Source organism: Neofelis nebulosa, chromosome 9 (assembly GCF_028018385.1).
Source record: "Neofelis nebulosa isolate mNeoNeb1 chromosome 9, mNeoNeb1.pri, whole genome shotgun sequence".
NCBI classification, from domain to species: Eukaryota; Metazoa; Chordata; class Mammalia; order Carnivora; family Felidae; genus Neofelis; species Neofelis nebulosa.
The window spans coordinates 9766425-10900322 of NC_080790.1; the positions used below are offsets into that span (position 1 = coordinate 9766425).

At 38.8% G+C, this 1133898-nt stretch overlaps 4 long non-coding RNA genes across 6 annotated transcripts; 3 read left to right on the forward strand and 1 right to left on the reverse strand.

Annotated features, from left to right (window-relative positions):
* Positions 1-13419: 13419 nt before the first annotated feature.
* On the forward strand, positions 13420-15693 carry LOC131486157 (uncharacterized). The gene is made up of 2 exons (XR_009249207.1): positions 13420-14183; positions 15437-15693. It is a non-coding gene; the product is annotated as an uncharacterized LOC131486157 (long non-coding RNA).
* Positions 15694-44749: 29056 nt separating this feature from the next.
* LOC131486158 (uncharacterized) lies at positions 44750-48805 on the forward strand. Its single transcript, XR_009249208.1, has 4 exons — positions 44750-44886; positions 45888-45998; positions 46104-46281; positions 48391-48805. It is a non-coding gene; the product is annotated as an uncharacterized LOC131486158 (long non-coding RNA).
* A 66048-nt stretch (positions 48806-114853) lies between these two features.
* Positions 114854-651824, reverse strand: LOC131484375 (uncharacterized). The gene is made up of 6 exons (XR_009248202.1): positions 651484-651824; positions 474028-474105; positions 320753-320867; positions 198203-198255; positions 139189-139332; positions 114854-115118 (listed from the first exon to the last, which is right to left on the reverse strand). It is a non-coding gene; the product is annotated as an uncharacterized LOC131484375 (long non-coding RNA).
* On the forward strand, positions 395280-462226 carry LOC131484374 (uncharacterized). 3 transcript variants are annotated; one of them, XR_009248201.1, is made up of 4 exons: positions 395280-395584; positions 400497-400637; positions 425842-425980; positions 431811-431974. It is a non-coding gene; the product is annotated as an uncharacterized LOC131484374 (long non-coding RNA). The 3 variants fall into 3 exon arrangements; XR_009248200.1 differs by lacking the exon at positions 431811-431974 and having other exon boundaries at positions 395300-395584; positions 425842-426217; XR_009248199.1 differs by lacking the exons at positions 425842-425980; positions 431811-431974 and adding an exon at positions 461956-462226 and having other exon boundaries at positions 395301-395584.
* Positions 651825-1133898: the final 482074 nt, after the last annotated feature.

The following is a 1133898-nucleotide window of genomic DNA, read 5'->3' on the forward strand; positions in this document are numbered from 1 at the left end:
TGAAACTAAGAGTTGGACGCTTAACGGACTGAGCCACCCAGAGAAGGAGGATCTTGATTCTCACCGCAATCTTGTTACTTAGTAGCATTTTGACCACGTGACTTGCTGCCCTTCCTCCTTTCACGCTGTCATTTATTCACCCACTAATTCTTCCATCACTTACATGCAGCCAGTGAGGGTGCAGAAACGAATGACCTGGCTCCTGCCTTCAAGAGCCTCGCGTTCTAATAACGGAGATGGAAAACGGAAGAAAAAAGCTTTCACGGAGCTATGAGACCAAGAGTTTGGAAAGTTTAACAGGAACACAGGGGGAGAACAGCAAAGTAGGCTTCAACCTCCTTACAACGGTGACAACCAGTTGTCCAGTTTTATTCGTGAGGGTGAAACAGGAGGTCCTAGTACACATCCGCCTGTGCCGTGCCAATGTGCTCAACACTCGACAATCCCCAAGAGTAGTTTGAAAGGCTGTTCACAGTTGGCCTCCAACCGATTCGTCCTATCTAGGGTCATTTCAATCTTGTCCTATTTCTCCGGGGACTTTAAACTCTTCACCATTCTCTAAACAAGGCATAATTTCTCACACTTCTGTGCCAGGCGCAAGCTGCTTCCCCTGCCTGCAAAGAACCTTCTTTCTCTTGCCGACATGAGCCCTGCCGACTCCCCCTGCTCTGTCTTCTAATGAGCTACTTCACGCAGCACAGTTCAGACAACACCGTAAAACCCCGTTGGGGCTCCTAGCACAGGCAATGACCTCTCTCTCTGCACCCCAGTGCTTTTGCCCCACCTCTAGCAAAGTACTCTCAAAGCCACGCGCCTGTCTCCTTTACCAGGAATGCCCCGGGGATAGAGATCTTATCTTTCTCATTCCCTCATGGCCAGCACCTAGCAATGTGCCTTGGTAAATGTTGCTTATCAAAATGAATGTATATGTAAAGAACAGATTATTCAGTGGGAAAAAAAAAACCAAATAAATGAGTGATCAGATTAACGAGTCAGTAAATTACTGAATAGTGATTGAGGAAATGAGGAAGTGATTGAGTGGTAAGTCGTAGAGCTATTTAATTAATGAATAAACGGATACATTATTTAGTAAGTGAATAAATGGGTGACTTACCTAAGGGCGCTCATTGCCGTTTCTTTCCACATCAAAGGCCAGATGATTTACTCCCCTCTCTCACATACCTCCCGAGTTTTATTGGACACATAAGCTTTTCACCTTTACCAGTCACGTCTCCCATTATCCTGCTCAGGTAGGATTTTTGCCTAGAGGATGAAGAACAGGTCACCTTTTAACTATTCTAGACAATTTGCAATTGTAATATGCGACAAAGTTACGGTTTTGACGATGTTTCAAACTTATTTTATGACTAATTTGACAATTTAAGCATAGCCCTCTGTAAAACGCTCAGTGTTTTTTGTTTTGTTTGTTTGTTTGTTTGTTCTTTAACCTGCTTCCAGCTATGGATAATAAATGACTTTTATGACTTTTATATACCCGGGCTCACCCATTACACTCTGTCAGGGTAAAGGAGTTTTATCCGACTTTAATTTATAAGAGACAACATCCACTTAGAAGGAAACGACTTCTGTTACTTTGGTAAAGTTTACTCAAATAAAAGCAGGTTTGTACTATGTCATTTGCATTAACAAGAGCGTGAACTCATTAGCTTCAGAAACGGCATGGCATTTATGTGGTGGCCACAAGGAAAAATTCCTCGTGTTTGCAATGCAAATCTGCACTCGATCTCGATTGTGAAATTGTACGGAGGGAGTGATTGTTTGGTATTTTGAACACCCATTTCTCATGCAGCCAGGAGCTTATCACGAGGATTGCCAAATAATCAGATCATTAGGTTAAGATTAAGACTGTCGACACAGAATCTACTAGCTGAGTGTCTGATGGAATAGGAGCCATGCATTTTGCAATGATTAACAGATCCTGCATTTTAAGATTCCATTATTACCAAGGCCTGGGTGGCTCAGTCCATCGAGCATACAAATTTTGATTTTGGCTCAGGTCGTGATCCCAGGGTCGTGGGATCGAGGCCCGCGTTGGGCTCCATGCTGAGTGTGTAGCCTGCTTGGGATTCTCTCTCTCTTTTTCTCTCTCTCTCTCTCCTTTGGCCCCTCATCCTCTTTCTCCCCCCCCCCCAATAAATAAATAAACAAGTAAACACGTAAGTAAATTAAAAAAAAAAAAAGAGTCCATCATTCCCTCATTTTCCATGTAAATGAGCACCAGGGCAAGGCCTCAGTGAATACAGTGTTCATCAAACCCGTCACAGATATTAGAGAAATTGCAGGTTAATAATAATAATGACCTTCATATACTGCTTTCAATGGAAAGAACAGAGGGTGACCATGGACATCCTCTGTCCTTCTAGGGTCCTGTAAGAGGCAACTTTCCCAGACCCATTTCAAACAACACTTCTCTTTGATCACTATAAACCATGTACTTTAAAAATAAAAAAACGTAGAAAATAGAGGTACGTTACCCATTGTCTCAACACTCAAATCTCCCGAATGCCGGCACCCAGGCTTTCATTCTTCACTACCCCCATGCCCCGCTTTCACTTTACTTGCTTTCTTCCTGTATCATTTCGTATGTTCATATATTGTGTTTAACAAACGTATTTTGAATTGCTTCATGGTTTTCAATTACTGTAATAACCCACAGGCTATTTAGTTATATACCGGAATTTGGTTATTTGCAGTGTTCGCAACTTCCAGTTATTACAAACATCACTGTGTTGGTTACTGAGGTGTGTAAAGCTTTTGCTATATTTTGGATTATGTTTTTAGGATAGGTTGCCCAAAAGGAATATTTCAGTCTAAAGTATGAATATTTTATTTTTTTATTTTTTTTTCAACGTTTTTTATTTATTTTTGGGACAGAGAGAGACAGAGCATGAACGGGGGAGGGGCAGAGAGAGAGGGAGACACAGAATTGGAAACAGGCTCCAGGCTCCGAGCCATCAGCCCAGAGCCCGACGCGGGGCTCGAACTCACGGACCGCGAGATCGTGACCTGGCTGAAGTCGGACGCTTAACCGACTGCGCCACCCAGGCGCCCCAGTATGAATATTTTAAAGCATGCATACATATTTTCAAACTATAGAAAGAATTTGGAGAGGGGCGCCCGGGTGGCTCAGTCGGTTGAGCGTCTGACTTCACTCAGGTCATGATCTCATGGCTCGTGGGTTCGAGCCCCACGTCGGGCTCTGTGCTGATGGCTCGGAGCCTGGAGCCTGCTTCGGATTCTGTGTCTCCCTCTCTCTCTCTGCCCCTCCCCCGCTCAAGCTCTGTCTCTGTCTCTGTCTCAAAAATAAACATTCAAAAAAAAAAAACAAAACAAAAAGAACGTGGATACACTCTAAGTATTGAAACATCTCTTCTTCCTCAGGAAGTACTTCGTCCCTTATGTTAAATATGGAAAGAAATGTGATTAATTGGTAAAGGCTTTCCCCCCCTATGATGCTGCTCTATTCATCACAGTTTATTTGGCATTTCAAATACTCTATTCTAGAAAAATATTGATGTGATAATTTTGGACCACTTTTTCCCTAAGAAGCAGTCATGTAGAAGAAAATAGGGATTTGTTTGTTTGTTTGTTTTCTTCTTCTCCACAGAGCAGATTTTTTTGTTTTCTTTTTCTCCAGAGGGCAGAGCAGAGACCTTTCTGGAGTAATGGATCAACTCTGCTGTGAGGAAGAGTGTTCTGATGGTTCTGGACTCACCACGGATGCATCTAGGAAACTTGGGCTGGTGCTTTATTTCCAGAAATGTCCAGACAAACTTGGATGACCAATTTCCGGAGAGATGTTCTGGTCTTAGAAAGGTGTTCTCATTCTGGCTGGGTAGTACAACTAGATGTAAGGTAAAATCACTTTCTGTTCAAAAACTATAGCATGCTGGGGCACCTGGGTGGCTCAGTCAGTTAAGCATCTGACTTCAGCTCAGGTCATGATCCCCCAGCTCGGGAGTTCGAGACCCGCTAAAAGGCTCTGTGTTGACAGCTCCGAGCCTGGAGCCTGCTTTAGATTCTGTGTCTCCCTCTCTCTCTGTCCCTCCCCCACTCATGCTGTCTTTCTCTCTGTCTCTCAAAAATAAATAAACATTAAAAAAAAGTAAAATAAAATAAAAACCTACAGCATGCTGGCACCACACTATCAATCGTGTATCTAGCATGTGTGATCAACTGCATATTTTGAAAGGTATTGCATTTCCAAAGAGGCAGTAAAGGGAATTTGAATCAATTGTTTCAACTTTGTCCTCCGTTAACACCCATTTAAAGAACTACTAAAAATAACAGAACAGTGGTTTGATATATATACTTTTTTGACAGCTTGTTTAATCTGCTCCTTCCTTGAGCCTCTTCAGGGTTTCATGAGGGACATGCCAACGAATGAGATCCAAAGACACCCCGGCAGTAGACGAAAAGCATCTACATAAGTTATACCCCAGACCGGGGACTGTGACAGAAACACAGAATGACTTGCGCATTTCAGGAAGTTTTGTGAGACGGGGTAACACAGCCGAGACCATTCTGACAAAGCCATACCAATTATGCTTATTGATCTTGGAAATGAACTCTGTCTTCCTCTCACTCCCCCGACCAGCACACTGACTCACCTCCCTATTCTCCCTCATGACTTGCCCCAGGCAAAGGCTGGGCTCTCACAGCACTTGAGAAGTCTTCAAGGGGACATTGGACAGCTGCCTTGAAGAAAAGAAAACTTCGTTGGGAGAGAGGGACACTCAGGAAATACTGTGCTCTTTGAATAAATTCAAGAATTTTTTTAGGAGCGAGAGAGAGCTAAGATATTTCTGTGGTTTCGCATGCAGAAATATGAACAGAAACGACCAGAGGACATTCTAATAGGAAAGGCTGGCCACATGTGGAACACACCCCTGAAGGTAGTGAGGTGCCAGTGGCTATTGTAACTTACTGGAAATGGACGAGCTGTTGTGTGACCAAGTAGAAGGAAGTAGGTCAGTTCAGTCCATTAGATTTTATAATTGTAGGATGTGGAAGGAAATAGGGAGCTATTGAATTTTAGCTGCCATTATCCCAGGCTAGCACTGGACAACAACCACGTGACCCATAATTACGATAATTGTTCAGATGGACTTCATAAATGAACTGAGATAGTCCTTTTGGAAAGAGCTTTTAAGAGTGAAAACATTTCCCCAATACACATTTTCTCGTCTGCTTGGCTGTCCCCTCTGGGCTCAATAAAAGAAACTCATGCCGTGGAAGTATGTTTAGCAATTGGGCCTCTTCCCAGGTTGTGAGACGTTTAGCAAAAATCCAGAGTTATTATTAGATCTAAATGGAGGCTTTTGTCAAAAGGCCTCTTGAACTGTTAGGAAATCAGAGTGCAAATTGATAATGACACACAACACATCTCTGCCCTGGCAGCTCCCAAAGGCCACTGAGATACCCCAGAAAGAACTCGCATGGTCTCCTGCCAACTGCGTGTTGCTCAACACTTGTCCTTCTCCTAAGTCAGCCTGACAACTGCATTGTTCTCTTCCTTATGAGAGGCAAAATGAGACGGATTAAAGAGGATGTTTGAACCGAGACCATTAATTTCCTTGCAGTGTGTATTCAAGTCAGATCCCTTTGGAGGAGCCTTTTGTGGTTTCGTAAAATTACAGCGTTGGTTCTTCGGCTGCCTCTTCCAGAGCATAAATTTGGCCTTCTAAAGAAAACGTACTGCAGAGAAGAAAGGAAAGAAATGAGTATGTAGTTATCTTAAATATATTCGTTTTATATAATAGTTCTGTTATGCAAAGAAACAATTACAGTATTAGCTCCTTATTAATAACAGAAATCATAAAAAAGCGGTCTTCATAAAACTTACAAGGTTTTTTTTTTGTTTCTGTTTGAAAAAAAATTAATAAAAAAGATTTGTCCCTAACAGTTTACGAATGCTTAAAAATACTTTTTTTTTTTTAATTGTCAGGTTTAAAAATAAATGTTCCTCTCTTTTCTAAGACAATTAGCATACTTTTTAGTTTTGCAGGGGTTAGGTGAGACCCTGGGGTCTTGCGGGGCAGTTGGAGAATGAATTGTTCCACTCGCTTGTCTGAACATCTCCTGTCCATTAGCTTCCCTTAAATGTGAGTTACGGTCGTGTGAGCAGCCCACAGCTCGTGAAACAGTAACGTTATTTCAGATTCTTCCTTTTTTTTTTTTGAGTTTTAATTTTTTATGTTTTTATTAATATTTTTAAATACAATTTATTGTCAAGTAAGCTAACGTAGAGTTGTATATAGTGTGCTCTTGGTTTCGGGGGTCAATTCCCATGATTCATTGCTTACGTCCAACACCCAGTGCTCATTCCAACAAGTGCCCTCCTCAATGCCCATTCATCATTTTCCCCTCTTCCCCACGCCCCCCATCAACCCTCAGTTTATTCTCTGTATTTAAGAGTCTCTTATGGTTTGCCTCCTTCTCTGTTTGAAACTTTTTTTTTTCCACTTCCCTTCCCCTATGGTCTTCGGTTCCATGGTTTCTCAAGTTCCACATATGAATGAAAACGTATGACATCTGTCTTTCTCTGACTGACGTATTTCGCTTAGCATAATATCCTCCACTTCCATCCACGTTGTTGCAAATGGCAGGATTTCATTCTTTCTCATTGCCAAGTAGTATTCCATTGTACCCATAAACCACATCTTCCTTATTCTTCTTTACAGCCCATTCCTGTGCTCCAAACTGTTAGCACAGTACCTCACACATGGCAGGAAGTGCGTTTTATTTCATGAAGGCTTAAAGGCAGTGCCTGGAAAAGGGGGAGATTCTTACTTTGCTCTGTGGGTTAAGCAAACTTGTGGTTGACTTGAACTGATCGAAATCAAAACCAATTGAAGAAAGACAGCTTGGGTTTTTGGAGTCATATCTACCATCTGGGGATGAAGTACGTAGTTGGGGAGACACAGTGAGATTTTTAAAGGTGCCCTCGCCGTCAGTCTGCAATCTCACCTCTAGGCCCACTGCTGTGTGACTCTGACTAGTCACCTCCACTCTCTGGGCTCTCCATTCCCTACCGAACTCAGTGATTTTCAATCGCCATTGTACCTTAGAATCGCCACTGGAGACTTTTTTGAACACCCACGCCTGGGGCTCACATCATACCAAATCCTTTAGAATATCCGATGGGTGTGGCCCAGCTGTGTACTTCTAAATAATTTTCCAGGCAACTCCAAAGTCAAGCTGGGTTTAAACCATGGCTCTAGATTGGTGCCTCTCTAACTTTAATGTGAGATGAACGACGGGGGATCTCGTAAAAGTGCAGAGTCTGACCCATGAGTTCTGGGAATTCTCCAACTGAAGCAAGTGCGCCCGGTTATGCTGGCTGGCTTCGTTGCCCTGGGACAAGATCTAGAACCTGGGAGCTTATGAAACATGAAAGGCCCCACTGCAGGCCCACTGAGTTGGACCTTGTATTTCAAAGAGTCCTAGGTGATTCAAAGCACATCAGAGTTTGAAAAGTGCTGGTGTAGATAATCCATAATAACACACGAAGTCTTTCAGGGTAGGGCCTCTGCCCACTTCTGCCTTGTTTCCTTCCAGTCTCCCCATGCTCCCCGCACCCTGACAAATGAGACTCTTTGTATTTGCCCAAATGTGTGCCTGCTCTGCCTTTGTGCCTTTGCATTATGGGTGTGTCATTTCCTTTATATTGAAAAGACCCTTTCCCTTTCCCCTGCTTGTTTTCCATTCCTCCTGCAAGATTTAGATATCAAGTCCTCCAAGAAAGCTGTATTTAATATTTCTAACAACCACACAGCCCTAGGCTGGGTGCTAACTCCTCCGTGCTTCCTCATATTGAACTGAAATTACCCACTTTTGTGCTTTAATATCCATCTAGAATATAAGTTTCTGGAGTGGCAAACATACATCTCACTGAGTTTGTTTGTTTTTCTTCTATCTATCAAGTTTCCTGGTACAATGGGTACACTTCTCTTCTTAATGTACATTCTAATTAGGATGGAGATCCCAGTAGGTCCTTCATATCAAACTGTTCTTTCTGCCACGACTGTTAGTAACAGGGTCCTGTGCCGGTAGCCACTCAAGACGGATTTCCTACCACAGCCTAAATCTCTCACGTGTCCTAAGGATTTGTTGGATCACGTGAGCTCTTGAAGGCTCAAGACCCCCAGAATAAAGCAGTGTTCGTGGGCTGTGTTCAGCAATGGTAACAGACGAGCGAGAAGGGCACGTACGCACTTGACTTCTGTGCTGCTTCTGTTTTTGACGTTTATCAAAGTGGACGTCACTTCCCAAAGGCCAAGGGAGAAAAGATGGAACAGATCGTTTTTATTCGCCCAGTGTTCTCGTGGTTGTTTCCCAGGCTGACTGAGAATAAATTTGCCTCCTGTCCAGGCCCCATAATTTCTGGTTGTTACAGAAAGACACATGGGTATTGCCGAAGCACCCCGAGAACTTTACTCGGTGGAGTGGGACCTGAAGGGTAGGGGAAATGTGGGAGGGATGTTCACTGTGATTTTCTCCCTGTGACCCACATTGGAAATGTCCTGTGAAAAAGTAAGAGACATCAAGGCTTCATTTGCTCTCAGCTTAGTTTTGGATTCAAATTATGTGTATGTATTAAATTCAGTGAATATCTATGTGGTGCCCCCTGTGTGTCAGGCTCTGTTAGATGTTTGGGGAGACTAACTATAATGAGTCATAGATTTTACTTTCCAGGAGTTTCCTATTACAGATAAGGAGGACCATACAGCTAAGTGTTATCCTAGAGAATAGGGTGCCACGAGAACACAGACAAAGAGACAATAAACTCTCTTGCTTATGCTGTAAAAAAGGGCTAACATAACAAGGGCTAATATGTCAAGGGAAACAATTTTTAATGTTTATTTATTTGAGAGACAGAGAGAGAGAGAGAGAAAGAAAGAGAGAGAGTGCAAGAAAGGGGAGGAGCAGAGAGAGAGGGAGACACAGAACCCAAAGCAGGCTCCAGGCTCTGAGCTGTCAGCACAGAGCTCGACGAGGGGCTCGAACCCACGAACCATGAGATCATGACCTGAGCTGAAGTTGTACGCTTAACTAACTGAGTGCCCCTAGGGAAACTTTAAGAAATGAAAGAATTACTCAAAATAGAAGGAGGAGAAATCGTTTTCTACGTAGGGGAATAGCCCAAGTCAAGTCAAGAAGGCAAAATAGCATTTTAGGTTTCATTATAGCACTAGAATTAAATTTAATAACATATAATCTTAAATATAAATGTTTTTCTCAGCCATATAAATTTTTAAAAATAGGTCAGGGTATTAGCCAATCCTTAGTCACTAATAAGCTGGATAGCACTGTGGTATCCCAGAAAGTCCAAGAAAACGGTCAAGGAAAAAGTAAAATTAGTAAGAGAACTTTAGCTCAACTTGAATTAAATGTGTCAAAGATGAGGCAGTGCCTCTAAGATATTTGGACACAATCTTGTGAATTATTTGAGGCTGGGCATGATATTTGTTCTACTACACAGATTTGGCCTTACCTGGGAGTGTTACCAATTTAGGATAATGATAAGCAAATTCTCAACCAGGTTTTTGTGGGCCAGACAAGCAATGTGAATGTGTACTTTTGAATTATAAGGGGAGGCATTCTCCTGCCTCAGTCTAGAATCAAGTTTGATCATTTTAGTGCCCCTCTGCTCCCATAAGAGTTTCTGTTTTGTTTTGTTTTTCAATTCTACCCATTCTCTGAAGACATTTCTCTTTTTGAGTCTGGGCTACACGTGGGGGTCCATCTTGGTTTAAGCACTCTTCATAAGATATTAGCAGATATGCCAGGACACTGGCTCTCTCCGATGTTTTGTTACCTCTTAACAATAGATGTATATATCCGTATCTGTATCTGTATCTTCATCTATATAATCTATATCTATACTCTTTCAAGATACTTTATTCAAATGATTAGTTAATGTCTCCATTTCTATTGCTGTGTAACAAATGATCCCGAATCTTGGTGGCTAAAGTAACAGCAATGGTAGGTTACAGAGATAAGCTTGCCTTGTGCAGATGACTTTTAGCGATTTCTTTAAAAATAAAAACAGATGACTTTTATACTGACAAAAATAAGTTTGAAAACAATAACAAAATAGGAACTAAGACCTAATGTATGTCCATCACTGAAATGTGCTTGTCCATAAAAGACAATATGATTGTCCCTGATCTACTTTTTTGACTCTCTACTGATCAGTGGGTCCACCTGCCAGGCACACAGAAGGAGGCTGGAGACAAAGGTGGGATCTAGTCAAAACAGAGAAGAGCTTAAGGTGAAGAATAAGGTCCTCGTCTTGGCTTCTCTGGCATAAGTTAATCAACAACTTAATATACATTGAGTTCAAATGCTGGAGAGGATTTTGAAGGGGGAGTGGCAGGGTCCGTTCTGCAACAGAATTTACAATGGGTTATGGAGAGTGGAACCAGGAAGTGAAAGAGGTGAGGATTTCAAGGCTAATTGGAAATAGGTTTGCATCTTGACTTGGCAACTGGCCTTGAATAAATTACATTGTTAAAATATTTTTTGAAGATGAAAGGCACAATTCTAGAAAGAAAGAAAGAAAGAAAGAAAGAAAGAAGAGAAAAGAAGGTCACAATGAGACACACCCTTATGAAATTTCAAACACTAGAATAAAGAGATCCTGAAAACATCATAGGAATGAAAATTAACAGGCATCGGATTTCTCATTAGTAACACAAGATGCTAGAACACAATGGTGTAATTCTTTCGTAGTTCCCAGGGAAAACATTTTCAGCATAGAACACTGTAGTTGGCTTTGGTGGAAAGTTGCGTTTTTCAACTCAGCATCCATTTTTTTTTCTCTCTTCCTATTTGTAGGTACATCTCCAGTTTTGTTGAGTATTTGCTGAGCTGGGATAAGCCAAGGAGGGGCCCTGGATAACGAATTATTGGTCTAAATCAATTGTGACAAAATCATTCCTCTTTGCTATTGATAATTCAAAGGGTGGGACTGCCATGCAGTTCCAGCCAAGGAGTCTTCTGGGTCTCTGGAAACAACTGTTTTCCTGATAAAAAGAAAGAGCTATTCAGGAGGAAGTCTCGTCCCTAGTGGTCCATCTTCTTGCCTCAAATTCAGTTATTTGAGGATATTATGCTTGGATTTGTGTCACCCATCTTGTGACTACAAGGTAAGAAGCAAAGTGCTGATGGCCAGGGAGAATAACAGAAAGAGCCTAGGTCGTTGATAATGGTGTTTAGCCACTGCACCAAGCCTGGTACCGCCCACCTCCAGATTTCCTGTTATTTCAGATAATAAAGATCTTTCTCGCTTAAGCTGTTGTGGGATGGTTTGTCACCTGCAGCAGAATGCATCGTGAATGATCCATGGGCCAAGTTATCTATGAGGCAGAGGATGTAAAGATATTTTATCTTCAGACTTGGAAATACTCAAACATTTGCAGGTCACGCATTCCATTTTAGAGATTTACCTGAGGATCTATTCCAGTAAATCCAGGAAGGCAATCAGGAAAGGAAGAAGAATCCACCCCAAAGGAGATTAAAGGGAGTGCTGAAGTGATAGCAGAAAGCCTGGAGGCAAGAAACCAGATTGGAAAAAAAGGAGAAAGGGTTGGAAGTGCATCAGGGAGGGCGAGAGGGAAATTTCCAGGGGGTGGGGGACGGGGGCGGGGGGTGTACTCAATAGATAGAAATTATAGTTGAGCGTTTGGGCTACACTCAACATATGATCATATGACAAGGGGAGATAAATACAGAATGAAAGAAGGTAACTAGGAACCCCGGTATATGCATCTTGGAGAAGGAAGGTAGAGAATAAACAAGAGAGACCTGACATGAACATGGAATGAACCATGTTGCTGCATATGCTAACAAGTGAGGTAAATTAGAGAAGCTATGCAATCCTGCTAAGTAGAAATAGTCATCTTTGGAAATTCCATAAGTCTTAGCATTGGACCCATCTGGGCTTAGCAAATGAGCAATGATCATATAGTTTTCAAAATTAAAAATAAATAAATGCAGTATAATCACATAAGCACAGATAGAATTAAACTTTCGATAAGGAATAGACATTTTGGTGCTGCTTGTCTGGCGGGATAGACAAAACGATGCTGCTGATAATGTAAGAGTATAGAGGACATAAAGCAGGAATTCACAGTGGGGTACAAACCGATAGGAAAAGTTAAGGCATTAGTATCCTTAACTTAACGATCTCGTGTAATAGCTTAGATATTACATATCTTACATACTAGATATTAGATATTGGGCAGCACTGGTGGAATAAGAGAGATGTTGGGGAGCCTGGGTGGCTCAGTGGGGGTTAAGCGTCCGACTTCGGCTCGGGTCATGATCTCGCAGTTTGTGAGTTCGAGCCCCGCGTCGGGCTCTGTGCTGACAGCTCAGAGCCTGGAGCCTGCTTCAGATTCTGTGTCTCCCTCTTCCTCTGCCCCTCCCCTGCTCATACTCTGTCTGTCTCTGTCTCTCAAAAATAAATACAGCTAAAGTGTTTTTAATAAATAAATAATAAATAAATAATAAGAGATAAAGATTTTGCTCATTTATACTACTTTTCTCTTTCACCAAATCTCGAAATGTTTGATTTTCTATTATTCTTCTTAGTTTTTCTGTCGTCTACTTTTAACATTAAATATTATATTTAAACATCTTTCTTTATTTTAACGTTTATTTATTATTGAAAGACAGAGAGAGTCTAGAATGTCTCACACAATCCTCTTGTCCCCTATTTGTCTTCCAAATCCCACCTCATATTGTCACCTACTCTGTGAAACATTCCCAGCCCCCTGTCACCCTTGCTCCCAGATGGCACCAGACAATAACTGTGTGCCCCCTCTATAGCATTAATTTATACATTCGTCCATTCAACATACTCTGGAGGGGTGGGTTACTCTGTTCCAGGCTCTGGTGTAGGTGCTAAAGATACAACAGCAAAACGATAAGCCACCTATGGGCACTCTTCTCACGGAACTGACACTTTATAGGGAGGAAAAGAATGAAAGGTCTGATTGTAAAATTAAGGAATTACAATTGTGGTAGGGGCTATGAGCTTTGTCCTTCTTTTCAGAGAATAAGGAATTCACTGAAGATTAACCTCAATGAAATATGTTTGTGGCCAGATTAGGAATGTGTGAGTTGCAGCCTGTGGACCAAGCCAAGTCTACCACCTGTTTTGGCAAATAAAGTTTTATAGGAACACAGCCATGCTTTTTGTTTACTTATTATCTATGGCTGCTTTCACCCTGTAATGGCAGAGTGAGGTCATTGCAACAGCCATTGTATGGGATGCAAAGCCTGAAATATCTTTTCTTTAGAGAAAATGATCCTTGGAATAGATCATCCTATGAACAATGCAGAGAACTGTTCATGCTTTTATGCTTGCACCCACTGTACTAAGATCATCTGTGTACGTGTTTGATCTCCCCATTATCATACATTGAGATCTTCTTTGTACAGGGACCGTATTCAATTCATCTTAGTTTCCCTAACTTCTGGTACATTATTGGTACAATGAACAACTCATTGATTGAATCAATCTTCTTTTCTCCCTCACAGGTCATCTAGTCCAGCTGCTAATTTAACTGATTTGTTAATTAAGGTCAAGGGAGTTTGTGGGACTTTCTCGCAAAACACCCAGCAAGTTAGTGTCCATAGTGGGTCTCAAATCCTGATCTCCTCTTCTCCTTCTTCCTCTTCCTCCTCCTCCTCCTCCTCCTCCTTCTTTTTCAAATCCTGATTTCTTGACTGTCACTCTTCTCATCTCTGTTCTTACTTTGATTCAGCTGCCTCAATTGGTCTAAAAATAAGCAATCATTTGAATATCACTAGAACCAGGAAACTGGAGATATGCATCTACTTATAGAGTCATGCTTTGAGAGCCACGATGACTCATTTATGAAGAAAACGTGCCCAGGAGCTTTGTCTCAGTCTGTGTTATAATTGTCTTTAGAGAGTAGAAGTTTGTGCTTTATCTTAGCAGGCTGAGCTCGATGAAATACCCTGGAAAGCTCTGAGGACTCCTACGTGGAGGTCAGGGATGCAGAAGCCTCCGTATTGCTGTTCCATATGCCTGTTTGCCCTTCCTATTAGAAGGCTGGGAATATAATTAGGAGACAGGCACCACAGATGCCGCAGTTTACAATAACCAGAAGAAACCGTCGAAACGGGTAAGACATGAAAGGATAATTTTGCTTATACAAAATAGCAGACTGCAAACTAAAACCAAGAAAAACAAACAGGCAGATGGAAAGAGTGGAGAAGGCATTGGCACAGCTGTGAGCGGGATTTAGACACCCAGATGCAACATCATTTGGGGGGATGGGTGGGAGAGGAAGAGAATCTGAGAAAAAAAACAACCAAAAAACCTGAGATACAAAATAGATACCGGAGAATAATGGGTTTCTCATCTCTCCACCTGCAGGTTCAACTTTTTCACATCCACCTCCTCTTACCCTGGCTGTGGCGAGTCATTTCCTGGGGGAGGGAGGAGGGGACTCAAGGACAGAGAAGATAAACAGGCATCCTTCCTAACAGAGAAGGCAGTGGCAGTAAAATCAACAGCTCTGATTGCAGTGGAAGAAGAAAGACATAGCCATTACCCAGAAGAGGGCGAATAGTGGTGTTTGGTTTTATTATTAGCAGCATTATTTAGATAGCAACACATGTGCATGGCTGCCTTTCCAGATAGAGCCATGGGAGGGGCAAGAAGGCCAGAACCACCCTGCCTGGAGTTTCTACGAATGCATTAACCACTGTCATGGAAACTGCAAACATCATTGTGGTTAATCCCCCTCCCCCAACAGCACCAGCACAAAACCTCAGTGATGTACTGTGTTCTCTATTTTTAGGGGTTAGGAAACTGAAGGTCAGCGGCGAAGAGGCTGGATTTAAACTAGAACTTTTCTTTTTTTAATGTTTATTTATTTTTGAAAGAGAGAAACAGAGCGTGAGCGGGGGAGGGGAAGAGAGAGGGGGAGGCACAGAATCCGAAGCGGGCTCCGGGCTCCGAGCTGTCAGCACAGAGCCCGGCGCGGGGCTCGAACTCAGGAACCGTGAGATCGTGACCCCAGCCGAAGTCAGACCCTTAACCGATTGAGCCACCCAGGCGCCCCTAAACCTAGAACTTTATGATATTCTAGAGTGTCTTCTCCAACCACTGAAGGGCAGACGCAAATCAAAGTGATCAGAAGATACATTTCTGTTATGTCAGACCAAACGTGAGACCCAAAGGGATCAACCATGGGTTCCTCAGCAAACAGTGACTCTGCAGAGAAAGTTCTGTTGCCCAGAAGAGACATAGAGAGTGCACACTTCACTCTGCCAGGCTGCCACAGCACTATGATTCCATTTCTCTCCAAATGCTAACATTTTCTTTCTTTTCTCTCTCTCTCTCTCTCTCTTTTTTTTTTTTTTTTTACAGTTGGCTGTTTATGCTTTTTACTCCCACTGTACTGTGAGCCCCTGGAGCAGAAAAATTGGACATCATTCATGCTTTTATCCCCAGGACCAGGAAAAAAAAAAAAAAAAAGCCTGCCTGTCCTTAAGGCTGCTACATGGCCCAGCTCCAGAGGCCCCACTGGAGTCTGCTTTGGAAACTGTGTCTCCCTCTCTCACTCTGTACCGCCCCGGCTCATTCTCTCTCTCTCTCTCTCTCTCTCTCTCTCTCTCTCTCTCTCTTGCAGGTGTCGTTGTGCACGTGGCTGGTGAGGGGTGACAAAGGCATGGCCCTCCCAGCCAGCTAGCCTCCAAGAAGTTCCCAGTGACAAGTGATATCTCCTTCCTCCGGGTTCTCAGGGAGCTCTGTTTGATGTGCCCTTTTCCCCTACCCTGTTCCTGACCACATTTTCATCTCAGTCCCATGTACCAGCTGACATTCGTCCCTAGAGCTGTATATGCACACGCTGGCTTTCCTCTTAGTTTCCTTGAAGTGGCCTGGTCAAGTGAAATGAGTATGTATTTTGAACAAAATAATGTGCTTCTCTTCTAAAGAGTATTTCCTTATTTATAAAATGTGGCGTATGTATCTTTGACACATAAACAATGCCGAGTAGTATCTTTTCTTCAGTAACTATGTCCTTATCCCCTCCCCGAGGCTCCAGGAGTGGCACAACTCTGGACTCCTTGGCTGGGGCTGTGAACGGGTTCCTGATGGTGATGGGGACCCTCTGCCTGCTGCCACAGGAAATGAGGCAAGGTTCCCGTATCTTGGAGGATACATCTCTTCATGGGAAGAGAGAAATTGTTGGTCTACATTCCATCTCTTGGGCTGCTCACACCAGCTATTTTGGGGAAGGGGAAAGCCAGTCTCACAACACTATCCCTAGAGAAAAGATGCCAATGTCAATGTCAGCCATTAGGAAACGTCATTAAAGCAGATGAGAAACGGGCTGTGGACATTTTTATGAGCCCAGAATACTCTGGTTGGAGATTTTATGGAGACCACAGGAAACCAGAGAGACAATGACATTCATACTCTTTTTTTAGAGTCTAGTGAGGAGCAAGTGTGTGTGTGTGTGTGTGTGTGTGTGCTCAACAGAGTGTGTTTTTGAAAGGGAAAGCCACTGTTGGAGGCCATGTCAAAGTGAGCCTTATTCACAGAACTTGTGGATCTGTTAGCGATAGAATGCTCCAGGCCAAGTAGCTGTGGGCTCAATGCCCAAATCCTTCCAGAATTGCAAAGAAAGCCCTTCCTTTTGATTCCGGGATACTCTGCGAACTAGTCTTCAGAGAATGCTGTTCTGCTTAAACCTATATGGTTGCAACAGTATATCTGTAATTTCTATATAGTCATTTTCTTCTTTTTTTTAATGTGACAAAATGAAGCTCAGAAAGATTGAGAAACTTACATAAACACCCAGATGATAAGCAGTGGAGTCAGAACCTGACTGCACAGCTTCTCTGTTACCATGTCGCCCAGAGGTACAGATTTAGGGCAGGGATAGGAAAAAGGTTGTGCGTGTAGAACTGAACCCAAATGAAGTGTCCCGGGTCTTTATTTTTCTCTGTAAATCAGCAGTTGTGATATTGAGATATTTTTTTCTCTGTAAATCAGCAGTTGTGTTCTTAAGGTATTGATCCACACAATGGAATAGGAGGGAAGTGTGCAAATGCCTGGCAGTTTGCTTTCTGCCTTTACAGTATTGCAGTTGTGTGTTTGCCTGGAGTCCTACAAGAGGGAAGGGGCAGATTATCCAGAATATTCCTGAAATGTGGAGCTTTCCTATTCACATTGACATCTTGTGGTAGTCCTGTGTTACTGCAGCCTGCCTTGCTGCCTAACACAGCCTGCCTGTGTCACTGCAGCCTGGTAAACTGAAGATTCAATTTTACCAATTAAAAAAACAAAAATATAGTGTTTATTTATTTGAGAGAGAGAGAGAGAGAATGAGCTGGGGCGGGACAGAGAGAGGGGGAGACAGAATCTGAAGCAGACTCCAGGCTCTGAGGCTGTCAGCGCAGAGCCCGACGCGGGGCTCAAAACCACGAGCCTCAAGATCATGACCTGAGCTGAAGTTGGACGCTCAGCTGACTGAGCCACTCAGGTGCCCCAATTTTACGAATATTTATTTTACTTTTCCGTACAGTAATTGGATCACAAGTTACTAAGGACCTGGCAGGTGCCAGACGCTGTGCTAAGTAAGCACTTGGGAATATTAAGACATACTTACAGAAGAACAGTGGACGAGACCAAACTGGAAGCTCTTACAGCAGCAGGTCTCTGATCAATAGAAGAACCACAATTCAGTGAGCACCTGCCATGCAGGTCACCCGGTGCCCAGTAGTAACGATACTATCTGCTCTGCATTCAGTATTCCATTGAATCCGCACAAGGACCCCATGTGATGTCTATTCTCATTCACATTTCAGAGTCGAGGAAACTTAAGCTTTGACAAGTTATTTAGATGACCCCCGTTTACAAAGCTCACGAGTAGTAAAGTGAGGTTTCAAACCCTGATTTGTTGTATCTCAAAGCCAGAACGACACCGTCCTGTGTAGCCGGGACGGAACGATTCCAATGGCGAGGTGGCATTTGAGAAGGCCTTAAAGAATGGCCAGGTTTGTTCTGTGCGATTGAGTCCACGGAAATAACGGGTTATCAGACTTTGCAGGGGTCTAATGGTTAAAGTCTGCCCAATTTACTTCAATTCTCCAATAACAACAACAAAAATAACAACAACAACAAAACCCACCACTATTAACATGACCACGTATCTGCATCAGCAAGTTTTCTTGTGCAAACTTAATAAATACACGAATGTATAAACAGCAACAACGAAAAAGAATCCCACTGCACGACCTACTTGGTAATCTGCTGATTTTTGTTGAATTTATTAGATTTCTACTGCGGTATACCAAATTACCAGAGACTTAATGGCTTAAAACAACACTCATTTATCTCAGAGTCCCATAGGTCAGAAATTCAGGCAGATGGTTCTCCACTTAGGGTACCCCAGGGTACCCTTAGGTTCTCTGCTCAGGGTACCCCAAGGCCACAGTGAAGGTGTCTGGGGGGCTCGGCGCTCGCCTGGTGGCTCTACCAGAGAATCCACTTCCAAGCGCATTCAGTCCGTTCTCTGTAATTGTAGACCTGAGAACATTGTTGTTTTGCTGGGTGCAGGCCAGTGATCCCTTTTTACTGCCTAAAGGTGGCTCTCCGGTCCCTGTCAGTGGGTCCTCTAGCTCAGCAATGATTGAGACTCCTTCACATGGAGTCTCACTCAGGCTTTACATCTCCATAACTTTCTCTTCTGCTACTATCTGGAGAAATCCCTCGATATTTAAAGATCCCTTTTCATTAGGTTAGACCCATTTGGATGGTCTCCCATAGCTTAAGATCGACTGATTAGTATACTTAACTACATAGCAAATTTCCATTTGCCATAAAACATAATGTATCATGGAAATGCCACTAGAGGCCATCTTAGAATTCTGCCTACCGCATTTAACAATCGTTCTTTCTACGTACATTCCTTGAGGCTATGTTACACGCTAGATTCTAGGCTCTAGAGAGATGACAGCAAAAAAACAGATCAAGGCCCTGCGTTCATGAAACACACTAGAGTCCTGGAAAGAGAAATAATTTCTATACGATGGGATATGCCTGTGTTTGTTTTCATTGTTTATGGCTATGTAGCCCCATGGTATAAATACACCATAATTTAAGTAAATATTGTCCAATATCGGACAATTTATATTATTTTCCAGTTTGTATTTATAAGCAACTCTGAAATGGACATTTTTTGGCACTGGTATCAGACAGGTGCCTGGAAATGGAATTTATGGGCAAAGTGTATGATTTTTGATACATGATATCAATTGTTCCTTGGAAATCTCATGCCAGTCACATTCCTGCCATTTTTTTTTCACCTTTGCAAATCTTCCTAGTGAGATTGAACATTTTATCATATACACACACATATCTATCTATCTATCTATCTATCTATAGATATGTATTATATTTATAGCTTTTTAGGTTATTCCTGTTCATATCCTTTGTGAATTTCTCCACTAGGATTTTTTTCATCATTTTATTAGATATTTAAATATTCAATGTATTAACTTTACTGTCGGATACACTGCAAATTTTATCTGAGTTCATTGTCTTGTCATTTCCTTTATGACATCTCTTGGTAGAAGGGATTTTTTTCGATCCAATTTATTCATGCCTTTATGGCTTTGCTTTTGGGATAATAGCTGGTAAAGCCCTTTTCACCTCTGTATGTAAGTACGCACATATATTTTTTTAATTTATTTTTATTATGAAAATGTTTAACTTGGCCCTTAATTAAGGATTTTAGATTCTTTTTCAAAAGTATAACCAGTTAGTTGCAGGGCGCCTGGGTGGGTCAGTCCCTCGAGTGTGTGGTTCTTGATTTCAGCTCAGGTCATGATCTTACGGTGCTTGAGTTTGAGCCTCGAGTTGGGCTCTGTGCTAATAGCAAGAAGCCTGCTTGGGATTCTTTCTTTCTCCACCTCTCTCTGCCCCTCCCTTGCTCACATGTGCATAACTCTCCCTCTCTCACTCTCTCTCTCTCAAAATAATAAAAAACCCCACAAAACTTAAAAAAAAAAGTATACCCAGTTATTCTGCCATTGTTCCATGAATACACCAAACATTTCAGCGTGTCTGAAATGTGTCCCAATTCTCTGTTCCCTTCTGGGCTTTCTGTATAATTTGGCTGTTCTGGATTTTCTGGATGACCCCACACCAGCTTGATTGTTAGAGCTTTATGATTTTTTTTTTTAATTTTTTTTTCAACGTTTTTTATTTATTTTTGGGACAGAAAGAGACAGAGCATGAACGGGGGAGGGGCAGAGAGAGAGGGAGACACAGAATCGGAAACAGGCTCCAGGCTCCGAGCCATCAGCCCAGAGCCCGACGCGGGGCTCGAACTCACGGACCGCGAGATTGTGACCTGGTTGAAGTCGGACGCTTAACCGACTGCGCCACCCAGGCGCCCCATATGATGTTTTAAGCTTGATAAGCCAAGTCCTCCTTCATTAGTCTTCTTAAAAAAAAAAAAAAAAAAAAAGAGTGCCTGGGTGGCTCAGTCAGTTAAGTGTCCAACTTCAGCTCAGGTCATGATCTTACAGTCCGTGAGTTCAAGCCCTGCGTCAGGCTCTGTGCTGATGGCTCAGAGCCTGGAGCCTGCTTTGGATTCTGTATCTCCCTCTCTCTGGGCCACTTCTCCACTCATGCTTAGTCTGTCTCTCAAAAATGAGTAAATGTTAAAAACACTAAAAAAAAAAAAAAAAGGAAAAGATGCCCTGAGAGTATCTGCTGATACCTCTCTCTCTCTCTCAGTTCCTAATATTCCACCTCCAAACAGTTACTTATACCATATCAAGTCCCCCCACCATTCTTAAATACATGAATTTTCTGCCCCCAGGCTCCTACTGACTTGGTCCTGACTGTGGTCTTTGCCTAGACTCTTTAGAGACCTCCTGACCAGCTTAGCGGTCCTCAGGCTTATCCAACCCCTTCTCCACAAAGGCCACCACACTGATTGTGTAAAGGGCTGACCTGATCACGTCTCTGCCATGTAGGAAACCCTCATCACCTGTGATTTCAGGTAGGGGCTCCTTAGTCTAAACTCTTTATACCCTGCTCCTCATCTATCTTTCCAACTGCATCTCCCTTGAGACATGGTCTCACCCCTTCATTCTGCCTGCGCTCCTCCTTCCCCGCGGCAAGTGTGTGTGCTTCACCTTCATGTCTTTCTGGATGCAGTCGTTTTCGGCTGGGGTGCCCTTACTCACTTCTCCAGCTTCCCCTGCTTACGGGCTAACACCTGCCTCTCCTTGAAGCCTGGCCCCGACTTCACCTTCTGGGACATTTCCCAGCTCTCCTCCTCTCGGATTCCACGTCAGACCCCACCTCCCATTTTCCCAAACACGTGGCGAGCAGGCTACTGGTTTTCATGTTCTCACATTATTATTGTTACCTCTCCACATAATAGTGTCCTTTTCTACATAGGTGCTTGTTTTCGATAAATATAAATTACACGATGGCTCAAGCCCCGTCTCATTGATGTAGGAGTTTACAGCCCCTGCCAGACTAGAAGCATAAAAACTCTAATACATACATAAATAAATAAACTAACTCTATCTCTATAAAAACTCTAAAGCTATGTGAGTTTCTATAACAACACCTGCCGAAGATTATCATCCTGGCTCACCTTTCTTCGGTCTCATCGCTTCTAATTTCGTACCTTCTGTTTTGATCATGGCCCTTAAAACCAATCTGAACTCTGCTTTAAAGGACACAATGATTCTTTGTCTGGGGAAATTCTGTCTTACAAGTTAAGCAGAGTTAGCATGGATCTTGTATGGCTTTTTTCTCCTGTTGCTAATTTCGGTGTCTCCAAACTAAAGAAAGGAAGGAATGAGGACTCTTCCTTCTTCTGGGCTAAAGAGTATCTTTATTACCAAGTTCATAGGTGTTAGCACTTCCTGGAGCCCAGTGGGTGCAGTTCCGGGAGACAGGCATGAGCTTTCGTCGGAAATGTGCTACTTGGCTCCTTAAACCTCTCTGAAATTAGCTTCCCATGTTATCCAGGCCACCCCAGGTTGCTATGGAAACCAACATGTCAGATCAGAAGCCACTGATTGCTGCAACCTTCTTTTCAGATTTTTCTCGTTCTCTCTTCGTGCAGATGTGTGTGTGTACGTGCGTGCCTGAGTGTGTGTCTGAACGGGTGCTTAGTGTCAAAAGCCACGTTGTCCCTTTTTCACGGGGCACAGGCACCTTTCTACCCTTCTCAGAGTGGGGACTCCCCAGCTGTCCTTTCCTGCTGTCGGGACCTCCTCCGATAAGTAGCCCCAGTCTGCGGGGGACCCAGAGAGAACTTAAACCTTTCCTATTCACATCCAAATGGACTCTGGAGAAGAAATAGTTATGTAAGGAGAAAGAACCCACCATGGGTCCTGAGGACTGAGTCACATTCCACAGAAAAGAAAATAAAAAACTGTGGTCAGTGTTTTGCTAATGTCTCTGCTGTTAATACAGGGCTCCAGTCCAGAGCCAGGGAAAACATTTCATTCAGACCTCGGAGGAGGCTCTTGTAAAAGTCCTTGTTTCAGCTTGGTCGGGGAACCCACCCAGGCAGCACAGCGGGAAATGTTTCCAACGTTAGAAATTCCAGCTGGATGTTGTAGCCGCGTTGGCCTCTAGTTTGGAATAAGGTATACTAATGAGAAAAGCCCAGTTGCTGGCTGAGATTCACTCAGGATTTCATTCACTACGAAGGCGACATGGGCAGAGCTCGGAGTTCCTGAATGTTCTCAGCTGCTTCATATATACACTGGAGTTGGAGAGAAACGTGGTGACTTAGGTATTGGGGGCAATACACTGATGTGGGTGAAGTCTGGAGTTCAGGCCCCTTGAGGGGGATATAAACAGTTCTGAGCACTGATGGTGTACCGGTTACCATTGGAGGCGTTGCAAACCTATTATTTGAAACTCGTTAATTCTCACACCAAGCCCGCATGCCGCAGGTTATCCAAGTTTTGCAGAAGTTTTTGAGAAGCCAAGAGGCAGAGTACAATGCTCTTGAACACGGCTAGTAAGAAGCGATGGGAGTTGATCTCAACCCTTCGGGGCATCAAACTGTTTTTCTTTCTAATCTTCCCATCAAAACACACTGGCTACTACAGGGGTGCAAGCAGTTCTTAAAGCGCCCTATGCTTGCACACTGCTATGCTTGCAATTCAAACCTTATAGGTATGAATGACTTCAGGGAGTAGTGTTAGAGAAAGTGTTAATAACCCCATGAAAACCAGTCTTCTGTCCTGAGGGAAGTAAGTGCCCAATTTAGGATGAGTCAGCGGAAGAAATTTAACTTTTTATTTCCTCCCTCCCTCCCTTCCTTCCTCTCCTTTTTCTTTCTTTCTTTTTCTTCCTTCCTTCCTTTCTTTCTTTCCTTTCTTTCTTTCTTTTCTTTCTTTCTTTCTTTTTCTTTCTTCCTCCCTCCCTCCCTTCCTTCCTCTCTTTTTTCTTTCTTCCTTCCTTCCTTCCTTCCTTCCATCCTCCCTTCCTCTCCTTCTTTTTCTTCCTTCCTTCCTTCCTTCCTCTCCTTTTTTCTTTCTTTCTTTCTTTCTTTCTTTCTTTCTTTCTTTCTTTCTTTCTTTCTTTCTTCCTTCTTCCCTCCCTCCCTTCCTCTCCTTCTCTTTCTTTCTTTCTTTCTTTCTTTCTTTCTTTCTTTCTTTCTCCCTCCCTTCCTCTCCTTCTTTTTCTTTCTTTCTTCTTTCTTTCTTTCTTTCTTTCTTTCTTTCTTTCTTCCTTCCTTCCTTCCACCCCCCCTTCCTTCCTCTCCTTCTTTTTCTTCCTCCCTTCCTTCCTTCTTCCCTCCCTTCCTCTCCTTTTCTTTCTTCCTTCCTTCCTTCCTTCCTTCCTTCCTTCCTTCCTTCCTTCCTTCTCAATGATTCAACAAGTGACTTTTGAGCAATTTATTCTGCTCCGGTTTCTGTACTAGGCACAGAACTAAAAAGATAATCTTCGGGTTTGGGACTTCTTTTTTCTTTTTCATTTTGGTGATTTACTGTGTGTGTGTGTGTGTGTGTGTGTGTGCTATGAATACAGGTGCATAGTTCTTAATTGCAACATAGTAAAATTCACCAATCTGTTCCTTATTTTTTTTGTACCTTTTGTCTTCTTCTAAAGAAATCACTGCCTCATATTACAGTGCCTCTTACTAACTGTATTCATAACATTTTAAAGTTTTGGCACCCACAGTTTCCTTTTCTTTTTTAAGTTTATTTATTTATTTTGAGACAGAGAGAGCATGAGCAGGGAAGGGGCAGAGAGAGAGGGAGAGGGAGAATCCCAAACGGGCTCCACACTGTCAGCACAGAACCCGATTTGGGGCTTAAACTCACAAACCATGAGATCATGACCTGAGCTGAAATCAGGAGTCAGATGCTTAACAGACTGAGCCACCCAGGCTCCCTGGCATCCATGTTTATGTTTTAATTCCATATGAGGTTGATTTTTGGATCTTGCAAAGTAGGGACCCTATTTCCCTTTCATCTCTTTTTGAGCTGGATAAGTCCACTCCCAGTCCAATGCATTGAACTGGTCACAGTCCTCCCAGACCTGTTGGATCATGGACCACGTGCCTATTTCTGGGGCCCTTCATTGCTCATCCAGTGCTCCACTTCCTGTCAATGTTATTGGTGTTTAGACGCTCAAACATGTGGCATTGTGACTTCATTTTTGATACGAGTTATGTACTTGTGGATTCCAAATATATGTTTACTTAAAACACATATTTGGTGCCACTGGTTTCTAAATTGTGACCAGAGATCATGGTGAATAGGATATTGCTATTTACAACAGGTTGAGACTTCTTTTACGATTTTCAAAATTACAAACTGCTGTAAAACTTTCACATTTGCTTGAAAATTATGTGTATCTTGCAATTGCTGGATTTGGGGTTCCACGTTCATTAGCTCAGACTTGCAAACAGTATTTTATTTAAGTCTATTTTTTTCTATTTTTATTTTTGCTTGTCTTTCGATTATTGAGAAGCCTGGATTAAAATTTTCCATTATACTTATGCAACTTCTGTATAGTTTCGTCAAGTTTTCCGTTATACATTTTAAAGCCATAGTCATTTTCATACATTTCCACTGCAACTACTATCATTATTTCATGATCTGTGTCTTACTAATTTTCTTTCTGTAAATATTTGCCTTACGTGGCACATATTTTTCCATCTTATACTTCCAACCTAGTGTGTCCATAAGATCGAATGTGGGTTTTGTAAAATTCATTGGCTGTTATATTTTTTAAGTCTGTCCGACTATTGATTATTTTAACTGGAGACGGGTTAAAATATTTTTAATTGTTTTTATTAATTCATTTTTTTTTTAATTTTTTTTTCACCGTTTTTTATTTTATTTTTTTTTTGGGACAGAGAGAGACAGAGCATGAATGGGGGAGGGTCAGAGAGAGAGGGAGACACAGAATCGGAAACAGGCTCCAGGCTCCGAGCCATCAGCCCAGAGCCTGACGCGGGGCTCGAACTCACGGACCGCGAGATCGTGACCTGGCTGAAGTCGGACGCTTAACCGACTGCGCCACCCAGGCGCCCCTATTAATTCATTTTTTTAAGTTTATTTATTTTGAGAGAGAGAGATAGAGAGCGAGAGCAGGGGAGGGGCAGAGAGACAGGGAGGGGGAGAATCCCAAGCAGGTTCTAGGCTCAGTGTGGAGCCTGATGTGGGGCTTGATCTCACAACTGTGAAATCATGACCTGAGCTTAAATGAAGAGTCAGACACTTAACTTATTGAGCCACCAGACGCCCCTAATTGCTTTTAAATGTTACTGCATTTACTTTTGAAGGTCTTTTTTCCCCTTTCTCATTTTCCCACCTTTGGTTTCTTAAAATATATTAAATATACTTATTATGTATCTGAAAAATTCTGTTGTTTGTTGTTGCTGCTGGTTTCCTTGAGTTGTGTTTGATTTTCAATTCATGTTTTTGAACCTCTTTTTGGCAATTCTTTGAGGCCTTGGGTGCCTAGAAACGTATTTTTTGTTTCCTTCTGTCAGGCAAATGTAGTACACCAAACAGTAGTTTAAATCAAAGTTCTAGTATTTGTGGGATTTTTTTTTGGTGGGGGGGGTTGCTGTTTGTTTTTATGAAGATGGTGTGGATTCCACATCTGGGGCTGAATTGCATGCCTTTATTCTGAGGGAATACATTTTTATTTCCCTTTTCACCCAGCGTTAATGGCAGACGACCACCGTCTGCCTCTGTGGGATGGGCGTTCTGTAGCTCACGGTTTCTCTGAGGGTGTCCTTCTTTACAGGTATCAGCACATGTATTGTTCTGAAGTCTAATTTCCCTTCCTGGGAGGGCGCAAAATATGTCTCTAGGTCTGTGAAAGCACGTGTCCGTTATGCTGAACTGCAGTCCTTCCGGGATGGGGAGGCGCTTCCGGGATGGGAAGGCGCTTCCGGGGAACACTGCAGCTACAGAGTTTACCTTTGCATGTAAAAGAGTCCTAAGATTTTCATTTAGTTTCAGCTTCCAGGGTGTTCCGTGGCAGGATGGCGTCATGTTCTTCCTCTTTCATTCCACAAATATTTGAGTGCTGACCTTACAGTGTCTACTCTTCATGGCGCTCACAGGGAACAAAGATCCTTGTCCCCTCAAAGCACCTCGTATTGCCTTCATGTTCTCATCGTGACAATAACTAACACAATTGTGATGTACCGAGAATCTTTCTAAGCATATTTTTATATATTAACATGAGTATTTTCATGAACAACCTAGTGATACTGGGGCTATTGTCATCACCATTGTATAGATCAGAAAATGAAGGCCTCGGGGTGGAGGGGGTGAGTTAAACAGGTTAAATACATACTCATTGATATAAATGGACAAACGCATGTATGAATGGATATATGGCAGAAATTCAAGAGATTCGAACTCAAGACCCTCTGAAATCAAAGCCCATAGCAGTATGCTGCCTCCAAGAACACCGTGGCTTGTAATTCTAGCAGAGTTCCTATGGCGTTCTTCATCTGAGACTGGGAGCTCTGACCCATCTTATTTTATGAAAATGCTTTGGTTAATGAAACTCTCCAGAAGGTTTTTTCGGGAGCAATCCTGCAGATAGACTGAGAACAACTGCGGTGAAGTGAGATTTGGGCAAGCCCCTGAGATGCACCTCAGACTCAAAACTTTTAAAATTCGAGACCAGTCGAAGGTTTCTCGGGTGTAAGAACACTTGTGATGTTGTGGATCAGTGATCTATCAAATTATAAAGTATTTATGAAACATCTCCTCCCAGTGATGGAACTTCTAAGCTATCACTCTATCATTGCTCCTTTCAGGAGGATCTCCCGTTGGTAATATAAACAGATCTTCTTATCTAGCAAAAATGATTCCTTTTATTGTGGATTCAGTGAGTGCATAACTTTTTCATCTACATAGCCCGAAGTGATAAGGTATTAAGGGGACCTTTTCCAGGTGGGCTACCCATTGCAAAGAAAAAAAGAAGAAAGAAAAAAAGAAAAAATGCAACAAAAATTACAAAATTTCATAGACTAATATTGTTGCCACATCATCAGTTTGTCCCTTTGTTAGTAGTTGCCTGCAAGTCTCTAATGAAAACCTGAAGAAGTAAATTGAGATGGAAAGTAAACAATCAAGCTGTTGTCTGAAGTCAGGAGATAGCTTTTATAATTACATAGAAAATAAGTACAGGGTCAGGGATTATGATCTCTTATATTTACTTATATTTACATATATTTATATGTACTGTGGAAATTTTTTTCCGCTTGTGAATAGGTGGGTAGATAGCAGTGCAAAGTTTGGAAGAAAATTTCTAAAGTTTTCAGCTGCAGAAATGATCTTCAGAAGTCCTTGTATCTTATTCTCTATAAGAGCCTCTCCCCTCTCTACAATCATTCCACTTTTGGAGTCACTTTGGTTGTCTATTGAAGGCAGACTCCCCTCTCTCCAAAGTAGGGTTTCTAACACTAGCCATATCTCCAGAAATTCACCATCTTCTTTCCTCTCCTCACTGAGTGACTCAGCAAGTATGCTGGGGATCAAGTGAGGACCTTGGAACAGTCATTTCCTAAATGGCCTGAAGCTTATCCCTATAGAATTACTTAAAACTATCCCCCCAATACCAGTGAAACTGGTTTCTTATGTCTGTTGGAGGAAGTCTTACAAGAGTCCTGCACTGCGGAAGCCTTTCTCTTATGTCTGAATTTGAACTACTTGTTCACTAGATTCTGAAGTTCATGGGGGCAGAGACTATACCTTTCTTTATAAACTACTGTTTTCCCAGAATCTGATACAATTTCACCTTGTAGTTGCTCAACAGCAATCTGTTGAATAAGGAAATATATCATGCCCACTGCCTGCATCGCATGTTTGGCTAGTGGCTTCATAGTCTTATCTGGTACAATGTCAATGGGTAATGAGTAACTTCAGGTGCCAACCAAGCCAGACTGAGGCACTATGATGGAAGCTGCTTGCATGGACATTCTCTATAATCAACCAAATTTTAAATTCAATGGTCAAGAATGACCAATTCAAATACGGTCTATTTAATTCAAAACAAACTTTGAGAAATTCTGCTCTTCGCAAAGCCCAGACATACGTGTACTTTATGGACAGAACTTGAGAAAATTTCCTACATAGTTTACTCAAGCATAATTATATAGATACAGAAGCATCTCACACAATTAATTTTGCTATGAACTTCTAACTCCTTTTGATTTAGCGCTGGTGTTTCTCAACAGAGTGTGATTTTGGCTCTCAGGAGGCATTGTGTGTGTGTGTGTGTGTGTGTGTGTGTGCATTTTTTGGTTGTCACTAAAGGGAAAGGGAAGCACTATGGGCATCTGGTGGGTAGAGGCCAGGGATGCTGCTAAAAGCATCCTTCTGTGCTTAGGAGAGCTGCCCCCCTCCCAACAAAGAATAATCCAGTCCAAATGTCAGGTGAGGTGAGGTTGGGAAACGCTGGCCAAACGTGGCCGTGAACAAATGTCTTTCCTCTTCGCTATCCAACTGTTCTCTCTTGATGTTCCTCACTCTTTCCTTTGGCCTCCCAGTTTTCCCTCATTTTCCTCAATAGTCGCTGTCTTTGTGCTTGTGGAGTAACGTGCACAGGCCATTGGTGGCTCTGGTCCTATTTCTCGAAACCAGGCAAACCCATCCATTATTGTGACAATGTCATTTTTGACAGTCATACCAAGTTTTCTTCTTTCATCCCATCAACATTGATCCCCATTTATTTATTTATTTATTTATTTTATTTATTTATTTTTTGCTTTTAACAAACTGACCCTTGTACAGTTGCACTATGAAAATGAGTCAGTTTCATAAAACAGTATAAGATTTTAGGCAGAGGATGAGGAAGGTAAATGGTCCCCTGTCCACTATATTGATGTGATTCTCTGGCCATTTTCCAGTCAAGTGAGATTCTGTTGGGACAGTACAGGGTACTCTGTTCGGTGGAACAGTATACTTTGCCTATATCCTTCCTGACAGTCCCCCTTTTGGCCTTGGGGCCCTCGTTCAGGCATCTGCCATCTTGGTTTATTGGATCTGAGGTCAGTGCTTGATCTGTGTCCACATATTATATGTGTAGGTGTGGCTGCATATTTTTCTGGGGGTTTATGAATGGTTTATGAATTTTCAAAGGGACCTGTCGATATATAGACATTAAGCATTAGTCAGAGAAAAAAAATCTTTCCGCGACCTAGAAGATCATAGACTCATGCTTTTAGATTCCAATTTAAGGAATATTTCCATGGGAACTTTGGGAACAGTGATTCAGGCCATCATTGTTGCAAGGAGATACCCAATTATGGAAGAATCTGTCGTTTTTGAAATTAAAAAAAAACAAAGACAGCCAATTTAAAGATGTTTTTCAAACGCGCATTTGTTTTTCCATTTGTATTACCTACTTCATTGTCTTATAAAGATGGATGGGCTTAAAATGGCCATTGATGACAATAGCATTGAGGAGTGAAGATTACCACACTAGCAGTTACGGAGGACAGAAATGATGTGATGCTACTGGCCCCATGCAGTCTCTGTTCCTGGTTTTTACATCCAGAATGGCCAAGTATTCTGGATCCTAATGAATCCAGCCCTTAATGCTTTCCTACAGTTTTCTCTAGGATCTTCATATACTGTTTCACTGTCTTATGGGGACCTGCAGGGACCCAACGGCTATATCACCTACACACACACTATATTCTTTTATATCACAATGGTAGTATCAGTAGCAGCGTCAGCAAAAGCCAGATGATTTGACTCTTCTAGAACATTATGTTCTATTCTGCAGAAGTAACTGGACAAGATTAGAGAAAAAGTCTTAGAAACAATGCGGTCAGTTGACGTTTTGCTTCGGTGCTGTCATTAGGATATTGAGTCCCCTTGACACCAGGGATAGGGTGGAAGAGAAACCCCTTGTGAAGTGAAGTGCCATTGTTTGAGGGCTTCCTTTATAGTTCGCTATATCGTATATAGCGATATACTGTGCAGTAGAATTGTCACTCTGTGCAGTAGAATTGTCACCATATTTATAAATTCAAACACAGAGGCCTGGAGACATTACGCAACTTGCCAACATTTGGGGAGTTCTGTACAATGGAGAGAGGCTTTTAACTCAAGTTTTTCAGACTCCAAAGCTATGTTTTATTCCACTATCTTTTATGACCTCAGAAAATTATGAAAAGAAATGATAGATAGCTTCAGAGGTTGTACTTACTATAGTCATCAATGATAGTTTTCCAAGCTCAGTGATCGTGTGGTTTCAGTGTGAGGGGCCCTATCAATTACAGCTGAGTGTGGTTTGCACAGGGGTCAAGGTTATTAATAGTGTCCCCAATGAAGAGCATGAATTGAATTCTACCCAATCTAATGTGACTCAATTCAATTCAAGCTAAAATTACTTATTTTGAGCACCAATTACAGAGTCAATCATCTTGGGGGTCTCTGGGCTGAGACAGAAAAGAAGTACAGGTCTGGGCTTTATCCTTCAGAAAATCATAGTCTAGCCAGTCATACAAGTAACAACTGTGGACCGATTAACAGCCACCTTCATGTTCCTGTGAATTAATGATCGCAACAAAAGCACATATTTTGAATCAGATATCTCAAGCATTGGATGCAAGGTATTGATACTTCCTAGATGTATAACTGTGGAACATTCTCTCATGGATAAGATGGGTATTAAAAATTCATTAAGAGAGTTTCGTTTTGTTTTGTTTTTGGTTTTGTTTTTTTGAGGATCAAAAGAAATGCTACTTTGGAAGTCCATTTTGATTACACATAGCCACGGAGCTTGGGTTCTGTTGGAGGATTAAAGTAAACGTGGTGGTCTCATTCCCTCTCAGGTAATTAATTCCATCGATAAATATAGGAAGAGGCTGAGATACCTCGGAGAATAAAAGGAACCAAGACCTTGATTCCTGACGTTCAGAGGCGGAGAGTATGCGGGACGGGATTGGTTGTGTATAATTCATAGGTCCTCGGAAAGGAGAAGTAGAATCTGGCAAAGTGTGTAGATGGTTAGAGAAATACACCTAGTTACCTTGGCAGTAGACACTGAAAGAATTCTGCAAGACGGAGCTGAGGCAGTTGGGGGCCGATGCTCTCTGATCTTGTGCATCATAAAAAGAAGGGATGTTCTCCACCACCTTGAGGAGCCAGAAGGACTTGGATTATTCAGGGCTTTATGCACTTCATCTGTCAGCAGAAAGAAGTGGCTCAGCCACGCCGGAGGCAGAAGTGGCAGGAAAGGAAACTCCAGGACTAGAAACTCAGGGGGAGTTGCATTTTATGTATTTTTTATTTTGTTGTTATTATTTTTTCCATTGGGTGTCAGGCTCCCTTAGCAAGGACCTCGGTAGACGCATGGCTCCACCATTGGCTATGCAGCCAGCATGAGGCTTTGCCTCGAGCATCAGCGATCTGCCTACTCACTAGTCCAGAGCATCAACCAGGCAGATGACATCTTTGTCCTGGTCACATGTTGATCTCTCTGAGACCCACAGTATTATTGGGGCAAGCCACGCTGTGAAAAGTTTGGGACTTTTACTAGAAAACAGGCTGTGAGTTAGAAAAATCACAATTTTTAGTATTAAGGTGCACCGGACTTTATTTGCCAGTGAAATCTGAAGTATACGCGAGACTTAGTAAAAACTCCCTCACGCTGATTGGATAATTTTAGGAACTACTGTTATTCTGAACCCAGATGGAAGACATTCCTGGAGGTGCTTGCCTCAGGCAGCAAAAACAATCCTGAACAGTGACAATATCGTCTTTGGTGTAAGAGAGCTTGGTGGATGCCAGATTTTCTTCACCATTGTTTATGGAAAACACTGTAGTAAGAAATGAGCAACACTGTGTATTTATATTTGAAGGCCTCATGGCACAGGAGTATGATCAACTTGGCATGGTGCTGGAGGGCCTTGAAAGTACACTTAAACTACACAACACTGGGTGTCTTGAAACCTAATTCCTGAGTAACCCCTCTCAGGATGGGGAAATTGATCAGAAGTGTTCCTTCCGGCATTGGCCGCAGAGCTACAAGAAGTGGAAGAATGAGTCACTGTATTTGTCTGTTTACCCTCTGTATACACTGGGCTTTGAGTGAAGCATTTCCCATTGATAAATTCGCCCTGATTCTATTTCTTGGACCCAGTGTAGTGGGTCACCTGTGCACCAAGCTCTAACCAATAGATACAGAGGGGTCACATATGCTGATGAGCTGTTCTCTGTAGTCAGGCTGCAATCCAGTTCCCTAGATCCCTGTTCCCTCTCTCCTCACTCCCTCTCCCTCTCTCCTTCTGTCTCTCTCTTTCCTTCTCTTTTTCTCCTAATCGGTCTTCTCTCCTCCTATCTCTGTTTGGTCCCTAACTCCCCATTTTTGTTATCGCTGTTGGGGGTCTCTCTTCTGCCCCTCATAGGATTTGGTTATTTGGTTTTCTCCGTGTGATACTAAGATTTCCCCATCACAAGTTTTATCTCCTCTCCTTACTCTTCCATCTCAGAAATGCTCCAGGAGGGTAAGCTGTCCTGAGGCTGGTGCTGGGATCCAAGCCCTGACTTGGGCTGAAAGCTCAGGCAGATTTCCCAATATACCATGAGGGGGTGGGACGCACGGTATGAAGTGCAATGCAAAAATATCCCTTGAAGGTAAAGTTCACCCACTTTTTCACGGTTGTTAATGGGGGGAGCAGGGGGGGGGCTGTTTCCTTCCTCTTCATGAAAATGAGTTTCTCATGGAAGAATTGGGACCTTAGCCATCAGAACAGCCCCCACCCCCCACCCTCCATTCCATCCTGGAAATCTACGCGCAAACTCAAGCACAGACAGGACGAGTGGATGTGTGTTCATCTGAGGTTCCCAGGATGCTGTACGAAAAGTATCACTGCCTTCCTTTGATAGAGGAGCCTGAGTCCAAAAAGCTCAGTGAGCACATTGGTGGTGGCCAGTCGTGTGGACTCCTATGTGCCTGTTACTGTGACCTTTTCTTAAGTCTCCCAGCTTTGGGCTGTTGTGATGGTATAGAATGGAAAAAAATGAGTAGTGAAGATCTGGGATCATTAAGGGGATTTTCAACCTTTTAAATGGAAATATACCCAATTAATAAAGGTATCCTCAAAAAATATCAGTTCCTTTCTGTTAAACTTATAAAATATATATTTTTTCACACCTGCTGAGTGCCAGGCTTAGGGCTAAGGGGTGCCCTTACAGATTTTACATTCTTATGAGAGGAAATTGACAGTAAATAAGTATAAAATTGGTAAAGAATTATGAGGACAAGGAGTAATATGTGCTTTGAAGAATAACCTAGGGTGGTATGGTAGGGAGTCTGCAAGAAGAGGGTCAATTTACTGTAGGAGAGTGGATACAGTAGATCTCTCTTAAAACATGACAATTAAGTCCAAACCTAAAGAAAATGATCCAGTTTAAATCATGCTAATCCAGGATGTTTTTTCTTCCGGTGGGATACCTACCACATAGAGCACAATCATGGGTTAAGATCCAGTTCCTTGGTGTAAGCTGACTACGTCTGGAGGACAGCATGTGGTAAATGGATCTCAGTGTCCCCATTCTAAAATGAGAGACTGTAAGGTGGCTCTCTTACCTACTTTATAGGAGCGCTGTTAGATGGAATGTGATAATGTTAATTAAAACTATTTGCATATTTTGGGGCGCCTGGGTGGCTCAGTCGGTTAAGGTCCCGTCTCTTGATTTCGGCTCAGGTCATGATCTCACGGTTCATGAGATCAAGGCCCTTGTCAGGACTCTACACTGACAGTGTGGAGCCTGTTTGGGATTCTCAATCTCTCTCTCTCTCTCTCTCTCTCTCTTTCTGCTCTTCCCTGCTTGCATGTGTTCTTGCTCTCTTTCTCTCTCTCTCAAAATAAATAAACAAAATTAAAAAGAAAACTATTTGCATATTTAATGAATTATACCAATGCTACTTATCACAGAGCATAGGGAGAATACATTTGAGTACTGACTACATGCAAAGGATCTGTATGTCTTAGGGACTTTACACACGTTATGTTCCATAATCCTTACATCCACTCGACGATACTCGATGATACTCCATGACAACTGCTCACACAAGGAAGAACTGGGAAAGCTGGAGATCGGACTCAAAGCTTTGTGGTAACTCCTATCTCCCTTTTCCCCATGTCGTCTAATTCACAGATTACATCAACTCTATTGGCAACAACTGGGTTCTAGAGTAAAATCCTAGGCTCAGAATAATAAAGGTGGGTTTCATCCTGTTAAGAGGAATCAACACAGCACAATGGCGATGCCTGAGCAGTGGGCAGGCCAAGAGGGGCCTCGGGAATGCAAGACTGAAGAAATCTGATGGGAGCGCGGTGCCACAGCCATCAGAGGAGGGCAGAGGTGTTCTGCCTGGGATAGTGTCAGAGGAACAGGTGCAGGTTGCATGTCCCTGTACCTCTCAGCACCGACAAGGGGGTGTTCCATCACCTGTAAATGAGAGTCCCCAGAAGGATTTCTCCCTGCCCTCTTTATAGTTTCAAACTAGAATTTGTATGAAGAGGCCCAAACTGTGTGAAGGTGGTCAGACATAGTTAATCACACAGACTGATAGACAGAGTAGGACTAGGTCTCACTCAGCTTCTCTTTACTAATACCGGTAAGCACCCCAAACTCTTGAGGGTGGGCTGCTCGTTTCCCTTCTGCCTGGTCAAGACGGTTCCTTTGTTCTTGGTGCATACAGTCTGGTCTGCAGTGGAGCATGGGCTTCTGACTTCAGGGACTTAATTGGGTCTTAAGGTCGCTTCAGCATTTGCTCACAGCATAGTTGCCAAATCCCGAGTGTACGAGTTGACGTCTGAGCCTTGCTCTGCACGTTGCTTCCTGAGCCTGTGAAAGCAGCAGTTCTCTCTTTGTCTGAGCCAAAGTCTGCATTTTCTCCGCAGGCTCAGTCATTTTGTGACCTGGAGCAGTAGGAGGGACATTTTAAACCTTTCTTGGGAGGGAAGCGTCGCTTTAGGCTTAGAATGTGAACGTGTGGACCCCAGGATACTTCCTCCGTAGCATCGTTACACATCAACCGACCAGCGGCAGCCCAAGAATGGTTTCAGGGTGTTATTGTTTATCCCTTCATGCCCTGTGTCATGTGGGCTCCATTAGCAGCCGTTGGAACACCCCCAAACCATGACTCCATCCTGCGGGTCCCTGGCCACTGTCAGGCCAGATGCAACTGCATTATCTAAGTCTGATGCAGTACAGATGCGAACCAGGCAGCTGTGAGCTGTCAAACTCCAGCTGATGGGCTTTTGTCCTGCTTGGGTGCAGAAGTCACAAATGAAAAAGAAGGAGGGCAGAGGCTGTGTAACCACAACTCTGCATTTCTGTAGGGTGACCTCAGCCTTGGGTGTGAAGGCTGGACTTTGCCCATACAGGTTCAGGACCAAGAATGCTAAGGGGACAGAAGGGCCCTCAAGAAGCAGCCTGGAAAAATACCTGAGCTGCAAAAAGCACTTCATCCTGACGCCTTGTAGCCAACAGACCAATTTAGGAGAAGAAATGGCTGTTCCACTTGTCCCTTCCCTACACCAGCAAAGGCCATGGAATCAACCAGACTCCCTGAGACTGTGCCGGCATCCTCTTAATGGTTGAACATGTTCCTCGCTAACCTTGAACTTACTCCCCCCCCCCAACTTTGTATGCAAAATCCGGCTACCATCAGCTGTCAATACGATGACCCATCTTAGGAACATGAGGCTTTGTTTTATGATGAAAAGTCAACGTACTCTCAGCTCACTCTGTTCGTGGTCAACGGGGCCTTGGTTCATTTGTGGTACAAATATACACCTTTGAACTATTGTGAGATCCTTGCATATGGACGAGGGACCGGATTGATTCTTTTTTCACTATTTTTATCAAGTATAAATAATAAGTTCTGTTAACTAGAACATTCTCCTTCCAGACCTGGCATGCTCTCATTTCACCGGAAAAAGCAGACATCTGAAAGATTTTTAATGACTTTATCCTTTGAATCTCTAGCCACAGAGAGGAAATGGAGAATAAATACATCATGCTGATTGCTCTAGAGTATGGTTAGCTTGTCTAGAACTGCGTTTAATTTGATTGTTAGCTGTACCTCCATATCACTCTGAGTCAGCAAGCACATTTCCAAAGTGATGTATGCTCTTAATTTTTTTTTTTCAGCTTTAGAATTCAGCTCTTGCCTCTTTGTCCTTCGTCTTGATTAGAAAGGTGATACGAGCTGGCGGGAAGAACATCAATTTTGGAATCATCAGACTGACTTCAAATCTCAGCTCCTCAAGTTACCATAGAAGGCTAGGTTATTTATACTTAGCCTATTTCCTTTGCTATGAAATAGCCATACATACTCCCTCCTGTTTTGTGATGATTATCAAAGGAGACACAATATTAAAGTGCCAACCACAAGGACATGATAGGAAGTCTTTGTTAGTTCACTGGCTCTCTTCTTCCAAAGCACCTCCTAGTGGAGATATCCCCCTGTTGTTTTGAAATGCCTATCCTTTTGCTATTTTTAAAAACACAGCCTTTCACTATTCTTGCTCATGTCTTTTTGTTTTTTAATGTTTATTTATTTTTGGAAGAGAGAGAGAGAGATCCCTTGAGCGTGCATCTGAGTGTAGGAGGGGAAGGGAGAGGGAAAGGGGGAGGGGCGGAGAGAGGGAGACAGGATCTAAAACAGACTCTGTGCTATTAGCATAGAGCTCGATACGGGTCGCAAACTCATGGACCAGGAGATCATGACCTGAGCCGAAGTCTGACGCTTAACTGACTGAGCCACACAGGTGCCACCCCTGCCAGCTTTTAATCCCTTAATCCCTGCACAATTCTACGAACCCAGTCTTCCCACTTGCAGCCACTCCCCAGCCCTAGCAGAATCTCAACTGCCACCAGCTGTGTTCCTAAGACGGAACATTGTACGTCTCTTCTTCTGCTCCAAGTTGGTTGTGGCCGTATTGCCCACATGGGCAAGTTTGAAGGTTGTGATTCATTCACTCTTTTATGCACTGATTCCATACACAAATGTACATGGATCCCCGGGATGTGCACACACGCTTTGAGGGTGCTCTGGAAACAGATAAATAGGGACCACCCTAAGATCACAAATCTCGTGAGAACACAGACAAGCAATGTGACTTGAGTAACATGATGCCATAAATACTATTCTAGAGAGGCGGTAGTGTCTCCCCAACTGTAAATCTTCACGGTTAGAAATTTGATTTAACTTGATTTCCCTTCTATACCTTGTGCCCCAATGGTGAGAATTTTGAATTAATTAAAAGGGTCACTCTGAGTTGATGACAAGCAATTACTTGGTTAGGACATTTAGCACATTATCCAATTATTGGATTTCTTGGTGTAATGGGAATGCCCACAGACAGGGGCTTTGCCTTATTCTCTCTGAATCCTGGGACAGCACAGGACATGGTCTGCTTTTCCCAGTGAATGTATGAATGGTGAATGAAACAGTACTGCCTTTAGAGACGGACACTGAATTAAATCTTAACTTTGTCAAGTAACAATTATAGGAGCCATAAATGAGACTTCATGTTCCCGAGACATGGTTTCCTCAGGTATAAAGTGAAGCTAATAAAAACTGTCATCAAGGATTATTGCATTAATTAAAATAACATAGGGGCACCTGGGCGACTCAGTTGGTTAGGCGTCCGACCGAGGCTCAGGTCCTGATCTCACAGTTCGTGAGTTTGAGCCCCACATCAGGCTCTGGCTGGACAGCTCAGAGCCTGGAGCCTGCTTCGGATTCTGTGTCTCCCCCTCTCTCGGCTCCTACCCCGCTCGCACTCTCTGTCTCTCTCTCTCAAAGCTAAATAAACATTTACAAAATAATAACATAAATGAAGCACACGATTTAGGGGTTAGCACACAGTAGGTGCTTAGAACTTGTCAGTTCCCTCCTCCCTCTACCTTCCCTTAAGAAAATGCACTGAAGTAACACAGATAAGGTAGTTCTCACGATGCCTCGCACCTAAGAAGAAGAATATTCGTCATCACTTTGGTCTGCCCACCATGCAGAGCCCAGATGCTGTTGTAGAGCTTTGCTTTTGTATGGCAGCCTCTGGGGAGAATCAACGCAGGTCAATTATCCCATGATCTAGACAGTATTCAAACACATTTCTCCTAGAACGCTGCATACCTGAGACCTCATTACTCAAGAACCAAAAATCAGCAGGTGCATTCATTTGAATAGAATACAGACCCTTGATATAATTGCATACAGAGTTGTTTATTTAAATATCCACAAGGGCTGAATCGGCCGCCTGCATGAACGTTTCCCTCAGCTTTTACTTTCCCCTTTAAGATAGCCAGCGTAGTTCTCTCTCAACCCAGATACACAGATCGTTTGTACATTTGTTCTGCTTTTTTACTGAAATGCTAACTGCCTCGGGCTTTCCAAAAAGTTGGAATTCCCAAGAACTTCAAATTCCTTTCTGCGTAGACAAGAGGAAATGACTAGTTTCCCACAGTATGGAATTGTGCTACATACTTACAGAGTTTTGAAATTTTCTTTCAAGTCACAGGGCATTATGTACATACAGGAGGTGCCTGAGAAGATGACAGACTGGATACTGAGGCCACTGGTCCTGTTTCCTGTTGGCGATGTAATTCAACCTTTCTACACCACAGGCACTGGTAACGAGGAGCTTGGGCATTTTTTTTTTTTTTTTTTTAGTGGATGGCTTTCTTGCAATTAAAAGCATATGTATTAAGTTGGGAACCAGGAAATGCATATTTTGGTACCTTCTATTTTTCTTTATGGTTCTTTCCTCTAAGATTCAAATATTAAAGCCATAAATTCTCAAGTGGAGACAGGAGGCGCTTTGTGGCTGGAAGCAAACGGACCATCTCGTGGCTGGAACCGGGCTCGTCCGATGCTCAGGCCAACACACTGTTCAGCCTCATGCGTTGTATGCATGGTTGAGACAGCAGTCAGGCAAAGCCAGGCACTAGGAAATAACACTTGGGAGCTGTATCAGCCCCAGTATCCATTCTGGATGGCTTAGAGCACACGCTTTCCTTTCTTTTAAAAATTCATTCAGTTCAGAAGTACAGAGTTCCTACTCTGGCAGGTACTACTGACCAGCAAGCACTGGTTAGGACAAACCAGTGAAGAAACAAAACAAGCCATGTGATTCTCCCGAAGAGTCGGATGAGAATCTGAGAGACGACATCTCTTTATTTCACTCACTCTACTTGTAATTGCAACCGCTGTGTCTTCAAAGCTGCATTAGAGGCTTGGGGAGCCTGGGGGCTCAGTCAGTTAAGTGTCCAACTTCGGCTCAGGTCATGATCTCACGGTTTGTGGGTTGGAGCCCCAGGTTGGGCTCTGTCCTGACAGTTCAGAGTCTGGAGCCTGCTTTGGATTCTGTGTCTCCCTCTCTCTCTCTGCCCCTACCCGCCACCCCCCTCAAAAATCAATAAACATTAAAAAAATTATAAAAAAAAAGTTGAGTGACTATTTTCTGAATTTTCTCATGTCATATAACTAGTATGTTCTAGATTCAGAGGAGAGAAATTATTTCATTTCATGAACAGATGCCTTAAGGAATGAAGGAGTAATTCTCAGAAAATCCCACTGAGAAAGGCAGCACAAGACCCTAGGCAGAGAAACCACCACAGAGATTCCATTCTGTTTTTGTAGGCCTCTGATCTTAGTCAGAGACAAGCAAGCATCACCAGACTTTGAAGAGAGTATCTACCATGAAATAAAGAAACCAACCAGAAAAAAAAATATAGTAGTTTGGAAAAGACTGTATCTATAAATTCCTCGCAGGACAGAAGATGACATTAACATCTGCAGAGAGAAAAGTGGGGGGAAATGCAGTCATAAAACAACGACGTGTTTCTCTAAAAAGTTGTTTTTAGATAATTGAATAAAGCTTTGGAAATCAAAAGCATGGTAGCAGAAGGAAGAGTCTCAAAAGGATTAGATAATAAAACAAGAAAGTGACAAGCAGTTAGAGCAAAAACGTCAAAAGGATAGAAAGTAGAGGTGAGAAAAAGTACAAGGTGAGTGCAAACGGGCCCCCATCTGAATAGCAGGATTTCCAGAAAGACAGATCAACAGAGGAGAGGAGATCGTCCAAGGAAAAAAAAAACAGGAAATGATAAGAACTGGTAAGAATTTTCACTTTTTTAAAAATGTTTGTTTATTTTGAGAGAGAGAGAGAGAGACAGAGAGAGAGACAGACAGACAGAGTGAGTGCAGGGGAGGGGCAGAGAAAGGGAGACAGAGAATGCCGGACAGGATCCTTGCTTTCAGCTCAGAGCCCCACATAGGGCTCGATCCCATGAACTGTGAGATCATGACCTGAGCTGAAACCAAGAGTTGGACGCCCAACCAACCGAGCCACCCAGGGGCCCCAATAAAAATGTTCATCTTCATAGTCCCCACTTTACACCAAGCCTAACAGATGAAATTAGACCCAATGACCTTCCCCAATGAATGCTATCTGAGGAGATATCACAGCTGATGCCAAAGATAAGGGCAGCTTCCATTTAAGGGAAAAAAAAAAAAAAAAGGTTTCCAAAATGGTACAAGCATCACAATTGCATTGTTTCTTCCTTAGTAATACTGGAAGTTAAAGTCAAGAGTAACTTGAATTTAAAAAAGCAATGTCCAGCCTCGAATTTTCTATCCAAGAAAACTATCGGTTAAGTGTTAGCATAACGTCACCCTCAGAAATCAGTTTTGTTTTTTTTTTTCAAAAATGTTACTTGTTACACCTTAGGAAGCTACTAGAGTATGAATTTAAGCCAAAGTGTAAGAATGAAGACATTTTAAAAGGTAGGGATATCGACATCTTACTTTAGAGCTGCAAAATCAATTAAGAGCTAAAATTGGGTGTCTGGGAGCTAGGAATAAAAATACTTTTTTCTAATAAGCTTTGTAGAACTGCTGAACAATTCCAATTATGTGCAAGCATAATTTTGATAAAAATAAAGCTAATTTAAAAGCATTACCCAGGCTAATATAACGAAGCCATCTTGCACATGGCACAGGGTCTATACTTTCACTTTTCTACCTCATTAGCCAACAGTGGGTCCTTGCTAAGTTTGAGTTTCCCAACTCAATAAACGAGAGCACTGGCCCAGGTTAGACCACTTCCAAAGACTCTAAAATTTTATCGATCGGCTTCATATTTACTAAGACTTCAGTGTAGTCATGCGGACGCTGTTTTTGAATATTAAATTTTTTGTCTCTGCTTTTAACCTTTTATTATAAGCATGATATTCGAGCAAGCAGGATCTAAAATGCACCTGCAAGTTGTTCTACTCTTATAAAAACACGGATGAAATGGAGCGCTAGAGGCATAGCTCCCCTCTTCCTTCATTCCAAAAAGGTCAGTACCCCCACCCCCTCCTTCCTCTCCTGGAGAGAATGTCTTTGGCTTTTTAGAGAGGGTGAGGCCAGTGGGTGAGCACCAAGAGAATCCTCTCCAGGGTTAGGAACTGGATGCCGGTAGAGAAACATGGCAATTTGACTTACACAAATTCACTCCACAGTGCCGGGTCCACGGTAGACTTTTAATAAATGCTAGTCTATAGGATCATAAAACATGGCATATATTTTGGAGCAATTGAGAAGAAAATAATCTTCCAGAACACTGGCAGCCATCCTCTTGCTCCCCATGTGACAAAGAGTTGCTCCTGGAAAGAAGCATGTGCTCCCCACTTAGCATCTTGGTAGGGGCTGGTGCCCTGGTAAATGCCTCTGGTTTGCTCTTTTCTCAAACCCTTCACGTCTCTGAACTGGTGCTTTGTGCTTGCGAGTAATCAAAGGAGAATTAAAATTGATATCGGGGATGATGGTTGGTGGGAGTTGGAAACAGGAGAGCTAGGGTTTGGATAGTTTATATGATCCCTCCTTTCTATCGTACACACACTGAACTTAATTAATTTCAAGTTGAAACTGATTTATTTATGTTCATATCTTACAGAACATTCTAGTGAAGTTTCCTTGATTTAGGCCAATTTCTAAGTGCTTTTCTCCTTTTTATTTTAAAAGAAACTTGAGACTCTGTTCCCTATTAAAGAGGAAGAAAGCATCATTGATGTCCAGCTTTCCTCTAGCTACTCTGAATTTGAGCAGATTGTATGACTCATCTTTCCTAGAAATACAACAATGAGATCATCATGTCTGTTCCTTCCCACTCTAAATACAGTTGATTTTGTTTCCTCTATGTTCAGGGATATATATGCATATTTTCTCCCTCCCTCCTTCCCTTCTCCCTCCCTCCCTCCCTCCCTCCCTCCCTCCCTCCCTCCCTTCCTTTCCTTCCTTCCTTCCTTCCTTCCTTCCTTCCTTCCTTCCTTCCTTCCTTCTTTCTCTTCTGAAAAGCCCTTTGCTTGTTAATACACAAGAGTTTAATCATATAATTGGAACAGCAAAGACGAAAATGAGCAGAAGTTAATATACTTTTTTTTCAGACAGCTGAATCCCTGTCTACAAAGCTAAAATTGTATAAATTATGTAAAGAGATATATCTGTATTTTTAAAAATTTTTAAAGTTTATTTATTTTGAGAGGACTAGCAGGGAAGGCACAGAGAGAGGGGGAAACAGAGAATACCAAGCAGTCTCCTCACTGTCAGTGCAGAAATCGATGTGGGGCTCAAAACCACGAACCCGTGAGATCGTAACCTGAGCTGAAATCAAGAGTTGGACACTTACCCGACTGAGCCACCCAGGCACCCCATTGTTTGTTTTTTTTTTTAATACCTCCTATAGTAGAAAACTCACTGCTTCTAGACAGAGGTAGTCATTCTTTTTTTTTTATTATTTATTTAATTTTTTAAATTTTATTTTAGAGATAGAGGGAGAGAAAGAGAGTGTGAGCAGGGGAGAGGGGCAGAGGGAAAGAAAAAGAGAATCTTAAGTAGGTCTCCACATTCAGCACAGAACCTGATGTGGGGCTCAATCACATGACCCTGGGATCATGACCTGAGTAGAAATCAAGACTCCATCACTCAAACTACTGAGCCACCCAGGTGCCCCAGAGATAGTCAATTCTGCTTTTAGCAATTTCCTTAGATCATTCTTACTTACCTGGACCTAAAATATGATGACCCATAACCTTTGCCTGTTAGTGGTGGTCCTGACTTAGAGAACCAAAAGGGATATGCTAGCTAGGGATCCTGTCTAGCTGATATCCCTTCGGATATTTGTGGACAACGATCATATCACATGATCTGTTCTACTTCAAGTGTAGAATCCATAGAGTATAGTTTACTTCATTTTAGACATTTGGCTGTGATTCTAGATTAACAATTTGGCCTGAATTAACCAGAAAAGTCTTCAAATACCTGGTTTTACATGTCTTTAAGTTGCTGTTTCACCAAATTGACAAGTTGCTACCGTAAAATAGGCAAAATGTCTGGGTAAATACCTTTTTCCTGAATCACATAGATAATTTGGCATTATTGTTGTGTAACCAGGATCTGCACCATGCTTATTAAAAGAAATGTGAGGATTGCTATTTTTTTAATTTCTTACTGTATTCCTGAAAGATGGTGTCTAAGTCAAACTGCTGCATCAATCCTCGTGCAATTCCGTTTTAAGATTCTCACTGATTCATTTTTATTGCTTGTGTGCAAACAAAATTTAACAAAATGCATGACACTTTTTCTATGTTTCTAGGATATTAATGTTCAAAGACCACCCTACCAGCATAGTCTCAGGTTCCCCTTGAAATTAGAATTAAAGAGAATGTCAGATTTATCCCCAGCTGCAAAAATAAGGTTGCCCAAGGGAACAAACAGAACAACGGAGAAGAAGAGGAAGAAGAAGGAGGAGGAGGAGGAGGAGTAAAATGGAACAGAGCATTAAGAAAATATCCGAGTATCCCAAATAGGATTCCAGGTGTACATCCATACATGAGGAAGTGCAGAATGCAAAAGAACTTCTAGACATTCAATCTGGAAAGAATCTTATGATTTCCCATGTAGTTTTAAGAGTATCAGTAAGTTAATTTTCCAGTGAATCTTCTAAGTGCAAAACTTGAGAACTTTAAAAATTAGAACTCACAACTTTAAAGCTAAAATACCAACTAGAGATACAGGGAGCACCAAACTGAGCCAATATACCTTGGCTTGAGATACTATGATGTCATTTATGAGCAGTGTAGCATCGCTAAGAAACTGCCTTTCTAGAACATATTAACCCAGGAGCCTGGCTTTCCAATGCTCCTGGCCTAGTCTGACCATTACAGGGCTCTAAGAGAATTAGAGCCTCAACTAGAGTTTCTACTAAAGGGCTTTCCAAACAGAGGGAACACAAATTTCCAAATACAAGAGGTGCTAAAATGGTTAAGTCTGGGGAACTGGAGGTAACCAGATTCTAGGTGGGCCTAGAATTCCCTGCTAAGAACTTGGGCTGTACCCTGTAGAAACCGAAGTATCCTGAAAAGTTTCAAAGAGTTGGTCCCTGGCATGACCAGGTTTGCAAAGCAGAGAGACCACTCGTATAGGAATTCAAGAGGATGAGGTGAAGTGAATGAGGTTATATGGCAACAGCACTGGGGTAAGGAAATGAACACTGTGGCTGAGATGCATGCCACAGCTATGGAATGTTCACATTGTCTAATCAAAGAAGACTGCATACTGAAGGCCAAATGTATTCTGAGCATTGAAGTGTGACCCAGGAGGCCCATACTTACTTATTTTCTGAAGTGTCCAGGAACAATAATACACCCTGTACTGTGCCCTGAGTTCCTAGAACTGTTGTATGAACCACTCGATGCATGAATTTCCTGCTTACTCTTCTTGAACCAATCTTCTTCCTTGATCCCGTTTCTACTGTTTTCCTTCCACTCTTTTCCATACAGTGCCTCATGCGTGGTAACCCAGTTGTCCAGTGATGTTGGGGAAGAGCAGAACCTTAAGATTGCCATCCTTAAGTGGGATCCCCATGCAAAATTCCTCTGGACACGGCCAGGATATTTTCTGCTCTCTCTCCTCAAACCTGTTACCTCCCACACATAGCAAAATGTGCCATATACTTACTTTTCCAGTTCCTCAAAACAGCTATCACCACACTTCCCAGAAAACTTTTCTAGAAAACTTGTTTGGCATTGATTCAGCCTCAGCTTATCCATCACTGATGGGCTTACAGATTTAAAAAAATGGACTGTCAGAGGTTGGGCAAAACGGAACTTGGTTTTTCCTCTTAGACTGGGATGTTACCATGAGAATTAGATGAGCTGGATGTTCTCTGTGGCCTCTTCTAGATACAGTCTCTTCTTCTCATTGTGCCTCAGGACACTGACTTACATTCTTCACCCTTAACTCCTTTGACTTCTAACTTTAGGTTGACTTCAGGCAACCAGAGAACCTGGCAGGATATTGGAGGCTGGAGAAGAAGAGAGGTCTGAGGATTTATCCTCACATCGCCTGCCCCCATCGGGACAGTGGTGTGAAAGTAGGTACATCTCTACCAATGCCCACCCCCTACTGGGCAGCCCTTTTCCCATGGCTCCAGCTATCTTGGGCTCTGTAAATGTACATCCCCCTCTCATCCTTCCAGGCCTAAAGGCAGCACCTGCTCCCAGTAAGGATGAAGACCGTGGTTATAACTTTTTGGTTCTCTGAACACTGTTTACACCTGTATGTACAAGCCTTTCATTAAACAGCCTTTGCTTCGTTCTTTGATCCTGTTTTCTGCTGAGACCCTGATTGCTACGGCACCTCCAGATGTTGCAATGGTAAGACAACAAAGTTTGGGGGAAAGCACAGATATTTGATGTTTTTGGAATTATATTGGATTCAGAGTAATCAGACCTAAACTCTATTCCAAGTTCCGCCACATACTGGCTTTGTGTCCTTGGCAAAGTCGATTAAATTCAACTTTCTCATCTGCAAAGTGTGGGATACTACTTAACTCCTCGCCTCATTATATAAATTAAATTCCAAAAGGCCTAATATAGTCATCTGCTGCTTTTTTTTGAATTTCCATCTCGTTCAGTTTTTGTGAATATTTTACAAGTAACGAATATAGGGGTCGTTCCCACTGTTTACCGTTCCCAGCCAGAGTCCTGATATCTTCTGGGTTCACTTTCCTTCCTTCTTCACCTTCCTTCCTTCACCTCCAAAACCCCAAAAGCAACAGCACTGTAAGCAACAGCATTGGAGTCCAAGCCCTGGTCTACTGAATTCGGTATCTGAGCTTGCGAGGACCACCCAGGCTGGGAGTGGCCCACGGTAGGGAAAATCTGTTCCATCCACCCCCACCTTCCTCATGCCCATCAATAAACCCTTTCTTTATGCTCACTTTTCTGAGATGCAATTAAGCTACTTGGACCAAGTACCTTGTTTAACTTTAAGATTTGCCTAAGTATTTTGGGAGCTTTTACAGGAATGCCTTTTCTGGCTGCCCCCAGGCTGCACCAAGAAGGGTTTGTGCCTAGAAGCTCCCTGTCCTAGATTTCTCCTCCACTATTTTATTTATTTGGGAAAGTCGAGGGAAGGAGAGCCCAACAGTGTCTCAAATGAAGAAGTCATTTAGTAAGAATTCCTTTTATTGCCGATGGGCGGGATTGGATAAGAGCGGGATTTCCATAATGGGGAAGACTTAAACCCCTTTGGGACCTCGGTATCCTCAACCCTTCTGAGTTTTGGCTTTCTCATTTAGAAGATGAAAACAATATGTGCCTCGACGAGGAAGTCACCAATAGTGAAGGACTTTGAGAACAATAAGACATCTAGTGGCACCTCATAAGCCCCCACAGAAAGTTTTTCTTTTCACAGTATGTGGTTTTTTAAAGTACATTTTGAGCCCCTGTTCTACAGTTGAACTGTTTCTACCGACTTTCCACTAGACATTGACTCTTGGTAATCATCGTGTTCACGATGCATAAATGACTTGGTGACTTAGATTATACCAAAGATTATCAATTGAAAAAATGAGCGATTCATTCAGAAGTCATGTGCAGCCAGGAAGCCAAGTTTGGGTGTTCGGTCCCCATTTAGTAAGCTGAGTGAAATGGTACAAATAATGATGGAAATAATAGCTATTACTTACAAGGAGCTTACTTGGTTCAGGCATGATTGTAAACACCATACATATTTAGTGCATGGTATTTGCATAACAAAGCTATGAAATAGCTACATTAACCCCATTAACAGGTGAGAAAACTGAGGCATCAAGTTCAACTTGCCCAAGGGTTGCGGACTGAATAACCTACCTCCTGCAAAATAAAGATATCCACGTCCCGATTCCTGGAACTTGCAAATATGTCTCCTTACCTGTCAAAAGGGACTTTGCCAATGTGATTACATCAAGGGTCTTGAGACAGGGAGATGATTTTAGATCAGCCGAGTGGGTCAAATCTAATCCCAAGGAGTGGGGCAGGGGGACGGGAGTTAGATGTATTCCATGATGGGAGTGGCAATACAGGGTAGAGTGAGGCAGGACCATGATGTAAGCAGCCTCCAGGAGCTGGAAAAGGCAAAGGAAGTTCACCCCGGGATCCTCCTGAAGGTGCTGACACCTTGATTTTAGCCCACTGATGCTGATTTTGGACTTCTGACCTCCAAGACTATAAGAAAAGTAATTTGTGTTGTTTAAGCCACTATGTTTCTGATGATCTGTTAGAAGAGCGGTAGGAAATGAATACATCAAGTGACTCTCCCCAGGTCACACAATCTACTTTGAGTGGGCACGGAGGGAGCTTGAATTCTAACCAAGGCAGTTTGATTCCAGAATCTTCCCGTGTAACCACCATACATCGATTCTTTCTGAATTTGTTACCTAATACTTAATTAACACGAATCACAACGTCTACCTCACAGAGCATTTGCGATCATTATTACAGGTCCAGAGACATGTTGCGGCTGATTGAAAAAGTACGGTCACAGTGTTTTGCAGCTCCATTGATAAAGAAACGGCACCTCTTTCCTCAGCCCCAGAATCTGGGCTCCCCGTGACTTGTTTTGGTGAAAGTGATGTTATAGCTTCTGTGCTTACATCTTGGAACGTCCCTGCCATCATATAAACAAGCTCAGTCTGGTCTACTGGAGGAAGAGAAGCCAAATAAAGAGAATCAAGGAGCTCGGCGAACTGCCAGCACGAACTGCCAGACCTGTAAATGGGCCCATTTTGGGTAGTTTTGCCCCAGCTGAACTTCTGCCTCGTTGCAGACACACGATGAAGCCCGGGCGAGGACGAGAACTGTCCAACCAACCCACAGAATCATCAGAAATAATAAACTCATTATTGTTATTGCACTATGTTTTAGGGTGATTGGGTATAGAGCAATAGATAACTGATATACACGTAAAGTGCATGAAATAGAATTCATTTTCCCCCTTTAGAGGAAGAAAATGTTCAATTCCTGAAAAGCCAGTTTCCAAAACAGCAGCAAACATTGATCTGATGCTGGCTGAAATTAATTTCCTCTTTCAATTCCAGGTCCCGGAAATATATTAAGAAGACAAAGTTAATGTCTACAAGGGTGCTAGGGACCTTATGTATTTAATTTTCTCAGTAACCCAGTCACAATCCTGATTTTAAGATGAGGAAATTGAGGCCCGGAGAGACTGAGTCTCTTGTCTGAGGTCATGGAGCCAGAAAGAAGCAGAGAAGTATTTACAACCTAGATCTGCCTGGCACGAAAGTGCATTCTTTTTCCAAACTCAGCTGAAAGTGTTCTCAGCAGTCCCTATAGACATCATTTTGCTCTTGTAAATGTGTCCGACTAGTTTTCATCAGTGAGTGGAAAATAGCCAAGATATGATATTCTATGAAATCTCCCTTAACACTCAGAATCTGCTGGTAATGGTTGCCAGGCAAAATATCTTATGCCCAAATTGCCTGTCTTATAAGACATTAAAACAGTTTTAAAGAGTCTTCTCCTCTCAACATGCATTATATTGTTAGCTTTGCCCTTCTCTCTCTCTCTCTCTCTCTCTCTCTCTCTCTCTCTCTCTCCCTGTCCGTCTCTCTGAAATGCAATGTGAAAAACATCTATATCTTAAATAGAAAACTGACCCTGGAATTTACAACTGGAGACTCCAAAAAATTGGAGAAGGGAAGGTACAGTGGACACGGTCCATTATCATTGCAGAATGCATTTGGAAGCATGCACGCACAGAACATGGGGAAGAAAAAGAAAAAACCTTCTGGCTGTTTTCTGTCATTTTCCTTGTCTTTCATTTTTGTCTTGTCACTATTTTCAATCAAAGGGAGTGTGTGAGAAGCACATTGGCCTGGATTCAGGAAAGAATGGAAGTCTAGCTAAGAAATAAGAACATAGCTATTATAGCAAAAGCTACTTAGAATCCACTCAACATAATAAACTTACTCATTAATCATTTCATTAGGTAGAATACTCTTGAATAATGTTTACATATTTTTATCTTAGGAGAGTGCTGCATGTTAATTACAGGAAGAGTTTCAAAGGAAGTAAATAAGGGTAAAAGTTACCCATAGTTGCAACATTTAGAGCCGATTATCCTCAACATGTTGGTATCTTTCTCTCTAGCTTTTAAAAGGATATTTTGCGTATTTTTTTTTTTTTTTACATTTGGGAGATAATTTGGCATCCTTTATATTTTTTATTATAACACAAGCTTGTATGCTTATTATAAACTTTTTTGAGAGAGAGTGCGAGTGGGGGGAAAGTGCAGAAGGAGAGAGGGAGGGAGGGAGAGAGAGAGAGAGAGAGAGAGAGAGAGAGAGAGAGAGAGAGAGAGAGAGATCTGAAGCAGGCTCCACCCTCAGTGCAGAGCCTGACACAGGGCTCAATCCCCTGACCCTGGGATCATGACCTGAGCCCAAATCAAGAGTTGGACACTCAACCGATTGAGCTACTCAGGGGCCCCCTTATAAATTTTCATAGAGATCGGTAGTTTTCAGCATGGGGTGCTACACTTCTTTGCTTGAGGATGTCAGAGTTGTGTGAGGATGCTCTTGGCTGTAGCACTGACTGAGGATACGGCCAGCATTTAGCACCAGAAGGCCGCAAATGCTAACCCTCTCGTAGTGCACAAGACAGTCTTGAAAAACAAAGAATTCCCACTGCAGTGCACTCCATGTCTCTGTTGAGGGACACTAACTATAAGCTATAATCACGGTTGCATAACTCATTCCTGGTTAGTGGGGATACAAAACGACACAGTCACTTTGGAAGACAGACTGTCATAGGCTTCCTAAAGCCAAACATGGTCCTACCATACGATAAAGCGATGGCACTCCCGGTATTTACCCGACTGATTTAAACATGTACATTGACACAAAAACCTGTGCGTGAAGATTTCTAGTAGCTTTGCCCACAATCATAAAAACTAGAAATGACCGACATGCCCTTCAATAGGAAAACAGGTAAGGAAGCAGTGGTTCATCCACACACAGAATACTATTTGGTTTTAAAAGGACTAAGCTAGCCAGTCACACAAAGCTATAAATGAGTCTTAAATGCATACTGGTAAGTAAAGAAACCAACCTGAAAAGGCTACACAGTGTCTAATTGCATTGATTTGACATTCTGGAAAAGGAGAGCTCCAGGGACAGTGAAGACCACTGGTTTCCAAGTTGGCAGGTAGAGCAGAGGAGAATTCCTCAGGGGGTGAAACTATTCTGCATGACGGGAAAATGGTACATGAAGGACACCATGCATTTGTCAAAAGCTATTGAAATTTACAGCACCCAGAGTGGACTTTCATGTAAACAAATTAAAAGAAAAATATTTATCAGAATGAGGCATCCGGGGATGGAATGTGAACCCTGATAAAGTAGCATAACTATATGACGAACGAATGAAGTCACTTTACTGAAGAGGGTGGAAGATGTGTGGGCCTGGCACTTTGAAGATAAGTGGTGTCTGTAAGGCTAAAAGTACAGGGGACTGTATCAAAGCAGTGTAGTCTGGCTGATAACACTGTTTCTCATGGGGTACAGATGAACAGTTCTGATGTCACTGTACATATATGCTAGAATTGAATGAGGCTAGACCATCCTATGGCTTCAGAGATGGAGACAGAGGGGGAGAGGAAGGAGGGGAAGGGGTGGGGAGGGGAAGGAGGCCAAGGAGGGAGAGGAGGAGGGGGAGGAGGGGGAGGAGGAGGAGGAGGAGGAGGAGGAGGAGGAGGAGGAGAAGAAGAAGAAGGAGGAGGAGGAGGAGGAGGAGAAGGGGGAAGAGGAGGAGGGGGATGGGGAGGAGGGGGATGGGGAGGGGGAGGCGGGGGGAGGAGGAGGAGGGGGAAAAAGAGGAAGAAGAAGGTCGAGGGTGCGTCAAAGGACACAAAACCCAACTGTGGGACTACCGATACCAAAGCTGGAACAATCTGAGGAACTAAAATAAAGTGGTAGTATTTTATAAACCAAATAGTCTCTCCTTCCTGATTTTTAAATTAATTTTCTTTTAACTTATTACTTACATTTACTTTATCATTTATATTTTCGTTAATATTTTTAAGTTCATCGATTTATTTTGAGAGAGAGAAAAAAAGTGCATGTGAGTGGGAGAGGGGCAAAGAGAGACAGTGGGGGGAGAGAGAGAATCCCAAGCAGGCTCCGTGCTCAACATGGAGCCCCACACAGGGCTCAGTCTCATGAATCGTGAGAAATCAAGAGTCGGACACTTAACCAACTGAGCCACCCAGCACCCCTTTAATTATTGTTTTTAATTTTAAAATTTATTTATTTCAGTATGCACTCATGGATGTATAGCCATACAAATACATGTGAATAGGCAACTGAATAAGTTAAAATCACGAAGGAGAGACAAATCCCCCATAGAGAGATATTCCAAATCATTTCTGTCCATACTCTTACCCTCGGCGAGGCGGAACGTAACTCCCTGCTCCTTCAGCATAAACTACACACAGTGGCTTCCTTTCAGAGTACAGAGCAGAAAACGAGGCAGATCATCTTCAAGTGGAAAAACCTAACCAACACTACCCCAACTGGATAATCAAGAGCACCATGGACAATGATGAGTCCCGTTGAGGGAAAGCGCCCTTGATATGAAGTAACGAAAGTGCCTTGCTCTCCACGTCTCAAAGTCCAGTCTGATAATGAGAAAACAAAAATCAGATAAATCCCTACTGAAGGGTGTTTTACAAAACACCTGACTAGCACTCCCAAAAACTGTCAAGATTATCAAAAATAAGGAAAGTCTGAGAAACTGTCATAGCCAAGAGGAACCTGAGTACACATGACAAGTAAAGGCATGTAATGTGATATCTTGGATGGGATCTTAGGAAAGAAAAAAAAATAGGTAAAAACTGAGGACAACAGAATAAAGTTGGACTTAAGATTATAATAAATATCAATTGTTGCTTATAACTGTGACAAATGTACCATATGGATAGAAGATGGTAACAACAGAGGGACCTGGGTGTGGTTAAATGGAAATTTTCTATACTGTCTTTATGATTTTTCTGTAATTCTAAAACTATTCTCAAAATTTAAAGAGTTTCCTCAAAAATTCAAGCTCAAGGAGGCAATATGACTATTGGCATGGTTTTTGATAGAGAGGAGGTATCCGTCCCAAGTGGCATTTTGTAAAGGTTGTAAATGCTTCTGTCGTCATAATAATTGAGGGGACGTGACTTGAATTTTGTGCACGAAACAGGATTGTCAGATGTCCCGCAGTGTGAAGGATGGTCCTGAACAATGACCGGACTTTGAATTCCTCTGGCTATTCATGGAGGCAAAAACAAACAAAAAAACTACTTATAGCTATCTGTGCATAAAACTCACCTTAATTTACATACGAATACAGAATCTGTTTTCATGATATTGATATGCAATATAGAATACATTTCTTGTATATACTGAGAGGAGATTGTAAATTCTTTACTTTGGAAGTTTACTAAGACCTGTTTACTATATTGTAAAATCACGTAACCCCAAATCTCTGATAATGACGTTTTAATGTCTAATTACAAAACACGGAAGTGCATAGCTATCACACACGTCGTGATTGTACACATACATACGCGTAACTAATGCACTGTCTCCTAGGGCATTTGTTACTAGGTAATTACATCTTGAAACATCTATTATCTTATTGCAAGTTTCTTTCATGTCTCCATTCTGTTACATGGAAGAATGCTATCTGCTTTTTGAAAATTTGTGTGTAGGTAGGTTATGCAATTAACGAATTTATTTCCAGATGCAGAGCAAGCATTCAACTATTTGTTACAAAACAGGGACATTCGGATCCGACAGGGTTGAGAACCACTCACATTATAAACAGACTTAGGATGGACTCTGTAACAGATCGCTAATTGTCTATCAAAAATTTGAGCTGCCTTTATTTTTTTTTTAATGTTTATTTATTTTTGCTAGAGAGAGTGTGTGAGCAGGGGAGGCAGGGAGAGAGGGGGACAGAGGATCTGAAGCAGGCTCCACGCTGACAGTAACGAGCCCAATGTGGGGCTCAGAGATCATGACCTGAGCCGAAGTTGGATACTCAAATGAACTGAGCCACCCAGGCGTCCCTGAGCAACCTTTCTATAGCATACGGTTGTTTCTGGGAAGTTGACACCCAGCCTGGAGCTACATTTGCAAACTTCTTGCCACCACCTGAGACCATGTGACTAGCTGTCAGCACTGGAATATTGTAAGGCAGGTGAGCTTTGTCCGTCTTCCCTTCCCTGGTTAGAAGCAGGGGACTCCACAGACGTGAGGGATGGATCAGCCACGAGCTAAAAAGAACTAAGTCTCAGAAGTAAGAAAATGAATCTCCGGCCACCAGAAACACCCATTTTGACTGTTCAGGAGGGAGAATTAACCGCGATGTCACTGAAATTTGGGGATTTTTGTTAGAATAGCCAGCAAAACTAAATGAATGCACAGGCTGCCAATTTCACGATTCACTCATGTAAGCAAGTCATTTTCAAGACTAGGTATTTTTTTTCGATCTGTAAAAAGAGGCTAAATATGATAAGAGTCACATAGGGTTGTTGTGAGGTTTATATGGGATCATACTCAGAAAACGACTTGCACTTTATAAGCCCTGATTCAGTCTCGTTGTCCACTGCTGTTCTTTTTCTGACTTATTTATTTATCCACCTGCCGTCCAACTTGTAACATCCACGAATAAACTCCTCGGCCTCAATACATAACTATGGCGGATCGTGATCAGGGCTGTGAGTGGTTCTGCTCCAGAGACCACATTATATCCTCTTTCTCCTCTTTCTTTGTCTTAAATATGCCATTTCAAAAACGCACAACCTTTGCTTTCTCTCTGGAGCAAGTTTACAAACCAGAAACTCTGTTGGATATTTTGCTTAATTCATTCATCAGAAAAAAAAATTACTGTTTATTTCTGCATGAAAACTGTAATTACTGCTAACATGTATCACATTTTCCCAAACTGGAGAATTTGCAAATTCATCAAGTGTGGACGTGGGAGAAGTTCAAGGTTCAAATCCTGTTTGAACCCCTTGCATAAGTTCCCGAAGGGCCCTCCGGGCTTTGCATTTTCGCATTTGATAAAAACATAAGCATTTGTTTAAAAATCGTGGAGAAGCTATGTATATAGAAATGTAGCAACTAACGTCAGTGGATGTGTCAACCATTCACTGTTCCATTCAGGGCCACGGCCCACAGACCCAAAGTACATGGGACAAGCTTTTCCCCCAAATGCCATGCTTCCCGTAGGCAAGAGTTGCAAGTCTTTTCAAATAGCGTGCTTTGTTTCCAAATAATACCTTTTCAGTACTTCCCAGATTACCCAGTTTTGAAGATGCAGAGAAGTTGCCAAAATTTGAGGAGTCTGCATATCTGGTCAAACAGTTTTATGTTCTTGTAGCTTATCACAAAGAGTATTTCTCTGCACGCCATGGAAACGACAACTGAATTTATTCATATGAATTACACGGGAGCAAATAGTTCCAGTGCATGTTAAGAATTTTTCTAAAGCACTGACTCGATCATTTCTTCCCCATGTTAATGATCTACAATGGTACATTGTTGCCTAAAGAAATGTTTTCAAAATATGATGGGTCAAGAATGTCTTTGAACAACTCACCACAGTGTTGTCTCTTCCCCCCAAACTGCCTCTATGGAGACAAATATGTGGCATTTTAGATGCCTCATGGACATCAGACATCAGCACGTGGACCCAAGTTTCAGACCATCTGACTTTTAGGATAAAGGATCATCTGCTCAGACTGTTAAACAATCTACCCCTTGACTTTGCCTCCAGGCCCTTCTCCCTCGGCTCTGCCCTACACCCCCTTCACATCCACAGTCCCACAGTCAGGCTCCTTAACAGACCCAGCACGTTCATGCTTCTGTGCCTTTGCACCTCCTATTCTCCTTGACCTTGAGAAACCACCCTTTCTGCACCATCCATCTGATTCATCGGTTGTCCTTCAAAATGTCAGTGCAGACGCCGTCTCCTCTAGGAAATCTGGTTTTCTTTCTACCTTCTCTGTGCCCTGAGAGTATAGTCCGTGCACCTCTACGATAGCGTCCATCACCCTGCATTAACTCCGCCTCTTCCTGCGAAGAGACTGGGTTCCGCTGATAATGGCATCTCTAATCTCTACCACGAGGCCTGATATAAACAGAGGTGGTCAATAAATGTTTGTATACTGAGTGAAGGAATGAATAAATGAATGCCCTTCTTTCTATTTTAAAGACAGAGAAAACTAAGCGTAAATCTTGACAACTGAAACACATCGCTATGGCCAGTAGTTAGAGCAAGGTGTTAGGGTGCTTCACCAACAGGCAGCAAGTGCCAAGCAAATCCGATTAGTTTATTTCAGATCGGTCAGAGGCTGGATCAAGAGATGGGAACACGGGGAAAGTGCCTATGCTAGATCAAGGCATAGTGGCCGGTAAAATTGTCTGGTGGAAAACGAATAACAACTTTAATGGCTTTCGACAGAATTTTATGAGAGGAAAACATGCTATAGGCAGACTTGTGGAAAACAAACATGCGGACCAACAGAAAACACAGACACACACACATACAAACCTAATAAGCAGAAAGGCTGAGCTAAAGCCCCCGGAAAGGACTGTGTCGTTGTCCTCATTGGGATGTACAAGCTGGAGAAGAGCACGTATGTTTCACAGATCGACCTCTCCCTCTGATGAGACGCCCCTCCCCTCTGTCACACCTCCAGCCCCTCGGGTCTGGTGCGCCCATCCAGCTCTCTGGCGCGTGGCTCCCACTTCAAAGGCTGATGAAGAGGGTTGGTGAGCGCTAGCCAAGAAGTCAGAGGGCCTGAACTCCTGTGCGCCCTGCAGCTTCCTTGCCGTGGGACACTGGGTAGGTTACTCACACGTGTAATCCTGTATTTCTTCATCTTTCAAGCTGGGCCATCCGTGCCTCCCTTCATTGAAGTGCAAGAGGGAGAAAACAGGAAGTTCTTGTGCACACCAGGTGGCACTGTGAACATTTATTACACGGTATGCAGTTGTTTGCATCCACGTACGTGTCTTCCACGGAAATGCGAGCTCCTTGATGGCAGGAGCAATTCTTACTTATTTTTACCTTCTGGGAGCCTGGAATACCATAGACAATGAGTTCTCTCTCGCTCGCTCTCTCGACAGACAGTAAAGCTCAGTTTGCAAGCATAGTTTGTTCCAGAAACATGCTTGTCATCCAAAGCATCTGTACATCAAAGCGAATCTTAAGAACCATTGGCTAAGTTGTGATCATGTGACATTCCACGTCACCTACGACTCGTACTGCAAGACATCACTGATTTATCAAGTGAAGATTGATTAGAAGTGTTTGCTCGCCTTGCGGAACACTCCCAGAACAAGTTCCTCGCAATCCAAAGTTGTTACTGGTAGGTGCACTTTTACGCTAAAATGAATTCTTTACTATGATAGTTCCTGGAGGGTAAACTGTGAAAAAAAAAAAAAAAGAATAAACCACGGTCTATCGGTGCCTAAGAAGATGGGCATCTGTCTATGTAGATACGGCGTAGGCTACACGGAAGGCGCTAGCATCAATGAGTTCTCATGATACGGAGCGGGAGATATTTTTTATGGTAATTGAACAAAGTGAAATTCTAGCCCCTGTTCATACACAGTTTTCACACACCTTTTTAAGCAAATGGAGGGGCGCCTGGGTGGCTCAGTCGGTTGAGCGCCCGACTTCGGCTCAGGTCATGATCTCACAGTTCGTGGGTTCGAGCCCCGCCTTGGGCTCTGTGCCTGGAGCCTGCTTCAGATTCTGTGTCTCCTTCTCTCTCTGCCCCTCCCCCGCTCATGCTTGGTCTCACTCTGTTTCTCAAAAATAAATAAAGGTAAAACAAAAAAAATTAAAAAAAAAGCAAATGGAGAATATCTTCCAATGACAAAAACTTCCTACATTTATCAAACGTGTTATTGTTTCGCTTCATCAGGCAAACTATATGAATTTGACTTTAATCCACTGGATGGAAGTTCTTTGAATTCCAAACACAAATACAGAAGCACAGTTATTAGTTTAGCTGAAACATCTGTTTCCAACTTCCTGAAGGGAAAAGGAGAGGTTGCCAATGTATATACATATTTGAAACAGGGCTCGTACTGCACACATGGATACAATATGCATTTGTAAAAATTTTCCAAGCGGTCTAATGTCCCACTTGGTCAAGAGAAATAAGATGATGGAAGCATGTGATATAGGAAAATGAGTAGGTACAACAACATTCCCACTAACAAATCTAGTTTCTAGGAGAGAATGCCAAGATCACCGCTTAATGGACAGCACCAACCAGATTCTGGCCATTGGATCTGATGTTTACCTGTGGGTAATGTACCTCTGTGAAGGATGCTATCTCTCAGAGAAGGAGAGGGTCTAGTTGGAGTGTGTGTGTGTGTGTGTGTGTGTGTGTGTGTGTGTGTGTGTGCGTGTGCAGTGGGGGCAGGGGGAGGTGGTGAGTTTGGATATAACACTTCACAATTCTGAATTCTGGCCCATTTCTGTCACTAATTCTCTCTCTGACTTTGGGAAAGACACTTCATTACTCCATCCTTTAGGGTCTCAATTAATGCATCTGTAAAACAAGTCTGCAAAAGTGCCAGGCAGTGGGTCAAGGCTTCTGGACTCCAGACCTCTTGAAATCATTACATTCTTTAAGCCAATCAACAAGCAGTCACCAGCAGTGAGATTGCAACTCCAATTTCCTAAACAATGTCCCAGCTGTCTTGTCAGGTTTATCACCTGGCACTTAATAAATCCCAACCTTTTCCCCACTCTAGGCATGAGGGATGTGGGTTAGCTCAGAAGTTGATGAAAGCAATCACACCCTCTTCTAAAGGCTCCTGCTCGACACTGATGCCCCAAACCTGCATGAGCCGAATAGAGGGGAAGGTAAACTGAGAATCAAAATCTGCCAGGTGTGACGTTACCTGAGAGAGATGTTTTGGATGGAGATTTAGTGATGCGATGACAAGGGAAAGCAATTTTCTGGAGAAGATGAAGCAAAACAAAATACAAAGTTAGAGCATCCTAAGAATTTTTGGTGGAACCTAAATCTGGTCCTATTTAATGCGCTGAGTGACAGGACAGACCAAAAAGGATCTTAATCTTGTATCCTGCCGTGCTTCTCAGGTGCAATATCATAAAAAGCGCTGCTAATGAATGAATGAATTAATACGGAGACATGTTACCTAACAGCTCTGAGCTTTCATTTTTTTTTTGTCTATGATAAAGAGAGAGTAACAGTTACCTTACTCTTAGGTGTTAAATCAAACCAGTAAATGAAAGCCCTAGCACAGTACCTCTGTTGCACAGCAGATTAGGAATCGTTAGCTTCACTGTGCTACAAAATCACCATTGCAAAACAATTCCTTTTAACGAGATGTCATCTACGATCAGTCTGCTTTTCCAGACCTTGGCTGCCTTTTCTTACTGTGCCTCCTAGTGGCATCAGACACTCAGGTGTGCCTGGTATCTGCTGGTCAGATTTTAAAATTCAAAATGATATCCTTAAACATGGAATCCTGAGATCTATTTCTTTGTGTTTATCTGGCTCTGAGGTTACTCACTTACAGGCATCAGATTTTCTCTGGGTTTGCTGCTACTATCCAGGAACGAAGACGCTTCAGATGAAGAAATCGAGACGGAGACAGTGGCAAGAAGAGTCATGGGGGAGAGGTACAGATCCACCTACAGCATGGCTGATCGGGGGTAAGCAGAGGCGACGCCTGTCAGCCAGCTCAGAGGGAGGTGGGAGTCAGTGAGATGCCTTAGGTGGGTTCAGGGGCTGGTGAAGCTGGGGGTGAGGGTGATGGTGATCAAGCTTCATGAATCGTTTCAGAGCACTGGGGAGCCACAGAACACCGGGAAACAAAATCCTCTAGGATTTTCACTGTCTCTTTCCAGGAAGTTTTGCCAAGCATTCGAAGCAACTTATGGCTTGTGATCCAAAGAGGGGCTCGTGGTATTAGGAATTCCCTATAAATTTTGATAGACATTTGAAGGAAATAGGGCACAAACATATTCTGTGCAGCTCCCAGTACAGAAAAAAAGAATGAATGGGTGGAGGTTTGGGGGAGAATAATCTCGGATGAATCTAACACAGTTTCAGAGACAGCACATTGTCTGACAATGGGGTGGGTTGTTTTAAAAGATATTAAGCTCAGTGTAATTACTCATTCATTTAGCCAGGAAGCCAACAAATTCAAATATTAGACTAAAGTTGAAATAGATGCTCTAATTGGTTCTTGGCAACTTAAGAGTTCTAATGTTCTTGGCTCTTTCTAAAAATGAATAGACAGTACCAAAGAGAGTTGTTAGGAGCCTTTGTTGGTTCCCACATTCTTTTTGGGTGATACATATTTTCAGGGTTTCAGCTAACACCAGATCTCTTGCATGTGGGTTGCCCCTGGCTAGCTGATCCTTACTGGGCTTCTCCACAAGGGTGTCCCACACGCACTTCAAACAACATATCAAAGTAAACATGTGACTGATGCTAAGAAATGGCTCCCATCATCCCCATGATGCCCTTCTAACAGGGCTGGAAAACCCTCAGACTGAATTTCCCAACATTCCTACAATTGCAGTCGCAGATGTGAGACAAGTTCAAATGTTGGAATCGATGATGCGTGGAATTTCCCGAGAGGCAGGCTAATGAATGTCTTTTTCTCATGTAGGAAGTTGACCTGTGATGCCTCAGTTTGGGAGCAGCTTCTTGAGCCCTTCTAGGAATTGTGCAAGAGCCTTTATGAAGTCTTTTTTTTTTTTTTTAAGTTTAACTCGATAGCATGGATTCTATATATTCCATCCAAACCCTGATTAATGTACTATTAAGATCATATTTCACACTGCATCTGAACCTGCTTCTTTCCATGTATTCCTTGCCTTGCTAAATGGCACCACCAACCATATACACCCACCCATCCAACTGGGATATTGACTTTCAAGACTCAAATCTCACTCCATTTCCCCACGAAGACCTTTCCTTACTGCTCTCCATTGTGGATGTGACCACTCCTTTCTTTGGGCCAATTGGCCAGACTCGTACCATAGTTTTACAATCATCCCATTTGCTCCCATTTCACTACAAGGGAGTAAGGACTGACCACTGATGGTTGACTGACTAAACCAAATTTTAAGGGCAAAATGATGTTATTGCTTGCCTAACAGAAGGCCATGGATGTGGCGTGTGGGGAAACAGGTTCTACTTACATAAATGGTTAGAAAAAAGCTTAGGGTGGAAAGCTGTCACCACAGGGTGAAAACACCTGAGGTTGGCTAGCGAGACATTGTAATGGGATCGCAAGTAACTTGTTATACTGCCTGCAGGAAATCACTTTCCATCTGATGCCGAGATACTAATATACCTTGATTATAAACTCCACTTGCCTCCCAGACCCATTGCTGCTTACACATACAAGGTAATGATTACTGTCAGATTGTTTTCTCCATGTTCACATGTGTAAAATCTTGTTTTCTTCACGTCCCCCACGTTTGCAAGATCTTGAGAGCTCAATAAATATGTAGACGAAACCCCTGCTGAGGGCTCTTGTCTCCTCCTGGACCTTAGCCTCTCTTGTATTCAATTCTGTGTCCACTCTCTTGCTGGACAAGAGAGAACGCCAGATTCATAGTCTGCAACAGATGGTGACCCTGACGTGAAGCTGAAGTGACGAGAAGGCGACGTGGCTAAGAAGGTGATGTAGCTAAGGAGGCGACATGACTATAAGCTGACATGACTAAGAAGCCCATGTAACTCAAGGACTGCAGGATGCTGTGGAACGACTAGACCTCTAAAAAAGAAAAAAGTGCACATGACTACAATCTCTCCCGACAAGGTAAGAGAAAAGTGAAACTATATTAGGATTTGCTGCCATGGAACTTTTGAAAGAATCATATGGGAGCCTCCCTATCCCCGAAACAGAAACAATACATTTGTATAGCACTCCTTAAATTACTAATGATCATTCAGTAATGCTGTCCTTGGTTTCCCTAGCAAGGAACCTTCAACCTAGACATTTGGGAACGAATAGGTGAAACACCAATGGCACACCATACGGAAGGCCCTAATGTTCTGTGGTCTATTGTCCCTATGGCCATTATCCCCCTGAGTGTGGATGATGTTTATGAAGATATAGACTCACCCAAAGTAAATTAAAGAAAATTTCCAAGGAACCTAAGCCTCTTTATTTTCAGCCAGCCCTTTGGCACCCCTATATCCAGAGAACGCTGGCTCCCAGTTTTGTCATTGGAAAAAATATAACCTTTTAAAGGAACAAAAGATGCCCTCTGACAACATCCTTACCCAGATGCTACAACCTATTAAGAATGCCCTTGCAGTGTTTACAGATGCCTCGGGGAAAACTCACAAGGCTTCAGGCCTTTGGAAAACTGGAAGAAACTGGGAACATATATTATACACCGGACCCAGTTCTAATCAGAACTGTGAGCCATATTGTTAGCTATAGAAACCTTTTCCCAACCTTTAAATATGGTCTCTGAGATGTCATGGAGCAAAGACCACTCACTTCAGATTTCCCCACCAGTGTTCCAGGTAAAAATTAACCATGGGGAACAAATTGTCTTAGGTGGACCCAAACATAAGTTTATTGGTTTGAGATAGACCTGTTTACCAAAGCTGAAATATTCTCATGTTATGACTTAATGCAATGGTTAACTTTGTCTCATAGTGATCATGGATAATTGTTGAGATAGCTTTCAAAGGTTTTAGTAACCAAAAAAGTTTTGCTTGCATGATAAATTGGGATTGAATTCATTGGACATCTAGGCCTTTTCTAAATAGGATGGGATACTAAAGCATTGGTTACTAAACAAGGTTTATCTGCTTTTGGCTTCTTATTGCAGAGAAACAATGGATATTTGGGTCTGATGGTAAATATGCTTTGTGCTTTGTAGCTTTCTGAGGTTTTTTTTTTAAAACACATTTCCCAAGACTTAAATTATAAATGAAGTCTTTTTGACCAATTAGGCTTCTTCGGTATGTTAAGTTACTCTGGAAGCACTGTCAAACAAATAATAACTCTTAGGTTACATTTGAGTAAATGTTATAACTATTCTAGAGATTATATGCAAATCCTAGTTTTCATAATTTTTGGTATAAGGTTATCACTTGATATTATGATTATTGAAGCGTTATGTGCTACAGAAACAACTGAATTTCCTTGTCAATTGCATCAGATCTTTTAATCATGAGTCTTTTTGTCATAGTTTTGTGACTCTTGTTGGACTCCTATAATTTCCAGTAGACAGATGACCCTTTCTACACAAAGAGGCTCCATTTTCCCTGAACTCTGTCTTTCCCTTTCATAACTCCCCTATACTTACCCCAACTGATCAATGTTGACCCATAGGTGGGTACATTTCTATGCCCCCTATTTAGCAGTAAGAAGTTACAGAAGAGAAGACCATCTACCCTCAGTAACCTTAAAGATTTTAAGGGTCAAAATTGCCCAGGGGGGAAGGATGTGGGAAACAAAGGCAGAAGGAAATGGCAGATAAAATTAAATTTCCTTATAATCCACAAGGCCAAGCAATTGTAGGATGAGCACATAATAAACTTAAAATTATTTTTAAGAAATGGGGGAGGATTGGGGCGCCTGGGTGGCGCAGTCGGTTAAGCGTCCGACTTCAGCCAGGTCACGATCTCGCGGTCCGTGAGTTCGAGCCCCGCGTCAGGCTCTGGGCCGATGGCTTGGAGCCTGGAGCCTGTTTCCGATTCTGTGTCTCCCTCTCTCTCTGTCCCTCCCCCGTTCATGCTCTGTCTCTCTCTGTCCCAAAAATAAATAAAAAACGTTGAAAAAAAAAAAAAAAGAAATGGGGGAGGATTACCCATGGCTGTCTACATTACAACCTCAACTTCTCCTCGATCATGCTAGGATCACTATTAAGATTTTAAATCTTGACCCTCAAGGAATAACTGCAGCTGAGTTACATTCTTCTAAATTAGATAAACCCTCTCATCCTATGGTGCTGGTTTAAACTTCTCACGTGGGGTCAAGGATATGCTTGTGTTCTTTCAGATTCCCGGCCTCTGTGGATTAGTGAAGCCATATCATGGCGTGGCAGAATGTCTTCCAACCAACCATGACTTCCAGAGGATTCTGAATGAGCAACTACTGTTCCCATTTTTCAAGATTGAAGAAGCCTCTTCATTGACTCCTCATCCTGAAGCCACTCCACAAATGCAAGTCCTTGCCCCTGATATAATATGGGGAAGCCTTAAGCGCCTGTCTAACCAGGCTGGCGTCCTCTTACAACACAATGATACTGCATATACTCCTGATTTTCATCTGATGGCCGTGATCTCCATCACTGGTATTCATCAATCAGGCAAAGAATCACCCTCCAAACCGCCTGACAGCAAAAGAAGGATCAGAAACTCGTCATGATGGTTCTCGCATGTAAACTTAAGAAGACAAAGACAAACCAAAAATGGGAACTGTGGGCAATAGGTTCTACTTACATAAATGAGTTAGAAAAAAGCTTACGGAGAAAAGTCGCCACCATAGGGTGAAAATGCCCAAGGTTAGCTAGCGAGATATTGTAATAGGATCACAAGTAACTTGTTATAACACCTGCAAGAAATTACTTTCCATCTGATGCCAATATACTAAGGTACCTTGATTACAAACCCCACTTGCCTCCCAGACCCTTTGCTTCTTACACATATAAGTTAATGATTACTATCTAATTGTTTTCTTCAAGTTCACGTGTGTAAGATCTTGTTTTCTTCACATTCGCCATGTGTGTAATATTTTCTTTTCTTCACAATTACCACGTGGATAGTATCTTGTGAGATCAATAAATACAGAGATGAAACCCCTGTCCAGGGCTCTTGTCTCCTCCTGGACATTAGCGTCTCTTGTGTTCAATTCTGTGTCTGCTCTCCTGCTGGACAGAATTCTAGACTCATAGTCCACGACAGTGGAGAAATTATACAATATGGGTATGTTAGGCATGGACAGGTTCTGCCTCTCACTGCTCACCCCCCCCCCCCATTATTACCCTGTTCAGAATCTTGCTCATATGTCTATCTCCAGCCATCAGCAGAAGTTGAGCCCCTTTGAGGCAAGGATCGGATATTCACTCCTGGATTCTGAGCATCCAGTACAGGGTTTGTCAAAAGGTATATGTACGTGAATTAATAAACAGTTGCTCCCACAAACCACATACATTCAGCAATCAAGTTGCTCTTGAGAGAATTTATGAGATGTGAGTTGCACAAATCAATGTAACATGAGTCCATTTGTGGAGGGCAGATCCTGACATGGCCCCCAGTGATCCCCAACTCCTGCTGTTCACACCCTTGTGTATTCACCTCCCTTTCACTCAGGGCTGCACACAATGACTTGCTGTGAATGAGGAGAGCACAGCATAAGGATGAAGCATACACACCACAGTCAGGCTATGAAAGATCATGACTTCCCTCCCTGGCTCTTGCACATGATGACTCTGGTGCAGAGGGCCACCTGTCCAGGTGGTGAGGCGGCTCCAGTCCAGCAGCTAGCATGGAAGTGAGGTCCTCAAACTTACAGCCCTAGAGGAACTAAATCCTACCAACAACCACCGAGCAAGCTTGAAAGCAGATCCTGCTCCAGCTGAACCTTGAGATGACAGCAGCTTTGTAAGAGGACCCAGCTAAGCCCTGCCCAGCTCCCTGACTGCAGAACTAACGAGAAAAGAATTGAGTATTGTTTTAAGCCACGAATTTGGGAGTAATTTGTTTAGCAATAGATAGATAACTAGTGAAGTGCTCACGTAGTTTGCATGTAATCAAAAATAATAAAAAGAATACACGAGAAAAAAATTATTGCCCTGATAGATTCTGTTTTTGCTTTGACATGCTAATCATTACACATGGCTTCAGTGCTTGTGGAAACATACAGAATAGCTGCATGGTATAGTGGAAAGAATTGATTTTTTTTTAGAGTGAATGGGAGGGGGAGAAAAAAGCTTTGTGCAAATTCAAGCTCTGCCAGTAATGGTCTGTTTGAATTTTGACAAATTTCCAAATGGGTTCATATGAATATTCTGCCTCTCACTGCTCTAAGATCCGTGGGAGGGAGAGCATGACAATAATTCTTGAATCATAGAGTCACATAGTGTCAGAGCTTGAGGAAATACTGGCTTGATAACCTGAGGTCACAGGACTCCTCAAAATCACTGCAAAATCTTGTGTACCCGATGCAAACATTCTGGGTGATGAGGGCAGCAGATATAAACCAAAAAACAAACAAACACACAAAACAAAGCAAAACAAAATAAAAACCCAAAAAACAAACCAACAAACAAAAACAACACAAGAAAACAATCCTTCAAAAATAAACATGCAATATAATTTTAGGTGGTAATTTGTCGTCTGTTCCATCTTGCATGTAGCTGTTCCCTCCATATGTTCCGGGTTACCATTTATGTCTCTGACCCTGAAGAAAGAAACAGTCTTTCCAACAGGAGCATCCATCTGAAATCGTAGTGTTTCTATGCTACTTAAAGTAGAAAGACCCCTGAGTGCCCCCAATCCCCCCAAAAAGAGCAGAGAACTTTTATAGGAAATGGCATTTCGAATATGAGCTTTGATGCAACAGAATACAATGATCTCTTTCAACAGTGACCACTAAAAGTTGATTCCACTGCAATAATATTTCTACTTGCTATGTTAGGGTTGTCATTAATCATTGGTTCCGACAATAACACCCCCGGAAAAACGAAGATTCAAATATGTAAGTATGGTCTCCTGAAAATTACCGACAGAATCAACTTTTACAAAATAGCTGTATCATGAATGCGTGCATCACTGTTGTTTGAGGGTCATGCTAATCTATTCTGTATTGTTCCAATTTTAGTCTACGTGCTGTCCAAGCAGGCACTACAAAATATCTACATCAACGAAAAGGAATTTTGTTTCTTAATGTCTCCGTGAAAAGAAAACAACTTTGTATTTATAAAAGTGTTCATTGAACCGCAAGTGTGGTTTGACCAGTTAAGATTTTGAAAGAAGGTAAAGATTGTGAAAAAAATAGTTAAGATTTTGTGACAAAGGGAATTAAGATGTTAGGCTCTGTGTGGCAGCTATGCAAAAAGTTGGGATGTAATCGAATTCAGGCGATGAGAAGACATCATGACCGAGAAGGGTAGGGACTGAAAAATTAGATGTGTGGCTGGACACTCGATTAAAAATATTAAGATAAATACAAACCAGACCGATTGTCAAAGGTCTGAATAAAAGGGGGAAATATCCTTAATCTCAGTATATGAATATAAATTACAGCCTAAAAAGATAAAATGAGGAAATCTGATATTTAGTGCTGGCATAATTCCCTATGTTATGGCATGGGATGATGCGATAAGAGATCACAGAACATCTGTTGCTTATCTCAAAATTCAGTTTCTAGTACTCAAAATGACTTGGAGACCGTACCCTTCAATAGACAGCATCGTAAGGAACGGAGTGTAAAAATAAACTGTAATGCAGGGAGCTGCAGGGTAGTCATGGGTGAAACCCGTGCAGAGTATCATGTTCAATTACGTACCATTGGAAATTCAAATATAAAAGAAAATCAAGGTAGCAGTTTCCCATTTTCTTATCATTCTGCGATACACAAATTAAATGTGTTTGTGTGTGTGAGAATATGTAACAACTCTTAATGTTTCTAAGTTTCAAACCTCTGTCATATTTGTGCTTACGACAGCTGAAATTTCAAACCGACATAGAGGTAATACATGGGTAACGGAAATGTCATGACCCGTATTGCCATTAGTGATACCATATTCCATCACAGTGAATAACTCTTAGCAAATAGCCAAAGAAAAGTAAATAAAATGATCTCCAATAGACATAGTTTCATTCCTGAAAAATACAATGCATATAAAAAATTTACAAAATAAATTTTGCATTTATTATGAAAAAAAATTATTTAGGTCCTAGGCTCAGATAATCACAAATAGGTGTTTCACCTACATTACTAAACACCTGTCCGGCAAGATATTTTTCATATTTGACCTCTGTCCTCTAAATAAAACCCATAAATTATTTTGTACTCATTGTGGTAAGAGGAAGGAAAAAGAAAAAAAAAAAAGAATTGTCTTCTGGGGAGCAGGCATACAATCAACCACTGCTCCGGGAGTTCTCACTGGATATTATCATCTTACCGCTTCTATTAACATCTAGATTTAAATAATACTCCAACCTCTATTTCCATTTCTGATCATTTTCCTGAGTTTCTGATCCATAAATCTCACTGATAACTAGATACGTCTATTTACCTATCTGACTGGTGTCTCAAATTCGTCACGTGCCAAACAGAGCATTTTTTTACCTCCTTTCAGTTAGTTTTGATGAACCTTTAGATTTCCTGCTTTGGAAAACACTGTCACCTTCCATCCAGTTTCTCTGGTTCCCAAGGAATTTCCTTGGTTTTAACCCTCTTTCTTGCTCTTCACATTCTATCAAACCTGTCAGTTTGATCAGCCTTATTCGGATCTACCTTCATCTAAATCTCTCTCAAGCCCTCTTACCTCTCCATCCACTTGTCCATGATCAAAATTCAAGTTATTATTAATTTCAATCTTGGTTACTTTAAGAAGCTCCAAATTTTTCTCCCTCCTTCTGGTTTTGCTCTATCTGTCACCAAACCAATCTTGCTTCCAGATTGGTACTTTTTCTAACACAAATCTAACGTCTAACTATATTCCTACTGTTTAGCAAGCCATTCGGTGGGATGTACCTGCCCTTCAAATAAAGTACAAATGTTACCTTCCCATACGCATTTTTATAATTTCTCTTCCTTATACAGTTGGCCCTTGAACAGCACAAGTTTGAGCTGTTCAGGTCCACTTATTCACAACTTTTTTTTGATAAATACAGTCCTATAAATGTATTTTCTCTTCCTTAGGATTTTTTTTTAATTTTTTTATGTTTATTTATTTATTTATTTATTTTCTCTTTAGGAGATTAGTATTTATTTATGTATTTATTTATTTATTTTTTCAATATATGAAATTTATTGTCAAATTGGTTTCCATACAACACCCAGTGTTCATCCCAAAAGGTGCCCTCCTCAATACCCATCACCCATCCCCCATCAACCCTCAGTTTGTTCTCAGTTTTTAAGAGTCTCTTATGCTTTGGCTCTCTCCCACTCTAACCTCTTTTTTTTTTTTCCTTCCCCTCCCTCATGGGTTTCTGTTACATTTCTCAGGATCCACGTAAGAGTGAAACCATATGGCATCTGTCTTTCTCTGTATGGCTTATTTCACTTAGCATCACACTCTCCAGTTCCATCTACGTTGCTACAAAGGGCCATATTTCGTTCTTTCTCATTGCCATGTAGTACTCCATTGTGTATATAAACCACAATTTCTTTATCCATTCATCAGTTGATGGACATTTAGGCTCTTTCCACAATTTGGCTATTGTTGAGAGTGCTGCTATAAACATTGGGGTACAAGTGCCCCTATGCATCAGTACTCCTGTATCCCTTGGGTAAATTCCTAGCAGTGCTATTGCTGGGTCGTAGGGTAGGTCTATTTTTAATTTTTTGAGGAAACTCCACACTGTCTTCCAGAGCGGCTGCACCAGTTTGCATTCCCACCAACAGTGCAAGAGGGTTCCCGTGTCTCCACATCCTCTCCAGCATCTATAGTCTCCTGATTTGTTCATTTTAGCCACTCTGACTGGCGTGAGGTGATATCTGAGTGTGGTTTTGATTTGTATTTCCGTGATAAGGAGCGACGTTGAGCATCTTTTCATGTGCCTGTTGGCCATCCGGATGTCTTCTTTAGAGAAGTGTCTATTCATGTTTTCTGCCCATTTCTTCACTGGGTTATTTGTTTTTCGGGTGTGGAGTTTGGTGAGTTCTTTTTTTTTTTTTTTTTTTTTAAATTTTTTTTTTCAACATTTTTAATTTATTTTTGGGACAGAGAGAGACAGAGCATGAACGGGGGAGGGGCAGAGAGAGAGGGAGACACAGAATCGGAAACAGGCTCCAGGCTCCGAGCCATCAGCCCAGAGCCTGACGCGGGGCTCGAACTCACGGACCGCGAGATCATGACCTGGCTGAAGTCGGACGCTTAACCGACTGCGCCACCCAGGCGCCCCTGGTGAGTTCTTTATAGATTTTGGATACTAGCCCTTTGTCCGATATGTCATTTGCAAATATCTTTTCCCGTCCCGTTGGTTGCCTTTTAGTTTTGTTGGTTGTTTCCTTTGCTGTGCAGAAGCTTTTTATCTTCATAAGGTCCCAGTAGTTCATTTTTCCTTTTAATTCCCTAGCCTTTGGGGATGTGTCAAGTAAGAGATTGCTACGGCTGAGGTCAGAGAGGTCTTTTCCTGCTTTCTCCTCTAGGGTTTTGATGGTTTCCTGTCTCACATTCAGGTCCTTTATCCATTTTGAGTTTATTTTTGTGAATGGTGTGAGAAAGGGGTCTAGTTTCAACCTTCTGCATGTTGCTGTCCAGTTCTCCCAGCACCATTTGTTAAAGAGACTGTCTTTTTTCCATTGGATGTTCTTTCCTGCTTTGTCAAAGATTAGTTGGCCATACGTTTGTGGGTCTAGTTCTGGGGTTTCTATTCGATTCCATTGGTCTATGTGTCTGTTTTTGTGCCAATACCATGCTGTCTTGATGATGACAGCTTTGTAGTAGAGGCTAAAGTCTGGGATTGTGATGCCTCCTGCTTTGGTCTTCTTCTTCAAAATTACTTTGGCTATTCGGGGCCTTTTGTGGTTCCATATGAATTTTAGGATTGCTTGTTCTAGTTTCGAGAAGAATGCTGGTGCAATTTTGATTGGGATTGCATTGAATGTGTAGATAGCTTTGGGTAGTATTGACATTTTGACAATATTTATTCTTCCAATCCATGAGCAGGGAATGTCTTTCCATTTCTTTATATCTTCTTCAATTACCTTCATAAGCTTTCTATAGTTTCAGCATACAGATCTTTTACATCTTTGGTTAGATTTATTCCTAGGTTATGTTTATTTATTTTTGAGAGAGATAGACAGAGCACAAGGAGGGGAGGGGCAGAGAGAGAGGGAGACACAGAATCTGAAGCAGGCTCCAGGCTCTGAGCTGTCAGCACAGAGCCTGACGTGGGGCTCAAACCCACAAACCGTGGGATCATGACCTGAGCTGAAGTCAGACACATAACTGACTGAGCCACCCAGGTGCCCAGGATTTTCTTAATAATACTTTTTGTCCAGCTTATTTCATTTTAAGAATACAGTATATAACACATATAACATACAAAATATATGTTAACTGACTCTGCTACAGGTAAGGCTTTCCAGTTGACAGTAGGCTATTAGTAATTAAGTTTCTGGGGAATCAAAAGTTACACGTGGATGTCTGAATGCACGAGTGGTTAGTGACTCTAACCCCCATTTGTTCAAGGGTCAGTGTATTCCCTCTTTCAATCAATTTGGACCTTTTTTTTTTTTTTTTTTTTTTTAGCTCTTCAATTACGGCATGGAAGTTTGCTTCTCCCAAAAGCAGACCCTGAGATAAGGATTCACAGGCATGTGAATTTTAACTGAGAGTTGATCTCAGGATGCAACAGTATGGTAATAGAGACTCGAGACACAGAAAGAAGTTGTGACCGGATTACTAAGCACATTACCACTATTGTTATCCAGTGTAGAACATGAGCTTTGTAGCCAACCCATCTCAGAGGTGAGGGATTTGGGGTACTCATACACCAAATCCTGGGGAGAGAAAGGCATCAGTTCCTTGGCACTTCTGGCCTTCTGTACGCGGGCAGAAGACAGGTTCCAGCAACCAGAGATAGTCTCAGGAAAAGAGATACAGATGGAGATACCTGAAGAAGCATTTTAAGACACTGACATCATAAGGACTAACAGTACATTGGTGGGGGATTCTCACTTTCTGCTACGTAGGATTTTTTGTGTCTCTGGGTCTCCCTGCCTACTCCATTTGCTTGGATGGTATCTTGCCCATGACCCTGATGCTCAGCTAACTTCTCTTCCTTCATTGTTTAGTTTAGACATAAATATCCTTAATGTTATCTCTGGCCTCCCAAATCTGTGATAGTCACCCCCGCCCCTGCCGTATACAACCTTATTTCTACTATTTTAGAATTTATTACACTGACAGTTTAGTGAAAAGAGAAAAACAGGTATATACAGATATAAACATATTGCCACAGGCTTAGGGGAAAGGGAAAGATTAGTTTATGTGTAGAAGTATCTAGGTTTTTATGGCTCGGTTCTAGAACTAGTAACATTGCCTAGAACTTGATCATGTTACACATCTGTAAGGAAGGCTGAGAGATGAGGTTTATTAACTGGATAGCCACGGAAGAAGAGGAAACTGTCACCAACTATCAGTTTCATTGTCTCACGTAGGGAACAAGTTCAGCCCCTACCTAAGGAAGATAACCTAAAATCACATCCAGTCACGGCACCCAGTTGAAAATCCAGGATTTCTGGGCGATACGGCCTTTCTATCCTCCAGATTCGGTGTTATCTACTCCTAGTCTAGAGACCTGTGCTCTGAAAAAGCCAAAGCATCTACTGTCCACTTTCAACACACACACAAAATACAATGGTGGCGAAAAGACAGGATGAAACTCCTCTAGGCTCTTATAGATGGGAGAGCCCTTGAGTCTCAGCAGTTGTGATCCTTGGTGAACAGAGGTCCCTCTGTCCCAGCAGTACAGGAAATTCCTTTGTTAAAACCCAGATGTCTAGCACGGCTGCTGGCTTTCCGGGGAGAGTCCCCTTGTCCGCCATCCTCACTGGTCCCAGCTCAAGCGAGGACGGGGGAGTATGCTCCCCTTGCAAGCTGATCACGGTTCATGGCTTCTTCTCTACCTGTGCAACTTGGAAGCTCCAGGGCTCATTTAAAGCTTGGACAGGCAAGGGCTTTTCAGCCTCCACTGGTGAATTCGTTGAAAATTCATTTCTCTCATAAATTCTGTAGACCTCCGATCAATTTTTTTTCTAAGTGGTTCCATGTCCCTATAACCACAGTCAAAGCCCTTTCGTGGACATAATTCTCCCATTTTATTTTATTTTATTTTACTTTATTTTAATCTTTTTTTTTTTCTCTTTAAACCTCGTCCTACTCTTCGTCTCAACTTAATGGTGATAACCTTGATGCTATGTGAAATAATACTCAGGAAGGCCATACTATTCAGGAATGGTTGCCTCAGACTTGAGCTGTTTAGTTCAAATGAGAATATTTACTGGGCTTTAGTCACTAAACATCTCTTTCAATCTTATCTGTTACCATTTGAGGTCTGGCTGTAGCCTGCTTTTTCAACACCGTAGAACCTTGGGTCTTTGGATGTCCTTGACTGTCACGGACATCTGTTTGGAACGCAGTCTATTCTTGCCTGAACTCTCTCTCTCTCTTTTAATCCTATGCTAAGTCAAGTCAATATAACTTGATACACAATTATTCTGACTTTTTCCAACCACTTTCTCTAGAGTAAGGAATCAACTACGTTGCCTTCTAAATTGAAAGCAACCGACTATTTTGTCACAACAAAACAAACTTCTTTCTCTTCTGGCCTAATATATCTCTTTCCTTGCCACCCTGAAACCAACCACTAAGCCAACACCAAGGTACTGATTTCTGTAACAGCTGGTGGTGGCATATGATTTTGAAACAAATAAACCCCCACACTTCAGTGGTTCGACATTATAGGTGCTTATTTTTCAGTCACATAAAATCCAATAATGTATTCAATGATGGCTTTCCAATGGGAATTCAGAGACATACCTGGGTATCTCTATTTAGTGTTTTCACTGTCTCCTAGTGTAGCAGGGTTCCCACACCGAGAGTTGTGACATCAACGCTTTTCTTTCCAGGAAGCAACGGCCAGCACCACTCAGTTGGGTTCGTACCCGAAGAACTGAGTCCCGAATGCCACGTGGCGCAGTTTTTTATACATTTTTCATTTCTTTGTCTCCCATATATGGTAACATACAAACATGTAGTCTGATTGAGTGGTTTCATGTTACAAGGTCGTGAGGGATGTTGTCATGTATGCATGTAACCAGGTTGCCTTGAGGTTTTTTGTTTGTTTGTTTTCTTTTTATGTATTTATTTTCTTTCCTTAGGGAGGGGACCCTATCTCCCTAGGAGAGTAAGTTCCATTACCAGTGGACACAGGAGGGAGACTGGGGTAGTTTGTAGGAAGCTTTTATAATGCCGGCTGAAACGTGGTATATGTCGCTTTCACCTGCATTTTCATTGGCTAGAAACGAGTCACTCAGGGTGATATGTAACCGTAAGGAAGGCTGGGAAATATTGTCTAGCAGTGGGTTCACAGATAAGAGGAAATCTGTTTGCGAATACCTAGGCAACCTCTAGCACATTTATCAGACATCAATCAATCAATCAATCAATCAGTCAACTTAATCCATAAAAGGGGAAAAAAATAGAACTTTACAGGAAACCCATTAGTCCCCCCTCTCTCTCTTTTCCTGGGGCCTGCCTACACTCTCTTCTTAGAAACTGATGAACTGAATTAAGCAGGAGGCTTTGGGGACTAGCCTGGGAAGTCTAGAGGTAGTAGGACCAAGGATCTTTCAAGGCTGATTTCAAGGACCTGAAGGAAGTTGAAACCATGTTGATCACCCTATCAAGGCTTAATCAAAAGTGGGGAGAGATATAAAAACTAGTTTTACAAGTCAGAGAGATTCTTAGGTATATTAAAGATCAAAGGTGTTGCCATGAAGCCAAAGCCATTTTCCTGAGGATGCTCTAGTTTCCTTAGGAAGGAGGAGAAGGAAGGAGCCATTCAGAACTCCGAGCTGATCAGGCGAGCAACTGTGAGTGACACAGCTCTGCGCCCCTCTTTGTAAATACGCAACAGAGCTTCCACATCGAAATGGGGAAAATGTTCTCCAGTATGAACATTGTCTTTGCGGTCACATTTTCCCTGGCTTTGCAGAGGTTAAAGGATTACTACACAGCAGCTTCCAAGCATGGAAAAAAGAGGTAATCAAATTGGCGCACATCCCAGGGAAACTGTGAGGTCTTACAGAGCATGAGTGCCAGCGGAAAGAAGTATTTTTGAAATGCACACCGCGGGGGGAAAAAAATCCAGATAGTCTCCGTGACCGGGAACTGTCTCTGGGAAGCTGCTTCAGCCGCCAGATTTCCACCCAACTCAGAAAGGTTGCTCTGCTGTCTTCTTCGAGTCATAACGAAAATAGGGCCTCTTCCCTCACATTGTGTCTTTATCCTCAGCTTGCCAGCCATCCAGACAAGAGTTAAGAAACCCAGGAGGAGCAGAGGTATTCCCTGAACATAGGCCATAGAGCAACCTAGGTGGGAAAGAGGACCGAGACATTAGTTGGAGGATCTGAGCTGGAGTCCAGGCCAACCAGCGTTTGCCCAGTGGCCGTCGCTCGACCTTGCTGAGCTTCTGCTGTTCCATCCGCATTCCTCAAGAGCAGAGATAGAATTGCCTTCTTGTGCGTCTTCAGGCACAGTGCAAGTACGCAATCGATGACTGCTAACATAATAAACAGGCAAATGACTATCCAGGTCACAGGTTTGTTAACGTTCAGATTACAATAAGATGGTCAATAACACTGTTAATAAGATCGTCAGATGTGTATTTTGACTATGAGTCACTATCGGATTGCACACGCTCTTTCCAGAGGCAGACTCCACGGGAATATGTTGCATCAGTTGTGTATTCCTATCTGGGTCTTCTGCACATTCCCGGATGATGACAAATCCTTCTCCGCCTGACAGGGTGTTCTGTCCTCGTTGGTGGGCTCTATGGCTTTGAGACAGACACTTAAGGATGAAAGAAGAAGAATTCTGAGAGGATCCACTCACCCTCACAGCCAAGAATGCATCGGGTTCCTAATCACACTGCTCCTGCAAACTATATAATGAGAACATAAACTCAGCTCTCAATTATTGGTGAGATAAGTATGTTTTCATGAATAGAAGTATTAATTAAATGGTAAGGAAATGCCTAGAGTGACTGAGACAGGATACACGTGCTGTGTGTGTGTGTGTTGGGGGGGGGGGGTTGCGAAGCCTGGAGTTGTCAGAAAATGCTTCCTTGAAGCAGAGACTTGATATGGACCTCAAAGGATTCTCTATAGTGAGAAATAATGAGACTTAAAAACAATTCAGGAGGAGGGCCCTGGACAAGGAAAAACAAAACGAAATGTAAGTTAATGTTATAATACATGCAGGATGTGCTCGATGACCAGGGGGAATTATGTAAGGAGAAGGTTGGAGATGAGAAAAGGCAGGTCAAGTGGGATCAGAACGGGGTGCCACTTTTTTGTGGCTGATAGGAAGTCAATGATTGATGGCTGTTAAGCAGAGGAGTGACGTGATCAGATTAGTCCTTTAGAAAAAAATAAATGTATATATTCTGGTAACAGTGTTTGGAAACTGATGATATGGGAAAAGAGTAGAAATAGGAAACGGATATAGTTGTGGTGTGTTACCCACCTAAACTCGGGAATGCATTCCTGGACCAAAACATCCTTGGGGTCAAAACGGTCAGGTCAAGGAACATGGTCAAAACATCCTGCTCATATTATACAACAGCTGCTTGGGAATCCAAATGATGAGTCAGTCGTTACTGGAAGGAGTCTCAGCGGTGATGTTTAGGAAAATTATTTGCACATAGTCTGTTTAAGGAATATAAAGGGCATAGTACTTGGAACAATGATGATTGTCTGTGAAGTCGTCCAAAAGGGTGATTATCGGGGTCTGGGCAAAAGTTCTTCTAACTCCTGAGTGAACTACCCTGGGTCGAATGATCACTTGCAGACCAGTCTGGCCTCCCGCCGACACCCAGGTATGTGCAGTCGTCGATGTCGAGAACATACGTACTGCACCCGAGGCCTTCGGTCGGCATAAAAACACAGCCTGAGCCAGCCGCTTCCTTTTCCACTTCTCATACATGGTTTTGGTTCCAGGTATCTGTTGAATGAATAAGCTGGGGCAAGTGAAGGGTATATTGCTGCAGTCTGGGAAGGAAACGCAAATCCCAGCACCAGGATCAGAAGAAAATTCTCCTGGGGAGTGAGCCAATGTCACTGTCTTTGCTTGGAGAAATGTGGCCAATAATTATATCCGAACTGTGAAATAGAACGGTTTTCCCTCCTCCAGCTGGCAGACGGATTTGGACCACATCTGTTAAATATTTATCAGTAGCGGATACTAGTTTATCTTAGTTTTACTTTCACACACTGATCATCAGGGTTTTTATCTCATTAGGCTGGGAAATTGCTGGTGAGACCTGGTTTCTCTTATGGAGGCTGGTGTGAGTTGTAGACAAGGGTTAAAGACAGAGAGTGACCTCTGGGCAGATAGATATAGTGAGGTGATTAGCCCTCAATTGCTATGTCAACATTTTCATCCTTTTCTTAGGCTCCAGGGGTCAGACTTGGACATTGGTAGTCTTAGTTAACTCCCAAAGCTTTGAGGCGACTTAAATATAAAACTTCTCTTGGAATAAGTTATGCTTCATGATGTAGGGTTATGGTATTTATAATTCTTTAGAGTCATTACTTTTGAAGAGAGAAATTTGGTAGTAAGTCAAGCTCAATGAGTTCAGCATCATGCCTGAATTTGCTGCTTTTTTCCTTCCAACTTGACATATAGTTGGTCTGGCTCTAAACCCGGTTATTTGAAACCACCATATTTATCTAACTGGTTACTCTTCAAAATCTCCACCTACTTGATTTCTGGCAAGAACATAACATGCAAAAGGAACAACAATATTTTTCCAATCTGTCTGTCTGCATGATTCAGCTCATTAGCTTTCCTTTCTGCCAACTTTTTTCCCCAACTGGAAGAATTTTCTAACATGGATATGCTGAGACATGATGGCAAGGGAAAGACCATTGTACAGGAGGCGAAAGAGCTAAAGTCTTTTTGCAGATCTGTTACACGCAGCCATTTATTCCCTCCTGAGCCCAATGGATTCCCCTCTACAAAACTAGGATGATCACACCAGCCCTGGAGACTCTAGAAGGCCATTTGGAAGTGAAAATAATTAGGATAGCAATGACGATGATACCAATAACTATAACAACATTGGCTAGGCATTTACCCCACGATAGGCACTATAACTACAAACATTCATCATTTTAAAGCTCACAAGGACCCTACGGGGAAGGTAGCAAAGTTTCCATATAAAGTAGTGCCAACTCCAGAACTTTGAGACATGTAACAACTGTACCAAGTTGAAAGTTGTTATAAACTCTACAAGCACAGAATGTTATAGTTACACAATCATAAACATAGATACCCTTATATTGATATTTATTTTATATCCGATAGGTTTCATATCAACGCAAATCATCAGTCACGCATTGAGTGTCTACATAATCCAGGTCCTTGATAGAATGAAGGAAACCACACACCGAGAAGGAGTCTGGGGCCCAGGGAGGTCACAGTCAAGTTTGGGTTCTTTCTAAGCAAAGTGTGACACTTTGTACAAAAACCTTTAAGCGTCTCAAATTGATTCTGTTTGTGTGAGTAAACACAAGGGCATATGGAGAAGGATAAATTGTGTTACCTCTAGACAACTCTACTTCATCTGTAAAATCAGCAGTAATGACTCTTATTCGGTGGGATTGCTGGGAAGATCGGCACTTAAGAAAATGAACGGTAGCAGGGCGTCTGGGTGGCTCAGCCGGTTAAGCGTCCGACTTCGGCTCGGGTCATGATCTCACGGTTTTTGAGTTGGAGCTCTGTGCTCTGTGCATGGGGCTCTGTGCTAACAGCTCAGAGCCTGAAGCCCTGCTTCGAATTTTCTCCCTTTCTCTCCGCCCCTCCCCCACTCATACTCTGTCTCTCAAAAGTAAGTAAATGTTTAAAAAAAAAAAGAAAATGAACAGCAGTGTCTAACATCACACAAATGTGTTCAGAAACATTGCCCCGGGTCCCAGAATAAATGGCAGGACAAGGATCTGCTGCAGAGCTCCCAAATCAGGTCCACCTCTTCCATCTGCTGTGTTCTGCCTCCTGTAGGTGTTTGGGTCTGTCAACCCCATGGCACCGGTCACTCCTCTGCTTTTCCACCATATTTGTCTGCAATCCCAGATGTGCCCTCTCTTGACTTACAACACATGGTCCCTTAATCAAGAGACCCATCTGGCTCCTTCTCTCCCCCAGTGTTAGGACCAATCTTCACTACCAAGCTGGCCCCACATCGCCCATGTCACCACCATACTTTTATTCTGTGCCCTGGACTTTGACTTTCTGTACCTGCATCCCACCCGCCCCCCCCTCCCCAGCTCCCCACACGACATCTCCAGATATCAATGCTTCTTCCGTTCTTCAGAACGGACCCCTAAATACTCTTTCCTCCACCAATATCTCCTTGAGCTCAGCAACCAGATTTCATCTTCCCATCCTTCGAATGTTAACAGAATCTGTCTCTGCTTCTTTCACATGTTTATTATTTATTTCTTCCACTTGTCTACGTGCTTTAATTAACACGATTCTAGCATTTTAGGCTCCAAGCTCCTTGAGAGCAGAGGCTATTTTCCCCATCTTGCTATCAGCCACTTCCATGGCCTTTGCTCCACCCCCATTTCTGGGATTCCTACGGGGTCTATCGCACACTGTCTTTTTTGTGCAGTGTTTGATACATAAAATCAAATGTATGTTTTCTATCAGCCTACATAAACTATATTTATCTAAATATATTTAAATAAAATATATTTAGGGGCACCTGGGTGGCTCAGTCGGATAAGCGTCCGACTTCGGCTCAGGTCATGATCTCACGGTTTGTGAGTTCGAGCCCCGCGTCGGGCTCTGTGCTGACAGCTCGGAGCCTGGAGCCTGTTTCAGATTCTGTGTCTCCCTCTCTCTCTGCCCCTTCCCCACTCATTCTCTCTCTCTCTGTCTCTCAAGAATAAATAAACATTAAAAAAAATTTAAATAAATAAATAAATAAATAAATAAATAAATAAAATATATTTAAAGTGTACAACATGATGACTTCATATATGTATACATTGTGGAAGGATTCCTACCAATGAGTTAACATATCCATCCTTTCTCATGTTTGGTTGTTTTTATTATGAGAACAACATAAGTTCTACTCTCCCAGGAAACTTCAGTTACCCAATACAGTGTTATCAAGTACAGTCGCCATGTTTACATTAGAGCTTCAGACCTTATTCATCTTAAAACTGAACATTTGCATCTTTTTACCAACCTCTCCCTATCCTCTCTCCCTTCCCAATCATTGGAAACTACCATTCTGTTCCCTGTTTCTAGGAGTTTGGATTTTTTTTACTTTTATTTTTTTTAGAGTCCACATGTAAGTGATGCAATGCAGCATTTGTCGTTCTCTGTCTGGTTTATTTCACTTAGCCTCATACCCTCCAGTTTCGTCTATATTGTTAAAAATGGCAGGATGTCCTTTGTATCTTTTACAATGTTATTACAATAATATATTCCCTATGCTGGGCTTTTCATTTCTATGACGTATTTATTTTATAACTGGAAGTTGGCACCTCTTAATCCCCTCACCTACTTCACTCAACTCTCCACCCCCCTGCCGCCTGGCAACCACCAGTGCTCTATGTGTTTATGAGTCTGTGTCTGCTTTGTTGTTTATTTGCTCAGGGATATATATATATATATATATATATATATATATCCACATATATATACACATTTGTATGTATATGTGTTTTTGTTCAGGGACTTTTTTCATACACACATATGTATATATTTACATATATATACACACACACATATATACACATTTGTATACATGTGTGTTTGCTCAGGGACTATTTTCATACACACACACACACACACACATATATATGTGTGTATATATATGTATATATATACACACACACACACACATATATATATATATATACACACACATATATACACATTTGTATATATGTGTGTTTGCTCAGGGATTTTTTTCATATATATACACATATACATACATATATATGTGTGTGTGTGTGTGTGTGTGTGTGTGTGTGTAAAAACTTGCTTATTAGTTCTAAAAGTTTTTGGTGGAGTCTAGGGTTTTCTGTATATTAGATGACATCATCAACAAATAAGGATAATTTTACTTCTACCTTTTCAGTTTGGGTGGCTTTTATTTATTTTTCTTGTGTAATTGCTCTGGCTAGGGCTTCTAGTACTATGATGAATAAAAGTGGTGAGGGTGGGCTTCTCTTTCCTGCTCTTCAAAAAAAAAATACCTTTTAGCTTTTCCCCATTAAAGTATGTTAGCTGTGGGCTTGTGATGGAGATTCTTATTAATACCTTTTTTCAATGAGTATGTGTTGAGCTACAAACAGATTTGGGAGTTGTAGTTACAGAGATTATGATTTAACAGGTGCACGATGTACATGGGAAGCATAGGGGATGGCGAGACCATTCATCTGAGGGAGAAAGAACTTCTGTAGAAGTCCCCTGGAGTGAGTGGCATCTCAGCTGAGTTCTGAGAGAAGAATGTGAGTAGAGGACAAGTAATGAGTAGAAGACATTTCACGAAGAGCAGTTAAGTTCAATCCATCAAACTTTTTTTTTTTTTGTCCTTATTATGTGGTTGGTGTGGAACTCTTTGGTGAACTGGAAATGGTTAATGAGACCAAGCTGAGCACAAAGGCATCAAATGAACTGCAACCCTAGGCAGTATGATGAAGAAAAGAGAATTGAAAAGCTTGGTAAGCACTTTGACCACCGTTTCTCACATGTAAAATATGAATCATAATAATGATGACAAAAATACCTAATTCACAGTATTTTAAGGAAGGTCAGGAAAATAAAAAGGGGGGAAAGAGGTCATATACTTCAAAATTATTCCTGAATACCAGTTCTTCTGAGCCAGCAGAGAAAGGCTATCCTCACAGGACTCCTCATTTCCTTTAATTGCATACATCCTCCATATCATACTCTTAAAACCTGTTGGAAAAAGTAATTGTCTGTGTAAGACATGTGGCGGGTTCTGAGGGGAGTCAGAAGGGAAATGGAATCATGAATCTAGTCCAAGAAACTGAAAGATGGGTGACCTGATACATTCAGGGGCTATCTTTAGCAAAGATGGGAATCTCAGTTAGGTAGTAATTAATTACAGGTGCCTCAACATTTTCATTTGTTATGATTAACTTGGCTTGGGTGATCAATCTGGGCTGTCAGTTCCAGCAGATAGGTGGAATTTTCAGCCTGAAATGGAAATTATTTCAAAATTAATCAATCCTTGGCAGTTCTCAGATGACAGGGTTCCCCTGTTACCTTTGAAGCCTGATTAGTAACCTGGACATTTTATGTACTTTCCCCAGTAGCAAAAGGAAAACCATGAATTCTTTCAAAGGAAAGTTTAACTGGGTGCAGAGACTCCAAGAAAGTCTTCCATCTTTGGTTTAAAAACAAGAAAGAAAGAAAATAAAGGAAAGAAAGAAGAAAGCTGATGCAATATTCTGTGGCTTCTTCTGCTAGCACTCTCTTCCTTGGCTCACACCCTTCCAGAAACTTTGGCTGCCTTGCTCTTCTGCTCCTCTCGGAGAGATCCGGCATGCCCCTCTCTTGGGTAGTTTGCACGTGCCATTCCTTTTTGCTTGGAATGCCCTGTGCACATACCTTTCCTATCTGCGAGGTCTTTCCTCACCAAGCTATTTAGAACAGAATGCCCCGCCCCCCTTTTCAAGTACCTCAAGTCCTCCTTCCCTCCTTTGTTTTTTCTCCAAAGCATGGACTGCTATCTGACATTCTATATTATTTTACTCCTTTATCGCTCGTTGTTCATCTCCTTTCATCAGCACGTACGTTTGTGAAGGCAGAGTGTTCTATCCATTCCTTGTGGCATCCCAAGAACTGGAACAGTGTGTGCCACAGAGAAGGCATTGGCATGTAGCTCGCGAACAAATGAATAAACCTTCATACTTACTTTTTTATCCCCAAGTTAATTTATTTATTTTGAGGGGGACGGGCACAGAGAGAGGAGAGAGAGGATCCCAGGCAGGCTTTGCACTGTCAGCACAGGAGCCCAGTGTGGGGCTCGAACTCAAGAACTGTGAGATCACGACCTGAGCCGAAACCAAGAGTCAGACCCTTAACCGACTGAGTCACCCAGGCGCCCGAATCTTCATATTTAATAGCTTTATCATGCTATTAAAAATATTCCACTGTTGTAAAAATAAAGCATCTTCAGGACACTTCTGATATTGAGCATATCTCTAATTTGCTAAGGACACAAACACTTAGATGCAATTTCTAAGGGGTTATTATTTAAATTTTGGAAGTTTCATTTTTATATAAAATCTTGGTTTGAATGTAAAGTTCAAAATCCCCGCCTCAAAAAAGTTTGGAATTTCTGGATCAAAATAACTATGTCTCATGTCAGAATAAAAGGATCACAGAGCCAGTTTACTCATCAGTCAATTGGCACATTTCCTGGGGCACCTACAAAGGCAAATGGGAGCATGGAATAAATTTAAGATGTTTGTCCTCTAGTTGCCTTGGAATAATATGGAGCATTAAGGAAATGCTATTGGAATTAGGAAGCCTGGCCTTTAATATAGTTGCTGCTAATAACTCTCTGAGTGGTATTAGAGATCCTCTCCTCTCTGAGCCTGAGTATTCTCCCTATTAAATAGGGGCTGGAGATAGGGATAGGTGGAGGCACTCAACATTCCTTCCCAACAGCAAAATTCTGGATTTTCAATCAAGAGGCAGAGCAGAGCCAAGCACATTACTGGCTTTGGATAAATGCTTCTTGGCTAACAAACCCAAAACTCTTGTTTCACCCCAGTAAGAAATAGCTCCTGCAGCTGGGGAAAGGAATCGTCCTTCTGCCTGATGAAATTGAGCAGGTATGGTGTAATGAGGCATAGATAAGATCCTGGTGACTCGTGGGACTAGACTGGATGGAAGAAGATGTAGAGAGGAAGCATAAACCCATCAGGTGCTTGAAGACAAACACCCGATGCAAGGGAGTAGCCCTTAGGTGGCGTTGTAATGTGGTTCTGGCGCCACCTGGTGCTTCCCATCAGAACTTTCCTGCAACTCAAATCATACCCGCAATAGACTTTGTTCTAGAAAACAGTCCTGAAGGGAAAGCTCATCGGATGAGTCCTTGAGATTGGAAGGATTCATGAAGAGCATTAAATATGTAGTTCCGAGAATGCGGGGGGGGGGGGGGGGGGAGAGACTATTCTGTTACAAGAAAGGGAAAGACATGAAGAACAAGAGACCCAGGTATTTATGTTTTAAACTAACATTTACGTAACAGCCAAGACTAATCCCAGCCAATGGTAAAACCCAATTGACCGAGATGTTCTCTACCTGGCTGATACAGCCCAATAACTTCAAAATATTTTTACTGCTGATTTTAGTTCACAACAACAAAAGTTGTGATGCTCTTGAGGCTTCACGCTGCGTTTGGTGCTGTGAAGGACCCGGGTGGGGGGGGGAGGGGGGAGCACAGTGCTGCGTCCGGGCCACAGGGAGCTCACAGTCAGAGGGACTTTGCATAAGCTCTGGGAATCTCCCACTCCAGGGAAGCATATTTATCACACCCGTGCTAATGTTTTCTTACACCTTAATGATTTTTTGTTTTTGGTGGGCAAATATATGTCAAAACCTATTAGCTCTCCTTCAGAGATAAATGGATATCAAAGGAGTAGAAATATATAAGCTTTGTTGGGAATTAGTCAGCTGGATTAAAGTATGGAATTTTCTAGATTTGTGAATATTTTTGGCATATTCTGTGAGTTTGTTTTTAGGGAAATCAATGGAATGACTTAGGTGAGTAAAATCACAGTGCTAGTAAAGAAGGAGGATTGTAAGGGAATATGCTCATCACCTTAAAGTATGAATGACTCAAATGTTTCCAACAGAATGATCATATGTCAGATACCAGAATGGACCAAGGAGAAGTAACAAGACTGGTTTTGTTCAAGGCCTTTAGAAAGCCAAGTCAGGGGGCGCCTGGGTGTCTCAATGGGCTGAGAATCTGACTCTTGAATTCAGCTCAGGTCATGATCTCACCACTGTGAGATGAGACAGAGCCCCACATCAGGCTCTGCACTGAGTCTGGAGCCTGCTTAAGATTCTCTCTCTCTCTCCCTCTGCCCCTCTCCCCCACTTACATGCTCTCTCTCTCTCTCTCTCTCTCTAAAATTAAACACATACACACAAAAAGCCAATACAGATGAATGGATCAAAAATCTGTAAATTTTTGATATTTTTCACATTTGACTGTTGATAATTTTTAATTGCTCTGTGAAAATGTAGGAATACACATTTTAACAAGTCATTTATGGGGCGCCTGGGTGGCTCAGTCGGTTAAGCATCCGACTTCAGCTCAGGTCATGATCTCATGGTTCGTGGGTTGGAGCCCTGCGTCAGGCTCTATGCGGACAGCTCAGAGCCTGGAGCCTGCTTCGGATTCTGTGACTCCCTCTCTCTCTCTCTGCCCCTCCCCTGTTCATGCTCTGTCTCTCTCTGTCTCTCAGAAAATAAATAAATGTTAAAAAAAATTTTAATAAAAATCCAAAGTCATTTACAAGATGCCTGGGTGGCTCAGTTGGTTAAGTGTCCAACTCTTGGTGTTGGTTCAGGTCATGATCTCACAGTTTCATGAGTTCTGAGCTGACAGCATGAAACCGGCTTGGGATTCTGTCCTTCCCTCTCTTTCTGCCTCTCCCCTGCTCGTGGTGTCTCTCTCTCTCTCTCTCTCTCTCTCTCTCTCTCTCTCTCTCAAAATAAATAAATAAACTTAAAAAAATTTAAAGAACATTCCAGATCTCCTGAATCAGGGCAGACTTTCCAAGTGAATTTTATGATCTGGCAATTTGGAGAAACCCTCTGGCATTGTCTTCTCAAAATCCTCATCAAGGAACTGACAGTCACTCCTACAGGTAAGTAAGGGATGGATGAGAGAGACTGAGGGATCCACGTCCTCAAAGAATGTGTGACTGCTAGGATTCTAACCTAAGTCTATGCAGGTTTCCCCAAAGCCCCAACCCTGCCCAGTATTCCTCACTGCCTTGCAGCAGTGATGGTCTTATAATTAGAAGTATGGAAACACCTATCTGTAATATGTTCCTTCCACAGTTCCAAAGGCAGCGTCTATAGTGGACCAGTAGGATGCAGGAAATTTCAAGAGGTGGGTCACTGACCACATTCTCACTGGCAGGGCTGGGTCACACAGCCTGGGAAGGCCCAGGGACACGTATGGGTGGGCGGTTGTCTGGCTGACCAGTGGTTCCCAAAAGAAGGTCCTCAGGCCTTCGGCTCTGTCGATGATGCCCAAAGCTGATATTCCGCTGGTGGTTGGTGGATGAAGGCAATGGTACCGCCCCACTTGAATCAGACAGCGTTCATAGGCTGATGTTCTAAAGCAAGCATTCCGTGCAAATGAACTTCTCATGAACCCCATAATAAAACTGTAGGGTTGCTATTTCATATAAGTGCACTCTTTTAAATAATGCATTCAGTTGATTCTGGTCAAAATTTTATCACTTCTCAGACCTACAAGGAATGAACACATCTTTGAAAGATCAGAATAGAGCCAAGTTAGAATGGGATATACATAAATAAAACTAGCAACGCAAAATAAAAAGAAGAAAGAAAAAGCGGTCAGAGAGGGTGAAAAATCTAGCAACACAGAGCGGGTTTACTTAAACAAGAGATGAATATATTTCCACACTCTCTTACTCAGGTGCTTTGAGGTGGTGTAGCATGTCCTGAAGATGAAATCAAAAGAGAATCTCTAAAATGAACGGCTCTGTATGTTATCGATTGAAAGTCATTTTCCTTTTCTGGTTCTGGAGAACATCCCTCCTGAGGTTTAGGAGCTGAATCCTGAACAGGTGGCAGGTGACGAGGCTAGTGAAGTTAATGGATTAATTTTTATTTTTTTTTTAATTTTTTTTTCAACATTTTTTATTTATTTTTGGGACAGAGAGAGACAGAGCATGAACGGGGGAGGGGCAGAGAGAGAGGGAGACACAGAAGCGGAAACAGGCTCCAGGCTCCGAGCCATCAGCCCAGAGCCTGACGCGGGGCTCGAACTCACAGACCACGAGATCGTGACCTGGCTGAAGTCGGACGCTTAACCGACTGCGCCACCCAGGCGCCCCTGGATTAATTTTTAAATAAAACCATGATTCTGGGGACACTCTGACAGAGAAAGACCTGTTCGGTTCTTGAAGCAGTCATATTAGGGAGAACAAGGGAATCGAGAATAATGTTTTTCACTGTCAGGTATCATTTGATATTATAAGTGCCCAAACTAGCTGGCTGGTCAGAAATAGTGTTTCAATTTTTTTTTTAAAGTGTGTTTGTGTGTATATACCTCTGTGTGTGTGTGTGTGTGTGTGTGTGTGTGTGTGTGTGTATGATCACCATATAGGATACTATACTACAGCATGCATACTATACTCTATATACCAGTGTATGTACCTAATTGGTATTACAGATTCAAATCTTTTGGTTCTATACCTAAATAAATCCCAATTTTGCCAGATGGATCTCATGGAGAACATTTTATTAGATTAGTCAGGCCCTTGGTTATGTATCAAATCCAGCTTCGATTCCCTGCAATTGGGGTTGCAAAGAGAACAAAGACAGAGAAGAGACAGGAGTCCAGGGTTGAGGCTTTTGAGGACACTCCCTTTTAGATACATAATTCGGACATCACCCAGATACATAAGGAGTTCTTGTTTTCTCTGTGGAAGATGGGGCTGGGGTGGGATGCAGGACCGGAGAAGGCCATCCAGAATGAGGTGCACCCCATCCTGGCCGCTCCAACGGGCAACACTGTGGTATCTGCACTGACTTGGTGTATCAGACACCTTCCTATGCCAGCACACTAGAGTCTAAGCTGTTGCCCAGCGCTCACAGCGACGCGGCAGAACACATGGGCTCCAGTTCCGGATGGGATTGGTGCTCACTTATTCTGCTGGCTGTCAGGATTGATGGAGAGTTCTTAACCTCTCTGCATTTCCTCATCCGGAAGGTAGGATAACGGAAACAACTTCACAGGGCTTTGATAAGAATTAGAGATAATGCATCTAATACATCCAGCACGTGCCTGACACCTGGGAGACACTCACTAGGTTTTCTCTCTCTGTCTCTTTCTCTCTCTTACACACACACACACACACACACACACACACACTGCAATCCTTGTTCCAAGAAAATAACAGACTGTGGCATTTTTCCCCTCCCCTGGTTGTTTCTGCAGCTATAATCATTGGTGACCAGGTCAGACGACTAGGGCCTCCTCGGGGATTATGCATACGCTTCCTCATAACTAGGCAAATCACGGAGGATGACTCATCTGGCAAAATAAAAAAGGTATGCGAAATATCAGGAAGCCAGAGGACATTTAGAAATCATCTGCCTTCCTGCTATCTTTTATCAGGGGAATCTGAAAACTTTTATTATTTGTTCTCGCGGAAGAGGTTGCGGGGCTGAGAGTCTGTGTTTGTGTTAACTTCTTGGCTTTGGTTTAAAAGCATTTCCAAAAAAAAATAAAAAATAAATAAATAAATAAATAAATAAGAGCATTTCCACCTGAAGACACTTGTAATGTGTTAGCATGTCTGCAAGGCAAGGTGACAGTTTTCAATATGGCAGCCCTAGGTTTCAGGGGGTCTGGCACATCCCAACACCCCGTACTGGCCGCCGAGAAGGCTTCAGGCAAAAAAGGTAGTGGCCAACCTGCAGTCCCCAGGAGATATCTGGGGCTTATTGAAGTGTCAGTTTTATAGCCCTATTTCATTTTTCTTCTATTTTGTTGTTAGACTTATTTTCTAGAACAGCCTAGCTCTGTGTAGTTTTAATGGCCTCTTTGCCCCGGATTTCTGAAGTTTTTGCCGTCTCTCTCCCATGTGTGCAGGGCAAGACTTTCCTTCCCACGTCCCTGTTTAGCCTTAATTTCTGCAGATTAAGCCCCTTGCTCATGGCTCCTTGTTGACCCATGTGACCTCCCCCCCACATCATTCCCCACACCTTCACGATCCCCAATCTCTGACACATACTGCTGTTTGCTTACCAGCAGCCATTTTCTGTTTTCTTCCAGGCCACCAGAAACCTGGCTTTGTCCAGATTATCAGATGAGTAGCAGGACATGAAAGGAAGGAAGGCGCTTCACCTAGTCCTAATATTTATGTTTAGTGTGAACCATCCATGTAATTCCAGTGTTCTTAACTATGGTTGAGCTAAGCTGGCTGACTAGTGGGGTATAAAGGTCCATTTGTTTGAGGCATTCTTGGTGAATTTTCTTTCTCCAGAGAATAAAAAGTTGTGGGGAAAAGGGCTACACACACACACACACACACACACACACACCCTCTGCCAAGAGTCACAGAAGGACCAAGCACAACAACACCTCACATCTCCACTCTAACAAGCCTGGGGCCACCTATCTCAAAGTATCTCTTCATGCAGAGCAAAACGTCATTGCTGGATATGGGATTGCTATTTGTGTTACTTGTATTGTCTCTTGCTTGTAGACTCAGCACGCTGAGGGTTGCGGTCTCCTAGCCTTGTGCTTCCCTGCCCTCCGGCTCCCCGCCACCGGATGCCTGCCCCCTGGGAGCTGATGGTCAAGCTAAGGGAAAGCTGAAGAAAATGGACTGAGAATGGCTTTCTGTGATGAGAAAAATCCTGAAAGACCCACTTCTTAATTGTAATGGCGCTCTGTCTTGCACCCACGCCAGAGGTTGGCATGATGAATCCTATTTCGGAGATTAGGAAATTAAGGATTAGAGAATTTAAGGGACTTGCCGAAAACCTCAAAACTTGTAAGTGATGCAAAGGTGGCTTAACTTTGAGGTTCATCTTTTATACACTTTACAACTCCGGGGGACAAGAACAAAATCTGAACACTTACCAGGGCTTACAAGACCCTGCATGATGTTATCTCTGATCGCTCACTCCCACCAACAATTTTTACTCGAAATTCCTCAAAGATTCAAGTCCTTCTCTCCCTTCTGGGCCTTTGCTACTACTGCTCCCTCTGTCTGGAATGTTCTTCCTCCTCTCCATCTGGATGAGTCAGTCCTGTTTCTCAGAACTGTACTAAAACATCGCTTTCTCCCCAAAACATTTTCTATTCTCCATATCAGTTGGGCACACTACCCACTATATTTAAGTTGCACATTTAGGTGCCTATTTTTTGCATAAATTACCAGTACTTTGGGAGCTAAGACTTGATCATATTCACTTCCACATTCTCTCAGCCAAGAGCAGACTCTGGTGTTCCACTGGGTAATGGTCCTTATTTACCTCTTTTCATGGGACCACAGCTGATTTAATCTGGCCTTCTAGTCCACGTAGCATATTATGTGTTCTAGGGCTTGAGGCAAAAATGTATAATTGTGAAAGCTCCACTGATGATTCTAATGCACATTCCTGGTGACAAAACCGGAATAGTATGCACCCAAAAGTATTTGTTGAATAAATGCTCTCTGCCAGTTCCTTGACTAGTAAACGGAAAGCAAAAACACAAACAAAAAAATAACCCCCCCCCCAAAAAAATGTTCATATCTTTCAACTGTTGTTATACAGACTGATGCAGTTCAGCTACAATCATTGAAGCAACTATATTATCTAGAATTTCATAGTAAAACAAGAGAAGCAAAACATAAATTATCAGGAATATCCACAGTATCCCAACTCCTGAAGGTCTTACGAGAATGTTCGCATATATGTCGCACATTTTAATAGTACAGAAATGAATTAGGTCAGTCGCCATGTGAATTTCTTGATCCCTGACAAAACAGACAAATTAGGTATTTTTGTTGGGGTTTTGAAGGAATTGATGATTTAAGAAAGATAAACAATAGACCAGAATAAGAGTGAGGATGAATTATTTGAAAAGCTCCTTTTATTCAAATTTAACTTTTCTATTTCTGATAAAATCATTTGTGTGTGTGTGTGTGTGTGTGTGTGTGTGTGTGTGTGTGTGTCAAATTCCCTACAAACCAGAGTGCTCTGGAGAAATAGCTTCATAATGGAGAAAACAGGTCATTGGCAAATGTCTTGCCTTGAGACAGAGAACAAAGAACAATTAATTCCAGACGGCATGCTAGAAAGGGTACAGGAAACTCACAAATAATTATAGAGTAGAGGGTAAACATTAACTCTATTGAATATCCCCACAAAACAGAGTCCTTTAGTAAACAGTCCAAGATGGTCCTGATAATTTAAAGTAAAAAAAAACTTAGACATGCCTAAATAGAAACAGAAAAAAAAATCTGTGAACAAAGAGAAAATTGACTTTGTATTCATTGAGCCAGAGGTAGCAAAGGGAGCCACTAATATAAAATTTATATTAAAATGAACAAAACTGGGACTTCCGTGTGTTAAGAAGAATGTTATAGTCTTGGAAGAATCTGAGAGGACAGAGAAAAGATATTGAAACAATCTTAGAGCATAATTCTAAAATATCAGTGTGCTATGATATAAAGAATACATAATTTCGAGTTATTGAGACTCGAAGTTAAAGCTTGGATCTTCTGTGCTAACCAGGGCATGGCACTTGAGTTTCAATACCATCATTTGTAATGGTAACAATTACCTTTTTTTTTTTTAATTTGAGTAAGTTACCATAATTAAATTGCCTGAGCCAGAATCTCAAGAAAGTCCTTCAAAAATCACAATTATGTATTACTCTAAACATAGAGACGGGGGGCTAGAAAATAATTCCCTAAGTGAAAAATTGGTTTGATTTGATCTTTGACATTGTCAGTACTGTCAAAGTGTTCTGGCATTTGGAAAAAACAAACAAACAAATAAACAAGAAATGGGGGCACCTAGGTGGCTCAGTCGGTTGAGTGTCTGACTTTGGCCCAGGTCATGATCTCACAGTTCATGAGTTCGAGTCCTGCATTGGCTCATTGCTGTCACTGCAGAACCCACTTCTGATCCTGTCTCTCTCTTTCTCTGCCCCTCCTTTGCTCATGCTCTCTCTCTTTCAAGAAACAAAACAGAACAGAAAACAAAATAATAACACACAATCTATGGGATTTCCCTGGTGTTAGAAGGCTTTCCTTGAGAAACGGATATTGACATCAGAATATACCATGTAAAAAGGAAATAAAACCTTGCTTCTATAGATCATTTTACTTCTCAAAGATCTTCGCTTTGTTTAATTTGATCTGTAGTGCATAGACATTCCCCTCAACCCCCTGCAACAGATTCAGAAATGGATATACAGATTAAGAAGCAGTGGCCTTTCCAAAATAGCTTAAATATTGTTAGACTATCTCACTGTCACATTTTCTGGCTTTTACCATGTGTTCTAGGGTAGTGAGACAAAAGCTAGAGGTAGGATAGTATCGTGGGGAGAGATTCCCTAGTGTCCCAGGCCTTTCCTGAATGCAAGACCATGCACGACCCTCTGAAAACTGAGATTAGGTCAGGAGAGTGAGGTTATATCAATTCTTCACTGTAACAGCTGTCTGAAAGCTGGAAACAGAGCAGTGGAATTAAAAAAATATATCCTGATGCACAGAAAGCTGCAGGAGATGTAGAACAAAATTAAAAAAGAAGAAGTCACAGTAATTCACCAACCATCAGGCAGGATATAGAGGCACAAAAAGAAATCTTCACTCTTGTCAGTGGTCAATTCCCAAAGTGACACTGAATAGAAAAATTTAATTCTGCCTTAAAAATATTTGAAGTAAGTTGTGAATGAAACAAAGCTGCAATGAAGCCCAGACCTAGCTTAACTGCAGATTAGATTCAGTCAGTCTGCATTTTGGCAACCTGACCAAAGAAGAATCATGTCCTTCTCTGGAGGGTAAATACTATTTTCTTCAGGTCTCTGTTGTCCTTTCACATACAGTCTCTGCTATAATATAACCATACAGTTATAAACCAGGAGAAAGCAAAAGAGCTGAAAAATATAACCCATAATCAAGATAAAAAAAAAAATAGTCCATAGAAACAGGACCAGGGATGACTCAGATGTAAAAGTTATCAGATAATGGCTATAAAATAACAGTAATAATTATGTTAACGTGTGTAGTGGGAAAGAAAGACAACGTGAGCAAAGAGATAGGTGATTCCAGCAGATCTATGAGAATTAATAAAGTAAAAACACTTGAAATGGAAAGACAATCAGAAATCAGAAATGAAGAACTTATTTGGTGGCTAAAGAGCAGACATGACATGGAAGGAGAAAGTACCAGCAAATTTGAAGACAGGTCAATTAAAATTAACTACAGGATCTTAGAGACGTATTTGAATTCCCATGTTCACCGCAGCATCATTCACACAAAGTATAGATGGAACGTAAATGCTCATCACAGGTGAATGGATAAAGAAAGTGTGAGAGATAAATCTCCATCCATAGATACATATATGGATGGTCCCAAGTCCATCACACATCTCCTGTTTGGCTACAAGACAAACAATACCAAAGGTCTTGAAACTATTTCTGATAAAATCACTTGAGGGGTGTGTGTTTGTGTGTGCGTGTGTGTGTGTGCGTGTGTGTTAAATTTCTCATAAATCAGAGTGCTTTTGGAGAAATAGGAGCTTCAGAATGGAAAACAAACAGTGTGTGTGTATGTGTGTATGTGCACACATAGGAAAACAAGTTCACTTGGTCTGAAAAAAGAAAGAAATTCTGCTATTTGTGACAGTGTTGATGACCGTGAAGGATGTTATGCTAAGTGAAGTAAGTAAATCACGGAAGAATAGATATTGCATGATTCCACCTGTAAAGTAATTAAAATACGCAAGCAGAATATAAACAGAGAGTAGAATTGTGTTTGCCAGGGTTAGGAGGAGGAGGAAATGGGGATTTGCTTCTCAACTGATAGGAAGTTTCAGTTATACAAGATGAAGAAGTTCTGGAAATCTGCTGCACTTAACAGTACTGTATTGTACACTTAAAATTTGTTAAGAGGATAGATTGCATGTTGTGTGTCCCTCCCACAAAACAAAACAACAAGAAAAAGTGAAAACACAAATAAGATCTAGGGCAGGAAATGGGAAAATTTTAATGTATATATTTGTGGGACAAGAAGTAATAGTTTAGTATACATGCAATGGGAATCTCCAGTGGAGAGTGGAAAAAGAATAGGTTACGTGTAATATCTGAAAACATAGTGCCTGAGAAGTTTCCAGACTGAAATATACCACCTCAAATATCCAAGAAACACAGTTACCTCAAGCAAGATAAATATAAGGAAAATTAGACCCAGCAAAAACTTAGTCATGCTGAAAAAAAAAACTCAAGATACAGAAAAATTCTTTTTTTTTTTTGAGAGAAAGTGAGAGAGAGAGAAAGAGAGAGAGAGAGAGAGGGAGAGAGAGAGAAAGTATAGGGGGTGGGGTCAGAGAGAGAGGGAGACAGAGAATCTGAAGTAGGCTCTGAGCTGTCAGTCCAGAGCCTGATACGGGGCTCAAACTCACAAACTGTGAGACCATGACCTGAGCCGAAGTCAGATGCTTAACTGTCTGAGCCACCCAGGTGCCCCCAGAAAAAGTCTTAAAAGCAACTAGAGGTGATAAAAAGACTACTCGCATAAAAGGGCAAATAATAAGAGTTACAACTGAATTACCCTAAGAAACAATGATGAATAGAAGACAATGGGATGACTTGTTCAAAATACCGGAGGGAAAAAAGGACTTTCGGCCAAGGAGTTTACATTGGTAAAAATATCTTCCATAAAAACATAAAGTAACAAAATGTTAAGATCATGCTAAAATAGTACATCCCAAACAAAGCTGCGTACTAAATAAAGATATGTTGAATGTGTGCATATATAGGCATATACATATATGAGTATGTGTATGTAGTTATCCATATGCGTGAATATGTATACACACATGTACACATATGAATAGATATGAGTGTATCTGTATCTACATTTTCTGATATATATCATGAAGGACTCATGTCCAAAGCACATAAAGGATTCCAACAAATCCCACCAAATTACCGATTACCAATAAAAAATAAAAAACAAATAGGCAAAACATTGAGTTGGTAATTCACGAAAGAAGATACGAATGGGCAACAAGTGCATCTAAATTTGTTCAACATCATTAGTTTTCAGGCCAAATGTAAAGTAAATATAATAAAATGCCATTTCACATTCACTAGAAAGGTTACAATTCCAGAGGCAAATTGTCATCAATTGACTGCACTTTTGATGTTTGGTGACAGTTTTCAAGTCCCACTACCCCCTCTTTGTGGGCCACATCCCAGCACAGTGACAAGAAATCCTGGTGCTCCCTTTTTGGAAACAAGCTGGAAGTTCAAACCATGCAGGTTCTAGATGACAGGAATCTTCACTCCAGCACCAATCCTAAAAGCCATAAAACTCTAAGCTATCCCTTCCTAGTCCCTCAAGTCATTTTCTAGATCTATGTGGAAGCCTGCTGTGCCCTCCCTAAGATAACTCATTATATCAGCGATAAACCTTTTTGTATCTTTTGGTGGGTGGCGGGTCATCAGACTTGACATTGGAACCAACTTTTACACCGGGGGGTGTCCATCCCGCGTCTCCCACTTGACCACCATACAAACAATGTCATCAGCCATAGAGCAGGTGGACAGTCAGCCGTTCTCCCTCGGGTGTGTGCTATGTTACGAACAAGAGAATTGCCCAAGAAAAATGAAAACAGGTACCCAAAAAAGTCTTACTCAAGAATGTTCATGGCAACCTTATTCCTAACAGCCCCCAACTAAACCTGCATGTCCACAGAGTAATAGACAAATAGTGGTACATTCGTGGAATGGAATGCTAATAAAAGGAGCCACACAACGACTTGATGAGAGCTCAGAAATATTACGTAGAGAGCAAAACACCAGGCACAAAGGAATACGTGTGGTACAGTTGCACTTACCTGAAGACTGAGAATAGGCAATGCTGAAAACAGAAGTGATTGCCTCTCTCAGGAAGCAGACAGCTGGAACTGTTGGAAAGGGGTCCAAGGGAATTTTTGGCATGGTGGCAAAGTTCTATATACTGTGTTTCTTTTGAGAGTTGCTATGACTATATAAAATTACAAAATTCATTTATCTGAACACTTAAGATCTGTATAGTTCGGTATATATAAATTACACTTCAGTTTAAAACAGTAAAAAACGGCCAAGTACATTACCCATGGGGATAGTTAATATGTTAACTTTGCAAACAGTACATGAGCACTGGCTCCAAGAACATCTTAGTGCACAGGACACAGGGCTGTGTGGTAGAAATTTAAGGTACAGACCTGTCTGCCATATGAAGAAACGGAGTCCAGAAAAAAAAAGTCCTTATGGGAAGTGTACCATTTGATGTTTCCTACATGTGTCTTTTTTTTTTTTTTTTAAGCGTGGCTTTGAAAGCTAATGAGCAAAGGTCATGGGTGCTGTCCACAGACACTTGCATTACATGAGTGTTCTCAATGCAAGTGACATTGTCTGGGATTTATGATTCTAAAAGCTAGAGACTTTCTGGAAGTATTTTCACCGACCAGCCAGCAAACACGAGCACCAAAATCTAATGGCGTCTTAGAGTATGAGGTAATGATTTACATGACAAGTGCCCCAAATGTTAAAAATGCCGGCAAGTCACATCCATGAGGCCACAGGCACGGAGCTTCTCTCTTCTGCCATGGACTGCTGATAAAATACTTTTAATTATATTATGCAATCATCCCAAAGAAAATAGATAGCTTTCGGCTGCCGAGTTTCCTTTCAATGACCTGATTAAAATGCATCAAGGGAAAAAGGACCCAGATGTTCTTGTCACTAACTGTTAAGATATCGCTGGTAATCTTTACTGATTGCTGAAAATACAGGGAAAGTGAAAATAACAGGAGAAGAACAATGTCTTCATAGCAGAATATAAACAGTGTCTCCTGTAAGCCGTATCTTTTGAGGATTTATCTTTCTTTACCTTTTAATGTTCATATGTATTTTCCCCGGGACTTCACAGTTATTCTGTGCCCCAAGGGGGGAAAAATGCAACAGGGAGACAGGCCTGCTCTTCGCATTAGGTTTATAAACAGTGCGGATTTGAGGCAAAATTGTGAGAGAAGGTCACTTCACTTCCGACTCCTCACATGCTTTGTTCATAGAATAATTATTTTTATTTTCAGTTTCTAATAGAAATAGATTCTTCACTCAGCTTGTGACAATAACCCTTATTCTGCCTCCAACCTCCTTGGGCTCCTATCTTTCTAGGACGTGCAAATCACCATAGCTCCGCTCTGTCCGAACATCTTCAAAATCTCCTAAGCCTACAAGATAAATTCACAGAATCGTCCGATTCTGGAAATTGGGAATGGGGAGATTCTTAGTGCCTAAGTAGGCAAGAGGTCAACACGCTTATTCTGTAAAGAGATGAAGAATAAAGCTTCAGGCTTTGCAGGCCATATATTATTCTCTGCAGTCTCTGCTGGTGTAGCATTCACAGATAATGGGTAAATTTATGGGCCTGGCTGTGTTCCAACGAAACTTTATTTACAAAATCAGGCAGTAGGTCAGATTTGACCCACAGGTCAGACTTTTGTGATCCCTTCACTAGTAGACCACTAACACTTTGGTCTGAGATAGAGTTGAGCTTTGAAGATTCTGGAAAATTGGTTTTCTTTCCTTCTTTTTTTTTTTAAGTTGATTTATTTCAGAGAGAGAGACAGAGAGGGAGAGAGAAAGCATGCGTGAGCAAGGGAGGGGCACAGAAAGAGGGAGAGAGAGAATCCCAAGTAGGCTCCGTGCTATCAACACAGAGCCCGATGTGGGGTTCTATCCCACAAACCATGAGGTCATGACCTGAGCTGAAATCAAGAGTTGGATGCTTAACTAACTGAGCCACCCAGACGTCCCTGGAAAATTTATTTTCTACTCTCCAAAAATTATTGCCAGAGTTCCTAAATTGCCAAAAAGGAATCATACAACATGTGATTGTCCATACAACATGAAAACAGTCAAGGAAGCACTGCTCAGCAAGTTAAGGCATACCTTGCATTTAGTTTAAGTAATCAAATGTCTCACTCTTAACGGGACAAAATACATGTACAAACATAACTATAAATAGTAACTGAGTATTCAATCTATTTTACAAAATAAACCTAGAAGGATGCCCCAGAGCACCTTATAATTTATGGATGCAAAATTAGAATAATTGCTATATTCTCTGTTGACAAAATGCAGAATCCTTACATTAGGAAAGAACTAATTAATGAGTTAGTTGTGATCAGACCTCTCTCCTCCCTCAGAGCAGCTAGCCCTGGCTGTTTATGACATACAGTAAGATTTTGTTTTATGCCCACTGTTGAGGGTGGGCAGCAAATTTTAAATTAAAAACAAGGACAACAAAGATAACATCAATTTCAAACCATCTACCTGGATGTTCCACAGTGACTTTCAAACCAGTATAGGCAAACCACAATTTTTCTCCCCTCAAACTTTTTCCTCTCATGGGTACCCCCCCTCCTTCATCTAATATAAAGATATTTACTGAGCAAGTATGTGGGGGGCATGAATTAATATTAGGGGGCTGCTTACATTGTTTTTTTATTTTATTTTAAGGAGAGACAGTGATCCTTGTGGTGGTAGGTCTAGTTTTTTTGTTTGTTTTTTGCTTCTTTTTTTCTTTCTTTCTTTCTTTCTTTCTTTCTTTCTTTCTTTCTTTCTTTCTTTCTTTCTCTCTTTCTCTCTCTCTTTCTTTCTTTCTTTCTTTCTTTCTTTCTTTCTTTCTTTTCTTTCTCTCTTTCTTTCTCTTTCCTTCTTTCCTTGCAATCAAAAGGAGACAAAATCACTTCTCTCCTCAAAAGAGCAGGCAACGGAATTTTCATCAGTGAGAATGAGTGTCATCAGTGTGGGTGATTTACTTCTCTTGTCTCTGTGAGATGCTCACAGTCCCCTGCATCACAGACAGCCCTGACCACAAAGGGGACAGTTCTCTGGCTTCCTGGGGGAACTAAGCTACTGTGGAAGACATTTTCAAAGGTGACCCTATAATCCTCCTCACCTCTTTCATGCTCTTTTGCAATGTGATCTAGCCCTTCTTCTCACCCAGAGATGACGTTTTCCTCTCACTTGGACTCTGATCTGACCCTGTGACTTCCTTTGACCGGGGGAGTGCAGCACAGAGATGTTGTATGGATTCTAGGACCAAGCCTTAAGAGGTCTTGAGGTTCCCATGCTCACCCTCTTGGGGCTCTGTGCCATCACACATCGATATCCCACTATCTTGCTGGAGAGAGTGGCCCCCAGGGAGTCTAACCATCTCAACTGCAAAGCCACGAAGGCCATCTTAGATCACCCCCCAAGATGAATCTCCAGATGATTACAACAGCAGAGTGAGCTTAGGTGAAACCAGAAGAACAACTCAGCGGAATTCATTCCGTGTTGCAGCATCATGAAAAAACAAAAAGTTGTTATACAGTAGCCATAGTGGATGCAGTTGATTCCGTGTAATTGTTCTGCATGAACAAGATTCAAAGACTATCTGTAATTTCAAGGCATTAATAAGATGGTGAGTGGAGCTGGTGCTCAGCATCGTGTTTAGTTGAGCCAATGGTATGTACTTCGGCAGCACTGATAATTCGGAGAGCTTTGCATATACAGAGAAATAAATGAACAAGTGTATTTTCTGGCATCTTCCAATTTTCAAAGACATTTCAGAATCGCCATCTCATTTCTACCTCAAAAGGTACCAAAGAGATTCACAGGGAAAGTATCAAGACCCACATTAAGTATTCGAAAGCCCAGGGGGGTTAACGATGACTTTCTTATTAGCACAGGTAAGAACTGGCATAGTTAGGATTTGAAGTCACATCTTCCAAGTGCAATCTCTTTGATCTTGTGACTCTTCCCGAGGTGTTAAGCTAGCTCTGTGTGAGAAACTGGGGGATGTGTTTGAAACACACTACCATGCAGCCTTTGCAGTCAGTATTTTCACCACAAATGTTTGCCGATGTCTAGGCTAAAAAAAATACAGATGCCACAGAGGTCCGTTTTCATTGGTCTGTGGGTAAACTGAAGCATAAAACGTGCCGAGCATAGCACCTGTCATGTAGGAAGTTCTTAAAAAAGTGGTGACCATCATCCTTGTTATTATTTATTCTTTACTATAATTATATATATGACCTTCTCCACTCCCCCCCCCACCCAGTACACATACCACATCACTCAGAAACACAGGGCCGCCCAAGGATCTCAGTGTTCAACTTTCAGGAATGAAATCACATTTTGGTGCCCCCCCCCAAAAATGCGCGTGTTGGGGGACATCTTTGGCACCCTGATATTTTCTTTAATTTTTTTTATTATTTATTTTTTAAGAGACAGAGTGTGAGCGGGGGGTGGGGGGCAGAGAGAGAGAGAGAGAGAGAAAAGGAGACATGGAATCCAAAGCAGCCACCAGGCTCTGAGCTGTCGGTACAGAGCCCAACACAGGGCTTGAACTCACCAACTGTGAGATCATGACCTGAAACAAAGTCAGATGCTTAACTGACTGATCCACCCACGTGGCCAAGGAACCCTGACATTTTCAAGTGAGTTTTGATTTTTTACCCTTTCTGTAAATGGCATGTGAAGCTTTGATAATGTGAAAGATAATAGAAACATAAGAGCAGAAATGATTATTCAACATTTTCTTATATGAGGTTTAATTTTTAAGAGAAACTTTTCTGCTTTCATAATTTTTTTACAGAGCATATTAATAATTCCATGTAAGAGATTATAAAGAGGCTTCTATAAGAAGCTTGTTTTGTTTTTCTTGCTAACTCTCTTGCATGTTAGGCTTTAAAATATTTTAGTGATTATTAGTAAATACTGGTCCATGAGCTTCCTTGCCTCCTCACTCAGTGATTTTCCTCAGTTTTTGTTATTTTTGCTTAGCCATTTCTCTGCTAGATGCCCAATTGGATGGGACAGCAGTTTTATAACCAAATCCCCTCATGTGCACGCTAATCCTTATTTCCTATGCAGTATCTGAGTTCATTTTCTTGTCATATAAATCATTCCATTCTTTACATTAGGGTTTGCTTTCTGAATGATCCTGGCCCTTCTTTTAGAATTGAAATCCCCTACAACTAGAGCATTCGATGGCAGAGAGAGAGAGAGGGGAAAAAAGAGAGGGGGATCTGAGAGCTATTTTCCGATGAGTTTTATGATTTTCAATTTGACCTCTACTTGGAATGGAGTTCAGGCAAACCACGGGCGTCCTGGAGATAAGAAGTACCATCGGGGTCCCTGTGGTTCTTTTCATTAAATAAGCTCTTTCTGCTGTTGACCTGACTCAGTCCTATTGCAGAAGGTTATTCTGACAATCCATTTCCAGGTGAGGAGAGCTCCGGAGTGTGTTCTGAATACATTTTTAAAGAATCGTCGTCAAGAATTACTGATTTTCTACAGAGTTTTGTGCCTTTCTACCTGTAGGATTTCCACTGCAGTACAGATTTGCCCTTGATGTAAACATCCTATCGCAAATGTGGGACCAAGTCTCAGAGGTCAAAGTCTGTTGATTAGATGTTTTAGTTGAGGGAAGATAATAACAGTTCTCTACAATGAAAGATACTGAAGATCCATTCTGAGCATTTATTATAATGTATACTATTCTTTGAGGCTGACATTCAAATAAATGTCATCAAATGTACCGGATGAAATTTAGGCAGTTACGGTCAGTGTACTCTCAAGTGAGCACAGTGGAGGCATTATTTAAGAGTTTGAACTCCCCAACTCAAACTTACTCTAACTTCAATCAGTTCAAGAATTCTTAAAGTCAACAGACTCAGTGTTTGGATGGAGAGGCCCCCTTTACATTTACTGAACTGGATACCAAAGCAATAGATAGCAGAGCTTGAGGGGGGCGGGTGGGGTAGAAAAGAAGGCTACTTCTATGTGTATTACTGAGTACCACCCAGAGAACAAGCCTCTTTGGATGAGCTTGTACAGAAAAGACCTTGGAGCCAGACCAACCTGGACTGATATCCCAGGTCAGACACTTCGCAGCTATGTGACCCTGGGAAGGCTATCTAGCCTTCTCTGAGGCAGTAGAGAATTTTGTTCGCATGGTTGCAGTGGCCATGCAATGAATTAATCTGTCTGAGAACCTAGTGCATGGCACCTAAGAAGCTCTGTTTATAAACTATCTTTATGATTAAGTTATATGTGATATCTGAAGGAGATGGCACAGTAAAGATCTATTTAATGTAGAGGGTCAGTACCCAATTAAATCGCTGATATTTCTCCCCATTTCTTTGAACTGTTTTGGATCAATCCTCCATCAGGCAGCAGAAATCATTCTGCTCTTTCTAAATACTCTAGATCATTTCTCTTCTTTCTAAAACCCTTAATCACATCACATTCACAACCAAACCCAAACCACTAAGCATGGCATTCAAGGCATTGCACAATCCGGTCTGGACTTAGCCTGCGTACCCAGCTTTCTCTCTCATGCTGCACTCCTCCGTATACCTTCTCCTGAATTAACGCTCCTGGAATGACTGCATCTCTCTGCTTGCATGTACCGTTCATGAATATTCATATTACACCTTAACTTTTCTTCTTTTGCCTTTAAACGTTCTTCTTCTAAAGTCTACTCATGAAACGTAAGTGATCTTTGAAGCACAACTCAGCTTGAAGGGAAGTGACAACAATAAGATAATCACATATTTTACTTTTGTTTTTTTAACTTTTTGTTTAACGTTTATTTGTTTCTGAGAGACAGGGAGAGACAGAGCTTGAGTGAGGGAGGGGCAGAGAGAGAAGGAGACACAGAATCCGAAGCAGGCTCCAGGCTCTGAGCTGTCAGCGCGGAGCCCGATGCGGGACTCGAATTCACAAACCTTGAGATCATGACCCGAGCTGAGGTCTGGCGCTGAACCCACTGAGCCACCCAGGTGCCCAGATAGTTACATATTTTCAAGGTTCTTAATAAGAGGAAAAAGGTAACCTTTCAGCTATTAAGAGAACAAAGCAGCAATGATACATTAGAAATCTGGGTCCCATGACTTTTATCTGATGTTATCACCACCTTCTTACATACAAAACAAGACAGGAAACAGGGTGACAAATGTTACTCACAAGCTAATGACACAGTTTGGGAGCAATGGAAAGGGTTCTCCTCTTTATATTTTGGTAACTGGATGATGGAGAGAGGACTGAGGTCTCCGATGATGCCTCTGCTCTAGTGTTAATGTTTCACAAATTCACAAATTTTAATGTGTGGTCCTGCAAGCCCGTTCTCCTCAGAAGGAATCAATCTCCTTTATTTGCTAGAGGGTCTCAGATGAGTAGTTTAGGATTATTCACACACAATTCTTTTTGTCCACTAAAGCGCATGGATTCTGAGTAGAATCCCAGCTCTGTTTCTCCAGGGGTTTAGAGTACACCATCAGCCGAAGCTGACACGGCTCCTCTGTGGTTCACAATCAAAGCAACAGCATCCCTGCACAGAGCTAGCACGCATAGACATGCTCACACAGGTATTTCTTTTTTTTTTTTTTTTTTTTTTTTTTTTTTTTTTAATTTTTTTTTTTCAACGTTTTTTATTTATTTTTGGGACAGAGAGAGACAGAGCATGAACAGGGAGGGGCAGAGAGAGAGGGAGACACAGAATCAGAAACAGGCTCCAGGCTCCGAGCCATCAGCCCAGAGCCTGACGCGGGGCTCGAACTCACGGACCGCGAGACCGTGACCTGGCTGAAGTCGGACGCTTAACCGACTGCGCCACCCAGGCGCCCCAAGGTATTTCTATCACAAAGCTCTTTCTTCATACATCACATCTGAAAATGTAAGAGTCCGCTTCCTTTCAGTCAATGGTCCATCACAAGAAAACACTGGGAGGTAACGAAGTTCTTGGCTTACACTAGATGTGTCATGAAGTCTGTGAATCTACTAAGTATTAAGGTAAATTGTGACCAGTAATTTTAAAAGGGAGGGAGGGAAAGAGGGAAGGAAAGAAGGAAAGGGGGGGGGAGGGAAGAAGGAAGGAAGGAAGGAAGGAAGGAAGGAAGGAAGGAAGGAAGGAAGGAAGGAAAGAAGAAAGGAAGGAAGGGGAAACATACCCCTTCAACCCTAACTGAATCCAGCTGAACATACAGACAGAATAGCTGTGATGAACAAAGATAGATGATTAAAATAAGGAAGTTACTGCATTAGATTTAATATTTATACTCATAAATCATTCAAATAAATAGATGTGACTTCTGATTTATCTGATGATAATCCAGAGTCTCCTTACTTAAGATCTATGAACATGGTTCTTCACAGGATCTACTGCTGGTAACTTGTTCACTGTATCTCTGCTCTCCTGCCCTTGCTATTTGCATTTTGTGTGTTTCTTTTTTTTTTTCCCTTGTGGAGGAGAAAGCCAAGATTTAGCTGAAAGGCAGTGGACTGAGGCACTTTGTCCAGGGAAGCAGAGAAGAACTTTGTCCTGGAATTGGTGAGAAGGGGACACTGTTATAAAAGGAAAGTGGACATTGAGCTGGCCTTCAGAAGCTGTGAGTTAAAAGCCACTTTTCTAAGGAATCTTCACCCTTTCTCCAGTTATATTCCCTGGCCAAGTGCACATAGTAATTGCTCAATAAATATTACACTTTGAAACAACAACAAAGAAAGTGATTTCATTCCTGCTTGTTAACTTGCTCATTCCCACTCCATACTTTAGCATTTTCCAGAATATTATATAGCTGAAATCATACCACTGATACACCTTTGTCTCAGTCTTAATTAAAAGCTAGATCCATGTAAAATTGACATTCAGGAGTATTCCATGGATGGCAGGTATGAAACTCCCCTCAAGTCACCGGCCTAGAGGATTACTAGTATCTTTTCTTTTTCAACATCTTTTCAAAATTCTATAATTCTTAGGAAGTGAAGATTTCCTAAGGGATATTTTAACACCTATTTAATCATAGTTAAAGAATAATTGAAGCCAGTAAAGTCTTAATAATTAGTTGTTGGTTATCTTCCATGGTACCTGCACTATGGGAGTTGTTTAATATTTATCATCTGAAGTATTTAAGACAATCCTTCAAATAATTATTATTTTACAAATGATCATATTGTGGTGTATTGTGAGTGACATTTTTACCAAGGTCATTTTATAGCTGTTCATTCAGGTTAAACATTTAGTAATGCCTGATTCCTGGTTCTTGTTCTTTTGCATATTTGAAGCCTCATCTTTCTTCTTAACTGGGATCGGACCTTTCTTTTGTTGCCTCAGATGCTTTAATAATGTTTGGCACCTTTCCGAGACCAGGCTTCTTGCTGGCTAATTATAGTCTTGAAAATGAAGGTCTCCATTTGTCTTACAGGGGCCATTGAGAAAATATCTCTACATGTTCTGTTCCTTCATAAGCTCTTCTACCGTAAATAATGTATATGACCTGGCCTATATCAAACCTCATCAAAAAAGATGGCCTTACCAACAACTTACCCATGTAACCAACTCGGGATCAACACTGTGATTAACTGTGTGCTCCTGTTTGAGAGTTTCCTGCTCTGTGCAGCTAAGCCACCATGCTGTGGTGGTGCTGATGAAGGGGTAGGGGCTTTGTCTAATGTGTAAAATAATAAAGGACACAACCAGGGCTGTGGTTTCAAAACCAACTACTAATCGGGCAAATACAAATGAGGAAGTCAAGGTATTTTCAAAAAATGCACCCTTGCACTTTTTGCAACTATCAGAGAACAACACCCGTGGCCAGACACAAGAGCCCTCGCTGTGGGGATCAGAAGCATAGCCACTGGTATTGTTGGTTATACCAACAGTGGCACTGATGTTTGGAACCAGCATGGTGCTAACTTCAGTGGGTTTGCCATTTTCTTTTTCCGTTTGTGCTCAAAAGAAGAGGAAAATGGCAGATGTATGCGTTGTCAAAACCATTAGCTTAATGATCATGCAGGAGGCACTCTCTTGGAACTCGTATGTATTTAGGGGGAAAGAAAAAAACAATGATGGATGAGTGAACTGAATTTCCACAGAAAGAATGAGAGCCAAGTTGAAGGACTAATTCGGGGCTAATTTGAAAGAGATAGTTGCATATCTCTGTTTAGGATGGATATTAGTAATATGTAACATATCTTAAAACAAAGTGTAGAATAAAAATAAAATGTATCTTTTAAAAAAGTTTTTTAAGTTTATTTATTTTGAGAGAGACAGAGAGAGAGCAAGCAGGGGAGGGGCAGAGAGAAAGGGAGAAAGAGAATCCCAAGCAGGCACTGCACTAACAGCACGGAGCCTGATGTGGGCCTTGAATTCATGAACCATGAGATCATGACCTGAGCTGAGATCAAGAGTCAGTCCCTTAACTGACTGAGCCACCCAGGCACCCCAAAATGTATTTTTTTAGGTGTAGGTACTATTATGAGTATTGACTTTTATTTTATTGTCTAGAAGTACAAAGAAAGATGAATGAGTCTAAGATTTCCGTGTTGTTCAGTGCTGTCCTATAGTATTTACTGCTTGAATAAATTGAATTAATTTTTTAATAGTTGTTTCACCTTAAAATATATAGAAAATTGATTAAGTGTACCCATTAAGTGATATCAAGTGGAAACCTTTGGGCCTAGTATAATGAATATCACTAATTAGCTAAGCACAATTACCATGCCACTTTCCAGGTTATAATATATTCTACATATATTTTTCATTCTAGATTATGCTTCTTACTTAATTTTACATAAGAAGAAATGGACGTTCAATTGAAGTGATTTTCCCAGGTTTGAATGGCTGATAACAAAGATTATTCTGGGGTTGCAATCTTGCCTTCTGACATCACAATCTTTGTTTACTGTATTCTATTCTGCAGGAGGTAGAATCTTAAATTGACTCTTTGTATGTTTTAAAAATTTTTTAATAATTCTGTAAGAACCTAACATAATAAAAAAAGTTTAAAGTTTAAAAAAGTTTAAAGAGTCTAACAGTTATTCAGTACATAAAATTATAATTAAGTGCAAGAGCACTCTCACTATGTTCTTAAATTTGCCCCAATGAGTTCTCTTACAGAACGGAATCAGGTCCTAGTGTACCAAAAGAAAACAAACCTGAATTGGCACCAAAACATTAATTTTATCAATATTTGGGTAGCAAATCTCTAATTCAATTTATTTAAATGTATCAGGTAGATAGCTTTACCCCAAAGCAGGCACTGCTGGATTCTTTTAAAGAAGTCCAATGCCCACGCTCCAACTAATTTTCCACTAGAACGGAAAGGAGAGAGGATGCGTAAAGAGGACTACCCTCCTTGGTGCCAGAACAAGTCTGAGCATCTTGGTGGCAGGGCAGGGTCCTTCTTGTGGAATTCTGAAGGGGAAGCAGTCCATGAGTGCCATCTGATTTTGGTTGGCTTGCTAAATAGAATAGGGTCATTATGTAGGAAGACATAACTAGAATCCTGGACTATTTGGTCTTCGTTAAAAGAATTTTCTTTACAGTTTCTTTATTTATTATGAGAGAGAGAGAGGGAGAGAGAGAGAGAGAGAGAGAGAGAGAGAGAGAATGAATCCCAAGAAGAGTCCACACTGCCAGTGCAGAGCCTGACGTGGGGCTCAAACCCACAAACCATGAGATCATGACCTGAGGTGAAATCAAAAGTCAGACACTTAACCGTCTGAGCCACCCAGGCAACCCTGGGCTATTTCGTCTTAAACATGGAAGTTCAGAATCCTATCGTATCTACTTATCTAGCTACCTCTATCTAATTGGTTACCTGAATAACCAACTTTTCAGATGGCACTTACACAGAAAGTTTCAAGCTGAGATTTAAATGAAAGACAGGGATTTGTCATGCCAAGAAAGGTTAAGTGAGGGAAAGCATTCAGAAAATGCACGTATAATGGATAAAAAAATGAGAAGGCACACTATGTGAGAAACCCCAGAGAATAGTACGAAATAATACTTCTTATTTACTATGATATTTATATTATATATTTACTATAATAATAATTCTTGTCTGGATCCATGTAGACAGACAGCAGTGGATCTTGGGACACCAGAGAAGAGGCTAATCCTAAACTTTGAGGAGGAGACGCTGGGTGGTAAACTCAAGAGGTGGAGACAGGATGAGGGAAAGGAATGGGGTTTAGAAATAATTAGGAAGTAGATGCTTCAGGGGATCTGGGCAAATATGGGGAAATTCAGAGGGAGGGTCAGGATTCTGGCTTGGGCAACTCTCTGGGCATTAGTGCCGCTTTCTGGTGAAAGATGATGAGACAGGAAAAGCTTTGTGAAAGGAAAAATCTGAAAACTGAAATTTTAGGTCCCAGTGAGCTATCAGTGTGAATGTATTTGAAAAAAATAACTGCCTGAGGGATAAATGATAGAAGTGAAATAAATAGGTAAATTTTTGAGGCAGATCGTAGCTGGACTCCTGGAACTTGCTGGAATTGCTTAGTGAGACAGTAGAGACTACAGGAAGGATAATTTAGGGCAAATCTCTGAGAAGTTCCAATGTTTAAAAGTCAAGTGTGAACATGAAAATGGCAAAAAAAAAAAAAAAAAAAAAAAAAAAAAAAGAGTGAGAAAGGGCAGGCCAATGGCATTAGAGGAAAAAAACAGAATATCCAGTGACTTGACTGGCAAGGCAGGATGGCTCAGAGAGGATGGCCTCCCAGAGTTGGACTTAGTGGTGGCAGCACCCCATCCCTTGCACTGCAACAACAAGAAGAAGCTAGAAAACTTTCGGAAATCATGGTTTTAAGACTTCACAGAACTGTAGAAGCAACACGGACTTGATATATTCTAATTCAGAGGTGCGCTGAGGTTCACAGGCCAGTTGACCCTTCCCTGGGGGCATCTGCTGTACTGCCTATGGACTGAGGATTCTGTCTCATGTGGAGCTACTCTTCCAGGGAAGGTGATACCATGAGTCTTTGGCTATCAGCTGAGACCAACATGATGTATTGGAAACTGAATATCCCCAAACACAGCTGGTTTCTCTCTTAAGACTTGCTGAGTTCTGAAGCTGTGAGAAGGAAGGTGGAGAGGGGTAGTGGCTAATCCAAGGCCTTCAAAAATCCAGAGTAAATCTCCTACAGTCCTGATATTCTTTTTTTTTTTAAGATTCTATTTTCAGAGAGAGAGAGAGAGAGAGAGAGAGCGCAGCGTAAGGGCAGAGAGAGGGAGAGAGATTCCCAAGCAGGCTCCATACTGTCAGCACTCAGAGTCTGACACAAGGCTTGATCCCACAAACTGTGAGATAGTGACCTGAGGTGAAATCAAGAGTCAGCTGTTCAACCGACTGAGCCACCCTGGCGCCCCAATTCTGAGACACTTAAAAGACAAAATCTGTGAGAGGGAAGTGACCTGCCTCAACACAGATGGATTCTTCTCCTCAAGACATATCCAAGTGAACAACGTGAAATTACAATACATCAAATCTTGTGGTTGCAACTAAAATAGTACTTAGAAAAGACAATCCAATGGCCCTAGGAATACTGTATTGAATCAATACATTTTATACATAAAAACTTACACATAAATGGGAAAAAAGACAAAACAATTTGAATAACAATGGGCAAGGGCCTTGAAAAGCTATTTACTAAAGATAATTTTCAAGTGGCCGATACGCATTTGAAAATGTACTTAACATCATTGGTCATTTAGGAAATAAAATTTGAAACCACGATGAGATAACCATAAGAGTAGCTAACTTTAATATTATTTTTTAATGTTTATTTACTTTTGAGAGAGAGACAGAGTGTGAGCAGGGGAGGGACAGAGAGGGAGGGAGACACAGAATCTGAAACAGGCTCCAGGCTCTGAGCTGTCAGCACAGGGCCCGACGCGGGGCTCGAACTCACGGACCGTGAGATCGTGACCTGAGCCGAAGTCGGCCGCTCAACCGACTGAGCCACCCAGGCGCCCCAATGAATGGATTTTAGACACACAACTGAGTGAAACAGCCCGCACAAAATTAAAAAAAAAAATACCATGTCATTTTATTTATATGAACTTCAAAACTAGGAACAGCTAATCTAAAGGTATAGACTGTGGGTAAATTTGGGGATATATTGTCTGGAAAGGGGTATAAGACTGGTAGGATGATGGAAACTGTCCTATTCTTTGATGTGTGTGGTAGCTTCATGAATATATACATGTTTAACATTTGCAGAGCTCTTCAGCTAAGATGTTGACACTTTACTGGTAAGTTCTTATCCCAATAAAAAAAAAAAAAGGTAGAGAAAACAGCTACTTTTGAAATGAGAGAGCTATCACCTGATTTAACACGCTGCCTTAAATATACATGAAGCAAGGCCAGAAAAGTCCCTTGGATTTAACGATGAAAGTTGACTAGTGGATTTTGGGAGAACAATTTGAGAGAAAGAGTTCAGTATGAAGGTGGTTGTTAGGGGAGTAGAGAGGAAGTTGGGCGAGCTTGTCTCTTGGGCTTTCTGGCTCTAAAAAGGAGGAAAAGGGGAGAGGCCAAGGAGCAATGGAAAGAAGGTGAGACTTTGTTTTGTGTTAGAAAAAGAAAACGAGATATATTCATAATTAAATGGTTGTGGGAAGTGCCTGAGGGAACAAAATGTGTGAACTGGGGCTGGCACTCCCCTTCCCCAAATGGCCCCTGAAAAGGTAGGAGAGACTGGGAACCATTATTAGGTGAACTAGATTGGGCTTAACAGGAGAAAAATGAGATTTGGGAAATAGAAGGGCGGTTTGGGAGTGATGAAGGATAGAAGCAGACAAATCTTCACCAATATCCCAGAAGGCTGACCTATAGACTGCATATTTGATAAAGATCAATTATGTCCTGGATGCCACACTCTTCAAGGGTCTCATGACTACTCGTGCATCTCACCACTAGTTAATATCGAAGAACTGAATGACAAGCACCAGAGGAATCTTGTGAAGGTAGTTTTATGAGTAGAAATTTGAAGAAGACATTTATGATCTAATACTCCCTACATGTCCCCTCCCCCTTGACCACTAAACATATAACCACCAGCTTCACACAGCAAAAGCACAGCACTTTCTGTCCATGGGTTCCATCCCTGTGCTACTTAAATAAACCAAGTTGCAGTGTAAAACGTCTCAAGAATTCTTTCTTGATCATCACACACAATGATCCCACAACAGGACTATAGATTTGTGGCAGGAAAGGTTCATATATTACCTGATATTCAGAGGGCCTCACTCACTCAATGAGTGGGTGTGTGAGGATGTTTAGTTAGATTTCTAAAGCCTCATCCTGTTGACCCCTGTAGATTGAGAGGTGGGATTGGGCCAGTGGAGTGTAAATCAAAGGATTTGGCAAAGTCTAATCACACAATGAGAAAGAGATTCTTTGAACATTCGAACAGATGTTCAAAGGGAGCATTTGAACAGATAGAAACAAAAATTAATACCTCAGAGAATTACGAACTAAGATACAGAAGACAAATAGGGAATTATTAAGTGAAATTTCACACTTTCTTACATGGAAAATGTAAGGGATAAATTTATGTAAAAAGGATTATCATCAAAAGAAGAAATTATTTTTCTAAGAATTCAAGTAAAAGAGCCCCACGCAGGTATAGAACAGCAAATATTAAATAAGCTATGCTAAACTACAATGAAAATGGTTTATTTTGAAGAGTGGGTCAACCATTAAATGCTTGGGTATTGTTTTGTTTTGTTTTCGTTTGTCAGTTAAATCCAAACGTGATTATTTTTCCAGCTTATCTACATAAATCTGTATCTGTGAGTACTCAGCCCGCCAAGTTTGGAAAAGGCTCAGAAGAGAGGCAGGTTCGGGACTGCGGAAGAGGAGGCGATAAAGATGCCCCCCACCCCCACCCCAGAGTGGATCTGAGGGGTTACCAAAGGCTCAGACAGGGACTAAAAGGAAGTTTCTCACCAGGTAGAGTTTCTCAATTAACTCTTCTTCCTCTAAGCTTCCCTAGTTGACCTGGACATGTTACATGAGCCATAGCTATTGGGCATGGTTTTCCTCCACCCAGAACAGTGAATAGGAAGAGGCTACTTCGTTTACTGGTTTGCGTTAAGGGCACCCTACATCTGAAAGGGTGCCATAGCTTTTCCAACGTACAAATTGCTACTTAATTTTACAGATTCTACGATCGTTATTAAGGGCATTGGGAGTGTCTTGTGTAGGAGGCACGACCCTTTCACGCCGCAATCTACAGGTTAGTGGGGATGATCACAGGTGAAGGGGAAACCGTAACCCATCTTAATAAGAATTCTGGCAAAACGCATTACCGGTTATGATGACAACATTGAAAGGTAACGAGTCCAATTGGACACTGAGTAAGAATTCCTTGAAGAGATTTCACATAAGCCGTATGATGGAAGACATCAAAATTGACAGCAGAGAAATGGGGCAGATGGTTGGAAATACTTAACTCCAAGTACTGATGGGAAGCATTACTCTCCACGGGGCAAAAGTGGAAACATTCCCCAACAAAGTTACCTCCAACAAGTTGTAAACCCGCTAAACAAGGGACCAGCTCCAGCAAGATCAAAGGGAAAAAGGGAGGAAAAGGATGAATGAACACCCACAATTTTAAAATGAGTCCTTTTCTTCTAGGAAGTACATTTATTTTGTAGAAAGTGGAAAACCAGGGTTTATGGGGTCCCCGACAAGCTTACAGTCTGCTCACTTGTTTGGCTTTGTTTTGTTTTTCTTTGTGATTATTTGGTGTTTGTTTGGCTTTGTTTTAGGCCAAGGTCGTAAAAATTCTACCATGTAAATGGGAACAGAAGTAAGCCTCATCTTAAAAAGGTTTTAAAAAAATGGATTATTTTTACTCTACTTAGTTAAACTCAAGAGTATTTTCTGAAGTATCAACTGGTCTGGCTCCAGAATGTAAAAGCCACAGAGCTGAGTGAAACCACAGCTCAGCTCTCAGGCATTTCTAAGAGTCCCTCCTCTTCAGAGGAAGTATGTGCACCGCTTGAAAATGTTCAAAAAATAAGAGGAAAAGCAAAGAATTCAGTGGTAATTCCTGAGGGGCTTAAGAAAAGATTCCTTTTAAAAAATAACATGAATACTAAATTTTACCTAAACGTGTTTTATGTATTTTTGTTGGATGGACATTTGATGTCTGCTTCGTCACAGACATGTGGTTGGGTGTGAACAGGAAAGAAGATTTCCTTATTTGTGTCGCAAGAGAGTCATGTGCTTATTCTCACACTGGGAGGGAGACTGAATATGAGTAATGGGTTTTGCATTGAAAGAACCGAAATCTAAGCGCTGTGAGAACTTTCCAGTAATAAGTGAGCACAATAAAATAGTTATTCTGAAGTATGGATTTCTAAGGGATGACTGAGGTATTGCTAATATATGTAACAGAAAGAACTTCTGAAATGCTGCCCGAGGCATGAGACTACAGTAATTTTTCAATAACCTTCGTATCCATAAACATTAAAGATTCTATAGGACACCTGGGACTCCTTAGAACAAAGGGTCTTCTTAGGTCTAGATCTGAGTGTAGACACCTCCACTGATGAGCCTGGACACCTTGGACTATCTATCAACCTCTACAAATCTCAGTTTCATAAATTGTAAAAGATACATCATTTGTGCTGAAAGATTCTTACGAAGAAATACAGATAGTATATGAGTCACCACCATGTTCCTGGCCCTGTCATTGTATGCCAATATCATATTTCCCTTAATACCCAAGTTATACTAACTCAACCTTGCCAAATTAGCAGAAACTCTCTTAATTTTTTTAGGACTAACTGCTCTCAGTATTCTTGAGAACCCTTATATCTGCTTATATTGTCTATACATCAGAAATTCTTCTTCTGCGTGACCACCTGCAAAAAAAAAAAAAAAATGCAGACACTCTAACATAACCCTTCAGGATGGACTCAACAACCAGACTATCTGACACCAGAAAATTCCATCATTTAGTCTCAAGTCAGACTCGGCTGGGTCTTGACCAAAGTGGTGGGATGACAAGGCCCGGATCCCTCCGCCGAAGTCCTAGCAGCCTGCAGTGAATTGGTGGTTACTGAGCTACTCGCTTTGTCCTGATGCCCTGGTCTTACACTGTGATTATTTACTCCGGTTCTGTTGATTCTCAAGCTGTAAAAATTCTGCGACTATACTGCCAAGGCCCTGATCTTAGAATCTGTTTTATAATTATGGCATCCCACTCCCAAGAACCACTAATATGCTTTCTGTTTACAGATTTGTCTACTCTGGAAATTTCATAGTAGCAGAATAATATAATACGTGGTTCTCTGTGGCTAGTTTTTTTTTTTTTTTTTTTTTTTAATTTAGCAATCTGGGTGAATGTTTTCAAGGGTTATCCATATTGAAACATCAATTACCTAATTCCCATAGTTGGTCTTATATTTTATATAGTCTACCCATTGGATCTAATACTTCAGATGCAGAGAAGCTGTATATAATATGGGAAAGTCTTAACTGGAATTTAAGGATTATACACTGGGAAATCTGGGTTCTGGTCCTGGATTTGCCTTTAACAAACGACGTGTTCTAGGCCACTCCATTTTCCTTCTCTGGAGCACAATTTTCTATTCTACAAGTGGAACACATTTAAAAACATCAGTAGTTTTCAAAAAAATATGTTTTGAATTAGTGGAATCTCTTTGTTTTGTTTTTCTCCTTTCTTTCGTTCCTCCCTTCTCCCTCCCTCCCTTCCTTTCTTCCTCCCTTCCCTCCCTCCTTCCTTCCTTCCTTCCTTCCTTCCTTCCTTCCTTCCTTCCTTCCTTCCTTCCTTCCTTCCTTCCCTCCTTCCTTCCTTCTTCTTTCTCTTTCTTTTTTGTCAAAAAGAACTTCTTTTGTCCCCTAACATATAAAACTATGAGAATTGAACAGCTCTGGTTGAAGCCTATACTTTCTTATGAATTTACTGCTTCTTGACTCCAAATCTATCCTTTATTGTCCTGTGACAACTGAACTAGACCCTTTGTTTCAATTTTGCACCTAGAGTGACATTTGGATTTCTAAGTAGTGACACTGCAGGAGGAAGGGGACTCTCTTCCTGGTTCTGCGATACTTCTAGCTTTTTCCTCTTACTTGCTTTCCATGGAAGCCAGTGGCATGTCTGGGGGAGATGCAGTGATGCTTACTTCGGTCAAATTCCTGCCACATGTTTGTGGACATCCCATTGAATTTCAAAATCATATGGGTACCTTGCCAGGCTTTGTCCCAGGCACTCCAGCTGTTGACGTCCCACAATGGGCCCACCGGCCTCCTAGAGGAGCCTTTCCTGCTTGACTTGTCCAGCTACAATTCCTTGGCCTCCAGCACACCTGCAACAGAGAAGGGTGTTCCTTCCATGCCAGTCCAAGCTGTGGTTCCTTGTTCACCAGCCTTGGGCCAGCAACAGCGGACCAGTTCTGGCCCAGAACAACAGGCAACTTCATCATCTTTTGAGTTTTAACTACATCTTCTCCAAGAATGTCTAAATCCCAACTTTGATGAGGGCTTCCCACTTCCAAGTTTATTTTTCCCTTGGGTACTCTTCCTTGAATCTAGGTTATTCAAAATTCTCTTCAACCCCTTGTTACTAGATAATAATCCTTGATGTTAAATATTCCCTGTTTGAAGCATTATATTGTATCTATTCCCTGAGTGCACCTGGTCTAATGCAAAGCTGATGTGGAAGAAGAGACTGGAAGTTTGTCATTCACTACTCCTATATGCCTGTGGGAAAAATATGAGGGATTAATAGAGAGATACATTTTGAAAACCACTGGACTGAGTAATCTTTCAATCCTACCCTGACATCATCAGGCCCATACTGACGGCAGGTAGAGTGAACTCAGGTTGACAAAGAATTCCTTATGCAGAGATTGATAGGATCCATCACCACCTCACCAGCAGTGTTCTGGAGCAGAAAGTCCATTCAACTTGAATGAGAAGATTTGGGTTTACAACTTGGATCCATGGCTAAATATAAGAGATATACTTAGTCAAAACATAGAATCGACGTGAGCCTTAGTGTCCTCATTTATAATTTGGGATGTGTAACTCTTCCCTGTGGATTTCATAGGATTGTTATAAAGATCATTATGATAGGATACATGGCATTTAATTGTATACCTTGGTCATCAAATATCATAGTGGGTGTGATATCTCTTGCTTTTGTTATCACAATCTTTCTTATTTCTCATATTGAAAAATTGAGGCCCAGGAAAGATTTAAAATTTACCTAAGATCACATCACTGATAGATTCCTCTTTGTGCTTGTCCAATGCAATATGCTTTCCTCATAACATGTTTTAATGACATATAGGAAAATCATCCCAGAATGATCTACAATATACTATCATGGTTTGAATTAGTATCTGTAAGGAAATATCATTTGTAAATACATAGAAGTTTATTTTCTAAAATTTATTCAAATTTTATATTAAAGAGTTATTCCTGATTTTCAACAGAGATTTCTGATGTTCTCATTTTCACCAGAAGAGGCCACTATGATCCAACTTAATGAATTTATTATCACATTGATTAATTCCATTTAGCTTAGAAAATTGCCAGGCACTTTAAAAGGCGATGATTAGGAATATGTCTTGCTTTTCTTGCTACTCTTCCTTTTTTATATTTTTTATTTTATTTTTAATTTTTATTATTTTTTAGTGTCTTATTTATTTTTGAGAGAGAGAGAGAGAGAGAGAGAGAGAGAGGGTATGAGTGGGGGAGGGGCAGAGAGAGAGGGAGACACAGAATCGGAAGCAGGCTCCAGGCTCTGAGCTGTGAGCACAGAGCCCGACTTGAGGCTCAAACCCACGAACCGTGAGATCATGACCTGAGCCGAAGTCAGCACGCTCAACCGACTGAACCACCCAGGCACCCTAGAAAAATCACTGTCTTAATATGAAACATTTCTTATAGGGTCTCTTTCTGTTTTGTTCTTAGGAGACTCTTCTTCTAAAAGAATGTTTTCTTTGAAAAAAGTTCGGGAGATGGAAGACAGAAAGAACATAAATGAAGACTATTAGAATTTCTGTACTATTCTAATCCTATATCTGAATTTAGAAGATACTTTTCTATTGCTAAACTTTATGTTCCCCACTGTATCCCCAAATGCAGAGGTTATAGGACCTTTGACATCCCAGGAAAAGTCACTGAAGTAAAACTTAAAATAGATAAGGCATATGGGTTTCTTTTCCTAAAGAGGAAAAAAGACCATTTGTGAACCCAAAGACATTTACAGGCAAATCTATTGTGAGTGATTTTACCAATGAAACTTAAAGATCTGAAAAACGATCTCTTCCGGACCTATGTTTTCAAATAAAGATCCTCCCTATAGCACACTATATATGCAAATATTTAAGGTAAGTACAATATAGAAAAAAAAAGTCATATTTGCAGAAGAGATGAAAACCATGGATTGAAAGTTTTAAATGCTCATCCTGCAGCTCTGAAATGAGAACTAACATTTCTAGATCAGGGTGACATTAAACATTGTCCAAATCTGATCTGTAATGTTTGCCTCCCTTGAACACGTCACTCCTACCTGTGGGCACTTTTCTTCATGTGCGCCAGGCAGGATAATATTCTGATAAGGGAGAGAAGTCTGAGAACTGTGTTTCTATGAGCCTCTCTCCCCAATTGCTCTGGAAACTGGTGCTTGCCAAGCTGCGTACGTGGTGCTAGGTTGTAGATCTGAGAAGGTGTAGTCTTTGCCCTCCTAAATCCCCCGTACAACCATGAGGACGGACACGCAAGTGGATGAAAACTACACACACAATAGGCATCAATACCTAGCAAGATGCAAAGAAAACACGGAACAGACATCTCAGTATTTCCTGGGTGTCGGGGGAGCCTGCCTCGTCACAAATTTCATTTGCTGATTATCTACACTGCACATTTTTCAAGAGACTATGAGGATGCAAAACCAAGAAACATTGCAATTCTCCCTTTGATAAAGCAGTGTCTCAGTATGATAGAATGATTTAGACTACATGCATGTAATTATTTCTTTGCGACTACCTATGTATGCCTCCATATTCTTTATGGAGCTTTACGCTGTGCTAAAATTTAATATTCCTTTTGAATAATTGTCAGTTCTACTAATAAACTAATTTGGTGGTTCTCTTGAGGCCAACCGAGTGATTGGTTTTGTGTCCGATTACTGTTGAAAAAGCACATTTACTCCAATAGATGGCACTGTGATATAAATTAGTAGAGTTATGAAATTGAAAATTAAAAAAAAAAAGTAATCATGATCTTTTTTTTCCCCTCAAGCAGACTTTATGAAGCATTAATCAATTCAGAGAAGGTAATAAAGTGCCTGGAAAATGAATCCCAATGTTATTTAAATTATGGCTGTTTATCAGTAAACAGAAGAAACTGATGGCCCACCTATTGGAGTCTACCAAAAGGCAAGCTGGTCAAAATAGATTTGACCCCTAATAATGTTTGGGGATATTTTTGATGCACAGAATACACTCTGGATTTGTTATTATTTGTAGGATGAATTCCGTTATCATTTTCCTTTCAAGGAGTCAACTTTGACAATCCCCACGTTGAAATCAAATGGGTCTGCAGGCACTTCTTTTGTAATCTTGAAAATCCTGCCAGCTCTTTGCCTGAGACACGGGTCTCTTTAATGTCAGAAGGATGTTTGTCTGCCAGGGTGAGCTAACATTTATTTTTGTTCTAAATTAGAAAAACAATAGGACCGAATCAGCTTGACATGACATTTAGCTGAACACCGCCAGGGAGGTTTGCATTGGTGAGGATGAAGAAATAGAGAGAGAGAGATGAGCCCCCACAAGGAAGCCTGTGCTGCAATCAGAAAGGTGATGTGTGAGGCGAGGCTGGTGGGACACCAGGGGGCTGTTTCCTGATCCTCAGAAACCTGGGATGACAGGAGTGTGGGCACAGTTTGCAGAACGTCCACGGTCAGTCCGGCATTTGGTTCTCGGCAACGTTTTGGGTCAGAGATGAGAAAGCAAAGGAGAATGAAGTGTTACCGTGTTCTGATGGAGACGCTGAGTGATGCGGAAGGTGGTCTTGCGTTAGGGCACAGGCGGCTTTCGAGAAGAGTGTTTGACCCAAGTGGTTTTTCACTGTGATGATCCGTCAGTGACCAAAAAGAGAAAATCTTCACCTTAAGAAGTCTGCTTTACGAAATTAGTCAGTCAGAGAAAGACCAAAATCATATGCCTTCACTCATCTGAGGACTTTAAGAGACAAAACAGATGAACATAAGGGAAGCAAGAGTAGTATAAAGGCAGGGAGGGGGACCAAACAGAAGAGACTCATAAATATGGAGAACAAACAGAGGGTTACCGGAGGGGGTGTAGGAGGGGGGGTGGGCTAAATGGGTCAAGGGCACTAAGGAATCTACCCCTGCAATCATTGTTGTACGATATGCTAACTAACTTGGATGTTAATTGAAATAAATAAACAAACAAATAAATAAATAAGTAAGTAAGTAAGTAAGTAAATAAATAAATAAATAAATAAATAAATAGAAGCCTGCTTTCTTTGGGTTTACTATTTTGCGACGTGAGGTGACATAAGGGTTAGAAGTTATACTCTTGTAAATGAAGATCCACATCAAGACAGTGGGATCCAGTGGGAAAGAGTGGGACACATGGATTCTGCCATTTCATCTGTGGGCCTGCGTTTTCTCATTTATACAACAGTAGGGAAGAAAAGATTATTTCTAGAATCCCTATTAACACTAAAAAGCCTACTACTATCTCATTTTCCTGACGCTGAACGGTATAAATTCTGTTAAAATTTAATGACCTCATTAACCACAAATGGTAAATTATATTTTAGAATGGAAAGCTGAATTATTCATTCATAAGTCTGAGAACGGAGAAGTAGGTTTTTAGGTTTTCCTGACATTGTCAGTGTTTTTGGAAGCAAGTTCGATAGACAGAACAATTCAACTTCCTTTACAGAGTTTGGCTTTGTTTCCCTCCCTCCCTCCTTTCCTTCTTTCCTTCTTTCCTTCTTCCTCCAGATATTTATTGATCAACTATTGTATGCTAGAGACTATATGGGGTACTTGGGATAAAGCAGTTGTAAGTCCAACCTTGACGCTTTCTTTTAGAGCTTACAGTCTGGTAGACAGTCAAGTTAACAGGACACAGGACACAGAAAGATGTGCTGAGAAGAGTGGGAATATGGACTGCCACATTAGGCTGCAACCTTCCAATTCGAAAGCAGAGTCCTCCTCTCTGTGCCCATCTATTTCCTTGCATCTCACCTTATCCAGGTTCAAGGATGGTGCCTTCACGTTCCTCAAGACTCTTGTGCCAAGGGCAAAGACCTCTAGATACTATCCTCACTAGTTTCCTAGGATTCCAGAACAAAATCTCACAAGCTGGGTGAGAAATTAACTTGAGAAATTAATTTGATCACAGTCATGGAGGCCAGAAATTCAAACTTAAGGTGTCAGTAGGGCCATGATCTCTCCAAAGGACCTAGGAAAGGATTCTTTGCCTCTTCTAGCTTTTGGTGGCTGCTGGCAATCTTTGGAGTTCCTTGGCTTGGGGCAGCATAGTTACAACCTTTGCCTCCCCCCCATCATGTGGTCTTCCCTCAATTCTCTCATGTTTCTTCAGATCTCTCTCTCTCTCTCTAAAATACACCAGTCACTGAATTGAAGGGCCACCCTACTCCTCCAGGACATCACCCAAAGTTGATCAAATCAGCCATGATTCAATTTCCAAATAAGGTCACATTCAGTTTCCAGATGGGCATGAATATTTGGCAGGTACTATTTAACTCAGTACACGACTTAGCAGCCTAAGTTAAAAGGAGATATGAAGGGAAAAAAGCAGAAGTAGAGATTGCATTTGTTAACATAACACAGATATTTTTAATGATGGTGCATATTATATGTGTTTATTAAGAGAAAATGGAACATGGTTTAGTGAAAACATATGTTTATGCATTTATAATGAATGGTGTTCCCATTTAAATGTTATAGTATACATTCCGTTCATAGAGGCCTGGATTCCGGGCGGATCGCAGGGAGCTGAAATCCTGGAGTGTTCCTGAGTCTCATGGAGATCAGTTTAGCCTCATCCTCACTGGCCACCAAGCTAGAGTACCGTGTCCTTTTCGTTCCCCTGCCCATCCTTCAGAGAAGACACTAATGAGTCGGTCAAAAGAGATAGTCCACAAGATGATGCAAAGTGCAAAGTCTGAGAAATATTAGAATAATTAGCCTCTGAATTATTGAGAATGTGAAGAATTCTTGACAATATAATGATTCCAGTAAATTTCCTTCCAATTTTCTTCAATTCAAAATCAATTTCAAATTTGCTTGTCTTGCCATTAAAGATGACATATTTAATACAAAGGAGTTTAAACAATGATAACACACAATCCTTTTATGGTAGATTTGTTGCTAAGCCCTCAAACCACAAATCAAACACCTTAAGACAAGATTTATGCTCTTTTCCATTTTTTCAGGCCTTGGAGAATTTTCATCAGGGGAGAATTGGGTTTACAAGTAAAACTAATGTTCTGAAGTGTTAGGCTTTTCCCCTTGATAGGTCAGACCCCAGTAGAGTGTGGATATGGTCTCCACTGTGTCCACTCTCCCTCCCTTCCTCCCTTCCTTCCTCCTTTCCTTCCTTCCTTTCTTCCTTCCTCCCTCCTTTCCTCCCTCCCTTCCTTCCTTCCTTCCTTCCTTCCTTCCTTCCTTCCTTCCTTCCTTCTTTTTGCCCTCAGGGACTACAAATGGTTTCACAATGAGAGCTGAAAATCCTCTGGTGTGTGAATTTCTTTGTAATGCTGTCCTAAATGTCTCCAGGAGACAGAGTTCAAGCTTTGCCTTCAAGCTTTGCATCCAGAAAATGGTAACTATGTGAGGTGATATACATGTAATTAGCTGGATGGTGGTGGTCATTTCACAATGTATTCACGTATCAAAACATCAAGTTGTAGACTCTAAATTATACAATTTTTATTTATCATTTATACTTCAACAAAGCTGAAGGAAGGCGAGAGCTAATTCTATGAGTTCAAGCGCAGTTTCTAGAATCGTGTACTTAGGTCCACAAATGGGCAGAAGTGGGCAGAGATTTTTAAAACAAATAGGCTTGTTCAAGATCACTCAGGGGGTCTGGAGCATGCTTGAGAGTGCCACAGAGCTTCCTGCCAGCACCTGGGTGTCTGGAGCTTTGGGCGAATTGTATGAACTTCACAGCTTGCCAATTCAGAAAGGTGCCTCCTGGCCACAGAAGCCCTGCACGAGGTTCCCTTCCTCTTGTCCACACAGGCTGAGCAACGCTGGATTCTGTCCTTCACCCATCCCCTCAACTGGACAACTTCTGCAGCTATAACTCACACACCCAGAGGGGGCAGCCCTGGGTCTGTGTTTCAGGACAGACTTTTCTTCTTTACCCTTCACTCCCTCTAGTTTTGCTTACTAGTCCTCATTTGCTATGATGCTCACTTCCCCGACAGACAAAAGAGATTTTAGAAGTTGGAGAAACAGGGGCGTCTGGGTGGCTCAGTCAGTTGGGTGTTCGACTCTGGCTCAGGTCATGATCTCACCGTTCAGGGGTTCGAGCCCTGTGTTGGATTCTGTGATGACAACTCGAAGCCTGGAGCCTGCTTCCGATTCTGTGTCTCCCTGCCTCTCTGTCCCTCCCCCACTCGGGTTCTGTCTCTCTGTCTCTCTCTCTCAAAAATAAATAAACATTAAAACATTAAAAAAAAAAAAAAGAAGTTGAAGAGATACCAGTTGCTTATCTTTACCAGTAATCACTGAGCACATGATTATTTAGCAAGTGTCAACTATCCAGAAGGTACTATGCACAAGGAGGCAGTGGAACCCAGGGGTTATTAGTGGAGACTGGCTGGATGTGGATTCTGACTGTTTCCACCCCTTCCATTTGTAAGACTTTAGATAAGTTATGTGAAAAGTTATTATTCCTCCCCAGACAGACTGATTTTAGCAGCTAAAAATAGGATTATATGGATTAAAAGGACTAATACATGTAAAGATTTTTTTAAGTAGAACAAGTGTTTGGCACACCCAAAAATGTTACAATTAAGCATTATATTTTTAATAAATGAAGTATAAATGCAATAAGACACTTAGGCACTCATCATAAAGAACGTATCATCTCATGGACCCTACTTTAAATATTTTGGAAATAATTATTGAGTAATTTCCAAGCATCAGCACCTGATTTTACTAATAACACAGAGAAAAAAGAATTAATGAGACAATGTTTGCCCCTAGTAATGACTTTTTCTTCATTCATGAATACACAGTTATAATCTTAAATCTAATTTTGGCAAGTCTGAGTTGAATATATTTGATGCTCAAGGTAAGAAAGTGTTCATGGGTTTGTAGGTTAGTTTTTAATTCCACTAGAAATACTCTAGTATTTCATCTGTCTCCATTTGTGCGTGTGTGTGTGCGAGAGAGAGAGAGAGAGAGAGAGAGAGAGAGAGAGAGAGAGAGGGAGGGAGGGAGGGAGGAGGGGGAGAGAATTCTGAAGGTCTTACTCAATATTTCTTATAATCCCACTTAAAATAAATGAGAGAGGCTTCTGGCTTCTTTCTCAGGGGAAAATGACTTTGAGCCTGCTGATAATCTCTGTGCTCAGCTCATTAATTTTATACCTAACAAGATCATAAACATTTTCCGGAACTCAATATGAGATGATATCAGGAAGAAGTTTCCAGTAAAACAAAAATCCAAACTCCTCTGTCACTTAAGGTTTTTGGTTTTTCGTTTGTTTTTGGAAGTAAATACTATGATCACATCTATAGATATCAAGTTTCTCCACATGAAGGATTCACCTGGAAACATGCATGCGTCTTGCAGAATTTGCCAACTGAATGCCAGGATAACTGCTGAGTATCCCCTAGGGTGGAACTCATTGATGAGGCTCTTCGCTGACCATTATTATTCTGGAAAACCTTCTAAGGCCCTGGGTCTGGCTTTCATGCTTGTGGGCTCATGGCAACCTGACTGGTCAGTATGCCCAGTTCAGGCCTGTCTCTATGACAGCTTCACATGGACTAACCCAAGGGCACCGACCTATGGACCAGAATGCTAATTTCTTCATTTTCTCCATTTGCACTAAAAAGAGAACTGTCCAAGAATACCGGGAGGCTGACATGTCCGCGACCTGAGTTGTCCCCAACTAATGGCAAATTATTCTGGAATGTTAAGTAATCAGAAGGTGACTTGGTGAATTTGAAATGAGAATAAGGGAAATCTTGTAGGGGATATTCCCAGAAGTGGATTTACTGTGTCAAATGGAATGAACTTGACCCAAAGCGCTACACGTAAGGATGTCTTTCCTATCCTCTATGAGCATTGAACATCCTAATTTGTTTCTCTTAAAATTGCTTTGAAAACCACAATGATCTGGGGCGCCTGGGTGGCGCAGTCGGTTAAGCGTCCGACTTCAGCCAGGTCACGATCTCGCGGTCCGTGAGTTCGAGCCCCGCGTCAGGCTCTGGGCTGATGGCTTGGAGCCTGGAGCCTGTTTCCGATTCTGTGTCTCCCTCTCTCTCTGCCCCTCCCCCGTTCATGCTCTGTCTCTCTCTGTCCCAAAAATAAAAAAAAATAAAAAAATAAATAAAAAAAAATGAAAACCACAATGATCTATCACTCCATGCCTATCATAATGGCAGAGCAACATGTGACAACAGCAAAGGCTGGCAAGGATGTGGGGAAACCGAATCCTCATGCACTGCTGGTAGGAATGCAAAATGGTGTAGTCGATCTGGAAAGGCGTTTGGCAGCCTCTTGTAAAACTAAACATGTAATTACCATATGACCTCACAATTGAATCCTTGGGCACTTATCCCAGAGAAATGTCACACTGCTCCTGAAATTACACAAATGTATTGAGTTGCAGTGATGTTGCCAATAATCATTAGTTGAAAAACTTGATTAGAAAACTGAATAACATCTTCATAAAGAAAAACAAAAACGTGTGCAACAAATGTATAGAAAATTGTCTGAGGGAATGTGTACCAAGATACTAAGTTGTTATTGGGCAGGCTAATGGTAGGTGATTTCTTTTTGTCATTCTAAAATTTTTCTGAAGTACTCTATATTACTTAAATAATGCAAACTAATCATTTAAAAAATTTTTTAAATGTTATTTTAGAGAGAGGGAGTGGGGAAGAAGGGCAGAGGGACAGAGAGAAAGAGAGAATCTTAAGCAGGCTCAGGGGGGAGCCTGATGTGGGGCTCGATCCCACAACCCTGGAATCTTGACCTGAGCCAAAATCAAGAGTTCGTTGCTCACTCGACTGAGCCACCCAGGTGCCCCACAAACAATAATTTTTTACATATTTCAAAAGGAACGTTTTTGTTGTATGAATATTTTAAAATCCTTCCTACTATTATTTCAAAGCATCATTAGCATTTAATATCCAATAAGTGTCGGTTATCTTTTTTAAATCAAACTTTTTATTTTGAAATAATTGTCTGGTCACGCGCAATTATAAGAAATAATACCGAGAGGTTCTGTGTACCCTTTACACAGTTTCCTATAATGGTAACATCTTGCAAAATTATAGCAGAACATCACAGCCAGGATATTGCCATTGATACAGTCCACAGATCTCATTCAGATTTCCCCAGTTTTACTTCTGGTCCTGTGTGTGTATGTATGTATGTGTGCGTGTATTTAATTCTACATCGTTTCACTACATGATGTAGATTCATGTGTCCATCACCACCAGGATTTCTTGTGTTGCCCTTTTATAACCACATTGACCCCTCTTCTGCCACGCCCAACAGTCCCTAACTCCTGGCAACCACTAATTTAATTTTCCATTTCTATAATTTCGTCATCCCAAGAATGTTATACAAATGGGATCACATAGTATTTGACCTTTTCAAAGTGGCTTTTATTAATCAGCACAAGTCCCTAGAGACTCATAAAAGCTGTTGTATGTATCAAGCGCCCATTCCTTTTTCACTGCTGAGTAATATTCCACTGTATGGATGTACTGCCCTTTGTTTATCTACTCATTCACTGAAGGACAGCTGGGTCATCTCTAGGCTTGAGCTGTTATGATAAAGCTATTATGGATGTCTGCGTACCGGGTTTTGTGTGACTATATACTTTTTTTAGCTAGTTAGCGGCAACATCACTGCAAATCAATACATTTACCTCTATTGTGTAATTTTAGTAGGTGTTTGATATTGTATATGTACATTCATATTTCTATATATTGTGCATAGATACATTATATATATTGCGTTTATATACGTTGTATATATTATATATATAGTGTGTGTGTATATAGTGTACCTACATCCTACATATTGTATATACTTATTTACAGAGAAAGAACGGGTATGGTGGAGGAAGTGTCTGTAATTAGACACAGCCTCGTCTCACATTCCAGTTTGGCTATTTACTGACTGTGTAATCCGAGTATGTCACTCAGCATTTGGAGTCTCAATTTCCTTATCCAGAAACTAATTACAGCTGGTATATTTGTCATAAAGGTACATAGCATTTGGTACATAGTAGGTGCTCACTAAATCATGACTGCTGTTTCCGGAGGCCAGAACAACATTTCTTGGGTATGCGTAGGGCAACACTTTTGTGTTGTGTTGAAAAGGCAAAGCATTTGATTCCCAGAGCAGTGGCCTTTGGCCCTCGCCAGGCTGGGTCATATTAGGAGATTACTGACAAACAAAGGCCACCGCTATGAAATCTCTGTGCAATTCTGTTCATAACCCACGGCAACTTTTCTTCTTATTTTGGCAGCATGATTTAATGATTCTTTCTAGCACACGCCACATAAAGAGGCAAACAGTTTTAGTTAATTCTTAGGATTATGACTGAAGGTTGACCTCTTCCTTATAAAAGTTCAGTTCCAGACATTTGATAAGAATTTATTCCGATTTCTCTGGCAGCTTCCACTTTGGTTCAGAACTTCATCACGTCTCGTGTAGAATGTTCCAGCAGCCTGCTAGCCCATGTCCACACTTTCCCCAGCTCAGCCTGGCCTCTGCAGCACAGCCAGCATGCACTTTCTAAAAATAAGGATTTTCTTATTTTTATTATGCAGCTTTTGATATTTGAAACAATTATCCCAGTGAGTAATGAGATGTCCTGCAGGATTCTTGTTTGCAAAAAGAGGCTTGTGAGGGTTGAACAAAAATGAAATTGGCTTTGATGCTTACATGGGGTGCTTTTCTTCCCCAGAACCCAGAGTAAAAAGTTCCAAGCCCCCTTTGTAGGGGAAAAGGATAAACAACAACTCGGGACGTGGCAAGGTGGGGGCGGTGTGCTGGGGAGATTGGTCTCATATGACATCGCCTTTTCCAAATCTTCTCTAAATATTCTGCCTGTGTAGATAGCTGTGATATGCTTGTTTGGTGAGGAAAGGATGGGAGAAGACGTGAAATGCAGATCCCTTTGAAGTGTGCATAAACAGGTCTGGACGCCAGCTGACAATAACAACAAAGGACCAACATATTTTGAGCATCGACTTCGAGCAGGTCTTTCCATGTGCTGTCTCATCTAATCTTCACAGCAATCTTACAGAGCTGGTATCATCAACCCTCCTGCGAAGACCAGAACGTAGTGGCTTGGAGATGCGCGGTAACTTGTTCCAGGGACTCTCATCAAGCCAAGGCAAAGCCAAGATCCTCTGAACCCCTGGGCATTACACTTGCCCTTGCTTCCCCCAGCGCCCTGCAGTGAAGCCTATCACAGCCTCCCAGTAGTACGCATCCAGCATCTACGTGTGTAACTTTTTGTGATACTTTCATCCCAATAAATATTTACTGGATGTTCACAGCTCATCCAATATAATGCTTTTCCTCTCTCCAAGGTTTAATATTAAATAGATATTGTTTGTTTCGCCTCCTGGATACCCATTTTCTATATGCGATGGCGTTATCAGCCTGCTGTGAAATGTGGGTAGGAGAAGACACGAACTCAAAACTCTGGAATGTGCACACAGGGCATCTACACGGAGCATTTGAAATCATCTAGTCCAAAGACCTCACAGTTCTTCTGTTAATGACCATTTCTTATTTGTTGTGTGACCTTTTACTACATGTGATTAATACAAGACAACTGGCTATAGGTTTCAAGAGTATAGGGCAGACTTGTGCTTATGTGCTAATAATTTTCTGCCTCCCACCTAGTACCCCACGCCAATACAAATAGGAATCAGGCAAACACAACAAACAACAAACAGAAATTTCTGTGGTAAACTTAGAGATAGATCATGGCAGATGCATGACAGAAGCATAGTTAAAGCCTGATGGAAACCTGGTCTGCTTTACCCAATATTAACATGTAAAAAATTTTTTTAATGTTTTATTTGCTTTTGAGAGAAAGGGTGGGGGGTGGGGCAGAGAGAGAGAGAGAGGGAGACACAGAATCCGAAGCAGGCTCCAGGCTCTGAGCCATCAGCACAGAGCCCGACGCAGGGTTCGAACTCACAGACCGCGAGATCATGACCTGAGCCGAAGTTGGATGCTCAACCGACTGAGCCACCCAGGTGCCCCAATAATCTATTTTAACTGAGTGAAATGAAGGCTAGATAAGGGACATAATTTGAACCATGAAATGTTCTTACTTATGAGGATTATTACCACTATTTTCCATCCTCATTACTTCCCAGGGGGAAATGAATCCTTTGGGAAACTACGTTTTTGGGCTCTTTGTTGGTAGGAAAGGAATTATTGAACCTTCTCTGCGTGTACTTGTACGTGCATGTGCACACTCACACACATACACACACATTCACAGTTGTAACCACTTAAAGACCAGCTTACATCTTTCTTTCAAACAAAGCAAGGCGTGTTTCTTCCCAGCACAATTTTAAAAATGATCAAAATATGCCAAGAAGAAAATAAAAATTATGCTTATTTTCCCACTAATCTGAACAGTTAAATTCACTTAGGGGAAATGATGGAATAAAAAAAAAAAGCTCTTTTACAGTAGGTTGTAACCATACTAATATTCACCAAAATTTCAGTGACTTTGTCAAGAAGTTATGCCTCTATTTTATGATTTTAACGCATATTTTTACTTACACTGAACAGTGTCTTTTAAAAAGCAAATATAACTAGTTATAATGACACAAACACTGAGCTTCAGTCTACGAATCTCTCCACTCGAGAATTAACCTCTGTGAAAGATAAGCTTCGTTGGTGACCTCATTCCTTTGTCAAATACCCAAAGATCCACTACTCAGTCAATGCATGTTATCTTTTCAAATTAAATCCTCTTGTCGTGAGCCTGATAAAGATGATTTAAGTCCTTGGAAAAACATGATTTTATCTTCGTTTTCTACATTTTACTGAAATGAATGTACTTCTTCTCCCTGTTTTCTTTTTAATTTCAAGCACTGGGGTTTAAAGTTGATTAACCGCCATTATTAAACTAAAGTACATGTAAATGAGAATAGATTTTCTTCTGAGAGAAAATACTTTTAATCTTCAAAGGAAAAATACTTTCTGCTACTCGGATCTACGTGAGAAGACAGAAAAATGTGGCCTCCTTCTGGTAGGAAGTCAGAAAGAGGCCCACATTCTGCATGTTACAATGAAGAGCTGGGATAAAAGACTCAGTAGAATAGGGAACAATGGTGTCATGGAGACCAGGACCTGGGGAAGAGAGGAGGTCTGGTGTCTGGGAACCCTTCGAACTGTCAGTCAATGCAATCCCCAGAAATTTCCCTTCCTTTGAAAAGGTCTGCATCATTTGGTATAATATAGTGAATTGGTACTCATTAATTACTTTAGGGCATTATGAACTGTCTAATTCAAAACAAGGGAAGCTTCCAGAAAGAGTCTTCCATGGTTAAAGCTTATTCAGGACCACCCTTCCTTACTATGACTGGGCCAGGCAATCTCTGGTGTATGGAGGGAAGGACACCTCTCCGAATACCCCTCTGTGTGAAGGGTGTACATGGGATTCTTGGTAGGAAGGCTACTTGGTAGGTAGCCTTGGCTACAACTTGCCAAAAATCAAGATTACATGAGACTGGACCCTATCACTCTGGGTAGTGGATGAGACCCCACCCCTTGGAGCTTGGTAAGCTCAGGTGGATTTCTCAGTTGAGCTATGTGGCAAGCAAGGAGGCATGATGACCACAGCCCATCTTTGAAATGGGGTTTGTCATCCCCTTTATAGTTCTGAGAAAGTAAATATGAGCAGCGTTTTAACTTCAGAATGATGGGGCTCTGTGGGACAGGGTGACATCAAATGCTACAGAATCAAGTCAGGCAGCAACAAAGCCAAAGGCAGAAAGCGTAACTGAATCAGTTGACATGTCTGCTGAATCACCCTTTTCATCTCAGTAGAGGCCAACAAAGTAACCAAAGACAGAAATGAAGCCGAGGTAGACTAACTAAGAAGCAAGAGGGTGATCCAGAATTTTTTTTTGCCAAAAAACTCTTCTCTGTAATGACCCTAAGGGACAAGTGGTGGAGGAGGGTGGAGAGGAGTGAACAGGTCTCTCTCTGCAAAGGCAGGCTGCAGGGAACCACGAGCCACAAGAGATGGGCTGGCATCTTATTCTGGAATGAATATTTGAGTGGAGCATTCATTTTATCCAAATACTGGTTGAAAATATTAAAAACTGTGTTTTTCTTGTCTAAAAAATAATTGTAGGATTGTGTCATTACATAAAAATTAACCTGAAAAACTTGTATGGGATCTATTCAAATTTTCGACTTGGTATGGGGAGAAATTATTCCTAGGTAACTCAAGTTAAAGTAATCATGGGAAATGAAATGAAGTTGTGTTTTGTTGTACTTTATGAGTTATCGTTAACATAATTGTTGCAGGAGGAAGAAAGGGAAAAATATATGGGAAGAGAAGGGAAAATTAGAAGAAAGAAGGAAAGCATACGGATGAATTTTCCTTGTTCCTTATCACACACGGATTCACACTGAGCACCAGTGGATTGACTTGTCAAAGTTTTAGAGTGTATCTATGAGATCTGTTTTATATCCTACATTCTATTCTATATCTATGGTATCCAGGATAGAGCTCACATCCCCTTATACCTTAATCTTAGTTTTCTCATTCTGAATCCATCCATGGATTTCAAATAATAATATTTAAAGGAAGCCAGAAATAAATAATGTATGGGAATTCAGACTTTCCATTTTTTCCCCAGTCTTCTCCGTGACTCAGAATTTTAAAACAATTCCAGTTTAAAATTCAGCTAAGCATCAATGAGCTATTAAATATACTCTAAATGTATCAGAAACTAATTCTTCCAGCTGGCAAGAAACCCAAATATACCAAATTAATAGCTTAGTTCTTCTCAGGAGTCTATGGTACATTAACAACAAAACGTTCTTATAGAAAATGTAGTTTGGGGGTATTGGAGAATTATCCCAATGAGCAGTGCTGTAATTATAATTATGAATTAAAATAATAATAGCTCCTCTGAGCACACACAAAAAATCCTCTTTTCTCAGAATTTGTTATGATTTCAATCTGAGCTTAAAATTTTTCACCCAGAGTCAAAGAGAAGGAAGGAACAGTTTATCAGTAATAAACTAGGAAATAAATTATAAGAAATGCTCGGAGCTAAAAGCAAAAACAAAACAAACAAAAAAATCCCCATCAGATGTATAATTACCAACAGAGAAATTCAGAGAGGAGGAACTTTGCATCCTTATTCTATAGATTTCAATCAACATCAGAATTGAGGAAGAAATTTGAGATGATAGATGGCCTAATAGGTCAGAAACTATCGGTTGGTCAAATGGTACCACATTATGACCTGTTCTGAGTCAGGGTACTGCGCATAATACATAATCTTTATGCTACTGAGGAGTCTACAGAAGAGTTAGGAAAAAATAAAGCTATACTGATAGCTTAAGTCCTTAATGAAATGTTAGGCTGTGTAGCAATCAGACAAAATGCTGTGAGAATTTGGGGGGGGATAATGAGAGCAAGTTAAAGAGCCCAAGGAGGGGCGCCTGGGTGGCTCAATAGGTTAAGCATCTGACTTGGGCTCAGGTCATGATCTTGTGGTTCGTGAGTGAGTTCGAGCCCCACGTCGGGCTCTGTGCTGACAGCTCAGAGCCTGGAGCCTGCTTCAGATTCTGTGTCTCCCTCTCTTTCTGCTCCTCCCGACTTCACGTTCTGTTTCTCTCTCTCTCTCTCACAAAAATAAATAAACATAAAGAAAACAGTTTTAAAGAGGCCAAGGAGGTCTGGCATAGTCAGAGAGGGCTTTTTAAACTGTCTAGTTTGAGGAATGATCATTGTGTAATAGTAAGTTACTTTGTTCCGGCACATACTTGGAGATTTTATAGGATCTGAGGTGGTCACTGTCCCACCCACATCTCCAATCTCCCCAAGAGCATATAGGAAAGCCCATGATCCTGAATTCCACATGTTCTTTTCCATTTCTGCATTATCCTCTACACATGTGTATAACGGGTTTAAAAGTAATATTGCCTTTTTACAGCCACCCTTTTCTTTTACCCTCATGGCAATCGCATGTGCATTGGGTGGAGCAAGGACCCAGGAAAAATGGTTTTCAGCATCGCTTGATGAGTCAGATGTCAAGATGAATTCCAGTGGAGAATGTGGGGGATGGGCTTGCCCCGTGTGACTCCAAGGACCAAGACAGGCAAATTCAAATTAGTAGCCACAGTCAGCACTTAGCGGTCCATAAAGACCCGAATTCAATTACCCTGTCCCAACACCTGCAGAAGCAATAATCCGTTGATGTGTGTGTGTGTGTGTGTGTGTGTGTGTGTGCGCGCGCGCGTGTGTGTGTGTGCGCGCGCTTCAATCATTGGTTAATGTTTGAAAAATGCCAGATGCATGCATGTACGCTCATACACAACTCTCTATTGTCTCTTACAGTAATAGAATAGATACACTTAATTAAATAATAGCAAGCGTCAACTGTCATTTTTATAGCAGGCGTCACCAGGTGTTAGAAGGCCTCAGCAAGAAATCAGGAACAGAAACTTGTATGTGGATGACACGATAGAATTCTTTTTTTTTTCTTCGTATCTGCCATACCGTTTCACAAATTCTACCCCACTACCTGCTACAGCTTCTGAATTACAAATTTAGATTCCTGACAGTGAACGTTGCAGAAAAATAATTCATTCAGAGCATGGCAAGGGACTGCTTGTGCAGTACACAAAGTTATAATTTAAAGCTATTGGTGTAATTAAGATCTTCTCAGTACTGTCACACATACTGAGAAATAGCCACTTCTCCAACGAGGAATATTCTCCGGCTTATTCTGACACAGTTAGAATGTAATTGTACTTCTTTTTTTTTAATGTCTATTATTTATTTTGAGAGAGAGAGAGAGTATGCATGCATGAGTGGGGGAGGGGCAGGGAGAGAGAAGGAGACAGAGACTCCGAAGCAGGCTCCAGGCTCCGAGCCGTCAACGCAGAGCCCAATGGGGGGGCTTGAACCTACGGACCACGAGATCATGACCTGAGCTGAAGTCGAGAGTCTGAGGCTCAACTCACTGAGCCACGCTGGTGCCCCTGTGCATTTTTAACAATGAAGAAAATATATCAGTAGCTTTGCCCTCAAACCCATGACACTTCTCTGCTCCTCCGCACATGTCTTTCCTTGGTGCCCACGATCCTATCCTCCTGCTCTCCCACATGCCATCCCCAGGGTCGGCATGACCTCCCCAAGCCTGGAAGTCACTCTGTCGGTCTCTTCCATTCTTTTTTTTTTTTTTTAATTTTTTTTTTTTAACGTTTATTTATTTTTGAGACAGAGAGAGATAGAGCATGAACGGGGGAGGGTCAGAGAGAGAGGGAGACACAGAATGCAAAACAGGCTCCAGGCTCCGAGCTGTCAGCACAGAGCCCGACGCAGGGCACGAACCCACGAACTGCGAGATCGTGACCTGAGCCGAAGTCGGACGCTCAGCCGACTGAGCCACCCGGGCGCCCCGGGTCTCTTCCATTCTTTCCCAAACCCCCTTCCTCCGTCTGAAACCCTTCCCATACCAGCCCTGGCACACCAGCCTTGCCAACTACACATCCCCTAGTTTCCCTCTGCAGATGCCCGTCAGTTGTATACTCTTGGATTCCACCCCTCTGCTTTCTTGCTATTCTCACTCTATATACTTTACCCTCTTCCAGCTCTAATTATCAAAATGCCTTTCTCTGACAGACCCCACCTCTTGAGTGCCATGATCTGTTTTATGCTGTGTCCTGTCATGGACACTTTGCTGGGGATACGGACACGAATGTATATGAGCTATTTCTCCTTTCTCAATATATATGGGTGATTGTTGTATGCGTCTGCATCCGGTGAAGCCCTTAGGCACAGCAAGTGTATCTGCCCCAGTATAGTGCTTCTCACAGAGCAGTCTGAACCACCTAACTGAGTCTCTTCTACTCTGTTCTGTCACAGATCCTCACCTGAATGTCTCCTTCTTTTTAGGTTCCTGCCGCCAACTTCTTGCCCAACACCTAATGTCTCCATAGTGCCAGCTCCTTTTTAAGAACTGTAACTCTGCACATGCTGTATAATTTTTCTATGGTAGGACATGGCCTTGGAAAACAGGTTTCTTGAAACGCGTATCAGATCAGGTGACTGTGGCAACCCACCAGGAGGTTTGACATTACTTTCTGTAATATGCTCATGGCTGTTGTCCTTACCCCTTGGTCTTTCCTATTATCACATGGGGTGACATTGTTGGGATATAGATGTCCTTCCCTGATCCACAGTCATCCTCTTTTTAACCTGGAACAACTCATTGGTAGGTCACTGCAATCATGCAACCATCATCTCTGTGGTAACCACCTATCTGGTTCTAACTCTTGCGAGTTGAGTGGGTCATTTTGTGTCGCCACTTCTGGAACCCTGAAGAGGCCTTTGCTGGACAAGAACTTGCCCACTGAGCCTGCATTTGCAGTGGGTACAATTCTTCAAGTGTCACCTGCCTGATTCTGGCTGACTTCACCTGCCGGTCAGCCCTCGCCAAGGCGGTCCATGCGGAGCAGATAAACAGAAGACCGCCCAGCAGCTGTTTCCAAGATGGCGTGAACAAGTCAGCGGCAATATTTTATGTGACCTCTTAAGTCCACTTGTGTAGATGTTCCCGAGAAACATACAGAAGCCAGGGGGTGTGGATATTTGGGTGGGTTGTTATATTTACCTCAAGTCTGTCTCCCTGTAAGAAATTTACTAGCATTTCCCAAAATAGTCTACACAGCCACATGTGTGTGTTTTCTCCTTTTATTCTGTTCGTATGTACTTATGTCTTCTGTCGTGCATAGCAGTGCATATTTCTTTTTTCAGCCATGTTTGTAAAAAATCATTATTTGTCCCTATGCATCAGGACTCCTGTATCCCTTGGGTAAATTCCTAGCAGTGCTATTGCTGGGTCATAGGGTAAATCTATTTTTAATTTTTTGGGGAACCTCGACACTGTTTTCCAGAGTGGCTGCACCAGTTTGCATTCCCACCAACAGTGCAAGAGGGTTCCCGTTTCTCCACATCCTCTCCAGCATCTACAGTCTCCTGATTTGTTCATTTTGGCCACTCTGACCGGCATGAGGTGGTATCACCAATGTTTACAGCAGCACTTTCAACAACAGCCAAATTATGGAAAGAGCCTAAATGTCCATCAACTGATGAATGGATAAAGAGGATGTGGTTTATATACACAATGGAATACTACTTGGCAATGAGAAAGAATGAAATCTGGCCATTTGCAACAACGTGGATGGAACTGGGGGGTATTATGCTAAGTGAAATAAGCCAGACAGAGAAAGACAGATACCATATGTTTTCACTCATATGTGGATCCTGAGAAACTTAGCAGAAGACCATGGGGGAAGTGAAGGGGGGAAAAAAGTTACAGAGAGGGAGGGAGGCAAACCATAAGAGACTCTTAAATTTCGAGAACAAACTGAGGGTTGATGGAGGTGGGGGAGAGGGGCAAGTGGGCGATGGGCGTGGAGGAGGGCACCTGTCGGGATGAGCACTGGGTGTTCTATGGAAGCCAATGTGACAATAAATGATATTTAATATGAAAAATCATTATTTGTGTTTTTCACATATTCCGTTACATGAGATTCAGAAAGCAACCCCAGTAACGCCAAACCTAAGTGCTCTTTGCCAAGGAAAGACAGGAATACGCTGGTCACTACGGAGCAGCACGTGCAAAGCAGCAAGAGGTACTTATCCCGTAATTATGCAACAAGTTGGCTCAGGCACACATACATGTGGTAACAAGTGAGGACATTGAAAGGTTATGTTAAACGGCCAGTTACTTGGATGGGATGGTTCATGTGCAGAGAAGAAACACAATGGATGCAAAATATCATAGGACGACTGCCCAGAGAGAGACAGTAGAAGATACGCCAGCGTGGTTTAGTCAATGAAGATAAAATTTAGCGATTCCACTCTGCAGCCAGCGTGAGTAGAGTGGAATGTTCACATGATCTGAGTCAGCTGTTGACGAGAGCTAAAAATAAAATGTTTCCTACCCAGCAGCGTATGTTCTGGGATGGAGGACGGAGCATGTTGCTAGCAGGCATGCTGTCCTCAGAAAACCTATGTCTGTGATCAAATGAGACAGGTATGCAATGTGTGTAGAACATAGTAACTCTAAACGTTTATTCTCTCTGTATGGCCATGCAAAAGTTTAGCACATGAGATGGGTCTGTAGCCATAAAATAAATGGCTGACCAACCTTCTCAAGATGTGTTTGAGGCAGTGTGGTATAAAGTAAGAACACTTGATCCTATCACTTACTAACTCCGTGACGTTGGGCACGCTTTCTATAGCCTTTGTCAATCTTAATTTCTTTGTCTTCAGACAGCGATTTGGATACTCACCCTACCCTGCCATGAGGAGTGGCATTGAGTAAGTCAGGTATTGTAGAGTGTTCCAGAACTTAGGAGCATTTCGTAAACGGTAACACCGTATTTTATTATGATTATTGTGTTTACTTTTGTTTTCCATCAAAACTGAAGATATTCCCTTTGGCAGAATACATCCTGAATGGCAGTATTTTCTGCACCCCAGAATGGTGGCCAAGATAAAGTAGCCTACGGAAACTATTAAACCATAAAGTACGGTAAGCCTGAGTTATAAGAAAAAAGATGTCCACCATCATTCAAGGGTTCCCTGTTTTCCCACGCCCAGGACATACCCACCTTTTTGCACACGCCACTCCTTTCCCAAATCCTATGCCTTCCCAACCCTACCATTTTCATGACCAGTCCCGGTTAAAAATGTTTCACCTTTTCTCATGATCTGCTTCTATAGTGGGAAGTGTTTTCTTTCTCCTTGAAGGAAAATCCCGGTGAGATGGAAAGTGGAGGAGAGATCCGACAGTATCACTTACCCACAATTCTGTTGGGATATTGTGGAACCCTCCTGCTCTTCCTGTGTCCACACAGAGTGACCTACTTTGGTAGGGGTGTCAGGCACAACATCTCAAGCACAACAACTCTCCCATCACCAGTGAGAATCCCATCAGAAGCTACCCAATGGATTTCACAGGCATGTGTGTGTTTGTTCATGTGTGTGATATTTATTTAAGGTAGATTTTAACATATTTCTTGGCCTGTTTAATCTCTGTACTGCCCCTATTCACACTCGAGCATTTTTCTCCATTTCAACACTCTCAAATAGTAATTACTTTCCACGGTGTATTCACTTTATAAATCTCATCCACATCCATAAGTACCTTTGATCTTCCTGGTAGCTCTATGAGTCTGTCAGGGTAACAGTGATTTTATCTTTTCATGGAAGGAGAAACTTAAGCTCAGTGGTGTTATGGATTTTTGCAAGGTCTGTTTATTCTAAAACACATAGTTTTCAAAAATCTCTATTTTTCCAATCACCTTTATTTCCACTGCTTAGGAAGTCTGTTTGAATTGTCTTTCCTCCAGAGCAGAAATATCATTTCTTGTTTATAAATTCAATACCATAATTTATGTTATGTGTACTTTATGGAGGGCTTCCTTCACTCATTAATTCATTAATTCAGCCAGTCATTTTTTTCACCAAATATGTATTAAGTGCATGTACAGAGCTGGCATAAAGTGAATCAGAAAAGGCCTTAAAAACTTTGAGCAAGTGACCTTACTTAAGAAGTGACTGTGTGGAGGCCACTGCGTGGCTCAGTCAGTTAAGTGTCTAACTCCTGAATTTGGCTCAGGTCATGAGCTCACAGTTCATGAGTTCAAGCTTCACATCGGGCTTTGTGCTGGCAGTGTGGAACCTGCTTGGGATTCTCTGTCTCCCTCTCTTTCTGCTCCTCCCTTGTGCTCACTCTCTCTCTAAATAAAAACATAGGCATTAAAAAAAAAAAAAAAGAAAACAATATGTGAACTAAAGCTGGGGCTTGAACTCATGAACAGTGAGATCAAACCAAGAGTCAGACGCTTAACCAACTGAGCCCCCCAGGTGCCCCTAACTTTGTTTTTCTTTAATCGACGATCTCTGCCTGTTTGGATGTGGTATTCTCTGATGTATCTCTCTTTTCCTCTTCTTTTAGGGATATATGTCACACTGGATTAAGGACCCACTCTACTCCAGTATGGTTTCATCTTCACGAATTACATCTGCAATGACTCTATTTCTAAATAAGATCACACTCCGAAGTTCTGGGAAAAATATGAATTTTCAAAGGACACTCAATGAAGTATAGCAGTTATGCTGTTGGTTTGTTTTGTTTGACACCATGAAGATATACTCAAATGCTTATGTACCGCACAGCACACATTTGATAGGATAGGACCTTGACAGTTACACACAGCCGGTCCTCAGAGGGGAGTGTTGAAAAGATTTGGTCAGATTTTCTTCAAATAATAGTTTGTATTCTGCTTTGGTCAGATTAAATAACATTTGTCTTTGGGACGCCTGGGTGGCTCAGTTGGTGAAGTGTCCGACTCTTGATTTTGGCTCAGGTCATGATCTCACGGTTTGCGGGATTGAGCCCCACGTTGGTCTCTACAGTGAAGGTGGAGAGCCTGCTTGGTATTCTCTCTTTTTTTCTGCCCCTCCCCGACTGACTCTCTCTCTCTCTCTCTGTCTCTCTCTCTCTCAAAATAAATAAATAAACATTAAAAAAATAACATTTGTCTTTAATCTCTTCAGTGAAGAGTTGTTCCATATCCTGGCCTTAACATTTGCTAATTATGTCACTTTGAGTAAGATATTTAACCTCTTCTTTGTATTTCTATTTTCTCATCTATAAAATGGAATTATTCGTAATTGTTCCTACCTAGAGAAGAAACCAAGATGTTATGCCTCAGAGGCCATCAGACAAAAAATACACAAACATAAACTGAAACAAAGCGACAGTAAAATAGTCTTTCCTTGGCTGATAAAAAGCACAGTTTTGTTCATTTGATCATAGATATCCAAAAGAGAATGCAATCCCCATCCCACAGAGACTTACCCAGTTGGTGGCCCTCACACAAAGCGGGCTGTGGAGGGTCTGGAGAGCTGGCTGTGGTGAAGTTCCCCCATCTTGTGTAGTCACCTGCTACTTGACATTGTTGGGAAGTCCATGTGTATCGCTTCCCTGCAGGTCACCACAGTGCTAAAATAATAACAATAAAAGTTAAAAAAAATAAGCCTCATAAACATTTGGTTTGTGGAGAATGTTCATCCTCTAGACATCTCTGTTGGAAAAGCATTCCATAAATTACCTGTAACAGAAGGTTGCCATGAGGCTTACATAAAATGATGGATGTGAAGCCCTGTGAACTCTTTGATGCCCGGGAAATAGAATACACTAGAATTTCTTTCTGAAATTAGATCTTTGTAGCTATAGTTAGAAAAAAAAAATTGCGGTCACCATTTATGCTATAAGTCAGTTCCTTTTAGGTAAACGACAACAACAACAACATCATTATTAAAGCATTGTTTCCTGTTGAATGTGCCACATGTCCTGCAATACACTGCGTTGGAAATAATGTCATGCTGAATTTGCCCTTTTGAGGGAAAAGTAATTTCCAGATTGCGATGAGATGAAAATATATCTATTCCTCTCTCTTCTGCCCAGCACTTATGACAAGAACATCATCATCATCATACTTGTATGCATTCCTCCTGAGTATAGCAATTTTAGGCCGTTTCTCATGTAACCACTGCCTCTGCCTTATTTTCCACGTGCCTCCCCAGCGTCAAGAAAGTGAGGCAAGGACAGAGGAAGTGAGATGCCGATGCGAACCAGGCAAGGGCTCCCCACTCAAGGTAGGCGTTCATTTATTTATTCATTCATCCCGCACGCGTTTAGTGAACGCTTTGGTGTGCTCAGAAGTTCATGTCCATGCCGGATTTACACTCTTGCAGAGAAACCTGAGGTACAACCCATGCAAACCACCATCTCTAACAGATCTAGGTGGAATACAATTTTGATTCTGGAATATAAAGTTGGATGGGCATGAACAATGCAGCGTGCCTGCTAGAACGCCGGCACGCGTAAGGAGCTGCTCCGTTAGTCCTATTCTTTGTAGTTCATGCATACAGAAAGCTGACTTGGGAAGGAACATTCTCTGCTTTGTTGTCCTTGAAAATGGAAAGATTTTACGGGGTGACCCAGAGCGATGTGTGGCCCTGGGGACTCACGCCGCACTTAAGGAGGGGGAACCCAATTACTTTCTGGAGCAAAATCCGATTTCTCCTGGCTCCATGGCTCTAAAACCAGGAGTTATATGGCTTCATTTGGGAATTTCCTTTTCTCCAGGCAAAATGAGTTTGATATTCTGAAATGGTGGCATGAGGTACAGCATTGCTATGAGGTATAAGAAGGAAAGTAATATAACCTTAAACAGTACTATGGTCGCTATCTGATAGGAACCCAACAAGTGGTGGCCAAAGCTATTGCTGCCCCATTTTTTTTTATTTTTGCTTAGCATTTTTGCTTTGCCACTCCCTGTCCCCCAAGCCGTATTGAGATGTGATTGGCATCTACCATTGCACAAGTTTAAGATGCACAACTTTTGACTTGATACACTTACATATTGCAATGTGACTGTCTACTCAGGGTTAACTAACACATCCATCATGTTCCATAATTAGCATTTCTTTTTTTTTTTTTTTTTTTTTTTTTTTGGTAAGAAGATTTAAGATCTACTCTTTGCAACTTCAAAGTATATAATGCGGTATTATTGACTATAATCACACTGCCGTGCATTAGATCCTCGGAACTCATTCCTCTTCTCACTGCAAGTTTGTACCCATTGGGCAACCTTTCTCCAATTCCCCTTGCCTCTCCCAGCCCTTGGCAACCACCAATTCCACTCTCTGCTTCTATGTGTTCCACTTTAGCGTACGATTAGATCTCACATCTGTGTGAGAGCTTACAGTATTTGTCTTTTCCTGTCTGACTTATTTCACTTAACTAAGCATAATACACTCAAGGTCCACCCATCTTGGAGCAAATGGCAGGATTTCCTTCTTTCTCAGGTGAATCGTGCCACGTTGGCAGAAGACAGAGAGTGACAACTAATTTGCCAATTTACGTACATATATCTGCTCCTTTATGGTGCAAAACGTTTCAAGAAATGTTCTTCTCTTCTTTGTTTCCTTCTGATATGAATTGAGTGAGCCCCGCTTCCTCTCATAAATGTATGTCCTCCCTCGCCTTCAAGAGTAAAACTTCAATGAACATAAAATAGTACTTTGTTAGAAAATACTTGGGGAAGGATCTCCCACCCTGGGGCTGATGCGGTTCTGTGGTATCACGTGGTTGACGTGGATGTGTGTCGTGTATCATGTGTATAGACGCATCCAGGGTTAAGCCCTGTACTTCAAGTACCCTGAGCACTGAAACCGGATGCTTGTCAGAGATGCCGTAATGTTGACTGTTTCTGGGTGTTTTGGGGGAAGTGCGTATGGTTTATCTCCCAGAATTTCTTCAATATTTGAAAGACAAAACAAACCCAAGTGCAAAGGTGTCTCTCTAGGACACTAGATCAAATGTATTAGTGATAACACAAGATCCTGAAAAGGTTTTCGTGTCCCATTAAAAAAGGAAATATTAGTGATATGCAAGAAAGTATCCTTCTATGAGGAACAACAGTGACAGATGAGCACGAGTCTCTGGTAGAGATATTCTACAGTGCATGCACTTTTTGTTAAGAAATAGGGGTGCCTGGGTGGCTCGGTTGGTTAAGTGTCCAACTTCAGCTCAGGTCATGATCTCATGAGTCGGGCTCTGTGCTGACAGCTCAGAGCCTGGGGACTGCTTAGGATTCTGTCTTCCTATCTCTCTGCTCCTCCCTCGCTCACACTGTCTCTCTCTCTCTCTCTCTCTCAAAAATAAATAAACATTAAAAAGAAAAGAAATAAAGGTAATTATAGAATAACTTCTAGGAGACAAACTTATTAATTAACAATCACAGTTTATAGATTGAACGAATTCTTGGAATCTTTATTCAGGTTAGAAATCTGAATAACAGGGGCGCCTGGGTGGCGCAGTCGGTTAAGCGTCCGACTTCAGCCAGGTCACGATCTCGCGGTCCGTGAGTTCGAGCCCCGCGTCAGGCTCTGGGCTGATGGCTCGGAGCCTGGAGCCTGTTTCCGATTCTGTGTCTCCCTCTCTCTCTGCCCCTCCCCCGTTCATGCTCTGTCTCTCTCTGTCCCAAAAATAAATAAAAAATGTTGAAAAAAAAAATTAAAAAAAAAAAAAAAGAAATCTGAATAACAAAGCATGAATTCTTTTCCAGATGCAAGGCAAAGGCTTAACAATTTCACCATTAACCTTTGAAATTTTAGAATTTCTGATACATTTATGTATCCTTTTGATGGGTAAAAACATTCTTTTAGAACCCAGAATTTTTGAGAGGTCTCCTTAATACAGCATGAACTCTTCAGGTAGTTCGAGCAAATGGTAATTCTGCACAAAGCCATTAAGCTTCAGGGACTAGGCAGAAAAAAGGCAGATCTCTGGGCACCAGATTGGACTAGAAAATCTTAGAGCTATTAAGGAAGATAATGGATTGTCAACCTTGCCCCCTTGTATTGTGGCCCCTTCTGGAACATATAAAGCTTTTACATAGAAAAGAATTCCTGTGAGGGCCTTGTTAAAAAATAGAAAGTAGGGCTTGCTTTACGGATTTTTCTTTCTTTGTGTCCCCAAATTGTGGAAATGGTCAAAGTCACCAAGTCTAGTTATCCACACATACCTATATTTGTCTCTAATTTAATTGTGCACATACTCATACATAATCGCATACAGGCACTAGTGTGATCATAGCAGACCCACTGCTATTATTATCATTTTGAGTTTTGGTTTTTACTTTGCTTGAACCTCTCCTCCCATTTTCTGTCTTCCCAACACCAAACTTACCTTTCACTACAAACCAGGCAATTCGTAATTCATGCCAGCAAACCAATATATGTAACATAAAGAAATATGTGTTTATATATAACAGAACATAAAATATATAATTATATATAATTAATAAACATAAATATATCTCCATATTGTGTATACGTTGAAGTGTGTAAGATCATTGTTCTTCGCTTGTTGTTTTGTCATGGGGCCCTATTATACACTCCTTCCGTAGTTTGTTTAAGGGTAACATGCTATTCAGTACTGGTGTGGTGACGGCAGCATGGTTTATTCTAACAATCTCCAGTTGATGGACCTTGACTAGCTTTCGAATTTTTCTTTCTACAAACCGATGCTTTAATAACAGTTCTATCATGTATACTCTGGCCGATTTGTCTTTTCATTTTGTGGAATAGATTCGCAGGGGTGAGATTTCAGGGTCAAAGGAAATGTTTCATGTTAGGTTTTCATGGATGTTGCCAGACTGTTTCTAAAAACTTTGTGACAATTCACATTTCTGTCTCAATGTATGAGGGGATCTCTTTGTGGCACGCTCGACATCATGGTGTATCGCAGAACTTTAAAGTTTTTACCAGTTTTTTACACGTGAAGACTTATGGTAGTGTTACTTCGATTTGCACATCCCTGGATACTAGTGACTTTCTTTAATTCCTTTTTCATACGTGTATTGGCCATTTGCATAAGCTCTCGTACTTTTGGCTTCTTCGTAGCTTTCGGGTTTTACTGAATCTGGAGTGTCTTCATTTTCAAAATGAGACTTATCTTTATTGCTGAAAAGTAACTGGAGATACAAGGTGTGCCTAAAATAGCACCAATAGGAAGAGAATAGAGGATCTACAGAGCGTATCTCAAGACAGCCAATGGGGGGCGGGGGGGGGGCGACGAAAGAAACCTTTGTTTTTATAACACATTTGGTCAGCTCTGGTGAAAATACATTAAAAGAGGAGGCGTAATACGGTGTCTAAGATTCAGCCTATTAGAAGAAAAAGTTAAGCAGACACGATGAGGGAGTAACAAATAGCATGTAAAATATGAAATCTGAGTGCACTGTTTTATTTTTACTTTTTAGTTGATTTGTAACTAGAATGAACCCCAGAAGGCTGACAAGGGGCCCTTTCTCCAACTCCAGACAGTATTTCTAGGATCCTCCAACCTTATCATGGGGGCTGTTGAAAACAAGTCGACTTGGGGCTACCCCTTTGAGATCAGAAGGACTGGAAGACTGATTGAAAGACTGATCACAGCTCAAGCTTCCAAGGATCTGTGGTCTCAAGAGTACCTTTTGTTTCATTTGTTTGCTGGTTCAGTAGAAGAATAGGAAACAAGAATAAGAAAACATTCTTGGTTGAGTCTAAATTGTCATTGTCACGAATCCTCTCTCTGGATTTGCCCTTGTGGTTTGTCTGGGCTGCACACCCAGGGCACAAGTTGCGATAAGCTTAAAGTTACGACAGATGTGATAGAACTCGGATTACCTTTAACGCCACCATCAAAATGAATCCTATCTGTTGCTCCTCGGTCAAGATTTGGTGAAGAAAACCTGCCTCAAGCAAGAGTAACATCTTTCACCAACTTCCCTAAGCAAGGCTCTGAGCAGAAAGACAGCGGAGTTGTATCAAAGACATTAGACACATGTACGAATCGCTCAGAAATGATGGCTAACCCAAGGAATGGAGGGAGAAGTCAAATATGACATTAAACAAAAGCCTTCTGCTAGCTCAGTGCTCTGTGTGTAATTCCACACCACCTTCTGCCTTGTGCAGCGAGTATCCCCGCTCCTTTCTCTCGTATTCTGCTGCCGTGTTCCTTCTGCTCAGAGATCATGGTCAAGGGGGGATAATCTGACAAGGAAGGGAGTGCTTCATTCAAGTGTGGTACTAACCGTGATGGAAGGGAGTTAAGCCATCTCGAAGGAACCACAAAAGGTCTCTGTGTTAAATCCTCCCAGAAGAAATGCTTTCACTCAATTTTGAATAGTGAGTAGACAGTAAGCAGGGCAAATAGGAAGAGAGGACACCTTCCCAGGTGGGTGCGGAGGCTCTGGGTGGGGGTGGAGGGCACTGTTCTCAAGCACCCCCAGGTTGTGACCTCAGGCAGCTCCCTTCATCTCCAAGCCTTGGTGTCTTCTTCTGTAATGTGCGTAACATGAATTTTCATGCCCACCCCTTGCTGGCTGTTTCATCATCAAATAGGTTACCACGTGTAACATCACATCTAAAGTTTAAAGTTCTACCAGTGATAGCGGTGATGACTATTAGCGGGCTCTGAGTGTGCGGTTCCAGAAAGAGTGAGGGACTAACCCGATTACTTTTTAAAACGATGAGCTTAATGCTGAATGCTGAAAGAAATCCACCTCGATGGGGCGCCTGGGTGGCGCAGTCGGTTAAGCGTCCGACTTCAGCCAGGTCACGATCTCGTGGTCCGTGAGTTCGGGCCCCGCGTCAGGCTCTGGGCTGATGGCTCGGAGCCTGGAGCCTGTTTCCGATTCTGTGTCTCCCTCTCTCTCTGCCCCTCCCCCGTTCATGCTCTGTCTCTCTCTGTCCCAAAAATAAATAAACGTTGAAAAAAAAAAAAAAAAAAAGAAATCCACCTCGAAAAGGTAACAATAGACTTGCCCCTCTGAAGGGAAGGGAAAAGGGATGGGATCACAAACACGTTTAAAATGCTCTTATTTGTCATTTGAACAAAGCTCTTCATGGCCCTATTCTTTGCTCCTTCACCTGGATAGCCACCTCCTTCCCCCATCCTCACCTCTGTTTCCTCCTCCTCCACCCCTGCTTCCCTTAGCACATAATACACTTGAAGTGCTACGGACAAGGGCTTGAACTAGCCACTCTGAATGTATCGCATCTCCATTTTCACTATAAAATTACAGAAGCTATTCTTATGCACATATTATAGATGAGGAAAGTGAAGTTTAGAAGATTTAAGCAACTTGCCCAAAGTCCAGGAAGTTGGTTCCAGCACCTACGTGCAGCCTCATTGCATTATTGGCTTCTGGTATGGTTTACACATAGTGTATGTTTAGCTTTAAAATTTTTTACATTTGTGGGGCGCCTGGGTGGCCCAGTCAGTTAAGCGTCCGACTTCGGCTCAGGTCACGATCTCGCAGTTTGTGGGTTCGAGCCCCGAATTGGGCTCTGTGCTGACAGCTCAGAGCCTGGAGCCTGCTTCGAATTCTGCGTCTCCCTCTCTCTCTGCTCCTCCCCTGCTCATGCTCTGTCTGTCTGTCTCTCCTTCAAAAATAAATAAAAACATTAAAAAAAATTAATTTTTTTTGCATTTTCTGCCCTTCCAAAGGAGCACCGAATCATCTGTATAGCAATTCAGATGCTTACGATTTCCCTCTTAGGGAATCAAACGCAGCACGCAGTGGTGGCATTAAGGAAAAGCTGGCACAGGGATATTAGGTGGAACCAACCATGATTCCAATCGGCCCTCCTACCTTCTGATGTCAGCAATTGACATTTTCTCATATTGTGCCTCACATTGTGCCTAGGCACCTGCAATCTCCCGTCCTATCAGGTAACTGTTAGTAAGTCCCTCCTACAAAGACATTCTGCTGCTATCACTTCATGCTTTATCAACCTAGAAAATCAGCAGATTATTCAAGTTATGGCCCACTTGCTTTCTTTTTTCTTTTTTTCTTTTTTTTAATGTTTATTTACTTTTGAGAGAGGGAGAGACAGAGTATGAGCGAGGGAGGGACAGAGAGAGAGGGAGACACAGAATCTGAAGCAGGCTCTGGGCTCCGAGCTGTCAGCACAGAGCCCGACGCAGGGCTAGGACTCACGAACCGTGAGATCAGGACCTGAGCCGAAGCCGGACGCTCAACTGACTGAGCCACCCAGGCGCCCCGGCCCACTGGTTTTCTATTGTGTGACTGCATTCATAAGGCTGCACTTCATAAGGCTTCCTTAACAAAGTACTACAAACTAGGTGACTCAGAACAACAGACATTTATTCTCCCACGATTCTGGAAGTTGTAAGTCGGAAATCAAAGTGTGAGCTGGGCCATGTCCTCTTCCCTCCTAGTCTCTGCTTGTTTCCAGCAACTCTTGGCATTTCTTGCCTTGGAGCCACTGGGTACCTGCAGTCTCTCCCTGCCCCCGCCTCTCCCCCAACCATCGTCACAAGGCTAACCCCCCGCCCCCAGCTCAGTGTGCCTGTGTCCTCACACAGCATCCTCTCTAGGTACGTCTCTCCTCACATGGAGCCTTCATCTTATAGGGACACCAATCAGATTGGATTAAGAGCATACCTTACTCCAGTGTGATCTCATCTGAACTTAATTACACCCACAAAGACACTATTTCCAAATGAGGTCACATCCACAGGTACCAGGACTTAGGACTTCCACATATCATTGGGGGGGGGGGGTCAAAATTCAACCTGTAACCAGGAGCAGTAAAAAGTTGATATTTTCCCTCTATCATCTTATACAGACAGGTTCAGGCCAGATGGTCTTTCTTTCCAATTCTAAAGACCATGACCCTGAAACCTAAGTGATGGAGGGTATTTTTATAGTCTAAAGAGTTTAATTGAAAGGGAGGAAAGAAATACTATTGCACACGCACACATGCACACACATACCAGGACTCAGGGAGTGCAGCGTGAGGCAAGCAGTGGGCTGGTCGGGGTAGGAAAGAGGGATCTTTAGGACATCAAGCCCATAATGGAGTGTCAGAAGCTTATATACTGCTTGTTTCTGAGGTCACCTGATAAACAGCTTACAGGAATTTTGTTTGCACAAAGATTAACTTAGAGATTAACCAGGTGACTTTGTAAAAGCCCCTGAAGGCTTTTCATGAAAGCTCATAAAACAAATTTGTGGGTGGCTGTTAATGTTTATGAGTGTGTGTGTGCGTGTGTGTGTGTGACCACAGGCCCAGCACTGGAACAATGGATGTGCATGATCGCTTAGCTTTCCTCTTCCTGAGATTTCATTATCTGAATGACTTCATACACACTAAAAAGTAAGCAAAATAGTTTAGGAGTGCAGTCACCTATTTGTCGGATGATGACTGTATCGTGTATTAAACACCTGGCCATAGATAATGAAAGTTTATTCTTAGTGTTTCCAATGACTATAAACCAGGGAATGACTGAAACTGGTTCGTGCTCAGAAGACAAATGAAACCCAAAGGTTTACAAAGAGGATTTTCTTCCAATTACTATGCATTTCTCTTCGTGGGGGAGGTCATAGACGTACAGACAGAAGGAAGGGCAAACAATCCCACACTGAGGCAGACTCAGGGAAGGGGCTGGTATTTACAATGCTTTTCACACGACAAGTGTTTGGATACCTCATCTTACCTGGACTTGTGGGCAAGTCCCTTATCACTCCCATTTCACAGAAGACTACATTGAGGCTTCTGAAGTGAAGCCATTGCCTCTGATTACAGAAGGAGCAGGAAATGGAGCAGGGGCCTGGACTGAGATCTGCAATCGCTCACATTCCTGAGCGATTTTATCTGTGCTGTGATGAGAGTAGACACATGTTTGTGAAGAAATCAGGGCGCTAATTCCCCCTCCCCAAGGAAAGCTGCGAGAGCACTTCGGACTTCTTAAACATTTCCTAATGTGTTTCTTGCCCCACAGATTCATCTCAGACTTGTGAAATGCTGGGGTATTTAAAAGCATAAGGCTTATAGCTGGATAAAGAGTGGCTGGGTAGTGGGTCAGAAAAGAGGTTCTTGGCATTTGTATTAGGGCTCTCCAGAGAAATAGAACCAATAGTGTGTATGCATGTGTGTGTGTGTGTGTGTGTGTGTGTGTGTACGCGCGTGTATGTGTGTGTATACACATACATAGTCTACTTTAATCAGTCTACTAATGTAATTATTAACCTCTTTGGAAAACACCCTTCCAGAAACACTCAGAATAATGTTCGATCACCTACCTGGGCACCCCTCTCAAGCTGACACATAAAATTAGCCATCCCACCACTGGTGAGCCCTTCTTTTAAAAAAAAAAAAAAAATGAAGTCCATTCAATTTGTAAAATGTATAAAGCTTAATCCTCTTTGGACCTAAAGGGAAAATAGATACAAATGGAAAACGAAGAAAAAACATACAGCATTTCTTCAATAAAGCCCCACATCTAGTTAGAAGAGTTCTTTGAAATTCTCTGGAAGCAGCATACCCCACTGTTTCTTCTCACTCATGTGATAGGCTGAAAAAGCCAGAAGACTCATATTCCCTGAACGCCCCAGGGAGCCACGCACTCCTTGGCCCCTGAGCCTTTGAGCATGCTGTGCTCCCTGCACAAAGTGACCTTTCTTGCCCCTGTTCTCCACCCGCAGAAACCTATCCAACTTTGAAAGGCCAATATACACATCACCTCCTCTTTGAAGTCTTTCTCGTCCCCTTGACGGACAACACTGACTTGTCTCCTTATTTGATCAGAGAATACCGCTCAGACCACCAGCAAAACGTCTGTCCTGACTCTTTATTTGTAGGCAGGCTTGTCGTCCAGGCCCCAAAAGCTATCGATCAATAGCAGTTGAGTGGACCACGCCGGCTCCCGCAAGAACCCCTCGGTACTTTGTCGCTCTGTTGCCAGCATACTTCCTTCGACTCACATCTCAGCCCACTCCTGCGTTTTGCCTCTGCCTCTACTTTGCTTATTTCATATTGGCACTTGTCCCTGCTGATTTTGGCTGCTGAGACTCCCCTAAAGAACCATTAGCATTAACACCATAAGCAGTAATACAGCTAATCCACTATCCTGCATTGATCTGAGGGCCATTGATCCTGGAGGGCCAAATTCTCATCGAGGGCCCTCTTCGACCCCCCCCACATGTGTGGATTCATTCACCGAGAGTCATTACCCTGGTCTCAGTCTATGTCGTTATTTCTCTCCTGTTGGATGAAGAGCTCTTCTCACGCAGAAATCATATCTTATTCATCTTTGTACCTCTTGTGATTTCCTCATGCCTAGAATTTTTTATATGCCTAATAAATAAGTGTGGCATGGGTCAGCGAGTAAAATTAAACACATTCTTATCTTTTTTTTTTAATTTTTTTTTAACGTTTATTTATTTTTGAGACAGAGAGAGACAGAGCATGAACAGGGGAGGGGCAGAGAGAGAGGGAGACACAGAATCTGAAACAGGCTCCAGGCTCTGAGCTGTCAGCACAGAGCCCGACGCGGGGCTCGAACTCACGGACCGCGAGATCGTGACCTGAGCCGAAGTCGGCCGCCCAACCGACTGAGCCACCCAGGCGCCCCAAACACATTCTTATCTTAAGTGTCCACTTCGCTTCTCTAAGCTTCTAAGTTCTCGCCATCCTGTAAGTACTAATTCTAGTCATCTCAGACTAGTCCCCGCTGGAGGTGACTAGTCTTTGTTCTTTGCGGGGCCCTTATTTCCCATAGAAACCAGATATGATCCATTTTACTGTGTGTGGTCATAGGCTGTGCCTCTCTGCTGGGAGAGGAAGCTCCATGAGCGATCAATGTTTTGCTTTTTTCATATGTCTACATGCTGCTTAAGAGAATCCATGGTTTAAATAATAATTTTGTACTGAACGATTGGTTCCAACTTGCTTTCTTTACCTTACCCTTTGTGCTAGAAGCAGATAAAAGTATCACTAGATAACTGTTATGAGTTATGTTTCCGAGTTCCTCAGGCACCTGCGAGTATTATTGAGGGCAGGGCCAATGACCAGTCATTACTGTCACCTAGGATTTCACACATGCCTGGAACTGAACAGAGATTAAATCAATGTTATATAATGATTGGTATATTATGACAATCTCCAAACTGCCCCTTAATTACGTAATAAAAGGAAAAGATAATTCATATTTGAGTGTCTACCTTGTTGAATGCATGCTGTTTATTACTTTATATTTATACTCTCATTTAAGGTATCTGGGAAGTCATTTAACCTTTCCTGGCCTCCGTGTCAGCATCTGTAAAATGGGGGTGATATTAATACTAACTTTACAAGGTTGTAAGGATTGAGTTGAATGATAAAGTCTACTGAATTGTACACTTTAAAAAGTATTGTGATGTGAATTATATCTTTTTAAGATATTTATTTATTTTGGGGAAAGCACAAGTGGGGAAGGGGCAGACAGAGGGGAAACAGAGGATCTGAAGTGGTCTCTGTGCTGCTAGACTCACAGCAGCGAGCCCAATGTGGGGCTCAAACCCACAAACCGCGAGATCATGACTTGAGCTGAAGTCCGACGCTCAACCGACTGAGCCACACAGGCGCCCCTGAATTATATCTTAATAAAGATGTTATTAATTTTTAAAAAGGTCCATGTATGTATGAAAATAGTCCTTTCATATTTGAGGGAGGAACTTTGCTCCCTGAATGTGATAAAGCTCTGCCTTTCAGTTAGGAGATGCACCACAATCTGTCCTAGAAAATCAGCCCAAGAGGAAAGAGTGAAAGATACTAGAATTAGGACTTTTTTTCCATAGAGTAAACTTAGGTAGATGATCCTGCAATAAAGACTTGCGTTTTTACTTATTTTTTGATTGTTTATTTATTCTGAGAGAGAGAGAGTGCACAAGTGGGGAGGGGCAGAGAGAGAGAGAGAGACAGAGGGAGAGAGAGAATCCTAAATAGACTCCTCACTGTAGCACAGAGCCCAATGCAGGGCTCAATCCCATGAACCGGGAGATCATGACCTGAGTCAAGATCAAGGTGCCCCAAGACCTGTGTTTTTGAATCAGTGCGTTTTACCTTCTCCCACAAAGGGCTTACCGTGCATTAAAAAAATTGTGTAAGGATTGTTCTAATCAGAATTTTAAAATATTTTTGAAGTATAATATATAAACAAAAAATGCAAAATGGCTAAGAAAGATGAATTATCAAAAAAGAAAACACATTTAGAAAAGTTATACCCAGCTCAGGAAATAGCACATTCCCAGTACCCCTGAGCAACCCTTACACCCTCCCCCAAACCAATAATTCCTCCAAGATAATCTCTTTAAACTGTGGGCTTGTATAGCTCGGATAAAGTTTAAGCAAAAATTAAACGCTATATAAATTAAATGTGCATTTTTAAAGTATATTTACTTATTTTGAGAGACACAGAGACAGTGCAAGTGGGGGAGAGGCAGAGAGAGAGAAAGAGAGAGAGAGAGAGAGAGAGAGAGAGAGAGAGAGAGAATTCCAAGCAGACTCCTCACTGCTAGCACAGAGCTAGACGTGGGGCTCAAACCCACAAAGCCAAGAGATCACGACCTCAACCAAAATCAAGAGTCAGATGCTTAACCAACCGAGCCACCCAGGCGCCCCTTAAATATGCATTTGAAACAGTACTACTATTCTTTATGTGCTCCAATTTATAGATACACCTGCACATAGAAACATGTTTCCATGACCCTATTTCTGTGATCCCTCTGATGGAGTCAAGCATTCTGTATGGCCCCTGATTCCCCATTAGCTTTGCAGTGAGAGATCAATGAGAGGGAAAAATGGTATCCACCTCTCACATGGCCTCGTGTTTACATCCTTGGCTACATCACAAACTCATGACTCCGGAGCCTTTTCCAGAGATGGGGCAGATTCATTGCCGTGGACTCTCTGTTAATGGTTGGTGAAGGGGTGGCAATCTGAGCTACGAAAGGCCGGCAGTTCTGCACCGAATACCAGTTTGTGCCCTGGTTTCCAGCAATCCGATTTCCATCCTGGGCCCAGGGCAGGGTTTATTCTAAAAGAAACACAAAGTGCAGACATCTGGGGGGGGGGGGGGGCACACACAGGCACTGCGTTGCCTTTCCTCACTGCTGCGTTTCTTTCTTCCCCTACAGGACATTGAAATGTAAATGTCTGTATTTGAAACACCCCGTTCGGTGTTAATTTTTCTCTGGCTGAAAAGAGCATAGAGTTCCTCCAAACACAAAGAGAAAATGAAAGAACTGAGGGAAAATTAGAAAGAGCGAATGCAAGATGTGTTTACAATACCATTGCTGGCAGTTTCCATGAAAGCAGAGAATTCTCTCACTCGTGTTTTCATCTGAAAGTGTTTCCTTTTTTATCTAGCGATGGGGGTGGGGGTGGGGGAGGAGAAATCCATCTACGGGAGAATAAATTTGGTCAAATAAGAGTCCTTTGTAATATTTTAGGAGAAAAGTAGCAAAGGGAAAAAATGGTTCTCACAAGCCTTTTGCTGAGCTGTGGGAAAAAAAATAAATAAGCGATGCTGGAAAATCTCAGCGATGAGTGTGAATGTTTTACGTGGTTGTTTAGAGTTTACATTTTGGGAGTAGAAATGGTCAGTCAAGAGCCACAGATTTCCCTTCAATTAAAGGTGAGGGTACATGTTGTTCTGAGAATAATAAACCCACTTGGGGCTTTAGCACAATCAAAAAAGAAAATTACTATGATACTGCCATTCAGATAGGTAAAATTGTTCTATTTCAATAGGAGAAATAATATTTCCTGCAATAGAAAGAATAAAATCGACTTTTAGCAAGTGGTGACCAATCGCCTTTAAAATCAGAGGGTTAATGTGTTTATTGAAAATATGTATTTAGATGTAAGATTATGGTTTGATATTTTTTTTTTTTACTTACAAAGGGGTGGAAACTAATGTTTACTAAAGGTATACACGTACATATTCTATATGTACATAGAAATGTTTATACACATATGCATGTGTATATATACATATCCTATCAAATGGGAGAGGAGAAGAAAGCTAGGGTCATTGAAATGTTACTATGAATCTTATTTCATATTTCTTTTTTTAAAATTTTTAACATTTATTCATTTTTGAGAGACAGAACAGAGCGGGGGAGGGGCAGAAAGAGAGGGAGACAGAATCCGAAGCAGGCTCCAGGCTCTGAACTGTCAGCACAGAGCCTGCTGCGGGGCTTGAACTCACTGACCGGGAGATCATGACCTGAGCCGAAGTTGGATGCTTAACCGACTGAGCCATGCAGGTGCCCCCATACTGCTTTTATTTAGCGCATATCATACGACACTTGTTGAGAGAGATGTCACCTTTGCCTTGTAAGTGAAGGTTTGAAGCACAAAAACGTGAAACGACCTAGCCATAAAACTAATGTACTTTGGAACCAGATCACAAGCTCAAGCACATCGGATTCTGAACTCACAAGCCCTGCTGAAGCGGGTACTTCCTACAGTAGGACCCAGGGGAGACACCGTACGGTACAGAAACAGACAACCCTGGCCTTTTAGGAACATGTAGATTGAGGTTAGCAAGGCTATGGCAAAGCCACAACAGAAGGATCTATATTACAATTGAACTTGCAACTCTGTATTTGCAGATCATACATCAAAGAATTGCTGGTCACTTAGTCTTTCCAATTGTTACCTAAGAGTGCATGAACAGCATTGATACAATTCTGGAAGCAACCATGCATTTACATGTAACAGGTATTCAGCTGAATGTCTGTGTTCCAAGGGCGGGGCATGCTAGGTGCTTTCATATTCATTGTTTTTATTTACATGCTCTATAAAAATATTGTACCCGCTAATGTGTTCCACAGGGAGGAACATTTGATATAATGCATACAGTAGATTTGTGAGGCATCATGCCGAATTTTGGAATAAAAGACCTGAATTTCAATACTAGCTCTGACTTTTATTAGCTCTGAGGCCTTGGACAAGTTAATTCCTTTAAGCCGAAAGCGTTAGACCATGGTTAGGACTACGGAGAGGTTCATGCACTGTTTTCTGTAACGTCTTGTTCAATTAGTTGTTGATGGGCACCCAGCTCATAAAATACACTCTCTCTGTTTTCAGAGGGCTAATCCTATTTTTACATTTCAACCCTTTGCAAAAACTCACTTCAAACAATAAACTTGTGGTTTATGGTCCAGTTTAAAGCTGATTGGCCTTATTTTCTTCTTCTTTTTTTTTTTTTTAACATTTTCATTTCATTTCATTTCATTTTTAAGTTTATTTATTTTGAGAGAGAGAGAGAGAGAGAGCACTAGCAGAAGAGGCGCAGAGAAAGAAGGAGAGAGGGAATCCCAAGCAGGCTCTGCACTGTCAGCACAGAGCCTGACATGGGGCTCGAACTCCCAAATTGTGAGATCATGACCTGAGCTGAAACCACGAGTCGGACACTCAACCAACGGAGCCACCCAGGTACCCCAGTCCTATTTTCTTCTGATTCTTCTTTACCCTCTGATTTGTATACTTCCCTTTTTCCCCCACTTCCTTCCACACTGTTGCTTTTGGTCACTGATGCATTGGTTCGTCCTTCATCTTAAAACCGAAAAGAATTACTCCTCTTTGCTTACCTATGGATAGAATTACCTCCCAAAAGGAGAAAAATGTAGCTAACCGGGAAACAGATTTCTAATTATTTTCCATTCGTTCTAATTATTTCCATTCCCATGCCAACTTTGAGAAAAAATAAGAATGATAAATAAAGCCTCAATTAACCACAGAAACAATGTCATGAAATAACAATCTTCTTTTCCAGCCGGAGAGGATACATAGGAAGCTCTCCGTAAGCTCCTAATTGGGGAAGGTTGCTATCTTCCCAGCAGAAAATCAGTGCTTTTTAATGAGATCATGGATCTAATAATGTTCTATACATTGTAGAGTTAGTGATCGAGGAACTGTCCAACTTATGATTGTTTTAGTATATGTTAGTATATGTTAAAGCATTAAAAAAATAAGTAAACATATAGACACTGAATCATCTCTAACTATGTACCGTGTGTGTGTGTGTGTGTGTGTGTGTGTGTGTGCATGTGTGTGTATGGTTTCTCTCATTTCATCCTCCAGAAGCTATTTTATTCCCCACGCTATAGATGAGGAAACCAGAGCACTGAGATGTTGCCTTGTTAAATCGTACACATCTAGTGTGTTATATTAGCTTCCCTGGAAGGACCCTCTGAGACCGAGAGCTGTGTGTGGTGGCTGCCTTGGGGAGTCTTCTCAGGAGGTACACAGTGAGGAAGAAGGAAAGCAGGACTGGGCAGAAGGAAAAAGTAGACCTACAAGGGTTTCAAGTGAGGCTTCAACTGTTCCTGTGGGGAGATCTGGACCTGGGGTGGCCCTTCCCTGCTGTCCCAAATGAGACAGAAGTGCTGGACATATGTACACAATGTCAGCTTGCCACTGCCCGTGGGCCGCCCACTGGAGAAGACATAGCCTTGAGGGGGGTGGAATCGGAGGATGGAGAGAATGGCCCAGAGACGCCTGGTAACTAGAGATGTGTGTGTCAGCCTGAAGGGGGGTTTGAGGGAGAAGCTCTATGCCTATTGCATCTGGTAAGTACGAGAGCCGAGATCCGATTCCAAGCTCAGATGTGTTGTCACCTTTATGGACCAAAACAACCCCTCATCTTAACGTCTTTGTTACTCCTCATGCAACAAAATGCCATGTTCAATACTGTGACAACCCTGGCTGCAATTCTGAACGAACCATAGGTTGACTTAGTCCAGCTGTCTGCTCACCTCCAGCTGGGATTTGACCAGTGTCGAGGTGGATACAACTGGCATCTTTTTGCTTTGTGTATCTTCTAAGGTTCCCATGAGCCTTGGGGACGTTCAGTTTAATAAGTCGATATACAGAATCAAAATATCTTTCAGACCTAACTTTGTTTTTGTTTTTGTGTTTTCTGACTCTGAAGGAAATATTTGGAAGAGCACATAATGAAGTGATCCTCAAGAAAAAAACTGTGACTTTGGAGTCTTGGTGAGGTTTCTTCTAGGCTTCAAGTTTCTTTTTTTTTTTAATTATTTACTTTTTTATTGTATTTTAGAAAGAGAGAGAGAAGCCACAAGTGGGGGAGAGGGGCAGAGGGAAAGAGAAAGGGAGAAAGAGAATTTCAAGCCATGTGTGTGTCAGCCTGAAGGGGGGTTTGAGGGGGAAGCTCTGGGATCATGGGACCCTGGGATCATGACCTGAGCTGAAATCAAGAGTCACATGCCCAACAGACCGAGCCACTCAAGTCCCTCGTTCTTATGTCTCATATTCTCTACAAATTACCCTCTTCAGGCATCAGATGTTGAACGATTTGATGTTTTAGATGCAAAGTATGACTAGCCAATGGCCCCAGACACTTCATCCAAGTTACCTTGAAAAAATACAGATTTCTCCACTCCGCATCTGAGGATTTGGATTCACTAGCTCTGGGGATTGGGAATCTATAGTTTAACTTTTTCCCCAGGCGAGCTTTGGGGAGCTAACTCAGCTCAGGTGTGAGGGCCGGATGTCTAGAACCACTGGACTAGTTAACCTGTAAAAGTCCTTTTGTTACATAATATAGGCTCCAATAGAACAGGGACCATCCATATAGCATTTAATTTTCCTTCTCCTGGTGGCTAGAGTAGGGTTTGGCCTAGAAATCATATCCAGTGGATATTTTGGGATGAGAAAAAATAGATTCAATAAATTTGTGTCAATCCAATCAAAATTCAGGAAATTGCTCTTTTGAGCTGGAAGCAAAATAGGTGTGGAAGCAGAAGTAAGCATCACCATTTGGAAAAATCAGTAAAATATCATTTCAACACAAATTGATAGCATGTAATGATATTTCCCAAAGGACCGACTGGTATGGTATAATATCATAACACATATTCGGATATTAAGTGATTCTTAACATTCCCAGGAAAAATCTCTAGTTCCCCATAACTTCAATTCCTATAAAATCCATCAATTTCTGTAGGCTTTCTAGTATTTTGTTAGAATGTTTCCTTTCACATTCATAACTGAGAGTTATAGGTTTATCTCCTTACTTCAAATGCTGCATTTTTTCACTACACTCTGATCTAATTACACGAAATGCAATAAAGCAGAAAACCAGGTAATACAAACAAATCGACTAACATTTATGTTACCACATCAGTTTTCAAATAAGACATTAAAGAAGCTTACAAAAACAACACACACGTCGAAGAGAGAAAACAGGGTTGACAAAAAGGAGGAGATATCTTTGCTACATGATGTGTCAAAATGTTCATGATGATTAAGGAAATACTTGAATGTAGTCTTGATTCCTTTAGGGCAGAGAAGGTCTAATGTCCATCAAAAAGCTCTTAGTAGCATGACTGAAATGAAGAAGCTTCTCAAGGGTGGAGGCTTTGCTGTTATGGATATAATTTTCAGTATATTTTAGACTAAACTTTGAAAGATTTTTTTTCCCTCCATGTGGTATTTTACACAGAAGATGATAAAATACATAAACAACCAAGTCTCCTCACACATTTACACAGCAAATTGAGAACTCAAATTTGTATACATGCATGTTTTAAATATATCTCTAGATTAAAGCTAAGGGTCACATATTTAAGCATCACACAGAAAAGATGGTTCTGAAAGACCCATTGCTATTTTAGTCTGAATGGTAGCTTTCTGATGTGTTAGCAAATTAAAATTACCAAACGATATCCTGAGGAAAAAAAGGCCAGAGGATAAACCAGCATGGGAGGTATGAGTCAGTGTATTCTTCTGTACGCAAAACTGAAAGCATTAAAAAACTGTTGATGGTCTCATAAAAGCATGATGCTTTCCCCAGTGTATCTTGCCTGGGTTGGGAGAACAGAATACCTACGGTTAGTATTGGACGATCATTAATTACAAACAGAAACAAGATCCTTGATGAAAATGAAGAGCCAGATAAATAATTCAGCATTAGCATTATGGCATCCTTAATTCACAAGAGCCTATGAACTACTCGTGTCTTAGAGGACTCAGCATGCCATCCTGGGCAGAGACTTTAACTGGTCTCCTGTGCCAATTTAGTCACCCACAAAAGATGACAACACAAACTATAGTTACTCAGATGACTTTGGGAATGTTTTTTACTTCTTAACATGCTCTCCTTGAGCTCCATTCTCTTCAGAATTTCTATAGCACGAGTAACACTTTGGCAGGAAGAAGAATTGTGTGGAAACCTGCTTTTACACACCTAGCAAAGAGCAGTTTTGTATTTATTTGAATGGTTCCTGGTAGAGGAATGATGTGGACTAGAAAACATGCCTTGAATTGTTCTGCAAAACAACTATACTCTTTACTTAAATTGTGTGCTAGTAGGTCAGCCTTTAAAGATGTGCTAATGGAATATATGGGAATTACTTTAACCTGCCTGGGCTATTCTGGGTCCTGACACCACCTCTGTCTCTTTCTCGTACCATCTATGACGGACCTTTCCTCTAGAGAATGAAACATCTTATGTCTAATTCCTGAAACCGCCCTATCCCACCCACTTCTACTGTGGAAGGGATCAGACAAGCCCAGAGCCCCGGGTGCTAAGTTAGAGCAGCATAGCCTTCCTCACTGACACGAGGTATGGCAAGAACCAGACTGCCAAAATGGTGAACTCAATCTGTAATCCTTACAGAGCACAGATTGTACTGTTACAAAGAATCTCATATGAATACAGATGACATACCTAATGAAATATTATTTACAGAGCAAAACCAAGATTTCTGAAGCATAAATACTTCTATATATCGGTTTTTTAAAAATTATTCTATAAATGTCATATACTGTATAGTAAAATCAAATATTTAAGAAATATGTTATATTATATATAAATATTATATTATATAAATATATATTTATTAAATATTTGATATTATATATGTAATATGTACAATGCAGTATTATTGAATGCTATAAGAAATATAAATTATCTATAACTTTATTCCTCTAATGCTATTTGTCATTAACTTTTCCCAAAAATGGCTACACCTATATCAAAAGGTCATGATCCCTGTCTTGAAAACTAATGGCCAGGTGGAGAAGACATACATATAAACAGATAATGTAAATTAAGAATACAGTTATTGCAAGAAGATACATAGAAGGTGTGACAGAAGCTTGGAGAAGGGTTACCATATCTACTCCAGTGGAGGCTAGGGGAGATTCCTGGATAAGGAAATAAACAACCTAGGTAAAGTGCTTTGTGATGACCTCATCAGAGCCTTTATCACACTTTATTGAAATTACCTGTGTAAAGTACATCTACCCCACTAAACAGAGCTCCTCCCCAGGATAAACACTGTGTCTTTTTCTTAATTGTTTATAAAGTCCCTACCAGTTATCTGATAAATTACAAACGCTAAAAATATATTGATTCAAACAACAAAATGGAAAAGAAAAAGAACAATGGAAGGATGGAAGGACAGAGGAAGGAAGGAAAGAGGAAGGAAGGAAGGAAGGAAGGAAGGAAGGAAGGAAGGAAGGAAGGAAGGAAAGGGAGGAAGGAAGGGGAGATGGAAGGAGAGAAGGGAAGAAGGGAGAAAGGAAAGGAAAAAGGAGGTAAGAAAGGAAGGGAAAAAGGAAGGAAGGAAGGAAGGAAGGAAGGAAGGAAGGAAGGAAGGCAGTTGAACAGGAGTTAGCCAGAAAGAAAAAGAGTAGGAAATTAATTTAAGATGAGGAAGGATCGTGAGTAAAAGAATGAAGACATGAAACAGCATGGTGTGTAAAGATAGGTATGCCAAGGGTGTTAAATAAAGGCACAAAGTGGCAAGAGTGGCAGATAAAGAGTTTAGCAGAACTTGACCTTAGAGGATCATTTCAACTCTGCTAAAGGTCACTGTGGAAGAGTAGAGAAGCAGCCTTATGAGGTGCACACATGAGTGCATGTGTGTTCAAATGCAATTCTGCTACAATTTGGGGGAAAGAAGTGTAAAATCTCTTGAGCCTCAATTGATTATAAAATGAGATAATGCTATCTCCTTTGCAGTCGATCAGTGATCGACTGATATAAGGTTGAATCTATAGTGTGGATATGATATACAGAATTATGCCCTTCAGTTTCTCTCGCTCCTGGAAAAAAAAATATTCTGTTCCTGTCCTCAGATGATGTGTGGTTCACAGTGTGGAAGCAAGATGTATTAGTCAGGGCTCTTCAGACAACCAGTAGGATATTTTGGAGGGGAGAGAGAGAGAGAGAGATGAAGTCTCACAATCTCAAGCTAGAGAATCAGGAAAGCTGGTGGTAAACTTCAGTCTGGGTCTGAAATCCTGAGAACCAGAAGCACCAATACCCACAGGCAGAAGAAGCTAAATGTCTCAGCTCAAACACAGTGAATTCACCCTTCCTCCACCTGCTTGTTCTGTGGGGCTCCCCAGGGGATTGGATGATGCCCGCCATGTTGGAGAGTAGGGTCATCTGCATTACTCCATTCACCAACTCAGATGATAATCTCTCGTGGAAACACTGTGTCAGACAGACCCAAAATTAATGTTTTACCAGCTATCTCGGCATCCCTTAGCCCAGTCAAGTCATCACATAAAATTAACAGTTATACAAGAGACAGACAGTCTTAGGGCCAACTGCTAAGGAACTCATGCAAGAGTTGGCAGGCAGCTCTCTCCCTGTCTTTTCTTTTCTTTTTTTTTTTAATTTTTTTTCAACGTTTTTAATTTATTTTTGGGACAGAGAGAGACAGAGCATGAACGGGGGAGGGACAGAGAGAGAGGGAGACACAGAATCGGAAGCAGGCTCCAGGCTCCGAGCCATCAGCCCAGAGCCTGACGCGGGGCTCGAACTCACGGACCGCGAGATCGTGACCTGGCTGAAGTCGGACGCTTAACCGACTGCGCCACCCAGGCGCCCCTCTCCCTGTCTTTTCTTCTCACCAGCACTACATCTAGGTATACGGTTTCTCTCATGCTTTTCTCTTCTTCAACAGAAAAATACCCTTTTGTAAAAAAAAAAATACACACACACACACACACACACACACACACACATATATACATATATATATACACACACATACACATATACACACAGATAGATAGATGATAGATATAGATATACCTTTTTGATGTAATAATATAATGGGGGAAAACACATTTGAAAGAAAAAAAATCATTCAGAATTGCCAATTCGTGAGGAAGAATTAAATTTAAAAAAAAATTAAGTTTATTTATTTATTTTGAGAGAGAGTGTGTGTGAGCAGGGTAGGGGCAGAGAGAGGAGGGATAGAGAGAATCCCAAGCAGGCTCCACACCATCAGTCCAGAGCGCATTGGGGGCTCAAACTCATGAACCATGAGATCATGATCTGAGCCAAAATCAAGAGTTGGACACATAACCAACTGAACCACCCAGGTACCCCAGTGAGGAGGAATTAAAGCAGCTGGCCTAAGATCGTTTCTCCCTTAAGGGGGAGCATTTCTGGGAAATAAAATAGGTTACCTACTATAATCTCACTGGAAACATGATACCTGATTTCCTAGATATGTGGAACTTGGTTGGGCCTGTGTGCAATGGCTAGGTGATTATCTGCAGGCTTAATTGGATTTATAAGTCTAATACAGGGGACACCAATAAAGAAAATAAGGCCAAAAGTACCATTTGGAGTCATAGTAGATAGATGGCTGGTGAAACCATGTAATTGGCTATAACTGACTTATGGCAGAGGTAATGCACGAAAGGCAGGGACCTGATACAGGGAGGAACAGAGAAAAAGAGGTTTATGAGGGCAAAAGAAGTAAGAGGAAAGGATGTGGACATTGGCACTGCACAGAATTTCAATGAATGGGAGAAGAGCAGTGACAGACACAATAGACAGACTTGAAAAGGACTGAAAACGATTCTACATGATTTATGAAATAGTTGACAGTGGTTTTTATTAAAACAATCTCAGTTGAGGGGTGTCTGGCTGGGTCAGTCAGTAGAGTATGCAATTTTTCACTTCAGGGTTGTAAGTTTGAGCCCCACATTGGATGTAGAGATCACTTAAAAATAAAATCTTTCGGGGCGCCTGGGTGGCTCAGTCGGTTGAGCGCCGACTTCGGCTCAGGTCATGATCTCGCGGTCCGTGAGTTCGAGCCCCGCATCGGGCCCCTGTGCTGACAGCTCAGAGCCCGGAGCCTGTTTCAGATTCTGTGTCTCCCTCTCTCTGACCCTCCCCCGTTCATGCTCTGTCTCTCTCTGTCTCAAAAATAAATAAACGTTAAAAAAAAAAAGATTAAAAAAAAAATAAAATCTTTAAAAAAAAGATGAAAATAATTTCAGTTGAGTTTGGGGGTTTAAGAATTTGTTTGCCATTGTTTCAGGAGGAAGGGAGAAGTGAGAACATACAGAAGTTACAACTCATTGGGGAGAATCTGAAGGTAGAAGCCAGTTAAGAGTAGAGAGTTGAAGTTATGGGGGGCAGATGGCACAGTGGATTGTAACCAGAGCTGCTGGGCATTTGTCTTCAACCAACCAGCACACCAAAAGCTCCCTGTGTGGCCTGGGTCACAGTTGTGATAGACATGAGGCCAACGAAGGTTGCTGTCTTTTGCATTTTGCTTTTGCTTCCCAGTAGTGGCTTTGAGGATTTCTCTCTATGTAAACAAGGCTGTCTGTGTTCCTGAGAATGAAATGTCCCCATTAAAAACAAATAAACAAAAACATGCATATAAAGAAATATAAACATATATATGTATATATACGTGTGTGTGTGTGTGTGTGTGTGTGTGTATGTATGAGAGAGAGAGAGAGAGAGAGAACATTAATTGAAGGGAAGTAGAAATCTTCCAAATTCATAACCTACAATATTTTCCTTCGATCTGTAAAATGTTTTTACATTACATTTACCCTACATCCATGTCAAGAAAGTAAATCTAAAGCCATGAGTATCAATAGCCTGAGGCAGAATAATAAATATTATTTCTCTGGGTAATACTTTTTTTTTCTATTTTATTTCCAATTTTTTTTTTTAACGTTTATTTATTTTTGAGACAGAGAGAGACAGAGCATGAACAGGGGAGGAGCAGAGAGAGAGGGAGACACAGAATCTGAAACAGGCTCCATGCTCCGAGCTGTCAGCACAGAGCCCGACGCGGGGCTCGAACCCACGGACCGTGAGATCATGACCTGAGCCGAAGTTGGACGCTTAACCGACCAAGCCACCCAGGCACCCCGCTCTTAGATCCAATTTTATTCATTCACTACCTTCTTGCTCTTAGAGCAACCTCCATTTCATTTAGATCCTTGTTCTGTTTGTTATTTTATAATGGGATAGAATTTTAAGCATTTATTAAAGTTTTAAAAACACGTAGATTAGTGGAATGTAATTGAAAAACGTTGGCATTTCTCTATGAAATTAGTGAACTCCGTTTAACGATTTGTGTTCCAAAATTGCCCTGGGGTGAAAGGAAAGCATTCCTATTTTCCTTCACTGTTATAATTTAAAATCAGCCCAATGTTTGGGTGATCAAATTTGTAATCATCCGTCACTCCTGGCACAAAAGAAAATTAAAGGAACCAATTTATTACAAAGAACAAAAAATGATATTTTCCCTCCCTCCATAGAAATCATATGATGTTCTAGAGTTGCTTTAATATCATTTTCATATTGTCGCTGCATATGGGCATAAATTTTCAGGGAGGAACTTTATCTCCTCACAATATCTGCAATGAAAATTCAATTTCTCAGAATCAGATGCTTTATATATTCCCCAGTTCACTGTTCTGTGCCTTGTGGGTATGACTTTTTAAAAAATCTTCAACTTGAATGGATTATCACCCTCTCCCTCTTTTCCTGCAGGTGACCCTCCAGCTTGGGAAGAGCTGAATACAAGTCCTCTCATATTAGCACCACAGGAAGGTCAGGGATGAGACAGCATTGCCCCATCTCATGAATTTATGGACATGTTCTCCATACAAAAAATGAAGCTTGCAGTTAAGGCTTCAAATAGATAGGTTCAGTAAACCTCTCTCTATTATCAAGAATAGACTGTTAATAGATGGTAGAAAGTAAAGACGTGGCCTGCTTGTATGACTCTGGCAGTAATTAACTGCTTATTACACCAATATATATTCAGTGCTTGAGATAATTGGAAAGATACAGAAGACTTCTCCCTGGTCCCTCCTGATAATCATCTCTCCACAGTTGCTGAAGAACATATAGAAATGCCTGTTCCTTTTAGCCACAATCTAAATGAAGAGAAATATGTTCATAAACATAGAGTAATGGACAGGTAAATGAAGGTCCAAGTCAGCCATAACCTTTTTTTTTTTTTTCTCTTCACAATGTCTATCTTGGGTTTACCAAAAATTGTTTATAGATTTTGGTGTCAGAAACTATCTTTATTGTTATTATTATTATTTAATTTCAGTGGGTCTCTGGTTTAATGGTGTCAATTCTTGTCAAATTAGACTGTTGTTTAATTAGGATTCTATTCATTCTTTTTTGTTGTTTTTTGTTTTCTCCGAGCATGTGTCTCCTGAACCTAAAACGTATATGGATGTGTAAGTTCTCCAGATGAACAAAAAATTGTTGGAAGGGAAATAATGAGGAAGAACTTTTTCTATCACAAAGAATTCATATAAAACAATCATGCTAAAATCATACGGCAGGGAGTGGACATAAACGGTCCAATGGAACACAATAAAGAATCTCGAAACAGACCTACTGATACGTGGTGATTTCACATGTACCTGAGATATACATCAGATATGAAACCACAAGCCAATGGGTAGGATATTTTTGCATATAAAAATAATATAAATCTACATTTCAACTTTAGGTCCTATCCTAAAATGTATTCCAAAGTTGATTAAATTTCTATACGTGAAAAGAAAATCTTTAGGGGTGCCTGGGTGGCTCTGTCAGTTAAGTGTCTGACTGTGGCTCAGGTTATGATCTCACGGTTCGTGAGTTTGAGCCCCGCATTGAACTCTCTTCTGTCAGTGCAGAGCCCGCTTCAGACCCTCTGTCCCCCTCTCTCTGCCCCTCCCCTGCTCTTGTGCTCTCTCTCTCAAAAATAAACATTAAAGAAATCTTTAAATTTTAAAAGAAAATAAATAAGTAATTTTCTATATTTAGTACAAAAAGGGGGGAAAAACCAAATCGTTTTACATTAGAAAGCACCTGCATATTTGCATAACATACTTGCACACATGCCCCTGTTAACAAATTAATATTGAGGCTATACAAAAAAGCTCCTACAATGAATGAGAAAATGTAAATCCTTAAATATTCTGGAAACCTTAAATATTCTAATTAAGCCACAAATTAGAAGACTTCAAAGGCCAAGAAACCTAATGATGCTCAGCCTCACAGTAAATAGAGACAGATAAAATGAAAAATAATTTTATACCCGTTATAACTTTATACCCATTTGTTTTGCAGCAATGAGAAAGTCCAATGAGGGGCACTTAGGTGGCTCAGTCGGTTAAGCATCCAACTCTTGATCTCGGCTCAGGTCATGATCTCATGACTGTGAGACTGAGCCCCGTGTTGGGCTCTGTGCTGACAGCACGGGGCCTGCTTGGGATTCTGTCTCTCCCTCTCTCTCTGTCCCTCTCAAAATAAATAAATAAGCATTAAATAGAAAGAAAACAAAAAGTCTGCTGATAATAAGTGGCCACAAGAATGAGGAAAATCACCACTAATGCTGCCTTATTTGGAAAGTGATTTTGTGTAACCACCTTTGAAGATAATTTCCCCAAGTGTAGCAAAGATCATTATGTGTGTGAATTGCCAGTCAATAATTCTACTTCTGGATGATTAATTGATTAAGCCCATGTTTATTAAATCTCTAAGTGGTAAACATGTTTCCTTGTTCTGGGGCTATCGTGGCTAATTAAGATGCGTGGATTTTTCTACATCCAAGAAACTTACATTTTCATGGGAGAAGACACATTTTTAAAAATCGAACAAATACACATATACTATTATAACAAGTTGTAATAAGTGTTCCAAAGAAACCTTAAAAGTGAGAAAAGGACATAAATCATGAAGGATATGCTATTTTAACTTAGGTTGGTCTCGAATGGCTTCTCTAAGCAAGTGACACTTGAGCAGAGACCAGGAGAGAAGGATGGAGGGACCAGGTCAAAGACCAGAAGATGTGGGCAGATAGGACACGATGTGGTTAGTGTGAGGCTGTAAGCAGGGGAGAGGGACAGGACATGATTGAGTAGACCAGACGGACCGGTCGCAGACCAGGAGCAGCTTCTAGGTTAGAGCACATCACTTGATTTTTACTCTCAGTGTTAGGGATAATTTATTAGAGGATTATCTTATGCGGGGAAATGTGACAGTAAGATTGAAGTTTTTGAAAGCAAACTCTGGTTGTTTTCTTGATAACTGACTCAAGAATTTGGGGAGCACAGACAGGAGACTACGTAGGTAACTGCTGCTATGGGGTAAGTCTGTTTTCAACTTGACATTGTTTAACTTAATCCTTAAAACTTGATACTTAGAACACATCGCAACGGAAGTTGGCCACATCTGTGGTCAAAGAGCAAGTGATTAGTGACTACCATATTGGGCAATGCAGCTTTAGAAAAGGTATAGCTGACCCATGAAGAATGTGGGTGTCAAGGGCACTGAAAAATATGAAAAATCCACATATAATTTTTGGCTCCCTCCAAACTTATCTACTTAATAGCCTACTTTTGACTGGAAGCTTACTAATTGTATAAAGAGTTGATAAACACATATTTTGTATTTTATCTATATTATATACTGTTTTCTTACAATAAAGTAAGATGGAGAAAAAAAAAGTGAGGGAACTCCCAAGAAAGAGGAGATACATTCACAGTCCTGTACTGCATTTCTTGAAAGCACAATCTGAACATAGTGCACTTCAAATCCATGCTCTTCAAGGGTCAACTGTATTTTCTTTTCCAGCTTATGTGGTATGCTTACAGAACATTGATTCCATTCAACAATATTTCAAGTGCTCTAAGAGACCATTCGCTGAAAGACGTGTCATCACTTTGTATACTGTGAAGAAGAAAATGATGGCAGTTAAACTATGACACAATTCCAAAAACCATTGGTTATACTAGAGTATAGATGTGAGTACTTGAAAGAAAACATGTATCAGAAACAACAAAATTCCAGAGACATTTTATCAGGATTCTTTCAATTGTAGTTGACAGCATCCTATTTGAAATAGGCTAACAAATAAAAGGAAATGTATTTGGTCATGTGAACAGGGAGTCTAGAGGTGCTGCTTGCTTTCTCACAGCTGGAATAAGGGATTCAGAGGAGGGCATTGACCCTCTGCCTATCTTACTCTTATCTAGGTTCTCTACTTGATGAGCAAGATGACCAACGTCATCCATCTTCTGTCCTGCCAGTGTTACCGACCTCAGTGGAGAAAGAATCTTTTCTAATACATGTAAGAGAAAAATCCCAGAGTTATGATTGGAGTTTATCATGCTCCTTACTATCAGTCATTCACCATGGCTGTGAAGTTTTAGTTCCCTGATCAGCCAAGTCTGAGCTATGTGGCCTCTCCCTGCAGCTGATTGGGTCAAGGGCAAAATTAGCCACTCCCAGATAAGAAGGAAGTGAGCCTCCAATGAAAAGAGCAACTAAGGGATTAAAATAGTAGGTATCCACCAAGAGGAGGTCACACACACAAGTAAAATCTCAACAAGTTTTGACTCATATTCTCTGATTAGAATAGTATTAAAATGTAAAAATAAATGGCTAGTAAAGAAATAAAATTCTGTATTATAAATTGCCCAATTATTAAAAGTTAAAATGAGGGACACCTGGGTGACTCAGTCAGTTGTGCAACCGACTTCGGCTCAGGTCATGATCTTGCTGTCTGTGAGTTCGAGCCCCGCGTTGGGCTCCGTGCTGACAGCTCGGAGCCTGGAGCCTGTTTCAGATTCTGTGTCTCCCTCTCTCTCTGCCCCTCCTCCACTCATGTTCTGTCTGTCTCTCTGTCAAAAATACATAAACATTAAAAAAAAAATTTAAACTTAAAATGAGAGCGATTTTCGTATCTATTAGGTCAACGGGAAAAATCAAAATTGTACATATAGACTATTTATTATTAATGCTTCACATTCAAAGTCAACCTCAGTTCTTAACCCTTAGGAACATAATTGGTTCATACTATCAGTTTACGGACAAGTACTAATTCACCAGCAACAATATGAACGTCATTCCTTTGGTTTCTGTGGAGATCGAAGAAATGTGAGGTCACAACTCAAGTCCTAAGCAAGCTAAATATTACATGGGGGAAAAAAACCCAGATGTGACTATGAAAATTTCATTAGCAGATTAGTAATTGAAAACATATATTAAGCAAAGAGAGAAACTAGAAAAAGCAGCATGATCGCTTTACTTGACAACTGGTTTCCAGATTCAGAAGGCACGTTGCTTACCCCACCAAAGAGTCATATCTCATTCTTCAGTCAGGCTTGTTGTGCCCTAACTCCCGAATGGGGTGATTTTCTCCAGCCAATAAATGGCACAACAGTGACAGTCCAAAACCACTGGGCATTTGCACCAAAGTGCGAAGGATGAGGGAGAATGTGTTTCTCTCTCATGAACACAAGTGAATGTTAGCTGAAGGAAGCCTTCAGGGTTCCCAGAATACACTTAGTACTAACATCGTTTGGTTGGGTAAGCTAAGCATGCACATTTTCATTTTCTTTTTGTTAAATGTTTATTTATTTTTGAGAGGGAGAGAGTGAGACAGAGCGTGAGCTGGAGAGGGCCAGAGAGAGGCAGACACAGAATCCGAAGCAGGCTCCGGGCTCTGAGCTGTCAGCACAGAGCCCGACGTGGGGCTCGAACCACGAACCGTGAGAATATGACCTGAGCCGAAGTCGGACGCCTAACCAACTGAACCACCCAGGCACCCCACGTTTTCATTTTCTTAAGGGAAGGGTTTCAAGTTTCTGCGAGCCATCATTGAGATTTCATCTTTTCTATTTAAGGACTTCTTTTTTCCCTTCATTCATTTTCTGTTCCATTGTTCACAGGATTATCTATTCAGTACAAATTTGTTGGTCTATACTATTAATCATCAGTGTGGCATACGGTCTAAACAGAGAGAAAAGCAAATCTCACGCTCCTCCTCTGGAAAGTTACGTGAAGAAACGTAGACAAGTATGTCAAAAGTGAAGGGCAATCCAAGTGATTCTTCTTTTAAAGAAGAATAGTAACTAAGCACAGCTCATTGGGGGATATTTAGGAACTGTGGAGAGGCGGCTTTTCTCACACCTAAAGGAATGGAAGAAGGCTTTAATAGGCTGATAAAAATCATTGGTACTTATATGCTGAACAAAATCTCTCAATCCAGGTAAGAGACACTGTTGGTGGGAATGCAAACTGGTGAAGCCACTCTGGAAAACAGTGTGGAGGTTCCTTAATTAAGAATACAACTACCCTATGACCCAGCAATTGCACTACTAGGTATTTACCCAAAGAATACAGAAATATTAATTCAAAGAGATACATACACCCTTTTGTTTATAGGAGCATTGTCTACAATAGCCAAATTATGGAAAGAGCCCACATGTCCGTTGATCGATGAATGGATAAAGGATGAATCACAAAGAATGAAATGTCGCCATTTGCAACAGCGTGAATGGAACTAGAGTGTACTATGTTAAGTGAAATAAATCAAAGAAAAACAAATACCAGATGATTTTACTGATATGTGGAATTTATGAAATAAAACAAATGAACATAGGGGAAGGGAAGGAAGAAGAAAATAAGTTAAAAACAGAGAGGGAGGCAAACCGTAAGAGACTCTTAGCCATAGAGAACAAACTGAGGGTTGCTGGAGAGGAGGGGGGAGGATGGGCTAAATGGGTGATGGGCATTAGGAGGGCACTGGTGTTGAGCACTGGGCATTATATGTAAGTAATGAATCCCTAAATTCTACACCTGAAACCAATTTTATATATGTTAACTAACTTGAATTTAAATACAAACTTAAATAAATATAAATATAGGCAAGAATATCACAGACTCTTGGCCGGAGGGTGAACTGAAACTTGAAAGTCCTTGATCTGTAGGCAGAGTGGGGAGTCCTTCAATGAAGCTGGAGTTTTCTTATCTCTCACTCACTCTGTGGCTTTATACTGTGCCTGGAACTTGTACAAATGACAGTGAGCATGCTGTGTCCATTGTGAGCCTTGTTTTCGTTTTTGTTTTTCTTTGCTCACTTCTGCGGGTCTTCTTTGGAAAAACTTCTCCCTATAAACACAATACATGGGCCCGGGGAATGGCTGTGGGGCTCTCCCCTCTGGATACACTTTGCTTGGCTTATGGCTATTTATTCCATGAGCACCACAGAGGACTATTTCAGGCTAATTATTCCAGTGGATTGAGACTTCAAGTTATAAACTCAGCTGTTAACATTGACGGAAGAAGAGAAGGCAAATGCCGGTCATTGGAAAGGAAGGTACATTCCTCTGGTACTTTCTGGCAAGGGAGGGTCCATGGCAAGTTGGCCAGCTGATAGTGACTAGATTTCACCACACCTTTCAGCACCTAGTTGCCAGGGCATACCAAGCTGCCCCCACATATGGCACAGAGCAACATTAATGAGTCTCTTTCCTTGAGAGAGAAATTAACTCACTTAATGCTTTGCAGCATATGAAGTGATTTCCCAATATACAAACCTATTTAATTCTTACACAAACACATACGATGGGGAGAAATGTTCTAAGTCAGGAGCTCTGAATATATGTTTTGCTTCACTGCGTGAACTTAAGAGATTTTGAACATTTCCTTCAGGTTTAAATAAGAATATCTGCCTATGGGAGTCTCTCAAGACTGCCGGGAGAATTGTAGGAGACAATACATTCTAAAATGCTTCGTAATAAGAAGATCCATTGAAATGCCGTGCTCAATGTTGGTGGCGCCACCGACATCCACTCCCATCAATCTCCTTCCTTGTGTGAGATACCGTATTTCCAAAATCCTGGCAGATGGCTAGGCCATGTAACTAGTCTTGGCCAATGTCATGTGAGCAGAAGGGATATTGCTACTCTCTGGCTCGGGCAGCAAAAAGCCCTGTATGATTCTCATGTGTTTTATTTATTTATTTATTTACCCACACCTACTGCAAGAAAGAAGGCCAGGTGTTCTTGATGGTGGAGCTGTAGGACTGTGGGAACTTCTCCCACCTGAATGTCTGAGTGGCTATTACTATGAGTCATGTTCTAATCTAGAGTGAGCGTTCCCCGAGCAAGAGATATTTATGGATGGCAGTAATAAATAGATGATGTAGGACATGAGTTCAATTTAATTCCACACATTATTTTCTCTTTCTCTCTTTTTCCGGAGTTTTTATCAGACAAATTCCGATATATTCAAAAGCAGAGAGAATATAATAAACTTGTACCCCTCACCTAGCTTCAAGAATCACTAAGTCATGGCTTGTCTTATTTTAATGATACCCCCCAACTTCATCACAACTAGATTGATTTGAAACAAACCCCTGATATCACCTCATTTCATCTGTAATATTTCATTGCACATCTTGAAAAATATGGCTCTTCTAAAGCATTATTAAAATACCACATGACATCTAAAAGTATAATAACATTTCCTTAATATCATAAACTATCCAGCCAGGGTTCAAATATCTTCTATCACCTCTCATATTTTTACTCTATTTTTTGTTTTAATGAGGATGAAATAAAGTTCATGTATTGCAAATATTCAACATGTGTTTTATGTGTTTTTTTTTTAACTTTATAGATTTCCCTCCTTTAACTGTTTGGGTTTTTTTTTAATTTTTTTTCAATGTCTGTGTTTAATACGGCAGTTCATTTTTCCTTGGAGAATCCCACAATGTGAATTTTACTGATTGAATCTATGATGATTTTTTTTCAGTTTATTTATTTATTTTGAGAGAGGGAGAGAGCATGAGCAGGGGAGAGATAGAGGGAGAGGGAGAGAGAGAATCCCAAGCAGGTTCTGTGCTGTCAGTGCAGAGACCAAGGCAGGGCTCAGTCTCACAAACCATGAGATCATGACCTGAGCTGAAATCAAGAGTCGGACACTTAACCAACTAAGCCACGGAGGACCCCCATGATGATTTATTATTTTCTTCTACCCCTTGTATTTCTCCTAAATTGGCAGTTACATCCAGAAACTGCATTAGATTCATATTAGGTTTTATGGCCTGACCATAGTTGGTTTATTGTATTTCCACCAGAATGCACACATTACCTTATCATCTCATTTTCTGTGATGTTAACAGCTACTGATGAGTATTGTCTTGATCTATTATTTAAGTAGGGCTTGTGAAATGTTAATATTAAAATTTTATCATTGTTCCTTCACATATTATCTATAACCCTTCTGAAATAAAAATAATATATTTCCCCTCAACACTTTGGTTACTCTGACAAGGAAAAACAGTTGAAATATTTGATTTTCAAAATAGAGACTAGGTGTTCTAGCTTCTTGCTAAGGTGGCCAATGAGTTTTTGTCTTGGTTTTCATTTGTAAAAATTGTGAATTTGTTGATTCAGGTATCTTTGGTATGCATTTTAATGTGGGTTTCTAAGACATCACATCCTCAGGTAGTAGCTTATTTGCTACTGTTTTATTGAAGAGTGGTCATATTTGCAGAAAAACAGTAGCAAATTACATACACTTTTCTCCACCTTGCTTTTATCATAAGAGTTTATCCAAAGATCCCTCATTCATATCTGCATAGTATGCCGCTGTGTAACTTACCATAGTCTTTACTATTGCAGATAACTGCTCCAACACATAGATTTGTATGTGCAACTTTTCATATTTTTGACAGCGTGCCCTTATTATAGGTTTTTGCTGGTGAAACTGTTGGCTCAAAGAAAAAATGCATATCTAATATTGTTAGATATTGCCAAATTCTCTTCCATAGCACTTATATCCTTTGGCATTGCTATCAGCAATATATGCGAGAAACCTGTTTCCCCACAGCTTTGCCAACAGAATATGTTGGCAGATTCGGTTTTTACAAAAAAAAAATAATGTCAAGAAGTTCTATTTCACATAGTTTTAACTTTCATCGCTCGTAAGGTTTTTCATGTGTTTTAGGGCCATTTGATTGTTTTGTCTCCTTTCCTTTTGAAATGTGAACTGTCTGTTCCTATTTCCTGCACACTTTTCTATCAGGTTGTTGAGCATTTTACTCTTCCTTTAAAAACTTTTTCTATTAGGGTTATTAATATTTTAAATATGTTATTAGATGTTATTGGAAATTCTGGTGTCAATCTGATTTTTGTTCCCTTATATGCTAGCTTTATTTATTTACTTTTTTTGGAGGAGCAGGGATGTCCCTCTAATTTTTTTTATTAATAATAAATGAATAATCAGTAAATAATAATTATTAAATTAATGATAATCAAGTAACATCATTTGAAAATATTGATGCATGTTTTTAATATTTAGATTCAAATATTCTTTATCGTCAGGACTTTCCAGATAATCACAAGCCAAATAAAGCCATCAAAACCCCTTTTCTTTTCATCCATTCTTGGCTCATGTGGCTTCCCACACAGTATGTAGGCCCGTTTCAGAGGGAGACTGTGTGAATGGTTAGATTCTATCCCCAGATTTCATGGCTTTCCTTCCATTTCCTTCCGCCCAGTTGATAATGTGATCCGTGCTTTGTTGGTGATTATTATTTGGTAACTCATTCTCATATTTTAGAGTTCATGAAAATACTTGGCTACTTGACTTTATGATATACATTTTCAATGTATTCTGGTTTCTTTGGTTGCTTTGTCTACTTTGATAGAGGAGACGGAAATTCCAGCGGTATGCTGCCATTGCTGCTGACATGCTTGGATTTGTATTTCTCACATGCCTGTGGAATAGCAGGCTTTGTGTTGGACCTACAGCAGAGATGAGCCAATCAGGGCCTGAACCCATTAGGTAATAGTGATGTGTGAGGTTGAAGACATAAATAAAGGCCAGAACTTGACGACCATTGAATAGTCTATTAAGGATACTGGAATTTATCTTTGTTGTAAAAGGCAGCCATTACGTAGTTATTTTTTTAAGGTTTACTTACTTATTTTGAGAGACAGAATGCATGCAAGCGAGTGGGGGAGGGGCAGAGAGAGAATCCCAAGCAGGCTCTGTGTCGTCAGTGCAGAGTCTGACGTGGGGCTCGATCCCACAAACTGTGAGAGCATGACTTGAGCTGAAATCAAGAGTCAGACACTCAACCAACTGAGCCACCCAGTCACCCAGCTATTACATAGTTATATTCAGGAAGTGATATGACCATTTACATTTTAGGAAGAACACACTGGGAGCCATGTGGAAAATGGATGAGAGAGAGATGAGTCTCCATGCAGATTTCTCCATGCAGATTTCTGAAGAAGCTTCTACAGAGCTTCTTCATCAGTCTCACACTACCAATAAAAGTGTTACTTGAAACAGACACAATTTTTAAATATTGTCTCATAAGATCAAATAATATGTGAAAATCCAAACATTGATAGAAATCAAGTATATTAATGGCCAACGGTTTAATTAGGTTAATATGCAAGATATACCTATAAAAAGAGATTTTCTAAAACTATCAAATTAATAATGTTATCATGGTAAAGACTGAATCAAGAGTGCCAATTTCTTAGCCACTTTTCGATAACTCTCTTTCCCGCATCATCCTTTTCTCTAGCTTCAGTACAAACCTCTGAGAAACCTCTTTTTTCACGGAAATTGAGATAGCAAGATATGAATAAGTAAAAGTAAAGACCATCATGGCTCTATTTGGATTAACACAAAACCACAGGTATTTGATGACTTTGTTATATAAGACACTGTACACATAATATGAACATTTTAATTTTCACCAGTGTGCAAGTCAGTAACTATGTTAGTCTGAACATATATCTAAATAAAATTTTTCAGAAAAAATAGTGCAACTATGTTATGTATAATAGAAAATTGCTCATCATCTTTAATATCAATAGCACATACTGTGTTGAATTATATTATTGATGTCAATGTTACTTCTGTAGTGAATGATCAAGTCAAGTTGGACTACAAAGTACACACTCACTTGAGTATTGTATAACTACTGTCATTGAGAGGAAGAGTTGTACTGGGATGTAAACAAAAGTGAACGTGGATAGAATTTAGCCAATACCAAAATATCTCTATTGATTAGAGAGCTGATCATGTTTCAAGTAATTATAGTTATAGGGATAAACAACTTTTATTAAACGTTTAGTATGGCCTGTTCATTACACCAAGTCCTGGATATAATTTTGTTGTTGTTTTGTTGTCTCAGAAATGATGGAATATAGGTTCCATTATTATATCCATATTATGGTGAAGAAACTGAGATCTAAAAAAGTAAAGTGATTTGCTCCAAATCATATACAGCTAGAAGATGCCTCTATTAGTCAGGGTTTCCAGAGAAATAGCAGCAATTGACAATATATAGATATGTAAGAGAAAAATTATTTGAATTGGTTTACATGGTTATGGAGAAGTCCCAATATTTGTTGTCTGCAAGGTGTAGAACCAGGAAAACCAGGGGTATAACTCATTCCAGGTCTGAAGATCCAAGAATGAATGTGTTGTGGTGGGGGAGGGAATACTGATATATATACTGGAGTCTGTAGGCCCAGTAACAAAAACTCTGATGCCCTAGAGCAGAAGAAGATGAATATTCAGATCAAGAAGAGAGAATGAGAATTCACCTTTCCTCTGTTCTATTCAGGCCCTCAAAGAATTGGATGATGCTTACGTGTATTGGTGAGGGCTGACCATCTTTACTCAGTCTATTGATTCAAATACTAATCTCAGACACCCAGATCAACAGGACAGAATAGAGGACCCAGAAATAGACCCACAAACGTATGGCCAACTAATCCTTGACAAAGCAGGAAAGAATATCCAATAGAATAAAGACAGTCTCTTCAGCAAGTGGTGCTGAAAACTGGACAGCCACATGCAGAAAAATGAACCTGGACCACTTTCTTATACATATACAAAAATAAACTTAAAGTGGATGAAAGACCTGAATGTGAGACAGGAAGCCATCAAAACCCTAGAGGAGAAAGCAGGCAAAAACCTCTTTGACCTTGGCCGCAGCAACTTCTTACTCAACATGTCTCCAGAGGCAAGGGAAACAAAAGCAAAAATGAACTATTGGGACCTCATCAAAATAAAAAGCTTCTGCACAGTGAAGGAAACAATCAGCAAAACTAAAAGGCAACCTATGGAACGAGGGAAGATTATTTGCAAATGACACATCAGATAAAGGGTTAGTATTTAAAATCTATAAAGAATTTACCCAACTCAACACCCAAAAAACAAATAATCCAGTGAAGAAATGGGCAAAAGACATGAATAGACACTTCTCCAAAGAAGACCTCCAGGTGGCCAACCGACACATGAAAAAATGCTAATATCATTCATCATCAGGGAAATAAAAATCAAAACCACAATGCGATACCACCTCACACCTGTCAGAATGGCTAACATTAATAACTCAGGCAACACTAGATGTTGGCTAGGATGCGGAGAAAGAAGATTTCTTTTGCACTGCTGGTGGGAATGCAAGCTGGTGCAGCCACTCTGGAAGACACTTTGGAGGTTCCTCAAAAAATTAAAACTAGAACTACCCTACGACCCAGCAATTGCACTACTAGCTATTTATCCAAGGGATATTGGTATGCTGTTTCAAAGGGGCACATGCACCCCAATGTTTATAACAGCACTATCAATAATAACCAAAGTATGGAAGGAGCCAAATGTGCATCGATAGATGAATGGATAAAGAAGATGTGGTATATATATATATATATATATATATATATATATATATATATATATACATACACACATACACAATGGAGTATTACCCAGCAATCAAAAAGAATCAAATCTTGCCATTTGCAACTATGTGGATGGAACTAGAGGGTATTATGCTAAGCCAAATTAGTCAGAGAAAGACAAATATCATATGACTTCACTCATATGAAGACTTTAAGAGACAAAACAGATGAACATAAGGGAAGGGAAGCAAAAATAATATAAAAACAGGGAGGAGGACAAAACATAAGAGACTCTTAAATATGGAGAACAACAGAGGGTTACTGGAGGGGTTTTGGAAGGGGGCACGGGCTAAATGAGTAAGGGACATTAAGGAATCTACTCCTTGAATCATTGTTGCACTATATACTAACTTGGATGTAAATTTAAAAAATTAAAACTAACACACAAACAAAAAACAAATACTAATCTCTTCTAGAAACACCCTCAAAGACACACCCAGAACTAATGTTTTACCAGCTATCTGGGCATTTCCTAGGCCAGTCAACACATAAGATTAACCACTGCATTAATTAAGCTTGTGTTCCAACACAGACTACTGGTCTCCATGCCTACCATGTTTTGTTTACTATTTTGACAAATACCTGCTTGGTGGCTTCTTTAGTCCAAGTTGAACCCTGTTCTCAAAGGACTTAACATCTCTGGAGGAGAAAATTTGTCCCCAGTGTGATATACTGCCATGTTGTCTCCCTCACATTTTAGGGGAGTGTTTTTGAGTATCTGTGAGTAGTGTTTAAATTCTTCTGTTTCAGTGTTCAGTTGGTCTATCCTATACCAACATCATACTTCCTTTACTTCTATTTTTAAAGGGTTCGTAGTAAAAGGTCTTGAAGTTTGGAAATGGTAACCTTCTAGTTTTGCTTTTATTTTTGGACTAACTTGATTACCATTGACACTTTGCAAGTCCATGTATATTTCAGAATCAGTTTGTCAATTTCCACACATACAAATCGTGCTAGATTTTAGTACTGCACTTAATCTATATATCATTTTTCAAAGAATTAATATTTTACAACACTATGAGTGTTCCAATCTATGAAATTTACCAAAACTAATAGGGCAAGAAATAAAAATCCCCATTGGTTGATTTTTAAAATTCTACTCCATACTGGAAACTTTCCAAACAAATACACTCCAGTTCTAATGCCTAGTCTCACGTATTTTTAGAAACATTTAATGAAGTAATAATACAACTCTTAAACAAAATATTTCAGAGAACAAAATATAAGTAACATTTCCTAAGTCATGAGAGTCAATGTCAAAATATGACAAAGGCATTACAGGAAAAAATAATTCAGACTATTTTCTCTCATAAGCACAGATGCCAAAATCCTAAACAATACAGTGTAAATCATATCCAACAATTTACTAATAGAATGTATCAAGGAAAAATATAGTTTATTCCAGAAATACAGGTGGTTAACATGTAACAAACTAAGTTAACACAATTCAACAATGTGATTATATAGTAGATAAAAAGTCATGCGATGATCTCAATAGATGAAGAAAAGGAAATTACTAATACATAATTCTGACAATAATGTTTCTTTGCATCAACAATGAAATGAAACTTATTTCATCTTATGATGGTTATCTATTTAAAAAAGTAAATCACATTTAGTCATGAGGTACTAAAAGCATTTGTTTTTCCTGGGATTCACAAATGAGGCAAATTGGAAAGAAAAAAAATAATTTTGGTTTTCAGATAATAGACATAGACAATATAAAGAAATCTACAAATAATGAGACTTAATATGTGAATATGTCATGATTGTGGGATACAAGGACAATATAGCAAAAGCATTTGTGTTCCTATAGGCCAGAAACAAAAACCAGAAAATGAAAACTTAAATATTATACCATATTAAATAGTATTTTTAAAACATCAAATATCTAGGGATCAATCTAAGAGAAGACTTGAAGAACCTTTCTGCTTTTTATGAATCCCATACTTCCATACTTTCATCAATACTATAAAATATCACAGAAATTAATGGAAACCTAAATAAATACGTGCAAGTGTATGTAACTTTCCTAGATTGAAATACTTGATATTTTTAAAATGTCAATTGTATCCACACTGATCTAGAGATTGGCAGCCGGCTCACCTCTATACAACAGGTATCATGTATGCTAACGCCTGTGATTCACTGTCTGAGCCATGGTTTTCCTACTTTGTGTAGAAAACTTGAGATATTTTTATTCTAAATACATGGGATAAAAGTGAATCCCCCAGCCTATTTCTCTACCTCATTCAGGTAAGTTGCCTTACCCTTTGGTGACTTTAGATAATAATTAAAGGTGTCGGTAGAAGGTGATCAGATATCATCCTCATTGCAGTTTTTCCCATTTCAAAAGAGAGGTTCAAAAGATAAGGTAATTGCCATCTATCAAAGAGGGCGCTACCTTTCTAACCAGCCTGCTTGAGAGTGGAATGTTGACTCATCCATCTTACAATGCTGGTTTTAGGATACCTGTTTCAACATAATAAATAACCCAACACCAAGATGAAAACAACTCACCACTGTGAGGAAAGAAAATGAATTGTAATGTGTGATATGTTTTTAATGAGAAATAGGGGGAGGAGAGAGGCATATTCCACATATTAACTTGTTGTTTTTTTTCCCCACACTGTGACCACACTGGGACAGAAATTACTCCCAGTTTTCCCACACTGGGACAGAAATGACTCTTTAAAATTGGATACACTTAGGTCAAAAATACCCAAGTGCACACTTGGAGTTGGGAGTGGAATTCAGGATTAATGAAGGTCAATGATCTATTTATCTTTTTATATAAAACTGCAAGTCTTGATGCAAAGGAGAAAGAATCATAGGTAATGAGTCAGGATTCTACACATGGGAGGCCCACATAGCTATTTCTTACTACATCTACACTGCTACATTCCAGAAGATACCTGCATAGTGTGTAAAACCAAATAATCCCAACGCTAATTTTAAATATGTTGGACATTTTGTTCCGGTAAGCTGAGCTGGACCAGAAAGAAGCTACAAGGGCCTATTTTGTTCCTTTGGCCAAAAACAAATTAAAATTAGGTCCCTTTATCTCCTTTATCTTTCCTTTTGGCTAATAATAATCCAAGGACTATGAATCTGAAACACCTGAGAGTTTGCTAAAATATATGCTTCAACTTTATCTGATCAGATTCTGACACGAGGCCAGGAATTCTGAATTTTAATAAGCACTTTGGGAAACAGTAATTGTTATGATACTTATAATAGCAGCTAATGTTTACTGAGCACTCACTTTATATGCATCATCTTATGTGTTAGAAGACCACTAAATAGATGTAATTATTGCAATCATCAATGCTGTTTTCCAGATAAACCAGCTAGAGGTTCCATAGCTATGGAGCCAACTTAATAAATAGTACATTCAAAAAAATTCTGAGTATTCATTGAGAAACACCATCTCAAACTTTCTCTAGCTAAAGGCATCTTCCAGAGGTAAGAGATCACCTCAAGATGGTCTTCTAGAATGAGGCAAGCCAAGTAAACAAAAATTGAAAGAGGCATATAGAAGTAAAAACAAACAAACACACACACACACCCCCTAGTCTCCCCTTGTTTTTCTCATCATTTAGCTGCCTGGGATGGGTCCTCTCTTCTTGGTGCCTTGGGTATTGGGTTTGATGTGGTTGAGCCTCACCTGAGTGGTTCAGTGTTACCTTGTGGCAATCATACTGACATATCATTTTAAAGGAATGCCTTGCCATAGATGATCCTAGCCCAATGCCTCTTCATTTGTCAGATGGAAAAGCAGCACAAATAATGAGAAACAGGGTGGCTTTTATTGAAATATACAATTAGCCATCACAAAATAGATAGAACCCTGGCTTCCTGTCTATACTGTGCTCCTGGTCTTTTCTCTAGCCCTTGAAGTTTGCCCATCTCTAAATCCCTGGGTCACACTTTTAGAAGTTTTAAAAATTGTAACTCAACTTCACGTATCTACAGAAAGAACATAGCATCAGAATAGGCTTATATTAAAAAAAATAGAATAAATAATTTAGCAAATGTAGTTTTACGTGCAAAACCCCATAATTTTCCTCAGGTTGTAGAAATCATTTCAGTACTTTGATTTTGCTCTAAGAGAGAAACAACTGGCTTATAAATGCAGTGATTTGGAATACCTACATATTTGCAGTTTCCAAACAAGTTTCTCATTTTAGGTTCAGATTTTAATTATTAGAATCCATGGCACTGCTGGGATTGTAAAAGCATTTTGCTCAGATGGTTTCTGAAAATTCTTTCCCTTAATGTTCAAATTAATGAAAGTCAAAACTGTAGTAAAACAGAACATTCACAGAGGACCCCTGAAAGAGTATAATTAAAGCTGACTTCAAAGAAAATCATAGGAATTCACCTGACAGAATTCAGTTCATAATCCCACAGAAAGAATTTATTCTATTTTTACTTATGATTCACCCAGGGGAAAAAAAAATATGTAAGAGTGATTTTCCTCAAAGGCCCTGTTTATAATGAATGTGTCAATGTAAATGAGGTTTGGCTTCCATAATTTGTCACTTTCCTGTGACGGCCCTTGTCATTTTTTCACTAGTTGGAGAAACATTTTAAGTAACGCCCCCTGGACACAAATATTAGGCAGAGATTTGGGACAATTATGAGTACTTATTTTAAGACAAAATAATTCAAGGCCATTTTTCCTTTATCTTGTCTTTATAAGATTTCTAACTGGATACAGAGAAAGACAAGGCAATTTCAAGATAGTCTCTGTGTTCCTTGTCACTGTATGCATGTGTGTGCGTGCATGTGTGTGCGTGTGTGTGTGTGCGCGCGCGTGTGTGTGTGTGTGTGTGTGTGTGTGTTTTCCTTCTCTCTACTACCATCTTACCAGGTGTATAATTTACAATTAAGGAATCATATTAATCAAGAGTAACCTGAGGAAACTATTAAACTTAACACATAAATATGTATCATTTTTTGTGCACATGTGAAGACAGGGACAAAACATTTTTAGGTATTTATTGTAGGCCGTGAACTTATACGGTTATGTTTCATGTTTACTCTTTTTTTTTTTAATTTTTTTTAATGTTTATTTATTTTTGAGATAGAGACAGAGGCTGAGCAGGGAAGGTGCAGACACAGAATCTGAAACAGGCTCCAGGCTCTGAGCTGTCAGCACAGAGCCCGACGCGGGGCTCGAACCCACAAACTGTAAGATCATGACCTGAGCTGAAGTCAGACGCTTAACCGACTGAGCCACCCAGGTGCCCCATGTTTACTTACTCTTAATAACAACCTACTCTTAATAACAATAATAACTCTTAATAACAACAACTCTTAATAACAAATAGAATACATGCTGCAATGCCAAGAAACTGAATTTCAAATATAATAACATACCTTCGTGTTGAGAATAGATTGTGTAGTGTATAGCATTAACAAAAAAAAAGGAGAAAAATTAAAAGTTATTAGAATTGAAAAGAAGAGGTGATCTGCCATTATTCTCAGAAAATACTTTTTTCCAGACAACACCCCAAGAAATTTTCAATTATGAAATTAATGAAAGGGTTGACCAATTTTTTCAGATATATGATCTGTTACTGTGAAGAAGTAAATTGCATTTCTATTTACCAGCAATAGACATAAAATGTGTTATTTAAAAAGGATGCTATTTTCAATAGCAATAAAAAATAAGATCCCCTTGAATAAAAAAAATTAAAAAATAATGATATGCAAGGTCCTTAGAGAAAAATTTATTTTATAGCCAATAAAGGTAACCTAAATAAACAAAGAGATATATCAAAGTCATGAACAGTAGTATCCACTATCACAAAAATGGTAACCCCAACAAAAAATTATATATATTAATTACAATTCCAATAAACTCAGAACAGACTTTTGTCTTGTGAGCATAAGTAGAAATTTATAAGCCACTTTTTTTCCCCTCAATAGCCAGAAGTCAATATTCACTAATACTCTAATAAAGGAAAACAACAAGGCTTCTGTACCAGATAGCAAAACTTAAAATAAAGATGTAGTAATTAAAATACGATGAGTTTGTGCAGTAAGAGACAAATGAAGACAGTAGTAAATGGAGGGCATATAAATAAATCCATGTTTGATTTTTAATACATCTTACATTAATATCAGTGGGAACAGAATGATAATCCAAAAGAGCGGAATGATTGGTCATATATATGGGAAAACTAAAATTGATCTCATTCTAGTTACAAAAGTAAACTTCAGTAATACTAAGAACTGAAATGCAAAAAACAAAATCTGGATAAAAATTAATATCAAAAAATATAGTTACGGCCTTGAATACCAAAAAATGTTAGTTAAGACTTAAAAAGAACAAATAGTAAAGGCAAGGCTTATAAACTGATTACATGAAGATCAAGATCACTTGTTTATCAAAAGCCACAAGAATAGTGAAAATTGCAAAGCCACAAATTAAGTGATTATATTTTTAATATGTGAATCCAACCAAACAGAATGTGTAATAAAATGTTCTAAATCAATAAAAGTGATGGGCCATCGAAGAAAGAGAAAAATGCATAAACAGGCATTTCACAGATAAGAAAACAGAAATATCCAGGAAATTAAAAAAAAAAAAAAAGTTATTCAACTTCCCAAGCGATAAGTGGAATAAAAACCAAAATGAGTCATCACTTCACCTTCAACATATTGAGTTATAAAAAAATAAATAAATAAGACTCCAACAAGTATTAGCAATACAGAGCAATGAGGATACTGATAAAATGAAAGTGGTACTATGCTTGAACCAATAATTTTGAAATAATAATCTGGAATTACATGGCCACTTAATTACTTCCCACCTATGACCCTCGAAAATGTATTCTATGGTAAAAGAATTCTCGCACATGTACATCTGGAGACACGTACCAGAAGGTTCAGACTTGCATCATTCACAACATAAACAACAACAATAACCAAAGTCAGATGATCAAATGCAGATAAATAAATCACAGCCGAGTCAAACAACAAAAAAGTATACAGCAATGATAATTAGTATAAAATACAAAATGATATATAATTTAATCTAAAATATATTGTTTCCAATTAATTATATATTCTATTTTCTGAAACTATGTTGAGAAAACAACATGGATACACAACGCAAAATTCACCAATTTTTTGTATTTATACTGATTTTATTTGTACGAAGGTCAAAAATGTAAAGTTAAAAATATTACATAGGAATGTGTATATTTATGATCAAACCTTAAGGAAACCAAGGAAATATTAAGGAGTAGATTTTTTTTTTTCTGAGTTGGACAAGGGGTCTATAATTACTGAGAAGCTCACTGGAGTATATTCAGTTATTGGGACTTTTTCATTTTTAAAGTTTGTTGGTGTGTATATAGGTGTTTATTTTATTAGCATCAGTAGTCAAACTGTACACACATATTTTGCATATTGTTTGTGTGCATATTATACTCCATAGTATAAAAGGGATTATAAAAAGAGACATTGGACAAATAACCTAGAAAGGAAGCTTTTGCAGAAAAAGAATCATATGCATAAAAGGCTTATGCTAGGATACCATTTATATGTAGTGAGCAATGGGTAAAACTAAGCTGTAAAGAAGATCTGGAGAACTATTACTAAAATATTCAGTGTAGTGGTTTTCTTTGTGGGAGAGGGAAAATGGTGATCCAGGAATATCTTTCTTAGGCTGGTTAATAGTTTCCTGTCATCATTTTGTCTTAATTCTTTAATTCTACATGCATATTATATATACTTTATATATGCATTTCATAATATAAATTTAAAAATAAAGTAAGGGGGGTGGTACCTGGGTGGCTCAGTTGGTTAAGTGTTGGACTTCAGGTCAGGTCATGATCTCACAGTTCATGAGTTCAAGCCCAGCATTGGGCTTGCTGCTGTCAGTATGGAGCCTGCTTCAGATCTTCTGCCTCCCTTTCTCTCTGCTCCTCTCCTGCTCTCTCTCTTTCTCAAAAATAAATAAACATTAACAAATAAATAAATAAAAATAAAATAAAGTAATAGGAAAGAAAAAAGGAAAATCCAAGTGGTTTTTCTACCCTCAAAATAGTAATATGTCAATATAGGTGGCTCCAGATACCCACGCAATAAAAATCAGTTTTCCAAAATAAATGCAGGTGTATCACCTCTGTCCTTTCACATTTCATGATTTCTCTATGTCACCAGTTTTATATTTGAAATTTAATAACCTTGGGAAGGTTTGTGCACTTGAAATCCTGTTTGACATTATATCCAATAGTAATGCCTCCATACTGGTCATTCCGATGCAGGTTAATATGATGAATTGGAGGTCAATTTTTAGTATCAATAGGTTGCATACACTTTGTCCTTAAACTAAAGCTGGATCATACTGTGTGCCAGAGGAAGTTAAGTTTCTTGGACTTGTCCCAAAGATCTGGCTTGTACAACAAAATGGCTTGCTACTATAAAGAGATAGTATTTGTAGCTCTAAACAAATCCAATAAAAAAGGTATCAAATTAACTTCTGTGTTAAATAAAGCAATTTCTCCTAATTCCATGTGCTCAACTGCCTATTGGGCATTTCCTCTCATGAATGTTCTTCACCTCCAAGTCAACTGACCCTTTCACTTCCTTCTTTACTGTTTGCTGATGACTTTGGATCTATACTCCCCACCTCTGGCTTCCTTCCCATCCAATTCATCTAGGAATTTGCTACCACATTAACCTTCCTAGAACGTGAAATAGCAGATGGGCTACTGATCACTGTGGGATGAATGAACCAAGTAACTCAATTCTTCTTGCTGTAAATATTTACCCTTTGCTTCTGACCTCAAAAAGCAGATTATCCGCATTTGCCTTAGGGTAATAAGAGTATTCTATCTTATATTGCACCTCTGTTTCCCATCTAAATGTCACCAAACATTTACTGGATTCTGATTTCATGTTCATCAAGTAATTTCCTGATTAAAAATATATATTCACAGTGGGTGATCTTAACCTAGAACCCATGGTTGGACTTCAGATCACTTTTAAATGTTATGCAATTCTGTGCAAATGTTCGTTTGATTTTGGTAAAGGAAGGTCAACATGTTTTATTAAACCCCCAAAGACACTGATGACACCATAAAGGGTAAACTTCCTTGCCCTACAGAGAGAGACAGTGTCCACACAAGAATATCAACAGCAGTTACGTTCTCCTCCTTACCTTACCCCCCTAAAGCTAGATAACCTACATGTGATTTTCTTTCTTCTCATGTCTTTCTTAAGTTTGGACTTCCCTTCCATTACTTTACCATCCACACCAGAGTCTTCTTTCCCCTTGTTGCTACAACTCTGTATTAGTATCTGCTTCAAACTCTAACGGCTCCCACGATTTGCATTCCCCCCTTCGCTGGGGGTTAGGTGCCCATATTCTCCCATCTTGAAGGTCAACAGGACACTCATACTTCCTTCACAAGATGGAAATGCATTATGTAAGATCAGGGCGTATGATTGAGATGTTGACATTTCTTAACCTGTGCCAAGCCCTCCTCAGAAAACAGAACGTATGGACTTTGGACTCTGTATTTTTTAGTAAATAATTGTTGAATACCGAATCGGTATTAGGCAAATCCATATGTTGTCTCATTTCATTCTCCCAGAAGGAGCAAGACTCACTTCTTATAAATGAAGACAGAGGTAAGTCTCGTAGAAGATCCCAGATACAGAGAAACTTGCTTGGATCTATTTCAGTTAACATTATCTTTTTTTTATTAAAAGCAAGACACTGCATGAGGAAACCGATAGCATTATTACATTAAGTCCTCAAAACAGCCCTTAAAACTGGGATTGTTGTTCTTATTACAAATGAGGAGCAAGATGAGCTGAGAGAGTAAAGAACTTGATTAAGCCTCAAGAGGCAATGGTGGAGTGAGAATTCAAGCCAAGCTCGTTGTGATTCTAAAACTTGTGCTCTTTTTACAAATGAAATCCTGTCTCTTGACTATTCAATTAACATTTTTTCCATTACTTACAATAGTTTGCCTAACATTTAAACATCACACTTTACACCTTAAAGTTTTGCGCCTTCACATACAGAAACTGAAGTTAACATACAGTCTAAAAATAAAGAACTAATAATAGAGACAAAATAGCCTGACTTTCAATCTAATACTCTTTCCATAATATAGCCACACTTTCCACCTAATGAGCAACTATTTCAAAGTAAAATACACTTTGAAGAGTATTTTTATAATGCAGTCTGTGCAGTTTCAATGTTACTTTCGCTTTTTCTTAAGTAAAAACTATTGACATGATCTTTTTTTTTTTTTCAGAGCACCTCTCAGCAAACCGTATTCCATACTATTTCTCATCCAGCTCTTCTCACAGATGTTTCTAGCAGTAAAAATAGCTGAAGAGAAAGAAGAGTAAGGATACAGCAAAATACTGAGATTGGAAATATGCTCTGTAATTTATTTTCAGTCTATGGTTTTCTATTTAACAGTAGACATGCCAGAAAGATTGTGACCAAGGATTTGGAAAGATTTTCCAAACATTCAGAGCAGTGGTTTTCTGAAATTATAATCATACACATGTAGAATCACATGAGTACATTTCAAGAAGTAACGGCCATGGAATTTACAAGCTCACGGAAATGGTGGTGACTACTTTAACCCTTCCCTCATGAAACATGCTGTGTTAGGTTCCTATTGATGGCGTAACAAATCATCACACGTTTGGTGACTTAAAACAACACACATTTATTAGTTTTCAGTTCGGTAGATCAGAAGTCTGACACAGTTCCCACGGAGTGAAGGTCTTGGTGGGCTAACATTCTGGATGGAGTTCTAGGGGGAGAATATCTTTCCTTGTTTTTTTCCAGTTTCTGGAGGCCATTCACATTCCTTGGCTCCTGGCTGTATTCCTCCATTTTTAAAGCCAGCAACAGCAGATTGAATTAATCTCACGTCCTATCTCTATGTGAAAACATCTTCTGCCCCCACTTTTACTTTTAAGGAATGTGTGATACATGTGATCCATGCGGATAATTCAGAATAATCTCCCTATGTGAAGCTCAGGCAATCAGCAATTTTAATTCTATCTGAATCCTTCATTCCCTCTGCCATGAAACACAATATGTTTAGTTTCCAAAGGTAAGGACATGGACCTCTTTGGGGGGCTATTAGTCTGCCCACAACATGCGCCAAGTAGTAATTTACTACTCATATCATAGAAATGTTCCCAATTCAGTCCCGTCTACCAGAAATGCCTGCTGAGTGGCAGCTGTGAAGAATTTTACTGAGGAGAGATGGTTCAACGAAAATAAACAAAGACTCTCTCTATGTTACTTATGTTCTGCTGGGACTATAGGAGAGACAGACAAAAGTTTCATATGGAAATTAACATGGTATATTAGAAAGCAATGAATACTTACAGCAGGATTTATATTTTAAAAATAGAGTCTGTTAGGGCAGATTCAGAGCTAAGTGTGAGGTGGTCTGTTGAAATTTAAACAGGTCCATGTAGCCTTTTCAAGAAGGTAATGTTTGAACAAAAATTTGGCATTAAGGAAGTTGTCTATGTAGACAGTTTGTCAGGAGAGACTTTTGTGACAAGAATACAGAGAGACATCTGAAAATGAAAACAGCCTCTGGAAATCACTTGACCAGCTTTTGGTTGGTTCCCAGTTTCCCATTCAAATCATTAGGGCATCTGTGACTGATGAAGAACCTGGGGTTTGAGAGGGGGAAAAGATCTAGGGCTCCACCCAGAGCTGAAAGGGCAAAGGGGAAAGGAGAAAGGTCTCAGGAACCAGGAGCAGACACGTGAGACCAGAGAGCGGGACCACAGGGAGCCAGAGTTACCGACCCAAAGGACGATCATGGAGACAGCCAACTAAGGCGCCATGACTGGCCTGGTCATGTCCCAGTTATGGCCAGGCATCTGGACAGTGTGCCAGGAACACCAGGAAGAATCTAGACGTGATGAAATGCCACCAGCTCTTTTGCACTGCATTTTAATGAAAACCTATATCTACCACTTCCCTAGAATCTCTTCAACTCTCATCCCCATCCTTTCTGATCCGCTTCAAACCTTTCCCTTCCAAACCTGATGCAGCATTTCTGAAATTTAATTCTGTTAACATCTCTCACCATCTTAGAAAATGCCAGGGGCCCTGAATTGCTCTCCCTACTTAATATAAACTCCTTACTATCGCATTCAGAGGCCTCCATGATCTAGCACCAATCAACAACTTCTACATAATCTCCACTAATGTCTCTATGCACTTTAGTTATTTCACGCTATGGGTTTCCAAACTAAGCCACACTTTTCACCTATCTGTGGCTCTGCTCCTCTCATTTCCCCCATCTATCAAGGCACTTCTCTATTTCAAAGTCCATTTAAAATGTGATTTCTTCTGGGATATCACTTTTCATACCTCAGATAAAATTATCTCCAACCTCAGGATGTTTTTATCTCTATTATGACCGCACTTTGTCATGATAAGTACCTTCAAAGAAAGACCCATATTTTACTGATTTTTATATCTTTCTAACATCTAGCACAGATGTTAGAGAGTAAGCAGTATGAGTTTTCTTTAAATAAAGGATTCAAAGGATAAATGCTGAGAAGAGGTAGAATATTTCCTTCATTGTAAATCTGATATCAGGAGTAATTAAAAAAAAAAACAATAATGACACAATCATTCGAATGGTTATAATGTGACAAATCACTCAGTCAAGTTTTAAACTGTGTTTTAATCTAAATTAATTTACATATGTTTTCAAGAAAATTAGTAAACTGTATTAAATATGTTTACTGAACTTTACACTTTTACAAATTCTTGTTTAGATAATCTGCTTTTCTTTACACTCTGCTATTTTACACATTTTTACTTAATTGCCAGAATTCTTTTAAGTATATTCATATCTTTCGTGCCTTGAGATATTATTTCTCTTGTAAATTAAAGAATGAGTAGAAAGTTAAAACAAAACCATAAATGATTTCCAAATTTCATTGCCTTTGAATATATACCCAGAAGTGGAATTGCTTGAATATGGTAGGTCTATTTTTAATTTTTTGAGGAACCTCCATACTGTTTTTCATAACGATGGCACCAATGTTGAAAAAATATATATATACAAATCAGCCTAAAAAAAAAAAAAGGTAATTCTGCCATTTGCAACAACATGGATGAAAGTAGAGAGCATGATGCTAAGTGAAATAAGCCAGAAGGAGAAAGACCAATATTGCATGACCTCACTTCTACCTGGAAGCAGGGAGTAGAAGGGCAGTTGCCAGGGATGGGGGGGAGGGAAATGAGGAAATATTGGTCAAAGGGCATATTGTTTTGGTTATGCAAGATGAATGAGTTCTGGAGATTCAATTTGCATCATGGTGATGACAGTTAACAACAATGTCTTCCATCCTTGAGATTTTCAAAGAGGATAGACCTTCAAGTCTACACACACACACACACACACACACACACTCACACACACACAGAAATTGTACGTGTGCAGGCGAGGATACATTTTTTAGCTTGATTGTGGTGATTTTTTCCACAATGTACACATATATCAAAACGTCAAGCTGTGTAGCTTCAATATATACTATTTTTATGTCAGAGATATTCCCAAAAAGGTTGTTAAAAAATACAATTGATAAAATAGTTTTGTTTCTATATAAACCAAAGAAAGATGATGAATGATAACTACTCCATCTTTTATATTCACCATCAGCAATCCTCTAATTTCTCTGCAGATTTGACATTATTTATTTCAAAGACTGAGAAATTGCAGCTTAACAAATTAAAATAATGTCTAACTTCACACAGCTTCTAAGAAACAAAATAAGCTTTTAGCCAGTAGACTGATGTTTTGTTTCGCTTTGTTCTCCTCACTTCTCATCACAGAGCATCCACTTTAGCAGGGCACACTGATGTCTAGATGTTCAGGATTTTCCCTAGTTCCTATCCTGATGAATTTCCCATGGTCACTTTGCTAACTATTTACAAGAATTTCCACGGACAGAGGGCTCATAAAAGCACATTTGAATGAATACAGTGATATAGACTAGTTACTAATTTGTGCTAGATGATCTGTGAGATTGTTTTAAATTCCAAGAATGGTTATCATTAAGTATTTATTTGCAGTGAAATCTATTGTCGTACAATAGGATTCCATTAAGCATTGTTCACTTGGTAGTTTTATTTTGGATTAAAAATTTCAAAGATCTTTTGCTTATTTCATTGATAAAGTATGGATAGAAGGGAGAGGGAATAAGTACTTTAAAGATTATGTATTCAAGGTCCCTGAATGCAGATAGGGTCTCAAGGGGAGAAATGACCTGCCCAAGGTCAATGATCTTACCACTTGCCAGGCTGGGCCCAGAGCCAGTTGCCTTCTCCTTCCATGATTCATGGCTCCTTTCCCCCCTGTAGCCCTGCCAGAAACCAGTGACTTATCTAAACTAGTTTAATCCCTAGCAGTGGTAGTTAATTCCCTTAATCACTTAAGTAAGTGTGCTGCAAATTCATGCTGGTTTACAAATCTTCTGCAAGCAGGGATTCTCAAACAAGTTCCCTGCCTGCATCCAGTCTTAGGGATTTGTGGTTCCTGCCTCTTCCTTTAATGACAGAATAAGAAATTAGTTTGAACTTTGAGTTATTTATAGTCAGAAACTCCACTCTTCGACACATTAATTATCAAGCCTATTTTTCCCTTGGTACGTTCTTTACTATGACATATCTGCAAAATGTTCTTTCCCTCCCCCTTTTGCTTTACTTACAAACGTTCATTAGCTATGCTTCCATTTTGTGACTTTTAAAGGTTTCTCCCTAAAAAATTGTTTATTTCGCACTGATCACTAATGTGTCATTTCACAGTTTAATTTGTTATTTAAGTATTCTTCACATGATAGAAGTGTCAAGAGTATGGGCTCTGGGGGCAAACTCCCAGAGTTTCTTTCCGGAATTCAGAAGGTGCTAGCTAATGATGAGGCCATACTGAGTGAGTTGATTACTCTGTTCCGTTTCTCTCACAGTTGGAATGAATAGAGTATCTACCTTAAAGAGTTCTATAAGGATTAATGAGAAATCCACATATGGTGCTATGTGCCATGCCTGGTATTCTTTAAGAATGTCATAATTTTATGATAATTATTATATTAAATAATTGAAATTGATGACTTAGACTTTTTCCAGAATTATCACTACCACTGCAGCTTTTAAGGAAAAATATTTAATCATGTGTGAAAGAATAATAATTGGATGGCAGTTTTAGTTATTACTGGAAGAAATTAATAAAGTGTCTTTAAATGTACAGGAAATGGGCAAATTTCAGCATGCAATCTTGACGAAGTAACTAGTGTACTATTTGTCCATCCACCATGTAAACTATAATATTGGGGGGATGCCTGGGTGGCTCATTCAGTTTAGCATCTGACTTTGGTTCAGGTCATGATCTCCTTAAAAAAAACTATAATATACATGAGACAATGCCATTCATACCTCACAGACAGCGTAGCAGTCTGATCCCCCAAGAGAAGGGGAGCACACACATTGAGGCCCGCCTTTGCCCAGGCTGTCTGACCGGGGACACCTTACCTACTGTGACACAGGGAAGTAGAACCCAATGTTAGAATTATGGGAAGACTGGAAGTCAGTCCAATTGGAGCTGAAGAGGCTGGGATTTGCAAAGGGTATGAGAAAAAAAAAAAAAAAAGAGAGAGACCTGCACAGAGGAACCTTGACCCAAGAAGTGCAGAGGGAAGAACAAGGCTTTTTTTTTTTTTAAGGTTTATTTATTTTTGAGAGACAAAAAATAAAAAAATAAAAATAAACAATTATTATCCCAAGAGGAAAAGAAGGAAAGAATAGTTCAGAAAAAAAATATTTGAAGAAATAATTCTAAAAGTTATTCAATATATGATAGACTATTAATTTGAATTACTTGTGGGCTGGCATTGGCAGTCACAGAGGAGGGAAGTATCACGTGTAGACGAGAGCGCTCGTCTGTGGGACCTGCCAGACCAGACTCGGGAGAGATTGGAAGGCTTTGGACCAGTAGACCTCTCATGACAGACTCAGTGCATGTGAGGCGGTGACAGAGCAGATCTCCTTCAGGCTTCTTTGAGCCAATAGTGTGGGGTCCTGCAGCCAGACTTTTGGGCCCTTCCCGTTTCAAAGGAAATATCTGGGTAGAGATGGGATTCAGATAAGGAGTAGTTCTCAGCAGCTATAGGTTCCAGACCCTGACGTAGACATTTTAAAAAGGCAACAGAATGGAGAAAAGGTGCTTTGTAAAAAAGGGGTTGAACAGAAGGGAAATTCTTTTTTTTTTAATTGCTCACGAAAACCCAGTTGTTGTTAATGAGATCAACACTGAATTAACAGGTGCAAGTCTGGTGGGTATGTGTTTGTGTCACCCAGGTGTATCAGCACAGTGGCTTACATAAAAAAATTAAGAGCCATAAAAGATAGAACTCTTCATATTCCCCTCTTCTTTAAAAAAAAAAAAAAGAAAGAAAGAAACTCCATTATTTTTAATGTGAGGCTCTCACCTATTCAAAGTCTACAAAAAGGCAAATGGCCAACCAGTGCCTTTCTGCCTATATGGAAGCGTTTTCTCTATTTTTTAGATTTGGCAGTAATTTATTTTTTTATGTTTGTTTATCCATTTTGAGGAAGAGAGTAAGCAGGAGGTGGGGGGTGGGGGGAAGAGAGAGAGAGAATCCCAAGCAACTCTGTGCTGTCTGCGCAGAACCCGATGCAGGGCTCGATCCCATGAACCATGAGATCAAGAGCTGAGCCTAAATGAAAAATCCAGCACTTACCCAACTAGGCCACCCAGGTGCCCCTACCTTTGGCAGTAATTTATGACAGTAATAGTTGTGTAGCTAATGAAAATTTCCCTTTCAGTTCTTGCCACAGTCCCCAACAGAGAAAATACTATATTGACTAGGGTCTAGGATCTTATTACACCATTCCCCGATGGGCCCACAAAAAAGAATGAATGCTGACAGTTAAGGTTTTGTTTTCCTAAGTTACATTGTCCCTTGATATTAACAAGGCATGGCAGTACTCAGGTTTGGTTGATAAGCCCAAATGACTTGCTGTTACTCTCATTATGGAATGTGACATAATAATATATGGTTATCAAGCTTAATCAGATATGAATACCTGACACCTTCAATACCTCACTAATACAAGAGCAAACATTACCGTTCTGGGTACTACCATTCAGTCAAGATAGTTTTTGGTCCTTTAGTCCATCTTACTATTGACCTGCTCTTTCTCCAGAGTAACCATTGCTGTAAGTGCCCTTTGTACCCTCTCACCCCTGCAAACCCCACCATAGGGCGTGCCTATGTGTGTGTACGCACGGGTGGGTAAAAGCAAGGAGAAGGAATAGTAAAATATGATTGGTTTTTAACCTAAGTGACTTGTGAACCCTTAAGTGTCCTAAGGATTTTTATAAACTGAAACTGTTGATATTCATTTAGCCAATATATAGAACCAAAACACACACACATAAATCTGCCTCGTTAAGTGACTGTGAAAATGCATTAAGGATTGACGGAAGTCAACCTTTTCTTTCACTTCCTGCTTAAAACCGTTTTCCCAGAATGTCACACAGACTTTTGACTTTTAATAAACTTTCCCCGCCCCCCCCTCACTCGCACTCTCTCTCAAAAATAAAACTAAAAAACCGTAAAAATAAATGTTTCCCTGCCCCTCCCCCACTCACAAAAATAAAATTAAAAAAAAAAAACTTAAAAAGAAATAAAGAAATAAGTTATCCCCAAATCTTTTTTTTTAATTTCACAAATATTCTGAATATAGATTACGCTTTGCACGCAACCAAAAATCCTTACGTGTCTCCTTAGAGACAACATTTAAACTCGATCTTTTGGTAAAACAAGATAATGGAGCATCCCTGTTTCAGAGAGCTGCCTCTATTTTCATTTTTTTTTTAATGTTTATTTATTTTTGAGACAGAGAGAGACAGCATGAGCAGGGAAGGGGCAGAGAGAGGGAGACACAGAACGGGAAGCAGGCTCCAGGCTCTGAGCTGTCAGCACAGAGCCCGACGCGGGGCTCGAACTCACGAACTGTGAGATCATGACCTAAGCCGAAGTCGGACACTTAACTGACAGAGCCACCCAGGCGCCCCTCTATTTTCATTTTTGTTGGTGATCAATTTTTCATGAAATGTCTCTTGTTCTATGTTCGGAATCACCTTCTCTCCCACCTTCCTTCTTCTCATCTCATCATATTCTTCTATTTAAACAAAATCCACTTACTGAGATTACTCAGGGTCACACAGAGGCACATCCTGAGCACAAAGAGTGAGGCATCAGAGTCACATTCATCAGAGGCCTGCTTTGGGGGCTGTAGGGGGAATGTGTTATTTGCGATATTCACATTGTGAACATTTCATTTTATCTACAAACAGGCAACATAGGCTCTACCCTTAGACTTCCACTCACTGACCATATAAATTTTAACTTATCATTTGACTTTTCTGCATCTTGGTTTCTTCTGTCAGAGAGAAGATGTCTCGGGCTGCCTGGTTGGTTCAGTCAGCAGAGCATGTGGCTCTTGACCTTGGGGTCATGAGTTCAAGCCCCAGGTTGGGGGTAGAGCTTCCATGTAAACAAAAAAAAAAGTGGGGAAACAAAAATAAAGGCATGATGCCCAGTTCACAGGATCTTATGATGACCATTTAGCTTGGTTGGAAAAGCTAAACAATTATTTTAAAAGATTCTTATTTCATAGGTTTCAAATGTTAAATGACTGCTCTAAATCATTCGTAAATTTTGAAAACATCTCACAAAGTTCAAACTTTGACACCAGGATACCATGGAACCTGAGGAATCTGATTTCAAGCAGGTGAATCCATGTGATGGTGCATATATTCATAAATAAGTCTACATATCATAGTAATTTCTTTGATCAGGACACAGATTATTAATGCCAATTAGGAACAACTGAACCTTGTTGGGTATTATCTGTTAGGTAGCAAAAACAACAGAATTGTTCAGTTATTTAGCCTAGCCTTCACGCAGAAATACATCTCTAATATTTTTCAGCTCCTTAGACTGAGACATAGTGACTAAAGTTCTGTGTTTTGCAAAGAGTGTCTGCCTTTGTTATCACATTTGAGCTCACAAACACCTATGATTTAGTAGAAAGCATCACCAGCATTATTTAAGTCATGTGTCCAACAAACACAGCAAAAGTGTTCTCAATGCAGAACTTAACATCAGGACCTCTGAATCTACATCCTACGTTTCTAACAACACATTGTGTTGCCTATTTACATAAAACCAACATAAGTCCCAATAATGCCCACTAAACTAGAGACTCAGGAGAACAGTGATGCTAATCCATGATAGGGGCTTTAGCTAAGGGAAGGAAAACTTTACATGTATTGAACACATTATGTATATGTTATTATTTTGTTCACTTCTCCACCCCCCAGCAAAAAAAAAATTCAGTGGTATTATTTCCTTATTAGGGAACTGAATCTCGAAAAATTTCACATAACCTAAGATTCCAAAAGTTTCTAGAAAAGGCTCAAGCCTGGGTTTGCTCCTAGGTTTGGGTGATTACCAAACCTGTTATTTCCATTTCATACTATCTATTCTTTCAACCCAGATAGTCAAAAATAATTTTAAAAATGGACATATTAATATTTATGCATATTCTACTTATTTTACTTCCTCTCCAGAGACAGTGTTTCAATCTCAGTTCTTCCAGACTAAAATATATCCATTTTAAGACAGTTATCTTTCATAAAATAAGCTGTATGATGTCTAACAGAGCTTGTCATTCCTGTATTTATAAATCCTTATCAATATATGTCAAAGTCTAAACTGGAAGTCTGAAGAACTTAAGAATCATGTTCTTTTCTGCATTAAAGAATAACACAGGAATTTGGGCACTTAGTGAGAGACTACATATTAGAAATCAAATTAGTTCCTAGATGAAAATGAAAACTCAAGAATGACCTCTGATCAAATGCTTGAATTTTCACTGTTGAATATGGTAATAATTTATTAAAATATGGGAACCAAGGTCACAATAACCTCCCTTTAAGTATAACCATAATAACTTGCGTTTGGTTATAGAAGTGTAAGGTAATATTTGACCCACTCTTACACATTTATACACGTTATGAAGTTTGAACTACTCTGACCCTCTTAAACAAATGGTCCATTACTGAGTGCAGTGTTTGGAAAACGTTTTTGAGATGCACACATCATCACAAATTTGGAAGGCCAATACTGAGAAAGAGAGAGAAGATAATAGAGTCGTAACATCTTTGAGGGTGAAGACTCCACAGAAAGGCTATACTTAGTTGGATAACTTCATTTGGCTGCAGAGATAGAAAAGAACCATAAAATGTACCATCCCAATTTCTTGTTTCTTATGGGAAAGTATTCTTTAAAGTATTATTACCACAGTGTTGATCTGTTCTCTCCTGTCTTTTTTCCTGCCTACAATGGAATCAGAGTGATTAAGGAACAGGGCATGAATGGGAATTTCTGAGTCTCATTGTTATACTGAAGGTAAACTTTACATGTGATGACCCCAAGTGAAGGAAACATCTCTGAGGTCATTGAAATAACTTTGCCCTGGTTTTTTACTCAGCTCATCACAAAAGTTTATCACTTACATGTAGTGAGTAGATCCTCTGACAATTTCAGTGCTTCTCTTTCTGCCAGATGCCTACAGGAGAAATGTGTATATTGAAGATTCAATTATTTGAACATACTTTAGACTATGTCATTTCTATGAACTTTTGGCAACAACTCTTCTTTTTTTTTATGTCTATTTTTGAGGGGCACCCCACCTCTGCTTGTGCTCTGTCTCTCTCTTTCAAAAATGAATAAACATAAACAAATTTAATGTTTATTTTTGGAGGGGGGGCATACATGGGGAGGGGCAGAAAGAGGGAGACACAGAATCAGAACAGGCTCCAGGCTCCGAGCTGTCAGCACAGAGTCTGATGCGGGACTCGAACTCATGAACCACGAGATCAAGACCTGAGCTGAAGTAGGAGGCTTAACTGAGTCACCCATGCTCCCCTAAAACTTACTTTTTTCTTGTTGAGACTTTACTTTTAAAGCAAATTTTTAGTTTCACAGCAAAATTGAGAGAAAGGAAGACATTTCCCTCATATGCCCTTCAAGATTGTGTTGGCTAGTCTTGGGCTTTTCCTCTCCATTTAAACTTACAATCAGTTTGCCAATATCCAAAAATACATAATGTTAGGATTTTGACTGGGATTCCATTGAATGTATAGATCAAATTGGGGGGAAAAAACTAACATTTTGACAATACTGAGTCTTTTTTTTTTCAAAAAAATTTTTTTTAAGTTTCTTTATTTGAGAGAGAGAGAGAGAGAGAGAGAGAGAGAGAGTAGGGGAGGGACAGAGAGAACAGGAGGAAGAGGGAATCCCAAGCAGGCTCTGCACTGCCAGCACAGAGCCCAAGGCGGGGTTTGGACTCACAAACCATGAAACCATGACCTGAGCCAAAACCAAGAGTCAGATGCTTAACTGGCTGAGCCATCCAGGCGCCCCGAGTCTTTGTATCTATTAACTCGGAATACCTTTTTATTCAGTTCTTTGAGTTAATCAGAGTTTTCTAGTTTCTTCATACGAATCTTGTTAGATTTATACCTCTAGTTTCTTCATATAAATATTTGTTAGATTTATACCTTTAAGTATTTCATTGGGGGGGGTGCTATTATAAATGCTATTGTAGTTTTAATTTCAAATTCCAGCTGTTCATTGCTGGTATATAGGAAAGTGACTGAATTTTATATCTTAACCTTGTATTCTGAAACCTTGCTACAATTGCTTATTGGTTACAAGAGGTTTTTTTTTTTTTAATTATTTCAGCATTTCTACATATGATTATGTCACTTATAAACAAGAACAGTCTTATTTCTCCCGTTCTGATCTATATGCCTTTTATTTTCATTTCAAACGCATAAGGTCTCAGTTTTATTTTACACATTACTTTACTAAAATAGACTTGAAAACACGATCCTATTAAGCAACATACAAATGAAAAAAAAAAAAATAAAACCATGCACGCATGTGGAAATAAAGATTTAAAGACTTGTTACAAGATTTAAATCCACACAATTATCAAATTAAATTTAATTCAATGAGATGATCATGGTCATAAAGCAGAACGCTTACGATACACTTAGGAAGGAGTTTGCACAGTGAACAAATTGAAGATTGAAATAAAATAACTATAGCCTACTACTTTTTGAGTCTTCCAAGATGCCAAGCAGTGTCACAAGATGTTGGAAAAAAATTACAGAAAATACATGAGTTTTTTGGCATGGTGCAGGAGAATAAAGTCCTCAGAGTGTGTTTGGCAGAAATAGAGAAAGTAATATTTCATAAGAGCAAATAGGTTAAGTTGAACAGAATGGGTACATGGTCCTCTAAGATGTGGAGATTTCTGTAGATCATCCTCGATCTGTTAAATTACATCTTTCCAGGCAGACAGACTAGTACAGAAGCTGCCAAGGTAATTTTATTCACACAAAAATTTGGACGCTACCCTTCCTAACAGATGAGTAAGTCAATACGTATCTGAAATTAATAGTAGCTAATAACAGAGGACTGTGTCATAGAAGCATCCAGGACAGTGTGGCCACCACGAAATTTCTGGGAAGCAATTTAAACTAAGAAGCAAGTTCTAGCTTTTAAACTAGAACTTGGGCTATGGGCAGAATTTGTATAGTCTGTGAGGGGACCAAGGACACACCTTACTTTATGTGGAATTCAAGAAGTAAAACAAACCTGACAGTTCAGCAAAATCGATACGTAGAGAAAAGTGGCCTGAGGCAGCTTTTCTATCGTCACAATTATTCTTTTCTTTTCCTAAAAATATTCATCTCATTAGCAACGTGAGCTAATGTTAGTGTGTGAACATATCATCAATGTGTCCAAATTTCAAATTTCTTGACTTTCTTAGCATGAATCTGACCTCTTGCAATGATCTCGGGTTGATAACTATTTTTAATATTTAGAATATTATTTAATTGTATAGAAATGGTAGGAAAAATATAAATATAACATTAACTCATGATTTTGAGAATACTTTTGGGGGGGGGCTTAATTAGTTCAACTGGAGAGTATTTAGTACAACTTCCATTAATGCAAGATAGAGAAGGGAAGCTAACAGTAGGTAAGATCCAGTTCCGCCTAATTAGCCATGAATTGAATGCACAGTTTGGGTATTATTGAAATACCCCAGATATCATTTCCTTTATGATGGGGGGGCATAAAACTTGAAACATATAATATAATCCGAGAGATTAAATCTCTAGCTTTCTAAATACAATGTATTCTAACTCGCATGCTATCTTTGATGACTAACAGCTAACTTAATAGAATGTACCATAGGAAACATACATTCTGACTAGCGTTCTAAGATGTAGTTCATTTTGACACGAGGAAACACATAGCTCTCTCTGAAGGGAGAATTAATCCATAAACAGGATTGCACACATCCTTTTCAGAAACGAGTAAGTTTCAAACTTTATTTATTAGTAATCCCCCAGCATTTTTCATAGCTTGTATGAGGTAAAGACTGTAAATTCCATAGAAAAGTAAAAGAGGCTAGAAGAACAGATGAAGATTCAGAAGCATCGTGCAATTTTTAAAGTGAGAACAAGAAATATTAATGTTTTACAAACTATAAAATAAATTCCTTTTATTTTATTTTATTTTTTTGCACAGGACATCACTTGTAACTTGTCTCAAATACCTAATAAAGAACTTAAACTGTTAACCAAATTCCTTTTCAATGAAAGTTTGCAAAGAAAATATAATACGAACATTTAAAGTGTTCATATTAGATATAATAAACACATCAATACTTGGTTCTTATAAAGCAGTAAGTGTTAAATATTCTCTATACTTTATGCTCTAGAAAGCTACAAATGTTTGGCTTATTTACTTATAAAAATGCCTTGAGGCCAACATCTCACTTTATGCAGTAACTGCTTCCCTTAAATTTTCTGAAATATAAGAATTTTCTTTTTCGCATTTCCTATTTGCTGCATCCCTGTATGATATCATCTCTCTCCAACACTCACGACACTCTGCCATTTAATAAAACCTTTATTTTCATTCTGTTTGTGACTAATTAAAAACAAAAAAAATCTTCCCTGTGGCACCTGCTGGCTAAGTTGGTTAAGCATCTGACACTGGCTTGGGTCATGATCTCATAGATCATGAGTTCGAGCCCCACATTGGGCACTGCAGTCAGCCTGAAGCCTGCTTGGGATCCTCTGTCTCTGTCTTTCTCTCTCTCTGTCCCTCCTCTGCTTGTGCTCTCTCTCTCAAAAATAAACATTAAAAAAAAATATCTTCCTTCCTTTACCTACTCCCACCAAAAAGTGTAGAAAATAGCTCCCAATGAACCAAAGGAAGATCAAGAAGCAGTAAGTCAACACATAAAGCCCAACAAAAGGAGCGGGGGGTTGAATTTGTGGTCGGGTGGGGTTTATATTAGCACACTTCATTGATACTCTGTTCAGGCATTGGAGAAAGTAAACTCTTAAAAAGAAAGAAATCATGGGGCGCCTGGCTGGCTCAGTCAGTTAAGCGTCTCTTGATTTTGGCTGAGGGCATGATCTCATGGTTCGTGAGTTCGAGCCCCGTGTCGGGATTTGTGCTGACAGTGTGAACCCCTGCTTGCGATTCTCTCTCTCCTTCTGCTGTTCCCCTAGCTCCCCTACTCGTGCTCCCTCTCTCTCTCTCTCAAAATAAATAAACATTAAAAAATTAAATCAATCAATCAATCATTAGACTACATATGGGAAGACTAAAATAATTGACTCATATTATATAAAAACAGCTTTGCAAGAAACAAAAGAAAAACGTAAGATGTGTTTTGCTTGCAGAAATATGGCACTGGTGCAATTTGTAGCCACACTCTTCACTCTTTGCTAAGACATAACTGCGTGCACAGGTTTAAAGAGCAATTGCCCGGAGCTCAAACTAAACAAAAGGAATGTGGCCCCTAGAGACTGAACTGAATAATAATCATATAACTTGGTGTTTTCGTCAATTAAGTTAATAGGATTGAATGTTGTCTGTTACAAACCCTATTTTCAGACCTCTAGGCAAGTCTACCAATGACAGACACAACTGATCCTTTATAAAGCTTTCCCATTTTGTCAGATCGGTTTCTTTTTTTTTTTTTAACGTCTATTTCTGAGACAGACCGAGTGTGAGTGGGGGAGGGGCAGAGGAGAAAGGGAGACAGAATCTCAAACTGGCTCCAGGCTCTGAGTTGTCAGCGCAGAGCCCGGTGCGGAGCTTGAACTCGGAAATGGTGAGATCATGACCTAGGCTGAAGTCAGACGCTTAACCGACTGAGCCACCCAAGTGCCCCTGTCATATCTGTTTCTTTTACTCAATCATCGTTACACAAAGATGAATATCCATGCTTCTTAGTGAAATGAAGACAGAGTTTGAAGTTATTTCTATATTATTGGTAATGAGTTTCTTGTTACTTCAACACCGGTGTCAATTTATTCTGAAATACCTTGATCACAAAATCAAAGTCCTCTGATTCCTTAATCGTGTCCTTAACCACAAAATGAGGAGTCAGATTTGTGAAAATAGCTCTGGCTTAAAAATAAAACAAAACAAAGAAAAAGAAGTAAGTTTTTATCTTTCTCGCAACACGGCAAAGATGCAAGAAATCCGGTCATAATGCAAAAAGATCAAAATTTACTTGAGCTAATGTATTTTTGATTTATAAAGCATCGTCTCCCTAAGTAATGACATTTTTTTTTATAGTACACATAAGAGTATTAAGTAAGCCAGCCAGGGCATATGCACACATCATTCAGTTCCAGTACTGTGATACCTGCTCTGAATATTACAAAGATTTCCTTGGAGAATAAACATAGTCCCTGCGTTCAGAGTGTTTCTGGTCTGGTGCAACAGAAGGAAGAGTTTCAGACGTTGTCATAGAGAAAAGCACAGAATACTGTAGGGGTTCTGATGAAGGACCTCTAAGCACATACTTAAGAATCAGAGGTTTTGCTGTGACACCTTATGCCTGAGGTGGATCCTGAATAGACGTGTATTAGTTTCCTACCCCTGCCTACCAAATTACCCTCACGTTCAGCATCTGGAAACAACACACAGCTATTAGCTCACAATTACTATCTCACCAACTCATCCTGGTTTGCCCAAGACTTTGCCAGGTTTTAAAACTGGAAGGCCCACATCCCAGGAAACCTCTCAGCCCCAGGCAAACCAGGATGAATGACTGCCCTATTCACAGGGTTTCAATTAAGACATTGATGGGGAGGGGGGTGGCAAAGTCACTCTAGGCTCAACGGGGGTAAGATCTGCCTCCAAACACCCTTATCCATTGTCGGCAGGACCCGGCTGGCTCCGTGGAGGCTCTCAGCCTGAGGGCCTCAGTTCCCACAGGCCTTTGGCCAGAGGCTGCCCTCAGCTCTTGCCCTCATTCACCCTCTCCATCAGAGCCCTCACCTAGGAAGAGCCAGGGAGAGAATGCCTGCAAGATGAAACCACCATCCTTGGTAACCTAACCAGGAAGAGGCATTCTGTCATTTTTGCCAAATTCTATCTTCTAGAAGCAAGTCTAACTGGATCCAGTTCAACTTTAAGGCAAGGGGAATAAACAAGGGTGCGACCACTAAGAATTGAAGATCACTGGGAACCATAAGAAAACTTCCAAATAAATAAATAAACAAACAAATAAATAAATAAAACAAAAAGGGCCAAAAGAAGCAGCCAAAAAAGAAGAAACATAATATCATATCTTTGATGTTGATATATTTTTTACCGAACAGGCAACAGTATTCTAAATGTACTTGATTTAATCAATTGATAAATACCAAAGAAACTGTATACTCAACTTGCTTTTAAATTACTTGGTTAGAAATAATAAACATGTATAACAGTACTTTTTGCATATGTGCTCTTGTGTTTATGTATGTCAGGGTAGAGGGCGTTGCTTTGAATGGCCTTTTTTTTTTTTTTTAATCTGCTTTTTAAAGTTATTTTAAGTTACAAAATTCCAGAAAGAAACAACTGTATAATTGAAGTTCCAAAAAGGGCATCTCTAAGAATAAATACTAAATGTCCTTTTCTTTTAATATAATTTATTGTCAAATTGGTTTCCACACAACACCCAGGGCTCATCCCAACAAGTGCCCTGCTCAATGCCCATCACCCATTTTCCCCTCTCTCCCACACCCCATCAACCCTCAGTTTGTTCTCAGTATCCAAGAGCCTCTTATGGTTTGCCTCCCTCCCTCTTTGTAACTTTTTTTTCCCCTTCCCCTCCCCCATGGTCTTCGGTTAAATTTCTCAAGATCCACATATAAGTGAAAACATATGGTTATCTGTCTTTCTCTAACTGACTTATTTCACTCAGCATAATACCCTCCAGTTCCATCCACATTGCTGCAAATGGCAGGATTTCATTCTTTGTCATTGCCAAGTAGTATTCCATTGTACATATAAACCACATCTTCTGTATCCATTCGTCAGTTGATGGACATTTAGGCTCTTTCCATAATTTGGCTGTTGTTGAAAGTGCTGCTATAAACATTAGGGTGCCTGTGCCCCTATGCATCAGCACTCCTATATCCTTGGGTAAATTCCTAGCAGTGCTATTGCTGGGTCATAGGGTAGTTCTATTTTAACTTTTTGAGGAACCTCCACACTGTTTTCCAGAGTGGCTATACCAGTTTTCATTCTCACCAGCAGTGCAAGAGGGTTCCCATTTCTCCACATCCTCTCCAGCACCTATAGTCTCCTGATTTGTTCATTTTAGCCACTCTCACCAGCATAAGGTACTATCTCAGTGTGGTTTTGATTTGGATTTTCCTGATGATGAGTGACGTTGAGCATCTTTTCATGTGTCTGTTGGCCATCTGGACGTCTGCTTTGGAAAAGTGTCTATTCATGTCTTCTGTCCATTTCTTCACTGGATTATTTGTTTTTCCAGTGTGGAGTTTGGTCAGTTCTTTATAGACTTTGGATACTAGCCCTTTATCCGATATGTCATTTGCAAATATCTTTTCCCGTTTTGTCAGTTGCCTTTTAGTTTTGCTGAGTTTCCTTTCCTTCTATGGCCATGATGCTGATGATGCCTACTGAGCTTTCTTGCCTTTTTAAGCACTATGATTCCTCTTGATGTCTGTTATTTTCAATCTTTCAAGGTTGTCTTCCTCCTTCAAGATCTGCTTTCGCCAGAGATATCTCTCTTTTTCCCAAATTCACCCTTAACTCATTGCTCTTAGAATGTTTGTTATTCCTTTAGACTTTACCCCAGACTTCATCCTCTCAATATTTTCCCAGCTAATACAATTTCCCTTATTAAGCATCCTCATATTACATTTTCCATTTTCTAGCATTTTCACAGTGCTATCTTTTTACATTTATAATATGATTATTTATTTAGTTAGTGTTTATTTCCTGAAACATTAGCTCCACGTAGGAATTCACCATGTTTTTCTCAGTCCTATACTAATATCTCGCACAACACAGATTATATTTAACTATGTGCTGAATGAATAAATATCTAATAATTGACTTGACGGTTATTTTCCAAATGAATCTTCCTTTCTGAATTGAAAATATTGTTGTTCAGTTGGTTAACATATACTTGGTGAAGGAGTAATTATGTAGATGTAATTTTATACAAAATATAGTTATTTTCTTAACTTTTATATTTTTCACACCCTGCTAGACCTAGTTAGTCATCAATATTCCCAGTCAGTAACAAAAAGTCAGCCTACTGAATAAATACATTTAAATACATATTATTTGAACTATATGTCATAAAAATGTAATAAGGAAGAACCCTGTTGTTCTGGTCACTGGGATAATGAAACATTTTAATATAATTTATGCTGTATTCCTGTGGAATACACACTTATACTGCTTCTGAAAAAAAAAATACTTTTTTTTTTAAAGTGTAGATAAGCCTGGGTGGCTTGGTCGGTTGAGTGTCGGACTTCGGCTCAGGTCATGATCTCACAGTCCGTGAGTTCGAGCCCCGCGTCGGGCTCTGTGCTGACAGCTCAGAGCCTGGAGCCTGCTTCCGATTCCGTGTCTCCCTCTCTCTCTGCCCCTCCCCTGTTCATGCTCTGCCTCTCTCTGTCTCAAAAATAAATAAACGTTAAAAAAAAATTTTTTTTTAAAGTGTAGATAAAAGTTTAGATAAAAGATTTAAAAGTTTTACCAACTCTCTCTACTTATGACCCAGCCATTGTTTCAAGTGTTTTAGTGCAGACTGTGTGTTTGGAGCCTAGGAGAGCGTCACCGGTGAGAGGAGGAAAGGGCTGGTCAGCCATTTAAAGACACCCCTGCCTGACTGGCCAGTACTCGTGCTAAGTAGATCGGCCACTAGAGGGCACAAGGACCTATCAAAAGATTCAGTCTGTTTTGTTTCTTGGGTTGTGGGTTTTTTGTTTGTTTGTTTGTTTTGCTTCAAACTGACTGGGGAAGGGAGGGAGAAACAGGGGGGAAAATATTATGGAATGAAATTCCAACTATTTTAAATTCCAGAATAGCAGGCAAGCCGATCAGAAGTTTAAAGTCACTTCTGTTTTAGGGGAGGCCAACGTAAGTCTTGCACAGATTTGCAATGTTTAGGAAAATGTATCATAAACATCTTTATTAATAAAGATTGCGTATGCCCTGACATCCAGAAAACATTTTCCTGTGATTATCATGAAGGTACACTTTTTGTCTAGAAACACCCTGGGATACTCCTTCCTTTTATCTATTTTTTTTCTGTCTCACACACCCTTCAGTGTAAAGATTACTTTTCATCATTGCTGGGGATTCTCCCTTGAGAGTATCAGCCCTGAGAATTAGTTCCATCCTCGTGGGCACTGAAAATTGTAGAATGGACCATGCGATCCTCTCACCCACGTGGTAAGTGCTTGCTAGGTGTCAGACACGTGCTGGGGTGGGGCTGGAAACATGACCTCCTGATCCTTGAAGCAGGGAACTCAGAGACCACAGGGCTGGAGGGGAAATGAACCTTTAACAAAAAAGAAACAAATGTGCCCCTACCCACAATTCTTATCTTACAGATCTTGAGTCACAACAGTTTCAGTGATTTTCCCCCAAACACACCAAAGCCAATTGGGCTCCAAAGCCAGATAAGATGGATTTAGTTCCAGAACATTCTGGTAAGAACATACATGGTTAATTCCCTGCCAGCCCTTTCAGGATCATAATAGATCTTCAAGTCATATGTAGTGAATATGATTTATTCCTGTAAAACAGAGTCATTAATTAAAATTCAAAAAGCATTTTTGGTTGCCTACTTTGTGGGGTGAATGATGCTTTGAGAGCAGAGGAGACCCAGTTAAGTCACCATGGTGATCAGCCACCCGGAGGGTCTCACGGAGGATGTTGGTTACAAGTGTATTGAAGGCTTTGGAAGAAACTCTTGTTGAAAAGGGGAGTACAGATCTTTCCAAGAAGAAGACCTTGTATGAAAAATGGCACGGAGAGAAGAACTTAAAATAAGTAATGCTGTATTTTGGTAATTTATAGTAGCTGAGAGGTTAATTTACAAAATAGGAAGGTACTTAAGAAGAAGAAGAAAAAAAGAGAAGAGTGATTATTCATTTTGCATTTCTCTTTATCTTAATTAGATAAAACCTAAACATAAAAAAAGACAAAAAATTCCACTCCAGTTGTCTCAAGGAAAAAATAGGTAAGAACAATATAAACACATATACTGATAAAGCATATAATTATAAATTTTTAGTCAAATTATATATATATATATATATATACACACACACACACACACACACACACACACGCTATATTTTAGGAAGAGAATAACTTTTAAAATGAAATTAAAATAAAGCATCTTGAGTAGTCAGTGATTGTTGAATGTAGAAAGTAGATAGTTTGAAACATTTGTAAAACATTTAATATCCTAAATAATGATTAGTATTCAGAATCAGGAGAAAACTGAAATTCATCATCCCAAATGGTTAGTTTATTAGTGTCATAGTTCAGATTGGTAGAGAAAGACGGCAAACCTGAATGAAAAATAAGTATTGGTGGGGCGCCTGGGTGGCGCAGTCGGTTAAGCGTCCGACTTCAGCCAGGTCATGATCTCGCGGTCTGTGAGTTCGAGCCCCGCGTCAGGCTCTGGGCTGATGGCTCGGAGCCTGGAGCCTGTTTCCGATTCTGTGTCTCCCTCTCTCTCTGCCCCTCCCCCGTTCATGCTCTGTCTCTCTCTGTCCCAAAAATAAATAAAAAACGTTGAAAAAAAAATTAAAAAAAAAAAAAAATAAGTATTGGTCAGGAAATTTTGTGAGTATCAAAGAATGGGTAGAATTCTGGCTAGTTTCATTTTTTTATAAATATTTTTAATATTTATTTATTTTTGAGAGAGAGAGAGACAGAGTGTGAGCAGGGAAGGGGCAGAGAGAAGGAGACACAGAATCTGAAGCAGGCTCCAAGCTGTCAGCACAGAGACCGACGTGGGGCTGTAACTCACAAACCCGGAAATCGTGACCTGAGCTGAAGTCGGACACTCAACCGACTGAGCCACCCAGGTGCCCATAGTTTCATTTATGTTACCTTTTCAAAGAGAAATGCTCTCTGAAAATAGATTTCAAATAATATTACAATTATAGAAAACCTATAATAAGAGTGGTAAATGTGAAGATTGTCTTACTAAAGAAATCAGAAAGAAAAGAGTGTAATAAACAGAAGAAATGAAACTGATAATGTTTTTTTAGAGACATCTGATAAAACATTACCATGGTGACAAAGCATATACATGGAAAGATAATAGATATCCTAAAGTACAGTAAAGGGAAGGATTATCATTGTGAAATATATAGGAATTTGATATGTGTGTCTGACTCAAAAAATATTTTAATTCCATGGAATTAAAACTAAGTGTTGAGAGAAAATCCAGCAAAGAAACAAAACTTAATAGTCAGAAAGAATAGCTATTATTATCATATCCTTTGTTAATTTCTCCATCTTGTCATGGCATAATTAAAAAATAGATTCTAAATTTAAATCCATAGATTCGTACTCTGATCATTTGCACCTGCCTCCTTTAATAGATAGACATACGAAAGCATTTGTAATAGAATTTGGATGTCTTCCTGGCTGATTTGCAAAATTACTGACAGTTTTAGGCAATTTCAATTTATCCAAATTCTTAGAGCTACATTTAGATTCTGTTTTGAAGATTCAGTGTCTCTCTTCCTAATTCAGAGAAAAAATTGTTCTGACCTGATAATAGTGAATAAATGAAATTGATATATAAGCATAAATTTACATGAAACAGAAGTTGACTCACAAACCACATAAATCTCATTGGATTAGGGGCCATAGAGGAGAGAAGCCACTTCATACATAACCTAAATCAAATATAGAAGTAGAAGAAAATCATTATGACTTAGGAGCAAGGGCAGAACCCAAGTTCACCAATATATTCTTGAAGTTTTGAATAATTAAGAAAAAGTATAATTTATCTGCATGCCTACTTATATTCTGTCTTAAATAATGGAGAGTGAGAGGTATGTTACTTCATTAAAAACCCAAATAGAGATTAAATATGTAATTGTTCTGACTGCATTGTGGCTCAGTGAAGCAGCATCACAGAATGGAAGGAACACTAGAATTTTAGGAACATACGGTGCGCACTTTCAATATGTGTCCAAATACGTGCTCCAACATCTTCTACCTGTGTGATACTAAGCAAGAAACTTTCTTTCCAAGTCACATCAATGTCTTCATTGTAAAATAGGAAAAAAAAATCTGCATCACAAATTTTTATGAATATTATTAAAAGTGCCTAGAATGGATTTAGAGATTTACTCCATCAATCTCGGGTGGATCTGAAAGTAATTTAAATTCGAATATTTGCTTTTATCCTTATACTAACATTTACTTATATATAAATGCTAATTTTAAACCTTCCCAATATGTGGCTGAAGATTCTTGACAGTTAGGTTCTGTCATTTCCAACTTTTGTGCCACATGGCATAGTTTTATATTCGATAAATAATGTGTTCCCAGGGCTTGTATTGCAAGAATGGCTGCATGTGATGCAGAGAGTTTATAATAGCATTTTATGTTGGATTAGAATGTTCTGGAATTTTTTTGCATCAAATTCAGAGCAATCTGTCAGCTATAGTCTACTAGTAATGGCGGAATTACTGGTTTCATTCATCTACTAAAACAATGGAAAAATTAGGCTATGAAGATGAGGAATCTGTTTGAAAGTATTAGAGAGTTACCAAGACATTGAAAGTTTGCCAGGCCAAGATCCAGAAAAGAACTAAGAAGAACAGATGATCCAGCTGTTTGGATGTCCTTTTCCCCAGGGAGAAAGCTGTCAACCATGATCACAGAGATGGAGCGTCTGACTTCTGCTGAGGTCATAAGGCATGAGGCATGAGGTCAAGATTTTGAGGCCTGCATTGGGCTCTCTGCTGTCAGTCTAGAGCCTGCTTCACTTCAGATCCTCTGTCCCCCTTTCTGCCCCTCCCCAGCTCATGCTCTCCTTCTCTCTCTAAAAAATAAACATTAAAAAGAAAGGGAGGGGGGCGCCTGGGTGGCTCAGTCGGTTGAGCTTCTGACTTTAGCTCAGGTCATGATCTCACGCTCTGTGAGTTCGAGCCCCACATCGGGCTCTGTGCTGACAGCTCAGAGCCTGGAGTCTGCAGTCTGCTTCAGATTCTGTGTCTCCCTCCCTCTATGACCCTCCCCCGTTCATGCTCTCTCTCTCTCTCAAAAATAAATAAACATTAAAAAAAAGAAGAAGAAGAAGAAGAAAGGGAGGAAAAAACAGGCTTTGGTTTATAACCTCAAAGGGATACACTTTAAGAGGAAAGGTGACCCCAAAATTGACCAGTCTTTCAAGGACCTGAATTATATTTTCAAATAATCTCAACCTCTGATAAGATAAAAGAAATGAGACTTAAATAAGCTGCCTTAAAAAATACTAGTAAATTCTTTCCCCAGGACACAGGACTATCCAGGGTTTCTAGTGATTTTTACAATTTTTCCTGTACAATATCTGACACTCAATTATAAAAAGCATTCATGAAGAAGAAAAAAGTGATGGAATACTAAGAAAAAAGGAAACAGATCTACATAATATCTAGGTACTGCAGTTATCAGACAGACTTCACAGTGACTATAATTCATGTTTTTACACAATTGAATTACAAGATTCAAAAAATCAGAGGAGGAGAATGGGAAATCATTTTAAAAGAATCAAATGGATTTCATAGAATTAAATAATACTCTGGCTGAAACAACAAAGCTAAAGAATGGGTTTAGCAAACTATTAGACACAGATGAAAAGAATATCTGTCAGCTAAAAAACAGGTAAGAAAAAATATCAGGACCCAATCAAGAAGAAAGAAAATTATACACAACACAGAAAAGAGCATAAGAAACATACCTGACATGGTATAAAAGTCTAAGATGTGAATAACTTGTCTTAGAGAAGGAGAGAAAAGAATGTCAAAATAATGTAAATATTTTCATGATTCTCCATCCTCACGACTTGCTGAGTTAAGAACATTGACATGCTGTAAAGACAGAAACAATCTCCTTTCTCCATAACTCTTTGTTCTTCACATTCTAAGGGTGATAGACCTAGAGCTAAGTATAAACAACCAGTTTTGAGCCATGCTGGGTGAGGGGCATGAAGAAGAACTGAAAAAACTGCTCACAGCCCCTTTGCTTCTCCTCCTCACTGGTGGCAGTGTGGGGAAGACAGGGGTGAGGTTGACATTGAAAAGGCTCACGTCTTGGGAACTGAGACATACAGCCTAAAAAGTTCAAGAAAAGACAGAGCTGGGAGATGTGTTACTCTACATTTAGACTATAAAATTCTGAGTAGTTAATTTGACATGACCAGAAAATGAAGCATCTCTTACATTCTCCTGCACACTCTAGGTAAGAATTATATTTTTGGTCATCACTGACAGAGTTCAATTCACAGTGTTTGAACTGGAAGCCAGGATTCACAAAAGCAGCAAGTGGATGAGGCAGCATCATGAGTAATTATGTAGCCTGCATTAAATAAGCGGAATTAGAGATAAGAAATTCTGTACTGTTTCAATATAAACATTTTGAAAAGTTCATAGGATAGCAAATAATAGCCTTGCTCTCTTTTTCTCCAAGTGTGAGACGTGATGTTTGATAATAGCCTTGGAGAGATAGATGGTTTCTAGACCTAAACAGAAAGTGATGTCTAGAACCTAAGAAAAATCTTTATACACACTTAGGACAATAAACAAGTACATAGGTACCTCATATCTCCTCACTATTCTAAATACTAATTAATAAATAGTAATTATGGTACCTCACATGGTCCCATACATTTTTATTTATCGATTTTTAAATCTAACTATTTAGAGAGGGGCCTTGTAAAAATCATCGCACGGTAGTTTTGGGGATGGTTCTGTAGGTTTGAGAAGAGTAGATATTCCAAAAGTCTTTCAAGGTTTCTGTACTTTTTACAAAGCAATAAAAGTATTAATTTATACCTCTGTGGCAGCTACCTAATTGAATACTAACGAAATGTACAGCTAACAAATAGAGGCAAAAACACACCATTTTTTTCTTTTAGCTTTATGGAGATTTAATTGACATATAACATTTTGTCAGTATAAGGTGTACAATATAATGATTTGATATACGTATATATCAGGAAATGATTACCACAATAAGGTTAATTAGCACATCCAACACATAGGGTATAATTCTTAATCAAAATGAAGTCAAAAAGCAAAAAAGCATAGAATAATAGGTGGATCACATTTCTTTTGTTTTCTAACCAAAGTTAATGACAGACTTCAACCTCATATATCAATAGTTATGTTAATTGTGAATGGAATATATTCCAATGAAAATATTAATATTAGAAATTTAATAAAAAGGGCACATCAAATCATAGATCCTTTGGAAAGGATGTACCTTAAGTATAGTTATTTCATTATACTATTATTGTATTCTCATTATACTATTTTGCTCCACCCAGATCCCACTGTTAGGCTTGTGCACCCATTCCCAACTGCTGGGAAGATACACCCACAGCTGCAGCCTGCACTGGAATTTACCCTTGAATGCAGGAACTGCCTGCCCAAGGTTACACCACCTCCCACACATGGCCTGTGGCCGATGACTACTGGGGATAAAAGTCCTGACTTCCTCCCTTTAATTATGGGCAGCTGGAAAGAGTCATCTCAGTTCCCAAACTTCTTATAGGATCCTCTAAACCCTCTATCATAACCACATTGTAGTTTCTCCCTCTGATCGATCTTCTTTATTTATAGGTAAACCTCTCCACTCCCCAGGAAGTCTGGATGCACCTCTCTTGTCTCAGAACCTATTTCTAGTGAACAACGAGACAGAAAAGTTGAAAGGGAAAGAATGGCAAGATATATGATATAGACATTAACTGAAAGAATGCTGAATGAGCTACTCTAACACTGGACAAAGATTTCAGGGCAAGCAGCATGGCCAGAGATTCCAAAAAAAAAAAAAAAAAAAGGAATGTTTTTAATGATAAAAGTCAATCAACCAGAAAAATATAAAAACTGTAAATATGTATGAACCTAAAAATGTATCCTTAAAATATGTGAAGCGAAATTTGACATAACTTAAGGAGAAAAAAAATCCATAGTCACAGTGGGGATTGAACACAATTTTTGCAGAAGACAAAAAAAAATCTGTAAGGATTTGGAAAATTTAATCTGCATAATTAAATATTGCTCTATTTGATACATTCATAGTAATGCCAACTGAACTTTATACCCAACAACTGAAGAGCACATATGTTCTTCAAGCTTACATGAAGCTGTTACAAAGAAGAACTGCATGTTGGGTAGAGATCAGGTCTGATTGGAATTTAAAGGCATGGAATTACACAGAGCAGTTCTCTGACCAGAGTGTATATTCTGAGTGGTTTGTTTATAACATTAAAAATTTAGATAATTTATTACACTATCAGAAAAAAAAATAAATCAATAAATCAATAAAAAAATAAATCAGTAAATTCTCGACACAACAGTTCTTATGAGGTGACCATGCAAAAAATGATGTGTGTGGAACAGAGGATATGAAGGTCCCGGAATATGATGCTATTGATTTGAGGGATTATGGGCAGAAATATAAGCAGGCATTAAAATATCTCAAGCTGAGAAATAGTAGAATGGGATGAAGTCAACATGGTTAAGGAGGAGAATTTGGAGACCACTGGGGTAGAGCACGTGGAAGCTAACGAGGGCATGCGTTAAGAGCTCTATGGCAGGAATAATTGTCATTCGTGCTCAATACAATCAATAGTTTCTATCTACAGGATGAAATGTCCTGAATCTATTACAGGGCCTCTTTGCACCCCCAGGAAGCACTGGTATGTATAATCAATGCCCTGATCAAACTATTGAGAATTCATCACTATTGACCTGAAACATTGCTAATTTGGGATTTTTCTTAAATACTGGAAGTTGAAAATAATATCATAACCCGCGTGTACTCAGTTATCTACTGCTTTTAAAAAGCACAATCTCAGATATTTTAAATAAAATCATGTATTGCAAATATCACTGAAAGAATCTTAATTTTGCTCCTAGTTCTATTCTACTTTATCTCTGCCTAAATTTTTTTTCTTATGAATTCATCTGTGTCTTTTCAATTCATAATTTTGAAACAAAAGCAGACAGAATCATGGGTAAAGTGTACCAATCCTTCACAGTAAATGGTTTTTCTTGTCTAACATGCTCTCCTTTCCCCGTTCAGATTGTTTGTAAGGGCAATTCATTCTCATGCTTCATGTTACAGCACTCAATACATTTAACACATTGTTTATGTTCATTCTGACACTGATGGGTTATTTGCAGAGTTGATGTGTCATGATAATACCGATAAAAACATCCCATTAAATGCTTTTTTTTTTGTGCACATATATGTGAATTTCTTTTAGATATACACCCAGGAGTAAAACTGCAGCAGCATACAGAATATAGATCTTCAAATACAGTAAGTGATACTAAATTTTTTCTGGGTTGTTTTTAACGATTTACACTCTCTACAGAAATTCATAAGGGTTATTTTCATTCCACATTCTTTCCAACCACCAGTTCTTACAAAATTTCTTGTAAATTTTACATCTGTCCTATTGTTGGTAAAAGTAGTGTTATCTCATGGTTTTAATATTCATTTCCCTAATGACTTTAGAGTACAATGTCATGTGCTTATTAATAATGTATATATCCTCATTTGTGACGTGCCATTCAATTGTCATGTGTATATTTATTCTTTCTTAGTGAAATGAAAGATTGATTTATATATCACGGATGAAATTTTGTCAACTATGTGAATTGCAAATATGTTCTTTCAGTAACTGACTGCATTTTATTTCATTAAAGTTTTTTATCAGAAAATATTTTAACAAATTTATCAATATTACATTGTTAATAATTTTTATGTCTTTTGTTTAAGAAATATCTTCCCATACAGAAGTCTAAAAGAATTATCCTGTTACTTTTATGAAGCTTTTTTTTCCCCTTTAACATTCAGATCTACAATTCGCTGAAACTGATTTCTGTATAAGCTGTGGATATGGATATGTACATGACTACCAAATACATCTAGCACAACTGACTAAAAAAACTGTTTTCTTGCCCTCTACTTTCTGTGAACACATTTTTCATCAGTTAAATGTCCATATATATACGGATGTCTCTCTGAGCTTATCATTTTATTGGTCTAATTGTTTATGCACAAATACCATACTATCTTAATTATAATAACGTTATGATGTCTTAATACCCTCTACGGGCCTGTCTTCCCATTTTGTTCTTCAAGATTACCTTGGATATTTTTCTTTGGATATTCTTCACCCTTTGAATTTCCATATGATTTTATTTTTTTTTCTTTTTCATATGATTTTAATCAGTTTAACAAGATCATCAATCTATCATTTTAGAGTTTTGATTGGGTAAATTTGGTAGAATCTGGACAAATTCACATTATTATGATACTGAGCCTTCCAATATACTAACACAGTGTATCCCTCTATTTAAGTAAGGTTTTTGGTGGGGGTGGGGGGAAATGGATGGGATGGAAAGTAGAAAGGAATAAATTCATCCTGTATCCAAGAAACGTGTTTCTAACTCTGATTTATTCTAAGAATTATTTGTAGATGCTCTTGGATATTCTACACATATATAGGCATGCACATATGTGTAGATAATGTCTACAAATAGGACAGTTTATTTATTTTCTATGTATAACTTTTGTTTTCATTCTTTTAATGGACTAACTAGGATCCCAAATGCGTATTGGAAAAAAAAAAAAAGCAGGCATCATTGCCATCCTTTTCTTGCTGATCTCAAAGAAAAAGCTTTCAACGTTTTACCACCAAGCATGATGCATTCTCTTCATTGGTTATGGCTACCTTGTATCAGAATAAAAATATTCCTTGATATTCTCGAAACATTCTCGAAAAATTCTCGAATTTTCTCTATTATTCTATTAAGGTGTCAAATTCCATTGATTTAAACATATGCCCAAGGTTATTTTCAGACTAAATACAACTTGCTCGTAATATGTATTTTGCTAGATTTTATTTGTTAATATTTCTTTAGGTTTTCAAAATTATAAATTTTCCTGTTTTGTAAGACCTGTGTCATGTGTTTTTAAGTCAACATTATGGTGACATAAAAAATAAATAAACGTATAGACTGAACTCAGACTGAAAGAGCATTTCTCCCTTTTTTTCTTCCATTTATCTGGGAGAATGTATTAGTGTGGCATCATTTTTTTTCCTTAACTCCTTAGTAAAAGTTTCTGGTGAAGCTATCTGTGCCTGCAGTTCTTTTTGGAATGATTTACATTAAGAATACTTCTTTATTTATTTCTAGATTATATCAGTTATCCATTTAAACGCATTAGCAAATAATAAGAATACTATTCCTATTGCCCACAAAGAGAATACTACCCTTAGACTAGGCAAAACAAAAACAAAAACAAACACGAAAACAAAACAAAAAAAAAAAACCTGTGTCTTTAGTCATGTGCATAATGAGCAAATCATTCCCATTTGCCCGACTTTCCTAGTTTCAAACCTTGAAAATTCCTGCATCCCAGAAATTCATCACTCTCATGCAAACCACAAAAGTTTGTAACCCTAACATTTTCTAACTGGCAGCTCCAAGATCTAAGGCATGGATCTCTATCTATGGCACGATAACATGGATATCAGAATGAAATCAAAAGGAGGAAAATAAAAATAATCCTCACATTAATAATAGATATTGAAAACAGGGGAGTGAAACACAAGCTGTGCCTAGTTAGGATTTATACATAAGAAAACAAACCCAAACAATTTGTGTGTTTATTTAAAGATATAATCTATGAACACGGTTCTAAAATTAAAAAAAAAAAATACATCTACATAATTAATGACACATTGTGTGCAGGGGAAAACCAACCTAAAATGATTAGCAGTTAAAAAAAAATCCTGAATTATTCAATTAAAAAAAGTGCTCAGTATCCTTTGGAAAGGTAACACATCTGTAGAAATGACTTAAGATTTAATACAATTTCACTCAAAATCCTAGTGGTTATTTTTAAAATCAAATTAGCAAAGTAATTACAAATTTTACAGGAATGGGCATAAACTAAAAAGAGCCCAGACTGTCCTAATAGCAGACAAGACGATGACTAACAGGAAACTATAAGAGATTTAGTACATATTTAGCAACAATCAAGTACACAAAGAACAGAATAGAGAACTCAAGACTGGACTCACCCCTACATAAAAAGTTTTAATTATAACGAGGTTGACATTGCTGATGAATAGAAAAACAATGGGCTCTGAAGTAAATGGTGCTTATAAACAGGAAGTACAGCACCCTGGAAAAAGTTGATTCCATGATTAGGGTAGAGTAGATCCAAGATGAGCCTGGAATATTTTGTCATGTCAGGAAGTCAAATGGGAGCATGTCACAAACGCACAGGGGACAGAGTAAGAGGGCTCCCACAGAACAAATCTGAGATTTGAGCACTGAAATAACTATGTTCAGTAATGAATTATAAACCATTAAATACAGGTATTATTATTTCATAAATAAATTTAAAATATTCCATTATACGATTTTAATAGAAATGTAATATTAATAGTAATGTTTGATAATAATAAATTCATTCTTTAATAAATAAAAACAGATACATACATACATGAATATAAAAATAAACACGGGGAAGAGAAGGCTCTTGCTTACAATAGAATACTGAAACCTATCTATTAAATGTGGAATAGGTTCTGGAGTTGGAAAATCTTCATTCTGCAACCACCATGATAAAGATTAGATCAGGAAAGCATCATCAGTGGATACTAAGATCAGGGAGAAATTTTGATGAGCTTGAGATATTGGCATGATATTAAATAAAGTGTTCTCCCATTGATAGTTTACTCGTTGAGAAGGAGATTAAAAGCAATAACATTTTTTAAAGTAAATTAACACCAGAGAATTAGGCCAACACCTTCACCGGCTGATCAATGTTATGTTGCGGGTGGACATCATGTCCTTCCAGATGTGAAACCTTGAGACATACTGCATATGCACAACCTCATTGTAGATGTGAGAAGACTTCAACATCAAACATAAAATGAAGACTGTTTCCTTGAAAAAAGAAAACAATATATTCTTCAAATGCCTCCACATTATGAAGGATAAAGAAAGGTTTGGAGGGTGTTACAGGCTAAATAGACATGACGGACCTGTAATAGCTGACCCCAGAGGTTGGATTCTGTAGTAGAGGGGAAACGTGCTATAAAGGACATGATTGGGCCACCTGAGAAAACTGGAATATAGGTGATAAAGTATCGATTCAATGTAAATTTCTGCAATTGATGTTGACTGTAATTATATAATACTTCTACTCTTAGGAAATGCACATAAAAGTATTTAGAGTTAAAGAGGCATGTTAACTGTTATTTACACACACACACACACACACACACACACACCCCTATTACGTGGACATATGAATAGCAGGTAAATCTGGGCACAAAGCACATGAGTTCTCTTTGTACTATTTTTATTTTTTTATTTATTTTTAAAAATTTTTTAAATGTTTATTCATTTTTGAAAGAGAGAGACAAAGCAGAAGCAGGGGTGGGGTGGAGGAGGGGTGGGACACAGAATCGGAAGCAGGCTCCAGGCTCTGAGCCGTCAGCCCAGAGCCCGACGCGGGGCCCGAACTCACGAACCGTGAGATCATGACCTGAGCCGAAGTCGGACGCTCAACCGACTGAGCCACCCAGGCGCCCCTAAATGCTTTTTTTAAAATCGAAAACAGTGCTAGGATAAATTCCAAATCCATTCGGAAAAAAAAAAAAAAAGAGCTTTGTCTTTACGGCACATAATGCACACAAATTGTATGTGTACTGAAACCTTATATGGGAAAGGAAAACTCTAAGAAATTTATGTGAAAATATAAACACTGGAGAATATACATTCTTACTGCTGTAAATACTCCATTCTGAGTGATATTCCCTAGAGAAAGTCCTGCGTGTACATCAAGAAACATGTAGAACAATGTTTAAATATTCATACCCACCTGATAATAGTCACATAAATAAAACAAAACTGGAAATAACCCGAAGTCCAACACCAATAAAATGGATACTTTGTGGAATATGTATTCAATGGGATAGTAAACTGCATGTGAAATGCTTAAGCTACACGCAATGGTATGGACAAATAATCTTAAAAACACAGGTTGGAGGAAAAAAGCAAGGCGCAGACAAATGCATTCAGTACTATCTATATTATATGAAATCTAAACCTGCATATCTGAGTGTGTACAAGCATCCACCATGAGACGGCATGAAAGCCCATGTAGGAAAACTATGAAGAAAAGGACAAAATGTGGGGAAGTGATGATGTGGGAAGAGAAGAGGGGGCGATACATTCAAAGAAAGGCACACAGGGATTTCAGAGGCAATGGTGAACATTTTACAGCTGGTAGTTAGAATTCAAAGGAAATTTTATTTATCAGTAGCCACTGTGTCTGAGATGGAGTATATTTTCCAAAGATGGACACGCCAATATATAGCTTATTCCACATGCTCGAATTACACTGTGATGTTGACATCCTTCAACTAAGGGGTAGAGTCTATGTTCCCTTGAACCTGGGTGGAACTTGTTTTTGTTTTATTTTGTTTATTTATTTATTTTGAGAGAGAGAGAGAGAGAGAGAGAGAGAGAGAGAGAGAGAGAGAGAGAGTCAGAGAGAGAGGGCGAAAGAATCCCAAGCAGGCTCCACACTGTTAACGCAGAGCCAAATGGGGGACTTGATCCCACGAACCGCAAGATCATGACCTGGGTTGAAATGAAGAGTCAAATGCTTAGCCAACTAAGCCACCCAGGCCCCCTGAACCTGGGTGGAACTCCGAGTCTACTTTACCAACAGAGTACCGTGCTGAGTACGAACACTAGGTACTAGGTCATAACAGGCGATAAGATTTCTCTCTCCGGCTCTCTCTCTGTTTGGAAGTGTACCTCTGGAGCCCTGAACCAACCACCATCCATATATATGGCCACCGTGAATGCCCCGAGCACTACACTAGACAGACCACGGAGAGACCACACATAGAGAAAGATGCACAGGATCCCCGGCTGTTTCAGCCCCCAGTTTTTGAGTCTTCCCAGACCAGATGCCAGATGTAGGGAATATATGAGCTTTCAAATAACACCAGCCCCGGCATTTGAGTTTTCAAGATGAGGCCCCAGACACTGTAAAACTAGGTGACCCATTCCCATGGTGCTCTGTTGGAATTTCTGAAACAGAAAATTCATCAACAAGATAAATGGTTGTTTTACATGGCCAAGTTTTGGAGTAATTTACACATCTATAGTAACTGGTACACTGCCATACATATATTCTCTTTCAAACAATCCTTTGTCTCTACCCAACATAAAAACGATTTAACGAGGCAATACGAAAATGTGTACAAAATTTCAAGGTCAAAGAATAAAATTCCCTATACATTTTATTTTCAAGTGCTGTATTGTTTGGATGTGAAAACAAAATGAAATACAAAATTTTAGCCATAAAAGAGCTCTCTGAAACTTCATCAACTTGCTTACCATAGAGGAAGAAAACATTCCTTTTTTAGTACTCTGCTCAGATAATCGGCAATATATGTCATGTGAAATTAATTTGTAAATTATTTAAAAATCTAAGCAGTTGTTCTGTATTTAGAAACTTAGTCCCCTTCAAACGTGACACAGTGATCTTTTATTTCTTGAGGAATTATCCTTTTCATACGGCCTCTACTCTTTATGAATCACAAAGAAGTTACCTGCGGTTGAGATAGATAATCACAAAAGACACCCACATTTGTCTCTCTGCCTTCCCCCTCCACATCATACAGTATTAAAAAAAAATAATGTTTATTTTTGAGAGAGAGAGAGAGAGCGAGCGAGCACAAATGGGGTGGGGGGCAGAAGAGAGAGAGGGAGACACAGAATCCAAAGCAGGCTCCAGGCTCTGAACAGTCACCCCGGAGCCCAACATGGGGCTCCGACTCATGAGATCGTGACCTGAGCTGAAGTTGGATGCTCAACCTACTGAGCCACCCAGGCAGCCCTACACATCATACGTTTTTAATTTACACCATTTCCAGCATGGACTGACTATTCATGTTAAGGTAGACTATCCCTGTCTCACACTCTGTGCGTCTACCTCAATATTTTTGGCTCATGAGATGATGCTCGCCTAGAAAACCTCACACTTGTCTTATTCCTTAGTGATGTGTTATTCATCCTTCAATTAAAGAACTCAAAAAAAAATTGTTTCCCATTTTATTTTTTTTTTAATTTTTTTTAACATTTATTTATTTTTGAGACGGAGAGAGACGGAGCATGAACGGGGGAGGGTCAGAGAGAGGGAGACACAGAATCTGAAACAGGCTCCAGGCTCCGAGCTGTCAGCACAGAGCCGGACGCGGGGCTCGAACTCACAGACCGCGAGATCATGACCTGAGCCGAAGTCGGACGCTTCACCGACTGAGCCACCCAGGTGCCCCAGTTTCCCATTTTAATGAAGATTTTCTTAAGAATTTTAACGAGCAATACTGCCTTTTTAAAATTGTATTTGGGGGCACCTAGGTGGCTCAGTCAGTTAAGCTTCTGACTTCGGCTCAGGTCATGATCTCACGGTCCATGGGTTCAAGCCCCGCATCGGGCTCTGTGCTGACCGCTCAGAGCCCGGAGCCTGCTTCGGATTCTGTGTCTCCCCCTCTCTCTTCCCCTCCCCCACTCATGCTCTGTCTCTCTCTCTCTCTCTCTCTCTCTCTCTCTCTCTCTCAAAAATAAACATTGAAAAAATGTATTAAAAATAAATATATAAAAAATAGAATTGTGCTCAGACATAATTAAGTTAATTTGTGCCTGGTCAGATTCTCTAAATGTCACACAAAATATAGACTCCTACAAACATTTACTGTACCATATGCATTTAAAGTGTATCAAGTAAAATGCAAAATTTTTGAAATATTAATAACGATACTAAAAAGCGTTCCCAAAGATGTAGAAAATTATTATGTTATAAGGTTTAACATCAAAAGCAGACATAAAATTTAATGTACAATAGAATATCCACTGTGTAAAATACTACATCATAAAGACTGCAGGAAAATACATTAAAGAACTGAATGCAGTCATCTGTGAATGACTAGGATTGCAGGTGCTGGCATTTCATACTTGACTGTTGTCTTGTCTGTTTTGCCATGACCATCTATGATAAAATGTTTTATTAAAATATTAATCTTTATTTCTCCCAAAGTTAAAAGGGCTCCTTTCTTCTCTTTAGCTAGGGAATAAATGGTAGGCTAAAATAGGCAAATGAATGGCATAATTATAATTTTCATATATGTAATTTCAATTTAAGCTTTACTTATGTTCTGAAAGTTTTCTGTGAAAGATAACATTCCATAGTGTAAGAGTTTTGCAGTTTATATTTTTGCTAGTTCAAACCTTTACTGAATTTAGCGTCTAATACCTTGGAAAATGGAATTGAACAGTCATATCAAAGATGCTAATTTAATAATACTGAAATATTGGTTATTCATTATGTGCTAGTCACACAGAGCATTAAATATTTTGTGTGTATACTCAGGTTATTATTCAAAAATTTTTTTGTGACATGGAGACTATTTTTATCACGATTTGGGAGACAAGGAGACTGAGATTAAAAGAATTAAGGAGCAGGGGCACCTGGGTGGCTCAGTCGGTTAAGCGTCCGACTTTGGCTCAGGTCATGATCTCGCAGTTTATGAGTCCGAGCCCCACATCGGGCTCTGTGCTGACAGCTCGGAGCCCGGAGCCTGCTTTGGATTCTGTGTCTCCCTCTCTCTCTGCCCCTCCCCTGCTCACGCTGTGTCTCTGTCTCAAAAATAAATTAAAAAAGAGTTAAGGAGCACCTGGGTGGCTCAGTCGATTAAGCATCTGACTTCAGCTTGGGTCATGATCTCACAGTTCGTGAGTTCAAGTCCCACATCAGGCTCTGTGCTGACAGCTCAGAGCCTGGAACCTGCTTTAGATTCTGTCTCTGTCTCTCTGCCCCTCCCCTGTTCGTGCTGGCTTACTCTCTCTAACATAAAACATAAAAAAAATTTAAAAAAAAATTTTAAAGAGTTACGCACCTCCTCCATGATCACTCATTAGGAAGTGATAGAGCAGGATTCAAACACAAGTCTGTGTGGATGCAGAAACCAAATTCTGGAACATTCTACCATATGTCCTTTGTATGCTTTGTATCTGCTCACTGTGGCTAGCAGGATGATGATAGGATGATTTTACAATTCCAAAATGAGGAAGAAGTTTTGATTTATGTTCCTAAGTCTATGTTTCGTTATCACTCAATAGAGAAACTATGCCAGAAACGATCTCAGTCAATAGAGAAAATGACGTGCCTCCTAACTGTAATAGCCCCTCTTTGGACAGACCGTGCTCTTGGTTTTATGAGTCAGGGCACCACTAACCACAGTTTTTAAAAATTTCCATTGTAAGTCTATTTCCGTTTTCTGTTCAAACAACACAGTCTCTCTAGAAAATAATTAAACCCGTTTTCTACAACAACCACAAAATGACAGATCAACAAGGTAACAAAGCAGAAACCGAATACTATTATGCACGCCATCGCATTCAAATTCTAAATTATTCACAAGTGGCAGCTTTCCCAGTCATGGGTAATGACATGAGCAACCTTCTCATTTAAACCCAATAGGTGATGCTTTTCTAAGGGCACCTGGGTGGCTCAGTCGGTTAAGCATCCAACTTCGGCTCAGGTCATGATTACGCAGCTTCCCCCCATGTCAGGTTCTGTGCTGACAGCTTGGAGCCTGGAGCCTGCTTCAGATTCTGTGTCTCCCTCTCTCTCTACCCCTCCCCTGCTTGTGCTCTGTCTCTCTCTCTCTCTCAAAAATAAATATTAAAAAAATTATTTTGATAAACCCAATAGGTGATGCCTTTCTGTGTAACCAGACGCACTGATGAAACTCCAAAGTTCGCTGTGCGCTTTCTCCATGGAGTGTTCTCTTCTTTTTGTTTGGGGAACATTATAGTTTTTTTCACTTTGTGTACCAAAGAAAATTTAAATCTGTACACCAGTAAATAAAACTGACTTTAGCGGCATCAGAATTAATTCAACAATTTCATTACTGCTTATTTTTAGGCAGAAGCTAGAGTAAGTCACCTGAAGCCGCCTTCCTAGAGATGACAGTAGTTACATGTATTTTGAACGAAAAGGAGTCTTGGAGGTTGTGGGGAGAAAATGGAATTCAATGTGATGGAAAAGTAGCTATAGATGTGTATGCTGAGCAGCATTGTCTGGGACAAGGAGGCTGGCATCAGGTACACCGAATGTAGAATTCAAGTTGTGGGGGCGCCTGGGTGGCGCAGTCGGTTAAGCGTCCGACTTCAGCCAGGTCACGATTTCGCGGTCCGTGGGTTCGAGCCCCGCGTCGGGCTCTGGGCTGATGGCTCGGAGCCTGGAGCCTGCTTCCGATTCTGTGTCTCCCTCTCTCTCTGCCCCTCCCCCGTTCATGCTCTGTCTCTCTCTGTCCCAAAAATAAAAAATAAAAAATAAAAAAAGAATTCAAGTCGTGGATTGGTGATGCCACACGTGAGCTGAGTCGTGGACAAGGGGAGTGCCACACGTGAGCTGAGTCGTGGACAAGGGGAGTGCCATCAGCAGAGTGTTACACTGTGCTGTGCCTGACGTTGAGTATTTGGTGGTCTGTGCACTCCAGGGACCCACTTTGTAGGGAATCTCATTTTCTTTGGGGAATAGCTTCCTCAGCTATGTCATACTGCCAGGGTTCCATAAATATTAAGTGCGCATTATTCAAACATTCAGTTTTCTCTGAATTTCTAGACACAGTGGGAGACAGCTTCACTGACTATAATGCACAACCCCCAAATGCTATTCAACCCAACTGCTTTATGATAGGGGTTAATTTTTTTGCATTAGTATCCAATTTATAGAAGCCCTCCATGTCAAAAGCAAAAGGCTATTAAGCAAGAACATACTTTAAAAGTAATAAGCAAGTTGAATAAAGTTGCCATCTTCTATCCAGAATGATTTTTGAGTGATATACTGGCTGCTCAAAATTCATAATCCATGACCTTGGTTTCTGAACTGAAGATGGAGAAATGATACTATTTTCATTTCTCTTTAAGGTTTCACTCTCTTATTGCAAAAGTTTAACTTGAATGTGTATTTGGAGTGTCAAGTGATCTCATCTGAAATAGTACAAGCGTATATACAATGTATCTATGAAGCAGAATGGGGTAAAAGCTAAGGAAATTTTACTGCTGGTGACCACAGAGAGTTGCTCTTTCTTAATATATCAGTTGACATTTTGTGTGCAGAATTCATGCATTTCTAATAGTCCCCATAAAATGTCAGCTTGTTCAGGAACACTAAGCTGCCAGAGAACTGTCTCCAGCAGCCTATATGGTGGCCCAGAGCTGCCCTTCTGCCGAGCCATTGCCCCAATGATGTGTCACACGCAACTTCTCCGAAGAAGTGCAAATGGGCTCGAAATGCCATCCACGATTCTGCTCTCCACCCTTTCCCCCAAATTGAACGTGAAGGTCTATTTTTTTTCCCACAAAACCTCTGTACCGTAGTGACAAAGTAAACAGAAAGTTAAATTTTGAATTATATTATTTGAATGTAATGAGACTTGTAAAGTTGTGATTGAATAAATCCATTTCATTATCAATTAAGAGCTCATTTGCCTGTAAAATTTTCTTCCTTCTCTCCCTCACACCCTAATCTTTGGTACGCGCACACAGCTGTTCCATGAACTGTAAAGGGTTTTTAGCAGGAAAGAAAAGTTGAACCCGAGGAACACGATGACATTTGTTTATAAAGAACAAACCCAAGATGAATCCTTTGTTTTTGTTCTAAACATCAGTGTGTATGTTCAATCTTGAATAGCCCTAAGAGACTGTCCTGGTTCCCGTGACTGTCTCGTGACTGGCCCCAGGCCTTCTGATCTTTGAGTGGAAACACAGAATATGGCTTGAGGGTAGAGACTCAGGAGCCACACTCCCTGGGCTCATCCCCAGTTCTGTTTTTTACAAGCTGTGTGCCTTTGACATGTCATTTAACCTCTCTGTGACTTAATTCCCCTTTCTGAGAAATGTGGATGATAATATGAGTGTGTAACTGATGAGCTGGTGGTAAAGATTAAATGGATTTCTAGATTTAAAGTACCTTCAACAGTGTCTGGCCCATAGTTAGAAAACATAAGTCTATGCTGTTATTAGTAACACCTATGCTTTCTCTCTGGACTTTTAGATGAACTGAACTTACCATTTTGTATCTTGTACAGGCTTAATTGCATTGTATTTAGTCACTGAGATTGGAGTTCAAGGGACAACATCTTAGTCTTAGCTTTTGGGTCTTTCACAGTCCTCAACATTGATTCAAGCATACTAGGTCCTAACTTGAAGCCCCCAACCTCACTATAACAACGTGATAATTTAATGGCATAAACCTGCCAAATTAAAAAAATTTGTTCAGCTTAGCTGATGTATATGTGTATGACAGTTTGTATAACGATGCTTTAAAAATGTGAATAGAACCCAAAAACTGAAGAGAGAGAAATGTACCAGATGAAGATCATGAAAGGATGTTAGCAACCCAGCACAGAACTGAATTTGACATTACCCTCCTAGGTATCCAATAGAAAAGAGAAGTATAGTAACTCCTATCTGTGCACCATGTGAAAAATAGGAATATCTATTCTTGATGGAAAGACAAAGCTATTATTTTTCTTCCTTGCTCTTACATTCCGAAGGAAAATTTACGATACGGAGAAAAAATTAGTGGTGAAAAATTAGTGGTGAAAAGCAGAGTCAGGTTATTTGACCCTGCTTTTACAAAATACTGTCAGCTATTTATTGTATGTTTACATATTGGATTCCAATAAAAGGCCAAGGAATAATATGGGCTTATCGCTTAGTGACTATTTTTCAATGGGCTTTTAAGCATACATGTGTGTGTAGTTTTCTGTTTTGCTAATCTAACTTCGTTTAGGTTTAGAACTTTGATAACACAGATAAAAGAAGAGTCTTAAACTATCACACTCAATGCCAATCTTCTCAAGTATAAATCTGGCAAGATCTGAATAACAACTAACGGAAGATTCAGCTGTTTGGCAAGGCTTCTTCTCAGATAGCTGTATCATGGTGTTGATTGAAGAGGAACCCATAGTTTCTGGTATGACAGCAGGGCTGATAGTCTGTAATGAAATTCACAACACCTATTCTGATGACAGATGGATGCCATCGACTAGGCTCTGAGGATTTTTCCTCAAAATAACACAAATCCATTTAAGTGCCCAATACATAATATGCTATAAGAGGAAACAACAACAACAACAACAAACACTAAAGTAACAACAACAGCAGGGTTTAGAGAACCCTCTAAACAGGGTTTAGAGAAAACCAAGCTTCTCACAGGGGCCCTACACCAACAAGCTTGAGCTAGCTTGTAACACCCCAAGGCTCAGCTTCTTGATTTGCAACAGTGTTTGCAGAAATAATAAATGAAATAACAGAGTTGAAGCCCGAATCCCTTATTCAATATCTGATACATGGTAGATCCTAAGAGAAATTATTTCCTATTGTCCCAAATTTCCTGTTGTGATTTTGAAAAAGCCAAGTATTGCTTACTGGAAAGAAAGTCTGTAGAGTATCATACAGGATACCCTGATGATAATAATAATAGTTGTTATTGTTATTGTTGTTGTTGTTGTTGTTATTATTATTATTATTAATTATTATTATTGGCACATCCATTGTTCACGTAAATACCCGGAGTTTTCAATGCTGGGAACTTAAATAAGAGATAACACTCAATTCGGTGGAAGTAAGTATTTGATTCGCGGGTACCAAGTTTCATGCAGCCACTGGAGAATTCAAGTGTGTATATTCCTGTGCCACTTGGTTTCCAAAAAGAGAAGGAATCAGGGGACAGAGGGAGCCTTTTCAAATTGCAGTCATGAGCAATACGATTGATATCTTCGGCAAAAGCAGAATATCTTCATAGTCATTAAGGGTAAATAAGAGGGCATTTAATCAGAATTGACCTCAGAACTACAAGAGAACCTAAACACGTTGAAGGGAAGATCAAAATCAGCCCGAAAGAAGAGAAACACGCACTAGTCGAGCCATTCCTCAAACATTCTGACAATGTAACTAACTGTTTTTATTTAAGTAGATTGAAATGTAAATGACTGGATGTGTTAGCTTCTCGGTGCTCAAGAGGGGTGGATATTTGCATTTGGTAGCAGACCAAAGAAGCTGCCTTGCTGTCCATTTTTAAGATACGTAGGTTTATCCCGAGGGCTACTAGTTGAAATCTGGTTAATGTCCTGGGTTCCATTAAGCATTGTTTTATTCAGCCGTGCATCATCATCTCCACCTGTTAACAGTGATGGCTGAGCTGGGTAATGGGTCCTTGTCCTCTAAGGATGCTTACTCTAGGGGACCAAGGAAGGGACATAATATCCATTTATAAACAGGATGCAAAGCTGAATTCCATGTAGCACATGCTGTTCTGTGATGACCATAGAATCATGCTTGTCCAGGTGATTTTCTATATGGGGTTCGGCATCTTGGTTTCTGGATACCCTGAAAATGTCAGGAGTCACACAACTCATTTTATCATCCCATGACCAAGGTAACACTGAGGAGAACTTTGTCCCAGGGGCATGCAGTCGTTTGGGTCAATGGGAACCATGGTCTACCTTTTAGTTTTTGTGATCCTGAAATTCAGTGTTTGAATTTCAACAGACCCTAGTTTGGTGTTGAGCTGGAATTTAATAGCATATTGAGGAGGGACAGAAAAGTTTCCCAAGAGATTTATTTACTCAAAGATGCAATTATAAGTTCTGAGCATCTAGAGAGTTTACATAGTCTACTGAAGTCAGTCTCTTCCCAGAGCAAATGCTTGGGAATAAATTTCTGAGTCAGAGCGTTTCTTGAGAAGCAGAAAATTAGAAAACAGGAAACAGGCATGCTGAATTCTCCTTAAGCATCCCCCAGTATATGAGTGAGAGAGAGAGAGAGAGAGAGAGAGAGAGAGAGAGAGAGAAACAGAGGCAGAGGAGACACCCCTAATATGGCTTTAGTAAAGGCTTGTTATACCGGGCCAAAAAAGAAACAGACACACGCACATGTATTTACACATTCTTATAGCAGAATAATTACAGAGGTTGTTCCTTGTACTTTAGTAGTTATAGCTTGGGGTTATATGCCAAAACCCCGTAACTCCAGGATTTTGCTTAATCTCTCTGAGCTTTGGTTTCCACAATACACATGCTATTTTTTCCATCACAAAGTTAACTATCAGGCCAATAATCCCCTGGTTTTAAAGTGCTCTGTGAATGGTGATAAATTTTACTAATTCACAATATCACCATCAATACATCATCCTCTCATCACATATTGCCCACATTTGACAGAAACACATGTTTTAAAATGAGTGCGATTTTAAGGCATAGAGAAGTCTTCCTTGTCCTCCAAAATAAACAGCTTGCAATTAATGGTACTTAACAACTTTTATGACCAGTACTTAGAAGAAAATTCTGTTTCCTTACACAACCCCATCTATAGAAATGCTTACTGTGGAAATCTGGTGCATAAATATTCAGTGAACATTTTTCAAAAGCTACCTAAATTGTCTTTCTAAAACATAAATACATGTGAGAGGAGAAAATCAGCTACTCAAGTGGATCGCTGTCTTTGTGTTCTCTAACAATAAGCTCCTATCAAGTGGGATAATGAGGTTTTATATTTGCACAGCATCTGTTTAAGCAAGCTCAGACTAGGAAGGAAATGACCCTGCACCAACATCCTGGGTCTGGAGGTACCGAGGACAATTGGAAAATTTGCCTTTTAAGCAGCTGAACCAGCTTCAAAGCCCACTTTCAGAAATAGGCTATTTTTTTGATGCCCATTGCGTTTACTTACAGCAAACACAGTACACGTTACAAGTTTGAGCTTGTTTTTTGTTTCCTATTGCTGACTACAGAGGTTAACAGACACAATTTTTTCCTATTCTTTAACGAACTTTGGTGCAATTCTTCCTAGAATATGTTTAGTCATTTCACCAATTGTGAAGTTATTTTTTTTAAATGCATTGGAAAGATTTGACATTGCTTATTCTTTGGAAGCATCCTGTCACAGATACCATCACAGCAGCCATTGGAGATCAGCAACATTTTGTAGCATTTTTTTTTGTTTTTAGGAAAAACAAAACAACAACAAAACACCAGCTACTTAACTGCTTCTAGTAGGTCTCCTTCTCTTTCTGCTGAAACTGGAAACTTTCCTCAGCTGAAACTATGGAAACTCCTATTAAGCAAATGTCACATTCGTGGTTAACAAGTACTATATTACAATTTATGAGCAGTTGAATTTTTACTGTTCAAAGTAGTTGTATTTCATCTTTCTGCAGTGGTGGCAATCACTTGCCTGTTTTATCTGTTGGTGTTCTAAAAAAATTGTCTTAAAGTAGGGGCTAATGCCACTTATATAAATATAGCTGACCTTAAAAATTAATCAGACCTTAAAATTAATTGGGATTAATGCTTTGTACGTTACACTCATCTTTAAGACAATGGCAGTCAAAAACTAGAGACGTTCTCCAGTAGAAATACAAGGATTTAAATAATAACTAGCCCTGTCTTTGGGTCTTGTCTTTTGAGCTGTAAAAATGTAAAAAACGTCATATCACCTCTTGGTGTTTTTTTTCTCCTCATCTGTAAAAAAGACCAAAAAAAAAAATGCTTACCTTTTAAATTATGAGAATCAGATAGGAGAGTTGATCTTAACACTTGGCAAGGAGAATTCGTTCATGATGTTATTTGTCTTCCTATCACCTAATTCTCCAGTAGGTTAAATAGAGATATAGATACATAGATAGAAGTGTAGATGTCTATAAATCCCCTACTGGCATTTAACCGGAAATAATTATTTTTTTAAGTTTTTATTTATTTATTTATATTGAGAGACAGACAAAGATAGCACAAGCAGGGGAGGGGCAGGGAAAGAGGGCGACAGAGAATCCCAAGCAGGCTCTGCACTGTCAGCACAGACCCCTATGTGGGGCTCGAACCCACAAAACCATGAGATCATGACCTGAGCCAAAACCAAGAGTCGGATGCTTGACTAACTGAGCCATCCAGGTGCCCCTGGAAATAATTATCTTTACTATTAATTTCAGCCAGTGTAAAAATGTCCGATAGAAATTTACTCAACAATTTAACCATGACAAAATGTCTTCTACTAAGTAGACACTATTTGTATTAAAGCCAGTGAGTTAATTATCATATACTCATCAGTTGATTATGCTGGGTTTATGGATCTAATACAGAAGAACTTCTAATTATTAGATGCTCAAAGTATTAATTAGAAGTTTTAGCCCATATCCCTCAATAGATGGTTAGACTTTCATTCTCGTTTTCTGGTAGACCAAGAACCTGTACTTTTAACAAGTTTCCAGATGATCTTGATACAGATGGCCAATAAACCACATTCTGAAAAACACTCAAATATGTCATAGATAATTCCCAACTAAACATAAGGTGGCACTAAAACATGCAGTGACATTCATTCGAAGTGTGAAAGAATCTGTGGATTTAATAAATCAACACTTATTAAGTCACCATTCTAGGGAAGGCAGTCTGTCAAGTCTAATCAAAGATAAAGAGATATCTAAGAAACTGTGCTAAATTCATTCTAACTGGGAACACAGAAAAGTGAACAGTATGTTGCTAAATAATGTATTTTTCATTGTTGACTATGAGATTGTCACATAGGTCAATGCCATTTTGTCCCATTTTAATATCATGCATTAATGTGGATTTCATTTGCTTCAAGAAGGAGTACAGACAATGCCATTCCAACCAGAAAGAGATGCATTTTCTTACATCCACCGGTGTATTACTAAAAAATCATCTCTTTCTAATACAAATGGTTTTTCTTGACTATGGAAACTCAAATTTTGGAAACACTCACTTTGTAAAGTTTAGGTACGTTGATGGCTGTAACACTGACATCTGTTCGAACACCAAACAGATTGTGTTTGGGCTCTTCCCTCTTCAGTGAAAATTCTTCAGTTCTTCATTTGTCCTGCAACTTTGAGAAGTCCGACATTTTCATTGCATTCCAGATTTCTCAGGTGGAAACAACTGGGCCAGATTTACTACCAAGGAGACCCAATCAATTGACCCTCCTTCTGCCAGACCCAGGCAGGTGACCCGCAAGTGGTCTTTCCCGTGAGGTAGCTAAAGGGTGTGGTATTTAAGCATTGTGACTGACAGCACTAGGAAAACCAGGGTGTGGACCTCAGCCTCTGAACTCCAAATGCTGCTATTTCTCACCTTCTCGATGAGTAGTCAGAAGCGTGAAGTTGTGGAATGGCAACATCACTCGGTTTTATGAAAACTGGAATGAGGCTTACACCAGCCAGAAATTTTTCTTGTAATTGTACATTCAATAACAGAATTAATGCAGTGTATTGAGAATTGTAAAATTAGGTGTTAAAGTCATGATTAAATTTCATGAGAGCAAAAAAAAAAAGATGAAGATAACATTATAATAATGACACCTTATTGAGGTTTTAAATTTTGATTGAGGAAGGTCTACCAGATAAGAACATTAGGGAAGACAATATTCCTTCTGGTCCTAAGACTCTATGGCTCTGTTTTACAAGATTTGATGTACTTTAAATAAACTCATGTCTCAAACTATCAAAAATTCTCTTCAGGCCCCTACCCTCTAGATTAATAAACTATCAAAAACACACGTGGATATGATGGTATAAGGATGTAAGCCAATTTCAAAAATCATCTTACTATTTCAGGACCTTTGTTCTCCAAAAGGAGCTAAAGATATTCTGGAAACCACTCTTCACTCACTCAACACTTTAGAATGGCATTAATTCTTCTGGATGATGAATATAAGACTTCAGAAGTACTTTGTATTTCCTACCAGTTCAAATTTTTCCCTCTGAATCGACAGATCAGTAAATAATTACATGTCAAATATTGACCCAGATGTCAGCCCCAAGTATCAAAAGATTATAGAGAAGAGGAATCCACACTCCAGAACTGACTGCCAAGGTCAAATCCTGGCTCTACCACCGGTTTGATGTATGACTTTGGAAAACGTAACATTAACGCTGTGTGCCTCATTATCCTAATTTATAAAACAGAGATAGGGTTATGGGAGAACTGAAGTAAATAATATATTTAAATTGTTTAAACGGTACCTGGAACATGGTCATGCCATATGAAACAAGTCTAACCCTACATACAAAAGGCTTCTTGAACACCTTCAGAGAACCAAACGTGCAAGCAGTCTTAAGTGATGAATGGGAATTTACTAAACTAAAATGGTCAAAGTTCTCTGAAATGGGCAAACGAATGGAAAGGCCAGAGTAAGGTCGGAGAACTGGAACACCTTTGTATGGAGTAAGCACAGCAAAGCTAGTAAATGTGAAGGGGCAGAAGGGAAGGTTCGGGAGAGGACTGAAAAGACTGAGCCTGCCCTTCAAGAATGCTGTAACTTCAAGGATGGAATCACTCTTTCATTTACGTCAGCAGCAAAATTAGGTTCTTGGAGAGCATTTCCATATGAGTTTTCATATCAACCCAGGTGCTAGAAAATACCAACTGTATTTAGGCTGAAAATTGCCATATCTTTTCAGTGTTTCAAGAAATCGTTCTAACTGCATGAAGGAGGACAGGTTGGAGGGCAAGAGACCAAAGGAAGGGGAGACAAACCTGAAATCATCTGGGTGAAAGTTAGTAAGAGCCTCACCTAAGCCAGTGGACACAGGCATGAAAAGAATGAGGACACATGTGGGAGAGAATTTGGAGGGATAATAAATATGATTTTTTGTTACTGACCAGATATGAAAGGAAGGGAAAGAATCCAACACAATTCCTGAGTTTGGGGCTTTAGTAACTAAGATGATAATTACGCTATAAAGAAAGGGTACAGTTTTACAAGATTGATATGAATTCTTTTGAAATTGAGGTGCTTTTTCACTTACAAAGTTTTTTTTGTTGTTGTTTTTGTTTTTTTTTTGGTGGCAGCGGTGGGATAAATTTTTTTTTAAGAAATGTTTGTTTTATTATTTTTTCAAATGTTTATTTATTTTTGAGAGAGAGAGAAAGAGAGAGAGAGAGACAGAGTATGAGCAGGGGAGGGGCAGAGAGAGAGGGAGATACAGTATCCAAGCGGGCTGCAGGCTCTGAGCTGTCAGCACAGAGCCTGATGCAGGGCTCGAACCCACAAGCTGTGAGATCATGACCTGAGCCAAAGTAAGACGCTTAACCAACTGAGCCACCCGGGCACCCATAGAAATGTTTGTTTTATAAATATCGTTGTCATTATTATGGAGCCATTATTCTCTAAACTTCATATCCCAATATCACCAACACTACGGCTACCATTTTGTTGTGTTACATTAGGCTCGTAACCATGGTGAAGCAGGTCCCCGAGGCCTGAATCACCCAATGGGATTTTCATTTGTTTGTTAGTTAGTTTTTGGCCAAAGGCAGATACTAAGAAGATCCAAAGATCAGATGGCTTCCCAGGTCTTGATGGTTTGGTTACTGAACTGGTTGTTTTGAGAGACGCCATTTGTTCCTCAGATAACTTTGGGTCCTCGTGGATACAGGTGCCAGAGGTGCTGGAGGTACTGCAGGGTTTCACACAGATTTTACTTGGTGTTAATGCCGACTGCCGGTTTTCTGCAGCTGGGTTGGTAGGAAAACACTTGGCAGAGGCTCAATTCTGGCCATGTTCTCCAAGGAAGTAATTCTGATGATGAGAAAAGGTAAAAGGCACTCGCCTCCCTTGCAAGTAGCTGGTAACTATAAATCATGTGGTCTTTTTTTTTTTTTCCTTTTATTCATTTGTTTGCTTGTTTCCTTTGCAGGGCAAATCTGTTATGAACAGGATTTATGTAAATCTAACACCAATGTATCCTAGTACCTACTTTCATACTTGGCACATTAGTTATTGAACAAAAGACTAAGATGAGGGACGATCAAATGCAATCTATTTAATAAAAATTAAACAGATATTAATTTAAATATTGCAGATGATTATAAAGAGAAATATTTTCTCAAATTCATTTGACTCAATTATATTGAGAGTGGGAGACGAGATGTTCCCCCAAAGTATGGGGAGTCTGTGCCTATTTTATTGTCCTTCCATTCACCGTCAAATTTATCTCTGGATTGATCCAGGAGTTCAGAAAACATATTTTTAAATATGTTGGTGGAGACCCTGTGGAGCCATTTTTACCAACCTCTTTCAAGTTTCTACCACCTGCTTACATCAGTGGACATTACCAGAAAGGGCTTTTGGAAACTCAAAAGTGTATTTACTAGAAGGACGCTAAGATGTTATTTGTGCCACACGCTGTACAATGACTTCTCCACGAGAATTCACAGCAGACATCCAGCTCTCCACACCCGAAAACAGGTGTGTTTCTCTAAAGAAAAGAAAGTCGCATTTGCCCTCCTCACTCTGATGAACATAATTTTGTGTACTTGGGCTCAGAATTCTTAGAGTCAAATCTGTGGTCCTTAGAGTATGCATACCATATCTACAGAATGTGTGTCTGTTTTTCTGGTTTACTTTTCTTTTTTCTTTTCTTTTTTTTTTTTTTTTTTTTTTTTTTTTTTTTTTTTTTTAGGCCCATTTTCCTAACTTAATGTATGACCTTAGCTAATTTTCCTTAAATCCCTTCTGGAAAATGTAAGTTATGGGTTAATATAAATGATATCTACAGGGAGTGATCTTTATGTGTTGGGAACTGTCCTCCGAGTTTTACTTGTAGTCACTCAAATAAATATAAATGTCTTTCTTATACATGAGATACAACTGCGCAGAGGTCAGCTTATTGCTCAAGGTCACTGAGTGGCGACCACTCAGTGGTGGAACTGAGTTATGAATCTATATAGTCTTTGGGCTTTGAGTCACTTCATTGTATTTCCTTTGCAAGCGCAGCATGTTATGAAGATATTTCATATTCTTGTATTTAGCATCAATTGATAAACAATGCAGACTGTCTAGCAACTGAACATAGGGTTGAGGTGGATTGAAACAAAATAGAAATCCCCTCCCATTTAGTGAAAAAAAAAAGTATTCCAATGGCAGAGATTAAACATAATTAACTATAATGCAAAATGTAAATATCATTTGCAAGGTGCATACAGGGAACTGTAGATACACGGTGGTTTTGTGTGTTGGGGAATGTTTCAACGTGTTGCTGTCATCCATGGAAGAAGCAATCTTGTTGAGGCTTTTATGCAGAAAGATGGTAGTTTGATACGAGTAATATTAGTTTGCATTCCTTTCTCTTCCACGTCAGAGCTTATTCTCATGGTTGGAATTTATGTCTAAAACAGACATTTATTGATCACTCAGTATATACCTATATCTGTGAGCACCTATGATGTACCATAGTATCTCACTTATCCCCCAAAGAATTCCCCCAGTAGCTTCATTTTTTCATAAGTGCTTTCATGATTTAAATAATAATAAAGATTTGCTTCTGACTTATTTTATAGAATTTGAATGATATTCTACTTTGAATGACCAGTAGGATGTTGGGTATTAAAACTAGATCAAGATTTCAATGTCCTCTAAATATTTCTAAATACTTTTTCTAGTCTCCTTTGAGATAATTCTGCTCCATTTTTCTTTTCTCTTTTGGTGATTTGGATATATTCCTGTCTTTTTCTTTATTGAAGACAGCTCATTATTCTATACAAACACATTAGACCAACATACACTTTTTGCTAATCCTTTAAAATCTCACCCCTCATCTCAACCCCAGTTCTACCCAGCAAAACCTTTAGGTTTCTAGCCTTTTCTCCTAAAATTTTAAGAGAATTAGGAGAAAACAATTCAGAAAATGCATTTCCTCAATGCAGGTAAGGGTTCACAGAGCAATACGTGTTGGAAACCAACATGTATATAGAAAGTAGAAAAGTGTAGCTATTTCCCATTTTGTTAAGTGAAACTAATTCCAGCAAAATAATATAACCATCTGTTACCTGCTGTCTATAGCTGGAATCATTGTGAATTTAAAGAGTACTTAATATTAATGATTAAGTATTCCTCAATATGGAAAATCAAGTTTTATGTAAATCTCTGAATACTGCTCAATTTAAAACTTGAAGGTCAACCATAATCAAGCTCTATTTTTTGAGGTTTATCAATACGGTCATAAATAGTATTTGGCTGCTCTGGCAGGTCTCCTTGGTCCAATATGTTTCTTCAATAGTACAGATGTCCTCTTAGAATAGAATATCTCAGCCTAGCCTCTTAACCTAGAATATCTACCTCATTCATACATTGTGGTGAAAAGCCTCTCCATGCTTATAGACTATCTTCAAAGACTAGCGTCTCTATCGAGTATTTCTCAAGCTGATATGCTGAATAATATGGATGTTGATAACACACGTACACTCTGTCAAATAGAATATCCTTTCAAATATGAAATAGCTTTAAAATTCAGACACACACATGGGTGTGGATTTACTCAATGATATTGCTTGATTCCTTTCCTTAACTTAATTGAAGGAATGGAGACCATGACTACAGAAATAGAAGAGAGCAGAGAAGAATATAGAACATAAAAATCTTTGGAAGAAATGAGGTAAGGTTTGTCGGTCAGAAGTTGCTGAGCCATTAGGCAAGTATTAAGCCCAGAATTTACTGAGTCTGAAACTTTGCCAAGAGTTCTCAATACAGAGTATCTCCTATGCCTTTTGTTCTGTGGTAGCTATGAACATACATCATCGAGATATTAAGATGAACTGTGTGTAATTCCCATTTTGTGGATACAATGGTAATTTCATATGATTCAACCTTACAGAATATTTATCGGGAAGCAGTTGAATACGTGGCTTGTACTTGTGATAGGAAATGCCAAAGTCAACTTAAACAATCTCAAGGAAATCAGGGGCACCTGGGTGGCTCAGTCAGTTAAGCATCCAACTCTTGATCTTGGCTCACGTGATCTCACGGTTCGTGAGTTCGAGCCCCGCATCAGCAGGCTCCACGCTGATGCATAGACTGCTTGGGTTTCTCTGTCTTCCTCTCTCTCTGCTCCTCCTCTGCTCAGGCTCTTTCCCTCTCCCTCTGCCTGCTTGCTTTCTCTCTCTCTCAAAAATAAACTTAAAAAAAAAAAACAACTTAAAAATTATTTGACCACTAGACTTGAGTCTGCTCATTTAGAATTATTGGATTTAGGAATAACACAGAATTACATTTTATAATTATTTGCAAAAGAAATAAAATACATAATTTCATTCTCCTCAAATATATACATTTTAAAGGAAATTATTCCAAAGATAAATGAGCCAAACATCACTCTTTAAGGTTTTGAGACGAGGAAGTATATTACTGTTTTTCAAATACCATTTTTTAGTTCAATAAATCTATTTAAGGTGCTGTGATTTTATAGTTTTCAATAAAGACACAAGCAAGCATAAGATCATTAAAATCTGGTCTTGCAAACCTTCTGAAGGAAGAGCTACTTTGAAACAACTGAATGTTCATAAGCATTGACATGATAAATAACAAGAATTTATTCATGTTCTTTCAATTTCATACACAATTGAAAAACAATGTTACTTCCAACCTATCCCATTCCTTCTTTGGGATAACTTCATGGCAGCTTTTCTGTTTTTCCCTTTTCTCAGACACAGTCTGAGAAGTCCTGAGCTTTTGGACACAAAGCCAGGGGCTGGACGGGAATATGAGCGTGCTTACCCTAGGCTTCTGACTCCTCTATTTCTGTGTGATGGCATAGGGGGTGTGCTGGGGTGTGGCAGGGTTAAAAAAGGTGCTGGGGAAGAAATCAAATATGAAAAAAGAGGCTTGACTCAGAAAGCCTGGTTCTGTGTACTAAGGTTCAGAATTCAGGGATTGCTTTGAGCTTTCTCGTGTCGTTCCAGATCTGGGTGTTAGGGATAAAGGGAGTGACGTCTGACAGGTGTTTGTGAATTGTCAGCAATACAATGACAGCGTTTTCTGGGATGAGCACAACAAAGGGTGATGTAAAAATAGATAAAAGGAATGCTCTGTATTTCAGCAAAGAACATGTCCCAGCTTGGGGGTATCGATTGTAGGACCCTCTGTAAGCCCGGGCACTCTGGGACTACAGTGGTACCAGCGGCTTCATCCTTGACATTTACTAGCTGTGTTATGTTGGGCAGCTGGCTTAGCCTCTCAGGGCCTCAGTGTCATCATCTGAAACATGGGTGGATCATAGTGCCAAGTTTAGAAGGTTGTTATGAATGTCAAATTACTTCGCACATGCCTGACACTAAAAACGGCATCTAGAACACAGTAAATAATTCATTTACTATCATTTATTATTATGTACAAGGAGCCTTTAGCCTTTTTGGTCTAAAAAGAAGTAGGCGCTGGGTGGCTCAGGAGGTTAAACTTTCGACTTTGGCTCAGGTCATGATCTCGTGATTTGTGGATTGGAGCCCCATGTCAGGCTCTGCGCTGACAGCTCGGAGCCCGGAGCCTGCTTCGGATTCTGTGTCTCCCTCTCTCTCTGCCCCTAACCCACTCGCATTCTGTCTCTGTCTCTCTCAAAAATAAATAAACATTAAAAAAAAAGAAGAAGAAAAGAAATAGTCTTCTACGTACGTATTCCCGGCACAAAAATTCCCTGGAGGCATTGGCAAGAGTCTGGGGAAGTTAGCTGGATCAAGGAGTTCAGCTTCCCTTTATATACAAATGTTACAAAGTTGAGCCTGGGTGGCTCAGTCGGTTGAGGGTCCGACTTCGGCTCAGGTCATGATCTCCGGGTTTGTGGGTTTGAGCCCTGCGTTAGGCTCTGTGCTGACAGCTCGGAGCCCGGAGCCTGCTTTGGATTCTGTGTCTCCCTCCCTCTCTGCCCCTCCCATGCTCATGCTCTGTCTCTCCCTCTCTCAAAAGTAAACAAACATAAAAAAAAAAAAAAAAAAAGAAATAGGCAACACTTATTTTGCAGAGGGACCCTAGAGTTACGGTATGGCTGTCACAGTGCGGTCATAGGAATCAAAGGACCGAGGAGCAGACAACACCACATAAATCAAAGCTGTAAGGAATTGATAGAAAAATGATGCATTTTATCTAATAACTGGGATGGCTGTCTTCATCCATACTCAAAGCAGTCTGTAGCTATTTTCTAAAAATAATTTGGGAATTAGGCGTTGATAGAAGCCTGTGTTTTGTTCCTTTTGAAGGGGCTGTAGGCCCTGTGCTAGTGTTTCGAGTCAGAAGCAGAGAAATACGATCTTGTGTCACTGTGATAGTCCAGAAGTAGTTAATGACATAGTCTTGTGTTTGAATCCCAGACATGCTGCCTCCTCTTCTGTGATCACAGGGAACCTAAGTGGTTTTTCTTAATCTCTGGGCTTAGTTTCTCATCAGAAAAGGGCTAAGAATCGCGAGAATTTAACTATTAACATTGTTGAGATTTCAACGAGTATATGAATTGAGTTCTAAGTAATGATCGTAGTTCCAGAAATATAGTAAGCATTCAATAAATGGTGATTATTATGAAGAAGTGACAGTAAAAGGATGACATCAGGCTGGTGTAGCCTTGGGAACAACTATTATTCATAAGGAAATCCTCTTTAAAATGATATGGGGGGGGGTTGCCTGGGTGGCATAGTCGGGTAAGCATCTGACTCTTGGTTTCCACTCAGTCATGATCTCAGCATTTGTGAGTTCGAGCCCCTGCATCAGATTCTGCACTGATAGCACGAGGCTGGCTTGGGATTCTCTCTCTCCTTCTCTCTCCCTCCCCCTGCCTCTCTAAATAAGCTTAAAAAATGATATTGGGTATCATGATGCTGCTTAGAAGACACGGAGATACACACACAGACCAGATACACGGATTCATATTTTTTTAAATGTTTATTTATTGTTGAGAGAGTACCTGCGGGAGAGGGGCAGAGGGTGACAGAGGATCCGAAGCAGGCATTACGGTGACAGCAGCGAGCCCCATGTGGGGCCCATGAACTGTGAGATCGTAACCTGAGCCAGAGTCAGACGCTCAACTGACTGGGCCACTCAGGCGCCCCTACACTGATTTATGATTTAAAAAGAGCAATATCAATCATTGAGGAGTTCACAGAAGGGTAAGGGAGACAGATATGACTAACATGTAGTACATGGCAGAATGTGAATACACACACGTGCGCACACACACACACACGCACAAGTAGAACTGAGGCGCCTCATCAGCACTGGAAGGAGCAAAGATGAATTCTATGGAATAAAGTCTCTGAAGTTGGATGCCAATGAGGTGTGCATTTAAGGGTAAGTATAATTCTTCCAGGTAGTTATGGTCTTTGGCCAAAGCTAAGATTTTCGGAGGTTTAAAACTCCAAGTTCCAAGTTTCTATAACCATTGCCTTTTCTTGTCCTAAAGTGGGTTGTTCGATAAAATACAGATGTCCAGTTAATTTGAAATAAGCACCAATAATTTTTCCTATAAGTATGTCCTAATAATATATGGGGCTAATATTAAAAAACAATAAATAATTCTAAAATCAAATATAATTGGGCATCTTGGATTTTTATTTGTTAAACATGGCGGCCCTAGGCAGTTACAGCATGGAGAGAGAGAATATTGAGTTGCGGACATTTAAAGGCCGTTTGTTAAGCAGAAGCTACTGCTACTTCTTTGGATGTGCTCAGATCAATCCCTTCCCATCTCTGCACGTCAGTTTCTACATCTGATGTGGATTAAGAGATGGTTAAGGGACGGTTAAGGGGTGATCTCCAAGTCCTTCCACAGCCCCCATGCTCTGTGGGGTTAATTATTTTTAATATATGACTAATATTTCTATTGATGTTGAACATTTACTATGCCTCACCCACAGCATTCATTACTTCTTACATTTTATCTCTAATTCAGAAAACAAGTTCATTTTCACATGTACAACCTGAGGTTCAGATATTAACTGGTTTGGCTGGAAGTAAAAGTTGATCCATAGGGAAGTCAGGATTTTCTCTCTCTTCTTTCAAATTCTTACCACCCTCGTCACTCTGGACATCCTTGAGCTTTCTTTGAGCTTTCGTTTGGTATTTAAAATGAGTTGTTAGTAGAGAATAATAAAGTAGATAAATGTAAAGTTTGATATTATATGTTACTTAAGGAGTAATTGTTGAAATGTAATTATAAATTTTCACTAGAGGAGACACTAATGGAAGGCATTTTTATCTCTTTTTTTCAGTATGATTGCTAGGATTCTACTTTTAAAATAGGGTTTCAAGGTTTCCTAGGGAAGTAAATTGATGTCAGAATCTCCAATAAAAGCTTGATTGTGTGATAGATGACCTGTTCACATGGTGATATATAGTTTCCAATAATTTTAAAAGCACATCTAGCCCTCATTCCACCGTATATATTACATAGATTTTATTTGAAATTTTGCAAAAGTGCTACCCAATCACTCTTTGTACTTAAGTTGAAGGGGAAAGCTGTAAGTTTCACTAAAGCATGACACTTCCAAGCACATATCCACAATATATATATTTTTTTCCCATTTTTCCTTGAACACTTAACAGGTCAGTAGGCAAGATATTATAGAACTGGAGTACTTTAGTGTAATGTCAGTGTTTTAGAAGCAGATTGATGTCTGTCCACATAAATTAGGAAGCAGGCAATGACAAAAAACAGCAGTGCAGCAGCATTTTGTTTTCAATTAAGAGCTAGAAGATGACAGACAGCAGGATACTCCACATAACTTCCACGGTTATCAAGAAGCTTCATGGTACACAATTGGGGCTGCGGTTAAATAGCACGATTACAGACATCGTGGCTTTGGTTGGGTCTCGAGTGGGGTGCAGCAGAGGAGCATGGTTCTCTTTCCAGCTGCAAATAACTAAAGAGGGAAGTAACTGCAAGGAGAGAAAGTGGTGCCTTGAAGTCAAAGAGAAACAACTTTCCTCTTCCCAATTGTTCAGTCTTCTCACTGGAGTAACAGAAACACAGATAATGGAGGTCATCAATTTGTTCTGTGGTCAAAGAAAGGTGAGGTTCAGAACAACCTTGAAGGACACAGTCCCAGCACTGAGAACGTCTGTAGGATGCTTCTCCAAATATTCAGCGAGGTGGGGGGCTAAGAAATATATGGTGCTGTAGAGACCCTGTGGGTTGTTCATTCGGGAACGGCACACCATGGCCCTCTGGTCATATCCTCCACTGCCAGCTTCTGTATGGCCTGTGAGCCAAGAATACTTTTTACACTTCTATACACCTAAGAACAATGAAAATAATAACTACGTGACAGGCAAATTTCACGGGCCCTAAATAAAGTCTTCTTGAAACAGCCACACTCATTCATTTACATGCTTCTGGCTGCTGCTACCCTCTAGTGGCAGAGGAGGTTAAGTACGAAGGAGACCACATGGCCCACAAAACCTAGAAACATTTAAGATCAGACCTTTACGGAGCAAAGTTTGCCGCTCCTGTGCTAAATGTTGAACGAATGTGGTTTTATGATCATTGCAAATAACACGTCCTTTGGTATTATCGCTTTCCTGATTTTTCAGGTATTCTCAGGAATGCTGAGACAGCGGATAAAGAAAGAAAAGTGACACGAAACAGACAACCCACACAATGACTTGTGTTTACTTAAATATGGATTTAGTTGTGTGACAGGCGAAAGGAAACATCCCAGTTTGGAGGACTGGGATAACAGAGGATCTGTCTTGGATGGCCCCAAACGGCAGGTTGTGTCTATAGTGAACATCAGAGAAGGGGTAGAAAGTGGTTGTTCCCAATTGATTCAATCCATGCCGTTCCCAGTGTTATCTCCATTCTCATCATTGTCAATTACCCCCCTCAAGGGTGTGCGTGGTTGTATCCTTACTTTTTTTTTTTTTTTAAATTTTTTTTTTTAACGTTTATTTATTTTTGAGACAGAGAGAGACAGAGCATGAACAGGGAGGGTCAGAGAGAGAGGGAGACAGAGAATCAGAAGCAGGCTCCAGGCTCTGAGCCATCAGCCCAGAGCCCGACGCGGGGCTCGAACCCACAGACCGTGAGATCGTGACCTGAGCTGAAGTCGGACGCTTAACCAACTGAGCCACCCAGGCGCCCCATCCTTACAACCCATGATCACATGCCTCCCTGATGTTACTGGAAGCTTCCACATGATCACGTAGATGATTATTTGCCATAGCTAACATAGATGCTGGAGAATTAACATTTGCTTTATTTTTATTATTTATTATATATAAATATATAATATATATTATAAATATATAATATATGTTATAAATATATGTTATAAGTATATAATATATATGTTATAAATATATTATATGTTATAAATGTATAATATATATGTTATATATATATAATATATATGTTATATATATAATATATATATATAACATATATATAATATATATATTTATTATTTTATTATTTTAAGTTATTTTTGTTGGGTCAGGTGAAAATACATGAAGTATAGCACTATGTAAGCAACAACACTCAAAGGTTTGTTTGCTTATTTTGTTTTTTAACCAATATTATCTCTAGTGATCTTGTAACAACTTTAAGAGGTGAGTAGTATAATCCCATATTGCAGATAAGAAAACTGAGTCACAATATATAAGGCCGTACAGGTAGTGAGTACTGTAGTGTGGACACTGACCCTCGGACACTCAGGCCTCAGCTCTCAACTACCCTGTTTACATTTGTGTTTCTGGACATAATCTAGACTCATGATGGATATTCTGGTGGGGAAAATGCCAATGACGTTCGCAAAAACCTTTCTGGTGTTTTCTCACTGGTACTAGAGGTCCCCCTTCCTTTGCCCCTCCTCCTTTTGTCTAGAAGCCTCTCACTAGAAAACCAGGTGCTTTTCTGATTAATAAGGAAGATATGGAATCTATGTAGGGGATGGATCCAAGAGGCTCTGCCCTGCCCTGGTTTGTCCCTGTGAGTCAAGTACAGAAGAGGATACTGTAGAGGGTCCATCACATACTCAGCAGGGCTCAGACCAGCTGCAGTGTCCCCTGGAGTGTGAAGCTGGGCACGGCTTAAATCAGCAGCCCCACTGGGCACGGCTTACATCACCAGCCCCACCGCTGCAGTCCTAGGAATTGAGAGTTGCCTCACTACACACAAAGCACACAGACAGTCCTGTCCTTTGGCAGAATTCAATCCTGACCGTGTTTCAGTCCTAGAACACGTATAAAAGGAGCTCATTCATCTTTTTCTCTAGGTCACATCAGTCTTGTCATAAAAGCAAGTAAGTTATTCTTCCTCAGTTTCCCATGAAAACGCCAACACCCCCATCTCTATCTAAAGGCGTATTTGTGCTTGAAGAGGAAAGGGTAGACCTTGTAACGATCTGTAAACTGACATCTTGACATTCCCTTGTCCTTTCTTGGCACAGAGCCTTATGAACAGCTTCAGATGCCACAAATTTAATCTAAGGGAAAAGTGCCACTTCCACTCCCCACAGAGTTTAAGTGTCGTCACCTTACTAGTCTTATACTCACTCTGTTACCTGATGATGCCACATAAATATATAAAATAATGAATTACTTTTTATGCTGCTTGTTTTTACTCCTATAGATGCTGGGCATAGTGATTTTCACATATATTCTAGGCTGAGGGCAGACTATTTCTTCCACCATCCTGCTGTAAAGCTCTGTCCTCCATACTTCATGGGGAATATCCACTCTATCCCCATACTTAGGCTTCTGTTTTGCCTTGGACGTTTTCCTTCCTCCACTCTTCTGGCCAGAATTTCCTGCCTCTATCAGCAAATACATGCCGTAAAAAACTTTTTTGTGACTTTCCGTACATATACTGTCTTTGAAAATCTTAGTTGGAGGTTAGTTTACATACCATAAAATTCACCCCATTTACAGTCCAATTAAAGCTCTCATGAATTTATATAGCAGGGAAAGCATCACCTCAATCCTGTTTTCGAACCATCACATTATCCACAAGTGTTTCCCCATGCCTCTTTCTCAACTCCCCTTTTCCCTCCATGGCTCCAGACACCCACTCCTATGCTTTCTGATGCTATGGTTTTGGATTGCCAAACAAGCAAACAACCACAGCAACAAAAATAAAACAAACAAAAAACCAAAAAACATACATAACATCTTACACTAAGCAGTCTTTGATGTGGGGACTTATTTTATCATTTCATTTATTTATCTTTGATTGATTCACCCCTGCCGATGCATGTATTAGGATGCGTTACCATGGATAATACTGTCAGTTAATAGCATAGAACTGTTTGTGTGGACACATGTCTTCATTTCTTTTAGGTAAATAATCATTAGAAGATCTGTGGTATATGATAAGTGTTAAGGAACAGCCAACCTTTTTCCAAAGCGCCTGTACAATTTTACATTTACAAACGTCACCACCAATATAGAGAGGCTTCTCCAACTCTTCAGCATTGTAGTGGGCACATTATGGTATGTTACTACAGTTTTGATATTCAACTACTTAACAACTAATGAGGCTAAACACCTCCTCATGTGCTCACTTGTTATTTGTATATTTTCTTTGGTGGGATGTCTACTTAAATCATCTGCTCACTTAGGGGGTGTTTTTTGTCTTCTCATTGTTGGACTGTTACTGTGTTTTATATGTCCTAGATGCAAGTTATTTTCTATGTATGTTTTGCAAATATAGTTTTCAAATCCCTGGCTTGCATTTTAAATTTCTACTAGTGTCTTTTGAAGAAGAAAGTTTTTAAAATTGGTGAAGTCAATTTATCATTTATCACTTTTTTAGTGGTTTACACTTTGGTGCTTTATGTAAGAATATTTTGCCTAGCCCAAAGTTACAAAGATTTTCTCCTATGTTTCTTTTATATATTTTATGACTTTAGGTTTACTTTTCGGTTTACTTTTAGGCCTATGATACACTCTTATTTATTTTTGAGGAAATGTTGTCTCTAATTGTTTCCACACTGTTGAGAAAACTGTCATTTCCTCAACAATTTTTTGATTACTACTAGAATGCACCATCCAAGTCATTTTTGTATATTAATGTTTTCATTTTTCCACATTGAAAAATGTACTTACTGGCTATAGGAACTATTTTTGTAGGTTTCGTAGGATTTTTATGTGAGTTATGCTGTCTGCAAATATAAAAACTTTACTTCCTTCTTACTGATCTATATGTCATAGTATTTCCAGTACTATGTTGAATAGGAGTCATGAAAGTGGACATTTTTGCCTTCTTGATAATCTTAGGTAAAGAACATTCAGTGTATTATCATATAGGATTATAGCATTTCCATGTTTCTTACAGATGCCCTTTGTCAGTTTGATGAATTTGCCTTCTGTTCTTATTCTGCTGAGAGTTATCATGTATATGTATGGGATTTCAGTAAATGCTTTTTCTTCAGCTATTGACATGATTATATGATTTTATCCTTTGTTCACATAGTGATTTATATTGATTTTCAGCTCTGAAATCACCCTTTCATTCCTAGGAGAAGCCCACCATGGTAGTGGTGTAATATTCTTTTTATGTATTGCTATTCTGTAATCCATAAAAGGCATTTTAAAGGATCTTTGTGTTTGTTACTGAGAGATATTGTCTGCAGCCTTTATAAATAAAACTTTATTAATAAAATAAGTTGAGACATGTCCACTGCTCCTCTAGTATATGAAAATGTTTATGCAGGATTGATATCATTTCTCCCATTAATAGTTGATGTCATTCCATCAATTGAACCTTCAATTTCCTTATTGGGAATATATTTAATGATCAAATCACTGTCTTTACTTGATCTACGTCTATTCAGATTTTCTACTTCTTTTTGAATACGTGTCGTTCATTTGTAACATTATATTTATCCAATGCACCTCTGTTGTCTATTTTTTTGGCATACTTTTGTGTATAATATTCCCATATACTCTTTGCAGCTTCTTCAGTGATGTCCCTCTTTCTCTCCCTGATACTGGTAATTTGTATCTTATCTCCTTTTATTCTTGGCCAATCCAGTTCACTGAGGTTGTAGCCTCCGGCGAGTTAAACTGGAAGTTTGCCAGTTTTCAGAACCAAATTTACTCTTCTATCTACACACCCTGTGAGTTTTCGTGGTCAGCCTCCTCTATCACCTCTTGCCACCGGTGAAGTTGTGATTTTATCATCAGAACTGAGGCAGTGGGAGCATCCCCAGCCATGGAGGCCAGCGCGTCACTCCCATTTGCACCTGATGCAAAAGCCATTTTTCAAGACTAAATTTTGTCAACTGGCTATCTGCCTTTGATCATTTTCCAGTGACTGGAATCATTGCTTTGGATAAATTTATCAGTTGTACATTTGTTTCTTGTGCGGAGGAAGAGTCCGACTTCCTCATGCCTCCATTAGCCAAGTTAGTTTTCTTAACAATTAGATTTTTTTTCCCATTTATTTATTTTTGAGACAGAGAGAGACAGAGCGTGAACAGGGGAGGGGCAGAGAGAGAGGGAGACACAGAATCTGAAACAGGCTCCAGGCTCTGAGCCGTCAGCCCAGAGCCCGACGCGGGGCTCGAATTCACAGACCGCAGGATCGTGACCTGAGCGGAAGTCGGCCGCTTAACCGACTGAGCCACCCAGGCGCCCCAGCCAAGTTAGTTTTCTACACAGTCATTACAAAATTAATATACTTTAAATACATTATTAATACCGTGAATAACATTTATGAGACATGGAAGTAATAGAATTGGAGGAAGGTAACACAACTCTGACTATGCTTTCGGGAGAGAGAATCCCAGGAGTGAGGCATCATGCCATGCAACTAGTGTTTCATGAAATCTTTGTGAAATTGGCATTAATGATCCACACAGAATTCTGAAAGGTTCTGATTCTGTCCACCTTTCCCTCTTGATTATAACATTCTTAACAAGGAAGACATTTTTATTTATTTATCTATCTATCTATTTATTTATTATATTTATTTATCAATTTTCCCTGTAGGATCTGAGTTTTAGCTTACTATAGTGTGCTCAGAGAGACACTACATTGGTTCAGCTTCACTGGCTATTAGGTCTGACTATGCTGCCACGTTTGGGTCAAAGGTGATGTGAAAAAGTACAATTCACTGCTTTGAGTTAATTTCCTCAAGAAACGAAGCCATTTTTTCCCCCTGAAAATTGTCTTTCCCTCTCCCACTTGTCTAGAAAAGTGGAGCTGTTTGGAGAAGCTGTCTTCAATCCAGAAAAGAAAGGTACATCTTAAGGCTCTTAGAGCTTTGTTATCACATGGGGTCCCTGGATGACCTACCTCATGGAGTGGAATCTTTATTTCTTCTTCTACACTGTTACTGTTATGAGGAAAAAGTAAACTTCTCTCTTGTTGAGCCATTCTATTTTGGGAACTATTGAAAACTGCAACAAAGCCAAGAGTCTTATGAATAAACTCACCCTACATCAGACATACATACACCACTACATATACATACAAGAGATGCTGTAAACTCCTAAAAAACCAGATACTGCATTTTTTATTTCTATCATTGTTACCAAAGTGTATGAAACTAAGAATCTTATACATAATAGTAACTTAAAAATAGTATCACATCATCACATTATATACTTTAAACTTACGTTCAATACCAATCATATCTCAATAAAACTGGAAAAAGAAAAACAAAGCAATGGTAGCCATCAGATGCTTTCAGACACTGAGTTAAACAGCTCTGAGGGACAGATGCTTTACATATTTTGTTTCTTAAGTCACCTTCTGTTTTCACATGCATCTATCTTTTCTTTCATTACTCATCAACGCAGATACCTCTGCTGTATTTGAGACACGTATCTCTGGCTTACTAAGTTTTGCTATCTTTAATTTTCACGGACATCTTAAAAATCACTATTTGCAAAACTCAACATTTCTTTTCCGAATGGACTTGTCTCCCTGTATTCCTTCTCTCAACGAATGAAACCACCTTGCAATTGTCCAGTAACGTCAGAAATCACGGAGACAACGTAGAATTTCCTCCCTCTTTAACCAGACAGTCACCACGTCCACGGAGTCCACTCTCCAATATCATTCAGATCCCAACTTCCTCTCCTTGCTGATTGATTTCTACCTCAGGTTCATCTTTCAGTTGGACCATTTGAAATTGTTCTGATTTTTTAAACTTTATTTCCTTTAGCATCAGTGGACTGTGCACAGAGCTATTAGTGGCTTCTATAAAAATACGTATTCCTAGAATGTTACTGCTTTTATAAAAACCCTTCAGTGGTTTCCCAGGGCCTATAGACTACCATGAGATCCCAAATGCACAGCATACCAGGAAGTATTATCTGTCCTGGCAGATCTATCTAGCCACATCTCTCTTCACTTCCTACATACTCTATCCTTCGAAACACTGAAGTAGAGTTCCTCACCTGGGGTTACATTTCTCATACATCTTTATTTTGCCCCAAATGCTTGCTTCTCTCTAGAACATTCTCCCTCTTTTGTCTCCTTTATAAACTCTCATTCCTCAGATCTCACCTTAAGTGTCTCCACTACCAAAATATCTTTCCGTGTGATCCAGGAAGGATGATCTCATGTCTTGTGCTCCAATGACACTTTGCAATCAGGTACTTGCTGTACAGAAATTACTTATGTGACCCTCTTTCTCAGCACACCATAATGTCTTTGAGGACAGGTTCGAGATCTTACTGCATTTGTTTCCTGAATAGGCATGTAGTGCCCGACACATAATAGATACTCAGTAAGTGCTTCATCAATGGGTAAAATGTAACAAAACGTGAAATCCTTTTCTTCTACATGTTGTAAGTTGTATGAGGAGAAAAAAAAAATAGGAGGAGTTGTGCTATCTCTTCTTATGCAACTTATAGTTTCTTTGGGGAGATACATATAATTCATATCAATCAGAAATATCTTAAAGAAAAGCATGAGTATAAGTGGGTTCTGGGTGACAACCCCAGGCACCATATCTCAGCTGTGCCAACCAGGGTCTAGATTACTCAGGAAGGAAACTAGTCTTCCTACCCCCTCCCCCATACACAGAATCTATGTCAATTTTAGCATTCGAACTGTCTTAAGATACCTGACAGCCTATTACACAGAAGAGGAATTTGGGTTTGTTCTTTTTTAAAATATATTCTAAAATATTTTATTTTATTTTATTTTAATTTTAGAGAGAGTGCATGAGCAGAGTTGAGGAACAGAAGGAGAGAGACAGAGAGAGAAAGAGAATCTTAGGCAGGCTTCACACACACAGCATGGAGCCTGACGTGGGGCTCCATCCCAGGACCCTGGGATCATGACCTGAGCCGAAATCAAGGGTCAGATGCTCAACTGACTGAGCCACCCAGATGCCCCCGGGTTTGTTCTTTAAAACATCAAGTAATATCCAGACCCGGTGTTGGGAACTGAGAACAAAAACTTACCCAGAAAATTTTAATCATCCCAACTGGACACATCGGGACTAGACTCCTTCAGAAAGCAGTGAAGGGTTCAGTAGAATCTGAATGAGCAATTTACTAGTCAGGAATAGAGTAGAATGGAAGCATCAGATGGGTCACTGGACAATATGAAACTTAAAACAATCTAAGAGTAACAGTCACCTTAAAAACATCAAATGGATTTTTCAAAGGAAAAACATCTTTATAATGGCTAAGTGACAAAGAATCCACGTATATAACTGCTATTCATGAAGGTGCCGACTGAAATATAAAGGCACTTTTTTTTTCTTTTAACACACAGGTACATAGGGCTACCCATAAACTTGAAAATCTCGTTCAGGTCAGTGCCATGCAATCATTTTAAGTGATGCTCCGTTATAAGACTTAATGTAACAACCAAGCAGGAGAGAATATAATCTTATTACAAGATACACATATATTCTGTTGTGATAAAAATACATCATTGGAATTCAATTACACACCAATCACAGGTGTGTTTATGCTAGAATAGCTCAATTTATTTTGGTCATTTTGGCACCTTGGATCTGCACCATTAACTGTTGTCTTAAATATGAAAAATTTAGTGTCATGATGGTTAGGGATGAACTGAGACATCCATTCAAAATCCTTATTTTCCACCATTTATTATGTCTGTTCTCCTGTTTGATGATGCTTTATATAATATTATGTTGAGTGTGAGAAAACTGACTGCTGTCAGGCTAGACTAGCTCAGGCTTTTTATGACCTGAGTGAACTAAGACCCAAGATCCAAACTAGTAATTTTTCTTTGTTGACTGAAATCTAACTATGATCCAATTCAGGATTCGCCTGTTTGGCGAGGCCTTTTCGAACATTTCCCTATTCTCGGAATGAAATGCTCCCCTTCTCCAAGAACCCCCAATGCACTACTAACTTGATAAAATTAATAAACTTTAATCTTTAGAGAGGTCACGTCACAGCATGACCTAGTTATGGACATGCAGGTCCTCCAAAGAGAAGAAAAAGACTATCCCGGAGTTGTAGGACCTAGCCAAGGTGTAGTGACAGGAGGCACTTGAGTATGCGTGGGAGAGGACTGTGACAGGGCTAAGTGAAGGGACACACAGCGTTGGAAAAGAGAGGCAATGGTAACATGGGGATAGTCTGCCCTATCAAACACAGTATTTAGCACCTTGGCTAGACCCCCAGGAGGCTGTATTACAAGGACCTGCTAAATGGCTTTTGGAAGCTTAAGGAGGCCATCACCAGAGGTAGAAAGGACAGAGCCAGGAAAGTAGACTGTGGAAGAGAAGATCAAAGGCTGCCGCCCATGGAGAATTAACTGCCAGGGAAATTGCCCTCACCGACAGATTCTATGAAAGGACTGTTTTCTGTTTTAGAGCTCTGATGCATAAGCAGCAAAGGAATTTTGGTCCCCAAGAGGAAAAAAACAAATGCACCAGCTCACTGGCTGGAGACAATTTCCATGCTGCAGTAAGGAGGAAAAACCCAAACAGATGCCCACGGTGTCTCCGAATTGAGGAGAGAGAGATGTGAAACTGGAGATACAGAGGGAGCTACGTTGTCTGGGCACACTGTTGCCATAGACGGGTGCTGCACAGAAAGCTCCAGAAAACCTGCAGAGGATCCCCCTAATTTTTGGCTAGGATCCTATCTGCACATAGGAAATAACACCAAAACAGACTCAACCAAACAACCCTAGAGCACGCAGGATGAGAGGGGAAGACAGCAATGTATTCCTGTAAGGTCTTACGTGGTGTGTTTAGAGGTATATTATTTCAAGTAAAGATGTAAATTACAAATCCAAGAATAGCTCCTATTCACTCCCGTAAAGACTCTGCCCTCTCACTTTTCTATTATTTTCTCCTTACTCTATTGTCCTAATTGCAGGCATACTTCGCAGCTTTACGAAGACATAAAAAACAAGGTAGGCGTTAAGGTCATTCTGATATGTTTATGCCTGGATGGAGGCGGTACATTGTACTGCTTTCTCAGCAAAAGATCTTCCTCTCCCTGGACCGTAATTTTTCACTGCATTTAAATTTCTTAACAATAGTTAATCTCCTGAAATATTACCATAAAGGGAAATGAGAAATTGAAAGTTAATTCTATTTCAGCAGTCTATTATTTTTCAAATGCATCTAGTACATTTTACAGTAGATGATCAACAGACTTTAATTCCCTTTTAAACAACAGCAGCCCATTAGTATTCAGGTGGAAAAGTTTAATCATTGAATTTCATTGGAGATCTCATTGATAAACCTGATTGATGAGTAACAATCATATTCAAAATAACAACCTGTGTTCATATTTTATACTATGAAAATTATTCTAAATTACTGTTATATTAAAATTTTTCAAAATTATTTTCAGGTTTTTCCTCCTTTTGCAAAGTTAATACTTATTCATTATAGCATAGGATTAGAAAGCACAAGGTCCAGAGCCAGATTTCCCTATCTTCATTTATTTTTGGGAGAGAGAGAGAGAGAGAGGCAGAGGAACAGAGAGAGAGGGAGACACAGAATCTGAGGCAGGCTCCAGGCTCTGAGCTGTCAGCACACGGCCTTGACACGGGGCTCGAAACTGTGAACCACAAGTTCATGACCTGAGCTGAAGTCGGACGCCTAACCAACTGAGCCACCCAGGAGCCCCTCAATATTTTTATTTTTCATTCATGATATAAAGTCTATAGATTTAAAAAGAAGAAAACTTGCTCTAATATTAGCAGCTGCTAACATTTTATCTTTTCAGTTTGTTGCTCTGATGACTATTTAAGTATTTCCTATCACTTAAATATATGTAAATAGTATTGGGACAGGCACTCCTCTAACCTAAAAGCAGGAAGACATTCGTTTTTTTACTTCTTTGGAAATTAACAGAAGAATTTATGGACATGCCTATTTTAAGATTTTTGGACATGTTTTAAAATATATCCAAAAGTTTATAAAAATTCGAATTTCCACTGCAGTCTAATCACTACTCTTAACACATTGCCAGCACTTGTATTAATATTTTAAGGAGAGTGAATTCAATATTTGATATGTTTGTATAAGTAAAAAAAAAAACATTACACCTGGAACATACATGGCAGGTTCGTTAAAAGTACTGCTTGGATGTTACATTTGCTATTATTGAAAAATACGCTACTGCTATGTAAGATGTTCTTAGTTAATAAACACTGCAGTATTTAGGGGTATTTGAGCTTTGATGTATGCAACTTGCTCTCAAATGGTCTGGAAAAAAGTAAGTAATAAAATAAAAATTCAGGTTGGCCGGGGGGGTGGCGCAGGGAGAAGGAGAGAAGAAGGGAGAAAGGAGGGGGAAGGAGGGAGAGAGGAAAAAATTGATACCAAATGGTAAAGTAAATGGGGGGAAAATGTTACCAATGAGTGATTCCACAAACAGGGTTATCTATGGTCTGAATGTTTGTGTTCCCCTCACCACTAATTCATATGTTGAGTTCTTTCTGCCCCCCTCCCCCAAATGATAGTATTTAGAGGTGGGAACTTCGAGAGGTGCTTAAGTTATAAGGATGGAGCCTTCATGAAAAGGATTAGTGAGGTTTATTTTTTCATTTTTTTTAATTATTGAGTTACAATTGACATAGAAGGTTGTATTCGTTTCACGAGTACAAAACGTTGATTTGACACTTGTACACATTACTCAATGCTTATGACAGTTAAGTGTAATCACCATCTGTCCCCGTACAACATTAGTATAATATTATCAACTCTATTCCCTAAACTGTACTTTTCATCTCCATGACTCATTTATTTTACAGTAAAACCTTGGATTGCAAGGGTTCCACAAGACAAGCAAACATTTTTAATTTGAAAAACAAGTGATGTCTTGCAATATTAGTATGTAACATCAAATGTCATGTGATCGCAGCTGAGCCAATGGCTCTTGAAATTTACTTTCATATACAAGTGCTTTGGATTACAAGAATGTTTCCAGAGCGAATTTTGCTTGCAAACCAAGGTTTTACTGTTTTGTTTTTTTTCAGTTTATTTATCTGAGAGAGAGAGAGAGAGAGAGAGAGCTTAGGCATGTGTGAGCAGGGGAGGAGCAGAGGGGGAGGAGCAGAGAGACAGAGAGGCAGGGGAGGGGGGAGGGGGGAGAGGGAGGGAGAGAGGGAGAGAATCCCAAGCAGGTTCCACACTGCCAGCACAGAGCGTGATGTGGGGCACAAACTCATGAACTGAGATCCTGACGTGATGAGCTGAAACCAAGAGCTTATCCAACTGAGCTGGCCCAGCACCCTGTCTCATTTATTTCATAACTGGAAGTTTGTACCTGTTCATCTCTTTCACCTATTTCACCCAAAGCCTCCACCCACCTTCCCTCTGGCAGCCATCAGTTTGATCTGTATTTAAGAATTTGTTTTCTGGTTTGCTTTGTTTTTGAGATTCCATATATAAGTGAAATCATATGGATTAGTGGGATTAGTGTTTTTATGAAAGAAAACCCACAGAAATCCATAGCCCCTTCTGCTATGTAAGGATACAGCAAAAGACACTAGCTGACAATGAAGAAGAAGTCCATGTTGCTTCCAAGTTGGTCATGCCTTGATCATGGTGCCTTGATCTTGGACTTCCAAGGCTTCTGAACTGTGAGAAATAAGTTTCTACCATTTATAAGTTACCCAGTTTGTGGCATTTTATCACTGCAGTCCGAATGGACTGAGCCATGGCATATAGATGTTCTTTGGAATATTATTCTTACAAATTATAACTTTCAGATTATTTCCTAACAACCCGTTAAAAACCATCATCACTTAAACATTATAGGAAAACAACTAATAAGACCAGCAAGTAGTAAATTAGAAAAGAATGGTTCTATAACCCTGAAGTCAATAAAAATGAAAATAAAACTAAACAACAACAACAAAAACAACAAATAAACCTATCTTGTTGGAGAAATGTTAAGTTTAAAATCAGCAGTAACTACAGATGAGCAATGCTTTTTGACATAAAAGAGATAAACATTATTTATGGAAATAAACATCAGAAAAAAATTTTTTTTAAGTTTGTTTAATGTTTATTTGAGAGAGAGAGAGAGAGAGAGAGAGAGAGAGCTAGCATGAGTGGGGGAGGGGCAGAGAGAGAGGGAGACAGAATCTGCAGCAGGCTCCAGGCTCTGAGCTGTCAGCACAGAGCCCAACACGGGGCACGAATTAACTCATGAACTGTGAGATCATGACCTGAGCTGAAGTCTGACGCTTAACCAACTGAGCCACCCATGTACCCCTTTAAAAAAATATTTATTTTTGAGAGAGAGAGAGAGAGAGAGAGAGAGAGAGAGAGAGAGAGAGATAGCGTGAGTGGGGAGGGGCAGCGAGAGAGGGAGACACAGAATCTGAGAAAATTTTAAAGTTTTTCTATGAAGAGTAAGAAAGGGGATGAGGAGGATTTTGTGGGGGAGAACACTTCTTTTCATTGAGAGTTCTCTGTATTATTTTATTTCTAGCACATCATGCATTCGTTGGAAACGAATACAACTCTAATTTGCCATTTTATATATGCTAATGTTCCTTAGATTGTTCCTCTTTCAAATGTGGTGATTGTAGACCATATACTTATTTTAATGGATACTGAATTTGGTGTTGGTCAACAAATAGGATATCAGGGAGGTATGCTTCCAGAAACCCAAGGAGAAGAAATCTAATGAAAATTCAGTTTGATAAAATTACAAAGTCAAAAACTGATATTTCCCTCTCCGTCTCTCTGAGCTTTCTCCTTTCTGTGAAATTTTATTACATTTCCCTCTCTTTCATTCTGGTCTGGTTTCTTTTTTCAAACAAAGTTACAGTAACCTTGACTTCTATGGCCTTCAGTTTTAAGTGTTGAAAGGAATTTGTGTTTTAATATGACTCACACAGCTTTTCTCCATTCGGGGAGTTTCATTGTGATTTTTAATTTCTTTGACAATGTGAATAATATCTTGATTTATTAGATAATTTCCTTGAAAATTGACTTGACATTTTTTTTATTTGGTGGATGAAGTTATTCAGTGAAGGATGGTATTTTTAAAATGAGCTCTTTCAAATTTAAAATATCATTTCATTGGCTAGTAATTGTTAGAGCATCAGGGGTTGCCTTTTCTATATACTGATCTATTCAGTGGGATCTCTCTGATAAATACTCAAAAAGTTGACCTAAATAATCATGTCCAGTGTTTGCTATAATTGCCAGATAACGGTTTCAATACATTGACTCACCTGTGTATCACACAGGATTATGAATAATGCAGCTCTTGAGTGTTACCCTTGGAGGAAGCCTACAGAACAGCATATGTTCTTGGATTTGGAGGTCTCTCTTTGTAATAACCAAAAAGAAATTTTACCTTGGAAATTACTTTCGTATGACCAATGCCTAAGTTTCACATCAGATATTTTATCCAGTAAAGATCATTTTTATAATGGGCCGTGAAAAACATACCAAAGCTAGTGTGACACATGAACAGAGGAAAGGTCTAAAATATGTCAATTTATGCTTTACTAAATGCAATTATACATGTTTTTAAGGTGGGTTGAGAGGTTAAAGTTATTCAATCTCACTTCTGTTTGTATAGCATGCCTTTGGATAACTGCCCTTGTATTAACTCTTAGCCTCAATAGTATCATTAAAATTAAAATCGTTAATTAAATTCATACTTGAGGGGCGCCTGGGTGGCTCAGTCGGTTAGGCATCCGGCTTCGGCTCAGGTCATGATCTCACGGTCCATGAGTTCAAGCCCCACGTCAGGCTCTGTGCTGACAGCTCAGAGCCTGGAGCCTGTTTCAGATTCTGTGTCTCCCTCTCTCTCTGCCCCTCCCCTGTTCATGCTCTGTCTCTCTCTGTCTCAAAAATAAATAAACGTTAAAAAAAATTTTAAAAAAATAAATAAATTCATACTTGAGACTTTCAGGCTCAAGACGATAGCAGCTTATGCCTAGGTTACGTTCCCAATGTGTCCTCTGAAAAACAATGCAAAATAACAAGAAGGGAACAGTAAACCCGCATGACTCCAAATATTACAAGTCAAAGAAAAAAAAAAACCTATAGTTCTGGCATTCTTAATAGTCCCCATTTCCTATCAGTAGCATTTTCCCTCTACCTGGAATGCTGCTTTAGCATTTCTCTAGAAGAAAGGGCAATTTTGTGGGACTGAACCCTTGACCTGTGGGGTCTGATCCTATCTCTAGGCAGGTGGTGCCAAAATTGAGTTAAATACGTGAAACGGCTGGTTGGTATCAGAGAATCACTTGGTGGTGGGGAAAACCACATATACTGAAATGTGGTGTTAGACTTGTCCACATTTATTCATTTATTTATTTATTTAAAAGTTTTTAAAAATGTTTTTATTTATTTTTGAGACAGAGAGAGACAGAGCATGAGCAGGAGAGATAGAGGGAGACACAGAATCCGAAGCAGGCTCCAGGCACTGAGCCATCAGTACGGAGCCCGACGCGGGGCTTGAACTCATGGACCACGAAATCATGACCTGAGCTGAAGTTGGTTGCTTAACCGACTGAGCCACCCAGGCACCCCAGGACTTATCCACATTTAAAAGTAAAAAGAAAACAGGTGAAATTATTTCTAATATTATTTCTAATGTTTTCTGATTTCTAACTTTCTAATATTATTTTTATTTCTATATTTCTAATAATATTAATTATATATAACCAACATAGTACATTATAAAAAATATTGATATTTTACATGCTGTTTTCACACTGACTCTATAAAATCTGATGCGTATTTTGTAACTACACAACATCTCCCTTCAAACTAGTCACATTTCAAGTGATCAACAGCCATGTGTGGCTGGTGGAAACCATACTGGAAAGTCATTATGGAGACCACTTTTATCTCCCCTTTGAGAAACTGAGCGCTGTGTTTTGTCGCCCAATTTTTCTCTATCTCTTTTTTAAGTTTATTTATTTATTTTGAGAAAGAGAGAGAAGGCACAAGGAGCAGAGAGGGAAGAGAGCTAGAAGCCCAAGCAAGCTCTGCACTGTCAGCACAGAGCCCTATGTGGGACTTGAGCTCAAGAACCATGAGATCATGACCTGAGCCAAAGTCCAACCCTTAACCGACTGAGCCACCCAGATGCCCGACCTCCCCCCCAAATCTCGTCTTCAATCAACATAGTCCAGATAATCTCTTAGCTTGAATGACTACAGAATCTATACCTATAGCCGACATTACGCTATCTTATGCCTTAAAAAGAGCCCTGTGCACAATAGATGCTCAAAATGTTGTTTTTTGTTTTTTTGATAAATAGATGAATAAAAAACAATGGCATGTTGGCAACATACACTAGTAGTTTTCCTTCACTTAAATATGTCCACATTTCATGAATTCATGAATGATATTTTTGCTGAATACAGAATTTTGGATTGGCAGGTTCTTTCCTTTTGTGCTTGAAATATGTTGTGCCATTTCCTTTCAGTGGTTTCTGACGAGAAATCTGGAGTAATTTGAATCATCATTTCCCTATATACACAAAAAATATGTCATTTTTCTCTGCTTGCAAGTATTTTTCTTTTTCATTAGCTTTCAATTTAATTTTGCCATGTCTAGATGTTTATTTCTCTGGGTTTATCCTGTTTGGAGTCTGCAGAGTTTCTTGATGTTGTAGGGTTATATCTTTTTAAAAATACATTTTTTTTCCTTTTTAAATGTTAGTGTTTTGTTCGAGTCTTAAATTTTTTTTAAATGTTTGTTTATGTTTGAGACAGAGAGAGACAGAGCATGAGCAGAGGAAGGGAAGAGAGAGAGAGGGAGACACAGAATCCAAAGCAGGCTCCAGGCTCTGAGCTGTCAGCACAGAGCCTGATGCAGGGCTCGAACTCACAAGCTGCGAGATCATGACCTGAGCCAAAGTCGGACGCTCAACTGACTGGGCCACCCAGGCACCCTTAAAATGACATACTTTTCTCCTTCTAGGATTCCATTGACACAAATGTTGTATATTTTATTTTGTCCTGGAAGACTGAGGATCTGCTCATTTGTCCAATCTTATCTTGTCTCTTTTTTGTTCATACTGAATAATTTCTCTTTATTTTTCTTGCAGTGCACAGGTTCTTCTTTTTGATACCTCCGTTTTGCTATTGAGCCCATACAATGTGTTTTTAATGTTTATTTATTTTTGAGAGAAAGAGAGAGCAGGAGAGGGGGAGGGAAGGAGCAGAAAGAGACAGGACACAGGATCCGACGCGGGCTCTGCACTGACAGCAGAAAGCCCGATGCAGGGCTTGAACTCACGAACTGTGAGTTTATGACCAGGGCTGAAGCTAGACACTTAACCAAGCCACTCAGGCGCCCCAGCTAGTGTTTTTTTTTTTATCGCTCATATTTTAGTAATGATTTTATTTCAATAATATTTTTCACAGCTTACTGGAGCATTTGTAGAATAGATGCTTTAAAGTTTTTGTCACAAAGTCCCAACATCTGTGTCATCTCTGTGTTCGTATCTGTTGATTTACTTTTCCCATGCAAGCTGGAATTTTCTGGATTTCTTTATATGCAGAGATATTTTGGATGGCTCAGGCTAATTTCATAGTTATTCCAGGCTTCCCAGATTGCATAACATAACACCACAGACCGGGGGGGCTTAAACAACAGAAATACACTTCTCACAGTCCTGGAGCCTGGAAATCCAAGATGAAGGTTTTTGCAGGAATGATTTTTTTTTTCTTAAAAAATTTTTTTTAATCTTTATTTATTTTTGAGAGAGAGAGAGAATGCGAGCGGGGGACGAACAGAGACAGAGGGAGACACAGAATCCGAGGCAGGCTCCAGGCTCCGAGCTGCCAGCACAGAACCTGATGCGGGGCTCTAACTCACAAACTGCTAGATCATGACCTGAGCCGAAGTGGGACACTTAACTGAATGAGCCACCCAGGCACCCCAGGAAGGGCTGATTTCTGAGGAGGCCTCTCACCTTGGCTTGCAGATGGCCACCTTCTTGCTGTGTCCGAGCATGGCCATTTCTCTGTACATACACTCCTGTGTCTCTTCCTTCTTTTTATAAGGACACCAGACCTACTGGATTAAGATCTCACCTTTAAGACCTCTTTAACCTCAATTCCTTCCTGGAAGGCCTTATATCCAAATCCAGTCGCATTGGGGTTTAGGACTTCAACATACGAATTTTGGGGAAACACATGTCAGTCTATAAAAGTAGTATTCAGAATTCTGGTTTCGCTCCCAATATTCCTATTACTATTTTTAAATTTTTTAAAAAAGTTTACTTGTTTGAGAGAGAGAGAGAGAGAGAGAGAGCGTGCACGTAATCAGGGGAGGGGCAGAAAGAGAGGGAGAGAGAATTCCCAAGCAGGTGCTGTACCGTCAGCACAGAGCCCAATACAGCACTTGAACTCATGAACTGTGAGATCATGACCTGAGCTGAAACCAACAATCGGACACTTTACTGACGGAGCCACCCAGGCACCACACTATTTACTTTTTAGAGTCCCCAAATACCTCCTCCATTCATTCCCTCCAGGCTTTATAGTTGTGTTTAACAAGGCAGCCAGGGTGGCGTGTGCCTGTCAAGAACAAAACCTTTTTAAAAGCGCTTTTATAATAGGAGGGATCAGCCCTCTATCTGTGATATAGGTTATAAATATTTACTTCGAATTTTTCATGACTTCAATAAATAAAAAACTGTGATGAAAGAGAGCATTAGATCTTATATGATTAAAAATCACATATGTAGGTGACTCGTTCAACATCCTGCTATCTCATTGCTCGAGCTGTTGACTTTCATGATCTTTCCCTTAGAGCCCATCTAGGGCACACAGTTCTGTTGCCATGTCCTGGAACTTAGGCTACACACTCCAAACTCGTGATTTCGAACGTCTCCCTCAATGAACATCAGCACCTCTAGCCCATTTATTCTTATAATACTCATCTATCAATTTGCTGAACCAATGAGATATTCATTCCTTTACCTATCACTAGTCTATTATTTTAAACAATTGATCACCCTACCCTCATGTCCTCACTTACTCCCTCTCCTGACTCGAATCGATAGTTCAGCACTATAATCAATTAATAATCAAGGAAGTCTCGAATTCCTTGCCTTCCCCCCCACCCCCCACCCCCAACATCAGAATTCTGCTGAAAGCTCTCCGCGTCACCATATCAGTCTCACTTCCTACTTAAAACCAACGATTTCAAACCAGCCTTCATCACAACCAGAGAAGCTGCCTATAGGTCCAGGATACTTGTTGTTCCATTCCCCAAGATGGTCGTTCCATTCTTACCCTCCGTTCCTCAAAACTTCAGCAGCACTTCCTCAACTGTCAGCGTCTGTTGAAGACTTTGCCTCCTTGTTTGTAGAGAAAACCACCATGAGCACCTTCAAATACCTTCTTGCTATCACCAGTAAATCTATCTACTCTGCTACCCTCAACAGCATATGCATGCCCTTCATCCACGTTTGTTACAGGGGACACACGTCTACTCCATCTAAAACAAACCATCCGTTTGAACTATAGAAACCCCACCTCTTCCCAAGTCTAGTGTGTTTTCTACGTCATAAACCTGTGTCTAAAGTCATTATAAATTTAAGGAAAAAACTCTTCATATCATCTGTAAAATGCAAAACATCAGTGGAAATAAAACCCTCCCTTGTTTGACTCTTTACCTGTTTATCTTCGCAGAAAATTTTTATTAAAAACGATACTTGGGGCACCTGGGCGGCTCAGTTGGTTAGGTATCCAACTTCAGCTCAGGTCACGATCTCACGGTTCGTGAGTTCGAGCCCCGCGTCAGGCTCTGTGCTGACAGCTCGGAGCCTGGAGCCTGCTTCGGATTCTGTGTCTTCCTCTCTCTCTGCTCCTCCCCCACTCATGCTCTCTCTTTCTAAGAATAAATAAACATTAAAAAAAAAATTTTAAAAACACGATACTTATTTTTACTGTGTCCTCATCCTAAGCGACGGCAATGCAACAACAGCAATGCAACTTTCATTGAGTTCAAACAAATTTTTATTCGCATTTTTCCCGCAAATGTTGGATTTTACCCACACGTTTAATGCTCTTCTGATCAGAGACCCAGGACAGAAACAGTGTAGATATGTGGAATATCTTCCCCAATCTATTCAATTTACCACATATCCTAAGCCCTTAATTTTCATTACTGCCCAAAGGAGCTCCAGTTGGGTTACCAACTGTAGACATCATGCTAAACACAATGGTCAATTCTCTACCACATGCTAATCTACCTATTTCCTCATCATTAAAATAAATAAAACATCCTGAGGACAGGGTTTCTTTTATTCCCCTCAATTCGTATTGAGATGTCTGGCCCGTTATAATCCTTCATTTTATTATTTTATTTTATTTTATTTTATTATTTTATTTTTACTTTTTAAATGTATTTATTTAAATTCAACTTAGTTAACATATAGCGCAATACTGGTTTCAGGAGTAGAACCCAGTGATTCATCACTTACATACAACCCCCAAAGTTCATCCCAACAAGTACCCTCCTTAATGCCTATCACCCATCTAGCTCATCCCCCCCAACCCACCTCCTCTCCAGCAACCCTCAGTTTGTTCTCTGTATTTAAGAGTCTCTTATGGTTTGCTTCGTTGTCTGTTTTTATCTTATTTTTCCTTCCCTTCCTTTATGTTCAACTGTAGTGTTTTTTTAAATTCCACATGAGTGAAATTATATGATATTTGTCTCTCTGTGACTGACTTATTTAACTTAGCATTAATACCCTCTAGTTCCATCCACATTGCAAATGGTAAGATTTCATTCTTTTTGATTGCCAAGTAATATTCCATTGTGTGTGTGTGTGTGTGTGTGTGTGTGTGTGTGTGTGTATACAAACACATACCATATCTTCTTTATCCCTTCATCAGTTGATGGACATTTGGGCCCTTTACATAATTTGCCTATTTTTGATAGCACTGCTATAAACATTGGGGTGCATGTGCCCCTTCAAATCAGCATTTTTGTACCCTTTGGATAAATACCTAGTAGTGCAACTGCTGGGTCGTAGGGTAGTTCTATTTTTTAAATCAAGAACATCTGACATGAATGATCATTCTCATTTTCTTTAACTTGCAAGGTTTCTCTGATCTTATACTTTCTTGTATGTTTTCTACTATACATTCATTGGCTCTTCCTTTGTCGTTTACAGGCTTGCCTTTAAACCTTTCCAATATACATATTTAACTTATGTACAACTGGCAAGTCTTGTTTTCCAATATTATATAGCTCATGCCCTAGGTTAAAGCCTTACAGAAATATACTCTGATTTTGACTTTATCACATTAAATATTATAAACATACAATTCACTGTTCTCATTTTTGTCTCAAAAGATCAATTATCTTTTTAAGAGATCCAAAATGAAAATAATGTCTTTCAACATTTACTTGCTTATTTACCATTTTTGGTAATTTTCATTTTTGTTGGTGTATATCTATATTCCCCTTGACACAGTTTTTCTTCTTCTTCAAGAGTTTCCTTCTTTTATTTATATTTTAGATGTGTTCACAATTATATTAAGTTTTATTAATATAAAAATATTTTAATTTTTCTTTCAATTTTTGAAGACATTTTCTCTAAGAGTGCAGTTGGACACATTTTATCTTTATTTTGAAGAATTTAAAGATGTCTTTCCATTTTCTTCTGACTTGCTTGATTCTGAAAATAAATCTGCTGAACGAATATAAAAAAATGTGAATATTTATGCCTTTGACACAAACATCCTTTATTCCCTGGAATTAATATATATATATATATATACACATATATATATATGTATATATATATGTATATTTATATATATTTAGATATATATAAATATATAAATAAATAAATATGTTAATTCCAGGGAATAAAGGATGTTTGTGTCAAAGGCATAAATATTCAACATTTTTTCCAATATATATTTGAAAAAATATATATATACCTCAAACATATATATATTTTTTCAAATATATTATATATATATGTGTATATGTATATACACACACATATATATATATATGTATATATATATAAAATTCATCACTAGTTTTCAAAAAATTTTTTGAGGGGGGAGGGGAGAGGCAGATGGAGAGGGAGAGAATCTTAAGCAGGCACAGTGTAGAGCCCAATGTGGGGCTCGATCTCATGACCTTAAGATCATAACCTGAGCTGAAATTAAGGGTAGGATGCTTAACCAACTGAGCCACCCAAGCAGCCCCCAAATTTTATTAATAATAGCTTTATTGTAATTTTTTTTCATATCTTCTCTAAAGTTTCTTAGACCTCGGGGTTTATTTTCCCATCACATTTGAGGAACAAAATGGTCTATTCTTTAAATAATTTTCTGCCCCTATTGCCTGACACTCCAGTTTTGTATATATTGTATTGTTCTATATTTTTCCATCAATATTCAATGCTCTCTTGTTTTTTCACTCTTTTTTTCCTTATTTTTGTATTTTATTTTAGATGGTTTAGTAAGATTTTCAAATTTACTAATATTTCTTTGGCAGAGTCTCATCTGCTATTATTGCCATTTGGGATATTTTTCATCTCAGATGTTGTATTTCTCACTTCTATAATTTAAATTTCAATCTTTTTATATTGTATATTTTCTCATTTTATTCATGTTTTCTCTATATTCTTGATTTGCACTTTTTATAACAGGTGTATTATGGCTTAATTTCTATCATTTCTCGATCTATTGATCAAGTTTATTCTGAATGTGGATCATATTCTCTTGTTTTGTTGCATGGTTGGTAATTTTTGATGGGATCCCAAATGTGAACTTTATGTTGCTAGGTGCTGGATTTTGTTGTATTTCTTTAAATAGTTTTATTTGTCACATAACAAAGTGATGTGTGATAGTTGGATCATTTTCAAATTTTCCTTTAAGATTTGGTAGGATGATTGCTAACGGGATGCCCTCCTGACTGGTGTGGATTACATGGTCTCTCCATGTGTGCTACTGGGGACAGGCATATTTACAGTCCTTTGTGAGATCTAGGAATTTTGGGCTTACTACATTCTAGCAATTCTTTCCCCACCCTCATACAGTTTCATCTCCCATGGGCAGATCATGACATTCAGGCAAGGTCTCAAGGACTTTTCTGCGGACATCTAGAGCTCTCTTTCTGAAATACTCTCTTCTCTACTCCTCAGTTCTGCAAACACTAGCTGACTCTGTTTCCCTGAAATCCAATCTCTACTCTCAATTTAGCAGGATTGCTGGGCTCTGAGCTCCCCTCCTATTGAGAAGCCTGACAACCGCACTCAGGTGGTAAGCTTGGGAAACCTATAGGGTTCGGTTCACGGATGTCCCTTTTGGGGGGGATTACATCCTTGCGATTAGACATTGCCTATTGTGTGATGTCTGAAAAGAGTTTTCTGTGTTTTATTTTACTCAGTTTTCTAGTGATTTATTGGCAGGGTGGCAATGCCTATAACAGTTAATCCTTCATGGGCAGAAGTGGAGGTCCTCCTGGTGATCTTTCAAGGCTGGCAGAGTCGAGTTAACACTTCATTTTCTTTGCTTTCTTTTTATACTCTTTCTCCTAAATGATCTCATACAGTCCACTCACTTTGAGTATTATTTATGCATGGCTCAAGTGTGTATCTCAAGAGCCAGATTCTTCTCTCTGCTATGTTACATTCAACTGCCTATTTGACATCTCATCTGTTAGCCCTTTCAGGAGTATTCCGACCAAAACAGAACTATTGATTCTGGAGCCTACAATACGTTGAATCACCATTTATACAGATATTAAGGCCAAAAACCTAAGAGTCATCCTTGATTTCTCTTTTGAACTTTCCTGTGCCATCTATCAATAAATTCTGACACGTCTGTCTCCAAAACATATATTCTTTTTTTTTTTTTTTACCTTTCTCACTATTTTCCTTTCTATTGCTTTAGATCGAGCCAACAAAGTTAATCAGAAAATGTCACTCCCCTCCTTAAAACCCTCTCAATTCAATTAAATCAAACATTTTTATGGTCTTTAAGGTCCTCTGTGATCACCAAATTCTGTTCCTTATTCTCCCATTTATCATGATCAAGACACATTGGCCTACTTTCTGTCTCCTGAACACAAAGTTGCTCCCACCTCAGAGACTTCTTCCTCTCTTTCAAAGCCTCTTCTAGATTTTTGCATGACAACACTTAGGGGACAATTTATATACATATCCTCCCTCTGAAGAGGCCAAAAGAACCCATACCTGCCACTTTCCATAACAATATCACTTTTATCTTCTATTTTTCACTGCATTTATCAATGCCTCCTTTTGTGTTCATTTGTGAATTTACTTTCTCTTTTCTTCAACTAGAATGACAATTCCTCAAGTGTTGAGATGATTTATTTTATGAAACAATAAATTATCAGTGCTTACAAGAGTGCTGGGTGCATAGTAGGAACTAAATTCATACTTACTGAATACATGAATGCATAATTATATTTTATTGTAAAATTACAATATAATGTATGGATGCATAAAGCACTTTGATATAAAAAAATCTGCCCATGGTGGGGGTAAGAGTGGTGTCGGGAATTTTCTGGTGACACACAAAATCATTTTTTTAAAGATGTTATTTGGATTTTAGATTAGAACTAAGCAGGGAATGAAAAGGCCTTGTTCCAGTCAGGCTTGTAGAAAGACTATTATTCATAATACTCTCATACTTAAAATGTAAAGAAAGGTATTTAAAAACCCAGTATTTATTTTCCTTTCATTATTTCCTTCCCTACAGCATAATTATAGACACTAAAGAATAAAAACCTTTCAGGAGTGTTTTAAAAAGAATATTTTACTCACATCTGTTACACAGTAATCCCAAATTACAACAACTTGAGAGAGAAGTGTTTTTATAACTTGCTTTTATAACCTATGTAACTATTATTAACTTGTGTAGTTTCCTTCCCTCTATTCCCATATCTTTAAGACTGAGTTTGTCATTACTTTTGCTTGTATTGTACTGTTTCTTATTCTGACTTTAGCATGTTTCTTTAATTGGCTGAACTGTCTTTTCTTTGTTCAAATCACAGGGAACACAGCAGGGCTGAGGGAAGTGGGAAGCTTCTCTGCTTGACTCTTTTTATGATTTTGAGAAGTTTCTTGACATTTCTAGCAGACATGCTTATTCACAGGCGACAAGTGAAACGAGCAAGCCCCAAACAAGTGAAACAAGTCACGTGGACTCTCGTTCTCATGGAACAAAATCATTTGTCAAACAGCGCAGAGAAAAGACGAGGTGTCTTGAGGAATTTGGAGGAGTATTTTTTCTACAAAGGTACAACTTCAACTATTGCTACCGTATATATTTAAATATGACCCATTATAGTAGAAAGAACAGAGACTTTGGAGTTAGAGAAAATTAGGATAAGAAATGGGAATTTGCTGTCTTTAGAATTTCATCAAGTTGTGTAATTTCTTTGAGGCTCACTTTCTGTATCTGTAAACTGTGTGACAGTAGGTAGTTCACTGTGTGGTCACGAAGATGAAATGAGCAATGAAAAGCAATCAAAAGGCAGCCTGACGTGCAGTGAAATAATCAATAGTCCTCTATATTACCACTACTCTCCATCAAAAATTTGTTTTAAAAAGTCTACCTTTGAATCCTGTTGTGTGAATAACCTAGAAGCATATATTACTGGGTATATAGTAACACCTTAGTAAAAATAAATCAATTTTTATGACACTAGTAATGGTAGAAGTGTTAGAATAAAGACGATCACAGGCTAGAAAAGTTGACTTTTTCTGGCCTAAAATTTTACTGTTTTTCCTTGTGGCCTAACAGTAAAGGTTTTTGTGCTGTACCTGCGAAGGGCTGACATCTTAGGGCATTCTAAGAATATTTATTCGACAAATGTTTATTAAATACTTATTACCCAGGAAGATTTGTTTATATGTCCATTATCTAGTCATTTGTCTATCCCTTCTTTCTTTCAACACATGCATATTTAGTAATTTATACCAGGAACTGGGAGGGGTAGAACTGCCATGAGGAACAAAAAGTAAACATCCTTGCTTTCTGAATTTTATATTCCATAGTAAGAAATGATTTTTATCCCTTTCTGGTATTGAATGGCAAATGACTGGAGATGGTCAGGAAAGGCCTCTCTGGGACAGTGACATACAAGTGATAACCCAAATTAAGTGAAAAAAGATGAATGGAACTTAGTCCCAGCTCTGGTCTGGTGCAAAACACAAGCATGTGTGATGATAATCATCACACAATTACTGTGACACAATGCTGAATGCAAAGTTTTAACTGAGGTGCCAAGGTATGATAGATATCAGATATTAAATGAGTTCTGAAATGGATCAAAATGCAATTTTTAAGGGAAATATATATTAACAAGTTGCAATGGTCCTTAAACCTCTCACTCATCCCAAGGATGGGGACATTTAAAAAAAATGTTATAAGAATGATTTTAGGAAGGGAAATTTCATAGAATGTTATGGATTTTCTGGCCAAGACTTTGGAGAAAGTTTCACAAACTGGACACTGAGAGATAAGCAGCTTTTGTTTTTTGTTGTTGTTTTTGTTTTGTTTTGTTTTGTTTTGTTTTGTTTTTGTAGGAAAGCAAGAAGCAAGGAGATAAAGGGCATTTCAAGCAGATATAGAGTTATATAAAGCCAGTCATATGTAAACACTACTTACATTGCAACATAATAGACAGGTGTGAGGTCCAGAGCATTAGCAACTGAGGCCTAAATGGGAGGCTGGAATCCGATCTCAAACAGAAATCTCAAGAAATTTTATCGACAGGTTATGGGAAGCAAGTAAGAGTCATGTGGGTGACAGAAAATGTCAGGATATATAGCACACCCTTTCAAGATGGTGCCATGAACATAAATGTCCGTAGAACTTAAATATTCACTCTAAATTAAACATACTGCAACCTTCTGCCGTCATAATTTTGTTTTGTTTCGTTTTTCAGTCATATTGACCTAAGGCTGGCTTTAGAGATTTGGAGAAGTTGTAGGCCTTCTCATAGAACTTGCAGAATGAATCTACTAACACAACAGACTTCAATAAACATGCTAAATCAGGCTTCCCTGGTGGTTATTAATTACTTTGTTGCACCTTGCCTTCTGCTGAAGGCGCAATAATTTTCTCCATATCCCTCGTTTAAAATACGGTAACAAACTGTGCATGACCACACGGGTGGGCGAGGTAACTTGAGGGCCAGGGTAATATTCTAATGAGGATTCGCATAGGCTTTTGTCAGATGCCTGGCACTAATATTCAAGGACATTCTTAATCCAATTTCAGAGACAGATACTTTAAAGTTTCAAGGCAGTCTGTGCATGTTTCCATCTCTGGTTCATCCTTCCTTTGGGGAAAATTTAGCTGTTTCAACCTCATGTGAAAAGGGCTCTCTGGGGCTATTCCCCAACCCTCAGGGGGCCCTGAACACCAATCCCTTAGCCCTTAACCTGGAGAGACTTTAACAACATGGCTCAGACTCTAGACTCTCAGGTTCCTACGCGAGAATTGGCTTTGGAGACAAAAACAGACGCTCAAACTTGGTTCCATCCTGCAATAGACTGAATGTTTGTGCTTCCCCCAAGATTAACTTATTCAATTATAACCCCCATATGATGGTATTAGGAGGTGGAGTCTTTAGGTGATAAGGTCATAAAAACCCACGAATCGGCAAGTCCCTCATCTGTGCTCGTCAAAAGTCAAGAAAAGCTAAGGACTGGAAAGAAACTCAGTGACCCTTGACAGCCCCCTGCCTCTGCAGCAAAATCTCAGCAGGACTGAGAGAAACCTAACTGGGACAGACATCTCATTTCCACAGCAATTAAAAGCATTGCATTCAGAAACACAACACCTTTCGGTGGAAAAACTCCACCCAGCTACAGGCTCAAGAAACCACTGACTTTTTTTGAAGGTACATACTGTGGATACACTTGGAACATCCAGTTTGAAGTGCTTCCCTGTTGAACGTGTGTCTGAAACACACACGTAAATTCACTCGATAATAAGCTGAGTTACTCATTTTAACGAATATAAAAGCACACCAAAGGGACTTCTCTAAAATGAAGACGTGCGTAGGATTGTAAGAGTTACAACCCATTTCAACTAGTAATTATTCTCAAAGTAGGTGAGAATGCTGGGCACCTCAATATTATGGAGGTCATTTCACGATGCCGCGAAATACTGGTATACCTAATTCGCCCGCAGATTGATCAGAATTAGGTATTTTAAATTGTAAGTTGCTTAGGTATAGTAAGTGAATCAAATTTACACACAAAAACACATATTATGAAATAACCTTAAAACTCTGGAAGTCACCGATCGGATTTTTCCAATCTGTTCTTTGGAACGTTCATGTGTGTATACACATACCGTTGGTAGTTGTATAGTTTCTAGGTTAGTACGTTCGTTCTTTTTTTTTTCTCGAGACTGAAGAAATCTCTACCAGTTTCCACTTAATGTTAACAAATGTTGGGAAAGTTGGATGGACAGAATGTGCATCTCATCCATTTTTTCTGGTCAGTGAGAGAGAATCACCAAGCAGACCCGTGGAGGCTTAATCAGATGCATTGTCCTTATGACGTTAGGGCTCAGTCTGAGAATCCACATTTGATCAGTCTCCACCGTGCCTGCCATTTGCCACAGTTCAATGCACTAAATTTCAGGCTGGAAACTGGTGTATACCGGTGATTTGGGGTGGGGGGAAAGTTTTTGCTCATAGAAGTTGATTATGATTATAGTCAAATGTAAAGAACTGATCATTTTCTCCTCAGAGGCCCCTTATTCCACAGCACTACAAGAAAAGCCAGGAAACAACAGATGATTTCTATCTGACTTGCCATGCAATACACAAGTAAATTCTCAGCAATAAAAACATATTCTAGTTTGTTTGATAAGGCACATGAAAATAACCGTTCCTATTTAGTAAGTGGCATTTTCCTTGTGCCTGAACGGAAATACATGACTTTGAATATTATTCAGGGAGGAATCATTTCCCTCTTTTACTCTGTCTTGCCAATTTTGTTTCGTGATCTCGATACACTCAATGGTAGCAATCCTAGTATTTTACTTAAAGTTCTAACTAAACTGATTAAGTTCATAACTTTAGAATTGTTCCACTCTGTTTATAACCAGTGAACATTTTCTGTTTTTCATTGGTCTTTATGTTGCAAAGGATTATCGACACAGGGATATTTCTCTTAACGAAGAAATGTTCTCAAGCCTGCACATACGGTTTGGCTTAGCAGAGCCAGGGAAAAGCAGCACAAATATCCTGAGCACCATATCCAGGAGAGGGGATTACCGCTATCTTGATTTTACATGTGTGGCTTTGAAGAGTACCTAACAGGAATAGACATTCACGACAGTTTAGTTACTAATATTTGATGAGTGCCTATGTTTCCCCATGTACTTTGATAGGCTATTAGAGGTTTCATTTAACCACCCAGGCAACCCCTAAGGTGGTTGTTAAATGCCATCATTACACGGTGCGTGGATGGGAACTTAGGGAAGTCAGAGAGTTGCAAGTGGTAAGAATGAGATTCAAATTCGTGTGTGTCTGACTTCAAGGCACCAGACTAGAATTTTTAGATTCTACAGGATATCTAGAAGAATGTCTCAAATATTTTGTTGACTGCAGTGCTTTATGAACTAATGAAGCATCTTTTTTTTTAAAGATGTTTATTTTTGAGGGAGAAAGAGTAGGGGAGGGGCAGACAGAGAGGGGGACAGGGAGTGGGTCAGAGGATCGGAAGCAGGCTCTGCACTGACAGCAGCCAAGCCCGATGTGGGGCTCGAACTCACGAACCGTGAGATCATGGCCTGAGCCGGAGTCAGATGCTCAACTGACTGAGCCACCCAGGCGCCCCCTGAAGCATCTTTTTATAAACCTTCCACACTGTGTTGGTTATTTAACCTTTGCCTCCCACCCGTCTATATGCATTTTAAAAAACTAAAGTATGCCTCGCTTCTACAAACCACTAATAGTATCCTAATTTGTGAATATTTGGACAGATTACTCATCAAGCCAACTATTAAAATGCTGTATTGAAGTATTATAGATTACGCATCTGGTTCAATAGGTTTATGGCAAAAGAAATTAAAAGCTGTCATAACAGCCTGATCACTTCCTTAGAGTAAACAAACAAAAAGGCAACTATGTTTATAGGAAACCAGATTTACAAAATTTGTCCGGAGTATGGTGGCATTCAAATTTGGCATCTGTCCTTGCATTAAATAAATGAAGAAATTATATTAACAAGTGAGTTTACAGAAAGTAAAGAAGTCCATTTAATAATATAAAATGGAGCAAGCACTGAAGTATAGTCACTTGGTCCCTTAGATTATTCCAAATTCAAATACCCTCTCTGTTGGCTCACACTGGTTGGAAGAATAATGCTAAAGATAGAGAAGGCGTTCCCGGGAAAGTTGGATCTTACTTAAGTAGAGCCTTAACGCTGGATGGAAGTGAAACACACAGCCACACTTCGGTGTTATTCCACAGAGACTCATAATTCATTTACAGCACTGAACGACTATGACTGTCATTTATTGACCACTGTTTTGTGTGTCAGTAACTTTCTCTGCAGCAGGGAAATGGAATGGATTAAGGGATGCCTTGTTAGTAGTATATAACCTACCTGGAGAGCAAAGCATCTAAATATTTAAATGAAAGTAAAGCATATAAATAATTTCTCACTCAATTCTTGTCACATTGTAGAAACACAATACATAATTACAAATATTTAATAGGTAAATTATTGAATGAATCCATAAATGATTATCTCTTTAGAGATGGGTCAAAAGCATAAGTCAGTGACTGCCTAGACTTCCATTATCTAGCTCCATTATTGAATGTCTTATCAGGGAAAATTCTGTCAGTTGTTTCAAGGGGAAATTATGTAATAAGAAAGTTTGTGATGACTGGATGCACCTCCTGGTTAAACCACTAAATTCACACCAGTTATGTCTCATTACTTCTCAGTACACTTTCCCATTTTCAGGGGGAGGTCCAATCCCTATTTTGATTATTCCTTAGTGTCGTTTTGTCACTGAGTTCCTTATCACAAAGGAATTTAAAATCTATTCCATGAAAAGTATGTTTTTCTTTGGGAAATAAATAACTTTGTCTTGATAAAGAGACCAGAGTTCAGTGAGAAAGTAGAAGGAGATAAGTATTTCCAGAAATTTCTAAAATCAGTTCAGAAAGCTTGGTCAACTTTTAGGATGTCTGCTAAAGAGCTCAGAATAAAATATTCTTGTTTACTAGGTTTTAAACATTTGCATTGCCAACAGAGCTACAAAAATCATCTTGCAAAAGCTAAAATTTGACACTGAATTTTGTTGTCAAATTGTTACAAAAGCTTTGTGTTCTAGTAGACCCTGTGTTTCTGTGTGTGTGTGTGTGTGTTTGTTTCTGGATGTACATGTGAAGAGAAAATATACATAAGCATTAGTGTGCAGATGAAGAAAAATTTTCTTTTTGTAAATAAAGAGACCAAAAAATCAGACCATAAAGTATAAACAAGACCATGTAATCAGTAGCAACTCTGGGGGGATTATTGTTCTAACATAGGGGTTTCGAGGCTTTATAGTTACATGGAGAAAGAAGACAAAATCTGAGCCTACTTGAGGTATGGAATTGGAAATAAAACCCTACATTAACCTGAGATATTCAAACATTTTAAACTGGTTGAAAATATTAACTAAGAGGGAAAACTACTCACTGTATTCAGTGGAACAGAGAGAAACTTTTTTTTTTTTTTTTTTTTTTTTTTTTGGTTTGGCCTGGACTCTGGGTTAAAAAAGAAAAAGGCAAAACTACTAAATATTTCTAACAACGGGTCTGTACTCATATGGGCTAGAAAACTCAAACTGATATGTATTAAAAGGAGAAGGTCTATATTGTTTATTATTATTATTGCTGTTGTTATTACTTGTGGACACATCACTAAGTAGTTGTTACTTACTGGGGCTGTTTTACAGTAATTGCAGAAAGATAACCAAGTCTGTTTTGCATATGCAGGAACTTAGCCTCCTGGGGTTAGTAAGCAGGCATCATCATGGTAGGTGAGCCTGCCATTTGTGAAACCAAAAGCTTGCATTTGATCTTGTCCGTACCACGTTAGTGTGAATCTGGACAAGCACCTTACCTCTGTAAACTCATATCTCCTCCACTGTAAAACGTGAACGATAAAAATACCTGGATCATGTGACTGCCTGGTTAGTTACCTGGTTGCCTATGGTTACCAATAGCAAAGGGCATGGAGGTAAAATCTAAAGCAGCTCTCCTCTGGAAACACTCCCAGCATTCATCATATGAAAAACTGCATATTTACAGTGATTCATACAGCCAGAAAATTCCATGACGGAGATGATTAGAGAATAAATTTGGTATAAATTTCAAATAAGCAAGGCCAAAGTTCTATGCTTTAATTATATTTAGCTATAGCTATCAAACTGCAACAATGGCATTCTTGGAGTCATGTTCTGAAAAACATTTATAATACACCTAAAAAAGTTCCAGTGGAAATTAATAGTATATGAGTCATTTTATAAATATATGCTAAGTAGGCATACTGACATATCATTCTTTCATTAACAAGATGTTTTGATAGAAAATATGCTGGAACCGACTGTATTGAAATATCTACTGTATATTTGTCATATATACTATAGAAGTTAATGTATTACAATTATATAAAATTATAAAAAGGAAATAGATCCAACGACTCACAATATATTTATACATTTTACTTCCTATCTCTTAACTTAGCAGATATTATTTTTCATTATGTAACTGAATATATTATGTTTCATTTTGTAATTTTCCCTTAATATTACAGAGTGGGCTTTTTGTATATTACAGTATATTTTAAGTAAACATTATCTTAATGGGTACATATTTGGATGGATATACTTTATATTTGTATATTACTCTAAATTAGTCTTGCTTTCTTCTGTGTTTTTTTCTTCTTCTTTTTTGTTTATTTATTACCTATTATAATATATATAAATATATATAATATATAAATATATATAATATATATAAATATATTATATAATAATAAATATATAATATATAAATATATATAATATATAAAATATATATAATATATATTATATATATATAAAATATATATTTATATTTAAAGAAATATTTAAAGAAAGTATTTGTATGTAAAAATTGTTAGGTGTTTCAGATTACTTTCTCAAGATAAGTTTGAAGAGTTGAAAACTCAGGTAGGTTGAAGTGTATGAACATTCTTTTTTTTTTTTTTTTTTTTTTTTTTTTATTTTATTTTATTTTATTTTTTTTTTAACATTTTTTATTTATTTTTGGGACAGAGAGAGACAGAGCATGAACGGGGGAGGGGCAGAGAGAGAGGGAGACACAGAATCGGAAGCAGGCTCCAGGCTCTGAGCCATCAGCCCAGAGCCCGACGCGGGGCTCGAACTCACGGGCCGCGAGATCGTGACCTGGCTGAAGTCGGACGCTTAACCGACTGCGCCACCCAGGCGCCCCTGAACATTCTTAATACACAGTACGATATTGAAAAGTTCTATCTGAACCAACAATCAGCAAGAAAGTTCACTATTAAATATCAAACACTTAGATAATTTGCTTAATCGCTTGACCCTAGTTTCTTTTCAAGTAAATTAAGGAGATCAGATTTGTATAGTGGCTCATAAGGTCCACATTTAAGTCTTACCTAATCTACTTTTTAATTTTTATAACATTTTAAAAACAATCTAACTGCAAATCTAAAATGCTCAGAATGAGGTCATTAGTGTGACTATACAGAATTAATGTAAATACAGTTCAACTCAAACAAAAAGCAGGTTTAGGTATACGTGTCTTACATTAGGAATGTTAATACGTAATATTATTTAGGGTTTTAGTTTGTGGAACATGACTCTTAAATCCAGTTCATACTTTTGCAGACACTCCGGAACTATGGGCCCTCTGTTGGTACTTGTCAGACTACATAACTCTAAACTCTCTTCCAGAAACAAGATTCTGTAGCACAAAGAAAAGTGCAAAAGAAAATAACCATGGAAAAGAATGATTCTCACAGCTGTAAAAGGTCAGAGGAAATGCCAAATAGAAGAGAAATTCACAGGATCTTAACTCTTGTTATTTGGACCAAACTCAACAATGGCCTTTTAAATTGTTATGGAGACTAATGCAAATTATATACGCTGTATAAGAAATAAGAATCTATTACAAATCATCAGGAAATCATTTAAAACTGGAACGGAATAATCTTTGATAAATAGTAAGGAGTATTCCATCTTTAAAAGAGTTAGCTTATGAATTTGATTTTAGTGTGAGTGCTTATAAACATTAATTTCATTATGAAAGGTTGTAATTTACTTTCCCCCTAGGGAAGAAAACTCTGTTTGTCTTGGATTATATTTGCATTTCTTTTTTAATAGCCTCATTTCGTTTTTGATAGGTAAAATATTTATAGTGCTGGGAGGTCTGGTATTTTTGTGCTGGCTTAGTAACAGCTATGAAATCACATCTAATTGATGTTCATACCCAGGAACACAAGGACCCACTCAGTGTCCCTGGATCAATTATGATGATCAGCTAGTGACGCTGTAACTAAATGTTCCCATAGATATTGGCTTTTCTCCAAGATGTATTAATTGTAAGAAGGAGTTAGTACTTTTTATTGGGAGAGAGGTTGTTTTTTTTTTTTTAACTTTTATAGAATTCTCACTCAAATTGGAAGCGCCTTAAATTGTCCTTTTTATCCTAGACTGGGCTTTTTCTGGAGTTTTTCCCCCTTTTCTTTTTTTTTTTTAATTTAATTTGCTTAATTAATTTATTTATTTTGAGAGAAAGAGTGCAAGTCGGGGAGGGCCAGACAGAAAGGGAAAGAGAGAGAATCCCAAGAAGGCTCTGCACTGTTAACACAGAGCCTGACTTGGGGCTCAATCTCAGGAACCGTGAGATCATGACCTGAGCCGAAACCAAGAGTCAGATGCTTAAGCAACTGAGCCACCCAGGCGCCCCACTCCCCTCTTCTCATTTCCTATTCCTGCTGCCCTACCTAGGGTCTGATGATCTCTTGTCTGGTCTATTGCAGTTCTGGCTAGCTAGTTCCCAATATCTTGAACCCCCAGCCCTCTCCTACATCTGTACTGTTCAGCTATTGTCACAATAAGGCTGTGCCATTAATCACCCAAAAATGCAGCGGCTCAAACTACAATCTGGTACCATGCGTCCATCAACGTTAAGCAGTTCATATCACCTTCTCTACGCCACCTGTTCTTCCTGGCCTCTACCTCTTGCCACCTGTCGCTGCTCCTCACGTGCTCCTCCGGCTCCCCTGGTGTGCATGTCTATTTCATAGTATACAGTAATTCAGAATACTTATTCAATGCCTGCTGGGATAGGCGTCGGGATAAATTGATAAACAGAACAAATATTCCTGCTCATTGTTTTATTTACTGAATTTTCGGACTCTCTTCTCCTATTGCACTAAAAACTCCTGAGATTACTTGCTTACCTTTGTACCTGCAGGGCCTACCACAGTGCTTAGCCTGTATTTGGGTCTAGTGATTAGATGAATGAATGAACATATGTGAAAATAAGTTCATGTGCTATGGGATCTTGAACAAACCCTTCCAGCCAAGTCCCTTTGAATAGTTTTTCGGTAACCCGTCTATGCTGTGATATACCTTGTGTATTTGACGCTGGGGTGGATCACTTTTGAACCCTTTGTTACATATGAGAACATTATTTTCAGTAATCATTCCCAAAAAGATAAAGTTAATCAGTAAAATACATATTCTAAAACGGCCAGAAGAGCATGTGATTCTTGACCTCGGAGTTGTGAGTTTGAGCCCCACCTGGGCCATAAAAAATATAATTATTATAATTTATATATCTACATATATATATATATATATATATATATATATATATATATAAAGAAAACAAAGGGGAAAAGCTAATAAATTGAGACTTGTATTAATTTTTCAAAAGAAGGTGCATATTTAATGGTCTGTCACAATGATGAATATAACAATAGAATTTCTACTCATTTTCCCCTAAGTTTTAAAACATGCAGTTAATTAAAAAAACAACTAATTTTCTATTTAAAAGGTATTATCCCAATTCAGTCAAATATTTTGCAAGTTAAAATTTGCACTTAGCAAAGACAGTATGCCACACAGCTTGCATATAACACTATTGTAAATTACGAACGTAATTATAAATTCTCAAGTTGCTTTTATTATGGTTTTTGAATTCTCTATGGACAATGAACTCATTGGGTACAGCTGGAGCAGATCACGCCCACCACCTCTGCTCTTCTGGTGCCTCACTGTGCCTATGTAAGAATGGAAAACAAACAAAAGAGTGGAAAACATTGTGCATGCACACACAATTATAGGTTCTACTCTCGTCAGGGAATGTAGAAGTGAAAAGACACTTCTAGAGTAATGAAACAAAGTTATCCTCTGAAAATAAAATTGAGCAAATCACCATAAAAAGGAAGAAAAGAAAAGATCCTACAGGGAGACTGTCTATTTCAAAAGATGAACTGTCAAGCCCCATGACAATAACCACACCCATAGAGTCCAGGGAAACCTCTGGTCTTCTTAATGGGTCAATTGGATCGGGCTCTTCTTTGCAGGAGGTTCTTTGAGGGTGACTGACAGAAAAGGGAGCTGACAAATACGGGCTTGTTACCATTTATTAAGCATGATCAAAATACCTTGATGAAACATCATTAGAGTCAGAAGAGGAAATTTGTTCAACTGCCTACTACCTTGTTAAACATACCCATTTTAAAGCTTTCAATTGATTGCCTATCAAAAGGGGAACTCACACAGGGCAGGTTTCTGAAAAGAGAGGCTGTCTGAGTGGAGGACAATCACAAAACAATTGGATCAAATGTGTGTTAGAGGGCAGACCCCCTGTGGATTGAGGAATGAATCAAGGGCAGGGTTTAAGGAGGCACAAAGCAACGTTCAAAAAATCAGGAAGATGAGAGAAGGTGGCTAGTTCCTACGGAGTCGTTTGGTGATGCTGTGTAGGGAGGTGATGTGAGAATGGGGAAGATAACCTGGATACACAGGTGCTGAATGTGCAGGGACCCTAAGTGACAGGCCAAGAAGTGTGGATTCTACCCTAAGGCCACTGGAAAGCGGTGGCCTCCAAACTGTAAATCAACTGGCATTCTAATTTATAAGTGAGTAAATGCTGACAAGTTGTGTCATGACTCAGTCATTCAGGACCTAGCTCATGTCTGGGTTAGCAGGGGAAAAAGTCCTCTGATTATCCTCCCCCAGGCCTTACCTGTCTTTGGCCTTTCTGTAGCTGTAAATATACGTATTTCAAAATCATTCAGTCACGTCAAAAATATCTGCATCACTACAGCTGAGATATAGCTATTTACTAAAATGATGCAGGAGGGGCCTTAACGTTGACTTTATCTGTGCAATGTTTTAGTTACCATAAGGATTTCTTCTTGTAAATACTTGGTGGTCACACCTTTGTAAATAGATTTTGGGATCAATTTATATGTGAAAAAAACCTTACTTGCAGTTCATTGGCCAACTCTAAAGAGACTTTACCATGGAAAGTCAGAGGTTAGGAGAAGTTCATAGAAAGATGGTTTGCTTTGTTTACAGAAATAAATGCATGAATAAGTGAGTTGAACAACATTCTCTTTTGTGCATTACAGATAGTTCTACAGTCGGACAATTACTTTACGCTTTAATACCAAGTGAAAAAATCCTGGACCCAACGACCTCAGGAATTAGCCCTCTTCCGGCATCGCCAGTATAATTTGTCCAGATCCTGCAGACCCTTGTGATATAATTCCTTTCTTCCCTTAGCAGGCTTAGCAGAAGCCTTGTCAGATGATGTGACTCGATCACAGTCATTGATCTGGTGGCCAGAAAAGATCCCAGCGGAGTCACACGTTGCCATGTATTGCCCTGGTCTCTACATCATCTCCATGAAAGGGGTATGTGTTAGCCTCCTACCAGAAAGAAATGGGCCACTTTTGCAGAGCCGGAGGATCTACAGAGATTTCAGGTTTTGAGGTTTTCAAGGTTTATCAAGGCATCCCAATTTCAAGTCTCAGATCCACCCCTTCCCAACTAGGACCCTAAACTTGACATGATAGTCATGGCTATGACTGAGAATTCACCTTCTCTGGAACTCTGCTCTTAGTATAATTAAGGTTTGGAGCTCACCTTCAGCTTTTCCTGCTCTCTGAACTGAGCTATAGTCTGTTTATGTCCTCCTAGGGAGCTCCTGTGTCTTTCACACTTTGCCTCCAACTGTTGATTAAACATTCTTAGTTTTGCCTTTTCCTTCTGTAGTACATTAACAGAACTCAGTAATAGCCATCAGATTCCATTTTCCTTATAATTAGTACTTTCCCTTAATCCCTCAAAAGCCTCAGAGAGTCCATTGGCCAGTTCACCACTGGCAAAGATGTTAACAAATGCAATGCTGAAGAATGTCAGGGACCATCAATCCTCCTCCTACCAGCAGGGCAGGGGTTCCCATTGCAAACTGGCTGGCAGGTGATCAGCTCTAAAACATCCTTTTAGAGTCTGTTTCCTTGGACACCTTCTGGAGCCAACTCCTTAGGTTGGGTCCCCTGGGTAACAAACTCAGGTTGAGATATGTGTACTGGCGGTCTGTTCATGGTGGAAAAGCAAAAGAAGTAGGATCAGAGAGAGAAGCTGAACTAAAAGGCATTTGCAAAATAGGCCACAGCTGATTCCAGGGAAACAGCAGAGCAGTGATTAACCTTGGAGTTGCCCCACTTTGAGCAAGGGGATATTCCTTGACACTCTCATCCTTCTCCATCATGGATGAGTCAACGGGGTTAGTGTGTCCCCAGGAAGGGAACTCAGTCTTGGGTGAGGTGGTATATTAGGGAGCAATGACTCCCAGAGCAGGTTTCACCGAGAGCCCTCAGCCAGTTAACATCCTCAGAAACCGAGAGAATGAGTGTCTCCGTCTTGAAATGGAGCTTTGATTGGTTCACCACAGCATCCACTTGGACGGTGTAACAACTTAACCCACTTTGATAAACCTTTTAGTGAAGGAAGGGGAAATTGAGGTCTATGAAACCCTGGGGATAAGGAGGAGGGAGCCAATTATTCAGAATGAATTAATGTTTCCTTTCTGGAGATTTCTGAAAGAGATGATCAATTCCGAAACTAGGAGAAAAATAAATTTCTGAAGGGAGATAGATGGAGAATAGATAGTTATTTCTAACTTTCATTCAATTAATATCATTGACTTTAGAGAATTGTTCTTCCAAATTCCAGGCCTCTATAAGTGAGTTTTCCGTCATGAGTATGTTATTTGCAAAGTCAGTCATTTTGTCAACAATGAGCTTTCAATGGTGTCTACTTACCCCTTTAAAATCCCACTGGTTTGGAAGTGTTCAAAAAGGTTGCCTTCTGTATGCATTAAATGGCACCTTAAAATGATTAACGTTTTCAGTACTCAATAGATCACACACAGTGGTTTCTGTATTTCCTGAATCTATCACTATTAACACTGATACATTTTATTATATCAGCCTCATGTAAAATAAAACCACCTGTTCCCCACAGTCCCCCCTCAGTCACAAATCCTAACCAGGACAGCTTTAAGTTCCCTTCAGATTGATTAACTTTAGACCTGCCTTCTTTGTGCCTCTGGGCCACTGACCTCCCTTCTCACCCCTTCTCCTATGGATTCCCCTGGTGTAAGCACAGAGATACCTCCCCTCCCTTTTCCTGGATCATTTATTTTAGAAAACGGGGCACTGAAAATTCTCTGTCCCTTTGAGATGTAAATCTTTTAAAAACTCTCTTGCCAGTTTTGTGCCCCAAGGTCTGTCTCTCTCAAGGGCCTGAGAGCCATCTCTTTAAAATGTAGTCATTGGGGCACCTGGGTGGCTCAGTTGCTGAAGCATCCGACTGCGGCTCAGGTCATGATCTCACGGTTCAGGAGTTCGAGCTCCGTGTCGGGCTCTGTGCTGACAGCTCAGAGCCTGGAGCCTGCTTCACATTCTGTGTCTCCCTCTCTCTGTCCCTCCCCCACTCGCACTCTGTCTCCCTCTCTCAAAAGCAAAGTAATAAACATAATTATTTTTTTAAAATGTAGGCATCAAAGAAGGTGGCTCCCCTGTCTCCCATGGCAGGGTCAGAGCCTGACTGCCTTGGAGACTTGCTTGAATTGTACAACAACCTCCTATCATGAAAATAGGAAAAAGTTTACTTTTCCTTTAGATAACACCAGTAAGCAAACAAAGGTCACCTATGATTTCCCCCCCCGCCCCCACCCCACCTAAAAACTCCCCCCACCGCTTTGTTCCAGCTGAGCGAAGACTGCATTCTGCTCTTTCCCCCCTATTGCCACAGCCTCGATAAAAGTCCCTTCTGTCTTTTTAACTTAGTCCAATGCAAGTTTTGCTTTGGCAATTTATAAAATTTCCTAATTCTTCCTATAATTTCTTACGCCATATCTACATTTCCTATTTATTTGCTTCACTCTTACAAAATTCAACATTATTAAACTATCTTTGGATTATTAATCCTATTCACTCCCCTTTTAAGTGGATAGCAATATTAATAAGTGCTTATGCAATAGATTCAAACACATTCATAGATATTAATGTCATTTTAATGAAAATCCCTTCAATTCCCTTTTAATTCACTAATCATCCTATCCATCAAACCATACCTGTGAGCTTTTTTATACTTCCACAGGCATATTAACAGATTGTTTTATACTCCTTTATTTAGACACTTCTATTCAGATCATGATGAAAATAAGACTAGAAGTAACTAGAACTAATTAACTACTGGAAAAAACAGCAATAACATCCGAAATGCCAGATATTAAAGTTGACTGTACAGGAGCTAAAAACAATTAAAATCACGGTATTTTAATTTTAAAAGAATTTGAGAGTTCTGGTTAACACCCATCCTCTTCATTTTGCAGATAAGACAAGCCAAAATTAAGGTAATATGAGTTTTCCAATATCAGCAAATTCATGATCCTGATGCAAACAAAAACTGAGTCTGGAATGTGTGATCGTTGCACCACACAATTCCCATGAATTTTCTTTCCTCCCCAAGCATATCTAACGAAGCAGCTTTAATAAAAGCAATAAAGATATACATGTTTTCTAAAAGCTTCAAATCCCAGGACTAAATTAGGACCAATAGAAACATCAAAACGTAAAGTGATTGTTCTCACTGTTCATTCTCAGGGTGACTTCAAGCAACGTAATGGTGGACACATCCTGACATAATTTCCATCTCCTCTGTTGGACAAAGACATCTGGGAGATCTCCACCCGTACCTTACCTCTATAGCTCTTCCCTCTCTCATCTATCTGTTCTTGGCGTTGTATTGAAACAGGAGTTTCTTCTTTTTCTTGCATGTGTATCACATGCCATCGTGCACTTATTACCTGCAAAGTACTCTACTACGTGCTACATCTGAGAGTGAATGAGATATTTACCCCCACCATGGGGCCTGATCATCCCACAAGGTAAACAGTACTCATGTAAATTATTCCATAAGTGATTGCTTAGTCATAACCTTAGTAAGATCTGGAAAATAAGAGTGGAGAGTGACACCGGATGTTGTACGTGAAGCGTGAACACCAATTTAGAGTATATAGTGAAGGAAAGACTCCAAGACAAGATATGGAGGACATGAAAGTTAACAGTAGGATAAAGCATGAAGGAGAAGCACATATAGACGTCGGGTTCAGGATCCTTGAGAAGGGGAAGCTGGTCCTTGAAGCACTATAGGAATAGAAAAGGGTCAATGAAAGCAGAGTTAACAAGAGCGGAGAGGTAGGAAGATGCATGGAGTCAGAAAGCAGGGGACGGATGAAGGGGATTTTCACGATGTAAAAGATTTTGGTTGATACGAGAGCAGTTGAAAGGGTTATCTAGAGTAATGTGTTGAAATGTTGGGCTGGAAGACACGATCAGATTTCCCCCCCTTTTGAAAATATTACTTTACTTCCACATGGGTTATATCAGAACTGGGCAAAAACAAATGAGAGAAGAGAGAGAGAGGTTAGTTAGGGAGAAAATGTAGTGGATCATGTAAGGCGTAATTTGTTGGTTTTAAATTGGCAAAGTGTTATGTTACAGAAAACAGAAAAACAACAACAACACTTCTACTGTAAAAGCTCTTACTGTTTTGATGTATTTCATCCTAAGCTTTTATTAACCTCTATTTGTAATTTTCACATTCTCATAATCTTATTATACTTGTTTAATACGCTTGAATCAATTACGTTCTAAGTGTTTTATCATGTGACTCCATAAACCCCAGGGTTATTTTGATTTATATATAATTTTGGAAGCGTATCATTCAAAACACGCATATTTACTGCTTACTGAAGCATTCTATTTGGAAATCTAAAAGTCCTTTCAAAAGGGCTATATTAAAAACCAAACTCTTAATTCCTTCCCTCACTCCAAAGCGGCATTTATCAAATTTTTTTCCCATCTCAGGAAAGGCCAATTTATCCTACCCACTGCTCAAGTGAAATCTCTCGTGGTCATCATCATGTGTTTTTCCCTCTTATTAAAGGCATCAAAAAAGTCCTGTCAGCTCTAACTTTGAAACATATTCAGAATCCTACTACTTCTCACCATTACTACTGCCGTCTAAGTCTCTTTCCTGATTTATCACACTACTCTTAACAGTATTCCCATGAATCCTAGCAAATCCTAGAGGGATGCGGGTCAAATACGGACAAACAGCAGCTAGACAATATTCTTCCCTTCGTCCTTCCAGTCACACTACCTACAGGGAGAGGTTTATGGATGCAAGTTAGTAACTTAGCTCATTTTAAAGTTAGTAACAGGGACAAGACTGAAAAGAGAGTCTTCTCTTTCATCTCTAGTTTTGTGGACTTTGAACTCTATCATATTCCCATTAAAAACCAACCAACCAACCAAACAAACAAAAAACCCTGGCCACATTAATAGTGAAACCTAGACAGTGCAATACTAAATGAAACTTTTGCTTAATGCTTATTTTTCGATTTCATGAAATTCAAGATAGTGAAGAACTATTATCTCCCTAACTTTTCTTTCTCATTTGGCTGCACCATTCAGTTGGTTTAAGTGACCTATTAGGTCCTTGCCATTTATTATAGCTTTCAGTGAGTATTTCCCAACTTCATGCAATCCATTTTGCTTTAAAATTATTGATTAAAATAGTCCAAATTAATGTGGCATGCAAATTAATGTAGCGGTATTCAAATTTTATAAAATGTTCCTAGGCTTAAAAAGGGATAATTTCACTATTAGATAATAATTAGATTTATTTAGGATCTAAGAGAATGTAAATGTGGGGAAATGATTTTTTCTCATAATTATGACAGCAAAGAATATTCATAACTTATAATATCTTCTGTCTTTATGCTACCTGATCCCTGATGCCCATGATCATCTAAATCTTGAATTGAATGATAAGATTTGAATGATTAAAGGTAAATTTTTATGGGAATGTAAAGTTGAATGAATCATATATTTTCAGGATCATGATTATAGGTTTTAAGGGGCACCTGAGTGGCTCTGTCAGTTAAGTGTCTGACTCTAGATTTCGGCTCAGGTCATGATCTTGTGGTTTGTGAGCTCGAGCTCTGCATGGGGGTCTGTGCTTATGGTGCCTGGCATTCTCTCTCTCTCTTCCCCCCCACCCCCCTCACACTTTCTCTCTCTCAATAAATAAAAAAAAAATGTAAAAAAAAGAACACAGGTTTTAAGCCTGACAGTTTTTAGCTCTTTTGTTTACAAACCATAGTACTTAGCAAAATTCAATTTCAAAGTCTAAGATTCCTTTTCCGTAGAATCTATATCCTAAAGTGTTTTGTGAATTAATGAGACACTATATGCAAATTGCATTGCACAGTGTCATGCACCAAGTGATTTCTCAAATGCGCTAATTATTATTAGCAGTAGTATTTGGAGGTAAATCAAACAAACTTTCTTGAAGAAAAATATCAAAAGGTTCTGCTATGCAGCAGAAATTAAACACAATAGGGAAAATGTCAGTTTCTCCCTCATCTAAATACTAATTGTGTATACTAAGGACATATATGGCATTTTTTTCATGCCTTTAGCCCAATTAGATTATGAATTCCTGCAGATCGAGAACTTGGCGTGTTTCATTTTTATATCACCATTTGCCTTCTCCCCAACTTCCCACAGAAGGCCTCCCATGATGAGCACTGAGTAAATATTTGTGAAAGAAAAGGAAAATAACAAATAAGCAAATACCGGAAATAAGGTAGTCGATACGTTTCAAATTCTGTTCTGAAAACTACTAATCTCACACCAAGCCTCCTGGCAGGGAGAGGGGGTGTAGAAACAATTGTCAGATACTTTATGAAAGCATTCTTCATTGTGCTCTGGTTCTCGATATTCACAATTGACATTACCAAACTAAAGACTGAGAACTATTCTGTTAAATGACCTAGCATTGCCTTCATGTATTTGATTACTGACCCCCTTTTTCATCTAATATATTGATAGAACGACATTTGACAAACATACATATTTTTATTAAAAATAGCCTTTAATGTGGTTTGTTTTCATACTGAGAACACAGTCACAGGATAAGAAAACCAGAAACAATGCCATTTTTACTGTTAACAAATTTGAAAGATACACATGAGCAATTTTATATGTGTATGTATTCAACCACATATGCATTCGTGGATATATATGTACCTATGATACCTGTACATACATGTTTCACACATGTATATTATATAAAATCTTCAATTGTGGAAAACATAAAACACCATACTCTGGTTTGGTATGATAAAGTAACTACATAGTTTGAAACAGGACTAAAGCTCAGATATGCTACCCTTCCAGGTGTGAAATTCTGATTAAATACCAGCAGTAGCCTTAAATGTCTACTTTGCAATCAAGAAGTCTTAGGGGTTTCTTGAATTTCATTTAATGACGTATTTGTTTACTGAACATTATAGCATTTTAAGTTGCCTTAAATTTTATTCTGGTTCTAACCTGTATTGTCTTTTTCACTCTTATGTGGATCCTGAGAAACTTAACAGAAGACCATGGGGGAGGGGAAGGGGAAAAACAAAACAAAGTTACAGAGAGGGAGGAGGCAAACCATAAGAGACTCTTAAAAACTGAGAATAAACTGAGGGTTGATGGGGGGTGGGAGGGAGGGGAGGGTGGGTGATGGGTATTGAGGAGGGCACCTGTTGGGATGAGCACTGGGTGTTGCATGGAAACCAATTTGACAATACATTTCATATTAAAATAAAAAAGGAAGAAAAGAAAAGAAAAGAGAAAAAAAGGAAAAAAAAGAAAAGAAAAAGAAAAAGAAAAAGAAAAAGAAAAAGAAAAAGAAAAAGAAAAAGAAAAAGAAAAAGAAAAAGAAAAAGAAAATACGGGCACCTGGGAGGCTCAGTGGGTTAAGTATCTGACTTCTGAGTTTGGCTCAGGTCATGACATCACTGTTCATGAGATTGAGACCCCCATTGGGCTCTGTGCTGACAGCATGGATCCTGCTATGGATTCTCTCTCTCTTTCTACCCCTCCCCTATTCATGCTCCTCATGTACTCTCTCTCTCTCTCAAAAATAAATAAGCTTAATAAAATAAAATGAAAATAAAACAAAAATATAATAACATAACATGTAAGGAAAATAAATAAATGGAATGGTATCACCCAAGGAGCACGGATCTGGAAGACAGAAGACCATAGTTGTAAGTTCAGTCACTAACCTCTTATGTGGGCTTTGCCAAGTCCCCTCATTCAGAAATCACAAGTACTATAGCAACAGCAGTTTTACTAAAACTAGAAGGCATTGTTCCAATTCTGACCTCTTTCCTTCAAAAACCATGCACATACCACAGCTTTGTTGCTTGCCCATCACAGACTGCCAGGAACACAGCTATACACAGTCCAATAAAGTTGGATTTATTGGCTTGGGGCAATGGAGGGGAGGGTGCACCACTGGAAAAGTAGGCTTCTTGGTAAAAGAAAGCTAAAGGGACTTATTAAGGGTTTGGGCAAGTATGAGATTTGGGGGTGGGTTTCAGAAAGAAGAGTTTTGCTCTTAAGTGGGTATGTTCTGGAATCAGGGGTTACTTTATGCTTATTCATCTTTGTTAATCTTATCTTAAAGGCAGGAGGAATGAAACAAATCTAAAGCTATAATCCTTAAAAAGCAAGCAAAGAGCAGCATTGTTCACGTTAGGCATGAAAGGGGATGTTTGGTCATTCAGGGGTTTTGCATAGTGTTCCTGCTTTTGTCCTTATTCAGAAATGATTATAGAATAATCTTGTTTTTGTCTTCTCATCGTGCCACAGGGTGGTCTTGTTTGATGTCACTGTCCTATGAATCTATTCATATACAACAGAAGGAAAGTATGGCTGAGTTGAGAGCGGCCGGCCAGTTTCTAGCAGCACCAAGGTCTGTGCCAAACCAGCTCTCTCTCTGGTCAGGGGCTGCTTTTCCCTTCTCTGTTTTTCTCTTTCAACACATCATGCTACATCATGTCTTCCATTAAAACTGAAGGATATGCTTGTCTCTTTCGCTGAATTTTGAGATCCTAGAGCACTACTATTAATTTTTATTCTTCTTTATATCACCCACAACCTAAAGTATTGGACCTTCCAGATGATCAGTGTTAAGAAATTACTGATTTGCATGGGAGTAAATTCAAAAATGGCTCTTTTTATCATCGTCCCGCAGAAGTTTAAGCCAACTGTGAGAACTGGCCAACTACAAAGAGGGACCACAGTAGTCCATAGAAGACCACTCTCACTTCTGAAACCACCTGCAAGTTCAAAAGTTTCCCAAAACTATGTTCGGTTTGATAATTCACTCCAAAGACTCCTAGAACTGAGGGAAAGCTATAATACTCAGTTATGGTTTATTATAAGAGAAGGATATAGATTAAGATCGGCCAAAGAAAGAGACCCATGGAGCAGAGTTCAGGAGAAGTACTAAACACAGAACTTCAGCTATCATCTCTGGTTGCTCTCCTGGCACTGATGTGTGGGAAGATAGAGTTTTGACAACTAGGGAAGCTCACCTGAGCCTCGTTTTCAGAATTTTCACTGTGATTCCATTATGCAGGCATGACTGATTGGATGTCAATGTGGTTGATCTCAATTTCTAGATTGACTGATACTTCATTACTCAAAGTACCCCCCCCCCCCAAATCTTACTGTTGGGTCTTTCTGGCATACCCACCCCCAACTCTTTTTTAATGTTTATTTATTTATTTCTGCGGGAGGGCAAGGGGAGGGAGGGAGAGGGAGAGAGAGAATGAGTGGGGGAGGGCAGAGAGAGAGGGAGACACAGAATTCAAAGCAGGCTCCAGGCTCTGAGCTGTCAGCATAGAGCCTGATGCAGGGCTAAACTCACAGTGTGTGAGATCATGACCTGAGCTGAAGTCAGTCATTTAACCTACTGAGCCACCCAGGTGCCCCACCCCACCCTCAACTCTAAACCACACCACTACTATCTGTCTATTGCAAGGCCCCCAGGCAAACAAAGAGACTAGGGCAAAGGCCAGATCTCTTTTGGGGCAAAGTTAAAGTCCTTACCGCACAGGCTCTCACATCAAATACTTAACATGAAAATCATTCTACCAGAGTACATCTTCCTATATCTTGAAGCACTCCCATCCTGAAAACATACCACAAGGATGGCTGGTTTCAGGTAAATCACTGTTTCCTAGGGAAAGCAGATCAGAAATAGATCTCAAAAATATACTGCAGATAAGGAAAGTACAATCCAGAGAGATGAATCCCATCATTACAGTTTGGGTATTTCCACTATGTTTCATTCATTCTCTCTCTGGGTTTCATTTTCCTCCTGTGCACTGACCTCAATTTTTAGCCATTCTTTCTTTCTTGAGGTAGCCATTAAGAGTAGGCTTTTTCTGTTATCAATAGTACCCATCATTCTCGAAAATAATGCTTTTTGAAAAATGAATGTGATCATTCATAACAGTAAAAGAGCCCAAGTACGTTCTTAGATTTTCCTTAGTCCTCATCACACATATTTTGCTAGGTTAACACGAGATTGGAAGCTACACGTGCTTATGGATGTTTCCCGATTTCTCTGTACACCTCCACTGGGCATTTTCAATACCATACGGGGATTGCTTATTTAGGTAAATTGCATATGAACTTTTAGCTAAATCTGTGCATTGTGCATTGGCTTTCATTGATTCAATTGAGTGATACTGTGTTTGAGAGGGAATGTACATATAGGGAGAATGGGAAAGTGGTTGCTCCAGAAACACAATAGTATGACATCATTCATTAAGCATTTTCAGTATCTACCAATTGCCACATGCTGTGGTCCTGCGGTAGTTGCTATACAAATATGAGGCATGATCTTTTTACTCTAAGTTCAGGATACAAAGTTTACATATCTACATTTTATAAGTACTTTATTTATTAAGTTTTCAATGTTTATTTTTTATTTTTATTTTTTTAACATTTTATTTATTTTTGAGACAGAGACAGACAGAGCATGAGCAGGGGAGGGTCAGAGAGAGAGGGAGACACAGAATCTGAAACAGGCTCCAGGCTCTGAGCTGTCAGCACAGAGCCCGACGCGGGGCTCGAACTCACGGACCGTGAGATCGTGACCTGAGCCAAAGTCGGACACCCAACCGACTGAGCCACCCAGGCGCCCTCAATGTTTATTTTTGAGAGAGAGAGAGAGAGCATGTACAAGTGGAGGAGGGGCAGAGAGAGCGAGGGAGAGAAGAAATCCCAAGCAGGCTCCCCACTGTCAGCAGAGAGCCTGATATGGGGGTGAACTCACGAACTGCAAGATCATGACCTGAGCCGATGTTGGACACTTAACCGACTGAGCCACCCAGGCACCCCGGAAGTGCATTATTTATTTAAAACCAAGTTTAGCAGTCATTTTTCTTGCAGGAAAAATTATAACGTTATGATTAAATCAACTTTTTAGAAGTTGTTTTTGAAATTAATAGACTTGAAGGAAAGGTGAAAGAACCAGGCAGTAGATTCCCAAACTCTCTTTCCTGAGCTGTTCTGTATTTTTCTTGAAAAGCAGGACAGATTTTCAGATGAACTGCTTTCCTTAGGCCAATTCAGAGTGTCTCGTTTGCACCCCAAATTGCTTAGTGTTGCACACGACTGGCGATTCCTCTCAAACTTTTCTCAATTTCTCACTGAAATTCTGCTACACTTTGCTGATTTTAGAACTCGAATATGTACTTCATGTCAAATTACATCAATGCAATGAAGTTAGACACATTCATCAAAAGTTTTAGGAATATCAACGCAGTAAAATAAGTCATGAATTTAAATTTGTGATTAAACATTATCAGAGCAGCCAAATGGCATTTCCAGTTAATAATCATCTGTAATAATTCCCAATAGACAAGTTATCTCTACTAAGGAGCTGCATGATGAATGAAAAGAACAGAATATAGAACTTGGGTTTGTTCAAGTTTAAGGCCCAACAGTTATCAACTATATGAATTGGGCAAATGATTGACTATACTCTCAAAGTTACCTACAATAGGAAGCAATTCTTCTCCTATTAGTCATAGTGTTATAGTGAGGCTCATGATAAAAATGAATAAATGTTTGTGCAGTACTTTGAAGATGCTAAATATTCTATTTCTATGTTAACTATTTCAGTGCAATTTTCCTAGATTTCACAATTATGAGTCCTAGGAATAAATGTGGTTTTAAATTGGGTGGGGCAGTCTCACTGGCTTAGTTAGAATAGAGTTATCATGCCTCATAAAACTAACAATATTGAATATTCATTGAATGAAATGATGAACAGTGCATGTGTTCTTAAAGTACTATAAGTGACTAGTTTAATTTTTCAGTACCTTTGACCAGAAAGAAGTATATCAGAAATAATTGCATGAAGCATTAATTTTGGCTTTAATTAAATGTATTGATGATGCAGAAATTTCATTGTAAATCATCACATCCTAATTCCTAAGGAAAGTTGCCATGCATGGTCTTACATGATGGAAGAGTTAAGATTAAGGCAGTTAAGGGAGTGGGAGAAACAGGCTTCCAGTTATGGAATGAATAAGTCATGGGAATGAAAGACATGGTCAATGATATTGTAATGGCATAATGACATTGTAATAGTGTCGCATTGGGACAGATGGGTAGCTATACTTGTGGAGAACACAGCATAATGTACCAACTTGCTGAATCACTATATTGTACACCCGAGACTAATGTAACATTGTGTGTAAACTATGCTCAAAAAAGAAAAAGAATACTAAGGAAGTTTAAAAAAGACCTATGGGATTCATTTTTTTACTTAAGTGGATAGGATCTTTGGTATTACTCCTGATAAACAGGATGCAGAAAGTTGACCTTTTCTCATGAATCTCACTTTGCAAAGCATTTCAAAGTAGGGGGCTGGGCTCAAAAAGACCAGTCATCACCAAAAGAATAGTTGGAGTGCTCTATTCTGTTTAAACAGTGGTCTACTCCAGATCAATACTGGTCTTTGGGTAAAGAATGAAGTAGAAAGGGACACAGAAGGAAAGAAGAGTTAGAAGGGTAAAGACAGGTTAGTGGGACAGTTTGACTATGAAAAGAATCTCCTGAAATGATCTCTCTCCTGAAATGATCTCCTTTATACCTGTATCTTAAATTTACTGGGGTTTATGACCCCATAGCTCCAGTCCAGTTCTTACCTCTTCATTCAGGCATAGAAGCATTTGCTAGACACAGATAGAGCCATAGACACTTCAAAGATTTCCAACATTGACATCTATCTACCTCTCATAAATCTACTCTCTATTCTCTATTATTCAGATCTGTACATTTCGCCACTGATTCATTCAACAAGCATTTATTGATCAACTAATGCATTCTAGGCACTCTGACTAGCTTACAGATAGAACAGTAGGATGAACACCCTTACATGTACAGCACAATGTAATAAGGGCATTGGGACATTTTAGGGTAGTCGGAAGTCAGGAAGTCATTTTATTTGCCTTCTTTTCATAATTCCCAGCATCTAATTAGACAATAGGTTCTATTAATATTGGCTCATTAAAAACACACACGAAGTTCTGGTATTAGAGGTATTCTCCTAGTCCATTTGTCATGATCTCCTCCTGGATGTCATTGACTCTCACTAGATTACTGCAAAACTCTCAAAACCAATCACCCTGTTTTTAATTCATACATCGTCTAGATACGTGTTACCAAACTTCCTGTTGTTGAAATCGTCTTTCAATCGTGCAAATATAATCATATCACAACACTGCCTAAAGTTATGACACAGCTCTCCCTTAACAGGATCAAGCCTTAAGTTCGCTGGTTTGACAAATAGCTATCTTGTTTACCTAATTAGTACTAACCCTTGCCATTTAACTCCCAATCTGTTATTTTACAGCAATAACCCACTACTTGTTCAAAAACATAATAGTATTTCTCACACAGCTTAGATTTTTCTTACGTTTTTCCCTCTGCTCAGAATTCCATATTCAAGTTTGTAAATCTGAGAAAAGAATTTTTCAACTTCTTTTTAAATTTTTTAACGTTTAATTATTTTTGAGAGACAGAGAGTGAGACAGAAACAGAGTGTGAGTAGGGGAGAGCCAGAGAGAGATGGAGACACAGAATCCTAAGGGGACTCCAGGCTCCCAGCTGTCAGCACAGAGCCTAATGTGGGGCTCAAACTCTTGAACCATAAGATCATGACCTGAGCAGAAGTCAGACGCTTAACTGACTGAGCCACCCAGGCGCCCCAAGAATTTTTCAACTTTTAACCTCAGATCAAAAGTCTTGAAATTTTGAAGTCCTCCCATATTCTGCCAAATTATTTAATTGCTTCCTCTATGTTATCATTGCTTTTTCTATACCTAAGAAAAAAAATGTTTTATCTACTAACCAGTCTCTATCATGATTCATTTTTTAAATCTATACTTACTTCTATTGTCCACACATATTTGAGGTGACTAACTTCTCTATCTCTTGAGGTAAAATTATACAATCATTCTATCTCCACAGTGCTTGATGGATACAGGGTACAAATAAACATTTTTGAAAGGAGATTGAAAAGGATGGAAAACAGCCAAAAAAAGAAAAGGAAAAATGTGTCAGCTTAAGAGAGTCAGTAACTCTGTAGATATATCAATAACCTAAGGGATAACAACTACTGAGTGCTTATTACATAATTTTCCTTAATAGCAACTGCGATCATAATGCTAGTAACCATCAGATATTAGAGTGAGGATTTGCATAAAAGCAGCCTAATCTGAGAAAGATGTGAGTGACAGATATTAACATGCATGTATAATTGCGCAGGCGCGCGCGCGCGCGCACACACACACACACACACACACTAGATGCGTTAAAATCTAAAGTAGCCTTTATTTGGCCTGGTCTGTGTTCTTTTGTCATCAGTCTGCTTTCCGTGGAAAGAATAAGCTATGTAAGTAACAAACTAATCCTCAATGTTCATCCCTGAATTAAAAAAATAAATAAAAAAAAGCAAGTGAATCTTCATGTAATGGGAACTATAATTTTCCAGGCAGCTTCCCAGTTGCTTCGCATTTGCAATTTCAATTCATCTTCCTAATAAATCTGTGAGGGAGAAATCACGACTCCCATTTCACAGATGGAAGCATGGCTGAGACCTGACAGATGTTCCGTGGACCAGAAAATACATATTGGCCTAAGGCCTCAGGGCATACGAAAAAGCAAGCACTCTAAAGTGAATTAAGCAGACTGTGGTGATAGAGGAGACACCGTTTTAGGAAATGTTCTCAGGGGAAGGACTACAGAACCGTCCAACGACCTTTAGCATGTTTCAATTTCTTCCCTGGTGAAAAGAATCAGAGTTCAGCAAATGAAGCATTTTGACTGGTCGCACATTCCTGGGTGATTTAGAAGGAACTTTAAAGAAATAGTATGGAATGTTTCTGAATCCAATATCAGACACATGTTTCATCTGGATCACCTAATTGATTCTTCCAAGAAGGAATAAAAATGGCCGTAATAAGCGGGTCGCCCAATGTAATGATAAATCCCAGGCCTAACTGTAATGCAGTACCAACAAATGAAGCATCATTCTTTACATCCCCAAAATATTAAAATGGGAAAAGAACATTCTTTCTTCCTCTCTAATGTGGCCCAGCAAGGAATGAGTGTGACAAGATCTACTGCCTTAGTGCTTTAGAAACCTATAGGTCATCGCGTCATGAATATTTACGGACCCCTTTGTGCCAAACCCAGGGCAAAAATCTGGAGGCCCAGAAGCAAATGAACAGTGTGCCTGCCCTCTGAAGAGGTTCACAGTGTAGTGAAAGAGAAAGGAAGTTAGACAAGGAAATGAAATGAAATATTAAATATTCAATATTATAATGGAGGCAGGTCAAAGCATTGTGAAAACAAAGCCAGTGAAAGCCTTACCTTATCACTCACAAGGCACCATGCCTTACGAAGAGTCTTGCATTGACCTATTTTAATGCTCATGGCAAAATCTTGCAAGGTGAGTATAACTACCCTGATGTATAGATAAGGTAACAGAGATTCAGTGTAAGCAGTTGGCACAAAGTTACAAGGACCAAAGTGGAGAAGCTGGAGTTTGAAACCTGCTGTCGGGGGTCTCGAGAATTGAATTTTAGGGGCACACTGCCTCTCGAGAGCCAATTCATGAACCTTCCATGCTTTACAATGTGCTTTCCCCCATATGACAATAGTGTCCCTGGATTTTAATGCTGTAGCTATTTTAATGCCAACTTTTCCCTGCCACGGCTTTGCAACTGTGCCCATGTAACTAAACATCTCTGTGCTTCAGGCTCCGCGTGTGTAAAATGTAAATATCAACAGTAACTACCTCATGGTGTTCTCGTAAGGAATAAATCGGTTATGCACTATAGAGGCTGGCCAGCGTTTTCTGTAAATAGCCAGATAGTAAATGCCTTACTATTAGGAAATACGAATACTATTGCAGGTGATGTCATATCTATAACGACTACTCAAATCTGTTACCATAGCATGAAAACAGCAATAGATAATAGGAAACTTAATGTGCTTCTGCAAGTAAAATATATGTGTGTGTGTGTGTGTGTGTGTGTGTGTGTGTGTGTGTGTATCTGCAAAAATAAAAGGGCAAGATTCAGCCTATGGGTCTTAGTTTGCCAATTCCTGCTATGAAATATGTATTGAATGAGTATTAGTTATTATTATTGGTGGTAGCATTTTCTTTAAGCTAGAAAAAAATGTGAATGCTAAGGGACTTATTCGGGGTCAAACATATAGTATACTTGTTGGGACTGAAGCTTGGATTCAATTTTTCTAAACTTAAATCCAGTGGTCTCTGAAAGGATGACTTCAATAACTCCAGTGACCTTTCTGATTGGACTATTAAGAGCATCCCATCATTATAGTATGTTGCATGAGAAAGAAGAGCACCTTTTCCATTTCAGGCTCCAACTGCTTACTCACTGAGGCAGAAAACCAGGGTCTTAGATGGAAAAACTCTAATAAGTTGATACAAATGTAAGATCACTCATTTTTGCTGACTTGTGATTTCTATACAGAGAAAAAGCATAAAAGCAAAATTCTTGCCATAGCTTTGACTGCAAGTTTCAATTAAACCTCACATAATATGTCATCAAGTAAGCCATCGCTTGAACATTCTGATCTGTCCCACTTCTATGCCTCTAAATCCTGTGGGAAATGTTTGAAAATTTCCCCCGATCTTTAGTTATCCTACCCGACTTCCACACTATATTTCAAAGCCCAGCATTTCTGGCATGTCTGGCCCTTCCTAGGAGGACTCTTGCCCATCCTTGCCCTTATCATTAATAACACTTCATATTTATTTATTTTTGCTATTTACAAAGCCCTTAAGGCCTTTCTTTTTTTTTTTTTAAATTTTTTTAACGTTTATTTATTTTTGAGACAGAGAGACAGAGCATGAATGGGGGAGGGTCAGAGAGAGAGGGAGACACAGAATCGGAAGCAGGCTCCAGGCTCCAAGCCATCAGCCCAGAGCCCGACGCGGGGCTCGAACTCACGGACCGCGAGATCGTGACCTGGCTGAAGTCGGACGCTTAACCGACTGCGCCACCCGGGCGCCCCGTTAAGGCCTTTCACGGACCGCGAGATCGTGACCTGGCTGAAGTCGGACGCTTAACCGACTGCGCCACCCGGGCGCCCCGTTAAGGCCTTTCAAGTACTTGGCTGTTGCACTATTGAGGTTATTTTATGACCAACACTTCTCCAGCCAGAAGAGTCCATGATGCCCGGCCCCATGGCAAGAGATGGAATAGTACTGGATTTGCCTCTACAAACCCAGGTTTGAATCCAGCCTCTGCTTGGAATTCGCTCTGTGACTCTAAGCAAGTTGTACGACTCCTCTGATTTTGCATCTTTGTTTGCAGAATTGAAATAAAATCTGTGTCTTAGTATCATTTTAAGGGTCTAGAAGATAAATGCTAAGAACCTTGCTCTGTGCTTGTGACCTCATTTTTTTTTTTTCTTGTAGTGTATCTATCCCCTTCCCTCTACTTTATTTTCTTATTGCCTTGTAGAAAGTAGGCCCTTCAAATTTGTTAATTGTTGGACAAATACACTATTAGAGATTTGACCATTTGTTGTACACTTATTCATAAAAAATAACTTCCAAAAAAAAATCTCTCCATCCTCTATCTTAAAATAATGGCGATGTGGTAGCTATCATAGGGAGATGCTCAGAGTGGTACATGTTGCATTATGTGTCCTTTAAGATGCATTTTAAAATTCATTCTGTTTTGCTCAAACCGCCCAATTTTCACACACATCATTTTATTTAGAGCAAAACTGCATTCTTTTGGTCTTTATGACTAAATAAATAGATTCCCTGGGTTTATCTACTCTTGTTTATTATTGCACATTTTTCAAAGTAATTTCACTTCTGTCTTCATAAAAACTCACTGAAATAAGCAGGGAAGGGATGGATCAACCCGATTTCCACGCAAGGAAACGTGCTGATGGAATTATAGTGGCTACAGAAACGTGTACAATAAAAACAGCACTTGGATCTCCTGACCCCCAGTTCTTAAAATAGGCACCACTATCTGGTGTCACAGCAGGTCCAAGTGGTGGAAAACCTAGAGAAGGTGGAGTAGAAAATGTGTTTGTGAAGATAGGAGCTGGACTAAACACAGCGATACAGCTCTTCCTTCAAGAAACCCACATAACTGAGCTGCTTTGGTTTTCTGGGGTGATCAGTTAGGAGGAGGTAAAGAATACAAATATTTGTAGCAGATGCAACGAAGACAAACAAATTGTTGGATGGGTTCCTTTTATTTTTACTACAAATTATATCATGGTTTCACCACCATCCATTTCCACTGATATCTGAGAGCTGCTCTGAATATTAGCAAATATTTATAAAACGTGAACTATATGCCAGCATTGCCTTATCCAAAGGGGTAGACATTATCCCCATTTTACAGATTATAACATTGAGACACAAACTGGTTAAATGACTATCCCAAGATTACAGCTGGTAGCAAATATACCCAGGATTTGAACCTAGGAATACTATCTCTGGGGCCTACAATCGTAAGTACGATAATATTTTGATTCTCTAAAAATGTCTTTTATTATTCAGAATCCCCAAACTAATTCTCGGTTGCTGGATTTTTTTTTTTTTTTTTTACTTATGATCTTATTTTGTAAACAATCAGTCTCTACACAGAGGAGATAGTGTGGATGGAATTAAACTAGAATTCATCAGTTTGAGGGAAAAATGCCCATATCGTACCCATGTCCTTTCTTCTAAACATCATCAAACTACGTGAAAGCATATGCCTGAAGTACTGACAGGGAAATAACAGATGCAAAAACCATCCTATTCCATGAGACAAGGCCTCCAGAGAGATTCAACAGTTGTGCCTTCAGTCTTGGACCCCCAACCCTAGTACTGGGGGGAAAAAAAATTAGGGATGTGGAAGGGAGTTGCATGGTGGAATCTCTCCTGTTTAAATTCTTTCTCTTTCAGTTCTCAAACTGTCAAAATAACCAGAATTTATTTCTCCATCTGTAGAATGGGGTTAATAATGGAGTATTCGTTAGAATTGATAGAAGAAAGTTATCTGTTACTGTGCCGTGCATTTATTGAGCGGCTAATAATGGTCTATATGTTTGCGAAGATACAAATTCTCAAGCTTCACTAGTAGGTAGAAAATGCTTAACTTAACTTTTTCTGGGGAAGTAACAAAGGAATATGGTGAGAAACAAGAACCCTAGCATCAAAGAAATCTGGGTTTGGAACTTGGCTGTCCCATGACTTGATGGTTTATCTTGGGCAAGTTGCTCATCTACTCTCCCGGTGAAATGAGGAAATTATTATTTTTTTTTTTTAATTTTTTTTTTTTTAACATTTATTTATTTTTGAGACAGAGAGAGACAGAGCATGAACGGGGAAGGGTCAGAGAGAGAGGGAGACACAGAATCTGAAACGGGCTCCAGGCTCCGAGCCATCAGCCCAGAGCCTGACGCGGGGCTCGAACTCACGGACCGCGAGATCGTGACCTGGCTGAAGTCGGACGCTTAACCGACTGCGCCACCCAGGCGCCCCATTGAGGAAATTAATATCACTTACCATTGTGATCAATGGGAATGTCTAAGGATTTGGAATTTGGCATGATGTCCAGTAGTGAAGTGTGTGACTTCTTTTATCCCCCACAATATAACTATTTTTAAAATTCACATTTTATTTTATTTTTTTTTTAATTTTTAATGTTTGTTTATTTTATGAGAGAGAAAGATAGAGTGCTAGCAAGAGAGGGGCAGAGAGAGGAGACACAGAATCCAGAGCAGGCTCCAGGCTCTGAGCTGTCAGCACAGAGCCCCACGCAGGGCTCGAACTCACAAACTGTGAGATCATGACCTGAGCTGAAGTCAGACACTTAACTGATTGAGCCACCCAGGTGCCCTTATTATTTTTTTTAAGTTTATTTACTTATTTTGAGAGAGAGAGAGAGAGAGAGAGAGAGAGAGAGAGAGAGAGAGAGAGAAAGCATAAATGGGGTTGGGGCCAAGAAAGAGGAGAGAGCGAGACTCTCAAGCAGGCTCCGCAGTCCCAGTGCAGAGCCCGATGCGGGGCTTGAACTCATGAACCATGAGATCATGACCTGAGCCAAAGTCAGACACTTAACTGACTGAGCCACCTAGGTGTCCCTAAGATTCACATTTTAGAGTTGTGAGCTCCCATTTTTTCATGTATTCTTCTCCCAAACATTTCTCAAAATACCCAGATGTCCTGCGTAAAATTAAATTACCTTTAGAAATGTGTAGGACCAGGAGGGGGCAGGGTAAAGCATTTCTCATGGAGAATCAATATTCCCAGGCAGATTGGCACCTTCTCTGCTTTGCTCCCACTTGCTTGAGGAGTTCAGTTCTAATGACTATCTGATTCTGCTGCTTTCATTAATTTTCTTTAGACTCTGCTTATCTCTGGGTTATATACGGCCCCTGTCTGTGCCACTGCCGATTTAATTTTTCCTCTGCTCTAGGGCGGAACTTTACAAATATCTGTGACAACGGACTAGTGATTGTAGTTTTTTACTTCTCAATTCATAGCTATATTAGTTTCCTGTACTGTCCTACAGTTATGGAGGCTAGAAGTCCAAAATCATGGTGTCGGGAGGGCCATGTTACCTCTTACACCTTGTAAAGAGGAATTCTCCCTGGTATCTTTTAGCTCCGTTCTCCCTGAGGTTGCCTTCCAATGGCATTCGCTGGGTACAGCTGTGTTCAATTTTACCTCTTCTCGTAAGGACACCAATCACATTAAAGTGGGGCCCAGCCTAATAACCTCATTTTAATTAAATCCACAAAGACGCAGGTATGGATACTGAGGTAAAGACCTGACGTTTCCTTTTGGGGTGGGGTGGGAGGGGCAAAATCCAACCTAGGACAACAGACTATGGATCACTTTTTTCCATATCCCATTCAAGGAGACAAGACCACTGATCAGGTGCTTGAATATCACAGTAACGCAAACAGTTATTAAAATCTTAAACATTACTGATTTCTTCCTTCTCATCACTGTCCATTAACAGTTCATAGACTGACACCCCAACCACATTTTGGAAGCATTGCTGAGCGACAAACTGATGGACAAAAACACGAGTTGGTGAATTCTGCATCAGAACAAGGAGGCTGGATGTGCTTAAGAGGAGCCCGTTCAAGCATGTCGGCAGGACCGATGGGGCTGACAAAGCTACATACCATACCGTCCCATCTCTGATTGTTCTTCCCCTCATTTTCACGTAGGTAACTCTTGCTCATCTTTTATAACTTGAAATTGGGCTCAGCAAGTCTAATTTAGATAGATCTCCTCTGCTTTCCCAGGGTAGCCTGGTATACTTCTCTGCTACCAATATAATCATTGGTCAACTTGACCCTCTTCCCCGCAATAAGGTGAATCAGGCCCATTGAAGGCAAGACTCAGGCCTTATTCTGATTCTCCCTGATTTCCTTTTCATGCCTGGCTCACGACATGTGTATTGCTTACATGAATACATGGACAAATGCATTCATTTCTTTTCCTGGGAAAAGTGCTGCCCATCAGACCGGACACATTATCACCAGATGTTGGAGCCATCATGGACAACACCAAATTCAGAATAGTCTTTTTTAGATTCTTATGGGCACAAGTCTTCCACGAAAACAATAATGACCGCTGAAGACCTTCCAAATTATGTTTAAGTAGATCCTATTTTTCAATACAAACTATCTTGCCGGCCTGGAAGATACCATGGTGTTCAGACTGCAAAGATATACTGCGCCCAGTTGTTTACTTCCAATTATATATCTAACATATCTATACTACTAACCTCTTGTTTAATGTATTTTATTTAGTACTTAAACGGTCACCATAGCAAAAAAAAAAAAAAAAAGTAATGGTTTCTTTGTTCTCAAATTTGGAGAATAGATGACTGGATATTGGAGAGTACCTATCGGGGTTTTTCATTTGGGGTACACTGACTACATTTACCTTTATCCTAGGGAGTGGACCTCAACACTGAGATTGGTTTTCAGATATGACGGTTTCTCATATCAGTGATTCGTAACCTCAAGTCCATGGCATATTGTCCATGGGGGTCAAGGAACTTGAAGCATCTGTGTGCTGAAACCAGTTGGCATTCAATATTTGCAGAGCTGTATTGAACTGAATGTCATAGACTTGCCTACACTCTCATTAGGCTTTTCCTTTTCTAAAATCAATTTGTCATCATTTTTTATAAAGCAGTTCACTTCAGGAAGTTGCATTCTAAATTTGTGTATTGCCAAAATTATTCCATCATTCTTCTCAACGGGCAATTATGAGCCATCAAGAGACTACAGAATGTACTATTAATCAAGTCAGGGATTGGTTGATTTATCATTGTGAGCTTCAGGTGCACATTTATCAAGCTTTTCCTCCAAAGGTCATTGGAAAAGGTGAGTGCCCTTCTCTCTGCCACGATGCTGCAGTTGTAAGAGGCACAATAAAACCCCTGCGTGGGGATCAAGAAGGAATTAACTTCTGCTGATTGGTTTCATCCCAGCAGGACAAATGATGGACATGCCTGAGTGTCAGCACACATTCTGCAGGCTCTAGTGTGCCTCTCAGTCCTGTCTGATAACCTTGATCCCCACTCTGACTTCCTCCTCCCTCTGATTTTATCGACTGCATTGTCATTTGTTCCTGGGAACAGTTTATTTCAACAGAAGACAGTGATTAGAGAAAAAGAGACTTAATACGGGATGGAGAAAAATAAATTATGTTCCTTTTCTTAAGAAGCTTGCCATTTCTGGTCATGTTAATAGTTCTGTTTTGCTTTCCACGAATGTCTTGCTTTGCCACTTAAAAAAAATGTTTATTTATTTTTGAGGGAGAGATAGAGTGTGAGCAGGGGAAGGGCAGACAGAGAGGGAGACACAGAATCCAAAGCAGGATCCGGGCTCTGAGCTGTCAGCGCAGAGCCTGACGCGGGACTCAAACTCATGAACCGTGACATCATGACCTGAGCCGAAGTCAGATGCTCAACTGAGTCACGCAGGAGTCCCAGCTTTGCTCCTCTTAATTGTATATAATAACCATGTCAAGAAATCATTTGGAACTTACAGCACCTTTAGCTTACTCTTCTATACTAATTCCATTCAGAAATTACTTTGAAAAGAAATTTTTTTAATTGGTAAATACAAGTTTCTAAATCACAGCATAAACTATTGGTGGCCATTTTCTGAATGTTTCACCAATTCTTTACATATGCAGTCTTCTCTTTTTTTCCCGCCTTCATCTGCAAGTCTGAATCCTAAATACTCCTGCTTTCAAGGGTACGTGTAGCACCAGAGCAATATTATTCTGGTGAGTAGCAGGGGATCATTTCGCAATCCACTTTACTCTGGGTTAAGAGGATTTCAAGAAAGCAATCATAATAAGAGAGATGCAGTGCTGTTAAACCCTTCTCTCTCTCCACCGCTAAAATGCTCCTCAAAGTGCTAATCAACTCTCATTTCCAATACTGCCACCTTTGCTTTGCTAGCCTGCCTTCCTGTCAATTCTGTCCCTGCTGTCACTTGAAAATTGCCATGTGAAAATTGACTTTTATTGATGCCAAGTCACAATTTGTGTGGTGTATGTCTGTGGGTGTGAGTATGCCTTTCCGAGTGTGGCTTTTTGATAAGCGAACGCTATCTCTCCGTACCTACACACTGCCACCCATCCCCTCTATCTGCTTCCATTGGAATAGAGAAGGTCTTATCAATGGAAGCTTTAGACCCAGTGAGTCCTGGCCAACTAATGAAATTATACAGGTGGTGGCTTCTGCAAGAGGGCTTGGTCATGAGGGTGAAGGGGACCTATCCAAACCCAACCCATGTATCTCTTGTCAAGCGTTTCCCTGGGATGTTTTGGCAAGAGTGTGTCCATGTCTGAAAATACCTACTTAAAATTGGTACGTTTTTTGTTCTATGTTATTATGCAAAGACACCATATAAGCTAGCGGTTACCTTCAGTAGGGGCCTAAGATGAAATTCTAGATGAAACACGTTAAAAAGTTAAATTATTTCAAAGTTCCCTGGTTCTATTTGCGTAGTGATCTAGATAGCCTGTCCTTGTATCCTACTGATAGATCTTTGTTATGATGGAAATGCATCCATTCTTATTAGTTAATAACCTTAGGTAATTCATATTTTCATTTGATTTGCATTATTTATATGTTTCAACATAGACTACTAGAAACTAGTAAACAGATTTCATTAGGTAGAATAAACAAACAGCTCTCTGTGTGACAGGCATGTAATTAGGGCATTGTTCAGTTTTCATTTATGAAGACACTCCTCCCTCTTTCGAGGTTACCAAATGTAAGGATTACTTTGACTACAATTCCAGATATATTTGAAAAGAGCACAGATTCAATCTGTCCCCTCTAAATATTTGATAGCGTTCATCCCAAAGGATTCTACAGAAAACAACTTCAAAATGATCTCTTAAATAGACTAAAATATTTGAGTTCTGATGTTGTAAGTTTATCAATATATAAACAATTATAAGTTTATAAACCCAAAACTATACATATAGTGCATACATGACTCATTCCAAGAGGCGTTTTTTTTCCCCCATGAGTTTAAAATCCCTAGCTGTTTTAGCTTATTAAAAATCATCTTCCTTCAACCTTGCCTCAGCAAGATGGCAGAACAGGACGTTCCCTGCTTGTATTCCACCATCAGCAACAATTTGGGAGCCATCCGCAGACAAAAGCACCTTTGAAGGAGCTCTGGCATCCAGGTAGGAGATTATGAAACTCTGGCATGGAGTCCAAAACTTAGGAAGGCCGTTATGCGAAGGCAGTCTCATGCCCAGGTAGCGGACTCACTGCCACTGGTCCCAGCTACAGACCCAGAAACATCTCTGTACCCATGAACTTGGCTACAGCCCCCTTTGCCCTTGGTCCAGCCAGTAGAACCATATACCAAGGGACCCAAGAGGAGTCACACCTGCAAATGACTTGGTAATAGGCACACAGACCTCAATCCCAGGTGTGGGCTCTAAAGTGGACGGTGACCTGGCCCTTACTCCCTTGTTGGCTTTGGTCTGGGAGCTCTTGGAGGCAAAACTGTCAAAATCAAGCTGATTACAGATTCTAAAATGGCCCCATAACTGAGTTCTAGCCCCTACAAGCCACGGTCCACAAGTTGTACTGGTGGTTCAGGGTCCCAGTAGGAGACACACCCATGATTGTCCCCAAAGATCCTGAAACAATCCTACACCTGACAGTAGCTACTCCAAGTTATAGTCCATAAGCAGTCTTGCAAGGCCACCAGGATCTCTTCAGGAGACATGACTTCAGTGCTCCTGGGGTCAAGCCAACCAAACTTTGTCTGTTAGTAGATCCCAAAATGTCCCTGTGACTCAGCTCCAAAGCCTTCCACCTGCAGTCCACGAGAAGTTCTGTCTACCCATAGATCCATCAGAAGACACAGCCATCCCTATGTCTTCCATAAGACGACACAGCTTACCCTGAAGGTAAGCCTACCAAAGTTGGCCTAACAGTAAGTACTGAAACAACCCTATAATTCAGCTCAAGCCCTTCATACCCACGGTCAGGGAGCATGCCTGGTCAAGCCAGAGACCTGACAGGAAACATACCCATCCATGCCTCAAGAGTCAGGTCTGCAGACCTCAGTCTAGACTGTGGCCCTTAAAGCAGCCCTGAGATTCAGTTCCAGCCCTTCTCAGCCACATTCTGGGACTAGTCCTGCCCACACAGGGATATACCCAGTGACATGGCAGGAGTCCTTTGAGGGTTTAGTGGGAGTCACACCTATCCATGAACTTGGGGACAGGCCTACTATCTGAAGACTCAACTGTGGAATCTAAAGTAGACCTTTGTCCTAGTACCATCCTACTGAACAAGGTCAATACTTTCCAGCCAATAACCAGAGAGGAATCATGCTTGCCTGAGCCCCTGGTTATAGCTCCCTGACCACAAACCTAACTGTAGGCCCAGCACTACCCTCACAACGTGGTTCCGTGCAAGCACAACTTTGATCCTGAAGATGATCTCATTGGTCCAGTAACTGACCAAAGAAAGTATTTTTACTTGCCAAAACTGGTCTGTGAAGACTGAAAGAGGTTTGCCCCTTCATATGCATAGACAATTAGAAGTATACATGGATCACAAAGAATCAGGCAAATATGACACCAACAAAGGAGTCTAAGAAAGCTCTAGTAACTGACCCCAAAGACATACTGATCTATGAACTACCCAACAGAGAATTCAAAATAACCAACTTAAAGCAGCTCAACGAAATGCAGGAGACATATAAACACCTTAATGAAATTAGGAAAACAATGCAGGAACAAAAAGAAAAGTTTAGTAAATAAATACAAATCATAAAAAGAACCAAAAAGAAATCCTAGAACTGAAGAAGGCAATGACAGAACTGGAAAATTCAATAAAGAACGTGAACAGCAGACTCAATTATGCAGAAGAAAGAATTAGCAAACTCGAACAAAAACCCTTTGAAATTAGAGGAACAAAAAAGACAAATAAAAAAGAGTAAAGAAAGCTTTTGTGAATTACTTGTGAATTACAGAAAAATATTAAGTGAACAAACATTCATATCATAAGAGTCCCAGAAGAAAAAGAGAGAGAAAAAGGGGAAGAACTCTTATTTAAAGAAATAATCGCTGAAGAATGCCTAAGTCTCGGAAAAGGTATAAACATCCAGGTACATGAAGTTCAAAGGACCTTAAGAACAACCCCAAAAAAGATTACTAAAAAATACCTTACAATTAAGATGTTAAAAATCAAAGACAAAGAGAGAATTTTGAAAGCAGCAAGAAAAAAAAAATGACTTGTAATACACAAAGGACCCTCATCCATGAGGCTTTCATTCTGTTTCCCAGCAAAAGCTTTGTAAGCCAACAGGCAGTGAGAAGGTATGTTCAAAGCATTGGGGGAAAAAAATAACAACAAAAACAAAAACCTGCCAACTAAGAATGCCATACCTGGCAAAACTGTCCTTCAGAAATGGAAAGAAAAATACATTTCCATATAAACAAAAGCTAAGGGAGTTAGAAAGCTCATCACCTTATAAGAAATGCTAAAAGAGTTTCTTCAATTTGGAATGAAATGACAGTAAAATATAAAAAGTAAAAATTCACTGGTAGAGATAAATAAAAGTCAAATTCAGAAAACTCTAATACTCTAAGGGTGGTGAGTGAATCACTTACTTCTAGTATAAAAGTTAAAAGGCAACAGCACTAAAAATAACTGGCTACAATAGCTTGTTAGTGGTTGCGAAACCTAAAAAGATGTCAAGTATGATGTCAATAGCATAAAATATAAGTGAAGAGAAGGAAAAGGCCAGAGTTGAAGGTAAACGGTTATCAGTTTAAAACAGACTATTATAAGATGTTTTATGTAAGTTTCATGACAACTACAAAGAAAACAAAACCTCTCTGAGATACACAAAAGATAATGGGAATTGAAGCATACCACTTCAAAATGGATTATAAAGGAAGACAACCGGACAAGAAGAAAGAAAAGGACTAGAAAAAAAAAAAAAAAACAACAAAACCCATCAAAATGGCAATTGCAAGTCTCTAGCTACTACTATTTACATTAAGCATAAAGTTGATTAAGTTATCCAATTAAACAAAACAAAACCAAATCTAACAATATGGTACCTGTAATTGACCCACGTTAGCTCTAATGACACACAGAGTGAAAATGAAGGGAAGGAAGATAGCTTCCATGTAAATGGCAGTCAAAAAAGTACTTATTTCAGGCAAACATACTAAGTCAAAACTGGTCACAAGAGAGAAAGAAGGTTCCTATATAACGGTAAATGGATAAATTCGTGGAAAATATAAAAATTATAAATATATATGCATCCAACATTACAGAACTTAAATATATAAGGCAAATAAAACTGAAGGGAGAAACTGACAGCAATTCAACAACTTGAATACCACAAGTTCATCAATAGACAAACTATCACGAACATCCCCCCCCAAAGAAACAAATTAATAAGGAAACACTGGACCTGAATTATATTTTAGACCAAATGAACTCAACAGACATCTGCAGAATATTGCTTCTGACAAGAGAATACGTATTTTTTCTCAAGTACACATGGAACATTCTCCAAGACAGATCATATAGTGAGGCACAAAACAAGTCTTAAAAAATTTGAGAAGATTTAAATCATACAAAGCATTTTTCTGACCATAGTGGCATCAAACTTATAAACACAGGAGAAAAAGTGGAAAATTCACAAATATGTCAGAGTTCAACATGTTTATGATCAGTGGGTCAAGGAAGCAATCAAAAGGGAAATTAAAAATTATCTTAAGAAAACAAAAATGGAAATACAACATAACGAAAATTATGCGATGTAGTAAAAAGCAGTTCGAAGAGGGGATTTTATAGTGATAAATTCTTACACTGAGAAAAAAAGACCTTCAAAAATAACACTATACCTCAAGGAAATATAAAAAGAAAAAATAAAGCTCAAGTTTAGAAGAAAGGAAAAAACCTATGCAAGAGTAGGAGAAATGGAATGAAGAGTAAAAAGGGAATAGAAAAAGTCAACAAAAGAGTGGGTATTTTGAAAAAAATTAAAAATGGACAAACTTGGGTAAACAAAGAAAAAAGAGAACTCAATGAAATTATAAATGAAAAGAAAGACACAAAATAGACATTATAGCTGAAACCATACAAAGAATCATAAAAAGACCACTATAAAAATGATGTGTCAAATACCTTCTTAAGATGTTGATTGTATTTCCTTTGGATCTATACTGCTTTTTATCATTTAGTAAATGGAGTTTAAAACATAATATTACATTATGCTGAGAATTATATGACATAACGCACATGACCGTCTGCCACATGTCACAGTAGATGCCTCATAAACGAAGCTATTAATTTTGAAAGTTTTTCTTTTCCAAAGCCTAGTTTACATTTAAGGTTGACAGATTTAGCAAAAAAAAATATGGAGGATATCTAGTTAGATTCAAAAACCAGATAAACAACCAACTTTTAGTACAAGTAACTCGTTGTCGTATGGAGCACACTTATACTAAAACACCATTCATTTTATTTGAATTCATTTGATTTGAATTTAATTGTGCCTCCTGTATTTTATCTGGCAACCCTACTTATATGCTATGTTCTCCATGAGACTCTTTCATATTCAAAATTAATGATTTTGATGATATTAATTCCTTCTCTCTTCCCTTCTGTCTATGCTTGAACTTACTCAAAACATTTTATGGTACTTTGCATAGAAGTGTAGGTAAGTCTACTTCCTTGTTTATTTTGCGAACCAATGAAGGATACATCTTATGCCTTATTCATTATTATCCTCCCCTCGGAATGAGCAGTTTCCCTTAACACTACCTGCTCAGACCCCTGTGAGTGACTCTAAAGTAATGAATTAACATTCATTCCTTTTTCCTGCATACGTGATTTTTTTTAAATAGATTCTGGAAAGATATTCATCTTTGAGTACTGACACCCTGCCTCTGCTAGGTAAAAATTTATAAATCGGAATTTACAAAACACGTTATGAGCTGTAATTTGCACCTCGGAAGGATTCTTTCCATTATAAAAATATTCCTTTAAAACGCTATTCCCTGTTGATGAGCACTGGGTGTTGTATGGAAACCAATTTGACAATAAATTTCATATATTAAAAAAAAAATGCTATTCCCTGTTGATTTGAAATTGTTCAATTTATTAAAATTCACTATGCTCTCACTTCCCAAGTTCAGAATAGAGGGAAGCATAGCTAGAATACTTTCCTTTGCCCAGTGATAATTTATTTGCAACATGCACTAAAAAAAAAAAAAAATCTAGATGGTTTTCAGTCAAAAAAAAAAAAAACCCAAAAGGGTCTCTAAAAATTTTCAGAGGAAAAAAAAAAAACCCAAAACCAAGATATATTAGGATGCTTCTCTGAGGTATATTTTTAACTTTTTTTTTTTAATTCCTTAGGATGTCCTTCTTGTGCCATTTTTAAGAAAAAAAGTAAGACCACACATTCCTGTCATAATTCCTGAACAGTCTGACCCCATTTTCTTCCTTTTCTGCACGCACAGATTGCATTTATCTCTCCAGGTACAAAAGTTAAGCAATACGCTGCAAAGAGCTTTTCAATGATTCCCTACTGCCTCTCCTAAGCTCCTCAAGGCCAAAATAGAGTAGGATGACCATACAATTTTTTCAAAAACTAGGACATTTTGAGAAAGTAAAGGGTAATGAAAACAATTAAAATGATGCTCTTACTAAATCACTATGTTGTATGCCCCACGTTATGTCAATTACATCTCAATTTTTTAAATGATTCAATTATTGATAAACTGGTGTTATTATTTTGAACATAAAAATAGCTTTATCCAAATTATATTTTTAAACTAACTTTAAATTTAAAAATGTATCCACAATAAAGCAAATTAAACAAATAAACTTTCCAATATTTAGACACTGAGTAATACAAGAGTAATAATCTTGGAACACGTTCAACATATTATAATCAGTTTTTTAGTCATATCTGTCATTATTAATTGCACATTATTGGTATCTTATTGAGAAAGGCACATTTTTTCCTATACGGTTTTAGTATTGTGTTTCTTCTCATAACATTGCATTCTTCTTACAAGTTGCACTTAATTGAAAAAATATTTTTTTCTTCCTTCAGCTTACTCTCCTCTGAAGACCAAATTCCAAATTGAGAAAATATTATTTATGTAAGTGTTGAGACAATTGGTAAGTTCCAAGCAAACTGTATTAAAAGAAGATAATCTCGGGTCTATGACTTTATAAGAAATATGTTCACAAGATACTTCTGCTTCTATTCAGTGTATCTTTCTTTGAAATATATGTTTATCAAACAAAGCTTGTTGAATGCGTTGCATCTGCGAGTTCTTAAATGTCTTACCAAATTAAATATTGAAAAATCACTGGCTTTTTCATTTTACACCTGTACAGAATATAAACTTGACTGCTAAGAATTAGAGTTTGGTCAGATGATTCTTTCTAACAGTCAATACATTTCGAAATGCAATTATAGAATTCCAAAATGAAACCCTCAATATCATTTGGGCTCACAAAATTAAATTTATTCAACTTCTTACTTGCTTTTGTAGTGAGAATGTTCAATGTCTTCTTGTTTGCAAGCTTTATTCTCAATAATTAGAATTTAATAAAACCATAAAAACTGAAGTTTTGGCTCTTAAGGTTGATGTAATTGCTTCTTTAGAACAAAACCAAACAAAAAAAAAACACCTCAGTTGTTCTCTCTCAATTTTTTAGTGCTCATGAATCGTTTTGTTGGTATTGTTTTAAAGGCTCTTTATATTAACTCCTCAAACTTTATATTAAAGACTTATAGAAGTTGAGGTGCCTGGGTGACTCAGTTGTTTAAGAGTCTGGCTCTTGATTTCGGCTCAGATCATGATCTCACAGTTCGTGAATGCGAGCCCCGCATTAGGCTCTGAACTGACAGGATGGAGCCTGCTTGAGATTCTCTCTCTCTCTCTCTCTCTCTCTGCCCCTCCCCCCATGCATTCTCTACCTCTCCTTCTCTCTCTCAAAATAAACTTAAAAAAAAAGACTTATAAATATAAGAAACAACAAATATGTGTGATTTCAACGATATAGTGAAAATAACTACAAAGCACTTACCACTGCCTGACTCTTACAAATATAAATATGCTAAAGTTCTTCCCCCCTCCCCCCAAATCTCCTAGTTTTCCTCTATAAGCCAATGAAGGCAATTAAGTGACAGAATTATATACATCTATCCATGTTTTGGTCTGAGGAATTTCAGGGATTGAGTAAAACTGAAATATCTTTGGGTGCATATAGATTAGAATGAGACTTGAATAGTGGTCATAATGCCAAACTATGTTTAAAGCTAAAACTAATCATAGATATCATGCAAACCCACATTTTATAGAGGAGGATGAGAATTGGAATAGCTTAAAGGAGTTGATTCCTTTCTACCAACAAAATAATGTCGGAAGGCCCATTTAAGGCCCTGGTCTTACAGGTCAAGGAATGAACAACATTCTGCTCATCTCCGCTTTCTCCACTCATTTTTCTGGGCTCAATCCTATCACCTAAGCCACTCGAACTCTGAAACTGTAAAAACTCTGATCTCCTCTTCCTTTATTTTCCAACTCCAAATACTATATTTGTGTTTTAATGTGATTGAAACCTTTTGCCCTACACGGCTTCCCCCACGTCCTCTCGCTGGAGGTCCATGCCCAAGGTGCGTAGCTGACAAGGGTTATCCGCAAAAGTCTACACTACGACAGCATATCCAATGGCTTACCATTTTTTAAACCACAAATTTGCTTGAGACTCCTTACTCGTGGAAGAAGGACCCTTCTTCCGCAGAGTAGATCATAGCTTATGCACAGCTTGTCTTTTTTTTTTTTTTTATAGCTCCGTGAGTTTGACATAAACCCAATATTCTAACCAGTGTATCTCCATGTCTTTAGTTTACTATAGTTGCTTTTACTTCCCTCCTTTTTTGTTTTGTTACTTTCCTTTTTGTTTCCCCTTTCATCGAAATACCTAAAATGTTCTATCTACCCCACAGATCCCTCAGTAGTAAGCATCTCGAGAAAACCATTGCATAACCACACTGCTTGTTGCCATTAAAAGTCCCTGGTCTTTCTCAAACACTGACAGACTCCCACAGCCTGACTCTTTTTCTTTTCTGGTAAGTTCGTTCTTCTGTTCCCTCAACCTACTTCTTCAAATTATGTAATCTCTCCAAATGTCCTACCCAGCATTCTCCCTTTCTTATATCAAGTAGACTTTTCTCTGATTTCCTCATACCTGGCAGGGATTTGCATCTGCCCCCTCCTTTTTATCCTAGCAGAGGGAGAGAGATCTATTCTTCCCACCGAGACCTGTGCTCTGGATCATTTATTACCTCACCTTCACAAAAAAAGCAACAACAACAACAACAACAACAAACTTACCTTACGCATTATGTGCTCTATTAGCTGCTACCCTCTGCCTCCCATTGCCCATTGTTCCTTCTAGGGGCCCATAAAGATCTTCTTCTTCTGAAAACATAGGCAACAGAGAAACACCCACCACGATCCTCTGGTTCAGTGCCCTACTTCAGCTCCCGTCCTCTCCCTGCTTCACAAATTCTTAAATTTCCAGTGAAACTCTTCCATTCAACTATCACAATAGGCTCCTTCATTTAAAATCCTTATCATATTTTCCCTCAGTGGCATCTCATGGGCTGATAACCAACCTATCCTACAAATCTCACTTTGGCTCCCATGAAGTCACCGACTCCAGGCCTTTCCATTTAAAATCCTTGTGTGTTCTTAACTAATATTTCAATAAAGCTCATGTTCTCATCTCTGTCATCACCTTACTCTAACTAAGAGTCTGCCTCAAATAAGCGAGTACATTTTCTCTAAGGACAGTGACACACATTTACTTACCTATGTCTTTGGTAACTAGCAAACTGTCTTATACGTTATAAGTGTTCAATAAATGAGTGTTCACTCTGGATACAATGAAGGAACCAGATTTACCATTTCTCTGTAAAATTCCTTAAACTTCTCTGTGGGTCTTTCCACCTGTAACATTATTTGGACTATTTAAGTCTTTTCACATTTGTTATGAGGGTTCAGTAAAATCGCGCATGTGTGCATCGTGCCTGGCAACAACAAGATGCATAACTAATCCTGTTCAGTGTGTGCAATTCCTTCACTCACAACGAAGAGAGGCACAGCCCCATAACAACACCCAGCTTCATACACCTACTGGTCCACACGAGGAGAAGCAACGAGGCGGGGAAGAAGGGGTCATCTCTAAAGTGTAAGGAGGATGAGAATTCTTCGAGACTGTCATCTCGACGTGTTTGCAGAAAAAACAAACCCACTCATACAAAACCAAAGGATCTAACGTTTGGTTTGGACACGTATTGAACAACTTTTCTTATAAAACCTCGCCTGTTTTATGGAGCAATCTGGAAAGGACATTAACTATTGATGAGGTATTTAGAGAGCCAGGAAAGTAAGATAAGCTGTTGCTGATAAAAGGTAGCAGCTGAGTACAATGGGTTTCTCCTTCGAGTCAATAAAAAAGCTCAATCACAGAACAACTCAAAAATCCAGATTGATTGGAACTAGATTCAATGTTAAGAAAAACAGCCTCAGTCGGCTGAGCAGCTGGCCACTGTGTATTTTCTTGTGGAACAAGGGAGAGGAGAGGAAATAGCACTGCCCTGGAAGTGAGGAAAGCACCCCCTTGATTTCTCTGGGTCTGTCTCCTACTATGTGAAATACTGAGATTGTACCGCACAATTCCAAGACCCCTTACAGCTCTGAAATCGTAACAGGATTGCCACAATGAACCCCTTCCCAAAGTGGAACTCTTAATAAGATTACTGTGATACTCTCCTTCACCTTACTTCATTACCAAGGAAATCAATTACACAGATGTGTGTTTTGCTTAATATCAGAAGAACTTCATTATAAATACTTAGAAATACAGCTTCTACGTCCCACTCATACCAATGACCTGAATCTATGAACCATTTCTCCCCACACTGCTAATAACACAATAATGTAGTTTATACTCGGAATTTGCCAAGAGAGTAGATCTCAAGATCTCACAACACACAGAAGCCTGGCGTAATATTACGTAATGACGGTAATCAATGTATACCTATGTCAAAACATGGCATTAACTACATATAATTTTTGTCAGCCGTTCTCAAAAGAGCTGGAAAAAACAAAACAAAGAATGTACTGCACCCAGGGAAATATTGCCCCTTCTCATAAAGTTTTGCTTATAAACCGATGCTTTTCACATAAGGTTTCAAGGGCCTTATCCAACTTGCCACCAGGCTACCAGGTTCTGTGTAGTATGCTTTGTGATCCAACCAGTAGAATTCAAGTTATGGGCCCACTCCCTCACCTCCTTGGCTATAGAATGCATCTTTGGACTAATGTGATATCACGCAGGCTCACACACAACTGGAAAAAAAAAAAAAAAGAAAGAAAAAAGAAAAAAAAAAAAAAAGGGTTCTATTAAGTCCTTGGATCGTGGTGCTGAGGCCCGGAGGATAAGAAAGGCGAAAGCATGCCCAGAATATAGAAAATGCTGGTTCTTCTAAGATAGAAAATGCCTTGTATGAATAACTGGCTGGAAACCTGTTGGTCTTTCTGAAGGATAATACCATAGTGGGGACTCAAGAGTTGTTCTCTGCTCCAGGCCGTTTGGGTATTTGGTGACAATGGTAGCTCATCAGTCTTGGTAAGTGGGAGTTCATATTCCCGGACCCATATAAAGCCTCTATCTCTGCCTCCACGGCTACTTAATTTATAAGTGCATTGTACTAACATTGGGGTGGTCAAGATGGACTGCCTGAAGTCCAGTAGCTGTGTCATTTTATCCAGCTGGTTGCCGGGATCCCCCGATCTTATGACTTGGCTGGTCTCACGCAATCCAGCCTATGATGGGCATTTACATCTGCACAGTCATTTGATGACTCACGTTCACTCTCTTACTGACAGCAGGAGCCTGACTGCACGCCAAGAGCTGTTTTTCAAATGTGTATAATCCCTGATGCACTTGTCGCGGTCTTGTTCCAAAACCTTAGTAGGGCGCATTATGATTCTCCCATCGGTGCTTATAATAAACTATTCAAAACATCGTTTCCCATGAGTGGGGTTGGTACTATCATAGCATCTGCTGGGTCACATGGGTCAAGCATCAGGGCTATTTACACCACAGCCTGCACCTACTGCAAACCTCGTCCTCCTTTGAGCTCCTTTCAAAGCTGGCAAATTTTTGTGTCACCCAGTATACGGGTCAAAACAGTACTCCCAGAGAAATGTAATATTCTGCCTCAGAAACTGAGAGTAACAGGGTCTCGTTCCTCCTCGTGAGATCTACAAGGTACAACTAGTTGTCTTTGGATGATATTCTAGCATGTTCCTGGCCCCTGAACTCACTTAAGATTTTACGTATGTGGCAGGCGCTGAAGTATTTTCTCTCCCGCCTTTTAGAGAAACTGTTTCCCAAGACTTCCAAAATGCTAGCCATTTCTTGCTCATTTTGTCCAAATAATAGGATTTCACCGATAAAGCACACCCCTTTGTTAAGGAACTACCAAGATAGTCCAGATCCCTTGGGACTGTATTGCGGGAGAACTCAGGATGTTTAACAAACCTCTGTGACAAAATTTAAAATGTTGGGGCGCCTGGGTGGCTCAGTCAGTTAAGCGGCCGACTTCGGCTCAGGTCACGATCTCGCGGTCCGTGAGTTCGAGCCCCGCGTCGGGCTCTGTGCTGACAGCTCGGAGCCCGGAGCCTGCTTCGGATTCTGTGTCTCCCTCTCTCTGACCCTCCCCAGTTCATGCTCTGTCTCTCTCTGTCTCAAAAATAAATAAACGTTAAAAAAAAATAAAATGTATACAATTGCCAGTGATGTGAATGCAAACTGGTTTTAATCTTTTCTGATAGGGACAGAACCCTTTGCCACATCAATGGCTGCAGTGTATGTATCAAAGGTCATTTTAACCCTCTCCAGTCAGGATGCGACATCTGGCACAGGAGCAGTAATTGGAGCTACTAACTACCACCTGGTTGCATCTGCAGGAATCTTCTAGTATTCTCCAGTTTCCCTTTTATTCCCCCAAGTATTGTTGAAATTCATGGAGATATAAGCGAAAACAACTCTTGAATCTGTGAGATCTTTCAAGGTGATACTAATCCCTGCCATGAAACCTGAGATGTGAGGCTGTTTTTCATTTTTTATCATGCTTAAAATAGAGAAGACCAGCGTAGAGGCTTCCATTTGGCCTTTCCTAATATCTCAGCTCTAATCCCAAAGACTAAGCAACGATTTTGGTGCTTGTGCTAATGAACAAGCCTGTTGACTTGGAGATTGTATGAATGACCAAAGGATGAGCCTAGAATTCAAATGGACACAGTACAAGCCAAACATGGGGAAGGACTTCATTTATGACTTGACCCCATAAATGCTCCCTCTCTAATAGACTGACCCTGATGATATTTTGGTCAACTTTCTTCCTGTGTTCAACAGTACTGACAAGTTTGGAGGATTCCCCTTCACCTAGTGTCCAGTTAATCAAGTAAAAGGCCATACTCCCTGCAGACAAGGACTTGGAAGCAATGCCAGGTACCCTTGCAATGTTTTACACTCCCTCTCTTCCTTGTGACTTAGTCTCTTTAATCTGAGTCTGAAAGCTCAAATTTTGACACGGAGAAAGGCATATTAAGTTTTTATTGGGGTAATGGCCTTCAGCCTCTTGACTACTCTTGATTTCTTTCGATTGTACAGATTGACTTGTATTTTTTGATTGCCCATATATTTTGTGCCATATTTTATTAACCATCTCTAACTCTTTGAAGGTCAGGCCACTCAATTCTGCCACTCATTGTGATAACTGTGACCACCAGTCTTCTGATGATGAGTGATAGGTCCTGTCCTCTATTGCTGTGGTGGTCCCATCACACCCATTGTCGATAGTTGTTCTACGGAAGAATCTCCTACCATCAATCCTGGCATGCAGAGCAAAACCACCACTGAATTTCTACGTGATTCTATTTTCCCTCTTGCCAGAGCATTAGACAGGGTCCCAAGTGAACTGGGATTACATTGTTTTCAGGAGAATCCCCCCTGATGTTTCCCTCTTGTATGTAAAGATTCCATTCCATCTTAACCAGCTTCTTGACCTTGGCATAGCAAACTGGCCCGTATTAATAGTTGAAACTTCTTGTGGGCTCACCTACTCTTAAGTTCTGGTCCCCAAGCTTTTTCTCTCCTATCACCACAGGAGATGAGGACTCCTTTTACATGATATGAAGGAAGGCTTCCAAGTTTAACATTTAGCTTTGAATTTCCAATTAATTGATCAACTTTTCATTACCTTTTTTCCCCCTTAGCAACAGTCATCTGATTCCATTGTAACTGTAGTTACTATTTCATCCATATTTCTCAAATCCTTGAGAAATCATACCAGCCAATGGATTTCTTTCCATTGTTATAGCATCTCAGTTCTCCAGAGGGGAAGTTCAACAGTTGCATTGCCACTGTGTGCCAAAGGTGAACGGTGCTTTACTTACCCCTTGCAGTGTGGTCCTCCTTACCAGCTGGTGGCAAATGATCAAGCTCCAAATTCCATCCCTGTGGCTGCTTTCTTATATCCCTCTTAGTTCCAATCATCAAAATTTGGGTTCCCTGGAAAACAGAACTCTCGCTTTTTAGAATGAAAGGGTGCCCTAGTCTGCTTAAGCTGCCACAGCAATCAATACCAAACCTAGAGGGACTGAACAACGGAGATGTGTGGTCTTACAGTTCGGGGGGATGAAAAGTCAAAGATCAAGGTTCCAGCAAGGTTCAGTTTCTCGTGCGAGTGCTCTTCCTGCCTCAAAGAAGTCTACCTCCTCACTTTGTCCTCATATGGCAGAGAAAGAGTCGGGTCTGGTGTTTCTTCCTCTTTTATGAGGATGCCAGTTGTACTGGATCAGGGCTTTGCCCTTATGACCTCATTGAACCTCATTAAACACTTCCTTAGAGGGCCCATCTCTAATACAGACATATGGGGAGTTAAGGTTTTATTTATTTTTTTTTTTAATTTTTTTTTTTTTAATGTTTATTTATTTCTGAGACAGAGACAGAGTATGAACAGGGGAGGTTCCGAGAGAGAGGGAGACACAGAATCGGAAACAGGCTCCAGGCTCCGAGCCGTCAGCCCAGAGCCCGACGCGGGGCTCGAACTCACGGACCGCGAGATCGTGACCTGGCTGAAGTCGGACGCTTAACCGACTGCGCCACCCAGGCGCCCCTGGGGAGTTAAGGTTTTAATACATAAATTGGGCATTATACAATTCCATAGCAAAGGGTCAGGTTTTTATACCCCCACATCAGGGGGTGTAGGCCACGTGGAATGTATCCTGGCCTAGGACAGGCTGGGCCTCTTCAGCTACAGTAATTTCCAAGGAACGCTGGCAACTGAGGCTACCTCCATTGGCGCTCTGAGCATCTCCAATCAGCTTCTCCCTCTGGGTAATTGCCCTCCACAGAGGAGAACAACCTCACAAAGGCCATGATTCATTCCTTTCTAAAGACGGCCTACATTCAATGACTGGTTGAGAGAGACAGAAAAGGCCAGTCACCTTGCCCCAATTCAGCAAAATTCTGCAAGGCTCTCTTAGCTTTAGCGTTCCTGTAACCTTTCTTGAATCCTCGCTGTTACTATTTCACAGAACCCTTCTCTTTCTGCCAAGAAAGAGTAGAAACCACTCCCTCCCTCCTGCAGCTGCTGAGTATTCCCTAGAGTATTCCCCAGTAGACTGCACACTAATCTCTGTCTCAAGAGTTTGCTCCCTGAGCAACCTCCCCATGGACATTGAAAATCAATACATAGATTTTAAAAATTGAACTTTGAAGCAAGGAAGTTTCCTTGTTTCGTGTAGTCTTTGCAGAGCAGAAAATTGCATAAAACACTATAAAATTCGCTATAAGAAACACATCCACAAAATATGTATTACACTGGCAACTAAAATGCGACTAAAATTATAATCACCATTTAATATGTATTGTGCAATGGTATCAGTTATGCAACAGTCTTTTTTTATGAACCAGCACTTTGCACTTGAAAATGCAAAGTCAGTGAATTGCAATTCAGTGAATCACAAGCTTAAAGACTGAAATTCAAATTAAGTAACTTCTTTATTCATAGCCATGTATCATGATGAAAACCAGCTATTTTTATTAGAAAACAATTTAAGAAACACTTAGAAAATTGTTTAACCTAATATTTGCAAATGTATATATATATTTTAATGTTATTTTTGAGAGAGAGAGCAAGGGGGTAGGGGCAGGGAGAGGGAGAGACAGAATCCAAAACAAGTTCCAGTCTCTGAGCTATCAAGACAAAGCCAATGTGGGGCTTGAACCCACGAACCATGAGATCATGACCTGAGCCAAAATCAGAGGCTTAACTGACCGAGCCACCCAGGCACCCCTGCAAATGTATATTTCTTACTAAATTTATATTCAGCTATACCTCTCAGACTATATATAGTCACAGTAAAGTTCTTTTATATGCCTTCCTAAACCTGATGATGAATATGATGTTAAAAATAGAGTAGACAAGATGATCTTTCGCAGCTTCCGAATTCCAGAAGGTCATTGCACACTACGAAAATATTTGAGTCTCAAAATCTTCCCATTACACAGGAAGAAATACAAATATCACTCAGGTCGCCCAAACGCAGTGTCATCTACATGAGACTTCTAGTTTAATTCAATCAAGTTTTTTTCAGCAAATAGTATTGTTCGGTGCTTATGAACTCAGAAATGTCAGAAATGAGAGGTCGAATTTTGGCTCGCCACTTTCCAGTAACCTCCGGTGACGAATTTAATCTCTCCCAGACCATTATCAGAATGATGATCATAATGCCTATACCAAAGAGATGTTTTTAGAATAAAATGGGGCACTGGATGTAAGGTTATTAGTGCAGCGTCTATCTGTAGCAAGCAATCAAGAAAGGTGAGCCCCTGCTATCTTGCCTTTTACTGAAAAGCTTATAAATTAGGTATTATTTATGAAAAGAGCTTCAGAAACTATAAATAGTAAGGGTTTGTTTAACTACCACCACCCAAGTCATAGCTCCATGACTAATAAGGAAAGCCAGTCTGTCACTGTGCCCAGACCAAGCTAATGATTAATAATCTTCATAACAGCCTTAAAATTAGGCTTCATTTTCTACATGTGAGAGATTTGAAAATCGGAGGGGTAAATGATTTGTCCAAAGTCAAACTTCTGGCACGTAGTGGAAGCCAGGGTCAAATGTACATCGTTCTGAATTCGGCTTGCAGTTCCTTCCTTATGCTGCATCAGCTTTCTAAAGAAAATGGTGACAATAAAGGCAATTAATTGCATGAGTTATTCTCTAAAAGCTCTTTCAATGTCAACATTTAAAGATGTTTTAATTGGTGAGTCTCTCGTGTCTTACTTTCTCACTCAATCTCAGATATTTACCACCAGGGGTAGTTGTAACTCATTGGCTGTGTGAGTTTTTATGCAGTCCAATTTATAAGGTCCATGTTTTTAATCTCAAAATTGCTGGCAATCTTATGGCTCATAATAAGACACTACACTATCCGCTGGCAAAATACCAAAAGTGATGAAACGTGGGTATTCACGGGTCTGTATTTTCAACACAGACACGGGACATGGTTTGCGGGTACAATAACGAATGTTTTTAAATGGTTAAAAGGAGGTGGAACTTTCCTCGTCTTATTCTTTCTCCTTTTCACAATGAAATCGTTGACTAGGGAGGAAGAACTGGGAAATCAAGTATTTTTTAAAGAGGCAGAGATAGGAAAGTAAGAACAACAAACGTTTAAAAGATTAGCTAGATGTCAGGCACAGGTGGTTTGCCACAGGGTACCCGGCACCTTCGTAACTGTTGTAGGTGCCAAAGGCAGATCTCACGAGAGTGTGCACACACGCGTCACAGCCACAGTGTATATCTACCTATTATCTATCGATCTCACACCGACTCAGGGAGCTAGGGGGTAGGCCTTTTTGTTTCTCTTTTCTTTCGTTTTTAAAGAACCTAAGGATAAAAGAGGTTTATTCATTTTTGGTCACAAAATTAAGGGGCTAGAATAGGCCCATCTCTGTCTTCTCCCCTCCCGCCCCCAGGTGATTTTCTAGACAAACCTGTATTCTGAAAATAGGAACTGTTGCTCTGGATATAATGACAGGGAGGATGGACCAATCCAGCCCTTCATGTATTTGTATATTTACTTGTCCTTATTTGAGACAGTCCTTGAAAACTCTGAAACCAACTTTGTATAGATTCCTTATATCCCCTTAAAATTTATGTTTTATCTGCTTCTTAGCTCTGGATATGTAGTAAAGTAAGACAGAACACTAGAATAAAGAAAAATTCACAACAATTATATATATTTGGTATGATGTTAACTGTTAATTACTCTTCACTAAGTACTAGGGCATTGGTGAAAGTCCTCCCTGGAGCAGTCTATTATGTTTCTCTCCATTTTCATTCAAAAACACTTAGGGGTACCTGGGTGGTTCGGTCAGTTAAGTGTCCGACTTTGGCTCAGGTCATGATCTCATGTTTCATGAGTTTGAGCCCCGCATCGGGCTCTGTGCTAACAGCTAGATGCCTGGAGTCTGTTTGGATTCTGTCTCCTTCTCTCTCTGCCCCTTCCCCGCTCACGCTCTGCCTCTCAAAAATAAGTAAACATTTTTTAAAAATTTAAGCCACTTAGTATCTTGTTGTCCTATTCTGGGTCTATACTACATGATCTATACTTTTATGTAATATTTGGACTAAGGTGGGTCTTTTACTTCTTGCTGAAAACATTCATTTCTAAGATTGTTTTTTTTAAAATATCTAAATAGTAAAGCTTTTTTTAAAGTTATTTATTTTTGAGAGGAGGGGAGATAGGGAGAAAGAGGGGGGAATAGGGAGGGAGGGGGGAGAGGGAGCAAGAGAGAGGCAGGGAGGGAGGGAGAGAGGGAGAGAAAGGGAGAGGGAGGGAGAATCCCAAGCAGACTCCACACTCAGCTCAATTTGGGGCTCGATCCCACAACCCTGGGATCATGACCTGAGCCAAAATCTAGAGTCAGACGCTCAACAGACTGAGTCACCCAGGCATCCCAAATTTCAGAGACTATAATACTTAATCTGAGAGGGGTGCCTGGGTGGCTCGGTCAGTTAAGTGACCGACTCTGGATTTCGGGTTAGGTCATGATGTCCCAGTTCATGAGTTCGAGCCCTGAATCAGGCTCCACACTTGGCAGTGTGGAGTCTGCTTGGGATTTTGCCCCTCCTTCCTTCCCTCTCTCTCTCTCTCTCCCCCCCGCCCCCCGCCCCGCGTCCCCCCTCCCCCTCTCCAGCTCACTCTCTCTTTTTCAAAGCAAATAAATAAACTTAAAAAAAAAAAGTGTTCTGATTATCGTCTCCAAAATGATTACCTCACATCTATGAGTTGAATCGTTTACTTGAGCTTAGTAACTGTACTACTAGATCCTACCTTTTCCAGCTATATCCACTGAAATCTGTACCTTTTGAGTTAAGCTCCATTCAGCTCCTGAATCATTCATAACTAAGGCAAGCAGTATGTGAAGACTAGTGTATTCCACGGTGGCTGGATTCCAAATTACTGTTGTCTTCTTAAGATGGAATATGTGCCCCCTCTGCCTTTCTCCCTCTCCTGTGCATCACGCTTTATGTGAGACGAATCAGTCTTTTCTCTTGCTTACTTGCACAGTCAGTCATTGTTTTGTATTATTTCATGTTAGGGCTGACACCTGATTCCTGGCATAGGTTTGTCCCTACAACCTAGAAAGGAGAATACCTATCTTTTATAATCCCAATTAACAACCCGCGGAATAGAGCATTTATTTTTCAATATCAGGTCAGATCACGGTTACACCAGCATTTTTGGACACCGACGTTAGGTTTCTGGTTCTCATTGTGCTACTAATCCCAAATGCATGTTAAAGTTCACATTCAAATATATCTATTCATCCCAACTCCCCTCCCGGCCTCCAGGTTCAGGAATTTGAACTAAGCTGCATAAAAGTTTACCAACTTCTTTTGAATAATTTTATTGCCAAGTCAAATCGAATAGTGGAGCAGAGGAATCTGCTCTGCCCTTGTTCCCAGCATGGTCTCCAAGATCCACCTGGTTCTCCAATTCTTCCCGCTCTTTGGTGAAAGGATAGAAAGATGACGATAGGTAGGTAGACACACAGCCAGACATAGACAAAATTGTATTCTCTGTGCTTATTAGAAAATCAATTCAGAAAACAAATAAGTGAAGGTTCTGTCTGCCCTTTGTAACTATTCCAAAAAAGTCACCCCTTTATACCATAAACTCAGTGGATGTTCTTTATTATTTCACTTTGCCTTTGGAACACAGCAAAGATTCTTTTGAGGGATGATTGTCAGAACTCTGAAATTCTCCTGGAGAAATTCAAACCAAGGTATTAAGAATGCAAATATAAGGCTTGCCCCATTTTCAGGGAACTTAAGATCCATTGGAGTAGACCTCTAATATATTTGAAGTATACTTCCAATGCCAGGTATACGTCAAATCTTTGTAAACTTTATTTCATCTACCCTTAAATCAATGCATATTATCTTGTCTTTATCACATGAGGTTCAGGATAGATGTGACAAGTGCCCCTTACAAAAGGAAGGTGTGCCTGTAATGGAACTCTACCGGGTGAGGTCTTTACTCAAAGTAGCCAGAAAAAAAAATAAGAAAATAAAAATAGAATACAATCTGAGTCCCTAGAGACAGAGGAGAGTCAAACTGTGGAAAGTAAGAACATCTTCTGAAATCCAAGTTGTAAATATCTAAATGATGAGAGGCAATGGAAAGATTCTGAAGAAAGAAAACATTGTAATAGACTGAATAATGTGTGTGAAAGGTAAAGAAGAAAAGAGCAAAGAAAAGAGCAAAGAAAGGAAAAGAAAAAGGTCTCAAAGAAAATTATCTCCAAAAAAATCAGAGTGCCTCATAGTTTCTTTAACTAGCTATTAGTTTCTATTCTAAGATTACAGGTCAAAATTATGATTCTCCTTTCTCCACACCACTTTGTCTTACATTTGCCAAGACAACTAACATACAAGCCTGTCGTATCCATGCCGAGAATACTGGAAGGTAATTTCCAGGTGATTCAGAACCATCATGTGTTGAAAGTTCAGGAAACTTTCAGGATTTAATTTGAAGGTGACCCAATCGACCCCCAGACTAGAGATACATTCTTATCTTGCAATTTGTGGATGGATATGGGGAAGAAACGAAGTGGTGAAGTCTCTTATCTTTAAACTCACAGAATACCAGAGTTAGAAAGGGACCTAAAACACTTATCAACTCAGTCCTTGATAAAGTAAAGAATCTTGGGTATATGATTCTGATTGACTTTTGGTTATCCAACATCTATTTGCCCATCTCGAGTAACAGGGACAGCTCACCACTCTTTATAATATTATATTAACATTTGCTTCCTATAGTCTCTTCACGTGAGATTTAAGGAATGACACAACACACAGTATTTTCTTATCCACAGGACAGCCAGAGATTTGAAGTATATTTAATATCTCCCACGAGTCAACAACCTGCCCAAATATTCCAGGTCTTTCTATGATTCTTCCTATAGGAGGGCTTCTCAATAATTTCCCCACCCGAGGCATTCCCCGGTAGTTTTTCAGTGTCCCTGCTCTGGTGGCATATCACTACTCACTCATGTCTAAGATTTAATCACCAAGACGGCGATTCAAGATCAGCCACATTCTTTTTTCGAGTGTTTGTTTTGATAGCGTAAGGAAACATGGAAACATTTGTTCTTGGGAGATAATGTCAGAATTAGATCTGTATGCCTTTCTCCAGATGGGCTCATCTTTCTAATCCAACTCATTTATTATACGGAGCATAGAGAGGTAGAAAAATAAAATGCTAACAGTTGTTGGAAAGATGATGCCATCCGAGAGTGCAGATAACGTGCTTTAGCTCTAGCATACAATATGAGAGGAAACTATCGAAGGCTTCAGTGAATTGGGTCACGAACTGCACTTCCTATTACGGCTTTATACCTAATAGTACTTTATATCTTGTTGAGATGCAATAACACTCTATGGTCTTTGAGGGCAGAGTAATAACAGCACGGGTTGCAGAGCCCTGTAACATTACATTTGAGTCTCTACGACAGCATTTTCTGGCTGCACGACATCAGAAATGTTAATGGGTTTTTTTTTTCTTATTATTTATTTATTTGTGAGAGAGGGAGAGCGAGCACGAGCAGCGGAGGGGCACAGAGAGAGGGAGAGAGAGAATCCCAAGCCTCCCAAGCAGGCTCTGCACTGTCAGTGCAGAGCCTGATGCAAGGCTCCATCTCACAAACTGTGAGGTCACGACCCGAGCCGAAATCAAGAGGCAGACACTTAACTGACTGAGGCACCCAGGCGCCCGTGTTTCTGAGATCTGCATATCTAAAATAGAAAAATAACGCTTGCCCAATGAGATCAAAATGCATAAACAGAGTTAATGTTTAAACATGTCACACCCAGAAAATGGCACAGAATAGGGTGTTCCTATATCTCGTATCATTGCCCTGGTGTTTACTGTTATTTATTTGCATATGTTTGATATGCCTTTTGCCATTCGTATACGTGAACATATACAGATGGACATGAACAGTTACACATGCTAGTATAGAGCGTACACACATAGATGTCATAAAAATCTAAAAATCCAGATTTTGTTTATAACTTCTAAAAAGTGGTTGGGGCGCCTGGGTGGCTCAGTCGGTTAAGCAGCCGACGTCGGCTCAGGTCATGATCTCGCGGTCCGTGAGTTCGAGCCCCGCGTCGGGCTCTGTGCTGACAGCTTGGAGCCTGGAGCCTGTTTCAGATTCTTTGTCTCCCTCTCTCTGACCCTCCCCAGTTCATGCTCTGTCTCTGTCTCAAAAATAAATAAACGTTAAAAAAAAAAAAAAAAAAAAAAAAAACTAAAAGCAGCAGCCATAACCATAGCAGAGAACTGAGTGATACAGGTGACAGAATTATTCAGGTATAATTTGATGGCATTCAATAAAGGGACACAATATACTGAGGATGGGAAATGAGGACATGAGAAAAATACAGCACAATGCAATAAATATAAGGCTTAGAAGTAAATTTCCTTGATCAAAGGAGTGTTTCCTGCTTTTAAGAGCCAATCACACTTTTAAATAGTTTTACATTAAGATGGAAACCACTTCATCAACCAGATTAGGGGAATTGAGTGCAGAGATTAATGGAGTAACAAATGTCTCAGTCAGAGCTCTTTCGTATGAATTATATTCCCAATTCAGTCACTTAATTCAGTATAATCTTGGACAAGAAATTAACTGTGATGATCCTTAATTTCCTCAGCTATTTTAAGGAGAAGATAAACTTACTAGGACAACACCTCCCTTAAATGTACTAAAAGAATATAATGGAATAATAGATGAGTATTGTGGATTTAAGTTGGCTATAAAATATCAGGTGCCAGTGTAATGAGAACAGAATATTCAATAAATGTGATCTGATGGCTGCTTATTCATAGGGAAAAATCACCTTAAGATTCTTGCCTCACATCATTAACAAAAATAAATTTGGGGAATGTTAAAACTTGAGGCACAAGGAAAAAGAAAAACTTTAACATTTCAGGATTTTAACTAATGCTAAACACTAAAAGGATTGTGGAATTCCACTTCCAGGTAAGATAAAGATAATAGGGATCTAATTTAGCCACTTAGAAAAACACACACAGACAAAAATATAGGGCACAATAGTTTTCAAGATGCTAGCAAATGAGCAGTACAGAACACTGATCTTCCCCATAAGATGGGAAACAAATGAAGTCAGGCTCATAAACCCCTTAGCTTATGGCCTTAAGAGAGTTCTCAAAGCACACAGAAGACCACAGCACAGAGAAGAGGAACCCAGGCAGAATTCACCTGACTCTCGGAGTTGAAGAAATCAAGTCCAAAAGTGAATCGCAGTGGCTAGATTTGACAATTTCAAGAATTTTCATGGGCAAGCACAAAATCCAGCATTCTATTTACAATGATAATTTATAATATATGTATGTATCCAGTTAAAAATTACCAGGCAGGCAAAAAAGGTAGGAAAATGTGAATTATAATAAGGAGAAGAATCAATTGATTGAAATGGTCCCATCTAATACATGTTAGGCATACTGGGCAAAGAAATCAAAACTATTATTATAACCATATTCCATATGCTTAAGAAAGCTAAGTAGGCATATAAATGTTATAGAAGATAGAAAAGATAAACGTTATACGTTGAGAGATGAAAATTATACTGTGTGAGAGTAATAAAAATGGGTGGGATTAAAAGTAGCCTAGACATCACGTAAAAAGAAGGCAAAAACAATCTAAACTATATATGGGGGGAAAAAGGTGAAAAAAAAAGACCAGTGAGCAATGGAAAATCTTCAAGCATTCTAGAAAAGACAGGTGAAGAAAATATTTTTTAAAATAATGGCTCGACATGTATTAAAGAAAAAAAAGAGAAAAACATTCCATGCTCATGGATTAGGAGAACAAATATTGTTAAAACGTCAATACTATCCAAAGTAATCTACACATTCAATGCAATCCCAATCAAAATTGCACCAGCGTTCTTCTCAAAGCTAGAACAAACAATCCTAAAGTTGTATGGAACCACAAAAGACCCTGAATAGCCCAAGTTATGTTGAAAAAGAAAACCAAAGTGGGAGGCATCACAATCCCGAACTTTAGCCTCTACTACAAAGCTGTAATCATCAAGACAGCATGGTATTGGCACAAAAACAGACACATAGACCAATGGAATCGAATAGAGACTCCAGAATTGGACCCACAAGAGTATGGCCAACTAATCTTTGACAAAGCAGGAAAGAATATCCAATGGAAAAAAGACAGTCTCTTAAATGGTGCTGGGAGAACTGGACAGCAACATGCAGAAGAATGAAACTGGACCACTTTCTCACACCATTCACAGAAATAAACTCAAAATGGATGAAAGACCTAAATGTGAGACAGAAAACCATCAAAACTCTAGAGGAGAAAACAGGCAACAACCTCTTTGACCTCAGCCGCAGCAATTCCTTGCTCCACATGTCACCAAACACAAGGAAAATAAAACCAAAAATGAACTATTAGGACCTCATCAAGATAGAAAACTTCTGCACTGCAAAGGAAACAATCAATAAAACTAAAGGCGACCGACAGAATTGGAGAAAATATTTGCAAATGACATATCGGATAAAAGGTTAGTATCCAAAATCTATAAAGAACCTACCAAAGTCAACACCCAAAAACAAATAATCCAGTGAAGAAATGGGCAGAATACATGAATAGATGTTTTTCCAAAGTAGACATCCAGGTGGCCAAAAGACACATGAAAAGGTGTTCAACATCATTCATCACCAAGGAAATACAAATCAAAACCACATTGAGATACCACCTCACACCGGTCAGAGTGGCTAAAATTAACAACTCAGGAAGCAACAGATGTTGGCAATGATGTGAAGAAATGGGAACCCTCTTGTACTGTTGGTGGGAATGCAAACTGGTGCAGCCGCTGGGAAAATAATGTGGAGGTTCCTCAAAAACTTAAAAATAGATCTACCCTATGACCCAAAAATAGCACTACTAGGAATATATCCAAAGGATACAAGAGTGCTGATTCATAGGGGAACATGTACCCCCAATGTTTACAGCAGTGCTTTCAACAATAGCCCAATTATAGAAAGAGGCTAAATGTCCATCAACTGACGAATGGATAAAGAAGATGTGGTTTATATATACGATGGAATACTACTTGGCAACGAGAAAGAATGAAATCATACTATTTGTAGCAACATAGATGGAACTGGAGGGTATTATGCTGAGTGAAATAAGTCAGCCAGAGAAAGACAGATATCATATGTTTTCACTCATATGTGGAACTTGAGAAACTTAAGATATGGGGGAAGGGAAGGGAAAAAATAGTTTCAAACAGAGAGGGAGGCAAACCGTAAGAAACTCTTAAATACAGAGAACAAATTAAGGGTTGATGGGGGTGGGAGAGGAGTGAAATGGGTGATGAGCATTGAGGAGGGCACTTGTTGGGATGAGCACTGGGTATTGTATGAAAGCGATGAATCACAAGACTCTACCCCCAAAACCAAGAGCACACTGTATACACTGTATATTAGCTACCTTGACAACAAATTATATATTAAAAAAATTCATTTAAAAAACTATGAACCTTTTGATTCAAGATAATCATTGATCTCCAAATACAAGAAAACTTCACAAAGTGCTCAACGTTCAAGAGGTATCATGATATTATTTTATAAAATTTCATATAAAAATTTTCACATGTACTTTAAATTCTTTAAAAATTAATCAAATTTTTAAAATAATTTTTTTAATGTTTATTTTTGAGAGAGATAGAGCGTGAGCAGGGGAGGGACAGAGAGAGGAAGACACAGAATCCGAAGCAGGCTCCAGGCTCTGAGCTGTCAGCACAGAGCCCGACACGGGGCTCGAATTCATGAACTGTGAAATCATGACCTGAGCCAAAGTCAGATGCTCAACCGACTGAGCCACCCAGGTGCCTCCAAAATAATTCTTTAGTGAGGACTATATAACATATCTAAGAGTTAAGTGTACATCGACAATAACAAGAAGGCTCGACTGAAGGGGAATATATTATTGTAGGTTTCTTACACTGTAAGTGAACATACACATCACTTGAACATGATCTGGCATAAGTAAAATATAAGTTAAACTCCAAACAACTACCTAAAAAAATCAGTAACAAAACACAAAACCAAGAGATTACAGTCAATGAGCCAAAAAAAGAAAAAAAAAAAAAAAAAAAAAAAGATAAAATGAAATAATAAAAACACATCATTAATTCAAAAGAAAGAAGAAACAGAGGAAAAGTTGAAATAAAAATATATGGGCCCAAGAAAAAAACAAATAGCAAGATGATAGATTTAAACAAAGCCTTATCAATATCACAGTAAACACTAATGGTTTAAGCACCTCAATTAAAAGATTTTTCACTGATTATAAAACAGACAAAAACAAAAGAGACCCACTCTAAATTTCATAAAGCATAACCGCTTTAAATATAAAGTCACAAGTCAGGGGCGCCTGGGTGGCGCAGTCGGTTAAGCGTCCGACTTCAGCCAGGTCACGATCTCGCGGTCCGTGAGTTCGAGCCCCGCGTCAGGCTCTGGGCTGATGGCTCGGAGCCTGGAGCCTGTTTCCGATTCTGTGTCTCCCTCTCTCTCTGTCCCTCCCCCGTTCATGCTCTGTCTCTCTCTGTCCCAAAAATAAATAAATAAACGTTGAAAAAAAAAAAATTAAAAAAATAAAAAATAAAAAAAATAAAGTCACAAGTCATTTGAAAGGAAGGATTAAAATGTATCATACTAAGAGAGGCAGCATTTTAGAGATCCCCCAGCCACCCAGGATTCCCACCCTCTAATTATTCAAATGCTGATCTAGATGCCACTATGAGCCTTGCTAATCCGCTGACCTTAAAACAGAGGAACACTCTGGATACTAGTGTGGGCCCAAGGTAGTCCTGTGAGCCCTTGGGTAAGTAGAAAAGAGAGTGGAAGATGGAGAGAGGGGAGATGTGGAAGCGGTGGTCCGAGAGACTTGAAGCAGAGAACTGGACTCTCAACTGTTGGAAAGTTCTTTTTAAGATGGAAGAAGAAAGCCACAAGCCAAAAAAAAAAAAAAAAAAACAAAACCCTGCAGGCACTTCTAGGGAAGAGAACAACCCATCAACAATTGCAATGGAAAGAGGGCCTAAGTTTGAATGAGCTTAGAAGCAGACTCATCTCCAGAATCTTTAAAAAAGAAACACGGTTCTGCTGACAGCTGGACTTTGACCTAGTGAAACCCAAAGCAGAGAACCAGCTGAGCCATGTTACCTCTGAAATTCTGACCTGTAGAACTGTGAAATAAGTGGATGTTGCATTAAAGTACTAAACTTGTAATTTGCTGAGGCAGCAATAGAAAACTAATACACATATTAACACAAGTCAAGAGAAAGCTGGAGTTCTCTTTATTGATAGTGCACACAGACACACACACAAAAGATTTTTTTTCAATGTTATTTTTGAGAGAGAGAGAGAGCGAGAGAGAGAGTGGGCATGTGCAGGGGAGGGGCAGAGAGAGGGGGACAGAAGATTCCAAGTGGGATCCGCACTGACAGCAGAGAGCACAATGCGGGGCTCAAACTCATGAACCCTGAGATCATGACCCGAGCCTAAGTCAGACACTTCACCGACTGAGCCACCCAGGTGCCCCTAAGTGTTTTTGAATGACAGTTCTGAATAAAGTCTCTTTTACCATCAGAATCATTTGTTTCTAACCGTGCATGCATATATCCCTTGCCACACATCTAATGCTTAAAATCAACTCACAACTCCTCCAGTGTGCCTCCCCTTTCAAAAGACATCTACTAGGGGATTGAGTACTGCAAAGTTATTGTGTCCGAGACCTCATCAAACACGTATCTGTGGTTAGTTACCTCACTCTTGAGACCAAGAATTTCCGGAGTATGAGGGGATCTAAGTGATACAGAATTGTGAGTAGGAGGTAAATGGAGAAGCACGGCAACAGTGTTAGTTCTTTTTACTTTAAAAAAAAATTTTTTTTACATTTTTTAATTTATTTTTGAGAGACAGAGCACAAGCAGGGGAGGGGGCAGAGAGAGAGGGAGACACAGAATCCAAGGCAGGATCCAGGCTCTGAGCGTCAGCACAGAGCCAGACGCGGGGCTCGAACTCACAAACCATGAGATCATGACCTGAGCCAAAGCCGGACACTTAACCGACTGAGCCACCCAGGCACCCCTAGTTCTTTTACTTTTTTATTCACACCCAGATTAATAGGCCAATTTTCTTGGCTGAGTGCCTAGTATAAAGAGGATAATTAGACTGAAACACGAATGAGGCCAAATGTAGACTATTTGAAAGTTAGACTTACCTTCCAATTTATTTAACCACGAAGCTCGAAATTCAGCTTAATCAGTATGGCCACAGAGAATAGAAACGTATTTGGCTAATTCCAGTTCAGTTTCCCAAGGTTCTTCAAAGTCCCTAATGGAACAGTACAGCTGGTATTACTCCGTTCTGTGCAAAGGTGACCTTGCTGCTTCCAACATGCTTCATGTTTGCTGTGCCATAGTCCTGTTATGCTTTAGCTCATATTGTCATTTAGGAAGGATTGAATCAAGCTAACTATGCACTCAATTTTTCGATTTAAGGAAATATGTACAAATGGCCAATCTCAACATCAGGAAAGGCCTATTCTTAGCTCAAGTAAAAGGCAGTCACTAAACTGATAGATCCAAATCTAATTAGTTATTGACTGTTTCCTGCAATATTGACTTTCTGCTACCCTGTTTCCTATTACATTGACTGGAGAGCCTGGGAACATTTGACAAAGCTGGTCAATCTAAAACTGAGATTCTGTACTGACTTCAGTAGGTACCACTAAAAGAAGATTTTATACACACACACACACACACACACACACACACACACACACACACACACTTAAATAAAAACAGTAAAGCAATGATATACCAGGTAAAACCAAATAAGAAAGTTCAGGTGATAATATTTAATAATATTTATATCATAAAAATATAAGTGAAAAAATGTGAAATAGCATGAATTGGGTCAATCTATGTTACATTGCCAACTTATCTAATTAATACACAACTGATATCTGAGCAATACTCAGGAGGTTTTTTTTGCAATAATCTAGTAAAAGGTAAGAAGAAACTTCCAAAAAACCAGCTGATTTTGGAAATATGAACATGTTCCTCTCAGTTGTTGACATTTCAAACAGAAAGAAAATACATAGATTTTTTTTTAAGTGAATTTATTTATTTTGAGAGAGAGAGAGAAAAAAAAAAGCATGAATGGGGGAGGAGTAGAGAAAGAAAGAGAGAGAGAGAGACAGAGACAGATTGAGAGAATCCCAAGCAGGTTCCACACTGTCAGCACAGATCCCAATATAGGGCTTAACGCCTCTGAACTGTGAGATCATGACCTGAGCCTAAATCAGATGTTCAACCGACTGGGTCATCCAGGCACCCTGCATAGATTTTTTTTTTAATGAAAAGACTCTTCCGTGTAAAAATCAAACAACAACAACAAAAAACCACCATAAAGACTGTCTTGACATTAAGAAACTGCATCACGAGACTATGTATATAAAGGATGAAAAACTGGTTGTAAAATTAGATGCCAGATTTTAGCAACATATACAGAGATTTAAAAGAAAAAACTGTGTTCTGAGAATTTTACACCTGCCTTAAGTTGTCAGTCACTTGTTTGAAGGCAACAAGAAGATATTCACTCTCTGCTTTTTAAATGACAGAACACATGCTAGATTTGCTCATTTCTAAGCAAAGCCAGAAAAATAACAGAAAAGTTAGTTTACACATAAGTTAATGAATATTTAGCAGCTATCAAACACATAAAAGAGTATTCTTGTGGTCAAGATGCATTACATAAACCCAGAACTATCAAAGTAATATACCATGGATCCATATGACCATACTTGGGAAGCTAGAGTTCACTGGCCATTTAAAAGGAACGATGAGAAAAGCAAAATATTTATACCTTTTGGAAATTAAATACAAATTTTTAAACAATGTACTAAAAAAGTGATAAAAAAGGAAATAGAAAAAAAATATCTAAAACTAAACAGTACTGCTAATCTACATCTCAGAGTTACAGAATAAAGCCAAGATGGTGTACCAAGAGGATCAAGGAAAATGTACCTTCTTCAGTGAAGTTACTAGAAAGTAATATACTGGGGCCAGAATTACACATATCAGTTCACATGTATAAAGACATAGCTTTCAGGGTGCCTGGGTAGCTCAGTTGGTTAAGCATCCAGCTCCTGATTTCAGCTCAGGTCATGATCTCGCATTTCTGAGTTTGAGTCCCAGGTTGGGCTCTGTGCTGACAGCACAGAGCCTGCTTGGGATTCTCTCTTGCCTTCTCTCTCTGCCCGCTCCTGGCTCACACATGCTCTCTCTCTCTCTCAAAATAAAGAAACTTAAAAAAAAAAAAAAAACAATAAAACCTAGCTTTCTTGGTTTTCTCTGTCTTTCTGTATAGCCCCATCCTTTCTGTGGTAGTTAAGAATTGGACCTGGGATCCATCTGCCCAACTTTGTACCCAAGCTCTTCCATTTCCTAATTGTGCAAATCAAAAAAAAAAAAAAATTCCCTGTGACTCAGTTTCCTCATTTGCAAACCATGGATAATTTCAGTTACCTATCTTCTGTGGTAATTGTTGGGATGGATGAGTTATATAGAATCATATGGGGTCCATAATAAGTGCTATGTAATTGTTAGCTACTATTTTTTACAATGGAGGCCAACTATTCTGAAGTTTTCTAATTAAATACAGGGAAAGCCTTTCTGTTTTAAGAAACTGTCTTTGCACAATTGTATGGTCACTTCGAAGATCACATTCCCTATTAAAATTGTTCTATCACCTTGAGGTTTAGGTGTCAATGTATACATTTTTCAAGGACACAAGCATTCAGACCACAGATGTTCACCAGTAAGAACTTCTGACTCTCAGGTTTTCTTTTTTGGAAGGCTCTTATTACTGATTCATATATTTATGTATTTTCAAGCCAAATAATTTCTCTTGATGTGAATTTCAGTAGTGTGTCTCAAATAATTGACCCATTTCCTCTACAGAATTTATGAGCTTAATTTTGTTCATAGTATTCCTTCATTCTCTTTTGTTATTTTTATGATTCATTTAATACCCATGGAATCAACAATAATGCCCAGTCTTTCATTTCTGAGAGCTGTCATCTTCATGGGGCAGGGGGTGGGAGGGAGAGCGGCCTAGAGGTTTATCACTTTTGGTGATATTTTCAAGGAAGCAGATTTTGTTTCCATTGTTTATTTTTTCCGTATTGTTTTCCCATAATAACGATTCAGATACTAAAATTTTATCAAAATATCTTTTCATTTCTAAATTTGCATATGGTCGTTTTTAAAAACCCATTTGCTATTTTCAATAGATTTCTCGCATTCTTACATTTTCATCTTTGTATTTTATGTAGCTATTTTAATTATTACTTTAATCAGTTTCAGATTATTCCTAACTCTTGCCCTTTGCTTACTAAAGCTATTGGTCATTTGGTGTTAATTATGTTTTGTTTTTGTTCCTCTAAAAATACCCTTGCCTGTTTGAACATGTTATTCAATATAAATTTAAACAGAAGATCTATTCATCTAATATGGGGACAACACTGTCACCCTGAACTAAAACATTTTATTCTTTTCCTGGGTCCCTGGATTCATTTGGGATTTTCAGCTACAGCTGTTAGAACTTATAGCTGTCTAAGGGCTTAGTTTACAGATTATAATGCTAATAATAAGTATTTTTTCAGCCAAACTCCCTGATCTAACTTGTGCTTCCTTCTCATTTCAGTTTCAACTCAATTATTTTTGTCGCTAAAGATTCTTTATATCTTTCAAGCTTAAAAAAAAAGAAGTATTGAAAAATATGTGTGTAGGGTACCTCAAAGAATCTTTTCTTCCATATTTCCATAATCAAAATTTCCCTTTAAAAAAAAAAAAAAAACCGCAGGAGCGCCTGGGTGGGTCAGTCAGTTAAGCGTCTGACTTTGGCTCAGGCCATGATCTCCTGGTCCATGAGATCAAGTCCCGAGCTGCTCTGTGCTGATAGCGTGGACCCTGCTTGGGATTGTCCCTGTCTCCTTCTCTCCCTTTCTCTGTGCTCCTCCCTGACTCGTGCTTTCTCTCTCTCAAAATAAATAAACAAACTTTAGTAAAATAAATAAATAAATAAATAAATAAATAAATAAATAAATAAATAAATAAATCTAAACTGAAGAAAATAAACAAAAATAAAATAGATTGGGAGACTAAACAAAATAGATTGTTTAGAAAACAGATAGAAGAGGGAGAATAATTTATAAAGATGACATGTTTACTAGATTCGTGTCACACGTATTTTGTTACCTATACTCATCAAATTGCTAAAATAGATAGATTTTATAATTGCAGTTCACAAAATAGACGTTGCTTCTAAAACTGAAACCATTTTAAACACAAATATACTATAATGCAATTCAAAAATGGGACCTAAGCTCTGAACTTTGCTTTGTTGCTGTGCTTACATATTCTCTTCCATTTGTGAGGATATATTCAACAAGACCATGCAAACCAGGAGCCAAGATAATTTAAGCTCAGGTAATTTATATTTGGCCCAACACCGCAAAGAATCAGTCTATATTATACACACATACAGATTATCTACATATATATTTTTTTTGTTAACAAAAGACTGAATTTTTGAGGATGGACAGACTGTTTCCTTGATTATATTACAGTGACTGCATATAAAAAGGATCTTAAAATTATTAATAAAGAAACAAACACCATCACGTTTTATTGCTCTAGAAATTGAGCAGAATGCACTATCATACTTTTTCATTTTCTTTTCTGTTGGCTTGTTTCAATTAGTTGAAGAGAGTGGCGAAAAAAAAAAAAATCAAGAGGGGTGCCTGGGTGTCTCGGTAAGCGTCCGACTTCAGGTCAGGTCATGATCTCACGGTTGGTGAGTTCGAGCCTCACCTCGGGCTCTGTGTTGACAGTTCAGAGCCCGGAGCCCGCTTCGGATTCTGTGTCTCCCTCTCTCTCTGCTCCTCCTCTGCTCACACTCTGTCTCTCTCTCAAAAATAAATAAACATAATTAAAAAAAAATCAGGAGAAATTAAGTATATCTTCATGTACTGTAACGATTGATGTGCAAATTCCGTAGTGTGATCAGTGTCTAGTATGTGTCACACAATGATGTCAAGTAGCTTTCTGAGATTAATAGCATTTATGTAAAAGATCCAGAAAATATGAAAAGCGGAGATTTTCGGCCCAGGAAAATTTAGATGAAAACATAAACGCTGGAGTTTATATGATAAATAATCCCAATAACAACCTTTCATCAATTAAGAAACTGATAACATTCATACTGTGTGATATCAAAATTATTAAGAAAAACGAGAAGACCTTCAACAAGTCATTTTTCCGATTTCAAAGTAAATGATGGAATTTATAGTTTAAAGGAATATACCGAATTACATGTTTGAAAAACTTAAAAAAAAAACTCTTTTGTAAAAAATCTAGATCTGAAACAAATTTGAGATAATTACACTGAAAATTTGGCAGGAGAAATGTTATTTTATTTTAAAAAATGGTGGCTAATACCAAGGTTGATTCAACTTAAAGTGGTACTCTAATTTTGTTTTTAGTAAATGATCTAAATTAGAGGAAAAGAATGAGCTGTAGAGTGGGGAGCCCTCCATAATCCTAGGGATCAATCATCTTTGTCGGTGGGGAAAAATTCTGTCTGTAGGATGTATAGTATCACTATATAAAAAAATAATTGCCACTCAATGTGTTATAAAAGATATTTTCATGAAAATAGAGTTCCATGTTTCCTGGGGTAGGAAAATATGCTGATATATGTGAGTCTAACTTCCCCATTGGTAGCATGTGATCAACCATATATATTTTTTTATAAAACTCTTGCAAGTGTTTCTTTCTAAAATTCCATTACACTGATTTCTTCTCAAAGTTTGCTTTTTTAATTTACGACTTTAAACAAAATTTGTATCTTTGTTTTTAAAAAGAGACACCATAATAAGATTGAGAAAGCCTGGGACGGCTAGGGAGGCATTAAATGTCCACAGCTTTATGTGCCATAATGATATTTTGGACCAGTAAACTATGAACCAAGATTTCAGTGGATTACTGTATGATGTTCATTACTTTGTCACTTTATTTCATTGTGAAACTCCCTGAGCCATTGTTTTTCTTTAGTAGCCGCAGAAGAATTTTCTACATGGATTGATCTCCAGGATCTGTTTCAGCTCTAATAGTCTATGACTCTGCTTTAAAATTAACCTTTTTGCATCCAATAGTTTATATTAAATTATGCAGAGAAAGAATATTAGCATGGATTTTAGGTTTGCTTTAATGTACCTATATTTATGCTAAGTAATATTTTTTTTTAAATTTTTTTTTTCAACGTTTTTTATTTATTTTTGGGACAGAGAGAGACAGAGCATGAACGGGGGAGGGGCAGAGAGAGAGGGAGACACAGAATCGGAAGCAGGCTCCAGGCTCTGAGCCATCGGCCCAGAGCCCGACGCGGGGCTCGAACTCACGGACCGCGAGATCGTGACCTGGCTGAAGTCGGACGCTTAACCGACTGCGCCACCCAGGCGCCCCAATGCTAAGTAATATTGTGGGTGGGAAGTCTATAAATAATGCTAATTATTATATGCTAATAATGCTAAAGTTACTCATTAACTTTAAAATTATGAAATGGGCGTGCCTGGGTGGCTCAGTTGGTTGAGCGTCTGACTTCAGCTCAGGTCATGATCTCGCAGTTCATGAGTTCGAGCCCCACGTAGGGCTCTGTGCTGACAGCTCGGAGCCTGGAGCCCGCTTCAGATTCTGTGTCTCCCTCTGTCTGCCCCTCTGCCACTTGCACAGTCTCTCGCCTTGTCTCAAAAATAATTAAACATGAAAAAATTTTTTTAAATTTAATTAAAAAAATTAAATAAAATTATGAAGCCATTCTAAGCTAACATTTTTCTAAGATTCTTAAAGTACTATATAATGACTTTTTTTTTTGGAGAATGTTTTAAGATGGTGATATAAGATTCTGAACTTGACTCCTCCTCCTATGTACAGTGTGTCCACAGCTACATATGGAACAATTTCCTCTTAGTAACAAAAACAAAAACACCTAAAGGCTTCTGAGCGATGACCACATATCAGGCAAACAAGAAGAAAACCACATCAAAGCAGGTAGAAGGGGCTGGGATAAACCCCACCCCCAGTGCAACAACCCACAGTTGGGAAGGAACTCGAAATCCAGAGCTTCCCGTTAGAAATTAAAGGTTTAGAATTCATATCAGGCACCCCAACTTTTAAGACCCGCACCTGAGATACAAGCCCCCAAAACACCTAATTTTGAAAACAAACAGGGCTTATGTCCTGAGATCCAAAGACTGTAGTGATCTGAGAAACCACCCTTTAAAGCACTGTACACTCAGACCTCCTTGTCCCAGGGCCAGGCTCAGAAGTAGACAGTAGCACCCAGACTTAACATGAAAAAGGCACACCTGCTTATATTACAGTGTTTGTTAGCCTGAGGGACAGGCATCTAATTTAATACATTCCCCCTAGGAGCCTGCTTGAACACTGTCCAAGGATAGGCGGCTTGTTTCATCTGCCACATGGAAACCAACACAGAGAGTCAAACAAAACGAGGACACAAAGGAATAGGTTACAAATGAAAGAACAAGATAAAATCTCAGAGAGGGGAGGGATGTTAATGAAACAGAGATCAGTGATTTCCCTACTAAAGAGTTCAAAATAATGCTCACCAAACTGGGGAGAAGAAGAAGTGAACACAGTGAGACCTTCACAAGGAGACAATGTAAGAAAGCACCAAACACAAGTCACAGAGCTGAAAATTACACGAGAGGGGTTCAGCATCAGAATAGATGAAGAAGGAAGAATTGTGATAACATAAAATGAAATTATAATGACTACACACCCTCATGATTTCCATGCTCCAAAAATGCCGTATTAGGTAAGTCTCATCTATAATCAAATACCTTCTCTCTGAGAAGAACTAAAGGCCAATTTAAGGGATAATCACTTTCTTTTTTCTTTAATTTTTTTTAATGTTTATTTATTTTTTTTGGGGGGGAGGGGCAGAGAGAGAGGGAGACACAGAACCCAAGGAGGCTCCAGGCTCTGAGCTGTCAGCACAGAGCCCAACATGGGGCTTGAACTCACAAACGTGAGATCATGACCTGAGCCGAAGTCAGAGGCTTAACTGACTGAGCCACCCAGGCGCCCCAGGGGAGATTCATTTTCGTTCATTTCAACTTCATTGTTAAGTATATACAAGAAATATATAATTTGTAGGTGAAAGATTTTGAAAAGCACCATAAATCCAACTGTAAAATTCAATCGTACACACAGTACATGCACAAAAAGAATTTAATGGGGTTTTATTGTGTACCAGAAAATGGTCCCAATTTTAGGAACATGAACATAATCAGATACAAGCCCTTCGCTAGAGAAACACAACGTCTCGACTCTGGCAGTTGTTGACATTGTGTTGTTACTGACAATAATGGCAGCCGCAGTCTATGCACAACACTCTCGAATACAAGGCAACTTTTAGAGACAGAGACAGTGCTGTGAGCATTTGGAAGAGGAAGAGATCATTCCCAATGGAAAGGTGTACGTGGACGTAAGCATGATGGTGGGATGGAGGGGCTGTGTCTTAAAGAAGACTTGGATAGAAGTAGCTTTCAAAAAGATGCCAAGACTTTCACCAAGAATGGAATATGTCCCATTTCCTTTATGAGGAAATACTGGCCAAGTATGGATAAGAGTGATGGACTCAAAGATTAATGGTGTAAATAATCCTTATATGGTATTATGAAACAAATGTAAGTTTATTTTAAAAATGAATATTTGAAACATATATGCCCAGTCATAGAATGTGTGCATATACCAAAACGTAGACAGTAGCTTGCACATAGATTTAGTAGGTACTAAATAATTATTGAATAAAATAATGAATAAATTAATTAATTCTAAAACACTCTGTGACTCTATTATCTTGAGCTTTAAAGACCACATACTCTTCAGGCAGGGACAGGGATTTATTTACTGTGTACCCCTAGCAACTAATACTGTCCCTGAAACATATGAGTCCTGAAATAAATGTTTGTGGAAAGTTGTTAAATGGATTAAACTTTGGTGTTTGGCTTAGTTTGTGAGCTAAACAAGTGTAGCTAAAGCCACATAAAATATTCACTGATTAAACTTTATGTAAATAAATCTATAAATCATTTGTAAATATTGCTGCAGCAAATAGTTACTCTTGGTCCCAGAACTTTTTTTTTCCCCTTTTCAAGTAACAGTTTTTGCATAAAATATTGTTACACCTTTAATCACAATGAGTTGGAAAGAAGGCATTTCCATGGTGGGCTCCTGGGAAAGTGGTTAGATAATGTCTGTCTGTAGGAGAAGGTGAAAGCAAGAATCGTAGGGGGGGGGGGCGGGGGGGGGGCTTACTTCTCTGATCTTATCTACATTCTTCTTGCCTCTGTGGTTTTATACATGTGAATTGAGTTTACATTGTTTGGGCTATAATTGCTCATCCCTGCCATAATTACTTTATTAGTTTAGCTATACCACTGGGAAGATCATTTCCCATTGTGGTTATACAAATTTGTTTTACAAGTCGATATAACCAGAATTTAAATTATGCTGCTGTGGGTAAAAATAATAACAAGTACTTTTTTAGGGATTCCTTCAGAGATCAGCTAAAAGGATGAATCAGTGTGCCCAAGGAAATGAGATAAAGTCTGTCTGTCCTTCAGAATTTTTTGTACGAAGTCCTCAACTGCTTCAAAGAGTTTCCTATTTATAGGATAGACTAAAGACGAACTTAGAAATAAAATCCACAATAGTACATTATTTTTAAGTACCGTTAATGTAGCCACCAAGTATTTTAGGGCTCCGGGTAGGGGGAATAATAGTATCTAAAGAATAAAAATAGCTAAGTTCATGGTACTTTTAGTCCATAGCAACAAATCTTTTTGGTTGGATGCAGGATGTATCAGACAATTGAATGTCAAGATTTAGATGAGACATATTCATGGGTGCGAACTAAGTTTGGCAATATTGTTTTGTGCTGATAAAAACTAACAAAACCACAAAAACAAAACCTGAATTATAGCTCTGGAGTTTCACAACTCACTTCCCTACCACTCAGACATTATTTTTATTTAAAGAGTTGACTTCATGGGGTACCTGGGTGGCTCAGTTCGTTAAGCATCTGACTCTTGATTTCTGCTCAGGTCATGATCTCAGGGTTTATGAGTTTGAGCCCCTGGCTCTGCACTGCCAGACCCTGCTTAAAATTCTCTTTCTCTCTCTGCCCCTCCCCCACTCACTCTCAAAAAAAATAAACATTTAAAAAATGATAAAATAAATAGTTGACTCCATTTAAAGGTAGGCAAACATCCAGAAGAAGTCATAAGACATATAGTCTGAAATACTGGAGGCGGGGAGGGCAGGGGGCAGGGAGATGGATGGTTGTTGGTAGCAGTGAGGGAGCACTCCCTCATGGTGGTAAAGAAAGATAGTTTGTTTTAAATATAATTTATTGTCAAGTTAGCTAACATACAGAGTATACAGTATGCTCTTGGCTGTAGGAGTAGATTCCCATGATTCATTGCTTACATAAAACACCCAGTGCTCATCCCAACAAGTACCTTCCTCAATGCCTGTCACCCATTTTCCCCTCTCTCCCGCCCTCCTCCATCAATCCTCAGTTTGTTCTCTGTATTTAAGAGTCTCTTATGGTTTGCCTCCCTCTCTGTCTGAAACTATTTTTTCCTCTTCCCTTCCCCCATGGTCTTCTGTTAAGTTTTTCAAATTCCATATATGAGTGAAAACATATGATATCTGTACTTTCATAACAATTCAAACTGGAAGAAAAATAAGTTCAAAATCAGAAAGTATCAGACAACTGAAGAAGTCAATAGCGTATTTAAAAAGATAAAATGGAATTTAACCATTACAGAGATGAAAGTCACATGAGTAAGCCACACAGAGTTCAATACATAAAATTACAAACAGTCCTGATGTGAGCTGTAGCATCAATTAAGGTTCAAACAAAAAAAAAAAATACAAACTCAAGTATTCCTTTTCTATTGCTGTGTAACAAATTACCACAAAGGTAGTGGCTTATTATTGTGGATCAAGAGGCCAGGAAACAGTTAACCGGGCACTTTGCTCAGAATTTCACTGGGCCACAATCAAGGTTCGAGTGGCGCTGTGGTTCTTATGCCGTGTTGGCAGAATTCAGTTCCTTAGAGCTGTAAGACAGAGGTCACTGTTTTCTTGCTCGTTGCTGGCCAGAGACAGTCTCAGCTCCTGACACACGACTGGATGTTTACTTACTCAAAACCAGCAAGAGAAACTCTCTGAATCTGCTACAAAAGAGTCTTACAGAACAACGTAATCTTGCAAGTGACTATCCAGTGTTCACAGGCCCTGCCCTGCCTCAAGGAAAGAGAATTACATGGACACTAGGGGGCAGGAATCTTCTAGGTCATTTTAGAATTCTGCCTACCACACATTACAAAACGGAAAAAAAAGATGACAAATCAAGAAGTTTAGTGTTCCTCAAGTTCATGAGTTTGAAAATAGCATAACAAATAAGAGTATCTGACTTTAAGATGGCAAGGAGCTTTGGGGGCCTCTTTCTTCCCCTAAAAAGCACAGAAAACAAGAAGACAACACAGCAAAGTGATAGCTGAAGACTTAATGTCTAATTTGTGAGAGGCAAATGCCGATGAGAAAATTCTTAATTTATTTGTGGACCAGAGGACAATTACAAATGTCTGCAGATACAAGCAAGAACAAATGAGTAAACTCTGCAGAACCAATACAACTTAGGAATGAGACACCAGTACTATGGCAGCTGGTGGGGACTCGTGTGAAAACGGAACGATCTTCCATTTTCCATCCACACCTCAAGAAGTCAAGGGCCTATTCTTTATGGAACCATAGATAGGGTATGTATTCTCTAGAGGAGTTTGACAAGGAAAGTTCCAACCTTGAGGACACAAGTCAAACAGCACAAGAGCAAAATGCAGACTGAGAAGAAGAAGGGTCCACTCTACTGACACTAATTGTATGCCACCCTCATAACTTCCATTTGCTGGTGATCATTGTACCGCCATGCTAAAGCTGAAACGCCAAAATACTAGCATCTACGGTCACTATCTTTTTTTTTTTTTTTTTTTTATTGTTTTTTTTTTTTTTTTTTTTTTTTTTTTTTGGGACAGAGAGAGACAGAGCATGAACGGGGGAGGGGCAGAGAGAGAGGGAGACACAGAATCGGAAACAGGCTCCAGGCTCCGAGCCATCAGCCCAGAGCCTGACGCGGGGCTCGAACTCACGGACCGCGAGATCGTGACCTGGCTGAAGTCGGACGCTTAACCGACTGCGCCACCCAGGCGCCCCCGGTGACTATCTTTTTAAATTTTATTTCGAGCCAGAGAGAGAAAGTGCATGCACATGAGTGGGGGAGGGGGAGGAGAGAGAGAGAGAGAGAGAGAGAGAGAATCCTAAGCAGGCTTTGCTCACAGGGCTCTAACCCACCAACTATGAGATCACAACTGGAGCCGAAATCAAGAGTCAGATGTTTAACCCACTGAGCCCCCCAGGTGACTCTATGGTTACTAAAATTTAAAACCATCCAGGATCTTCTCCACAGAGAAATTTACCAAACAGATTTATAACCTCCCACACATCCTCCTTCCAACAAGCATTGTGGTTTCCCTCTCAAATAGGAATAGATAGACAAGAGTTGACACTAACTTTAATAATTATAAGTTCATAATAAAAGATGCAATATAAGGGAGGAACAGAAGAAAATTTCAAAAAGTGATGTGCAGTTATCTTCAGAGACAGAAAGTATCCGGCATCATATACAGCTCAAAGGAGGAGGAAGCTATGAGAAATGAGAGTTTTTGAAAATTACGAACTACAATTGCTAAAGTAAAATATTCAATAAGAACAGTTGGAGGTCTAATACATTCTTGGAAGAAACAGTCAAAATTGTTGCCTCTGGGGTGGATTGTCCACAGCAACACTCGATACCAAAAGGCAATGAAGCAATGACTACAAAATTCTGAAAAAATGTAACCCTATAATTCTGAAATCAGTCCTGTGGTCTTGCAAATGGAATGGAATAAAACACCCATGAGTTTCACTTTAAAATCTTACTGAATGATGAAAGCTAGCCAAGCCAGACAGAAATTAAAAGACCAAGAATATGAATACTTAGTAAAATGAATGATGCCAGGAACTCTATAAATACGGAAGTAAAATTAAAACAGAACTTTGTAAATTATAATTAGATAATAACATTTTAAAGCGTTGACAATGTAAGCTTTATAGCATAACCAAAAATATCAATCCATATGGAGAACAGAGGTAAAAATATCATGTCTTCTATTAAGTAGGCACTTGAGGAGAAACATTTAAAGTTAAATCATAAAAAAAAAAAAAAGGATCCCGAAGTCTTACCTTATTTATCTTTATCATCTTATGTTTTTGTTGCTCTTAATTTAGAAATCTGTTTTTGGACTAAAATCTCTCTTGATAGAATAGAAATTTACTTACAATGTCAGTTTACTTCTGGTTCATTTCATTCCATTAAGTATTCTAAAAATAAAAAATATGTAGGGTGACAGAGAATCCAATATGTATAATCAGTTGTATCAGCTTACCATTCTGTTTATATATCTCTACATAAGTGCATACATATATACATTTATATATCTCTACATAAGTAGAGAAATTCTTGGCATAGCATTTGACAAGGTATAAGTAGTTTTCTATTTTGGCTTTTTTCCGGGTAGTAGGATTTTGGTGATGCTGGAGGTGGTCACTGAGAAGATGCGATCACTGGTTGACCCTCAAACTGGACTCAGGCCATCAAGGCTCCCCGCCCCCCCAACCTCCTTATCCTTGGAAAGCATATTCCACCTACCATTCTCACAGCTAGAGCTGATCCAAGGACATGGTTTTGAGAGAATAAGGTGTTGTTGAGACCATCTGGACTGCATATGTGACTGAAGCCCGTGAAGGCCTCCGATATAAACTTTTAAAATTCTGGTGGGCAGGGGTAGCCATCCACCCATCCTGTGGCTCTCAAGACAAGCCTCGTATAGAAGTTCCCTTGCTTACTAAACCCTGCACCTACCAATCTGGAGTGGTCTGCCTCTTCCTTCAGTCTCTTCCTGCCCTCTGGGTCCCGGGGGCCACCAGGGGAACTCCTAAAGTTGCAAACTAACGATTGGCAAGTCAGCCAGGAGACCAAAGAAATGGGTCTTGGGAGAGCAGCAGCAGTGAAAGGAATCTTGAGTTAGCACCAGCCTCTAGAAAAGGGTGGCCCATGTGTTAGATGCTTAGGGATGGCTATGTGAATATCAGGATGCCACGAAAATGCCAGCGGGGCCTAACACACTCTTTAACTGCACAGGGCAGCAGGGAAGGGAAACGCCTGGTCACTGCAGGGGGTGGCCTCTACTGCAGGCAGTCAGCCGCCACTGATACCAATTAGAGGCTTGGGTTAAAAAGCCAGAAGAAGAGCGGAGATTAGACAACAATGTGTGATGCCCACCGTTCTGCTAGTTTGGGGCTAGCAGATGAGGTGGGAGAACAGAATAAACTAGAGACCCTGTGCTATTGTGCAAACCTAAAAGAGCTCAAGCTGCCATGGATTAAGCTCTAAGAGTCTGTGACAAAGCCAGATCAGGACACTAAGAGATGGCATCCCTGGGACAGTGAAAACAAAGAGGGGGCACAGAATGGTGACGGATGGTGAAACGGAACTCGTGCCCCATGCTGTCCAATCCCTGCTACAAAGGCAAATGTTAACTAGCAATCACTCCAGACTGCTGACAGAGAAATATACCCCAAAATTCTTAGGAAGAAACTTCCATTCTTTCTCTGGTCCTTGAGGATGTAAATCGTATGTTTTTGAAACGTAAATACCCAGGAGATAATTAAAACAGGGACCTCCATTGCTTATGCCCAAAGAAGAAAAAGAAAAATTCTGGGGTGGGGAGACACTATTAAAAATAGAGACTGTTACAGAAGCTCCTTTGTCAAGGGCAAATACAAATCCTAAAGGTTTTCTCCACAAATATCACCAAAAAGCTTTAGTCATTTGAACAGGAAACCTTGTTTCATCGGCCAGTGATACCATTTGGATTCAACTTTTACAAACATGTGAGTTTTGGATCACTGTACCCAATTCATGGCTATGGTCCTGCAATAAAAGATAAAGGGTCTCTGTAGGTTTGTGTGTGTCTATGGGTGCATGTTATATATATATGATGTTTTTCTACCTTCAGATGGTATCACCAAAGATCTTCATGTAATGGATTCCTTGGCCTTTTGATAGGAAATCTACTTGCTTTGTGCGAGGATTCTTTCCTGCTGGATGCTTTTCCTTACCCAGTCTTCTGGTCCCTCATCACCATCCCATGTTAGACAAATGCCTTCTCTCATTGCCTCCTGTGCTTAAGTTGACCACTGCCTGTATCAAAATGTACAACAGCTGTCTTTTTCAGGTATCTCTCAGTTAGGTTTTGAGGTCCCAGAGAAAGTGGATCTCATTAATTTCTAGGACCCAATGTGTCGCAGTGATCTTGGTGATGCCCTCAATAAGGGCCTGAATGTATTAGTTAATGACATAAGTTGTCCTCAGGTCTTCCTTCCTTAGTCTTAACCAAGAATTGGTGACTACTTCCTCTATAAGGACAAATAGTAAACGCAATTTCTGCATGTGGTCTTAGCTGCATATTCTTCTAAGTTTTTCTAAACAACCCTTTAGAAATGCAAAACAAAATAAAACATTCTTAGCTGTAATGTCAGCAGAAAGACAGGCCATCACATTTGGTGCATGGGCTATAGTCTATCAATCACTGGTTTTAAAAACCATAGATACCAATGAACCATTTATAACCCTTGCCTCAGCTACTTTTACCCTTTTAGCAGAGGTTATTCCAGACTATCAGAGACATTATTTGGGTTTGTAAACATATAGGCTTAATCCCACATGATAACAATCCCCACCCACCCTCATTCAGAAGTAGAATCCCCTTTCCCTCTGTTGACTGTCCTAATCTAGACATTTGGCCACCCCAGAGTATTTGCACAACACATACGATTCAAACTAATTCAATGGTGGATGGATATAGGACTATGATCTGCCACCAGTGAATGTGATATGATACAAAGATGAGAATCCTATTGTTCCTACACTCTTAAAATTTCATTCTTTACAGCTGTCTTGGATAGCACTAATTATATGGTTCACACTCAGATGCTTACATAGCGAAATGCAAATATGCTAAGGAAAGATTATTACTTTGATTTCAACTTGCTGCTTTCGTTTTAGTCAGATGAGTCAGTAATACCCACTAAACTTTCTCTTTAGTAGTGAAGGCAACTCTCATAGCCAGTTTTTAATATGGAATTGAACTTTGTCAAAATCCAAAAAAAAAAAAAAAAAAAAGAGTGAAAAAAACACTCAACCAAGATAGCATGATAAAGAAGAATATTCAGGGGCTGAAGCTGAAGGTGAATCTCCCAAATTCTGAAAACAAAGACCAAGTACTGATATAGACCTCACATATATCCACTTCACTCTTTGCAAGTATTTATGAAGACATGTCGTATAATTCCCAATTAACTGATGCTCAACATTTGATAAACTTCCAGATATCCTTCAATCAGTGGATTGGGGAGTTAAGAACTTTTGATACAAAATTTATTCTTCCAGTCAATTTCTTGGGAAGATGGTTATAAAAAGAAATACAATAGAAGCTCTGACTTTTCACCTTTGGGAATTTTTTAAAACTACATGGAAGTGTTGTGATCACGTCACCTAATCGGAGATCAAATGATGGCTTCGGAACTATTTGTTATATCCCATTAAATTGATTGAAAGTCATTAGATTACAATAACATGGTATTTTCATTGTAATCAACATGACCTCATGCATTAATAAGAACAGACCTGACACTGTGTGAGGGAAGATATTTCTGTGCCTCACCTATAAAATGAGATAACCACTGTGAGAAACAAATCCACTGGCCCAATCAAAGGAGGGACGCAGAGACTAGGAGCACAGTGAAGTGAGGTTTTAATCAACATTCTTACAAAAGGGGTGTCTGATTGACAGGCACACACTCGGGGCAAGCACAACAGACAATGTATCTCCTACTGTGCCAAATTCCTCCCCTGATTCCTCATTGGCTGAGTACCACAGAGGATACAGCCTTACCCAGATGGTGCCTATGCCCATGTAAGGCAAAAAGTGGTCTGATTGGAACAAATGTACATTTCCTGAGGTGATGCAGAGACTTTCAGTTCCTCCTTTGCTCTTTGGCGCATGTTCATTGCATTGTTCATTAGTCCAAATGGACTAAGACAACTAGCTTCATCTTCAACAAATATCTAGAAAGTGGAATAGTGGTCATACTGGAATAAATATCTTAGGTAACAGCATCTGAGTATTAAGTCATGTCCAATTACACAGACTGGTGAGCTACTCGTAGATTGATACAACTCCACTCAGAAACATTCAACTAAATGAAGTTTTATAGATATGAACTAAGACACACAAAAAAGGGGCTAAATCTATCATCCTATGACTCAAATATAACAATGAGCAATAGTATTTTGGACAGAAACAGGATTTAACAACTTTTCAAAATTTAACCTGTTGATAGAACAATCACGATAACAAAGCAATACCTATTTTTTCATGAAATTTCCTTAGTGGATAGAAGAGTGAAAGGCTGATTTCAAACAATGGCTTTTGAAATCTCATTAATCTTTTAAAAAATATGCATTTTTATTCTATAACACATTAATGATAATTTTCATATAAATCGATTTCATACAGCTATTGCTTTATGAAGACCAAATTGATTTATATAGTAGCTGCCTATGACAAGCAGCATTCTTCTCTGGGGACACACAAACTAGTTTAATGGGAATTTTTTCAAAAGTCCTTTAATTTACCTGATGACCTCACCAGGTACTTACCAAAGGCAAGCGCTTTCAATACCTAGAAAACTAACTTAAGTTCCAAGACAACCTACGGAAATGGAAACCCTCACATGTCAAAGGCTCTTGGGTGGATCTGCAGTCCAGGGGTGGCCAGGCCAGGTCTTGGGGCAGGTAAATGTGTCTGCGTGAGGTTAAAAAAAAATAAAGCTTCCAAAGTCAAAACAAAAACAAAAGCCAGAAGTCAGAACAACAATGATCTGGCAGAAAGAATGCAGATAATATTCATGTCTAGAATAATCAGAAAGCTGAAGTGCCATACAGCCTGTCTTGGGATTAATGGATTACACACATGGCCAGAAATTTCCAGTGCACAAAATATCAGATGAAGACTTAATGCTTAAATGCTGAACGTTGGCCAAATGCACTGGTGTGAAAACTAGGAGTCTGAAAGACTCTGGAGAAAGATCCAGATATCCTGAGTGAGAAAACAGGAGATGAGGAACCATACACAGAATACAGCAAAATCTTCTCACCCAGCACGAGATATCCCACCAGCCACTCTTGGTGATAAATATTGTTTAAGGTGGAAGAAACCAGGAATTGAGATCAAAACCCACTCTGGTCACCTTATTCATTTACGGAAGAAACCTGAGTACAGTCCGCTCCGTGTATCTCTCGTTCCAGCGTGTGAATTCGGTCATTCCCACAAATCTCTTTGTTGTTTTAATGAAATTCTGAGTTCAGGAGGCTCTGCTGCTCTTGAATGGATAACATAGGTTTATGAAGTCTACCTGTGGTGTCCACAGTAGGCAAATGAGAAAAGTAGTTCAATTCAGAAACTATATTAACCAGGGCTTAACTGAGTGTTGAACGTACCTCATTACGGCAAGACATTTGGATGACTTTTTTTTAAGAATGGATCTGTAGGTGGTCAATTCACTTTTCAACAACCTCTCCTCTAGTGACAGGCTGAAGTGATTTCACATTAAGGGAAAATGAGTTTTGCTGCTCTTCACAAATTGCTAATGAGCTTTTTGAACAACTGTAGCCCTAACCTGATTCACAAAAGAACCTTCTCAGATTTGCCATTAACAGGTCTGTAACAATAAAGGGGGAGAAAAATACCAAGTAAGTTGATACTGCCTGCTGAGAACTATTTTCCTCTCCTCATTTCAGCCCATTAGATTATTTCTCCCCATGACACTGCTAAGCAGCTTGGGTGCAGTTTGACAGTTAAGCCTTCAGATGTCTCTACTGCTAGCCTGTCTCACTTGGCAAAGGGAAGAAAGCTTCGATGCTGTGTGGCAAGAAGGATGTCAGGAGAACTAGATTTCATGTCCAGCTCCTCCCCCTCGCCAGTTGTGTGACCCCGGGCAATGTATTCTTCTGCTCTGAGTAGCTTCTAACATGTCAAATATGTGTAAAGTGCACCTGCTTCCAGAAGGCTAGAAGACCTCTAAAGTCCCTTTCATTATTAAGTTAGGACGACGCTAGGAAACCCTAACTTCCAAAACCATCCTTTTGTGTTGTGCAGTGATTTCTCCCCGAGTGGCTTCCCGTTGCTTACCTCCATTCCTCTCAAACCAACAACTCCTGAGATATTGCATTTAGATTAGAGTGTATGGAGACAGACTTGAATGAAAACTCGGTGGGTTCCTCCTTGATCTTATCTTGCTTTGTTTAGCATATAGACAAAATAGAGAAGAAAATATAGACCCCTCTTCCTGAAAATTTCCTTAGCCAGATTCCCAAGCTCATTGGGTACACTTTCCACCTTCCAAGGAACTATACGTGGCAGTTTCGTGGCAGTTTCACTAACCTGGTATTACATCATAACGGTCTTTCTCGAGTTAACAGTCTCCTCCCTCAAGGTTCTTTAGCCCCATACCTGCTTCTGGATCCCAAAGCCAGAGCTTCGTATTTTGAGTTTGTTCCTGCGGCACCAATTTCGATTCATTTTTATCTTCTTCCAGGCAATAAACTACCCTCTAAACTTAGTATGTTATAAAATACCAATTGCTTTATGGTTTCTCCAGATTTCACATAGGGCAGTGGATTTACCTGTTCTCATCCCAATGGCCTGCGAAGGCTGGAAATTCTGCAGTGGTTCAGTCCTGTGTCTCATGTCTCTACTAGAAAAGTTCAAATAGTCGATGGCCACCTCGAAGAGCTATGCTGTGGTCATGTGTGGATTTTCAGTTCTCCCCCAAGTAATCAGGGCCCCTTCCTCTCCACACAGGCCCTGCATATTTTCTCTTAACATGGTCTCACCTAGAATTCTACAAGACATGGCTCTCTAGGTTCAGAAATGGAAGCTTTACAAAGGTATGCCTTCTTAAAGTTCAGGCAAGAACTGGCACAGTGACATTTTTGCCATATTCTACCCTTAAAGTGCCTTAATTCAGGCTGCCCTATAAGAATGCCATGGACTAGGTGGCTTATAAATAACACAATTATCATGGTTCTGGAGGATGGAAATTGAGAATCAGGTTGCTGCCATGGTGGGGTTCTGGGGAGGATCCTTAGCTGGGTTGCAAAGGTCTTTCTCCTATCTTCGCAGGAGTGAGAGGGAGAGAAGGCTCTCCGGGGTCTCTTTTATAAAGGCACTAGTCCCCTTCATGCATCCACCCTCAAGACCTAATTACCTCCCAAAGATCCCCAATTAATACCATCACATTGGAGGTTAGGATTTTAACACATAAATTTTAGGGGAAACACAAACATCCAGTCCATAACAGCAAGTCATAAGCTTGAACTTAAGAGGTGAGGACTACAAAAAAAGTATAAACACCAAAACAAAATTCAGTCAATATTCCCAATGCAACTGACTCCCACAGTGACAGAAAATTCACAAAGACAAATGATTCTTCTTTTAAAGATTAGGAAAATGGGTAAGTCTCCTGTATGTTAAATTTAAAATCACAGAAAGATAATCATTTCTTTCTTTCAATCAAAGGATGGCAATGAAGATAGAAAAAAAAAAGAGTCTTGCAAAGTATTTAAGAAATAAAATTGATAGGACTTGGAAATTTCTTGAATGTCAGAATAAGGAGGAGAGGAGGTAGGGCATGTACAAAAAACTAATGGTCAAATAAATACAATAGCATACAAAGACCTAAAACATGGAAAGTGAAATGGATCCACTATCACCTTTAAGTATCCCCTCCATATGGCTCTTAACTACCATTTAAGTATCCCCTACATTTGGCTCTGACAGAGCTTGGAGGTCCACACAAAGCAAGTCACACATTGCCCTTCAGGGACACACATACTACAAGATAGATGCATCTGTGGATGTACATCAAGGGGAAGCAAAGTGATAAGACAACCCAATATACATTACATGCCACAGAAGTATATTTTACCAATAGAAGAGAGGACTAGAACAAGGGGGAACACATTCAGTATGGGGATGTGTCAATTCTACTAGCAGGTGTACAGTTTCACTCATTCATCAAGAGTGAGTGGAGAAGGACAGGGGCACCTGGGTGGCTCAGTTAAGCATCCAAGTTTGGCTCAGGTCATGATCTCACGTTCCGGTCCATGAGTTCGAGCCCCGCATCAGGCTCTGTGCTGACAGCTTGCTCAGAGCCTGGAACCTGCTTCAGATTCTGTGTCTCCCTCACTCTTTGCCCCTCCCCCACTCACACTCTGTCTCTCAAAAAAAAAAAATAACATTTATTCAAAGAGTGGGGAGGGACAAATAGGAGTTGTATAGTGGCTGAGGCTGAAGTCTTCCTGATTGGTGAACCATCAGAACATAATGATTCATATCTGGAATAGCCTGCCAAAAATATCTTACAGTCTAGAACTTGGGAGCATCTCATATTTGTAACATGTTAGAATTAGAAGGGAAATTTATCAGGTACAGAAATGGATAGAGAAAAGGCAAGAGAAGGAGCAAAACCTTTAGCTCAGTGGTGATACACATTAAGATGTGAGAACCATTCATTTAAAGATCTATAGGAGTCATACCAATCAATTTTTAATTTTTATGTATAGATCTGGGGACCCTGATTTGAACAAAGAGACTATAAAAATGTAAAATACAATTGAGAAAAAGAACTGGATGGATTTGATGATATTAACAAAAATTGCCATTAGTTTTTGTTTAGTAGCAAAATAATCCTTTGGTTATATTTAATAAGAATTCACAGCTTTTAGAGATACACATACACATATTATAGAGGAAATCATATAATGATTTAAACCAAAATAATATAGGCCTTGTCCTGTCAGTGGGTGAGAGTACGGACAAAAAATAAGATTGATCATGACTTGATAATTGTTGTAGTCAGGTTTCAGATTTTATATATATACATATATATATTTATACACACACACAGATATATATATATATATATATATATATATATTTATACACACACACAGATATATATATATATATATACACACACATATACATATATTTTTCATTAGAAAAAGTAAAATCCTACAACAAAAATAAATTCCAATATCAGGAATTAAAAATGGATCATCAATACAGATCTTACAAACATTAAAAAATATTATGAAATCTAAAGGCTAAATTTGACTTTCAGATTAAATACCCATTTCTTGAAAATGGAAACTTACAAAGAATGACCTAAGAAAAAACAGAAAACCTAAATAGTCCTATGTAAAATAAATTCATTAATACCCTAAACAATTCAAATTTTATGCACACGTGATGTTTCTAAATGAATTTCCCTAAATGTTAAGAAATAGCACCAATATAAAAAATGCTTTTAGCAAACAAAACAAAACAAAACAGGAAACATGAGAACATTTCCTAATTCCTTTAATGAAGTTAAGTTACTCTTCATAGTACAATCTGACAAGAACATCGGAGGAAAATTCCAGAACAATATCTTAACATAGCTATAAATACTTTTAATAAAATATATGAAAAGATTATATATTACAGCCAATTGGAATTTATTCCAAAAATTCCAGAGTGGTTTAACTCTTTTTTATAAATTTTATTTAATGTTTATTTAAAAAAATGTTCTTAATGTTTGTGTATTTTTGAAACAGAGAGAGACAGAGCATGAACAGGGGAGGGTCAGAAAGAGAGGGAGACAGAATCTGAAACAGGATCCAGACTCTGAGCTGTCCGTACAGAGCCCGATGTGGGGCTCGAACTCACAGACCGTGACATTATGACCTGAGCCAAAGTCAGACGCTTAACAGACTGAGCCACCCAGGCACCCCTATTTAATGTCTATTTTTGAGAGACAGAGACAGAACACGAGTAGGGGAGGGATAGAGATAGATGGGGACAGAGGATCTGAAGCAGGCTCTGAACTGACAGAGGAAAGCACAATGTAGGGCTCAAACTCACAAACCAGGAGATCATGACCTGAGCTGAAGTCAGATGCTTAACTGACTGAGCAATCCTGGCATTCTGTGGGTGGTTTAACATTTTTAAAATCACTATAACTCATCACATATGAATAAAAAAGAAGATATTTTTGATATATTCAAAAAAGTATTTGATGAAATTAATCACTCAATAGTTTCACAGCAATATAGATGTAAAAGGGAATTTATACTATGATAATTAAAAATTTACTGTTAATTTTGTATTTTTCCATGAATTATCAAAATCATCCACTGAAATGACAGTGCCATAAGCATATCTGCTCTCACCACTTATATTATTTTACAAAAAGTCCTGGCCAATGTAATAGAGCAAAAAGAAGTATAAAATTGAGTGAAAGAAAGAAAACTCTCATTATTCATAGATCCCCTGATTATATTTAGAAAAATTCAAGAGTATCTTCTGCCAAACTCCAGAAATTACTAAGGGAATTTAGCATGCTAGTTCTGTAAAACTAAAAAAGTAAACAAAAACTTTACATGTATATTCTAGCAATAAGAATTAGAAAATGGAACTTCAAAATGGTTTTACAATATCAAATAAATAAAAATCTTTAAAACCTTGACACTAAAACATATAAAACATTAAATTAGAGCTACAAAACTATATACATTTACATATATGTACATACATGATATTCATTTGGATTGGATAAAAATACTTGAGATTAGAAAGATGACATTTTTGGGGCGCCTGGGTGGCGCAGTCGGTTAAGCGTCCGACTTCAGCCAGGTCACGATCTCGCGGTCCGTGAGTTCGAGCCCCGCGTCAGGCTCTGGGCTGATGGCTCGGAGCCTGGAGCCTGTTTCCGATTCTGTGTCTCCCTCTCTCTCTGCCCCTCTCCCGCCCGTTCATGCTCTGTCTCTCTCTGTCCCAAAAATAAATAAAAAACATTAAAAAAAAAAAAAATTTAAAAAAAAAAAAAAAAGAAAGATGACTTTTTTTCTCAAATTTAATTTTTTATAAATCAAAACTAGTATGATTTTCTGTTGTATTTGTTGAAATTGACATGCTTTTTTCTAAAGTTAATTTAGAAGGGTCTTACATAGTTAAACTATTTTTTTTAAATGTTTATTATTTATTTTTGAGACAGAGAGAGACAGAGCATGAACAGGGGAGGGTCAGAGAGAGAGGGAGACACAGAATCAGAAACAGGCTCCAGGCTCCGAGCTGTCAGCAGAGAGCCCGACGCGAGGCTCGAACTCACGGACCGTGAGATCATGACCTGAGCAGCAGTCGGACGCTTAACCGACTGAGCCACCCAGGCGCCCCAGTTAAACTATTTTCAAGAAGCAAAACAAAACTGGATGACCTACTCCAGTTTAAATCAAGATTTATTATAAAGCTTTAGCAATTAAGACTCTTTAGAATTCGTGATAGTATAGACAAATAGACCAATGAAATGCAGAAAAGTAGCAAAGAGGCAATTTCACAACTTCACATACAAGCAACCTCCTGACACATGAAAATGAGACACTATGGTGTTGAAAAGATGGTCATTTTAGTAATTGAAATTGATATAATTTGGTCCAGAAATAAACAAAAAGATTCTGTATTTCTATCTTATACTATACAGAATAAAAATTGAGCCTAAATTGAAATGTATAAATTCAAACTGCCAGAAGTTAGAATATCTTTATAGACATGAGTTAGTAAAATTTTTAAAACCAGTCTAAAAAGCATTAATCATGAGAAAAAATTGTAAGCTCAACTACAATACAATTACAAATTTCAAAAGGTACCAGGGTGGTTGGGTGGCTCAATCAGTTTTGTGTCTGACTCTGGATTTTGGCTCAGGTCATGATCTCATGGTTTGTGAGATCGAGCCCCATGTGAGACTCTGTGCACAATGTTCAGGCTGCTTAGAATTCATTCTCATTCTTATTCTCATTCTCTCTCTCTCTCTCTCTCTCTCTCTCTCTCTCTCTCCATCCCCCCTTTAAAAAAAAAAACAGAAAGAAGAATTTTAGAAGTTACCATAAAGGGTAAGAAGGTAAGCCACAATGGAATTTTATCCAACATAAATAAATCAGCAGTCTTTAATAGAAAAATAAGAAAAAGACTGGAATATGTATATAAAATAGGATATCTATATGTCAAATGAACATATGAAAAAGTACTGAACTTCACAGTAAATATAATTAAGGGTTTAAACATAAATTATACTTAAAGTATGAAATCCTTACACACCAAAAGAATGGCTAAAATGAAAACAGACATCACGTGTTCATGAGAATGTGGAATATTTGAAATGCAAAACTATTGAATTTTCACATGCAAATGAATAAAGCTAAATTATAGAAAGCATTTACTCAAAATGGGTCTAAATATAAGAGTTCAAGCCACAAAACTCCTTAGAGAAAACATACAGGAATTATAAAAGACACCAAAAGCACAAGCAAAAAAAGAAGTGAATTTTAACAAAATTAATTTTGTGCAAAGGAGAGTATCAAGAAAGTGAAAAGACAAATTACAAGACAGAAGAAAATATTTCCAAGTCCTAGGTCTAAGAAAAGTGTAGTATACAGAACATACAAAGAATTACAATTCAACAATAAAAGGGCAGCCCAATTAAAAATTGAGTCATGGGCTTGAGTTGACACTTCTTCAAAGAAGATGTACAAATGTCAAGTTAGCATGTGAAAGATGGACATCGCTATTCATTAGTTATCAAACCACAATGAGATACTTCATACCTACCGGGATGACAATAGTAGAATGGAAAATAAGCATTGGCTGGGATGTGGAAAAATTGCAACTTTCACGTCTTGTTGATGGGAAGGTGGTCCAGCTTCTGTGGAAACAGTCTGGCGATTCTTCAAAATTGGGGCGCCTGGGTAGCGCAGTCGGTTAAGCGTCCGACTTCAGCTCAGGTCACGATCTCGCGGTCCGTGAGTTCGAGCCCCGCGTCAGGCTCTGGGCCGATGGCTCGGAGCCTGGAGCCTGTTTCCGATTCTGTGTCTCCCTCTCTCTCTGCCCCTCCCCCGTTCATGCTCTGTCTCTCTCTGTCCCAAAAATAAATAAAAAACGTTGAAAAAAAAAATTAAAAAAAAAAAAAACTTACCAGAAAATTACCATATGACACAATAATTCCACTTGTAAATACCCCAGAGAATTTTATAACAGAGAATCAGATAGTTGTATACTAATGTTCATTGTAACATCATTCATAACAGCCAAGAGGTGGAAACAACCCAAGCGTCCATCAACAGAAGAATGTATAAACTAATATGGCATATACATACAATGAAATATTCAGCTCTGAAAAAGAATGAAGTTCTAATAGATGCTATAATATGAACATTTGAATATCTTATGCTAAGTCATATAGCCAGACACAAAATAGAAAATACAGTATGATTCAGCTTATCTGAAATTATCTCCAATAGGCAAATTCATGGAAAAATAATATATAACAGAAATGGCAAGACGGAGGGAGGAAAGAATAGAGAGTCACAGCTTAATGGGTACAGAGTTTGTGTTCAGGTGATGGAAATGTTTGGAAACGGATAATAATATTTGCACAACATTGTGAATGTAATTAATGCCAGTGTGTTGTAAGCTTAAAAGCAGTGGAAAATCAATTTTTGTATTGTACATATTTTATCACATAAAAATAATAAACAGTACCAGAAGTTTCAATTTGTAGTATCACTTTGGAACACTGTTGGAAACTATCAAACATTCATACCCCATAACTCAGTATTTACACTCATTCCAAATAACTATTTACATAACTCCACCAACAGACATTTTCTAAATTATCACTGAAGCACTGTATACACATGAATACACGAATTGTGATATATTTATACTCCATTGCAATGAAAATGAACAAAGCACAACTATGTACATAAATGTGCAAAAACCTCACAAACCTGCATTTCAGTGAAAGAAGCCACAGGCACAATGCATATTATAGGATTCTAGTAATATATATCCAAGATAGGCAATGTTTATCTATGGTGTGAGGTAAGAATCCAGTCATCCCTGCGGTCCCCTCAAGTGTCTCAAAGGATCACGGACGGGGCTGGGAGGACTCTGGATCATGGTAACGTTTTGTGGCTTGATGTGCTTGTGAATTTTGCCACATCCATGGTATGCGTCCATTAAAAAAATTATAAAAGAATATAAACAAACAGTACATTGTACGTGAGCAAAATTATCGGTTTCACTTATTTAAATGTGACACCATAGAAGCAAATGGGATTGCATTGGCAATTATCAGCTATGTCAACGGCTGCCAGATTTCTTGGTAATGTCAGATTCAACTATTGTGAGGATTATTTCAAAATATGCTGACAAAAGAGAAACAGAACTATGAGAAGATTACTAAATAGCTGGAATTTATGGGCCGGCTGAAGGCATGAACATCTCTTGTTAGCAGTCCATTCACGGGCACCAGATCTGTGATGAACTTGCCAATTCTTCAGCTATGACCTGATGCACATTTCACCAAATTATCTCAGAGTTTATCCCAAAGTCATGGATGGTATCTTATTTACTGGATAACCACTTACTAACGTTTTTACACCTAAGTAATACCCAGACACACTTTGGGGCTTTAGAAAGATCCCAAGGGTGTACAAGTTTATTTCTCCACGTTGTTCAGATGATGACAGCCACTAAAGTGGCTGAATTGGAAAATGAATAACTAGTGACATTATGGGTATGTTGCACTTGTTCCCGTCTCACTGACAAGTAAGTAGGAGGCTTAACACACATGATTAATTTTGCATAGTATTTTGGTAATCTAAAGAGCCTTCAAGGGGCACCTGGTTGGCTCAGCCGGTTGAGTGTCTGACTTTGGTTTTGGCACAGGTCATGATCTCACAGTTCCTGGGATCGAGCCTCGCATCAGGTTCTGCGCAGACAGCCCAGAGCCTGCTTGGGATTCTCTCTTTTTCCCTCTCTGCCCTTCCTCTACACACGTGGGCTCTCCCTCAAAAATAAACAAACATTAAAAATAAATAAAGAGCCTTGAAAGTGCAATTCCTTTTGATCCAGTAATTCCTCTAGTGAGAGTCAAACCAAAAGAAACAGGAAAAACATGCACAGAGATCTCCATATTGATATGAATTGCAAAGGTGAAGGAAAGAAGAAGTTCTAGGCCATAAATTTTCTTTTAATTTTTTTTAATTTTTTTAATTTTTTTTTTAGGCCATAAATTTTCAATAAGAGAGGGATGATTAAAAAAAAAACTATGAAGTCGCTTGAATTATTTTTTTTGTCATTAATAATCACACCCTACTGCCAGGTTTTATTTTCCCATAATTAAAATAGGTCAATAATATGGGGGCAGTAGGGATTCTAATTAGAAATTATATACATCTTTTATCCAAATATTTTAGAAAAAATTACTTTAGTACATGTAGTTTAATAGAAAATGCTAAGTTGTAAAAACACGCTTTACAAAAATTTTAATATAGACTATGCTTATAGTGTAATGATATACAACACATGTAATATAATCCAATATGTAAAAGTTATGATAGAGCAAAATATTTTACAATATGTCAATCGTGTGAAATAGACATTTAGGAAATTGAATACGTAGGACCTGGTAATTACAAAGAGGACAAACCTGGGTGATTTATAAGTTACTGATCCCTACTTCATAGTATAGGAAGAGTTTAGGGATGCCTACATATTTCATTCTATGTATCATGAATGTGACATGCTTTAGATGTTTAGGTGAGATTCTTTAGGCCTTCCAGCTGAAATACAGCTTATTAGAATTCATCTCTGATCCAGTGCCCGAGTTCCCAGATCCCCACCTCATCTGCACCTGCACTTTAAAAGCCTTGCCTTGATATAAAATATGGACTCTTATTTTACCACAATTGTCCTATTACTTTAGAACAATTTTATATCCTGACTTGTCGAAGATTTGTGGACTTTTTCTCCCTAATATTTCAGGTCAACTGAAGGAGAGAAAGTACCCTGTGAGCCACATATCAACAGGGCTGTCATTAGCAAAAGACTAGAAGAGCAAATGAATTAGGTCTCAGTGTTTTGAGATCATGTGGAAGAAATGTCCTTAAGCAAATGATTCCTTGCTGCAGAAAGTTGTGTTTACCTCAGAGGACATATCAAATAGACGACCAAGCTGAAGCTTGAACTAAGTTCCTTGGTATAAAACTAGTGCTCTAGTTAAGTTGTGAGAAAAAAAAAAAAAAAAGAAAGAAAGAAAAGAAAAAAAAAAAAAACAAAAACAAAAACAGAGGAAGATTCCAGGGTTTCAAAAAGGATTGTCAGGTGAAATGAATAACGAGCTGCTGGCAACTCTGGGAAAATAGTGACTATGGATATCAAATTTCAACTGATTAAAAAATGAATGGGAGTTATAAGATGGAGATAATACTGAATTTTCCTTTGAGAAGTCACGTTCTGGAAGAAATAGAAGATAATTCGCATCGTAAGAGGTATTTATATTGGAAGACAACTTTTTTGAGGTATGAAAAATCTAAACCTTATAGGAGGTGTACTGGAAAGCTGTGTAAGAGATAAATTGAGGAAACGTTATTTACTACTCAAAGGGACTGAGTTTGAAACAGCGACACTGCTGATAGTGTCTTTGTATACCTACTATGGTCTCTTTGTACCTTGTATTGTTCCATAGAGACATATTTATGAACAATTTATTGCAGCAAACTTAACAGATCTCAGGTTTATTATGTCTAGTGCTGTATGTGGATATTATGTGGTTTCTTGGACTTGTAAAAGCAGGTGGATTTATTATTCAGACTTGTGAGGCGTTAAATGATTTATAATCAGAAAATGATCCATCATCAGACGGACTGTCAGGAAAAATACTGACAAACCAATTTCATGATGGCATTCTAGGTATTGCAGAGATTTTGAAAGTGAGAATCCAGATGATCATTCTCACTCCATTTAAATGTCTCTCGACCTCTTTCATGCAACTGCAAATTTCTGCAGAAGTATAATTGTTAACCCTTATTTACCTTAAGGTTTGTAAATGTAAAGCAGTATCACGGAGGGTAGACGCAGTCTGGATTCCGCAACGTGTCACCTATACAATATACCAGCCCTCTAGGAAAAGGTAATCTTAACTGACCATATATAAAAAGGGCTTAATATCTACTTACACATTTATTTTGTGAAATAAAAGATGTATGTATAATGCTTAGCTTGGCAAAACACAGTGTTCAATAAAAAGAAGTCCTCATGATTTTTAGTAATCTGAGAAAAGGTAAAGAAATTATTTAAATTATATAAAGTTCAATGAACCATCCCACCTTTGAAGTAAAATTTAGCTGATGTGTTCATTCACACGGACGCATAGAAGATATAATTTGAATTTTTAACAGAAAGTTGTTTTTGAAAAGGAAGTTCAATAATTAGCTGACTCCAGATCTAACTTTATTTCAAACTTACTTTTCTAAGGTAATGGGATGGCAGATAAAGGGTTTTCTAGAGATTCACAAAGTATAATTCTCTCCAAGTCATAAATTCATTGTTACTACTTGCACACATTTCAGGTTTATTGAAATGGTCGTATATGATTTCATTTGATAGTGTGTCAGTTTACTATTAAAACAGGAAGTTTGGCTAAGTTCATTTGTAATTTACTAGCTTTTTGAATGTTGATCTTTCATGTACTATCCTCCCAATTATGACTGACTTTGTCTTATTTGTCTCTTCCTCATCTAGACTGATGTTTCCAGGCTATAATTATGAAACGAGAAATTTCCGTCATTAGGGACTTCTCAACTCCTACCCATATTTTACTCAAAAATATGTATCGCAATAGACTAAAGAAATGTGCAATCATTTTCACAATGGGTCACGTTCTCCTTTTGTGATTAGGGCTACTTTATGACGTTTTTATAGCATTTATTAAATGATAAACACTGTTACTACCTCCGAATTCAAATATGAAAAAGACACGTTTAACTCAGAAAAACTCACGTAGATTAAGAATGCTTTCTTCTGGGGCGCCTGGGTGGCGCAGTCGGTTAAGCGTCCGACTTCAGCCAGGTCACGATCTCACGGTCCGTGAGTTCGAGCCCCGCGTCGGGCTCTGGGCTGATGGCTCGGAGCCTGGAGCCTGTTTCCGATTCTGTGTCTCCCTCTCTCTCTGCCCCTCCCCCGTTCATGCTCTGTCTCTCTCTGTCCCAAAAACTAAATAAAAAACGTTGAAAAAAAATTTAAAAAAAAAAAAAGAATGCTTTCTTCTTTGCTAGGAAATGATAAAAATGCTATTGCTTAGGTGTATAAATCAAACCATAGAGGAGATATACTCAATAGAAATATGGAAGCAAGATTTATAGGATCAAAGGGAATTGTACTTGCAGCTGAAAATAGTAAGGCATGTTTCCTATAACATCTTCCTCCAAGAATTCACAATGGGAACTGATCTTTGAGAGAGGGGAAAAGAGTGTACCAGCAGCAATCAACCAAAAAAGGCAATCACCTGTACAGGTAGAAATATCCAAGTATCCACAAGGTTTAGATTATTCCAGTTGAATAGGACACTTAGCCTAACTCTGTGGAAAAAATGCTAAAAGGGAAGAAAGGTGGGATGATTGGAGGTAAGTGGACGTACTGAAAACGCTCAAAAGTAAGACATGCTCCAAGCAGAAAACAAAACGAGGGTGTATATGCCCTAGGATATATAGACAAAACTATTCATTCTAGTGGAATCTCCCTCGACAGAAATCTACATGCCATCAGATACAGTAACGTAATACAGACGTTAGCCATTTTTGTGAAAACTTTGATTTTTAGGTTGTCATCAAAAGAAACGTAGCCAGACCAAGCATTAGAGACCGACACAAACAGCCACGCGGAGAAGAGAGCTAGCTTTAGAACCAGGGAGAGAGACATCAGCATAACGAGGTACTTAGGAGTAGTAAAAACAATTGGCTCTTGAACAGTGCAGGGGTTAGGAGTGCTGACCCTCCCTCCAGGCAGCTGAAAATCTACACAAACCTTCTGACTTCTCAAAACAAAGCTTCTAAGTGTCTACCTTCTACCAGAAGCCTTACTGATAATGGCTGATTAACACGTATTTGTACGTGTATTCCATACTGTATTCTCACAACAAAGGAAGCTAGATAAAAGAAAAGCAAAAGAGAAGATACATTCACAGTACTTAAAAATGCTGAAATTAAGGAGCTGGAAAACACAAAAGAAGGAGAACTTGGTTCACTGAGGGAAAAAACAAAAACATTCAGTGATTAGTTTTGTTTTTTTTTTTTACCTAATCAGAAGCCATCTATAAAAAAAAATATTCTTTCCAGATGGATTTTACCAAATCCCTAGAGATAAAAGAATCCAAATTACTTTAAACCACTGCAAACCATTAAAAAAAAAAAAATCAAAACTAAAGTTAAAAATTAGATTGTCTCCCAAATCATGCAAAGAGTATAGAAAAATAAAGGAGGTCATTGTCCGTCATGAATATTGATACAGGTATAATATAGACAATTCTTGCTTGGCAGGTATGATGTTAAAAAAGCACTTTTGCACACTCCTTTATGGCTGAGATTCCGGAGATGCTGTGAAATGGAAGGACTACCTGTATGCTATTGAAATAACAATGCAAAGTAGATTGCCGATATCAAACTATTCATGTTTTCAAAATCAATTGCTTTTCCCAACTATGTTAAGGTGTTTCACTATCAAACATATCCGGGCACTTGGGGGGCTCAGTCAGTTAAACATCCAACTCTTGATTTCAGCTCAGGTCATGATCTCACAGTTCGAGGGATCGAGCACAGTGTCTGGCTCTGCAATGACAGCACAGAGCCTGCTCGGGATTCTATCCCTCTCTGCCCTTGTCCGGCTCATGTGCATGTTCTCTCTCAAGATGAATAAACTTTAAAATACAAAACAAAAAAATATCAAACACGTTAATATTTAATATGGAGGTTTAAAAAAAAAATCATACAACTATCTCAATAAATGCCGAAAACACGTGACAAAACCAAACAATTTGTGTTAAAAACATGTTAGTATCTCCTCAACACAGATACAGAGGTAAACAGATCTAGATCTTGAAGTCAGCTTTTACCAAGTACCAGTTCTGTGAAACCCTGCAGCCTTTCCACTGCTTTTTAAATCCCCTTTTCAGGAACTTTGACAGTATGGCCATCGTCTCCACAACTACTGAACACTATGATGGAGAGGACAGCCATTTGACAAGAGATGGGAGGTGTAGGAATCAGGAAGAAGTTGAGTTACTGCTATTTATAAATAGCACCAATGTATACAAGTGCACCATTAAAACTTAACGGAATTAGAAAACCTATGGCAAACAACAAGGAGATCCAGTAAATTACTAGAACATATGACTAACAGCTACAAACTAGTTAGAAAACACAGCAGAAGAAAATAACCTACTTATGATAGAATAAAAGCAAATACCTCAATATAAATCTAACAAGAAACAACCTTAAGCCAAAGAAACAAACAAAAGACAAAAGACAAAAACCTAAAACCTATAAAATACTTCTGAAAGAATGTAGTGAAGCAGTGACCTTGGATAAATGTCAGATCATACCATGTTCTTAAACACACACACACAAAGATCAAAATCATGTTAATTTTCCTAAATTTAAAAAATTTTGGGAGGCACCTGGGTGGCTCAGTCAGTCGAGCATCCAACTGTTGATTTTGGCTCAGGTGGTGATCTTATGGGTCGTGGGATTGAGCCCTGCATCGGGCTCTGCACTGGCAGTGCAAAGCCTGCTTGGGATTCTATTTCTCCCACTCTCTCTGTCCCTTCCCGATTGTGTGCACGCCTGTACTCTCACTCTCAAAAATAAGTAAACTTTTTTAAAAAAGTGTTGAAGAATTTCAAAAAAAATACCATCTATTGTTATAGAAGAGTGGATTATTATTAATCCCTAGAGCTCCTAATATAACTGAAATAGTAAAGTTATAATGAAATGCTTTTTTAGGGGTGCCTGGGTGGCTCAACCAGTTAAGCAGCCAACTTCGGTTCAGGTCATGATCTCATGTCTTGTGGGTTCGAGCCCCCACATCGGGCTCTATGTTGACAGCTCAGAGCCTGGAGCCTGCTTCGAATTCTGTGTCTCCCTCTCTGTCCCTCCCCCACTCGCACTGTGTGTGTCCCTCTCTCAAAAATAAACATTGAAAAAAAATTTTTAAAGAAATAAACATTAAAAATTTTTTTTAAAGAATTTTTAAAAAAATGTTTAAGTAACCCAAACTGAAGTCAGAAAAGGGAAGAAAAGGAGAAAGAACACACAGATAAACAAAAGAATAATTTAAAGAAAAGTAGATCTAAATCCCAACATTTTACTAAGCATATCAAATGTCATCGGTCTTAAAACAGTAATGAAGAGACTGGATTTGGGTAAGGGAATAAATGTAATAATCCAATGATAGGCTGTCTATAAGAAACTTAAAGCAACTTAAGAAAATTAACAAGAACAAAGGGGGATGTTACATAATGATAAAAATCCATTCACCAGGAAGACCTCAATTGTATATGCACCTTGTTCTTTTTAAATTCAAAAACTAACAGAACAGAAAGGAAGAAAACATATATGCACAATTATAATTGGAAATGTCAACATCCCTCTCTGTGATAGAGCTAGTAGACAATAGCAGCAAAATTTGGAAGGGAACAACATCCATGAATCCAGTTGGTGGTTGATATTTATAGAACATGCTACTCAGCAATACAACATTGTCAGAAAAAAAAAAATGTAACTATTCACCATGATAGACCATATCTCGTATCCTAAAAGAAACAAACAAATGTGAATGATCTGAATTCATGCAATACTGTTTCTCTATCTAGAATATAATTAAAACTAGAAGTCAGTAACAAACAGTAAAATCTCCAAATCTCCTCAAAACTAAATAATGCGCTTCGAAATCTATGTGTTAAAGCCCACAACTGAATTAAATTACAAATCAGTAACAAAAAATGCTATCAAGTCTCCCAAATATTAAACAACGTGCTTATAAAAATCTATTAACAATCTAAAATCCGAAGGGGAAATCATTCAATTACATATTTCTAAATACAAAAAAAAAAAAAAAAACCATCAAAATTAGAGATACAAGTAAGGCTGTACTTGGACATTTCAAGCTTTAAATAAAGCTACCTAAAAAAAAAGTACCATGTCAAAAGTTAATTTTACAGTTTTAGAAAATAGTAAAAGGGGACAAATTAAACATATCATGAGAAAAAAAATATATAAGAGCAGAAATTAAAACCAAGATGATAGGGGTGCCTGGATGGCTCATTCAGTTGGGTAGCCAACTCTTGATCTTGGCTCAGGTTATGATCTCACAGTTTGTGGGATCAAGCCCCGTGTCAGGCTCTGTGCTGACAGGGTGGAGCCTGCTTGGGATCCTCTCTCTCTCCCTCTCCCTTACCCTGCTTGCTCTCTTTCTCCCTATCTCAATAAACAAACAAACAAAACATTATAAAAGAGAGCAAGAGAGAGAAAGAGAGACAATAGCCAAAACCAGTGAAATAAACTGGTTCTTTTAAAAGATCAACAAAAAGTATAAAACCTTTAGCTAGATTTGCCAAGAAGTAATGAGAGAAAGCACAAGTAGCCAAAATCAAAACAGGAGAAATCTGATTCTATATAAATTAAGGGAATGTTATAAACTTTGCCAAGTAATTGGACAATTTACATAGCATACACACATTTCAAGGTTGGTATAAACTATTGATACTTAGTATTTTTTCAACATGAATAAGCCTATAAAAAAATTGAAATAGTAACTGAAAACTTCTTGAAAAAGAAAAATCCAGGCCCCAATGAATTCATTGTGAGTTCCATCAAATATTTCCAACAGAAATAGTTATCCTTCACAAATCCTTCGAGAAAATTGATAAGGGGAGAACATTTCTCGACTTATTCTAAAATGTTAATATTGACATCAAAGCTAGACAAAAATACTACCAGAAAACAAAACCAGATGTAAAAATTCTTAGCAAAATAGCAAACTGAATCCAGTGACATTTGTAAAGAAACATTGTGATCATGGTTTTATTGCAGGAAAGCAAGATTGTTTTAATGCTTTTAGACAAGTGGGATAAAGGACAGAAACCACATGGTCATCTTATTTGAAAGAGAAACAAAATTCAGGATAAAAACAAAAGCTAACACCTTTTCATAATCAAACAAAAACTCTCGTTAAAGAACAGGCGACTTCCTCCATTAGCAAAGAGCATCCTCTCCAAACCTACTGCTCATGAGTCAACAGTGAAAGTCTAAATGTTTTCCTTCTAAGATCAGCAATAAGCTAAAGATGTCCTGTTTGGTCAAAACCTCAGGAGTTCCTTGGGTGAAGTCTGAAACTGGCCCCCATACAGAGAGGGCAAAGAGAGGCCAAAGAAAGAGGCAAGCCACTCCAGACTGGCATGCGACAGTTTTAATATTCAAGGTAAATTACACTGCTGGTCTTGGGTGGCTGCTAGACACGTAGATTTCCACAATTGCCTGCAATTTTACTTATTTTTAATTTTTTGATGTTTTTATTCATTTTTCAGAGAGAGAGAGAGAGAGAGAGAGAGAAAGAGACAGAGCGTGAGCTGGTGAGGGGCAGAGAGAGAGGGAGACACTGAGTCGGAAGCAGGCTCCAGGCTCAGAGCTGTCAGCACAGAGCCCAACACGGGGCTCGAGCCCACGAACCGTTGAGATCATGACCTGAGCTGAAGTCGGACGCTTCACCAACTGAGCCACCCAGGCACCCCTTGCCTGCAATGATTTTAAAAGTTTATATAGAGGCCTTTACTGGGTTCAGTCACATACCATTCAAATGGTCTCAACACCTTACTCTCTCAAGAACACATCCTTGAAGTGGTTGCTACTATGGGAATAGTATGCTGAATGTACATTCTGAGGACAGGAGGGGGGTAAGGAGTCTCCAATTGCTCGTGTCCAACTTGTGGGTCAGTTTGTGGTCACATCCTATTAATAACCTCCTCCAACATGGCCTCGTTCTTCACTTCCACTAAATATTGTACTGTATGTTCTAGCCAGTATAATGGGGTGCATCTGTTGATCAGAAAAACTAGTCATCCTACTAGGAAAGGAAGTAAACTGTCTTTGTTCTCAGAGAATATAATCCTGTAGAAAATCCTTAAGAATCCACATGAGAACTACTACAAGAAAGTGATGTAGCCAGGTTGTAGGATAGGAGGTCAATGGAAAGAATCAATTTCATGTGTATATACTAGCAACAGATAATTCAACACGGGATAAAAACATGTTACAATATCAGTAATCGAATAGAAATCTGTTTAAAAGCTTCAAGACATGTCCAATTAAAACTACCACCAAAAAAAAAAAAAATGCCAAGACAAACTAAATTAGTGCCAAATAAATGGAAAGCCACTCCACTTGCATTAATTGTAAGACTTAATATTGATAAGATAGCAATTCACTCCCAAATTGATCTATAGGATCAATGGAAGTCTATCAAAATCCCAGCACACATTTTTGTTGAAATTCATAAACTCATTCCAATTTCATATGCAAATGCAAAGGCCCTTAAATAGCCAACACTATTTTCAAGAGGAGAACCAAAACAGCAGGAGGACTTATAGAACCGGATTTCAAACTTAACTATGAAGCAGAAATAATCAATAGTGTGGTACTGGCATAAAAATAAGCATGTAAATCAACAGAACAGAATTGAGAATCCGGAAACAAACCTTTCCATTACGGTCAAATGATCTTTCAGAAAAGGAGTGAAGATATTCACCGTGGAGATGTTGATCTTCAAAGATCTGTGCCAGGACATTAGGTATCAGATTTAAGGCAATGTACATTGTTATTGTCAACCCAAAAAATTCAAACTGGTGTTTACATTAGATATAAAAGGAACAAATACAAGAGTCAGGTATACCTGATTCTCAAACTAGAAATGATCTAGGTAGCTGATCAATCTTACAGGTACTAAATAAAGCAAGGAACAAGGGTGGATGTGTGAGAAGCTGTACTTCATTAATAACAGTGTTAGCTTCCTGTGCATTTCTGATTACAAACATCCGTCAGAGGTTTTGGTCCATAGTACAAATTCACGGAAGGAAAGCATCACCGAGTGGACTCTTGACTAGATTTGGATTCCTAGTATGTTGCAATCAGTTTTATTTTTAAGTAGAGACATTCATTTTGGGGTTAACTATGGGGGCTGACTTTTTTTCTTTCATGTGTTATTTTATGCTAAACAACATGGGGTTTATAATCCTTACCACGCCAGGTTGTGACTTTTAAATTAAATATGTAAACCAACTCCCACCATCAACACACAGGTAAGCATGTTTGTTAGGGTATGTACACACAAACATACATGCTTAAGCAGCATGTAATGGGGAAATTTTAACAAAGTCAGAATTCTCTCCAAATGTGGGTATAGGAGAGGGCTGCCTCTTATATTTCAGGATTATTGGTGGCTGTCCTGCCCAGGCAATACATTGAAAAAATAACAATGACACCCAGATCCCTAATTGGGTGAGCCAAAAATGGTCGATTTCATGAAAATATTCAGAGACTGATGCACAGTAAAATTGACTTCTCCTTGGGGCGCCTGGGCGGCTCAGTCGGTTAACCATCTGACTTCGGCTCAGGTCATCTCGCGATTCATGAGTTCAAGCCCCACGTCGGGCTCTGTGCTGACAGCTCAGAGCCTGGAGCCTCCTTCGAATTCTGTGACTCCGTCCCTCTCTGCCCCTCCCCCACTCACAGTCTGTCTCTCTCAAAAATGAATAAATGCTAAAAAAAATAAAAATAAAAATAAAAAATTAACTCCTCCTGGACCCTTCCCACCCCAAGGAGGTTGAGATTAAACCTCCTTAAGCTCATCATTGTAGGTCTTTACGTGACTAATACTCTGTTCTGCTTTTCTAATCCAGAGATGGGTCACCAACGTAGTGTCTGAATATAAGATGGTGGCAGTAACTGCCACCTGGGAACTGGTGCTTCAGTGATATTTTCCTATACCTCAGCAGTAATGAAACAGTAGGAGCACACAGGAATAGATCACATAGTCAATCAGAGTTAATGAGGCTGAACAGGTTGAGAGTTCTATGAACTTTCAGGACAAAGGTCTATGGAGATATAAAAGCAAAGCTAAATAACCAATTTGGGAGGAAAAACTTACTGATCTATAATGTTGTGAGGCCCCACAAAGATCACACTTTCTGTGATCAGGCACCAATTATGTATAGAGGGGGTATTCAAATTCACGTCTATGTATGTAGTGTGATAACTTGTTTTCTTAACAGATTGAATTTTTCTTAAACTACTGTGAATAATCTGGCTTAGAAAATTTTGAAAACATAAAACCTCATACTGTGTTGGACCAAAATGATGAATCACTACACCACAGAGCAGGCAATAGGAGGCAGTTACCAGAAAAACCTACAAAAAAAAAAAAAAAAAAAAATCCAGGTCAATATCTATAGTTCATGCTTGGAAGGATCCTACTCCTTGGTGAACACAGTAAATGCCTGTATTTTTCATGTTTGCAAAGGCCTGCACCAAAGCAGTACTAAACCAACATTCACATGCTAATAATTGTGGTATGACACTATCATTTTTAAATGCTTTTGCGTAGAACATTGACGAGATCAGACTCATTTCATTGATGTGAAAAGTGGAGTTCATGAAATTAAGGGAATTCATTTCATGGCCAGAGACTGGAAGAACTGGTTAGTCTCATATCCAGTTTTCCTAATTTTTGTTATACCTGTGGTATCTTACACAGTCATTATGTAATTGATAAACATTAAGATTACTTCTGATGATAAAAATAGTACCATCGACATCCTGAAAACAGTAGAGAAAGCCTTGGAATATCTATTCTCCTATTGCCCTATTACTACTAGCTACTTCATCATGTGCATATTTTGAAATATTATGAATTATGAATTTGTCTACAGTTTCCTTCTGGAGCAAATAACCCCAATGTATGAACTAAGAGGGTACCATAAATCAGAAACTACAGCAAATGATTGTTTTCTACTTTCTAATCGACACTGCCTAAATAATCCAGCCTCATTTTTCTTATGAACAATCTTATAGAATCATTACTCTTTTTAAAATTCTTATTCAGGTTACTGGAAGAAAGATTTATATTTTCTTACCACACACCTTGATACGGATATCATTCCCCAAGAAAAATGATGTATTAGTGGTGATATAATGCTCTGTGTGGCACTAAAATGATGGAGTTTATTTGTTAAAGGCCAATGTCAGAAACAAGACAATTGCACTGAAAATAGTACGAGTCCTGAAGAGACAAGCCATGGAATCAAATGAATGAAACCTCTTACTTTTCAGCCCAAACACCCTTGTACTGGTGCTGTTCAGGTGCTGCCCTCCATAAGCTGAGGTTGAGAAAGAAGGAAGGGGCTCATTCAATATTGACTATGGACCAGTGTCGGATTAGTCTACAGTGTTCATTTATACTCCCAAATATGAGGGGGAGAGTGTGCAGATAAGACACAGAGAGAGGATCTGAACTGGGACTTCCGTGATCGTGGTTATGTTATCAACATTTTATAAAATCAAACAAAATAGGGGCGCCTGAGTGGTTCAGTCGTTTAAGTGTCCAACCTCAACTCAGGTCACGATCTTATGGTTTGTGAGTTCGAGCCCCCACACAGGCCTCTCTGATGACCGCATAGAGCCTGCTTCGGGATCCTATCTCCCTCTCTCTCTGCCCCTGCCCTGCTTGCATGCCCTGTCTCTCAAAAATGAGCATTTAAAAAAATGAAAGAAAAAAAAAATCAAACAAAATAGAACAGAACTCAGATTTCTCACCTCATTAAAGGTAGAATCAGACTCAGTGAGTTGGAATGACTCCTTCAAAGTCACACGGGCGGGCAGTGGACCAGTACAGACTCTTACCCCTGGGTAATTTAGGCTATGGCTTACCTGGATTGATTCGGAAGATCTCCAATGTTTCACTCAGGTTCAGTGACGTTCTGGCCAACAGAAAAATGGGGCCAATAGAGGACTGCACGCTATAGGCTAGACTTTAGACGTGTACAGTCCATTAGTAGATATTTAAAGAGTAAGTACGGACAAGGCATTGTGCTGGGTCTAGGGATGGACTGGTGAACTACCACAACAGCAAAAGATAATTTTTATGCTCATTGAACTTGAACTCTCATTGAACCCTCTTGCCCACTCCCCTAAGAGTACTGAAATTCCTCCATCAAAAACATTTTCCTGCAGGTTTAAAGAGGCTTCTGCTCCAGCTAGCTTGGCTGCAAAGCATCTCAGAGCACCTTCTCTAGATTAACACCCCCCCGTACATGCTGTAAAAACACTAACAGTAGCTATTACTTTATCACACTTGCGTATGTGCTTGAAACATATTTACACAATAAATTCCCAGTGCTACCTTCCCTTTTACAGTTGAGTAAACAGAGGCATAAAGGGTTTAAACAGTGAACCTAAGCTGTCACGGTACGGAGGTTATGGAGCCAGGATTCAAAACAAAGCAGTCTGGCTCCAGAACTCACACCCGTTAACACCTGACTGTGTTGCCTGCCATTCGGCTAGACAGCTGCCCTCCTACCTTATGTTGAGCCCAGTTTGGACACAGGCTGGAGTGCCCTTCCCTATCCCGGATTCACATATGCGAACCTTTCCCTTCATGCCAGGCCCACGTCAGTTCTGCTGTCATCCAGAAACCTCATCAGAACTCTAGCCGCTCATTTGGTGCTTATGCCTCATTGCATTAACTACACAAAATGATGGTCTCCACTGTGGTACATTTGTTTTATTCTGACGTCCTACTGTGGCACATAGCAGATGATTTACATATATTTTCTTATTCCTCACAATGCCCCTGTGCGGTATATGTTAGCTCTATTAAACAAAACCATTTTGTAGTTTAGTGATTAGCCCAAGGTCACAAATGTCCTGTGTTGGGCTAGGGTTCCAGAGCCATCTAATTTCTAAACTCACTGTATTTGCACTGTATCATACATCCTTTGATATTGAAAGTCACTGCATACAACTTTACCCTGTTGGAGGTAAAAATCCTAGGTATTCATATGCAAACAGAACAAACCAAACCCCTTATTTTATATTGTGGTGTCTATATTAGTTTCCTAGGGCTGTTGCAGAGCATTACCAGGAATGCAAGCATTACACAACACAAATTTGCAATCTTAGAGTTCTGGAGATCAGGAGCATGAAACCGGTCCCCATGGGCTAAAAATCAAGGTGTCGGGAGGGCATCATTCCCTTTGTAGGTCTGGAGGCCAATCTGTTTCCTTGCTTATTCCAGCGTCTCTAGGCGGTCCATATTCTTCAGCTCCGGCCCACCTTCCATTGCCAAAGCCAGCACAGCTAACCAGGACTTTCTCACACTGCACCATTCTGACACTGAGCCTCATGCCTCCATTTCTGACTTAGAAGACCCTTGAGAACAGATGGAGTCTCAGGATAATCTCCCCCATCTCAAATTCAGCTGATAAAAATTTCATCTGCAATAGGATTTCTCTTACCACGTAAACTAACGTTATCATAGTTCCTGAGGATTTTGGTCTGCGGGGGTAGGGAATTGATCTGCCTACTAGTGTCATAAACACAATCCATTCTTTTAATTACCTATGTGAGCCAGCAATGTGCTAAGTGCTAACACGAAGATGTAAGGACCAGAATTACAGGAAGTCAAAGAAGAAGTCCAGTAGGGTAGGACTTTTGGTTTGAGTCTAAAAGAATAAGCAGTTATCAGTCTGTATGCAGTAGGGCAGTTGGGACAGAAGACAAAATGAGGAAAAGGCTGATGGGAAGAACATTTTCATTTAACTTGTATTATTAATTTGTTTACATTCTTTTTTTAAATTTTTTTAATGTTTATTTCTGAGAGAGAGAGAGAGAGAGAGAGAGCGTGAGAGAGAGAGCGTGAGTGAGCAGGGGAGAGGCAGAGAGAGAGGGAGACACAGAATCCAAAGTGGGCTCCGGGCTCTGAGCTGTCAGCACAGAGCCGGATGTGGGGCTTGAACCCATGAACTGTCAGATCACGACCTGAGTCAAAGTCGGACACTCAACCGACTGAGCCACCAAGGCACCCCTAGTTTGTTTACATTAACATAGGTTTTAAGAAGTTAGCACTGGCATCCAGATTTAAAGCAATTTCACAGGCTTTCTGGTCTAGGAGATCAAGCTATAATATTTAATCCAGCAGTTTAATTTTGATTAAAAATATAGATTCTTAGAGGACAAAGACAACCTCAGCAACGATACACTGTATATTACACAGCCCAAAATCCAGATGTTTACTTGTTGGGGCTAAGAACTGTATACTTAGAGCAAGTACTATTTATAAGAATGAACTCAGCGGGTAAGAAAGAATACAAACGCAGTGACTTCCAATCTGTATTGGACACCTGGTAAATTCCTGCTACCTCTCTTACCGTGGGTGGGCAAACTCTGAAAACCTTGGCTGTTGTTCCTCAGGTTTTCCCCCAAGGAAGCACTGATGGGGACCTACAGGTGCTGACACAGCAGTGAGGGCCAGTGAACCTCGTAGATACAAAGCATGGTTCAGGATATACATAATAAAGTCATCTTGCACAAAACAAATGCAGCAGGAAAATTGATTCTCTCTTCTAATTCCTTCAGATTCCACAAGATGGCTAGCTGATACTGCCCCAGAGCTTTTGTGCAATCTCCCAGAAAGCCTGACAAAGACACTGCAAACATAGCCATGGTTTAGAATTTGCAACACCCTTTTAAAAGCCTTTATCTTGTTCAATTGTAATTATTTCCCTTTCTAGGTACTTTATAAATTATTTTCATCATTCAGTTCATTTCTCTTTTTTCTGATCCTCACAAAAACACAGTCAAGAAAGCGGGAAAATTTTTTCCCCAGTACTTGAAAAACTTCACATAGAACGTGTGAAATAAACATAATAAATATGCATGGCAGACTGAGGGCTTCACAGATAACTTAATGGAACCTCAACGTAGCAAGATGAGATTTCACAAGTCCTATGGACATATGCCTTGTACCTATGTGGTTTATAGATATAGTCAATATACTTTATGTATTCCAGTTACTTCCTTTATTAACTCTTTCATTGCTTTAAGTCATAAACATCATTTCCCAACCAGAAACAAACAGTCATTTACATTGCCTTCATTTTTTAAAACTAGGAGTAGCCAAATGGCTGTACGCAGGGGTTAGCATCCCCAGGAGAAATAGTTTTTACTTGGTTATCAAGTACAGAGGGAATCAGAATGGACATAAAACCTGTTGCCATATGGATATGCTGAGGTCAAGAGAATCCAGAGCTCTTTGCATTTTTTTAAATCTTCCAATTTATAAGATTATAGTGGTGGCAGCCATTTCATATATTTAATCATGCCCCCAGCTGTGTTCATAGTTGATAAACCACAAGTCAAAAGTTGACCAAGCTAGTGCAATCAAAGACCTTTCTCTTGGAAGAGGGGGCGGAAAAAACAGGAAATTAAATTTCTGGATCATGTTAGTGTTTATTCACAAAGTCACATAAAAATCCACAGCCTTTAGAGAGAGAGAATGTTAAAAATAAGTCGGACTCTTTCTGGAGAGAAGAACAAAGGAAAACAAAGGATGTTGGTCATGTTTCTAGTTTCTGGTTCCAGAAATTTCCTCAAGCCAATGGACACCCTGATCATTGGCTTCCTTTATTTAGCACCCACCTTTTTCAATTTCCCTGTTTGTTTTTTTCTTTTTAATTTTTTTTAACGCTTATTTTTGAGAGTGAGAGAGACAGAGCACAAGTGGGGGCGGTGGGGGGGGGGGGGCGGTGTGGGAAGAGAGAGGGAGACACAGAATCCAAAGCAGGCTCCAGGCTCTGAGCTGTCAGCACAGAGCCCAACCCGGGGGGCTCGGGCCCACAAACCATGAGAGCTGAAGCTGAAGTCAGATGCTTAACCAACTGAGCCACCCAGGCACCCCTGAATTTCCCCATTCTTGTTAACACTTGCCTGTACTATTATGCATTTGCAATCCCTTGAAGGTGAAATTCATAGGGTCTTGTTGGTTTTGTCACTATTACTTGAAAGGCTGCTTTCACACAGAGGTCTCAATAGGTAGCCATTGACCAAGTGAATGACTTGAAAGAGACCAAGAAAAAGTATCTATACAATGTCTTCTATAAGACTATTGTCTATATGGCTATTTCAAGGGAGGTTTTTTTTTTTTAAATGTTTATTCTGAGAGAGAGAGAGAGAGAGAGAGTGAGAAGGGAAGGTGGAGGGGTGGGGATGACGGGGGCGGGGGGGGGGGGCGGTGACGGGAGGAGGGGGGAGGGAGGCGGGGCTGAGATTCCCAAGCAGGCTCTGCACTTCAGCTCAATGCCTGATGTGGGGCTCTGCCTCATGAACAGGGAGATCATGATCTGAGCCAAAAATCAATGTTTAACTGACTGAGCCAACCAGGTGCTCCACAAGGGAGTTTTATGTAGAAGAGGACATGAATATGCATAAGCTCTAAGCTTTCAGATAAATAACTCTTTCAAAATATGGGCCAGTGAGGTTCATGCTGGTGCAACGTCTGGCCTAAATGCCAAAGGATGTCCTAATAATAACCAAAGTGGTGATTCAGGTTGGAGATCACTTGATACAAAGAAATAACAAAATGTAAGGATTCCCAGAGGCAAAAAATAAGGTAATTTTCAAGGGTCCAGACAATATTCATCATGACTGACCTAGGGTATATATGGGAGCCTATGGGTGAAATTAGAGAGAACTAGGTAGGGGGATCACATCGCTAGGGTTCCTACAATCCTAATAAGGAAGCTATTAATATTCACACAAAAGCAACAGGAAACCACTGAAAATCATGCCATCCCTCACAGTAACTCCTTAACTCCCAATATTGCAATTTGTTCGTGTCCTGCCCACTCAACCTCTACCTTACCACTCCTGATTTCGAATGACAGAGAAGTGAAATAGCTTACATTTTAAGTTGTTTGGCCCATTATTTTCTTCATGGTACATTGCTTGGCTGATATATTTTCCTATAGTATTTCAAAATTCAAATTTTAGTCATTTATGATTTAAAGCAGAATAAAATGCCTCACTGTGGCACATATATTTAAAATGGAAACTAAATGTATTTTTCAGTTTTAAAGAACTGAAAAAAATATTGCAAAGAAACTTGACTTCTCAAGTGAAATTAAACTTTCCCTGATAAACTGCAAAAGGGCAGAGATAATTTGGTTGAAATTGGAATGAACTATATCTCATGTTTGTCAGTTCTTTGAAATTCATCAAAATCACACCAGACTGCATCAGATTGGGAATAAAATCATTTTTTTTGTGGACTGAGAACTCTTATTTCATTTCAACAGCTAGACCTGGAATTTTCCATAGAAGCTAGATAAAAGCAAGCCATTTGTCCTAGGTCCCAGAAAACTCGGTGCCTCCACAAATTCCATAAATACCTGAGTTAATCATTTGCTAGATTCTAAATATTTCAATTTGTTTAATTCCTTCTAATGAACAACAACAAAAAAAAAACCAGTAGAAATCAGGGCGAGTCAGTTAGAGGCAGTAGATCAGAGCAGATAGGAACACAAGATATGAAGTCAGAACAAGTGTGTTTAATCCAGGATGGAGTCGTCCCCAATAGAATTTTGGGTTACCAGATTTTTCTACATCTCTGGCTCATCCTTACAACAGTATTACTGACAGTACGTATCATTTATGGCTAACACGATTGAATGAGATAGTTGGAAAAGCATCTGTCTTGTAAGTAAGCACTCAATAAAATGTTCGCTCTTTCTAGCCTTTTGGACCCTTAGGTTACAGGAGGACAAGGAGGCAGAGCCTTAGAATCATGCAATCACGTGTGCAGAGCACCAAGGTGTATCTTAGATCCTTTCTTAGATCTAGATCCTTCTAGATCCTTAGAAGCCAAGGAAGGGACCATCGCCAGAATGCGGTTCTGGGCTTTGATAACAAACGGGGGAGAATATTGACTGCTTTAGGTTTTATAATATGCATATAACCTGATATATATTCTTCTGTGATATATACACAAAAAGAGAAGATATCAATTGTGGTGCTTACTTCCATGAGTTAATTTCACTGGGCCACGGGGCGACCAGATATTTGGTCAATTATTCTGGGTACCTTTGTGAAGGTCTATTTTGATGAAGGAGGGCAGGGTAATACCTCCTGCCTTATCCCAGCTGGGACACTGGTCTCCTGACTTCATATTTGAACTAAACTATTGGCCTCTCTGGGGTCTCAAGCCTGGCACCTTTTAGACTGGAATTTCACCATTGTTTCTACACCCACACCACAGCTATTATACGGTTTCTTTGGAGAACTCTGCCTAAGACATCAAGAGAAAGAAGGTAAACACCTGATACTGGGCTCCAGACAGAACCCTGAAGTCAAGAGAAGGCAAAATTAACATTCCTATACCTGGCTCTTGTATAGGAACTTTACCTATCCCCAACCTATGATTAGAGTCCAATCATAGGGTCTTCACTATTCATGGATTCCATATTTTCAAACTAGTCCATAAGCTAAGATTTGTAAGCCAGAATCAACGCCCAGGACACTTTCCACTCACTGACATGTGCAGAGTGGCAAGGCACCCAAGTCACCCAGTATGCACTTTCCCAGCTGATGTCAAACCAGGATGATCTTATTTTAACACTCAAGCTATAAACAAGTGTCCATTTCATGATTTGGTACCTTTTTCCATGTTTGTGGCTTTTGTTGTGATTTCACTGTTTAAAACGCTCCCTTTAAAGCCTACTGCTGAAGTGTTGTCTCGTGTTTCTAAGCACAAGGATGTGATGATGTGCCTCAAGGGGAAAATATATGTGCTAGAGAAGCTTCATTTGGGCATGAGTTAGTGTTGTGGGCTGTGAGTTCAATGTTAATAAAACATTATAATTAGCTATCATCACAGAAACACATAAGACAAAGTTATGTATTGATCAGTTGATGAAAATATGATCAGAGGCTTGCAGAAACTTAAAACCCTCTGTTTCTACTAGGAATAATTGCTCAGTCCTCACTAACCCAGTGTTTTCCGTGGTCTTACAGTTGAAACAATAGTTAATATTCACAATGAATCAGCAAAATGAGGTTTGCAAGGTATTTATCTCCTAATACATAATATCATTTATTCTACACCTGAGAGTAAGGGAAGACTTTAGCGCCAGTTTTCCAGATACATGGCTTTGGTAAGGGTCAGAGAAACGAAGAGGTTTGTTTCATGATGACTCCCATAGTAAGTGACAGAGTCAAGATTAGAAAACCCTCAAGCTGTGATTTTTTTTTTCCATAAAAATCAGACTCTTCAGAGCCATCAAATGCACCATCCTGGGCTGTTAAGTGGGGCCAACCTGCTGGCCTAAAGTCAGTGCAGACCCAGAGCAGTCACCAAAAAAAGACAAAAGGCCAGGGCACCACAGTTACCCGGGGAGCTCTGCCTATGGATAATTGATAAAGAACGAGGTTGTGGGCAAGGCTGCGGTTCAGAAAACCACCACCTAAGGAAAGAATAATTATTGTTTATTGATGACCTGGTATATTATAAGGATCCCGTTCAAACACTTTACAGTTAAAAAAGGACCATGCTTAGGAATAAATTTTATCATAAATGTGTTTTTCCTCCATTATTTCAATTTTACATTTGAAACTTTCATTTGTTTTCTAGTGTAGACTCATAAATGTGAAATTGCAGATCTTGTGCTCCAAAACACATCAACTTTTTATTTTTCCCAGAATATTCTCCATGTTTTTTTTTAATTCCTCAGTTTCTCTATATTCTTTCCACCCCTATTCCCTTTATAATGGTTTCCTATCTCCTGCTACTCTATCCTTCCTTTTTGTTTAAAGGATCAGAGTCAACAGAGATTGCTATTGATGATTTAGTGTGCAATGGCAGTATTGCAAGGATAACTTTTGGTAATATAGACAGATTACACAGATGTACAGGATAAGTGGTTAGAATTTAATGATCAATTACTTTGTTGAATATAGGGTAAAGAAAGGTGTGAAAGTATGCTGGGTAATGTCATGATAATGTGGTCTTGGCAAGTAGCTGAATTCACCTTGGGAAGATGCACATAATGAAGTCTATTTCATTTATCGAGGGTAAGGAAGAGAAGGAATTATTCGTCAATGACAAGTTTGAAAGTGATATAATGGAACATTATATGCAATGGTAGGATTGGAGAAAGTGGGGCAGGGATAACAGATTCTATAAGCTTCCTGGTAGCAGGAGATATGTTCACCATGGTTTCCTGCAGTGGTCTACAAAAAATTATGCCATAAGGGAACAACTTTATTCAGCTATCTATCCCTTTATGTATGACTGTAGCAAAAGTGCCCAATTAACAGCTCCAAAATTATACCCTGATTAGTTGATGAAAATTAAGTTTACCCTTTTCAAGGTAACTAATTTTAAATGACCTGGGCTTCAATGTTGGTCAATGAAATTCAAGGAGAATTCTAGAATAGATCCTCTTTTCCAAAAGACAAGTATCTTATCCCTCTAATTACTGACATTTTGGAAAATATTACCTGGAGTTGCTACCATTTTTTTAAAGTTTATTTATGTATTTAGAGAGAGCGAGAGAGAGAGAGAGAGAGTCCCAAGCAGGCCCTGCACTGTCAGTGTGGAGAACCATGTGGTGCTTGAAATCAAGAATCTGGAGATCATGAGTTGAGCCAAAACCAAGTCAGATATTCAGTGGACCAAGCCACCCAGGTACCCCTGGGATTGCCATCATCTTAAGCATGAAGTCAATACACAGAAAGATCAAAGTCAAGAGAATCCAAAAGAGCAGAAGACCTAGAATACCACAAGTGAAGAGATCTTCAGGATCGAGGTTATTGAATGGGAAATGTAATCTGTTTTGAATTAGATTTCTTTTACTTACAGAAGAAAGTATCTCAGGAGAAAGGATCCTACAGAATAAATGGCATGGGACAGGAAACTACCAAAAATTGTTTAATAAATGGTGCTGATGCATATAAAGTTTGGCAGTCTTCCAACACTTGCATCCTGTAGGGCCATCATGGTAAAGGTTATTCTCTGTGCCCTTTTACACAATGAGTTGATTTAGCCATGTCTAGTATTTCATGGGGAAACCTAACATGTACATATCCACTTTCATGAATATTTTAGAAATTTTAGACAACATAATTATGAAATATAATTTTCCAAGTTACTCTACATTCAAATTGTATTCACTTCTTATAATGTCCAAGTATACCAAATAGTCATTTATATTCCAATTTTGTAGGTGACATCTATTCTATCCATGGTATTTTTATTAATTCTTTGGATCATTGGCATATTTCCCTTTCCCTCTCAATGTGACATAGGAGTATTAGAGAGGTTAAACTCCAATTCAGAAGGCTATATAGAGTACAAACAGATGTTTCTTAGTGGAGAATCACACTGATGATTGACTACCTCTAAAGATGCAACCAAATAGTTCTAACTCTAGAGAACTTTCTATCTCTACTCAGTCTTTATTACATTTTGTGGTGGCTGGACTACTCAACATTGAAATGGGTGACAAGCATAAATCCACCCATACTGGGTACCAATTACACATTCATAAGAAAGACTGAACTAGCTCACTAATACACTCAACTCATTCATTGCTTTGGAATTATATGGACCCATAGGAAAGGTCATCCATTTGAAAATGGGTTTTCTTGGCATCTGCATATCCTCATTTGGATTCTGTGACCATATGTATAAAGGAAAAAGTAATCCAATAGGTACTGTGTCAGTGAGAAGTAATTTAATTATTTTCTTGTGGTTTTAACATACATCCTTTCCATGTACTTAACAGAAAATGTAAATGGCATCAAATCCTTTATTTTTTGTACTCATTTATCCTGGCATAGACTTCCTTTTGCTGTTCAAAGTTAACCTTCTAACTGGTTTCCAGATATCCTCCTTTCCTCCTTCTTTCCCAACTCCACACATGGTATAACAGAATATTGAATCTTGAACCTTTTTCACTGGCACATTTTCCTTAGTATACAAGTTAGATTTTAAAAGGGTTTTTAAAATAATCAAGATGTTTCCAGGGGCATCTGGCTAGCTCAGTCAGTAGAGCAGGAGACCCTTGATCTTGGTGTGGTAAGTTTGAGACCCATGTTGGGTATAGAGATTATTTAAAACTCAAAAGTTTAAAAAACAACAACAACAAAAAAACACTAAGATGTTTCCAGGAATACACACACACACACACACACACACACACACACACAGTTTCTTTTTAAAATTTTTTTTTCAACGTTTTTTATTTATTTTTGGGACAGAGAGAGACAGAGCATGAACGGGGGAGGGGCAGAGAGAGAGAGGGAGACACAGAATCGGAAACAGGCTCCAGGCTCCGAGCCATCAGCCCAGAGCCTGACGCGGGGCTCGAACTCACGGACCGCGAGATCGTGACCTGGCTGAAGTTGGGATGCTTAACCGACTGTGCCACCCAGGCGCCCCACACACACAGTTTCTTGATAAAGATAATTACATCTTGGCTTCCATCCAATAAGACCAGAAGAACACTTATTGAACCAAAATGCTCTAGCATTTTTTGTTTTTCAAAGCATTATTTGCTATTAGATCTCCATTTTATCCCTTGTAACTAGTGTGGTCAGATGAAGTAATTGGAATATGGGGGGGAGGGGGGTTAGTTTTCTTAGCTTCCGAAAGGACCAAAGAAAGGTCTTGAAAACTAAATAGAAAGGGATTGGGGTAGGTGGATGAGTCCTTTTATTCTAAAGAATTTGTGCGTGTGTGATTCTCAGGCACAGTATTCATAGGGAGCTAATGTCATGTTGTGGGCATAAGAAACAAAAAACACATATCATTCAGCAGGTTTTTATTTTTCTAACATTGACTCTTTCTTGTGGCCCAGGAAAGGCTCCAAGTATCCTAGCCTAGGTCCACCAGAGATGGTCTTCGATTCACGTGAAGAGGTTTTAAGCCCTATGTGCATCATCTATCTCCCCGCAGACTGTGTTGGGGGTAGATAAATGCGTCAAGATTAAGGACTCCTCTCCCTAAGTGCCATTTCATACCAATAACATCGCCTTTGATTCCAAAGCTCCCAGCAGACCCTTTCAGCCCCAGTTATTAATGTCATTTCACTACAAACTTTCAGTTATAATCTAATCTGATCTTTTGGAAGCTTCTAATACTATGGCACATCTTTTCCAGATTATCTTTGTAAATCCAGCGTGTTATGTTCTTCTGAATTTCCTACCTCATTAACTATTCCCTCTTCTCTCTTTTGCTCTGGCTAAATATTTGCTTACTTGGACTTTTTGCCCTGGAATGATTTTTTTCTTCTTTTCCTTTCTCCTCCTAGTTTAGGTGCTGTTCCCACATTAGGTGCCGAGCTTTAGCTTAGTGACATCCCCCCCCCCCTTTTTTTTTTTTTTTTTTTTACTTCTTAACATAGGCTTTTCTGAACTTTGACAACTTGTATTCCCCCTCCCCCCCCCCCCCTTATGTGCAACTTTGGTAGACAACAGAATACACTTCTCACCACTTTGGGAGTATTAGTTGGTGAGGTTAACATTTTTATATATTGCAAGCTTAGCTATAGTAGGACTCGGATTTACTAGACTGTTTTCCTCTGTTCTACTTCATCTGTTCTGCATTTACTGCCTTGCCTAACTGTCCACTGGTTTCACTGCATCCCCAATTTTCATTATGCCTATAATGTGTAGGACTTTTGTTCTGTATTATCAGTCCTCTTAACTTTATACTTTTCTAGGGCCCTCATTCAATGCCAAACATTTTTACTCATCACAAAGTGAATGGGGTGTGTGTGGCAGAGTCCATTTATACATCCATACGTAGTTTTAACTCTGGAATTTGACCTGGACATCAACCCTCCATATTGCCATGCAATTCAAAGTGCCTTAAAGTGCCTCAAAGTAAGCAAAGCAGATGAAGAGGAAAAAAATATTAAGTGCCTCAGATTGAATCCTCCACAGTCCCCTATTTTTTTTTTTTTTAATGCTTATTGACTTATTTTGAGAGAAAAAGAGAGTGAGCAGGGAAAGGACGGAGGTGGAGAGAGAGAATCCTAAACAGGCTCTGTGCTGCCAGTGCAGAGCCTGATGAGGGGCGCAAAGTCATGAACCTTGTGATCAGGACCTGATCTGAAACCAAGAGTCAGATGCTTAACCTACCGAGCCACCCAGGCGCCCCTTCAGTCCTCTATTTTTAAAGTACAGTTGATATTAGTTTCAGATATATGACATAACGATTCAGTAATTAGATCATTATTGCCCAAGCTTTCCACCCACACTCAGGCTTATCAGTCAATCCCAGGTTTCGTAGATAAACCCGCCGGCAGGTGTTTCCTCACCTCAGAGATCTGACATTTAACACCTTTTCCCTGAACTACTTGGACAGGTTATTAGTCTTCTCAATCAAGCTTTTAAAAACTCTTATACATCGTCCAGGTAGAGAAGGATTTAATACAATTACCTTGATGAGATTATTCCCTGTGCCAACAAATATTTATAAAATCCTTTGGACAGGCCTCCTCTGCCCTATAGGCCACTCGACTTCTACACCCACGTACATTATATCAAACTCATTCCTTACCATTCTTAGTCATATTCTGGAACGTCTGTGTATTTTCTTCGTTGTCTGGGATTTCTTTACTCTTTTTTTCATTTAACTATTATGTATCCTACTACATCTAGACTACATACCTCCCTTCCTCTGTTAAAACTACAAAGTACAGTTTAGGTAGAATTAATTGTTCTTCCTTTTTTTTTTTTTTTTAATACATTCCCTCTGTTAACCTTCATTACAATGCATTGTAAATAGCTATGTTTCAGTTTGTTTCCTTAAGCTACATTATGAACCTCTTTAGGACAGAGAAAATGCCCTCATGTCCTTTGTGGTGTCAATTTCAAGGTGAGGCTTCTTGAATAAATTAAGTGCTACACTCCGTTATTGTTCTGAAGAATAATGCATGTGAAACTGACCTGAGCTGTTTGTGTTCGTAGGGGTCACTATGCAAAGTGACATAGTGGAAAAAGGACATGTGACTTAGATCCAGACAGGCTACCATAAGTGTTTGTATTTATTTTGCTTAAATCGAAAATGAACTTCCATAAACAAGGCTCATTCAATATATATTCATCACATGTAATGTGCTATGTTAAGAATGGTTAGGAATAAAAAGATGAAAATCATACGATACCTTTCTGAGTTCATATGCTAGAAAGCCTTGGTAGTAAGCTATCTCCTGAAGATTAAATTTTCTGGGAAGTTCACCCAAAGACAAAAATTAGCATGCCAAAGATTTCTTAGGGAGCGCTTTTGGGAAAACATCCACAAAAGTAAAATTAGGCATAGAAAAATGTTGTGCTAAAACGTAGTCTCAACTAGAAAAAAACTCACCTCCCAGAGAAGCCCTCCATCCTAGGTGGTCTTTCAGAATGCTGCCAAACTAGAGGAAGGGCTGGGCCTTTATACCCTGAGGCTGATGACCTACTGGATAGAGGCTGTGCTGGGACTGGGCTTAACCTTGGGGGAGGTGATGGAGTGTGAACTGCTGAGCGCTATCTTCTGGCAGAACCCTAAGCACCTGGGAGAATAAACCCTTCATTCCTGAAAGAGCTAGGTGTTGTGTCAAAACATCCACTAACGTCCAGCCCTCGCAAGATGCAAATACACACGCATACACACACACACACACACACACACACACACACACACACACACGGGCTACACACATACATACTGGGAACAGATTACCTGGGATTCTGAGGGGCCCATCTTCTTGGAAGCAACTTAAAAAGTAAAGGAAGGTTGAGGGACCAAATTATATCCTCTAGCTGGTTTTAGGCCACAGCTGCTACTACTCATGTTTATCCTCTTGTTCCCTATTTTTCTTCCTCGCCTAGTATCTGCTGAACTGGTGACAGGACCCATCTCTTGATCCTCAAGGAATCTGAACCAATTGTCATCATGCCCTTCTTAGGTCATCACCATTGCACTTGTCCTTTTACCATCAAAATCGGGACAGAGAATACCAATATGCCCCAGTGAATCACTTGGGTGCAAACATCTTGCTTCTTGATACCGATATTTAACAGAAGATATACCACGTTCTGATGATGAGTCATCACGCTGTGAAGGGGCACCCGGTTGGGGCTGCTGTTTGCTTGAGTTTTCAGTACTGCACTCTCATCCTGAAAGAATCAGGCTGGGCTGCTGGATTAAACGGGGACCACCAACCCTCTGCATGAAATACTGCATGAGGTTTATTTTTGGGCCAGGGGGAGAGGCAGTTTCAGATGCTTCTATTTTCCCTTCCCCACAATTTTAGCTCTTGCTCCACAGGTGTAAGCATCAGTGTAGAGGTTGTGGCAGCTCCTATGTCAATTCCAAGTATACAGGGGGGAAAAAAATGAAGGATATAAGCACTGGTGAAGGAAGCATCCAGGAGAAATGGTCCCACACAAGCTGAACTGTGGTTGGACTCCATTTATTAACTAGCTTGGGTATGCCCGTGATGATGCTTCAAGTCTCTAGGTTTCATTATCTCCTCAGACCCTATGTACAACAGTCCTTGAAATGTTAGGTAATCCCCTTTCTTAAATATGCTGTTAGTTAAATGAAGTGCCATAAAACCCTTTGAGGAAGGACTTGAAGGTGTCATTATTTGTATAGTATCACAGGGTTCTTCTCGAAACCCACCCTCTTCTTTACTTAAAGGATTGTGTGTCCAAAATTGGCTTACGTACAGAAACTGAGAAAAGGTGATGTTTTTGGTTTTGTCTTTTAATGGTGGTAGTTGCTCAGAACCTCCTAACATCCATCCTTGGTACATTTGTTTATACAGATTAAGCATTACCCTTACTGGCTGCCCATCAAATTTACATCGAAGGAAGCCATAACTCTCGCAAGACAGATCTCCTTGCTTACTACTCCCGACTTGACCTTCATTATGATAATTGTATCCCCCTGGCTCCTCACAGGTAACAGCCACCCCATCTCTGTTGCTTTTAATTAATGAGCCCAATTCTATAATGACAAGTCATACGGTTATCATGACCCACAGTGGAGACCTACAACCGAACTTAGAGATTCTGGGGCCCATGCTGCCATCACACTCTTAAGTATACTCCAACGGAAGAGAGTAATTCAGTGTTTCCAATGTTTTTCCAGTTTACATGTCAAACCCTCTCTAATTTGCCCATCTGTTTAAGTCTTTTATTCTTATCGTGCATAATCTGATGACAAGTCAAGCATTTCTACCTCACTGAGTATGGGTTAATCAGTTTTTCCATGCTTCAACTCTGTGCTTACATTTTTTTCTAGGGGGCTGAACCCTTGGATAACACTTCAAAATTGAGCAATATTTCCATATCTAACTTTATGTGCCCTACCCTATAACCTAGCCCTTGACTATCACTTCAGAGTCTAGTCTCATGTTTACTCTACTGGTCGTTACCGGTAAGTGTTGGCTAAACCTTAAACTCCTTGGAGATGTGGTCATTTTACCCCCCTGTGAGGCCTAGGATGTCACCACATGGGTTATGTTGTGACTTTACTCTGGTTATTGACCTACTGGACAGAACAGGATGTAGAGGCAGATCATGAGGGTGAAATCATGTATCATGGAAGGGAGAGGTCACTGTGTCACCTTGATACAAAAGGGTAAGGCAGGTGTTATCTCTCAACAGGAGTGTGTTGACCACTTCTGTAGGTGCAGAGGGGAAGACTCTAGGGGAACATGGGGATACGATATTTTCAGATGCATTAACTCAGATATTCTCATTTCATAATACAGACTCCCATTCTTCCCAGTCTGAGTTCCAGTAATGTCATAGTAGACATGCTTAATTTGAGAAATTAACTTTCTTCATAGCTCTGCTACTCTTGTGATTAAGACCTTGATCTGGTCTGGTCTCTGGCATTCTTTGCTCTAGCTGCAACAAATGAGATCCTCTTTATATACTACAACGTATCCCTTTGCATCCATGCTTCGAGTTTAAGTCTAAATTAATCAGTCATATCTTTGTTACCTTTTCCAAAGCATATATCAAGCTTAGCAAAGCTACTCAATTCTACTCTCCTTATAACTACTTTGCTCCCAACATTCCTCAAATATTTAATATCACATCACCTAGTGAATTCCCTCCCACTGCTCTCCTGAATGTTTACTATCTCAGTTCACCACCACTGAAAGTTTTCTGGATAACTCTCTACCTTGTACCAGGGGTTACCTGCATTCCGCCTACCACCAGTGATGGAGTCCCCTTTTCCATTGGGGCAGTAGGTAATCCAAGGGCAAAATCCAACTGCAAAACATTTTTCTCAGACCAATTTGGCCCTTTTTGTTCAGGTTCCCTGGGAAGAAGGGCCTGATGTGAAGCAGATTCGTTAGGGAACTATTTATTTTGAGAATACTGCCTGTGGAAGGGAAGGAAAGAAAACAAGATTGCACAGCAGCAGCAGTTTCCATTCTCAGTGAAAGCTTCCTCCAACTCTTGGAGAGATCTAAATCTGGAGGGTCCCTCAGATCTGTTCTGAATCTGAGAAAAAAAAAACTGGGCCTTTATTACCCCAGCATGGATACAGTCTGCCCCAGAAGGGCAAAGTGACATTGAGCAAGATGACTCTCTTCGTCTGAAGAACTCCAGTGGGGACCACAAGCTGAAAGCTCTCTGCTGGCAGTATTTCCAGCCTGTGTGGAAACGAGCTGGAACCTGGATACCTTATCATAGCAAGTACTATAGCATCACGTGTTTAAAGGGGTAAGATTGTACTTTCTCAATTCGTGGTCCAGCTGCAAATCGATGGGTCTGGACCCAAGAGTTGATCATTAGACCAATGGTTCTCAACTGAGAGGAATTTTGCCCTTATAGGACATTTGGCAATGTCTGGTGTGTGTGTGTGTGTGTGTGTGTGTGTGTGTGTGTGTCTGTGTGTGTCTACTGGTGAAGGGTGCTACTGGCATCCAATGGGTGTTGGGTAGAGATACTTTTAAACATCTTACAATGAATGCATAAGATAGGACAACAAAGAATTACATTTCATAAAATATTCGCTGAGCCGAGGTTGAGGAACCCTGGTCTAGAAAAGGAGGTGACGCTCTTTTTCTTTTGTCTTTATTAATGTTTTGATTGTAAAAATAACAGTGCAAGACGATTTCTTAAAAAAAGGAAATTCGTTACTTTTAACCAAAATCATACACATTACCCCAGAATTTTTTTTTTTCTCTTATAAGACTGATAATGCTTTGGTTCTAGTCATTAGAAAGCTAAGCTTTCATTAGAAAATCATCTCAGTTTCCAATCTTCTATAGAACTGGACAGTTGTAAGGCAAAATAGTCCAGTCACTAATTCAATGGCTAGATCAAATATATAATGTATGTTTTCTCCCAGGTGACATGAAAAAGAAATGGAATGCTGAATATAGCTAATTGCTATATTTCACATAATATTTCATGTTTGGGTACAGGAGTTCATGAGTTAAGTAAGCTTTGAAAGAATAATACTGGCATTTTTAAAAAATCTTTTAAGTATCTCTCAATATCTCTTTAGGATAAAACCCAGGATCTTCCTCCCATTTCCTGTGACCCAACTGAGGAAAAAGAGAGGATTAGAACTACTGTCATAAATACTTAAAACGGCAATGACAGGCCGTTACAGTGTATGTACGGACGTGTGTGCTCTGCATTAGAAACAGGCTTTGTAAGCTACTACATGTTCATAATGAAAAGGGGGGAGGAAGAGCATGGGATGTGGTAACACAGGCTTGAATTATGCCTGAGCCACCTGCAAGCTCTGAGTCCTTGGTCATGTCACTTGCTCACCTGACCTGTTCGCTCACTTTGGTAAGAGGATGATGCACACTTTACAGTGTTCATACAGGCGTGTGCGTGTGTATGCGTGCCCACGTCAGAAGTTTAAGTGCACTTAAATCACTAAATGCACATGAAAATATCTAGTATTGTGCCTGACCCGTGGTGGTTGCTCCAATGCCAAGTGAATCTTAATGAGGAGCGCTCAGCCCTACCTAAAAAGACAGGAACATCTTGCAAGTAATTACTTCTGTCTTCTAAGATAACCGCTGCTGTTTGGCAACACGGTAGGGACTCTCAGTGGAAGCAACCTTGTTCTCACTGCATCTGCTCCAGAGAAATCAAGAAATAATTACCTTTTTATTTGGAGACTTGATTGATGCAGCAACCTTCCCCGTGGCTGTGAGAGGATAAACTGGGCCAAGGAGAATCACCCAGGTTTTATTCTGCCCTGATTACTCCTGTTGCAGGGATAATTTGAGTTCAGGGTGCAGCGTACCGCAGCTGATTAAAGAGAAAACCTTGGGCACATCGACTCTCAGACATCTTGATTTCACAAACCGGGGGCTCTCGTTCCCTGTTCATGAATACCATGAGGACGTAACACCCTGCATTGCCAAGGCGGCTTTCTGCTTTCTCTGAGTACAAGGAGAAAGCTAATTTAGGAGTGAGTAGCAATGTCAAAGGACCAGAATCATGACAAAAGCAAGTACTGTTCCCTTAATAGACACTTCTTTGTCCTAGGGGAAAATACATAGTAGCAATTATTTATTGTTGAAAATAGAAATGATCTCAGTTTTTATGGATCAAAATAAAATTCTTTTTAACAGTGTCCATCTTGCTCAAAAATGTATGTCTCTCTTAGTGGAAATGTTGGCTACAACACTACCTAAAATTGGAAATTAACTACAACACTACCAATTGGAAATTAACACTGCAAAGACCTTCCACCCACATACTTTTTGGAATAGATTTTATTTTTTTGAAAGTCAAACTCCGAAAGATGATAAACACTTCAATCAATCCTACAGCTCTCGTTAATCTGACTAGCTTTTGTATATAACATAATACTTAAAATGAATAGCTGTCTAAGTTCTGTAAACATTAATCAGGTACACAGGGGAGGCAGAAGAGTGGAATGCTTTCAGCAGAGAGTTCACTAAGGCTAGTACATGTCAGTGAGGTATAATGAGAGGAAGTGGTGTCACAATTCAGAACACCTAGGTTCTAATCTTAACCGGCATACCCAGCTGCCTGGAGTTTTACAAATCATTTTATTACTCTGGGTTTGAGTTTCCTGCTTGCAAACCTGGGATAACAAACAGGTCTATCCCTTAAAAGTTTCTAGAAATGTACTGTGATTGTAAACCTAATATGCTCTATAGATTATTTTAAAGCACTGTGAAAGCGTTTACCATTATCATTGACCGCCATTACCTAAAAATGTAAGTAATTTACTGAGGAATGAATAACATGTGTAAAAACACAGCGCATGGCCTACAGTGGGGTCTTCAGTAATGGTGATAGATGAACGGGGTGTGTTAAATAAAACTGAAGAGAAAATGGGACTCGTAAGTTGTGTGGTGCTGAACATGCTGTTTATTCTCTTTCTCGGTTCCCTTATCTGCTAAATGTTGAATGATGATTAATCTATACGATATATGTAAACACACTTACATGGCCCAAAAAAACATTAAAAATAATAGATGGTACTGATGATAATAAAACTTGTTTAATATTAATAGAGGTAACAGTATAAGTAGAATTAATAATGCCAAGTATTTTGTGAAGCATAACAAATAGCTACCTTCTTATGCTGAAACATTTCAGCATTTAAGCTGGCTCAGCCAAAAACTAATCTGGGACTTTATCAACCCTGGTTTGTCGGATATTCTTTGTTGTACTTGTAGAATATATACTTATACAAATGATTTGAAGAGAGAAGAATCTTGATTTTATTCTTGATTTCCCCTGGTGTAAAGAGAATGGGAGTTGAGGGTGCTGTGTATATATTTGATTATAACGTTCAAAGTCCTTCTAAAGTTCAAAGTGAGTATAAAATTTATGACAAAGTGAGGAAGAAAGATTAATGCATATACGCATATCATAAGTGTTACATGTGTACAATTATTTTATGTATATATGATATATATAAATAATATGAATAAAAATCTAGAATATTAAGATATGACAAATTCTTTAATAGCATTTATATAGTTATGTGTGAATGTTTTCAGTCTCCTTTACATTTCATTTAATTTGAAAATTATATTAGAATCTATTTACTACCAATCATCCCATTCCGCATAGAACAACCTATGTGATTCAAGGATAGCAGTGGTATATTATATTTTATTTATTTCATTGGCTGATCGGGCAACTGCTCAAGATACAGAGTCTGCATTTGTCTGGGCCATGTTTCACATCAAGGTTCAAAATCTGGGAGAATTAGAAAAGTAAGTCTCAGAGGCTAGAACAGTGCAAGCTCGACAGGACACCTGGGTTTAAAATCTACATTTTGGGGCGCCTGGGTGGCTCAATCGGTTAAGCGTCCAACTCTTGATTTCAGCTCAGGTCACGATCTCAGGGTCCTGAGATCGAGCCCTGCATTGTACCCTTTGGACGTGGAGCTCTCTCCCTTTGCCTTGGCCTCTCTCCCCTCCTCCTCTCCTCTAAAGTAAAAAATAAAATCTATGTTTGCTACTTTGTAACTATGTAGCTTAGGAAAATAAATTTAAAAAACATATAAAATAGTGTTAAATGGCATAGAGTTGTGAGGATTGAAGAAAATTATGCATGTATAGGGCTTTATGGTCCTGCACTGGCACATAATAAGCATTTGAAAGAGTTACGTATCCCTATTGCCATTATTATCAAAGTATAAAAGATGCCTCACTTAGATGAACCTAAAGAGCAGTCTGTTAATCCTCCTCACCTGTTTTTTTGGTTGGTTTGGTTTTGCAAATCTTACTTAACAAGGAAGTTGTTTCATAGTCTGTAGTTTGTGGAAAAGCAACAGGGAATCATGGCTGCAAGCATGTCCTTGATTCTTATCAATAACTAGGGGGTCATCTGAGGATCTTTATCACCATCTCATACAGAGACATGGGAATGAAGCAAGGACTAAAGAAAAGATAACCTATTTCAAGAATATGAACTAAGGCGGGGGGTATTCCGTTAATTTTAGTTCATGATGTGTCACTCAATCTTAGCATGGGGCCTTGGACGTAGCAGGTGCTTAGTGAGTTGTTCTCTAATGAATGAACTGGTGCAAAATCCAATGTAGTCATGAAGAAAGAACAATTTTGCTCATGTACATTTTCTCATGTAATTCTCTCAAAGTGCTGTCAGGTAAAAACGTGTATCATAAATCAAAAGAAAACGTGAGTCATCTAGTTTGATCCTTTTTCTCCTGCTATAATTACAATTGCACCACAATTATCCCATGGCACTTACTGCTCATGCATGATGTTTTCATAATTTCCCTTAGCTACGTACATCCTTCTTCAATGCATGTTATATTTGAGCTGGTTTACATTCATCTTTTAAGAGGCATGAGACGAATATAACCCTCTCCAGGAAGACCTTCCTTAGTTCCCATTCTGATTTAAGTGTCTCTGTCTTATGCCTATTTCTATTTTAGTGGCCATTTCTACATTGTTTTTGCAATCACATATTCAAATATCTCTAGCTCTAATTTGAGTGAGAGTAACATAAGTTGGCAGAAAAACAAGTATACATGAAAAACAGGTTGCTTCTACACACAAAAGTGTAAACATGTAACTTATGAATATAAAATGTGTTCATAACACATTTATGCCCTGAACTTAATTTTTTTGGTTTGGTTTTGGGCTTTATTACAATTAAATGAATAACTTTGTGGGCATTTTTCATCTAAAAGAGTTTGTTTCCTGATTATCGAGGCATGCAGTAAAGAGGATGCCTTCTACTGTTTTATATCCTATTCAATCTGTGACTACTTTGTAGATTCATTAATCTGAATTAAACTAGTGATTTGAACAAGTGCTTCATCAGTGACTTCTTTCTCACCTCTAGAAGAGTTTTTAATTAGAATAACCTTTCATAGCATTTTTAGTTTAATAACTGCAAGCCTAATAATATATTCCCTCCACATAAAAACACTTGTCAATAGAGTCCATGGGATGATTGAACACACAGTACACACCTCTTGTCCTTCACAATGATGTGTATATAATACAGTTTGACCCACCTCTTCGTTACTTCCAAAGAGCCAACTATGTCCTTTTCAAAAGATATCGCTTTACAGTCTTGATTTTCAAGGAGAAAACCTTTGTTTCCCACTTTTCTTTCAGCTATCGTTAAAATGTTTCCACGGCGACATTCTCAAAATGTCATTATTGAAAATTTATTTCTGTCCTTAAGTGTCATTAATTATGATAATCACAATACTCTGATTTTTACGGTTTTCCAGACTGTGTTTCCTCGTACTGACTTGTCCAGCTAGCACTCAATATCTCTACTTATTTTATAAAAATTCTGTATAAGATTTGTCTATACTGATTATTTGTAATATTTAAGGTTTTATCTTGGCGAGATATATATATATATATATATATATATATATATATATATAGCACAAAATCTGCCATTTTAACCATTTTTTAAGTGTATAATTCAGTGGTATTTTAAAATCACAATGTTGTGTAACCATCACAACTATCTATTCCAAAACCTCCCACCTCAACCAGAAACCCCATACTCATTAACCAATAACTCCCCATTTTCCACTCCCCCAGCCCTTGGTAGTTGCACAATAAATCTGCCTATTCTGAATATTTCATATAAGTGGAATCATTAAATCAATATTTATTCCTCTGAGACTGGTTTCTTTCACTTAGTATAACATATCCAAGGTTCATCCCTACTGTAGCATACATTCCTTTTTATGGCTGAATAATATTCAGTTTCATATATACGTGAAATGTATATATGATACATATTATATATGTATTATGCATATGATATATACAATATATATGAAACATGTTATATGAAACATATATTATAGGCAGTATGTGTATACATACAATATTCCATTTATCCCTTCATCTGTTGATGGACAATTGCATTGTCTCCAGTTGTCTGTAATTTGTTCTTCCACGTCCTTTTGAACCCTTCCCATTCAAGCTTTGGTTTCCAATACCCCAGGGCACTTGATCTTATCAAGGTCCTCAATTTGGTCTCCATATTGTTAAATTAAATGGTCCATTATCAGTCTACATCTTGTCTGATCATTAATGACATTTCCCAGAACTGATTACATTTATATCCAAGAAATTCCTTTCTCACTAGATTGCAGGACATCATAAATGAGATTTCGAAGACAGGATGGCTTTCTTAAAGATTTGGTACAAAAACTGAGATATTTAAGGATACCCTCACCCCTTGGAAGTGATAGGAGAGTACTTTCACAGAAGCTTTGCTAAACTACTCCCGGTATCTTATTGATCTGTATTAGATCAGCATCACCATTCTTGCTTCAAATATCAAAAAAGGAGATACAGTTATTCTGATTTTCTCAAACTACTCAGTGGAGCTGTGAATAGGCTCATTATTTTCTGAAAGAGATTGGCCAAGTTGTCAGAGAGGTAAATATCTGAAGAATTTTGGGACTCCGTTGAGGAGGAAGAAGAGAATGATATTGGATACACAAGCAACAGTGTCCACAATATGTCTGAAAACATATCCATGGAATTATTATTATTATTATATCATTTCTACCTCAAGGACTAATATTAGCATCTAAGAAATAGAGCTGCGTGCTTGTTTAAACATTAAAGCAGTATAAAAAAATAGAATATCCTCTAGATTTTCTCTGGGAAGTATCAAAATAAATAGAAAAAAACTATTCTCTCCTTTTCTGTTACAAAATGGCTTCTTTAACATTTGAGCTCATTCCTTGAAATGCACTTCAAAACAGAAATGATGGGCATTCAAATTCATGATGATTACAGATAAGATTTAACAGGTAGCCATCCAAATAAATCCTGCAGGTGGGAAGCAATGGTCCATGCATGAAACAAGCAGCTCAATTTTCAAAAGGCTATCAATTAAATGAGAAGGACTATTGAACTGATCTGCTGCTCCCCAAATGTTAATTAAAATTGCAGTATTGCTGTGGGGCAGCCAAACAGGCTGCAGCTCTTGGACAGCTGTGATGCAGCATCCCAACATATTGTAATCACAGTGATATATTGCTTTGATATCATCATTAAGAAACATAGTATTATTCTGGTATACATTTCGGATTACTCACAGACTAAGGAAGGCATGCTTTAGTTTTATAACACTGCTATTTTTTTATTCTGTTAACAGCTCTGTTTAATCCATCTACCTTGCATCTGACCCACGGATCTCTGGTACTAGGTTGCAGACCAATGTTCTTCCAGGATTGGCTACGCAGATACGCGACACTATAGATGTCACAGTCATGGTGCACACCTGACTTCAAAGCTGGTGCGGCTATTTTTGGTTCTCTTTTCTTAGGTAAATACCAGACTCTGGTTGAGTTTTAACTTCTTTTTAACCCTCCAATCTTAGCATTTAGTCTTTCATCGTTAAGCACAACGTGACCTGCAGGTCTCTGGTAAATACTCTTCATCAATTTGAGGACATTCTCTATCCCTAATTTTCTGAGAGTTTCTACCATACATTGATGTTGACTCTGGTCCAATTATTTTTATACATCAATGGATATGATCACGTGGTTTTTCTTCTTTAGTCTGTTGATATTATTAGTTACAATGATCGTGTAATGTTGAGTCATCGCTGCATCACTGGAGTAACACCCACTTAGTCATTGTATAGAATTGCTTTCTATGTGTTCTTTTCAGTAGTACTTAGTAGTGTTATTTTTAGATCCTTTGAGGCCTCATCTTTGACCCATGGATTATTTAGAAGTGTGCTATTTCCCACCTATTCAGAGAATCCTCTTGTTACTCTGTTAATGTTGTTCCTGTTGTCTTGTTTCTAGTTTGATCTTACTGTGGTCAGACAACACAGTTTGTATCATTTCAATTCTTTGACATTGTTGAGGCTTGTCTTGGGGGTCACAACACTGTCTTTCTTGGTGAGTGCTCCATGGAAGCCTAAAAAAAAAAAAAAGTCCTGTATGTTGTTACTATTGGCTAAAGTGGTCTATATATTTGTCAGTTAGACCCTCTTAGTCGAATGTATTGTTCAAACATTCTAGATCCTTGCTGATTTTCTAGTAATCCTACCCGTTGTTGTAATGGCAGCGTTCTAGCCTCCACCTCCAACTGTGGATTTGTCCCTTTAACTCTGTCATTTTTTGTTTCGTGTATTTTTCAAATCTGTGCACATTTGGAAATTGCTATGTCTAGTTACTGGGCTGATCCTTTTATTATGAGGTAATGACTTCTTGACTTCTTTTGTGTGAGTAGGCGTTCACACTGCCTTGGCTTAGCATGAGAATCCAGTCCTACTTCGGTGGGCTGGGATTGCAACAGTGGTTTGATTTTCAGCCTTTGCAGTGTAATTTTAGTCTCCTTGGTTGAGCTGGTGGTGGGGCTCCTGCCTGAGGTGGCAAAAGATGGTTCTCCACTGTGGTTGGGGAGTGTGTTTGGACCCTCTAGCTGGTGCCACTTGGCTGCTGGACTGGAAAGTTTTAGTCCTGTGGGTCTTAGTCCTGCCAGCCTTCCATTTCCTTCCAGGCTGGCAGCTGGAGCTGGCCCTCTCCTGTAGGCTCTCCCTCCAGGCCAGGTATTTCTTGGCAACAGAAAAGCACACTCTCAGGTCAGGTGGTTAAGGAGAGTGTCTCCCCTGTTTCAGTCTCATCTGGTGTTATCTAGACTGCTCTGTGGTCTAGGAAAATAATGAGCTTACCTGGACCACCTTCTGCTGCTATGTCACAGATGGGAAAATACCAGGTATGGACGGCCTTTCTCTATTATGCAGGAAGACACAAGACAACCCGATGCAGTGCTATTGATCAAACCCTGAGATCTATACCAGCTCTCTTTATTCTTACCATGTTTCGGGGTTCTCCTTTATTGGACCCCTGCACCACTTCCAGCGTTTATGTCTGTGCTTAGTGAGGGAAAGCAAGGAGAAATGGCAAGCCTTCTACTCTGGGTGTTTGAACAGCTCACTTAGATGTTTTAATCTCTGTATCTCCTGTATAATGATTATCTCCTGTATAATGATTATAATATAAAACTTCTATATCATCTGCATACCCCCATAAACTTCATGAACACAGATGCATATTTCATCTCTCTATATTCAGATGCCTTCCCTACACCTTACACACAGATGATGCTCCTTGTTAGTTGAGTGAAAGGAGAACGTATTAGTCACACACAGCTCCTTTCTTTAGAAAATAGTACAACTTTCATTTATTTCTGCATTTGTCAAGTAGAGTTTCAACCCTTTTGCTATTATCTCAATAAATATAAGGACCTTGGAATGGTCAGTAATGCCTAACCTGTACCTTGATATTTGGATAGGTTCCATTTAAACTAGCAAGAAACATGTCAAGATTGATTTCTTGTTTCACACATTCTTATTTTCAAGGGAATGGTTCTAGAGATTTCTATGGATAGAAATAGCTATATAAATACATGTTCTGATTTCAAATATTCTAGATATCGTTTCCAATTTTTTAACCCTGATCTTTTTAAAAGAAAACATGCTTTACGGGTTTTATGGGGGTGTTGTTATTGTTTTCTCTTCCTATAGTGACATTAGAGGAAAACTGTGGGCATTTGACTAAATTATCTTTATGTTTCCATCCAACATTATTCTCTCTTAATTCTTAGCAAAGAGTCTGTAATCTAATTATAATACTTCTATTTTATAAGTAACTATTTTTTTTTTTAAAACAAGGTTATCTCACTTGAAATCTCCCAAATCAAAGCCAGAGGAGTAGACAGAAAGAAAATGAGCAGAACATGAAGTTATATGATCTATACCAAAATTTAAAGAAAGTATTTCTAAATGAGAAATTCTAACTCAGGGAATCCTCTGGGTAGCCTACAAAATTTTTGTGAATTTTGATGATAAATAATTTACAATCCAATTAAGAAAAATAAAATAAAATATAGTTTCCCTCTATCAAAAAGAGATCATTAATTTTTTTCATCTAATAATATTTTTCCTCCATAAGGAATCTATTAGAACTCTCTTCTTAGGCACCTGGGTAGCTCACTAAGTTAAGCGTCCAACTTCAGCTCAGGTCATGATCTCACGGTTCATGAGTTCCAGCCCCACGTAGGGCTCTGTGCTGACAGCTCAGAGCCTGGAACCTGCTTTGAGTTCTGTGTATGCCTCTCTCTCTGCCCCTCTCCTGCTCATACTCTGTCTCTCTCAAAAATGAATAAATATTAATAAAAATTAAAAAAAAATAACTCTCTTCTTAATATCTTTCAGGCTTTTAATATGTATTGAATTACCATAATGCATTATTAGGCTGTACATCTGTGGGCACTATTTATGTATTGGGATTTTAGTAAAAATGGAAAGAAAAGAAATCTGGCAATAAAAATGCACGTGAAATTTGACAGAGGGATCGGCAAAGACATTTTCATTTTAAGTATACCTTGCTGAGTTCATCATTCAAGAAGTTTTCAGAATGAAGATTTATTTCCAAAATGCCATTCTACTTTCATTTTTTTTTTTTTCCCAAGGTGGGTCAGAATAACCTACAAGTGGATTGTTGAACAAAGAAAATATGAAACTTCAAATAGTACCTCTAAACTCTTTCAACTACAAACTCGGAACATTTTTATGACATTTCAAAATGATTTGTGATCCTGACGCTACTGTTTAAAAATATGTAGCTTGGGGCACCTGGGTGGCTCAGTCGGTTAAGTGGCCGACTTCGGCTCAGGTCACGATCTCGCGGTCCGTGGGTTCGAGCCCCATGTCGGGCTCTGTGCTGACAGCTCAGAGCCTGAAGCCTGCTTCAGATTCTGTGTCTCCCCTTCTCTCTCTCTGACCCTCCCCCGTTCAAGCTCTGTCTCTCTCTGTCTCAAAAATAAATAAACGTTAAAAAAAAATTTTAAATAGGTAGCTTAAGTCAAAAAAAATTAAATTAAAGGTGTAGCTTAAGTCAAAGAACAAACTATAGGCCATACATTTAGGGGGTGAAAATTTTGTTTTGTATTTACCACTTGACCTCTTAATATTAACCATAGTTTTCTTTAACACATGTTGCTGAGACTATAACTTTAATAAGTTTAATTCGAGCTATGTTATGGAAACTCTTTGCCTCATTTATCCTAATTCGATAAAGTTTCCATAAGTTAAAACTTAATTCAACTTAATTCCCCCCTACATAGGAAAACCACTTAAAATTTACTGGCTTTTTTAAAGAAAAAAAAAAAAAGATACAATTATACTAATTTTGCTACGAGACAAATCAACCTTGATATTGGATATCACATAATTAAAGTGCCTCAAATAGGTTTTGTGCTCTGTGGGTTGAGGTATTGCCATCTATAGTGACATCGATTTAGAAGAAATTAGAAAAAGGAATTGGAAAGGAAGAAGCAAGTGATTTTGGAAATACACCAGCCATATAAGAAGAAAGCAAATTCCTGCCCCTCTCAAAGCCTACTGCATTGCCATAAGGAATTTGTGATATCCCTGGTTTCTTTGAAATATGTAGACATAAAGATTGTGATGTCTTTTTCACAAGTCTACCATGTACGTATTGGTGTGATTACCCTTCTCTAAGGGATGGCCAATTACTAACTTACACTCTAATTAGAGAGAGCTCAGCCAATTCTCATGAAAGCTTATGTGACTGCATTTTGTAGAATGTCGATACCTGCAGAGACTTCCAATATCTGATTATATGCTCAGAAGTCACTGGATGTAGGGGACGCACAGAAGCGAGTAGACAATTTGGGATACCTTAGCAATTCAAACCCTTACATTAGAGAAACAAAGATTTCCAAGGTCTTCAGGAATAGCCTGACTTTGTGGACCTACTCTTATGATTCCAACTCAACCCCCTTTCACTGTGATGCTTCAGATAGTTCCATGTTGAACTCAACCCTCTAATAAGATTTAGAATCTTCAGGCTATTTGTAAAGACTGTCTACAAATACATAAATTGTCCCACTATGCTATCCATACTGAAAGCCCTCGTAACAACCTTAAATAACTTTTCCTTAATAAAATTACTATATTTAAACGTGGCAGAAAGAACTATAGGCACTCAAACCAGACTCTGGAATTGATTTAAGTACCTGGCACAAAGCAGGCACTTCCACTTGTGAGTTTCTCTTTTCACTCACTCATGATACCCTCAGGCCATCGTATCTGTTCTTACATTGGCTGATCAAAGTGTTAGAAAGCTTGTCCTGGCAATTGGAGATGGGGACAAAAATTAAAATAAATAAGAGTTTTCTACTAGTTTTGATCTTTGCCAGAATCCATTTTAATAGCTTGTCTCATCAAATAATCATTATACTCAATAACTTGTGTAACACACTAATGCAAAGATAAATGACTGTCAACTGGCTCAGGCCAGTCTTGCCCTGAATGATGACAGGTGGTGGCAGGATTTCCCTCTCATTTTACTAGTGAGAAATTTCTAGTGAAGTTATGCACTTATAAAATGGAGTTGGCCCGAAAACCATAGAGTATTTTCTGCTAATATTTTGAGGACCAAAAATACATCTAAATGAAAGAACAAAACAGAGATGTTTAGCAAAATTAATTTGACTCCTGAGGGGTAGATTCTAACTGGGAAAGATAGATCCCTGGACCCCAGTGCAGGAGCAGTGGCAAAAACTCATTCAAGATGCACAGAAATTTTAAGTCAATTTTAAATTTTATTTGAATAATTAGCAAGTAGAATAACTTCTTTGTATCTGTGCTTCCTCACTGGTAACATGTCAATGCATAAATTAGCATGTTAATTTGTGTATGTGTATTTTTGAATTTTATATTTTCAACTTTATTTCAAATAATTTAAGTGCAATTATATTATTTTTATGTATTGAAATTGGCAAACTCAATACAATCATTTGAAGGAAGTCTCATTTAAAAAACTGCATTGAGGGGCACCTGGGTAGCTCAGTTAGTTAAGCGTCTGAGTTCAGCTCAGGTCATGATCTTGTGGTTCATGGGTTTGAGCCCCGTATCAGGCTTTGTGCTGACAGCTTGGAGCCTGGAACCTGCTTTGGATTCTGTGTCTCCCTCTCTCTCTTCCCCTTCTTCTCTCTCTCTCTCTCTCTCTCTCTCTCTCTCTCAAAAATAAATAAACATTAAAAAAATTTAAAAAAAAGAATTAAAAGCTACCTTGAGATAAAGGCTGTAATCCCAATGTATCACCTAAATTATATTTGTAAAACAAAATACAACTAATTTAGAATAAAGTCTGTAAGCTAAATATCTTTCTATAAAACTAACATATCATATCAAATAGGCGACAAAATTTTCTACTTGTTATTTCTACTATAAATAATTCATGTTTCTGAAGCATGGAAATTAGAAATTACACCAATCTAGCAATCAGGAAACGTTAATTGCATTCCTAAATCAGATTGGCTGTTGGCCTTCAACAAATTATTTACTCCCTTTTATCAAAGTTTCCTCATTTGTCAAATGGGCAAAAAACATTTGACCTAATAATACAAATCATTCTAGAATTACCCCATCACTTTTTACATAATGCATATAATCAATTGTAAGGTACACCTTTTTTTTTCTTCCACAAATCTGAACATCACTGAAATCAGGTGTCTCCTAAAAGTGAATGCATCTTTTCCTAAATATTGGCAGCATGTACACGTTTCATTCTCATTGGTACAAAACACAGTGGTTTATCTTACAACTGATGGTGTGTTAGATCTGATATAATTGGTGTTAACTCATATTCATATTCAAAGAAATTATATGAGTATAATTATCAATCATTCAGCAGATGAAGAGACGGAGGCAGAAAGAACTGAAATAATTGGCTTAAGACAACAGAACTGAAAATGTGGACTATCGATCCACAGCCTATGGTCTTGTCCATCATATGGTACTGTCTTGACTATTAAATAGACATTAACATGATTTGAAAGGCACGCTGTACAATATACATAGAAATAACTTAAACTATTCATGATAATAAACAAAACTTTTCAAATTTAAAGTATAAAATCTGACTAATTCCAGGGGTGCCTAGGTCGCTCAGTCAGTTAAACATCCGACTCTTGATTTCGGCTCAGGTCATGATCTCCTAGTTCACGGGATCAAGCCCCATGTCAGGCTCAGCACTGACAGTGTGAAGGCTGTTTGGGATTCTCTCTCTCTCCCCCTCTCTCTGCTTTTCTCTTTCCCTCCCTTTAATAAATAAACAAACATTTTTTTTCATCTGACCAAAAAATCTGACTAATTCATGTTGAGAGATATATTTTCTAACACAAAAATGCAGTGGCAATATGAATACATATATAAGTATATATATATGTGCATATATTTATTAAAAGTGACAGAAATACATTGTAATAAATTATTTCCTTGGAACCCTTATTTCCAGGAACCCTGTCCCTGTCACTGAATTGTATCTGTAGGTCAACTTATAAACTCATTCACTAACGTAGCTTACATATTGATAGCTACAAATACGTTCTTCTAATATCTTTTTCATCGTTTGTGCCAAGACACATGTGTACCTGACTTGCCTAGAATGCTTACTAAGAAATGGATAGTCAAATGTCTGACCTCTCACACGTATGTGCACGTGGATGTGCGAACAGGAGTCAGAGACACGAGGTAACAGATCAGGCCTTGCAAGTGATTCTTACATTTCATAAGGGTTAAAAAAAACCCTGGATTAGGTTACTGCTGAATAAGATCATTGCGGTCATTATGAATGTGCGGTTACCCTGTGCTCAATGGGTCACAAATCCACTCATCAAGAATATTTATTGGGCACAGCCAGTCCTATAATTAGATCTGTATCAATGTCCTTGAAAAGGGAGTTGTGGAACACCTACCTCAGAATCACCCGTTTCTCTTAAAAATTAAGTTTCCTTGACCCCAGGAGTTTCTAAAGGGAGCTGAGAATTGGAAATATGTCAGTCTCCACAGATGACTCTTATGCATACAAAACTTCTAGAAACATTGACCTCTCTGTTAAGGAGGAAAAACACAAATACAAGCTGAGTGTGGTTAGGAGAGTTGATGGGGTTAGCATCTCAATCACTTACGCTCTATCTAAAAATGAACGTGAGATTTAAAATGCTAAGTGTTTGCTCTAAATTTTAGTCATTTATAACCTATTCCAGAAGCTGTGTGCGTGTATGGTTATATTTTAATTTTGTATTTTAACTTCTTGAGATAATTTAAGATTTCAAGAAGAGTAGCAAAGATAGTACAGAGTTCCCTGATACCTTTCATCCAGTTTCCTTATAATAAAATTATCAACATTAAAAAATTAACATCGGGACAAAACAATGAACTGAAGAATAGATATTTAGGTTTTACCACTTTTCCCAATAATGTCCTTTTTCTGATCCCGTGTCCCCACATTGCATTCAGCTGTGTCTGCATGTCTCCTAACGTGCTGCTGTTCCACAGTCTTTCCTGGTCTCTGGTGACCTTGAGATTTTTTGAAATGCATTGGCCAGTTACTTCATGGGGTGCTTCTTAATTGAATGTATCTGATGTTTACTTTTTATTACATTGAGTTGTATATTGTGAAGGATGCCACAAAGGTGATGTATCAGGGGGTGCCTGATGTCAATATGTTTTACTATTACTGATGTTGACCTTATTCACCTGGTTAAGGCAGTATCTGCCAGGGTTATCCACTATAAACTTATATTTTCCTTTTGTAAATAAATATTTTTTAAAAATTTTAAGTTTATTTATTTATAAATAAATAGAGAGCACGCCAGTGGGGGAGGGGCAGAGAGAGAAGGAGAGAGAGAATTCCAGGCAGGCTGCACACTGTCAGTGCAGAGACCAACATGGGATTCCAGCTCACAACCCATGAGATCATGACCTGAGCCAAAGTCAGATGCTTAACCGACCGAGCCAACCCAGGCACCCCATGTAATTAAATATTTTTGAGACAATGCAAATGTCCTGTCCTGTTTCTTCTCAAACTCCTACCCACCAAGGTTAGCATCTCTTGGTGGATGTTGCCTGAAGTAATTTAAACTGTAGTATTCTAATAACAATTTTCTCTTTCATTCACTCATTAACACATTTCTCAACTGAAATTTTCTGTAAAAAAATTGTCCTTTCTCTTCTTTTTTTATAGTTGTCATCTACTTGTATCAATATAAGAGTCAAAGATACTTATTTAATTCTTTAGGTTATAATCCAGTGTCGGTTTTATGTATTTTGTTGCTCAACTTTTTCCAGTTTATATGCCATAAAATTTTAAGAAATTTAAAAGCCTACTTAAAGTAGAAATATCTTTAAACCACTTCTCAAACTTTGTTATTTGAAGTATGCCTGAGACAATTACAAATGTTCAGTGACTTTCATGATTAATCATAATAGTCTTTATTGCAAGAGAAGATAGTTACCCACTTAGATTATCCCTTAGGCAAGAAACTTGGGAGAGAAAGAGAAAGAGAAAGAGAAAGAGAAAGAGAAAGAGAAAGAGAAAGAGAAAGAGAAAGAGAAAGAGAAAGAGAAAGAGAAAGAAAGAGGAGGAAACAAAGGAAGAACATATACATATAAATACATTTATACATTTATAATATATATGTACGTATGTATATATAATGTGTCTCTATACATCTCATGTGTATTTTATACATATATATTTACATATACACGTTGGAGGATTAAAGAGAATAATATACAAAAACTGCTTTATAACATTAAATGTTTTCTGTATACTATCTATCATATCTTATTAATAGATTATTATTTTAGTGGACACTAATTATTCTCTTGTATGTGATGAATCTGTAGCAAAAATCTCCTAACCTGGGCATTCATACACCCATTCCTGCCAGCAGACCTATGCGTTTTGAGTTTTATGTTTGAATTTATTACCAATATTTAAAAGCCATAAAATTCCACATTGTTGTTCAGATGTCTGATCTCTTGAATCTGCGTCTGGCATCATGAGACCTGAGTTTCTATAAAGCAGTGATAGTCCCTGCCATGGATTTCCTTTTCCAAAGACCTTTCCATGGTCTCTGGCACAGTCTATTATCCTTTTGACACTGAAGCTGATTATATTCCTCAGGCTTGTTTTATAAATTTGTGGTATGTCCTGGGGCTTGTGAGCATTTGACTTTGTGACTCCTGTTAAATAGTATAGCGATTCTTCTTAGATCTTGTCACAACTCTGTCACAGAAATATGAGTAGATTCCCATTGCCTATTGTGGAAAATGAGAAACCTTAACACTGTATTGAAGGCCATTTACTGTTTGTTTCTTCCTACCCTATCTTCAGTGAGGTCTCTATATCCCCACCGGCACACAAGACAAAGGAAACTAATAACAGTTTTACCAGAACTTTTTTCTTTTTTTCCCTGACTGTAGGTTGCATTCCACTAAAAATAGTCTTTATTAGAGTTCATCCAACTAAAAATGTATTCATCCATCAAGGGCTTTCAGTGAGCACGTCACCTGAATTCTAAGTTATATGTTAATAGGAGTTATAAATTGTTATGTGCTATATACTTCATAGTATTTACAGGATGTTTACAATTGTAGAACTTTGTAAAGTCATAGTTATCCAAACCAGAGTTCCATATATGGAGACTTTCCAGAGACTACCAAAGATAAGGCAGCATGCTGAATATATCAGACAATATAGTAAAACAAAAAGATCATGACTTGGGAATCAGAAACATTTGGTTTTGGGTACTAACTCGACCGCAATAGATCATGTCACTTGACTGTTTAAACTCCATATTCTTGATCTGTAAAATATAAGTAAAAATAATTCTAAGTCGAAGGAGTTATATGGCCAGTAAAAGTATGCCTTTGAAACACTTAAGCACAATGCCTGATAAAGAATAAAATTCTCAATAAATAGCAGATATAATTATTATTTTTATGATTACCCAACCATAAAAAGGAATGAGATCTTAACCATTCACAGCAACATGGGTGGACATAGAGGGTATTATGCTAAGTGAAATAAGTCAGACAGAAAAAAAACAAATGCCGTATGATTTCACTTACATGTGGAATCTAAAAAACAAAACAAATGAACAAACAAACAGAAACAGACTCGTAAATAGAGAACAAACTGGTGGTGGCCAGAGGGGAGGAATACGGGGAGATGGGCAAAATAGGTGAAGGCGATGAACAGATACAAACCTCCTGTTACGAAACAAATAAGTTACAGAGATGAAATGTACAGCATAGGACCTAAGTCAATACTATTGCAATAATTCTTTATGGTGACAAAGCATAACTATACTTATCATGGTAAACATTGCATAATAAAAAGAATTGTTAATCTATTATAGTGTGTACCTGAAACTAATATAACATTGTGTGTCAACTATACTTCAGTAATACATTTTTTTAAAAATGGGTGCATAGTTGACTTATCAACAAATTTATTGAATACAAAGTAAACATTTCATACATTTATATTTTTACTTAGTTCTCATAAATAGAAGATATGCATATTTTTAATTAGTCTATTCGTTATCAGAGGTTATCTAAGCTTACATAGGTCAGCTAAAACTTTAAATTCCAACATTTCCTATATGTTAGAAATAAAGTGAGAAAGCTGTACGTTCCAAGAAAATATTCACAAATCAAAGCCAGCAATAAAAAAAAAAGAATTATACATCACCCCCAAGTGAGATTTATTCCTGATAAAAAGGGCTAGTTTACCATTTGAAAATCAAGGTAATTCACCATGTCAACAGGCTGAAGAGGAAACAACAACAACATATATAAGTCGATGCATAAGAAGCATTTCACGCAATCCAAAGTCCATCCACAACCAAACCAACAAAAACTTAGTGAACCAGGAATAGGGGGCACAGTTTTCACTTTCATAAAGAACAACTAAAATAAACCCACAAGGGTCATCAAAATTAATGATGGGAAATTAAATGCTTTCCCCCTGAGAATGGGAACAGGCAAGGATGTCCCCTTCTACCAATCCTTTTCAGCATCATACTGGAAGTAATGGCTAGTGCAAAAGTATAAACTGAGAAGAAAGCACTCAAGCTATCTGTTCGCAGATGACATGACTGCCTACACAGAATATCCCAAGGAGTTCGCAGAAGCACTCCTGGAACTAATAAGCAAGAGATGATGTAATTTGGTATACTTCAGATATATAAAGGTATATGTGGCTAAAGCTTTCGATTGAATATCTTGGATGTATTCATAGAAGTATCTGAAATAATCACACAATTGCTTAATTTTGAAGTATCTCCCCTCACTTGGGATCTCTGGAAAATGTTTAGCTTTATAATATCATTTGTGCTGTAAGAACACAAAGCTAGCATTGCATGTCATTATTTGTGCTGAGTTTGCATGGCAGTTTTCAACAAGAAACTTCACATTGGTTTTGGATTTTTTGTTTGTTTTTATTTTTTTAATGTTTAATTTTGAGAGAGCCCAAGCAGGGCGGGGCGGGGGGGGGGGCGGACAGAGGATCTGAAGTGGGCTTTGTGCTGACAGCACAGAGCCTGATGTGGGGCTCAAACTCACGAACCACAAGATCACGACCTGAGCCCAAGTTGGGCACTCAACCAAGGTGAGCCACCCAAGTGCCCTTGTTTGTTTATTTTTAAGTAGGTTCTACACTCAACCGGGGCTTGAACTCATGACTCCAACATCAAGAGTCACATGCTATACTGAATGAGCCCCAGGCACCCCTTTAATGCTAGCTCTTTAAGAAAATCGAATAGGAAAGTGAAATCCCTGCATTTTTGCAACACTGAGGAATTTTATTCCCAATTATGGTTTTAATAAAAATAGTGGCGCTTCTACTATAAAGCTGGTTTTGGGTTATGCAGTGGACAAAATATAGGTTCTTATGAATAGATATTATGATTATCATATAGATGTACGTTGTATGTGTTTATGCGCATGCTTGAGGAGAGAAGTTGGCAACTGAATATTTTACTAATCTGAATGCTTTTGAAATAGGTTCTGACAGGTGCCTAAACTTCCTTCAAGGTACTTGTCTGTGAGGCATTAATGTGCAATTAAACAGTGAGAGTATGAAACATTATAAGAGTCAACAGAATGTTTGGAGGATACTGGTAATTCTTAGGACTACACTGAAGTGTTTGTAATAGGAAAGAAATGAGGATGCGGATGAAGAATTGGTTGAAGTCAAATCCTGCAAACATCATGCTCAGAAAATGTGTAGGATCTTAGAGCCCCATTGCCACTTGTATCTCCTTTGCCTAGAAGGATTGCTAGTTGAATTGAGACTTTCAGTCAATCTGTATGTTCAACGTCCTAAGGAAAAATGATGTTGCCTTTGTGCTCCATGTTATCAATGCTTACCTCTAACATACCTTGCAACTGTTTTTCTTGAAAACTATGTTTATATACCTGCCCCAACCCCATTAGTCTCTGAACCTCTTATGGACAACAGATGTGTATGTTGACATCTGTTTTTAAAAAAATGAATTAGTGTTTGGTTGATAGCAAAAAATTTTAGAGTACCCACAAATGGTATGGACAATACCATTTAAGAAAAATTTTTTTAAGTTCATTTATTTTTGACAGAGACAGAGTGTGAGCATGAGCTGGGGAGGGGCAGAGAGAGAGGGAGACACAGAATCCGAAGCAGGCTCCAGGCTCCTAGCTGTCAGCACAGAGCCCGACGCGGGGCTCGAACTCATGAACTGTGAGATCATGACCTGGGCCGACGCCGGACGCTTAACCGACCGAGCCACCCGGGCACCCCTGGACAATATCATTTTAATTATTCTTATTGTTTAAGGGATGAAAACGCAGAAGTAGCTTCTGAAGATTCTGATGAGTGTTGAAAGGAAACGGGAAGACCATAGAAGAGTTCACACACACTTCAGTCCTCATGCTTGAAGTTTGTGAATAATAGTAATTTGAGGGGGTATTAGAAAAATATCATGAAAAGATAATAGCCATATTTGATGTTTACACATCTCTTCCTGGCATAGAGTAGGCTCCTAGCTTATGTTTCATAAATGAATGGATGGATGGACAGATGAACAAATGGCTGTCTTACTTCTTCAAAGAAATCCACTAATAATTGATTTTATTCTTGTGGATCTCTACATAGAAATATCTTACTACTTTGAGTTCTGCTTACATTCCTATCATGGAGCTGTTATTTGCAGAAATAACATGTGTAATATACTTTTAATCTGTCCATTAAATTCTTCAATCATCTCTCTGCATTACTGAATCATTCCTATATTCTAGTATGCCATACTTATGTCTGAACTGATTGAACATCTATTTACTGTTTTTCTAAATCAGTGAACAAAATATCCTATGTCAAGAATTTCAAACATACAACATCGTAGAATGCTATATTTCATGAGAAACTGCCAATGCTCATCAAATGTTCATTTAAATTACACAAATGCAGGACTTCCATAAAGCATGTTAATACATTTCAGAAAAGGTGATTGTATTAGAGAAATGTGACAGAGACTCTTAACAAAAATCATCCCATCAAACATAGCCACAGCAAGGTCAAAATTCATCTAGCAGCCAATGAGTATTAAGGAAAAACATGGAAGATTTCTGAAGCCAAACACATGGGATGTTTCTAACTCTTGTTTAGACTTTTCAATGTATGTACTCAAATTTAACTTGAATTGAGACATGCCGGCCATATTTATATACTCCAGTCTGACCCGGGCATCATTCAGGCACTGTATATACCAATATGCATAAAGATTATAGGCTCCTTCCTCAAGAAGGTCATAGTCTTGTTGAAATGAAGGAAGCAAAAAGAAATAACACATTTTGATGCAATGAACACTCATCTTTCAAAGCCCACCTCAAGTGTTACCTTATTTGCAAAACATGTCTCTAATCCTCATCTAATCATATACACATTGCACACACTTGCTTACCACTTTATACAGAGATACAAAGTAAAATTTATATATTCTCTTTTCTCTCCCATTTACTTATAGAAAGCATTCCTAAATGCCACAAGGACTTGAGAAGAAACTCATTCTTCTTGATGGACTTATGACTGAAATCTAAAGGAAGAATTGTAGTAACTTCCTTGCTCTTTCCTTTTGATCTTCAATTCCCCCATGTGTAAAATGAGGTGAAAGGGGGCCAGTAGACTTGCCTATTTGTTTAATTACACATTTCTTTAAAGAAAAAAAAAAGATGAGTTTTTATAAGTTTGAAAATTACTTATCCTTGATGTTCCTCAGGGGTACTTCCAGTATTCAGTTCTGTGAATTTGCATCTTGGTCCCATTGAGTCCTGCTTAAACTCACCCTCGGATTTAGCTAGAGTATCTGTTATCACCCACCATCAGGGATAAAATCCTATGGAAATTGTATATTTAAATGAGCCAGAACAAACCCAAGTCACCAAATATAATTTCAATGATGAACCTCAACATTTTACATTTGAATACTTTCCCAAATGGTTGCAATTTATTAATGTCAGATTAAAGGGCTCCATTCATTTTTCCTGTTCAGTAAAGAGACAGTTAATGAATGATACGGACTTGGCTAGGCTTCTAATGAATGATTCTGGAAGTGTGCATCCCTCAGTGTGAAGAGACTCAACTAATGCCAGCAGACTATTGACATGCTTTTCATCTGTGCAGATTATGTCTCTTTATGCAACTTTTGGCTAAGGAGATGGTAATTATGTCATCAAAGCTAAATAGAAAACACTAGGCTATGTCTGTCTTCCCTAAGTGCCATTCCATGAACTAATAAATGACCTCCTTGTTCCTTCACTTTCTTTATGGCTGCATTGCTGCAGAGAGATTTCCATAACAAACGAAGACATAATAAGGGCCAGTGCCCATTTTGAAAACTTTGGATAATAAAGAAGAGTATCAAAAAAAACAAAAAACAAACCAACAACCTAACAGTCATATTATGACCACCAGTACTGATAAACACTTTGGTTTAATTTATGACTTAGATCTATATTTATCAATATTGAAACATTGATAAAGTTCGAAAAAGTAATATAGAAAGATTTATGAAAAGTTATAAAACATGAAACAGAGTTGTTGACATTTTATGCACGCACAGGTCTGAAAGGTTGTATGGCTGTACGCGCACTAATGTTCCATTGATGGATAACTCCTGGGGATACCAGAGAGGATGAAGAAGTGGAAGGGGAAGGCATAGTCTGGGGACAAAGTTTTTAACATAACAGAGAGCAGGGCGCCTGGGTGGCTTAGTCAGTTATGCATCCGACTTTGGCTCAGGTCATGATCTCAGGGTTTGAGCCCCGCGTCGGGCTCTGTGCTGACAGCTCAGAGTCTGGAGCCTGCTTCGGATTCTGTGTCTCATTCTCTCTCTGCCCCACCCCCACTTCTGCTCTGTCTCTCTCTGTCTCTCAAAAATAAATAAATGTAAAACAAATTTTTTTTTTTTTTTTTTTTTAAATAACAGAGAGCTGAAAGTAAGAACAGAGTTGATCCAATCTGGCGTTCTCAGAAAACACAACAGTAATCTAGTATCAAGCTGCTAAAATTTGGCAATTCTGGGCTCTAAACAACTATCCTAGCGCATTAGGAAACTGACTACAGTTTGTTCCATTTTCCCATCTAATGCATTTCTCTTTTTAAATGTAATTTATCATTGTTATCAACGTGATACATGCACAATGGAATACATATTAAACTACAAGGCTGATAATGAGTAACAGCAATAACCCGACCCACCTTTCCTACTGACATTTCTTGTTCCTTGAGAGTAACAGCTTTCAGTCCTTCCAACTATTTTTCCTGGCACTTATCCCATATTTGTAAATAACATTCATATAAAGATTTCTTGCTTATTGGCTTTGGGATATTATCTAAAGAAAATACTGTTGCAGAAAAACAGGAGGTAGCTCTCTCTCTTCTCTGTCTCTTAGGCTGGTCATTTTTGTTTGTTTTTGTTTTATTTTGTTTGTTTTTGTCATCGTATTCAGCATAAAAATGACAATGATAATATTGAAAATGATGAACATGTATTTAAATGATTGCTTGTAAACCAGGCATTGAGCTAGATATTCTGTGTATTTTCTCTTTATAATCCTCACAAATCCCTTTGAAAAAAAAATTTTCTGTTTCACAGATGAAGCAAATAGCATCCGAAATATTAATTTCCTCTTAATGATATAATTAGTAATTGATAAAATTGAAATTCAAAAGCAGATTTGCCTACTCAACACCTATAGTCCTATATGCCAGGTGGACTTCATTCTCATTGGGGCCCTGTAATTTTGCAAGCCATCATTACTATGGGTCATTACTCTTTATAACTCATGTCACTCTGGATGCATAATATTCCAAAAGAAGAATGGATCACAATGTACTGAATCCCTCCAAATATTCTAGTGAATTTAACCCCTCCCCAATTATTTGCTATCCTAAACATAGCTAAGATAAATATCTTTAGGCATTATATGTAAGAAATTTTAAAGAATCCCTATTTCAGGTAATTTCTTAGGTTAAGTTTCCATGAGTGGGACTGATTTTTAAAATAGTCTGTGAAAAACAATATGATACGGATAATGGCCAGAAACATAAATCAAAATTACATGGAAGCAAAACTAAGTTAATGGTCTCTGCTAATTAATCACGCATTTTATGGAAGATGGAAACCAGTTTCTTACGATCAGCTGTCAACATTAGAGTTTAAAGATACCTGTCTTTAAGAACCTATAAAACAAAGTTATGAAAGGCTCCTTCATGTAATAGAAATATTTAAACTCTATTTCACCTACTGATTTTTTTTTAAATTGTAGATGCTTAGGGATAAAAATTCCTTACACACAATGAATATGTATTATATAATATACAAAACACAATGATGATAATTCATATAATTAAATGTAATATATATTGCTACATATATTATATAATAGTATATCACATATCATTATGTATTCATATAAACTATATGACTATTACAACATCCATATAATATATATGATTATATATAATAAAATGATATGTAAAACCTTAGAATTCTGTAATATCTTGTGGTTTCCAGGAAAACTTTGATAAATATATTACTGGATGTCATTAATGACAAATTTTGCAGGTGAAAAATGCATAGCTCATAGATAATAGATGGTTTGTTTAATGTCTTACACCTGCTAATGGCAAATCCAGTAATATTAAGCTGTATGAATCATTTTCTTTTTTTTTTAATGTTTGTTTATTTTTTGAGAGAGACAGAGACAGAGCACGAGTGCGGGAGGGGCAGAAAGAGAGGGAGACACAGAATCCGAAGCAGGATCTAGGCTCCAAGCTGTCAGCACAGAGCCTAATGCAGGGCTTGAGCCCAGGAACCCCGAGATCATGGTCTGAGCCGAAGTCAGCCACTTAACTGACTGAGCCACCCAGGTGCCCCATATGAATCCTTTTCAATCACTCTTTCTACCATAAGGATTACAGTGAAATTTTAGGTGCATCACAGATAATAAGTTTAAAGAAAGACACATTAGACTGTAGTTGTGCGTTCTCTCTTCCTGTTAGAGAAGTGGAACTATCTTAAAAACCCAATCCCTAGAGCAGTAAATTAATAGTAAGTAATTCTTCTGGAAAAAAACAGGGCCTGAGATCTAAAAGGCTTATTTTTTCCACAGGTGTTCATATGATTAATGAAATCTTCAACCGTGTAATGTTTATTTCATCTCCATATGACAACCTCCTGTTGTGTCCAAAAAGTATAGTCAGAAAAACAGTCTTAATAATATCGGCTGTAAAATTATAATGAAATAAGATGATTTTAATACTTTCTCTGGGTGATCTATATGGGAGACTGCTAGCTATATTTATTTTGTAATTTAATAAAAATTTATTTTATAATTATCCTCTTGTCCGGTGAAGCTCCAAAATCATTCCTCAGCAATGTCACAGCATATTGAAGAAATCAGTTCCTTCACTCTTCAGCAATACCTTAAGAGGTTTTTTTTTTTCTTTTCTTAAGTTTAATTATTTATTTTGAGAGAGAGAGAGAGAGAGAGAGAGAGAGAGAGAGAGAGCGCGAGTGAGCCCATGAGCAGGGGAGAGGCAGAGAGAGAGGGACAGACAGGGAGAATCCCAAGCAGGTTCCACGCTATCAGGGCAGAGCCAGATGTGGGGCTCGAACTCACAAACCTTGAGATCATGGCCTGGGCCAAAACCAATAGTCAGACGCCGCCAACTGAGACATCCAGGTGCCCCAAGAGGTTTTCTTTTGTTTTAATTTTAGTTAATTGAATCCCTCCTTGTTTCAGATGTATAAAAGAGAAAATAATGCCCTGATTTCACATCCTCAGAATACCCCATATGCTGGGAACATTCTAGGAAAAGGGAAAACAAGAGGAAACAATCCTACAATAGAAAGCAACATTGTGTTTGTTTAAAACCCGCAGTTAGATAATCCTCACCAATTAGATATGTGACCTTATTTCGCATTTACTATCACTTATCCTCAGTGAGAATGCCTACTTTCTCAAGTTGTTTACATTAAAGTTTATGGTGAGTTCCAAAGTGTTTTGAAAGTGTATTCTCAGTGCTTAAAAATGGTAGCCATTTATTTGCAAAATGTATTCATAGTTGATTAATATGAACACAACAAAAAAGACCTTGTTAGCAGATCACAGGCATTTGTGAAAATAAGGCTTCGTAAAAAATCTGTTTTTCATTTTGCTTCCCTTGACTCTTACTTCTTCAAAGAAGGCCCCTACGTTCTATGACTTGCTTCAATTCTCCTAGGAAATAGCACAGAACTAAATTTCATTGATTTGGAATATCCCCTAATTCTTGATTAAGATAAACTATCATCCTTGCAAATACACCCAGTGATGTTGGCCACCTACCTTGGCCAACAGACAATACCAAGATTGGGTGTCTGGGGAATTAATATTATTTCCTTTTTCAAAGTTAATTGTCTTTTTCTGTTATTAACCCCAGGCATTGAATTGCTTTTAGGGTCTTTCATTTGCAGACAATTACTTCTTAAGCGCCATTGGTTAGGACAGCCACACTCAATGTACCTACAATCAACACCTAAAGTACAGTGAATAATCAGCTACTTTGTATGGGCAGGACAATATCCATCTTGCTGTCCTGAAAGTTAGTATTGATATGATTAAAACACTTAAACCTTTAAAATATCAGTGTTAAATGGAATCCCATGTACAGTCCTACCCACAAAGTATGCAAATTAGGAACCACAGGCTTAGAAAAGGAAAGTCATTTCTTCTAAAGTCACCTAACGTCAGTTGCAAAACAAATATCACTGTCAAGAACTGCAAAGGGTTTGAGATTTTGCCTTACTTGTAAGTTAACAGTTATACCTATGCTACTGTTACATAGATGCTGGCAGAAGATATGAAACTCCTTGGTTGGTGTACTTGTTGCATTCATGAGTGAATGAGCTTCACGTTCACAGTGGTCGCCCCTACTCTCAAATCCCACGGGGACAGGTAGTCTCAAGGAGATGCTGTGTACACAGGCTTGTGGTACAGATAATTAACTAAATTTCGGAAACCCCAGTTTTTTAAAGACAACTGCTAGCAAAACTGCCCAACCTTAGCTCCAGTGGAAAATATTATCCTTATTAATCTGATCAGGAAGCAAATGTCTTAACATACATATGGATGGATGGATGGATGGATGGATGGATGGATGGATGGATGGATGGATACACAGAGATTATGGATTGTGAATATAGCTATAGTAATGAATATGGATATGAATATAGATAGATTCATTCTGACCTAGTAGAGGACAGTTTGACGGTTACAGTTGATTAGATGGGGCTTTGTTTCCCACCCAGATTCAATCCATAAGACAGAATAATTTATTTTTTGATACATTTGCTAAAGAATGAAATTAATACTACAGAATTCTTTCACTGAGAATGTAGCATTTTGAGAGACATAGCTTCTTTATGTGTCTAAAATTCTGATTCTTGGGGTGTGTGGGGGGGTGCTCAGTCAGTTTAGCTTCCAACTCTTGGTTTCAGCCCAGGACCTGATCTTGTGTTTCATGAGATCAAGCCCTACAACGGGCTCTGCCCTGACAATGTGGACACTGCTTGGGATTCTCTCACTCCCTCTCTCTCTCTCTCTGCCCCTGACCCACTCACACTTGTTCTCTCTCCAGGTAAATAAATAAACAAAATAAATTTAAAAATATAGATGTTTGAAGCGAGATTCTTTTCCCATAATTTCTACTCTGTCAATAGCCCAGTAAATGAAAGACTTCCATTATTTCTTTTTTATTTATCTTTAGACACATGGACTATATCTTCAGACATAATGGATTGCCTGTGGTTCCCAAACCACTGTCCAAGTTTCTCTTTATCCCTCGCTTTGCAGATATTATTAAGTTTACTGGAAATCCCCCCCTCCTTACTTCTCTGTGTTGAATTCGATTCATCTTTCAGAGTCTAAGGCAGATACATCTTTTCATGGGAGACTGCCTAATCCTCTGTGTGAATAACGGTATTGCCTTACTTTGAAACAAAATCTTGGCTGGTGATATCTATATGTCAGCACTTATCTTCTCAAACCATCATTAGCTTTTATTAGTAAAAGGATTAATTACTAAAAATACCATAGTAAGAGCACCCAAAGTTTGCGAGAAGAACTGAGCTATATACTTTACATGAATTATCCCTAATCCTGGAAATTATCATTCAAAGTATGTATTTTGACCTTTATTTTATAGTCAAGGTAATTGTGCCTCCAAGAAGTCAATAAATAATTCCAGAATTCCCACAACTAGTGAGTTCTAGAAAAAGAATACACATCCATATCTTTGGATCCCCAAACCCATGAGCCAGCTGTAAATCTTATAAGGTAAATAATTATATAAATATTATGTCTCCAGTGCTCAAAATAAAATAAATGCCTGGTCTCTGTTAAGTCCTTGGGCTCTGCTTTTTTTATTTCATAAGTTTCATAATGAATATGCAAGGTTGGGAATATCTGATGTAAGTTTAAGCAAGACCATTGTGATTTACTCAACTCAGTGAAAACACAGCATCTAACACATCCTATCTGTCTATAATTTATTTTAGAGTCGGCCCAGGAACACACAGAACAATAACAAAATGATCTGTACAGTTTCCTGTCATTGAGGAAAAACACACCTCTTATATTAGGTTAACTTGGAGAATTCCATTTACCATACTTCTTTCATGATATATTATACTCCCTCGTGTGTCCATGGAGACTCTGCTGACACATATATGGGAACAAAGAAAATTGAACCACATATCACAGACAAACAGCCCAGGGCAAGAATCAGCAGAGGGATCTGGAAAACACCACTAAAGCAAGTTTTCTAAGCTAGAAGGCCACCAAAGCCTTAGTGTTGGGATTAGGTCCTATAGACAGTACAATTTAAAATAGAAATCAAATAATCCGTGTGAATGTTCACCATCACTAAGCAAGAATAAACATACAATAAAAGTAAAAAAGGAACAGATGCCAAAACCAAAATGAAAATGATTGCTTCTTGGAAATGGTATCTGTACTACTCCTTTTTTTGTTAAGTTTATTTATTTAATTTGAAAGAGACAGAGAGAGAGAGAGTGAGGGAGGGAGGAGCAGAGAGGAGAGAGAATCCCAAGCAGGCTCTGCGCTGTCAGCACAGAGCCCAACATGGGGTTCAAACTCAAACCGTGAGATCATGACCTGAGCCGAGATCAAGAGTCAGATGCTTAACCAACTGAGCCACCCAGGGGTCCCCTAACTACTCCTTAATGTTAAATAGATAATACTGATTATATGATGTTAATTAAGGCAACAAACATCTAGATAAATTGCACTCTGACCCTTAAAACAGAATCCATTTAGTTGTGTTCAAATATTTCAGTGTCACCTCCTTAATTCTGAATTGTATGAGCAACTAGCTTTTTTTCTTTTCAGTGCCTGCTTTCATCTGGGATTCCCCCTCCCCCTCCCCCTCCCTGCCTCCTTTCCCTCTTCTCCCCCTATCTCTATAACACACCAGGCAAAATTCTTATGTGATCAATCTGTGGCAAACTTCAGACCACTATTTTCTACATTCTACCTTCACACTTTGTGCCAGGAGCATATTCTTTTTTTTTTTTTTTTTTTTTTTTTAATTTTTTTTTTTTCAACGTTTTTAATTTATTTTTGGGACAGAGAGAGACAGAGCATGAACGGGGGAGGGGCACAGAGAGAGGGAGACACAGAATCGGAAACAGGCTCCAGGCTCCGAGCCATTAGCCCAGAGCCCGACGCGGGGCTCGAACTCACGGACCGCGAGATCGTGACCTGGCTGAAGTCGGACGCTTAACCGACTGCGCCACCCAGGCGCCCCAAGCATATTCTTATCTTCAACACAAACAATTTTGTAAAAGGCTAACTAGATAAAACTAAAAAGAGGGAAAATTCAAGTCACCTCATTACTTTTCAGTTTTGTTTTGTTGTTGTTGTTTTTAGAGAGACAGCACAAGTCAGGGGAGATGGGCAGAGGGAGAGAGAGGGAATCCTAAGCAAGTTCAGTGCTCAGCACAGAGACTGATGTGGGACTCAATCCCATGACCCTGGGATCACGACCTGAGCCAAAATCAAGAGTCCCGGCGCTCAACCGACTGAGCCACCCAGGTGTGCCACTTTTCAGTTTTATTGCACATTTCTATATTGACTGTATAACCTTCACATATCCTCATACAGGTTTTTATTCTACTCAGACTCTCACTGATTGTAAAAACTCTGCAGCAGATGCGTTGAGGCCTGTGAATAATGGGAGGGCATGTTCCTTATTTATGCGATTCTGGTGATTTCCCTCTTGGAATTTCATGGCTTTCACTTAAATCCTAAATGAAAGTTCCTTTCTGGCAAAACCAGCTTTCTTTTAGATTCCTCTGGTGTTTATTCCTGTACAGCTTAGGCTAAGCAGACCAGGCCTGGGTATTCCTAGATATTGGATGTACTGGAGGAGAACAATGTTGTGCTCTGGTAAATTAGGAAGAGTGGGATCAATGAAGATTATTGTGCCCTTTCTTTACCTAGTGACTCCTGAGGTGCCTGTGAGATATATTAAAAAATAATATTTTCATAAGACAGTATTTGTTTACTTAAATATTAACATCATGAATATTAACTTTGCTATTTAAGTTTATCCAAATAAATGTTCACTGAAATAAAGAAAATATATATATTATGGAATAAATTTTACAAAGTCAGTGCTTTGTTATGGTATTTTTTCAGCATTACACAATTTCCAGGATTTTCAAGATTATAAATTTATTTTGTTTTTGAACTGCTTTGTCAATTGGGTAAATAAAGAATGATTTAAATGTGACCAAGTCACATAATGAGGTGCTAAGTCCAGAAATCAGAGAAAGTAGTCTATAGAAATATATCGGAATCACTCATGAGACAACAGCCATTATGGCATGCTGGAGACCTACCATACCATGCATTATGTATGCAGGAAAGCAATTCTGTAGCTTTCTACACAAGTGTTGGCTTAGCTCAGGTGGTTAGAACAAATAGCTGTAAACTAGGTGGCTTATCAACAACAGAAACTTATTCATCACAGTTCTAGATGCTGGGAGTCCAAGATCATGGTGCCAGCACAGTCAGGATCTGGTGAGAGTTCTCTTCCTGGTTGAAGACCACTGAGTTTTCATTGTATCCTCACATGGCAAAGAGAGAGGGAGCTAGCTCTCCGGGCTATTCTTATAGGAGCACTAATCCCATTCATGAGGCCCCACAGTCATGACCTAATCATGCCCCAAAGACTCTACCCCCAAATCATCAATTTCAACATACGACTTTTGTGGGGATGAGAACATTCAGTCCGTAACAAGTATGTTTCTTCTTCTTTGAGGTCATCACACTTATTTCTAATGCTTAACCCAACGTTCAAAATCACACCTGGAGATAGCAAGTCCTGTACATCCTTCAGGGTAGGATGGAGAGTCTGAAACAAGAATGCGGATGACTCGCCAATATGATATGTAAAATATTGGGGACGAAATAATAGAAAATCATTAATTTTTGTGGTGATTTTCGGTGAGATACCTGCATGTGTGTGTCATAAAGAAAACATGGATACAGAGTTGGCCTGGGAAAGTGAGGCTCTTATGAATACTCACAATCTTGTTCTCGCCCCCACCTAGGGCTAAGGAAAATGATGCCACATGCCCTATCACAGCTCTCCACAAATAACAACAACAATCACAGCGACCCTATCTGTGATGGCAAAGCAATGCACCATGAGCTTGCCACAAAATATCGTCTTCTCACCTTCACAATTAGTGTGTAGGACGGTTTTTTTTTTCCATTTTGCAGATGGCAAACCTGAAATTGTTCATGAAAGAAAATGAGAGGTCAAGAGTAGGTCTTTCATTTGAATTTACAAAGAAATGGAGGAACAGAAATGCTAAGTGATTTACAGCCATGCAGAGAGCAACTAGCTGACTCTAGAAAACCAGCATAGCCCCGCCGACACCATTTAAAATGTTTCTGCAAAATGAGCCCTGGTTATATGAGCTTAAAAGATGCTGTCTGGCTCTATGAATTCACTGCACAGAATCTCACCAACCCCACCACCCCTTCCTTATAGTATTGGCCCTGTGACACTCACTACATGGCTGTTGAATTAAAATGCATCACAAGGTATGCTGAGATGCCCTCAAGAAGCCAGCTGCAAATCCTCTGCTTTGGCGTCTGATAATGAACCTTATAAGACCATCTTTCCTACTGTGAGTTTAAGGATGGGCAGTGCTATTGTGGTGTCTGCAATTAGTAATATTAGCGAAGAAAGGATTCTACTTTCAGGACAATTCAGAAAATTCTGTAATTTTGAAAAGAAATGAAAATGCTGGTTCTATAATGAAAGAAACTGATATTTTCTTTGGAGAGCCTCTGGCCATGTAACAATACAATGAATCTCAACGGTAGTGGCATCTTGAAGACCATGACTGGATTCTATTAATTGTAGAGATAAAGAAAACAATGCTGAAAAGGAAAGAATGGCCTGTTCAAGTTAATAGGCCTGGCTGAAAAAAAACATACATACATATATATATATATATATATATATATATATATATATATATATATATATATCTCACTTTATTCACTCGCTAGCCTGTGAATTCATTCAGCGAGCATTTACTGAGTATGTTCTCCATGTCCAGAAAAGTGCTATGCCCTGGGGAGACAGAAAAGAAAAGCACAGAGGTGAACATAATTCAGGCATGGTGGAATGGATACACTACAAATTGTCATGTGGTTTAACACGGGAATGTCCCAGGTACTGAACACATTAATGCACCATGATGAACTTTGGTCCCTCGGGGCTTTTGTTCTGTCCGAGGAGCTATTTTGTGTGCACACGGCATCTGGATATGACTCCTCATAATTTTATACTTTTATGGAATCTAAGTCATAAAGGAAATGGCCTTTTGGGGGAATTTACTATGTGTCAGGCGCAGTTGTGTATACTTTACAAATATCACCACTTTATTATTATTATGGAGGATTTCAGTGATACAGAAATAGATAAAGCATATTCAATATAAAAGGAGGAGAAAACAAATATCCATGTACCCAACATACTTCTTTTTAAACAAAGAGCATCATCAAGACCGTTAAAATACTCCTACCTCTACCTGATCCAACCCCTCACTAGAAACTAGATGATGCCAGGGAGCCTGGGTGGCTCAGTCAGTTAAGTGTCCGACTTCGGCTCAGGCCATGATCTCATGGTTCATGAGTTCAAGCCCTGCATAGAGTTCTGTGCTGACAGCTTGAAGCCTAAAGTCTGCTTAGGAATCTGTGTCACCTGCTCTCTCTGCCCCTCCCCACCTCTCTCTCTCTCAAAAAATAAACATTAAAAAAAAATTTAAAAAAAGAAACCTAGATGATACCATTAGCCTGAGCTTTTAATTCTTTTGAATTCTTTTGAGTATATATACACACAAATCATTAGTATGCATGTATTTATGTATGTAAATTTTTAATGCTTTTGAAGTTTATAATTAAAGGAGATCTAACATATTTACTCTTCTATAATTAAAACATTAAAACATTAATTTTGTGTTTGTTCTCACCTGTTTGTGAGATCTACCCATGTTGACATAATGGTTCTAGTTAATTCATTTTTCATGTAGTATTCTGCACAAGAATTCCATATATCATAGTATAAATGAGCCAGAATGCATATACGTTCTTTCCATGTACATGTTTATGCATTTCATGATGTATATATTACCAAAAAAAACACAAATCTGCTCAGAACAGCATTAAAAATTCCAGTGTGGTCACATGTGCAAGGGCTACTTAGAGATATATTTATTAATGGAAATGCTGGATTGCAGGGTAATTTACATAAATTACATATATATGTCTTATATATGTCGTGTGTGTATATATACATATATTGTATATGTCATATATGTTGTGTGTGTGTATATATATGTATATATATATACATACATATATATATATATGTATGTATGTATATATATATAAAGTTAAGATAGGCTACTGACTAAAACAAAAAAGAACCCAAATGTATAATTTCTTCTAATTTTTTTAAAGTTTATTTATTTATTTTGAGAGAGAGAGAGAGCAAGCAGGGGAGGGGAAGAGGGAGAGGGAGAGAGAGAATCCCAAGCAGGCCCCACACTGTCAGCACAGACGCTGATGCGGGACTTGATCCCACGACAGAGACAAAATCAAGTCAGACGTTTAACCGACTGAGCCACCCATATGCCCCTAAATGTATAATTTCCAATGGCTCTAACACCATAATAAACATTGAGGTTTCACATACTTATACAGCCTGAAAAGCTGCCCAGGCCCGTGGGGGAGACAAGCAACTTTGTAACAGCACTGAGCGAGGCCAACCAGGGGCTCGCTCCCTCTAGAAGCCCTTGCTGAACCTCCATGATCTTATTTCCAAAGTGGGTAAAGGGCTCTGTCCCTCTGATACCATAGAGTCCTGTGATCACCTTCACATACAAATCCTGACAGAGTTTTGTACCCTCTAGCTTATCAGACGGAAGAATCAATTATTCTGCAGGGTTTTGGGGAGGCATATAAAGCCCAGATGACAAAAATCCTCTTCTGTTAGTGAAATACGCTTAGCATTTCATCATTAATATTCTGCCATTTATTTAAAAACTTTATCATGTGTAAATATAAATGCCATGGGTGTGGAGGTCTTGTTTATGTCAACATTTATTTATAATATACTGAAAAAGAAAACCCCAAGAAACCCAGTTGTGAAAAGTGGATATGTGCATGCACTGGCAGTCAGCAAGAGCCTAGGCTGGATAAGCAATCAGCGACGAATACGCACCTTTTCCCAGCAGCGTCCTTGGGGTAGATTTTAAATTATTTAATATATATACTTGGGAGCCTGGGTGCTTCAGTCATTTAAGCGTCCAATTCTTAATTTTGGTTCAAGTCATGCTCTCACAGTTCGCGAGTTTGAGCCCCACATTGGGGTCTGAGTTGGGTGTGGAGCCTACTTGGAACTGTTTCTCCCTCTTCCTCTGTGTTCTCACACTCTCTCTCTTTCTCAAAAAAATTTTAAAAAAGACATATATTAACTATTAACTTAGGTCTTTTGTTTGATAATCTTGCTAGCTCCTCTCTGTCTCTCTCTCTATATATAAATATGTACATTTTGAAACTCATTCCATATATGATATATAAATGCGTGTGTGTGTGTGTGTGTGTGTGTGTGTATACACACACACACACACACACACACACACAGAGACAGAGACACACAGAGGAAAAAAATATATATATATGTATGTATATTTTTAAAACTCATTCCATGGTATATATCTTATAATTTCAATGAAACCCTGATGTAGGGATTAACTTCCTTTTTCCACAAATGAGGAAAACAGGCGTAGTGGTCAGGTGATGTTCATGTGGTAATATAATTAAATAATCAAGACCTTCATTCACGTTTTTCTGATTACAAAAACCTCTATTTTTTCCTGCCTCATGGTGCATGCCTTGGTGTAAACAAATATCGCTGTTTCTAAAGAGGGGTTTTTCTTCAGTAAATCCTCTGGCACTTTCATATATATACACACACACACACACATTCACATATACACACACAATATATATACATATACACATACACAAGCACCCGTATACATATATTCACACATCCCAACAAGAGGGGTTATAACTACTTCAGTGAAAGGATATAGGCACACACATGTTGGGGGGAGCATATAGCTAAGTTTGGGGTGTACATGGGTGTGCGTGTGGGTGTGGGCGTGTACACTCATAAGGCTCAACAATGGAGACTGTTTTCTAAGTTGCATTTTTCCCCAACCACAATGTCATTTTTTTCTAGATCTTCTTTATTATACTTGTCTCTTTGTTTTCAAAATACTCTAGTTAATTAACACAAAATATTCTATTATTTCTCTTAAGGGAAAAATGCATTTATTAAGCCTGAGATACATTCCTATTCAGTGTCATTGTCACATAGAAACAGCTACATTAAATGCAGATGTGGATGTGTCCACGAATGTATGCATCTATTAAGTAAACATGATATCATGCAGAATAAAGAATCATTGACCCAGGATTAAGAGACCAGGATTTTATTCCTGGCTGGGCTATACACAAATTTTTTGGCCATCTGAAAACTGCAGACACTAACCTGTGTTTGACTAGCTGTTCTAAAGTATCTTTAAATTCCAACCTTTCATTTATTTTTAATGTTTTTTAAATTTATTTTTGAGAGAAAGAGACCATGAGCGGAGGAAGGTCAGAAAAAGAGGTGGGGGAAGAGATTTGCAAGCAGGCTCTGTGCTGTCAGTGGGAGTCTGACTCAGGGCTCCCTCTCACAAAACCCTGAGATGATGACCTGAGTGGAAACCAAGAGTTGGTTGCTTAACCCACTGAGCTACCCAGGTACCCCGAAGTTTCAACCTTTTCAAAATCAGTGAAATGTTGAGGCACCTGGGTGGCTCATTCCATTAAGCATCCAACTCTTGATTTCTGCTCAGGTCATGATCTCATGGTCATGGGATTAAGTCCCCCACACCCACCACCACCTCGGGCTCACGTGCTGGGTGTGAAGCCTGCTTGGGATTCCCCCTCCCTCTGTCCTTCTCTCTTTCTCTAAATAAATAAACAAACAAATAAAAATCAGCTGAAGGTTGTAGTCAAACATTCAAGCTCTATACTGTCATTATTACCTTGGGCAAACTAATCTCTCTAGATACCTTGCTGATTGTACATGACCTCTTCTGCAAAATATATTATTTTAGTAGTAAGTTTCTTTTGTTTTTATTTTATTTTATTTTATTTTATTTTATTTTATTTTAGACATAGAACACCTATACTGTCATTATTACCTTGGGCAAACTAATCTCTCTAGATACCTTGCTGATTGTACATGACCTCTTCTGCAAAATATATTATTTTAGTAGTAAGTTTCTTTTGTTTTTATTTTATTTTATTTTATTTTATTTTATTTTATTTTATTTTATTTTATTTTATTTTATTTTTATTTTTATTTTGAAAAGGAGAGAGCACAAGTGGAGGAGGGGGCAGAGAGAGAGAATCCCAAGCAGGCTCAGTGCTCCACGCTGAGCTGCACATAGGGCTCAATCTCACGACTATGATATCATGACCTGAGCCAAAATCAAGAGTCAGATGCTTAACCAAATGAGCCACCCAGGAGCCCCATATATTAGTAGTAAGAGTTTCAGTGCATTATCGTGATAATTAAATTATGTAATTCACTCAGGGTCTTAAAAAGTGCCTAACAAATAGTTAACAGTTAATAAATGTTGAGAAATTAAATTCTCTTTAAAAAATGTATCCCAATATGCACAACTTAGTATAGGATACAGTTTAAACACATCACAACATACTATTCCTTAAACATGGAAAAATTAGTGAAAAGAAAGAAAAAGCATGCATGGCATAATTATTAATATATGTAATTTGATTTTATTTGAAAAGGACTAGGGCACATCAAAGGCAGATGTGAAAATGGTCTCTCTAGTCTCACAGCAAATGAGCAGTAAGGGCTTTTATGATTTCCCTCCTGCCATTGGGGAAGTTGTTGGCTCTCACCATCCATTGTCCTGTCGCTGACATCTCCCTCAACTTAAATTGCACATTATGGTGGCTACTGTCTGCCTCTCCAAGGAAAGAACAAATTGCCTTCTGTTTATTCCTGCCATCAATCAGGCAGGGCAATAGGCTATTTCCTCAAACCTCAGAAATGTGTCCAGCTCAATCCAAGCCCTAGTGGTTGGAAAATGTCCAAAGTCAGAATAAAGGATGCAAGGTTTGAAGGCCAGAGTTTACAAAAAGTAATCGTGCTCTCTTGGAAATTTTAATTATGATCTGTCTTTCTGACTCCTGGCAAAACTTAATAGTTGTTCTGTGGAACAGAGAAAAATCCACTGGAATGGAGATAAAAAGTCTTAGTGTTATGGCTGCTCCTGGAATTGCTGTATAATATCTGACACGATCCCTTCCATTTATTTCATTCACTCATATACGGAATGATGCTATAAAAATCTTCAGCACAGGGGCGCCTGGCTGGCTCAGTCAGTAGAGTATACGACTCTTGATCCGGAGGTCATGAGTTCAAGCCCCACGTTGGATGTAGACCACACAAAAATAAATAAGTAAGTAAGTAAGTAAATAGATAAACAGATAAATAAATAAAAAACTTCAGCATGACATTCAAAGCCTTGTAAGACTGCACCCTACAATGCTACCTCTATAGGGTGTCCTCATTGCTACCTCACGCCACACTCCATCTCCCAATCCTAATAAACTCCCTGGAATGTCCCTGAGTATTTTTTAAAAATATTTTTTTTCCAGATGGAATTACTTTAATCACACCCTTTGCCTACTTTCCTAACTTCTAGGCATTATTTGTTACCTAACACAGACGCCATACTTCTCCACGGATCTTTCCAAAAGCCCTGCTTTTGAATGGTTGACCACTTTTTTGGTGCTTTTTCTGTACCTAGTTCATACCAAATAATATTATAACATTTCTATATATCATCATTCATTGTTTGTAAATAACCTAGAAACCCCCCTCCTAACACAGACATACATTTTATTCATTTTCCATGCCTAGTTTATACAATGATGAATAACCAACTTAATAAATTTTTGTGGAATGAACAGAGAAATGGAACTCCATTCCCTAGTAAAATGGCTAAGTGGGATTCTGAAGTTCACTTCAGCTATAAAAATTAATACATGCAGCGTACCTGGGTGGCTCAGTCAGTTAAGCAGTGACTCCTGATTTCAGCTCAGACCATGATCTCACAGTTCATGAGATCAAGCCCCATGTCAGGCTCTGAGCTGTTGGTGTGGAGTCTGCTTGGAATTCTCTCTCTCCCTCTCTCTCTCAGCTCCTCCTTGGCTCATGCTCTCACTCTCTTTCCCTCTCTCTCTCTCTCTCAAAAATAAATAAACACTTAAAAAATCAATATACACATGCAAACACACCTACCCCAATGTGAACAGAAAATGGAACAATCTTATTTTATTTCTTAAGCAATTAACAAAACTTAAACTATAAAATGGGTCATTTTGGAAGTAGAGATTATGCTTAGGTGAATATAAAGGTGTAGGACATTAGATACATTAAAAGGGATTCAGAGAAGATCCAGTTACCAGGGTAACTAACCCACAAGTAAAACACTGAGAAAATCCTAAAGCAGGCATATTCAAAAGGGAAAGGCAATTGTGTCATGCTAGGACAATTTCCTTATAAGCCAAAGAGAAAAATTCTGAATCAGAGCACTTGTGGGCCCCCCTGGCTCATGGTATACAATTATGCAAATGAGGTTACTTAAGTCAGTATTTTAAGTGAATAGACATGTATTTCTCAATAAACACTTTCAATTTAAATTCAAATCACTAAATAAAAATTACAATATCCAAAAGTTTAAACTCTATTGAGACCTCGAAGAGATTAGTACATAATAATTCTTGTTCTTGTTTTCAAAACGTTTTTGTTTTCATGTAAATGAAAACCTTTATGATTGTCCCAAAGCTGATTTTCCAGCACCTTCCTTTACACAGAAATTAGGGCTGCCAGATTTGACAGTCTATCTTGTCCCAACGTAGGCCTTAATTTGATTATTATAATGAGGTACCTTATTTTTGTCTTCATCTTCATGATTACTATGGAGCCTTGCAATCTATTCATATGTTCAATATATATCTGGATCTAAATTGTCAATTAACGGGCGCCTGTGTAGCTCAGTTTGTTAAGTGGCCGACTTCGGCTCAGGTCATGATCTCAGGGTTCCTGAGTTCCAGCCCCATGTCGGGCTCTGTGCGGACATCATGGAGCCTGCTTGGAATTCTATCTTTTACCCTTTCTCTCTGCCCCTCCCCCACTGGTGCTTTCTCTGTCTCTCAAATAAATAAACTTACAAATTAAAAAAAAATAAATTCCGAATTGAGAGGATTTTAAAAATTTCTTTTTGTTTTCACCTCTCAACAATTATAAATAACTTTGCTAAAGGTCATGAGGCTTCTATTGCTTTGGTGGGATTGGTTGGTCTAATAACCATTTTTTGTGAATCTATCCTTCCTCTCAGATAGTTTTGAAGATCTCCTTTTTTAGTGTTCTGAAGCTTCCCTAACATGTAGAATTATTGTTGCTTATTCTATAGGGAATTATTTGCGCCTTCAAGTGCTGAAGATTCAGGTCTTTCTCCAACTCTAGAAATTTCTTGGCCATTCTCTATTCAAATATTCCTACCCCCTCCTTTCTCTTCTATCATACATATACTTGTTGAGGGAGGAAAAACCTGTTCTCCATTCCTGATTCTTTCCCCACTGATGGGCACCTGTGGGCATGTCACACTGTCATTTCTCTATCACCTGGTTGGCATTGCCACAGAGGAAGGAAGTGGAGTAAACATCACGCGTGATAACTTGGGAAAAGAAGCAAAGCTGACATTTGTAAACCAGTTCTGCCATTTGGGTCCAAGTGACTTAGAAGAAGCGGGGAATCCTCCTTCTGGAAGCCTGGCTGGGTCCTGCGCTGCTGTGACGAAGTCAAGTTTCCTAAGCCCGAGGAAAGGCTCATTTGACACTCAGTCTTTCTTCTTTCCTTACTGTGTTCTAACCATCATCAGTGAAAACGACACTGTCTTTTGGACGTTTCTTGCAGACCCCAGCATTTCCAGTACATCAATTAGTGCAGCGTATCGTTCGTATTCAGGATTGCCAGTCAATCTTTTTAAAATCAGCTTCATTATTTTCTTATGTCATAACTTTATTACGTTTAATTACTTATTTTTGTGTTTCATATTCCATTTCCAGCATTTGTTTTAGATGCCTAGGAGTCCGATCTTGGTATTTCCAAAGTTGTAAAAAAAAAAAAAGAAGGGAGGCTTTACTGAATTAGTATGCCACTGTCCATCAGCAGGCTTCCTGGTACAAGAGACAGATTTCATGGCAGCCACGGAAAAAGAGCCAGCTGCTTGATTCTAGCTTCTTTCTCTTGGATCATAGCTCCAAGTACACATCCTTCATCTACTTGGGTTGTGAGACATGGCAGAGTCTTAATTTTGGTAGAGACCAGGAGTGGCCTTGAAAATCACTCACAGAAGGAGACAGCACTGACCTGCTGTGGGGATCTTTCCTGAAGGCCCAGCCCAAAGCTTTCTCTTTGAGTCTTGTCTGGATTTTTGAAGCACCTGGTCTCTTGGGGCAGTTCTACATAACTGATTTTTATGGGAATTCAGATTTTATTTCTGTCGAACTTCCCTGCCGGAAGCATAAAAACAAAGTGAGGCATCCTGTAAGTCAGATACACATCTCTTCAAAATAAAGATTGCACTTCTAAAACTTTTAATTCCTTATATCGTGGTCCTGTAGCCCCAATCTATGTTTGCAAAATATTAAATAGCAGTAAAGAGCTCAAAACAAAGTGCAATGTGCCCCTTTCTCTTATTCTTCACTTTCTTTCTTTAAAGGAAAATACACATAATTACTTCTGTGGTTAACTTTTCTCCTGTATCTATCTCGAATGCTATAAATTTATTGTTGTTATGATTTATCACCTTTAGAGTTTTTTTAAATAAACATTGAGCTTTCATTGTCAATGTTGATAATATTGTCATTCTGTTCTAGAATGATCTGGCTTTCATAATTTGAGAACAAACCCACAACGCTGGTGAAGAAACAAGGACCACATTATGACCAGATAGTGTCTTACATTTAGATATTATTTCCTCTGCAGGTTTTGCTTCACGTGAAGTTTCTAATTACATTTGTTCCTCGCTGTTGGCGTTTGAGAGCCCTGATAGAGATACACCTCATTTCATTGCAATTTATTATGTTTTTCAGATAATTGTGCTTTTTACAAACTGAAGGTTTGTGGCAATCCTGCATTGAGTGCATCTATGGGTGCCATTTTGTCAACAGTAGTTGCTGACTCGTGTCTCTGTGTCACATTTTTTCAATATTCGAAATTTCATTAGTATATTTACTACGGTGTCCAGCGATCAGTGATTATAACTCAGTGACAGTTCAGATCATGGTTACCACTTGTTAGCAGTAAAGTGGTCTTAATTAAGATATGTACGTTGTAGTTTTACGCATAATGTGACTACACACTTACTAGACTATAGTGTAAACATAACTTTTAGGTACACTGGGAAACCAAAAAATTCATTTGACTCGCTTTATTGTGATTCTCTCTTTATTGCAGTAGAACCAGACCGGCAATATCTCTGAGGTATGCCTATTCACGACACACTTCTAACCACCTGACTTTAGGACTTTAGTACTGCGAGAGGGGGGACTTAATAATTATCTTTTTTGGAGCTCTTCATATGGCTTTAGTGTTTTAGCGGAATGAGCATATAATAAGCTTTTTAATTAGATACACATATCCAGCCATTCTTGGGCAGTGGTAGGCAACTCCAACCTGGGCAGAGTCTTTGCCAGGACATTTATCCTATGACTGATGGTCCACTGTAGCTCATGCTTTGGGAGGTAGACTAACTCAATGAGAAAGAAGGAAAAGAGACAGTAAGTGAACTCCTTCTCTACCAATCAGACAATTCCTTTAAAGGAGATAAAGTGAAAGGATAAGAAGGCAAAAGTATTGCTTGAAGTATAACGTTGCTGCACCTGGAAATGTAAAACCAAGAAAGGAGCTATCAGTTGCCCACATTTGCAATATTCTCTACCGTTATTATACAAGTGTTCACACATGTTTCAGTCATGTGTTCTATGTCTAGGCTCTTTCACTTGGGCTGCTATTTCCTTGGCACTCTCCATTGTCATCACTGACTGGTTGACCAGTTGACTGCAGGCAACCAGCTCTCCTGGAACTTCTCTGTAATGGTTTCCTTCCATTTTCTGGATCCTGTATCTTCTCCTTTCTGGGTTCACTCTACATTTCTTTCCTTATGTAACTTCCTAAGAAACAACATGGGAGGTAAACTAAATGGGTGCAAGGAGTCTCCCTAAAAAAAGTAAACAAAGATCTGAGAAGAAACACGGCAGCTTATAAGAATACTACCATTCACATGCTTTAGGTTTCGCCAGGCGTAATGGCATAATAAAATTTCATCTTAAAATAAAAGTCTTCCAGTTGACAATTTCTACTATATATACAGAGATGAAAAACACACTTTTTAGCTTATTATTCTTGAATATGAATGGAAAAAGGAAGGATCCAAAAATAATTGTGAAAATAGGAAAAGACTAAGAGTAAAATATCAAAACTAAACTGATCCAAGATAAAACACAGTTCAAGAAGCAGAGAAGGATATGGGGCACATGGGTGGCTCAGTTGGTTAAGCGTCTGAGTCTTGGTTTCAGCTCAGGTCATGATCTCACAGTTTCATGAGGTCAAGCCCTGCATCAGGCTCTATGCCTCTCTCTCTCTCTCTCTCTCTCTCTCTCTCTCTCTCTCTCTCTCTCTGCCCCTCCCCTACTCACGCTGTGTATCTCTCAAAATAAACTTTAAAAAAAATGAAAAAATGAAAAAACAAAAGCAGAGAAGGATATAAAGACCTCTAGTTTGTCATTTCAAAGAATTCAAAAAATTTCACGTGCAACAGGGTGGGGTGGGAGGGTCTGAATAAATTCCTCCAGTGATTTACTGGTAAACTTGGAATTAAATCTGTAGCCTACATGACCTGATATGATCAGGTCCTGCCTTACTCTTCAGACCCACTGTCTATCACTTGCTTCCTCATTCATTAAGTAATGAATACTTTGACCACTCTGGCTCACTGCTCTTCCTCAAGCACAGCTCAACCTCTGGGCCTTTGCACTTGCTCTTCTTGAAATGCTCTTCTGCAGATTTTTGCACAACTGGGTTATTTTTGTCCTGTAGGCCTCTCCTCAAAACTTTCTTCTCAGAGAGCTTCCCTGCTTATCTTATCTAAAATACTTTCTAATACACATATATTCTCGCTTAAACTGGCAATTCTATTCTAGGAAATTGTATGTTTCCTAGAACTTAACAACATTGTATTTCAATTACTTATTTCATACCTTCCCATTAGAATATTATGTCTTGTGTGACAGGGAGTGATTTCTTTGTTTATTGGCATTTCCCCAGATTCTTACAGAACTGTCTGGCACACAGTGGGTATTAAATAAATATTTGTATAATGAACAAATGATTGTGTATCATATTTTATCAGGTATTTTACATTTTAAATAACTTTATGGTTTGTTGACTAGTTCTATAAATATCTGTGTTAAGTGTTTGTGCAAAAGCTAGAAACCAGACAACTCTTATCTATGTTAGAAATATGTGATGCTATTTCAAAGGTTAATAAATAGTTTGATAACAGTAAGTCTTCACTGAACTTCTGCATAACAAACACTATGCTTTAGGTACATTATTTCAATCTATACTTAAAGTGATTGCTTATACTATGTACTCTTTTCTCCATTATACAGAAAGAGTAACTGAGACTGAATGAAATTAATTACTTCACCAATTACTTGACCACTTACCAACGGTCATCCACAAAAAGGTGGGCCCACTAATTAAAATGCAAGTCTATTTGACTCCACAACCCATGATGTTGACAACAGCTACCTTTCAGATCAGAGTCCTAATTTAACTGATCTATATTAGTCACCACATAAATCACATCTACTTATAAAATTTTTATTTCATTTTATTCCACTTTGATATTCAAACACATTCTTCCCTGTGTTTAATTGGTCTGAGTCTGACACAAACTCTAGGTGATTTATTTAAAAGTCAATTTAATTGGATGGTGTTCTTTGAAGGATCTGTATTTAATATCTAATTTCCCATAAATGTTCATTACAGTCTGACATCTTCCCTGAACAGCATTGGTTATGGCTCTAAAGATGATCTCACAGATCCTATGGTTATGACAGTTGGGTCTGCTCTTCTCTGTAAGGAAGGTCTACTTGTGTAGGCCTCCACATCTGCAAGATACAGACTGACAGAGAACAGACAGACCGATGGCACTCAGAACACAGAGCGCTCCACTGTTGGGACAGAATGGCATTTGGGCTGCAAAGAGAGTATTTTCAGCTCCTGTAAGAGGGGACGGGACCTTGCTGCACTTATCATCAACAACATAAATGCTCCGTGGAACACATTCAGCAGATATTCAAAATACGCAGTCACGACACCAAGAAATGTTACATTCTCGTCTTCTATTCTAGTCCCAATTGGCATTTCTTGAGGTTGAAGGCAATGTGAGCATTAGGGACAGGCTGAGGATGCTTGCTGTACATCTCACTCGGCTAAAAACAAAGTTTAAAGCTGTATATTTTGTGTTTGGGGCCATTTCGGTATGTCTCTGACACCAGAATGGCTACAACATGAAGTGCTGTGAGTATAACCGTGACCCTTCACTTTGACTAACGTCTCCTACAGAATCTACCCACTCCACTCAGTACTTAACCCACAGAACTTCTTGTATGCCACACCCCAGCACCTCTAATTACCTTGTGCAACACACTCTTGCCCTCACTTGAGAATATTCTTCTCCTCTGGCAACGTTAGTCGTAATATTTTCACTGACACCTGAGGCAAGGTTGGCTACAGCGTCTTCTTTGGGTGTATGGTAATACGTCTGTTTATCTAGCTGTCTCTCCAATTAGGATTGAGCTCCTAGGGGACTAGGAACTTATTTCTTCTTCATATTCTTAATTTCTTAAGTTTGAGAATAATGCATGATACACAGAAGAAATATAGTAAATGATACGTGAATAAGATGAATGAATGAGTGAATGAATAAATGAGTGAAAGAGTGAATGAATGAATGGCTGAATTTCAAGCATTTAAAATAAACCTAGGTTCTACAACCTAGGGCGCCTGGGTGGCTCATTTGGTTTTGGCTCTGGTCACGATCTTGTGGTTTGTGAGTTCAAGCCCTGCGTCGGGCTCTGTGCTGACAGCTCAGAGCCCGGAGCCTGCTTCAGATTCTGTGTCTCGTCTCCCCTTCTCTCTGCCCCTCCCATGCTCATGTTCTGTCTCTCTATGTTTTTCAATAATAAATAAACGTAAAAAAAATTTTAAGTTAGGCATTGACAGGAAAAGTGAGATAGGAAGAGTGGACACTGTTTGCTGTTGAGTATGTTTCTACTGCCAGTAGGAGAATAAATCAGTTCAGTGGGATACTGAATGGATTGGGAATGTGGACTCCAGTGTCCAAGTTTCTGAGCTCCAATCCTTCCTTAGAAGTCTCTTGCTCTGTGTCCTTGGACAAGCTACTAAACTTCTCTGAGACTGGATATTAGGAGTCTCTATCAACTGGATTCAAGTCAGACTTCAATGAGAGAATATGTAGATGTCTTTAGCACCATACTTAGCCCACATTAAGGTCTCAGAAATGTGAACGGCTGTAGAGATATCATGATATTGTCTTACTGTCTTGTGGTTGTGCTGTAGGAAGAATAGGTCTGGCCTATTGACTATGAGCGAAAGCGTATTGTCTTAAATAACAGAAGATTCTACTTCTCTCTAGCTAAGCCTGAGACCGATGCTTTATGATAAGGCGCTGGTTCTTAAATACTTGAAATAAATAACAACCTGAAGGTTGTTTAGCTTAATTAAAAACGCATGCCTACCCTCTCAGCCATTGCAGATTCAGAGCATAAGAGAGGATGTCCTTGCCTGTGAAGAATTTATAGCCAGGGGAGACAAAAAGAACTACTTAAAGTGGTCAGCAAAATTCCTCTGTTTTCTGAACAAGAGGCTAATCCAGTTTAGGTAAATTGTGGCATGTTGGATAAGCACACTTGTTAATAGGTCTGATCACTCATTTTTTCCTGGATTTCTACTAAAGAAAGCCAGCAGTCAGCATATAATAAAAAGGTGGATTTGGGCTAGCATGCTTAGCAATTTTCCCAGATACAACAATCTTACCTGTGGGCAGACCTGTTAGTTATTTAGAAAGTAAGAATGATTGACTCTTTTCACCTCTTTTACTTGCTTTCTGATTACTTCACTTACTTGAAAAAGACTGCCATCGCCAAATATTTTTGTTGTTACTATAGTCAAGTTGTGAGAACAAACAGTAGTAATTAAACTTGAAAGACATGTACTTCCATCAAGGACTAGATATATATGTGCATTCTCTTCTTTTCTCTTATAGGAGTGTGTGTGTGTGTGTGTGTGTGTGTGTGTATGGAACCTGATCATGGTTGTCACCGCTCAATGACAGAACAAAGAATCCGTGGGAGTAAATAAATAAAATATCGTTCATTAGATAAACCTTAAGCAAAATATTCGGAACTAGCCATTTTATTTGTTTTTCCTATAGCCATCATTCAAATATTGACAGTAACATTCAGGAAGCGTTACCTAGCATGGGTATCATTTTACAACATTGTGTGTACATGGTCTTTTGTTGGAGACAACGTGAAGTCAACAAAAGAACCAAAACTGACCATTCACACTGTGACACAAGTGTACTTTATCAGAGAGATGTGCACACACATGCACACACACTGCACTCGTGCACGTGCACACATACATGCACACCACCCACACGCATGCCTTTTGACCTCTAAAAACCAGATATCGGTGTTGTGTTTCACTCAAAGTGCCCAAACCCATCCTCTCCACACAGGTATTTTAGTTTATTTCCCCTCAATGATCCTAGGCTTTCAAACATCATATCCTAGATAAGAGCTATCTTCTGAATCCTTATCTTATGTTTCTGACCTCAAAACACAAATATTTCAGAAGCAATGGAAAAAAAAAAAAAAAGCACATCTCAATCATTGGCAGGAAGACAGGAAAAAGGTTTAACAGCAAGAGCACAACACTTATCTTGATCAGTTATCCAGCCACACATGGATCCAGTCAGACTCGGGCTCAAATTCTCTCTCTTTAAAATTTCTTTAGGCAAAACCTATAGCGGGATGAGCATCTCTCCCTGCCTTCAATATAAAAGTTCTACTAAGTATTAAATGACACAATTACACAAAGACTTTTCTAAACTTTAAAGTGCCATGTAAGTGTGAATTATTATTATTTATTGCTCATTAACCATTTCCCTGTATGAAAATCCTAACTTGTAATTATGGAAACTTTGGTCATCCAGTATCTTCAAAGTCTCTTCTATCAAATTGTTTACAATTCTATGATTCCCATCATTCTCTGAACAGCTATGAAGTTCACTGTGACCAAGTGAAAGTCTTAGAGAAACTAAAATACCCTCCCTCTCCAGTTAAAGTTCAAGTTAAAATGATCAGAAAGCCCCTGACAAACGTATTACCCATATTTTTTTTTTAATTTTATTAAAATGTAATTTAGGGGAGATAAGTCACGTAAACATACACTCAGTGAATTTAGACAAACTCATATACTTATGTAACTGACACCATCATCAAGATACGGAACATTATCATCACCCCCAAAATTCTCCTTGCCTCTTCTCAATTTATCCCAACTAAGGCCCCAGGCAGCCAACGATCTGCTGTCATTATATATTTTCTAGGCTTCCATATCAATGCAATCACACTGCATACATTCTTATCATCTAGCTTCTTTACACTGGAATAGTGTTTTAAGATTCATCCATGTTGTGGCAATAATTTAGCCTTCTTTGCTACTGAATACTATTCATGGTGTGTATATATCAAAATTTGTTTATCCATTCACCTGTTGATGGACATTGGGTTGTTGTCATGGCCTTTTATGGATAAAGTTGCCATGAATATTTTCACACTTGCTGCTATGAACTACATTGTGTCTCCCCCAACCAAATTCACATGGTAAAGCCCTAATCCCCGGTATGATGGTATTTGGAGATGGGGATTTGGCAAAGTAACCAAGTTTAGATGAGGCCATGAGGGAAGGCCTCCATGATGGGATTAGCGGTCTTATAAAATGAGACAGGATGCTCACTCTTTCCGTTTGCCATGGGAGAACACAGTAGGAAAGTGTCCATCTACAAGCCAGGGCCACAGTGGTATCCTGGTAGTAGACTTTCAGCCTCTAGAACTGTGACCAATACATTTCTGTGGTTCAAGCCACCCAGCTATGGGTGGCTTCTTTTGTTATCACAGCAAAAGCTGATTGGCACTGGCCTTTGAGCATGCGTTTTCAATTCTCCTTAGTAAATTCATAGAGATGAATGGAATTATGGGTATGGTAGGTATGTGATAACTATGTTAACTGATTGACAAAATGTATCTCAAAGCGTTAATCATCTTACATTCCACTGTAATTTTTCCATTGTGCCACTGTGAATGCCAGTTGTCCTACCTTGTCCAAAATACTTTGTTGTAAGTTTTATCCTCCCATAATTAAGAAAAAAACAAGCATAAAACAAAGTTTAAAAAATGTGCTATGAACATCTGTATTCAACCCCCTAGATTGTACCATTAATATATTTTTTATCACATATCTATTCTTCTACATACCCATTAATTCGACTTATTTTTGGTGCACCTCAACGTTAATTGCAGACATAGGTACACCCTTTCTGTAAACTTCAACGTTCAAATCATTAAATAGAATTCAGCATTTATAGATATATTTTTTAATTTCGAGATGAATTTTAAATACAGTTAAATGCACAAATGTAAATAAATGTGCCTTTGCTGAGTTTTTTTTTTTTTTTTTAATTTTTTTTCAACGTTTTTTATTTATTTTTGGGACAGAGAGAGACAGAGCATGAACAGGGGAGGGGCAGAGAGAGAGGGAGACACAGAATCGGAAACAGGCTCCAGGCTCCGAGCCATCAGCCCAGAGCCTGACGCGGGGCTCGAACTCACGGACCGCGAGATCGTGACCTGGCTGAAGTCGGACGCTTAACCGACTGCGCCACCCAGGCACCCCATGCCTTTGCTGAGTTTTGAAAAATGCTGGTGGACCATTCCCTGGAAAGAATTAAAACACTGAGATCATCCCAAGAAGGTTCTTTTTGGAACCTTAACAGCTAATGGAAATCAATATTCAGATTTTTTCCACTGTAGATGAATTCTGCTTGTTCTGTTTTTTATCTTTTTTTTTTTTTTTTTTTAATTCATCCAGCATCATGCTGAAACATACATACTAAATCAGGCAGCATGCTCTTTTTTATCACTGGGCATGTACAATCTCCTCCAGACTGCCATCAGTGCGTGTGACTGTGATCCCCAGCTTGGCTTCCTAGGGGTCACTGCCCCTGGTGAGAGTAGCTTACTGATCAGCCAGTGTTTGGTCAGACTTTTTGCATAAGTCCCTAGTCCCGGTGAGGCTTCTGCCTCCTGTTGAAGGAACTGTGTGTGGTTTATGGAATGTTCCCAAGTCTATCCCAAGTCTTATTTGATTCATGCAGCCTGGTACCTGCTACATAACCTTGCTGACCTCTAGGGCTGACTGTAATTCCAAGAAGGCTCTTCCTAGCTTTCTCTTTCCCTAATTATCGGTGACACTTTGGGTTGCTTTGCTCTTTCTGTTGTTGCCACCAGGATTATGGACCCATGAAGGCCCTTCTCAGTGCTCTCTTGCAAGTGTTGGTGTTTTGTCTGTTTGCTGATTTTGTTTTTTAATTAACACCCTTAGGCATGGAATTCTCCATGCTTTGTTCCAAATAAGGTTTGTACCCTCAGGCAAAGCTTGAGGGCCTTTGGACAGTGAGTACCTCCCAACAGAAGCTCTGTAACAATGTACCCGGGCAGGGTTCAACAACAGTGGCCTACAACTTCCAGAGGGATGCCACTGCTCTTTGAGTGGATACTTTGGGGCAGGGGAGTGGTAGCTCTTGCTTCTCTGGGCTTGTCCATTTAGGCATGGAAGCTCTACTTTCTAAGTGAGCTGGAGCAGGGATGACAGAGGCTCAGTATTCTCAGCCTGAAGCAGAATCTCTACCCTATGACTAGGGGCTGGGTGGAGGAGAGGAGTGCCGTGTCAGTCTGACAGTCCCCTAAGTGGAAGCAGCTAGGAAAAGAGCTTTTGCAGCATGAGGCTGTGAGGGATGAGGAACACCACAAGCCTGCTCTCCCATAGAGGCAGCTCCGGGATGGGAGCTTGAAGCAGAAGGACTCCTTCCCCGCCCATGCCTGTCCATTTTCTTGGTTACCCCCCTCCTGCAGCAGGGCCCCAAAGTAGTTTCTGTAAGGTGGACCTTCAGTGCTGAGAGAGGGAGTTGTAGCTCAAACACCAATTATTCTTGCTGTTCTTACTGAGAATAATTACAAATCTTGAATGGATGGCTTTACATTTGCTGTACCCTTTAGGAAAAATTTCCGTAAATTTTTAAATTATCATTTTTGGTAATTTTCTCTGGTTAAATATATATTTTATTAGGAAGGGGCTGCACTTCTCATCCACAATTCCAGAAGTGGAGCCTGGGATGGAGCCTCTTTCATTCCATAGATTGGTAATTGGTGTTTTCTCTCTGATTTTCTTGATCAGCCTAGGAAAAGGTTCATAAATTTTAGGTGAAGTTAGTAAACAGCCACTTTTTGTTTTCATTGGATTTTTTTTTTTTTTGCTTTTTGTGCATTTTTTTCTTTCCTTTCTTTCTGCTTTTATTATTTTTTTTCCTCTGTTTACTTGGTTTCCTTTTCTTTCTTTTCTTTTCATAGCTTCTAAAGGCAGAAGTTTAGGTTATTGGTTTCAGACCTTTCCTCTCTTATAATACAGTAATTGAAAGCACTAAATTTCCCTTTAATCCCTTTGTTAGCCACATCTCACAAATGTTCACTCTGTTCAATTTTTTTTTTTAATTTCCCTTTTGATTTCTTTGACTTTGAGTTGTTTATGGGTAGTTTTCTAAATATTTGGAGATTTTACAGATATTAATTTGTTACTGATTTCTAGTTTAATGATTCTGTGATAGTTAAACTATGTAGGTTTTCAATCAGTTTCAATTTATGGAGAGTCCTTTCATGCCCCAGTGTTTTGTCTCTGTTGATGATTGTTTCACTTTGATTTGAAAATAAAATTTGTTCTACTCTTAGTGGTGGAGTGTTATGAAGAATGCAGTATGGCCAAATTGGTTAACAGTCAGTTGTATCAGTCTTATTGTATCAATTACTGAGAGGGTGCACTGTTTGTACCAGTAAGTCAAATTTTGGTTAGTTACATTCCCACTACCTTCTGTGTGGGCCTCTTATCTCTGCATCCAAAGCTATTCTTATGCAGAATATTGAGAAAGTCCGTTTCCAAATTTCCTGTGGACTGAGTGGCTCCTTCCTGAAGGTTTAGAATTCTGCTTTCTCCAACCTCATAAACAAAACAAAGCATCCATTCACCTTCCAGGTTCCAAAACTTTCATGAAATCTTCTGTCTCTTGTCACCGCCTATCTCATTCTCTTCTTCTTTTCCTTTGAGGCTATGCCTTTTCAGTCTTATTGTCAGTTTAGTGTGCATTCGGGAGAGTCAACTAGATATATCGAAGTATCCATCATGTTTAACTGGATTAGTTACTAGAGTGAAGTTTAAAAAAAAAAATCCAGTGTTCAATATGGTTTTTTTTTTAAAAAATAGCCTAGTAATTTATGGTAATATAGCTAATTAGAACAGCAGGCCATAACTAAAATGATTTTTATAAAGGCCACATACTTACATAGAAAATGCTGATGATGAGGAAAGGATAATCAATTTTACATTTAAAGTGATTCCAATGATATTTTGACATGCTCCTGAATAAGAAAGCAGTAAGAATTAAATGGTACACTCCAAGATGTTAACAATGTATAGGAGTGCTAAAACTATAAATCGCTCTCAATCTCTTTTCATTTTTGTATTCTCTGCGTTTACTGCAATGGGTGGATAGTACTTTCACAATGAAAAAGAAATTGGACAATAGAATAACTGTATGGAAAAATGTCTTAAATACAGGAAAGCTTAATTTCTACCTCTTTTGTAAAGATCAACAGTGCCCCTCTTCATGCCTAGCTGACCCATTGTTTCTACCAGCTGGGCACACTGGCAATTCACCAAGAGAATGGAGATCGCACCTAATTTCCATAATTATGGAAATTGTTTAGCAGCTGCTATTTCTTTTCTTTTTAACCTTTCTATAGAGATATGTATTTTGTAAAAGAATTTGAGAATAATAATAATTAGTCTATCTTTGGACCAGCAGTATAGACAATGTAGACAGCCTGGCATTAACTAGCTACCTAACTCAAAGGGAGAAATATATCCTTTCTCAATATAAATATTTTTATCTGTTGGAAAAATGGTTGACTCCAATACAGTTATTATAAACAATGATGTACTCACTTTATATATGATAACTGGGAAATCTATCTGGAATGACTTATACCGGTTGTTTTCAAATTTTCTTAGTGAATGGTTCATTTAACATCTCAGTAATCTTTTTTTCCCATGGCACACCTTAGGTCAAAGAGGTCTCTAATAATTCCATTTGTTTATTAAAAGTTTCAGACAACTGAAGTATTAATTATCCTAAACACATAATAGAGTTCTGGAAGAATAGTTTATTTTTTTTTTATTTTTTAATATATGAAATTTACTGTCAAGTTGGTTTCCATACAACACCCAGTGCTCATCCCAAAAGGTGCCCTCCTCAATACCCATCACCCACCCTGCCCTCCCTCCCACCCCCCATCAACCCTCAGTTTGTTCTCAGTTTTTAACAGTCTCTTATGCTTTGGCTCTCTCCCACTCTAACCTCTTTTTTTTTTTTTCCTTCCCCTCCCCCATGGGTTTCTGTTACGTTTCTCAGGATCCACATAAGAGTGAAACCATATGGTATCTGTCTTTCTCTGTATGGCTTATTTCACTTAGCATCACACTCTCCAGTTCCATCCACGTTGCTACAAAAGGCCATATTTCATTTTTTCTCATTGCCACGTAGTATTCCATTGTGTATATAAACCACAATTTCTTTATCCATTCGTCAGTCGATGGACATTTAGGCTCTTTCCATAATTTGGCTATTGTTGAGATTGCTGCTATAAACATTGGGGTACAAGTGCCCCTATGCATCAGTACTCCTGTATCCCTTGGATAAATTCCTAGCAGTGCTATTGCTGGGTCATAGGGTAGGTCTATTTTTAATTTTCTGAGGAACCTCCACACTGCTTTCCAGAGCGGCTGCACCAGTTTGCATTCCCACCAACAGTGCAAGAGGGTTCCCGTTTCTCCACATCCTCTCCAGCATCTATAGTCTCCTGATTTCTTCATTTTGGCCACTCTGACTGGCTTGAGGTGGTATCGGAGTGTGGTTTTGATTTGTATTTCCCTGATGAGGAGCGACGTTGAACATCTTTTCATGTGCCTGTTGGCCATCCGGATGTCTTCTTTAGAGAAGTGTCTATTCATGTTTTCTGCCCATTTCTTCACTGGGTTATTTGTTTTTCGGGTGTGGAGTTTGATGAGCTCTTTATAGATTTTGGATACTAGCCCTTTGTCCGATATGTCATTTGCAAATATCTTTTCCCATCCCGTTGGTTGCCTTTTAGTTTTGTTGGTTGTTTCCTTTTCTGTGCAGAAGCTTTTTATCTTCATAAGGTCCCAGTAATTCACTTTTGCTTTTAATTCCCTTGCCTTTGGGGATGTGCCGAGTAAGAGATTGCTACGGCTGAGGTCAGAGAGGTCTTTTCCTGCTTTCTCCTCTAAGGTTTTGATGGTTTCCTGTCTCACATTCAGGTCCTTTATCCATTTTGAGTTTATTTTTGTGAATGGTGTGAGAAAGTGGTCTAGTTTCAACCTTCTGCATGTTGCTGTCCAGTTCTCCCAGCACCATTTGTTAAAGAGACTGTCTTTTTTCCATTGGATGTTCTTTCCTGCTTTGTCAAAGATGAGTTGGCCATACGTTTGTGGGTCTAGTTCTGGGGTTTCTATTCGATTCCATTGGTCTATGTGTCTGTTTTTATGCCAATACCATGCTGTCTTGATGATTACAGCTTTGTAGTAGAGGCTAAAGTCTGGGATTGTGATGCCTCCTGCTTTGGTCTTCTTCTTCAAAATTACTTTGGCTATTCGGGGCCTTTTGTGGTTCCATATGAATTTTAGGATTGCTTGTTCTAGTTTTGAGAAGAATGCTGGTGCAATTTTGATTGGGATTGCATTGAATGTGTAGATAGCTTTGGGTAGTATTGACATTTTGACAATATTTATTCTTCCAATCCATGAGCAGGGAATATCTTTCCATTTCTTTATATCTTCTTCAATTACCTTCATAAGCTTTCTATAGTTTTCAGTATACAGATCTTTTAAATCTTTGGGTAGATTTATTCCTAGGTATTTTATGCTTCTTGGTGCAATTGTGAATGGGATCAGTTTCTTTATTTGTCTTTCTGTTGCTTCATTGTTAGTGTATAAGAATGCAACTGATTTCTGTACATTGATTTTGTATCCTGCAACTTTGCTGAATTCATGTATTAGTTCTAGCAGACTTTTGGTGGAGTCTGTCGGATTTTCCATGTATAATATCATGTCATCTGCAAAAAGTGAAAGCTTGACTTCATCTTTGCCAATTTTGATGCCTTTGATTTCCTTTTGTTGTCTGATTGCTGATGCTAGAACTTCCAGCACTATATTAAACAACAGCGGTGAGAGTGGGCATCCCTGTCGTGTTCCTGATCTCAGGGAAAAAGCTCTCAGTTTTTCCCTGTTGAGGATGATGTTAGCTGTGGGCTTTTCATAAATGGCTTTTATGATCTTTAAGTATGTTCATCTATCCCGACTTTCTCAAGGGTTTTTATTAAGAAAGGGTGCTGGATTTTGTCAAAGGCCTTTTCTGCATCGATTGACAGGATCATATGGTTCTTCTCTTTTTTTTTGTTAATGTGATGTATCACGTTGATCTATTTGCAAATGTTGAACCAGCCCTGCATCCCAGGAATGAATCCCACTTGATCATGGTGAATAATTCTTTTTATATGCTGTTGAATTCGATTTGCTAGTATCTTATTGAGAATTTTTGCATCCATATTCATCAGAGATATTGGCCTGTAGTTCTTTTTTTTTACTGGGTCTCTGTCTGGTTTAGGAATCAAAGTAATACTGGCTTCATAGAATGAGTCTGGAAGTTTTCCTTCCCTTTCTATTTCTTGGAATAGCTTGAGAAGGATAGGTATTATCTCTGCTTTAAACGTCTGGTAGAACTCCCCTGGGAAGCCATCTGGTCCTGGACTCTTATTTGTTGGGAGATTTTGGATAACCGATTCAATTTCTTCGCTGGTTATGGGTCTGTTCAAGCTTTCCATTTCCTCCTGATTGAGTTTTGGAAGAGTGTGGGTGTTTAGGAATTTGTCCATTTCTTCCAGGTTGTCCAATTTGTTGGCATATAATTTTTCATAGTATTCCCTGATAATTGTTTGTATCTCTGAGGGATTGGTTGTAATAATTCCATTTTCATTCATGATTTTATCTCTTTGGGTCATCTCCCTTTTCTTTTTGAGAACCCTGGCTAGAGGTTTGTCAATTTTGTTTATTTTTTCAAAAAACCAACTCTTGGTTTCGTTGATCTGCTCTACAGTTTTTTTAGATTCTATATTGTTTATTTCTGCTCTGATCTTTATGATTTCTCTTCTTCTGCTGGGTTTAGGCTGCCTTTGCTGTTCTGCTTCTATTTCCTTTAGGTGTGCTGTTAGATTTTGTATTTGGGATTTTTCTTGTTTCTTGAGATAGGCCTGGATTGCGATGTATCTTCCTCTCAGGACTGCCTTCGCTGCGTCCCAAAGAGTTTGGATTGTTATATTTTCATTTTCGTTTGTTTCCATATATTTTTTAATTTCTTCTCTAATTGCCTGGTTGACCCACTCATTCTTTAGTAGGGTGTTCTTTAACCTCCATGCTTTTGGAGGTTTTCCAGACTTTTTCCTGTGGTTGATTTCAAGCTTCATAGCATTGTGGTCTGAAAGTATGCATGGTATAATTTCAATTCTTGTAAACTTATGAAGGGCTGTTTTGTGACCCAGTATATGATCTATCTTGGAGAATGTTCCATGTGCACTCGAGAAGAAAGTATATTCTGTTGCTTTGGGATGCAGAGTTCTAAATATATCTGTCAAGTCCATCTGATCCAATGTATCATTCAGGGCCCTTGTTTCTTTATTGACTGTGTGTCTAGATGATCTATCCATTTCTGTAAGTGGGGTGTTAAAGTCCCCTGCAATGACCACATTCTTATCAATAAGGTTGCTTATGTTTATGAGTAACTGTTTTATATATCTGGGGGCTCCGGTATTTGGCGCATAGACATTTATAATTGTTAGCTCTTCCTGATGGATAGACCCTGTAATTATTATATAATGCCCTTCTTCATCTCTTGTTACAGCCTTTAATTTAAGGTCTAGTTTGTCTGATATAAGTATGGCTACTCCAGCTTTCTTCTGGCTTCCATTAGCATGATAAGTAGTTCTCCATCCCCTCACTCTCAATCTAAAGGTGTCCTCAGATCTAAAATGAGTCTCTTGTAGACAGCAAGTAGATGGGTCTTGTTTTTTTATCCATTCTGATACCCTATGTCTTTTGGTTGGCGCATTTAATCCATTTACATTCAGTGTTATTATAGAAAGATACGGGTTTAGAGTCATTGTGATGTCTGTATGTTTTATGCTTGTAGTGATGTCTCTGGTACTTTGTCTCACAGGATCCCCCTTAGGATCTCTTGTAGGGCTGGTTTCGTGGTGACAAATTCCTTCAGTTTTTGTTTGTTTGGGAAGACCTTTATCTCTCCTTCTATTCTAAATGACAGACTTGCTGGATAAAGGATTCTCGGCTGCATATTTTTTCTGTTTAGCACACTGAAGATATCGTGCCAAGCCTTTCTGGCCTGCCAAGTTTCAAAGGAGAGATCAGTCACGAGTCTTATAGGTCTCCCTTTATATGTGAGGGCACGTTTATCCCTTGCTGCTTTCAGAATTTTCTCTTTATCCTTGTATTTTGCCAGTTTCACTATGATATGTCGTGCAGAAGATCGATTCAAGTTACGTCTGAAGGGAGTTCTCTGTGCCTCTTGGATTTCAATGCCTTTTTCCTTCCCCAGTTCAGGGAAGTTCTCAGCTATAATTTCTTCAAGTACCCCTTCAGCACCTTTCCCTCTCTCTTCCTCCTCTGGGATACCAATTATGCGTATATTATTTCTTTTTAGTGTATCACTTAGTTCTCTAATTTTCCCCTCATACTCCTGGATTTTTTTATCTCTCTTTCTTTCAGCTTCCTCTTTCTCCATAACTTTATCTTCTAGTTCACCTATTCTCTCCTCTGCCTCTTCAATCCGAGCCGTCGTGGTTTCCATTTTGTTTTGCATTTCGTTTAAAGCGTTTTTCAGCTCCTCGTGACTGTTCCTTAGTCCCTTGATCTCTGTGGCAAGAGATTCTCTGCTGTCCTGTATACTGTTTTCAAGCCCAGCGATTAATTTTATGACTATTATTCTAAATTCACTTTCTGTTATATTATTTAAATCCTTTTTGATCAGTTCATTAGCTGTTGTTATTTCCTGGAGATTCTTCTGAGGGGAATTCTTCCGTTTGGTCATTTTGGATAGTCCCTGGAGTGGTGAGGACCCGCAGGGCACTTCCCCCGCGCTGTGGTGTATAACTGGAGTTGGTGGGCGGGGCCGCAGTCCGACCTGATGTCTGCCCCCAGTCCACCGCTGGGGCCACAGTCAGACTGGTGTGTGCCTTCTCTTCCCCTCTCCTAGGGGTGGGATTCACTGTGGGGTGGCGTGGCCCGTCTGGGCTACTTGCACACAGCCAGGCTTGTGGTGCTGGGGATCTGGCGTATTAGCTGGGGTGGGTAGGCAAGGTGCACGGGGGCAGGAGGGGCAGGCTTAGCTCGCTTCTCCTTAGGTGATCCACTTCAGGAGGGGCCCTGTGGCAGCGGGAGAGTCAGATCCGCTGCCAGAGGGGTGGCTCCGCAGAAGCACAGAGTTGGGTGTTTGCGCGGAGCGAGCAAGTTCCCTGGCAGGAACTGGTTCTCTTTGGGATTTTGGCTGGGGGATGGGCGGGGGAGATGGCACTGGCGAGCGCCTTTGTTCCCCGCCAAGCTGAGCTCTGCCGTCCGGGGGCTCAGCAGCTCTCCCTCCCTTTGTCCTCCAGCCTTCCCGCTTTCTGAGCAGAGCTGTTAACTTCTGACCTCCCAGACGCTAAGTCGCGCTTGTTGTCGGAACACAGTCCGTCCGGCCCCTCAGCTTTTGCCAGCCAGACTCGGGGCTCTGCTTGGCCAGCAGGCTGCCCCCCGCCCCGGCTCCCTCCCGCCAGTCCGTGCAGCGTGCACCGCCTCTCCGCCCTTCCTACCTTCTTCCATGGGGCCTCTTGTCTGTGCTTGGCTCCGGAGACTCCGTTCTGCTAGTCTTCTGGTGGTTTTCTGGGTTATTTAAGCAGGTGTAGATGGAATCTAAGTGATCAGCAGGACGCGCGGTGACCCCAGCGTCCTCCTACGCCGCCATCTTCCGGAACTCCGGAAGAAGAGTTTACGCCAGACGAGATAAAACATAGTTCTGCTTTCCTCTTCAATAATCACAATTCTAACGCTAAAACTTCCCTTTGGGCTCTCTACCACCTCTCAGACCCTGGAGTCAGATTGGACACCACCATCTTCCTTTCCTATTCTGTCCTGATTGTCTTGTTTTCGTTTGGTACTTGCATGTCAGTATGGCAACCAACAGAAACCCAGCTTCACAACGACGGCATCAAAAGATACGTAACGGGACCCAATGTTGAAACTGAAACATCTCGAGGTCAGTCACGTTTGCATAGTTCCTAAAAGACATTGAATACCCTCCCTTTCTCTTAAAAAAATTAAACTGTCCCTCAGAGTCCTCCGTGTGGTTCCCCAGGATGCTTCGACACGTGGTTTTGGAACCATGGATTGACAAAGCATATCTAGAAATAATTAGAAAGCTAATATCTATTCAGCTCTTTTGGAGACGTGCTTAAAGGCATTAGAAGATCCTTCCATGAAATTTTATAAAAACCAGAGCTAAATGCCCTAAATTGTATCTAATTCAATTAACCTGCTTCATGGATGAAAACATCGGAACAAGTACCTCACAAGATTAGGCTTGCTAAAGGACACAGAGCTAATTAGTAGAATAATCACTGTTATATCACTTGTGATATTTTATTACAATGTTCTATTGACTTACCAACTTTGATTATTGAATAACAAGAATCATGTCTGCTCGGGGATCAGGGTCTTTCAACTCCTAGTTTTGACAAGGGTCATTGTATATACTCAATAAGTGTCTCTTTACTTATTAAAAAGTTTAGATAGGCATTCATGGGAATTCATGTTTAGTTCTTTATTCACATCAAGGTATATTTGAGAAAAGGGGCGCCTGGGTGGCTCAGTCACTTGAGCCTCCGACTTTGGCTCAGGTCACGATCTCACAGTTCGTGAGTTCGAGCCCCGCATCGGGCTCTGTGCTGACAGCTCAGAGCCTGGAGCCTGCTTCAGATTCTGTGTCTCCCTCTCCCTGCCCCTTTCCTCTCATACTCTGTACCTCTCTGTCTCTCAAAAAATGAATAAACATTAAAAAAATGAAAAAAAAAATTGAGAAAATCATTTCTATAGTCACATGATACAAAATGCAAAATTTAATTTGTTCACTAATTTGATAGGAAAATGGGCCATCTTCTTGGCTCTTGACACCAAATCTTTAAAACTATTCACATTTCATTAGAATAAATTTCAGAGTATCAACACTGATAAGTATCCATTTTAATCTAACCAACTTTTGTCTTATTAATCTAAAATTTGATTATTTCATACAATCAACCGTCTGTTTTTATGGCAGTTAGCTGCAAAACATGTAAACAAAACCAAGAAATTGTCTCTAAAAATAATTGACTATTAACTACCTCAAGATTACTATAGAACTGCATATATTATTTCATTGACATGTTCCTTGATTCAGTCTACCAGTTTAACTAAAATTCTTTTCATTGTTATATGCCATTGTAGTTCCTGGGACTTCAAAGTAATATAAAACGCTTATTGTCAGTAATTTAAAATTTAGTTAATTCACAGGAATATAAACAACTAGCTATAATAAAATATAAAACAGGCTATACCAGAGCTATCATGATACTACAGATGTGGAACAGTCTGTTCCATCTATATAGTTCAAAGAGGACTTCAGAGAGGAGGGACAATGGAACAAAGGAAGAAAGAGTCTGGCCAGGATGAAGGAAAAGTATGACTATAAATAAAGAATTATAAATGTTTAGGACATTTTGGGGAGAAAAGGCTTAGCTATATGTGCTGAAGACTGGAAAGGAGATGAGATAAAGGCAGAGCATTACTCTGGAAAGGAACAGTTGAGAAAACTGAGTCTCCTAGGAGAGCAACTCATAGTCCCCAGTAGGGGGTGGGGGGACTCATCCTCTTGCACTCAGACTCCCATAAGGCTCTCCATATACAGTATGTTTCCTTGTAGTAAATGCTGAGCTCTGCATCCAATTTAGGTCTTCACCTAAAGTTCTAACCATCATCTGACTCTGGGATCCCATATACTTTCCCAGGTCTTATATCTCCATCATAAAATGTGCATAATAGAAATTCTGAAGTGTTTGTATGAAAATTAAATGACAGAACACATTTATATTGCCTAGTACAATGACTAGCTCACAGAAGTTGTTTGAAAGAAAGAAAGAAAGAAAGAAAGAAGAAAGAAAGAAAGAAAGAAAGAAAGAAAGAAAGAAAGAAAGAAAGAAAAGAAAAGAAAAGAAAAATTAGATTATCCCTCCCATTCAAAATCCATTAAGTTGCACAATTTAGCATTTCCACACTAATGTTTTAATGTACTTGTGGCATTTTCCTTAAGGCAAAGTTAACAAAATCCAGTAACCCCAAGAGATGATAATTAACACAGCTGGGGGAAGATAACAGAATTTAAGTTGATATGACTATCTTGTGCCTTTGGTAGAAACTAAAGAATTGGATAGCTCATGCCCAACCTAAAGAGATATCCAATGTTAAGTCCAAGTTGATGTGGAAAGACGTCCTCTTGAAATGTAGGCCTAGTTTTGTCAGATCTTCCAGTTTTTCAAGAGAGGCTAGAAATCTGGATTTTTAATGTGGAATTTTCAAATACGCAAATGTTTTCTTTTAGCATTAATCACATACCTTCTGTACCCCCTAAATCAACAGGCCTTCAATTCCATGGCTACTCTGGGCCAGTGTTAGAGGAATGTTTTATTTTTATGCCAAGCTATAGAAGCTTTTCATAATTTTGCCACTCTTTACTGTTTACATTCACATAAATGAACTGTCCTCTACTATGCCTGCCAGCTAGCTAAAATGACCTTGAGGAAATGCACATTGTTCATACATCTTACCTGGGGGTATCAAAGGAAAAAGGGAGGTTGAACTGAGTTCACTTCCTTGAGTGTTTTGGTCATTCCAAATACAGTGAAAACAGGGTAAGTTCTGGGGAAGGTGACCATTTTGCATAGTAATTAGTCTCCAAGATGACAAATGAGGTGAGACTTTGCTCCCTTTCCACCCTTATGAACTTTCTGGGCTCTAGGCATTGGGTGCCCTGATTGGCCAGGAACACAGCTACAGAGTGCAGTAATAGAGTAAAGGAGAAAGGAAGGAAGATTTCCCAAGAGGCAGATTTCCATGGAGAAAGCCTGAGGCACTTAGGGAAACCAATTACTCCTTGCATCTGGGGCAATGCTTCCTCCCAAGCCTGGCACTCAACCCAGACCACCTTGGGCTGAGATTGGGCAATTTCCATCATTTGCCCTCATGTGCTCATTTCCCTCCTGTAACTTTGACTAATTTTTTCCCACTATTTGTCTTCTTCTCCTGTTTATTTCTTGTCAAATGGAGTTTATCAGCTAGAGTAAAAATTTATCCAGTTGTCTCTTTAGAAAAAAGCCATTATGAAACATTAATATGAATTAACAGTGCAGGTAATTATGGCACCATATTTTTGGACACTATTCTGGTGACCATTTGGGTTTGTGTATTTATTTGATTGCCTCTCTTATTGTCCCAAGGCTGCTCAGAGAGTAGCAGCCTATTTAGTATTTGGAGATCTGGGTTGAATCACTCTAACAATGTAACAATAAGAAATTATTTAACTTTTCTGAAAGTTGGGCTTTTCATTTCTCAGTTGAAACATTTTTAACTCTGTTACCGTTGCATTGCTCTGGGGATTAACGTAGTTAATTTAGATAAAATCACTACTATTCTCTCCCCCCTCTCCCCCCCCACCCTGCACTGAAAACTGATTTGAATTAGCCCATTCACATGGGCCTCCCCCACTACACACACAAGATTTACAAAAGGTAGAAAAAATAAATAAATCTATTCCACGCAAAAGCTAACCAAGAGCTTATAGTCTAGATCAGGGAAAACTAACAGTGATCTTAACTAAGTCTACCTGAATCTGCATAGTTATTACAAATGTTAAATTTTGCTCTGACTAGTCTAAGATACAAGGGGAAAAGGAGGGCATGGTCATTGGTAAAACTCATTCTTCTTTATTCACAGTTGATGAATGCTCTTAGTTTTCTGAAGACGCAAACTTCAGAATTCTGCTATAATTTTTGTATATAGGATGTCTTCTATTGAGGCTTTAAGATATTTTACAATGTCTTGATGTGTAACCTATTGTAAAATAAAATCCAATTGGGGGTGGCACCTGGGTGGCATAGTCGTTTGGCGTCTGACTCTTGATCTTGGCTCAGGTCATCATCTCACTGTTCTTGCGTTCGAGCCCCACATCAGGCTCGACACTGATGGCAGAGAGCCTGCTCGGGATCCTACCTCGCCTTCTCTTTGACCCTCCCTGCCTGTGCTCTCTCTCTCTCTCTCTCAAAATAAATAAATAAACTTAAAAAAAGCCCAATGGAATCACATCATATCCATTATTGCCATTTACCTATATTTGATTTTTTTTTTTTTTAAGTTTTATTTACCTACCACAGAACTGCAAGCTGACTGGGATATGTGGGTCATCTCAGGTCCTAACTACATTAGATTATTTGTTTTCTCATCAGAATCGTGAGATCACAACAAGCAAAGGATAGTACGCATGAGAAATATTTGGGGGGCGGGGAGAGGGCAGAAAGATAGAATAGACTCCAAATATTCCTCAGTCTTTGATATGTAACTGGTGCCTTTGCCATTGGGCATGTGGACAAACAGCTTTAGTGATTACTTCCACGGATTTCTTTGACCTAAAACTTTTTCTTTTAATGTGAGGTTAGAAAGTGCTATGACATCCTACACCTGAATCTGAGAACTAGAATTTCACAGAATGTACTATTTTGAATTGAGCTTCAGATTAGTAAAGAAGTACGCATTAAACATGTATTCAAAAATGTTAACAATGTAAAGCGGTTATGCAGAGTACTTAAACTAAAGTATAACATGATTACGGAGGCATTCATTTCTGTGGTTTATTACACTGGCATCGAGCCGCTATGCCTTCTGAAAAGCACACACTGAGTACAAAACTGGTTCAGAAAAAAGAAAAGGAGTGAGGTACCAATCACAATCACTCGACATTTACAGAGTCAGTAAAAGGGATGAAACATGCACACACACAAAAAAAGACTTCTATTCTTTAGGCCGAGCTCCTTTTAAATAGAGTTATTCTTGACACTCTGGCTGAAAAATAAAATCCATCAGAGGAATAAATATTCAACAGGAGGAGAGCCCAAATAGCCACAAGATAAATTAGCAGTAAGGGATGGTCTTCCCTCTCTTACCAATGGGGGAAATATCATTCAGCACTTTCTGGGGGTTTCCTTTCAATGTCACCGTAATAATGAAAACCAGTTAGGGCGAAACTACTGAATACCATAGCCTTGAATTTTATCCAGAGACATTTTTAAAGCTATAATATTCAACTTAAGATGCCACTAAAACGTATTGCCTCATTTTTGTAAAGTAGTTTGCTTTTCCAGGAAAAATAATTGCTCTATGCAAAGAAAATGTGCCTTAGTTTCTGCAGAATAAGGATGTTTCTCCATGTATGAATTAATATATATGGTTACATATTTATTTCGCCACATAAACATTGGGTTTTTATATACAAATGCACTTTTGCAAAGTAAACAGTAAAACTACTGTATTCTCTTTGGTTCCCAAGAGGGAGAGCAGAGAAAAGAACAGGAGTCTTGCTTTCTTTCTCTGTTAGACTTCCATGCCTCATTCATGAACTTTCTCCATCATGACTCCCTCTATTGAAGCTTTCCACCATACTGACAGGATGGAATCATTTCTTCAAAATTTCACAGATTTTCCTAGTGATTATTCGAAGCAGCCTCTATATACCACGAATCTTGACTCTCCATGGGCAAAGCTTAGCCCGGGAGAGGTAAGTCTCTTGAAGGCAGAGATTATGTCCACCCTGCACCAGAAATGTGCTTTCGTGTGTGCATGCCAGGTGCAGAGGTGACTGGTGTAATTCTACCTGAAGGAAAACCTCAGAGTAACCTCCACCCAACCCGGTTGTGAAAAGAGTACGTTTCCATTTCAAAATGATAATAACAAGCTTTCTGTGATCCCAAAGGCACCTGCATCCCTGTGTCCCCTGGAGTGACTCACGCCAAGTATAAGAAAAGGTTCAACTCCCTCGAAACGCACATGCTTTCACATCTCCTACAATGTTACAAATGTCCTTCGAGCACCCATCTTCCCTAGGAGGGAGTCTTCCTTCTCCAAGTGAAATGTTAAATCCATCCATTAGCATAACTGCTTTGGCTGTTGCTAGAGGTGCCATTTAGACTCTACCTGACTCTACAGGGTTTAATAAATGTCCTCGGTTTCAATAATAATCTGCAAGTAAAAAATTCCCCCTGGTAGGGTCCTGCTGCCTCTTGTCAGACTTCAAGCTTGCAGCTCGTTTCAGTCTGATCTGCTCAGATACCTTCTCCAACACTGTTCCACCATCACAAGCCTCTAACCAGCCACCCTTCACCAAGCCTGTGGGTTTAGCACAGATGCCAACCCATATTTCACTCTTAGGGAGTTCTTTCCCCAGACCCCTGTTATTTTCCCGCAGCAGATCGATAATAGGGTCATTCAGTTCGGATAAACTGTTTTCCATATCTTGGATTCTGAGGATATACAAGGACTGGAATCACGGTCCCTTCCTTCCTGGACGTCCCCGCACTCCAGTGTAAATTGTCCACTTCTGCTCTAGCGTCTGTATTTGGGAATGGCGGGTGGCATTCTCTGAACCACAGCAAACCCATTACATCCTTCCACCTAAGCAATTGGTTATCTACTCAACTCATATTTGCGTAATGAAAATGAAAGGAAACCTCTAAATGGTTCCTCCCACAGTCACGAAACTCTGCTTCAAGGATGATGGCTGTTCTCTACTCGGGCACATGGAAGTGACAAGCGTAATTATTATTTATTCTTAGATAATCACAAATGGCAGTTCTGGAGCCGAGCCAGACTTCTCCCTCGGGCCCAGTGTGCAAAAGCAACAAAGGCTAAGACCATGTCAAAGGCACACGTGGCATGGAAGAGGCAGGATAATTTCTCCTTTACTACCAAAAGGACAGTTGTGTTCCAAATCTGCTTCTGACACTCTGTGTGTGACAAAGTACAGCTAGCCCTCTCTGGGCATTAGTTTCCCCATCTGTCATGTAGAGGATCCCGCCGCAGCTGAACAAATTAGATTAAGTTATTATTTGTCAGTGACACAACGTTTTTGTATTATAAATGTTCAAAATATATCGGTGGAGAAGACAGTCACGTGTACAACTGAACCTCAAAAAAATCAAAACGGGATCATCACAATAGAATTACAGACGAAGTTCAATGCAAACACTGCAAGGTCTGACTTCGCTGAGGGAAACAACAGTTTAACGAAATCACAGATCTGGAGAACAGCAGGATCGGAGTTTTAAGTGAGCATTTTCTGAGTCCAAGCCTTAAGCTTTTTCTACTTCAACACCGCTATCCACGACGACCGCATAAAGATGGGACTGCATATTACTTATGACAGGAATTTTCCAACTAAAAATTGTTTTTAACATTTCATGTATAAATGCTACTAACTATAATAATTTTGACATATTCCAGGTCCCTCACAGTTCTACTGTGGACCCTGATCTGCATGGGGGAAATGTGTTATTTCCAATGGAGTAGGAAATACATCAGCTTTGGAGTATATTGGTAGTTATTTCAGCTCTCTGAGCTGCAATTTCGTCATCTATAAAAACCTCTGCAGCCTTTAGAGAGAAATTCGATGAAAAAGTGAATGCAAAATTCCCAACATACTCTTTGCAAAAACTTGCTGCTCTAGAAAGGTCAGCTATCTCTTTTTAAGAGAAAATGTTCCTCTAACTCAATTTTGCAGAATATTAGGACCAGAAAGACCGTTAGTGATAATCTAGCTTAACTCCTTATTTTTCCAGAGGTGGAAGATAAATCCCACAGATTTGATTTGACTTTCCAAAGGTCACACAGACAGATTTAAGAAGGGGATTTGGTAATGTATTTGAGATCTGTTCCTGCGTCCAGAGTAAGGTTGCAATCAATGCTTAATGGCAACACTGGCTTGGATTTTAGAGAATCTACCCCAAACCATACCTGAAAAGTGAGACAAGCTGAAAAGACGTCATTAATCATATCAATTGTGCGAAGAAAGTTGAAATGTTGGTAAAGAACAGAAATGTATTTTACAAACTCAGTAATTGTGAAGAGTTAACTACAATTTTTATCATGAGACTCATGTTTCATCTCAGTGTATGTGATGTTGAAAATTATCTGTTTTAATGGCTATCTTCATTTTCTAGAAAACCAGGTAACCAACTTCATCAGTAGAGTGCATTATAACTTAACTTTCCCTACATCAAGTTACACTTTCTTTCTGTTCAAACTCAATCTAGGAAGCACTGAGAGAGGGAAAGAGGAACTTTTCTGTAGCAGAATTACTAAAGAAATGGCAATTTATTTGGATTGATCGTCAAGTGTATTCATTATTAGTTTTGCCTTTTATGAGTTTATGGTACTTTTCAGAGAAAAGAATTATGAAATATATCCTCTGTTTTGGTAAAATTGCCAGAATGATTCTTCAGTAACACAAATAAAGCAAATAGTAATGCAACTTATGTTCTGCAGGAAGTTAAGTAACCAACCCTTTTGCCTATAAAGTCCTAATTATGGCGAAACAGGTGAGCTGAAGCTGTACCTTTCAATACTCATTGATATGCTTTAACTCGACAGATTCGGTATGTATTCTTGAATGTTAATAGGTTACTTTAAGAATATTCAGCTTCACCATAAATCTCTGCTAAGCATGGGTTCTTGTGTATTCTTTTCGAGCTTTTCTTTAGCCTCCTGAATGAAATCACCACATTCTACAACCTCAAGCTGGAACTTCCTACAACTCAGCGTGACACTGACCTCATTATCTAAGAAACTTACCAGCAACTCATCACTGAGAAGATATAACAGTTTGTATGGTGTTATTTTTTTTTCTATCCCTGACATGGAAATAATCCAAAATTAAAATGCAGAGCATCTTCCCAACCAACTACCTTCATGGACTTCACATTCTTGACTGTAGAATATTTTTGCTGAATGCTACTTATATGTAGTTCTACACATTTTCTGCATAAATGGGCACAACAGACAAAGGGACTTTTAAGAAATAAACTAAATGTTGGGGCGCCTGGGTGGCGCAGTCGGTTAAGCATCCGACTTCAGCCAGGTCACGATCTCGCGGTCCGTGAGTTCGAGCCCCGCGTCAGTCTCTGGGCCGATGGCTCGGAGCCTGGAGCCTGTTTCCGATTCTGTGTCTCCCTCTCTCTCTGCCCCTCCCCCGTTCATGCTCTGTCTCTCTCTGTCCCAAAAATAAATAAAAAACATTAAAAAAAAATTAAAAAAAAAAAAAAGAAATAAACTAAATGTGCCTAATAGAGGATTTATTCATAAATAAAATTAAAATATTATATGCAGTGACATGTTAAATAACACCTAATAAGAAATCATACAGAAAAGTAAGGTCATTTTAGTGATATGTCATTTTGAATTAGGGGGAGAGGGTATTTATTAGTGTATTACAGTATTAATAAGCCTGTAACATACTAAATTACCTGTTGGTTTTATTTTGGTCACCCGTATCAATAAAACTTTGATTCACACATTTAAATAACTATACACAGTGACAATGTTTAATTAAGTAAAGAATGCAGAAGAAGGGGGCACCTGGATGGCTCAGACTCTTGATTTCCGCTCAGGTCACGATCTCATGGTTTGTGAGTATGAGCCCTGCATCGGGCACTGCCCTGACAGCATGGAACCTGCTTGGGATTCTCTCTTTCCCTCTCTCTCTCTGCTCCTTCCCCACTTGCACTGACTCTCTCTTTCAAAATAAACAAATAAACTTAAAAAAGAAAAGAAGGCAGAAGAAATTTTATTTTGTTATAGTCAAAACAAGAGTGTCTTAGCGAGTTTAAACTACCATAACAAAGTACCTAGACTGGATGGCTCACACCACGGAAACTTATGTTGTCACAGTTGTGGAGGCTAGAAGCTCAAATTCAAGGTGCCAGCATAATTGGTTTCTGGGAGCCAGCCCGGGGACAGGCTTTCTGATGTCTCTTCTTATAAGGACACTAATCAGGTCATAAAGGCCCCACCCTCATGACCTTACCTACCCTTAGTCCCATCCCCAAATCCCTTCACTGGCCATTAGGGTTTCAGTATGAATTTTGTTGGGACACAAACCAGTCCAAAGCACAATGCTTAATTAAGCAAAGAACACAGAAGAGATTTTACTGTTACACTCAAAAAGGAGGTAAGCCAGGATTTGCTCTACAATGGATGCAAAGTGTACAAATTGTATTGTAACACATTTTTTAAAATTTTTTTTAAATGTTTTTATTTATTTTTGAGACAGAAAGAGACAGAGCATGAGCAGGGGAGGGGCAGAGAGACAGAGGGAGACACAGAATCCGAAGCAGGCTCCAGGCTCTGAGCTGTCAGCACAGAGCCTGATGCGGGGCTCAAACTCATGGACTGTGAGATCATGACCTGAGCTGAAGTCAGACGCTTAACCGACTGAGCCACCCAGGTGCCCCTGTATTGTAACACATTTAACCATGCATTTTTCAGGGTTTGTGTGGGGTTCTTTTCTTTTCTTTTCTTTTCTTTTCTTTTCTTTTCTTTTCTTTTCTTTTCTCTTTTCTTCTTTCTTTCTTTCTTTCTTTCTTTCTTTCTTTCTTTCTTTCTTTCTTTTTTGTAAACAGTTGAACGTAATTTAGAAATGAAACTCAAGTCATAATTTTGTAGTCCCATAGAAGTACCTCTGTTGACCCCTAGGGAGAACTGCCTTGCTACTCCAACTCATTTATTTATAGGGGAAGGAAAAAAAAAAAGTGAAGATCAGAGAGAAGTAACCTTGCTGAAATAAAGAATGAGCAAATAAGGTAGGACACAGCCCTCAACATTCCCACTGTTTTTCCTACCTCACTTTCCCAATAAACCACTCCACAATTAGATCCATGTCAAAATATATCCACTCGTCCTTCATTTTAATTAATTGTTTTGCCAATGTCTTTCTTGGGAAAAGCAATCTCATTGAAAAGGAAAGAAAAGCCAATATGTATAAAGATGGCTACTTTAATTTTATTGTTTCAATCCACATTTTATATTCAAGATGCATCAATACGGGAAATTACCGTGTGCCTCCAGCTATGGCGTAAGACGAAAGTAAGAAAGAGAGAGAAAGGTAGGGAGGGGAGGTTGATGACACATGGATGTCTTGTTGCAGTTAAGAAATATTGTTTCAGAACAATGTCACTTGTCCTATTGTGCTAAAATCTGTAAATTATATTTCTTCAACATATACCATAGTAAACTAATGCTGCAGATAAATGCCACTCATTTGTTTAATCATCATTGGTAGTTACTTAGGTAGTTACCAAAGACATATTGACATCGCAAATCAATTAGCAGTGAAATTATTATGTAAATCCTTTGTCATTAATTACTTCAGTGCCAAATAAATCCAGAATTTATTTTCTCCCAGAGTATAGCACGAACACTTGTAATGATTGCCCACTTAGTTTTAAACTGCTAGCATGCTTTTTAATGAACATGTTGATAGGGCAACAGCAAAATAAAAGAATTAAAAGATAAGATATGCTCTTTGACACGAAGTAAAAACCAAGAGTATTTCAAAATTGGTCAACATGCTGAATGGAACACAAGCCAACAGAAATTTAAATATATTCTTACTGTATTACCCTGTATTCCACACCTAAGTATTTACCAAAGAAGAATGAAACCTAATGTCCACACAAAAAGTGTTCATGAATGTTCATAGTAGCTTTACTTGCAATAGCTAAAATTGGAAAGAGTCCAAATATCCTTCAGCAATGTGGTATATGCATACTACTCAGCAATAAAAAGATAACATCTATGTATAAGTACAATACCAAGGATGAAAATCAAAATAATAATGATCAGAAAGAAGGCATGAAAAAAATAATTAATATGTAATATATGATTTTTATATAAAACTCTAGAAAATGCTGGGGCGCCTGGGTGGCTCAGTCAGTTGAGCGTCCGACTTCAGCTCAGGTCACGATCTCACGGTCCGCGAGTTCGAGCCCCGCGTCGGGCTCTGGGCTGATGGCTCAGAGCCTCTAAGCCTGCTTCTCATTCTGTGCCTCCCTCTCTCTCTGCCCCTCCCCCGTTCATGCTCTGTCTCTCTCTGTCTCAAAAATAAACAAACGTTAAAATAAATAAATAAATAAATAAAACTCTAGAAAATGCAAACAAAACTGTACTGACAGAAAACAGACTGAGGGTTTCCTGGGAATAAGGAGGTAGGCTAGGTCAGGAACGGATAGGTTGTAAAGAGACAGGAAGAAACTTTCAAGGATGATGTGTGTTCAAGTCAATCATTCCTTGATAAACTGCAGAAAATTAAAAAAATATATATATTTATCTGACACCTAACGCATGCTACATACTGGATATATAAAGTGAAATGATGATGTATAAGCTCTCCTTTAAATGGTAGTATCTCCCACAGGGCCAAGTAACAGTAATAAACATACTGAAAAGTCTTCACCTAATTGTTAGAAACTTAACCCATATAATAGGTGGTAGAATAAGGAAACAAGCAAAATTTTAAAAATAAATGAGGGGCACCTGGGTGGCTCAGTCGGTTGAACATCTGACCTGACTTCAGTCAGGTCATAATCTCACAGTTTGTGAGTTCGAGCCCCATACGGGGCTCTGTGCTGACAGCTAGGAGCCTGAAGCCTGGATTCTGTGTCTTTCTCTCTCTCTGCCCCTCCCCTGCTCAGACTCTGCCTCTCTCTCTCTCAAAAGTAAATAAACATTAAAAAAAATAATAATAATAATAAATGAATTTAGTGCTCTTTATCATTTCAACTTCACTAATGCTGTTCTTCAAAAGCAGACTGGGGTGAATTAGAAAGCCATATTATAAACCCTACGGCTATCACAAAACTAAAGAAAATAAAACAAAACAAAAAACTGCCATAAAAAAGTAGAAGTAAAAAGCCAAGAACGAAGATACAATGGGATTTCAAAAACATAAAGAATTAATCCAAATGCAGGCAGATAAGAGGACCGGTTGATCAAAGAAAATTTGGAATAAATAAGAACAACGAGCAACACGGTAGATTTTAGTCCAAAAATAGTATTAAATGAATAATATTCTAATTTAATGCAATCACATACAGAATATGAACTTCAACTGCCACCCATAATATAAACTGCCTATAAGCATTACTGTAAAACATAAAATATAAATTTGTAGAATAATGCCTAAATTATACTTTGTGACTCTGGTTTAGATAAAAATTTCTCAAAAATGGCACACATACACACACATGTGCACATACATGCATGTGCACACACACATGCACACACACATACACATGCACACAACAAACTGGCAAATGGGACTTCAACAAATGAAAAACTTCTAGTATCCAAAATTCAATGTTAAGAAAACAGAAGAGCACTTAATGCAATGGGAGAAAATATTTGAAAAAATATCATCAATAAAAGTCTTCTCTGCAGAAGGCATAAATGACATTCAAACTCAGTAATAAAAATTTTAAAGAAAGTTTAAATGGGCAAAACTTTGAACAGACGCTACCTATTGCGGGCAGGCACACACAGGAACACTCAATTCCAGTCATTGAAATGTAACTTAGAATCACAATGAGATAGTCCTATCTACCATTTTGAATTTGAAAGGTGTATCAGGGGGCGCCTGGGTGGCTCAGCTGGTTAAGCATCCGAATTCCGCTCAGGTCGTGATCTCATGGTTCCTGAGTCAAGCCCTGTCATGGGCTCTGTGTTGACAACTCAGAGCCTTAAGCCTGCTTCAGATTCTGTGTCCTCCCTCTCTCTCTGCCCCTCCTCCACTCTCTCTCTCTCTCTCTCTCTCTCTCTCTCTCTCTCTCTCTCTCTCTCTCTCTCAAAAATAAACATTAAAAAAAAAGAAAGGAGTCTCCTTTTTTAAGTTTATTTATTTACTTTGAGTGAGAGAGAGAGAGAAAGAGAGAGAGAGAATCCAAGCAGGCTCCACACTGTCAATGAAGAGCCCAACATGGGGCTCGAACCCACTGTTTGTGAGTTCATGACCTGAGCTGAACTCAAGATTCAGACGCTTAACCAATTGAGCCATCCAGACACCCCTGTATTTGAGAATCTCTTATGGTTTGCCTCCCTCTCTTTTTTCTTATCTTATTTTTTTCCCTTTCCCCCATCTTAATCCGTTTTGTTCCTTAAATATCACATATGTCAACTGATGATTTCATAAACAAAATGCAGTGCATCATCAACAAAAGCAATACTTCTCAGAAATAAAACTTTATATTATAAAACTAGTGATATATGTAAATCTCAAATGCATTACGCTGGAAAAGGCAGCAACAGAGAAACAAAAAGCATCTCTGTGGTTGCCAGAGACATACCATGGGGTGAGGGTGCACATTAACAACAAAATGACATGTGGGAATTTTAAGGAGGAAGGAAGAGCGTTCCACATTTTCATTATGGGAGCGAATGAACCTGATGAAGACTACTAAACGCATGACTTCAGTGGACATGATTATCATTTCAATTGCACAAAATAAGAATTTCTAATGTCTCTTCTATCTGAGGAGGAGGGAATGAGGAAATCCGATAACTGACTTTAAACCTAGGTGTCCTCACTCTAATCCCAACGGCTCACAGGGCTACTACGCTGCCCCTGTGGTCCCACGTAGGCTACGCCATGTAGCAGTGGTGGTATCGCACAGGGGCAGGAAAACCACCGTGTCACAACTCAATGGTATGCCAGTCACAGGAGGTGGCTGGGGAGAAGGGCAAGACAAGAAAGATAAAAGAAAAAACTTGCCTTCATCTGAAAAGGAGGATATCAGTGTGATTTTCTGATCATACGAAGTTGCTGGTCTCTTCTTAACACTCTCATACGAATAGTCTTAGCTTGTGTTGCACATGTGAACCCTGACTCTATGCCCTCAGGCCCACCATTGAACGAATATTCTATGGATCCCCAACTGAGTCCAAGTGCTTACAGGGTGAACAATTCAGCCATTCTGGGTTTTGGACATCATAGAAAGATAGTCCTTAGATGCCCTTGCAATGCTCAACATTCATTGTGGTCAGAGCTTTCATATAATTTCAAGTTGTGTGAGGACAGGCCCAGGATTGGATTTTGTTTATTTCTTTATCCCTTGCTCCTGTCAGCCCATAAAGACCAAACATACATTCCCAAAACACATTTATAGTCCCCAAAGCATTCGGCATATAAATTCTACCTGTCTTCCCACTATTTACACACTTAAACTCCCTCAGGCAACAGGGAGATGAGAAACGGGGCCACTGGCCATGCTTGGCCCAGCTCCTGCAGACCTCTTTTCTGGAAAGGAATGCCATCTCATCTATTACCCCAAAACATGCTTTTGGCACACAGAATTAGAAGTAAAGCCACATGTAGAAGTGAGACAGACTTTCTTAGCCTGCTTTTTCAGATACAGCCTGCCCGTAAGAACATACCTGATTTTTCTCCACTTAAACCCACGGGATCTAGGTTCCTCCATTCTATAAATGACCAGCCTACTTTATAGGGAAAATAAGCAAGCCCTGATGCTGGTTTCAAGTACATAAAATATTCTTTTATCCAAGATTTCTTGGCAACAGATTTTCTTGTTTGACATCAATATCTGCTTCTCTATTCATTCTGGAATTTGAGAGGGAAAATTATTGTCCTCAAACCTCATTTAAATATGCATGTAATGAGATGAAAGGAAGGACACATTCTTAAAGAAAAATTACTATCCATATGCTATTAATTTACTGTCTTCTCTGATAACATGAAGCCATGTGCAAAACATCTGAGTGACGAATACAATCATAGAAGAGGTAGATTCGAAAGACATCTTGTTTTTATTCCAGTAACAATGAGATAGATGGCACTCCAAAAGATAGTCCCCGGGACAGTATTTCACTCAGTTCTATAGTATTAAACATTTTTAAAGTGTATTTATTTACGTATTTATTGAGAGAGAGAGAGAGAGAGCGCGCGCGCGTGAGAACAAGCAGGGGAGGGGCTGAGGGAGAGGGGGACGGAAGATCCAAAGCAGGCTCTGTGCTGACCGCAGAGGCCTGATGTGGGGCTCGAACTCACAAGCTGTGAAATCATGACCCGAGTCGAAGTCAGATGCCTAACAGACTGAGCCACCCAGGTGCCCCTATAGCATTAAACTCTTGATAGACAGGGAGAGTTTAGTAGGTAAGAGACAGTTAGGAAAGAAGAGACTTCAGAAGAACGTGTTGGGTCTTTCACCTCCATGCATCCAATGCTATCATTCTCTCATGGCAGATTCGTCTGGATTTTTTAGAATGCAGAAAAATATCACTTACAAGATGAGAAAAAGAAGTCTCATTCTCAACTTCTTCATCTATAAAAATGAGAACTATAATAAACTAGGGGCAACTGGGTGGCTCAGTCGGTGAAGCTTCCGACTTCGGCTCAGGTCACGATCTCACGGTTCGTGGGTTCGAGCCCCGCATCAGGCTCTGTGCTGACACCTCAGACCCTGGAGCCTGCTTCGGATTCTGTATCTCCCTCTCTCTCTGCCCCTCCCTTGCTTGTGTGCGCTCTCTCTCTCTCTCTCTCTCTCTCTCTCTCTCTCAAAAATAAATAGACGTTAAAAAAATTAAAGAAAGAAACATAGGTTTGTGGGGGGGGGGAGGGTGAAATGTGATAACATAATTAAAACACTTAGCATAATAATGCACACAGCTTATGATACAAGTGGGAACTTAATAAAATGTGTCCTCCAGACAGAACGAGGACTACTGGGATTCTTTTGTTTTCACAGACCCGATGTACTGTCATAGGCATCTGGGCATCTATCTTGTCATCTTTAAGTGCGTGCCACGCCAAACAGTCTTCTTTTATCTTTAGTTCCTAAAAAAGATCTGACACTCAAGCAAAAGAGTGTTCATAGTATGAGAAGCCTTTGGATGCTACATTTTTAAGCAGTGCATGAAACGAGCCCCTCATGTCTGAAGAGTAGAAGAAGGTAAACAGCAACCTGCACTTAATGGATGTGCCAGCAGCCTGAAGTCGAGCCTGCTGAGAAGGCCGACAGACATGGCGGGACATTTGGTGCCCAGCAGCTGCCTGCCAACCCCTTCAGGATGTCTCTGCTCAGCTAGCCCACTTAGCTCTCACCATCCCCAAGGGAAAGGAAGACATTGGGAGAAGTAATTGAAGGGAAAGTAGAACTCAAAGAAACATAAAATTGCAACCAGATACTAAAGACCAAAGGAAGGAGATCATGAATGGACACAAGCAGATAAAAAAAAGAAAACACAGAAGCAGAGAGATACGAGAAACAACTTAACGGATGTGCTTTTAGGTTATACATCATGCATTTATACCCTACCCCAGCCACCTACTAGCTGGATGATCTTAGAATATCATTTTAAACTGTTGGAGGCTCAGTCTCCCTTTATATAAAAATGGAAATAGAATTGATCCCGTATGGCTGATAGGAGGGTTAAGTGAAAATGTATGTGGAAGTCATTACACTACCACGAGCCCCTCAGGACGTCTAACGCCTACATTCAGAAGACGTAAAAGAGAATTAAGGGAAGCTTCGTGACAGAGTGAAGAGAAGATAATAAAGAGAAAATGAGCTTTGATGTCAAGGAAACCTGGACTTGATTCAAAGATCTAGGACGTAGCAGCATTTTGACCCAGAGACTGTAGGTTTCACTTTCCTTGTCTGTAAAATGCTGGTAAGATCTATCCTGCAGGACTGTTGTAAGCCTGAAAGATGGTACCTGGAGCCCACTTACTATTGTACATGGAACATTCTATTAAAATCATAGTACCTCTTACTGAAAAATGTAATACATAAAAATGAAAACAAATTATATTTTTTCCCAGAGCTTTCAAATATTTGTAAAGGACATTCAAATTCATTTGTTCACATCCATTTGTTCATTAAATATCTTCCGATATTTTTATATCATACACTAGGAAATAACATGGCTTACCTATGAGGCGACTAAAGTCTCGGAGGTTATTAATGAATAACTCGTGGCAGTGCAGAAACTGGAAAACAGATATATCTCACTGCAAAGCCTAAGCTCTTTTCAACTAAAAACCCTTTCCACTTTGCTCTTGTTATCAATATGGAAAAGCCATTTATTGCTAACTAACAACCCTAAAAGACCACTCTGCATCAGAAAAATGGCATCCATTTTTCTGGAACTCCTGGACACGCAAGGGTTGTGACAACCATCCTATAATCCTGTGGAAACGGTGCATATGTGGACCACAGTCATAATAGATGACAGGACGATGTAAATGCCACCAAGAAAACTTTGGAAAGTCTTTTGGAAGGAGAGCCTTGACAGCCGAGAGTTTAGTAATGCCTCATGGCAAAGTCACATGCATGTGTAAAAAGCAAAGCAAGCCCTGAGAATTAGACATGTCTGAGTTAACAGGGGTCTCAACCGTGCTTACCAGATTGACCTCTGAAACTTTTAAGATGCGTGAGCTCAAACTGAATCCTTGCTTGTTTGGCAAGTGGAGTATACTCAAGGGAAACTAGGCTCTCTGTACCTCTGTATCAACATCTGATGCCAAGTCAAGAATCATAGGAGAGAAAGCAGGGACTGACATGCAGTGGTTCCACACGTTCTGGGAAGAAAAGGAACCATACAGCTCACCAGCCAAAAGCTAGACTTGACATCACAAGGTAACTTGTACAATTCTCACACAGACAACTGTCCCAGTATTTGTGAACAGGAACCTCTAAGTAGCTACTAGCTAACTACGATTCTGGCCAACAGTTATTCCACTTTTCCCACGGTTGTTACTTTTTTTTCCCCATTAAAAAGAGAGTAGAATTCTGGAGGAAAAGTAATGGCTTAGAATAGAAAATCAATGATTTCCATTCTGGTTATACAATTGTGTTGAGCAATTTTACAAAGGAAACAGGTGATAACTTTTATGATATCTTATGATTCTTAATTAATATGGACCTTAAAGTTAAAGCCATAAACGAGAGACATGAATTCATTTTTATACACGCCATAAGGCAAGTAGCATTTCTGAATCAGCTCTTTCCTTAGAAACTAGACTTCATTCTGTCAATAGTGCCTATATCTAATGGAAGGAAGCTGACAACTAAACAAATAAGCATATCCAACTGCTTCATATATTTAAACATCTGTTGATACATGGTTTGTTTTGTTTTGAGGATGCAGGCAAATGAGAGAGTAACTTTCAAATCCTGGTAATATTTTTATTTTAGTGTCAGGGAAAGTGAAAAATCTTTAAGGCAAGCTCAGGATACAGTGTAGTTGTGAACAGTGGATTAATAAACCCAGGATCATCTCAAGTAAGTAATTCCATTATCTGGTATATACCACTATAAGGAAAAGGACCAATGAAACAGACATAAGTTCTCTCAAGCCTCTGTAATATACTTGATAATAACACTGGGCACCGTTGAACAAAATAAAGAACTAATAAATCAAAAAGAAGGCTCAGCAACGGAACTACTCTAACAATTTGGGAGAGTTGGGATATAGGTAGATTCAATTCGCAATTTAACATAGTATTTATGGCACTGCTTCTGGTAGTAAAAATGATAAAATATATAGCACAAAGCTGAGTGTAGAAGCTTGACTTTGTGTCTTAGGCCTACTCCCAGCACTCGTGTGACTGAGCAAGCCTCTAAACATTCCTGCGTCTAACTCACGTCAATCTATCACATACCCTCCAGCTCTAAATATCCATGGGTCTAAAAAAATGCTAAGGGGAATATATTCTCAAGTTTCCACTATGGTAGGAAATGCAGAAAGCTGGAATACCTATATTATTTTGGGTTGCTCAGAGAAAGAGAGAGGGAAAGAGAGAAGGAGGGAGGGAGGGAGGGAGGGAGGGAGAGAGAGAGAGACAAGGAATTGGTTCACATGATTATAGAGGATGAGAAATCCCATGATCTGCAGCTGGCAAGCTAGAGACCCAGGATTTCTGGTGGTGTAGCTTGAGTCTGAGTTTGAAGGCCTGAGAACCTGGGGAATTGATGATAGAATTCTTAGTGAGTGCAAGAGAGCCCTGATGTCCCAGCTCAGGAGCAAGGCAGAGAGAGAGTGACTTCTTTCTTACTCAGTCATTTGTTCTATTCAGCCTTTCAACAGAATGGTTGATGTCCACCCACAATGGAGAAGGCAATCAACTTTACTCAATCTAAAGATTCGAATGCCAATCTCATGGAGAAACACTCACAGACACACACAGCATTAATTAATGTTTAACCAAATACCTGGAAACCCTGGGTCCCACTCAAGCTGAAACATACAATTAACCATTACGGTGCTCCTTGGTACTTAATTGGATCAGAGATGCCTCTTAGGATTTTTTTTTAATACAGAAAGAGAATCTTATTGATATTAACATATACGAAAATACATTTTGATGACGTGGTATGGTTCAGCATGAGGCCAAATGGTCGGGAGAGACTATGGTGACTTCAAAGATGCTACCATAAGAAAAGGTGATTTCTAGACTAAAGACTTGAGCTCACCTCCATGCTCAGGTAGCTGGAGTAGAATAATTGTGGAAACATATCCTGCTGATATGTTTAACTATTGCTGATAGAGCTTAACTACTAAGGTATGACACTGGGCTCAGGGTAGCTTCTGTGGGTGACTCATGACCCAATATGACACTGAAGGAAAGATTGTTATTCCTTATAAATGTAAGGGCCACAGAGGTCCAGAAAGACCAAACGAGGTCAATTCTGGAGGTGTGGAGAGTAAAAACACAGTAGTGCTAGCAGGGATATAGTCTATCCAATCTTACCATACCAGGACGGGTGGGAACTCTGCCTGGAACTCTGTACTTCGCTTTGGCCACAGCAGATGAGGGTGCTACATGGAATACAGCTGCAAAACAAACAGCAAGAAATCAGAGGCCGAACCTGCCTGCAGGCATCCTGTTTCCAATCTTCTTCAAGTGGCCCTGCTTGAGTGACAAGGAAAAATTCCTGGACAAATTTAAACAAAACTGGTGTATTTAAAAAATTAAAACCTTAATTCAACAGATGAAAGCTTGAAATCGCAGTAATATGTGTATTAAAGAACATAGAACCTAATATTGTAACCATAGAAGAGTGAAGCCAAGACTTTTAGATTACCCTTAGAAATTCAGCTTATAATGCATTTCTTGTAAAACTGTTTTTCCAATGTTAGTATATTTTGAAGTAAGACACTACACATTAATATTGGTAGCCATGAAAGAAATGCAATAACTCTAATATGAAGTAAAAAAATATAAAAAATAGGGGTGCCTGGGTGGCTCAGTCGGTTGAGCATCTGACTCTTGATATCAGCTCAGGTCTTGATCCCACAGTTGTGGAATGGGGCACTGCACTGAGCTCCACTGGCCAGCTTAGGATTCTCTCTCTCTCCCTCTGTCCCTCTCTCCCTCACTCTCTCTCTCTCCCTATGAAATCAAATTTAATTTAATTTTAATTTTAATTTTAATTTTAATTTTAATTTTAATTTTAACGGAGCATCAAAAAGAAATCAACCAGGTCAAGGTAGTCTCACAGGTGAATTCTATCAAGCACTCAAGAAAGCAATAACAGTCACATACATCTCTTCTAAGAAACAGAAGCAGAGAGACTACTTTCTAAATCAATATATGAGACAATACCAAAACCTGATGAAGCTATTAGAAGAAAAATATTGACCACTGTCTCTGACGAACACAAACCTCGACAATAAAATAGTAAATTGCATCCAACAATGTAGAAAAATAATTATATACCACACCTAAGTAGGATTTACTGTAGTTACACAAGGCAGGTTCAACATTCAAAAACCAATTAGGGGGCTGCCTTGGAGGCTCAGTACGTTGAGCATCCAACTTCAGCTCAGGTCATGATCTTGTGGTTAGTGAGTTTGAGCCCCACGTCAGGCTCTGTGCTGACAGTTTAGAGAGTGGAGCCTGCTTCAGATTCTGTGTCTCCCTCTCTCTCTCTCTGCCCCTCCTCTACTTGTGTTTCTCTTTCTCTCTTTCTCTCTCTCTCTCTCTCAAAATAAATAAACATTAAAAAAGCCCAATTAGGTAGGCCCCCATATTAAATAAGTTAAAAAACACTAATCATATAGTAATATCAACAGGTACAGAAAAAGCATCTGACAAAATCCAACATTTATTCATGATAAAAATTTTTAGCAAACTAGTTATAAAAGGAAACTTCTTCAACTTAACAAAGAACACTTCCAAATAACCTACATCTAACATAACACTTAGTGGTGAAAAACTGGATTTTTTTTTTTTCTCTAAAGTCAAAAACAAGGCTAGGATATCATATCTCACTATTCCTAATCAACATTGTACTGGAAATCCTAGGTAATGCAATATGACAAGAAAAGGAAATAAAAGGGATACAACTTGAGAAAGAAAAAATAAAACTATCTTTTCTCTCAGGTAACTTGCTTGTCTATGTATAAAATCCCCCTTTGTTTCCATCCTCAAAATTCTAGATCTAATAAGTAATTCTAGCATGATTACAAGATACAAGGTTAATAAGCAAAAGTGAATTGCTTTCCTATACACCAGCGATGAACAACTGGAATTTGAAATTAAAAAGACAACACCAGAGGCACCTGGGTGGCTCATTGGTTAAGCATCTGACTTTAGCTCAGGTCAACTCAGGTCATGATCTCATGGTTCATGGGTTACAGCCCCACATTGGGCTCTGTGCTGACAGCTCAGAGCCTGGAGCCTGCTTTGGATTCTGTTTCTCCCTCTCTCTCTGCCCCTCCCCTACTCTCTCTCTCTCTCTCTCTCTCTCTCTCTCAAACGTTTAAAAAAAAGTTAAAAAAAATAGACAATACCATTAATTCTAGCACCATAAAACTGAAATATTTAGGTATTAAATATATTATTAAAATAAATTACAATATGTACAGAATCTATATGTGAAAAAATATAAGCCTCTAATTTAAAAAAAAGTCTAAATAAATTTGGATATATTTACATTCAAGGATGGGGAAACTCACTGTTACTAAGAAATCCATTTTTCCCAACTTGATCTAGATTCAATGCATTACTAAACAACATGCCAGCACATTATTTGTTTTGGCTATCAACAAATTGATTCTAAAATGATAGGATAGGCAAAACATCCAGAATAGCCAGCACAATATTGTAAATAAAAAAAAAAAAATCAAAGGACTGATACCACCTGACTTCAGAACTTAGTATAAAACTAAGATAATCACTGTGGTATTGGGAAAGAACATGCAGGAATACACAAATGATCGTGCAACAGAATAGCAAGCTCAGAAATAGACCAACGCGAAAATAGTCTATTGATCTTGACAGAGGCACAGATGTAATTCAATGGAGAAAGGATAGTCTTTTTAACCAACAATGCTAGGACAAAAGGAAATTGGACATCCAGTAAAAAAGAGTGTGGATACAGATCCTATAACTTTCACAAACATTAACTCAAAATGGATCTTGTACCTAAACATAAAACGTAAAACCACTTACATTCTTGAAGACAGCATAGAAAAAAATCTAAGTGACTCTGGGTTTAGAGTTAACTTTTTAGGTGCGACACCAAAAACACAATCCATGACTGAAAAAATCGGCAAGTGGGATGTCACTACATTCCTTCTCGGCAAAGGGGGAAAAAAAAGATTGTTAAAAGAATGGAAAGGTAAGTCACAAGATCGGATGACATATTTACAAGACCTGGATGTGATGAAGGATTTATATCCAAAGTTCACAAAGAATTCTTAAAATTCAACGGTAAGAAAAATCAAACAGCATACTTCCAAAATGACAAAAAGATCCACCAAGTCTCACCGAGAAGATATATGGAGGGAAAGTAACCATAGGAAAAGATGCTCAACATCATATGTCAGTAGGGAATTGCAGTTGAAAACAGCAATAAAATACCACTACACATCGATCAGAACAGCGAAAGTCCTGACAACACCAAATGCTGGTAAGATATGGAAGAACAGAAACTTAATACTTGCTAGCAGGAGTGCACATATAAAACCACTCTGGAGGACAGTTTTGCATCTTCCTACAAAACTAAACCAATTCTTGCCTTCTGATTCAGCAATCACACTCCTAGGTTTCACCTATATAAGTGTCCCTATAAGAATCCAAACATAGGGGCGCCTGGGTGGCTCACTTCGGTTGTGTCCGACTTTGGCTCAGGTCATGATCTCACGGTTCATGAGTTCGAGCCCCGTGTCGGGCTCTGCTGACAGCTCAGAGCGTGGAGCCTGCTTTGGATTCTGTGGCTCCCTCTCTCTCTCTGCCCCTCACCCCTGCTCTCTCTCTCTCAAAAATAAACATAAAAAATTTAAAAACCCAAACATAAAAGTTTATGGAAGCTTTATTCCTAATTGCCAAAAACTGGAAGCAACCAAGATATTTTTCATTAAGTGAATGGTTAAATAAATTGCGGTACATCTATGCAACGGAATTGTATTCAGTGATGGAAAGAAATGAACTATCAAGCCATAGAAGGCATGGGGGAGCCCATGAAAGAAGCCAAGCTGACATGGCTAAATAGGGTGCACATCGGATGATTTCATCTATGTAGCATTCTGGTTAAGGCAACGGGAGAGACACAACAAAAAATTGAGCGGTTATCAGCAGCTCTGGGGTAGGGAAGGAGGGATGTCTAGGTGGATGTTTAGAGCAATGAAACTATTCTGCATGGTGTTGTAATGATGGATATACAAATTATGCATTTGTTAAAACCCACAAAACTTTTAAAAACACAAAGAGTGAACCCTAACGTAAACTATAGTCTCCATTTAATAAAAACATATTAATATTCAGTTATTAATTCTAACAAATGTACCAAACAAGATAATAATGATACAGGGAACTGTACCTCGGGTTATGGGGGGCAAGACAGGTAGTCTTTGTACTTTGGGCTCAATGGCCTGCACACCTAAAACTACCCTAAAAAACAGTCCATTAGCAAAAAAGTGTTAAAAACAAAACAACAACAACAACAACAACAATAAACCCAGAAAACACCAGAGATCAGATCCTGTCACTATAAACACAAGGTCACAAAGTCAACATTGCAAGTTAAACATAAGAATTCAGTTTCTCTATGCTTATAATGGAAGTCATCTTTTTATATTTATTATCTCTGCCTCCTGAGAAGTCTATGGTGCTAGAGACCCCAAGTAATGTGGCTGTTGAGTCTAGGAACAGCTCTGGCTAAAATGTGTCAATGTTGTTTACTTGCTGTTGCAAAAAAAATGGGCATTATGTGTCTTTTCCATCCCTGTTCAAATACATAGAGATTAAGCTTTTATATCCATCCCAAATCCACATTCCACAGGGAGCAGAATTTAGAAAGCTACTCTACTTTAGTTACATTCTCTTCATCAACATTTGAACAAAATGTTCCCCAACAAACAGGATTATAGACCTTCCTTTTGTATTTTTTGTATCGTCCTCCTACTGCTTCCCAAAACATCCTTCCATTCCTGCCTTTACTTACCTTTCTCTCTTCTGACCGTGGTCAAAGTATTTGAGCAGTCTAGCTGCAGTGTTTTCAGCTACATGATGAGGCCTGGGGGCTATAGTTTGTTCAGGATAATAAATGTTCTCTTATGCTTACTGCTATTATGTTTCTTTAAATACAAATAGCAGTAGTAGTAATAATAATAGTAATTATTATTATAAGGAGGAAAAGAAGAAGGGAATGTCATTCAGTGTGTGTTTCCCAGGTACTATGGGGCACACAAAGAATTTTATAAATCATGCATTATTTGCTCCTTATCCAATCGTGTTCTTCCAAGTACCACTTGGAACCAGTCATTAACTCCTCCTAGAGTAAATACATTACAAAATTTTTGAATTTATTTCAACATTGCACTTTATTTGAGTCTAGAGCTAAAATGTAAGTAGAAAACAAGGTTTTCTTCTTCAAGGGTAGATTCTGTTCTCCTTCATCATTTTAAGGAAACCTCTGTCAGGGGAGCCTCGGTGGCTCAGTTGGTTAAGCGTCCAACTTCGGCTTGGGTCATCATCCCATGGTTCATGGGTTCGAGCCCCACCTCGGGCTACATGCCACATAGCACGCTGACTGCACATCACAAGTGTACTTTACAACCACCTTCGTGGCAAAAAATTTTCACAGATATGCAAACCTGTAAGCTCAGGGTGGCATGGCTGGTGAGTAGCCAAACTGGGTTTTATTCCCAGGCTTCTCTGACACATTATCTTTTAAGCACATCTTTCCACTGTACCACAATGAAGTGTTGTGAAACCAAAAAATTCTGATCTCATTTAAAAGTAAACCTGTAGGGGCACTTGGGTGGTTCGACTGGTAAGCATCTGACTTCGGCTCTGGTCGGGATCTTGCAGTCTGTGAGTTCGAGCCCCGCGTCGGGCTCTGTGCTGACAGCTTGGAGCCTGGAGCCTGTCTCACATTCTGTGTCTCCTGTCTCTCTGCCCCTCCCCTGCTCACACTCTGTTTCTGTCTCTGTCTCTCTCTCTCTCTCAAAAAATTAAACATCAAAAAAAAAAAACTTTTAAAAAAGTATATGTAAAAAAATAATAGTAAATAAAGATAATCCTGTACTAGCAGGTGCATGGGTGGCTCAGTAGGTTAAGCATGTGACTTCGGCTCAGGTCATGATCTCAGGGTTCACAAGTTCGAGCCTGGCATTGGGCTCTGTGCTGACAGCTCAGAGCATAGAGCCTGTTTTGGATTCTGTGTTTCCCTTTCTTGGCCCCTCCCCAGCTTGCACTCTGTCTCTCTCAAAAATTATTTAAATAAACATTAAAAAAATAAAATTAAATTTAAAAAATCCTGTACCCAATTTTTTTCACTATTGAATTGGATAAAACATGTGTGATTATATATATACTTTTTCCCCTTGTTCCGAAGAGAATAAATTATTTCCCTCTGGGCTGCAAAAAGAAATGGAAAAACAACTTAATGATGTCCCTTATGGAGTTGTTAATGATTAAAAGCACTGTGGCATTTAGGCTTACTTTTCAGGAGGAGCTAATAATGGGAGTCTGATAAAAAGCCACAGAAGCTTCCCTCTCTCTTTTCTGCCTCTGAGGTTTCTGGAACTATATAATGTGGAGGCCTACTGCACTGTAAAGGACAGAGTTCCTTGTTCAACAATGAGTCAGAGCATCCTTTAAGGGATGAATGTAATGGGGGTCACGACCTGCATTCTTTCAATTACCAACAATTTGAATGTCAACGTGCTCTGTTCCTGTGGCTACTTTGCTAGGCTTTTGCACACCTAGACTTCTGAGTCCTTATGATTCATATTTTGATTCCCTCCACACTATTCCCCAGGCTTCAGGACATGTACACACACACACACACACACACACACACACACACACACACACACACTGACGTACACACTGGAAGACAGCCTCTCTGCGTAGTTGACAATGAGAACGTGAAACTAACTCTACAAGCAGCTACAGCTTCCCATTTCTTGCAAGATTAAACCCAAACACCTTAGTATGGAATATATAACTCTCCACTTTTTGTTTTCTTTCCTGAGAATTCCTTTCTGATCTGTACATGTTGTTCAGGTGTCACTCCTGAGAGTTCTCTGCATGTTCCACTCTGCCCCAACTTTGCTCTTCTCTAGGCTCGAAGACTCCTTTTCAAATATACATGGTGCCTTGTAAATATCTTCATGGTTTTCAAGACCCGGGATAGGTTTCGTTGGGTCTGCCCAGGACTTGCCCATCCCTCAGAGTCGCGGTTAGACACTGTTTTAGTAGCAGCTAGACAGTTCCCTAAGGAACGAGGGCAGTGCCAGAAAAGCCAATTTGCAGATGGAACTCTTTGCTGAGGATCCAGCTCTTAAAATTTACCAATTTACAAAAAAATATGTCTGAAGGAAATAATGGTCTTCAACACATACAACGAATAGCAACACAGTCCTGATATGTTTATGAATGCGGTAAAATCTCCTAAAATTTTATGTGACTGTATCATTCTAGTAAAAACAAATGCTATACTTGATGTGCTTTTCACATTTCTCACATGCCCGGAAAATGCTACACGTGGAGGAAGCCTCAGAGATCCAGCTGCACCATAACCACCATCACTTTGCTCGGGGAAAAAAATTGAGGCCAGAGAAATAGTCTTTTGCCAAGTGATCATGTAACTGGTAAATTATACACGAAGGCCCAGGATATATGTCTTCTGAGTACCTCCTGCCTCGTGTTTATTATGGTCTAAGGATTATATAGATGGGTACGATATAATACAAATATAAATGTATATATCGTGCCTTCTCCAGAATTAGATGAACTGGAGGTTAAGAGCCCAGTTCACCAGAAGGGTAAGTGTACCTGAGACTTCTGACATCAACTGCAAGTTCAGGGATATCCCCAAACCACCTTCAGATTTGATAATTCACCAGAACGACTCACAGATAGGAGATATCATAGCTATGAGACAGAAAAATTTACTCTAGGCAAAAGACATGCACTAAAACACTCCAAGAGAAGACAGACATAAGGCAGGATTGGTAGGGGGCGAACGTAGAGCTTCGGCTGATCTGATCCCTGTCAAATAATGCACAGCATTACTTCCTCCTAGCCATGCTGTGTGACAATATCCACAGGGTAGCACCAGCCAGAGGAGCTCACCCCAGCTATGGCGTCTAGAGATGGCATTGAGGCTTCGTTGTGTAGAAAAGGTTAATTGAAATATTTCCTACATAGCTGAATTCAGTCTCTAGGAAACCCCTGCCTGGAGACTGAGCTGATATCATATGGCTTAAAGCCCCCCAAACCTCTAATCACATGGTTGGCCTTTCTGGTACGGCCAGTCCCCTCACGGTAAGCTATCAGCTGTGGCTGAGGGACTCAAGTGGATAATAAAAATAACCCATGACTTGGGAAATTCCAAAGTCCATATGAGGTTACCTCCCAAGAGCCGGGACAAACACTAGACCTCTCTTTAGGGGCCAAGTTCCTCACTACACACAAAGATATATGACATACACAGGATACATCTGTCTACAACAATAACACATCATGATTCCATGTGATCTTAACCTATAACTCATATTTCATCTATGTATGCATATGAAACTGTTCTATCACTGTAATTTTCAATAGATATAAACAAGGCTGCTAACATTTTCAACAAGATAGAAAGGGGAGGAAGGACTGTATTCCGCTACTCCTGTTTCCACAGAGAATGTCTTCCATGAGAATGATATTCCAGGGCTCTCTTAGGCACCTTATTCGGTGCTCCCAGGTGAGATAGAATAACTTCCTGATTAGTGAGTGTGATGGAAGGAAATGACAGGTTTTGCTCAGACATTCCTGACTTGGTTCTGGGTTTCTTTTATCCACAAGAAGCGTGAAATCTCTGCTTTTCTATTCTCCTACCCCTTCCCAGGTAGAACAGGCTCCTATGAATAGGTGACCCTAAGTCTGCTTGGACCAAGTAAGTTCAAACGTATGCTTCTTTCCCTGGAACCCCATTCGATTCAGGATTTGTCCTGAGTATTTGTTTGTTTTTGTTTTTTTGGTTTTTTTTTTTTGTTTTCAATGAGTTGTATTACTAATCACTGCCTGAAAATAAGTCAGTATGTGTATGATAGCCCTCCAAGCCTTTTTTCTAGCTCTTGTTATGATCTTACATAGTATTGTCAGATGTAAATGGAGACTTAACAGTGCTCCCAGTTTACCCATAAATAAATTAGAAAGATGGCCATCCTTTCTAGATGTAAGTAACTATAATTGTCCTTTAAAGTACACCATGGTTCAGGAGTTCGAGCCCCACATGGGGCCCTCTGCCGTCAGTGCAGAGCCTGGATTCCCTGTCTCCCTTCCTCTTTCTGTTCCTCCCCTGCTCACACTCTCCCTCTCTCTCAAAAATAAATAACATTAAAAAGAAAAATTTAAAGCACACCATGCAGGCGTGAACTCAGACAAGAACAACTAGACACAGCCAACCCCTTGCCAACTTCTGACAAGGTAGTGCTTTTGAACCACCTATTATACCAAACAACTTGGATCGCAGAACATCTGACACACATTCAATCAGGATGCCGGTTGGACACCTCAACGGAAAATGTGGGAAGTTAGAACTAAAAGGAAGTATGTGTGAAATGTGGAGGCTGAAGATTGCCATCACAAACACAGAGAGGTAAATAACAATTAATCATTTCACATTATTTGATAATATTTTCACTTAAAAAATTCCATACCACGAAAGAGGTTGTACAGTGAGGGGCGCCTGGGTGGCTCGGGCAGTTGAGCGTCCGACTTCCTATCAGGTCATGATCTCGTGGTTAGTACGAAGCCCGCTTCAGATTCTCTGTCCCCCCCCCCCCCCCCCGCTCCTCCCTCACTCATGCTCTCTCTCAAAAATAAACATTTTTAAAAAGCATAAGTTAAAGACTTTTATTTTTTAAGTACCCTCTACACCCAACGTGGGGCTCGAACCCATGACCCCAAGATGAAGAGTCTTATGCTCCACCCACTGAGCCAGCCACGCACCCCAAAAAGCATACAGTTAATTATTTTTTTTTAAAGTACACACTAAAAGGAAGTATTAGCAAGCTTCAGGATTTCTGAAAGAAAGCTGCAGAAATTGACCCAGAGGTCACCCACCTGGCCATACAGTGAAGTAGGTGTCAGGGTGCCTGAAATGCTGCTGGAACGCCTTTGCTGCACTTATCTTTTTAAAAATGCCTGTTTTTGCATACTCCTATATGACTTTGACCAGCCACATTGTTTTCTAATTCAATAAAAACTAAAAACAGATTAGAAACATACTGATGGGTTATAACGGCAGTAAAAAATAATTGATAGCAGCTCAGTGCCACAGTAGAGAAGAGAGAGAATAAGGGGAACTCTATACAGATATAGACTGTATATCTATATATAGATCTATCTATATCTTTATGTATACATATATCTTAATAAATATTATAAACATATTTAAATATAGATAAATATAAGTTATATAAATGTATATATATTATGTATATATATCTTTATATATGTGTGTGTATATATATATATATGTATATATACATATATATATATATATTCCTTCCTGTCCCAACCTAATTGTCATGCTACAAAATAACATAAAAATGAAATGTTGACATAATTATGACTGTGAAGGCTTTACAATGCCAGGGAAATATATATTAAAATCTTTCTTGGAGATTTCAAGGCAAGTGTTAATATAATGTACATGGTATTTTTTGATAAGACGTAGTTATCTTTAAAACTCCATTTAGCTGGCACGCTTTATTATAAAGTATTATAGTGGAAAATGTCAAATGATACAACGCTTTTGGAAAGGCATGAAGGACTTTGAGATGAGTTAGAAACGTCCTCATATTATATAAGCAAGTATGGAGATTCGAAAAGATAGTCACTTTCTAAGAAGTAGGGGAATCTGGACTAGAAGCCAGTGATCTTCAAATATCTATTATGCAGAATACATTCCGGGCACATTACGCTTCTGTGGGGCTCAATATAAACTTTTGACCTGAAACATTTCCTTACCCAGGGGAGCCTTGAATCAAATATGTATTTAAAGCCATCATAACGGAGCTATTTGAAACTTAGTCCTCCTGATGCTACAAAAAAGAGGGATCACCTCACTGCAGCTTTTTGTACAAATCACTGGACAATTCAGACATTGGAATTGCAATCCATTCTGACCACGATTATCTCCTTCAGAAAAGGATTTTTCACCACTTGCAGCTGAGAAAAATGAAGGCCACAAAAAATGTCATCGTAGGTGATAATATCTTTGATATCATTTTTGGGCTTCAAGAAAAGTCATTTCATCTTCTCAGCTATTGAGCAAGGAATCTACCAAGCCAAGTATATAAACCACCAAGAAAGAGCAACCATTAACTATTATCGAATCAGTATTTTGCCTTTCTCAGGAAGCAGTGAGGAGACATTAGCTGTGATGCTTTTTGGAAGCAAATAAAAGAAAATTCGACCCCAAAATGGCCTAAATTGAAATGATGACTTAATAGGTCTCATCTGGACAATTTGAGGGGTAGAGCAATCATAGGACCAGTTAATTGGGGGCGGGAGGGGGTCCGTGAAATCATCAAATCTTATCAAATCTTGGGTTCTTCTTGTATTTCCGCCCTGCCACTCTCCATATGTTCTCTCTCAAGGTAATTCACCTCATGAGAGAAAGAGGCCTATAGCAATTCTGGGTATCAGGTGAAGACACAACATTCAGCAGAATAAAAGAAAGAAAGATGATTGGTTCTGTTTGGCTCATTTTGACACCAGACCAAACCAAACAAAATACCCTTCCTACACCATTCACTGGCAAAGGGAATGGGACCTCATGATGATTTAGGTCAATTCCAATCCACTCTGGTCATAATAAAGACTTAAAAGGAAAACTAACCAGTACTTAAGATGAGATCATGTTATTTTCTCCCCTAAGTTGTATAGTTTAGGAACTTAGAGTTTGTCTTATATTTTGGGGGAAAAGTTAAGCAATAATAAGACTACTTTCTTTAGATTTCTAATAGGTATCTTAAGAAGATTTCCTTAAAAAAAAAAAAAAAGGCCAGTTACAAGACCCCAAAAAGCAAGAGAATTGTTAAGACAAAATGAGAAAACTTACCAATACTGAAATTATTTATAAAATGTTCATCTGAGGGCACCCAAGTGGCTCATTCAGTTGAGAGTCTGACTCTTGATTTCAGCTTGGGTCATAATCTCACGGTTTGTGAGTTGGAGCCTTACATCAGGCTCTCCACTAACAGTGTGGAGCCTGCTTGGGATTTTCTCTCTCTCTTTCTATCTCTGCCCCTCCTCACTTGTGCTCTCTCTCTCTCTTTCTCTCTCTCAAAATAAATAAATAAACTTAAAAAAAGTTTTTTTAAATGTTCATCTGGTATGTGTTGATAGGGATTATAGGAGAAAGCATTTGGTAAATGATAATTTAGGAAATTATGAGTAATTTTACTTCCTTTAATTTTCTTGGTTGTAGCTGTAATATTTTAATAAAAATATATTCAGGGTGCTGAGTGGCTTAGTCAGTTAAGTGAACGGCTCTTGATTTCAGCTCAGATCATGATCTCGTGGTTTGTGAGTTCAAGCCATACGTGGGGCTGGCCAACACGAAGCCTGCTTGGGATTCTCCCTCTTCCTCTCTCTCTGCCCCTTGCCCACTCATGGCCTCTCTGCCTCTCTCTCCCTCTCTCTCCCTCTCTCTCTCTCTCAAAATAAATAAACTTTAATAAATAGATAGATAGATAGATAGATAGATAAAAATATATCCATCTGAAAATTCACTTCTTTATCTATGACAAAGAATTAGCAATGGGGAAGAACCAGTCCAATGGAATACCTTGTCTCTTGTTTGTTTTCCTACCCTCAACATTAAAGCAGAAGTTCTTGGTCAAAGGTCATTGAACACTATTTAATTGTTTTGTTTGTTTGTTTTCACACTTATTTATATTTGAGAGACAGAGTGGGGGGAGGGGGGGGCAGAGAGCGAGAGAAGGAGACACAGAATCTGAAGCAGGCTCCAGGCCCTGAGCAAGCGGGTGGCACAGAGCCTGAGGCGGGGCTGGAACCCACGAACTGTGTGAGATTGTGACTGAAGTCAGACACTCAACCGACTGAGCCACCCAGGCGCCCCTGACCTTGAAAACTATTTTAATCAATGGGTTTCGGTGGCACTCAAGAACACCTCAAATTTACATATGTAAATTTTATGTGTATGCTCATTTTCCTGGGAAACAGATATAATTCTCTTTAAGTGCTCTGAAGATTCCATAACCTATTCCAGCTTTGTCATGTAGCCAAGAGTCACCAGCTTAAGGACATAACCAAGGTGGCTAAGGTCTGAATCTCCGTAGATCTGTGCACAGCTGGTCAAAGGTTTCAACACTTCTGGCTGGTAATCTTCTAGGTGAATGAAGCTACCTTCCCTTCTAAACCCCCCTTCCAGAGTTATGAGTGAGGCAGTGCTGATAGTGGTAAATACACTGACAGGATGAAAAGACCACAGAGCCCAGACTACTCACCTACTGCCCTCGGAAATGTTGGCAATGTGTTCACCCAGATATGGCATAATTCTTTTTCACTTCAATATATGGATATTAATGATGTTTGACTCACATGGTATTGTGGTGTTGGCTTCAGCTGAAGCAAAAGTACATTTTGTAAACCATCCACATTTCCTAGCAGGGAGCAGAACTGGTTTAATCAGAAGGATCATAAAACTTAAGCCTCAGAGTCCTTGACTTGAACGGGTCTTCTCCCTAGAAGGACCCCAGCAATGTATTCACATGGTTGTTCAGGTATTGCCAAACTTTCCAAGTGATATATTTGGACCACAGCTGGTTAAGAAGGCTCTAAATGATCTCCCTTCACATTTCTCTTTATGCTGGAGGCATGTGAATGGCTCTTGATCTTTTGGAGATCTCCCCTAAGAAACTGGTAAGTTGGGGGGACAAGTAGTTTGGATTTAGTGGAATTCACGAATGTGGTTCATCACAACCTTCCTGTACAGTTCACTTGTTGCAATTAGACCGGGTATAAGAACAGAATACTCTATTGGCAATGCATTGTGTCCGCTTTCCCAGCATTTGATACAAGGGGCCAGGACCAGAGGTCTTACAATATGACCATAATGTGCCGCGGCTGGCATCACAACTGTGTTGTGGACGGTGGAAGAGAAACACATATGGACCCAGAAGCTGGTCTGTAGAAAACCGTCCAATTACAAGACATGTATAATCATAAACTACAGAGCTCAGTTTTATTTGAAACGTAGCCCCAAAGAAAAGGTGTTTTGTTTTATTTCTTGTTTTTGAGGGTTTAGGAATACCATAGGGGGCAAAATGGAGTCTCTCATGTCCAGCAGGGGGTTATGTCAAACAGTGATGCAAGTGGTCAAGGTACTACCTCGAGGAGATGTGACCGGGCCCCGCATCGGCTGACACTCCAGAAGTGATAACAAGCAGAAGCAGAGGAGGTCTGCAGGGGCCCAAGGACAGTTAAATCCCTTTAAAAGGGGGGGGATTTGGGCAGCAAACTGTCAGACTCTTCAGACATGACCTCCCAGTGTAAAACAGAAAACTGCCGTGGGAGCCTCTGCCTGACTGATCTCCAAACAGAACCGAGAGCCTTCACTGCTTGAACATAATAAGCAGTTAAGTGCCGAGAGCTGACCCGGACGGGACCCAGGCTTTATCTCAACTGTGTGCCCACACGCCGACTTTGCCTTTTGTTCCTTAACTTCCTACACCCTCTCCTACCCTGTTCGTTGTATGGTTTGCCTTATGTCCTGCTCTGTGTGCTGTGTAAGAAGCCAAGTTCAATCACATGGTGAAACGTCATTGAGTTTGGAATCCTGAACCTGCTTTATAAATTATGATTAACTTTGCTTTATGATTGAATAAAGCTGACATTGGAGACACAACTCGTGTGTGTGCCTTTGGAGCATGCTCATGACCAATTATCAATCACAAAGCATAGAAAATCATAAATGTATTAGTATGTGTGTGTAGGAGAGAAAAAATAATGTTCCCTCCACCCTTCTAGGTTCTTGGCTGAGACCCCTGAAATAAAGGACAGAGTAACAGAAGAAAACCAAACAGAAGTTTAATAACATGTATACCTCCTGTTTACATGGGAGAGGAAAACTGAGTAATTTTGTAAAGGTCCCAGGTCTTCTCATTAAATATCATCTTCATCCAATAACAAAAGAACAGTGATGTGGGGTTAGGGGATGTCCTATTATTTATTTTTATTTTATTTTATTTTTTATTAGAGAGAAAGAGTGCGTGCGTGCGTGTGTGTGTGTGCAGGAGAAGGGCAGAGAGAGAGAGAGAGAGAGAGAGAGAGAGAGAGAGAGAGAGAGAGAGAGAGAATCCCCAGCAGGCTCTGAGCTCAGCAGCACCATGACCAGTACTGAAATCAAGAGACCTGAGAGTCTGATGCTCAGCCTACTGAGGCCCCCCCAGGCACCCCAGGGGAAGTCCTTTTAATGAGACACTACCAGGAAAAGCACAGGAACAGATAACAAAGGTATGGATGTTTTGCAGATCAAAGTCATTGCCTTCTCCACTGATTAAGAGTTTCTAGGTATGAGTCATCCTTTTCTCCATTGTACAGAGACAGATGAAGATTTCCCTCATAATGTAAATTTCTTTTACAAAAGGATAACTTCAACTGGGTTTTCAAAGCTTCTCCTGTGTCTGCACTTCCAAAATTAAACAGCCTCAAAATAATCCTCATGCCAAAGAGGCATATTTCAGGGTTGCGAATCCTATTCCCCTTCACACGCAAAGATTTTCTTTACATGCCAACTTCATGAAATAGATCAGAATTCTTGGTTTAAATTTCTTGCTGATTCAACATAAAATAGTGCCAGCAAAATACAATATTAATTAAGCCACCAGAATGAGACGAGTAGCATCCAACTAATGAACACATATCAACAATTCAATTAATATTTAAAAGGCATCACTACTGAAAAAATTAAACTACCCATAATAAAAATATTTACTATCAACCATGTTATAGGAACGATGGAATTATCTATTTCTCTTAAAAATGATATTAAGCATTTCCTTGTAATATTATTAAGCAAAATTTTTGCAGCAAAAAAAAGAGAGGAAAATTATAGAGGAGTGTCAAGTAGTTATTTAATAAAAATATCATCTTATTTTCTGGATTTTAATATATTTTTGCTTTCTCAACTACTATCATTATTTAATTCTAAAGAAATGCTTACTTTCTTACCTGTGATGGGTTGAATAGTGCCAGGCCACCTCCATTCAGCCCTCCCCCAAACATTGTATGTTTAAGTCCTTACCCCCAGTACCTCAGAATGTGACCTTATTTGGAAATAGGGTCACTGCAGATGTAATTAGTTAAAATGAGGTTATACTTGGGTAGGGTGGGTCTTAACCCCAGATGGCTAGTATCTTGTAAAAAGTAGAAATTTGGACACACACGCGCACACACATACACACACAGGAAGAATGCACCATGTAAAAATGTAAGGTATGCTTCCACAAGCCAAGAACCTTCCAGAAGCTAAGAGAGAGGCATGGACCAGATCCTTCTCCAGAGTCTTCAGAGAACAGCCCTGCCAACACTTTGACCTCTGGTTCCTAGCGTCCAGAACCATGAGACAATAGATTTCTGTTGTCTATGCCAGTCAATTTGTGGTACTTTTTTTTTTAACGGAAACCCCAGGAAACTAATACAATATTTATAGAAACTTCGGGTTCCACACATTCTAGAGGCACAAGGATAATATTTCTTCTCCTGGGTAGCAAGAATAACATTTCCATAACAGCCACAAATCAGCAATTTTCTCTCAGGACTTTACTCCTGTGAACAGCCTATCCAACGTTTTTCATTGTGCTGTACAGAACCTACAGATTATGGCATCCTCCTGATTTCCAGCATTGGTGCTTTCTTCCTACGCATGGCTGTGATGAAGTTGTCTAAGGCTGAGGACATCAAAAACACCTTCAGTGTCTGTCACATACCACCAAAGTGTGTGTTCTCCACCCCCCGCCCCCCACTGCCAAACCCCTTCTCATCAGTGCTAGAGATACTGGTAACTTACACACTTAATGTTCTATAGATCATAAAAAAAAATTTTAAGTCTTTGATTTTAATTAATTTTATGGCAATAACTTTTTCTAGGACATAGCTTTTAGTTCAGGGATTCTGTCTAGGGAAGGTAACAATCTGAATTTTTAAAAAACCATAAATTGGTTCAATAAATATTTAAAGGGTCTATTTTATGGTGGATCCTGAAGGAAAAGGGATATGTTCCTGACTCCATGGAGTTTCTTCGTGGGTAAAACAAGCAGCAATCTAACTATTTCACACAAAAATGTGAAAATAAAGTTTTATTGAATGCTACAAAGGGTAAGACATTCTTTACCATCCTTCAAAACTAAAAACACTATTGAAGTTCAGGAAATTCCTCTGATAAGGCGATAACTAATCCAATATCAGAAAGGTCAATGAGGATTAGGTTAGCAAGAAAGGAAGCTAGAACGTTTTTTGCAGAAGGACACCATAGTGATCAAAAGTCTTATGAGGAGAAAAGTTCACACGACATCTGAGAAACCAACAGATCGTTATTCCTAACGCTGGCATAATTCTTGTCAACCAAATTTTTACATATTGAGGCTTACTTAAAGTTTGTTTCTGTTTAGGGTATCCCTTTGTCTCTCACTGAAATAGGCTTCCAGTAAGTAGATTCCATCCCTCTCTAGATATGTCTATAAAACAGAGAATACAATTTTCCATGACGAGGACTGATGGTAGCAATACTATTCACTTATAATTCTTGAGATATGGTCAACTAAAAACAATATCACTATCACACTTCTCAGTAAGAGGTTACTGAGATAATGTCTCTTAGGATTCTCTTGAACCAGCATTCAAATGATGTAAAGTGAACTGTAGACATCCTTGTCATTTGGATTTAAAAACCTTACCTCACATAATTAAAATCACAAATGTATACACACATGACGGAGGCAAACTTAAACTGTATTAAGTTGCTGAGAATGATCCAAGAGCAGGTACATCAGTTAAAAGATTACATAATCACTTCAGTTATATTCTCTAATTGTTTGATTGACACAAGTTAGCTTTGAATTTTTGCTTACTGGGAAGGAAACTGTTTGCCTGCAGGTAAAGTGAGATACATACATATTTTAAAGCCTGGAATTGTTCTGAAGAAAATGCTAAATCTTTACATTTTTAGAGCTCAGCATATTGGACTTGGAAATAAACTGAAAGCTTCTAGGTCCTCATATACCCTTGTTTTCTTCCTACCTACTGCCACTCCTTTTTAATTTCCTTTGATAGTTCTTCCTTACATTTTTGATTGCTAAATTTTGGACTGCCCAGTGTTTATTGTTTGGAAACTCATCTCCCTCTCTCTCCCCATCTCTCTTTCTCTCCTATGGTCCAGAACTCAACTTCTCTTTGACCCCATCCAGTATTATGTTATTGAATACCACCCATATATGTTGACGTCTATATTTATACCTCGAAAATGGATCCAATCTCCAAACTCAAACTCAAGATTATATCTCCAACCGCCTTAACTAGTATGTCCACTTGACTTTTTTGTAGTCCTTTCAAACCATTAACATACGCTTCTTTTCATTCTAATCATGCCCTCCTCACTCTTAATCATCTTAGTTGATATCAACCCTATCTTCCCAGGTGCTCAAGTAAAAAAACAACAACAACAACAACAACAACAAAAAAGAAAACATTGGATTCATCCTTGACTCTCTTTTTCTGACACACCATATGCAGTCGCCATATTTAAAATACATCCAATATTCTACTACTTCTCACACTCATTACGTGTTAGTTGGGGTCCTCTGAGAATCAGATATCAAGATAAAATTAAACATGCAAATGTATTAGGGAACAAGTCCTTGAGACAAAATGAGAATGAAGGCTGGAGAAACAGGCAGAAAAACGTGCAGTTCTGACTCCATGCGAAGGAGAAAGAAAAGAAGAGAAGTTGGGGCTGAGTGGTCTGACTGCACAACAATTCTAAAGGGAGCTTGGCGAGGCCACTGGAGGGTCTTTAAGCCAAAGTTACCTGCTAGGGGATTTCTGCCTCGCCCAGAAATGAGCTTGCCTTAGAATCTCTACCACACTCAGTCATTGGCTGGCCAGTCCATGGGAAACGTGGCCCTGCTGAAGACCAGTGGTGGATTTTGGAGTGCTCCCAGTGGTCAGAGATCTGGAAGGTGCATTCATACGGTGGACACTCGGTGTCATCACCTTGCTCCTGGCCATTAGCATCTCTCAGTAGAATTATCGTAATAACTGGTTAACTGGTCTTATTTGTTTGCCTTTCCCTCACTTTAGCCTTTGCTCAACATAACTTCTACCCGGCTTCTTTCTTTCAAGACTTAAGCCAGATCTTGGCACTCACATCCAAAGCTTCCAGACGCCTCCCATTTTTAAGTAAACCACAATGCCATTCCAATGGGCTGCATGTGCTCACAAAGACTGTCCTGTGATCCCTCTGTGACCCGTCACTTACCACAGCTCTACGTCTCTGCCATTTTCAAGCACGCCAGGGGTTACCCAGCTCACGGTCCTCTGTACTTGCTGCTCTCCGTGCTCAGCACTCATCCACATCCCGCCTTTATATACACAACACTCAGTGTCTCACCATTGAACCTACTGCCTGCTTTATTTATTTATGTTTCCTACTTCCCCCAAAGAGAGCAGGGGTTCTTATCTAACTGCTGCATTGTACTGCTTATATATTATATGGGTTACGTGCTCAGAAAATATTTTTTGCATTTATAAATGGTGACGATCCAAGGATTTCTGTGTAAGAGAGATGGGCATTCAAATTCTAACTTTAACAATTACTATGTCTCTCTGATGAAAACAATTAGCTCAGTTTTCTCAGCTGTAAAACTGTAGATTAATTCAATCCAGAAACCACCCTATGTGTGCTGTGGGTGTAAACACACACACACACACACACACACACACACACACACACACACACCTTTATAATCCTTTGGATGTTGCAAAAACCCACTTACCATTGCAATCCTTATCCAGTTAGACTGGAGTCTGTCAACCTCTCATTCCAGGTCCAACTCTTCAGGTAATAATTCAGTTATAACACAGATATGAACATTATCACGCTGAGGTGCTTTGTGTTTAATTTCCTTGAGGGATTATAAATCACTTCTCCTTCCTGACCAGAGATATTCCAAGAGTACAAATTAATGGGCATAGTTTATATTGATGTGGATTCAAAATCCAACTTTGCTGCAAACAGTATGTAAACAGAGAAAATTATTTTATTCCTCTCAGACACAACTCCTTCATCTATTAATATGGTCATGATACTTTTGTCTCCAAGAGGTTCTGATATAAGGTTCATAAAATGTGTAAGACAGATTTATATCAAGTAGTCAGTACCCTTAAAGATGCCACTTTACCTGAAGGTGACAGAAGGTCAGTGATTCTCAATAAACATAGTGAAAGCATTAGATCATTTCCATATACTTGAAGGGCACAGTTTCTTGTCCGACACAGCTTTGGTTTCTAGCACACCAGTGCTCCTAAAATGACTAATGAAATGAAATATTAGTATTCCAAATTCAGTGTATCATAATTCTAGGATGACTGAAGAATAAGATAAAGTCATCATCAAATAAGGTCATCTGTGCATAAAACACATTTATCCCCCAACTTCCCTCCAGGAGACATACTACTCCTGACCTGAGATGTCCTGTGTCAATATGATGTATTGGATGAATTATTTTCTGTTTAATGCTAGGGCAACAACATGTCTTTTCTTTATTGACCTTGATATCTCACTTTTAGAAACAGGAGCACCAGAGTTTCAAAAGATCTGACCATGGCCTCGCTCTATGTTTCTTCCAGTGGATTATTTCATTGCATCTCCCATTCTACCCCACAGCCCAGATCCTCCAAGCTGTTCTGTGTTTTCTGCAGAGTATGGACTTACTCCTGCTTATCAAATATGCAATCAAAGACAGAGGATCTGTAAATAACTGGTTTATAAAAACAGACCAATGTGTATTTTGCTAAAAACATGCTCATGAATTTTTAAAACATAGAGCTTTATTACAAAGCCTGAAAGTATAATTGATTGCATTTTGCCGCAGTAATTTCTAGCATAATTATTAATTACTTAATTCATACACTGAATTTTCAGTCATTCGGTCTGGAGAGATGAGCATTAAAAAAGCAAATCCTCAGGCCATGATGCCACTAGCTAAGAGCAATGGAACCACGATTAAAAAAAAAAAAAAAAAATGAAAGGATATTTTTCCCCAAAACTAGGTTGGTCAAATTCAACAAACACAATTATGACAAAATACGTGTATTATTAGTAGCCTTATAATAAATTAGTAGTCATAATTTAGCACCTACCTGCGATACACTTGAAAGTGGAAGGTGGGGCAGGGTTAAACATGTACCAAGACATCAGTAAAAACTGGATCTGATCCAGACAAACTAGGGAATAAGTTCATCCTGTTTATCAGGGCGATAAACTAAGTTTTTGTGACACCCCTTAAGTACATCAGCTCCAGTTTTCCAAACAAGCCTGCAAGGGTGCTAAGAACTTGGCCAAGATCATACCAACTTATATAGAACTTGCACACTTTTTCTACCAACTAGAAAACACACGTTCTTTCTACCGTGCTACATTGTGCTACACTGTCTCCATGGAAACACGTGCCTCAGATCCATCCTTCAAAAAATATCACATAAGGCACAGAAGGAATCAATGAATGTCTGTGGAGAGGGCACTGCTTGGCTGGAGGAGCAATACACTTGAAAAGCTGGATAAAATACAGAATATTCATTTGCATACACATCTGAGTTTACAAGGAGAGAACGGAAGTACCCAAGGTCCCAAAATATGAGAGAAAACTAAATAGTACGGGAGCTTAGTGCATGCTAACTTGACTACAGTGAAGGTGAATTTCTATCTTTACACCTAAACTACTTAAATCTTCAAAATTATAAGGGGCGGGGATACAAGATCTGGGGCTCTGTTGAGGTAGGAAAGACAACAGGGACCCTTACATGTCTAGCTCTGAGGTGATGGCTCTCAACTGGGGGAGGCAATGTCTAGCTTGTGAGTGCTGGCGCCTAGTATGGCCATTTGGGTTTATAACAATGAATAGGGGATAGTATAGGAATTATATGCTATAATATAAATTTGGAAAATTTACTTTTTAACATAGAAAGAGTTCATAAAAGCTTATTATAGAATATAAAATATTTTTTAAGCTGTAAATATTTATTAAATTCTATCTGGAAACTCAATTACATATCCATAATGAGAAATCATCAGAAAAATAAATGCCACAGATTTTGTGTAAACATTAATCATAACAAACATGATTATCAGCTTCAATCAAAAATATAAGTATACAGTTTTCAGAGCACTGAAAAAAATTTAAACAATTTCTGAAACATATAAAGTGTGACTTTTTTATTACAAAAATATCTTAATTTGAATATATTGTCTTATTTAAATATATATATTTTTTTTTAAGTTTTCTTTTTTTTAGTTTTGAGAGAGAGTGTAAGTGGGGGAGGAGCAGAGAGACAGAGGGAGAGAGAAAATTCCAAGCAGGCTCTGCACCACCAGCATGGGGCCCAATGTGGGGCTCAAAGCCACAAACCATGAGATCATGACCTGAGCCAAAGTCGGATGTTTAACCAACTGAGCCACTGAGGTGCCCCTAAGTGTGTGTGTGTGTGTGTGTGTGTGTGTGTGTGTGTGTGTATATTTTTTAAGTTTATTTATTTATTTATTTGTAAGAGAGAGAGAGTGAGCAGGGGAGGGGTAGAGAGAGGGAGGGAGAGAATCCCAAGTAGGTCCCGCACTGCCAATGCAGAGCGCAACTCAGGGCGCCTGAACGCAGAACAGTGAGAAAATGACCTGAGCCAAAAATCAAGAGTCGGATGCTTAACTGACTGAGCCACCAAGGCACTACATTTGAATACACTGTCTTAACTCCTATACCTAAAAATAAATATATTTTGGGTTCTACTAACAGTTCCACCTTCAGGAACCGTGAGACAGGAAGCTAGAGTAATTAGCATATATTATCTTCAGTCTTTTTGATGTGGTTTGTAAAGAGGAAACATCTGTTGGCATAAATAACAGCTCATCTGAAAGTACGGAATGAGATCCTTAATAATCAATATTTTGTATTCACTGAAACGTCAGTATTTATTTTCTGCTTCCCATTCTGGTTCACTTTATAATCCTCTCTGTGGATTATGTGTTCAATTTAATAACTAGAGAGTGTTGGGTGGAATTAAAATTGGCACAGTCTTTGTGGTTACACAGATCAACAATGGGACCCCAACTTCTCAATATCTGTCTGACCAAAGACAAGTGCGTGGCCTCATGGAGACCCTATATTATTGTGTTTTAAATAAAGCTAAGCATGGGGCACCTGGGTGGCTCAGTCGGCTAAGCGGCCAACTTTGGCTCAGGTCATGATCTTGCGGTCCGTGAGTTTGAGCCCCGCATTGGTCTCTGTGCTGACAGCTCGAAGCCTGGAGCCTTCTTCGGATTCTGTGTCTCCCTCTCTCTCTAGCCCTCCCCCGTTTGCACTCTGTCTCTGTCTGTCAAAAATGAACAAATGTTAAAAAAAATTTTAAATAAAGATAAGCATGCCTAATTTACAAGATGGGCATAGAATTATTAATAATGCATGCATGCAAAGCTTCTAGCATATGGTAGATTTTCAAAAATGTAGCTATTATTATCACTCTACATCAGAATTACCTGTGGGGTACTTTATTTTTTTTTTTAATTTTTTTTTTCAACGTTTTTTATTTATTTTTGGGACAGAGAGAGACAGAGCATGAACAGGGGAGGGGCAGAGAGAGAGGGAGACACAGAATCGGAAACAGGCTCCAGGCTCCGAGCCATCAGCCCAGAGCCTGACGCGGGGCTCGAACTCACGGACCGCGAGATCGTGACCTGGCTGAAGTCGGACGCTTAACCGACTGCGCCACCCAGGCGCCCCATCTGTGGGGTACTTTAAAATTCAGACCCAGACCCACATCTTGGAAATCATAGCGTCTAGTGATATGGCCATTGCCAAGACTGAAGATATGTACAAACAGCCACAGAGACATTTGTATTCACATTAGATTAAGGACAGCTACATAAATGTTTTTTGCTTCACCAATATATTTTCCAACCTTCACACTTTGCAGAAGCTTCCTTTACTTTTCCCCACAGACACCTCAGATTAAGATACAATTTATTTGGTGACTACATTTCATTTGGAAACTTCTTCATAGGCTTGATTTCAGAAAATCTTCAAAACAGTTCTAATAGGTCTTGAACATTGTGTTACAGGTAATTAGACTGAGCTTCAGTGAAATAAAGTTATTTTCCTCAGGTGACACAAGTGTTAAGTAGAGAAGTGAAGGCTGAACTGGTGTCTTTAAGATCTACCGTCTAACCATTTACAATACCTAGCTGACATACCCGCTTCTTTTGACGTCTTTCACCAAGTGGCTTTTTGGTTGACTTTGAGCTGTCGTAGGACACGCTATCTTTATCCTGGTGCTTTTCACTCTGATCTGCCCTTTCCTGCCTGCGTATCTCTCTAGCACACTGACTGTGGGGTACCACAGGGAAGGGACTCTGTTATTTACTGTTCTGTAACCACACTATAATATGATCACTTAAACAATAAATAAATAACCGAATTGTTAACACGAACTGGGCTTGGCATCATTTCCTGTCTTTTCCATGAAGACATGTTGGACAAGGACACAGAGGCATAGAGCCCCAAAGCTTACATTCTGTGACTCAGATTCGTACAAGCAGAAAGAGATGTCATCAAAAACAACAGAATGATCAGGTAGAAATTACATTTTGAAATGTATCTCCATGATTGGATTCATTCAGAGGGCAGTTCAGAAACTCTTCATGAAGAAACGTTTTCTCTTTACAGCAGATTTCAATGCACAAGCCAAGAGTTTGGGCTGAGAGAACTCGGCTACTAATCTAAAGTAAGATTGGAACTGTACAATGTTGGGCAGTACATTTTTCCATCTCAGAGCGTTAGAAACATCTCACACTGTTTTCATTTGTTTGTTTTTCTTTTAGTCTCATAGTACTATAAACATATTTCTTTTTTTGAATAAAATTATTTTTGTTAAATGGTTATAAACTTCCTAAAAAGTTACAAGTACTGTAAAAAGTTTTTTTTTTTCCTCTGAACCATCTGATAATAGGCTGCCGGCATGATGTCTCATTAAAACCAAATACTTTAATGTATTTTCCTACAAATAAGAACTTTTTCTTAGATCACTTCAACTTAGCTTTCAAAATCAGGAAGTTAATAACGAATCATTATTACCTTTTAATCCTCAGACCTTGTTCAAGTTTTGCCAGCGGTTCTGATAATGTCTTTTGTAAGAAAAGAAATCAATTCCAAACCATATACTGCATTTCACTTAATTATTCTATGTTTGTTTGGTCTCCTTTTTCAGTTTTTCATTGATTTTTTTTGACCTAGATACCTTTAAAGATTACATACCAGTTACTTTACAGACTGCCCCTCAATTTAATTTGACGTTTCCTCCCGGTTAGATTCAGTTTTGACTCCCTCTGCAGGAGTGCATGCCTTGACCAGGGTTGGCCATGGTTAAACCAAGGCTGGATCTATAGGCAAAAGCCTCAGGACCTGATTAGGTCTTTCCAATCCAATTAGGTCTTCCAAGCCCAAGAATCATATATGCATTGACACTTGGCTCTTCTAGACTTTTCTAGACTTTAACCCAAGACACTCACTCAATTCACATAACACTGCTGTCTTTTTTTAAGCCCAGCTTAGCGAACAACTTTCACACGGTGTCAACCCTGAAACTGGTTTCCTATATTAGTCAAGATTCTTCAAAGACACATAACTGATTGTGTGTGTGTGTGTGTGTGTGTGTGTGTGTGTGTATTTAAGGAATTGGTGCATATGATTGTGATGGCTTGGTGAATCCAAAATCTGATGGAGAGGCCGGCAGGATCAATGTTGCATTGATTGGCCATCTGCTTACAGAAATCCCTCTTGTTGGAAGAGGTCAGCATTTTGTTCTATCCAGGTTGTCAACTGATTGGATGAGAGGCCCACTCGCATTTTGGAGAACTACCTGCTTTACTCAGAGTCCACTGATTTAACTGTAAATCTCTTCCAAAAGCACTCTCACAGAAACATCCAAAATAATGTCTGACCAATTATCTGGGCATTACACTCCAGTCAAGTTGCCATATAAAATTAAGCATCAGAGTTAACAACTCACCAGACAGTCAGAAGCTATCTTATACCAAATGGGCTAAGACCCATTTCTTGCTCTGATGACCCCTTCTGTCCCATGTCACCACCATACCCTAAGTACAGCCAGAGGCCATCAGGGCTGGAAGCATGCTGAGAAGTTATGCTGTGATACTCCTTTCTGCTGGTCTGCAATCCTTAAGAGCTTCACAAGTAAAATCCGAAACTGGACCCCTACAGATGAGGCCTTGAGAAACCAAAGAAAGAGGCAGGCTACTCCATATTGGTAGACAGCCGGTTTAAACAACAAGGGAACTTACATCTGGGGCATTGTCTTGGTGGCCACAAGATGAATGGATCTCATTCATTCTGGTGGGCATGTGCCCACCAGAATCTTAAAAGTTTATTTAGAGACTTTAACCTTGTTCAGTTACAGATTCAGTCCAGATGGCCTCAAAAAAACTTACTCTCTCAAAGCCATGTCCTTGGAACAGTTCCTATTGTAGGAACAGTGGAAAGAGTGTACCCTCTAAGGAAAAGAGAGGGATGATGGGTCTCCAATTGCTCAGGGTCAACTTGTAGGTCAACCAGGAATCATGTTCTCTTGATGACTTCCTCCAACAATTTCACAGGTGGACTTGACCAGAGAGGAAGTACAGTGTTCTCAAGGTAACAATGCATGTTTAAAACACAACAAAGTATCCTCACATCTGAGATATTCTTGGTATCTCTATCACTTTCTAAATATCCCTACAGACACTGAAAACAACAAATGCTATTGCTAGGACCTAGAGACGTGAATTTTGGTGGCTTGCAACAAGAATAAAAGGTCTTTGAAAATTTGTTCTGTATTAAAAATCAAGGTAAATTTTGTACTCTCCATTATAATATATATGTTCATTTTTTCTTTTTTCTTTTGGGAGAGAGCATGAGTGGGGGAGGAGCAGAGGAGAGAGAGAGAGAGAGAGAGAGAGAGAGAGAGAGAGAGAGAATCTTAAGCAGGCTCCATGAGCAGCACAGAGACCAACCTGGGACTCGATCTCACAGTTTTGAGATCATGACCTCAGCCAAAATCAAGAGTTGGATGCTTAAACAACCGAGCCGCCCAGGTGCTCCTATATATGTGCATTTTTAATCTAAATGTCTTAAAATAAAAACTCCCCCAAAGTTTGGGAGAAAATCAATAATCTAATAAGAACCTGACTTGCTACAAAGTCTTTCTCTATAAAGAATAATCCACTGCTTTCTGCCACCATTACGATTCTGCATTCTCCTTTACACCATGAGATGTAGCTATAGAAACCCTCCCTCAAACAGAAGAAGGATTTCCACAGCCACCAATTAAAGTAGGGTCTGCAACAGAATCTGAGAGTAACGAATCAGTACCAGACCTTTAGGAACATTAGGAACAGGTTCCACATAGCTAACTGGACAGGATACTCAGCTGGGACCAGCTTCTGGACTCACTGAAGACCTAATCGGTAAAGCAAAACAGAATCAGAGGGTGGCTGGAGGCACAAGAGTCTATACCCAAAGGTCATCAGAGTCACTGTCTGGGAATCTGAGAAAATCCTGTCTTTTTTCACAAAACCATGTGTCTGCAGGGTCCCAGCTTCTGATACGCAGATAGTTTTTGCAGCATCCAAGATCAAGTAGTAGCTACTGAGAAAAACCAAATCTGAGGATGAAGTTGTTGCAGATACCCCAAGAAAAACCTCACATTCTAACTGTACAAGAGGAGAAGGAAGAGGAAGGGATTGATGAGAAAGGAGTGAAGGTCAGGAATCGCGGTAGATGATTCAGGAGGACATGTCAGAAGGCAGGCAGTCCGGGCCCTGAAGAACCACAGTGCTGTAACCATAAAGGCCAGGAAGCAATGAATGACACAGTCATCTGGAAATGTGGATTCTTTTGGAGTCTCAAGTGAGTAACTGCAGTCTCAAAAGAGTAAGTTTTATTTATTTTTTTAAAAATTTTTAATGTTTATTTATTTTTGAGAGAGAGAGAGAGAGACAGAGAGTGAACAGGGATGGGGCAGAGAGAGAGAGACACAAATGAGATCATGACCTGAGCTGAAGTCAGGTGCTTAAACGACTGAGCCACCCAGTGCCCCTCAAAAGAGTAAGTTTTATTCTTGCCAATAATTGATGAGGTTGTGACTTCTCCTTAAGTAAAAATAAATACATAAAATGAATAAATGAAATAAATAAAATGAATCACATTTTATTTCCTCATTGACCACAAAATTTTATACAGAAAACCAAACTGGATGGCAAACGAACATTTTCATCAAAAGGCTCTCTTGTTAAGGATGTGCTATAGGTAAAGGAGTTATGACACTTGCTCAGAGAAGATAAAAATGGCAGCACTTCCGATTGTGCCTTAATTATTTGATTATATCCCCAATTCAAGTGAGGTAACTGATTTCTAAAAATCATGAAAATTAATTAAACTCATGGCTCTGGTTGAATTTAATCCCCAAATCGTAATATTTAGCTTCATTCAAGCATCCTGAGGTTCCAGTAAAATTAGCTTATTGAATTATTTTTTTAAATGCCATTATATTTAGCATTTAAATGTACTGTTTGGAGCCTATTCGTCACGCACAAAGTCTCTAATTATTATGTTCTTAAAACTATATTCATGCCATTTAATGGTTCCATAGAGCCTTCTTGCAAAGGGCCACACAAAGGAAAATTATGATGAAATGGATTAAGAAATTTTCTATTCCTATTAACCAAGTATATTTTAAAGCACTAAAAGAACAGTGTTTGCAAATGACTCACATATGTGTTTCTTCAAATATGTGATAAAACATGCAGGTTTAATATCCTGTAATTTCCCAACAGTGGATCAAATTCTCAGCATCACACACATTGTATTTAGTCTTTGTGCTTTGAATAAAGTGCCGGAATAATGTCTTTTTATGGTAATTACAAATAAAGTAATTCATGTAATTATTCTGTAATAATGTAATTGTTGCCATGTAGACGATAGACGATAAAAAAGCATTAAGTAATTGTAGGGTTATTTATGGCCTGAAAATTGTCTGGCAATTATACTAGAGGTAACAGTAGCATGAAATTCATAGCTTAATTGTTACTTGATTTTAAAATGTAAAACGTGGATATCTTTTTATTATAGAACTAAGCACCTAACCACATAATTATATCACATGTTCTGCATAGAGTGGAAAATTGGGCACAATCCAAGAGAGAAACATATTCTCCTATTTAGTTTTAAGTACTTGAAAAATGAGCAATTTTAAAATTGTTTGTTACTTAAGCTCAATGTCCACATTTTTAAAACTAGGAAATTTGGGGGCCCCTGGGTGACTCAGGTTAAGCGTCTGACTGCGACTCACGTCATGATCTCACGGTCCTTGAGCTCAAGCTCCGTGTGGGGCTCTGTGCTGACAGCTCAGAGCCCGGAGCCTGCTTCAGATTCCGTGTCCCCCTCTCTCTCTGCCCCTTCCCTGCTCGTGTTCTGTCTCTATCTCAAAAATAAATACAGCTAAAAAAAGAACAGACTAGGAAATTTGGTTGAGATGTTATGCGGTACCTTAAATCTCGCGTGTATACAACCTCCTCTGTTCTATTAAAAGCTTTATCTAGGAAGCAGCGCCATTTTTGATGAGATGATTTATAAGACTGTGGCACACATGCTATATTTCACTCTTGTACCAATGTGAACACGTACTCTGAGAATAAGGCGGAGCCCTTCAGGAAGATTTACCTGAGAATAGTGGGCAGTCAGAGTTTATATTCATCAGGGACCAAGGCCAAGACAGAGAAACTGTCCCTTCCTGCCCCTTGCTTGACACCAGTCTCCACCCTGAATCTGTTGGGTCCCTCTTATTCTGCCTTCTTTTGTTCAGTCACCAAAACAGCACCCGGAACCCCAGATCACCACGCACCCCACGTTCTGGTCTTTGTAAGGCTTCTGATGTCTTTGGGCCATCTCCTTTCCTCACCTCTTATACGGGTTGTTTATGAATAGCATTTGATGAAAAAACGTCATCTCTGTCTTTAATCTATTTTAAGAACATTCTTGAGTTTTTGCTCTTAAAGGAGCCTTTTCTCTGAAGACGCCAACTCCCTTGCCAGGCTCTCAAGCGATGGCTGTTTTCTTCTTCTTCAGCCCATGTCTCATCCTACAAAGTGTCTTCTTATGCCACGTGGCTATTTGCAGACTACTCACCCCGCCCCCCAGCTGGGAAATCCACTAGCTGGAATTCTGACGTCAGAACATTCGTCACCCTCTGCCCTTCATCTCTGCTTTGTCCACCAGCTCCTATGATAATTTACTCCATTTCCCAACACTTTGATTACTTAACTGTCACTCTGAACAAAACAATTCATGCCTTAGTTAGCAATTTTAAAGATATATGGAAATGATAATTACACAACTCTGACCTTTCAGGTCCTTAAACCACTTCCTCCAACAATAACCTCCAACAACCTTGCAGTCTATACAAGCCATTCACTTCCAGGTATGATACCCTAGATCTAAAGAAATGTTTCCTTTTATAACAATGTTTCTGAACAATGGTGTTAAGCTTATTAAATATTAAATACAGTTTAATGGCATTTTCTGATGTTGCATTCAATAAGTAATTAAAAAAAGCATAAGACCATGCCACTTCTTCAAGTATTTAAAAGTGATTGCAGACACCCATCCTAACATCTATAACAGGCTTCTGATCTGTGGACCCTAAAGGCGACCCTTGTTCACTTTTTTGTAGATATTCTTTATCAAGTTCAAGAAGTCCCCCTCTACTCCTTTGATGAATGATGTTCGATCTTGTCAAATGCTTTTATCTGTATCTATTGGTATGATGATAAGATTTTTCTTTTTTAGTCCGCTGATGTGATGAATTACAATTAATTGATTTTTGCATGTTGAACCAGCCTTACATACCTGCCATAAGTCCCACTTGGTCGTGGTGTATAATTCTTTCTACATTTTTTGAATTTGACTTGCTAATATTTTGTTAAGGATTATATTTATAACAGATATTATTTTGTTTTCCTTTCCGGTAATGTCATAATCTGGCTTTTTCATTTGGGTAATGCTGGTAAAGCAAAAAATAAGTTTTGCTTCAATTTGCTGGAAGATTACAGAATTGGTATCATTTCTTCCTTAAATGTATAGAAGAATTCACCAATTAAATTACATGGTTTTGGGGCATTGTTTGTTGAAAGATTATTAATAATTGATTCAATGTGTTTTTCTGTTTTGTTGTTGTTGTTGTTGTTTTATTGTTTGTTTTGTGTTATAAATAGGACACTTGCAAGATTATTTTTCCTTTTGTGACTTCTGGTAGTTTACATCTCATAGGGAACTGACCCATTTGATGTAAGTTATCAAACTTGCATACATAGAAGCTTATAGTGTTCCTTTATTAGCCCTTTAATATCCACAGGATAAGTGATGGGTTTTCTTTCACTTCAATTACTGGCAATCTGTATCTTCTTCTTTTTCCTTGGTTAACCTGAAAAATTTTGATAGCTTTCCATGTTGTTTGTGGAAGCATATATTCCTTGTGGAAGTTATTGTCAGAAGCACCTTCTGAACAATCCTTAAGTATCATAGAAAAATAATTCATGTTCTCAAGAAAATACTGGCAAAATATTGGAGTAATGATTTGCAAAAAAGAAAAAATTTCTATGCTATTTCTATATATTTTTCATAAATCACTCATGCATTTATTTATCCATTCATTCCAAAACATTTATGGATCATCTCATAAGTGCTATTTTGTTAGCTTATGGGAATAAATGCCATGTGATAGACCACGTACTTAAGATTCTGATCTTATTTTTATATCCATTTAGACAAAAAAGACTATATATTTTTTTTTTTTCAACGTTTATTTATTTTTGGGACAGAGAGAGACAGAGCATGAACGGGGGAGGGACAGAGAGAGAGGGAGACACAGAATCGGAAGCAGGCTCCAGGCTCTGAGCCATCAGCCCAGAGCCTGACGCGGGGCTCGAACTCACAGACCGTGAGATCGTGACCTGGCTGAAGTCGGACGCTTAACCGACTGCGCCACCCAGGCGCCCCAAAAAAGACTATATTTTTATATCATAGATGGAAAAGGACCCTCAAGCAGTGATACTGGATTTCTCATCAGTCATTGTAGGCAGGTTTTAGAGCCTTGGAAGAAAAGTTTTCTTTTCTTCAACTAGAATACCAGGCACCAGGGGTGTCTAGGTGACTCAGTTAGTTAACGTCCAACTCTTGCTTTTGGCTCAGGTCATGATCTCACCATTTCTGGGTTCAAGCCCCGCATCAAGTTCTGCACTGGCAGTGTGGAGCTTGCTCAGGATTCTCCCTCTCCCTTTCTCTCCCTAACACTCCCCTGCTTGAGCACACATGCTCTCTAAACAAACAAACAAACAAACAAATAAATAAATGCCATGTACCAAATAACCCATAACATGTACAAATAGAATGAAGGGATTGAAATCACATTTTTGTCCCCATTCAAATAAAAACAACCCTATCAGTACATACTGATACAGATTAAATCTCGAGATATTGAAGGAAATTGAAATTTTCAGTGTTCACCACTGCAGAAGTGGTTGAATGTTTTTATTAGGGTTTCTGTACCTCAAAGTGAAGAAATGAATTTATTTCTACATAAATTAAAATGTAAAAATGGCAAAGTGCGATTTGAAGGACCCTATGAACTACCACAAATATTTCCTCGGCAATCACCCCAATCATACCTTTGGACAAAGGAGATATCCTCTACCATCAGCAAAGACTCAGAATACACGAATTGTACTATCAAATGTAGTCTTTTGGATCTCTATCCTCAAAGGTATTCTTGGAAATACAAATCATCTTAGAAAACATGACATGCCAGGGCGCCTGGGTGGCTCAGTCAGTTAAGCATTGGACTCTTGATTTTGACTCAGGTCATGATCTCACTTTTTGTGAGATCAAGCCCAGGGTCGAGCTCTGTTCTGACATCATGAAATGTACTTGGGATTCTCTCTCTTCCTCTCTCTCTGTCCCACCCCCCACTTGCCCCCATGCGCATGCTCACTCTCTCTCTCCCTCTCAAAATAAATACCTAAATCAACTTCTTTAAAAAAAGAAAAAATGACATGCTAAACTGGTATACATCATAGTGTCCACACGCTAAAGGACTCAATGGGGAGTTATTTCCTTAAGGAAAACAGAGATCGTAAAGAGGAGTGAGAAAGGGCCTTTGGCAGAGATAATACATTAAACTAGGTCAGGGATTCTACATGAGGCTCTATTAACACATTTGGTCAGATGAATCTTTGTCTTGTGTGACTGTTTTGTGCATTGTGAGAGTGTTAGCAGAATCTTGATCCTCTATGAGCTAATTGCCAGTAGCAACCTTCCAATTATGACACCAAATTTGTGCCTGGACATAGCCAATATCCCTTTGGTCGAGGTAATTGTCTCCAGGCTTGAACAACTAATTCCAGCAAAGACACCAAGCAGGTGTTTATTTGATGGAAACAAATATATGCATATTTGTCTTTAAAAAGAAATATATATATATATATATATATATATATATATATATATACACACACATATATATATAAACTACTGTACAATAAGAATAATTTTACTCCGTTGCTGGAAGGTTTCATTTCGCCCTTTTTCCAATTATTAAATACCTTCTAAGTGACAAGTGACTTACAACCTTTTCCTAATGGGCAAGCCATGTAAATGAGATATGCAGACAGGGCATAAAAGAGGGAGAAGAGGAGTAATAGTGGTTTTATGATATTGTATGCACAAATCCACTTTTCTTGATGGATTTTAAGTGCTCTTATTTTACTAGTTATATCCCAGGGAATGAATGTGCATGTGTGTGTGTGTGTGTGTGTGTGTGTGTGTGTAAATAACCAACTCCAGCAAGGACATATCAAAGTTCTTACACTACTCACTGTGACTAAATAATATGTTCATAATGTCAGTTGATAAGTTCCCTAATGCTTTTTCCTCCCTGTTTATTAAAATTAATGATTTTTTATGAAACTCCTGAGGCAAGCAATGATGGGAATGATATTGAGCTTGATTTTAAATCTCCGGTGACATACATCCAATCAAGGCATTCCCCTAGGCTTTTAGTCTAAATAGTCTTAAAGAATTAAGTAAATTAATAAATGTTATAAAATAGAATAACTACCTACAACCTCATGATGATTATGACTGGAACAGAACAGAAGGTTTTAGATATTGCCAATTAAGAAACTCTGCCATCTAGCTCCGACTTGTAAAGAGCCATAGGTCATCACTCCATGCTTACAGCAAGAAAAAAGAAACCTGGATAAACTGAAAATCAGTGACTTTTCCTGGACCCAACAGAGAATTCAGGATGCGAGGCAAGCTGGCACGCTAAAATCTGGACAGACAAGCCAGAACAGAGAAGCCCAGCAGAGATCGGATTAACTAGAGCAAAAGCTGCTGCAGTCCTAAACTGGCAGGAACATTCAAACGGTAATTTGATGACAGTGGACTAGCCTGGGAGTGAGAAAATCCTGGGGGCATGCAGTCTCAGGGAAGCCTCTCTGCTTTTATGGGTTTTATGTCCAGAACACCATTAAGTTCCCTAGTGAAGAGCAGGAATATCACCCTGTGTCTTTGGCAGGGGGAGCGAAGAAGTAACCATGTGATATATGCCAGTGAATCCTCTAAACAAACACCTAGTCTCCAGAAAAAAGGCTTTGCCAAAGCCTATCTTACATGGGCTGAAGGGTAATTATCCAACTCCAATCATCTAACTCCTTCTAGCAATCCCGACACCTAAAGAGGGGAAAGGGGAAAAAGCAAAGCAAAGCAAAACAAAACAAAAAAACTCTGAAACACTTAGGAAGTCATAGCCCATAAAAAAACAGAATTAATCCTAAGATTATGAAATCTTTCCCCTTTCCTACTCCATATAACCACATCAACAGGGCTTCAGAATAATAACAGTAATAATTACATCTGAAAGAGCCAGCAAGAAGACTCAGCTTAAGGAGTTCTAGTTGGGGTGCCTGGGTGGCTCAGTCGGTTGAGCGTCTGACTTTGGCTCAGGTCATGATCTCACAATTTGTGAGTTTGTGCCCCACAGCAGGCTCTGTGATGATAGCTCAGAGCCTGGAAACTGCTTTTGATTGTGTCTCCCCCTCTCTACTGCCCCTCCCCTACTTGTGCTCTGTCTCTCTGTGTCTTTCAAAAATAAATAAATGTAAAAAAAAATTTTTTTAAAAGAAAGGAGTTCTTAGTAAAATCAAGAGGAAATGGGAGAGTAAAGCAGAGATACTAGGGGATTTCAAAACTCCTGACATCTATCATAAAGAACAAATGTAAATATAGCCAAATTCAGTGCCAGATTAAAATAAAATCTCAATCTGAGGGATTATTATATGATACATTATATTCAGTTTTCAACAAAAAATTACAAGGCATGCTAAAAGGCAGGGAAAAAAACAGAATACAATCTGAGGAGACTAGGCAAACATCAGAACAAGATTCATATATGGTACACATTTGGGATTTTTAGATGATGAATTTAAAATAAATATTATTAACATGTGAAGTGCTTTAATTGAAAATTTGACAACTGGAGAGCCTGGGTGGCTCAGTCACTTGAGCATCTGAGTTGATTTTTGGCTCAGGTCATGATCACAGGGTTGTGGGATCGAGCCCCATATTGGGCTCCATACTGAGTGTGGAGCCTGCTTAGGATTCTCTCTCCCTCTGCCTCTCTACCCCACTTTTTATCTCTCTAAATTAAATAAATAAATAAATAAATAAATAAATAAATAATTTGACAAGCAAAAACAGGTGAGTAATGTAAATAAGGAGATGGAAATAACAAGAAACAATGTTAGAAATTAAAAACAATGTAACAAAATGAGGAATCTCTTTGCAAAGCCCATGAAAAGAATATACACAGCTGAAGAAAGAACTAGTAAGCTTGAACATACGTCCATAAACACTTCCCAAAATGAAGTACGGAGAGAAAAAATGAAAATAGAAAAAAAACAAGATATATTAAGAACTGTGAAATTTTCAAAAGGTGTAACATATACATGTAATTTGAATATCAAAAACAAAAGCATAAGAGAATGAAACTGAAAGAAATCTTCGAAAACATAATGGCAGAGAACTTAAAAAAATAATACTGACACTAAACTATAAAATCAGGAAAGTCAGGGAACTTTGGCCAAAGCAGCATAAATACAGAAAACAAACAAAAATATACCATCAGGCATATTATATTGAAACTGTAGAAAATCAACAGTAAATACAAAGCCTCAAAAAAAGAGATAGTAAAACGAAACAAAATAAACAACAACAACAACAACAACAACAACAACAAAAAACCCCTTACCTATAGAGGAACAAGGTTAAAAACTATAGAAGACTTCTTGTCAGAAATCATGCAAGAAAGTAGACATGGAGTGAAATATTTAAAGTGATGAAAGACAGAAGACACCAATCTAGAGTTTTATAGCCAGCAAAATTATACTTCAATGAAAAAACAACAACATAAATTGTAATGAATTGTTAAAGGCCAAGTACAGGTGAATGTGACAGTTTAGACTACCTTGATGCCCTAAAAACAAGCCTTCATTGGATGCTCAAGAGAAAGGCTGAGGAAGGCTCTAGATCTGAAAGGGGTCTTGCAGTGACACAGAGGGACATATAGTGATAAGCTGTCACTGGAGTACTGGTACAGAACTCAGATCCTTATCTCATATGAAACCAAAGCTGTGTATGCCAAAGAGAGTCCAGAACCCTTCCCACCCTTTCCCACTGGTTCAGAGGAATGGTTGGCCATTCCTAGCAGAAAGAAATAAACCAAAGCCATCTGTTTCTAGGACAGTGTAAGGACATGCTCTCTCATCAAGGAACTTTCACTGACACAAATAGGGTAAGTGCAGGAAAATCATTCTCCCTAAAGACATATCAGTGTTGTAAAGCAGTATTTGGCTGACTGCTATGAGGTAGGAGAAAAAGGGGGTGGATTATGTTGGAGGCACACACTCACAGATCCTTCCTAAGAATAAGGGAAAGAAGGAGAACCAAGGACATATCCCTTTCTTCCCTACTGCCCAACCAGGGCCTTGTGTTAAATACAAGCAACAGCAACCAATCACTAGAAGAGTGGAGGAAGAAAAGAAAGCCCTTCTATGTCTGAAGTGTATAAGGCCTATTAGTAGCCATGAATAAAGTAGCAACACTGAGAAAAACTATGTCACTCCAGGTCTTACCATAAGCCTAAGATACCAGTCAGCCAAGATGGAGTAATTTGAAGTCTACGGTTCATTGAAGGTGACATTAGCAACAATAAAAGCTCAGTCCACCTAACTTATGACTAGATTAATTCAACTCTCTCCACTAATAGAAAGAGAAAAGAAGAGTCATGTCCATTTCTAAACCAGATTAAAATTTTGCTTAGTCTTGGGGTGCCTGGGTGGCTCAGTTGGTTAAGCATCTGACTTCAACTCAGGTCATGATCTCGCAGTTTGTGAGTTCAAGCCCTGCTTTGAGCTCTGAGATGATAGCTCAAGATTCTGTCTGTCTCCCTGTTCCTCCCCTGCTTGTGTGTGCGCTCTCTCTCTCTCTCTCTCTCTCTCTCTCTCTCTCTTTCATAAATAAATAAACATAATTTTTTTTTTAATTTTGCATGGTCTTTACTCATATTTTATGTGTAATATCTGAAAAATTATCAAATATAGGATACACACCAAAAAAAAAAAAAAAGAAAATTATTCATTTTAAAGAGAAAAAACAGTCAACAGAATCAGACTCAGAAATGGCCCTGTTGTTGGAAATCTCAAGTAGGGATTTTGAAATAACTGTGATATTAATGAGTTGAAGGATATAGTAAAAAAAAGTTACACAGCATGCATAAGTAGATTGGAAATTTAAGTAGCAATATGGTAATCTAACAATGAATCTAAAAGAAATGCCAGAAATCCAAAATGTGACATCTGAAATACAAAAGTCATTCAAAAGTCTTAATAGTATACTGAGCAGAGAAAAAGAAGTAATTAGTAAAAAAATTTAAAAAAAGAAGAAGCAATTAGTGTATTTTAAGGCAGTTCAATAGAAATTGTCCAAAATAAAAAACAAAGACAATTTTTAAATTCAGAATAGAGCTCCAAGAGTCATGAGATTATATATCAAAATGTTTAACATACATGTAATTGAATTCTTAGTAGAAAATCAAACAAACAAAAAAAAACGCATAAAAGGTAAGAAAGGGTCAGAGGAATAGTGGAACAAAAGTGGCAAGAGTTTTCTTAAAGTAATGAAAACCAGTAACAGTTGACCCATGATGTTCAGAGAACTATAAACGGGTGAAACACAAAGAAAATTCACAATGACATGTCATAGTCAAAGTGTGGAAAAACAAAGAATAAGAGAAAGTATTGAAGGAAGTAAGAGGGAGTAAAAAATAAGAGAAAGAGAAAAATCTACCAGAAATAACAGATTTTTCATCAAAAACTATGCATTGATGGAAGACAAAACCCGCCAGATTTACTGAAAGCAGATCTCCCTTACAGGTAGAATAAACATGGTACCAGATGGAAATCTGGATCTACAAAAAGAAATTAAGGGCATCAAAAGTGGTGAAAATTAGAGTAAATATAAGAAGTATTTTCCAGGGCTCAGTCGGTAGAGTATGCGACTCTTGATCTCAGACTTGGAAGTTTGAGCCCCATGCTGGGTGTAGAGATTACTTAAAGATAAAATATTTTCTTAAAGTATTTTCCATATATATAACCTCTTTAAAGAAAAATAGTGATATTAAAAAAACAAGTGTATTGGGAGTTTTATACACTAAAAGTCAAAGTAAAAGGTTAGATAATGAAATGCAAAGGAGGAAAGTGAGGAAATGGGAGATTATTGTGATAAGATTCTTATACTGTGCAGTAAGTAGTACTATGGGGAGGTAAACTGTAATAAAGCGTATTTTGTAATCCTAGAACAACTACTAACAAACAAAACATGGAAGTATGATCCAAAAATTAGTAGTGAGGATAACATAGAATAAAAAGTATAATTTTTTTTCTAAATAACGGCCAAAAAGAAGGAAAGGAAGAAAGAGGAGCAAAGCAAAATAGGAAATAAGTATCAAAATAATAGATTTAAAAGTAAACATATTGACAATTACATTAAATACAACTCCTAAGTACACCAGTTAAATGATAGAAATTGTGAAGTTGGATAAAAAAGCAAGATTCACATACATGCCATGTTAAAAGAAAATCCACTTTCAATATATAAAACAAAGACAGATTAATGATGAACTCATGAGATATGAGTCCATATGCCAACACAAGCCATGCAAACACAAATCCACAAGATCCTTACTGGCTACATAAATATCGGGCTATGTAGACTTTATAACAAGGAATACTACCAAGGTTAAAGAAGGGTTTTGTATAATGTGATAACAGTCAACTCCCCAAGACAACCTAACAATCCTAAACATATAAGAATATAACCCTCCAAAAAAGGGAGCTTCCAAATATGCAAAATACAACTGACAGAATTGAAAAGACTTAAAATAGCATGAAAAGTATGAAAGGTTTAGGGATAAATTTCATAAAATATATGTAAGGCTTGTACCTTATAAACTGTAAAGTATTTCTGAGGAAACTGAAGATGATCTAAACAGAGGAGTATCTGATGCCCATGAATTAGAGAATCAGTAATAATAAGATATCAATAATACCCCCAAATTATATATATTCAATGAAATCTCAATAAAGATTCTAATTGAATTTCGGTAGAAATGGGCACACTGATTATAAAATATTTTTTATGGAAAAATAGGATATGTGGAAAAGTCAACAAATTGGAAAAAAGGAACAAAGCTGGAGGACTAAGACCACCTAGTTTCACAACTTAATATAGAACTGAAATTATTAAGACAGTGTAATATTGACTCAAAAACAACCAGGTAGATCAATGGACTATCCATAGGTCTACCCATTTTATATGATCAATTCATTTTTGACAGATATTCAGATATAAAAATAATTTAAGGGAGAAAGTGTAATATTTGGTATGGGGGTGCCCGGGTTGCTCAGGCAGCTAAGCATCCAACTTCAGCTCAGGTCTTGATCCTGTGGCTCATGAATTTGAGCCCCACATTAGGCTCTGTGCTGACAGCTTGGAGCCTGGAGCTTGCTTCAGATTCTATGTCTCCCTCTCTCTCTCTCTGCCCCTCTGCTGCTTGCATTCTGTCTCTTTCTCACTCTCAAAAATAAATACACGTCAAAAAAATACGTGTTAAAATAAATACACGTCAAAACAAATATGTCCAAAAAATGGTATTAGGGTTTATATTATTAATATAGAAACAATGCATGTAATTCAATAATCCAACAACTGAAGCATAAATGATCCAATAGAGAGAAAAAAAGATATGAATAGACTTCACCAAAGGAAAAATACAAATGGCGACAAGATATGGGAAAATGGTCAAATCCATTAGTTTTTAGGGAAGCCAATTAAAAGCACAACGGATACCACTTCAACTCAATTACACTGGCAAAAAAAAACCCAGAACAACAAAGAATGAATATAACAAATGCTAAGGAGGATATGGAGCAAGGAGAACTCACACACACGGATGGCGCAAACCCAAGATGTCGCAGCCTCTTTGGAAAACGTTGGACGGTTTTTCATAAACCTAAAAACGCAGTTACCATTCAGCTCAGCGATTCCACTTTCAGCTACTCACTTACAGTGAGAACACAGGTTCACACAGAGTCTCAGACGAAAACCCACAGTATTTTTAGAAATATATTTAGAGCCCCAAACTGGAAACAACCCAACTGTTCGTCACATGGTGAATGGTCAAATTCTGGCACGTTCGTTCAATGGACTACTGCTCCGCGATGAAAAGAAAAAAAAAAAAAATATATGCAGCAACAGGGATGAATTCCAAAATGCGAAGGGGGAGCAGCAGACGTAAATTCTTCATATTACACAATTCCATTATATGATATTCTCAAAAAGGGAACTACGGAGATAAAAACATAGGTCATAGGTTGTTGTGGGCCATGTGTTAAACCCAGTGTCCGCTGTTCTGTATCTGTTTGTCAAAAGTCTTTGAATTGTTCGCTTAAAAAGTTTAAGCTTATTGTATGTAAATAATGACTTAAAATAACATGAAGAATTTGCTTTCATATCAAAGAGCTGATTTTATCCATCCTACAGCGCTTTTAAATAGTCTACCAGTTTTTACTGTGAAAAAGTTATATTTGGGTCAATCTTAGTACACACCTCTTCAGGACCATCTATTAGAAGGAGCTTCTGACATGCAACAAGATCCATACAGGGCCGCAGTTCCATCCTGCTTTTGATAGGTACCACTGATGTCATTCTTCAGCCCAAGGTTGATTATTCCCCGTCAAACAATTCTTTCCTTAAATTTAAAATATATCCTATTAAAGTTCCTTCACTTGCAGAAACCTCCAGTGAGATGAAACTGAAACCATAGCTTTCATAGGGGAATTTCTAAAGCACCTTATCATAGCACCATAAACAGAAATCTGGTCGGAGAATGAGAAATGGGCTATTAAACTATTCAAATCCATACATTAATTAATTTTTTTTTAACAGTTATTTATTTTTGAGACAGAGAGAGACAGAGCATGAACGGGGGACTGTCAGAGAGAGGGAGACACAGAATCCGAAACAGGCTCCAGGCTCTGAGCTGTCAGCACAGAGCCCGACGCGGGGCTCGAACTCACGGACAGCGAGATCATGACCTGAGCCGAAGTCGGCCACTCAACCGACTGAGCCACCCAGGCGCCCCCCAAATCCATACATTAATTTAAACGAAATCAAAACATTCTGTAAGTATAGTTGGTACTTTGAAAAAATAAAAGGCTGAGATTTTTCCATTTCAATTCTACTTACAAATTGTAGTGTAAAAAAAAAAAGAAAAAGAAAAAAGAAATTATATTGTAGTGTAGACCTACAAATAATAAGTCTTATTCAGTTGTTTCCAAAGCCTAACAGTAATGTTACTGGAAGAAAAGATAATTTATTTCATTTTTTATGATGGACACTCAGAAATATGATTATCAAAAAAAAAAAAAAAATCAAGGGATTCCTTGGGTGACTCAGTCAGTTAAGCATCTGACTCTTGATTTCAGCGCAGGTAATGATATCATGGTTTGTGAGTTCGAGCTCTGCATCGGGCTCTGCACTAACAGAGTGGAGTCTGCTTTGGGATTCTCTCTCTCCCTCTCTCTCTAAAAATAAATAAACTAATAGTTTTTTTTAATTCAAGCCTAATACAAAGTTATTTTTCATCTGACATAATTTAAGATGTTAGCTGTTACCCCTCTGTGTTTCTGTGTAAATATGTATTTACCTCTCTCACACCGTATGTCAGTTAAATGTTTTAATTGTTTGGTTTGATTCATCTATCTGTTTTTTTTTTTTTTTTAATGTTTATTTTTGAAGGAGACAGAGACAGCATGAGCAGAGGAGGGTCAGAGAGAGAGAGAGAGGGAGGCACAGAATCCAAAGCAGGTCCAGGCTCTGAGCTGTCAGCACAGAGCCTGACATGGGGCTGAAGCTGGACACTTAATGGACAGAGCCACCCAGGCACCCCACTATGTGTTTAATTTTACTGTCTCTAGATTATGAGAATTCATTAAATAAAGTATAGAAAATGTGTTTTATTTTTATTTTTTCAATCCTGAGAGAAAATAAGTACTCCTGATGTATAAGTTGAGGGTTTAGTTTTAGCTACTTAGGAAAGTGCAAAAATACTCCAGGAAAGTCTTAAACCATGGAGAGATTTAATAATGAGTCATCCTGGAAAAAGAAAAATCACTCCCTGCTTTTCTAAAAGTGGGTAACTTAAAAATGCGAATCCTTGGTTGCATTAGCTAAAATGGTACCAGCTATCCTTATCTCACCTACTTGGTACAAGGATGAAATAAAATACACTCTTAAAAATACCTAGCGCAAGACCTAGAATGTATTTTATTTAAAGTTACAGGAGCTGATTCGTACCTAATGGAAAATAGTTGAGTAGACTTGGGAGTTTCCTCTAATATTGTATTCTATTTATTGTATGTGTTACTCATAGGCTGGTTCCTATCAGTGCACAAAAATATGAGTCATGGAATCCCAATCTTTTTCTATATCATAATCCGGTCTGGTGACTCTATACCTGATTGGCTTTCTAATATTAGTGATGGTCAAAGCACTGGTTTTAAAGGATGACTTTTTCTTAATCTGATGTTGATCCCAACACAGTTTAGAAACAAAATTCCGGGCGAGTCCCAAGTGGCCAAGGGGCAGGCTAGCTTCCAACAACCCAGGAACATTTTCAATGATCCTAACCCTTAGCGCCCTGCCCCTGCAGTTTCCCAAGGTGCTGCTTGCATACTTCGCAGAAACAGTCTTCCGTACCACCAGGTGAGACCTCGGCCCAGAGGTCAGCACACAAGCCACGTCCTCGGGCAGTGGTGTGGGAGTGCCCTCTACCGTTCCTTAAGCAAGGCGTCTTACTGACCGAGGTGGCCTTACTACCAGGCAGGTACAATGCGGTACAGCAGGGGCTGGGACCCACTCTCCCCCTCTCTTCGGTGTACTCGGTGCAGTGTCTGAGGTGCAGGCTACTGAATGCGCCATGGTAGGACCTCTGCCTGGGGCTGCTACCACTCAGGTGGTCTAACCCGGTAGATACTGGTCATGTGGAGTTTCCTGAGCTACTGTGTCATGCCTGTGAGTGCTGGATAGCCAAGCTCCTAGTCTCCTTCCTTACACAACTCCGAGACCGCACACGGTCTGGCTTATATGACTTCCCTGTAGATGCCTATGATGATTAGGAGACCATGTGGCAATGGTACCTCTGGTCTTCAACGGCTGTTTCATCACTCCAAAGCCAGGATCTGTAGACTCTATTTTATTTGTTTTTAAGATTTATTTGTTTGTTTGTTTGTTTGTTTGTTTGTTTAGAGAGAGCATGCATATGCAAGTGAGTGGGGAAGGGGCAGAGAAGGAGGGAGGGAAGGAGGGAGGGAGGGAGGGAGGGAGGGAGAGAGAGAGAGAGAGAGAGAGAGAGAGAGAGAGAGAGAGAGAGAATCCCAAGTAGGCTCCACGTCACTAGCCTGGAGCCTAACGTGGTGCTCAATCCCACAGATTGCGAGATCATGACCTGAGACGAAATTAAGAGTTTGACACTTACCTGACTGAGCCACCCAAGTGCCCCAAGATCTGCAGATTTTATAATCAGGCTACTTGACATTGATAAGCTACTGTCTCAGTTTGAGCAGACAACATTGGAAATAAAATCATTATTAACTGTGGAGTACATTTGAAATCTTTGCTACACATACGTCTTGCTTCCAATTTGGAATTAAAAAAAAAAATAAAATGACTTCTAAAGCGTGCATATCTGAAGCCTAAAAGTAACTGTGACTTAATGACTATTCCAAATATCAAGAGATATCCACTAATAAATATTATGTTCTTTACATCACCCATCCACCCACTTGAAGAGACAAATGAGTTCAACAATAATAAAAATAACTAACTTTATAGGTAACAGATGGCATTTGTGTCCCTTGGGGTAAACTCAGTATCAGTTTAGAACCTCAGCACACCTGACCTGAAATACACTGCCACCTATACGTGCTATGCCTCTGCTCTTTGATTTAAAGACAAGTATCATAGGATTTTACTCATATATGGAATTTAAGAAACAAAACAGACAAACATAGGGGAAGGGAAGGAAAACTAAGATAAAAACAGAGAGGGAGGCAAACCATAAGAGACTCTTAAATACTGAGCACAAAATGAAGGTTGCTCTAGGGGAGGTTGGAGGGGGATGGTCTAAATAGGTGATGGGCATTAAGGAGGGCACTTGCTGGGATGAGCACTGGGTGTTATAAGTAAATGTTGAATCAATTACTGAAACCAATACTACACTATATTTTCCCTAACTTGAACTTAAATAAATGTAAATAACTAAATAAAATTTTTAAAAATTATAGTCATAACGTATTTGAGACAAATTCTTTTCCTTGGTGTTCTACAGGCAGGTAATTTTTACAATTCTGTACACATTGAATCTTGCCATTGGAATGAATATTAAAAACTATCCGGTCCAAAGTCATGCTCAACGCTGCAAAAGCTTGGGTTTTGATCCTAACAGATGGAGAACCTGCCACCGTTGAAACTTTTCCACTGTCATTGTGTCCACCCCATCGGTCAGCTTAGCTTCCATTTAGGGGCATTTCTAGTTAATTCTGCATTATCTTTCTAAAGTGCTCCCTACCTAGACTTATATAAGAGAAATCATTTCCTTATTAAAAGTTTACGTATCCCTGAAAATGCTCCAGGGCTCTATGATATTAGTAGCTCCACTTTACTGTTAATTCTGAGGCAAATTAACATGTAAGTTAAGTGAAAATTCATTTTAAATTCTTACTGAGGGAAATTGTGATAACCATGTGATATTTGATGTGATAAAAGAAATCTGAGGGGCGCCTGGGTGGTTCAGTCGGTTAAGCGCCCGACTTCGGCTCAGGTCACGATCTCGCAGTCCGTGAGTTCGAGCCCCGCGTCGGGCTCTGTGCTGACCGCTCGGAGCCTGGAGCCTGTTTCAGATTCTGCGTCTCCCTCTCTCTCTGCCCCTCCCCTGCTCAAGCTCTCTCTCTCTCTCTCAAAAATAAATAAACATTAAAAAAAAGTTTTAAAAAAATCTGAGAACCATTTTCTAGCCTGATTACAACTGAAAAAGTCTGTTTCAGCATATATTCACTTATTCTGGAAATTACATGGAATTTTGTTACACATAACTCTAGACTTTGTGTCAATAAAGAGTCAAATTTAAATTTAAAATCTTCATTAAGCAATAACCCTTCTGGCAAGTAGTCTCTGTTAAAGACTCTTCACAAAAGTGGTGCAAGGCTCTTGTGGCCAGTGCAGGGACTAGAGGCCACTTTAAGAGAGGTATAAAGAAAACACATAATGTCTATACATCTCTATCTCTATCTCTATTCATATCTGTACATGTGTGTATATCTGTGTCTGTGTCTGCGTCCATATCTGTCTCTGCATCTCCTAGAAAGAGCCTGGCCAACAAAAGTGTAAGAACCATATTGATCCAGTGTGAATTTGCCCAATCTGCCTGGTCTCCAAGTACCGAAAGTACCAAATCTGGGTCCTTCGATTCATGATTCCAGGAAAGAGAAAAACATTAATACCTCAACGAGAACCTGAATTCTACTTGCTGACAAGCTACTAACCATCTTTATCTTGTACCACTTGTAGAACCACCACTATGGAAGGCATTCAAACAAGACTTGAGCTCTTAAGAGCAGATAAAGACAAATAAGACCATAGAGAAGAGTCTCAGAATCACATGTGAAAAAAAAAAAAATGAAGAGAAAATCTTACAAACTCTGGATGGAGAAACATTTTCTTAACAAGGAAAAGATCAGGGAAGTATTAATAGATTTTTCATTGTAACACCAGAAGCCAAAAGGTGGTAGAAAACCAATCAAAAGAAAACAGTGTGATACAAAACTGTTACACCCAACAATGCTGTCAATATCTTACTAGGGCAAAAGAAGGATGTTTGTGGATATTGAAGAGTTTATCGTCCATGAATCTCATTTAAAGGAGATATATGAGTGAAGACTCTAACCAACATTTTTCTTTAAATCTTTACAATGAGTAAAAATTTTGAAAAGAAGAAAGTGATGAGTAATGAAATGTATGAAATATACGGCAATACATAATTTACATAAATATCTATGAAGAGACATATAAGCAAATATATAACAACATTGGCAGTATAATTTAAAGAAAATATAGATTGGGGTATCTGGGTGGCTCAGTCGGTTGAGCGTCCGACTTCAGCTCAGGTCATGATCCCACGGTTCTAGAGTTCAAGCCCCACATCAGGCTAGCTGCTATCATCTCAGAGCCCACTTCAGATCCTCTGTCCCTCTCACTCTCTCTCTCTCTCTCTCTCTCTCTCTCCCCCCCTCCCCAGCTCATGCTCTTTCTCTCAAAAATAAATTTAAAAAAAAACATTAAGAGAAAGAAATAAAGAAAATATAGACAAGCATAAGGGGGTATTTTTTATTTTTTTTTATTTTTTAAATTTTATATTTTTAATTTTATTTTTTAAATTTTTATTTAATTTATAAAATCAAGGGGCGCCTGGGTGGCGCAGTCGGTTAAGCGTCCGACTTCAGCCAGGTCACGATCTCGTGGTCCGTGAGTTCGAGCCCCGCGTCGGGCTCTGGGCTGATGGCTCGGAGCCTGGAGCCTGTTTCCGATTCTGTGTCTCCCTCTCTCTCTGCCCCTCCCCCGTTCATGCTCTGTCTCTCTCTGTCCCAAAAATAAATAAAAAACGTTGAAAAAAAAAATTTTTTTTTAAAAATCGATAAAAATGTAATCTATATAAGTAAATATAGATGTTGACAATGAAGGAAAAAAAGGAAAACAGAAAGAAAATAGAAGCGTCTGGAAGACCTCATTCTGGAAATAAGGGAACTGACAGTAGTGAAACGTATTTGTGGGGAAAAATAGAGTTTTGATTTTTAATTACACAAAAAAATATGTTTCTTATTGCCAGTAATATAGACCCTTCTCAGAATTTTCCCAAGCATCATGACTAATGCAACAGTCTTACCAATTTCCAACTCATTACCTGATTTATTTTTGTCTTCATGGCACTTATTACTGACATTTTATTGTATATTTATTTGCTCTTTTCTTCACTAGAATGACTAGAATATAAACTCCACGATGGCGAGGTCTTATCTATTTTGTTCAAATGCTTTATTCCCATGCCAGGAAGAAACAATTAGTAGCGGGTAATTGATAAATATTCATTGAATAAATGCATGAATTCCAGGTTCAGAATGGAATGGAGAAGCACACTAAATTTTCTAAGTTGGCAATGGGAAATACAGAATCAATAGTAATTTGACCAAACCAGAAAAAAAAAAAAAAATCAAAATGCAAAAACGGATATAACTAACATAAATTCAAATACAGAGTAAGTAAAACAACAACAGTAAAGGCCATATTCTATTTATAAAAAATACATGAGACTTCCGGTTTCAGGCCCAACACGTAAACATGCTGGAAGTTATCACTCTCATTCATTCTGATACTAAGAAAACCTGGACAAACAGAAAGTCAATGGCTTTTCTAGAACATGTAAGAGAAGAGAAGCCACAGGACAGACTGCCTCCTGGAAACCGGGACAGGCAGACGCAACCGGAGTCAGAGCAGGAGAGCCATGAACGGGTGGGAACGGTGGGAGCAAGCTCATGGTCCTACTCCTGGTGAATCACTGCCAGCGGAAAACCCCGGGGCCTCAGTCTTGGGGGCGCCCACACTTTCACGGGCTTTACGTCCAGGAACTTGACCATGTTCTCACAGTGAGGATCCTGACATTTCTCTTCCGGATCTGGGGAGGGGGTGGGACGAAAAGTCCAATCACAGACTGGGAGAAAGTACGTGCCAAACACAAATCTTATGAAGGACCTGGACCCCAAATATACAAAGAACTAAAAATTCAACAATGAGGAAACAAACAACCCACATGGAAAATGGGTGAAGAACTTGACAGACACCTCATCAAAGACATACAAGCAACAAAGAAGCATACGCAAAGGCACTCTAAATCGCCTGTCCTAAGAGAAATGCAAATTAAAACAACAATGTGGCACCACAATACAACACACACACAAATGGCAAATTCAAAACAAACAAACCAAAACCAAAACTAAACCGACACTGCTAACTGGTGACCGATATGCAGAAAAACAGTATCTTTCATCACTGCTAGTGGGATTACAAAAAGGTACAGCCCCTTTGGAATACAGTTTGGTAGTTTCTTACGAAGTTAAGCATCACCTTACGATACGATCTAGAAGTCACTCTCCTAAGTATTTAAACAATTAATTTGATAACTTATAGTCACATACACACACACACACACACACACACACACACACAAAACCCACAAAACCAGTACACCTGAAAGTTTATAATAGATCTATTTATAAGTCAGTCCCAAACTGAATCAACCAAGATATCCCTCAAGAGGTAAACAGAGAAACTGTGCCACCTCGACGCAATGGAATGCTATTCAGGGTGAAAAGAAATTGCCTCTCGAGCCATGAGAAGACATGAATAAATCCTAACTGTGCAATGGTGAGTGAAAGAAGCCAAGCTTAAAAAAAGATTACATCCAACTACATGTTATTCTGGAAAATCAGATCATAAGATACTAGTTTAGTGCTTGTAAGGGGATGAGGTGGGAGGTTAACAGTGGGAGGACCAAATACACGAAGCACAGGCAATTTTCAGGGTAGTGAACTATTCTGTATGATACGGTAATAGGGGATACATGACACCATGCATTTGTCAAAACCTGTAGAACTTTCCAGTTCAAAATTGAACTTGGATATACACAGTGCAGACAAGAATCATTTCAGAGATCAGAGGATCGTGGGGTGGAATGCAGAGTGACAAAAGAATCTGTCTTACAAATGTATGAAGCAGCTTTATTGAAGGAGGTGCGGGGAAGGGGGGATACTGACTTAAGTAACTTTGGAAACGAGTGGAGCCTGTAAGACTAAAAGGAACAAGTATTGTACAAAGCACTGCACTTTGATAAAACTGTATCTCACAGAAATATGGGTTAACAATTTTGGAAACACTCTGGATGTTTTTTGGAATTGAACAATCGTAGCTATAACTGTAATTGGATAGTGGATTGAGGGACATAGTTTCCCACTGTTAGAGTAGAATAAACAAGTAGAAACAGAAAACCAAGTAGAAGAGGACAGAATGATCCCTCTGGTAATGCCTTAGAGGTGGACATGAAAATGAATTTTTGTTGAGTGTAATATACATACAGATGATACACACAGGAATATTTACAGGTATGTGCATATACATACTCCTATCCTGATGGAAGGCCAGCGGCCATTATGGAGGGAGGGAGAAATATTAGCTGCATCAAATTTTGAACCTTCTAAATTCATTGCTGATAATACCAAAACATAGGTTCTGTGTGTGCTGTATACCAGGGAGGGATGAGACGATGACGGAATTAGAGGAGCAGGTATTAAGTGCAGGAAACCCAAAAGTGATTTCCAATCTAAAGGAACCTCAGGCAATAGGAAAGCATCAGGCGGGGCTGATCAAAACAAAGCAAACAAACAAAAAACAATGAATGACTGATGCATCTCCACAGAAAACTTCCCCAGGCTGGGTCATCTTAATAACACTCATCAATGCTCTGCCTCAGTGGACCCCAGAACACGTAACAGACAAGCTACATCCACTGGTTTTCCAACCCCGTTAAGTCATGCATAAGGCAACGAGAACCATGATGTTTGACCCTTTCCTAGTTTCTCCAAATAAGAAAGTCATCAAAATCCCTTAGTCCAAAGGAAAGAGACTAGTATGGGGGTGAGGGAAGGGTGGAAAAAAACAACTCAACGACTGACATTACTGGCTGCACAATACTCTGCTTCCCTTTTTTATCAGATTCTTCTTGAATACAATGGGAGTATTAACGCACAAACGAAGGTTGCCCTACGTCTAAAATTTTTGCCAATAAAGTAAATGGATACATTTTATGACCAGCTGTTTAAGAAAAATGGAACTCCAAATGGCTAAAAACTAACATGAGAGGTACTCAACCTTTCCTGTGATGAAGTAAATCAAAATTAAATGCACAACAAGAAATGTTAAGACGCGTAGTATTGATATTTTGAGAGCTTGACAATTTCAAGAGTGATGTAGTAAGTAGGAACACAGGAATTCCCACATATTGACAATAGGAGTATAAATTGTTACAATAACTTTAGGGAGTAACATGGCAACTCTATTACAGTTTTGGAATGTGCCTGACCTGTGGCCCATCGGTGCTAGTATTTGATATGCATCTAAGAGGAACTCTCACATGTCCAGAGAGGTCACAAACAGGCATTAGCTGATGTAACAAAAAAACTGAACAAAAATCCAAATATCTGTTGCCCAGGACAGTAGTTACTGACCACATGTGGCTAACCAAATTTAAATTTTAATTCACTGAATTAAAATGGAATAAAATCAGTTACTGTATTGCACCAGCTACATTTAAAGCACTCAATAATCCTATGTACATTTACATCATTGCAGACAATTCTACGGGACATTGCTGATCTAAATTACTATGGATTATTAAACAGATAAATCAGTTCTCAACTCTGATATATTTATATGGTGAAACTGAAAAAAAATAGAGATACATTCACCAATAAGTCCAAATCTCTTAAATATAACGTTGGATGATAAATTTTAGTTAAGATTTGTACAGATATATAGGTAAATATGTATACATATATGTGTATATAACAGCATTTATATAAAGTTTCTTTTAAATAAGTTAAATTGCTTAGTTAAAATAAGTTAAATTGCTTAGTTGAAATATATTAAATACTAGGTAAGCAAAAAGATCCATGGAAGTGGAATATTCAAATTCTAGGATATTGGCCATCTTCTAACAAAGAGGGAAGGTAATCGGAGAAAGAACACAAGGCATTTCCAGTGCATCTGTAAAAAAATTATATTTTATCCTGGGTGATGGGTACATGAAATCTCATATTTTTCTATATATCTTTTCTTTTTTATATATAAACTGATTCATTAACATAGAATTAAACAGAAAGGCATCAAATGTAAAGTTGTTTAGAAAATGTAATATTAAACAGAGAGATTAAAAATTCATTACATAAATAGAGATAACTTGGTCCAGATACCTCATCTAATTAAATAAAGCCTATCCCATCCATTATTTTTGCATTGTTAGTTAGGTATTATTATCCCCACTTCAGGAGAACCCAGGCTTCCAGCTGGAGCTTCCCCCAGTTCATGAGGATAATCAGCAGCAGAATCTTGGCTCAAACCCTTTTGAGGGTTGATAAAGTCATACCTTTGGCGTAACATCTAGATAGCTGTATTTATTGAGGTTTGATTATGCCCAGCCTTATGCTCTAGTAATTATTATCAACCTACACGTTGTAGCATATGTTACAGATTTGAAAATACTTAATTTGATACCTACAAAATAATCTTGTAATCACAGTTTCTCTATTAACATATGGGAAACTTGAAAATTAAAATGATTCTTCAGCATCCTACATGCATTTTAGGCCTTTAACTTACAAAGCAGACAGGGGGAAAGACCCCAAGTACTGTTAAAAATTAAGTCTGTAATAATCTCTCTAAAGATATAAATTGGTTTTGTGTTCTTGGATCCATAAAATTCAAGGGTCCAGAACTTAAAATTCTAACCTCAATTTTGGATCAAAGATGCCAACTCTGAGGATGTGAGGTGTAAATTAAAAGATAAAGAGCCGGAAGCAAGCATGGGAGAAAGTAAAAGCTTTCCAGAGTTTACTCCACTTTAAGCAGGAGATTATCTCATGTCTATGTAATTTTATCATACGTGTATGTAAACCTGAATGGAAATGTTTTACTCTTAAAAACTTTATTAAGTATGACAATAACCTGTATATATTCAAATTTAATTTGCCTTTGGAGGCAACTGGAGTTGTCAGAGGTAGAAATAAATGGGAAAAGGACAGTGGCAGCAAAAATAGAGAAAATCAGAATTACTGAAAGTTAATTCAGTGACAAGACTGTTGCACATGGTGACTGATAGGATACAGCAAAAGACTTTTCCAAGTTTTTTATTTTTAATTTTTTTCTACATCTATTTATCTGTGAGAGAGAGAGTGAGACAGAGCATGAGCAGGGAGGGGCAGAGAGAGAAGGAGACACAGGATCTGAAGCAGCCTCCAGGCTCCGAGCTGTCAGCACAGAGCCTGACACGGAGCTTGAACCCATGAACCATGAGATCATGACCTGAGCCGAAGTCGGACGCTTAGCCGACTGAGCCACCCCGGCGCCCCAAGTCTGTTCCAAGTTTTCAGTGTGAACCAAGATGGTGCCATTTCCTGAGATGTGGAACATCAGGTCAAGTGAAGCGTTCTGGAAGGTCACAAGCTGAGTCTTGAAACCTTGGAAACTGAGTCCTGAATCCCTTTTTATTCTTGCACACTATTTTGTCTCTCATTATATATGTTACACCACACACACGCACACACACACGCACACAGCACAAATTAGCATCAGAAAGGCATCACATGTAGAACAGTATCGTCTAAGGAATTTGGGGAAATAAGTTATTTCTTTTTCTCATGCCAAAGAGACACAGGAGTCAACTCAGCTCCCAATGGCCAAAGCTGGAACAACTTGAGCCATAAAGGAGAGTTAGATATAAAATATTCATGAGCTCATAATAATATAAATTAATTAGTGTCTAAACAAATAAATGGAGGAGAAGAGACAGGCCTCCCATGCAGAATTCCAGTAATTTATGTAGATATTTCACCATCAGGGAAATGAAGTCTGACTCCTCATTCCTTAAGTGTGAGCTGTGCATAGTGACTTCCTTCCAAAGTATACAGCATGGAAATGGAGGGAAAAACTAAGTTTTAGTGAAGAAACCTGAAAAACCCATCAGGTGTTAAAGGTCAAATCAAGAGTACGAAGTCATAGTGACAGCATGAACCCTTGACATGAAATGATGAGAATGGCCTTTTACCTCTGTAATCTTTCTGCCTAAAACTTCATAACCCATTTTGTTTGTTTGTTTGTTTGTTTGTTTGTTGAGAGAGAGAAAGCACAAGCAGAGGAGGTGCAGATGGAGAGGGGGACAAGGATCTGAAGCAGGCTCCACGCTGACAGCAGAGAGCCCAATGTGGGGCTCGAACTCACAAACCTTGAGATCACAACCTGAGCCAAAGTTGGATGCTCAACCAACTGAGCCACCTAGGTGCCCCCATAATTCATCCTAACTGTGAGAGAAAAATCAAATATTCTTCAAAATTCTCAAGATCACTGAAAATACGAAATCTCTAAGAAACTGTCACAGTCAAGAGATGCCTAAGAAGACATGACAATGAAAAGTGATGTGGTATCCTGGATATAATCCTGGAACGGAAATAGTCAGTGGGTAAAAAAGAAGGGCATGTGAATAAAATATGGACTTTAGTTAATAATAACATATTAATAACTACAACTATTCTACTATACCAATGTAAAATGTTAATAATATGGGAAACTGGGTGTGAGTATATGGGAATTCTGTATCATCTTCAAAATTTTTCTATGTATCTAAAACTGTCATAAAAAATAGTTTATTTTTAAAAAAGAAAAATAATAGCAAAGAATTAAGATTTGTGTGTTAACAGTTAATACTGGACTTAAGATAATTTAGGAAGTATGTGAGAGGGTGTCATGGAAAATTTCTCAGAAGATAGAACTCCTTGAACATCCATGGAAGATGATTTATCAAGGGCTTCAAGAAGTTTACTTCGGATGCCCATGGTTTCCAAGCAAGAGGACAGTATAATGTATACATATACTGCCTGGAATTCAAAAAATACCCAAAACTGTCTATTTAATAATAGAATGGATACACCGGAAGGTAGGAAGTCTTTGAGGCTGGGGAGTTTCTGAGAAAAAGGACAATGGGGCAGAGAAGACAATAGAGGGTGTATGTGCCATTGAAAGCAGTACAGCAGCAATTAACCTTTGGGGTCCTTTGGCCTCCTGTGAGAAACCTAGAGATCAGAAGGTCAAATTAAAGCTGATGAGTGGCTAGTCTAAAGCAGCAGATGTGCGACAGAAAAAAACGCACAAGCACAAGGGAATATAAAAGTCTTTGTAACTATTCAAGGCATGATAACAGGATAGCATGTTGAAACACAATGACATTTCTCACTGGTGGATGTAGGCAAGGCTAATAACTTATTAATGTTTTCATGTTTTTATACATCTCCAGAAGCTTGTTAAAGGTCAGAGTCAGAACTTCGTAATTGAATTCGGAACAACAGGAATAGTCGCTCTAGCTTGAAATGCACAAATAAACCCCAATACGAAGGAGTCGATTTTAATAGATTAATTCAAATATGAAATGCAATGGCTCTCTGAAGTTTAAGACTTCAGCATTTTGAAATTCATTAAAACTTATGCTGGCAAAGTCTAGAGCTAAAAAGGAAGTGAAGATTTTCATTCCTGCTGGGCAGTAATGAGTGACCCACTTCCTCAGTGTATCGGCAGAGAACACATGAACATACACAATCCTGAACTTCCATCTCCACCTGGTGATAGAGACGTCCATCCATCTTCCAGCTGGAGTGGCATGGATGGAAGCATAGCACAGAGTCAGGACTTTGAACAACACCCAGAGGTAACAAGGAAAGATCCCCTCATGTCGATGGAAGCCATATGGGAAATAGTAGTAAGGCATTCCTATCCTTCCAGAAAGGATAGTATAGTAGACATCTAGTAAAGAGCTGTACCCACCCCAACTGAGCAGTTGCCAATGGATGTTGCCCCCGTGTCAATGGATGTTGGCTGGGAACATGATCTTCTATCCTATGGCAGGTAGGAGTCAGAGCTCTACTTTCCCTGATGGGGCAGTGTCACAAAAGGCAAGTTCAAACAGATTTAAATAAGATTGAGAGACTCATAGCATGGTACGTAAAACATCAAGGTTTCCATCAAAAATCACCTGTCCTTACAAAAATCTGGAAAATCTCAACCTGAAGGAGAAAAACAATTAAAAGAAGCTAATACCAAGATAATAGAGATAATATATTACCTGAGAGGTCTTTTTTTTTAGTGTTTATTTATTTTGAGAGAAAGAGACAGAGATAATGAACAAGGGGAGGGGAAGAGAGAGGAGAGAGAGAATCCCAAGCAGCCTCCATGCTCAGTGCAGAACCTGACGTGGAGCTCTATCTCACAACCGTGAGATCACGATTTGAGCTGAAATCAAGAGCCAGAAAGACGCTTAACCGACTGAGCCACCCAGGCGCCCCGAACCTGTGAAGATTTTAAGGCAACATCAAACAAATGCGTCAAAGAGCTTTATAAACATGCTTGGAAAAAAAATGAAAACAAAGTAGAAAGTCTTAACAAAGAAATCGAAAGGCTCAGCAAAGAAATAGAAGATGTAAAGAAACACCAAATGGAAATTTTAGGCTTGAAAATGCAACATATAAAATAAAACATTCAATAGAAGGTAGAGAGGACAGGGTCACTGAAATCGAACATGATAAAACAAAATTTATCCAAACTGAACAAAATAGAGAAAAGAAACTGAAAATTTAAAAATTTCCCCAAGTTGACATACAGATTTAATGTAATTCTTATACAAACCTCAACAAGGTTTTTTTTAGAGACATACAGAAGACTTTTCTAAATTTCATATGGAAAACAAACAAACAAAAAAAGACACCAGAATATCAGAAGCGATCATTACAAGGAATACAGTAAGAAGAATCACTCTTTCTGATTTTAAGACTCAGTATCTACAGCCAAGAATCAAGACTGTGTGGTGTTAGTGCTGTGATAGACACGGATCAATGGAACAGAAGAGTACTCCAAATAGCCCTGTACCAGTTGGGCCAACTGTTTTTGGACAAAAGCATGAAAGAAAATTCAATGGAAGAAAAGCAGTGTTTTCAACAAATAGTCCTGTTGGTTAGCATTCGTGAGAACTTTCCAGTTCAAACCTGAAACTGGCCCCCATACACGGAAGGCAAGGGAAAACTGAAGACAGAGGTGGGCCATTCCAGATTGGTATGTGGTAGGTTTAATAAGCAAGGGAGCTTACACATGAGGCTTGTCCTGGGCGGCCACAAAATGAGTAGATCTCCACACCTGCCTTCTGGAATCTTAAAAGTTTACAGAGAGGCTCTGAGTTCAGTCACATAGACCATCCAGATGGTCTCAACAACACCTTTCTCTCTCAGGGCTGCATCCTTGAAAATGGTTCCCATTGTGGGAATGGTGGCAGGACGCATATCCCAAAGTATCCCCTCTAGAGGGGGTAAGGAGCCTCCAATTACCTGGGTCCAGTTTAAAGGTCAACTGACAGTCACATTTTCTTGATGACTTCTCCCGGCATGTTCCAAAGCAATTAGATATCCACAGGCAAAATACAGAAATGCTGATCTAATCTTTGCATGTTATAAAAAAAGTAATTCAAAATTGATCATAGGTTTACACGTAAAATGAAACTATAGAACATTTGAAAAGAACACATGGGATACAGTCTTGCAAACCTTGGGCTGGATGGATAGCTTTGGGCCTGACATCAAAATTGTGATCCACAAAACAAAATTTACAAAAAACTTTAAATTTGGGAGCACCTGGGTGGCTCAGTCAGTTAAGCGTCCAACTTTGGCTCAAGTCATGATCTCGCTCGCGGTCCATGAGTTCAAGCCCCTCATCAGGCTCTGTGCTGATAGCTCTGAGCCTGGAGCCTGTTTCAGATTCTGTGTCTCCCTCTCTCTCTGCCCCTCCCCCACTCATGCTTTGTCTCTGTGTCTCTGAGGAATGAATAAACCTTAAAAAAAATTTTTAATTTAATCCTTTAAATTATTTTTGAGAGACAGAGAGAGACAGAGCATGAGTGGGGGAAGGGCAGAGAGAGAGGGAGACACAGAATCTGAAACAGGCTCCAGGCTCTGAGCTGTCAGCCCAGAGCCCAACGCGGAGATCATGACCTGAGCAGAAGTCAGATGCCTAACCAACTGAGCCACCCAGGGGCCCTTATAAAAAACATTTTAAATTATACTTTGTGAAAATTACAAACTTTTGCTTTGTGAAAAACATGTTAAGAGAATGAAAAGACAAGCCACAGACTGAAAGAAAATATTTGGAAATCACATATCTGGAAAAGGATACACATCTGGAATACCTAATGATCTCTCAAAACTCAGCAGTACAAAAATCAAGAAATAAATATATAAAACAAAAGCCAGAAACTATCCAATTAGAAAATGGGTAAAAGACATGAATATATATTTCAATTAAGAGGATATACAGAAGGCAAATAAGTATATGAGAACATGTTCAGCATTCGCTAGTCATTAGGACGGCGAGGCATAAGACCATAATGAGATACCACTCTCCACCTGTTAGAATTTCTAGAAACATAAACAAAAACAAACAAAAACGTGGCCAATACCCAAATGTTAGCGAGAATGTGGAGAAACTGGATTACTCACACATTTCTTATGGCAATGTAAAATGGTACAAATATGCTAAAAATAGTTTTGTGTTATTGTTTTTAATGTAAATATATACATATCATATGATCCAGCAATCATACTTCTGGACATTTCCCCAGAAAAAATAAACAATTACATCCTCATAAAATTCAATACAAGACTGTTCATGGTAGCTTTATCGGTACTATGCAAAATCTGGAAAAAAAAATTTCCCATGAACAAACTTCAGTAGATTCATACCATGAAATACTATGCAGTAAGAAAACAAAAATTAAAAAAAACTATTGCTATACCTACTGACTTAAATGGATCAAAAAAATTATGCTGAGTGTGGGGGGCTGGGTTCCTCAGTCGGATGAGCACCCAATTCTTGATTTTGGCTCAGGTCATGATCTCATGGGTTCGTGAGATCGAGCCCCACACTGGGCTCCGCGCTAACAGCATGAAGCCTGCTTGGAATTCTCTCTCACCCTCTCTCTCTGCTCCTCCACTGCTCGGGCTGTCTCTGGCTCTCAAATAAATCAATAAACTTAAAAATAATAATAGAAGGGGCACCTGGGTGGCTCAGTCGGTTAAGCGTCCGACTTCAGCTCGGGTCATGATCTCCCCGTTTGTGAGCTCGAGCCCCACTTCAGGCTGTGCTGACAGCTCGGAGCCTGGAGTCTGCTTCGGATTCTGTGTTCTCTCTCTGCCCCTCCCCTGCTCATGCTCTGTCTCTCTCTGTCTCTCAATAATAAATAAATGTCAAAAAAATGTAAATAAATAAATGAAAACAAAGAAAATTATGCTGGGTAAAAAAATCCAATTTTAGAAAGGTCACATATTTTACCATTCCATTCATGTAATATATGAATATTGGAATTAGTAGTAAAGTGGGAAATCTCCCAGCATATATTATTTTTTGTTGTTTTTCACAAACAGGATTCTGTAAACTAATTATAAAATAATAAGCTGCCTTTTATCTTTTGACCTACAACATCGAGACAGTCATAACTGTTAAACACACAACACTTCTTGCGTAGTTCAGAGTTCCTTTAATTGTGTGCACTAGATATTCATATGATCCCCGTCCTGTAACTCCTACGGGGCTCTTTTCATTATGGTTGTGAATACGTTCTCACTTTTACTTTTCTGGCAACGCCCTATGGCACTGGCAGAAAATGAAACATCACCTTGTTGAAAACGAGGATTTAGGAAAAGAAAAGAGAGTTCTAGTTGTGCGGTAAAGATTGTCCTGGTAAAGGGAGACCGGCCTTCAAGGACCTGTCTGGTAGAGGAGGTGAGTGTCCTCATTTACAAAATCAGACGCAAAAGGACTACTAAATGCCTCGTAGGCACTTTCAGTGAAAGAAACATACACCGAGTACTGGGTGGTTTTACACACCCTTGAAGTTAACCTTCCCTAATCTAACATCCACACAACTGTCAACAGCTTCGTTTTACAGATGGGGACACTGAGGTTGACTGAAACCAAGTGGTATGTACAAAATCCTTGGAGGTGATGGAGGAACTGAGGTCTGACGCGTTTTGTTTTTTTTTTCTCTATAACCTGTTGCCTTGTTAGAGTGAAACACGTCCTTACGCTCACTGTAAGACTGCGCTTTCGTGGATGGCAAGTTCTCTCTGGCATATAGTATATGATCATACTCATCTCTGGATAGGAAAAATAAGAATTATATTTAAAAGCCTCCATATCCTGGATGGTGAGGGGCGATTCCTAACATGAGGGAGGAGATGCAGACACTCTGCAGAGTTGGCCTGGGGTCTCCAACAGAGTGGCCTGCCATGTTAAATACTTCCTTTAAGATCGCGCTGATGACGGACCATGGCTGCGGCACGCTTTTCCTGAATGTACATCTTTCCCAGCAATTTTGGCTTGCAGCAGCAGAATTTAAAGTTTCTGCAGCAACAAGGGGAATGAATGCTAATGATGGAAGAGTAGCGGATCCTGCCCAGACTACCAGAGATGTTTTTTTTTTTTTTTTAATATGGTTCAGATTGTGAATGATTGCTTCTTAGAGATAGTGTGGGAAGTGGTTAATGTCTGTTATTTGTAACTTGTGATTATCTTCAGAATAAGTATTGTTCTTTTAAATGTTTTATAACAGGAGTATCTAGGTGGCTCGGTCAGTTAGGCATCTGACTCTTGGTTGCAGCTGACGTCGTGATCTCATGGGTTTCGTGGGTTTGAGCCCCGTGTCAGGTTCGGTGCTGACAGCGTGGAGCCTGCCCGGGCTTCTCTCTCTCCCCCTCTCTCTCTGCCTCTCCCCCACTTGCACTGTCTCTGTCTCTCTCAAAATAAATAAACTTAAAAAAAGTAAATGTTTTATAACATTAAGGAAAGGCTATATAACATATTATGAAAATGCAAATACTCAATGAAATAGTGAAAGATAATTCTTCCATTCCTTCTTATAATTCATGTGATTAATGTAAAGAGGGAATGCAATGAGACTGCCAGCAACACAGAAGATCCTCAGCCTTTCACTGCTACCTCACAATGAACAGGTAGTTCATTAGGGAAAAAGGTTTATCTCACAATTTTTTTTCTGATACCTAATAATTTATTTTGCAAGTAACTGGAAAATAACAATTTACCGAATCTAAATTCCAGCAATCTACTTTGTGGATATTGACAAACTAATTTTAATATTTAGAGGGAAAGGCAAGAGACCTAAAACAGCCAACGCAAGAATGGAAAAGAAGAAAGTCGGAGGACTGATGCTACACAACTTCAAGTCTTACCATGAAGCCACAATAATAAAGACAGTGCAGCATTGGTGAGAGAACAGTTGAACAGACTGATGGCATGGAACAGAGAGTCCACAAACAGACGCACAGAATTACAGCCGACTGATCTGTGATAAGGGTGTAAAGACATGTCTTCTCAATAAATGGTTCTGTGACAACTGAATGTCCACATGCAAAAAAAAAAAAAAAAAAAAAAAAGAAAAGAAAGAAAGAAAGAAAGAAAGAAAGAAAGAAAGAAAAAGAAGAATCTAGACACTGATCTTACACCTTTCACAAAAATTAACTCAAAATGGATCATATATCTAAATGGAAAACACAAAACCATAAAATTTCTAGAAGATAACAGGAGAAAATCTAGGCAGCTGTGAGTTTGGCAGTGAGTTATTAGATACAATAGCAAAAGCAAGATCCATGGGAGAAAAAAATGGGGAGACTTCATTTAAGTTAAAAACAAGTTCTGTGTAACACTGTTAAGAAGATGAAAGAACGATCCAGACTACAAGAAAAGATTTGTTGAAATCAGGAGACTCTAGATGCTGGAGAGGATGTGGAGAAACGGGAACCCTCTTGCACTGTTGGTGGGAATGCAAACTGGTGCAGCCGCTCTGGAAAGCAGTGTGGAGGTTCCTCAGAAAATTAAAAATAGACCTACCCTAGGACCCAGCAGTAGCACTGCTAGGAATTTACCCAAGGGATACAGGAGTACTGATGCAGAGGGGCACTTGTACCCCAATGTTTATAGCAGCACTCTCAACAATAGCCAAATTGTGGAAAGAGCCTAAATGTCCATCGACTGATGAATGGATAAAGAAATTGTGGTTTATATACACAATGGAGTACTACGTGGCAATGAGAAAAAATGAAATATGGCCTTTTGTAGCAACGTGGATGGAACTGGAGAGTGTGATGCTAAGTGAAATAAGCCATTCAGAGAAAGACAGATACCATATGGTTTCACTCTTATGTGGATCCTGAGAAACGTAACAGAAACCCATGGGGGAGGGGAAGGAAAAAAAAAAAAAAAAGAGGTTAGAGTGGGAGAGAGCCAAAGCATAAGAGACTGTTAAAAACTGAGAACAAACTGAAGGTTGATGGGGGGTGGGAGGGAGGGGAGGGTGGGTGATGGGTATTGAGGAGGGCACCTTTTGGGATGAGCACTGGGTGTTGTATGGAAACCAATTTGACAGTAAATTTCATATATTAAAAAAAAATTTAAAAAAAATAAAAAAATAAAGATTTGTTGAAACAGCTGATAAAGGACATGTGCTGAAAATATACAAAGAATTCATACAACTCAATAATATGAGGTCAAACAACCCAATTTAAAAACTGGCAAAAGGTCTGAACAGTTTACTACAGAAGATAAAAGATGGCAAAGGAGCATGTGAAACAATGTTCAAGATCACGCGTCATTAGAGATAACGCTACCCCCATTTGAATGGCCAAAATCCAAAGCACTGACACCACCAAATTCCCGCGAGGATGTGGGGCAACATGAACTCTCATCCACTGACATCGGGAACGCAGAATGGTACAGCCACCCTTGGAAGACAGTGGTTTCTTACGAAGTAAAACGCAGTCTTACCATTAACAGCACTCCTCACTACTCCCCAAATGAGTTGAAAATTTATATCCACACAAAATATGCACACGAATGGTTGTAGCAGCTTTATTCGTGTTTGCCAAAACTTGAAAGAAACCAAAACGTCCTTCTGTACATTCTTGGATAAACAAACGATGGTACATCCTTGCAACAGAATATTATTCAACACTAAAAAATAATGGACCTATCATGCCAAAAATGACATGGACGAAACTTAGATGCATATAGCTAAATGAAACAATCCAATTTGAAATGGTTACATACTACATGATTCTAAACATGACATTCTTTTTTTTTTAATTTTTAATGTTTATTTTTGAGAGAAAGAGAGAGGCAAAGTGTGATCGGGGGAGGAAGGGGCACAGAGAGAGGGAGACAAAGAATCCAAAGCAGACTCTGGGGTCTGAGCTGTCAGCACAGAGCCTGATATGGGGCTCAAACTTACAAACCATGAGATCATGACCTGAGCCGAAGTCAGAGGCTTAACCAACTGAGCTGCCCAAGTGCCCCCCATGTGACATTCTTTAAAAGGCAAAACTATAGAAAAATAAAAAGATCAACGGTTATCAGGGATCAGGGAGTTAGGAGAGGATAGAGATGAAGAGGTGGGGCACAGGGGAATTTTACGGCTTTGAAACTATTCTGATACTATAATGGTGACTACATAATATTTTGCATTTAGCAAACGGCGTAGAACTATAAAATACAACTTTATCCAAATCTAAAACTGCTCAAAAAATAAAGTCTATTAATAAAAAATTACTGAATCTCAACTATTTGTCTTTGAGTTAAAAATGTGATTCATGTTTGAAACAATGTGATTCATGTACAGCAGTTTCTTAGCATCTGATTTGCAAGACACATAAATAGTTGAATTTGTAATTGTATACACCTTATGCTGAAGGTATATAGATATGCCAGTGAATACTTAAATACTTAATACTAATACTTAAGTATTAGGGGTTTTTCCTAAAAGTTGTAAATTCCATGTGCTCGTACACATTTTAATTTCTTATCAATGTGCAAGTAGCTAAAAATTTTTATCTGACCTGTAAGTGTATAAATTGACACCCCATGCCAAATTGTTTAAATTATGATCTTGCAAAATCCAATAGTGGTGAGAACAGACAGTACATTAGGAGCATCCTTTGCTGAAGTATGCATTTCTTTGTCAATCTATTTTGTTGCCTCCTTTAAAACAGAAGCCTTTATCTTCTGGAAGAGTTATATAAATGGCATGCAAAAGAGGATTATTGCAAAAAACATCTGCATTTCACAACAAAGCTCAAGTTAATGTGAAGGACATTCATTTTCCTTATTGAAAACCCAACAGTTAAAGGAGTGTTGGGATTAGTTACCCAAGATGACAAGGAAGCCAGGAAAATGAATATGGAGAGTTCCCAATGACCCGACTTCTAGTAAGGAGGAAGCCAGAGAGGACAATAAGGGAGAACAGAAAGCTTCAGCAAAGTGTTACAGAAAAAAGCACACTGGATTATGAAACTACAGAAAGCATATTGGAAGAACTGAGGGAAAAACCAAAAAACAACACAAAACAAAACAAAACATCTGACATTGTCACAGATGGAAAAAGAGAATTAAATCAGAATATAGGCCTGTCACCATGAAAACCTGTCAAGTGTTTTAAAATTCTGCTTATGAAATCCAAAGACTGCTCTGCATAAGAAAGGGTTTTCTTTATACTCATGGATGAAATTATTTATATAAACCTTGAAAACTGAAATGAAGGCTCTTGGTGATTCAGAAACACTGTCCTTATTTCCCAGAATGTGAGCTCTCTGAAGACGGGAGGTATCTATCTTGCTCTATCTAGACTTAACTGGGAATACAGTAAGCTATACTTGCTGAAGAAATTCATGAATGAAGTCTTTAAGACTAATTTCTTTAAAAATGTTTATTTTTAAATAATTTATTGTCAAGTTAGCTAACATACAGTATAGACTTGATTCAGGAGTAGATCCCTGAGATTCATCGCTTATATACAACACCCAGTGCTCATCCCAACAAGTGCCCTCCTCCAAGTCCATCACCCATTTTCCCCGTTTCCCTCCCCCCAACCCTCCCACCCCCATCAACCCTCAGTTTGTTCTCTGTATTTAAGTGTCTTTTATGCTTTGCCACCTCTCTGCTTGTAACTTATTTTTCCTTCCCTTCCCCTACGGTCTTCTGTTAAGTTTTTCAAATTCCACACATGAGTGAAAACACATGATATCTGTCGTTCTCTGACTGACTTACTCCACTTAGCATAATACCCTCCAGTTCCATCCACATTGGCGCAATGGCAAGATTTCATTATTTTTCATCGTTGAGGAGTATTCCATTGTATATATATTTTTTGAGAAAGAGAGAGAGAGAGAGAGAGAGAGAGAGAAGCATAGAATCCCAAGCAGACTCCATGCCATCAGCGTAGAGCCTGATGTGGGCTTGAACTCACAAACTGCCAAAATCAAGAGTTGGATGTGTAACTGACTGAGCCTTCCAGACATTCCTAGACTAATGTTTATCTAAGTGAATTTCAGTGTTTTCCTTATTGTAAGGCCTAATGTCACCGGGGGGGAAATGTCATAAGAAACTGCAATGTCTCCAAAGGGTTAAATTGGTAATTAATTTATGAATTTAATCAGATGTTGTTCATAAATTTGACAGATGTAATAGTAAGATTCTAAATTATCAAAGAAAAATATTTTTTGCTTAAATAAAAATGTATACTACTGCCATTTGGGGAAGGTTTTATTTTTATAAATAAATATTGATCCTCAAAGGCCTCAGTCCTGACAAAACTGAATTTGTTAACCAGAAATTTAAGAATACCCACTTCTTAAATTTGTGGTCTAATTTCCATTTTTTTCTTCATTTTGTCTTGAGCAAAAATCTGTCTCTGGTGTTACATAAATAAAATTATGGTGTCATATGCCATTAAGTGATTTACTTAATAGTTTCCTTCTTGGTTTTGAAAATTTTATTAGTAATAAGTTCTTAAATGAAAAGCACTTTTTTTTTTACATCCAGAAATGTTTTTATTAGGTAAATGTAATCTGTGCATTCTTATTTAGTGCAGGATGTTTTGCAATATTGAATTTACTTTAAATGAATTGCATGATACATAATATCTTATGGAAATACATTTTCCTTCGCTATTAAAAACCTACTTATTCTCTGCAATAAAATTTTCTGGCTGTATTTCTTCTACTCTAAGCCAATATTAATCACCATATGGGTAGTCTCTGGGAACAAAGAGCGTCACAATCATGTCAGAGAAGTCTTGGATACTGGTAAAATGTGAATGTAAAAAAAGGCAACAATTTGGCATGTGGTGATGAGGCCTCTGCCCTGGGAAAGCAGATGCAGATCTGTCCCCATTAGTACTAACAGGGTGCGTTAATTTGGTGAATTCACCATGTCCCAGGTTTGGTCATTGGACAAGGGTTTCTTATTCACCTAGAAATGTTGGAGCCTTGGTTATAGCTTGAGGGTGACCTAAATAAGAAGAGAACCAAAATAGAACCTGTGTGCCAACAAAATAACATAAAAGGATATACTTTTTCATAATCAATATATCCGCAAAGTCAAATGGATCATCCTAAATGTGAGTTTGTTCAGATACAATTAGAGTAAAGGGAGATAGGGAATTTTAATTAAAAAAAAAATAGTAATAATAACAATAGTTCTCAGCAAATGGGCACACACGAGGCACCATTCCCTTTATATCTAGGATCTTCTCCAATTATAACAGCAGTTCTGTGAGACAGAATTTTATTCTTGTCTTTGAGTTAAAAGAATGAAGCAATCAGTGTGCTTGGGTGGCTCAGTCAGTTAAGTGTCCGACTCTTGATTTTGGCTCAGGTCATGATCTCATGATTCCTGGGTTCAAGCTCTGCATCGGGCTCTGCACTGACAGGGCAGAGTCGGCTTGGGATTCCCTCTCTCATTCTCTCTCTGTCCCTCCCCCTCTTGCTCTTTTTCCCTCCCTCTCTCAAAATAAATAAACTTAAAAAAAAAGAAAGAAAGACTAGAACAATCCAAGGCCCGTGTGCTTTAGGATAATTTTCTCACCAACTCATGGCTCTCTATTCTATCTTAATTATTTTAGACACACTGTCTAAATACTTTAAGACTTATGAAATGGAACAGTGAAAGGGAGCCGATTCAAGTACACTGTGTGGCTGCTGCTTTGGGGTACAGCTTCCATTTTGAAAACTGAAGAGGTTTGGTACTTTTGCTTTAGTTCAGTAGAATTTCTTTGGGCACCCTTTTTTGAGATAACACTTTCTTGGTCCGTGATACTCTTTTGCTGGCTTCCCTCACTCAGTTGGTTAATAGTAAATCTGAGTCAGCCTCCCTTTGGAATATAAACCTGTTCTTGCCCTCCCACTCCTTCTGCACATTCGAGCCACTTCCTGGTATTTAAATCCCCCATTTGAAAGAAACAGCGCATCACATGGCTTCCTGACAGGACACTGGCTGATACACGTGCTATACAAGATTGATAACACGCAGGGAGTCCAATGAATGAGGGATCAAGGCCACAAGGGGAGGAAGAGAAAGCCTTCACAGCGGCGATGATCGTGGAGCCGATTCTTGAGGACTGAATGAAACGATGTGGGACAAGGGGGTAAAAAGGAGCCCACAAAGATGAAGAAAACAGAAACAGTTCAGCAAAGCAGAAACTGGATCCTTTATTTCATGTCTAGCCCAGCAAACTATATTTGTAAGACAGTGAATGATGAATCATCTGCCAGTGACTGGAAGCTTTTAATATTGCTAACAGCTGAAACTGTCTTTTTATCTTGTAGTTATTTCATTTATTACCTTTCTTGTCAAATAACAGAAGGTTATTTTGATTTAAAAATAGCAAGGCATGGTGCCCTAATGTAACTTTCCTGAGAGCATGCCTTTACACATGGTCGGCTTTCAAAATTATTTAGATTGAGGGGCACCTGGGTGGCTCAGTTCTTTGAACATCCCTTGATTTTGGCTCAGGTCATAATCCCAGGGTTGGGATCATGTGTGGGGCTGTGTAGGGCTCTGCACTGGGCGGTGGGGGGGGGGGAGCCTGCTTGAGATTCTCTTTCTCCCTTTCCTTCTGCCCCTCCTCTGCTTTCTCTCTCTCTCTCTCTCTCAAATAAATAAACATTAAAAAACAAATTGAGGATTGAAGTTGAAAGGAAGGAAGCTGCCAGTCTGGTCTAAGGTAAATGGTTACAAACCACAATATGAAGGGATAATTCATAATATACTTTTTCCCTTAGAAAATCATGAAAACTATATATTCAATTATGTCCTAAATGTTTTTCCGGATCTTTGTATTTGTTTCCCAAATCATATCTTAATGTCTTTGGTAATCTTTAATTAATTTTAATTTTAAAAGAGGGTGACTATGAATATCAATATATTCCTTCTGATTGATTAGATCAAGAATGTAATGCCCAAACTGTATATTTATTCTCTCCAATCTTTCTTTTATTTATTATTTTTTAAATGTTTATTTATTTTGAGAGAGAGAACATGAGTAGTGGACGGACAGAGAGAGAGAGAGAGAGAGAGAGAGAGAGAGAGAGAGAGGGAGAATCCCAAGCAGGCTCCATGCTGTGTCTACAGATCCCAACGCAGGGCTTGAACTCACGAACTGTGAGGTCATGACCTGAGCCAAAATCAAGAGCCAGATGCTTAACCTATTGAGGCACCCAGGCACCCCATCTCCAATCTTTATTTTAAAGATGATTCCTGGTCCATGTATGATTTCTCATGCTGAGGACCTTTTCCCATGTATATTCACAGTAGACTCTAACTTCTTGCAAACAATAACCAAATATATGTATATGTGTGTGTGTGTGTGTGTATATATATATATATATATATATATATGTATGTATTTATTTTTTTTAATTTTTTTTCTTAATGTTTTTATTTATTTTTGAGACAGAGAGAGACAGAGCATGAACAGGGGAGGGGCAGAGAGAGAGGGAGACACAGAATCGGAAGCAGGCTCCAGGCTCAGAGCCATCAGCACAGAGCCTGACGCGGGGCTTGAACTCACGGACCGTGAGATCGTGACCTGAGCCGAAGTCGGACGCTTAACCGACTGAGCCACCCAGGCGCCCCTATATATATGTATTTAATATGTGAAAATGCATAGATGTGGGAGACAAAGAGCAAGCACTTAGTGTCTAATTTCTAATTTACAATTAAGATTCTCTTCTCTGTCCATAGTTTTGTCTCAAGAGAGGCCATCCTTGACTATAGTGTTTACCTCTACCTTTCTACTCACAGGGGATCAATTCCTCTGTGAAAATTATAACGCAAGCCTTCACATTCATCACAGCATCATCACTTTTGCTTAAAGAAAAGGGTTTTTTTTTCACCATCCACATCTTTAAAAATGAACTAAGATCCAGAGATGTTAAATGATTTCTCATTCAGTTAATGGCAAAGCAATTAGCACCTGATCCTGACTTTCTGTGACATTCACAATTCACAATTCACTACCCCTTTGGTCTCCTACCATGCATGTAAACAGAATCTCATTATTACCTCTTAAATATATATCCTCTTAGTTGATGAACCCCAATGGGGGATGGGCTAGATGGGTAATGGGTATTAAGGAGGGCACTTGTTGGGATGAGCACTGGGTGTCATATGTAAGTGATGAATCACTGAATCCTGCTCCTAAAACCAATATCGCACTGTATGTTAACCAAATAGAATTTAAGTAAATTGTTTTAAAAGAAAAAATATATAAACCCTCTTATATAGGTCGCTGGTTTTATTCTTCTTCTCTGTTTATACAAAACACCTTTTACCCTGAGAAGTTATCTGATGCTTTTACCTTCTGAGAAAGTGCCGTCTGATCTGCAATTCTGCAATTTGCTTTCTGCTGATTTCAGGAGCACTTTACATTTTCACCATATCTACCCCATCCCCTTTGAAAAAAAGGAATACTATATGGCAACTTTTACAAGATTCGCTCCTCCTCCATCAATGTGTGCATCAATGATTGCCTTTCTCTAACAGATTCCATTTTTGCTTTCTTTATAGCCAGAAAACTGCTCAGGTCCTTGAAATCCCACAAGGTGAAAACATCACTAAATTAAAAATTAACACATGATAATAGGCGAGCCTCTCAAAACTAAGGGTTTCAATTTCAAGATTTTCAAAAAGTCCTCAGACTGTACCCCATTTCCAGCTCTGCTAGTAAATAAATCCTTGCAATCAGGTCACTGGAAATACTCTTAAGAGGGTGGGGGGAGGGAAATCACTAAGCACAGAGTCCTTTATGTTTCCTTGATTTCAAATTCACAACAGCATTCAACATTTTAATCAAAGCTTTCTTTTCTCTGCTTCCGAAGACACAAATGCAGATTTTCTAGTTCCTGATGCTGTTTCCTGTTTCTTTTTTTCTTATGTACGTCTCATGGAAGAATTCTCTCTAACACGGACTGCTTCTATTATATATACACGTATACGTATATATACACGTATATATATGTATACGTATATATATGTGTATATATACGTATACGTATACATATATATGTGTATACATATATATATACGTATACGTATATATATACGTATATATATATATATATACACACGTATATATACACGTATATATATATGTGTATATATATATGTATATTTTCCCCCTTTCCATTAGGGAGTTCCTCTTGTCTTCATCCAACACCAACAATTCTCAAACCTAGATCTCTAGCTTCTGAAATATTTTTACTCTTGCATATTGAATTTCCTGCTATCTACTAAACAAACAGCATATTTAAAAACTAACTCATTATCTCTTTGCCACCAACTTCATTTTTTTCCCCTTTTGATGACATTATTTGAATCCTCATTAATAATGTGCTAGAATGTTTTTTTTTATTTTTAAAACCAAATGATCACCGAAATTGTTTTTCACAGTATTGTGATTTAAATGAATAATCAGATGAGCATTGTATGATTCATGAATAAGTCATCTTCCCTCTCAGCACGTAGAGTATAGTCCGGAGTACAGCATGAAGCACAACACATATGTAATCAATCAGCACTGAAAAAAAAACTGGCAGATGAGGGGGTAAATGTCAGGGGTAGCTCCTTTTCTGCCTTTGGCATCTCTGGCTATTAGACCTTATGCAAAAGACAAATGGGGTCTGCCTGGTCCAGTGATGTATCTAAAGCCTGGATGGATACTTTGACTCCATTAATTATGGGTATAAAAAAAGAACAGTGTCTAAAGTGAAATTTGCTTATAACAAATTATACAGGAAATATAGCTCTGTAACAGACATCTCTGGTGCCCACTGCACATCCCCTCAGATGCAGTCATAGGGGTGGGGAACCGTTCTCAAGCATTCAGATTCACCCCTCCCGCCAAGGACTCACCTCAAGTTTCACTCAGGTCAGCTGTCTGCATGGTTTTCCAGGGTCTTCTCCAGTGGCAATTGCCATCTGGAAATGCAAAGAGTTAACATTCCCAGGGCAACCTTTAATGAATGGGTACTGCAGCCGGTTGATAATGGCTAGCCTTCTAGATGGACAATTCTGGAAAGTATTCCCTATGATTGTCAGGGGTCTCATGGTGCCCACACATGAAATATTTGTAATAACACCTTACCCTGATTTTTCCCCCTTTCCTTTCTCACTCTCTCCAATCCATTATTCTCACAATCACCTCCCCCCCTCAAATTAGCTGCTTCCAAATTCCTTTCTTAGGTTGTTTTTGGTGACCCTAAGTTAGTTAAGCCCAGTGAACTTCGACATCACTTTTCTTTCTCATTCATAAATGTGTAATCACGTTTGTGCAAGAAATACTTCCTTCCAAACTTATCTTGTTCGTTTTTCTCCCAAATTTCAGAAATCTTCTCCTGTCCTGTCTTCACTCTCCAGCCTCTGGATGAGGGTGTGACTTTTTGCTCCAGGGCTCCTCTTTAGTATAGTTTGTTATTGGTTTATTCACTTACTCCCAACTACAACATCAGCACTAAAAGCCCTTAATTGAATCCCAGGATAAAATGTTAATTTCCCACAGTATCTTCTGCAAAGTGTTGATTCTTTTTCATTAACAGATCTGTGGGATAAGTAAGTGGGACTCCATTTTTACATCAATGTCGTCCTCTTTAAATCAGGAGGCTTTCAGTGCATCCGCATTCTCTCTTTTCAGGCTGCATTTGTCTCTGTCATAATCAGTGCACTGCACAAGCTGTGGAAATAAGAACAGACTTTGAAGTATTATCTGGTGAGGAGAGTTACCTCTTTTGTGGTCTGAACTGAAAATGCATTTCCCCTTGTGCAGCCACTGTCCCTCCATGTGTAGAAGATTAATAAAAGTTTCTTGGCCGTTGTATCTCGTGGATTCACTCCCCACCCCACTAATGTGGGGTCTACAGGAAATCGCTGGGCAGGGAAGGGACCTAAGTTATGATGCCCCATAAGCTCTGTGGTCTTGGGTACGTTATTCATCTTCCTTCCGTCTCCATTTTCACATTTTAAAAATAAGATGGTTTAACTGAATTCTTGTGCAGATGCCTTTCAGCCAGGAAACTGTCTACGTACAAACAGATGTCTTTTCTCTTGCATTATTTTTGTTATCTAGAAAACAGAGAGCTGCTTGTCTCTCCACAGTAGCCTTTCCTCCTCTTCAGGGCCAGACACCAGGATAAATTCCCCCCCCCCCTAAAATTCCATAATTCTTTTGTCACACAAAGCCACACAGTGAGCCTTCATATAGTGCAGTAGCTTGGCTGCTAGGGTTTCAGCTGGTAAGTATTACGTTTGCCACCCCACTATTCATCCTTCAAACGTGGCTTTGTTTGTATAGTTTCCTATCTCAGCTATAACACCTATATTTAATTTTTAGTGTATGTTAATTTAAATCTCAAAAGCCCCATCTGATGTATTTATTTCAGCAGCTTGCCAGGATGAATTATCAGTTTCTTTAACACATGGAATTAAATCTTCTGTCGCTGAGAAATTTACTTTTACTTGAATATATATTAGCTGAATATACTTACACTAACTGAATATACCGAAGTTCTCTTAGGTTTTTCTGTAAGAGACGATGCCTTTTGGACAGCTGAAAAGCTAGGGGGTTTAGTCTGAATCTAATCAGCCAGTTCAAAACTGAACTCCTCTTCTTAGGAACTCTGTGGACTTTTAATCCCTGAGTTTGGAACCCTTCTTTAACAGTGAGGGGGGCGTTGGGGCGCCTGGGTGGCTCAGTCTGTTGGGCATCCGACTTCGGCCCAGGTCATGATCTCACGGTTCGTGGGTCCGAGCCCCATGTTGGGCTCTGTGCTGACAGCTCAGAGCCTGGAGCCTGCTTTGAATTCTGTGTCTCCTTCTCCCTCTGCCCCTTCCCTACTCACGCTCTGTCTCTCAAAAATAAATAAACATTGAACAAAAAATGTTAATTAAAAAAAAAACAAAAAACAGCGAGGGGGGGGGCGTATTTACCCAGAAGACTTGAAAATAAAATGATAGTGTTTATAAAATAGCTAACACAAGGCCTCTTACATGATACAGTCTCAGCAAATATTACTTCCTATAGAACTGATAAATGTGTCCAAGTCATAGGAATTCAAAAGATAAATACATTGCTTTGAGTCTAAGGGCTACTGTATGGGGGGGGGGGGGGGGCGGGGGGAACAGTCCAGACCCTGGAGTCAGAACTAGGCCTATTCCCCTGTCTGCTAATAACTACATGTATACCAACTGACAAGTTGTATAGTTTACTTCAGCTTTCTATTTCTCCGTGAAAGAGATGCTTATGGGATTGCTATGAAGATAACACGACAAATACAGAATGCCAACATGGCACCAGGCAGGGAAAGGGCACTCAACCAATAGTGGTTAATAATAACTAAGTTACAACCACTTCCCAAGATACATTTTGAAATATGTCCAATGGAAAGGCCCTAATGCAGACCACCTGTCACACAGCGTATGTCAATATGTAGCCAGTGCAATGTGGTCATTATGCAAATATATCTAAAACTGGTTTCAGTCTTAAACAGGTTTCTTCCTTGTGAAAGTGTTATTTTAAAAACATATAGGTTTCCCATACCCGGAAAGAAAGTTTCTCGTATCTGTGAGGGTTTCTCTAAACGAATCTACAGGTATTGTTTAGAAAAAGAAGAGATATCTTTGTCCTTTACGAGACACCTGGAGTATTCCAATTTCTAGCCTGACCAAATTAACACCAATCCTACTTGTCAGCTTAAATGCCCTTTCCTCTGGAAAGTCTTCTCTTATCCTAGGTAAGGTCTATTTTGACACCCCAAAACTGCACTTTGAAATTAAAATTGCTTGTTTCATTTTCACTACCACTGTGCCTAAAGTCGGAAGCCAATAAATATTCTCCTGATTCATAAATTATTTGTGATATCTTGTAAGTTAGTCTATTGTATGTCCATTACCAAGGGGATGCCATGCTAAATACACGTCAAATAATGTGATTTCCCAGAAAGCAATGCAACATTGTGACTCTATGGGAAAGAAATGCTAATCTATTTGTGCAAAAGCAACCAAAGCATTGGAGAGCTCCTGTCAACTGTGGAAAAATGTTTCAATATGATTTTTGTCAGAAAGACAAAAGTTGTTCTATGTATTCGAGGAACGAATGGTTGTAATAGAATTCAAGATTTACACGACCATTTGAAAGTCTAGAGAAGCAAAGGTCATAGAGGCCAGTGACTAAGCTCTCTTCAGCACCAAGACTGGTGGATCTCAAGGATTCTTCTAGAAGCTGCTTAGCACCCTGCATGAACCCTCTGAGTATATAACTGCTCATAAGTTGCTCAACACCTCTGTTTCTCCTCTATGTTTCAAATCTCACATTTTTGCCTTACAACAGGGACCAAAAAGGATAGCCTATCTTGTTCTTGGCTTTTCTTCAATAATGCAGTGGAGACCTTGCATTAGAAGGAGTTGGTGGTGATAGGGCTTTGCTAGAACTCAGGCAAAACACGCTCTAAATTGTTAGATTTTCCCTTACCAGATAAGCAGAACTACTGTTTTGTACAAATTAAGAGATGAAATTACCTAGACTAAACTGTGAACATGCCCCCATGAGTTGCGCAAATGCTTGAGCTCTGCCAGCAACCATCAAATTATTTTTCAGGTACCAGATATAAAAGAGGGAGGTGATAGACTGCACAAGACTCTAATTTGCTCAGGAAGAATAGGCTCCATATTAAATCACTTAATTGTCATACCGGTTTGTACATTAATAAGAATTTATCAACAAATGACTAATAACTGAAGTTGTGAGATAATTAAGCATCTGTGTGGAATAAATAATACACTCAGATAAGCCAGTACAAAACCACCTTCAAAGGAGACTGGCATTTGGATTTGAAGTGACCTAGGGAGAATTTTACAGAAAGGAATAACTGAAAGGTTTTTCTTTTTTTCTCTTCCTTTCCTTTCTTTACTTTTCCTGTTTACTTAGTTCGTTTTTTTTTTAAATAACACATTATTTTTTGAATTTGAAGTATCACATTGAGTGAAGTACACAAATCTTAAACATACAACTCAATACATTTTATATATGTATGTGTTTATGTAACCACTACTCAGACTGAGAAATAGCATATTTCCATCCCCCAGGATGACCCCTCGTATCCCAGCCCACTCAATACATTCGAGGTAACTTCTGCTGTCATTTTTAAAAGGTTTTTTAATGTTTATTTACATTTGAGAGAGAGAGACAGAGAGCGAGCATGAGCAGGGAAGGGGCAGAGAGAGAGAGGGAGACACAGAATCCGAAGCAGGTGCCAGGCTCCGAGCTGTCAGCACAGAGCCCGATGCAGGGCTTGAACTCACGAACCGCGAGATCATGACCTGAGCCGAAGTCAGATGCCCAACCGACGGAGCCACCCAGGCACCCCTCTCATTTTCATGATCAGGTATTAGTTTTGCCTGTCTTTGAGACACATAGGTAACTACATAAATGGTCTCTTTGGCATCTGTATGCTTTCAAATATGTCTGTGACATTCAGCAATGTGGTGTGACATCGGTAGCTTGTTTATTCTTATCTCTGTGTAGTGCTTCACTAATGTAAATATATTTTGCTTTACTTACACATTCCTTACTTGCTGTTTACTTAAGCTGTTTTTTGCCTATTATGAATCAAGCTACCATGAACATCCTTGCATATGCCTTTTGGTTGACGTACGTACTCATTTCTCTTGGTTATATACCTGGAAGTGGGAATGCTGGGTTATACGGTCGGCTTATGTTCAGTTTTAATAGATGTACAACTATTCTCCAAAGTGGTTGAATCAATTTATATTTCTATCGGAAACTATGGGAGTTTCACTTCCTCTACATCCTACTCAGCATTTATAATGATCACATGTTTTAGAGTCATGGAGTTAGTTGTGTATTGTTATAACAATACAGTTACTTCTTATTATTAAATTTATATACAGTAAAATAGACTTTTCAGCGTACAGTTCTATGAGTTTCACATACACGCATAATTTTGTCACCAGCAGCACAATCTGGATGCGATCGACTCTGTCACCAGAACATTTTCCCTTGTGCTGTCTTTTGGAGTCAACCCACTTCCATCCCCAGCCCTGTAACACCACTGATCTGTACTCCAGCCTTATAGGTTTGCTTATTCCACAATGTCATGTAAATGGTATTAAACATAAACAGCAAGGAATCATCTGTGGCTCAGTTCTGTCACACATGGCAGTGCCTTCAAGATTCATTCATAGGCTGTCGAGTGCCTACCAAGAGTTAATTCCTTTCTATTGCCCTGGTAGTAGTGATTCACTTTATGGATGTACCACAGATTGTTTATCCACTCATCCATTGAAGTACATTTGGGTTGCCCCTAGTTCTGGGTGACTACGAACATTATACAATTAATATAAGAAACTGCCAAACTGTTTTCCAGAGTGGTTGTCCCATTTTGCATGGCCAGCAGTGATGCGTGGAAGTTTAATTGCTCCTAACCCACACCAACCTTGTTTTTTTAAGGATTACTTTATTTTAGCAATGCTAACAGGGTATGAGAGTATTCCACTGTGGTTTGATTTTGCATTTTTCAAATGACTAATGACATTGAACATCCTTTCATGAGATAAGTTGTCATATGTCTTCTTTGGTCAGATGTGTGTTTAAGTCTTTTGCCCTTTTTATTTTTTGGTGGTGGAGGGTTGTTTCTTTTGTACTCCTTAGTTTCAAGGGTTATTTTAAATATTTTGCATCCATGTTATTTCTCCAATGGAAAAACTTATATTCATACCCTTTGATCCAGAGATCATTTCTAATTAGTTATCTAAATTGAGAATAAGCTTCTTTGAATAATAATCATGTTATTAGATATACAGCCTGTTAATAAAAAAAAATCCCTAATTGCACAGTTTCTTTGTAATACTATTTAACCCCTAAGCCAATTATTGGATTATTATTATTTCAATTATAATAAAGGACTGTAATAATTTTCTTAGTGTCTGTCTCACTACTAGAGGGTGAGTCCCTGTACTGAATGTCAATGTTATTTGTACTTAGGGTGAATTTTTGTTTTCTTCGGAGTAGTAGCATTTAGACAATGTTTATTTTCTCCCTAATTTGTGTATTTTATGCAACATACTCTGTATATATTTCTCATTATTTTATAGAACTTGCATAGGTAGAAAAGTCATAAGTGATATTTTTAAAAAATCAAATATTTATATTAGGAAAATGACACATAAGTCATTAAATTATCTTAAAACATGAAAAGGTTATTTAGGTTTTAAACTACCAGTGAAATTAAGTATTTATTTCTATATGACTCATAACTTATGAAAGATTCACTCAAATATTATAAGCTACAGGTTTATGCACAATGAATTAGCATTCATGACACGAATGATAAAATTTATCCATTGAACATAAGTATGACACTGGTCAAACAGTTGCTCAATTTAGGCCTTAGATTTCTCAACTCTTAAGTTCTCCCTGGTAACATCCAAGATTAATTTCAGCTACGATATCTTTCTAGCCTTCAAAACAGTTTCACTTATTTCTAAACATATAACAAAAAAGAAAAAGAAAACATTAGTTTTCAGCCTGAGATTCCTTGGCTAATGGACTCTCAGAAATGGATGTTAACCCATATGTTAGCACATAATGCCTCAGGCTATTTGTGTCTTTTCCATAAAGACACAAAGTAATTCCCTACAGAATTCTATTTCAAACAAGAAAAATACATTTTGCCACCACTGATATATGTTCAAAACTTACCATCACTATGATATCTGAACTCAGAGAAAATAATGGGGTTTTTTTATTTGCTTTTTTTTAATGGCACAGAAGAGTCTATCATTCTTCCAAAATGGAAAAAAAAAAAAATATATTACATGTTTGGCATCTGAACAATCCAGAAAACTTAACACAGATATACAAAAAGTCAATTTCCTTTTTTATGCAATGTGATACTTATTGTCAGTAACTCAATTTATATTACAACTTCGATATTCCTTTTTGTTTCCATTAACTCTCCTGTCTGTCACGTCACTCCTTAGACCTACAAAGCTCCATGTCTCAAACAACATAAAACAATAAAACATCTGAATTTGAATGAAGTCTTTGAGACTCCATGCTTAATGGCACTCCATTCTGCTATGAGAGAGAAGTTTGAAATACATAAATCCGTTATTTATTCTCTTTTAATCCTTTCCATATTTCCACGACCTTGACAACAGAACGTAAAACAGTATAACCTAGTAAGCCCTTCCTGAAACTACATTTGTTTACTTCTCAAAAGTATTCCCGATATTATCTCCAATGCTATTTATGCTTTAGTAACTACTTAAAAAAAAAACTTTTTAGAAAATATGGGGTTTTTTCCTCCAAATTAGTTATGGAGGGTTTAAATTTGTAAACCCATCTATTATTGCTTACTTTGTTTTACACAAGTTGCTCATATTTACTATTTCAATTTAGCACAACGATGAGGTTGGCTTTGTCAGATAACAGCCACTCTAAGTGTATTACAAAGTCTGCCCAATTCTGACCCCGCACACCCTACCATACTTCTCATCCCATAGATTCTTCTTTACCTGCGATACTCCATGTTTCAAATATTCCATGATAAAGTTAAATTTGTTCAAGGGACGGGGCGCCTGGGTGGTGCAGTCGGTTAAGCGTCCGACTTCAGCCAGGTCACGATCTCGCGGTCCGTGAGCTCGAGCCCCGCGTCAGGCTCTGGGTTGATGGCTCGGAGCCTGGAGCCTGTTTCCGATTCTGTGTCTCCCTCTCTCTCTGCCCCTCCCCCGTTCATGCTCTGTCTCTCTCTGTCCCAAAAATAAATAAAAAACGTTGAAAAAAAAAAAATTAAAAAAAAAAAAAATTTGTTCAAGGGGCGCCTAGGTGGCTCCATCGGTCACCTCAGCTCAGGTCATGATCTCGCGGTCTGTGAGCTCGAGCCCCGCATCGGGCTCTGTGCTGACAGCTCGGAACCTGGAGCTTGTTTCGAATTTTGTGTCTCCCTCTCTCTCTGCCCCTCCTCTGCTCAAGCTCTCTCTCTGGCTCTCTCTCAAATATAAATAAACATTTAAAAAAATTAAAAATTTGTTCAAGAATTAGCATCAGAGAAACTAGGATTAAGCTCCATATAATAAGAATAGAATACAAAAACATACTGTCAGAAATAACAGGAGTTGTAAGAATAGGTACTGAGTGCTTATTTTGTATCAGTTGCTTTAAATAATGAGTCCATTTAGTTCTCTAATATAATATTTTAAACGGGGAAGCATTAGCCTCATTTTGACAAAGAGAATAATGAGGAACAGAAGAGTTAAGTGATTTGCTCAAACTATCAAAGGTAGAAGAGAAGTCGGCATTCAAAACCGGTTATGTTCTTTCCATGATACAACTTTCTATCTGCCCCTGCCAGGCAGAACTATGTAACGCAGGTCCATTTATTAGATACTTTTGAAAACCATTTTCCTCCTCTAAATATGAGCACATTATCTATATTAAATGTTTTTGAGAACCAAATATGAAAACATATTTAATGCCTCATAAAATTATATGTTATAGGGGTGCCTGAGTAGCTCAGTCAGTTGAGCTTAGCTCAGCTGAAGCTTACCAACTTCAGCCCGGGTCACGATCTCGCCGTTTGTGTGTTCGAGTCCCACATTGGGCTCTGTGCTGACAGCTCAGAGCCTGAAGCCTGCTTCGGATTCTGTGTGTGTGTGTGTGTGTGTGTGTGTGTGTGTGTGTGTCTCTGTGTCCTACCCCAGCTCATGCTCTGTTTCTCTCTCTCTCAAAAATAAATAAACATTTAATTTTTCTTAAGTATATGCTATTAAATAGCCATTTACCCAATAACATTTATTGAGAAGCAACTTTGCGGCAGACTCCTTTCTAAGTACAACAGCAATAAATAAAACCGGCACAAACTCTGGCCTTCAAGGCACTTTTATTCTAGTAGGGAGAACCAGACAAGCAAAATAAAAAATCCAAGTGAATGAGTCCTTACTGATATGAGATCCTTAGTTTGCTTTGAATCGCCACGCAGGTCTAAGGCCAGAAGTGACTGGATTCTGCATGTGATCAGGGTGTAGAAAGATGCAAGAGAATGTTACTACCATCCTAAGGATGAGAATAACCACATAATCTACAAATCATAATTTTTCTTGATTCCATCAAAGAGCTAAGGTCACAAGGCAGCAAAGGCAACTAGATTCCAAACAGTAGCAAGTGCCTCTGAGAAGAGCAGAGATACGTGAACTGTTTCACCTTTGACGAGCATGGAAGGAAGAAGTAGTCTGTGCAGAAGCAGAGAAGAATAAATCAGCTACAACTTTAACAAAATTTTAAAGGGCAAACGCGTGCTGGCATACCAATTTAAAATAGATCTAGATGTGGGAGTGATCACATTTACTCAGAATCCCTTCCATGCATCTCTCCTGTGTACTCACAAAAAGAGTAGGGCAAGAGGAAGAGGTCCAATGACTTTTCTTCACCGGCACAGTCTACGGGAAATCGGCTGCTGATGTGGGATAAGCAGAAATACTTTCTAGAAGCCTCCTCTCAAGCATTACTAATCTTAGTAAATATTAAAAAAAAAAAAAAAAAAAAAAAGGTTGAAGCCACTACAGAAAGGTCATCAAAGACTCTGGTACTCGAGGCACTGTTGGAGAAGTAAAAGCAGAACTCTCTACCTTTAGAAAGCCTTCTCCTTCCCCAGGAAGCCAAGTGAAGATGGAGGAATATTCTTGTTGATGATGATGATGTATTTTGGAAGCAGAGTAGAAGTCAAAAGCACCTGCCACTAGGGGAAGGGCTCAAGAAATCTGTGCATGCCCATGATCCACAACGCATGTAAGGAAGTATCGGCTATAATGAGGAAGGGAGTCCAGGAAGGACTGAAGGGCTTGATCTTGAACCCAGGAGCACTAGTCTTACCAAAAGCAGAAGTTGGGCCAGAAGATTCAGAAAACTTTCTCATCTGTACCACAAGCTTAACACGGAATAAAAAGCCACAAAATCTGTTACCAGAGAAATTTAAAGTGTGTAGGAAAATAAGAACAACAACAGCCACAACAAAGCCCAAATCCGGCTCAACTAAGTAACTAGCTTGACCCAGCCTTGAATAGTAAGGACTTGAAACAAGAAAACACCTGCCCACTTCCAGCTGTAAATTTCTCAATACCTATTGTTCATTTATACACAAAATGTTGTACTCAACAGAAAATAAAAGATCTATAATGGCGCCTGGGTGGCTCGGTCGGTTAAGCATCTGACTCTTGATTTTATCTCAGATCATGGTCTCAGGGTTCCTGAGACCATGAGCTGGATCGAGCTCTGCATCTGGATTCTCTCTCTCCCTTTCTTTCTTCCTCTCCCCCATGTGTGCACGCGCTCTCTCTTTCAAAATAAACATTAAAAAAAAATAATATATATTACAAGGCAACAAAAATGATCTATCATCAAGAGATACCGATCTCAGACATGGCCCACATGATAAGATTATCCTACAGAGACTTTAAAATACCTATGATCATGGTGCCTGGGTGGCTCAGTGGGTTAAGCATCCAACTTCAGTCCAGGTCATGATCTCAGGGCCCCGTGTCGGGCTCTGTGCTGACAGTTCAGAGACTGGAGCCTGCTTCGGATTCTGTGTCTCTGTCTCTCTCTGCCCCTCCCCCACTTGCTCACTCTCTCTCTCTCTCTCTCTCTCTCTCTCTCAAAAAGAGACATTAGATTTTTTAATTAAAATAAAATAAAATAAAACAGAGTAAAAAGTCTACGATCAGTACCAAGTTTATTCTATGTGGTAGGTTGAATTGTGTCCTCCAAAAACATACACTGAAGTGCTGAGCCCAGGTACCTAAAAATGTGTCCTTGTTCAGAAATAAGGTTTTAAAAGCTGTTATTAGTTAGGTTAAAGTGAAGTCATGATGGATTAGGGTGGACTTTACATCCAATATGGCTGGTATTGTTAAAGGGTTAGGAGAAGATACAAGAACACGCAAAGGAATATGCCATGTGAAGACAGAGGCAGAGAATGTAGCTATATATCGACAAAGCAAGAAACACCAAGGACTGCCAGCAAATGATAGAAGCTAGAAGAAGAAAGGATTCTTCCTAGAGACACTGTAGGAAGCATGGCCTGTTTCCTTGATCTCAAACTTTCAGTCTCCAGAATTGTGACAGAATCCATTTCTATTGTTTTAAACCACCCAGATTCTGGTGATTTGTTGTAGAAGTCCTAGGGAAATTTATATAGTGTAAATGAAAATTAACATGTATAAATCAAATAAGGAGGAAGGAATCTCAGCAGACACACAAAAATTTATTTATTTATTTTTCATTCATTCATTCATTCATTCATTCATTCAGAGAGTGAGTACGAGCACAAGCAGGGGAAGGGCAGAGAGAGAGAGAGGAAGAGAATCCCAAGAAGGCTCTGTGCTGCCAGCCCCATGTGGGGCTTGAACTAATGAACTGTGAGATCATGACCTAAGCTGAAATCAAGATCTGGATGCTTAACTGACTGAGCCACCCATGTGCCCTGAATAATTATTTTTAAGAAGTCATTTGAGACTGCTGGGAACAAAAATATATCATAGATAAAATATTCCTTCCGTGGGTTTATTAGCAAAGTAGAACTAATTTTTAAAAAGCTAATAACTTGAGAGTTCGATAGAAATTATTTAAAATGAAGCACAAAGAAATAAAGAATAAAATATCAGAACAAGGAACTGAAGAGGAATAGGTCAATACCAAACATCTTGACTTCATTACACGTTGGAGACTCATAAAGGGAAAAGAGGCAGGTCAGAAGAAATATTTCAAATTATAGTAGGTGAGAATTTTCAAGAAGAAAAGAAGAAAAGAAATAACCAAACACAGATTTAAGAAGCTCAAAGAAATGTAAACATTATTAACAATTTTTAAAAGTTACGCACATCATAGTCAAAATGCACAAAAGCAAACACTCAGAAAAAAAATTTTAAAGGCAACCTGATGGAAAGAAAAGAAAATAGACGCACAGAGGAGCAAAGATAAGATATACACAGTACGACATCTTTAAAACTGAAAGAAAGGAAAAAATAATCTTCTAATACAGAACTCTGAACCCAGTGAGAGTATCTTTCAAAAATGAAGGTGACACAAAGATTTCTCCAAACAAAAACTGAGATGATTCACTGCCAGTAGACCTAATTATGACAAATGTTCAAGGAATTTGCTCAGGCAGAGGGAATGTGATATCAGTTGTAAATCTGGATCTATACACAGAAAAAAAGAGAAACCTATCTGGTCGAATGCAGGCACACTTAAGATATATTATCCTTATTTTCAATTACTTTAAAGAGTAATGGACTGTCTAAAACAGAGCAGTAATGAATTGTGTGTTTTACAACATATGCACAATTAAGTTGAATAAAAAGAATTGTATAAAGGATAACATGGAGGGACTAATGTACACTGTAGATTCTTGCATTATACATGAAGTGGTATGATACCATTTGATGGTTCACCATGGTAATTTTAAGTCAACATTTTAAAATGTGTAAACATGGAAACATGTTTTTAAATGCGGAACTAGTCAGTGGAGATAGATGAATGTGTAACAAGTCACTATTAATCAAAAAAAAGCAAAAGTTAAGATAAAAAAATAAGTGATGAGACAACAGAAGTCAAATAGCAATGGTGGATTGAAATTCAACCATTATGGTATAAAAAGGAACATCAACAGTCAAGAAGATAAAACAATGTGAAATGTGTATAGCTCAGCAACAGAACTTTTAAAATTCATAAATCAGTAAAGGAGAACTCAAAAGAGTAATAGAAAAAAATTACAACTCCTTTTTAAATTCCATCATTCTTTTCTCATAATTTGATAGAAGAAGGGGACAGTTTCATCAGTAAAAATATATAGGAAATTAGTAACTTAAAATGTTAATATTCAACTTTATCTAATGGGTATTTATAGTACACTCTACTACAAAAAAAAGAGAAAAATAATTTTGTTTCATGTGAACAGGGAATTTTCACTTATATTTTGGTTGACTCAAACAATAAGAAGTCAACAAATTTAAAATACTTAAATTCATGCAAAGTATATTCTGTAACTAAAATATAACTAAATTAGAAACCAATAACAAAAAAGATGTCTAGAAATTCTCTCAGGGTTTTGAAACTAAGAAATCTATTTCTAAATAATCCATTTATTAAGGAAGAAATTGCCAGGGAAATAGACATCTATTTTGAATTTAGTAAAAAGAAATACACAATACAACCAACTTTATGGGATGAAACCAAAATAGTTATTGGTGGAAATTTTATAACATTATATGTCTACATTAAGAAACAAGAAAGGTTTCAAATCAGTATTTAAAACTTCCAATATTTAAAAAAGATAGAAAAAGAATAAATTAAATCCAAACCAAACAGAAGGAAATAACATAAATCATTCTTCACAGAGCTAGAACAAATAATCCCTAAAATCTGTATGGAACCAGAAAAGACCCCGAATAGCCAAAGCAATCTTGAAAAAGAAAACCAAAGCAGGAGGCATCACAATCCCAGACTTCAAGCTATACTACAAAGCGGTAATCATCAAGACAGTATGGTGCTGGCACACGAACACTCAGATCAGTGAAACAGAATAGAGAACCCAGAAATGGAACCAAAAATGTATGGCCAACTAATCTTTGACAAAGCAGGAAAGAATATCCAATGGAATAAAGACAGTCTCTTCAGCAAGTAGTGCTGGGAAAACTGGACAGCGACATGCAGAAGAATGAACCTGGACCACTTTCTTACAGCATACACAAAAATACACTCAAAATGGATGAAAGACCTCAATGTAAGACAGGAAGCCATCAAAATCCTCCAGGAGAAAGCAGGCAAAAACCTCTTCGATCTTGCCCGCAGCAACTTGTCCCCAGAGGCAAGGGAAACAAAAGCAAAAAGGAACTACTGGGACCTCATCAAAATAAAAAGCTTCTGCACAGCGAAGGAAATAATCAGCAAAACTAAAAGACAACCGACAGAATGGGAGAAGATATTTGCAAATGACATATCAGATAAAGGGTTAGTATACAAAATCTATAAAGAAATTATCAAACTCAACACCCAAAAAAACAAATAATCCAGTGAAGAAATGGGCAGAAGACATGAATAGACACTTCTCCAAAGGAGACATCCAGATGGCCAACCGACACATGAAAAAATGCTCAACATCACTCATCATCAGGGAAATACAAATCAAAACCACAATGAGATACCTTACACCTGTCAGAATGGCTAACATGAATAACTCAGGCAACAACAGATGTTGGCGAGGATGCAGAGAAAGAGGATCTCTTTTGCGTTGTTGGTGGGAATGCAAGCTGGTGCAGCCACTCTGGAAAACAGTATGGAGGTTCCTCAAAAAACTAAAAATAGAACTACCCTACGACCCAGCAATTGCACTACTAGGTATTTATCCACGGGATACAGGTGTGCTGTTTCGAAGGGACACATGCACCCCCATGTTTATAGCAGCACTATCAACAATAACCAAAGTATGGAAAGAGCCCAAATGCCCATTGATGGATAAATAGATAAAGATGTGGTATATATACACAATGGAGTATTACTCGGCAATCAAAAAGAATGAAATCTTGCCATTTGCAACTACATGGTTGGAACTGGAGGGTATTATGCTAAGTGCAATTAGTCAGAGAAAGACAAAAATCATATGACTTAATTCATATGAGGACTTTAAGAGACAAAACAGATGGACATAAGGGAAGGGAAACAAAAAAATATAAAAACAGGGAGGGAGACAAAACAGAAGAGACTCATAAATATGGAGAACAAAGTGAGGGTTACTAGAGGGGTTATGGGATGGGGGATGGGCTAAATGGGTAAGGGGCACGAAGGAATCTACTCCTGAAATCATTGTTGCATGATACGCTAACTAATTTGGATGTAAATTTTAAAAAAATTTTTAAAATAAAATTTTAAAAAAGAACATAAATCAAATTTTTTAAAAAAGAAAAAATTAAACATTAATGTAGTTAAAAGTAGTTTTTATTGAATAGTTTATCAATAAAACTGACAAATCTCTAGCCAAGCTGATCAAGTTAAGCAAGAGAGAACATGCGAAACACCAATATCAAGAATGAAAGTGGTGACGTCACTAGAGCCTACAGATGCTAATTAGACTAAGAAAAAGGGGTGTTATTAAAATTTTATCTCAATATCTTTGGCAATATAGGAAAAATGGGCCAATTTCTTGACTCAAATTACTGAAGTTCACCCAAGATAAAGAGGATAAATATTAATAGACAAATACTTATCAGTAAGTTGAATTTTCAGTTAAATATCTCTCTTAATATAGACTCATGTCCAGAATGCTTCATTGGTAATTTAAAGACATAATGTAGGGGTGCCTGGGTGGCTCAGGCAGTTAAGCACCCGAATTTGGCTCAGGTCATGATCTCAAGGTGCATAGGTTCGAGCCCTATATTGGGCTCTGTGCTGACAGTCAGCTTGGAGCCTGGAGCCTGCTTCAGATTCTGTGTCTCCCTCTCTCTCTGACCCTCCCCCAGTTGTGTTCTCTCTCTCTCTCAAAAATAAATCAACATTAAAAAAATACTAAAAATAAAAAATAATGTAGACTGGGACTCCTGGATGGCTCAGTCAGTTAAGGGTCTGACTCTTGATTTCGGCTAATGTCATGATCTCATGGTCCATGGGTTTGAGCCCTGCAATGGGCTTTGAACTAACAATGCAGAGCCTGCTGGGATCTCTCTTTCTTTCTCTCTCTCTCTCTCTCTCTCTCTCTCTCTCTCTGCCTCTCCCCCACTCATGTTCTCTCTGTTTCTCAAAATAAACATTAAAAAAAAAAAAACCCACAAGGTAGAAAGTCCACAATACTAAGCCAGAAAATAAAAGGGCACAATTTACAACTCAGTTTTCAGGCCATCATTACTCTAATTTCTACACTAGACATTATAAGGGAAAAAAAATAAAACAAAACTACAGACTAATACACCTTAGGTACATAGATACAAATTATCTGCAACAAAAAGTTAACAAATAAAATCTAGAAGTATATAAAATATATTTTAAAAATACATCATGGTTAAGTGGGCTTTATCACAGAAATGGAAATTCTTTCAAGGTTCTAAAATTGCTCATTGTAATTTATCTTTTCAACAGATCAAAATAAAGGTAAGCCACAGAAGCATCTCAGTAGATACAACTGATAAAATGTAACACCCATCTAGGATTCAAAATAAAAACAATGAAGACAGAAATAAAACTCTGAATACTTTAGGAATAGACTATTTCATCAACCAGATAAAGGTCACCTATGCAAAACCCATAACTAATGTCCTACTTCACTGGGACCCAGGAAAGGACATCTACCTTCACCACTTCTGTTGAGCTATGTACCAAAGGCCCAGCCAGTGCAACAGGGCCAAATAAATGTTTAAATAAATAAGTTCAGAGATTATAACATAAGAAAGAAAATATTCTTATTTTCAGACTGCATGATATTCTATGAAGAAAATCTCAGGGACTACAAAAAAATAACTATTACAATTAATAAGTGAATTTAGTACAGTCACAGGACACAAAGTCAGGATACAATGACTACTAAGGGAAACAGGAGAAGTATATTGGGGGTCATAGAACTGTCCTGTATCTTGAGCTCGGTGGTTATGTAACATCATAAGTGTGTCAAAATTGCACATCTGTGCAACAAAAAGAGTGAATTTCGGTGTATGTAAACCAGGATTAAAAATAAGCAAAAGTAGGGGCACCTGCGTGGCTCAGTCGAAGTCAGTTGAGTGTCTGACTTTGGCCCAGGTCATGATCCCGCAGTTTGTGGGTTCAAGCCCCGCATCGGGCTCCGTACTGCTTGGGAAACACTCTCTGCCGCTCTCTCTCTGACTCTCCCCTGCTCACACTCTCTCTTAAAATAAATTAATAAACTTAAAAAAAATTTTTTTTTAAATAAACAAAAGTAGGGGCACGTGAGTGGCTCTGTCGGTTAAGTGTCAGACTTTAGCTCAGATCATGATCTCACAGTCCATGAGTTCAAGCCCCATGTTGGGCTCTGACAGCTCAGAGCCTGGAGCCTGCTTTGGATTCTGTATCTCCCTCTCTTTCTGTCCCTCTCCCGCTCGCACTCTTTCTCTCTCTCAAAAATAAATACACATTAAAAATAATAATAATAAAAGTATTACTGGAAAAAAAAAAAGAAAGAAACAGATGTAAATGTAGATTGGATATAGAATCCTAAATCTTCTGCCTTACCAAAGTTTTTCGCTTACCCTCATCTCCAGTTCACCTAGATTTCCCTTTCATGTGTGTTTGCATGTGTGGGTGTTGGGGGTGGGGGAAGGGAGGCAGCATGGGAATGTTAAAAGTATCCGATTGGTTGTTATTTATAGTCAATGTTTTCTATGATCGTTTGGTGCCTTTGACACACCACTCTCTGGATTGAACTATAACTGATGAAGTCCTCGTTTTCTCAGAAAGCATTCTGAATTTCCTTTAGTTTTTTGAATCATTACGGATCAGAGAATACTTTCAAAAATTTGTTTTAGCAACTCCTCCCGGAGAAATTCCTAAAAGCCAAGGCTACTGATTGAACAAAATAATTACTATTTCAAAAGACAGACTTCTGTTTATTTTTACCACACTGCATCCTTTGAACGATCTAGCTGTCATTCACACTGTGAGATCTTAAATTTGAAAAGGATTAGAGAGACCCTGGGTTCTAGTATTTAATCTAAACACTGAGCATTTCCTTTTCAATCTCCTTAACCTATGGTCTCTGTTCTGCCTCTGCTCTGATCTCACCAGTGGTGGGTCGTTTCTTGCCTTTTTTGGGTTCACCCATGCCACCAGTGAACGGTTCTTTTGTCGCGCTTCTTGTTTTGGGTTGGCTATTTTTGCTTTGCTCTTAATGTTCTATTCTATATTCTTCTGAGTCACACTCAGGCAGCCCTTAGTCTGCAAAGTCATCTTGTTCTGCTTCCAAAATGCTAACCCACCCAACACAGCAAGATCTCGGCATTCTCTGTGCACCACAGGCTAAAACTGGTCCCAATTACTTCTACTTTGCTCATAACCAGATTTCAAGCTCTCTCCCCATCTTTTAAATTTAAATTTATTTGCTCATATTCTTCTGGTAGAGCAGTAGCCAGAACTGAACTCCTTTTTGGTTGGCCTACTATTGTGTATGTCCGTTTACTGACAGCAGTTATATCAAATGACTGATCTCATTTAAAATTCTCCCCTTTCCGTTGTAGCTTTTAGTCTCCACCATTATCACAAATTGATTGTTCAGTGATGTCATACGACTTACTCCATCATACGCTATACAAGAATTTTGGTTATGTTGAAAATAATTTGTATTTTTATTCATATATTATAATATATCCATCTGTTCAACCTCTTGAACAAGAAAGGAGAAAGAAATTACTAACATTAACCAAGCGTCTATTAAGTGCCAGGCATCACGCCATAACTTGTGCATACATTTTCTCATTCATTCTCAAATTAGCCCTGTAAAGTAAGCATTATCATTTCCACTTTAAATGCGAATCCAGGCTCAAAAAATGTAATTAAACTGCCTGAATTTACAAAACTTGTGTGAGAAGAATAAGAATGTGAATCAGAATCTGGGATCATCGAAGCCCAACGATACGTATGACGTGAAATCCTCAGAGAACGTCAAGCCAGAACAGTTTGAATATATCTTACACTACTTTTTATAAAAGGAACCATACATTGTCATGTCGTGTAGTTACACGTATATAAGAATTTGTGAAGTTGTTTTCGTGTTATCTACAATATATACTGGCGATGTAACACTCCGTAACAGTCGCAAGAGCTGCGATTCACACGTTCTAGTGCCCTAAGGGTGAATGTCGAAGAAGTATTTGACAATAATCAAATTCTGAATACCATATATAGATGGTTTAATTCATCATATCTTCTTTTGAGTTAATTATTAGACATTGTTGAGGATTAAATAATTAAACACCACTGAAAGCAGCGAATGCCTGTTCTACATCTGACTTGATACGCTAGCTCAACCCCATGAAGAATCATATGCCAAGTGGTATGCAAAAAAGAACTGCGATTTTTCTCGGGGGGGTCATGCTAAGCACCCAAGCACCTAAGCATCCTTCATACTAACCGCATCCTCTCAGTTCTACCTCTGCCAGATTTTCATCTTCGATAGGTAAACCTATCCTTACTCATTTAAGGATTTGAGTAGCACCTAATTCCTTGGTTCTTACATGGATGTATTTCATAGCACGTGCCCTACTTACAGCCCTGTAGGATCCAAGACATGCTTTTTTTTTTTTTTTTTTGGATGCCTTTCCTTCCCCCTAAAACTCTCCTCTCTTCTTTATCAAGTCAGAACTTACTGATTTTTTTAATGAGATATAGCTGACATATCTGACAACATATTCTTGATCATTGCACTGTTCTATGACTCAACACTGGCGATGACTGGATGACCAATTTCTGACTCCCCGTCCTCAAAATCCATGTGAGAAGCAGCTTTAGAGAACATTTATATTTAGCTGGTTCAGCTTTCCCAACGATTTTTGATTAGCTTCTACTCCCTGTCCCCACAGAATAACAGCATTGGCTAAAACATCTTATCTCATTGGTCCAGTTATTTAATTGATACTTCTTGATGCTTCTTCTGAAATACGGTGTATGTGCCCATATAATTTTTGGTGCCAACAGGAAACAGCAAAACCATGCCACCAAGGCACATTCATTTATGCACTTTACAGTTTTCACAGGACCAGGTGGACTTCGTTTGTAATCCTTGCAAGAGCAGTTGCCTGGAACCCCAGGCTTACTATCTGGCTGAGAGGAACTGCATCTGGTAATTGTGACCATTCAAAGTCCTCAAATCCCAGTGAGGGCAGGGGAGTGGCAGAAACCAGGAATGCTTCTGGAAAACCACATGCTAACGAGTCTCTAAAAGACCTAGAGGGCCACGGCGTACATCCGAAAAGAACATTCCAGCTAATAATTATGCAGATGATTTGAAGAAAAGTAAGACCAAACTTTAAATGGGATTTCTAGGTCACAGGTTAGCTTTTTGATAACTTGAGATAAGCAATGGTAAGTAGCTCTTTGTTCCACTTTTTAACAGAGGCACAAGAAAATAATCTTCAACCATGACTTATTTCGTTATGATACCACAACACTGTGCCTGGTTTCTGAGGAGGCTGAAAGAATTAGGCAGCTGACAAGTGACTTTGGAAGGTTAATCTCATTACTCTGCACTCTGTCCATATCAATCTGGCCTCTCTTGCACAGTAAGGAGGAATTATCTGTTGACAGTTCAGCAGTGATACAAAACAGTTTGTGAGCATTATCCAGAAAAAGGTAATAATCCACTTTCATTTGCCCCAGAACACTAATGTAATCCTGATCTTTGAACTTCTAGTACTTAAAGCAGCACTAAAAGAGAATATCTCTGGTGATCATGAAAATACAATTTTAACAGGGGTGACGATGATTTTGCCTGTTGCCATGACTAAATGAGATAATTTATGTAAAGCATTTTATATTGCTCCTGGCCCATAAGCGCTTGAATATTGTATATTTCTTTCCTAATGGGTCAAGGTGTTTCTATGAACATGAATATTTATTTTTCTAAGGCATACACAACACCCAGGTTAATTCAGTCTTTCAGGTGGTCAGCATTTTAAAACATTGCCTCATTTGTTGACCGTGCCCAATTCCTACACCATGGCACCCCGGGGGATATCTGAAATGGGAAGCGGTCTCTGTGTCTATATCTTTTGTCACACGATTTTTTAAAACTGTTTTTTAAGTTTATTTATTGTTGAGAGAGACAGCGTGAGTAGTGGAGGGGAGAGACAGAGCAGGACAGAACATCTGAAGCGGACTCTACACTGTCAGCACAGAGCCTGATACGGGGCTCAAACCCATGAACCCTGAGATCATGACCTGAGCTGAAGTCAGATGCTCCACTGACTGAGCCACCCAGATGTCCCTTGTCACACAATTTGAATGAGACAATTAGAATAGAAAAGTCACTAATAGGAAAAGGCATATTTAACATATTATCTTGGTAGAGGAGTCAGGATCATATGATTATAATAAAGTATAGGATCTTTGTCTAATGCAGGCTCTAAAATATAGGAAAAGTAACGTATGCTTTCTTAGTACAGTGAGTGTGTGTGTGTGTATACACATATATATGTATACAGTGTATATATATGTACGTATGTGTATATTTACACTTATGTATATAAATTTATATTTTACATTATACATATATACATATATGATAGGAATAGCGCGACCTAGTCTGTAACGTTCTTACGACTTCTAATGTGATCATGTATACAAAGCATTCAGCTCTTAGACAATGTCCGCTGATGGAAGGGCTCATGTTACTACAGCTCCTGTCTGTGAAAGCACAGGAATATGATGACCCAAAAAGTGGGCCAGGCTTTCATCACAGCACCTCCTACCCTTTCCTTCCATCTTCACCCCCAGCCCACAGCATTCCCAGTATGGCAGCAATCCTGGGCTTTGCTCCTTGGCTGCCGGCAAATTCAGCCAATCTACTTTAGAAAACACTGAAAGGAGAGGAGAAATTATACCTTATTTCTCTGTGTAATAGTAACTTCTTTCCGTCCATGTGGCTGCCTTCTGTATCACCGTCATCATTTGCTCTCCATTGAACCATTTTGGTTCTAAGAAGGCTCTTACCCAGTGATTTAGTTTGCCTTCCTCCACAGGCTACTTACTCTCACATTGTTTCCCCATTAACTGACTTATGGTCCTTCCATACAGTCTCCTTTATTCATTATGATAAGGACTCAGCTTTAACAATTACTGGGCTGGTGCAATTTATTTCTTAGATGAAGCCAAAAAAATGAAGCTGTAAAGCAAATCGATCTATAAATGCAGTTTTAATCATGTACTATACCGACAACGTACGACTTCTTAGTATATTTTATATCAATTTGCATCTTCCATTCGACTCATATTACCTGCTTATAGAAAAACTCCACAATACATTAAATTGAATACAGTTGGTGAGAGGGAGATGTTATTCCGTATCTAGTCTTTGCTTTCTCACTGAAACCTTATGTTCCACAATTTCTCATTTAATTATTCAACTAAAAATATACTGAACAAACATTCCAATAAGGGAGTGTTATATGGTTTGTGGGAAAAAGGGAAGATGAACAAGTCATGGGCCTCTACTCTTTTATATTTCATACTCCCAGGGACTAGCTATAATTTATACAGTCTACAAATTCCCCTTTGCTTTCTAATTGCCTTAAAGTTAATTTATAAATAGATTTTGAATATTGAATAGTTCACAATAAAAATAAAAACTCCAAGCCACCACAGACTATCGAAGTTGAATGTTTTTTTTGTTTTGTTTTGTTTTTACCAGTTCCCATTTCTTGTTCTACCCCATAATCTCATGTCACAAAGGAAGGATATCTATAGAACGGCAGGATCTTGTGGGGTTTATAAAGGATGAATAGGCAAAAGGACATTCTAAAGAATTCTACCTAACAAGATTGAATGCCCAGTCGAGATTTATGTAATAGACAAATATTATATTTTATATCTTGCTCTCTGGCTAACTTAAAAAATCACCTGTTCATATCATATAAAAGCTATGTGTTATTAAGGGAAAAAGTAAGACATGGAGTCATAGATAACACAATATAAATCTCGGCTAGACTCCTAATTAGCTCTATATTTGGACACATTTTAAAACTTTTATGGTCTTAGTTTCTTTGCTGTTCTTTGAGCATAATAACACTATGTGTATAACCAGATTTTGAGTTCTAAATGAAAAATATGATTTGATACAAATATTAAATACTCAAAGAATATTAGGTCCCACCAACTAGGGACTTCTAAAAATGATCCACTGATAAAGCAATTTTCAGTACATTCTTCATTACTTAACGTTAGGACATTGCTACTCAAGCAAAGTGGATTACTGGCAAATCTCTGAAGGGTTTACAGCTTTAGATTTTGCCAATTACATTTCAATATGGCTCCTCAAAAATTATTACCTCTACTTCCACCATAATAAAAAATACCCCTTATTTGAGGAGAATAAAAAGGCTTTTCATTCTATGGTTTATAACAACACTAATGAGAATTCATTCATTCATTTATTCATTTGTTGCAGAGATACTGATGTAGTATTTTACTGTTTGGCAATTACTGGGCCATATTCTGAAGACAGAATGTTAAAAAAGACAAATTCTCTGCCCTCATGGTTTAATGTTAGTAACTGTAATTTAAATAGGTCCCAAATGTTTTCACATACCCTATTTTACTGAATCCTGATAATGACCACGTAAGGTAGGTATTGCGAAAATTGAGACAACTGCAACTGATTGGAACACTAATGATCAGAGATACAAAAAGCTGCTTGACTTGCCTCATAATTCCATTTCCAGATCCAACACAAAACACCTCCTAACAGAAGATTTTCAGCTATTACTGCAGAGTGCACCCAATTTGTGGGTCCCCATGACAAAACTGTCGGCAAACATTGGCTCTTCATTGTTTACATTCTCACATCAGAATACACATGTCCATCACCCAATCATATGGAATTTTTGATGGCTGTCATTTCAAATAGCCTACATCGTGTCCCCTCCTCCACCAGCGCATGTAATTGAGAGCGGGCTTGAAGTTAGAGAAAGCTTATACTGAGCAATTTCCTCAATCCGAAAGAGTTTCTTTCACTATTATCATTTTCTGCTTATTGTTTGAGCTAGAGAATAATAAATGCTTGATTACTTGTTCTTTTACAGCTGCAAGTATTGTCTGTTTCTAGAAAACAGGGCTGTTTGTATATTACATTTTACAAAAGATTAGATCTATCGCCTCATTACCTGGGGAGTATGCCTCCATACATAATGTTTATCCCACAATCTTTCTTCTGTCCTACCTACTTCAATTATCTTTCTCTCCTTCTTATTGCTTGGCACGCATCGCCTGAATTACTAGGCCATGAAACGTTCTTTTTCCTGTAACTCAGTCTCTGACATTTCCAAATCTTCCTTGCGAGAGATATCAAAAAGAAGCACTTCCTTTCTTTACAGAATTAATAAGATGAATGGCCTTAATTGCAACCTTTTAAGCTAATTAAAATGAAATTGGAATGCATACGGTAGAGGTAAATGTCTCACTCGACTTCTGGAAACATTCATGACTTTTACATGTTATACTTTCAAAATTGTACCAGTCACTATTTGTTTATGCAGATATATACAAATATATTGAAGCCTGTTGCGCGAAACAATGAACGTGGAAAAAATAATTTTATTGTTCATTGCTGTTTGTGGCACTCTACCATAGTGATTTTAATTTCTGATTATAATTCACTTAGAACAAGAGAGATTTCTGATTTGTACCAAATTTGCTTTCATTTGATTTTACTTGAAAAAAAGGAAATTGCATCCTTAAAGCAGTAGCTGATGATTTCTGTGCCTTAAAAACTAAACTCAAATGCACAGGAACATCATCTGAAGATATTTATTTTTAAGTAGCAACTTAAACCTTGCCCATACACAATGCTCAGTTATGCATATTAAAAAGCAATTAGTTCAAACTAAGACTTAAATTACATATAATGTGAAATAATCCTGAATGCTTTCTTGGTATTACAAAGTTGGGAAATGTGAATATGTCTCCTGGGTGCTCTCTAATATGCAATCATTCTTTTGGCCAATATTGACAATTATGTTTATAAGCTTTTCTCCAACGTGTGTTTGAATGGTCCTAGACAAATACATAAACTCTGTGAGACAAAACTTCACATCGCATAGGCAGAAAACTGGTCTAGCTACTTACTCTCCTCAGGCTTTCAAATGTCTAAAATTTTACTCTCCCCCTCAAAAGTACCTTTTAATGAGTTTATCCTTTTCTTTTCTCTTTTTTTCAAATGTGCCAATGTGGGTGTTACAAATTGACAAAAGAAGAGCATGCCTTTCAGGTGGAAATGAACAGTCTTTCTGCAAATACACACATTTAAGAAATATTTTCTTAAGGGCTAGCCATAGGAAGTAGGTCCAAATATATTCTGTAATTGAAACAAATTAAAGGGCTATCTCGATAGAATATCAGAGTCGCGTATTAGAACACAAGAATTGGAACCTAAATCAGATACATTTAACTAGGATAGAAAGGTAAGAAAACGACCCCAAAACAAACAAACAAAAAACAGCCAGAAGAGAGTATTTATATGTGAAGAGATAAATCAATGCAGGTGAGGATGGGTGAAATAGATAGAAGGGGTTAAGATACACAAACTTCCAGTTATAAAATAAATGTCACAGGGGTGCCTGGGTGGCTCAGTTGCTTAAACATCTGACTCTGGATTTAGGCTCAGGTCATGATCTCATGGTTTGTGGGCTCGAGCCCCACATCAGGTTCTACACTGACAGCATGAGCCTGCTTGGGATTCTCTCTCTCCTCTCTCTCTGCCCCTCCCCAACTCTTGCTCCCCCTCTCTTTCTCCAAAAATAAACATGAAATAAAAATAATAATACAATAAATAAATAAATGCCACAGAGGTGAAAAGTACAGCACAGGGAATGAGGCCAACAATATTATACTAATGCTGTATGGTGACAGATTGCCAGGGCATTTGCTGCAGTGAGCGCTGAGTGACACAGAATTGTTGAATCAATATGTTGTATAACTGAAACTAATATAACATTGCACATTCATTACACCTCAATAAAACAAATAAATAAATAATTATATCTCTGGGGAAAAAAACTGCATCATCTCTAAGTCCGCATCCAACTCAAACATCCTAGAATCTATTCTTAAACTCTTACCTGGCAAAGTCTCATTTTCCAAGACTATCAGGTAAACCATCCTAAGACCCAGGCCCAAACTCACAAATTAGATTAAATTCCATTTTTTGAAAACCTTTTTAGAAACATTAAAGACCACATATATGTTTAAATAGCCTTGTCAAATTTGCTCTCCCTACAGGGGGGCTTTTTATTATTTTTCAGTAAAATGAAAGCCCCTCTGGTTGACTTCTAAAATGTGTTTTCACTAGGCCTTCCAAAAACAAACAAAAAAAAAAAAAAAAGAGAGAGAGAGAGAGAGAGAAGAGAAGAGAAAGAAAGAAAGAAAGAAAGAAAGAAAGAAAGAAAGAAAGAAAATGGAGAAAGAGAAAGAAAGAATGACAAAAGATATACCATGCTAACACTTAACAAAATAAAGCTGGAATAACTGTATGATCTTCAGAAAAAAACATGTTTCAAAAAAATTATACTTATCAGGGATAAATAGGGGTATTACATAATGAGCAAGGTGTCAATTCTCGAAAAATTCTAACATGCTTATACACGGATATAGATAACAAGGTCAAAATATATCAGGCAAAGACTAAGAGAACATCAAAGATAAACAGATAGCTCCCCTATTATTGTCAGAGACTTCAACAGCCCTCTGTGAGGAATCAAGCAGGCAGAAAATCAGTAAAGACATAGCTGACCTGACTAGCATCATCAATCAACTTCATCAAATTGACATTTGTGGAACATGCCACCGAATGGCAGAATACACATTCATTTCAAGCCCACATGGACATTCATCAAGACAGACCCTATCCTAGGCCTTAGAACACAGCTTTAAAAAAAACATGAAGAACCGAAATTATATAAAGTATGATTTCAGGTCAAGTGGAAGTAAAGCAGAATTCAATAACAGGAAAAAGCAGAAAATCACACATCTAAATGATATATAGGTCAACGAAGTGTCAAAAAAAGTTAAAATGTTGTCAACCCAAATCCAAAATATATAAAGAACTTCCAAAATTCAACTTCCAAAAGATGAATAACCAATTAAAAAATGGGCAGAACACATGAACAGACACTTTTCCAAAGAAGACATACAGATGGCCAACAAACACATGAAAAGATGCTCAACATCACTTATCATCCGGGAAATGCAAATCAAAACTACAATGAGGTATCACCTCACACATGTCAGAATGGCTAAGATCAATCACACAAGAAAAAACAGATGTTGATGAGGGTGTGGAGAAAGGGGAACCCTCTTGCACTGTTGGTAGGAATGCAAACCAGTAATGCCACTCTGGAAAATAGTATGGAGGTTCCTCAAAAAGTTAATTAAAAAAAAAAAAAAAAAAAAGAACTACCCTATGATCCAACAACTGCACTATTAGGTATTTATCCAAATAATACAAAAATACTAACTCAAAGGGATGCATACATCCAGGGTTGATAGCAGCATTATCTACAATAGCTAAATCATGGAAACAGCCCATGTGTCCATTCATATATATGCATATGAAGATATACGTATATATACAGATATATATATACATATATCCATTATATATATGTGTATATGTGTGCATATATATGATATATATATATATGCATATATATATATATATATATGGAATATATACTCAGCCATAAAAAAGAATGAAATCTCACCATTTGCAATGACATGGGTGGAGCCAGAGAGTATTATGCCGAGTGAAATAGTCAGAGAAAGACCAATACTATATGATTTCACTCATATGTGGAATTTAAGATATAAAACAAATGAGCAAAGGGACAAAAAAAGAGAGAGGGAGGCAAACCAAGAAACAGACTCTTAACTCTGGAGAACAAACTGATGGTTAGCAGAAGGGAGGTGGGTGAGGGGCTGGGTTAAATAGATGATGAGGATTAAGGAGTGCCACTTGTTGTGATGAGCACTGGGTGATATACAGACTTGAATCACTATGTTGGGCACCTGAAACCAATTTTGCACTGTTAACTTACTGGAATTTAAATGAAACCAAACTTTTTTCCGGCTAAAATAAAATTAAATCACAATATATCCAAATCTATGTGATTCAGCAAAAGCAGAGCTTAGGATAGTAATAGAATCAAATTCCTATGTTAGAAAAAATATCTAAAAGTTAAACATATGTTTCCCTTTTAGTAAACTAGAGGGAAAAAAGAGAGAGAGAGAGAAATTTAGGCCAAAATAAAAAAAAAAAAATCAGAAAAAAAATTTTTAAGGTTTATTTACTTTTGAGAAAGTGTGAGCAGGGGAGGGGCAGAGAGAGAGAGAGAGAGAGAGAGAGGGACAGAGGATCCTAAGCAGGCTCCCCATTGACAGCAGCAAGCCAGAGGCAGGGCTCTAACTCAGGAATCATGAGATCACAACCTGAACCAAAGTTGGATGCTCAACTGACTGGGTCTCCCAGGAGCCCCCGAAAAAAATTTTAAATAAATAAAATTTAGAAGAGCTATCATTGAGTTGAAAACATAAAAACCATGTGAGACAATCAAAAAAAGCCCAAAGCAGGTTGTTTGAAAGATTAATAAAATTGATAAAACTCTAGCCAGTCTCACACACACACAAAAAGACAGAAGATACAAATTACCAATATCAGTTATGAAAGAAAGGTTATCATTACTTATCCGATGCATATTAAAAGGATCATAAAGGAATAGCATGTACAATTCCATTCTCACAAATTTGATTATTTAGGTTAAATACACTAACTCCTTGAAAGACATAAACTACAAAGCTCACACATGGAGAAATAAATAATCTATAAACTCTGCATCTATTAAAGAAATTGAATCAAAAATAAATAAGGAAGGAAGAGAGGGAGGGAGGAAGGAATCAATTGCCAAGAATTCTCATTCATTTTTGAGGGGAATGAAAAACCATATAGCCATTTTGGAAGAGTTTGGCAGTTTCTTATAAAGTTCAATATAGTCTTATAATGTGATCTAGCAATGAGCTCTCTTAGACATTTACCCAATTGTTTTGAATAGTTGTGCCCACTCAAATATCTGACATTCATGTTTATTACAACTTTATTCATAATCAACAAAAACCACAAGTAACCAAAATGTTTTCAATAGATGACTGGCTAAGCACACTACAGCACATCTATAAACTGCAATACTATTCCTTGACAAAAGGTAACGAGCTGTAAATCCACGTAAAGTCATGGCGAAACTTAGAGGGATACTGCTGAGTGATATAAGCCAGTCAAAGGGCTACATGCGGTATGATCTCACTTAGCTGACATTCTGGAAAGGGAAAACTATTAGCAACCTTAAACCTATCCGTGGTTTCCATGGGTTTAGATTTGGGGGAATGAACAAGTGCAGCACAGGGGATAGCTAAGGCGGTGAAACTTGTCTGTATAATACTGTAATTCTTGACACATGACACTATGGGTTTGTCACATCCCAGAGAACTTTAAAAACAAAGGGAGAACATTAATATATGAAAATTCAATGTAGACACAGACACAGAAAAATACTTCATATGATGTTTGGGGAATTCCAGAATAGAATGTAAGAAAAGAAACTGCATTCAAACAAATGAATCAACCTCACTTACGTGAGTGGGGAAGAGGGGTGCTCACCTAAGAAACACTGGAACCATCAATGGAGTCTGTCTGACTAAAGGCAAAGAAAGTGCATGAGCAGTGTTAGTCTGTAAGTGTGCCCACTAAGTCAGGCTAACAGTTCTGGAAACACTATACATCTACACTGGAATTAAACAAATAAACGTACGCTGGATGGTAGAAGATATGTTTCTCAGTCCCGGATGAGGAAGCCACAAATAATCAAAGAGAAAAGAGTAGAATGAGCCTGGGCATAACGTGGTACTTGATTCAAGTTCAAGACAGCGGTACGATGATGTGGACTAAAAATGATTTAAAGTGTTGAAAGAAAAAAATGTGAAATTCTGTATTCGGCAAGAACTCTGTAAGTTAGATACGATTATTATACACATTTTACACATGAAGAAATTGAGGCATGCTGAGCATAAGTACCTTTTCCTAAAGTCAAATAATTAGTGACAGAGCTTCACTTTGAACCCAGGCGGTAGGTCTGGAGTCCGCCTTCTTATTCATTATGCTATACTGGCTCTCTGTCCACTTATTTTTATCATGGCATCTATATATTTTTATGGCATTGGTTTGTTTCCATGGCTGTCGTCACGGCTAGACTATGAGCTAAGTAAAAGATCGTATAATCTTTGGTGAATAATAAAAGAATGAATGAACACAGGTAAAACTTTGGCGTAATGAAATAGATCTGTCCTTGGTTTCTTGGGAGCTTAAATTACTACATGAGTTATTGGAGACTAATCCAAGTCTGCCTAAAATATTATAGGATGATTTTAGTGTAACCTCGCCTGTATTTACTTTAATAGCATACTAAAGAATTTTTCAATCCAATCAGTAAGGTTTTACTGAGCATTTGTTATGTAGCTAACATCATGCTAGGCAGAAAGGGGAACATTTGGTGATGACTCCCTTGTGGTCCAAGCGCTAAGTTGTAGAAATAAGCCCTACTACCAGTAATCTATGAGGCAAGAGGACAAGACAAGGTAAAATTTTGTTCTAAGTTTTTATATCACTGATGGTAAGGATAGGAAAAGGCAGGGCAATACATTTACACGTGATGAATTTGGGAAATATTCTCTTATAGTGCTCTTTGAGGGACAGTCTTTCACCTATGATAGAATTCATCAGCTAGTCCATCTTTTCTAGTAGAACACATATGTCATTGCTAATTGATTTCATAAATGAGCAGAGTTATCTCGTGATTTAGTGTTTCTGTCTCAAAAGTATTTTGTCACATGCAATCAGAATGCAATCTTATATTTGCCAGAAATTTGGGAGGCACTAGAAAAACAGAGATGAGCAAAGGGACATTCCTTAGATTCAGAATGCCGACAGCCCATGAATATAAAACCAAATAAGCAAAATAGAGCATTCAAATTATTAAACATATTATATTACAGATGGGTAGGAGGTATGGACTGAAAAGCAGATTTACCTTGAAGGTGAAACTTGAGGGCCTCTCACTGGAAAGAGCTCCTTCTAAAGTTCAGCAGATTCTCCTCCAGAAACATGGGATAAAGCATTGCCCTGGCCACTCACCGACAACTTGGGGGCTGTCCTAACCTAGTGCGTACTCTCTAAGCCAATGGTTCTCAACTAAGCAAAGTCTGGAGACATTCGTGAATATAGTGACTGGGGGCGGTGGGTGCCACTGGCATCTGGTGGGACGGGTCACTGCTCTGCCACACATTCCACAATACACAGGACAGCTTCCCCCAACGAAGAACTGTTGGATTCAAAACGTCAATAGTGCTCTGGTACAGGGACTGTGGGTGGGGCCAGCAGACTGCCAGCTTACCCTCATCACCCAGAATCTATCTTCGATCCTAATAATAAGAATGTGAACACTCTGCTCAGCTCCTCGAAGGAGAGGAAGGTAGGGTACATTAGCAACTGTCAATGGAGAGGACCTGGCCAAACTAGACCAGCTGCTTGACATAGCTGCCCTACCCCACACCAAGAGGATGTGAGTCTGAATTTATTTTCTACCCAGCTTATATTTATTTAAATTGATCTCTCTGATCTACCCTGTCCCTATATACTCGATCCTCCATTCAACTCCCCTACTCCATACCCTTCCTTCACTCCTTGTAGACTCTGATCCTTCCAAACCCAATAAAATATCTTCCGAAACTTCACATTGTTTTAGAAATTATTTTAGATAAGGTAATTAATTCCTAGGTAAGCTCTCCTAATTCCCATTTGAAACATTAGTCACTCTTAACACATTTATTCAATTCAATAGCCCACTTCATTGAGCGTATAACTTTGCTGAACCAGAAATTCCTCTTTTGCTTTGGGTTGATGCCAAAGTATCAGCCAACATTTGAACCTCCAAAGAAGATCAAAGTTACCTGTTGTTGAATAATTACTACTCGTTGAGCTGTCTTAGGAAACCTTTCTTTTTATTTCTATGTTCACTTTCAAAATGTATTAGGTGTTTGAATTTTTAAAGAATTGAGCAGGCATATATCCAAGATTTTATGAGGATTTATAACTCTAACTTTCATTAAATATATGTCTGGAACTAGTGCTTTAATAGGAAAAAAATAAGCTTTAGAATTTTGAAACGTAGTAATACATTTGATAGCCAAAATAAAGTAGGCAAGAAAAATGAATGGAAATTCTATGTCAAAAATTTATTTGAAAACATGTAATAATAGAAGTAGATTTCTTTCTTAAGCACTAAGGAATTATGGTGTTTGTTAGTTTCAACTTCTTGAGAAATTTATCTTTAGGAGATAAATTAACATCACTCCTAGTAAGAAGATGGACGTATAATATGAACAAAATTGAAGAAGGGAAAACACAAAGTGATAAACATGAGAAATGGGACAATTAAGAGAGCTGAGAAAATGAAGGAGGTGCAGGGGTAAACAGAGGGACCCCTGGAAACCCAAATGGGCTGCCATTTTCAAAATTAACAAAAGTAGGTTTAGCCTATTACCTGAGATTTAGTAGAATATTTATTGAGAAGAAGTTTTCTCTTTTCCTAATGAATTAAAAAGGCCTTTGAACCTATAATACAGATTAAAAATTAATGTTACATATTTCATTATCCAGGAGCATTATATTTAATATGTCTCATTAAGATGACAGCACTGGGTCATTTGAGTACAGTTTGGAGTAACAGCTATGCTTTTGCATCTAAACCTATTTCAGATTAGGTACCCACGATCAGCCCTCTGGGATATCATTTGGGCTTCATTCTTTGTTTTCTATGATATGTACATTTAGAAAGAAATTTTCCTAGGGGCGCCCCAGGTGGCTCAGCAGGTTAAGCATCCAACTCTTGATTTCCGCTCAAGTCATGATCTCAAGGTTCATGGGCTCCAGCACCATGTTGGGCTCTGCGCGGACAGTGTGGAGCCTGCTTGGGATTCTCTCTTCCCCTCTCTCTTTCTGCTCCTCCCCCACTTGAACTCTCTTTCTCTCTCAAAAAAATAAAATTTAAAAAAAAAAAAGGAATTTTCCTATTGACAAGTGAGAGTTGCACATGTTTGTATGTCTGTACTTCACGTTCTTACTGAAAACCTTTATATTGTTGTGGGAAGAGTTCTGAAATTTATTAACCCATATCAAACATAATCAAAACATTACTTTGCAGTTACTAAACTTGACGTAATCCTTAAAAATAACTGCCCCTGCATCTTTGGGGATGAGCGCTGGGTGGTGTATGGAAACTAATTTGACAATAAATTTCATATAATAAAAAAATAAATAAAAATAAAAATAAAATAAACTGAAAATATATTAGGAAAAAAAAATAACTGCCCTTAAAAGTTGTTTTCGTCCATAGTAGGTGTTTTCTATGGAAAAAGATTTAAAAACTCATTTTTAATATGGAATATTATTTTAAAACAACCGTTTACCAAATTTATTAAACCAAAAAGCAAACTAGCAAACAAAACCAAAAATACTCTCTCTCGCTTTCAGCTTGTTAGATTTTTAAAGTATGCATTATCTCAGGAAAATCTTCCCAGATTAAATTTGTTCCAGGGGCACCTGGGAGGCTCAGTCAGTTAAGCATCCGACTTCTGTTCAAGTCATGTTCTCATAGTTAGTGAGTTCGAGCCCTGCATCAGGCTCTGTGCTGACAGCTCAGAGCCTGGAGCCTGCTTCAAGTTCTGTTTCTCCCTCTCTCGTCCCCTCCCCCAATCACGCTCTGGCTGTCTCTCTCTCAAAAATAAGTGAACATTAAAAAAAAATTAAAATTAATTAATTTCTTCCTACTGTTGCTTTTATTGTTGTAAGTAATTCTCATAGGTTTAAATAGTTATTGCATGCATATTTAACTAATGTCTGTATGATCCTACCAGACAGTGCTTCCAGAAGGAAAGTGTGTGTCAGTCTTAGGTCCAGTGACTGACATATAAAATGGTCTGATATATTTGTGAATGGGAAAAGCAGGTTTAGGACAACCTCTGAGAAGGTGGAAGAATTTCCACAGCCTGCTATCCTGGCCGTGGTGACCCAAGTATTAAATTTCATCCTGAAACATCTTCAAAGTTCTCACTTTCTATTTTACTCTAAGATACCACAATAAATTTAGGACAGGCAGATTTATCACCCGTATCCTCAGTCTCTCTCTTGCCGCTAATGAGGAAGCATTACACGAAAATATAAAGTGATGATGTGTTTACAGTCAAACCTCCTTTGATGAAAATTAATAAAGAGAGAAGGCTGGCTATGAGGTAGGATTCTCACCAGCTTTTGTATTTCTTTTCTAAATGTATCTCCCCTGTGTTCACCAGGCTTTATCTTGCTAAATGTTAGAAGATTACGCTAATTAATAAACAAGTGAAGACAGCAGAAGGGATGAACAGAACATTAATTTATCCTGCTTAAGGCTTTAAATAAAATCTTCTCAGACCATGTGGGGGGAAAAGAAAAACAAAACTCGGACAGCTTTTTAATAACACCCAAGCTATTAACGAATATTTCTTTATGAATTCTTTTTACCCAACGCCGTGAGAAGAGCTGCTTGAAATTTAATCTTTTTCCAAAAAAAGCCACAAGAAATTGCCATGCCCACTTCTGCAGAACAAGAACATTTTATGTTTTATTTTATTTCATCTTGTTTTAAGCTCGGTGGGTTAGAATTTGTTAGCTCATTGGATTGTAAAATATACCTCTGTAGCAAACGATTATTGGAGTGCTTTGTCACTGAAGCATGCAAGTTGGCATCCTGTAGGATTAGCCTGCTAGAGATTTCATACGCTGGGCCCACTGGAGCTGTGTCTATTTGTTCTGCCGACAAGCCACAGCGTCTAAACTTTTCAAAGAATTGAGTTATGTTTAATAACATCCCTGCTCTTTTCCCAAAAAGAAATGAAATATTTACAGAAGGTTGACAGTTTTAGGAAGCATTAAAGAACTGTCACTGGATGCCATTGTGGTTTCCCCAGGATGAGGTGCCCGGGTTAAGGGATACCCTGCGTAGCGAAGGGACTCTCCTCAGACGCGCTGGAGGTTTGACACGATTTCTAAAAATCTACAGTGTGTGTGGGTCAGAGAAAGAAGTCCTTTTTGCTTCCTGGCAGAAGTCTGGACCAGAGACGGTTCTCGCAGAAGATGGTTGCTATCTGTCTGCCAAGATAGGGCAGACCATGGGTAGCTCCTGGCTCTTCAGAAACCCTGACAAGAAGGTGGTGATGGGCGTCTGAGGAAGAGGCCACAGAGGAACAAACCAAGCGATGAAAAGCCAGGGAACTGTCCCCGTGAGAGAACGAGAGACAAACGAGGTTCATTACAGCTCAAAAGGGAGAAGGTTGAATGGACACCTAATCTTCAAGGAGAGGAAATATTGCTTAGGGAACAATGAGCAGTGGCCTTTTCTGTTAACTGAGGAAGTAAGTTAGAGTTTTAGCAAGGAGGAATTCAAACTCGAAAAGAAACTTGTGCTGCCCAGCAGGAATCCATATTTACCAAGGAAAACTTCAGATTTCCCTTGTGGAGATATTTATTATGCTGACATCTGTGGCTTGATCAGCAACGCCCAAAACCACAAATTTGTTTTCAAGCTACATCCAAGTGTTGAACTCTGTCCTAGATTCCAAGAGAAGAGGGCTTACGAATAGGGTCAAGTCATAAGTTTCTGTGTTTCCAATTTCCTAAATTGCAAGGTCACAGAGTCAGAAACCCCAACAACGAATCATGATGCTGAAATCACTCCACAGGTGAAATCCAGAGTTCTCAGAATAAAATAGGCACGTGTGTATTTCAATATTTTTAGTGCCAACCCCAAATTAATGTAATTGCATTCAATGCCTATTTATGAAGACCTCACTTCAAATTCTTGGTAAGGCTTCCCATCAACCATGTGCTATTCATGGTTAAGTTTTGGGGGAGTCAAAAATCATAACGTGGACGTCCACATGTGCAGGGGGTTGATTGACACGCCCACCTAGCACTGTTTGAAGGTCAACTGCACTCAAAATACTCAAATGATGTGTTTTTTGAAAATTCTTAGTGAAAGAGAAAAATTCTCTGTATGAATTCAAAACAAGAGAATTCATAACTTAACAATATTTCAATAGAAACCAGATATTTCCAATGGAGTAGTGATTTTTAAGGGAAAATGTGATAAATTAAAAACATACCTAAATAACTTATATACTTAATATACCCAGCTGACTACACTAACACCTTCTCTGATAATAACCAAAAAAATAAAACCAACAAATACACATATTTATTTCATCCATGCGTGACAGTGTAGGAAAGAAACAATTACTCTGGAGAGAAAACTAGCAATAATTATATCATCGCCTTGATTAGAGAAATCCTTTCTTGAAGCTTTGGCCCTGAGCAGTGAGGAAAAGCAAAAAAAAAAAAAAAAAATTTCCTGAGACTTTTGCAACCATGCTCCAGTCCTGAGGTAGGTTTATAGTCCTGATAGAAACCACTTGGGCGGTGCAAACAGCTGCAAGAATCTAGTAGAAATTCTAACTCGTGGATCTACAGTGATTGTGGAAACCTGTAGAAGCAAACAGAATTATTTTTTCAGGAGGAATTTTCATCTGAGATCAAATAACTCAAATAATTCCCCTATCTACACATCCACAAAAATGCCCATTTCACGTTAAGATAGCAAATACGCAAAGTAATGTTATCATTAGTAAGTGTGAAAGTTAATACTGGAGTAATCCTCAAAATCATTAAATAACGATATGATTTACAAAATAGAATTGCAGATATTCTAATAGGTTCCTAGAAATAAAAAACAAAGGCATACAAATCTGAACAAAGAAGATTTCAAATTCTTTCCAATAGAAGAAGTTTGGGGGGAGTGTGCTTCTGTCTACCACTGTTTGCTTGTTGTTTGCAGAAAGAAAAGGGACACAGAAATGACGAGACATATCATTGTGATGGTTCATTTGCTGTGTCAATTTGGCTAGTCCATGGTACCCAGATATTCGGTCAAAGGCCAGTCTACATGGTGCTATGAAGACATTTCTTCACATCAGATTAACATTTACATCTTTTTAATATTATTTTTTAAAATTTATTTGAGAAAGCACATGCATGAGCACACGTGCATGGGCGGAGCGAGGGAGCGAGGGAGAGAGGGAGAGAGGGAGAGAGAGAGGAGAATCCCAAGCAGGCTCCGTGCTGACATGGGGCTAGAACCCATGAACAGTGAGATCATGACCCGAGCCAAAATCAAGACTGAGATGCTTAACATTCAAATCTGGTTATCCTCCTTATATGCACGGGCCTCATCCACCCATTTGAAGACCATAGAGAAAAAGACTGAGGGACCCCCAAGGAAGAGAGGGTTCTGTCTCCAGGCTGCTTCTGAACTCCAGCCGCAGTATCAACTTTTCCCTGAGTTTCTGGTCGTTCTGACCTCCAAATTTTGGACTTGCCATTCCCCCAAATCATATAAACCAATTCCTTAAACTAAATCTCTCCCTCCCTCCTTCCTTCCCTCCCCTCCCCCACCTGTCTCTCTCTCCCCCCCTCCCCCTCCCTCCTTCCTTCCCTCCCCCATCTGTCTCTCTCTCTCTCCTCCCCCTCCCTCTCTCTCCAGCCTACAGAGGGACCACCTTGAAAGCTCAAAAGCTACCTCTAATACCTCTAGTAGAGGAGACCCTCCTCCTAGTAACATTACATAAACACTGACCTGTCCCATCTGATTCCATCAATCTTTCTGTCTCAATGTTACCATTTAGAAATATATAAAGCATGGTTTTAACTTTTGCAGTTCACCTTATTTTCTTCCCCCAAATTATCTGATTATTCTCATACTTTCCCACTAAGGTGTATTTTAGAATCCTTTCGCCACTCCATGAAAACAGCCCCGCATGCTGGGACATTGGTGACTGAATGGCTGCCCTGTTTCTTTTTTCTTTTATGTATGCCTAGTAATTTCCATCTTGGAAGATAATTCTGAACTTTTTATTACACTTTTCAGGTTCACTTGAAGTAATCATTCTTTGTCCTTTAAATGTGTTTTTAAAAAGGCCACCCATTAGTTCATGAGTTAATAAGCATCACACATTTGGCCTCTATATTGCCTTGCAGCTTCTATCTTGCTTCTTTCCAATTGAAGCACTCTTTGTTCTCCGACTTGATAATGCTGTGTTCTGCCTCTGTGTTTTGCATTCTGCCACAAGCTTTTGTTGCAAAAGTGTTACTATAATTTGTTCCTTTTGATGAAACTAACTTTCTTGTTGATATCTGAGCCTAAAATGGCTTCCTTTGCTATGCAGAAAGAGAAATGCTCTTTCCTTCATTACAGTATCATTGAGCATCCCCTCCGAGTTCAGTGATTTGCTTTATCACTTATCATTTCATACCCAGCACTGAGAATCAGATTTATCTCCAATGACATTGACAGTAAAGGAAGGGTAGTAAGGCTTTGCGGTTTTAGGGTCATGTTCCTCTGAATGTGGCTTTGGACAATTTCCTGTTGATGTATGTGGTTGGGTATCAGCGTGTGTCACGCTCACTGTATGCATATCACTCTTTTATTCTTTTTTTAAATATTTTTAACATTTATTGTTGAGAGAGAGAGACAGAGACAGAATATGAATGGGGAAGGGATAGAGAAAGAGGGAGACACAGAATCTGAAGCAGGCTCCAGGCTCAGAGCTGTCACCACAGAGCCCAATGCGGGGCTCAAACCCATGAACCGCGAGATCACGACCCGAGCCGAAGTCGGACACTTAACCGACTGAGACACCCAGGCGCCCCTTTTCTCCTATTCTTTTAACAAGGGTTCATTCATTAGCTCTAATCTTCCAGGTGTTACCTTACTGAGAAAGATGAAAACATTTAGAAACCATGCTTCTTACTCTGACATAGCTCGTAGTCTATCATAAGAACAGACAAACCAAAATTTTAGAGCATCAGGTAAGCATTACGGGTAAGTAAGAAACTTAGAACGTGGTTGCACAGGAAAAGAACCAAACTCTGATTAGTGGATGATCAGGAGAAGCAGCCCTGTGAATGCTGTGGACTGAACCAAATCTGGCAGGATGAGAAATTAGCCAGCCAGTGCAGGGGCAAAGGGCATTCCCACCGTAGAAAAACACATGCACATGAAAGCAAATGGGAGAAAGCAGAATTCATTCACATTTTTAGAGCATTTGTATTAGACTTAAGTATAAGGGAAATTCAACGAGAACTGTGGCTGTCAAAGAATATAAATGATAGAGGTATAAGCAGAACAGTTCACAAAATAAACTATACACATGATTCCCTGGTTCCAGAAGAATTGAAAGCACTTCACTAGTCATTTATTTACGAGGTATCTCAAAACGTGCCCGAGGGTAGAAAGCGGAAAAATAGTTGCTTCATTAACGGATTTAAGGACAGCGATCACTGTAGTCAAAACTGTCTTCCCAGTCAATTCTTTAGACCATTCCTTCTGATTTCCATTCTCCTGAGAATTAGAAATCTGTCACTCCCCAGTTTCAGTGAAGCAAGGATATAGGTGACGTCAAATGCCAGAGGCCACCGCTCTCACCCTTCACAGCCCTAAATTCAAGCTCTCTTGGAAGAACCAGTCCAGGACTTAATTGGCACCACAAAATCCTCACTGAATCTGAGAGCCCTCTGCTTCTGTTCCCATCTGAAGTCTTGGATAAGCCACTTCCTGTGACAGGGTTTTATTCACGTCTTGAAATCTTAACTTAAACTTTGTTATAACTTTTGTTCTGATTTTTAAAAAATGATTTGGGGCGCCTGGGTGGCTCAGTCGGTTGAGCATCTGACTTCAGCTCAGGTCACGATCTCGCGGTCCGTGAGTTCGAGCCCCGCATCAGGCTCTGGGCTGACGGCTCAGAGCCTGGAGCCTGCTTCCGATTCTGTGTCTCCCTCTCTCTCTGCCCCTCCCCCGTTCATGCTGTGTCTCTCTCTGTCCCAAAAATAAATAAACGTATAAATAAATAAATAAATAAATAAATAAATAAATAAATAAATAAATAAATTAAATAAAATAAAATAAGCACATCAAACTATGCATGGAACATAAGACTGATTTTCTAGAATTAGAGACTGTATCACCAGGCGGTATTGTAAAGGAGGGGCAGGAACAAGACTGCAACTCTTGCTGTGTCATACCTTTCACCCAGGAAATGAAGTGTCATGATACGCTCGGTACCTTCACCATTGGAAATACATAAGCGATTGCCACCAGTCTTTTCCTTAAAAACCACTTTGTTGGCGTATGACTGACACACAGAAAGCTGTACAAATTTCATGTACACAACTTGATGAGTTTGCACACAAATATGCAACCATAAAACCCTCACCACAACCTCTGCCAAACACAGCAGCAGTTTCCCCCTGCTCTATTTTGTATTATTATTTTGTGATAAGAACACTAAGATTACCCTCTTAACAAATTCTTAAGTATACAATGCAGTAGCATTAACCGTAGGCTCTCTGCTGTTTAGCAGACCTCTAGGACTTACACATCTTGTGTAACTGGCACTTTGTATACTTGGACTGATACCTCCCCATTTTCCTCTCCCTCAAGCCCCTGGAAATCAGCATTTTACTCTCTGCCTCTATGAATTTGATGATTACAGGTAACTTCATATGTTGTATTTGTCCTTCTGTGTCTAGCTCATTTCCCTTAACATAATGTCCTCTAGGTTTATCCACGTTGTCATAAACGGCACAGTTTCCTTCTTTTTTAAGGTCGAATCCTATTCCATTGTGTGTGTGTGTGTGTGTGTGTGTGTATATATATATATATATATATACACACATATATAGACACAATACATATATATATACATATATATATAGTGTGTATATATATATACGTATATATATATATATATATATACACACACATATATGTATATATGTATATGACAGATTTTCTCTTTCCATTTAACCACTGATAGATATCTAGGTTGCTTCCACGTGTTGCCTGTTGTGAATACTGCAGCAATCAGCATGACAGTACATACATCCTGATGGGAAATTTCAATATTGCAGAGTTTTCAGAGTTTTCCCAAATGAACACAACTGCTATAGCAGCTCAGTTGTTTCCCTCCAAAATTCATCTTGGAAGTTCTAACCACCACTCCTCCCACACACCTAGTACCTCAGGATGTGACTTCATTTGGAGGTAGGGTCCTTAAAGAGGTAATTAAGGGAAAATGAGGTCATAGGGGCTGGTTCTAATCCAATATGGTTCTAATCCAATTTCCCGGGGAAATCAGAATACTGACACAGACAGGGAGAAGACCACAGGAAGACACAGGGAGAAGCCGGTCATGCGCAAACCAAGAAAAAGGCCTCAGAAGAAACCAATCTTGTCAACACCTTGATCTTGGACTTCCAGCTTTCAGAACTGCGAGAAAGTAAATTTCTGTTAGTTAAGCCACCCAGTCTACAGTCCTTTGTTAAAGCAACCCTAAATAACTGATTTCAAAACTCTAAAATTCTAAAACTTATTTGTAAAATGTATTATGAAGAATAATACAGTAATAGTCTGTTTAGTATATAGCTGGTATAATGCACTATACAAACTACTTTACATGTAGCGTATCCTAAAATTCTCCAAGTTACTATATCAGCTAGGTATTAGTATTATTCACATTTTTAAGTTGCAAGTAGGTTAGGGAATAGTCATAGGTCACAAAGTAACATTATAGAATTTAATGCCATAAAGCCTGTGCTTTATTTTTTTTTTAAATTTTTTTTTTCAACGTTTTTTATTTATTTTTGGGACAGAGAGAGACAGAGCATGAACGGGGGAGGGGCAGAGAGAGAGGGAGACACAGAATCGGAAACAGGCTCCAGGCTCCGAGCCATCAGCCCAGAGCCTGACGCGGGGCTCGAACTCACGGACCGCGAGATCGTGACCTGGCTGATGTCGGACGCTTAACCGACTGCGCCACCCAGGCGCCCCAAGCCTGTGCTTTAATTAACCACACTTTATACCAGAACTGTCTACTTCTTTAATTTCTAGGGAAGTAGAGGAAATTGATAATGTTGATTGATGGTTAATAGTCAAAAAAATTTTTTAAACAAGATTACTGAGGATGAGCGTATTCTTCCAGATCAGTAAATACTATCATGGTACATTAAATAAAACAGTCTAGTAAAGTGTTTTAGAAGTGGTCAAATAACGGAATGAAGTAGGCTACCACCTAGCTGGAAGTGATTCTCCATACACAGAAATGTAAAATCTAAAATGTATTAAGGGGCCTGTGGGTGGCTCAATCGGTTTAGCGTACAACTCTTGATTTGGGCTCGGGTCATCGTATGGTCCTGAGTTGGAGCCCCATCTCAGGATCTGCACTGACAGTGTGGAGCCTGCTTGGGATTCTCTCTCTCTCTCTCTCTCTCTCTCTCTCTCTCTCTCTCTCTCTCTCTCTCTCTCTCTCGCTTTCTCTCAAAATAAGTGAACTTTAAAAAAATGCATTTAAAATACACAGGAAAGACCAGGCATTCCAATAATTTGGGGAAAACTCCTGTGCCTATAGAAAAAAAAATCCAAAAATTAAGTAGCTATCAAAAGTAAACTTAATTCTATATAGTTAGAACTAAATCCCAAGGGCAATCACCCCTCATCCAAAGGGATGTCTTGGGCATTCTATAAAGCTCCAAAACACCTCGTCCCCTTTTTTTATTGATATAATTTCAATTCCTCTCACCCTTTTGGTCGCTCAACTAAATGACACATTCTGTTCTCTTAAGTTTACTTACAACACGTGGAGCTCAGAAGAGAAAACAAAGCCTGTTGTGACTCTGCCTGGTCTGGATACAGCGGAATTATTACTGCACTTGTTCCAGACACTTTATTTCTTATAAGGAACTTATGAGGATATTACATTTTTGTTGACAGCCCACAGTCTGCTCTACGTGAATCCCCTGTAATCATATGTCCTCCAGCCGTGCTTTCCTAAGCCAGTGACCCCATCAAAGGAGAGAAAGAATATGGTCTCATAGGAATTTAAACTATCGAAATAATGTTACCAGTTAGAAATCAGCTCTTCTTTTCCAAAATAGTTTCATAAACTATCTTTCAATAATTTAGGATTTTTCCTACATCAGGTGGAAGCTACAAAGTCTAGAGGTTTATAAAATTTCACTCACTCATATATGTAAAAAAAATAAGATGCCATTTCCTTCTTTTCCTTGTCTTAGTATTTTACCCGTTATTCATTATTCTTTGAAGATTCTTAACTGTGCCTTGATAAAAATATTTTTCAACTGTCTCTATCAATAATACCTAAGCCAGTTCAACTACATATACTAATACTACACATATATATAAAATTTTGACTCTGTAATGAGTTTTTCTTTGTGGTGCTTATAATTCATTTCATACACCATTTTGTATATCAATCATCCAAGAACTAAAATCGACTTCACTGAGAGGCTTATAAAAGACATAATATTGTGAACATGAAATAAACCAACTTAAGGGATTTTACAGGTGCAAATGGATGGAACGTGTCAGAATTACTCGTGTACACATAAGCTCCCCAGGGTTTCCATTTTTTACCTTTCAGAAAAAAAAAAAAAAAAAACCTGTACAGTGTTGAGAATTCCTCCAAGGTTTCTGAGGACAAAGGGATTTCAATAGAGATCAATAGATACAAGTTAGATATTTAAGTAATTGGGCACATACTGCATACTGGCAGAAAAGAATAGATATAATTCCTAAGTCACATTTTTTTAAATGGCCTATGAAGATGAAAAAAGAAAAGTTTAGAGTAGAGGTTGCGATGGGAATTGCCTTATTTTCTGAGAACAACTGGCCATTTGTTCTGACATGTAATATGGTAGATCAATTCATGAGGCGTTTGTGTTAGCGAAGAGTGCACTCAAAATGCTTCTTGTAGACACAGAAGCTATGAATCACAATGAATTCTAAAATCTTGGTAGAATTTTTTATCAGAAAAAAACAGAAGAAATGATTCTACTCATATGACCTAAGTCAATATTTATTTTATCTTTTTCATTTTAGGGAGAGAGAGAGTACACAAGTAGGGGAGAGGGACAGGGGGGTGGAGAGAGAGAGAGAGAGAAAGATGCTTAACGGACTGAGCCACCCGGGCACTCTGACATAAGTCAATATGCCATTTAAGTAATCATCAGAGCGATAAATAGCCAATGTAGTACTTGTCATTTAAATGTTACCTAATAGAAGCAACTGGGTAGCTCAGTGGGTTAAGCGATTTCAGCACAGGCAGGTCATGATCTCATGGTTCACGACATAGAACCCCGCCCTAGGCTCTGTGCTGACACTGTGGAGCCTGCTTGAGATTCTCTCTCTCCCTCTCTCTCTGCCCCTCCCCATCTTCTGCCTGTGCTCTCTCTCTCTCTCTCTCTCTCTCTCTCTCTCAAAATAAACCAAAGAAAAATGCATTTTCAGATAATAATCCACACTCTCTTTTCTAATTTGGCTGAATACAGTTCTTTAAGAACCACTTATTTGGTTCAAGCCAACATTTCACTTATTAATTCCTGCAGAGTGAAATTACCAATATATTTGCACAAAGACACCCAATGCCTGGTGGCAGACGCTAACCTGATCCCAAATAACATACCCCATTCAACGCAACAAATTACTAGAAAATCTACACCTTTGATTCTCCATTCCTACTGTCATATACATATTGTTCTTTGTCTAGCGTACAGATTATATCCCAAATATCAGGTATGTCAAGCTGAGAAAAAAGTATAATATGTAAGAATTAGCATCCTGGGTCACTTTAATACAGGGTTTAGCGAACTTTTTCTCTAAAGGGCCAGAGAGGAAATATTTCAGGCTTTGTGGTGCATATGATCTCTATTACAACTATTCAACTCTCCTGTCATAGTGTGAAAGCAGCCATAGATAATATGTAAACAAATTAGCACAGCTGTATTTCAATAAAACTTTATGGACACTGAAATTGGAATGTCATAGAATTTTCATATCGTAAAATATTATTCTTTTGATTTTTTTCCAGCCATTTAAAAGTAGAAAAGGGATTCTTAGCTTGTAGGCTGTATAAAAACAGGTAGCAGGCTGAACTGGCTCAAGGGCCATAGTTTTCTGACCCCACAATCTGCATATGACTTTACCAGAATGAAGCCTGCAATAACTTAATTTGCATAGAGGTTACTTAAATTCTACCTAGCCCTCTTACAACGACATGCTGTGGATTCCAAAAAGATGGCAATGGCACCAATACACAATTCTCCCCTTGCCCTAACTTGCAGGTGCTAGAGATCTACTTTTCAGAAATTATATTTACGTAGAATACGTTAGTGATCAGCTGGTTCTCCAAGTGTGATATCAAAGGTGGAGGTGTGCCAACTTTGTGCACCTACTAGCCCCGACAAATCAAGTATTAGATCAGTGACTCTCTACTCTTCGTGCCAAAGATTCAAGGAACCTGCGAGGAATATATGGGGCTGACTTCATAACAATTCTCATTATTGTATATAACCCCCTGCCTGAATTATACATCAGTACGTTCTGGCATACCTTACTGAGGAATACCTTACTGAGGAATACCTTACTGCGTCTCTATTAGGGCAGGGACACAGGCACCATGTACCAGTCCCTGCAGTACTCCCACATTGCCAGTTAAGGAGCTTCGTGGAAAAGGCTACTTATCTGCACAAGCCTCGAGGGGCAATCAATAGAACTGTGCTCTCTAGGTTCCAGGGAGTTGCTGTCTGCTAAATAAATACTATACAATGGCAGATTCATTTGCCAGCTTCTGTAGACACCAGTAGGTAAAGGTAGCTAGTATTTGTTTGCTTTTATGGTGGGACAATTAGCAATATAGCTGTTTCAGTATGCCTCAGCTATGTATGAAAACTCTCCAATATCGCTCTCGATGTCCAAATGATAATGTTAAAGATTTGATTTTTGCTTGAATATGCACTCTGAAATGGCTTGTAGATGATTTAGTGCTGTGTTCCCCTGAAGTAGTCCGCAGGACTCCATCTAGTTTTTAATATTAGCTGAAGAGCTGCATAAAGCACCTAGAATAAACTTGCAAATCTGTAAAGAAGCTGTGCAATATTTGGGTCACAATCTCAGAAGATGGGATTGGAAAAATAACGGCCATCCAATTATATCTGTCTCCAAACTAAAAGACAGCTAAAGGTTTTTGGTTGGTTGGTTGGTTTGGTGATTTTTGTTTGCTTGCTTGCTTGCTTTTAGGATTGACTGGTTTTTGTAGACAATAATAGTTATTTGTTCTAATGTAGCTCAGTCCTTACCTGAATTTACTCATACTGGTACCTCCCGTGGATCCAAACACTGAAAACCTTCCTCATTAAAGGCCTGTCTGCAGCAACCTACAACTCTGGGTATCCCTAACTACGCAAAATCCATCCATCTTGTTATTTGTGAGACAGAGAAGGCTGCCTGTGCATTAGGACACAATAAGATGGTTCACAGGACAGTCTACTGCCATTGGCGTGACCCTCCATCCAGGAGCAAAGGCATAATTTCCTGCTTGTGTGAAGTATCTGCAGCAGCAAAATTCATTGGAGCTTCTGCCAAAATAGTACTTGTTTTTGTTTGTTTTTTCCCATGAACTCCATGGGCCCCACATGCCAAGAACTCTAGTGAATTCTTAGTTGACCATGTGAAAGCTTATGAAAACCTTTTATTGCCTACTTTGTTTGCCAATATTAAACTTTATTCAAACCTTAATCCTGCAATTTTACTGCTTCTAGATGAAGGGGAATACATGGCTGTTTGGCTATAATTAAGGAATTAAGTATATTCAGGTCTGATTTCACGGACCCCTCTTGTTTGATGCTGAATTAATACTGTTTGATGTGGCTTTTATCTTAAAAATGGCAAAGGCATTCCCTGCATGGGACATGGTGTAACCACTGAATTTACAGTCTTTGAAGAATTTTCTTTCGTAATGCTTCATCTGCTCAGATAACTATAATGAGTACCTATGATTTGAGCTGGAACCCTGAAAAAAGCTAAAAGAGTACACATTTATACAAATAGTAGATACGCTTTTGAGCTGTGCATGATTTGAGGATATTACCACCTAAATAGGGAGGACAATTAAGGATGGTAAAACAATCAGTGACTTCTCAGAAACTATTCAAGATATAGTTAAATGACAGATATATCTATGGGGCACCTGGGTAGCTCAGTCGTCTAAGTGTCCGACTTCGGCTCAGGTCATGATCTCAGGGTTCATGGGTTTGAGCCCCGTGTCGGGCTCTGTGCTGTCAGCTCAGAGCCTGGAGCCTGCTTCGGATTCTATGTCTCCCTCTTTCTGTCTGTCCCTCCCCATCTCATGCTCTCTCGCGCACACGCGCTCTCTCTCTCTCTTTCTCTCCCCATCTCTGTCTCTGTCCCTCTCTCTCTCAAAAGTAAAATAAAAACATTTAAAAATAACAGATACATCTGTAATTTAGAATCCCATATAAGAGACCACCCAAGAAGCAAAGGGCAATGCTTTGCCTAATTTCCTTGGTAAACAAGTGACTTTTACCACCCAAGTATATTAGGTGCTAATAAATTTAGGAAGATTTTGGTCAACTCAAAGCAATCAACTAAATTCTTTGAAAAATAAAAATATATCGGCTATCAAAGGAATGCTTTTCTCCGTAATCATTAATTCTGATGATTTTGTCGTGGCTTCCCAGGAGCACCACAATTAAACCAATGGATCCTGGTCGAATTGCTCCTTTATTGCCCTTACCATAACGAAAAAGATAGTTTCCACATGTCTCCCGTGTAACCAGCAAAATCCTAAGAATACACAAAGGCAAAAAATGATTCAGAGCTTCCTCCTCAAAGTTTTCTGAAGCAAATTAATCTCATACAACTGCCCATCTTGAAACTATGAATATGCATTAATTCCTGTTTGTAAAGTTTCTGGCTGAATAGAAGATTTCCACTGATAGAGGGCTATAGCTGGCAAAGTATACTCTATACTCCCTCCCCAGAAACTGCTTACCAAGTTTATTCTATTAATATTAACATTACGTTATATTATATATGAATATATTATTAATACTATTAATATTTTACTTCATATTCACATCACCATGAGTCTTCAAGAAACTCAGAAACAGTATACATAGCACTCAAGTTAAAAGTGTCAAAGATGTAAGACATCCTTGATCTCCCTTGGCCTAAAATTTTGCCACTGGCAACCGTGGCCATGGAACAGTCTCAAAACTGACTTTCTCCCTATGAGATCGTAACAAAACAACCCATGGAATATATAATATTTAGAGACTCTGATAATAACTGAGTCCACTATGTCACACATAAAACCTAGCTGAATACTGTCAAGGACTTGCCTGGTGTACTCATAATTAGGTCAAACAAGCACAAGCCACCTTTCCAAAGGAGATGCCTGCCAAATTTTACATGATTTCCTACATGGTAACTGGATCTACCAAAAGAGACAGTAATGTACAAATGCTCTGTCCTTGCCTAAAGGCAATACTTCGAATTCTTTGGATCATAGCTACAAGAGTCCAGATTAAAGATATGGTTTAGGCATGCCACCAATCTATGTACCAGTGGAGTTTCACACATGGGTGACCTCCAACTAAGACTAATTTAAAAGCCTCCAGAAATCTACAATGCCAAGACTCACACGGTGTTCCCAGAAAACATAACTACAGAAATGACAGTTTCTGCCCAATACTATGGAACGACACATTAAGAGGAATTTTCTTAATTCTTTTTCATTCATAATTTCCCCCCCACCCCGCCCTCTGGTGTTCTTTTGCTGGTTTAACTCAAATACCTTGAGATCACTGTTTCATTTAGGACAGTTATAAAAAAAAAAAAAAAAAAAAAAAAAAAAAAAACACGTCTGGAGTTAGCTTTTGATTTTGCAGTAGTATTTAATGAATAAAATGTGGGGTAGATGGATATTTACAACTGCATGCTAGGACCTCCCCAAGAAACCAGTACCATGTAATTCCAAATATGATTTACAGGCATCTGAGGGGTTTACTGAGAATGCCTACTCCAGAGATTAGGCAGAGAAAAGACAATGAGTGTGAACTGAAGCATGGTACATATCGTCCACTGAAAAGGTTTAAAGGTAGTAGCAAAAATTAGCAAAATTAGCAAAAAGACATTGCAAAACTTAGCACAAACGCTCCTAAGGCAGTGTAAAGAAAAGTGATGGATATAAAAGAGATGTATAGATACTGTTCTGGAAGTTTAGAACCAGAAACAATTAATTTTGCCTGGATGATTTAAGAAAAGCTTTACTGAGTAGAGGGAAGACACAGGGATTCAACTGTTAGGAGGAGCAGCCTAGTCAGAAAATGTCCTTTCCGGCAGGATGTAAACTCCAGGACAGAGATATTGCCTCCACGCTTGTTAGACATTCAGGGCTTCTTTACTGAATTGAATTGAACTGACTTCCAAGAATTCAAGAGAATCAAGTGTGCTCAAAACTGTTGGATATTTCAGTATGAACAGAGAATGTAATCCTCAAGAAGTAGGAAGTGGTAGGAGATGAGAGGGTGGAAAAAGATTTTAAAATAACTTGAGTCTTACTATCAGAATTCCCTTTATTCCCCTGAAAGTGCATATACTAAACACTGGACAAAATAAGTAATTTTAAGAAAGTTTCTATGAAGCCATGGAAAGATTTTGAGTTGAGTACCAACATGATCAGACTTTGATTCTTAATGAAAAACAGTTTCATGATATCCTCATCTCGAGAAAACCTAAAAGACGCATAACTTTTTCCTTTACTAATTTCATTTGGTGCATATGAAATATTTCTTTGGCAATAAAGAAATAGTCTAATTCTTTTAAATATAGTAGGGACGGTCACATGACTTGTAATAAAAACTGCTGAATCACATTTTAAACTCGGCTTTTGTTTTTTGGATCTAATTTATTTGATTTATAAGTCTCTTCTCATATTGGTTTTGCGAAAATAAAGACCACCCAAATGAGAACAAACGGAAGCAATTTATTCAGAGCTTGCTAGAGCAAAAGAGCCAGCCAACTCTTGCATTTGATAGAGGTTCAAAGGCAGGCAAGAGAGTGGGACAATTTCTAGTAAAAAAAGGGGGAAGGTTTCAGCTGAGCTTTGACTGGAGGTTCACTGTTGCAGGGAGTATGGCCAGATTCACGAAAGATTACTCTGCAAAGTGCAGTTAAGTGAAGGTCCTCATACTCAAGTGGGAATGAGCCCCCCCCCCCACTCCAGAATGTAGCTTCTTTTTATTAAGATAATTGCTAAAGACTACGTGCATAAAGGCAGCTAAGCAAGTGTTAATCTAATGGTTTAGCTTTTCAAGGTTGAATTTCGAGTTAATTGGTTTCTTTAACACTAGGAAGGGTCAGGTGTGAAGGAGGATCTGGCCCTGGACGGTGTTAATGGCTCTGTGTGTTCCTTACAAGCCTTACAAGCCACTACCGCTGGCTGCGTAAACATGTCCTAAGGCCTTGCACCTTCTCCAGCCCTTCCCTTTTGAAGTCTTTTCTTTTGATGCTTCTCTCCTGCATCTCCCACAGTTCATGGCATGGAGAAGGAAGAGGTGGGCAGGAAGCCATCTTAGATGATCAGTCTGGGAAACAGGTTTGACTCTGATTGATCGTGTCTTGAAAACCAGGGCTAAGTATAGGGACGTGGCAGTCACTGACCAATCTTGATGTTTCTGGGCTGACTGCTGTGGTTGTGGTTTGGATTCCTGGACTGGTTGCTATAGAAGTTCTGGGTCAGAATTCTACTGTAATATATAATTCGGCCACTGTCGATCTGTATTTTGACTGTCTCACTTCTAACGCTATCCATGGATGCTAAGTACTTTGGACTCATCAAAACCTTCAACACTCAAGGGAATTCAAATGCTACATTTATGTTAAAATTATATTTTGGAGCATCTGGGGGTGGCTCAGTAGGTTAGGTATCCGACTCATGGTTTCGGCTCAGGTCACAATCTCATAGTTGTTAAGTTCAAGCCCTGCATCAGGCTCTGTGCTGACAGTGTTGGGCCTGCTTGGGATTCTCTCTTTCCTTCTCTCTCTGCTCCTCCCCCACTTGTGCTTTCTTTCTCTCCAAATAAAAACTTTTTAAAAAATTATATTTTTATAATAGTGATGTTGAAATAAAAACAAATTAGGATTACACAACTTGAAAAACTGCTCTTGATCACTAAACTAGATAGCTGGTGCATGCTTGACCTCCCAAATTTGGGGCATCTCTCGATGTGTATAAGAATATGTATGTATTCATATTTATTTATCACTGGGTGGTTTAATACCAAAAAATCTTGTTTTTGCTCAACAAAACTTGCCTTTGTTCATTACTATTAAACTCACAAATATTTCTCCTAACCTCATTATCTTGAATTTTACAGTGACCTTAATAATAAACCGTTATTCTTAATAGCGGCCCTCTTACAAAAGTGTGTATGTAATCAACATCTCCAAAACTGAAAAAAAAACAAGAAGATATTAAAGCATAAAGAAATTATGCCTTCTCTGTTTCAAAGCTATCCATTGGTCACCAAATCATTCTTCTTCCTTGAACGTGCAGGAAGGATTGAGAGACAGGGTATGACTTCATTTGTTGACAGACTGTGCTCTGGTTACAATTAACTAATAGGAACAGAATATTAGGGTCGCCTTCTCATTCCAACTGCCTTTTAATTTGACAACTATTTAATCAGTGCTACATCATATGGTTCAGTCTTTGGTCTTCTCACTCTCTTGGGCCAGAAGCGGGCACAGTCTCATGAACAAGTCAGGATGACCGTCGGTATCGTGTTCAGTAGCAAAAGCATCCACCATTATGGAATGTGTACAAGCTATAAAGAAGACAGAGACTATGTTCTGTAGTCAAAGTTACTGAAAAAATATGCTTAAGTTCGTCTTTTGTTTCCTTAAATCCGTTTTTAATTGCACACAGAAACTTATAAGCCAAAGAAAGTGGAAAAGGTGTCCTCACAACAGCAAGAATGGTATATACGAGATCTCATGTGTGTGTGAAACAAGCAGAGCTCATACCCCTCAGGGTCTAGCACAGCATTGGAAGAATTAGAAGCAATGGCGACCTCAACTCACATCGGACGTGTACAAGAATTCACAGGTTGGCTCCCATTTTTTTGCCAGTGACTAGATGTGTAATCTTGCATAAATCACTTAGGTCACTGGGTCCAAGTTATGTACCAGCAAATGGGGATGACAGAGTCATTCTTCAGGTTTAGAGATAACCTATGTAGGTTTTACGCACAAAGCCCGAAGCCTTCTTCATCACTGCCAATGCAGTCGTGAAAGCGGTTGCTTTTGTGATTTACAGAAACAATACAAACAAAACTAAATAGCTAACAGAACGTCTTCCTTGATGTGTTTCTTAATGTGTCAATATTAGGAATATTTACTAAGGCCTTTAGGATGATGAGACACCAGTTTCCAAGTGCTTATTTGACTTTTCAAGGCATACACCACTACTGAGCGCTCGCCCTCGGGGGCTCTCTCCCCCTGTCCTTCGTTCTTTCCCCCTTCCCTTCATCCATCTGGACTCCTTGCATTTCTGCCCTAGGAACACCAAAATGTTTCTACTTACAACAAAGAATAATCTATCTTTCTCAAGCTCTTATTCCTTATTGAAACCCCAGACCCACTCTCTAGATCCAAATACAGAGAGGACTCAGGTGAATAAAAGAGCGACTCAATTTTTCTTCAGTTGCTAACACCATTCTTAACAGGCAACTATATTTTCTGAATTCCATTTAACAGTATCCAACATATGAGGAAAAGGGAAAGCAAAATGCCTTTAAGAGTTCCTAGTCATAGGAGGCTCTATAAAGTAAGCCTAGTCTCTAGGCTTCTCAGAGCCAAGGCTGTGCCAGATCTTTGGATTTCCCTAAGAGCTGGACACCACATTAAATATGCTAAAAATTGGGGCGCCTGGGTGGCTCAGTCGGTTGAGCGTCCGACTTCTCCTCGGGTCACGGTCTCGCGGTCCGTGAGTTCGAGCCCCGCGTCGGGCTCTGGGCTGATGGCTCAGAGCCTGGAGCCTGCTTCTGATTCTGTGTCTCCCTCTCTCTCTGCCCCTCCCCCGTTCATGCTCCGTCTCTCTCTGTCTCAAAAATAAACGTTAAAAAAAATAAAAAAATAAATATGCTAAAAATTATTAAGAATATGCTAAAGTAAAAATGTGCCTGGGTGGCTCAGTTGGTTAACATCCAACTCTTAATTTTGGCTCAGGTCATGATCTTACAGTTCATGAGATAGAGCCCCACATTGGGCTCTGCACTGAGTGTGGCACATGCTTGGGATTCTGTCTGCCTCTCCCTCCCTCATTCATTCTCTCTCCTCTCTCTCTCTCTCTCTCAAAATAAATACACATTAAAAAAAAGAATATGCTACATAATAAAGCCAAGGATTGCCATAGACATTCTTCAGCTATGTTATAATAATATTAAGTATATATTTGCAGGGGCACCTAGGCAGCTTGGTTGGTTAAGTTCCGATTTCAGCTCAGGTCATGATCACATGGTTCATGAGTTCAAGCCCTGTGTCAGGCTCTGAGTTGAAAGCTCCAAACCTGTTTTGGATTCTGTCTCCCTCTCTCTCTCTCTCTCTCTCTCTCTCTCTCTGCCCCCTCTTGCTCTCTCTCTCAAAAATAAATATTTTAAAAAGTATATATTTGCAAATCACCTGTATATTGGATTCTATAATATTTTAAAAAAAAATAATATGGATGTGCTGCATTGTTAAATCTCATTGATGTAATAGTTAATTTGTTCTCTGATTAGAAAAATTTCTTTTTCAAATGCTCAGGATACAATTTCATACATTACCAATAAGACTCATTTAAGTGAATAGGTTAGAATTCATTAGTAAATAATAAAGATGTAATTTATAGACTACTGCCCCCAAAAAAGTTCACGAGTAAAATTATTTCTAGATATAAAATGTTTAGCCACATAAAGCAAACTCAGTATATGCTAAGTCAAAACGTAACTGTCTCTTCTAGGGAGTCAATTCAACACTTTCACTGAATCAAGAAATATTAATTAAAAACCTAATATGGTCTCAAAACCATTCTAGGTGCTCTAACTTAGGGAGTAAGAGCAAAGACTGGAGCCAGACTGACTGGGTTTGAATTATTTCTCAGCAACTTACCAGGTTTTGTGATCTGGAGGAATTTACTTAATCTGTCTGTGCCATTTCTCCACCATAAAATAGTATGATGGCAATAATGAAATGTACTTACACTGTTATGACAACTAGTCAACATATATTATTGTTTATATAGAAATAAAATCACTTCCGGGGCGCCTGGGTGGCTCAGTCGGTTGGGCGGCCGACTTCGGCTCAGGTCATGATCTCGCGGTCCGTGAGTTCGAGCCCCGCGTCGGGCTCTGTGCTGACAGCTCAGATTCTGTGTCTCCCTCTCTCTGACCTTCCCCCATTCATGCTCTGTCTCTCTCTATCTCAAAAATAAATAAACGTTAAAAAAAATTTAAAAAAAAAAAAAAAAAAAAGAAATAAAATCACTTCAAATTTGTGCTGGTTTATATAAATCCATATTTATATATTCAAGTATATATTGTGATATTAGTTATATATAAATATATAACATTAAATGTATTAATGTATATATGTATACATGTATATATGTGTATACATATATATGCATATATACAAGTATATATACATATACATCATTTAGAACAATGATCAAAAAACATCAAGAACTTTAAGTGTTTTCTGTTATTATTAATGAAGTTTCAGTAGTGAGCACACACAAAGATCCCTGTTTTCAGGTAACATACACACTATGGAGAAGGAAGGCTAAATAAATAAACAAATACTATAGAAAATCCCCCACAGTAACAAATACTAGGCTACGAATCAACACACAGACATGTGGTTGGAAAGAAGCAGTCCTATAGCTTCGGCTGAGTTATGAGAGCAGGCTTTTCCAGGAAGGTGGCATTCAAGCTGAAATCTTGGTAAGAATTAGGCCAGTATAAAGATATTAAATATTATCTGTGTCAATGCTAAGCTTTAGGATGGTTTAGGGTTAAAGGAGAGAGAAAAATGAGGATATGAACAGACTTTGTATACAAAAATTAGCTGAATTGTTACATGCAAATTCTAGGGAGGAAATGTGGAACTAGACCAAAGAGGTAATGTCAGAGACTCAGCCAAGCACACAATTTTAAGACATATTTTCAATTTCACTGTACACACTTTGCAGAACACTCTTTGAGTCATTTCCCTCAAGTGAAAACTTTTATAAGAATAAATATGAGATAAGTAAATGAAGGCTAAAGCAGAAACACTCCTGAGAATTAACTAAATCAGATTATCTTTAGATGTTTTATTGTGATCTATTCAGTTAAATGTTAACATATCATAAACATGTCAATTACATATAACATATGAAACAAAAAGCCAAAGGGGATAAAATGCAGAGTATTTCAGGTATCTAAACTGTACAGGGGGAAAATGACAGGACTTGCTAAGATAATGCTTGAAAAGAAGAATAACAGGAAATCCCACATACCCCTTTGCTAGTTTCTTCCAATGGTAATTATGCATAATTGTGACACTATCAAAACCAGGAATTTAACATTAGAACAATGTGTGTGTTTACCTTTTTTAATCACATGTGTAGATTCATAATGCCACCACATAACCAAGATACAGAAATACTCCATCACACCAAGAACTCCACCTGCCAAATGTGCCTCCATCCTTGCCCCTAGAAGCACTGCTTTGGTTGTACCCCATATTCTTCGATATGTTGTATTTTGCTTTTCATTAAATTTAGTGCATGTTTTAAATAGTCCTTAAATCTTCTTCTGAAACACACAGATTACTTAGAAGTAGTTGTTTAGTTCTAAGTGTTTGGAGACTGCCTGCTATCTCTTACTTACTGATTCCTGAATGGATTCCATTGTGCCCCTCGTCTAACAATGAAATCCATTCAGAAATTCCATTGATTTTTGAATGGATTACGTTGTGCCCCTTGTATAATTTTATTTCTTTTTAATCTGTTGAGATTTTATGACCTAGGGTATCATCTGTCCTGGTATGTATCTGGAGGTGCTTGGAAAATGTGTATTCTGCTACTAATGCCATCATATCACATTCAATAAAAAAGAAAAACAATCTTGGGGTGCCTGGGTGGCTCAGTCGCTTAAATATCTGACTCTTGATTTAGGTAAGGTCATGATCTCATGGTCATGGGATAGAGCCCATGGGCTCAGTGTGAGGCATGAAGCCTGCTTGAGATTCTCTCTCTCTCTCCCTCTCTGCCCCTCTCCCCTACTCCCTTGCTCTCTCACTCTCTCTCTCTCAAGAAAGAAAGAAAGAGAGAGAAGAAAAGAGATAAAAGAAAAGAGAAAAGAAAATCTTATTTAAGGATCTCCTTTCTTGGGTGTCTGGGTGGCGCAGTCAGTTAAGCATCTGACTCTTGATGTCGGCTCAGGTCGTGATCTCATGGTTCATGAGTTCAAGCCCCACATGGGGCTCTGTGCTGATGGCAGGGAGTCTGCTTGGGATTATGTCTCTCCTTCTCTTTCTGCCCCTCCCCCACTTGTGCGTATGCCTGCGCATGCTTACGCTCTTTCTCTCTCTCTCTCTGTCAAAATAAATAAACTAACAAACATTTTTTTTAAAGATCTCTTTTCTTTTATTTCAGCAACCCCTTGTCCCAAGCAGAAAGTACTACTGTTCACGAGATTCCATTACAAAACTCAAACAAACCAAACAAAAACCTACCAGTTCTCCATCCGCTCACCTTTACCTCTTTTGTGTTCCCAATTCCACTCCTTTTTTACAATTAAAAGATTCAGAGCCAGGATCAACCCATTAGAAAAGTGCTCAGCCTGTTTCTGTGGACTATGGTTGCCTCCTCTCTTTCCCTATCCTTCCACGGGTTTTGTTTTACATTCAACTGCTACCCATCAACAATTATACACACCCAATTCTGAACTTCCTGCTCACTCTTAGCTACTCCACTGGCAAAGCAGATGTTTACAGAGTTGCAAACCAGAAAGTGCTAAATTGATGCCTCCCATTTGCATACATTCCACTTGAAAAAATTAACACAACATAAAACAAGGCAGGTGAGGCGTCCTGGGAAGTGATGTGAAAGCAGTTGTTCTGTTCAAAATGTTTTGTCTGTATATGGTATGCACTCCATCACTCTCGGCGTGTCTTCTCTGAATGTGATTTCTGACATCCTGTTGTTTGCTGCGCCACTTAATTACAGTGAGTAATGAAGAGATTTTAAAACCACAGTGTCACAGTTAATGGGTGAATAATTAAAGTCATATAGAGTTGGTGTCCCTTCCGTACAAACTATTTGGTCTCCTAACACCATTGTTTAGATTCTCCTCCAAAGTGATTCATTTCCTCAGAATTTACTGCTGCGTTGTTTCATAAGCCTGACTTTACCACTGTGCTCATCACAAGAAGAATGTGAATTAACCTGTGTGACTTTCCTGAAATAACATGTTAAGGCAGACAGTTACACCTTCACACTTGTCCTTTCTCTCTTCCTACCCTCTGCTGGGATTAAGGTGGGCAATTTGATCTCCTGAAGCAATATGCTGTTGATAATCCATTAATTGAACAATTATGAATTACCAGGGGTGTTTTTAGTTTAATAGAGGTGAAACAGGCATGCTGGAGACAAAACATAAGCAAAAACTATCTTCACAGTCATGTTTAACAGGATAGAACAAAAGCATAGGGACCAAAATACCTGGTACCAAGGGGTGGGAACAAGGAAACATTATTATGATTAGGAGAGGTTCCTGGGGGACAGAAATGGAGAATAAACCAAAGGGTAAAAGTTTGGGGTCAGATTAGGAAGAGTCTTTTAATGTCAAGATAAGAATATGCAATTTACTCTGTAGGAAACTCAGGACCATAAAGGTTTGAGCATGAATATAACACCATGGCAAGTGATTTTCCAAAGATGAAAAAAAGGTTAAAGAAGATTAATCTGTAAGGCACATATTTACTGCCTTAGGATGCACACTTGTTCATTTCAGGTCTTCCAGGGACTAGAATTCTTCATACTTAATTTGGGATGTTACTGTTTAGTGAGCAGATCCACATATTGGAAACATCCCCAGATTAAAGTCAAAAGACCAAAAGTCCTGTCACATTACTGGGCTTCATTTTCGTGTCCTGTAGAACACGTCTGTCCTGTCTTCCTCCTAAGGTAGCAGTTAGGAGCAAAATGAGAAGTTTATTGCTGAGCCCATGAAAGGAAATCAAAACTACCTGTTGATCAAGTAAATCAAGGTTCTTGCTGTCTGCAGTGATAGAGACAATTCCCCTTGACAGAGTCTAAGTACTATCTTGTAAGAGGGTGGCTGGAGAGAAAGTACTTATAAAGTTCCGGGAGTCTAGTTTAAGACAGGACTTTCAATACGGAGGCCAGGCTAGCCTGGGCAACATTTGGGGTGTAATAGTTTAGAATTAGTGTATACGAGGCATTTTTTTTTTTTTTTGAAAATGGATACTGTGCAGTAAACAGTTGGTTGATAAACCCAGTTTAGTAACTTATTTTTCTGAGAATTTCTTTTCGGAAACAAACAATAAAGTTACGTCATCTCATTTTCCCAAGACAGAATGCCCCAGAAGAGTAAAGTCATATCCACACAAATGATTGTAAACTAAAGTCCTTTCCTCCTGCTTTTCTTTGGAGGCAAGCTTTATTTTCAACCTTACTAAGCTGTGTGGCTTAATTTCTTGGTGGTTACGGTGAGAAACGACAGCGGTATAGAAGGCAAGGTTGATCCCTTTTAGTAACACAAATCTGGTTGCAAACCACCCGAGGGAGCCCTAGACATTGCTGCGATTTCTAAGTGATTGTACAGAATCACTAAATTAATCAAACTGTGTACTTAAAATGGCTGGATTTTATTATATGTAAACAATGCCTTAATTAAAAATAAATACGTAGATGAAAAATTCATTCTCAGTACTCCCTGCCAAATTTGTATTAGTTCCCTAAATTCTCCCATTCGCTTTCCAATGCAAGGCATTCTGGTTCCACATTCTAATGCCCCAGTGTTTTAAGGACAAATCTTTCCAAAAAGAAGGAGGTTTTATACAAAAATATCTAGGGGTTCCTGGGTGGCTCAGTCTGTTACGCATCCGACTTCAGCTCAGGTCACGATCTCAAGGTTCGTGAGTTTGAGCCCCGCGTCAGGCTCTGTGCTGACAGCTCGGAGCCTGGAGCCTGCTTCAGATTCTGTGACTCCCTCTCTTCTGCCCTTCTCCAGCTCACCCTCTGTCTCTCTTTCTCTCTCAAAAATAAACATTAATTTTTTAAAATAAGTAAATATCTAATATGTCACATTTCCTCCATATAAATTCTTTATTTCTCCAAACATCCACACTTAAATAATGTTCTGTCTTTGCTCACATTTTCCAGCAACCCAAATAAAGCAGCCCATATCTCTGTGTATTAAATTTATATACACATCCTCAGAAACCAATATAAATACGATCTGTTCCGAAAAATCTTTCCACATTCCAATTCTAGCATTTTCATATCATGCTTAGGGCACTGATTACTTTTACTTTGGATTTTAGACATCTAAATGGTTATATGTGTGTCAAATCATTAAAACAAGGATCCAAATCTGTTTCATCTCTTCGTGTCTTCAAGTATTTAAAAATGCACTTTGCATAGAGTATGTGTTTAGGATAGAGTTTAAAAATGAATGACGGGTTGAAGGAATGAATGTCAAAATCAAATTGTGTCTATTCAAGTTTCTAAAGATACCTCCAGAGGTCAGGTACCCAGAAGAATGGCACACAGGTCAGGTGCTTCGTACTGCTCCAGAATTGCCAATGATAGTCACTGAGCACTCAGAGAAAGGATGTTCTCTCTCGAAGAGAGAGTGCAGTGCAAAAAGAATAATAGATGAGAACCATGGATGATGGCACAGGGTAAGGAAGCCTGGATTCTATTTCCAAGCCAGCTGGTAAATACACTGTAAAGCCATTTAATGCTCTATCTGGTCACATTCTCTATGTCTCTTTTGAATCTTACAATTAATGATTCTAATTTGGGACTTCCCCAGGATTATGCTGTGTACGTATGTGCCTATATATCCACTACTTAAAAGTGTGCGTTGTCTCATATTCTTTCATTTTGCTGTACCTCAACTTTCCACAATTCCCTGTGTAGACAAACAAACATGGCCGCCAGTGATTTTTTTTCCAGTGATGGCATTTAATTAATCACCCCAGACCCCAGCACCTGGTTTCTGTTTCTCTTGTCATTTCATCATTGCCCCACCACTTTTTACAATTTTGCATTTCAAACACTGCGGTGTACTTGTTATAACACCTATTAGATTCCCTTCTCAAGCTTTGAACTCACTCAGGCTGCATAATGGATCATCTTATTATCTCAGGCTCGCAGGTAAACTGTAGCAAGGTTGTGATTTGCATGAAGCACATCTTTCAGGGTGTGGAAAGGACCAAGATGACAGGATTGATGCACCAGGCTTTCAACTTAATTAGTTCCACCCCAGTGTCTGGAATTTTTTACTTCCTAGTTTCAGCTACGGTTACGCTGAAAACAAGTGGCAGGGGTAATATTTTATTTGTGAATTAAAGGCTCACTTAATAAAGCTGTGTCACCTCGTTACCTACTTCTTAGAGTGTAAGGCACATATACTTAAAGATAAAGAAAAATTCCTCTTTATGGGTTATTTCTTTTAAAGGTTAAAGAAATTTTAACCTTTAACCTTTAAAGATATCTCTTGAATTAATATTAGCAATCTGAAAAAGGGAGAAAGAGGGGCACCTGGGTGGCTCAGTCAGTTGAGCATCCAACTTTGGCTCAGGTCATGATCTCACAGTCCATGAGTTGGAGCCCCGCGTCGGGCTCTGTGCTGACAGCTCAGAGCCTGGAGCCTGCTTCAGATTCTGTCTCGCTCTCTCTCTGCCCCTTCCCTACTCGTGTTCTGTCTCTCTCTCAAAAATAAATAAACATTAAAAAAATTTTAAATATTACTTCTTCCAAAAAGCCTTTCTTGAAACCTAAGTTAAATTAGTTGTCTCCGGGAGTTCTCAGAGCACCCTGAGACTTTTGCAGTATGCTAAGTTTCACACTCTATTCTAATGCTAGCTTAACTGCTTGCACCCTCATATAAATTTCAAGCTCACTAAAAACAATATGACATAATATTTACTATTCTACTCCAAGTTAGTACGTCATATTACACATTAGTGTATAGCTCATTCCTATTTTATGATGCTCACAACTGAACAGGGCCTCATGGTTTAAAAGAGCTTCAGCTTTGGTTTAATGCTCTGCAGTCTTTTCTCAGAATGTGCAACAATTTTATCTTTGAGGTTTTTACGTGTGAAGCCAGTAGGACGATGGAGCATGTGAGTGAGTAGAGAAAATCTGCACAGAGGGCGTGTCTGCATGGTTCCTGGCTGGCCTGTTTGGACTCAGCTGACAATGCCCCCCGAGTGGAATCCCGGTTGCCCCGTGATGCATGAAAGAAAGTACAAAGAAGTAGTCAGAAGGGATACTGACAGCATGGAGATACGACACTTCCCAAAATAAGGCTATAGCATTTGGGGAAAGCCAGAGAACCCAGGAAGCTTGCCACGTTCTTCTTTACTTGTTCTGCACGATTATGTTAGCCAACAACTTGCACTGAAAATAAGGGCATCAAAGGAGGGGTGCCTGGGTGGCTCGGTTGGTTAAGCCTCTGGCTTCAGCTCAGGTCACGATCTCATGGTTCTCGAGTTCGAGCCCCGCATTGGGTTCTGTGCTGACAGCGTGGAGCCTGCTTCAGATTCTGGGTCTCCCCCTGTCTCTCTGCCCCTTCCCCACTCACATTCTCTCTCTCTCTCTCAAAACCAAATAAACATTAATTTTCTTTTAATTAAAAAAAAAAAAAAGACCATCAAAGGAAAGGGGAATATGAGGAGACAAGAAAGACAGAAACAGTGCTTTTCCCCTCAGCCCTTGCTCATCTGTAAGCCAAAGGTAGGGAATGTTGCTATGTTGGTAGAAGGTGTGCATGTCGGGAAGTGAACTGTAAATAGTTGACTGAATTTTGTGTGTTGTTTCCACTGTTCTGGTTAGAGGTAAATACGTACGCACTTATGAGCTAGGAAATACAAATTGTACAATTCTGGTTATTCAACGTATGAGTTAACAGCTTCTCTTTGGGGGCACCTGGGTGGCGCAGTCGGTTGAGCGTCTGCCTCTTGATTTCAGCTCAGGTCATGACGTCACTATTCGGTTCGTGAGTTCAAGCCCTGCGTCAGCTCCAGGCTGACAGCACAGAGCCTGCTTAGGATTCTCTCTCTCTCTGTCCCTCCCCTGCTCATGCAAATGCTCACTTACTCCCTCTCAAAACAAATAAACTTTTATAAAAAAGGCTCCTATTTGCATTTAAAACTAGTATTTTACAGCATAAAGATAAAGAGTAACATTATACCCAATAGTTAGAATTTAATTCTTCTTTAATTAGAGTATTACACAGCAAATATGAAATACCATAGCACTCTGAAAGAGGTAAAAGAAGACAGGAAAACTCTATTTAGTTCCTTTAATGACACTATTTACTTGCTTTTTGATCAAGGAATGCCACATTTTCATTTTGCACTGGGTCCTACAAAATATGTAGTCAGCTATGCAGTAAAATTTTAGTTCAGCAAGTGTTGAGTGTTCAAACCCTATGCATTCCAAAGAAAGGATTTGCCCTTGATTCGTTTCTGGGAGATAAACTCTGAGCCCTTCGATTATCCTGTTTGATAAACGTGCTTTCATGTACTTGAGGACTTTGGCCACACTGTATAGTTTGTGCTAACAAGATGATTTATGGCAAATAACTAGTTTTATTCGCTTGGGGCTCTGGGCCACCTTTATCAGTTTAACCCCTGGGAGACCGCTGGAGACTAAGTAGTTAAGATCAGTTACACAGGGTACTCCGTGCCTATGTGACTGACCCCTAATAAAAACCCTGGACATCAAGGCTCAGGTGAGCTTCCCTGATTGGCAATATTTCATACATTTTGCCATATATCAATACTGGGGGAATTAAGTGCTGTCTATAGGACTAAACCGGGAAAGGTCAATGGGAATCTTCTGACTAGATTTTCTTAGACCCCAGTATACAGGTCTATTAAAGTTTGCTGATTCTAATCTATATCCTTTCTCTGTAATAAACCTTTTTAAGTGAGTGTAACAACTTCACTGAGTTCTGTGAGTCCTTCTAGAAAATCATCCGACGTGTCAGTGGTTATGGAGACCCCTGGCACATTGGCCCTAACTCTTAGTTACAAACTGAGTCACCATATTTAATAGTCCCAACAAGACTACAACAAGTTATTTATGCAAGTGTGAAATAAGAATATCACTCTAAAAGGAGAGAAGAATTGGTGATAAGGTAAAAAGATTTACTTTTATTACATATACGATTCTTTTTTTTCCTTTTTATGTCTGAAAAACTATTCCATCACGTGCATCCACCAAATTTTGTTTATCCGTTCATCTGTCAATGTACAGTGTATGGGGGTTGTGACTTCTTTAGCTTCAAGTTTAGGATATATGAGGTAAAAAGAAGATCCAGAGAAATCACCATGGTGAGTCAAGTACCAGGATAGAGGGGTAGAAATACCTAATCTGAAAAATAACAGGAAAATCAAGGAAAAAAATATGAACGATCCTCAATGACCTGTGGGACTTTAAAAAAAAAAAAATCTAAATTTTGTGACATCAGGGTCCTAGAAAAAGAGGAAAAAGAGAACAGGACTAAGTAAATACCAGAAAAATAATACTGGATACTCCCTAAATATAAAAAAATTACAGAAAACTACAGTCGCAAGAGGCTGAGAAAACCCCTACCCCTAACTGTACAATCCCAAAGAGATACAGACCAAGATACATTCAACCTCGGAATACAAAAGGCAAGGAAAACATTTTAAATGTATTGAGAGAGGAACTACCCTTACCTTTAGGGGAAAATGATTTGAATGACAGTGGATTTGTCATCAAAAACCATGGAAGCCAAAGGAAAGTGGCACAACATTTTTCAAGTGAAGACAGAAAAGAACTGTCAACTGGAATCTTGTATCTACAGGATGCATCCTTCAGAAATGAAAAAGAAATCAAAAAATACTCTGATAAAGGAAAACTAAGAGAATTTGCCACTAACAGACCTACCCTAAAACAATGACTACATCAAACCAAAGAAGACAATAAAAGAAGAACCTGGGAAGATCAGGGGGAAAAAAAATAAAAACATAGGAAGTAAATGTATGGGTAATATAATAGACTTTTCTTCTCCTCTTGTGTTTTTCAAATTGTTTTATAACTGAAGCAAAATTACAACACTGTCAGATGTGGTTCTAAATGCACGTAGAATTTTTTAATTATTAGTATTTATTAACAATTTAGTTATTAGAATTATTTTAGAAAATTATAAATAGAAGAGGGTAAGAGAACCTACATGGAGGCAAGGTTTCTACACCATTCACCCTGGTTAAATAATGGTACAAGCAGACTATGACAAGTTACGTACATAAAATCTCATACCTAGAACAACCCACTAATAAGGCTATAAAAAGGAGATATACTCAAAAACACTGTATATAAATCAAAAGAGAATTCTAAAAACCGTTCAAGTAAACCACAGGAAGGTAGGGAAAAGGAAACATACAAGAGACAGAAAGCAAACAGAAGCCAATATAGTAAAACAAAATGGCAGACCGAAGCACTGATATATCAATGACATGAAATGTAACTTCTCAATAGACATCAATGAAAAGACAGATTGGCAAAGCAGATTAAAAAGCCTGACCAAAGTATGGACTGTCTACAATAAACTCACTTTACATATAATGATATAGATAATAGATATGTAAAATAATACAATGGGTATATTATGTAGACTTTAATCAAAGGAAAACAGAAGTGGCTATATTAATATCAGTTAAAGGACACATTAGAGCAAATAAAATTACCCAAGACAGAGAGGCACATTATATAGTAAGATATGGCCAATCCAGCAAGGAAGACATAACAATAATAAATGTGTATGCATTAACACAATATAACCACAAAATATTTGACACAGAAATTGACAGAACTGAAAACAAAATAAACAATTCAACAAAAAAATTGACAGAGCAACTGGAATGAAAATCAGAACAGGTAAAGAATTCAACACCAACAAGATCTAACAGACATTTGTAGCACACTCTACCCAACAGCAGCTGAGCACACATTAATCTTGAGTGGCCTCAGACACACATTCCAAGATAGACCATCTGCTGGAACATTAAAAAAATAATCAAATTAAGATAATTGAAATCATATAGAGTGTGTTCTCTGAAAAAATAAAATAAAATCTAACTAGAAATCAATACCAGAAATACAACAGGAAAATCTCCACACTTAGAGAGTAAACATCACACATAAATAATACCTGGGTCATGGAGGAAGTCTCAAAGGAAATATAAAAAAAAATGCATTGACCTGAATGAAAATGAAAATGCAACATGTCGAAATTTGGGGAAGAGGTAAAGCAATACTGAGAAATTTATAACATTAATGCATACATTAAAAAATAGAAACATTCTCAAATCAATAAGCTTGCACATCAAGAACCTACAAAAATAAGAGCAAAATAAGCACACAACAAGTAAAAAGCCAATCAGGGATTAGGCAAAACATATAAGAAGACATTTCACTGAAGAGGACATACAGATGACAAGTACACACACGAAAATGTGTTTGATTTCATTAGCCATTAAGGACACTCAAGTAAAGGTATCACAATGAGATCACCTATAAGAATGGCTACAATAGAAAACAGGTGTCACCACTGAATACTGGCAAGGGTGTGGAGAAACTTTGTCTGTCGTTGATACATTATGGGTAAGAATATAAAACTGTATTGTCTTTCTGGGAGTTTCCTAACAAACTACATATGTAATTATCCCTAAAAATGAAAACACAAAAATCTATACACTAATGTTCATAACAGCTTTATTTACAATAGCCACAATCTGGAAACAATCTGGGTATTCTCCAATGTGTAAACAGTTAAGCAAACTATGGTACATGCATACCACGGAATACTTGTCTAAGTAAAAAGGGAGTAATTATCGATACACACAACAGCCTGAACGAATCCTGAGATAATTTGTGGAGAAAACATCAAACAGTGGCATACATTATCATTGCATGTACATGATATTGTGGAAATGACAAAATACTATAAAAGTTGAAAAGAGATGAGCAGTTGCCAAGGGGGAAGGAGGGGTTGATGGTAGAAGGAAACTGGGTGTGGATATAAAAGGGTAACATAAGGGTTCCTTTTGGTGACGGAAACGTTAAGGAGCTTAATTAAATCAATGTCAATATTCTATTTGTGTTATTGTGCTCTAGTTTTGGGAAACTGGGTAAAAGGTAAAATGAATCATTCTGTATCATTTGTTGCTACTACATTTAAATGTAGGAAACATTTAAATAAATAATTTAAATAACTTAAATAGTAAACATTTAAACTTACAGAGAGTATAAAAAACAAATACAGCCAATTAAAAAAATAATGAAGGGAAAAATAAGCCACGGTAGACACTATATTTGCTGTTGCATTTAGAATTTGATTCACATTCAAAACCTGCTTTTGGAGAGAAAGAGATGTTCAAGCCTTTATGTCATATTTTAAGTTATAAATATATCACGATAACTTCCTGTTCCTCAGGTATTTTAAAGCAATATTCTTGGGGTGGCTGGGTGGCTCAGTCGGTTGAGCGTCCGACTTCGGCTCAGGTCATGATCTCACGGTCTGTGAGTTCGAGCCCCACGTCAGGCTCTGTGCCGACGGCTCGGAGCCTGGAGCCTGTTTCCGATTCTGTGTCTCCCTCTCTCTCTCTGACCCTCCCCCATTCATGCTCTCTCTCTGTCTCAAAAAATAAATAAACGTTAAAAAAATTGTTTTTAATAAATAAATAAATAAATAAATAAATAAATAAAACAATATTCTTCTACACTGTTTATATTTCTTTCTCATATCCAATCCATTACCATCAGTAGGGCATTTCCTTCCACTCCATATATTTCCCTGGAATGTGTGGAAACTTAGTCTCAAATCAAAATAACCTAATTTCCTTCAATTACATATTTTGTTTGTGTAACATATGGAATATCCTTTAAATTCTTAGTTTCTGCAAACATAAAAAATGAACAATTATATATGTATGTTGCAGTGGCATCCTAAGAAGACCACTCAAATGGAGACAGGCGGTAACACTAAACAAATACATAATCACCAATATATTTGTTCAGCACCTTCCATAAAAGAGGATTCTGTGTTTGTATTCCTAGATATACAGGTTTTGTTGTATAGTAATCTTTTTTATATGTGCAGGTAACAAAAGTGTGCGTTGGCATTTTATTTAATGTTTATTTATTTTTGAGGGGGGGGGTGGGGAGAGGCAGAGAGAGGGAGACAGAATCCAAAACAGGCTCAAGGCTCTGAGCTGTCAGCACAGAGCCCGATGCAGGGTTCGAACTCACGAGCTGTGAAATCATGACCTGAGCCAAAGTCAGACACCCAACTGACTGAGCCACCCCGGCGCCCCAAAAGTGAGTTTTCATTTTAACTCTGCCATTTGCTACCTAAAAAATTCATACTTTCTGTCATGACTGTTTAGACAAGGCTCTACCTTGTCACTTATGCTTGTATGGTTCCAGGTAACCACTGAACATAATTAGAAAATCTTCAAGTCATTGTCCATTATCAGTACTTATAAGGTTAATGTTAACAAAATGAGAAGGCAAGCTTCAAGAATTTTTGTATAAGGCTAAGTTATAGAATAGAAAAAAACGTGACTGAACAACAGGGGCCAATGAAATCAGAGGCCCATATTTTTAGAGTACAGAGACCCATATTTAACTCCCAGCTCTGTCATTTTCCATAAGTGGTCTTAGACAAATCTTAAAACAATTTTCATTTTCTTCATCAAATTGGGTGGTAATCCGTAACTTGTAAGACTGCTGTGAGTACCAACTGTGATACTGTGGTTGCAAATAATCTGTAAAATACTGAGCATACAGCAGGTATTTTTCTCTCTTTTGCTTAAGATTATTTTCAATCTCCTTATCCCAACAGTGTGAATGAAAGAGGAGAACCCACTGAAATGCCTGTTTTAAACTAGCCAGTAGCTAAAATCTGGGCACTAGGAGAGTGACTTATTTGTGTAGGGCTGGGAAGATTTGAAGACAGAGTCAAGAAAACAGGGGGGGAAAAAGGAATCACTGAAAATAAGTGAGATATTATAGATTTAATGATTTGCTTCACCAGAGCAAGTATAGTACATATTTGGAAATTTTTCAAGCATGTTTACTGCCTTTGGTATCCACAATGGCAAAGAAATACCACTATTTTATTATTAGATTACTGGATATTTGAAAGCAGTTTACAGTTTTCTACCCTGCATTCTAAGAACTTATAAAAGTGTCTACGTCAGAGGAATTTCTGAATTTGTTTGCCAGTGAATAAACGAGTTAATGAATGGAATGATTAAATGAAAACAATGACTCAGTAGGATCATTTTAAGCCTATAGATTTCAACAAGAAGTACAAAAATACTCAAACACCCGTGGAACTCTGCCATTTAGGGAAACCTTCCTGATGATTTCTTTCCAACGAAGAGAAGATAGCTAGCCCACAAGCAACCTGAACTTTTCAGAAAACTGTACTGCTGGCCAGGATCTATGATGCTCAGACACAGCCTGAATGTCAAGAGGCTGGGCAAGACACACTAACTTCTTAAAATATATGAACCAGCCATAAATTTTAGCATAAAGGCCTCTCATCCTGGCCTCCAGAGTATATAGATTATAATGACAGGCCTCTTTGTGTAGGGAACATCCATGTTAAATCTTAGCTGTTATGGATGAAAAAGTGGAATCAGTAGAGTCACAGTGCCATTCTCTGTGAATGGGAGCCACGCGAGGGACATTCATCATTATATAACAAATCAAAGGAGACCATATGGCCACTTTAGTTGTTCCTACTAATTTTTCATTTTGGCATAGGTCAATTTATAGAATTAATGTGTTTTTATAACCACGGTGCCTGAATGAGGCTGGTTTTCCTAAGTTTTAATCTTTGTCTCTAAGCTGCTTCCTCCCAGATCTATCTTGTTGCAAGGGTGATGATCTTCCTAATACACCCTGGGTCTGATTTCTTCCACGTCTTCTCATTGCCTTTGAGATAAAGTCCCGGCTATTATTACAAGCATGCAATGCTACCACGGCCTGGCCTCTTCCTTTTTATCCAGTTTCATTCATCAAGGTTCTGCATCTGAAACTTTATACTCCAGTAAATCAAAACATTCTATAGTTCCTCTGAATGCTATGGGAATTCAGGCTTCGGCACCCTCCTTTGTTCAGTTCCCTTTATCTGAAATGCTCTACTTTCCCAGGCTCTTTTTGGAGAAAGCCTAGTCATTTCTCAAGATTTAACCAAGTATACTCTTCTGCAATTCCTCCCCAAAGTGACTAATTTGGTGAAGCAACCCCTCCTTGCAGTTCACTCACTGGGTATCTACTTATCACAACGCTTGACATAGTATATTAAAATTTTCTAATCACATCTTTGTCTCCCTCATTAGACTTGCATATCATCAAGGGAAAAGTGCACTCAAATTCATCTTTGAACCTCCTGGGTGTGGTGAGTATTCAGAATTGTGCTCCATGATATTTACTGAAATTAATGCAGACAAGTGGTAAGAAATAATTTATTTCAATGGAACACCATCTGGTGGCCTGAGGGCTATCTTTTCTGAGCCAAAAACCAAAACAAACAAACAAACAATACCACTAAGTGTTTAAGATGAGGATTACAGCCAGTGGTTTTTCTGGAAAACAAATTGGTTAATTTATGTTGTCCTGTAAAAGGTTACATTCTAGGCCTTCCAGTTATCAACAGCAAGAGAATGTTTACTCTGGATGCCATGTAAGAGTCTTGATTTATTTTTCTGTAGTGAATGTGCCTGCTTTGTTTTATTTCATTTCTTTGGAAAAGCTATTATACAGTCTGCAACACTCAAGAGATTATTTCTTTTTAAACTGAGCTTCCTTAATTTCAGATACATAAATTGGCTATAATTCAGAGTGAAATGTGTCATTATAGTCTAACAGCATTTATAAATGTTCATAGATGTTAAATTATAAGCCATTCAGACACTTAAGAGAATGCATGCACATGTACATTGGGCAGCATATAATGAGAAAATTTATCTTTATGTTTGGCTGCACAATCTATTTTCATTCCCTGGACTATTTCAATTCATCATTTAAACCTGGTTCTAAATCTTCTACTGAAAATATTTCTAATGCGGCCAATCTGGGCTGGCAAACAGAAGCGAGTAGGTGTTTATCCGTCTGGGGGGTGGTATGTGGTTAAAATGCTGCGGGTACCACTTAATATTTCAACCTTGCTCAGACATACATAGGATAAACCACACCCTTGAACACAGTGATTACCGGGGCGCCTGAGTGGCTCAGTTGGTTAGGCATCTGACTTCAGCTCAGTTCATGATCTTGGTGTTTGTGAGTTCGAGCCCCACACTGGGCTCTCTGCTGACATGACAGCTCAGAGCCTGGAGCCTGCTTTGGATTCTGTGTCTCCCTCTCTCTCCACCCCTCCTCTGCTCCCACTTGGTGTCTTTAGAACTACCACCAAATTATTTGAATTTACTAAATGAACACTCTCTTGCTTATGCTGTGGTTCCTTTCTCTTTAATTGCATAAATTCCATAATGCATTGAATTGGGAAGTAAGGTCACCTAAGTGCACATAGTAACTCCTCAATCAATTAAGCCATATAATTCCTCAACTGATCAATTTGTTGATACTCTCTGTAGTTTCTTGGAATAAGCAATTCTTATATTCATATTCATTCTGGAATATAGGCTGGTCACAATACATCATATTAGAGTGCCAGAGCAGGAAATGATGAGTAGTTCGATTATTTATCATATAGAAAAAACAGAATGTATATGCAACATCCCAAAAGGCAGAACAAATACAGACATAATTGCTGTTGGAGTAAAGAATGGGATTCCAATCAGATATACTGATTTTGCTTCTCCTTGTCTTAGATCTTAGGATTCTAAGGAGCACAATTTAGAAAAGTAAGGTATCAGATCACTTTTAGTCCTAACATTTACCAATTGAAGCACATTTGTGAGACTTTTTTTCTACATCATAAATGTGTTCATACTTCCCAGGCTCTGAATACTAAAAAAAGTCTAGAAAACGATAAGGGAAACAAAAGACTTTAGGCATAATGTTATCTTCCCATTAAAATTATCACTATCTCAATAGTCTTCATTCATATCTTTTAGATTTTTGTCTTTGAAGTATTCACCCTTTTTATAAGCAATTATGCTTCTAAGCACCTTTATAAAGATCATTTTTTAGACATTATGATCTCTCATTTAAGAACCAAACGGTAGTTTCTTCCTGGATATCTGACAAATGTGTAAGATTCAGAATTTCCAAACCTTACTTTATCAACTTCGCCTTAAATATTTATTAATGTGTGTGTGTGTGTGTGTGTGTGTGTGTGTGTGTGTGTGTTTACTTACATATTGGCAATACCCTGGACACAGGATACTCAATTTAAAAATATGGGTAGGGATTAATCATTTCTTCAAATACCACTTTACCCCATTCAAATATCCACATATTTAACTTATTACTGAAAGACTTATAGACTGCCACTGTGATCATCTCCTACATCATTATTTTCCATTCTAATTTATACCATTTGAATTCATTTCCTCATTATCTTCTGTCAACATAAAGGTTGTGATAAATCATCTAACCTATCATTTTATTCTACTTAAATATTTTCCTATTAGGGGGTATTTATGTAGTTTTCCATTTTTTCACAATCATGAATAATATTTGTGCATATATATCTGCATTTCATATTGGTTCCTCATCAAAGCCCATTAGGATTTTTGTAATAGTATGATATTAACTTAATGGGGCGCCTGGATGGCTCCGTCAGTTAAGCGTCCGACTTCAGTTCGGGTCATGATCTCGCGGTTTGTGGGTTTGAGCCCTGCATCAGGCTCTGTGCTGGCAGCTCCAAGCCTGGAGCCTGCTTCAGATTCTGTGTCTCCCCCTCTCTCTGCCCCTGCCTGTTCATGCTCTGTCTCTCTCTGTCTCAAAAATAAATAAAACGTTAAAAAAAAAATTTTTTTAATAAAATAAAAAATAATAAAGAATGTTATAAATTTTAGTAGGAGGGGAAGTTTGTGAAGATTATTTCAAAATTTATGGCTCCTATAACTGGTGAATGATCATATCAACTAGAGAAACATGCAAAGCTGGAATATGACTAAATTTGGAAAAGAAGATCATTAGAGTTTTAGAAGACTATAAATTAGAATTTTAATTTACTGAGTTTGGTAAACCTTTGAGAATCCAAGAATATTTTTAATAGGCAGTCCGATGTATAGATGTGGAGGCTGAAAGAGTTAGGAGACAGAGATGTGCATTTTTAGATGATCTGTGTAGATTATTCTTAAAGCCATACTTGTAAACAACAACAAAAACATGAGGCCATTTAGGAAGAGAATATATCCTGAAACAATGTGTAAAGTTACAGTTGAATGGTCATGATGTAATGGGACAAAATTCAAGAAGCAAAGATTTATATTCCATAGGGAACAAATTTATAAATGTTTACAAATGTATGATAAGAGAGCACACAAGAGAAAGAAAAACACGGCAAATTCATTAGCGTAAAAATAAAATCTACATGTATTTATGTATTTATGGGAATATATACTTTTTAATTCTCCTTGGTTTATTTTTGAGATTCTCCCACATTACATTATAAAGGTATATTATTTTCATAATCTAAACAATATCATCACAAGTTAGGAAAAGTAACTATCATTTAATACAAGAAAGAGATAGCTAAAATAATGAAGTATAAGACAGTGAGAAATAGTGAGATCATCTCTAAGATATAAGGTTTCACACATCAAAGTGAGACTATAATTTAAACATATGATAAATATTTTAAACAAATCAAATGCACTCCTTAAATACTACTGACGGGACAGTTGCAGAAAGAGGTTCAGGATCCATGTAAACATAGTTATTGATCACTGATGAAACAGCAAAGGCAATACAATGGAGTAAAGATTGTCATTTCAACTGGAAGTCTGTATGCAAAAAAACGAATATAGACACAGACCTTATTTCCCTTAAAAATTAACTCAAAACGGAGCATAGATATTAATGTAAAATGCAAAACTATAAAGTTCCTAAATGGTAACATAAGAAAATATCTAGATGACCTTGAGTATGGTGATAACTTTTTAGGTACACTAAAGGCACGAGCCATGAAAGAAGTAATTGATAAGCTGGACTTCATTAAAATGTAAAACTCTTGCTCTGTGGAAGACACGTCAAGAGAATAAGACAAGCCACTAACTGGGAGAAGATATTTACAAAATACATATATGATAAAGGACTGTTACCCAAAATATACGATGAACTATTAAAACCAAATATCAGGAAAATTAAAAACCCAATTAAAAGGTAAACAAAAGACCTAACAGACACTAGACCAAAAAGGTATCCAGATGACAAATAACCATGAAAAGATATTCAACATCATATGCCATTAGGGAGAGACATTTTAAAACAATGAGACACCACAACCCACGAGAATGACCAAAATCCAAAACATGGACGAGACCAAATGCTGGTGAGGATATGAAGCAACAAGGATTCGCATTCACTGCTGGCAGGAAAGCCAAATTGTCCAGCCGCTCTGGAAAACAGTTTGGTGGCTTCTCACAAGACTAAGTGGACTCTTACCATACCATCCAGCAGTCACACTTTTTGGTATTTAACCAAATGAATTGCAAATCTATGTGCCCATAAAAACATACACGTGGAGGGGCCCCTGGGTGGCTCCATCGGTTGAGCGTCCGACTTCGGCTCGGGTCATGATCTCCCAATTCGTGGGTTCGAGCCCCACGTCAGGCTCTGTGGTCACAGCTCAGAGCCCGGAGCCTGCTTCGGATTCTGTGTCTCCCTCTCTCTCTGCCCCTCCCCAGCTCACGCTCTGTCTCTGTCTCTCTCAAAAGCAAATAAAACATTTTAAAAATTAAAAAAAAAAATAACATACATGTGGATGTTTACCACAGCTTTCTTCATATTCATTTCTTCTTAAAAAGATATCCCTATGTTTACAGCATCTTTATCTTTGTTTTGTTATTCCAAAACATGGAAGCCACCGAGATATTCTTCAGTAAGTGAATGGATAAGTAATCCATGGTACGCGAGGCAATGGAATATTATTCAGGGCCAAAAAGAAATACGCTGTCAAGCCACGAAAAGACATGAGGGACAGCCACTTTAATGCGTTTTTCGAAGTGAAAGAAGCCAATCCGAAAAGGCTTCACAGTCTAAGGTTCCAACTATGTAACATTCTGGAAGAGGCAAAACCACGGAGAAACCAAACGGTCAGCGGTTGCCACGGTTTAGGGGCAATGGAGAGACGAACCAGCAGAGCCCGGTGGATTTCGGGGTCGGTGACATTATTCTGTATGACACTACGATGGTAAAAACGTATCAAGGTACACGGTCCAAAACTACACAACGTACGACACCGAGACAATCCTAATGTAAACTACAGACTTTGGATGACAGCCATGTGCCAATGTAGGTATTGGGATTGCACCACATGTACCCGTGTGGTGTGGGATACTGGTAACTGCAGAAGACTGTGCTTGTGTAGGGGAAACCGTATATGGGAACTCCTTCCGCTGTCCACTCACTTTTGCTATCCTATAAGAACTACTCTTAAAAAAAAAGTCTACTAAAAAATTAAATGACAAAGAAAAGGAAGGAAGGAAGGAAGGAAGGAAGGAAGGAAGGAAGGAAGGAAGGAAGGAAGAAAGAAAGAAAGAAAGAAAGAAAGAAAGAAAGAAAGAAAAGAAAAGAAAAGAAAAGAAAAGAAAGATAAGGAAGGAAGGAAGGAAGGAAGGAAGGAAGGAAGGAAGGAAGAAGGAAGAAGGAAGGAAGAAGGAAGAAAGAAGGAAGAAGGAAGGAAGAAGAAAGGAAGAAGGAAGGAAGGAAGGAAGGAAGGAAGGAAGGAAGGAAGAAGGAAGAAAGAAGAAGGAAGGAAGAAGGAAGGAAGAAGGAAGGAAGAAGGAAGAAGGAAGGAAGAAGGAAGGAAGAAGGAAGAAGGAAGGAAGGAAGGAAGGAAGGAAGGAAGAAGGAAGGAAGGAAGGAAGAAGGAAGGAAGAAGGAAGAAGGAAGGAAGAAGGAAGGAAGGAAGGAAGGAAGGAAGGAAGGAAGGAAGGAGGAAGGAAGGAGGAAGGAAGGAAGGAAGGAGGAAGGAGGAAGGAAGGAGGAAGGAGGAAGGAAGGAAGGAAGGAAGGAAGGAAGGAAGGAAGGAAGGAAGGAAGGAAGGAAAACAGGCGTCATTAGACATTCACATCTTCGAGCTCACAGCAGATGGAGAGAAGGAAGTTCTAGGAATTACGACTCTACCAGACACACTCTTTGGCTAAAGAATTGTCTGAATGAACTATTTAAACTGTCGAAACTCTGAAGTCTAGGTGAACACTTGCAGCATCAAAAAAAGTGCCTCAAGCAGGAAAAGGCTTGTAAATTTTGGTAAACTTTGGCCTTCTGAGTAGTGGGTACAATTTCCCAGCCCCCAGGCCTGCAGTGGCGGCCCTAAAGACTGTGGCCCAGAGTCCCAGCAAGGTTTATGCCAAATTACACAACAGGGACATTATCGTCTAAAAACTGGGGCCGTGGGTTTTGATACACCCGATGGTTCCCTGAGGGGGCAGCACAGAGGCTGACCGTTGTTTTAACTCTAGCCTGTGCAAGTGGCTTCTTCAGCAGTGTTCATCAAGACAAGGGGTCTTTTTTTTTCCCCCCTTATTTTCTTAAGTAGTGCAGGCATTTAAGCAAATCTCTTTCAGGTCACTGGCTGACTATGGAGAAAATAAAACAGGAACTGCATTAACCATGTGTGACAAGAAATACAGTCCTTGTAGAAAACAGTTAAGAAAAGTCACTAAATAGAAAATTACAGCTTTTATCAGGAGACAACAGCAATCCCTAGGGAAAGAAGAAAATCTGATTTCCAGTTACCACACTGCAATATTCAAAATGCACGGTTCTCAACAAAAAACTACAAAGCATACAAAATTAGGAAGTTACCATTAATTCAGAGGAAATCAAATTTAAAAAATGATAGAAAAACCTTTCCAAGAAAGCATAGTATTGGACCTCCTAGGCAAAGACTTTTCAATTATCCATCTTGGGAATGCTCAAATAGGGAGAGACAAGCCAAAAAACAGACCCTTAACTGTTGAGAACATAGTTACCAGAGGGGAGGTGGCGGGGGGTGGGGGGGGGGGGGGGAGGATGGGTACAATAAGTGATGAGGATTAAGGAGTGTACTTGTCATGATGAACACTGGGTGATGTACAAAATCGTTATATGTACACCTGAGACCAATATAACAATGCATGTTAATTGTACTGGAATTAAAATTTTTAAAACTAAAATGTAAAAAATGCTCAAATAGATAACGGAAGTCATGAACAAAAAACTAAAGCATATTGCACAAGTATTTGAGCAACTAAGAATATCAATAAAAATATAGAAATTATAAACATGAGGGCGCCTGGGTGGCTCAAGTCGTTAAGCATCTGACTTCGGCTCAGGTCATGATCTCATAGTTCATGAGTTCAAGTCCAATAACGGGTGACTTGAGACCCACTTCGGGTGAGCATGAGCCCTGCTTTGGGTGAAACACAAGACCCAGGTGAGCCCCACTTCTCCCACCCACCCCCTCTCTGCCCCTTGTGGGATTCCCTCCCTCTCTCCCTCTCTCCCTCTCTATCTCTCTCTCTGCCCCTCACTTACTGGCACCCTTTCTCAAAAAAATATATATATTATAATATATATTATATATATATTATATATATATATAATATATATATGATATTATATATATTTGGATGCTTAGGCGACTGAGCCACCCAGGCAACCCCCATATATATATATATATTATATAATATTATATTATATAATTATATTTTATTATATACTATATATATTATATTATATATATAATTCTATATATAATATAATATTTTTATATAATTATAATATATATAATTATATAAAAATATAATATTATATATAGAATTATATATATAATATAATATATATAATATAATATAATATAATATAATATAATATAATATAATATAATATATATATTTGGATGCTTAGGCGACTGAGCCACCCAGGCCTGGGTGGCTCAGTCGCCTAAGCATCCAAATTTAGCTCAGGTCATGATCTCACAGTTTGTGAGTTCAAGCCCCACATTGGACTCTCTACTGTCAGCACAGAGTCTGCTTTGAATCCTCTGTCCCCTCTCTCTCTCCCTCTCCCTTGCTCTCTCTCTCTAAAAAATAAATAAACATTAAAAAATAATGAACAAAGTAGAAATTCAGAAGTTGGAAGTACAGTAGCTGAAAAAAAATCAATAGAGGAATTCCACAGAATATTTGAATAGGCAAAAAAATATTTTTAAAAAAAGAGTCAACAAAGTTGAAATTAAGGCAATAAAAGTTTCTCAGTCAGGGAAGAGAAAAAAAAGATTAAAAGAGTATAAAGAAGCTGTGAGACATTACCAAGCATACTAACATTAGCGGAGCCTCAGAAGACAGAGAAAAGGGCAGAAAAAAATAGTTGAATAAATAATGATAAAAACATTATTTGATGCAAAACATGAATCTATGCATCCTCAAAGCTCCATGAATCCCAAGTAAGATATATTAAAAAAAATATCCACACCGAGACACATAATAATCAAATTGCCAAGGCCAAAAACAAAGAGAACGTCTTGAAAGCAGCAAGAGAAAAGTGATTAGCCACATTCAAGCGTCATCCTCAATAAGAGTAACAGCCAGCTCCTCATCTAAAACCACATAGGCCAGAAGGCAGTGGTAAGATATTTTTAAAGTGCTATAAAAAAATACTGTTAACCAAGAATTCTATATTTGGAAAGCTTATCTTTTAAGAATAAAGGAGAGGGGCGCCTGGGTGGCGCAGTCGGTTAAGCGTCCGACTTCAGCCAGGTCACGATCTCGCGGTCCGTGAGTTCGAGCCCCGCGTCGGGCTCTGGGCTGACGGCTCGGAGCCTGGAGCCTGTTTCTGATTCTGTGTCTCCCTCTCTCTCTGCCCCTCTCCCGTTCATGCTCTGTCTCTCTCTGTCCCAAAAATAAATAAAAAACGTTGAAAAAAAAAATTTAAAAAAAAAATAAAAGAATAAAGGAGATTCGAAGACATTCCCAGATAAACAAATGCTAACGATGCGTGTCCCTACTGCCTACTAGAAGAAATATTTTTTTTTAATTTTTTTTTAACGTTTATTTTTGAGACAGAGAGAGACAGAGCATGAACGGGGGAGGGGCAGAGAGAGAGGGAGACACAGAACCGGAAGCAGGCTCCAGGCTCCGAGCCGTCAGCCCAGAGCCCGACGCGGGGCTCGAACTCACGACCGTGAGATCGTGACCTGAGCTGAAGTCGGACGCTTAACCGACTGAGCCACCCAGGCGCCCCTAGAAGAAATATTGAAGGGAGTCTTTGGGGCTGGAAAAAAAGATACTGCAGAGTGACTGAAAGCCATACAAAGAAATAAAGATCACTGGTAAAGGAAACCATAGAGATGAATATAAATGTTACTATTATTGTAGTTTTGTTCTATAAAACTACATTTAGTATTTAAGTTTCTTCATTTACATGCCTATATGACTTAAAAAACAAATGCATATAAAATGATCATTATAAAATGATCTGTTGATAGGTAACAGTGTATAAATATGTGTCATAATGACAGTATAAAGGGTGGGGAAGACTTTATAAGCAGAGTTCACTTGTGTTATGAAAGTTAAGTTGTTACCATTTTATGCTAGATTGCTATAAATGTATTAACTATAATCCTCGTGGTAACCACAAAGAAGATAAAAACATACAGAAAAAAAAAAGATAAATAATATACAGAAAACGAAATGAAGACAGAATCAAAATGGTGCAGTATTTAAAAAGAAGAAGAAGAAGAAGAAGAAGAGGAGGAGGAGGAGGAGGAGGAGGAGGAGGAGGAAGAGGAAGAAGAAAACGAAAACACAGAGGGGCACCTGGATGGCTCAGTTGGTTAAGTGTCAGACTTCAGCCCACGTCATGATCTTGCAGTTTGTGAGTTCCAGCCCCACGTCGGGCTCTCTGCTGTCAGTATGGAGTCCCCTTCAGATCCTCTGCCCCCCTCTCTCTCTGCCCCTCCCCAACACTCTCTCTCTCTCTCTCTCTCTCTCTCTCTCTCTCTCTCTCTCTCTCTCTCAAAACTAAATAAACATTTAAAAATAAAAAGGAAAATACAAAATAAGGTGGTATTAGGGTAAACGAGAAAGACAATATTTGTGACAGAAAGAAAAGTAATCCACAATGCAAAAGTCCTCCACATCAGTTCATTCTAAATATAAATGGAATTAAGTTCACCAAATAAATTAGAGACTGGCAGAATTGATGAAAACAATGCAACCCAATTATGTGGCACCTACAAGAGACTCATTTTGGACCCTAAGACATTAACAGGGTTGAAAGTGAAAGGATGGAAAACGATATTTCATACAAACAGTAACCATAAAAGAGCTGAGGAGCTTGCACTAATATTGAACAAAAATAGATTTTAAGGCAGAAGTTATTATAAGAGAAAGATAAAGCATTTTTTATATTGATAAAGGGGTCAATTCATAAAAGATATAACAATTATAGCCATAAATTCAAACACCAGACCCCCAAATATATTAAAATATTGACAAAATGAAAGGGACTGAGAGTTCTATAATAATATTTGGAGATTTCAATATTGCACTTTCAATGATGGATAGAAAGGCGAGTCAAATGACTAGTAAGGAAATTACAAATTAGGGTTTTTACCTGCAATAGAATGCTAGTCAGCAATAAATTAAATACTGATACATACTATGATATGGATGAACCATAAAAACCTTATGCTGAGTCTAAGAAGCAGACACAAAAGGTAATATATTTTATGTTGCCTTTTACAGGCCATATCCAGTTTAAACAAATACGTAGAGAAAGAAAACAGATTATTGGCTACCAGGGCACCAGGGATGGGGAAGTGGAGAAGTGGGGAATGATTACTTAGCAGATACGAGTCGTTTTTCTTGAGTGATGAAAACATTTTGAAATTAGAGCAAAGTATGGCTGCACAACATTGTGAATACATTAAGTGTCGCTCAAGTGTATACTTTAAAATAGTTAATTGTACGTTATGTGAATTTCACCTCAATTTTAAAAATCATATCTCAGATACCTACTTTATGAAATCATTAATGCTGAGGTATAAAATGCTTAACTACTTTTTCGTCATCCTTTACAGAGGGATTTGCATTTCGCCTACCTGGATCTGTGTATGCTTGACTGCGACCATCAGGGAATTAGAGCAAATTCAGGAATGTGGGCTAATGTATAATGCAGAGATTGTTACATGAATTTATATTTATCTCTCTATTATTAAAATAATTTCATCTCCAGTTTTTCAGCAATTAGCTTATAATCTTAAATTAAGCAAAATGTACTGAGCTAATAATTCACCTCTATGCTATGTTCTTAAGGTACTAAAATAAATGCAGATGTAAGAAAGTCTCTTTACTTCAAGGATCTTATTTACCAGATCTAAAAAACTGTTATGCTAAAAATTGTTACACACACACGCGCACACACACACACAATAACATGTATGCACACAATAAATGCGATGAGAAACTATATGTAAAAATAAAAGTATGTATTATAATATTTTATGTATGCATGTATGTATTTCTAGGAAATTTTAGGGGATAAAATTAATTCCTCAGCCTGAATGATTATCATGCATTAAACTCTTTAAAAGAGCTCCTTTTAAGCTGAGTCTTAAAGTTCAATGAGGATACCAATGACAAAAATAATATTATATATGGTTATATGGAAACAAAAAGAGTATTTTTAACTGAGTGGTGAGAGCAAAGTTTGAATTTCAGTTATTGTAGTGGTATTATTGTTGGGGGTCAAAGGTTGATACAAATGTGTTGGATGGGAAAGGGATTGAATCCCACCTTCAGATGCCATTGCAGTATGGAAGGACCTGGTCTCTCTTATGTAAATTCTTATTACAATTCAATGTATACAAAGAGCAATGTACAGCACAATGAATACAACACATAATAAACACTATGGCTTATTACCACAACATGTAGTAAACACTATGGATTATTACTACAACACATAGTAAACACTATGGATTATTCTGTTTTCTAATGGTGCTCCAAAAGTTCCGGGAAGAATGGATTGGGAGCAACAACCTATAGGAAAGCACTTTGATGACTGTAGTCATCCCTTCAAGCAGGGCTGTGGGTCTGAATAAAACGATGAAAAAAAGCATGGAGAAGAAATGTCAGAGGATGTCACATTAAATTTTAGTTAAAAGGAACTGGTAGCCAATTAACAAAGAGCTAAGGAACTCACTACCCATATGTGGCTACTGATCACTTAAAATGTGGTCCTTCTGAATTGATATGACTGGATACACACAGATTTCAAAAATGCCCCCCACCCACCAGCTCCAAAAGCACTCAGCCCCTTCCAGCACTGAAGGTGTTGCTTTTCACAATCTACACGTCCAGAACCAGGGTGGGAGGGATGGCACCAGCTCCAGGCAAGAACACCACATTTTCCCACTCTTCCTACCTACCTACCTACCTTCCCACTTTTCTCATGAACAAGCACTTCCCATTTGGCTGCGTATCATCGTCAATTTTCAGAGCACTAAAATGGCTCTCTCTGATAGCGTTGTCTAGTTTTCTTTTCAGGGGGAAAGGATTTACAAACTTCCTTACTTCTTCTTGTTGGAAGTAGCCACTCAGAGCCACTAACTGTTACTTAGGTAAATAAAAATAAATCAGTTATCCAAATGTCAGCAGTAGTTCTCTTTTATTTAAAAAACCAGGGGCACCTAGGGGCATCTGGGTGGCTCAGTCGTTTGGGCATCTGACTTCGGCCCAGGTCACGATCTCACAGTCTGTGGGCTCAAGCCCCACGTCGGGCTCTGTGCGGACAGCTCAGAGCCTGGAGCCCGCTTCGGATTCTGTGTCTCTTTCTCTCTCTGCCCCTCCCCCACTTGTGCTCCGTCTCTATCAAAAGTAAATAAAATATTTTTAAAAATTTAAAACAAATAAATAAATAATAATCAGGGGCACCTGGGTGGCTCAGTTGGTAAGCACCCGACTTGATTTCAGCTCAGGTGACGATCTCATGGTTGGTGAGTTCAAGCCCTGCGTCGGGCTCCATGCTGACGGTAAGTATGAAGCCTGGTTAGGTTTTTTTCTTTCTTTCTGCCCCTCTCCTGCTCTTTCACACATGCTCTCACACACTCAATCCCTCGCTCTCAAAATAAATAAACTTTTAAAAATAAATAAATAAAAAGGATAAATATATAGTAGGTAGGTAGGTAGGTAGATAGATAGATAGATAGATAGATAGGATTACTGGAGAGTGATTTAGAACCAAAACTATATTGCAAATTGCAGGGTGAAAATCAAGGGACATTACTGCAATTCAAATTTTAAAGCCCTTATCTAGATCCCTTTATTCCCTGATGTGGGAAAACTCTATAATGTTTTTTCTCCAGCTATTAGTAGGAGTACTTGAATGGTTTTAAAAGCTTTCAATTTTCCAGTACATAATAGACAATAATATTGCAGTATTTGCGTGTGCTTTGAATCTACAATATCCCGACACCTTCTAAATGCATTCTCTTACTACTATTGTTAACTCAGGTTTACTGCTTACTTTTCAAGCGAGAAAATTTAAAGGAAGTTCACGTTTAAGGGGAAAATGCGCCTCAAATCACCATGTATGTTAATACTGGATTCATCCAATTCCCTTGCCTTCTGACACTTTCAAAATGCCTTAATTTTTACTCAACAGGAAGAAAGGGGATCCTATAAAATAGGCTCATTTGGTTGATGAAATCAGGTGTTATCCTAGGAACCATAATGTTCCTGACACTATGACAAATAATCTGGCAGATTAATGACTAGAATCCAATCATCTTTTCTTCTTGTTCCCTCCCTGAGCTCTGAAAAGTCGTCGGTGTGTCCTTTACATGATTCATTTTATATTCCCTCATATTTCATCAAGCCACACTTCTGTCCATTTATCCTGTCAGACCACAGTGGCAATTTTAAGCTCTTACCTTCACTTTCCCTTTTCCAGTTTCAGACTATCCCCCAGTCCTTGTTAGACATTTATTTATGTAAGTGAGGGCAGAGATTTCCAATGGAAAACTGCAGATAATTTAAACCTGCTGATTCGGACCAAACTCACCAAAAGTGCCTCTGTCTTCAATTGTGTGACCTAATCTCCCTTTCTCCCTGAATTGTCATCGTATACTCCGCCTCTTTCTCCTAAGTTACATACAATAATTGCTCAACTGGAGGCCCCTTTTTAAAAACATACCAAGTTTTCACAAACCATATGCACTGCAAATGCAGTTTCTTTAGAATTCTTTGAATGGAAATATCAGTGCAAATACTGTCTTGCTCTGATTCAAATAAGGACAGAAACAACAAACAATCAAAAAAACACTAATATCTGGGATGGGAATCAGAATTTTCAGGGATTATAGAGATTTCTGAATTCTGATATTTCTGAAAAATGCCACTAAAAACGGGCTTTCCAAGAGAGAGGAGAGGGAATACCACTTTATTCATTCACTCCTTTTTAAGATTTTTAATTTAAAAGAAATTGTAACCAATAGCCAGAGGAAACCAATCTACCATTAACTGGACATGGTGCTCAATGCTTTTTTCACTATTATCTCAAATTGTCACTACTTGATACATACCTTCATCCTTCTTTGTCCTCAGACTATTTACACGTCATACAATATCACATCCATACATTTACATCCAATACATACCTTTACATCATGCATTTACATCTTTCGCTTTCACGAAAGAGACTGTAGTACTTTTAACGAAATGACAGCCGTGAAAAGAGGGAGTTCATAATTCACACGCACGGATGACAGGTTCTCAACATGTCCAAGCCACGGTGGAATGAACGTTGGGTCACATCACACTCCACTTCCACTTGGAAGGCCCTCTACATCAGAAGCCCTGCCTACTGCTTCGGGATGTTCTGATAGTGAGATGAAGTCCAGAGCCATAGTTGTGACGGCCCCCAGTGACTTCTTGGTTCGAGTCCATTTTTTTGTTCCTTTGCCACAGAAAGAGTGCCCTTTCCTGACCAGCTTACCGAAACCTATGTGAAAACCGTGCCTCCAGCTACTCGCAAGAAAGAAGGGGATGATGGAATCAGCTGTTACTTCAAGGCACGAAGCATCTGAGATGTGCTGCCACCAAATGAGCCTCTGAGACTTGAGAACTGAGTTTACGAAAGAATGTATTTTTTAGGGGAATAATTCATTTTGAAAAGCATTTTCTTAGGTACCTTCCCAATATTCATTTAGATTGACGGGCACAGTCAATTCCCTAGTTACAAAGTTCGGCTTATACCGGGGCAAAGAGAGGGGTCAAAATGTGACTCAAGGAGTACATGGTGACAAATACCCAGAATGTCTGTGTTGAGTAACTGAAATAAGCTTTCAAGGTTTTTATCCAAAATAATATAATTAATGAGTGAATGAAACAAAATATGAATCCAGGCATGCTGGGTTTGTGTATTTTCTACTACAACTCGAAATAAACACAAGCACTAAAGACTATAGGCAATGTTCATGTATTTTATCCATGTTGCAAGTACATTTTGGGGTAGTAAATGTTCATGTTTTGCTTGAATTCATGTGACTACATGATCATAACTTTAAGGGAAATGGTGACTTCTGACTTCTCTTACACTAGGAATATACACGTTGAAATTTATTTACAGAACATAATACAAACAAACAAATCTTATGCTATGTCCCAAATTTACAGGCCAATTTTTAGGTTGAAGCAATTGTTATGTTTTAGGCCAAAAACTATGAAATATCAGCAATTTTATATAAATCAGATATTCTAAACCTTTAAAAATATTTATTAATGAAGCCATCAACATAAGCCATCTAGATGGAAATCACTACATATACCTCGAGAAAAGAGCCTAATTTATCTGTTACCATGTACGTCCACTGCCAACTTAGGTTTTGTACATGTAAATTCTCAGCCATATTTAATGTGTGAAAGAATAAGCACGTATATACTACATGTATTAAAATACCTGCATTACTAGGCCATAGCTTTTCAGGCATTGAGACTTGTTCTAATGTTTTTTAAATAATATCAAAAGCTTCAATAAAAGTTTCCTTAATTTTTTTTTTTTTTTTAATTTTTTTTTTTCAACTTTTTAATTTATTTTTGGGACAGAGAGAGACATAGCATGAACGGGGAAGGGTCAGAGAGAGAGGGAGACACAGAATCGGAAACGAGCTCCAGGCTCTGGGCCATCAGCCCAGCCCAGAGCCTGACGCGGGGCTCGAACTCACGGACCGCGAGATCGTGACCTGGCTGAAGTCGGACGCTTAACCGACTGCGCCACCCAGGCGCCCCAAAGTTTCCTTAATTTTGATGGAGCGCCTGGGTGGCTCCGTTGGTTGGGCGTCTGACTTCAGCTCAGGTCATGATCTCACGGTTCGTGAGTTTGAGTCCCGCATCAGGCTCTGTGCTGACAGTTCAGAGCCTGGAGCCTGCTGTGGATTCTGTGTCTCCCTCTCTCTCTCTCCCTCCCCCACTCATGCTCTGTTTCTCTCTCTCTCAAAATAAATAAACTTTTTTTTTAAGTTTCCATAATTTTGAAGACCAGAAGCATGGAAAATTAACCAAACTCTGAGGACTAGATCACCTCCAAGTGAACTGGAAAGGACCGAAGCTACAGGGAAGGCATTTATTTTCCAAAATTTTAACAAATAGTTTTGATACGTCTCCTATGCACTAAGAACTATGATAGATTCTGGATCTATAAGTTAAGCAAAATAGTGTTCCTTCCCAACAAGGAGCTTAGAGAGGTAAAAATAGAAAAGGGCACACCGGACGCATTGGTGGCTCGGTCAGTTAAGCATACAACTCTCGATTTCGGCTCAGGTCATGATCTCACGGTTCGTGAGTTCAAGCCCTGAGTGGGGCTTTGTGCTGGCAGTGTGGAGTCTGCCTGAGATGCTCTCTCTCTCTCTCTCTCTGCCCCTCCCTTGCACATGTGCACATACGTGCATGCTCTCTCCCTCTCTGTCCCTCCCTTGCTTGCACATGTGCACATACGTGCATGCTCTCTCTCTCTCTCTCTCTCTCTCAAAATAAACTTTAAAAGAATTATAGGAAAACGGGCACACATCCCACAAACGTTGTGGGTGAAACAACCACAAAGTACTCAGTGAAACATCTTGCGAGAATAGCAAACGGAGTCTTAGAACATCAGGGAAATATTCCTTTGTAATAACACTTCAAATCTGAGCCCTAAAGGATGTGAAGAGGTTGTTCTGATAAGATGCTTAAGAAACAAGTGTCCAGAAATCTACAAGTGGATCATGAGTCTAATTTGTTGAGTCTATTGTACTGGATATGAGGCAGTATAAATGAAAGAAAGACTGGGGACAAATCATGAATGACTGTGTTGAGTCACTGAAAACATTGGAACACATCCTGAAGATAACAGGTGTGAGGACTTGAAGCAAAGACATTTTTAAAAAGCATATTTTCTATTTGGAAAGATCAATCTGGATTCAATATGGAAAACAGACTGAAGGAAGCCAGATGGAAAGCTGGGAACACACTTTCAAAGATAATGACAGTAATTCCCAAAATCGAGGCTATTGACTGAAACTACAGAGGTGAAATTTTATTTTATTCTTTTGGAGGTGAAATTTTAAATTTAAAAACCACACAAAGCAAAGCAAGTATATTTCTTCTAACATTTTGGGAATTTAAAAAATGATTTGAATGAATTTTGGGGTCAAGGGAAGAGAAGAAAGGGGTATGATTTACATTTTTACAGTGTGGAACACTATAATCACAGTGCCGGTCGGTGTACAAATTCTGAAGGAGAAGCAGATTTTTTTTTTTTTCCTGTAGGGAAGTGGGAGGTATAAGGAGATGACTAAAGTTTGAGTTTGGACACAATTGCATTAGGGTAGCTTCTATGTTAAACACTCAGAAATATCCAATGGGTTGCAGATTATATGTGTATAGAGACTAAGGAGAAAACTATGGTAGAATTTTAAAAAGAGCAGGTCTGTGATAACCACTCTAAATTTAAAAGTAGAGAATATGGAAAAAGACCAACACAAGACATATGATTTGGAAGAAACAGCTCTTGAAAATCTCAAAATGCAAAAGAATCTGGAAATAAACAATACAGAAACAAGACCACTATCCCCAGCCGACAGGTCGTTTACTTCACCAGAAACTCTGGCTTGGACTGGATATTCTTAGGAATTCCACCAAGTTCCACTCTTAAGAAGTGACCTTGGAGGACATGACCAACAAAGGTATAACTTTCAAACATAGTCTGTTCTATTCAGAAAAGACTCTCTCTCTATCCTAAATCAGAAATGATTTACCTTGTCTATCCTAAAGATGTTTATCAGTTCTTCATGGGGAAAAGTTGTATTTTTTGCCTAAGCCTGTTATATATCAGTTGTGCTTATCATAAATAATGTTTAAGATAACTTAGTAATATTTCATGATTTCCTTTTCCTATCAAATAGTTCTGCCCTTAAAAATGTTTTGGTACATTCACAAAGTTGCAAAAAAAGTTCACAGAGTCTGAAGCTAAGAACTCTTTTGTGGCTATGCCTCTACCTAAAAGAGCTACTTCATGAGGCGGTCATGTTTATGTGGAAAGTTTTTTGTTTTTGGTTTTGTTTTAAGAGATTTCTGTCTGCTGGATAAACAAGTATTCCCTGCCAAGAAAAATTTAGGAGAGTCTTTAAACATTAAAAACGATACAAAAATTATAAATAATGTTTTATTTTTATAATAACAAAAATTAACATCCACTTGCTACCTAAGTAAAGACTTGGGCCAAGAACGTTATGTAATATCAGGTGGGACTAAAATTCTCAAATGTGTTACTAGCTCTATAATCCTATTATTCTGATTCACCAGATTGAATGGTAGACATGATTTGTTTTTTCATTCCATACTATGCATGCATTTATAAATTGCTTTACTAAACCTGCATAAACACTATAAGAAAATATATATATACAACTGAGGTCACTTTTGACATTTTATTGGCATCAAATAAGAAAGAGCTACATAAATGCACACTCTGAGAAATGGACAGTCTTGTGTGCTAGGATTACTTTTAACCCCACGAGGCTTGTTTGAAATCAGGTGCAGAAAAAAGTCATCACTTTGGGTGGTGTATTTGTTTGCTAGGGCTGTCTTCAAGAAATGTCACAGACTGGGTGGCTTAAATAACAGAGGTGTATCTTCTCACAATTCTGGAGTCAAGAAGTCCAGGTCAAGGTGTTAACATGGCTCGTCCCTTCTGAGGGCTGTGAAGGAAAACTCTGTTTCCAGTCCTCTCTCCTTGGCTTACAGATGGCCAGCATCTCTGTGCCCTCACATTTTCTCTCTGTATCTGTATCCAAATTTCCTCTTCTTATCAGGACTCCAGTATTATTGGATAAAGGCCTAGCCGTATGATCTCATTTTAATTTAATTATATCTGTAAAGACTCTACCTTCAAATATTGTAACATTCTGAGGTCACTGTTCCCAAGCAAGTCCAAAACCTAGCCAGGCAAATTCTATTATATGTTAAAGCTTGAGAATAATCGACTTCAGCTGGGTGCTTTATCCACTGTGCCCCTCCGGGTGGAAGCTCTACCTCCCAGGCAAATCAGGGTCCAGCCCTGCTCCCTCACCCCAGGGCACCCCCACCCCTTAGCCCTGTGCTTCACTTCCTGAAACCAAGGGGGAGACGCCCCTCCCATGAGGTCTGTGTCCTCTGGGTCTTAACTTCTTGAATTAAAAAGTTGACTGAGGCACCTGGGTGGCTCAGTCGGTTAAGTGTCTGACCTCAGCTCAGGTCATGATCTCACATGATTCGTGGGTTCGAGCCCTACGTCAGGCTCTGTGCTGACAGCTCAGAGCCTGGAGCCTGCTTCTGCTTCTGTGTCTCTCTCTCTGCCCCTAACCCACTCGCATTCTGTCTCTGTCTCTCTCAAAAATAAGTAAACATTAGAAAAATATTTTTGACCGTCCAACCAAGAGGGAAAATGGGTATTTTAGCCTTTTTGTTTGTTTGTTTGTTTGTTTGTTTAGAACCCAAGTCTTAGCACTGCCAACCACTAGCCAATGCCACTGGTTAAGCTGTTCAACCTCTGTACATTTTAGAGTCTGTATCTTGAAGTACGGATACCTTAAAGTAATAATACCTCCAAGGAAAAAAAAAAATGTTTGACAATAAAGTAAAACCTCTATACTATGAACTTCATAGGGACTCAATATTATCAAAGCAATTTACTGAGAAGTCAAACCAGGTGAATCTTAAGTTTCCATCCTCCTCCAAATGCTATGAGGCTTCATGCCTTATAAATAAAACCCATGGCAGAAATTCCCAGACTCCTCTTTAATAAGCCTTCTGATTGTTTTACTCCTACTTAGAATGGCATCACAACATTAGGAAGATAGGGACCAATGGCAGAGGAGAACAACAACTCCAGGCCTTGATTTTGAGGGAATTAAATTAAATTCCAATTCTTTTTATACTTGACACTCTTCTTAGACCCCACAGATTAGTCAGAAAAGAAGACTGTTCAATGGCTTTTTAGGACTCAGATAGAGAACGCATTCTCCCCTGTGTGCCCAAAGGTATTTCATTTGCAGGGAGTACAGAGATCATGGATACAGTGGAATATAACAGAAAAAAACATAGGCTGTGGTTTGGGACAGATAGGAATTAGAACTTCAGCTCTGCCTTATATTAGCTAAGTGACATAGGACACATCTCACTTTTGCTGGGTCTTACTTTTACCATCTATGCAATGGTGATTCAATCAACAATCTCGTGTATCATGTACATTAGATGAAGGCAACAGGACAAAATAGATAAAATTTGCATTGTGTAAATTGGAAAGTACAATAAAATTATTCATTTGGACATAATCTAATTGAGAAATTCTACAACCCTAAGAAGAAAAAACTAAACAGAAGAAAGAGGTGAAATTGTAAATATACCCCCCTACAGGGGCGCCTGGGTGGCTCAGTCGGTTAAGCGTCTAACTTCAGCTCAGGTAAAGATCTCATGGTTCATGAGTTCGAGTCCTGTGTTGGGCTCTGTGCTGACAGCTCAGAGCCTGGAGCCTGCTGCAGATTCTGTCTCCCTCTCTCTCTCTGCCCCTCCCACACTCGCACTCTCTCTTTCTCTCTCTCAAAACTAAAATAAAAACATTTAAAAAATTTTTAAAATATACCCCTGTGTGGGGCGCCTGGGTGGCGCAGTCGGTTAAGCGTCCGACTTCAGCCAGGTCACGATCTCGCGGTCTGTGAGTTCGAGCCCCGCGTCAGGCTCTGGGCTGATGGCTCGGAGCCTGGAGCCTGTTTCCGATTCTGTGTCTCCCTCTCTCTCTGCCCCTTCCCCATTCATGCTCTGTCTCTCTCTGTCCCAAAAATAAATAAAAAACGTTGAAAAAAAATTAAAAAAAAAAAAATATATATATACCCCTGTGTATAAACCATGGGGAAATTCATTGAGATAATCAAGACTAAAATTTTTTTTTGATGACCCATGCTATCAGTCTGTTTAAATATATTTAAGACACAGAGGTTCAAATTACCTTTAAGACTCTGAATACTTGACTTCCATATCTTAAACTGTAAAAATCTCAACTTTCTCTTATTTTTTTTACATTAAACTCATTTTTGTCTATCTATCAAATACTTTATGAGACTTGATTTTGGAAAGCTTTTTCCTGAAGTAGAAGGAGAAAACAAACAAAACAAAACAATAAACCCTCTGGAGGTTCTACCTGGAATACAAACACAGATTTTCATGAAATGACTTGTATTCAGCATAGACTCACATCTCTCCGCCTGGCCACTGAAATTAACCTGCTGTATCATGCCCACTTCTAGAGCTGGGCTAGGTATTTACTTAGAATGTTAGATGCGTTTCAGGTTTATTTGATCAGGACAGATGATTTTCTGCATGGATTCCCTGCATGTTCCTTCATCATTTTTGGCATTTAACAATACAATATTTTCAAGTTCAGTAAAGCAGAGTGAATGCATTATATTAGAACATGGTACTTTCAACAACTACACTATTCTTGCCAGATGGAAACATTTCCTTTTCCATATATGTTAGAATAATTTGAGTCAAGAGACGAGAGTTTATTTAAAAATAAGGTCGAAGGCACATTTTTTTCTGGGATCAAGTGAAGAGAAATTTCTGTAAAAAGTTACAGAAAAAAAAATGAGAGAATTCTAAAGGAAAGTTTGAGAACATTTAAAAGAACAGATTGAATGGAGAAATCCTTCCTCAGTAAAATTATCCTAAGCAATAATAAAGCCCCCAAGCGGAAAAAAGAAAATCCCTTAGGTGAAAGTTTCTCAAGATCAAATATGGAAGTTAAATTACAAGAGAGACCATAATTGTCTTTGTATGAGACTTAAGATCAAGGCTACCATCAAGACATAATAAAACATCAGAATGGAAATCAGAAATCCTAAGCACCCAGGTGGCTCAGTCAAGTGTCGAACTCTTGATTTCAGCTTAGGTCAGGATTCCAGAATCAGGGGATCGAGCCCTGTGTCAGGCTCTAAACATACCTTCCATAAGATATTCATTCATTCATTCATTCATTCTCTCTCTCTCTCTCTCTCTCTCTCTCTCTCTCCCCCCCCCGTCTCTCTCCCTCTCCCCCCTCTGCCTCTCTCCCAAACTTGCTCTGTCTCTCCCTAAATTAAAATATAAATTAAAATAAATTTAAAAAATAAAAGCTTAAAAAAAGAAATCAGAAAACCTAAATTAAATAATACTTCAGTAATTTTCCTATATTTCCAGGTGCACCACAACATTTCCACCTGTAAAAAATGTATTGTCAGAGTCTACTACTAAGTCTGTTGGTGAGTTGGAAAAAGCAATTAGAACTCTGGGGTGACAGCAAATCTTATAATGCCATGTAATGCTTAAAAATCAAATGAGGTCGATAAGTGGGAAGAAGATATTAGGAAAACCGCTAAGGACCATTTTTATATGTGATATCAAATTATTGTTGTTACTGTATGCATAAGAGAGTATTAATCACATTCATAAACTCATTTTGAAATAATGAGAGATTTGCAGAAAATCGCAGAAAAAAAATGTTCAGGGAGATCCTATGTGCCCCTCAAGCAGCGTTCTCCAATAATAACATTTTTTGGTAACAATTATATGATACTAAAAACAGGATACTGACATGGGTACAACTCAGAGAATTTATTTGAATTTCACCATCTTCAGAAGCACTTATTTAGGTGAGGGTAGAATTCTACAGAATTCTGCCACATGTGTAGCTCCACATGATCACAGCCACAATCAATCTAGATTGATTGTGTAACCACATGCACATGCCTCCCACCAATTGCTAACCACCAGCAACTATTATTATGGTCTCTCTTAGCTATGTCAGAATGCTATACGAATAGAATCATAAAGTATGCACTCTTTTGAGATTAGCTTCTTTCACGCAACACAATTCCCTTGATATCCACCCAAGTTTTTGCGTGTACCCATAGTTTGATCCATTGTTTGTTGTTATTTACTACTGACCTATATTCCATGATGTAAGTGGGCTCCAGCTTGCTGACTCGTTTACCTGTTGAAAGACCTTTGAATGCTTCCAGTTTTTGCCTATTACTAACAGGAGTGTATAAACATTTGTTTATAGGTTTTGAGTGAACATACGCCCAAAAGTGTGACTGACCGAAGGATCAAATGGCAGTTTTAAAGGGAAATAAATGATGAACTGTTTTCCATATTGTTTCTTCCGTTTTAAATTCCCACCAACAAACTATGCATGATCCAGTTTCTCCACATCTTTGCCAGCATTAGGTGTTATTATTTTTATTTTAACAAGTCTGGTAGCTGTGAAGTGACCTCACCACAGTTTGAATTTGCACTCCTCTCGTGCTTAATGATGTTAAAAATCTTTTTACATGCTTATTGGCCATCTGGATCTCCTCTATGGTTAAGCTTTCTGCTCCTGTCTTTTCCCACTTACTAACAGGATCATTTGGGGGGTTCAGAATGTTGAATTTTGAGGGTTCATTATACATTCTAGATACAAGTTCTTAGTCAGGCATATGGCTTGTGAATATTTCCTCCCAGTCTGTAGCTCACCTTTTTATCTTAACAGAGCTGTTCACGGAACAAACATTTAATTCTGATACACATACTTTATCAATTGTTTTTCTTTATGCATTATCCTTTTGGTGTCAAGTTTAAATGGCCTAGTCCTATGTCCTAAAGATTTTCTTCGATGCTTTTATTTTTTCCTAAAAGTTTTCTACTTTGTGGCTCACATTTAAGTTTGTGATACTTTTGAGGTTAAATTTTGTGTAAGTTTTGAGGTTCAAGATCATGTTCTTTTTTTGGCCTAGGGATGTCCAATTGAAAAGACCATCTTTCCTCCATTTAATTGCTTTTGCACTATTATGAAAGTCAGTTGGACATAGTTGTGTGGGTCTATTTGTTTTGTTTTGTTTTCTTTTCTTTTTACTTCTGTTCCATTTACCCACATCTATTCATCTAGTATTCACTGTGTTGTTACAGGAGACATTTAGTAAACCTTAACACAGAAAAAAATAAATCTTTTTTCAAAATTGTTTTAGCTTTTTGAGGTCTTTGCTTGCAGAGATGATTTCTTTCCACCCGTATTTTAGAATATTTTAAAATATGCATGTATATGGGCGCCTGGGTGGCACAGTCGGTTAAGCGTCCGACTTCAGCCAGGTCACGATCTCGCGGTCCGTGAGTTCGAGCCCCGCGTCAGGCTCTGGGCTGATGGCTCGGAGCCTGGAGCCTGTTTCCGATTCTGTGTCTCCCTCTCTCTCTGCCCCTCCCCCGTTCATGCTCTGTCTCTCTCTGTCCCAAAAATAAATAAAAAATGTTGAAAAAAAAAAAATTAAAAAAAAATAAATAAATAAAATATGCATGTATATATCTACAAAAGATCTATAAAAATCCTTATTAATATTTTTATAGGAATTGTGTTAGACTTAATCTAGCCACATTTCTACTATGTTGAGTCTTCTGATTCATGAACATGGTATGTTTTATCTACTGTAAGAAATGTGCCACTCTGGTTCAAATATTGATAGTGGGGGAGGCTGTGCATGTGTGGGGGCAGAGGGTGTATGGGAATTCTCCATCCTTGCCACTCAGTTTTGCTGTGAATACAAAACTTCTCAAAAAGTTGAAGTATATATTTTAAAAAGCCTGTTAACATCTCCTTGATCATGCACTCCAGCCTATTAAAGAGGAAGATTGTGAAAACAGTTCAAGATTAGGGAAGTATTTTGGAAAAAACTATTACTGAGATGTGAGTCCCACTCTTGATTCCTACAAATAGGGAAAGTGCCTCTGATAGACCACATAGAGAGTTTAACGTATCACCCTTAGAACCTGGAAGACAATAAGCAGTGATACCTATTTCATGATTCAGAGAGGTAACGAACAGAAGTCTGTGGCAACCAGGATGCTCTGGTGTTATAGCAAATGAGAAGTAGCTGCATTGGGATTTGTCTGCCTCAAATCATTTCTCCTATCTCCTTCTAACCCTGGAGATTTTAGAAACCATTTATTAAGATGAGATAAAACAGGAATGCCTGGGTGGCTCAGTCAGTTCAGTGTCCAACTCTCCATTTCAGCTCAGGTCATGATCTCATGGCTTTTGAGTTCGAGCCCTGCCTGGGGCACCACGCTGAAAGTGCCGAGCCTCCTGGGATTCTCTCTCTCCCTCTCCTTCTACCCTTCCCCTGCTCGCATGCTCTCTTTCTTTCTCAAAAATAAATAAGTAGGGGCGCCTGGGTGGCGCAGTCGGTTAAGCGTCCGACTTCAGCCAGGTCACGATCTCACGGCCAGTGAGTTCGAGCCCCGCGTCAGGCTCTGGGCTGATGGCTCAGAGCCTGGAGCCTGTTTCCGATTCTGTGTCTCCCTCTCTCTCTGTCCCTCCCCCGTTCATGCTCTGTCTCTCTCTGTCCCAAAAATAAAAATAAATGTTGAAAAAAAAAAAAATAAATAAATAAATAAATAAATAAGTAAACATGTGCCAATTTGACAGTAAATTTCATATATTAAAAAATAAATAAATAAATAAATAAAAAATGAGCACTGGGTGTTGTATGGAAACCAATTTGACAGTAAATTTCATATATTAAAAAATAAATAAATAAATAAATAAATAAATAAGTAAAATAAATAAGTAAACATGTAGAAAATTGTATTAAAAAACAAAAAAAAAAGATAGGATGGAACACACCTATCGGGAAAGATCGGGAAAGATGAACAGGTCAACCACACCTCTATTAATAGTTACCAAAGAACCGATTGCAGACCCAAGATAGAAAAGAGGCAACTATTTCCCTGCACTTTTCAAGTTATTCAACAAGACCAGGGGTTACCGAGATATTAGTTACCTGAAAATAGCCAAAAAAGTCCTGTAGTTTCCCTTGGATTTCATGTGAGGATCTTGGGAAAAAATAACCTTTTGAATATATATGCAGAAAAAACTGGAGTAGTTGAATATAGTGTTTGTTCTGATAACACCATGTGTCCTTCTTTCTTAGAGTTAGAACTCTACACTTAAAATAGTAAAATAACAATGAATAAGGAAAGGCAAGCACTTTAGTAAAAACTATTTGGTAGTCTACTTACTGATCGTTTTAAATTAATATAATTTCTTGGGGCCCCTGAGTCGGTTGAGCACCCAACTTCAGCTCAGGTCATGATCTCACAGTCCGTGAGTTCGAGCCCTGTGTCAGGCTCTGTGCGGACAGCTCGGAGCCTGGAGCCTGCTTCAGATTCTGTGTCTCCCTCTCTCTCTGCCCCTCCCCTGCTCATGCTCTGTCTCTCTCTGTCTCAAAAATAAATAAAAACATTAAAAAAAAGAAAGAATTTAAATTAATAGAATTCTTTTAGAAATCAAGTTTCCAAATGTCCCAAGAATCATAGTTATTCTAGCACTGGGTACAAGTTTATACTAAAAATATAATAACCATAATAATGTTTTAAAAACAGCAAGATTTCCAGGCCACCTGGGTGGCTCAGTCAGTTAGCATCTGACTCTTGATTTCGGCTCAGGTTGTGATCTCGAGGTTCTTGAGTTCGAGCCCCACCTCTGCACTGTCAGTGCAGAGCCTGCTCGGGATTCTCTTTCCCCTCTCTCTGTCCCTACCCTGCTTGTGCTCTCTCTCTCTCAAAATAAATAAGTAAATTTAAATTTTTTTAAATAAAAATAAAAGTAAATTTTTTTTTAAAAGCAACACTTCTTCTCACATAGACTTTTTTATTGCCAAAAATGTAACAGCATCTGGTCTTCCTGAAGATTTTCTTTAAGAAAGAAGGGGAAGAGCTAACTTTAACTAAGTACCTTCTCATTGTTAGGCGCTCCATTCACATTATTCCTTGTAATTCTTACATTTATCCTTGACTGAATTCTTAAAGCTCTCGGCATCCAATTTGGGGCTTTTTGTTTATATAGACCGGTAAACTAACATTCTGGGAAAATTGATTAATGACTCCATAAACATAAAACTGGCCAATGGGACAAACAGAATGGGATTTCCAAACTCTTATTCCAAAGTACACGTACCTCAGTATTTCTGGTACTCCACAACACTTGGAGAACCTAGTCTGACTCCACTATTAAAAGAGACATTGTTCTTTGCTTTTTTTTAGTATATTTGGAATCTTGGAGTCTGAAAAATTAACACTAACAGTCTGCAATACGTCCTTCACAATAGAGCCAATGGTGATATGTGTTCAACCACAAATTAAGTTGTTATAATAAGTCATGTTTCAAAAAAAAAAAAAAAGCAATAACAGAGAAGGAGTAGGTGTGGTTTGTAGAAAGATAGAAAAAAGAAATGTGAGGCAGTGATACATTTCGCGTGGGAAAAGTTATGGGCACGTCCACCAGCTAGTGTTTGGGATGCCCCATTCTTTCAGTGATGTTCCAGAACTCTTAGCAACAGCAGACGATGACTCGTTTGCCATAATCATGAACAGAACAGTGAAGGTCGGTAAACAAACAAATAACACTTATTTCAAGTATGTCCATTCACTGGAGATTAAAAGAGGAGATGTGCTGGTCAGATGCCCTGTCTCAAATTTGTCATTTTTCAGCACATTTGCCCTTATTTGCAGAGTAGATTGGTTTTGGGGTGTTTTTTTTTTTTCTTCTCAGGTCATTTTTCTAGAAATCCTGGTAACAGTCTAATAGGAAAAAAAAAAAAATGGTTTTCCAAATGGTTGAAAATGAATTTAAACAGAAAAAAAGAAAACTGGCATTGCAAACATCAATAACATCATCTCAATAGCCTTTTCTTCCTAATCTCGGATGAAATAGTAGGAGGCAGAGAAGTCATTCTAAGCAGTGTGATTAAAGATTTATATTCGCCACTTAAAGACACCACACCAGTAGGCAGCCAAATCAGTAAATCTTGTCCAATTCTTAACAGCAGGTAGACAAGTCTTTGGAAGGAGAAAAAATATTATACTGTTGGGTGAATCCAATAAATTGAAGCATGGAAAGAATTAGGACTCTGTGGGTATGCTCAAAAGCTCATTCAAGTTTCTTGTCTTCTTAAGGCTTTTATATTCCCAGTGTTAGGAAAATATACTTTCAGCTTATCGAAATATTCTGCAAACCTTCAAGACTCTAAGGCAAGTTTTCATATCTGTTTTTGTTTGTTTGTTTCACTTGTTTTGCTTTGTTTGAGAGGCCTCCAAACTGTTTTAGAGAATTAATATACATGATTTCAGGCATGGCATGTCCCCCTGACTCCTCTTTTACACCAACCCTTCCTGACTACCTTATAAATCTTCCATTTAACAGTAGAGGAGAGGCAAATGTAAGGGTAGGAAAAGTAACAAAAAGTCTCCGTGAGGCCATGAAATATTGCCATATATAAATGAACAGTGCTTTTCAAAACTTCAAGCTGAAACTCTTCAAAGATTACTTGACAATTCCTAAAAATTGAGAAACACCGATCAGTAGTTTCTATACAAAACTGTAGAAAGTAACTGCCTTCAATTATTCCTGCCAGATATGCTTGGAGATTTGCAGGACTCAATGAAGTCTTTAAAAAACAGACTGGGATTTATTCAAGCCCTCATTAATTTAACCCTATCGATTTATGACTCTGACATGTGTTCATACCAGGAACAAAAAAAATCAGTCTAAGTTGTTTGTCTACATTGTAAAGCTTTCCTTACATATATGCCGCTACGCTACTACTTATGTGGGAATTTATTCTGGTGCATGTGGCATTCTCTTGTGAGATTAAAAATGGCACCCAACATGATCCCATCCTGCCATCACAGCCCTCATCTAACGCTGTTCCTCTCAGCCGCATGAAGCACTTTTCACTTCCATTCTGGAAACATTTTCTTCTCTTAACTCACCCAACCTCATTCTCTCGTGTAGTTCTTATTGTCTGTGTTTTTCCCTTTGGCCTCTCAGGCCGCCCTGCCCTCTTCCTCTACCTGGATCGGACTCAGCCCAGAAGCCCATCCTAGTCTTCTTCCTCTCCTCTCCTAATGAGACAGCCTAACTCATCTCAGGCAGCAGCCTCTGTGTGCGTCTTAGTCCTAAAGCTGTATTTTCAGCCTCCCTCTTGAATGATGCTCCTGCGGGGCCAACATCTTACTTTCATTTCTCCTTGGTGTCTCATGACGTGCCAAGCTTAACAAGTCCATAATGATTTATTGATTTGCTGCTATCCTCAAATCTATCTCTCCTCTTATGATGCTCTTGTCAAATGTGTCTCTTTCTATCTTTAGCATTGCAGTCTTAGCTTAAGCCACTATTATCTCTTACCATCCCAAGGTATTTGCAGAAGCTTACTAATTTGCTTTCTTTTTCTTCCATTGCCTTTTTACCTTCTTCAAAAAAAAAAAAAAAAATTGTCAGAGGGACGCATGAACTTTTTCAGTGATTTCTTTTTGATCTTAACATAAATAGAAATCCCGTGATCTGGATTTTATGAGTTGAATCATGTCACCCCAAAAAAGATAATATCAAAGTCCTAATCCCCAGGACCTCGGAATGTGACCATATTTGGAAATAGGGTCATTCCGGACAGAATTTCTTAAATTGAGATCATACTGGAGTAGGGTGGGCCCCTGAGACTGTATGACTGATGTCCTCATGAAAAGCCGTCCAGGTGAAGAAACGGGATCACACAGAACACCACGTGCAGACAGAGACATCGACTGGAGGGACACCAGTCCCACCGTCAACTTGTCACGCCAAGGCACACCGAGTACTGCCATTTGTCACCAGAAGCGAAGAGAGAGCCATGGAACAGATTCTCCCCCAGTACCCTCAGAGGGAATCAACCCTACAAACACCTCAATTTCAGACTCCCAGCCTCCAAATCCGTGGAAGAATAAATTTCTGTTGTTTTCAGTGACCCAATTTGTGATACGTTGTCGCAGCAGCCCTCGGAATCTAATGCCACGGCTCAATATTCTTCATAATTTACCGTCTCCACCTTCCTTTTCAAACCTCATCTTGCACTGCTCTCCTCTCCCGGTTTCAGCTGCTGTGGCTTTATTTAAGGCCATTTTTCACCTCAAGCCATTTATCTAGGCTGCCCACTCCCATCCTCTTTATTTTTACTCTCAGACTCATTCAGATGTCACCTAAAATGTCACCTCTTCACAAAGGCCTAAAATTCTCTGGTAACTGTTTCAATAAAGTGACTCATTTTGTAATTATTATTATTATTATTATTATTTATCAGTTGAATGTCTTTCTTCTTTCACATATTTGTTTGATGAGTAAAGAAACTTTGTCTTGGGGTGCCTGGGTGGCTCAGTTGGTTAAGTGTCCGACTCTTGATTTCAGCTCAGGTCCTGAACTCGTGGTTCGTGGGTTCGAGCCCTGTGTCAGGCTCTGCAGAGCCTGCTTGGGATTCTCCTTCTCCCTCTCTGCTCCTCCCCCACTTGCGTGTGCGCTCTCTCTCTCTCTCTCTCTCTCTCAAAATAAACGAATACACTTAAAAATAATTCTTGAAAAAAAATGAAAATTTGTCTTGTGACACTGCAGAACTGGCACTTAGCACGGTGACTGGAAGTCATCCTTGCTCAGCTGAGAAATGGAGGGAAACAACAAACCAAGTCACTTAAAAATAGATTTGAGGGGTGCCTGGGTGGCACAGTCGTTTAAGCGTCTGATGCTCATCTCGGCCCAGGTCATGATCTCACAGTTCGTCACTTGGAGCCCCTGCTTGGGATTCTGTCTCTCCCTCTCTCTGCCCCTCCCCTGCTTGTGCTCGCGCTCTCTCTCTCTCTCTCTCTCTCTCTCAAAACAAGTAAATAAACTTAAAAAAATATATAGATTTGAAAAAGTTACTGGGAAGCTGGCTGCAGAAGGCAACGTTTTATTGAATGCTTCTGAATGAACAATGATCGTTGTCCCCCATAACTGGTCCATGTTTACAGTCAAGTTTTCCTGAAATGAATATAGGTGTGGAAGAACCTATTACCCAAGTGCCCATTACCTTTGGCCTCGGAATAAGCCTTGCCGGGGTCCACTGTCACCGACCACATTCCCAGTAACAACCAGAGCTGTGTATCAGCTTCTCTCTATCCACGCTCCCTTGTGAAATTATCACATCTGCGTGTTACTTCGCAAACTAAAAAGTCTCAGTTAACCTGGGAAGTGAAATCCTGTGGAGTCGAATTCCTGAAGCACTATCTTTGCCGCTTATTAGCGTCTGACCCGAAAACAACCTTCAAGGCCTCAAGGCCATGGTGTTCATGCTGGCAGCATAGAGATGGTTAAGGGCGGACCCCCCTTTCTCCCAGGATTGCTATGAGCGGCTACTGGTAGTGAAAAGGGTCGGCTCATTCCCAGTACTCAGCTCTGTGTGAATCAAAGGGGATTGGTGTCAAGCAAATCTTAAGGCATAAATAATGTTAACATTAGGCTAAATGGCCAAATAAACAGCATTTTGCCTCATCTAATATAGTCTGTCAGATACATAGCATTCCCATGAATTTTCCCTTTTGCAAAAATTTCACAGGTACTCCCGTCCATAAATTCAGCCTGTTCTCGTTAGTCAGCGATTGAATGATAGCTAACTTCACAAAACTTAACTCCTTTTAACGTGAAATGTTCACCTGCCATAAAAAAAGAAATACAGTCTGAGAAATGTGGTATTTACAGATTCACCCATCAAGGTGGTCTTTCTCAAAAGTTCTGGAATCTTAGCGGCGGCCTGTAAGTACTCACCCTCATCCTCCCCGCTCCCCCCCCCACCCCCCCCCCACCCCCCACCCCCGGCCGGGCCCTACTTCTCTACTTTGGGGAAACAAAAATATCAGCCGCACAGCTTCTATAACCCAGAGCTCAAAGTTGGTATGACTTACAAAACAACTCCGTTTAAGGGAAATGGGTGATACTCTTAAATGATAAGCCTCAGTATATATTTTATATACTGAGGTCTCAAAACACTGTGTCTCAGTGATTTTTCTGAGGATCACGTGAAATCATGAGTACAAAATCCTTAGCACAACCTTCCTCACACTGAGCACCTAACACATGGAAGGTCATTTATTCTTCTCAGACAAGCAGCACATGCTCCTGGGATCAATACATCTGTTTGTAAGACGTACAGAAAGCTCAGGGAAAACCATGGCATTTCTTTCTAGAGTATCAATTTGCCTTGACAGAAGACAATGTAAAATATTAACTATGTGTGAAAATACACATATGTACTCTGGTAGAAATTTTACATTTTTAAGCACGGCAACTTACGGATTTTAGTGCTAGGTGGGTAGTATGTAGAAAACAGATATTTTAAAGTCAAGGACTGCGGTGCGCCTGAGTGGCTCAGTTGGTTGAGCGTCCGGCTTCGGCTCGGGTCATGATCTCACGGGTCATGGGTTCAAGCCCTGAGTCAGGCTCTGTGCTGACAGCTCAGAGCTTGGAGCCTGTTTCGGATTCTGTGTCTCCCTCTCTATCCCTCTCTTGCTTGCACTCTCTATCTCTCTCTCTCTCTCTCTCTCTCAAAAAAAAATCATTAAAAAAAGTCAAAGACTTCATTTGATCAGGTAATAAGCAAATAACTAGGACAAGAATTCTTACATCTCAGGGATTATGGTCCCAGCTATATAACAGAGATATTAACAGCTGCCTTGAAAGACTATAGTGACAATGTATTAAAAAGCTGAGAACTATACCTGTCACATAGTAGGTGCTTAAAAATAGTAGATACAGTGACTCCTTTAACTTCCCTTTGAAAATAAGATTCTATATATGTATAAAAATGAAAATAAAATAAAAAAAAAACCACAGCCATAACTTGATCTACTTGCTTACTGTTGGCAATACACTTCCTTCACTAATGAAAACGCTTTTAAAATAAAAACTTCTTGTTCTTCCATTTATTTTAATTAATATGTCTGAGGTCAGACAGGTTGCTGGGAAAGGGGTCTTTTTTCTCTGAGGTGGGGAAACAGAAAGGTAGAGGTTTTAAGAGTTGTTTAATAATAAGGGTAAAATATGAGTGCTCTCCTTCTTAAAACTCATTTAATTTTCTTTTAATGTGCCTGAAACTTTGCCAAGATTTAAATTGAACTCCTGAATTTGATTTTGTTTAAAAGATTTCATATTTGTCATCACAGCTTCATTTTTTAAAAGTTTAGAGCCCATTCATCAAGATAATGATTTGGGCACTCTATGTGCTTGGAGGATTTTAAGACCAATTCATTAGAAATACCTGAAATTTCTCAGGGCATTCATATCATGAATATCACCAGGAAGAGTTGCTTGGCCATCCTATAAAGAGTGTGAATCCAAGTTAAAAGACCCCTTGGAATCCATTCATTTTGTTTCAATTTAAGGCCACCTGTCTTGTTGGAAAGAACACCAGCTCTGACAGGAAAGCTCAGGATGGATGGTCAAGTCCGTTTGACTTCTCACTCCCAGAAGTTAAATTACCCATGAAATAAGTAAAAAGGTCTACCCTTTCCTAAAGGGTTGTCATTGTCAAATGGCACAAAGTATTTCATGGATTCCAAAATGCAATAAAAGTGAAAGCCATTCAGTACACAACTATTTGTTGAATATCTACTATGGGGAGACCCTGGGGGAAATGCACAACTTACGGCCTCATCCAGTCTGCAATCCGGTACAGTAAGTAACAATCAATGACAACCTATGCTACATGTTAGAAAACGATGTATCCTGAAGAATTTAGTCACCTGACATTTTTCTGATATTATAATGTCACTCTCCAATGTAAAATTTGATGGTTTTACATATTGCTGGTATAATTTTACAAGGTGACTTGAATTAGGAAAACAAGAATACACACCAAATAAACACTGGAAAAAAAAACAGTGAACCTAATAAATAATAAAAACCAAATATTAGCAGCTAGTAGAGACTATAGGGATTTTCTTCTTTTTTCTCCACACTTCCTTTTTAACAGTGTAAGAATAACCCTCTCCTCCTTGCCTACACTTCTGTAGGCTTGTGTCCTAGGAGACAGATAAAGAACCCACCGAATGCAGAGAAGATATATAGAGTTCCTGGGTGGAAAGAACCAGGGCCAACTTAATGGCATTTATGCCGGAGTTTGAAGGAAGGGCTGGATTTGCATATGAATAGATGTTGGCAGATACAGCCTATTTCTACAGGGATTGACAATGGACCTATCTCTGTAAGATCTCAAATCAGCTTTGTGAAAACTTGCCAAGGAAATCTACCCAAGGACTTGGATTCCAAACTTGGAAGAGGTCTTTTTTTCTGCATGCCTTTCTTTTTGCCCTTTAATATTTTAATTAATTTAAGACTTCAGAGATGGTCCCCTTACCCCTCCTCAGCTGTTTCAGACCTCTGTTTAATCTGATATAGAGCAGCAATACACAACTTGAGGGGAGACACAACTAGGATTTTTTTTTAAGAAGAAGAGATATTGAATATACTTTGCAGAACACTGGTAGAAATGTTTCTCTTCGTTTTGTTTTGTTTTGTTTTTTTTGAATGTTTACTTATTTTTGAGAGACAGAGCACGAGCAGAAGAGGGGGCAGAGAGAGACAGACCCAGAATCCAAAGCAGGCTCCAGGTTCTGAGCTGTCCGCACAGAGCCTGACATGGGGCTCGAACTCACTAACCATGAGATCATGACCTGAGTCGAAGCCAGACGCTTAATCCACTGAGCCACCTAGGCACCCTGAAAATGCTTCTCTTTAGAAAGTAAATTTACCAGAGCGCCTGGGTGATTCAGTGGGTTGAGCGTCTGACTCTTGGTTTCAGCTCAGATCATGACCTCCAGGTTCATGGGCTCAAGCACTGTGTTGGGCTCAGCGCTGTCAGTCTGCTTGGGAATCTCTCTCACCTTCTCTCTCTGCCCCTCCCCCACTTGTGCGCATGTGCTCTCTCTCTCAAAATAAATAACTATTTTTTTTAAAAAAGAAAAAATAAAAAAAATAAAAAATAAATAAAATAAATAAAAAAGAAAATAAATTTACTTACCAATATGTGTGTAATACATATTCATTACAGAACATTGGGAAACCACAAAACCTTAAAAAAATCACCTATTATTCTACTAACTATATTGAAATACATTTTTATCTTTACCCCAACTCTATATAATATATAATATTATTCGCTTTATTTGATAGATGAGAAAACAGATGCAGAATGGTTAAGCTAAGGCTTCTAAGACGACATTGGAGTTGAAACTGGCTGGGGGGGGGGGGGGGGGGGAGGGGGCAGCCGTGGCCGGGGAAGCTGGCTGGAAACATGCAAGTGTCCCCATCCTCTACAAAGCATCACCATGCACGGTAAGTGCACAAGAAGGGTTTGACAAACGGAGACCAAACTGTTTTCATGGTTGTGGCTCCAGAGAGCAGAAAAGCAAGAACTTTTTAATCAACCAGAATTGGGTTTCAATCGCAATTTTCCTAGTTTTGGACATTTCATTTTTCCCTAAAATCAAGCTTCAACTTCTTCAACTGTACGCGGAATAATGCCAGACTAAAAAATAGAGCTGCGAGGAGTCCACGTAAAGTCTGTAAATCCACAGCAACAACATCCACACATGGAACTCAGCAAATGGGGGATCTGATTATCGGCATGCCCACCACCTGAGGCTGACTCGATTCTTTCACTGACCTGTGATGCTAAACCTGCAGGGTATGCTCTCTACCAAATTTATCCAAAATGGCACATATGGGACGAGCAAGTAAAATACAAAATCACTGTCAGGCAAGAAGCCACCTGAGATTATCTGAGCACATGTCAGATTCTCTTACAGGCAATGATGAACATTTGAATAGTATTTTAGAGTTTACAAAGAATCAGTAAGAATGGTAATTGAGGACAGCCTGGTTAGGATTAAGGCCCCGCCCACAAAGGATACTTCAGACCTTGGATAACTTCACTCAAGGTCATACCATAGCTCTGGTCAAAGTCTGAGGGCATTGCATCAACATTCACTACATTATTCTACAGAAAAAAAAATTTTTTTTCTGCAGTTAGGTGAAGTGAAAGTAAATTAAAACAATTACCAGCTAGAATATTGCCAAACCGCTTTTGCGGGCAGTGAGTAGCAAAGAAAATAAAAGTAAAATGAGAGATAGGTAGAAAGCAAACATAAAGTGACATAGGCACGATGAATATCAGGCATCTATCATGCATCTATATGCATTTTCCCATTCGCAAAACATCCTTTATGGTGACAGTTTCATTCTTAAATAGCACATTGCAAATGGCTCTTCGCTTCTTTCTCCAGGGGACACGCTTTGTTTCCCTAATCACTTAATACAGTGGTTTGCAAACTTGATGTCTCTCACAATCCCAGGGAGTTTGCTAAAGCACAGATTGTCCAGCCCGCCCCAGAACTTCTGAATCAGTAGCTCTGGGGCAGGACCCAAGAATTTGCATTTTTAACAGGTTCCCAAGGCGTAATCACACCGCAGCTCCTAGGAACACACTTTGAGAACTAGTACAGTCCTCCTTGAGGCTCAAGGCCACTCCCCCCGCAAAGAATCTTGGGATCACTCTCGGCTCCTTTAAAGCCTTGTGCCCTGTACCAATTAAACTCGTTACATCACGGAAAGTAGCAAAACAGAGTCCGGGAAAGAGCATAACATGGGGAATAAAATGTGTTTGCTCTTACCCAGTAAGCAGCTGTGTCACCGTGGGCAAGGTCCTTCCTTCCCTGACGTGTCGCTTGGCACATATTCCCCGGTCTCTTCCCTGCGCTCCAGTCTCTGCTTAGCTCGGGCCAGCAGAACAAACAGCCGCTCTCGTGGCGGGAAGCAGTGGCTCCTGGAGGAGGTGAACCTGACCTTCAAGCCCGCCCCAGCTCCCGCTTGTCTGCAGGCCTCTGGGGTTGGCCAAGCAGCCTCTTCTAGGTCCAGCAGCTCCCAGGAGCTGAGGGTGTGCCCTGCCCTGCCCCGTCGGAGCGGCACCCAGAGTTGGCCCGGTAACCGCGATAAACGCTCCCTTCCTGAGACGCCGGCGTCCCACCGAGGAGGCAGAGCCCGTTGGGGCGCCCCCTGCTGGAGGGAGGCCACCGAAGCTTCAACGTGCCGTCCTGGGCGGGGCGGGGTGGGGGCGAAGTGCCCTGAGCTGCTACAGGGTGGTGTCGGCATAAAAGTTGGGGTGTCTGCTGTGGGGCATCGAATTCTTCACCCCTGCTCCGCGGAGAACCTCCTTCTGGCTTCTGAGTTCCCTCCAGATTGTGGGTTGCCTGCAGGGGTGAGGCTTAGGACAACATTGTGCTCAGCCGCTCCTACAGGCCTGCTCGTGTTTTGTTTTTCTCTTTGCCGGAGGTGGAGTCCCTCCGCTAGTTTTTAGGTTTGTGTTTTTGTGTTTGTGTTTTTGTGTTTGTTTGTTTTTTGTTTGTTTGTTTCAGAAGAAGGTGTTCCACATGTAGCTGTAGATTCCACGTGTTCCTGGCAGGAGGTGAGTTCAGGATCTTCATATGTCACCTTGATGAGTCAATCCCGCCATATATGACAGGGGTGGAAAGGAAACGGATGGCTATTTAGCGCCTGCTTTGTTCTAAGATTTCCATATGCATTAATTCTTTACATAATCAAAGCAACTATTTTGAAATATATTATCAATCATTTCTACAAAAGGGAAGCGGAAACTCAGAATTAGGGTAAGTTGCCCCATGAGAAATAAACCCCCTGACCCAATCAAAGGAGGGACGGAGACCCGGAGCACAGTGAAGCGAGGCTTTAATCAAGGTTCTTGCAAGAGCAGGTGTCTGGTGGACAGGCACCCTGGGGGTAGTTACAGCAGGCAGTTTATCTCCTAGTGTGAACTCCCTCCCCTGATTCCTCATTGGCTGCGTACTACAGAGGTTACAGCCCTACCCGGAAGTGCCTATGCCCATATAAGGCCGAGAAGCCGGTCCTTGAGGTGTCACAGAGACTTCAGGTCTTTGGCGCCTGCTCACTGCAAAGCCCGGGAAAAATAAGCCTGTGAAATGGAGAGGGGAAGAAGGCGCAGTAAGTGAAGTGTCTTAAGTGTTGCGGACTCCATTCTGTGGGGGTGGGGGCAGGGAAATTGTACATATTTCCAATAGGTTGTAAACTGCCCCGCACAGCTTTTATGTGATATTTCTGAAAATGAATCATCTCACTTCTCACAGCCCGTGGCTCTTCCGCCCCCAAGGAACCTGCTAGACTCAAACCTAGACTGCTCCATGTTCTCAAATATTAACCCTTCTCCCATTCTTCTCCCGCGAATTACACTCAGTAGAGATGGGGGATGGTACAGGTTACTGCCGCCTCTGAATTTCCTGGTCCTTGTTATTTCAGATGGTTAGTCTCATCTTGCAAAGGTGAGGGTAAGTTTCCTGAAGACTTACGATATCAAAGCGAGTGTTAAGAATGAATTTCCTGTATTACGTCCTACTCTAGTCCAGGCATCAGAGAATGTACACCTAAGGTAATGGAATCCTCACTTCCACCTAGAGACCTTTCTGGTTGACCCTAATGGAAGTGTTTTTTTCCGGTTTCATTCTCTGCCTCGCTCTCCCCGAATTTTCTTCTCCAGATTGCACTTACCACTATCATAAGTTATGGTGTTTATTGCTGGTCTGTTTTATGTCACTCTGGCTTGAATGGAAGCTTAATGAGAGCAAGGATCTTATCTGAATCATCTTTATCTCTACCAGCTAGCAAATACTGGAACCTAGTAATAGACCAATAGATATTTTAAGTGAATAAAAAGATAATATTATCCTTTCTATATGACTGCTTCCGCTAATAGAGTGAAGTCATTATCTTAAAGTTCTACCAGTTCAGGTCTGTTTTGCCATTTGGCCCCAAATGGCCAAGGGAACAGCAGCCTACAGAGCTTCTCCGAGCCTGTAAACCAAAGCTTCCTACCCAAAAACACTGTCTTTGATGATGCTCTACGTCTTGCATACTTTTTCCACGAGCACCAAAATTCTGACTATCCCCATTATGCAAACCTACATATGAACTCTTTCTACACACGACTAATTAATGACTCATAATGTGAGGAAATCTGGGTAAACTCACAGGCGCTAATATCAGACTCCCATGAAAGGTTTTTAGGCAGTTTCTGAATTTGTTATCATTGCTTAACCACCGTTCTTCCTCCAATAGGGGTATAAATAAAAGGGTGTCACATCAGGAAACTTAACACCACACCCACTTACTCTCCTTACTAGCTTTGAGGAGCGTAGCAAGGAGTTTATACTGTTGAATTCGGGGGTCGTGGGATCAAGCCCTGTGTCAGCCTCCAGGCTCAGCTTGCGATTCTGTCTCTCCCTCTGCCCCTCTGCCCCTCTGCCCTTCTGCCCCACGTGCACCCGCTCATTCTCTAAAATAAAATTTAAAAAAAAGAAGTCACAACAATATGACAAGAGTAACGATGATGGTAAAGAATTGATACTTTCAATGAGGTAAAACAGTTTTCAAGTCCAGGATTTAAATTTAGGTCTTAATCTCATGCACTACACCAAGATAGATGCTTCTTTCATTTTATTGCTCACGGTCCTTTGGCGAGTGCAGCTGTTCTTTGTAAACACATTTTACTTCATCAAGTATGTTGAGCTCTTAAGTTTGTAACCTGATAGAGCTCCCTAAAGGCTCTTGATTCTTCCTGGCTTTCTTTAATTGTAATGATTTTTGTGGAACAACATGGGTTAACGTGTTCCTCCTGGGTTGCAATTAACTTAATCTGAAGGATACTTCAGCTTTAGTAGGCTTTTGATCTGAGAATGTCATTTTGTTCAGGCTATCTAGATACTCATTGATCTGACTGGTAGCTGGCAACATTTCTAATTGAGATCATTCTTTTTTTATTAATTTTAACTGCATTATGGTTTTTGATAAAGTGGGCAACAGTGGATGGTAATCTATTATGGATCTGAGGGGGAAAAAATGCCTCCATGAGGACAAAGTGTGCTAGTTGGAGAAACTGGACTTTTTTTTTTTTTTAAGTTGTATTTATTTATTTTGAGAGAGAGAAAAAACACAAATGGAGGAAGAGCAGAGAGAAAGGAGTAGAGAGAGAGAGAATCTCAAGCAGGCTCCACACCGTCAGCACAGAGCCCGACACAGGACTCGAACTCATGAACAGGGAGATCATGACCTGAGCTGAAGTCAGACGTTTAACTGACTGAGCCACACAGTCACCCAGAGAAACTGTATTTTATTTAAAACACAAACAAAAAAAAAACCCATGTTTTTAGAATAAATCCCTTCGACATAGTAATAATCTTTGACATTCTTTGTTCTTTCCTTTTAATATGAAAATGAGCATACTGCAGGAAGTAAGCGCTGTGAATTCATGCACCCAACGTTTTTCTTTCAATGGGGAAGTGAGACTTCCCAATAGAGTCAGCAAATATTTATTAGCCATATATGATATGCCAAGTACTGTGATCAATGTAGGGCAGAGTTTCTCATCCTCAGCATTATTGGAATTTTGAGCGAGAATTTCTCTGTTATGCATGGCTGTCCTATGGGTTGTGGGATATTTAACATTATCCATATGCTCCAGCCACTAGATGCCCCTCTTACCCTCCCCCTCTGATTATGGTGGCCAAAAATGTCTGGTGACGTTACCACATGTCCCCTGGGGGCAAACTTGCCTGCAGTGGGGGACCACTGGCTTGATGTGCACAGGGATTAATCAGACAACTCCTGTCCTAAAATGTATGTATCCATTGATCGAGAAATGTGTATAGTTACATGTAATACATGTACTTGGAAAAATTAGAAAAAATCATATGCACAATTTGCCATGCACGTATTTGTAGGTGGATAGTTTGTATCCGTATATCTAAGGCATTATCTGCAGCATTATCTATGCTAGCAAAAAGAAAAAGAACAATCTTAACTTCTCAAACAAAGGAAGAAAACAATGTATATATCAAGCATCTACTATGTGTTGGCAACACACTGGATTTTGTTACATATGGTAGCACATCAGTGTCCATAAATGCCCTGTGATTTATGCGTTATTTTCTCCATCCCATAAATCAGCAAACCATGGCTTAGCATTGGTAACCGTGTGTCCAGGGAAACCCAGCACACTGCTGTGTGCTGAATTCTCATTCAGATCTTTCTGATTTCAACCATTCTGCTTTTATACCCAAGAAAAGTGTTTAAGAAAGGATGCTAATGCGATAGGTTAAAATATTTATTGTTTGAAAAAACTCTGAGAAAATGAATTTAAGAAAACAAGCAATGAGAAGGTATTCTGCTACCGGTCACAATCAGATGGACTGATGCCTCCGTGTAGATAAAGCATAAATGGAACAGAAGTCTTCATGGCTCATGCAAACAGCTTTTGTCATCTTGGGTTGGTAGGGATACGAGGTGGTTTTGTCATGAGGCATCGTTGAATATGCTGCTATGAACGACGGATACAAAATACATCAGACTAAGCATTTTTATGGTGTCTAGGCATACACTTCAAAGTCAGAGATTTCTTCTACGTTGAAAGAAACTAACATGCTGAATTTTAATTTGCTCTTTTCTCTGGAAATGTAAAGTGCTTTGCTGACCTCTGCAAATAGAAAGCATTTCTCTGATGGCAGAGGAGTGAAGGCGAGATAGCCAAGTCACTGCTGCCGCTGAGTGCACCCGCAGGACACCTGCACTGACCCACTCAGGTGCCTGAGAGGTGGAGACAGCAGGCTGGCGAGTCTGACGGAAGAGACGCTCTGGAAAACTGTCAGCTAGAGCCAAGTGCACACGTGGGTGTGATCTACACAGGACTTAGTTTCAGTGAGCGTGCAATTGTTTTTTATTAAAATGCCAGGCATTTTTTTTCTTTCTTTCTTCTTTTCTTTTTTAGGTTATGTATTTATTTTGATAATGAGAGTGAGGAGCAGGAGAGGGGCAGAAAGAGAGGGAGAGAGAGGAATATCCCAAGCAGGTACCATGCCACCAGTCAGCACAGAGCCCAGTGCAAGTAGGGCTTGATCCCAGGAACTGTGAGAGCGTGACTTGAGCCGAAACCAAGAATCAGACGCTTAACCGACTGAGCCACCCAGGCACCCTGGCATTTTTTTTTTAATTTCTTAAGAAAATATTTACTTTTTTTCTTACTACAGGATTGTTTCAAAGAAACATAGATTCAGAACTACAGGCATTATTATACAGTAATCCAATTCAATCTTTACCAGAGAAAAAGAAATGGGTACCGAGAAGGAGAAATACTGTGCCCAAATTCACCGAGCAAGCCTGTAAGAAGACAGCATGTTCAAATCAATATGGAAACTATTCCTGTGGGAAACATCTCCTTGGTGTATCATCTGTACATTTGAATTTGCTCTTTTCACCTCTCTGTTCCATTTATTCCACTGCAAACGTTTATCGTCCACTACATGTCGTGTTCTTCATACATTTCAAGGGAAATAAAATGTAGAGAGAGCTCTAAAACTCAGCACGCCCAGTGATGCAGGGTTAATAGCTATAATCAAGTGAAGAAGCCGCTCCAGGAAGACTGGAGGGTTGGTAACAGGGAAGACTTCCTGGAGGAGGTAGCACTTCATCTAAGGATTTGATTATAAGACGAATGAACCAGCCACACTGCAGATAGTGGATGTTCAAAGCAGAAGGATCAGCACGGAAGGATATAATGTCAGGCCAGCCTCAGAGTCGCAAAATACTCAATATTCAAGATCAGACACTGTGTCGGGTAGGAAAGGGAATGAGCAGAGACAGGCTGTCGGAGATCTGACCCAGCTGGATGACATTTGAGGATGAGCATTATGCAACAGACCCTGTGCTAAATACCTTCCACATTTTTTTAACCCCCCACAATAACCTGCAGGAGAGATCTGTCCCCATTTTAAAGGGGAGGAAACTGAAGCCCAGCGAAGTGACTTTGCTCCAGGTTCTGAAGTGCTGAAACTTTAATGATGTTAAATCCACACAGTCCATTATGATTCCTAAATGGCTTCTGGTGTCTCCTTCTGAGGAGAGCTGTCTTTTCTCCTTCTCGGTCCCATGTGGCCATTTAGCTGTATCAGTTTTGTTAATCTGGGTCATTTGCTTCCCATGCATAAGAGCTCTTGGGCAGAGAGACCTCTCCAAAGGTGAAAGCAGCAGCATGAAGACCATCAGCTTGAAAGAAGAGAGCAGAGAAGGTTTGGGGGTCCACTTGGGTTTAAGATCTTCAGCATTAGAAGACTGCTGTGGGGCCAGCAAATGTTGGATAATTCCTAGGGTGTGCCTGTCGTAAGCCCCTCCTGTTAGTCTACCTCTAATGGCTCTGTATATCCAGGATATCAATTTTGCCTTTGGTCATCCCATCTCATAAATTATTATTTTCTGGTAATTTTTTTCATGTTTACTTATTTTGAGAGAGAGAGAGAGAGAGAGAGAGAGCACGCACATGCACGTACAAGCCTGGGAGGGGCAGTGAGGGAAGGAGAGAGAATCCCAAGCAGGCTCCATGCTCTCAGCACACAGCCCAACTTGGGGCTCTATCTTAGAAACGATGTCTTGACCTGAGCGGAAATCAAGAGTTAGACGCTTAACCACCTGAACCACCAAGGCGCCCCTATCTTATAAATTCTGAGACAAAAGTCTGACTTTAAGGAGACTCGTTAAATTCTGTGTTTTCCTTGTGGTCTACGAGGTGAGCCACAGGGCCCTGGCATGCCTCGTGAGCCCTCCACAATCGGGCTCCTGCCTGCTCTTGCTTCTTATCTCCTGTCTCTGGCCCCCTCTGTTTTATGGTTCAGTTATATAAAATTATCTATAGCTTCTCTCGTATGTAATACTCTCTCAAATCTCCACTCTTCTGACAGGGACATCCTCTTTTTTGTTTGTTGACTTAGAAGATATTCACCCACCCTTCTGTGAAGCCTTCCTTGCACATCCCCTTTGCAATGATGAAGTGAGTCTTTTTGCTGCTTTCTAGCTTGCAGGCCTCTCCATGGGCACAAGTTGCAACCATTTGGCTGGCGGTTTCCTTTCCCCCATGTAAACATATTTTGATTTATTTCTTTTCACGTTTGAATATTTAACATCAGCACACTGAGTGATTCAGAGTATATGCTTGTGATGGTTAATTTTATGTGTCAACTGGGCTAAGCCACAGTACTCAGATATTTAAAAATTATTCTAGATATTTTTGTGAAGGTCCTTTTTTTTTAAATTTTTTTAAGTTTATTTATTTTGAGAGAGAGAGAGAGAGGGAGAGAGCAGGGGAGGGGCAGAGAGAGAGGGAGAAAAAGAATCCAAAGCAGGTTCTGAGCTATCAGCACAGAGCTGGATGCAGGGCTGAAACCCACGAACCGTGAGACCATGACCTGAACCAAAACCAAAAGTCAGACACTTAACCACTGAGTCACCCAAGTGCCCTCCCTATTTTTTTTTTTTTTGAGGCTAATGTTTAATTCAGTAGACTTTAGGTAAAGCATATTACTCTACATAATATAGGTGGGCCTTATGCAATCAGTTGAAAGCCTTAGTAGAAAAAAGACTGATTCTCCTGAAGAAGGGGGAAATCAGACAGTGGCCAGCCTTAAGACTTCACCTACAGCATCCGCCCTTCCCCATGTCTCCTGCCTGCTTGCCTATCCTGCAGATTTTGGACTTTCCAGGCTTCATGATTGCTTGAGCCAATTTCTTAAGTCGATCTCTGTCTCTCTCCCCCTCTTATCCTCCCCTCTACCCACTGGTTGTCTTTCTTTGAAGAACTTGGACCAGTGGAACACTGAATGGACTTGTTAAAACAATAAAAAATCAAACTGATAGAGTGTTCTTTTTCCTAGACTGACTTTCTTTTGTCCACATACAAAGAATAGTATGTACCCCTGAAAAACATTCAGAATGTATACTAACAGAAGTTCTGCTGTTTACCATGGGGGATTTTTTTATTAGTAATTACTTCTGCAAAAGAAGCGATTAGCTTCCAAATATTCCCTAACACTGCCCTCACTAGGAAGACATAATTTCATACATTTCAATCCCTCTATTATTAGGATATGAGCACTGACTTCCAACTGAAACATCTGGGGTCCCACGTAAAGATCTGGGGTCCCATGTAATCCCTCTATTATTAGGATATGAGCACTGACTTTCAACTGAAAGATCTGGGAGCTGGAAGACCTTGGGCAGAAGTCGCTCAGCCTCTTTGATCCTCGGTTTCCTCATCTGTAACTTATGTGCTGTAAGGTGACTTGATTCCTGTGAAAGAGAGCAAATTTAAGTGGAACGCGTGATTTAGACTTGGAGACGTAGGGTTCGAATTTAAGTTTGTTAAATTACTAGTGTTAAATTACTACTATCTCTAAAAAAATGTCCTTCACCTTTCTATTAGTTTCCTCATTTATGAATGGGGATCATTGCATTTGCCTGTTTTGTTACGCATATTGAGTGTGGTGCTGCAGACGGGTCAGGCTTGGGATAAAAGCATCAAGAACTCACCAGAACTGCCCTTGAGTCCAGCGGGGGTGTTTCCCTGTTGCTGCCCAGAAATGTCATGACAACCCTGTGCAAAGGGGAGTCGTTCCCCACGTCTATGCTAAGCAGGAAATGATCCTTTCTACCAGAGAAGTTTTGAAATATTCCTCCCGTGATCTCAAGAGGGAAGGATCCTCGCAGAGAAAGTGCCTACACCGAGCATGCAAACACACAGGAAGACATCCCCGTGAGACATCCAGGGGGAGGCTGCTTTGCACAGCCTGTGCCTCACACAGACGGCCGATTTGGACCCTGACAAACGTATCCTAGAAAGGGATGAAATGTTGGGATTCAGAGCCTACGGCCAAGAAAGAATTCTTGAGATGTCTTGGTGCAAAAAGGTGGTTTTATTAAAGCACAGGGTCAGGACCTGTGGGCAGAAAAAGCTGCACGGGGATTATGAGGAGCAATTGATTATATACTGGGAGTTGGGGGAGCTCAGACAAAGGGGGAAGTTTCCAGAAGGATTTTTCATATGCTAAAGAAGACTCACTGGAACACGCAGGCCTAACTATTGCTGAGCTAATGTCGTTTTTCCCCCTAGCAAAAGCAGTTACATTCAAACAGTTGGGAATCCCTGGAGGAATGTTATAAGCTGCCTGCGTCAAGTATTTGTCAATGGGCTGCAGGTAATAAGGAAATTTAATATCTATGTTTCCTTTTTGCCTTTGTTCTTCACATCGGAAAGCACGGATAGAACTTTGTACTTCAGGACTGTTTGCTGGGAAGTAACATAATCCAAGGCTTAGAACTTCCTCTGATTGTGACAGAACTTGAACAAAATGAACAGCTGGGCACCCACAGGAGATCTTTGGACTGGATGAGAGCACCTGACCAGACACTTCAACAGAGTCGTGAAAAGAAAGGACAATGAAGCAACATTACTACAAATTCTTAAACTTTATTTCATATGCATGTGTATCTTATTATGTTTTTTAAAAGATGAGGCTTTAGTCATTTTGATACTTTTTTTTTTTAACCAGAAAATCTGAGTTTGAGGCGTCTGGGTGGCTCAGTTGGTTAAGTGTCCAGCCTCAGCTCAGGTCGTGATCTCCTGGTTTGTGAGTTTGAGCCCCGCAGCGGGCCCTGAGCTGGTAGTACAGAACCTGCTTGGGACTCTCGCTCTCTCCTCTTTCTCTGCTCCTCCCCACCCTTGTGCTTTCTCTCTCTCAAAATAAACAACCTTAAAGAAAAAATCTGAGTTTAATGGCCCATGAGATTGTTAAAGACTAACTTGATAGGTCACGTGGTACCACCTAATTCTGAGCCATCATTGCCCACACTGCCTTCCATATAGAATGCTGCCTAAGCCAGGTATATTTATCAGTGGTAGTATTGAATTTTTGAGGGGTGGAAGTATTCCATGCCCCATAAACCAGTTACCAAATACAGATATTTTCAAGGTAAAAATTGCACTGGACAAAGTTAAACACGTAAGGAAGACTTTATTCAAGCCTATTACCATAGATGCCAGAACCCAGTATGAACCCAAATCCGCTGAAACAAACGTTGGGAGTGTCTGGAGAGCTGGAGTAGGGAAAAGCCAGGCCATCTGTGTTTGCAGATTGGCCTTGCTCAAAGGAAAGGGAACTTTCTCCTATCTTTGTGGCAGAAGGTTGTTGGCAACTTGAAGCAAGTTGCCGGCTGAAGTCCAGCTCCTAACCGTCCCATAGAAACTAGGAGATAGCAACACTCTCTTCCTTGATGATGCATTTCAAAGGCATGGCTCCCAGGTGCTTGAGAAAGACAGCCTTCGGTTGGAAAACTGGCAAGAAAGAGGCTTTTAAAAAGATTTACATCTCAAATAAACGGGAAAAGAATTTGCAATCCCCAGTTTTCTAAAGTCAATGCTCTTAAGGAAAGGGAGGTCAGGATCTAGAATCCAGTCTAAAGTGTACTGAAGCCGAGGGGGACACGAAGGCCATCTCAATCAATGACTAGGACATAGAACCCCCTCAATGCACTGGTCATATTGTGATCAGGACAATGATCATGTTTTGTGCTCTAAGCTTTTAAATTTAGAATGTGGCTTTATTTTCCCTGTCTCAAAGGGAAGTTTTTTACTGTTTAAAAATAATTATTTTTTTCTCGTGCTTCAAAAAAGAAATGCCTCTCCTCTCATGAGACTGAGGATTCATTATAGTTGTCTCCCCTCACACTCAAAAAAGGAATTTTTTCACTGCACTTTACACTTGAAAGGAATCCAACATTAAAGTTTGAAACTTTCCTTCACATCAGGCTTATTTGCTCTAATTAAAACAAGATGAGCTGACATTCACAAGTCATTTACAAAATGTATAACTGCATCCTGAGAAAATATCTAATTATAAAGACAACATGGAGAATCGCAAGGAGGTTTTGAAATTTGCCCTAATATTTTCTTCCCGCTATTGTCTTCAAAGCTTCGTTAATGAATGGCTATTAACACATTCTGTGTGAATTAGAATCTAGGTCTCTCCTTTATCTTTCTATCACGGCATCAGAGTTTCCTAGAAAACACACACACACACACACACACACACACACGATTACAATGGAAGCAACCAGAGAGACTCAACACTATGAGTAAGTGTTTCATGCCAGATGCTTTTACATCAATGACTTTATTTAATCCATATGGCAATACAGTTGTCTGAGTGTATCATTCTCATTTTACAGATGAGAAAATTGAGGCTTGGTGATGTTAAATAACCTAACCAAGCAAGCACAGTAATCTAGTAAATAAGCAAAGAAAGAAACAAATCCCTGCCCCTACTTTGTGGCATATAATTCCCAAATATACATATCAGCAGTAGCAAGAAAAACAAAGGGGGACTTTGTGAGTGATCTGGGGAAATCATATTCAATATCAAAATACAGATTTCTACTTGCCATAAGAAAAATAAAAGTGATGGAACATAAACTTCTGAGTGCCATTTGGTGGCTCGGTCCTTTAAGCATCTAACTCTTGATACATTGGCTCAGGTCACGATGTCAGAGTAAAGAGATCAAACCCCAAGTGGGGTTACTATGCACTGAGTACGGAGCCTGCTTTGAATTCTCTCTCTCCCTCTCTCTCTCTGCCCCTCCCCAACTTGAGCGTGTGCACTCTCTGTCTCTCTCTCAAAATAAATAGACGTTAAAAAATGATAAATAAAATAAGAATCTTCTCTTTTGATAAACATGAAATCTCACTGATGAAAATAAGATTAGTCAGTTTGTAAGGCTTGGGAGGTATTCACTTCTCTGAAAAGGAAAAAGATTTCGAAACATAGTGTTCCTTCCCAACACTGAATTTGTTTGCCATTCCATTTTGGAAGAAGTGCACAATTTTGAAAAACAAACCTAAAGATCCCCACAAAGTGACCAAGTAAAAGGTAACGCAGTTCTGGATCAGGTGGCTGGCACCTCGGGACTTAGGCACGGAAAGTTCAAATCTCCCAGAAATGGAGATCGAGACAAGATTTGACAGTGAGAACTTGTAACTTCCCACTGTGAGCCTGAGGCTCCTGTACGGTCTGCAGGGAAATGGGGAGAGAGGGAGAACATGGCAACCTGCCTCCCTGTAGATTACACTAGGGCAAACAGTAGCTCACAGGTTCCTGTGTGCATCCATTTCGTTTTCACTTATTCTTATCTCCTTAACCATTTCAGTAGTTGCTCTGCAAACTAGTGTTTGTATACACTTAGACAACTCACTACTTTTCTCTACAAGCCTTCTTGTTTTCAAACAAGGGGATTAAAGCAGATAAATCCCAACATATTTGCCACCTACTACCTCATTAAGTAGTTCTTCAACAAAAAAGAAGGTTGATGAACAAAGAAGGCAACGGGTCCATTGGCTTGGTTCCAAAAATCATCATTTATCCAAAGGCCATTTTCTCCCAGGTTGATCAAAGACCAACTTACACCTTTCAATTCTGAGTTACTTCAGAAAGTTGACTTCCTTTTCCCTTGACTATCTGTGGCTGAATATCAAACAATCCACATCCCGGCCACGATGCTGCCCATGCCCCAATCCCTGGATCACATTGATGTGTTTTCTTACAAGGCGAAAGGGACTTTGCAGATGTAACTGAGGTCATGGACTTTTAAGCGTGATAATCCTGGATTATCTAGGAATTCCCAATCTAACCACATGAGTCCTTAAAAGCACACAACGTGCTCAGGCTGAGGGGAGAATGATGCTGGAGAAGAGAAAGACGGAAGAGATGATGTGCAAGAGGAGGTCAGAAAGAGTCCAAGCATGAAGTATTTTTTTAAAAGAATTTTTTTTAACATTTATTTATTTTTGAGAGAGAGACAGAGCACTCGTGGGCGAGGGGCAGAGACAGAGGGAGGCACAGAATCCAAAGCCGGCTCCAGGCTCTGAGCTGTCAGCACAGAGCCTGACTCGGTGCTTGAACCCACAAACCATGAGATCATGACCTGAGCCGGAAGTTGGATGCTTAACCAACTGAGCCACCCAGGCACCCCAAGCGTGAGGTATTTTTGACATGCTGCTTTGGCTCTGACATGGGCTGGAGGTGCCCAAGTGCAAGGATCAGAGCAAGACACCTCCAGGAGCTCATTGGGGAACCTGAGAAGGAATACAATCAGTCCTTAGGGGCAAAGGTGGGGCCTGGGTGACAGCCAGCAAGAACAATGGGCTTTCAATCCTACAAATGTAAAAAAAAAACAAAAACAAAAAACTGACAGCCAGCAAGAACATTGGGACCAGTCCTACAAATGCCAACATTCTCAATGATCTTGGAAGCAGATTATTCCCCAGAGTCTCTGTTAGGAGAGAAGCTCGGCCAGCACTTTGTTTTCACCCTGGTGAGCCCCGTATTTGAGTTAAACCTACAGAACTGTGAAATAATAAGCTTGTGTTGTTTTAAGCCAATATATTTGCAGAGATTTGTTATGGAAGCAATAGAAAGCTAATATACCACATTCACATGAGTTCATCTGTGCATTGACTATCTAGTTCAAGATATTTATTTTTTTTAAGTGAAGCTTAGTTGACATACATTGTGACATTTATTTCAGATGTACAGCTTAGTGACTTGACAAGTCTCTACCTTATGCTGGGCTCACCACAAGTGTAGCCACCGTCTGTCACCTACTTGTTGTTACAATATAATTGACTATATTCCCAATGCTGTACTTTTTATCCCCAAGACATGTTCATTCCATAACTGGGTGCCTGGACCTCCCACTACCCTTCGCTCATTTTGCCCAGACTGCCCCAACACCAGCAACTTTCGGTTTGTTTTCTATATTTATAGGTCTGTTTCTGCTTTCTTCTTATTTTTTTTTTTAGTTTTTATTCTTTTATCTTATTTCTTTTTTTTTTTTTTTTAATTTTAGAGAGAGAGAACATGAGTGGGTGAGGGGCAGAGGGAGAGAGAATCCTAAGCAGGCTCCTCGATCAGCTCAGTTTGGAGCCCAATGTGGGGCTCAATCCCATGACCCTGGGATCGTGACCTGAGCTGAAATCAAGAGTCAGAGGCTCAACCAACTGAGCCACCCAGGCACCCCTGTTTTCTTTTTCAGATTTCAAATACAAGGGAAATCACATGGTGTTTGTCTTTCTCTAACTTATTTTACTTAGCATAATACCCTCTAAGTCCATCCATGTTGTGACAAATGGCAAGATTTCACTATTTTCTATGGCTGAGTAATATTCCATTATATATCTATTTATAGATATAGATATACCACATTTTTACCACATCTTAATTTAATTTAATTTAATTTAATTTAATTTAAGGCAGAGAGGGCATGAGTGGGGGAAAGGAGCAGAGGGAGAGAGATAGAAAATCGCAAGCAGGCTTCATGCTTAACAAGGAGCCTGACGAGGGGTTCAGTCCCACCATCCTGGGATCATGACTCAATCTGGAATCATGACTCAATCTGGAATCAAAAGTCCAACACTTAACCGACTGAGCCACCCAGGAGCTCCCCTTCCCCACATCTTCTTTATTCATTCATCTATTGGTGGACACGTGGGTTGCTTCCCTATTCGAGATACTTTTTATTCATGTTTCCCGAATTTGTTTGTGTTTGTTTTGCTAGGTAGTGTTTCTACCCGCACCCCACCCCTCCAATCCTGGGCCCCCTTCTTCTCCATCTTCTCCTTTTTCTTCTTCTTTATCTCCTTATCTTGGTTAAATTACAACCTCTTTGAAGATAGAGCCCCAGGACTGGTTTACTATTATCAGTGTGAGGTTTACGTCAGGTGAAATTTTTCTCAGATCTGGATCCATCAGTCTTGAATTCTTCAAAACTATTGACGTCAGTTGATCTGGGTTCCCATTTGTGTGTATATGAACATCATTGTATTTGTGAATATCTACTCTTCAAAATGAAGATTAAGTGATGTAATAGGTGGATAATACCTACAGTAGTGTAATGAATACCGTAACTGCTACCCCATGCTTCCTCAGGACTATGCTATGTGGCATGTTCTAGAAGCCCTGGACCCTTAAAACGGCCCAATCTCACTGTGGATATGGTAAGCTAAAAATTTTAAAGCACAAACCACAGTAATTCCTCGTGTCCTCTAATTTTTAAAAACGATTGTTCAACACGGGCTGCACTTCCTCCACTTCCACGTTCTGACACTAACAAATGGTTTCCTACATAATTGAAAAGTGATTCTTCACCGAATTACCCATTAACTGTGCTATTTTCTTTAGACTGCTCACAAAATAAATAAAGCTGGAGTTTGAGAAAGAGCGATAATAAATTCTGTCACTCTCCTAGGGTGTAGGTGATGGATTCCTGTTAGATGTGACTATGGATTCAAGGCGCTAAATGCTATCTTATGCATTTGACCTTGTGTTAATACAGACTGAAGGTAAACAATATCAAGAGGTCCATTCCCCCAAATAAAAAGAGAGGCTTAAAAGAAAAGAATAACGGGTTTGAAAATCAGAACTGAATAACTATATGAAATACATGTATATTTCAGTCCCAGTTTTATGGAAGAGGAAATCTAACAGAATATCTGTTTTCCATTATGGAACAAATGCTTAGAATATACGAAGAGACACAGATTGCCCTGAGCAGACTCGGAGCAAAGATTGTGTGCATAATTACCAAGCCAGAGAGAAAATTTTCACTAAAGCATGAAATTTCAAAGACAAATAATTTTCTGCACTACTAGAAGTATCTTCAATAATTTCCCAAACTCGATAAACTCAGCAAATGGATTTTATGAAGTCAATATTACTACCCTTCCCCCAAAATAAGCCTGTTCAACTCCAGAGCAATTTGGTATTTTGTTTAATATTCGGTTAGCTCTAACCTTTATATCATTTTCTTCCTTTTACACTGAATCTTCTAGGGTTTTATTACATTTACTCTATTACTTAGAAAATTAAAAATTGATAAAAGCTCTGTGTTTACTCCAAAAAACTGACATATGTATTTACATAATACCTACACTTAAAAATAAAATGTAAATAATATTACCTAAATGAGTCAGTATTATAAATATACTGCATTGAAATTCAAGAAACTTAAACTTTTTTTTTTTTAATTTCAATTACCCATTTCTTAACTGGGATCTGGGATCTCTTTTCCTTGATTCCTTACAAATCAAGTATTATTTTTTGTTCTTTTCTTTTTTTTTTTTTCAATATATGAAATTTATTGTCAAATTGGTTTCCATACAACACCCAGTGCTCATCCTAAAAGGTGCCCTCCTCAATACCCATCACCCACCCTCCCCTCCCTCCCACCCCCCATCAACCCTCAGTTTGTTCTCAGTTTTTAAGAGTAAATCAAGTATTAATTATTAAATATTATTTAATTATTATATCTCTAGATTTGCTTTTCCTCATTGCGGCAAAGATATTTGGATTTTTATTATATATCTTTCTATTTTAAAATATTAAGAAGACACAAACCAGAATTTAAAAACCTTTCAGGCCAAATGTTGAGGCCAGATTCTACCCTCAGGCTATGAATTTGCAATCTCTGATCCATGAGTTTCTTTAACAAGGCTTTTAAGGTAATAAAATACCCATTGTGGAGAATTGAAACTAAATGCAAAATAAACTGCAAACTCTTTACTAAATGGTTAAGTGAAACAAGTTCCATAGAGATGGTGTCTACTGGTACCACTATAATTAAAGTAAAATTCTAGTGTAATTAGCAAAGTACTTTGTAAATTCTTTAATCAGATATAGTTAAAGAAAATATTTGTATTATGGTTAGTGCTGTTTCTAGGATCTAATATTTAATGACGTATTGACAACTGGGTTTCAACTAAAATGTTATTTGGAAAACCCTTCAATTACAATTATCCTGCCATTTTGGTAGCAAAAGTTAATAGGATTCGTTTCAATATGTCACAAATGAATATTATAGCCCTAGAAAACAAAAATTATATCAAATCGCAGTTAAAATTGGACTAAGAGTCTTTTGATTTATAAATTGTGATTTTCTCACTTCCTTCACGTTATTAGGAAGGATGTGCATATTGCAGAAATATTTCGGGAACTGCCAGTGACATCATCGCAGGTAAGTGTCCTCTACCTGTACCATGCCTAAGATGTGCCAGAAATTACTCAAACTCACTGATCTTCAGTTTTGTCACCTAAGACGGAGATAGTGACACTCTTTTCTTAAGACCTACATCTAAATTTCAAACAGTTTGTACCAGTGGTATACCTAAGAGTAGAGATTGGCACATAAACATCACTAATAAATGTTAGTTCGTATAATTATTTGCAATATTCTATATAAGTAGTGAAATCTTTGTTGACAAATTGCCTTCTCGTTTCCGATCAGATAAACCGAATGATAAGAAAATATTTGCAATGATAGATAAATAAGGAAATATTCAAAGAAAAAGTATGGATTTTTAAAATCCCAATAAAATTATGTTTACATTACCTTTATTTTCAAAATATTAAGACAAACTTATAGTTTCTTATATCACTTAAAGATCTGTTATCAGAATCATTTTCAATTTCTTTTAATGTTTATTTTTGAGAGAGAGACAGAGACAGAGACAGAGAGAGACTGAATGCGAGCTGGGGAAGGGCAGAGAGAGAGAGAAGGAGACACAGAGTCTGAAGAAGGCTTCAGGATCTGAGCTGTCACACAGAGCCCGAGGCAGGGCTTAAACTCACAAATTATGAGATCATGACCTGAGCCAAAGTCAAACGCTTAACCAACAGAGCCACACTGGCACCCTGTTTTCAATTTTTTTTTTTTCATAACTCAATGTAAAATTGCACGAAAACCTCTGTGATAACTGATGAGGTTTTGGGGGGTGACAGTGGGGTTCATGGAGTCCAGAGCCAATGGCTAAGAAAGAGTTCTTGAAGATGTCTTTGGTGCAAAAAGGTGATTTTATTAAAGCATAGGGACAGAAGCCATGGGCAGAAAGAACTGCCCGGGGACCATGAAGAGAGACTGGTTTTTTACTGTGGGGACTGGAGGGAGGGAAAGCCCAGGGGAAGTTTCCAGTGAGATTTTCATATGCTAAAGAAGATTCCCAGGATACTGGAGGCCTAGCTATTGTCCAGCTAAGGTTGTTTTCCCTCCAGCAAAGCATTAGCTTTAAGACAGTGGGCAGTTCCTGGAGAAACGTTTTACTCTGCCGGCCTCAAGTGTTTGTCATTGGGCTGCAGGTTATAAGGAAATTGAGTTCTATCTGCCGTTCCCTTCTGCCTTTGTTCCCAACATCACTATGGAGGGGTGATGTGGGGCTCCACTGCCAGAGCTCAGGTGGGGTGAATTTAAAACACAACTCATTATGTCTTCTGTTTTTTTACTTAATTTGATGAAAAAATTTAAACATGTAGAAAAAAACTAGGCTAGTTTTAAAAGCACCCAATGTGCTTGTAACTTACATTTACTAATTAGTAAAATTAGTATTTTTCATATTTGCTTTAGCTACTTTTAGTTTGCTGGAATATCTTAAAATTGAGATCTCATACAATTTTATCCCTAAAAACCATATTAAATAATTTGTAAGGCAAATGTTGAATTTTGATTTTACTGTAATGTCTTAGCTTGGGCACAAACTAAGGAGCTACTTTGTGCACAAACACATGAAAACTACACAGTAGCAAATGACAGTGAAATATTCAATTACAAATTTATCAGGATGATTACATTTATGCAATTTCAATAGCCTGTGTAATTATTATACATTATACTGTTAGACATAAATATTTCTATTGATATTTCTCCCCTGTCTTACTTTATTCATTGAAAGCAATGTTAGCCATCTTTTTTTTTTTTTTTTTTAATTTATTTTTGGGACAGAGAGAGACAGAGCATGAACGGGGGAGGGGCAGAGAGAGAGGGAGACACAGAATCGGAAACAGGCTCCAGGCTCCGAGCCATCAGCCCAGAGCCTGACGCCGGGCTCGAACTCACGGACCGCGAGATCGTGACCTGGCTGAAGTCGGACGCTTAACAGACTGCGCCACCCAGGCGCCCCGAAAGCAATGTTAGCCATCTTATTAGAAATTGTGATAAACCATAATACCAAACCTACTTTTTACTTTTTTTTCTTTTTCTTTTTTTAGCAAAGTGGTTTGGTTAAAAGTTTACCTATTGTGATTTTTATTTACCGTGTTCAAAATTTTAATTTACTTATATTTAAGGAAATAACATACTTAATACATATAAAAAGAATATGTAGCGTAAAGAGCTCTCTGTCCTGACCATTGCTTTCGATTTACCTCTGCTCCTGAACACAGACAGGAATGTTTCACCGTTATCAGTTTATCATCAGTCAGGGGCTAATCTGAAAATTGAAATAATCTAGGTATATTTTTTTAAGTTTAAATATAGATAATTAGTTACAAAGTTGCTTGCAAGGCTTCAAGAATAAAAGAAAGATGCAAAATATTTTCTGGATATATTACATTCTTATGAAATATGTGGACAATAAAAATTAACATGGTTATCCTAACAGACACATATTAACCACTGTACCCAATTAATATAGAATGACATTATCTTAAGATGTTCATGAAACATTTGCCAAAATTGACCACATGCTGGGTTATAAAAAAAACAAAACAAAACAGGCTTAACATATTTGAAAAGATAGAAGTCATACCAAATATATTTTCTAACTTAACTTCAGTGAAAATGAGCTAGAAGTCAATAGTACAAAGATAACCAGAAATACCTAACTGCTTAGAAATAGAGCAACAAACTTCTGAATAATCCTTCCATTGGTCAAAGAAGAACTGGAAATATGAATCAGAAAGTGTTTTGAACTGAATGATACTGAAAACATGACATGTGAAAACTTGTGAAATAAACTTTCATCCTACCCCCATTTTTGAGAACTAATTGAGTCTCATTAATAAGAAAAAAATCATCGGTAACATAAGCAAAGTAGCAATTTTTACATTGGATACAATGACTGGAGGAAGAAATAAAAACTTCAACTATTGTTAAAATATGTAGATAGATGAGACACTTCAGTTTGTCTTGGAGATAACTTCAACTGGGTTACCATTTTCCCAAAATGCCACTCAAAGTTTTATGTCTATCCTTCCTTATCGGGTTCTCTGACCTTTGACAACTCTTCCGTTTTCTAATTGAAAAATCACTCTTCCTTCAAAAACCTTCCCTCAAATGTCATCCCTTGATCTCTCTATGGCACAGATCATGTAGTTCTTGAGGTATAGGGAGTTATAAGAACCTAAAGCCTTACTGTCATTATTTGCCAATGACTCAACCCTTATTTCCCCTTGGAAACTGACATTGAAAATGTCAGCATGTATGCCCTTCCACCCTAAATTCCTGTGTTATCAATGTCATTATTATCATTGTTGTTGTTCTTGTTCTTGTATTCTTTGTTTTAACAATCATACATATGGAACTTTCATTATACCTAGAGCACTGTGATAGGTATAATTTGTGACATGTATGGTTTTCCTCAAATCATCTTTATTCTCCAGATTTTCTCCTATTGTCACCGTGGACAAAAATATCCCCAAATCCCAATATTTTGTCATTACGACATAACAAGACTATCAGTCTGTTAGTATTGAGTTTTCAAAACTAAATTTTGGAACCTAATTATACCTAGGTCTTAAATGGCATCTGATCGGGCTAGTGTAGTTTAAAACCCATTACTATAAGGCAGGCACCAGGCTAGGCAATTGTCACACTACTATTTGGTTTACTCCACCAAACAACTATGGATAGGGATGAGGATTTTCATCTGTAGATCAATAATCATACGAAATGGCTTGCCAAGGTCATCGAGTAGAAGTCCAATGCCAAGGCTTTGAAGCTATCCTGTAAGTACACTTTCATCCTTCTAAAGGGGACCAAATAGAAGCCAAAATCAAAGTTAATTATAAACAATATAAATTGGAAAGTCATAGTGCAGTCTTCCACGGCAGAATCCTATATGTGGTAGTATACAATGAAATGAATATGAAATCTTCCCCAAACATAGAACACAGGAAACGCATCCAAGTGCCACGTAGACTGAGTGGTTACAGAGCATTAACTAAAAATGAAGCCAAATTATTGGCTGATTATTGGTGATAGGTGCACCACTGTTTATATAAATAGGAATAGTGCCTTTAAAATGTCCTGTCTCTTAATACTTATAATTTTTTTCAGTTGTACGGATACAGAACTGACATATAACATTGTATTAGTCCAAGGTGCACAAAATACTGATCTGATAGATTCATCTATTGTGAAATGAATACCATACCGAGTTCATTTAACATCTATCACATTAGAAGGAACTTTTTCCCTTGTGATGAAACCTTTAAAATCTACTATTTTGGCAACTTTCAAATAAACAATAAGGTATTCACTATAGTCACCATGCTGTACATTACATCTCCGGAACTCCTTTATTTATTTTACAACTGGAAGTTTGTACCTTGTGACTCCCTTACTTCTTCCTCCCATTCCCAACCCCCACCTCTGGTAACCATCAATCTGTTCTCTGCATCTATGAGCTTGTTTTCTTATTTTTTTAATTCTATATTCAAGTGAGATGCTACAGTGTTTGTCTTTCTCTATGTGACTGATTTAACTCATTTAATTTAGCATTATGCCCTCAAGGTCTATCCATGTTGTTGTAGATGGCAGGATTTCCTTTATTTTTATGGCTGAATAATATTCCATCGTATACATATACTACGTTTTCTTTTTTTTTTTTTTTTTTGCTTTTTTGTATGTTTTTTAGTTTTTCTTTTAATTCCACTTAGTTAACATACAGTGCAGTATTATTCTCACGTGTACAATACAGCAATTCAATACTTCCGTACACACCCAGTGTTCAACACATCAAGGGCACTCCTTAATCCCCCTCACCCATTTAACCCATCCCCCACCCACTTCACATCTGGTAGCCATCAGTTTGTTCTCTATAGTTAAGAGCCTGTTTCTTGATTTGCCCCTCTCTCTCCTTTTGTCCCTTTGCTCCTTTGTTTTGTTTCTTAAATTCCACATATGAGTGAAATATGGTATTTGTCTTTCTCTCACTGACTTATTTTACTTAGCATTGACTCCCTAACTCCACCCATGTCATTACAAAAGGCAAGATTTCATTCTTTTGATTTCATTTATATATATATTACTGATATATAACCAAATTATGGAAACAGCACAAGTGTACCCCGACTAATGAATGGGCAAAGAAGAGGTGATATTCACCAGCTGCTATAAACATTGCTATAAACATTGATGTGCATGTGTCCCTTTGAGTTAGTATTTTTGTATTCTTTGGCTAAATTCTTAGTAGTGCGATTGCTGGATCATAGGGAAGTTCTATTTTTAGGGTTTTGAGGAACTTCCATACTGGTTTGCACAGTGGCTGCACCAGCTTGCCTTCCCACCAACAGTGTAAGAGGTTCCCCTTTCTCCACATCTTCACCAACACCTGTTGTTTCTTGTGTTGTTGATTTTAGCCATTCTGATAGGTGTGAGGTGATATCTTATTGTGGTTTTGATTTGCATTTCCCTGATGATGAGTGATGTTGGGCATTTTTTCATGTGTCTGTTGGCCATCTGTGTATCTTCCTTGGAAAAGTATCTATTCATGTTTCTGCCCATTCTTAAATTGATTTATTCATTTTTTGGTTGTTGAATTTTATGTTCTTAATGCATTTTGGAGACTAGCCAAATTATTGGACTAGCCAAATTATTTATTGGATATGTCATTTACAAATATCTTCTCCCATTCCAAAGGCTACTTTTTAGTTTAGTTTTGTTTTGTTGATTGTTCCACTGTACAGAATCTTTTTTTATTTTGATGTAGTCCCAATAGTTTGTTTTTGCTTTTGTTTCATTTGTCTTAGGAGACATATCTAGAAAGAAGCTGATGTCAAAGAAGTTACTGCCTGTGTTCTCTTCTGGGATTTTTATGGTTGCAGGTCTCACATTTAGGTTCTTAATCAATTTTTATTGCATGGTGTAAGAAAGTGGTCCAGTTTCATTCTTTTGCATGTAGCTGTCTCAACACTATTTCTTGACGAGACTTTTTCCCATTGAATATTCTTTCCTGCTTTGTCAAAGACTAATTGACCATATAATTGTGGGGTCATTTCTGGGTTTTCTATTCTATTCTATTGATCTATGAGTCTGTTTTTGTGCCAGTACCATACTGTTTTGATTACTACAGCTTTGTAATATACCTTGAAGTCTAGAATTGTGATGCTCCAGCTTTGCTGTTCTCTTTCCAGATTGCTTTGGCTATTCAGGGTCTTTTGCGATTCCATACACATTTTAGGATTGTTTGTCCTAGCGCTGTGAAAAATGTTGTTGGTATTTTTTTGGTAGAGGTTGCATTAAACCTGTAAATTACTTTGGGTAGTATAGACATTTTAACAATATTTGTTCTTCCTATCCACGAGCATGAAATGTCTTTCCATTTCTTTTGTCATCTTCAATTTCTTTCATTAGTGTTTAATAGCTTTCAGAATACAGGTAATTAACCTCTTTGGTTAGGTTTATTCCTAGGTAGCTTATTATTTTTGGTGTAATTGTAAATGGGATTGATTCCTTAATTTCTTTTTCTGCTGCTTCATTATTGGTGTATAGACATACAAGAGATTTCTGTACATCGATTTTATATCCTGCAACTTTACTGAATTTGTGTATCAGTTCTAGCAATTTTTTCGTGGAGTCTTTTGGGGTTTTCTATATATAGTATCATGTCATCTGCAAATAGTGAAAGTTTTACTTTTTCCTTGCTGGTTTGGATGCCTTTTGTTTCTTTGTGTTGTCTGATTGCTGTGTCTAGAACTTCCAGTACTGTGTTGAATAAAAATGGTGAGAGTGGACGTCTTTGTCTTGTTCCTGACCATAGAAGAAAAGTTCTCGGTTTTTCCCCATTGAGGATGATATTAGCTGTGGGTCTTTCATATATGGGCTTTTATTATTTTGAGGTATGTTCCCTCCAAACCTATTTTGTTGAGGGTTTTTATCATGAATGGATGTTGTCAAATACTTTATCAATACTTTTTCTGCATCTACTGAAATGATCATATGGTTCTTATCCTTTCTTTTATTAATGTGACATATCATGTTGATTTGCTAATATTGAGCTACCCTTGCAACCCAGGAATAAATCCCTCTTGATCATTGTGAATGATTTTTTTAAAGTATCATTGGATTTGATATGCTAATATTTTGTTGAGGTTTCACATCTATGTTCATCAGAATATTGGCCTATAGTTCTTTATGTGTGTGTGGTGTCTTTATCTGATTTTGTTATAGGGTAATTCTGGCTTTATAGAATAAATTTGGAAGCTTTCCTTCCTTTTCTATTTTTTGGAATAATTTGAGAAGAATAGGTATTAACGCTTCTTTAAATGTCTGGGAGCATTTCCTTGTGAGACCATTTGGTCCTGCACTTTGTTGGTAATTTTTTTGCTTATGATTCAATTTCTTTGCGAGTTATTGGCTTGTCAAATTTTCTATTTCTCTGTGTTTCACTCTTGCTATTAATATGTTTCTAAGAATTTATCCATTTTTTCTATGTTGTCCAATTTGTTGGCATATAGTGTTTTATACTATTCTCTTACAATTGTTTTATTTCTGTGGTGTTCATTGTTATTACTCATCCCTCATTTGTTTACCACATCTTCTTTATCCATTCATCCATTAATGGACACTTAGGTTATTTTGATATCTTGACTATTGTAAATAATGCTTCAATGAACATAGGGATGCAGATATCTTTTCAAAATAGTAACTTCTCAATATTTTTAATGGAATGAACCCAGACTTTCTTTTTTTTTTTTTAATGTTTACTTATTTTTGACAGAGAGAGAGAGCACATGCAGGGGAGGGACAGAGAGAGAGGGAATCACAGAATTCAAAGCAGGCTCCAGGCTCTGAGCTGTCAGCACAGAGCCCAACACAGGGCTCAAACTCACAAACCGTGAGATCATGACCTGAGCCAAAGTCAGATGCTTAACCGACTGAGCCACCCAGGCGCACTGAACCCAGACTCTCATAGTGCATTTCTTTGTACTCATTTCCAAATAATAATCATCTATCCCTTCGTTTTTTTGACACTGGGGCAAAAAAACACACTCAAACTCTCAAAAATGTGTTGTTGTTATGGTTGTTTGTGCTTCAGATACACCAGTGCCACTTGAAACTTTGCCATGATTGTAGCAGTACCCTTAAAAACTTGTAAATCAAATACCTTACTACAGCTATGAACTTAGGAAGCATTCAGTGCCTAAAAGAGCAAACTCTCTTGAAATATGTAGCCTACACCATCCGTGGCATTTCTGTGATACGTAACTTTAATGTGGAAAACGTTTTTCTTTTTTTGCTAAACACATCAGCAAAAGTACTTATCAGATAACTAATTTTTTCAGGCTTGGGTTGCTGAGACTTACGATACAAGTTATCTCTTTCTCAGAATAAAAGTAACTTTAAAATATCTCATTTGGTCTAGGGAAAGTGATAAGCTTAAAAAGATTGTTGACAAGAGTATCTTTCAAAACACAGGTCACACATCCCAGTTCCTCTCCTCAGGTAGTATCTGCGAGTTCTCAAAACTGAAGTAATGAAGCAAAAAATCCCTTGTTGACTCTTTCAAGTCACTGATGATCTGGCTGCTTTCCATCTCTTCAGTCTGTCTGTCACTACAACTAAACTTTTGACGCCAACATCGAACTGGCCGTATAGATCTTGACAAACAGAAGGCACAGGAAGAAAAGCAGATATATTTTTTTTTCCTTTCATTGATTTCTAAGACTTGACAAAACAGTCTGAATCACACAAAACATGTAACTTCAGAAAATATATAATGCTGAACTTCACAGATCTCATGGCTGAGCTGAGGTTGGTCTTGAACCCATTTTTTTTCCATCTCCCTAATGGGAAATGTGGGGAAGGTCCTCTTGAGGTGGATGTTAGAAACTTCAATGCGGATTTACCTACACACATGTCTAGCATCAGCTTCAAGTACAATTATTTTAAAACTTGCTTGAAAATTAGTTTTATTAACCAAACCTTCCCACTGATTTGTAATCTGGATCACTAGTCATGTGTACTATGTTCCTTTGCTCCATTTATGTGGAAGTGTGGCTTAATCTAAGGGTATCTGATTTCTATGAATTAAAAAGTATTTAAAACTAAAGCCTTATTTCTAATCCCCCAATAATATAATAATAGTCAAAAATCTTGAGTAGCTTCCAAATGAGATTGAAGAACAGGGACCAGATTTACACTCTAACCTGATAGAATGAAAAACCTGGATGAAACTTATAAAACAATGGTTTTCAAACTTTGGGCAACTCAAAGGGCAACCTCTGAGATATGGGAAATGAACGATGTAGACTCATAGTCTCCAACGTAAGAAGAGAACATAAATATAGCAATAAGTCAAGAGGTTCCCCCAAACAAATGGCAGACCTTTGCAATATCTCTAACAATAGGGAACAATCTATCATCAACGCTTGGAAAAAAATCAATGTAGTTCTCTTTGTTAAGAAATGCAAGTTTAATTATCAGTGTTGAAAGAGTTAAGCACACTCTAGAGGTGGCAAATAATTCAAAGGGAATATTGAATTTCCTTGGTCAGCATGACCCGTTTCTCTTATAATATCCAAACCTTGAAACTACTTGTTAAGGTCATGTTCTCATATTGTGATGTTGTAATTAACTCCCGCTGAGGGGGGGGGGTGATGATATTCCAAATCCTAAACTTAACCTTCCAGTTTTGAAAATGTAAATATTATTTTAGGCTTTGTGAACCTGGGTTGCTACAATAAGGTCATAAACTCTTTTTTAAAATTTATTTTTATTTATTTAAAAAATTTTAATGTTTATTTATCTTTGAGAGAGAGAAAGAGAGAGACAGAGTGTGAGCAGCAGAAGGGCAGAGAGAGAGGGAGACACAGAATCCAAAGCAGGCTCCAGGCTCTGAGCTGTCAGCACAGAGTCCAACGTGGGGCTCTAACACAAGAACCGCGAGGTCATGACCTGAGCCGAAGTGAGATGCTTAACTGACTGAGCCATCCAGGCTCCCTAAAGGTCATAAATTGTAATAATTAGGAAAATTATTCATTTTATTCCCCAAAATATTATCAACAACTGTAAATTATTTATTATTAGCCTTTACTCCCCAATATATTTAGGCAAGACATTTTTTAATTATTTCAGACTTTGGCCCAAATTCCATCACCGTGGTACTTCTGGAATGGAACAAGATGGAAAAAAAAGAATGTGTAGTTCTTCATGTTTTATATTCTTCCGTCCAGTTTAATATCAATATTAGAACTAGTTCTATTTTGTCATGAAAAGTGTTCCCTAGTGTATTTCTATTGTCCAATTCTGTGTGAGAGGTACAGGCAAAATTTTTATACCAACATAATACATATGTTAATATATAAACAAATATGTATTTGGCACCTTTTATGTGCCAGGTGATGTTTTAAATGCTATTTAAAAACTGAATGTGCCATATGTATCAGTCAGGGTACAAATACAAAACAGACACAGCATAGAAATTTGAATGGGGAAGATTTCATATAAAGCATATGATTACCTATAGTAGGAAATTGGAGTAATGAGGTCATGGCTTACTGGAAGAAAAGAAAATTCTAAACAATATACGAATAATGAATATAAGTGGCAGCCACTATGCCTTGGGCTGAGATGTTGTACCCAAGGAAGAGCCCCCACACCCACCCCCAGGTCTGAGATCCACACCTTACAGGAGATCATAACTGTGATCTACTGGATGGTGGAGAAGTCACTGAAGTGCCATACTGGCAGAACTTGAGTAAACCTTGAGTATGGGAAGGTGTCCCAGAGGATGACCAGATTGTCATGGTTTGTCTGAGAATGTCCCAATTTTGTTTATTTACTTAAAAAGTTTTTAAGTTTCTTTACTTATTTTAAGAGAGAGAGAGAGAGAGAGAGACAGACAGAATGAGCAGGGGAGGGGCAGAGAGAGAGGGAGAGAGAGAATCCCCAGTAGGGTCTGCATGGCCAGTGTGGAGCTCGATGCAGGGCTCAAACTCACGAACTGTGAGATTATAACCTGAGATGAAACCACGAGTTGGATGCTTAACTGACTGAACCACCCAGGTGCCCCTCTTGTCTTTTTGATGATAGTCATCCTAGCATGTATGAGGTGACATCTCATGTTTAAAGTGTTAGGTGCTGAAACTAAGTGTAATTCTGCCAAAGTTCCGACATAGGTGTGTTCACTAAAATTATGGCTGCAGCTATCTTCAGGGACAGCTGCATCAACCCTAGAGAAAAACACCTGAGCAAAAATGTTCATTCCAAAATCTGGTAGATTTATGTTTTACTTGCCTTGGAATGAAGAGAATGGGAATTTTACTTTATCTCTAATCAAGTACAATCAATATTTTATCACCCCCTTTCCTTGCCTATCTTAATATTTCAGTTAATTATTTTAGACAAGGCTGAATTAATCACCTGCTATTTAAATTAGTTTTGTCTTCAATGTTATTGCTGGTTCTGACCACAACCATAAATGAATGTTCATACTGTGAAATAGAATGTAGGTCTCAAAATTATATTACATATATTATATTCTGGTTTTCTGTTTCAGAGTAAGATAGAGTATCTTATAAGGGAACAATGCTCCCATCAGGAGCAACTAAAAAGGCTGAATAAAGCACAATTCATCAAGTGTGGGTGGCATTAGAGAGCTGTGAGGGAACAATGAATGGGGAGATGCATTGATTGAATGAAGGGTGGGGAAGTCACGTGGCGAGGGAGAGGAGTCCCTGGCATTGTGGGGTGGCATTTTTCAGAGGGTATTTGCTGATTCTGTAGTGAGACTGCACATCTGAGCTTTGCCCCGGCAGAAAAGTACTGCTGGGGAATCAAGAAACCAGCCAAGCTATTGTGATCTTCAAGGACTGGAGACACAAATGGAGCTGCAGGGTTTTGAGCATATGATCCCCTGTCCCTGCACAGTTGTGTATAAAAATTGTTTTAAGTTTAGTTTTGAGAGACAGACAGACAGGTGTGCATGTGTGGGAGAGGGGCAGAGAGAGAGGGGGGGAGAGAAAGAGAATCCCAAGCAGGCTCTGCACTGTCAGCACAGAGTCTGATGCGGGGCTCAAATTCACAAACCGTGAGATCATGACCTGGGCCAAAGATGGACAGTTAACCAACTGAGCCACCCAGGCACCCGGTTTTTTAATAATTTTTTTTTTTTTTTTATTTTTTGAGAGAGAGAGAGAGAACAGGGAAGGGGCATAGAGAGAGGGAGAGAAAGAGAAGCCCAAGAAGCCTCCATGCTCAGCACAGAACCCCAGTGTGGGACTCGATCTCACCACAGTGAGATCATGAGTTGAGCTGAAATCAAGGGTCAGATGCTTAACAGACTTGAGTCGCCCAGGCACCTCAGTTGTGTGTAAATTCTGAAGCTTCACAGAATACAAAGAAAAAAAAAACCTACTGAGTCAAACTGAAATTAATCTCTGAGATTAGAAGCTAGGATTGCAGTTCTCCTTGGAGGTCAGGGAATTAAAGACAATTTGAAGGGGCTTGCACATTGCTGGTAAGGTTCTGTTTCTTGACCTGGGTGATCCTTACAAAATATATTCACTTTGTGAAAATTCAAAAGGCTACGTGTTTATTATTTGTGCTTACTATTTCTGAAGTATTATATATATGCACATAGACACACATATGCAGAATGTATATTTCATATATAAAAGGCAGAGAGACTTACATATACACACATATCCGTACATAAATATTTTGGGTACACATTTGTATGCATATATATGAGTGTGTGTGTGTGTGTGTGTGCGCGCGCACATGCACTATATACAACATAGATTTCTACTATTATTCTTTCATGTGAGTAAAACTATTGCTTCTTCTTAATGTTTAAAATTGTTTAAATAGGGGCGCCTGGGTAGCTCAGTTGGTTAAGTGTCCAACTTTGGCTCAGGTCATGACCTCTCGGTTCATGGGTTCAAGCCCCATGTCGGGCTCTGTGCTGACAGCTCAGAGCCTGGAGCCTGCTTCAGATTCTGTGTTTCCCTCTCTCTCTACCCCTTGTCTGTTCACATTCCCTCTCTCTCTCTCTCTCTCTCTCTCTCTCAAAAATAAGTAAACATTAATTTTTTTTTCAAAATGCAAAAAATCAAGTCAACGAGCTGTGGAGACATCCAGGATTTGTCAAATAGCCGGAGAGAGGAGGTGCTGGGATTCTAGGGAAGAAGTGAGCTACAGAGCTCCAATATTCATACCCCATGTCCACACTGCCTCTCAAAATTAAACCGATGGTCTCAGATAACAATAGCAGCTAAATTAACAGGTGCTGCAATCTTCACACTACATGATTCTTCATGTGTTGACTCAGAATATTTTCAAATGATGTCAGTACTCTGGTTCCAACCTTCATCTGGGGAAATATTTCTCAGAGTTCAGAAGAGGGTATATTTGGGATTATTTTTCTTCTTGATCTAAATTCCATCCTCTGCTGTGGGACCTCATAACGCCTTTCATCTACGGTGCTCTCCTCACTTCAAATCCAAACAAACAGAAATCCTTAGTGGCAGCTTTTCTGAAGACCATGTACAGTGAACACAGTAAGTATTGCAGAGTAAAAAGATAAAGACTGGAAAAGAAAATGCCATCTTTACTTAATCATCTTTTTTCCCTTTAGCAGATCAGCAACTACACCTAATTCAGCATTGGTTGAAGTATGGTCATTATACATACTGTGTAGTGCACAATTTCAACTTAAAAAGGAATTTTTATTTCAAATTTGCTGATGGAACATGGAAAGGTTGGCTGTGACTTCTTAGGTTAAAATGGTAAGGATTGTGATTCTCTGGAATAAGATAGGAATGAAAGTTGGTGTTCAAAGGAATAGAAGAAAGTCAATTGTCCTCGTGGAATTGGGGCTGGGAGAAATGGTATCACAAGGGATATATTAAAGAAGGTGACAGACATCAGAAAGGCAGCAACTAAAAATAAAGCCAGTGACTTTATTCCCTGAGCCAATTTCATTGTCTCCACCAATGAGTGAGCCCTCCCAGTGCCCTCCAGTAGGATCAGCACAAAGGGCAACCGTGTGCGTGTTGCTTCAAAATGAAACCAGGAAGTCAGAAGACAATAACTTGCCTAGAGGTGGACTAGTGGCATTGGTTGTGAGCTCTCAGATTCCCTGGGAACAAATACATGCTGCTTCGGGATGCTAGGAAACCACTGTCTAACTAAAGGTTTTAATAGAAGACGTGAACTTGCAAGGCAAGGACAACAGGCTTTCCTGGATAAAAAATTGTTAGGAGGGTTTGCAAAAACCCCTGAGGTTTCCTACTGTCCTCACGGTTGTGGGGGCTGGAGAAATGTCCATTGTGTATTACCAACTGCACACAGGTAAGCATAAACATGAGTATAACCCTCCTAGATCTGTATATATTCCCTAACTCCACTATCTCAAATTTCGAAGTAAAAAAAAATGGGCAAATTCACTACCTGGAAACAGAGCATGAAAGCAGTGAATTGAACTGCTAGCAACATGGCCCAAACTGCCTCAGACCTGTGGCAATTGACTAAACCCAGGGGGGACTGAATCCATTATTGACCCAGGAAACAGACACCCTACTAAGAATGAGTAAGCAGGCTTCTTGTAGAGAAAGCATCTAAGACTGGCAGGCATTTAACTTATTATCTCCTTTCTAAGCAGTTGATATAATAAAGCAACAATGTCCAGCTCACTGGCCTGCAGAGAGAAAGAAGATCTAAAATCATTTTGAACAAAGTCAAAGGAAATTGGGAAATTGATTAAGAAGTAGATTAATATCTGAGTGACCACTATTCTTGGGGTCAAGAACTTTTAAAACTTTCAATCTCGTATTTCTTCCTAAGAATTTGGTGAGTTAGATATCACTATCCACATTTTTTACATAAGAAAATAAGATTTCAAGAGTTGAAGGAAATTGACCAACTCTTCCAGAGCTAGTAAGTGGCCACCTTTGGATTCATACCAGATTCTCTTCTCTAATGAGCTATGGGTGAACATTGGTTCTCCTTCTGACTCAAAATCATGATCACTAGGAACAAATAAAATACGTATCATACTTTTTTCTTTTTCGTTGATGAATCAGAGAGTATTTCAAGAGGAAAAACAACTGTAGAATGTGGGGAATCCCATCAAGGAGTGTTTTCCTGGGCGTACTCTGAGAGATGAAATGACTTCCTGGCTTCTCCAGCTGCCTTGATTCCTGTTCAATGACTTCAATGTTTAAAAATTGTATTTAGTTCTTAATTCTTCCTGGTGGAAAGTTTTCTCTGCTGTTAAACTTATTTGCCATAGCCAGAATTAGAAGAGAAAAACATTTTAATAAGCATTTTTGGAAGGAAATTGGTCATTATACAGTTGTGTTTTAATTATGCACATATAGAGTTGGTAAATAGGCTTTTCCAAATCTATCCTACATATACCTCACATGTACATTTAAAGATATATGTGGAAGGATTTTTACTGCATTATTCCAAAACAAATAAAGAAAATCTAAATTTTTATTTAGTAGAGAGATTATAGTATATACATACATTATATTTATACAATGGGATGTAATGCATCAATTATAAGAATGGAAATAAAATTACATTGTTCCCACATTGAAATATCATAAAAGTAAACTGATGAGTGTCCAAATTTTTTTCAGAACAAGAAAGTATCAGTTCCACTAATGTAACAGGACAAGAGTGTATTTAATGTACAAACTGTTGACCAGATTGCTTTTCACGTTGTCTGTGGTGAAGAAACAGGTTTTAATTCCAATGTCACAATTTTGTGTTCCAATCTTTTTGTAAACTGTAATAAAAATAAAAAACTGATTACTTCATTGTTCATCACCAGAAAGGAAAATTCCTATAAAAGATTCTTAACATTCTGACTTGAGTATTCACCTCATTGCAGACTGGAAACGCAACCTTTTGAGGGCTCGTATAGATTATAGACTATATTAAGAATAGCACTGGATTATGAGTCACCATAAACTACTTACTAAAAGGCATTTTGTCATAATTAGTAATGAGTGGGAGGGTACACGGAAAAGGATTGTTAAAAATCATGTAAGATTAGCATTCATTTATTTACTTCTTGTGTATCTAATATCAAAAGGAGGGGTATGGACTTTTGATGGCTACTATCTGCTCTCTCATGCTCCAGCTCATATATATATAATTATTTCATTCATGCAATTATTTTTCATTTACCGAGTTACAGATATTTATTCACCTCTAAATTTAATATGTTCAGCGTAATAGGTTATTTTCCTGGGCATGTAATCAGAACACTGTGAGTGAAGTGTCCATATTTGCAGACCTATTTTTTTAACATATAAGTTTTATTCTAAGATAATTAACCCAAGCCTGTCCACAGTGCTCATTTATCTTGCCCCATAAAATCAATGAGAAATGGTACAGTGAATTTTAAAAGTGACTTACAGAATTTATTTAGTTGAAGTAATCACTTGCTGAAATCATTGAATAATGGCCTAACATACTTGTTTTCCAGAAGCAGCTGCCAAGGAGGCCAGGAAACCACTTTCCAGCAATCATGACAATGCTTATCCCCTAGATAGTGACATTTCCTCCTTCTAAATATATAAGGACTATATTTTGTTGGACTTACAATGAATAGGTGTGGTATTTATGACTGACTAATAGAATGCTCCGGGACTTCTGAGAATAGGACATAAGAAGGGCATTTTGAAATCTTCAAATCTTATTTATTCATGGATTCATTAATATATTCATTAATTCACCCACTATTTGTTTATTTGTGTCATAAACAATAATACACGCCGGTTATGTTTCACGACTTGGAATACAACGATGAAGAGCCGAAGTTCTAACTCTCAACCACAGTCTGGTAAAGCAGACGTGAAAGAGACAAGTAAATACTTATCACCAAATTTATGTCACATAGGTACGCTTGGGGTACGCTGACACTCGAGCAAAGGGATACTAATAATCTTCCCTCATACATTCATATGTTCTCTTAAGGAATCAAATACCACTGATAGGTTTAAGATTTCCTGCACAGTTATGTGTATTGTTCTGTGTTCCTGATCTATGCTATCAAGCATTTAATCAACACCATGAAAACATGTGATTGTTATCTCAAACATGAAAAAACAACGAGGTTTCCCTCTCAGCTTCATGTCTTGTGTCCTTTGTTTTCTATATTGGGAGACACTGGAAGCGTTTGCATATTTGTTCAAGCCAGATGCCTGCACACGAAACTTCACTCATTCCTCTGCCCAGTGAACGCACGGGGTCAAGGACTGAATTCAGCCAATTTGCTCTCAAAATGGTCTCTCAAAACTATCTCAATACTTCATTTTGAGTCTCCTACGTTTCCTCTCTCAGTTATCGGAACAACCCCTTATCTATCATTCTGCCTCAAATTAATTTGGCACCTGGCAACCAGTGTGGTTATTTTCCCCAAGTTAAAACATATTAGATTCTTTCCCTGATCAAAACATGTCAGTGGTATATGATACTGTCTGTTAACTAACCGGAATTAAAACTTAAAAAACCAAACCAAAACAAAACAAAACAAAACATGTCAGCAGTTTCACATTGCCCTCAGGGTAATGTCTCCACTCCATAGCGCAGGATGTAAGACATTTTACAATCCAGCCCTTCGTAATCATTCCAAAGTTGTCTCTTAGCTGGCACTCCTTTACATGCTAAGATTCAATCGAGCTAAAATTGCTTTTCCAGCACTATTGTGTACTCTCTTCTCTTGGCACTTGCATCTGGTGTTCACTATGGAATGCTTAATCTTCCCTATTCTTCTTTGTATTAAATTCTGTTGTGGCTCAGCTTAGATATACCTCCTTGGAAAGGAGTATCTGACTAGTTAAGTTTCTTTCCTAAGTTTCTTTATATCTCTTTAGCACCTAGGTACTTTAGTACCTTGGTCCTTGGTACACTGTTAAGAGATACTAGCAACTATTATTCTCTATTCAATGACTAGCCCTGTGATCATGTTAACACATATAAAATAAAAAACTGTAAGTCTTCTGGAAGAAAGTAAGTGGAATTCATTGCAACTGTACTGAAAAATCTTTGTAGGACAAATATGCATGAGTTGAAATTAAAAAAGAAAAAAATTGAACATTACAAATATTTCATTTTAAAGATTTTCTCTTTGAAACTCACCATTAAAAATGAAAAGGCAAGCTGAAGACTTGGAGAAAATACTACACACATATTGAAAAGGACTTGTATCGTAAATGGATAAAGAACTCTTACAACTCCATGATAAGATGACAAACAACCCAAATTTACAAAGTAGGTAAAATATTTTAACAGACTCTTTTTAAAGAGGTATGAATGGACAATAATCATATAAAAATCAATGCAATTCATCATCAGGGGAAAACAGTTAATACCACAATGAAATATACACCCTCTGGAATGACTAAAATTTTTATTTTTATTTTTGTTATTTATTTATTTATTTATTTATTTTAAAATGTCTGGGTTTTTTTTTTTTTTTTTTGAGAGAGAGAAACAAAGAATGCACATGCATGAATCAAGGAGGGCTAGAGAGAGAGAGAGGAAGAGAGAATCCCAAGCAGGCTTCATGCTGTCAGTGCAGATCCCAATATGGGGCTTGGTTTCACAGACTGTGAGATCATGACCCGAGCCAAAGTCAAGAGTCAGACACTCAACCAACTGAACTACACAGGTACTCCTGGCATAACTAACATTTTTAAAAGACTGAAAAAAAATACGAGTTTTGGTAAGGATCTGGAGTAATTGGAACTCTCATCATTAATTATGCCAATGTAATATAAAAGACGATTTGGAAAACTTCTGGAAATTTCTTTTAAGGTCGAATATATACCTATACCTACTTTATGGGTCAGTCATGTCACTCCCAGGAATTTCCCGAAGCAAAATGAAAAAGCTGTATATAACCACATGAAGATTCTGCACACAAGTATTCATAGGAGTGTTATTCATAGTAGCCCAGAGCTAGAAACAATAAAAATGTCCCTGTGAAAGAATAAACAGAATGTGGCATATCTATACAATAGAACACTGTGCAACAAGGTAAAGGGGTGAACTAAAAATACTCCCATGGATGTATCTCAAAACTAATATATTGAGTTAAAGAGGCCAGTCACAAAAGTGTGTATTGTATATTATTTTATTTGTATAAATCCTGGAAAATATAAACAAATATAGAGACAAAAGAAGATCCACTGGGAGGGAAAAAGAAGGGTGACCTTTTGGCTCAGATATGAGACTCCAGCTTTTCTTATAGTATTTTGAAGATTTCCTTGAGTAGATGTTGCTTCATTTGCTGTATTACCTTAGGACCGTTTCCAGAGGCTTTAAATGTTTTCTTTTTCTTTTTAAAATAATTTTCACCAGTTTCACTGGGAATTGGATGTGCAGAGCTCCTCGTGCCAACAGAACAGAATTCAATCTTTTACAGCTCTTTTTAATATTATCTGAACTACATTAGTTGTCTTTTTAAAAAAACACAATAAAAGCTCTTAATGGATTGCCAGGGTGTTTTTAAATAATTTGCAGTTATTTTACCGAGAAAGCTATATTGATTTATTTTCCAGTGCCAAAGTATATGCACACAGAGAAAACAGTTTCCTTCATGTACAAAATTTTAGCTGTTAATTTTTTTCACTGTCCATTATGTGACTTCCTAAATAGAACTTTTAATTTTGTTTTAAAAAATGAAAAGCAAATATGCTGTATAAGTGTGCTTGTTTTTTCCCTGCAAGACTATCATGTGAGTTACAATGTCATTTTCCTAGTTGAAATTTGACTACGGCAGACATTGCAACAGCATGATATGTACTACTGATTTGTTATTCTTTCCAGTTCAATTTGAGCACACTGTAGTCCATGATAGAATATCCATTATTTGTTTTGCACTGAACCCATCATTGTATTTATACAGGTGGTAGTTTTATCCCAGACTTGTGCACGTGAAAAATTTTACATGTACTTACTACATCTTCTGGTTTCATAGACAGAAACAAAATTGGCTATCATTTATTCCTTGATTCTTTTTTGAACATCAGGGATGAAGGTGAGAGTTTGAATATGTGCATGTGGAAAATAGATAACAGTTCCTAGGTTTCTTGTTTAATTTTTTTTAATGCTTATTTATTTTTGACAGCGAGAGAGAGACACACAGTGAGAGAGCAGGGGAGAGGCAGAGACAGAGGGCAACAAAGAATCCGAAGCAGGCTCCAGGCTCCGAGTTGTCAGCACAGAGTCCGACACCGGGCTCGAACTCACCAACCGCGAGATCGTGACTGAGCCGAAGTGGAAGGCTTAACTGACTGAGCCACCCAGGTGCCCCAACAGGTCCTAGTTTTTAATTAACTGTTTGTAAAATCCAAAATATGACAACTGCTGCCTGAGTGGAAGCAGTGGTAGGAGACTGTTCTTATAAGGTAGTATCTATGCATATAATATAACTAAGATTTGATACAAATATCAGAGATAGAGTGAAGAATCTGCTATCGTCAAATTCATGAAATTTAGAATTTAGAAATTACTGATTCTATTTATTGAACACACACTATTTGCCAAGCAAGGGGATATCAAGGGACTAAGTGGTCTATGTAGGATAATTCCCTTATTTTCCACAAGCATGTGAGGCATAAGTCTTAATTACTACATTTTTACAAATGATCATGAAATAGGGCCATGAAAGGGTAAAGAACTTCTCTGAATTCACACAAAGCTGAAGTGTATTGTATGTAGCACAGATTAAGAATATTACCAGATACGTTCAAGGGAATGTGTTTCATTTAAGGTAGTAAAGTCCTAGATAGAGAGGAATTTGCAAGTTCTGTTTAATGATGACGATGGTGATGATTTTCTGTGTTTTTATCGTTGTATATTCAAAATATGTAAGTACTTTGTTGTGTGTGCATTTGGGTATATACATACATATGACATGCCTGCATAGATTAGCATACATTTATGCTGTACAGAGTAGAGAGGAGGGACACAAAAACAACTATGGAAAATGAATAAATAAAGTGGATCAAATATGGAAAGTGAACAAATACTGAAAACAATAAGGCAAAGCAAAATTTTGTATCTAGTTATTAATAAATTGAGCAGTACTATTAACTCCCTGCCAAAAGTGAATTGGCTGTAATAATTAGAATGACAGCTATTTAGAAATCACAAGTTTATAAAGTGCTTGAAGATGCAGACAACATTTGTTTCTGTCAGTTCACAGCCAACTTTTCTTTTTTAATTTAACTTAATTAATTTAATTTAATTTTATTTTAGAGACAGAGCGCGAGCAAGTGGAGGAGAAGGGGAAAGGGGGGGCAGAGAAAGAATCCCAAGCAGGCTCCGTGCTCTGAGCAGAGCCTGACACGGGGCCAATCACATGGCCCTCGGATCGTGACCTGAGCAGATATGAAGGACACTCAACTGATGGAGTCACCCAGGTGCCCAACACGGCAAACTTCTGAATCAAGGCAAATAAAAATTGGCATAATGTTTTATGTATTAACAGACTAATCATCTGAATCAATAAAATGCAGATTATTTTACAACTTAGAGCATGTGGTTTTGGAGATATAATAATGTCAGTGATACGTCTAGACTGATGTCTGTGAGGTCATTGATACAGCGTTTTGTCCCCTAAAATGTTCGCATCAATGTAATTGAGAAGTAGTGACATGTAAACAAGTTTCATGGATTCCCATCTAAAATTAGATGGCAGTTCCTGTTGAGGCCATGGCGGCCACAGGCTGAGTGCCGTGCATTACAGTTTTATAGTTTAACTATAATTAATTTAAACATCAGACCCAGTTCTTTAAAACAGTGACAATTTAAGGAAACATCGCTTTGTAACAAAATGCATTTCATACATATCAAGCTGTGAAAGACTCAAAGTTTAGGAATGTCTAATAATTTGCCATTGAACATAAAAATCCACAAAAGTCAAATCATCAATGAAAGGTCACACCCGTTCTAGATTTATTTTTTCTTTTAACGTTTTTATTTATTTTTGAGACAGAGAGAGAGAGAGCATGAACGGGGGAGGGTCAGAGAGAGAGGGAGACACAGAATCCGAAACAGGCTCCAGGCTCTGAGCAGTCAGCCCAGAGCCCCACGCAGGGTTCGAACTCACGGACCACGAGATAGTGACCTGAGCCGAAGTCGGGCGCCCAACCGACTGAGCCACCCAGGCGCCCCTAGATTTAGAGAACACACCTCTGTACCCATGGTGTGACTTAATTACTTCTTCATATTTCTTTTACCCTCTAATTCTTTTAGAAACAAACCAATTAATGTGTTGTGCAAACCAGTGCAAAACATTCCAAGGCCGGGGAGTTGGTATCACCCTCAGTTCTAAAGCTGCTATTGATACTTTGAGCAAGTTTTATGGAACTTGGTGGCAGCAAATCCTCTCTCCCTCAACGGAAGATGGAATGACTTATTCTTGCTTTTCCAGGATCCCCTTCCCTAGGGAACAGGCTTGGGACCCGGACTCTCCACTCAGCCTCACTTGCCCAAATTTGGAATTGTGAAACCATGACAAGAAGAAGAATAACGAAGAATTAATTCAGTGTTTGTGGTACTGGAGAGTTCATGGTGCTCTGTAAATAAACTATTCATATCCTATATAAAGGTGCCTTTTCTATTCAGACAGAGTCACCAAAATATGTTCCAGAAGAAGGGAGGGATCCTAGACCACAGCTGTGGCCTGCTGGGTAAGAGCTCTTATTACCAGGCTAATCAAAAGGGATAGTTCGTGGATAGGGAGAATCTCCTATTCTAAAATATCTACCTCAACAGAAAGAACTAGATCATCTCTTCCTATAAACAACGCTTAGTGTATTAGGAAAAAAAAAGGCTCCTTTCATCAACTTGTATTTCTTTCCATAATAGTTCTGCGCTTCAGATCTTGGCCAAATAGATATTGTAAACCAGAGATGTGTTCCCAGAAACTTTTTTCTAGTTATCATCAATTCACAGGATTGTTTTGAACTCTCAGGTAGTTTTGTGTTTTTAAAATTTTCTGTCACCCTTTATGAAATGTGTGCAAATAGCAGCTGGGCTATTATTTTAATGCACATTGAAGCACACACAATTCATTTTTATGAAACAAAAAGCCACAGAAACATTGGCATCCTTGCTTTTTCCCTTGCCTCTGCCTATAATCTTAAAATGATGTCAAGCTATTGGAGGGGAAAAATTTGCAGTTATGTTGTCTAAGCCATTTTGTCATCACATTTCCAATTATGGGAGAAAAACTTAGTTGAGTTATCATCAGAAATGCAGGCTTTTAATAGATGTGCCAGCAGAAGCACTTTGGGGATTAATTTTTATAGCTGTCATTAGTTGCCACGGGACCTATCTGTGGAAATCTTCCATTTATATAGGAAGCATGGCTGAAGAGAATCCAGAAATTTGAAAACCCATAATATGAGGATTGTTAAGTTACCAAAGGATGATCATAAAAGCTTAAAGTTTTGGATATATTTTTGAAATATATTCATATTATCCTGCTAGAAAAAAAAAATACCATAAAAGGAGAAAAATCTTTTTGGTGGTAACTTTCTATCAGCACATAACATGTTCTAAATGCTTTTGCTAGAGTTGCTTGAAAACTCTGATAACAAATATATTTGAGCATTTTTTTTTAATGTTAATGAAGGGATCTGGGTACTTTCTGGGCTATCAGCATACAAGGAAGGCATCATGTCTGCATTTAAGGATGCAAAATCAAAGAGCTCCGTAAGTAACCATGTACTGAGTCTGTTAGGAGATTTAAGGTGCATAGCTTGATAACACGGAAAGTAGAGGTAATAATTAGATATGGGAATAACATGTATCTGTGTAAAAAGACAGAACAGAGGTGAAATATGTCATTGGTTCTGACAAGAAATATGTAGTCAGTTGTTAAATAACGCAAACACCAGTGAAGGTTTAGGACTCCATTTCCTTTCTCTTTCAGGGAAGGCAGAGCTCCTCGTGCCAACAGAACAGAATTCAATCTTTTACAGAGGAGAGGCTGTCCGTGAATTGTTGGAAGTGTTTCACTCTGTAGCCGGCATATAAGGTAGTGAAGTTACATACATACGTTACAAACAGAGGGTAGTAGACAGACGCTTTTGTCAGCATTTAGTTTTCCCAATTAGCAATATCAAATTTGGTGTGTTGGTATGGATTATTACATATTTTCCTTATGCCCCCTCCCCAAAAAAAGACACCCCACAGCCTTTTAATTATTGTTACTATTGCCAAGATATACTCTGAAGATTTTAAACTAAAGTTTTGCTTTTGCACACTTTTTTTTTTCTTTCTTTTCCAATGTCTCTCACACATTAAGCCAGTGCAGGTATTGCCCCAGGAAAAATGATGATCCAATCTGATAAAGAAATTACTTCTCAGTTTTGAATTTCAATGTCTATTTTTTTAAGCCCTTGGCAGGAATGGTAGTGCTTTTGCTATGCTATTTCTTATCTGGTGTGTTTATTTTCAATTCAAAAAGAAGAGCATGGCTTATTGAGATGAAACTCAGAAGGCCTCAGACTAGATGGCTCTCAAAGCAGAAAATTGAGGAGAATTCTTCACAACACCATCATTTTCTCACCTAAAAGAGTAAATAGTTTACCTTCCAAGCATGTGTGGGAGGAGTGTGAGATACAGGGGTCTTGAGTTGAATTTAGACTTAGTGAATATGACCGTTACAACCCCCTTTGATTCATTTAGTAGAACCCAAAGAAATGGGCAAGGGTATGAATGGAAATTCATAGACAAATTGGAAGTAGCATGCAACAGATGAGGTTTTTGCTTCCTTTACGAGGTAAAACCTAGAGAGGATACACAATCGGCTAAATTAGGGTGAAATGCTTAAGGAAAGAATGCCTGGGTGATCCAGTCATTCTGAATGTGGTGCAAGACGACATCTCAAGCTTTTCCATGTCTGTCGTAGATGGCAGAAACAAAGAGGATGCTGATAATAAGGTGGTGATGATAAACAGGAATGTCTAAATGTCTGATATCTCTTTTGTAATCCCTCCAACCACTCTGTAGGATATGGATTTTTAGTGTCCTTATTTGCAGATGAAGATATTTTGTCACAGGGAGGCTAAGAGAAAGCCTTTGAAACAGTAGAATCTTTGACTTTAGGATAAGAAAAGACTCAATGGGAAGAAATTGTCAATAGCTGGTCATGATAGAGGTATCGGCGGCAGATGTGACAAAAACGCTGTATCTTCATTCTCACACAGAGTCGTGACACTAAGGCTTTTCTTTCCAGGAAGCAACTTTATTGGTACCAGCCCGGCTCAGTTGGGTTCGTACCTGAAGAACTGAGCTCCAAATGCCACGTGGTGTAGTTTTTTTTATATATTTCCTACTTCTTTGTCTCCCGTATAGGGTAACACACAAACATGCAGTCTGATTAAATGGCCTCATGTTACAAGGTCGTGAGGGATGTTGTCACGTACGTATGTACGAGTATAGCCAGGTTGCCTTGCGGTGTTTTGGTTTTTTTTTTCCCCTTTCCTTAGGGAGGGGACCCTACCACAACTTAATACTTAATATTGGATAAACACCTCATATTTTTAAATGACAAAGATTCATTTCTCACTATAAATTCCTGTCCTTACAGGTTAAGAGAAGATGTCTCCTTGTTGCAATCATTTCGGAAACTGATAGGGCAGCAACCGCCATTTTGCATGCTAACAGTTGCTATGGTAGAGAGAAAAAAGTAAAAATGTGCACGGATGATCTTGCACCGCACTTAAATGCACAGACCTATAATAGGCATAGGTAATTAAAGTGTTCCATAAGTGATATGTTATTAATTCACCTACCGGTCATTTATTAATTAAGCATGTGGTCCTAACCTACCACAGCATGTTCCAGGAGGTGAAATTCTATTGAATCTCCAGAAAACAGACAGCCGGAAGTATTTGACAAACCATATTCCACCCTTTTGGTTGCTACAGATTTTGCTCAATTTTTTTTCCGGATAAAAACAGACTCCCTGTTACTCCGTGAGAGTGAGAAGTCAATTTCCCTAGCCTGTCGCCACGTCAAGCACCGAGTCCTGTGTCTTTGTGAGGTTTCTCCGTCTCCATAATTTTCCCCTGTCACATCTGAACTGGCTGCTGGAGAATATTTCTTTGTCGGTGTCAGAGCAACTTTTTCAGCCTTCTTGTCCCTGTGGAATAGCAAAGGGTTAAAGGTCATTTTAACCTTCAAAGAGTCACAAACTCACAAAACTCTTCATTTACTTTCCATAACCAATGTAGCGACCTGCCCAGCTTTCTTCATGGTAATAAGTAGTTTTATCACCTCCCTCTTACTAGTTATTCTGGTTTTTCAGGCAATATATCCTGGTAAGATAAACACACACTTTGAATTCAATATGACTTCACACCAAGTATTGTATTAATTCAGGTATAAATAAATAGAACATATCTAAAGATGCACTTGTGATGAGCACCTGTGGTGCTGTTGTAGGAAAGTGTTGAATACCTGAAACTAATATCACATGTATATTAGCTAACCACAATATAAATAAATTAAAAAATATTTTTAATGTTAATTTTTGAGAGAGAGAGAGAGAGAGAGCATGAGTGGGAGAGGGGTAGAGGGAGAGGGAGACACAGAATCTAAAGTCGGCTCCAGGCTCTGAGCTGTCAGCAGAGCCCAACACGGGGCTCCAACCCATGAACCGCGAGATCATGACCTGAGCTGAAGTCGGATGCCCAACAAACTGAGCCACCCAGGAGCTCTTAAATAATTTTTTTTAAAGCAATGGCTTGGAAATAACTCTGAGTCTTCTCTCATGCTATGTGGCATCATGTTCCTTCTTCTATGAGTGTTGCGCTCAGTCTGTGACTTCCTAGTTGCTTTTTCTCTATTTGAGGTATGAATGTGTCTGTTTCCAAGTAGTCACCTTCAAGTATGAAGGTGTGCTGGGGGCGATTTGCTGTGAGGATGATATTTATCATGATGGGATGTTTTTTTCTCATCTCTGTTTGTCTCACCTATTTTAAGGATAAGAGTCTTAGTTTGATCTGAGAAGCTAGCCAAACAGCGATTATTTAGAGCCTTCTTCCTATATCAAATATGCTGCCAATTGGTCGATAATTTACATGGTTATTATACTATGATTACTATGTTATTATACTATGATTATACTATGATATCAACGTGACTCTAGGCATATTGTTCTAATTATTAGATTTTCCCCCCAGTTCACTGGGTGACACTATCATAAGTTCTCTAGAAGCAAAGATAAAGGTCAATTTTAATGACACCACATAATTAGATACTCATATTATCCCTTTTCACCCAACAAAACAAAGTTATGCCCCTAATTCTCTTTCCTCTTAATATGATATATTTGCACATGTAATATCCTGGTTTAGAAGGTTAGGACTATTCTATACAAACCACCTGATTGTCAGCTTGAACGCAGGATACCAGACTAAACTGGTCAGTCTTGTTTCTTCTAGAAGGTGCATAAGACCCTTAAAACAACAGAAACCTGATAAACCTAGAAAAGATGCCTCAATACACCTGCATGAGCACATTATCCTAGCCGATGTGATACATCGGAAGTGCCGGATTTAATATACATCTGCTGGAGAGAATTAAAATGAGTTTGTCATTTAATTAGAAAACAGAGGCTGTAATTTTCTGCTCAGGTTGTCAAGAACCCAGCCAACTTTAAAGAGAAGAGAAAGCACTTTAAGAGAAGATGCGTTTTAGAGGTAACACAGCAAGAGGCTCAACTAGCATGGACATAAACACATTGAAGGGGTTTGATTGAGCAACTTCCTTGGGGAAATCCCAGCTTTCAGTTCTCCCATGGTCTTCAAACACCTAGAGTTTAGAGGTCAGAGAAAAGAAAAACTTAGCACTCAATTAAAGGAATCAGCGTTGTCTTGGCAGCTGGGAGTACGTGAACCAGTGCACTGACATTTACAAATCCTTTGATTGCTGGAGATGATTAGGTGAAGTTGTTAGCCAGACAAACTCTTCTTGTTTCCTCCTAGCGACTGGAAGCAAAACGGCCACGGGCATCACATTCATTCTTCACAGAGAAACACAAAGGGACAGAGGTAGGACATGCACACACCTCTACATTCCTCGGAAGAGGGATTTAAGTGAAAAAAATTAACTTGTTAAACCTTTCGTCATTTCTTTAAAACTGCCACAGTCGGTCATTTCAATACAGAACTTACTATGAGATAACACTTTACGAACTTTTCTTAAAAAGGAGATACAAAAGGCAGATTTTGTAGGTCTAGAAAATATATGCATAACAGAAAGGCTGACAAACCCTAAATTAAGAAAATAATTCCTATAGTCTAACTTTGACAGTTAAATTTAAGAGACCGATAACCCTGGCATTTCTTCCGACTTACATTCTCAGCCTCAGAGATAATTGGAGGCAAGAGAGATTTAACTATTCTAAGTCTTTCTCCTCTGAGAATTGCCTTCCTCTGTAGCACTTTCTCCTTTCCTTTTTCTTCCCAATTTACTATCACTCCCGGGTACATATAGCCTGTTTAAATATGTTTCAGGAAAATATGCATCAGTGATTTAATCCTTGTTGTGAATATAAGCCAGGCTCTTATTACTCCTAGCAAATATTGGCCTTTTAATCTTTAATCTGCTTGTGGAATAAAGAAGTCAGTTGAATTCTGGGATCCACGGAAAGATTGCTGGGAAAACGTATGGGAATATTGACGCGTAGATATAACAATTCTAACACCGTTTGGTTAATTACACACAAGACCAGATCTGTCCACATAGGAAAAGCAGGTCTAAGCTGATTTCTTCATTAACAGCAGAAATCTGGGCATGCTGCTGCGAAGAGAATGCAGACAGGAAGTGTCAGCTCTACTTACTGGAAGACATGTACCAAGGAGTAGACCCAAAAGGCAATCACCTCGACAGCCTTCATTAAGAAATTAACTGGGCTGACTTTGAAAGTGTCCATTGAAAGCCCAAAAGTTAATAAATCAAAGCAACAAAGTAGGGTAGGAAGTGCCTTCTTAGGTATCCTATCTGGCTTAAGCCCCTGGCTTTCCCAATTACTAATTTGTGAGAAACATGGCAAATTATTTAGCCCCTCTTTGTGCAAGAGTTATTTCCCTTGCAATAACTTGGAAGGTTGTCAGGTGAATGCGATGTGATCACACATAAGCATGCCTCTCATATACTGTTGGCTAATTCACAAATTTTCTTCCCATTCCCTGTTTAAATTGGGTTTATATTTAAACATGAAGCAGATGAAGAAACAAGTTTTACAGGAACTGCTTTCTAATACTAAGAAGCATTACCCTGCTAATGTACCCTTGGTCATATAGGCAAAGTCATACTTTAGTGTTTCAGTGAATATGCCAAAGATTTCATTGGTCTCTTTTATTTTACTGAAATTTAATTACAATTTGTGTCATGGATAGGAACATAGCTAAATTTTCATACCCATAAAAGCTCTGAAACTATTAAGATTAATTTTGTTTATTTTTAGTCATCTTTATCATAAAAACTTATCGTTTCAAAACTGACAGATTGATGTGAGTATATTTATTCTTATGAATTTTAACAACTGAGTATAAATCTATAACTGCTAAACTGTTATCACTAGCACAATAAGACTATACAGAAAAAAAATCAGAATTTATCTTTTTCCCACTGCTTACAGAAGATGTAGATATACACCATTTCCAGGCCCTTCCTAATAATTGTATCCAGGTTTGCTTCTGGGGAAAACTTTGTTGTTTGAAATGGGACTTTGGTTTCTAGAAGCCAAAAAGCGAAATCTTCCTTTTGCCAAAATGTTGCTTTAGGTATAGATAACAACCCAGTCCTATGCCAATCGACACATGGGATTTTGCCCATAGATATGGCTAAGGTTAGACCAATTAATGTAAAGTTCAATATTCAGATATAGACAAGAAACCTTATAGCTCCAGTTGTTAATGGCAGCAGAATTGTAACCATGTATGTAGCCGCACAATTAAAAAGTCAAGCCACCGTAACAGGGCGTAGAACATTAGAGAATTGGAGTTAATTCCTTTACTGAACATGCCTGAAGACAGCCCTTCTACTAGATTTTCCATTTGCAATACCCTGACAAATTCACTGACTCTATAAGCCAGTTTGAGCCTGGTTTTCTGACCCTTGCAATTGGAAGAATTCTTCACCCAGCTCAAATTTATTAACACTTTCCTCGACTTTATTCTGAAACTGTTTTTAGAACTTTTATGCTTTTTTTCATATCATTTCCATGGTTTTCAACAAGTTGAAGTCTGGACTTGTAAACTTGCTTTTCAAGGGCATTAACAACCTGATTCTAGTCACTTTCCACCTTCTGCTCTTTTATAGAGAACCTTTGCTTCAGCTGAACTATTCTATCCACGTCTCCAGCACACGTCAGGCACACTCCCCTTTTAACATTTTTCACTTCCTCTAGCACATAGTCCTGTATGTGTGTCTTCTTAAAAGACTTTTCTCCCTCAAATTCCAGCCCAAGCCCCTTTGTATAAATATTCCACTAATGTCTTTTGTTCATACTGGATCTTTTCTTTTCCAGATACATGGCACTAATTATATGCATAGCATATTGGTGAAATTCCACTTCACCTAGAACAATTCCGTGCATGTCAAAACTACTTTTGTAAAATTATTTAATTTGTGTGTGTGTGCGTTTTCGGGATCCATTTGAAATGCAAACTGGAGTCTGTGTCGATGCTGCTAATGAAATGACTTTCTAAAATTTCATATGGTTCTCATACGTTTTGACACTACGTGAGTTTTGTTGTGAGCATTTCCCCCTAATCCTGTAAATATTTATTAAGAATTTAGGGTCAGTCTATGCACACTGTCAGTTGTGGTAGCACATCGGCAAATGAACAGAGTCTCTGCTTTCATTGTCTAGTGGAGAAGGAATAGAAAAATAACAGAAATCAGGAAAATAAGTCAGTTGACTAAGCTGTTCATTGGGATGGGGGAGACTTCTCTAGGACAGGGTGACTACATGTCTCCTTTGCCGAGAAAAGTTCTGGGATAGTCCTGTTGTATTGGCATTCCATCTTTGTCATAATTTATTTCAGATTTTAATGTTAACATAAAATATTGCGGCTAAAATTTGCATTAAAGTAAAATAAGGTGGATCTGGCAAACTTCTTTGCCATCTAGTCATTCATCACGGCTTACTGTTTGTAACATAGTTTAATCTGAAACAAGACTGATAGTAACTCCGTTTTTCTGAGACTTTCACAATCTATCTTATACCTTCCCTAATAGACAGCATGCTGGCTTTCATGTAAGAAAAAAAACATAGAGTACTCAGACATTCACAATTATGACAGAGAATTCTTTCTAGTCTTGGCTAGTAATAGAGGAAATATTCAATGCTACAGCCTGCCAGACATTGCCTGTACCAGCCAGCTTTGCCTCAGCTGATGCCTTAGCCTTCCAGCAAAACTAAGCTTTCATGTCAATGCAGTCAGTGGGAAATGTGGAAAATTCAAGATTAAGAATATAGAAAGCATGTGCAACAGAGTCTGAAGAGTGCAGCCAGAGACCCACAGAGAGTAGCCTGTGCAGTGAAATAGTTCGGGTAATACGCAGTGAAAGTATATGTAGATTGATTTATCATGTTTTATTTATTTTATAATTTTATGTGTTTATTACTTGCCTATGCATTTTGCAACAAAAGCTTTAAATAAAAGCAATAAAGCTTTCAGCAGCAGTGGTCAAAAAAGTAAATATTTAATAAAAAATAAGAAGAACTGAACTTTCATTCTTCTAGAAAGCAGATAATGAATCTATAACGTGCACAAAATACAAGTTGAATCTACTTTCCACAGTGGAGTTACAGTGTTTATTACTAATGATACGAAAAGCATCAGACACAACCCTGCTGACAAACATCAGCATCTGTTTTAAAATTAGTAGATGCTTTAACAAGATGTTATAAAAATGTACATGTAGACTTTTTTAAACATCTAGAGTTTCAGAAGATGCATTTACGTTTTATTCTAAGAAGCATGGCTTGGCATTTAAATCAAATGTATTTCTTTAAAAAAAATTTTTTTTTCAACGTTTTTTATTTATTTTTGGGACAGAGAGAGACAGAGCATGAACGGGGGAGGGGCAGAGAGAGAGGGAGACGCAGAATCGGAAACAGGCTCCAGGCTCCGAGCCGTCAGCCCAGAGCCCGACGCGGGGCTCGAACTCACGGACCGCGAGATCGTGACCTGGCTGAAGTCGGACGCTCAACCGACTGCACCACCCAGGCGCCCCTAAATCAAATGTATTTCTAAACTAATTTTGTTCATTTTGGATTCCAGAGTGCCCTAGGTAGAAATAAAAAGTGTTATTTTTTGGCTCTGTTCGCAAAAGAGAGAGCTCATAAACAGGTAAGTGATACTAGTGTCATTAGATGCTTTGAATAAAATAATTCTAATAATGTTTTAATTTGGTTTTTGAAATGGCTCATGAAATCCAAGTAACATGTTTAGAATTTTGGTCTTTTTCTAAGTTTATTTATTTATTTGAAGAGAGAGGTTGAGTGAGGGAGGGGCAGAGACAGAGGGAGAGAGAGAATCCCAAGCATGCAGGGCTTGAACCTACCAAATGTGAGATCATGACCTGAGTCGAAACCAAGAGTTTGACACTTAACTGACCGAGCCACCCAGATGCCCCTAGAACTTTAGACTTTGAAAAGATTAAATTCACTTTATTGTAAATGTTATTATAAACTCAGTTGAAAAAGCATACATAGTTATTTTTGTATTGATATTATGAAAACAAATTTTAGGTGAGCATGGTGTTGGGTTAAAAACATGACTCCTGGGGCGCCTGGGTGGCGCAGTCGGTTAAGCGTCCGACTTCAGCCAGGTCACGATCTCGCGGTCCGTGAGTTCGAGCCCCGCGTCAGGCTCTGGGCTGATGGCTCGGAGCCTGGAGCCTGTTTCCGATTCTGTGTCTCCCTCTCTCTCTGCCCCTCCCCCGTTCGTGCTCTGTCTCTCTCTGTCCCAAAAATAAATAAAAAACGTTGAAAAAAAAATTTAAAAAAAAAAAAAAAAAAAAAAAAAAAAAACATGACTCCTGTTAAATTAAAAAAAAAAACTTGTGATATTTGTCTTTCTGCCTGACGTATTTCACTTAGCATAATACTCTCTAGCTCCAACCACAGTGTTGCAAATGCAAGATTTCATTCTTTTTCGTGGTTGAGTAATATTCCAGTGTGTGTGTGTGTGTGTGTGTGTGTGTGTGTGTGTGTGTGTGTTCATGTGTACCATATCTTCTTTATCCATTCATCAGTTAATGGACACTTCGGCTGTTTCCATAGTTTGGCCCTTGTAGATAATGGTGCTATAAATATTGGCAGGGATGTATCCCTTCGAGTCAGTATTTTTGCATTTATTTATTTATTTATTTATTTATTTATTTATTTATTAAAATGTCCATCCAAATTAGTTAGCATGTCGTGCAACAATGATTTCAGGAGTAGATTCCTTAATGCCCCTTACCCATTTAGCCCATCCCCCCTCCCACAACCCCTCCAGCAACCCTCAGTTAGTTCTCCATATTTATGAGTCTCTTCTGTTTTGTCCCCCTCCCTGTTTTTATATTATTTTTGTTTCCCTTCCCTTATGTTCATGTTTTGTCTCTTAAAGTCATAATATGAGTGAAGTCATATGATTTTTGTCTTTCTCTGACTAATTTCACTTAGCATAATACCCTCCAGTTCCAACCATGTAGTTGCAAATGGCAAGATTGAAATCCTTTTTGATTGCTGAGTAATACTCCATATATATATATATATATATATATATATATATATATATATATATACATACATACATTTTCTTTATCCATTCATCCATCGATGGGCATTTGGGCTCTTTCCATACTTTGGCTATTGTTGATAGTGTTGCTATAAACATGGGGGTGCATGTATTCCTTTGAAACAGCACACCTGTATCCCTTAGACAAATGCCTAGTAGTGCAATTGCTGGGTCGTAGGGTAGTTCTGTTTTTAGTTTTTTGAGGAACCTCCATACTGTTTTCCAGAGTGGCTGCACCAGCTTGCATTCCCACCAACAATGCAAAAGAGATCCTTTCTCCGCATCCTCGCCAACATCTGTTGTTGCCTGAGTTGTTAATGTTAGCCATTCTGACAGGGGTGAGGTAGTAATCTCATTGTGGTTTTGATTTGTATTTCCCTGATAATGAATTATGTTAGCATTTTTTTTTTCATATGTCGGTTGGCCATCTGGATGTCTTCTTTGGAGAAATGTCTCTTCATGTCTTTTGCTCATTTCTTCACTGGATTATTTGTTTTTTGGGTGTTGAGTTTGATAAGTTCTTTATATAGATTTTGGATACTAATCCTTTATCTGATATGTTGTTTGCAAATATCTTCTCCCATTCTGTCGGTTGCCTTTTAGTTTTGCTGATTGTTTCGTTTGCTGTGTAGAGCTTTTTATTTTGATGAGGTCCCAGTAGTTCATTTTTGCTTTTGTTTCCCTTGCCTCTGGAGACGTGTTGAGTAAGAAGTTGCTGCAGCCAAGATCAGAGAGGTTTTTGCCTGCTTTCTCCTAGAGGATTTTGATGGCTTCCTGTCTTACATTGAGGTCTTTCATTCATTTTGAGTTTATTTTTGTGTATGTATAAGAAAGTGGTCCAGGTTCATTCTTCTGCATGTCGCTGTCCAGTTTTTCCAGCACCACTTGCTGAAGAGACTGTGTTTATTCCACTGGATACTCTTTCCTGCTTTGTCAAAGATTAGTTGGCCATACGTTTGTGGGTCCATTTCTGGGTTCTCTATTCTGTTCCATTGATCTGAGTGTCTGTTCTTGTGCCAATACCATACTGTCTTGATGATTACAGCTTTGTAGTATAGCTTGAAGTCTGGGATTGTGATGCCTCCTGCTTTGGTTTTCTTCTTCATGATCGCTTTGGCTATTCGGGGTCTTTTCTGGTTCCATACAAATTTCAGGAATGTTTGTTCTAGCTCTGTGAAGAATGCTGGTGTTACTTTGATAGGGATTGCGTTGAATATGTAGATTGCTTTGGGTAGTATCGACATTTTAACAACATTTGTTCTTCCTATCCAGGAGCATGGAATCTTTTTCCATTTTTTTGTGTCTTCTTCAATTTCTTTCATAAGCTTTCTATAGTTTTCAGTGTATAGATTTTTCGCCTCTTTGGTTAGATTTATTCCTAGGTATTTTATGGTTTTTTGTGCAACTGGAAATGGGATCAATTACTTGATTTCCCTTCTGTCACTTCATGTTGGTGTATAGGAATGCAACCGGTTTCTGTGCATTGATTTTATATCCTGCAACTTTGCTGAATTCTTGAATCAATTCTAGCAGTTTTTGGTGGAATCTTTTGGGTTTTCCATATAGAGTATCATGTCATCTGCGAAGAGTGAAAGTTTGACCCCCTCCTGGCCGATCTGGATGCCTTTTATTTCTTTGTGTTGTCTGATTGCAGAGGCTAAGACTTCCAATACTATGTTGAATAACAGTGGCAAAAGTGGACATCCCTGTCTTGTTCCTGACCTTAAGGGGAAAGCTGTCAGTTTTTCCCCATTGAGGATGATATTAGCATTGGGTCGTTCACATATGGCTTTTATGATCTCGAGGTATGCTCCTTGTATCCCTACTTTCTGGAGGGTTTTTATCAAGAAAAGATGCTGTATTTTGTCAAATGCTTTGTCTGCATCTATTGAGAGGATCATATGATTCTTGTCATTTCTTTTATTGATGTGATGAGTCACATTAATTGTTTTGCAGATATTGAACCAGCCCTGCATCTCAGGTATAAATCCCACTTGGTCGTGGTGAATAATTTTTTTAATGTATTGTTGGAGCCGGTTGGCTAATATCTTGTTGAGGATTTTTGCATCCATGTTCATCAGGGAAATTGGTCTATAGTTCTCCTTTTTAGTGGGGTCTCTGTGTGGTTTTGGAATCAAGGTAATGCTGGCTTTATAGAAAGAGATTGGAAGTTTCCTTCTGTTTCTATTTTTTGGAAGAGCTTCAAGAGAATAGGTGTTAACTCTTCCTTAAATGTTTGGTAGAATTCCCCTGGAGAGCCATCTGGCCCTGGACTCTTGTTTTTTGGCAGATTTTTGATTACTAATTTGATTTCCTTACTGGTTATGCATCTGTTCAAATTTTTTATTTCTTCCTGTTTCAGTTTTGTAGTGTATATGTTTCTAGGAATTTGTCCATTTCTACCAGTTTGCCCATTTTATTGTCATATAATTGCACATAATATTCTCTTATTATTGTTTTTATTTCTGCTGTGTTGGTTTTGATCGCTCCTCTTTCATTCTTGATTTTATTTATTTGGGCCCTTTCCTTTTTCTTTTTGATCAAACTGGCTAGTGGTTTATCAATTTTGTTAATTCTTTCAATGAACCAGCTTCTGGTTTCATTGATCTGTTCTACTGTTTTTTTTTTGGTTTTGATAGCATTAATTTCTGTTCTAATCTTTATTATTTCCTGTATCCTCCTGGTTTGGGGTTTTATTTGCTGTTCTTTTTCCAGCCACTTAAGGCGTAAGGTTAGGTTGTGTATATGAGATGTTTCTTCCTTCTTTAGGAAGACCTGGATTCCTATATACTTTCCTCTTATGACTGCCTTTGCTGTGTCCCAGAGGTTTTGGGTTGTGGTGTTATCATTTTCATTGGCTTCCATATACTTTTTAATTTCCTCTTTAACTGCTTGGTTAGCCCATTCATTCTTTAGTAGGATGTTCTTCAGTCTCTAAGTATTTGTTACCTTTCCAAACTTTTTCTTGTGGTTGATTTCAAATTTCATAGCGTTGTGGTCTGAAAATATGCACGGTATGATGTGAATCTTTTTGTACTTACTTAGGGCTGATTTGTGTCCCAGTATATATTCTATTCTGGAGAACATTCCATGTGCACTGGAGAAGAATGTATATTCTGCTGCTTTAGGATGAAATGTTCTGAATTTATCTGTTAAGTCCATCTGGTCCAGTGTGTCATTCAAAGCCATTGTTTCCTTGTTGATTTTTTGATTAGATGATCTGTCCATTGCTGTGAGTGGGACGTTGAAGTCTCCTACTATTATGGTATTACTATTGATGAGCTTCTTTATGTTTGGGATTAATTGATTTATATATCTGGGTGCCACCACATTTGGTGCATAAATGTTTACAATTGTTAGGTCTTCTTGGTGGATAGACTCCTTGATTATGATACAATGCCCTTATGTATTTCTTGATACAGTCTTTATTTTAAAGTGTAGATTGTCTGATATAAGTAGGGCTACTCCAGCTCTCTTTTGTTGACCATTAGCATGATAGATGGTTCTCCATCCCCTTATTTTCAATCTGAAGGTGTCTTTAGGTCTAAAGTGGGTCTCTTGTAAGCAGCATATAGATGGATCTTGTTTTCTTATCCATTCTGTTACCCTATGTCTTTTGATTGGAGTATTGTGTCCATTGACGTTTAGAGTGAGTACTGAAAGATATGGATTTATTGCCATTATGATGCTTGTAGAGTTGGAGTTTCTGGTGGTGTTCTCTGGTCCTTTCTAATCTTTGTCAGTTTTGGTATGTATATATATATATACCAAATATATATATATATATATATATACCAAACATATATATATATATATATATACCAAATATATATATATATATATATATATATATATATATACCAAACATATATATATACCAAATATATATATATATATACCAAATATATATACCAAATATATATAATATATAAAATATAATATATTATATATTATATATTATAATATATAATTTTTTTTCATCTTTTCTCCCCTCAGAAAGTCCCTCTTAAGATTTCTTGCAGGGCTGGTTTAGTGGCCACAAACTCCTTTAATTTTTGTTTGTCTGGGAAACTTTTTGTCTTTCCTTCTATTTTGAATGACAGCCTTGCTGGATAAAGAATTCTTGGCTGCATATTTTTCTGATTCAGCACACGGAATATATCCTGCCACTCCTTTCTGGCCTGCCAAGTTTCTGTGGATAGGTCTGCTGCAAACCTGATCTGTCTTCCCTTGTAGATTAGGGACTTTTTTCCCTTGCTGCTTTCATAATTCTCTCCTTGCCTGAGTATTTTGTGAGTTTGACTATGATATGCCTTGATGATGGTTGGTTTTGTTGAATCTAATGGGGGTCCTCTGTGCTTCCTGGATTTTGATGTCTGTGTCTTTCCCCAGGTAAGGAAAGTTCTATGATTTGCTCACATAACCCTTCTACCCCTATTTCTCTCTCTTCCTCTTCTAGGACCCCTATGATTCTGATGTTGTTCCTTTTTAATGAGTCACTGATTTCTCTAATTCTTAAATCATGATCTTTTGATCTTTTGCCTTCATCTCCCTCTTTTTTTCTGCTTCATTATTCTCTATAAGTTTGTCCTCTATATTGCCAATTCTCTGTTCTGCCTCATCCATCCTTGCCGCCACTGCATCCATCCGTGATTACAACTCAGTTAGAGCATTTTTAATTTCATTCTGGCTATTTTTTACTTCTTTTATCTCTGCAGAAAGGGATTCTAATCCATTTTCGACTCCAGCTAGTATTCTTATTATCGTGATTCTAAATTTTGGTTCAGACATCTTCTTTGTATGGGTGTTGGTTAAATCCCTGGCTGTCATTTCTTTGTGATCTTTCTTTTGGGGTGAATTCCTTTGTTTTTTTTCATTTTGAGAGGAGAAAAAGAATTAATGAGGTAGAAAAATTAAAATTAAAAAAATTAAAATTAAAGAAATATTAAAATTAAAAATTAAAAACACACACACACCAAAAATCGAATACATGATGCTAGATCCTAGGTGTGGGTGTAGGTTTTGGTCTGCGTGTTTAAAGTGGTTTGAAAGATTAGAGAAAAAAGGTGGGGGGAGAAACAAAAAGGAAATCGTTTGAGAATTTGAAAAAATGAATACACTGAAGTAGACTAAAATGAGATGCTGGGGATAAAATAGAATTTGAAAAAATATGCACAAAAGTAAAGAATATAGAGAAAAAGTAAAGAAAATACTTTTAATAAAAATTAAAAATAAATATGAATTTTTTATTTTTCTGTATTCAAGAAAAAGAAAAGAAACAAAAAAGAGAAAAAAGATAAAAAAAGAAAGAAAAAAAGGAAATCATTTTACAAATTTGAAAAAGTGAATACACTGTAGTAGACTAAAATAAAATGGAAGTAAAATAGAATTTGAAAACATTTACATAAAAGCAAAAATATAGTATAAAATTAAATAAAAATATTTTTAATAAACATTGAAAGTAAAAATGAAGTTTTTCTCTTTCTGCATTCAAGAAAAAGAAAAGAAACGAAAAAGAAAAACAGAAAAAGAAAGAAAAGAAAATCATTTGAAAATTTGAAAAGGCGAATACACTGAAGTAGACTAAAATAAAATGAGGGAAGTAAAATAGAATTTGAAAAAATTTACACAAAGGCAAAAAATATAGTAATAGAAATTAAAGAAAAATATTTTTAGTAAAAATTGAAAATAAAAATGAATTTTTCTCTTTCTGTATTCAAGAAAAAGAAAAGTGTAAAAGAGAAAAAGAAAGAGAGAAAGAAAATTGTATAGATGAACCTGCTAACAGATTGAAGTAGGATTGAAATGATTTCGTTTTCCCCTAGGAGTCAGTCTATGTAGGGCTTTTTGTCCATAAACTAAGCCGGCGGTGAGACTTGTGTTCTTCGAGCGAAGTTGGCCCAGTTGGGCAGGGCTCGGTGTAACAGCTCCGCTCTCCACTAGATGGCGCTGCTATCCTACTGGGGTGGATTGTTGGCGGTGCTCATAGGTGCGTATGCGCATGCGTGGGAGCTGGAAAATGGCACCACCCAGGTACCTGGTCTGTTCCCCCGGATCAGCAGTCGCGCACCCGTCCTCTGTCTTCAACTTTCGTCCACTCCCCGCTTTTTCACTCTCCGTGACCAGGCCCTAGGCAGTACCTCTCTCCCGAGTTTTGTCTCAGATGTGGCTGTTTTCCCCGGCCCCTTACTTCCGAAAGACTGCGGCTTTGACCCGCTCCGCCCCTCTGCGGGAGGGTCTCACCGAGCAATGGCCGAATGCAGGCTGCACCCAGGAACGCTTGCGGGACCCTGCTGCTGCCGGTGCCCTGAGACTGTGGCCAGGTGCCAGCCCGCCCCAGAAAAAGTTCACGAGACAGGGATGATGGAACATTGCAACACACATCTGGCACCAGGCCTCACCCTTAACAACCTTGCCCCAGCACCAGCGAATGTGGCCGTTTTCTAGGGTCTGCTGGGACCAGGTGGCTTCCACAGTTTCCACCAAATGTCCTTCCAGCAGTGGAACCGGTTTTCCCCGTGTGGCCCGAGAACCTCCTGGACCCCACTCTGTTCCTGGGGATTCACTCTTCCCACCAGAGCACCGCCAGGTATGGAGCTAGGGAGCTGCAGCCTCTGCGCTCCCCTTGTTTACAGTCTTAATGGAATTTAAACCCTCTCCTTTCTCCTTTCTCCTTTCTCCTTTCTCTCTTTTTAGTTTAGTCCCTGCGGCTCTTTCCAATTTTCCACTTTCTCTCCAGCTGCTTTTGGGGAGGGGTGCTTTTCCCGTATTCTCCCCCCCCCCCCCAGTCTCCATCCTCTCTCCGCTCTCAAAAGCACCTCCCTTCCTGTGCCTTCTCACTTCCCAAGCTCACCTCTCCGCGCCGCGTACCTGCTAAATTCTGTGGTTCAGGTTGTGCAGATTGTTGTGTGAATCCTCCAATCAGTTTTCTAGGTGTGTAGGATGGTTTCGTGTTGGTCTGGCTGTATTTCATGGACGCGAGACACACAGAAACACTTCCATGCTGTTCCGCCATCTTGGCTCCTCGTCAATATGTTCACCTTCTTTGGATAAATGCCTAGTAGTACACTTGTTGCATCATAGGGCAGTTCTCTTTTTGACTTTTTGAGGAGCCTCCATACTATTTTCCAGAGTGACGGCACCCGTTGGCATTCCCCCCAATAGTGCAAAAGGATTCCCCTTTCTCCACATCCTCGCCCAAACCAAGAAACAGGCTTTTCACTGTAGAGAACAAACTGATGGTTATCAGAGGGGAGGTAGGTGGGAGGATGGGTTACATCGGTGATGGGGATTAAGGACTGAATTTACAGTGATAAGCACCGGGTGATGTATGGTAGCGTTGAATCACTGGACTGTCTCCTGGAAACTAATGTTACACAGTATCTTAACTAACTGGCATTTAAATAAAGACTAAGAACAAAACAAAACAAAAGACCATGGAGCAAGAGTGGACTTCGAGTTAATTTCAATGAGTACAAAAAGCTGACACATTCCAACAATTTAAATTAAAATTCTGGTTATCAAGATGAAGAAAAAAAAAACCCCAACAAAACGAATCTTGTTCTTTGCACAGAATCACTGAACTAGAGCTGGTTTGTGAGAAAGCAGGTGTGGAACGTTAAAAAGAAATCAGAGTTTCAATTCTGGCATTATCTTGGATTTAGTTTGCCCTTATACTGTGCGCAAATATAAACTGGACATAGTGTACGAGACAATAGTTTTAAGACTTTATTAACAGGCCATACAGAAAATAGGGTGTAAGGTAAAAAGGTGAGTCCTATGATGAACCCAGCCTCCAGCCTTGGTGCACTTCTGGAGGGCAGCACAGAAGATCATGGGATGAACAAAGCCAATTCTCTGAGGCAAGGAGAAAGGGCTTGGATTTGGGGGAAGATGAAGTGACTTGATTTTGTGGAGAATACATGTGATGATGGAACTGTATTGAAAAGAACCCCAGAAATATAACTCAAGTCCCTTGATGATGCTGTTGAATACTAACCTGTTTATGCAGGAGCTGGGTTTCCACAAGGCCAAGCAAATACTGGTGGGCTGCACACTGAACAATTTTTAGACCTTGCATATGGCTGAAAAATATTCAGGTTTCAAGTAACAAGAGTAAGTAGATCTTCTTTTATTTTATTAACAAAATTTTTTTAATGTTTATTTATTTTTGAGAGAGACAGAATGCGAGCAGAGACACAGAGAGAGGGAGACAGAATCTGAAGCAGGCTCCAGGTCTGAGCTGTCGGCCCAGAGCCTGACGCGGGGCTCGAACCCACAAACAGCGAGATCATGACCTGAGCTGGAGTCAGATGCTCACCTGACTGAGCCACCCAACTGCCCCAGAGATCTTCTTAAACACCCAGGACATTCGGGAGATTTCTCATAATGACTGTGTTATAGGAGTAGGGCTAAACTAGCCTGGGAGTAGAGACCTATCCAAGCTTTAAAGTAGCAATAATAAAACTACTAAAACAAATAATTAACTGCTAACAAGAACAAAGCATGTAGGACTCAAAGAAAGAAAGCAAAAAGCTACTACCAAACCATTAAAGTTCACAAGGGTAAGCATTTGGTAAAAAGTTAGCAATGTAGAGAAGCAAGAAATCATGACCCAAAAGCAAGTGGGGGAAAAACAAAAGAAGTGATAACAGAATTAGCAGATAGGATTTAAAAACACAGTATCCAAAATATATTCAATAGCATTAGCATAATAAATACATTCATATAAGCATATCTAGGCAAAGCAATGGAAAATACATAAACCAATCAAATGGAACACCTGGAGTTGAAAAGTACAGTACCTGAAATGAAAAATCTCTTGTACAAGCTTAAGAATTGATCGGACACTGCAGAAAACAATGTAGAGTGAACTTGATTTCCCAACAATATGAACTATGCAAACTTGAACACAGAAAACTAAACGACTGAAAATATATACAGTGACATGTGGAACAAAATATGTCTACCATCTGTAATTGGAATCCTGCAAATGGTGGGAGGGGGGAGGGGGGGAGAAAGGCATTTGAATAAATAATGACTGAAAAAGTTTCAAAGTCAATGAAATCATAGGGATCGAAAGAGATAATGTTTCTTGTACTTTGAGACACTGGGATTTTTCTCTGTTCTGTTTTTGTTTTTGTTTTTGTTCATTTTTCATTTGGCTTCCTCGCATCGTGGCATACCCTCCCCCGTCTCATGTGGCCTGAGAGTTTGTCCCTTGAGATATTTTGAGCTTCGCTCATTTTAGCCTGCTTTCCTGTTCAGGTTAAAAATCGGGCAGATTCTGCGTGGGGGCAACTTGTTTGTGGAGTTTCGTCTTTTAAACATCAAAAAACTAGAAGATTCCATTCTGTTTTTCCAGACTGCCACATTCATACGTGGGGCCCTAGCATTTGGCAAAGCTTAGTAGGGGAACAAACTGTGAGTTTTCTGTTCTTCAGGTTGCAGAAGCCCCCGCAGCTCAGAGGCAAGGTCCTTTGTTTTCTATTTTCCCTAGCAGAACACTTCTGTGATTGGCAGGGAACCAGATCCTTTGCCTACACACCAGAGCTGGAGGGAAGTTCCTTGGGGGATGAAAAGGGCCAACGGCCTCAGCTCAGCTAGGGAGTGCTGCTCTCTATCTGGAATTTTAGTTCGTCTAGCCTTCTTTGGAACCACAGCCATTCAATGTTTTTAACCAATTGGACCCTGTAATTTATTCTTTTCTTTTGAGCTTTTTGCGTGGCTGTCTGTGTTTACTGGATGCGGTGGCTTTCTAGTATCTAGTATACCTCACTCAGAAGCAAGTGTCTGTCCAGGCATTTTTATATTACACCGGAATAATGTTAATAATTATTATAATCATTTTATGTCTCCAAAAAATTAACTTTTTAATCTGTAAACATTATTTTAAAAAGACAAGATGATTGAAAATGAACTAGAAAAGACTTAAATGCCCAGAACAAGATGAACTGATGGATAACAATATATGAATGATACAGTCATTAAAAGAATAAAAAAATCATTCAAATTCAAGATGGTTTTTTAAGTAGTAGAAGAGTCAGCCATGTTCTTTCCCTCTATGTTCTTTGCATCCAAAAGGAGAGCTTTTCTTTCCTCTGAACTAACACCGTAAACAGTGCCAAAGGGGTTATTCCTCCTCCTTTTGTTTCTTTTTCCCCAATCTGAAGGCTTCATTAGCAGGGGATCCAAAGGGGTTGTTTGTAAGAGAAGAACCCCATCCCGAAAGCTGACTGGACACACACTCCTCAGATAACTCATCAAGCACTTTTTCAACCATCTGCTTTTGTTTTTTTCTTTTTTCTTTTAGAGAGAGAGAAAGCACTTATGAGTGGGGGAGGGGCAGAGGAAGCGAAAGAGAATCTTGAACAGGCTCCATAGAGTGCAGTCCAACACAGGAGTCGATCTCATGGTCCTGGAATCATGACGTGAGTCAAAATCAAGAGTCAGATGCTAACCTACTGAGCCACCCAGGGGCCCCTGGACCATCCACTTTTCCACCAGCAATGAGAATTTTCAATTCCCTAGGGTTTTTTCCTGCTATTATTCTTCCAGGGCTGGATTATTACCCACCTGGACACAACCTAGAAGTAGAAGAGAGGAGTCTTTAGAAGTTATTCCAGTATCAAATGAGAATTCTACTGAATGTCCAATCACATCAAAAGTTTTGGGCCATTTGTTTATATCTTTTAATAGATATTTAAACTAACTAGCTTTCTTTATCAGTTGATCAGCTTAGTTTAAGAACTATAATTTTGTAAACATTTAAGTAGAATGAGATTTTAATACTTGAGTGTTTTTTGAATAGTATGCATATATGATGACTCTTATGAGTAAATTATTTCCATTTCATTTCAAAGCTAAATAACATAAAAATTGTATTTTACTTTTTATAACCAGTCCATTGTAACAGAAGCAGCAACTGGAGTATTTATGAACAGTTCAGAATCAGAGATATTTTAAACTGCAAAGAACATTTTTGTCATATTTATGTGAGAAGGTAAATGTGAATATAAATCGATGATTATCTAACTACATATCAGTGAGTTATTAAAAAAAAGGAATTAAGCCACAGAATTTGAATGCCATCCACTGAACAAATGCTTAAAACTGAAAGGAAATAGCATTTAATGATGCAAGCCTTTGTTATTTGGGAAATTATTTTCTTTTAAACGTTTTGTTTTGTGATAATATAAGCTATTAGGCACTACATAATGTTATTTTCATATCCTAAACATCTTTTTAAAACTCTATAAAGCAAGCAAGACATCCAACTCTTTATAAGAACCAGATATTAAATATTCACTAGATTTTGATAAGATTGGCTCATTGAACGTTTGTATTATTCACCTAACGTGCCATACATTGTCACAGTTTATATGGGGAAATAAATATGACAGTTTGTCTTCTCCAAAGACTCATGGTCTTTTAGGCAAAAAAAGACAAAGAACATGCAACCTTAAAGGCATATGAGGAATGATAATAACATACATGTAGATGTATGCCTAGGGCGAAAATACATTTGTCATGTAGGAATTGGTTGAATTTCCTCTGAGTCCGAGGAGAGGACACTCTAAGTAAGAGAATACTTCATTGCACCTTGCAGCACATAAAAGACTTTTGCAGGCATTTAAGGAGCTAACCTTTAGGTGTCAGTTAAAACAAGGAGTCAAACTAAAAGTTTTTTATGGACCTGCAGGACTGGGGGCAGGGGCAGGGGATGTGAAAGGACTAAGGGTGGAGAAGTACTGAGTCAGAGCTGAGAAGAGTGTTTTAGTCAAGGACCCCCCCACCCCCAGTGAGATTTAAGCGCTGGTGCCTAAAAAGTGCCTCAGGTGAGCTCCCCACCCCTCAGATGGCTGCCATTGGCAGCAGGTGGGGTAGGAATACCATTAGGCATGTGAATGTGTATGAGCCAGTCTGGGAAGGGAGTGAATCCATGCCCAATTCTTGCTGCAGAGGCTGTGGTGTGCGGGCCGTGCACCAACTCTGGTGAGGGAGGCAACTTCCCCCCATGAGTCCTGCCGGGCAATGCCTTAAAATTGCCTATGGTTGGTCCTGAAAGACCACTGACTGGATTTGGGCCAAGGACTGGACTCCTCAAAGAGAGGAAGAAAAAGAGAAATAATTATTTTCAAACACCAGTTTACCTAGTGTGCTATGACACTGGGTAGAGGAGGATAGTGGTTGGAGGGGAGGTCTTGGGTTATCACACTGGATAGGCAGGTGGAGGCCAAGATGCAGAGGGCTTTGGTCGTTACAAGGCACTAGGACTCTGGCCTTAGTGTAACCATTGAAGGATTCCACCTTTTGTAACTGGAAAAATAGTCTAATTGAATGGGGTGCATAGACTTGGACAATTTATTCCCAACAGGAGGGATACATTAACTTTATTGATTGACAGTTTATCAGTACTGATCTGGAAACAGGCTCTAAATCCACACCAAGAGAATAAAACAAAATAGGCAAACATTTTTTGCATAGAGCAGATGAACTAACTCTATCATTTTTCAACCACTTATTTTGCCTTCTTGGGACACAGCCTGAGAAAGAGACTATAGCACAGCTTAAATGTTGTCACCATCGCCAAATATATTTTTTTAATTTTTAAAAATGTACATCCAAATTAGTTAGCATATAGTGAAACAATGATTTCAGGAGTAGATTCCTTAATGCCCCTTACCCATGTAGCCCATACTCCCTCCCACAACCCCTCCAGCAACCCTCAGTTTGTTCTCATATTTATTAGTCTCTTCTGTTTTATCCCCTTCCCTGTTTTTATATTATTTTTGCTTCCCTTCCCTTATTTTCATCTGTTTTGTCTCTTAAAGTACTCATATGAGTGAAGTCATATGATTTTTGTCTTTCTCTGACTGACTAATTTCACTTAGCATAATACCCTCCAGTTCCAACCATGTAGTTGCAAATGGCAAGATTTCATTCTTTTTGATTGCTGAGTAATACTCCATTACACACACACACACACACACACACACACACACACACACACACCACATTTTCTTTATCCATTCATCCATCTATGGACATTTGGGCTTTCTCCATACTTTGACTATTGCTGATAGTGCTGCTATAAACATGGGGGTACACGTGTCCCTTCAAAACAGCACACCTGTATCCCTTGGATAAATGCCTAGCAGTGCAATTGCTGGGTCATAGGGTAGTTCTATTTTTAGTTTTTTGAGGAACCTCCATACTGTTTTCCAGAGTGGCTGCACCAGCTTGCATTCCCACCAACAATGCAAAAGAGATCCTCTTTCTTCGCATCCTTGCCAACATCTGTTGTTGCCTGAGTTGTTAATGTTAGCCATTCTGACAGGTGTGAGGTGGTATCTCATTGTGGTTTTGATGTGTATTTCCCTGATGATGAGTGATGGTGAGCATTTTTTCATGTGTCGGTTGGCCATCTGGATGTCTTCTTTGGAGAAATGTCTCTTCATGTCTTTTGCTCATTTCTTCACTGGATTATTTGTTTTTTGGGTGTTGAGTTTGATAAGTTCTTTACAGATTTTGGATACTAACCCTTTATCTGATATGTCATTTGCAAATATCTTCTCCCATTCTGTCAGTTGCCTTTTAGTTTTGCTGACTGTTTCCTTCCCTGTTCAGAAGCTTTTAGTTTTGATGAGGTCCCAGTAGTTCCTTTTTGCATTTGTTTCCCTTGCCTCTGGAGACGTGTTGAGTAAGAAGTTGCTGCAGCCAAGATCAGAGAGGTTTTTGCCTGCTTTCTCCTAGAGGATTTTGATGGCTTCCTGTCTTACATTGAGGTCTTTCATTCATTTTGAGTTTATTTTTTGTGTATGGTATAAGGAAGTGGTCCAGGTTCATTCTTCTGCATGTCGCTGTCCAGTTTTTCCAGCACCACTTGCTGAAGAGACTGTGTTTATTCCACTGGATATTCTTTCCTGCTTTGTCAAAGATTAGTTGGCCATACGTTTGTGGGTCCATTTCTGGGTTCTCTATTCTGTTCCATTGATCTGAGTGTCTGTTCTTGTGCCAATACCATACTGTCTTGATGATTACAGCTTTGTAGTATAGCTTGAAGTCTGGGATTGTGATGCCTCCTGCTTTGGTTTTCTTTTTCAAGATCGCTTTGGCTATTCAGGGTCTTTTCTGGTTCCATACAAATTTCAGGAATGTTTGTTCTAGCTCTGTGAAGAATGCTGGTGTTACTTTGATAGGGATTGCGTTGAATATGTAGATTGCTTTGGGTAGTATCGACATTTTAACAACATTTGTTCTTCCTATCCAGGAGCATGGAATCTTTTTCCATTTTTTTGTGTCTTCTTCAATTTCTTTCATAAACTTTCTATAGTTTTCAGTGTATAGATTTTTCACCTCTTTGGTTAGATTTATTCCTAGATATTTTATGTTGTTTTGTGCAACCATAAATGGGATTGATTCCTTGATTTCTCTTTCTGTCACTTCATGTTGGTGTATAGGAATGCAACCGATTTCTCTGAACTGATTTTGTATCCTGCAACTTTGCTGATTTCATGAATCCATTCTATTCTAGCAGTTTTTAGGTGGAATCTTTTGGGTTTTCCATAGAGTATCATGTAATCTACGAAGAGTGAAAGTTTGACCCCCTCCTGGCCGATCTGGATGCCTTTTATTTCTTTGTGTTGTCTGATTGCAGAGGCTAAGACTTCCAATACTATGTTGAATAACAGTGGCAAAAGTGGACATCCCTGTCTTGTTCCTGACCTTAAGGGGAAAGCTGTCAGTTTTTCCCCATTGAGGATGATATTAGCATTGGGTCGTTCACATATGGCTTTTATGATCTCGAGGTATGCTCCTTGTATCCCTACTTTCTGGAGGGTTTTTATCAAGAAAGGATGCTGTATTTTGTCAAATGCTTTGTCTGCATCTATTGAGAGGATCATATGATTCTTGTCATTTCTTTTATTGATGTGATGAGTCACATTAATTGTTTTGCAGATATTGAACCAGCCCTGCATCTCAGGTATAAATCCCACTTGGTCGTGGTGAATAATTTTTTTAATGTATTGTTGGAGCCAGTTGGCTAATATCTTGTTGAGGATTTTTGCATCCATGTCCATCAGGGAAATTGGTCTATAGTTCTCCTTTTTAATGGGGTCTCTGGTTTTGGAACCATCACCAAATATTTTAATCATCTTATGGAAACAAGCACATTACTTATTGAAATCAGCACCTACCAGAATTCTTTTTCTTTTTTGTTAAGGGATTGATTTTCAATGCAAAAAAAACCTCCAAAAAATCAAAAACAAAAACCACACACAGAAACAAACAAACAAAAAAACAACTCTTATGGATGTCAAAGGTTTTATATATATTTATGTTACATAATATGTCACAATAATCTCATTAGTCATTAATTTTTTTTTTAATTTCACTGTTTTTTTTCTAATAGAGGAGTAACCTAGCATTCAAAAAGCCATGGTAACTAATCCAAAATAACACAACTAGTAAGTAGTAATATTGAACACCAAAGTCTGTGTCCTTTAAACAGTCCTACATTGGGGCACCTGGGTGACTCAGTTGGTTGAGCATCAGACTTCGGCTCAGGTCATGATCTCCCGGTTTGTGAGCTGGAGTCCTGCATTGGGCTCTTTGCTGACAGCTCGGAGCCTGGAGCCCGCTTCAGATTCTGTCTCCCTCTCTCTGCTCCTCCTCTGTTCATGCTCTGTTCTCTCTCTCTCTCTCAAAAATAAACATTAAAATTTTTTAAAAACAGTTCTACATTGCTGATATTGCAACAACTGTTGCCTTTAAACATTTTGACCTAAAAGCACGTATTTCTTATCTTTCCTATGCTTTGTGTGTTTCTGTGAAGTATACTCACTGCTCTGGTTTTATCTGCTTGGAATGGCACCACTGAAAACATCTTGGAGTGTATCTTTAGATAATTTCTCTCCTGCATCCTTTTGATGGCCTCTGTGTGGTATTGATGGTGATTACATCATGGAATGGGAAATACGGGAAGAATGAAAAATAATCAGCACGTGTGATACATGTCTTTGATGTTAGTGATGAAAAAGATGAGAAATAGTGAGGAAGGGGAAAGGGAACATATATTTTATTATTTTTTAAAAGGTTTCTTTATTTTGAGATAGAAAACGCACATGCACTCATGCATGCCCAAATCAGGTAGGAGCAGAGAGAGGGAGAGAAAGAATCCTAAGCAGGCTCTGCATTGTCAGTGCAGAGCCCAACACAGGGCTTGATCTCACAAACAGTGGGCGGGAGCATGACCTGAGGCGAAATCAAGAATTGGAAGCTTAACTGACTGAGTCACCCGGGTGCCCCAAAGGAACATATATTTTAGAACTCAGTTATTTGTTGGTGTTAAGCTGAGAAACCTAATTAAACCTAAGACATGCATCAGTTACTTGGAATATCAGCCTTCTCTTCACAAAGTTCAACTCTCATGAGAAAAGAAAAATTGAACACACATCATTTTATATTTATGTCCATCAAATTTGTTAGCTTAATGCAAGTTAATTGACACTAATGAACACCTTCGTGTTTACAAGACCTACATCAGACTCTGGGAGTGGGATATGATAAATACTTTGGTGTGTCTGTTCATGAGTAACATGTAACACATCCTTGTCTTGATATATGAGAATGAATTGAGAAGCATTTAATGATTAAAAATAAAAATAAAACATTCCTGAAAATGTTCTAAAGTCATGGGAGTGGATGTTTAATGGGCTTCACAGAAAGAATCATAACATCTACATGTCTGTTTAATGGAAGAAAATTTTGTCAAATCTGATCCCAATTAAAAGTGACTGTTTCCTCCCACTAAGATCATTAAGATTCTCCTGCCTTCATCACAGCATAGCAGAAAGCTCAAGTGCATGGAAGTTGAGAGCATATTTAGGGGTGGAAAAGGGAGACAGAGACAGAGATGGGGAGACAGAGACAGAGATGGGGAGACAGAGACAGAGATAGAGAGACAGAGACAGTCAGAGACCGACTGCATTGGTCAGATTGTGTAGAACAACTGGCAACTAAATCTTCGTAACAGAGTGGTGTTGAGTAAAATTTGAGAAAATTCTCAAGTAGAAACTGACCTTTAAGGTGAGGCGGAACAAAAATAACATCACAGGGTTGATTTTCTAGGACAGAAATCGTGTGGGACACACAATAGGACTAGGAGGACAGGGAAAAAAAAGAATCAATTCAGGGTGCTGCTGTGTCCACGCTGACCAAAGTTCTCACGGCTGTTCAGGTAGCCTTGAAGTTGGTGTAGACTGTCATGTTCAATGCATTTGTGCATGTGTACATGAGCAGATAGACATCTCCATATCATCCCCATTCTATGGTATGAAGTTGTTTATTTCTAATGAGTTTCCTTATTCTTTATAAAATCCTGAACAGGTGTGTTAAATCTGGATAGGGACTAGATTCTGCCCCATCAGAGTCAAGAACTGGGTAAGCGAGACATATCAGGTAAGTGGAACTGCTTATAGTATGCTACCTTAGTAGGTTTTTTCCCTGCCTAAATGTGCTACGCATTCTCTTTTAGCTTTAAAAATGCCTTTTCTCATGTTCTGTTACATATCATTCAGTTCAAAGAAATTTTCAGGCTCTTAAAATGTCTGTTCTCAGTGACATTCCTATTAATGTATTTTTAGCTGGTTTGTTTCACATGACGTTGTTCTATTTTGGAATTTCTGTCTTTGTGGCAGGACAGCTAACTCTTTTGTACATGCAGGGTGGGTTGGACAAGACATATGTGATTAGTTTATGAGACAGAAAAGTCTTCGTCATTTAAGGCTGAAATGGAGCATCTAAGTTTGTGTTCATGCAGTTTAACAGCACCCATTCCCTGCTTGAGGCAATATATAGTTTATTTCTCTTTCGTTCTTGGTGGCCGATACTACATAGGAAAGCTTCCTGAGAAATGATGGCCATTAATATAAATTTGAAGTCAGAGAAAAGATGAACATTGAAAATTCTCATGCTGTGCCAGCATGCTCTGACAGACCTCTGTGATTTAGCATCCCTCCCTGACAGTATGAATTATAATTAAATCACAGACATATGGAAGGCTAGTAACTGAATGTCATTTGAGCTGTCTACATAGGGAGGAGGAGGTATGAAAAGAAAGACATGGAAATGTGTTTCTAAAATCACTTCTGGTTTCAGATGTGCGTTGAGAGGACAGAGCTACAGGTAGGTGCTGTATTATGTAGGAACAGTTGCTCTACAAGAGATCATCATCCTGCCACCCCTCTGCAGGTGACCATCCTGAGGACAACTCAACCTAGGTAGCCTCTACTACCTGATTCACCTGTTAGACTCAAAAAACTAGGGATCTTTCTGAAGCAGGGTCTTGACCTGACTCAGAGACCCATCCATAATACAAAGACTCTGGATTTTGAGCTGAATGCAATCCTGTGATGAAACTTTGGAGTTGCCTCCCTTAGTGAGGAGGTGATGGCATCCTACATAAAATGTCATCCTAGGAAGAAGGGAATGGGGTAGTACAAGGAATGATAGCAGCAGATTTAGCTACCCCAAACCTCTCACATCTCCTCCTCCTTTCTTTCTTCTACCATAAAGGCTGGAGACATAAATTATCCCATTTCCCAAGCTACCTTCACTGTTTCTTGTTAATGACTTGAAAGTGGAATCACTGGGGGAGAGTTTCCCCCAAGTGAAAGAGAAACACCTCATGGCACCATTGACCATTTTGTCCAGTTGCCTTTGGGCCGTCATATGAGGTTTGTGAATATTGGAGTGAAGCACCCATTCTCAACCACAAGACATGAAGATATAGCCTACATATGTGAGGTGGCTGATTGGAGAGCGAATAAGCCTGGCTTTGTAATGCTATTATTGGGCAGTTGCCGATGGCCCGGACTTCCCCTTGTGTAAGACAAATAAATCCCTACGTTACTTCCCATTAGGAGAAAATGAAGAACAAATTCTAGCCTTTAACATTTCTTTCAGAGCTGAACGTGACCAGAAAGCACCAAGAGCTCAATCAGATCCTTTCTCTACTTATTGTGCTGCTCCCCAACCCACCCACCCTCATGCTGGCATCTTTCCCTGCCCTGAATTTGTTAGCATTTTTCATGCTTTACTGTCTTCACATGGGATTCCTTTGGCCAGAGTACTCTTTTCTCTATTTTTTTGACCAGTGATTGCTACCCACTTTTCACGCCTCGCCTCAAGTTCCTCTTCAAGAATTTTTGCATGAATCCTATCTTAAATGAAATGTATGTATGTATGTATGTATGTATGTATGTATGTATATATGTGGTGATTTCTTTGGCGTTAGTCTTCCCTACTGGCTGCAAGTTCCTATTTTACATTTCTCTCTCTAGCCATTAGCATGGTACCTGACACACACTAGACACACTCAGTAATTGTTTGCAGAATGGATGAGTAGATGAAACAAAACAGAAATCAATTTTCTTTAAATATATGAGTATGTGGCTTCATGATACAGAGATACGATTTCAGCAGAAAAGAGAGATCATCAGATAGGAAGTCCTTAGCCACTGAATGTACATTCAGTGTCAACATTCCTTGACTTAAATTTTCTTCCCTCGTCTCTCATTGGGGGCAGTGCCTTTTTCTCTAGCATTGGTCAATCTCTCTGCTTGTTCCTTGGATTCCACACCTTCTCATGTTCTTAAGGTTCTTCCTCTGTCAGTTGTTGGAACAAAAATAACACCTCTGACTAACAAAATCAAGGAAGAAGGAAATAATTACATCTAAAATGACTTTAGAGAGGAGTGTGAGCTCAGTTCTATTTTTATTTGATTGCCTTATATGTACCTAAAAGAGTTAGAGTAGATAATTTTTTCTTTTTTTAATATGAAATTTATTGTCAAATTGGTTTCCATACAACACCCAGTGCTCATCCCAACAAGTGCCCTCCTCCATGCCCATCACTCACTTTCCCCTCCCCCATCCCCCATCAACCCTCAGTTTGTTCTCAGTATTTAAGAGTCTCTTATGGTTTGCCTCCTTCCCTCTCTGTAACATTTTTCCCCCTTCTCCTCCCCCCCCCCCCCCCGGTCCTCTGTTGAGTTTCTCAGGATCCACATATGAGTGAAAACATATGGTATCTGTCTTTGTCTGCCTGACTTATTTCACTTAGCATCACACTCTCCACTTCCATCCATGTGGCTACAAAAGGCCAGATTTCATTCTTTCTCATTGCCAAGTAGTATTCCATTGTATATATAAACTATTTCTTCTTTATCCATTTGTTGAAATATCTAGTTGATGGACATTTAGGCTCTTTCCATAATTTGGCTATTGTTGAAAGTGCTGCTATAAACATTGGGGTACAAGTGCCCCTATGCATCAGCACTCCTGTATCCCTTGGACAAATTCCTAGCAGTGCTATTGCTGGATCATAAGGTAGATCTATTTTTAACTTTTTGAGGAACCTCCACACTGTTTTCCAGAATGGCTGCACCAGTTTGCATTCCCACCAACAGTGCAAGAGGGTTCCCCTTTCTCCACATCCTTGCTAGCATCTATAGTCTCCTGATTTGCTCATTTTAGCCATAGACTAGATAATTCTTATCCAAACTCAGAAACTTAAAAATTTTCTTCATTCGGCTGAATTTACCTAATTAGCATGACATAGGTGTATCTGTTTGTGTATGTGAGTTTTCAGCGATGATGTGGAAAATATCATTTTGTCTTATGAATTACTTATTTATAACAGTCATGAGAATCATGCTAAGAATAAATTAATTTTCAAATCAAAGCAAAAATTAATCTGATTGTTTTGAGTTGTTTTGATAACACCAATGATTAAATTGGCCTTCCATGAACATGTGAGTAGTACATTAAAACTAAATGAATTGGAATGGATGAAAGATTGTGATGGAAATGCCCTACCTTACCGCCATTATTCTTCTCCATTTCCCCCTTCTTTTTGCTGTAGTGTGTCAAAAGCCTATTTAAATGTTTATTTATTTACTTAGAGAGAGAGAGAGAGAGAGAGAGAGAGAGAGAGAGAGAAAATCCCAAGTAGGCTCCATGCTGCCAATACAGAGCCCAGAAGGGATGATCTCAGGAACGGTGACATCATGACCTGAGCCTAAATCAAGAGTTGGAGGCTTAACCAACTGAGCCACCTAAGTGCCCTTATTTTGGACATTCTTTACTAGATGATATCTTTCAACTTTTCAGGTCGAAGCTTTTCATGTAAGAAGATAAAACCACCAGCAAAGTAACAGCAATGATCTAGAACATCATGTGTTCTAAATAAGATTTTTCAGGGGTGCCTGGGTGGCTCAGCTGGTTAAGCATCTGACTCTTAATTTAGGCTCAGGTCATGGTTTCACGGTTTGGGAGATTGAGCCCCACATTGGGCTCTGTACTGACAGCACAGAGACTGTTTGGGATTCTCTCTCTCTCTCTCTCTCTCTCTCTCTCTTCCTCTCGCACTCATGTGCTGTCTCTCTCTCTCTCTCTCTTTCTAAATAAATAAATAAATAAATAAAAGCCCAGAATAAACGGTCATGAGTCTAAAGTTGATTTTCCATATTTCTTCAATATATGGAGTGTTATTAAATGCTCACATTATTATTTTTTTGAAACTTAGGTTGTCGGCAAGTTGATACAGAGAGGAAGAGCCACATTTAACTACAACTCTCTTCATATCACTAAGTTGGAAATGGGGACTAGTCATGCTTCTTAACTTTTGTCATATTTATGAAAACTAACCTTAATTGAGCACTTATTCTGTACCCTACATATATGAAGTACTGTAAATTATGCTCTATATGTTATACTAATCATTATAATAATCCTATGAGTTAGGTTTCATAGTCCTTCAAAGGACTGTATCAAAAAGACTCAAAAAGACTCACTTTAATAACATGTCCAGCCTCACAGAGCTAGTTAATGGTGAACATGAGGTTGTGAACACAGGTCTATGCTTATCTCAAAACTGGGTTTCTAAAGCATAGTTTATACTGCTATTATACTATACTACACCTTCTAGTTTGGAAAAGAAATATTAAGTGTGATGTAATGCTTGAGGAATAAATGGTTATCAGAATTTGCCTTTTTCACAGGAAAATAAAATAATATTATACTTTTAGGATGTCTACTACAGCCAAAACAATTTAGTCTGTCAAGTAAGTACATTGCCTTAGAAATTATTTCAAGCTTTCGATATGGCTTGAGAGAATGGCATACAGAATGGTCATTCAAAAACAGAATTTATGGTCCAATAATTTAGGTACAACCACTTGAAATCCTTGCTGGAATCAAATGAGCTCTGAATAAGTCATTATTTGATATGTAGCCCCGAGAACACCACTAACAATAATGTTAAGTAAACTGATATGCAAAGAAAACTATAATATGTCCAAGCTCCCTAGTTTGCCGGGAAGGATTTTGCCAACTCCAAGAGCACAGGAGTCTGTAAAACACATTACCACAATGACAGTTTCTATGTGGAACTTTAATATTTTCCATTAGATTTTATTTTAAAATTGTGAATGAGTTCATCTAGGGAATCTGATCATGCTGTATCTTAAAATAATATTTTGTGATGCATAAATATATAGAACCCACTTAATAAAAATGTAAAAATTAATAATCTGTAAAAATTCCTGATCATTAAAGATTCTACTCAAATATCCCTAAGATATTTTAAACGGATACTGGATTTTATGCAGGGAAAGTAAGTGCATCGAGAGTATCATTCTTCTTCCATCTGAATTGTTTGCCCAGAACAGGAGTGAAAGGATAATGCTTTACCCTAGTTTGGTAGGTACATAAATCCCCCCCCCCCATTTTATATCTATAATTCAATGATTTTAAGTACATTCTTAGGGTTCTCCAAAAATTACCACAGCCTTGAATACAGATAAGTTTCCCTGATCTTTTATGAACTGAAACCTGAGGCAAAAAGCATTCAATCAGTCATATAGTTAGGAATTCATAATAATTTATATAGGACATATTTATACATGAAGATACTGAGATGAATATGAGGATACAAAGATATGGTAATAAAAATAACAGTAGTTAGCAATAAATGGGTTCCTTCTATGTCTCAGACACCATGCCAAGTGCTTTATGTGTGTTAATACTTTTACTTCTCATAACAACCCCTGACGGGTGCATTTAATACTTCTATTTTATTTTTGAATGAACTGGCCTCAGAGTGTTAGGAAAACTCGCTTATATTTATCCAATTCATAAGTGATGTAGTACAATATTGTCACTACACTCAATAAGCCTTCACGGAAAATGAAAATAATACAATGAGTCTCTATTATCCATATCCCTCTGTAGTTAAAGCTCAATTGTCCTGCACTTCTACACACACACAAAAAGAGAGAGAGAGAGACTGTTTCTGTACCTTCATCGCTAGCTTTATCTTCAGTCATCTACCAGCATACTCCATCTTCATTGCTTTGCTGAGATCCCTTCATTAGATACCAGGGACTCAAATGTCCATTGCTGGATGAATGGATAAAGAAGATGTGGGGTGTGTGTGTGTGTGTGTGTGTGTGTGTGTGTACACAATGGAGTATTACTTAGCAATCAAAAATAATGGAATCGTGCCATTTGTAACAACGCGGATGGAACTAGAGGGTATTATGCTAAGTGAAATCAGTCAGAGAAAGACAAATATCATATGACCTCACTCCTATGAGGACTTTAAGAGACAAAACAGATGAACATAAGGGAAGGGAAACAAAAATAATATAAAAATAGGGAGGGGGACAAAACAGAAGCAACTCTTAAATATGGAGAACAAACTGAGGGTTTCTGGAGGGGTTGTGGGATGGGGGATGGGCTTAATGGGTCAGGGGCATTAAGGAATCTACTCCTGAAATCATTGTTGCACTATATGCTAACTAACTGGAATGTAAGTTAAAAAAATAATAATAAATAAAGAGAAAGGGGGAAAAAGATATCAGGGCCTATATATTGTAAGTACAGTAGTCAGCTCTCAGAAATACTCTGTATACTTACAACTGTTTTCTTTAAGGACATCTTCTTTTGGATGCCATGGTGCCATATTGTATTGGTTTTAGTTCTACCTCTCCTTCTTGATCCCCTTTGTTCCAGACTTACCTTCTAAGCAACTTCAAAAGTTGTAGGGTCCCAAGATTTTGTCTTTGGCTGCATCTTCTTTTCTCTTTCTAAGCTCTCTCCCTGGATAGTTTGCAATGTTTGAAGCACCACACCTACACTATTGACATTTGCATTCGTATCTTGTGACAGGTCTACCCTCCAAAACTTGACATTTCTTTTTGGATGTGTAATACCCACCTCAATCTTAATAGAACAAAAACAGAACTCTTCTTTGCTTTCCCACAAACAAACATATTTTTCTTTCATCTTCGGGTTTCCTTATGTATTCTGCTACATGGTGTTTCTGAACAATCATTCCATCTTGCTCACCTCTCCCCAGTAGGAGAGTGACCTTTATGATGAGTGAATTAAATAATTTCTTTCTCTCTCCCTCTCCCTTCCTTTCTCTTCTTCTCTCTTGCTCTGTCTTTCTGTAAGAAGAGACACATTACCATGTTGTGAACTGACTTTGAAGCTGCTAGGAGCTGAAAGCTAGCATTATGATAACAGCGACAGACAACAGACAACAACTACAAACTCAGTCCTACAACCAACCGCAAGGCATTGCATTCAGCCAATAATCTGCGTGAGGTTGGAAGAGGATCCCAAGCTCAAAATGAGAATCACAGTCCATCTGATATTTTGTTTCTTCGAGAGACCTGAATAGAAGACCCAGTGAAACTACACCTGGACTCCTGACCCACAGAAACTGTGAGACAATAAACTAGAATTGTGTTCTGTCCTTGTTACATTACAATAGAAAGGTAAACAAGTCTGCTGGATTTCCTTCCTTCCTTCCATCTTTCTTTCTTTCTTTCCTTTTTTCTTTCTTTCTTTCTTTCTTTCTTTCTTTCTTTCTTTCTTTCTTTCTTTCTTTCTTTCTTTCTTTCTTTCTTCCCCTTCCTTCCTTCTCTCTCTCTTTCCCTCCCTCCCTTCCTTCCTTCCCTTCCTTCTCTCCCTTCCTTCCTTTCTTCCTTCCTTCCTCTTTTAATTTCTAATTATCTGTCATCAATATTTATTTACCAAATGGTCAAAAGCTTGCTCATCTCAAATTGTCCTTCAGACATTTTTTTTAACAGCCCTGAGTATGAGGGTCCTGTAGAATCAACTGCTCCTGATCCCCCATTAGGCCACCACATTGTGCTTCTGATGCTGGTGAACTATTTTTAGTTGTTTTCCCACAATGGATCACATTCTTTTCTACAAGTTACCACCACTGTGAATGCCTCTATGAACTTGGGGAAGAAAAGTCCAGTCCAAATTTTGCTACTCAATCCAAATTTTAAGGCTGATCTAACCATAATTGCTTCTATTACAGTTTAGACAAAGTGATATATGTTAAAAATATTCTACTAAAATTTCAGAAAATGGAAGAGAAAGGCCAGGGAATAGCATACAAATATAGTTCAGGCTCACATATAATTAATTATTTTTATGGGACAACTCTTAAATTTCTAAAGTGCTAGCTTAATTTGTATGATGTTGTTTTCCTCAATTCCCATGCATAATTCTTTTTTTTAAAATTAATTTTGTGTGTGTTTGGAGTATTTTGGTTAGAAGTAACATAAATCAAATTTAAAATAACGTATCTAAAAAGAATCTCTCCAAGGTGTTTGAAGAAATCCGGTGATAAGAATAAGGCCTTAGGAATAAATGGAAACAGAAACTGAATACTCTTGGGTCTCTGCATTTCTGTTTATGCATTTGCTTTATTCTTGACATTCCATCTGAAGGTAGACTTTTTCCACATCTTTAGTTCAGGTAGTGGAAGCACATGGCTGATGGAAAACCTTGGATTTTATATGACATACCTTCAGGTACTTCTAGAGAGTCTCATTTCCTTCCTCAGTTTCAGTTCCAAAATTCCAAAAGATCAATACTGATTGTCCCAGAATTAGTTACATTCCCATGTATGAACTGTTTGACTAAGCATTATTGTGCTTTGACCATAAATTATTCAATTTTAAGTCATGACTTGACAACATGTTAACATTCACAATAACTGTGTAAGTTTTGTGAGTGTGAGTGTGTGTGTATGTGTGTGTGTGCACACACATGGTTGTAAAGGCAGGTAGGGGGGAGGAGAAAGGCCTCATTTTCCAGGAAAATATGAAACAGTTTTCAGAAATTCTTTGATTAGTGGCACTGATGTTGGTATACTCGCTAGGCAAAAATAATATTTATAACTAGTCCACAAGATGCAGACTTTTAACTCAGATTTGACCCCCTTTCTTGTCATGAGAAACCAACCAAAAATATTATGGACATACCTTTTATTCAGCACTAGACATGCCCGAGAACTCTAATCCATAGGATTTATTTACTTGAATTCTCTTAAAAAACAATGATTAGGTATTTGCTATATTGTGTTGGGGTCTAAAATAAGAAGACAATTAAGATACAGTCTTTACCGTGAGCACTCAGCCTAGAAATGGAGGCAGGCACATAATTGATATTTCAATGCAGTGCACTAGGGAAGGACGCTCAAAGTGCAGTCAAGAAGCAAATAAAAGAGCTATCAAATCTGCATGGGTAGTTCAGTAATGATTTCCTAGACCAGAATGTGAGTTTACTCAGGTTTACTGATGAAAAAAGGCTAGAAAAAAAGTTCGATAAATTAGACATTACAGATAGAGGAAAACAATGTGCTAAGGCATAGAGATATGAGAGAGCATGAGAATTTAGGCATTTATTCATACCAGTATTAATTTTTAAAAATGGTTTAACTTTCCATCAAAGTCATGCAGGAAATTTAAGAGTCAATTAATTCTACAAGGCTGATTATGAAAACAGCAGCAGATCCTAACCATTTAACTCTCTACAGAAGCAAATACTTAAGACTCTAGCTAATTCTGTTAATGTTCACCTCCATATTGATAAATAACATGCTTATTTAACCAATTATTGATTTTTCAGTATTACCCTTTATCTGTTATCTTTCTAGTATAGAAATTGACAATTTAACTTTCCATTACAACCTCCAAACACTCATCCTCATCATTGTCTCTCTCAATCTCTCTCTGTCTCTCTCTCTGTCTCTCTCTGTCTCTCTCTCTCTCACACACAGACACACTTTGTCCTTCTAATATAGTTATAATTTTTGTTACAAAAATATTGTGTTAGTGTTAGTCTATTAGACACTCTATGTTTTGCTTACTATTCTCCATTAAATATTATTAGTCTCCCCCTAAGAGCTTTTAGTAATAAAAGCTTTTTAGTAATACACACACACACACACACACACACACACACACACACACACACGATTTTCATAAGAATACTGTGAGGTCATATTATGTCTACTTTACAGATGAGGAAACTAAGGCTAAGAAATTTAGCCAAAATCACATGGCTAGAAAATGGTGGAGTGCTATTTGAACTGAAATACTCTAGTACCAACATTCAGTTTTGCATTTTAAAATGATTTTATCATGATTCTCAGTTGTAATAGCTTTTGCTGATATTATTCTTACTGGCTTAGCTTCAGAGCTTATGACATAATTACTTTGAATTCTCTTCTTATTGTGCAAATCCCTTCTCTATTCATTCAACCTGTAATGTGTCTTATAAATTTTATCTTCACAATAGGACCTTTTCAATGGCTTCAGTCGAGACTGGTAGTCCTTAAGTTTTCCATGTTTATTATATAGTCTTAATTTCCAGTTATTCTTTCCTGTTATCTGTGTGTCTTTATTCAAAACAACCTGTCTCCTTTTCATGAAAACTGCATTAATTTTTTTTTCTTCTGAATGGTCCCTCTTTCCACTAAGTAGCTTTTTATTTTCTTGATTTGTGTTATGTTATTTTTATTAGAGCCTCTGTGGCTCTCTTATCTTTATGATGGGACATCTGAAAGCTAGTTGGAAGTTCTGGGTGTATGGGTCTGTGGTCTTTACTAACACATGATCTCCTTAGAGGTTTTCTCACAGAAACTGATGTCAATGCCATATCTTGGGATCTGCTTCTGGGTGCAAACTCAAATTCTTTACACAGCATATAAACTTTCACTTAATCACCTAGTTTTTGGAATGGTACAATCTCCCTCAACATGATACCTTTTAATTTTTTTCTCCAAAAGATAAACATTCTGTTTTTTGTCTCAGTGGAGGTGTCATTGCTCATTTACAAAATGTGTGTGTGTGTGTGTGTGTGCGTGTGTGTGTGTGTGTGTGTGTAAGAGAGAGAGACACACACACAGAGAGAGAGAGATGTGAGTCTTATTCCATGTTAAGGTTTTCAATCAATTTTTTTTTACTTCTTTTTTTTTTAAATTTTTTTAAATTTATTTTTGAGACAGAGAGAGACAGAGCATGAACGGGGGAGGGTCAGAGAGAGGGAGACACAGAATCTGAAACAGGCTCCAGGCTCTGAGCTGTCAGCACAGAGCCCGAGGCGGGGCTCGAACTCACGGACCGCGAGATCATGACCTGAGCCGAAGTCGGACGCTTAACCGACTGAGCCACCCAGGCGCCCCTCAATCAATTTTTAAAAAAAAAAATTTAGTCTATTCTTACCCATCTACTTTTGGAGGTACCTGACACCAACAATCTTGAACCTTTGGGGGTGCTACGCCAACAATCTTGAACCTTTGGGGATGCTATACCAATAATCTTGAACTTTTGGGGGTGCTCTGATGTCCATGCAATTGCTCCTCTGCATGACTCCACATGACTTCTTCTTCTGTGACGCCACAGCCACTTTGGAAGATGGTTTGGAATTTCCTTATAAAGTTGAACATAAACTTGTCACATTTGTCATAAAATCCAAGATTTCCACTTCTACGTATTCTATTCTTCCAAGTAAACTCAAAACTTACGTTTATGGCAGCTTTATTCATTAATCACCAAAAATTGGAAGCTATCAATATTTTCTTTAGCAGATAAATAAATTATGGTGCATCCATGAAATTCATTGGCAAAAAGTAACAATCTATTGATTCACATAAGTGAATTTCTGAAATACATTTTCCTGAGTGAAAGAAGACACATATCAGCCAGACATTATGTAGAAAAATGATACATATTAAATAATTCAATTCATATTAATTACAGAAAAAGGCAAAATTATAGACACAGAAAACTGATCAGAAGTCAGAGATAAAACTATTGTCTACATGGTGGACCCATGTTTATTTATGGATTACACATCCTATCATTCCCACACTTTTTGTTGAAATTATTCTTCCTTCACTTAATTGCTTTTGTAAATTTGTCAAAATTTAATTACTTATGTCTGTTTATTTTGAGACTCTATCATAGTCCAATGATCTACCTGTGACCAATATCATACCCTCTTGATTCTTTTAGTTTTAAAGTAAGTTATGAAATCAGGTAGTGTGATTTCCTCTAAATTTAGTTTTTCTTTTCAAAAATATTTTAGCTATTCTACCTTTGCCTTTCCATAAAAAATTTAGAATCAAATTCTGTATATCTACACACAAAAAGTTTTCTGTGATTTTGACTGGAATTGCATTGAATCTATGGAATAAATTAGGAAAAGTCGACTCAACAATATTGAGACTTCCAATCTATGAGCATGCTATATATCTCCATTTATTTAAATCTTCATTGATTTCTTTCATTGGTGTTTCATAGTGTTCTGCATAAAATTTCCACACATATTTTGTTTGCTTTATTTATAAGTACTTAATACCTTTTAGTGCTATTATAAATGATATTGTATTCAAATCCCTGTTGGTTATTTTTAGTATATAAGAATACAGTTGACTTTTATATATTGTTCTTATTTTCTATGATCTTGCTAAGCGCACCTAAATTTTTAAATATATTAGCTCCATTTTCATAATATCCTCTTCACTTCCTGATGTCTGTATGATCTGTAGTGATGTCATTGTTTTATTCCTTAAGCATAATTTGTTTCTTTTTTTTTATCAGTCTTCTTAGGGTTTATCATCTTACTAATCTTTTCAATGAGTTGACTGTGGATTGTTGTCTTCTCAATTGAATATTGCTTCTATATTTTTACTGTCATCTTGGTAATTCTATATCTTTAGGCTCTGATTTATTGTTTGTTTTTAAGCTTTTAGATATATATTTAAATAGTTGATTTTCAGTGTTTATTCCTTTTTTTTTTTTAACATTTATTCATTTTTGGGAGACAGAGCATGAGCAGGGAGGGACAGAGAGAGACAGAGAGAGCAAGAGAATCTGAAGCAGGCTCCAGGCTCTGAGCTCTCATCACAGAGCCTGATATGGGGCTTTAATTCATGAACTGTGAGATCATGACCTGAGCTGAAGTTGGATGCTCAACCAACTGTGCTACCCAGGTGCCCCATTATTATTTTTAATATATGCATTTAATGCTATGAATTTTCTGCTAACTACTTTCTAAGCTATATCCTACAAATTTTGATTTGTCATGCTGTGAGCTAATTTTTATGTGCCTTTTAAATGTAATTCCAAAGATTCAGTCATGGGAAATTTCAGCATTAAAAATCAAGGAGGTCAGAAGGAACCAGCAAATAAGTCTCAGAATTCATGGCCAGTGACATATAAGGGAAGCCAGAGCATGTGGTGTACTAGAAGCTTAGTCATTATTTTTAAATGAAACCTCACTACTTCTCTCATCAAGAAGTTGACACTATTTTTCTCCTGCTTATATCTGTGTTGGATCCATGACTTGATTTGACTAATAGAATTTGACAGAACTTACCAAGGCTGGTTTTTGAAGTTTGGTTTTAAAAGATTTTGAAATGTATTTTCATGGTCTTTAAATGTTTACTTTTGGACCACTGCCTTGAGACTATTAATATGTAAGGAGGCAATATATGAGCTTAATTCAGCTCTGTGAGAGATTAAACCATAATATCTTGAAGAATAAACTGTTTTCTTGCTTTAAGCCACTTAATTTTGGGTTCCTTCCCCACAGAAATAAATAACTGAATCACTAATGAAGAAAATGTTTCATATAGAAGTATCATGTGTCAGTGTTTCTTCCACAGTCAAGAAAGTTGATTTTGAGATTACCTAATTGATTTAGTAATTCAGCATTCATTAGTTTCTTAAAAAGAAAAATATTGGCAGGATGACAAAGATTATAAGAATGAATTGTTGGCATCAATAACAATTCTCTGGAGGAATTATCCTTAAAACATAAGTGGAGAAAGTAGGCAATAGCTGGAAAATAAAATGGAATGAGACTTCTTTTTTTCTGAGATCATACAGAGCTATTACAGGATGTTGTATGCTGTTAGAAATATAACAATAAAAAAGGAGGAGACTGATAATTCAGGAAAGAGAAAGAATTGTTGGGCTGATACCTTTGAGGGGAAAAAAGAAACAGGTGATCACTGGTAATATAGTTCATAAAGGGAGAGTTTGCCCTTGGTCATGAGCGAATAATTCATTAGTGGCTGGTGCAGGGAATCAGAATATACAGATGTGAGTTCAAGTGCCTGGGAAGTTGTGGCAGTAAGTTTGGGATGCAGAGTCTGTCAGTTTCCTCCTTGGACTTTCTTATGTCTTATGAAATAGGAAATAAGGTCATTAATAGGGAGTCAAGATGGTGAGCATTTGGAGGTTTGAGGAAAACAAATTGCAGATGAAGTTTCTGGGTTTTGTTTTTGTTTTTGTTTGTGGGTTTGTTTTTGAAAGTGAGAATACACTAAGAAGTGCAATGAGCATTAACACACCACTTTTAGGTAGTATATTTTAATGTCTGAAGGAAAATTTTACACTAGTATATTATGTTTTTTAATATTGCTTATAACAACAACCCATGTGTGTCTTTAGTTTATGTATGTATATTCCTGAGTTTACCATAAACTAACTGAGGCTTCCTTTTGGTTTCCCATGGACAGTGGGCAGATTTTTTTTTTCTCAAAGTCACTATTTGGAGAATCAGTAGCACTTTTAGGACTCTGGATTGGGAAATGGTCTCATTTTACTTATGTATGTGACAGGGGGTGCCTGAGTGGCTCAGTAGGTTAAGCCTCTAACTTTGGCTCAGGTCATGATCTTGCATTCTGTGAGTTTAAGCCCCACGTTGGGCTCTTTGCTGATAGCTCAGAGCCTAGAGCCTGCTTTGGATTCTGTGTCTCCCTCTCTATCTGCCCTTCCCCTATTCATGCTCTCTCTCTCTCTCTCTCAAAATATAAATAAACATTAAAAAAATCATATATGTGACAGTAAAACCTGGATCACTGTACCAACTTAGCCCTGAAACTTCTAGGTCCTAGATTACTGAAAAAGCTCCATGGCCAATTACCCTCCTAGGAACACAGAAGCATCTGTTTAAAGGATTCCAACATCCTACGGCAGCATCTGTTTAAAGGCTTCCAACATCCTCGTGGTTTCTCTGTTGCCTCCTGAGGTTTCTTCATAGCCTGCTGCAAGGTTATCTATGTTTGTGAGAAGCTGTTTGTTATATTTTATGTAGCCTCCTTAGGTATTTTTAGTGAGAGAGTTTTCACGTTACTTTGCCAAAAACAGAAATTGTGTGTGTTTGCATGTGTGTGATTTTGGGAAATTTACATTATATTTTGAGCCACTGTTTCTTAATCAACAATATGCAGAAAATAAAATGAGACACATAGAGGTATTGTGAAGATGATTAAGCAAGGTGAAGCATAAAGAAAAGATTGGTTGTTCGTTAAATGTTGGTTTAGTTTTTTTCAGAGATTTCATTCCCTGTGGTTACGTTTAGTGGTCCATATGGAATTAGTAGTTGTGAACTGTATTATATAATTTGTAAATGAAGAAAACTCAGAAATGGCAGATAAATCTTTTCTCCAAAACCTAATAGATTTATCTTATCACAATATGACTCACAAATTTCACATGAAATACTTTTAGATGTAATTTGTAATTAGGTGTAATTATTTTTAAAATTCACACTTGTCAAAATAGTCAACGTAAGTGATTTTTTTAAGGTAGAGCGAAACTGGAGCCATTGAGATAGAGACTCCTATTGCTGTAACATTATGCCTAAAATCTGTTGTGTAATTGTCAAATTGATTTATAATATAAGAAAGAAGGCGACACAATGAACACCCAAGACTTGAAGCTAACAAAGATTTGGTCATATTACCACAACATATTCGTAAAGCTTCGCATTAGATTTGATGTGAAAATACAATGAAGAGTATAATGATATTTTTGAGAACTTGATCCTATATTACAGTCTCTTTATTTCATTTACATAATTTAGAGTCAGAATTTTTTTTTCAGACACCAAATTTATCACCTCCGATTTGCAATCTGGAAATCAATAGTGTTCTCTTGGCACCTTCTAACCTCATAAGCAATTAAATATTTGAAATATAAGCTTAGTCTAAAATTGTGTTGACAAGTAACTTGGCCATATCTGTCCTAGAATCTGCAGCCAACAATCATAAGAACATATTTATAAGGAAAGTGATCAGATATGATTAAAGTGCAAGACAAATCAGCAGCCAAACTATTTACTTATTGTACAGACAAATATAATTTTAAATAAGTATTTTTGTCTCCATAATTCATCTTGAAGAAATAGAAAAGTGAGAGGAAAACATTGTGCATTCTCACAAATTGCAAATGTCACCTAAAATAATAAAAGCAACTTGGTCTATAGCCCATAGGAAGTGTTGAATAAATATGCACAAATAAATTACTAATTAATTTATTTAATGTTTTGTTACATTGATAACAATTAAATTAAAAATGTGAATTGGTCATTATTTCACTTAGATTTTTAAAGATTAGTAACTGGTGTATGTAAGGCACTAATACTTCATGTTTTGCATGCATTATTTCATTTAGTCCACACAACAAACCTATGAGTTATATACTAAGGCATAGAGAGAGAGAGAGCGCCACTGCGAGCAGGGGAGGGGCAGAAAGAGAGGGAGATACAAAATCCAAAGCAGGCTCCAGGCTCTGAGCTGTCAGCACAGAGCCCGACGAGGGGCTTGAACTCATGAACCAGGAGATCATGACCTGAGCCAAAGTCAGATGCTTAACCAACTGAGCCACTCCCATGCCCCTGCACTAGTTCTTTACTTACTGCCTTTATATAAAAAAAGGAGATATAAAAAAGATTAATACCATAGAGAGGTGGACACACTGTTTTTGACTAAAAATGATGATGACATTAAATTTTAATTGACATTAAAAACGAGTGTTTGCATTGGGGAATTGTGTGTGTGTGTGTGTGTGTGTGTGTGTGTGTGTGTGTTCTTGTCCAAACAGTTGCTTGCAGGAGATCAGATTGGGGCGAGAAAGCCTTTCTTTGTATATACTGAAGGACAGATGTAAAAAGGAAATGCAGTGTGCCTGGTGCAGCATTATATGAACTGAGCTTTGCCATTGCACACGTGACAGTGCCTTAAATTAAGGAAAACCAATTGTGGGGAAATGTACTGTCACATGTTGAAATTGCCTTTCCATCTGTGAGTCTGGCACATGCCCTTGAAACATGATGAGGTTTTTCTGAGTAACGAGGTTTTAACTGTCAATCACTTTAAAGAGTTTTATACTGAAGCAAGACATATGGAAAGAAAGATGCTTTCTCTATTCCTGTGACCTGTATGTATACCTGTAGGGCTAAGGCTCCTTCCTAGCAATCCAGCGATTCTAGCAGCCTTCATGGATATGGGTCTTTTTAATTTTCATTTATTTATTTTTGAGAGAGAGAGAGCGTGAGCAGGGGATGGGGGCAGAGAGAGAGAGAGGAAGACACAGACTCCAGGCTCTAAGCTGTCAGTACAGTGCCTGACACGGGGCTCAAACTCACAAACTGTGAGATCATGACCTGAGCCAAAGTCAGACACTCACCCAACTGAGCCACCCAAGTGCCCCTGATACGGGTCTTTTTAACTTGCTTATATCAGCTTAGGTCGCGCAAGAGAGACTGAGAAATTTTGTGATCCTGAGATCCAGCTTTGGTTCCAAGAGTGGTTGTTTCTAGGGATATTTGTAAGCAATTCTTTGATTTGCTTGTTTGCATCGTATGTTCAGTCATATTCTTGACCACTAGAGACAGCAGTTTCCTCTCTGAGTTTGGAGTGACAGGTTAGCCTCTGTATCATGCCAAAGCGTGAACAAAAGGACACTGGTGATGGAGTAGGGACAAAGCAAACACGAGAAAGTCCATTCGCTTAAAAACTCTGACAAATCTAATGGAACGTTTTGAGGCAACTGATTTTAGGTCATTACACTACTGGTAGACCCAACATAAAAGGTTTATGTCTTTAATAAAATCCATACAAATATATTGGTACTTACAGTTTTTAAAGATCCATGACGTATGTATTAAACACAAATAATAAAGCTGAGAGCCATAAAATTTAAATGACAACCCAAAGGCATACAAACAACTTGAGTTAGTTATAAAGCTATTCAGAATGTTGACAGTACTTTTACCCATGGCCATACATTATTACCAGCATTACTTAATTTTGGATGTCTGCTGTGATAGGAGCTCGGGAATTAATAAATGTAGCAGTGGACCTTCAGTCGATAAGAACAACAAATGTCTATCAATTCTGAGTTTTGAGCTTCACTTACTGCGCAGCAGGGCAGAAGGGGGAATATAGCCCCTGACTGTTTACATCAATATCTCAGAGTGATAAAGCACTTTATTTTTATTTTGCTTTTAAAAATCTCTAGGAGTCAACTTTATTTTCCATTTTGCACAATGCGTCATTCCAGGATCAGTTTTGAGTGTTAAAAAAAGCATTGTAGACTCAATACAAATTCTGGTGGGCTTTGAAAGTACTTGTTGAATTTCACTAGATTTTAGCAAGAGCACATCGTGTATGATTTCATTATAGAACTTGTATTACTGTATATCATGAATTACAGTAGTTGTCTCTCCCAATACCATTCTTTTCATTGTTCTGTGTGTCTTCAAGTCAAATGGAGAGCTCTAGATGTAACTGACTAACGGAAGTTGTCACAAAGGCTCAATACTCTGGGCCATGCTTTGGATCACTGGGTGGGCCAGATTGTAGTCAGTGGTGTGTAAAGGACAAATAAAAACATATGGATTCAAACATATAGGTTTGAAACTCAATTCTTCCATTATTTACATTGAAAAACAACAACATGAAATTCAGCTGTTCCCTCTGATAGCCTAGTTTAATTCTTAATTTAAATATAGGACTTTTATCAATTAATATTGGTACAAAGCAAATTACCTGGTAAGTTAAAGGCTTAAAACAACAATCATTTAATTAGCTTGTATTCTGTGGGTAAACTGGACGGTTTGTCTGGTCTGTGTTGGCTATTCTGGGTGTGGGTGATCTAGAATGGTCTCACACGTCTGCCCTTTGCTGGTCTGTCTGAGGAAGCAGGAACTTCCCTTCTCATGGGCTCTCAGCTTCCAGGAGGTCTGGTTCAGTTATACACATGATGATGGAAACATCCCCAGGCGCAAGAGAGGGCCAGCCCTCATGTGCAAGCATTTTTAGCTAATGCTTTAGTCAGGGATGCTAATGTCCTATTGGCCAAAGTAAGACCCGTGGCCAGGTGCAAAAAGTGTGGACAAATAAACTCCCCTTCTTTACAGAAGCACTTCAACAGCTTTGAAGAATTTGTGGCCTTATTTTTGGTTTTGTTTTAATTTCCAATAGAGCTGTTTTGAATATTAGTGAAAATGAAGGCCAAGGTTTTATCATGTAATAATAACTAAATACATGTTATTGTTAATGTGGTTTATCAACGTTCATTTTATCATCCTATGATTTAACAAACATTTATTAAGAAAATACAGCAGGTAAGCCTCTTCCAATTACAATCACAGTGAATAATAGGTTGGAGCATAAATCTTTGGATAATCGTTTGAGTGTTGCTGAAGAACAGTTATTGATAATTGTGAGAAGTTAGTTTTAAATGAGGGACAGAGAACAGAGAATATCCCTTTCTTTGATTTCTATGATTTTCCAATATTTTACTGTTCCTTCTGAAGACATATCTATTTACCTTTGGAATCATGATTACCAGGTATTCAGAAACTTCCTAAATCATGATTAAAGAATATATTTTCAGAATATTGAAAGTTCTAGTGATTTAAAATTGTAATCTTTATCATGACTTTCACTCTTCTGAATCAATGGCATTTATTTCACATTAAAACCTCAAAATAAGCTACAAATGAAAAATATTTGATTATATATCAACAAATGAGAAGAGGTCCTTGAATAACATATTCCTTCCCTGTGTAATCTCATCTGGTTTCACATCTGTAAGGTTTCACGTCTGTAAATACTAGCTATCAACTGTGGATTTCCGCATTTTAACTTCAGTATTGGCATCTCTCCTGAGCTCCAGATTTGCCTGACCACACTGTGCTATTTTTGAGTTATGCTATAAACCAATTAGAATATAAACAGGTAAAAGACCCTGAGTGTGCTTCACTCAGTCTTTATTTCCATTGTGATACAATACTATTAAGGACTCAGTAAATACACCACAGTATATAAAACGCTACACAAAAGTAGTTGAAATGAAAATCGCCAGAGGAAACTTCCTTCCAAATCCTTTCACCTCGGTAGTTTAAACGACTTCTCTCTAACTTTTAAAACCATTCCAATACCATCTAAAGTGACATTTCCTAAACTTGGCTTAGAATCCTGTCTGTCATATCATATTGGCTCTTGCAATTCTCAGAACTTAATCTCTGATTTTGCCAAGGACTGTTCTGCACCTGGGTTCTCCTGATGCAGCCAGGAGACCAGATGCAAGGAGACATCCTGGCAGGTTTCATGTTGGTTGGCTAGAGAATCGATATTCTTTCCTGTGATGTTTTATTGTATACAGAAGTGTTAGCTCTTCCCTCTCTTTTGTGAGCAAATTGCTATATTTTTGTATTTTGGGTTGATGTTTAAATAATGATATTGATGCTGGATGCTTTCAGCCACTCTCTCCATTTATATTTTAATGAACGAATATTAACCACCTCACAAAGTAGTTCTAAGGATTATAGATGAATTAGATTCTGTATGTAGCGTTCTTCCTAAACTGATAAAGTATGTATAAATGTTAGCTCAGAATTCATTCCGTAAATTCCTCTGATATAACTTCACTGTTGTAGTCAATTTCTGCATGCTGAAGAGCCCCAAGATAGATAGATAGATAGATAGATAAATAAATAAATAAGTAAGTAAGTAAACCAACTATATTCCTTTCTTTGAAGGGACTTGTGGTCTAATGATTCATTAAATAGCCTTAAATATCTCTTGCATGCATTCAATACTTTAGATTCTTTACAGTGTTTTCATATGCATTAGCTCATGAGTCCTTCATAACAAACCAGTGAGGTAGACAGAACAGTAATTATTTCTCCCATTTAAAAAAAAAAGGTAATTGCTCACCAAGGAGGTAAAATATCACACTTAAGTTTATAGAATATTAGAATATTGGATTTCTGTGAAATAGACCAGTGCTTTTTCCACCAGAGAAGATACATTTTATAAGAGGAAAATTGATTTTCACTTGAAAAAAATAATTTAATGTATGGATAATCTGAACAAGATTATACTCTTGAAAAAGAAATAAAAACAAGTAATAACAAAAATCACCTTTTTAAATATCAGTTCTACCTTCCACATCTAATTTGATCATGGTTATACTTGTGCCTAACCCTAAACAATTATTTGTTTCTATGTCTCCTATCAAAGACACTAAAAAAAAAATACCATACATGGAAAGGAAGTAGGATTTAAGTTGAACATCTATATATTAAAATTCCATTTCATTCATTTATTAGGTATGTGATCTTGAGTGAATTATATATCTTTTCTGTGCATTGATACGTATCTTTGGAAATGAAACTATATCTAACCTGGAGAGACTCTATGATTTATTCAAAACACAGGCAAGCAGCATTCACTCAAACAATTCAGATTTCTCCTAATTCCTTTCTCCCACCTCCTTATGATTTCACCTTTACTTTATTTTATTTTCTTTAAGTTAATTAATTAATTTATTTCAAGAGAAAGAGTGTGTGTGAGTGGGGGAGGCAAAAAGAGAGAGAAGGAAAGAGAGAGTTCTAAGCAGTCTCTGTCAGCACAGAGCCTGATGTGGGGCTTGATCTCACAAAACCGTGAGATCGTGACATGAGTGGAAATCAAGAGTTGGATGTGTGATGACTGACTGAGCCACCCAGGTGCCCCTTACCTTTACTTTAAGTATACAATGAATTTGTCCCAATCAAAATAACACCAGCATTCTTCACAGAGCTAGAAAAAACAATCCTAAAATTTGTATGGAATCAGAAAAGATCCTGAATTGCCAAAGCAATCTTGAAAAAGAAAACCAAAGCAAGAGGCATCACAATCCTGGACTTCAAGCTGTATTACAAAGCTGTAATCATCAAGACAGTATGGTACTGGCACAAAAACAGACACTCAGATCAATGGAACAGAATAGAGAACCCGGAAATGGACTCACAAACATATAGCCAATTAATATTTGACAAGACAGGAAAGAATATCCAGTGGAATGAAGACAGTGTCTTTAGCAAATGGTGTTGGGAAAACTTGACAGAGACATGCAGAAGAATGAACCTGGACCACTTGCTTACACCATACACAAAAATAAACTCAAAATGGATGAAAGACCTAACTATAAGACAGGAAGCCATCAAAACCCTACAGGAGAAGGCAGGCAAAAACCTCTTGACCTCGGCCCCAGAAACTTCTTACTCAACTTGTCTCTGGAGGCAAGAGAAACAAAAGCAAAAGTGAACTCCTGGGACCTCATCAAGATAAAAAGCTTCTGTATGGTGAAGGAAGCAATCAGCAAAACTGAAAGGCCACCAGCAGAATGGGAGAAGATTTTGCAAATGACATATCAGATAAAGGGTTAGTATCCAGAATCTATAAAGAACTTATCAAACTCAACACCCAAAAAACAAATAATCCAATGAAGAAATGGGCAAAAAGCATGAATAGACACTTTTCCAAAGAAGACATCCAGATGGCTAGCAGGCACATGAAAAAATGCTCAACATCACTCATCATCAGGGAAATACAAATCAAAACCACAATAAGATTCACCTCACACCTGTCAGAATGGCTAAAATGAACAATTCAGGCAATTAGAGGTGTTGGGGAGGATGTGGAGAAGAAAGAGGAACCCTTTTGCACTGCTGATGGGAATGCAAACTGGTGCAGCCACTCTGGAAAACAGTATGGAATTTCCTCCAAAAATTAAAAATAAAGCTACCCTATGACCCAGCAATTGCACTACTAGGTATTTATTCAAAGGATACAGGTGTGCTGTTTCGAAGGGGCACATGCACCCTAATGACTATAAGCAGTTCCCTCGACAATAGCCAAAGTATGGAAAGAGCCCAAATGTCCATTGATGGATGAATGGATAAAGAAAATGTGGTTTATGTATACAATGGAGTATTACTCGGCAATCAAAAAGAATGAAATATTGCCCTTTGCAACAATGTGGATGGAACTAGAGTGTATCATGCTAAATGAAGTTAGTCAGAGAAAGACAAATATCATATGATTTCATTCATATGTGGAATTCAAGATACAAAGCAAATGAACATAAGGGAAGGGAAGCAACAATAACAGAACAAGGAGGAGGCAAAACATAAGAGTCTCTTAAACATAGAGAGCAAACTGAGGGTTGCTGGAGGGTTTGTGGGTGGGGGGAGGACTAAATAGGCAAGAGGCATTAAGGAAGACACTTGCTGGGATGAGCACTGGGTCTTATATGTAGAGGATGAATCTCTAGATTCTACTCCTGAGATCATTATTGCACTATATGCTAACTAACTTGGATGTATATTAAAAAAATAATAAAAAAAAATAATAAAATACTAATATTATCTGACATAAACAAACAAACACATAAGCCTTAAAGAAATCTCCATCCTGCTGCACACAAACATTTCCAGGGGAGTACATGTTATCTTATGGATGCTATAGATGCTAATTCTGGAGAAGAAAGGATCCATCCAGCTAAATTTATGTCCAGAGGTACAAGCTCCAAAGTTTGAGTGTTTTTATTTTTTTTCAGCTTTACTGAGGTATAATTGACAATAAAATTGTAATATATTAAAAAATTAAACAAATTATAAATAATGGATTTGTTTTATATTTTCAGGTCCCAAGAGGAAAACTATTATATCAAGAAGCAAGACTTCATGATCATCAGAGGTACACTTCTTTGTTCAAGCAATTTATGTGATGCTGCAGACTACTTAATTAAACACAAAGCAATCCAGGATAATCGTTTAATATGAAACTTCCCAGACTTTTCTTTTTTTTTTTTTTTTTTTTTTTTTTAAATTTTTTTTTCAACGTTTTTTATTTTTGGGACAGAGAGAGACACAGCATGAACGGGGGAGGGGCAGAGAGAGAGGGAGACACAGAATCGGAAACAAGCTCCAGGCTCCGAGCCATCAGCCCAGAGCCTGACGCGGGGCTCGAACTCACGGACCGCGAGATCGTGACCTGGCTGAAGTCGGACGCTTAACCGACTGCGCCACCCAGGCGCCCCCTTCCCAGACTTTTCAACCTTTGTGACTTTCTGATGGTTACAAATAAGCATAATAATTAGAAATATAACTACCATCTATCCTGCATCACAAACCTGATAGATAGACACAAAGGATCTAGATCCAAGAGTTACATTAACTAAAAGTCGTAGAAATACTTACATGGATTTCTATTCCTTCTGAACACATACAAAATTCTTGAGACCATTTAGTGGACTACTAGGTTCATTTACATACTCTGTAGCTTAAACTCTGATTTTAGAGACACACGATAGTAAACCTACAAGAGTTTACTGGTGTTAACTTGGTGAAATTGAATAATAACCCTAAAATTTCTGATAAGAGACGCTCCCCCCCAACTAAATACTGGTCTTAAGATAGAATGGAGACACCGGAAACTAATGTAACCTTGTGTGTCAACTAAACTTTGATACCAAAAATAATAAGAAAATAAGATAAAATCGAAAAAAAAATAGAATGGAGATGACTAGTTCTTAGTGAAGGAAACCATATACTAAGGCTTCCATTAACATGAAAGGTTTGGAACCACAACAGTCCAGCACTGGAGGCAAGGGACAACGCCTGCATTGAGGGAATGTGCCAAGGAGTGTATGTGACTATGTATATACTGCATTTTACTTAGTGGTTTCCCATTGTTCTGGGAATCTCAAACAGGCTTGGAAACCTTTCAAAACATCTTATTAAAAATCATGGTGCCATTGTAAAGTCTCTCAATTCATGCTTCTGAGACTGGCTGGATAGGTGAGCATAGGAGTTCATTAAGTTAACTCAAGACAATTTTCACAGATGTGCAGAGATGATGGAAACCCAAGTAAATATTTCCACCACTTTGACATACTGTAATTCTTGGAACTAGAGTTGCTTTGTGTCTATCTACCAGAGTGGTGACACAGCATACATATTAATTATATTTCCAATCATTGTGCTTACTTTTGACCATCAGAAAATCACTAAGTTTGAAATCTCTGAAAGTTTTTATACTAAATGATTATTATTGATGCTTTGTATGTAATTAAATGTCCTGCTTTATCATATGCTGTTTAAAAAGTGCTCCCTTGATGATTACAAAGTCTCATTCTGTTATTATAACATTAAAAAATAAAAGTGAATCTTATGTTTAAAGTACAAGTGCCAAATAAAATTATATGAAAGAATCCTTAAACATTTCAATTAGTAAAATAAACATAGGATGCCTAGATGGCTCAGTTCATAGAACATGTGACTCTTGATCTCAGGGTCATGAGTTTGACCCCTACATTGGGTGTAGAGATTACTTAAAAAAATAATAAAGCATTAAAAAAGTAAAACATAGGGACGCCTGGGTGGCTCAGTCGGTTAAGCGTCCGACTTCAGCTCAGGTCATGATCTCACAGCTTGTGAGTTCGAGCCCCATGTCCGGCTCTATGATGACATCTCAGAGCCTGGAGCCTCTTCAGATTCTGTGTCTTTCTCTCTCTCTCTGCCCTTCCCCACTCACACTCTGTCTCTCTCTCTCAAAAATAAATAAACATTAAAAAATTAAAAAGATAAAATATAAACAATTTAAAAAGAAGAAAGTCTATAAAAACTTTTTACTAACGGATTATCTCATTGAGTGATGGTTTTACCAATAAATTTCATTTTAGACAAGCGCAGCCAAAGAACAGAAATTGGATAAAACAAATGTTATAATTATTACATCTCATTCATTAAGTATGGCCTTAATATATTTCCTCTTATTAAGAAATTCATACACAAATTCATTAACAAATGAAAGAGCCCCAGGCTTCAATGCAAGTTAAGTAAATTAATTTCAAGCCACAAGAATTCTGATAAACTCAATGTTTATTGAATTCTTCTTATGAACCAAGCACTGTGATAATACCAAAAATAAATGACGTGCTCCTTGCCACAGCAGGTGCAAATAACTCCTGCATAAGCAGTCATTACCCAGTCTCGTGGTTAGACCTGGAAAAGCACTGTTTGGTTTTCCAGAAGCCATGGTGCATTAGACTCAAGATTTAAGCCTGCTTGAGGCATACCTCTGTAGAGCCTTCTACTCCTTTGGGGATAGGAATTGAGAGAGGGGTGGGGTTGGAAGAAAATCTTTTACTATTTAAATTGCATACAGCTATTAAAGTTTTATAACCTGCTAAAAAGAAAATCTATTTAACAATCAATAGTAATTGAAAAAAATTATTCCTTTTTTCTAACATATTTGTAATGGTCTTGTGCTTACCTAGCAACCCTCTGATTCAAATTTAGTTTGGCTAATTGAGAGGGCTCACCAATAGAAGGGAAGTATGTTCTTCCTCACTGAAATGTTTATTAAAATAGATGAACAGTGCATTCATTTGTATCATGAGTCACCATCACAGGTGACTTGGGATGGAAGGGAATGAACTTGAAGTTCTGGACAGACAGATGAATGTTCAATTCTCTTCCTGCCAATTATAAGTTGTGTTATAGTAGAAAAATTACCTAAACTCTGAATCTCAGTTTGATTGTCTATAAAACTAGATTATAATAACTGCTTCAAAGGTCTTGTGAGAATTGAATTAAAATGTGTATAAGCCTTTAGCATAGTCCCAGATAGAAAATAAATCTTCACTAAATACCTGTTATTATTGTGGTTATTTCTAGTCCCTCTGAATATCCTTAAGGTAAATTTTTAAAGGAGTGTTAAGGTATTTACTCAGACTTAAATAAATTTTAGTCAGAATGAATTTATTTCTTAAATTCTGATAGCCCTTAGGCATTAACAAGGAATTGTTCTAGCCCAAATTCAATGAATCTTCCTCAGACATGACTATACATTTTGAAAATGTATATCCCTTGTACCTTCTACATAAGTCTATTGCATTTGTACTTAGCAATACTTCTCTTTTTCCTGTGAACATGAATAATATGTAACATTTTATATTAAAATATTATTTATGTTTAATTTGTATTATGTTCAGGAGAAGGAAAAAAGAGATGATTCACAGAACAAAATCTATCACTTTCTAAAAGTTCAATAGAAGTTCCTGGAAGAGGGAGCCCATCTAGATAAAGAATTATATCAGATAGTTCAGTAGTTCTGTCCTCTTCCATGCCTCATCCTGGAACTCACATGGGACTCACTTTGAGAGATTTAAAGTTACTGATGTCTTGTTCCTTCCTCCAGAATTTGTGGTTAATCAGACTAAGGTGTGGCCTGAGCATTGAGATATTTAATAGTTTCCCAGGCGATTTTCATCTGTACCCATGTTTGAGATTGTGGGCCTCCCTTTTTATTTTTTCTATTTTTTTCAGATTTTTATTTATTTTTGAGAGAGAGAGAGATTAATAATCACATTAATAATGTGATTGTTGTTCCTTTTATTAAAAAATACATATTCATTACCTTTAAAAGATTGAGCAATTAAAAACACTAAGAATTAAAGTTAAAATGAAAGATCACTAAACATTTAACTTTGGAGAATGAAGCATTTCTAGTAGTCTGTAAATGTTATTCCAAAAATGTCTCTATAAATACTACATAGAGATAAATAAGCAGACAGATGTGGTTACATACATGAGACCATATTATGGATGATTTACATTCTTAGTTTAAATTAGCACAATATGTAAATTAGCATTAAAACATTTCATTTATTTCCATACTTAATATTCAACCAATTTTAATTTTCTTTTCAAAAAAATTTTTTTCCAAGATCTATTATCTCACTTATTACATGTTTAAATATCTCTTTGTTCAATGAGTATTTATTTATTAATTTAATGTTTTTCTTTGTATTTTTTTAATTTACATTCAAGGTAGTTAGCATAGTGCAACAATGATTTCAGGAGTAGATTCCTTAATGCCCCTTATCCGTTTAGCCTATCCCTTCCCCCCACAACCCCTCCAGCAACGCTCAGTTTGCTTTCCATATTTAAAAGTCTCTTATTTTTTGCTCCCTCCCTTTTTTATATTATTTTTGCTTCCCTTCCCTTATGTTTATCTTAAATTCCTCATATGAGTGAAGTCATATGATATTTGTCTTTGTCTGACTAATTTCACTTAACATGATACCCTCTAATTCCACCCACGTAGTTAGAAAAAGCGTGTCTTCCTAGGAACAAAATTTGGGGAATATACTTATTTTCCAAATCAGGAATTTTAAAGTATTATTTCTCTTTCCTTTTTTTTTAAGTTTATTTATTTATTTTGAAAGAGTGAGAGAGTCAGCATGCAAGCAGGGGAGGTGCAGAGAGAGACAGAGGGAGAGAATCCCAAGCAGGCTCCAAGTTGTCAGAGTGGAGCCAGACTCAGGGCTTCATCTCATGAACTGTGAGATCCTGACCTGAGCCAAAATCAAGAGTCTGATGCTTAACAAACGGAGCCACCCAGGTGCCCCATATTTCTCTTTCTCCTAGACACGAGGGTTGCTGTACGTAAAACTCTTTTTGTCACGACACACTAAGAAGCTATCAGAATTGGGAAAAATATGTGGTTATACTTCCCGTAAATTGTCAACTCCGTGTTGTTAAGATTATTAAAACAACATTACTTAAGGGGCGGCTTAGCTGGTTGAACGTTTGACTTCTTGGCTCCTGCTCAGGTCATGATCCCCCAGTTCCTGTGGTTGAGCCCCTCCTCAGCAGCTCTGTGCTGACAATGCAAAGCCTGCTTGGGATTCTCTCTCTCTCTCTCTCTCTCTCTCTCTCTCTCTCTCTCCCCTCCCCTGCTTGTGCCCTCTCTTGCATGCTCAAAATAAACTAATAAATTTTTAAAAATCACTTAAGAAATCATGAAATGTTCAAATATTTGGATCTTGCTATTTGCCATTGCTATTTGCCAACCAAAATATTAGCTATTTTGCAGGAAAAAAAAAAAACATTTTGAAAGATACTGTTTTAAATCAGATGCTCAATTTTATTAGATTGACACTCTGCCTACTGCCCTGAGGAGGTTAGTTCAGATGCTCAGTTTTAACTATTAGCCTTATTCCATTTTTATTTTTATTTTTTGTAGACAAATGAGAGGGTCTTAACATTTATCATCTATGCTTGATGAAAGGTAAAAGGAAATATTTTTAATATATAGTATGGAAGATATATGATGGTATATATATATTTTAGAATCTGCAAAACATTTCATATGGTTGAAGATAAGTTTGGCTTTAAAAGTAGTTATAAAGATATATATAAATGATAGATAGATGGATAGATAACATTCTTCTAGTGGACTTCTTGCTAAAATAAAAAAATATATAACAAATTCAATGCACATAAATTAAGCACAGTAGCCTGGTGGCTAAAATTAATTGATGTGAAGGGACACTCACACATAATCAGTTTCTGTATACCAATGTGAGAAGAATTATATTAAAGAGTGGGAATAAATGAAGTTAGATACTGTAAGTATTTATAGTGAGTATTATTTAGTATTAAATTTATTTAGTATTATATGGGTCTTAAAAATTTATAAACACAAAATAAATGTTGAAATTAAGAGAAATGCTTTAAAAAAATTATAGGCCAATCTCTGATGTAAGCATAGAAAGATTCTACACAAAATGTTAGCAAATTGAATTCCATCATATGAAAAAACATACACGATGGCCAATTTGGATTTATTCCTTGAATATGGGGTTGCTTTTATATTTAAAAATGACTAGTCAATGTAATTTATTTTATTAAAATAATATTTGGAAAACCTATATAACTATCAGAAATATACAAAATTATTCTTATGAAATCCAACATCTTGAGGTCAGATGAATGTCTACAGTCATATTTCTATTCATTTTTATACTGGAGGTACTTGCCAGTATAAGGATTTTTTTTTAATTTTGGAGATTTTTCTAGATTTATTGAGACATAATTAACATGTAACATTGTGCATATTTGAAGTGTACAACGTGTTGATTTGATACACATATATATTATGAAATGTTTACCACTTTAGTGTCAACTAACATGTCAATCACCTCACATAATTGCCATTTCTTTTTTTGTTTTTGTTGTGTTTTGTTTTGTTTATGATCTCCTTAGCAACTTTAAAGTATATAATACATTATTGTCACCTATAATCACTATGCTGTATACTAGATCCCCAAAAATGTATTCATCTTCTACCTGGAAGTTTGTACCTTCGACCAACGTCTTCCCATTTCCCCTATTCCGCTGCCCTGATAACCACCACTCTACTCTGTTTCTAGGAGTTCAGCTCTTTAACATTCTACATGTAAGTGAAACCCTACAGCATTTATCTTTCTCTGTCTGACTTATTTCACTTAACATAATGCCCTCAAGATCCATTCATGTTGCAAACAGCACATCTGTGCACATCTGTGAATATACACATCTTCTTTAGCCATTCATTTGTTGATGGAACAAGTTGTGCCCATATTTTGGCTATTGTTAATAATGCTGCAATGAACATGGGATGCATTAGTATTATTGAGATTCTGATTTCATTTCCTTCAGGTATGGGATTCGTGGATCATATGGGAGTTCTATTTGTAATTTCATGAAGAACCTCCACACTGTTTTCAATTATGTTTACAAAAATACACACCTCTCTCATAAAGGGTTGATATCCAAAATAGAGAAATAATGCATGCAACTTGATAGTGAAAAAACAAACATCCAAATAACAAACAGGCAGAGATGGGGCACCTGGGTGGCTCAGTCTGTTGAGCGTCTGATTTCGGCTCAGGTCTGATTTCACCATTCGTGAGTTCGAGCCCCGCATCAGGCACTCAGAGCCTGGAGCCTGCTTTGAATTCTGTGTCTCCCTCTCTCTGACCCTCTCCCACTCCCACTCTATCTCTCTGTCTCTCTCAAAAAATAAATAAACATTAAAAAAAACAGGCAGAGAAACTGAGTAGATATTTTCCCAAAGACTCAAAAACACTACCCTAAAAATACTTTGTGCTCCACCTGTTCATCATTTCCTCTTCCTTTGCATCTATCTCCTAGCAACCACTAGTCTTTTTACTGTCTCCACAGTTTGGCCTTTTCCAGAATACAGTTGGAATTAGGACTCTGGGTGATAATGATGTGTCAGTGTAAGTTCATTGACTATCATAAATGTATCATCCTGATGCAGGATGTTGATGGTTGCAGAGGTGTGTGTGTGTGTGTGTGTGTGTGTGTGTGTGTGTGTGTGTGTAAGGGCAGAAGGTATATGGGAACCCTCTGTACTTTCCACTCAATTTTGATGTGAACACAAAACGATTCTAAAAAATAAAGTATACTTTAAAAATAAAATGATCCAAAAAGCATTTATCATAATCATATATGATATTTTATTCCAAAAAATAAAGTATACTTTAAAAATAAAATGATCCAAAAAGCATTTATCATAATCATATGATATGATATTTTATTGCAAAAAATAAAGTATACTTTAAAAATAAAATGATCCAAAAAGCATTTATCATAATCTGTTAAAATTGCAGATTTCTGTTCAAAACACAACTTGACAGGAGTAAAAAGAAAGTTAAAGACCAGTGAACTTCTTAATTTTGTAATACTTCTAGCATACAAAAATTCAGGTTCAGAATATATGGAGAATCTTCAAAAATTGATAAAAAGAAAAGAGCCCAACTAAAATTAAAGCAAAAACTAGGGCAGGCATGTCACAGAAAGAAAGAATATGCAAGTTGCTAATGAGTAAGTGAAAAGATGTTCAATTTCATTACACAACAAGGAAATACAAATTAAAACCACAAGATACCACTAGTTATCCACCAACCTTTTAAAAATTAAGTAACCTCACAGTGTAATGTGTTTGTGAGAATACAGAGTAAAACAATATACTCTGGTAATATAAATCTATACATCTGGTAATATAAATGTATACATTTTGCAATCTGGTATTATTGATTATACTGAATATCCACATATATGTGACTCATCTATCAATTCTACCTGTAAGCACACACCTCTTCCCAAATGCGTGTGTATGTGGTCCAAAGGCATATTACAGAATGTTCATAGCATTGCTAATGATAATAGTCCCAATGTTAATATCTACCAATAGTGAATGGAATGAATAAATAAACCATGGACAGCGACATGGTGGAAGACTATATGACACAGCAATGGAAGGGGGAAAAAAAAACGACTGATACACAAATATATGGAAAGAATGAAAGAAGTCAGTCAGAAAGAAATCAGTACTGTGCAAATCAACATATAAAATTTAAAAGGGCAAGGCTAAGCTATTTTGTTTCAATTCAAGATAGTGGTTACCTTTTGAGAGAAGAGAAGGTAGTTTAGAAGAGGGCTGAAGACAGCTCTTGGGGTGCTGGTAACTTTCTACTTTATTTCTGGTTGTTTTATGAGTTGACTTTGCGTGTATTTATGATTTATGTGTATATTACATCAATAAAAACGTTTAATAAAAAATATCATGTGTAAGACTTTAATAGTAGTAGAATCCCATTACTTGGACTTAAATATTACTATCTATGGCAATATGTCTTGGGCATTTTTACTTACCTCTCAGACTCATTTTTATTTTACATAAAATAATATGGTGAAACTATAAATCTCAGAATTACACAGTATGATATCGTTAGTGTGCTCTCTGTCATCTAAAAAGCACTTAATAAATGATATTTGTTGCTGTGTTTTTGTGCTATTTCTGTTGTTATTTTCATTATTTACTTCTTTCTTAAAGCAGTATTTGAACCTTACTGATTCCATTACAGATTTCATTTATTTTTTTTTCACTTTTCATGAGCATATGGCTTTTAAATTTGTGACAGTCCTGTAGTATAATTTTAGCATCAGTTTTATTACCACTCATTTTTTAGTCTTGCGCAAGTTCCTTCCTCTCTTCTTCACTAAGTCTTACATCTTTAAAAAAAAAAACACTGGGTTCAGGTAACATGAGAGCAAGAGTTTCTACTTACTCTAAATTTCTGGTAAACTATGTTAAAATAACATGGTCACAGGTATATATAGTAAAATGTAACTAGATCCAATATTAACCATATCTTGTTGAAGGGTCGTATATTTTATACTTTTGTGAGGTAACCAATTCTTACTTTATTCCTCATTGAAAGAAACTATAGGCTCTACAGATAAGCAAAAAGATAAAATGTCACACTCTATTTCCAATATCATTATTTATATTGTAGGGTAGATAGAGATAGAGACAGAGATAGATATTTATATAAGATATACAAATATATTTCCTTGTAAACATAAACATACACATCCAATACATACACATGCGTTTTCTGCTTTCTCGTCACATGAGGATTTCCCTTTATTTCTTGAAAGCAGAATATGTGTGGGTAGAACATTGTGTTCTGGTACAAGGAAGTCTGCTGATGAATTATGCTGTTAGAAAATCATTTAGATTTTTTTTAGGAAAATACAGAAAAGAATGTTTTTAAAATTGTGAGGTAAAGAAAAATTCTCTTTTAGAGAAAATGTTTATAAGGGGGTATGTTGTAAATAAGGACCAAAAAGTGATGTTAAAAGAATAAGGATACATATCACTAATTAAATGACACTTCAAATTACTTGAATTGAGAGTAATATTAGGCAGCATAGGAAATCTTACAAAGAGATTATATATATACAGAGAGAGAGAGAAACAGAGAGAGAGAATGAGTGGAGGAGAGACAGAAGAAGAGGGAGAGAGAGAATTTTAAGCAGGATCCTCTCTCAGCGTGGAGCTCGAAGCACAGCTCGATCCCTCCACCCTGGGATCATGACCTGAGCCAAAATCAAAAAACCATTCGCCTAGCCAACTGAGCCACCCAGGCGTCCCCACATAGCTTCCTTCTTATGGTACAATATCAAGAGAAATCATATTCCTTTACTCACGAGACATTTATGGAGTACCCTCCCTCACACAACACACACTTTCAAAGGAGCTGGGAAGAACTTTGTAAATGAGGCAGACAATTTCTTTGTGCTCTTATGAATTGTTTTCTAACCCCAGAGATAGACATAAACAACTAAACAAATGAGCAACGTAATTACAATTCTGATAGATTCTATGAGGGCAACAAAGAGGATGATAAAGTATATAGTAAATCTCAGGGTCCGCATTAGGTATATTTCCAGGACAGTCTTTCTGCAGAACTGATATTTGAACTGAGAATTGCAGGTGAGAGTGAGTCAGCTAAAGGAAGAGAATTTCAGTCAGAGATGAAGCACAAATTCTCATTGGCGCAAATAGGGTGGAAAGGTGGAGGGAACGAAGGGAAGACAGGAAGGAAGGTTAGGTTTGATTGAATTCTCTTCAAAGATAGCCACACTTCACTCGGATATCACCTCCTAACAAAGGAATTTCCTGATCCTCTATCAAACTAGCTCCCCCTTTGTCATTCCCTGATATGGATTGAATTGTTTCTGTAAAATCCAGGAGTGGAAGCCCTTTCCACAATGTGATGATATTTAGAGGTGGGGCCTTTGGGAGATAATTTGGATTATATGAGGTCATTAAGGGGGGAGTCCTCATGGTGGGGTCAGTGTCTTTATAAGAGGATGAAGAGACCAGAGACAGTTCCAGTATCCTTCAGATCTATTTTCCCCCATTATCAACACCTTACATTAGTATGACGTATTTGTCTCAATTAAGGAACAAATGTGGATATGTTATTAATAACTAAAATCCATTCTTCATTCTGATGTCCTTAATTTTTCCCTGAAGTTCTTTTCTTCTCTTACCAAACCCCATTAGAATGCCACATTATAGGGGTAACTGGATGGATCAGTTGGTTAAGTATCCACCTTTGGCTCAGGTCATGATCTCATGGTTCATGAGTTCTAGCCCTGCATCAGGCTCTGTGTTGACAGCTGGGGTCCTGGAGCCTGCTTTGGATTCTGTGTCTCCATCTCTCTCTTTGCCCCCAGCACGCTCTCTCTCTCTCTCTCAGATACATAAACACTAAAAAAAAGGATGTCATATTATTTTTAGTCATCACCTTTAGGCTCTTCTTGGCTGTAACAATTTCCCAGATTTTCTTTTTTTGCTAACCTTTACAGTTTGGAGACACAGCAAGACACTCCAGAACCATCTTTTATATGTCCTGTCCTAGTCAAGAATCCATCATTTCTCCATGGAACTCTGGTTCCTTTGGTTGGAGAATGGCTTGAGAAAACAAGATTGCCATAGCTTTAGAGTAAGTCTTGAAATAGGGCAGTGTGACACAGTGTGTTTTTCTTCTTCAATATTGTGTTGGATATTCTAGGTCTTTTGCCTTTCTATATAAACCTTAGATTTGTTTTATTGATAACTACAAAATAAGTTGGATTTTTTTAAGTGTTTATTTTGAAAGAGAGAGAGTGTATATATGAGAGTGGGAGAGGAGCAGGGAGAGGGAGAAAGAGAATCCCAAGCAGGCTCCTCACTGTCGGAGCAGATCTCATGAGATTATGACCTGTGCGGAAATCAAGGGTCAGATGCTTAATTGACTGAGCCACCCAGGTACCCCCAAAATAAGTTTGATTTTAATTGGGAATAAATAGATCAAGTTGGGAAAAAATGAAGTTCAAACAATACTGAGCCTTCTAATCTATGAGTATCAAGTATCTCTGCATTTATGTAGCTTTTCTTTGATTTCTTCCATCAGAGTTATTTCATTTTTTCCACAAATAGATCCTGTATATAGTGTTTTGTAATTTTTGGTTCCACTATTAGTGATATATTTTTCTTACTTCAAATACCAATTGTCCATTACCTTGTTCCTTATTTTAGGGGAAAAGCCATCTGCCTCTGAAAGTGTTTATTGAATTACACATTTTGTTATACACATTTATATAATAAAATACCATCACTACATTTGACTATTATCCACTGTCAAAGACCTATGTTTATTGTTGTGGTAAGTAGGTTGTGATAATTGTTCAATAAAAATAGTAACAAATAATTTTAATAACGTTTCATTTTCTAAAGATTTTTTAATGCTTATTGATTTTTGAGAGAGAGAGAGACAGAGCATGAGTGGGGGAGGGGCAGAGAGAGAGAGGGAGACACAGAACCCGAAGCAGGCTCCAGGCTCCGAGCTGTCAGCACAGAGCTGGACATGGGGCTTGAACCCATGAATCATGAGATCATAACTTGAACCAAAGTCAGATGCTTAAGAGACTGAGCCACCCAGGCGCCCCTAATAACCTTTCCTTTTCTAAAAATTATACACATACACATTAGAAAAGCATTAAATAATACATTTAAACACGTTAATAAATAACACCTTGGAAAGTGGGATATAGGTAGCATCTTCCTTAGAACTTTATTATAATTTCCAATTATTCTTCATTGAACAGACGTTATTATTTCTAAACAAAGCAATAAGAACATGCTCATAAATTAGATGTTCTAGACTGAAGACGTTTTTCAGTGTGTTCATTGGAGACTCCTGCCTGGTTTCCTGAGTTAAGTATTTTCCACAGAATGTAAGTGTAAAAAGACTGTGACCGTCCCCACTCTCACTTTGAAGAAGAGAAAAAGAAAAATTGAGACAGGGTTGAACAGTAATGAACCCTGAGAGGATCAGAAAGTAGAAGAAAAAGTAGAAACTAATCCCAAGTCAGAGAAGATGTTAGACACTGCTTTCAGATCCGAAAAAACAATGGCATTTGCTCTAAGAATCCCAGAACAGGAATCCCCAGTTGGAGTTCACCAAGTTGTTAGAAAGTAGCAATGGAAGGACCGTGTTCCTCCCACTCGCCCCATGAGTGAACATCGTATAGTGATAGAGGCTCGTGCACTACTAAGAACACTTTCGAAAAGTTGATTTGGAATATTTGTAACAATATTTATCAATAACTGGAATAGGAAACTTCTTAGAGTAAGACCACCAGAGATAAATAAGAGGTACAATCTCTCTTCTCTATTTGGAATGAAAAAAAAATTGTTAACACGAAATACAGCTATTGGAATTTCAGTTTTGCATAACAGGATGAATTTAAAAGAGAAAGATAAGAAAGATAAGATAAGATAAGAAAGATAAGAAAGATAAGTTTTCAGCTAACAATAACAGCCATCTTGTACTTAATTCTGAGACCACCATTATCCACACTACTGAGGTACAGGCAGCAGTAGACAGAGCTGAAAACCCAGTAGGTTAATTAACTTGTTACAAATTACTAAGACGTCCAAGGGCCAAGTTAAAATTCAAGTTCAGTTCTAACACCCTCCAAAGGTCAGACTCATTCCATAATAGCATGTTATTATTTCTTTTAGATGTTGCTAGGCAGGAAACCTTACCAAAATACACACATACACACATATATACATATATATACATATATATATATACATATATATATGTATATATATGTATATACATACATATATATGTATATGTGTGTGTGTGTGTGTATATATATATATATATATATATATATGGAGAGTGAGATGAAATTATAGTAAGGGGATTTGTTGATAATAAAAAAGTGGGAAATCCATCCCATTTATTAACTTCTCTTTCTTGAAAGTCAGCCAACTAAGCTGGGAGAATGAGAGAAAAATACCTACAATGACCTAGACACAGAATTGCTTTTTTCATAGGCAAAGGGTAACTTATGTATTGATTGTCTAGCCAGAGAAGGAGAGTCATAGTTGACCTTTGTTTAGGAAACAACTTCTGTTCCTTTCCAGAAAGTGATTTCTTCCTCCTCTTTGCATTACCATATATAAATACTGCCTTTAAATTATGTCTTATATTAAAGGTTAAAACAGTTGCTGCCTATACATACATCTATAATTTACAGCACATTGGTATGCTTTTATATTTATATGTTGCTCTAAATAGCATATTCCCAGCTTAGGGTCTATTATTACGTCTGACAAAATTGAAATGAGAACATTAGAAATTTGAATTTAGCGAGGTATGGGACCCTTAGGGACTATACAGCACATTCTTAAAAAGTTAATCCCATACAGCATTGAATTACTCCAATGCCCTTGAGGACTTATATGTTCTGTATTTTAAGTAATCTGATTCATAGCTTTTGTTTATATATAAAAGTAGAGGACGTTATATGGTTACTATATATGCCTTTTTAAAAATAAAGGACAATTTTCTTTCTTTTCTGGTAAAATAGCATCTGTATGCTTCATTTGTATTGAAACATAAGCTCTTTTTTAAAAATTTCAAATTTCAATTCTTTTCTAAGCATTGTGCATAGAATAATTTACATTTACCTCCTGGATTTAGTTCTTCAGTTTTAAGAATATTTCCTAATTTATAGCATTATTGTATGCTTAGATAAAAATCGATGGGATGCTTACTAACCAAAATACTTTCCTCAAATGTTTAATCATAATATAGAAGTTCCTTTGGGTAACCTCTTGTGAATTTCATATTTCAGAATTTATTCTCTACAATACTATGTGATGAGATTACTAAAAACATAAATAAGATCTAGGTCAGCAGAATGCCACCCAAATCTACATAACAGCCTTCATAGATTTACCATTCATACTATGGCTGAAGTTCTCATATGCTTCTTATTTCATGAGAATAAAAGTGTCCTTTGAAGTAATATGCTATTTTTCCTATCATACTATATGTTTGGAACTCATAAGATTCTCTCATCTTTCAGACTATATTCTGTATCTGTGTTTCCTAGACTCTTTTACTTAACATTTCAGGAGAAGCCCCCATCAGCCACACCCTTGTCAGCTGAAATTAACACTATAAATAAAACTAAGAATTAGTATCACCTTTCTCTTCTAGTTTTTCCCATGAAACTTGGAGAATTTCTCTAAAGTGTTTATGGATAAAACCACCAAACTTTTGACAAATGAGAGCGATACTGAAATTAGAGATTGCTTGTCCTAAACTCCTATTTGAATTCATCCAGACCAAAGGTTTTTGTAAAGTTGTCTGGAACAGTAGCTGACATCTTGTGGGCACCCTTTCTAGTACAGGGCTAATAGGGAAAGAAACCGAACATTTCATTTCTCTGACAGACAATTTTTTTAATGTACAATAAGGAAATGTGTTATGAAAGCATAGTTTGAAGACTGGGAATTTGGCATACATTACTGAAGGATGGGTATTCCGAGAGGCCAGGTGGTGGGCCAAGTAGAGGACATTAAAAGATAACGAGATTGTGGGGCACCTGGGTGGCTCAGTCGCTTGAGGGACTGGCTCTTGGTTTTGGCTCAGGTCATGATCCCAGGGTCATGGGATGAACCCAGCCTTGGGCTCTGCGCTTAGCTTAGAGCAGGCTTGGAGTTCTCTTTCTCTCTCTCTCCCTTTGCCCCCTTCCCCTACTCACACTCCCATTCTCTCTCTAAAATAAATAAAATGGAAAAAAATATTAAAAGATAATGAGATCACAAAAATGGAAGTTATAACAATGCCATGGGAGTGCTTTAATGTCTCTTTTCACCCCTTAGAGTTGAGAACCATCAGGCAACCCATCAGATCTCTTCTTGGCCTATCACTCTAACGGGAAAAAAGGTGAAAGGAGCTTGGGGGATTTACATTTCAGTTCCTAGATCAATAAAATTAAGATTCAGACAAAACTCTAACCTCAGGATAAGGACAGGTGCCATGGTAAGGCACTTGGGAAGTCTGAGTAACAGCCATGAAAGCATGAGCACATGGCATTAGATAATTTCTTCTTTGAAATGAATCTTGGTGATAGTCCTATTTAAGGTTTTTCTATTTGGTATATTTAGGTTATACTCAGTTTCCTGAATTTAAAAGCAGAGAAAATGATCTAATCTAGGGAAAAAAAGTAGGCTGTAATTGAGGTTACGGTGAAAGGACAAAGGAGTTAGGGGAGAGAGTGGCAGAAATCAAGTAGGAGAAGGAAGGAGCCATGGAGTCTTAGGTAGAGATGGGGAAATGTGTAATTTCAAGAACATGGTTAGGCTTCAATAGTCAAAGAAATATGGGATGTCATCTAAATTCATTAGTTTATATCTTCAGAAGATGACAAATGCGTCTCTTAGCCTAATTATGTTCATCTGCACGCATACAGCCTGGAGGGCTCCCTGAGAACGCATGAGTGGGATGGAGAGGCCATGCAGGACATCAGAGCTCAGAAGATCAAAGAGTTAAAGAAAGTTTCTGCAAGGAACACCATTGATTATATAGTTAGAGTAACTCAGAATGATAGTAGGATTTAAGGAATGAAGAAGACAATATTTGTCAAATTAATTAATTATCACCCCCTACCAATTAGTCATTTTGGCTTTTAAATAAATACCTTTAATTATGTCACAGTCATGATTGGCCAGCAAAGCCTTTACAGGTTTTAATTGCTCTGAAAAGTTGGAGGGCTCTTGAACATATTGAGATGAAAGTTTAATGCTGGAATTTTTTTTTTCTTGATTATAATTATTACCATAGTGATCTACCAAAAAAACCATTTAACTGTATTAAATTATTCTACACATCTGAGGGGATGGACTGGTTGTAGAAGCAGGGAGGTCCTGACACAGGTAAGTAAAGACCTCTTTATTGGGACGGGTGGAAGAAGGAAATGTATCCTTTCCCAGCTCCTGACTCCTGATTAAGTGGCTTAATAGAATACAGAATCAAGAGAAGATAACCCACGCCGCAGTCTGAGACTAATCCAACTTTACCTACCTGTATTTCCAAGCATGAAACCTGCAAGTGCAAATGTGAGTTTTGGTTGAAATTAAAGGTGGCCACACACACCTTGACAGGGCGCAACAGTGCGGGAGTGTGGACCTGTTTACCGCATCTGCACGTAATGATAAGTTTAAATGGTAGAGCCAGCTGTCTCTCTACAGATGTGAGCACTGAGACTCAGAGTGGGTAAGTTGCCTGTTCCTTTCACCCAGGGGAAGCCAGGGTGAAGGATCAGCCTACCCGTCCACATTCTTGTGACATTTCAGCATCTGCTTCTGGAAAATACTTTCTTCTTCCCTTTTCATTCTTCTATTTCTCTCGTCTCCCTTCTGCACCACATCCTCTTGTACTGTCTTCTCCATCCTGTGCTTTCCCCTTCCCTACAGTTTGCCTCTCTTGCTTTCTGTCATAAATGGCAAAATCCTAACAGAGATTTCTCACTCTAAAGGGCTGGTGGTTCCCGGGGGGTTCTGATGGCTCAGGAGGTCATGGCTGTACTCACTGGCCTTTGTCTCTGGCCATGGAATTTTAGGACATACATAAATATATACTTGCAAATGAATATAATTTAGCTAAGATACTTGACTGCTTACACCTATTTATATTTCATCATGTACTTAAAGTGTTTATAAATGGAGCTTTTATCCTTGTTCTGCTGTGACTGTCTTCTTGTCAGCTTTGAACAGCACTCTGCAAAGGATTCAAAGACACCAAATACATATCTGTATTTGTTTTATGTTTTAAGAAGTCTACTTTAATTCATTCTCTTTTTTGATACAAAAGTTTATGGGGGAGACTCACCTAATAAAAGGAAATTAGAAACCATGTAAGCAGAATATTAAAAAGATAGCCATGTACCACACACAATTATGGAAATTTCCAGAGTGCCTTTGGCTCAGGTGGGTTTCCTTAGTATAGCAACCCTCCCTCCTTTTGCAAACATATGGGTGTGTGTGGGGTTTTGTAACTGTCTCCTCATTGCTCCATTCAGTGTCTCTGAGAGGAGGGTGAAATAGTTGGGAAGGCTCTCCTTTGGGTATCTAGATGGAGAAATGGGCTCTGCGTGGCCGCCATTTGCAGAAGGTAAGGGGGTGAGACAATGGCAGTCATGGGACACATGGGACATGTGCAGGACTTCCTCATCAGCATCATGCAGACAGTAACTGAGGTCCCCCATGAACCTCGAGAAGACGGGATAGAGTTGGGGACTGTAGGCAAATGTCAGTAGATGAGTGGACTTGGAAATGGAAGCAGACACTCAGAATGATCTGGGTTCCTTTGGAAAATAATGCCAGGAGATCTCATCTTTGAGGCGTGGGGGTCTGCTTCATTGTTTTGTGGCAAGGGGATGCCCACCCATAGCACACTTTCCTGTGCTGGCCCTAGTTCCTATACATTTCTCTCCATACCTGGGCTATGGCTATGTTTTTAATTTGCCCCCTCTAATTGACATATAATTATCATACATTGTATTAGTTTCAGGTATACAACAAAATGTTTACACATTCATACCCACTGTGAAATGATCACCACAATTAAGTTCAGTCACCAGCCATCACCATTGAAAATTTCCAAAAAGTTGTTTCCTTGTGATGAGAACTTTGAAGATCTACCCTCCTGGCAACTTCACATACACACTAACAATACCACTAATGATAGTCTCTTGCTGAATACCATGTCCCCACAACCTAGTTACCTTGCAGCCAAAATTCTGTACCTCCCCACCAACTCCACCCGTTTCATCTGCCCACCTCTCCAAACCCCACCCATATGGCAACCTCCTCTCTTTCTATGTGTCCGTGGAGTGTTGCTTTGTTTGTTAGATTCCTCATATAACTGAGATCATTTGTCTTACTCTGTATGACTTATTACTTAGCTTAACGCCCTCAAGGTCCATCCATATTGTCACAACTACAAGGAATTTCTTCTTTCTTATGGCTGAATATTACATCGTGTATATACACCACATTGTCTTCATCCATTCATCCCTTGATGGACACTTTGGTTGTTTCCGTATCTTGACTGTTATAAATAATGCTGCAGTGAACATGGGGGTGTGGATATCTCTTTGAGATGATTTCCTTACCTTTAGATAAATACCTAGAAGAGAATTGCTGCATCATATGGTAGTTCTTTAATTTTTTATCTGGTTTCCATAGTGGCTGCAGCAATTTACATTCCCCCAATAGTATTAAATTATACTATTCTTTTTTTTTTAATTTTTTTTTAACGTTTATTTATTTTTGAGACAGAGAGAGACAGAGCATGAACGGGGAAGGGGCAGAGAGAGAGGGAGACACAGAATCGGAAGCAGGCTCCAGGCTCCGAGCCGTCAGCCCAGAGCCTGACGCGGGGCTCGAACTCACGGACCGCGAGATCGTGACCTGAGCCGAAGTCGGCCGCTTAACCGACTGAGCCACCCAGGCGCCCCTAAATTATACTATTCTTATAGAGAAAGAAAAACTAGAAATTAATAATGACTTTGAAGTTTAGGAATTGAAATAGTAAGATGTTCATTGGGCTGTTTGAGCTGTGTGTGCATTCTTGCTGTTATCATTAGAAATGAATCCTTACACCCCTCCTCTCCTACACCCAAAATGAGACAATGAGAATAAGTGCCCTTTTCCCCAAAAAGCAGATGAACACTCCGGTATCTTTTAAGAGCAGTTAAATCATTCATAATGTGACATGAATTATAAAGAAACACAATTTCTGGTTTCTGTTCAAGAGGAAACGTGCACCTCTAAAAATGTAAAGTGTCATGTGAAGAGAAAATTCCTCCTGAATAATGCTAGTTTTCTCTCCCTGCTAATTTTAGAGGTGTTACCACACAAAACCTGCCTTCATTCAAGATGCAGTGATTGCCAGTGATTGAATCAGACGGCACCGATAGAACTGTGATGAGTTTGTACCAATAACACATTTAAAAATAATTTCTACTAAAAATATGTTCTATAAGACTTAATTAACAACCAGAGTTCCCAGTTTATACATGAGATATAAACAGAAAATATATTTTGAAATCTTTACCGCAAGCCTGTATGAAAATTGGATGTTCAAATGAGGAGGAGGGTTGTGTATGGCAGTTTTTCTAACAAGACAGCTTGGCTGGAAGGGACTTAGACCAGCAGAGAAGTAGGTGGCAGATGTGATCCCTTATCTCTTTACCTCTTGTAAAAAAACGTTTAACGACTCTATCGATGAACGGGCCAGATCACACTAAATTTACAATTCTTTCTATGTCTTTTATGTTAAACCAGAGGATGAAGTCTTTGCACTATAGCTAGGTTGTTAAACCTGGGAAATTTGGACCACAGGGCAATAGTAAGAAGAGAGGATTAAGCTAATTCTAAAGTCTTAATAGCAGAGATAGCCTTATAACTCTGTGGTACGCCCACATGAGATCCATGGCATCCTCTAATAGAAGGTTCTCTCCCTCCTGCTTGCTCTTCCTTTCTCAACATGTCAAGCAGACTAAGAGGGCCACAGAATCACAGACACCTTCCTGGGATGGGGAGTGCTGTTGCAGTTGGAGAAATGGTAGATGTCCCTGTAGGGAAATGTGTTGTTGTTGTTGTTGTATATACAGTATATTTTCAGTATTTGGTGTATTTATAGTACCTTTTTAAACCTTGTATTTAGTTATTTATTTATTTTAATTTAAATCCAAGGTAGCACATAGTGCAATAATGATTTCAGGAGTAGAATCCAATGATTCATCCCCTACATATAACACCAAGTGTTCATCCCAACAAGTGTTCTCCTTAATGCCCCTTATCCATTTAGCCTATCCCCCCCACCCCAAATCCTCCAGCAACCCTCAGTTTGTTCTCTGTATTTAAGAGTTTCTTGTATTTTGTCCCCCTCCCTGTTTTTATATTATTTTTGCTTCCCTTCCCTTATGTTCATCTGTTTTGTATCTTAAATTCCACATATGAGTAAAGTCATATGATACTTGTCTTTCTCTGACTGACTAATTTTACTTAACATGATACACTCTAGTTGCATCCACATTGTTGCAAGTGTTAGGATTTCATTCTTTTTGATTGCTGAGCAATACTTCAGTGTGTGTGTGTATGTGTGTGTGTGTGTGTGTGTGTGTATCACTTCTCCATCCACATCGATGGACACTTGGGTTCTTTCCATATTTGGGCTGTTGTCGATAACACTGCTTATAAACATTGGGGTATGTGTGCCCCTTCGAAAGAGCACACTTGTATCCTTTGGATAGATACCTAGTAGTGCACTTGCTGGGTCATAGGGTAGCTTTATTTTTAATTTTTGGAGGAAACTCCATACTGTTTTCCAGAGTGGCTGCACCAGTTTGCATTCCCATCAGCAGTGCAAAAGGGTTCCTCTTTCTTCTCCACATCCCCCCCAACATCTCTAATTGCCTGAATTATTCATTTTAGCCATTCTGACAGGTGTGAGGTGATATCTCATTGTGGTTTTGATTTGTATTTCCCTGATGATGAGTGATGTTGAGCATTTTTTCATGTACCTGCTAGCCATCTGGATGTCTTGTTTGGAAAAGTGTCTATTCATGCCTTTTGCCCATTTCTTCACTGGATTATTTGTTTTTTGGGTGTTGAGTTTGATAAGTTCTTTATAGATTCTGGATACTAACCCTTTATCTGATATGTCATTTGCAAAATCTTCTCCCATTCCGCTGGTGGCCTTTCAGTTTTGCTGACTGCTTCCTTCACCATACAGAAGCTTTTTATCTTGATGAGGTCCCAGGAGTTCACTTTTGCTTTTGTTTCTCTTGCCTCCAGAGACAAGTTGAGTAAGAAGTTTCTGGGGCCGAGGTCAAGAGGTTTTTGCCTGCCTTCTCCTGTAGGGTTTTGATGGCTTCCTGTCTTATAGTTAGGTCTTTCATCCATTTTGAGTTTATTTTTGTGTATGGTGTAAGCAAGTGGTCCAGGTTCATTCTTCTGCATGTCTCTGTCAAGTTTTCCCAACACCATTTGCTAAAGACACTGTCTTCATTCCACTGGATATTCTTTCCTGTCTTGTCAAATATTAATTGGCCATATGTTTGTGAGTCCATTTCCGGGTTCTCTATTCTGTTCCATTGATCTGAGTGTCTGTTTTTGTGCCAGTACCATACTACTGTCTTGATGATTACAACTTTGTAATACAGCTTGAAGTCCAGGATTGTGATGCCTCTTGCTTTGGTTTTCTTTTTCAAGATTGCTTTGGCAATTCAGGATCTTTTCTGATTCCATACAAATTTTAGGAATCTTTGTGCTAGCTCTGTGAAGAATGTTGTTGTTATTTTGAAAGGGATTCCATTAAATATGGAGCTTGCTTTGGATAGTATTGACATTTTAACAATATTTGTTCTTCCAATCCATGAGCATGGAATATTTTTCCAAATTTTGTGTCTTCTTCAGTTTCTTCCATAAACTCTCTGTAGTTTTTAATGTATAGATTTTTCAACTCTTTGGTTAGTTTTATTCCTAGGTATTTTATGGTTTTTAGTGCAATTGTAAAGGGGATTGATTCCTTGATTTCTCTTTCTGCTTCTTCATTATTGGTGTATATAACCGCAACCGATTCCTGTGCATTGATTTTATATCTTGCAACTTTGATGAATTCATGGATCAGTTCTAGCAGTGTTTTGGTGGAATCTTCTGGGTTTTCCAGACAGAGTATTATGTCATCTGTGAACAGTGAAAGTTTGACTTCCTCCTGGGTGATTTGGATGTTTTCTATTTCTTTGTATTTGAATGCTGAGGCTAAGAATACTAGTTGAATAACAGTGGAGAGAGTGGACATCCCTGTTGTGTTCCTGACCTTAGGGGGAAAGATCTCAGTTTTTCCCCATTGAGGATGATATTAGCAGTGGGACTTTCATATATGGCTTTTATGATTTTTGTGGTATGATCCTTATGTCCATTCTTTCTTGAGGGTTTTTATCAAGAAAGAATGCTGTATTTTGTCAAATGCTTTCTCTACATCTATTGAGAGGATCATGTGGTTCTTATTATTTCTTTTATTAATGTGATGTGTCACATTGATTGATTTGTGGACATTGAACCAGCCCTGCATCCTAGGTATAAATTCCACTTGATCATGGTGAATAATTCTTTTAATGTATTGTTGGATCTGGTTGGCTGGTATCTTGTTGAGAATTTTTGCATTCATGCTTATCAGGGAAATTAGTCTGTAGTTGTCCTTTTTAGTGGGGTCTTTGTCGGGTTTTGGAATCAAGGTAATGTTGGCCTCATAGAATGAGTTTGGAAGTTTTCTTTCCATTTCTATTTTTTGGAACATCTTCAAAAGAATAGGTGTTAACTCTTTTTTAAGTGTTTGGCAGAATTCCCCTGGAAAGTCATCCGGCCCTGGGCTCTTGTTTTTTTTTTTTTTTTTTGTTTGTTTTGTTTTTTGAGATTTTTAATTACTAATTCAATTTCTTTACTGGTTATAGATCTGTTCATATTTTCTATTTCTTCCTGTTTCAGTTTTAGCAGTTTATATGTTTCTGGGAATTTGTTCATTTCTTCAAGATTGCCCAATTTGTTGGCCTATATTTGCTCATAATAGCCTCTTATTTGTATTTCTGCAGTGTTGGTTGTTATCTCTCCTCTTTCATTCTTGATTTTTTTTTGTTGTTGGGTCCTTTATTTATTTGAACAAACTGGCTAGGGGTTTATCAATTTTGTTAATTTTTTCAAAGAACCAGCTCCTGGTTTCATTGATCTGTTCTACTGTTATTTTTTTTTCATTTTGATAGCATTGATTTCTGCTCTAATGTTTATTATTTCCCATCTTCTGTTGGGTTTAAGTTTTATTTGCCATTCTTTTTACAGCTAATTAAGGTGTAAGGTTAGGTTGTGTATCTGAGACCTTTCTTCCTTTTTTATGAAGGCCTGGATTACTATATACTCCCTCTTATGACCACCTTTGCTGCGTCCCAGAGGTTTTGGGTTGCTGTGTTATCATTTACATTGGCTTCCATGTACTTTTAAATTTCCTCTTTAACTTCTTGGTTAACCCATTCATTCTTTAGTAGGATGCTTTTTAATCTCCAAGTATTCATTGTCTTTCCAAATTTTTTCTCGTGGTTGATTTCAAGTTTCATAGTGTTGTGGTCTGAAAATATGAATGATACAATCCCCATCTTTTTGTACTTGTTAAGGGTTGGTTTGTGTCCCAGTATGTGATCTATTCTGGGGAATGTTCCATGTGCACTTGAGAAGAATGTATGTTCTTTTGCTTTAGGATGAAATGTTCTGAATATATCTATTAAGTCCATCCAGTCCAGTGTTTCATTCAAAGCCATTGTTTCCTTGTTGATTTTCTGCCCATTGATATAAGTTGGGTGTTGAAGTCCCCTACTATTATGGTATTTTTATCAATGAGTTTCTTTATGTTTGTGATTAACTGATTTATATATTTGGGTTTTCCACATTGAAGGCATAAATGTTTATAATTGTTAGATATTCTTGGTGTATAGGCCTCTTAATTATGATATAATGCCCTTCTTCATATCTTGTTACAGTTTTTATTTTAAAATCTAGATTGTCTGATATAAGTACGGCTACTGTGGCTTTCTTTTGACAACCTTTAGCATGATAGATGTTTTTCCATCCCCTTACTTTCAATCTGAAGGTGTCTTTAGGTCTAAAATGGGTCTCTTATAAACAGCATATAGATGGATCTTGTTTTCTTATCCATTTTGATACCCTATGTCTTTTGATTGGAGCGTTTAGTCCATTGACATTTAAAGTAGGTACTGAAAGATATGAATTTAGTGCCATTGTGTTGCCTGTGGAGTTAGAGTGTCTGGTGGTGTTCTCTGATCCTTTCTAGTCTTTGTTGCTTTTGATGTTTTGTTTGTTTTGTTTTGTTTTGTTTTATCTTTTCTCCCCTCAGAGAGTCCCCCTTAAAATTTCTTGCAGGGCTTGTTTAGTGGTCACAAACTTCTTTAGTTTTTGTCCATCTGGGAAACTCTTCATCTCTCCTTCTATTTTGAATGGCAGCCTTGCCATTAAAGAATTCTTGGCTGCATATTTTGCCAATTCAGCACATTAAATATGTACTGCCACTCCTTTCTGGTCTGCCAAGTTTCCATGGATAGGTCTACTGCAAACCAGATCTGTCTTCCCTTATAGTTTAAGGACTTTGTTCCCTTGCTGCTTTCACAATTCTTTCCCTGTCTGTCTATTTTCTGAGTTTGACTATGATATGTTATGTTTATGTCAGTTTTTGTTGAATCTAATGGGAGTTCTCCGGGCTTCTTGGATTTTGATGTCTGTGTCTTTCCCCAGGTTAGGAAAGTTTTCTGCTATAATTCACTCACATAAACCTTCTGCCCCTTTTTTTTTTAATCTCTTCACCCCATGGGACTCCTATGATTCAGATGTTATTCCTTCCTAGATACAAGTTCTCTAATTCTTGTATCATGCTCTTTTGCCTTAGTTTCCCTCTTTTTTTTTTCTGCTTCATTATTCTCCATAATTTGGTCTTCTATACCACTGATTCGCGGCTCTGATTCCTCTAACCTTGCTGCCATGGCATCCATTTGAGATTGCATCTCAGTTATAACATTTTAAATTTCTTCCTGACTAGATTTCACTTCTTTTATCTCCACAGAAAGGGATTCTATACTTTTTTCAACCTCCACTGGTATTCTTATCGTTGTGATTCTAAATTATAGTTCAGACATCTTGCTTTTATATGTGTTGACTGTCATTTCTTCCTGTTCTTTCTTTTTAGGGTGAATTCCTTCATTTTGTAATTTTGGAGGAAAAACAAGAATTAATAAAATAAAAATTAAAAAATTAAAAACAACACTAAAAATAAAATGAAGCTGGATCGTAGGTGTATTTTGGTCTGGTTTTTGAAAGAAGTTTGATAGAGAAAAAAAAGGAAAGAAAATTTAAAAAAAGTGAGAAATATTTGAAAATTTAAAAAATGTATGCAATAAAATAGAATAAAATGAAATAAAGTAAAATAGAGTAACAAAATTTACCAAAGAAATGTGGTAAAAATTTTTTAAAATATTAAAAAAAATGGAAAATAAAAGTAATTTTTCTCTTTCTCTACCCAAGTATAAGAAAAGAAAAAGAAAAAAGTTAAAAAAAAAATAGATGAAACAGTGAACAGAATGAAATCCGAGTGAAATTACATCCAGTTTCCCCTAGAAGCCAAACTATGAAGCACTTTATAGTCCATAAGCTAAGCAGGCGAAAACACTTGTAGTGGTCCTCTAGGGTCTGAGCTTGGTTGGCTCATTTGGACGGGGCTTGGTGTAATGGTTCTGTTCTCCACTAGGTGGTTCTGCTTAGCTTACTGGGGTGGAGCAGTGTGGCATACATGTGCATGGATGTGCATATGCAGGAGAGGTGAAAATGGAATCACCCAGCTTCCCAGTCTATGGCACAGGGACTCTGTGCTCTCACCAACCAGCAATCAAGCACCCCTCCTTTGTCTCCAGCTTCTGTCCACTCCCTGCTTCTACACTGTCTGCATCCAAGCCTTCAGCCTGTCAGGTGGCAACTCCCCCCCAAATTATATCCCATGTGGGGCTATGGCTCCAAACCCCTCACTTCTGAGAGCCCTGTAGCTTGGACCTACTCTGACCCTCGGGGGGAGGATCTTGCCGGACAATGGCTGGGTGTCAGCTTGTCCCAGAACATGTGTGTGGTTGCACTGTTGAAGAGATTCAGAGATGGAGGTCAGGTGCCTGCTTGCCCCAGAAAATGTTTGTGCAATCACACAGCAGGAGAGGTTCAGAGATTATGGCAAAACAACATACAGCCAGTGCCAGTTTTCCCCTCCCCCTTGTGTTTTTGTTCCAATACCAGCAGTCATCTGTTCCCCAGGTTCCGCTGGGAACTTTGCCTGTGGGGAAGCAGTACAGCCTCTACCAAATGCCCTCCTAGCAGGATAGCAGGGGAACTGCTTCTTCCCATGTGACTCACAGACCCCTTGGACCTCGCTGCCTGCTCCTGGGGATTCGGTCTTCCCACCAGAGCACGACCAGATACTGAGCTTTGAAATTTCTGACTCTGCTCTCCCCTGTTTATAGAGTCCTGGTGGTATTGGGACACTCTCCTTTCTTCTTTCTCACTTTCTTGTTCAGTCCCTTGTGTTTCCACTCTTTCTCTTTCTCTCTAAATACTTTGAGTAGGAGTGATTTTCCTGCACTCTCTCCCTTTTCTGTCCTCTGTCTGCAAAACAGCTCCCTGCCCTCTGTGGCTTCTCCCTCCCCTAATTCACCTCTCTGTGCCATGTGCCTGCTGAGTTCTGTGGCTCAAGTTATGCAGATTGTTGTTAATCCTCAGATTAATTTTCTAGGTGTGCAAAGTGTTTGGGGCTAATCTAGCTGCATTTAAGGAATGAGAGAAACTGAGAACTTCCATGCTGCTCTGTTATCTTGGCCTCTCCTGGGAAATGTGTTTTATAATTTTTGTCTTCTCCCCTAAGAAAAGTAAATCTCCCTCCAATTTCCCCATCAACACACTTACCCAATATAGTGCTTACAGGAGCTTGCCTGGTTTTCTTCCCCAGTGTGTATTGTATGGTTTTCTGGAAAGTAGGAACCAATGTAGTTTTGGGCCTGGCATAGAGTTGTGCACAACGATAGGGACAGAAGAAAAAGGAGAGAGTAAAGAGACAGCATACAAAGGAAAAGGAGAAAAAGACAAGAGGAAGAAAGGAATTTAGGAGGAAAACTGCTTAACTGTACAGCCACCATTTTTCTTTCCCAAACTGCCACCTTTCCATTCTGCTTGTTATATTAGAGATGTCCAAAAAATAGCATCTGTTTAGGCAGATGTTTTAGAAACACATTATATATAAATTACCATATTTAATTTTAAACTGTGAAGCAATGCTGTAAGGTAGGTATTATAAGAAAGGTAAATATTATTTTCTTTATAAGGAGAGACAAAATCTCACAGAATTTAACACCAGATTGCCAATTCTGTCCTGATAGATTCTACATACTTCTCTAGCTTCTGTTCCATCTCACCTCCTTTAGGATGCCCACCAAAACAGCCCCAGTTCACAGTGTTTTTCTGGGTTATTGAGCAAACATTAGAAAATGGGGACTTAGCCCTTATCCAAATATTGCTTCTTAGCTTTAATGATGTTTTATGTAGGTACCCTCTTTCAATATAGATAGAAAACCCTTCAATTATGCCATATTCCCAAGCACACAACCAAAAACTGAAAAAGGAATTTAACAGTTAATCTTGGACACTTGGACCAGAAACATATGTTACTCAAATAGATTCTGTTTCAAATGTTTAACAATGACTTAGAATTCCAGGGATTTTAAAGTTTGGTGAGTGTGCTCCCTCCATGCTGATCCCTACCTTGGGTGTATATAAACATCTGTATCTATCTGTTAAAAGCTAAAGTGTATTTAATTTCTATACCAACACAGTTTTTTTTACAGTTGTTCCCTTTTTTATTTTTAAAAGCTTTTTAAGTTTATTCATTTCGAGAGAGACAGAGAGAGTGAGCAGGGGAGGGGCAGAGAGAGAGGAAGAGAGAGAATCCCAAGCTGACAGTATGCTAACAGTGTGGAGCTCAATGTGGGACTTGAACTCACAAACTATGAGATCATGACCTGGGCCAAAACCAAGAATCAGATGCTTAACTGACTGAGCCACCCAGACACCTCAATTGTTCTCTTTTTAAATGTATCTTCTCCTTGGGTATCAGCACATTCTTTCCATAATTATTTCTGCAACATTCCCTTCCTTAAATCACCTCAATTGTACCCTGGTGCTTAAGGGATAGTTCAAATTCTTTGGTTCAAAATCCATGGAATTTGCTGTTCTCAAAATATTCAGTCTGCTTTCTTGTTTCTCTGTCTTCTTCCTCTTCCCCAAATATTTTTCCTTTACTTGGCAAACTTTTCCTATCTTTTCAGATCAAACTCAAGGGTCCCATCCATTCTAAAGCCTTCTCTGGCCAAATTGTTTCCTGGACTTAGACCTTTATGCCTTTATCATTCATCGTTTTTTTTTTTTTTTTCCATATAGAGTAACAGTCTGCTTGGCACATCACCAGAGCTTGATAACTATATGGAGAATAAATGAAGAAGTTAACTAACTAATTAATCCACGAGTTAACCAACTAATTAGAACATTTCTTTCCTTCCCTACGTCTTATTTTCATTGACTGTGGAATAACATTATTGTTCAGAATATATTCTGAGGCCTTTGTGCTGACATTCTAAGTCCCTACATTATTAATGAGACAGTGTGGCTAGTAGTTTAATGCATTGTTCCCAACCCGAGTTACAAATTATAGGTTTACCAAGGTCAAGTAATTTTGGGAAAGGTGGTACCCCTTTCCCCCAATGTCTCCTTGGACATGCACATTAGCATAAGAAAGACTCCCAATAACAATATATGTTTAACTTCCTTGAACTCCTCAATTTCAAAATCTGTTGAAGTGTGTAATAAATTGTGTGGGGTGTTTCACATCACTTACATTAATGTCTCAAGGTTAAGGCAAAGATTTCCCATGTTAAGATAAAACAAAAAGAATCCAGTTAAGTTGTATTTAAGCTTTCAGATGGAGAAGAAAATGAGTGGAACAGATTCTGTGCCCTTGTAGGAGCCTACCACTGGTGTAGGCACCATTTTTTCCACTAAGTAACTACACGATGCAATGAGGGAAACAGGACTGACCATTATGAAGAATAAAGGAAGGAATGGGGGAAGAGAGAAGTTAAGGATTTATTAGCCATCATCCAGCTATTAACTGGGGAGACTGGGATTGGGGGATGATCTTTTATATTCTGTTTCATTTGATACAGGGGTTATTTTAAATTTCATATTGCATCTCATATTTTAACAAAGTTCCAATGCGTCCTTGGATTTTAAAGTAACTTAACTGCACATGGTATAACTTTAAAATTTAAAGAACTGTACTTAGAAGAACCATGCTGTTACTTTTTTTATTGCCCAGGAAGTTCCTTTAGGTGTAAGGACATTTTAAAAAATCATGTAATTACCACTCACAGAAGAAAACGTGACAACCAAGCATTTTAGCAATATGGAGTTTCATCACAATATGCTTCAGATATTGAAACCAATGGTAATAATATTAAAGATTTTGATGAAATTAAGACAAATTACAAACCCAGCGTTTACACAAAATGCCTGTTGGGGATTACTTAGGCTAGAAATATTTTTTTTTTCTGTGTAAATTAAAAAAAAAAACATACTAAAAAAGGCAGTTTTCAAGCTTGGATGTTACTGGTGGGGATAATATTAATGCTCTCATTATAGTTTTATTTTTCATTGAAAGTTTCCGGTACTAAAATCTCATTTAAAAATTTATTATTGGGGGTGCCTGGGTGGCTCAGTCAGTTAAGCATACGACTTCGGCTCAGGTCACGATCTTGCGGTCCGTGAGTTCGAGCCCCGCGTTGGGCTCTGTGCTGACTGCTCAGAGCCTGGAGCCTGTTTCAGATTCTGTGTCTCCCTCTCTCTCTCTGACCCTCCCCCGTTTGTGCTCTGTCTCTCTCTGTCTCAAAAATAAATAAACGTTAAAAAAAATTTTTTTAATTTATTATTGGCATATAGTTGATAGACAATGTATATTAATTTCAGCACAACATAGTGATTCAACAATTTTATACATTACTCAGTACTCACCTGGAAGAGTGTAGTCACCATCCGTCACCATACAACACTATTACAATGTTATTGAGTATAATCCCTATTTTGTACTTCTCCTCTTTGTGACCTATTTTATTTTTTAAGTTTATTTATTTATTTTGAGGGGTAGGGAGGGACAGAGAGAGACAGAGAGAGAATCCCAAGCAGGTCCCACAGTCAGCATGGATCCCCACACAGGGATTAATCTCATGACCGTGAGATCATGACCTGGGCCAAAATCAAGAGTCAGACACTTAACCAACTGAGCCACCCAGGCACTCCCTGCCTTATTTATTTTATAATTGGAAGTTTGCACCTCTTAATCCTCTTTATCTATTTTGCCCACCCCCCGCCCACCTGTTCTCTGGCAACTTCCAGTTTGTTCTCTGTACTTAGTCTACTTGCTTTTTGTTTGTTCATTTGTTTCATTAAAATAGAAACACCATATGATCCAGTAATTCCCCTACTGGGAATTTACCCAAAGAAAACACAAACACTAGTTTGAAAAGATATATGCACCCCTATGTTTATTGCAACATTACTGACAGCAGCTAAGATGGATAAAGATGTGGCATATAGATATATATACACACACACAATGGAATATTACTTCTCCATAAAAAAGAATGAGATTTTTCCCATTTGTGACAACATGGATGGGCCTAGAGAACATTATGCTAAGTGAAATAAGTCAATCAGAGAAAGGCAAATACCATATGATTTCACCTAAACACAGAATGTAAAATCTCATTTAAAAGTAATATGTAAAAAGAAAAATCAGTGTACTTGTAATTAAAGGCCTGATTCAGTTTACCTCATTTTTGGACAAGTAAATCAGCTCTTCTGGCTTTTGATTCCTTCATGGAAAAACATTTCTCCTGCTGTACACCCGTGAGCCTGCTGGACCATGACATTCACAGAGGCGAGATGCAGCCCTCTGGGGAAGCCAAGAGAGTGAAGGAAAGCTGGACAGAGGAAGGGAAGGGCTGGGGATGTCCCTGGATTCTCCTTTTCTGTTCTTTCGGACCCTGACAATGCAATTGGCAAAGAAACTCAGAGAAGTTTTGGTGGAGTGGAAGATAGAGCTGAGAATGAATTAATAACGAGACAGCACATACATTTAATACTATAAAATTATTGTTTAGATCAAAACGTATTCATAACAGTAATAAGCATCTTCCCTAGAACTGATACTTTATATACAACAATTACCTTCCCTAGATGCCTATACTTTATAAAGAACAATTACTTTGATCACTGAAGTGTTTTGATAAATCCATGAGGTCATTGTCATTAACAAGGAAACAAGTGTTATGAGAAGAGAATCCATTTACGCAAGATTACACAGAAGAAGCAAGTATAAGATTTAAAATATATACATATATATATACACACACACACATATATATATATATGTATATATAACCATGTTACCTATATATTTATATGTATAGTTGCTTAGCATTTTATACCCTTCTACATCATTTATTCATTTCAACCACTTATGCATATTGCTTTTAAAAATGTTTGTCTAAATGTAGGAAAATAAAATATATGCTCCTCCATGAAAGGGCTTGGCAACCACTAAGCCATTCCAATAACTTTAAATTATCATATTAATGTTTTAAAATAATTAAACCAGCTGACCTTTAGAACCAGAGGGATCTTTGCTAAGGAATTTTACTCACTGTTAACCTCATTGGTAAAATTACTTCCTGGCATTAAATCTGAATTTTTAGCGAAATCTTACTAGCACTCTGTTTGCCTGAATCCCAAGTCAGTATTCTTTCCACTGCCTAATAAGCCACCATGCGTGCCTATCTGCCACCTGCTGGGACATTTATTAGTAAAGTTTCTCCTTAATCCCTCTATGTGCTGTCAGACTAAGGACCCTATGAGAGCACAGATGGTATCATTGTTTGCATAGTTGTCATCTCAGTACATAAAAATACCTCCTAATTTAACACGGTTAGAGAAATGGCAATTTAAGCATTTTATATTGGTTAAATATTTGATTTCATTTTAAGTTTATTTATTTATTTTGAGAGAGAGGGAAAGCAGGAGTTTGGGAGGGGCAGAGAGAAAGAGAGGGAGAGAGAATCCCAGGCAGGCTTCCCACTGTTAGCACAGAGCCAGACGCAGGACTCAATCCCGGGAACTGTGAGATCGTGACCTGAGCTGAAACCAAGAGTCAACCGACTGAACCACCCAGGTGCCCCTGTTAGTTGAATATTTTAAAAGATCTCTTCCCTTCACTATATTTCCTTATTCTCTTGTCTATTCTGGGAGACACGTAGCAAAGCTAATATCATCATCCCTTTTCGCATATGATGAAAATGGTCATAAAATTTAAAAGATTTTCCAGTGATAATATAACAGTATATAGTATAGCAAGGTCTTTTGACATGATCAGTAGTTGTTTCTTGTTTGTCTGTTTGTTTCCTTTCCTGAGGTAATTAGGTACACAGTTCAGGGCTTTAAGAAGGTTCTCTTATAAATTTCAAACTTTAGCATACCTCCAAAGATAATGGACTAAATTTAACATGGAAAAATAGTTTATCTTTACCACATATTTACCACTTTCAGAGCTATTTATTCTTTTCATGTAGGTCTTTCCTACCTGGTGCCAATTTTATTCTGCCTGAAGGGTTACCTTTAACGTTTTTTTACTGCAAGTCTGTCAACAATGAATTAATGTCCGAAAAAAAAATCTTTATTTTCCTTCACTTTGATGTATGTTTTTCCTGTGTATGAAATTCTGCTTTGGCGGTCTTTTCTTCTCAGCGTGTTAAATATGTCTTTGTCTTCAGACTTGCAGAGTTTCTGAAAATCTTGCAAAAAAAATTATATTGTTGTTCTTCTCGAAATAATGTATCTTTGTTCACTCAGACCTTCTTCTAAGATTTCTTTCTTCGTCACTCTTATTTTAGACATTTTTAATATGATATTTCTTGTTTGGCAACTTTTTGGAGTTTATTCTGTGTGTTTAATTTAACATCATACATGTGTGCGTTTGTAGTCTAATCATTTTAAAACTGTGACCATTTTTCTTTGAAAGATGTTTCTCTGTGCCTCTTTTATTATTATTTTTTAAGTTGATTTATTTATTTTGAGAAGGAGAGAGAGAGGGAGAGAATAAGGGAGGGGCAGAGAGAGAGAGAGAGGGAGACAGAGAAATCCCAAGCAGGCTGAACACTGTTAGTGCAGAGCTTGACATAGGGCTCAGTCTCACGACTGCGAGATCATGACCTGAGCCAAAATCAAGAGTTGGACGTTTAATGGACTGAGCCACCCAAGAACTCCTCTTTTTTTCTTTTTGTGACACAAAGTGTTCATATAGCAAACCACTTGATATTACCTCCTGGATTAGTGAAACTCTATTCATTTTCTGTTTATTATCTTTTCTCACTGGGTGTCAGTTTGTTAATTTCTCTCGCTTTGTCTTCAAGTTCATTAGTTTTCTTTTTTGGTGACTAATAGTCCATTAAGTCCATCCAGGACATTTTTTCATATTAGATCCTATATTTGTTTCATGTCTATTTATTTATTTATTTTATTTATTCTTTTTATATATTCAATTTTTTTCTCAATACCTTTAGGATTTTCTTTGAATCCTTAAAAATATTTATAATGTAATATTTATAAAAAAATAAAACATAATTATAATATAAAAATTTATAATTTTATAAATTTTCTTTATAGTCCTCTAAATATTATAATATTTATAATATAAATATAATTTAACATAAAATTTATAATTTATAAATATAAATTTAAATGCCTATTGATTCCATTATATCTGTTACTTTTGTTTGTTTCAATGGACTGATTTTTCTCATGGATGTGGGTTATATTCTTTATTAAATACTAGGTGATGATTTTTAATTTTAATTTTATTTTTATTAGTTTTTAAATGTTTATTTATTTTGAAAAGAGAGAGAGAGTGAATACACAGGGGAGGGGAGGAGAGAGAGAGAGAGAGAGAGAGAGAGAGAGAATCCTAAGCAGACTCTGCACTGTCAGCACAGAGCCTGACATGGGGCTTGATCCTATGAATCATGAAGTCATGACCTGGGATGAAATCAAGAGTCCGACGCTTAACAGACTGAGCCACCCAGACTCCCCAGTACTCAGTTTTTAAAAAGATATCTTTTTATGTCTTGTACTTGGTTTCGTTACTTTAAAGAGTGTTGGTTTATGTTCTAATAGTCTTCTGAGGCTTCTTTCTAAAGCTTTTTAGGGCAAGTCTAAAGCAGTCTTACTCCTTATTACTAAGGGGCCCAGGTACCCAGTGAGGTCTCTATCCCCTGACTGGGGAGAACTAAAACAAACCCTTCCCCTGGGTGAATTCTAAAAACTGTTCGTTTTAATGTTCCTTTGTAATCATTATTTCTCTAGTGGTTAAATGCTTTGACAAGCCTGGTGAAATTTCAGTCAACCACATGAGAACCTTTCGTAGATTTCTTTTACTTTTTCTCTAAATCATTTCCTCATCTCCAGTCCTCTGCCTTCATACATTCTAGTCCCTTTAATTTTCCACATTTTCTATTTCTCTTCTCCATAACTTAGCAAACCCAAGGGCTCTGGATATTTCCTCTTTGCACAGCAGGCAGAGGGAGATATAGAAACAGAGTCACAACTAAACTTTGGAAGGGAGTTGGGTTTTTTTTTTTTCTTGATTAAGTTCTAAATTTCTATGTGGTAGACTTCGCACAACTAGGGGGATTGGCTACTCAGTAGAATCTGAAATCAGGACCCTCCTTAACTTTCTCTCTAGCCCCTCTTCTTGACAAACACTGCTTTTTATTTGTTTGTTTGTTGGTTTGTTTGTTTGTTTTTACTACCTTCTAAACTTGGAAACAACAGTTACAGCAAATCCTTTAGGGTAGTCTTAACTCATACTTGAAAGTGTGATACCTTTATTGATACCCAAATCAGACCATCTGTTTGCTCTTCGTAGGAAAGGATAGAAAGAAAAAAAAAATCAACCCTTGGATTAGCTTTATGTAACATTATATTCTAGATGATAATGCAAATTTGCAAATGAATTTTGGCAGTGCTTGCAGCCATTTGGGTCAGATGTATTAAATTATTTGTGGGTAATTTGAGAACTTTGAATATTGCAATACATAAATATGATTAGCTTAACCTAGGAAACCTCATGAATAAAGCACAATCGGCCTGTACCAGTACACAGTGTCTGTAAGGATTCTCACTTCTATTTTAGGAATTTTAATAGGCTGTTGTTTTAAAATACAGGATTGTCTTCTTCATAAGTTTCAGTTTTCAATTTGCCAGAAAGCATAATTTCTATCACTTTTCCATTGTAAATGGAACTTTTATATTTGCCAGTTTTGTCTGTTGCCTCTCAGTCTTTCCTCCAGCATAAATAGAAGAGCAGAATTTGTGATCTGAGATCAGTTTATCACCCTTGGGTATGTCTCTTCACCTTCCTCAACACATTCTTCTCAACTGTAAAATAAAAAAAAACTTACGATTCTTAGAATTTGCTAACATCAGCTATAGAAACAAATGTGGAAGCATTTTATAACATGTTTTGTATTCTTTATTGATAATACTCACGTATTTATTTAGCTATCTTCTTAAGAATGACTGAGCCAAGCACACAAACCCTAAATTAGTGGTTTAATATGGCCATGCTGTTCCCCGTGCTTGACGTCATAAATCCCGTAGTTTGAAGAATATAAAAAGAAATAATGGGATGTGCTATTGCCTGCTGATGCCCTGGACTCCTACGGTCACTTAACCGGAACCCCTCACTCTGTCTTTTTGGAGGCCTACTTTAATATCCACTTAGTTTTTTAAATAGAGCCCAGCTCCATTTTAACTCATTAGTATCACAGATGGAAAATAAAAAAGGAAGAACAGTGTGACACATCATCCAAAATATCAAATAAAAATGGAGAATGTTTCAAGACATATGGAGCTTTTGAACTTTTAATCACTCTCCTGAAAGCTCACATCCCTAACACTAAGACTCAGGTTAGTCCTTTGCCCAACAATAGCCCTTCTTGGGAGAAATGGAATGATAGAAGGGGAATTCCTTAATCTTCTTTACAGGCAAGGAATCATCAGTGACAAAGTCACACATTTTGTTATTTTTTTAGTCGAAACAGTTGAACAGTCAACTCCATTGTCAGTGAGAACTATTAATAACACTCTAGAAGGAAGAACTTAGCAGAGAATCAGAAGAATTACCTTTTTTTAATATTTGAGAAAATTTTTATTTTATTTTATTTTTTAACGTTTATTTATTTTTGAGACAGAGAGAGACAGAGCATGAACAAGGGAGGGGCAGAGAGAGAGGGAGACACAGAATCTGAAACAGGCTCCAGGCTCTGAGCTGTCAGCCCAGAGCCTGACGCGGGGCTCGAACTCACGGACCACGAGATCGTGACCTGAGCCGAAGTCGGCCGCTTAACCGACTGAGCCACCCAGGTGCCCCAATATTTGAGAAAATTTCTAATGTTTATTTATTTTGAGAGAGATAGAGACAGAGGGTGAGCAGGGGAGGGGCAGAAAGAGGGAGACACAGAATCCGAAGCAGGTTCTAGGCTCTGAGCCGTCAGCACAGAGCCTGCAGCAGGGCTTGAACCAATGAACTGTGAGATAATGACCTGAGCTGAAGTTGGATGCTTAACCTACCGAGCTACCCAGGGCCCCCAGAAGATTTTACCTTTCTAAGCTCACATATTCAACCTTGCAATTGCCCTTTGGTAACCTGCTAGGACTCAAAACCTACTGAGGCTCACAGACTTCTCTTTAATGTTGCCTTTGCAAACCACCTCAATGTGTAGGAATGTTACTTCAATTACATTTTCCCCAGAGCCACCTCTCACATAAGATAAGGACTCTCTCATTTCCCATTTCTTACCTTGATGTTATCCAGCTCAGTGATTTTACCAAAACATGGTCATGAAACAAGAACTACGCATGTTTTGAAATAACCCAAATCCTAAAACATCCGACAATATAAAATCCTGTCAAATATCCCTCAGAGTGCATTTTGAAATTGTACCCCATATGTTTCATGTGTTCCCACGGGAAATTTTTGAACCCCCAAACGTGTAGGGCATGGTTTCTTTATTGTTGTCATTTTGTATTATTCTGTCCAGTCCTAGCCAGAGTGGCCTTGGAATCCCGGTGGGCCACTGGGGAGAGATGCAAACTGGGTATCTTTCTAGATGCTTTGCATGTTATGTTTTCACTGAGTCTGATCATTATAATTGCATGTAGTAGTGTGAGGTTGGAAGCAATAGAATTAGGGATAGTGGAAGAAAGTTTCAGCCCTTGACCCCAATATGATCAAAGGTATCTATGAACACTGCGAAACAGTTGTGACTGAAAGCTGTGGCAATTCTTCCTGTTTGCATAATCTAATTCAATGACAGCAAAGCCCTTTCACAGGTGCATGAACCCTGGTTAGATACAATGGACTGTACTTCACAGTAGGAAAAAAAAAAGAGAGAATTCGAAGAGGGTAAATGAAATAAAGGAAAGAAAAGGCAGTTTGGATGGGTTTATGATTCAAAACCCAAGCCACTGCCCATTACTGGAGACCAATAATGAGGTCTTGGTGCAGGCTTGTGCCAAAAAGGACCTAGTTCTTGTTGAATGAAATTGTTAAGAGGAAAGGGCAAAGCCATGCAGTGGAAAAGTGCACTGGCTGTGGGTCAGACTGATCTGGGTTCAAATTCTGGCCTACTGTCTTGGGTCTCTGAATATAAATGTTCACATCATTACATGGGCACAAGTATGAAATCCGTAGAGTGCTTAGGAAGACAATAGGTACTGAGAAAATGTATATCAAACACCTGGTGTGATGCCTAGCACCCAAATGATAAGTTAATATTGATATGATTCTCTTATTTACTTCTTGCTGCATTGAATGCGATTTTTTAGTTGAACAATCTCTGACACACTAAAATCTCAGATTCTATAAAAACAAATAAGAAATACTAGGTGAGCATACACAGGTGAATACTCAGATAAATGTAAATGTTGCTTTTAATTCATCTAATGTCATTCAATTTTTCAGCAGATATTTATTGAGCACTGACTACATGCTAGTGTATGGACATTCACAGTGGACTCATTAACGATCCTGCCTGAATGAAACTTGAATTTTAGTGGAAATGACAGATAATAAGCAAATAAAAATAAAATACCTGAGATAATATCAGGCAGTAATAAGTACTATGAAGTAAACAGAGCACAATATATGGATAGAGGGTGGTTGAAAGTACTTGGGAAGGAAGACAATGGTAGTGTAGGAGGACACTAAGCAAAAGGACAGAGTGAACCTCAGAAGACAAGCTGAGGGGAGGGTCCTGCAGGCATGAGCAATGGGCAATGCAAAGGCCCTGAGGCAGAGAACATTAAAGTGGCCAGGCTGAGAAAAGCAAAGCAGAGAGCTTTAGGGTATGGAGTAGGAAATAGGCTGGGGCCAGGATATGTAGGGCTTGGAGGCTACATATCGGATTTTATTATGAATGAAATGGAAGCCATAAGAAGGTTTTGAGCCAATAGCTGTCACTATCTGACTTATTTTTAAAGCTCGCTCTGACTCTTATTTGAAGAATGGGCCATATAGGATATGCAAGTGCAAGGACAGAACCAGGGACGTGTCAAGAAACTATTTTAACTTTAATTGTCCATTTGATATATTTTCATCCAATATATGCTTTTGTGGAGAAATTACACAATTTCCACATTCTCTTGCAATGTAATTTCAAGGAACCTCCGCTATGCTCCAAGGTGGTAACAATTTGGCCAAGTGCAAATTCCTCTCCTGAGCTCCTGGTCTCTACTAAGAAAGACTTTCCCCAAATATTTAATTACATATTGCTTTTTTACCCACGTACTCTGGGCTGGGAATCTGTGAAAATGCCCAGAGCAAGGAACTAAAGAATGTCCTGTGATATTCAGCAGGGAAGAAAGAAACAGTGGCGCTAAGTAGGGGTAACTCTTATACCCCGTAATGCCATGAGAGGACGCTCTCCTTACAATGGAAGCACAGAGAAGGAGCAGTTAACTTGCTACATTGCTTTGGGACCGTTTCCTGGGGAATATTAGGAATTAACTTTCGCCTGTTTCACCCCTTTCTTCTTGAATCGATTTTATAAATGAAAAAAAAGAAAAACATGTTGATGAAGAGTTTTTTGATTCTAGTTTAAGGATTAGCTGTTTCTAGGCTGCAAAAACTACCAGGGCTCATTAGATAAAAATTTTATTTGAATGGTAATGTCTACAGAGAAAACTAATTAGAAAATGTATCTGTCAGCTTTACAGAAAAAAAAAATTGTTACTACTCCTTCTTAAAACATTCCCAGAGGGATCTTCTAAAACTGGAGGCATTCTTTTTTTATTTCTTTAAAGTCAGTAGTACATTTAAGTTCCTTATCTTGTGTTTCATGTATGATTTTGGTCGCGATGCCTGAGACTCTTATTTTCACACTGAATTTGAACCTAATTTGTGTTGAGGCTTGGCCTCTGCCAGTTCATATCTGTATTTACTACTAGCTCTGAATACTAGCCAGTGACCAGACCAATTGCCTTGGTGGTTATGCTTTCTGAATGGGGACAACATAAGGATTGCATGTCATGATATTAACGTGTGATAAGAGTTTTTATTCTTGCCTGGTCCGAGATGGTCCAGGCACTGAGGGACCTAATAGTCCACATATTCTCTTCATCCACATAATACAGGTGCCTCTACTAACTCCTTTCTCTATGTTCCTGTTCTTATTGCTGTATGATAACCACCCCAAACTTAGTGGCATAATGAAACAACAATAATTTTGTTATACTTACAGATGCAGTGGGTCAGCAAATTGAAAAGGGCACAGACAGGATGGATTCTCTGCTTCATAGAATCTGGGCCTCCCCTGGAAAGGCTAAGATGTCTCAATGTCAGATGGCCTGTATTATCTGACGGTTCTAATAATTTATGCTGGCTTTAGCTGAGGTGGTTGGCCAGAACGTCTATACCAGAGTCTCCATGTAGCTGTTTGGGTTTGCTTACAGTGTGAGTAGCTGGGCCCCAAGGGAAAGCCATCCAACAGAACAAAGCAGGAGTATATGGCACTCTTATTATCCAAAGTTGGAGGTGAAGTGAGATCAATTCTACTGTTTCCTATTGGTTGAGATAGTCACAAGATTCTGTCTAGTTTCAAGAGAAGGGGAAATAGACCCATTATCGGATGGAATAAATGTTAATGGCACAGTCTAAGAAGGGCATGGGGGATGGGAAATATTCCTGAAACTATCTGGGAAATACATCCTGCCATGATCCCATGATCCATCATCCACCTGGCCCAAAATATGTCTCCACTATTCCCTGTTTCTTCACATCTGTGAACTCTATTCTTCTCCCTATACTCATTTAGATATTAGTTACTTGTTTTGTCGACATTTCCTGTCTATATAAACACAGTTCTCTTGCAAAATAGCAGAGCCGCTTTTCCTCCGAGTTCTGTGCTATCCTTTGCCTTCAGTCACATGCTATAGAACTAGGTTATTTTGTCATTAAATCTCACTACTCAGAACTCCGGAGAGATCTGATGATGGAGGCCATGTTAGAGATTTTACATTTATTCAAGCATTCATTCACATATTGATCTCCTTCTGCTTGGCAGAGGTTAACAGAAACACAGAGATTGAATCATGTAAGTCACAAGTCTCAGGAGGATCAAAGATTGGTGGAGAAGATGACAAATAAATAATCACTTTTGAATTTACTTATTCTTTCAAATGTATTTGTTTGTCAACAACTCTTTGTCAGATGCCTTTTTTAGTCCATGGAAATACAGGGACAGTAAGAGGGGCAAGGTTCTGACCTCATATGGAGCTTCATGCCCGTGTGAGCAAAGGACAAATGAGCAACAAGCAAAGAAACCAGCCTCTTAGGAAATTTAAAAGTGTTAGGATTTTTACTAAGAGGTGAAATTGTTAGAGAGATTTAAGGGAATGAGTGTCACACTTGAATTCTAAAGGATGCATACAGAAACAAGGTTAGGAAGTTACTGCAGAGGTCCTAATGAAAGATTGCAGCTGCTTTAACCAGCATGGTGTAGTGGAATTAGAATGAAGGGGTTTACTTTGGCATATGCCTTGGAGATAAAGTTCACAGGGATTCCAGATGGGTCGACTGTGGACAAAAAGGAGAAAAACCTAGTTTTTGGCTTGAGCAACTGAATCTAAGAGGAAACTAAGAAAGGCAGAAAAATCTACATGAAGGTATATGAATGTAATCGTATGGCTGGGGATAAATGTTTGGGAGCCATAGACTGAATGAAGTCACTTGTTGATCATTTGTAGATAAATAAAAGTAGGAAGACCTGCACCGTGTCCTCAGATATCTTCATATTTAGATGTTATGTGGGGTGGCAAAGCCAGGAAATTTGAAAAGAAAAAAAAGCGAATGCAGAATGGCCACTGAAGTCAAGGGAAATCAGATGCTGTATGTAACCCAGAGGCCAAGAGGAAGTGTTCAGTTTGTGAACTTATTCTATGAAGTCAAGCAAGATAATTGACTCATGGATAGCTATGTCAATCAGCAGGTCGTAGACAGCCATGGTAAGAGTAGAAGCTGCACAGCGAGTGGCATGGCATCCAGTAGTGACAAGAACGCAAGGAGTCAGGACACGGGGACATCTAGGGGCACTTTGTTACTTTTTGCATGTAAACAAGTAAAGAATATTTGCATGGGATCAAATGAGGATTGATCTTTACATACGTGCATACGCTATAGGAGAAATCCAACAGAGGAACTGATGATACAGGAAAGAGATGAGACGGTTCCAAGCGTGCTATCATTACACCGGTGCAGGGGAGCTAGCTCATGCCATCTCAGGAAAACCTTGAGAAATAAATAGAAAGCATCTAGACCTCGGGCCCCTGGGTGGCTGTCAGTTAAGCGTCTGACTTCAGCTCAGGTCATGATCTCAAGGTTCATGAGTTTGGGCCCCATGTCAGGCTTTGTGCTGACAGCTGGAGCCTGGAGCCTGCTTCGGATTCTGTGTCTCCCTCTCTGTCTGCCCCTCCCCTGCTCACGATCTGTCTGTCTCAAAAATAAATAAACATTAAAAAAATTAAAAAAAAAATATCTAGACCTCTAGGGCAACATAACTATTGTTAAATGCAAACATTTCATGCAAAATTTAGACAATAAACCGTATCCCAGATATTCCAGATCAGTGTATCCAGTAATATCCTGTACTGTAAAACTGCTACAGATGTTTCTTATTCTCCAAAATCGATTTGATTTTTATTTATCTGTCATTAATTGCTGTTTAAACTTTTTTTGCTGTGAAACATCCATGGTTTTCCTAAAAAAAAATTTAACGTTTTTATTCATTTTTGAGAGACAGAGCACTAGCAGGGGGGCGGGGGGCAGAGAGAGAGGGAGACCCAGAATCTGAAGCAGGCTCCAGGCTCCGCACTGGACAAAGCCCTTCGCGTTGTTTGAACCCGCAAACATGAAATCATGACCTCAGCAGATGTGGGACGCTTAACAGACTGAGCCACCCAGCCCCCACCCCCCACCATGGTTTTGTTTTTAATGATGCCAAATATTAATGGCTAACATAAAAACACGTGTTGATTTTTTTCATATCACTCAAGGTAATTGAAACACAAAAGATGGTTTCTGGTATGTGGTTTTGTTGCTGAAATGTGATTGTGTTTTACCGTCCTTCACAGCAGATGAAATTAATGCTACTTCGTATTTCATTCACCAGGAACCAGAACCAACTCTGAAATTATGCCTTGGTATTCCCTCTTAGGGTTTGGGTAGCAACATGAGCCCCGTTCCTGAATTTTGCTAATGTCCAAAAGCACACCTCCCACCACGTAGGCCCGAGTCAAAGGTCCAAACAACAGCTAGCTCTTTCAGTACACTGCAAAAGTCAATGCCTCTTCCTGCATCAGGTCTAGACAGAGCAACAAAACTCACAGCCAAAGATAATTTTGAATGAACTTTAAAACTAGGTATTCTGGAATGATACATTTTATTTCAATCTACTTCACTCTGAGAATACCAAAATTAATAATGACTTAAGGAGATCTCTCCCATGTTAGTATAATACCATGTGCTCTGAGGCATGCAAAAAGGAAGAGAATACATGGAATTTTGAAGTTTGTGATATGCTGATAACTCTTAGGTGAACATATTGTTTTTATTCCAATGGTTTTCTAGGTTTTTATTTGTTGGTTTTTTCTTTTTTAGTTTTGTTCTGTTTATACAAATTCCTTTTTAATTTATCTAGAATTAGTTATGGGGACTAGTCTCACTTGATTTCCCTTTTACCTAATGGATGCCCAACTCACTCAAGGACATTTATTCAATAATCTGTCTTTCACTACTCTGTTGAAATATTACTTATTTCTACAAAATATATTACTTATTACATATATATTACATATATGTTTTATATATGCATGAACCCAATTCCCCAATCTCTTATTTCATTGACCTGTTGGTCAAATCTGTACTATATCACACTAATTTAATTAATATAGAATTTTAATATATAGCACGGAGGAAGGAAACCCAACTTTCTTATTCTTCTTTCTCAAAATTACCTTGAATGTTCTTGCATATTTATGATTCTACATGAACTTTAATATCAACCTCTCTAGATCTGTCTATGCACATATGAACTCTTTGGTAGAACGGAGGACATGATAAACTACTCCCACTTCTGGACAAAAGAGAAATACTTCAATTTTAGGTCAGTTTGATAAACATTCTCTAATGTTAGTCAGTAGGACCAAAAAAAATAATAATAAAAATAAGAAAACATGCCTGCCCTTCTTTTACTCTAATGAGGAGTTACAGAAATATACAAGGATGATTACTATAAAAGCATTTTCCTGTGGTTACTTCTGGGGTAGTGTTTCTATTATTTCCTGCAGTAAGTACCACAGTCACCCACCACTCTGGAGACAGGCTGTTGGCTTTTGCTGTTCAGCTCTTTCTTATCACATTGTATCTCATGCTAAACGTTCACATGCATTGTTTATTTTTTGCTTTTTAATGCATGGATTTATTTTTTAAACAAATAGAGCATCATCCTGTACATATTCTATAACCTGCACAATTCACTTAAAAATCTATATAATGAGCATGTTTCCATATCATTATATACTTTTTCTGTCAGATTTTAAGAATTTTCTTTTTTAAAATTTACATCCAAATTAGTTAGCATATAGTGCAATAATGATCTCAGGAGTAGAATCCAGTGATTCATCCCCTACATATAATGCCCAGTGCTCATCCCAACAAGTGTCCTCCTTAATGCCCCTTGTCCATTTAGCCCATCACCCCACCCACAACCCTTCCAACAACCTTCAGTTTGTTCTCTGTATTTAAGAGTCTCTTATATTTTGCCCCCTCCCTGTTTTTTATATTATTTTTGCTTCCCTTCCCTTATGTTCATCTGTTTTGCATCTTAAATTCCACATATGAGTGAAGTCATATGATATTTATCTTTCTCTGACTAGTTTAGCTTAGCATAATACACTGTAGTTTCATCCATATTGCTGCAAATGGCAAGATTTCATTCTTTTAGATTGCCAAATAGTCCTCCATTGTATATATACATATAACACATCTTGGTGTTTGTTTTTTTTTTTTAACATTTATTTATTTTTGAGATAGAGAGAGACAGAGCATGAATGGGGGAGGGTCAGAGAGAGGGAAACACAGAATCTGAAGCAGGCTCCAGGCTCTGAGCTGTCAGCACAGAGCCCGATATGGGTCTTGAACTCATGAACAGTGAGATCATGACCTGAGCCGAAGTTGGATGCTTGACTACTGAGCCACCCAGGCACCCCTATACATCTTCTTTATCCATTCATCTGTCCATGGACATTTGGGCTCTTTCCATAATTTGGATATTGTCAATAGCACTGCTATAAACATTGGGGTGCCTGTGCCCCTTTGAAACAGCACATCGGTATCCCTTGGATAAATACCTAGCAGACATGCACTGTTTGTTTTAAACAAATGCACCGGGTGCCTTTTACATGCCACATCCTATAGATGGACATGGAAGTGGTCCATTCCCTCAAGGAGCTGAGGGTTAGAGGCAGGGATAGACAGGTAGACAAATACAGCAAAGTGAAGTACACACAAAAAAGAGGAGTGCAGGATGCGATGAGCACCCCCTCCCCCCAGTACGGGAAAGACATTGAAATGTGGTGATCAAGGACTCTTCTCAGGACTTCTCCCTCTTGGACCCTCTTGTCGGGTCCAAGCCCTGCTCTCCCACTTAACACCGTGGAACCTTGAATATACTACTTACATTCCCTGAGTCTCAGCTTTTTGATCTGTAAAAAGAGGGTAATAATAGAACCTTCCGTCAGAGCGAGATGACCCACACACAAAACCCTCAGAACACTCAGGCACAGAGTAAGTGCTCAGAGAGTAATAACCATTATGATTACTATTATTGGTCAGGGGAAATAAAAATTGAAGGAGACGGAATCTTCATGTGAATCCCAGAAGGAACTAGGAAGAAGATCCAAAGAAGTATTATTTGTAAACTGTATCACTCACCAGTGGGCTGAGTCCAAGGTCAAAAGCTACCCAAATTCTATGTGGGAAATACATTGATGCATGTTTCACAGACGAGTAAGCAGTCCCCCAACAGTCAAGAACCGTTCCCAGAAATACTGTCCTCGAAGACATAGAGATGGAAATCAAATGTAGGAATTTTGCTACCACGTTGCACATCTATTGCTCTAACTAGGACTGTCTGCTGCCTTGTCTGTTACCTACTCACTCTAAGCTATGACTTGGTGAGACTATAACTTGCAAAAGCTGAGCTTTCTCTGCCCACTCATCTAAGGTGCCTTGATGTGCTCTGATTGCACACTCTTCACGGCGTGTAATGGAGGCTAAAGTGAAATGCATCCGTTCCCACTTTATTTTAGAAGAATGTTATAGTGAGTTTGATTAAGGGGGAGAGTCTTGTCTTTTGACCAGTGTAGCTAGAGAATTTCAATACGGAGGTCGTTTTGAAAACATTGTCAGGTTCCTAAATTGCAAAACTAGGATAGAGTCATTTCTCTCAATATGTGTTTAGGGATTGCAAGAAAGTGAACATTTCTACCCGACAGAAAGCACAGTTTTAATTATTGATGGTCTGACACTTGTGCGTGGGCTTTCCCTTTTAGTGCTGAGTCACATACAAATTTGGTAGTATTAAAAATCATATTATCCATTTTAAAAGAGGGCATGGAAATTGAGATTCTGAGTTTGTGATAACTGCCTTTTTAACACCCCCGATTTTGCTTTTCTTATCTTAAAGTTTCACACTAATATCCTGTGGCCATCTGGAGTGTCTCAATGTTAGGATTCATCAACTTGATCTTAAACCTATTCTATCCATGCCCCAAGCATAAAACATGCCTCTCTACTGTGCCAGACCAGGAAAATATTTACTTTGGAAAAATCTACCTAGTTACTGTCCACTGTTTGTGTACTGATAACCTCTGGTCATGCACTTGAATTAGGAAAGACCTCCAGCTGCTTTTCTGGAGGCCTTTATTTGAGGCTAATTTTCACTTCTGTATATTCTTGCACTATTTTTATTACTTGGAAATTACTCTGCATATACCTGCAAGAATAATCAGTTCCATGATAAATTATTCTTCTCCATAACAAGGGAGCATAATTACTTGTTCACATGTCCACATTTGTAATTTCTTTTCATAACAGAACACAAATATTATTTCACAAAAATCTATCTGTATTACATTTGTATAATTAGCAGGGGCTTAAAAGATACTTGATGATTTCTTACTTCAGTGAATTTTGAACTATAAGCATATCAGCATTTTATTATCATCTGCTTTAACATTAATAGCAAGCTCAAAAAGAAAAACTACATAGAGCACAATCTATGACATTTTTACTCAGTAAGTATATGCTTGTTTTTTTCCAGAGTCTTTTTTACCCAGATAATTTACCAGTTGCAAGTTGAATGAGCTGCCAACAACTTTTTAGCTTTTAAATAATGCTTGTTTTGAAAGAAATAAAATGAGACTTCCTTATCTTCCTTATATTTACTATTGAGTTATCTGTCATAAAGAATGTTGGGCCCAAAGTACCAGGGGAAAAGGTGGTGGTGGAAATTGTAACTCATTGTATTTCAATAATGAGGTGAATTTTTGACTTACATAATAAAAAAAGAAATCAAGCATAGTTCCATAATGTAATTCACTTTTCCATCCAAGAAGTGCTGTTCTACACATTACTTTTGCATTTTGATCAAGCAAAAGATCTTGAAATTAAATAAATAAATAAATAATAAAATAAATAAAAAAAGATCTTGAAAATAGAAAACTTTGAGTAACAAAACTACAGTATCAACTCAAATGAGGTTTTCAATGATTTATATCTTTAAAAAAATTTTTCAGTTTATTTATTTATTTTGAGAAAGAGAGAGAGAGAGAATAACAGAGAGGGAGAGAATCCCAAGCAGACTTCACGCTGTCAGTGCAGAGCCTGACATGGGGCTCAATCCCACAAACCCTGAGATCATGACCTGTGCCAAAATAGACCCTTAAGTGACTGAGCCACCCAGGTGCCCCTCAAGGATTTATTTATTTATTTATTTATTTATTTATGAAGTGTATTGTCAAACTGGTTTCCATACAACACCCAGGGCTCATGCCAACAGGTGCCCTCCTCAATACCCACCACCCACTTTCCCCTCCCTCCCACCCCCCCATCAACCCTCAGTTTATTCTCAGTATTTAAGAGTCTCTTATGGTTTGGCTCCTTCCCTCTCTATAACTTTTTTTTCACCCTTCCCCACCCCCCGGTCTTCTGTTGAGTTTCTCAGAATCCACATATGAGTGAAAACATATGGTATTGTCTTTCTCTGCCTGACTTATTTCACTTAGCATAACGTTCTTCAGTTCCATCCACATTGCTACAAATGGCCAGATTTCATTATTTCTCATTTCCAAGTAGTATTCCATTGTATATATAAACCACATCTTCTTTATCCATTTGACAGTTGATACAGACATTTAGGCTCTTTCCATAATTTGGCTATTGTTGAAAGTGCTGCTATAAACATTGGGGTACAAGTGCCCCTATGCATCAGCACTCCTGTATCTGTTGGGTAAATTCCTAGCAGTGCTATTGCTGGGTCATAGGGTAGATCTATTTTTAATTTTTTGAGGAACCTTCACACTGTTTTCCAGAGCAGCTGCACCACTTTGCATTCCCACCAACAGTACAAGAGGGTTCCCATTTCTCCACATCTTCTCCAGCATCTATAGTCTCCTGATTTGTTCATTTTGGCCACTCCGGCTGGCATGAGGTGGTATCTCAGTGTGGTTTTGATTTTTATTTCCCTGATGAGGAGTGATGTTGAGCATTTTTTCATGTGCCTGTTGGCCATCCGGATGTCTTCTTTAGACAAGTGTCTATTCATGTCTTCTGCCCATTTCTTCACTGGATTATTTGTTTTTCCAGTGTGGAATTTGGTGAGTTCTTTATAGATTTCAGATACTAGCCCTTTATCTGATATGTCATTTGCAAATATCTTTTCCCATTCCGTTGGTTGCCTTTTAGTTTGTTGATTGTTTCTTTTGCAGTGCAGAAGCTTTTTATCTTGATGAGGCCCCAATAGTTTATTTTTGCTTCTAATTCCCTTGCCTTTGGGGATGTGTCAAGTAAGAAATTGCTGAGGCTGAGGTCAGAGAGGTCTTTACCTCTAGGGTTTTGATGGTTTCCTGTCTCACATTCAGGTCCTTCATCCATTTTGAGTTTATCTTTGTGAATGGTGTAAGAAATGGTCTAGTTTTATTCTTCTGCATGTTGCTGTCCAGTGCTTCAAGCACCATTGGTTAAAGAGACTGTCTTTCTTCCATCAGATATTTTTTCCTGCTTTGTCTAAGATTAGTTGGCCATACATTTGTGGGTCCAATTCTGGAGTCTCTATTCCATTGGTCTATGTGTCTGTTTTTGTGTCAATACCATGCTGTCTTCATGATTGCAGCTTTGTAGTAGAGGCTGAAGTCTGGGCTTGTAATGCCTCTTGCTTACTTTGGCTATTCGGGGTCTTTTGTGGTTCCATACAAACTTTAGGATTGTTTGTTCTAGCTTCGAGAAGAATGCTGGTGCAATTTTGATTGGAATTTCACTGAATGTGTAGATTTATTTGGGTAGTATTGACATTTTAACAATATTTATTCTTCTAATCCATGAGCACGGAATGTTTTTCCATTTCTTTGTATATTCTTCAATTTATTTCATAAGCTTTCTATAGTTTTCAGCATACAGATCTTTTACATCTTTGGTTAGGTTTATTCCTAGGTATTTTATGATTCTTGGTGCATTTGTGAATGGGATCAGTTTCTTTATTTGTCTTTCCGTTGCTTCATTATTAGTGTATAAGAATGCAACAGATTTCTGTATGTTAATTTTGTATCCTGCGACTTTGCTGAATTCATGTATCAGTTCTAGCAGACTTTTGTGGAGTCTTGGGTTTTCCATGTATAGTATCATGTCATCTGCAAAAAAGTGAAAGCTTGACTTCACCTTTGTCAATTTTGATGCCTTTGATTTCCTTTTGTTGTCTGATTGCTGACGCTAGAACTTCCAGCACTATGTTAAACAACAACGGTAAGAGTGGACATCCCTGTCGTGTTCCTGATCTCAGGGGGAAAGCTCTCAGTTTTTCCCCATTGAGGATGATATTAGCTTTGGGCTTTTCATAAATGGCTTTTATGATGTTTAAGTATGTTCCTCTATCCCAACTTTCTCGAGGGTTTTTATTAAGAAAGGATGCTGAATTTTGTCAAATGCTTTTTTCTGCATCAATTGACAGGATCATATGTTTCTTCTTATTTTTTTTTTTATTAATGTGATGTATCACATTGATTGATTGATTTGCAAATGTTGAATCAGGCCTGCAGCCCAGGAATGAATCCCACTTGATCATGGTGAATAATTCTTTTTGTATGCTATTGAATTCAATTTGCTAGTATCTTGTTGATAATTTTTGTATCCATATTCATCAGGGATATTGGCCTGTAGTTCTCTTTTTTTGCTGGGTCTCTGTCTGGTTTGGGAATCAAAGTAATGCTGGCTTCATAGAATGAGTCTGGAAGTTTTCCTTCCCTTTCTATTTTTTGGAACATCTTGGGAAGGATAGGTATTGTCTCTGCTTTAAATGTCTGGTAGAATTCCCCAGGGAAGCCATCTGGTCCTGGACTCTTATTTGTCGGGAGATTTTTGATAACTGATTCAATTTCTTCACTGGTTATGGGTCTGTTCAAATTTTCTATTTCTTCCTGTGTGAGTTTTGGAAGTGTTTGGGTGCTTAGGAATTTGTCCATTTCTTCCAGGTTGTCCAGTTTGTTGGCATATAATTTTTCATAGTATTCCCTGATAATTGCTTGTATTTATGAGGGATTGGTTATAATAATTCCATTTTCATTCATGATTTTATCTATTTAGGTCATCTCCCTATTCTTTTTGAGAAGCCTGGCTAGAGGTTTATCAATTTTGTTTATTTTTCCAAAAAACCAACTCTTGGTTTCATTGATCTGCTCTACTGTTTTTTTAGATTCTATATTATTTATTTCTGCTCTGATCTTTAGTGTTTCTCTTCTTCTGCTGGCTTTGGGGTGCCTTTGCTTTAGATTTTGTATTTGAGATTTTTCTTGTTTCTTGAGATAGGCCTGGATCGCCATGTATTTTCCTCTCAGGACTGCCTTCACTGCATCCCAAAGCATTTGGATTGTTGTATTTTAATTTTCATTTGTTTCCATATATTTTTAAATTTCTTCTTTAACGGCCTGGTTGACCCATTCATTCTTTAGTAGGATGTTCTTTAACCTCCATGCTTTTGGAGGTTTTCCAGACTTTTTCGGATGGTTGACTTCAAGTTTCATAGCATTGTGGTCTGAAAGTGTGCATGGTATGATCTCAATTCTTATATACTTATGAAGGGCTGTTTTGTGACCCAGTATGTGATCTATCTTGGATAATGTTCCATGTGCACTCAAGAAGAAAGTATATTCTGTTGCTTTGGGATGCAGAGTTCTAAATGTGTCTGTCAAGTCCATCTGATCCAATATATCATTCAGGGCCCTTGTATCTTTATTTATTATCTATCTAGATGTTCTATCCATTGTTGTAAGTGGAGTATTAAAGTCTCCTGCAATTACCACATTCTTATCAATAAGGTTGCTTATGTTTGTAATTAATTGTTTTAAATATTTGGGGGCTCCTGAATTCAGTGCGTAGAAATTCATAGTTGTTAGCTCTTCCTGCTGGATAGACCCTGCATTATTATATAATTCCCTTTTCCATCTCTTGTTACAGGCTTTAATTTAAAGTGTAGGTTGCCTCATATATGTGTGGCTACTCCAGCTTTCTTTTGACTTCCAGTAGCATGATAGATAGTTCTCCATCCCCTCACTTTCAATCTGAAGGTGTCCTCAGGTCTAAAATGAGTCTCTTGTGGACAGCAAATAGATGGGTCTTGGTTTTTTATCCATTCTGATACCCTATGTCTTTTGGTTGGAGGATTTAGTCCATTTACATTCAGTGTTATTATGGAAAGATATGGGTTTAGAGTCATTGTGATGTCTGTAGATTTCATGTTTGTAGTGGTGTCTCTAGTACTTTGTGGTCCTTGCAACATTTCACTCACAGAGTCCCCCTTAGGATATCTTGTAGGGCTGGTTTAGTGGTGATGAATTCCTTCAGTTTTTGTTTGTTTGAGAACACCTTTATCTCTCCTTCTATTCTGAATGACAGACTTGCTGGGTAAAGGATTCTCAACTGCATATTTTTTTCTGTTCATCACATTGAAGATTTCCTGCCATTCCTTTCTGGCCTGCCAAATTTCAGTATATAGGTCTGCTACTACTCTTATGTGTCTGCCTTTGTATGTTAGGGTCCATTTATCCCTAGCTGCTTTCAGAATTCTCTCTTTATTCTTGTATTTTGCCAGTTTTACCGTGATATGTCATGCAGAAGATCGATTCAAGTTACGTCTGAAGGGAGTTCTCTGTGCCTCTTGGATTTCAATGCCTGTTTCCTTCCACAGATCAGGGAAGTTCTCAGCTATGATTTGTTCAAGTGCACCTTCAGCCCCTTTCTCTCTCTCTTCTTCTTCTGTAATTCCTATGATATGGATATTGTTCTGTTGATTGCATCACTTAGTTCTCTAATTCTCCCCTCATACTCCTGAATTTTTTTTATCCTTCTTTTTCTCAGCTTCCTCTTTTTCCATAATTTTATCTTCTAATTCACCCATTCTCTCTTCTGCCTTTTCAATCCACTCTGTAGCCGCCTCCATATTATTTTGCAACTCATTTATAGCATTTTTTAAATTCATCATGACTATTTTTTAGTCCCTTGATCTCTGTAGCAATAGATTCTCTGCTGTCCTCTATGCTTTTTTGAAGCCCAGCGATTAATTTTATGACTATTATTCTAAATTCTTGTTCCGTTATATTGCTTACATCGGTTTTGATCAATTTGTTAGCTGTCGCTACTTCCTGGAATTTCTTTTGAGGAGAATTCTTCCATTTCATCATTTTGGCTAGTTTTCTGTCCTTTATGGATTTTAAAAGCTTTCTGTATGCTCTGCACCTGCGAGCACTGCTATATTAAAGGAGGGTCATACACTGTCCAGGGTCTGGCCCTTCAGGAGGTGTTTTTTCAGGGATTGTTACTTGCTCATTGTTGTTGTGACTTTGGTTATTTTATTACCCTCCTTGTAGTGATATTTGGATCCTCCACCAGATGTGGTTTGATTTGTCCCTTGGAGTAGCCCTGTAAGGGAAGATAGACCAACGGGAGACAAAACATGCAAACACACAAACAAATAACACAAACAAATAAACAAAAACAAAAACCCAAAGACTAAAAACAAAACAAAACAAAAAAACAAAAATACAGACTACAAGTAAAGAAGAGGGTGGAGGCAGTGCTGATGGAAGAGCAGATAGAAAGAGACAAATGGGGGCGCCTGGGTGGCGCAGTCGGTTAAGCGTCCGATTTCAGCCAGGTCACGATCTCGCGGTCCGTGAGTTCGAGCCCCGCGTCGGGCTCTGGGCTGATGGCTCAGAGCCTGGAGCCTGCTTCTGATTCTGTGTCTCCCTCTCTCTCTGCCCCTCCCCCGTTCATGCTCTGTCTCTCTCTGTCCCAAAAATAAATAAAAAACATTGAAAAAAAATTTAAAAAAAAAAAAAAGAAAGAGACAAATGATGGGGGGGTGCATAAAATAAACATTGATTAGACAGAGAGACTAAAAGTCTTAATCCAGAGAGAAAGGAAAATAAAGAAGGAGGCGGGGAAAACAAAACGATGATAAAGTTACCCAGACAGAGAAACTATATGGCTTGATTATTCCAGAGAGAGAGAAAGGAGTGTAAAGAAGGAGGTGTAGAACACATATCAAGACAATGAATTAAATATGTCTGTTTAGACAGACTAATAACCAGAGTAACCAGCCTAGGGGAGGGAAGAGATAAGGAGGAGAAATGGGGGGGGGGGGGCTCTGAGAATATATCTATATATCCAGAATTGACCTAGAGTCAATCCAGGCAATGCTGCATCACTTGGCAGGAGGAGATGTCCGCAATCCGGTCTGTACCAATCTGGTGGATATGCAGTTACCCAGTGCAAGGGGGCATGGTTTGATGTTTTCTGGGCTCACCTCCGCTATGAGTGATCCCTGAGGCCGGTGGTGGTGGCGGGGGCGGGTGGGGGGGAATCTTCTCCATGGAGCCAGACCTGGTGGATTCAGTTTGAGTCGTTCTCACTGTGCCGTGGATGCAGACAGGACTGTCCTTCTCGCTCCGCCAACTCCCCTGACCCTGTGCTTGGCTAGGATTCAAAGTCCCTCTCTGATGCTCTGGCACTGAGGAAGTGCCTCTCGGTGTGGCGATATATGTTCCCGGCTGGCTTTGTCTGGGCCACAGCCACTTCAGGGAGGACAGCCTTCTGCGGACTGAGCCACTGCCCCTGGGGTGGTGGACACAGGCAGCCTTTGTCTTTCCCCACCACACTCCAGGGATATGGCCGCCTTTTCCTCCTGCAGACTGAGCCCTCAGACCAGCCACTGTGCCCTGGGGTGGCCGACACAGGCAGGTTCTGTACTATCGCACAGCCCTCCAGGGAGGGAACCACTTTCTCAAGCTGCAGACTGAGCCTCTGACCTGCCACCACACCCAGGGATGGCTCCCTTCCTCCTCAGGTGTGTGAACAGGGACCTGGCTCCAGTCGGAAGAAAGCCCCACAGTTAGAGATCAGATCCCTGTCAGTCTCAATCCCAGGTCTTTCTCCTGTCCAGATAGGGTCCTACACTTCTCTAGCTGCTCTTTCTCTCCCCTTTGCCTCTCTGCAGAAGGGGGTCCATCCCCTCTGTGCCCACACAGGCCTTTTTTATCTCCCCCAGCTCATAGTTACCCACCTATCTTTTTTCCAGCTTTTCCATTTTCTTCCTACTAGATCCAGTCTCAGTCTCTTTTCCTCCCAGGCTCTGATGGTCAAAGTCCTTGGGCTTTTACACTTCTTTGTTTGCGAGATGCGGGAAGTATGGATTCCCCCTACTTCTCTGCCATGTTGGCCCCTCATCCACCAAGGATTTATTTTTTAAATGGGAATTAGTTCAGACTCCAAAATATCATTTCCTTCTAAAATGATTTAGGATAAATACAGGATAAACCTAGAACATCTTGTCATTCTACAAGTTGTCAAAAAGTAGGAAGGTCATGTCAAAAGGTCTTAGGAGCCAATTTGAGTAAACTTTGTTGACCCAAAGATTTTTTAAAAAGCGAAGAGTTAGTAAAATGAAACAGAAGACATTAAAATAAATGAATCCATGAGAGTAACAAACAAACAAAAAAAAGGTTGGTCACCTTGAAGCATGCTTGAGAAATAACTTGTTACTTTAAAAAGAGATAAAAGGCCAAAATAAGTCATAAACAATGCCTTTGCTATGTAAACTGTACAACAGGGTATCTTCCCAATGACAGGAAGACATTTCTTATTTATAGAAGTGTCATAGCTGAAAAGTGAAGGGATGATATATCGCCATTTTGCAAGCTACGATGAGATAATGGATCTAGGCAAAGTTTCTCAATGGCTAATCATGTCACAAAACATTTTGGAGAAGCTTAAAAGCTTTCTACATATCAATAATTTCGTTTTAGGATTATGGTGTTAATGATGGAGGAAACTGAATCCAAGAGTTGTAAATCAGAGCCCCTTCCTAGGAGTTTGTTGTTTAAATATCTTAGCCCAGTTGATCAGTTTATTCTTTCTTTCCCCTCAGACTTTTCCTTGAAAACACACAATTTTTATGTCATAATGAATAGATCGGGACATCCCAAAGCCCTGCAAGCTAAATCATAATCTCTAGTTCTTACCATATCACTTCTGTCTTTTACTAAATTGCAACCTTTATTGAGACTGCTCTGGTTCTCACTCACCATGATTTTATCTCTGACAATGGCAACAGCCTTCTCACTGTTCTTTCATCTACTCTACCATCAGAGCCAGTATCTTAAGTCCCTGGACTTAAGTCACTGGAGGTCACAACCATGTTACTTCCTTTTGCAGAACTCTCCCAATTTGCAGTTTCTGTAGACTGCACCTATACCAACTTCCATCTGGACCCTTTCCATTTCGCTTCCTGCCATAGCCTTCACTGTAACTTACAATCTCTGTAGGGTAAACTGTGCCTTGATTTTTCAGGTCCCGTGATTGCCTAGACTATTCTGTGAGCCTACATCTACTCGTATGTTGTAGTAGATCTCAAAGCATTAAAATATTTGAAAATTATAATGTATGTGTGCATGAGCTGCTATCTAGAAATGTAAAAAATTAGATGTTTGCAATGGGAAAGCAAGTATTAATGGGCTTAAAGTCTGTTCTGCTCCAATGCATGTTTCTGTAATGCAAATTGGCTCATATCCAATTAGCATAAAGAGGATTGAGGTCAATATGATATTGAAGGGGATTGAGGTCAATATGATATTGAAGTCAAATTGATTTATTCACATTTTTCCTATTGCATTAACACTTTTATGCCATCCAAGTGAGAACAGCTAAATGCAAAGTATACCAAGACAGCTGAATACGAGCCATAGAGAAATGGATTATTGTTTATAATGTTTATTCACCTCACTTTATATTTTGGCTCCATTTGGATTCATGTCCTGTCCTGCATTGCAAGTGCTTTCCACATGGTTCTTTCTAACCCATGTACATTTTGTTCTTTTCTCTATGATTTAGCAGCTTCAACTTGTTTACACCCTCCTGGCATGTAGAAAATTGACCTTTGTTTTAAGGATAAACCTCCAGTATGTTTTCGAGCATTTCTTCCCATTTTTTTGTTTTTACAAATTTTACATTTTTGATTATATAGGTACCGTACTGTATTTTTCCTAAATATATATTGGTTTTGAGTGGTTTGTCCCTAATCCTACTCATCCCATATGTCCTGTAATTGTTTCCAGAAGATAAGGTTATTTAGGAATGTATATATATTACAGTGCTCAGCTCGTTTTATTAAAGAGAAAAACAGCAATGTTGAGGGATTTCCTCTATTTCTCTCCTCCCCTACATGAGTAGATGTGGCTTTAGACTTACCTACAGTGACTTTATGTTGCCCCCTTCATATTTAACACATAGGAATCTAGTTTTCTTGCTGCTCTGTTTTATCTCAGCTTTATTTGATATTCTAAGATTGCATTTCTAAACCTTTAATTTGGCTCTTTCACTTTATTTCATTTCTGTCCCATTTCTCTAGTTATTACCAGCGTTATAAAAATAATTACCTTGTAATCTTTGTTTAACAGAATGACCCATTGTATGACCTTACTGTATGATGGGTTTTGATTATTTTCAAATACACATTACAATAAAAGCTAATCTTAGTGGGACTGACTTAATGGTATCTCACAGATAATCCAAGGTACAGTAATATCAAAGTTGTGGATATTTCATACTTTAATGGATAAGATTCCAATTCTGTGCTTTGACAGGTCAATTCCTGTCCGTCTTGCTTGCCTATCTGAGATTCTAAAGGTCAACAGTTCTGGGCTCTGCTCTTCCCAGTCTGTGGCTTGTAAAGAAAGGCTCAGTGGCCAGAATGCCAAGGGCAAAGTCTGAAAGGTCTCCTGCACCTTCCAAAGGCCAGTGTGCTTGAAGCTAACTGTGCTCTGAGGGCCTTGGCGCATCCCACCTTGACTTCTTCCTCTTTCACTCTGTCCAACACGGCCTGATCAAGCTTCCATCTGAATCTCAGGTTTTACTCCAGTTCTCCTCTGGAATTGGCTATTATGGGAAAACTCCAGCCAGGTAAACTGGGAACTTGATTTCCCAAGTTACTTTTAAACAACCCTTCTTCTCTGGGCGCGAGCTGGAAATTGTTTCTATAATTTCACCCTGTTCCACATTGCTGTGCTTGACCATGCATCGGCCTCCCATGGAGCCTTCACTTCCTAGAAGCCCTGGATCCACTTGTCCTATGCATCTGACTCACCTCTACTCTGTGGATTTGTGATTTAGACTCCTGACTTCTCCTGGGATTGGCTAGTCTTCCTCCTTGGCAGATTGGGTTACTGTTCTTCTGGTTTTCCCTGGCTTTTTAATTCCAGTCATGTTTTTTTGCTGTGTGGTTAGGGGAACCTTCACTACTCTCACAAACCAGGTCATCATCTCGGTGGCTTAAGGTAATGTAATTTTGACTCTCACTCACAGAAAAGAGCAATGTGGGCTTTCCTGATCAGCAGGTGTGTACACCAGGACTCCGTACACCAGCACGACATATCGAAGCACCCAGACCTTCAGTTCAGCCCCTGGCTTCTAAGGTTACTCTGCTCATCTGTGTCAAAGTGCTGAAGGGAGATATTAATGCACCAGCCTAGAAATCATGATGATGGACCCAGCCTGGAAGTTGTATGTACCTATATTAAATTGGCTACAACAACACCTAATTGCTAGAGAAATGGGGAATATAGAATCCCTGTATGACACAAAGCAAACAAGAGAGAAAGAAACTGTTGACCGGCAAGCAACTCTTGTCTGGCATATAAGGAAATATAAACAGCGCAATAAGCATATGCTGCCACACAAAAAGCCATTAAAATCATGGCATATACTTTATACCCCAATCTTGACAGATACTTAAAAATATCTTTAAAAAATACCTTTACAATAAGGATCAGGTAAAATCACCACACTAGGCATGATAATAATGTAGCATATCCACATTTGCATAGTTAGGAAATTCAGAATTGTTAAACCATAAGGAAAATGCAACAAACCCAAACAGTTTCAAAAGTTATTATATTACCACTCTTTGCATGGATGACATTGAGGGGAAATACAGAAATGATTGACAGCTGAGGCATGATTCAAAGGGTTTGTCTTCTAATGTGGAGATCAACATGTGAATAGAGGACTCTATTACAAAGACCAGAAGAAATAACAGAGAGAGAATGGATTAAAATAGATGTGGACGGATCTTTGACTTAGGCTAGGATCTAACTAACCTCACGTGATTGCCTGACTCCTGGTTCATGCAGTGGTGATTTTCTCTGGAGTTGTCAATATGACACTTTCAAGGGTCACATCCTGGTAATGAGCTTCTCCTCCATTTACTGGCACATTTATCAGCATGCAAATGTCAACACTGCTGACCCCCTTTCTTAATCTTCTACTCAAACTCATAAATAAATTACCTGTTTCCTCCAGGGTCAAACTCCCATATGTTGGAGATGAGCAATGATATTAAATTACTGAAAATAACAAATGGATAAGCAAATAAATTGGACTGGTCTTTGGGGAAATGCACAATGAATTATCATCTGTGGGATGGACCCCAGGTATTTTGTCTCCCAGATTCTCATCTGTTCCTTCCATCAGCCCTCCCAGGAAAACATCTCCCCAGCAGCTCCATTTACAGCACTGGCCACTCATATCATGCACTAGCCCATAGCACCTCTCCATGTGCACACTTTTATGTCATTTGTGGAATATTTTTATGAATTATAAATTTATCAGATTTACCATGGCATAAAAGTCTCCACAAACTAGCTCTTGTTTTTTTCTCTAGCTACATGCCACACTGCTTCCTGTACGTGGGCACTTGATGCTTTATCATACTGGATTCTTGGCAGCTTCCTGCTCCCTTTGCTTTGTGGATGTTGTTCCATGTACTTAGAAGGGCCACCCTCCTTCGTTCATCTTATTCTGCTCATTCTTCTCATTCAAATCTCAGCTTCAGCTCTTCTTCTAGGAAATCTTCCTAGAATACAAGGCTGAATTTATTTCACCATTTTGTATGCTTTCATTGAATCTTGAGCACACCCCTCTTACAGCACTCAGTAAAATCTTGTGTATCTTTCTGTATATGTGACTATTCATCAGATCAGGAGCTCTTTGATGGCGGGAACTGTATGCTTTTTTTCTACATTTTTAATGCCTGACACAATAAGAATCCAATAAGTTCCCAATGCGTAAGTCAAAGAATGAATCAAGGAGTCTGTGCCTCAGTTAAGGGAGACAAGCTGTGTACACAAAAACAACTCTTTCACATATTTATTCTTCTGTTTAATTAATATCTTTCTCCCTGTGCCAAATGTACATGCCAAGAAGAATGCAAGAGTAGCACATGATGCCTAGCCTGGAGGAGCTCATTTTCTTGAGTAGCAGATATTTGAAGACCTTATTTCAGTGATGCTAAGATATGATTGGTCATAACATGTACCATTATGTCATCTGCCACGAAGAAATATAAAAATATAAAATGCCAATGCAACTCTGACATGGCCCTTATTATGTAGAATTCTTACTTTATCCCTGTTGAAAGAGCTACTTAAGACTCATTCAAAACAAAATTGGTTAACTTAGTCTTAAAATTTCTTCACATTTGAAAGTTGATTCTTTTGAATCACTTTTCAACTGAGTTGTCAATCCTGTGTTTATCCAGTCAATGCCATATTCTATGCTCAACAGAAGTATTGATTGGTGTTGCTGAATTCTTTAAAATAATCCATAAGAACTCAAAGCTACTCAGTCAGATTTGTAATGTTTACTCCTTCTTTTCAAATGTTCCCTAAAAACTTTTGATTTGTTGCCTCCTTCAACCTCTCCCTACAGTCCATTTGGTGCTAGGGATTAAAAATATTTCCATATTTCAATTCTGGAAGTTTCTTGTAAATTCTGAAATTGTTGCTTTTGATGTTTGGGTCTGCACAGATGATACCGACATAATAACTGATGTCTAAGTGACAGAAACTATAAGATGGTATTGATTAAAAGACATATCTTGAGTTCCGAAAGGTTAAAACCAAAAATAAGTAAAGGAATTGCATTTAGACTTAACAAAATACAGCATAATCTACTCTTATGCCTGCTAGAATCATTATAAACACAGCAGATTACAGGAATACAGATGATCATTTGATTAATTCTGCTAGATGAATGTGGGAGACTTCTATATAGGTGCAGAAACAGAGCTCAATTTTTAGAGCTCAATTTTTGAAACTTGAATAAAAAGGAATGCAGGATGATTGTGACTTAATACATACAGTTATGTCTACACAGGTCTTCCAGAAATAGACGACAACTCTAACTTCCAGGTCTCTAATGTAGTTCACACAGAACAGGTGAAAAGTATCATAAATATTTCATGAAAATAATCTCATCTTTAGGTAGGATGCACATATATTAAATATTGACCACTGAAGGTATTAATACTTAATGTTATTTTTGACAAAATGAATGTTTTATGATTAAGAATATCATATTTGTTTGTAAAATATATTTAATATTTAATGGTATCGGTGAAGGTAACTGTTCACATTGGAAACATAATCCATTTTGAAATGCATAAAATTATAAAAAGAACAAACGTTAAGAATGTTCATATTAAAAATTAACTATTACCGGTCTTATTGAGTGAATAGAATTAAAGGTGAAAAAAAATCTATCTCCAAGAGTAGATATATAATTACCCCTGGAACTTTTTCTTCAAGAAAAAAATAATTGCAATATCAATAAGAAAATAATGATCATTTATTGAAAGATTAGTGTATGTCAGGCACTGTTGTTAAGATTTTCATGTCCATAAATTATTTAATCTCCTCAGAAACCCTATGAGAAAGGTACTCTTATTATCCTGATGGTAAAGATGGGGAACAGGAGTGGAGCTATGCTGTCTTCACCACCATTCACACTGTTGCTGACGAGGCTTGAGGTGGATGCAGGATAACCAGCCAATGGGTGGAGCTGGGTGCAGGACAACCAGCCAATGGGGTGGAGCTGGGTGCAGAACAACCAGCCAATGGATAGAGCAAGCAGAAAGGGTAGTGTGCCCAGCACAAACAGAATATTTCAAGTCAGACGAATTTATATTACAATTGTGACCCATCGCTTATCTATTATGTAATTTGTGGGCAATAATCCTTAATCTGGTGGAATCTTAGTTTCTTCATATCAGACTGCGTGTAATATCTGTCTTGCCAGAAGATAGGATAACTGGAAACAAAGTTTCTATATAGTGGTTAAGTAGAAAACTTAGGGGTGTCTGGGTGGCTCAGTTGGTTAAGCATCTGACTTCGGCTCAAGTCATGATCTCACAGTTCGTGAGTTTGAGCCCCGTGTCCTGCTCTGTGTTGACAGCTCAGAGCCTGGGGCCTGCTTCCGATTCTTTGTCTCCCTCTCTCTCTGCCTCTGCTTATGCTCTATCTCTCTCTCTCTCAAAAATAAATAAACATTAAAAAAAAATTGTTAAAGTAGAAAACTCAACTGATTATCTGCAAGTTGTGATAAATTCTTTAAAAAATGGGAATCTACAGTGGAGGGTGGCAAAGGAGCAGTTGGAGGGAACATGACCAAAGGGAAAGATGTCGGACTGTGGGCGCATCTTCACTGCTGAAATCCAGTCTCTACCACTCCCTTACGTGGGTGACCTTCAGCAAGCCACTTCGACAAGCTGAATCTCAGCTTTGTCCTCTTTAAGCTGAAATGAGAAGACTTACTTGCCTCTGAATTGTAGGGTGAATGAAGGAGTCTGAGTACAGAGCAGGCACAGAGCAGTACACCTATAGGATATTAGTTGCTGTTGTAATTCTCCACCATTCCTCCGCATTAAATTTAGTCCAGGAGGTTAGTACTAAGACTTTCCACTGCTGAATACCAACCACATGGAAGGGATGACTGTGATGTTCGTGGCTAGGAGTCACAGGCCCCTCAGCAGAGATGAGAGAGATCAGGGAAAGTGTAATTCAAGACCTTGCTTTACGAGGAGCAGCCTGGAACTCTCAGGGCAAGAGACTTAAAACACAAAGCTACCAGTGCAGGGCACACACCTGGTCCCCAGGCATCTGCTCAGCTCGTGTAGTCACTTTTGGACAATGTTAAAAAAAAATCAGTCTGAACAGGAGCGATCTGCCTATGATCTTGTTTACATGCACGATAAAACCAGTAAAGGGATAATGACAGCATCCTGCTACTCAGTGATGTTAACATGTCTTTATGGAGTTGGGTTTTTTTTTCAATTTCAAATATTTCTTGTACTTTATGAAGTGTAAGCCTCAAGTCTTCCCTACAAAGTGCACAGGAGAAAAAATCATTAAGCCTATTACACAGATGAACAAACCCTTCTCTAGCTAGAGATGGTCTCCAAGCCCACCTGCCCGTGCTGGATCAGGAATGGGGACTCCAGGGTCAGGTTGCTTTGGCCCCCACACGCCAGGTCTTAGTCCCCCGATGGGTGAAAGTCTGTCTTCTTCAAAGACACAAAATATATTCCAATGTAACTTTTCTATCTCTCACTTTCTTGAGTTGTTTTTGTAGGAGAAAATTTTGCTAAATCTTGCCTAGCGTTTTAAATAATAAATGACTTAACTCTATTGAAAGCAAAATGCATTTTTCACACATCTGCAGTTTAGAAAACACCTAACAGGATGAACATGAATGGCCAACAATTTCAGTTTGGAGAACATGGGGCTTTCAGTCTCTGGGAGTGTCTGCGATGGGGGAATAAACGCACCAATTTGCCGCATAATTTAAACTATTCTAACAGTTGTTACCAAGAAGAAAAACAGGGAACCTTGCTGTCAGTAAATTCATTTTACTTCATTTTTATTTTTAAATGTACACAGCTCGTGGTGGCAGATAAACTAATATATACAGGATAGTATAAATTCCACAGAGCGTGTTGTTTCTACTTTATGACTTATCCCCCAAGAACAGTAGTGAAAGGATTCACAAAAAATGTGTTTAATAAAAGAACATCCTCCCTTCCATCTGTGTGTTTTATAGGATACAGAAATATTTGAAAGGAAGTATTGAGTTGGAGTAACTTAATAAAAATAAAACATGATCAATTGTCGCAGACCACAGACCAGCAATTCCGATAGGACTTTAAATTCTCTTAGAAATGAAGGCTGACTCCATCAGGGAAAAATGGGTGTTGTGGGGACACATTGGAAGTGTACAAAAATCTGACCTCAAGCTGAAGTTTTTAGCATTATACGAGATAAGAAATTAAGGGTATCACAACAACAATGTTCCGGTCACAGGATGGTGAGCACTGGTAATTTGTCTGCTTACAATAGCTTTTTTTTTTTTTTTAATTTTTTTTCCCAGTGTTTTTTATTTTTTTATTTTTGGGACAGAGAGAGACAGAGCATGAACGGGGGAGGGGCAGAGAGAGAGAGGGAGACACAGAATCGGAAACAGGCTCCAGGCTCCGAGCCATCAGCCCAGAGCCTGACGCGGGGCTCGAACTCACGGACCGCGAGATCGTGACCTGGCTGAAGTCGGACGCTTAACCGACTGCGCCACCCAGGCGCCCCTGCTTACAATAGCTTTAACATCAGTCTTTCAATGTTAGAATTAATAGTGTAATAGGCAGTGAGGAGGAGGCTGTGAAACGAACCGGTCTCAATAGTTTGTAAATTCCTGCCAAAGATTCTTTGAGAATTGAGAAAAAATTACTATGTATCCAAGTATGAACGTACTAAGTATTTGTAATCTAATTTTTAAAAAAGAAATATTTTGAGACAAAATAAAATATTACATGTAAGATAAAAATAATATATAAGATATATATGATATATATATATGGTTTTGTGATCATATAGGCATGTGGTCATAGACTCACACTCATGCACACACACATATGTGTGTGTTCGTATGTATATGTATATATGTACATATATACATGTACATATATATATATATATATATACACATATATACATATACATATATATAGCCACTACACACTTTTCCCTTCGGCTTTCTTCTGCTTTTTGGGCTGTGCCTTATATTTACCCATATGAAGCAAAGGAACACTAAGAAAACAGCAGTGCCCTGAGAGTATAGCCCCAGTCTTTCCATTTACTAGGAAAACACCAGAACAGAAAAAGGCCTTAGGGGCAATGTCCTTAGCAAAGCAAATTATGGTTTAAATGCAGGCCGTCGTGGCTGTGTGACCTTACACCCCAAGTCCCAATTTTCCCACCTGTAAAATTAAAACATGTTAAACAAGTCCATGGTTAATATTTGCAGTAAGATCAAACTTTATAAAAACAGAAAAATACTTGGCATAATGCCAAACATGCAGTGGACCCTGATCAATGGAAGCTATGATTCCAGCGATTTTCATTATGAACTGTGCAGTTTCCAGAATGCCTTCACCTCCCAAACCATCAATTTTGATTTGTATAAATGCAGCGGCTAATTTCTGCCTTGCCCTGCACGGTTTAGAACTTCCATGAGCTACAGCGTGGGAAGGTGTGTGGGAAGCCAGTAATACTGTAAAGGCATTAGGGTGAATATACAACACATAGAAAGAAACAGTGTCTCCTGCATTTGTTTTGTTTGTGTTTTTTTTGTCCCGCTGCTTTCAGTAAGGGTCGTCTTACTCTGCCCCTGGAAAGAAACATGGGTAGGTGCCATGAATTTTCCTCACAAGTTTAGATAACAGAGAGTCCTGTTGTGACACTGTCTCAAAACCCAGTGAGAATCCATCTATCGAACAGGATGGTGCTCAGTAATATGGACAAACAAGCCACAGAGACACAGGTGCAAAAACACGGTACATCAAAAGGGCATTGCGTTAAGTGAAGGAATCCAGATGTGGGATCTCTGGGTGGCTCAGTTGGTTGAGCGTCCAACTTCAGCTCAGGTCATGATCTCGTGGTTCATGAGTTTGAACCCCACGTCAGGCTCTGTGCTGACAGCTCAGAGCCTGAGCCTGATTTGGATTCTGTGTCTACTTCTCTCTCTGTCCCTCCCCCACTCATTTCCTCCACCCCCTTCTCCGTCTTAAAAAAAAATAAATGAAAATATTTTTAAAAATTTAAAAAAGAAAACCAGATGCAAGATGATTACTTCTATATGATTATGTGATTTTCTGGAAAAGGAAACAAGAGAGTCAGAAATCTGATCTGTAATGCATTCATACTTTGGGGGTACTGCAAAGAAGCAGGCAGGGACTTTAAAGGTGATGAAATGTGTGTATCTAATTTGGGTGATGGTTAAACAAAATTATACATTTGACAAAATTCATAGAAATATGTACCTTCAGTGATATCAACAATAGCTAAAGTATGGTATGGAAAGAGCCCAAATGTCCATTGACTGATGAACGGATAAAGAAGATGTGATATATATATAACGGAATACTACTTGGCGATGAAAAAGAATGAAATCTTGCCATTTGCAACAACGTGGATAGATCCAGAGTGTGCTATGCTAAGTGAAATAAGTCAGTCAGAGAAAGACAGGTATTATATGATTTTGCTATGTGCACAATATGTGGAATTTGAGAAACTTAACAGATGAACATAGGGTAAGGGAAGGAAAAATAAGAAAAAAACAGGGAAGCAAACCATAAGAGACTCTTAAATACAGAGAACAAACAGGGTTGAAAGGGGTGGGGGGGGCAGGGGCAGGGTAGGTTAAATGGGTGATGGACATTAAGGAGGCCACTCTTTGGGATGAGCACTGGGTGTTATATGTAAGAGATGAATCACTGGGTTCTAGCCCTGAAGCCAAGACTATGCTGTATGTTGACTAACCTGAGAATAAAAAATAAATAAATATAAAAAAAGAAATATGTACCAAAAAATGGTGATTTTTCTGTGTCTAAATTATACTTTACTAATCCTGATTAACACACACACACACACACACACACACACACTGCCTTGGGATTATCATCTTCCAGATTTAGAAACAGGACCAGAGAAGAATCTATGGGTATGTTACACTTCTAAACTGATCTAATATCTTCATAATAATGCTGAGACATAATCTCTAATGAGAATGCTTTAAAAGCTTTCAGATATAGAGTAGAGGGGTGCCTGGGTGGCTTAGGCGGTTGAGTGTTTGACTCTTGATTTTGGCTCAGGTTATGATCCCAGGGTTGTGGGATCAAGCCCAGTACTGGGCTCTGCACTGAGCATTGGAGCCTGCTTAAGAGTCTCTCTCTCTCTCTCTCTCTCTCCCATCCTTCTCTCTCTCCCTCCCCCCCTCACCCACTCACAGTCTCTTTTTCTAAAATAAAACTAAAAAAAAAAAAAAAAAAGAAATAGAGTAGAAAGGAGTTTGGGGTTAGAAAATGTCTTACTTGACTGATATTTTGATAATAATATCGATGATTGTTTTTCATGTTCTAGTCACTGGAACATTTATTAGACTCATTGTTTGGAAAGGGTAATGGAAGCAAAAAAGATTATAGGTTGAGTAGTTTGCATAAACCACACCGTTTTTCCATGACATTTGAAGAAAGTCAGAGCCAGGATTCGATTCTAGAAAATCTGACTCCAGTCTATGCTTTCGATGCACACCATGTATTTGCGGGATAGGCTGGTTTGGAGTCTCGCTGGTACTGGCGGATGTTGGAAACTGACGCTTTCTCTTGTAGATGCTTGTACGTGATTTTGCAGTGTCCATCCGCGGAACATCTCTGCAGGTTCCCGCTTATCTGTATCCCTCCCTGACTTTTGCTTGAAACTCCTTATTATCCCCCAGGGCATTCCCTGCCAGCTCTGGAATGCAGACGCTGAATTCTCCTACAAGCTGCCTTGCTGAGACCTGATGACCCACACTTGTTTGTTCTTCCACGGGGCCCACTGGTCACCCATCCTCTCTGTCCCTCATGCTCTGGCCCTTTCCCGTGCTGCCCTCTCCTGCTTCCCAGTCTGCTTTGGAATTCTCAGTCATGGCTCAGTGCTAGTTCTCAGTTTCTCCCGAAGGCAGGGGACATGCTTAAATTCTGAGTCATCCTAAGAAAGCATCTTCATAAGATTTGACATGAAGGAAGTGACACTCCCCCTACACACACACACACACACACACACACACACGGCTCCATGTGAAGGAGCTTGATCTCTCCCCACACATCTCCTCCCCAGACCTGCTTCATGGCTGTGCCACTGGTGCATTTGCACAGGGGTACCATGTGCAAGGACCAATGCTGTGTGCGTGAGTGCTCTCTTGAAATACTTGCTGATTTTGTCTTTGTGTTTTGTAAGTGAACTTTCACAGGATAATGAGCTATGCACTAGAATAGGCTGGGGGCCTATACTCACACAGGGTCCCACATCCCCCCACCCCTCTGGCATGGGTTCTTTGACCCCAGTAGGGACATGTGCATGGGCGCTGGGAGGGTCAGGCTGGAGCACATGCACCCCACTCCGGGGGGGACGTCAGGGCGGAGCCCTGGGTGCTCACTTGCACATACACTGAGGTATCCCTACATTGGAGGGAGTGCAGCATTAAATAGGAAATAAAAGGGGCGCCTGGATGGCTCAGTCGGTTGAGCGGCTAACTTAGGCTCAGGTCATGATCTCACGGTTGATGGGTTCGAGTCCCTCGTTGGGCTCTGTGCTGACAGTCCGGAGCCTGGAGCCTGCTTCAGATTCTGTGTCTTCCTCTCTCTCTCTCACTCTCTGCCCCTCCCCAGCTGGCTCTCATTCTCTCTCTAAAAAATAAATAACCACTAAAAAATTTTTAATAAAGAAATAAAATCCCTGTGACGCATCAAGAAGGAGCGTGAAGGAAAAAGGAAAATCACTTTTTTCTTGCATTTTGAATGAGACCCCTGCATTTTCATTTTGTACCGAGCTCCCCAGATTTTGGAGCTGAGCCAGCACCCACTGCAGCCTTTTAGGCCAAGGATGAGGTGCAGAGTCTGGCTACAGTCTCCTCCAAAGCCGTGTTTGCATGATTCCAAGTATTTTTTCCTCCACCCTCTCATTCTTTTCCCATTCCTGATAGGTTTTGCAGGTCCTGGCGTCATGGAATTACTTCTTAAACTGTATTTTGGCTTGGACATTTCATATGTATTATATTTGCTCTCTTGGCCAAATTTCCGCTTCCATATACTGTTTAAAAAGGTGGCTCTTTTTTCCTGTTTTCAACTTTTTCATCTTCAGTTTATCTCCTTATCCAGGAAAGCCGTAGTTACCTTTGTAATTACCATTGGTGAGGTAGAAGTTCAAGCCCTATCTTGGAAAGGTTATATTAAGAATAATCAATGTCGGGGCACCTGGGGGGTTCAGTTGGTTAAGGGTCAGACTTTGGCGCAGGTCATGGTCTTACGGTTGGTGAGTCCCAGCCCCACATTGGGCTCCCTGCTGTCAGCACAGAGCCCACTTCCAATCTTCTGTCCCCACCTCTCTCTGCCCCTACTCCACTTGTGTTCTAGTGCTCTCTCTCTCTCGAAAATAAAAATATTTTTAAAAAAGGATAATTGATATGTCATTGATTTCAAATAAAAATGAATATAGTAAACATGTATAAAGTCCTAACTCTGTCAGGCACCATTCTAGGCTCATTCTATGACCTTAACCTGTCGCACCCTCATGATACTTTGGTGTGGTGGACACTGTTATTACCTCTGTTTTGTAGATGCGAGACAGGTTAAAAACTATCCCACAGTCAAAAAAGTAGCAAGTGATTTAAGCAGAATTCAGGTTCAAACACTGTAACTCCAGGCTCCATGCTCTTAATCACTTGGATGTATTACCGTTGGAGGTACTGGAATTATTTCTTGCAGGGTCCCTAGCCTCCCCCGCTTCCTGAAGAGTAACAATAATAATATTAATGTATTCGCTGAGGGCTCACCTGTGCCAAGCATGGAGCCATACTGTTGGTGTTTTGCAATTTAGTTTTCAGTTAGATATAGGTATTAGCCCTTGCTTGAAGATGAAGTTCAGAAAGGATGAGAATTTGAGCTCATTCCCATGGCTACTAAATGTGGCAACAACCCACTTCAGTCCCAGGTGTGCACAGAGCAGAGCACGACGGTGCTGAAGAGCATGATGTCTGCCACTGTGACCGTCATGGTGGGTGGCATCATCCAGCTTGCTGTCAACACCCACCAGCTTTGCTCCTGAGAGCCCATCATGTGCACCTCTTCCAATTCCACGTTCAATTTTTATCAGATTGATATCATGAAATTAATCACGGTGGCCATGTTTACACCACAGCAATGAGCAGACTACAGATCCTGGTTCTTTCTACCCACTTCCCCTTCGGAGAGCTGGCTTCCCAGCACACCACTGTGTGAACTTCAGAAACTTACTTAACATTATCTACCACCCCTTCCTGATTTGCTCTTGTCATTTGTACTCCCTACACCCTTTCCCACATGACTATGAAATTTGTCTCCGCTGATATCTTGCCTGAACTGTTGGTATAGCCCAGCCCTGCCTGTAGACTTACCCCTGTTTGGATCCAACTTTCCACATGTCTGCCTGAACTTTTTTTTTTCATTTTGATCTTGATTGAAAATGAAAAATAAAATATGATGAAGTGTAACATTTAACATGACAACATCCGTGTAATGAGGTAATTCTCCTGTAGCACTGAGATTCTTCACAAATGCAGAATTGATCATGAAATTGCCCTACATGAGCCCTTCTGTGGTTCTCCATCCCAAGAGAATGAAAAGAGGTTCAGCCTGGCATATCTATACATCAGCCTGATATCTTAGTCAATACCTCTATACTCTGACTTTCTGGGGTGATACAGCATAAGGGGTGGAGTTTAGGCTCTAGAGTCAGGCAGAGAGCTTGGGCTGGAGGCTTTGGCTCTCCTGTGGTTTAGATGTGCAACTTGGAATCCACTATCTAAATGTTTCAATCTCTTTGCCTGTGAAATGGGAAGAGCATGAGTAGCTAGCTTATAAGATTTTGTGAAGTTTAAATAAATAAATATGTCTAAATAGACTTAAAGCTTGGCACATAATGGGAACTACATAAATGTACGTCACTATCATTGTTTTTAGTATTATTATCATCATTATGGATAGACTTTCTTATTACGTTGATCATTTAGAACTGAAGGAAAAGGATTATCACATACCCTCGGCAACTTAACCATGAACACGAACACTTATTTAATTACCAGGCTTTCGGAAAGATAAGAGACTCGTTTGTTGGGCATAATCAAAAAGAAGATAGTGGCACAGATTTCCTGCCTCTCTTTCCATCCACATCAGTCTCCCACCTCTGCTACCAGGGTGGTAGTGGTGTGGGGTTGGGGGAAGGGAATGGAACAAAACAAACATGTATGGAAGAGAAGGCTGTTCTCCACCACTACCAGTTTTCTCCTTCCACAATCACAAGTGAGGCTGGCACTTTACCACTCATGGCGAAAACCGCATTTTGCAGGCTCTCTTGCGGAGAAGTGTGGCCGTGAGACTGAGTCCTGGCAAATGAGATAGAAGTGTTGCGTGATAAAGTTAATTTCCTAATTCCATAACCATGGTAGGAGATTTAAGAGCTCTCTCTAAGAACACGATAGGTTGAAGAAGAAAAAATAACTATACCGACTACTGAGAGATAGAGATAGAATATAAATGTGGCAAATGGACAAAGGATATGTGGGGGTTCTTTGTATTATTCTTGCAGTTCCTCTGTGAGCTTGAAATTACCTTAAAATAAGATTGTGTTACCAAAAGAAGACACTTTTAAAAAGTAATTGTAATGGTAACCAGAATTCTTCCTCACCAAAGACCCCAGGATAAAACAGCTGTTCTTTAAAATTTTTAAATAGTTTGAACTTAGAGAAAAATATTAAAAGTATTGCAGAATTTCTGTATAGTCTTCATCTGACTTTCTCTAAGGTTAACATCTTGCATAGCCAGAGTATACTCATCTAAATTAAGACATTGACATCGCTACAACATCAATTACCAGATTTTATTCAAATTTTGCTAGTTTTTCTACTGATGTACATTCGTGTCTTGTATTTGTTATACCTTCTTACTGTCTTCTAATCTATCTTCTCAATTATTCCTTGTTTTTCATGACCTTAACATTTTTGAAGAATATTGATCGAGTCCTTTAAGACTATTCCACAATTTAGATTTATTGATGTTTCTTATGATAAGGTTGGATTCATGCATTTTTGGCTAGACCAACAAAGTGATATGCCTCTCACTCTGTCATATTAGGAATACATAATGTCAATATATCTTATTCCTACTGATATTTACCTTGATCATTTATTTAAGGCGGTGCATATTGATTTTATTCTCTGTAAAGTTACTACTTTCCCGTTCATAGTTAATAAATACCTGGTATAACTTTAGACTATGCAAATATCCAGTTACTCCTCAAAACTTCACCCAAGAACTATAGAATCCATTGATGGGTTATACTTAAAGCAATTATTTTTGTAGTGTTCTAAGGACGATTTCCTAGTCTTTCTTCTTCTGTAAGAAAGCGCTCCCTCTCCTTACCTATTTACTTGTTTGTTTATTATCAATATTATTCCTTGAACATTAATTTGAATCTATTTTATTTAAAATGTTATTTTTAAAGGAGAGTTTTAATTACCCAAGAAAAATATTTTTCCTCTCTCATGCAATAAGTTTTAGAAAAAGAAGATGATTTATTCAATTTATTTTGTGGGTAAGACATAACTTTAAAATAAGAATAGGACTAAAAGAATACAAGAAGAATTATAACATGGCATCACTTATAAATATAGATGAAAAATCCAAAATAAAATATTCATAATAAAATTAGAGAGATTTCTATTTATCATATATACATATTGATATCTATATTAAATACATGCATTCCATCACAGACAAGGATTTCATATTAGGGAATAAATACAGAATCACTCAGTAAGTAGGTCCAGAACTTTTGGTATACATCTAGGGAAAAAAAAACTAGATGTGTAGCTCACACCAAAAAGAAATTGATATCCAACTGATTGACAGTCTAAGTGTAAATATACTTTGTATTGTATAATATTTTCCTAATGATCTTAGGGTGTGTTTCTCATAGAGTGATTCTTGCATCATCAGCAGCAATAGCATCACCTTGGACCTTATTAGAAATGCAAATTCTTAGGTCCCACCCCAACCCAGTGAATTAGAACTCTGGGGGGTGGGACCCAGTAGGTTTCATTTTAACAGTGCCTCTAGGTGATTCTGATGCATGTTGAATCTCAAGAATCACTACTCTCAGAATAGGGGAAGATTTATTTAGCAGGATTATTAATAAACATTAATTATAAGGAAAGAGAAATGAAATTGATTTCATTAAAACAGAAAACTGATATATTAAAGAAAAACAAAGATACCCTCAAACAAATAAAGACAAGCCATCAGCAAACACAATATGTGTAATTGAACATAACTACTAAATAAATATGTAAGGAATTCCTAAAATCTATTGAGAAAAGGACAGCACTTTAAAAAAAGAACAGAAGACATAGACATGTCAAGGAAGATAAAAATGAAATATGACCATATGACCTGGTAGACAACTGTAGATCATGAGAACAGTGATATATCATTTCAAATTCATCAATTTTCATCTTTTTTGCATTTTATAGGTCTTAGGCCAATCATGTAATTTAAAAATTTTTTTTAATTTGTTTTTATTCTGAGAGAGAGACAGAGAGTGTGAGTGGGGGAGGGGCAGGGAGAGGGGAGACGGAGAATCCCAAGTAGACTCTGCACTTGTCAGCACAGAGCCCAACATGAAGCCTGATCCCACAAACCATGAGATCATGACCTCAGCCAAAATCAAGAGTCAGATGCTCAACCGACTGAGCCAACCATGCGCCCCAATCACTTAATTTTTTAAGAAAGAATGAATGGCCAGCACACTGTTGTTAAATATCTACTATTATGATAAGCATTTGGCTAGTTGCTGGGAGTATGGCAAATTGCTATACTTTACTCTTAGTCATTTGTCATAATCTAGCCAGGCTCATGCTAAGCAGGACTTGGTTGGAGGCCATGTTAGGTCTACACTTGATATTAGCCAAAAGGCCGAGAAGCGATTGGGCTGTGTTAGATCTAAGAGGTAGTGTCCATGAATGAAACTAGATCTGAAGCCCAGTAGACAGAACAATCAAGGTGTCAATCTGATGGAACCAAGCAAAGAAAAAAAATCATATAAAGGCAACTGTCAAGGAACCCTCACATACAACAAGAGAAGTTAGGACTAAAGAAGCAGAGAGGGAGAGCCTGAGATCAGCCGTCTTGCTAAAGTTAGCTGTGGGCTTTTTATAGAGTGACTGCTACCTTTGCTGCACTGAGGGGGAAACTATTAAAAATGTCAGTCTCTCCTCTGACAGGTGAATGTAACTCACCCAGCCCTCAAGGAACTCAAGACTCTAGTCTAGGGTGAGAGAGGCAAAACTGAAAAAAGTTGCCAGAAACCGAGGAGAAAATTTTGTCTCATCTTTTACAAGGGATCTTCTTTTCCTTCTTTCCTTCCTTCCTTCCTTCCTTCCTTCTTTCTTTCTTGAGCACTTTCCCCTGCATTTTTGAATATTATGAATTACATAATTGACTTAAAAACATTTCCTTTCATTGAGTGCGTGAACATAATTTGTGATGCAATTTCAGCAAACATATTAGGTCATTATAATAAGTTCCTTAAATTATTATTTTAGTGATTTTTTTCTCATCACTCCCCCTTTCATTTTATTTGCCACTCAACTAATTTAATTACTTTCTGGAGCAGGAGTGTATCAATGAATGTAAAAATATTAATACAATAATTACAGTGTGATATATTAATAACAGATTTAATTTGCATAAAATGATAATAAATGATAAATGCAGATGTAATACATTTTCTGGGAAATCCAAAGAAGGTTTGACAAAGGACCATCTGTAATTTGGATCTGGAATTATAATTAGGAATTAAGTGGACTGATCAGAAGGCTAAAAATGTCCATGGCTAAATGCATAATCACAGCACAGAATGACACAGAAAACCTTCTTTTCTGTATATAAGTAAGAAATTGCACTTTCTTCATCTACCTAGAGGATTTGTTCTGGGGACCATATGCAAAGCATTCGAAAACCTTTTCTAGACTTTATGTAGTATTATTATAAAATCTTTCCATTTTTTTCCCCAAGAATTTGCTTGTTTATGGCAACCATTTCCAGTTAGAAACACAAAATATGGTTTTTTTTTTATTTTCTGCAAAATCTCTAAGTTTTTTGGGATACTTTTTTAATAGAAAATTATTTACTTCCATCAGTATTTGACTCACTTTGACTTTATTTTTGTCAAATGTTAATCCTCAAACATAAATAAGATTTGTCTGTTTCTAAGATGTGGAATATATGTCTTTTTTAAAATAAAATTTGTTTAAAATGTCTGTTTATTTTTCGGAGAGAGACAGACAGACAGACTGCAAGCAGGGGAGGGGCAGAAGGAGAGGGAGACACAGAATCGGAAGCAGGCTCTGGGCTCTGAGCTGTCAGCACAGAACCCAACGCGGGGCTCGAACCCACAAGCAGCAAGATCATGACCTGAGCCGAAGTCGGTCACCCAACCAACTGAGCCACTCAGGCACCCCTGGAATGTATGTATGTAGCTCTAATTATCTCCATGCTATTATTTATTTTTTTATTTATTCTTAATTTTTTAACTGTTTATTTATTTTTGAGAGAGAGAGAGCAAGAGAGAGAGAGAGAGAGAGAGAGAGAGAGAGAGAGAGAGCCTGAGCCAGAAAGGGGCAGAGAGAAAAGGAGACACAGTATCCAAAGCAGGCTCCAGGCTCTGAGCTGCCGGCCCAGAGTCTGATGCAGGGCTTGAACTCATGAGCAGTGAGATCATGATCTGAACTGAAGTCAGACACTTAACAGACTGCGCCATCCAGCCGCCCCTATCTCCATGTTTTTAACATCCAAACCAATTGAATTATTTGACATCAACAATTGAATGATGGTTTTCCTATGTTTTTGTGGATTATCTGATTTTAAAACCTTAATTTGTCCTTGGACTCTGTTCTCATTGGTAATATTGGACTGCTCCCACCTTGTCAGTGGACAACACCTTTCTCTAAAAGCAGTTTGAATCTGGAGTGTATTTACTGAGATTTTTTTTTTTTTTGGCAGAAACATATATTTTCTCAAGCCTGTGGGGGGTATTAAATATTTTTTATTTAAATTTTCTTTTTAACGTTTAGTTGTTTATTTCTTTGTTTTGCTTTTGGAACATTCAGATCGTGTTCTTTTTAGAAAAGAATTGCCCGAGTTAAATATTTGATTATTGATTTGTGCAGGTACAATGGGGCTAATGCTGCAGTCATCTGTGTGCCCAAAGTATTGCATTTGATAGAAGAAGAAACGATTTGGAATATAACGGTAAGATGGGGCCTTAGGATCAGACAATTTGTATTCTGGTGGTCCTTCTTCAAACAGTCCCATCTTTGGAAAATCACCTACACATTAGCATCGGTTTTGTTATCTATTAATGAAGATTCTACACTTACCCTGCCTGGGTAACAGACACAACATAACTTGTTCTGATTTTAATTATTATTAAATTGTCATGTTGAATATGATGCCCTGAAGGAGTCTCTAGGATACCAAGTTGAATTACACAAGCCAATTTGAGAATAAATTGAGTAGTTATCTGGTTGAATCTCCCTTTTCCCTGTGGAGAAACTGAGCTGCAGACATAGCTGTGATTAGCCACCAGCCTCAGCAAATCGGGGCCAGAGCTACGACAAGCCGATCAGATCTCCTTATCCAGGAGGAAGCAAAGCTGCAAATATTTTATTGTGTTGAAATGCATCTTTTTTGGATTGTGAGATTTGGGGAAAATATCCAGATATACAGCTTAAATATGTAGGGGGTATTATGTAAGTGGCAACTTGGAAGTGGTGGCTGAGGCTGACCATGAACGCCTGAGTCGCTGTGCTCACCCTAGAATCGCAAAAGCTCTCTTAAAGAGGTAAAGAGACACATTATCCTAATCACAAAGCAAAAGTAAAACACGCCCCCAACAAAAGGGGGAGAGGCTACAGATACCTTAGTTTTAAGACAGCTAAACCAATAATGTATCTAGAGAAAGGGGATCTTTCATCAGAGAACATAAAATGAGGGAGAGCAAAACCCCGGAGATGGATGCCCAGCGCTGTTGAGGTGAGACAGCCCTCACAGTGTTTTGTTTGCACGATAGCTGGTCTTAATCGTAGACAGGGACACATTGGTTATTTTATGCATGTCATTAGCCATTATTAATATCATCCATTTGATTCTTCTTGATCTACTTCTATACTCATCCAGTAATCTTAGGATCATGGTTTGGCATCCTGTATAGCTTTTCTACACAGTGAGGTTCTTCTGAGTATGGCAATTATTTTCTCATTAGGGAGTGAGATGTGTCATCTGGCTAAATAAAATTATAAATTTGGTTTAGCAGGAGTCTGACTCTTTGAATCCAATTACTGAGAAAAGTAGGTCTATTATAGATATTTTAATAGCTTGGTTTATCAGAGAGCAAGGGCATAAGACCAGACCAGAGAAAACCAAAGATTCTCATAGGATGATTCTAATAATGACTTAAGAATGATGTCCGAGACTTCTCCTGACCAGCAAGGACAAAAGGTGGTATGGACCACGAACTCAGGGAAAAAGTGCCTCTTGTGATTTAAATTTTGTGGAACAAAGGAGATTTGGGGGAACAACATTCTAGGGAAATTCAAGGTCAGAATCAAGGAAAGAGTAAAACAATTAGTCACCGAAAATAAGAGTAGGTGAAGAGAAGTAGCTTCTGTATAAAAATAAATTATATAAAATATGGAAAATCAAATTTAGTATACAATAAGACAGTATACTTAGTAGTTAAGTAAACAGACAGAAAATTGATTTGAGTCTAAATTCCAGTTCTTCCCCTTTTCCACTTACAAACCATTTGCCCATGGGACTCTATTCTCAAAGATTATATTATATAAATTATGTATATTATTTATATATTTATCTAGATACATGTAGATAGCTAGAATGCATATAATCCTCTGAGAATAGAGTGAATATATCTAATGGTAAAATATATCTATACATATCTATCAAATATCTCCATCAGTCTATCTCATGCTAAAATAGGTCTGACTCATAGTAAATACTTAATAAATGCAAAATGCAGACAAACGTGTCCACGCTTCTCTCTGCTGGTGAATTATGCATGCTTGAATCTTTTAAAGAGGTCAAAGTAAAACAGATGGCCTGGAAAGAACAGTTCATAAATAGATGTAGGTAAAGAACTGGGTCAACAGATATTGGACAAGACAGGAATGATCATAATGTGACCCAAGGAGCCAGTTTCGGGCCTCCAGGCCTAGACTGAACAAACCAATTATAAGTGAAGATCCAATGAACAATATGTCTATTTCTTGCGTTCACACAGTACATCCTTATCAGTTGTGTCTATTAGGTTTCAGGTATTAAACTTGCCATTTCACAGAAGAAGGGTAAAATGAAACCATTTGTCCAATATCGAGTGGATGGTTTGAGAAAGATTAAAAACATGGCTTTGCTGTGTTAGGTGAATAATATAGAATCATTCTTTCATTCCCTGTATATAAAAAATACTAATAAGACAGATCAAGTCCCTTTCCTCACAGAGAGTAGTTGTCCAGTGTGATGGCACAGAATATGAACATATAGTCATTTGAATAACTAGTAACACCTGCTTACTATGATAGGGAGATGTCACGTATTGGGATAGGGTGAGGTTGGGATGGGAGACAGCTCTGTGATTATTCCTCCTATTTAAACATGAGCTTAAATTCATACTTTGTGAGTATTTGAAAATTCTGTTTAGGGAAAGAACTTTTTGGAGTGCCTGGGTGGCTCAGTCGGTTAAGCGTCTGACTTCGGCCTCAGGTCATGATCTCCCAGTCCCAGTCCATGGGTTCGAGCCCCGCGTCTGACTCTGTGCTGACAGCTCAGAGCCTGCAGCCTGCTTCAGATTCTGTGTCTCCCTCTCTCTCTGCCCCTCCCCTGCTCACTCTCTGTCTCTCTTTGTCTCTCAAAAATAAATAAGAATGTTAAAAAAATTTTTTTAAGGGAAAGAACTTTTTCTCCTACGATATACAATGTGATATGATATGAATCTCAAGAGCTATTATGAGCTTTGCATTCAGAAATAATCATCAGTGGGGCACCTGGGTGGCTCGGTTGATTGAGCATCCGACTCTTGATGTTGGCTCAGTTCATGATCTTACAGTCGGTGGGTTTGAGCCCCGAGTCTGGCTCTGCGCTGACAGCTCAGAGCCTGCCTGAGATTCTCTCTCTCTCCTTCTCTTTCTGCTTCTCCCCAGCTCACACTCTCCCTCTCAAAATAAATGAATACCCCCTTTGTCCCTGGCTGCTTTCAGAATTCTCTATCTTTGTATTTTGCCAGTTTCACTATGATATGTCATGGTGTTGACCTGTTTTTGTTGATTTTGAAGGGAGTTCTCTGTGCCTCTGGGACTTGGAGGACTGTTTCCTTCCCCAGATAGGGAAGTTCTTAGCTCAGAACGGGAAGGAAAAAATAAGATAAAAACAGAGAGGGAGGCAAACCAGAAGAGACTCTTAAATACACAGAACAAACTGATGGTTGATGGGGGGGTGGGGGGGAATGGGTGATGGGCCTTGATGAGGGCACTTGTTGGGATGAGCACTGGGTGTTGGATGTAAGTGAGAAATCACTAGAATCTACTTTTAAAAGCCAAGACGACACTGTATGCTGGCTAACTTGAGAATAAATAAATAAATAATAAATAAATAAATAAAACTAACACATAAAAATAAATAAATAAATGATTAAATAAACAAACAAACATTTTTTTTTTTTTTAAGGAAATAATCATCAGTAAAGAGTTCTTAACATACTACTTGAAATTGCCTGGAATTGAATGCCTATGGAGTGTGATATTTGACTATAACGTGTAGATTTTAGAAACTTATGAGAGAAGTAAATTACACAAGGTTTATGGGGTCGGAAGGCTGCTTTTGAACATGCTGAAGATTTTAGAGAAGAAAAGCAATAAGCGTGGGACTTTAAAAGTTCGACGTTAGGCACGGATAGAAAATAGACATTTTTTTACTACAGCTCTACTATATTGCTATAGAGCAAATATAGCAGGAAACGAAATCCGAAGTCGTATCCAAACGTGGCTGAATTAACAAAGGAAACAGAATCCATAACTTCCCCAGGTCTCTTACGTTACAATTACAAATAAGTGGAACTATAATGATGGACTTGAGGATTGTGAATTCCCAAATCCCAGGGAAAACAGAAAAGCAAACCCAAACATAAACAACAAAGCAAAACAAAACAAACACATCTCCCTCCTTATCTGAGTAGATTTGCTTCCCGTGGACTAAAGATCCTAATGACACTCTTGCTTGAGGAAATTGCCTTGCTCAGGCAAGTGGAATCTCCTCAAGACCCAATTCCACACTTCTCATTGCTTCAAAACTCATATTAGCCTCAAATCCCATGGGCGCCTGCGTGGTTCAGTTGGTTAAGTGTCTGACTTCAGGTCAGGTCATGATCTCCTGGTTCATGGGTTCAAGTCCCGTGTCGGGCTCTCTGCTGTCAGTGCAGAGCCACTTGGGGTTCTCGGTCTCCCTCTCTCTCTGCTTCTCCTGTGCATGTGCTCTCTCTCTTTCAAAAATAAACAAACACTTAAAAAAATCAGATGGAACTCCCAGTGAATCTCGGTGAGCGCAAACACTAAGTCTGAGAAGAGTTATCACACATACAAAAATAGTTCAAGATTTTTGCCAACTCATACGTGTCGAAACCTGCGAAATATGTATCAGGATGGATTCTAAGGGTGTTTGATGAAGGAGAGAGGGATGGTGAAGATTTGGGTCGGCATGGTACGGGTAGACCGGCCAGAGAGTCTGGGTTCAAAGTTACTGGAAGCGCTTAATTGAAACCTAGATTCAGTGGCAACACTGCTTCTCCGGGGCTAACGTAAACCCTGGGAACCAAGAGTAGTTTCTGGTTTCCTGACTGAACTTTGCTGTCCTACCATCATCACTTATCTTTCAATTATGCCGCCCTCAAGCAGCCAGGGGAAGGTCTTGGAAAATGAGGGCGCCATTGTTTTAAGTGCAGATCTCTTGCCCCTACAATTGGATTGTTTTAGGCATATTCTTCTCTTTTTTTAGAAGACTTTTTTTTAATGTTTACTTATTTCTGAGACAGAGGGAGACACAGCATGAGTGGGGGAATGGCAGAGAGAGAGGGGGACACAGCATCCGAAGCAGGCTCCAGGCTCTGAGCCGTCAGCCCAGACCCCGACGCGGGGCTCGAACTCACAGACCGAGAGATCACGACCTGAGCCGAAGCCGGACGCGCAACCGACTGAGCCACCCAGGTGCCCTGAGGCATATTCTTCTCTTATTGCATGTTTTGCTGAGTCTTGGACATCTTTGCTCTAGTCCCATGATTACTGGACCAACACTTCCTGATGGAGACTCCTACTGTTATTAGCATAATATTCTGCTGGAGGCGTGAGAAATGTTTGTTGTTTCGTAGCAAGGTTTCCTCATGTTGAGAAAACCATTACAAGAATTTACAGATGTGACTTATAATTTGAGGTATGGTTTAGGAAATTTTCCTTGAATTTATTCTATTTTTTGTTTCTGTATTTTTGCTTTTAATGTGTTTGAATTATGCTGAATAGATTTATAATTAACTCCATTACATTTTTAATAGGAAAACCAAGGCTAAATGAGATTAAGCATTTTGACCAAATGCACAGGGAAATGAGAGGTGAGCTACAATTAAAAGCATATCTATCTGAATCCATAGTATTTTTTATTAAAAAAAAATAATCTCCCTCTTCTAGAAAAGGGACAAAGGCTTACAAACCAATAGGTGACAAAACTGGAGACCTTACCTAATGTCTAGCATGAGGCGGGCAATGGATAAGAAAATGCACTCTAGACCAGCATTTCTCAATGTGCCTTTATGGTAGAACTTAAATCCTATATTCAATAGGATTAAGAAGAAAGAATTTAGAATTAAAGTAATGCTAGTGACATCTTGACACAGAATATAGAATTTCTCCTTATATTAAACTCTGGATTATCTACTTATATATTTTATGATACTTTTCCATGCTTTCTGCTATCTCTTTTCCTCCAAACAGGATTGCACAATGGAGCAGCCAAATATAAGAATCATAAATTATATATGCAAATCCACACTTATCAGTGACTGCTATCTACACCATTCAAGCAGCATGAATTTGAAGACAGGCGACACAAACTGGAATCCAGCTTACTATTTTTCAGCTTTGCTTACCTCGGGCAAGTTTCTCGACATTTTCAAACTCCTGTTTTGATGTCTGTAAAATGAGGATAACGCTCTGCAGGGTTGTGGAAAGATTAATCATGATGTTTGGTGTAAAGCATTAATACAATATTCATATTAAGGCTAAACTAAATATGTAATCTTGGGCAGCCAGAACTTTTCGAACTTGTTTCCTCGCCTACAAACTAGGAGCAGGCACGTTCATTGGTGGAGTATTGTAACGATGAGATACAGTGCAACCCGCACTCTCATTGACCCCTGCTAGATACGGAAATTTGATAAAACTGCCCATCACTGTATCTTTAGCAGGAAAGCAAATAAATAGAGCAGGAGGTGTATTCAACCCAGAGGGCATCATTTTTATCGACTGTATTTCCAAATGATGAGGTTTAAATGCCATTCCTAAAATCATTCAGCTAGATAGAGGTCTTGCCGATGATAAAGGCAAGACGTACGATGCATTAGATGAGAGAATATTTCATAAGCAGTGTCCCTAAAATGTGCAGAGTTCTGAGATATGTCTATTGGGGGATGTAGAACGAGAAGATACTTCCCCTGCCCTTTATGAATTGTTAGAAGGTAGAGTTTAAAATGTAAAGAGGACATTTTTTTAAAACACAACGGACGATCTGGCAATATGTATTAAAAGACTGAACAAACTTATTACTTTTAGACCAAGAATACTGTGTTAATCAGTGAGAAAATAATAGTTTTTGTACAGATTCACCTCAGGGTTACACATTAAAATTATTGTAGAACTTAAGATGTTTTAGTTTTTATTCTTTAAAGGAGACACGTTGAGGAAAGGCAATCATTAAAAGGACATTTTTTGGAAAAATCAATTATGATAGAAGAGAATACTTCCAATAATTTTAAGGCACAAAGGACATTCAGTTGCATATGCTGAATGTTTACAATGAAATATGTGAGTATCCTCGTATTAAGCAAAAACAGAACAAAGGAAGTGGTTTGTCAACCTATCCATTTGTTGACCTTCCCTGTTCAGCTTGAATTTCAGTGTTGAGGAAGAGGGAGTCTGTAGTGTGCTGGTTTCAGTCTATTGGTAAGTGATGTGGTGGCTGGACTGGCCCTTGTGTATCTTAGGATTGCAAGACATCTTCAGCAAGAACATCAGGAAACTTTGGAGGGCGGGAGGAAGACTTATTACTTATAAGTCCTGGAAATTACTTGGGGCCACACAGTGAGTTCAAGGAGGAGGAGGAGGAGGAGAGAGAGAAAGAGGGAGAGAGAGAAAGAGAGAATGAGTGTTCACTGACCTGGGGCACTACTTTTATTGGGGTCAAGTGTGAGAGCCTAGGGTTCCCTGGGCTCACTCTGGGTGAATTTAAAACATAAGAGGATCTAAAGCGTGGGAAGAGAAAAACCAAGTGGCCCAAATGGTCAGTTATCGACATCAGCCAATGTCTCTAACATAAAGGACCCTGCAGAGGTGAGGGAGGTGGCAGTGAGCTGGATCTTCAGCCAGACTTGCAGCTGACAATGTGTTTATTTCAGATAGCTGTCTTTGAAGTCCGTGTCTCCAAAATCAAAGCCTAAGTCAGGCGCTGGCATTACAAAACAAAAACAAAAACGTGTTTATACTACAGAGTACCACACTGCAGACTACATAGTTGTTTTGGCTTTTTAATTTTTTATTTTTATTCCAGTTGGTTAACATACAGTGCAATATTAGTTTCCGGTGTACGATATAATGATTCAACACTTCCATACATCACCTGGTGCTCATCACAACAAATGCCTTCCTTAATCCCCATCACTTAAACCATCCCCCGACTCACTTCACCTCTGGTAACCAGCATTTGTTCTCTATAATTAAGAGTCTGTTTCTTGATTTCTCTCTTCCTTCCCCCACCCTCCCTTTGCTCATTTGTTTTATTTCTTAAATTCCACATGAGTGAAATATGAAACTTGTCTTTCTCTGACTTTCTTCCCCTCCTTCTCTGCTTTGCACAGTGTCTCAAGTAGACGGTAGGTCTCCTCTTTGACTTCAAGTTGTGTCAAACTCCTGGGTTCTGCTAAAACTCTCCTTTCCTTTCATCTCTCCAATCTGAGAGCAGCAGTGTCTACTGCCATTGCTAATCTCAGGTTACTTTAAGATCTCCTGTTTGTGCATTTATCGCTGATGTAACACATCCTGTGCATTGAGTCCCCTCCCTTTAAATACTCAAACTGTGGAAAGAACCCAAATGTCCATAAACTGATGAATGGATAAAAAAGATGTGACACACACACACACACACACACACACACACTGGAATACTACTTGGCAATGAAAGACAATGAAATCTTGCCATTTGCAGCAACGTGGATGTAACTGGAGGGTATTATGCTAAGTAAAGTAAGTCCACCAGAGAAAGACAGCTGTCATATGTTTTCAATCATATGTGGAATTTGAGGAAGTTAACAGAAGACTGTAGGGGAAGGGGAGGAAAACTAAGTCATAAACAGAGAGTTATAAACCATAAAAGACTCTTAAATACAGAGAACAAACTGAGGGTTGGTGGGGGTGGGGGGTTGGGGGTTGGGAGCTGGGGAAAATGTGTGATGGGCATTGAGGAGGGCACTTGTTGGGATGAGCACTGGGTGTTGTATGTAAGTGATGAATTATGGGAATGTACTCCCAAAGCCAAGAGCACACTGTATATACTGTATGTTAGCTAGCTTGACAATAAATTATAATATATAAATACATACATACATACATACATACTCAGGGCTAGGGGGTACCTGGGTGGCTCTGTGGGTTAAACATCTGATTCTTGATCTCAGTGGAGCCTGCTTGGGGTTCCCTCTCTCTCTCTCTCTCTGCCCCTCCCCACTGACTCCTTCTCTCTCTCTCCGTCTCTCTCTCAAAATAATAAATTAATGTAAAAAAAAAAAACCCTCAGTACTAGTTGTCTCTGCCAGATTATACTCTGACATATATAGAAATAGACAAAAATGTTAAAACATATTAATTTGAGGTTTCACGTTTGATGAGGTAAGTTCAAAAACTTTTACAACATTCAAGATTCTGTCAGTAACAATCTTTCATCTCTAAATAAGATTGTGGAGTTATTTCTGCCATGAAAACTGTATGTGTCTTTTATCTGTATGTATACATAGTTATTGTCAATGGTTTTCTTTTCATTTGCCATTCTAACTAGCTATTCTTTATCTTATAAAACAATGGATTTGTTTTTGACTATCCACGTTTAAGCACACTTTTTGCAACACATTTTCATTTCATACTGGGATTCTGCAAAAACTTTGCAAGAGATGATCATCCCTTCTCTACTCCACAGTTTTAAGTATAGGCTACAGTTTAAGAATATGAGTTTGGAGTCAGAGAGGCATAAATTTGAGTGTCAACTCAGACATTTAATTATCTGTGTGACCTTGGTAGAGTTTCCTAATCTCTAGAAGTCTCCATTAAATCCTTGGTAAAAATAGAGATATTGGTTGACCTTTCATCATTAGGTTGATATGAGTGGTAAACTTGAAAATGAATGCAAACTACTTTAAAATGGGTTTCCCAATTATTAAAAATTCAATATAACCTCTTTATTTTAGTATTATAGTAAGTATGAGTTTGGCCATTGACTTGAAATATACTTCATTTTATTAAGGAAATATTTTGTGTGTTTGGGTGTTTGTGTTTTGTTTTTAAATCAGGAAAGGATTTTGAAATTTTAAAACTACTTTTTAAACATAAAAGATACCATCTGCCTGTTTGATTTTCATCTACACACTACGATAAACTCTTCTAATAGTGGTGATCCATTTTCCCACTCAGGAAGATTGAGATAGAGTATTAATTTCTTCTAATTAAACTCTAGGTTTGTCCAATATGTTTTATCTATAACCCAGTTTCGATACATATTTATATACTGTGATAGCCACTCATAAATATTTCAGATGGTAAAAGGCCTCTAATTTTGATGTCTGCAAAACTGAGCCTCTGAGATGTTTCATGAAGTCTATATGCCCTTGTCTTCGGGACCTTCCTTCTGCAAACACTTTAGACACTTTTTATACATCAATTATGACTACTCAGTATTAAACATTTATTCTCCAGTATTTAGTGAACACTCAATAGGTGTCAAAGATTGTTTTATTTTCAGGAAATACAATAAATAAAATTTTTTAAAAAATCTCTATACTGCAGATACAGAGGAAATGTGCACCTGTCTCAATAGGCTATCTAGATAAATGAGAACAAAAAAAAAGGTCATCCTTGAGAATTCCTAACTACAGATCCATGTTAGATTTTCTAATTGAACTCATATTAACAATGTGCCCTCCCCTCCAACACAAAATACTGAAAATGAAGTTTAAAGAAGTGCCGGTTAACAATGCCATAGTGATTACAGAATCTGATGCAATTCCTATCCAGAAACAAACATTTTAAAACCAATTCTAAAACTACTGTTATATTAAATACAAGTGCATGATTTAAAAAAAATGCTCAGTAGATCCACAAAGTAGAAACCCCTCATGAATGATAGTGAACAAAAATAAATGAATAAAATCATAAAATATGTTTCAAAAGTCTACACATAGCGGATTCCTCAGATGCAAAATGTCAAAATTTCAATATGTTTAAATAAGTCATATAACAATAAAAGGATAATAATAGAACAGGAAACTATCCAAAAAGTTCAAGCATATTTAGAAAAAAATAAATATTCAGAACTTCTAGAAATTAAAAGTTTAATAATTGAAATAATGCACACACTAAATTCACAAAATGAGCAGATTATTAGACATAGCCAGAAAAGAACTCATGTACCAGTATAGAGCAGAATCAGAATGTAGCACCAAAGGTAAAATACAGGGACTATGGCTAAAACGTAAAAGAAATTTACAGTTTCTTTGTGGTTTTTTTTTTACAATTTCTTTTCCAAAAAAATGCAATATTGTGACCCAAAAGAAATATATATTTGCTCATTCAGATGACCATTGGATATTTCTCATCTTTGGTCTTCATACAAGCTTCCTGGCTTAGAAGTCCTAAAACCATTGGAATTACCTAAATAATGAGATCAATAAAGATGTTTTTCATTGTGTTAATCAGGTGACTTTTGGATGGCATCTAAGGGTGGGGGCTAGTTGCAAGTGGAGCCAAACGTGTCATTAGAGGGTGGAACTTTCAGTACCCTCCCCTACCTCCGAGATGGGGAGAGGGGCTGGAGATTAAATTAATTGCTAATGGTCAATGGTTTGATCAGTTAAAGCCTATGCAATGAAGCCTCCATACAAACTCAAAAGGACTGGATTCAGAGAGCTTCTGAGTTGGTGAACATGTGGAGATGTAGGGAGAGTCGCGTGCCTGGCTAGGGCAAAGAAACTCTGTCCCTTTCCCATGCACCTTGCCCTGTGCATCTCCTTCATCTGGCTGTTCCTGACTTATGTCCTTTAACAATAAACCAGTAATCCAGTAAGTAAAATGTTTCTATGAGTACTGTGAACCGCTCTAGTGATTAATCAAACCCAAAGAAAGGGTTGTGGGAACTTCTGATATATAGGAAGTCAGTCAGAAGCACAGGGGACACCCCAGGCTTGTGATTGGCATCTGAGGGTGTGGAGGGACAGTCGTGTAGGACAGAACCCTTAACCTGTGGAACCTGATGCTGTCTCTGAGAAGACAGTGCCAGAATTGAGTTGAATTGAATTGAATTGTAGGACATCCAGCTTGGTGGTGTGGGGGAACCACCTACCCCAATATAATTGGGTCTTAAAAATCAAAAAAGAAAAATGAGAGATTACAGCATACCTTTCACATTTAAGCAGAATCCAGAATGAAAGGATATACCAAGGAAATATACAAATTGATAATGACCATATTCTAGAACTGATAAAAGTATGCAATCCTATGATTTATTATTTTTTGTAAATTTTAAGCAAGATAAATGGAAATTCATGACTAGGAAAATTACCATCAACCCTCAAAACACAGGAAAACTAACCTTGTAGAAGTAAAGACTGAAATGTTATCAGTATTGATGTAGAAAAATTTATGGATTTGAGAAATGTTTAAAAATGTGAAGTTAATCAGCCTGTATGATGAATCGAATACATGCTGTAGGTAAGAGTAAGCTATCAAAGATGGCAGTCAGATTGTGTAATTTGCATCACTAAGTGGGTGGTGAAGCCATGCTCTGAGATATGGAACAATGGAGATGGAAGGAATAACAAATAAGAGCTCTTACATGGGTATATTTGAGAGTGATCAGCATCTAGGTGGTAATTAAAATCTCGGGAAAGCATGAAATTGTCTGGAAAGAGATTATGGAGAAGAAGAGTGGAAGGCTGGGGCAAGATTGTAGGACTCTCCAATCTGATGGCTAACTATAGGAGAAGCCTGTAAAGATAATCACAAAGGGAGAACCAAGGGGGATGGCTGTCAGTGCTGTTTTCACATGGGTTAATCCGCGAGTGCATGGTGTGACAGAAACCAGGTGTGTTTCAAGAAAGAAAATAGAAAAAGCAATATGAGAAAAGTAAAAAAATGCCCTTTGTATTTAGCGTACTGGCTGTCTTTGATGAATTTACCAAGGTATGTTATAGGTGAGGGGGCCAAGGAAATGGTCACCTTGGAATGAGTTGAGATACAAGAGAGAAATGAGTAAATGTGGACATTAAGTTGGAAGTCTTGGAAGAAATTTATCTGTGAAAGGGAGGGTTATGAAGGGTATAGATTCACAGAAAAGTCTGTTTCAAACTTAAGTATATGTATATAGTTTTATGGAGTTGGAAAGAATGACATTGTTTGATGACTATCTTGATAATGCTAATAATGGGGAAAGCGCAGAGCCCAGGGCACAGGTGGAGGGCTTTGTGTCACAATGAGGAAAAAGTTCTCTATCACAGTGGTTCTCAAAGGGTGGGTTTGAGGCTGGCAACATCATCCTTGCAAATATTTGACAGAAACCCTGAGGGTGGGGACCAGCAATGAGCGATTTCACTAGCCCTCCAGGTGATTCAGAGGCATGCTCAGGTTTGAGAATTACTGATCTATTGCACCAAGACTCCAGAATGACAGGATGAGTATTGTGCAGCTCGGTTTGTGTTTGGTGAATGAAAGCTGAGAGATTTCCCACTTAATGGGTCGAATTTCCTTAGTTCAGAAGGAGTTACCATCAAATAACAGTGAAAGAAGAGATGAGCTGGTCCAAGTTGGGAGACAGAGGAAAATGTTTCATGCAGAGAATACATTGACGAGAGTAACATAGTAACTTGCCTGCAGAAACTGAGGTCCTGTTTGAGGCAGGCCATCATCAATTAATAGTAATACATGCCTTGCTATGTGAGCTTTGTGCACCATAAGCAGAGAATGTAGCCCATCTGACAATCCATATTCTTCCCCCTGAACTTTTTCCTGTTCGTATGCACCCTATTCCTGTAATCCTTAACACTATTATTGAATCCAAGAAATCAACTTGATTCTAAAATCAAGATGGGGACATATCAATAATCACGGGATTACATCCTAAGGATGAGGGAAAGATCCTAGTTGTTAAGTGTTGGATATAAAAGGGCTTTGGAGATGTTTAAAAGAGTTCCAAATCTAGAGACAACTCAAGAATATTCTTAGTGTCTCAGTTAAATATAGATGAACTTAAAACAGAAATGTGTACAATATGCCAATAGAAACCATGCTTCCCAGAGTAATGGCGACAGCAAAGGGCAGTGGGTAGATGTTCCATAACTGCCTGAAATGCAAACTGTAACTCCTGAACTCTGCAGGGAAGAGTTAACCTCGAGACTACCTGCATTCCAAAGACTGAGCAATTTGACAAAGGCCAGGCTAGAGGGTGCAGAATTTTAACTTATTTAACTACAAAGTGCCTCATTGCCCTGAGTCAGGGGTAAATTGAGGTAGGAAGATAACTGGCCATCAACGTCAAGAGGACTGTTTCCTAGTGGAGAAAGATGTGGCTGCACCAAAGCCAGACCTGGACTGGAATCAATTACAGAGACGGTTATGAGAGAGGCACTCGGTTTCAGGGCCTGAGGAAAATGGTTTCAGACAAGCTGGTGCTTAGTGCGAGTGACAGCACCAAGATGTTTCTTGAAAAGGGGAAAGTGGCAGATATTTAAGGAGCCAGCGAACTTCAAGCACCACAGGAAGAGCTATTAATAAGAGAGCAGAAAAGTCTTGAGAAAAGGAGGGATGGCATCTGAGAACATTGATGGTGCTCGGTGCTCGCTTGAAGAGATAGGAGGATGTCTCGATTGTTAGAGGGGAGGAGGGGATGAGACCAAACAGGCAGAAATGGCAGGACACAGACGAGGGCTGCAGGTGGAAACACTACAAGAAGATCCCACTCCTGTGTGACAGTGTGAGGCGGAAATGACCCCAGGTCAGAGGGCACGGGGCTAGAAGTACTTCTCTCAGAGCTCCGTAGCATGTCGTGTCTTGGCCTACATATGCAGAGGCCCCAAACTGATATGCACGATCCAGTCTGAGATTTAAAACAATTTTTTTAATGTTTATTTTTGAGAGAGACAGAGTGCAAGTGAAGGAGGGGCTGGGAGAGAGGGAAACACAGAATCTGAAGCAGGCTCGAGGTTCTGAGCTGTCGGCACAGAGCCTGACGTGGAACTTGAACCCATGAACCACAAGATCATGACCTGAGCTGAAGTGCCACCCAGGCGCCTCTCCAGTCTGAGATTTTTTAAACATTTTTTTTAATGTTTATTTATTTTTGAGAGAGAGAGAGAGAGAGAGAGAGAGAGAGAGAGAGTTCAAGCAGGGGAGGGGCAGAGAGAGAGGGAGACACAGAATCTGAAGCAGGTTCCAGGCTCTGAGCTGTCAGCCCAGAGCCTGACGTGGGGCTCGAACTCACAAACCGTGAGATCATGACCTGAGCTGAAGTCTGGCGCGTAACCGACTGAACCACCCAGGCGCCCCTCCAGTCTGTGATTTTTAAAGGTACATCCCCTTAGTCATTTATCTGGGTGTCTACCCATCCCTAAACACATCTGCGTGGAAGGCAGAGAGAAATTGCAAGTATGTACATCTCAGTAAGGGTAAGATAAGGTGTTGGGAACACTTATCTCAGGGTGGGTGTCAGCAAAGGTTTCAGAGAGGAGATTTGCCTGAACTGAGACTTGACAGATGTGTGGCAGCGGAAGGAACAAACCCCAAATGTGGAGGCCCAGACAGGTGAAGAGCTCACATGAAGTAAGATATCCCTGTAAACGAACATTCTGGCAACATAGTTCTGGAAGGCGGTATTGTCGTGGCGGGAAGTGAACGGGCCATGTAGACAGACAACGTGAATTTGAATTCTTGTCTGCTACCTACTAGCTTGTTAACTTTGGTCTCACTGCACAAAACGTTTGAGTCTGTTCTCTCATCTGTAAATGAAAATGTTGCCATTTTCCTCACCGGGTTTTGTGAGGATTATGTGAGGTCGTATGTGTGGAAACTTGCATGCTCCCTGGCATTTTGCTCCCAGGATCTATAGTTGGATGACAGCGAGGAGACGTGTAGAGAGTGTGTCCCATCACCATACCCCTGCTTCCTTCCATCAGGGTCAGAAATACAACATTGAAGCTGTCAGTGCTGTTCCCTGAATTGGGATCTGGGTGGATTGATGGGAAATATCAAGGAGAGAGGGGCTGAGTGAGGCATAGATCACCATAATAGTGACTGTCAGGAGGGAGTGAAAGGTGCCCGGAGGCTCAGTAGGAATAGGAAATCAAGAGAGAGGAACGGTAGCAATGGGGTGCGGATACTGCATGTTGCCGCAATGGTCAGCTTAAGGAGTATCCATTCAAAAATGAGTGCGTTTCACATGGAGAAGGTGTAGAACTGAGGACTCCATATTTTTTTTTTAATTTTTATTCATTTATTTTTTTTAATGTTTATTTACTTTTGAGGGACAGAGCGTGAGCGGGGGAGGGGCAGACAGAGAGAGAGCGAGGCACAGAATCTGAAACAGGCTCCAGGCTCTGAGCTGTCAGCACAGAGCCCGACGCGGGGCTCGAACCCACGAGCTGTGAGATCACGACCTGAGCCGAAGTCAGACGCTTAAGAGACTGAGCCATCCAGGAGCCCCTGCGGACTCAGTATTTTGACTTTGGAAATTAGTTTTTGGTTCCATGGACGCTACCCGCCACAAAGGGCTCTCTCTGGCACTGAACTGATGGAAGAAATGAAACTTGTCTATGCTTTATGTCACTGCAATTTGAAAATATTTCCCAAGTGCAGGGACAGGCTGACTGGCCCCCACGTTACCACAGAAGGTTTTTCCTAAGGAGGCCGTGGCCCTTGATACTCCGTGGGGTGGCTCCCGTGCACCTGCCTCCTTGTACAGGATCTTAGATCCTTGACAGAGAGTAATGCCCTCTGAAGACCAGCCAGCTGGACCCAGGCAGCACCCTCCGAATATGCAGCATGGTGGGGACACGCTCCTCTGTGCTGAAAGGGGTCAGTGGCTGACGGACTGCTGTGTAGTCTGTGCACTCGGAATAGTTGGGCCGAGTGAGAGGGAATCCGCAGCCAGGCTCTGCACATGCTGCTCCTGTCAGAGAAAGGGAAAAAAGTCCTCCTGAACCCCATACCCTTCCATTTCACACGGGAGTCATTATGTGGAGGTATTATCTCCACTCCCCTTCCTTCCATCCTTTTTTTTTTTTTAAGTTTATTTATTTGTTTTGTGTGAGGGAGAGAGAGGGAGAGAAAGAATCCCAAGCAGGCTCTGTGCTGTCAGCACAGAGCCCCATGTGAGGCTCGAACTCATGAACCATGAGGTCATGACCCGAGCTGAAATCAAGGGTTGGACACTTAACTAACTGAACCACCCAGGTGTCCCCTCCCATTCTTTTTTTTTTAACACCCTGCAATTGGGTTTATATTTCATTTCTTCACTGAATTGTTTGTCTTCAAGATCACTAATGCCTTCCAGGTTGCCAAATATAATGATCACATCTCTGTCTTCATTATACACTCTTAACAAGCATTAACACTGAAGATTAATTCCTTCTTGAAAAGCTTTCTTTTCTGAGCTTGTGCAATGCCACATCCCATGACTGTGTGGGAATTTCTTCAGGCCCTCTGGTCCAGGCAATGTGGAGGGCCCAGAGGGAGTCGTTTCTTGATTTGCTTTTCTGTCTTAAGAAATATTCTCTCTAGGTCACTTAATCAAGACATATGACTTTCCAATGCTATCTCTGTGTTTATGAAACTCAAAGTATATCTATATGTTTGGGGTTTTTAAACATATTGACTTGTTTTTATATGGTGTTCAACATTACTGTGCTCAAGATTGAGCCCTCGTGCTAGGACTACAGGGTCCAGTCCTCTGACTTCATGACTCCTGTGTGTGTGTGTGTGTGTGTGTGTGTGTGCATGTGGGTAACATCACACAACTGCAGAGTATTTAAATATAAGAAAATTAATATAAAATCATATATAAGAAATTTGGCATTTTTCATTTTTAATATTTTTCTTTTTAGAACAGCCTATAATGTCGGTGAGAGGATGCCCACCAGACAGTCCTCACACTCTGGGGAAATAACTCTGTGTCTAGAAAACCAGATTGTGTCCCTGCTCTTCTCCCATCAAGGCTGTCACCACAGCACAGCAGCCCAGCAGAATCCAGAGGATTGAGTCCTGAGTTGTCACAATACCAGGAACACCTTTGCCGGTATCAGCTTATTTACTTTGTCCAGAGTCCTGTCAGGAAAAGCTTAATGGTGAAATATTTTGTCTGAAATAAACACAGACTCACTTGGCTGTTTGGAAACAGCAGATTTCCAATCTATTTATCCAAATAGAACTCTGCTCGAAGGAAAAAGGGTGTGTGGGTGGGTGGAAAATATGTTATTACGATAATTGAGACTGTCCCCAATGACTGTCTCACACTTCGACACAGATCACTGCCTACCTGCCAAGATTTTAAAGGAGCTGAATAGTTCCCCTTGCCAGACAAAACTCTCTCACCTGCTACCTTAAAAAAGTCTACTGGTAAAGGTTATTTAAGCATTTGAACCCATGAAAAGACTATTAATTCTGGGCAATAGCTCAAGTCTGGCCATTTTAGTAAGGGTCTCCTCCCAAAGGAAAAAAATATAATAATCAGCAGTCTTGTGTGCTTACAGTTTTAGAAAAACTGCTAATATTTAACACCTGGCACTCATTCTAAAACTTAGCGTTCCATTAATAATCTTCCTGATTGTCTTCTGTCTCCTATTGATTTACCCCATCTGACATATATCCAGCCCACTGATTTGGGTTCCAGCTTAATGAAAAGGTCATCTCCTCATAATAGATAGGGCACGGGTCCAGATATACAAGGGTTCAATCATGAGAGAAGTTTGGGGTATGAAAGAGAAACAAAAATCACCTATTTTAGAAATTTTCATTTTATTGCTTCATGTAATTCAAATTAGTTAATACAGTCTAATATTTATGTATTTGGGTTATTTATGGCATATTGCTGGTATTTGGTAAGAAAAAAGACTTTTCAGTTTGTAAATTTCAAAGTTAATATAGTTTTATAGATTTTTTTTCCCCCTTCGCATCTGCCTAGCAATATTCTACTCTGTCTTTGGGGCTGTATTTCTCAACCTTTGCTATAGGCTACAATCATCTGACAAGGCTCTGCTGAGAACACCGCTCCAGGTCAAGTTCATTAATTCCTCCTCCATGAAGGTTTTCTTTCCACCAGGTAAAAACATTATCTAAGTAATTTTAATCTTCTGAGTTTCCACAGGACTCAATTTGGAATTTCACCACTTCATTTAAATACAATTAGGGCATATATATGTGCATGCGTGTTTTCTTTCTTCACTTGGATGTGGGTGTCTTGAAGGTATCTTGAGCTGTGTTGAGTTCCTATCATCCATATTCTTCTCTCTAACTCACCCTAATCCTTGAGCATCTCCAATATGTGCAAAAGCATCTGGTGGCATCAGAGTGGGTCTGAAAAAAAACCCAAAACTAGAACACAAGAATATGCCACTGACAGTGACAAGAAACAAGGTTGGAGTTTCCAATCATTTTCAAAAGCATGTGCAAAGTGCATATCCAGACAATGCCCAGGGCAATAGAGTATACAGAAGGGCATTAACAGACAACTTGAACCCAGTTCAGAGAAATGTGCAATCTGTGGGGTGAACTATCGCACACTGATCACGGCAATAAAAAGAGAAGGCTCTAAAGCTATACTCCTGCGTTTGAATTCTCTCTCTAATATTTAATAGCCAAGTGTTGCACAAATTGCTTACCTTCATGTTTATGTATTTTTTGATCTGAAAAATGTTTGTAGCAATAATAGTACTGACCTCATGTCACTGCTATAAGAAAGCCTGATGTACAAAAACATTTAACACATGTCAGCCATGTGTAACTTTTAGGGAGTGAATAATGCAGACAGTAAAATTAATACATGTAATCTTATTGTTTAAGAGATGCCATTTTACCATGCATTGCCCTGGCATTAAATAATATTGGTGATCCAGAGCACTTTTTCATAGTGAATATACGTCATACCTACTCATCACATGGGTTAATTCCTTCTCACTATGGGCACCTGTCACGTATTTGTCAACTATAGGGTACCTTAATTGAAATGTGCGTGTTTTCTTGGAATAGAAAGTTTACTGAGTGTTTTCCATTTCTTAATTATAATTGAAATGTAAATACTATAATTGCTTTGAAGAATAGATTACAACATACCTGACAGAACGATGTAAAACTGTCACAGAAAAAAAGAAAATGTGATGTTGTCTGTTTTGTTTCTTTTGTAGACAATGTTTGCCTGATGTCTTTAGAGCCAGTGTCATCATATCCTGTATGTAAATGGAAAATCTGATGGACTTTCTTTGAATTTGTTTCTAGGCATTTTACAATTTGTGAATGTAATTCCATCCAGATGTCCTAATTAAATGGCAATAACAGTAAAATTTTATGCTGTATCTAGGATGGGGGGAAGAAGCATCTTATAGAGGAGGGCATTAAGTTAATCCAAAGTAAAAGAATGTTAACTGCAGAATGAAACATTAATATTCAATTTTTTTGTCGCTCAAAGTCACACTGGATATTTCCATGGAATTATACGCTTGCACACGCATTAACAAGACGACAAACAACCCACTTTCAAAATGGGAAAATGGATTAAAAACAGATTTTTTCCTAAAGACTATAAACAAATGGTAAAAAAGACACATGAAAAGATGTGCAACATCATAAGTTAGGGGAATTCAAATAAAGCCACAAGTAGATACAACTTCACACCCACTAGCATGGCTATAATAAAAAGATAGACAATAAAAAGTTCTGTTGACAATGTGAAAAAATTAGAACCTTCCTACACGTTTTAGTTGCAATGTGAAACCATGTACCAGTTTCTCAAGAGTTTACACATAGAGTTACCATATGACCCAGCAACTCCACTCTTGGATATATACCTGAGAAATATATGTACATGTAAAGACTTGCCCATAAATGTTCCTAGCAACATGACTCATAATAGCCAAAAAATGGGATCAATCCAGATGTTCATCAACTGGCAAATGGATAAATAAAATGTAGTAAAGACATCCTCCCTTACCCCCAGTTTCATTTTCTGTGGTTTCAGTGAGTTGCAGTCAACCATGATTTGGAAGCAGGTGAATCTCTTTCAGACATGTTGTCAGAAGGTCATTAGTAGCCCAACACTATGTCACGGTGCCTACATCATTCATCTGATCTCATCTTCTCACGAAAGCGTTTTATCATCTCACATCATCACGAGATGAAGAAGAATGAGCACAGCACAGTAAGATATTTTGAGAGAAACAGAGACAGAGAGACAGAGAGAGCATATTCATGTAACTTTTATCACAGGATATTGTTAAAATTGTTCTATGTCATTACTGTTATTATTGTTAATCTCTTACTTGCCTCATTTATAAAATAAACTTAATGATAGTTATGTACGAATAGAAAAAACACTAAGTATAGGCTATGGTACTATCTGTGGTTTCAGCCATCCACTGGGGGTCTTGGACCACATCTCCTCTGGATAAGGGGAAACTATTATACATTCAAATAGTGGCATATTGTTTGGCAATGAAAATGAATAAAGTGCTAATACATGTCACAACATGGGTAGAACTTGAAAACATTAAACCAAGTGAAAGAAACAATTCACAGAACACAGATATTATCTGATTTCATTTCTATGAAATGTTCATAATAGACAAACATGGAGAGAAAGAAATTAAATCATTAGTTGCACAAAGTTTGGGTATGTGATTATTAAATGACTGCAAATAATACAGGCTTTCTTTTTGGGGAGATGAAAAATGTTCTAAATTTAGATTATGTGATGGATGGACACTGTGAATCAAACATTTTAATTATACAATTTAAATGGGCAAATTTTATCTTACATGAATTTTGTCTCGATAAAGTTGTTTGAAAAGTATATTTTTGGTGACCAGATGCTTTTAAACAAAAAAATTGTCTTCCATTTCAGTCGATACAATTATCATTCATCAAATCATGCAAAATCAGTAAGTCAGAATTTTCTACCATTCTGCCACTATAATCCCTACATTGTTTTCATCTTCTATACTTCCTTTAATCCTGCCTTCATATCTCTATATCCATTTCCTTCCAGCAGAATTCTTTCCTCCTTTGAGTTTATATTTCTGATACCTATTGTCATGTAGAAAACCCACAAAAGAGATATTAAATAATAACCATTTACTTATTCATTTTTTAAGTTTATTTATTTATTTTGACAGAGACAGAGAGAGTGTGAATGGAGTAGAGGCAGAGAGGGGGGGGGGGGAGAGAGAGAGAGGGAGAGAGAGAGAGAGAGAGAATCCCAAGCAGGCTCCGCTCTGTTAGCACAGATCCCGATGTGAGGTTTGAATTCATGAAACTGTGAGATCATGACCTCAGCCAAAATCAAAAGTTGGATGCCTAACTGACTGAGACACCCAGGCACCCCGCATTTATTTATTCCTAGTAGTATATTGGACCAGGCTCAATGAGGAAGAGTTGTTTCTCATCCATGTGGTGTTGGGTGATTAGGTCTGACTGGAGCTAAAGTATCCAAAACGTCCTTATTTCATGGTTGGCAATTTAGTTGGAGTAGCTAAAATGGCTCTGGGTGGCTCAGAGTGGCTGTATCTCTCTCTCTAGCCATTTGGTCAGACTTCTTAGAGGACTCAGGGCTCTAAGGAAGGAACATGGAACCTGCCAGTTTCTTAAAAGTTGGGCCTGGAACTGCTTATTCTGTTCGTAGGAAAATAACTGGCACATCATAGGGATTCATTAAATACTTGTTGACTCCATGCATTAATAAGTGCTCTTCAGATGACAAACATTTATCTGTGTTTTGAAGACAGGAATATGCATTAGCTAGTCTAGTAATTGTTAGGGAAGTGTTTCTAGAAGAGATGAAACTAAGCAGAAACCACAATGCTGAACAGAAAAAGGATTATATTGTATGTTTGTACATCCAGTCTGGCTGAATTTGGGACCTCTAATCTGCATTTTTTAATCTGTTCTACTCCCACAGATCTGTATGAAATTTGGCTTATTTTCTTTCATATGGTCTAGTTTGAATGGTTTTATCTTCACCTTTAGAATTCAGTCACTTCCTCCTGTTTTGGGAAAAGACAACCTAGCTTATGGCTGTTGGTACTTAACTTGGGTGGGGTCATCATAATTTCAGTTCCTAGAAATATGGAAAATATTTTAAGAAAAAGAATGAAGGTTGAGAAAAATAGATGTATAAATCTTACTTGAATTATATCTCTGAAAAAAGCGTGCTTTATGGTTTTTATTCAACTAGGTTGAATATGTGTGAAACAAAAAGGAGCTAGTTTTCCTTTTGTGTGAGAAAATAATTTCTGTAATAAATTTTCTAGAGACTAGGTGAGTAGAAACCATTTTTCTATCCTATGAAGTTATTTGTGATATTTATTCTGAAATGTCAGACCAAATTCATGTTTCGTGTTTCAGAAGTGTCTCGCTGCCTCCGTGAGGTGCAAGAAAAGAGTCATCAGTTATCTGACCAGGTTTTCAAGGGCATGTGTGTGCGTGTGCGTGTGTGCATAGGTATGGATACACTTGCACTTTGGATGGGAAACTGAAAAGAATGAAACTTAGGCTATAATCTTTTGCGTTCTTGGAAGGATAGATAGTTGACTCACATACTATTTCACATTGTTAGAAGGTGAAGTGTTAGTATCTTTGAATAATAAATATGCTATTTATATTTTAAATATTTTATCTGTGGTTGTTTCAGTTACATCATTATTATAAAATATTCAAACACACTCTGGCAGAAAAAAAAATGCTAACAAAACAATTACTATATTCCACCACCAAATTTTAACCACTGTTAACACGTTGCCTATTTGCATTATACTGTTTTTAAATAAAAGGCTACAATTAAAGGCAAAAGACTATATTTTGTCCTTAATTTGCTAAGAGTAGCTGCCATGTAAACATGGCGACTCTAACACCTGCACATATTTTAGATGATATCATATATGATATCTGTCTAAAAACAGTATTAAAATATTGTCCAGTTATGTCAAAATCGTCATAAATCTTATGCAGAGCAAATCTACAGTTACATATTAAAAAACGCAGATGAAACTTCTCAATACAATGTCTAACAAAGATAACAAGAGACCAAAGGACTATGTTTTGGAACATATATTGGTCTATAAAAAGTGTTTTTGGAGATGGAGCTTCTGGATTGATATAGTAAGGAATTGGGGAAGTACCCTACTGGACATTAATTAATGCCGCCCAAAATTACCTGAAACAACCATAATTCTAAACAGTATTTTCAGAATTCTAAATTTTGAACAAAGACATATGGCAAATTGAAAGGCACTGATTCCAGAAAAACTAAGGAGCCTTGGATAAAAACAGTGGGAATCTGTGGTGTTGTCACCTAGGTCTATTCAAATCCTTCCCTTCTTCCTAGCTCTGTGACAGCAATAATTCTACCAGTGCAGGGCCAGGCAGAGAAAACAGCAAATGAACTTGGCGTAGAAAGCAGAAAAAGAGGGACACCTGGGTGGTTCAGTTGGTTAAGCGTCCGACTCTTGATTTCGGCTCAGGTCATGATCTCACCATTCGTGAGATCGAGCCCCACATTGGGTTCCACACTGACAGTGTGGGGCCTACTTAGGATTCTCTCTCTCCCTCTCCCATTTCCCCTCCCCTGATCTCTGTCTCTAAAATAAATAAATAAATAAATAAATACACTTTAAAAAAAGAAAGCAGAAAAAGAGACAGAGAAAATCCTGGGTGACTATGTACATACCCAAGTCTATGCCTGCTGAGTAGTGATACCATAGGCTTCCTGCTATAGGAGAAATAGACTTTACTAAAATAGTACACCATGATACTAAAGAAATAAGCAAGCAATCAGCCTTAGATGGGAGGGAGGCAACAGTATTCAGACACTATTTTTAATGTTCAGATTTCAACAAAATCCATAGAATGAAAAGAAACAGAAAAGTGTGACTCTATATACAGGAAAGAAAAACAAACAAAAAATTGACAATCCCAATTGCCTGTGGCAGATGTAACAGAGATTCCAAAGCAACCATTATAAATCATTTCAGGAACTGCAGGAAACCATACATATAGAAGTAAAGATATGTTTGACGTCAACGTCAACCCAAATACAGAATATTAATGAAGGGATAGAAATTGTTTTAAACAAGGATCAAATGGAACTTCTGGAATTTTAAAATAAAATAACCAAAATGAAAACTGCCCTACAGGAGCTCAATGGTAGAATGAACTGGTGGAAGAATCAGTGGACGTGAAAATGGTTGGAAAGAGCTGATGCAATCCAAAAACAGGGAAAAAGATAGAATGAAGAAAAGTAAACAAATTATCAGAGAAAGGGGTACACCATTAACTTCATCAATATAAGCATAATGGGAGTACCAGAATAAGAGGAGAGAAAAAAGAGCATGGGGATAAATTCAAAGAAATTGTGGCTGAGTATTTACTAAATTTGATTTAAAAAACATTAGCTTATATATCCAAGAACCTCAGCAAATTCTAAATGGGATAAAAACAAAGAGATCCATAATTAGGCACATCACAGTAAAAATACTCAAAGACAAAGACATAGAGAAAATCTTGAAAAATCAGTGAATTGTTATGGATGAGGGAACCTCAGCAAGATTTAAGAGTTGGCTTCTTATGAGAAAAAATGCAGGCCAGAGAGGTGCCTGCGTGGCTCAGTTGGTTAAGTGTCCGACTCTTGGTTTGGCTCAGGTCATGATTTCATGGTTTGTGAGATCGAGCCCCTCATCAGGCTGTGTGGTGATGATGCAGAGCCTGCTTGGGATTCTAGTCTCTCTCTCTCTCTCTCTCTCTCTCTCAAAATAACAAATAAACATTTAAAAAATGCAGGCCAGCAAGCAGTGGGATAACATACTCAAACTGTTGAAAGGAACAAAACAAATTGTGAATGGAGAATTCCTATGTAAAGTAAGGCTAACTTTCAAAAGAGAAGACAAAATGAAAAGACCACTTGATCAATGAACATGGAGCTAATTCCTTGATAGCAGACCAACTTGAAAAGGAATACTGAAGGTCATCTTTAGGCAGAAGCATTTGACTCCGAACAGTGATTATGGTAAGAACAAGATATTGATTGTGTTAATTGTGTAATTAGCCATGATAATAAAAATGCATATTTCCTTTTTCTCTTTATTAAAAAGCAACTGTATAAAATACTATTTATGTATTTTATTCTTTAAAGGGAACAGAGTTGGAAAACTCATATTTCCCCATTCCAAACTTGATAAAATTGTACATTAGTAAAGACAGTATAATAGTGACACAATGAAAGTGATGTAGACCAATAGGATAGAATTCATAGTATAGAATTAAGCCTATACATCCATGGTCAATTGATTGCAACAAGAGTGCCATGAAAATTCAACTGGGAAAAATAGTCTTTTCAAAAACTGTGCTATGACAACTCAGTACCTACATGCAGTGGAATGAAGTTTGGTGTCTACCTCATACATAACAAAATTGAACTCAAAACTGATCAAATTCTTCATTGTTAAAACCAAAGCTAAAATTCTTAGAGGAAAATACAGTTTCTTATACATGACACCCAAAAACAAGCAATAAGTGAAAAAAAGGTATTATTAATTGCATTTCATCAAAGTTAAAAACTTCCACTTTCCTTGTCGAACTTATCCATAAATCCCCTTATATGCAAAGAATCTCTGAGGTAGCTGCGTATACTGGTTACCAGTTAGTGGTAACACTGGACCATGGGGGAACCCCAAAAGATAAAGTGCTGTGTACGCAAATAACGCCTTATGAATCCTAAGAACTAGATGAAAATAATTTAAATGAAAAGAAAGAAAAGAAAAAGGCTTAAAGAGTTTAGTAATAAAATTTAACCTCCAGATTTAAGAATTCAAAAGTTTATGCTTCCCGTACCTTGAAAACAAAGAATTCGAATTCAGTAGGCGCATTTGAGAAGTGTTCTATGAATTGTTATAGGAGACTTGATGACGAGGGGTGTTTCCCTTTTCCTGATTGTGGGCAGGGAACTTCTGCGTCCTGATGCCACATGAGTTTCAGCATCCTTGGGGGTAGACGTTATCCTACCCTAATGTTTAAAAAATATATCAGTGTATTTAAACATACATTAGAGATAAAGAAACCTAGTTTCTATCCAGGAAAAAACAGGTATTTTAATGTTAATCTGTCCTTGGAGTCTGCCTATTAAGCTGGAACTTTGTTGAAATCCTGAAGGAAATATTAATTCAGCCAGTCCTAATTTATACATTGGTGAACTTTATCCTTTTAATTGGTCTGTTAATAGCATTCATTTTAGTCATGCAGAAAATGAGAGCTGAATGTATAAGCTTATACACATAGAATCCTGAGTTTTCTGGATGTGAAGTATCATTTGTAGAAGGACGTGGCCTAAAATAAAAGAAAATCTATACTTTCAGAAGAATGGAAGGTTTCCCTTAAGTTTTTTGGTTTTAACTTTTTTAATGTTTGTTTCTTTGTTTGTTTTTGAGAGAGACAGAGCAGAAGCAGGGGAGGGGCAGAGAGGGAGGGAGACACAGAATCTGAAACAGTCTCCAGGCTCTGAGCCGTCAGCACAGACCCCGACGCAGGGCTTGAACTCACAAACCGTGAGATTATGACCTGAGCCACCCAGGCACCCCTTCCCTTAGGTTTTTGTATGTTTGCTGTTTATCTGAGGATGAGCAGAATATTTCAATTGGCTTTCCAAATTAAGATGGAGAATAACGATCAATTAATTTGTGCTATGCGTCTTGTCAGTCTTCATAATTTGTCAGGTATTTAGAGAACGATTTTGTGAGACTTTATTCCTCGATGAGCTGATTATTATTCTCTTGCAGTAAACTTCTCCCCCAAATTTTCTTATTTTTGCCCTATTTTATAATCATCCCCTTCAGGTCCATATTATTTATAATTTTGGAGTTCTTTTGTTTTTCAATTTCATAAAAATGAAAACGACAAGAAAACCTAAGGGTCAGAGAAGCCAATATTAATCATCTTTAGTCAAAGATGTTGAAATGTCATCACTGTATTTGATACGAAATATTTACCGTGAACAAGGCACTTCATGCTTTTATTCATATTTCACTTGACTCTGAAAATAGGCTCAGATGTTGGATGCTATTATTATGCTCACTTTGGAGAACAGTCAGCTGAGAATCATTAAGATTAAGTTAAACGGGTGCCTGAGTGGCTCAGTCAGTTAAGCAACCGACTCTTGATTTTGGCTCAAGTAATGATCTCATGGTCGTGAGTTCAAGCCCTGCATCATGCTCTGTGCTGCCAGTGCAGGTCTGCTTGGGATTCTGTCTCCCTCTGTCTCTGCCCCTTCCCTGCTCGTGCTCTCTCCCTCCCTCTCTCTCTCAAGAGAAATAAATAAACATTGAAAAAAAAGATTAAGTTCTATATCTAAGTTTCTACAACTAAGTGACAAAATTGGGAATCTGACCGAAGCCTTCAAAATCTGAAGCTTGAGAGGTAAACTTCTATGTTCTAGTAATTTGGCTATGGTGAAACAAAGATTGCTAATTTCACAGGTTGCTATTCCGGGGAAACTTTAACTGATTGCATAAATGTAATTTAATGGACTAGACAAGTAAGACATCAGTATAAGTCCAAATGCTATAATGAAGCAACATGAGACAAGGGTGATTTTATAGCTTTAGTGAGATTTAATTCTTATGCCATATACTTCACCCTTTTAGTTGTATAATTCAATGGTTCTTAGTGTGTGACAACCACTGTAATCTAATTTTACAACCTCCTTATCACCCCAAAAAGAAACTCATGCCATTAGCAGTCACTTTCCATTTCCCTGTCCCTAGGTGACTGTTAGTTTACTTACTATTTCTATTTGAACATTTGCCTAATCTGAACATTCCATGTAAGTGAAATCATACAATATATAGTCTTTTATGATTGGATTCTTTCACTTGGAATAACATGTTAAAGACCTCTATGTTGTACCATATGTCACTATATTCCTTTTTTTTTTTTTTAGACAAATAACATTCCGTTATGTGTCTATGCCGTTCTTTGTTTATGCATTCCTCATCTGATGGACATTTGTGTTGTGTATACTTTTTGGCTATCAAATAAGACACCATTCTAACTTAAAATAGAATAATTAATCAATGTCGAACATTGATTTTTAACTTCCCTAAAATATGGACTGGGTGATTTTGAAGTTTCTGCCAAATATGGTAGTCGCTGATTCTATATTTTTTATAAAATAAAGAAAATATTAAAAGAACTAAATCCACTAACTGAATATTTTCTTTAGGTCAGGAAGCTGTGTGTTTCCAGGGCTAATGAAAATAAGCAAGTAGTTCTCCTTCTAGTCCCATCAAAATACTGTGCAAGGAACACGATGAATGAATTATTCAGAATATTAGTGATATTTTTTTCACAAAATGGGCCAAAGGGATCTTTAATGTTAGAGAATGTGTCGCAAAGCAATTGAGAGCTAAAATAGTGCCCTGATAAGTTCAAAACATTTTAATAATGGACATAGAATTTTAGGTCTTTAACTTCCTATGGAAAGGATATAATATGACTCTTTTAGTCTGCTCAGGCTGCTATAACAAATACCATAGATTAGGTGGCTTATAAATAACAGAAACATATTTTGCACAATTCTGGAGTCTGGAAGTCCAAGATCAAGGTGCTAGCAGGCTTAGTGTCTGGTGAGGGCCCATTTCTTGGTCCATAGGTGCTATGTACTCATATGGAAGAAGGAATGAGAATGTTCTCTGGACTCCACCAATACCATCATATTGGGGGTTAAAATTCAACATATAAATTTCGAGGGGACGCAAATATTCAGTCATTGGCATTTCACCCCGCCCCTCCAAAATTCGTGCCCATCTCACATAACAAAATACATTCATTACATCCCAACAGCCTCAAAAATCTTAACTCATTCCAGCGTCAGTTCTAAAGTCTTAAATCCAAAGTCTCATCTCAATATCATCTAAATCAGATATGAGTGAGATTCACAGTACGATACATCCTGATGCAAAATTGCTCTTCAGCTGTGAACGTGTAAAACCAAACAAGTTAATTTCTAAAACACAATGGTGGGACAGGCATAGGTTAGACATTTCTACTCCAAAAGAGAGAAATAGGAAAGAAGATAGGGGTAAATGATACCATGTTAAGTCCCAACTACAAGGACAATTCCATGAGATTTTAAGGTTTGAGAATAACCCATTTTGGCTACACACTCAACCCCCCAGATCCACTGGGGTGGAGGTCCCTTCCAGGCCCACTAGGCTGGCTTTGCCAGGCAGGGATTGGACCTCCATATCTAAAAGCTTGAGACACACCCACCCCCATGTTTTGGGGGACTATAGCACTTAGTATTCAGTGTGGAAAGCGGATCAACTAAATTCACACACCCAGTTTGCATCTACAGTGCAAAAAAACTGTATCTGTTTTTCTCCTGCCCGTCATTTGGCATTCCTTATTTGACTGGAGCACCTTGATCCTTATTTGAGTAATGACATAGTTGTATCTATGCATGTCTGCTAGAGCTAATGTCACCTGCTGGCTCTAGTTATAGCTAATTAGAATTATAGCCGAGTAGATCAGGGAAATCGAAATGGTCAAATTACCAAACCAACCCCAGGTATTTGTTTAGGTATTTCTTAGGGAAATGGGGGTTACACTTTCTAAGTTGATATAATATAAGCCTAAAGATGTTAGTGGTCATCTCTGTCACGATATAGACAGAACTTGCCCGATGATGAAATGTTGGTCAAAATAAATTCCTGCGGCATCATGTGAGTACCCCAATTCAGATTTGCAGGAACCCCATCTAGACTAGCCCTTGAACATCTTCTAGAAGAGCAATAATCCCTCCCGTCTTGCGTAAGGGATTTCACGTTTGTTTTCTTTCACTTTCATTAACAACGTCAAATTGATCCTAAAACCCAGATGTTTTGATTGTCAGATTCTTAGCTCTGTTTTTCTTTGGCATCATGGTACCTCAGACTCTTTGACTTACTTTACTGATTGCCAGAATGAAATACAATCTGGATAGCATTTGGCACTTTTGATCATTATTCATCGCAGCAGCTTTTCTAACACTTGACCCTAAATAAGGGTTCTTGGCAGTGAATCCATAACAACACAGAAACACAACCTGACCATATTCTAAGACATTCCCACACAACCCTTTTGGCAAGAAGGGTTAAAACCACGACTGCCTTCTTTTTCTTCCTCTTCTACTTCTTCCTTCTTCTCTTCCCCCTCCTCCTCTTCCTTCTTTATTAGTTATAGAGACCATAACTGATAGTCATAAAGAGATGATAATTACAATCTTTTTATCTTGAGTGCTTCCCCAACATAGAAATTTTGATGTAGAAACCAAGTAAAAGAAGTTGTAAGAGCCTTTTCATTCAGGAGTTGGCACCAGGAATCAGGATGCAATCTGTTTTAGGAAAACTTCAGAATAGGATGACCACCTATGTGTTCCATTTTATGGCACAATCATTTGATTCATGGACTTATATTCATCACTGTAAAATACAGCACAAAATCAACTGTGTAACAACAAAACATTGGAATAATTTCTGCACTACACCTATCAATACTCATGCAACCAAACCTGTCAGTCAGGAAATAAAAAATATCCCAATAGAAAAATAACAAGATATTAATAAATAAATTACCAAGTAAAAGTTAGAAATAATAAATACAGGGGCGCCTGGTCACTCAGTCGGTTAAACTCAGGTCACGTTCTTGCGGTTCGGGAGTTTCAGCCCCACATCAGGCTCTGTGCCGACAGTTGAGAGCCTGGAGCCTGTTTTGGATTCTGTGTCTCCTTCTCTCTCTGCCCCTCCCCCTCTCACACTCTGTCTGTCTCTCTCAAAAATATATAAACATTAAGAAATTTTTAGGGGCGCCTGGGTGGCGCAGTCGGTTAAGCGTCCGACTTCAGCCAGGTCACGATCTCGCGGTCCGTGAGTTCGAGCCCCGCGTCAGGCTCTGGGCCGATGGCTCAGAGCCTGGAGCCTGCTTCCGATTCTGTGTCTCCCTCTCTCTCTGCCCCTCCCCCGTTCATGCTCTGTCTCTCTCTGTCCCAAAAATAAAATAAAAAACGTTGAAAAAAAATTAAAAAAAAAAAAAAAAGAAATTTTTAAATAAAAAAGAAATAAATACATAAAAACACATAAAAATTAAAAAATCAATAATAAGAATCTATCTTTTAGAAATTAGATTCTAATTTCAATATGGGTGATTTTCATTTTCCTTACCACAATTTTCTCATTTCACAGTTCTTCAACAACTAATCTGTATTATTTTTCATTCAGAAATTCATTTTTTGAAGTAATTTGAAAATGTCTGAAAAAGGGACAAGAGATTTGGAAATTTTTTAAAAAAATGTTAAGATGTTTAGTGTTTTCTTCATTACAATTCTGTTTTTATTTACCAGTCAACTAAAATAATAAATAGAAGTCTAAAGATTAACATAGTACAATATTATTCTGAGTGTCTTCAATAAATAAATTAAATAATTTATAGTAAATTCCATTTTTTTTGTCCATTAGATTAATAAGCAAGCATAAGTAAAAGCAGTGATGTTTTATTACTTAAGAAAGACTTATAGTATAAATGTTAGGGAAAGAAAACTCACTTGTCCAGAGTTTCTCGGAAATAAAGCAAAAGAACAAAATTTGTATATTTATATCTTGTCTCTAATAGGAACATTCAAATAGCTCATTACATTCCAGCATTATTTTAATGAACTTTAATGAGTCATTGATACAGTCCAACAGCATGCAATAAATGCCAAAAATATTTGTGCCTTTTAAATTCCCTACTAAATTTGTGCCTACATATCCAACTCCCTGGTTTCTAAAACAATCCTTCTATTTTTAATGTGTGCAATTCTACATTCAAATGAGATACACAGAACTAAAATATGAAGCTTTAATAATGAGATTTAAGGATATGTAAAATTCAGATGTACTAATTTTAAGTGGAAGTATTATTTTCATCCCCAAATTCTCATTTAATAAGGTTTAATTTGCTACAAAGTACATAGTCATTAAACTACATTAAGATGAGTAGTAAGACTCTCCAGACTAATGGAAATTTCAGAGATAATGTTGCAGAAATGGGTGGTGGGGAACTTAGAAAGTGGAGAAGAGAGCACAGTGTTGTTACATTAAGATTATTTCTTAAATTTAGCCCTCTACAAAAAATCATATTCTGATATCAAGTTCAGACCATGTCCAAATATTTTGTAATTAAAGTGTTTTAAACAAAAAACATAAATTTTGGAGCTAATTTTTCTTCATATGACTAAAGTTTCATACTCAATATAAAACTTTAATCCTAAAATAAAATAAGAATGTTTCAAAAAATTATGTGTATTAAGTCATTTACAGTCATCCCATCTCTTCTACAGTGAATCTGAATAAAATTTAGTATGACATTAATATGTTTTCCTTTAAAAAGAGGGAACAATGCAAAAATTAAAGATGCTATACAAATCCCCAAATGCCCACTAAAATGAGCTACAGGTTCTGAAGAGAGGGGATTGAATTGATTATTTTAATTGTAGATGTTGTCTCCAGAGGATACATTTCAGATAGCAAATATTTTCTTTATGTGTGTGAATGAAAATGGAGATCAGAGTTGGAGTGGGGTGCAGTCAGTATTCATTAAGGTGTTTTATTTTTAGGTAAAAGGAGTTTAATAAAAAGGAGTAATATCATAAATAAAAGTTCAACAGGGACATTTGGGTACATACTGAAGGATGAGTCTTTGCCCCCAGAGGATAATTCTTAGGTTCTTGAGCCCTGAAGAGCCTTGGCCATCATTTTTTAAATGTTTTCCATGAACACTGATTGGACAGCATATGCTGTGAAAGTTGTAGACATTGGGGCATAGCCTTTTCTCTCATGTTACAGTGTCTTAGAAATAATGAGTTAAATAACTACGTAAAATGGAGAATTACTTAAAATTGTATGGTACATACATGACATCCTAAAAACAAAGAAAATTGGAGAACATATTCTGCCATTAAGAAATAGAAAGGCAGAAGTTCTGTAATTCTACGTTGTTGAAACAGGAGTTCGTGAGTTATCTGACAACAGCGTTATATTCTTCATTATCCGTATTAACACCTGAAAAGAAACTATTCTTCAGACACATCTGAGAAAAAGTCAAGGGAGAATTGTGGTTCGCCAAAGTTGTTGATCAATGGAAGCACTCAGGAATTTTTCATACCCAAACGTGGAGATCTCCATTCAGTGTTTTAGTGTATCTTTGGTAAGAAAATGGCCTTTTTTTCTAAATAAATAAATAAATAAATAAAATGAAAGAAAAAATAATAGAGAAGGGAAAAAGGAAAAAAGAAAAACTATACTGTTGACTTTTTTTCTATCGATAAGCCATGGTCATGTTGGGGAACAAAGAAAAATCGAAAATTATATACAGAAGAGTGACATGTGATCAGACTCTAAGACTGGTTGGGTTCAAATCATGAAGAGTCTGAGGTATCATAAAGCCTAAATCAGCAAGCGATTAAAAAGACATGGGTTAGCAAGGTGTAGTGTAATTATATTGGTCCTCTAGTAAGAACAGGATACAGGCGGGGAGGGGGAACCTATTTTAATAAATCCAGGAATAAGCCCATAAACCCGCATTGATCCCAGGGCAACTGAAAAGAGGAATGAATGTCAGAAGCAATTCTGAGAAGGAACTATTAAGATGGGGGATTAAATTTGAAGGATTATGGAAGACAAGGCTTCAATGGTGATTCAAGTCTTTAGCATGGGCAACAGAAAAAAAAAAAAAAAGAATGGTAATGACATTGACTGAGGAAAATGAAACGAATGACAATTTCAGTTTTGTGAAAAGTGACAATAATTCTTTTTTTATAAATTTTTTTTTTCAATGTTTTTTATTTATTTTTGGGACAGAGAGAGACAGAGCATGAGCGGGGGAGGGGCAGAGAGAGAGGGAGACACAGAATCGGAAACAGGCTCCAGGCTCTGAGTTGTCAGCACAGAGCCCGACGCGGGGCTCGAACTCACAGACCGCAAGATCGTGACCTGGCTGAAGTCGGACGCTTAACCGACTGCGCCACCCAGGCGCCCCTAAAAGTGACAATAATTCTTAACATTAACGGGGAGATTATTGCATGTCAATTACCTTTCTAAAATTTTTATACATATTAAATTATCTAATCCTCAAAACTACCATGTGATATAAGTGCTATTATTATTTCCAATATATAAATAAAGAAATTAAATACAAGAGGGTTTAATAATTCACACAACATCAAAAGTTATTAAGTAGCATAACAGAAATAGACACTCTTTTGGTCTAATTCAATGGGATGCCTAAAATTCTGTGCGAATGCTAACTCAGGGGCTGTTGGATTTCAGCAAACAGTGGCTAACAGTTATTCTCTTTGTCTTAGCTTCTTCGATAAGATCTTCTAAAGTGATTATTATAGCTCTGTATTTTGGGGTTTTTGATATATGTAGATGCAATATTTGTAAAAATAACACTTCAAATTTGGCCAGGAGGGAATGGAGATAATCAGAAATAATGTTTATATATTTCACTGAAACTGAGTCAGTGTAAAACTGAAGCAGATTATGGTAAGTTGTCAATTATAAGCTATATAGAAATTGTAGAACAACAAAAAAATCTCACGGTTCGTGAGTTCGAGCCCCATGTCGGGCTCTGTGCTGACAGCTCAGAGCCTGGAGCCCGCTTCGGATTCTGTGTCTCCCTCTTTCTCTCTCCTCCCCCCTCATGCTCTGTCTTTCTCTTCTCAAAAATAAATAAACATTAAAAAAAATTAAAAAAAAAAAAAAGAAATTGTAGAACAGTAGGAAAAGAATTTAAAAATACATAATTAATTGGTCCAGTGATAATATAAATAAAAAAATAACTAAAGCACAGTGACTAGTGTTAACAATTTTGTACATTTGAAAGTTGCTACAGGAATGGGTTTTAAGTTTTCGTAAGAAAAAACAGTAACTATATGTGGTGAAGGATGTTAACCCGGCTTATTGTGGTAATCATTTTGATATATGTATGTCAAAGCCATCACCATCTCTTGAATTTTAACTTCCAAACTCTACCTGAAGTTTATCTACCTCTCCAGATAACATAACAAATGTATTTACTTCTTGTCTCCACTGCAAAAATCCAAATCCAAACCATTTTCATTTCAATTGCAGATCATTTTTATATCCTCTTGATAGATCTTGCAGATTCCATTTTTATCTCCCACCAATACTTCACATACCACTTGGAACATATGTATTTAACATATAAATGAAATAATTTCACTCCTAAGCTTACAATAATTCCACCTGCACTTTGAATAAAATTCAATCATGGGATTATATTCTACAAGTTCCTTGCAAGCATCTTACTCAAATCTATGCATTAACCTAACTTCAAAATAATTATCTCCCTAATTGACTACATTATAGTTGCTCTGAGCTTCTTTAGGACCTACAAGTATTGGGATTTTTTTCTTTTCATGTGATATTCTTCATGCCTGAGATGGTTTTTTAGAAAGATCTTCAAATGAGTGGTAGGTTCATTTTCACTCCTCAGAAATCAGTCTAAATGCATATATGCCTTTCTGGATCAAACTACCTATTTTCTTGCTCTACCTGTTTATCTGTTTTCATTTCATTAAAAATACACAATGCAACCATTTGTTGGTTCATTTACCTCTCTGTGGTCTGTTGCCTCACTGGAGCGGAGATTCACGAAGGCAGAAACCATCCGCATGTTCACCGCTGTGTGCCAAACATCTACGACAGAATCTGGCACATGGCGGATACACAACAAATACTTGTTAAGTAAATGAATGAGCAAGATGCTGAACGCCTACTAATGCCGAACCATTCTACAGTTGGCAAACATGTTTTACCTAAATTCTCATCAATTGCAGGCTCCCAATGATTTCCTGCCCAAATACCATTGAAGATGTATTTAAGTTTACACTGACTCATAACGTTACTAGAGACATTTTGAGTGCTTGCCTGTGAGATCCTCAGAAACCATGCATGAGACTAAAACAGAGGAGCTGTCGATACAACTGATGCCAGTGAATATGGATTTATTGATCTATGTATTCCTAACGGTAGGAAATGAAACTGAGGATTCCCCACCACTTGGGAGACTGGTTATTGGAATAACAGTCAGTGTGAAGCTACAAGGGAAAAGAAACATCTGAGGATAAAAGGCACGGAAACCCAGCACCCATTTGCCCCGGGTGAGTGTGTTGCAGACCCTAAAACCTTTCTCTGAAATCTTACGGATACACGTTTGAAAATATACATCCAAATGTTTTAGAACGACAATACAGTTAATATACTATATATTAAATCACAATGTTTTGTATCATAACAAAAACACATTGATCATTCTAAAGCCCAACAAATGAATATTTATTGTTAGTGGAATAAAGATTATAATATCATCTACTTCCGGTAACTTTTGGGGCCAAAATTATAAATAAACTTTCAGAGTTCAGTTTTTGTATTTCAGAATTACAGAGAAAGGGTTTGGGATCCGTAGCTGCTTGGATAACATTAATGCTCTCCCTTAAGAAATTTATGTTTATTACATTTAAACAAAGCCATAGGTATGAAAAGCAATACTTCACCCCATTTTGTGAAAGGAAAACAGGTCGTATTATTTGTGCACATCGGTATCAAGCAGAAGGTTCATTTGCACTGGCTTCATTAAGGACAGTAAAGGAATTAGAAAGTGGTAGGAAATGTCTGGCAAGTCATAGTATTATGGATAAACTCTTTACAGACAATAATAAATTCTGATGTCACTATCATACTAAGGTTATGTGAAAGATAGAGCTTTGCTACCTAGGAGAATCTGTGACATGGATGATTAAAAATAAACTAATTTGGAACATAGACCTCAGTTCTTGTCAGTAAGGCTCTTACCATATTAAAACATTGAGCTACCGAAAGCTCAAACTATGCTAGTTGTTCAGAAATATCATGGCTATTTGGTGCAACATCAAATGACTGATCCAATCCTTTGTGTGTTTTGTTCATTTGTTCATTTGCTTTTTTAAAAATTTGAGTAGAGTTGACACCAATGTTACATTAGTTTCAGGTGTACAGCAGAGTGATTCAACGACTTTATATGTTATGCATTCCTCAAAATAGTAAAGAAATACCATATGATCCAATAATTCCACTACTGGGTATTCATCCCCCCCCCCAAAAAAAAACCCCACTAATTTGAAAAGATATATTCACCCCTGCGTTTACTGAAGCATTATTTACAATAGTCAAGTTATGGAAGTAACCCAGGTATCCTTTAATAGATGAATGGATAAAGAAGATGTGGTATATATGTGTTATACACAATCCTTTGTGTTTTTTTGTTTGGATATTCTGGCATCTTTCAACTTAGTAACTACTACCCTTCTTAACGCACACACACACACATACGCACACACATACACACACACATACACACACACACGCGCACACACACACACACACACACACACCTAGAAATGAGCCAGAGATAAATTATCAAAGTTCAATTTCAATTGCTCAGTAAAATCTGGCATTTAAGTTGCATATAGAAAATAAAAATTCATACATACATACATGAATCCTTCATAACTGCACCCTAATGTATACGGGCTGTAGGACTTCTGTGGTTATTTCATTCTTGTCTTCTATGCTTTAGATATTGATATACATTTGGGGAAAGGAAGTCTTTCTATATCTGATAAAAAAGAGTCCATAGAAAGCAGGAAAAACTTGATGGACTTAATCCAACTAATGTACATTCAGACAAATTGGTTTGACTGCTACTAATCCAAAAGAGCAAGATAGTCCTTCCAGTTCAAACATTTAAGTCAGTAAATAATTATTGAGCATCTTTCAATTGTAATGTCCTAGAAGAATATTCAGAGACAAAAACTAGTACCAGTTTTTTTCCAGAATATTTCAGTCTATGTAAGATTAAAATGAATGATGAAGCCTGAAAAAATGACGAGAGAGAGAGAGACACAGAGACAGAGACAGAGATTTAAGTTTTAAAGAGGGAGGCTGATTTGCTTAGGTGATTTCTTTATAATTATTAAATATGTGGCTTTAGGGTTGATCTTTAAAACTTTGAATGTGGAGATGTAAAAAGGGAAAAAAAAGAAGTTTCACAGCTGAAGAACAATGCAAAAAATATCAGAGAGAATCACTATTTTGACCGATGACTTACGGTGTTTTCTTCTGATTTACCTCTTCAGATCAACAAAAACATGGGACACCTGGGTGGCTCAGATGGTTAAGCTTCTGACTTTGGCTCAGGTCATGATCTTGCAATTGGTGAGTTTGAGCCCCTCATCGGGGTCTCTTCCGTCAGCACAGAGACTGCTTTGGATCTCCCGCCCCCCTCTCTCTCTGCCTCTCGAAAGAAAGAAAGAAAGAAAGAGAGAGAAAGAAAGAAACTTAACAACAAACCCCAAAATAAGCAAAAACAAACCCCCTCAAAAAAACAGAGGCACTAGAGGGCACAGACCCAATTAGTGAAAATGAGGATAATAATGCCTGATATTCCCTTCACTGTTCTTGTGATAATTTTTCCCCCAACACAACTCTAATAATATAAAGAACTGTAGTGTTAATAATACTTTTGAAATTAGTATAAAAGGGAAATTAATGCATTTCCTAACAAAACCTGTGATTCTTGCCTATTTCTTTTAACACTGCAGCCAAAGTCTTTCTAAAAGCAACTGAACTCTGTCAGGGTCATTCTAGGTCTACAGTTCTGTATTTATGAAACCAAGGTTCGACACCCTTTCTTTGTCATAAGCATCTATGTATAATTTTCCTTGGTCACTGTAGAACATACTTGAGTTTATTCCAAGTGTGCATGTCATCAGATTTTACAATCTACTATATTATGTGCCATCTTTTTGTGATATATGATACAGTTGTCATAAATTCAGATGACAACCAATGGGAAGACGAGTGATCTGTATTTTTAACTCCAACTGCCATGGCACAACTGATCTATGGCATTCCTTTTAAAATTATTCCCTTCTGTTGTCACGTATGTCTTGTTTTTAGGAGCCAAGTCATATTTTCTTTAGCTTAACTACCTTTCAACTAGTAGTATCTCCTTTTTTAAAAACGGTACATTTAATATACAATTTATTAAGGGATGTTTTGGGACTTAGAAGATGGATCAGTAACATTCCCAGTGCCAACTGAGGAGGAAGGGAAATGAAACACCATTACGAATGGATGAATGGATGGATGGATAGAAATAAATTCTATGAACACATCAATGAATGAATTCAGAATTCTAGTACATTTGGGAAACCCTCATGTGGTTTATAGATCGTTGTTGAATTCAGATAAACTTCCCTAGTAAGTGAACATAGTATTTCCCATTTCTTTGGAGCCTTCTGCCTTTATCTCATTCCTCCCTTTGGGGTGAATAAGAAGCACATTATCAAATATACTTAAATACTCATCACAGTGTAGAGAAAAATTTAAAAAAATGTAAGATGTCCACATTTTCACTTTAGGAAATGATAGATTATCCAAAATATTGTATGTCCTTTGCATAGATTTTAAAAAATTCTACTGACTTAAATGTTCTGATAAATTTTACATATATGATTTTATTTAATCCACAGAGAAAGTAAATAGCTTGCTCCAGGTTAGACTGATAGGAAAAGGCAAAGTTTTAAATTAGAATCTGATTCCAAGGCCATACTCCATACAAATTAAGTATGCTTCCCCACAGTCTGAGGAAGTATTTTCTTCTAAATCACTAATACGAAGGAAGAGAAATGTAGCTGATACCTACCCCACTGAGGAATATTGCCTTATCTTTTCAACTCTGTAACTTTCTCTGCCTGCACAAATGCAGAAGTCTCTGTAGATAATAGTGTAGAATAATATTTGTTGTTGTTGTTATTGTTGTATAGAATTAAATAATCACATCATGATTCATGATACATTATACATTAAAACCTGCTCCTGGGTGTTTTAAGCTGATGTTTGAAACAGTAATGGACATGTTGTCAATAAGAATGTCATAATTCCCAGGTGACTGACTGTAACATCATAAAGTAATTGATTTGGAGATCTTTCCATTAATCAAAAGAGCTAGTCTAGTTGCTCTGAACGGCCACCTTGGGGCAGTCCACCACTCACTAATTTGGAGTGAGGTGACCATAACGTTCACTTAGCAGCCTTTCCATTTTAGTATATCCCCGATTGAAGGGAAAGCTAACTGGCCAGGCCTAAACAAAGCTTAACCAAGTGTAATTAATATATCTTTGCAGCGAAACAATGAAATTGTTTATGCAGCCAAAGAATCTTCACAGACTGACACTCAATATACCCTTACTGAATGAATACATTCTATCCTGGCTCCACCACTGAGTGATGCATGTGACCTTGGGGAAGTCATTAATTCTGATTTCACATCTTTAAAATGAAAGAATTGGGGCGCCTGGGTGGCGCAGTCGGTTAAGCGTCCGACTTCAGCCAGGTCACGATCTCGCGGTCTGTGAGTTCGAGCCCCGCGTCAGGCTCTGGGCTGATGGCTCGGAGCCTGGAGCCTGTTTCCAATTCTGTGTGTCTCCCTCTCTCTCTGCCCCTTCCCCGTTCATACTCTGTCTCTCTCTGTCCCAAAAATAAATAAAAAACGTTGAAAAAAAAATTTAAAAAAAAAAAATAATAAATAAATAAATAAATAAAATGAAAGAATTGACCTCTAAGTACCTTCTCAGTTGACATTTCTATAAAACTTTGAAAGAGGACAGAAAATTTGGAAATAAATACCTACATTAGTTCTGTTGATAGAAATTTGAGTGATGATGGAAATGCTCAATATCTATGCTATCCAATATGATAGTCACTGGACCCATATGGATCTCAATCATTTGAAATATGGCTAGCATAACTGACTAACTTAAACTCTTAATTTCACGTAGTAAATTTAAGTAGCCCCATGTTAATTGCTACATATTGGCAAGTGCAGTTCTAGATGAGAGTGATTCTATGGGTTGTTAAAGTTCCAGGGGGTGGGTATTTTTGTAATGATTGATAAGGCTTTTTATTTAGGGATCATTCCTTGGATGCAGCATACTCTGTAGAAGGTCAATGGACTAAGGGACTGAAAAGCTGAGTTTTAATTTCCGCTCAGGCTTAACTAACCATTTCACAATGGCAAGCAATTTTGTCAATAAAATGGAAAAGTGATTATCAATAAAGGGATAGAAATTACTAAAAAAAGACCAAATGGAAATTGTGTCAATGAGTAAAATATTCAACCTAAAATTTCACAGGAGGTATTCCACAGATTTGAGCAGGAAGAAGAAATATTCCATAAACTTGAAGATAAGCCAATTGAGATTATCTAGTCTGGGAAAAAGAAAAAAAAGAGGAGAAGGTGGAAGAGGAGGAAAGAAACATAGGGAGGAGGAGACTGACAAGCACTGGAGAAAACTGTGGCACACCATCAACTGTACCTCTACTCATAATGGCTGTCCCAAGAGTATAGTAAAGAGAGAAAAAGGCATAAAGAATATTGAAGAAATAATGGCTAGAAACTTCCCAAATTTTATCAAAAGCATGAATCCATATGTGCAAGAAGCTCAATAAAATCTCAGCAGGATGAACTCAAAAAGATCTACACCAAGAAATCATAATCAAACTTGAAAACCAGAGACAGAGAATCTTGAATGCAGCAAGAGAAAAGGAACTCATCACATACAAAGGATCCTCGATAAGATGAAGAGCCAATTTTCATCAGAGACCATAGAGTTCAGAAGGCAGTTGTATGCCATTCTCGAAGAACAGAAAGAAAATTTAAAAATCTGACAAACAGTAATTTTGTATGTGACAGAACTATGCTTCAAAATGAAGAAGAAATGAATATATTCCCAGATAATCAAAAACTTGGAGACTTCATCACTAGTAGACCTTCCCTACAGGAAATACTAAAGGAACACTCCAGGCTAAATTGAAAAGACACTGTGTAGTAGCTCAAAGCCATACAAAGAAAAAAAGAAGAAAAAGAAGAAGAACATGGGTATGATAACTACATAAGTAAGTATAAGAGTCAGTATGTGTATTTTCATTTGAAGCTCTATGTTTTTCTTACGTGATTTAAAAGACAACTACACAAAATGATAAATGTCAATCTATGTTGAAGGACACACAGCGTGCAAAGATGTAATTGTGAAAATAACAACATAAGGGGTAGGGGATTGGATCTTTTCAGGAGTAAACATTTGTACATTACTGAAAATGAGTTACTATTAATTTGACCTCAATTGTTATAAATTAAGATGTTGTTATCCCTACAGCAACCACCAAGGAAATATAATAATAAGAAACATATAGTTAAAAAAATGACAAGGGAATCAAAATGGTACACTAGTAAATATCTATGTAACACAAAATAATAAAGAATAGAGAAAATAAAGAAAATAGAGAGCATAAGATATATGTAAAAAAAAACAAGTAGCAAAATGGCAGAAATAAATCCTCCCTTATCAGAATTGCATTACATGGTAATGGATAAAACTCTTCAATTAAAAGTCAGAGATTGGCAGAATGGGTTTTTAAAAGCTGATCTAATTATATGCTCACTTTAGACCCAAACACACAAATAGGTTAGAAGCAAGGCTTGAAAGTGAAGGGATTACAAAGAGTCACCTAAAGAGAGCTGGAGTAGCTATATACTATATAATAAATTCGATTTTAAGACAAAAGTTGTTAGAGGTCTAAGACAGACATTAGATAATGAGAAATGGTAAATCTAGTAAGAATATAATTATAAAGAATATAATTAGAAACATATATTCACCTAAAAAGACATATAAACAAATCAAAACATACAAAGAAAAAAAACCTGACAGAAATGAAAGGAGAAATAAGTGCTTCAACAATAATACTTGTGTGCTTCAATATCCTCCCTCCGATAATGGATAGAACAAGTAGACAGAATATAAACAAGGAAATAGAAGATGTGACAACACCATAAACCAAATATACCTAGCGGACAAATAGAGGAAACTATACACAACAACAGGATACAGATTTTCTCTTAAGTGCACATGGAAATTGCTCTAGGATAGATCACATGTTATGACACAAGAAAATGTCTCAATAAATTTTAAAAAACTGAAAAAAAAATCACGCAAAGAGCATCTTCTCTAACCACAAGGGAATGAAGTTAGAAATTACAACAGAAGCAAATCTGGAAACTTCACAAACACATGATAATTAAATAGCATTCTCTTAAATAGCCAATGGGTCAGGGAAAGAATCCCGAGGAAAATGAGAAAATATTTTAAGATGAACGTAAACAGAAACACAACGTACCAAAACTTATGAGATGGAGTGAAATATTCCTCTCAGGTACATTTGTAGCTATAAACACCTACCTTTAAAAATAATAAAGGTCTTAAATCAATAACCTGATCTTCCCCTTTCAGGAACTAGAATAAGAAGAGAAAATGAAATCCAAAATAAACATTAATGTGGAAAATAATGAAATAGTGATAAATGAAATAGAGAAGAGACAAAGAATAGATTTGATACTTAAACTAACTCTAGAATTGGTGTCGAAGAGCAAACCATGCATCTTCTAAATGGGTAGGATGCAGTCAAATTAAACATCAAGTTCAAAAGACCAGAAATGGAAAATATTTGGGTATGTTTGAGGAGCAACACTAAAGCCAGAATGCCCTTGAGCAGGGTGAATGTAGGAAGAATCCACAAAGTGAGATTGGAGTGGTAAGCTAAGAAATCACACAAAATTTTAGACTTTGATCTAAGTGTCACGGGGATTGTCACAATTTATTGATAAAAATGGAAGTGGGTCTAGGACCCACACTAATAATTTCTTTAAAATTTCTCACATATGGAAAATTAGGCTCCGTAAGATAGGTTTTTCCTGTTAAAATTCATAAACAACAAAACAAATAACTTCTAGATTAATTACAAAACATTCACATCTTCAGCCAGCCACTCATTAATTTGCCATGCTTTTAAATAATATTATTGAGCAGCCATTGAATACTAGAGTCTGTGCTAGACAATGATTTTAAGGAAGACAGAAGTGGGGGTGCCTGGGTGGCTCAGTCGGTTGAGCGTCCAACTTCCGCTCAGGTCATGATCTCAGAGCTTGTGGGTTCGAGGCCCGTGTTGGGCTCTGTGCTGACAGCTCAGAACCTGAAATGTGCTTCAGATTCTGTGTCTCCCTCTCTCTCTGCCCCTTCCCTATTTCTGCTCTCTCTCTCTCTCTCTCTCTCAAAAATAAATAAAGATTAAAAATTTTTTTTAAAGAAGACAGAAGTTATCCCTATCATAAAAGAACATACAGTATATGGATTAAAGAAAACCATATTCGATATGTAATTAGAAATACAAAACGTGCTACAATAGGGACATACTGGGTGATAAAAGAGGAAAATATAACAGTTCCCATGGAAAAAATAACACTTCAAGTGAAAATCAGAGAAAGAGTTGATATCTTGTCCATATAAGCACATGGAGAACCTTCATTAACGAGAGAACTATTCTGCAAAAGACTGGAGGTAGGATAAAACAGAATTTAAGAATGAGTCCAACTTTCTGGCTTGAGTCATAGAGGTAGATGATGAAGTTCTTAAATAAGGTGAGAAATACTAAAGAATGAAGGGGAAAATGGGTTTCAGTTGGGGAAAATAATTTCATTCTGCACATATTGAATGTAGATGCCTGTGGAGCATCCAAGTGGCAATAATTAGTAAGCAATTATTTCTATAGTTATCAACAAGGAATGCGGAGGACTGGGTTAGTGTTAGAATTTGAGAAGCATCAACTCATCATTGTAAATTGAACTTGTGAATGAATACAATTACTCAGAAAGAGTAGTTAGTAGCTAAAGCAGTAAGAATTAAAAAAACAGTATTAAGGTGTCAAAAACGAAAAGAGAGAAAAAGATGTCTGCTGTTTTTATATGTCAAATGATTCTCAAATAAATAAATAAATAAATAAAATTTTTGAGAAGTGTATCCACTGAAAACTGCCCATGAAATTCATTGGCTTGGAAGTCAATGACATTGGCATATTTTGATGAAATACTGGGAATGGCAATCAATTTTTAGTGGTTTTAGAAAACAGAGCTAATGTGACACCATGTGATAGATGGACCGCGTGGTGCCACATCGTTGACATAGTGTCACTATAAAGGTGGAGAAAGACAGGAATGTGAAAGGATGGCAACCAGAAGCAATGTGTAGAGACAGCTGCCAGTCTTGAAGACGTTGAAGACAGAGTAAAAGCTCAAGTCTCCCGAGGGAATGGGAAAGAATTACATTTAAGGAGCAGGTAGATTTGGCCGAAGGTGGCCTTTCTTTTTTTCCAAGTAGATAAAGGTCCAGTAGAGTCGTCTTCTCCTTCTCCAGAAGTATGAGGCTTTCAAGCATGGTATCTCTGAACCGTGAGTTGCTACTATAAGTGTACCTTGGTCTTTACCTACTTTCATTTTCCCTGGAATCTCAGCTGATGAATTATTTATTCTCCTCTACATCATCAAATTCTCCCCCTGTACCCTTCACCCAATCATTTTCCAGCAACCCGCTTATCATGGAACATTGCTCAATCTGGCCTTTCTTCTTTCCCTGTGTTGTCAACACTTCTATGACTAATGTAGTTTAAAGTATTGACTCTGAAGCCCAATTGCCTGTGTTTGAATCCTGATTTCACCACTTACAAGATGGCAGAGTAACCACTTACAAGACGAGTAACTTGATTCAAGTTATTTACGCTTTGATGCCTCAATTTTCTGCTCATCTATAAAACACAGATAATAGAGTTAGCGCATATAAAGTGCTTATAAAAGTACCTGCTACATAATAAAACTCAATAAATATATTTTACTGTATTTTGTCCTTCAGACTTCAAATTTCTTGTCACCCTAAAATTTACCAATGGCATTCATTCAAAATGTCAGATTCTAGCCGTGAGTTATTACCTTCTCATTCACCCTTCCTACCTATGTGTTCTCCACCAATGTTTGCATGTTCTGAACTCACACTCTGATTAAATTCTCTTCACTTTGGTTCCACTCAACTCTATTTAGACTAAATTCACTAAAGACACCAATTAATATTTAATTGATGGCTTCATTTTTCATAGATCTCTATAGCTTTTGACAACATGGACCATTCTCATCACACTTAAATTATCAATGCTTTTGTATTCCATCATAACACACCCTCTTGGTTCTCCCTACCTGTCTCAGACTACTATCTGTGCACCTTTGTCTATCTGCTAAATGATGGTAATCCTTATAGTTCTGCCTTAATCTGATTTTTCATATAAAATTATATACATCCTTGATATAAACTGTTCACTCAGTACTGCATACTTTCATCCCAGATCTCTCCTTTGAGCTTTAAGCACTAATATCTAGTTGTATAAGAGGTGCCTCAATAATATACCTTGTTATATACTGTCTTATATTTTCCCCTCCATGTGCTCACATATATTCTCAGCTGGCAGAGTCTTGATTCATTTATTCATGTTAGAAACCTGAGGGGGTACCTGGGTGGCTCAGTTGGTTAAGCATCTGACTCGATTTCAGCTCGGGTCATGATGTCACAGTTTGTGAGTTCAAACCCCACATCAGGCTCTGCACTGACAGTGCAGAGCCTGCTTGGGATGCTCTCTCTCTCTCTCTCTCTCTCTCTCTCTGCCTCTCTTCAGCTCATTCTCCCCCTCTCTCTCAATAATAAATAAATAAACCTAAAGATAGAATACAAAAAAAAAAAAATGATAGAAACCAGAGGATAACACTAAACACTATTCTTTCACATTCCCATTCAAATAATCATTGACTTTTGCCAATTTTTGTATAATATTTTAAAACTCAGATTCATCCTTTCCCCTGAATTAACACTGAATTGAGACATGTCTTCATAATTCCTGGAGTAGACAATTTAAATAATCTTTCGAAGTGGCCCCTTGTTTCAAACCTGTCCAGCCGAATCCCATTCCATCACAAACAGCAGACAGTAATGGGAAACTGTGGTTCTGATTGAATCACTTTTCTCTTAATGACTTACCATGGCCACCGGGAAAAACCATGACATTCAATGTCTTGAATCGCATGTCCCCTGCTAGTCTCTCAGACCAAATTTGATTCTTCCTCTATGCTTTATCAACTTTGATGTTCTTGAAGTTACTCTTGTGTTCGTGCTGTTTTGAGTTCTCTATGGATTTGCTTACACTGTGGTCAACATCTAAACAGTTCTTCCTCCTTTTCCTTTTTCTTTTTCTTTTTTCTTTTTCTTTTTTTTTTAATTTAATCCATTGCTTGCTTGCCTTTGAGATACAACTCAAATATCACATCTTGGGGCTGCTCTCCTGAACTCATCTTTCTCATAGATCAATTGAGGAACTCCTCTGTGAAGCACCACACTGTCCATAGTGCGTGCTATCATGCACCTTCCATATTGGTTTATAACCATACGATACATTAATATTCCAGGCTCTCCTCAAAACCTACTCATAGTTAATCTATTAACTTTTGCATCCATTAGAATTTAGCATAATATCTGGTACATATTAGAGCTTGGTAAATGCTTATTAAGAAAATAACAGGGGCTTCTGGGTGGCTCAGTCGGTTGGACGTCTGGCTCAGGTCGTGATCTCATGGCTAGTGAGTTTGAGCCCTGCATCGGGTTCTACACTGACAGCTCAGAGCCTGGAGCCTGCTTTGGATTCTGTCTCCCTCTCTCACTGCCCCTCCCCAGCTGGCATGCTGTCTTTCTCTCTGTCTCTCAAAAATAAGCATTAAAAAACTTAAAAAGAGAAAATAACAATATGTTCTCAGCCACTTAGAAATAATGAATATTGTCAAACAAAAACCAGAGTTTATGATTTGTACTCAAATGTACAAATTTATGAATTTTTGTATATTTGTAAATTTCTGGGAGAAACCCCACTTTTTCATGAATATCATCTTTAGGATATATTGCTGAATTTGATTCACTAAAATAAAATATTTGGCTTTGTAGGTATCCTCTTAAGGAGTATTAGTCTGTACTTTTGTTATGGATTTTGTTTTCTTGTTTGGGTTTGGCTTTTTGTTAATATCTGTGCTGGGATTTGGTATCAGAGTTACACAGACCCCACAACCTTTGTAAATCTTTGAACAAGCCTGTACTTTCACACACACACATAAACATACATGCACCCTTTGTACACGTTCATGTTGTTTGTGTGTGTATTCATGTACGAGTTGGTATGGTTCTATGTATTTGTGTGAGCGCTTCAGTAAAGTGCAAGCACAAATTATAATATATGTACTGATCAGCATGAATATACACACACTTTCCCTATCTGTGTCCACATTTCCATTGTGGAAGAATGCATTGGTATGTGCATTTACTTTTGTGTACATGCATGATGCATGTTTGTTGCATGTATGAACTGTTCGTGTGATTTTTAAATGTTAAGTTCATGTGCACCACCTACCTCCTAGATTAAAAATTAACTGTCCCCCCCTCAGAGAAGAAAAATCTTCCAAATGGAGCATTGCCCTTGCTGGATGTAAACTATGGGCTCCCTTAGCTCACTTATGTTTGTATCCCTTATTTTTCAGTGCTTTATGTAACCTGATGTTGCCAGGGCTGTTGGAAGAATTCTTGCTTCAGGTCCCTTCCAGCAGTCTATGAAAAATTCATACTGAGCTCTTGCAAAGACCGAATTCCAGCAAAGATTTTGCTAGGCGGGGGGTGGCAGCTATGTCCTGATGTGCACCTGTCTCAGACTAGTCTCCAAATACAGGGAAAGAGCGTTCCCAAACACTTCAATTTTATTTTTTTGGTAGATTTCAGCTCTCCAACCGAGAAACATGATTTCTCTTTTATTCAGTTATGCAAATGACTTCTTATCTTCCAACTCTCATTTCTTAAGTTCTGTAGGGATCTTTATAATTTTAAAATCATTTTCACCCATCTTATTTGATCTTGTGTGACCTTGGTAAAGTCATTTCACTGTTCTGAGTTTCAGTTTCTGCAAAACTGTGATAATAATAACCACTGCCCTGATACCTAGACGTAGCCTCTGTGAGAAGGCAAAGAAGATAACAAATTCAAGAGCTTGTGAACTCTAAGATTAAAATAAATGTGCAAAACTGTAACCTATTGTTATTGTCATTACTATTCCTCTCAACAAGACTATAAAGTAGAGAGTAAAAGAAATTACAAGGTACTTACTTCATAGACTAAGAACCAATTTAATATTCTCTATTGATATACTTGGAAAACAGAACAATAAGCTATTTTTCTTTATACAAAATAAGGGCAACCACAAGATAACACATTTTACCATTATATTCACAATACTGCATTTAATTAACAATCAGTGTTAGCAAGCCGATGGGAAATGGCACTCTAATACATTGTTGAGACTGCTGTCCACTAGTTTGCAAACTGTTTAGCTATATATATCAAAATTTAAGTTTTACCTAATCTTTGACCCATCCATTCCCATTCTTCACATCTGACCTAAGTGAAAATATCAGAAATATAAATGCACACAGATGCATACACAAATAAACAAATATATGCATATATACGCAGGGAATGCAAGTTAATATATATTATATATGTATGTAAATACAAGTGCATATGCATGTTATTTGTAAATGGATGTATATGATGAGAGTATGTATGAAATATGTATATTTGTTAAAATTTTAACAGTTGGTCATTCAGAAGTAACCCAATGTCCATCTGTAAGTGAAGGTTAAATAAACTGTGCTGTATGCCTAACACAGGATTCTGTGAGCCATAAGTCTAGTATCAACCTGGGAATGTAACTATACTATATTATTACTTTAATAAAGCAAGTTGCAGAAAAATAAGCCTGGTATAAATCCATTAATTAAAAACACATTTATAAATATAAACATGCTGGTTTAGGGATATGGGTGGACTTTGCTTCTACATGATTCTGCACTGCTTGATTTTTATGACCAAGTATTATTTCTGTAATTGAACAAAAATCTATCACTATAATAAAGAAAGAGTAAGCTAAAAAGAATTTACATTTTTTAGAGACAGAAAGTAAGTATATTAGAACTCTTTAGAGACCATTCCACTGCTGCTAACTAAGAGCAACTCTGTAATCCAGCTGTTGGAAATGAATATCTAATAACCGCATTCTAATTCTGGCTCATTCAATGCCACCCTGTGGAATCCTCTGGAGGCAAAAGTTTCACTGTTGTCTTTCCTTTAGAGCTGATTATGGAATTATAAAGCTATAATTTCCTAACTTCTCTGGATATTTCCTCTGAATTAAAACAGTTTTCTTGATTGGAAGCAGCCCCTTGTGAAATAAAGAAAGCTGCAAGAAGAATGCAATCTCCCAATAGTGTCACCCTGAATGAGTAGACCCTGACATTTTCATGGAGGAGACACTGGGTTAAAACTTATGCTCTAGTCAACTTAAAATTACAAACAGAAGAATTGTGTCCCTAACGGATAGAGCAAAAGGGCCAAAACTTTGTGCTTTGCCAAGTACTTCTTCCTCTGCGTGTTTTTTAACCAGGACTTCCAAGAAGCGCTCAGCATTGATCCCTGAATCTCAGTCCCATGGGGAATCCAGGAAACATCTTGGGGTGCTCTGTCCTTGCTCTCGGGAGTAGACTCCTTCACAGAATCTAGATAAATTAATAAAGCATGAATGCCACAGTATTTTGGCGGAAGTAGAATGGTGTGCAAGAAATGAAGTAAAAAGATGAATTTCCATCCTTGGCTTTGCCAGTTACTAACTGTGTGAAGTTAAGTCACATACTCCCCGAGATATGATTTTGTCCTATGAAATTTTATATATATACACACATATATATGTATATATATATACACACACATATACATATATATATACATATATACAAATATATACATATACATATATACACACATATATACACATATATATACATATACATATATACACATATATATACATATATATGTGTGTGTATATATATACGTATATATGTGTATATATATATATATAATACTTGATATAGACATTGCCACATAGCAATCACTCGAGCAAGCCAGCTACTATTACTATAAGAAAATAAATATATGCAAGAAAACAACAAATGTGTTTCTCTTTCTCCTTCTCCCCTTTACCTGCAGAACAAATTCCAACTACATTAGGACCACTTAACCTGACTTTCACCAGCTGACTCCAGAGTATATTTCTGGGGTCATCTATACTTGGCCGGATATACTTCATATGCATCTTCTGGTCATTAATTTTTGGAATATTTACTGGTGCCCTCTGAAAAGACAGCCATCTTTAAAATTCAGTTGGTTATTTCCTTCTCATTTATAACTTCCTATATGAAAGTCATGCCCTTTGGAGGCTTACCTAGTCAGTGCCACAGCCCCATACAACAGGCGTAACAAACATGTTCCCACATGATGATGTTCCCACAGCATCACATGGCCAAGGATCGCCAATAGATTTTCTATGTATTAGCTTACCTTACTAGCCTGAGAAATATTTTTTACAGCACTTAGCAAAAGAATTGATTAAAAAGTGTTCTAAAAAATTACCTAAATTACTGCTTATAAAGTAGGCTTACTTTGTAAGAGGGTAAATTAGATATATCCTGGGGCTCCTGGATGGCTCAGTCAGGCATCTGAGCCTTGGTTTTGGCTTAGGTCATTATCTCACGGTTTCCTGACTTTGAACTCCACTTCTGGCTCTGTGCTGACAGTGTGGAGCCTGCTTGGGATTCTGTCTCCCTCTGTCTGCCCCTTCCTCACTCACGCTGTCTCTGTCTCTCTCAAAAATAATCAAACTTAAAAACAAAAAAATCTGTTGATCCTGACCTTAGTGGGAAAGCTTTGAGTTTCTCATCAAGTTTACAAATCTACAATATTAATTGTAGAGCTTTTAATATTCCTTACCAAGTTAAGAAACTTCACTTTAGTCTTAGTCCACTGAGGAATTTTATCATTAAGTAATGTGGGACTTTTTCAATTCTTTTTCTGCATCTATTGATATGATCACATAATTTTTTCTTTCTTAGTCTGTCAATGTAATGGATTATGTTAATTGATTTTCAAATGTTGAAAATCATTATCCCAGTCTTCCATATCTGGGATAAATCCCATTTTGTTGTATTACATAATTCTTTGTACACATTGTTGGATTCAATTTGCTAACATTTTGATGAGGGTTTTTCATTTATGTTCATGAGAGATATTGTTCTGTAATTTTCTTTGTCATGTTTTGGTACTAAGGTAATGCTGAACTTGCAATGAATTAGGAGGAAAAGTCAGTAATTATTGACTAAATTTCTTCAAGAGACATAGGTGTATTTAGATTGTATTTTTCTTTTTGAGTGAGTTTTGGCAGATTATGTCTTTCAAGAAATTGTTTACTGACTTATAAGTTATCAGATTTGTGGGCATAGACTCATTCATAATATTTTTTTATTATCCTTTTAATAACCATGGATCTTTAGTGATTCCCTTCTTTCATTTATGGTATTTCTAATTTGTGTCCTCTCTCTTTTTTTGCTTAAATAGTCTGGCTAGAGGCACAGAGATTTTTTTTTAAGTTGTTTTATTTATTTGGAGAGAGACAGAGAGTGAACCTACACATGCACACACACACACAAGTGAGTAGGGGAGGGGCAGAGAGAGAGGGAGAGAGAGAATTCCAGGCAGACTCAGCACTGTCAGCCCAGAACGCAATGCGGGGTTTAATCTCATGAACCCTGAGATCATGACCTGAGCTGAAATCAAGAGTGGATGCTCAACCACTGAGCCACCCAGGCGTCCCGAGTCTTAGAGATTTTATTGATCTTTCATTCATTGATTTCTACTCTAAATCCTATTATGTATTTTCTCTTGCTTATTTTGGATTTACTTTGTTCTTCTTTTTCCTAAGGTGGAAACATACTTGATTTTAGATCTTCCATCTTTTCTAATATATACATTAAATGCTACCAATTTACCTCTAAGAACTGCTTTTGCTATGCCCAACAAATTGTTTTTTCGTCCCTGTTTTGTTGAAAATATTTTTTTAATTTTTCTTGAGATTTTTTTCGTTGAGACGCATGTTATTTAGAAGCATGCTGCTTAATCTCCGCATATCTTAGAACGCTCCAGTTTATCCTTTCCTGAGTTTGCAACATACATTTACAATTAATTCAAGTCCACTTTCAAATAACAATGCAGCACTTCACAGGTTTTGTGAGTTCCTTACAATAACAAAGTAATCCTAATTCCTCCCTACTAACCTTTGTATCATTGCTGTTACTAATTTTAGTTATATATAAACATCCATAAGCTAATACATATATATAAGATACCTAAATATGCAATATTCAAATACATCGTTTGTACTATTATTATTTTGAACAAATTTCTGTTAAGGTGATTAAGAATAAGAAAAATAAAAGTTTTGGGGCACCTGGATGGCTCAGTCCATTGGGCGTCTGACTTTGGCTCGTGTCATGATCTTGCAGTCAGTGGGTTCGAGCCCCTTATTGGGATCTGTTCTGACAGCTCAGAACCTGGAGCCTGCTTAGGATTCTGTGTCTCCCTCTCTCTGCTCCTCCCCCACTTGTTCTCTGTCTCTCTCTGACTCTCAAAAATGAATAAACGTTACAAAAAATTAAAAAAAAAAGACAGAAGTTTTTATTTTTCCATCACTTATTCCTGCTTTGATACTCTTCCTTTTTTTATTTAGATCTGAATTTCTAACGTATATTATTTTCTATCCTGACATTTCTTGCAAGGCATATCTACTGCCTACTTGCAAGGCATATTTATAATTGAAATAACAATTATTTCAATGTTTGATGTCTGACATTAATTTGGGGAAATTCTCAGTCATTATTGTTTTAAATATTTTTTTCTGTTCCCTCTCCTTTCCCTTTAGATAGTTCCATTACAAGAATATTACACGTTGACCTGTTGTTCTTCTGCCCTTGAATATTCTCTGGTGTTTTTTTGTTTGTTTGGTTGGTTTTAGGTTTGTTGTTGTTGTTGTTGTTGTTGTTTTTCTTTTTTCTTTTTTCTGTTTGCCTCTCAATTTTTGGAATTTCCATTGCTATATCTTCAAACTCAGAGATTATTTTCTCAATCATATCCATTTATATTCCAATGTGTTTTATCTCTAGCATTTCTTTTTGTTTTTTTTTTCTTACGATTTCCATCTCTTTGCTTATATTGCCCTTCTGTTCCTGCATGCTTCCTACTTTACCTCTTATAGCCTTCACATATTTATCACAGTTGTTTTTTTTTTTAATTTTTTTTAACATTTATTTATTTTTGAGACAGAGCATGAACAGGGGAGGGTCAGAGAAAGAGGGAGACACAGAATCTGAAACAGGCTCCAGGCTCTGAGCTGTCAGCACAGAGCCCGATGCGGGGCTCGAACCCACGGACCGTGAGATCATGACCTGAGCTGAAGTCGGATGCTTAACCGACTGAGCCACCCAGGTGCCCCTATCACGGTTGTTTTAAATTCCTGGTCTGATAATTCCAACATCTTGCCATGTCTGGTTCTGATGCTTTCCCTGCTCTTTAAATTGTGCTTTTTGTCCTTTATCATGCCTTGCAATTTCTTTTTCTTGAAAGCTGAATATTGTGTAACCGGTAAAAGGACTTGTTGTGTTGGTACTAATATAATCAAATACATCTTGAAAAAAGAGTAGATTTATATGTACATTTATTTAAGTATATACAGATTTATTAAATATTTGCCATATCCAGATATGGGACTAAGGCTTTTACATAATTATAATTAATTTCCAAACATCCTCACCTTTATATGAAAATTCTTGATGAGGAGGTAGGAAAAAACATTTACTCTGGAATTTGTTCTTATGCCAAAGGTTATTACCAGTCTAGATCCTCTATAAAGTGGATGAATTTCCAGACTTGGAATAAGAGGGCTGTTAGACATCTCCCACAACTGTTTTTTTCTTCCCTCATATCTTTTAATGAAGAAACTGAAGTCCAGGGTGTTTAATCTACTTAGCTGTTAAATATCTTATTATTATTTATTTCACAATCTAAAGGAATAACTCAAAGCTGTAGTGCAAGTAAGATTCAAACCGTTGAGTCTGGATTCCAAGGCCAAAGCTCTGTTCAGTGTTTTCTATAGTATCATGGCTCTTTCTAAAACTCTATATTTTGAGATAATTATAGGCTTATATAAGAGTTTCAAAAATAGTACAGAATTACCATATACCCTTCACTCGGCTTCCCCTGTTACATCCTAAACATATGAAGTTAACGAAACCAAGATATTACTATAAATATAATACCACCATTAAGCTACAGATTTTTAAATGTCCGGAATAGGCAAAAACATAGACACACAGATTAGATGAGTTACTAGGGGCTCATGGGAGGGAGGAGTGGCGAGTTACTACTTAATAAGTATTGGGTGTCATTTTAGGCTAATGAAGATGTGTTTGGAGGTCATTGTTGCAAAAATTGTGAGTGTACCATATGCCACTGGCCTGCACACTTTATTTTTTTAAATGTTTTTGTTTGTTTTTGAGAGAGAGACATACAGAGTGAGAGCATGGGAGGGGGGCAGACAGAGAAGGAGACACAGAATCCGAAGCAGGCTCCAAACTTTGAGCTGTCAGCACAGGGCCCGATGTGAGGCTCAAAATCATGAACTGTGAGATCATGACCTGAGTTGAAGTCAAATACTTAACCAACTGAGCCACCCTGGTGTCCCTGGCCTGCACACTTTAAAATGGTTAAATGTTGGGGCACCTGGGTGACTCTGTTAAGCATCCGACTGAAGCTCAGGTCATGATCTCACAGCTTGTAGGCTGCAGTCCCACATTGGGCTCTGTGCTGACAGCTCAGAGCCTGGAGCCTGCCTTGGGTTCTCCATCTCCCTCTCTCTCTGCCCCTCCCCTGCTTGCATTCTCTCTCTCTCTCTTTCTCTAAAAAAATAAGTAAACATTAATGAAATAAAATTAAATGGTCAACTGTTGGTTATATGAACTTTACCTCAATTAAAAAAAAAGGGGTGGGGGGCGCCCGGATGGCTCAGTCGGTTGAGCGCCCGAATTCGGCTCAGGTCATGATCTCACAGCTCGTGGGTTCGAGCCCCACATTGGGCTTTGTGCTGACGGCTCAGATCCTGGAGCCTGTTTCAGATTCTGTGTCTCCTTCTCTCTCTGCCCCTCCCCTGCTCACCCTGTCTCTGTCTCAAGAATAAATAAGCATTAAAAAAAAAAAAACTAAAAAAAAAAAAAGATGAATGTGGAACTGGGCTCTTAAAATAGCCCAAATGAGTGATGCTACTAGCTGAGATTATCCTATAAGCAATAGAAGATGGAAAAATTTGAAAGATACAAGGTTTTCTTTGGAAGGAAAATTTATGCGATTGATGATGGTGTAGGTATGGGAGTATAGAAAGATACAACTCACGTACCCTTACTCCCTTCTGGATAATCTTCTATCATTGTTTAAAACTTTTTAAAATAGTACTTTATTTATTTTGAATTTGTATTATTTTTTTAAGTTTTATTTTATTTATTATTTTGAGAGAGTGGGGGAGGGGCAGAGAGGAGGGAGAATCCCAAGCAGGCTCTGCAATGCCAACACAGGGCCCGGCTTGGGGCTCGAACCCACGAACCACGAGATCATGACCTGAGCTGAAACCAAGAGCTGGACGTTCAACCTACTGAGCCACCCAGGTGCCCTGGTCTTCTATCATTTTTGACCTGCTTCCAGTAAAACATGTATCACAGGAAATTACAATGGGTTGGAAATTTTTTTACCTTATCGACTGTAAGATTCCAAAGCACATATTGAACTATTAATGTTTGCATTCCCATTGCTTGTCTCAGTGTTTCTTACAGTCGGCACTCCACGACTTTTGAATGAATGATGATAATTACATATGAATAGTTGTGTCAGTGATGTATATGCCTGAGAATGTTTACCAATTTCTTAGCCAGCCTTTTGTTCATGAACACTGAGAACATCAAATGTCCCTCTTTGAATTAAACAAAATACAATAAGACATTGCAGTTATAATTAGTGATGTCATTATAATATCTTGTAGGTACTAATATTAAATCCATAGATACGACTGAGTTGATAAATAGCAAAGGCATACTGAAAATCTCTCTGCTATTGTGATGAATTAATGTATGAAATAATTTATACCAAATTCTAATTTTTGCATTTCTCCAAAATAGCCTGATTACTCATTTTCCAGAGGATAAATTGCCTGTCAGAAATGGGAAGCTTTAATATTGTAAATATTTCAGCCTTTCTGAAATTAATCTGCAAATGTAATCTTAATTGAGTCTCAATATATATTTTTGAAAATAGACAAGACGATTTTAAATATGTCTGTAAGAACAAATGTAGTCTAATAACTTGAATACCAATATAATTTATGAGGTTAATTGTATTGAAAAGCCATGACAATTTACATGGCCTGTGGCCATGTGAAAAAGGCAGGCACATCAATGAAATAGCATAGAAAATTCTTTAAAAGACATTATACATAGAATTTAGCATTTTAAAATGTCATTTAACACGGGTAGTCACTTAATGAATTATTCAAAAATAATCCTGGGACATGCACTGTTTCATAGGAAAAGGACTGAACAAACCAGACATGTATTTCACCTTTATGCTAAAATAACCTCAATATAGTTTATACTTTAAAAACCATATAAGAAATATAAGAAAATATAATGTATACTTTTGTTACAGTCTTGGTATATAGAAGGGTTTCTGAAACATATTGGTAAAGGCAGAAACCATGAAGAAAATGACAGATTAGGTTTTACAGGTAAATTAAAAAAAAAATCAGTGGGTAAAATTGTTAAACTGAATAAAAGTGATAAATTAAGAAAAGTATTGCAATGATATAAAATAGGAAGGTTTGCTCCCTTTTACGTTAAAAGTTATCATACATCAGTAATAGAGTTGTTCAGGAGGATAACTTGAAAACAGATCTCAAAAAATCAGCACATCAAGGGTATCATTAAGCTAATTCTACCTACATTTTTCCTAAAGAAATTGTCTGATAAGGGAGAGAGATACAGTATACATATTATCATCCCAATGTTGCTAAAAGTAGCAAAGTAAAATTGGACTCAGTATAAATGGAGTTCAGTACATTATAGATTAGATGAGTTGAATAATTACATAAATATAAAATAAGAGATTGGGAAGCCTGGGTGGCTCAACTGGTTAAGTAAGCGTCCAACTTCCGCTCGGGTCATGATCTCACAGTTCGTGAGTTTGAGCCCCACATCAGGCTCTCTGCTGTCAGCGCAGAGCCCGCCTCAGGATCTGTCCTCCTTTCTCTTTGCCCCTCCCACTTGCGTGTGTTCTCTCTCTCAAAAATAAATACACATTTAAAAAAATATGAGATTATGAAGAAATATGAAGATATTTACATCTGGAGATATATACAGATACATATACAATGCTTATATCATTGATATTAAAAAGCAGATTTTTAAAATATGCGATCTATGATTATATATGTGTGTGCAAGTATGAATAGACAGCTAAAAATAAATGGAAATATAAACCGATAAATACTGAAAAATAAATGTGTGCGTATACTGACATATGCTTGGGTATACTTATGTGCCCTGTGGTAGATACAGACATAAGGAAAATTGCAGCCTAATATAGTTAAAATGTTAGCTATGTTTACTTCCTTTTTTAAATTTTTTTTAATGTTTATTTTTGAGAGATAGAGAGACGCAGAGTGTGAGCAGGGGAGGGGCAGAGAGAGAGGGAGACAGAATCTGAAGCAGGCTCCTGGATCCCAGCTGTCAGCACAGAGCTAGATGCAGGGCTCGAACCCACGGAGCAAAAGATCACGACCTGAGCTGAAGTCGGAAGCTTACCCTACTGAGCCACCCAGGCATCACTCTTCTTTGCATTTTAAAAGTACATTTTGGGGGCACATGGGTAGCTCATCTGGTTGAGCGTCTCTTTTAAAAATGTTTTTTTAATGTTTACTTTTGAGAGAGAGAGAGAGAGTGCGAGCAGGGGGTGGGGCAGAGAGGGAGACACAGAATCCCAAGCAGGCTCCTGGCTCCCAGCTGTCAGCACAGAGCCCAACGCAAGGCTTGAACTCACAATGCGTGAGATCATGACCTGAGCCAAAGTCCTACGCTTAACTGACTGAGCCACCCAGGTGCCCCACTATGTTTACTTTTGAGTTGGTGTAGGAATTATTTGGTTATTACTTTTTACTTTTACTTTTATAAAACTTTTGTTAATTTGTAACTTAAACTTTAATAATTCAGCATGGAGAGTGGGGGAATTTATGCTTTCGTTTGTTCATCTGAATTTCTGAGTTAATTCTCTAAATCAACATTGCATACTTCAGGGATAAAGAGTATTTGAAAGCTCCCGGGTAGAAGCCAACAATCTTGAGGTGGCTGCTATTAGAGGTTCAGTTACCTTTAGCTCTGAACGGCACTGGAGGCTTAATGAGAGAAGTAGAGATGTCTTTTTATTGGTAAAAATGTGTGGCTTCAGGATACGTGGATTAGCAAAACAGTAATGAGAAGGAGTTCTCAACCTTGCACGAACAGGGCACAGGGATTGAGTCTATGCATGAGTCTATTCACTTGAGAGTGTTGCCCGAGGCTTGATTCTAAAATGGTTGTCCAGACACCGACTCAGAATTTGGTTGCCTGAATCCAACTAAGGTCAACTAAATTACGGTACTAAAAGTTTGCCATGTTTGCTTTGGGAGAACCTTTCATGCAAGGAGATACTGGTGCATTTTATTTTTATTTTTTTAACTTTATTTATTTATTCTTGGAAAGAGAGAGAGAATGTAACCCACTGAGTCCCCCAGACCTCCCCCACTTTTTTAATTTTTTTAAAAGTTTATTTATTTATTTGCTACTGGTACATTTTAAACATGACAGAAACAGAGCTTCATTGAGCTCACAGAATAAGTAACAAGAAACATTTTATGAGCAAGAATGTATATCTGTATGTGGTAGGAAGCAGGCTGAGAATCACTGTCATGGGAGATTGTAGGGAAGAGACCGAGAGTAATAATATTCATCAAAAACAAACTAGTCACCGTGAATGGCCAAATGTAACTTAGATCAATTTGCAAATATTATGGCCTATCCTCAAATTTGTATACAAACTATTTTAATCAGGGGTGCATTTTCAGTGACTATATATTCAGTAAAGAATAACTTTTAATATACGATGAAAAGTCAATACGATCCCCAAACGTAATACATCAAATTGTATATCTACAACTATCTCTCGTTATGTACGTACATGCATGTACACACACAGAGACAAAAGGTGAGGCTTAAAATGCATTAATAAATTCATAAATTATAGGCAAAAAGTATGTGCTAAAATTGCAAAATGTTTACATTGAATAATCTAAATAAAATGACAGAAAACCAACAATATATCAAAATCCGAGGTTTTTCAGCCAAGCATGTACATGGAAGGAAATATGTAGTCTTATGAGAATATATTTTAAAGGGAGAATGGTGGCAAATTGTTGAGTCATGTTTTCAAATAAAAAAAATTAAGACAAAAATCATCAGAGTAAATCTGAGGGCGTAATAAACAATTAACTAGGTGAACATCAAAAGCATGAACACAAACAAAAGCTGGTCCTTCAAAAGACTAATAAAGTACACGGATCTGGCAGAAGTAATCAACAAAGCACTAAAGAGGAGGCAAAGCCAAATAATACTGCAAATAAGAGAGAAGATACAACTGTGGATATATGAAGACATATGTAAAAACAAAGAAATACAAAGAAAACATTAACTATTAAAATACTAGGAGAACATTAATGAAAGCTATACTGCATATACAAATTTAGAAAAAAACATACATCACGAAAATAAAGTATTAATCAATATCTGAAAGAATTCATTTTTTTTAGTAATTCTTTTTTTTTAATATATGAAATTTATTGTCAAATTGGTTTCCATACAACACCCAGTGCTCATCCCAAAAGGTGCCCTCTTCAATACCCATCACCCCCCTTCCCCCCTCCCACCCCCCATCAGCCCTCAGTTCTCAGTTTTTAAGAGTCTCTTATGCTTTGGCTCTCTCCCACTCTAGCCTCTTTTTTGAAAGAATTCTTTACCTACCAAAACCCACATTTGCAGTAAAAAAAAAAAAAAAAAAAAAAAAAAAAAAAAAAAAGTACTACCCCAGACATGTGAGCAGACTCAGCCAAGATCATCAGAGCTGCAAAGATGACCCACAGCTAACCACAAGCCTCTGATCAAGCATCGCACATGGAGGCCAAGGCCATACGGAGGCTGGACGTTTTGTTCCTGGACCTGCTTTGAAAGCGTCAGCAACACTAGACTTGTAGTTGTATAGTATCAACTTAGCTCCACATTGTTTTGTTCCCTACTTAATTATGCTTTATGCACCTCTTAACCTCATGCATTATCCATCATTAACTTGGCCTTTTTCACCCTTACTCCATGTTTAACCCCTGAGTGTAGACACATTTGTACTGACATTATCCGATGCACCTGATCATACTGGATCTCTAATGGCACCTCATCGTCGGCAAGAATGGACACCTTCAGATTGTTTCAAGGCCCCCCACAGCCGACTTCAAGAAACTCCTCCCCCTCGTCTCAAGTCCCCAGGCTCAACGCGACATATAAAATATATAAAAGCTATCCTGAGACTCAACAGGGCAAGGCAGCTTTGGAAATGATCTGCTTTCTCATCGGGCCGCCCTTCTGCTTGTAGAGCTTTCTTCGTCTCAAATCCGCTGTCCTAGACATTGCACCCTGCAGCAGGTGAGGGGACACGTTTGAGTTCTATAACGAGACCAGCTCAGCTGAAGCCCACAAACTCATGAGCTAAATAAATGTTGATTGTCTTATGCAACTGAGGTTCTGTGGTTGTTTATTATGCAGCTCCGTTGAGGCAATAGATGATTGATATGAACTCAAGAAAGTAACATCACTTTCTTAACCGCAGTTGGTTAAGCTGGACTTAGAACCCACGTCTGTCTAGCCCCAGGTCCCATCCACTACAGCAAAGGGATTATACTGTAGTATGAGTGCCAAGGACACCCACTCAATTTCTAAAGACTTAAGATCATACAGAATATGTTCTCTGCATAAAATGCAATTAAGGTAAGGTAAATCATTGAAGATCAGTTAAAAATATCAATATTTTTGAAAATTTAAAAACAAATTACAAATAACATAGAAGGAATTATTCATGAAATTTAAAAATATTTAGAACTGAACCAAGGAAACATTATAATAAGGCAACATTCAAGGACCGAGGCTAAACTAGTATTCGGGAAATTCATGTCCTTTTTTAATAGTTTATTTGTTCATTTAGAGAGAGAGAGACAGTGTGAGCGGGGACGAGGCATAGAGAAAGGGAGACAGAGAATCCCAAGCAGGCTCCACACTGCCAGTGCAGAGCCCAACACGGGACTGGATCCCATAAACTGTGAGATCTTGACCCGAGCCCAAACCAAGAGTCTGACCCTTGGCTGAGCCACCCAGGCACCTTGGGAAAGTCATATCCTTAAATAGTTACACCTCACAACTGAAAATAAAAAAGACTGGAAAACATCTACTTTAAAGAAGTAAGGAAATTCGGGGCACCTGGTGGCTCAGTTGGCTGAGCCTCTTAGATTCAGGTCATGAGCTCATGGCTCCTGTGTTCAAGCCCAGCATCAGGCTCTGTGCTGACAGCTTGGAGACTGGAGTGCACTTCATATTCTGTCTCTCCTTCTCTCTCTCTCTGTCCTTCCCCTGCTAGTGCTCTCTATCTCTCTCTCAAAATTAAATAAACATTAAGGAAATTTTTTAAAAAAGAAGAAAATTCACATATTCATTAAATATAAAACCAGCCAGGTGCCTGGATCATTCTTGATTTTGGCTCAGGTCACGATCTCACAGTTAGCAAATCTGAGCCTTGCATCCGGACTTGGCGTCCTCTCTTTCTCTGCCCCTCCCACACACTCACTCTCTCAAAATAAATAAATAAATAAACTTTAAGTACAAAACCAGATGAAGTAAAGATATAATAAATAGAATAGAAAACTCTTTCTTTCTTTCTTCTTTCTTTCTTTCTTTCTTTCTTTCTTTCTCTTTCTCTCTCTCTCCTCTCTTTCTTTCTCTCTCTCTCTCTCTCTCTCTCTCCTTCTCTCTTTCTTTCTTTCTTTTCTTTTTCTTAAGTATGTTCCACACCCAGCATGGAACCTGACCACAGGCTTGAACTCATGACCCTGAGATCAAGAGTGGACTCTTAATCAACTGAGCTACCCAGTTGCCCCAGAGTAACAAACTCTTTTTTTTTTTTTAGAAAGGACAACTTTTATTATTTTAATTTTTAAGTTTATTTATTTATTTTTGAAAGAGAAACAGAGAGAGTGAGGGGGGGAGGGGCTGAGAGACGGGGAGACAGAGAATCCCAAGCAGGCTCCAGGCTCTGAGCTGCCAGCACAGAGCCAGATGCGGGGCTCGAAATCACAAGCTGTGAGATCATGACCTGAGCCGAAACCAAGAGTCTGACTGACACTTAACTGACTAAGCCACCCAGGTTCTCCCAGAATAGCAAACTCTTAAAAGAGAAAAAAAAAAGAGAGATAATAAATAAAATAAAAGTCACAAATAAACAGTATTAGGAATTAAAAAGGGACTATAAATACTGCAGAGTTTAAAAGATGAAATATAAACATCTTACTGTCAGCAAGTTTTAGAAGAGATACATATAGGAAAGCGTAGAAAAGGTAAGAGATGGTAAAGGACCTTATAAGAAAAGATTAAAAACCTGAAAAATCCCACATGTATTGAATAAAATTCATCTGTTAATAATAATCTTAACCACAGACAATAGATCAATTTCATGTTTTCACAGGTTAGTTCCTCCAAATATTCAGAGTAAATTAATCCCACTCTTTAAAAATTTTGTTTAATGTTTATTTATTTTGAGAATCACACAGAGTGTGACTGGGTGAGGGGCAGAGAGAGAGGGAGACACAGAATCCAAAGCAGGCTCCAGGCTCTGAGCTGTCAGCAGAGAGACTGACGTAGGGCTCAAACACATGAGCCACAAGATAATGACCTGAGCCGAAGTTGGATGCTCAACCGACCGAGCCACCTAGGTGTCCCATATTTATGGAAACATCTTTGAAGAGGAGTAAAATGGGAAAGTAGTGCATAAGAAAACAACTCCACAGACTGTTTTTGTGTTTGTAGAATTTTGAAATGAAAACTAGACACAGTCCCTATAGCAAAGGGAATGTAGAGACCATTCTCATAAATATGGATGCAAAAATCCAAACAAAATAGAGGTGTATCCTATATTACAGGTGTCCCCATACAAAATTCTCTTAAGAGGACCTGTGGCTTTCGATCCCCAAATTTGATAGAATTCACTTTTTCAGTGCAATGCTTCGTGGTTTGTGTCTACATAAAAAGTATTGAATACAAAGCCCCCCCAAACTTAATACAACATCTTGAGCAAAACCTTACGCATTGACATCCTTGAGTTACATTCCAAACAAACCTATTTGCACAACAGCATGATGTGTAGATGTTTTTAAAAATCTCCCATTTGGGGTGCCTAGGTGGCTCAGTCGGTTAAGTGTCCAACTTTGGCTCAGGTCATGATCTTGCAGTTTGTGATTTCGAGTCCCACGTCAGGCTCTGTGCTGACAGCTCAGAGCCTAGAGCCTGCTTCAGATTCTGTGTCTCCCTCTCTCTCTGCTGCTCACATTCTCTCTCTCTCTCTCAAGAATAAATAAAAATTAAAATTTTTCCCATTTGTCAGGGTATCTGGATGGCTCAGTTGGTTAAGCTTCTGACCCTTAATCTCAGCTCAGGTCTTAATCTCAGGGTTGTGAATTCAAGCCCTGCGTTAGGCTCTGCACCGGTGTGACGTCTACTTACAAAAAAAAAAAAAAAAGTCTCCCATTTGTCAATAAAGGATGCACCTCACAGGTACTCTTAGAGCTAAGATGTTCTCAGAGTATCCTCCTCACCGTGAGGCAATTCTCAGACCTGGATTCTTCTCTGGAATCTGTCTCTAATTTGTTTCATTAGCAATTAGTCCTTACTTTTGCCCAGATTTGTACACTAAGAACCAAAATCAACAAGAAGGTATGAAAGGTGCATCCTACTGCATCACCCACACATCGGATTTCTGCATCATGTAGAGGACAGCTCCAGGCACATGCTAGCAACATGCATTAAGTATGTATGTGATATGCTGGTCTCTTTTAATTGCCATTTCCAGAGCAAAAAAAAAAAAAAAAAAAAGTACTTTAGCCTTGAGAAGTGCAACATAGGTTTATAAAAGAGTCAAATACCTGGAGGGGGAAATCTAACAGGAAATTACCCCCCCCCGCCCCCACACACACAAGCTGTTCAGGGTCTCTGAATAAATATCCCAGACTACTCATCCTCCAGTGGAATAGTTTTGAGGCAGAACCCAAATTAGGACACAAAGTAATTACTTGTTAATAATATTCATTTACTATCCACATCAATTGTCTGGTGATTGAAAAGCAATTTTTAAAGAATTGTGTGGCCTAATCTAAGAGGTTTATTCTATTTAAAGAGAGGAGTTGTATGTTTTTATTTTTTAATTTTTTAATGTTTATTTATTTTTGAGAGAGAGACAGAGCGTGAGCACAGGAGGGGCAGGGAGAGAGGGAGACACAGAATCGGAAACAGGCTCCAGGCTCTGAGCTGTCAGCACAGAGCCCGACATGGGGCTCAGACCCAAAAACCATGAGATCGCGACCTGAGCCAAAGTCAGATGCTCAACTGACTGTGCCACCCAGGTGTCCCAGGAACTGTATGTGTATGTTTTATTATATAGAAAATAGTTATGGGTTTGGGGCTGAAGTATCACGTATGGTAATTTTCTTATTTTGATAAGAATAAATAATATCCCAGAAAATACTGTTATGAATAAAACTTATTATCAGAAAGAGTTTGTTGATAACTGGGAGTTATCTATATAAAAAGTAACAAGGCACCTGGGTGGCTCAGTTGGGTCAGCAGCGGACTCTTGGTTTTAGCTTATGTCATGATCTCACATTTTGTGAGTTCGAGCCCAGCGTCAGGCTCTGCACTCACAGCATGGAGCCTGCTGGTGATTCCCTTTCAGCCTTTTCCCCCAGTCTCTCTTTCTCTCTCACTGTCTCTCTAAAATAAAGATATAAACATTTTTTAAAAGAGGAACTAAGGAAAGAGTAAAATGGATGACATAATGGCTAAAAAGTATTTATTGCAGGAATGCAAGGATTTTTTTTGTCTATAATAGAAAATGTATTAATGTAACTTATGTATTAATAGATGAAAGGAAAATAAGGGATATCTCAACAGACGCTAAAAAGACATTAAAAAATCTTCAATAGAAATTATATTCAGAGAAAAAGAGAAGAATTATAAAACCAGAAATAGGTTGATTACCTGATATACATACAAAAATTTAGTATGTTCTTCCTAAAGATTACTAAATTATTGTTAATTTCTAGCAGAGCATGGCAAGGTTAATGAACACAAGGTCCGTTAGCAAAGATTGATTGCAAATATATACACCTCAACTAAAAATGAGAAAATACAGTCTGAAATAACAGATTTTTTAAATAATGAGAAAATATGAGGTACCCAATATTATGTTTAACAAAGCACATGTTTCTCTAAGAATAAATTGTTTAAAATTGTCCATGATCTTGCACAGAAAGTCTTAGTATCATAAACATGCTTGTTTTCCCTAAATTAACCTATAGCTTTGATACAGGTCTAATAAAAATTATAAAATTATGAAAATTACGGGAAGATATAATAATACTGAAATGTGGAAAAATGACATACTCATGGAAAGAAAACCTAACTTCTTAATATTTTAATATATCATATGCCTATGTAAAATTGCTATGAATTTGTCTAATAGAACTCGGTAAATTAGTCCCAAGTCCAAAAGAATGGGTAAATAGCAAAAAACAGTAAGATTTTTTTTGCCCCCCCCACCCCATTTATCAAAGAAACGGTAAGAAAAGATATGATACAGGAAACAAAAACAGTACCTTGAATGAGAACGAAGAAAGGTTAAATTCCGTAGGTCTCTGTCCTTTACCTGTCCTGCTCAATTTTTTTCTTTCTTCACTAATAGCTTGGTTGAGGATATCACACGGGCGACATATTGTCAAATTCACCTCTCGTGTATAGTTATGATTGTTGGGTCATATGCCATTTCCACAGAGCCCAGATCCAAAGTGCTTTTGACAGGTTTGAACAAGAGGTTACATTTCCTTGAAATGTAACCTGGAAAATGAAAAGTTATACATCTGCGTCCAAAAATTCTATGCAAAATTGTATAATAGAGCAGTTGAATGGCTTTCCCCGTGTCTCCCATTTTCCAGGTCGGAAGCGGACTTAAAGGTCATTTTAGGTGCCTTTCTCTTCATTCCGCACACAATTCTCTCACCAGACTTAGTTCCCCAGGAGCCCAGACACGGTGAAAGTTCCAGTCAGTGACACACATCTTATTTCTGATTTTTACCACTTTTTCTTCATAGGTAACTGAGACATACAACCCAGACACAAAACATGCAAGTCCTTTATATCATGCTGCCTCTTGAAAAATACCTCAGAATTATCCCCAAACCCTGCTTCCTGCCCGTGTCACACTGAGCTCCCATCTTGAGTAGTTCGTGAGAGCCAAGCCCAAGAGAGGAAGAAGAGTTCAGGGGGGAAAAGTGGAAACAAGAACAAAGTTTATAGACCCAAAGTTTCCTTGGACCAAATGAAATAAAATTAGAATTTTATTCCCATTCCCACACCGCGCTTCCCCCCAACCCCCACCCCACCGAATCTCTTAGCTCTTGGCACCTTTATTTCCCACGGGAAGTCTGATTGTTGAATTTTGCTGGGCAACAAATCATTTGCCAGCTTTCCGGAGCTAGCTAAACATTCATCTTGTTCTTCAAGGAAATTGATATTCAGGAGGCTTTTTAACTAGACCAGATCGCTAATGGCATTCATTTTTAGAATAATATTTAGTAGTCATCTACAGAGAGTGTTTTCCCATTAGAGAGAGTGTTTGGAAGGTTCAGCTCTGGATGTGTCCTTGAAGCAGAGAATTTTTGGTTTATAACATCACAAAATATTGCTGTATTTTTTGTTTCAGTAATTTCCAAGCATGTCTGTTGCTACAAATTGAAGATTCCGTTACCTTCCCCACAATGCGGGGACTTACACTTCAGGTTCGGTGATGCCTCGTGTGGTTTACTAAACACTGCTTTAGAAAGTAGATAAACACAAGGGGGATATCATATTAGGCAAAATCTAATTCATTCCCACCCTACCATAATTTTATTCAATTAAACTGCTTTAGTCTTAGATGATACCGTTTAAAATTTCAATAGGGAACTTGTTCAAGCATTGGAAAGAATTTAAGCATTTGAAAGGAAATCTTTGTCTTACCTTTCTCTACCCCCCAACCAAACTCAGAAGAGAAAAGCTAACCTGTAATATACGCCAGATCTATCTGGTCTCTGCTACTTACATGCTGTTAACAGATTGGTGATAAAAGCTCAGGGATGTCACTTTCATAATTGTAATTCTGCTGTGTGTGCATGCACAAACTTCAAACTTTCATCATGTAGGTCACACTGATATTTTAAACTCGCTCACTTGAGGTTCCTTGTATGCAAAATTATACAAAGGATTTAACAACTCATTTCTAGGAATTTTTAAGCTCTAATTATACATGCCGCGATACTATGATCAGAGTGCCATGTCTGGAAGCCATTACTTAAATTCTGAATAGAAATTCTTTCCCCAGTTATTATTTAATGTAGAACCCTATGCTTTTAAGAGCCAAATAGGCCTGGATTTGAATCCTGCTTTCAACTTGTCAAGGTCTCTTATCTTGGGAATTTGGCTTAACCTCTATATCCCTTTATTAATTCAACTATAAACTTCAAAAATAGTATATAGTTCACCAGCACCGCGGTGAGGATTAAGTAAAATTATATACCTAAAGTTCAAAGCACAATGTCTGACACATAATATGCTCCTAAGAAGAATGAATTCCATTCTAGAAAGGATTGCATTGGAAAAGGTTGTTTGAAACGCTATATATTTCTTATTTTTAAAGCTAATTTATTTATTTTGAGAGAGAGAGCGTGCACGTGGGAGAGGGGCAGAGAGAGGTGGGGACAGAGGGTCCAAAGCTAGCAGAGGGGCTCTAACAGATGTGAAGCTCGAACTCACCAACTGTGAAGTCAGGACCTGAGCTGAAGTTGGACGCTTCATCAACTGAGCCACTCAGGTACCCCCCAAAATATATATTTCTACAACTGAAACTGTACTAGAAAACAGTGTTTTATGTTACTCAGTATCTATTATAAATTATTCCCAACATTAGATGAGAAGTAGTTGTCTTCTGTTTTTCCCATAGTAGAAACTTGCAAATCAATTTCTATTTCAGTTGTCCTTACCCGTTGGTGGCGATTGTTTTTCCGTTTTTTCCTAGATAACCAGGTCACTTATGCTACATTGTAACAAATATCTCCTCCCCGGTTTTTTGCATCTTATTTTTCTCCTCTCTTTCAAGAATCCTTTGTTCTTCCCTCTCTGTTGTATTCAAGTATTCATTTTTGTAAATTCTTCCTCACTGTAATTTTAACATGAGAAGCGCTATGATTTACAACTACCAATCATACTCATAGGGGATGGAGGTCCTGATGGGGAAAGAGGAGAAGAAAAAGTAACACCATGTTACATTGGTCACTGACTAGATCAGGGGCTAGAGCTGGGTAATTGTAGAAAGAAATGGGTCATTGTCCTGTAAGGTCTGAATGAAATCCCATGTACTGCTGGGCATCTTTGAGCCTCATAGGGCCCCGGAGGTCCAGCCGGGAGTCCTCCTGCTCGCTCCTGATGTGCTCCCCCCTCAACAGGAAAAGCTCCTCATATTGTAGACTGGATTCGCTGTGCCCAATCCAAGCCTCAAGCCAATGGGTTTTACCTCCCTGCCGTTGTTGGAAATTATTTAAAAAAAAAAATCAATCCCATCCTCCCGCAGGGACCGGGCATTCCCTCAGCTTCCTGTCACTGCACTACAAAGCCTGCCTCCCACAGCTCTGAGCACAGCCCTCTGTGGCCCGGCACTGTGTGTGGTATCCTCTTTCCCCAGGCTATGAGTCCTTGTGACTGAGAAACCACTCTCAACTTCATCTGTCCCATGTCAGCTGCCACGTATTTAGCTGTCTGTCCTATTCAGGACAGGAATCCCTCCTTCATGGACGGGGTCCAGACAGTCAGGAATGCCGGTGGGTTGGCTCAGCAGTAGAAAATGGTGCAAGGGAGAAAATCGCTCACTTGGTATTCTTGATGTAGCATTTTATACCCTCTTTCAAACAGATTGTTGGTTTGGGTGAGGTGGGTTTTTGCTCATCGTACTATTTCCTCTACTGGTTTGGAAGCAGTGCTTTGAATTTGTATTACTTGAGTAACTCTTCTTAAGCTCAACACATAAAAGGTCATCTCATGACCTAGATCTTGGTCCCACCTTCTGGAAAAGATAAAATGTATATCGTCATTTTATGCAGCTTACGTAAAGGAGTGTGATGCCTAATTTATCCATGCGTTGTTCTACATGTCTAGAACAGAATAATACGTTAATAATATAAAGGTTCTACATGACTAATATGTAATTATCTTATGCTAGTTATTTTTTTTCATAAATTTACTACCCCCACCTCTTTTCCATCCTCATGCTGATCGCAGCGGGGGCTTCATTGTCTGACGCCTGGAGAGCCACTGAACGCTGAGCCGTATCTCCCTTTGCTGTCCCAGAGCTGCTTGTCTGATGATTCAGCGTCCATTCAGCCAGGAGAGCCTCTTTTATGTTTCTTGACCTGAGAGATATTTTTTTTTAATTTTTATCATTCTTATCATACCTTTATCTCTTATCATAGTTTTATGGCTTCATCCTCTCGATTTGCTGTGATAGTCTGTCCAGAAGTGTTTTCGTTCTTGTTGGTTCTAGGGCTAGAAAACCCAGCAGAAATTAATAAAGCCATCTTAAGAGGGAATCAACACTAGATTTGGGAAATTTTGTGGCCTTGACTGAAATACTTCGTGTCCTTGCTCACCAAGGATCACTTCCTGAATACCTATGTATTGCCACTTATGTGCCAAGCTCTAAGTGCTGGAGAACATACAGAGAAGCTCCTACAGATGATCAATAGTCCATCCTCCAACTACCCCCTGATCCATTTGAGGAGTACACACATTAACATGTCATGATAGTACACCACAATTAGTTTTATAATAGAGACACATACTGGACATTCTTTGTGTGTTTTGAGGAGGTGATATGTCTATCTGGGTCCTAGAAAGTTGGAAAAAGCCTTGGATTACGTATTGAAATGTTAATGAGATTTAGTAAAGTGGAAGGGCAGATAAAAAGAGTGCCAAAGTAAAGGAAGGACTATGCCAAGGTGAAGGGCATGTCGATGCATTCCCACATTGACCAACTGATCAACTGGTTGATTGATCCAATAAACACCAACCAAGGACTTCCCGTGGGCTAAATACGGGGCAAGGTAGTTATAGGAGAGACACTCCTTGCCTCCAGGAAGGCCACATGTCATGGGGAAGGGGCTAAGTCAACCACTCAAGGTTCAGCCAGCTACGTGTGAGGATACAGGCGAGCACAGAGATACTAGGTGTTTGTGTGATGGTGACACGCCTCCTGGAGCATGGCTCGTTTAGACAGTTGCCTTTTTCCAATAAGGAAAATGAAAGAAAAGCTCAGAAGAGTCTAACTAAATCAGTCTTTCTAAACACTAGCTTCCCAAGGCCTCTCTTTAGTTTACCTCCTACCTCTTGCCCACATTAAAAGTGCATTTCATTTGTCGTAAATTCATTTTGTTCCCCCATTTCTCTGAAGTGCTTTCCGTCATTCCACTTCACGGCCCTCTGTGCACTTATTTGCTACTGGCGTCAGATTCACCTTCAGTCCTGAGTGACAGGTTTTGGAAAGAACCCAATTAGAACCCAGTTAATGAGCCCTCCATGGGCTGCTCTAATAGCCAAATGACTTGTTTATTTTCATCTTTTAAATTAAGAAAGAGACTGTAAGTCAAGGAAGAGTTTAGAATAAAGAAGCACTAATTGAATCAGAAAAACACCTGTGCTCCTCAACCTATATTTATTTATGTACTCTAATCCAACATTTAAAAAGGTGCAAAGTGTTTTAAACATGCTAATTAGCTATAAGAAAACAGACTCCCAATAAAAACTAAGAATTAACAGCAACAAGGAAGAAAAAAATCAGGGAACAAAGGACTTTTATAGCCCTTTACCCTGGAGTCCTTTTTATGCAAAGATACCAAATGGAGTATTCTTTTTAGAATTGCATTTATTATGATTCTACAGTCAAACTAAGGTGTATTCATAGGGTGTCATTTGCAAATATTTACATATTTGAGTGAAAAATATTACCCAGTAATTGAAAAACCCTGAATTGTCATTGAAAAGTCATAAAGAGTGTCTATCGTGTGCCTTTTTTCTTTTACGGTTCCTGAGAAGCAGCTGTTAGAGGCTCCATCTGATGCTACAATAGCTGGCTGCAGTGACAGGCCACTGGGACTCCAAGGTGACAATCGTTTTATTTTAATTGTTTCTAAATGTGCACTGACTGCAGGAATCTCTAACAATGTGAATATTTAATAACCCATGATTGCCGCGTACCCCTCTGCCTCTTCTCCTCGTCAGTAACATAGACACCACCTGTCTCCTTTTCATAAGCGATCACCTATTATTGCAAATGAATAATCTGCTGTTGGTAATGCGAACACTCAAGTAGAATAACAGAGTTGCTCTGTGCACACGAGACTACAGAACCTTTTGGGTTTGACCTAGGTGAGTAGGTGAAGCCAAAAATAAATAAATAAATAAATAAATACCTCAAATTTGGTATCCTGAGGTACACTTTGCAAGACTCTTTCTTTACACCTACCATGGCAATCCCCATTCTCATTCCACAGTTGTGTACTTGCTAAACCTCGTAAACGGTGAGCGATCAAAAATTTTCTTGCTTCCGTCAGCTCAACTGAATTTCTCATACCTAACGTCTAGCCATATGGGGTTCAGAAAGATTTATGGCATGATATTCATGCCTATCCCTCCAAACCCCTTCTACATATTTCTCCTTCCAAAAATTGCCTTTCTATGTATGCATTGTGGATGCAAATTTTCAAGTCCACCACAGGATCGCTGGCTGACTTTGGTGTTTTCTGTAACTTCTTCCTACATATCCAAGCCATCTCATAACTGACATTGCCATCTGTAGAGTGAACATGCAGATTTATTATTCTAGAGTATTCTAGAAATACACTGGGAGAACAGGAAAGATGTATGTGATAGTCTTGCTAGGTGGAAAGAATGTATCATTGTAAGACTGGTTTGGGTTCCTATGGAGATCCTGAAACTTAAGGGTCTTCATTGAGAATGGGCAGCAAAATGCCAGATTGTAGGTGTAGTCCTGAGGCATACAAAATGCAATAGTTCATGAAAAATATTAAAGTGTATGGACTTATTAGAGTTAGGGATTGTTCCCACTTTACCCACCTTAGCATTCTTCAAAAAGGAGTTGACACGAATGGCAATGCCTCTTAAAATAAGAAATAACCTATCAAATTTACTTAAGTTACAGCATAAAACTTTTGCATGTGTTTACAATGGAGAACGTGAAAAGAGTAAAGGAAATGAATACAGGCAGCTACCCTGTATCAGAAGGGAATTAAAAAGTAGAGGGAGAGTTCATGCAAAGTGTTTTGTATGGCCTCAAAGATGTCAAGGAGGAGGCCATTTATCTGGGGAAAGAAAATCAAATGATAGGTAAAATAAGAGAAAGACAGGCAGTTTGGGGTGGCAGAGTTCAGGAAACTAAAGGGACAACTAAAAAATAGAGAGAGATGAAAGCCACATTAGGAGCAATGAATTAAAAATAAACCCAACCCAACAAACTGAAGGTTGCTGAAGGGGTGTCGGGTGGGGGAATGGGATAAATGGGTGATGGGCATTAAGGAGGGCACTTGTTGGGATGAGCACTGGGTGTTGTATGTTTAAGTGATTCATCAATCACTAAATTCTACTCCTGAAACCATTATTACACTATATGTTAATTAACTTGGATTTAAATAAAATTTAAAAAATAAATTAAAAACATTAAAAATGTAATAAACCCAACTCACATCCATCAAGGGGAGAGGTACAGGTTGAAGAAAACAATGAAAACAAGGTATAATAAAAATAGCAACAGGCAGAATGGTAAAGTGCCCAACGCCACGTGGACGTTAAGGGTCAGAACTGCTTGGGATCAAACCACACATCCGCTACTTATCTGCCAAACATCGTGGAACAAGTAACCTAAACCTTTGTGTTTTAAGATCTTCATCTACGAAGTGAGAAAAAAAAATGATAAACTTACCTTTTATGTACAATACCTGACATGCAGTCAGAATCTCACAAATGTAAGTCATACAAAAATGGGAATAAGATAAAAGCGATCGACATAAGACATACATATGAACAATAGACAAATATAACATACATATAACAAATAGAACAAAAAGACATACATAAGAACAATAGCAAATATAACTAAAAAAAAACACTCCTCAAATTAAGAGTTTTGACACTGGGGAATGAAAGCGTACACCTTATTCTAGGAAATTTGGATGTAAAATTCTTAGCTCCATTGTTTATCCAGAGGAAGCTACTGAATTCCCATTAAAAAAAAGAAAAAAAAAATCTAGGCACGAGGCAGAGACGGATGCATAAAGTAAAAAACAAAACAAAACAAAAACAGAGTAACAGATTGACAAATTATTTTTCTCTGCTAAATTTAAACTTTTTTTTTTTTTTATTTATTTTTGGGACAGAGAGAGACAGAGCTTGAACGGGGGAGGGGTAGAGAGAGAGGGAGACACAGAATCGGAAACAGGCTCCAGGCTCCGAGCCATCAGCCCAGAGCCTGACGCGGGGCTCGAACTCACGGACCGCGAGATCATGACCTGAGCTGAAGTCGGACGCTTAACCGACTGCACCACCCAGGCGCCCCTCTCTGCTAAATTTCAATGGCAGAAGTCAAAAGAACTTCACTTCAGAAGTCCTGCAGAGAAAAAAAAAAAAAGGATAATGGCCCAAGAACATCAGGATCATCAGGAATGTCCTTCAAATGTAAAGACAACATACAGGAAGAATAAATACTTTGGAAGATCATTTGCGCCTTCTGTCTTTTGACTGAATTGGTCACCACATTACAGCTTTTCAATCTTTGTATATTTTAATCGATTTAAATATATTCTGTAAGAAGAATGTATCTTCATCTGGAAAATAAGATAATTTTATTCGGACTTGGGCTCCAAAATGCAATTGCTTTGTGCAACTTTTCCTAGTTGGTAAAACAAATATATGGCTAAGCCTAGTTTTTCATCTGTCCTAGGAAATGGTACAGACCTGCCAAATCTGGAGTTGAAATATTTATGCAAATAGCTTATTCAGCAAGTGGTAGAGATTATTCAGTTTAATTATTTCTGCTCAAAGAATGAGCAATACAGTAGAAGATCCCAAATTATTTATTTTCACAAGGAAATCACATCAAGGTAAATTATGTCATACAAATAAACGGGAAATCTTGTGTTCTGCATACCATGGTCAACTTTATCTGAAGCTTTTACCTCATAGATAATATATCACTATTCTCTTTGAAGGCTTTTCCTCCTATGGAGTGCCACTCTTCAGTATTCAGCATCCTGACCTTCTTTTTCTTTAATACCAAATATCGAGAATATTCTAAGCATCTACCCTTATATGGAATAAAAAATATGAAAAGAAATAAGAAATCCAAGCACCTTTAAAGTGCTTCTAATGCCTCTAAAATCGAATTAATTATGCACCAAAAAAGGTGACTTCAAGCTCTTATGTTCTTTCATCCTTGCTGTTCAATTTTCTACAGCTGCATCCATTAAATTTCCAACTTAAATTTCCACTTTAATCCTAGACCTTGATCAGTCTCAGCATGGGGCAGAAAATATTGGAAAAGCATCTCCCCCTCTGTCCCGAAGTAGACAGTAATAGAAAGAGTAATAACACCTACAAATGTATATGATTCTGGCACCCACTGATCCAGGGGGATTTGCTACTCAGCTCTTCCTCCAGAGCCAGCCTTTGTAGCTGTGGTTGGTCAGCCCTGGGTAATGGATCTCATCCTGGGAATAGAGATGCCATTCCCAAAACCACCAGCTAGAAATGGCAGAACATCATATTTCACTTACTAGTTCCCAGGTATGTTGTAGGAAATCATAGCTAGAGAGTCATCTGGGCTTAAGAGATGAATGTAGGAAAAGGGAGGGAGAGAGAAAAAGAAAGCAAGAAAGAAAGAAAAGAAAGAAAGAAAGAAAGAAAGAAAGAAAGAAAGAAAGAGAAAGAAAAAGAGAGGAAGAGAGGAAGGAAGGAAAGAAGGAAGGAAGGAAGGTAGTTCAGTGTTCTCTCAAGGCAATTGTCAAAGTAGAATGATATTTTCTATTGTTGCTCCAAAACATTATTTAGAGAGAAAACTCATCCAGCCCCAGTTCTGTGAATAATACCGTATCAACTCTCTCTGATAATGCCCACATCTGTTAGCTTGTTAGAGACAAAGTTGAATGCTACTTGGAATCAGTGTTGGGCAAATGTTTGGATGAAACACGCAATCCTCCCGGATGGGTTGCTAATTTATCTTTCCCAATCCTTACTAGTTTTAGCTCAGCAAACAAGGATACAGTATCTGAACTGGCGGCCAGGAAATTCCCAGGGAAGTTCTGGTGTCCCAGCTGCCCTTCTGAAGATTTGGCCAGTTGGAGATGACTGGCAAGAAGCCTGACTACCAGAGCCCAGCTGTGCTGGGCACAGACAGAGACTGCAGATGGGGAGAGTCAGGCTGGAAGAGCCGAGGTTCCAAGCCCTCCCTGCTGGAGGTCAGAAGGCGGAGGGACACAAAGCCCTGCCAGCTCTAGTGTGAGCAGTGAAAGCTGGACTGAAGTCCCATGTGCTCGCATGCATCACATAAAGCGGAACCCTATGGGTTTAACAAAGGATTCAGATACCTTTATTTCAATAAGCAAAGGAGAGGAGAAGAAAAGGCTGATTGGTGGCAGAACTGAGAAGCTTGTCTCTGCTTCCTGAACTTCTTTCCCATTTGTACTTTTCTCTCTCCCACTCACATCGTCCTCACAGTCCTGCATCATCTCCGAAAAGATGATTTTGTTGGGATTACGTAGAATAATTTAGCTGACTCAGCTTGATGGCTCCATAGTCCACAAATTTAGGATTCTGAAATAATCAGAAGAAACTTTTGAGACAAGTAGGTCAAGTAAAAACAAGCAAGCAAACAACAACAACAACAACAACAACTATACCAAATGGTGTGTGTCCTTTTTTTCCCTTCTGCAAAAATCACACGTGTTCCTGAGCCTGAAGATAAGAACAAGGCATCCAATAAAATCAAAAGAATGTTGGAGTAAGACAGATATGTGTCCACATTTTAGGTTTGTGCAGTGAACTTGACTTTTCTCAGTACTTGTTTCTTTGCCTGTAAAATGGAAATGATAAACACACTTGCAGGGTTGTTGTAAGCTTTAAGTTAAATATAAATTAAAAAGCATGGTATCCAGGGGTGGCTTGGTGGCTCAGTCAGTTAAGCATCCCACTTCGACTCAGGTCATGAGCTCATGGTTCATGGGGTCAAGCCCTTAGGGTCAGTGCTGAGGAGCCTTCTTGGGATTCATGCTCTCTCCCTCTCTCTCTGCCCCTCTCCCCACTCATGCTTTCTCTCTCTCTCTCTCTCTCTCTCTCTCTCTCTCTCTCATAATAAATAGATAAAGTTTAAAAAAATACATGGTATCTAACACTTATTTAAAATTTATTGTTTTTCTACTACAGCAATTTTAAGTCAATGTTGCAGTTACTTTTTTGTCACCAAAGTGTAATGAGAAAATGAGACTCTTTGTCCCTTTCTAAATAGACTTCAATGTCAGTGAGGAGGGGAGTTATAAAGAAGATGAAGTATGAGCTTTATGTCCTTGATATCGTATCAGGTATTTTATCCACCTACACATTGGGGTAGTCCCCGCCCCCCCAAAAAATCTGCCATCTATCATCTATCATTTACTATCTATCATCTACTATCATCATTTCTATCTATCTATCTATCTATCTATCTATCTATCTATCCTTCCATCCATCCATCCATCCATCCATCCATCCATTTATCCAAACCAACAGCAGTAATGTGAGCATTACTCCCAAGAAGCCCACTCATGTAAAAACTGAGATCAGCAGCTCAAATAGTCATGGGACCTCCTGAAGTTGTTTTGAAATATTTATCAATCACCCTTGGACACCAAAATATGTGTCTAAAAAGTCTGACATTTGGCACTAGTGTTCCCTTTTCTCTCAACTTCTCTCTCTCTCTCCCCCTCTTCCCTTCCTCCCTCTTTCCCTCCTTCCTTCTTTCCCTCTATCTTGACTTTTTTTTTGATTTGAGAGAGAAGGAAACCTCAGAAAGCCCAATAAGTATGAAATAAGAGTTCAAGAAAAGTTTTATGCCAACTTGTGAGCTCACCTATGTACCACCAACATGTTCTCTGATTATAGGGTCTTCTGCTTCTGCATTGTTGACATAAACAAATGCATGAGAGATAAGAAGAGATCCACCCACCAATTGGGGTCTCTTCTGGATAATTTATGAGTGTCTACCCATCAGGACTCACCTCACAGAATGAGATTCATGGTTCCATAAGCTCAGAGCCAAGGTTGGAGTCTGGGGCTCCGTTGTGTTCCGTGGTAGATGGATTTTTACAGCCCATGGCGATACTGAGTAGGCAGGGTAGAACTGACAGAACCTTTATTCAGTGTTGTCCCCAGAACATGGCAAAGCAAGGCACACACCCTACTTACAGAGCAGGGGGCTGTGTGGCTGATGGCTGGGCTCAGAAGAAAGAGAACGTCGTGGAAGATGATGGTGGCTCTATCATTGTTTCTAGAAAAACCACTACACACATTATTGGGGCAATATTCTCCCCATACTTACTACTGTAGACCCAAACAAGGAAAACGTGTGTGGGGGACCTTTGACAATATTTTCTTCCTTCAAGACAACCCTTAAACTCATAGAAAGGCATCCTGTGTGTGAGGAAGAAGCAAGGAGAGTTGGAGAAAGTGTTCACACACACACATCTCAAAATTCTGGCCACACAGTTGTGAGAGGCCCTGTAAAATCTCCCAAAGGTCTGACTTTTCACTGGGAAAAAACTATTGATAACTTATTGATGTAGCATGTGTCTGAAATATTTAAAAGAAGAGAGCGGTTATGGATGTATGTGGCACAGGGAAATCGTCTTAAATATCAACCCAATAGTAATTCCAGTGATCTGCCAGCCTATGCGTTCTGTGTGTCCAAGAACCAGCTTGCAGAGACCTTGACTTCTGGTAAGAATTAAATGAAAACTTGTTAAGTGAGTGACTATGAAGGATCCCCGCAGTGTCGATACCCAAAAAATATCTATTCATTTCAATATTTTTTTAAACCTCAGGTTATAGACAGACACAGAGTTAGCTATTTGCATTACTTGTTCATGTAGCTATTTAATCACATTATGAATAATATTTTCTAATCTGAAAAGATATAGAGGTATCCGTGAGTGATCTGAGGAGGTCTCTAGATAAGTGAGAAAGGAATGGAAAAGGATTGCTATTTTCATTATCTACTCTGGCCGCCCACTGCCTTGGATGCTATTTCATAGACTGTGGCCCCTTTGAGCCTCACAACAACCCATCAGACTGACGGTTATCTAGGGGAGGCGAGGCCCCACTTGCTGCTCTGCTTTTATTGCATATGCGTTCTCTTTCAAACTCACTCGTTTTTATATATTCAGCAGTGGAAAATAATTAATTTGTGGATAGTATATTATTAGAAAATATGTTCTATCCTCCTCCGATATTAATAATGGACTGGAATTTTAATTTCATGAAATTTTAAATTGTCCTGAATCCAAACTCTCCCCTATGTCTTCAGAGTAAGAGGATGAAATCTTAACAGTGTTATAAGTCTGAAAATCAGCGATCTCTTTTTCTAGTTTAAACAATGACTTAGGATGTGCCCAGGTACTTTTTTGAAGCTAAGTGTGTCATTACAGCAGATAAATCTGGCTTAGATAAAACATATAATCAAATACGGTTAGTAGAGCTAAGAGTTCAAGTTTCTTATCTGTCAATCACAACAGATTTGAGATTGATTGTTGGGACCCAAGTTGAATAAAATAGATCCAATCTGTCCTATGTGTTCTAATGGGGGAAATAGTGAAAAACAATGCCAAGAGTAACAAGTAAAGTCTACAGTCATAGACTGAATCGATCCCCAAACTGTGTTTTAGCTGTTAGAGGAAAGAAGGTTGGGTTGGGCACCAAGAGGCTGGAGCATTAAACCATATTTACCCCTGTCATGCTGTATGACCCTGGCCTGGCAGTCTTCATTCCCTGAGTCTTGGTTCTCTACCCCACTAAGTATTCCACATTACCTTGGAGGCCTCTTTGAGTCCAGGCTCCATATACTTGTATGCTGGACCCAGAGCAGACATTTGAAGGAGTGAAGCTGATTTGAATAGTCTGGAGATGAGCCACCAATTAGGGAACCCTAACTCCTCGAAGGCATTCAACTAATTTAGATAAACTATGACTCCTCTAAGTTTACCATAGTTTCAGGCTGGGTAGTCCAGGCTGGACTACCTGTTAATATATATATCACTTACATTTAAAATATAATTCATAACACATAATTGAAAAAAAATATTCAGAGGACTCTAATTAGACAGTAAGTAAATCAGAACTCAAGGTATACAAGGAGGAGGAAAGAAAAAAAATTAATGAGCAGTATATTCGGCAAACTACATGTATGTGTGTGTGTATATATGTATGTATGTGTTTATATACATGTATGTGTATGTTTGTATATGTACGTATTTATGTATATATGTGCATTTGTATATACATATATGTATGTATATGTTTGTGTGTGTATATATTATGTGTGTGTGTTTATATATATATGTACATGTGTGCTTGTGTATATAAATACACAGTTGGTCCTTAAAAAAGCACTGGTCTGAGCTTTACAGGTCCCATTATACATGGATTTTCTTCAGTAAATACAACACAGTACTGTAAGTGTATTTTCTCTTCCTGATGACTTTTTAAATAACATTTTCTTTTCTCCAGCTTACTTTATTGTAAAAGCACTGTATATAATACATAAGAAAAACAAAATATGTGTTAATGAACTATTTATATTATTGGCAGACTTCCAGTCAACTGAAACTTGCTAGTAGCTAAGTTTTGGGGGAGGAAAAGTTATATGCAGATTTTCAACTGTGTAGGGGTCCGTGATCCTAATCCCTATATTGTAAAAGGGACAAATGTACACACGTATGAATATATACAAAGGGTATTAAGAGATGCTTTTATATACCACATAGTCATTGTTATTCAATTGATAAATAAACTGTAAGAGTTTTTAAGTTCTTCAAGGATAGGTATTTTGTTTGCTGTTCCATCCACATTGCTTAGTACATTATCAGATACATAACAGATACTCAATGAATATTATTAAATGGAAGCATAAAAAACATTGTGAAGAAATTCTGTTGGTGGTATCATTTATCTCAGCACAACCAAGAAGTATGTGTGATACTAAAACATTTCAAAAATCTAGTTGGAATAGGAGCATTACTGGCCTCAATTTTTCACACCTCTCTTCATCTATGCCCTCAGCATGGCCTCATCTTGTGCAGAATGTACTTTTCTTAAAGATAAAGGGGGTAATTCATCAGTAGGACACATCAATCACAAATGAGTGTGTGCCTAATAACAGACCCCAGAAATATATGAAACAAAGATGATAATTTTAAAGGGTGGAATAAGCAATCCACAATCAGAGGAAGAGATTTTAACACCATTCTCTAAGCAATTGTTGAAACGATCAACAACCACAAAAAAATCATTTGGGTAACACTATCAGTCTCCTTGATCTAACTGATATATGTAGAAGATTATGTTCAACAACAGCAAAATGCACATTCTTTTCAATTGCTTGCAGGACATTTGTCAAGATAGACCTTTTACTGGACCAGGAAAAAATGCCAATACATTTAAAAAGATTGAAATATACAGAATATACTCTCTGACCGCAGTGAAACTAAATTATAATTTGACCAAAATACACTAGGACAACTCCAAATCTTTTTTTAAATTAAACTCATTGTAAATAAGTCTTGAATCAAAAAATAACAATAATTAAAATATTTCTAAGTGAATAACAAAAACACAATATAAAAATGTCTGTGGAAGGCAGCTAAAATAGTGCATAGAAGGAAACATAGCATTATCTCCTTACATGAGAAGATAGGTTTAAAACCAGTGGCTTGTTTTCATATTTTATAGAGAAAATGGAAAAAGAAGAGAAAAGTGAACCCACAGTAAGTGAAGCTAAAATAAATAAATAAATAAATAAAAAGGAAATAACAAGATAAGATAAGAATCAAAAATAGAAAAAAAGCAGTCAAAATTTAACAAACCCAAAGTCTGGTTTGTTCAAATGATCAAATAAACTAACAAACTCCTAACTAATTTTATTAACAAAAGTAAAAGTTAAGGACAGAGAAGAGAAGGGGGATGGAAATGAGGGAAGAATGGAAAGAGAGATAACACAAATCATCAACATCAACAATTAAAGGGAGTTTATTTATTAATACAGAGGTCCTAGAGATTTTAAAGGTATGTTGGGTAAGGAAGATCCTGAACAAATACACCAAAATAAAACTGATCAAAATTCGTCCAAAAAGAAGAAAAATCTGTTTAGTTTTATAGCTTTGAAAGAAATTGAATTTAGAATCAGAATCTTTGCCACAAAGAATTCTCCAAGCCCATGTAACTTCACTGTTAAATTCTATCCAGTAGTCAAAAAGTAAATAACAATAATCTTATGCAAATATTTTTAGGAGACAAAAAAAAGAAGGGGGTGTAGAAAGCATAACCCTAATTCCAACCTTGGCAAAGACACACCAAGAAAACCCATTACAGATGAATATTCCTTAGACGCATATTCAAAAATTCTTAAAATATCCAAAAATACACTCAAAAATATATTAAATGAATCCACACTGAATGCTAAATAAGAGGGAATTTAGAGGAAGAGAAAGCAGCTCATTAGTCCTATGGTATTACACAACAGAGAGCACAGGATAACAATGATTACTGTGTCTCTCATTTCTGAAGGTTGACCACAATCTGCAGTAGTCCTTGCTTGGGATCTCTCATAGGGTTGCAGTCAGATGTTGGCCGGAGGCTACAGTCATCTGAAGGCTCTCCAGAGCATTACATCCAAGATGGTGGTCATTGGATGCTGGCTGTCAGCTGGGGCTGTTAAATTGGAGCACCTGCACACAGCCTCCATCTGGATTGTGCTTCTCACAGTAACGAAGCTGAGTGTCAACTGGGAGAGTCTAAGAACACATGATGCTGTATGCAGAACCTGCCAGCCAGTTAAGGGCTGTGGCTAAAACTGAGAAAGTGTCTCTCCATTGTATTCTACTGAAATACAATACTCAGAATTCCAAGGGAAGTCTTGGGTCCCACCCAGATTCAAAGGTTGAGGAAATACCAAAGTAACGTTGTAAGTCAGCAGGTGGGATGGGATACATTGTTATATCTATCTTTGGAAAATAAAATCTGTCACAGTTGGCCCCATGGCCACCAAACTTCTATTCTTCTTATGTACAAAATGCACTCACCCCTTGCCCCCAAGAATTCAAAGTTTCATCTCATTTTGGTATCAGCTCAAAGGTGATCTCTTCATTTTAAATGAGGCCAGATCCAGCTGAAATTCCCAAGTGTAGTTCATCAGGCATATGGTTCACCAAGTACAGCTTCCTCTTGATATGAAGAACCTGTGAATTAAGGAGACAGGTCACATGCCCCCACCCCATACCTCCAGGATTAAATGGTGAGAAAGGGATAGCATAACAACAATAGACACTCGTCTTCAAAATGGAGACAATAGGAGGAACACAGTATTTACTGGCCTATAGCAGATCTGAAATCTAGATGGGCACACGCTACCGCTTTCTCAAGAGCTCTGCTTTTTTATGGCTCATAGCTCTACCCTCTAGGCTCTCAGCTCTGCTCTCTGAGGCATCTTTTTTTTTTTTTCCAAATTGAAATTTTTCCATTTTCCTAGGAAATGAGCTAAAATACATATCAGATTGTCAAATAGTATTCATATGAAACAGAGATCTTATTTGGAAATAGGGTCATTATGGATGTAGTTAGTTAATATGTGGTCATACATCAATATGGCATGCCCCTAATCCGATATGATAGTCAAAAAAAGGGGAAGTTTGGAGACAGGCATACACACAGGAGAAAGCCATGTGAACATGAAGAAAGGGAAATGGGCAATGTATCTACAAGCCATGGAATGCCAAAGACTTATAGCAAATTACCAGAAGTGAGGAGAGAGGCATACAAGATTTTCCCAGATAGCCCCCAGAAGCAACCAAACTTGTCTACATCTCAATCTTGGACTTGTAACCTCCACAACTGTGAGTCAACAAATTTGTACTGTTTAAGCCACTAGTTTTTAGTACTTTCCTTTGGTAAACCTAACAAATACTCCTGGTATCAAGTTTTAGTAATCATTTTCAGAATACAGGCATTTAAGAGGCCGCAAGGCTCAGGACAAAAGGAAGAAAAAAGAAAAGAAAAAAAGAAAGAGACAGGCAAACCAATAAACAGATTCTTAACAATAGAGAACAGATGGTTACCAGAGGGTAGGCGGTGTGGGGGGGTGGGTTAAACAGGTGATAGTGGGGCGCCTGGGTGGCTCAGTCGGTTGAGCGTCCGACTTCGGCTCAGGTCATGATCTTGTGGTCGTGAGTTCAAGCCCCGCATCGGGCTCTGTGCTGACAGCTCAGAGCCTGGAGCCTGTTTCAGATTCTGTGTCTCCCTCTCTCTCTGGCCCTCCCCCGTTCATGCTCTCTCTCTCTCTCTCTCAAAAATAAAATAAACGTTAAAAAAAAAATTAAAAAAAAAAACAGGTGATGGGGATCAAGGAGTGCACCTGTAGTGATGAGCATCAGGTGATGAAAGGGACTGTTGAATCACTAGATGGTACACCAAAATCTAATATTACACTGCGTATTAACTAACTGGAATTTAAATAAAAATTTAAAAAAAAAGAAAAAGAGGCCCAGGCAAAACAGAGAAGATCTGAGACACCCTACCTGGCGCCATAGGTATTTTCTTCTCTTGTCAGATACTCACTGCCTGTCCCAGAATAATAGATGAAGCCTCAAAGTGAAGTTTTACGGGTTATTATCTCCCACAGCAAGGAGCTTTTGAGTTATAAAGCATCTCCATTTTATAGTGCAAGAGACGTAGCTTATGTAACAGTCTTCAAAAAGTCATGCTTCTCTGAGTCTGCGTTTATTTATTATAAGTAAGCCTTACTTCAGGACATTCTATAGGTACAGACTCTTTCTGTTAAAAAATATTGATGGTCAATTTGCCTGAAGTTCCAGTTGATCATGAGGGACTGGATCCCCCCTGATAAAGTGACTGCAAGCCCCTGTGCTTTGGCTTGTTCTTCCCCAGGAAATGGCCCTTGTTTGCACAGTTGAGTTACTTTCTCATTGAGCTCCCTGTCAATAGAAGTTGGGGTCCCAGGGACTTCTTTTCATTTTGAGTCATTCTCTGTCCTTTGCATTCCAAGCAGGTGGTGCTTGAGCCACTACAATTCTCTTAAATTGTTCATTGATTTCTCTGTACCTTAATGGCGTTAGCTTGATTAGACGAACACACACACAAACAGACCTGTGAGATAAACCCCTTCGTAGCTTGGCACGAGAGGAATGGTATTTTAGGGCAATGCCCTGGAGATACTTTATTGTCCAGTTAATTCTACAAATGTACCTTTACAATTCTTAGAAGTCCTAATCCGGAGAAGCCAAGTTTTAAGAGTCATGCCCTTAAGCATCTTAGAGGCACCAGTGGGCATGTGATCATGTGATCTCAACAAAGTGATCTCAAAGAAGCACCTTGAGATTATGTTTTACAGGTGAAATCCTGTTTTTAATAATTGTTCTGAGGCCATTTCCTACCGTGGGGGTCATTTCCCAGAGGATGTAGGGGATGAGAAACACTAGGTGTTTGCAACCACCTAGTCCTGACTTCTTTATATTTTATATAAATTAGGCTCTAAAATGAACAGCTTTGGCTTATCTGGGTGGCTCAGCTGGTTAAGCGTCTCTTGGTTTCAGCTCAGGTGATGATCCCATGGTTCATGACAAAGAGCCAGGTTCATGCTGACAGCACAGAGCCTGCTTGGGAGTCTCTCTCTCTCTCTCTCTCTCTCTCTCTCTGCCCTTCCCTTGCTCATGCTCTCATTCTCTCTCTCTAAATAAATAAATAAATAAATAAACTTTAAAAAATAAAAATTAAAGAAAACAAATAAAATGAACAGCTTCTTTTTTAGTTCACTTCTCTGTTCTTGCATAGGAACACAGAAATTGCCAGTTGGCCCTTTCGACATTATGCCTGGAACTTTCTTTAGCCAGATTTGCAATATCATTTGAGAATTTGGGCTGTTTTTTTGAAAACGTGGTGTCACCTTATACAAGTGTCACCCTTTTCCCCAGTTTGCAATAACTGTTTCCTCTGTGCTCTCCAGTTTTCACTAATGGAGTCTGCCCAAGATCCTTCTAGATTCTGTCCACCACTCAGTCCAAAGCCAATGCCAAATGTTTTATGTCATTTATACAGCAGAACTCCACTTTCAGGAACCAGTTTCTAAATTCAGCTGTCTATTCCCACTTAAAAGTACCCATAAAATTAGAATATACCAATAACTCCCGTATTAAGCTCAGAATGGTTTCGAAAGTCAAAAAAAGCATGGCAGTGACTTCTCATTTCTGCTCCATTTTCTAGAACTTTAGTTGAGGTGACTCTTACAGCAGGGGAATAATATAGCCATGTTTGAAAAATAATAAATGCATATATTTTTACCCAAAATTTCCTGGAAATCTGTCTTGTCTGGTGTATTTGTTTACTAAAAATGTCAGCCATACAAAGGTATATTTATAAAGCTGTTTCGTGAGACAAATAACTGGATGAAATTAATGTTGGCTGAATAAACTTAGATCCACACATTAAAATATTATGCCTATATTAAATACCACATAATGGAGCTGTGCCAGTTGTCTTGAAGAGATTTTCATAAGATAATATTGATAGAAAAAATAATATTCAGAGAAATATATTGAATGCCATTTAATTTTTCCCCAGCATACTACAAAGAAATGTTATATATATGCTAATTTTATATATGCAAATTTGTTTTGTATGAATATGTAACAGAAGATTGATGCCAGATTATGTGGGTAAGAAGTGAGGGTGGATATTCCATGAGTGGTAGGGAAAACTAGAGATGGGGAGACACACAAAAAAGATAAAAGCAAAATTAAATTAATTAATTAATAATAATAATGCTGCCCTAAACACCTTAATCACATACAAAGTGTATATGTTATATAATCACATACAGGATTGCATATATTTAATCACAATAAAATGAGAAAATAGTCTATATTTATAAATTCATAAGTCATTATTTGCTTAGAAAAAATAAATATCCAGTTAATATAATCAGTATGATCATGATCATGTTCTAAGAAAAATCCCTATCATATATATATATAAATGTATGTGTGTATATATATATATATATATATATATATTATGTGTTTATGCCTTTATACATTTATATGAGCAAGGAGAAATGCGTACAAGGTTTGTTGTAAAAATTAACTAGAATCGAGGTCAGGACAGGATGAAATTTTGTATGGCAATATATTTTGTCTTATTTCTTATATGTAACTATATCATAGTGTAAGACAACCACAAAGGCATTAAAAATGAAAAAAATAAACTGTTACACACCGTTGAGAATTTGGAAATAAAAAGTATTCAACTTCCCACCACCACGTGATCATTTTTAATATTTGAGTTTGTGTCTTTCCAAACACACACACAGACAAACACACACATTTGTGTGCATGCACGTGCGCGCGCACACACACACACGCACGCACACACTTATAGTAGTCCTTTGTTTGGTCCATAACATTTGATAGACTATTGCCAGGAAGAGCACTATACACAGTCAAGAAAATAGTGTTCAGATGATGGTACAAAAGGATTCTTTATTTTGCCACCTAATAAGTTTTCATCCTTTGAGAGTATAATTAAAAAAAAAATGCTTGCGGTGTCTCCTCTTTATCTCCCTTCTGTCTACATCTTCACATTCTTCTCTTTTCCCTTAAAAACATGATAATTTCCAAGCATCAGAAAAACAAGCATGGAGACTAGGTAGATATTGGAGCATGGTTACTGGAGAACAGCTGCTTACAAAGTCACCCCTCTGCTAGAGTCTTGCATGCACAAATTTTCCTTTAAGTAATGTTGCCTTAAAGAAATGTTGTGAAAGGGCATCTGGGTGACTCAGTTGGCTAAGCATCTGACTCTTGGTTTTAGCTCAGGTCATGATCTCACGGTTTCATAAGTTTGAGCCCTGCCTCGGGCTCTACACTAGCAGCGTGGAGCTTGCATGGGATTTTCTCTCTCTCCTTCTATCTGCCCCTTCCCCAGTCATGCTGTCTCTGTCTCTTTCAAATAAACTTAAAAGAAAATGTGAAAAATTAAATGGAGTCTTGGCTTCCAACCTCAACTGGGATTAAGACACTGTCCGGGAATATGTCCAGTCATTATACTAATTCTTTATTGATGCATAACACATTAGCACATACTTATAAACTTAAAACAATTATCTCTGTTTCCATGGGTCAAAAGTCTGGGCATGGCTTAAGTGGGTTCTCTGTTCAAGGCCTCAGGAAACTATAATCAAGGTGTTGGCTAGGGTTATCATTTTATCTCAGGCTTGAGTCCTCTTCCAAGGTCATGTGTTGATTGGGAGAATTAATTCCTTGCAGTTTGGAAAAAAATAATAGATTTTTTTCCTCAAGGCCAACAGGAGTGAGAATCTGCTGTTTCAAGTCTCTGAATTCTAGATCTTTTTAAATAAAGACCCTTCTGATTTTATCAGACCCAGCTAGGATAATCTCCTTTTTCATAAACTCAAAATCAACAGATTAGGGAACTTAATTACATCTGGAGAAATCTCTTCATCTTTGCCATATAACACAATCTAATCATGAGGTGATGTCCATTGCATTTGTCATATTTTATTTCCTACAAAAATGTCACAGGTTCTGTACCCACCTCTTGAGGGTGTGTAGAAGCCTCCCATCTCTCCACCCCCTTCTTCACAGAAGCTACTTCACCACTCCCAATGCTCACAAGACTCCACTCCATTGTTTCTTTTATTTTCAAGAGATGAAATCACCAAAGATTTTCATGTTGGCAAAAACCCTGTCACCATCTAGAGCCCTTCCCTCTTTCATTTTTCTATCTAATTTCCAAACAAGATTTAAAGAGTATTGTCTCTTAAAAATCCCAGCTGTTGACCTCCAACAGCTACCACAATGCAATCTCCCCTTCAGGGCCACTTTACAAAAAAAGGGATGTGGATGGGTCCCTTACACTTCCTGACCCTCCAGGCACAGTTCAACCAGCCTCTTGAGATTTTTCCTCCAGGTTCACTGCCCTGCCTCCTTGATGCTAAATCCACTTTACAATTTATCTCTCTTGGTAATTCTTGATCCTGATAAACCCTCAGGGCTAAACCTCTGCTTATCTAAACTTCCTTCTCCTATTTCTTTACTTACTGACTTGCACTTTTTTTTTTTTCCTTTTAGGGGTAAAATAAGAAAATATGTAAAGTTTTGTAGAGTTTACTGTCTTATAAAAGGTGTTTTGTAACTATTAATGTGGTCATTAATTTTATGCATCAGCTTGGTTGAGCCATGGTGTCTGGTACACAGATATATGGCCAAATATTATTCTGGATGTTTTCATGAGGGTGTTTTTGGGTGAGGTTGACATTTAAATCAGTGGGCTTTGAGTAAAGAAGCTTCTCCTAAAGAAGATCTCCCTATAACCTTCAGTTGAAAGCCTGAAGAGAACAAAAGACTGGCTTTCCCCAGCAAAAGAATTCTGCCAGCAGATGATCTTAGGAATTGAACTGCAGATCAACATTTCCTTTTCCCTGGTTTCCACTCTACTGGCCCACCCTACAGATTTTGAACTTTTCATTCTCCGTAATCACATAAACCTATACCTTAAAGTTAATCTCCCCCGACCCCGTCCCAACACACACGCATCCTATTGTTTCTGTTGTAGAGAACCCAAATACAATTAGTTTTTCATATACCATCCAAAAGACTTGAGAGATAATAAGCATTTTTTTTATTTTTGTGGCTTACGTTTTAATTTTATACTTATGATAAAGATAGAAAATGCAAATGATTGATTAAGACTGTGAGATAATGGTTGATTTTTAAAAGATTAAGAAAGTATTTTGCTCAAGTACTACTATATTTTTGGTGTTTTAAAAATAATATTTCGCTTCTTGGTGAAATGTTTCATTTAGAGTAAAATCAGTGAATTTCAGGGAAAAATACCTTATAGCATGCTTAATTGTAACACAAGTCCTTAAGCAGTAAAAATTAATGATTTCTCATCCCTTTAGTATAAACTTCAAAATCTACTGGGACCCATAATACCTATATAATTTGAAACCTTCTTAATTCTTTGACTTCATCTGCCAACACTCCTGCTTGGTCATTAACTGAAGTCACATGGACTTCTTTGATGTCTTAGGCCATTCTAAGTCAGTTCCCGCCTTGAGCTTTTGCATTGGCTTTGTTCCTATCTAGAACATTCTTCCCCTAATATCTGCAAAGGTTAATTTTTCACCTGCTTCAGGTCATGAATATATTAATAAGCATCCCAAGTTGACATATGGTTTCCCCATAAAATGACAACTCACCCTATTCCTTTCCTCTCTGCACTTAGGTCTTGCACTTAGCTTCCCTGAAGGCATCTGTCACTGTATCATGCTACATATTAAACTGTGCATTTTATGAATCTCCTTTTATCCACCAGCAATACACTGTGCGTGTTTTACTCATATTTGTATCTGTAGCAAATTGAAAAATAAGTGTTGGTGTTTAATAAATATTTGATAATTTAATTCAATAATACTCCTCTTCTTGCTCCTACTCTATTACTCAGAGACCACTGTTCTTTTAAAAAAAAATTTTTTTTAACGTTTATTTTATTTTTGAGACAGAGAGAGACAGAGCATGAACAGGGGAGGGGCAGAGAGAGAGGGAGATGCAGAATCGGAAACAGGCTCCAGGCTCCGAGCCATCAGCACAGAGCCCGACGCGGGGCTCGAACTCACGGACCGCGAGATCATGACCTGAGCCGAAGTCGGCGGCCCAACCACTGAGCCACCCGGGAGCCCCTAAAAAACACTTTAAATGCAGCTTCTCATTTGCTCTAGCCACAAGTGCTCAATCGCCTTGGTCACTATCTCACACGACACAGATACAGGACATATCTATCCAGCATCCCAGAAAGTTCTATTGGATAGTGGTGTTCTAGACAGTGTATCCTTCCCTATAGCTAGCATGATGTGAGATTTACATTTAACTCGAATGCATTCATTGTCTACTGTGTGCCAAGTCACACAAATTTAAATCTCATCTCTTAAGTGTGATCAACTTCAAAGCCTCACTTTGCTTGCGTTATACATTCTTACAAGCAAACCAACATAAAAAAAAAAAAAATGCATGAGTAAAACATTCCTAAATTGTTCCTTCAGAACATCCTCCCTTAACAAATTGCCTTTTTAACCTTGAACATAACATCACAAATAAATAAAGAGGATGCACACAGAGCATTTTTTAGCACTCCATTTTTTCTTCTCTTTCTATATTGGTTTTTGTTTCAGGCACATAAATATGGTGCTGTTCCCATGTCTGGGCAATCTCCACCCTAACCCATATTGGTTTTTAGCATTAATATCTCAGGTGTGAGATTACCTCTATATTTTGTCTGTAAGCAATGATCTAAATATTATAATCATTTCATCAGTATTAAAACAGAATGTCTAAAATAAGATTGTAACAAGAGTAAAACATAGCTCACACACAATGGTCTTTAACTGCGGTTTGAAATCACTCTTGTGCCACAGACTCAGTTGAAACCACCTGCTAGTTTCTATTACATTCTGTGTAATGCCTCACAAACTTTTGTTGGTATAAACTTCTATGTCAATAGTGAAATAACAAGTCTATTATAGTGGTTAAGAGCATGGCACCAGACTGAGTTAAGTCAAATTATAATCTTGCCACTTATGAGCTGTGTGAATGTGACCATAAAATACTTAACCTGTCTGCAAAATGGGGATTAACCTTTTGTATGGTATAACTGTTATAGTAAATAAATGGCCTAAGTCATGTAGAGAAATTTTAAGGATGCATGAAGCATAGGAAACAAATGTTGTTTGGCAGTTTAATAGCAGTAATTTTATTACCATTGTAACTTTAATTGTAATTTTTATCTGTTAAGGTGTATCCATTCATTGGTGTCCAGATAAATTTTCCCCCATGACACATTTTGAGATCTTCCCAGTCCCAGCAATTGCCTCCTATTCTGTGTTCCCTTAGCTCTCAGTATTTCTTATATATCACTTCTCACAGTAATATGATCATCTCCTTCTGTGAATAGTAATGCTTATTAAGTTGTGCTACACCACCTCCATTGGTTCCTGTGGGGGCAAATACATTTTTTCCTGTTTATGTAACGCTGGATGACACTTCTGGACGTGAAGAAGAGATCATGCTCATTCAGAAACTATGCATTTTGAGTTGGATGTAGAAGATCTGTAGCTGTAAGAGACCACAGGAATATTTTCTTAGGAAGGCAGAAAGGATGTGTTCCACTTATGAGGAGAAAGACGTGTAGAGATCTTTAATTTGTAAAAAGTGGGGACTGTGGTGAGAACAGATAGTTTACTAATAAGTATTTACTCTCCCTTTATTTTTTCAGTAACACGTACCCAAATTTGGGGGAAGAACATTGCCTTCCAGAATAATGAATGTTTTTGTCTGTCCCACTGGGAGCTAGATGCGGCCATAACTGAGTTCCATCCAATAAATTATAAGTAGAAACATTTAGTGGGTCTTTCAAGAGGGCTTGTGAAAAAGAAAGAATGAAAACTTCTCTTCTTCCTTCCTGGTTCCTGGAATTTGGATATAAAAGCTGGATCTTCAGCATCATTTATGCCCCATGAGGTCAACCTTGAGGATAGAAGCCAAACATTAGGAAAGAAGGATGCTAGCGTCCTGAAGACAAGGGAATCACATGTTGACCCTGGACTGCCTGCACGGAGACAGATTTGATGTGAGAGAGAATTAAATTTCCATCTTGGTCAATCCGCTCTGCCTGCCACCTGTGGCTAAGTAAACCAAACCTAATCCCATTGATAGCCCCACCTTCCAGCACCAAGCACAAACCCCATCTCTTCCTTGAATGCTTCAATGAATGCATAGATTTACAGGACTGTTCTTCTAAACCACAGAACTATTATATATATATATATATATATATATATATATATATATATATATATTTCTACCCCCCCACAGGAAAAGTACTGTGTACTGACAGGTACTCTATATATATGATTTTTTCCATAGTTCCAAGCTAATCTCCAACTGTTCCAATCTCCAACTGTTCCAAGTCTGTCTTTTTGCAACAGTGAATCCCCTATGCTGGCAGACAATGGGCTCAAATATAACCTAAGGCAGTTATTGGTGTTTAAAATTACATTTTATAACAATTTAGGTTTTTTTGCAAAGAAAATTGTACAAATCGTAAAAAGTAAATAAGATATGATGAGGTCTTTCATCATAATTATATATATTCAGTTTTATTCTCTGTGAGAACGTGCATGTGTGTACCTGGCATATGCATACATTTGTACACATATAACATACAAATATGTATAGAGTTTCATGTCCTGCCTTTAGTATTTAGCATTATCATATTGTAAGCCAGTGTTTATCAAACTTTTTAATTAATATTACCCCTTTAAGAAGACTTTTTAAATAACTTCTTTCCCTAATGATCACCCAATGGAATTTTAATGTGATGGACACCCCATTTCTCTGCTTATGTTCTATATGCAGAATTATGCTTTCCCCCAAAACCAATTTTCAACCTTTGGATGATGATATTGTACCTGCTGGAATGTGCGTTGCAAACATATGGCTATGTTCATTAACATTCTAAATATTTTAATGTGGATAAATATGCAGCATATTTAATATCTGAAACACATTGGTTTAACCTGAATGTGACATAATTTGTCTCATAATTTGTGACATATTTCTCGATTGCCGAACATGTGCATGAAGCAGCATTTCTCCATCTTAACCTGCTCCAAAAGTAAGCTTTCATATAAAAGGATATATGGAAGTTGAAGTCCTACAATATTTCATACAGAATATATGCAAAACATGGTAAAACAGAGAAGAGAATTTTAAAAGTCAAAATATATTTGGGGCACCTGGGTGGCTCAGCTGGTAGCTGGTTAAGCATCCGATTTCTGCTCAGGTCATGATCTCGCAGTCTGTGAATTCAAGCCCCATGTGGGGCTCTGTGCTGACAGCTCAGAGCCTGGAGCGTATTTCGGAATCTCTGTCTCCCCCTCTTTCTCTCTTCCTCCCCCACTCGTGCTCTGTCTCTCTCTTTCTCAAAATTAAACATTAAAAAAATTTAAAACAATAAAAAGTCAAAATATAGCGATTTATTTATTAAATGTTTATTATTTTGAAAGACAGACAGAGCATGAGCAAGGGAGAAGCAGAAAGAGAGGGAGACACAGAATCCAAAGCAGGCTTCAGGCTCTGAGGTGTCAGCACAGAGACCCATGCGGGACTTGAACTCACAAGATCGCGAGATCATGACCTGAGCTGAAGTCAGACGCTCAACCAACTTGAGCCACCCAGGTGCCCCGAAAGTCAAAATATATCTAAATAAGTGAACAGAAATAATGCTTGTTTGTTGTGTCTGTGTACATAAACTTGATATACTTCCGGTTATTTCCTCAGAGTCTACAGTTGAAATTATTATTTTAATGATAAATAACAATACCAAATATAATTGGCTTTTTGGTGTATTTTGCCGAAATACAATTTAATAAATAAAATTAATTTTGGGAATGCAAGCTGGTGCAGCCACTCTGGAAAACAGTATGGAGATTCCTCAAAAAACTAAAAATAGAACTACCCTACGACCCAGCAATTGCACTACTAGGCATTTATCCAAGGGATACAGGTGTGCTGTTTCAAAGGGACACATGCACCCCCATGTTTATAGCAGCACTATTGACAATGGCCACAGTATGGAAAGAGCCCAAATGTCCATCAATGGATGAAAGGATAAAGAAGGTGTGGTATACCCCCCCCACACACACACAAAGGAGTATTACTTGGCAATCAAAAAGAAAAGTGAAATTAGTCAGTCAGAGAAAGACAAAAATCATAGGATTTCACTCCTCCTATGAGGACTTTAAGAGACAAAACAGAGGAACATAAGGGAAGGGAAACAAAAATAAAAACAGGGAGGGGGACAAAACATGAGACTCATAAATATGGAGAAAAAACAGAGGGTTACTGGAGGGGTTGTGAGAGGGGGGTTGGGCTACATGGGTAAGGGGCATTAAGGAATCTACTCCTGAAATCATTGCTTCACTATATGCTAACTAATTTAGATGTAAATTTTAAAAAATAAAAAATAAAATTAAAAAAAAAGAGTAAATAGAGAACTGATTGTATAAATTATGATTTTTCATAAATGGATACTATTTTAAAAATTAGATATATATGTACTAATATGAAAGGATTTCCAAAATAGCTTATTAAATTATAAGAGCAAGGTGCAAAAAAATAAATAAATAAAAACAAATGAATAAATAAATAAAAAATTAATTGAATTTGAAAAGCCAAAATCATGTGATACTTACCAAATCCACTAACATTAGAAATAAAAACAAAATGGATTCCTTTATGATGCATTTAGGGGAAGAGGTGATATGTCATTGTTTCTTTAATGTACATTTTTACATTGTTTTTTAATGTGCATTCTGTGAGACTGATATTTTCCATGTGTTTATACCAGCTATGAAATGTTGGTTTTTGATCCTTGCAAAATTAGGCAAGTAGAAATCCCTGGAAAGATAAATACATAGTCAAAAGCAATGAGATCACAAAAAAACAAAACAAAACAAAGGGGAAGAAATCTTCTGATCATCTTAGTGACTAATAAAAGCAAGAAGAGAATTTTCAGAAAGCAAGAAGTTTAAATGAAACATTTCTAGAATCACAAGCACCATTTTATTTAACTTTAATTGGTTTTATTAATGTATGCTCCTCTTCACTTTAAAGTGATACTTTACCTATTTCCTCAGCTTAGTCTAAATCACTTACCATTTTAGAATTAAAAATAACAAATATCTCCTAATTGATTTCAACCCAACCATCATGCCTGGAAATCTTAGAGAGCAGACACAAACAGTAATAATTCCTTTTTATTGAGATCTAATTTCCTATATTAAGTGCAAAAACCACACTAGATCATTTATACGTTTGATTTGTATCTACATGAGAAACTTTCAAAATGTGTATAAAATACCTCTCATTGAACAGAAAAGGCAACCACGATTCCCTAAAGCACATGCAATAGTTGACCTGAAACCAAACTTGTGTGGCTGCAAAGTCATGTGTTCTTTTCACTACTGTCTGGAGCTTGTGATCATAACAGTAATTGAGTGATATACACACACTGAAGCACCTGCACTCCGATGATGAATGAACATGTTCTTCAAAAAATGAAGTCTTTCTCAAGCTGTATTACAAAGCTGTAATCCTCAAGACAGTATGGTACTGGCACAAGAATAGACACTCAGATCAATGGAACAGAATAGAGAACCCACAAATGGACCCACAAACATATGGACAACTAATCTTTGACAAATCAGGAAAGAATATCCAATAGAATGAAGCAGGAAAGAATATCCAGTGGCAGTGGACAGTGGCATGCAGAAGAATGAACCTGGACCACTTTCTTACACCATCCACAAAAATACACTAAAAATGGATGAAAGACCTAAATGTAAGACAGGAAGCCTTCCAAATCCTCGAGGAGAAAGCAGGCAAAAACCTCTTTGACCTTGGCTGCAGCAACTTCTTACTCAACACATCTCCAGAGGCAAGGGAAACAAAAGCAAAAATAAACTATTGGGACCTCATCAAAATAAAAAGCTTCTGCACAGCGAAGGAAATAATCTGCAAAACTAAAAAGCAACCGACGGAATGGGAGAAGATATTTGCAAACGACATATCAGATAAAGAGTTAGTATCCAAAGTCTATAAAGAACTTATCAAACTCAACACGCAAAAAACAAATAACCCAGTGAAGAAATGGGCAAAAGACATGAATAGACACTTCTCCAAAGAAGACATCCAGGTGGCCAACTGACACATGAAAAAATGCTCAGCATCATTCATCATCAGGGAAATACAAATCAAAACCACAATGAGATACCACCTCACACCTGTCAGAATGGCTAACATGAACAACTCAGGCAACAACAGATGTTGGCAAGGATGCGGAGAAAGAGGATCTCTTTTGCAATGTTGGTGGGAATGCAAGCTGGTGCAGCCACTCTGGAAAACAGTATGGAGGTTCCTCAAAAAACTAAACATAGAATTACCCTACGACCCAGCAATTGCACTACTAGGTATTTATCCAAGGGACACAGGTATGCTGTTTCAAAGGGGCACGTGCACCCCAATGTTTATAGCAGCACTATCAACAATAGTCAAAGTATGGAAAGAGCCCAAATGTCCATGGATGGATGAATGGATACAGAAGGTGTGGTATATGTATACAATGGAGTATTACTCAGCAGTCAAAAAGAATGAAATTGTGCCATTTGCAACTACGTGGATGGAACTAGAGGGTATTATGCTAAGTGAAATTTGTCAGTCAGAGAAAGACAAATATATGACTTACCTCATGTGAGGGCTTCAAGATACAAAACAGATGAACATAAGGGAAGGGAAACAAAAATAAAATGAAAACAGGGAGGGGGACAAAAACATAAGAGACTCTTAAATATGGAGAACAAACAGAGGGTTACTGGAGGGGTTGTGGGAGGGGGGTTGGGCTAAATGGGTAAGGGGCATTAAGGAATATACTCCTGAAATCATTGTTGCACTATATACTAATTAACTTGGATGTAAATTAAAAAATAAATTAAATAAAAATTAAAAAAACAAACAAACAAACAAACAAAATGAAGTCTTTCATTATGAACACAGTGTGACAGACTAAACCATAAAACTCTGGAACCAAAAGTAACTCAAGAGATCACATAGCCTAAATCCTTTATTTTATTTTTTTAAATTAATTAATTTATTTTGAGGAAGAGAGAGAGAGTGAAGGAGGGGCAGAGAGAGAGAATCCTAAGCAGACTCTCTACGCTGTCAGTGCAGAGCCCAACACGGGGCTCCATCTCATGATCTGTGAGACCGTGACCCGAGTCAAAATCAAGAGTCGGTCACTTAACCGACTGAACCACACAGGCACGCCTAAATCCTTCATTTTATAGAGAAGGAAATGAAAAGTGCAAGGGAAGTATTTGTCAAAGTTCACACAAACATTGAATAACAAAATCCAGAATAGAATTCATTTCCTTAAACTCTGTAAGTATGCTTTTATTTCATTCAATGCCTCCCTTCTAGCATTAGACTGGTTTACAAAGATGCCTTTGGAGACTCCAGAAAGTTCAAAGCTACTTGTTCCCATCTGGAATGGCCTCTGTATGCCCTATTTATTTCTTTTTCCTTCTTCTCAAAGATGCTTTGTTATTTCTCTCACTATTAGGCTGCCAGAAATCACTTCTGTTTTCCCTACAACCGCTTTAGTGAGCTATAGTCAAATCTACAAGATATAATCTGCTGTAAATGAAAACCAGATCACTGACACTTAGAATTCTCTATAAATAGAAAGTGAATGGGACTCCTCTTTTTCTCTTCCAGACATCCTTCCACAACCTCTTAGTCCAGCGGCGTCCTCTGCAATAGTAAAGGGAACCCAGAGAAGCAACCTTGAAGTGAACAGTGCCTCTAACGATACGTTGACCTTAAAAAACAACTATCAGAAATAATGTCCGGAGACAATTCAGTTGTGAGAAAAGCCGTGGTCATCTCTTTAACCTTAGAAAACATGCACATATTGGCCAGAACTTTAAAACTAAATTTGATATCAGATTTCACAACTTCTAGGGCACCTGGGTGGCTCGGTCAGTTAAGCCTCTGGCTTTGGCCCAGGACATTATTTCGCGGTTCATGGGTTCGAGTCCTGTGTCAGGCTCTCTGCTGTCAGCCCGGAGCCCACTTCAGATTCTATGCACCCTCCATCTCTGTCCAATCCCTCTCTCTTTCTCGGAAATAAATATTAAAACAAATAAAAAGATTTCACAACTTCTAGAGTAATTTGTACTGATCTGTTAGTCTTTTTCCTCCAACATACTAAATTTAGAATAGTGTCCAAGGATGTTTTAACAGAGTAAAATGATTTTTCTTGACAAACAAAACTGTGTTTATAGAATTTCATAAACAAATTTATTTTCAAATTGCCCACACCGATGGTATATTCGACTGGATGTGTATTTATTATCCCATCCATTATTAAGGTTATTAAGTATTTTTTGAGAACCTAGATATGCCTGACACCATCTTAGATTCAGAATATATGAAAATTAATGAGACATAATGCTTGTCTTTGTGAATTATTTCATTTTATCCTTAGAACGACCCTATGAAGTAGGAAGTACATTTATTTTTAAAATAATACACATAAAACAACCAGTGTCTAGATACATTAGTAATCCAAGCGAACTGCAAAAAGTCCTACATCTCACCTCCTAAATTTTAGAACTTGATCTGAATCCTAATATCTGATTCTCAGTTTGTGCTTTACTTTGACTACACCAGAAGCTGATGTTCTTCAACATTCATTAAGCTGTATTTCTGAAACTGGGCTTCCATATTTCAGAACCAACTCAGAAGGATTCCTGAGCAATCAAAAACCACCAGACCATTTTCCAGCAACGGGTTACTGGAAGATCTTTCTGGGATAATAGAAATGTTCTATATGTTCACTGTCCAATACAGTTTACATAAGCCAATTATGGCTATTGAGCACCTGCAATGTGGCCAGCCTGCCTGAGAAAGTGAGGTATTTTTTTTTAATGTTAATTTATTTTGCAGAGAGAGAGCATGAGCAGGGGAGAAGCAGAGAGAGGGAAACAGAGGATCCAAAGCAGGCTCTGCACTGACAGCAGTGAGCCCAATGTAAGGGTAGAACTCATGAACTGTGAGATCATGACCTGGGCTGAAGTCAGATGTTCGACCACCTGAGCCACTTACATGCCCCAAACTGAAGTTTTAATAGCCACCTGTGGCTAGTGGATGTTTTAATGAGCAGTGCAGTCTAAGAAACATTTTTATTTAAAGAATTTTAGCACATAATGGTATACAAAACAACTGGATAAATCATGACACAGAGGAAGCACATTGAATCAATGTTTCACCTTAAAATCAGAACTTCAGGGGTGCCTGGGTGGCTCAGTCTCTTGATTTTGGCTAAGGTCATGATCCCAGGGTTGTAGGATCCAGCCCCACGTAGGGCTCCGTGTTGAATGTGGAGTCTGCTTCTTGACTCCATGTTGAGGGTGGATATTACTTCTCTCTCTCCCTCTGCACCTGCCCAGCTCATTCTCGCTCTTGCTCTCTCTCTCTCTCTCTCTCTCTCAAAAATTAAGTAAATAAATAAAAATAAAAATAAATAAAATCAGTACTTCCAAGCAAGTTCTCAGTTGCTTCCTTTGCATAGACCCTGGATCGCTGGCAATTCTCCTTTGATCATTTGGGTATTTGGATTGAAATATTTGAGAACATTTGAATGAAATGAGAATTATGTTTTTATTTATGAATTTTTATTACTGATTCTTCACAACAGAAAACAGTGAGTATATCCAGAAATCAGAATTCGAGTTTAATTAAGTCAAAATACATGGGTCCAGAGCAAAATTTACATGTTCGTGTCCGTGATCTTACAGTTTGGAAGTAGATTACTGAGAAGTTACTGACTTCCTCTTGTCTAAATTGCTAGCAAGATGTAAAGTCAGTGGAGAGGTCAGGTCTCCAAGCTCTCGGGCCAGGACTCTTTGTATTACCCCCAGCACTCTATTGACCTTCAGGTTTAAGCTTCTTGTCAATACTTCCTTCAAGTAAAGGAAAAGTACCTCCTTCAGCCCTTCAAAAGGAAGGCGACTCTGACATCTGCTACAACACGGATGTACTTTGAAGACATCATGCTAAGTGAAATAAGCCAATCACAAAGAGACAAGTACCGCGTGATTCCATTTATAGGAGGTGTTTAAAGTAGAGTCATAGAGACAGAAGGAATAGTGATGGCCAAGGGCTGGAGGGAGAGTGGCATGGGGAGTTTTTGTCTATTGGGTACAGAGTTTTCGTTTTACAAGATGTGAAGAGTGGGGCGCCTGGGTGGCTCAGTTGGTTAAGCGTCCAGTTTCGGCTCAGGTCATGATCTCCTGGTTCATGAGTTTGAGCCCCACTTCGGGCTTTGAGCTGACAGCTCAGAGCCCGGAGCCTGCTTTGGATTCTGTGTCTCCTCCTCTCTCTGCCCCTCCCTCTCTCATGCTCTCTCTCTCTCTCTTAAAAAAAAAAAAAAAAAATGATGCAAAGCATTCTGGGGATGGATGGCTGTGACAGTCACACATTATGAATATACTGAATACCACTCAGCTGTACACTTAAAAATGGTTACGAGAGTAAATTTTATGTTATGTGTCTTTCACAATTTAAGAAACCGGAAAAAGAAAAAAAAATCAGAAGCACCGTTTGCATTGAAAACTGTAAAATGTGCATATCCTTTGACTCTGCTATTCCACATCTAGGCACATATGACAAAGGAACTACTAAGAATGGAGGCATACATTTAGCTTCAGTTCTGATCTTTGAGTGATGAGAGACAGTACGGTAGGAGAGTTAGGCCTGGAGATTTGAGATCCCCGCCTGCCTCGATGTTAATCAGGCTCCTCAAGTCATTTATTCTCCCTGTGCTTAATTTCCCAATTTATAACATGAGTACATAACAGTACCGAGTCATTAACGTTTTAGTAGAGACTACGTTTAACAAATATAAAGGATTTAAGCCAGTATGGAAGAAAGCACCATATAAACACTTAGCAAGAAAGTGAAAAACCTAAAGATCACATATGAGGAGTTTTTCCATGGAACGTTCAGAAAATGGAATACCATACAAATATTAAAAACCTCAAAAGTTTTAGAAGAATTTTCAGTGACATGGAGAGACATCCACAATATTATTAAGTGAAAAGAGAAATAAAGCTGGTTAACAAACAAACAAAAAAGGGGGAAACAAAAGACTTCAATAGACATTTCTCCAAAGGAGACATACAAAGGACACAGAAGCATATGAAAAAATACTCAACATTATCAATTATCAGGGAAATGCAAATGAGACAACAATGGGGCGTGTGGGTGGCTCAGTGTCTGAACCTTGATTTCAGCTCAGGTCATGATCTCAAGGTTTGTGAGAGTGAGCCTCCTGTCAGGGTCTGCGCTGCCAGTGCAGAACCTGCTTGGGATTCTCTCTTTCCCTCTCTCTCTGCCCCTCCCCCACTTGCTCTCGCTGTCTCCCTCTCTCAAAATAAATCAATAAACATTAAAAAAAAACCAACAAAGAGCTATTACCTCACACCTGTAGGATAGCTATTATCAAAAAGAAGAAGTTATAGGTGTTAGCAAGCGTGTGGAGAAATAGGAATGCTTACCTACTGTAGGAGGAATGTAACACAGGACAGCAGCTATGGCAAACAATATGGAAGTTCCTCAAATATTAAAAATAGAACTACCGTGGGATCCGGCAATCCTACTCATGGGTATATACCCAAAAGAATGGAAATCAAATCTCAAAGAGATATCTGCATTCCATGCTCATTTTAGCATTATTCGCAATAACCAAGATACAGAAACAACCAAAATGTCCATTAACAGAGGAATGAATAACAAAAATGCAGAGTATACATACCATGGGACACCATTTGGCCTTAAAAAAAAAAAAAAGAAGGAAATCTGCCATTTTGACAACATGGATGAATGTGAAGAACATTACGCTAAGTGAAATAAGTCAGTCACAGAAGGACAAGTGATTCCAATTAGATGAGGTATCTAAAATAGTCAAATATATAGAAATTGGATAGAATGGGGCTGGGGGAGGTGAAATGGGCAGTTGCTGATCAAGGAGTATGAAGTTTTAGTTAAAGAGATGAATAAGCTCTAGAAATCTGCTGTACAACATCGTGCCTGTCGTTAACAATACTGTATTGCACACTTAAAAAATTTGTAGAGCTCACACTAAGTGTTCCTACCAAAATAAAAAATAAATACAATATGAAAAATGATATTTGAAATGTACTCCTTACTACCAAGAAGGAAGATGGGCCATGCATGAGCAGGAACTTTCCTGCTTCCATCTGTAACTGTGGAAAGTTCAGAAGTCTCATTAGGACTCAGAGAAGACTTGTAAGACTTCCTGGTAGACTGAATCATGACATCTCTGTAGTCCTATGATGAAATAGAAGTGAACATCAGCAGATGTGATTTAGCTAATTTGGAAACAGCCACCAAATTGTTTATGGTACACACGTTGATTAACGTGAATCTCAGGAGCATTGTCTTGAATCCCTGAGGTGATATTCCTCCTCAGGGTTACCACAGTAGCTGTTCCAGGAATGGAGAACCTAAAGTTAAGGGCATAGTTCCATTGAAGATAGGCATGTTTTTAAAAATAAAACTATCATGGGGAGCCTGGGTGGCTCAGTCAGTTAAATGTCAGACTCTTAATTTTGGCTGAGTCATGATCTCACAGTCATGGGGTCAAGCCTTGCATCAGACTCTGCGTGGGGCACGGAACCTACTTAGGATTCTCTCTTCCTCTCTCTCTCTGCACCCTCCCCCCCCACCAAAATAAATAAATAAACTTAAAAAATAAAACTATCATCACAACAGATGTCTATAATTTGAATCTTATAAGAAAGGGGTTATAAACACCTTGTAACACCAAATGTTATTCTCTTTTTATATATAAAATTAAGTTGGGGCACTTGGGTGGCTCAGTCACTTAAGCGTCTGACTTCGGCTCAGGTCATGATCTCACGGTTTGTGAGTTCGAGAGTTTGAGCCCCACGTCGGGCTCTGTGCTGACATCTCAGAGCCTGGAGCCTGTTTCAGATTCTGTGTCTCTTTCTCTCTCTGCCCCTCCCCTGCTCGTGCTCTGTCTCTCCCTGTCTCTCAAAAATAAATAAATGTTAAAAATTATATATAAAATTAATTCTACATATAAGAAGTCAGGGAATTATGTGGTCCAATATACACAGGCTAATTGTTCCTTTGACATTTTTTAAATCATTCTAGATAATGTTGTTTATGATCTCTGGCCATTAGGATAAAATTGAACATTGCCCATTTTGCCATTTCCAGTGTGACTCTTTAAAAGCTGGTAAACCACAATGCCCCAGTGCTAATTACTATCTGAGGTAACACAAATGGTAGAATTGTCAAGACAGGCTCAAGCCCATCAGAGATCTTGTCCAACATCAGATTTTACTCATAATCCCAAGGATACAGGCAATAATTAGGCTCAGACAAAGCCTAGAGAGGTCTTAATTATCAAGGTAGCTTTCCAGCTCTTTCTTCCCATATCAGACCTGCACATACTACTCCAGAAGAGATGGGATCTCCACGCAAGGACTTAAAGGTTATTACCTAACACAGTGAAGAGTATTTGAGTTATGAAACATTCTTCATTTTTTACCCCAGAAAGTCTCTTACATGACTTTCTCCAGAGATTTGCGCCTCATCAATTCTCAGTTTATCCACTATTAATAATCTTTTAACCAGGGAAGATCCTGTTAACAGCATTTATGAGACAAAGCCTCTTCGTCCAAGCAAATATCATTAGTCTATTTAACTGGGGGTCTGATTGACGAGGACACTAGACCAGGCAGGTCACCAGCCTTCTTTTTCTTTACCTGTTATGTGGGTGGACAGCCCCTAAAGAAAGTGAGTGGATCACAGTTGTTTTAATTTCTCTCCTGTGGTCACGAAGAGAAACAAGCTGCATGAAATAAGATGGCCAATATCTTTAACCAGATGCATATTTTAGAATCACCTGGAATAATTATTTTACAATCCCCCCAACAATACCTAACATCCAAAGATTATGACTAGATTATGACTAGATAGGTCTTTGATAGGGCCAGAATTTTTTGTTGTTTTTTTGTTTGTTTTTTGTTTGTTTGTTTGTTTGTTTTTGTAATTTAATGTGCTCATCAACAATTGAAAACTACCATAAAATCTAGGGGGTCAATCAGGTCTCACCCATCTTTTGACTCTCAATTGGATTTTAATGTGCTCTCAGTTGACCATAATCATTATAAATCTTACCCTGGCAGGTACTGTCTTGAAAAAACTATGTGGTCATGAAAGCAATCATTTTGTCACCATGTTGTAAGGGCATCACAAAACTGAGCCTAAGTCTGAAGACAAATATTTGGGCCTTTCTTATATAAAGACAGCGCCCACATTGTTTAGTGATGAACTTTATTATGTCCCAGGTAGACAGAAAATGAAACTTCAAATATAGTCCAGAGGTGGGGTGCCTGGGTGGCTCAGTTAGTTAAGTGTCTGACTTCAGCTCAGGTTATGATCTCGCCATTAGTGAGTTCAAGCCTTGCATCAGGCTCTGTGCTGCCAGAAAAGACCTCACTTTGGACCTTCTGTCCCCCTCTCTTTCTGCCCCGATGCTGCTCGTTTGCTCTCTGTCTCAAAAATGAATAATATATTTACAGTTCAAATATAGTCCAGAGAGGTTGAGCCCATTGGATTTGAGAATGTGAGAATGTGCTCCAAGGATTATCAAGATGCCTAAAAGTGGTCTTTATGGGACAGCAACAGAGAGATGGGGGAGCCACCTAAGCAGAAAAATCTTCTCAGCTCTTAATTCTGATTCCACGATAAGGCAGCCGTGGTTTAATTTTTACAGTGAGTGTTTATCAGTGTTTATTTAAGTAATATTCAACTACATGCTGTGACTAAAGTACTTGCTATAGACAGGCACTAGTTTAAGCACAAAATATGCTACCTCTTGTATTAGGGTTCCCCAGAGAACCAGAAATAGAACCCAATAGTGTGTGTGTGTAGGTAGATAGGAAGGTAGGTAGGTAGGTAGGTAGATAGATGATAGATAGATAGATAGATAGGTGATAGATAGACTTATTTTAAAGAACTGACTCACATGATTATGGGGGTTGGCAAATTTGACATCTACAGAGTTGGCTGGAAGTTTGATAATTCCAGGAGGAGTAGTCTTTAAGATAGAATTCCTTCCTCTTTGGGGACCTCAGTTTTTTCCCTTAAGACCTTGAGCTGATCAAATGAGCTTTTCCCACATCGTGGAAGGTGATCTGTTTTACTCAGTCTACTGACATAAATGTTTTTCATACCTGAATCATGCCTTCACAGCAACATGTAGACTGGTGTTTGACCAATCAACGGGGCACCATGGCCTAGTTGACACGTAAAAGTAGCCATCACACCTCCCTTAATCCTTCCAACAACCCCTAGTATCTTTATTTCGTGCCATTATCATTTCTAATTAGAAGTAGGGAAACTGAGGCACACAAATTACAATAGAAATAGGGAAACTGAGGCACATGAATTACAAATTAGAGGTAGACACAAAGTATCCTGTGAATTCATAGGACTGCAACTTAGGAGTGAGATCCTGGCAATAAATATAGGCTATAAATATATAACAGAAGTGATTGAAGATAATCAGTTTTTGAAATCTTGCTTTATAATAATGCCACGGGAAAAGAGAGAGTTAAATTCTGCATAAATGGGTCGGGAAACACTAACCAAATTCACTGTGGATGCACCAGGTCTGCATACCAATACCCCAGGAGCCCCCACATCTGCTACGCTTTGTCTAGCAGGAGAATTAAGACTTCGGTGACAGGAAAATAGGCTAATACACTCAATTTCCCCTGGCTCGTTTTAACCTTATTTGCTAACATATTTGCATTGTCTTTTTACAGTAATACCAGAACAAAGTTACCTGAAAGAAGGGGGGGGGGAGGGAAGAAAGTAATTGTAATTTCTGGGGGGAAAAATACCAGCCACATATTTATAGCATAAGTAAACAACCAAGGTATCAGAATCAGAGGAATAATGATGATCATTAGGATACACTGGGAAACTTTCATGTTCCATACCATGAAACATTCTATGTTGTCTGTATGAACATTTTATGTTCTATTTCCCTAGATTAAATCACTCAAAGACAATGGCTTTATTCCCATTTCACAGATGAGGATGATGAGGCACAGAGAACTTAAGTCTACCGACTTCAGCCAACTACTAGTGAGTGGGGCAGGATGCTTCTTCATGACATTTAACTGACTCCTGGAGAAGAAACACTATTTATGGACTAATCTCTTATTATCTCTTGATTAACATTAAAGATGGTGAAATGGAAAAATGTGAAGGGAGAAGATATTAGCTGAGTTCCATCTGGGATATGTGCTCACTAGGTGACTGGATTAATTGCCCCACTGAGTCTCCAAAGTTCTCATTTCTAAAATATATTGGTATTTCTGTGAGATGTTACATATGAAGTGGCATATGGCATCAATGTGGTGCTAAGTACACATTTATTCCTTTCCTATCTTCTTATAAAAGGGACTCTCTGGGAGTGCCTGGGTGGCTCAGTCGGTTAAGCGTCCGACTTGGGCTCGGGTCATGATCTCGTGGTCCATGAGTTCGAGTCTGAGTCAGGCCCTGTGCTGACAGCTCAGAGCCTGGAGCCTGCTTTGGATTCGGTGTCTCCTTTTCTCTCTGCCCCTCTCCCACTTGCACTCTATTTCAAAAATAAATAAACAATAAAAACAATTTAAAAAGGGACTCTAATCTGAGATCCCTGGATACACTTTATACCATGAAACTGTATGTAAAAAATGCATGCATGTGTATGTTTTCATTTATCTGATCAAAAGGACCATTTCCAGAAAAAGAATCTCTACGTTCATAAGATTACAAAGGAAAAAAGAAAGAAAAGAAATACTATCCTGTAGCATTATATTCAAATCAAGGCATGTGATGAATTACTCTGAGATGTTTTAAAGGGCCAGAAAAACTCTTGAAATATTTTAATTTACCTTCATGGGAAATAATTTTAGATGCAAAATTCATATTAAATAGACAATGACAATGGAGGCTAAACTATGGTTATTGATTTGGTATTTTTTTTTGTAAGTTTGTGGGTATGTGTGTCTGTGGGAGAGCAAGAGAGAGGAAAAGAGAGAGAGAAAAACCAATCAGGAATATTTTTCAAGTTTTTGGACCCAAGGAGTAGTATTCAATTTTAGACCTAATTGGTAGAGTCCTGTATTGTTCAGGGAGTTTTATGCTCTGCGTTTGATTCTGTACACGCATGAAGAAATATATGCAATTGTCATTTCTATTATAAATCAGAAGTAATAAAAATGGTCCTGTTTTATGGGAAATGAGTGCAGTGTGTGCTGTTTCTTTATGGCCTTTATATTTCTAGCTGGCCAAAAGTACCCCTTATTTCATGCTATATAGCTGTCAGCCTAGGAAGAAGCGACGGGAAGAATGACAGAATAAATGTGCATTGCATCTGGCATTTGTGTCCTTTTGCAAGAAAAGGTGAAGCTGGGTTAAGATCTCATCTCCTTTTGCGATGAAGGGATCAGAATGAGGTCTTTTTACAACAACAATACCCTAGACATCCACCTCAGAGAAGAGCCCATTCTTCCCGGGAGACTCTACCTTGAGAGAATGCACAAAGCATTGAAAAAACTACATGTGGGAAATGAGTCAGGTAAAAAGAAGTTGGAAATAAATCAGGTAAAACATTGTCCAAATTGAGAAAAATTCCAGGAAGGACAGAAGAGCCAAAGTTGGAGACCTTCTCTGCCCATACCTATCTTCTAATTCAAAGCGTCATTGGATGGTAACTCTGAAGGTCAAAAAGGCTTGAGAGTTCATCTAGTCCAGTGCTTACAAACTTAGGCTGCAAACATTGTTTTACAAAATGCTTTCAAACTGTCTATATCTAAAAAAACTATTCTATGTGCATATGCGCAGCATAAGTTTTTCAGTAGTGTGTTGTGTGACACAGAATAAAAAGTTGTTTCTTTAAAACAAGAAAGTATGATCCATCACGGACACACACACACACACACACACACACTCACACACAAGCAGGCAACAGAAATGCCCTATAAGAACAACCAGACATTCAATGTAATAGGCAAAGATTTCAAAATAGCCATTATACATATATTAAGAATGAAAGAAAATCATGGTTCAAGAAGTAAAGTGTGATGATACTGTTGAATCAAATAAAAAATATAAATAAAAATAAATTATTAAAATGATATAAATGAAAATCCTGGAGTTGAACTATATCATGACTGAAATCAAAAACTGACTACAGGGGCCCAACAGTAGATTTGAACAACAAAGGAAGAATTAACAACTTTAATACAGATTGACAAAGATTATATAATCCAAAGGCAGAGAGGAAAAAGAATGAAGAAAAATGAATAGAGCCTCAGAGAAATGTCAGATACCATTACTGTGCCAACACATGCATAATGAAAGTGACAGGAAAAGATGAAAGGGAAAAATATTTAAAGAACTAATGACTGAAAACTTTCTGAATGTATTGGAAATGTATTAATTTAAACACCCAGGACACTCAACAAACTATATTAGGCAAAACACAATGGGATCCACAAAGATACCTGTCATGGCAAAAATGCTAAAGAGAAGGGAAAATCTGGAAAGCAAGAAAAAATGGACTCATCATTTTAGAAGGTTCTGGAGTAACATATTCAAAGTGCCCAAAGCGGGCGGGGTGGGGGGGTGGGGGGGGACAACTGCCAACAGAGTCCTACATCCAGCAACGTTATCTTTCATCCAAAAGACTTTCTGAAACAAAGAGACTTTCTCCAATAAAAATTGAGATGTAATCTCACTTGCCTATTTTTGTTTTTGTTGTCTGTGCTTCTGGGATCATATTGAAAAAAAAAATCAATGACTAAAGGGATGTTAAAAGGCTGCTTCTATATATTTTTTTCTAATAATTTTACACTTCTAGGGTTTATATTAATCCAATTTTTAACAAAGTCGTTTCCTTTTTTTTCTTTTAAGTTTATTTATTTATTTTGAGGGGAGAGAGGCAGAGAGAAAGGGAGGGAGAGAGAATCTCAAGCATCATCCTCACTGTCAACACAGAGCCCCATGTGGGGCTCTAACTCACAAACTGTGGGATCATGACTTGAACTGAAATCAAGAGAAGGCCACCTAACTGAATGAGCCATCCAGGCACCCCCATTTTAATTCCTTTTGAGTTGAGTTCTGTATATGGTGTGGGTATGAGATAAGCGTTAATTTCATTCTTCTGTATGTGGATATCTAGTTTTTCCAACAGCATTTAATGAAGAGATTACCCTTTTCCATTGTATATTTTTGGTACCCTTTTGAAGATTAGTTGACGATATATGTGTGGACTTATTTCTGGACCCTCTATTCTGTTCTGTCAGAACTGCTTTATGCCAAGACTGCTTTAATTTAAATTACAGCTTTGTGATATATTTTTGAAACCAGGAAATGTGACGTCTCCATCTTTTTTCTTGTTCAAGATTGCTTTGGCTCTATTGGGGTCTTTCCATATTAATTAAAAATTTTTTATAGCTTTTTATTCCTGGTTTAAGTTTCTTTCTTTTTAACTGGGGTATAGTTGACATTCAGAACAACAATGAAGTATCACCAGTTAGAATGGCTGTTATAAAAAAGACAAAAGATAACAAATGTGAAGGATGTAGAGAAATGAGAACCCTTGTTCACTGTTGATAGGAATGTAAATTTGTACAGCCAATATGGAAAACAGTATGGAGGTTTCTCAAAAAATTAAATATAGAACTACTTTAGGATTCAGCAAGCCCAGTTCTGGGTATATATCCAAAGGAAATGAAATCTGGATCTTGAAAAGTATGTGTACTCTTGTTCCCACTGTAGCAACTATTCACAAAAGCCAAGATATGGAAACAATCTAAGTGTCCATAGACAGATGAATGGATAAAGAAATGTGGCACCTGTATGATGGAATATTTTTCAGTCTTAAACTAGAAGAAAACCCTGCCATTTTAACCACATAGATGAGCCTGGAGGACAGAATGCCAAGCAGAATGAGCTAGACACAGAAAGTTACATCCTGTAGGATCTCACCTATATATGAAACCTACAAAAGTTGAACTCTTAAAGGCAGAGAGTAGGCAGGTGGTTGCCAGGGCCTGAGGAGTGAGAGAAATGGAAAGATGCTGGTCAAAGGATACAAAATGTCAGTTACACATGGCCAATAAATTCCAGGGATCTAATAGATGGTAGGGTGACTATTGTTGATAATGTTGTATTGTATCCATGAAATTTGCCAAAAGAGTAGATGTTAAGCGTTCTTATCACACACACAAAGAAATGATAAGCATGTGAGGGGATGGATATGTTCATTAGCTTGTTTGTGGTAATGATTTCACAATGTGTATATATCTAGGAGACATCACACTGCACATTTTAAACATATACAATATTTATTTGTCAATTATACCTCAATAAAGCTGGAAAAAATTGAGATAATTTGTTTCTAGGAGACCCACTTTACAAGAAATACTAAGACTAGTAAAAGTAACTATGTCATTATAAATGACAATGGAAGTTCATTTTTTTCATTTCTTCTAAACTGATTTAAAAAGCAATTCTAGAAAATAATCCATACAATGTATTGTTGGCCCTATGACATGCATAAATATAATATATGCATATAAATTTGTCACTAAGAACACAAAAGAGATGAGAAGAATTAAAGTTGTATTAGGTTAAGGAAATGACTCCAGATTTTGCCAAATCCATGGGAACAAATGAAGAAAACCAAAAATAATAAACAAAGAAGTTAATATATTGAATCTGTAAACAAATACTTGTTCTTTATTCCTTCAAACTTTTTCAAAAACATAAAATTATATAAAGTAATAAATATAACAAATATTGTGATTTGTGATATATACATAAAGTTAATATAAATAATAATAATAAAGTAAAACCAGGGAAAGGAATAGAGCTATAGAGGAGTAACATGCCTATATATAACTTGGAATACCACTACAAACCAACTTGACCTATTGGTATCTGTAGAACATTTCACTCAATAACAGCAGAATATACGTTCTTATCTCTTTCATATTTCCTATCTCTGTCTTTATCAAAGGATGCAGGAAGTTTATGCCAGTCCCTTGCTTCATTCAGTGATCCTAGATTCAGTTCCCCCACATAGTTGGTGAAGCATCAGTATTCCTCACTCCAGAGCACCGAACTTCTAGCTACCTATGACCGCCATTGGATCCAAGTTCCAGGCGTCTTCTGACATGAGCCCCATCTACTGGAGATTTTCCAGATATATGCATCTTATCTCTGATAAGGGGCACACTTTTTATTTGTGGATAATTTGATCTGTTTTTACAGTGATTAGACAGTAAGAGTTCAAATCTAAATTTTGAAAACTTATACTGCCATCTTTTCCAGAACTGTCCTCCATAAGTTAATGCCCCTAAACCCACAGATTAACTCTTAGCAGATAATAGTTTACCAGTCTTTTATTTTCCTCATAAAATTCCAAGTTTAAATAAACATTACATTTTTTTTTAAGTTTCACACATCAAATATATTCAACTAAGTTTCTATCCTGCTCTGATTCTATATTGAAATGGGCCATAGAAATAATACTAGTTCAGTATGGAAAACCTAGCTACAATTTGGTTGAGTAATGTAATAAAAATATTTTGTAGCAGACAGCTAGCCTTCCCAGGTTCGGGATGAGTATATACTCAGCTCACTTAGGTTCAATCGATCAGATGCAAGTGACCCAGACTGAATCAGAACTTATTGATGCAAAGGTGTAGACATTGCAGAGTACCCTTGGGGTAGTGCCAATAATATGGAGTTGCTAGGGCAGTAGGGACAATGGTGCCAGCAGTGGTGAGGGCCCAGCATCTGGTCTAAGTGGTGCTGTTGGTGCAAAGTGAAGCAGTGATCGAAATGGTGTCATAACCCTGCTTGTGTGGCATCAGCACGAGCGACGCGCCTAATCGCCTGCCCTCTGAGGCAGGCTTTCAAGCCCTCCTGGTGACCCTGTGTATGATCCAGCATCTTACATCCTTTCCATAAATTCATTGCCTAATTTAGCCAGACGAACATCCTGACTGATAACGATAGCCACCATTTCTACTTTTATAGAACTGCAATTGTCTGAATGTTTGTGTCTCCCCACATTCATATGTTGAAATCCTAACTCCCAAGATGGTGGTATTAACAGAAGGGGCCTTCAGGAGGTGATCGGGCTCTACCCTCAGAATGGGATTAGTGACCTTATAAAAGAGAGTTCAGAGAGCTCCCTCACCCATTCTGCTATGCAAGTGGGAAGAGGACAGCTATGAGCCGGGAAGTGGAACTCACCAGACACTGAATCAGCAGGTGCCTTGATATTGGACTTCCAGCCTCCAGCACTGAGAAGAATAACTGTGTATTGTTTATAAATCACCCCGTTTATGGTATTTTTGTTATAGCAGTCTGAATGGACTAAGATAAGCACCTTGACAAAGAAGCTCCAACTATTAGAAAGACTGTAGATGTTCTGTGGTTTATATTAATGTCCTACCATGCCCACTGAAGATATTGCTATTCATGGAGTTCAATAAATACAATGAGCACTGTGATAATAAATTGAAGGATGTATCAATTTGAAAGATATATAAATAGTTAGGATTGGGTTTTTATTCACAACATCAAGTTGTTTGAGGGAAAGGAATGATTTTTCATTTCTTAGCTGTTAGGTTTCCTTACCCTGTCTTCACCATAACTGCTTTGCTCATCCTTTCCATTCCTTTCTCAAAGCATCCACTCGGTATCACTGAGGTATTCACTGAGGGTCACTCTGTCACTTCTTTCCTTGGTTTCTAAGTATGTTTCATCAATTTCTCCTTTGCTGTGTCTCTAATCTAACCTGCACACTGATCGTGGCGCCATGATCTATTATGTGAATTTATGCGTCTGTCTCCATTAGAATGTGAGGTCCCTGAGGACTGGGAGTGTATCTTATTTGAATTTACAAAGTTAACACAACTTAGTGTTATGCTTAGTTAGACTTGTTTAAATATATGTAAATGTATCCAAAATAGAAATTGTTATATATACCAAAGTACTAGAAAAATGCTGATGGCAGAAATCTGACCGTTCTGTGAATAGACTTCTCTGGAAGGGAAGTTATTAATTGGTTAAGTATTTGGAATTTAAATTTATTTTTAACCCTCTGGAAACACCAAGACGGCCAGTGAGGCCTCCAGACTACTCAGCAAAGTCCATGGTGCTTCTGTGAATCCCATGATGATGGAAATGCCTTGGTAGCTGTCTTAACCTCCGCAAAGACAGTGAGCATGTAGGCAACATCTTCCATGAGAAATTTCTCTTGACCATTCACAAGTGCTTCTGTTGTGTTTCTGTAAAACCCTATGATCACTGTAACACTAATAAACTGGCCGACAAGTATTTATTGAATTGAACAGAACAGTTTCTGAGACTGGCTCTTTTACATAATTTGTCCATAAGGTCTTAAAGAGATACTCTTAGTATATGGGTGTGTGTAGGTGTGTGCATACACAGGGATGTATAGACACAGGGATGACACCACAAATAAATATTTGAGGCTATGAACTGTACCCCCTGTTATCTGTTTTCTTCGTTATATCATAGTAGTCACATTTCATCTCACATTGGTCATTGTAACTTGACAATAACTTGATAGAATTATTTATACTCTCACAAGGAAACAATTTTGATACACAAAGCTGATTTCGATGCTTAAATTTTGATGCACTTGACAGAAAGGCAGTCCCATTACACTGAAGCCATACTTCAAAGGTATATGCTGCATCAGCCTGTCAGATGCAATTAGAAACTTTAGAAAGAACAACTGGAATAATTTTCAAGACAAAGCCGGGTAAACTCAAATTAGTCACACCAACTTTTTATGGGTTCATAGTGCCCATCTGTGAAAAATTATGGCCCATTAGAAGTGAAAATGGGTAAGTTACAGAGTAAAGGAGCGCTAATCAAATATTCTAAAAATGAAAGCAAAATCTCTGAGCATTAATTTATTTACAGCATGAATAATTTAATATCCACCTCAGATTTAATTACAAGCCATGGTCAATTAACTAATTTAGTAACAATGTGTAAATAATGGATAATTTCTATGCACTAGATGAAACTCAAAGAATTGCTGTAATATCGAAAGGATTGTAAATAATGGGATTGTCTTCCCAAAAGTTTTGACAACGAAACAGAATATGAGTATTTAGAACAGATTTTTTTTTAACTTTACAACTGGTTTTGAATATGAATATTATCCACGTAATTTACACATTCTGGAAAAAGTTAGAAAGATATCAATGAATCCATTGCCTAAATTACATTTTTGTGGTAACGACCTAGAAACATAATGGAAGCCAATATTTGACTTACAAGATGAAAAGCACTGTTCTGAGAGCTTTTCACTTATAAATTCATTAAATTCCTACAACAACACGTTAAGGTAGATACTATTCTAACCTTTGGTTTGCAATTCAGAAACCAAGGCACCGAGAGTACACAAACATGCCCAGTTTCACAGAACCAACAGCAGAACTGGGGTCAACTAAAAAATTCTGTCCTTAAAGGTAATGGACGTTACGTGGAGCAAACATCCCTACTAAAAGCAGACATAATAACAAAGAAATGATAATACTTTGATCAACATCAAGAGATACTTAAGGTAGGCAGTTACCATAACGGGTAATTATCACTCTAATGGAAAACTCATCTGTCAATTTGGAAGCTTCATTATTTCCCAAGTGGAACACAGGGCTCCTGGGGAAGATCTCTGCTTAGCTGAGTATGAATCTCTGACCTCTAAGTAACTCAAGTGCTAATTTCCTTGCTTCTCTATGCCCAGCAGGAATTAGCAATGTGGCAATTGGAGCGAGTAATGTTTTAGAAACTTACTAAGGTCTAAGTGTGAATCCTGCCTTTGTCACTTGCTAACTTTCAGATTTAGGCAGACCTTGTTTGGTGTTCAGTATTATTTAGTTTTCTTTTCACACAGTGCAAATATTTCACACAGTGCAGAAGATAAACCCTGAATACTCTTGCTTTGCTCTTTAAATCTTGCAATTATGAGAGAGTTAAAAAATGCAATTATTTGCCATAATAAGACAGGGAGTTGTAGTTGACTTTTTAACACTGTTTTGATTTCCAATATGGTTTTCGTTACATAGTTCATAGAATAATGTAAAATGAGCAAAAAGAAGTTTCTTATTTGTTGAGTTAGTTCTTATCCTTTTAAAATGAATACTTAATCTCATTCAGAAAAAAAATCAATGAGTTTCTACTGAAAAAATAAAATGCTTATTAAATGCTCATTTGAATCAAAGCTTTGAAACAGAATTTAGTTAACTTGCTACTTAATTCTTTTTATTCTTATTTTTTTCATCAATGCTATTCTGCAGGGCATTTTATAACCAAGAACTCAGTATTTTGTGGAACATTTTTGTCCTTCATAAGTAAATATATATTTTATGCTCTCACTATAACCATAGCTAAGAGCAGTTTGCCTAGTCATTCCCTCTAATAACTTGTGTCTGAATAAACCAATCCCTAAATGTGTCTCTGTGGCATCACTGAACCCCAAGGGAATTCTGATCAGGAGGCTTCTGACTCCTGCTAAGAATACCTGTTTCCTCCATAAAATTACAAGGCCTCCAAAGAAATGTCTTACATGGTAGATTGAATTTCTCCATCAATGTGTAGATATTTAATTGATGTTTTTGCTGGGATAGTAAGCAGAAAATTTAGCCATAAAAGCATTCTACCTTGGGCAAGACCATGGATAAAGACTCTTGTTCAAGTAAATTCAATTAAAAATTCACACACACACACACACACACACACACACACACACACACATTATAGATACAGAGTAACTACAGAGAGAATTAAAATTACAGTATTTGTTCTTGCTCATAGAAAATATGTTTTGGGCTCTAATGCCTTCCCAAAGGGTATATGACTAATATCCAGGTCAATTGTTACATACAACAAGAAATATAATTAGACTCTGGTACATGCTATTAAGGTGTTTCACACCAACAGAGATTAGAAAAGGTATAATGAAGTTTAGAATAGAACTTTGTTTTGGAGTAGTAACTATTGGGTGTAAATCTCACATTGACATATAAAAAATGTTTAAACTTGGCATGGTATCCAACCTATACAAATCTCAACTTCATGAATTGAATATAAAATGAGCATAATAATATCTAACAGTTTGTTGTAAAAATAAATAAGATGCTTAGACATTAGCAGAGTGGCCTTTCACACAATAAATATTTGGTATTAGATAATCAATCTTGGAAGGAAGAAGAATAATAAAACTTCTTTAGAGGTTAGAGCATTTTAACAAATTGGGCCAGGATGTGCACGCAATAATATTAATAGGGTCTTTCAAGAGAAAGGAACAATATTGACAAGGGCTAGAAGGAAGGTTTATGATAAATTTATCCTATTGAGGAAGAGTTCAATCAGGCTAGAAAGCAGAATACCTGAATACACACAGAAAGAAGTTAGGGTACATTGTTCCATCAGTTACCAAAATTTTTGTTAAAACCTTCCTATTTTGCATTAAGAGTTTATGATTCTATGGCAGGTAGCTACTCAAATAGGTAATCAAGTAAAGACAGAAGAATAGGAAGACAAGAGCCACAAAAGGTAGAATCAGTCCCATGAGGTTCACAAGCAAGAATATCCCATAGACCAATATCCTTAGCAAACATTAACATTGCCACCAACCATTAAGATTCTGGATTAGCTTTCAACAATGGAATACCGTGTAACTAAACACCCAAGTTAGAAAAGGATGATGGGGGACAGCCCTATTAATTTTTGTTCCTTCATGAAATTCACTTATTTCTTGGAGGAGTCATGCTGATAACAGCAACTGTCATCAAAACAGCTGCAAGAGTGTGTGAGACAAACATTTATAAATAAATCATGATATAGAATCTCTACATTTCCAACAACTGATATGCATGGAAAAAGAAATGTTTCTGAGTGAGAAATCTACATATTTTCACCATGCCTTTCTTTCTTCTTCCTGTAGAATTGGAAGAATAAAAATTGGCAGAAGATTCCTTTAGTCTGGCATACATTTCATTAGACATTCTAACAGGCTTATACATGATTTACTGGAAATGTTGAAAGTCAACGTGGAAAAGATTTTGACTTGGGTTAATATGATCTTTGTTGTCTCAACACGGGTTTTCAAAAAATTCCATCCATATCTGTCATGAGGATATGAACTTAACTCTTTGAAATGATTATTTATATGCATTTAGATGTCCTTTGTTGGTGCCAAAACATCTCTAAAAATAAATCCCACCAAAAACCAACCACCGAATTGAATCCTCCCTTTTTTTCTTGTTTGCTTTCCATAAAGTAATAAACATTTCTCCAGATATGTCTACTGAAGAATTTTATCACATGTACATCTTTTTCACTGAACATAGTCATTCAGTCTCCTTACCCAGAGAAGTTTCTAAGAAGTCCCATCTCACCAATCAGAATTTCCAACTTCACTTCATAAAAAGATCTTACTGTGAAGCAGCTTGATATTTGTGTCCAAAATGGGGTCACATTTAGAATTTTGACACAGCCATTGCTTCACTTTCTGATAAAAACATGTGTGGATCATCCTGTCATTGAATTTTTGTCTTTAGAAGATCTGTTTGATAAATACCATAATCCAATCAAATCATTTCATTAGGCTATTAAAGAATTTGGAAAATCTAGAAATAATCTAGTTTTATTGTGAAGTTGATTTGAAAGTGCATATTAGAAAAAAATAAAATAAAAGTGCATATTAAACACAGAACACTGTATAGCAACTATTTGGTTATAGTAATGAATTTTTAAGACGCAACGATTTTTAAGATGCTTACATACTAAAAGAGAAGATATGCCAATAACTTACAATAGCATTGTTGGTAGGGGTGAAAAGTGAACAGTAGAGTCCTATTAAAACTTTTGTGTTTGACTTGCTAAAGCCAGAACACTTCAAAAACAGTCACTCTATTTACTATACATGTCTACTGAATTAATCCTTTGGTTGATTATAAAAACTAGAAATATTTTTAGAATATATGCCCTCTTAGTTGAAATTTCACATGGTTTCGACAGATTTATAAATTACAAATAAAAGATGATGTGTATATGCTTCACTTACTGCCACTGTGAAACTTTAAACTGTATCTTTTTTTTTAACGTTTTTTATTTTTTTATTTTTTTTAATTTTTGAGACAGAGAGAGACAGCATGAACGGGGGAGGGGCAGAGAGAGAGGGAGACACAGAATCAGAAGCAGGCTTCAGGCTCTGAGCCATCAGCCCAGAGCCCGACGCGGGGCTCGAACTCACGGACCGCGAGATCGTGACCTGAGCTGAAGTCGGAGGCTCAACCGGCTGAGCCACCCAGGCGCCCCTAAACTGTATCTTTATGTATAGGTGTATGTATATGTGTGTGTGTAGTTTACCTCTTCCTAATTTTGAATTTTAGATGCCATGTAGAAATATAATGAATACGAAATAAATATTTAAAGATATTGAAGTAAAGGAGAAAGGTTAGTGGAAAAAACCAAAATGAAACTAAATGTAAAGATGATGTAAATCAATGGATGTCATAAAAATCTCATACAGTACAAAGGTGGGTCATAAATGACTTTAAAATTCCCTAATAGCCACATCATGTGATCTTTTAAAAGAACATCAATGTCTAAAAGGAGGACAAGACAGAATAAAAGAAACAACAATTTCAGTTGTTCAGAAAAAGCCTAAATGCACTTTCATAATGCACATAAAATTATTTGATATAAAAGCCAAATGATAAATAATTACAAAATCCACTGATATGAATATACCAATGTAAGCATTTCCTTACTCGTGGCTTACATCATAAATTAAAATATTTATTCATACACTCAACGATTTATTCAAGAAATCTTCAGTGAACACCCACCATGGTGCCAGATGCTTTTGTAAGCACTGAAGATACCACCACTGCTCCCATAGCATTTCCATGCCAGTGGGGGGAAAACAGACAATAAACAATCATATCACTGTATATTAATTTTTGTATTTCTAAGATCTGCTTGATAAATATCATAACTCAATGAAATAATTTCATCATTAGGCTATATATTCGATAGTAAGAGAACCATAGCAGAATAAATCAGATTAAGTGGAAACAGAAAAACACTGTGGTACTGGATTGCTTGGGATGATCTCACTGATAAGAGAACATTTCAACCAACAGGACAATTGAAACATGCATCACATGAGAGAAAGAGGCATATTTGGGGTAAGCTCTTTGGGTCAGAGTTAAAAGTAAACGCAAAGTAACCAGAATACAGTGTGAATTTTGGAGATGCTACGGGGAACCCGGTGTGGTGGAGGGACGGGCACAAGAGGAAAACTAGCAGGAGAAAATGTCAAAGAAGCCATTGAATTATGTGGATTCTGAAGGCCACGTAAAAAATGTGAAGTTTTACTCTGCCTGAGATGTCATGCCCTTGGGAGTTCTGACTAGAATAGTGAATGAGGTGACTTAATCCATCTTTAAAAGAATTGGTTCAATGATTTTGTGACAGAGAAATGCAGTTAAAGAAGGAGAGAGGTTCAGTGGGGGTTACAGCACTGAACCAGAGAATAGGTGATGAGCTCAGGTGAGAGAGAAAGGTTGTTCAAATTCAGAATCTTTTTTTATTTTTTATTTTTTAAAATTTACTTCCAAATTAGTCGGCATAGAGTGAAACAATGATTTCAGGAGTAGATTCCTTAGTGCCCCTTACCCATTTAGCCCATCCCCCCTCCCACAACCCCTCCAGCAACCCTCAGTTAGTTCTCCATATTTATGAGTCTCTTCTGTTTTGTCCCCCTCCCTGTTTTTATATTATTTTTGTTTCCCTTCCCTTATGTTCATGTTTTGTCTCTTAAAGTCATAATATGAGTGAAGTCATATGATTTTTGTCTTTCTCTGACTAATTTCACTTAGCATAATACCCTCCAGTTCCATCCACATCGTTGCAAATGGCACAATTTCATTCTTTTTGATTGCTGAGTAATACTCCATTGTGTGTGTGTATATATATATATATACCATATCGTCTTTATCCATTCATCCATCGATGGACATTTCGGCTCTTTCCATACTTTGGCTATTGTTGATTGTGCTGCTATAAACATGGGTGCAAGTGTCCCTTTGAAACAGCACACCTGTATCCCTTGGGTAAATGCCTAGTAGTGCAGTTGCTGGGTCTTAGGGGAGTTCTATATTTAGTTTTTTGAGGAACCTCCATACTGTTTTCCAGAGTGGCTGCACCAGCTTGCGTTCCCAAAATTCAGGATCTATTTTGAAGTTAGAGACAAGATTACTCAAGGACTGAGTGTCAAGTGTGAGAGAAAGGGAGGAGTCAAGAATGTCTCCAAGGTTTCTGAACAGAAAGATGGGCACTGTGACTAATTTCAGTTGCACACCGGGAATTAGAGAAGCTAGTGTCAGGGTCAAGGTGCAGTTTGGGGCATAGTGAGTTAATGTCAATCAGCCAGTGTTCTTCAGAGACTAGATTTCAGGTAAAATTTGGTCTTGGAGGTAACAATTTGAGCATCATCAGAATATAGTGGAAATCTAAATGGACTGGATGAATGTGTGAAGAAACAGATAAGCATATGAAGGTAACTAAAAGTAGGAGAATGTTGTCCAAAAGCCAAGGGAAACAAAATCTCAAGGAGGAATAATTCAGCATTGCTAATAGTTTTAAAAAACCTGATAAGTTGTAACCATATTTTGTCATCTGGAGACAACTCACGACATTCAAAAAGGGGTCTCAATTGGAATTGTGGTGATAAAAACCTTAATTGGTGTGTGGGTCTAGGGAAGAATGAGAATATTGACCCTTTCAATGTAATTAATCCAATCAGCTCTTGTTTCATTGACTAAGCAATTCAAAACGTCTTGCCATATCTATATTAACCATTGTGTTGCACTGACCTCCATGCTTCACAATTTTAAGTGCTTTTTTGTATTTTTTTAACATTTATTTTATTCTGGTTTCTTTGAAAGAGAACACTAATCACAAAGGTGCCAAGATTATCCTTGTTTTTAAACTGAACATGCTAGGTCAGCTTGTCACGACTTTCCACTATTTGTTAAGGTAGTACTTTCAGATCATATTAATCTTTGATTTCTTTTCCTTTTTAATTTTTTAATGTTTATTTATTTTTGAGAGACAGAGTATGAGCAGGGGGAGGAGCAGAGAGAGATGGAGACACAGAATCTAAAACAGTCTCCAGGCTCTGAGCTGTCAGCACAGAACCTGATGCGGGGCTTGAACTCACAAATTGTGAGATCACGACCTGAGCCAAAGTCGGATGCCTAACTGACTGAGCCACCCAGGCATCGCCTTGATTTATTTTTCTATGCAAGTATATTATTTGTGTACTAAACAAGTGGAGGAATTGGGTCATCACCTCTGCCACTCCCAATTTACTGGCTTCTATTGTATTCCAAAAATGTGTGTGTGTGTGTGTGTGTGTGTGTGTGTGTGTGTATGGAAATCTTTCTGGAATCACATAAAAATACAGCGTAAAATAATAAAAACTTCAAGCCTATATGAATAATAGCAAAAATCACTAAATAGGAAGACTCATAATACATATTAACATCTATAATTTGAATCTCTTATACAGTAGATTTTATATAGCTGCTTTTTACCTCATTTTAAAAATGAGCATTCCATGTTTCTGGTTCCACATGTTAGGAAGGCCATCCAAAAAACAATTCTTGTAGGATCAATAAAAGAGGTGAGGACATGGGGCTGACAAGTCATGTTGCCCCAAATTAGAGAGAGAGAGACAGAGACCTGCACATACAGGGAGTCATGGCTGACATGAGCAGAGACACATAAGCAGAAACTTCACTGGGAGCCGGTGTTGGGGTAGGAAAACCCAAGCTGTAATTGATGAGTTGCTGGAGGCTCAGTGTGGACAATTCTGAGACTTCAAATCTCCAGGGAGACCTGGTCACAGGGAGTGCTCACAGTTTTGTGGAGAATTACCTTCCGGAGCTCAACCACTTTATCATAGTAAATACTGGAGTAAAATCCACTCACGCTTCCACAAGGGGAGGGGGAAAGGAACCATTTTGAAATATCCACAGTATTCTCTTCTTAACAAGGCCTGCTCTCAGGAGAAACTGTTAACCAGGCCCTAAGCTACTGGATAGGTTATCAGAGCCTTACTGGCCCAGAAGGAAGGAAATAACCAACTCTAGCCCACTTAGCCTTCCTATCTCAACTAAGGGGGTGGAGTGGAGGGTACTGACCAATATGTATTTCACGGGCCAGAGGCATAGACTCACTAGAAGATGAAGACTCAATCATAGGACTATAGAAATCTTCCCCTCCCCCTAAAACTCACCATCACATTCGTAAAGGTCAATTTACACCACTTCCTTTTGAGCAGTACATCATGTCTGGCTACCCTCCCCTGCCCAATAAAGAATATATATTTTCTCCTTACTAAAACTAGTTCAATATTCCCTTAATTGTTGTGAGAGATTTTCTCTTTTTTCACAAGTTAACTCTTAGGAAAATTTGAAATTTTACTTGATATAAAGTATGTGCTAGATTAAACTATTCATATGTTTGCTAAACAGGTAATTCCCTTTCTCAACTGATTTAATATTAAACGAGCTCAACAGTAAGGAATAGTTGATACGGGATTGTAATCTGAGTTCTTAGGAATCGCATTTGTCGTAATTCATGTGTTTTCTGTACGTGCTCTCACACAACCAGATGTTATTCACCTTTTAAAAATCACACTTTTTTGTTTTCTCACAAGATGGACATTTTCCCACAAAGAGCCAACATTTAGAACATTTCCCAGTCGATGAAAAGACAGCAACAAAGCACTTTTCAAATGAGACTGGATTTCTAAATGATCGGCTGCCTCACAAAGCTTTGTTCAAATTCATATCTCAGAATAATTGCAAATTACTACATGGCATCAACTGTCGGCATATAGGAGAGAGATCATCAGGGCATGAATTAAGACTGTGGCTGAAGCAAAAGGAGAGGAGGAGCTGGATTCAAAAGATACTAGATTATTCTGAATCCTTCTCCCTCTAGAGATCTGCATATTAAATCCCTGGGTTCTTATTCTGTGCCTTCAACAGGCCTGACAATTCTAGCATATAAACCCTGTGTGTTTATATGGTGCCACTCATATCAAGTAAGGCTTCTTCTGCCATATTTCTACGTTTTAAAATGTATGGGCTTTATTTTTCTATTTCTCTTCTCACAGGGGAAAAGACTCATGAGAGATTGTTTTCAGGGCTAACGCTCTCCCTTCATTCACCTCCAGCAATGCTGGTTACATTTCTCGTAGATGTTGAGGAATTTAGACATTAGTTTGGGAAGCCCTGAAACCTTCAGAATTGCTATCCAACATTAAAGTATGACCCTAAATCTAAATTTTTGTAATTTGTCTCAAAAAATGCCTGTCTAAAATTTTCAAGGTATCTTTATAATTTGTCATTGTTTTTGACAGTAGAAAATATTTAGTATATATTTTTTCATTGATATACATATTATTTTTTAATATTATAAAAGCAACTGTTTTTCATAGCAAAATATTGCAAAATACTGAAAATATATAACTATAAAAATGGCATCTTAAATAAAACCACTGAAATCACCATGAATTTAATATTTCCAATTTTAAAAATACTTATGTGGTTTCTTATTTTTAACTATTATAAATATAATATTGACCATAAAACATTTATTCAAATCGATGTCCCTATCCTTAATTACTTTCTTATTTTTAATTTCACAAAATGGAATCACTAGTTCAAAGGCATACCCATATTATAGCTCTTGGCACGTATTTCCAAATTGTTAACCCCAGAGGTAGTGAGTTTCCAACTTCCGAGATCCTTACCCAAGCTGGTTATTACCGTTAAAAAAAATTTTTTGTGCCCATCCATAGTGAAAACTGATAATTATTATTCTAATTTGAATTTTGCTGGTTAATCATATTGAACATATATTTATCATATCAACTTTCTCATTTATCTTTAATGAGATATTTCTCATAAAATTTATCTTTCTCATTAGTCAATTTCCAAGTTAGATGTAGAAATGGGGAATTCATAGCTTTAAAAAAAAGCCCTCAGAGGAGAAGTTTGTGTAGCAGAAACTGAATTTATCTACAGGTAAGTGTCCTACAAGCTTTGCTGTGTAGTGCTGATATATGAAATACACCGCAATATCCATGGACCCAATGTCTTCACTCCTCCCGGGTCTTCTGAATGAGAAGCAGTGAAGCAGCCAGATACAGATAATCCAGGGACAGATGATCCGTGGGGCAGAGCTCACAGTCTCATTGTCGTTTTGACATTTTCAGGTCTGTGGGAAGAAGTCTGTGCTCACAGCGATCTGGATGTGTGCTTTTCTTGAGAAGTTCCTGTGCAGATGAATTTTGCAAACAAGGGTTCTATAATAGAATCTGAGGTCCTTAATTGCCAATTATGGTTTGGTCTTCATTTCACTCCTGCATGGGGGTAGGAGAGACAGGGTGGAGAATCCCAGCTTGTTCTATTTAAAAAAGTGGAAGAAATTTAATTTGTTTAAATCACATTTCTCCTAAGGAGAGGCCAGACACAACCTCATCAATGACAGAGTTCCTTCTTCAAGAAAATGCATTTCTTCAGTAGAGAAGGACTTAAGTCAAAACAGGAATGAATACACCAAAGGGGAACTTTTGAAGCTCCAAATTTTCCTTTTCATTTCATTTCCAAGTTCATTTACCAACTGCATACTGTTTAGATCAGGGAGTTTTACCCCACAATGCTAAATGAACTTATTTCTTCACAGGAGCCCTGTTTTATCATACGGTAAGTTTTACATGCTTACGTCTTTACAGCTATGTCCGGTGACACAAATCATAATCACAACAACAAAGAAGTTCATGACAGAAAGTAATTCTAGGGCTGACCTATCTCATTGCCTGAGTTTGCAGGTACCAAAAGAAATTCTGAACCAGTGTCTTCAGATGGTGGCATGTCTGTCTTCGACAATAAATACTGTTGCATCTCAGAAAGGACTGTGTTTTGTTCATCTGTAGATCCCTAAGGCCTAACAGGGCACTTGTCACCCACCTAGAAGAAGTTATTAAATAGCTACAGAATATGAGACTTTCTGAAAGTTGAATATAACCTCCTGGATGGTATCAGATTAGAGTAGTGTAACAGCAGGTATTTTATTACTATTACAGAAGCTCTTTCTGTTTATTGTTAAGAAAAAAAAATATTAGATGCTGAGTGTAGTTAAACATAACACGCAATTATACCAATCTGGATTTGCAGAGAACACTACTGAAATCATCTTGAAATATTGGTGTGTATAATCTCACCATGAAAATACTCCCTTATTTGGTTGATAAGGCTTTTTTTTTGAATTTTTTTAATGTTTATTTGTTTTGAGAGAGAGACAGTACAAGCCAGGGAGGAGCAGAGAGGGAGAGAGAGAGACAGAGACAGAGACAGAATACGAAACAGGCTCCAGGCTCTGATCTGTCAGCCCAGAGCCCAACGTGGGGCTCGAACTCATGGACTGAGATCATGACCTGAGCCACAAGTTGGACGCTCAACCCACTGAACCACACAGGCGCCCCTGGTTGATACTTTAATGGTTGTATCATCTTCCTTCTAACGGATATGAAGGAATCAAAGCGTAAATCCCTATCTTAGCCTGACTCTACTCCTTGGAAACTTATTCATATTAGAAATTTCTTTGTATATCAAAAAACACGTGAAGTTTCAATATGTAAAACTTCGAAGGAGGGGAGTCAGATTAAATTGATACGCAGTTTCATGCTTTTCATGTAATGATTGGCTTGTGAGATGAATTGCAGAACAATTCCAGAAAAATGTTACAGATTGATCAACAGATCAAGGCCTGGTGGGGCAAAATTTCACTTTTCTCACCTTGTCTGGAAGATCTTAATGTCCTTCCTTGTTCAGTGAATAGTAGTTTTTATACACGGACAGAACCATGTATTCAATTAGTGTTAGCTGAGCACTTACTAGATGCCAAAGACTGCATGGGGTACTGCGGATACAGGAGTGAATAAAGCACATTAAGTAACCTCATGAAGGCCAGAGTATTTGGGCAGCAGATGAGGATACTAAAAGATGATTATAGGGTATCTTATAAGTGCTGGGATAGCAAGAAGTAGCTGATGTTATGGCAGCATCTAATCCAGCTTGAGCATATTAGTAAAGTCTTTTCAGAAGAACTGATGCCTACGTAAGTCGTGCAGGAAAGAAAATGACCATCAATCAAACCGTAAGTGGTTCACATATGCTCACCCTCTGAGATATAGTGTGATTCAGCTGTGGAATTAAAACAAAACCAAGCAAGTTAAAAAATAATCACAACTTGAGAAACCTAACAGAAGACCATGGGGGAAGGGAAGGGAAAAAAATAGTTTCAAACAGAGAGGGAGGCAAACCCATAAGAGACTCTTAAATATAGAGAACAAACTGAGGGTTGCTGGGGAGGGGGACTGGGGAGGGGAAAATGAGTGACGGGCACTGAGGAGGGCATTTGTTGGGGGTGAGCACTGGGGGCTGTATGTAAGCGGGGAATCAAGGGAATCTACCCCCAAAACCAAGAGGGCACTGTATACACTATATTTTAGTCAACTGGACAATAAACTATATTTAAAAAAGATCATAAAATAAAATAAAAAATAAAATAAAAAATAAAATAAAATAAATCACAACTGGATCAAAAGTGCTCAACTGTATTCAAACAGAACTCTAGAAATAGTAATGAGGCCTTGGGCTAGTCACAGACTCTCTGAGCCCTTGTTTTCTCATGGGCAAATGTAAATAACATTATATATCTCAGAAGGTTGTGGTGAGGATTGAAAAAATAAGAAAAATGGGGTGCCTGGGTGGCTCAGTCGGTTGAGCGTCCAACTTCAGCCCCGGTCATGATTTCACGGTTCCTGAGCTTGAGCCCTGAGTCAGGCTCTGTGCTGACAGCTCAAGAGCCTAGAGGCTGCTTCGAATTCTGTGTCTCCCTCTCTCTCTCCTTCAAAAATAAATTTTAAAAAATTTAAAAAAAAAGAAAAAATAGGAAAAATGAAGATGACTAGCACTATTACTTCTCTTGGAAATATGGTACCAACTTAATAAAACTTAGACTAAGCTGAATCATGTAAGTAAACTGCAAGATACATCTTATGTGTAAGACATGGACTCTGGTGGGTCCATATATATATATATATATTATATATATATCTATATCTATCTATATATCTATATATATAATCTATATATATATATATATATAGATTATATAGATATCTATATAGATATATAAATATATATAGATATCTATATATATATATATAGATATCTATATATAGATATATATAGATATATATATATATATAGATATCTATATAGATATATAAATATATAATATATACTGATATTATATATCATATGATATATAAATATAACATATTTAATATATACATGTGTAATGTAATTTGATACTAGGTATATACCATAATATATATTTAATACAAAAAATATACTTCATCTTCTGTAATTGAATGCTGTCATTTAATAGTGAAAATATTACTTTAAAAAAATCAACAATGTTGGGGTGCCTGGGTGGCTCAGTCAGTTAGGCATCAGCCTTCAGTTCAGGTCATGATCTCGTGGTTCTTGGGTTCAAGCTCCGTGTTGGGCTCTGTGCCGACAGCTCAGAGCCTGGAGCTTGCTTCGGATTCTGTGTCTTCCTCTCTCTCTGCCCCTCCCCTGCTCATGCTCTGTCTCTCTTTCTCAAAAATAAACCTTAAAAATTTTTTTAATTAAAAAAATCAAACAATGTCAATCATATGAAAAACAAGAAAGCCAACTGCTAACATTTATTGAGACTTTAGTGTATATCAGAAACCGAGCTTGAGACCTTTTCACGCACTGTCTTCATCTGTTATCACACAAATGCTATGAAATAGATGTTACCCCCATTTTACAGATAATGATATTGAAAGTCAGGGAATTAAAAATACAACTCTAAAAGCATGTTAAATTTCAGAGCCAGGATTAGACCCCAGATCATACCTTTAACCATTCTCCTAAGTTAAAAACAAGCAGACAAACAAAAGCAAATCGAAAAAGGAAATCATAATTGGCTGGTGGAGGAGGTAGGATTCTCCCTCACCGCTCCCTCCCTCCCTCCCACTCTCCCTCCCTCCATTTCTTCCTTCCTTCCTTCCTCCCTCCCCCCTCTCTCCTTTATTCCTTCCTTCCTTCCTTCCTTCCTTCCTTCCTTCCTTCCTTCCTCCCTCCCTCCCCCCTCTCTCCCTTCTTCCTTCCTTCCTTTCTTCCTTCCTTCTTTCCTTCCTAGACACAATGTCATTGTTCATATTCAAGGGCTATGATTCACAAATTTTTTCAGCATATGTTTTGTTTAAAATTTAATCTGGAGACCAAATATCAAAAACCCAGAATTACAGTGAGGCAAGTGAAGTTCTCATTTTGGATGTGATGCCAAAAAAAACCCCTCAGTAATGACGATAAGTAATATTTAATGTCATATTTTAAAATATTAAAAAATAAGAAAAAACCCATAATCCATGATGAACACATTGTTTTAAAAAATTTTTAATATAATTTATTGTCAAACTGGCTTACATACAACACCCAGTGCTCATCCCAACAAGTGCCCTCCTCAATGCCCATCACCCACTTTCCCCTCCCCCCCACCCCACATCAACCCTCAGTTTGTTCTCTGTATTTAAGAGTCTCTTACGCTTTGCCTCCCTCTCTCTCTGTTTGTAAGTTTTGTTTTTGTTTTTGTTTTTTTTTAATAAAGGCAGGATCCAGCTCTGTATTTGTGTGATCTTCACTCATGCTAATGATGGACACAATTCAAATAAAATTTTAACAAAACAGATGGCTAGTCTGTGAGCCATAGGTAACTTATTTGATTTTTTTTAAAGATTGCATTAAATATTCCTTATGTCAATTACTGAGTTTTTTTGGCATCCCCTTCAATTTTGTGCCCAAGGCAAATGCCTCGTTTGCCTCATCCTAGTACTGGCTTAGTAATCTTAAGAGAAAGTCCAATGATAATATTGGCCAATGTAATGGTTTGGGTTAAAGTGGGGGTTGGGGACCCACAAGCTTCCCCAGGGGAATCTCGTTGTCCTTCTCCTTCCATCTCTCCCCACTCCCTTTGCCACCACACCATGCTAGCAGTGTCTGAGGTCCTCAGACCCTAAGACTGAGAAACTTCAGGGAACAGCTAAGTCTGGATAACATTCAATATGGGGGAAATGGAGCTCTTTCATGTAGAATTTGAATCCTAATTAGGAAAAAAGAAAGCAGATTATTGGAGTCATTTAATTCCTGCCTTATTATTCTAATATGGCAGAGATGAAATTCAAATGATAGGTAAAGAGTTCCTTTTCAGATACATCTTGAAACTCAAATTGCATTTCACTTTGCCCCTCTGGCATTTTTCTTTGTCATGGTTTTATGTTACATTTTTAGTTCAAATGCAGTAACCACGTGTGTGCGTGCACATGGGCGATCTGAAACTAAGATTTGTTGAATCTCCTTCAGGTTGGCATTTACTGAATTAAAGCTTAAAGAAATATCGGAATTATGAGTATATTTTCTCCTCAAAAAACTCTTCTTGAGGGGCACCTGGGTGGCTCAGTTGGTTAAGCATCTGACTTCAGCTCAGGTCCTGACCTTGTGGTGCGTGAGTTCGAACCCCATGTCGGGCTCTGTGCTAACAGTTCGGAGCCTAGGGCCTGCTTCGGATTCTGGGTCTCCCTCACTCTCTGCCCCTCCCCCACTTCTCAAAAATAAGTAAACATTAAAATAAATAAATAAGTAAATAAATAAATACTCTTCTTGAGAAGAAAGGAGCAGCAGCTTCAAGAGCAGGCCACAGGTGAGCACGGCTGAACTTCTGAGGAACCCTTGCATTTTTATCCCTGACCCTCAGCAGAGGACTGATCTTTACTTCTCTCTGGGACCGGCTGATGCTTACCTTCTTGCTGTTTAATAGGTGTTTCTACACATACAATGTATGATTCTTTTTATTACTATTATTTTTCAAGTCTATTTATTTTGAGGGAGGGGGGGAGAACCCCAAGCAGGCTCCTCACTGTCCACGCAGAGCCCGGGATGGGGCTCAAACTCACAAACCATGAGATCATGACCTGAACCGAAATCAAGAGTCGGACGCTTAACCGGCTGAGCCACCCGGGCACCCCACAATGTGTGATTTAGTGTATCGTCACACAGAAGCCTAACTATTGAGCACGTGTAGACCTTATTCCTTTCCCCCCCACAACAATCTCCACGTGCACCTAGGGATAGTGTCAAAGCTGAGATCTTTATTTGAAAGACTCTCGGCACTTTTTTCTTTGCCTAAATGTGATTTTCTTGGCCAAGAGTTACCTATCACTGGTCCTACAACCTCTAAAACTCCAATCCTTGGAACCTTGTCAACATGATACCCATAATTAGGACATGTCCTCCCATCCATCTATTTAAGGGTCCTGTCACAAAATGGTACCCAGACTTCTTAAATAGAACTATAATAACTTTGGGGACTTTCATTTCCAATGTACTACATCCCGCAAATGACCTCAGTCTGATAGGCAATTTGGGAACTTTTTTCCCCTTGAACCAAGATCAGCCTGCTAAATCTCTAACCTAGAGCACAAAATATGTGGATGTATCTTTTAATATCAGTAGAAGAGATACCACAGTTCAATTTTTCCTATGGTATACAGAAGGACACCATCTATACACTGGTTCACCTCTTAAAAGCTGTGCAAACTTGGACAATTTTCTCAGGAAGAAAATAGCCCCAGATGTTAATTATACTTCCACAAAAGATTATTCTAAGTGTACACTGGGATCACATCCATGATTCAAAGGCTGAACCAGTATTCATTGAGAATGTTTAATTTTGTGACCCTTTGAAGACCCTGTGATCTTCAAAGAGGACAGCGGGGTGAGTTGCTGAGTGTGTGCACAATGTGGCCTTTAATTGATGAGGTCACAGCTTAATCGTTTTCCCTGTGAAGAGGGCTTATGATAGTTATGCTGAATGTACAGAGTTATCAGAAGCAAAGGTACAAGAAGAGAATAAAGTGGTCGACAACCAGGAGTAACACCTAATCGCTGAGTGATGTGATGCTTAAGATTATTTTAGTCTTCACATTTTGAGGAGAGGTCAAGGTGATTATTTTGGAGTGGACACACAGACTACATGTGTGAACCTGGAAAGATACGGAGCAAGAAGAAGCATGTGCAGGTGTTGATTTCCCTGATGTGCCAAAGATGTTCCCAACCTCACTGCCATGCTTAGTCTGTAAAATGTGTACAGTAAACAGGATCTTCTTTTTCCAGTGGGGAGTTGGAGGAAACGTATCTTCTTATTTATTGTCTGTATCCATGCAATAACCATTTTCTGAGCCTCTCTAACCCTCCAGCTGGTAAATAGGTAGTAGGGATATAAAAGCTGTGAGTTCCGTATCCCCAGTGAACTAATAATGCAATAACGACAGATGACTTGGAAACTAGCAACTACAATAGAGATAAGATCAGAGCAGGGAATGGTGAATAATGAATGCATAAATGTATCTTTTTCAAAGGGCTTTCTCATCTGTTAACTTGAGCATCACCCCAACCCTGTGAGGTGTACCATGTGCACTCACTCACTCTCTGTGGTGGGCACGTGCTGTATTTTTAGCTGCCTCACACCTTGGAATATATCCTCCCTTCCTTGGGGTCACTTTTCCCCGCATAAGCCTGACTGTGCACCTTCTCCCAGCCTCCTGAAGCCAAAATGTAAACCTGGGAACCAACATACCAACAATCAGAAGCACCCAGTCTAGACCTCATTTTGGATCAATAAACCAAAGTAGAAGTTGGTACCAACAGTGACAGTTACCGTGGAGTTCTTGGGAACATTGCAAAGCGTGGCAACAAATGCTCTGTGTGACGGGTGGTTTCCTCACCAGCTGGGGCTGGGGTCTAGCTTTCAACTCTAACCACGGAGCTTCATCTCATCCTGTTGTGCAGATTTCCCACTGAGTCTATGAACTATTCAGTATCTTTTAAAATAAACTTTTTTTTCTGCTTAAAATTGCAAATATGGACTCTGTTGCTTGAAAAGAAGAACTTTGACCCTTCCACCTATATTTTACAGACAAGAAAGCTCAATTTCAAAATGCAGAGACTTATCCAAGATAGTTAGGAGATGACTGAGATGCAGCTCAAAACCAGGACTCCTGTACGACTCCAAAGCCTTTTTGTTTCCACCGGTCATGTTTTCTTACATTGCAACGCATGCCAGTCTCATGGCCTGACGAACGCAATGAACTATGGAGAGAGGAAACCTGTAAAACACGGAGGAGATCAGTATCTGTATGCTCAGAATCTGCTTCAGTTATTGTGAGCATGTGTCCTAGATAACCAGGAGTGTTCTGGTTTACAATGCCATCTTTCTGCCCAAAGGTTTGATTTGGGTGCCGTGGGGAATCTAAAATACTGACTGATTTATTTTGTATTTATTTTGTGTTTCCAAATGCGATTTCTTAAAAATTACTTTTGTAAAAGCATTTCATTTTTACTTTCTTTTTCCCCCATTAGTTTGTTTTTCCAGATTTCCTGGATTATGATTGACAAATGAAAATCGTATGTATTTAAGGTATACAAGGTGATATATATATATATATATATATATATATATATATGGATGATAATCACAACCAAGCTAATAAAAACATCTATTATGTCACATAGTTATCTTTTTTACATTTTCATGTTTTTTTAAGTGTATTTATTTATTTTGAGAAAGACAGAGTATAAGCAGAGAGGGACAGAGGCAGAGAGAGAGAGGGAGAATCTTAAGCAGACTCTGCACTATCAGCAATGAGCCTGAAGCAGGGCTGAGACAGACGTGGGGCTTGAACTCACTCAGATCATGACGTGAGCCAAAATCAAGAGTCTGACGCTCGACCAACTGAGTCACCCACGTGCCCTAACAGCTATCTTTTGTGTGTGTGTGTGTGTGTGTGTGTGTGTGTGTGTGGTGAGCACACTTAAGATATATTCTGTTAGCAAATTTCGGGTATGTAATATAATATAATAGATTACGTCTCCAGGACTTACTCATCCTATAACTGAACATTTGTACCCTTTGATCAATCTCTCTCTTCCCCACTCCCCACCCCCACATCCCTGGTAACTATCTTTCTACTCTCTGTTACTATGAGTTTGACTCCTTTTTTAAAGATTTTTTTAAGGTTCCATATATAAATGAGAAACTGCTATTTGTGTCAGACTTATTTCGTTTAGCATAATAATTCATTTCTCCATTAAATCATCAGAAATTTGTTGAACGCTTACTCTGTACTGAATGCTAACCTCAATGCAAAGTCTTGGAAAAACATTCAACATGAAGGTGGCCTTCCCGTCTGTCCTTTACTATCAGTGTGACCTTGAAAAAGGTAATGAATCCCCAAATCTCATGTGTCTTAACTGTACCATCCCCACTGCTCTCAAAAGTGTTCCAGTTTAGATGGTAAAGTATAAGGATGGTTTCTAAGGATAGGTGCTCAACAAATTTCTATTAAATTAAGAAAGCAATAGACTGATTATGAGCATATCTGACACATAACTCAGTCTTTTGGGAAAGAAAGGCCTGGGGTTAAATAGAGGAAAATCAATAGGGAATTCCTCAGAAAACTACATTTTCTACAAATCGGATATTTTTTCCCCACCCAGTGTTTCCTCTAGTAATGCACTTGGCAAGCCTTGCTACAGGTGCAGTTTCTAGAACTATCACAAAAATACACATACACACACAGGCTTCAAAACTAAAAATGAGGAATCATTTGGGCATCTTCGCTCCAAAATCAGAAGCTCAAACTTTCTACCATTTATATATCAAAAGGAAAACTTTCGTTAAAATCCTTGATGTGCACATTTATAATTGACTTTAACTTAATGACATATTTCCCACTTTGTCATCAAAGTGTGTCAGTCAAAAGTAATAGTAATTGGCCTACAGTGCAATTACATTTTGACAAAGAAATTAATAATGAGTCAACAAGCTTTCTAGAAACGGAAATTTCTTACCTTTTAAATTAATAACTGGAGTCTCTGTCTCAACACGGCCCTGTGTTTCTCTGTTAGAATGTTACAGGGGATGCCACAAAGAAGCAGCATTTTTGTTTTAAGTCTGCGAATGAGCAAATGGACTAAAATAAAGGGATCTACATAAAATTAAGGCAAAATCCAAAGTGACTTAAATCTGTGTCTTTATTCAGGCTAATATGCTAAAAAAAAATGGCTTTCCTTGGTCACGCCAAAATACTCTCTCTAGATTCACAAGTTGCTCAATTGCTTTGAGTTCTATGATTTATGTCTTCACTGCTTTGAAACTACACGAGACGCAGCTTGCCACAAAGATAGAAGTGTAAATGTGGTTGTAGAAACATAGAGATGTAGTTATCAATGGAGATATATACATTTCCACAGGAAAGTTAAAATGAGAAGAAAGGAAAAGAAGAAAATTTATGAAGAAAAGAGATGAGAGCTGTGTCAGAAACAAATATGAAATTTATTCAGGACTCCCCAGCAGCCAAGATAAAAAGGGAAAGGGAATTGATGATATACTAACAAGGTGTCTCAAATGCGTTCCGTAAAGTATTTCATCATAATCTGTCCTAACAGGCTGTCCATCATTTGCTGTCTAGAGGCAAATTTGGGGTGTCCATCTTGTGTTCAGTGCTCTCTTTAGGAGATCACAATGATCAGTACGTGCACTAAGTAAAAATAGAAGGCAAAAAATGAGAATTTATATTCCCAAAGTGATGGTAATTTGACACTAGTCAGGCCACTTTTTTGTCCTTATGACCTGGGTGTTCTTAGGACAGCCTCCCTTCATTTAAAAATGACTGGGAAATAACAACTCAATGGATTGCCATCAGGGCCATCATGACCTTGCACCAAGTAGTGCCTTATGAGCTATAAAGTTTTGTACAGACACCAGCAGCCGTTACTGCCATCACCGTGCTTAAGAAAGCATGTGGGTGGGGAAGGTCAGAGGGAGATGAACATGTGCCACAGACACAAATTTTCGGGGTCATCTGAGCCAATTTTTCTCCAGCACTTCTAATGGAACACGTGTCCTCAGCATGCTTGAAAAAGCCCAGACTCCAGCAAGGCCCATGATGACCTCAAACCCTTCAGCCACACCCTTCTGTAAGGCGATACAGGGCTTTTGGTAAGTAAGTTTTGGGGGGCAAGTAACTCCCTGCTTTTGGAGCTGTGGTCAGCACAGAAGATGATACAGAGCAGATGAGATTCTGAACAGCGCACAAATCTTGCTCCTGGCTTCTGCTTCCCCGATTCTGTCTCACTCTGTCTTGTGTCTCACTTCCTCTCTCATGCCTCTCAGCTTAGAATGGGCTGATACAAATTAATTTTCAATTTTTAAAGAAGCACTGGGTTATTTCTTAATCTGGTGTTCAGTCTTTTTTTAAATACACAGCCTTACATCACAGTCCAGGTGTGCCTTTGTGAGTTCCAGCAATTTTATTTAAGAAAACACGTAGGGGTATATTCTATAAACGATATCTATTTCAATAATCATATTTATTGAGTACTGTCGGGCACTAAGCTGGGTCCTGTACATTCATGATCTCATGTCATCCTTTCAAAAGTCCTATCAGATGGGATCTTTTATTACCCCGTTTTACATATTTGTAAACTGAGATTTTAAAGAAAGTCAGACTCAAGCTTTAGTTTTAATGTCACTTATTAAGAGAAGTGTTCCCTTATAACCCTGTCTAATGTGGCACCGCTAAGTCATTCTGTATCAAATCAATCCACTTACTTGCTTTATAGCATTTATTAGAACCTGCATTTATTTATGGGCTTATTCACTGTATGTCTTCCCCACAAGAATCTAAGCTCCAGAGGCAGGAATCACACCTGCCTTGTCCACCTGTATCGTCAGTGCCTTGCAACTGTGACAATATAGGCACAAAACAAACTGTTGAATTAATGAATAAATAGACAAATGAATAAATGACTCCAAAGTGTAGATCTTTAAAGATTCTCCTTCCTCCGCAATCTGTTAGGTTGTGTGTGTATGCAGGCATGTATGTATGTATTTATTGCAGCATAAAGCAGGCATTAAGCAAATTATGAATGCCCCTTGTGTCCCACGATGAGTTTATTTCAAATTGAGAGCAAGAGCGTAAAATCATTTTCTATAGGTCACCAAAGACACTCGTAATATATTCCTGAAATGAAAAATAGCTTCGGAGTTTATGTGGCCACTTCATGATATTTAGCCCTTTGATCCCTGCAGTCTTTCAGCTCTATTTGATCCGAATCACGGCTGGGAAGCGTAAGAGAAAATGAATTGTGCCAATAAATATTTACTTTCACCTCTTTTCTATATGCCTAGAGAGCTGCTTCTACCTAAACTGTTCTAAGGGTGGAAATTAAGTTCATCATTTGAATGGCTTTGTGAAAAAGCCAGTGAAAGAAAACATTGCTAAGGCAGAGTATTTGTTTTTCTGCTGTTCTGTGTACGAATTGCTTCTGAATCGCTTAAAATGCAGGCATCTGATTTTTTAAAAAAATTCAAAAGTCTTAAGTTACAAAATCAGCAAGCTCAACTAATGCATCCTTATACAGGCTGTGAAGGCACCTCTCTGTCCTATTATCTCGAGGTACAGAAAGTGCTAGGCTACCTTTTCACTACTTCCCCCACGACACGTGCAACCCTAAGGACCAGCCCCAACGCAAAGCACATGCGCGCCCGCACACGCACACACGCCATCTTTCTCTGGCTAAATCCTTCTCCGGTTCGTGGTATCACTCCTTTGTGACCTTATCCAAGAAAGTCTTCCAAGACCAGTGCCCTCCCCCCACACTGTATAGGTTCCTCTCCTGACTGTTCCTCTACAGCTTTTTTCCATTGCACTCACCATAGTCTATTGATTGACTTTACCTGTTTCGCTATCTTACTTACTCATGGGAGATGAGTTGTAGCAACAACTCTATGTTGCTCGCATCCATATTCCCAGGACCTAGCTCAGTGCCTGATGAATAGGTTTTAATAACTATTCGTGGAATAATTTAATGAATGAGAAGATTGAATCGAGTTCCTTTCTCGGAGAATGGTGAATGGCCAATGAGTCTGGATAGAAAGTATCCCATGAAATGCCTCCTGGTGGGACTTGAATGTCCTGTCTCTACCACCATCTGGACCCTGAGCTTGAAACCCTGAGTAAACTCACTGGTGAAGTGTGAGGCAGAAACGGCAAAGTGAGGGCAGAGTTTTGGGGGGGAACATTTCTTTGACAAGAAAACATGGGAACTGAAGGGAATCAATGACTCTTGAGTGGTGAGAGAGACTTTTTAGGTAGAACTTCACCTAGGAAAAATATTTGAGCCAAATTCCAAGGCAGTTTTTGTTATGCCCCCAGGGCTACTGCAATGGGACAGCCTATTGCTTTGAAGAATATGCATCTTATTTATTTGCTTTAAGGTTTTTTTTAAATTCATTTTGAGAAAGACCCAGAGAGCATGAGCAGGGGGGGAGCAGAGAGAGAGAGAGAGAGAGAGAGACAGGGCGAATCCCAAGCAGGCTCCATACTGTCAGTGCAGAGCCTGAGCCGAAATCAAAAGCCAATGCTTAACCAAGCCATCCAGGTGTCCCAAAGAATATGCATTTAAAAAAGAGTGAGCCTCCTTAGACTTCAACTTTCATAAAGTTCCCTGTGAAGGATAGAAAAATGAGTAACAAAGGCCTGACCATGGGGATGTTAAGGAAATGCAGACAGAAGGAATGTGAATCCTTTGTGGTGATTTTCCAGTCCTCAACAAAGAAGTAACAGTTCTAGAACATACTGACATGGGACATGGACCAGAACTGGACCCAGAATTGAAGCAGTGATTGCAAATAACCAAGGCAGTGAAAGAAAAGATAACTTTCCACTAGCATCACTTGGTTAATGATACAGCCAGTTTTCTATGGATACAGAATTAAGGTTCACAATAAACATGTGCATAAAAATTCTATGTATTTATTTAGTATGTAACTTGAATGCAATGTACTCTGCAATGTATTTGCTTTCTTGGTCCTGGATCAGTCATACTTTGATTATATCAAGTTCTGAACCAAGTTCTAAACCAATGTTTACTTATTTAAATAAATAAACCAATGATTTTTTTTTTTTTTTTTTTTTTTTTTTGAGAAAGAGCACAAGCAGGGGAGGGGCAGAGAGAGGGAGACACAGAATCCAAAGCAGGCTCCAGGTTCTGAGCTGTCAGCACAGAGCCCAATGTGGGGCTCAAACCCATGAACCGCAACATCATGACCTGAGCCAAAGTTGGATGCTTAACAGACTGAGCCACCCAAGTGCCCCAGAAGCAACTCTCCTAACCTCTTTTTCCATTCTTCTGTACTCATCTCTTGCCCCAGGCTCACCAACCCATCTAGAGGTATTTTAATCAGTCTTGTTTTGGGATTATGTCTATACAACATTCTATGTGTTGTTCCCTCCCTAAAATGACTACCCTAACCCATTCTTCATATGACTAATTCCTACTCATCCTTTGAAATATAGCTCGTGCATTACTCTATCATTTTTTTCTGGGGAAATTTTCCTTGGTGTACCATTTTGGAATAATGTCTCCATTTCCTGGTTCTCATATCACCTATGTAGATGAATCTTACTTTATTTACTTGTACTTTTTCAAAGAACATATACATCATTTTTACATTTTCATTATTACAAATAAATCTGCAATGAACCTGCTTACAACTCATACATTTGCATATTTATATAGAATGCTCTGGACCAGCTTAGATGCCATTAAAATAACCTGATTCATGAAATAATTTACCTGTGAAGGTGCCTGGGACTGTTTAAATGTCATAATCACTTCTTTACTATTTGGGAGTCAATAATTTCAAGTTAATTTTAATTATTGTATTTTTATACAGAATCAAGTATTTCATGTAATCTTTACATTTTTATTAGATTCCCTGTGTCTGTGTTTATTTTCTAATTTCTTAATTTTATATGTTTTTCACTCTTCCCTTTCATTAGTTACTGTGTACTTGTTTTAGTAATTGTGGGATTATTTATCAATTCTATTTTATTATTTCCTAATACATTAATTTCTACTTTTATCTTTATCAATTCCCTCATATGTTTTCCTTTCATAATACCTTTTATTTTTATTTATTTATTTATTTATTTATTTAATTTTTATTTTTTTAATGTTTATTTTTGAGAGAGAGAGAGACAGAGCACAAGTCAGGGGGAGGCAGAGAGAGAGAGAGAGAGGGGGAGACACAGAATCCGAAGCAACTTCAGGCTCTGAGCTGTCAGCACAGAGCCCGACGTGGGGCTCAAAGTCACCAACAGCGAGACCATGACCTGCGGTGAAATCAGATGCTTAACTGACTGAACCACCCAGGTGCCCCTGATCCACGGCAGTTTTAATTTCCTCTTTGACATCAGAGTTTACCATAAGATTTTGTTTTTCAGTTTGCAGTATTTTCATGTTGATATGTTTGTGCTTATGTTCATTTAATTTAATGTATCTATTAATACTATTTTAAATTTTATCATTTATTTGCACTATAGTTTTGTTTATATTTTATCTAATTGGTATTTTAAAGATCGAAGGCATATTGACATCCCGATTCTCATTTGTACACATGCACGTGCACAGGTTTGGGTAAATAATTATATGTGTGTCTATATAAATAGGCAAGTCAGAAACTGAGTAGTAATGTGCCAGTGGTTCTGTTTAAGGAGTTAGAGAAAGGTAATGCTTTCTTCTAACCACATGCACTTGTGTGGAAGTATTACTGTTTTATATATTACTTCTTATATACTGTATGATATAGTACTTTGTGTAATATTTAAAATATTTTTATGATCAGGAAATTTGCACCTATCTTCTCTTTACGAATATGATTACCAGTGTTATTTCCCATTAAATGTCTTCACTGACACATTAATTCATTCAACAAGAATTTACTGACTGCCTTTATTTTTTTTTTTGTTTATTTATTTTGAGGAGGGGTAGAGGGGGAGAGAGAGAGAAAGAGGGGAGAGAATCCCAAGCAGATTTCACGCTTAGTGCAGAGTCTGATGTGGGGCTCAATCTCGTGATTGTGAGATCATGACCTGAACCCAAATCAAGAGTCAGATGCTTAACCAACGGAGCCGCCCAGGCGCCCCTTACATTAAAGTGCCTGTAATGTGCCAGGTACAATGTACAGGGGATACGATAAAGGCACAGTGGACATCGTGGATCCAGTGGTCACTGATGGTCATTTAAATATACAAATTCCACGTCAGTGAGGGGTATTTGGTTTGCATGGGCTGGTTTTGTCCGCTTATTAACTGGATATATTTATTGTCCTACAACACTCCGCACATTTGTTCCTTTGTCTTACGTCATTGCACATTCAAAAAGGGGAGGGGAGAGTGTATATCTTCTCTATAGGTGACATGTTTCAGCTCTATGGTTTTGCAATTTTTATTTGTTCTTGAATTTCAATAACCTCACCAAATTAAGTCTCAATCTTGGTATTTTTATGATTGTTTTCAAAAGCCAGTGACATCTTGCCCAATATTCCCTTGGTCCGCCTGAATTTATCTGTAGGTGAAGGTTCCAAGGATGCTTGCAGTTTCCCATCTCAAAACGTGGATTTGCTCTTTTCCTCCTCCTGAAGGCTTCCTCCAGTGCCAGGAGGTTGCTTGGTTGCTCACCATCACAGAATGGCAGAGTTGATGCCAACAGAACCAACCTCAACAATGGAGGGCGGAGGGCGGCTAAGTGCCCCAGCCTCCTGTTTGCTGGTGGGATCATTCTGAGCTGTGTTGCATTCTTGCACCTCTGATCTAGGGGCCCATCGTAGAAAACAGCTCATCAACGTATTCTTCACTCCCGTCTTTTTTCCCACTTTCCCCTCTTCCTTTGTGTCCTGAGACTACCTCTCCAATAAACTACGTGCACTCAAACTAAGGCAAGAAAGGTGCACACTTAAAGATTCATACATTTCTCCACTTGAGAAAAAAATTCTATTCTACATTTTTCTATGGTTTCTTCGGTTATTGTATCCAATAACTCCGATCTTCATGCAAACACCTCACTTCCACGTAGTTCATTTCATCGCTGATTCCTTTCCCTCTTGGCCCATTTCAACTTCATTTTGTAGGCTATTTTTCAAACTGGACCTTCCAATAACTGATTCTAGTTTCTGCACCTCAATTCTATTCATTGCTGCTTCCGGGCTGGTTTTACATACTGCAGCATAATCTTTTTTAATTTCTTTCCTCGGTGCTCCCATTTTCCACTTCATCTCAGGCTCTTAACTTAGTATCTCCTGTGGGATGGCTTGCGTTTTGTCTCAGGTTGGGCTCCTTGGAAAGCAGCGTCTGAGAAGGAGTCTAGCGTGAAATATGTGTATTGGGAGTGCTGTTGGATCAGCACTTGTGAGACGCGGGGGACAATACCCGACTGGGCAGAGGTCGAAATCAAACCCCGGTGTACTTCCCAATGACAGCATCGGCCAACCTCAAGGGGAGTTGTCTGGAGCTACGAAGACACATTCTCGAGGTCTCCTGTGAGGCCAGAATGGCCAGGCCTTTGTAATGCTAGCTGTGTTTGTCAGTGGCTGTTGGCCACCCAGGGGAGGGTTGAATTAGGGCTAAGTGGCTCTGCTGCTGAGTCAACCCCAGGCTGACAGCTCCTCCTATTAACACTCCTGCCAGCTCCTGGATCAAATCTCTCCCGGGTCGGGGGGGGGGGGGGGGGGGGGGGGCAAGAACTGGGTGGCACATCTCAGAGTCCATCATTATTCATTCTCCAACCATCATTTTTAATTCATATTTGTTTCCATCTCTTTGAGGGTGCCATTGAGGATCTCTCACACTTTCTGTATTTCTTTGAACATTTCCTTTGAAATGTTCCAGTTCCTCACTTTTCGTCTTCATTATGAATTTGGTATTCCTTTCCTGGGGGACGTGTGTGTTTGGTACACTCTTTTACTGTTACTCATTACTGTTACCGAACAGCCAACTTGTTCTGAGCCATCTCTTTTCCCTGAATGCCGTGAATGGAATTCTTTTAATTCGCTCTCCATTTGCCTGGGCACTGGTTCCATTTTATTGTCAGGACATGTATCCTAAACGGCTGGATATTGATAGTGTCGGGTGTGTGCAGTGAGCGGTGGGGTAAGGCTGCTGGTGACCCGGATCCTGCCGCCACAAGTCACGGGGGCTGCAGGTTTGCACATGCCGTTCCCTGCGCCTGAAGCACGTGTCCTTCTGCAGTTTACCCGGCACTTGCAGATGTATTCTGTAGCTCTCAGTTCAGAAGTCACTCCTCAGGAAAGTTGTCCCTAATCCCTGTAACCAGGGTAACACGCCTATTGTAAATACCAACAGTAGGTCTTGATGAAAGGTTGGAAATAATTAAGAATTATTTGCCATTCAATTGACTGTCCTTAGGAATGGAAGGCTGGCTAAAACATGTGTTTAACACTCTCTGCCATTTCATTTTTATGTTTTACAGCACTTAGCTCAGTTCCAATTTTATTGGTTTCAGAATAGTTTTTTCTTAGTCAAATCTGTCGCTAGACATGAGATCAGAAAGTAGGTATGTTTACTCACCACTGTATCTCAGCACCACGCACAACGCTCGGTATCTGTAGGTGCTCAATAAATTGCAGTTGAATGTAATGTATGAGTAAATGGAAGAATTTAAAAAAAAGAAAAGAAAAAGATTGTGCTGGATACCAAAAGTTGGGTCATTAGATTTCCAAGTCCATATGACCCCTTACAAATGCTCCTGTTTTATAGGGTTTGAATGCAAATGTTTTTAAAAGTAAAAGAAAGGTTGCTGTCAAATAGTTCCCAAAGATCTGTGATCCTCAATACCACTATTGGAAAGAGATAAAATGATGAGGCGCCTGGACGCCTGGGTGGCTCAGTCAGTTAAGCCTCAGACTTCAGCTCAGGTCATGATCTCGTGGTCTGTGGGTTTGAGCCCCGCGTCGGGCTCTGTGCTGACAGCTCACAGCCTGGAGCCTGCTTCGGATTCTGTGTCTCCCTCTCTCTCTCTCTCTGCCTCTCTCTTTCAAAAAGAAAGTTTAAAAAAATTTTAAAAATAGGGAAAGAGGTAAAATACAGAGTCCTTGGCTTTGAGGGGCTTTTAACCAGAGAGGAAACACTTTCTAGAACAATGCTTCCAAAGCAGGGCCCATCAGTCATGATATTAGAAAATTCATGTGTACTTGTTGTTCTGGTGAATATTTAATGTGAGTGGATGGGCAAATGTACTCATTTCTTATCAATATTTTCAGGTTAGTAAGAGAGAATCAGGATGTTTTAACATTAAACCAGTTCATCATTAAAGCGTCAGAGTGATTTTCCAGGTGATGGGAAAAGTGTACTTCTGCCTTTTTTGTTTTGTTACATCTTGTTTTGAAACATCCTAAAATCACCCCAGGGGAATTAACCTTTCAAATTTTATGTTACAAAAAGAACATTCAGCTTCTCCAGCCTTCAAAGAGTTTTTATTGGGGAAATCTGCACAAACTCATTTGTTTCTTCTAAATTTGCATGTTCTCAAAAACAATTATGTGTTTTGCGTATTATAAAATTTATGTCCAAGTTTAAGGCAGATAAGTTATCTTCACTGGTGAGTGTTTGAAATATATTTATGTTCTGGTAACCTGAGAACTATCTCACATTGCCCATAAAGATCTGTGAATGTCAAATACTTTGAAATATTTTCCAAAAAGAAACTGATGGTCTTATAAAAGCCTTTATTCTGTTCTAAAAAAAAAAAAAATCTCGATTCTCCCTCCCCTGGAAAATAATTGAATGCTCAGTTTATATGTTCTGACTATCCGTCCTTTTTCCCCTGGAGCTCTTTTTCTTCCCAGACAACATCTCCCTCCTTTTATTATCTCTTCAGCCTGAATATTGCAATTCCCATGGAGAGTGTGATTTTTGTCCACAATGGTAAATTGCATACCCCTTTAAAAAAACTAAAACTCTTTTAAAGAACTTATAGTCTAATACTTTTTAAAAACATAAATATCTTTCTTCCATGATAAGCACACTTCTTTTTTTTTAATGTTTATTTATTTTGAGAGAGAGAGAGAAAGAGAGAGAGAGAGAAAGAGCACAAGGGGGGGAGGGACAGAGAGAGAGGGAGACACAGAATCTGAAGCAGGCTCCAGGCTCGGAGCTGTCAGCACAGAGCCCGATGCGGGCTCGAAATCACAAGCTGTGAGATCATGACCTGAGCTGAAGTCAGACACTGAACCAACTGAGCCACCCAGGTGCCCCTACACATTTCTAACATAAGGAGTGATTCACGATATGGAGTGAGAAGTTCACTACCAGGTCATTAATCATTTTGGTACCAAAAAATAACTAATGAGTGTGAAATAGTTTCCGAGAGGCCTAAATGAGCCATTCTGTGATTTGTTATCTCTATTTCAAAGAACTCTTATTTTCATTACTTTAATTTTGAGCATAGAATGTTTTTATGCTCTTGATAAGTCCCCTTTCTATGCTAGCCCAACTTACCAAAATATATAGACTAACCAGACTATTTCACAGAGCGGGAAACTGAGTCCCAAAGAGATGAAGAGACTTACCCGGTATATTAATCAGGTCTTAGTTGCAAGCAACAGAAATGAAAAAGGGCAAATTTATGCAAAAAAAAAAAAAAAAAGGTATTACACAGCTCTCTGGGAAAATAAAAAGCCATTTTTAGAGTAGTCAGGAGCAATACCCAAAATCATGTCACAGAATTGGTCCACTGGAGGAGCACCTGGGTGGCTCAGTGGGTTAAGCGTCTGACTTTAGCTCAGCCAGGATCTCACGGCTGACTGGTTTGAGCCCCGCATCGGGCTCGGTGCTGACAGCTCAGAGCTTGGAGCCTGCTTCAAATTCTGTGTCTCCCTCTCTCTCTGCCCCTCCCCTGCTCGGCTCTGTCTCTTTCCCTCTCTCTCAAAAATAAATAAGCATCAAAAAAAAAAAAAAAAAAAGAATTGGTCTACTGGAAATACTACTGTCTCTATGGCTGGGCAAAATAGCTTTTGCATTGACAATCCCATCCCTGCCCCCACCTAGCTACTAGACTCTGGAGGCAGGTCTCACTAGAATCACGGCCATTACCAATCCCTAGAAACCCGAAGCCTGGCAGCTGCTCCCTTCTCACTGAGACAGATTTTCAGACTCTAGTTCTGTGCTTCTGTAGTTGGTGATTCAAAATCTAGGTCAGCCAAACCTGTTTGACGTAGTCTGGGTTGCATAGTATGGTTGCAAATAAAGCTACAAAAAAGCTGGGGAGGAAACTATCCATAATTGTCAAGTGTATAGTGAGAGGCAAATCTGGGAATTTCTTAAGCATAGAAGGAGAGTTAATATACCGCACGGGATTACATAGACATTTTCTCTGTTCCTCCTTCTCTCTCTGTCTCTGTGTCTCTGTGTGTGTGTGTCTGTCTCTCTTAATGTCTACAGTTTGTAAGAATAAGACATGCCATATACAGAGATGCTTTTCATTATATTTTTCCTAACCAAAACCACCAAAGTCATTTCAGAAGTCTCTTGGAGCCACAAACATTCCCACAGCCTTATGTTTCGACTGCCCTTACAACTACCTTATAGCTCCTTTCTACAGCTGGAGAAGGAAGGCCATTTTAGGCCTGACAATCCCAACGTGAAAACGGTCTACAATACCAGCAGAGAGTACCAAACTGGATGGGTATGCAGGGAAGGAAAGTGAAGAATGATGTGAAGGAAGAAAGAGAACAGATTCAAGTGGGAGAATCACCTCCTTAATGTATAAAACATAAAGTTCTCTCAGGGGTGTCAGGATGAAGGAAGCTGCCATCTACACCAGGGACCCTGAGACCTTCCCTTGGAAGAAGTTATTTATTGTTTTTTTTTTCAATTTTTTAAGCTTGTTCATTTATTTTGAGAGAGTTACTACAAGCAGGGATGGGGCAGAGAGAGAGGGAAAGAGAACCTCAAGCAGGCTCTGTGCTGCCAGTGCAGACCCCGACGCCGGGCTCAAACCCATAAACTGTGAGATCATGACCTGTGCTGAAATCAAGAGTCAGATGTTCAACCCACTGAGCCACCCAGGTGCCCTGGAATATGTTGTTTATTTAATTAAAGAGTTGACTTTTTTACAAGTGATAGCACTATGAGATAGAGCATGGGCATAGAGAAGCCATGTTCTGGCCTCCTCTTAAACCCATCTCCCACTGCCCCCTACTCCTCAATGCTGTGTTCCAGCTCTCATGTCATTCCTTAGCTCTTTAACTCACCACATTATTATCCCCACAAACATTCCTTACCTGGTTTCCATTGCCTTGAACTTCTCCATTCTTTTCTACCTGGTTAATGCCTACTCATCACACACCTTCCACAGAAGACTTTCCTCACACATGCCACCCCCATACCGGGTCACCCTCCTACAGAAGATCTGCAGCTCTGGGTGGTTTATGAAAGCTGTGGAGGCAAAATGATAGTGTGCTTCATTGCACTGTGCCCTCCAACTTGTCAGACCGTGTCAGAATAACCTTTGCCAAAACCATTCTGAAGTTTCGCCAACTCTGTGATTGAGTGGGAACAGCCATTTTGGCCAATGGGATCAAACAAGAAAGTGGGCCGGTTTCACCACTTGGCTGAGAATCCAAACAGAAATATGCAACTTCATCCAGAAACTAGCTGCAGTGGGTAAACTAATAGCTTTAGAAACAGGATTAAGTTGGCAAAATTAGGACATACATTTGGTATTTCAGGCCCGAATCTCATAAAATTACTTTTTTCTTAAATGAAATGGAATAACAACAACAAAAAAGGAAACTAGGCTGGACAACCCCAGGATACTGATGGCCACCTATTTCAAACCTGTCCAAGTATGCACCCCTCCTCCAATCCCATATGGGATTAATGAAGACAATTAAAGCAGCTTCTACAATAATAAAAGTTGTGTTGTTTTTGTTTTTACTTTTGGAGCATGTAATGTTTAAATTATTCAAAATAAAATTAAATCAATAAGAATGGAAAATAAATTCTAAAACTGGATATCGGGGCACCTGGATGGCTTCGTCGGTTAAGCCTCCGACTTCGGCTCAGGTCATGATCTCATAGTTGTGAGTTTGAGCCCTGAGTATGGCTCTGTGCTGACAACTCGGAGCCTGGAGGCTTCTTCTAATTCTGTGTCTCCCTTTCTCTCTGTGCCTCCCCACTCATACTCTCTCTCTCTCTCTCTCCCCCTCAGAAATGAAATAAACATTAAAAAAATAAGTAAATAAAACTGAATATAAACATACTCCTACAGACTCAGTTATAGTTCAAATAAATCATATACTCATATCCTGGGGGAAGAAGAAACTAAGCCAAGTAACTTCAGAACTCGGGACTTCGATTATGTACACTTAGTCAAAAGTAAAAGTCCAAGAGTGGCAAACAAATCCTGAAATCGTATTAGTAGTCATGCTAACAAATATGAATAATGCATACTCATGCCAGTATGAGTAAAGCAATTCTGAAATTATTACGGGTGTACTGGATGACCAAGGAATGAATATACCGCCGTTGTTGAGAATCAAGGGTTTCACTATGAAAGGAGGAACATCCAAATGTGGAATGAGGGAAAACATGGAAGAATGCTTGGGTTTGAATTAGAATAGGAGTGAAGTCTTCTAGCTCCATCCACCTGAGGGATAGATCAAAAACACTTCCAGGAATGAGGACACTTACTGCTCAGATCATGGTTTCTAAGTACCATTCAAGGAACTGGGTCCTTGAAAAAATGGCCTTCTCCCAGGTTTGGGAAATGGAAAACGCAGAATGAATTTGGAATATCTTGTTTCACTGGAAAGCAAAAAAATACTCCAAAAAAAGGAAAAGAAAAAGAAAAGATGAAAATGTATTTCTTTTTTTAAAGATTTATTCATTTTTGAAAGGCAGAGAGAGACAGCGCAAACAAGGGAGGGGCAGAGAGAGAGGGAGACACAGAAACAGAAGCAGGCTCCAGGATGCGAGCTGTCAGCACAGAGCCCGACGCGGGGCTGAACTCACGGGCCGCGAGATCATGACCTGAGCCGAAGTCGGCCGCTTAACCGACTGAGCCACCCAGGCGCCCCAAGATGAGAATGTATTAAGAAGACATAGAAGTTGCCTTGGAGCAGCTCACTCTGGCTGGTTCTGGGAAATTTGGGGCATCAAAATAAATAAAACAGCAATGGAACAGAACTAATAAAATAAAAGAAAAAGGAAAGAAAAAAATACGATGCTATATAGCAGAGAGATAGATGACAAGAAAAAAAATAGTTAGAATTCCAATTAAGCAACACCCGTAAATGTTACCATAAGTAACAAAAATTATGAATTTAGAAAATTACTATTTTTCTGCCATCATACTAGAAGCAAATCAGGAATGGATCAACAATAGATGCTAAATCTGTTCATGATATTTATGTTTACGTATAGCCTCAGTGTAGCTTTCTGCAAAATACTCTACAAAAGGAAGAATATTTCAACTCTCTACTGAAGAAATGGAGAATACTTGTTACCATTAAGGGGCAAAATGTCGTGTGCCTCCAGATGTGATTCTTTGAGAAGGACACAATATCACGTATGCAATATTTTCACCAAATATTCTGGAAATCCCAAATTAATCAAGAAACATCAGACAACCCAAATTGTGACACAATCTACAAAATTACTGCCCTAACGTCTTAAAACATGTCAATGTCATGAAAGAAAAGAAAGGCTAAGGTACTATTCCATTTTTAAAAAGGCTAAACCAATGTGATTACTAAATGCACAGTGTGATTTAGACCAAATATTGCAACGGAGGACAGGGGAGTGCTCCAAGAACATTAATACAAAAAGTTTCTTAAATTGGAATGTGGACTGCAGATGAAATAAAAATTTTGTATCACTGTCAAATTTTGTGGATGTTATAACTTTATCATATTTATGTAAAAGAATAATCTGGTTCTTAGAGAACACTGCGACCTAACATACACTGAGGTAGTAAAGTGGGAAAGGCTGTGAAGATGTATTAAGTCTAGATTCCAATGATTCAGGAAAAAAAAAAATTACAAAAGAGAGAGACAAAAAGGAAGAGAATCTGAGAAAAATGTAAGTGGAACAGCATTTCTTTGTACTATATTGTAAGCTTGAAATCATTCTAAAATGAAAAATTTTTAAATATGAAAACAAGAGTGCCATGAGAGAAAGCGAAATGTTGACACACCCTAGAATATATATTGATACAGGAAACGGTATTAACTATATATTGCTAAAAACAAAACAAAACAGAAATCTAGAGGAAACCTCAGCCCAGTTCTGCAGCTGGAGTTCAGCTCTGGATACACGGAGACAAGACAGTGGAATGAGCAGGTTCCCGGAGTATTTTCGAAAGGGATTAATTAGGGAGCAGATCTCTGGCAGTTGGGTTGCCAGCTCTTTCCCAGAGCAAATTCGTCCTTGGCTTTTAAACTCACACGAGGACAGTGTATTTGGGCACAGGGGCCACACCCCTACACAGGTAGTAGAGGTAGTGTCCCAATTTGCTAGTGACTTTCAAAAGTGTGAGCTGTCACCAAATCCAAGTGAAAAGCAACCAGAGCCACGTTCTGGAGGATAGTGTGCAATCCTTGGAGCCCAAATATAATAGTCAAAGCAGGAGCCACCCAAAGGTCGCAAGGAAATCTCAGATAAAATGGTGAGCAACACATCAAGAATCACAAAATACTTAAGAAAGAAAAATATGAAAGAAATATACGGAACTCAACAAACAAATAACTAAAGTTCTGAGTGTTTGATCTATTAGAGAAAAATAATATGGCTTTAATAAGCTTTATTTTTTGAGGGATAATGAGATATCTTCATTATAAGTAACACTAGGTTAATATGAAAAAGGATGAACCAGGGGCACCTGGGTGGCTCAGTTGGTTAAGCATCCGACTTAGCCTCAGGTCATGATCTCATGGTTTGTGACTTTGAGCCCCTGCATGGGGCTCTTGTGGTGACAGCTCAGAGCCTGGAACCTGCTTCAGATTCTGTGTTTCCCTCTCTCTGCCCCTCCCCCACTCACGCTCTGTCTGTCTGTCTGTCTGTCTCTCTCTCTCAAAAATAAAAATAAACATTAAAAAAAGAGAGAAAAAGAACCAACCAATTAAAGTTCTTGGAAATAATGGCTATATATTAAAGAAAATAAATATGTACAAACAGGACTGAAGAGCTGCATAGCAGAATGAAATATTTAAAATCATATTATTGACCAGGAAGACGAAACAATTAAAGACTGTCCAGTAACATAGCTTTATACGGCAAATGGAAATTATGAATGGATAGTTCAGAATATAATATAGATCCAGAAGTTCTAACGTATGCCAACAGAAGTTCTAGAAAGAGAAAATACCTCCTCCAAAAAAGAAAAAAAAGATTAAAGTAAAGAAGAAAGGAAAAATAAGTCATCAGAGAATAATATTTGAATGCAGAAAATTTCCAAAAACTGTCACACAAGCTAATTTTCAGATTGAAAGGATCTACCAAATATAAAGTGGGATGAAATTAAAAAAAAAAAAACAGCTTCATGTTTTATAACATGTGTGTGATATTTAAGAACAATGGAGATAAATATCAATCCCTAACATTCAGGACTTTACATAGGACAACACAAATAACATGGACTTCTCATGAACAACACTGGATGCTAGGAAGACACAAAAGCAATTTCTTCCACGGCGAAGTGGGGGGGAAAGGATTTTGAACCTAGAATTCCACTCTTACCAAATTATGAGTTAATTTTGAGGACAAAATAAAGAATCACTTCTCAGCTGTTTGGCTAGGATCAAGTGAGGACAAAATAAAGATATCATTGGACATTCAATGACTAAGAAAATTTACCAATTAAGTAACCCTACTTCTAGAAAATGTTCTCAAAAATATACCACCACAAAGTGGGGGAAAGGGGAGTCAACAAGAAGGCGGTAGGCATCAAATAAAAAAACCCGTATATTAATGAGGAAACACTAACACAATTCATTTTAAATATAAGTATTGATACATGATGGTAAAGATTTATAACACTATAAAATACATTTTCATATAATTTTAGTGGGAAGTGTAGTTAGGGGATTCAAGGGAGAAGAGATAAATAAAAATGTATTCACATTTTTTTTCATTAATAATTTTATAGGGGCATGTGTGTGGCCCATTTGGTTAAGCGTCAGACTTCGACTCAGGTCACGATCTCACGGTTTGCGGGTTGACACCCTACATTGGGCTCTGTGCTGACAGCTCATAGCCTGGAGCCTGCTTCAGATTTTGTGTCTTCCTCTCTCTCTCCTTCTCCCCCACTCACACTCTGTTTCTATCTCAAAACTAAACATTAAAAAATTTTTTAAAGTAATTATATAGATTTTTATGTGAGAAAATTTGAAGAGTGGCCGGGAGAAGTGTAGAAATAAAATGTAAAATTTAAAAAAAACATTCAGGGAGTATATCAGTCAGGGTTCTCCAGAGAAACAAAGAAACAAAAGCTACACACACACACACACACACACGCACACACATGCAATACATACATTTATATATACTATATAGAATATATATAAAACATAGTATAATATATATAATGTATAAACATAGCATAATATATATATTATATAAAATATATAAGGCACTTTATATAGGATATTTTTAGAGGTTTATTAAAACTTTTTTTTGTTTTTGTTTATTTTTGAGAGAGACAGAGCACGAGTGGAGGAGGGGCAGAGAGAGAGGGAGACACAGAATCTGAAGCAGGATCCAGGCTCTGAGCTGCCAGCACAGAGCCCGACGCAGGGCTCAAACTCATGAACCACGAGATCATGACCTGAGCCGAAGTCAGACTCTTAACTGACTGAGCCACCCAGGCACCCCTTAGAGATTTATTAAAACCACATTTATTGGCCAACAATATCTCTTTACAATAAGTTTGAGCTCAGCAAAGACTATGGATCTTTGCATGGAACTTATTCTGTGTAACAGGCTGTGACGGCTCACTGCAGATTTGAAAGGCCGGGGTTATTCACATCACTGTGTGGCATCTCTATTTTTTCTTTCCTAGAGGTTTATTTATTTATTTTGAAAGAGAAAGGTGGAGAGGGGCAGAGAGAGAGAGGGAGAGAGAGAATCCCAAGCAGGCTCCCCTCTGTCAGCGTAGAGCCAGACAGGGGGCTAGATCTCACAAACCTGGAGATCATGACCTTAGTTGAAACGAAGAGCCAGACGCTTAAGGGACTGAGCCACCCAGGTGTTCCACGGTGTGGCATCTCTTAAGGTCACTCCCATGTCGCAGCCATAGAACGCTTGGATCACTTCAGCTGCTAAACTTTAGATCCCTGTAGGCTACAGAAATCAACTGCAAACTCACAGTTGTAAATTATCAATAATTTACATGATGTTATGCACTTACATGGCTATGTGTTTCACATAATAAATAGACACCTTTTTAAAGTTTATTTATTTTGAGAAAAAAAAAAAGAGAAAGAGAGAGCATGAGCAAGGAGGGGCAGAGAGAGAGAGAGAATGAGAGAGAGAAAATTCCAAGCAGGCTCCACATTCAGCATGAAGCCAGATGTGGGGCTTGATCCTCCAACCATGAGATCATGACTGAGCCAAAGCCAAGAGTGGGACACCAACCGGATGAGCCACACAGGTGCCCCAAGACAACTTTTAATCTAGACGTTTTGAAGCTGTCTTCTTATGGAGGTTCCTAGGAGTCGCTACAGCTAGGTGAAGCATTTCCACTGATATAAAGGATTGCAATAAATATTTTTACTTTAAAAAGATTCTTCTAATAATTGAGAGGTGTGTTGATCAATGATCAAGACAGACACCTCTCTTGACAACGAAGTACAAGGAACTGGCAAGGGGACTAGTGTGTTCAAGGTCACACAAATAGCATTAGAGTCAGAAGTATATGTAGATTTCCTAGCCTAGCTCTATAGAGCAGGCATTAGATGCAATTTCTATTATCATTTGTTTAATTACAAGTGTCCCCTACTGTTATTAATACATAAGTACTTAGGCTCCCAGCCTGGATCTCTATTTGAACATTCCTTGTGCAGTCCTCCCATTGTGCTTATCCCTGGGCATCAGTTGGAGAGATCTAGACCCTCTCGTTTGCAAAGGCCCAAAGTCAATGTCCCTACCCCAAGAAAGAGGTAATAATAACAGCTATAAGAGTTTTTGTTCATAACACGTTTAACATATATCAGCATTCTTCTAAGGACTTTGCGTATATGAAGTCATTATACATCACAAATATTTTATTAAGTAGGTTCCATAATTATCATTGTAGTTTAAGATGAGGACACTGAAGCACGGAGAATTCAAGGAACTTGCAAAATGGAAGCGGTTAAGGGAGAAGAGAAGGCTTTTGATGTTTGTAGTAACAACAGCAAAGAGTTACTGGGGAAGTGCAAGGCACCTACTTGGGTCTAGTTTACATCAGGTACTAAATAAATGCTTGCTGAGTTAAATGTCATAGGATAACATTGCAAGATGTTTAAGTTGTGATCCTGGATAGAAGCACCAAAAGGAAATTATGGCTTGTAGATAGGAATATGCTAAACAAAGAATTTGGGCTGATGGTCACGGTAGGGTCTTGAGGCTTGCTTATGAAGAACCCACTGGAAATATTTACGGTATCATCCAGCATGCATTTCAGAACATCCTTCAGAACAAACCTTTGGTATCTTCCAAACATGTGGCACCAATGGGCAGCCATTGGATTTGCATATTTCACAGAGCTTCAAAACCCTATGAGAATCAGGGTTCTGGTCAGATCTGTTTTGTCTTCTGATCAGCCACTGAGCTATCTCAACTTCCCTTTCCAACTTGTAAGACAAAAATCTTGAAAACTCTTGTTATTTAAGGGCTTTTCTTTTAGATGAAAAAGTGGGGGAAAATGGTAAAAAGAGCAAATCCGGAACATAAAAAAATTGGCAAAGAATGAAAAACACTCATCCTGTTACAGCTTAAAAATTATCCCACAAAGAAGCAGGAGAAAATGTTTTGATCTATCAAGCTGACCAGTTGTACTACATAGTAAGGCCAGCTCAAATTGCTTTTCCATACGTCAAGGCCCAGTTCGAATGGATTCTTCTCATCTCCCCTCAAAAAACATTGATTTTTCTTTGCTTTGCATAGTTGACTTTTCTGCCCACATTTTTTATGCTGCAGTAGTTTTCCCTGCTTTTTATTGTATGTGTGTGTGTATTTCTTTAAATCCTGAAAGCTAAAAAAGCCTATCACAGCTATTTGAGAATTCACTACGACGTATTCCTCCCACACTACACACATGAGACGATCAAGCTTCCAGCACCATCCATGGCAAACTATCGGTATTTAGTAAATTTATGATGTAATGTGCCTTGGAGGAACTTTGAAATCTTGGTCCATTTCACACCTAAAATAATCATTAGCATCATTTCCACAAGGAGAGTGAAAGGTGACATTCTCCTGCTACATATCTTCAAATCACACATCATTTCCTGCTTCTGCAGATTGAGGGAGCTGCTATCACCATTGAGGGGGAAAAAAAAGGAGGAGGAAAAGGAAGAGGAAGAGGGAACAGCATCTGGAAAGTGGCAGTGGAGGCTGAGGACATGTACTGATGGGTGGCATGTCCAACCTGAGCTCTTTCCCCTTTTCACTTCCTGGAGACTTAGAAAGTTGGCTTCCCTATCAGCAGGACTGTAGGGATTGAACAGGGAGGTAGCAGAGAAAAAAAAAAACAAAGACAAAACAGAAGCACTCTGAAGCAAGTATACAAATGCCGGAATTATGATGAGGTAGAAGGAACACAGAGATCTAGATCACTTCAAATATCTCTGCATCAATTTCTTTCTTAAATATGGGCTTAAAATAGTCATCTTTCCAGGTGCGCCTGGGTGACTTAGTCAGTTGGGCATCCGACTTCAGCTGAAACCTTTCACCTCCTCTCAAGAAAGGTCTCATGGGCTCATTTCTAGCCTCTTCAGAACGTAAACTCTGGAAGGCAGGGAATTGTTCTTTAACGTATTTCCTAATGTGCCATGCTGCCTGCTCGGCCCGGGATGTAATAACTCATTAACAAGTGCAGCTGGCAGTGCAACTGGGGAAAAACCACAGCTACAGTCTCTGAATCGACACAGAGAGAGCCCGTAAGCCCACACCAGCACCTTTATCACCCTCCTGGCCCTCAACAGCCCACCTCCCACCTTCCTAATCAAATGTGGCATTCTTCGGCTACTGCAAGTATTTATATTTTATTAACCTAACTGCGAGTTTGCCGCATGGACTGCTAATGCTATAATTCATTTTTTTTATTTGTGTGCCCCGGAGCTTTGACCGATGGAGACATTTCTTTTCTTTTTTTTTTTTTTCCATCTCCAAAAGCAAATAAAATCACAATGGACCAGATTCCCCTCCCGTCTACTAACCCACTGGAAAAACTCTTACTTGGGGAGCTCTGGATTTATAGCATCATATTCATCCAACACACTCTAAAGAATGATACTTTCCATCGGAGATACATGAATATTTTGTGTTCAATAGCACATCAGTATATTTCAGAAACTTGCGTTTAATGAAGCTTGGGGGCTTGCTATCCTCAAGATCGTATTTTTTACACTGCTATATACACCCACACATAAGGATAGATACACACACACGACACACACACAGAGTACAACTGTTGTGTTTAAAAAGACATCCATCTCAGTAAGTGTCCCATTTCATCATCGGCTATGTACTGCAAACCCAGGCTTCCCTTCGCTTTATGAAACTTACACACATTACAAATCTTATTCGGCATCATGACTTTTTATTCTTTCCACAACACTGCCTGCAGCTTAGCGAAGTGGTTAGTAATGAGAGTAACAAGCCAGGCTACAATGCTGTGGAGGATGAGAATTAGCCAAGACTTGTTTTCTTTTATGTGGCAGCTGTTTCCAGAAGAAAAGGTTGTTAGGTTGGTCTTAAAATCAGGAAAACATAGCGCAGGCTCTGCTATACCACCCTCGTTGTGCGAGGAATGTTGAAGGATTGACTTCTCTCTCGATGGTCACATCTGTAGAATGGGTATGATACCCACTATACAGCCTTCCTCATGGATTGTCATGAGGACCAAATTATGATGTCCCTGGAACTGTTTTCCGACCGTAAAGTACTTGATTAACATTAATATCTTTATGTTAATATATTATGTAAACATTATATACACCACAAAAATGTTTATTGTATCAAATTATATTAGTTACTGTCTTTGTGTTATAGACTATCATTTTTCTCACCACCATCTATTACTTAATAGATTAAGCAGATGCATGATAATATAGCTTTTATAATTTATGTGAAGATAAATGAAAACTTACAAGATCTGATCACAGCTTTGTCACCAATGCTTGGATCTAGCAGATAGGCTTAATTTCTTAATAGCACCTTCAGCCCAGTAAAGAATTAAATCCCACCCTTTCATATATATATATATATATATATATATACACACACACACACACACACACACACACATATACACATACATATATGTATATGTATGTATAATATGTATATATATGTGTATATATATGAAATTATTTATATATATATAAATATATATATATAAATATATATATTTATATATATATAAATATATATATTTATATTTATATATATATAAATATATATAAATATATATATAAATTTATATATATATATTTATATATAAATTTATATATATATATATATCTTATGGAGCCACTTACTTGTCTGGATTAAAGGGACATATGATCAAAGCATCAAGGGACATCAAGACATATGATCAGAGAGACATTAAGTTCTAGTTGGTCAAAACACTCTTTATTTTCTGTGGACAACAGATATTCCTTTGCCCAATCGTGGGGAATATGATTTTATGTAGGAAACCCAAAGGGACTTCTACTCCTGACCAATGCACCACTAGCATCAATTTCTTTCCTACCAACAAAGGGGGAATGCCATCATCCAAGTCTAACATGAGACAAGACTCTTTTTTCCCATTATTCACTGCCAAAAAGATGGAAAGGAAACTATAGAACTCCTATCTCCAAAGTAGAAATAAAGATTGATTTTGGCTCTTGCAATGCCTCAGAGTAAGTTAATGACTACCCTTCACCATTCATTACACCTTGCGTCTCATTAACCACGTCTAGGTAAGCTGAAAAGTTAATTTCTACAGAAAGAGAATTAGAGAATTAATAAGAATAAGTTCAACCCATAGTTTATAATTGAAGAGATTGCTCTTCTAAGACCCACAAGGGTAAAATAGTGCTTTACTCAGCCAAGCCAATGGTGTATGCAACCCAGAATTTTGTTTCTAATAATTTCAGGGAGATTTTCTAGGAGACTTAGGGTGCCGGGATCACCCACTGAGACAAGAAAGCCATTTGGTTCCAAACAAAGTTGTTGAAGTGAATCATTTAGGTCTTGGATGACAGAGTTGTCAATGAAAAGGGCTAGAAGGAAATCTGAAGAATTTGTTGAGAAAGGGGAATAGTTTTAGATCAAAATCCTGTAGTCTTAAGACATGAAAGAAAATATGGAAAGAGAGCAAAGGAAGAGTCAAAGTAATGATTTTATTCTCATGTAGACTTTTGTTGAATCAGCCTGTAGATCAATGTAAAATCAAATTTTACCTATTCACCCAAACCTTCCATCTGGTCAGGCCCATTGTCTCAGTGAAGAGTTCAAAGTCGTTCTTCACAAGCAGTTCATGTTCCTACCTCTATTCTTACCAGTCTGGATCCTTCTGAAGAGTGAAACTTCAGTCGCATTATGCTCTTAAGGATAACTGGTGTGGTTTATCTATCTTATTCTTAGGAATAGTGGAGTCCCCGTGTACCTCATAACATAGAAACAAGCCTTATGGTTAGTATTTACAACTACTAAAATACTTTACAAAATACTCCCCTCACCGTTATTTTATTTAATCTTGAATCCTATGAGAGAGACACTTCAATCTCCATCTTAAAGGAGAAGATATTGGGACTCAGAAATAAAAGGAAGGAGGAAGTGAAGGAAAAAATGCCATCAGCCAAGCTTAACCTATGACAAGACTCTTTTTCCCATTATTCACTGCCAGCATGGTCAGGCGAGAGCCGAACAACAACAACAAAAGACCTTATTCTAAGTCCTACAGTAAGAAGAGAAGGAAATCAGATTCATGTCCACTGATCATCACACCCATGATCTTCCGAGCACTAAGCAAGTGGTGGGGCACCCAATGGAGGGGCAGGATAAATAGCTGAACAATGTAGCCCCCTCCACCTTTGAAAACCCCAATACTACCTGTTCTTAATGTTCTCTGCTGTATTATACCATGTAATAAGCTGGGATGGGAGTCATATCTGCCTCCTCTAAACCTCCATGCACTCCTCTAGTACTTTATTGGGCCCTTTATGTCAGTATCACAGGTAACTTTGAAATAGTAATCGTTAACATTTATCTGGTACTTACTATGAGCCATAATGGCCCTTCGAGATAGTCACATCCCAATATCTGGAACCTGTGAAACTAACCTTATTGGTGAATGGACTTGGCAGATATGATAGGTTAAGGACCCAGAGATAGGGAGATTCTCCTGGCTTATCCAGTGAGCACTGACTGTAGTTAGTGTCTTTGTGAGAGCCAGGCACAGAGAAATCTAACACAGAGAGACACATCAGTGAAGACGGTTGCAAGATGCTAACATATTGACTTTGAAGATACAGAAAGGGTTCCTGAGCCAAGGAATGCAGGAATGTGGTTCTAGAAGCTGGAAAAGGCAAGGAAACTGATTCTCCCCAGGGCCCCCAGAGGGAGCACTGCCCAACTGATACCTTGATTTCAGCCCAGTGATACTGTTTTCAGACTTCTAAACTCCATAATTGTGAGAGAATGCATTTGTGCTGTTTTGAGCCACCCAGTTTGTGAACATCTGTTACAGTAGCCACAAAGTATTCATACGTGTACATTGATTTAATCCTCATAACAATTTTATGAGGTGGGTACCATCATTGTTTCCATTATACAGATGAGAAAGCAGAGGCATTGAGAAAATGAATAAAACTGCTTAAGGTATACAACCAGTTAGTGCAGAAGCTGGAATGAGAACCACAGATAACCTGCCTCCAAAGCCAATGGTCCTAACTACTGCACAGTATAAACCTTTTGATAAATTGTGACTTCTGTTTATGAACGTGCCAATCATCTGCCTTACCTCCTATTCTTACAGTACTTGTCACAGCACTTCACGTGCTAAGACCTGCATGCCTGTGTCTCCCCCCAAAATCATATGTTGAAGTTCTAACCTCCCAAAATGATGGTAATAGGAGATGGGGCCTTTGGGAGGTGCTTAAATTATGAGGGTAGATAGAGTCTTCTTGATTGGGATTAGTGCTTTACAAAAGAGGCTCCAGAGAGATCCCTTGCCCCCACCTCTAATGAGGATACAGGAGAAGTCTGTGATGAAGAGGGCTCTCACCTGACCATGCCAGCACCCTGATCTCAGTCTTCCAGCCTCCACAACTGAGACCAGGAAGTTTCTACTGTTTATAAACCATCCAATCTGTGGTGTTTTGTTACAGCAGTCAAAACAGACTAAGACATCCTACAAATTAAATAAATGCTTTACAAACACCGTTTTAAGTTCTTTTTTACCACCATGGATGGATGGATGGCATATGGATGCTGGCTCATTATACAATATTTGGGAAATACAGAAAGAAAAACCACCCATGATTTTGAACATTCATGTCCCAGAAATAAGCAAGTTGGTACTCATGTATATATCCTTGCATTCATTTTATGCTTATAGCTTTGTTAATTTTAAATAGTTGCAGCCTTAATACAATGCTGAATGTTATATTTTTCTATATGTACTGCACAATTGTATATTCTTCTCTATGCTTAGTGATATAATCTTTAACAATTATATTATTAATTTCTCTTTAGAATATGATTATTTTTCTTTTTGTTATCTTTGGCAAAATTATATGTGTAAAAATAGGTATAGATTTGTCATGTGAAATCCCTCACCTCTTATCCTCCCTGATTGTTAGTGTATGTTCTCAGATAGAGATGGATAGATGATCGATGACTAATGATAAGTAGATAGATAGATAGATGATAGAGAGAGAAACAGAAAGCACAAATACAGAATCATGCTCTATAGATCAACCTGCAATGTACTTTTTATTTCATCAGCATGTCATGGATAGCTTTACATGTTAGCAGGTAAAACTCAGCTGATTTTAACAATAACTGAACAAAATTCCCACAAGTAGTTGTATCGTAATGGATGTGCTAATGGACATTTAAATTATCTCCAGTATTTGGCTGTTTCAAGGCTGCAATAAGCAACCTTGTCAACTCTTCCATGTTTTTCTGCATGAGAGTTAACTTAAAAGAAAATTTTGCTGGTCAGCAATTTTATGTATTTTTTATTTGATTGGTACTGACGAGTTGCTCTCCAAAAAATGCTGTACCAATTTACACTGTAATATATAATATATTGGAGTACCATATCCCCTACAGCCTCCGTAACAATAGATATTATGCTCAGTTTCTTGGTCTTTGAAAATAGGATACTTTAAAAAAAATAGTAGTCCATATTTTTATTTTATTTATTGAATTATAAAGAGTTTGAGCCACTTTTCATATATGTATTATTCATTTCTGGGTACACTGTCATTCAAATCTTTTGACCATTTTTCTCATTTTTTTTTGAATTCACCACCTTGAATCATGGCATAACATTCCAAACGATAGATACACTATTGAATTCTATCATTTTCCAATACTGACCAAAATGATAGGATAAACATCTCTGTGCAAAACCTTTTGGACAAGGATAGATTATACGCTTCTCTTAACCTCATTTGGGAATTTAAAAAAAGGTACACATTTTTTAAAGTTCTTGATATTTTCCAAACAATCTCCCAACAAAGAAGTAATACATAATAGGGCCCATTTCATGGAAGACCAGAAAAAAAGTGACATTAACTTTATCAAAACTGTTGCTGATTAAGCAGATGAAAAATCTCACATTCAGAAAAAAAAAAAGTATTTAGCTAATTATAGTACAGTTGAGTATTTTTTGTTTATTTATTTATTTCCCTTTTCCTCTTGTGAGTTACATTTTTTGATCCTTTGCTCATCATTCCATTGAATTCCATTGCTACTGCAAGGAGTTCAACTGTCGAATGGTCCTGTGACTTTTTGGTTACTGGGGCATTAAAAAGGAAAAGCAGTTGTTCCTGATATGGCTTGGTGTAAGAGACTGTTACACAAATGCCCAATGCAAGTTTTCTTTTTCCAGTTTTCCCTTATGTTACGATATGCATAGGTAATCTACATTTTGCTATTAATGGAGTCAGTTCCTTTAAGAGGGATTTAGTCAACGGCCGGGGTGTCCAGAGTGAGTTATTTGGAACAGAGGGAAGAGCAAAAGCTTGTTTGCAAACATCTAGTCCTTCAGAATTAGCAGCTCTGAAGAGGCTATGTCAGATAAGTAGCTAAAAATTTCCCAAGTCCTCCGTGTTGCACTCCAATTTCTTTTAAGGATTAAGATCAAAATTACTTTACTGAGGCTTTATGGCCTGACATCAATTGTTCTTAATAGATTTATAGGCTTACTAATACTAACCTAACAATAATAACATTAACTCTCTGTTTCTCCTATTGGCTGGGAACACTAAGCCAATTCTTTATTTGCTCTAGACTCTTGTTTTTTATGTATCTTGAAGTCTTTAATATTTCATAGTAAAACATATTTTTTCACTTTCTTCCACCAGCTTTTCTTTTCTTTCTTTTTTTTTTCCTTTAATGTTTATTTATTTTTTGAGAGAGAGAGAGAGAGCAAGAGAGAGAGAGAGAGAGCAGCGTAGGAACAGGGAGAGGGAGACAGAGGATCCAAGGCAAGCTCTGTGCTGAGAGCAGCAAGCCTGATGCAGGGTTCAAACTCATGAACCATGAGTGAGATCATGACCTGAAGTCAGACACTTAACCAACTGAGCCACCCAGGCTCCTCCTTCTACCAGCTTTTCAAGCAAAGAAATTCTCCCCATATAAACTTCCACATGCTTGCCAGACTTTACATGAATTTATTTTTTTTCTAAATTATTTGATTTTTTTTTATATTTAACCCTTCATCATGAATTTGTTTTGGTATATGTTGTTATGTGAGGCTTTAAATTTATTTATTTTTCCAAAGACTAGTCATTGCATCACTAGCATTTATTGAATATTATTATTTATTAAGATTGATCAAACTTCTTTACCTTTATGCTGAGTTACAATTAAACTGCTATCTGTTCCAGAGTTAGCACTGATTTTCTTTTTCCTTTTTATACCAATATCCTATCATTTTAATCATTGTAGTAATGCTATGTATTTTAATGTTTGTTAGAACGGGTCTCCCTCATCGTTCTTTTTCAGTATGTTAGCTGACTGAACAATAAATTATATATATATAAAATTCTATTTTCTAGTTTTAGCTATTCGATAAACACTTCAAGAAGAGGTGAAGAGAGGAATGGATTGAGCATGTCAGTAAGCAAATCAAGCCCACTTGATAGCTTTTTCGTCGACAAGGCAGTGGCCCTGGAGGAGAGAACTGACCTCCCAGAAGCCACTGGGCACCTATCACAACAGCACCAGAGCATCTGTGTGAATTGGTTTATGACTTCCAGTCTTGCATCATAAGCCTGGAAATTACACAAAAAAATTATAAAGAATCAGTCATAAACCATACAAGTTGGAGTAAAGACAAGGATACAATCACAAAGTGAAACCACATCTCAAGGCTCACTTTATTCAGTTTCATTATATACTTACTTGTACAGCAACTTGTTTGGCTATATCAGCATGAATCTACTGAAGTAACGGCAAATGTCAGATAAAACTGCTAAACAAACAAATTTAAGCTAATTTTTTCACATGATAAATATGTCTATCATCTTATTAAAAAAACTAGACGACAAATCCTCATAAAAACAATTATAAGAGGGGCGCCTGGGTGGCTCAGTCGGTTAAGCGTCCGACTTCAGCTCAGGTCACGATCTCGCGGTCTGTGAGTTCCAGCCCTGCGTCGGGCTCTGGGCTGACGGCTCAGAGCCTGGAGCCTGTTTCCGATTCTATGTCTCCCTCTCTCTCTGCCCCTCCCCCATTCATGCTCTGTCTCTCTCTGTCTCAAAAATAAATAAACGTTAAAAAAAAAAAAATTAAAAAAAAAAAACAATTACGAGAAAGTTGCTCTGCTCCTAGGGCCTCTTTTCCTTATACAGTATATAGAGGAAATAGTAGTTTCTTTAAAATTTTCAAAACGTAAATAAGGAGTCATGTTTTTCAAATGCTGCAAAAACAAAACAAAAACAAACTCGTGACATTGTCAAGAACTATAACAATTCCGATAACTTTTTTTTAAGTTTATTTATTTATTTTGAGAAAGAGAGAGCATGAGCAGGGGAGGGGCAGAGAGAGAGAGAATCCCAAGCAGGCTTTGTACTGTCAGCATGGAGCCCAATGCAGGGCTCAAACTCACAAACCATGAGATCATGACCCGAGGTTGAAATTAAGAGTTGGACGCTTGGGGCGCCTGGGTGGCTCAGTCGGTTGAGTGCCCGACTTCGGCTCAGCTCAGGATCTTGCAGTTTGTGAGTTCGAGCCCCGCATCGGGCTCTGTGCTGACAGCTCAGGGCCTGGAGCCTGTTTCAGATTCTGTGTCTCCCTCTCTCTGCCCCTTCCCCACTCATGCTCTGTCTCTCTCTGTCTCTCAAAAATGAATAAACGTTAAAAAAAAAAAAAAAAAAAGAGTTGGACACTTAAACAACTGAGCCACACAGGCATCCCACAATTTCGATAGCTTAATTGAAGTTCTAACTGTCACCAGGGCATAAATGTGTAAATAAAAATAGGAGTTTTAAGCCAATACTAAAAGGCTATTTACAAGTTGAAGTAATGACATTTTCTTGAAGCAAAAATACTCTGTGGCCTGGCTCTGTGGTACTAATCCCAATCATCTGAAGCATAGTAATGGAAAACACTGGATATTTCCCCTCAAAACAGAAATTGAGTTTATATCATATGTTTCATTGGCCCCATGGCCTATCCACTAAAGCTAAGAGCCAACCATGCAATTTTCAAAGGTTTTTAGTAGAGAAACGACGCGCACTTACAAACAGAAACACACAATGAATCTAACAGATAAAATGCAGAGGGATCTTAGATTTGGATGATCTGGGTTTAAATCAGTTTCACATTTTTTTTTAACCTATAAAATCTTGAACAAGGCATTTAAATTCAGACTCAAGTTTCCCTGTCTGTTAAAAGTGAATAATAACAAGTAATGATTATTCAGTATGATATCACTGTAGTTTCTAAGCATTAAATAATACATAAAAAGATATTTGGTAAAGTATAAAGCACTTTGTGAAAAATTAAGCTATTATTACAAAAGTCAATGCTATAATTACTGATATCTAAGAAAAATTCTTCCCTTAAGTTGAAATCATTTATGATGAGAAGTATATTTTCCAACTCGATTTACTTTCCTTTCAAATATGTATAGTTTATTTCATCAACTTTTTGGAATTACCTCAAATTTATAGTAAATTTGAAAGAATTATTCAGTGAATTTTCATGGATCCTTCACTAATCTTGTTATATTCAGCAATTGTTAACATTTGCCACATTTTCTTCATTTATCCCTCTCTGCTTGTATGGGTGTTTCTATGTATCTTATAAGTTTGGGAAAGTAAGTTGCAAACATCATTCCACTTCACCTCTAAATACTATCTCCTAGGAATAAACATTTTCTCATGTAACCATAATACCAAAATCATAATCACGAAATCTAACACTGAGGGGTCCGTGGGTAGCTCAGTCCGTTAAGCATTCGACTCTTGATCTCAGCTCAGGTCATGATCTCACAGTTCATGAGGTTGAGCCCCAAGTCGAGCTCCGTGCTAACATTGCTGAGCCTGCCTGGGATTCTCCCTCTCCCTCTCTCTCTGCCCCTGCCCCCACTCGTGCTCTTTCTCTCTTTTTCTCAAAATAAATAAGTAAACATTAAAAAAAATAAATCTTACATTGATACAATATTATTAATAGACAATTTATATGAAAATAGTTCTATCTAGAAACTAATAACTGTTCACAAATTACCTTTTGGGTTTTCTTCAGTTTCTTTTAATCTTAAATAATCTCCCACACTCCCTGCCCCCCCCCCCTTTTTTTTGGGTCTTTTATATCAGAGACTTTTTTTTAAAGAGACAGGACACATGTGTTATGTTGTAGACATCCCTCAGTGGAGACTGGTCTGATGGTTCCTTATGTTTAGATTTTAAATATTTTCAGCAAGGATGCTCCCCTGGGGGATGCTGTATGCTTTCCAGAGTGTTTCATCAGGAGGGATCCAATGCCAGTTTGCCCACTATTAATAATATGAAGTTTCAGATCCTCATTTATATACTACCTGCCAGATCTCTTCATTGTGAAAGTATTTTTTCTCTCCATAATTAATTATTTGGGGGGGCAATTACTGGAGGATGTGGATATTCTTTTCCCCAGTATACTTTCACTATGCCAGTTGTTTTCTTTTGGTTGTGATATGCACAACCACATACAAATGTACTACTCAGATTCTTGGTAACTGAGAAGTCTAAATAATGTTGATATTTTCAATTATCCGATGAGACTATCTTATGAATTGGAAGGTTTCTGGTTAGATTTCTGAAGTGCTAAAATAGTTTGAGTGCTTTTAAGTGTTTTACGAATATATATTCATTTCGAAATAAACAATAATAATATCTTGAGGATCTCTCTTATGCCAGGGAGCACACAGAAAGCATGAAGGCCAGGATGTTAGTAGAGGCAGTTTGTCTTTGTACAGACAGAAAGAAGAAGAAATCCCAAAATGTCTCTTCATTTTCACTCACTGCATTTTAAAGGCAGGGTTAACTTAGGAATGACCTTATCTTCAAAAAATATCAAATATTTCAAGTAATCCTGGGAGGTCCTGCAATCCTTTTAAATAACTCAGATTGACCACTTGAGCAGGAAGTATTGAAAAGTATGCAAATGAGTCTATATGTACCCATAAAAGGTAGCTATCCACCACAAATGTTTCTGAACATTCTCTCGGCTGAGTGTCTGTGGACTTATTATGTTGAAAACCTTTGCTCCTAAGCATTCATGTAGGCTGACTTTTCAATTTCAAGGGATTTCAGTACAGTTCCCGGCAATTTATCATGTGAAAAGAATTAACAAGAAAGAAAATAGAAGCACATTCACACTTGCCAAGGCATTTCCCTTCAGATGGAGAAAAAGCTACTCAATGAATAATGTAAGAAAGATGATTTTGGTGCTTCAAAAACAGAAAAATTACTTAAAGTCCCAGTTAGTGAAGCCAGCCTTCATTTTCCCATAGAATATGAATAAGCACCAGATATTCAGTAGAAACCTGTTCTAATCCAGCTCATTATCACATGGGTTCAGGCGCTAAGGGCTCACTCCAGTGTCCCACCCCCTGCACAAAACACTCTAAGAAGGTAAGCATTACCACATGTCCCCACATATGCAGCAAATCCAAAGAAAGTTAATCCTCTATTTTCTCATTTTTCCAATACAATATCCCCAAGTAAGGGTTTCAGCCAATGTGAATATACAAACTTATATAGGTTTATAATACACAATGCATTAACGCAGTTACACGTATTTAGAACCTCACATGCTATCGTTGGCCAGAGCTAACTTTTGGTTCTCCTATCGATATTCACTCCCTTGGTGTTCTCATCCAGTTTTACGGCTTTAATCTTCAAATATCTATATTCCAGTGATTCCAAATCCACCCAGAAATGTTCTCTAATCGCCAGACTCAGATATCTAATTTTTATTCAGCACCTCCAGTTGGATATCCAATAGCTCAGACATTCCACAAAATGAACTCCGTGTCTGTCTCCCCCAGGTGTTCTTATTTGTCAAAGTTGGCCACTCTACCCCTCGGCCCCCACAGAGCATCCCACAACTCAGGTGAGGACAGCTAAGGAGGTAAGCAGAAAGGAAAGGGCTTCTGGAAGATAAAGAGGAGCCATACAGGGAGTACTTAGAAGATTATATTTTTCTGCATATAGTACCACGGGAATGTTACATTCCAGTGCAGAGAATCTTTACGGTTATTCAGCTGTATTGGAAGAGATTTATTTCAAGTCTTACTGCAGCGGAAGTTCAGAACTGAATCAAAGAGATCCAGAGCGGAAGTTCATCCGAAGCAGAACACCTCCATATGCTAATTACTGAACCCTAAGCAATCACAGAGTCAGGGGACCCTCTTGGCAATTAGTATGTAACACCCATAGCAGTACTCATTTGGTGTGCAGCAAAATGTGACAAGAGAATAGAGCGTGTGGATCAGAGTCCAGGATAATCTGAACAATATGGCAAAAGTGCAAGATCTAGACCAAATCCAGACAAGAAACACTCCTCTGCCCACTGCTAATTAGGCTAGAAAAGAAGAATAAAAATTTAGAACTACATTTCTGGGATTCCTGCATAAGTATTTTGTCCTATGAATCTCTGCTTAAATTAGTGTTTCAAAACATATGTGTCACTGTTTTATGATGTGGTTTAGCACTCCTCGACATTTTTTTTTTGATAAACAAAGACTTGCTATTTTACACAACTGGCTTTAAGATTATCCAAATAACATCACACGGTTCCTTCTGTAAGAAACACATAATCAGGCCTAAAAAAACAAAGATCTTATACACAGAGAGAACATAGACCAACCTCATCCATAAACATAGAGGCTGCTTTTAGTTATTTCTGAGTGTCCTTACAGTTTTCCAAATAGAAGAATCCTGCCCAGTATTGCTACAAAAACATACATGTCCAGGATTATGACAATTAGCATGTTAATGGCACCCAAACATGTGAACAGCACCCAAGAATTAGATAGACACCCTAGTTAAGTAACATCTTTTAAGAAATCCAATGACCCATGTCAATGCTCAAATTAAACACTGGGCTTTAAAACCAAGAAGTTTTATTTATACAAAGTGGAGTTCTTGAGATTAAATTTTTTTTAATTGTGTATGTGTGTTGGGGGGAAAGGATTAAAAAGCAAATAAGTCAATCTTTGGCTTAGTTTCTGTTTCATATTTATGCACCCATCTGCCATAGCCTAGGGTTAAACAGTACTCATTTTAATCATGAAAAACATATCCATCACAAGTTATCCTGAAATAAATCACTCCCCACAGCAAAAACAACATAAACGTAGATGGCTCTACAAGCAAAGTGAGGGGGAAAAAAAGAGAGAAAGAGAGATGATCGCTTTTTGTCTTACCTAAGAACTTCTCCAATTTAATGAAGGCTAAATCTCAAATCAGCCTTCCTCAAAGTCAACTTCTCCAAACATTTCAAGAACAAAACAATTAAATTGGATATGCTCAAAGAGATCTTCCAAATTATAGAATTGACATAATAGTGCAATGCCTTGTAAATTGCAAGCAGCATTTACATTTGGTAAGGAAGCCAAAGCCTACAGTAAACTCACTGAAATTCCTTTCCTTCAGCCTAACAATTTTTGTCAGTTTCTGAAATAGACCCATAGATAATGTAAACATTTTGACAGAAAATTGGTGGTGGTGACTATGGCGTAAAACTATCTCAGGACAAATGTACTGTGACTTGGAACATAAGATACAATTTTCTTTGCATAGAGGCAAAATGAAGTGATGACAGAGTTCACAAAACCTATTCTCCTCTTGAAATTGCATTCTGACTTTTCCTTTCATTGGGCATCTTTCAAAAAGAAAAACTCAACACTCCAAGCAATTCCATTGACATTGGTTTGCAAGTAATCACTATTCCAGAACTTGCTTGTTTTCTTTTTATACTCTTTCCACCTGCAAGAGTATTAAAAAGACATCCCTGTTTTCCTGTGTTTCATTAAGAAGCTTGCTCCGGGGGAAAATTGAGGTAGCCCAAAGGTATGTCTTGCCTGTGTTGCCCATTTCCTCTCTGCTTCTGCACGTGCTGTCTCCTCCCCACTGTTCTGACAAATAAATATTTCCAATTGGATAATGGCAAGCCTAGCATCTGTGGTGTGAGAATAAAATTTGGGTTATAGCTCTTTTTTTCCAAACATTTGGTTCCTGGGCACCGCCTCCCACATACTCACTTAACCTTTTCTCCCCAGAATTCCCCTTTAGATCTGTGTTTTAATAAAACCGAACTATCTCCAAATTTCAAGCCAGACTTTGTGTTTGTCTCTTTTTAAGCTACCCATTAGCCCTCAAGTGTTCTTACCCTAGGTGTTTCTGAGTACATATCTGATATATTCGTTAAGGTCCAGCTCAATTATTAACCCGCTTGCAAAGCTTTTTCCGATCTGCTACCTAGAAACAATTTTATCTTCTCCTAAAATCTTAAAATTCGCTATGAACTTCTTAAGTCACATAACATAGTCTACTTTGTGTTCAGTTAACTTCTTCTCCCCCTAGCTGGATGACAGCAAGAAGGGTACATGGCGACTGCCCGCCCTTTGAACCTATCCCTCACTCCCCCCTGGGGCCTGGACCTAATAGAACACCCTGGGCAGGGAGTAAGACATCAGTGATTCTGTGTTGAAAAGTGAGAATTTATATTCTTCACCAAATCAAGGCACCCAGCCTTGGAAAGTCTATTATTGACTAGGTCCCAGTTCATAAAAATATCACTGAAATTTTTCATTAATTAAAGAAAGCAGCAAGTTTAACATATGGAAGAAAATTCACCTCAGTTTAGATTTCTACCAGGGCATTTTCTTAGAATAAAACTCAACTTCAAACACATACGAAAGGCTAATTGCTTGGACTCTTTACCATGCTAATTTGCTAAAGAATATAACGATAGGCCAATGCATTCACATGTCATAATCAGTTCACCTTATCTGAAATCTTGGTCTTATTACTTTGAACTTGCATTCAAGCTATTACAACCGTTGCCATACGGGTTGGGGTATTCAGTCACATGTTCTTATCAGTCCTAAACTGGCTCCAACACCCCCGCATATGAAAATGTGTGACATGTGGTGGAAAAGTTCATAGTGAATGCATTCTTCCTGAGGTCTTTAGAATACCTTTGCATATAAAAAAAAAAAATAAAAATAAAAACCGGTGCTTTACTAAACACTTATGTGAGTTTCTTGTGCCCTTTGATATGGTAGGCAAAAGTTAACAGTATGTTAAAAGCACAGAGTTCCTATGGACATACTTTCATCTATGGTAAACAAGGTTGGCACAGGGTCATTTACGACTTTGCAGATGACTTGAATGTTTTAGCAAGTGGCTGGATGAAACCTGAGTATGCACAATGCAATAAGAAATCAGCCAAATGAGAAGTGAGCACAAGGAAAGCAAGTTTAAAACACCAGACTCTTGGGGCGCCTGGGTGGCGCAGTCGGTTGAGCGTCCGACTTCAGCCAGGTCACGATCTCGCGGTCCGTGAGTTCCAGCCCCGCGTCGGGCTCTGGGCTGATGGCTCGGAGCCTGGAGCCTGCTTCCGATTCTGTGTCTCCCTCTCTCTGCCCCTCCCCCGTTCATGCTCTCTCTCTGTCCCAAAAATAAATAAAAAACGTTAAAAAAAATAAATAAATAAAATAAAACACCAGACTCTTGGTCCAAAACTCTAATTTATGAAATGCATGAATATTTAACACCGTACTAAGCACAAAATTAATTATTAGTTGATCGATTTCTAAAATGCCTGCTCTAAAAACGAAGCTAATGGAAAAATTAATAATCAAGCATTTCAGAATATCTAAAGCTTTAATGGATGTTAGAATTTTTCTTAAAAGTTTTCCCAACTTCCTCACTTGGTGACTATGGAAGCTGAGGCCCAGGGAGTAGAAGTAACTTGTGTAAGGCCACTAGTTACTTCTAGTTATGAGACCATTGCTAATCTCTAACCATAGTGTGGAGTGTTGAGTCTTGCCACTTTCTTAAGAGGGGATGCTGATTTCTGAGCTCCCCAGAGAGTGGGGTGGTTGGTGACTGATCAACCAGGCGTCACCTCTTCCAGAAGCGAGGCTGGAAAAGTGTGCTCCACTGATCCTGGAACCAAAGGGTTTCTATTGCTTCTTTAGTAAGTGGATGCTGTGACTGATCTCTAATGAGTTTATGGGTAAATTATGTCTTTAACTTATACCTTTGGCTACAGTACATCATTATGATAGGATCTTCCCTTGATTTTTAGTGTAATGATCACTTTCCATGAGAGGTAGCACATAATGGAAAGAAGCACAAAATGAGTAGTTTAAGACTTTAATCTACATCTCCTCATGATGTTACCTTGGATAATTGCTTCTCTCTCTCCTCCTCCTACCCCCCACTCCAATGAAATCAAGGTACAATAAGTACTATGGGATCATGAAACTAACATTTATATATGCCTATCATGAGTCATAAATTTTAATGCGTCTTTTAGTGAAATCACAGATATGCATATCACAGGTGTGATTATTACATCCATTTTCCAGATGAGAAAACTGTGGTTAGCAATTTTAGAGAAGCAGTGGAATGTGGTAGTGATGAACATAGGATCTGGATACAGAAGAAGCTCAAATTTGGCTCTGATACTTCCTGAGCTGTGTGATCTTAAGGGGGTCACTTAACCTCTTTCGACTATAGTCATCTCATCTCTAAAGTAGAAATAATAACTATATAAAATACATATGGTTGTTATAAGGGTTAAATGGAATAATCTATATCTCTGGAAACAACACCTGTCGCATACTAATTCTCAATAAATGTTGACTCACCATTATTATTATCATTACTCTCTTGCCCATGATCACAGAGCCACTATGTGGCAGAGACCAGATCGGCAAGTATGGTCTGACCAGAACCCTGGCTCTGACCCATGATGCTGTGCTTCTTAAATGGATTCCATTTTTTTCTCCCTAAGATTTTATGATCCTGACAGATAGGTCATTTTACAGGAGCATTCACTCTTTCAACTTTTTACATGATGTACTAGACATTTAAAGCTACATAAAATTGCTAGTTGATGTCCTGCTTAATAGTACGGACTTTTTTTTAACTTGCAAACTTTTTATTTAGACTTATACAGAATTGGAAAACCACAAAAGAATTTTCAAAACGGCTCACCCAAATTCCTTACATGAGATAAACTGAAAACACGTGCAGTCTGATACAAGGCACTGAGAAAGACGCAGTGTCCATGGGATTCCTGCCAAAAATGCATAACCTGAGTGGGATCACGAGGAAACCTCAGTCAACTCAATCTGAGGGACATAGTACAAAACAATCAGGCAGTATCCTTTAAAAGTGCCATGCAATGACAAACAAAGAAATGCTGAGGTACTCTTCTGGATTAAAAGACACTAGTGAGACATGGAAACTGAACGCAATGTATATTCCTGAATTGGATTCTAATTCAGAAAAAAAAAATACAATAATGAGGAGATCTAGCCTGCTCTGAACACATTGTCTCATGTCCTATCTCTGGTCCAGAAACTAATTCAGGAATATATGTATGTATCAATGTTATTTTCCTGATTCGATCTTTCCTGACTGATCTTTGGATATTTGCGATGTGTAGAAGCCTAAATGTAGAAATTTTCTTTAGGTAGATAACATCAGAAGACAGGGGAGTTGTATCTCACCATGTACCGACAGGGCACCTAGGCTTCAGAAGAAGAAGGTGGTTGTCTTTGGTCCAGAGTTAGTGAGTATGTAGAAGTTCTGGGATTGCGTCTCTGATCTCTCAGACCAGTGTTCTTTCTGCTGCATCCAACTGCACAAAACATTCAGAGCCTATAAACATCATATTAGTTTCCCATGGCTGCTGAAAAAACAACAACAACAAAAATTGGGTGGCTTAAAACCATACATGCTTATTCCCATACAGTTATGAAGATCAAAATCAATTTCACTGAACCGAAGTAAAGTCAAGCCCTGTCTGCAGGGCTGTACTCCACCGGCCCTAGGGAAGCATCTCTTTCCTTGCCTTATCTAGCTTTAAGAGCTGAATTCCTTGTTCTCTTTGGGTTTTGACCTCCATCTCCAAAGCCAGCTGCTGAGCATTTTAAAATCTTCTTCTGCTTCCATTGGCACTTCGCCTTCTTCTCAGCTGTTTTTAAATCTCCCTCTGCCTCCTTCGGATAAGAACCTATGTGACTACATTTAGGGTCCACTCAAATGATCCAGGATAATCTCCCCATTTCAAAACCCTTAGTTTAATCACCTCCGCAGAGTCTCCGTGACCATATAAAGTAGCTTACAGAAGATCCAAGGATTAGGACCTGGATACCTTTGTAGTCAAATGCTCTATCACTAAGCTATACTCCCTGGAGCTAGATACCTTTGGGTGCATATTTGGCCTACTGCAGGAATGAGGGGACGTGACCATTTGCATTGGGTTTTAGTATTTTATTCATATAATCAAGCAGGCATTCATTCGTATTCGGGGCTGAAACTGAAATTAATAGTTGGGAAGTAGTTGGGAAGATGAATTCTTCATCATTTTTTTAGCAAAGAAAACACTAAACTCTCAGAGTCAATGTCTAATGTTACACTTTCTAAGATTTTGGTAATCTCTTTACATGATTCTCATGTGAGTTTTTTAAGGACAGGTGCACATCATATATTTATATGTTTCCATCATGGGAGGCTGAATATTAGCCCCCAAGTGTATCCAGTTCCTAACTTCTGAAACCAATGAAAGTTACCTTCAATGCAAAAAGGGACTTAGTGGGTGTGATGAAGTTAAGGATCTTGAGACTGGAAAATTACTGAATTATCAGGGCAGGCCCTAAATGCAATCCCAACTGTCCTTATAAGAGAGAGGTGGCAGGAAACTAGACACAGAAGAAGAAAATGTGGTACGACAGACAACAGGAGTGGAGACTGGAGTGACATGGCCACAAACCAAGGAATGTGAGCAGCCCTCAGAAGCTAGAGGAGGCCACAGGAAACAGATTCTCCCCTGGGAGCTTCCCAAGGGAGCATAGCCCTGCAGACACCCTAATTCAGTGATGTAAGACTCTGGATCATTGGATACTGCAACTGGTAGAGAAAAAAAAAATTAAGCCACAAAATTTGTGGCGATTTGTTATGGCAGTAATAGCAACTAGTTTAGCAGTTACTGCTGGTTACTAGCAGTAACTAGTTTAGGACCCAACACAACTAGGAACTCTAAAAATGCTCGGTAGTTGTCAGAGGGGAGAAAGGAAGAGAGGGAGGAAGGTTGGGAAGGAAGGAAGGAAGGAAGGAAGGAAGGAAGGAAGGAAGGAAGGAAGGAAGGAAGGAAGGAAGGAAAGAAGGAAAAGCAGATGGCTGGGAAGAAGGAAGGAGGGAAGAAAGGAAGAATTAAAATTATGAGAAACATTTTGGATTTTAAGTTAATCAATATTTGACCTATTCTTTTCTCAGCTGGAGACGTATTACCGGCCTCCCAACTGAGAAGGGAGAATAAACTGTTTTTTATTTTGTCTTTGTTTTTGTTTTTAGTTAAATGTCTTCTCTCCAAATCTGAGGAACTGTGCTTTTAAAATCTACATCTGGGACTGGAAGACTACCTGACGTGTTTCACCTTGAGAGGATTTTTGCAGTTCAGTTGTGAACTTCTGCAGGAAGGGGTTACAGGGAAAGCCAGACAGGTCTTTTTCTAAGGGAGAGCTTGCAGGTCTGTTCCAATAATTGAAAACCGGGTGGAATTGAGGTGAAGGTACGTACTCTCGCTGCCTTAAGAGATCATTCATTTCCGTATGAAATTTTTAGGCTAAAGGCACATCAGTACAGGAAGAGTCACTTAAAAAATGTTCTCATGTCTATTAGCTCTGGGGAAGCAATTATTACTTGATAGATTTAGTGATACAGGGAATATCAGAGTCCATATAGATGGTTTCAGAAATAATACACCCTGACCCATGTTGAACTCCTTAATTTGTGATATTTAGTGAAAACCTAAAAGGAGCTAGATGTGTCCAAGGCATTGTGTTACCACTGGGTAGTTCACTGAAGTGTTAAATTAAACAAAACTAAAGATGGAAAGGTTGAAGCAATTAAACTCTTACCCTGTAGACCTTTTCTGTGTGTCCTATACTAGAATTCAATTAAAATACTTTTTTCTCCCCTGAAATTTACCATTGACTTATTGAGTTTGACAATACTCAACAATGCCTTAATGTTTGTCCAAGTGAAAGAAATCACTTTCCTCTGTCATAGAGATAAATGAGGTAAATTCATCAAGAGACTCAACTCAATAAGAATATTGATGACGTTCTGCTTGGGTGCATAAACCCTTCAGTCATAAGTGACTTGTCAGATTCCCATCGTGAGGTTTTTGTTATTGCTTATAAAAAATAATTATAAAAAATTCATCTAAATTCCCACATCCTCTCATTTTCTCTATTATTTTTCAAATTGTTATATTTTTCATTGCATGTTGCATTAAATCAGACCTGGAATGAGAATGGATGTAGATAAATAAAGAAACAAGCAAATACACCATTGAGCTGAAACCAGCTCTATTATTTGCTGACTTTTCCCCCGGATAGTATTCATCATTTAAATTTTAAAACTAGGCTAATAAACTATGTATATAGAATTTTCCCCATCTCTTGAGAAAAGATGTCATACATTTTTCTTCATGCATATACAATTTTACACAATGCACAATTATGGGAACATACATACTATTTACTTAATGCAGACTTGCATTTCTTTTATTTATTAATTTGCCTCTTTCCCTCCTCATCCCCCTGTCTCTCTACCCACATCAATATCCTTTTAGGTAAAACATGTTAACATCCACATCTTTCACACTTGTTCCATAATTAGGTATACCAAAACACAACACACACACACACACACACACACACACACACTATACATGTATGTATATAAACACATATAAAAATAGATATAGAGACACAAATTGATTTTAAAATATGTTTGAATCATGTCTTTAAAAATTAAAACATGGCATATACATTTTCCTAATCGTGTTCTTTCAATACCTAGTAAACATTCCTCCCAGTAAGCAGATGTAATTCTAATTCATCCTTCCTAATGGCTTCATTTCATGATGTTGATGCACTATAAATAGTATAACCAGTTCTCCACTGGTGAGCATTTTTCCTTACATTTTCTTATATGGATAATAATGCAAGAGATTCCCTTGTACATAGACCTTTAGCTATTGATCCTTTGCTTTCTAGGTGATACATTTCAAGGAATACAGTATTGCTGGATCACAGAGTACGTGCATGTTACATTTTAATAGTGTCTTTAAGATTACTTAATAAAAGAAAAAACAACATGTATTTATACCCGAAGGCATAAGAGTACTATTTTCTCTACATCCAGAACAAAAATAAATATAACTGTTGAAGGTCTGGCCAGTGTTTCCATTTTGAAGTGTGAGTGTTACCTGATGATTAGTTTCATCCGACCTACATGACTGTACTACCACAGAAACTAATTTGTACCCCTAACTTGATTTCATTTCTGGAAATCATACTCCCTGCATGAAATTAGAAAAAGACACAACAAATAGAGAGAAAAAGAAAAGGCAGCCCCTATGTAGTAGGCTGTGTTTGGGGACGTAAGTGGGGGGATGCTATTCTGTTTGGGGAAGGTCCACTGTCTTGCTGTCTTTAAGGAAGCATATGTGGTGAGGCAGCAAGAATGACCTGTGGGCTTTGTATCGCTTCATCTTGCCAGTTGGTCGGCTGGTGAACGTTTGCAAATCCCCGGGAACTTGGATCTCATTTATTTGAGGCAGTTCACCTGCAGCAACTCCATTAGAAATCCCCTTCTCTGAAGAGTCTACTCATCACTACTACTCATTCATCCTCAGTTGTTCTCTTGAAGATATATGGAAAGAAAAGAAAACTAACCTCTCTTCAATAGTTCATTTACATATATTTGGTGGCAAATAGCATTTGTTCAGAATCCTTGTATTTAATCACAGTAAAATCGGTATATGACATTATATTGGTTTTAGGTGTCCGATAATAATTCGATATTCGTATACCCTATAGTTAATTTGTATACACTACAATAAGTCTAGTCACTGTCCTTCACTATACAATTGACCCCTTTATCCTTCTCACTAACCACCCCCAACTTCCTTCCCCTCTGATAATCACCAATCTGTTCTCCTATGAGTCTCCATGCATCTTTTCTTTAATTTTTATTTTTCTATTTAAAAAAAATTATTGTTTAGGGGTACCTGAGTGGCTCAGTTGGTTAAGCTTCTAACTTTGGCTCAGGTCATGATCTCGCAATTTGTGGGTTCGAGCTCCGCTTTCGGGCTCTGTGCTGACAGCTCAGAGCCTGGAACTGCTTCGGATTCTGTGTCTCCCTCTGCCTGCCTCTCTCTCTCTCTCTCTCTCTTTCTCTCTCTCAAAAATAAATAAATGAATCCGTGAACCATGAGATCATGACCTGAGCTGAAGTTGGACACTGAACCAACTGAGCCACCCAGGTGTCCCGAGTCTCCATGCATCTTAATCCAACTGTTGCTCAGGAAAATCTGTAGTTCTCTCACCACAAACACTGTTTGCTGCCATATCTGTCTTCTTTGGGCAAATATTTAAGTTATTACAACATACTAAGTGGGAAAAAAATAACAATAAAAACATCATATTGACTCCACTGTAAGGAGTCCTTATGGGAATACTGGCCTATCTTAAAAGAGTATTTCACCAATTGTGGGTTTTTAAAAATTTTTTTAATGTTTATTTTTATTTTTGAGAGAGAGAGGGACAGAGAGAGAGAGAGAGAGCAAGGGAGGGGCAGAGAGAGAAGGACACACAGAATCCCAAGCAGGCTCCAGGCTCTGATTGGTCAGCACAGAGCCCAACGCGGAGCTAGAACTCACGAACTGTGAGATCATGACCTGAGCCGAAGCCGATGCTTAATGGACTGAGCCACCCAGGCGCCCCTCACCAATTGTGGTTTTTAAATATGCTTTTTGTGGAAGCATAGTTGACATGCCATGTTAGATTAGTTCAGGCGTACAACACAGTGATTCAACATCTCTGTTCATCATGCGAGGCTCACCACAAATATAGCTACCATCTGTCACCACCCAGTGCTACTCCAATGCCACCGACTAGATTCCCTTTGCAGTATCTTTCATATCCACAACCTATTCATTCCGTAACTGGAAGCCTGCACCGATTGTGTCCTTTGATGTGAGGACCACAGGGACAGAATCCATACATGCTGCCAATGCAGATTCCTGGGTACTGGCCCACCCAGAGAAAACAGAACTTGGAGACAGCGGGGCCCAAGAGTCAATATTAGAAACCAGCTTCCCCAGGTAATTGTTCTTGCTCTTAAGAGTAGAGTTAATGCTTTTACAGCCTTTATCTTCTTAATACCTGAGCTGATTAGGAAGTCAGTCAGCTGTCAGTTACAAAGGGGAAGAAAAGTGTTAATTACCTATTCCCTACCTCTGGGTCATTCTAAGAATAACTTCCCTTCAGGCTGAGTTGGTTGCATTTCCTGCTGGACCCTCAGTCCCTTAGGGTGCTTAACTCCTGCTGTGAGAAGCTAGTTAAAAAAAAGTTCCCTGGAACCTTAAGTGCTCCCACTCTTCTCTTGTGAATATTTCTTGAATTTTGCAAATTGGCTTGTTAAAAGTGTCAGTTTTGCTTCAGAAAAGCTGATGTTCAGTAACAAAACTATGTGGAGACCAAACAAAATCTTAATGCTTTTGTCATGAAAGAGAAAGCCAAATGGTCTTCTTCAAAAGATGATGAATGAGTCTCAATTTAAACATGAAAATATGTTAAATGTTGTGGGTTTTGTTTTTTTTTTTTTTTGTAAAAATATGGCTCTCATGTTCTTTATATTACATATAGGGTATGATTTTAGAAGAACTTGGGTAAAGATCTCATTCAGTGTCATTTCAGCTTCGGATTCCTTTGAATGTTAAGCCTTTGGATATTTTAAAGCACCCTCCTAAATTATCAATGCTCCCTGATATCTTAGCTATCATTTGGAAAGCTTTTAGAATTAAACATGATATTGAGGTTTCAGTGAAGGCAGTGCTAAGCAGAGGGGAAGCCAGGAATCCAGAGGTTTTAAGGACAACATTTACCCACAGCCTTGTTGGGAGCAGAGAGGGCTTTGAGCTCAGAAATGGGACCCTTGGGTTCCAGGGATGCAACCAACTTCTCTAGACATACACACCAGTGATGTGCCCCTTATTATTTTTGTGTGTGTGCGGCAACAACAGATAATATGAGATTTATTCTCAACACAATTTTAAGTGTGCAGTATAGCATCGTTACCTGAAGACACAACGTGGTCCAGGAGATCTCTAGAATGGATTCATCTTACCTAACTGAAACTTCATACCCATTAAACAGTACATATCCCCTTCCCTCTCCCTTCAGACCCTGTCTTCTGCCATTCCATTTTCTGCTTCTGTGAGTTTGACTCTTTTAGGTACCATAAGAAAATGTATTATATACATAAATACAATGGAATATTATCCAGCCAAAGAAAGAAAGAAAGAAAGAAAGAAAGAAAGAAAGAAAGAAAGAAAGAAAACAAAAGAAAGAAAGAAGGAAAGAAAGAAAGAAAGAAAGAAAGAAAGAAAGAAAGAAAGAAAGATAGATGGGGGAGCCTGAGTGGCTCAGTTGGTTGAGCCTCCAACTTCAGCTCAGGTCATGTTCTCATGGTTAGTGAGTTCGAGCCCCACCCATGTCGAGCTCTGTGCTGACAGCTCAGAACCTGGAGCCTGCTTCGGATTCTGTGCTCCCTCTCTCTCCGTCCGTCCCCCATTCGTACTCTGTCTCTGTGTCTCTCAAAAATAAACATTAAAAAAAAAAAAGAAAACATTTGAAAGAAAAAGAAAGAAAGGGAGAAAAGGAAAAAGGAAACCCTACAATGACATGGATGAATCTTGGGAACATTATACTCAATAAGCCAATCACAGAAGGACGAACACTACATGATTCCACTTATGATGTGTCCTGTCTGAGCTTCCACTTTCTCTTCTATAAAATACAATAATACTTCTTTCCTACTACAAATTATTGCTATAGTGAAAGAAGTGAATATTGTAAAGTGAAATACTAATGTTTTTCACTTGTATTTGGACCTTAAAGGGCCAAAACACCCACCTCACGGACACAGGTACGTGGGCTGAAGATCTATATACTGTCATCACATGGACTTACTTAGGCCATTACAGCACTATAAAAATACTAGAACAAGATGTCTGTGTTGATCAAATATTGATTTAACCATCAACAGCTGGTTCAACCAGGTCGGTGGGGTTCTGATGAAGCAGATCCTCACATGCGAGTTCGTGTGCAAATGGCTTTTAAGAAAGTGCTTCCTAAGGAAATAAGCAAGAGAGTAAGGTAAGAAGGACAGGAAAGGGGAGCTATCGGGCAAGGTCGAGATTCCGGGTACAGTCCTAGCCATAGCCTAGGGAGCACTGGGGAGCACTGGAAGGCATATTACAGTCTCAGCACGTGTTCACCCTGAAGGCAAGGCAGCCGAACTTTCACACTGAAAGTGTGGCTCAGCCTGTTGCTGGGTAAAGGCTAGGCTAGGGGTGCCTGCTGGGCAACATAGAAACTCCCCGGGACTTCTGTGAGTAAGGGTGAAGCAAGAGGCTCCAAAGGGCAAAGGCAGTCCTCTGAAGAAAGCCACAGGTCCCTGTCAGCAGGTTCAGAACTTGCAGAAGGAGGGAACTGGCGTCCACAATGGTGAAATGCACCTGAAGAGATTTGGGCAGGGCACCCATATTATACCCGGTGCTGGCGGATGCCGATAAGGGCTCAGCAACATCAAGCAGCTTGCTCAAGGTCACACAGCATATGAAGGGCAGACTTGATTGTCCAATCCAAGACGCCCCCCTAAGTGGTACATTTCCAGAATGTTGCTAGGTCTGTTATACTAAAAGTCCTGATATGATTATACATACTCTGTATCCTGAATCTGTTTTTTTAATTCGTGTCTAAGAAGATACCCCACCCTCAGACTAACTGATGTGTACCAATGACAGCAACAGATTTTTGGAAGGCAATACATAACTTTAAAAAAAAATTAATGTTTATTTTTTTGAGGGAGAGAGAGAGAGAGGGAGAGGGAGACACAGAATCCTAAGAAGGCTCCAGGCTCTGAGCTGTCAGCACAGAGCCTGATGTCGGACTTGAACTCATGAACTGCGAGATCATGACCTGAGCCACCCAGGCGCCCCGCCAGAAGCCAAGACATAACTTAAGAAACAGTTGCGGCTAGCATAGCTGCTAGCACTGCAGTGGGTAGAAATGTTGTTTTCATTTTTAAGTGACAAAAAGGAGGGGGACATGAACCTCGCTCTCTTGATTACAAGGATTTTAGAGAAATCGGTATTTCCAAAATGCTTACAAGAGTCCGTTTCCTCAGCCCCATAAACACAGACCAAAATAACTACACTGAAAATAAGGAATCCCTCTACGATGAAGAGGACGAACATGAACAAATAGCCTGATCATCTTATAATTTGAGGAAGTCAGATCCTGCTGTCTCATATTCAAAAAGTGGATGCAATGCACCCATCAGTCTCAAAAATGGTAAGTTACAGAATTTCGTTTTTATGATCACATCAAGAAGTCAGTGACTTACACTGGTCGGAGAGGGCAGAAAGCCCATTTTCAAAGGCTTGCAGAGGATTTTCTTAGTGTCCATGAGACCCTGCACGTGAGCTGCTGTCACAACATGGCTGCTAAGAAGCCGCCCTCTGGAGGATGACTGCCTCATTGTCTTCTCCCCCACCCCCCACCCCGATGTGTCCAGCAAATATGTGAGCTTCTCTCGGTTTAGGCAAAACGATAATTAGGTAATTTTTTTTTTTAATTTTTTTTTCAACGTTTTTTATTTATTTTTGGGACAGAGAGAGACATAGCATGAACGGGGAAGGGTCAGAGAGAGAGGGAGACACAGAATCGGAAACGGGCTCCAGGCTCTGGGCCATCAGCCCAGCCCAGAGCCTGACGCGGGGCTCGAACTCACGGACCGCGAGATCGTGACCTGGTTGAAGTCGGACGCTTAACCGACTGCGCCACCCAGGCGCCCCGATAATTAGGTAATTTTAAATGACAAATGATTATCACTCTGTATCCTGGGAGTCCATCACCAAATCTCTCAGAAAAACCTCAATCAAAAGAAGCCCAGCTACGGGGCACCTGGGTGGCTCAGTCAGTTAAGCGTCCGACTTCTGCTCAGGTCATGATCTCGCGGTTTGTGAGTTCGAGCCCCGCGTCGGGCTCTGCGCTGACAGCTCGGAGCCTGGAGCCTGCTTCGGATTCTGTGTCTCCCTCTCCCTCTCTGCCCCTCCCATGCTCAAGCTCTGTCTCTCTCTGTCTCTCAATAATAAATAAACGTAAAAAAAAAAAAAAAGAAGTTCCGCTGGGAAACATGGGCCATTATGGGCCATTTTCCAATAAAGGGATGGTACCATCACTGTTCCCTTATTTTCCTCTTCTTGGCCTTTGTCCATGGATAATCTGAAACAGAGGAGACTGGAAAACAGCTCTCCTCAAAGATGCAAAAGATCCCTACAACAAAGAGGAATGAGATGTACCTTCCCCCCCCCCCACCCCCACCAGAAGACACAAGAACCGATAGACAGAGGTAAAAGAAGAAAGAGAGAAGCTGCTTGAAGCTCCACACTACCACACTCCACAACTAAGAACCATTCAGTTACAAAATGGAAGTCCCGTTCCCAAGACTGTTCAACGTATTCTGTGCTGTGTGCTTTAAATATCATTGCTCAACAGTTCTGCGAGTTTTATATCATGTCCACTTTGTATAGCAGTAAAAAAAATATATAGCTTGTAAAAATTACAGCCAAGATTTTCTTGGACATTAATGCCCCTAATCTGCTCCTGATCTCCAGACCCCAAAATACACACACACACACACACACACACACACCAGGTCTCAATACTATGCCTCTTACTGTGGGACTGCCTTCCCAAAAAGAGACCTGATAGTAAGAAGAAGAAAGAAAAGAAGGACAAGCTTACAAGAACAAACTAAGAGTCCCTAAGTTGAAATGTAAGAATACTATTGTCCATAACTGAGCGGGAACTTACTACAGGGAGAAAACAGTCAGAGGAAGGAGGATGTGGAAATAAGGGAGGAAGTGACTAGGCAAACATCCTCACAGACTGTCCCCTCAGAAGCTATTTGTTCATACCTTAACAATGTTTAAAAAAATTGATCGAGTGCTCTAAATGGGTTACAACACAGCTCTGAAACAAATAGAAGGTCATGTTTCCCCAGTTTTTCCTGCCTGTTCACGTAAGCACATCACTTTTCTGGGTGACATTTCCTTCCTGGTTCTACCTCAAATCAGGAATTAGTCAGAAAGGCTAATGGAAGCAAAGTTTCTCTAACATAACACACTCAGGTTAATAATAAAATACCTAAGGGATTTTAAGCAGTCAGACAAGTCTGTGGTAGTACTGAATTCATCTCAAACATTTAATCCTTCCTTGTAGGCGTCTTTTTTGTACACATTCCAGTGGACTCTCTCAGTCATTGCCCAAATTCAGCCTCAAAATAGGTTTGTGGAGTAGCAAAAGTTAGTATTGTTTCCATCATGGGAAGGAAAACAAATGAAGCTTCAAAATGTAAAATGGGAAAGCTCTGATCTTCACGGTTGACCAGAGGTGGGAATAGTGAACGTCTCATCCCTGGAGGAAAACAAATGGACAACTGAAGAGTAAAGACTATTTCCAGTGCTCATGGTGATTATTTGGCATAGTGTTTTAGTGGCAGGGTGAAATCAGTTTGAGTGTCATATGTATAATGTTCTAATTCATCAGCCCATGGGTCTCCTTCTCTCTCCTCAATTGCTTTGTGGGTTATCATGATTCTGCATATGTAACACTCCTGTTCCCTAACAACACTGAACTTAATTAACAAACTAAAAATGGGAAATGTTGAGGAAAAGCTACTGTATATCTTAGATTACTAATCCATTGTTATAAAGGAACGACATATATAAGACAAGTGTACTAACTTCAACTTCCTTCAGGAATTTTCAGGACAGTTATCCTTGTATAGATGACTTTGATGGGAATATCAGCTTGCTTTTAGTATCCATTGATTTTTAAAACAAATCAAATACATAAAATTATTGAAACATGAATGAATGAAAATGAGTATTAATGAAAATTATATTTTAAAAAATACTTGATTAGGGTACATTATATTAAGATGTACAAAGACCTATATTTTAATTAAATGTGTTTCTTCATTGGTGTTTAATCTTGCTGCATTTGTCCCTGGGGTTTCCTCTAGCTTAAAGAAGCGCAATACTTTGGAACACAGCTGAAGCTTTATCTTGGAATCAGATATATTACAAGTACCTTCAGGAATTTAGGTCAAGGAGTTTCCTAAGATGAACTAATTACCATGATTATTCTCCCATTATAATGATACATTTTAATTCTTTACTATTCATTGTTTTTACAGCCTCATTTTTATTTCTTGGTGTATATTAAGGGAAAAGAGGGGGGATTAATGGTAAAAAAAATATATTGAAAAAGAAGAAAGGCTTCCAATCTATGATCTCAATTTCTACTTTAAGGAACTAAATCAATAAAAGTGAACTAAAACAAAGTAAGGAAGGAAATAATAAAGATCAAAATGGAAATGAGCTAGAAAAGAGAATAACAGAGAAAAATAAACAAAACCAAAAGCAGAATTTTTGAGATCAATGAAATTATAGACCAGATTGATCAAGAAAAAGAGGAATTTCTCATCCAGCAAAATAAGAAAAAAGATAAAAACAAATTTAAAAACATCCAGATTGAAAAGAAAAATATGAAATTGCCTTTGCTCACAGTTGTCTAAAAAGTGAAACATGTATCTCTCATAGAATCCAGCCAGCCCACTGCTGGGCATTTACCTAAGACACATGAACACATATGTCCATACAAAAAATATATGCGCAAATGCTGACAGTAGTTTAATTTGTAATAGACAAAACGTGGAGGAGGGTCACATGTCCATCAACAGATAAAGGGTCAAGCAAATCACGAGTATGTCCATACAATGAACTACTACTCTGTAATGAAAAGCAATGAACGACTGATACACACAAAAACGGATTAAATCTCAAAATAATTATGCTGAGAGAAAGAAGCTGGACAAAAAGAATATAGACCATATGATCCCATTTCCATAAAACTAGAAAAATGCAAAGTAATCCATAGTGCCAGAGAGCAGATCCATCATACTGGGTGGAAGAAGCAGGGGGCTGAGAGAGGGAAGATTTCAAAGGTTTGTGTATATGTTCACTTTTGTGGTTGTGGTGATGATTTCACAGGTTTATACATTCATCAAAACTGATCGAATTATATACTCTAGTATGTATAATTGATTATGCATTAATTATGCCTCAGTAAAGCTATGTATATATTTTTTTTTATTAAAATAAGAGAAATCAGGGTGCCTGGGTGTCTCAGTCAGTTAAGCATCAAATTCTTGATCTCAGCTCAGGTCATGGTCTCAGGGTTTGTGAGTTCAAGCCTCACGACAGGCTCTGTGCTGACAGTGAGGAGCCTGCTTGGGATTCTGTGTCTCCCTCTCTCTCTGCCTGCCCTCCTGCATATTCTCTCTCTCTCTCTCCCTCTCAAAATAAATAAAGAAACTTTAAAAATAAGTAAAGAAAAAAGAGAAATCAAAGGAAAGGAAAAGATGAGCTACAAGGGATAAATAAATACAACAGAGTATTCCTTAACAATACTTGATTATCTACCTCTCCATCAAAATAATGTTTTTTCAGGTAAACAAACAGATTTTTAAGATTTTAAGGGCAGCTATGTATTCATTTGCAAAGCAATATATCATTTTGCTTTAATGTTACAAACATATTCCTGGGACTGAGCTCTTACAACATTAATTTATCTAGAAAACAGCCCTCAGAAGGCCTTATATTGACCAACAGGAACATACGGTTAATTTTGCAAAGTTAGGATTTCTCTGGAAATGCTTTAGCATGGAAAGGTCTGTTACTCTTTGCCATAAAATAAAAATGATTTCATAGCAATTTTAGACTTGACCTGAAATACCAAGATTGCTCTCCAAATGAAACTGTTTTCTGGACTCAGATTTTAAATGAGAGTAGCAATAGCCAAAGAATCCCCCTGCCTTTTTAATGTTTATTTATTTATCTTGAGAGATAGAGAGAGAGCAAGCAAGCACACAAGCAGGGAAAGGACAGAAAGAGAATCCCAAGCAGGCACTGTGATCTCAGGGCAGAGCCTGACGTGGGGCTCCATCTCAGGAACCAGGAGATCATGACCTGAGCTGAAATCAACAGTCAGATGCTTAACTGACTGAGCCACCCAGGCACCCCTCAAAACATCTTATATTTGTTTAAAATGTAACTTAAGGAATCAGGAATCTACAATGACATCTAAAACAGTTCTAGCCTTTGTATATGCGTTAAAGGCATTCTCTTGACTCTTCACCACTGAGTATAGTCACAGGACTTTCAAGTTGGAAGGGATCACAGGAATCAATCCACTCAAGACTTTTATTTTAGAGATGAGAAAAAAATGTAAAAAAGGGAAGTGACTGTTTCAAGGTTACAAGGGTGAGTTGGGGGCAGGTTATGATCTGGAATTTAGATTTCCTTATTCTCAGTTCAAAGCTTTTCCCACAGCTGTGGGTCTTTTACCATCCCCCTCCCCCCCATCTCTCTCTCTCTCTCTCTCTCTCTCTCTCTCTCTCTCTCTCTCACACACACACACACACACACACACTGCAAAATTCTCAAGGTAGGAATCTTGATCTGAAAATAACAACACTATTTCGCATTCAGTCCTTTGAGAGCATACTCTCACTACCTCACTCTTTTTTTTTAATGCAAGTAATTCTACCAAGGTAAGGGAAGCTGAGGTCTGCTGCAGACTAACCTAAGAATTAATGTTCTTGTCATCCCCAACATGCTATTTTGCAGTTTTCTTCTCTATGTGGGAACCGATATCTGACAATTACCACGTCTACTGTGTGACTTCAGGTATATGTAACCCAATTTAAAGAGGCTATAAATATGAAGACATATAAAGTATCAACAAGCCATGGTACATCTCCTATATAGATTTCACTGAACTGGGATATGCAAGGTGATTATAATCTCAAGACTGTTCTCATTCAATATGATCACAATTTATTTGAAATCACACCTGGATGAGATCTGTGGAATTTCTCTGAAGACCACAGCCAAGATACCATCTCATTAAGATTATATTTCTGAGATTTAATTTATTTGAAAACCTACCTTTATTCAAGATATGAAATAAATATGGGAAAACTGTCACTGGCTTCAACCCAATACCCTTAAACCATGCAGACTGAATTCTCTGTCTTCTCCAGTGGCTTTTAGTCAAGTGATTGAACCTTTTCCACTGTGGTCCCTATAAGTAGTTTTCTTGGATTTTTTGGCCTTCCCCTGATTTTGCTCTCATATTTTGCCTATTTCAGAATTTCCATGGAAAAAGAACTCTGGGGTGTTGTCTCACATCTGTTCATTTCCCTCGATCATAATGAATTACATTAATGCCATGTGTTTCCAAGCACATGCTGTATGTGCAACATCTAGCTCTGAACTTCGACAGCTTTGGAAAACGACTCTACCCGACACCAGCACCAGCCATCATGGCCCCGCTACTGTGTCTGGGGCCCTATCAAGTTGCCTTGAGGCCATCCAAGGTTTCTAGTTGTGATCTCAAAGTGTATAAATACAAGAGTCCTTGAGAGCCCCCAACTTTAAACGTTTTGTTGTATTTTTATACTGGCTAATTATACCTTCGTATAAAAACCATATAACTGAGTGATGCAGGGCATGTGAATAATAGAGGACTTGTCTCCTGTGGAAAGGATCATTAAGCCAGAGTGTTCTAACAGAACATTCCCTAAACTGGAAATCAAGAGCCCTGGGTCCTAGGCCCAGCTCTTCCAATAACGGATTTGTATCTCAACAAGTTGGCCTATAAAATAAGGGCCAGACAGATTACACTGGCTGGTGGGTGACCTGAATGCAAATGTAGGAGTAAATGAGAGTTAACACGTAAAAGAATTGGCAAGGAAGGTGGTGCAGTGTTAGGGAGAAAGACCTAGGTTCAAACTGTAACTGCTTAGTTTGTCTCCTTGGACAGTTGTTGGATATTCTGTATTCTTTTATAAAATGGGCAAATGACTACCACATCAGGGTTTGTTGGGAAGGTAAAATGAGAAATTGATGGTTTAAGGCTTTGTTCTTTCTAAAAGGTAATAGATGCCACGTACCTGAGTCTGACGTGAGACAAACATACGAGATGTGCAAACAACATCGTGTGGGGAGGAGACGGCAGTGTGTTGCCCTTCAGTGACCACCCATGCCCAGCCTCTGTAGAAGGCTTGAGAAGCTGAGAGCAGGAAAATACTCCTGTAGAGAGATTAGCATTGAAGGGAAGGGTGGGAGGGCCTGACCCACTTCAAGCCTAGGCAAAGGAGCTTTGAGGGCACGACTTGGAACAACATGCTTGTCCGCTGAAGTTTGGGAACCCGAATGGATGGTATTTGACCTACAGATAGAGGTAGATAAATCTAAATGAGGAGAGTGCATCCGGCTAGCTAGGCTTATACCAGATTAAGTGGCCACAGTGCAACTGTCCTAAGCTCTGAGTTTGTCAAATCAAAGGATGTGAGAACGTTTGACACAAGCCAGTTGTGTTCCGTCCAAGGGGTAGATACCCCTGGATGGCTGAGGAGGCCTCAGCATGAAGAATATGCTAAATGTTGAGAAGCTACAGAAGGAGATGTAAGTGGACAAGCAGAAGGAAATGTATCTCCCAGCACCAAGACACGTGTGATTCCCAGGGAAGGGGGGCAGTTTTCAGAATACCCCCAAAACACATGCTCCTGTGTAAGAAAGGGTAACTCAGTACATGCCAAGCGCAGGGAGACTGAAACAGCTCACAACACCTATCAGAACACCTATCAGAAAGGAACTTCCCTTCCTTCTTCCGTCATTCTCCCATCAGCCCCACCGGGTATGCCACATTCAGAACAAGTTCAAATTTTTGATTCAACCAGAGGGGACTGTTGTATTACCCGAAAATGACCTGAAAAGTAATTCCACCTTCCATAATTTGTACTCAGAAAGAATCTTTTGGCCTAAAAACATTCTGTTTCTTTGCCACAGTTACACTGGCAAATCACTGAATTTTGCATTCACACTTTGTCTCCTTTTTCTCTGTGGATTTTATACGTTGCAAAGAAAAATACCAGGAGAATCGTTTTCCTTAACGAAGTGGTTGCCACTGATAAAAATTCTCATCTGTGCTTGCTTTGGCACTTTATGAATTAATATCTCATTTACGAAATAGTAATGATAGTGCTTAATGAGTATCTACTACTTGTCATGTGCTGTGCTGGATAATTTTTAATAGATTGTCTTAGTGATTCCTTGTAATAATCTTGTAACATACACATTGTCATTTTCCCCATTGTACAATAATATCACGCAGACAGATAAGTGGCCCAGCTAGATCTCAAACCCAGATTGATCTGATGTTAGAGCCTATGCGTTTTAAGTTCACTAAAGTACCCCTGGGTTAGAGGGGAACTTTGTTCTATATAGGTTGAGAATGAAAAATTGCATGTAAATATATGTATAAAATTACATATAAGTCATATATGCAATTATATATACAAAACTTTTGTAAGCTAATTGGAAATTTACATTCTGCATTTAAGCATTTTCTGAGAGTATAAGTTCTTCAGTGGGTATAAATATATTTCTGTCCTTAAACAATAAAAATGAAACATTCTTTTACTTTTTATTGACCGTGGCTCAATATTAAAATAAATCATTACCAACTACACAGATTATTTAGTTCAGCCCCCTAGCTGGATGTCTTTTGCTTGAATCCTCTGATGAAAAGGTGATCCCTGCCTCAGGAGATCAGTGGCTTATTATATTTTCAGGTCACTCTAATATTTATACTTTTCCTTACAAACAATATTGTGGTGGCAATGTTACAAAGGGCTCTTGGGACAAAACACTTGAATAAAATCCTGGTTCCACAACTTAAATAGGTAAATTCCAGAGCAAGTTCTTTATATCCTTGTGATCTGATTTTCTCAAATGGAAAATGGGGATAATAGTGTCTCACTTCCAAGCGCTATGTAAGGACTGAGTGAATTAATAGATGTAAAAAGAAAAAAACAGAAGTGTGCCTGGTTTGTAGGTAAGTGTTGCCAACACACTTGTTTTTATTATTATTAAGAAGTAGCACTTGTTGGAACTTATCTGTGTATCAGACACTGTTTCCTGTGCTTTACCCATTTTATTGTATCTTATCTTCACAATAACCTATGATAAAGGTATTTTTGTCCTCTTCTTTTCGGATGAAGAAACAAGGACACAGACAGGTTAAAAACTGGTCCAAGTTTGCAACTGGAGAAGCTGGGACTTCAACCCCAAGTGGTAGGACTCTTGAGCCCATCCTCGTAAACCACTATGCTACATCACTGCTACTACTGAATTGATTTTCTTTGTGCCCTGTTAACATTAGCTGGCCAATATCTCTATGTGAATTTTATGGTGACATCTTGGAAAACAACTGAGGTGCCATATTGCTTCTCTACATAAGAAAACAGCATGACTTCATATAGCCATGCTGCGTTAGTTGTATCTGTCTTGTTTTAATTTTTCATTTTCTATTTTACTCTTCAATTTCAGACTTTGACTCTGTCATCTTCTGAAACCTAGAAACAATCTTCTGCAACTCTTTTTTGATATTCTGAGTGTTATATCTGGTACTGTTATCGATATCGCTATCTATGGCAAGTTTCCTAACTTTATGCTGATACTTGAAGACGAGATCATGTGTTCTACATTTTTGTAGCCTCAGAGCTTACTACAGGGCTCCATTTGTATCGACTAATCAATATTACTCAGTGAAGATGACAAAATTATCAATCCCCTTCACGGTCTATAATATGCCTTAGGAAACCTAGAAACTAAGGTTAGTAGAATTTGTGCCACAACGAATCAATAATTTCTGAACGAGAGTTCATTTTATATATGAAACTTATATGGACTTTCAGAGTATAATTTTCTTTTTTCTGAATTTACACTTTTCTTATCAAAGCTTCAGATTGCTCTAAATCAAATTCTCAATAAATAGAGTCTTTAGTGTACAAACAGCTCACAATATGACCCATCTCTGGAGAGGCAATGTTATGAAATGATAATACCAAGTTAGGTCAACATGAACAAAGGAAAACAAACAAACGAATCCATCTTTTCCTTGCTATAAATGTAATGCTATACACACACATGCACAAAAGTAAAGAGGGGACATGTATAATGACAGTGATTAAGGTTTTGATGTGACAATAAAGTGGATGCATAAGTAAAAGATGGGTTTACCCTTCAACAGAAAATACTGATGTTTTATACTTCGTTGAGAGACAAAGTGATAAAGCGTGTGAACAACATGACTGCCTCTTGTACAGTAAGGCAATGTTACACATTTTTTCAAAGAAGTGTTTACACTATTTTAAAAGGCACATCTGAAACAAAAATGGTACCTGATTAAGGTAAAATGCTATATGCAGGCACATATTATCCATCAACAAGCCTGCTATGACTTTAGTCAATATATTTTCTAAAGCAAAAGCATGAACATAATGGAAAGATATAAAAAAGAACCAAATGAAACTTTAAGAAATAAAAATACAATATCTGAAACTAAAAAGCTAACAGGAAAGGATCTACAGGAGATTCTTCTTTCAGAAGAAGAGACCAGGAAACTTGAAAATGAGGTAATAATAATTATTAAAAATGAAGTACTAAGAGAAAAAAGAGCACAAAAAATAAATTGAGCTTCAATAAGCCATGGGAAAATGTCAAGTAGTCTATAATGTCTACTTGAGTCCCAGTCCCCAGAAAGGGGCAGAAAAAAAGAAGAAATAAGGGCTGAAAGTTACGAATATTTGATGAAAATTATGTAACCACAGATCTAAGTGTCATGAATTCCACAGAAGAAACACAAAGAAAATTATACCAAAGTGCATCATAATGAACTTATTGAAAACCAACAATAAGGATACAATGTTCAAAACAGCTTTGTTTCTGTACAGAAAAAGGAAGATAAGAATGACCCCAAAATTATTCAACAAGAGGAAAGTGAAATGACATTTGAAAATGCTGAAAGAAAATAAGTGATCAAACTATAACTCTATGCCTAGACAGAGCTGTTTTAAAAAATGGCTGTAGATCACAGGCTCTGTGCTGACAGCTCGGAGCCTGGAGCCCATTTAAGATTCTGTGTCTCCTTCTCTCTCTGCCCTTCCCCTGCTTGCACTCTGTCTCCCTCAAAAACAAATAAACATTAAAAAATATTTAAGGGGCGCCTGGGTGGCTCAGTCGGTTAAATGTCCGACTTCGGCTCAGGTCATGATCTCACGGTCCGTGGGTTCGAGCCCTGCGTCAGGCTCTGTGCTGACAGCTCAGAGCCTGGAGCCTGCTTCAGATTATGTGTCTCCCTCTCTCTCTGACCCTCCCCCATTCATGCCCTGTCTCTGTCTCAAAAATAAATAAACATTAAAAATTAAAAAAAATATATTTAAAAATGGATGTAGACCAAAGACTTTTCCAGACAAACGTCACCTGTTCTGAATGTTCTGACACCCTGGTGAACCCAGGATATTGGGTGAATATCATCCTGGAGTTCAAGGCTTCCATAATGTGATTATTGCAATAAAGTGCTATCGTTTGAACTAGCTTTTACACATTGGAAAATGAGTATCTTATTCATTCAAAAATCCATTCAAAGGTGCTTTCAATGTGCCAGTGGCTTGGTAAAATATTAGGGAAGAAAATTAATAAAGCACAGTCCCTGTCCTTAAAGAGCTTATAGGTCAGCATGGAAGACAGAAGTATCGGTAGAGGATTATAATATGGAGTGATGGATGCAATTATGTAGGTGTGCTCAAGGAGTTAAGGAAACCAAGTAGAAAACATCCAAATTACATTAAAAAAGCATGTGAAAGGATACTTTCTTTTAGGATCCATAGGTTTTAGGTAAGGAAAAAGGGGAGTAAAGATTTTCAAGTAGATGGGATACAATATACGTAAACACAGAAACCTGAAGCTACTGGAATGTCTGAGCACTATTTCAGTATGGTTAGATTGAGGATGTTAAAAGGGACTTGGAGAAAGAAAGAAGCCAGAGAGTTCATTAGGATATAAAACATAAAGACTATAAAACGTATAGACTATAGAAGGTGTTTGAGCTCTATCATGAAGGTAATAACCATTCAATGGCTTTAAGAAGGTGAGAGAATCATTAGGACTGTAATTCAAAATATTTGATAGCCACAGGGAAATTAAATGGAGGAGAGGAAGTAATTGGTACATTCCACCAATCTAAGGGAGAAAGGAGAAGACTTCAGTGAGGACAATGACAGGGAGGATGGAATAAAGAGAGCAAATTCAGCAAACCTTTCCAGTAGACGTGGCCTTCTGTAGTCATGGCACCTGTGATGCTCGTGGTATGGAATATCAGGGTGGATTTTCATTTCACTCACTTCTAGATAAGACAAGCACTTCTTTTGTGGATCCCCAGACCTTTCACTTCAGAAGCCCCTAAGCTTTAAAATATATCATTCCATGCCTCATTCCTGCCAGGTCTTAATAGGTAATAAAGGAGGACCTGTGCAATTTAGGGGATTCAATTTTGAGTGCTTAGGTACCCAGATTGCAAGCCTTAAATCATCTGACCTTTCCTTCTGCCTGCTGAATTGTATTATGAACAAGCTGTGGATGCAGTATTTCAGAACACTAATTCCTACCTGCAGTCCAGTTGTGAAAATGCCAAATTGAGAAGGAGATTGGGGAGGGGTGAGTAGAAGAAATCCTCAGAGAGGTGGAAGCAATTGAAGGAGCCAAAACCCTTGTAATTTTAATTCCATCAAGAAATAACAGAACTACTTGTAACTTTTAAAAATAAAATATCATGTATCAAGTCCCAAATACAATCGTCTACTCACCAACCATATCATATTCGGTACTAACTTTAGAAATAGTCATCAATTAAGAAACCTATTAGATATTGAGAGCTGATATTAAAATAATGTTGCCATTTCTTTATTCTTCTTAAAGGAAATTGGGACTCTGAAGTAAATTTACACTCCTATATTATATATGTACCTTTACATAATACATTCCTATATCTCACTACTTCAGTTGTGCAAAACCCAGAATGAGGTTTAGGACTGGAGTTTTCTGACTTTAGAGCAAGGAATTCAAGAGTGGGCTTCTGAGTTGTCAACTACAAAATTGAGATTTAAGAGAAGTTATGAGCTTCAAGAGCCATGTTGTAGCCTGCTCATGCTGGATGTATAATTTTACTTCTCTTTTTTAAAAAAAGTATCTATTTTGAGAGAGAGAGAGAGAGAGAGAGAGAGAGAGAGAGAGAGAAAGCATACACATGAGGGAGAGGCAGAGAGAGGGCGAAGGAGAATCCCAAGTAGCGTCTGCTTCAGTCAGTGTGGGAGTCCAATGCAGGGCTCAAACTCATAAACTGTGAGATCATGACCTGAGCCAAAATCAAGAGTCAGACACTTAACCAACTGAGCCACCCAGGCACCCCAATTTTACTTTGAGTAACAAAACTTACTTCCTCCATATTTTCTTGTCACTGAAGATTCTCTAGATACAAGTAAATTTGATAGCTGAAATATGGGGCCAAGAGATCAAAGATCTGGTCTAGAACCTTCTGTGATTGATGGTAGGGTTGTTGGATAAGTCCATGAGTGCTATAGCCAGACCAGGGCTAGAACACTTATATACTAATATTCATTATACTTCTGGAATGAGGACAAAAGGAATGTTCCTCAACTTCTAGAGAGATCTATGAAAACGGTACAGGTCTCGGAGACGCTATTTTCTCTATCCTTCCAAAGCCCGAGTCATTTCTCATTCACTTCTACCCACAGTATCCTATCCAGACCATTTCATTTTGTCTGATACCTCTGACACTTCAAATTTTTAGATACTTTCCTTGCCTTAAAAAAATCAGAATCAGATATAAGGCTGTTAAATTCCCTGGGCTTAGCAAACTTCTGCCCAGCTTCCCCTTCCACCAATACTAACCACATAGACTTTTAGAATAGAAAAGTTTTTTCATTTCATGTTTTAAATTAATGTATGTTTTAAATAGATGTATAAATTAATAAATTAATTAGCTAAATATTGATTTGGGCAGTGTGGGAGTATAAACAATGAAAGTGACGTAAAATAAAAAGATAGCTTATTTCATCCTGAAAAGACCCAGAGGCCAATAGTTAGATGTAACAGAGAGAAACATATTGGCTCGTTATAGTATTTTGTCCTCATTTCTAAAACTTAAGTATACCTAAGAACACTTTACTGGGCATTTAGCTCCTGTACATTAAAAGACCTCAAGCAGAGAATGTTTGAATCACCAGCATGCTTCCTCCAAAGCTGTATGAGGTTGACTGGAAGGTCCATTTGTCTAAGTGTCATGATCCTTTGACTACTGCTCATAGGAATATCATGGGATCTGGAGTATCTCAAATTCATCTGAAAATACAAATGCACCATACTGGTCACTTTTGCTTTTTGGCACCTTTGACAAGTCCGACTGGGGATGAGCTTCTTTCACAGACACTTTCTCTCCAATTTTGGTACAATCATTTCACTTGAGGACTTCCTCAGCCTTCAAGCCTCCATGATCTAGAACTAATCTGTCATCACAGAGGTGCAGCCATTCACAGTAGAGGTATGTGGCTAAAGGAGAAATGTTTTTGGATTGTCCTGATCTTTTGGAGTCCACTCATAATTCTTCTCCTTTATGAGGCATTCCCATGAGGCACAGTGCTCTGGATTTGGGGTCTTTGTGATGGTATAAACATGCCTTTTTGTTACACTTTTAGTTTTCTACTATGATTGTACTTTTTCTTTCTACCATTGTAGATTGTGTGCACCACGAGAAACATCAACATGTTGTATTCATTTCTCTCTTCCCGACTGGTAACCAAGAGAATCAGTGCTCACTATCTGTTGAATTAATGGATAAACCTACTTATTTAAAAAGATCCACATTGGATACTGTGATAGCATCTAGTCCAAAAGCAGCATGTTCTTAAGGAAATGGTCTATTTAAAAGGTGATCTAATCTACATCAGCTCTGAGCAAAGAAGCAGAAAAAGGAGAGGACAGATGTTGTTTTCATGGAAAGATTCTGCTTTTGGCTTCAAGATCAGGGGTGGTCTTGAGGAGTAGTATCAAGATTGTGATTCTGAGGCAATCTGCCTGGATCCAAATCCTGACTCCCTACCAAATGACTCTGCTCCTTCAGCAAGTTCCTTAACTTCTCTATGCGTCTGCTCCCTCAGTTATAAATGAGATCCTAAGTAGCACCTGCCTCATAGGGTTGTCGTACTGGTTAAAGGAGTAGCAGGTAAAACACTTTAAACAGTGCCTGGCACATAGTTAGGTGGCATATAAGTACTTGCTGTCGTTCCTCTTCTAATTTCAGTTATAAAGTTAAGGCATCCCAAGAATGTAAGAGCTAGTAGGGCCTCAAAGCTCATCCAAACTTGACCCCAAATGGTAACAGGTTCTTTCTACCTTTGGGATCACAGTAAAACTTCATCCTCCACAATTCTGTAGCACCTCTCAGACCCTAACTTCCAGCTCAATGGCTGTTGAGGGATGGTGGTCAGAATTACTCTGGGAGCCTGCACAGTGAGTACTTCCTTTTGTTTCTACTTCTCCGGCAAAGGTCAGGATACCTTAGTTCATATGCTATATCTGTGGCCACGGCTCTGATGTCATTGTGGCAGAAAGTTTCAATTGAAAACTGACAACCTTCCATCACACTCTGTCCCCAAACTTGGAGATGATCTAACTTACAGGCAACTCAGTAAAGAATGGGTAATATGTTTTCTGCTTTCTATTGTCGTTCTTTCTATCGTATTGCTGTTTCCTAATACATCAGTTACCTGTGTTACCAAGCATTGTTATCAATTTTGAAATTTACCAAAGCTTTACTATTTTCAAGGTGAATCTATATATTGATCACATTTGATACTCAAAGCCTTACTGCAAACTCATGACGTGAACTCCTGGTCTCAGGAGGAAATGAAGCCCTGAAAAGGTCAGGATCAAAGACTTAATGGCCATGTCTGCTGGATCCCTGTCCAGTGCTCTTTCACGTCAGCATATTTACTTCACGATCGCCCATCAAAGGAAAGAAACTAATCGCTTGCATGTTCCTTGGGCATCTGGGAGTTTGAAAGCAGTAATGAAAGCCTGGGAAATACACAGCATATGCTCCAACTAAAGATAGAATACAAGCTCATGTCCACAGCAGGGAAGATCCATTGCAAATCCCCTAATTGATCATTTGTACACATTTTCCTCAAGGACAGTTTGCTGTTTATATGCAGGCTTCCTATCAGGGTCAGAGGTGATCCAAAATGAACACATTTGATGAGTCTAACACCCTGGTGGGAAAGTCCAGACTGAATAAAAGAAATCAGGAAAACAGCAAGCATTATTCCAAGCACTTAAATATGTGGGCTCTTTTCTTCTCATAGCATCCTTATATGGCAGCGCTGTTATGTTCTCATTTTACAGATGAGGAAACTGAAGCCAAAATAATTAAGCACTTTTCCTAAATCATAGCCTATGTAATGGGCAGAACCTCGTAGAATTCTGAATCTAATTATTTCTATTTCTATTTCTAGAAATAAAAATTGAAATAGAAGTGTAGCAGCGATAGGCTATCTGTTGGCATTGTGGTTTAAATTTAGCCATAATAGATTCTTCAGGCTATGTTTTGTTTGTTTGTTCATTTTTTAATTTTTGATTTTTCAAAAGCATGGACAGCCTGCTGATGTAGTATAGAGAAAAGGAAAATTCCCAGAGTGTTCTCACATTCAATAAGTATTATAACTAAATACTTAATTTTTTATAATTAAAATCTCTACTTATAAAACCAAGTAAAATACTAGAAAAGAGAGTCTTTCAAAGACTGAGCTCCTCAAACATATGGATCATGATATATATATATATATATATATATATATATATATATATATGTGTGTGTGTGTGTCTGTGTGTGTGTGTATATATATATATATTTGATATCTATCTATCTAATCCTGATATATATTCTTTTAATATACCCTGTATTTCATTTTATCTCAAAGTCAGAAAAATCATCATCCTTGGTTACAGATCCAATTATTTTGGTCTACCATGACAACTGAAATAAAAAATATGCAAATTGTTAAGGTCACAATGTATATTTAGAATAATATTTCTCTTTGACTTTTAATAAATGTTATTCAATAAAACATGAGATATCTCCCCACCCCACCCCCCAAAACGCTGAGCTCCTCTTAAGGGTTTTGTCATTGGTCATTACTAACATCAACATCAACTCACGTGTTTCTAAGTCACTGACTGAGCTCTGGAAACTCTGGGATGTTCATGCCAGTCCCAAGAGCCTCATCTTAAGTAGATATGTAATGTCTATGGGCTGAGTGGGCGAAATTTGGGCCTATGGGACTGGACTCCCAATTGGGTCTGAGACTGTGCTTTGGAGGAAGGTGTGAGGTCAGTAGTGTTGCAAGGAAACAGGGAACTTGTCCCAAGATCAGGGACAGGCAGGGGCCAGACTCTGAATCGAGGCAGACAGGGAAGCCACATGTGTGTCCCACATGCAAGTCCTTCAGAATTCTGGCAACAAGTGCCTCAAAGAAGAGAAAATGTGACTTTGAAGGTGAGAAAGAGCCTTTATCTTGATAGGAACTGCAACAAATGATGTGGATCAGAAAATTCAACTTTAAGCAGAAGTACTGGGTTCACCAACAGAGGAAAAACCAAGTAACAGAGGCAACTAAACTAACTAATTTAGGGACTGGTAAAAGCCAGATAAGCCAGCACACCTTGAAGAAAGTCTTCAAGAAGACCCAGAGAAAGGCAGAAATATCGACAAATAGATAGATAGGCACATAGATAGTCCCTTTCTGAATACCTACTAGATTACCAGGTATAATAATAAGTAAACACACCACAGCCATTGACCTCTTCAAGCAAATGGTCTGGTGGGGGAGACAGAATCATATTACACCATAAATACAAAACTGCAGTTCTGACAAGGGTTATAAATGAGAGTTTCAAGATACTATGAGAATACTTGATAGAGTATTTGACCTTGTCAGGAAGGTCATGGAAGCATTCCCAGACAGAGGGATACTTGTGCTGCAATCAGAAGGAAGACTAAAAATTAGATAAAAGGGAAAAAGAAGATGGGGCACCTGGGTGGCTCAGTGGGTTAAGTGTCCGACTTCAGCTCAGGTCATGATCTCATGGTTTGTGAGTTCAAGCCCCACTTCGGTCTCTGTCCCGACAGCTCAGAGCCTGGAGCCTGCTTCGGATTCTGTGTCTCCCTCTCTCTCTGCCCCTCCCCAGCTCACACTCTTTCTCTCTCTGCCTCAAAAATAAATAATCATAAACATTACATTTTTTTTAAAAGGAGGAAAGAAGAATTTTCAAGTGGAGGAAGTTTTAAATGCCAACCTCCTACGGCACGGGTGGGGTACGGGGAGAAAGAAGCCCAGGTAGAGAAAGCAGTCCAGTCAATGCTCCTGATAAAGTCCCACAGAGACAGTATGTCCTCTGCAATAACTGCAAATGACGTACAAGTAAAGACCTGGAAGTAACCTGAGGTGGGAGAAAAGGGGAAGTAAATATCATCCACCCCCTCTGATGTGAAGTTCTTGACTTCAAGAATCGTATTCCAGCTTTGCACTTCAGGAGGAGCACAGGCTCTGAAGGCTGACAGAGCTTTTGGTGCATCTGTCAATTGATGTCTTTACTTCTTCTCCTCTGCTCTCAACAGCAACAAGAAAGGTGCCTTATATGAGTCTACAAAAAGACGTTTCTTGGTTACTTGACTATGATAGGTTCTCATGGGGCAAAATGGAATGACTGAGGCTAAGGCTTTTATTACTTTCAGAAAATCAGATCTTTGCTGAAATTGTTTCCAGCTACTTTATTTTATTTTATTTTATTTTATTTTATTAATTTATATCCAGATTAGTTAGCGTATAGTGCAACAATGATTTTAGGAGTAGATTCCTTAGTGCCTCTTACCCATTTAGCCCATCCCCCCTCCCACACTCCCTCCAGTAACCCTCTGCTTGTTCTCCATATTTAAGAGTCTCTTATGCTTTGTCCCCCTCTCTGTTTTTATATTATTTTTGTTTCCCTTCCCTTATGTTTATCTGTTTTGCCTCTTAAAGTCCTCATATGAGTGAAGTCATATGATAATTTGTCTTTCTCTGACTAATTTCACTTAGCATAACACCCTCCAGTTCCATCCATGTAGTTGCAAATGGCAAGATTTCATTCTTTTTGATTGCCAAGTAATACTCCATTGTGTGTGTGTGTGTGTGTGTGTGTGTGTGTGTGTATGTATGCCACATCTTTATCCATTAATCCATCGATGGACATTTGGGCTCTTTCCATACTTTGGCTATTGTTGATAGTGCTGCTATAAACATTGGGGTGCATGTGTCCCATCAAAGCAGGACACCTGTATCCCTTGGCTAAATACCTAGTAGTGCAATTGCTGGGTCGTAGGGTAGTTCTATTGTTAGGTTTTTGAGGAACCTCCATACTGTTTTCCAGAGTGGCTGCACCAGCTTGCATTCCCATGTTTCCAGCTATTTTAAATGAATGAAGTCAACACTCTTCATAGGTGATCTTTTTTTCTTTGTTTCTTGCTCTTTTTTTTAATTAGTAATAATTCACAAAATCGTTCACAGTGAAACAAGAAAGAGGATTTGGATGGTGCTTACTCATTCTAGCACCTGTGGAAAGTATTATTTAAAGAATGGAACTATTTAACAAAAAGTATAATGGGATATGGGGGGTGAACTGTCAAGATGGAAAGCTTCCCTTTGAGTTTCAGTGGCTTCCTGTGGGTAGATTTCTAGGGAACTTTGCAAGCATCCCAGCAGTTGGCTTCCACACCTTGGCCTACCTCACCCGGGGGGGGGGGGTGTTTTCCACCTGCCTTGTGACTGTTGACCAGTTATGAGTCAGAGCAACCCAGTCCGCACTATGCAGGGAACTGCAGATACCTTCCCCTGTGAGGTCTGCATCCTACTCTTAGAGAATAACTTCTCATCCCCTTCCAAGTTTATCCTTTCCATGATTTTTTCCTCTTCAACTCTGAAATACTGTTCAAAGTTCTTTTCACCTCTTTATTCTTATGCTCCTTGTGGTTATCAATAATGATTCTTTATATTAAATTTACCTGTTCCAATTACTGTGTAGTTTCTTTCTCTTGATTGGCCCTGACTGACAGAGAGCCATAGAACTGAGATTAGCCAACCAGTCTTGATTAAAGCTAGTGACTGTCAGGCTATTTATAGAATAATGTTATAGGAAAAAATCAGAGTGTAAAATTAATTCAAGAGGGGAAGCAAAACAGACAAAACTGGAGGCTCTTAGGATCTAGTCCAAGACTGTATCATGAGCAAGGAGATGCCTCAACCAAGCCCACATGAGTTGAAGTTGATGTAGAAAAGTCTCAGCAAATTGAAGATGTTTTCCCAATTACAAGGTTCCTCCCACTGACAATTAGATTTCCTATATCTGCAAAATACAGGCATAAATGACATAGAAATTAATAATTAGGAAATAATTCCCTGGTGTGAAAAAAATAAAATTAATTGATATGGACTATACTACAAAGAAAAGTATACAGTGCTATAGAGATCATCAACAACAAAGAAGATCCAAACCAAAGAAGGAATGAAGTACTTAAGCAGATAAATCATGGGACTTGGTGATACAAAGCACCTGTTGTATGTTGTTTTTGTTATTTTGGCAGTTTTAATCATACGGCACATGGCTCTTCAGAGAGAAGAGCTCCATACCAGAGCTTTGGTGATACTGAAGCACTCTGGTGACTTCAGAAAGACCAAGGGTGGGAAATTCAGCAAAAGATAGAACCTCTGCAGAAAATAGCACCTCAGATAGCACAATTAGATATTAAGTAAGAACGTAACCACTAAAGACTAGGAATTTGAGGACATCCAGAATCATAAATAGTGTGTCTACCTCTCAGAGAAACCCCTAGTACTTGCTTCAATGTCAGTTGAAGGGATAGAAGTCTAAAGATTCCAGTGTGTGGATCTGTAAAGTGGCAACTTTCTGAATTTCATTTGAAACGGAATAAATGAACACTAGCACATCAGGCTTGCTGAGAAAACAAGGAAATAGATTTTTAATGGATTCTTTCTATGCTGAGTAAAAAGTACTTCCATCTTCTTTTGAAAGCTTTATTGTCCTTTTTTTTTTTTAATTTGCAAAGCTATGTCCTTTAGTGTCATCAATTTTTACAAATATTCAGAAGGGACTTCCGAAATACCAGCTTTCACATACGATTTCTTAGAGTCTTTCATGTGTGTGGCTGATGTAGGTAAATGTTGAAAATGTTCGAAGCTGTGATTTGTGTCAGAAGAGACGCCGTTCTACTAACCAGTTTCATTCTGAACTCTTCAAATCCTTGTCACTGGGGCCATCAAGTGATCAAAAATAACCCAGGTGTTGAGCTTCCTGTTAATAATTCCACAGGGTATAAGCCTTGTCAAAAACTCATCTGAGATGATTCCTTTTACTATTTCTTTGCTTCCCCACCCCCTTTCTTTTTAATCAACAGAGATGTGATGGGAAGAACATTAAACTAAATGTCAAGAGACCTGGGGTCGTACTTTAGCTCTGTTGTTACTTTGTTCTGTGACTTTGGAGCCACCTTATCTCTCCAGGCTTGAGTTTCCTCAACTAAAAATATGAATAGTAATGCCTTTTCTTTTTTTATACATGGTGGTATAGAGGTGGAAGATTAACTGTTTTCCTGGGAGTAAAACATAGTAAAAAATGTCATTTATTTAAAAAGACCTCCATTTTTTTTTTTGCCAAGAAAAAAAAAACTAAGACCAGTCTTGCATAATTCCATTATACAAGAGGGAAAATGATTTTCCGAGAGAGAGGGAGAGTCTACATAAGCTTATAGGCTGAATTGTTACCATTTTCTCCCCCTGCCCAGGTAGTGGAAGGATAGTTGACTAGGGGTCCATGAATAGGGTTATAGGTTGCTTTTTTCACCGGCCAATAGCATACTGTCTATCTTAGGGTTTTGGCTTTCTATGAGCACCTTGGATGACTGGCTTCACCTGTGTGGTAGCTACAGACACCATCCTATGTACCCAGTGCCTGGTCTCATTCAGATGCAGGCTGGAACATGCATGTCCTCCCCTTGACTCTGCACGCAGGTACTGCAGTGGCCACTCATGATACTGCCTGGGCACTCAGACCATCATGTCGACCCCTGTAGTGCTCAGCATTCCTCGTGGCGAATCCCTATTGTGACCCCTCAGACACTCACATGTATGGTAAAGTCTTTCAAAAGTCTCCAGGAAATAGAAATAACTGGAAGACATAGAGAGGGAAACACACTCAGAAAGAGAGAAGGAAACAACAATTCAGAGGCAGCATCCAAAAAGTATAAAGTCCAGGCACAAAAATAAAGAAACTCTGAATCACGACCTCAATACTCAGCAACAGAGTGAAAAGGGCAGATGCTCTGCGCTAGAAAAGACTCAGTTTATATCTTTTCCAGCAGTGTCTCTTTGGAGGAGTTAATTAACTTACTGGGCTGGTTAACTTATTTGTAAAGTGGAGATGATAATAGACGCTATAGGATTATTTTGAAGATTAAATAAGATGCTCTGCAAGGCATTTAGAATAGTTACTGGCCCTGAGGAAGTGCCTGTGGCTGTTGAACCCTCCCCCACATTTTATGATCCTAAGACACCTATGATCTATGAGGATAAGCAGAAAGACCCTGTTATATTGCCAAGGGGCAAGTTCCTTCATTGAAGTAAGAACAAAGCATTACAAGAATAGAAAAATGAGAGTCTTTTCTTCTCTTGTAAAAAAAACATTTTAATGTTTTTATTTATTTTTGAGACAGAGAGACACAGAGCATGAGCAGGGGAGGGGTGGAGAGATAGAGGGAGATACAGAATCTGGAGCAGGTTCCAGGCTCTGAGCCATCAGCACAGAGCCCGATGCGGGGCTCAAACTCATGGACTGTGAGATCATGACCTGAGCTGAAGTCGGACGCTTAACCCACTGAGCCATCCAGGTGCCCCGAGAGTCTTAAAAAATGAAAAACAAAAACAAAAACAAAAACACCTGGTGAAGAGGATAGTATAAGTCAAACGGTCCTGGGTTGGGCATGGCTGAAAGCAAGAGCTTCCAGAACAGAAATGAAGATTTTGCTATGTTATCTTGGAGTGGACGGGGTGGAGGGTTGGCAGTGGGATTAGGAAGGAGATTAGCTCCCCATTAGAGGACACTGCAAAGCTGCAACCCAGCTACCCCAGCTCGCCCACCCCATTAAGGACCTGACACGCAGCATGAAGATATGGAAGGAAGAAGATGAAAAGGTGGGTTGTCCTGAGTGTTTGAAGCAAGATGTGTTAAAAGGTAAATAGTTTCAAACGCTCCATCTTTCTCAGTGTTCTAAGCACTGCATCTTTGGCTTGTGACCTCTATGGATTAATCTTTAATACAGTTTAGGTGAGTCACACATGAATTATGCATTGCCTTTTTTATTTCAACATAATCACTTGAATAAAATACAGGTTTCAACTTTTACCATAATGATATATGCTCAAGGATTTATCATCCTTTTTCATGTTCCCCCCCACCCCAGTTCAAACCAGCTCCACAGTTTGATATTTAAAAATTCCTTCTATTATGAGGAATTGGAAAACGGCTGATTGGTAGGATATAATAAATGAACGACTATATTTTGTTTCCTACTTTTCCCATAAAATATATTCAGTAAGGCATTTTTTTCAGTTACTATTTTATAAAAACTCAGGAAGCTCCACAGATTTTACAATTCCTCATGGAAAACAGCTTCCATGGTCATTTTAAATTGTCACCATATTCTCTGTAATGTTTAAAAAATCATTGTCTTCCAGGTATTAATTACAACTTGGAAAAATTAATTGCCACTAATGCAAAGCCTCTCTTCTCCTTAACTTGAACTAGATAAAGATGACTTACTATAGTAAGTGCCTTGTTATTTTCCCCCCCTTTTCCTCCTTCCCCACTCACTAGCTGCCATGACTGATCCCTCCAGGACTAAAAAATGGGAAACAAGCAGGACAAAGGCGGGCAGACAGGTTTGCACATCACCATGTCTCATGATCTCTAGGACTGGTCATCACTGACAGCAGACTCTTTCTTCGGCTGATTCTTAAGTGGACACTTTGGAGAATCTCCTCCTGGGCCCCTCTCACTGCTACTCTTGAAATGTGAGTCCTGAAATTGACTCTTCCAGCTACTGCTTCTTCCTCAGCCTCCGCAGTGATGGAAATCTACTAGGAGTTCACTAGGTAAATTATGCGGATGGGGACACTGCAGGAAAGGGCTGCATTATGTGGAGCATATTCCAAGTAGGTAGTATGTTGGAGCCCAAGGTGAAAGTCACTAAAGATTAGGTTAGAGGAGACACACATGTATAGCTAAACAAAGGCCATAATCTACGGAGGACTATCAAATCTCAAGCCCTTCAACTAGGTTTGACACATATGATCCATTCAGTTCATAGTAACGTGCATGGGCACGCGCACACGCACGCACACACACACACACACACACACACACGAGAAAATAGTAGAACAGACTTTAAACAAGAGAGTTACTAGTCAGGCTAATTTTACTTGTTACACAAAAACAGAATGGTCTTTCTAAAGTGTTAATCCGATCATTCTATATCCTAGTTTGGAACACTATGCTCAAGTTTAAAACTCAAACTTCCTGCGGCTATGGAAATTCATGGTCTAGTTACTCCAACGCCTAGAACAACCTCATTTATGATAGCTAGGCCCACTCATAAGTTTCTTAAAAGGACTGAAGAAATAAATGACTTTAAGAAAGTGGTCAATAAAATATTAACCCTAATTATGATTCTCTTGCCTTGCTGCTCTTGACCCCAGGCCTTTGCATGTTACTCTCTTCGTCTAGAATGTTCTTCACCCACCCCATCCCATCTGTCCTGCCTAATTCCTGCTTTTCCTTTAAGTATTAAACTAGACTACTTCCAGGAGCCTGCACTAAGCTCCAAGAAGATGATGATATGTTTGTTATGAATTTAGTGGGCTGGCCTTGACAATATTTACACATGTGCTCATAATTGCTTATTGGCTTGTCTTCCTCCCACAGGACACTAAGTTTTCTAAGTAGAGAGGTAGCATAGTGTTAGCCATTTTCTTCAGCATCCAGGATATCTTCTTGCACGCTAAGCATCCAAGAAACATTTGTTGAAAGAAAGGATCATAGATAGGTATGTGTCAAAAAAGATCTTGGCTCTGCCACTTGCAGTATAATCTTGGAAAGGTTTCTTAAATATATTTTTTGAGCCTTCTTTCACTACTGTAAAACAAGAATACAGAATGTCACTTTCAAAGCCGTGATAATGATTCAACTTTGTGAACAGTATGCTTGTGTGAAGTGTGTCTTAATTCCTTCCACGTTCACTCCTGTTCACTCTCTCCCTTACGGAGTGCTGGTGACAAATCACCTATAATAACGGCCTAACAATTCGTCTGGCACACTGTTGATGTTTCCTAAATGCCAGTTCTCCTGCCCTTCAGTGAGAGGTGACTCACAATAGCAGAGTGCTGTTGAATACCCACCAAGTCTGTAACTCAAGACGACGAAAGGTAAATTGGGCCAAATATTTTGTATCGACCCTATCTAAATAAAAGGTGGGAGATGCACCTTACACTGAAACCTCAGGCATTCTGGATTTATAAAGCTACTTGCGTTTGTACGTCTCTAGTTTTTATTGGCAAAGACAGTAGCCGTCTTCATAACAAAGCCTATCAGAAACATCCACCAGCTTTGGCCAATGTATTTTCATTCCCTTCAGAGTATGCAATACCTGATCCTAGCTGGCAAGGCATGTGTTGAACCTAATCATGGTGCTGGGCGCAAAGCACGGAATGTTTCTCTTGGTTACCTTTTAATTATCTTGCCAGTTACCTTTTAATAATGAGTCCGCACTAGCATATAAAGTGCTGCTTCTACGGCTTTGCCTGTGCTGACACGCGAACGCTGGATTTCCCCAAATGCTGCGGCTACTTTTCAACTCTGCCTTTACCTATTGCCTGGAAGCGGTGGCTCCAGTGGTAAGTATTTATCAACAGGCCAGGGGAGGAAGGGAGAGGGCTCGTCTGTAGCATCTGCTGATTGTTTTGCAGTGTGAATATTCCCACTTTGGCCAATTCCAACTTACCAGCACGATAGCAATGGATGCAGATTTGCGAAGAGATGGCCGGCACCATCCATGCCTCTATGAGCATCAACAAAACGAAATGTAATAAAATATTTAAGTGATGCCTCACGAGTATCTCTTAATTTTGTTTTTAATATATATTTTGTTTTAAATATAAATTATTTAACTGTGAATATATATACACAACTTGTTAATATGCTATATTAACAATATATACGTATATATATATATATATATATATATATTATATTAACTATACTACTTGTTAATACAGGCCATGTTGAGGCTCCTGAGTGGCTCAGTCAGTTAAGTGTCCGACTTCAGCTCAGGTCATGATCTCATGGTTGGTGGATTCAAACCTTGCGTTGGGCTCTGTGCTGACAGCTCATAGCCTGGAGCCTACTTTGGACTCTGTGCCTCCCTCTCCCTTTCTCTGCTCCTCTCCCACTGACACTCTGTCTCTCAAAAAAAAAAAACAACAACAAAATATATATATATATACATACATATACATATATATACATATATATATATACATATGTATACATACATATATATATGTATATATACATATATATATATATATATATATATATATATATGCCATGTTTAACAGCCAGATCACAAAATTCCTGAAAATTTCACAACTGGATCTCAGTTCCAGCATACCACACTGCCTACAACTGCACTCTCTTACAGAGACTCATAGCAAATACAGCAAATATAAGTGGTTTGCTTAGAGCAGCGGAGAAAAATACACAGAAAGTTGGCTCTATTCTCCTTTCTATAACATAGAATACAGTTCAAACAAAACCAAGTGATATGACTGAAGATCACCCAAAGGGGTACTTTAAGCTTCCACAGGGGGAAAGAGACTGAGGATGCTCTATAACTTTTTTAAGCTTTTTGATACAAAAAATAAATCAATCTGACACTGAACTACTAAGACACTGAAAAAAAATGACATACGGATTTTTTTTTTTTTTTATAGAAAACATCCTGACAGGACTCAGATGGCCCTGCCCTTTATCTTTACCTGAAAAAGAACACCTGCAAATACCTAAAGCAGAGTTATTAAAAGTTATTAAAAGTTATCAATACACCGTATATTATAATTTGTATTTAAATGGATAAGATTATATTTTTAGGGAGTAAGTTTTGATAAACTGCTTATAATTCAATAAACTTCTTGTACATTTAAACAAAAGACAGCTTTATGTTATTTAAAAACCTCTGAGCTGAAAGAAACTTAGGAGATCATCTAATTCACCTTCATTTTATTTATGTGAAAACCAAGATCCCAGAAAATTGCCCAAGCCCAGAAATTGAGCTGCACTCACTGTAATAAGTCTCTTGACTTACAGGGAGTAGAACTGCCTCCAACTGCACACATGCCAGATTCAAGGAGTCCAAGTGGCTTGTCTGAGATGACATAGTAGATTATGGCTTGAGTCAAAGTTAAGGTTGGAAGTAAGTGCCTTGTGAGAGCAAAGGCATTGTGTAGCTCATATCTCACCCTCCTGTGAGTTAATGTTGCCGTTTAGCACATGTATGCGTTCATCCATTGAATCAATTTGTATTCTTCAACTATCAAGAGCCAAGGATAGAAGGTTGAACAGAAGCAGAATCTGTTCCTGTTCTTGATAATGTCGTGTGAGCTGATAATAGGGACAATATATATGGTCAACAAGGCCTGAAAAGCCTCCCTCTCCTCTTTGGAGCCCCCCACCCCCACCCCCTGTCTGAAAACAAATAGATCCTATCAGTGAGACACTAATTGTCAGCATCTCTCCTTTTAACCAAGCTCCAAATTGAAGTGTGTGGCCCTTGTCACTAAAGCTGATCAGCAGGTCTGGGGACTGAGAGGGAAGAAAACATTGCAATATATTTTTAGACAAGGTTCTCACGTCACCCTCCAAGGACATAGACCATTGTGAGCCATTCGTTGTCTTCTCTCCTGAAAGAGACTCCTGGGAATCTGTACCTTGTGTTCAGGCTTTCACTAATCCACTAATCCTCCCTCTCTCGCTAATCTCCTCAGAGTTCCTTTCCAAGTTTTATCTCAGAAGGCAAGGAAGCAACTTTCCAAACTCCCCTGGCACAGGCAGAGTATTCTAGACTCAGGAAGAAGAAAATTAAGGAGAGAATCTGTCAGGCTATGGCAGTCAACCTTAGCTCACCCCAATGCCCACAACCCCTCTGCCTCTTGTTCTAAAGTGTTGGTCAGCCTGATATACTGAAGTAGAATAGCTCCCTGAAGATATCATGAAGGCACTGCTAGAATGGAACCAAGAGCATCCATTGAAATCAATGAAGAAAATTCTGTACTATGATGCAAAAGAGTACCTGAAGCCAAACAAATGTCAGCCTCAGAATGAGGTGAAATCTATTGACTAGAGGGTAACAACAGGTGGGAAAGAAGTCCATGCCCTCAATTGTTTCAATTAATATTTATTGCTGGTAGCCCATGTTTCAGGAACTGTGCTAGGTTAGGAAAATGTCCTCCTCTTCATCGGAGCCACAGTCACAACCTGCGTGCTGCCATCCACTGAAACTCATCTACCTGTACTTCAGTCTTGTTCGCTCAACCAGTTCCCCTGCACTCCAGCCAGGTTAAGCCACCTGATATATTCGTTCACATACCTGTAATTTATTTGTAATACAAGACTTATATTACTAGTTCATTGCCTCCTTTCCCTAATGCAGCATAAAGTATAATGAAGTCAAGAAACATAACTGTTCTTAGGGCACCTGGGGGGCTCTCGGTTGAGCATCTGGCTTCGGCTTAGGTCATGATTTCTCAGTTTGTGAGTTCAAGCCCTACATCTTGCTTGCTGCCATCAGTGAGAAGCCCACTTCAGATCCTCTGTTCCCCTCTCTTTGCCCCTCCCCCCACTCGCACAGTCTCAAAAATGAAAGCAAAACGAAAGAAACATACCTGTCTTTCTTACTAATGCACACTTAGCACAATGGCTGACAAACACTAAATGTTCCATTTATATATATTAGATGAATAAATGTATACATGCATTATATACTCTTCCTTCCTTCAAGAGCCTATGGTCTTGCAGTAGGATACAAATGGACAGATATAACTTCTCCAAGACGTAGTAGATTTAAGGTAGAAGCTCAGGCAAACTATAATATGGGTACAAAATTCACACAGAACAAAGAGAGCTAATTCAACCTCAGTTAGTAGGAGGGATCAGTTAAAGTGCCATAAAGAAGTTGATCCTTGAATCTACAAAGAGTCTTTGATGTCCTTTGGAGGGATAAAGGGTGAGGGGACACTCTTCCAGGCAGAAGGAGCACGAGGAATACAGCCATCAAAGTCCTGGAGAACTGACACATCAAGGGGGATACAAACAGGTTGGCAGGAGCCATCGAAGTTCATTAGCAAGTAGAGAGACAAGGACTGTGTGGATAAAAAGAACGAGCTACCAATTATAATGAATTGTCAGAGCAGGTTTCGTCCTGGAGGTTATCTTTGAGATGAGTTTTAAAAAAGAAACCTCTTAGATAAATACAGGTAAAGGCATTCTAGAGGACACGAGGAACGTATATAAAGAAACAAGGCATATGAACAATTATGGGGCAGAGTGTGAGCCAATCAGGGAATGCTGAAGAGAACGGTGTCGTAACTAAGGGTCCTGGCTGGGGTGGATTTGTGAATGAAAACTGATCCCGGATTTGCCAGAGGGGATGCACTGTGTAAACATCTGGATAGAGGGGCTAAGGCATCTGGGCTCCACCCGTTGGGCACTGACAGGGATCAGAAGCTTTAACTCATGGACTATTTGTGGATTCCCTCAAAAACTGTATGTGAGGTGAGTGTTATGAAAATGTAGGGAAGAGAGATAGGAAAATACAATCAAGGATAGAGTGAAGATGAAGGAATTTCCCTTTCTAAGGAGACGGCCGGAGGCTTAGGTTGAAGCAGAAGAGAAACTCTAGGAGGAGAAGTACAGGGCAACATGGAGAAGAGGAAAGAAAGCCGAAATTTTTGCAGGTGGGTAGGTTTGAGAGTCACACAAAAATAATTCCACATTTGTTTTGGGAAAGATAATTTATTCAGTAAATACTTTCTGAATGCTTACTATTTGCAAGCCTATCGTCTCACTGTTTATTGTATACACTGAAAATCCTATTTGAGATGAGTATTAACTCGTTGGTGCCTTCCACCTTTGTTTGTCTTGGCATTTTCACATTAACCGTTGTCATAAGCAGAGGCGCCTGTATTAACATCTGAAGTCAGAGACTAAGACAGTGCTCTCTTATCTGGAGGGGGGGTATCCTCAGGGCTGCAAGGAAGTGTCTTTCACATGATAACTGATCAATAAACAATTAATGAACTAATGAACAAGAGGATGTAATGGGCTGATGAAATGGGCTCTAAATCCATGCTTTGTTCTCAAAACCCTGCAGGAATGTGTAGTTTGAATTCATGTTCCAACTGAAATTATTGATGCGTAGTGAATAAATAGAGCATTACCCCCAACTAAATTTTAGGGTCCAAGTGAAGTAAAAATTCAAGTGCAGAAGTTCCTACCACTGAAAGTCCAGATGTTGACAATGAAGGCTCCAGAGAAAGAGACAATTAGACTCACCTCTCCGTCCTCAAGTCACTGGATAGACAGGGACCTCTTTGTTTCCAAGACTGCATGAGAGAGGTGGCCATGATCCAGAAAGAATACCCCAAACTGTATTGAATGGAAAAGAATGAAACATATATTTGAGAGAATTTGGGGTGGCAGGAAAAAGCAGTTACCAGAAAAAGCAATAAAAAACCCAGGGTTCAAATTCCTTTTATACTTGTGTATAGAGAATCTCTAAATATGTGTTAAATACAATCACTACACGGAAAGAAAATAAAGTTTCTCCTGTTCATTTCATAGGGTCCTAACCAGACAAATTATAGCAGCTGAGTATGCCCAGTTCCATACCAGGACCCATAACCATTCTCTTTTTGTACAACACCTTTGTTTGGGAGGAAACAAATGTATGTATGAACATTACCGCATTTATCATCACTATGCCCTGTGGTTATTACAACCCACCCTCTGTTGCTTAGAATTACAAGAGGAAGAAGTTATTAATAATAGAAAGAAAAAGAAAAGAAGACCCTTGAAAAGAGAGCTCACCACTGATTTTTGACAGCCAGGGCATTTGATCCCAGGAACACTCAGTTTCACAAGCAAGAGTGTGATTAATCAGCAGCTCTGCGTTTTAATTCTCAGGGCACCTCCAAGTGCACCATAATGTTAAATTACCTTTTCACCAGGATGCGTTGCATGGATTAAGCATGCAGGCTCCTGAGGTCTTTGGGAAGATTAACCGAAGAGTTTTAACTGAAAATAGCTCCTGTTTTAAAAGCATTTGTCTTTTCATGAAAGTTTGTCCCCAGTTACTTAGAAGTGAATAACATGTAGAAGTTTCCAAGTTTCCCCAGACCACTAACCTTGTTCTCCTCATCCACAAAGTGCTCTCTTTAACGTCTGTCTGTCTGTCTGCATGTATTCCATTTGTGTTTTTATGGAAATAATAAATAATGTCTGTGATATTATTAATTTCTTAAATGCAATCAGGTTGTATGAAAGGGATCATCATGGTTTGGGCACCCCTTCCCTTAGGCCAGATCAACAGTGCTCTGCCTCAAGTAATAACCCTCTCATTATTGCATGTGTGACTTTCCTTGTGTTCTTGAAATAAGCATCTGTATACCACTCATCCCATTAGATCTCACTCGTACATCACTTCTTGATCCTTTCTCCAAGGATAGTCTACTTGACTATTATAATTTATAATTTATAACCTTCCCTTGTCCTACTTTAAGCTGTGATGAGTCTCTGACACTGATTAATTTCTCTCCACAGGACTTTATCTATCTCTTCATTGATTGATTGACTGATTGATTCAACAAAAGTGAGTGGATGTCTATACATTTGTCACTGAGAAGGGAGAAGATAAATGGGATATCGTTCCTCTCTTCAAGTTTCTAACTGTTGAGTAGAGAAGATCTACATGTAAATATAATTATGCTACTGTGTTGTTGGCAATGGAATTGGGTCCAAATATTCCCTCACAGTAGTGAATTTCAGATTATTTCCTCCTCAAGGGGAGAACAGTGAAAAGTCTTCATCTGACAAGGGACATTTGAACTGAACTTTGAAGACCAAGTAGGAATTTTCCAGGGACAGAAGCAATTACTTTTTGGAAAGGAAAAAGTATGACCCAAGACCCCAAAGTCGAAGCTGTGTATCTTGTTCTTAGAATAAGAACAGGAGAGTACCCCTCAGTTTCTCCTGGAGGAAAACTGCCGATAGTGAAAAAACCCCACTCTGCATGAATCCGTTACTGATCCAGGCATTGATTCTATGACCTGGACTATGAAGAAGGAACATGATGCACTTAACAGCCAGTCTGCCATGTAAATCCTCCTTGGTGACCATGACATGACTGCGTATGGGCCTCCCAAGCTCCCAAGTGACTTTTGAGTCTCTCCTCTCTGTGACACATAACGTGTCTTCTGGATATAGGTCCTCTAAGGGATGTAACCTGAACCAACTGGCTCACTTTCTTCAAAGTCCCTAAAATCTGTGGTTAACTTCCCAAAAGTCAGCTCATAGTGGAACAACAGGACAGAATGCTGGGAAGTCTGCATACAGCATTTATATAAGGCTCAAAAGAAGAAAGTAAGGTATATTTTGTGAGCATGAATAAGTAGTAATTGCAACTATTCAAAAAAAAGAAGGAATAAGTACTATAATATGTTGTTAAGATAAACATATGGCTAGCAGACAGGAATGGAGAGGAAACTGTGGGTTTCTAGGTATTGATTGGTAACAGTCAATGTTTTGACCTGGATAGAGGTTTCATGAGTGCTCATTTAAAAAAAAAAATTTCATGTTTATTTATCTTTGAGAGAGAGAAAGAAGAGAGAAAGAGGGGGAGAGAGGGAAAAAGAGAGAGAGAGAGAACATGAGTGGGGAAGGCGCAGAGAGAGAGGAAGACACAGAATCCGAAGCAGGCTCCAAGCTCTGGGCTGTCAGCACAGAGCCTGACGTGGGGCTCCAACTCACTGACTGTGAGATCATGAGCTGAGCCAAAGTCGGATACTTAACCAACTGAGCCACCCAGGCACTCCTCATGGGTGGTTATTTTGCAGTTTTAAATAAGCTAAACATTGTCTGCTTCACAATTAAAAAAACCAAAAAGCCCACAAGGCTAAAAGAACCATGGTGTCTTCCCTGTCGATAGAATACTAGGTGAATTTGGGCATTGTCCCTAATATTTGAATAAAAGAAAGCAATGTATACACACCTATTAATAATATTTCCTCTTCCTATGCCTTCTCTGGATTTGGGCACCCAAAAATGATGTTCTCCTTTTGTGATCAGATGTGCCCTTTAGGTCCTTGGCCAGTCCTGTGAATCCTCTGCATAGACATGAGATCTGACAGTGAGATGCAGTTTAATCCCTGGGTTTCCCAGGTCATCCTGTGGCCAATCCTCTTGAGGACTGGTACTCATACTGTTGAAGTCTCGGGGATTCTGTTTGTTTTGGACTTTCACCAAAAGGCACATGACCTATGGAATCAGTCCGAACTGGGTGTCATCCAGCTTTACTTCCACTTTCTGGGAAGATGACCTTATCAAAACCAGTTTTTCTCACCTATAAAACAGAGATGAGAATACCTACTTCACTGCTTTTATTAAAATTAAGTGAAGCAACATACACAAAAATGCTTAGTGTCAGCCTTAACTAATGCAACTTATGGTCTCCATTTGTAACTGTCAGCGAGGTTCAGGCCCCGTTAATATATCACCATACCTCTAATGACCGTTACCCCGAGACCCTGTCCTATACTTCTGATAAACCCTGGTGCCCAGCCCCGCCACCTGGAACCTTCAGACCACTATATATCATCAGGATCACAGGAACCTCTTCCCCCAAGTTCCATGTTTTAGTTTCTATTCCTTTTTTTTTTTCCCCCTAATGCTATACTCCTCATTCCTGACTGGGTATCCTACTACCAACTATGGCCAATGCCATCACCTGGACTTGTTAGAAGATTTGGATCCTGCCCCTTTGGGTTTCTTCAGATCATATGTTCATTTGCCCTACTTTGTAAAAAATCCAGGTTGGCTCCAGGCTTCACACTACAAATCTCAACAGTGCAAGTCCCTGAAAGTAGCCAAAATTTGTCCTGGTGTGTGTTCCCCTTAGGGGCAGATACAGAGACAAGCCTCTGAAAGCAACTAGATTGTTTGGAAGATGACACTAGACAACAGTGGAAATGGGTGAGAAAGTAAGCCTGGAAAAGGAAGAAATCCAATAAAAGATTTAGGGATCAGTGAACACCATGGGCAATTCCAGGTCTTCTTGGGCGCCCTGAGAGACCGCATAAAACACAGTTCAGAATTACCAAGAAGTTTGATCCATCAACTCCATGTCTATCACTGATTGAGGACTTGTTCCAGGGCATTCATTCTGGAATGTCCAGCTTTCTCTGCCTTTAGCTAGAAGCAAGCCAGAGGTTTCCCTTAATTAAGCAGTCTTGGGAGGACGAGAGAGAAATGCTAGGGGTGGTCTGCATAGGATATCCAGTTATGCTAATCACAAGCAGATGCTGACTACTACACTCAACTATCATCAACATTGTTCCAGAATCTCACAAGGAAGTTTAACGATCTTTCACTTATGAATGTCTCCAATGTTCTTCCAGAAAGAGAACACTGACGATAGTCGCGTAACGGACTTAATCGGATCCAAGCGTGTCTCCTGAGCTATGTTCTGCAGCAAGATCACAAAACACAGTATTGACTATATAACCGTTAGGAAAGCATTGTAAGCTCAGGGACTGCTAAGGAACTGCTTTAAATAACTAGCTGGTATAAATCATCTCCATTTGTAACAAAGGTGAGTAAGGAAAAACAAAATGGATGCCATCCACCCTTGACAGACATTTATCTTCTCTCTCCCTGAATTTTTTCCACAGCACTTAGCAACAGGATCTCCACAAAGTGACTTTTCCAAGCCGTAACCATCTTTGTGATCTATTAGGTGCCAGACTCTTTACATAGGCTATGACAACAACCCAGAAGTGGCGGCAATATGACTCCCTTTGTAAAGAAGACAAAACTGAAGCAATTTGCCTCACAACAAGTAAATGGTAAAACCCAGGATTCAAAAACAAGTTTGTTGACATTCAGTTACTTGTCCTTCCTCCACACTATCTCCAGGGATGGTGTCCACCCCTCATTTTGCCCTGAAGAGTCTGACAAGGTAATTATCCAGGTCAGCCTGCTCCTGCTCTGTTCTCAGCACACTCAGGCACAGGGAGAGCTCTGCACCAGCTACGTCCCGTCCCCCTTCCCTTCTCTGGAGCTCAGCTCATCAGACAGGTTTCCTATGTGCGTGTGACCGGCCGAGGCTGGACATGCTCAACTGACGAAGAACAACCCCAATCACATCTCACACACCCTCTCCCCAGTGCATGAAGGCAGGCCAGCCTGGCCGCTTCAGAAAACTTGCAAAACCCTGGGGTCCTCTGGTCATGACATTCTCGAGGACACACCCCTGGGTGCCAAACACTTCATCAGTCCTCTGCACCTTTCAGTCATTACTCTTCCGCGAGACCTCTTCAGGTGCTACTATGGGAGCTGGGGCTTGAGAAAGACAGTCACTTGGGCATTGGCAGGATCCTAGCATATGCATTCATGTACCATGCTGTCCTCCAACACTGTGTGGCTGGAAGCCTGGGCAGGTTTCACTGATGTCGGCTCTTGGTGACTCATGCTGGGCCGGGTCTCCTAGCCATGTTCATCCCAGCCCAGTGTGGGACACAGGAAACTTATTATGGGCTCCCCAGCTTCTCCCCTAGGTTTTGAGAGCACATGAAATGGGAAGGTGCACATGTAACTGAAGTCACTATAAAATATTCAAAATTTCATCCAAGGGAGCAACACTTGGTGGGACAATCCGACAAAATGTCTTCTCTCCAGTCTCACATTCTTCCTGGCCTTCGGATTCAATGTGTCAGTCATTTCCAATGATTCTTGCCACCCTTACCTGTCCACTGTCCCCAGAATTATAGACAACTAAGAACTACAGTTTCCACGTCTTTCTTATCTTTTCCTGCTGCTAAATCTCACCACCATGTCCATACTCAGTCTAGTCACACTGTTGCTTCTAGTCTCATCATTTGTGAAATCCCACGACGCGCTCCTTGATTTGATCACTGCAGCAATGTGACCCTCTCCCCTTCATACGTCCACGTCACTGCTTACATATGTTTCTCACCTCGGGGTTCTCCATGTTTGAAATCCAGCCCATCCTTCAAACATATTTCAAAAGCCAGCTTCTCTAAGAAACTTGCCAGATCCCTCACATGTAAGTGGTCACCCTTCCTTCTGACATCCAAGACTATTTTATTTCGTCTCCCTCATGCCACTTCCCTTAAGCAGCTTTATTACAGTTGATAGTTCAATTGTTTTTATCTTCTATACTGGAATATACATTTCTGCTGCATAGGTGGCCAATCTAAGCTTTGTGAAATGTTGGACAAGATGTTGAAGACTGTCCAGTCATATCCTGTCCACTATCAAATGAAAAACTTGGGAGCAAGACGGAGATTACAGAGAGAGATCCACGCCCATGTATTTCCATTTCATCACTCACCATGTCCCCTGCATGGAAGAAAAGACATTCAACGTACCATCTGAAATGGTAAAAGAATCCTGCGTGACTAGTTCCTATAAGGAGATTTGAATGGCAGGGACACACTCTGTTCTGTACTTGTCATCCTTCTCTTCGACACGAATGAAACTGATTTCATTGTAGTATCTATGGTAATATTTTTAAATAGTAGAGATCATCTGATCATCAACCGAGCACCTAATTGTGCTAGCCAGAGTATCTGGTGGATTACATTTATTATCATCTTCACCCCCCATGACAACCCTGCAAGTGAAGTGATTATTCCCAATTTATAGCCAAATAAACGAAAGCTTAGACAGATTAGGTAAATAAGCAGAGATTGACTTACTGACTCCCTGAGACCTATCCCTGGACCATCCACTCTCTTCATGAAAGCTGGCTTATTTTACAACCCTGAGTACAGAAGGGATACTAACTAGGGCAAGTGAACTCTCCCCTATTTGTTGAAATCATACCTTGAATCTGAGTCCTCTGTGTGGTCCAGATGCACAGGGACCATTTGGAGAGGGCCAGCCACCACTTTCCCCTCAAGTTGGAAAGAGTAACATGTAAATCTTTGAGAGAATCATTCAGACAAGCTAGGTAAGACAGCATCCTAGCTGTAAATGTGAATACAGCTGTTCAGAGAGGCTGGATCCAGTCGGCAGTTAACGAAAGGAAGGGCATTAGGAAATGTTGGAGTGATGAGCCTTCCTTGCTCTCAATGCCATCATCATGATCAATTTCAGGTTACTTATGCCTCTTTCGTTCCTTCTTGTGGAGTTATTCCCACTAACTAGGCAATTGGTTGCTATGTCTCTTGTGAAGGTGGAAAAGCTTTCCCTGGAAAAACTGTGATTCATTCCCTCTTTCTACCCTCCCAGGGCTGGCCAGACTGGGGAGAGTGCTGCCTGCTGCCTGAACTCAGATGGACATTCCATTATGAGAGGGGAGGAATTTGCTGCAAAGGAGAAGCTACTATTCTGGAAAACTGAACTCACTAGACATAGAGTCAAAACACACAGGAGATCTGTGTGTGACTGTGGGTGACTGGCAAGTTGCTAAACTTCTCTGTGCCTCAGTTTCCTTGTCTTCTTTTTAACGTATATTTTTAATGTTTATTTATTTACTTTTGAGAGAGAGAGGAGAGTGCAGGGGAGGGACAGAGAGAAAGGGAGAGAGAGAATCCCAAGCAGGCTCTATGCTGAACGTAGATGTGGGGCTCAAAATCACAAAGCTTGAGATCATCACCTGAGCTGAAATCAAGAGTCAGACACTTACTCGACTGAGCCACACAGGTGCCCCCCAGTTTACTGGTCTAAAAACGCACACGATAACGCTGACTTTATAAGATATTTTGAGTTAAGTGCTCTGTACGTCGTTTGGTGCAGTGTTACCTAATAAAAATATAATACAAGCCACAAATTACATTTAAAATGTTTTAATTGTTGCAGTAATAACAACTGAAATTAGTTTTGATGACATAGCTCATTTAATCCAATGTATCAAAAATATCATTTTAAGGTACAATCACTATAAACATTACAATCCATTTCTCAGATCCATACCGGAGAAGTGTTTGTTAGAATTAGTCTGGATTTAGCATCTTCCATAATCTTGGCGGCACCGACACACGCAGATTTGAAAAGGTGCTTTCACCAACTCAGCACATACAGCCGAGGTCCTTAATAATCCGCCTTGTCCAGTGTGGTCAGTAACTTTCATGCTGTCTCCAAATGTGACAGCATTTCTCTCTTTTTCATCTAGAGGCCTCCCTGTAATAGTTCTGATATTTTTTCCCAGTTAGGATTTCACTTAAAAATAAAAACAAAGCAGGGTGCCTAGGAGGCTCAGTCCGTTAAGCCTCTGACTCTTGATTTCAGCTCAGGTCGTTATCTTGAGGGTTTGTGAGTTCAAGCCCCACATCAGGCTCTGTGCTGACCGTGGGGCCTGCTTGGGATTCTCTCTTTCCCTCTCTGTCTCTGCCCCTCCCCTTCGCTCTCTTTCTCTCTCTCAAAAGTAATATATAAAGATTAAAAAAATAAAAATAAATAAAAACAAAGCAAGCAACAGTGCAACAGCAAACCATCCAGGAAGGGCTGGCATTGAGTCTGCAGGTCTGCTGACCAGCACGGACACATGTGTAAGGGGGCAGCTGGGCTCTGAAAGACCAATCGCCCTGCAAACCCTCCTCTGTGAGAATTGTCTCCCGGTGTTCACCCAGAACCGCCCCAACCACGGGCAACATGAAATCAGCCACATTTTGACAAAAGATTCAAGTAGGTTATTCTAATGTAGTGTGTGGATACTGAAAAATGTGTTAACCTTGTCAATATTTTCACCTCAAATATACGAAGGAAAAGTAGTGACCTATGGGGGTGTCACAAAGGGATGATTTACAGAGACCTTCCTGTCCAGCTAGTGAAACCCTCTCTTCAGTCAGAAGACAAGAGGGTTTTATTTATTTATTTATTTTTAATTTATTATTTTTTTTAACGTTTATTTATTTTTGAGACAGAGAGAGACAGAGCATGAACAGGGGAGGGGCAGAGAGAGAGGGAGACACAGAATCCGAAGCAGGCTCCAGGCTCTGAGCTGTCAGCACAGAGCCCGACGCGGGGCTTGAACTCACGGACTGCGAGATCATGACCTGAGCCGAAGTCGGCCACTTAACCGACTGAGCCACCCAGGCGCCCCAAGAGGGTTTTATATCAGGGCAGAAGAAGCAACCCACACACCCCAATTTAAAGGTCAGACACAATGAAAAGTCACAAATTAGTGCTCCGACTATGAAAAGAGCAGCTTGAGTGAGTGAATCTTGAGTATGTTCTCTATCTCTGTGAGGAGTTATATGAAAATTCGGTCCACTTTATTTTAAACTATGAATGAAAGCACCTAATGCTTTCTTTAATAAATAAAGTCAATATGGAATAAAAAGTAACTTCCAATTCAAGTACAGTCACAGTGAAATAAGAAGTGGGGAGGAGCCCACAAGATAGAAAGGAAAGAATTGAGTGATGGACAGACCATAACACAGAGATAACAAAAAGGGGCGTTCACACATAGGTTTATGTTTACACGTGTTTAAATTTAGTTATTTATATGTGTGCATACATGCACATGTGTATATTTACACACACAAGTAAATTGTTTTTGTTTTCTGGTTTTTGGTTTTTGGTTTTAACCTTCTAGAAGGATAGAACTAGGAGGTAACAGGAAAGATTCAGCTCAAAAAATGAGGAATGTTCTCAGGTTCTCTGGGCCTGAATGCCCCTGTTAATACCCATCTTGGAACGTTTCCACTTCTTCCAAGTCTCAACAAAACAGTCCCTTCCTGCAGAAACTATTCCTGCTTCTTGAAAGCAGGAAACTATTCCTGTTTCCCCCTTCTCTAGATTCCCATTACTCTTAGGGCCTCATACGTAAAAGCCATTTTTGACAGTTACCATATTTCACGGAAACTGAAACTCGAGTAACTGAAAATTGTGCTCTTCTTGTATGTAGCCCTGAGAAAGGAGATCTCTGCCAATTCAACTATGACACCACGCTTTCTTATCATGTAGAAGTTCTATTTTGGACTTTGCAAAAGAGGCTTTTAGACTGATTTAGAGCTGCAGGTGATGCCAGATGAATGACTGTGGTCAAGTCCATGCCCATGTAGGCATTGATAATTGTGTCGTGATGACCACATCATGCCTGCAATTTTAAGGCAGGGTTAATTGCAAGATCATTATTTCAGAGGTATTAAACTGAATCGATACGCATCTCAAATTGATGAAATGTGGCATTCTTCTTCTTTGAACTCCCTTAGAGCATGGGCAATATATCTGCCATATATATATTATTATAATATATTAATTAATTTATATATTAATATAAATATATAATATAATATATATAAATATATAATATATATAAATATATATAATTATATATATATAAATAATAATATATATATACACACACACACCCCTAGGGTACTTCTAAAAAGTGCTCTTTTCTAGGCATTTTAATGCAGTGGAAATCCCAAGACTTTGGAGTCACATACTAGCTCTGAGCCCTTAGGCAATTCCACTCAATCGTGCTAATGTGTAGGTATCTAAAAACAGTGCATATAAATCATTTAATTTGATACTAGGCACATGGTAGGCATTGAAAATTATTAGCTTGTTGAAAAAAATAATTGATGATAGAACTAGGGAAGAGGGAGGGAAAAAGCCCCCTTTCTTTTCATCCTCCCCCTATAACCTAGTCTCGGTGCGTCACATGCTGAGGGGCTGAAGAATATTTTTTTCTCCTTTGGTTACCCCAAAGGTAAACAGAACAATAATGTGATAAATTAGTCGGGCCTGAGCAATCCTTACACAGACTTCAAACCCAAGCCACAGATGACTTGTGGCTTTTTTTACCCAATGAAAAGGAGGACGAGAATGTGGTGAACACAGGAGGAGAGTTGCATGCTGTCCAATATCTGTGGATTATGGTCCAGCAGTGTCCAGTAGCAAAAATACAACCATAGGAGCCTACATGACATGGTAAAGGAACACATAAAGGTCACTTTCTTGGTTAAAAAAAATACACACACACACACACCAAACAAACAAAAATACCCTTGCTCTCCTGATGTAACCCAATTTAATGAGGTGTAGAAATCCAGAGCTCTTTGAAATTTTAAAGCAATTACAACATAAATGACTCCAAAGCAAGATGATCTTATTATGGCGAGGCCATAAAATGCTAACTTCAGAATGTCGGGAAAGCAGAATGGGTTTTGGCTGGTGTGTCAGAATTTATGGGACGTTTGTGGAATTGTCAGCACCTGATTCCCCTCGGAGGATAGTTTATTGCTCCAAATGCAGCATTTCATTTGGGGTTGTTTTTCATATCATTATCAAAGAGGGTGGGCACCTGTTTCCATGCATCCTGAAAAGTTTCTTTCAGAATGGTGCACAATTTGGTGGAAGGGAAAAAAGAGAGAATTTCATTTTATGTTGATAGATTAGGCCAAAAGGGCTTGCAAAAACACCTGTCAGCTGCCCTCTACTTGGTTGCACTAACTCAGTGGTTCTCAAAGTATAGACCCCGGCAGCATCAGCACCACATGGGAATTTATTAAAACACAAACATTTGCTTGGTCCTACCCCAAGACTTACTGAATTAGAAACCCTGAAGTTGTTTTCACATACTCCTCAGGGGATTCTGATGCACACTCAAGTTTGTGCCCTAATACAGTAAAATTGACCTTGTTACTGGACCCATCAGCCTACTTTAAATGTAGGAATGAACTGTTGGGTTCCCCTTTCACCTACATGTCCAGTGAATCTGTATAGTCTGGAGCCACCTCCTCTCCTAAGGTAACAGAATTTAGGGAGTTCTGGTACACCACATCAAAATCAGTATCAACTCCCGTGACTACCTACGGCAGCTCTGACCTTGTGGCCCATGACTGGTTATTGGTCACTCTACAAGTATCTATTGAGCACCTACCATGTGCCGGACATCCCCCTAGGCATTGAAGGCGGAGCAGTCAGTGAACAAGGTAATCATGGTTCTGGCTCCCATCGGGCATACGTTCCAAGACGAAGAAGACAAACAGGAAACAAAAAGGGGTGCTGGACCCCTGCCCCTCTCACGAGACCAAATCGTCTTCCAACAACCTTGCCTTTTATAGATATTTGCTAAACACTGGCTCTGTGCCAGGTGCTGAGGAAAGAAGGCACCAAATGGAGTCACATTGCCCCTATAGGAACTCACACAGTCTTGGGAAAGTATTTACAGATCAAACTGATTTGTGTTTCAACAGACTGAAGGAAGCCTCAGTCTCCTGGGGCCATTCAGCAGACTTTGCAGAAACTGGTGATGAAAGAGTTCATAATGTACCATGAAACAAAACCTGAACCTTTTTTTTTTTAAGTTTATTTATTTTGAGAGAGAGAAAGGGCGAGGGAGCGGACCAGTGGGGGAGGGGCAGAGAGAGAGAGTAGGACAGAGGATCTTGAAGCAGGCTGGGTGCTGACATCAGAGAGCCTGATGGGGGGCTCAAACTCACAAACCATGAGATCATGACCTGAGCCAAAGTCAGACGCTTAACTGACTGAGACACCCAGGTGCCTCGTAACCTGAACTTTTTGAGAGAATGTTCTCCAGAGATGGCAACTGCTCCAGTAACAAGATCTCTGACTTCCTGTGTCTGAGGGTCCCTCTGCTACCCAGACCAGAGCCCGTATTGCCATAAAGCCTGGGGCCTACATTGCCATATACCCTCCAAACTCGCCTCCTAGGAGACAGAGTATGGAATTTTCACCTCGGATCTGGCTGCCTTCTGACTGACCTCTCAGATGCTAGCTCAGGAGAGCTTGTCGCCCATATGTTGGGGTGCCACCATAATCCCTGAGGGGCCTCCCACACAACACATTGCCCTTGAATTACCACTTGCTTTCTGTTACCCTTAGCTTCTAAGAACACACACTCCGGGGTGACCTTTCCCCCTCTCTGTTCTACACCAGAGCAGAGGTTAGTCTGGATTCTGTGACGTACTTGTAAATATTTGACAACAGCTCTTCACGAAAAGGAAATAAGTCCCGATTTGCAGCATTTGCAGGGTTTTGTAGTGTGGAAACTTCCATTGTGGCCTGTTTTTTAATTTTTTAACGTTTGTCTATTTTTGAGAGAGAGACACAGAGTGTAAGCAGGGGAAGGGCAGAGAGAGGGAGATACGGAATGCAAAGCAGGCTCCAGGCTGTGAGCTGTCAGCACAGAGCCTGACGCGGGGCCCGAACTCACAAGCTGTGAGATCATGACTTCAGCTGAAGTCGGATGCTTAACCAACCGAGCCACCCAGGCGCCCCTCACCATGGCCTGCTTTTAGGAGACTGCAACAGAATTGGGGAGAGAGAGGCATGTCAAGGGCACCCCAGCCCCTGAGCACACCACAAATCTGCCCTGGTACATTGCAATTAATCTTTTTTTGCCTTTACATATCAAGTCAGAAGGCACACAAAACTGTTCCCTGGGGAAAATACCTCCACTGGACTTTTTTTTTCTTTCCTGAGATTATAAAATGCACAGCTGTTTTTGCTGAGGGAAAAGACGCAATCGGAGGTTATTTATAATCCAGGCACTAAGTAAACCGAATATTCAGTTAGATTTTTATCTGCTTTTCCTTGTTCGCTGATGGTGTTGACATGCTGGTGTTCATATTACCACTCAAATGGGCTTTTACGTAAGCCCTGCAGAAGACTTTAAACTTTGAATTCCCTCTTACTCAAAAGTCTGGGTAATGAGAGCAGGGTGAGGCAGTTCTTAGGAGAATCAGGAAGTAAGTATGTGCTATTTGCTGGACATTTCTCTCCAGAAGTCCCATAGGAACTATGAAGGATAATGTTGTCATTGGGTCCTGTGTGTCCCTGGTGATGATGTGGCTAACTCATTTTCAGATGTTATCAGGTTAAGTTTGTCATAAGAATGAAGGCATTTCTCAGAGAGGCAATAATGGTAATGCATGAGAGCCGGGGGATGGGAGGAAATGTTGTTGTAGGAATAGGATACTTCTACATTTTCAAGGCATTACCCACAGACTACTTAATATTCCAAAAGGAAGGATGTGACTTTGCAATGGAGAAATCCTACAGACCCCACCATAGCCAAATAATCAAACATCACTAACTGTGAGATCACGACCTAGGTGTCTCTTGATATGATTAACAGTCTATGACTTCCCTCAAAGTATTCCTGCCAAAAATGTCTGATATGAATGTATGTGTGATGTAACAAACAGATGCATTCAGACTGTGGAATATTCTACAAGACAACTGGTCTGGATTCTTCAAAAATTCAAAGTAGGAAAAGCAGACGTTAAAACGTGGAGAAATTTTTCTAGAGCAAAATAGAAAAAGAGATTTAATCACAGATAATGCCTGGAAACTGGGTTGGAAAACAAAACAAAACAGCTAGAAGACATTTTTGAGATCATTTGGGAAATGTGAATATGAACTATATATTAAATGACATTATGGAATGATTGCTAATTTTCTTGGGTCCGACAACAGTGGCGTGGTTATGATGGAGATGCTCTCATTCTTAGGAGATACATGCTGGAGTATTTAAGGGGGTGAAATGTCAAGATGTCCATGAATGTTTCAGCCAAAAGGAAAACAAGAGAAACTATCACCAAATGTATCTATTTCTAGCTCACCTCTACTGCCTCTATCTAAAAGGAGGGACAAAGTTAAGTGCTGTAAACTAGTAACAATTGGTGAATCTAAGAGACTGAGCACGGGTGTTCATTGCATTATTTTTTAAATATCTTATCTTGACATCATTATCATTATATTATCTTTTAACCTCTCTAAAGGTTTAAAATTTTCCAAGATCAAAATCTGGAAAATTTTCGATTTTCCCAGGGTAGCCTTTCTTCTAGATACAGTTGGATTCATCAGGTACACGGCACTTAGTATCTATTCTTTGTGGATGGTGTCATGGTGGAAAGCCTCCCACATAGCCCCATTAAAAGACAAACTCAAGTAGTACAAAGAATTAGTTATTGTTCTCACTGTACCCTTGGTGTCCAGAGCAGTGCCTGGCACAGAGGGGACACTCAGTATTGTTGGATCATTGACAACATGACATTACCTATTCAGGTACACACACTGTCCATAATCAACACCAGAGGCTTTCTAGCTGACTTAGATAATCCTGAAAAGAAAAAAAATTAGAGTCAAACAGAAGACTAATGCATTTTGTTTTCATCAAAAATAGAACCAAGCCAAACAAAACAAAACCAAAAACAAAAGACATTAGCTGCTGCAATTCCCACAAAAGTCCATGGGGCAATAAACTCTCTTCTTTTTTTTAATGTTTATATTTATTTTTGAGACAGAGAAACACAGAGCATGAGCAGGGAGGGGCAGAGAGGGAGACACAGAATCCGAAGCAGGCTCCAGGCTCCGAGCTGTCAGCACAGAGCCCGACGCGGGGCTCGAACTCATGAACCGCGAGATTGTGACCTGAGCTGAAGTCAGACGCTTAACTGACTGAGCCACCCAGGTGCCCCAATAAACTCTCTTCTTGAAGACTCCAAAATATTTGCCCCAACCAAGCCATGAGTTGCAATCTATATAGGGAGCACTGATTGATGAATAAAGTAAACAAACGTGTTTTTTTCTTTGATTAATGTATAGACAGCACTTTTCAATGTGACTTCAGAGAAGATAAAATACTCTCTAAAATTATTAAAATGGGACAAAGTTCTTGGTGACTACTGCGTTTAAGAGAGTGAAGGAAAGTTTAAAATTATTTAGTTGAGCTGTTTTCAAAGTGGAGCCCAGTAGTCCCTCAGAGTTGCACTGAGGGCTCCCTCAAGTAGAAGGTGAGAAGGCTGTGGGCACCCACACCCCATTCAAGCAAAGCAGCTTTCCTTTTAGGATTTATATACAGTGCTTCCATATGAAATTCTCTGTGAGGAAAGTATTCTGATGCCAATACAAAGTAAAAGTTTGAAAGCCACAGTAGTGACCAAGGGCAAGCCTCCCCGAGATAGATCACTTTGGCATGAACAATATTTTGAGCTAAAAGCAATCAAAACCCAGCAGATTCTGGAAAAGCTCTTTACCTCCCCCTCAACTGCCTGCTTGTACCAAGAAGAGAGCTATTAACAGAGATTCCTGTTTACCTAAGGGGGAGGGAAAAAAAAAAACTTAAGAAAAGGTATCCGAATAAGGCAATGTTTGTTTTCCAAACATCTCCTTGTATCTTTCTGCTAATGGTCTTTCTCCCCTTTATATCCTCAGAAGCCTAGCCTCTCCTTAGCTCCTATGAGTGTTATGGTACCTCTGTGTCTTTGGAATTTCCTTGCCTGTGTGGATTCCCTGCACAGGCGCTGTTAATGTTGATTTTCTCCTGTAAATCTGCTCGTCAATTTGATTCTTAGTCCAGCTAGAAGAACCTTAAATAGTATAGAAAAATTCTTCCTTCCCAACACCACCAATCTGTATCACTTCCTCCTGACACAGCAATCTCAGCCAGAGTCTAAGACAGAGGAATAGAACACTTCTGTCTGAATACATTCATTTAAGGTGATTAAGCTGCACTCCACTGTTGGGCTATAAAGTTCTCTCCTATGTTAACATAAAACCTCCCTCCTTGAAGCTGTAACACTTCCATTTTAGGTCTGTATTCTGAGGACACATCAAAAAGTCTAATCTTTGTCTCTGACAGTCCCTTGGAGAACCAAAGGCAGCTGTCATTACAATGTAAGTCTCTACCTTGGCTTTGAGTTAATGTCTCCCCCTCCCCCAGCTCTGTCCCTGAAGACCCTTTTGTCTAAATATTCGTTCTTCCAACAAACTCTTATTTAGGTATTTTACTAAGCACACACAATCTTCTTTCATCACAGCCCCTAATGTTTTGCCCCTCAACTCCCAATATTCTCTTTCTCTGAATACAGGCCAGTTTTGATCCTTTAAACAAAAACTGGCATCATAAACATGATCCACCCCATATCACCTCCATACCCACACTGCTATAATCAAATTCAGTGAGTCTGGATTCCTTCTGACAGATTCAATGGTCCTTTTAATGCAGCCTTGCTCTGTTTAAACTTCTGACAGAACCAGAAATATAACACTGAAATTATTGGTTTCTCTGTTACCTGCTGTCTTTTGGAGTGATTAAACCTGAGGTGTGTATTGTTTGCATTGTTTCTGAAGCTGCTGTAGAAGTATCTAGAAGTAACACCTGAGTTTGCTTACAGGAAGAGCTTCTCATCATGAACTCTTGACACCCGTGGGTGGTTTTTTGAGTGTTTCACAGATCCTTGCTACACCCGCTAGCTACCACAAGCTGGTAAGACAAGATTTAAATGTATGTTGAAGGATAGGCTGGATGATGTAGTGAAGGTACAGTGTATAATTTTTAGAATGGAATTCAATTTATTCACTTATTTTAAAACTCTTCACCATACTGGCATGATTTATCAAGTTTTGCAAGATAATGGTTTTGTAAGCCACCTTTAATAAGATTATTGAAGTTTTAGCCATTGTGACACAATTTCCTAATGAAAATGTTTTTTAAAAATAAGGAATTAAGTATTTTTGGATATCAAACTTAAACACCCATATGCACAATTTTTTAGTAAAACAGCACAAAAATAATTGATTTCCCAATGTAGGTTGGGTGTCTTTCTGGAATAGAGTCTAGGATTGAGTGCATCTAGTTTGGGGGATAAAGTTTAGGTACATAGCTAATAAGGGGGAACATTATTAAGCCAACTACCACCAGCCTAATACAACAGGGAAGTTCTGAGTTGTTGTAAAACACACAACAGTGAGAGGGTTGGGGTGTGTACACCAGCAGACATTCAGACATTGATTAGGAATGTCCTCATGAAAGAGATTTTAGTGCCCGGAATTTCATGGTCTGGGCTGCAGACCAGAATAGGTTCTTACAGTCTGAGCACAGCCCTCCAAGGTGCACTGGCCACTGGAAGTCAACCTGGCTCTTGGGTTATGGGCAGGGACACTAACAGCATGTACTACAAGCCCATTTACTTTTAAATAAAGAAAATATTGAAAAACTAAGGGAAAAATAAATTAAAAACACACTCACAAATATACAATATATATGTATATATTATATAATGCCCATTATATATACATATACACATATACATATACATCATATACATATACATGTATACATCTCTCTCTCTCTCTAGATCTATCTAGATGGGTAGACATAAATATAGTCATATATAAAGGTCAGACTGAACATCCACTCTTTAGCTTCTGTGTAGTTCAGAAAAGCCATAAAATACTCCAGTGCTGGGTAATATTTTAAAGGCCCCCCTTCCCTAGATTAACTGCTCAGTACTCTTTGTCTTGTTAATTGAAGATCCATCATTTAGAATTTGATTTGGCTTCTCAAATAGTTCTGAAAAATTCCTCCTAAGTTATAAGGGGGTACTTCCCACATTTCAGGCTACACGAAGACTGAGAGCTATCACCTCCTACACCAATGTGTAAATGAGTTTCATTGGCTCCCATTCTTCCTGAGACCTATGGGAGGCATCAGTGATGGCAGAACACAAGTGCTGCTGAAGTTAAGAGGGGAACTTCTAATGATCTGCCTGACGCTCAGCCCCTACAACACTTCAAGTACCTACTTCTAGGGTATTCTGTCGGGATGTGAAAGCTCACTCCTTGAACCTTATCCCTTCAAGCTCAGGGGAGCATCCTATTCTTAAAGAGGGCAAATTTAAGAGATCTAGATGTATCAATGCAACTAACAACAATCAGTACAGTGGCTACAATCCCTGGTCTGCCCTTCCAGTAATTAGCCTTCTGCGTCTTTCCTGTGCCCTTGTACTATATACATGTATGCCCTCCTGCTCCGCATCAATGCCTTCCTATTCACATGTCTTTCCCCGCTGGGCCCAAGTTCCTGGCTTGAAAGGCTGCATAGTACCTCGGTTTCTCTTTCTCTTGGCAGGAACTGGTCTCTGTCCATTCCCTCCCTGTCCTCCCTTAGAAACTGAGACTCTGCCACATGTGGCCAGATTCTGCTCTCCATTCCGGACTGGTTTTCTTCTATTTCCAGACCTCCAAATCCCAGCGCTCTTACAGGACCCTGTCTGGCACCTCTACCTGTCTTTCTTGAGCCCTTCATTTGCTCTCAACAAAGAACTCAAGGCTGTTCCTATTTCAGCTTCCCCTGCATCACACCTGCCCCACCAAGGCTCAGGGTAGAAGGTGGTGAGCAACTGGGAGGTACCAGGAAGGCTCTGGGCAAGAGAAAACAGAAGCCAGGTGATAGTGGGTCCAGCAGAATGAAACAGGAATTTCAGCCTCTGTTTCTGCTATGGGTGCATTTATGTCCTGCCCCTCACCCTCAGAAGAGTTACCTTGAGAAGATACACAGCAGCAGAAGCTTGGGGCGAGAAGATCTGACACGACTGCTGCAGGCACATACACTGCATTTGACTTTTATCCCTAGAATTAATATGCCTGGATAAAAATAGATTTTATTTTGAGAGCTCTACCTTGATGGCATATGTTCATTATCAGAGCGCTTAAAAACATGAGATGTTTTTTCTCTTACCTAATAGCTGAAAATGGCCCCAAACTCAAACTCAGTGAAATAAATGTTATGTTTTATATACATCTAAAAAATCCACGTGCTTTCGACCTAATCAAAACGTAGCGGGACAAAATGAAAAGTCCCATTGTAATACACAACTCAGCGAGACCTCACTGAGTTTAAGAAAGAGCCCAAAGGCCAGCTGAATATGACTGGGAAATACTCCTCTCGTCAGACTCTGGAGTCTCTGCTCCTCTGCTTCAGCCCCAAGGGAGCAGCAGGCATAAGACCTTCAGCCTGAAGTCTTGGTGATGGCAAATTCCTCAGCAGGACTGGGTCTCACCTGACTATTTCCAGGCAACTCAAACCCCCAGCAGAACTAGTCTGGAATTTGCATTGTTGCTTCAAGTGGTAAAAGATGTGGCTGGTGAGGCCTTAAGCACATCTGTGCCCTGTGAGCCACACCTGCCTCTCACCCAGCAGGCTCTTCCTCACTCCTGATGCCCTCCACGTCCCTCCTAGGATGGGGTCTGGCTCTGAATTCTGTTCAGACATATTACCTGGACCTATTACCTGTTGGCTGCTAGGTCCTCTTCCTCAAAGCTAGAATCTTCTCCATGCTTTCCCTCACCAGCCTCCAAAGCCCCCCATCCTCACCCCTCTCCCTCTGTGTTTCTCATACACACACACGTGTGTGCACACACATACACACACACAGACATACACGCCATTTCCAGGTACAGAGCGATTGGAAACACAGGGCAGGCATCCAGCCATGCCCCGTCCATGGATGAGCATCATCATTTCCAGTAGGTTCTTGATCCTGAGCACCATATTGACTTACATCCCTGAAATGTAACTTAGGCTCAAAATACACTCCACCTCCCTGCCTCCTTGGATACTATAATTGTACTCTTGGCCACTGGTCATCAGCCAGCCTTAGAGACAGGCCAGTTCCTGAAGCTGGCTTCTGACTCCTGCTTCTTCCCATCCTTCACTAATGAGATTCCAGAATGCCTTGTGGATGAACGCACATGTATTACAGCTGCAGCTTTCCTATAGTTCTATCCTTCCCAAGAGCCTGAGAGGACATAAGAGAAACATTCTTATCTGTTTTACAGATGGTAAAACCAAAGCATAGGGAATAGTTCAAGATGCCCAAGGCCATCCATTGGGAATATGTGACTACAAACTGGCATCGGAAAAATAAATCACTTACAGCAATTTCTTTTCTTTTTTTTTTTCCAGAGCCAGCTGGGTCCTCAAAGTCACTAGGAGTAAAAAGCATTCCCACTAGCAAAACCCATAGACCACCAATTTCTATTAAGTATTTATGGATGAAATAAAGTCTTCCCTGAAGCAGGCAGCCATTTCATATGCAGAACCAGTATAATTTAAGTTGGTTTATATCTTCTTGCCCATCAATATCACTATTTCTAGGAAATATAAATCCATATATCGGCACTGACTTGTGTTCATTCCTAATGGCAAGTTGGAGAAAAATAGCTGGAAAGAGCTCTATTTCATTTTTTAATTATGAAGCAAAAGTGACAGTTCATCTGGAACGTTGTCAAGCTAGGATAAAAAGACGATCAAGACTTGGTTTCTAAAAACATTTCTGAAGAAAAAAAAAAGTGTACTCTGAAGCACACAAAAGCCACATTAAGGGCCAAGAATTGTGTCACCATTTTCCCCAAGGGATATGGTTTGCTTTTGTTTGCTTTACTTGCAGGTTTGTAGGATACAAATGTAGAACACAAACAGTAGTCGCTTCCTGACCAAAGATTTTGGAGCCTAAAGATCTAATGTTTCATGGCGCGGTAATGGCCATGAAATATAGACACAAAGTAGAGATGCATTTTGTTATTTTACACTGAGCCTTGCTGCTTATAGTAAGATAAAAGTCTTTAGCCGTGGTGCAGAACACAGTTTGCCCATCAGGTACCACTCCTAAATAAGGATTGTTCTGGAAGGGACTCTTACCTGTGGTAGGTACGATGCTCTGGTCTTTGTTAACAACAACCACAACAACAACAACAAGTACTTGCCTTCCAGAAACTAGGAGCTTAGGAGCACAGAAAACAAGCAGCCTGATGGATCGCTGAGTGATGCTAGAGTGCAGTGATGGGAATGAGCAGGGGTACTGAGGGCTTCAGAGCAAAGCACACACCCACCCACGGGGCCAGGGAAAGGGTCGAGGGAGGTGAGCCCCACACCAATTTTCTACTTCCCCTTAATATCTCCTGTAAATGCAGCTTACAAAAGATGTTATGGAGAGTTGTTTCTAGCTACGAGGTGGCATGGTGCAAGAATTTGATCACAGTGTCACAACAGCTCAGGCTGAGAAGGCCAGTCCCAGCAGAAGTATGGATGTACCATTTTCAGATGTCACATCTTTAAAATGCAAATGGAAAAATGCCCACCAGACCGCAAGGGTTCCCCCATTCCTATAAATCAATCAATCAATCAATCAACCAACCAACTAACCAACCAACCAACCAACCAACCAACCTTTTAATCTTTGGAACTAAAGTTGTAATTTAGAGTTAAGGATATAGGGTCGCCTGGGTGGCTTAGTCAGTTGTGTCCAACTCGTCATTTCAGCTCAGGTCATGATCTCATGGTTTGTGAGTTCGAGCCCCACATTGGGCTCTAAGTGGATAGTGCAGAGCCTGCTTGGGATTCTCTCTCTGCCCACACCCTGCTTGTGCACTCTCCCTCCCTCTCCCTGTCTCTCTCTCTCTTTCTCTCTCTCAAAATAAATAGACTTAAAAAAATTACTTTACAGCGAAGGATATAAAAAAGGGGTCCAGGAGCAAAGCTGAATTATTACACTGTGAAAGAGAATTTGCCTACTCTTTAAGAATACAAATGTGCTCCTCTTAAGGACCTCTTCCATTAATATACAGGTAAAAATGAATAAGCCATAATAATAGGATTTATTACGCTCCCTAAATACATACAACACTGTCCAGTTGCAGAAATGGTACACAGATTGCCGGGTGGGAGTCAGAGGTCAGCCATGGTTTGTAGCCGACTCCCTATATCCACAGCATTTGTTGCCTACAGGTCAACGATCAGACTAAATTTGATTTTCTATGAATAGATTCTGCTGATTATACAACACAGATAATAATGGCAATAACACAATTCCCCGATTTTTGAGGCATTTTATGTCTATTATATGAGCTGTATCTTACAACAATCCCAAGTAGACCGCCCAGGCATGGCTGACCGAGTCCTCCAAAGCAAGTGATTTGGTTAAGGTTGGGGATCAGTGATGGCAGTAAAACAGGTCTCTTAATAGGAAACCCAAAGATAGTTTGACCAGAGCTATCCCTGGACTCTGCCCAAGGGATGCTAATAAGTGAGAAGTTCAAATTTGCAGCCTTTACCAGAGATGAAAGAAAAAAAGCCCCAACATATACTTTCCTTACCTTATTTTCCCCCCTTTTCAAGAATTTCTACTCACTGGGTAGAAAGCCTAAATTTGCAATGATATATTTTGGAATTTTTAGTCTATTGGTATGTTTTCCTCTCCCTCATTTTTTGAAATAATAGCTTTATTGAAATATAGTTCATACACCATTACACTCACCTATTAAAATGTATAATTCAATAGTTTTACATATCATAAAATTTACCTATTTAAAGTGTACAAGTCAGTGGTTTATAGTATATTCACAGAGTTGTGCAACCATCACCCTAACATCTTTAGAACATATTTTACCCCTGAAAGGATTCCTATAGCCACTAATGGTCTATTTCTCCCCACTCCTTCCCATTATCCTCTGGAAACCACTCCTCTACTTCCTATCTTGATGAATCTGCCTATTCTGGACATTTCTTAAAAATGGAATCACACAGTATGTGGCCTTTTGTGACTAGCTTCTTTCACTTAGCCTAATGCTTTCAAGGTCCATCCATATTGTAGCAGCTGACTATACTTTATTCCTTGTCTTTGCTGAATCACATTCTACTGTAGGGATATACCACTTCTATGTATCATTTACCAACTGGTAGACATTTTGATTGTTACTACCTTTTGACTCTTATGAAAAATGCTGCTATGAACATGCAGGTACAAGTCTTAGTGTGCATGTACGTATCCATTCTCTTGGGTATATAAAACCGGGCATGGAATTATGGGATCGTATGGTAACTATGTTTAACATTTTGAGGAATCGCCAGTTTTCCAAAGTGGCTGTGCCATTGTAAATTCCCGATCACAGTGTATGAAGGTTCCAATTTCCCTATATCCCTACTAGCACTTATTATTATCTCTTTTTTATTAAAACCATCTTAGCGGGTGTAAAGTGGTATCTCAGTGTGATCCCCAAATTTGTAAAAGTCTACTGAAAATATGAATGCTAACCGGGTAGTTATGAACAAGGGTAAGCACTGTTAATGCTCATTGGTTTAGTGATGATGTTAGGAATGCGCTTCAAAATAACTGGGGAGAGGGTAGGGTTGGGAAGGACAGTCTGCATGAAGCAAGTCTGACTTCGAGTTGTAATTGCTGACGCTGGAAAATAAGCATGTAGACATTTACTACGCTGCTTTTCTCAATGCTAGGAATTTTCTATTTAAAAAAGTTTTTCCTTTCAAGTTTGCCACAATGTCACATTAGAAATTTTCAGCGGCCGGTGTGAAATACCATCTAGGTTTGGAAAAGAGGGCTCATTTGAAATGATCGTATGTGCTCAAACCAATTTCTTATCCAACGCAGATTTAATTTTCCTCCATAAAGCACTTACTTTTTTCCCTCTGTTTCCAGCAGGCTTATCAATTTCCTTAATGAAGAAAATGGAAGTAAAATGAGAACTGAATAATTTTCTCTTATTTCATCATCTTTTCCTAGGTTCCTCTTGACTATCAGTGGTTTCAAGCCTCTGAATAAACAGTGTTATGTGAATGATATTTAAGACAGTAAGCGGCTTTTAAACTTCTGATTGACATCCGGGTTAGAAATGCACTGAACACTTCAACTCAATACTCACATATACGTATAGTAATATGAGGAAAAAAAATGCCCTGCTTTTCTATTCTTTCCTGTTCAATTATATCTTATTCTATTTTTTTTCTTGATTCTGGTCATAATAGTAAATTGATCGCATAAACACAGTGGCCCATAGTTCAGAAAAGTACTTTAACAAATACTATTTTAGATGGAAAAATAGCAATCTATTCTCTTCTCAAAGAATCTAGTAGAGTTTTCTTGAAACTTCCCCAAATAAGTGTGTTTAGTTAACAAACTGATCAAATAATTCTTCATTAAATCAAACCAACCTCTCTAGTACTTTATTTTTACTCATATTTCTTCTTCCATTAATACTGATGTTTACATTCATGTCTTGTTATTCAGGGTTCCATTGGGTCTTTGGTCTACTTTATTTCCATGTATGGGATAGCAAGCCAGAAGTGGCTCAATGACTAATACAGACATCTAGAATACTTATAAAATCAAATGCAACCTCCTCTGACTTCAATAAAACATTGTAGCCCACAGATAGCAAGTGATTTGCATAAAGAGGTCACCAGCATTGGTAGTAAAATCCAGGACTTCTCATTCCCAGCCCAAGTCTACTACACCAAGCTTTGATGGATGGATTTCTTTTTTTTTGTTTGTTTGTTTTTTACTGTTTATTTATTTTTGAGAGAGAGAGAAGGAGGAGAAGAAGAAGAAGAAGAAGAAGACGACACAGAATCTGAAGCAGGCTCCAGGCTCTGAACTGTCAGCACAGAGCCCAACACTTCAGGGCTCAAACTCGGGAATGGTGAGATCCTGACCTGAATCAAAGTCGGACGCTTAACTGACTGAGCCACCCAGGTGCCCTGAATTTCTTTTCTTTTCTTTTTTTTTTTAACTTTATTTATTTTGAGAGAAAGAGAGGGGAGAGAGAGAATGAGTGGGAAAGGGACAGAGAAGGAGAGAGAGAGAATCCCAAGAAGGCTCTGCGTTGTCAGAGCAGAGCCTGAGGCAAGGCTCCAGTCAAGGAACTGCAAGATCATGACCTGAGCCACAGTCAAGAGTCTGACGCTAAAGGGACTAAGCCACCCAGGCGTCCCTCGATGGAGGAATTTCTGATCATGTGAACAATTGTCATTCATTGTGGTAAGAAATTCAATTACTATTTCCTCTCCAAAGTCCGTTTTGCAACACTAGCTAAACCGAAATCAACCGACAAGAAAATCGTGTCCCTCAAGAAAGGGTAAAGAAAAAAAAAAATGAAACAATACCTTATGGATTGTAGAAAATCATTTTCATAAATGCTCCACACTTAAGTTCTCTTTAAATGCTAAATGCGCCATTTTCAAACTCACTTTTGCCATCTCCACATTAGCCTTGCAATGTTGGCTTTGTTAAGAACTGGCTACACCTTCAACAAAATTGGATTGAATTCTAACAGCGCCTTAATGTTCATGAGGCACCGGCTATGGGTTGTATTGTGCTCTACCAAAAAGCTATGTGAGCTCCTAACCCTCAGTACCTCAGAATGTGACCTTATTTGGAAGGAGGGTCTCTACAGAGGTAGTCGAGTTAAAATTAGGCTGGTAGGATGAGCCCTAATCCAAGATGACTGGTATCCTGATAGACAGGAAAAATTTGGACACAGACAAACACAGTGGGAAGACACGTGACAATGAAGGCAGGAAGTCTGTGACACTTGTACAAGCCAAAGATGCCAGAACACCAGCAGCAGCTGGGGGGGGGGGGGGGGGGGGCGGGGGGTGGAACAGTTTCTGCCTCACAACCTCAGGAGGAACCAACCCCACTGACATCTAAATCTCAGACTTCCAGCCTCCAGGACGGAGACAATACATTTCTGTTTGGCGAAGCCACCACCCCCCTCCCCCCCGCCATCTTGTGGTACTTTGTTACAGCAGACCAAGCAAACTAACATAGTGCCTCTGCAGGAAAACTGAGATATTTTTGACTAAGTTAATTCTCCCTCACAAGTTAGCACTTGACCTTCAAGTTTTCATGGATGAGCTGTGCAGAGCAGTAATGGGTATTCAGGGCAGCGCTGGACATCTCGGTTCCTCCCATGCCTTATTTCCGGCCCTGGTGACTAACGTCCTGCCTCACACACACCCGGAGCTCCATACCCTCTTTTCCAGATGCTAAACAAAGTTTCCTACTGAAAGTCTTACAGTCACAGACAGGTAATTAAAACTCATGGTCTGTTGTCTCGTAAGCCAAATAATTTTCCGCTTCTTTTCCTCTCATCGTCAAGACTGATCTCAGCATTGTGATATTTTTGAAGCAAATCCAAAGTGAAAACCTAAACCCTAAAAAGTTAAGTAGATCTGTTCTGAAAATGGCCTTGACGGAGAGGGTCAATCAGCATCCACAATGTAACACACAACACTGTCGTCACAGGTATTCAGTTATTTGTTTTATCAGCCTGTCTCTGTCCATTAGACTGTCTGCTCTGTCAAATTTGTCTTGTATCCTCATGCCTATTATATTACAGCGTTCAGGAAATGTTTTCTGATTTAATTAACTTCCGCATGCAGGGACATTCTGATTCAAGGTAACACCTACCCATCCACCCTAGTTCTGCTCTCTGAACACACAGAGGAGATCTAACTTGTTTCCAGCAGGATAGACTTTAAAATATGTAATAACAATTAAGTTAGATCACTCTTAGCGTGTCTTTTTACCTTTAATGGAGTACCCTAGGCTTTACTAATTAGCCCAGGCATTTAAAAGTCTTCCTGAGGGGCACCTGGGTGGCTCAGTTGGTTAAGCATCTGACTCTTGAGCTCTCATGATCTCACACTTTGTGGGTTCAAGCCCCTTATGGGGCTCTGTGCTGACAGCAGAGAGCCTGCTTGGGATTCTCTCTCTCCCTCTCTCTCTGCCCCTCCCCTGCTTGTGCCCTCTCTCTCAAATAAACATTTAAAAAAATTTAAAAAATAACAAAAAAGAAAAAAAAATAAGTCTTCATGGAAGGTTTCTCACAAGAGTGACTTTGATTCCTCATCGTCACTTTATTGGGCAGTGGAGAGCCCTCTCCCTGTTCCTACACTCTGTACCTCTGCAAACGCAATCTCATGTGTGGAGATCTCCCCCTCAGCTTTATTTCATGCACTCCTTCTACACATGGACTGTGCATATTTCTGCACAATTTGTGCATGCAAACATTACAAAGGAGACGGTCCTGCAGCATCTCATTAAAAGTGTTTCTGCAGGATGGCAGCTATGTTCCACCTCCACTGGATAAAGGTTTAACCAGCTTTGCAGCCAGTCTCCTTAGTCCTAAAATTCACCCTGTTCACTGCATTCCTCTGTTGAGAGAGAGAGAGAGAGAGAGAGAGATGGTGCGGGGAGAAGAGAGAGAGATTAAAAACTGTGGAGATGAACTTAAACACTTATTCCTCTTGAAGTGACTGTTTTATCAGATGCCTCCCTCTTTTTCTTCATTCTTCAAAACTTTAATGCCTTGAATTCATATGGATTCTTTCTTCAGATCTACATGATGTTTCCCACCGGGGTCTTAAGAGTCACTGCCACTGAGAGAGAATATTGATCCTGGGAAGGATACTAATTTAAGTATCTGTAGCCCATTATACATAAACATGTGACCACCTTCCATTTGCTTGTTGAATCTCTTCATGCAGGCAGATCAGCTTCCTCTTCCTGAAAAAAGAGATGACTGTTTCTGCATGTTACTGAGAAGACGCATGTGAAATCACCTGTATGGACAAATCCCTCCATCAGAAATTTCTCTCCTCCTATCACGGAGATACAGAAAGCCCTTTCAGGGCTTTAATATTGAGTATGAAAGTTGAAGAATTCATAAAATTGCCAGCTGTCTCTAGTCAAAGTCTACTCGTATGGAGACATCTACCAGTATGACAAACCAGATAAAATCTGTCAAGGATCTGAATGTGACCTGAATGTGTCCACCCAATCATTTTAGCAATTATAAAATCATATCCAACACTGTGCCCATGATGTGAGAGATGTAAAGATTAGCCAGACACTGATTATATTCTTTAAAAGGCCATAGTCAATACAGAAGACATTTAAATAAGATGATACAAGGAAGACCTAATGTGCTTAGAGACTTGGTCACACGAGGTGACACAGCTCTAAAAGTGGAATAATACTTGGCTAATTAAAAATGCAGGGAGCCTTTCAAGAGTGAGAATAGAATGAATAAACTCTCCTGGGCAAGAAATCGAGGAACTCGTGATTGGACTATGTAGCTCATTCCAATTAGAAAGAACCACATGATGGTGTGTGTTTAGGATGCCATGTCGTCACGCACCAAATCAGGTCAGCGTGCCAGCAAGAGGAGGGCCATATATGTACAGGAGATGAGGTCCCGATCAGGGCATCTGAGTCATGAAATGGCAGGACAAAAACGTGAGAAATTACTCATGCTCATTCTCATAACTCCTAATGGGCAGCAAGAGGCAAAACCCCAAGCCCTTTAAAACCTGCATCAGCTGAAAGCAGACTGGAATTTTTTGTGGGTTCCTGAGCAAAGCCCTTAAGGGGCCACAATATCTTTTTAAACTGTGATACCCATAAGAAAATAAAATTCCTAAAATGGGAAAAGATCAAGTTTGGGGGTGAACAGGGGCAGGTTCCAAAGCAACTCTGCCATTTGTGGGCTGTGGGGCTTGACAAGTTACTTGAATTCACCTGTAAGACAGGGAATCACCTGTCTTTTCAGGTTGTTCTTTTAACATGTGGGTTGTAACAGATTCTATAACATGCACTACATAGTAGGGACGCAAAAGATGTGAGAAATGCTCAAAACTCCAAACTAGGTGACTGATACACAATGCATGACACGCAGAAAATCTTGGAGGAGATCAGCCATTTTTCTTCCTCATTCTCTCCTCAGAGATGCTTTGAAAGGGAAAGGAATGGTGTATAGAGTATAGAGTAACTGTTTCAGATCTTGTTAGGGAGAAGAACAGTGGTATGAGTGAGTTCTGATGACATTTTCCTCCAGACAAGTTACCGAGTTGCTGAAATATTAGCTCTATGTACTTCTCCATGTGATATACGGTAAAATTGAAAAACAAAAGTTCCCCCCCCCCCGCCCCCCGCTCCCTTTAGCTTCCCCACCTTCTGCCCTCAGTGGATTGGTACCCTTTCAGGAGCAGCAGGAGGCAAAATTGAGAAGACATGACAGGATTGTCAGGAAACATAATCTCTCGCTCCCATTTAAGAGAAGCTAACAGCTTTTCAGAGGAAAGAGGGGACATCTCCTGGCAGCCCGCCCAGCCCTTCTAAACGGGGTTTCTGTGCTTCATGGTTCTACCAGGTTTCTTTCTAACAAAGCAAATCCCTCTTTATCCTCAGAATTTCTTTGAGAGTAAAGGCATTTTATACCAAGTCCACCTTCTATGAAACAGAAGAGGATTTATCTTAAAGCTAAGGAACTGCGAACTGCTCACTTTCACGAACATGGACCTAATTTTGTATTAATATCAAACGCAAATAAAAAATATTCTTTAAGTTATAGAGAACTCCCTGAATTTCATAAGCTTCAATACTCGAGGCGCCCCTGAATCTTGACACACAGATATTACTGTGATAAGCCAATTCTCTCTTTCAAATCCTCCACTGGCTCTCCCCTCCCTATGTGTGAAGTACCAGTGACTGTCAGCTTCACCCTCAATTGTCACCATGCCTTCCAGTCACCATTGCCCCCGAGTCGTTACTTGCTCATGCCATGCCACACTCTGAGAACCTTGTACCAACTGTTTTCTCTAGCTGGAATGCTATTTATCCAGAAGTGCCCTTCCACATTCCACTCAAACGTCACCCTGCAAAGCTCTCCCAAGGTCTGTAGAGACAAGATCTCCAATCTCTAAAGTCCTTCCAGAGCCCTTTGTTCATTCTCTATTCTAGCACTTTCTATATTGCCTTGTGATTACCTATTGTGTGTCCCCCCTCTCTCCCCCCACCCCCCCCACATGCCAGGAGCAGGAGCACATCTTAATTATTTCTTTATTCTGGGAGCCTAGCACAGTGCCTAGTACAGGATGGTGTTCAGTAAGGAGCTGGTGGAATGACTGGTTTCAGGACCCTTCCAAAAACCTCCACCCCATTTCCTCCTGTCCTAGCACCATTGATGTTAGACACAGGAGGAAATCACTCACTGACCCTGCTCTCCACCCGCAAGCAAATTTTCATTTTCTCTCAGACATCAATATTATCAACCCTCCTGCTTTTATCTTCTATCTATTGGAGTCACAAAAACCTATTTCGGAATAATTCTGCAACATCATCTCCTCTTCCACACGCTAAGGGCGTATGCAAATTTGAGTTTAACAAGTAAATGCTTTGGATGAAAATTTTCTGAATCATAAAGGCCAATTAAATTGGCTTGGCTTATATCTGTTCTAAAAGTTTCAATGGCAACCTCCATCCACATATCTGAGTAAAGTCACTCATGACCCTGTATGCGGACATGGGCAAACACTCTGAACCCAGCAGGAAAGAAGAGGACTGTGATGCTGACCTCTGTTTCTCCCACGGACCAATTTATTCAGACATTCTTTAAGCAAGCATTTATTAAATATCTAATAAGTGCCATCCACTGTGCTATAGCTGGAGATATAGGTTAAGTAGACCCAATCCTCACCTAGTTAAGGGATCTGGAATTCAGTGTGGGGGGAAAGGCTCGCATATAAATCGTTACAGTCCAATTTAAGAAATGCTGTAACTGTAATGCATGGAGGTGGAGTAAGTCGACATAGGCTTGGAGGAGGAATTTCTATTGGATTTTGAAAGATGAATACAGTTTAAAATATAATTAAGATAGGTACCATAAGTGGTTTTGACATTATCCCGAAAGCATGGGTATCCACTGCAAGGTTTTAAATAGGAGAGGCATGATCTTTAGAATGATCACTCTGGTGGAAAAGTGAAAAATAGAACAGGGGGTTTCAGGGTGGAGACGTGAAGAACACTTAGAAGGAATTCGCATAATCTAGATGATTAGTGATGAAGGTCTGGAGCTAGGAAAGTAATAAAGGTAATGAAGAAAAAGGAAAGAACTTCCAAGAGACCCAGGAATAAAAATCCATGGGATGCTGTTCTCATTGAAAGTTGGTGGTAAGAAGAAAGAGTCATTGAAAGCACTTCTGAGATTTCTAGCTGGCACTGAAGTAGACAGTAGAGAAAGACCTAAGCTAGTGATAATCCAGGTCTGATCTATCTGAAGACAGTAGATCTAGAAATAGAAACCAAATGATTGGCAAAGGAGAAATCTATGATCACCTTAGAGGAACAAGGGAGAAAATGAGGTCAAAAGTAGGGGTAGCTCATGAAACAAAAAGCTTATACAATCAGAACATGACATAGGAAAAAGAAATTGATCTTAGGAAAATCAGTTTCTAATCAAGGTTGTGAATAGTAAAGACATGAAGCATCTGATTTCACGTGATGCTGACTCTGTGAGAGAGTTCCCACCAACATGTATAGCTTCCCTATCTCCTAGATCAAAACAGAAGGGGTCTCATGGTGACAAGAGAGAATCAGGTCTGGTGCTAACTGATTGATCAATCGCAGCAATGAAGACCCTGGGGTAGACAATTTGTAAGAGTTGGAGGTTTAAATAAGCTTCACGTTAGGTGACTATTAATAGGTAGCAGACCCCAAAGACTAGGGAAAACCATCCTTGAAAAACCAGCTCCATCTCCGGAAAAAGAGCACATTAGAGGGGGTACATGCTTACAGATCTCACAACTCATGTCTGGGGCTGGGGATTCCAAGTCTGAAAGGATGACTATTTTCAAAGCCCACGGCATCTTTAGAAGGTTGTATGAAAGACCTATATATAGAATCAGATACTGTATAACCAGCCATTTTCTTACTCAGCTGTGTGACATTTAAAATTGTCATTTATTTTCACTGACTCTGTTTTCTCATCTGTTAACTGGGAATGATGATACATCTTCTTTGAACTGTAGTCAGAATCGATTGAGATCGAAAAGGCCTAATGCAATGCCACATCTCTAGTAAATACTCAAGGCTGATGACTAGCATTCCCCTTGATCAATTTGTGTTTGTTTGTTTGTGTGTTTCCTATGCTTTGCTTGCATATGGATTGGTCTAGGCTGGTATGTAGGGATGAGCCTCCCATCAGAACAAATAACGAAGCTAGCTGTGAAAAGATGGGACTAGAGGAGGACAAAAACATGGGAGTTAGATCATGGGGCTGATGAATTGGAATTTACAAATAAATGTTTCCTCTACATGAATACTGATTTCCATTGATGAAAACAATCACAAGTCCAGAAAGTCGTTTGCCACTTCTCTCATGTGTTTCAATGATGCACAATCCTGAAACCTGGGTCTATGCCAACAAAGGAGACTCAGAATGGCCAAGGCTGGCTCATGGGCATGAACAACTTACCGATCCACAGATCGGGCAATTACTCACATTTTTATGGACAGCTAATTGCTAAAGTAGCAGCTTGCTGGAAAGACAGAAACATTCTTTCGGATGCAAGCTGTGTAATGAGGGAGTTGCTTGACTAAGCAAATTTTGGGTTAATGGAAAACAGACCCTTCTGTCACCATGAACAGCGTCTGCCTGCGTTACGATGAAATTGTGTATATTGCTGACTGCCCTACATTTTTGCATCAAAAAGAGAGCAGAGAGATGACATTTGCAGTAATTTGGCTAAGGGCTATAGCAACCTAATTAGAAATGTTCAGTGCTACAAGTTCACAAAATTGTATTGTGGCAATTGCTCTTGAAAAATTCAATTCTGAAAATGCAATAAGCAAAAGCCAAAACTGGGAGATAACTTCACATGTGTTCTAACGATACGTTCTCTATTAGAAGTCCAAACACAGAAACCTGCAGGCTCCCAAGGCAGGGAAAGGAGACCCTTGTGTTCTTAGAGCCAGATTGTCCTGTCAGGGTCACCTGGTTCCTGGAATCTTGAGCCTCGCCTGCACTTCCTTTCCTCCTTCCCCCTGACCACACCCCGCCCCCCCCCCCCGCCCACCACCTCTCCACTCCTTCCCCAACTTTCTGTGGGACAGTGGCTCCTGAACTTCAGTTAGAGTGTACAAGAATGACCTGGGAGGGTTGGCTAAATTGTCCATCCTCTTTGGATATGTTTCTCTTCATTCATTCACTCAACACATGACTTTGAATGTCCACTCTGTGCCAGTCACTACCTTCCTACCAGCTTTTAATATTGTAAGGTCCTTTTAAGAAAGACTGTCATCAATTCTGTCACTGTAGTTACAACAGGGCCCTGGATGTTATCTTCACATGATGGATATGCAGTAAGTATGAATCGATTTCTTTCTCTATACCAATGGTTCTCAAACTGGCTGTACCTCAAAATAAATTGAGAGAGCTTCTAAAGCACACCAGTGGCTGAGCCCTATGACAGATCAATCAAATTAGAGTCTCTGGAGCTGCTGAGATAATTCAATAGGTAGCTGGTTTGAGACCCACTGTGCTACATCACTGGGTCTCATATTGAGTATGCAAAGGGTCACCTGGAGGGTCAGTTCGTTTTGTATACTTTGAGGCTTCAGATCTAGAAACTCTGATGCAGTAGGTCTGGGGACACAGGACTTATTTATGTTAGGATTCTGCTTCTGGTACAGGTGGTCATGACATGACCTTTGAGGAACTGCTCTTAGAGCAACCTCAACTAGGTAAGGATTTAAGAAACTTATTTGTATGCTGCTATACATGCTAGTCCCTCAAGCTACTCATCTACTCATCCTTCAAGACCCCATGCCCTCTAGGGAAACTTTGTGATGTCCCCTCCCCAATATTTTTACTTGTCTCTGAACCCTTAACTCCTGGTCTCCTCATTGATATAGAGTAGCTAACTTTTATTACCCAGGTGACTGAATGGCTCAGCCTGGGGTCAGGGCTACTACTTCCAGCGATAACCTTGTGGATCAGGGAAGAAAAATTCCTTCTTAAGTCAAAGTTCCTGCCCTGGCATCCTGTCACATAGCCTACAACCAAGGCTTCTAGACCTCATGTCCTCTCTTCTCTTATCATCATGGAAGCTGGAGTCCTGGCCTCAACCCTCAGCCTGGTGTCTTCATTAACAGCAGCTTCTACTCCGCATTTTTTGAATTTCACCCGTGTGTCAGCTTTGCTGCAATAACAAGCAATCTCACAATCTCAATGGCTTATAAAAACAGAGTTTTATCGCTCAACCACATGACATGTGGGCTGAGTGGCAGTGTGGCTCTGCAGCTGATCCAAAATCTAAGACAAAGGAGTACAGATGCTCTCTTGGCAGAAGGAACAAGGGGATTACTGAGAGAGAGCATGAAAAGTTTCATGAAGATTTGCTCCAACCTAGCATTGTGTCACTTGTTCTTCAACCTCATTTGTCAAATAACAATTATATGGCCAAGCCCGGTAATGAGGTGGGAGCAATGTTCCCAGGGAAGAGACCCACAAGTTAGGTGGCGAAAGGCAGGAATGTAACATCCTTTTATAGGGAAGGGGGAAGCAATGAGCCATGCTGGCTTCTGAGATCCCAGTCACTATAAAATCCCTGCATAGGAAACTACACCTGTCCTTCATGTTACCATCCATGAAGCTAATTACTCCAGATGCCTACACCTTCCAAATTCTGCCTTTTGGACCATTCTCATGTAGGCACAGCTGGATCTGTCTTCCTGGCTTCCTCATAGGAACATTCTTCTTCTTCTCCAGCTTCTATTTACTTCCACTGTGTCTGTTCAACATAATCATGACATGTTCAGCCACTCCCTAAAACAAGGGCTTCCTGTTTTGTATAGCCCATAGCACTGCCCTAATGGACTAGGATCTTGATCCATGGAAACCATGCCAGGATACCCTCCATTCCAGTTCCACATTCTACCCCTGGGGAAGGATCCCCACTGGCTATGCTCTGGATTAGTTGCCCCCTATGTGTTGGGATCTCTGCTGTTTGGCAACTGCTGGGCACTTGGTGGTGGAATCTCAGTCTAAAATCTAAGTGAGTAGCTGTGCCCCAGCCAGCTTCCCCAGTTAAGGAGGCCAGGCTCTTTGGGAGGAGAAAGTGACATGCCTGGATCTGGATGTCCTTGGGACAGAGGTGCAATGTGAGGGAAACCCCCCCCCCCAAACACAGTTTTATAGCCTCCCTGCTCTAGTCATGCTTCCTCTGAAGAATGTTTGTCAGCCACTGGGCCCAAAGCATGCTCACCACCCCAGATGGTCCTGGATCACACCAGGCAAATGGGACCCAGGGTAGAAGTTTTCTCTCTTGTGTCTCTTATCATATCAGTAACCACATAGCATCCGCAGATTGGCTTCTTGGTGTGCAAGAGAGAAAAAGTTTGCCAACCAATGCCCTAAAATAGAACATTTCCTTTAAAAAGTGAGCTTCAAAACTGTTTTCGAAAATGATTCCAAAGACGCATTGTGTTTCGATACTCTACCTGGCACAACTGTTATAAAACGAGTATGAAAGTGATTCCATCTAGGGCTGCTGATTTCTTTTTCATTTTCAACATGGCCCAGGAGATAGGTCCAGGCCCGCAGAGTCTGCTTCTTTGTTTTTCTAAGTACTGATTGAGATACCGGGTAAAAATGAAGTGATAAGGAAAAAATGGAGGCTTTATTTGTGGCCATTAGCATTTGCCAAAAGCAGGGTTTTGCTGTTGTTGCTGTTGTTTTTCTGGATTTATTTAAGACTGAGAGTGTAGTAACTCCTGAAAGTAAATACTCGTACCAACTTGGCCATGGTGCTTTCAATTTCTATCTGGCCGATTCCATTCACCATCAGTGGTGAAGATTCATCTTGTGCTCTGATTAGAACGTGTAATCAGATTCTTCTTGTGTCTTCCTTTATGAAGGAGGAAATGGGTTTACAAGGCTCAAGGAGACTAGACCTAGTTGAGCTCATAAATGTCCTTCAAAAAGCACATGGGGGTGGGACAGCATTGAACGGTGGTTAAGAGACTAGATTCAGCTATGCCATGGAATTGTCATGTGACTCTGTGCAATTTAACCTCTTTGTGCCTTGGTTTCCTTGTCTATTGGTTGGGTATAATGATAGTTCCAATCTTATGATCCTCAAAAAGTGCTGGCCCTTCCACTATGCTGCACTTGGACCATGAGCCTCTCAGATGAATAAGGTGTGCACATAGTTCAACAGGATAGAGATGTTTACAAATGTAACCATACAGTAAGGTAGGAAGTGAGACATAAGGAAGTACAGATTATGTGTCATAACCATGAAGTCACATATATTGATAAGTATTTAACACAAGCTGTTATAAGACATTGTATAGTTAATGTATTACTATGTGCTTGGCTAAACACAACTACAGAAACTTTAGAGGGAAAGTGTGCATTTAAGAGACCTATCAATCATGCTTCACTAGCCTAGCTATAAGGCATATCACTATATAAGTACACTATATAAGTACACTATATCACTATACACACATATCACTATATAAGTCCATCAGGAGAGCTGAGCTTCATTCCTCCTCGGGACCACTTCTAGCCAATCGATCTTGGACAAGTTTCTTAACTTTCAGCTTCCATGTCTTCCCGAACAAATGATCCCTGCCCTAATTCACAAAGATGTAAGGATTAAAAGAACAGAAAGGCCAAAGTGTGTTGCCCCTTCTCTGTTAAAGTCTGCTCAATGACTGGGATCTACCTATCCACACACGTGTCCTGCCCCTATTTTGCTGCCTGTTTGTTGAGAGACAGCCTTCATAAGGGGAGGGACATCATAGCCTTTGATTGGCAGAGTCACTAGCAGAGCTAGCCTGACCCTAAGCAGTTGACCAGATGAGGTAAAATGGTTAATATAATCTTGGGGCAAGAGATGAAAAATGATTAGTTTGAAGTGCTTAAGATTGAATTTGTCGATGCTTACCTACTTTAAAAAAAAAAAAAGAGGTGTTAGTTGAGCAGTTACCACCTTACTTACACATTGGCATCATTGAGGAGAAATTTTCTGCCCCACCTGAATGCTGATTAAGAAAGTCTTGAGTGGCTCATAAGAATCTGTTTTTCATTCATCCTAGGATGTCTGATATGCAGCCAGCTAGTCTATGTGCCCTATTTGTTGTGTCCGATGAATAAAAGATGGTTTTTACACACGGGGCTGTTGGTTACAAATTCTTCCTATTAAAACTATTATTCTCAACAGATCAAGAAAAGACCCCAATCGAATTTTTGAGCTAGGTCAAAACATTATTTTTATAAAATATTTACTTTATCTCTTCTTTGTTAGCTAAGAAGATATCATACATCTTATGTGCATTCTTGTCTAAGTGGTTTGTTTCTACAGTGGCTTTTAGTTCTTTTACAAACAGCTTATTCCTAGAACCAGAACCTTCATTCATCAATCACCTAATTAATCAATAAAGTCACTGCTTATGACAATTAGCCAAAGTTGTTTGTGTGATCTGTCATGCCATATTTGGATTGAGGTGGGGGGAGGTGAAGAAGACTGTATTAGATGTTGTATGATGACATCAGAGGGAAGAAGATGGAATCATGCTAGAGGCAGGATCCATTCTGCCTCTGAGATAGAAACATCAGTCTCCATTCAATTGATATTGACCACTTGCTTCATGTGGTTAATGTGTCTCCAGGGAAAAATGTCTGTTGGGGGTAAAGTGCTTATATATTAGTGTTCTCCCACTGTGTTGGAAACTGCTGGAAGGGCCACGTGGCCTTATCAAAATGAGGGACCCGCAGCAATCCATTCAATAGTTTTGGAATTTATGTTTCAGAGTTTTCTTAACGGGACAAACCCATAGAGGATGCATTCAATTTACATTTCCTTACAGTAATTTTAGAGCCTGGGAGTAGTTACTTTTTCCATGTGCTTCCTGGTGACCTATTGTCTCAAACATTTGTAATGTACAAGCCAGCTTGATACAAAGGTAGTGCCTGAATTCAAAGTGAAAATTCAGTTTCAATAAATATTCTTAAATATCTGTTGTAGGCTTTGAATCAGGCTATGTCTTGGGCTTCCAAAATTAAAGAAAAGTAAGCTCTCACTTTCAAGTAATAGCATGATTCACTGGATAAGGTATATAGTTTGGGAGTCAGAAGACCTTGGTTACAACCCTTTTTCCAACACAATCTGACATAAATGTGCAGGTAAACTTTTCCTTTTGGAGCCTCACTTTTTTATCAATGAAATGGAGGTAATGATACGACCTACCTTGCTCAACTGTTGTGAGGTATAATAATAATACATATCTTACACTCTGTTTGGCAACTTTCACACTATAAGTTCCCAATAAATATTAGCTCCTAGTATTACTAGTTGATGACAGATAATATTTTGATTTTATGCAGATATTTACTAAGAATAAAGATAGTTCAAAAAAAGACATAATAGATATAAAATGCTCACCTCTCATAAAGGGAGTTATTGTAAGATTAAAAAAAAAAAAAAAAGCAATGCACACAATGTCCCAGCAGGGTTAGCACAATTAACTCCTACCAGGTAAAATAGCTTCCAATTTCCAACAGCTTTCACACCTGTCTTTCACAATGGGAAAATGATTGGGAAAGTTCAACCATTTGTCTGGGGATACAGCTACTCAGTGGAAAAGCCGGAAATTCAACTAGGCGCATTACAACCTCTGAACTACATGTGCTAAGTGCTTTTTGGTTGGAGGTTGTGGAGTTGGGGGGGGGGGGGGGGTTGGTGGGGAGAGAGTGGAGCACCAATCCAGGAACCAGGAGGATCTGAGTTCTCCAAGCAAGTCCAAGCGGTGTCCAAGGGCAAATGATTTCTTTCCTGAGCCATGTTTTTGGGTTCCTCCATTTCCCACACTCTATCTACTGGATACAAGTACCTGAGGGATAGCATAAGGAAGGGGTAATATACTGCCTTGATTCCTGGACAGAGCATCCTTCCTGATCTGCCCGTTTCCCTACCCATGGAGGACAGACAGCAAGCCTTCCTGTCTGTTGTGCAGCCCAGATCGAGACCTGAGCCACTAGCCCTGCTTCTTTTGCAGCCAGCCTCTTACTCTTCCTTTGTCAAAAGAACCTCCTAACTAAGAGCTCCTAGTTTCCCACCTAGGGTATACTTCAATGATGTATGACTCAAAAGCCTTTCAAGATCAATTGTGTGTCTTAGACACCCTCATTGTCTCTAAAGTAAGAAATCCAGTGAGCAGTGCTGGGTGCATCCTTGGTATTCAATAAGTATGTACAGGTGGATTAACGAAAATAAAAGCAAGATTAAATGAAGACACTGCCTTGCCATTTAATAAGTATGTGAAATTAAGTCATGCAAATCCTGTGTCCTTTCATTTACTCTTTTTTAAAATGTACCATCCTCCCCAAATGACCTTGTATTAGCTTCTTATAGCTGCTGAAGCAAATTATCACAAACTTAGCGGTTTATCACAACACAAACATATTCTTCTCCAGTGTGGGGGTTGGAAGACTAAACCCCAAGTGTCAGAAGGATGCATCTCTTCTGAAGTCTCTAAAGGAGAACCTCGTTCCTTGCTTCCCAAGCTTCCAGATGTCACCTCCATTCCTGGCTTCCTGGCCCCTCCTCTATCTTCAAAACGCATGATTCCACCCATCTGATTCCCACCCATTGTCACATCTTTTTTTTCTTTTTAAAATTAATTAATTAATTAATTAATTTATAGAGCACAAGTTGGGGAGGGCCAGAGAGAGAAGAAGAGAGAGAGAGAGAGAGGGAGAGAGAGAGAGAGAGAATCTCAAGCAGGCTCTGCACTGTCAGCACTGAGCCCATGTGGGGCCAAACTCACGAACCATTAAATCATGACCTGAGCTGAAATCAAGAGTTGAACACTTAACAGACTGAGCCACCTAGGTGCCCCACATCTTTTTTTTCCTTCTAACTTTGACCATCTTGCCTCCCTCTTGTAAAGGCTCTTACACTGTCCCACTCTGATATTCCAGGCTATTCTCCCTATCTCAAGATTCTGAACCACACCTGCAAAGTCTCTTTTGCCATGAAAGGTAGCCTATTCACAGGTAGCATATTCACAGATTAGCATCCAGAGATCTGTGGGGGCCCATTATCCTGCCTACCAGAGTGTCCCCCTCATTCAAATTCTGTGAAGATTATAAAAATTTAAGGGGTGATGGTACCTAATTTTTGTTTTTATACCTATAACCAGAATGGAGATAAGACAAAGCATTATTAATCTTTTTCCAACGCACCAGAGTTTAAAATTCCCTTTCTTTTCTGATCACCTGGTTCTGTAATCATTTCCCCTCTCCCTACAACATGTGGAAACAGAGTAATTGCTAGCCTCCTTTTTGCCCCAGAGTGGAGTATTGCATTGGCTCCCAACACTATTTTCTTATTTATAGTATTAACCCTATTTGACATTTCCAGTTGTCTTCTCCATTACTCATCCCATCACTTCTGCAACAGGAAGAAATGGGACTCATTTAGAATTAGGAGCTGAGGGGTGCCTGGATGGCTGTTGGTTAAGTGTCCAACTCTTGATTTTGGCTCAGGTCATAATCTTGCAGTTCATGAATTCAAGCCCCAGATAGCGTTCTGGGCTGACAGCACAGAGCCTGCTTGGGATTCTCTCTCTCTGCTCCTCTCCAGCTCTCTCTCAAAATAAATAAATAAACTTAAAAAAAAAAATTAGGAGCCGAACTCAGTGGTCTGTAGGTGACTTTCAATCTCTCAGATCCTGATTCTCTTCTCAAACTCTCTTTACTGTGCTCACTTACCCTGATAGAGTCAGGTATATAGTTAGATACTGACTCTTTCACTCACTTACTGCAATTTTTGTTTCTGCTGGAGTTTAGATGGGACACAATGTTTCTCCTGAACACAGATCTGAAGGATTCTCCCATTTGTTCACAACTGTTCAGAAATCTCCTAGCTATTTGTGACCATCTGAAAATCACACTCTGATTTTCATTAGCTCCCTCGAGATCCAGTTTGATTTTCCTAAGTGCAGAAATCAATATGAAGCGACCTCATTTTTAGCTGGAATAATTCAAATCATCTAAGTGAATTCAGAAGTCATTGAGAATCCAGAAAAAAAAATATTAAAGCATACTTCTTATGGGCTGAATTGTTTCCCCCCAAAAGATACGTTGAAGTCCTAACCTTAGTACCTCAAGATGTGACCTCATGTAGAAACAGGGTTGTTGCTGATGCAACTAGCTAAGGTGAAGTCATTTGGTTGTGCCCTCGTCCAATATGACTGGTGTCCTCATTGGGTGAATTTTGAATGTAGAAATAGACATGCAAAGAAGGAAGATCATGTGAAGACAGAGAGCAAGAAGAAAGGCATTTGACATCAGATGCAAGGATCGCAGCGATACGTCTACAAGGAGTACCTGCCAACACCAGAAGCTAGAAGAGACAAGGAAAGATTCTCCCTTAAAGCCACTGGGGAGAGAAACCAACACCCTGATCTCAGACTTCTAGCCTCCAGAAGTGTGAGACAATACCTTTCTATTGTTTTAGGCCACCCCGTTTCGGTGCTTTGTGTGATAGTCTTAGGAAACTAATGCAATGCTTAATGCACTGATAATTTTAGAAAGAAACTGAACAAATGCCCCTTCCGTGTATTGAAAATAATGATAATGACAGTCCAGTGATGATGAATCAGCAGTTGTGACAGTAATAATAACCACCATTTATAAAATTTACAAAATCCCTGTTTGTGCCAGGTACTACCTAGATACTTTCATACATTTTATCACAAAGAAACTGAGTCTCAGGTTAAGAAGGTTTTGTGAAATAAGTGGCAGGGGCAGGATTTCAGTGCAAAGCCCTCCCTTTTGACCAGCTCATTCCATTTTTCTGCCTCCAAACATCAATGTTGGTGAACAGACTTATTTCAAAGGCATTTTAGGATATATCTATTTCAGCTTCGTTGCAGATTTGCCCTGTGAACAAAGTAAAAACTAAGTTAGAGGAAAGAAGTTAACTTTTTGTGAGCACCTAGTGTTTCAAATCCCAGATGGACCAGCATCATTGATTGTAGGTATAATCTCACGAAGTACTATTTCAGTCTTCACCCTTCATGAGAAAACTCAGGCTCAGAGGGACCTGAGTGACTATTTTCTTAATTCTAAAGTGAATAGAACACAGTTCCTGCACTACTGTTAAGCAGTGCTCTATTTCAGGGGGAGAAACAACAAACTGTGAGCTAGAAGATCCATGCTATGGAATTCTGGCCCATGACTTGGTTGTACATAAACCTATGGGTTCTCTCTTTCCCAAAGGATAAAATGTGCACAGGATCCATTTCTCTGCACCCCTTACAGAACTATTATAAGAATTCAATGCAATAATATTTAGAAACCTGTTGTATACTGTATAACATATGCCAACCGAGGGCCATTTTGTTTAGAACCAGAATGAGAGGGAAAAGATTGTACTCATTGAGTTCCAGGGAACACTGCAGACACAATCTCATTGAATTTTCACAACAAGTACATCTCAGTTTTTATCTCTAGGTTCTGAAGCAGAATCTCAGAGGATGTCAGTACTTGGACCCTCATCACGCATAAGTGTTTAAAACAGAGGACTTTGGGGATCTAATTGGGAAAGGCAGCCATGATCCTTTGTACCTTAGGAGCTTATAGTCTAACTGAATAGAGAAACAATAATCACAAAATAAAATATAAAATCGCAATAGCAAGAAAGCCCCTCCCCCCAAAAAAGGGAAATAGACAATCTCTTCTTCTCTGGGAAGCTAATGACTCACAGCACGGACGTTACAGCAGAACGGAGAACACATTCCACACTCAAAAATTTCTTCTTAATTCATACCCCTTAAATAAGGAGAAGGCTTTCTTTTAGCCTTTGTGACCAAAATAGCTTAGAAATTCCAAAAGCTTGGTCTAATATGTGTACACCCATTTGGGATTCTCTTCTGTTGTTTTGAACTAGCTCGTGGTTTCATGATTGTGTTGAGAAGGAAAAAAAGATATACTTCCGTGCCTTGATAAAAGGGTCTTGTGATCATCTTTTTCTTTCCAGCCAGAATCTTCTTGGTTGTCCTGTGATTGTGTTTACCCCTCTAGGTCTACCATTTGATGACTAGTCCTTCCCTGTGGAGAGCTGAATCCTTCCACTGGCCCCTCATCACCTCTCTCAAAGAGAAGGCATCTGAGGCATTTTGATGAAGTTCTTTGATGACTCAGGGCCTCAAGGTAGTCAGGGACAAAGACTTTGATGTTAGAAGCAACTGGGAACCAATTTATAATAACACTGAGAGTCTCAGAAGGCCAAAAGAAAGAGCCTCTATAATTGGAAGAAAGGAGTGGGGGACTTATTAATAATGATGAAAATGAGGTGATGATTGTGATAAAAAAGAAAAAGCCATAACATCAACAAGCACACAACAAGAGCAGCTAACATTTCTTTAGAGCCTGCTCTAAGTCCAATGTTTTTTGTGCATAATCTTTAATCCTTACAGCAGTTTTATAGGATAGTGTATTCAGTTTAGAGGTGAGAAAAAGGAAGATCATGGTCACAGACTAAGCAAATGGCAATATATGAGTTTGAAGGCTGTCCAGACACCATTCTGCCCCCATAAATTAATTTCACTGCTGTAAATTTTGAGGACATACTCAGACTGTGGCTCCTTTATCTAGATCCTATCACACTGTCTCTTTTAAGCGTTCATATTTCCTATAGGCCTAGATCCTATTCCTACCCCTCCAGCCATTCAACAGAGAGAGACCACATGGAACTACTCCCCATGTCCTTTCCTGGCTTCAAGTACCATTCACTTCTAGACTCTTAGTAGCAGTACCACATTAGTACCCTTGGTACACAGCAGTCTGGACTCTTTAGAGAACAGCACTGGTTATGATCGGATTTGGTTAAACATATGCCTTTGGACAATATATTTTCAATTATGAAATTTACTCTTTGAATAGAATCGGTTTTCTCATTTCTGGGCTCTCTAAATTTTAGCTCTGTTTCTCTTTCCATTCAACATGTACTTGTAAGGTCCCCATATAACCTGTGACAATTTTTTTTTTTACTAGCTCTGAAAACTTACAAGGTGGGATTGTGGTCATCTTGGCTCTTGAGTAATTGCTCTGGAGACTTGGGTCTAAATTCCTTTTCATTTAAATGCAGTACTTTGAGTTAATATGAGTACACGTGATCTCTCAACAAATGGCAAAAACAAGTACTAATTTACTAATCACTACAAGGACTCTGACACCCTTAAGTTAAGGCTTTCCAGTAAAAGATAGATTAGGAAACATGTCTTGAGCCAGAGGTTTAAGTTGTACTTCCCACTTCTTTCCCTCAAACTGAAAAGAAGCAAGACACTGGGTGCAGAAGACAGGCCAGGACATTGACATTCAGAGCAAAAAGACAAAGTTGAAGAGGTAGATTAAAGTATTGGGGCAAATTAATCCTACCCATTAAAAAATGGCTCAGTAAATACCATGACATTATTTTCTAAGCAACCATTCTTCCTCTTTTGGAGAGAAACAGTGATGACAGTTGAGTGTAAGTCTGAACTCTCTTTGTATAGGCTGAAACTGGAGTGTAGGAAGAGATACATGGATTTTTCCTTCCAATATCCCAAGCACTTTTTCCCCTTAGTCCATAGTAGTTTACAGAAAAGCTTGTTTTCCACCAAGTTGTGTATGTTTATATTCTCCTTGGAGAACAAGTCAACTTTGGGCTTTGTGAGGTCAACACTCTGGTATATGCCTCTGATTCTTATGTATCTTCCTAGGCCCAGAAATGGGTAAATCAATCCACTGATAATTATGTGTCTAAGAGGCAAATTAAGGAAAAAGCAGAAAGTGAAAATACAGCTTTACAAGAAATTTTCTTTTCTACATAATATCAGGAGAATTTAAATACCATATACTTCTTACTACTGAGTGAAGACTTATTTACGCCTGACCTAGTGCACAACACATAGTGTCTGAATGATGAATGGATGGATTATGACACACAAATTCTGTCCCAAATGAGAGGAGACTTAGATAATGGAAAAACTCATAAATTATTAATCAAAGTACCTAGGTCTAGTGTCATCCTGATACTCATCTATGGCCCTGGGGAAATCATTTGATGTTCCTGAGTCTCATGTTATTCGTCTGTAAATTAAAGCCATATTTCCCTTGGCTACTTCATATGCTTGATCTTCAAGTTGCCTAATAAAGTAAATAAAATGTTTTGTAAATTGCAATAGCTTGGCTACCATCCCTTTATTCATAGGAGCATAAGATTTGGCGTGATCTTCTTTTTCATCAGAGTCCCTTTTTGGAACCTATAACGGGTTATATGGCTCTAACCCCTTGATATATAAAGCCATCAATTCAGTCTTTCCAGACTTGGAGGAAATAAGACCCTTCTGGAATGAGTGGGTGATTCTGAAATCCACTGCTCACACATCATAGCTTAAAGGCAGTGTCGGGTGGGAGAGGCTAGTGATAAGAGCCATCTCTGCCCTTCGTTGGAACGGTAGCTTCTTTTCCTTCTTTATTTTGCTTAGCCATCATTTCACGCTGTGGGATTTGTGCTAGACAGAAGGTGACTTCCAACCTGGCTTGGAAAAGCTCTCTTCCCTATTCAATTTGCCTTCCTTCATCCCTTTCTTTTTTTTTTTTTTTCAACGTTTTTTATTTATTTTTGGGACAGAGAGAGACAGAGCATGACCGGGGGAGGGGCAGAGAGAGAGGGAGACACAGAATCGGAAACAGGCTCCAGGCTCCGAGCCATCAGCCCAGAGCCTGACGCGGGGCTCGAACTCACGGACCGCGAGATCGTGACCTGGCTGAAGTCGGACGCTTAACCGACTGCGCCACCCAGGCGCCCCCCTTCATCCCTTTCTATGATACATGCTGAACATCTAATACTGGCATGCCATGGCTCAGGTAGTGCTCTATAATCTATGCCCAATTAGAGCTTAGTTTTACTTTACATATTCTGCTTGCCGGGTTTATGTTTTTATGAATCATTAATTCATAACTTGTTGTATCACCTTCTGGCAAAGTGTTAGAAAGAAGTTGGAACGGCCATGTCTGCTTTGTTTCCAAAGTGTCTTGGCAAGCGGAAGAGAGGACTATGCCCACACAGCTATCTCCCCATGAGCCTAATACTCTGGTGAACTCACAAAAGTTTCAGTTAGGTCACTGATCAGGGCCAAACTCTTTCCCCTTATGAAGTCTAGCAGCTTATGAAAGACTCTTGACTTCTATCACTGTGGTTGTCCTAGCCTTTCTTCTTTATTAACTACCATTCAGGTAACAAATATGGAAAGACACATACAGAGATATTTATGCTTCTGTTTCACTGTTGTAGGATCATGCTCTTCCCCTGTAAAATATTTTTTTTCATATCACTGCTGATAATTCTATTAGAAAGAGGATCAATCTGATTAAGAAATAGTTCAAAATACCACAGCGCCAAATATTTTATTCTTTTTTAATAACTGAATTTACAAGTTAAGGCAGATCAGTGAGTAGAGATAACACTGGTCTGAAGCAAAAGGTCTCAATTCTCTTCTTGACTTTGCCAATTATTATTTTTTTGACATAAAACCAGATTACTTATAACTGTTTTACCTTCTTCACTGGCTCATGATGCTTATGAAATTAAGTATTACATAAGAAAATGCTTTGTAAACCTTAAAATATTATACAAATATAAGAAATAAATATTAGTGAAGAGCTTAGAACACTGGAGAATTGGTTTGCTCCCCTTCCCCAGCCAGGAACATTTTTCTGGACCTCAAATTTAACATCCATAAAAAGATGCTTGTAGAAAGTGAAACTAAAGTCCCTTCTAGTTCTAATATTAGATCATTCTAAGTGGGTTGGACATTTCATCCAAGATATTTTAAGGGAATAAAGCACTTTTCTAATCAAAGAACTTTTCAAAAGAGAACACTTTGAACCTTACTTATGAGTCATTTCACAGTTGGGGGACACCTTCTAATTTTATTTTCAACCATCGCCAATCAATCACTGAAGGAAGGGAAATAACCTAAGTTAGAACTTTGAAAAAGCCTTAACAATTCAGCCTAGCAGAAAAATGTCTATGGTTTAAGGAACTCACTCATTTCCATAAAATGCGGACGTTCAAACTGTCCACCAGGTTGAGAGCATTTAAGAGGCAAATGTAGCTGAATAATTTGCCAGAAAAGTATAGAAAAGGGATATTATGGCTGATTTCTTTGAGAGATCATGATAAGCACCAGTTGCAATAGAATGGCTGCATCCTTGTCCGAAGGCAACTTTAAAGAAGCCATAAGGCTCCTAAGAACACATTTTAACAACCTTCCCTAATTTCATAGATAAAGAAAGAGAGCTACAAAGGTAGGGTGACTTATCCAAGGTCATAGAGCAACTTGGCAAAAGAAACAAAATTAGATACGGGTTATAACTCTAATTCTAGTATTATTTTCCTATGTAACGTTGTTAATAGAAAACTGCATTTCAGGAAGATTCATATTTTCCATGCACCAGGAATAGAAGAGTGACAAAAACTTAGCGTGTTAGTATATAAGTAGGATGTATAGGTACATAAGCAGCATTTTTGAATAGTGCGATTTCTAGTAAAAACATTTTGATGATCTCTCTTTATATATAGCTACGTCTTATTATAAGTTATAATCCGCTGATTGACAGATCACAGTGTTTACAGCAGAATTAAAGAGAGCTGTTGCCTTCTGGGCCCTGGCAACCAGTGGAGGAGCTGCCTCTGAGCAGCTGTGAGACTTAATATCAGTTAGAAACCCTCCCATTTCCAGTTTTCGTATCTGGCCACCTATGCTTGCTATCCAGCATTCAAATGTTAGAAGGGGCCTCAGAACCTTCCATTAGTTTGCTGACTCATGATCTCTTACTTGGGCCTTCAAATCCTATAATTATATTCACATGGGTTGTCTCTGAGCGCAAAGGTCTTTGAGAGACCTCGTTTAGGACACTGCTCAATCTCCAGGGTTCTTCTGTAGCATTAGTGACAACTTCTATTCATGGCAAGCGAGAGAGATGGTTATGCCCACAACAGCTATCACCCACGAGTCTAATAATCTGGTGCCCTCACAAAAGTTTCCATTAGGGCACCAAGGGGGCCAAAAACTACTGATGGCTTCAATCCATGCCACAGTCTTCTTCCAGAATGTCAGACTTGAGAAAAGAGGAGATCACACTCTACCAAGGGGCAGTGACCTGGTTACAACCAAAGAGCCTTTTATGACTTGGAGGCAGCACTGGTTTATCAGTTTTTCCACACCATTTTTAGAAAGCAAATGTCTACCAAATAAATGACATTTATTCTATAATGATCACCTCTTTTTATTTCCATTTATTATTGGGTAAAGAAACAAGTAACCGACTATATATAATAGCTTCCTATTAGCATACACTTTCCAGCTGTAATCATTTCAGCCAAACCGACATTCCAGTAAATCTCTATAATCGTCTTGAGAAGTAATGCCTAACGCCTATTTTAGTAGTCAACATATTGAAAAGTTCTCTAGTGCCTCCAACATTACCATTAATGAGCCAGGAGAATTCTTGCTCAAAATTATCCCTATGGCCCCCCCCAGAACTGAGAAATTTAACTATCTCCCGATACTCAGCAATCAAGGGAAAGGCCTAAGTAGATAATTGGACTATCCTTAGAATAGAAGGGAAAATGAGTATTACGAAGAAACTGAGATATTCAGGTTTTATTCAGTTTTAATTAGACTACACACCTCCAGGTGAAACATATTTTCTTGGTTACATTTTGTGGGGGTGTTAATGCATTCCTAACTCATGATGAGTCAAAAAGTATATTTCAGAGAAATGTTGAAATTCTCCCCAGTGAAACTTGAAAACTTAGAGAACCCTGTGGTTTGAACAGTCTTCTTTTAGAACTCCTGCCTCTAACCATATGGGTTGCTGAGTAATATATATTTTTAGGACGATAGCACACACCATATACCATCGCAATTCTGGTAAAAAAGAAATAAGCAGCTCTTCACAGTCATACATCCACAGTGATTAAAACCCTTGTGCTCTAGCTCTGAGGGCGTGGTTCTGCAACCCTGGGAGTCCCTGAACATTTTCAGCATTTATCTTCTGCAACTGTCCGTTGAAGAGGTTGAACTAGATTCATTTGAACGCCGTAGTGAACGTCTGACATTCTTTCTAGATATAAAGTTCTAAGCACCACACGTCTCTATAACATGCCATTTCAATTTGTTTTGTTTTGTTTTGTTTTCTGACATCGCAACCCTTGCTTTCTGAAGCCGGGAATTCTTTGACAGACATTACCAGTTCCACACTATTTGCTCCGTTTGATTTTATTTCATGTCTTATTGATTCATTCCTTCACTCAATCATTCAATGGAACTTTATTAAATGCCTACTTTGTGCCAGGCATAGAGCCAGAACTACAGACAGAGGAGTTATAAGGATACAGGCTCCATCTTCAAAGCACTTAGTGGTTAAAACTGAAGTAATTGGATAATTGTGATTGAACGTGGCTTAAGTATTGTGGTAGAGAGGCAGTCGTGCCATGGACACACAGGGTAGACACACTTAGGGCAGGAAGGACGTCCTAGAAAAAAAAAATAGTGACTCTCAGAGAGTGAACACAAATTAGCTGGATGAAGAAGGGATATGTTGTCATGGGTGCAGCCTAGTAGACGTTTAAGAACATGGTGAGAAGTTTGTCAAAGCAGAAGGGTAAGACGTGCGATGGGCAGGGTCAGATGGATTGTTTAAATACAGAGCCAAAGAATTAGGCAAGGCATTCTCATAAGGGTGAGGCTTTATGAGTTTGGCAGTGTATTTGGATTTGATCTTCATTATAATGAGAGGTTACTGAAGAATGGCAGGGTGATACTGACAGATTTGCATTTTAGAAGGATCACTTGTGCTGCCCAAGAAAGATAAAAGAAGAACAGAGGCAAAGTGTGAGGAGAATCTGGCAGCAAACAAACAAACAAACAAAACAAAACAGGAGGCTCTCAGGAAATTTCAAGAGGAGGCCTGATCTAAAAACAAAAACAAACAAACAAACAAAAACTACAGGAAAAAGTAAGGCCATGAAGAAATCTGAGACACGGGGGAGCAGGGAGTTTACAGGACATAAGGACACAAAGGGATGAATGTTATGATGTTACGGTTAAATTCTTTGGATCTAAAATTCAGTCTCAAATCGCCTTATAAATTAGAGCAAATATAATTGACCACATGTTAAGCCTGTAGATATCCACAGCTGCACTTTGTATCCTTCCCTACAGACCTTCTACTGAGGTTTTAATGATTGAGAAAAAGCAGCATGACAAAAATCCTTTACCAAACAAAAATATCCCCAAACCCCATTAGACAGTGTGTAATGAAATGTTACAAATGGAGGATTACAAGGGAAAATATAAATGACCATAAATCCAAGGGGAATCAACTCTTCTTTCCAGATTATATTCAACTTTAATAAAGAAACTTAATAAGCTCATGCATTCCTGCCAGCTTTCGATATGGCCACTGCTGATCAATAGCATTTATTTCTAGAAAGAGGGGCCGGGGAGGGATGTCAGAGCCGCATGTTGACATTAAAGCTTGTGAGTAATGACACAGTGTGGCTGGTAATGAAGATCTGATAGAGGAAACAGCCCAGCAAGCCTGTCTTTGTCTCTGAATATCAAACTGTGTGCCTCTCCTCCAGATCCTATTAACACCTCTTATTCCACAACTGGGTTTCGGGCTTCATGGCATCTCAAAGGAAAACAAAAAAAGAAAATGCTGTTTATTTTTCCCTGTGTTTACGAATCTAAATAAAACTCAAGTCTTTGAAGTTGGCAATGAAATTTTTGTCACAGGCTGATTTCACCTAACAGAAGGATAAACTTACAGATAATCTGAGTTCTCTCCCCCCCCCCCCCCCGATGGTGCGGGCTGTTGTGGAAGGAGGGGGGCAATGATTTTCTTACCTATACAAATATTCAAGAGGAAAGCAGATGAATGCCATTTAGGAACACTGGTAAAAAGATTCCTGCACTGGGGCAAATTTGGGAGAAGTCAATTCTGAAACTTCCTTCTAAATTCAAAATTCTCTCTTCCTCTTTCCTTTCTGTCCATCTTCCTTTTCTCCCCCCTCACTCATTCTGGTTTAAATACATACCTTGTGTTTTTGGGGTTTTTTTGTTGTTTTTTTTCAGAAAGACACTTACACATAGCTTATAGAGCTGTTGAGCTAAAACACAATATAAAGAAAATAAGGAAATAGAGGTAAAGTAAAAATGGAAAACTTGATATACTAAGCGCAAATTAGAATCCAAAAGGTACACCATAAAGAGTATGTAATTCCTGGAAGGGAGACATAGGTTTTGTTTGGTGCCTCTTAGTGGCCAAAATCATTTCAGTCTGAGACTAATAAGTTAAAAGCAGACGTGTAAATGCAATAGCAAAATTCACTCTTACTTTGAAAAGATAAACTAGTTGGAAGAAACAACATATTTTCTGCTTAGAAACAAAGTCTTTTATTTTATTTTTTTTTAAGGTTTACTTATGTATTTGAGAGAGAGAGAAAGTACAGGGGAGGGGCAGAGGGAGAGCTGTCAGCACAGAGCCCAAGGTGGGGCTCAATCCCCTGAACTGTGAGATCACGACCTGAGCCAAAATCAAGAGTCAGGCCTCTCAACTGACTGAGCCACCCAAGCACCCCCGAAAGCATATTTTCTTGGTTCTTACCTCTGAAATTTCTCCTAGGAGCTCTATAAAAACAGGACTTTGTGATATGAAGGATAATGTCCTCAAAATATTCCTACGGTTATTTCCATGTAATAACTTTTGTATGAGATTCTAAATTAAGTTCAACATATGAAGATATAATTAAGCCCTAAGAACAGGATTCAGTATCGAGTTACCCCTGTGGCCCATTCAGGGCCAACATATTTCTGGCTCATAGTTTTTTGGTACTAGTTGATTCTGAGATAAATGAATAAATACAGAAGTTAATGAATGAATACATGTGCAAGTATCCATGATGGATCTAGTTTTCCTGCTTGAGTGAACAATATTTTCCTCTTTTCCCATGGGTAGGAAATAGTTTCTTTGAGTTTTAACCAAAAGTTTCCACTGCTTTTTTTTTTTAATTTTTTTTTTTTTTTTTTAACGTTTATTCACCTTTGAGAGACAGAGAGAGAGCATGAGCGGGGAAGGGGCAGAGAGAGACAGAGAGACACAGAATCCGAAGCAGGCTGCAGGCTCCAGGCTCCGAGCTGTCAGCACAGAGCCCGACGCGGGGCTGGAACTCATGAGCTGTGAGATCACGACCTGAGCCGAAGTCAGACGCTCAACAGACTGAGCCATCCAGGCACCCCTCCATTGCTTTTTATATTTTATTATTTTATACTAAAACGCTACAGAAATAATTTGAATTACCAGTAATGTGAAATGCTCGATGTCTATGCTTTTAGGAAACTACTACTGCATCTAATTTTTCTTTAGAACCGGCCCTAAATGAACTGAGATGTCAGAGCCTCATCGCAAAATGCCTTAGAAGAGAAATACGAAGAGGATAAAGGGAGTACCGTCCTACAGAAGATACTAAGTGAGAAAGGCCTGAAATCAAGTCCCAGAATTACCGTTACCACTTGTATACTTTGGAGTAAGAAACAGTTCCAGTCTTCTCATCTCTATAAAGAACGGTGGCACAGTTGGTTGAGTGTCCAACTTCAGCTCAGGTTGTGATCTCACAGTTTGCAGGTTCAGGCCCCACATCGGGCTCTCTGCTGTCAGTAGAGAGCCTGCTTCAGATCCTTTCTCCCTCTCTCTCTGCTCCTCATTCCCCTCTCAAAAATAAAGGTGAACTTTAAAATAAAAGAAAGAAATATTGCCTTCTGGTTTTGTTGTGACGTTGAAATAAAATAATACAAACCAAATGGTTTATAAATTGTTATGCCTTATACAATGGTCAACAGTGATGGTTTTTATAAGGGAAAATAAATTAATTCACTGGAAATCTCATAATCAAGATAACAACTAGATTCCAAAGTATACAATGCCTTTGGAATATAGACAAATTTTTGCTTATCCATAATTACGGAGGCCTTCCATAATTGTCTCAGGGATTCATTGGAAAGATAAAATATAGAAAATACCAAGAGCACTATGACTTTTTCTCCACCTTTCTGAGGATTTTTTTAAAAGTAGCATTTTCCAACAATAAATAATCACTGGAAAAGAAACAATGAGAATTCTGATTTTAGAAACAAGTAAAGCATTTCTAGTAGCAAAGGCTAGAGAAGAAATGTCAAATAGGATACATTATCTAGGTCAATAGGATGCAGAGTTTTTATTGTTAATAGTCAGTAAAACAATAATTACATAAATAGAGAAAAACTTCAAATAAACAAATTTCAATCAGCCAGAAATTATTTTTCTTCATGCCATGTATATGCAATGATATAATAATAAAAGGTAGAATGGCACACTATAGTCTGGGTCTCCTGTCCTCCTCATTTAAGGTTCCTATATCTCCTATAGACCTAAGGAAACTGCATTTCCTTCATGATTTTTTTCTGATTCCAAAAATTATGTTTTCTTTCATTTCTAAAACACAGGAGCATCTTTTTCCCCACTTCTAATAATTTCTATGACATCCTGTCTACTTCTTAGGTATCTATACATTTCATTTATTTGATTATTGACTCAACCAACTTTTAGTACACACCTTCCATTATGTTCTAGGCACCATGCTTAGATATACAACAGACATAGAGCTCAGGAGAAGATAAAGGCATGAGCACATTCATTCAATCAATATCATAGGTGCACTGATAAATGCATAAGTTCTGGTGGAGGGACAAGATCAATTCTATCAGGAGCAGTAAGAGATCATAAAATGTGATGCAGAGAAGGTAACATATTACTAGGAGGTGCCTTGTAAGCTGAACATTATTCAAGAGAATTGATACAGAGGTAGAGCATTTCTTGGAGAAAACATCAACATTAGCACAGGCACTGAATGAGAGACATTTATGTGCAACCAGAAACTGCAAGCAATTGAATAGCACTAAAGAAAGACAGGAGGCTGAAAGTAGGGTTCGGGGCATATGATGGTATACTCTGAATGCCATGCTCAAGAATTAGGTCATGCATGTAAACAATGAGACACCCAAAGGAATGAACCATTATTTGGTTTGTGTTACGAATAGGTCAACCTATGACAGATGGATGAAAAGGATAACAAAGATGGTGTGCATGGGGGGGGGGCGGTGGGGAGAGAGAGAGGACAAAGACAGAGACATGGAGCAAAAAATATACCAATTATAATAGAAGCTATTATGATAGGGAGGCAAGAGATGGTCATACCTGTATTCAACAATTGTTAAGTAGAATCCCCAGGGCTAATTGATTGCTTGGATTGAGTAGGGAAGAGTGTATGAGAGAGAACGAATTCCAGGACAATTCCCAAATCTTGGAGAACTGTCTAACTGGATCGTGATGATAGTCATCACACACACGTGCATGCGCGCGCACACACACACACACACACACACACACACACAAATGTAGGAAGAGCATAATTGAGGAAAAGCAGACATTCCATATGACTGAGCAGACTTGAGGTCCTACCAAACACCTAAATGGAGCTCTCTCCTATGCAGGAGATATACCTGGGTATACAGGTCTGAAGGAATCTAGGCTGAGAAAACAGATTTGAGAGATATCCATAGTGGCTGAATTTCTAGCCAATTTCTAGGGTCAGTCAGGGGACTGCAGGGGGAAAACAAATGCCAAGACAGAGTCCTATATAATGTATCAAAATAAAAAAGAAGACCCAGCAAAGGAGCCTACAAACATCAGAGAGAGGAGAAGAATCAACCAAAAGAGATATTTAAGCCACAAAAGGAATGAATCAAGGAGAGTAGCCAATGGCATCAAGCCTATTTGAGAGGAGGAGGGATAAAAACTGAATCTGGCAATTACAAAGCCACATGAAGCCATTTTATAAAAGTGTTTCAGTGGAGGCAAAGCCCAACTGTAGATGAGAAAAAATGTAATGGGTTTTCAGGAAATGGAGACTATGGCTTGGTGAAATATCTTGTATGTAAAGGCAAGGAGTAGGATAGAATGCTGTCTCAGACAGAACAGAATGTCAAGTAAGGGATCTTTTAAGAGGGATCTGTGGTTGTTCATAGTCTGCAAATAAGGAGCTAGTCAACAGGGAGGGTTTAAAATAAAGGAGAAAAATCTAAGAACTTGGGTCAGCGAATATTCCAAAGGAATCAAACTTAAAAATAGAACTTGGTAGCCTTGAATAGGGTTACTTACTACCTTATTTCCACAACTAGACTTCAAGATTTGGGAATCAGTCATCTCCTGACTTTCCCTTACCAGGAACATTTCTTAGCCCATAGCACGTGTTCAGAAAATATTCAAAACAAATTTAATGTTTGATGAGAATTATACTCAAAAATAAATATAAATGAGACTGAGATATTTAAATGAATAAGGAGAATTTTTTTTTTATGTTTCCTGTTACTTTATTGACTGGGATAGGGAAATACATCTATAATTCTTAGAAAGCCCCCATTCTCAAATCAGTTTCTTCAATGAATGCTCTACCATAATTACTATAGCCACAACAACTCTGTAATTGTAAGGTTTGTCTACAGATGAAACTGTATCATTGACCAAATACGTGGACCTCCTTAGAGAGAAATTCCACATGTCTGAAGGCATCTGCTTGGATAGAAGGCCATATAGCCAGCACGTTTCCAGCTCCACTTCCATGGTCATTTACATCTGGGAACAGAGTTGTCCTTTAATTCAATTTGAAATGTTGCAGAGGAATGTGAGATACTTGAATGGAAGAAAAAATAAAAGCTGACTTGTCATTAGGAGAACCTTTGTCAATGTTTTCTAGTCTTTTTTCCCATGCTTCAATAAATTACTGGGCTAGCTCCTTGAATGCACACAATGGCTCATTTACTCTCCTTGGAAACAACATTACCTAGGGCAGGAATCCGGATGGAAATTTGATGGATGGGATGAGGTGGGTGCTATGCAAATTTGGGAATCCCAGAAGTTACCAGAGAAAACAAAGCAGGTAATTGAGAAGCCATGGGAAGGCCTCTGGGCTTGGAGAGGAGTCAACACTTGTAGAAATCTCAAGTGCAAATAAACTTCTTTTCCTCTGCCAGGATTGACTAGAGACTAGGGAACCCAGTGGGAGTCACAAGACTGCTATTTGTCATTTGCTTGGCATTAACCATCCATGTGGCCTGTGCCAAAGACTCTTTCTCTCTCTTTTTTTCAATGTTTGTTTATTTTGAGAGAGAGAAAGAACGAGCATGAGCAGGGAGGGTGGGAGGCAGAAAGAGAGACAGAGACAGAGAGAGAGAGGATCCCAAGCAGGCTCCTATGCTAGTACAGATCCCCATGCAGGGTTCGATCTCACAACTATGAGACCATGACCTGAGCAGAAATCAAGAGTTGGACATTCAACCAACTGACGCACCCAGGCACCCCAAGACTCTTCTCCTTTATGTCTATAGAGTTAAACGACATAGAATAAAAACATACAAAGCAAGGGGTGACTGGGTGGCTCAGTTGGTTGTGTCCGACATCAGCTTAGGTCATGATCTCACATTTCATGAGTTCGATCCCCACATCAGGCTCTGTGCTGACAGCTCAGAGCCTGGAGCCTGCTTCAGATTTTTCGTCTTCTCTCTCTGTCCCTCCCCTGCTCACGCTCTGTCTCTGTCTCTGTCTCTCTCTGAAATAAACAAACATTAAAAAAAATACAAAGAGATTATATATCCATGTCTTTATTATCAGCCTAAATTTATACCACTTTGCTTAATGTAGATCAGTACAGGCTATTTAAAGTTCCAAAATACTCACACTAACAGTATATTTCCTCTTGACTTATATACTTCCATGGACTAAACTGTGTCCCCCCAAAATTCACATTTTGAAGCCTTAACTCCCAATGTGACTGTATTTGGAGACAGGGCCTTTAAGGGGGTAATTACAGACAAATGAAGTCATAAGGGTGGGGCCCTGATGTTTTGTAAGAAAAGGAACAGAACCAAACTTCTCCCCTCATTCTCCAGCGTGTGCACATGTAGGCTCTCTCTCTTTCTCTCTACACATGCACAGACCAAAGGCCATGTGAAGACACAGAGAGAAGGTGGCTGTCACCAAGTCAGAAAAGAGGGGACTCCCCTGAAACTAAACTTTTCAGCACTTTGATATTGGACTTCTTGCCTCCAGAACTGTGAGAAAATAAATTTTTGTTGTTTGCGCTATCCAATCCGTGGTAATCTGTGACAGCAGCCCAAGTTGACTAAGACATATACGATCCCAAGATGCCATCCAATCAATGTAGACATTGATTCATGATTTATAAGTCAATCATTTTAGCATATTTTGAAAGACCATTTACAAACTAGACCCATTCTATGTACTGCCTAGCTTGATCTCCCACCACTGCTTATCCATTCTTTAGTTTTTGACCCAATTGCTTGCTTACATAATGAAGTGTTCCAGGTTTCTGTGCCTTTGTACAAGCTGTTCCTTAAATCTGGACCTTATATGTAGAAAAACATACAATATGGCATACGTTGTTTTAAGTCCTAAGTCTCCCTTCTCACTAAATGTTTGACTTTTGGTAAAGTTACTAATTACCTCTTGTTTTATCGTCTGCAAAGAGAAATTATAATAGTCTATACGTCATAGGGCTTGTATTAGTGATTTTCTTCTACAAGATAAACACCAAAATCTCAGTAGGTTATGACAACAGAAAAAATCATTTCTTGCTCACATCTCATTTTCATCTGTGAGTCTTCTCTCCATTTGCATGGCTCTGCCCAGTTCTGCATGGTTCTGCCCCACGTGTCTTCCCATCCCCTTACCCAGGCGGAAGAGGCAGATATTGTGGTGGACACACCTATTCCCACTGCAGAGAGGAAGAAGACAAAAACAAAACAAAACAAAAAAAAACAAAAACAAAGAAAACTAACTAAAGCACGCTATTGCTCTTAAACAGTTTGCTTAGATGAGCAGAATGACGTGTGTTCATATTCCAATGCAAGTGGAATATTCATAGTTACACCTGTTCATGGCCAATGCGAGTTATAAAGCTAAGTCTAAAGTCAAGGGTTGAGGGTACTGTTTCCACAAGAGGTAGACAAGATACACAGTAATGGGGCAGCAATGTACAGGCCTCTTACAGGGGAAAATTGAGTAACTGTGAATTCTAATACAATCTACCACAGGGTTCTTAACGAGGATTAACAGAGAAGATGCTTGCTCATGGTCAAGTATTATTCTAGTTAAAGCCCAGATGAGGTGCAATCTCTTCTCGGAAGATTCCTGAGCACATTCCCACCTACCCACAGCCTCTAAAATGGTCAAGTAACCCCTCCACCCTGAAGTTTTGCATCATAAACGTGCTGCTTTGTCATTCTTTCCTATTCATTTTTATTTTTCTTCCAAGATTGAGGGATTCTGCCACCGTTCAGTAACTCAATCAACACTTGTTGAATGGCTACTTCTGTGCTAAGTGTGGGAGGGTAAGGGGAGAGATATATTCTGCAACAATAAACCTCAGAGTCTAGTCAGAGCATTAAACAAGTACACAGATACTACAAAGGTAACATAAGTGCACTAATAAGGCAGGTGACCGGCAGTAACTATTGATCGAATCTGAATTAATCATATTTCCTCTGTGCTGAGCGAATTCAACTTTAACTTCTAGGATCAAGAGCCCCTCCTTAAGACTCTTTATAACTTGTGCCTTTCTTGGTACAAACAATGGTTCCTGCGCACTTTCTGATGTCCCAAACAGGTAGGAGAATCTCTCAAGACTGAGGTCAGAAGTAGAAAACCAAAATGGAAACAGGCAATTCACAATACAGGGGTCTACCTCAGCAGGTTCAATGTGGGCTCAGCGGTGCTGCTCGTACTGACACGGTCATGGGAATGGATGAACATTTCCAGGGGTTTCTTAGCAGCAGAGACAGCAAAGAGAAACAGAACGCCTTCTCTCAACAAAGATGCTAGGCATGCTACAATAGCTCAAGATGTAGACGGCATTTTGCAAACTTACTATTAGCAGCAGCAACCTTTTTAAAATTAGTAAAATATATAAAACAGAAGACACGAATCTCTCTCTTGCTGATGCAGAAGGGAAGGGCCTAGAATCTGAATCACCAACATTATCTATCGTTCGCTGTGGTTGCGAATGAAAACAAGCACTTGTCGAGTGTGCAGTAACTGTAGCTCCATGTGATCATCATAACAAATACATGGATAAAGCCGGTTATTTCCACTTACTAAAGAGGAGAGTGGGACTTACAACGGCTAAGTAACTAGCTCTCGTTTGCATAACTAAGAACTGGTGGAGGTTAAATAGACACACAGCAGCCAGATTTCAGAGTGAGTATGTACCTCCACCCATTTCATGTCATGAAACTACCATTTGGTAAGAAAACACACTGGAACCAGATGAAATCCTAGAAAACTCCAGTTCTGGTTCCATCTCCGCCAACCAGGTACAATTCAACCTGCAACAAATTATAACCACACCCTAGGCTACAGTTCTCTCATCTGTCAAGAGGATATTAGATCAAAAAGAAGGTCTTCAGGGAGCCTGGGTGGCTTAGTCGGTTAAGCATCTGACTTCGGCTCAGGTCATGATCTCACCGTCCTGAGTCTGAGCCTCGCGTCGGGCTCTGTGCTGACGGCTCAGAGCCTGGAGCCTGCTTCGGATTCTGGGTCTCCCTCTCTCTGCCCCTCCCCCACTCATTCTCATTCTCTCTCAAAAAAACAAGATAATAAAAGAAAAGAAAAGGAAAGAAGGTTCTCAACATTTTTCTTTCTCTAATATACCCAGGGAACAAAACACACTCTCATCAACAGCAGTAGGCCACCATGGCAGTGATTATCAGAAACGTCAAGAACACAAAACTGTATCAGAATCACATGCTGGGGTGTTGAAAAGTCACATTTGTTACTGTTCTACGGCTTTTGGCTCAAGAATCGCTGGGCTAGAATCTCTCTAAGGGCTAGCATGATGACTCTGCCCTATTGTTTTTCTGAGCGTTTAAACCGGTAGGAAATTATGGGTGACATCCAAGTGAAATTACTTTACTCTTTAACAGTCCTTTTCCAAACGCTGACAACTCTACCAGTTATACGATTAGTTTTCAAGTGCCCCGGGAAAATATGGCAGAAGTAAATGAAAGTTTTAGAAGGTATCAGGTAAGGGCATCTCCTAGCAAGGGTGAGGGCCAAAGCCTTCTTATAACATTTTTCTCAAAACCAGGTGCAAACATACAATCTTAGGGATTTGACAATTTATTAAACAGGCATGATTTAGGTCCGATGACTCTGGAGTTAAACTATAAAGTAGCTTGGGTATCACTGTAAGTTTTTATGGGAAAACCATTGGTAGCTGATCCCTCCATACCTACTAATTTTTTCCTTAATCTCCTCCAGCTGTGTTAAGAATGGAACGCATGTGCCATTTTTGTTTTAATAGATTTTTTATTTGGAATAATTTTGGATTTACAGAAAAATTACAAAGTTAGTATGGTTATTGTATACTCTTCAAAGTTTTCCTTAATGTTCTATTTGGAATTCTCCTGTTATGTACCAGGTTTTTAAACATCTAAAACTGAATGGAAATGTATAATTTAAAAAGGAATGAACACTTACATTCTCAGCAGAATAGAGTTGAATAAGGATTTGAAAAGGAAGCACAGTAGGTTGCGGTATTTGGGGAAGAGGCTGAAAATCACGGTAAGAAATAGAGATGTGTCAAATCCCCTCTGTACACAGGTGTTATGTCAATGTGTAAGAAGGGATGTCTTTCCTCAAAGACATTCAATCCATCACATTCGGTTGACAAGCAATACCCTCCAGGAAATACTGACCACCCCCTCCAGTGCCCCTCCTTACCATCCCATACTTCCATCCTTGCACAGGTCATGCTTCACTGTGTGCTGAGTCACATATTTGTCACCCTCTCATGGTGACATCCTCTCAGGCAGGTACTGTATACCCCCCGATACTCTGCTCATTCTCCAGAGTGTCATCGCACTCAAGAAGTTATGGGTATCTGCATGGATGGATGGATGGATCAGTGGATAACTTAATTAATCTTCTCCCTCTCCTTTGTCCTACAGAATTCACTATTTGTTTTTTCTTTTGTTTTAGTGAGTGATCCATAGTTATACCCTGTTTTCCACCAAAAGAACCTCTCGCGCATTTTTAAGTTTTTTAAAAAATAATTACAAATTCACATGCAGTTGTTAAGAAACAATACAGAAATAGCCTATCTGACCTTCCCTGCTATTTCCCCACAATGGTTAACACGTAGCATGATGGTAGTACAACAACATGCCCAGGAAATTGACATTGATACGCTCTACCAGCATTTTCAGGTTTTATCAGTTTTATGAGCACTCCTGTGTGTTTGGTTACATGAAAGTTTATCACATGGGTGCATTTGTGCGACCACCACCGCAATCAAGATGTATCTCGAAAACTCTCGTGTTTCTGTAGGCTGTAGGTCTCTCCCTCAAACTAGTCATTTTATTCCTTCTGTTTTCACATCTGCCCTATTTCCATTCTTTAGAACCAGCTACATCACATCCTGAAATTTTCTCTTGTACATCATTCCCCTCTATAAAATCTAATGACAAACCTACCTTAGGAAAAATGGGTAACAGGCAAAGTGTGTCATAATTGTGGGTTCACACCCCTTCTTTGCCCCTATACCAGAGTTTTTACTACACGGATACATTTTCTGCTCCATGCAGAAAAGAAAAAACTTTCAAATACTGATACTGATAAAGCATAGATAGCATCACAGAACTCACACCATACGTGTTAACAACACCTGCAGAGGGTTGAATATTCAGCTAATTCCTGACCTGACATTGTTTACGGAAAATTAACTCTGATTTTTATACAGGTCTAGTGCTGTATTCTTGATCTGCTCTCTATTTCCATAAGCAAACAATTCCAACTCTCTTCAGCACAGATATGATTTCCCAAACTAATTAATTGAGTGATGACCTTACTCAGATAGAAAAATACAGAAAACTTGACTTGAAAAATAATTGAAATGCACTACAAAGAGTTATTCATAACAATTTATCTTTTGAGGTTAAAAATACTGAAAAGTCCTAACATAAAACATTCCCAATTTACCTACATAGAGCAGTGTAGAAGGTATGTTTTGAGGTCTCATTAAGCACCTATATATAACTTTACTATAGAATCCTTTTGTGTCTAAAATGAATTTTATGAGTCACAACTTATGTACAGTTAGGAATAAAATATTTTAAGAAAACCCAGTACAATTGCTTTTGTATAATAAAGAATCCTTTCATATTTTTGGAAGAAATCATGCATTTATTCAACACATATGTAGTCCATGCCTTCCACTGTGCAATGTTTTAGGAATACGGAGATAATTGGGAGAGAGTTGCTACCCTCAGGAGTTCATAATCCAGAGAGCAGACAGATCCATACATGATAGCATGAAAAGATACACCAAGGAGAGTGGGGATGGAAAACAAGGAGTGGGTATGTCTCTTTTGTGGATATTAGGGAAGTATTCATTGATTTTGACTTCTGCTTGGCTATGTAATAGCGACAGATTTTCTATGAATGAAGGAAACCAACATTTAAATTGTATTTTTTTTGGATTTACTTGAGTTCTTTTGAAACAGGGAAAATTATTGGTTAAAAATGAAAAACAAATTCATCATCATCTCCTCCTAGCAGTATGTTTTGTGAATTTCTAATAATAACAAGTAAGCAAAGACACCTATAATGCTGCATCATGTGTGGATCTATATGTTTTTATCTCATTTAATTATCACCACTGTTCTGTCAGTTAGATGTCGCTATCCCCTCATTCCATCCATAGGTCTCTGAGCAAAAAATTGAGGCTGGGTTTGAAAGCAGGTCTGCATGATTATCCAGAACATGCTATCTCTCCAGTTTTGTACAATGCTTCTCAATCAGCTTCCGCTGGAGCATCTTCAGGACTACAGATGAGAATTATGTAAACGTTCAAACCTTTGAAATAGAACTGAGATTGCTGAGCTACTGAGCAAAGACGGTGGAGTACTAAATTTCAATGGATGTTCAGTTAATGAGCCCTGAGAGGCTCATTGGCTTATTTACATAATCTCTTAAAAATATCAGTGATAGTAAGTGTAGTAATAGTCAAATGTTATCGATCATATATTAACATTAAATAGTCTACCATGCTTTGGAGACTGAAAGACACCCTTACATAATCTGATTTCATCTGCATTTTGAGAAGATGCCACCATAAGCATTTGACAGATGAATAAACACACTCAGAAGGTAAAGTCATGTAGAGACATGTATCCAGCTAATATGGCAGAGTGAAGACGAACACGATCCCTTCTAAACCTCTGAAATAATGAATGCATGATAGTCTTGAATCTAAAACACACAACTTCTTTAAGACATGGAGAAGGTCAAAGACTCAAAGGCATGGGCTGCCTTTGCCTGCTTACTCCCAGTGCATAATGCAATGCCTAGCAGGTGCCTAATATGTGTTGATGACTGATAAATGGCTGAGTAGTGAACAATAAAAATGAACGAATGCATGTTCTGCTCTTTTAACTAGATATACAATGATGCTGTGATACCAGCAGCAACGTAAGCTAAAAGTCAGCAACCCAAAGTCTATTCATGGCTAGTAGCTCTCGGCTGGTAGCAAGTCCAGTATCTAAAACATGCGTGCACGCACATACCACACACATGTACGTGCACAGAAACTGGTGACCTTACACCAAAATCCATACGATCAAATCAATATGATCAAGTGTAAAGGTTCACTGTGCATTCCTGATAATTTGCCTCCCTATTCAGCATATCACTTTAAAAACAGCAGAGGGGTGCCCGGATGGCTCCGTCTGTTAAGTGTCCGATTCTTGATTTCAGCTCAGATCATTATCTCACAGTCCTGAGATTAAGTCCTGCATTGGGCTCACACCGGGTATGGAGTCTGCTTAAGATTCTCTCTTTCTCCCTCTGTCCCTCCCCTATCATGCACATACTCTCTCTCTCTCTCTCTCTCTCTCTCCCTCTCTCTCTCTCAAAAATAAATAAACATTAAAAAAATTTTAAATGTTCCTATTTAATAGTTGTGTGACTGAAAATATCAATTTTCTTTCCTTAATTTTTTAATATTTATTTTTGATAGATATACAGAGAGAGACAGAGCACAAGTGGGGAAAGCGGCAGAGAGAGAGGGAGACACAGAATCCAAAGCAGGCTCCAGGCTCCGAGCTGTCAGCACAGAGCCCGATGCGGGGCTCAAACTCACGGACTGTGAGATCATGACCTGAGCCGAAGTCGTACGCTTAACCGACTGAGCCACCCAGGCGGCCCTGAAAATATCACTTTTCTGAACCTTAGTTTTCTCACCTATAAAACGGTACTTACTATCTATTTTAAAGGATTGTGGTAAGGAATCAAGACAACATTTTAAAAGCACCCAGAACAGTGTCTACATATAGTAGGAGCTCTGAAAATGCTGGTTCTAATGCTACAGCTCTTCGAACAGGCTTTTTCAGGGGTGTAAACAAAACAAGAGTCTTTCTTCCCAGAAACATTTTGAAACACAATCACCCATTACCCATACTGAGAACAGTCAACACGCTGCTCAAAAGAGCTGCGGCTTGAAATCACTTAGAAACACGTGTGCGGTACCAGCAACGATGCCCACTTCATGCTGTGACATCGTGGACCAAAAAGTGGAGCCACACTGTCCTGGTGACTGAGACCATTTGCAGCCACCATCAGCATCAAGTGGAGCACATTTCTCAGGCAGGACATGAACAGACGGTGATATTTCGTGATTACAATCCCCTGGCCATGAAACTTGGCACAGGCAGCCATCGTTTTCACCTGAAGAAAAGTGACTTTTAAGGAAATTAAATAGCAGCTGTATGAATCCCAACCAAGAGATGAAAGAGAGAAAAGAGACAGAGTAAGCGACTTGGAGAATCGTCTGTGTTTTCCTCGTCAGAGTGCAGCCAGTGCATATTAAAGCAGAACAGTTGGGTGTTGGAGAGTCATAATGCAAGGAAGAGAAAGTCAAAACGCTGGGAAAGGAAAGAAAAACTTCAGTACGTAACACGTGTCAATCTTTTCCAAGGAGGAGCCTGATGTATAAAACACCTTTTCAGGTGAATAATAAGAATAAATGCGTTCTAGGCTAGGATTAACATAAAATATGTGATTCAAAAAAAAATTATTATAACTAACATCCAGAGAGGGAGGAGAAAGAAATGAGGACAGAATTATGTTCCTCACAAGTGACAAACATGTAGTGAACTGTTCTACGAATAGTTGCCTAATTAATCGTCACCAGCTAAGTATTTTATCATTAATTAACTCTATGTTTCCTAAGTTTCCTAAGTATAACAGAGAATCAGAAAGGTGTATTACTTCCACTGAGGTCACACTTCTTAACTCCAGAGTTCTGGGTTTTTTTCCCCAAATTTTTATTTATTTATTTTGAGAGAGAGAGAGAGAGAGAGAGAGCGTGCGTACATGTGTGAGCAGGGGAGGGGGCAGAGAGAGAGAGAGAGAGAGAGGATGATTGGGGGAGAGGCAGAGAGAGAACGAGAAAATCCCAAGCAGGCTCCTGCTGTCAGTGCAGAGCCCAACATACAGCTTGATCTCACGAACTGTGAGATTGTGACCTGAGCTAAAATCAAGACGGGACGCTTAACCTACTGAGCTACCCAGGTGCCTGCAGAATTCTGGCACTTCTATTGCCGTCGTTCTCAACTTGAATGTGGGTCAGAATCACCCGGAGGACCTGTTAAAACACAGATGGCTGGGCCCCCTCCCCAGAGTGTCTGATTCAGTAGGTCTGGAGTGTGGCCCAAGAGTTTACATTTCTCACCCATTCCTTGGTGATGCTGATGCTGGTTCAAGGACCATGCTTTGAGAACCACGCCAGGGGGCTGTAAAAGACCAAGAGCTACTATTTAGCTGTAGGTCCTTGTTCTGTCCCAGATCCAACTAGTCAAAGGAAGAATAGGCTGGAAACATGACTGAAATGATTGATCTAAGGGGAAAAAAACCTGCTGGAGGGTTTTGGCAAGTCTTGTGCATACGTTGCAAAGTATATTAAACAGCTTGCACTAAAACGTATGCACTATTCTTTTTTTTTTTTAAACGTTTTATTTATTTTTGAGACAGGGAGAGACAGAGCATGAACAGGGGAGGGTCAGAGAGAGGGAGACACAGAATCTGAAACAGGCTCCAGGCTCTGAGCTGTCAGCACAGAGCCCGACGCGGGGCTCGAACTCACGGACCGCGAGATCATGACCTGAGCCGAAGTCAGCCACTTAACCGACTGAGCCACCCAGGCACCCCAATTCTTTATGGCTCAGTAAAGGCTCTGAAAAGACAGAGGAATTCAAGATCTGATGGAAAAGGCCTGAGGACAGAGGAACTGGAGACAAGGAGGCCGGACCTGGGGAGGAGGAGATTGGGTTCCTGGACAAGCCCCATGCACAGGTGAGGGGGGGGGGGGTGCCAAGGATGCAGGTGTTACAATCTGATCATGGAGCCAGTGAAGCCCAGGGAGGGTCCGGGAGTAACACAGAGCAGCCAGAATTTTGGAATCAGACTCAAAAGCACTTGATGGTGTTAGGGAGGTCACCTGTTGGGTCAAGTAACTATTTTCCTGTTCTGAAGCCAAGCTAGCATGGCATGGCATGGCACAGAATGTTGGTCTTATCCACCATCTCATCCTCTCCTGGGAGCAAGACAAACTTGCTACCACAATCCTTCCTGATTCTATTTGCTGGGGGGATGAGCTTGGGGGGAAGACTGTACCCAGCTTCATAAATCATGGTTTGTCTAAAGGGTGATTGTCTTGGAGGTAAAAACGTAGCCAAGTTCAAGCCCGAGAGACACAAAAAAGTCTACTGGGGTGACTTCCAGAAGTTATATTCCTTCGTGATAAAATAGAGAGTTTCATGAGTAAAAGATGCCATTCCTGAGATTCTGTTGTATGGGAACATGATGTTCACATCTACAAAAGCCATCGTGCAGATCTGAGGGGAGAGACCACCAACAGGCTGAAGACAGCATTGCCCAGGGAAAAAGGCAGTTGGGTTCTTGAACTGCCTACCTGTAGGCTTCACTCAAACAGGATAATTAAATGATGTGTGTGTGTGTGTGTGTGTGTGTGTGTGTGTGTGTGTCTTCTTTTAGTGTTTAAGAAATCAATTGATACAACTGGGAAATGAGATGTAATCTTTAACAGGACTTAGCAAAATTAAGGCCAAGTCTTAAATAACTGCACTGTTTAGGTAGCAAAGTCAGATGCTCTTTCTCACAGAGCACTTGAGGACACAGTAAACTTTCTAAATTATTAATCTCACCACACAAGTCCCCTCGTGAAACTCTTTAATGAAGTCCCTTTCTATACAGGATTGAGTTTGGGTTCCTATAGGGTCCTTCCCATTCTATCCTAGGTCTCCAGTCTGTTTTCCTGCCACTGGCTGCCTTCCCCATTGTGCTTCAGTCATCACAAATATCTTGTTTTTGGAGGAGGTCACCAAGCTTTTATGCAATTCAATGTCTTGTAATTCTCTGCCCTCTTCCTTTCCTATATTCTACCCTCCTTCCCATCACTTGCACATCTGCCCCTGGGTAACCTGCTAATCACTCAAGACTCGGATCAGGTAACACTTCCTCCAGGAAGCCTTCCCTAGCATCACTTCTCATACTGGCTCAGGGGCCCTTCTCTGTGTTCCCACCATAAATCTGCTTTACCTTTCATTGAATTCAGCCATCATGTTGTTTTGATACAATCAGGTAACAAGTACAGTTCCCCTAGGAGGTCACAAGATCTTTAAGGGAAATGTATTTCTTTTTTTAAGTATTTTTTTAATGTTTATTTATTTTTGAGACAGAGACAGACAGAGACAGAGTGTGAGAGGGGGAGGGGCAGAGAGAGAGGGAGACACAGAATCCAAAGCAGGTTCCAGGCTCTGAGCTGTCAGCACAGAGCCCTATGGAAGGCTCAAACTCATGAACCATGAGATCGTGACCTGAGCCGAAGTCGGACATTTAACTGACTGAGCCACCCAGGTGCCCCTCAGTTTGTATTTCTCATGCCTAGATACATAACTGGCACTTACTACATTTTTTTGACTAGAAATAAACTCCATTAAAATTCTAAACACATACCATGAAACTACATTCTACATCTCGTAGTTTAGCATAACAGATAGATACCTTTCAAGCTATATGGAACAAAGAAAACCCACTGCATGCACTATGGTAATTGAGGGTTACATCCCAGGCTGTCGCTAACAACTGAACAGTCTCCAGAAGCAGAAGAAAACCATGATGAGGCTGATGTACATTGTTTTCACTGGGAGTCAAAATCTTTTACCCTTCCAAAATAAGTCTTAATGAGAATAATGCCATCTTTTATTATAATGAGCACTGTCTTTCACAAAATATTTTGTAAGGGCTCTATATTAAATAATCTTTCCAAGAAGCCCAAGAGAGAAGTGTCATCATTCTATTTTGGCTGATACGAAAGCACAGAACCACTTTTCACTCCTAAAAGTTATGAAGGAGTCCTAAAAGGTTTCTTTGTGTCAGTTAAATCTATTACTATGCCTATTCATAATTACTATCGATAATTGCTGTGTTAGAAACTAAAACAGAAAAATCATAAAGCCATCTCACATGAACATATTATTTTAGTAAAAATTAGTGTGTTTTGCAAAACAAAAATGTAGTGAGAAGACTACCATTATTTTGCATTTGGGTAAATCTCTCTAATGCCCAGCTTAACAGAAAACAGCTGGATTCTTACGTTGGCATCCGCATTCAATCTTTTTGCGACGTCACATGTCACGGAGGTTCTGGGAAACTCCACCGTAGACTCATGAGAGACTGACTGTGAAACAGCAAATAGTGTCAATGTTAGCGTGGTGACAGTTTTGACTTTACCTGGCGATCCTCAGAAGGGAATTTGGGGATCCCAAGAACCCCAAAACCACACTCTGAGAACTGCTGGATTAGAACGAGAGAGAGTTTCAATGACCTGATGGCGCTCCAGCAACTAATTCAGTGACCGCGCCAGGATCTGAATCTGAGCCGGCCAGCATCGGCCAGCACAGAACCGCGTAGTGGAGAACCGGTGAGTTCGGTGCACCGCCAGCCTTGCATTATTGTGTTCGGTGAAGTGTGTCTGTGCTGGTGATTACGTAACTCCTCACCAATCACTCACACAGCGCAACACGCACGGCTTTGCTGTTTGACCAGAACATCAGCAGGGATGCGGACGTGGCATGAGAACCACCGGGGGGCAGGTAGCTGTGGGCGGGGCGTTCCTGACACGGATGGGATCGGCTGCACAACTCCGGCACACTAGGCACGGGTCAAGTGTACTGTTTCCTGTGAAACGGAGAATTCTGGTGGACCTGGTGGTCTGTTTCTTGGAAACTAGGGCTGGTAATGAGGTTGAGACCACGGTCCCTGAAAGAAACATACGATTGAAATCCAAAAATTCCACATGCACCAATTATGCAAATGTTTTAATTGCATTTGTTTCAAACACAAGGAGAAGATCTCAAAGCGATAAGAATTTCAATTTGAGAAGTCTCTCTCAAACAGCTGCCAGGGCGTTTTGCTGATGTGTGTGTGTAAAGCCTCTGATGAAGCAGAAAACCCCACGTGCTTTCCAAGTTTAAGAGCTGGTCTGGGAAATGAAAACATCACTAAGACAGACATGTGGGGAGCCAGGAAGCTTTGATGAGGATATTTTATTCCTGTTCCTATTTAATGAGACTTGGATATACTCTTAAATTAAAAAAAAAAAAAAATTAAGTGGGCTAACAGAATTAATATCCATTATTGCAATAAATATTTGAATGACAGATACAGTCAGGAACAGGGACATTTCCTGGGGATTTTAGGATAAGAAAGACAGTCATTTGAGTCAAGACTGACAGTTCTAATGTGGTGAGGGAACAGTTACTATGGGATTAAACCCACGGGAGTCGCCGTGAATGCTGGTTGAGGGGGAGGGGCATAAGTAATGAAGACTTGTTTTGGAAATGGGGGAGCCTCCACTCATCCCTGAAAGACAACTGGAGTCATCAGATGAAGAAAAAGATGGGCCTTTATCAACAACTCATCTATGTCAAGCACTGACTGTTCAAATTAATACGGCCTCGTTAAAATGTGAGAACACCGTAAGTTTGATATCATTTTGCCAATTTTATGGATGGCAAAAAAATGAGGTTCCTAGCATTTGCCAGCATTGTCCAAGGTAAATGGTATAATTAGTATGTGAACATAATCTGTTTGAGTTCAAGGCACTTTTAATGACAGCGTAGCAGGATGGGGTGGCACAGCCACAAAGACGTGCGGATGCCTGGCACAGCCAGTGCAGTGAGGTGAGTGTGTATTTAGGGACAGTTGCACGTGGAGAAGCAGCTGGAGACACAATGAAGAGGTATGGAGGACTGGATATCGGAAGTGATGAGGTTTCTCCTGTAGGAATGGTAGTGCTCATGTGCACCTTTGAAAAAGGCTTTTCCTGTGGAAGGCAACACATTTTTAAAATACTTGTTTTAAAAGGGTAGGGGTTGTCTGGGTGGCTCAGTTGGTTAAGCATCCAACCCTTGGTTCCAGCTCAGGTCATGATCTCATGGTTCTTGAGTTTGAGCCCCACATTCGGCTCTGTGCTGACAGCATGGAGCCTGTTTGGGATTCTGTCTCCCTCTCTCTCTGCCCTTCCCCCTGCTCATTCTCTCTCTCTCTCTCTCTCTCTCTCTCTCTCTCTCAATAAATAAATAAATAAATAAATAAACTTCAGAAAATAAAATAAAAGGGTGGGGAAGGGGTAGTTATCCATTATTCATTTATTTGATATTGGAATCGAATGCTAAAAAAAATTCAGAAATTTCAAAACTAATACATTAGGTTTATAAACACAAAGAACTAAAAGATTAATCTGATGCTCTGCTCAAGTTTCAAGAACACCAAAGAGAAAACTGTTCTTCTGATCCAAGGCCCTGGTTCATAAACTCTTATTTCAGTTTGTCTTTATTATAGTTAGAATGGAAATATAAAAATTTGAAGAGACGTCCCAGATATTTGTTAGAGCTTTCCCTTCAATGTGGGCTCTCTTCTCATTCTAATTTGGGATACCGTTGTTCCAAAGGCAAGCCTACTGCAGAATATGTTTATCCTAACCAAAGTCCTCCATGTTTCCAAGATTGGGCTTATAAATGGCCCATGCTGGCTGTCACTTCTTTAGCAGGGCAGAGCCATGTGGCAAAAGGAGATAAGAACTCAAGACACCAGTGGGGTTTTCATAGGACAAGTAAAGCAAAGAAGATTAATAACAAGAAATGGGGTTTATCCAAGCTGCAAATTATGAGTACAAAGTTGTAAGCAGAGAGGAAATATTCAAGGGTCAAAGAAGCCAGTACTTGGGGTCATTTAATTGGGAGTTTTGTAATAAATGGAAGCTCAGTATAGTGTAAAGGAAGCCAGTGCTGAACAAGAAGAAATGGATAAAAGAGTGTGGAAAATCCCAACGTATTTATATGAGATATAAATGAGTAAGGCTGATTTCTGGCATTACATACTTTGTTATCTTTTAGGCAGATTCTGAATGGAAAGGGAAAAGCTGTACATCACCCTGGATTTAAAGGAGACCAACCCCAATGTTGAACATTAATTTGGCTGCAGTCAGCTCTGTATAGAAAGCAGACAAGACTGCAGAAAGGTTCACAATCCCAGAACTGGGCTATTTTCTCACCTTAAACCACATATGAATCGTCTGCATATGAAAAGAATGTTCTCTCACTCATATGAGAGAGCACAGAGACAATACCCCAGGAACAAGAGCACCCAGATCTCGGGGTCTCATCACGAGACAGATCTTCATGGAGAAAGAGCTGACTCTAGGCCTGGGACAGAAAACACACGAGGCGAGCCTGGGATATCTCAAAGGTTAGGAAGTAAATGCTAAAAAAGAAAAGAAAACCCACATTACGGGAGTATGTCAAAGGGACACAGAAGCCAATTGAGGGAGTTCTTCATTTACAAATCCGGAATAACTTGAACAATGAAATAAATAAAGCAGTATTGGGCTATGGCCCAAAGTATAAAACAAATACCCGTGGAGATTCTCGGGAGATGGCACAATAGGGATCATGGAGAATCTGTCTCCACCTAGAAAACAATGGCACTGGCAGAGCATGTCTGATGTAACTTCCCTGGAATCTACTGAAGGATGGCAACTTCCAGGGAAAGACTCAGATGGTAAATTGTGGTTAATATTGATCAATTTTAGCTCCGAGAGCGCAGTAGCAGTTACCCATTAGCCACACTCAGCCCCAAGGGACACAGCTGTGCCTGTGTTCCCGGAGCAGCTGGCACACCGCTTGCAGGTACCCGGACAGGCCACGAGGTTCCTGTCCTCCAAACACTGGGGATGGGTGCTGTCTTCACCGACTGCTGCTTCTGATTCCAGAGGGGCAGAGGAAGAGGTAGGCCACTGCTGCATCCCCCTTCTTGTTGCAAGTCTCTTTGCCTCCGGCTGATTTAAATCCAGGAGATTTAAAGTGCCAGTGCCCTCCCTCCCTCCCCCTTTCAGTTTTCTCCTTTTCATCTTTTGGTAGCCAGACATTGCAGACATGGTCATTCAAAAGCAACCGCATATATGGGGGAAATTAGAAATGACCACTGCTAATTTCTAATTAAAAGTATGGACTATGCCACACCCCCAGTGATTCATCCCAAAACAAGGACCACAGCCTAAATTCCACATACCAGAGACTAAAATCTTCAGCCTTGCCTAAGGGCATACTTCAATCCCTGAACCTTTATTGTGTTGTTTTGTATGGGGGATTTTCTATACGGATTTGTTAGGGTTACAAACAATTAGCAAACAGTTTACGGTTCTATTTCCTATTCCGTACCTCTCTGCCCCATGTTTTGTCTCCTCAAAATCCATTCCAATAAGTAAGTAAGTAAATAAGTAAGTAAACTGGAGAAGTACATGTTAAAAAAAAATGGTCAAATGATTTTTGGCAAAGGTGCCAAGACCATTCAATAAGGAAAAAGCAGTCTTTTCAACAAATGGTACTGAGAACTGGATAGCCACATGTGAAAGCATGAAGTTGAACCCTTGTCTAACACCATATACAAAAATTAACTCAAAGTAGATCAAAGATTTAAACATAAAATCTAACACTGTAAACTCTTAGAAGGCAACATAGGACATAGGTCGCAACATTGGAGTTAACAATTTTTTGGACATGACATCAAAAAAGCAGACAACCAAAGAAAGGCAAATTGAACTTTATGAAAATTTTAAAAATTTGTGCATCAAAAGACACTATCAATACAGAGTGAAAAAGCAAGCAACCGACAGAATGGAAGAAAATGTTTGCAAATCTTATCTCTGATGAGGGACTAATACCTAGAGTGGAGAGGACTCATAAAACTCATCAACAACCACCACCACCTGCCTAAAAGATGGACTAGGGACTTGAGACGTTTCCCCAAGGAAGATATACAAATGGCCAATAAGGACAGGAAAAGATGCTCAACATCACTAATCACTAGAAAAATGCAAAATAATACTACCAGATACCATCACGCCCGTTAATCCTTCTACCAAAAACAAAACAAAAAAAATGTTGGTGAGGACATGGAGATATTGGAACCCCTTTGCACTGTGAAGGGCAATGGAAAATGATACAACTTGTATGGAAAAGAAACATGGTGGTTCCTCAAAAATTAAAAAAAAAAAAAGGAATTACCATGTGATCAAGCAATTCTATGTCTGGGTATATACCCAAAATAATTGATCTTTATTTATTTTTGACAGAAAGACAGAGACAGAGAGAGATGGGGGGCGGAGGGTGGGGGGAGACACAGAATCCAAAGCAGGCTCTAGGCTCCGAGCTGTCAGCACAGAGCCTGACGTGGGGCTCCAACTCACAAACCGTGAGTTCATGACCTGAGCCAAAGTCGGACACTCAACTGGCTCAGCCACCCAGGCACCCATATACTGAAAATAATTGAAAGCAGTTGCGTTCTCAAAGAGATATTTGTACACCTATGTTCATAACAGAATTGTTTGCAATAGCTAAAATGTGAAAGTAACCCATATGTCTATGTCGAGATAAATGGCTAAGCAAAATTTGGTGTATACGTACAATGGAATATTATTCAACTTCAGCCTAAAAAGAAGGAAATTCTGACATACGCTACAACACGCATAAAACTTGAGTACATTATGCTAAGTAGAATAAACCAGTCACAAAAGACAAATGCTACATAATTCCACTTGTATGAGGTACTTAGAGTAGGCAAAGTCATCGAGACAAAAAGTAGAATTGTGAGTGCCAGGTACTGGCAGAGGTGGGTGGGAAAAGGGGTGTCATTGTTCCATTGGTGTATAGAGTTTCAGTTTTACAAATTGAAAAGAGTTATGGAGACGGACGGTGGTGACAGTTGTACAACATTATTAATGTATTTAATGCCACCAAACTGTACAGTTAAAAATGGTTAAGATGGGGGCGCCTGGGTGGCTCAGTCGGTTAAGCGGCCGACTTCGGCTCAGGTCATGATCTCGCGGTCCGTGAGTTCAAGCCCCGCGTCGGGCTCTGTGCTGACAGCTCAGAGCCTGGAGCCTGTTTCAGATTCTGTGTCTCCCTCTCTCTGACCCTCCCCCGTTCATGCTTTGTCTCTCTCTGTCTCAAAAATAAACGTTAAAAAAAAAATTTTTTTTTAAATGGTTAAGATGGTAAATTCTATGTTATGTATATTTTGCCATGGTAAGACAATTAAAAATAAATAAATATACATGAGTTTACACTGATATATGTAAAATAATGAATAAATAAGTGGAGGGAAAGAGGCAAATCTTCCAGGCACAAGCAAGTAATTTATGTCACTACTCTGCCTTCAAGGATGGGGAGCCTGATTCCCATCCAAGTGTGAGTTAGGTGTAGTTACTTCCTCTAAATGATTACAGTATGGATGTGGGTGGGGAGGAGAAACCTTTACAGTGGAAAGATTTGACAAACATTACCTCAACCAGGTGATCCATTGTCAACAGTGATACTCCATGTTGATACTATACATTCTTGATATAATATCATTAAAAAAAGGGTGCTTTACCTCTGATTTCTTTCTTCCAAAAACCCATAACCCAAGTAAAACCATGAGGAAAAAAAACCCCAGAAAGATACCAATTAAGGGATGTTCTACAAAATACCTGACTAGTACCACTCAAAAATGTCAAGGTCTTCAAAAGCAGATAAAGTCTGGGAAATAGTCACTGCCAAGAGGGCCCTGAGGAGACATGACTGAATAGAATGCTGATATCTTGGATGAGATCCTAGGACAGAAAAAGGACAGTAGGTAAAAAACTAAGGTAATCTGAATAAAGTATGGACCCCAGTATTCATCGGGGTTGATTAATTTCAACAAATGTACCATACAAATATAAGATGTTAATAACTGGGAAAGCTTTTTTTTTTTATTTCTATAAATGTAAAACTGCCTTAATGTCTACTTTAAAAAAGAGACAGTTGCCCACTCACACAAAATACCAAAGTCTATTTTCCTTTTTCCATCTACCTTAATTTTTGCCACATGCAGATAGGCACTTAGTGGAGTTTACAGTTGCAAAGGAAGGAAAGTATGTTGGCAGGCCATCTCTTGCCAACTTAATTTTATAGACTTAATGCTTCTCCAGCAATTAAAATTCATCTAAAACAGATTATACTTTTAATGTAAATTCAGGGTAAAGAATGAGAATATGAAGTCATTAAGAAATACTCAAAAGAAATGACAGGGACAGGCAATACCCCAGCTAACTCACAGCGGTCACTGGAAAAAAGGAAACCTCCATATTTTTCTTCCTAATTAATTCTGCTACTATGTTCTAGTACCTGCTGCAGCTTCAACAGGACACATTCCCCTAACCCTCAACATCAAAAGCTCAAGGAGGTAGCAGTTGATATTAGAGAAGTCACCAAGTCATCGACTTTCCATGAAGTTCAAAAATGTCAGGCACTCTACCAGCCTCCTAGACAGAATGTGGTTAGCCATATAATTTGCTCCAGGCTTCATTGTATATATACATGTGTATACATAGTGTGCAAGGCACAGAGGCGTAGGCTTCCCCCTGGCCTCTGCAATCACTCCCACTCTTAGAGAGGTGTCCTGCCAGAAAAGATGTGGTGTCTGCTTCACAGCAGATAGAGTTTAAATTATCATTTAGACTTGTCTCTCCACATCTTTATCAATATGAACCAATGACAACAGGGACATAACATTCAAGAAATATATAAAAAGAAACAGCACCTCAAAGACAAAAGAGAAACCCAAGCTAAGAAATAGGAAACATTAAAATGCTAGCTATTAATAAATTAAAACATTTAGGCAGATATTGAATGGATTAAAATACATAGCTGCAAGTCTGAAAATGAGTGGGGAAAATAATGATAAACGAACTCAAATTCTCAGAATATGTCAAGAAGACAAGGAGGGAAACTGTGAGAGAAAAGATCAGACATGGCTGATAAATCTGGGAAGTTATTAGCCATATAATTAGGATACTGCAAGAGAAGGGAATAGAGGTAATGAAGGCAATTATTAAAGAAATAAAAGAAGACGAATGCCCTGAGCCGATGAAAAACTTTGTGTTCACATGGAAAGAGAGCTTCATCTATACATATCTGAGAAGTTTTCCTGAATTCTAAGAATAAAGGAGGAGATTTTTTTAAACATCTAGACAGAAAAATAAAGTACTTTAAAACTGGCTTTAATTTTTAAATAAGCAAAAGCAAATGAAAACAGCATGAATAAACTAATAATGACAAGAGCAAATATTAAGATATTATAAGGCAAAACATGTCAAATTATAGATAGTCAAAACTGAGAGAACATCTATGAGGTTGACCACTTACAAAGTACAGATGTGCCTGGGTGGCTCAGTCGGTTGAGCATCCAACTCGTGATTTCGGCTCAGGTCATGATGCTGGGGTTGTGGCCCATGTGGGGCTTCACGTTAAGCCTGGAGACTGCTTGGGACTCTCTCTTTCTTCCTCTGCCCCTTTCCCCTGCTCTCTAAAATATATTTTTTTAAGTATGAATATAGGGGCACCTAGGTGGCTCAATAGGTTAAGAATCTGACTCTTGATGTCAGCTCAGGTCTTGATCCCAGGGTCTTGAGTTCAAACCCCTCATTGGGCTCCATGCTGGGCATAGAGCCTGCTTAAAAATAAAAAGTATGAATATACACTATGAATAATGAGAAGAGGATGCAACCCAGAAACAGGGAAGTTTGTCTATTTATTTTTAAATGTTTATTTTTGAGAGAGAAAGAGGGAGAGCACAAGCAAGGGAGGGGCAGAGAGAGAGGGGGACAAAGGATCTGAAACGGGCTCCCCCTCTCACAGCAGCTAGCCCTACCTGGGGTGCGAGCTCACCAACCGCAAGCTCATGACCCGAACTGAAGTCAGACGCTCAACCCAGGCACCCCCAAAGAACTTTATTTAAATAAGGGAATATTATGTACAGTTTTATGACAATAAAATAAAAATCTGAATAAATTTGATAACTTGCTAGGAAAATATAATAAGACCAAATTTAAAAGAAGCTAAAAACACGTCCTTATAGACAAATAAGCAGAGGAGATACTGAAAGCCAGAAAAACAAAAAGTTCAGTAAGTAAATACACCAAAATTCAAGTGCTGCTCACTTACAGTGAGATTAAGAGGGGAAAGATTTACACTTTCCACTTTGTATGTTTTTAAAAAACAATTTTCTCTTCATATGCTTTATTTTATACTTAAAGAGGTAAAAAGAGAGAATACAGTACTATTATTCATGAAAAGCTAAGAACTGGGTTTATTTCCCAGTTCATATATGTTTATATATTAATTTATTTAGCCTATGAATTGATGTTTAATATGTGAATGCAAATTAATATAAAACATATTAATATGATGCAACATTTATACACATAATTATATAATGGGTAGTTTTAATACATGAACATTTATTTAAAGTTCCAATTTACTTTCGGGGTGCCTGGGTGGCTCCATCGGTTAAGCGTCCGACTTCAGCTCAGGTCATGATCTCACGGTTCATGAGTTTGAGCCCCGCGTCGGGCTCTGTGCTGACAGCTCAGAATCTGGAGCCTGCTTGGGACTCTGTGTCTCCCTCTCTCTCTGCCCCTCCTCCGCTTGCACTCTGTCTCTCTCACTCTCAAAAATAAACATTAAAAAAAATAATAAAGTTCCTATTTACTTTCAATATATCTGCCCATGGATTCACATGGGACCAGCTATGTAATTTGTGGTATCCAGTGCCAATAAAAACATGAGGGCCCTTGCCCTATTATTCTTGCCTTATTAAGAGTTTCAAGATAGCAGAGCATTAAACTAAGAAAGGGAGAATGAGCATAAATCCGAGTGACTGTATAGATCACACACCCATGAGGATGGCCCTATTCCTACTGATCTTATTTGAAGGGTCCATTCAGGGGCGCCTGGGTGGCGCAGTCGGTTAAGCGTCCGACTTCAGCCAGGTCACGATCTCACGGTCCGTGAGTTCGAGCCCCGCGTCAGGCTCTGGGCCGATGGCTCGGAGCCTGGAGCCTGTTTCTGATTCTGTGTCTCCCTCTCTCTCTGCCCCTCCCCCGTTCATGCTCTGTCTCTCTCTGTCCCAAAAATAAATAAAAAAATTAAAAAAAAAAAAAAATGTTGAAGGGTCCATTCAAACTCCACCTCTTCCAGTTTTCCTGGTACCTTAGTTGAAATAAATCTCTTCCTTCTCTGGGGCTCATAAAACATAGTCCATTCTGCCTTGAGTTATGAATAGCTGTGAATACAAATGCTACTCCCACTGTATTAGAGCTTTTTAAGGCTCTAATAATAATAATAATAATAATAAGCTTTCATCTGAGACATCTGAGTATCCATGTGGCACTCAGCATAATAGTTCACACACTCACGCAGGCTGAAAAATGTTGATCAGAACTATCAAGATAGCACAAATCATTTGTTGAACTGAAGTAAACATTTGAAGCTAAAAAAAACCCCACAGAAACAAAAACAAAAGCAAAAACAAAACAAAAACAAAAAACAAAACAAAAAAACCTAACTCCAACTTCCCCATTTGCTGAGATACAATTTTAAATACGTGATTTAAGCTCATTGAGTTGCAAAATCTTCATCCACAACTTTACAGGGCTGGTAGTAGGCATTTAATATACTTAAAAGTAAAGGAAAAAAAGATTTACAAATGCCCATGATATCTCTGTCAGTTATTTTCAAAGGAATTTCCAAGCACAGAATTCTTCAGCATTTTTCTACAAGGGTGTATTACAAGTTACTTGCTTAAAATAAGAACTCCAGTTAACATTAGCAAAGTGCTTTCCCTATGACAGCTTTTATCAGAAACATATGTCAATATGTGTTATTGAGTTCTTAATTATAAATAGCAAAATTCACTCTACCCATTTCAAGTGAAATTAATAAAGAGTATTAATCATCAAATTTGCAGGAGGCCCAGGGAACCAGGCTTGTTGGCTATACCATCAGAATAATGCAGCGAGAAACCAGTTCCAGAGAAATGCCTAATCACACCCCAGACTGCCAAAGCAGACGCATCATTTTTGCCATAACCTCCTCTTGGCCCTAAAGACGCTAAGGCTTGGACCCCAGGGATTCTGATCCGAATACCTAAGCCCCTGTCACCATACTTTCAGGAGCTATGAGCACCTGGAGGATTGTTGCCATCTTGCATGGTTCATTCCTACCTCCAAGATTCCTGTGGGCCTAGCTCCTTGAGAAAACCACAGTCACAAACTTAAGCTTAGCTGTCAGAGAGTCTGGGAAATGTACGTTCTAGCCTTCCAGTCTTTCTGGTACAGGCAAGCTGGCAAAACAGAGTTTGGAGTGGGAGCTCGTGTATGGTATCTGCAGGGTGAAAGTGAGCAAATGTGACAATGACAAACATAGGGAATGAGTTTCCTCTAACCCTTTTGTCCCCTCACCATCCCAAGCACTGAGATAGCGGCTTTAGCATTTTGACTCTGGCAACACAACTTTCTTTTTTTTCCCTGTGGGTGGGCCATATCTGTTGATATCGCTTGCATGCCTGGGACAGTCGTGAACTGAAAATGAGAACAATCCTTAACTACCAGGTTTCAGGTCCCCTCTGACAGAAGCTGCCAGAAGGAAGTATGCAGGCAGAATTATGCAATGTGGTCTCTAAATGTCCAATGCAAAATCTTCATGCATGTGAATGCCAATCAAAGTGTGAATTAGAGAAGCCAAAATAAATCTAAAGCACCACACTGGGGAGTGATGAAAAGAGAAGAGCTCTTGGTTGCACTGAGTTTAGAGCAACACTGCAGGAATCAAAGGAAAAGAGCCAGACTGAGCATGTTTTTTTGGGCAATCATGCCGCTTCAAGGAGCTTCACGCTCCTTATTTATAAAGCAAAGTTCTCTCTCTCCTGTCTTGTTCATCCAGATTAAGGGAAAGGAAATAGAAGTGACATTTACTGAGCTCTTTTTGTGCAAGGAGCTGAGCTAGATGTATAATCATAAGGAAAGAGAATTGGTTCACAAGCCCAAATCATCTCAAATAGCTCCTACCCCACAACGAGTTCACAACGAGGAAAAAATAAATGAGAATATGGTATAAATGTAACAGTCAAATTAAAATAAGAAGTTGTGGGGCATCTGGGTGGCTCAGTCCGACTCTTGATTTCAGCTTGGGTCATGACCTCATGGTTCATGAGTTTGACTCCCACGTGAGTCTCTGTGCCGACAGTGAGGAACCTGCTTGGGATTCTCTCTCTCTCCTTCTCTCTCTGCCTCTTTCTCTCTCTCTCAAAATAAATAAATTTAAGAAAAAATAAGAAGTTGTGTTCATAAATAATTAGAAAAACTTTAGAATTTTGATCTATATAAAGCTTATTATAAAATTAATATAAACATCAATATATACAACAATGTCCAACTCTTAAAACAGGACATCTTCCAATATATATCCAGGGTTTCGTGAAAAAATGTATCATTGTTGACTACATAAAAATGATGATGATGATGATGATGATGTTTATCTTGATTCTAGATTCCCCTTTTTCCATTTTGCCATCCTGAGGAAATTCTTCAAAGTACACCATATAATGCTTGCTCTATATTAGTATATGCTGAAATTCCAATTCATGTGAGGATTCATTTATACATTCATCAGACCAAAATTCATTCTATGACTCCTGTGTCCTAGAGACACAGGCCCTGGCAAAATATCACTGAACACCAGATATATGGTCCCTGTTCTCATGGGGCTCATACTCCAGCAGAAAGGAGAGGTAGTCACCATGTTTTGGACAGCCTTATTCTGTCCACACCGCCTCTGAATTACATTTAGAGTTAAGCAGCAAGAGACAGAAATGAACACGATCAATTATGAGATAATTGTTATATATTGTTATATTATAACATATTACATTATACATTTATATATTACAAATATGTAAACAAACCACTGTTGGTCAATAAAAAGGGGCAAAATTAATTCCAGTTATACAGAAAGGGACATACTTAGAGAAGTATGAAGTATAACTGGCTCGGAAAGAATAGGTTGAATTTGGACACAGAATTCTAGTCACAGAATATGTGCTTAACAAATGTGTGTTGAATAAATAGATGAATAATGGGAGAAGCATTCTAAGAGCACAGCACTGTAAACACAAAGAGTTGGGGAAGAAATGCACAGCCTACATTTGAATGAATGGGTAATTTTTAAAAATTTCAAATGCCGCCCATGAAACCCCATGTCAGTCAAGATGGGAGGATTTTGAGAGGAAAAGTAAGACCAAGGCACTGAAGGAAAATATGTTTAATAATAACAAACAGACCCTATTTTAACCAGAGAGATTAGCGAAAGTGTCCTTCATAATTAAAGTTTACACAAAGGAAATATTCTGCTTCTGCTTCCAAAGAATATACAGAATATACATTACATTGAAAGGAACCTCAGACTTTCCTTTGTCGCCTTGGAAACTAATTCTAAACACATTTAGGAGGAGTAAGTATGAGGGAAGTCTGGGTGGCTCATTCAGTTAAGCATCCGACTTCGGTCATGATCTCACGGTTCATGGGTTCAAGCCCCGTATCAGGCTCTGTGCTGACTGCTCAGAGCCTGGAGCCAGCTTCAGATTCTGTGTCTCCCTCTGTCTCTGGCCCTCCCCCGTTCATGTCGTGTCTCTCTGCATCTCTCAAAAAAGACAATAATAAACATTAAAAAAGAAAGGAGGAGTAAGTATGAGAAAATAATTTATAGTTACTTGCTGACCTCGGCTGCACGAGTTATGTCAGGTGAGAAACAAATATAGAATCAACAAGAAAAGGTCACATGTAAGGAAAGAACTCCTCAGTCTCATTCCCAAGTATCCCTTCCCTTTTCCTCTACCCTCCAAATCCTGGGCAGCCAGCCCTCAGAAGGAAGATCCAGCTGGGAAAGTGAAGAATGTCACTCTCAGGTACTAACTCCACTGTGGGGACCCTGAGGAGGTGCTCCCATGTGAACCACATCGGCCTTCCCCCGTATGAGAAGACGAGGCCTGACTTCTTTTGTAAGAAGAAACTTCCCCCCCTTGGAAGTGTCCTGTGAATTGAAGAGACCATAAAAGCAACATTTGGAGCCTGTCTGTGTAGTGCTACGTGAGCCTACACCTTCCACACTCATCTTCCTCTTGGGTCTGCAGAACATGAGATGTTCTGGAGAAAACTGAGATTTGGACGACTAAGTAACATTCCCAAAGTCACAACGCCTCCAAGCAGCAGAGGTCACACTTAAACGCAGGTCTCCTCGTGGCAAGCCCACACTTCCGCCAACTTTGCAGTCCCCTGTGGACACCTCACTCACTAGCTGCGGCCCCCCCACCGCCCCCCGAGGACGGGAAAACAGCAGCCCATTTGCTACTGAAGGATTGGAGCAGTATTTGAGGAGACGGATGCTGGGGACTGGTGTGGACTCTTGCTTAGAAGAGTCTGAAGATAAGCCTGCCAGGACTGCCCTGATAGTAGCATAAGCAGAGTGGCCATAACTAAAGTGGGAGACCATACTTCCTCTCACAGCTGGACACGTATTTGTGTTTTCACGAGGCCCAAGTGGGCCTGTCGGAGGAAGTCAGGCTATAGTCATATTGAAAAAATTGTATCCCAGTGTATCTCTCCTGGCCAGGATGAGCTGGCTCTAGCAGACAGAAGCTAGAGTGGTGCCATCAGATGAAGAAGCTGAGGAGGGAAAGGAGGCAACAGACAGTGGGCTACAGACCACATCACTGATATTCTGGAGAGATCGCCCCTGGAAGAGCTCCAGCATGAGCTCAAAAAAACCCATAAAAAGTACCCCGGGAGTTGGGATTTGTGTCTCTGTAACACCGAGAGGGCATCGATGCCTAATTAAGAGTGCCCCATTCAAATAAGACGTTTGGTGACCTTCATCCTACTCTCCTCTGTTTCAAATCTAGGTAATATGGATATGAGTGCGGAGTAAGGAGGATTACACAGAGGGAAAAATGAAAAAGCTGCCCACAGCACTCCTCCAATTGAAAGTATGCAAGGTAAGTCAAGTCTGGGTTGCAGGTAGGGGTGAGGTAGGAGTGAGAGGGAAGCTTGACACTGGATAAGAAATTGCCTGGCAAACGGGGTAAGCAATAAATCACAGCCGTTAGTATTCTGATAACCCCGCCTGTATCATCACAGTGCAAGTCACAGAGATGGGAGAACAAGGTGCACAGCTACTAAGTGCCCAAATCAAAAGCCTACACAAGTTAGCGTGGCTTCACAGCCCATGCTTACCTCAGAGTCCTGAGCTCATTCCTGCTACCAGTCTCCCTGGGGAAAATTGTGGTCTTTGTTCCTGGGATGACAGGGAAGGTAGCTCACTTTTAAATCCTACCACTTGCCCTGGGAGAAGTTTACACATTATCTGTAAAAACAGCAATTTCTTAAGTCTATGTTGGGAGGAACATGAGATATACCTCAGCATTCTCCGTTCCAAATTACACTCAGGAGGAAGGGAATCTAGGAGTAGGAATGTGGAAACATGTCCCTTTCCTGGTCTACAGGATGGCTTTTGGAAACCCCAAAAAGAATGCTCAAAAATATCAGAGCACAGAAGACCACTCAAATTGAGTCTGGCAGACAAGTCTCCATGGAGAAAGAGATGAAAATTTCACGTTCAAACTGTCTGCCTGACATTTAATAGGACTATCTCTCTGAAGCCAAACGATGACCCCACATAACACTGAAGCTTTTTGCAAATGGAGGGTACCATTTTTCAAGAATTGGAAATGAATCATCATTATAGCTCTTCTATTATTAAATAGCCAGTGTTAGGGATGATTAAGTTTCTAGAGCCAGCCACTGAATCAGATAAGATGTGGCCTGCATTGACCAACTAATTCTACTACTGCCTAAAAATCTGAACATGAAAAAAAGCTTCATGTTCAAAGGTGTTCATCATAGTCTTTTTTTATAATCATGAAACATTTGTTAGCAACTCAAGCCCAACAATATGAAAATGTTTAATAAAATGATGGTAAGGTTACTGTAGGAAACTACTGTGTAGCTCATAAGTCGGCATTCACACCACTATTCAGAACATCATGGGCCAGGTAACCAGTGAGTAGCAAGGACACTGAAGGGCACAGGCTCAAAGAAGGACAAGAGTCTCTTGGTTAAGGTATTTGGGGATTCCTCAAATACTGGGCCTTGAAGGATGAGTTGGAGTTACCAGTGCAACAGTTCAGAGGGATAAAAATCAATAATAAAATGCACAGTGATCTAGGATAGATTGTGGAAGGAGAACTTTCTTACACAGTTTCTTCTTTGAAAGCCATTAAATTTTTGCTTAAAGCAGAAAAGGAATTCCCATCTAAAATGAAACTAGGATGTAATTGCAATCACTTCTGGATGCATCTTCCAGATATTTAAAAAAAAAAGACTAAAATTTGGGTAAACATTTATTCAATAAATTGTACTAAGATCTGAAATGCAATGATACACAGGAAAGACATGACCTCTAATGTCATTTGGTTTATTTTGAATAACTAAGTTCACAAACTAATAAATGAACTGTAACTGAGGTCAGAGTGGTAACAAATGTCCTAGGAAGACACAGTTTTGAGTTACAGAATGATTGCCAGAGGGAACAACTCTGAATAAGCTAACAGGAGAATTCAGAAGTGTTACCAAATCCAAGATCAAAGTTCAGAGATAATCCTATACCCCAGCGATAACCTATTTTATGGAAAAAGGCATCATTCACAACAGAAACTTAAACTATAAGGAAATAAACCTTTATAACACCCACATTAAAAATACTGTAAAATAATGTTGAAAGAGGTAAAATATTTCTATAAATGATCAAAAGACCATGTATAATTTGTTCATGGATAGGAAATCTCACCATCCTAACTTGGTCATTCCCCTCCCCCACCAAAAAAAAAAAAAAACAACACATCTTCAAGACTATATAAATCAAAATCTCAACATGATTTTTCATGGGACTAAATAAACTGATGCTAAAATTATTTGAAAAGGCAATTATCTAATATATTTCAAAATAATTCTTTTTTCTTTTTTCAAAATAATTCTTAAAAAAAAGAATCAATGTAACTTGCCCTATTAGACATATTAATTTATAAAACTATGGCAGTTAAAACATTAAGGCAGACACTCAAACACAGAAAAATAGATAAAGGGAAACAATAAGAGAGATGAGAAACAGACTCAGGTTTGTGTGGAAATTAGTACCTGACGTGCAAGGCATAGAAATCCTGCACAATGATAAACTGTTCATTAAAAGTTATAGTGACTCAGTTGGCTTTCCTTATAAAAAACCAAATCTAGAGCTCTATTTCACATCTGAGGAAAAACAAATTGCAAATGTACCAAATATCTAATTTATAAGATCAAACTTACAATGCATTTAAAAGGAAATGTGGAAAGATGTCTTCAGAACTTCTAAAAATGTCCGGGTGCCTGGGTGGCTCAGTCTATCCGGTTAAGCATCTGACTCAATTTCAGCTCAGATCATGATCTCACGGTTCGTGAGTTTGAGCCCTGAGTCAGGCTCTGGGCTGAGAGTATGGAGCCTGTTAGGGATTCTCTCTCTCTCTCTCTCTCTCTCTCTCTTTCTGCCCCTCCCCTGCTCACATGTGCACACTCTCTCTCTCTCAATAAATAAAAATTAAAAAATTAAAATTAAAAATTAAAAATGTAAACATTTCTTGGATAAGACAGATTAAAACTCCCCTGCTCACATGTGCACACTCTCTCTTTCTCAATAAATAAAAATTAAAAAATTAAAATTAAAAATTAAAAATGTAAACATTTCTTGGATAAGACAGATTAAAAAACAATGAGCAGGAAAGATTAATAACTGATTATATCAGAATTTAAAATTACTATAATATAAAGATGGCATATGCAAAGTTTGAAAAGGGCCAGATGGGGAGAAGAGATTTCTACTAAATATAAAAAATTTATTATTTAAAATAAAAATAATCCAATAGGAAAAAAATGAACAAAAGAATTATTTGAATAGGCAATCCCAGAAGATAGCCAATCAAAAGGAAAATACATGCAATCTCATGGAAAATGAGTCAAGCATGAAGTAAAGCCAATATTCTCATATCAGATGACTGACAAAATTCAGTAAGTTTGACATTACAAAGTGTTGGCAATGATGAGGGCAAACCAAAGTTTTCCTATTCTCTGTAGAATGAATATTAATTTATAAAACTAATATAGAGAGCATTTAGAGGTCTAGTGAAATTGAAATGAATAGATCTTACTCGACAGTAACTCCACTTCGTGGTTTACACTATAAAAAAAACTCACATACTTATGTACTAAGAGATAAGCCTTAAGTATTCCCACCACACACACACACACACACACACACACACACACACAAGATAATTATGTGAGGTGATAGATGTGTTAATTAACTTGATTGTAGTAATCATTTCACAAAGTATATGCATGTCAAGCCATCACTGTGTACATCACTTTAAATATATACAATTTTGTCAAGTATACCCCAGTAAAGATGAAAACACATTTAAAAAATTTTTTAACTAAAAAAGAAAGATACATCTACCAGAAAAACTTGAAACAACATGAATGGCCAAGTGAGATGGTGTATTTGTAAGTAATCTTTGTTTTTCTTCACAGTGTTGCATCAAATATGTAATTGTGGAATGGCATTTACAACATGATAGCATTAAGGAAATAAAATACATACACACACCCCTCCAAAGTGGCATGAAAAGATCCACCCAAAACAAGAGAGTTTACTCTAGGGAGAAAGACTTAGTAATGCAGTTGAGAAACAAAGGAAGTTTTCTCCCAATGTATTGCATGATTAGGGAATTATAAAACATTTGTATTATTTTTTGATGTTGATTACATGGGTGTCTGGCATTTCCTTCTAAATCTTTTTAACCTTTCAAAATTAAAACACATGCACACACATACACAGTACTCAGTGACCACTAAAGTAAAAAAAAAAAAAAAAAGGAGAAAGATGAATAAAAAGGATCTTGAAAAGTTTGATTATTAACAGGAAACCAAGAACTGGGATGGTTAATGGGGCAAACCTATGGGAGCTAAGGTTACGGGATTTTTTTTTTTTTTCAGGTGGAAAAGGCTAACAAATGCTCCAAATACATTGGGAAAGATTCACCAGAGAAGCTACGATTAATGATGCAGTGGAGAAATGGACTAGCCAAAGACAGAGGCTGTTGAAAAGCAAGAGACAAAGAAATCTATCATAATTGTGGATTCCTTGAAAGATAGACAGAGGCTTTCTCCCCTGAAAATAGAAAGATAGATAGTGCAAAAGTTTATACAGCTTTGGTATGTGTGCAGAATACTACAGTAGACTCTTCCCCAATTTGGGTGGCTCTTTCTCCTGATAGATTTGGAGAAGTCAGCTCGAGTAGTGGCTTCTCATAACCAGTGGAGGCCAGAGGCTATCCAATTTTGCTGTCATTATTCCTGAAGACCAGCCCTGGAAGGAGAAATGGGTCTGCAAAGATGCTAAGTTGATGTTAATATATCGTGGCTGCTACAGAAGGAAGCTTCACAAAGAGGTAGTGCTGACCTTACCCTACATCTACCCCACAAACGTTATGTTTTACCCCTGCATGCGGGGGTGTTTTTTTTGTTCTTTTGTTTTGTTTTGTTTTGTTTTGTTTTGTTTTTGGCTTCTTGCATTGTAATTACTCCTTCATCCAAATCTGTTCCTCTGCAAGAGATTTCAGACAAACAGGGTGAAACATCAGCATCAAACATTGACACAATGAAAGTTAAACTTCACTTCCCCTTTCCCAAAAACTTATTTCAAAAAGAATGTTGAATGGGGCACATAAATAGGTTGGAAGTTGTGAAGGGAGGCATGTCTTAGTTTGAAAATTTATGATGCTAGACATATACACCTGAGAGATGAATACCAGTTGTCATATAGTATATATTAAGAGGGCTCCCATGCCAAAAAGATAAAGCAATTCACATCTGATGACTTCAATTTTCAGTTTGAAATATGAAGCTAGGTCATCAGCTGAGAGTGATGAAGAGATTATTTGAGGAGTAAATTAGCTTTGAGATAGTCATCTTAGATCATGATAAAAAGAGGTATTAGAGACACGTGGAAGGATTCCTAGTCCATTCTCCTTTCAACTTAGTGATCTTCTAGGGAAAACAAAAATTGTGTAGTTCACTTGTGTGATTTTTCTCCTTAGCCAGAGTCAGCTGCTCAGGTGCAGACCCTAAGGATATGGATTGTAATTTCCATCAAAGGTGAGTAAAAAAGAGGAAGATAAATACAAAAATATTGACAATATTTTCAAGAAACTCATAATAATGAATGAAGAAACTCATGACCAAGCAGCGGGAAAGTAAGGGATTCAGTGACAGTGAGAAAGTCATGGGTTCATTGGTTTAAAATCCTTGATGCGGTTTAAAAAATGGTGGGATGGGGGAGGGAGTGAAGAAAGAAATGGAGATTCTTAAAGCAAGAAAAATAGGAAATTGTGAGTAGAAATTAGGATGTTCTATTTTAACTGCAGAGGGTATCATGTTAGGTAATAATAAATTCTAGAGTGTAACCTCTAGTGGGGTTGCAAATAAGTTTACTGGAGTTGAAGAGATAAAGAACCAGAAACTTTTGGATGATTTATTCATGTAGATGTTGAAGTCCCTGACAACATGAATTGAGATAGAAAGAAATACTATAGTCCTAGAGGTAAAAAGAAATGAAAAAATACAGAGTTATTCATAGAAGACAGTGGCTAAGTGGGAAGACAAGGTCTTAGCTAACTGATATGATCTTCAAGACAGCAAGAGATCTGTCCATTCCATTCAGTCTCCAACACAAGGAAGGGTGTAGATAATCCCATGAGGAATAAGTGGACATCTAGCCAAACTCCTGGCCCTAAGATGAGAGGGGAAAGACAAAATCCTACAATCAACTTAATTTTGTAAGAACAGAAAGAAAAGTAGTATCTAATGGGCAGCCTCATTTTACTTAAGTCAAAGTAGCAAAAAGTACATTCAGAAAAAGAGGTTCAGAGTATTAGAACATAGACAGCTGACAGTGAAGAAGTTCCAGAATGCCCAGTGAAAGACTTGGAGAGCAGATACATGAGTGGAAAATTGTATCAGATGAGGGGATGGGTCCAGAACAGTTAGGGGAGGACAGCACGGGTGCTAGCTCACCTAGGAGACAAGGACTTCAGCACAAAACCAATCAAAATTCTAGTAAGTTACTTTGTGGATATTCACAAACTGATTCCAAAGTTTTTAAGAAAAGGCAAAACGCCTAGAATAGCCAACACAATATTGAAGGAGAAGAACAATGTTGGAGGACTGAAACTACCCAACTTCAGGCCTTATTACAGAACTATAGTAATCAAGAGAGTGTGGTACTGGTGAAAGAAAAGACAAATAGATCAGTAGAACAGAATAGAGAGCCCAAAAGTAGACATAGACAAATATAGTTAATTAATCTCTGATAGAGGATCAAAGGTAATTCAATGAAGAAAGGATAGCCTGTTCAACAAATGACGCTGGAACGATTGGACATCCACATGCAAAAAAAAAAAAAATGAGTGTAGACACATCTTACATATTTCACAAACATTTAGTCAAAATGGGTCATATATGTGAACATAAAATGCAAATTTATGAAACTCCTGGAGGAGAACATAGGAGAAAATCTAGATGACCTTGAGCTTAGAGCAATGACTTCTTAGATACTACAAAAACATGATAAATGAGAAGGAGACATTGGTAAGTTGGATTTCATCAAATTAAAAAATTATGCTCTGCAAAAAAAACACTGTTAAGAGAATGGACAGGCTACAGACTCAAAGAAAATTGGTCAATCACATGTACCCACGTGACAGGTATCCACAACTCGTTAACCACAAGTAGATAATACATACCTAAACAGAGTACCTTGAAATGTTTCGTTGGTGGAGAGAAAATACCACCACCAATAAAAATGTCATGCAAATGTAAACATAAGAAAAGCAGCAGTTTCAACATTCATATTATAAATTATGAAAAAATAAAAATAAAGCTTCCCTTTATAATTATTAATGGAACCATCAGCAGAGAAATTATGACTTATGTTTGCATAAATTAAGCAACCGAAAGTAATAATTATATGAAGCAACAAATAATATAAAAACAAATAACGAAAAATATAACACAAATGGGAATTTTTTCATTGTTTACAGATTAAATAGACACAATCATGCACAGATGCAGAGCAAGGGCTGGCAGATATTTTGTGTAAAGGGCCAGATGGTAAATACTTTATCCTTTGCAGGTCTATGGTCTCTACTGAAACTTCTCAACTCTGCTGTTGTGTGAAAGCAACCATAGATAATGTGTAAACATATTGGCATAACTGTGAACAACTAAAACTTTATTTATAAAATAATGGCCAGCTGGACTTGGCCATCAGGCTATACTCTGCCAACCCCTGTTACAGAATATCTGAATAGTATCAATAGAAATGCCTATCTCAAGTATTTGTTTTTATACACACGTGCACACATATAAAACTCTATACCCTTCACATGCAGACTGCATCTTCTTTTCAAACACTGTAGTTCATAAACTGTATTTTATTTTTATTTTTTTTAATTTTTTTTATGTTTACTTTTGAGAGAGAGAGAGAGACAAAGCATGAGCAGGGGAGGGGCAGAGAGAGAGGGAGACACAGAATCCGAAGCAGGCTCCAGGCTCTGAGCTATCAACACACAGCCTGACATGGGGCTCAAACCCACCAACCACAAGATCACGACCTGACACGAAGTCGGATGCTTAACCGATTAAACCACCCAGGCACTCCTGTAAAATGCATTTTAAAGAATGATAATAGTTTAGAAATAGAAGGTATCAGATCTGCTCAGTGCAATTTAGTGACCACATAAATAGCAAAAGTAGAAAAATTTTAAAAAACAACTGATTACTTAAAAAATTTCTCTCTTAAACACTATTGGCTCAAGCAAGTTTCTGTATCTAATGCAGAACATCTAGCAACTAATGTCAATAATATTGTGGTTCAGATGGTATAAATCAAATCAGCACTTAATATCTACGCCATTAGCTAAAGCTAAGAACGTTCTAAGAGAACAAAATGGAAAGCCTTAAACAGTTTCATTTTTAATCAAGAAAGAATGAAAATGAAATAATTTCATTGATTCAATTACCATATACAAATAGCGTGCCTAGGAAGAGGCTTCCTAAGCCTACCTAAGCTGCAGAATAGGCAACACAGGAAAACAGCAGTTTAACAAAATTGTATTATTTCGTATGAAGGAAATGTATTTCTGCTAGGGTGTGTTATGTTTCTCAGGACTGTATGTCTAAGAGGAAGTGCAGGACTTCACTCTACCACTCACTGCAACAGAGCTCCCATCCTCAGACCCCAGATGCAGGAGTCAAGATAAGTATGTATGTGCTGAGGGGGATCATGGAAGGTAGCTGTCAATCCATTCAACATACGTTTTTGTTTGTAAAAGTGAGTAGATGAGCAAAAATCACCAAACATATGAATAAAACAGGCAGCTCTATAGAAGGTTGCCCGAGAAGTCATAGCTAATATTGCCCAATTAGCTAATATTGCTAATAAACTCAAAAGAGTTTATTTGAGATCCAGGAAATTAACACAGGAAAAAACTTAACACATACACATAGCGTACATACGTATCTTGCAGGAGGTTTGAGGCGCTGTTGGAGTACGAATAAAATAAGAGCTCGCTTCTTTTGCCAAAGGAGAATTTTTTTTTAATATCAAAGAAAGAATTATAAAAAAAACACATGTAAGTAGTGAATATCATAATGGACAGAATTACAAACTGAATTAATGAAAAGATGGCCAAAATTCTCCCAAATCTCAGAGCAAAAACATAGAGAAATATAAATTATGGAAGACACATGTAATATAGCCAGAAAAAATTTTTTAAACAATTCTGGATTCTGGGAGAAAAGAGGATAGTGAGTTAAACCTTTTACTGTAAATTAAATTTGCATTTATTCTTAAGAAAAAATGTTTAAGACACACAAGACCTCAGGACAATATATTCACAAATACTTCTGAAAACAGTTATTTCATGTTATTCTTTGTGTAGAAAAGGCAGTAATGTATACAGTTAGAGTCTAGCTTGGCAGTCTTGGAGAGTAAGGAAAAGTGGAACCATTCAACTCCAACAACCTGATAGTTCCATGGGGTTGAGGTCACCCTTATGTTGACTAGTGTAAGGCAATAACTGGAAGGAGGGAAGGGCAGCTCCCCATGGAACTGGAAATAGAATTAAACAGAGTTCTAAAATGGCAACAAATTCAAAAAGATCAAGAGAGATAGTAAAACACAACTTTTATTTATGCCAGTGAGTGAGAAGCACACTTTTATAAAGTAGAAAGAGGAAACCAGACAATCTAAAGATGATAGTTGGATGAATGGATGGGTGGGTCAATGGATAATCCAATAGCTATACATATATACACATTAACAAAAAATATGATGGATCTAAAACTTAGATATGGGGGCGCCTGGGTGGCTCAGTCGGTTAAGCGTCCGACTTCAGCTCAGGTCACGATCTCGCGGTCCGCGAGTTCAAGCCCCGCGTCAGGCTCTGGGCTGATGGCTCAGAGCCTGGAGACTGCTTCCGATTCTGTGTCTCCCTCTCTCTCTCTGCCCCTCCCCTGTTCATGCTGTGTCTCTCTCTGTCTCAAAAATAAATAAACGTTAAAAAAAAAATTAAAAAAAAAAACTTAGATATGATTTATGGGAACTCTGTTTAACTTTTAAATTTCTCTATTGCTGAAAAGTGTTATAATAAGCATCTAATGTCTTCCATTATAAGAGAAAAAAAGTTTTCATATCTTTTTAATTTTTTTTTCAACGTTTTTTATTTATTTTTGGGACAGAGAGAGACAGAGCATGAACGGGGGAGGGGCAGAGAGAGAGGGAGACACAGGATCGGAAACAGGCTCCAGGCTCCGAGCCATCAGCCCAGAGCCTGACGCGGGGCTCGAACTCACGGACCGCGAGATCATGACCTCGCTGAAGTCGGACGCTTAACCGACTGCGCCACCCAGGCGCCCCTCATATCTTTAAAATAGAAAGTTCCTTTCTTTCTTGAAACCTAGCAGATTTAAAAAAAACACACACACACACACACATCGAACTACATTAAATGTTTCCCTCCTGGTCAACCTGATAAAGAACATCTATAGAAAACCTATGGCTAACATCATACTCAATGACAAGAAAATAGTACCTTTCCCGCTAAGATGAAGAACAAGGCAAGGATGCCACTTCCTATACCTTTTCAACATTACACCAGAAGTCCAAGTGAATGCAATAAGACAAAAAAAGAAAAAAAAAGTACACAACCTTGGAAGGAAGAAAGAAACCCGACTTTGCTTCCAAATGATATGATTGTCTTTGTAGAAAATCCAAAGGAATCAACAACAACAACAACAACAACAACAACTCTTGGAACTAATAAGCAATTATAAAAGGGTTGCAAGATACAAGGTTAAAATACAAAAGGCAGCTGTTTTCCTATACATCAGCAATCAGCGAATGGAATTTGAAACAGAAAAACAATACTATTTATATTAGCACGCAAAAAAAAAAATTTAGGTATAACAAAACATGTACAAGATCTATGAATATGAGGAAAACTATAAGTCTCTGATGAAAGAAGTGAAAGAACTAAATGAGAAAGATATTCCATTCCATTAAGGACTCAATATTCTTAATATATCTGTTCTTCCAAACTCGATCTATAGATTTAACACAAACCCAGTCAAAAACCCAATAATTTATCTGGTGAATGTTCAGAAACTGAATCTAAATTTTATACTGAAAGGCAAAAAAAAAAAAAAAAAACCCTGAAAAGCCAACAAATTATTGAAAGAGAGGAGTAAAGTCATAGGACTGTCACTACCCAACTTCAAGCCTTATTATAAAGCTATAGTCATCAAGAGAGTGTGTTATGTGTTGGCAAAATAATAGGCAAGTAAATCAACGGAATAGAATAGAGAGTCCAGAAATACATATACGTAAATATGGTCAACTAATCTTTGACAAAGGAGTGAAGATAATACAATCAATAAATGGTTCTGGAACAAGTTGATATCCACATGCAAAGGAAAAAACAATCCAGACATAGACTTTATACTCTTCATAAAAATCAATTCAAAATATACCACAGACTAAACATAAAATGTAAAACTATAAAAGTCCTAGAAGATAACATAGGAGAAAAATGGGGATCACCTTGGATATGGGGGAGACTTTTTAGATATAATATGAAAGGCATGATCCATGAAAAAAATAATTGATAAGTTGAAATTCATCAAAATTAGAATATTTCGCTATGCAAAAGACACTGTCAAAAGACTGAGAAGACAAGCCACAGAAACCCACCAGGAGAAAATATTTGCAAATGACACATGTGATGAAGTACTGTCATCTAAAGTCCACAAATAACTCTTTAAACTCAACAATAAGAAACACAACCAACCCAATTTAAAGAGGGGCCAATATTCTCAATAGACACCTCACGAAAGAAGATATACAAACAGCAAATAAGCATATGAAAAGATGCTCCACATCATATGTCATCACGGAAATGCAAATTAAAACAAGATACTCCACACACTAGAAGGGCCAAAGTCTGAAACACTGACAACACCAAATGCTGGCAAGAGTATGAAACACCAGGAACTCTCTCTCATTGTTGTTGGAAACGCAAAATGGTATGACCACTTTGGAAGACAGCTTCCCAAATTCTTACAAAACTAAACGTACTCTTACCATATGATCCAGCAATCCCACTCCTTGGTTTATACCCAAATGGATTGAAAACTTAAGTCCGCACAAAACCTACACACTAATCTTAGAGCAGCTTTGTTCACAATTGCCAAAACTTGGAAGAAACCAAGATGTCTTTCAGTAATTGAATGCGTACACTGTAGTCCATCCAGACAATGGAGGATTATTTTATTCCGTACTAAAAAAAAAACCAAACTATCAAGCCATGGAAAGACATGGAGGAAACTTAAGTGCAAATTGTTATGTGAAAGGAACCAATCTGATATAGCTACACACTGTATCATTCCAACTGCATGACCTGGGAGTGATGAAACTGCAGAGACAATAGGAGCAGTGAATTCACAGGCAGAACACAGAAGAAGTTTAGGGCAGTGAAACTTCCATGTTTGATACTATAATGGTGCATACATGTTTTTATATGTGTCCATACCCACAGAATGTAAAAAACCAAGAGTGAACCCTCATGTAAACTATGGAATGTGGATGATTATGATATGTCCTGTAGACTCACAAGTCCTAGCAAATGCGCCATTCTGTTGGGGGATGCTGAGGATGGGGAGGCTATATGTAGTGACTGTAGGAAATGAAAAATCTCTGTACCTTGCACTCAATTTTGCTGTGTACTTAAAACTGATCAAAAAATTAAAATCCATTTAAAAAATTATCCTCATCCTTTACGCGTGACAGGAAAGAGATTTAATCACACAATAATATGGTTAAAAACAGTAAAATCCTGGTTTCATTATGACTTAATGTAGTCATATGGCCAGACCAGCAAGTATCAAAGCCCTAAATCCAAAGCATCTTTATTAGGAAAAATCTCCTCCCTTTCTCCCTCCATCTTGGTTCGGCAAACAAAGTTCTACTGCTTTAAAGATTTACTTGAAAGGTTTGAAGCAATTTACTCCTTGCTAAGCCAACGAAACAGTTACTCCAAAATTGGTAGAAAATCCATTTTAGCTGAACATGAAACTTCTCTATTCACAAGTTCAAATATTTAGTAAAGCAAGTCACAACTGAATTAATCAAATGCAAATTGTTAACAACGGGAAGTGAGTGTTCCTGATTTCCAGTTACACTCAAAAGTTTTACATAATTTTAAAAGTATAAATAAAATACCACAATTATACACAAAGAGAAGGAAAGAAGAATCAGTCTTGATTATAAGTGAAAGGGATTTTTTTGGGTAATTTGTATAATTACATAAAAACATCTTATTCCTTATAAAATTGCACCTGGGGCACCCAACTGAAGGTCAGATCAATGTCACCAGAAATGTGCTTGGTCTTGTTTTCATTTTCTCTCTTCCCAATGATAGTAACTCACATGCACAATCCTCAAAGTGAACACCTGTCTCCCCCACAGTCCTCCCTCTGCTGCTCTGTAGGGACACTGTGCGTGTGCAGGCTCTCCTATCACTGCATGAAGTACTCTGTATGCAAGGTAAATGTGTAACTTTTAACATTTGGATGGAAGGTAAAAAGTATAAGAGCTCATTGGAAGCAGAAATATAAAAGGAGAGTGCCTAATGCAGCCAATGTTAAGGTCTCCACAAACTGAAGATGCAAATAAAATCATGATGATTTTATTTTCCCTAATCATCATTGGAACCCCAATTCCTTACTAGCAGAAAGCCCAATAATACCCTCTAAATATGAATACTTATATCCTATTCCTTTCATCGTAGAAGAACCCCCAGTGTCATGCTTGCCCCAAAGAGCTAAATCTTCTAATGCCAAGTATGGAACAGACTGCAGCTAGTTTTTCGTTGTCATAGATCCCTATGTTTACACTGTATCTTTATTAAAGTTTACCCTACACAATCTGATTGGTGATGTTTACTCACTGTAACAATAATGTTTCTGCTTGTTAAATCCAAGGTTTATCACAGAAAGATGATCCACTTTGAAAAGAGACCCAAGGTGACAGCTCTTAGCAGTCTTAGCATCCATGTCTCAGAATGAAAACAGCTCAGATACCTCACATCAAAAATCTGAAATGACTATGTCTCTGGGCTCCTGGTTATTTGACTCCCCAGTACATTGGGTCACCTTTTTTTTTTAAATTTTCTAAAAACAAAGAGACTTATTAAAACTATTCCTGGACAATTAGATGTTCATTCTCTACCCAGCTTCATAAGGAAGCCTACATTCAATAATTTGGTATTCTAAGAAGGCATCCTTGGGAAACTCAGGGCTATTCTCTGCTCTGGCTCATACCAAGAAGTACAGTACTTCTGTTGCTACAGAAAAAAAAAAAGAAAAGAAAAGAAAAAAAAAAGAAAGAAATGTTGATCACCTCCAGGGCAACCCTTTGGTAAAGCATCTGGTTATGCTAAGAATAGTAACTTTCCTGTCTTCTGAAAAGATAGCAATTTATCAAAATATTACTCTCTATTTATTCTTTTTTGCAATCCTCTCCCTCACCACTAATTTTTTTCAATGCGTCCTATCCCTATACAACAAAGGGGAAAACTAATAGTCATTGATACACCTAGCAGTGCCTGCACTTGACTTACATGATCTCACCTGATCCTCCCAAGCAAAACAGTGAGAGGCTCTGTATGTAGGTCAAAGGCAGGATTTGAACCCCGGGGGCTATTTGTCTGTAACACCCATATCCTGCCTCTTAAGCCTAACTGTATGATCATGCCCATTTGAGAGGTAGGAAATTGAATCTCAAAGATATTAAATAAGATGCCCACACTAAAGTCTCACAGCTGACAAGAATGAGAGTTCAGAGTCAGATTCTCCAAATACTGGGCCTGTTTTTCTCAGCGTTTCTCTCTCTCTCTTTTTTCCCAAATAACAAGAACAAAATCGCATTGCATTAGTGGCCACGTCTGGCTCTGAGACGTTTTCTTTTCTTCTGTCAGCATCAGAATGAAGACAGGCAGACGCTGGTGAAGGCCATCAGTCATCTGGAAGAAAATCTGCCCAGAGCCCATTAGCCATAAAAACAGGATGTTTTGGGACACCTTTCAGAAATTCCCTTTCAGGGACCTTTTCAATGCAATTACGACCTTGTCTCTGTTCTCAAAGGACTGTCACCAAGCACTTAAGGAACTCACCTGCCTGCTAAAATGGCCCATAGGCCAATGGAAAATTTTCCTCAATCAGGAGCGAAAGTCAGAGGTTCTTGCTGATTGCCACAAGATGGGGAGACAGCTTTGCACAGGTCATCCAGGGCCACCTGCCACGCCCTGACTTTTGTAAGAAAGGAGGTGACCAGCAGGGATGCAGAATTTCAGAATGTAACCCCTAAGGTCCTTCCCTCCACTGCCTCTGAGAATATTTAACATTTTCACTTTCTGGTACAAACATGAAACAGGAAACAAGCAAACAGAAACCTCTCTTACTTTAAGGGCAGGTCATTCCTTCAAAAAAGACTTAGAGGAAGCTCAAAGCCTTCAGTCAAATAGCAAATGTTGGAAGCTTCCATTACCAGACTTCCGGCTGCGTGCTTTATATAAATGATTGCATTAAGCCTTCTGAAAAAAACCACAAGTGAGGATCCCGGGTTTCAGCATGTGTAAATGGTTCAAAGGCTCCTCCTAACATTGGTGGCTAGTTGGGGGCAACGGTTCCTCCAAGAAAAAAGCTTCCATGGAGTATGAGAGTGAATGAAACACAGGCAAGTGTGTGCAGAAAGTGCCAGCGAGACACAGGTGCAGGACGTCCCATGGAGCCCCTGAGGAAGCATGGTCTTGAACTCACACCCCCCTCAGACACATCCGTCCTCTGGCCAAAATCACGGTGGACACCTAGGGAATGAGATGTGACAAGAGCAGAGCATGCCTCAGGCATCAGCAAGCTGGGGACTTGGGCAAGCTGCTC